Here is a 1008041-nt window from a genome sequence, read left to right as displayed (position 1 = left end):
CTATGTATTCTCAAAGTTACTCACTATATAATTCTATACAAAGTCTATAAAATAGCAAAAGCTTAGAAACAATCTAAACGCCCAACCATAGATTAGTTGAATAAATTGTGGTACACCTTTACAATAGTATGACACAAGGGCAGGGGGAGACAGAGGCAGGGAGAGAGGAAAGGGAGGAGGAGAAGGAAAGAAAAAGATCTCTATGAACTGAAGTGAAAAACTATCCAAGCTATGTTAACTTAAAAATGCAAGGTGTAAAATACTTATATATAACACGCTGCTTTTGCATGAGAAAAGAGAAAATAAAGTACATATATGGAGAGGACAAACTGGTGGCTGCCGGAGGGAAAAGGATTGGGGGGGTGGGCAAAGTGGATGGAGGGGAGTGGGAGGTGCAGGCTTCCAGTTATGGAATGAATGCATTATGGGAATGAAAGGCACAGCACAGGGAAGACAGTCAGTGGGACTGTAACAGTGTTGTACGGTCAGGGACAGTAGCTACATTTGTGAGCAGAGCCTAACACAAAGACTTGCTGAATCACTCTATTATACACGTAAAACTAGTGTAACATTGTGTGTCAACTCTACCGCAGTTTTTAAAAAGTGCATATAAACACGTGCTTATTTTTGGAAAAAGAAACACAGGAAAGACAATGCAGAAACTAATGAGAATGGTTAGCTGGGAATATGGTTCAACCAGAGTAAAAATTCTCTAAGTGGATCAAGTTTTGACTTTTCAAACCTTCTATTTTACTTACTCAAAAAAACCTGACCTCTACTTAGTAGATGTGTTGTCAACAGTGGTTATTGGACTGGTAATTCTGAAATGAGTAAATGTATTGAGATTACAGCATATATGAACAGAAAGAGTCCATCAGTACATAGTGATTTGAAAAGAATGATGAAAGAAAAAAATTGAGAGCAAAAGGGAAGACTCTTCTTTAAAGAAGAACAATATCTAATAAATGTAAAAGAAATGGCAAAATTAAGTACTCACCTTACTGGTGCGCCTGGGTGGCTCAGTTGGTTAAGCGTCTGACTCTTCATTTCAGCTCAGGTCATGATCTCAAGATCGAGCCCAGCGTCAGGCTCTGCACTGACAGTACACAGCCTGCTTGGGATTCTCTCTCTCTGCCCCTCCCCTGTTTGTATTCTCTCTCCCTCTCTCTCCTTGTCAAAATAAGTAAACATTAAAAAAAAAAAAAAAGAATCAACTTATTACAACTACCAATGTAATAATAAATGGCAGAAAACATGACCAATGAATGCTACCATTCCATGCAAGTTTGCAGGTAAACAGGATATTCATGTAAGTCTCAAAATATCACCTTACTCATTATAAAAAGGAAAAGGTATCTTTTCAATGGAGAAACCTGAAAACACCACTTTAACCAGTAATGGAAACACACCAATGTATCAATATAGCCATCCTGATGTGATACAATGGGAAATGTCACCCAGGTAGTCGGTCTTGCCAAAAATTTTAAATCTGAATCTAATAATGAGAAAATAGTCAAATCCAGATTGTGAGACAAAGTACTAATAACTGCCACAGTCTTCAAATATGCTAGTCATGAAAGACCAAAGAAGAAAAGCTGAGAAATTTTCTTAGTTTGAAGGAGGTCAAGAGACATGATCACAAAATGTAATGCTTGATCTTTAATTAGATCCTAAGAGTTTTAAAAAAATTATTAATGAGTTATCAGGAAATTTTATTACTTCATTTTTATTAAGAAAGCTTATTACCTAAAATTATTGCATCACATTAAATTTCTTGAGCAAAATATATGTATGTGTGTGTATATATAGTGATTATACAGGAGACTGTCTTAGTTCTTAGGAGTTACGTGCTAAAGTATCGAAAAGTAAAGTGTCATGGTGTGTGCAACTTAGCGTCAAATGGTTCAGAGTTTTTTAAAAGTATATTCTAAATGCAAAATGGTATCCTGGGTTGGATCCTATAATAGCAAAATGATATCAGTCGAAAAACTGCTGAAATCCAAATAAAGCCTATAATGTAGTTAATAGTAAAATACCAATGCTAATTATTCACCTCTGACAACAGAACCAAGGTTATTATATGAGATGTCTGTTAACATGAGAAGAAACTGATTGAAGCGTGTACAGGAACACTCTGTTTAATAGATGTAACTTTTCTGTAAATCTAAAAGTATCCCAAAATAAAAGCTTTATATAAAAATACATATTTAGGGGCGCCTGGGTGGCTCAGTTGGTTAAGCATCTGACTTCGGCTCAGGTCATGATCTCACAGTCTGTGAGTTCAAGCCCCATGTCAGGCTCTGTGCTGACAGCTCAGAGCCTGGAGCCTGCTTCGGATTCTGTGTCTCCCTCTCTGTGACCCTCCCCCATTCATGCTCTGTCTCTCTCTGTCTCAAAAATAAATAAACATTAAAAAAAAATTTTTTTTAAATAAAAAATAAATAAATAAAAATGCATATTTAGAGGAGCACCTGGGTGGCTCAGTCGGTTAAGCATCCAGCTGCTGATTTTCCCTCGGGTCGTGGTCTCATGTCTCATGAGTTCAAGCCCTGCACTGGGCTCAGTGCTGACAGAGTGGAGCCTGCTTGGGATTCTATTTCTATCTCTTTGCCCTTCCCCTGCTCATGCTCTGTCTCTCTCAAAATAAATAAATAAACTTTAAAAACTGCATATGTAGAGAGAGAGAAAGCAAAAGTGGCAAAATGTTAGCAACTGGTAAATCTAGGTAACAGGTATATGGCTGCTTGTTGGTCAATCTTTCCACTTTTCTGTACGTTTAAAATTTGTCAAAATAAAATGTTAAAATAAAATAAAGCTACAGAAGGTTAAAAGGATGGAGAAAGGTATTCCACTGGAACACTAACCAAAAGGGAACTGATGTTATTATGATAGTATCATAGCCTTTAGGCAAAAAACTTCTAAAAACAGAGGAACACTTCCTAAAAGTTTGGGGTGCTTGGGTGGCTCAGTTGGTTAAGCGTGTGACTCTTGGTTTTGGTGCAGGTCATGATTTCACAGTTGAGATCAAGCCCCAGACTGGGGTCTGTGCTGGCAGCTATCTCTTCACTCTCTGCCCCACTTGTACACGCGCTCTCTCGCGCTCTCTCTCCCTCTCTCTCAAAAAAAATAAACATTTTTTTAAAAAAGGAAAAAGGCCAATTTACCAGGAAGATAACAATTTAAATTGATACACACCTAATGACACAGCATCAAAATATATGAAACGAAAACTATGTGAACTGTAAGGAGGAAAATGTAAATCCATGATCTTGGTAGATTTTAGTACCCTTCTCAAAACCAAAGCAAGAAAACTGTAGTATACACATTTGAACAGTTCAGTCTGCAACTATGACCTGAAGGACATATACAGAACTCTATAACTGCAGAATAGACACTGTTTTCAGGTTCACATAGAACATGTATAGAAACGATTGTATACTGAACGGGATGCAAGCTTGTCTTTATGCGAGAAGGCACTAGGTAGGCTTCTGAAGTGCCAGCGTTGTGCTGTTCTTTGAGTGGTGATTATATAGGTTTTTGCTCTATTGGCAGACCGGTTTGCTATTGCTAATATTTTTGTGAATTTAACTTTTAGTGTTTTTAATATTTTGTGTGTATATGAAATATTTCTTATCGTTATTCAGTTTTTGTGTCTGGGCATATTTCACAACTTAAAAAGAATTAAAATCCTTTAGGAAGGTATCAATTTCCTATCAACGCCATTAGCCCAAAGCAACCTGTTTTTCCTTTGGCATTTCAACTAATTGCTGTTCCTTCAGTGGAGCACCAGGTGAAGCAATGGGCTTATGCTTAAAGGCTTCCTTGTACGAAACTTAGATATCTTTAAACACAAGAAGCATGTTCAGCCCAGCAAGATGCTCATTCTAAGAGAGACCAAGGAAATGAACTTGCAGGAACAGAGGATCCATGAATCCCAACTCACACTTAATCCAAGGCAACACAAGTTCACAGGCTCATTTTATAAAATAGGCATAATCATGCACAATATTAAAATTATTTTCCTTCCTCATTTGCTTTTTGATTTTTTGCCAAGCACATACAGTTTAATTTGCCTATAAGTTAAGTTAAACTTAACTTAGCTTTAAGTTAAGTAAGTTTGTATTTAGGCACCAGGAAAGATTACTTGAGGAATAATTTCTTGGGGAATAATCAAGGTTGTGCAGATTGAGAGCAGCAAAAGAATCTAAAGGAGGACAAACAACACGATGGTGGCCTCACAGAAACCAATACTAAGGACATGATTATAGCTGAGAGTAATCTTAAGCCAATATATCCTGGGGCTTTTTTTAAATTAATTATTAATAAGTAACACCTACTGAAGGCTTACCACTCGCCAGGTACTATGCTATATACAGGATTTTCTAAGATTGTTTCATCTAAATATCTCACAATAAGACTAGAAAGTAGACACATTATTACTTCCATTTTACAGATGAGGAAACTGAGGCTGAGTAACTGGACAAGATCCCCAAGAAGCAAATGGAAAAACTGGAAAACTAACCTGGTTTATCTAGCTTGACAGTATGTAAGCTTACCTGCCAGGCTATGCTGCCAGGCTTCAGCAGATAAATAATGACTTACACTTGATCTCTGAGGCATCTTTCAGTTCTAACACTCTATGACTTACTTCAATGACTCTATGACACAGCATTCATTTTGGCCCAGTGATGTCAAAATGTTGCAAAATAAAGAAGTTCAGTAAAATCTCTTGACATATCCTGAAGATTAGAATTCAGGTTTCTTAGGGTTATCAGAATTGGTCTCTGCACAAATTGAGCCCTTCAAGAAATGGAAATGTTTTTCTCCAATGTCATTCAATACCTAATATTTTTTCCTCATATGACAAGGAACGGCACAGACAATAATATCAAAAGACATTCCAGCGAGAGTAAAAGAATAAATCTGCAATACAGTGGGCATAATCTTTAAACACAATTGGACTCGAGACAAATTTGATAAATGAAGATTTCTGGGGGGAAAATCCTTAAAATGCCTAAATTTCAGGGCACCTGCGTGGCTCAGTCAGTTAAACGTCTGACTCTTGATATCAGCTCAGGTGTTGACCTCAGGGTTGTGAGGTCAAGCCCCACATTGGTTTCTGTGCTGGGCGTGGAGCCTACTTAAAAAAAAAAATATTAAAATACCTAAATTTAGTGTAGATGGTTACATAAACTGCTTCTAAACCATTGACATTAGCCTTGAAAAAAATATTATTGGTGGTTAATCGAATATATTAAAGTTAAAAAAAATCCTTATAAATACAAGACCTATTTATTCTTTATACAAAATACTTAGTGATCATAATTAACTCAAAATATTCTCATGTGTTTTTTTAAATCATCATGAGTTCTGTTTTTTTTAAAACAGTAAAACAAGCTAATTCACTTTTTTCTTTACTGCTAAGTCCATAATGGATATAATATGAAAAGTTGCTAGATAAAGTACCCTTCATGAAAGAAACATACTAACACTTTTGTGTTAATCTGAAAGACTAGAAGTTTCAGGGGGCACCTGGGTGGTTCAGCTAGTTAAGTGTCTGACTCTTGGTCTCAGCGCAGGTCATGAGCTCACAGTTGGTGAGTCACACCAGGCTTTGCACTGAAAGTGTGGAGCCTGCTTGGGATTCTCTCTCTCCCTCTCTCGGCCCCTCTCCCAGTTGCTCTCTGTCTCTGTCTCTGTCTCTCAAAATAAATAAATAAACTTAAAAAAGGAAGCTTCTAGGAAATAGCAGTAATTTGTTAAAAGACCAAAAAATAAAAAAATAAAAAATAAAAAATGATACAAACTACTTCTCTCAGAAGTCCCAAGGAGGAAAAAAATAATTTATTAGGTCTAGGAACCCAAGATGACTTGGTGTAATTATGAATACATGCAGAATTTGATCATTAGAAATGAAGTCTATCAAGGTTCAGTCTTAGGTTCTCATAGCCAATCTGTAGACACAGAATAGTCATATCTCCAGAAACCAGGATATATCTCCAATTTGCATGAGTTTAATGAACCAAATAAACAATTGTATCACCAATATCTGCCCCTAGCCCATTTTCAGTGAGATGAATTTTCTTGCTCATGAGGTCCACGTGGAAAACAGCATGCTCAGAAATGGGGGTCTTCCCAGTGTGCTCTTTTCCCAGGACAGGAACTCGCCGAGGCCCCAAGAGTGGATCATCAAATCTCATCAGCTTCACTTTAGAAAGGTCTACAGCAAAAAAAAAAAAAAAAGAAAAAGAAAAAGATCAATTTGAGCATTTAATTACAGTCACTGACTCAAACCCATGCCTAAACCTGACAATTCATGTTTTAAACACATTGGTTGTTTACCTAAAAGATATTTGCATGAGATTATTAAATAAGACTCCATCTCAGAAAGCCAAGCTAAATCTAACACATCTCCATCCTGTCAGCTTCTACTCAGATCAAAGATTCAGAGATACAGAGATTCTACATAACACATCTCGAATTACAAACCAAGAGGAAGGATGGAGTATATTTTTGAGCACTATCCTATATGGTTTCTCAAATCACTTTTTATATGCTTCAATTAACCATTTTTCAAAATATCAATCAGTCCAAAACTTATTTCTCTTTCTTGTCTTGCTCCTGGGATACATTAAAGCTGCAAGCGTTGTAGCTTTTTCGGAAAGATACTTTTAGAGGAAGAATTACCACTCTAAGAAATAGCATTACCAGTTTCTTGTTTTGCTCAAAGGATGAAAAGTGTTTGTATTACCAAGCTGATGAGAGACAAAGAGAGACGGGGAAGGACAGGGGAAAGGGCACAGCTCTCAGAAGTTTGAGCTTCTGGATGAGCTCCAGCCCTACCCTGCTTGCGATTTTCCCGATCTGATCTTATACAAGCTGATAAGATGGCTCCTGGCAAAGAACGCACTTGTCCCTCGAACAAATTTATGATCCAAAAATCCTGCCAACAACTGAGCCTGAAAAAAAATTTATTTCAGCAATTCTGAGATGTCCCAACATCAAATGCTTTTATTTTATATAGTGGGAAAACATCACAAATGACTACAAATGCTGATTGTGCGTTTATATCTCATTCTAAGTGTAGCATGGCTAGTTATACTTAACCCGATCAACAGAAATAGAAGATATTTTCTGATTTACTTCCTACCCCTCTCTAAAGCAGATTGCTAGGTGGTCTGAGAGCTACACTCTCTCATGTTGCCTTGAGAGTATGAAGCTTAGCATGAGAGGGATAAGAGATAAAAACAGACATTAATGCAGCTGGTGGCTATGCCAGGAGTACAAGTTATCCAGGCATTATGTTTTCTTTGGGAGACAAAGACTGAAAGGCGGCAAGTTTAGCATAGGGAGAGTGAAGCTTACAGAACAATTACCTCAGACTACCACGAAGGCAAACCCTGCCTGCAAGTCCTATTTGAGGGAGAGAGTATAATTTATCTTAACAGCCATTACAATTCAACATGCACATTGATACTAAATATTTTGCTACAGATGTGGTGAGAAGTTCTACCAGCAGGTTTTATGCATGAGGCATAAAATACATGAAATACTGTAGGTCTGCACCCCCACCTCTCGCTCTCACTTTTTCCCTCTCCCCTGCCCTTCACTATCCTCCTCCTCCTCCTCCCCTCCTCCTCCTCCTCCCTCCTCCTCTCTCCTCCTCCTCCTTCTCTCTCTCTCCCTTCCTCTCTGAAACAGACCTCCCTTATCATTCCAAGCAATTCTGAATCAAACTATTTCAAAGAAACCTTAATACTCAATCCGGCATCTAAGTGACAAAACATTATTTTCTTTGATGTTTCACCATGCAGCTCATTACTGCCAATAATTCTTGGAGCGGTTTTACTATCTTTTCTTATCCCAGACTTCTCTCGTCATTGCAAATGTAGAAATTTAAGTCTGCAACTACACAAGAATTAAGGCACTTAGAGAAAAGATGAGAGTGATTGAAAGTCCCTAGGGACTGATAATGTGAAATGGAGCTTTTCACCTCCATGGTATCAGTTCATATGGGGCATGGGCTGGGAGTGATTTAAAGTCATTATCCTCAAATAGTTGCTCAGTGGCCTTTGTGGACAGAAATGATGGTTTTACTCCAGTTCTTCCTGGACCTAGATTATAATCACCCTCAATGCAATTGGCACTAATTGGACAACTTACTGGCTATGCAGCAAACAGAGTGAGAAATACGTTATTGAATTTCACTCCCTTCCCATCTCATACACTCAATATACTCAGCTCCTTTGGGTATCAAAGCATCCTGAGGGCTCCTGGAAAAGTCTCAAGGTTAGAGCTCTTTTGCAGATACTTGAAGGAATATCCATTTCTAACTCCACCCTAACGTTTCTATCCATTTTCGAAAATTCACAGCAGCTACAAACATCAAACTTAAAGTACTTTATGATAATATTATTCACAGCCAGTATGACAAAGGATATAAGAATCATGCCGGAGGCCCAGCGAGAAGAAGCAAGATATAGAAAACACATTTCAGCACAATGCTGAAGAAACTAGTCAGCCCTGTATCTGAGCATATTTTAAAGGGAGGCAATTTTAACATTACAAAACACAATGTTCAATAGAGGAATACATCCTCTCACACAGTACAACTTCAGAGTAATCCTATCGCATGGGTCCCCACAGCTATTTTCTTTAAATGCCACCGTATTATTCTTCAAAGATAAGAGTTCTGCCTTTCCCCAAATCTTCTCGTGACTGAATATATGCAACACAAAACAGCCAAATGGAAGGCCACAGGAAGGCTCCCAAGACGTTAACGTTGCACAGTTTTCAAGTTCTGCATTTTGTGGCCCGTGAGTTCTACGGATGGCACTGCCTGGTTTACTGAGGGAATGTGATAAATGTCTGTAACAACATGAACGATCCCTGACATTTTGCTAAGGGAAATAAACCACCTCTTCACACCGTTGTAGGATCCCACTTCTACAAGGTACCTAGAATGGTGGAATGCAAAGAGGCAGGACAGCAGTGGTTACCAAGAAGTAGAGAGAGGTAGAATGGGGAGTTCCTGTTTAACAGGTACAGGGTGTCAGTGTGGATGATGGAAAAGTTCTGGAGATGAACAGTGTGACGGTTGCATAACAATGTAAGTAAACTTGATGCCACTGAACTGTACGTTCAAAAAGCACAAAAACAGCCAATTTTATGTTATGGATATTTCACCACAATTTTTTTAAATGTTTACAAATGAAAACTCCCTAGCCCTAACACACTGCCGCTATACAGGCAGACATTAGTGTTTCCCTCCTGCTGGCATGCCCTTTCCTCTCGCCCTCTTGGATGTAACCTCCAAGGTCCCATCCAAACAGTGTTTTCTCTGTAAATTCATCCCTGATCACCAGAGCTGGAAATAATCTGTTTTCTGTGCTATAAACTTTATCTACACCTCCCTTATGGTATGCAGCAGTTTGTCCTTAGGTTATGATCACGTATGTGAATAACTTCGCACCCTGCTCCTTCACTAGACACAGCCGCCTAATGAGCAGCACTCTGTGGGCTCCCCAAAGCCCCAGGTACACACACACGAGCCGCCACATGTATACTGCATACACTCTACTCATAGTCTCTCAAGAAATGTCCACAGGAGATGAATAAATGACCTCCAAAGAACAAAAAATACATGTAGGATGAATTCCAAAGAGCTATTTTAAGTCTTCTATGTTAATGTGATATGGCTGACCTGAATATCGTTCCATAAATTAGGTCATTGTTTTAGATTTCGGAATCTTTTCAGAAAATTTCTATACTGATAGAATGTAACCCAATCAACTCTTGATTGCCATCAAGAAGAGAGAGTGAGAATGCAAAATAGGGAATCTGGAGATTAATTTGTCTTTATAATTTAGAAGAAAAATAATGTAAAGACACACTAACTCCCTTCACACTGCTCCCCCTTAAATGTGGCTGAGTGATAGAAAAAGAAGCTGTAAATTATTATATTAAATCTAATCATAGAAGATCTAGACTTAATCTTGGTAAGAAATTAAGATTAATTATATATTTTAACTGGAAGCATATTGTTTAGAAGAAAGAATACAAGCTATGGAGTCAAACAGACCTGAGTTTGGATTCCAACTCGAGGATGTACTACCTTAATGAAACTGCAAGTTATTTAGCCTTTCGGAACTCTATCTCATCATCTGCAAAAAGGGAATAATAATACTCTCTACATTCTAGGGCAGTAAAAGGATTAAATGGCTAATACATGGAAGATGCTCAATAAGTTTCACTCTGTTTCTCTTCCTTCCCCAGGAACAGACCTAGTAAGCAGGTTAATTTGAAATATTACGTGTATGTACACCTTCCGTCTGAAAACCTTTAAGAGAAGGAAATTGCTTGCTACAATTCTAAAGCTAGGCAGAGTCTTGGAAAACTATCTAATCCAACTGTCCTCTTTTTACTAAAAAAGAGGTCAGTTTAGAGTTTAAGTGACATGGCCAAGTCACCAAGCTGCATAGCCACAACATCCCAAAGGGAATAGAGGCTTCCTGATTTTGAGCCCAATACTCTTTGCATAACATGCCACTGCTGTCCCTCAGCAGACCAGATGCTCCTTTCTCCCCTCTGCTTAGAACTCATCATGTCCAGGGGTGCCTGGGTGGCTCAGTCTGTCAAGTGCCCGACTTCGGCTCAGGTCATGATCTCGCAGTTCGTGGGCTCGAGCCCCGTGTCAGGCTCTGTGCTGACAGCTCAGAGCCTGGAGCCTGCTTCAGATTCTGTGTCTCCCTCTCTCTCTGCCCCTCCCCCACTCAAGCTCTCTCTCTCTCTCTCTCTCTCTCTTTCTCAAAAATAAATAAACATTAAAAAACCTTTAAAAAAAAAAAAAACTCATGTCTACAAACTACTGCCAAATGTGCATTTCAGGAAAACCATTTACCTTTGATTCCTCGGTCCATTTTCATTAAACGCCTGATTATGGAATCGCGGTTATCTCCTTGCCTAATTTCAATTTTGGTTGAGAAGTGGCCATTGGATGGCTGGGGGTTTACTAAGGAAACTGACACACCAGGCTAGGAAAATAAAGAGAAAATTATTGTTTAACAAAATCAAACTTGAATACTGCTGAGGGAGGGAAAATCTCTATAAAAGTTTTAATGCTCAATGAAAAATTTAATTCTGGTAGTCTAATATCAAGACCAAGCGATACTCAAATATGAAATAAAAGATGTACAAAAGCTCATGCTTACAACCAAATGCCTAGATGAAAATGACTGACTATATATATCAATACTGATGATAGAGAACAACAATAATTATATTTTCTCTTCTTTTAACTCTCATCATTTACTGAATTTCTACTGTGTACCAGGCACTGTACTAAGCATTTTATAGACATGATTCCTATAAGCTGAAAGGTAGTTCTTTAAAACCTCTTTTCACAGGTAAGAGCTGAGAACCAGAAACATTAACAAGGTTACAGAGCTAGTAAGAAGCAGAGCCCGGATTAAACCCCATCACATACCATACTATTTCCTACATTATATAAGCTATATAGCCAAAGACTTTGCTCATTATTTTAAGTGGAAAAAATCAACTGAGTCTTAGGAAAAACTTAAAGACATAGTAGCTTAAGGGAACGCTTGAAAGTAGCTTGACAGAAACATATTTGTAAAGGGAACTCTATTTCATGTACCTATCCAATGGGCCAAAGGACTACACTTCAAAAAAAAAATTTTTTTTAACGTTTATTTATTTTTGAGACAGCACGAACGGGGGAGGGTCAGAGAGAGGGAGACACAGAATCTGAAACAGGCTCCAGGCTCTGAGCTGTCAGCACAGAGCCCGACGCGGGGCTCGAACTCACGGACCGCGAGATCATGACCCGAGCCGAAGTCGGCCGCTTAACTGACTGAGCCACCCAGGCGCCCGGAAAGGACTACACTTTAAAAAGCAACAATAGGGGCGCCTGGGTGGCTCAGTCGGTTGAGCGGCCGACTTCGGCTCGGGTCATGATCTCGCGGTCCGTGAGTTCGAGCCCCGCGTCGGGCTCTGTGCTGACAGCTCAGAGCCTGGAGCCTGTTTCAGATTCTGTGTCTCCCTCTCTCTGACCCTCCCCTGTTCATGCTCTGTCTCTCCCTGTCTCAAAAATAAATAAAACGTTAAAAAAAAATTTTTTTTTAAACAAAAAGCAACAATAGGGGCACCTCAGTGGCTCAGTCACGTAAGCGTCCAACTTTGATTCAGGTCATGATTTCATGGTTCACAGGATCAAGCCCCATATCGGGCTCTGCACTGATGGTGTGGAGCCTGCTTGGGATGCTCTGTCTCCCTCTCTCTCTCTGCCCCTCCCCTACTCCCTCTCTCTCAAAATAAAACAAACTTAAAAAAGAAAAAAACCTTTAAAATAAATAAATGAATAAATAAATAACCACATTTTTAATGTAATGAGGCCTTCATTCTTTCAAATAGGTTTTTTGTCTTTGTTGCATTTTCAATTAAATGTGGTAAAAGTAACAGGATACTTATCAAGAAAAGTAGGGCATTTTACGAACTGCCACAGTTGCACTCCACCAGGCAATGGATTGAGAGCAAATAAACAGAATCTCCCAAAACTCTAAAACCTGCTTATCTTCACCAATACTGGCCAAAAACTAAGGGAAAAAAAGTTATTTCTAGCATAATGTAAGATGATTCATCAATCTGGTTTATGCCAGAAGCTAAAAAATCTTAAATAACCTTATCGAACCAAGACTCATCTAAAGTAAGAAAGCTCCTTTTCACTATTTAAAAAATCTTATATATCAATTTCCACTTTATTTTTTAATAAAAGTCAGGTGTTGACACAAAAATAAACTCAAAATGGGGGCGCCTGGGTGGCGCAGTCGGTTAAGCGTCCGACTTCAGCCAGGTCACGATCTCGCGGTCCGTGAGTTCGAGCCCCGCGTCAGGCTCTGGGCTGACGGCTCGGAGCCTGGAGCCTGTTTCCGATTCTGTGTCTCCCTCTCTCTCTGCCCCTCCCCCGTTCATGCTCTGTCTCTCTCTGTCCCAAAAATAAATAAAAAACGTTGAAAAAAAAATTTAAAAAAAATAAAAAAATTAAAAAAAAAATAAACTCAAAATGGATTAAAGACCTAAATGTGAGACTTGAAAGCATAAAAATCCTGGAAGAGAGCAGAGGCAGCACTTTCTCTGACATCGGTCATAACGATATTTTTCTAGGTATGTCTCCTGAGACAGGGGAAACAAAAGCAAAAGTAAACTCTTGGGACTATATCAAAATAAAAAGTTCCTGCACAGAGAAGGAAACAGCAAAACTAAAAGGCAACCTACTGCATGGGAGAAGATATTTGCAAATGACATATGCAATAAAGGGTTAGTATCTAAAATATGTAAAGTACTGACACAAGTCAACACCCAAAACACAAATAATCCAATTAAAAAATGGGCAGGAGAGCTTGGGTGGCTCAGTCCGTTAAGCTTCCGACTTCGGTTCAGGTCATGATCTCACAGTTCATGAGTTCGAGCCCTGCATCAGGCTCTATGCTGACAGCCTGCTTTCAGATTCTGTGTCTCCTTCTCTCTCTGCCCCTCCCTCACTCAGTCTCGGTCTCCGCCACCCCCCCTTGAAAATAAATAAACATAAAAAAAAAAAACTTTTTTTAATGGGCAGAAGACGTGAACAGACATTCTCCAAAGAAGATGTAGAGATAGCCAACAGACACATGGAAAGACACTCAACATCACTCATTATCAGGAAAATGCAAATCAAAACCACAATGAGAACACCTCACACCTGTCAGAATGGCTAAAAATTAACAACACAAGAAACAACAGGTGTTGGCAAGGACATGGAGAAAAAGGGACCCTCATGCACTGTTGGTGGGAATGCAAACTGTTGCAGTCACTATGGAAGACAACATGAAAGTTCCTCAAAAAGTTGAAAATAGAACTACCATATGATCCAGTAATTCCACTACTGGGTATTTACACAAAGAATAGGAAAACACTAATTTAAATGGATACATACACCCATATGTTTATCCAGTATTATTTACAATAGCCAAATTATGGAAACAGCCCAAATGTCCACCAATTGATAAATAGATAAAGAAGATGTGGGGTATCTGTGTGTGTGTATAAATAGAAATATATAAATATATATAGAATGGACTATTACTCAGCCATAAAAGAGAATGAAATCTTGCCATTTGCAACAACATGCACAGATCTAGGGATTATATTGCTAAGTGAAATAAGTCGGTCAGAGAAATACTATACTGATTGCACTCACATGTGGAATTTAAGAAACGAAACAAACGAACAAAGCAAAAAGAGATAAACACAAAAACAGCCTCTTAATTATAGAGAACAAACTGATGGCTACCAGAGGGGAGGTGGCTGGGGGGGATGGTTGAAATAGGTGATGGGGATTAAGAGTACATTTATCATGGCAAGTACTGAGTAATGTACAGAATTGTTGAATCACTGTATTGCACACCTGAAACTAATATAACACTGTATGTTAACTATACTGGAATTAAAATTAATAAAAAAAAAAAAGAAAAAAAGGTTAAAAAAATCAGGTTTTGAAAATCCTATTTTGAAAGGCACATGCACCCCAATGTTTACAGCAATGCTATCAACAAGAGCCAAAGTATGGAAAGAGCCCCAATATTCATCAACGGATGAATGGATAAAGAAGATGTGGTGTATGTTAGGATGTCCTTGGAACCATAGTAGAGGGGATGGCCATCTTGCCAGCGCAACCCAACGAAAAGTTGCCAGAACGAATTGGAGGTCAACCAATCACCAAGCAACAGCATGACCTGATGCGAAAAAGGCCCACCCGGACCTAAACCCGGAACCGCTGCAGCTTAAAAACCCCACCCCACCACACCTGGGTGGGACTTCCCTGACTCCAATCTCTCTCTCTCCCTGAGTCACGGAACCTCACCCAAGACCTTAGTTCCCAAATAAAGCCTTTGACTGCTAAAATTTTTTAGCCTCTGACTCCTATCTTTACCCTGCCTTACGCCTGACCCTAACAGTTATATATATACAATGGTTATTACTCAGCAATCAAAGAGAATGAAATCTTGCCATTTCCAACTACGTGGATGGAACTGGAGGGTATTAGCTAAGCGAAATTAGTCAGAGAAAGACAGCTATCATATGGCTTTACTCATATGAGTAATTTAAGATACAAAACAGATGAACATAAGGGAAGGGAAGCAAAAATAATATAAAAACAGGGAGGGGGACAAACACATAAGAGACTCTTAAATACAGAGAACAAACAGAGGGGTTGCTGGAGGGGTTGTGGGAGGGGGGATGGGCTAAATGGGTAAAGGGCAGTAAGGAATCTACTCCTGAAATCACTGTTGCACTATAAACTAACTTGCATGTAAATTTAAAAAATAATTAATTTAAAAAAAAAAAAAAAGAAAGTCACATTTTGATTTTTAAACCCACACATAACATCTGATGCCACCCATAAGAGCAGAGTGAAGGAAAGTGAGCGCAGCATCAACCAGGGAATTAGAAGAGCTCAAATCCAGCCTCATTTCTAACAACCTGTGGCTTAGACCAAAGCAATCACTTTGCATCTCTGCACCTCATTTCCTTCCATCTTTCAATGACGAGCTTGGATATAATATCTAAGGTCTCTTCTAGCTCTAAAATACAATGATTCAGTGAAATCATTTCAACTTACTTCTGTTCTAAAAACATTAAGTGGTTTCCCAGGACAGCAATCTTCCCTGATTTTATCTTCTGCTTCGGAGGCAAACTTGACTTCTATGTGTTCTAGCTAAATACAAGGAGGGAAAATGAAAGTCATTAGCATCACTTAATATGACTGCAATTAATCATCACCTCATTTCACCAAAGAGGAAAACTAGCTTCTCCACTTAACATGAAATGGTCTGTGTATTCCTCAGGAAGCCAGCCAAGCACAGGACAAGACTAAGAGACCGCTCTGAAACTCAGGTCAAATGCTCCCACAGGTAACATTGTTTCAAACGCAAAAGACTATGGGGCGCCTGGGTGGCTCAGTCAGGTAAGTGTCCAACTTCAGCTCAGGTCATGATCTCATGGCTTGTGAGTTTCAGCCTGGAGTCAGGCTCTGTGCTGACAGCTCAGAGCCTGGAGCCTGCTTGGGATTCTGTGTCTCCCTCTCTCTCTGCCCCTCCACTGCTCACACTCTCTCTCTAAAATAAATAAACATTAAAAAAAAGAAAGAAAAATAAAAGAAAAAGACTAAATCATTTTTATGTCCATCAAAAAAATTTTTTTCTTAAGAACATGGTCTTTAATTATTAGACCATTAGACTTTATTAATTTCAATTTTTTTTTTTCAACGTTTTTTATTTATTTCTGGGACAGAGAGAGACAGAGCATGAACGGGGGAGGGGCAGAGAGAGAGGGAGACACAGAATTGGAAACAGGCTCCAGGCTCCGAGCCATCAGCCCAGAGCCCGATGCGGGGCTCGAACTCACGGACCGCGAGATCGTGACCTGGCTGAAGTCAGACGCTCAACCGACTGCGCCACCCAGGCGCCCCAAGACTTTATTAATTTCAAATGAACATTAAATGACATCTATAATCTATAATCAATTATTTAACTCTTCTTAAATGTCTCATGGTATTATTGACATAGTCATGTTTACCATTTTCTATAGTGAAATCTAGCATCTACCTGCTATATCAGAGAAAATGAAAAACAGGATAAAAGACAGAGGTTTCTGGAAAACCTCAGAAATGTAGTATAATGTATATGCCTGAATATAAGATGACCTTCAATATAACCTGTCCCCATTGTCCCAACGAAAAAAATCCAAGAACTTTTTTGACCTCCAGGTATATGAACATTTAGAAATATGCACAAAATAAATGACTACCATTATTAATTAATTATTAACTCATTTGTAATTATATGACATAAAGTGCTTATTTAGAAATAACTTTATTACCATATTTCATGGAACAATTTCATTCAAAATCTACACTTGCATGTTTTAACTCAAATGTCTTCATTATCACTAGAAGCACTTTTTTGAGTCCTCTAACACAGTTTTCTAGGGCAAATTATCTTTCCTTCTGCCTAAGTTGTCTGAGAGAGAGCATTTTTAGAAACTATATATGAAGTGACTGGGGCAGAAAGGTGGAATGGGGAGAAACTCACAATTAGGTGAAAGCTATTGGTAGTGTTTTAGTTCCTGAGTTGAGGAGTAAATTCAGGAATATTCATTACATTATTAACTTTAAAACAATCCAAAACAGGACCAGGCATGGACCTTGATACTATCTCATGGACAAAGGATTCTAATTAAGCCAATTCTGTAAATTGGAGGTCTCAATGGGAGAGGGGAAAAAAAAGAAGCAATTCAGTGTGTCTCATAATATGAGAGACTTTGAAAGCATTTAAATACAAACATAAGGTCCCCCCTCATTTTTTTAAGGAGAATTGTGGGAGGAAAAACCAGGCACATACAATTAGTATTTTATGTATAAATTAATTGATAGGGGCACCTGGGAGGTTCCATCAGTTGAGCAAATGACTACTGACTTCAGCTGGAGTTGCGATCCTGGAGTCGTGGGGTCAAGCCCCACACTGGGCTCTGCACTGAATGTGTAGCCTGCTTGACATTTTCTCTCTCTTCCTCTGCCTCTCCCCCACTCTTGCGCTCTCTCTCTCTCTCTCTCTCTCAATAAGTAAGTAAATAAATAAATTAAAAATAAAGTAACTGATAAACGGAATAAGATCACAATCATTTTTTAATTCCTGCAACTTCTATACCCATCCATTCTCCTCCCTTCAAAAATATTTTTGACAGGTATATTTGGCAAAGGTACTAAACACAGAAGATGTTTATAAAAAGGTTTATTATAAAACAAAAGATGGGTGCCTGGGTGGCTCAGTTGGTTAAGCATCCGACTTTGGCTCAGGTCATGATCTCTCGGTCTGTGAGTTTGAGCCCTGCATCGGGCTCTGTGCTGACAGCTCAGCACCTGGAGCCTGTTTCAGATTCTGTGTCTCCCTCTCTCTCTGACCCTCCCCCACTTGTACTCTCTCTCTCTCTCTCTCTCTCTCAAAATTAAACATTAAATATATATATATATAAAACAAAAATGGACTATATTTACTACAGTGAACTAGTTGTTACAATCCCTGGCCCCTTGTACCTCCAGGGAGTTGGTCAGGTAGACTATATTCTCCATCAGCACTGCCTGTTCATCAAACTCTAATTGCAAATCCAGAACACGAGGTCCCATCTTCTCCAGATTTTCCTAATAGCCAAAACAGTTTTGAAAAACAAAAATCACATTAAGAATACATTGAAATGAATACATTTCCTCCAAAGCAATCATTCTTCTCTCAACTGATAAAATCTTCAAATTTGAACAGTTGAAGGAAAGGCCTTGGACTCATGGTTTCCCTTATCTATGTTTGTTCGTTAATGAAATTATTGGCTCAGAATAATTATCATTTGAGGTATGATAAGACTAAGGCAACACCGAAAAGCCTGGAGGGACAAGGTTTTCAGATTTATAAAAGAAATAGCATTTTATCATTGTTTATTTAGAATGACTTAATATGCAAGCCCAAAGAATTCACTTTGACAAGGAATCAAACAAATGTGTGGAAATATCCCTTCAGGTAACCGAAAAGAAAAAAAAAAATCTTTTTTTAATTTTCTAAGATAATACATCTTTAAAGCTAGTTCAGAGAATAGTGAATTAATAATAAACAAACAAAAAATTTCTACAAATTAAAAAAAAATTTAGGTTATATTGGTACTGAGATAATCTGATAGCACATGAAAAACAATTTATTCTTAATTTTCTTGAACATGAAACAAAATATCTGCCACTCAAAATATAACCTTCAAGAGCCAAGCTTATATCCACAAGTATAGCTAACTGCCTAGAACATGCTGCACTAAATGAAAGCGACCTGACAAGATTCCTAATAGTCACTGTTTTCACTTACTGTCCAACCTGTTTCTTGTCCTGTGAAAAAGTGCTAGAAGCCATTTTCTTATTCTCAGATTTACAAAACGATTTTCGAAAAAGTTTCAAACCATTAATTTGTCTGGCAAGTCCCCAATATTACTGAAAAAAAAAATATTACTACTGAAACAATCTAACACTGGTTTTCTAAAAAGCCACCTCTTGGATCTAGTATCATTTAACTACAGAACTTGTCAAATGAGTTCCACTGGATTCTTTAAAGTACATCATCAAACTTAATTGCCTTTGCAATCAATAATGAAATATTTTGTTGGATCCACGTATTGACAACGGATCTGGCATTTTGACCGGTGGCACTAGCTAAGTAGGGAACCAATGAATTAGGGACATATCAGCATATATATTATAACTTGATTGGTGTAGGTCAAACCAAAATTCTAAATTATTTCTGAAACTTCAAAGACCATAGGCTTAGAGAGTTGATTTTGGTCTAGGAGAATGAAAAGGCTTTCCTAAGAATATGATCTACTCCAATACAGGACAATCTAGAATTTTGGTCTCCATCACGCAGGCATCTGTAGCCTAGAAGATTAAAGAATTAATCTAAGCTATAAGAATAACCACCATGTTCCTAGCAGACTGAAATATACTAATTTACATTAAAAAAATGTACTAAGCCTACCTTTTGACAGAAAGTATTAAACTGTGTTGAGTATATTATTTCATGTATTCCTCACAGCATTCCTAAAATGTAGGTTTTATTAATTTCCTCATTTTACAGATGAAAAACCATGTGGCCCAGAGAATTTAAGTGATTTATCTAAGGTCTCAAAACTAAGAAGTGATGGACAAAAAGGATTTGGACCAAGATCTATCTGATCCCAGAGCCTGAGATCAGCAGCAACATACAGCCATCTGTTTCTCTTTAAGAAATGCAATAAATCAAGGGCGCCTGGGTGGCTCAGTCGGTTGGTTAAACGTCCAACTTCAGCTCAGATCATGATCTCGCGGTCTGTGAGTTAGAGCTGCCTGTTGGGCTCTATGCTGACAGCTCAGAGCCTGGAGCCTGCTTCTGATTCTGTGTCTCCCACTCTCTCTGCCCCTCCCCCACTCACACTCTGTCTCTCTCACTCTCAAAAATGAATAAATGTTTAAAAAAAAATTTTTTTAATGCAATAAATCAGTTATTTCTCTGAAGAAAGCTAAGAGTCTAATGCAATGATTTCTCAACAGGAGAGGTGGGGGGGGGGGGGAGCATATTATGTCCCCAAGAGTCATTTGGCAATGTCTTGAGACATTTTGGGGTCCAAACTTGAGCAGGTGAGGAGGATGTTCTATTGCCATCTAGTGGGTAGAAGCCAAAAATACTGCAAAACATCCTATAATGCTCAGGATAGCCTCCCACAACAGAGAACTATCAGCCCACAGTATCAACAGACCACTGTTGAGAAACTCTGGTCTAACCACTATAATCAATGTTTATCCTCTTAAGCAAAACCTATCCAAATGTACTACCTTGGTTCCAGCAAAAGGAGCTAACAAAAACACCCTAATGTAAGCCAGAAACAATATGGTTCCCCCCTAAACAGAAAAGAAGGTAGAACACGAAGAGAATCATTTAGTGTAACAATTCTAAACTAGTTTTTCTTCCACAATGCATATTTTCATATACTCAGCAATTGTACAGATAAACCCCCAAAATGATCGCTCATTTGTCACAACCACTGATTGAAAAGTGCTATTTTAGCAGATTTCCTGGGAAAGACTATACTCAAAGTTCCCCCTTCCTTCTACCATCTAACCATTACTCACATAGTCACTGCTACATGAGGTCCACAGCTTACCTTAATCATGGCAACAAATGGCATCACTTTCTTCATATATTTCTTCAATTCTGGCAAACTGCCCAGTTCGCTAGCAATGATTTTGTTATCAGGCAATTTTCTGCTGTTGCCCTAAAAAAATAGGTTGGAGAGGAACGTGGAGAAAAGTATTTTTTAAATAATGCGAAATAGTACATGTACCTGCAGGAAGTCGGCCATAGAATGGTGGCCTCTACTAGTCTGTTAGAATACAGTAGAAAATGGTGCAGCCCCAAGCATCATGGGGAAATGAAACATGAATGTATAATATGGAAGGGAGTCTTCTATTCCCTCTAAATTTAAAGGATATATGTTTTTTGGGAAGGCAAAGAAAATAGGTGCATCCTGTTGAATATTTAATTTTCCCTTACACTAAAAACACCTCCATGATTGTAACTTTAGATCTTATCTGGTGAGAAAACAAAATAGTCTTATAAAGATCTTGTTTGTCTTCAAACCTGTAAAAACATGTCATTAGTCATATCAAAATGAAAACTGCACAACCATTATACAAGATTTATATAATGTCTGCTTTTCAACACTCCTTATAAATTGTTACCACAAATGTGAAAAAAAAATAAAATCCTTGGCTATCAACCTATTAAAAAGACTATCATTTAGGAATGCCTGTTGATACTATTGGCTATCAACCTATTAAAAATAGTATTTCAGTTAAGCGTCCGACTCTTGATTTTGGTTCAGGTTGTGATCTCTCACACTGACAGCACAGAGCCTGCTTGGGATTCCCTCTCTTCCTCTTTCTCTGCCCTTCCCCTGCCTGCACGCTCCCATGCTTGATCTCTTTCTCTTTCTCTCTCTCTCTCTCTCTCTCTCTCTCTAACTAAACTTTAAAAATAGTATCATTTCGAACTACTGGGACCTTATGAAGATAAAAAGCTTCTGCACAGCAAAGGAAACAACCAACAAAATTAAAAGGCAACCAACGGAATGGGAAAAGATATTTGCAAATGACATATCAGACAAATATCGGACTCAGATATCACCTTATGCCAGTCAGAGTGGCCAAAATGAACAAATCAGGAGACTATAGATGCTGGAGAGGATGTGGAGAAACAGGAACCCTCTTGCACTGTTGGTGGGAATGCAAACTGGTGTAGCTGCTCTGGAAAACAGTGTGGAGGTTCCTCAAAAAATTAAAAATAGACCTACCTATGACCCAGTAATAGCACTGCTAGGAATTTACCCAAGGGACACAGGAGTACTGATGCATAGGGGCACTTGTACCCCAATGTTTATAGCAGCACTTTCAACAATAGCCAAATTATGGAAAGAGCCTAAATGTCCATCAACTGATGAATGGATAAAGAAATTGTGGTTTATATACACAACGGAGTACTACGTGGCAATGAGAAAGAATGAAATATGGCCCTTTGTAGCAACGTGGATGGAACTGGAGAGTGTGATGCTGAGTGAAATAAGCCATACAGAGAAAGACAGCTACCATATGTTTTCACTCTTATGTGGATCCTGAGAAACTTAACAGAAACCCATGGGGGAGGGGAAGGAAAGACAAAAAAAAAAGAGGTTAGAGTGGGAGAGAGCCAAAGCATAAGAGACTCTTAAAAACTGAGAACAAACTGAGGGTTGATGGGGGGTGGGAGGGAGGCGAGGGTGGGTGATGGGTATTGAGGAGGGCACCTTTTGGGATGAGCACTGGGTGTTGTATGGAAACCAATTTGACAATAAACTTCATACATTGAAAAAATAAATAAATAAATAAATAAAAATAAAAACAGTATCATTTCTATCTACTTACAAATAAATGCCTATATCATATATCACTAATAAGCAGAGTCCCAAATGTGCTGTCTGAATTTCATTTCATTTCTGCAAACACAAGTAGCCCCTTCTACAGAATGAGAAATGAAGGGAGTAGCCTTTTCAGAATTTTCGGTGACTTATTTTTTCCTTATTCTAAAAGCATGGCATCAAAACCAAGGTTTGGGAATGAATCTAAATGAAAAGTAGTGTATAGTAAAATTTCTGATAATCTATTTACTTTCAACTCTAACCTTTACTAAGGTACAGGGGGAAAAAAACTTTCTCCACTTGTCAATGTGCTGTTTTAAAATACGTACGGAAGAGAAAAGAGGATACGAAACACTCCTTTCCCTTATGTCATCAAAATGGTACCGTATACAACATAAGGACATCCTTCTTTATTATAAAAACTAACATTTAGCTCTTTTGGATGAAAACAAGCAAACATTTTTTAAAAAGCTGACCATTCCAAATAATGCCCAAAGATGATGAAACCATATGATATCTAGTCACTGATTACTACATAAAAATATTAACCTCTCAAAGAATAGCAGTTTTTTTTTTCAACGTTTTTTATTTATTTTTGGGACAGAGAGAGACAGAGCATGAACGGGGGAGGGGCAGAGAGAGAGGGAGACACAGAATCGGAAACAGGCTCCAGGCTCCGAGCCATCAGCCCAGAGCCTGACGCGGGGCTCGAACTCACGGACCGCGAGATAGTGACCTGGCTGAAGTCGGACGCTTAACCGACTGCGCCACCCAGGCGCCCCAAGAATAGCAGTTTTTAATAAAAGATGCATTTTTAAATATCTGCAACATTACATTCTGTATTTGGCTCTCCTCCTGCCTCCTTGAAAATGCTGGTATGAATATGTAACCCACTGGGTGCAATTTCATTTCTCTACCTACCAAAATGGCTTTTACTTTTTTAGTTAGTGTAAGTCAAAATCTGCAAGCAATTCTACAGACCACGTTCTATTTCCATTACACACAATCAAATGAAGAGGCAGCTCTCCATAAAAATAGGCTCACAAGGAGTACAAAAACACTTGCTCTTCTCATTCCATCAAATTTTACAAATTTTTAATTAAGTATGGAAATTTCTGAAATAAAAGCTCAATAAAATTCTCAAAAATTAAAGCTAAGAATTTTCCCTTCATGTTACTGCTTTATGCTTTGGCCATAATCACTATTTTGTCTCTTCTTTAAGTGTACCTTCACAGTCTGTGTCTATCAATAACTGTTCCTGAGCAAAACTTCAACAACATATACTTAGTTTCTATTTTTCCAATGTGAAAGAAAAAGACAGATGAACTTTTTTCTTTAGGGAAACTTAGAACTAAGTGTTAAGTGTTGAGTTTCCTTTAAATTCGACAACCATATTTAATAGCTATTTACCGGACGGAGCCAACCATATTTAATAGCTATTTACCGGACGGAGCCAAAAACAACGAGCTCTCCATTTCTACGAGTAATTAGCAAATTGACCACTCTGTTTTAAATTACTCAAGAGCCAAGCTTCAGATTTTTTTAAAAACATAACTCGGGACGCCTGGGTGGCTCAGTCGGTTGAGCATCCGACTTCGGCTCAGGTCATGATCTCACAGCTTGTGAGTTCAAGCCCCATGTTGGGCTCTATGCTGATGGCTCGGAGCCTGGAGCCTCTTCAGATTCTGTGTCTTTCTCTCTCTCTCTCTGACCCTCTCCCGCTCACACTCTGTCTCTCTCTCTCTCAAAAATAAACATTAAAAATTAAAAAAAAAAACAAAAAAACACATAACTAAGTTAAGGCTTCATGAATCCCAGGGTTCAAGCCACAATCAACTCAAAAGGCAAACTCAGTCCTTTGGCTTCATAATTTTAACCACATATGAGAAAGTCTCATTATCTTTTAATTACATATGACTAGATCCAATGTGTTTTTGTAAGAAAGCTTCAGAAATGATAAAAAAAAAAAAAAAAAAAAAAAGTAACTTTTCCCTCAGGATCCACTTAAGAGCCAGCAAGGCTAACAAAAAACTTTCCGTGCCTAAAGACAACTAGACAAAGTCGCCCGTCTTCCTTCTCCCGGACATTGTCAGCACCCTCCAAACAAAACAGCACAGGCAGTACCCAACAATGTAGGGGGAAAGTCTGCAGAGAGCATCACCTCAAAGTGATTACGGAGCACTGACAGGGTGATATGTTGCCAAGGAGGATAGCTCTTTGCCACGTAGATGGTGCAATGTGAAGGCTTCTGAGGCGGTTGCTTGTCAGTCTTCTACGGGGCAAAAGAAAGTGAAGACAACATTTCATCACTTTTGTATAAATCAAAGATGAGAGAACCCTCTCCTGGTACATACCACTACTGCCTCGGACGTTAACAAGCACACACGTACTACAAAACGGACTTGGCAGTAAAGATATCCTGACACATTTGAACAATAATTGTCTTAAGTTCCATTCATAGCAAATGTTACTGAACTAATAACTTTTAAAGAACAATCTTTAAAAAAAAAAAAAAAAAATGACTTCACCTTCCCCTTAGCAGGCATCATATAGTTCTTGAGTCGCAATCTAAGGTCATGTGCTACTTCCATGAGATACTGTGAGGAACGTATTAAGGCTTCATCCACAGGACCCGCCAGAGGCCATGAAGCATTCATAATTGAGTCAGGCTTTAAGAAAAAAACAAAAAAACAAAAAAAAAAACAGTTCAGTGGGATTAAACAACACAACTATTTTATGGTTCTTGATTACATTTCCATACCAAGGCTACCATCTGTAATCGCGTGCTCAAAGTTCAAATCTTACTACCCATAACACACTTCCACAGCCCCTGATCTAATGTTCCCTAGAATTCAAGCTGTGAAGTCTGACTCTACATTCTTAATTAGCCTCCATTTGTACAAGCGTATTAATACCCACACACAGATGCTCACTTTCAAAGAAAATTATGTAATGCTAATTTGCCTAAATTTAATCTTTATTACATAAATTATACAAACTCTCAGTTTTTATCCTATTAATACATCCAGTTTTGAAAGCATGGCTATTCAGGATATATATCATGAGCACATTTTTGCATTGTTCATGCATTAGAAAAATACAAAGGAGTTTGGCTCATAAAGTTGAAAAGGAATTATTAAACCATCCAATCGGTTTATCTGCAAGCCTAGGAGAAATAATTGAATTTACCTTCACAGTAAGTAAGGATGCTAATATAAAGCCCTAAATACGCAGCCCTACATATGCCAGAAATTTTATATAAAACAAAAATATTTATGCAAAGAGACACTTCCACCTTGTTAAAAGCTGCTCATAACAGTCATTTATATATATTTCTCAGGATTTTCACCTTTTAACAGTAGGAAAAAACAGAATTAGTTATCTATGTATTCAAATTAAATGTATTTTTAAAATATATTAAAATGTATTTTCCTAACAAGAATTAGGTGATAACAAGAATTTCCTAACAAGAATTAGGTGATAAGATGCGTAGTCCCATGTTTCTAAAATATACACACTGCGTGTATATAAATAAAGGCACATATATGATGTATTTGTCTAAACAGAAGGTAGCTTGGGTTTAATTTGCTATAATGATTATGAGATGATGAGTCCAACATTAGCCTTGAAATATTCTTTTTCAGTCTTCTCCTCTTAAGTAACATTATTCTGTATTTATTTAATAAGGGCCAAATCAAAATTGCCCAAATCTTAAATGTATACAGATACCTTTCCCAGGAGTGTCCAGATGTGCTCACAGAGATGTGGACAGAATGGAGCCAAGAGAAGGGTCTGAACTTCAATAAAGCGGAACACGAGGTCTCTGTGCATCCCTTCGATGGCTAATTCACGGTATTTATCTTTGGCAGCCTACAAAATTTGAAATTATTTATCATTTTCTCCCCATACTTCGTTAAAAAAAAACAATAAAAGAAAAAATGCAGTACCTCTATTTTAATGCATTTTTAAGCTTTTAGTCTTTCCAAATTCCATAATGAATTTTCATAAAAGTTTCACTTCATTTTTTTAAAGAAATCTCTACACCCAATGTGGGGTTCAAACCCACGACCCTGAGATCAAGAGTCACAAGCTCTACCAACTGAGCCAGCCAGGCACCCCAGTTTTACTACATTTCTAACACCTTGCAATTAAATGTGTACCAATCATTGTCAAAAAATATTATGGTTTTATATTAATGATTCTCAAAAAAAATTTTTTAAGACATTTTAAAAATACATTAACAGACATAAAGGCTGCACAATTTAAACTGCATATTAAGGGCTGACGATGTTCTGAATAGCCTATAAGAAAGATATTAAGTATCAAAAATGGCTATAAATACGACACACTGCTATGTTCAGCACTTATCCTTATTTAACCACATCTATGAAAAGCAAGTTACATAAATCCCAATGTGATATTTTACAAAATTGATTGAGGAAACCTACATTTTTACTTTAAGCACTTGAACTGCCAAACTTGAGGAAATACTGACACCTTGTGGAAAATATCAGAACACGCTTGTTTTCAAACCAATGGCAATTAGTTACAATTTTGCCTTTATGTTTTATCAATTTAAAATGTTCTCCTGCAAAATGTGGCTGGTTTTTAGACTTAACCTCTTAACTCACAGCTCTACTAGAAACAGAAATACTTATATTACATGAACACAACCGAAAGAATATCAAAGAGAAATATTTAAAATCACAATTACTTAGGAATTTAAAAACTGCTTGGGAACAATTTCAGTCTCTCTTCATTCATTCATTTTTGAGAGACAGAGAGAGAGAGAGAGACAGAGCGTGAACAGGGGAGGGACAGAGAGAGAGGGAGACACAGAATCCGAAAAAGGCTCCAGACTCTGAGCTGTCAGCACAAGAGTCCGACATGGGGTTCGAACTCATGAACTGTGAGATCATGACCTGAGCCAAAGTCAGATGCATTTGACTGAGCCACGCAGGCACCCCGTCAATCTCTACTTTAGTTATTATGTTATAGCAGGAGGGAAAAAGGGTGAAATACATCATATTCATACTAACACAGCTTACAGCTACTAAAAGAAAGGCCTACCTGAAATTCAAAAAACCCTGTTTTCAAAGCTTCTTTAAACATCATCTTTTCATAATTTTGATCTGTTTTTATAATTCCTGCATTCATCTCACTATTGAATAGGGGAAAAAAGATGACTGAGTTTAAATGACATATTTTAAATGCAAGCACACAAAAATATAAATAACTGCTGCATATACTAATAAGCAGTATAATGAGAACGCCTGAAACATTTAAGACCACTCAACCACAAAACCAGTTAACAACAGTTAGCGATGGCCTTGTTTAACAATTTCTTGATGGAAACTTTATCATGAACCCCAAAATACAATATGAAAACAGCTTAACAAAGGAGCTAGTCGGATTTACTTGCTGCATTTTAAACAACATTGGCTGTTAAAATTTTTCTCATGCTACCTATGGCCCTCCTTTTTTTTTTTTTTTTTGACTTTTGTGTAATTATTTTTTTTTTATTAACTTGTTTTATTTTTTTTTAATTTACACCCAAATTAGTTAGCATATAGTGCAACAGTGATTTCAGGAGTAGATTCCTTAGTGCACCTTACCCCTTTAGCCCATCCCCCCTCCCACAACCCCTCCCATAACCCTCAGTTTGTTCTCCATATTTATGAGTCTCTTCTGTTTTGTCCCCCTCCCTGTTTTTATATTATTTTTGTTTCCCTTCCCTTATGTTCATCTGTTTTGTCTCCTAAAGTCCTCATATGAGTGAAAAAAGACTTTTGTCTTTCTCTGACTAATTTCACTTAGCATAATACCCTCCAGTTCCATCCACGTAGTTGCAAATGGCAAGATTTCATTCTTTTTGATTGCCGAGTCATACTCCATTGTATAGATATACCACATCTTCTTTATCCATTCATCCATTGATGGACATTCGGACTCTTTCCATACTTTGGCTATTGTCGATAGTGCTGCTATAAACAGGGGGGTGCATGTGTCCCTTCAAAACAGCACACCTGTATCCCTTGGATAAATGCCTAGTAGTATAATTGCTGGGTTGTAGGGTAATTCTATTTCTTAGTTTTTTGAGGAACCTCCATACTGTTTTCCAGAGTGGATGCACCAGCTTGCATTCCCATACCTATGGCCCTTCTTAATTTAGCCTAATCTGGCCCCAACTTGTTTGATCTTCTACTCTCCCCCCATATATGGTGCTTCACATAAATACCACGCTCTCCATGGCTTTCTCCTCTCTGTAAAAATCCATATAGTTTTCAAGAAACCCAGAACTCACAAGCCATCTCCTCTGAATTCCCTCTATCTATATTATCGCACTTGTAATGTGTTGGATATGTGTTTTCTTCTCCTGCTAGACTACAGTGAAGGGTCGAGTCCTATTCAACTTTGTAACACCAGTTCTTAAGATGGCTCCTGATGCAAAGATGATGATAAATGCTTTTACAAAGAAAAAAAAAAAATGACATTCTCTTACCGTTTTAATCTACTTTTCATTTAACCATTCTGTCCTACTCTAATGCCAAGACAGCATGGTAAAATGGTAATGAGAATGAGCTCTGGAGAAAGAAGCAAATTCATATCCTCCATCTGAAACTATTAGTGTTGAGGCACTTAATAAAATACTTAATTTTTCTAAGCTTCGATTTCTTTAAAATAGAGCTAGTAATATCTTTATCACATAAGGTTGCTGTGAGGGTAAAATCAGATAATGGATGTGAAGAGCTTAGCAGAGTACCTAGAACAAGTAAGCTTTCAGTGAATAGTAGCTATTATTAGCATCTAATTTATTTTAGGAGAGGAAAAAAAAAGAAAACTTAAAAATGCACAAGGACTAAGCAACTCTGAAGTACAAAGTGGCCAGAGTCCACAAATTACCTGGCGAAAACTCTATCATTGAAGGTGCTGGCAGGCCCACTTCGGAGGCTGTCCCAGTTGGCAACCATTTCTTTTACCCACTCTACCCAGGTGTACAGACGGAGAATACCTGCATCTGCCATGGCTTCCACAAAGTTAGCATCTTCAACAGTATCACCAGCATCAGCCAGAGCCAAACGCATTCCTGCAGGAGGAGGAAAAAGAAAAAGAAGGAAGATCACTGATGATTTTAAAATGTGGTTGGTGAGGACCTGGGTGACTCAGCCACTTAAGCGTCTGACTCTTGACTTTGGCTCCAGTCGTGATCTTGCTGTTCCTGAGACTGAGCCTCAAGCGGGGCTTGGGATTCTCTCTCTCTGCCCCTCCCATGCTCACGCTCTGTGTGTGTCTCTCTCTCAAAGTAAATAAATAGACTTTTAAAAAATAATTTAAAAACAAAATATGGTTACTAAATATCAACAATGTATCCAATTCGGTATACTGCAAACCTACATATAAATTAAGAAATAGCAGATGCTTTAAAGGACTGCATGGGGACGCCTGGGTGGCTCAGTCGGTTAAGCTTCCAGGTGTTGATTTCAGCTCAGGTCATGATCTCATAGTTTGTGAGATCAAGCCCCACATCGGGCTCTTGGCTCACAGTGCAGAGCCTACTTGGGATTCTCTCTCCTCTCTCTGCCCCTTCCCTGATTGTGCCCTCTCTCTCTCTCTCTCTCTCTTTATAAAAAAACTTTATAAAATTAAAAAAATATAAAAAATTTAAAAAATAATAAAGGATTGCCATGGATCTAAAACAAAAATAAAAATCACCAAAAGTAGGATCCACAATGTTGTTCAAATATTTGAATCACATGTATTTATTTGCATACACTTAGCATCAATAGCTGTTTTTTCTCAGGCATGCTGAGTTAATGAGATGAAGTGGTCTTTAATGAAGCAGGGGAAAAAAATGATAAACTGGCAATAGGGATTCCTATCAGCATCTAAGCCTCATTTAGAGGGAGCAAAACACTATATTTTAATGCATGAGTACATACACTGGTGCCTTCCATGTACAAAAATATATTTAATTTCTTATTTCTAAAAGCGATTCTTCTAAGCTTTCTAACAAAATTTTGCTTTCCAACCAGAATCTTTATGCTAAAATATTGAAAAAAAAAAAAAACATTAATAACAGCCTAATTAAGTTACAGGATATCCTTGTACAATGGAATACTATAATGCTGCAAAAGAGTGAGGAAACTCAATATGTATCTATATGGAATGATCTCAAATATGAACAATTAAGAGAAAAAGTACAAGTTCAGAAGAGTAGGTATTGCTTTCTACCATCTATGCCTACAAGGGAGATGAGAACATGTCACATTGAGTTATGTAAGCATTAAATATACATTATAATACACAAGAAGCTCTAAACTTTTAACTTTTTATTTCAAATAATTTTACACTTAAAGAAAAGGTGCAAGAGAATAGACATAAACATTAGACATTTAACAGGCTCCCCTAACATTAATAACCTACCTAACCATAGTTTCAAACCCAGGAAGTTAACATTAGTATGATAGTATTAACGAAACTACAGATCTTATTCAAATTTCACCAGTTTTTCTTCTAATATTCTATTTCTGCTGCAGGATCCAATCTGGAAAAACACATTGCATTTAATCATTTTACCTCCTTGGTCTCCTCATATCTGTGACAGTTTCTTAGTCTTTGTCTTTCATGACCCTGACATTTTTGATGAGTACTCATCAGTTACTTAATAGAATTTCTCTCAACTTGGTTTGTCTGATGTTTTCTCATGATTAGACTGAGCTTATACACCTCTGGCAGAAGCGATGTTATGTGTCTTCTCAGTGCATCACTATCAGGGAGGTGCAAGATACTGATACGACTTTTTACTGGTGTTGCAAGCTTTCATCACTGACTGTCTGCTGACTTTTCTCCACTATAGACTTAATCGTTTTTCCTTTTGTGATTAAAAAATATCTTGGTGGGGTACCTGGGTCGCTCAGTTGGTTAAGCGTCCATCTAACTCATGATTTCAGCTCAGGTCATGATCTCACGTTTCTGAGACTGGGCCCTACATCAGGCTCCGTGCTCACAGCACAGAGCCTGCTTGGGATTTTCCCTCTCTCCCTCCCTTTCTCTGCTCCTCCCCTGCTTTCCCTGCCCCTCCCCCACTTGCGCTCTCCCTCAAAATGAATAAACATTTTTTTTTTAATAAAATAAAATCTTTGAATAAATAAATGTTTGGTAAAATTCGCCCCTGAAGACATCTGGTTCTGGACTTTTATTTTTTGGGAGTGTTTTGATTACTGATTCAATTTCTTTGCTGGTAATCAGTCTGTTCAAATATTCTATTTCTTCCTGTTTCAGCTTTTGGAGGTTATATGTTTCTAGAAATTTATCCATTTCTTCTAGGTTGCCTAATTTGTTGGCATATAGTTTTGCATAATATTCTAATTGTTTGTATTTCTGTGGTGTTTGTTATTTCTCCTCTCTCATTTATGATTTTATTTATTTGGGTCCTTTCTCTTTTTTTCTTGATGAGTCTACTTAGAAGTTTATCAATTTTATTGATTTTTTTCCAAGAACTAGCTCCTAGTTTCATTGATCTGTTTCACTGGGGTTTTTGTTTTTGTTTTAGTTTCTATATCATTTATTTCTACTCTGATCTTTATTACTTCCTAACCTCTGCTGGTTTTAGGTTTTGCTTCTTGCTCTTTGTTTAGCTCCTTTAGGTGTAATGTTAGATTGTTTGAGATTTTTTTTTGCTTCTTGAGGTAGAACTGGATTGTTATAAACTTCTCTCAGAACTGCTTTCACTGTGTCCCAAAGGTTTTGGACCATCCTATTTCCATTTTCATTTGTTTCCATGTACTTTTTTATTTCTCCTTTTATTTCCTGGTTGGTCTATTCAATGTTTTGGGGGTTTTTTGTTTTTTTGTTTTTTAGGTTTATTTATTTTGAGAAAGAGGTGTGGGGAGGGGCAGAGAGAGAATCTCAAGCAGGCTCCAAACTGTCAGTGCAGAGCCCAATGTGGTGCTCAAACCCAAGAACTGTGAGATCATGACCTGAGCCAAAATGGAGAGTGGGACACTTAACTGACTGAGCCACGCAGGCACCCCAGGGCCCATTCCAAGTTTAATAGCATGGTATTTAATCACCATGTATTTGTGGTCTTTCCAGATTTTTTCTTGTGGTTAACTTCTAATTTCATAATGTTGTGATCAGAAAAGATGCGTGTTACGACTTGGATCTTTTTAAATTTGTTAAGGCTTGTTTTGTGGCGTAATATGTGATCCATTCTAGAAAATGTTCCACGTGCACTTGAAAAGAATGTGTATTGTGCTGTTTTACAAAGGAATGTTCTAAATATATCTGTTAAATCCATCTGGTCCAGTGTGTCATTCAAAGCCATTGTTTCCTGGTTGATTTTCTGTTTAGATGACCTGTTCATTAATGTAAGTGAGGTGTTAAAGTCCGCTACTATTACTGTATTATTATCGATCAGTTCCTTTATGTTTGCCATTAACTGTTTTATGTATTTGGGTGCAGATATAATGGTTATATCTTCCTGTTGGACTGTCCCCTTTATTATTGCACAGTGTCCTTCTTTACCTTTTGTTATAGTCTTTGTTTTACAGTCTATTTTGTCCAATATAAGTACTGCTACTCTGGCTTTCTTCTGACATCCATTTGCAAGACATGTTTCTCTATCCCCTTACTTTCAATCTGCAGGTGCCTTTAAGTCTAAAATGAGTCTCTTGTAGGGGGTGCCTGGCTGGCTCAGTCAGTGGAGCGTGCAGCTCTTGATATCAGGTTTGTGATTTGGGGCCCCACCTTCAGTGTAGAGATTATTTAAAAATAGAATCTTAAAAAAAATGAGTTTCTTGTAGGCAGCATATAAATGGCTCTTGCTGTTTTTATTCATTATGTCATGTGGCATCTTTTGATTGGAGTGTGTAGTCCATTTACATTCAAAGTAATTATTGATAGATATGTATTTCTTGTCATTTTATTACTTGTTTTGTGTTGTTTCTGAAAATTTTCTGATCGTTTCTTATCTTACTCTCTTTCATGGTTTGTTGGTTTCCTTTAGTGATATATTTTGATTTCTTTCTCTTCATTCTTTGTATATTTATTAGTATTCTATTTGTGGTTACCATTAGATTTATACATAACATCTTATGCATATCATGGTCTGTATTGTATTAAGTTGATGGTCATTTAAGTTTAAACCCATTCTTTACTTCCATCCCTCCCCATGTTTTAGGTATATGATGTTTTACATCCTTTTATTTTGTGAATTCCTTGACTGTTTTTTTTACAGATATATTCATTTTTTATTGCTTTTGTGTTTGCTGCCCCCATACTGTCATTTTTGGTCTTTCCTTTCCACTCAGAGTCCTCTAATATTTCTTACAGGGCTGGTTTACTAGTCATGAACTCCTTTAGTTTTTGTCTGGAAAGCTCTTTATCTATTCTTCAATTCTGAGTGATAGCCTTGATGGACAGAGTATTCTTGGCTGCAGGTTTTTCCCATTTAGCACTTTGAATATATCATGTCACTCCTTTCTAGCTTGGAAAGTTTCTGCTAAAAAATCTGTTGATCAACTTATGGGGTTTCCTTTGTATGTAACCATCTTCTTTTGTCTTGCTGTTTTTTAATGTTTATTTATTTATTTTTGAGAGAGAGAGAGAGAGAGAGAGAGAACATGAGCAGGGGAAAGGCAGAGAAAGCAGAAAGAGAATCCCAAGCAGGCTCTGCATATCAGCACAGAGCCCAATGCAGGGCTCGAACCCACAAACCATGAGATCAGGACACGAATCAAAATCAAGAGTGGGACGCTTAACCAAATGACCCACCCAGGCACCCCTTGTCTTGATGCTTTTAATATTTTTTCCTTATCACTATATTTTGCCATTTTAACTACAATATGTCTTGGAATGGGTCTGCTTTTGTTAATTTTGTTGGAGGTTCTCTGTGTTTCCTAGATCTGGCTATCTGTTTCCTTCTCCAGATTAGGTAAGTTTTCAGCTATTATGTCTTCAAATATATTCTCTGCCTGCTTTTCTCTCTTCTTCTGGGACTCTATAATACGATTGTTACTATGTTTGATGGAGTCACTGAGTTCCTTAAGTCTACTCTCACTTTGCAGAATTCTTTTTTCTCTCTTTTGTTCAGTTTGATTACTTTCTATTACTCTGTCATCTAGTAATTAATTCATTCCTCTGCTTCTTCCAGCCTGCTGTTCATTTCGAGTGTGTTTCACACTTTGTTTACTGAGCCCATTATCTCTGCTGTTATTCCTTATCTCTGTGTTGATGGTCCCAATGATGTTCTCTACTCTTTTCTCAAATCCAGTGAGTATCCTTATGATCGGTGCTTTAAATTCTTAATCAGGCATGTTATTTATATCTGTTTCGCTTAGATCTCCAGCCATGGCCTTGTCTCATTCTTTCATTTGGGACAAATTATGTCTTCTCATTTTGTCCAAGTCTCTGTGCCTGTTTCTGTGCATTAGGAAAGTCAGCTAATGTCTCCTGTTCGTGAAGGTAAAGGCTTTATGAAGAAAAGCCTATAGTATCCTACTGTGTAATATCCCCATTTCCCCAGGACCTGCTGCTCCCAGGAATATCTCCAATATATGCTGCGTGTGCTCTGCTGTTTTTCCTGGCTGCTTTATCTTTCAGTCCAGTCATCTACAGATGCTCTCTTTGCCTGTTATGAGCAGTGTTTGGTCCCTGAATGTGGTGCACTTAAACTAGGTGTGCTCTGGTCTGCTTGTGAAATGAAACCTGGTGCTGCCAGCACTAAGGCCTCATAAAATTCTCAGTTCGAGAGACATGGTGTGGGCAGGGGTTTGAGCCAGTCTTCTGGGGAAGGGGACCTGCTGCACTGGGACTGAGGCAAGCATAACCAGGAGGTGTGGTTCCACCAAAATGCAGAGTGGTGGGGCTTGATGTAAGCAAGTTAGGTGGCAAGTATCAGCACTGCACTAGTTCCTACTGGCGGCCCTGTGTTTATGCTGAAGGATGAGGAAGGGAATGGCACCTGCCAATTCCTTTGTTCCTGGAGGGGTCCCTCTGTGAATGCTGCCACTCCGGAACATGCTATGAGATGAGCAACTAACTTCTCCACTGTGTGTCCCGGGTGCTCTTCAGATCACTGTTTCCCTGCCATATGTCTGCATGATGTTTGCTTGCCTTCTCTCCAAACACAGCCCCAGTGTCCTCCAGGCTATTCCAGAGCCAAGCACAGTGACCTTTAAAACTCCAAACTTTAATTAAGCCCCACTGGATACAAGTACTCAAAAATTGAGGCTCTCTCGCTTTCCAAGCCCTTTGCTATAGAGATTTGTTTTCCCCATGTGCTCCCCTGTGTGCTAGTTTGTGTCTTGTTCTTTTCCACGACTGCAGCTCCCTCTCCCCAACAGCGGTCATGATCTGTTTCTTTCCCAAACCATGTCTCCACACTTCCTACCTTCTTCAATATGGCCCCTTCTCTATCTTTAGTTGTAGAGTGTGTTCTGCCAGTCTTCATAGAGATTTGTGGGCTATTTAAGATGATCTGATAGTTATTTAGCTGTATTCATGGGACAAGGCAAGTGAGAATCCTCCTACTCTGCTGCCACCTTCTGTCTTCAGTACCTGTGTGCCCTTCAAATGTCCCCATCCTTATTGAAACATTCCCTTACTTTCTGGAACAATGTGTTCCATGCTCATCTTGTTATTTTCCCTACTCCAGCCTGCAAATCGGTCACTTCTCCTAGGCACCCCAGTTCCACTTATCAGAAAACTGTAGTTAGAAACCAAGATCTGAATGCCAGGTGTGCGTCTGCCACTGGGGTGTCACTGCTCATAAGCCCTCTTGGCACACACAGCTAGGGAAATGTGTGCACATGCACTAACCCACTGCACACACCAAAGTTAATTTTTGCATTAATCTATCTATATATAAAATTAAAACCATTAGATATTGCCAATTCCAATCCAACACCACAGGGTGCCTTCTAGCATTCCCCCTTTATTATTTCCATCTTCTTTGACAGTGAGCTCTCATCTACAATAGATATATTTGTTCAATCCCAGCACTCACTGCTAACCTATACCTCACGCAAGAAATAGTCTTACCAATTACAGTACTGATGTGCAGTTCTTTTTAGTTTACAGTGTCCAGTCAAAGCAATGTTTCTCCAAGTTAGTTAGGTTAGTTCTTTCCATTCCCATCGGTATGGCCTCAAACTGTGCTAGCCATAATGAGAAGAAACAAGTGCCATGATGACCAAAGTAATGAATGGTTCCTTCAGGTTACACAGTGCATGTCTTCCCTTGACAAAGTAATGATCAAATGGAACAGTACTGACGCCAAGGAGAAAAGACTGTTCTAAAAAATGAGTGCTCCCAGGTTTAAGTGACCCATATTTATATCAAGTACGAAGCAAATACTTTGGAAAAGCTTCACAGTCAACATCTCTACAAACCGATTCTTTCATCTTTCAAGCAGTAAGAAATTAGAAGCAAGCCGGGTAGCAATTACAGTGAGTTTCTTTTTTAAAAAAGACTCTAATAGTCTTATTAGTTCAAATCTGTTCCTAAAAAGATCATGTCAGCAATTCTTACATTTTAAATATTACATTGCTTGTACACAAAGAAAACACGAGTATTTTAAACTACTGTAAAAGCAAAAAAAAAAAAAAAAAAGGGGCAGTAAAACTGAAACAATTTTAACTTGTTTTCTATAATCTGAAGAGAATCAGACCCTATATAATAGCAATAATAAAAAAGCATACTCACCATCCGCTGAAAATTTGTCGATAGCTTGGGTCAAAGTGAGGAAGTTGCCTGTGGATTTTGACATCTGAAATAAAAGTCAATGACCAGGCATTATTAAGCATATAAGTAAAATAAACCAAATCAGCCAAATCAAAATACATGGGTTAGCCACAATCAGATAAACACAGACAAAAAATATTACAAAGAGGGAATGGAAAAGATACCTTGCACTAATTTTCCAGACATAGAAACTAAAGTCCGGTTACTAAGTGACTTCATTTCAGCTGGTTATAAAGAAGAGCTTTACAGCAATTAGACTCCTTCAGAAATGAAAGGACTAGTGTATGAGGTCAGAGTTAGGCTTTTGGGGAACTTCCTGTCAACGGCGTCACAATAATTGTTTGTTCAAGCTGTGCTCTACCTGAGGGCACCACATCAAAGGAGGCACTGTGCACAGCCTATCAATCTTTACTATTTAAGAATGTTATATCTTTATCATAACTTTCTGATACCAAACAGAGGTGATTATCCAGTTTTATGCTACATGGCAATAAAGTATCTAGTTCTAAGAAATTCAGTACAGTGTAGAGTACAACAATGTTGAGACCAAAGAGAATGTCATGATATACCACAATTTACATTCATATACATATATACACATATATACATACATATAAATATATGACATACATAGTGTCACTTTGACTTACAAAGTAAAAATGAATTTAAGAATCAAAAGTCCTTGTTGATCTAACAAACTCTATAAATAGCCCATGCTTTTTTTTTTTTTTTTTAGTAGGCTCCACATCCAATATGAGGATTGAATTCATAACCCTGAGATTAAGGGTCACATGCTTTACCAACTAAGCCAGCCAGGCGCATCCAATAGCCCATGTTTCTAATCAAAGAGCTGTTTTTCGGTCTAATATAGAGATTATTTTAAATGAACTTTTTTATTCCCTTTCAATATTAGAACACTGGTTAAATGATGTTTCATTTTGCAATTCAGACCATCTATTATTTGTTTAAATGTATGTCTATTCTCATTATGACAGATATTTATAGCAAAGAATACTGTTTTACCATTAATATTCCAAAAGGAGCAGCAAAATTCACTAACTGTAACAAATCCAACTTGCTACAATTGTCATTATTAAGAAATAACATAGTAACTTAATTTCAGGTTTGGTTGAGGAGGGGTACCCCTTTCTAATGTGCACAAAAGCATCACAAGAGCAAACAAGGGCTTGGTTATGAGGTTTGCATAACCTCCTGTTGAAGATATTGATTAATGAGACATAAAGTCTTACATAGCCTATTGAAAATCATATATACTAAGAGTTTTAACAATACTGGAAGCAGTACTAGTATAAACAGAAATATTACATTGCCTGGGAAGAAACATTACATGACTGTTAAGAATCCTAGCAATTCCAAAATTCTATTATTATAATTCAGTGGCTGGTCATAGTATAAAACAAATCCCACCAAATGATCTTCTCAACTTAATGAGAAAGATATTCTAGGGTCACAATGCTAGGATCTTTATGTTTCTTATCTATCTCTCTCTCCTCTAGTCACAATTTGTGTTACCTTCTGTCATTCTAACCACAAATGTTAAAATAAGTAAGTTTTGGGGCACCTGAGTGGCTCAGTCGGTTGAGTACCCAACTCTTGATTTTGTCTCAGATCATGATCCCAGTTGGGTCATGGGATGCAGCCCCGCATCAGGTACCATGCTGAGCGTGGAGCCTGCTTAAGCGTTTAAGATTCTCTCTCTCTCTCCCTCCCTCTGCCTCTCTTCCCTGCTCATGTTCTCTCTCCTTCTCTCTAACATATCATAATGTAACATAACAAAACATAACATAACAAATTTTCCCACTCCTTCCCCTCAGTTAATACTATTCACTCTACTCCCTAATTTATGCTGGAAGTCCTATATATTTTAAATGGAAGACTAACTCTCTGATTTTTATACTCTTTATTTCTTTAAGAAATACAACTTCCTGTATCTGAAAAGTTTTCTGCAGAATTTTAAACTTTCGAGAGGCCAAAAGCCTTACTTACTTTCTCAGAGTTGAGGAGGAGATGTCCATTTGCTCTCACAGCTGCAGGCCATTTGTCACTTTACAGGTAAATGTTCAAAGACAGAAAATACAACATAAACATTCTAGTGTAAGCTTAAAAAGTTGAGGTAAATGCTAAAAGATCTGTAAAAATTTGCAAAGACAAATGTACAAGGATATTTATTGAGTGCTGTTCATAACGAAAAAAATAAAAACAAGTAAAGTGTGCGTTAAGTGAAGGACTGGTTACATAAACTATGATGCAGGCATACACTGAAATACTATGTAGTAACTATTTTAAAAATACAGGGGTGCCTGGGTGGCTCAGTCGGTTAGACGTCCGACTTCAGCCCAGGTCACGATCTCGCGGTCTGTGAGTTCGAGCCCCGCGTCGGGCTCTGGGCTGATGGCTCAGAGCCTGGAGCCTGCTTCTGATTCTGTGTGTCCCTCTCTCTCTGCCCCTGCCCCGTTCATGCTCTGTCTCTCTCTGTCTCAAAAATGAATAAACGTGGGGCGCCTGGGTGGCGCAGTCGGTTAAGTGTCCGACTTCAGCCAGGTCACGATCTCGCGGTCCGTGAGTTCGAGCCCCGCGTCAGGCTCTGGGCTGATGGCTCGGAGCCTGGAGCCTGTTTCCGATTCTGTGTCTCCCTCTCTCTCTGCCCCTGCCCCGTTCATGCTTTGTCTCTCTCTGTCCCAAAAATAAATAAAAAACGTTGAAAAAAAAAAAAAAATTTAAAAAAAAAAAAAAATGAATTAACGTTAAAAAAAAAAAAAATACAGGCAGGGCTAGAAGTGTGGCTATAAAAAGATCTCAGAGGGACGCCTGGGTGGCTCAGTCGGTTAAGCGTCCGACTTCAGCCAGGTCACGATCTCGCGGTCCGTGAGTTCGAGCCCCGCGTCGGGCTCTGGGCTGATGGCTCAGAATCGGAGTCTGCTTCTGATTCTGTGTCTCCCTCTCTCTGCCTCTCCCCCGTTCATGCTCTGTCTCTCTCTCTATCTCAAAAATAAGTAAACGTTAAATAAATAAATAAATAAATAAATAAATAAATAAATAAGAAGATCTTAGAAATATACTACTAGCAGGGAAAAAAACTGTACCATGGCATCTTGGTATAAATTAAAAAATAAGTAAGGAGAGACATCTGATACTGGTTTACCTATAAATATTTTATCCAGAAGAAATCACAAGAAAGCAGCAGCCAGGATGGCCTATGGGAAGTAGAGTGATGAGGGGACAAGGGTAAAAGTTCACTTTTTACTTTTAGGAACCGCTGGGTTTTGTTTTTCAATGTTCATATTAGTTTTGACAGAATGGAGCAGGGGAGGGGCAGAGAGAGAGAGGGGGACAGCGGATCCAAAGCGGGCTCTGTGTTGACAGCAGAGAGCCCAATGTGGGTCTTAAATTCACGAACCCTGAGACATGACCTGAGCCAAAGTCAGACGCTTAACCAAATGAGCCACCCAGGCGCCTCGCTTGGATGTTTGAACTATGTACGTATCATTCACTCATTCTGGCACTGAGATGATATGGGGATAGTGGTTGAGAGCAAGAGTTCTGGAGCCAAAATGCTAGGGTTTGCATCCTCGTTCTGCCATTGCTGAGTAACTCTGGGTGAATTATTTGAGCTCTCTATACCTCGGTCTTGTTCCTTGCCTGGAAAACGAGGATATTGCAGACCTTCCTCAAAAAGTTGTACTGGGGGCGCCTGGGTGGCGCAGTCGGTTAAGCGTCCGACTTCAGCCAGGTCACGATCTCGCGGTCCGTGAGTTCGAGCCCCGCGTCAGGCTCTGGGCTGATGGCCCAGAGCCTGGAGCCTGTTTCCGATTCTGTGTCTCCCTCTCTCTCTGCCCCTCCCCCGTTCATGCTCTGTCTCTCTCTGTCCCAAAAATAAATAAAAAACATTGAAAAAAAAAATTAAAAAAAAAAAAAAAAAAAAAAGTTGTACTGAAGGGCGCCTGGGTGGCTCAGTCAGCTAAGCGTCCGACTTCGACTCAGGTCACGATCTCACAGTCCATGAGTTCGAGCCCCGCGTCAGGCTCTGGGCTGATGGCTCAGAGCCTGGAGCCTGCTTCGGATTCTCTGTCTCCCTCTCTCTCTCTGCCCCTCCCCCGTTCATGCTCTGTCTCTCTCTGTCTCAAAAATAAATAAACGTTAAAAAAATTAAAAAAAAAAAGTTGTAGTGAAAATTAAGTGAGTTACTAGAAGTGATTAGAAGAGTGCCTGGTGTTACCTATGTTATTACTTATAAGCACCTGATATTACTTACCTGTAATCTTTAAAACCTAATACATGTCAAAAACTTGATGCAAAGGGATTAAGACTCCGCTATATTACCAACAAATACTCCTGAGATACCTAATTTCTCCAAAACTACATTTTAAACAAAATAATTGGATAACAAGAGCCACATCAGATTTATTTTATTCTTCTACTTCCAATTTCCCTTTTATTCTTGAGAAAAGAAAATGCAATCTCATCCTAAATACATGAAATCACATGAGATAGTTTTGGTTATAGGAAATAAAATCTGAACAGAGGGAGGGGTTGTTTCTTCAGCCATTGAGACTGGAAGGAGAGGCAGAGAGACATGTCTGGGTCAAGAGAAAGATGATAGAAGGATTATTTTTGAGCACAGGATATTAAAAATGCCTCTTAGGGGCACCTGGGTGGCTAAGCCAGTTAAACATCCGACTTTTGATTTTGGCTCAAGTCAGGATCTCACCTTTTGTGAGATCGAGCCCTACACTGGGCTCTGCACTGACAGCACAGAGCCTGCTTGAGCTTCTCTCTCTCTCTCTCTCTCTCTCTCTCTCTCTCTCTCTCTCTCTCTCTCTCTCTCTCTCTCATTTTCTCTCTCTGCCCTCCCCTACTCACATACACATGCTTGTTTTCTCTCTCAAAACAAACAAGTAAACTTTTTAAAAAATGCCTCTTAGATTCAGACTCTAGTCAGAATACCGCTACCAAACAATACTATAACCTTAGGGATCTCAGCTCTAAAGGGATGTTTCCTTCCAATTCTAAAGTTCTAAGCTCTGTCTTAAATCACCTCTATTCCTCCACCTATGAGGTCAAATGAGTCACAAAACAGGTCAAGTGAAGTACTCAAAGGCTGTCCGGGTACCTGAAATGTGACGTGTTTCGTGAGCCTAAGGGATGCACTTTGTGAGCCTAAAGTAAGTAGGAGGATTTCCGAATGTACTAGATAGGAGAAGGTGTGCTTTATGCTTCAGTATGCATTTAATAGAAGAAAAAGAAAGTAACTGGCAAATCTATACCTTGCACGATAACTTCTTAAATACTTGAAGCCACAAGGCATAAGTTTAGTCTGCATCCTTTTTAGCACTCACCTTTGTTCTGGCCACATAGCCACATGATTATAAAGGTAATATGAAAGATGATTTGGAACAAGATCCTTGCCAGAGACTCGGAGATCCACAGGATACCAGAACTCAAATTCCTGCTTTAATTGATCTAACTTTTCCTTTGGGATCTGAGTCTTAGGAAATGGAGCCTCCTTGAAGAAAACATAATCCCAAACCTCCTTGGTCAACTGTTGTGGTCTGTAATTAAAATAAAAACAAACAAACAAACAAAAAAACCAGCATCAAAAAAATATATACTTTTCCATGAAAGAATCAGTATTTTCATCTAACCATGAAGTAGATATTTCTGTCTTAATGTAATTACCATAACAAATGACAATAGATTCCCCTAAGAATAAAGAACAGTAACAATAATAGAGGGACGATTTATTACTTTTTCTCAGTTCAACAGCAAAAAAGCAACATCATTAGCAAAATTCTGCTAAATGAATTCTTATGAAAACTAAATATTAAAAAAAAAAAAAAAAAAAAAAAAAAAAAGGAACTTTTGTGGCTCCTGGGTGGCTCAGTCAGTTGAGCATCCGATTCTTGGTTTCAGCTCAGGTCATGATCTCACAGTTCGTGAGATGGTGCCCCAGGTCAGGCTCCATGATGACAGCACAGAGTCTGCTTGGGATTCTCTGTCTCCCTCTCTACCTTTTTCCCGCTTGCAGTGTCTCTGTCTCTCTCAAAATAAATAAACTTAAAAAATAAAAAAATAACTCAGTTAAGCATGTGACTTCAGCTCAGGTCATAATCTCACGGTTCATGAGTTCAAGCCCCACATTAGGCCCTGTGCTGACAATGCAGAGCCTGCTTAGAATATTTTCTCTCTTCCTCTCTCTCTCTGCCCCTGTCCCATTCACATACTCTCTGCCTCAAAATTAAATAAATAAATAAATAAATAAATAAATATTTAAAAAAAAAAGGGATGCCTGGGTGACTCAGTCAGTTAAGCGTCCGACTTTGGCTCAGGTCATTATCTCATGGTTTGTGGGTTCGAGCCCTGCATTGGGCTCTGTGCTGACAGCTCAGACCCTGCAGCCTGCTTCAGATTCTGTGTCTCCCTCTCTGCCCCTCCCAGTCTCAAGCTCTGTCTCTCTCTCTCTCTCTCTCTCAAAAATAAACATTATAGGGGCGCCTGGGTGGCTCAGTCGGTTGAGCGTCTGACTTCAGCTCAGGTCACGATCTCACGGTTCGTGAGTTCAAGCCCCGCGTCGGGCTCTGGGCTGATGGCTCAGAGTCTGGAGCCTGCTTCTGATTCTGTGTCTCCCTCTCTCTCTGCCCCTCCCCCGTTCATGCTCTGTCTCTCTCTGTCTCAAAAATAAATAAACATTAAAAAAAAAAAAAAATTAAAAAAAAAAAATAAACATTATAAAAAGTTTTAAAAAATAAATAAAATAAAATAATTTTAAAAAAGGAACTTTCAATGTGTAAATCAAAAGATCACACCTCCTGCTAATAAACTACATTTCTTTGCCACATCCATTCACCAACCTGATGCCCAGCGGAGACTCTGCCTGTCCTCGCAAGTTACCCCCCTGCAGCAGGTGTGCCACTGTGTAAAATGCCATGTAAATAGTGGAATCAGACAGCGATTCAATCAGCCACTGCTCATCCCATGGCAGACGAGTACCTGCAAGATAAAAAGAAGAAAATTAATTCATGAGGAACTTAAAAGAGATACTTCATCTGGAGAATCCATATCTTCAAGGTCTATAGCATTTACAAAGCTACTTATTTAAGAAGGTCTTAAATTTGCTTAAATAATTAACAAAATGAACTAGTAAATATAAAGCAAAATGGGGGCACTGGGGTGGCTCAGTCAGTTGAGTGTCCGACTCTTGATCTCGGCTCCAGTCGTGATCTCACAGGTCGTGAGATAGAACCTCGCAACCGGCTCCACGCTGACCGTGCAGAGCCTGCTTGGGATTCTCTCCCTCCCTCCCTCTCTGCCTGCCTCCTCCCTGCTTGAAAATAAATAAATAAACATTTTTTAAAAAGGCAAAATGGTTGAAGCACTACAAAGTTTCTATTAAAAAAAAAATCCATAAAGCTATGTGGGTTTGAGAGGTCATACTCTACCAGCAGGTAGATAGACGGTAGGGCACCACACCCCAGTTTCCCTCACCCTCAAACCAAAACCTCTCAATTCAGAAAAATACTAGGAGAGACAGAGAAAAAGTAAAAGGGTTAATGTGCCAGGTAACTGGCCAAGTCATTCAAACAGAAGAATTTGAAACATGCTCACCTAAACCATAAGTTCTCGAGCAAGCATGCTCTTGTAGCCAACCTAGGGTAGCTTCAAAATTCCTCCTGGTCTCCTCACAGAATCTGGAGAGAGTAAAAGGTACAGTGTCTCTCTTCATCCTCACTGTCTTCCATGTTTCTGATCTCCTTTCCCTTCCCTCATCACTTGTTTCCCTTCTTACGTTTCCAGGTTCTTCAAGCACTGGGATGTCTGTTGTTTCCAGTTCTCTTCTCCATAATCCAAGTACCTGGTAGTGGACAGATTGATTTAAAAAAAACATAAAATTCAAAAGGATAAGTAAAATGACTGAAGGAAATGTCTTGCTGTATGAGAGACTAACCACTGGTCACACAAGGCCACGACACATTCATCTGAAGACCTGGACATAACTTGTTTTTCTGGTTCCATGTAAATAAAGGCATCTCCCTACATGAAAGCAAATAAAAATATATCAGATATTATGTCAAGTCAATCTCTATTCCTCAGGGACAATAAAAAAACTTTTAAAAAAAATGTTACACCACCAATTACAAAAACCCCACATCTTCAGTATGTCTTCCCAGTATAAGTTATCTGCCATTCTCTTTTTTTTTTTAATTTTTTTTTAATCTTTATTTATTTTTGAGAGAGAGACAGAGTGCAAGCAGGGGAGGAACAGAGGGAGAGGGAGACACAGAATCCAAAGCAGGCTCCAGGCTCCAAGCTGTCAGCACAGAGACTGACGCAGGGCTCGAACTCACAAGCCATGAGATCACGACCCGTGAGATCATGACCTGAGCTGAAGTCAGCCACTTAACCAACTGAGCCACCCAGGCGGCCCTGCCATTCTTTCTATACATCATTTGCTTTTTTTTTTTTTTCAACGTTTTTTATTTATTTTTGGGACAGAGAGAGACAGAGCATGAACGGGGGAGGGGCAGAGAGAGAGGGAGACACAGAATCGGAAACAGGCTCCAGGCTCCGAGCCATCAGCCCAGAGCCCGACGCGGGGCTCGAACTCACGGACCGCGAGATCGTGACCTGGCTGAAGTCGGACGCTTAACCGACTGCGCCACCCAGGCGCCCCTATATCATTTGCTTTTGAAAAGGTGTGTATCTCTGTCAAATGGATCATCTTTCCTAGGTATAGATTATTCCTTTTCATTGGAACATGAATGATGTTCAATACTTTCTAATTCTATGGTTTGAAGGTTAGATTGCCTATGGAAGCCCTTTACCCTTATTATTTTTGTTTTAAGTTTATTTACTTATTTTGAGAGAGAGAGAGAGAGAGAGAGAGAGCAAGGAGGGGGTGGGCAGAGAGAAAGGGAGAGAGAGAATACCAAGCAGGCTCCGAACTATAAGCATGGAGCCCGACTCGGGACTTGAACTCTTAAACCAAGAGATCATGGCCTGCGCTGAAATCAAGAGTCTAATAATGCTTAACTAACTGAGCCACCCAGGCATCCCTATCCTTGTTATAGTAAGAATATAAAGAGGGGGAGGGGCGCCTGGGTGGCGCAGTCGGTTAAGCGTCCGACTTCAGCCAGGTCACGATCTCGCGGTCTGTGAGTTCGAGCCCCGCGTCGGGCTCTGGGCTGATGGCTCGGAGCCTGGAGCCTGTTTCCGATTCTGTGTCTCCCTCTTTCTCTGCCCCTCCCCCGTTCATGCTCTGTCTCTCTCTGTCCCAAAAATAAATAAAAAAACGTTGAAAAAAAAAAAAATTTAAAAAAAAAAAAAAAGAATATAAAGAGGGGGAGATGTGAGCGTTGTCAGCGCAGACCCTGCTTGGGATTCTCTCTCTCTCCTCTCTCTGCCTCTCTCTCCACTCATGCTTGATCTCTCTCTCTAAAAACTAAAAAAAAAGAATATAAAGAAAATATGAAGTTAAACGCATAGAACCACTGCTTTTAAAAAACTAGATGCACAAAAACTAAACATGGAAAACATTGTTGCTAAAGATTTATAGTGTCATGAAAAATGTCCACTAGAAAACTAACCGTGAATGTAACTGTTTACCAAATATAAATACCTCTTAATGTATTATGGTCCCACACTTGTCAGGCTATTTTTTAAGATAAAATTCAACATAATTATTCATAAAATGATTCATTGTTCTTTGTTTTTAATGTAATTCTTCATACTGAACTTAAATAGCTAGGACTTTGGTATAAAGAAGGGAAATTAAAAACAGACATCGAACTCTGCTGAAAAGAGGACTAACTGAAGTTTCTAAAGAAGAGGTCAGAACCCCAGATACCCTAATCCCATACTATGCAGACAGGCAAATGCCCCTCCCTATGCCAGAACAATGAAGGTTTATGCTCTGGAGAGGATACAAGAGTCACTCAACCAAAGACAGAGTTAAGGATATGGGTATCACAGTGGGAAGAGACAGATGCAGTGGAGAGTCAGCACAATGGGTTTTGGTATTCCCCCTAGCAATTTTTTCAGCTCCCAGTTAGCTTAGACTTCTCAAGCTAGAAAGTGGAAGAAACTTCTAGGAGGAAGCTAATAAATCCAAGAAGCTCTAACTAATTGACATCAGGGCTAATATAAAGGCTTCCCCAAGACCCAAAAAGCCCTTCTAGATCTCCCCCAATGAAGCCCTACTCACATCCAAAAAGGTTTCAATCATCTTTCTGTACCTACTCTTAAATATCAACAATCTTCCTCAGAGAAATAAAAGATTAAGATTTCACATTCATGAAACAATAGCATCCTATAAAAAAGGCCCTGTGTTGATGGAAAAAAGACAGTCTCTTTAACAAATGGTGCTGGGAGAACTGGACAGCAACATGCAGAAGGTTGAAACTAGACCACTTTCTCACACCATTCACAAAAATAAACTCAAAATGGATAAAGGACCTGAATGTGAGACAGGAAACCATCAAAACCCAAGAGGAGAAAGCAGGAAAAGACCTCTCTGGCCTCAGCCGTAGCAATGTCTTACTTGACACATCCCCAATGGCAAGGGAATTAAAAGCAAAAATGAACTACTGGGACCTTATGAAGATCAAAAACTTCTGCACAGCAAAGGAAACAACCAACAAAACTAAAAGGCAACCAATGGAATGGGAAAAGATATTTGCAAATGACATATCGGACAAAGGGCTAGTATCCAAAATCTATAAAGAGCTCACCAAACTCCACACCCGAAAAACAAATAACCCAGTGAAGAAATGGGCAGAAAACATGAATAGACACTTCTCTCAAGAAGACATCCAGATGGCCAACAGGCACATGAAAAGATGCTCAACGTCGCTCCTCATCGGGGAAATACAAATCAAAACCACACTCAGATATCACCTCACGCCAGTCAGAGTGGCCAAAATGAACAAATCAGGAGACTATAGATGTTGGAGAGGATGTGGAGAAACGGGAACCCTCTTGCACTGTTGGTGGGAATGCAAATTGGTGCAGCCACTCTGGAAAACAGTGTGGAGGTTCCTCAAAAAATTAAAAATAGACCTACCCTATGACCCAGCAATAGCACTACTAGGTATTTACCCAAGGGATTCAGGAGTACTGATGCATAGGGGCACTTGTACCCCAATGTTTATAGCAGCACTCTCAACAATAGCCAAATTATGGAAAGAGCCTAAACGTCCATCAACCGATGAATGGATAAAGAAATTGTGGTTTATATATACAATGGAGTACTACATGGCAATGAGAAAGAATGAAATATGGCCCTTTGTAGCAACGTGGATGGAACTGGAAAGTGTTATGCTAAGTGAAATAAGCCATACAGAGAAAGACAGATACCATATGGTTTCACTCTTATGTGGATCCTGAGAAACTTAACAGAAACCCATGGGGGAGGGGAAGGGGAAAAAAAAAAAAGAGGTTAGAGTGGGAGAGAGCCAAAGCATAGGAGACTCTTAAAAACTAAGAACAAACTGAGGGTTGATGGGGGGTGGGAAGGAGGGGAGGGTGGGTGATGGGTATTGAGGAGGGCACCTTTTGGGATGAGCACTGGGTGTTGTATGGAAACCAATTTGACAATAAACTTCATATATTGAAGAAAAAAAAAAAAAAAAGTCCCTGCGTTGGTAACGATGAAGCTGGATAATAAGTATACAGGAATTCAACACACTACTCTCCACTTTTTTAATTTGAAATTTTCCATACCAAAAATAATTTTTTTACACATACACACAAATAGCAGATATAAAAAACTCACAATAAACAAACAAAATCTCAGGAAGAAGAAGTTGAGGGACTCTCCCAGAAAGAAAAAGACTTCCAGAGTCTAAGAGAACCCATAATTGAATAAGAATTCAGGAAGCAACAAATAAGGAAAGGAAGAGATGAAACAATCAAAGAAAAAGTCAAGAAATTTTCCCAAAATTAAAGCACCTAAGTCTTCAGGCTGAAGGAGCCCACTAAGCACTCAGAAAAATGAATGAAAATTGACCTACACTACAGTAAATCACGAAATTTCATAACATCAGGAAGAAAGACGAGATTCTATAAAAAGAGAAGGAGAGGGGGAAAAACAGGGCATTTATTAAAAAAATGAGTTATTACCAAAATGGTTTCAGACTTCACAACAGCATTCTGAACCAGAGCACCATGGGTAATGTCCATGAAATTCTAAGGCAAAACTACTTTCAATCTAGAATTCTGTCCCCAGGCAACCAAGTATGAAGATAGACAAGATATTTCACACATGGAAGGTTGCAAAAATTTACCTTCCAGGTACTCTTTTTCAGGAAAACTACTAGAGTAAGAGCTTAACCCAAATGAGAGAGGGAATAATTAAGCAGCGGCCATGGGATCAAGGAAACAAGAGATCCAACTCAAGAGAAGCAAAGAAAATTTTTAGTAATGGCAGAAGATCCCAGATGATATTTGTGCACTAGGACAGTAAGTAACCAGTCCAGACTAAAACAGGCCAGAAGGCGGGGGAAGAGCTTTCTCCAAGAAGGAACCAACAGCATACCGACATGTTAAAGTAGTGAAAGAAGAAATAAAGAGTTGGGACAGAGTTTGGGAATACAGCATTGTATTTAAAGTAAGGAATTTAAAAAAGGAATTAAAAAACAAGAAGGACAATTATTAACACCAGGGAAAAACAAAAGCTGGGGAAGAAAAGTTCTCATTGTACATCAGTGATGTCTCAAAAATGTATACAATGGGGGCACCTGGTGGCTCACTTGGCTTTGGTTCAGGTCGTGATCTCATGGTTTGTGAGCTTGAGCCCCATATCGGACTCTGTACTGACGGTGCAGAGTCTGCCTGGGATTCTCTCTCTCTGCCCCTCTCCCACTTGCGCTCGCTCTCTCTCTCTCTCTCTCTCTCTCTCTCTCAAAAATAAATTAAAAGACTTAAAAAAAAGAGATTAGCAAATTGAACATGGAAATCCCACATTAACATATGAAAGGAAATATTTTTTTTAATGTACACAATTACTGCTCTCATATAAGTTATAATGTACCTATACTAAAAAGATGGGAGGTAGAGAAGGGCACACAAATGTGGTGAGGTCAGAAAGACACAAGGTAGAAAAAAGAGTTAAATCTTGATTTTCCAAGGTAGAAAGTCAATGGCTAATGTCTAAAACTGAAAATCAAAATTTAAAAATTACTCTATGAGCATTTACATTAGAGATCTGAGAGATGGAGGTTAATATTAAAAGAAATAACCAAAACAGCTGAAAGTAATCCTGTCCAAGGAAGAGAAACTGAAGAGAATGTGGGAAGGATGGAGAGGAAACTGCTGTTTTTTTATTTTAGTAAGCTTTACAGACCACAGTCTCTGTATTAAAGCCATATATAACTATCAGAAATCAAAATTTAGTTTAGGGGCACTCGATCTCAGATCAGGTCTTGATCTCAAGGCTGTGACTTTAAACCCCGCTTTGGGCTCTGGGCTGCGCATGAAGCCTACGTTAAAAAAAAAAAAAAAAAAAAAAAAAAAAGGATGCTTGGGTAGCTCATTCCGTTAGGTGTCCGACTTCGGCTCACGTCATGATCTCACGGTTTGTGGGTCTGAGTCCCGCATCGGGCACTGTGCTGAACGCTTGCTCAGAGCCTGGAGCCTGCTTCAGACTCTGTGTCTCCTTCTCTCTCTGCCCCTCCTCAACTCACGTTCTGTCTCACTCTGTCTCTCAAAAATAAATAAATGTAAAAAAAGAAAGAAAGAAAGAAATTTTTAAAAAGGGTTTTCTCCTAAAACAGCCTTCAGAGGATGGCCTATCACATACAGTGTCAATCATCTTTTTCTGAATAGTCTTCTTTACATCTTGGACCTTCTGTCCTTTAAATCCATCCACCAACATTACCTAAAAGGATGAGAAGTGGGGGGACAAAACACAGACAAAACAATTAAAATTTGCCTCGCGTTCCCTCCAAATTTTTCCCTAACTAAATTTACTTCCATCCACAACTAAGATATTTTTAGTGTGAAATCTATCACATTTGTAATCTTAAGTTTTTATTTTGCCAGAGCTTGGGTGATTAATATATACAACACACTTGGTTTTTCTTTTGCCATGACTAGAATAGCTATCACGAACAAGATGAGGAAGGATCCCTCATTACCTTCCCACTTCTCAGATTTCCATGGGGAGAGAATTTCAATAGGCTCACTCAGTTCATTCCTGAAGGAAGGCTTTGGGAAAATGAATGGAGCTCACACAGCTCAACCCCAGTTAGACTTCTGTTTCCAATTCTGCCTGTTGCCAGCAAGCATTTTCCTTAGCTTGGCCATGTGATAAACCTGGCCCTTATAGGAAGGCTGGTTTTTCAACTCTGCCTTTAACGTAGTGAGGAAATTTAATCCTAGGGCTAGGTATTAGCTTGCCCATTGTTGTCACAGATCCACACAGTCCCCTTCCAGCTCATATTCTGACCTCCAGCTATGTGACTCCTGTTTCTCTCTGAAATAGTTTCTATCTTAAATGGAAAAGAAAGATGTTTTCTGACCTTCCAATCCTCTAACATGCTGAAGTGCTTTATATCAATTTAATTGACCACTATAAAATTATACTTATAGATCACGTTAGTAAAGTGGTTAAGAGCACAAACCCTGGAGCCAAGCTCCCCAGATAGACCAGTTCTGCCACTGGCTACCTATCTGCTGATCTTGGGTAAATTACTTACTGTCTTAGTGCCTCAATTTCCCCATCTGTAAAACAGGAATGATAGTGCCTACTTCACGAGGTTATTTTGAGATTTAAATAAGTTAACATTTAAGTGCTATCTGTATAAGTGGTAGCTTTTGTTACCACCCAAAATGTGTAAGTCACTTAAAAAAAAGACACATAACCAATTGTTGGTTATCCAGAATAATGAAAGTGAAGGTAAAAATAAAGAATTCCCATTTATAGCCTTAAAAATCTTCATTTTAACCTCAAGTCACTAGCAACTTGGCTTGATTTTTACTTTCTCTAGCCTAGTCCTCTTTCCATGGAAATGTGTAAGCCACATTAACACATGCACAATTAAGGAGAAAAGAGAGGTTCCAAACATGTCTGTTGCACTCCCCTGGCATTTAGTGGACATTAGCAACTAAATGAGAAAAACTGCTTATTTAAAATATGAACTCCTCAATTAAAACAGCAAAAGGGACCAGGTATTGTCCATGCAATAAACCTATGAAATTGACTCCATAATAACATGAACTAACTTTAAATAATCTTCTCAAGAAACTCATTTCTTAGACATTCCTAAAAGACACAAATATATAATTTCTATAAGTGCCATTGAACAAAAAATAAATAAATTTGGAAACAGAAGAACACAATCTCATATTATCTCTCAAATCAGTATGTAGGTGAAACTATATTGAATCTTTCTATTTTCTTCTAAATCATTGAAAAATATACAGAGCAAAACTAAAAAATTATAACTTACACCATCATAAAACCCTTTTAGATATAACTTCTCCTTAGCTTCTGCAAGTTTTTCTCGGTCATTCTGGCTTTGAACTTTCAACTCATCACAAATGGTTACAGCGGAAAGATTTCCAAAACCTGGGATTTCAATGATTGGCACCTGTAAAGAACAGCAATTTCAGGACCTTATTCACACTGAATGATCATAAAAATGCCCTATGGTGCATAATTCATTTGCCTCTACTATCCAATGAAGTCATTTCAGATTTTATACATCATTACAAGAGCACCACACATTAGGTAATCACTGTGACTAACATCCAGATGTGAATTTGTCTTCTTACTCTCCTCCACAGGAACTACCCAAATTCTCTGCACCAACCCCTAAATTGTCCCTCCCTCACTATATAACACACCTTCTCCAGCTCACAACCCTGTACTGGCATATAATTCTAAAACTAGCAAAACGATATAAAAAACTAAATCTAAGGATGGTCTTACTTCTGGCTTATAAAAAGTCTTCTAGATTCTTCATGAAAGTTATTTGCTAGTAACTAAATTTTTTTTTTCTTCACCAGGCACTAATATGAAAACATAAGCATTCATGGCTAACATGGCAAATTTTTGTCTTTAGAAGCTTGGAAATTGGCCCTACTAGCAAAATAAGCTACTATAAAACTGGTGATGCTAAAAACATTGTTTGTTTCAGAACTGCAGGTGCCAGGTGCTAAGAAAATACTTACTCTTGATCTTTCTCTCACTCTTAAGTGCCACAACAGATAGCAAATTAAAGTAAATAAACTCTAAGCAAACTCCCTCTTATTTTTATATCCACTAATTATTTAATTTTGTTACAAGGAAAATGCTAGCTCTTTTTTTCAATGACAAAGAGATGGGTATGAATACTCTGAGTCCTCAGTGTACTCACCGGCTCAAATGGCAAGACCATGTCATCTCTAATTCCATACTTTGCTCGTAAGGCCTACAAAAAAATTTTACAAATTAACACTAATGATCAACAGTTTATTGGCATAATCATTGAGAGAACAAACTCTAAAACTTTTTTAAAAATATTTGTTCTCCTAAATAAACAAATAGAATTTAAAATATAAACTATTTGTTCTCCCTTTCGTATGGAAATTTTTTAATTTTACCAAATATCTCAAGAAGAGATCTATGTCACTAAAAAACTCAACAGTTTAAATTACAGTGAATTGCTTAAATGATGAAATAGTAAGCCAAATGGGGCGCTTGGGTGGCTCAGTTAAGCGTCCAACTTCGGCTCAGGTCATGATCTCATGGTCTGTGAGCTCAAGCCTCGCGTAGGGCTCTGTGCTGCCTGACAGAACAGACTGACAATCTGTGCTTCAGATTCTGTGTGTCCCTCTCTCTCTGCCCTTCCCCCACTCATGCTCTGTCTCTCTCTCAGAAAAAAATAAAATAAAAACATTTTAAAAAATTAAAAAGAAATAGCAAGCCAAAAGCAAAAATTCACACACACACACACACACACACCACTGAAAATGAGGTTCATATTCTAGGTTGCAATGAAAATGTGAATATGAATATTACAACTTTTTCTAAAGTTTTATGGAATCCAGCAAAACATTAAAAAAGAAAAATCACATGATCCTATTAAGAGATGCAAGAAAAGCATTTGAAAAAAATCCAACACCCATTCCTGATAAAGAATCCTAGTAAACTGGAATAGATGCAGACCTTCTAAAACTTGATAGACTATCTACAAAAAACCCATAGCTAATATCACACTTAAGGATGAGAAATTCAAAGTATTCCCACTAAGATCAGGTATAAAGCAAGGATGTTCCTCTCATCACTTCCTTTCAATATCGTTCTGAATGCCCTTGCTAATGCAATAAGGGAAGAAAATAAAATAAAAGGTATACAGATTGGGAAGGAAGGCATAAAACTGTCTTTGTTCATAGATGGAATGATCATCTGCGTAGGAAAATCCAAAAGAATGAAGGGAAAAAAACTCCTGGAACTAATAGGCAATTGTAGCAAAGTTGCAGGATACAAGGTTAATATACCAAAGTTCATTGCATTCCAGGGGTACCTCAGATGACTGAGTCAATTAAAACCAACTCTCAATTTGAGCTCAGTTCATGGTCTCGAAGTCTGTGAGCCTGAGCCCCACATCAAGCTCTGCACTGACAGCACAGAGCCTGCTTAGGATTCTCTCTCGGTCCCTTGCTCTCTCTGCCCCTCCCCCACTTGCATTCTCTTTCTCTCTCTCTCTCCCCCTCTCTCTCTCCCCCTCGCTCAAAATAAGTAAATAAACTTAAAAAAAAAAAAGTTAATTGCACTCCAATATACTAAAAATGAACAAGTGGAATTCAAAACTAAAAACACAGTACCACTGATATTAGCGTCCCCTCCAAAATCAAATACTTAGGTACAAAAGTAGCAAAACATACATAAGATCTACGTGAGAAAAACTACAAACTCTATGAAGAGAATCAAAGAACTAAATAAATGGAGAGATACTTCATGTTCATGGACTGAAAGATTCAGTATTGCCAAGATGTCAATTCTTACCAATTCCAATTTAACCTACAGATTCAGCGCAATCTCAATGAAAATCCCAACAAGTTATTTTATGAATATCAACAAATTGATCACAAAGCTTTATACAGAAGCAAGAGATCCAGAATAGTGAACTCAGTACTAAAAAAAAAAAAATCGGAGGACAGACACTATCTGACTTCAAGACTTACTATAAAGTTACAGTAATCAAGACAGTGTAGTGCTGGAAAGAAGAGACAAATAGTTCAGTGCACCAAAATAGTGAGCGCATAAAGAGAGTCAACTGATCTCTGACAAAGGAGCAAAGGCAATACAATAACTCAAAGATAGTCTTTTCAACAAATGTTACTGGAATAACTAGATACCCAGGTGCAAAAAAAAAAAAAAAAAAAAAATGAATCTAGACATAGCGCTTACACTGTCATAAAAATTAACTCAAAATGGATCACAGACCTAGATGTAAAACATAAAATTATAAAATTCCTAGAAGCTAACGTAGGTGAAAACTTAAATGACCATGGGTATGGTGGTGCCCTTTTAGATACAACATCAAAGACCTAATCCGTGAAAGAAATAACAATCAAACTTCATTAAAGTTAAAAGCTGCTCTGCAAAAGACAGTACCAAGAATTAAGAGACATTGGGCACCGAGGTGGCTCAGTCAGTTAAGCATCCGACTCTTGATTTCAGCTCAGGTCATGATCTCATGGTTTGTGAGATCGAGCCCACATGGGGCTCTGCACTGACAGCATGGTCACAGGGGAGAGAGATGAACAAAAAGAGCACACAGGACTTTTAGGGCAGCAAAAATACTCTATATGATATAATAATGATGAATCTATGTCATTATACAGTTGTCCAACCCAAATATACACCACCAAGAGTGAACCCTAAGGTAAACTATGGACTTTGGGGAATTATAATGCATCAATGTAGGTTGATCCGTGGTAAGAAATGCACCACTCTGGTGGGGGATGTTGATAATGGCAGAGGCTGTGCATGTGTGGGAACAAGGGGAATCTCTCTACCTTCTTCTCCAATTTATTGTAAACCTAAACTCTAGAAGTCTTAAAAATTCTGTGAAATATTATGTTTCAAATATATACACATATAGAAACAAGGTAGAGATAACAGTTCCAAGATATGATAGCTTTTTCATTTCATAGTTGGTTCAATGGTACATAATGAGATGATAAAGAATTAATAACAACATGAAACTCAGATACTCACTTGCTTTTTCTTCAAATCTCTGAGGGCAGCAAAATCATCAGGGGAGTCAGAAGGAACACTTGTGACCACACCAGTGCCTTATACAAGAAAGTATGGAATTAATTAATACAACCAGAATGCAATCACCAAAGTATTTCTAGAAAGAAAGAAAGAAACTCTTTACCTTTATCCTCCTTAATGGTGAGCATTGGAAGAACATAGATCACCTTATAAGATGTTAAAGGTGCAAAAAGCGACACACCAAGCATCTCCTGTGCAACAAAAAGATCAGCATAAAAGGTGAAAAAACTTATTTTACTCACTCAAATTTGAAAGTGTTAATATTTTTAAGCCCTGACAAGCAAACATTCAAAAATACATGAAGTAAAACAAACTCATTCTTTTATACACACTAGACTAAAAATAGTTGTAAATAATTATAATTCCCAAACGTGATGTCATAAGGTGGTCAGGAAATTAATACACTAATACATTGCTGGTGGCATTGTACTCCTTGAGGGAAACGATATAAGAATCATAGCGAGACACAAAAACATTCACACAACTTAGATCCAGCCAGTCCTAGGAATTTACCTCAAAAGAAAAAAACATTTTTTCTTTGAGAAGTCTACCCAATGCTGTGTTAACTACAACAGCAAAACCTGGAAACAACTAAAATTTAAATGATAGAAAAAGCATTTAACAAAATATGAGATATAAACAAAATAAAATACTGTATATCCATTTAAAACCATGATTAGCAGGGCACCTGAGTGGCTAAGTTGGTTGAGCATCCGACTCTTGACTTCGGCTCAGGTCATGATCTCACAGTGAGTTCAAGCCCCACATAGGGCTCTGCGCTGAAAGCACAGAGCCTGCTTGGGATTCTGTCTCCCTCTCTCTCTGCCCCTCGCCAACTTGCTCTCTAGCTCTCTCTCCAAATAAAAATAAATAAATAAACTTAAAAAAAAACAAAAACAATGATTAGGAAGACAAATTGTATGAAAAACACACATCTAGTTTCTCTTAAAATCCAAAGATTCAACAATACTGAACCCATACTCTCAAAACTAAGCTAAAGACTGCACTTCTCAATTCCACACAGTTCCCACCGGCCCGCTTTATTCAAAGAGAAACTGCTTTTATGGAACTTACAGTCACGTGGGTGAAGGCTAAATATCGTAACAGTCTTAAGGGCTAAAAGCTGTTTTTTAATTTATACCACCCATTTTCCTCACTCCAAAATCTGTTCAAATTTACAGGGAAAGAAATTGCACTAGTAACAGGAAAAATCTCTGTTATTAACACTATTCCTAAAAACTTCTCAGACACAACTCCAACAGCTGATGAGAAGTGGCAGCACTGCTTGTAACAGAAAACGACAGTAATCTATTCAAATGTGCATTATAGAAAATGGTTAAATACGCTGTGGTACAGCCACACAATGGACTACTTATGTGGCTGCAAAACATAAGACACCCACAAGGAAGGAAGCTATGCACCCACAAGGCAAATACCAAGACATAGCTAAGGAAAAAAGAAAAAAGAAGAAAGCAAGATGCAGAAAAATGTGATAAAGTATACTGCCATTTGTGTTTTTTGTTTTTTGGGTTTTGGGTTTTTTTGTAGTAATCCCTACCCCCCAGTGCAGAATTCAAACTCAGGACCCTGACATTAAGAGTCACACACTCTTCTGACTAAACCAGCCAGACGCCCCAAAATATGTTGCCATCTGTATATTAAAAAGAGGAAGAGGGGCACCTGGGTAGCTCAGACAACTAAGCGTCTGACTTTGGCTCAGGTCATGATCTCATGGTTCGCGTTGTGCTCTATGCTGACAGCTCAGAGCCCGAAGCCTGCTTCGGATTCTGTGTGTCCCTCTCTCTCTACCCCTCCCCTGCTCACACTCTGTTTCACCTCAAAAATAAGTATTTTTTTAAAAATCTAAAATAAACATTAAAAAAATTTGAAAATGTGATTTATCAAGATTCCTAAGATTAGCATTTATGAAAGGGTTTAATAAAATATACACTGAAATTCTGGTAAGTAAATAAAGTGTAAGAATAAAAGCTATATAATCGTCCAGATTTAGTTACCATCAACCAAGATTCTTCAGAAAAACAAACAGCTGCAATTCTATACCAGAAACACAGGTAATCATATTCCACTGCAACCATTAAATCTCTCGGGGAGAATTGTCTATTTTTCAAGCAGATACTTACTGAACTGAAACGTTAAGAGTTAAAAATGCTATAGTGATATAGTCATACAAGGAATACTCCACAGCAATAAAAAAAGAACAAATCTACTACACACAACATGCATGAATTTCACAGACTTAATGTTGAGCAAAAGAAGCCAGACACAAAAGAGTACAGATTATATAATTCAATCACGTAAAGTTCAAGAACAGCAACTAATCTTTGGTGACTAAAGGCAGAGTGGTGGTTACCTTTGTGGAACAGGGGTGGGTACTGACTGCAAGATGGACGTGGGAGCACCTTCTGGACTACTGGAACTGGTCTGTATCTTGATTAGGGTGGAGTGTACACATGTAATAAAACTGCACCAAAATACTGAACTTACGATTTACACATTGCATGTATTCCTCAATTAAAATGATTTTTCCAATGCTCTTTTCTCAAGTGTCATGGATAAAATGTTCCTCTAAATTTAAGCACTAAAATTAAAAATCTGCTACCCAACTCACCTCTCCCATTAATTCCTTAACAACAGGCACCACTCCATTGTGTTTGGTAAAGCCCTGGTATGACATATTCCTGGCGGCTCTCTGGGTGCAGATGAATATATCACCATTCGCCGTCTCAAACCCAATGTACTTCATATCAGGGCGAACCCAACAGTTGGTCTGTCCAAACATGGTCTCAGGTCTGAGAGTAGCAGCTACCAAGAAGATATTTTTCCCTTTCAGGCCACTAAGAAGAAAAAAATATATGTTTACGCAAAAAAGTGTTGTGGATTCTATTGCATCTATCTGTTACTTCAAAAAGAAGTAATAACTCTGCAGCGAACCTACCTTAATTTGGATGGGTACGGCTCAAGCACTTTCAACTTGATTAAAGTATATTCCTGAGGTCCCACACCCTAAACAAATAAACAAAACCAAACCTTAAGAAGAAAAAAGACTTGAATTAAACCCACACATAGAAGTGAGAGATCGGATTCAAATTTCTTAGATGGATTCTTGCATTGTTAGAATAATTCTTTCTTACAAGGAGGAGTCAGCCAGTAGGGAGCTGACTATATTCCCATAAAGTCTAAGGTGTAAGAAGTGACTTGAAAGACCACCTTCCCACTCCACACCAAATCAGAACTGGTAAAGAAGGCCCAGACTCTACTAAGTAAGGACAGTTTGCTAAGAATTCACTTGAGAGTGAAGAATGAGGGGGGAAAAAGTGACTTAGAGTAATCACCCAAAACGGTGTTTACCAAAATGGGAGTCAGAATATGTAATCAAACAATCGCCCAGAGCAGCCATCATAGAAATATACTCGACCAGGAGCCAGAGCACAAGCATTCAAAACCTAGCTTGGGCTGTTACTAATATCTTGATCCAAGAGAGACAAAGTCTGAGACTTCATTCCTTCAACTGTAATATAACCGTACTGTGACTCACACAGGACTTATCCCAAAGAACACATAAGACAAATGAATAGTAAAATGCTTTGAAAAACTATGGCATACTACTGCAATTTAGGATACTGCTGGTGTTGACCATATTAAAAGTTAATACAGTCAGTAAACTGGGTCTTCTGAATTCAAAATTTTGATCAACTATCATTTCTGTTAGATAAGTTACACCATAATTGAAAGCAAACTTCGAAAAGTAGTCGCTAGACTACAAATGCATTCAAAGATGGTAACAAAGGAAGATGCACTCATAGGGAATCCTAAGTTCAGATTCTGGCATTGTTGTTGATTTACTGTGCCATAGGTTTAGGCAAATGATCCTGGCTTCACTCAAGTATTACAAAGAATAATGTTACTAAGGAATGTAGAATGAACTGATGTCATGCATGGCTAGAAGTACTTTAGAAATAAGCAAGCACATGATCAAAGCAAGTATAAATGGAATCTGTGTACATCAGTTAGCCACATATCTCATTACCTTGCCCCATCTCTCTTTTTAGAGCAGTGTATTCTCCAGGGAGCGCTCCTCAAACATTAGCCTACATGTGAGTCATATTGAAAGCTTATTAAAGACAGATTCCTGGGCTCCACCCTCAGAACTTCTTATTCAGCAATTTGGGGATGAGGCCCAAGAATGTGCTTTTCTCTCACAAGCAGATGAGATGCAGCTGGTCCTAGGACCACCTTTGGAGTAACAAGGTCTTAGACAAGACACAGAATCTTACAGTAACATTCTGTTTCCCTCTTCACAGCCACCAGAATACACCTCAGCACTGAAATAAAATTATTTTTAGGTTCCTGATCTATTCCGTAAACTCTATGGCCATAGTGAGAATTATTATAATAGCTACTCTATGTCACAAATAATTACCTCTCCAGTTTGCCTATCATGATCCATACAAGGCTGTCCATCTTTTGGAGAATAAATGGTATACCTAAAAAATAAATAGTAAGTGACAAATATTATTATAATATAAAAGTTTTATCCTAATGTATTTGCCTTTATTGCTAATATCTTACAATATTTCTTCTAACTAAAACTTTTAACTGAACAAATGTCTACATCAATTATTTATGCTTTTATGAGTAGTGGCCAGCCTATTTAATGAAAGCTTTCTGCCTTCATTAAAGGTAATATCCCTGAAAACTATGCACCGGTCTTGGCTTTGTGGTATGAAACAGATTCGAAGTGTCTCTTTTTGTGCTGGTAGGTATGAAACAGATTCTAAAATATAAATTCAGTTATGAAGCACACATAGTTTTTAATTAATCCATAGAATCAAGGAAGAATCTTAAACAATTTATAGAAACAGTAGATAAACTAACACATATATAAAATTCTTTTTCTGCTTGACTGAAAATACTGAAAAGAATTAGGGAGATCATAACAGCCAATACTCCTATTCTCCCTCTTTTTAGCAGCTCAGACACATTAAACACTGGTAAAACACTAAAATGCTGGTAAGACAAAAAGGAAAACAAAGGAAACAAGTTTTAAGAAGAGAAAGGATAATGAAAAAAAGAAGCTATCTATCAGGCACTGAATTACAATGCAGAGTGAAATTTTTGCTTTATTATACTGAAGGACAACAAACTCACCGCTTCCCAAATTTTATTTTACTTCTTTCTCTTAATGTTAAGTACTGCCACCTGACAAATGAATCATAGTAAGGATTAACATCAGTGGTGATGAAAGAGCGACGCCAGTCGACCTACAGAAAAGAAAATACATGATTTTTGAGAAATGTGTATAGTTTCTATGAATAAAAACTCCCACCAATTATTTACTCTTCCACTCTTTATTTTCCAACTTAAAATTATATCAAACATTAAAAGGAGAACAATATTCAGGTTCCACCTATTAAATATATATTATAATTATATTAACTTGTAAGTTTTTAAGCACACATACTCATATAACAAACATATAGAAATTATAAGTTAAGAAGGAACATTTAAATAACACCTTTGTGTATTCCTAAATATACAAGCTAACCTTTGCCTTCTTCATAGTCTTTGAACAGAATTCCCTTCTACTAATTGCTAACACATTAAAACATTTTCAATACAACAAATATTAAAGTACTTCGCTGCTTACATCAAGGCCCATAACAATAATGGAACTAATTCATTACTGGAATACAGGTGGAATAAATTATTCTAAATTATAAGATGGTCCAAACTCACAGAAATCACATAAATACAAATGTGTTCTTCATATTTTCTTAAACTACAGGGGTGATGGACATACCTTCAAGCCCATTCTCTTCAGATCTTCAATAGCGAGTGGTGGGAAATAATCAAGCCAATGTTCTGCTTCAGAAAATTTGACTATGTCTTCATCAGACAGACCAAGGGATTTCATAATGTTCCACTGATATTTAGAAGATCCAGCTTTAGCAGCAGCTTTACTCTGAAAATAACCAGTAAAAACAAACTCCATCAAGAACCAACCAACAAATGATTACCAAATTCTAGGACCACAATCATTTTAACTAAATAATCCCATTTAGCAGTAATTTTTCTATTCCAAAACATACTGTTGATATGTCAGATTACTAATGAATTGAGATGTGCTATTCTGTCTGTCAAACCGAACAGTCTGGTATTAAGACCTTGACACCAGAGGTAACTAAATCGTTGAAACCATAAAGAATTATCATCAAAGATAAGATGTCAGCACCAAGCTCGATTTCCTTCTTCCTAATGCCATATGTATCTTTTTTAGTTATGAATAAGCTACTGACAAGAGTTTTGTCCTCTTCTAATATTTACCAATATCAAAAAGGCAACCAAATGTCAAGCATTGGAGGTGGGTAAAGGAGTTGAACTATAAACCTGTAAAGACAGGGAAGGAATTTGGGAGGTGATAGAACTGCTCTGTATGATACTGTGGGGTTAGAAACACGACTCCAGGGGCGCCTGGGTGGCTCAGTCGGTTAAGAGTCCAGCTTCGGCTCAGGTCATGATCTCATGGTTTGAGCCCTGCATCATGCTCTGTGCTGACACCTCAGAGCCTGAAGCCTACTTTGGATTCTGTGTCTCCCTCTCTCTTTGCCCCTCCCCCACTCACACTCTGTCTCACTCTCTCAAAATTAGACAAACATTTTAAAAAAAAGTAAAAAGGGGTGCCTGGGTGGCTCAGTCAGTTAAGCGGCTGACTTCGGCTCAGGTCATGATCTTGCAGTCCGTGGGTTTGAGCCCCGCGTCGGGCTCTGTGCTGACAGCTCAGAGCCTGAAGCCTGTTTCGGATTCTGTGTCTCCCTCTCTCTGACCCTCCCGCGTTCATGCTCTGTCTCGAAAATAAATAAACGTTAAAAAAAAAAAAAAAGTAAAAAAAAAGAAACACAACTCCATGTGTTTGTCAAACCAACACCACTATCTACTAAAAAGATTGAATTTTATTGTATATACATTTGTTTAAAAAATCAACCAGGATGTGGGAGGAACCAAAGATGAAATGCAGATTGTGACAAATGTATTAACAGTATTATTAATATATGATACAACCACACTTTGAAGTGAGTGGAAAAAAAAGGAGTTTTAGAAGTAACTTTGTCGGGGAGTGGGGGGCACCTGGGTGGCTCAATCGGTTGAGCATCCGACGTTTGCTGAAGTCATGATCTCATGGTTCATGGGTTCAAGGCCCACATCAGGCTCACTGTTGTCAGCACAGAGCCTACTTCAGATTCTCTGTCCCCTGCTCTTTCTGCCCCTCCCCTGCTCACACTCTCTCTCTCTCAAAAATAACTAATAAAGGGGCAGCTGGGTGGCTTAGTCGGTTAAGCGTCTGACTTCAGCTCAGGTCATGATTTCATAGTTCGTGGGTTCAAGCCCCACATCAGGCTCTGTGCTGACAGCTCAGAGCCTGGAGCCTGCTTCAGATTCTGTGTCTCCTTCTCTCTCTTCCCCTACCCTGCTCACTCTCTGTATCTCTGTCTCAAAAGTAAATAAACATTAAAAAAAAAATTTGTTTTTAAAATAACTAATAAAAACAATTTAAAAAATAAATAAAAGCAACTTTGAGGGGTGCATGGCTGGCTCAGTCAATAGAACATGCGACTTGATCTCAGGGACTTTGACTTCGAGAGCCCCATGTTCAGCATGGAGCTTACTAAAAAAAAAAAAAAAAAAAAAGTAACTTTGGAAAAGAATGTGTTGACTAGATTCTAAGAACAAAAAGTATATACAAACACTGTACTTTAGTTGGTAAAACTGTCCCTCCCAGGAGTATGGGTTAAGCAGTTCTGAACTACCAGTAAACTAGGATTGAATAAATTATATACTATAAATAATGAGGGCCAGATTTCTCAATGTCAGAGAAAGAAGTCACAAATTGGCAAAGGGAGAATGCTAGAATGAGCCTTATGGTGCTAACAGGGAGCCAAAGTTATCAGTATGAACTTTTTTTTTTTTTTGAAGTAAACTCTAACCCTACTGTGGGGCTCAAACTCATGACCCCAAGATCAAGAGTCACATGCTCCATCAAATAAGTCAGCCAGGTGCCTCACAGTAAGAATTTTTTAAACATATATAGAGATAAAGAACTATTATAGACAGGTGCATATATGTGGGTTACCAGGGTTAATATATTTATTTCCTTGCTCTTTCTACTCAAAGGAGCTACAGTGAGTATACCTAGCATTCAGAACTTAGTTTTCTAAATACCATTTCTCAACTAAAGGAAACAGGCCTCCTTGGGGATGTGGTTGATTGCAGGGCTGGCACAGGGAAAATATAAGACAAGGCTGTAGTATCTTGGCACCAGAAAATAATAAAGGGCTTCAAAAAGAAAAGAAAAAAGATGGGAGCATGTCAGAGGGCCACAGGAGCCAGCATAAAAGACTCTCAATGACCAAAATCAGAACAAGTTGAGTAATTACAATAACAACCCCCAAACACCAGAGAGTACTGAAGTATAACCCAAAGAATAAAATAAATATGCATGAATCCACACCGATATAAAAAGGGAATGAATAAATAAGTAACAGGGGAAGAGAGGACAACTATTCTTTTCAGAAGAATTCTAGGTAATAAATGGAGAAAGAATGAGGGAAATGGAAAATCACTATTAGAACAACACAGTAATAGGGTGCCTAGGTGGCACAGTCAAATAAGCATCTGACTCTTGATTTCAGCTCAGATCATGATCTCACAGTTCATGAGTTCAAGCCCCAAATCAGGCTCTGCACTGACAGTGTGGAGTCTGTTTGGAATTCTCTCTCTCCCTCTCTCAAAAATAAACAAACATTAAAAAAAAAAAAAAAAAAAAGAACACAGTAATAACTATAGCAGGCAGGCAAGATACACAGATGAATGCTAAAATTAATGACAAAATATTTAAAAAGAAGATATTGAGGCGCCTGGGTGGCTGTCGGTTAAGCGTCCAACTTCGGTTCAGGCCACAATCTCAGAGTTCATGGGTTCGAACCCTGCATCAGGCTCTGTGCTGACAGCCCAGAGCCTGGAGCCTGCTTAGGATTCTGTGTCTTCCCCTCTCTCTGCCCATCTCCCACTCATGATCTGTCTCTCAAAAATAAATAAACATTATAAATAAATAAATAAATAAATAAATAAATAAACAAACAAACAAATAGTACTATTTCCATAGCCTCAAAGTATCTCTCAAAATATATACAAATCAAAAGGGAAAATGCAGGGGCGCCTGGGTGGCGCAGTCGGTTAAGCGTCCGACTTCAGCCAGGTCACGATCTCGCGGTCCGTGAGTTCGAGCCCCGCGTCAGGCTCTGGGCTGATGGCTCGGAGCCTGGAGCCTGTTTCCGATTCTGTGTCTCCCTCTCTCTCTGCCCCTCCCCCGTTCATGCTCTGTCTCTCTCTGTCCCAAAATAAATAAAAAATGTTGAAAAAAAAAAATTTTTTAAAAAAAAAGGGAAAATGGAGTCCTTACAGTAGAAAAACGTGACAGACACCACCTAAACCAAATGATCAAGGTTAATATCACCAGTAATGAGATACCAATATCATACGCTCACTGATACGATGCAATGAGGACATGTCACCTCTCAATCAACTCATGACTCATGAGAAAGCATTAAACAAACTCAAATTGAGGGACATTCTATAAATTATCTGACCAGCACTCTCCAGAAGTGTGAAAATCAAGGAAGACAAAGATGGAAGAGACTAAGGAGACATACTAAGGAGATGTGACAAGTAAATGCAATGTGGAATCTTGGATTAGACCTGCAAACAGAATAAGGGTGTTAATGAAAAAACTGTTCAAAGTCAAATGAGGTTTGTAGTTCAGTAAATAGGATTGTTCAAATGTTAATTTCTTAGCTTTCAGGGTTGTGCATGGTTATATAAGATGTAACCTTAGGGGAACCTAGGGGATCATGAGGGAACTCCGCTCTACCTTGCAATTCTTCTCTAAATCTAAAATTTATTGCCGATAAAAGCAAAAGGGGGGGAAAAGGGCCATCGAAAAGTCAGAAAAATAATTTCTGGCTTTGTTACTTTTTCAAAATTACTGAGTACTTTTTATGTGCTAAGTCCTGAAAATACAAAGATAAATTAGACAAGGCACCTGGGTGGCTCAGTCAGTTAAGCGTCTGACTCTTGATTTCGGCTTAGATTGTAATCTCATGGTTTGTGAGATCAAACCCCGCCTCAGGCTCTGTGCTCACTGCATAGAGCCTGCCTCTCTCTGCCCCTCCCCCATGCACAGTCTCTCAAAGTAAATAAACATTAAAAAAAAAAAGACAAATATAAATTAGACAAATATAAAATTTCAACCAAAATAAATATTATTAACCACCAAACCTTTTTTCCTTTGGCTTTATCCTTAATTATTACATCTTCTGTTTTAACATTGATTTCTTCCTCTTCCTCTTCTTCATCTGGAAAATCAGGGGGGCAACCATAAAGCTCTATTTCTCTTTTCAGTTTATCAGCACATGCCTATAACAAATACAACATTAGAGTGAAGTTCAAAATTTGAGGTAGAAACAATTTGAATTTTTTGGTATTTTTACAGCCAACTAAAATTGACTCTGAAATTTTCTGCAATACACCTATACACATGTGGATCACAACAGAAAACTCACATGATAAAATTCATGTACCTCAAAATTCACTAATTTATACATTAGTATTTTACTGCTTTTATTCAGCAAGCATTTATTCAACACTCAAAGTTCTTAATGTAGTATACTTTGTTAGACATTAAAAGTTCAAAAATACATAAGACATGAGGTGCCTGGGTGGCTCAGTCAGTTGAGCATCCAACTTCAACTCCGGTCCTGATCTGGTGGTTCACCAGTTCGAGACCTGTGTTGGGCTCTGTGCTAAAATCTCAGAGCCTGGAGTCGGCTTCTAATCTGTGTCTCCCTCTCTGCCCCTCCCCTGCTCACACTCTGTCTCTGTCTCTCTCTCAAAACTAAAATATACATGAAAAAAAAAATTTTTTAAGAGAAAAACAAGACATAGCGTTATCATTTTGAATAACAATATGAATCACAGCATTTATCAATTTAAAGATTACTATTTTATATCACCATCATCATCACAACCTTCTGAGGTAGATAGGACAGGTATTTAGTTAGAAAACACACACTTGAGAGATGAAGGGGTTTATCCAAAAGTTATAAATCTAGCAAACTACAGAGATAACACATGAACTTTGGCTTTCCACCCCAGCTCCTGTCAATTACACTATAATATCACTTATAACACATATCATACATATATATTATATATGTATATATACTATGTACGTGTATATAAACGTACATATATAGTATATGTATTATATATGTATATGTATACATATGTATATATGTATATGTAATATATATATATATACACACAAAAATGACACCAAGTTAAAGTTAAGAGAAAAATGCAAATATAGGATTATGACTTTTAAAAACAAAGGGGACTCTTCCATGCAGAAGAATTTCAGTTAACTAATAAGGAAAGAATGACACAACTAGAAAGTCACCATTTTATAAACACTTATTCAATAAGTGAAGCAGACAAGAAGCATCAAATGATGCTAAAACCACTGGGTTATTGGATAACCAGATATTCAGAGGCTCCCAAGGTATCATCTGCAGATTACTTTTCAATAACCCACCTTCAGAATGAAATCTGACAGTTACTAGCTCAACATCATTAAAATGGGACAAAGTGCCATTCTATGCCTTTTGATGTGATACAATGGGAAGTTTACGCCTCACCAATGTAGTATTCTTGTCAAAATATTTAACCCAGGGGCGCCTGGGTGGCGCAGTCGGTTAAGCGGCCGACTTCAGCCAGGTCACGATCTCGCGGTCCGTGAGTTTGAGCCCCGCGTCGGGCTCTGGGCTGATGGCTCGGAGCCTGGAGCCTGTTTCCGATTCTGTGTCTCCCTCTCTCTCTGCCCCTCCCCCGTTCATGCTCTGTCTCTCTCTGTCCCAAAAATAAAAAAAAAAAAAAAAAAACGTTGAAAAGAAAAAAAAAAACAAAAAAAATATTTAACCCAGATGTAATCATGAAGAAATAATCAGAAAATTCAGACTATGGACCGTTCTACAAAATAACTAGCATACACTCTTCAACGACATCAACGTCATGACAAACTACAAGAAACCGAAAAGAATTAATGACCAAATGCAACGTGTGACCGACAACACACAAAGTAAAAAAAAGGCCGGAAAGGACATTTTGGGACAACTGGAAACATCTGACTAGAGATTAGATGAAGATGCTAATATTACATCAATGTTAAATTTCTTGGAGGGGATAATGAAACTGTGATGATGTATAAAATGCCTTTGTTCTCAAAAGACACATGCTAAAGTAGTTAGAGGTAACACAGCATGATATGTGCAACTTACTGTCAGTGAGTTCACAGAAACAGAGAAAAGAAAGTATGCATGTATTACATGTGCATTAAGAGAACCAAAGGAATTATGGAAAATGTTAATATTCAGTGAATATTAACTGAGTGAAGGGTATATGGCTGTTCATTCTATCCTTTTACCTGTTCTGCAGGTTTGACATTTTTCAAAATAAAAGGTTGGAGAAGCAAAAGAAATGGGAAGTTAAATTTCCCAACCCTCTTACATTTAAGGAATCCTTTCGACAATAATTGTCTGGCCCCTTCTTTACTGAGAATTATTTCTAATATAAATTTATGACAAATGAAGACATTTGCAAACATGATCAAAATATGATACAACTAAAACAAACAGTATTATACATTTAAAAAACTGTTTATTACTCTATGTATGTCATGAATACTTGTTAATAGTTATTATCTAACTTGAAAACAGAAATATCAATATGTAAGGTCACCAATAAAGATACAAAAATTACTGAGAAATCACTTAGACCTGGGGCGCCTGGGTGCCTCAGTTGGTTGAGCACCCGACTTTGGCTCAGGTCATAATCTCGCGGTTCGTGGGTTCAAGCCCCGCATCAGATTCTGTGCTGACAGCTCAGAGCCTGGAGCCTGCTTTGGATTCTGTGTCTCCCTCACTCTCTGCCTGTCCCTTGCTCATGCTCTGTCTCTGTCTCTCAACAATAAATAAATGTTAAAAAAATTTTTTGGGGGGCGCCTGGGTGGCTTGGTCGGTTGAGCGTCCAACTTCGGCTCAGGTCATGATCTCACGGTCTGTGAGTTCGAGCCCCGCGTCGGGCTCTGTGCTGACAGCTCAGAGCCTGGAGCCTGTTTCAGATTCTGTGTCTCCCTCTCTCTCTGCCCCTCCCCTGTTCATGCTCTGTCTCTCTCTGTCTCAAAAATAAACATTAAAAAATAATAAATAAATAAATAAAAATAAAAAAAATAAAAAATAAAATTTTTTTTGTTAAAAGAAATCACTTAGACCTTAACGTGTACCCTTTATTTAAGTACTTCTTCAAATGCCTTTTAAAATTTAATTTTCATGGGACACAGGGGTGGCTCACTCAGTTAAGCTTCCAACTTCGGCTCAAAGTCATGATCTCATAGTTCATGCATTTGAGCCCTGCATTGAGCTCTGCACTGACAGCATGGAGACTGCTTGGGATTCTCTCCCTCTCTCTCCCTGCCCCTCTTCTCCACTCATTCTCTATCTCTCTCAAAATAAATAATAAATAAACTTTTAAAAAACTGTTTCTCAGGGCGCCTGGCTGGCTCCATTGGTTGAGCGTGCAACTTCGTCTCAGGTCACAATCGCACCGTTCATGGGTTCGAGCTCTGCATTGGGCTCTGTGCTGGAAGCTCAGAGCCTGGAGCCTGCTTCAAATACTGTGTCTCTGTCTCTCTCTCTGACCCTGCCCTGCTCACGCTCTCTCTCTCTCTCAAAAATAAATAAACATTAAAAAAATATTTTTTAACTGTTTCTAATTGAAAAAAAGTTTTCACTATAATGAATTAAGCTCATGCCAAGACATTGCATTATAATAAATATCTGAAAATACTATTTCAAGCTCTTAAATTGGACATTATATCTGCTTTAAGCTAAAAAGAGTAGGAACCAATCCCAAAAGCAATCTTACCTTGATAGGCATTCCAGTACAGTGTAAACCAAAGGGAAACAGACAAATTTTTCCTTTCAGTCTCTGGTATCCTACTGCAAACTACAAAAAGAAAACTAAATTTAAATTATAAGTTTAAATGCTAGATGAATACAGAATGTTGACTGTTCATGAAGATCATGGGCTCAGATTTCCTCTTCCTCTCTTGCTTTAGAAGGAAGTCATTCCCTGGAGCGTCTGGGTGGCTCAGTCAGTTAAGAGTCTGACTCTTGATTTCAGCTCAGGTCATGATATCAGGTTCATGAGAACGAGCCCTACATCAGGCTCTGCATTAACAATGTGGAGCCTGCTTGGGATTCTCTGTCTCCCTCTGTCTGCCCTTCCCTGCCCCACTCAAAAATAAATAAATAAATATTTAAAAAGAAAAAGAAAAAGAAAGAAAGAAAGAAAGAAAGAAAGAAAGAAAGAAAGAAAGAAAGAAAGAAAGAAAGAAAGAAAAAAGAAGGAAGTCATTCCAAAATTCTGGCCCATTGTTCTTTTTTTCTGTCTTTTCACCAAAAAGGAATTACTTATGACCGTGCATAAATAATTAGAACCCTGCACACATACACACAACATATACAAATTAAATATAAGAATATTTAATATAGGTAAAAATATAAAATTTAGGCTTAAAATTAAGGAATTCTAAGTTCTCTTAACAGGAAATAAATCCCATACATGCCATTTTCTTCAACATAGTATTTATCAAAGACCCTCAATCCCATTATGTTAACCACAGAGGAAACATTACCTCACATTTGGATAAAGAAAATGTGTGTCCCAAATGAAGGCGCCCATTCATATATGGATATGGGAAGGTTACAAAGTACTTGTCCTTGCTGCAAAACAATCATGAAAAAACAAAGTACAGAAAAGAAAATGTTAAGTTCCTTTTAAAATGAGGAGCTAGGGGGAAGGGAAAGCTTATTACAAACAACTTGTTTATATTTTATTATTTAAAAGACCTTTAAAAGTAAACATATGAATGTGGAAATTAAAAGCCCTCTGAAATTGAAACTTAATTGTGATTTAGAAAAAATAAAATGTTTATGGTTAGATATTAAAGAAATAAATATCCTTGCAGCAAATACTGGAGGTTTAACTTAAAAATGCTGAGTAAAGATAATTTACTGAGGATAATTTTAATACTCTTAGGAAACTGGATTAATTTAGTATTTTAGTGATTAAATGAGATTTGCCTTCATTTGATATATATAAAGCAATTCAAAGTCCATCAGCTATAATAAAACATCTTCAGTATTACATGACACATGGAAAATTAATTTAAGAAGTGTCTCTCTAAAGCTGTTTAATTTATTATATTATTTTTTCTTACAATCAAATGTATAACGTACCTATAAAAGTTACAAAGCACAATAAAATGAATGCCTGTAAGCATGCTATCCAAGTGATGAGCCCACTGAATCTATACTGTGTGCTCCTCAGCCCTCTCCCCGCAGAGAAAACCAGTATCTTGAAATCTACTTTTGTCATTCCCTTCATTTTGAATAGTTTATATCTCTGTCTGTGTCCTTAAACAATGTTATCACTTACTTTTGCTCACCTATGAGCTTCATTAAAAATTATACACCAGGGCACATGGCTGGCTCAGTTGGTAGAGCAAGGGACTCTAGGGTTGTGATTTCAAGCCCCATGTCGGGTGGAGATATTACTGAAAAAAACTCTTTTTTCATTCAATGTTACATTTCTAAGTTCCCTCACTTCATTTTCTTTCATGGAACAAAGTTTTCAGTTCACTCACGATAACTTTACCTGAAGTTGGCCAAAATTCTAGAAACAACAAAAGCTATAAAGTATAACATCAAAGACTTTATATTACAGCAACACTCTTAATTTCTTTAAAAAAAAAAAAAAAAAAAAAAGTCCAAATTCAGAGTTGCCTGAGTGGCTCAGTCAGTTAAGTGTTTGACTTCAGATCAGGTTGTGATCTTGCAGTTTGTGCCTTTGACCTCAGCATCGGGTTCTCTGCTGTCAACACAGATCCTGCTTTAGATCCTCTGTCCTCCTCTCTCTCTGTACCCCCCTGCACATGCACGCTTTCTCTCTCTTTCTCAAAAATAAACATAAAAAAATTCCACTAGCATGTTGCTTAGTAGCAAGGAAAGTACCTTTTGAAATCAGAATGTCCTAAAAAGTAGTCCAGGCCCTGTCAATTCCTAGCTATGCAACCTGGAACTGGTTACTTAGCCTCCCTGTACCTCAGTATCCTCATCTATAAAATGGGAATAGGGGCACCTGGGTGGCCCAGTCAGTTGAGCATCTGACTTTGGCTCAGGTCAAGATTTCACGGTTTGTGGGTTTGAGCCCCATGTTGGGCTCTGTGCTGACAGCTCAGAGCCTGGAGCCTGCTTCAGATTCTGTGTCTCCCTCTCTCTCTGCCCTTCCTCTGCTTGTGCTCTGACTCTGTCTCTCAAAAATAAATAAATGCTTAAAAAATATATTAATAAAGAAATAAAATAAGGATAAAAATACTGCTAACCTTAAAGTGTTATTAAAAAGATTAAATGATAATAGGCATACTAAAAATGGAATATTTCCTAAGCCTTTGCATAACAACCAATAAGTTTCCAAGATTAGCTACTATTTTAATTATTGTCAATGTATTCCGTCATTGTAACAAGAACATTTTTCTACATTTCAACATATCTGAAATTGAGATGCTCCTATAATTGATGCATACATTTATTACACTACTGTTTGGGGGCAGTTATTTTGTTTTTATTTTTCCCTAGTACCATATCATTACCTGTGGCTTGTCTTATAATTGATGCTTAAAACCAAGGCAATACAGTATTTATGAAATAAGATCTTAAAATACAGAAACCCTTGAAAAAAAATTTTTAAAGAGTTGGGTTGTTGTTGGTTTTTTTTTTTGTTTTGTTTTTTAGCATTTATTTATTTCTGAGAGAGAGAGAACACACCCAAGCTAGCAAGCAAGGGAAGGGCAAAGAGAGGGAGACAGAGGATCTGAACAGGGCTCCACCCTGACAGCAGAGAGACCGATGTGGGGCTCCAACTCATGAACCACAAGATCATGACCTGAGCCAAAGTCAGAAGCTTAACTGACTAAGCCACCAAGGTGCCCCTGAAACCCTTCAAAATTTAATACTTGGTGTCTTTGGACATAATTAGCACCATAATATGAATCTCTACTAGAATAATCTCATTTTATCAGTTAGGAAAGACAAAACTTCAAAACATTCTCTTTTGTCTAAATATGAAAAATATTAGTTAAAAAAAAAGCTATGTAGAAAAAGTCCTTTAAGAATTCTATAGGAGGAGCATCTAGCTCACTCAGAGAGCATGCAACTCTTGATCCCAGGGTCGTGAATTCAAGTCCCACACTAGGCACAGAGCTCACTTAAAAAAAAAAAAAAAAAAAAAAAAAGAATTCTATTGGAAAGAAAATCCTACTTTGAAATCGAGAAAATAAAAGTTACTTTCTTCAGCCCATTTCAGACATTATAAGTACAATCTGCCTTATCCTTTCCACAAAGCAGTTTCTGTAGCCAACAGTTTTGGGAACACAAGGTGTAGAACTTTATAAAGTACTACTCACCTAGTCTGGTTCTCCACATTAGATGCATTAACCTCAAACACTTTCTCAGTATCCCATTTCTGTTGGATTTCTTTCTCAATCTTCTTCAAAAAGTCCACTTTTGCTGTTCCTTTTCTTTCCTGTTGGACACAAAAGAGATACAACAATCCACTCTATACTTGGACAGTCTTGCTTTAAAAAAAGAAAAAAAAAATACGTTCACATAGAACAAGTTGTTTACTTATAGGCAATTTTTCCATGGTTGTCATGAACTTTAAACAAACAAGATTAAAAATTTGCGCTATCACAATCTGTCTACTTTAAACACCAAAGGGATAGTTAATGAATTACTAAAACATATAAAGGGCTTTGAAATACTTCTATTAAATGAGACACTAAAACAGATACTGTTCCTATTTAGTTAAGATGCACAAATACTTAGAAAAGTACAAGATGGCCAAGCTGCAATAATGCTCAATCAAAGGATGCTGAGACCCGATGGGAAGAGGCTGAGGAAGGGTTAGTAATCTACATGTTTTTTTTCAAGGCAACTGATGAAGAACTCCTCTCCAAAATGGTTAACAGACTATTAACATGAAATTTAAATGAAACAGAATGGCAAGCATGTCTCTAATATATCAGATGTACCAGCAACATTGCCATCCTTCCATAAGCTGCCTGTGGATGAAAGTGAAAGCAAAAAAACAAGCATGATCATTCTACCTCTGAAAAAGGAAGCGTTAGAGCTTCCTTCTCAGTTTGTGACTGTGTGAAAAACAGATGCTAAAAGCAGGTAAGTCAAAGCTGGCGTGGAATGAAACACAGAGCAGACAAGTATGAAAGCTGGATACTAATGGACCATACACAAATCTAATTCTGTTTTGAAATTTAGTATTAGTCTCTAAAATGTATTTTCTGGTATAGTTATCTGAACTGAAATTGGATTTTACCCCCTTCTTATGTGCAAACATTCCCAGATTGTGCAGCATTTTCAAATGAGAAAATACCTGGGCTCTATTCATACCTTTTTTTTTAAGATTTTTTTTTAAGTAATCTCTACACCCAACATGAGGCTCAAACTTACAACCCCAAGATCAAGAGTCACATGTTCTACCAAGTGAGCCAGCCAGGTGCCTCTGGGTTCTACTCATACTTTTACAACCTACTACACAAGACGACCTTGCCAAGTTACCTAAAGACTGCAACTCAGTCTCCTTTAAGAGTGCCTCTCTCTGTCCTTTCACCCAACAATTTAAAAAATGCTTTCCATTGGGGCGACTGGCTGGCTCAGTCCAGGGAGCACACAACTCTTGATCTTGGGTATGTGAGTTCAAGCCCACATTGGGCATATAATTCACTTAAAAATATGTATTTAGGGGTGCCTGGGTGGCTCTGCCAGCTGAGCGTCCAACTTCAGCTCAGGTCATGATCTCACAGCTCGTGAGTTCAAGCCTCATGTCGGGCTCTGTGCTGACAGTGTGGAGCCTGCTTGGGATTCTCTCCCCTTCCCTCTCTCCCTGTCCCCTCCCCACATGCTCTCTCTCTTCTCTTTCTCAGATAAACTTTAAGTAGATACACAATGTATATACACACATATGTATATACGTGAGATCAGGTCAAGATCTCAGTTTGTGAGTTCGAGACCCGCGCTGGGCTCTGTGCTGACAGCTCAGAGCCTCGAGCCTGCTTCAGATTCTGTGTCTCCCTCCCTTCCCCTGCTCACCCTCTGTCCCTCTCTCTCATGAATAATCAAACATTAAAAAAAAATTTTTTTAATTTTAAATTTAAAAAAAGTATGCTCTCTCTCTCCAAAATAAACAAACATTTAAAAAACATTGGGGCACCTGAGTGGCTCAGTCGAATGAGCATCTAACTTCAGCTCAGGTCATGATCTCCCAGTTCATGAATTCGAGCCCTGCATCAGGCTCATTGCTGTGGTGCAGACACTGCTTCAGATCCTCTGCCCACCTCTCTTTGCCCCTCTCCCACCGGCGTTCTCTCAAAAATAAACATTTTTTTAAATTTACAAATAAAAAAAATTTTTTTTAATTTTTAAAAAAGGGGCGCCTCGGTGGCTCAGTTGGTTAAGCATCCGACTTTGGCTCAGGTCATGATCTCACAGCTTGTGGGTCTGAGCTCCACACTGGGCTCTGTGCTGATAGCTCAGAGCCTGGAGTCTGCTTCGGATTCTCTGTCTCCCCCTCGCTTGCTCTGTCTCTCTCTCAAAAATAGACATTAAAAAAATTAATACATATATATACACACACACACACATATATCTTATACTACTTTTTAAAAAAGTGGACCACCTGGTGGCCTCGGTCAGTAGAGCATGTGACTCCTGACCTCTGTGTTGTGAGTTGAAGCCCCACATTGTATGTAGAGCTTACAAAAACTACTTTTGGGGCAGCTGCATGGTCAGTTGGTTGAGCACCTGACTCCTGATTTCAACTTAGGTGATGATCTCATGGTTCATGGGATCAAACCCCATATCAGGCTCTGTGCTGAGTGTGGAGCCTGCCTGGGATTCTCTCTCCCTCTCTCTCTCTGACCAACCCCAGCTGACACTCTCGCTCTCTCTCAATCAATGAATCTATCAATCAATAAGCTTTCTATTTGTATCACAAATATACTGGACTTTTAAATGGTTACACAAATTTGAACACCTGCAAAGAGGAATTATGTGCAATAAAAAAAACCCAAACTTAACATTATTTCTCCAATAACTATCTTAAATATACTTCGTGTATTAAGTAATAAAATAACCAACACTATTAAAATTAAGATTTAATACAAATCTACTAAAAGGTATCAGCTCTGTTGTACTATTTTCAGTTTTCTATATTTTAAACCAAAGAATGGTTTCCTATTTTTTAACATAGTTAAACGTAGTTTTAACGTAGTTAAAAAACAGGAGACAAAGACAAGCAACAGAAAGATGAAATATCAGCTTACAAGGAGGAGGTAAATGATGGATTAAAGGAAGAACCTTGCCAGAGAGGCAGAAAAGAAATGAGAAAGAATTCCCTACTTTGAAAAGTCCTGGGGACACCTGGCTGACTCAGGCAGTGGAGCACACAACTCTTGACCTTGGGGTTGTGAGTTCTAGCCCTGTGCTGGGTGTAAAGATTACTTAAAATCTTAAAGGGGCACCTGGGTGCCTCAGTCAGTTGAGCGTCCGACTTTGGCTCAGGTCATGATCTCATGGTTTGTGAGTTCAAGCCCTATGTCGGGCTCTGTGCTGACAGCTCAAAGCCTGGAGCCTGCTTCGGATTCTGTGTCTCCCTCTCTCTCTGCCCCTCCCCCGCTCATGCTCTGTCTCTCTCTGTCTCTCAAAAATGAATAAACATTAAAAAAAAATTTTTTTAATAAATAAATAAAATCTTAAAGGGGCACCTGGGTAGCTCAGTCAGTTAAGCATCAGACTTCAGCTCAAGTCATGATCTTGCAGTTCATGGGTTCAAGCCCTGCACCACACTGGGCTCTGTGCTGACAGCTCAGAGCCTGGAGCCTGTTTCAGTTTCTGTGTCTCCCTCTCTCGCTGCCCCTCTCCTGCTCAAACTGTGACTCTCTCTCTCTCTCAAAAATTAGCATTAAAAAAAAAGTTTGAATAAATAAATAAACTCTTTGAAAAAAAGAGACAGAAAAAAGAAAAAGAAAAATCATGGACATAACAAGTTCCTCCAGTAATTAAAGGAAAATAAAAGTGACAAGGAAATATTTTGTTTCTATAAATCCTTACAGGATTGCTGAGTGGAAATGATATCAAAACACAAATATAATCAAGTCAATTCCTTTTCAGAGGATCTCTATAGCGGTCAGGATAGAGTCTATACTGTTAAACCTGGCACTTAAGGCCCTTCTTGTCTCATTTCTGCCAAGTCCCTCCCTCCTTCCTTTTTTATATATTTTTTTTAGTGTTTATTTATTTTTCAGAGAGAGCGTGCACGCAAGCATGCACAAGCAAGGGAGGGGCAGAGAGAGAGGGAGACACAGAATCTGAAGCAGGCTCCAGTCTCTGAACGGTCAGCACAGAGCCGGACATGGGGCTCGAACTCACAAACTGCGAGATCATGACCTGAGCCGAACTCACAGGCTTAACTGACTGAGCCATCCAGGCACCACTCAGGTCACCCACTGTAAAGGACATGAAAGAAACAGTCTTCACAAATTACTAAGAACTATGTTTTTTTTTCACTGTTATTGAGCACATTAAATGCACAAAATCTCTTCTTTGAGGTTTCTGCTTCTCAGAAAAACTTGTCCATCAAAACATCCAAGGTCAATTGTAATGAAACCTGATATTGGCCCCACCACCAACTGTTGTTTGACCTTGAGAAGTGACTTGATCAATCTGAGCCTTAATTTCTTCACTGGTTATTTAACTAGACAATTGGTTATAATAATTAGTTAAAAGGTTATTTGACAAGTCAGAGGTTCAAAACTTTGGCATTTTTGACAGTTTAGGTTAAATAATTTTTTGTGTTTTGTCTTGTGCATTGTAAGAGGCTTAGAAGCATCCCTGGCTTCTGCCCACTAGATGCCAGGAGAATCCCCTAGTTGTGACAACCAAACAGTCTCCAGACCAAATGTTCTCAGGAGGACAAGACCATCCCCAGTAAAGAACCACTAAAAAAGATAACAAGCTCTTCCATATATTCATAATATTCTGCAGTTCTTGAAACTTTTATGAACATTAACTTTTTGCATCTTAACAATAACCCTAAGAAGGAGGCAGACCAGTGATTACCATTTCAAAGATGATAAATGATAAATCTGAAGTTCGGAGATCATTGTGTCAGCAAAAAGTCAAGGTGGACAAAAATGTTCATCTTCTGGCTTCTATTTCTGCTTCCTCCTAGTACTCTAGCCATGTCCTAGCTGCCACCACTTACTAGCTGTAGAACCTTAGACAAATTCCTTAAGCTTTCTAAGCTTCTATTTCTTTATCTTTAAATGAGAATAAAAATTATACTAACATTATAGTATTAGTATGAAAATTAAAAGAGTTAAGGGGCTCCTAGGTGTCTCGGTTAAGTGTTTGACTTTGGCTCAGGTCATGATCTCACAGTTTGTGACTTCGAGCCCCACATTGGGCTGTGTGCTGACAGCTCAGAGTCTGGAACCTGCTTCAGATTCTGTGTCTCCCTCTCTCTCTGCCCCTCCCCCACTTATGCTGTCTCTCTCTCAAAAATAAACAAACATTAAAAAGAAAGAGTTAATACAGACAAAGGACTTAACCTTGGGCTGGACCCATGGTAAATGCACGATAATGTTAACCAATATCACAAAGAGACATCTAGACATCATGTGATTTTATTAGGTATGAAAATGGCATTGGGATTATGTTTCAAGAGAAGTTATCATTACATTAAAAAATATTAAAATATGTATCGATGTAAAAACTTATACTAAACTATGTCAAATATGTATGTACAGTGCCTGGAATCTGCTTAAAATGAATCCTGAGGGGGGAGGGGCAGGGTCCCAGGAAGGGATATATGAAACAAAATAGCCCTGAACTGCCAATTATTGAAGTTGGGTGATGGGTACACGAAAGTACATAATACTATTATCTCTATTTTGCTGACTATTTAAATTTTCCAAATGAAAGTTTAAAAACAATATTTTTTTTAGATTGGCTATTATGTTCATTATATCACATCCCCAGATCCCCTCTAAAAGTCTGATATGTAACTAGAAGAGATTAAAACTGTCAAAAGCTTGGGGCGCTTGGGTGGCTTCATCATTTAAGTGTCCAACTCTTGGTTTCAGCTCAGGTCAGAATCTAATGGCTTGACCTTGAGCCGCTGGTTGGGATTCTGTCTCCGTCCCTCTCTACCTCTCTCTCCCACTCGAGATCTCTCTCTCTCTCTCTCATTCTCACTCTCTCCCTCTCTCTCAAAAATAAACAAATAAAAATTTTAAATACACAAAAATAAAAATAGAACTGTCAAAAGCTCTAAAAAATAAATACTATGCTGGGTGGCTCAGTTGGTTAAGCATCCAACTTCAGCTCAGGTAATGATCTCATGGTCTGTGAGTTTGAGCCCCACATCGGGCTCTGTGCTGACAGCTAAGAGCCTGGAGCCTGCTTCAGATCTGTGTCTCCCTCTCTCTCTGCCCCTCCCCAGCTTGCATTCTGTCTGTCTCTTTCTCTCTCTCTCAAAAATAAACATTAAACAATTTTTTTAAAATAAATACTACTCTGATATGAAGAAAATTTTAGTTTATTATTTATAAATTCAATTATAAAATAAAAACTAATATCCTATCCATGCTATCACATGTTCATTGTCTTACACACTTCATTATTGATAAGATTTCCTCTGGAAACAGAAAACTTTCTTTATGGAAGATGTTTTTGCAAAAGAAATTTCCTAATTTGGCAAAAGACATGAATAGACACTTCTCCAAAGAAGATATCCAGATGGCCAACCGACACATGAAAAAATGCTCCACATCACTCATCATCAGGGAAATACAAATAAAAACCACAATGAGATACAACCTCACACCTGTCAGAATGGCTATCATTAACAACTCAGGCAACAACAGATATTGGTGAGGATGCAGAGAAAGAGGATCTCTTTTGCACTGCTGGTGGGAATGCAAACTGGTGCAGCCACTCTGGAAAACAGTATGGAGGTTCCTCAAAAAACTAAAAATAGAACTACCCTACAACCCAGCAACTGCACTACTAGGTATTTATCCATGGGATACAGATGTGCTGTTTCAAAGGGACACATGCACCCCCATGTTTATAGCAGCACTATCGACAATAGCCAAAGTAAGGAAAGAGTCCAAATGTCCATCAATGGATGAATGGATAAAGATGTGGTATATCTATACAATGGAGTATTACTCGGCAATCAAAAAGAATGAAATCTTGCCATTTGCAACTACGTGGATGGAACTAGAAGCTATTATGCTAATTGAAATTAGTCAGAGAAAGACAAAAATCATATGACTTCACTCATATGAGGACTTTAAGAGACAAAACAGATGAACATAAGGGAAGGGAAACAAAAATAATATAAAAACAGGGAGGGGGACAAAACAGAAGAGACTCATAAATATGGAGAACAAACTGAGGGTTACAGGAGGGGTTGTGGGAGGGGGGATGGGCTAAATAGGTAAGGAGCACCAAGGAATCTACTCCTGAAATCATTGTTGCACTATATGCTAACTAATTTGGATGTAAATTTTAAAATATATAAAAAATAAAACAAGTTATTAAAAAAAAAAAGAAATATCCTAATTAGCTGCAATTGGGGGTAACACAATGATTAACAGAATGAACTCCAGTGTGAGACCAAATGAATTCTAATTCTTCCTCTGAGTAGACCTGATGCCTTATTTTCCCCATCAATAAAATGGGGATAAAGCACCCACTTTTATAGGGTTGTTCAGATGAAAACTTTTGTAAAACACTAATGCATGGCACAGAATAATCGGTACATTTAAAACACACAATAAAATCGGTACATTTTATTATTTTTATTGTTACTTGTTCTTTCTAAAGGGAGTTCTTACTGGATTCTTCCAATGAAACTAACTTTAATGTCAGCCCAGTACCATGACAGTGTAAAACATGAATATTTGCAGAAGCCAAGAAGTGAATAAAGTAAAATAATCAGATCTACCAGAAATATTGCCAGTTTCCTTATACAAAACATAAAAAGAATAAAAATGTACTAAAGTCTTCCAAACTGAAAAAACTCATTCCCATTAACACCAAAAAGAAGAAAAAAGAAAGAAAGACCTGCAAATTCCACATCAGCTAAGGATATCATCATGGGGGAGAGGGGTTGGTGGAGAGGCAATGAGCAACTTGGGACAGAAGAAAAAGCTCTGGACCAGGAGTCGGAAGGCATGTGTTTTCCTGGGAAGCAGGATGACATAGTGACTGAAAAATGAATCAATCCCTTTGATTTCTGGTCACTTTCATCCTGTCCTAGTTATAAGAAATCAGACCTGTTAGGTAAGCTCTCTAAGCATGGGGTTCTTCACCTGTAAACTGCAAATAAGAGTGCCTAACTCAAATAGATTAGTGTGAACACTCAATAAGACAATTCAAATAAAATGCTAAACAAAAAGCATGACACATAAGAAATGTTAGTTATTGATATTATTGATCCTAACTCTGCTAGAATTCCAACTCTAATAATTCCTCAACCCCATTGGGTCCTACTGATCATGACCTTTTTTCACTAATCTTTAGGCTCTTACCACCCCATGTCCTCATTTCTGTCCCTTAAATCCATCTGTATAATTCTTCGGTTTTCCCTTTACCATTCTTGCCTGGCAAAACTCCATCCATCCGTCCCATCCAACTGCTCTGTTCCTTCACCTAGGCAGCTGAAAGTGTCAAGAGATAAGCACTCAACCATGCTGACTGGCCTCCATTTAAATTCATGTCCACTAATATCAAGTGATGCCCAGCCACACTACTAATTTCTGAAATCCACTTGGTTACTCCTTCTCCTAGACTAGTGCTTCTCAACTTTAATGTGTATACTGTGCAATACAGTAGCCACTAGCCACACATGACTTGTTCATTTTAAAGTTATATTAAAATTCAGTCCTTCAATTGCACTGGCCACATTTCAAGGGCTCAGTTGCCACATGTGGCTAGTGGCTCCCAAATTAGTGCAAATATAAAAAGTTCTATTGAGGGCAATGTCCTAGACAATTGTTTTATGCTTTCTCCTCTCTCCTCAATCTTCCAACAATTCCTCTTCCATCCTCATTTCTAGCTGTTAATCTTGGTTCTTAATTGAATTAGAAACCAGAAGTGAACAGAAAATTTTCACAGCCTCCCTCATCACATCTACCTACCCACATGCCTGTGTACCTATATAGTCTGTCTTCTTTCCTGTTACTATTAACCCTTCCACTGATGCACTGGATCTCATCCCTTCTGTTCTATTCAGGAACAGCACTTCAGCAATCATCCCTTTTCCACATCAATGTTTCCTTTCTACAGGGTAATTCCCATGAGCATACAAGTATTGGTAATTTCTTCTACGTTTAAAAAAAGAAAAGAGGGGCGCCTGGGTGGCTCAGTCGGTTAAGCGGCCGACTTCGGCTCAGGTCATGATCTCGGGGTCCGTGAGTTCAAGCCCCGCGTCGGGCTCTGTGCTGATAGCTCAGAGCCTGGAGCCTGTTTCAGATTTTGTGTCTCCCTGTCTCTCTGCCCCTCCCCCGTTCATGCTCTGTCTCTCTCTGTCTCAAAAATAAATAAACGTTAAAAAAAAATTTTTTTAATAAAAAAAATTAAAAAAGAAAAGAAAGTCCTCTTTTGACTTTCATCTATTACCCCAATTCTCTGCTCTCCTTTATAAAATTCCTCAAGAGTTATCCATACTCATGATCTCCAGTCCGTCTCTTCCCATTCTTTCTTGAACCCAGCAGCCTTACATGACCTACATCCATCCACCCATCAATATCCATCACATACACTATCATCATTTCCAGTATCACTGTCCTTTGGATATACAACCCTCCTTGCTTTTCTCTCAGTGTGGCTTCTGCCTAGATATCGTCTCCTCCATATAGCTGCATGGCTTGCTCCCTTACCTCCTTTTTGCCACAATGCCACCTTCTTAGAAAAGCCTTTGTTGATCACAGGTTTGTTTTTTTTTTTTAAACAAACGTTTTTTTAATCTTTATTTTTGAGAGAGAGACAGAGACAGAGTGAGAGCAGGGGAGGAACAGAGAGAGAGGGAGACACAGAATCCGAAGCAGGCTCCAGGCTCCAAGCTGTCAGCACAGAGCCCAACGCGGGGCTGGAACCCACAAACCGTGAGATCATGACCTGAGCCGAAGTCGGATGCTTATCCGACTGAGCCACCCAGGCGCCCCTTGATCACAGTTTTAAAACTGCAACCCTACCCCACCTCACACTTAGGAGTCTCCCCTTCCTGCTCTATTTTTGTCAATAGGACTTACTGGCACCAGACATATATTACCAAATATTTTAGCATGTAACTCTCTCATACACACACACGTAAACACCATGAATGTAGAGATTTTTGTCTGTTTAAAAAAAATTTTTTTGTTAAAAGAAGGAACAAAGGGGGCGCCTGGGTGGCTCAGTGGGTTGAGCATCGACCTGGGCTCAGGTCATGATCTCACCACTCGTGAGTTCAAGCCCCACACTGGGCTCTGGGCTCTGTGGGCTCTATGCTGACAGCTCAGAGGCTGGAGCCTGCTTGGGATTCCGTGTCTCCCTCTCTCTCTTTACCCCTCCCTTGCTCATGCTCTGTCTCTGTCTCTCAAAAATATATAAACATAAAAAAAAAAAACAACTTTTTTTAAAGGAGGAACAAGGTTACCTACTTCCCTCTCTCCAAATGGGTTTTAGACACGTCGTGAAATTAACACACGTAACATTAAGTAGTGTGTAAAGTTAAAGATACCAGTTCCGGGCTCAACAGATAGCAAGAAAAGGCGCATCCTCACAACATCCACACCTTTAATGTGGGGGGCCAAGGCATTCCCTGTGTTTAGATAAGGATTTTTCCTTTCAGGACAACGGCTACCACATGGAGACCCCAGCTTCTGGCAAAAGCAAACAGATCAGCCGGGTTATAGGGCCGGGCAGAGCGGACTCTCTTCCCGGCAGAACTCACCGCCATGACACCGCCCAACCAATTCTGCAACCCACGACAGTGACCTCGGCGATCCTCTCAAAGCAGTGATCCCAACCTTTCCCTTCCTTCTGTGGGCAGCCAGGCCTCCCAATACACTGAAGCACACACTTTACACCTGATGAGGCAATCGCCCGCTCACAGCTAACTACTGCCTTGTGCATCCCGTAGCCCGCCGGGAATTGTAGTTTCCAGACCACTAGAGCCCAAGTCTAGCAGTCACTTATTGACTACAACTCCCATAGAGCAACAGGCTACCGGAAATTGAACTTCTAGGTCACGCGGTGGTGACACCGGTAGTGATGTCAGGGGCATGTTGAACTACAAAGTCCATGAGGCTGTTCGAAGTCGCAGATTGCCGCGAACGCGCCTACGGTCCGGTTCCCTGGCCTTCAACCTTTTCACCCCGTGGCGATGGGTTAGGTGTCTTGTCAGGATGCCAGGTTGCAAGGTTTATTAGTCTTCAGTGACTTAAGTGCTAATTATGGCTTGCCATTGTGCACAGATATTTAGTGCTGTCTGTGGCATTCAACAGCCCAGAATTCAGACGTTTTATTGCCATTTATTAACAATCTCTAATTTTTAAGCGTGAGGCCGGTAACCTACCGGGTTCCAGTGCCAAGCGCATTATTTCAACTGTACTACCATCTAAGGCTGCCACATCACATGTGGCTATTTAAGTTTAAAATAAAATTCAGTAAAATTTAAAATTCAGTTCTTCAGGGGCGCCTGGGTGGCTCAGGGTTAAGGTTCCCAGTTCAGGTCAGGTTCTGACTTCGGCTCAGGTCATGATCTGGCCATTTGTGGGTTCGAGTCAGGTTGGAGCCCCGAGCCCCCAGGAATGGGCTCTGTGCTGACAGCTCAGAGCCTGGACTCTCTGCCCCTCCCCCGCTCATGCTTGCTCCCTCTCTCTCAAAAATAAACAAACATTAAAAAAAAAAAAAAAAAAAGTTTAAAATTTAGTTCTTCAATTGCACTAGCCACTTTTTGAGTGCTTGGTAGTCTGTGTGGCCAGTGGTTACCATATCATCTGACAGTGGAGATTTGGAGCATTTCCATCATAGGAAGAAAGATGTACTGACAAGCAACCATGCAAGGCTTTTACTTTCTGGAGTCAGATTAGATACTCTTACATGCATTTATTTATTCAGTAAATATTCATAAAGCATCTGCAAAGCACTTTTTGTCAGAGGGGTGCCCAGCTAAATATAGTGTCTTCCTAAAAGACTAAGGGAAAGAAAAATTTTTTAAATAAGTTTAATAAATTAATGAATTTAAAATTATATGTGTGTGCATTTAAAATAAAGCACAACAACTACTTTTGAAATAAAAATTCAATGATGGCCTAACAATGCCTGGCACATGGTATGAACTCAATAAAATCTGTTGGATGGAAGAAAGTTAACCAGAAACCTTAGGCTAAGGAGAAACTACCACGGCTCTCCTACCTCAGGGCTTTCCCATACAAATAGTCTCCATCACTTTCCACACCCTCCTACTTTAGCTACTAACAATTTAGACATTTACTTTCTGACAACCCACGTCTGGGTGATATGTCCCCTCCTAAATGTTCCCTGAAGCACACTCTTCCTGTCTTCCCTTAGGAAAGTTCTCTCCTTGAATTTAATTGCCTATTTATTTATCACTAGACTGTAAGCTCTTTACAGCAGAGGCTGCCTAGCAGAATCTGGCACATAATAGATGACTTATAAATATTCATTGAATGAATAAAAGAATCCTTATCCTGAGTTCCTGGGTGGCTCAGTCCGTTAAGCGTCCATCTTCCACTCAGGTCATGATCGTGTGGTTCATGGGTTCCAGCCCCACCCCGTCAGGCTCTGTGCTGACAGCTCAGAGGCTAGAACCTGCTTCAGATTCTGTGTCTCCCTCTCTCGCTGCCCCTCCCCCACTCACACTCTGTCTCTGTCTCAAAAATAAATAAACGTCCAAAAAGAATTTTAATTAAAACGAAAAAAGAATCCTAATCCTCCACAGCTCCCATAACTATGGTTCTGGTCTCCTGTTCCAATTCCAATTCTGTCCTTATCAGTGCTATTTGTCATCTTTGATTCATCAGCTTCCAATTCACATTGGTAACTGAAATTATTCATACAATACATATTCATTGGTTACCTCCTGTGAACCTGACATAGAGCTAGGATATAGCAGGGAACAAGACAGAGAAGAAGAGAATAAACAAGTTGTTATGTGATTACAGCTTAAGAGAATTATGGAAAACCTACCCCCTAATTAAATGCCCCATCCCTTATCCCCTATTAGCCTGTTTCCTCTTTAAGTGACTAATCTATTTTTTAGAGGGTCATTTAGATTCCATTCATTTAACAAAAATTTATTTAGCTTTTACTATGTATAAGGCACTATTCTAGATGCTGGAGATAACAACACTTGGACAAGACAGGAGCAGTCACCTCTACCACAGAGCTTGCAATCCAGTGGAAGAGGAAAACATTGAAACAAGTGGAGATATGGGAGACCATGGAAGGGTTTTAAGTGAGGACATGGGACATGGTCCTATTTATGTATTGTAAGATCATTCTGAAGAAGGATTGGAAGAAAGCTAAGGCAAAAGCAGGAGGCTACTGCGATTGTCCAGGTAAGAGGTGAGGATGGTTTGGACTATGGCAGTGGCAGTCAAGGGAGAGAAAGAGAAGCAGATTCAAGAGATATTAGGAGAATGAAATTTGTTACACCGTAGTAATATCGCTTTTTAATTGAGAGTTGTCGATTCTTTGCTATGCCATATGGAATACCCTTTCCAGACAGATGAAATTGGAAAGGTAGCGTAGTGGATAAGAGCTCAGGCTCTGAATCAGACTGACCAAATTCATCACTTACTATCTGGGTGACCTCAGGCAATTCAATTAACCACTTTGTGGTTATAAAAGGGTCATAAAAGTAAGTACCTCATAGGATTGCTATGAGGATTAAAGAAATAATATGTATACATATAATAATACACGTATAAACCACATGTACATATATATTTATATGCCTGGCAAAGGGTAAGAACTTTAAGATGTCAGCTATTTTTATTATTATTTTAGGAAAATTGGTCTATAAGCATTAGTCTGATCTAGTCTGATCAAAATAGAAAAGCTTACCTATGCCCCATTTTAATTTCTTCCCTAACGTCACTGAGCTACTTATCACCATATAATTGTGTGCTATACCTTCTCCGACTGTCGGACCATACTGGTCATTCTTTAAAACTCCACAACAGAACTCATTTCCTGTGTTTTTTTTTTCCCACCTAAACTCACGCCATCAGTCACTCTACTAAACTCAACTGAATCACCATTTCTCAATTTAGATCCATAAAGCTATAATTAGCCTTGGCTTGTCTCTGAATCCCTTTGTATTTGTTTTTCATGCATATGTACCCTATCTTGAGATGGCAGAGTCAGAGGAAGGAATTAAGGGCACTTTTTTTTTTTTATTTTTTTTTATTTTTTAATATATGAAATTTACTGTCAAATTGGTTTCCATACAACACCCAGTGCTCATCCCAAAAGGAGGGCACTTTTTTTTTAAGTTTATTTATTTTTGAGAGAGAAAGAGAGAGTGAACAGGGAACAGGCAGAGAGAGAGGGAGAGAGAGAATCCCAAGCAGGTTCCATGTTGCCAGGCCATTTGTCTAAACATCAACATGTCCAAAATCAAGAGCCCAACCGACGGAGCCATCCAAGGCACCCCAGGGCACTTCTTTTGATACTTCTGTTTCACGGGCATGCAGCTCTCAAAGAACATGGTTGTCAGTTCTCTACCCTATTAAACATCTTTTGTACTTAAATTGGCTTTTTCCTACATAAATGTTCTTTTTTCTTTTTTTTAATGTTTATTGTTTTATTTTTTTTAATGTTTTATTTATTTTTGAGACAGGGAGAGACAGAGCATGAACAGGGGAGGGTCAGAGAGAGGGAGACACAGAATCCGAAACAGACTCCAGGCTCTGAGCTGTCAGCACAGAGCCCGACGCGGGGCTCAAACTCACGGACCGCAAGATCATGACCTGAGCCAAAGTCAGCCGCTTAACCAACTGAGCCACCCAGGCGCCCCAATGTTTATTTTTTTTTGAGAGAGAGACACAGCATGAGCAGGGGAGAGGCAGAGAGAGAGGGAGACATAGAATCTGAAGCAGGTTCTAGGCTCTGAGCTGTCAGCACAGAGCCTGACGCAGGACTTGAACCCACAAACCATGAGATCAGGTCCACCTGAGCCTTGTCGGACACTTAAGCAACTGAGCCACTCAGGCGCCCCTCCAACATTAATGTTGTATCTTTACTTTCATGCTTTCTGAATGGTGAACAGTTTTGTTTGTTTGCTTGTAATGATGCAAGCAATGAGTATAAAGAGAGAAAGGGAGACTCCTTCTAGGACTTATGGGCTTCGTTGATCCTGGGATTGCTCTGTGTGCAGCCTTTGACATTGAATGGGCAGGAAAGGAAGAGTGTGTGTGGTGGTTGTGCTTAAAGGCTTTGAAGTACAGTGCCTGGGTCTAAATTGAGACTGTCCCATGCTAGCTCTGTTCCTTCAACCTTGGGACTCTAGATCACCGTATGTAAAATGTGGACTGGGATCACCTACTTGTTGAGCTTGCTGTGAGAATAAAATGAGCTACACCAAGCAAGGTGATTAGCCCAATACCTGGTTCATACTAAGTGAATGTCAAGAAATATTAAGCTAAACGAAAGGAAGGAAGGGAAGAAGGAAGGAAGGAAGGAAGGAAGGGAATACTGGAAGCCAGTTTGATCAATGTCATGGTCTGAATGCTTGTTTCCCCCCTAAAATTCATAGGTTGAAATCCCAATGCCCAATCTGATGGTATTAAGAGGTGGGGCTTTTGGGGAGTGCTTAGGTCAGCAGGATGGAGCCCTTTTGAATGAGATTAGTGTTTTCGTAAAAGAGAACCCAAATGAAACAAAACAAACAAAAAAGAGAAACCCTTCCTCCTTATAAGTAAACAAAGAGAAATGTGGGACCCCGAAGAGGTCCCTCACCCAGCCATGCTGGCACCTCGATCTCCTACTTCTAGTCTCCAAAACTATGAGAAATAAACTTGTTGTTTATAGGCCACCCAATCTGTGGTATTTTGTTAGAGCAGCTCAAATGGACTAAGATAGTCATTTAATAAATGGAAATTCTAAATCAGACTGACATGAGCTAGGCTACTAGGAAGTAGCCATGTTAATTAGGGACACTTTGATGTTTAGACAAATGTAACCAAATCAGAGAAGTTGCACTTCTCGGACACTAACATTTTTAAGAAACTTTCTGTTTCTAAACAGAAGCTTTCTGTTAAAATTTCTGTTGCCTAGATTTCTTTTCTTTTTTTTTTTAATATGAAATTTATTGTCAAATTGGTTTCCAAACAACACCCAGTGCTCATACCAACAGGTGTCCTCCTCAATACCCATCACTCACCCCCCATCAACCCTCAGTTTGTTCTCAGTTTTTAAGAGCCTCTTATGTTTTGGCTCCTTCCCTCTCTAACCTTTTTTTTTTCCTTCCCCTCCCCCATAGTCTTCTGTTAAGTTTCTCAGGATCCACATAAGAGTGAAAACATATGGTATCTGTCTTTCTCTGTATGACTTATTTCACTTAGCATAACACTCTCCAGTTCCATCCACGTTGCTACAAAAGGCCATATTTCATTCTTTCTTATTGCCACATAGTATTCCATTGTGTATATAAACCACAATTTCTTTATCCATTCATCAGTTGATGGACATTTAGGCTCTTTCCATAATTTGGCTATTGTTGAAAGTGCTGCTATAAACATTGGGGTACAAGTGCCCCTATGCATCAGCACTCCTGTATCCCTTGGGTAAGTTCCTAGCAGTGCTATTGCTGGGTCATTGGGTAGATCTAGCAAAAGTAATTTTGAAGAAGCAGACCAAAACTTGAGCCTTTACTACAAAGCTGTAATCATCAAGACAGCATGGTATTGGCACAAAACAGACACATAGATCAATGCAATAGAATAGAAACTCCAGAATTAGACCAACAAAAGTATGGTCAACTAATCTTTGACAAAGCAGGAAAGAATATCCAATGGAAAAAAGACAGTGTCTTTAACAAATGGTGCTGGGAGAACTGGACAGCAACATGCAGAAGAATGAAACTAGACCACTTTCTTACACCATTCACAAAAATAAACTCAAAATGGATAAAGGACCTGAATGTGAGACAGGAAACCATCAAAATCCTAGAGGAGAAAGCAGGAAAAAACCTCTCTGACCTCAGCCGCAGCAATTTCTTATTTGACACATCCCCAAAGGCAAGGGAATTAAAAGCAAAAATGAACTATTGGGACCCCATGAAGATAAAAACCTTCTGCACTGCCAAGGAAACAATCAACAAAACTAAAAGGCAACCAACGGAATGGGAAAAGATATTTGCAAATGACTTATCGGACAAAGGGCTAGTATCCAAAATCTATAAAGAGCTCACCAAACTCCACACCCGAAAAACAAATAATCCAGTGAAGAAATGGGCAGAAAACATGAATAGACACTTCTCTCAAGAAGACATCCAGATGGCCAACAGGGACATGAAAAGATGCTCAACGTCACTTCTCATCAAGGAAATACAAATCAAAACCACACTCAGATACCATCTCACGCTAGTCAGAGTGGCTAAAATGAACAAATCAGGAGACTATAGATGCTGGTGAGGATATGGAGAAATGGGAACCCTCTTGCACTGTTGGTGGGAATGCAAACTGGTGCAGCCGCTGTGGAAAACAGTGTGGAGTTGCCTCAAAAAATTAGATTTCTTTTTAAGCAGTGATACTTGTGATTTTCAGGAATTAGTAACAGTTCACTCATGCTACACCACTCCAGAGTTAGGACCCACAAGCTTCAGCCTGCTATCTTGTCAACATTCCACAGAGTATTGCCAACCATGTCATAGGCTCATATGGGAAACGTGACACTTGAGTCATCAAAACACTGCTTGTAGTTCCAAAATAGCCTACTTATCCTTGTTATCACCACCATTACCATCACCATCGTGAAGCAGTCCTAGGGTTCCTTAAGGAACTGAAGGAAGGAAAGAAGGAAGGGAGGGAGGGAGGGAGGGAGGGAGGGAGGGAGGGAGGGAGGGAGGGAGGAGGAAAAGAAGAAAGAAAGGGAGGATAAAAAGCAAAGAAAGAGCTAAAGACAAGTAATTACATATTACTGAGATTCCAGTGTTAAGGACTATATTTTTAAAATTTATTTTGTGCATTTACGATGTTTAAGATCCCTATTTTTACACTATCAATGAAATTAGACTGCTGTAAACTATATAAATTAGTGGCACAATCATAGTCCTACTCTTCTTTTTCTGTTTTGATTTTTTTTAAGGTTTATTTTTGAGAGAGAGAGGGAAAGAGCATGAGTGGGGGAGGGGCAGAGAGAGGAAGACACAGAATCTGAAGCAGGTTCCAGACTCTCGGCTGTCAGCACAGAGCCGGACGTGGGGCTTGAACTCATGAACCGTGAGATCATGACCTGAGCTAAAGTTGGATGCCCAACCGACTAAGCCACCCAGGTTCTCACTTCCTTTTCTTTTCTTTTCTTTTTCTTCTTCTTCTTCTTCTTCTTCTTCTTCTTCTTCTTCTTCTTCTTCTTCTTCTTCTTCTTTTCTTCTTCTTCTTTTTTCTAAAACATTGGTCAGGCTCTCAACATCTTGGTAGCCAGAAGGCAGTATCTTTCCTTATATGCTCTTCCATATATTGTCTGAGAATGTGAGCTCTAGTGTTAGCCTGGCTTTGAATCATGAATCATGGACACACACACACACCCCCTTTCCTCTATTCCAAATTTGTTGTGTTCCAAATCACTTGGCTTGTCTGGGTCAGGAACTTGGTGATAATAGTACTCAGGTAGTAATATTGTTTTGATGTTGTAGTAGTCATTTATTAGTATTTACAGAGCATCTATTACCTGTCAGGTTTTGTTTTCAGTGCCAAGGAACAAAGAGGACAAAATCTTTGACTTCATGAAAAATTATATTCTAGTTAGGACAAGGTAGAAAAAACGAATAAATAAAAAAATGTCAGACCGTGAAAAATGCTATGAAGCAGATAAAACAGAATTATATGCTAGAAAATAACTAGAGGAGGGAAGTAAGGTGTTAATTTAGATGGGATGGTCAGGGGAGGCCTTCCTAAGGAGGGGCTATTTGAGCTGACAAGAAAAGGTCAACGATACAAATATGTATGGAAAAGATTTCTGGGCAAAAGGACCAGAAAAGCCCTGAGGTGAGAAGGAGCTTGAAACGGTTGAGAAACCTAGGGCGCCTGGGTGGTTCATTCAGTTAAGTGTCCAACTTCGGCTCGGTTATGATCTCACGGTTCCTGTGTTCAAGCCCCATGTTAGGCTCTGTGCTGACAGCTCAGAGCCTGGAGTCTGCTTCAGATTCTGTGTCTCCCTGTCTCTCTGTCCCCCCTCCCCCGCCCCACTTGCTCTCTGTTTCTGTCTCTGTCTCTCTCTCTCTCTCTCTCAAAAATAAACTTTAAAAAAAAAAAAAGAAAGAAATGGTTGAGAAGCCAAAGATGCTTTGTCCTCACTCCTCTCTTCTCAGTCAGCATGCCCCCCCCCATATTCTTCTGAATTGAATTCTGAGTTCTTCTTAATTCACTAAAAACATAGAAGCAATCAGTAAAGAGCATCCATGAGTTACATTTACTACATCTACCACCATACCTCTATCAACATGTGCTTTTTTCTCCATGTAGCACAATCAGAGCTCCTATTAAGACCTACACAGGGCGCCTGGGTTGCTCAGATGGTTGAGTGTCCAACTTGGGCTCAGGTCATTATCTCATGGTTCATGGGTTCGAGCCCTGCATTGAGTTCTGTGCTGACAGCTCAGAGCCTGGGACCTGCTTCAGATTCTGTGTCTCCTTGTCTCTGCCCCTACCCTGCTCAAGTTCTCTCTCTCTCTAAATAAACATTAAAAAAAAAGACCTATACAATGGGGGCGCAGTCAGGTTAACTGTCTAACTCTTGATTTTTTTTTTTTTTTTTTTTTTAAATTTTTTTTTTTTTTTAACGTTTATTTATTTTTGAGACAGAGAGAGATCGAGCGTGAATGGGGGAGGGGCAGAGAGAGAGAGGGAGACACAGAATGGGAAGCAGGCTCCAGGCTCCGAGCCATCAGCCCGGAGCCCGACGTGGGGCTCAAACTCACGGACCGTGAGATCGTGACCTGAGTTGAAGTCGGACGCTTAACCGACTGAGCCACCCAGGCACCCCTCTAACTCTTGATTTTGACACAGGTCATGACCTCACAGTTTCGTGAGTTCCAGCCCCACTTCTGGCTCTGCACTGACAGTGCAAACCCTGTTTTGGATTCTCTCTCTCTCTCCCTCTCTTTCTGTTCCTCCCCTGATTGTGCTCTCTCTCTCTTTCTCTCAAAATAAATAAATAAGCTGAATTAAAAAAAAAGACCTACACAATATTTGTACACTAAATCCCATTTTTTTCCTAAGAGATTTTTTTGTTACAGTTGTTCACCTCACCTCTCACATCCTCAGATTTTCTTTCTCCATTACATCATGCTCCTCTGAATTCATACATACCATCTCACCTAATGCAAAGCAGACAAACAAGAGAAAGAAAAACAGAACACCGTGCAAGCTGACTCTCTTTTCTCTATTCCACAATGCCTTCCAGTACCTTCATTGCTCTACTCCCCTTTAGATTAAAAGTCTCAAGAGAACGGTCTTCCTGTCTCTAATTCCTCTCCTGAACCTGCTCCAGTCAGGTGTTTATTCTCTCCCATCCATGGAACCGTGTAGGTCATCAATGATTTCCGCGCTGCCAAATTCAGTGGTCAATTCTGTATCCTCATCTTACTTGACCCAAGAACTATACATATGACACAGTTGAAAACTCCGTCTTTCCTGAGACAAATTTCTTCTCTGTTTTGCTGCCTCACGGCCATCCCTTCTCCGTTTATTTTACTGAATAACTCACTTTCCTTCTAAATAGGGGAATGCCCTAGTGGCCTTTCGAGATATAGTTACTTCTTAGATGATCTTATCCAGGCCCATGGTTTTATTTTTTATTTTTTTCTAGCAAAGCTCTTTTAAATTTTTTTTTTTTTTAATTTTAGGGAGAAAGAGTGACAGAGAGTGAGAGTGTGCACATGAGCTGGGAGAGAGGCAGAGAGAGAATCTTTTTTTTTTTAAGTTTATTTATTTTGAGAGAGAGAGATAGAGAGGGAGAGGGAGGAAGGGAGGGAGAGAAAGCACAAGCTGAGGAGAGACAGAGAGAGAGGGAGAGAGAGAGAATCCCAAGCAGGCTATGCACTGTCAGCACAGAGCCCAACATGGGGCTTGAATCCACGAACCGTGAGATCCTGACCTGAGCCAAAGTCAAGATTCGGTCACTTAACTGACTAAGCCACTCAGCCACCCTTAAAAGCAACTGTTTTTTAAATTGTGATACTTGTAGAGTGATATGCAGCTGTAGGAAATAATAGAGAGAACTTTTGCACACTTCCGAATTTTCCCCAGTGGTAATATTTGCAAAACCATAGTATAATATCACAATCAGAATATTGACATCAATACAAGTTATATGCTTATTCATTATACATGTCTACATGGGTATACACATATAAATTAGATTCTTTTTTTTTTTAATGTTTATTTATTTACTTTTGAGGGAGAGAGAGAGAGAGGGAAGGGAGGGAGGGAAGCTCTGACAGTGCAGAACCTGATGTGGGGCTCAAATTCATGAACCATGAAATCATGACCTGAGTCGAAATCAAGAGTCAGATGCTCAACTAACTGAGCCACCCAGGCGCCCCACATATAAACTTGATTCTATACAATGTTATCACCTCTGTGTCTACCCCCATAGTCAAGATACAGAACACTTCCAACACCACAGGGATCCCTCATGTTTAAGAACCACACCAACTTTCCCTCCACACCCTCATCTCTGTCCTCTGCTCCTAAAATTATGTTATTTTCAAAATGTTATGTAAATGGAACCATCCAATATATAACCTTTGAGGATTGGCTCTTTTTCTTCACTCAGCCTAATTCATCCAAATTGTTGCCCATATCTATAGTTCCTTCCTTTCTGTGGCTGAGTAGCATTCCATGATGGTACGTATGTATTGCAGTGTGTTTAACCATTCACATATTTAAGGCTATCTGATGCTGATTCCAGTTTTGGGCTACTATAAACAAAACTGCTATAAGTACTTGTATGCAGGTTTTTGTCCATGAACATGTTTTGATTTCTCTGGGATCAAGTCTCAGGAGTATAATTGTTGGGTCATATGGTAGCTGCATTCGTGTTTAGAGAAAATACCAAACTGTTTCTCAGAGTGGTTGTACCATTTTGCCATTTATATTAGCCATTCTTATAGCTATGCAGTGTGACAGAACTTTTTTAAAAAAACCCTTATAACATAGTTTTCCTAAGAAAACAAATCTACATTTCCATAATGAAGAGAGACAATTCCAATTGACTTGCTATTTTTCTGCTAACTCACCTTTGCCTTTGCATAACCAAGATTCAAATGATATTTATTTATTTATTTACTTACTTACTTACTTACTTTTAGGTAGGTTCTACAACCTGAACAACGTGGGGCTCAAACTCATGACCCCAAGATCAAGAGTTGCATGCTCCACCTACTGAGCCAGCCAGGTGGCCCCAAGTGACTTTTATTGAAGGGACTTTTCTCTGAGCCAGATGGACTGCAAATGGGGATCCAGACTCAGGAGGCGCTGATATTTTGATGGGTGTGTTGTTTAATCAGATGATCACCATAAATGTATAGAAATGAGAGAGTCTGTCTGTAACTATGAACTTCCTTGTTTGAAATTCTACCAAAGCTTTGTCTGATTGCATTTAAGGGAAACATCATGATTGTAAATTTCACAGAAATTTAAATCTGAAAAATTACTCTCAACCTCTGTTATCATACATCTGGGACAGCACTTAACCACAGGGTAGGGAATAAGACAAAAAAAAATTGTGGACAAATCTACTCTGATTATGGAAGGCCCATCTCCCTCTGTCAACACTTATGTGAAACTGCATAGTTAACAGTTCTTCCTGGTTGAGGCCCAGTTACCCTCAAGCGAAGAAAGCAAACTTGATTTGAATAAGGATGGTTTACACGTGTATTCTTCCTGTAGTCACTTTCTTTTCAATGTCTTATATCAATAATATTTCTTAGATAAATTGGCATCTCTTTCTCCTCCTGTGAAGATAAAACTGAGAGAAAAGTCAATCTTTGTTAAGTATCCATTTTAGCATCCACCTTAACTAAGGAAAAAACGTTTATTTAATATTAGTCTTACTCTCTATTATCCCAAGAACAGTGCCTAATGGTGGTAAAAGGCTCAATACATATTTGTTGAATGAATTTTGAATGAACCACATGGTGAATATTTCAGTGTTTGCTAGTGAGATATTTAAGTGAAGGTTATAGGTGTGGGCTTTGTTGTCAAATACACATGGTCAAGACGGGGTCTTTCCATTCATTAGTTTCATGATCTTTCTGGGATGCAATTTTCTCATCTGTGAATAGTGTTTACTATACAGGGATACTGTGAAGATGGGAAGCAGTAACACATGGAAATATTTAGCACAGAGCCAGCATAGAGTATGTATTCAACAACCATGGCTACAGATGATTATTTACAATACCTGACTGTTAGCCTACCAGAATGTGAGCTCCCAAAAGTCTGGATCCATATAAATGGATATAACTTTTCAAAGTTTTGTGATGAAAGCAATTCCTGTTACATTTCTATCACACTATCAGGTTCTTTCCTAGCCTTAGGCCTAATCATATCACTTTTACACTTAAAATTTTTTTTCTGTCATTTTTGGATAATACTTCATCTATGTACTAGGAAGAAAAGTGAAGGAAACCTGTGGATAAGCATAAAGAAGGGGAGGAGAGAGGGAAGAAGAGGCAACAGTTGGATATGAGAAAACTCTGGACTTGCTGTAAGAAGATCCAGATGCAAATTCTGCTCCATCTACAGATGCGTGATTCTCAATAAACCACTCAGTCTCTGGCCTTTTATCCTTGTTCGCAAAGTTAAGGAGAAGGTGTCAGTGAAGGGGGTTCATTAGATGATTTCTAAGTGCATTTTGCTTTTATTACTCTATGTAAGGGCCAGTAAGCCAAACCCTGTTGGCTCTTGGCTCTTCTGTATATCTGTAAGGTAACAATGGTTTTTCCACTTTTAACTGGTTTTTTAGAAAATCAAGAAAGTATGTTGTGACATTTGAAAATTATCTAAAATTGAGTACGTTTTATTCGGACATAGTCAGAATCATTTGTTTATGTATTACCTATGGCCAGTTTCATGCCAAGAGGGCAGAATTGAGTAGTTGCCAGAAACCATATGGCCCACAAAACAAGGGATATTTAGTATCTAGTCCTTTTAAGAAAAAGTTTGCTTTTTTCTGCTCTATGTGGATAAGTATACTTGCTTATTTTGGGCTGACCCATCTCTTTTATATGAGGTTTGTGCTCATCAGGTATTTTTCAAAATATTATTATATTGCACAATCCCACAAACCGTTCAGCTTTCTGAGAGACTGTTTTGCTAACCATTGGAATCCTGGTGCCTTACACAGTGCTAGCATAGGGCAGGTGCTCAGTATTTGTTGTTGAGTAAGCATTCTAAGACCAGTGCCAAGCTAGTAATTTCAAAACTTCAAAAGGAATTTTTTTATCCAATACAAACTAAGTTGCCTATTTTGGTAATTTCGGTTTAAAAAAAAATATTTTTAAAAACTTTTTTGCTGACCAAAATTCTCCCTGCAAAAAAAAAACAAAAAACAAAAAACAAAAAAACAAAACAAAACAAAACAAAACCCTACTGAATTTTAGATATCCAGTGAACAGAGAATTTAAAAAAAGATTAGAATCTTTTTTTTCCTAAATGAAGCATGTATTAAGAATACTGGTAAAACTGAAATGGCCTCAGCCTTTTACAACTGTGCGCCACGTTTTAAAAATGACGATTACTGGAGTCCAAGGAATGGTTGTCAGAAACATTCTGCGTAACTTAAGCATAGCGGCGAAAAATACAAGCATGTGTGCTAGCAAAATGATTGTGCAAGGAAAAAAAAAAGTAAAATTTTGCATTCTGTGCAATGTGTCGAACGTGAATGTATTGCACGTTGTGTTGCAGATTTACTACAGCTGAGTCATTTCGGGACACAAGTGTGTTTCCAGGAAAAAACGAGAGGAAGGAACCAGGCTGAGGGGCTTGCCGGATTCCCCCAGGCACTCCCAGTAGCAGACACCGGTATTGCGCGGCGGGCGACGGCGTGGTCAAAAAGGCGCCGCGGCCCCTTTAAGACTCACTGCACCTTCTCCAAGATACCATCTTGCACCAGGAGTTCACGTAAGCTCTCCACCTACCTTGCTATATCCCTCCTCCTTAACTGGGTACGGCCTGCCGGCGGGGCGAGCGAGCTTTTTCATTGGCTATGCGCGCACGGCCCTCTTATTTCTATTGGTTCTTGCGCCCGCCACTTGACGCTATCTCCTGCCCTCCTGAGCCGTCAAGCTAGGTTGAGTGAGGGCTCTTGGGTTAGTTCCTGTTAGGCCCCGGCCGGGGGAGTAGGTTGAAGTCTCCTAAGATGCCCGGTGGGCTGGGGCACCGGGAGCTGTGAAGAGAGGGTGAGGAAGCGGCGAGGGGAGACCCGCGGCAGGCCTGAACAAGACCGGCGGCCAAGCCCGCCTTCCCTGCACCATGCTTATAGAGGATGTGGATGCCCTCAAGTCCTGGCTGGCCAAGTTACTGGAGCCGATGTGAGTGAGCCAGGCTGGGCCAGGGCCGGCGAACGTGGGCGTTGGGGGCCCGCGGGGGCGTGGGGGGAGGGGAGGCGGCGTGGGGGAGGGCGGAGCGGAGGGGCCGCGGTCCGGAGGTCCCGGCGACGTCTTCTCTGTAGTACTATCACCATTGTGGGGGGGCGGTGGCGGGGGGGGGGGGGGCGACGAGAGGCAGGGGCGTAGAGGCGGTGTGGCTGTGGGACCGGAGGGTGGGGGTGGGGGGCGGCAAGGACAGCGAGGGCTTTTTAAATATAAATATGGGGGTGTTGGAAGGGGTAGCAGGAATAGTGAGGGAATTTAAAATTTTACTCTTTGAGAACAGCGGTAGATCGCGAGGCTATCGAGGGATTTTTGAATGTGAATATTAAGGGTGTAGCAGCCTGTCGAGGGCTTTATTAACAATATTAGTACGGGGCTAAAAGATCCAGAAGCAGAGTATCGAGGGCCTTTTAAAAACATGAAGACAGAAAGGAATAGTAGGGATACTGAGGGTTTTATAGCGATTATTGATGAGCTCTAAGGGTTCAAGAATTTTGAAGGATTTGAGAAACATGAGGTAGTTGAAAGGGATATATGAGCATTCAAGTGTTTTTGGGAATTACTGGAAAGCTGTTAAATAGGATAACAAGGATATGAAGGGATTTTAAAATATTATCTGGGAGTTGTTAGTACTAGGAGAACTAATAACTTTTAAATATCATTAAGGGTTAGAAAATACTGAGATTTTAAAGTTTGAGGGTTGAAAGGGCTACCCTGGTATTTAATATTATTGGAGGAGTAGTTGAAAGGGGGTATACCTGCAACATCTAGGGATTTTTAGGTACAGCCATAGGAGCAATAAAAGGGGTAGAAGAAAGACTACGAGTTTTGTAAATATTGTTGAAGGATTGTGAGGGCAACTGAGGATATTGGGGTGTAGGATTATTGTTGACGGGCTGAAGAATCAGAAGGGCTTGTTTTTGAAAAATATTTGGGTAGTATTAGTTATGGAATTACTGGGACACTTGAGAGAGAGAGCAGAGGTACCAGCTTTTTGTTTTGTTTTGTAACCATTTTAAGAGCTTAGGATTGTGGTGAGTTTATTTGAGATATTGGGATATAGGTAGTTTCTGAAACATCCCAGAGGGGGAAGAGAAGGAATGCTGAAGGGAGAGTTGGAGAGAGATGATATCGAACTCTCTTGGGAAAGAAGGCTTGGAAAGAGAAGGGAAGGGATCATTTCCTGCCCCCTCTTCATTTCTAGTGCTTATTCTCCTGTTAGAGGTGAGGACTTGCTGGTGAAAGAAAAGGGGTAGAGGAAGAGATGGGCAGGCTATAGGATTCATTAGATTAGACCATTTTAGTGGAAACATTGAGTTTTTCAGAAGTGTAAATAAGGGGTAGTTTGGGAGGCGTGGAGGTGTGGTAAAGCTGGGGCTGTTGGGAGACAGCTACTTCCCAGTTTATGTCCTGGTCCTCCTGAGAAATCTTGTTAAATAACTTTGTTGTTGTTTTGCTACTTTGATTTCTTGGATGTGAACACCTAAGAAGAGAGTCATCTTTAGTCCAATGTGTCAGTCTTGTGAAGGTAGGATGGTTGAAGGAGGCAGCATTAGAATTTTGATGTCTGACATGCTATTTACATTCTGAGGATGAGGAGTATGTGAGAGTACAGGTGTGAATGAAAGTACACTAAGGGCTTCTGGGTTTTATATTAGTGTTGGTCTACTTGAAAGTTTTGTAGAAGAGTATGGGTGTCTTGAGTCTGCTGTCTTTTTCTGCAGTAAAGTTTGGGAGCACAGAGATGGAGATGGATTGTGATGAAGGTAGAACATAAATGAAATAGATTTAGTGAAATTGACCATATATGGAAAAGGCTGAAAAAAAGGTCATGTTTAAAAAATTGTTTACCTTCATGTTGACATCAAAAAACAAACCTTGTGTGCGTGTGTGACAGTTTTGCATATAGGCTCTGATTTTGTTTGTAGGTAGAGATTCTATAAGAATTATATGTATATGTCTTTGGTAGAAGGTGACTAGTTTTAATGTTACTTTAATGTTAATTGCCTTTTTTTTTTTTTTTTTAGTCCTCCCTAAAATGTTTTATTCTGGGTAGTGGTTTTTGTTTTAAACAATTTTTTTTTAACGTTTATTCATTTTTTGAGAGACAGAGAGTGAGCGGGGGAGGGGCAGAGAGAGAGGGAGACACAGAATCTGAAGCAGGCTCTAGGCTGTGAACTGACAGCACAGAGCCGACGCTGGGCTCGAACTCACAGACTGTGAGATCATGACTTGGGCTGAAGTCGGTTGCTTAACCGACTGAGGCACCCAGGCGCCCCTGTTTTTGTTTTTGTTTTTTCTTTAATGTGAAAATTTAGTTTGGGTACAAACTTAAACCTAATCGTGTTTTTTCCCTTGGCTTTTTATACTAATAAGTTTATAAGTATTCTGTAATTTTTATGGGTAAAAATTATTTTTGAAAGTGATTATTTTAGTTTCCACATTTGTTTTTACTTGTTCAACTGAAAACACCCAAAATGCTTTTTTAATTATTAAAAAATTGTTACTTTTTTGGGGCTAAAAAGAGCCAAAATCACTACTCAGGCTTTCCTAGAAGTACAAATAAAAAAATACTAATTTTTAACTCATAGAAGTATGGTTTCAGATGGAAGCATTAATAAGAGACAGCAAATGCAAAAAGGAAAGAAATAAATGCAGATATATGTATTTTCATTAGTTGTCACGGGATTTTTTTTTTAGACATCCTAAAATATAATAAATGATATGCTAAAATGGGTTGTATTTGGTAATTTACTTTTTGCGTATTACAGATTGTAGAAAATTTTCATGGCAGATTGGCATGTTGTTATGACCTAGCATTTCAGAGCAGTTGTTAGGGTTTCAGATAATGGAGTTGAAGTGGATATGTTGGAATCATACTATGTCCATGCACATGATCTTCTATTGTGTTTTCTTAGCTTAGTTTATGGTTAAGTAAATTTATAAAAGATTTTAATTTTTAGGGGTTTTTAAGTATGTTGTGTTGCACGTAATGGGGTGTTTCTAAACCAAGGCATTTTACATTTAATTATTTCTTATAGACAAATTAGAAATATCATATACTAGAGCTTATCTGTTACCTTCCACTTCTTTTGTAGATTGGGGACCTATCTTTTACTTTAAAAAATTATTTTTTAACGTTTACTTATTATTCAGAGACAGAGACAGAGCATGAGCATGGGAGGGGCAGAGAGAGGGGGAGACACAGAATCTGAACCAGGCTCCAGGCTCTGAGCTGTTAGCCCACATCATGACGTGAGCCGAAGTTGGACGCTTAACCGACTGAGCCACCCAGGTGCCCCATGTCAATTACTTTTACTAGAGGAAAGACAAAAGGACAGTGCCTGGAAGAAATGACTCCTTAACTGGCTTGGAAAACCTAGTACCATTTTCATTGGCAGTGCAGTCAAGGGAGTGAAACCATCTCAGTCAAGAAATTTATATCTCTTTTCCTACTGCTACATGAACAGACTGAATTCACAAGTCTTGTTTGAGGTCTTTTTTTTTTTTCCTAAGTTTGTTTATTTATTTTGAGAGAGAGCACGATCTGGAGGTGGGGGTGGGGAGAGAGAGAATCTCAAGCAGGCTCCTTGCTGTCAGCACAGAGCTGTACGCGGGGCTCAATAGCAGAAACTCCTTAACTGAGCTGAAATCAAGAGTTGAACATTCAACTGATTGAGCCACCCAGGCGCCCCTTGTTTAAGGTCTTTATCTTTGCTCACTTTCAAAATATCCTAGATGTCAGTCAGAGAGACTGTGTAGGGATTATGTACAATTGGGAGATGTCATGGTATCTATTAGAAATAACGTCTCATTTTCAGTAGGTGGGCCCTTTAAGAGTAAAGTCTAACTAAAATCCAAGGGATAAATTAAAAACTGATGAAGTTACAAGTTTAGAAAAAGTTCAGGCAGTAGAGCTTTGCTTGGGATTCTCTCTCTCCCTCTCTCTGTCTCTGCCTTTCCCCTGTTTGTGCTAGTGCTCTCTCAAAAATAAATATGTAAAAAAAAAGTTCAGGCAAGCATTTTTCTTTTTAAGAAAATATTTATTTTTTGGAGTGCCTGGGTGTTTCAGTCAGTTAAGTGTTCCACTTGGGCTCAGGTCATGATCTTGTGTGTTCAAGTTCCGTGCTCAGAGCCTGGAGCCTGCTTCAGATTGTGTCTCCCTTTGTCTCTGTCTCTGTCCTGCTAGTACTCTGTCTCTATGTCTCTAAAGAATAAATAAACATTAAAAAAATTAAAAAATATATTTATTTATTTTGAGAGATAGGTAGAGAGCAAGTGGGGGAGGGGAAGAGAGAAAATCCCAAGCAATCTCCAAGTTGCCAGCGCAGAGCCCCCACTCAGGGCTTGAACTCATGAACTCAAATCAAGAGTCAGACACTCAATCCACCGAGCCATCTGGGTACCCCCAGGCAAGCATTTTTTAGTAACAAACATGCATTTCTACCTGAAAATGTCTTTATGTATTTATTTTTTATTTGAGAGAAAGAGTACAAGCCAGGGAGAGAGAGAATATTAATAAGCAGGCTCCATGCTCAGTAGGGAGCCAAATGTAGGGCTCCATCCCACAACCCTGGGATCAAGACCTGAGCGGAAACCAAGAGTTGGACACTCAACTGACTTAGCCACCCAGACACCTCCCCCAAAAGTCTTTAAGTGTTTTAAGTTATTTACATTATATATAATATATATATATATATAAACACAATTCAAAGCTGTTTAGCTTACTATAAAAATCTGTCTTGGTATGTGTTTTATTTTTTTCTTTATTTTTATTTTTTAAAGTTTACTTACTTATTGTGAGAGAGAATATCCCAAGCAGGCTCAGTGTGGAGCCTGATGTGGGGCTCGAACTCAGGAACCTGTGAGATCATCACCTGAGCCAAAACCAAGAGTCGGGGCTTAACCATCTGAGCCACCCAGGAGTCCCCTTGGTATATGTTTAAAACTTTTTTTCCCAATGTCTGTTTTGAGAAAGAGAGACAGTGAGAGCGGGGGAGGGGCAGAGAGAGAGGGAGAGACAGAATCTGAAGCAGCCTCCAGGCTTTGAGCTGGTAGCACAGAGCCTAACAATGGTGCTCCAACTCATGAACTGTGAGATCATGACCTGAGCCGAAGTTGGACGCTTAACTGACTGAGCCATCCAGGCGCCCTCCTTGGTATATGTTTTAAAATGAGTGATGGGGTTTGTAATACTTTTTTGTACAGTTGCATCTATCTATTGTAGTAAACACCATTATGTGAATCAGGGCATTTAGTTTCTAGTTCTGTATCTATGTCTGATTTACTGTGTGACTTTGGAGAAATTCTTTAAATTTTCTCTAAACAGTTAATAATATTAGCCATCTACCTATCTTTCAAATATGGTATGAATATTAATGTGTAGACTATAAAAAGTGCCTGTGTACCTTAGAATCATTAAATATAAATGTAATTTTGTGGTTTTTGAAATGTGAAAATATGTTAAACTCTTTTTGCAAAAATATTTTACTTAATATTGTTAAGCATTACTGCCACTTACTAGAGAGCAGCTAGAGTCTCACTGCGGGCCTGTAGGTAGGACCGGGAATTGGTGAAAGCCGTGACTTTGATGTGTAGTTTCTGTGACTTCAGCCCATAGCAACATCTTTTTTAGTGCACTAGGAGATTGAATATGTTGTCATCTTGGAGTATGATGGAAAAGGCAGCAGTAAGCTTCATAGACAGATCACTGTATTGGTTCAGTGTTCAAGGAGGGAGTATACTTTGAACTCTATAGAGTTTTACATGCCACCATAGATTTGCAATCCTTATCACATTAAGTTCTGATTAGTAATGTCTTCAGCTGCTCAAATAGGAGGAAAAATCATCACCTAGTAGCTATGACACCTGACCTCTTACATAAATAAACTACGAGGGAGAAATGAGTATTTTGAAGGTATGTTCTTAAAAGATTGAGAAGTTCTGATAATGTGCTTAGTGGCCTCAAGGAATTATTCTGCCTCTAAAGTGCTGTCATTGGACTCGTTTAAGGAGACTGACCCTTAACTATTTCACAGAAAAGGACTTATTTTGACTGGAAGTCTTCTTGGCAAGTTTCCGCCCCCCCCAATTTTTTTTTAATGTTTTTATTTATTTTTGAGAGAGAGAGAGAGCTTGAGCAGGGGAAGGGCAGAGAGAGAGAGAGGGTGATACAGATTCTGAAACAGGCTCTAGGCTCCAAGCTGTCATCACAGAACCTGACGCGAGGCTTGAACTCATGGACCATGAGACCATGACCTGAACAAAGCTGGACACTTAACCGACTGAGCCACCCAGGCACCCTACAAAAAATTTTTGAGTGTTTATTTGTTTTTGAGAGAGAGAGAACGAGGGCACGAGTAGGAGGAGGGACAGAGATAGAGGGAAAGACACAGACTCCGAAGCAGGCTCCAGGCTCTGAGCTGTCAGTACAGAGCCCGACATGGGGCTCGAACCTACAACCCACAAGATCATGACCTGAGCTGAAGCCAGACGCTTAACCAACTGAGCCACCCAGGCACCCCTTGGCAAATACACTAAGTGTAAGGACATACTTGTTCTTATGTCCTTTGGTTTGCCTCCTAAATATGTCTGACTTTTTTCTTGGCCCAATTGCTATAGGCTAGAAGCCAGAAGTTGCTTTTATAGCCCCCTGTTTCCTATCACTGTCTTGTCTCATCCTCTGATAGGGTTATTACTTACTTTCTTGTGAATCTGTTTTTTAACCATCTGTTATTTTGTACTGTAATTATTTGTTTTCATTTTCAGCCCTTGGCCACTAGACTGCAAGGCAAGGTCTGTCTTACTTAGATTAGACTAATTCCATTACCAAGCAAGATGCTTGGTACTTAGTAAACATTCAGTAAATGTTTAAATGAATCAGTGTCCTTATATGTATATGTACACATTGGTTGACAATTTTGAAAAGTACTATTTAAAAAAAATTTTTTAAATGTTGATTATTTTTTGAGAGAGAGAGAGAATGTGCGTGTGGAGGGGAGGGGCAAGGAGAGAGAGAGACAGAATCTGAAGCAGGCTTCAGGCTTCAATCTGTCAGCACAGAGCCCGATGCGGGACTGGAACTCAGGGACTGCAAGATCATGACCTCAGCCAAAGTCAGACGCTTGACTGACTGAGCCACCCAGGTGCCCCATATTTTTTTAATAGCCTAATTTTTAGGGTATACTTAGCTGGTGACTATTGATTTGTAAGCCATAGTCTGAATATCAAAACAGTGTTTGCAGCTGACAGGTATATATATATATATTTTTTTTTTCTCCAAGGTAAATCTAGGTATTTTATTCCATTCATGAAAGCCTCTAATTAATTAAGAGGAAGATGAAAGCTTTCATTCGAAAAGAAGTAGAAGTGCCATTATTTCTATCTTTTTAATATGTGTTAACAGGTTCTTACAACTTAATGTTATTCATATTAACTCTTTAAAAAAAAATTTTTTTTTAAATGTTTATTTTTGAGAGAGAGAGAGAGAGACAGAGACAGAGCAGGAGCAGGGGAAGGGCAGAGAGAGAGGGAGTGACACATGGATTTCGGAGCAGGCTGTAGGCTCTGAGCTGTCAGCACAGAGCCCGACGTGGGACTCAAACTCACAAACCATGAGATCATGACCTGAGCTGAAGTTGGACGCTTAACCACCTGAGCCACCCAGGCGCCCCACATTAACTCTTTTAATAAAGTCAGTTCAAGTTTTATTTCCTTTTCTTCTTCTTCTTATTTATTTTTTTTAATAAAAAGAGATAAGGGAGGGGGCAGAGAGAGAGAGAGAATCCCAAGCAAGCTCAGGCTCCTTGCCTAGCCTGGACTCGGAGGCAGGGCCTGAACTCATGACTGAGAGATTATGACCTGAGCTGAAATCAAGAGTTGGATGCTTAACTAACTGAGCCAGCCAGGTGCCTCAGATTTTATTTTATTTTATTTTTAAATATTCATTTATTTTGAGAGAGAGAGAAGAGTGTGTGTACAAGCTGGGGAGGGGCAGAGGCAGAGGGAGAGTGAGAGGGAATCCCAAGTAGGCTCCATGACCAGTGCAGAGCCCCACCTGGGCTCGACCTTAGGACCATAGTGTGAGATTATGACCTGAGCCAAAAACAAGAGTTGGGACACTCAACTGATGGAGCCACCCAGGCACCCCTAACATTATATTTTTAATCTCTACACCCAACATGAAGCTCGAACTTAACAACCCTGAGATCGAGAGTCGCACGCTTCACCAACTGAGCCAGCCAGGTTCCCTGTTTACTTGTTTTTCCAGTGTTGTTTTATCAACGGAATAATCTGAACACAGATCTCAGGATCAGACATTCTGGTGTTTTATTTAGGTTTTTTTTTTTCTTACAAAGTAAAAATAAAAGCATTATTATATTATAGAAAATATAGAAAGAAAAAATAATAAAATTGTGTGTATTAATTTCTAGTTTCTCTTGTGTGTTTGAACTTCATGTAGCTATAATAAGAATCAAATGTAAAATTAAAAAAAAACCTAATGTTTACTTATTGGAGGACCTGGGTGGCTCATTTGGTTAAGGGTGCAACTTCAGCTCAGGTCATGATCTCACAGTTCGTGGATTTGAGCCCCACATTGGGCTCTGTGCTGACAACTCAGAGCCTGGAGCCTGCTTCTGTCTCCTTCAGTCTCTGCCCTCCCCCGTTTGTGCTCTCTCTCTCAAAAGTAAATATAAACATCAATGTTTACTTATTTATTTTTGAGATAGAGAGCGAGCAGGGGGAGGGCAGTGAGAGAGAGGGAGACGGAATCCCAAGCAGGCTGTGTGACCTGAGCCAAAACCAAGAGTTGTGTGCTGAACCAACTGGGCCACCCAGGTGCCCCCAAATGTAAAATTTCTTATCTTGATTTCTCCATTTTACCTTACATCAGAAATGTTTTTCATATCTGTGTATTTTTATAACTATCACTTTGGATCCCTTATGTTTCATAAACATTTACAATAAGAATGGGTGGGTACCTGGGTGGCTCAGTCCATTGAACATCCAACTTTGGCTCAGGTCATGATCTCACCGTTCTTGATTTTGAGTCCTTCATCAGACTTTCTCCTGTCAGCAAGGAGGCCGCTTTGGATTCTCTGTACCCCTCTCTGCCCCTCCTGTGCTCTTGCAAGCGCACTCGCTCTCTTTCTCTGAAAAATAAACAATAATAAATGTATATTATTTATATAAACATAAATAATAAAAATAAAAATAAACAACAATAAGAATGGGTATCTTGACTTTTTGTTAAAAATAATGCTGTTTTTATATCATGTATATGTTTATATATATATGTATATATATATATATGTATATATATATATATATATTCAGCACTAATTAGGTATAGTGTTCTCTATGTTTGGCTTTATTTCCTGAGGCTAATTTCTCATAACTACAACTACTAGTCAGAGAATATGAATATTTTTAATGGCTGTTGATACACATTAAGATCAGGAGGTTCTTTCCCCTATGACTCAGTAACGTATTCATTGTCTCACTTCTGAAACAAATATCACACTAAGGTATAACTTAAACTTGGGCCCTTCTTATTCAGGAACATGTAGATTTTTCTGAAAGTGGAAGAGGTTTAAATAGTGTTGGTTTTTTCCTTAAAAAAAATTAGACTTCTCTAACTTTTAAGTAGTGTTTCTTGGCTAGGGCCTAAGGCAAGCAAAGACCTTTATTCTTTGGTCTTGGGATTGGACATATGTCTGAGATCTGTAAAGCTGATATGCCACCAAAGCAGATGGGTCATAAACCTGTAGTGGAGATTTCATTAAGGAGGAAAGGACAAATTTGAGGATTTTACAGATATTTTTAGGGCAGTATTTCTGTTAACTTCCCCTGATGAAAATTCATTATAGTTGATTTTTTAAAATAAAAGATAATTGAAACATGTTCTTAGAATATTATTATGCAAGATGTAAATTTTAAGGAGTCCTCATGTTTCTAATTTCCATTAAACTTAAGGAAATTTATTTTGTTCTTGATTTTAACTGGAAGGTAACTATTGGTCGAGACTTCAGATACATTAATTTGTCATGCAGATTTACAGTAGGAAAGCATATGCCATAAAATATGCTATAAAATAATTTTACTCCCTGGAATTCCAACTGAGTTTTACTTCCACAAGTATGCTTTCTGCCTGATCTTAGGTGGATTCCTTAATTTGTCTTTACATATTTACAAATTTATATATCTATAAAATGAATACTAATTCATTGTGCTATTAAGGCCTTTTAAAGACTATAGTAGAATAGTAATTCAGATGGGTATCATTATGTTTTCTAATCTTTCTTACAATAGAAGCCTCTTTCTGTCTAGAAATGTGTGTACTTAACACATCCATGGATCCAAGATTTTAAAATCTTTTTTATTCTCAAACATGCTTGTCCCTATAGTTAAGGAGAAACTAGTTTCCATAAGCTTTGGTTACAAATAAATAGCTAAAAGATTTAAAATACTGTGGAATAAGAGAATAAGAAGTTGTCTTGCATTTGTCTCATAAATTACCAAGAATCTTAGTCATGCCCCGATTTTTGGTACGCGCTTTTGGAAGTCTTGTTGGTGTCAAAGCTACTACAGTATTGTAATTGTTAACTTCTAAAGATTATATAGTAAGAAGTGATAAAAGAATATATAACAACAGTCATAAAGGTACAGAAAATTACAGCATAAAACTCTCCGGTGTATTTAAGTTTCACCATTCACTTGGTGTGACTTGATTATTTCAGATTGGTAATTTCCGTCATAGTACTTGATGGGTACATATTAGGAGCTGTTCAATTTAAATGGTCCCATTTGTTTGGTTGTAAACATGCTTTTGAATTGGGTACAGAATTCTAACTCTCAGTTCTTAACAATCAGTTGTTTACTCATGTTGCACAAATACTTAAAATTTGTGATCGCTGTCTTGGTGTCTAGTTTTTTTCCTGATCTTTTACCTTCTTGTAATTATTCATCTTGTGTTTTCACATCGTCCTCTCATCGTGTGTTTTATCAGAAGCAATCTAACTCCGCAGTTGTTTTTTCAGAGTCTGTATACTAAATACATGTATAAGATATGTGGGATTGGGGAACCTGGGTGGCTTAGTTGGTTAAGTGTCCACCTCTTGATTTTGGCTCATGTCATGATCTCAACCATTTGCGAGTTGGAGCCCTGAATGGGGCTCGGTGCTGACGGTGCAGAGCTTGCTTGGGGTTGATTCTCTCTCCCTCTCTTTCCACCCCTCCTCCCACCTCACTCTCTCTCAAAATAAGTAAACCTAAAAAGAAATACCGGTTCGTTTAACTCCTATTCAGTAATGTGAATGTTTTGCCTGCTTCTCACTAGAAATGGCATATCCTTACCAACTTTCTACCTGTTAGGTCATGAGACTCCTTTAAAGCTTCTTATAACAGGAGAAAAAACAACATTGCCTCTTTCTACCATTTGTACGTATTTTTAAAAATTCTTGTCTTTTCTATGTTTAGAATATCTTTCTTATCCACGATCTGAACTTTGTAAGTCAAGGTAGAGATGTGATATTTTTTTTAATCCTCTCCCCTCCATTTGAATGTTGTTTAGAACTGATTGATCAAATACCTTACCTTACTATTCTCAGGAGTGAAGTGTTTATGGATTAGCCAAGGTGAGCATGGTCTGTGTAACATTTTTGAAGGTGCAAATGCTATATATTCATTTTATTATTTATTTATTATTGCTGTTTTTTAGGTTGGGTAATTGACATACAATGTTATATTACTTCTAGGTATACAATATAGTGATTTGATTTATACATTATGAAGTGCTCACCACAATCAGTCGAGTTACAATCTGTCACCAAAGTTATTAAAATATTATTGACTATATTCCCTATGTCATACATTATATCCCCTATGTCTTATTTGTTTAAAACTGAAAGATTACAACTCTTAATCCCCTTCACCTATTTCACCCATCCCCTCCAACTGCCCTTCTCTCTGACAACCATTAGTTTGTTTCCTGTATCTGTGAGTCTGTTTCTGCTTTGTTTTATGTTTTAGATTCCACATGTAAGTGAAATCTTACTGTGTTTGTCTTCCTCTGACTTACTGCCCTCAACATACACTTTCTAGGCCCATCCATGTTGTTGGCAAATGGCAAGATTTCATTCTTCTTTTTTTTTTTTTTTTTTTATTTATTTTTGGGACAGAGAGAGACAGAGCATGAACGGGGGAGGGGCAGAGAGAGAGGGAGACACAGAATCGGAAACAGGAAACAGGCTCCAGGCTCCGAGCCATCAGCCCAGAGCCTGACGCGGGGCTCGAACTCACGGACCGCGAGATCGTGACCTGGCTGAAGTCGGACGCTTAACCGACTGCGCCACCCAGGCGCCCCTCATTCTTCTTTTTTTATGGCTGAGTGATAATACATTGTATGTATACGACGTCATCTTTATCTTCTTTATCCATTCTTCTGACAATGGACATTTAGGTTGCTTCTATATCTTCTTAGCTGTTGTAAATTATGCCATGATGAACATAGGGGTGCATATGACTTTCCAAATTAGTGTTTTCATTTTCTTTTTTTTAATTAATTTTTTTAATGTTTATTTTTGAGAGAAAGAGCATGAGCAGGGGAGGGGCAGAGAGAGCGGGAGACATAGAATATGAAGCAGGCTCCAGGCTCCCAGCTGTCAGCACAGAGCCCAACGTGGGGCTCGATCCCACAGACTGTTAGATCATGACCTGAACTGAAGTTGGGCGCTTAACCGACTGAGACACCCAGGTGCCCCCAGGCTTTTTTTTTTCTGATTTTGATCTGTATATCCATTTTAGAATTTAGCAATTGGGTTTATCCAGGTAAATTCTCTAAAATGTAATTTACATTTTTTACTTAAGAAAAATCCTGGCTTTCTTTTAAGTTGCATATTTTTATTAATACATAGCTCATCATCGTGGACACTTATATTCTTTCCCAGTGCACTTTGACCCTTATCCATAATTATTTTTTTATTAGCTCTGAGTTTCGTAAAATTGACATTGAAACTCGCTCTCTTAGATTTGGTGCATAAACGTGCGGGTGTTTAAAGAAATAGCCTTTCCCACAGCAGTATTGGCAGTGAAAAAAATTCTATTTTATTGAATTATGAACTTTAAAAATATAGAATAGAAGGAAGTGCTTGGCTTTTCTTTTTGTAAAATTTTTTTTATTTACTTAAAAAATATATTTTTCCCATATATGTATATATTTATAACACAAAAACTTTCATTTCCTATAGTGTAGATAAAATGTTAGGTCTGGAGAGTACTACCTGTTGGAAACTCAGGGAACATGTACTGCCCTGGCAGACGAGATGATTTTGTTATTTATTTTTGGGACAGAGAGAGACAGAGCATGAATGGGAGAGAGGGGCAGAGAGAGAGGGAGACACAGAATCGGAAACAGGCTCCAAGCCATCAGCCCAGAGCCTGACGCGGGGCTCAAACTCACGGACCGCGAGATCGTGACCTGGCTGAAGTCGGATGCTTAACCGACTGCGCCACCCAGGCGCCCCAGACGAGATGATTTTGAATGTCAAAGACAAGTTACTACTGATGGCGGGGGGGGGGGGGGGGGGGGGGGGGGGGGGGGTTGGGGGGTTGGGTTGGGAGGACAAAACAAAAAAGGGAAGTAGCTAAAGATCCTTTCTGCTGCCCTTCTACTACTTCTCTCATCCTTTCTGTTTTAGCTCCCACATCTTTTCTTTCTTGCTTAGAGCTGCTAGAGTGTTTGTCAGTAATATTTATGGTGTCACCCTTCTTGTGTTCTCATTTTTTAAAGAGATCTTTTGGGGTGCCTGGGTGGCTCAGTCGGTTTGGCATCTGACTTCCGCTGAGGTCATGATCTCGCGGTCAGTGGGTTCCAGCCCCATGTCGGGCTCTGTGCTGACAGCTGGGAGCCTGGAGCCTGTTTTGGATTCTGTCTCCCTCTCTCTCTGCACCTCCCCAGCTCTGTTCTCTCTGTATCTCAAAAATGAATAAATGTTAGAAAACATTAAAAAAAAAATAGATCTTCAAGAGACCAAGAAGATTATCAGTGGAATTGATTGCTATTTTTGGATGCTGGTGCCTGGGGTTATAGGGAATGAGGAAAGGTGTCCCATCACTTCCCCTGGTTCTTCCTCACGGTCACATGGAACAGATAGTTCTTGAAGATATGAACAGTGCTTCTACAGCACTGCAACTCGGGTTGGTTCCCATCCTTTCCTTGTTTCCATTGAGAGATGCAAATCAATGTAGATTTGGTCCAAAATTCTGGGTATAATTAGAACATTGAAAATAGACAATTTTATAAAAATAAGCATAAAAGGAAAATCTTGCTTGCACTGTGTATATGCTGTTTGTTATAAAAATTGTCTTTGCAGTCACTATTTATTTATTTGTTTATTTATGTAACTTATTCGCACTTTATTTGAAATAAAGTTGTTGACCTTTAGCTTTCCAAAATAGGGGTGACTTCATTAATGACATTGCTGTTTAAAAAAAAAAAGTTAAAACATTTTTGTTTTCTCTTTGTCTAACTAGATGTGATGCTGACCCTTCAGCCTTAGCCAACTATGTTGTAGCACTGGTCAAGAAGGACAAACCTGAGAAAGAATTGAAAGCCTTTTGTGCTGATCAACTTGACGTGTTTTTACAAAAAGGTAATTATTATGGCCTTTCAGCCACATATTTAAGAATTTAAATTTGAAACTTTCTGATAAAATCTTGGAGATAAAAGCTTGGAAGGAAAGACATCAGTCATTGCCCTTTAAACATTTGAATATACCGATTCCTGTTAATTATTTATCATGTATTTTGGAAGAACTGTTTTTACCCCCTTTCTTTCTCTGCTTCTTTCCTATATTGGAGCATTTGCTTTTTAGGTGAATGGATCCTCTTTGGCTTGTGACAGAATCTAGTTGATGGTTGGGGATAACAGTTTAAGGAAGATGAAACTATTTATGCTTACTGTTTATTAGGACTATGAAGCTATGTTTTTTTCCCTCTTGGCTGGAGCTTTTTGCTGTCCAGGAAGAGATGGGCATGATCCTCTTTACTTTGTGCCTCCAGCTTCCTATCTTACCAAAGTCCTTTCCATGACCTGCATAGCGTCCTGGAGTGCTCCCCTGCTTATTCTCTGACCTCATCTCCTACCACTCCCTCTCACTTGTTCCAGTCTAGCCACCTTGACCCCCTTGCCTTTTTTTTTCAGTATGGCAAACATGTTCCCACATCAGGGATTTTGAACTTGTTTTACCCTTGCTTGAAATGGTTTCTTCTCTATGGTTTCTGGTTTCTCCTCAAATGTTACCTCAAATGTTTCCCCTGAGTGTTCTATGTATAGTATATTCTACCTCACGCCCCTAATCACCCTTTCCTTTTCCCAGCCTTGCTTCATTTTGTTTATCCTGGTACTTGTCACTTTTTGTCATGTTATATGTTTATTTGCATGTTTATATGTGTGTGTGTCTTTTCCCCTCCCCCTACTTTTTGTCTTTCCCTTTGTTGAGAGTGGTGACTTGGAACCTATAATGCTTGGCATATAGAAGGCATTCAGTAAATGTTGTTGAATGGATGAAAGGAATGTGGATAATGCACACATTGGTTGATCTAGCTATTGCTGTGAGAAGATAACCTTCAACTGAAATGTCTACAGAGAAATAAAAGATAGTAAATATGGCTTCTCACTTGGAAAACAGGATTACATATTTTTTTTGGTGGATTTTAAGGCTTTTTTTTTTTAATACACAAAAAACATAATACTTCTAGAATTCCTCCCCAGTACAGGTGAGTATTTGTTTTCTTTTTTTGTAAAGGAGTATTTTCTAAATGTATTCATTTGTTTTACTTAGTTTACATGTGATGAAACTAGAAGAGTCGTGAAACACAGAGCCATGAGAATAGTAAAAAAATAAATGTAGTGAAGACATTGGGGTAAGAGGCAAATGTATATTTAAATATACATTTAAGAATTTGTTGTAAAAGCTTTAAAGATTTTTAGTAACTTTTTAAAAAAAACAGTACACAAGAAGAATCATAAAAACTTTTTTTTTAATATTTATTTTTGAGAGAGAGAGTGCGAGTGCATGTGCACAAATGGGGAAAGAGCAGAGAGAGGGAGACAGAATCGGAAACAGGCTTGAACCCACGAACTGTGAGATCATGACCTCAGCTGAAGTCAGACCCTTAACCACCTGAGCCACTCAGGTGCACCTAAAAACTTTTTTTTTTTAAGTTTATTTGTCTTGAAAGAGGGAGAGAGAGAGACAGAGAACATGCATGTGAGCTGGAGAGGGACAGGGAGAGAGAGAGAGAGAGAGAGAGAGAGAGAGAGAGAGAGAGAGAGAATCTTAAGCAAGCTCCATTCTATCAGTGCAGAGCTGAGGAGAGGCTCGAGGCCACAAACTGTCAGATAATGACCTGGGCTGAAATCAGGAGTTAGATGCCCAACCAACTGAGCCACCCAGGAGCCCTTATAAAACATTCTTTAAAAGAGAAGAAAATTAATAGCCATAAATTTGCCACCAGAGATAAAATCAGTTACCTTCGTATATGTCTTTGTAGACTAGCATGGTCTAGTAGAACTTTGTACACTGATGAGTATAGTCTATATCTTCCATTTCTAATTCAGTAGCTCCTAGCAGCTTTTGAGCGCTTGAAATGGGGCTAATGTGACTTAGGAACTGATTTTTATGTTTTTAATTTTTATTTATGTATGTATGTTTATTTACTTTTGAGACAGAGAGACAGAGTGTGAGCAGGTAAGGGGCAGAGGGAGGGAGACACAGAATCTAAAGCAGGCTCTAGGCTCTGAGCTGTCAGCACAGAGCCTGACGCAGGGCTCGAACCCACGAACTGGGAGAACATGATCTGAGCCCAAGTCAGCTGCTTAACGTACCGAGCTACCTCTGCGCCCTAGGAACTGATTTTTAGATTTAAATTAATTTAAACACCTACGTGTGTTTCGTGGCTTCTGTATTGGACTGCATGGCTCTGAACTTATATATATATATATATATTTGTATTACATGTCAAAGTAGTTTTAAATGAATATATGCCCTTGTAATCTTAAAAAAAAAACTTAATAGTTTATCTTGAATATTATGTTAGGTATTTAGCTATGCTTTTGTTTCTTTTTTATAAATATTAAAAAAAATTTTTTTTTTAAGTTTATTTTAGAGAGAGAGAGACAGTGCTAGTGGGAGAGGGGCAGAGAGAGTGAGACACAGAATCCAAAGCAGGCTGCAGGCTCGGAGCTGTCAGCATAGAGCCTGACATGGGGCTCGAACTCATGGACTGCGAGATCATGACCTGAGCTGAAGTTGGACGCCCAACCAACTGAGCCACCCAGGCACCCCTATAATTATGTTTTAGATGTTTGTTTTTTGAGACAGAGAGCGAGGCATGTGTGTATGCATGGGCGGGGTAGGGGCAGAGAGTGTGGTAGAGAGAGAATCACAAGCAGACCCTGTGCACTTGACACAGAGCCTGATGCGGGGTTCTATATCTCTGTCTCACAAACTGTGAGTTCATGACTTGAGCCGAATTCAAGAGTTGGCACTTAACTGACTGAGCCACCCAGGTGACCCTCTTTTTCTTTGTAAGTTTGTTTATTTAAGAAATCTCTGTACCCAATGTGGGGCTGGAACTCATGACCTTGAGATCAAGAGCTACATATTCTTCTGACACAGCCAGTCAGTCAGGCACCCCACAGTTCTTCATTGGGTTATAGGTCTTTTATTTTTTCAATTTTTTGAGAGAGAGAGAGAGAGAGAGAGAGAGAGAGAGAGAGAAGATGCAAATGGGGAAGGAGCAGGGGGGTGGAGAGAGAGAGAGAGACAGACAGACAGACAGACACACACACACTCAAGCAGACTCCAGGCTCATTGCAGAGCTTGACACGGGTCTTGATCCGAGGACCATGGGATCATGACCTGAACCAAAATCAAGAGTTGGACACTTAACTGACTGAGCCACCTATGCACCTTGTATTATAGGTCTTTTAAATTACAAAAGTGATACATGTTTTAAAAAATGTTTTAGAAGTACAGAAGCATATGAAGAGAGTCTTGATCATAAAGGGTTTTGAAGGGTCTGATCAATTTATTGTTTTAAAGTTAGGTGTAACAGTTAACAAGGCCTAACAGTTCTATAATCACAGAAAATGCTTACTACACAAATTAATACCATAAAGTTTTTTGGAAACATACTTTTCTGAAGAAAAACTCATTTTACATTTTAGAAATAGCTATTTATATAAAATGTATAATTACAGTGTAAGTAGATTCTGTGCTATATTTTTAATACACCCTGTAGTTTTTAATACATTCATCTGTTTCCCCCATTCAGTTAATCTGAAAAAGTTACAAAATACAGTAGCTTTTAAGTAAAACACAAAAAGATATTTTTATATCATTCTCGTACCAAACTTTATTTTTCCAAGTGATTTTAAAATGTTTATAGTGAAATTTTTGAATAGACAGTACATTTAATCCAACAATTAAAGGTATGTATCTTGAAAAATATCATGAAAAGTCTGTCTCACTTGTTTTTTTTTGTTCCCTTCCCACTTCCAGTTGACAACCTTGTCATTTTTTGTCTGTGTCCTTTCAGAGTTTTTTTATGCACATATAAACAGATACAAATATTTAGTTTGTGTCTTTGAGATGTGATGTTATCCATATTCATTCTCTTTAGAGCTCTGTGTATTCTGTTGTATGGTTGTGACATACTTTAACTAGTCTCTTATTCATGAAAATTGTTCTTTTTCCAGCATTTCACTATTTTGTACTCAGTGTTGCATATACATCATTTTGTACATAAGCAAGAACGTACAAAGGATTTAAAAACCCAGACATGGGAATCTCCCTCATAAAGTATAGACAGACTTAGTTTTGATTCCACTGCCAGTGTGGAAGGTGTTCTGTTTTCCTCAGCTTTGCTGAGGAGCGTGTTGTCAGTCTTCAGTTATTATTTGTGCAATATTTAAATACTGTTTCTTCTCCTTAGAAACTTCAGGTTTTGTGGATAAACTGTTTGAAAGTCTCTATACCAAGAACTACCTTCCACCTTTGGAACCAGTTAAGCCTGAGCCAAAACCACCAGTCCAAGAAAAAGAAGAAATTAAAGAAGAGGTAATGTAAAGTTTTCTTTTGCTTTTGGGGGCTTTTTAGATCTTATTCCTAGTATCATTCTTAGTTGGAAGTTGACCTCTTTAAAAATAATTATCTCTTGATTGACTTTTCTGTGTTTGGCATGTTACAGATTCTTTATCAGGGCTTCTTAGTTAACTTCTTAGTTTTTTGGACTGGAAATGTTATTTAGTGTTCCAAGAAATATTTTAGGAATATTGAGAAATTCAGAGAAATCTTAGTGATTTTAGAAAGACAAAACTTGGTTACATATAGAGGTTTGACTAAAAGTGAGATGAAAGCTCAAGAAAAATGATTAAGTGACACATTTTCATATTATAGACCAACCATTTTCTCTTTTTTAACCACAGAATATTTTTTGTGGTTAAGGTAGTTCCAAATAAATAGTTATAATGTTAATATATGAAAGAAAAAAACGTTTTTACAACGGTTGGAGTTTAAAAGCATGATTATATAAGGTAATGTTCTTGTTTGAACTAAGGGGAAACTTTTTACAGAGTTGATTTGTAATTCCTCCTTTCTTTTCCATTTTCTTCCTTTTTTTCTTTCTTTCTTTCTTTCTTTTTTTCTTTTTTCTTTTCTTTTCTTTTCTTTTCTTTTCTCTTTTCTTTTCTTTTCTTTTCTTTTCTTTTCTTTTCTTTTCTTTTCTTTTCTTTCAAAAACCCAGTGTGGGGCTTGAACTCACAACCCTGAGATTAAGAGTCATGTCTTCTATCGAATGAACCTGTCAGGTGCCCCCATTTGTGATTCTTTTTATGTACAGATAACACAGTATTATAAGATTATGGGTTCTAGAATCAGGCTGCATGAGTTAAAATGATAGCTCTAAAATAAATTACTTCATTTTCACATCAGGCGAATGATCATAGTAATACTTATCTCATTGAGGATTAAATGAGATTTTTATATATACACACATCTTAGCTACCTGGCACATGAACGTTGGTTATGATCCAGAAATATTTATCAACTTTTGTTTTTATTATAATTGTTTAAATTTTTTTTTTTTTCAACGTTTTTTATTTATTTTTGGGACAGAGAGAGACAGAGCATGAACGGGGGAGGGGCAGAGAGAGAGGGAGACACAGAATCGGAAACAGGCTCCAGGCTCCGAGCCATCAGCCCAGAGCCTGACGCGGGGCTCGAACTCACGGACCGCGAGATCGTGACCTGGCTGAAGTCGGACGCTTAACCGACTGCGCCACCCAGGCGCCCCTATAATTGTTTAATAAACTTTTTATTTGGGAATAATTTTAAGTTTACATAAAAATTATAAGAATAGTACCTAAAACATCTGTATACCATCTATCTTTATTCACCTATTGAAGATTTGTCCCATATGCTCTCTTTATATATCCACACCCAGAACTATCATGCTCTGAATCTAGGAGTAAGTTAGATACCTTATGATCTCATGGCAGTCTGTGTACTTCATAAGAATAACGATGTTCGTTATTCTCATTTTCAGTAAATTTAATTTTGACAAAATACTTTAATCCTGTTTGTATTTCAATTTTATGCATTGTCCCAACAATGTACCACCACCCCTCTTTTTTTTCAATGTCCTCCCCCGCCTTTTTTTTAACAGTTTTTTTCTCTTTCAGTACATGATTCAATCTAAGAAGCAAGTATTGCATTTAGTTTTCCTCTCCGCTCCATTTTTAAATGCTAGGCTGATTAAATCAATCCATCATTAAAAGAAAACAAGGGGCTCCTGGGTGGCTTAGTTGGTTGAACGTCCATCCAGCTCTTGACTGGCTCAGGTCATGATCTCACGGTTTGTGGGTTTGAGCCCCTCATCAGGCTCTGTGCTGACAGTGCAGAGCCTGGTTGGATTCTCTCTCTCTCCCCTTGCCTCTCCCCCTCCCCTGCTCGTGTGCACGTGCGCTCTCTCTCTTTCAAAATAAATAAACAAACTTAAAAAACAACAACAACAAAACGTGGCTATACTTACAATCAGTTGAAACCACTGTCCCATTTTCGTTTTTGGCTCATGCACTATAATTGTTTCATAAAATCTTTTTAAAATAGACACTCTCAGTATGTTACTTTAAGCAATGGAAATAGGAAGAAACTTTTCTGCTGTACTTGATTGTGTATAAATTCTGGTCTATGTGTACAGGTTAAATCTTTTAAAATAAGTTACAATTTTTGCACCATTTGTCCTTTTCTACAGTCTTTGAAGTTCAGTGGACTAGAAGTATCTGTTTGAAAGATAGCAGGTTTGAACATAAGTGAAAAATTGCATTGAGTTATTAAAGAACAGTTTAAAAAAAAACAAATTGTTGCAGTGTTTCATTTTGTATCATACTAAGTTCTAATTTCGAAAATTGTGAAAAATGGGTATCAGCTTCTGCATGTAACAACTTATTAGTTGTTATATAGCAGATAACTGTTGTATCTGTTATACAACAGATAACAGTTAACAGATAACTGTTAACTCCACAGATAACATCATGTGGTATTTCTCTTGTATTCTAAGATTTTATACACAACTTAATTGTCATCACTGACATAAATAACAGCTTATTGAGCTATTGTATAAGTAAAGTAGTTTATCCTAACTCTTCTACACGATGTGGAAAGGAAGGGGTTTGAGATAGCACATACTTCTGGTCTGTGCTAGGTTGATGCACTTTCTCTGAGCAGTGTAGAGAGTTGCAAATCCATCTAAGGACTGGCCATTTTAACTTTTTTCTTTAAAGGAAAAGGGCATTGTGTATGCCCTCTGACTTATTTATTTATTTCTTAAAAAAAATTTTTTTTAATGTTTTATTTATTTTTGAGACAGAGAGAGACAGAGCATGAGCAGGGGAGGGGCAGAGAGAGAGGGATACACAGAATCTGAAGCAGGCTCCAGGCTCTGAACTGTCATCACAGAGCCTGATGCAGGGGTCGAACTCACGAACCGTGAGATCATGACCTGAGCCGAAGTTGGATGCTTAACTGACTGAGCCACCTAGGCACCCCACCCTCTGACTTTTTAAAATAGCTTTATTGAAATACAACTCCTCTACCATACAATTCCCCTACTCACAGTGTACAAATGTGATGGTTTTTATCATATTCAGAATTGTGCAGCCATCACTAGTATGCTCCATTTTAAATCATTTTCATTATCCAAAAATGAAACCCTGTACTCATTAATCTATCACCCGCCAGCCCTTCTTTCCCAATCCCCACCCCTCTTTTAGGCAGCCACTAATCTACTTATTTCTCTATGGATTTGGCTGTTCTGAATATTTCATATAAATAGAATTATGTAATTTGTAGTCTTCTGTGACTAACATTCATTTAGCATGATGCTTTCAGGGTTCATGTAGGTTTTATCATGTATTCATTTTTTATGGCTGAATAATATTCCATTTTTGGAACGTACCACATTTTCTTTATCCACTTACAAGTTGATGGATATTTGGGTTGATAGACAAGTTGTTAATGCTTTTTTGTTGTTCTGAATAATGTTGCGCTGAACATTCATGTCCCAAGTTTTTGGGTGGCCTTATGTTTTTATTTCTCTTGGATCTTTCAACTCTTTAATAATAGTTTTTTCCATTAGGAATTAATACATGTTCATCAAGAAAATTATTGCAAAATACAGAAAAGGAAAAAGATCTTCCAAGCTGATGTCTTTTAAGTTTATTTTAATCTTTAAATCCCCCCCTTTTTACCTACCTGTATGTCTCTCTCATTCTTCTTTTCCTCCCCACTTTTTTCTCCCTAAATTTTATTTTGTTGAAGGAACTCAGTCTTTTGCTCTGTAGAGTTTTTGCCATCTGGATTTGCTGATTGCTTCCCAGGGGAGTAATATATATAGTCTGTATTTCCTGTAAATAGGTAAAGAGAATGATTTTTAAATATAGTCTTAACAAATGTGTGGTATTTTAGCCAGTGCCATATGGTTGCCATATTGTGGCTACCATTTTATGTTGCCTGAGTTTTACTAAATTGTTCTCATCTGTTCCATTCACTGACCTCCTATTTGTTAAGTGAGCTTCTCTATTAGATGGACCTTTGGTTTAGCTCTAAGGCAAATGACTTTATTTCACCTTTCTCTAGTAAAGGCTATATATTTGTTTTGAGATTAATCTTAAAAAATAAAATAAAATCACAAGTTACTTCTGGTCAGTCTTAACTGTTAGGCTTTAAAAAGAAGACAGTATTTCTTGGGGCCCCTCGTGGCTCAGTCATTTAAATGCCTGACATTGGCTCAGGTCATGATCTCACAGCTCATGGGTTTGAGCCCCACACTGGACTCTGTGCTGACAGCTCACATCCTAGACCCTCCTTCACATTCTTTGTCTCCCTCTCTCTCTGCCCCTCCCCTGCTCACTCACTCTCTCTCTCTCTGTCTCTGTCTCAAAAATAAACATTAAAAAATAAAAGAAGACAATATTTCCATTAATTCCAATATCATTTTCCTGTAAATCTCGTGAAATGTGTCGTTTATGGCACTTATTTACTTTACCATTTTTTCTTGAAACATTTTCTATGAAATAAATCTACAGCCCTCAAATTATGAGTATATTTTATAATTAGGAAAACAGGAACCATTTTGCATATGATACTTAGAAATGCAGAATTGCTGTTTCTGCGGTTTAATTGTGAGGGACTAATTGCTGTTTTCCTCCTGCACTTACATTCTCTACCTTAAACTAACATTTAAAAATTAGTGTATTACTGTTAAAATAATTTCAGCATCTTTTTTACTCCCCCTGTTGCCTAACTTTTTTAGATGTGATTTGCCTCCAATATTTCTTTCTTTCATCTTTTTTTAAAAAGTTTATTTATTTTGAGAGAGAGCTTGAGACAGCGAGCAGGGGAGGGGAAGAGGGAGAGAGGGAGAGAATCCCAACAAGTCTCCACGCTGATGCATGGCTTGAACCCACAAACCTTGAGACCATGACCTGAGCTGAAATCAAGAGTTGGACACTCAACTGTCTGAGCCGCCCAGGAGCCTCTTGACTTCAGTATTTCAGTGTATTTGTGCCCTCTCTTTCGTTAGAAAGATTATCAGGTGGATGTATTTCGTAATTAGTAGAAGGACTGATCTTTCTAATGAATGCTTTCATGTAGGTATTTCAGGAGCCGGCAGAGGAAGAACGAGATGGCAGAAAAAAGAAGTATCCTAGTCCCCAGAAGACTCGTTCAGAATCTAGTGAACGAAGGTTTGTGTTTGTATTTAATTAGGAAGACACTCATAATTCACTTTTCAGTTACCTTGTAGGGGCATTAACAGGATTTTTAACATATGTACTGATCCCTCTCTCTCTAAACTGATTAAAGAAAGTGAATGTTCCCTTCCTTCCATTCTGTTTTTTGTCTTTGTCATACTTTCTCTTCTTTTTATAAACAGTCATCATTATGTGCTTTCCCCAAGAGCACAGGGGTGGGAGTAGTCTCCTTAGAGGATATTAATGAAATGTTCCATTTGGTTAGGGGTGCTCACTATTAAAATCATCCATAGTATTTTATATTACAAATAGTTCAGTTTATATGTTGAATCATCAGCCTGCCATCCAGAAATTAGTCTTTTGTTTAGGAAAACTTTATTTCAGCCTTTTTTTCTTTCCTACTTGTAAATTTCTTTTTTTTCCCCTCCCCTTCCCCATACTTTGGATTCACCTCTTTCGTTTCTCCCCACCCAGTATACTTGAGGGAATGTTTTTTCTTTTTATATAATGGATCAGAGGAGTTGTGCTGTGGCTTTATGGCTTTCTAAAAAAGCAAGACGTTACGAGTTTTGATGAATCAGGGAGGGTATTTCATACTCCTGATTCATTTGCTTACTTGGTTTCTCTAGTGTATATATGGCTTTTATATCTGTGCATTATAGGACACGTGAGAAAAAAAGGGAAGATGGCAAGTGGAGAGACTATGACCGGTACTACGAGCGGAATGAATTGTACCGTGAGAAATATGACTGGAGAAGAGGCAGGAGTAAGAGCCGGAGTAAGAGCCGAGGCCTGAGTCGAAGCCGAAGCCGAAGTAGAGGGCGCAGCAAAGACCGGGATCCAAGTAGGAATGTTGGTGAGTAGATGAGGCTTCCCCCTAAAAACTCTATATTGCTTATTTTCCTTTATCATAACTGTATCAGAACTTCCCTTCAAGGCACATTACCTTTAACGTGTCTGAGCGATATAAAATCTAGAAATGTCTCAAAAAATCTAATACTGATTTTGTTACAGAGACAGGGCTGAGTTTGACTAAAAAGAAGCTGTTGATAGGTATATCATGGTACATGTCTAGGCTTAAAGTCATTTTGTATAATTGAAACTAATGTCATTTCATCAACAAGGCTATCATTGGAGGAAGAGGATTACCTGCTCCTTCCCCCACCCTCTGACTAAAAATAATTGATTTGCTTTAAGATTGCCTAGAGTTTCTAAAATTAAAAATAAAAAATGTAGGTAGATAACTAACTGGGATCCCAACCACTCATTACCAGGATGAAGTCAGTTCTTGGAAGTCACTTCTTAGGTAGCTTTCTTAGTAACTCTCAGTGGTGAAGCTGGTCTTTCTTCATTATGTACTGATGTTGATGTTATAAAAGATGATTTTACATAAGCTTTTGTTAAGATACATCACGTTGTTGATGCTCCTGCTTTTAGGATATATTAATAATGAGAACACTTTGAAATACGGATAGCTCAGTAAGTTTACTGCAATGTTCTCTTTTTCCCTGTTCTGTGAAAAAAGGAATCGTAGGTTGAGAACATAAATGTCTAATCTCGGTTGTTTCTTGTTTTTACTTTGTCTCTAAAGCAGAGCACAGGGAAAGATCAAAGTTCAAGAGTGAAAGGAACGACTTGGAGAGTTCCTATGTGCCTGTGTCTGCACCACCTCCGAGCTCTTCTGAGCAGTACTCCTCTGGGGCACAGTCTATTCCCAGCACTGTTACTGTGATTGCACCTGCGCACCACTCTGAAAACACAACGGAGAGTTGGTCTAATTACTATAACAATCATAGCTCTTCCAATTCTTTTGGTCGAAACCCACCACCAAAGAGGCGATGCAGAGATTATGATGGTAAAAATTGTCCTTTCGATTGTACCCCAAAGTGCTAGTAAAGCTAATGTGAATATTGCAGACCTTTTCATTTTAATCCAGATTTTTGTTAAAAGGGATGGATGAGGAGGAAAATCTCTTTTGGTATATGCTTATTTGCTTTTTTGATTTAATAGTTTGGTTCTGGTTAAGAGGGTGTTCACATGTCATCCATTCATTTGTTTGTTGTTGTTACTTCAGACAGTATACCACAAAATTTGGTAGGCATTAGGAATTGTAATTTATTTGTGTAGTGTTTGGTGGTGGGAATTTGTTAAGCATTATAACTTAGTTAAAATTTTAATATGCTGACTTTCCATTTGAATGTATGTATGTATTTAGGTGTGTATGTATTTTAATTTTTTATTATGGAAATATTTAAATATTAATGTTGACGGAACAATGTAATTAACCCTAGTGTATCCGTGATCTCGCATCAGCAGTTAGTAGCTCCTGGGCAATTTTGTTTTCATCTGTGCTTTTCTACTGCTTCTTCTGGACCTGTATTATTTGAAGCAAATCACAGGCATTATTAACATGTTTCCTGTAAATATAGAATATATATTTTTACATTTTGTTTTTTTTATTATTATTGTTTTTAATGTTTATCTGTTTTTGAGACAGAGACAGAGCACAAACGGGGGAGGGTCAGAGAGAGAGCGAGATACAGAATCCGAAGCAGGCTCCAGTCTCTGAGCTGTCAGCACAGAGCCCAGCACAGGGCTCGAACTCACGAACTGTGAGATCATGACCTGAGCCACAGTCGGAGGCTCAACCAACTGAGCCACCCAGGCGCCCCGACATTTTATTTATTTTTAAGTGGGAAATAGAATCAAATAATAATTCAGGCATTATCTCATTCTCACCCTGGTCTCCCAGCCACAGAGTTCTCTTAAGGCCAATTTAATGTTATTTATTTATTTATTTATTTACTTATATATTTATTTTTCAAGTTTGTTTATTTTGAGAGAGAAGGAGAGAGTAGGCAGGGGAGGACAGAGATAGAAGAAGAGAGAGAATCCCAAGCAGTTGGTGCAGAGCCCGATGAAGGGCTTGAATTCATGAACTGTGAGATCATGACCTGAGCTGAAATCCAGAGTCAGGTGTTTAACCGACCAAGCCACCCAGGCACCCCAGTGCTATTAATTTCTTATATATCTTTCCAAACATAGTCTGAATATGTGTACATAAATATGTACGTTCTCCCGTTTTCTATTTTACATAAATGCTAGTATACTATTCACACTCTTCTGCATGTATTTTTTTTCACAGAGTAGTATTTGCTGGCAGTTGTCCTATATTGGAGCTTCCTTAATGCTTTTTTGAGGTGTTTTAGTATTCTGTATGTAGAAAAACATGTTTAACTTAATTTGATGTTAATGTGCTTTTGGGGTGTTTCTAACGTTTTGTTATTATGAACAATGCTGCAGTGAATAACCTAGTAAATTGAATGTTTTTTTTCTTCCTTTTTTTTTTTTTCTTTTTACATTTATTTTAAAGTAATTTCTCCACCCAACATGGGGATTGTACTTACAACCCTGAGATCAAGAGTCACATGCTCCACCAACTGAGTCAGCCAGGCACCCCTTCCACTTTAATATTTTAAACTAAAGTTTCAAACTGTACATATAGCAAGAATGTAGAATTTAGAATAATACCATGAAAATAGATAGTTGAAATTAGATTGTCTAGTTAGGTCCTTTACCTGCTGTACCCTGCCTTTGCTATTTTGAATCTGAATTTTTTTTTATTTCCTTAAAGTAATCTCTACAACCAGTGTGAGACTCAAACTCATGACCCCAAGATCAAGAGTAGCATGCTCTATGGACTGAGCCAGCCAGGCACCCCGAGTCTGAATTTTTATTACAAAAACTTAATGGCGAATAGGTTAATCTGATAGTGGCTAGTAGCCTGTTTTGGACCCTGTTACTTGCTATCTCAACAAAGCGTAGTCTCAAAAAGTAGAGAGTACATCTGGCCCTACCTCAGTGATATGTGATGATTAACAGAGTAACACTAAGAAGGCTTTAAATTCCTTGGAGAAAAAATACTTTGTAAATCAGATAGGTAGGCTTTTCAGGGTCTTGTTTTATTTGTTTTCTGAACTCTAAATAGATTGTAATAAGATTGTTCTTCTGTTCTTACAGAAAGAGGATTTTGTGTACTTGGTGACCTTTGTCAGTTTGATCATGGAAATGATCCCCTGGTTGTTGATGAAGTCGCTCTGCCAAGCATGATTCCTTTCCCTCCACCTCCCCCTGGGCTTCCTCCTCCACCACCTCCTGGAATGTTAATGCCTCCGATGCCAGGACCAGGCCCAGGACCAGGCCCCGGCCCCGGCCCGGGTCCAGGTCCAGGTCCTGGACATAGCATGAGACTTCCTGTTCCCCAGGGACATGGCCAGCCTCCACCATCTGTTGTGCTTCCCATACCAAGTAAGTATATGTTCGTTGAATATTTCTTTCTTTAGCAAAGAATTGTATTTAGAAGAACCCATCTCTTAGCTAACTTGACACTAGATTTAAAGTTTTTGAAAGATAGATTGAGAATAGATACCTTCAAAAAATCTTAGGAGTCAAAATCTTGCTTAGTTGACAACATCTTGAGAAATCCCAGTGTTTTGAAGATGTCAGAAAAAAGAACATGCCACTTGGTTAATGAAATTTCCTAGTCTTAAAATCTGTTCTAGAATATTAAAATAATTTTTAAAGTCTTTTATGGAAATTTTCAAATATGGTAGAATAATAATATGTGTACCACATGCACGATCATCCAACTTCAGTGATTATCAGTATTCACCTGTTTTTGTCTTATTTCCTCCACCTTGCTCCCACTCCCCCGCCGCTGCCCCACCCTAGTGTGTGCGCTTTTTGGCTCATTTTTGCTGGAGTAAAATTCTAAAAGTCTTATCATTTCACTAGCATGTACTTTAGTATGAGTCTCTTTACTGATAAGGATTGTTTATTGTTTATTTTATTTTTTAGTGAACTGTATGCTCTTATCACATCCACCAAAATGGAGTACGAAATGTTTTTATTTATGTTAACGTTCATTTGAGAAAGAGAGAGCAAGCACAAGCGGGGAGGGGTAGAGAGAGGGAGACACAGAATACGAAGCACGCTCTGGGCTCTGAGCTGTCAGCGCAGAGGCCAATGTGGGGCTCGAACCTGAGAACTGTGAGATCATGAAATGAGCTGAAGTGGGATACTTAACTGACTGAGCCACCCAGGCACCCCAAGTACAAAATTTTTTTAAATGATCATTTAAAAATTCGTAACAGTTGATAGTTTAGCAAAAAGAGAAGCAAGACTAAAGTCCCTTTTTTTTTTTTTTTTTTTGTAATTAGAAAAAACTGGTGAATAGTTTACATGTGTGCAAAGATAGAACAAAATATCTATGTGGAGACATTAACAATTGTTAAGAGATGGCAAATTGTTATTTAAAAATTTTTTTTTTTAATGTTTATTCATTTTTTGAGAGACAGAGAGTGAGTGGGGGAGGGGCAGAGAGAGAGGGAGACACAATCCAAAGCAAGCTCCAGGCTCTGAACTGACAGCACAGAGCCCAGTGCGGGGCTTGAACCCACAAACCGTGAGATCATGACCTGAACCGAAGTCAGACACCCGACTGAGCCACCCAGGCGCCCCGCAAATTGTTATTTTAAAAAATGATTGCCATTCAATTTATTAAGCAGTACTTTTTCAGCTTTCTTTTTTTAAACTCTTTATTTTTGAAAATATTGTGGACTCACAAGGAAGTGACAAAAATAGTTTAGCATGAACCCATGTACCAATCACCTAGCTTTCCTGCAGTAGTATTCTTTATAGAACACATTTCATGGGGCACCTGGGTGGCTCCGTAAGTTGAGTGTCCAACTTCAACTCAGGTCACAATCTCACAGTTTGTGAGTTTGACCTGACATTGGGCTCACTGCTGTCAATGCAGAGCCTGCTTTGGATCCTTTGTCTCCCTCTCTCTCTCTGCCTCTCACCCACTTGCACTCTCTCTTTCAAAAATAAACATTAAAAAAAAAAAAGGAATTAAAAAAGAACACATTTCATTAATGTTGATAAAGATTTGGAGACATTTAATACACAGATTTAGTATTGTCAATTATATGGCATAATTGTGAAGCTCAAGTTGAGATTTTATTCCCCAGATATAAAGACATCTTCATACATAGAAATTCTCACAATAAAAGATGTGATATGTGGGAACATTTCTGTTTAATAGTGAAATCCAAGCATGTCATTTTCTCCATGTTGCTATGAAAAATTTCAAGCAAACTGAAAAGTTGAAAGAAGTATACACTGAATACCTATATACTCACCATCTAGGTTCCTGATGAATATTTTACTATATTTCTCTCGTCATGTATCTTTCTATCTTTTCCATTATTTTTATATGTTCCTTAGAGCATGCATGTGTACACTTGGGGAAGGGGCAGAAAGAAAAGGAGAGAGAATCCCAAGCATGGCTTGATCTCACAAACCATGGGATCATTACCTGAGCTGAAATCAAGAGTCGGGACGCCTGAGTGAGCCACCCAGGCGCCCCAGCCCATTATTATTTTTGATGCATTTCCTGTTGTGTTGCAGACAATCAGTATATTTAAACATGTTCATGATGTTGTAGAACTTGAGTTCTGTAGAACTTTATCATCATCCCAGAAACTTTGTTCAAGTTACTTCTCAGCCATTTTTCACTCCCATTCTCCAGAGCTAACTATTCTTTTTTTTTTGTACCCTGGAGTTGTTTTGTCTGTTTTAGAACTGAAATGTCATCTTAATTAATACTGCAACTCAGTGTGTTGAAGCATGTGTTTATCAAATTCCTTTATTCTGTTCTAAGCTAAAGTAGGTAGTTTAATAATGACTACCCAAATTAGTACTAGCATAGTATTTTTATTAGGAAACATTAGTGTTCTAACTTTTTCTTTCCTTTTCTTTCTCTCTCTTCTCTTCTCTTCTCTTCTCTTCTCTTCTCTTCTCTTCTCTTCTCTTCTCTTTTCTTTAATTCTTAGGACCACCCATAACACAGTCAAGCTTGATAAACAACCGTGACCAGCCTGGGACAAGTGCAGTGCCCAATCTTGCGCCAGTGGGAGCAAGACTACCTCCTCCTTTACCCCAGAACCTCCTTTATACAGTATCAGAACGTAAGTAAATACTGCTTGACTTAAAACTGCTAGGGTCTACAGCAATAGCACTGCTAGGAATTTATCCAAGGGATACAGGAGTACTGATGCATAGGGGCACTTGTACCCCAATGTTTATAGCAGCACTCTCAACAATAGCCAAATTATGGAAAGAGCCTAAATGTCCATCAACTGATGAATGGATAAAGAAATTGTGGTTTATATACACAATGGAGTACTACGTGGCAATGAGAAAAAATGAAATATGGCCTTTTGTAGCAACGTGGATGGAACTGGAGAGTGTGATGCTAAGTGAAATAAGCCATACAGAGAAAGACAGATACCATATGGTTTCACTCTTATGTGGATCCTGAGAAACGTAACAGAAACCCATGGGGGAGGGGAAGGAAAAAAAAAAAAAAAGAGGTTAGAGTGGGAGAGAGCCAAAGCATAAGAGACTGTTAAAAACTGAGAACAAACTGAGGGTTGATGGGGGGTGGGAGGGAGGGCAGGATGGGTGATGGGTATTGAGGAGGGCACCTTTTGGGATGAGCACTGGGTGTTGTATGGAAACCAATTTGACAGTAAATTTCATATATTAACAAATAAAAAATTAAAAAAAAAAACTGCTAGGGTCTAGAAAAGCTTAAGTTTCAGTGTTATCCTTTTAAAAAATACAATTTGTTTCTCTTCTTATGGACTGTGCCATATAAAAATTATATTTGTATTCACAAGGAAGTTTACTATGTGGTTATGCTCTTTAGTTGTGTATTAACTTGCGTGTTCATGGAGGAGAAGGGCAAGGCCTTCTGTACTGGAGAAGTTTCCTGTAGAGGAGGTAGCAACATTTATATCTCTTAAAGGACATTTCTTTTGAAGCTTTATTCTCGTCTAAAGGAAATTTATTTGAAGCTTCTGTTAAAAAATTGTACCTCTGATTGAATTTCCAAAGCACAAGGCTTATCTTCTAAGAATATACAAAAGGTCAGATAAAATATGCCTATTAATTATTTAACTTGTATGCTGGAGTGAAGATAGTGAACATCATTTAAACTGTAATATTTAATGGCTAGGATATTTATAACATTTATGTTTATAATATGTTGTTCTTCAGTCCTAATTCTTTCTTTTTTCTTAGGTGGCTTTGTTGTTTATAGTTGATTTAAAGTTTTTTAAAAAATGTCCCTAATAGCATAAAAGTGATGTAATTAGTTGTTAAAAATGTCAGGTTGTGAGTTTTTAATTTTTACAGAGCTATGTCACTTTATCGATAAATTCATCTTTTATGCAGTTCTGTTTGTCACGCATTTTTTCGTCTTTATCATACCATGGTGAGACAATTCAAAGTAATTAATAAACCCAGGTTTAAATCCTGGTTCCATTACTTTCTGTCATTGTGACCTTGGACAAGTTACTTAACTTCTTTGTATCTTAATTTTCTCTTCTGTAAAATGGGAATAATAATATTACTCACCTCATTAAGAGTGTTTGAGGAATAAAGGAATATATGTATGTAAAGTATCTAAAATAGTACCTGGCATCTAGTAAGCTAGATGTAGTGGTTAGTTTTTATACTGTAGTTATTATTGTCTGCTTAAATTTTAACTTTTCTGAAATCAAACATAATTATCTTCTAAGTCTCTACCTCCACTATCCCTGTCTTTATAAATTGAAATACAGCCATCTAGTCACCTAGAATTGAAACCTTGACATGATTGACTCATTGCTTTGCTTTTTTATATCTAGTTAGTAAAAAAATCCTTTCTCTTTTTCTTTGAAGTATCCGTTTCTCTCTATTCCTCCTGTGGCTTTTGCCCTCATCCACACTTGAATCACCTCACATTTGGATTATTGCTGTACTCCTTTTGACTCCCATTATGTTTCACTCCCCCTAAGTCACACTGCATAGTGCTGCTAGTTTTCCTAAGAAAGCCATTCACGACATGAGAACTCTGTAGTGGCCACAGTTTTCTCCTAAAGTATAGATGAACCCTTCCCTGTAGCTTCTCTTTTATATAATAAGTAATCTCACTGTGCTCTCACATACATCTTCTGGTTAGGCAATTAATATCTTGTCTTGTGTCCCTGTCTTGACTCAACTTTCTTTTCCTGTCTTCATTCCTAGTAATGTGCTCTCTCTCTTCTCTTCTTTCAAACCCCACATCTTCTAAGTACATGGGGAACATTATTGGTCTGTTGTAAACTCTGACAAGACCAAAAAGCATTTCTTACATAATGACGTATAATTGTCCATAGGCCTCCTGTTAGATTTCTTTTCATGTATATTAAGTTTATGTTCAGCTGAGCTTTTTCAGAACAACATCTTAGCCTCTCATAGTCTTCTAATTGGTGCATCTTTGTTCTACTGCTTCTTTTATTTTTCAATTAGACAAATTTTAAATGTAAAAATAAAGAAGATAGTATAATGTACTGCCATATACATCTGTTACCTGGCTTCAGCATTTATCAGTCCTGTATCATTTATTTCCCCCAATTGAGTTCTTAACGTTATTAGTTAATGCTTTTGGACTTACGAGTACAAAAAACAGATTATTTATCTGAGAGTGTATTGCAGATGGCACGTTTTCTTAGTGTTAAATTTAGTGTTGTGACTCACAATAAAAATTCTTTGTTTTTGATTTTTTTTCTAAGTCTGGCAATTACCATTTAATATTGTTAAATTTAACATAGTGACTGTAAAAATTCCACTTTGATTTTAATTTATAAAAATCTGACTGTTACCATTTATTTTAGTGACTTAGATGTTTGTTAATTGAGCAAGTATTTGGTGAATGCCTGCTATGTGCCAGGTATTGTGCTACATGCTTGAGAGCAAAGTTGAACAAGGTATCTAACCTCATTTTACTTGAACACCATTTTTTATTTTTAAGTTTTTGTGTGTTTTTTTTTTGTTTGTTTTTTTGAGAGACAGTGTGAAGGGGAGAGAAGGACAGAGAGAAGGAGATAATCTTTAGCAGGCTTCAGGGTCAGCACAGAGCCTGATGCAGGGCTTGATCTCGTAACCATGAGATTGTGACCAGAGCCAAAATCAAGAGTTGGATACTTAACCAACTAAGCCACCCAGGCACCCCCATTTTTCTATTAAAAAAAATTTTTTTTAATATTTATTTATTTTTGAGAGACAGAGTGAGCAGGGAAGGGGCAGAGAGAGAGAGGAAACACAGAATCTGAAGCAGGCTCCAGGTTCCAGGTTCCAGGTTCCGAGCTGTTAGCACAGAGCCCGATGTGGGGCTCGAACCCACGAACTGTGAGATCATGACCTGAGCTGAGGTTGGATGCTTAACCAATTGAGCCACCCAGATGCCCCATTTTTCTGTTTTTAAAAGCAAGAATATTTTGTTAATATATTAGTAACTGCTTTTCAGAAGCTGGTAACATTTTTAAGAAAATTTGGAGGAGCAGTATAGTTAGCAACTTCTTGTTTGCCCCCATTAAGAAACTATATGTGAAAAAATTTAATATTTCTGTTTAAAAACTACATTTTTATTTATAAAAAAAAGACAGTACCAGAATAAAGGACAATCCTTTTATATTTCATTTTATAAAATATTAATTTTTCCCTTCATTTTGTCTCAGACCAGTAAAAGGTGATAGCTTCCTTTTGGCGTTTGTGAATTACTGCTTTAGAGGATAGTCCCATATACGCGCCAGTGTCTTGAAGAGATTTGGTTGGCAGACAAATGTCTTGAAAGTTACAGAATTATTCTTATCAGACAATTTAAAACTCTTTGTGCTATGCAAACTACTCTCTTCCTTTTTTAAAAGTTAAAATTTGATTCTAAAATTCATAGGGAAATTTGAAAACATAGGAGAAAGTTTCTGATTACAATGTAAACAGTTAAACATTTTTTTGGTGTAGTTTGTTAGGCATAAATTTTTTATATCTTTGTATTTAGTTGTTTTAAAAATAGCTTTTTTTTTTTTAATTTTCTTTTAGATATAAGTTGAATCCTTCAAATTGTTCAGGTATATTTTTCTTAATAGTGTAATGAGTAATTTCCCAAAAAATTAGAACTTCACTTCAAACAAAGTAAAAAAATGTATTAGAGAACTTGAGCTCTCAAAGTTTAACAAGTTGGGAAGGTATAAATTATGGATATTTTGTTGTCGTTAAAATTCACAACACAGAAGATGTTTATAAGTGGAATACAGCATATCAAATGGTATTTACTTTTGAAAATTATGTCTGTAGAAACCCAGGATATACAGAGAAAAATGATATCTGGGGTTTTGGAAGGAAAAATAGAGGAGTTTCCCTAATGCTAGGTACTGGGAATATACAGATGAGTAAGAAATGATTCTTGTAACAAGTTAAAAATCTAATAGTGGAAAAGAAATGTGTTTTTTAAAATATAGCATATTTTGCCATTGTAACTAGATGAACAGAGTGGCTCAGAAATACAGGTGACAAAGAAACTAATTCTGTCAAAAATAAAACATCCAGCCTGTGGTTATTACTTGTTTTGGAATAGGACAATTGAATATTAAAAGAAAAGGAATTATCTTCACTGTATAACTGGGTAGGGTATATATGGCCTCTGGTAATGCTATTTAAAAGGTGTTGTCAAATAGATACAGTTTAGAAGAAATTCTGAAATGTTGTTTTGTTGCATTAAAAATGTCACAGATACTCTGAAAATGACTTAAGGAATATAGATGGAATTGCATGGAAAGAGAACAATATCATAACACACATTAAAATCACCTCTGTCCTCTGCGGTACTCAAGACATTTTATCCAAATTTGAAATAACCAATTCAGTGTATAATTTTTTGGTTTTCAGGACCAGTTTTAAGTATATTCCCCTTTCTCCTTTAAATTTGGTCTCTTTTTTATGTTTCTCTGAAGAAGATGTGGTAGATCTATTTTATCATCGCTAAGCTCAGTGTAACGAGTATGAGCAAGAGTAATAGTAGAATATAACATCCTGTATTCTACAGACTGATGTTTTGGGTTGAAGGTAGTTGTCAGTCTCCAAATGAATTTATGTAAATTATCTCTTAAAATACATTTCCTGTTACCGACTGTGTAAAATTATTTAAAGCCCTGTACACCTAAACTTGAGATTCTGCACTTAATTCTGTGGAATGCATAAATAATGTTTCTTTGTGCAGAATCTTGGGTTTTGAGGTCTAGAAAATTTATTCGTATCCGATAGAGTCATTGAATGTTGTCTGGGACATCTCTCCCCTTGTGTTTTACTTTGTTTTGTCTTGCATTCATTATCTTACTGTCCATTTCAGCATACAGATTTTCATCCAAAATACTTGTCATTGGGATACTTTTAATAAATAAACTTTCATCGCTTCTTTAAGTCACTCTTTATTGAGTTCCTACTATGTACCAGACATCATTTAGACCCTGGAACTTTAGATGGTGTGCCAGGGACCTTGGATTCTAATACTGAAGATACATGATCAATATGGCCAATAATTGGAAGGTGTAGCTTTTTTGTTTTCTAATTGAGCTTTTAGTTTAAAGCTTAAGATTTTTTTTCCCTTGGAAAACTTTTAAAGACAAAATCAGGAAATTACAAAGAGTAGCTAAAAATTCTATTTGAATAAAGACTATCTTCAGCTGACTAGAGTTAACATTAAGAAGGTGAAAATTTGGGGGGTGCCTGGGGAGTTCAGTTGGTTGTGTCTGATTCTTGATTTCGGCTCAGATCATGATCTCATGGTTCGTGGGTTCAAGCCCTGTTTTGGGCTCTGCACTGATAGCACAGAACCTACTTGGGATTCTTTTTCTTTCTCTCTGCTCCTCCCCTGTTCACTCTTTCTCTCTAAAAATAAATAACTAAACTTTATTTTTAAAAACTGAAAATTTTGCTGTCAGGCATATAAGATATATGAAAAACTTAGGAGCATGAACTTGGGAGTGTTTGCACTTTGAAATTCTCCATTCACTCTGTGCTGATCAGAACTAAAATTAATGAATATAAGTTGTGATCAGCTCACCTTCACAGTTATTGTAACATACTTCATTTAAGAAAACTTATGGAGGGTCGCCTGGGTGGCTTGGTCGGTTAAGCGTCCGACTTCGGCTCAGGTCGTGATCTCACGGCCCATGAGTTCGAGCCCCGCGTCGGGCTCTGTGCTGACAGCTCAGAGCCTGGAGCCTGTTTCAGATTCTGTGTCTCCCTCTGTCTCTGCCCTTCCCCTGTTCATGCTCTGTCTCTCTCTGTCTCAAAAATAAATAAACGTTGAAAAAAAAAATTTAAAAAAAAAAAAAAAGAAAACTTATGGAAAATTTCAAATATACAAAGAAGGAAAGCAAATACTGCAGGAATGTTCAGGTACTCATGGCCTTCAATGCTTCTCAACATATGGAGTTAATCTTGCTTCATGTATAGCTCATCCCTGACTTGATTATTTTAGAACAAGCCCCAAACATAACATTTCATCTGTAAAAACTTCATTGTATATCTTTGAAAGATAAGGATTGAACAATCACAGTACTTTATTACACTCCCAAAATATTTGTAAGTTTACTGTTGTCAAATATGCCATCAGTGTTCATATTTCTAAATTGTACCGTAGGTGTCCTTTTACAGCTGGTTCATTTGAAGCTGGATCCAAACAAGGTTACATATTATATTTAGAAGATGTATTTCTTAAGTCTTTACACCTATAACAGTTTCTTGTACCTCTGTTTTGTTTTTTCTTGACCTTTATTTGTTAAAGAAACTGATCATTTGTCCTGAAGAATGTTTTCACATTCTGGACTTGGCACATTACATCCCCTTGTGTCATTTAACACATTCTTCTATCTTCTGGGTTTTCTATAAATTGGGGGCTAAATTTTGAGGCATTGGATTCACATTTGTTTGTTTTTTGTTTTTGTCGTGAATATTTTATTGATGTACTTCCTACTACAGTATTTTATGATATACATAATATTTCCTTTCTGCATTGTAAATGCTGATCAATGTGTACAGGTGTTTTCATCCTGATTGATCCATTTTGAAAGTAGTTCATGGTTTCAGCAGCCATTTGTAATCACTGCTTAGACCTGTTGTTTCATTAAGGGTTGTTGAAGAACATCAGACTGCATTTGAATAAACAACCATCTTTCTAAAATTAAATGCATGTTCTTTGTCATTCATGTTGACAAGAAGACATTGTGCAGATTAGCCTTTAACTTTTCATTTCACTTTAAGACAGTTATTAGTTAAGTATACTTGGTACATTGAGTGCTGTGTCAAAAATTTAAACTAGTTGTATGGACTGAGAATGTACTTCCCCATTTTTCTCTTTAGCACACCCCTTCATTCTGCAGGAAATTCTGCCCAGTAGGTCGTTCTTACAACTATTTTCAGATCGTTGATGATATGTTAGGTTGTTTTTGCAATGTAGTGATCAAAAGATTCTTTTTTAATGCAAATTTTGAAAGAATTGGTGCTAAGCACACAGTTTTGTGGTCTGCTGTACAGTATGATTTGTCACCTCCTTAGCTTCATACGTAGGAAGAGAAGGGTAGTAAAATTTAGTACATCTGTTTCTTTTGTACATTTACTATAAAATCAAGTGGCTGTATTGTGGTTTGTTCTGTTAAAAGTGTATTAAAAATCTTTTGGAGGGGCACATGGGTGGCTCAGTCAGTTAAGCGCTTGACTTCGGCTCAGGTCACGATCTTGCGGTCTGTGAGTTTGAGCCCTGCGTCATGCTCTGTGCCGGCAGCTCAGAGCCTGGAGCCTGCTTCGGATTCTGTGTCTCCTCTCTTTGCCCCTCCCATGCTCATACTCTGTGTCTCTCTGTCTCTCAATAATAAACGTTAAAAAAAAAAGTTAAAAAAAAATCTTTGGAATTTTATAACTGTTAAGGAAATTTATCAGGTGTAAAAGAAATTCTAAATTCACTTATCTTGTGCCACATAGTGAACATCTGACTTTAAATATAAAGTGTTGAGTAAACATTATAAATAGGTCTCATGGGGTAGTCAGTAAAACAGATACTATTAAGCGTCCAATGAAAGAAAAAAGCCTACTCCTTGGTACTTCTTTTTAAATCTTTTTCTACCAAATTTGACTTCATTGTGTCAGAGATTCTTGTGTTAATATATGTAAGCTCTAAATGTGTTTTTTTTTCAAAAGTCATTCTTAGTATCTGAGGTAATTTCATACGTACAGTAGTTGGTCTGTTTATCTCGGGTTTTGTCCTTTTTTTCTTTGTACTTGTTATCTACCTGTTCAAGGGATAACAAGTTTTCACTGTCTTGTTTAGTGTTTTCCTTTTGAACGTTTCTCATTTTCTGTGAGGATATGCTTGTGGTGTTTTTTGTTTTTAATTTTTTTATTGTTTTTTCTGCTCCCAGATATGGGAATATGTTTTGTGTCAACCTTAAACTATGTGGTTTTGAGGAGAGAAGAGTTTTTGTTTTTAATGGATGTGATAGTCTTCAAAAAACTACATGTCTTGCTGGATACAAAACTGTACACAAGTAATAGCTCAGGGCACCTTTACCTGATAGTGTGATATGGTTGACTGTTCAGTTTTGGGTACAATTAGCATATAGTTGTTCCACTTAAGATTGTGAAAAATGGAGATTATGCAATCATACTGCCTAATTCTCACTCTTTCTTTATACCTCAGTGCATCCTAACTGGTTATGTGCCTGTTTCTTGAGTTAGGAAGAATATCAGTAATACCTTTCTCGACTGGCATTTTGGTGTACTCTCTCTGTTCTTGGCTAAAGTCTCAGGAAGTACATCATTCCCTGAGAAGCTTGTGACTCTCATTCCCAGCTGCCCTCCTATTCTTTCCTCTGTAGGACAGCCCATGTACTCTCGTGAACATGGTGCTGCTGCATCTGAGCGACTTCAGTTGGGGACACCGCCTCCTCTGTTGGCAGCTCGTTTGGTGCCACCTCGAAACCTCATGGGATCCTCCATTGGGTACCATACCTCAGTCTCCAGCCCCACCCCTCTGGTCCCAGGTAAGCTTTGCTACAGATGGCCGGCCATCCACCCTCTGATCTTTTTGTACCATAGCTTGCCAGCCTGCGTGGTGCCTGGCATCCTGATCTGCCATCACAAATTCCCACCGAACCTCTTAGGTAGTTTTCTCTTCTGTTCCTCTGCCTCTTTGATTTGTCCCTAGTGGTTGCTAGATTAGGCCTCCTGTGTGTCTGTCATCTCTGGTGTCCTCTATGTGGACTTTTAGTGCCTCAGTAACAAAGTCATGGTAGTTCCTTGAACTGATTTCTAATACAGTAAATAGGAAGAGAATATCTACTTGGATATTTTCTAATCAGTTACACATTACAAGAAAAACTAGGATAATTTTTTAAAAAGCAAACCAAAAACATCTGTTTTTCTTGCTGATCATGGATGAGCATATCTTTTTTTCCCTCTCTGATCCATGTATGACCTGGCTGTGTATAATGTAGTAATTTCTGGAAAACTCTTCCCTCCTACTTATGTGTACCTTTGGAAGACCTGTGGAGTGCTTTGTGGGTGTTTCATGAGGTTTTTAACATTTCTTGCTTTCCCTTTAGATCTGAGTCCATCATAACTGTCTAAAGGACTTTTGAGTTTCTAGGGGTTCTGTGTATTCTCAGGAATTATAGAACAAGGTCATTTGATTATGTAACTGCTTTAAAACCTACAGCTGTAGGAGATTTTCTTTCAAGACTACCAAGTGGTAACTGAAAACTTTTTTATCATAATTTGCTGATTTTATACTTTGAATCATATTGATTGGCCATTAGTAAGGATCTGAATGTCTCTTACTTTGTAGCTGAAACTTAATATGAACGCCATAGAGCATTTTTCCACCAAGGAAGAAAAAGAGACGCAAGGACTTCTAAATCACAGTTGTGAAAATCAGTGTCTTCACTTAATCTTAACCCTTGTTTCATTTTATGTAGGATGAAGAGGATATATACCACTTAGAGATGAACATATTCAGAATTTTTGTAATACTAACAAAATAGCCATTTAGCATTATAATTTTAAGAATTAAATATTTAGTTGTAGAGAAAACAAAGGGAATGTGATAAAAGTGGCATTGATGGGGTGGTTGGTAGTAACATAATGATTATATTTGTAAATGTAAAATTTTTTTAGCTGTTTGAAATAAAACATTTGAAATGTTTTATGTATGAAAGCAGCTATTATATCTCCATTTTAAAATGTAGGTAAGCAAATTAGTAGATTGATTTTTTTCTCTATTTTTTTCCCTACTTAAAAGAGTACCTAGGGTGGGGGGGATGGCTAAATGGGCAAGGGGCATTAAGGAAGACACTTGTTGGGATGAGCACTGGGTGTTCTACCCAGGGGATGAATCTACTTGTAAAGTCATTATTGCACTATATACTAACTTGGATGTAAATTAAAAAAAAAAAGAGTACCTAGAAATTGGTGAAACATGATAACAGAGGAAACTCAACCAGTCCTTTATATATAGTATTCATATATGTGCATATTTCTCTTAAAATATTTAAGAGATGTTTGGATTAAGTGATTAATATATAGGATAAAAATGGCTAGCTAAGGTAAATGAATTTGGAAATATCTCCGTAATCAAGAACAGATACGTGTATCTGTGTTTTGAGACAGGAGCGTTTTTATTTCTTTCACTTCTAACAGGTGTATTAATATATATTGTGATTCAGATTGTGTGTGTGTGTGTGTGTGTGTGTGTGTGTGTGTATTTGTATGTATGTATAGGTTGATATATTTGTCAAAGAAAAATTCATTTTTTGCAGTTGTTTATAGTAATGAAAAATTACTTAACTACTCTCTTATTTGTTATGTGTTTTGTTGTTTTGTTTTCCCCCAGATACATATGAACCAGATGGTTATAATCCAGAAGCTCCTAGTATTACCAGTTCTGGTAGATCTCAGTACAGACAATTCTTTTCCAGAACACAGACACAGCGCCCAAACCTGATTGGCCTAACATCTGGAGATATGGATGCAAATCCAAGAGGTGAGAATGCCTCAGCCTTTGTTTGTTGCTGTTACACAGGAGTTCAGTACAGCATTTCAGACCTCACTAGGGTCCAAAATTATTTACACACTGTCCTTTTGAAGAGTGCTCTATAATCATCTCAAATAAATGTTTTTGAATAACTTTGTCTCCACATTTTATTTTAAAACTATAATTAGAGGGGCACCTGGGTGGCTCAGTCGGTTAAGCGTCCAACCCTTGGTTAGGTCATGATCTCATGGTTTCATGAATTTGAGCCCTGAGTCAAGCTCTGCACTGGCAGTGTGGAGTCTGCTTAGGATTCTCTGTCTCCCCCTCTGTCTGCCTCTCCCCAACTTGGGCTGTCTCTCTTAAAAAAAAAAAAATAAAATAAAATTAATAAAGCTATAATTGTAATATATTTATTTTAAAATAAAAATAATACTTTTTTTTTAATTGCTTTTTTTGTATACCTTTAGCCTGTTTTAGCTGTTTACTGGGCACTGCACTAGATATTAGGTAAAGAAAGATGAAATGGGGGCGCCTGGGTGGCGCAGTCGGTTAAGCGTCCGACTTCAGCCAGGTCACGATTTCGCGGCCTGTGAGTTCGAGCCCCGCGTCAGGCTCCAGGCTGATGGCTTGGAGCCTGTTTCCGATTCTGTGTCTCCCTTTCTCTCTGCCCTACCCCGTTCATGCTCTGTCTCTCTCTGTCCCAAAAAAAAAAAAAAAGAAAAAAAAGATGAAATGACATGGTCCCTTGCCTTCAAAGAATTTGATCACTTCAGGGTCTACTTTGTATCATAAGAGCTGTGTTGCACACTAATAACTGAGAATCTAAAATATTGCAATAAGATGATTATTTGACCTTTTTAAATATTTATGATTACAACCATATGTCAGGATCTTTACAGAGCATAGTCATAAACCTTTAAAAATTAAATGCAAGCATTTACCTTTAATATGGGTTGATGTCCTCCTTTCTCCTCCCTTAAAAAAGTTGGTTTAGGGGCACCAGGTGGCTCAGTTGGTTGAGCATTCGACTTTGGCCCAGGTTGTGATCTCATGGTTTGTGGGTTTGAGCCCCACATTGGGGTTTGTGCTGACAGCTCAGAGCCTGGAGCCTGTGTCTCCCTCTTTCTCTGTCCCTTCCCCGTGTACTCTGGTCGCTCGTGCTCTCTCTCTCTCTCTCAAAAATAAATATAAAAACATCTGAAAACAAGTTGGGTTAAAAGGTTTGATGAGGTTCCAGTTTTTCTTACTATAGTTGGTTTTCTGATATTTAATTTTAATTTGAATGACTGTCCATGGGACATCCTGACAGTATTTATCTTTTTTTTAAACATTTTTTAAAAGGTTATTTATTTATTTTGAGGGAGTGTGTGCATGTGCACCAGTCAGGGAGGGGCAGAGAAAGAGATTCCCAAGCAGGCTCTGCATGGAGCTGGGCTCATAGCTTGATCCCACAAACAGCAAGGTCATGAGCTGATCAATAGTTGGATGCTTAACTGAGCCACCCGGGCACCCCCCCTGACAATGTTTTTCTGATTTAGTTATATGGTGACTATTTTCGTGTTCTTACCTTCTTTCCTGTCTTGATTTTATTAACTTTTATTTACTGCCATTAATATCATTGTTACTACTGCAAGCTAACAGTTTTGTGTCAAGATGAAACCAAATGCTTTTGTATATGTATTATTATCTCTTATTTTCCTTTCCTACAACTCCTTAAAAGAGGTACTATTTTAATTCTCTTTTTACAGATAAAGACACTGAGGATTAGAGAGGTTAAAGAAATTTGCCCAAAGTCACACAGCTTTTAGTGGCTGAACTAGAATTTGAACCCAGGTCATTCCAATTCTGAAGAGTATACTATTACCTTCTATGCTATAATGCATATATTATTACCAAATTACTTGAAATTAGTGGAAAGATCAGAGTCTTAAAAATTCAAGTTTTTCCTTTGTCGCTAGTCTGGTCTTTCTCTGCATTCATATACAGTAATTCGTGGATAATCTCACTCAGATAGAAATGAGGTCTTTGGGGGACCCTGGGTGGCACAGTTGGTTAAGTGTCTGACTTCAGCCCAGGTCATGATCTCAAAGTTCATGGGTTCGAGCCCCGTGTCGGGCTCTGTGCTAATGGCTTAGAGCCTTGAGCCTGCTATGATTCTCTGTCTCCCTCTCTCTTTCTGTCCCTTCTCCACTCACATTGTCTCTGTCTCTGAAATAAACATTTAAAAAAATTATTTTAAAAATTAAAAAAAAAAGAAATGTGGTTTTTGTACAGCAGACGTGGTTTGTCACCTTGGCAAAGTCATCCAGCCTCTAGCTCTGTATCTCTTTCTTTTTTTATAAACCACTTCAGTAAAGGAAAGCAGTAGGCAATGTTAGGAGGTAATCAAGCTATTTTAGGGAAGATCTAATGGCATCTCAGCTTCTAGAATGCATTATACCATCACAATTGCTATCTCCTCCATTTGCCTTCTGAAAATAAAGGCCCTAATAGAGCAGAGATCAAAGTTATTTTATTCACTGATTTACACGTATGTCTAATATGATTGTTGAGCTCTAGCAGCTGCTAAAGAAATACATGTTAAATCTGCATCATTATTTCCCCGATTGTCACACATATTACCCCCCACTCTCATCCCTACCCCAGCATCTAGCCCTACATGTCGTTTTTGGCTGCTGATTTTACTTTTGGTACAGTCACTTGAAGTTAAGGAGAATATTCACAGTGTATCAGGCATAGTTTTGTGTTGTTATTTATTTTTTTATTCACACCTCTTCCCACTCACAGATAAGCCATTTGTAATGTCAGTTTCTTTAAGTATTTTAGTTTTAATTGTTATGAATGAAATATAGCAATTTATAATACGGGCTTTGGGTTTTCCTCCCAACTTTTGAGTTTGAAAATTTTTAAACGCACAGGAAATCAAAAGAAATACAATAAACATCTGAATACCTTTACTTAGATTCACCTTTATTAAAGTTTTGTCACCTGTGGGCCTAAGTGCTTGCTTATGTATGCGCAATGCACATTCTTCTTTATCCCTTCTTTCCTTCTCCCTTCAGGTTTTTTTTCCCTGAGTTACTTGAAAGTATATTGCAGAGATTGTGCCCTGTAGATACTTTATTTTACTTCCAAGAATATGACGTCCTTCATAAGCACAATATCATTGCTACACATAAGAAAATCATAATTCCTTAATATCCTGTCCAGGTGAACTTTTTTTAAATCACATCAAACAGTACAAATAATTTCACTCTGTTTATGGTGCTAAGTTTGCTTGTCTGAGATGATAATTGGTAGAACTCTCCATTGTAAAGTCATCATTTGTGGGGTGTACTTTGGCACCAGATAAATATCTTGTTCTCTAACAACGTTTACTGATGAATATTGTTTTCCAACCATTGATGATCCTTGTCTGAATCAATTTTTACATTGGAGCTGCCTATGACTTTTTAAACTTCAATATTGTATTTTTAACAAAGGAGAAAAAGGAGGAGGCAGTTAGTAAATAAGCATTTCTGAAAAGGAAATGGTAGCTGGGTGCTATTCACTCTGCTTTTTAGCTTTTAGGCTATATATTGTAATCATTTGAAATTCCTCAGATACCATGCATTGTTAGTAATGTTAATTTTTGTTTCCAACAGCTGCTAACATTGTCATCCAGACTGAACCACCAGTTCCTGTTTCAATTAATAGCAACATAACCAGAGTAGTTCTTGAACCAGATAGCCGAAAAAGAGCTATAAGTGGTTTGGAAGGGCCGCTCACAAAGAAACCTTGGCTGGGAAAGTAAGACAATTTGCTACTTAGTAGTTCTAATTGGTGTATTTGTTGTTTTTGTTTGCGTTAGTAAATTTGTAAAATTCACAGTTGTCATTAATCAGTGATTTTAAAACTTTGTGTCTCAAAATTAGGGTTCCCCAAGGCATCATTAGAACATCTTAAAAATGGGAAGAGCGAGCAGAATATAATAGATATTAGTAACTTGTATTAGTAACTAATATAATAGGTATTAGTAACTTATATTCTGTACTTTTACAGAAGTTGAAAAACCCACCATTGAAAAAAATGATGTTCTTTTCTTGCTTTAAAGTTAGACTCCTTGGTAATTGTGGTGGATCTTTTTTAGCCTATTAGTTTTAATCTCATTTGGGCCTCTCTTTTTGTGATCTTTTGCTCTTCAGTCTTCTTTTTCTATACCCGTTCTGTTCCCATGTAACAAGGTCGATGTGAAAATTACTTAGTAATTTCTGAAGAATGTAAGAATGTCTTACAAATGACACTTTAATACATATAAACTTAAAGTTTTTGTGGACCTGTCTGATGGCTAGGCATAAGGTGGGGGAATTAATCAAGATCTATTAATATTCCTTTCAGGCAAGGGAATAACAGTCAGAGTAAACCAGGATTTTTGAGAAAGAATCAGTATACAAACACCAAATTAGAAGTCAAGAAGATCCCTCAGGAATTAAACAACATTACTAAACTCAATGAACACTTCAGCAAGTTTGGAACTATTGTGAACATCCAGGTAAATGTGACTAGGTTGCTGACAGATGAATGTGCTTTTATGCATCTTTGAACATAGCAGTTCACTTTGCTTAAATGAGCCAGTAATTAATCTTATAATCTCTGCTAAGTGTTTTAAGCTCCACTGTATAGCTCTATACCCAACTTTATGATGAAATTAAGCTGAATTTGTTTTTTGCTTTTTTTTTTTTTTTTTTTTAATTTGTTTCTTATCTGTAACCTCTTCCTGAAAGGACATTGAGGATGGTTAGTATATTTTTATTCATGGTGCTATCTCTGGACAAAAGACTTTTTAATCTGCTTTAGTATTCTAACTAGATAGGTAAGATTTTTGGTAATTTCTAAGGTAATTTTGTCTACTGAGTGACTTTTATATTGTAGTGAAAAAGTAATTGGTTAAGGATGGTTGTAATCTTGACAATTTAGGCAGCGTAACATGTTATCTAACATCATGTGATTTGTAGTTTCTGTATTTTGCTGTCTACTTGACACATATTCCAATTTATGCATTTGTGGTTGGGTGTTCCAGTGTAATTGAGAGTACTTGAAGTCCTTATTAATTTGCCATTTCACTCAGTTACCCCTGATGGTTAATGTTGGTCATGAAACCAAAATATGATTTATGTAACAATTTAAGAAAGTATTATGAGGGGGTGCCTGGGTGGCATAGTCGGTTAAGTGTCTGACTTAGGCTCAGGTCATAATCTCACGGTTCGTGGGTTTGAGCCCTGCGCTGGGCTCTGTGCTGACAGCTCAGAGCCTGGAGCCTACTTCAGATTCTGTCTCCCTCTCTCTGTCCTTCCCCCACTCACACTCTGTCTCTTTCTCTCAAAAATAAATATAACATTAAAAATTTTTTAAAAATTATATGAAAAAAGGCACCACCCTTAGGTCACTGCAATAAATCCCTGTTCCCTTCACCCTCCAATCTCTGTACTCATCCAAAACGTGGAGGTGTGCTATACTGGACCAGCACTGTTGAAAACACTGGCTAAAAATGAGCATGATGATCAGGGTCCTGGCCTTCATGCAGCTGACCTTCTCAGAGAGCAGAGAGAGAATAAACAAGTAAAACAGGTTAAGTGCTATAAAGATAGATATAGTAAGGTAATTAAGTGATAGAGGGGGAAGGGAACTCAAGAAAAAGCACTCTGAGAGGTGACATTTAAGCTGAGACCTGAAGAAAGTAGTATGAGGGGGTGCCTGGGTGATCTCACGGTTCCTGAGTTTGAACCCAGCATCAGGCTCCATACTGACTTTGCAGAGCCTGCTTGGGATTCTCTGTCTCTCCCTCTCCGCCCTTCTCCCACTTGTGCTCATTCGTTCTCTCTCTCTCTCTCTCTCTCTCTCTCTCTCTCTCTCAAAAAAATAAACTTTAAAAAAAAGTAGTATGAGGAAATTTTATATTTCAAAGAATTGAACCAAGGTACTCTTTTTGAAAGATTTTTAAGCACTGTGTTTTCCTGAGTATAGTCCATGTTTAATTTTATAGATAATTGGAAATCCATTAAACAAAAGTGAAAAAACAAATCACCTGAATCTCACCACATTGCAACAATAATTATTAATCTTTTGATGAACATACTGTATTTATATGGAAGAACACATATATGCACACACATAGACATGTTTTCTTTTTAAAAATACTTTACACACTTCAAGAATACAAAATCGTATCAGATGTCTCTGCCTTTTTTCTCTTACATGTTTTCTAGGTCATTATGGTTTATGGCATTTAGGAAAATTAGATGGCTTAATGTAATTTGGTATATTAGTCTTGTTGGATTGCCATAACAAATACGTATCAGAGACTAGGTGGCTTAAACAACATTTATTTTGGGGGAAGTCCGAAATCAAGGTGATGGCCATTTTGGTTCCTGGTGAGGATTCTCTTTATGATGGCCACTTTCTTGCTGTGTCCTCAAATTTTGGAAGGGGAGAAAGATCTCTTCCTTTTCCTATAAGACCTCCAGTACCATCTGATTAGGGCCCCACGCTTATGACCTCATTTAACTTTAATTACCTCCTAAAAGCCCTGTCTCCAAATGTAGTCACACAGTGAGTTAGAGTTTCAACATAAGAATTTGGGAGTGGGGGCATAAATCAGTCTGTAGCAATAGGCCATAATTTACTTACTGTTCCTTGTGGTTGAGGATTTCTGTTGTTTCTCTTATCTTCTATAAAAACAATGCTGTGGTGAGCCTCCTTGTTGCTAAACCTTTCGTTCTCTTTTTATGATGCGTTGCTGAATTAAAGGGAATTTTAAGACTTTTTATTTGTGCTCTGCCAAATTGTTTGCCAAAAGGGTTGTGCCAGTTGGTACTCCCACATGCACTGTGTTAAAGCCTGTCAACATTGTAATGTGGATCCATCAAAATGTTTTGAACCAGTTTCGTAAGTGAAAAATTATACTTGTTTTACTTTGCTTTTCTTTTTTTAAAATAAATTTTATTTATTTATTTGTTTATTTATTTAGAGTGTGAGCTGGGGAGGGGCAGAGGGGGTGGGGTGGGGGAAATCCCAAGCAGGCTTTGCAGTCAGCACAGAGCCGGACATTGGGCTCGTACTCCCAAACTATGAGATTATGACATGAGTCAAAATCAAGAGTCAGACACTTAACCCGCTGAGCCACCCAGGCGCCCCATTTGCTTTTTTAAATTACTAGGTAGATTCTGATTTATATAGATCATTTGCAGGTTTTTTTGGATATGCCTATTGATTGTCTTCGCCCATTTTTTATGAAGCCATTTATAATAGTGCTTTTCCAAGCCATTGCTTGTCATGTATATCAAAAATAGTTCTTCTATTCATCATTTAGTTTAGGGTATATTTGGACTGACAGATTTTAAATTTTTATGTGGTAGAATTTGCTACTGTTTGTCTTTATGGATCCTGTTTTTATAGGTATGCATAAAAAGATTTTCCAAACACTCAGATTGTACAGATATTCACCTTTTTTTCTTCTGTGTTTTTATTGTTTTTTTGTGGTTTTTTTTTGTTATGGTAAAATATTTTCTTTCTCTGGAGTTTATTTGGATGTAGGCTATCAGGGAGGGATCTAACAACTTTTCCCTAACTGGTTATGTAACATTACTAGGATTCTTTATTGAATAGTCTTTTTTGTATATAATTTGAAAAATATGCATATTATCTTTTAGCGTGATGGAGAACTGTACTTACAAAGCTTTCGGAATGGATTTCAGCAGGTTCTTTTCTATTCTGAAGTCTTTATCAATAATTTATCTGCATTTAACTGCTTATTAATTTGTTTGCTTTTTTTTGTTGCTTTTGTTTTTTTCTTACAGGTTGCTTTTAAGGGAGATCCAGAAGCAGCCCTCATCCAATATCTTACCAATGAGGAGGCCAGGAAAGCCATTTCCAGCACTGAAGCAGTTCTAAATAACCGATTCATTCGAGTTCTGTGGCATAGGGAAAATAATGAGCAGCCTGCATTGCAGTCTCCAACACAGCTACTCCTGCAGCAACAGCAAACACTTAGTCACCTGTCACAGCAGCACCACCATTTGCCACAGCACCTTCATCAGCAACAAGTGCTGGTGGCCCAGTCCCCTCCCTCAACGGTACATGGGGGTATCCAGAAGGTAATCTACTGGTTCATAGACAAGGAAAAGTCCTCTGGTCCCACCCTCTAGATCATTGTCAATTTGCGGTCGTTAGGTCTTCTACTTTAAAACTTCTCAGTTTGATCTGCAGACCAGCAGCATCTTATCTCCTGAGAACTTACTAGACATGCAGTTTTTTGGACCTCACCTCAACTTAGAATCACTAGGGTTGGGGCTTAAGCATCTGTGTTTTAACAAGCTCTTCACTTGATTCTTACAAACCGTAAAGTTTGACAAGTGCAATTCTGCTTCTACCAGAATTACTTGCCTGAATACAAATTCTTGGATCTTAGCACCCAGAAGTTACAGTCAGTCTGTAGAAATGGGGCCCATAAATCTACATGTTTAAAGGAATACTCTTAGTGATTCTTCTCAACACTAAAGTATAATAACTGTCCACTACCAGACAACTCTGAATCTAGAACTTCTTCTTTGTTTTGTGTTAGACTCAGTCATCCTTGTACCCACTCTTTTGTCTGACTTTTTTCCATGTAGAAAACTCTTTAAAAGCTTTAAAAATTGAAATGTAAGCTCCGAGAAAATAGGATTTTGCCTGTTTTATTCCTTCTGTCTCTTGTGTCTAAAACAAGGCTTGGCACATGTTGCTCAAACTATACTTGAATGAACAGATGAAGGAAGTAAAGAAGAAACCACTATGCATTAGTGCCATTCCAATATTGATGGTAATGCTGATCTTTTCCTAGGTGTTCTCTTGTTCGAATTAAATGCATTCAGGTTTGTTTTTTTTTTTAAAGTATTACCATATGTAATCTTAAGTCCAGTCATTATCCTTTTTATGTGCACCTCAGCCTCCATTTCTTTTGTCTAGGTCCCACTTCATGTTAGAGCCCAGAGGCAGGTGCTTCCCCTGGATGTAGGCTGAATGGTGTACAAGAGTGATATGGTCATGTTTGTGATCCATTAGACTGTGTTCTGTTAATGCAGCCCAAGATTGCACTGTGTTCTTGGGGTGTCCATATCACACTGTTATTGATATTAAGCTACTATCATTTAGAAGCCCCAGATCCTTCAAAGCATTACATATTAAAGGGAACATTTTAAAAATTAGTAGAACTTGTTTTCTGTATGAGTTTATATCCATATGCATGCATTTTGTTATGACATATTTCAGACATCCATAGAATAGATAATAGCAATCATTTGAATATCTACCACTTAAAAACTTAGAGATGATAGAAGCACTCTCCCTTCTCATTTCTTTATTTTCTTCTCCAGGGTAATCACTAGCCTGAATTTGTATCATTCCTGGCCATTTTTAAAACTTTTACCACTTATGTGTTTATTTTGTGTATGCAGATGATGAGTAAACCACAGACATCCGGCGCATATGTTCTTAACAAAGTTCCTGTTAAACATCGCCTTGGACATGCAAGTGGTAACCAGAGTGATGCATCACACGTGTTGAATCAGTCAGGTGGTGCTGGAGAGGATTGCCAGGTAGGTATTTCTGTGACCCTCTGATTCATTAATTACTCAATATGTCTACCTATTTATAATTTTTAATGTTTATTTTCGAGAAACAGAGAGAGACGAAGTGAGCAGGGGAGGGGCAGAGAGAGAGAGAGGGAGACCCTGAATCTGAAGTAGGCTCTAGGCTCTGAGCTGTCAGCGCAGAGCCCAACACAGGGCTCCAACTCACGAACAGTGAGATCATGACCTGAGCCAAAGCTGGATGCTTAACCAGCTGAGCCACCCAGGTGCCCCGATCCTCAAATATATTTAAAATTGTTTAGTGACACAGAGAAATTAACAACTTAACTTTCATCCAGATTTGTAATGTGTTGTTTCTTCACTTGAGGTAAACGTGACAGCTAACCTTAATGTGGAAGGTATACTTGCCTAATTTCCATGATACGGCCAGAAATTGGCTAAATTTTTTTTTCTATTCAAAGCTAAGTAGGAGTTTGAGAATTTTAGAAGAATATAGTGAAGAAGATTCTATCCTAATCAAAACTTTGAAATGTATCTTAAGTAGTTTCTTTTGCTTTTAGGAATATATCTGTACAGTGACTTTGCACAATGGTGATTATTTCAAAGAGGGCTTGGAAAATTCTGAAAACGATCAAGGCTGGTGGGGGGAGTGCTTAACCCTACTAGCCATAATAAGAATATTATGAAGTCTATGTAACTAAGTCAGTTAGTACTGGCACATGAAGAGATAGACCAGTGAAATAGAGTAAAAGACGAGAAATAGACTCATTTGCAAATAGGAATTTATTAGATGTCAAAGAGTATCTCAGGTCAGTGGGGAGAATATGGACTTTTTGATAAATGTATTTGGGTAACTGAATAGCCATGTAGAAAAGATAAAACTAGATCCATTTTTCAAATTACATAATAAACTAGGATAATTTCCAAAAAGATCTGAGAATTTAGATGCTGATGGAAATGCTAAATGTTACAACCCCCATGAAAGCAAATTTGGCAGTGTCTGGCAAAATTATGTATGCATTTATTCTAAATCAGTAACCCTCCTTTTCAGAATGTATTCCAAAAGTACATTTGTCAAACTACGAAAAAATATACGTACCAGGCTAGTAAGTGTAGACTATAATAGCAAAAGACTGGAAACAATCCAGATGTCCATCAGTAGGGAACTAGTTAACTTAAAATGCAGTACAGTAGCAAAAGTGCAACTTTACAACAGAATGAGGAATATCTTCATATGTACTATGAGGTGATCATGAGGCTGTATTAGGTAAAAAAAAAAAAAAAAGTACAATGGTACAAAACATATAGGCAGCCACTGTTAATGTAAGCAAGTAGGGCCATTGAACACCTAAGTATTTGATTAATAGCAGAAACAAAAAATCCTAAAATTAATTTAAAAAAATTTCTTTTGGTTCCTAAAATTTAAATCTTGGTGGTTACGACAAGGATGGAAAAAACTAGACAACTTTGACTATGTCTTATTTTGTAGATTTGTCTTGGAACCATGTAAATGCTGCGTTCAGTCATAAAATGAAAAAAGTAATGTCTAAGAATTGAAAAATGAAACAAATGAAGTAATATGTTTGCATAGAGAGTACCTTTTTCATTTTTTACAGTTTATTTATTTGAGAGAGACATTGTGAGCAGGGGAGAGGCAGAGAGGGAGAGAATGAATCCCACACTGATTGCGCAGACCCTGACTTGACCTCATGAACCACGAGATCATGACCTGAGCCAAAATGAAGAGTCAGATACTTAACCGACTGTGCCACCCAGGTGCCCCTAGAGAGTACTTTAAAATACAGCTATTTGAATATATATTCCTAATGAGATGAACCCTGAGTTCAAAAAAACAATTTTAAAAAGTATTTTTCAGCAATAATGTTATTCTGAAACAGTTTGTGAGCATTGTAGGATAAATCAAATGAAAAATTATATTGGTGTCACTGGCAAGTGCGATTTTCAATGTGGTTGAAAAGATGTGTATGGTAGATTAAGTGAAAACACTGTAGTCCTATGTTTGAATTGAAAGTATGGTAGATCCTTGAACAACATGGGTTTGAATTGTGCAGATCACCTAAACATGGATTTTTAAAATAAATACAGCACAGGACTGTAAATGTATTTTCTCTCAGGATTTGCTTAACATTTTCTTTTCTGTAGCGTCTTAGAAGAATACAGTATATAAAACATGTAACATAAAAAGTACGTGTTAATTGACTGTTTATGTTATCGGTAAGGCTTTTGGTTAGCAGTAGGCAATTAAGTTTTGGGGAAGTCAGAAGTTAAATATGTGGATTTTTGATTCTTGGGGTCCGTGCCCCTTAACCCCTGAGTTATTCAAGGATCAGCTGTATTGATACACATTCACATACTGTTTTATCATAAAAAATAATAAGCAGTAAAAAGCTCCAAAACATTTCTTAATTCTATTTACTGAAAAGGTTGAGAAATAATAATCAGTCCAAGGGTAATTACCCCCTGCCCCCTCCCAGGCACTCAGAGGAACCAAGGGTTTTTTGAAGAAATGGCTGTCTGCAGATCTGGGGCTGGCAGTATTCCAGATGACCCTAGAATTACTTTGTTCAACCAGAAAACAAAGTTGTCAACAATTTCTGGAATCCTGTCAAAAGATTGAGATGTCATAAAGGCTCTAGATCTACTAATTTGAAGGAAATTCAGAGGACACAGAAACATGTTATAGGGTATCATAGAATTTTGTGGTGAATACAAATTCACAGGATAAATGACCTGATTTCTTCAAAAAGCAGTTTGCAAGGAAAAGAGATGAGAAAGGAAATGGTATCAAAATAGACTTTAAAGAGATATAACCAGTTCCTGTAGAAGAACCTTCATAGAGCCCAATTCAAATGGCAGAAAATGTTTAGAAAATTATAATTCAATCTTGGGGCACCCTGGGTGGCTCAGTCGTTAAGTGTCTGACTTCAGCTCAGGTCATGATCTCACAGTTCGTGGGTTTGAGCCCCGCACCTGGCTCTGTGCTGACAGCTCGGAGCCTGGAGCCTGCTTCGAATTCTGTGTCCCCCTGTCTCTCTGCCCCTCCCCCACTCACCCTCTGTCTCTCTGTCTCAAAAATAAACACTAAAAAAAATAAAAAAAAAAAATTATAACACAATCATGAGATGTGATTGTCTAATGATAGTAAGGAGTTGTTATAAGTGTGATGATGGTATTGTGGTTATGTTTTAAAAAGAATGGAGTCCTTATTTTTTAGAGATACAACTGAATATTTACATGTAAAACATAGAAACAGTGTTTGATATGAATGTGGAGTTAGGGATTTAGGTAAAACAAAAGTATAGTAGTCTCCCCTTATCTGTGAGGATACTTTCTAAGACTCCCATTAGATGTGCGACACCATAGATAGTACCAAATCCCGTATATATTATGTTTTTTCTTGTACATACCCATAATATGGGTACATACCCATAATAAAGTTTAATTTATAAATTAGGCACAATGAGAGATGCACAATGATAATACTAAAATGGAACAGTTGTAACAATATACTTTAATAAAGGAGAAGTCACTGAAAATACTGTACCATATTCATCCTTCTTGTGATGATGTGAGATGATAAAATAAATGCCTCCAGATGAGGTGAAGTGAGGTGAATAATATAGGCATTGTGATGTATTGTTAGGCTTCTAATGACCTCCTGATGAGTCAGAAGGAGGGTCATCTGTTTCTGGACCACAGTTGACCTTGGGTAACAAACCGTGGAAAGCCAAACTGGATAAGGGGGAACTACTCTATTTTATGTCCTGATAATTGTTGGTGCTTAGTGATGGGTACATCACCTTTGTAGTATAACTCTGTTGTTTCAAAAATTCTATTATGAAAAGATAGCAAAACAAAGATAGTTACAGATTTGGAAGTCAGACAGCCCTATTTGACTTGACCTGCCTCTTACTAGCTGTATTAGATAACTTGGGAGCATTGGTTTCCTTTTCAATAAGTTGCTCTGGGGATTAAAAAAATTTCATGTTAGTAAAGCATGGAAGGGGAGTGTTAAGTACATACTAAGTGCTCAGTAAATTGTAGGTGTTGTCATTTGTGTTAGGAAAGACTTGAACCAGAGAGATTATACTGTGCCATGTAGCTCTGCTATGCCTTAAAAAAGGGAAGATTAACTGGAGAGTGGTCTGTTCAGAACGGGAAAGGAATCTAAATACCAAAACAACCACAGTAAAAATGGCCACCACTTTGCTTGCAAAGTCAGACCTGTGAACTAACTACTTGTTTTATGTTTGATTATAAACTCATATAGCATTTGATTTAAATAGATTCTGATGAGGAAGTACTTTAATCCTGTGTTAGGTGACTTGGATCAGGGTTTAAAGAAATAGGAATAATTCTATGACCAGATGTCTTAATTAGTCTTAACTAAGAAGGAGGGAAAACTAGAATGAGACTAAAGGTGTAATTGGTAAAGAGCTGCAGTCATTGCTGTTAGCCAGGTTAGAAAGAGACTTGTCATTTTAACTGTTTGAATAGTATTCCTGTTTTTTTCTGTGTTCAGTCATGATTCTGAATTGTGGATTTGTTTTTGTTTTTGTCTTGATTCATTGCGGTCACAAGAGTTGGTTTGTTGGAGGTTCTTAATCTGTGAAATTGTTGAACGAGAGGACAGTAAGGCTTCGCTATGAGTACAGGCCTGCTCCTAGATAAAAGTGGCTGTGGTTCCTTTTTCTCAATTAAGAAAATAGAAGAAGAAGGATGTGATTGCGTTCAGAAACATTATTGCTAAAATTTTGTTTTTGTATTTGAATTACAGTTGAATTTATGTATATATAAAAACCAGTTATATAAATGAAGTTTTTAAAGTAAACTTCAACTCCTGAACAAAAAGAAATACATGCAATCTTTCTAAAAAATTACCTTAAAGCGTTTCTAATATTTAATTATACTTGTGTTTCATAGATATTTTCAGCTCCAGGCCATCCAAAAATGATTTACAGCTCCTCAAACTTAAAGACGCCTTCAAAACTTTGTTCAGGGTCTAAATCTCATGATGTTCAAGAAGTTCTTAAAAAGAAACAGGTAACAGCCTTGATTCTAATTTCCTTAAAGAGGGAAGGACCCATTGAATTCTTAAGCAATTTTATTAACACATTTGAATAGTTCATGTTCTAGAACTACATTATGTTTATTTAGCTGCTTCTTGATGGAGTGTACATTTGAAAAAAAAAAAAAGGTGAACAGACAAAAAAGTATTTTGCAGTTGCCTTGCAGAGGCTACATCAAGAACAAGGAAGGATTTTTTTCCATGTAAAAATAAATAGCACTGAGTTGTCCTGTTTTTTTTCTCCAAGGTGAAGAACCAGTTTTATTTCATTATTTCTTCTTTTAATTCCTCTCTTGCTTTTGTAAGTTAGTGTTTTGTATAAAGTATAATGTTTATGTAATTGGTATTCATATGACTTCTGAGTTTCATTGTTATCTTAGATATAAACTCATATAGACGATTTTAAATCAAATAGATATTTATAGGTATTATTTCCATATAATTGGAGATTTGATTAGCAGAGGGGTGGGAGGCAATATTTTCCTGGCAAAAATCCATAGAATTTGCATCATTTCTGTCTTCTAGCCTGCATCTCACATTTATTAAACTTTAAGCTTGAAAAATCAGGGATGGCTTACTACATTGGCAAGTGGAAACAGCCCTTGTTTTTCCTCATATGTACATTCAGGTCACTCAAGAATAAATGTCATAGATACAGCTAATTAGGAGTTAGCCTTTTAAATATTTTTAAAAGTACACTTAGAAATTTTAACTCTTCCATAGAAAATGTAATTAAAGGTTTCATTTCTGGTTTCATCTGTTTTTTGATTAGGAGTGAAATTTGTCTTGTATAGCATAGGGATGATCCAGAAGAAAATGAGTTGTTCATGTATCAAATGTTTGCAAGTATATCATTGGCAAATATTTTTATCTCTTACTAATTTTTTAAATGTATTCATATAGGAAGCAATGAAGCTACAGCAAGATATGAGGAAAAAGAGGCAAGAAATGCTAGAAAAACAAATAGAATGCCAAAAGGTAAGACAAGAGCTCATTTGCCTGCTGGAATTGTTTTCTACAACGGATTTTATAGCTATTCCTCTTAGTAAAGTTGATAAGGGTTAGTTATAGTAAAAGTTACTAGGCATAGTTTTTACTTTTTTCTGTTTATTTTGTAGATGCTAATATCTAAGCTAGAAAAGAACAAAAACATGAAACCAGAAGAAAGAGCAAATATAATGAAGACTTTGAAAGAGCTTGGAGAAAAGATCTCGCAATTGAAAGATGAATTAAAAACATCTTCTGCAGTCTCCACACCATCTAAAGTTAAGACAAAAACAGAGGTATATATTTGCATTTTCCATTCAGCATAGGGTTGTTGAACATCTGTTATATGTTTGGTGCTTTGAAGTACAGTGGAACCCCTAGGTAACTAATAGTATAACAGGGAGACAGTAAAAATTTTAAATGTTCCTATAGATGCTGTGTCTTGTCTTTGAAAGAGGTGCTAATACCTTGTTTGAACAAAGATATGTTTATTATTATTATGTTTATTAACTGAATTTATGGTTTCCTTTCCTAAATATGAAATTGCTAGAGTGATGGCAAAAAAAGTGATATTTCCTATTTCAGCAGTTGTTTTTCTAATATATAATACAGTGAAACCATTCCTTTTAATATTCAAAAGGTATCATTGGCTTTAATACGGGTAAAAATGTGATGCTCTATTGAAAAGGATAATCCACTTAAAGTTCCAAATCCACTTAAGTCTCTTTTTTTAAAAATACTTTTTTTAATGTTTATTTTTGAGAGAGAGAGAGAGAAAGACAGAATGTGAGCGGGCAAGGGGTAGAGAGAGGGAGACTCAGAATCTCCAGGAGGCTCCAGTCTCTGAGATGTCAGCATGGAGCCCAGTGCGGGGCTCAAACCCATGAACTGCGAGATCACTACCCGAGCCAAAGTTGGACACTCAACCGACTGAGCCACCCAGGCGCCCTACGTCTCATTTTATTAATTGTCATTTGTTTCCTTACCTAGGAGAATAGTTACTTTACACAGTGATTACATTATACCACAGCTCTGTCATGGAATTAAAAAATTTTTTTTAAAAGATTTTATTTTTAAGTAATCTTGACATCCAACATGGGGCTCAAACTCACACCCCGAGATCAAGAGTCACATGCCCTTCTTGACTGAGTCAGCCAAGCACCCCTCTGTAGTGGAATTTTAATTTCTAGTCCTTTGAGAACTCAAAATAATAAATTTGTCAGATATATAGAGTGCAAATTTTTATATCCAATATTATAATACTTTTGAAGTTGTGGTTCTGTATTACTAGAGGGATATAAAGCATTTCTTCAAGATTGCATTGAAAAAGTTTAATAAAAAATATTTTTAGTGAAATTTCCCCCAATTATAGAAGGGACATAACGAACATTTTAAAAATTGAAGAGAGGGACGCCTGGGTCGCCCAGTTGGCTGGATGTCTGACTGTCGATTTTGGCTCAGGTCATGATCTCATGGCTCACTTAGTGAGATGGAGCCCTTTGTCGGGGTCTGCATTGGCAGCATGGGGCTTGCTTGGGATATTCTCTCCCCCCCCCCCCCCCCCCCCACTCACAAAATAAATAAATTAAAAAAATTTTAAGACAATATGGGAGTAAAAATTAGTCTCACAGTCACACCATCTAAAGACAGATAGTTTGTCCCTCACACACACAAAAAGAGTGCAATATTGTAGAGTTCAAATCTGAAAGCAGTTATGTAGATGTTATTTATGTTTTTATTATTAATTTTTCCTATGTATATATTTTGCTTCCATTGAGTTTGATTTATGGCTCTTTATTATTAGAAAATTATTCTCAGCTCCCTTTTTTCATTTGACTGTTTCCAGAGTCTGATTTTTAAGCCATCTTAAGCAGTAATACTGCTTCTTATTTTTACTGAGTTCAGTATATTCTCTGTATGTTTTCATACAGTGAACCTTCCTTTAAACACTCCAGTTTATTGCATCCTCTCATTCTCCTTTTGCCAAAAGAGATGTTATGTCATTCTTTAAGTATGATATTCTGAATAAGATCTTGGAAGTTATCTAACAAATACATTTTTACTCTTAATTTTCCAAAGGCTCAGAAAGAACTATTAGATACTGAACTGGACCTTCATAAGAGGCTATCCTCAGGAGAAGACACAACAGAGTTACGGAAAAAACTCAGTCAGTTACAGGTTGAGGTGAGATTTAAGAGGTTCTTAAGAGGTTCTTCCACGGTTCTTCCTAGAATGTATATTATATTCTGCCTTTTGTTGTTATTCAGGCTGCACGATTAGGCATTTTACCTGTGGGTCGAGGAAAGACTATGTCCTCTCAAGGTCGAGGAAGAGGCCGAGGCCGTGGAGGAAGAGGAAGGGGCTCGCTGAATCACATGGTGGTGGACCACCGCCCCAAAGCACTAACAGTAGGGGGATTCATTGAGGAGGAAAAAGATGAATTGCTTCAACATTTCTCAGTAAGTTTTTAAAGTTGGCAGATATCAACTCTAAAAGCACTGTATTCAGCATTTTTTTGCATTCTGTGTAAGTGTCAAATGTTTTATAGATTAGAAAATCAAGTTGTAAAAAATGGGTATTAGCAAACTCTTATTAATATATTTGAAGGTCAAGAAGCAGGTCATGCTTTATAATTCCATAATAGCCCACATAAATGCATTTGTAGTGACAAGTTGTTCCAGAGCAAATACTTGATTTTTGTTTTAGGGTTATTACATGGTTTAGCAGGTGTTCATAGTCAATAAGTGAAAATGATCTGGGACGAAGGCAGAATTCAAAGGAAGAATTTATTAGGATAAGAGACATGTATAGTTATGTTCTGTATACAAGGGCAACCACTTTTAGATAAACATGCAAGTAGAGATTTGCTACAGGTAACTGTCTTTAATTTGCTTCATAAACAGTATATCTTCTCTCCAGTCACTCATTCATCCAATTAAATATTGAGTGTTACTTGTGCTAGAGCGTTTTCATACATGATCTCATTTAATCTTAAATAACTGTATAAAGTGCATGTGAAATCCCATGTGTACAGACAGGGAAAACTCACGTTTAAAACTTAAAAGTGAGTCATACGTATAAAAAGATCGTTAAGTAAGTGTCAGAACCAAGATAAAAATACAGTTGACTGTTAATATCTGGGATCCCTATTCCTCAGACAACTTTTGTTTTAAATTTTTATTTTACTTATTTTATTTATTTGAATTTTTATTTTAATGTTTTTATTTTATTTTGGAGAGAGAGAAAGAGACAGAGTGCGAGTGGAGAAGGGGCAGAGAGAGAGAGACACAGAATTTGAAGCAGGCTCTAGGCTTAGAGCCCAACGCTGGGCTTGAACCCGTGAACCGTGAGATCATGGCCTGAGCTGAAGTCGGACACTAAACCGACTGAGCCACCCAGGCGCCCCGACTCAAACAACTTCTTTGAGAGAAAACACTTTCAGCCCTATTAAGTATTAAAGATGATGAAGGAAATATTTTTACTTGTTTTTTACTGTTTATTTATATTTGAGAGAGAGACTGTGTGTGAGCGAGGGAGGGGCAGAGAGAGGGAGACAGAATCTAAAGCAGGCTCTAGGCTCTGAGCTATCAGCATAGAGACCGACACGGGGCTCAAACTCATGAGCCACCAATATCATGACCTGAGCCAAAGTCGGATACTTAACCAACTGAGCCACCCAGGAGCCCCGATGGTGAAGGAAATCTTAAAGAGCAAGACTTCACTCTGAGTTTGACACCCCTTAGTCCTTTTTCTCCCTGACTTTAGAGAATGGTGGGTTGTTATATAGTGTCCAGATTTGAGAACTGTGCTGGCAGTACTCTGTTCACTTGAGGCAGTTTCATTCACCAGTTTGACCTACACACACACACACTTTTTGTAAAGTGGGAGACCAGCTTTATGTATTTACTTATTTTAAATATTTTTGAGAGAGAGGAAAACGCATCCACGTGAGTTGGGGAGGGATGGAGAGAAAGGGAGACAGGATCCAAAACAGGAACTTATACTAAATGTTTAGAATACTTGAGCTGCGCTTAGACATTTTCAAGTAGCATGCATCAGTTAACTGTAAGATTTTTGAACTGTAGTGTATGGTTTAGCCGTTGTACTCCATGATACAGGGTGGAACTTGATTTTTTTTTTTTTTTCTTCTTTCTGATTATGGAGGTAATACACACATCTCAGGATGTGTTTGGCTTGAAGTAAAAGATAACTTGGGAAATAGGAAGATTTATTTTCTTTCCTTTCATGAAATTCAGAGTTAGGGAGGTTTTAGGTTTAATTAATTCAGAAACTCAGCCACACAGGTTCTTTTCATAGGTCTCCTCTGCCTAGTATGTTGGCTTTGTTCTTAGGCATTTTTCTTCATGGTGTGATAGCAACCACAAACATCATGGCCTCTAAAAAGAACGTCCAAAGGCTTAAGGTAACAGTACCTTTCTCATGACATTTTAAAAAATCATGAGAGGTAACCTTCCCAGAAAGTGTACCTGTTTCAACCCTCACCCTCCTCCACCCTCACCCCACCCCTGACATATACCACTCTTACTTAGCAGATGTGCCCTCATGTGTCTTAGCCAGAATTGTCCCTTACCTGTTTGTAAACTAATCCTCGTTGAGGAAAACGGTTACCATGATTGAATTAAACCTGTCATGGTTCCATATGCCACTTGACCAGTGATGAAAATCAGGGTCCAGTAGAATGGAAGGAGATCAAGTAGTTGTTGGTTTAAACAACTAAGACAATGTCTTTTTTAAAGTTTTTATTTAAATTTCAGTTAGTTAACATACAGTGTAGTATTAGTTTCTGGTGTATAGTATAGGGATTCAGCACTTCCCGTGTATCACCGAGTGCTTGTCACACCAAGTGCGCTCCTTAATCATCATCACCGAGTTAAACCATTCCCCTCTGGTAACCATCCGTTCTCTGCAGTTAAGAGTCTGTCTCTCAGTTTGCCTCTCTCTCTCTCTCTCTCTCTCTCTCTTCCTTTGCTCTCTTGTTTTGTTTCTTAAATTCCACTTATGAGTGAAGTCATACGGCATTTGTCTTTTTGCTGCCTTCCTTTGCTCAGCACAGCTGAGCCGCCCAACTCTGGGTCTCTCCATGTTGTTGCAGATGGCAAGATTTCATTCTTTATTATAACTGAATAATCCATTAATATTCCATTGGAATATTCTTTATCCATTCATCAGCCGATGGACACTTGGGCTGTTTCCATAATTTGGCTATTGTAATACTGCTATAAATTTTGGAGTACATGTATCCCTTTGAATTAGTATTTTTGTATTCTTTGTGAAAATACCCAGTGGTGTGATTGCTGGATCGTAGGTTAGTTGTATTTTGGGGGGAGGGGTGGTAGTTTTATTTTTAACTTTTTGAGGAACCTCCATACTGTTTTCCACAGTGACTGCTCCAGTTTGCATTCCCACCAGCAGTGCAAGATGTTCCCCCTTTATCACATCCTTGCCAAGACTTGTTCTTTCTTCTTTTGTTGATTTTAGCCATTCTCACAGGTGTGAGGTAACACATCTCATTGTAGTTTTGATTTATATTTCCCTGCTGCTGAGTGATGTTGAGCATCGTTTCAGTGTGTCTGTTTGCCATCTGGATGTCTTTGGAAAAATGTCTGTTCGTGTTTTATGCCCATTGTAATTGGATTGTTTGGTTGGTGGGGTGAGTTTTATAAGTACTTTATATATTTTGGATACTAACCATTTATCAGATATGTCCTTTACAAATATCTTCCCTTTTCCGTAGGTGGCTTTTTGGTTTTGTTGATTGTTTCATTTGCTGTGCAGAAGCTTTTTGTTTTGATGTTGTCCCAATAGTTTATTTTTGTTTTTGTTTCCCTTACTTCAGGAGACCCATTTAGAAAAATGTTGGTATAAGCAATAACAGAGAAATTACTGCCTGTGTTTTCTTCAAGGACTTTTATGGTTTCTGGTCTCACATTTAGGTCTTTAGTCCATTTTGAGTGTATTTTTGTGTATGGTGAAAGAGAATGGTCCAGTTTCACTCTTTTGCAAGACAGTGTCTTCCATGATGTTCATTGAAGAAAACTTGGAAAGCACTCGGTTATAGAAAAAAGAAAACGGGCGCCTGGGTGGCTCAGTTAGTTAAATATCCAACTTCGGTCATGATCTCACGGTTCGTGGGTTTGAGTCCTGCGTCAGGCTCTGTGCTGACAGCTCAAAGCCTGGAGCCTGCTTCGGATTCTGTGTCTCTTTCTCTCAAAAACAAAATAAGCATAAAAAAAGAGAGAGAGAGGGGAAAGAAAACAACTTCAAAAACCTTAGGTGCGTTTGATAGGAATTTTTTAGTTTTTATTTTCTTAAAAGTTATATGTGTACATCATTTGAAGAGTCAGATGAACTTAACAGCCACAAGGTTGTTAATCATTTTATTACTCTATTTCTCCCCAATTTCTATTCTTAAAGGATGTCTACTTTTAAATCTTTTAGCTGATTTTTTGGGTATTTTTTTCATTCCTGAAACGTTTTTGCTACTATTTCCTGATTTTAAAATTGTAGGCATTATATATTTAATCCTTCTGCTTCTAAGCTCCCCATGTGTTTTTTTAGCTTTGTTGTATTCTCTCTGTTTTTTTCTAAATGGATTTATGCCTCTAAAAATAAATCATTTTAGTATCATTGCATACTATCGTGTTCATCTTCCATCTGTAGCCAGAGAGTATTTTAAATCTTAAGAAAGTAACAGGTTTAGAAGTCTAAGTTTCTGTACCCCTCCAAAATATTTGTGTAATTCATTCAACTTTTTGTGTTCTTATTGGCAAGAGCCTCTAATTGATCACTCCTTCATTCCTGGACCTTCAAGTAAGACAATGGAATACTTCTGCTGTAATTACTAAAGACTTATCATGTATGGTTAACTTTTCCCTGTAGCCTCTCTAGGTAGGGATTTTACCCTTTCCCATGTTTCAAGTGTGTGGAAATATATTTGAGAGTTTTATTGTATATGGAAGTGATTGATACCTTATCATTTGAAAGATAATTTTCCTTTGTGTTTACTAGAACAAAAGTTCCCCTTTCTCTGGATTTAGTATTCAGGGAAAGTTTTCTGAATAGCACTTCAGTATTGCCATTCTTCAGACCTTGTAAAAAATCTCTTAGTAATGGTAGATCTTTCATGAACTACTGATACTGCCTTTGATGGCTAGAGTATTTCCCATTTTGCTGTGAACAATGTTACAGACATCTTACTGGATTTTGCGTTTGTGAGTGGAACAGTTTGTTATATAGGACAGTCCTGTACATGTTAAGACCTTTAGCACTCCTGGCTCCTGCCTACTAAATGCCAGTAAGTGCTCTTCAGTCAGTGTGACACCCAGAATGCCCCCCAGAGTAATGTTGTCTCAGTTGCGAACCCTGTTTTACATTTGTTTGTAGGAGTGAGAGGACTAGATGAAAGGCATGCATATTTTTTTTTAAGTTTTTTAATGTTTATTTATTTTTGAGAGAGAGAGAGAGAGAGAGAGTGAGCAGGGGAGGGGCAGAGAGAGGGAGACACAGAATCCAAAGCAGGCTCCAGGCTCTGAGCTGTCAGCACAGAGCCCGATGTGGGGCTCGAACTCATAGGGTACAAGATCATGACCTGAGCCGAAGTCAGAGGCCCAACTGACTGAGCCACCCAGGCGCCCCAAAAGGCATGCATATTTAAAATTTTAGGACAGCTTGCCAAATAACCCTCCAGGAATGTTGTAATAAGTTTTACTTATAGTGACATTGGATAAGAGTACCTATTTCCCTATGTCCTCAGTAGCACTTCAGTTTTGTTTGATCATATTTGCTGCTCAGGTAATTGATAAGTGATCACTGACAGAATTGGCATCAGTTTCTGATCTTGGAAAATGGTCAAGTTAGATGAATTTCTAGTAACTTCTGCCTCTAAGGTTCCAAATACCTCTAAGTTACTGCATATAACTTTTCATTGATGGTATATAATTGATTTTCTTATATTCATATATAAGAATGTTACTTTATTTGAATTACCTTATATTTTGAGGGGCAGCACACATGTACAAAGTATAAAAGAAATAAAAGTGTAAGGGTGCCTGGATGGCTTAGTCGGTTGAGTATGCAACTCTTGATTTCAGCTCAGGTCATGATCTCATATTTCAAACCCTGCATTGGCCTCTGTGCGGACAGTGCAAAGCCTGCTTGGGATATCTCTCTCTCTCTCTCTCTCTCTCTCTCTCTCTCTCTTTCTGACCCTCCCCTATGTTTCTCTCTCTCTCTCTTTCTCTCTAAATAAATTAACTTAAAAAAATATAAAGAAACAAAAGTATATGCAGTGTACAGAAGGTTTCCTTCTATATCCAGTCACTGTTTCACTCTCTGTAGGCAATTACTGTTATCTGTTTCTCACATATCTTCTTGAAGATATTTTTCTGTATTTATGCATTATTTTATCTCTCTTTAACAAAAATGGTGGTGTGCTATACAGTACTCTTTGGCATATACACTTTGTATTTGGTATGTATTAAATTGTTATTGGAGATTATTCTATACTAGTGCATGTGTTGCTGTCTTCTTTTTAATAGCTGCATGGTATATCATTGCATAGATGTACCACACTGGATTTAAACAGTCCTCTAGTGGGCCTCCTGGGTGACTCAGCTGGTTAAGCATCTGACTTTTGATATCAGCTCAAGTCGTGATCTCACTGTCATGAGATAAGCCCGAGTTGGGCTTCGCACTGGGTGTGGAGCCTGCTTGGGATTCTTTTTCTCCGTCTCTCTCCAAATTAATAAGTAAACTTTAAAGAATCCTGTAGTGATGGACATCTAACTTTTCCCTAGTATTTCATTGTTTCAAGCTATATTATGGATATATGTGTTAGGTAAAATATATGTGCATATTGAAAAATTACGTATTTTAATAGATACGTCACATTTTAGAGGCCAGTCTTAAAGTTATTAAAGTATTCTTTAATAAAAAAAGAATACACACAAATGGTTAAAAATATGGTTAATAAAAAGTAAAAAATCTTCACTTTTCCTTCATCTCTGCCTACTCTTAAAAGGTAGTCACTATTCTTAGATATCTTTATAGAAAAAAATTCTGAATATAAGAATACATACACAGTCTCTCACTTGAAAAAATTTACCAGAGTATAAATATAGAGCTGTATTTCACACCTTGCTTTTTAAACATAAATATCTTAGCTGTTTGATATATTTTTTTAATTATAAGGATAATATTCAATTTAAAATACTTACTCTGAAACAAACTATACCAACTAGAAACGTATATAGTTCAGTGATTTATCAGAAGGTAAACTTCCATATACCTACTCCTCAGGTAAGGAAAAAGTATATTCCCAGCCTCCTCCTTGCCCCCTTCCAGTCACTGTTTTCTCTCCTCCTCAGAAAAGTGACCCTATACCCTCACTTTCTGATAATCACCTCCTTGCTTTTGTTCTATAGTTAATCCTCATTATTCATGGATTTTGGACTTGCACATTAACCTGCCTAGTAAAATTATTTGTAAGATCAAAAATCAGTACTCAAGGTACTCTTGTGGTCATTTGCAGACATTGGCAGTTACCTGATGCACACATTCCCAGCTAAGTTCAAATAAGGTGACACTCTGTCTTACTGTTTCAGATCTCAAACTGTAAACAAGTGTCCTTTTTGCAGTTGATTTAGTACCACGTTTTTCTCATTTTTGTGGTTTTCATTGTTAATTTTCCTATTTGAAATGCCCCCCCGCCAAGTATAGTTCTCAAGTGCTATGTCGAAAGTTCAGGGAGGCTGTGATATACCTTATGGTGAAGACACATATGTTAGGTAAGCTTTGTTCAGGCGTGAGTGCTTTTGGCCGTGAGTTCAGTGTCAGTGATTTCAACAATATATATTTTTAAAAATATTTTTTAACGTTTATTTATTATTTTGAGAGACAGAGACAGAATGTGAGCAGGGGAGGGGCAGAGCGAGAGGGAGACACAATCCAAAACAGACTCCAGGCTCTGAGCTGTTACCAGAGCCCTACATGGGGCTCGAACTCAAGGACTGCAAGATCATGACCTGAGCCGAAGCTGGACACTTAATTGACTGAGCCACCCAGGCACCCCAACAGTATATTTTATGTTTAAATTTTTTAATGTTTATTTATTTTTGAGACAGAGAGAGACACAGCATGAGCAGGGAAGGGGCAGAGAGAGAGGGAGACACAGAATGTGAAGCAGGCTCCAGGCTCTGAGCTGTCAGCACAGAGCCTGACGCGGGGTTCGAACTCATGAGCTGTGAGATCATGACCTGAGCCGAAGTCAGACACTTAACCGACTGAGCCACCCAGGCGCCCCAACAGTATATTTTAAATAAAGAGTCTTTAAAGCATAAAACAAGGTTATGTATTGATTAGTTGAAGAAAATGTTTTGACCAGAAGCTCATAGGAACCTGACCTTACTCTGTTTGCCCTAGGAGCAGTGGTTCAGTATTTGCTAATTCAGTACTTGCAGTGAACTTCATACAACTAGTGCAAATAATGAGAATCATCTGTAGTTTTATCACCTAAATGTGCATTCCTTAATATTACAGTATTAGTCTACCTATTTAAAAAATTTATATAAATGGAACCACACAGTCTATATTCTTATGTGTCTGTTTTTTTCCCTTAACGTTATGTTTGTAAGATTCATTCATGTTGTTACATGTAACAGTAATTCACCATTTTTATTGCTATATGATTTTCAGTTGTATAAATATACCACAGTTTATTTTTCTGTTCTCTTGTTGATAGGTATTTGGGTTATTTTCACATGATTTTTATGAACACCACTGATAGCATTCTCATAGATCTTTCAGTGTATGTGTATACACATATATGTTTGATATACATGGAATTGTTGAGCAGACTACATCAGTTTTACTAGTTTAGATACCAGTAGTGTGTGGGAATTCTTGACTTGGTATTATTAAAATACATCTTTATTCTAATCACTAATCTTATTATTGTTGTAGGTTAGACTGTGAGAATTACATATTGTTAGTTCCTGACTGCATACAAATTATATTTCTCATTTTCTTTCAGTATTTTATATGCACTACATTTAATGGCCTAAAATTCCCTTTGGAGGACAGAACTGCTATCCTCTTTGGAGGGCAACCCAGTAAATATAGACTAAAAAAATCTATATTTTTTTTTTTTTTTTTTTTTTTATTTATTTTTGGGACAGAGAGAGACATAGCATGAACGGGGGAGGGGCAGAGAGAGGGAGACACAGAATCGGAAACAGGCTCCAGGCTCTGAGCCATCAGCCCAGAGCCTGACGCGGGGCTCGAACTCACGGACCGCGAGATGGTGACCTGGCTGAAGTCGGACGCTTAACCGACTGTGCCACCCAGGCGCCCCTAAAAAAATCTATATTGCCTTCTGTGATTATAAAAGTAACAGATCTTTTTTTACAAATTCAAATAACAAATAAAGCCTAAGGATCTAATGTGTTACATGGTGACTATAGTTGATAGCACTGTATTGTATAATTGAAATTTGCCAAGAGAGTAGAACTTAAATATTTCTACCCCAAGAAAAGGGTAAATATGTGAGGCGATGAATGAGTTAATGAATTTGATATAGAGAATCTTTTCACAGTGCATATGTATATTAGATCATCATGTTTTACACTTATAAATGTCTTTTTTTTTTAATTTTTTTTTTTTTTCAACATTTTTTTATTTATTTTTGGGACAGAGAGAGACAGAGCATGAACGGGGGAGGGGCAGAGAGAGAGGGAGACACAGAATCGGAAACAGGCTCCAGGCTCCGAGCCATCAGCCCAGAGCCTGACGCGGGGCTCGAACTCACGGACCGCGAGATCGTGACCTGGCTGAAGTCGGACGCTTAACCGACTGCGCCACCCAGGCGCCCCTACACTTATAAATGTCTTAATGGTTTGTCAGTTACATCTCAGTAATGCTAGAAAGAAGAATTCAAGTAATACAGAGGTGAACAAAATACTGAAAAAGGCACTCTTTAATTGGGCTGTGTATGTTAAAAGAGTAAGGGCACAGGAGGTCTCCTACACACATTACCAGATTTTTCCCCCAGGTTTATTGAGATCTACTTGACATACAACATCCTATTAGTTTAAGATATACAACATAATGGTTGAATACATATACATATAGTGAAATGATTACTAATATAAATTTAGTTAACCCCCATCACCTCACATAGTTAGAATTCTTTTTTTCCTTGTGATGAGATCTGTTCTATTAGCAACTACCTGAGTTTTACAAGATGGGGCCATTTTGATACATAGTGTAAAAGGTCCCATAAGTTAAAATGTTTGGTATCACGTTATAAACATTCAGCCTCCACAAGGATAATAAGAATTTTTCCTTAGATCACATGCTGATTTCTGGTCATACTGGTTCTGGATAGGGTACAGTCTTAACATGCAGTCATCTGAGTGTTCTGTGGAAACATTTGGCAAATGCTTACTGACATTTATCAACATTTTTCCTAGAAAAACTAGAGTGAAGCCCCATATTTAAAAGAATGCCTTCTATTACATTTTTCAGGATTGAACCTAGAATTGGGGATGTTCTACAATCTGGCACCATTAATAGGAAAGACTGAACTTCACTTTAATGAAACTTTGGGTCTATATTCTTTTGTCTCTGTTGCTTTGTCTTTAAAATTTTTGTTTTCTCTTAATGAAATTTGTTGGGGAGGAAGAAATTGGATGGTAGTACCAAGAAATACATTTGAAACTGAACAGTTTTATGTTGAGTTAGGATAGGAGGTGTTTGATTAACATTTATTGAATATATAGAATGGGTGGGTACTTGTCGTTTGGCATTTCAGAAGATGAAGTGGGAAGAGCTTTATCACTGGGGCTGTGAGAGATGCTGTGAGATCATTAGGCATTAAAAAATCACTCTTGGGGCGCCTGGGTGGCGCAGTCGGTTGGGCGTCCGACTTCAGCCAGGTCACGATCTCGCGGTCCGTGAGTTCGAGCCCTGCGTCAGGCTCTGGGCTGATGGCTCGGAGCCTGGAGCCTGTTTCCGATTCTGTGTCTCCCTCTCTCTCTGCCCCTCCCCCGTTCATGCTCTGTCTCTCTCTGTCCCAAAAATAAATTAAAAACGTTGAAAAATAAATAAATAAGTAAATAATCACTCTTAAGTTTTCAGTCTAAGTATGTAGATTATCAAAGCTAAAGGTTAATAGTTGTTTTTTTTAATCTTTATTTATTTTGAGGGTGGGGGAGCGAGAGAGGGGGAGAGAGAATCGCAAGTAGACTCTGCCGAGTCAGCACAGAGTCCTAAACAGGGCTCGATCTCATGAACTATGAGATCATGACTGGAGCCAAAATCAAGAGTTGGATGCTTAACTGACTGAGCCATCCCAGGTGTCCCTGAAGGCCAGTAATTGTATTAAGATAGCATTTGTTGTTTTCATCATGACTTTTGTAAGTAGGGTGACTATATAATTAATTTATCATCTAAACCAAAACATATCCTAAAGTTAACATGACATAGATACAAGTCATGGACTATCTGGGCAAAACAGTACATATGGTTCTTTAATTAAAAGGGACTTCACTTTTTCTAGCTCTTAATAGAGATTGTGTTTAGATCCATTTTAACATCCCCCCCCCCCCCAAGTCATTACACTTTTAAATAGCATACAATTTGAATATAAACTTTTCTGTTTTTCTGAAATCTATTTTAGACTGCAAACCAAGGGTCAAAATTCAAAGACCGTCGGCTACAAATATCATGGCACAAGGCCAAGGTGCCTTCTGTATCCACTGAGACTGAGGAAGAAGATGTCAAGGAGGAGGTAAATTTAACGATTGAAAATAAGCACTGAATTAGATTGTTTCTCAAGTAGTATTTTTCTTGACATTAAAGTAAATAAAATAAATTTTAAAATAAATACGGTTCTTTCATGCACACAGTAATCAAAGACTAGAAGTTTATTAAAGAATGAGAACAGGTGCAGACACATAAAAAAAAAGTTCTTTGAGGGGTATTTTCTGGTAGAGGAGACACTTTTTTTCTTTGCATTTATTTTGGCTTTCTTTGGGCTCTAGAAATTTTTATTCTGGTAAGTGAGGACATGGATTACATGGACAAAATACATTTTAGCTGGTTGTTGTAGCTTTTCATTTATTCACGTTCCATAGGTAATAGATTTAAGTTTCTTATTTTCCTTCTGTGTACAGTTGGTTAAAATGAGAGTTACGGAAGTGGGACGTAAAAGGGAAGAAATAGGAAACCAAGGATTTAAACCAAGGAAACTCTTAAAATATATGAAAAATAATTTCACTCTTTAACTCCTATTTCTAATTTGTTTATTAAAAGGGACCTTTAGCCAACATTGCAAGTTATTCCTGATTCACCATAATTTTGGTTTTATAGATGTTAGCATTCATGATTGATCAACAGTTTTGTGATCATGTGGATAATTTTATAAAACAAAAGCAGAAACGTTTCCCATGTTAAAAAAAAAAAAGAAAAATCTTGATATTTTGGGAATGTTTGTAGAAATCTGTATGTAAGATTTTAGATTTTTGTATAAGGTTGGGAATGTTGGTGTCATGGGGAAGTTAGTATACTCTCCATCACAGATTATTTGATATTAAAAGAAAGGTTTAGGAGTTTGGTCATATATTTTCATTTTAAGTTAATGGCATAAAATAAAACTTATTTATTTTTATGAATAGATTAATTTTATCAGAAACATTTTATAGATATTTTTTCTTCTACTCCTCCTACTCAGCAGTCACATTTTATTTTCCTGATGATATTAGAATGGAAGTCTGTTAAAACGCAAAATTAGCGGGGGAGGAAAATATGTATACATTGAAAGACCGTTGTGGGTGTTTTTGCCCTGCCGGCTACTCTCTGAGTGTGTCACTTGTAAATCTGTCCTAGGTTTTGTATACTAGTCTTTGTGTCCTTTGACCTAAAAAGTACTTTACTTAGGGGCGCCTGGGTGGCTCAGTTGGTTAAGGGTCCAACTTCGGCTCAAGTCCTGATCTCATGGCTTGTGAGTTCGAGCCCCATGTCGGGCTCTGTGCTGACAGCTCAGAACCTGGAGCCTGCTTCAGATTCTGTGTCTCCCTCGCTCTCTGCCCCTCCTCACTCGTGCTCTGTCTCTGTGTCTTAAAAATAAATAAAACATTGAAAAAAAATTTTTTTAAGTATTTTACTTAACTTTCTTATACCACTAAGCAGATTTTACTCTCTCTCTCCTTAGGAAACAGAAACCTCAGATTTGTTTTTGCATGATGATGATGATGAGGATGAAGATGAATATGAGTCTCGTTCGTGGCGAAGATGAAATCTGATTCGAGCTGTATAATTTTTAGGAATATTGTTTAGAAAAGAACAACTTTTTAAAATTATTTAAAGAAGTCAATGAGCCAAAAATTTTTTTTATTTTTCTTTTCAACACAGTAGGTTTAAGGACAGCAAGTTTGCTATTTAAACACATCTCATAACTGTTCATGATATTAAAGCACCAAAGGCCTAGTGACTTTTACACAGTTGTGAAGATCCACAGGGATGATACGGATAATCTCTAGAGCCTTATTTTCCACACCACCTGTTTTGTTGCTATTGGTGTTGGATTATGATGTAAATGACAGGGTGTTCAGAAATTTTATTTTGGATTATAATCTGCTGATAAAATTTCATTAAATGTCAAAATCGCCTGGAATCTCTTAACTCTCAGCTATTATGGATGGGTCGTCAGACAGAAGGAGATATTTGTAATGAAAATACCCTTTTGCTTTCAAGAGTTGTCTTGGAAGAAAAGTAGATTTATTTTAATTTTTTTACTATGGAGGAGCCCAGTTTGTATTCATTCTAAATTTTGGGGGTGGGGGGTGTTGATGTGCAGTACAAGTACTATTTTAGCGTAAATCATAACAAACTCTGTATTCTTAAATGCTGTAAGGCAACGGTAGCTAGTTTCATGGTATTTTCATTCTGTCATCATTAATTCTCCTGGACTCGTGCTACTGATCCTTAGTTTGCTTTGAAATTAGTGAGAATGGGTTCAGTTGGTCCTTTTTAAAAATATTCCCACAGTGTAAAAGTCTTTAATCTGTTGCTCATTTCTTGTCCCCATTTTCTTTTTCTTGCCTTCTTATTAATAGGCCTGACTTACCCACTGTTGAGATAAGTGATTCTTTTGGGCCACCAAAAAGTCAGTCCCCAATAAAAAGTTTAAACCAGCACCTTGATAAATAAGTGATGTTTTGATGAGAATAATGGAAGGATTGGTGGGGGGTGGGGGGGTGGGGGGAGAGTCACCAGCTTTTCCTTTTTCTTTTTTGAAGCTTCAGTTTAGTTAGTAGTTACAAAAGAGGGTTACAAAGTGTCTGAAATTCTTTTCCTAAATTTAAACTATGATGGTGAGGTGACTGGGGATAGGGTGGGGGTGGGGTGGGGTAGGGTGATGGGTATGCTAGTAATAAATGGGAGTCATAACTTGACTTTGATCAGATGACTTTATATTTTCATAATTTTGTAGCTTGTTGCTATCCATGAACATATGCATCCTTCAATAGACAGTTTCCTTCACTGTGTGCATTTTTACTGTACACTGTATAGAGTAGAGTATCTGTTAAGTAAAATATATATGTAAATTTATGTCCTTGTGTTCTGAATGTTAGATGGAAAAGCAGAGGAGCAACACTACACTGTATTGACCCCTGGGAAAATAAAGTGATTAATGTACATAGGATGTCACTTTTTCAAGGATATGCACATCTATGTTTTTATATATGTGTGGTGTGAAAATTTGAAACTTCCTGTTGGCTTCAGAAGGTTCTTGGTGATCACTATATCAAGGATATTGTATCCTGAGGTAAAGGCTGTTTCTCAAAATAGAAACTATTCACTAAGAAACCTAAAACCATCAGGATTCTAGATTTACTTAGCTCTAAGAAGTTAAATCCCATGTTCTGATTACCTTTTCTCTTCTCCGTATTTTCCTGGAATGATGTATCAAACCAGGATCATTTTTAAGTTCATGTAATTTTCCCTTCACTATAATAAGGACCTCCTTTTTCTAGGTTATTATTATATTTTCTGATAACACTGAAGCTAAAAAATAAGCTTATAAAAGAAGGAAAACCTTACAATGGGGTACTTAGAATAAGCAATCTTGCTCCTTCCTCCTCCATCATCTCTAATGAAATTTTGATGTCTGTGGCTCAGTCGGTATATATTTTGAAAGATTCATTGTGGTGAATATTTTGAGTCCTGACAGTTTAAACGTGATAGAGGGAACAAAGGATTTATATATTTTTTGTACAAAGTTTTTTCTTAAACTGTATAATTTTGTAAATAATTTGTTTGGTTTTTTTGTGTACTAAAACTACCAGCGTATAGATTTCAATAAGAATTGTTGTATTTTTGTATTTGGAAACTGAAAATTACAGTAAATTAATGGAGCTGTAAGAAAATTTTCAGTAGACTGACAGTTCAGCAGAATGAGATTCCTTTTCATATGATTTTTAAACTTCAGAATTGACATCGTATTATACTCTCGGTGTAGAGAGAGTTGGAGATTGATTTGACTTTTTTTAGTTACTGGGGGAGAGGGGATGGAAGAGAAGGGCATTCAAGTAAAGAATAGGCAGACCCTTGTCCCAGGGAGATTGGAGGCCCTTCTACAAAAGGTAGTTTTCAGATACACCTTAAAATAGGACTGATACACTTTTTAAATGTCCTACGAATTCTAAAACATGTCTGACTCTCCAAAATGAATTCAAAATATGGGTAAAATATAATATTGGGAAATTTAGTTAAGGTCAGCATAAAATAGTTGAGTGTATTTTTTTTCCTTTAGGAGTTTTTACCTCCACTTTCAAATCCCCAAGCATTAGAATTGCCCTAAAAAGTAAGTTACTACCATGACTTGTTTTCTTGGCATCTTCACTTACAGAAACAACATACAGCATCTGAGGCGAATTTTGTCCTGTTTAATGTGGATGCCATCTAAGTAGCCGAAGAGCGGTAACAGCCACCAGTCTGGCTGGGTTAGCCTGGTTTACTAGTGGATTGCTGCCCAGGCTTAAAAAGGTGACCCTAGGGAAGGCAGAATTTCCCTCAATTTCTTCATGTTGTAACATTGGGAAAACACTGTCAGCAGCTAAGATGATAAATTGGGCAACATTCTTGCTATAGGTAGGTCCATGGTGATGGATCATTATTTGAAAAAGAAAAAAATCATGTGAAAAGGAATAGTGGTTCCTCTTGATGTATAGTATGCCTGTATTATAGTTTTTACAAAATTGTGAACTTGTGTAATAGTATAATAGGAGATATTGTTGAATTTCTAACTGTTTATACATTTAAATTCATATATGTAATGTTTGTTTTATCAATTACAATCTGAATTTCTAAGAAGCATGTTGACTTTTGCAATAAAGATGCAATATGGAATGGTTCACAATTGGGAAAAAAAAGAAAAAAGATAAAAGTATTACAAATTCAAAATAATTTGGAAAATTTATGAACCATTCCAAAAATTCTAACAATCACCAAAAGAGCTGTAATTCTGGCTTGTTCTGGAAAGAAAGAAAATGTGTGTGTATGCTTGCTTGTATGTGAGAATGAGTGGGCAGTGGATATGCATGTGTTTCATGTTGGGTTCATGTACATGAGAGAATGCACTCAATATGAATTTGGGTACTGAAGTCACTGGGTATTAAATATTCAGGAGAATATTTCATGAACAGGGTGGTCTTAAAAATGAATGAGAAGGGTATTGAAGTGTTAGTCGTGAATAACCTTGGAAAGCCCTATTCCTTTGTTCATGGATGGGTCTTGGTATTTCAGATAACAAAGCACAAACAATGTTATGAAAACAATTATTTTAATGTTAGCTTGAGATGATTGAGTATGCCTGCCAGTGATGAGGAAGGACATTTTCTTTAAGTGGAGTACAGAGAAGGGAAAGAACACCTTGAAGAGGTGACCTAAAGATCGGTCAGCTCTAACTGTGATGAATGCTTGTAAGGAATAACAGGAGAAGGAAGTGACATTACACACCACGTCCTAGATGGTGACGAGAAAGAGAGGTGTATCACTTGGGCTTATTTTCTCATTTTAAAAATCGCTTTTCTTCTAAATTCCCCTTCAAATGATTAGGCATTGTCTAAGAAGAGTCATTCTTTAGTTCTCAACTTGTACAGGAAAATACTAAAGAATGGGAACATTTTGTTTTCATTCTCTTCAAATATACTTTGTATTTTATGAATTAGGTAAAGTGAGGTCTGTGTGACCTTTTGTTTCATTTAACCTACATTATGTTTATATTAAACATTAGTTCTGGGACGTTTGGAATAGCCAGCATACTTCTAAACATAGTTCTGCTTAATGGTGGCAAATCAAATATTGTGCTCAAGTGGAACTCTCAACAGAAATTACTGGTTTCATGTGAAGTTTTTACTGATTTTGATGTAAATTTCCTAAAGCCAAGGATACATTTTTGAATCATGAGTCCAGTGTACTATCTAGTCTGGATCTAATAGTGTTACTGTAAACACAAGTTGTGAGTGTGTATGTCAGCGTGTGGGATCACTTTAGATGAGTCAGGATTGCCTTAGACACGTGAGCCAACCTTGGGCAGGGCACTTTTTTTCAATTGTGGTCTCAAAGATCTATTTGATGGGTATTGAGGAGGGCACCTTTTGGGATGAGCACTGGGTGTTGTATGGAAACCAATTTGACAGTAAATTTCATATATTAAAAAAAAAAAAAAAAAAAAAAAAAAAAAAGATCTATTTGAGGGACTAACAAAGAGTTAAAAAAAAAAAAAGACTACACTGCTATTGCTTGTATTTCAAATCACCCTTTATGCTTTATAAATTGATCTTATTGCCAAGTGATCTCATTTCTACCAGATCATCTACCATTTGGCCTCTTAACCTGGTTCTGCATTCGACCTTAGGTTAACTAAACCATCCCAGCATTCTGATACAGGCAACTTGATACAGTTGAAATTAAGGTCAGAATAGTGTTGGATGATTGTTTGCCAAGGTATTTGTAGTTTGAGTCTACTCTTTCCTTGGGCTTCTGCAAACTTGTTTTTGTTTGTTTGTTTGTTTTGGTAGTGGTGGTGATTAAGCATGAGAAAACATTGCTGTAACTTTTGTTATCTTTCCTTTTATGATAGAGGAGCAAGGGAAGAAGGCCCTAATCTAATAGCCTATTAGCTAATTTCCAATGAAAATCAGCCTGGGTTTCCCACATCACCTCAGGTTTCTAACCCCTTCATAAAGTTCTACTTTGGTATATAGATCTATTCTTAAGAGTTACTAGTACTTGATATTTCAGAATTGTTCTTTACTCAATCCTTTGTTGGGGAATGGAGTTGTGAAAAGCCTTTCAGGGACCCTAGCCATCTTCCTGTTGATTTTCTTAACATTGCTTTGGAAAACCTTCATAAAAGTGAATGGTGAACATTCCTTGCGATTTCATCTCTTAGTTTGCCCTCAGCTGTTATTGTGAAATATGGATAATGTCTCCTCTAATTTTAAATGTTTTTTTAAAGTTCATTTTTTAAAATTTATTTTGAGAGACTGTAAACAGGGGAAGTGGGGGAGAGAATCCCAAGCAGGCTCTGCCCTCTCAGCGTGTAACCCTATGCCGGACTCAATCTCATAAACCGTGAGATCATGACCTGAGCTGAAATCAAGAGCCAGACGCCTAACTGACTGAGCCACTTAGGTGCCCTTCCAATTTTAAATTAGATGCTAAGAGCTAATACAGACCTTGCTAAATTCATTTGGTTTCTTGAGGATTTGGCTTCAAGGATGAGGCTGTGCACATGTTCAGTTTTTACGTCTTTTGGATCAAACACTGCCCATCTATGTGTTCCCGTGCAAGCTATTGAGTTGTAGTTTCTGAACCACCCTGCAACAGAAAGATGATTTATTTACTGTAGGGTTGAAGTTTTAAACATGTAGAGCCTGTAGGGGGCTCCAGAAGGCAAAATTTAGTTGGCCTTAGAGCAGTGACTAAATCTTTCACAGCAACTCACAGTGAAAAACACATTTTGCATTGTGACCCAGAACGCGCGCGCACACACACACGCACACACGCACATATTAGAAAAAAGGTTACCAACAATATGTACCTTTACTACCCAGTATGACCTGATACTTTTTATTACAAATTCTTGTCAGGACCCAGTATTTGCTTTCAGAACTGCAGTTTGGAAAACAAGCCTTTTGAATTGCAGGGAGAATTGCATTTTTAAACCACTCTCTCCCTTGCTATCACATCATCACTACTATTTTGAGTATTAAATGGTATCAATTTTCTGTGTTTTGCTTGGAAAAGTAAGTAGCCTGGAATGTGAAGTTGACCATTAGCCTAAAAATAAAGGTGGAAGGAATGTATGCATCAACATCTTTATTGATGAGTGAATGCTCTTGAACATGAAGGTGTTTTATAATTTTCAATTTTTTAAAATAGACAACTGTGAGCAACTTTTTAAACATACCTGCAGTGTTTTATATTTTTGTTATTATTTCTCCTGGGAAGGGAGTGGAATACTGTTATATTGGTGCTACTTTTTACAAAATTCAAGTCACTTTGCAGACATTTATTTTTTAAAAAGTGGGGTGGGGTAGGCCCTGCCTGTGAAGTCCATACAACTGCAACTACTTAGTGTCTGTGAATCAATAAAAATTATTTGACTTTGAATTTTGTTTTGCATTTAGAGTTTGCCTTAGCTATTAAGCATTCAAAACAATCGAGTATGCTATCTCTGTGAGAACACTGTATGAAGTCTGACATTGCGCCACTGAATTTTACCCTTTCAAACACATTGCCCTCTAGGTTTGTAACAGATGTTGATAAACCCCTGTAAAAAAAGTTACTACCAAATCCTTGCCACTTTTCTTAATTCTGGGCAAGTGTGTCATTTGTATCTTTACATGCCTGAGCTTTTTCATTTCCTAAAATGTAAAGAGAAAGACTGGAAGCATGTGGATGAGACTTGCCATATTTTCAGAAAGCCCCAGAAGAAAACCCATTAAGTCTGCAAAGTAAAAGGGTACTAATCATGCAAGTATAAGCTATTGGTACATTTCAGTATTCTTATTCTCTCGTCTCTCTGTACATTCCTTGTGGGAGTCCTTAAGCAATAAAGTGTGGCTTCCTGTGATACCAATAGTCCCAAGTAAATATTTTCAGTTAAACTGGTTGATCATTTCAAACTGTTCACTTTTTAAACACAATATCCGGCAAATATTGAATGCAGGCTGTGTACCGGGTAACGGGAAGTTTGCCTGCATTCTGTGCTTGTGGCTGCCCTTTGAAGAGAGTGCTCTAACCTCCTCTCTTCACCTGTGAGAACTGAGTTTTGGAGTGGTCAAGTGGCTTCCTGGAGGTCACACAGCCTTTAGTGGTGGGATCAGGATTTGAACACGGGTCGGCCTCCAGAGCTGACATCCTTAACCTCTGTGCTCTGCTGCTTCTAATAAAATGGAATATTGCAAGTCTGTAGAATGTCACTGGCCTTTTTTATCAGTGTCTGTCAAACACTGCCATTCTGGCTCCATCTAGCTCATCTGCCTTGGATTGGAACCAAGCTCCCTTGGGGAGCAACACTGTGTTTTTAGGTAGCATATTGGAAACCATGGAGAACAGTGTTTATATATGCTAATTTGTGGGGAAACATTTTAAAGTAATTTTCTGTGACCTCCATGATGTACAGCCAGCCAATTTGATACATTTCACACTAATTTGGCTATTTCATAACCTATGTTTATTTTATTTTCAATTTTATCTTAAATATTTTCCCCATGGCAAACTGAATTATGATAATCTTGCAGTATTTCTACCTTGCCTCTTTGTGTTTTTCAATATTTCTGGTGCCTTCTTCCTTTTAACCTTGGCATTAAAAAAATCATGTTGTACATAAATAAGTTTACATGCTTTAATTTAATGATGTTTTCATATAGTATACTGAATTTTCTAGGCAAAAAGTGCTGAGAATAGCAGTGTTCGTTTACAGTTATGTTTATGCCATAGTTTTTTTTTAAAGAATATATTCTCAGTGAATAAAACTGATGTTCATGTCTTTGTTCTATTGTTCATAGAATTATTTGATTTTTTACATGTTTGGATTTCTTATTTTAGTAATGTCTTTCTAGATCCTTGGGGAATTTCTGATTTTAGCTCTTTTGGCAACTATGAAATGTTTATTGACTACTAATGGCATGGTGATTAATTGTCACCTGCAGGAAAACACAAATACGTGCACGCGCACACACACACGCACACACCCCAGATGTAAGCACCGTTGGGAGAAAAGGGAATTTTTTTTTCCCTTTGGTAGCCCATGAGAAAACTAGGCACGTTCTCATAGATATAACAGAAAAAGTTTTTCATTCTTGACAAATATTCCATGGTCACACAATGCATATGTGCTGTTTTCATCAGCATATTTTCCTTTGAAATATATAAAGATGGGCAAAAATTTTATACACAGAACCTAATTTCTTAGAACTATGATTTTTTTACTTATTGAAAATTTTCTGCCAATAACTTTAAAGCACTTCTTTCCCTGTGATTTATTTAAATCCTAATAAATTATGCATTTCTGCACTTTAGCCACTCATGTGAGAATTATTTGGAGTACTCTTAATAGAATGGTGCTGTGTGGTCTCCTGAGGCCCCAAATATGTCAGAGAAGTTTGATCCACTCTTAGTTTTATATTTTTGGTGACTATCATTGATAAATGAGATAAAGCTAAAGAGAAGGCTTTAAAGATTGAAGTATATGATTAAAATCTACTAGAAGCAAGGACTTGCTTATGCAAGGACTCTTTTTAATTAGATTCCTTAGTGCCCCTTACCCATTTAGCCCATCCCCCCTCCCACAACCCCTCCAGTAAACCCTCAGTTTGTTCTCCATATTTATGAGTCTCTTCTGTTTTGTTCCCCTCCCTGTTTTTATATTATTTTTGTTTCCCTTCCCTTATGTTCATCTGTTTTGTCTCTTAAAGTCCTCATATGAGTGAAGTCATATGATTTTTGTCTTTCTCTGACTAATTTCACTTAGCATAATACCCTCCAGGTCCATCCATGTAGTTGCAAATGGCTAGATTTCATTCTTTTTCATTGCCGAGTCATACTCCGTTGTATATATACATATATCACATCTTCTTTATCCATTCATTCGTCAATGGACATTTGGGCTCTTTCCATACTTTGGCTATTGTGGATAGTGCTGCTTTAAACATGGGTGTGAATGTGTCCCTTCGAAACAGCACACCTGTATCCCATGGATAAATGCCTAGTAGTGCAATTGCTGGGTTGTAGGGTAGTTCTATTTTTAGTTTTTTTGAGGAACCTCCATACTGTTTCCCAGAGTGGCTGCACCAGCTTGCATTCCCGTATGTAAGGACTCTTTATGGCAAGCTTCTGTGCTGAGCTCTTAATATTTTTCAAAGCTACCTGAGTTGTGGACACCTATCAATTTTTCAGAAATGGCCATATCTAGAAAAAAACCCTAACAGGTACATTATGACACATTCAGAAGACTCTGAACGTTGTCTGCAAACAAAGCACAGAGCATATTTTGCATCTCCTGTCTTGCAGCCCAGGAGGATTGTGTTTTCATTCATTTTGGTTTCAGTGATCGTCACTGGCAGGGGTTTTCTACTTCATAGACTTTGGGTGGCAGAACTGGTTACAGTAGATGGTTTCATTTGTTTTCTTCTTTCTTTGTGGACTTCATGAGTCAGACTCCCAAGAAAATTTGCACACTTAAAGTAGGAGAAGAGTGGGGTGCCTGGTGCTCCCAGGCTCAGCCACTTGAGCGTCCAATTCTTAATTTCAGCTTAGGTCATGATTCCAGGGTCATGGGATTGAGCCCTGAGTCAGGCTCCACACTGAGTGTGGAGTCTGCTTAAGACTCTCTCTCTCTCTCTCTCTCTCTCTCTCTCCCTACCCTGCTCACACCCTCTCTCTAAAATAAAAGGAGAGATGTACAAGTTCGATTCTCGTTGACATTTAGTTTTATTTATTTATTTATTTTGAGAGAGGGAGGGAGAGACAGAATCCCAAGCAGCCTCTGCACTGTCGGTGCAGAGCCCCACACGGGGCTTGGGCTCAGGAGCAGTGATATCATGACCTGAGCTGAAATCAACAGTTGGGCACTTTACAGACAGCCACCCTGGCACCCTGATTCTCTTCAACATGTCAATTGGGGCTCCTTGATCATTCTGGCCCAGAAACATGATGCAGTTTTGTGTGTGTGCCATAAATAAGGAATTCAGAAAACATGTTTGATCAGACAGGGTGAATATTCTGCACACAGAAGCCCTATAGTAACTGTTGAGTAAATGATTAGGAGAACTAGAAGAGATAATAACGATCTATCTGTGCTCTTTATTTGGTTCATTTTCATTTCGCTTCACCACAATTTTAATGGTGTTAAGAACTGATTATAAACTTGGAAAAGGAATTGTGAAGACTATTGTTACCTCCCAGCATATTTCCTGTGAATTATTTTTTTTTAATTTAAATACTGGTTTCTTTAAGCATGGTACCATTTTTTAAAAGATGTTTAAATTTTTAAAGATTTCATTTTTAAGGTATATCTACACCCAATATGGGGCTCAAACGTACAGCCCCAAGATCAGGAGTTGCACGCCCCATAAACTGAGCCAGCGATTTGCCCCTCATATAGTGCTTTTAATGTCAGTGTTCCCTGTGTGAAGAGACACGACAAGCAGAGCTCTGAGGACCCACAGGTCCTCTCCCACAACTGGAGCATTCCTTGCCATAGGGTGGGCAAGAGAGTCCCAGCCTTAGGTCAAAATAATACTGGCTGTCGTTTCAAGGCTCCTAACGTGACTTGCTATGCGGCATGTTTTCAAACATTCTCATTTAGTCCTTTCAATAACACGGGAAAATATACTATGATTTTTCTCTGTGTGTGCAAGGGAAAAGTGAGCCACAGACGGGCTGTGTCACCCAGAGTCTCAAAGCAAAGTTAAGATTTAAAGTCACGTTATAACTGACTTCACAGTAAGACTTTGAAACATCGCTTGATGCGGTATTCATGTCCCAATGCCTGCTACCTGTGCAGGCTAAGATTAATTAGTCTTAAATGCTCAACTCATTCCTATAGAATGGGCCTTTCACTATCAGCACCGATTTAGTGTTCACACGCTTGCAATAAGCATTAACTGGATAAAATTTCCGAAAGCCTCTGCGAAATGTAAGCCGCTATTATTAACACATCTTCCGAGGTTCATCACATTGTCTGAACAGAGTTATTTTCAACTACAACGGAATTTCCTACTTTGGACATTAAATCTTCTGGCATCACCTAAGTAAATGTGTCCTGCCACGTTGGAGACAAGGGAAAACTTCATACCCGAGTTGGCACTTGTGTATTTCTTTAATAGGCCACGCTCATCACCTCGATAGCGACTAGACTCGAGGTCAGGATGTTTCCTGATGTCTGAGCAGTTGTAAATGCACATTACATGTAGCTGTGAGGTGCGTCAGATACGGTAGGTTTCAGCTTTGTGCAAGTCACTTACTTCAGATTGAAGGGGCTCACTTTCCGGACGAGGACCCCCTAGCAGCCTCCCCTGCAGAAATTAGGTATTTTTTGTATGCTTACAGAATCTGTCACAGAAGAGCACACGTATCACCCCAAAGTCTCAAGTCCTTTGACCTGGGAATTGATTTAACAGGCGTACTCCAGTGAGGGTGCTCCCTGGCTGCTGTGGTATTTGCCGCGTGACTTTGCTCGGGCCCCAGTAAATCCTTTCGCGTGAATTTCTTAGTTGTGGAAAATGAGACTTTTCTTTGCTTTCCCATGTGTGTATACTGCACATACCCGCGTGTGACAAGGTGGTGAGTGAATTATGCTTCAGGGTGAGACCAAAGGAAAACAATTAAAATAGAAAATTGTTTACATTATGTTGCATATGGAATCCTTTGGGGACACAAGAATCAGCTTTTGAAGAGGTACCTCGTGGTAACTTCCCGGTTGTTCCCTTTGTGTTTCTTTTTTTTTTTTTTTTCAACGTTTTTTTTTTTTTTTTTTTTTTTTTATTTATTTTTGGGACAGAGAGAGACAGAGCATGAACGGGGGAGGGGCAGAGAGAGAGGGAGACACAGAATCGGAAACAGGCTCCAGGCTCCGAGCCATCAGCCCAGAGCCTGACGCGGGGCTCGAACTCACGGACCGCGAGATTGTGACCTGGCTGAAGTCGGACGCTTAACCGACTGCGCCACCCAGGCGCCCCGTGTTTCTTGATAAAAGGCAGAAAGATATTTAAAAGCAGCTGTCAGTTTCTTCATCTCTTCATAAAATGATCATTGCGATGGTACACACTGAAAGGAATCATGTTATTAAAACTATGGAACATTTCTGTTTTTAGTGGGTTCTCTTGTAACCATTTAAGCAAATGTATTGATTTATTGAACATTCTGGAAGATAAAAAATGTTTTAAACACTCAAGTTGAAAATACACAGACACGTTTTGTCTGGAAAGGATGGAATCTTCCCCTTGCTGGCGTCCCCTCCTCATGTCTAACTTAACCACACTATTAACCAGTGGGAGACTTTGTCTTCTTTGAGACTTTTATATCTCTATTTTATACTTCCTCAGGACATCATCTCTTTATTCATAAAATGGCAAGATTTTTTTTTTTTAAACCCGTTTCCTGTAGCAAAGGATTTTACTTTAGGAAGAAAGGAGGTCTTGACAACCGAATTCCCTCAGGGATCGCGAGGGGTAGTATGCTTGCCTTGGCCTTCATTCTTTTCTGCCTTATTCTTTCTTATTGTTGGGATTATTAACTTAATGTGACTACCCAGAAGCCAGAGGCGAAGCTGCACTTCAAATTTAAAACCAAAACAGAGGATAGACAGCAGGTGCAAAATTTTTGATAACGGCTTTATGTGGACTAGATCTGGAACATTATAGGTGGAGGGGGCTTTTCCACTAGTAATGAATATAACCTGTGGATTCCGTCCCAACGCTAGGCTGTAATCCAAAAGAATAAGCACCTGCAGGGAAAAAAATGAACCTGTCTTATAACCAACAAGGCGCTTTCTTCAGGCAGCAAACTTAAGGATTATGTAATTATTCAAACCTTTACAATGTTATAGTACGTTACACCGTGGGAATCACAGATTACAGGAGAGTTTTGAGCTTTCCTGTAGGAAAAGATCATTTGCTATTGTCACTCTCTGCATTGGTAGTAATGTGGAAAAGCGACCGGGGGAGTTTTTGAAGAACTCATTTACTGCATTGCATTGGAAACAAATGAGTGTCACCCCCCCTTTTGTCTCAGAAGTATATTAAATTATATAATAAACACAGAGGAAACATCCTTGCCCTTTCCCCCCATACAAGTTGGTTTTGTATAGCCTTATTAGCTCAGATCTTTCTAAGGATTATTTCCTCCTGAGCAGTAAGAGGCTGGTGACACTGGGAAGAAGAGAAATTCTGGAATGACCAATTATCTTCCTTTCCTTTCCTTTGGTTTAATTGTGATTACAATGCACTCTGCAGGTATTTTAGTACTGGGTACTATTCCAGGTGTTTCTTTTTAAAGGTAGTGGCACCTGTCCTAAAGTAAAAATATCTGAGCAGAAGTGTGTGTAGGGCAGCTATACAAAAGATTGGTCTGGAAATTGTAATTGTCGATACCTTCGTAGGCAAATTAAATTTGTTTGTTGAAATGTGGCACAAAACACGTGAGAATTGTCAGTCTGGTAATCAACCTATTCATCTCTTCACTCCTCCTTGCTCCCCACCCCGCGCCACACACACCTTTTTTCATTTTATGGTTTATAAGGTGTTTGTGATTCTACTTCAGATTAATTCCATTCTGCTCTGTGAGAGTTTATGTGTTTTTACAGGTCATGTAGCAAATAAGCATGTCCTTCGGGTTAGAAATATGTGGAGAGGAAATAGAAATGTGAGTGGTGGGGGTGCCTGGGTGGCTCAGTCGGTTAAATGTCTTGACTCCTTGATTTCGCCTCAGGTCATGATGTCATGATTCGTGAGTTCAAGCCCCGCGTTGGGCTTTGCACTGACAGTGTGGAGCCTGCTTGGGATTCTCCCTTTCTCTCTGCCCCTCCCTCACTTGCCATCTATAAAAAAAAAAAAAAAAAAAGATTAAATAAACATTAAAAACAGAGAAAGAGAAGAAGAAATGTGACCAGTGTGGAATATAATATTGCCATACACCTGAATGCCTCTTCTAATTCATTTGGTCTGTGTATAGGAAGCAGTGTCATTTACATGACCTGACAGGTTGTGTTGTTTAATAAAACACAGAAGTGACATGGAGAGCTTTGGCTGCACGTTGGGTCTGATTTTGTTAGAGCGGCTAATGACGCGCACACTTTGCCCAGCCCCTGCACACATCCCCCACATTTGGGGAAATGAGCTAATGTGCCACTTCCGGAGAGCTTGGTTTTAGGTAATAGGCTCTCCTCTCTTTGTGGCTTTTCTGTTTTAATTTCACAACCTAATGACTGGTCCAGGGATCCTTGATGCTAAGGGAATATGCACAGGGGATGGTGAGAAGCAGGGGGAGGATGGATACTAAAGGAATCTATTGTTTTTGTCTTGGTTCATGACTCTCTCATCTAGAGAGTCTCTTGTGGGTCCTTGGCCGAAGCCATCCCAGCTGAGTAGGGACAGAGCAGAAAATGTTCACAGGCAATACAAGAGGTTGCCTGTGGAAGGAGAGTGGACCCATGCCAGGGGCAGGTTCTTGTTGGAGAGGTGAGAGTCCTTCTGCCAGGCGAGAGCACACTGTTGGTCTGTTGTAGAGCAGTTTGGTGGGCAATGCATAATCCCCTGAGCAATGCAGTCCCAGGACTGTATTGTGCTAGCTACTGAAAATAGTTCTTCCCTCACCCCCCAGCTTTTCCTGATAAGTAAAGCATTATTTCAACCGCATGTACTAACGGCCCATCAGTGGCCCTCGCTCACTACAGACTCCTGCAGAGAGGAAACAGGAAGCTGGTTTCTGCACTCATGGCTTAACTTCCTCTTCTTTCTGTGCAGAAAGTGAGCACAGAAGGGAGGGATAGTGACCGCGTTAAGCTCAAATCCACCCTGATTTATGACAGTGGGTCTTTTATAAATGTTGATACGCTTTAAAAAAAATTCTTTTTTAATGTTGACAGAGAGACAGAGAGAGAAAGAGAGACAGAGTGAGAGCGGAGGAGGGGCAGAGAGAGAGGGAGACACAGAATCTGAAGCAGGCTCCAGGTTCTAAGCTATCAGCGCAGGGCTTGAACTCACAAACCACGAGATCATGACATGAGCTGAAGCGACTGCGCCAAATGTTGATACTCTTTACATCATAGCAAGGTATATAAGGCACGCAAATGCACTGTGACACTGGACATAGAGTATCCCTGCCTTTGAATCGTAACTCCAAAATCCGACAGCACACCAGAAGGTTCCTAGTGAACTTTAGAAAGTACATATTATTGGGGCGCTTGGGTGGCTCAGTCAGTTGGCCTCCAGCTCTTGATTTCAGCTCATATCATGGTCTCATGGTTTGTGAGATAGAGCCTCCTTTGGCATGGGGCCTGCTAGGGATTCTCCCTCTCTCTCTCTCTCTCTCTCTCTCTGCCCCTCTCCCACTCTCAAAATAAATAAATTTTAAAAATAGTTTAGAAAGTACAGGTTATTAGGCCCCAGCAGGGAAGATTCTAAGTCTGTAGTTCTAGAGAAAGGCTTTATAGTAGACAGACACACACACACACTCACCTCACACCGCCCCACATGCACACACCACACACACACACTCATGTGCACTCACACAACGTACACACACGCAGTCACACACCACACACTCAATATGAATAAATACATACATAAATCTACATATGTGTTTTTTAAAAATTTCCCGAGTGATTCTGTGTGCGGTGTGAGAAATGCTTCCTAGTCTCACTCCATACGTTGATGACCCATGATTCAACAGGCAGGACAGAGATGACCTTCCCAAAGAGGGGTCATTCCCTATGCCCCTTTGGATACAAGTTCTGAGGACTACCAGTGCCTTTGAAGGGAACTCCTTCCTCCTCAGTCTCCAGTGGAGGTGGTAAGAGGAGTGCTGGAGAAAGCATGGGCTTAGAACACCAGTCTCCTGTGGCTGCCATTTTTGTCCCTCAGTTGATACCAACTATCCTGCACATCTTTCTTGGAACATGGAGGGAACTGGGCTCTCCTCAAAGGATCCTGAGAAATCATCACGACAGAGAATGTGAGTTAGGAGGCGAGGTGGAACCTGTCACTATCATTCCATCTTGAAAGCGGTAGCTCTACAGAATGTCAGGTGTCTGTGAGATCCCCACCATTGTCATACTCATAAACTGAACTCAAGAAAGCTGTGTTGAAAATAATGATAATGATAATAATATTCAATAATATATAATAATAACTCACAAAAACTGAGTACATATATTTGGGTGTCCTAAGAACTCACTTTACAACAATTTTTTAAAAATGTTTATTTATTCTGAGAGAGAGAGAAAGAGAGCACATGAGCAGGGAGAGAGGGAGAGAGAATCCCAAGCAGGCTCCCTGCTGTCAGCACAGAGCTTGACACAGAGTTCGAACTCAAAATGTGAGATCATGACCTGAGTCTAAGCCAAGAGTCAAATGCTCAAACCAATGGAACCACCCAGGTGCCCCTCATTTTACAGCTTTTTGAGGTGGATGTTGCCAGTGAGGAAACTGAGGAAACTCAGTGAAGTACTGAGAGGTTAATTTGCCCAAATTATGAAGTTGGTAAGTGGGAAAGCCAGGGTTTACATCCAGATGGCCCAGCCCTCAGATATGGCCCTACTGTAACTGCTTCTCCATTCTGCAGGGGGGCTCTTCTGACACGACTTTTACAACCCAGGAAAGGAACCGACTGGGTATATTCTGACCTGGTCCGTGTGAAAGCAAAAATGAAGGTTTGAATCATTGAGATTTATGCGATGATTTCAAAATTCACAGCCTTACCACTCCTTAGCAGCCGTGGAAGAAGCTGCTTCTGGAATCCTTATGCAAAGGGTCAGCTTTCGAGGCTGTTTCAAAGAGTAGTGGTCTCATTCTTTTTGTCCTCTACCCATACCTTCAACTTCTATTATTCCTGCTTAATACAATACTTACACATTGGGCAATGTGACAACAACGTGTTCTGATGATTTCACTGTGCCTTGCTGTTTAAACAAATACTGTCTCGGGGGCACTGATGCATCACTATTATTGTTTACTGTCATCGCTATACATAGACATATTTTTCCTATTTGCACCTCTTTATACTCATTCTATTCTTCAAGGTTGTCTTTATGAAGATACATCTGTTTAGCTTTGGTGATTAGCAGAAACATTAGCAGACCTACTGTTTCAGAGCATAAATAATTAATGGATGTTCCTCATTAATTTCTTCTGAAACTGACTCTTGTTAGACGACTGTTAGATATATTTCTTGAATTAAGAGCACATACAAGGAGTAGGGACTCTCTATTTCGAAAATAGACCATTTACTTTTGAGGGAAAATATGGCATCTGAGTCTCTCAATGGCAACGAAAGGAAATCCTCTTTTAATGAGGTGTAACACATGTCTTTTGTTTGCTGAGAGCCTTCTATTACAAGGTGCCCGTTCTGTGATCTGTTTCTCTAGTTTTCACACAAAGCTGCCTTTTCTCCCCATTTAGTGCAAGTGGTAATTATTGTATTGACATATTTACAAAATATGACAGTCAACCTGCCTTTTAATCAAGCAAATGTAAAACAGAAGGATCCCTTCTATGTCTGCCCTTGCCTCCCTTACTCTTTTTCTTTGTACAACAGCCCATTTCACTACTTGCTGGGGATTTCTCTAAGTTCATGTACACACGGTGGAAGACTTGCCCCACATTAGCTTTAATTCCCTCCCTTGCTATCTATTAATACACAGCCTTTGAATAATCTGTTCAAATTAATAGGCAGAAAATAAAAATATAGCTCAGTAAAACACTTCCCTCAGAGCGTTAGCCTAATTAAAAGTTAGATTTCCTCCTATGAAAAAATCAAATGCACATCGGTGTTTGCCTGCTTCTGACCCCCAGAGTAGGCAAAGCTTATCACCCCAAGTATCAACAAAATAACTTCCTAGACTTCCTAAGGATCTCAAACAATTATTCAGCCTAGTTCTAAGCTGGCCTGCCCTTCACCCAACCAAAGGGAAATTGTGGTTGATTTAAAAACAAAACAACAGGGGTCCCTGGATCGCTCAGTTGGTTCAGTGTCAGTTTTTTTTTTTTTTTTTAACATTTACTCATTTTTTTGAGAGACAGAGCGTGAGAGGGGGAGGAGCAGAGAGAGAGGGAGACACAGAATTTGAAGCAGGCTTCAGGCTCGGAGCTGTCAGCACAGAGCCCAATGCAGGGCTTGAACTCACAAACCGTGAGATCATGACCTGAGCTGAAGTCAACGCTCAACCAACTGAGCCACCCAGGCGCCCCCAGTGTCAGACTCTTGATTTCGGCTCAGGTCATGATCTCAGGGTTCATGGGTTCAAGCCCCGCATGGGGCTGTAAACTGACGTGGAGCCTCTCTACCCCTCACCCCTCTCAAAATAAATAAATAAACTAAAAAAAAAAAAAACCAATAGAATTAGTAGAGTAACTTTGTAATACAGAAGTGCCTCAAAAGTAATCATAAAATATCATGCTGTGCCTATACGCTGTGCTAAAATTCTAAGTAATGGCAACCACTGCAGCAAAGGGAGGCCATATTTCTTAGCTGTTTTCTTAGCCATGTGGGCTCCTGAATATTTATTCCAAGGTAATAATTCCAGGCATTAATGAAATGTTGGTGTCAGCCTGAAGACCAGCATTATTCGTTGATTGCATTTGGCAATGCTGCTGATTAGACCCCATCCATTATAAGCAATATTGCCATAATAAAAATAGCTAACTTTTTAAAAAATGTTTTATTTATTTTTGAGACGGAGAGTGTGAGCAGGGGAGTGGGGGAGGGAGTGGAGGATAGAGGATCTGAAGCAGGCTCTGTGCTGACAGCAGACAGCCCTACGAGGGGCTCGAACTCACAAACCGCGAGATCATGACCTGAGCTGAAGTCAGAAGCTCAGCCAAGCCACCCAGGTGCCCCCAAAATAGCTAACTTTTGAAACATGCTAGGCATAGTGCTAAGTGCTAAATAATAGTTTTAAAGGATGTGTTTAAAAATGTCTCATTCACCTTTACTTTTTTTTATTTTTTAAAAAATCTTTATTTTTTAGAGAGAGAGGGAGACACAGAATCTGAGGCAGGCTCCAGGCTCCGAGCTGTCAGCACAGAGCCTGACACGGGACTCAAACTCACAAACTGCGAGATCATGACCTGAGCTGAAGTCGGACGCTTGACTGACTGAACCACCCAGGCGCCCTGCACCTTTACAATACTGCTTAAGGTGTGTATGATTATTTCCATTTTTCAGATGAGAAAGCACAGAGAGATTAAGTTACTTGCCCTGGGTCATACAGCGAAGACATGGCAGAACTGGGCTATGAATCCAGGTAAAATAAAATTGAAACTGCTAAGTGATTATTAAAGGGACAAAGGACATTATGAAACTTATCCACTATTCTCCCATTTTAATTTTTAAGAAGACAATTTTTATTTTCTTCTTTTCTTAGTAATCATGCATCACTTTTGCATTTTGTGACTTGGAAAAATTTCTTTTATATTTGAAATAAAGTATGTTGAATTATATTTGACGTGAAACATGATGGCTATTTACAGAAGTACGCTACGATGTCTATTTAGTGTTTACTTAATAAACATAAGATGACATTCTTTTTCTTGAACTTGCTGTCTAAATTCAGAAAAGAGCAGGCAACTTGTAAAACACGACAAAACAAAAAAACTCTGGAAAAAAGGATAAGGCCCTAGGTTGCTGTTAAATCTGTTTCCACTATAATTTAGAATCGGTGCATAAAGCAAAAACCAGGCAATGGTTCTTCCGTGTCTAAGCAACTGAACGGTGCCCCCCGCAGGCTGGGGCTGAGAGCCTGCGTGACAAGAGTGAGGTGAAGGTACACAGTAGGAAAAGTGCACGCCAGTGAACGAACCACTCAATCTCAATATTGGTTTCTTTAATAAATGGCGCCATAAAGTTGTATTGAAGTGAATGTACATTATTAGTATCGCTCACCATGTTTATGATCCACTCCACATCAAAGTGACATAAAAAGCAGAGTTAGTACCAATTAATATCCAATTGCTCATCAAACTTTAATTTGTATTTGCTTTCCCCCGATTGATACATCTTTTATAACTGAAAGGCTCCATTTCTTTATAACATGTGCTATCATTCAAGGCCACTTGTTTTCATCACTCTGCGAACCAGCATGAAGTTGTCTAGTAATTCACCTAGGTTTTGTCACAAGTGCCTGAAGTTATGGCAGTCTTTTCCTGGGAGCAGCTGTCCCCCTTGGAAGCTGTTGGAATTATTAAAACAGTAGAGCAGCTTCCTGGCTAGCATTGATGAATAAAGTGCTGATTCTTTCAGAGGCACGCAGTTGATTTCTTGTTTTTCACCTGTTGGTTTGGATTTTGGTGGCACAGCCACAGAATAGAATTCACCACTGCTGGGGGGCTGTTGGAGAAGGCTTGGGGGGAAGTTTGTGGTCGAGAGCTACCACCTGTCAGCACGGTCCTGCCACCCCTCATCTTCAAAAGTTATTCATCCACAGCCGGTGCCAATTTGGATTGAAAATATGGTAAAAACAAGCAAAAAACAACTCCTGATATCTTTCATGTTACTTTATTTTAGGTCTTCTCCAGAGAGTGAATGCAGACCCATATAAGAGGCTTCATTTTGCACGGCTGTTGCAACTCCAAGAGTTCTCCAGGGTAGCAGAGGGCATTCCCGGCACACGGGGTGGGGTGGGGGGTTTGATCTGCAAGACCCTGACCCCCCTGGTCCCCCCCAACAGAGCCCCAGAGAGCTTCTCGGCAGTCCAGCCACTGCCATGTTTTAAAGGTTCCTGTTGTACTTAAACAAATGAGAATATGAAATTGGCATGTTTAAAATCCTCCACATTAAATAATGTAAATGCTTTTCGTATTCAAGGAAGAGGAAGAAGGAAAGGGCAGAAAGGATAAAAAAATAGAGAAGAAAAATTACAGACTTCAAGCATGCCCTCGTTTGGAGAAAAATTTCAAAGTTCTGAATAAGGCCTTTCCCAAAAGAGCCCCTTGGCCAACCCGTGGGGTAAATCCAAGCCTTACTGTGGGAAGACAACCACTGGGCAAATGCCTGTGTGGAGTGTGGCAGTGGGTGTGGGGTAGTGTCTAGTCCTTTGAACCATTTTAGCCTGCAGGTGAAACCATCTGAATGTGTGAAGAAGGAGTTGAGTAGAGGTCCCAATCCTAATGCTGCTTTCGTCTTTCCATCCTACCATGGATATCTGGATGAACGTGTTCTGAGGAGGGGACAGGCAAACCGACAGCATCCAGACGGAGCCAAAGGCATCCCTCCCTCCCCAACTATGGAGAAATATGGTAGGGTGGCGAGACTATGGATCAACATGAATCTGGCAGTCAGAGAGGCCTGCTTGCAAACACTGGCTCTCACCTTCCTAGCCATCCGGCCTTGGCCATGACACCAAACTTCTGAGCGTCATCTCTCTCAGCTATAAATGCAGGATAATCATGACACCCCCACCCTGTAGTATTGTTACGAGGACTCGATGGGATCACCCTCTCAAAGCACGTGGCACAGTGCCGGGCACAGCATCGATGTTCAGGAAACACAACTAGCATCACTGTAAGACTATTAGATGCTGGGCTCAAGTCTACAGAACCAGGCACGCAGACGAATGGGGAGCTGCAGTCTGCAACCTAGCGGGACAGCCACACGTTGCCACAAGAAGCATTCTGTGTCAGGGGAGACCTGAAAGGCAGCGCTCACTTCATTTTTTAAATCATGAAATATTTCAGCCTTCCTGCAAAGTTTAGAAAAGAATATGACAAACACCAAGAGTACCCACCGCTCAGCTTAAGAGATAAAACATTCTGAACAATAAAATGCAATACAGCTATTAAAATGAATGAACTAGAGCGAGGTGGTTAAATCTCAGAAACATAATTCTGGTCCACAAGAGCGAGTGGCAATAGGATGAATACGATGGGATGCCATTTACCTCAAGTTTATCAACTTGCACAGAGATGCTGTGTACTCATTGTTTCGCGGTGCACACGTAGGTAGTGAAAGTGTCAAGATGTGCAGGGGGATGAGAAGTCTCTGGAAAGGTTTGAAAGATGGGAGCCTTTTAATTCTCAGGTGTCCTGGCTTTGTTCTCAGCAGGGCCTAGGCCAGGAGCTCTCCTCCCTGCTGTTTTACACAGATGTTAGCCCCTGTGGAGATAGAACTCTAGGCAAACAGTGTTAAATACACTGAAAGCAAAATTCTTCCTTTGAATGTACTCGGCTCCCATTAAAGTCCAGGGGCGCTCTCTCTGCAGGTCTCCTGCACATCATGGCATGACATATTCAACCTGAATTCTGAAGGTTGGATGTAACATAAAAGCAGGCAACCAACAGCATAAATGTATATGAAATGAAATCAATAAAAAGTGTATTTTTTCCTGCTATTGAAGATAGTCCTGGGAGGGTACATCACAGGAGCTAGGACAATGTGAGGGAGATGCTCACAGGAAGGATGAAGGGAGAAAGTTGGGGTGGGGGAAGGCTGGGGGGAGGGGGGAGGGGGGAGGCTATGTTAATATTCGCTGCGTGAACTGGAGTTTACTGAGAAGTGCCTTTTCCCTCACCACTTAAAAAAATCAATTATCAATGCTCATATGATGAAATAGTGATTTGTGTTTTATTCGTCTGACTGTATCCTAAAAGGTCATCCTGATAAAGAATTATTTCTGAGATCAGGTGGATATCACAAAACGTTGATACCAGATTATAAAAGTGTTATGGACAAAAAACTGGCATCAGGCTTGGAAAGAGAAAAGCTTTTCTTCGTCCATCCTTTTCTGCTATAACAACAGTGGTATTTGTATATCTCATAAAAGGAAAAGGCCAGGAATCGCAATGAGTTGTCTGCGTCGGCTGTCGTGTGTCTGTCATAAAAAAACACACAAGGTGGCTTGGAGAGCTTGTGTGAAGTGGGAGGTACACTGGAGAGCCAGGATTGAGCCCAGGGAGTCTGACTCCAAAACTTCCACTGGATCGCCATGCAGTATACCTACCCCTACTGATACAAATACGCAAAGAAATGTTCTTTATTTACTCACAGAGCCATCCTCAAACTACTGAAACTTTACCACAGGGCTCTGTTGCTGGCAGGGCTTTGGAAATTATCTAATGTGACGCTCTCTCTCAAAAAGCTTGTATTCCAGGTAATAATGTGGTCTGGTAGCTGGAACATCAGTCTGGGCACTGGGGACCTGTTTTCTAATCCCCCATCTTATTCTAAAATTGTCCTGCTCTAGCAGACACGCCTTTGCCAGCTCTTGCCCCTGACTTTTATAACTGTCCTGAACTCCCCCAGGGCTGGGCTCCCGCATTCTTTTTTTCTATGACATGACCTTGCCCTTCTGTGACCTCAGGAGATCAAACTCTCCTGAGTTTAGATGGACACCTGACCTAGGGGAAAGCAGTCATTGGTGGACAGAATCAGCCAGACTGTCCCCTGGGAATTTGGGCAAAGAAAGAGAGGGTTGAGAAATAATGCTGTCTCCTTCCTAGATCTGAGGGATGTTGTTTAGAAATGCCTGGAGTCGGGGTGCCTGGGTGGCTCAGTGGGTTAAGCATCTGACTTCGGCTCCGGTCATGATCTCGTGGTTCCTGAGGTCGAGCCCCACATTTGGTTCTGTGCTGACAGCTCAGAGCCTGGAGCCTGCTTCGGATTCTGTGTCTCCCTCTCTCTGCCCCTCCCCCTCTCACGCTCTGTCTCTGTATTTCTTTCTCAAAAATGAATACACATTAAAAAAAAAAAAAGAAAGAAATGCCTGGAGTCATCAGCTTCCTAATTACATCCTAAAGACCAGCCTTTTTGAGTCCCAGCCTAGAGCAGTCTGTGTTATGTTGTCCCAACATTGCTTCTTTTATTCTGCTCTCCCTTCTCAGAACTCTGTACACAGAGACTGTTAAAACTTCTGCCGCTACATCATCACCACTTTGGGTTATGTTTTCCAGAAGTTTAGTTTATTTTGCACTAGTTATACTTCAGAATATTTTTCTTCTTATGGCAGTGGTGGTGGGGATTCATTTAATCTCAAAAGTGTGCTATTTTCAGAGTCTCGTATTACTAAATATATATATTTTTATATATTTATATATATGAATATTATACATTCTATGATATATTTATGTCATATACATACACATATATGTATATATGTATGTGTGTGTGTGTGTGTGTGTGTGTCTAATTTCATTTCATTTCATTTCCAGGGAATAATAGAAATTTTCTGACCTCTTGTCACCAGACTCCAGGCACACATGTATAATTATCCAGCATCATCCTGTGACTTTGCGGAGGGCTCTTCCATGATAAAGGGTCTTTGTCTCTTTTTGAGTTCCTTGGTTGTGAGCAACAAAAAATAATCTAGCTCATGTAAAAAAGAAATTTACTGAAAATATAGAGTAACACACAGAATTGAAGAAAAGACTGAAGAGCTCAGGGAATGGCTGGAGCCAGGCAGTTCTGAGGCAGCAGAACTGAAAGGACCCAACTTTCAGGTGTTGCATGAGCTCCCACAACCCTTGTCAGCCCACTCAGCATTCAGTGTCCCTGATGAGAACACTTGCCTGGCCAACCCTGAGTCATATACCAAACCATCAGCCACAGGAGGGTAGGACTGTTGATTGCCAGTCCCACCAAGATGGTATCCATTCAAGAAGGGCTCGTTCCCCAAGGCAAAATTGGAGTGTATACTAGTAGAAGGGGGAAGGGATGATAGTCAGAGTAACATTATATACTTTCAACATTTCATCTGATCCCTCCCCAAGGGTGGGGTGATATGAGCAAGGAGTCTCTAAGAAGAGCTGCCATATATAGATAGGCTTGTTATCATCATAGTCATGGATAGACCCCACTTAGCTCTGTTACTTGGTACATCTGGACACGGGTGATGTGCCATGAGATCCCTCCAGACTTACATGAGACTGCACGGTGCTGGGTGTTAGGCTGGTGACTGTTAGTGTAATTTGAAGAGATAATAGGTTCTATGGAACTAAAATCTACATCATGTGCAGAGAAGGAGAATCTGATCTGTAACAACATTCAGAGACAGAATTTTCTAAATGGTGACACAAAAGTCAATAAGTATTCCTAATCGGGTCCCCAAATATGTTTACTTCAATTCAGAAAATGCTCTCTCCCCTTGATTTACTTACTTCTTTCCACTGAAAACAAATATTTCATATTACTCAGTTTTGGATCATGTCCATATATATGATATGAAAGCTTCCCGGTTTATTCTCTATTTAGATTCACAAAGATCATTGTCCTCTAAAATATTCATTACTTACTTTAAAGTAATTTTTAGAGCTCAAGTAATTTATGTTCATTGTAGAAAAATCAGAAAATAGAGACTGGCCAAAGGAAGAAAAATGAAAACCCACAGACAACCACTAGATACATTTTTGTGTGTATACCCCTAGACGTTTTTGTCTGTGATGATGTATTTACATATATTTATGCTCACAAAAAATTTATAAAGCTTTTATTTTATTATTATTTTTTAATATAATTTATTGTCAAATTGGCTAACATACAGTGTATACAGTGTGCTCTTGGTTTGGGGAGTAGCTTCCCATGATTCATTGCTTCCATACAACACCCAGTGCTCATCCAAACAAGTGCCCTCCTCAATGCCCATCACCCATTTTCCCCTCTCCCCAACCCCACGTCAAATCTCAGTTTTTTCTCTGTGTTTAAAGTCTCTTATGGTTTGCCTCCCTCCCTCTGTGTTTGTAACTATTTTTTCCCCTTCCCTTCCCCCATGGTCTTCTGTTAAGTTTCTCAAGATCCACATATGAGTGAAAACACATGATACCTGTCTTCCTCTCACTGACTTCTTTCACTCAAGGCTCACAATTTTCAAAACATGGAATCATGTTGATTACATTGCTTTCATGATCTTTTTCATTCAATAATAAGTTACTACCTTTTCATAATTATAAAAGTATTTCCTCTACATTGTTTTCATATTTCCAACAAGCTTCATATATTAGTATCATGTTATTTTACTGGTTCATTGCAGAGACAAGGACAAGACAATTTGCCACGTTTCTTACTTCTCATTGGTGCCTTCATTTTGATTTGCCCTCTTTATGAGACTATGAAACCTAGATTTTTCTTTTTTTTTATGTTTATTTATTTTTGAGAGAAAGAGAGAGAAACAGAGTGCAAGCGGGGTGTGGGGGTGGGCAGAGAGAGAGAATCCAAAGCAGGCTCCAGGCTCTGAGCTGCCAGCACAGGGCCCAACATGGGGTTCAAACTCACAGAGTGTGAAATCATGACCTGAGCTGAAGTTGGACGCTCAACCCACTGAGCCACCCAGGTGCCCTGAAACCTAGATTTTTCTGAAGTGCTACAACACAATCTGTTGACACCATGGTGGTTAAAAAAAAAAATTAATTGCCCTGGGCGACCAAGTTTCCTTATGGACATGCAGAGGTGTTAAAAGTCCTTAAGCGCTTGGATATAGTCTTCATGTGGAAGAAGCTGGCGAGCACTGCTGTCTATTTTACCACTAGGAAAAAGGAGACAGTTTTGAGGCCACGGGAGAAGTCAGTGGCAGAGCCCAAAAGAGAAGTTCTAATGGCCCAGCCCTGTAATCAAACCACAAAGCCACACTGCTTCCCTTTCCGCTGCTTCAGGGTTGGGCTTGGAAAGGAAAGGGCTGCCTCCCTGGGAGGGCTGAATGGTGATTTGCCATTCACAGGCCAGGTTGCTCTGTCAGGAGAGATGCAAACTCCCCAGCTCTCAGCTCTCAATTGCGGGTGAAAGCTTGTTATCGTGTGCAGGACCCATTGATCTGTTTCAACAACGACTCCTGAATAATAGGGCCCCTAAATGTTTGCTGCCAGAGAGATCTATACCGTGGATGAGATGATGGTACTTACTGGAAACTATTGCCTGATATATGAGTTTTGCTGTTTTGTCTCAATGAAGAATCCCTGCACACTTGGAGATCTCCCTCCTCACTACTCCTTCCTTCAGCTCTGGTGTAACCTGTGGGGCTAGAAAAAAGTGAAATAAGATAATTTACAAATGTCTTAACATTTAAAGGAAAGTCGCACTTGTGTGAGTAGAGAGGGGCAGAAGTTGTCCAGAGGATGAATTTTTCAGTTTATTAAGAAAAGCTTAGCGGTGCCTGGGTGGCTCAGTCGGTTGAGCATCCAACTTGAATCAGGTCATGATCCTGCGTCTGTGGGCTCGAGCCCCATGTTGGGCTCTGTGCTGATGGCTTGGAGCCTGGAGCCGGCTTCAGGTTCTGTGTCTCCCTCTCTCTCTGCCCCTCTCCTGCTCATGCTTTGTCTCCCTTTGTCTCTCAAAAACTAAAATAAAAACATTTAAAAAAATTTTTTAAGAAAAACTTAAAAAATGCGTGTGCTCATTTACCCAGCAATTGTGCTTTGCGTAATTCATCCAAAGTGAATAATAGTGGAAGAGACAAAGTCTAAATTACAAGGATCTTCTCTGTAACATCGTTTACAGTGGTGAAAAAATTGAAGCCATTTTAAAACTGAATAGGAGATTGGTTAGATGAATGATGATTTGGTTATATAATGGCTCTGTGCTGTCATTAAAAATAAGCTGTATTAATGCTTATAAATGACAAGGGAAGTTGTTTATGATATAATGTTAAGTTACAAACAACAGGCGATGAAACAATGAGTTTGATGCCCATTTTGTAAAAACACTACATGCATACATACCCTTACCCTCATACAAACGCACACAGAGTCCTGGTCCTGCCAGCCTCTCTTTGTCCATCGCGAGCTATTCTCCCCTTGAGTCTTTCAGTGACTCCCCCCTACCACACACATCGCCCAAGAAGTTCGCTTTCCCTGCAAGATCTTCCTTCTCCCTGGGAGCAACTCATCCTTCAGCAAACATTGGTTTCCACAAATAGGGGTCAGATCCCCAGTATAAGTTCTCAGGATCCCCAGAGATGAGAAAGACATTTTCTGCATAGCACTGTGGGAGTCATCAGTGCTGTTGACCAAATACAGAGTATCCAAAAGTCTGGAGACAAAATATAATTCCTTCATGAATTATCATATCAACAAACTATTCACTATGTATTCTCTTATGTTTTCAGACTTTGTGGATGCCTTGTACTGTGGTCCCCCTCTGTCTGGGCACATCATTGGTCATGCTTCCCTTGTCTCCATGGAGTTAAGTGTAGCCACCTGACTAGCTTTGGTTTATGAAAAGGACACAGAAACGACATGTATCAATTCCCTGTAGAAGCCTGCATGGAACAGTCCAATATGCTCTAATCTTTCCTCCCTGCATTGGTCTTGCAACTGTCCGGGGGTAGAGATTCAGTCCGTCGTCTTTGCCGAGTGAGGGCGACCGGGGCAGGGACCTCCTCCCGTCCCCACTGATGTAAGATGGAAAGTATTGTGAAAGAGGAGCTATTCTTTGTGATATGAGATGACTGAGACCTGGGGTGAATGTGGGAGAAATCAACAGTTGTATGAATGCCTCTGAGCGCTCTGGGGGAAAGAAAGAGTAGGAGGATAACATACTAAAATGTTGGAGATTTTATTGCCTTCTTTGTGCTTCTTTATACTATCTAATGTTTTTATACTAAGCACACAATAATATATATATATTTTTTTACAGAGATAAGTTGTGTTTTCCATTTACAACTTGGGGATTGTGGAAGCCCAGCAAAGTTCTCCGGCAGCCCTCACCAGTGCTGCAACCTTTGAAAATGCACACATTCTCTCTGAGGTAGCCCTAGGGAGTGATCACTATGGCTTAATAAAGAAGAAATGGAAGGGAGAAAATGTTAGGTACAGGAATAGTTTTTGAGGGGGAGGGCAAAGGTGAACTTTTAAGTACACATTGCTTAAGCATAGCCCATATTTGAGCCTACCAACTATGCATATTTTTTTTTCTTCCTGTTATAACAACGTTATGTCTCTGAAGTCACTCACTCAGACACGGTGGAAGTCCACGTTGTGACACTCCTGGTCTCTGTTACCGTAGTTACTTGACAATCTACGACTTTGTTTTCACACTGGTACAGAAGGATCCGAATAGTACCTGGCACCCGCCGTCGTGGGGACCAAAGTCGGCAGTGCCCATAAACGCTCAGTTCGATACCTGTCCAGAGTGCATGCTTGGTAGATGCTGGTTACTAGTAGTGCGATTGTTGGCTTTATCATCTGTGATTTGGGGGAGCACGACTAGTGACAGAAGATCCTCCACGTGTAAGGACTCACTTTTTTGTCTGCACCAATCGTAATGAATGCCCACACCTAACCCTGGGAGTTAGGTGCGAATAGAACTTTTTAACATGGAAACTGAAGCTCAGAGTGGTTAATTAATTTGCCCCAAGTCACACAGCTGGGAAGAGGCGAAGCTTGGATTCCAACTCCTATGTGTCCAATACTACAACAGACACTCTTCAGTTATTCTCTCCAGGGAGCTGGTGCAGTGCCTTGTCTTCACTCTGTGCGGTTCTGTATACCCACGGGCCCCTGTTTAGGACAGCATGTTCCCTGTTACCCACCTGCCACTCGGATCGTTGCAAACACACCCAGCCGCGAGACTGTTAGCCAGTGTGACGGAAGGTTCACCGTCTCCTGTGTGCCTCCAGTTTTCAGCACCAGCCACTACTGTGGGCTAAGCAGGAGTGGGGGCCTGGGGGACCAGCTCTGTAACTGCTGAGAGGGTTTCATCCAAACATTCTGTGTTCCAAACCTGAGAATTTAAAGCCTTTTTTGGAGGTTGTTATCATATTACAAGTCCTTTTCCGGAAGTTGGAGACATCAGTCCTCTCTCATGCCGCTCTGCTTCAAGGAACACACTGGAGGCCATCGTTGTACTGCGAGTACCCATAACTGCTACTTCGTGACACGCTCACACGTTCGCAAGTCAGAATGCCACAGGTGAAGTGGACAACACTTAGGTTTTCATCCGCAAGAGTGGGAGGGATCCCTGGGGAAGGGCGTGCACAAGCACTTCCCCTGGCCCCGTGGTCCCTTCAGCGGACTGAAACGCTGTTTTGCAAAGAGTTGCTTAGGCTTCCTGAAAAATCTCCTTTCTCCCACACTCCTGCCTTCCAGAAGCCTTGGGGTAACCACGGGGTAACCACGTCATTAGAACAACACAAACATCACACCGTAAGTATGGGGAAGACAGGAGAAAATGTAGGGCAAAGCTGTAACTTATTCACATGGTTGGAAGGGAAACACAGGCATCCTTGCTCCCATTGCAGTGATTTTGGAGAAAGCCTTAAATGCTCCAGGGAAAAATAAAGGTTTCTGCTTCATTTCAGAACCAGCTATGCAAGACATTCTATCTATTACGTATAAATGATTGAGAGAGAGAAGAGACCTATTATAATAGGTTTGAAATTCTTATACACCTTAAAAAAGTTTATGTGGTATTTTAAATGTTTGTATTTTCAGGGGCGCCTGGGTGGCTCAGTCAGTTAAACATCTGACTTTGGTTCAGGTCATGGTCTCACAGGTTGTGAGTTCGAGCCCTGCGTTGGGCTCTGTGCTGACAGCTCAGAGCCTGGAGCCTACTTTGGATTCTGTGTCTCCCTTTCTCTCTCTGCCCCTCCCCCACTCACACTCTGTCTCTCAAAAATAAATAAACTTGAAAAAAAATTTTAAAAAGCTTGCCTTTTCATAAGGAACTTCCCTTCAGTGCCCCACAACTCCCAAAATCAAGATGGCACACAGTTATCCTTCCTATGTGTGGATTTTAACACAGCCCACATGCACACTCCACTGTAAAAGGACTGTTGACATCACTCTTATACAAGGGTTGGAACTAAAATTCATACTCAAGCTCTTAATGACATTGGTTAATAGCCAAACATAACAGTCTGCAGTCTGAATACGACTTAACATTGCAAAGAATAAGCGGAAGAGATGTAATTTTCTCAGTTTAGAGATTTGTTACTTGTGCTAGGTCTCTGCGGGATGCTTCATTAGTAATAATACAGGGAAACTCTCTGTTATTTAAAGATCAGCCAGGGGAGACTTTCTAACCGTCCCACAAGTGTGTCTTTAAATGTTTAAATTTTATTTTAAAGAGAGCCAGAGAGCATGAGTGGGGGAGAGAGGCAAAGGGAGAGTGAGAGAAAAAGAAACTTAAGGAGGCTGCACACTTAGTGCAGAGCCTGACATGGGGCTGGATCCCATGACCCTGGAATCATGACCTGAGCCAAAATCAAGAGTCAGACACTCAACTGACTGAGCCACCCAGGCACCCAAATGTGTGTCTTTTTTTAAAGTTTATTTATTTATTTTGAGAGAGACAGAGAGAGAAAGAGAAAGAGGGAGAGAATGTACACAGGAGGGGCAGAAAGAAAGAGAATCCCAAGCAGGCTCCACACTGTCAGTGCAGAACCCGATGTGGGGCTAAAAATCATGAACTGTGAGATCATGACTTGAACTGAAACCAAGAGTCAGACACTTAACTTACTGAGCCACTCAGGCACCCACAAATGTGTGTCTTTAATGAGCTCTTTCAATACCTGATGATCATCTACCTAGTGGCAAGAACAAGTGACGACAAGTACCAGTCTTTAAAATTTTGTGTTAATTGTGTGATACATTTTAATCATTCTAAGAAATTCAGAAAATACAGACGAATTAGTAAATAATGAAATGTCCTCGTAATGGAATGCTATGTGATCATGAAAAGGCTAGAGCTTTATGTTTGGATGTGGCAAGATGAGTGTCATAACCACAGCCATCACCACAACAATGGCTAGAGCTACCATGAATGAGAGTGTAAATGTTTCAGGCATTCAACGCTTTGGACACATTAATTTATTTTTTCCTCTTAAAACAACCCTATGATTAGATACCAAATATTACACTCTGAATGCAGATAAATTGCTCTTTGTACATTTTCTGCCTAAGCGTGGGACTTTCTGGCCCATAAGCTTGAACTGAATTTGGGACTAAACAACCAAGCTCCATCTGGCTACACTGTCCATCCATAAGTTCCTGGAATCATTTCATGGGCAAAATGGACCCAATGTAAGATGTGAGGTTTCAGCAAGATATTGTGAAACCAGTGAGTATAAGGAGGCTGTTGACTGAACAAACGTTAGCCGATGTTCTATGGAGGAATAGTTCCTTTTGGTGGTCTAGACAGGCCCAAGTACTTGCACTATATATAGACTTTAGCTAGTTCTTAAGAAGCATGTGATGGGAACTTCTTAAAATTAATGTTATTTACCTGCTAGGATGTAAATGCTAAAAGGATGTGGTCTACATTATGGACAAGGGCTTTGTAAAATGTGATATTAGAAAATGGAAATTTTACGAGTTCTGGGAACAGAAACAGTTGATGGGAGTGAAATGGGAGAAAACTCTAATTTTTGCTGCTTTGCTAGAACTTAATCTAAAGTACTGAAAAAAAATGAATAGTAGAACTACAACATCCCTGGGTTAATTATGCTCACTTTGACTCTATCAGGCTGTCTGTTGCTGAAAAATAACCCTTGTACTTAAAACAATAGTCCTTTCCACCGCTGTTCACGGGGCTAGAATCCCAGAACTCCAAGCTGTTGAGGAACTCAGGATTCTAATCCAACTCCCAGCGTGGGGCATGAATTACTCTTTGTTGGTTGGTCAAATCATCTCAGTCAGAGACTTGTGGGATGGGTGGTAGTGGAGTGCAGTGGGTAAGACATCAACAGTTTTTGCTTTCATATTTATCAAGCTGTGTCTGGGAGACAAGGCAAGATTAGGGTCCCCCTACTACTCTGCCATCTTAACTCTTCCCAGATTTTGCTTTCAGATGGTCTTCGTGAGCTCTGTGACCTTGAAGTTGCTTAGCCTCTTAAGAGGTCATCCATCTCATCTCTAAAATAAGAATACCTCATGAGATTGTTGGAAGGATTAAATGAGGATACCTTAGCAAAGTCTTGGGTTGAATGCCTGACACAGCATCCTTAATGACTATCTTTTTCATCATGATTATCATCACCAACATCACATAGAGGAGCATGATGTGAGGCATCAGACTGCAGGTGCTGGGACAGTGATAAGTCCATAGGGCTACTTTTGGCCATAAGCCATCCTCCTTATCTTGAACTGGGAACCAGTGAGCTCCCACTATCCTGAGTTCTTGTGAAAACTCTTTTCCTCATTTTAATGGAATTCTTATGTTACCTTTCTCCTATCTTGAATGTTCTTTAACATAAAAAAAACCAACCTTACCCAAGTATGGAGCACATAGAAAAACAAAATCAAATTCATAAAGAAGGGAAACAAACTGGTTGATTCTACCCTATACCCACCCCACCCAGATTAAAGCCCAATTCTTTCAGTACAATATTAACCTATAATATAATTACACGGTGATGAGACCTTCTCATATTTTATCGCATTCACTTATTACTCGACAACTTGGGAGGAAAATAGAGCAAAGAATACATTATCATCCTTGCTCTATAGATAAGGGAACAGAGAGAAAGCAGCGAACTTGCCTGAGCTACACAGTTGTTGGTAGAAATAAAATCCGGGTGTCTGTGTATATGCTTCTAGCCCATTATCTTTCCACTGCTCCAGAGAAAGCAAATATGTGCAGCCACTCCCCCATTCATCAGTTGCAACATACATTGCTAATCAACCACAGTATTCTTTCCCACCACCTGAACTTAGACTCAGAGCCATTCTTACCACGGTGTTCCAGATAGCCATCACCAGTTAAGTATAAATGACACGAGAATATAACAAACATATTGGCCATTCCTGGACAGTGGCCTTCACCACTGATCTCATCAACTAATTCACTTGGCATATCAAAGCTGGAGGGAGGATTTTTTCCTTAGAAATCTGTTGCCAGGCCCTATTTTGAGCAGGTATGTGGTCAACATTGATTGCGTGCTCCTCCAGTCTAGATCCTTGGTCATTTTCATATCCCATAACCTGAAATGGAGCCTGACAGAGAGAGACATTGAACCACGTTTTGATGGATGGATGAATGGACTTAGCGATTGAATAGGTCCATAGAAACATGTCTAGGGTAGAAAAGAGCCTCCGCTACCGATGGTTTTATAGACTTTCACTTCGGATGATGACTTCACGCCTTTGTGTCTCCTAGCAGTGGGCCGTCAATCTAGAAAGCACTGTCCAGCTTCCAAACACTATCTATCTCCATTTATCAGAGGATATTATCAGACACTGTGCTGCTGAGGTAGCACATTAGGTAGAGCTTTTTGTTCTGCGTCGGTGAATAAGGATTTGGGGAAATGTGTTCTGCTAGGGTAGGGAAGGTACATGGTCTCTCTATTACTCTGGCCTGATGACAGCTGCTAGCACTCTGCTGAATGATCAATAACTGGCTGCCAGTCCCGTTACTCCTCACTGGCTATTTTAAGAACTGCCAGCAGAGACCCACCATGGACTCATGAAAAAATATTCTGAAACAAAGAAGCCCACTCTTCCTCCCTATACCAACTTTGACCTTGGTCACAGAGCCCAGAGATGCATGCAAGTCTAGGAGTCCTTTCAGAGGGTATCACAGAAAACCATCTGCGGTGGGACAGGTGACCAGCCATTCCCGTGCACTTAGCCATCGATCAGGATGCTGTTCCACTGGCGCCTGGACTTTGGCACCGTTGGTGAGAATTTGAGGTTCCAGATCCTTCTGCCTTCTCTGGATTGCTTTTCATTTTAGTTGCCTCTTTCCCAAATAAAGATCAACTGAATTTGCAAGAAGTCCAGCCAGTCACTAAAGAGTCTTAGCTTGTAAGAAAAGCTGCTTTTACAAGGACAGGTGTAAAAAGAAAAAAGGCAGTTCTTTCCTTTACTTACTTCTTGTTTTATGTACAGAATCTCTGGGAAGAAATTACAGGACTGAGGAAGGTTTTTGACCTAATAAAAACTTTTGTGGTCTTTGTTTATTTACTTTGCAATATGGGGTAGAATTGGTACTGCCTTATGCACTTCCATTTCCTGTACTGTCTTAGAGAATGGATGTTACAATCCTTTTTATGGCAATGATGACTAATAAAAAATAGTATAGATTTCAGTTGACTTTATTTTTTTAAGTTGATTTATTTATTTTGAGGGGGAAGGGGCAGAGAGAGAAGGAGAGAGACAGAGAATCCCAAGCAGTCTCTCCACAGTCAGCACCGAGCCTGACCTGGAGCTCGATCTCACGAACCAGACTGTGAGATCATGACCTAAGCCAAAATCAAGAATCGGACAAAAGTGACTGAGCCAACTAAGCACCCCTGACTTTATTTTTTCTAAGTGGAATAATTCAAAAATATGAAAAGAGAATAAAATAAACTGAGCTGAGATATACACCATTAAAAATGCATTTCAACCTCTCCAGCGACATATTTTACTCCAACCTTTACCCCTACTCCCAAGGGAGCCATTACACTGCTTCTGATGTCTCTCATTCCCAGGCCTGTCTTCTTGCTGTTTGTTTGTAGTGATAGGTAATATTTCGCATGCTTCAGAATATTATATAGGGTCACCTGGGTGGTTCAGTCAGTTGAGTGTCTGACTTTGGCTCAGGTCATGATCTTGTGGTTCATGAGTTCGAGCACTGGGGTTGCTGCTGTCAGCACAGGGCCTGCTTTGGATCCTCTGTCCCCACCCTGCCCCCTGCCTTCCCCTCCCCCTCCCCCCTTTCTCTCCCTCCCCAAACTAAATAAACTTTTAAGAAATATTATGCAAATGACATCAAACCAAATGTCTATTTCTGGGAATGTACTTACTGAATTCCTCAGTATGTATGTGACGTTTTTTTTTTTTTTTTCTATTAGTACATGTAGTTTAAGTTAACTTTTAACATCAAGCAATGGATTTTTCCGGGACTGGTTTGAGAGTCAAAAAGGAGAGGCTTCTCCAATCCGTGACCGAGGTTAGATATCCTTGTTATGGACTCTCATCACACCCTGCTCTTCTCTGTAATATTTAATCATAGTGCTTCTCGTAGTTTTGTTTAATGATGAAATGATAATACTACGTATTTATGTCATGTCTGTCTTCCCTGCCAGAAGGTAAGCTCCCTAAGGTCAGGGACTATGTATATCTTATTCACTGCTGTGCCCGTTACACTTAGCTTGGGGCCAGCCACTGAGCAGGCAGATAAATGGAGTTTGCTTGACTGCCTCCAGTATAAAACCCAGCTTCCTTAGAATTCTGTGTGATATTTTTAGTGATCTGGTTTCCACCTCAACTTCTGAGCCTCATTACTGCCCTTGTATGACCTACACCCTACTTTTTCTCCCCTAAAACCTTTGCAGTCCTGAATTCTCTTGGGCTGCTTGCTTTTGCACATGCTGTTCTGTCAGTCTAGAACATCTACCCACCTTTGTTTGCCTGTCAAACTCCTTTTCATCCCTTAAGACTCATCTGAAACGGCACCTCCTCTGGGAAGCTGTCAGCAACAATTTCAGGCAGAATGCAGGGCTTCTCCTCTGTGTTTCCACAGCACCATCAAATTTCTCTACTCCTTTATTCGTTAATTTATTGAAAAATATTTACTGGGGCACCTGGGGACTCAGTCAGTTAGGCGTCTGACTCTTGATTTCAGCTCGGGTCATGATCTCACGGTTCATGGGATCGAGCCCCACATCGGGCTCTGCACTGTCAGGATCCCTCTCTCTCTCCCTCTCTTTCTTTGCCTCTCTCTGTCTCAGAATAAATAAACAAAGCTTAAAAAAAGAAAAATATTTACTGTGTTCCTACTACAAACCAGGATTTCTCTGTGTTCTAGAAATACAGAATAGACAAGATAGGGTCTCTGTTGTTTACAACTAGGTCAACAGGATCTATGAAGGCACTAAATGGGGTGACAAGACAGTCACTGGCAGTCTTCTTTAGGGAGGGTAGGGAGGAAGGCCTGTCTGAGGAGCTGATGTTTGAGCTGAGGCCTAAAAAGAGGAAAGCAAGTCAGTCACACAAAAGGCTATGGCAGTATTTTCCAGAATAGGAACTGATTCCCCAGTGCCAGCAAATGACCATCAAAGTATTTCATGAATGAATGAATGAGCTAGATTATGTTGGCTCAGAATGAACCTCAGTTATCAAACTTGCAACAGCCTCACCTCACATGAAATATTCACGTCAACCCAAATCAGGCCCTCCTCAGGTGCTAATGGCTGTGGGAAGAAAAGAATTCCACCGAACCCGAGCTGGTGATACCCAAGTGCAGACAGAATGTCAGTCAGTCAGGGTTTGCCCTGTTTTAGAGTTTGCATGCTTGAGTAAAGTCAGCCCATGCAGACACATACCACCAGGGCCAGGAGCAGCCCTACTCATTGTCACTAACTTGTCATTAATATTTCTACGGCATTAAAGATAATTATTCCCTACGGGGAGGTCAGCATGCACCAGGCATGGTCTCACGTCGTCTTCATTTTGCTCCTATTATTATCTCTCAGAGGATGGAGACTCATCAAGACCTTGTAGCTGGTAGGGGCACCGGGGTGGCTCAGTTGGTTAAGCGTCTGACTTTGGCTCAGGTTGTGATCTCACAGTTTGTGAGTTCGAGCCCTGCTCCGCCTCAGGCTCTGTACTGGTGGTGTGGAGTCTGCTTGGGATTCTCTCTCTCTCTCTCTCTCTCTCTCTGCCCCTTCCCCACTTGTGGTCTCTCTCTCAAAATAAATAAACTTAAAAAAAAAAAAAAAGACCTTACAGCTAGTAAAGGTGAAGTCAGGGTTCATGCTGGAGTCTGTCTCACTTGGAAGCCTGGGCTTTTAACTCTGCAACCCAGGGCCAGTTTCACGGGTGTGGAACCGGTTCAGTGGCACAGGGATCCACGCTTAGAAGGGCCCCGTGCTTGGTTTAATGGTGTGTTGTTGCCACCTTGAAATTCTTAATACGTTTTTGAACAAGGGGATCCACATTTTCATTTTGCACTGGGCCCTGCAAACTATGTAATTTGTCTTGCTGACACCACACTATCTCTCATAACAATACATTAGATGTGATACGCACCCCAGTTTTAGGAAACCTCTTTGTCCCTGAAGCCCTAAACAGAGACTTCTATATGCACTGAAGCCCCAAACGGAGGCTTCTTCCCTCAAGATCTGTATGTTCAAATCTGAAAATACGTGAGTGTTTCTTTCTGGTTATAAAAGTAATACAGACAAATACTAGAAGTAGTAGTCAAGGGAACTACAGTTTTATCTGTAGTGGAATAACTTTTTATAAGAAGAAGGTTAATTATGTTGAGTATGTAAAGCTCTGTGTCCTCTATATAAACTTTTGTATCTTATATATAAATATTTTTATCCTTAGGATGATTTTTTTAGACTCACTCTCAGATGGATGCCTGGAGAGATATTCTAAGAATCTGTAGCACCCGGGGGAATTTTTGTTATACTTGTAGTCTACTTTTGTTCGATTATATGCGAGATAGGCATCTTTGGCTTTCCCCTAAAATGTTAAGTAATGTGTTGTGAAATATTCTTATTCTCCTGGTAAATATCCACTTCGTTTGATAAAGGGAACTTAGCTTGTATCTTGTACATTCCTTCCGAGGTCTAAATCAAACCCATCTCCTCTTAGCCCCCATCCCTTTGTCGAGGCTGAAAGTAGCCCCATGGGGGTTTACAACTTGATCTTTGGTGCTGGTGATCCTTGGGCCTCTCTTGCCATGAAAAGCCTCATATTGTGGAAGTTGCCATGTTGCGGGCTGGTCAGGTAACTTCTGTTACTTAGCAACCTTCTCCTGCTTTGTTAAGTTGGGCTGTTCAATCTTCTTAATGAATAAGAGCATCAAGCCAGGTAATTGATGCCTGGACGTTTAGCTCATGAATAATTGACTGTCTGGGTAATCCTAGATACATTTCCTCGATCAGATTGTACAATGGAACAGTCATGTCATAGCCAGTGTCGAGTTTTGTGTGTGCGTTTTTGGTTTTTTTTTTTTTTCGTCTTAATTGGTTTTATGATGTCAGAAATCTGCTTTATTGACCCAAAGGCTCAAATGAACAATGGAAGCAATGATCCTCCCAAAGCTGGGACATGCTTCCTCTTTCCTCCACAAGAGCTCAGCATTTCCCCTTCAGTCTGGGCTTAGAAAAGTTTTCAGCTCTGCTTGTGTATCTTTGCAGCTATCTTTTCCCACATACATCGGGAAGGCAATGTGGTCTGAAGGGGAGGAGGGAACTGAGAATTGGGTTTCCTGGGCAATGTCAATCAGTCACTCTGCAGCTCCAGGCCAACCTTAGCTCGTCTGACTTATGTATTCATTTATGCATTCCTTCAACACACGTTTGGAGCCCCTCCTGCATGCCAGGCACTGGGGATTCTGTGAAAAACAAGGTTGGCCTTGTCTGCTTTCATGGAGCTTATGTTCTAGTGAAAACACACTGGTGATAAGCACATAAACAAGGAAAAGGACAAGTAATTTTCAGATCGTGCTAAGTGCCAGGTTGAAAAACAAAAACAGAATAATGGGGCAGAGAGTGACCAAGGGGGGAGGAGGTATATGGAGATAATTTTGATTGGGTGGTCTGGGAAGGCCAGGGAAGTTGTCTTTGATGAGGTGACATGTGAACTGAATGACAGACGTGGAGGAGCTGGCCAGGTGAAGAAATGTGGGGATAAGATAGAGGCACATGAAGACAAAAGTTCTGAGATGGGAATGGGCTTAGCATGATGAGCAGATTGACGGGCAGCACAGTATGAGGGAAGGTGGATGCCCACATAGGCAGCTCACCTTGCATACCATCCAAGATGACAAAAAAACTGTGTAGCCTCCCCTTAGCCATGGGGGCCTGAAGGAAGGGGCCCAAATATAGGCCTCACCAATGGCACAGGTAGTGTCATTCTTTGTATAAAAATAAAAAAAACCAGATGTTGTCAAAACTCAGCTCAGGTTAATTGATTGATTCCACACAAATGTATTGAGCTCTAGGCAGTGTTTGTGACACTAGGAATATAGAAGTGACTAAAGCCAAGTCCCTGCCTTTGTCAAACTTACACTGTATTAGCAAAATAGGCAATAAACTAATAAAAAAAGTCAAATACAGCTATAAAGTGTATAAGATACTGAGTGATATGGAGACAAAGCAGAGAAGGGCATAAAAGTAGGAGGGATGAGATAGTTGAAATTGGAAATGGAGTCATCTGGGAAGGCTTCACTGAGAAGATGACATTTGAGCTGATGCTTGAAGGTGGTGTGAAAGTGCGCCGTGTGACTGTCTGCAGGAAGAGCCTTCCAGACAGAGGGAACAGCAAGACTACCACTTTTTTCCAGAAGACCTCCCTTCCACATGCCTGCCTCTGGCCTGGGCTGTGTTCCCTCTTAGGAGACTTCTATCAAAATGCTTATCACTCTCCTGCTTAAAACTTTCCACTGCCCTTGGAACAAAGCACGAGTTTCTTACCATGGCTTATAAGGTCCTATTTAATCCTTCACCCCTCCAAACTCATCTCTCTTTCTTCTCCCTTGTTCATTGGCCCCAGCAGAGCATCCTTCTTCCTGGTCTATAAACATGCAAACCCTTTCCCAGTTTGGAATGTGGGATGTCCTTGTCCTTTGCCTACAACCTCTTCTCAGAGATTGTCATATGACTGGTTCCTTCTCCTCATTCAGGTCTTAGCAACTTAGAGAAAGCTTCCCTGACTGTCCTAATCCTCTGACCAGCCACTCCTCACAATGATAGAATTTATCAAAGGCTTACCACTTATTCACAAAGGATGTGGTCATTTCCTACTGCCCCAAAACTGGCCCTTCATGTGTAATATGCTCTTTGGAGAAAAAGGAGGTTATAAATGTGAAGTGAAATGTAACAGAGTACCAGCGACCATACTGTGATGCTTACAGCCCTTGGGAATATGACATTCACTTCCACAACCTTCTATTTACCGCCAGACCGGATTTCCTTCGAATTCTGAAAGGTTCAGTTACAAATGCATGCAAAAATTTCTCCCCTGTTCAGGAAAGAGAATGCAAGAGCAAAAGAAATGGATGAACTGCCATTTTCACAGAAAGTAAAATGTCTGGGGACACAGGAGACAAGAGCTTCCAGCTTCTCTATATTTCTAACCCACTAGAACTTGGATGCTGAACCCAGTGATGGAGCCAGGCTTTCATTGTCTTTTTTGTTATCCTAAAAAAATTGTTTGAGAAAGATAATAAATTATGGATATTCATGGGAAGAAATGGAATGGGATAGCATATATTTATAGTGTTTTGTTTACAAAGTGATGAATTTTAGTAAAGAGAAGGCAACTGTCTATAAAACCTTTCTGGACTGACGTATTAAAATATGTCAATGGCTGGGGCGCCTGGGTGGATCAGTCGGTTAAGCGTCCGACTTTGGCTCAGATTATGATCTCACGGTTGGTGAGTTCGAGCCCCGCGTCGGGCTCTGTGCTGGCATTTCACAGCCTGCTTCAGATCCTCTGTCTCTCTCTCTCTCTCTCTGTCTGTCTCTGCCCCTCTCCTGTTCTCTTTCTCTCAAAAATAAATAAATAAACATTAAAAAGAAATATGTCAGTAACAAGGTCATCTCATGTCAAAAATAATGTTTTACCCCTGTTCACACAGATGACGTGGGTCTTGAAAGATGGTATCTCCACACCACAATCAACACCAATACACTCCCCTTTCAAAACCCATAAATGAAAGAATCTACTGGGTCAAAACATCTTGATGTCTCAAGATGGCAGCTCTCTTGTAGAGCCGTTTGGAATCACTGGCCAGCAAAAAACCACAGACACGCATTTATCATCCAGCTCAAACTTAATGGTAGAGTAAATAGGTGACTTGTGTACTTTTCTTTTAAACCCACTTTTGGTGGTACTTTATCACAGCACAGGGAACTACAGGATTTTAAAAAGGGAGATGGATAATTTCTCCTCACCGAGGAGTGCCTGCTCTCAGTCCTCCAAGGAAGAAAAAGGAGGGTGTTCAGGTAGGGAAGGTTCTGTCTGTCCCACATCCCGACAGAAATATGGCCCTGCAGGAAGGAACCCAATGAAAGAAAAGGGCCAAGGTGGTTGCCCTTTGTCCTTCAGCCTGTCCACCCTCAGCCCAGGAGGTAGACACACCCTCTCCTCAGCTCTGAACGAGTCATCACTGTTATTTCCAGTTTGGTGGATTTTTTCTTTTTCGAATTCAGGAGACCCATCAATTATGTAGGGCTCCGTGATGATCTCAGGCAGTGACACCTCTGTTGGTCTGAATGGCGTTTCTGAAGGGAAACCATCTGGCCTACCTTAGCTTGTTCATCCCTGGGCTTCTCTCCCAGCTTGTAAGGTGTGGCGGCCACAGAGAGTGCCAAAACCATCAATATTTCACAGCCTTAATTAAAGTAAGCCGAGAGCTGTCAGCCTCTTGCAACTGGCTTCCTTTTCCAAAACAAAACAACCGCCTGGCATCTTGAACAGGGGCCGCAGACAGAAAGGGGACTTTGGCTAGAGCTGGGTGAGGGAGGGAGGGAGCCCGGGATTTCACAGACCAAGACTTCCCGGAGTTATAAACCCGCCAGGACACTGGAGTAAATTCCCTGGTGCTGGCCTTGGGACCTGGGACCGGAAAAGGGAAAGAGGGTCACCTCTTGAGCTCCCTTTGACAACTCTTGTAGGGGACTGGAAGTGGGGCAGTAGGGAAGTGCAGTCTGCAGACTTCAGGGCTGCGTACCCTAGTCCAAAATGAATGAGCTCGGGACCCAGCAGAAGCTTCACAGACAGTGGGGGGTGAGGGTGGGGAGGGTCTGGAGCAGTCTCTCTGCGGCCCACTTCCCCGTGCCCGCCCCACGTGCCCAGGCCCGCGCCGCCATCCAGCCTGGCGGGCAGGGGAGCCCGGAGCCCTGCGATTTATACATCTATTAATTACCTCCAGCCTGGAAGAACTGCCTATAAATACAGTGGCACTTTAGATAAAACTTTCATGCAGCTATTTAGATCCTTTAAAATATAAATGATTTCCTCTAAATTTTTTATCATAAATCAGGGCATGGAGCTAGGCGACAAGACGCCGATTTCCCCCCTGATGGGAGCAGAGCCTTTGCTTGTTTTCCCTTTTTCTTTTTCTTTGCTACTTTTCTTCTCCTTCTCCTCCTCCTCCTCCTTCCCCTTCTTCTTCCTTTTAATTTACAGAGGTTGGTTAGCGGCTCTGCTTCTCTTTGCTGTGTGGGGTGGGGGGTGGGGGGGAGGGAACAAGTTGCGGGAAGTTTCACCCCCTTTCCTGGATGGAGGCTGCCTGGTGTCTGTGGGAAAGCTCAGCAGACCTGAGTTCAGATCCTATCCCTGCCACTTGCTCCTGGTGGTGCTACCAGGAACACAACTTCTCTGAGCCTCAGCAGTCCTGTAGGCAAAACATAGGTAACAATAGCACCTACATCATAGACAGGGTAGATGTTAGGATGAACTGACATGATGCACACAGCCAGGCGGATAGAGTAGGAGCTCAGGAAGACAATGAGCTGTACATTGGCAGACAAGTTACTTCACCTTTCTGAACCTCAGTTTCCTCATCTATAAAGAAAAGGTGGAAAGATAATTCACTTTGAGGGAGTTATTATAAGGAAAGAAAAAGACAACAGCCAGATTCTAAGCTTCTTGAGCCAGTGACCACATAAACCTTGTTTATCATTGCATCCCTAGACCTAGCAAGTGTCCAGCTCAGAAGAAGCGCTTGGCAAGCATGTAATGGCTACACAAAACAACAGTGTTTTCTGCTTTGAACTTGGTTTCCATTTATGGTGATGGATTTGACCTCTACCCTCTTTCCAAGATTCCTGCTTAGAACCTTGACTTATCCACATTGAAAGGGCCTGTGGATCTAGTCTTGAGTAACCAGAGGCCCAAAGCCCATGAGTAACTTGTCCGGGGTGACACAGCAAGTTAGCTATGTATCCATGTTTGAATCCAGACCTTTCCCCTTGCTGCTTCTTCACTATCAAGCTGACTGGGTAAGAGAAATGGCCTAATCCTTTGGCCACAGAAGAGCTAACAACCAACTGAGTGACATGGGGATTGACTTTATGACTTTGAACTCTAGGATGCCTATGAACTGGGGAAGAGAAAGTCAAAACCAGTCTTTGTGGGCCAGGAATAGGACCACGTGATGATTGAGTCCAGATTCTTGAGAACAAGCAGAGAGATGGCCATGCTACTGATGGCATAGATATTCTAAAGTCTTGAGCTCAAAGATGATGACACAGCAGTACCTATTTGGTGGCAGTGGTGGTGGGGGGTAGAGTATGAAAAAGTCACGCACTGACATAGGAAGTTGTTAGGAAGAGTCTCCTGGGGAATGGCGTGTCAAATCCAAACTACTGACTGATTTTCCTTGAAGCAGTAGACTAAACCCAGAAAATGTGGGGTCTCTCTCATCCATTCTGGACCACTGCAACCCCATTCCTATACGGCTGCAGGAAGTAGACCTCCAACCCTATCACCACCCTGCTTAAAAGCTCCAGTGCCCTCCCCCGCCACATGGTTCAAAACCCAATTCCCCTGCAACATCTGGTGCCTGCCTTTGACTCTGTCCTTTCCCACTTTTGCGATCTCCTTACTACACTCCAACTACCCTCGACGTCTGCTTGTTCCTGAAAACGCCATTCTTACTCCCACATCAGGTGTTCACACTTGCTGTTTCTCTTGTCTTCCGTTTTATGCTTCAAGCCTTCACTCAAAGGTGACTCTTTTGCTTTCTGTCCAGGCAGTCTCTATTCCTGTATTTTCTCTGGTTTATCTTCTCTGCAGCAGTTATCCGGACTCCAGGCTGTCTTGTTTGATGCTCACTTGCTGCTGAAGCATCAGCTCCATGGGGGGAGGGGCCCTGGGGAGGGTGGGGTCTGCCTTGTTTGTAGCTGAATTCCTATCTGCTAACATCATGAGGGTCACAGAGTAGATGCTCAATAAATGTATTCGGTGAAAGAATGCATGATGGACAAGGGCTCTAGGACATCCCTTGCTTGGTCCCCTCATTTTTCAGATGAGGAAACTGAGGCCATAAGGAGTCAGAGACCTGCCAGCCGTACTGCCGGAGTGTCAGAACTCAGTCGGCAGGGGACGCCAGGGCAGGGGAGGGCTGGCGCGTGGCGACGACCCCTCAGGGGTGCTGGGCCTGGGGCTCCTGAGTCCCTCTGGGCATCTCAGATCTTCAGAGCCCCGCGCAGACAATGTGAAGCGAGCAGCCACAGCAGCTGTGCAGGCGGCAGGTACATGTGAGAAGTTTGTGAGAGGAGCTGAGAGAAAGGGAGAGGAAGGCGGGTGGCTGTGAACACCTGGCCGGGCAGCCCCGCCAGCTGCCTGCCCGCGATGGCATCTCGAGTTCGGGCAGTCCTATCGGGCTATCTCCCATTCCACCCCTCCTCCCTGTCCTCCCCTTCTCTCCGAAGTGGAGCTTGGCCAGGGATGGAGGTGGGAACTGGTAGCCACTGGCTTCTGGAAGCGGCCTCTGCCGGAAGCAAGCCTGGAGCGGGGCCAGCCTCTGAGCCTCTGGAATAGAGGCCACCGTGCCTTCTGGGAGAGAAGTAAAGCCTGCTCTTCCTCCCAGTCTCAGCCTCTGGGCTTGGGGGATGGGGTGGGGTGGAGATTCTGGTGCCAGCCCAAGACCTTCATTAAAAGCAGGTTCAGAAGTTAGAAAAACCTGGGCTCTAATGCCCACCCTACCATGCTTCAATGTGTGGCTTGGGGAAAAAAAATCAGTCTCGCTGTGCCTTAGTTTTCTCATCTGGGAAATGGAGATAATAATATAATGTCAAAGTCTTGATGTGGAGATTCAGTTATAATTCTTTTCTAAAGCACATAACCCAGAGCCTGGCAGTCCATAACTGGTTTTTCTTGTAATCGTAGGGGAGATATTATTCATGCATTCATTCATTCAATGCACATTGCTATATTAAGCTCCTATGTGGTACCTGGCCTGTAGACATAGGCAGTGGAGACACAGGGACAATAAGACCCATCCTCAAAGAAGTCCCAGGGTCCTTCAAGGAGCTGAGGCAATGAAACATTGTGTTCTTACCAAGACATAATAGAGGAGGACACAAAAGACTCAAAGAAGAAAAATTTATCTCTTGAAGTCTTAGTGAAACTTAAACTTAAATAATTATTTTAGGGTCTGAAAAAAATAATGTCAAGTAACAAGTTTTCACATCAAGATTTTCAAGTTGAGAGTCCCAGGTCACCCGCTGGCAAATCATAAATGTCTATTAAGAAGCACCTCAGGGGCGCCTGGGTGGCTCAGTCAGCTAAGTGTCTGACTTGATTTTGTCATGATACTATGTTTTGTGGGTTCGAAACCGCGCCCTGCTCTCCCCCCTCCTCTGCATTCTCCTGTCCCCCTCCCTCGCCCCCCTCCCCCCCCCCCCCCCCCCACCGAGGGACTCTGCACTGACAGTACAGGGAACCTGCTTGGGATTTTCCTTCTCTCTTTCTTCCTCTACCCCTCCCCCCCCCAAAAAAAAGAGGCACTTCACTCCCATGGGTAGCATCTCTGCATGTTGTCATCTTAGGATGTTGTGTTTTAAGAGGCTGCAGATTCCTGCATGATTCCTGCTGATGCTAAAGTTGAAAACCACTGGCCCATAGGAAAATGCCCCTGCCCCTCTGCCCTAGCTTCCCTACAGGGCTAGTCCTTCCGGAGGGACAGAGTGCTTTGTGTTCTGATTTAGAGTTACATGTGGCAATTTTATGTCCCCACTAGAGTCTGAGCTCTCCAAGCAGTGTGCTCTAATGCCTACAGAACGTATCACAAGATCCAGCCATCAGTAGGTATCCTGAAATGACCGTGGAATGAAGAAAGTGTCCCCATTAGTGTCACTCACATAAATGCCCATGTGGTCCCTACTTGGACCCTCAGACAGATTTCGTGTGGCCTTTATGTGGGGTGTGTGCATGGAGAGGGGGGAGGGAAGTGCATGTGCTTTTCAATTGTAATTTAATGCCACAGGGGTGAGGATGGGGCATTTGGTCTCCACTTTACGTCAGTCCCAGTCTTCCCTGTTATATACCCAACTGATCTGCTTTACTGGACTTGCTCCTGACAGAACTGAAGCTTGAAAATCCTATAAAGTATACAGTGTTCATAGTTCTTCTCGTTCTTTTCTCTGTGGTCTTTACCTCATCTCCTCTCTCTCCAGGGCCTTCTCAGAAAGACTGCTCCCTAAGGATGGGTGTCACCTTACTGCTGGCTGCATAGACCTGTCAGTGGACCTTCACTGAAGGGAAGGATGAGAAAAATCCAAAGAACACAGGTTGCCTGATGTAAGAGTGGCTTTTGATTTGTGGTCGTAATGCCTGGGGATGCTAGGACAGAGGCTGGTGAACTGAAGGCCAGCACGGAGGCCTAAGGAGGTCAGTTACTCTTGCTCTGGCTCTGACCCTTGCCTGACCTCGACCGACCCTGGCAAGTGTCTCCCAGCCCCTGAGGGGACAAAGCAGAGAAGGATGGATGTGGATAGGCCTTTCCTTCTGTTTCTAGGGGTTCAGCTTCTTAGACAATTAGGGTATGATTAGGTGATTGTGGGTCTCAGGGCACCATGGGGTCAGGCAAGTTCCAAAATCTTCTCCCTAGAGGACTCAGCCTCCCTTCTTTTCCTTCCCTGCTTTCCATTTGCCTTCCTGCATTGGGCAGAAAATGAGAATGAGTGGTCCTAAACGTTGGTGAAGTGATGAAATAATGCTGCATTCAGCTTCTGGGAAGTTAAGGTCCTAGGAAAGAAGCTCTTGACTCATTTAAAATGTGTTTCATTTAAGTTAACCAGAATGGTACTGTTTGGCTGGAGCTGGAAGTTCCTACCATCTAGTCCAGCCCTCTTCTTGTGGGTAAACTGAGGCCTGGCCAGGGTCACACAAAGCCCAATATTAGAATGCTGTCTAAGAGCCAGCTGTCTTAAGGCCCACAGTTCTGGTGTGTATTCCGTATTTCAAGAATTCCACCAGACTTGCTCTGTGTCTTGTGCGTGAATCTACATCTTCTCCACTGCAGTGCAAGTTTATAGTCAATTTCCTGCAGTGGATTTTAGACTGGTGACTCTGTGAGGGCAGGGATGGAGTCTGATTCACATCTGTGGCCCAGCCCTCTGTGTGGAGTCTGGCACAAAGCAGGTGTTAAACGAAGGAAGGACAGCAGGGAACCAGATTGCACCTTTAGATCAGTCATTCTCCAGGGAGATTATTTAAGCCACCCCGGCTCCCAAATGCTTTAGCTTTAAGTGTTGAGGGAAGAAGAAGAGAGCAACAAACATTTATTTCACGATTTCACTGTGCCAAGCAGCATGCTGAAAGCTTATCTCAGTGCACTGCTCGCAACAGTTAGTGGAGGGGAAACTATTTCATATATGATGAAAGTTCAGTCCAACAATGTTTGAGGTGGCTCATGGCCTCTAAGTCAGCAAGAGGCAGAGATGCATGTTGAATCTGAGGGCAAGGCTGTGCCCAAACATTAGGTTGTGAGGTTTGCCTAGCACTAGATATGGTGCTCAATGCTTTCCTTTCTATTCTAGTTTGAAAACACCTTCACCAGAACCCAAGAAGGCAAACAGGAGTGCAGTTGCCGTTTTACAGACAAGGAAACCAAGGCTCAAGAGAGGTTTAGTGGGAGGGCAGCCCTTGGCCTCAGGCCCCTGGGCTCAGTCCTCCTCCCCGGTTACAAGTTACAGAACGGTTACAGGACGCACAGGACCCATGCAAGGGGGCTGGCTGTAATGCGGAGAAGAGGGATTGGCAGGATCCGAGGGTGCGGAGCCCAGATCTAGGCAGGATTTGCTCTTAGGCCAAAGGTGACCCCTCCACACCCAACCGCCGTGTTCACATTCTGAGAGACCCGGCCCGCATACGCGGGCGCGCAAGGCCCAGCCCTCCGGCTGGGGAGACTTCTGAAACTCGAAGGTCGCTCCCCGGCGGTGGCGGCGTCCGAGGTGAGGTGGGCTCAGCTGGGCGCGCAGGTCTCGGCTCCGAAGCCCGGAGGGCGGCGCTGCGGCGCGGTCCCAGGATTCCCTATCCATTATTCACGATGTTTACTAGCGCGGGCAAAGGAGAGGACACCAGGGGGAAGGAGAGGGGATCAGAGCGAGGCGGGGGCGGAGCAATACTAACCCTGGGGCACTTCGGGTCCCAAAACTTCGGGAGGAAAAGTGCGAAATGATGAAGAGCTGGGAAGTCAGATGTGGCGCTCGGCACACAGTAGGCCATCCGTAAATATTCGTGGAATGGATAACGGAACGAGTGAGCCAAGGGCTCTGTTCCCAACTAGCTCTGTTGTCTCGGGCGAGTCACTTAACCCCCTCGTTTTCCTCACCTGGAAAGCAGAATAACAGTATCTACTCCGCAGGGTGTGCGGATACCATGAACTAAGTCTCTAAATAGCCTACCACCTATTAGGAGCTCAAAAATGGTAGCTATTGTTCTGGCGAATGGGGCTTGTGAGGTTTGGCAGCCCAGTGGAAGTGCACTGACTGACTCCCAAGGCCGGTGGGCAGTTCTGAACTGTTACTATTCTAAACAGAACTCATTAAGCTTCCTTCCACTGACGGGTTGGGGAAAGGGAGAGGGGGCCAAGTTGTCTTTCTCTAGCGAAGACCAGAACTGCCAGCGTTGGGAGGAAGCCGCTGGTCTCCAAGACCCGGCAGACATTTATTTCCCCCATTTCCACCCCGCCGGGCGATTGGGGTCACCTGGGGCTCATTCTGGCAGCCCCTCACCCTCCCTGGAGCCCGTCTGGGCGCTTGGAGGCGCCTCTTCGCTGAGCCGCGGGGCCGGACTCTGGTGGACGGCTCGGGCGTGGGGCCAGGAGCGCCCTGGAAATGGGCAGTTTGGCGGCAGCGAGGCCGACAAGGAGTGTGTGTGTGTGTGTGTGTGTGTGTGTGTGTATAGAAGGGTCAGCTTCCTGGACCCACTCAGGCCGTGGCTGCCCTTCGATCTGGGCAGTGCGAGTTGGGACAGGACGGAGAGGTTTGAGACTTTGGGGGAAACTAGTCCACCAAGAAGAAACAATCCGGAAGGTCTGCCGGCCTGGAGCCAGGCGGGGCGGGGCAGGCCCGGAGAGGCCAGGCCCGACCGGGGTATAAATGCTGTGGCGGGGGCGGCTGTGGCGGGCGCACAGACGCGCGCCTAGAGCTGCTGCCTGGCCTCGCCTCCCGGGCCGCCCCTGCGAGTCCCGGGCGCGTGAGCACGCCTGCGCGCGCCCGGGCCCTTCCTGGCAGGCTGCTTGTAAGACGAGTGAAGAAGCAGGTGGGGGAGAGGGGAGGCAGCGAGCGAGAGGGCGAGGGGAGCGCGGGCGCTGAGCGGCGCTCACTTGGAGCGCGGCGAGCGAGCGAGACGAGCCTGATCCATGTCCCTCGCTGCCTCCCTGCCAGGCGCGCGAAGATGATGGCCATGAACGCCAAGCAGCCTTTCGGCATGCATCCGGTGCTTCAAGAACCCAAATTCTCCAGCCTGCACTCCGGTTCCGAGGCCATGCGCCGAGTCTGTCTCCCAGCCCCGCAGGTACGTACTGGAGCATAATTACCGCTCTAAGGCACATTTTTTGACAGGCACTAGCTTCATGTTTTTTTCATGTCGCCCAGAACAATCGCCGCTGTCTGAACCCCTCTCCTTGTCTCCCCCGCGCTCTCTCCCGGCGCGCTCTCTCTCTCATTCATGTCTCTCTGATCCACACGTCTGTTCCAGCAAAGCCTCTGTCTCCGTATTAATTTTTATGACCTGGGCTTTGAGGAGAGGCATCTCGGTTGCTTGAAAATGTGTTTTAATCCTGAGTTGACAGTATTCCCCACTGACCGTGCTGTGCGCCTTCTCGCTTGCAGCTGCAGGGTAATATATTTGGAAGCTTTGATGAGAGCCTGCTGGCACGCGCCGAAGCTCTGGCGGCGGTGGATATCGTCTCCCACAGCAAGAACCATCCGTTCAAGCCCGACGCCACCTATCATACCATGAGCAGCGTGCCCTGCACGTCCACTTCGTCCACCGTGCCCATATCCCACCCGGCCGCGCTCACCTCACACCCACACCACGCCGTGCACCAGGGCCTCGAGGGCGACCTGCTAGAGCACATCTCTCCCACGCTGAGCGTGAGCGGTTTGGGCGCCCCCGAGCACTCGGTGATGCCGGCGCAGATCCACCCGCATCACCTGGGCGCCATGGGCCACCTGCACCAGGCCATGGGCATGAGTCACCCACACGCCGTGGCGCCTCACACCGCCATGCCCGCGTGCCTCAGCGACGTGGAGTCGGACCCGCGAGAGCTCGAGGCCTTCGCCGAGCGCTTCAAGCAACGGCGCATCAAGCTGGGAGTGACCCAGGCGGACGTGGGTGCGGCTCTAGCCAACCTCAAGATCCCCGGCGTAGGCTCGCTCAGCCAGAGCACCATTTGCAGGTTCGAGTCTCTCACTCTCTCCCACAACAACATGATCGCGCTCAAGCCGGTGCTCCAGGCCTGGCTGGAGGAAGCCGAGGCCGCCTATCGAGAAAAAAACAGCAAGCCAGAGCTCTTCAACGGCAGTGAGCGGAAGCGCAAACGCACGTCCATCGCAGCGCCGGAGAAGCGCTCGCTCGAGGCCTACTTCGCTATCCAGCCGCGGCCCTCATCCGAGAAGATCGCGGCCATTGCTGAGAAACTGGACCTTAAAAAGAACGTGGTGAGGGTCTGGTTTTGCAACCAGAGACAGAAACAGAAACGAATGAAGTACTCGGCGGTCCACTGACTGCGGCGGGGCGCGGCGTCCGGGGCCGGGGCCAGGGCCGGGAGAACGGAGTGTATGCCACCCCCCAGAGTGTGTGTGTGGGGGGAACGGTTATGGGGAACTCCAAGACTTTTCCTGGCAGGTCAGGCTGTCTCCCCCGAAGCCACAGACTTTCCCCTTTATCCTACCTGGTTGCCTCCCGGACTTCTCTTTCTCTTCTTTCCTTTCCATTCCCACCTGAAAAGTTACGGCTCTAAGAAAAAAAATCCTGAAGGGCAGGCCCGGAGTGGCAGGCGCTGTCCGTGGTGCTGAAAAATCTCCCTCGCGCGCTGGACTGCGAAACCACAGGGCAGGAGCCCCAATGCAGGGGACAGTGAACTGGCCCCGACCACACTACTCCGGGGTGAAGGCGCCACTTTGCTAAGCGTGATTAGACAAAAGTGAAGGGATGGGAAGGCAGTGATAAACACTAATACAAAGTCTAACTGGGGCACAAACATGTACTGGAGATTTATTTAGAGTATATAAAATACTGTATGTTTCCAAAGGATAGCCTTATACTCCTTTCCTCTCCTAAATTCTATCCATCTCATCCTTTGGTTTGCTGTAAGTTCTCTAAGGTAGCACGGACTAGGTTCAGGGAAAGTGTGCGTGAAGTTGCGAGGTCCCAGCTGTTCTCTGCGGTAAGTCGGGCTCCCTAAAAGATGGGCTCAATTTTGGCGACTGAAAATGCCGGGATCTCAAAGCTGGTTGCAAGCAACAGCCGGCAACTGCTCTAGCGCATCCTCCAAGATCTGATGGTGTTTGAGGGGGTGATTACTGCCTGCTGGAGGGGTGGGATTGGTAGTGTTCCGGTCGGACTGAGGACTCTCTGCCCCCAGCTCGCTCCTGCAGCCAGATTTCCAGCGCAGCATAGAGGCGGCTTTTCGAAAGTAATTGTAACTTCTCTGAATCATATGCAAGTCCTTCCAACACATCTAACCTCATTGCGATTTTATTATTGTTGTTGTTAGCATTGTTATTGGCTATTATTTATTTAACTCTGCTTCTTTCCATCCCCCTTACATCCCCCCTTACCATGTCTCCTGGTGGAGGTTCACTTGTGATTTGGAGCGGAAAGAGGAGCCAGACTGCTGGCCTGGACCCTTCTCACCGCCATCCCTCTGGCCCCACCACATTTTATCTTTCGTTGCTTCATGTAATTCGCGTGTTGCTGTGTGACCTTGGTTTTGTTCTCCAAATAGATACAAATAAAATATTAAGTTTTCTTCTCTATTTACCCCTTGAATTAACTCCTAAAATAAATGCTTTATTTTTCAACCCGAATCACAGTGCTTTTCTTTCTCAGAGGCTAAGGAGTACTAGTCTTGGAAAGGATTTAAAAGTGAGGACCCATAAGGGCTGGGTTCTCGCTTCTGGCAGGCCAGTGTCTGGCCATCTCTCCCCTCTTCCACACAGCTGCACCTTGTCACTCAGATCTCCTCTAGGGAGAGCTGGCCATTCTTCTCTGGACCTCAGGGTTACAAGGCACTTCCCTCCACACTTCCCTGCATGTGAATCTATCAGCCTCTGTTCGGTCAACTAGACTCAGATCCACCGCAAACTTTGAAGCCTGACTGATGAGAGTAGGAGCGCCTAGTACTTGCACTCATTGGCTGAATGATCCTGAAGCCAGTTTCTTACCTTCTCTAAGGCTCGGATTGCTCTGCTCGCCTGCAGGATTAAGATGTTAATATTTACCTCACAAAGTTATTGTCAAGATTAAATAAGATTGTTTATTTGAGGCATTTGGTAGCGCTTGGTGCTCAAGATGAAACATTATTTTAAAAGATTCAAGTGGCCTGGCAGGAAGTGGGTGGGTAGAAGCAAAGAGGGAGGAAAGTGCTCTTTCCTGGGACAGAGTCCGTTGGGGCCCCTTCGGGGTCATTTCAGAAATTCATTTAAAATTGTCACCCAAGAGCTTACTCAATTCATGGTCTATCTCATCTTCTCTATGAGGAAGGAGGTGCTAAATGGTACATCTGCTGTCAAGATCCTAGCCTAGTGCCCTGCGCACAGTAGGTGCTCAAAAGATGGCCATTCCCTTTTCTTTCACCCCCTCTAAAAGGGGGAAGAAACCTTTTTATTTGTGAGCCACAGGAACACCTTCATGATTTAAAAATTAATGTTCCAAGTCAGGGAGTCGTCTGCACATTTCCCCTCTGTGTCTTCAAAGAGGTCTGGGTCATCGACTCCCGGCAGAAATTCGGAGCAGAGCAGGTCTCCCCTCCGCGCGGTGCACTCCCTCTGCGGCAAAAACAAACCTAGGGATCGCCCCCAGCCCCTGGACCTCAGTCCCTCGCCCCCACCAAGCGCAACAACCCCAGCGATGCCTCCACCTCCTTCTCCATCGGGTGTCCTTTAATAATAAATGCCCTTATGCCATTACATTATATTGTGGGTTTTGAAAATTTAAAATACGGCTGATGCAATATTAATTGCCTATAGTGGTATAAAACACAGGGCCGGAGCCCAGCCGGGCTGCAGAGGAGGCGGCCGTGAGCGTCCCGCGCCGAAGTGAAGCGCTCCAGACAGACGCGCCTTTGCGGGCTGCGAGATTTCCTGCAGGTAAGAGCCTTCAGCTTTTCTGGTCCGGGAAAGAACCCGATATCCGCCGCCTCCATCTCCTTTCTGAAAAGTTCCCTGCTGAGATTATATATATATATATATATATATATATATATATATTAACCTCAAAAGTTTGGAAGACTTTTTTTTTTTGGAGAGGGCGGAATGAGCAGCCCGAAAATAAGATCTGCGCTATTACTGGACTGGCTGGGTTGTGAGTCGCACGCTCACCTCTGCGCCTGGTCCGCTTCAGGCGCCGGGACTGTCCAAACGTACCGGTATTTCGACCAATTTGCACCTGCGGGCGGGAGCTGCGGCCCGGTCCACGACGCGCCCCACCCTCTCCCACCCACTGAGTGCGCCGGATCGGCGCCGCTGCCTCTCTCCTTGGGCTCTCTCAGGAAGCAACGGGAGCTGTGGTTTCTCCGGAATTGTGCAGTCGCCTCTGCCCCTCCTCTGGGGCGGAGGCACAGTGCTCTCAAGAGTGGAGGGTGGGTAGGTACCAGCCGGTTTGGGGTTCACATAGGCCTGGTTTGCATCCTGGTGTGCCATTTCCTAACCGTGTGACCTTGGGCAAGTCACATCACCCCTGGAAGCCTCTCTCCATGGCTGCAAAACCACAAACATAATTTTTAAAGAGTAACTGAAAAACACTCCGGAGCAGATTTTCCTTTGCAAAATACTGCCAATTTGCAACATTCACTGTGCCCGCCCAGCTGGGAGTTTCTTTACACCAGGCCAAGAGAAAAGAAGGCCAACGTTCAGGGCTGTTTGTATGGAAAGGTGCACTGGGTCTTTCAAGGTGGGATTTTGAGAGTCATCTGTGGACTAGGGAAAGGCTTCTAGGCACGTGGCTGTCTGGAATTAGGATGTGACCCCTGAATGAACCATGCATACAAAGGCCCACATGGGTGAAGCCTTGATGGGCAGATCATGCATGTGGGAATCCTGGGCTCCTGGGTCTGGGCTGTGTCATCTCTGGCCAGGAGCTTCCTTTCTCTGTGCCTAATATTTACCAGTTTTATTCACTGTTTTATACCCACTGCCCAGCTCAGGATCTGGCCCAGAGTGGCAGACGATAGGTATCTGTCAAATGAATGGATGAATGAATGAATGAATGAGGCTTTGGTTTTGTAAACTGAAAGGATCCTTTCCAGCCCAATCCTTTCTAGATTCTGGGGACTGTAGAGGAAAACAGAGACCATCAAGTAGAGACAAGGGAGTGAGGTCAGGGTCAAGGTGGTGATCTGCATCTCCAGAGTCCATTCAAAGGTGGCCAGTTTCCTTCCTACTTAAATTAGAAGAAGCCTTGCCTCACTCTGTGTTTATCATGGGTACAGAAGGGGTCCTCTGTGACATGGGCCCTCAGAACCTAGAGGGGGAATCAGGGAGGAGGATCAGGAGGTGACCTCTGCCCTGCTGAATGTGCCTGACACTTTCTTGGCCCTTCAGCCTGGTTTATTTTACTTTCCTGCTGAGATGGTAACAACTGTGGCGCTGGGGTGGACAGACTTGGGGTGGGATACCTACTCCATCTCTTAGACCCTTTAACTTCCTGAGCCCCAGTGCCCTCATACATAAAATAGGAAAAAAGGCTATCTTTCAGATTGCTGTGATGAGTATCACACAAGGCCAGGGCCCGACACATAATAGGCATTAACGGGATATTTAATCTTTTTCAAACATAACTTAGACAAGTGAGAGTTGGCGTTCCAGGGACAAAATAGGGGCTTGGCATCGGCCGGGATAAACATTTTCCCGCTCTGCGCCACAGAGGGAAACTGCTCTATACCACGCTCTTCCCTCCACTGCTCTATACCACGAGAGCAGTAACAGGGACTACCAGCTCCCGATGTGGTTGTTAGTGGTAAACCAGAAAGGGTAGAAGTAATGTCTTTGCAAACGGTGTGTCCCAGGCACAGAAGGCACGATGTAATTGGCTCTCCTGGAGTCCACCCTGAGAATCCGAGTTCCCACTGAGAAACTTGACCCCAATTTCGGCTGCTTGAACGCCCAACTTCGGCTGCTTGAACTCGAGCAGAATCCTTGAACTCCTTTGCAGAATCCTGGCATGCATCAACCTTTTGATTGTTGGGAAACTCAGCACAGCCCTCTCTCCCAAGGGGCGGGCTCCAGTAGGCAGAGGAGGCGGGGGTCGGGGGATGGTGGGGTCTCTGACTCGTTCTCCCGGGCCCAGCTCCCACCTCTGGGCTAGGCGTCAGAGTGCGTCAGCCTTAGGGCGCCCTCTTTTTTTACCGAAGGAGAGATTGAGGACCAGACTGGGGCGGAGGCTCCTTCTACCTTAGTTTGTTCTTTTCCCCAGACACCCTATCTTACTACCCTGTTTTATTTTTTTCTTAGTCCTTATCATTCCCTGTTAGCACCCTGTTTATTTATTTAACAGTAAATGAGCTTTGGGGCAAGTACCACCTCCATAACCCGCCACCTGGAACCCTGCGCAGAGCCTCCCAGAGAGTGCGCGCTTCACTAACGTTTGTTGGAAAAGTGAATAATAATATCTAACATGTATTAAGGGCTTCCTGTATGTCAGGTAGTGTTCCAAGCTCGTAATGAGCATTAACGTATTAATCCTTAAACAACACAAGTAGGTACCATTTTAAACCCCATTTTACAGATGAGAACTTGGAGGCACAGAGTGTTTATGTAACCTGCCCGGGACAAGTCGTTATATGGCAATTCGGTGGAGAGATCTGGCCAAACACCTGCTTCTTAGCTTCACTGGTCCCCTAGTGAGACCCAGCTGCGTCAGGGGGCAGGGAAGGAGCGGCCGCCTGGATTAGAAGTGGAGCAGGCGCGTCAGGTTTGGCGGAAGGTGCGGAGGGAGCAGAGGGGGCCGTAGCATAAGCCGACGAAGCCCGCCGTCCTCGCCGGGTTTTGGAGCCCTCCGCTCGCGCTCCATCTGCGGGTCTCTCCCTCGCGATTTTGCGCCGCCTCCCATGTCTCGGTCACTATCGGTGTCCGTGTGTTTGCCTGTCTCCCCCGCAACCCGCTCTTAGCTTCCCTTCAGCCTCGCGGGCGCCAAAGCCTGACCCCAAAGCGCGGGAGCGACTTGGCTGCGTCCTCTCGGCGCGCAGAAAGCCCCTTTCCCCTCTTTCGTCTCTTCCGCCGAGCTGCGGGAGCCTCCTACGGTAACCCCGTCCCGGCGGGCGGAAGGAGCCAGAGAGGACCCCGGCAGACGATTTAGCCTCGCCTCTTCGATCGCTGTTTTCCGAGCAGGTCAGGTTTCCCTCCACCCCCCGACGGCGCTTCCGCACTCGCTCAGCTCCCAGGACTCCCAGGCGGGGTCAGGGTTCGCCCCACTCCTCCCCTCGCCTCCGGAGGGGACTTCCTCTACGCGGCTTTCCGGCCTGGGGAGCCCCCCGGCTTGCGAGAGGGGCGTTGCAAAGAGACGGGAGGGCGGCCAGGCCCAGGCTCCTCCTGGGGAGTCCTCCCCACCCGTTGTTTTCTGTCTCCAGCGCGTGGAGGACTTGTCTCCGTGAGACGTCGGTTCTCTGCCTTTTCATTCAGCCCAGCACTGCCCAGCCTGGCACTGGAGGCAAACTGGCACCGAAACAGCACTGTCTCTCTCTGAGTTTGAGTTTTAGGATTTCACACACACACAAAATCCTAGTGTTCATCTTGGGATAATCAAATTTTGCTGGACTTCTTTATACATTTTTAGGATTGATACTGTTTTTATTGTGAATTATCTAGAGAGGGAGCATCACGGTAGTTTCAAGAGGTCTCTGGACGAATCCCACCTCCATTACCATATCTCTTTTTCCTCCACTCACAGGCCCTCTACCCATCCTGAGCGCGCGCGCGCGCGCGCGCACGCGCACACACACACACACACACACACACACACACACACACACACCAGCCCAGCTCCAAAACCTCACCATTCCTTCCTGTGACAGAGCCTCCCAGTGCCTGGGGCCTTGCTAGGCAGCTCACCTCTTGGCAGATATAGTTAATGTCCAGCCCTCATAAATCAAGACCATAAAAAGCTTACTTTCATATGCACTCAATTTCTACCAAACCTAAACTAATTGCATAAATTCCTTTAGGCCACTCAGGGCTGCTCTCTGGGTTGGGATCTGATCAATTAGTCATTAGGCACTCCATTAGCTGGGGTTTAAGCTGCCTCATATAAATGTCTCCTGTCAATTTGCTTGTAATTGAATGAATAAAAAAGGGTACAATTATTAGCACAGAGGATCAGAATAAGGAGACGTCAATTTTATTGAAATATTCTAAAAATGTCTTAATCTAACAACAACAACAACAACAACAACAACAACAACAACAATTGAAGGCATTTAGACACCAGCCACTCCAAGAGTCTCTGTCCATGTTAAGGAAAGGTCTGGTCTGAGACACAGTAACCTGAGTATATATCTATGCTCTGCAACCCCCCCGCCCCCCACTCCCCAGAAACTAGTCTTTTCCACCCTTAGGGCCTTAGTTTCTTTACCTGTACAATGAGTAGGTTGGGGTGATTCTTTTTAAAATTATTTTTATATTTTGTCAGAGTAATTCATGCATTTAGTTTAAAATTGAACACAGTATGACAATTTGACCAATCCCCAACCTCAGCCATGTTTAGAGATTTCTTTTGGAAGCCAATTACGTGACTAAATAGTATGATTTTGATACTATTTTTCTTTTTAAAATTCAGAGTTTATGTCTTCATGTTTTGATTAAAGAATACACAATTCAAATTCAAAAGAACTAGAAGATTTGCAGTGAAAAGTCTTTCTCCCATCCTTGACACAAGTTACCCAATTTCCTTTGTTGTCAAATAACATTATCAATTTCTTGTGTACACTCTAGAGACGTTTTATTAGCCGTCATATTTTGGCTTGTCGTTTTTGATCATGGTGCATTAATTTCTTGCTATGGTATCAGAGAACTAGAAATGATAATAATCTTGAATAATCTTTTCATACCAATAAACCTAGGAAATATACAAAATCAATATTTAAAAAATATGAACTGAGTGGGCAGTTGAAAATTCTGATTTTTTTTTTGACCAAAAATTAATTTGGAGATGCAGACTCCATCATGTATAAAAACTGTCTACTTGCAAACATAAAGAGTGTTTATAGATTGGTTTACATTCTACCACACCTCCTTCCAAAAAGAATTTAAAGCAGCCTATCTGCAATTACTATGGAATCAGTAGTAATTTTTGGCATTTCTATGGAATCAGAGCTCATTTTTGCATCAAGAAGAATTTTTCTTTGGTGGACACAGCAATGATGGAACTGGGAAAGACTTTGGTGACATCATTGAATAATCTGCCTAGGGTTGGGAATTGAACACCAGACGGAGAAATTGCAGCTGAGCCCCTGTATGTGAGGAAATTGCAAACCTCAAAGCATAAATTCTGTCTCTGACAGAAATTCAAGGTGATGATCCTGATTGATGGATGATATACAGGAGACATTGTTCTGGGGGCGGGATTGATTTGTACTGAGTCCTGCATACTCTCTCAATAAATTCCTCTTGTAGTGAAAACCATGGGTTGAAAGAGTTAACTAGGAGAATCAGAGTCACCTCTGTCAGCATACAGGCCACATGGTGCAGTGGGAAAGAACCTGAAATGTACACAGAAAGGTCTGAGTTCCAGGCCTTACTCTGTTCTTTGTGATCTTGGCAACTCTATTCACTTTTCAGTGCCTCAGTTTCTCCAACTCTAATGTAGAGAATTGAATTAGATAATAGTTCAATTCTGGAGAGGATTCATGGACTCCTTTAAGAAGCTGAGGAAGTCTATTTCCTTAAGTCAGAAAAAGGTACATCTGTACACTCAAAATTTTGGCTAACTTCTTGAATATCAACCATGTATCTGCTAGCACCCCATGAGTTTATGAGTTACAGGTTAAGACCCCCTTGAGGAGGTCATCTAAAGACTCCTCTTCATATGACCATCTGAGTGTATGCTCAAATACCCATAGGCACTGAAACCAGCTTAGCAAACTGGGAAGAACTTTACTGAAGGTAAAAATAAAGTGTCAATTAGAGTATGAGCCAATTGTCAATAAAGACTCCAAATGGCTTCGGCAAAATTATTTTTCAGATCAATAATCACTCTCCCAAGAGACAATGTAGTGGAGTGAAAAAAAAAAGCACCACATTAAGGGTCAAAATCTAGTGTTGTTGTTTTTTTAAATCAGTTTGCCAACACGTAGAATTGAGATATTGAGCTGGGGACTTCCCTGCTCTGACCCCCTCTTTTCTTACGGGTGAAATGAGAGAGTCTGGCCAGATAATTTCTGAAGCTTCCAGTTGTGACGTTATATGAGCTTCCATGTGTGTAGACATTGGCATGTCTTACATTAAAAATTTTTTTTAATGTTTATTTTTGAGAGAGAGAGAGAGAGAATGTGAGCGGGGGAGGGACAGAGAGAGAGAGAGACAGAGTCAGAAGCAGGCTTCAAGCTCTGAGCTGTCAGCACAGAGCCCGACATGAGGTTCGAACTCATGAACTGTGAGATCATGACCTGAGCCGAAGTCGGAGGCTTAACTGACTGAGCCACACAGGTGTCCCTTGCGTGGGCGTGTCTTACATTTAACATTTGTTTTGGCTTATTTTAATTTTCTAATCTGTTTTCAAAATGATAGTTGTACAATCAAAGTAGAATTGGAAGGAGAGGCTACCAAGTGTGATGTCTGCTGCGTTCCCAGCATTGAGGCTTCTAAAACCGTGTGGCAGAAATACAACCCCACCTCCTAATGAAAAAATAAAAACACCAACAGTTTGTAAGTTTAAAAATTAAAGGCAGATTGGGGGGGTTGTAGGAGGCAGAATGAAATGAAAACATTTTGTTAGACTAAAGAGTCCTGGCTCAGCCAAGCCAGTTCAACAGCAGGTCTGGGGAGCTCCAGCCCAGGAGATTGTAGAAGGACTAGGGGTTGTTATGGGCTGGGCAGGGTAGTACCTGTTCCCCAAGCCCATTCCAGCTCTGGCTGGAATCCACAGATAAGAGAATGCTGACTAGAGCTCCTGTTCTCAGCTCTCAGCTCTTCATTTTCCTTTTCCCACCCCCGTGACTTGGGTCAATGCTTGCTGCTGCGAGCTCGCTCAGCCTTTGAGGGTCTGTTTTACTGGTAACATGGTTCAGGTAAAATGATTAGAGCATTGGCCACCTTCCACTCTTCTGTCTCCAGCTTCATGAGGTGTCTCCTGTCCTATAGTTTGTTTTGCCCCAGTTTTATTGAGAGATAATTGACAAATAACATTGCATAACCTTAAGGTGTGCAACTAAGTGATTTCTTATATGTAGATACTGAAAATGATCACGGTAGTAAGATTAGTTAGCACCCATCACTTTACATAGTTGCCATTTTTTCCCTCATGGTGAGAACTTTTAAGGTCTACACTCTAATCTACTTTCAATATATAATATAGTTTTGTTAACTATAGTCATCAAGTTGGACATTACGTTCTCAACACTTATTTATTTATAACTGGAACTTTGAAACTTTTGACAACCTTCGCCTAATTCCTACATTCTATAGTTTTTAGTTCCTGAGTTTATCTCTGATGGTACTGTAATATTGGTCATGGCTTTGGATAGGATGGCCCTATGATTTCTAGTGCTATTAGGTCATTCAGGGGGAGGGTCTGTATTTCTTGACTGTCACAGTAGGGTTTTTCCATCACGAGAAGAGTTTTAACTATCTATTCAAATGCTTTGTATTATCTATGTTAGACACATGAAATCCTAGAATGTGAAGCAAAGAGAGTTCATAGAGATCCTCTGGCTGGAGAACATCATGCTGTATTTCTAGGGGCTCTTGAATCTATATTTTTCACAATCTCTCCGTGGGACTCTGCCTCTGCCTACTTACACAGATATAGGAAGATGTTTCATACACTTTTTTCTCCCTGCCAAAGTGCCCCACCCCTGGAGTTCGGGTATATAGCCTTAAACACAAAATTGCTTTCAATACATTTTTCGTTACAGACAGTATAAAATTTACCATCCATTTCACAACACATCTGTGACTGTTTTGCCCTCCCCACCATCGCAATGTTACTTTACTTAAGGAATAAGTTGGGGCAGCACCAGAACCTTTGGTACAACCACACCCTGCACAGTTACAGGTGGTTCATAAGAACAAGGAGCTTAGATTGCCAGTAAATTCTAGTGCAACCTCTTTTATTATAGGGCAAAAACGAGACCTAAAAGCAAAGCAGTAGGTATATAGTAAAATAACAGTAAAACAAGCGACAGCTTCGATGATCACTTTAGAACAGCAACATTTAACACACTTTGAAATTAAGTCTATGAATGAGCTATTCTTTATTATTATCCTCCCAACCATACCCCTCCCCCAAAGGTGAAGGGAGGAAAGCAGGAAATTTAAAGGTACAGAGTGTTCCTATCTTAAAAGTACTGCTCTAAGATGTTTTACAAACCTAGGTGAAGTACATATATCATAACCCATATTTTAAAAATGAGGTGTCTGAAAGGTAAAACAACTTGTCCAAAGTCATACAACTATAAATCATAGAACCTAGGCGTTCAATCCAGAGTTATCTGCCTCTAGGGCTGTACTCTTCCCACTATGCCATGCTTGCTCCTGTGGACTTACATTTTTAGAGATGATATCTGAGGGACTTTTATGTGAAAGAAGCTTGTTCTATGGGCCCCGAAGGGGTGTAATTAGATAAGAAATGAAAATGACGGTAAGAAAAATTTAGTTTCTTGTAAGAAGAGGGCTCTGGTAGTCAATATGGTCAAAGGAGTGGGCTGTGCTGTGAGTCCCTGCTCTGGAGCATTCAAGCAGAGATGTTAGTGAGTGATACTGGGGAGTGGTGTAGATGGTGGGTTTCAGCATCAGCTGTTCGGTTGAATGAGGTCATGTCCCCTTCCAAGCTGAGAGCTACTGTTGCTCTGGATGTTTGTTAAGTCTTAGATACCTCCGGTGAAAAATATAAAGGACTATCTCCTCTAAAAAATGTACAACTTCCTTAAAGAGGCTTGGAAAATAAATATTATCTTAATATTTTTATTCTTGAATTTGCCTTTTAGAATACTAAAATATATACTTGAAGCCAATAATAATAAAAACATTACACTTGGCTCCTTGACCAACTTACCATATTAGAAGAACTTAGGGTCTGGGCGCCTGGGTGACTCAGTTGCTTAAGCATTCGACTTTTGATTTCAGCTCAGGTCATGATCTCATGATCTCATGGTTTGTGAGTTCAAGCTCGGCTTGGGATTCTCTTTTTGTAATCTCTCTCTCTGCCCCTTCTTCATGTGTGCTCTCTCTCTCAAAATAAATAAATAAACTTAAAAAAAAGAAGAACTCAGGTTATTGAGGCTCACTAAAGTCTTTGAGGAAAATGGGAGCTGTCACAGAAAAATGTTTTTGTAGAGTAGGGACTAGATTGGGGGCCTTGAGTGCCTTTTTCCACTGCCATCGCTTTATCTTCTCTCTTATCTTTTCCTTCTTTTTTTTTAATTTGCTTTGAGACAGAGAGAGAGAAGGAGAGAGAGACAGAGAGAGAGAGAGAACAAGCTGGGGAGAGGCAGAGAGAGAGAAAAAGAGAGAGAATCCCAAGTAGGCTTCACACTGCCAGCATGGAGCCTGATGAGGGGCTTAAACTCATGAACCATGAGATCATGACCTGAGCTGAAGTCTAGAGTTGGATGCTTAACTGAGGCACCCAGGTGCCCTACGTATTTTCCTTCTTAAAAAAAAAAAAAAAAAAAGCTTCTTTTGTTCCTTCAGTTCTTTCCCTGTCTCCTTTTCTTTTCCCTATCACAGTGTCAAAGTGCTTGGGAGGACTAGTTACTGTTTTTAAGTTTCTCATTTGGACCCTTGAGTGTTCCAGAGGCAGCAGGCTATGAGGCTAAATATGCCCCAAGCCAGGGCTCAATTGCCAAAAGGCAGACTAAACATGTGAAGGGAAGGGGCGCCTGGGTGGCTCAGTCAGTTAAGCCTCTGACTTTGGCTCAGTTCATGATCTTGCGTTCTGTGAGTTTGAGCCCTATGTCAGGCTCTGTGCTGACAGTTTAGAGCCTGGAGCCTGCTTTTGATTCTGTGTCTCCTTCTCTCTCTGCCCCTCCACCTCTCATGTTCTGTCTCTGTCTCTCCCTCTCTCTCAAAAATAAGTAAACATTTAAAAATTTTAAAAGAACATGTGAAGGGAAGACATACCAAAATAAGAAAGAATGTTTTGGGAGACTTCAACTTTTGATATTTTAAAAAAGCATCCTTACGGTCAAGTTCAGAATTGTGTTAGACTTCCTGAGGTAGTGATTTTAACTTCATACAGGGAAAGGGTAACAAAGCATTAAGTGTTTAAAAGCTTCTCAAGATCTTCCTTTGACCCAACATAAAATAAATACAATTATAAGACTATGAATACCCTGAACTGTGACTTTTTTTTTCATTCCCTAGCACAGTTTGACCAAAAAACTGAAGAAATGTAGAGTGTCTTCTAATTTCTGTGTGTATGCCTGGCTTCATGAGAAATAGCTGAGGTCTAGAAATATAATGGATTCATTGAACAGATATGTGTTATGTTATTACTATGTGACAGGTCCTGCTTAAGGTGCTGGGGACTGAGCAGGGAACTTGGGACTCTCTCCCTGTGCTCATGGAGCTTACACGCAAATTGGAGACTAGCGATATCTCATTCATGGGACTCCGGACCAAACCGTTAAGTATTAACCAAGTTAACCCGACCTTTACCTGTCTGTAGTGTTTGGGAGCCGGTCCCAACCTTTCTGAGTATCTCCGTTCACATAGTATATAATATACGAATACTGTTCTCCTCCTTTCTCACCCCTGTCTGGAGAGAAAAGTCACAGAAATTGAAACGAAGAGATAAACAATAACCCCCAAAGCCTAGTGACTTAACATCAGTTGGCACCAAATTATGGAACTCAACCATGATTTTTTTTTTTTCAAAAAATGACAAGAGGAAGTAACAATCGGCTGGAGAGGATGGTGTGTGTTCCTGGCAATCACAGTTGGCCACTACACTGTTGGAGCCACTTCCTTTGTCTCCCTCTGGGCCACTGATTGCATGGATTCACATTTCATATAGCCTTCCTCTATGTCTGTGATGCACTGAGATGGACACATCTTCTCCAGAACAGACCAACTAACGATTTCTATGCAGCTGGACTCTTCAGAGTTTAAGCCCAGTTAAAATGATTACACAGGGTGGGGGGAGCATAAGAAGAGCTGTTTTTGTTTTTTTTTTCCTGAGAGAGGAGAGGTTTGATGGCAACAAGGCAACACTGATTACATTCTAGGATAGTCAGAAACTAGGTTGGTTAGAAATTAGGTAATGCTTGTGTTACTCCCAGGAATCAGAGCAAGATTCCTTTTCTTTCAAACTTCTTTTTAAAATGAAAGTTGTGGGGCGCCTGGGTGGCTCAGTCGGTTAAGCGGCCGACTTCGGCTCAGGTCATGATCTCGCGGTCCGTGAGTTCGAGCCCCGCGTCGGGCTCTGTGCTGACAGCTCAGAGCCTGGAGACTGTTTCAGATTCTGTGTCTCCCTCTCTCTCTGGCCCTCCCCCGTTCATGCTCTCTCTCTGTCTCAAAAATAAATAAAAAAAAAAATAAATAAATAAAATGAAAGTTGTATGTGGGGCACCTGTGTGGCTCAGTTGGTTGAGCATCAGACTCTTGACTTTGGCGCAGTGCTGTTGTCACGGTTCGTGGGATCCAGCCCTGCACTGGGCTCTTCGATGACAGTGTGGAGGCTGGTTGGGATTCTCCGTCTCCCTCTCTCTCTCTCTGCCCCTCCCTTGCTTGCTCACTGTGTCTCAAAATAAATAAGTAAACTTTAAAAAAAAGCTGTATGTGTCCATAATTTCAAAGTTCAGATAATTTAGCAAGGTGGCTAAATTGAAGGGGCGGCTTCCTTGAAGACTCTCTAATGCTAGTTTCTTGCTTTTCCTCTTTGGATTGGTTAATTCCCAGAGAAAAATGTCCGTTTCCTGTTTTAAGCGTGTATGTCTGGCTGTTCACATTCACGGTTCTGAGTGACAGAAAAGGAATGTGATTTTCAACATTTAGAATGTAAAACTGTATATAATTCCTCTGTTTTCAATGTAGTTTCCCACCCTTAACTGTGGTCGGTGTCCCCCAAAACCCCACGTACACTTTTCTAGTGAATAAACTGCCAGCGTTCTGCCAAGTTTGGGTCAGACAGTTGCCCACCTGCACCAAGTGGTTGAGGTAGGTCTGAGTCCTCATCTGAAGGTCTAACCACTTTGTAAACATGCTCTCGGCCAAGTCACCTGTTTGCAGCCGCCTCTTAACTCCAACCTCCAGAGATAGGAGGTACTGCCACTTTGCAAGTCTCAGGAATTTGCTATGCCTTTGGGGTTGCTTCTCAGCATTCCCCCCTGCTGACTTAGGATTCAGCTTTCGTGTGTCTACTATCATTTACCTCTTACTTGCTGTCCAGTTTCCAAAAAACATTTTTTGGTAACTGTCTTTTTTTTTTTAATTCTCTTTGTCCCTGTAGGCTTAGGCTTTAAATATCCTTTAATTATCATTTTACAATTAGGTTCTGGGAGAAAGGGAGCTGATGTATGTGTTCGGTCTCCTACTCTAACTGGAAGTCTCCAGAGCGGGGATTCTGAACGAAGGCCTGAGGAATTCCTGGAAGAGTCGTGGATGTACTTTGAAGGGCATCTTTGTATAACCCCCCTGAAACTTTATGCAAAATTAAGTGTCTTTCTATGTATATTCCCACCATTATTAAGTCTATAGGTTTTATCAAATTGTCAAAGTGATCTGTCCTCAAAATCTCAGTATTGTCTCTCCAGAGGCCAAGTTTATGTTACATTGTGAAGAAAGTGGCATAAGCTTAAAGATCCTCAAATTTGGGAAATAGCAGACCAGCCCAAACTTTCCAGCCCTGCTAATAGATGAAGGTTCAATCACTGGGACTGAACAGCCCTTGAAGACCAGTTCATTCCTATTCATTGTGCCACATCTTTCTTGTCTGGGGCCCAAGAACCATGCAGCAGGCCTGAGGAGAGAGCACTCACGTGTTTGAAATTACAGGTGGAAAGTAAGTGATGAAACCTTTGAGACGATCCTTGCAGACCAACAGATCCAAATGTCAGAAGGGCAAGTAGATGAGAAGAGTGAGCCACATGTCGGTGGCAGAGTGGTGCAGAATTGCGGGGAACCGGAGGGCCTGTCGCCGCCCTAAAAGGGGCAGAAGTTACCCAGCATCAACCTGTGACTGCTGTGTGGGGAAATGAAACCAAGGTAAGCAAATCTTGTGATTTTTTTTCAAGAGACCCTGGAAATCTAAATTTCTACCATATGATACCTACTTGCCTTTCCTTCCTTAAAATAAAAGTTAAAACAACAACAACCAAGTAGGCTAAACTACACACATATGCAGGCCAGATTGAACTCACAGACCACCAATTTGTGATACCTCATTTGCTCCAGTCTTCTTCTGCATTCTTGGAGCCCGTGGCCCAGAATGAGGATGCTTCCATGTCAGTGTTGCCCAAGAGAAGGGCCCAAGAGATTGGGTTTTGGATCTCACAGGGCGGCTGTGAGTCCTTCCTGTATAAAAGGGTGGAAATTGGTGGCATTGGAGTGCATATGAGAGAGAGAGAGAGAGAGAGAGAGAGAGAGAGAGAGAGAGAGAAAGGGAGGCAGAGTATATGAGGAAGGAAGGGAAGACTCTGGTGAAGAGATAAGATGAAGGGACAGTGTTGGCTTAGGCTCCAATAGCTATACTTCTCAGAGTTTGATTAAAAAGTTGTACAAAATTGGGGGGAAATGAGGGTTGGGTAGGCAACACTGCTGAGTACTTTTAAGATATTTTAGAAATGTCCAATGCTGTCCAATAAAACTTTTTATAATTATGAAAATGTTTTCTATATCTGCACTGTCCAATATGGTAGCCAGTAGCCACACGTGGCTGCTAAGCACTTGAAATGAGGCTAATGCAACCGAAGAAGTGAATTCTTCATTTAATTTAAATCTAAAAGGGCTCCTGGCTACTGAACGGGGCAGTGCCAGTTGGATCATTATATCCCACCATGCGTTATGTCTTCCTTCATGGGTTGCATGTGAATAATTAAGACAGAAAACCATGTCTTTGTAGCTACACCCACCCCCTACACACACACACACACACACACACACACACACACACATTCAGCCCATGATTTCATTGCTACTGTTACCTGACTGAGACAGAGTTTAAAAAGGGAGCGAATTTAAGAAAAATGTTTAGGAGTCATTTTTAGTAAACATATCTAATAAATAGCATTTACAAAGTATATATGGCAGTTATAAAGGTCATACAAATGACTGAAATTTGGCAATCAATGAGATTTATAGACATTTACTGAATTGTGGACTACACACCACTGGTCACTCACATCGTGTCACCGTCAGAAGTATCCCATGGACAAGTTAAATAAGTGCGGGCAATTTTCAAAGAGTTTTGTTGTTATTGTTATTGCTGCTGAGCTGCAGAACTTTTCAGAGTCTATTATAAGTTGGAATGAACGTGAATCTCCAAGACAGAAATCTAGAATGTAGCATTTCTCACACATAATTGACCAGGGAATGTCGGCTGTCCATTTTTTTTTTCTCACAGGCCTCCATGTTTTAAGGGATGCTAGTGTTCCTTAGAACATAGTTTGGAAATGATGTGGCATAGTTTTTCTCCATGGGTCAGAAAGTAAATAATTTAGGTTTTGTGGTCATACTGTCTCTGTTGCACCTATTTAACTCTGCCATTATAGGGCAGTGGCGGCCCTAGATAATACATAAACAAATGAGCATGGCTGTGTTCTTAGACCCCTTTGTTTATAAAAACAGGCAGCCAGGGGCACCTGGGTGGCTCAGTTGATTGAGCCTCTGACTTTGGCTCAGGTCATGATCTCATGGTTCATGAGTTCGAGCCCCACCTCAGGCTCGCTGCTGTCAGCCTGTCAGCCCACTTCAGATCCTCTGTTACCCTCTCTTTGCCCCTCCCCTGCTTGTGCTCTCACCAAAGTAAATAAATATTTAAGAAAAAAAAGCAACAACAGGCAGTGGGCTGGATAGAGGAAGCGGCATTGCAGGAGACACCTCCCAGTTTCTTGTTTTGCCAACCATTAACTTGAACTTGGCTTGGGCAGGTCCCATGACTTGGCCCTTCGGCCCCTGTCTGGAAAACGAGAATGATGGTACTAGCAACTTACATTTATTGAGCATCCACGATGTGCCAGCAAGGTACCCTACCGGGCTCTGGGCAAAGACAGGTGAGGTGCCTGCCCTCATGGAGACAGAAGAGTATGACTGACAGTAACTGCTATGGTTTGATGTATCAAGTTACTTGGGGTAACATGTGGGAATAAGACTTAACCTGAAGACATTTTTATTGATTGATTCCTTACCATGAACCAGTCACCTTCTCTTAAATGTAGGATCTCCTTTGAGATAAGCACTCTCATCCCCATTTTTTTAAATTTTAATTTAATTAAAATTTTTTTTTAAATTTACATCCAAATTAGTTAGCATATAGTGCAACAATGATTTCAGGAGTAGATCCCTTAGTGCCCCTTACCCCTTTAGCCCATCCCCCCTCCCACAACCCCTCCTGTAACCCTCAGTTTGTTTTCCATATTTATGAGTCTCTTCTGTTTTGTCCCCCTCCCTGTTTTTATATTATTTTTGTTTCCCTTCCCTTATGTTCATTTGTTTGTCTCTTAAAGTCCTCATATGAGTGAAGCCATACGATTTTTGTCTTCCTCTGACTAATTTCACTTAGCATAATACCCTCCAGGTCCATCCACATAGTTGCAAATGGCAAAATTTTCTTCTTTTTGATTGCCGAGTAATACTCCATTGTATATCTATACCACATCTTCTTTATCCATTCATCCATCGATGGACATATGGGCTCTTTCCATACTTTGGCTATTGTTGATAGTGCTGCTATAAACATGGGGGTGCATGTGTCCCTTCGAAACAGCACACCTGTATCCCTTGGATAAATGCCTAGTAGTGCAATTGCTGGGTCGGAGGGTAGTTCTATTTTTAGTTTTTTGAGGAACCTCCATACTGTTTTCCAGAGTGCCTGCACCAGTTTGCATTCCCACCAGCAATGCAAAAGAGATCCTCTTTGTCTGCATCCATGCCAACAACTGTTGTTGCCTGAGTTGTTAATCTTAGCCATTCTGACAGGTGTAAGGTGGTATCTCATGATGGTTTTGATTTGTATTTCCCTGATGATGAGTGAAGTTGAGCATTTTTTCACGTGTCGGTTAGCCATCTGTCATCCCCATTTTACAAGTGTGAAAACTGTAGCACAGAGAGGTTAAATATCTTCCCTAAAAGCACACAGCTAGGAAGGGGCCAAGTAGGGACTTCAGGACTTTGTGACATCAAATCTCCTGCTCCTTCCTTTATGCCCTACTCACCTCACAACATATGCTGAAGCTCAAATGAGAATATATGTGAAGTGCGCAGCCTGACATAGAATGGATGCTTTTTAAATGTCAGCCCTGCCCTTACTCCCACTCCTCCATGTTCAGTCCTTCAGGGTGACTTTCCTGGAGTCTTCAGGTTAAGCCAGTTGAGGCTGGGGGCCCCCCAAGCCTTCTTCCTGGAGAGTCCTGTGGGTTTCTACATGGAAATAAATCTATGTGAAATGGAAGATGTTCTGCAGCTGGGACTCTACCCCTTTCTTGTCTTCAACCCAGTGAATGGGCAAGGGGACTAGAGATCAGGTCAGGTCAGGAGGACTTTAATCCCTACCTAAGACTTCCAGGTGAGCTCAACAGAGTGTGTTGTTCCAAAGACCCAAAGCAACTGAGGGGCTAGGTCTCTCAGGGCAGGTTTCTGAACCCTGCACCGTCCTCCGGCTCTCTTTCCCAGTCTGGTGTGCTCCCTGATATCTCACTCTGCATCTCCCAGGACTGGTGCCTCAGAGATGAAAGCCAAGAAAATGCAACAAGCCATCGGCGGCACTCACTCAATTGATTTTTACACAAAATTTGCCTTCATGCACGGAGGATGGAAAAATGATCCCATAAATAATGGATAACAAAAACAAATGCAGGGAGGAAATCAATAGTCACACACTTGATACCGCAGGGAGATGGGAGAGGAAAATATGGAGGCTGTTCCAGCTAAATGGCCCCCCAGGGAACCCCTTCCTAGCACTTCCTGCTGGAGAGGGATGGGCATATCTTGCCCTAGCTGGCCCCAGGAGCCTTTAGCTGAATCCCCGCGGAGGGCACCAGGAGTGTTGTGTCTCATGGAGCCTCTGGCTTCAGTGGGTCCTCATGAGGTCTGGGCCTCTCTCAAAGTCCAGAGTCAGTCTCAGGACATTGGGACCATCTGCCCCTCAAGGATCACCCTGATTTCCAGCCCACAGATGAGCATACATGCCTAGTTCTTTTCCTGAGTTGTCCTTGGCCACAGGGGCTCCAGAAATCTTTTAGAGATGCCAAAAGGTGGCCATCCTTTGAGATGCCTCCCTTTTTCTATTCACAGCAAGTTGCCCCCAGATCTGGCCACTCACTGTGGTGCTACAAAGCCCCCAGAATGGCATGGGGGCAGGGCTTTGAATCCTGGTTCTACCATCTGCTCTATTTGTATGATTCTTGGCAGGTCACTTAACCTCTTGAGCTTCAGTTTCCTCATCTGTAAAATGGAGCCAGCAAAATCTCTAAAGCCAATAGGAGGGAATAAACTACTTGATGTGTATAATGCCTGGCATATAGTAAGTGCTTAGAATAAGGCAGGTTAAGTCACCCTCAAATGATACCTGAAATCTGTGCCTCATGCTCGCTTCCTCTGACTTCAGGGCTTCACAGCCTCATGACTGGACATGTGCAGTAGCTCCTAATTAGTCCTCCTGCCTCTGGCCTCTTAGCTCTTTGGTTGTTGCTATTCACAGTTGTCATCTTTCTCAAAGGCATGTTGGTTAATGTCACTCCTTTTTCTTGACGTTGTTGTTAGTTTTCCTGGTATTCAATTTATTTGACGAGGTGGTACGTTCGCATGGTTCAAAATTGAAGAGGTGAAAATTCCTCCTTCCACTTCTCCTCCCACCTACCCAGCACTAGTATCAATGTCTTGTATACCTTTCCAGAGAAGTTTTATTAATTATAAGCATATGTGTTTGCTTGTGTATATGTGTGCATAAATATGTATTTATGCATATGTATTTTCATGTGTTCTTTTTTCTCAAGTTGGTGGCAGATGATGTATGCATACAGTTCTATACTTTTTATTTATTTTTTAATTTTTTTTAATGTTTATTTATTTTTGAGACAGAGAGAGACAGAGCATGAACGGGGGAGGGCCAGAGAGAGAGGGAGACACAGAATCTGAAGCAGGCTCCAGGCTCTGAGCTGCCAGCACAGAGCCTGACGTGGGGCTTGAACTCACGGACTGTGAGATCATGACCCGAGCCGAAGTCGGACGCTTAACCGACTGAGCCACCCAGGCGCTCCATATACTTTTTAAATTATACTTAATATATCCTAGTGCTTATTCCCTGTGAGTATATAAGGAGTTTGCTTTTTTCAAACTGCTGCCGATTGTATTCTATTCTAGGGATATACCATAGTTTACTTAACCAATCCCTGTTGGTGGAATTGGGTTTTTCCCCCCCCCAGACTTTTTTTTTAATGTTTATTTATTTTTGAGAGAGAGAGAGACAGAGCGTTAGCGGGAGAGGGAGACACAGAATCTGAAGCAGGCTCCAGGCTCTGAGCTGTCAGCACAGAGTCCAATGCAGGGCTTGAACCCATGAACCCTGGGGAGCTATGGGATCATGACCTGAACTGAAGTTGGATGCTCAACCGACTGAGCCACCCAAGCGCTGCACCTTGCCCCCCAGACTTTTGCTTTTACAAGCAATGCTGTGATGAGCAACATCATACATATGTAATTTCACAAGACATCTCTACGATAAATTACTAGATGTGTAATTGCTGGGTCAGAGGGGATGCGCATTTTTCCTTTTGATAGATATTGGCAGTTTGCTCTCCAGAAAGGTTGTGCCTTGAATGCACCCAGCAGTAGTATGAGCCTCTTACCCCTGCTCTGTCCCACACCCCCGGGGCATCCTCAGCATCCCACACAAGCTCCTTTACGTATATTTTCAGCCACGGCTCCATGTGCTCAGATGCCGCATGGACGCTCTGCCCCCAACATTCAGAAGTATCAGTGTTTCCCATCATGTCATCTCGTCTCCCACCTGCCATGACTTTCGCATGCCACCTTTCTGCCTGGCAGAATGCCATTATCCTTCAAGTCCTTGCTTGATGCCACTTTTGTGCCGCTTCTCCATCCTCTCTAGGTGCACTCAGGCCCCTTCCTCTGTCCTCCCATGCCATGCACCATTTTTAGGGCCCTTACCACACATGTCATATTTGTTTGTGTACTTATACTCAGGTCTTACTCATCTGCGTCTCCTCAGTGAGAACTGTAAGCTCAGAGTTAATATTTACTGGGTGGACATGTAAGATACCACACCAAACTCTTTTGGGGGAAACAATGAGAAAAAACAGGAGGATTCCTGCTCTTGAGGAACTCTCAGAGTTTATTAGAATTCTCCGATTCTAGAAAAGTGGGCACTTGTTCATTTTAGTAAATTCTATAGCTGTCGCAGAATGCATATGGACCTTGCAGTGAATTGCAGACAGAGGTGAGGGAATGTGTGTGTGCCCCAGAGAGAAGAGAATACACACACAAGCCCATCCCCATCTTAAATGTTTTCCTCCCTCCCTCCCTTCCTTCCTTCCTCCCTTCCTTTCCCCTTCCTTCCTTCCTTCCTTCCTTCCTTCCTTCCTTCCTTCCCTCCCTCCCTCCCTCCCTTCTTCCTTCCTTCTTTCCTTCCTTCCTTCCTTCCTTCCTTCCTTCCTTCCTTCCTTCCTTCCTTCTTCCCTCTCTCCCTCCTTCCCTTCCTCTCTTCCTCCCTTCCCCTCTCCCTTCCTTTCCCCTTCCTTCCTTCCTTCTTTCCTTCCTCCTTCCTTCCTTCCTTCCTTCCTTCCTTCCTTCCTTCCTTCCTCCCTCCCTCTCTCCTTCCCTCCCTCCCTCCCTCCCTTCTTCCTTCCTTTCTTCCTTTCTTATTTCTTTCTTTCCTTCCTTCCTTCCTTCCTTCCTTCCTTCCTTCCTTCCTTCTTCCCTCTCTACCTCCTTCCCTTCCTCCTTTCCTCCCTTCCCCCCTCCCTTCCTTTCCCCTTCCTTCCTTCCTCCCTCCCTCTCTCCTTCCCTCCCTCCCTTCTTCCTTCCTTCCTTCCTTCCTTCCTTCCTTCCTTCCTTCCTTCTCCCTCCCTTCTGTCCTTTCTTTAGGAACAGGTTAGGAAAAAATGATTTTGCCAAAGTAAATGGTAAGCTTTGAAATGGGAGGTGCATGACAAAAACACACAGTCCTGCTTTCTGCTGCCAAGAGGACATATTCCACTCTAAGACACTGGCAGATAGATCTGAAGAAGCAGTGATAGTAAATACAGTTTATAGACCAAGCCATCACAATAAGGGGAAGTAAAAGTTGTAGGAAGGGGGAAAAGCTGACAGGAGAGTGAAGCAAATACTGAAAAGTTAAGGTTGAGCGTGCCAGGACCAAACACTTCACTAAAAGAGAATTTTGAGCTTCTCATTCTTTTGACTACCCGTTGTGAAACCCCAAATCTATCAGAGGAGCTTGATCCTTAATGTGGATTATTATTTTATAAATTATTAAGAAGAGCAATATCTCTCCATTTACTGAATGTCATAACAAAAGAGATAGGAGGAAAACCAAGACATCGTCTACCCAAAGAGCCTAGCATTTGGACAGTTTAAAGTCACTAAATAATTCAGCAGCTATTTGAAAGTATAGTGTTTTGTAATTTCGACAGAACCATCTTAGTCTGGCTCTCTGTAGCACAGAATTTTAAAAAGATGTTCGCCTTCGTGACGATCTATTTCTAGGAGAAGTGAGCGTCGGGTGGAAATGCTGGTCAGGAGAGAGAGGACTGTCTAATTAGAGAGCCTCGTGTTTACTCTGATTTTAAACTTTCATGAGACTGCAGAGGGTAAGGTCTGACCATCTTCTAGCACTCTCTTTGATTTCTTTCCCTGTGCCCACACACTGGCGCCCTAACCAGACACATCTGTGCCATGTATGTCCGTGGAAAGGGGAGCCATTGCATACGTGGCCACTGACACACTGACAGAAAGATGAACGGAGGAGCAAACAAATGTAGTCCTCCGAGCAATCACAGTGAGGTCGGTCACGCCTGGTCTGGCTCATTTGGAGCTGCTGGAAAGACCTGGAAGAGGCTGCGCCCTGAGAGAGCAGGGGTGGGATGAGCCAAGGCGCAAGAGGACTGATCCCAAAGGAAGGAATTAATTCCCAAGTGTGGGGGTGGCTGTATTCAGATCTGGCCTCCCTAGTACAGAGAGGGTTTCATGCAGTTTGCTGTGGTACCTAAAATTAAAGCATTCTGAGCATGACTAGAAGGCAGAATAGCGTTAGAAATAAGAGAGCACTTGGGCTGGTCTTTAGGCTCTGCCGCTCCCTGGCTACATGACCTCAGGCAGATGATATCGTCTCTGTGTGTCTCAGTTTCCTGCCCTTTGAGACCTCAGGCAGCTGACGTCATCTCGGTGTGCCTCAGTTTCCTGCCCTGTAAAACCTCAGGCAGGTGACGTCATCTCGGTGTGCCTCAGTTTCGAGCCCTTTAAAACCTCGGGCAGGTGACATTATCTCGTGTGTCTCAGTTTCCTGCCCTTTAACACCCAGATAATAATCATGCTTACCTCCCAGGGTGGTAATGTCATGTAGCAGCACAATGCCTGGCTCATGGTAAGTGCTCAATATGTGTCACTACTCTTATTGCTTTGCCCTTACTTCCTTTGACCCCCAAGAATTGGGGGTAGGCACGTAGCTAGTTACAGAGAACAGAGCTCTGTGTTTAATGTGGCTATTGAGTGAGGGCCTCTGCAAGTACTTATTGGCAAGACAGACTCCTGTGGATGAGTTATGTAAGTGGCATCCCAGAGGTCCCGGCATGGATGCAAACCAATTAAGTTAAGCACTTACCGCAATCACAAGTGCAACTCATAGGTTTAAAAGTGGGAAGAGAGTATATGTGAACTTGGCTTTGCAGTGCTTTGCTTTGTCAGATCTATTAGAAATATCGCCTGTGAATTCCCTCGCTCTTATTCTAAATTCTGGAGCATTTTTTGTCTAATGAAGTATATAATTCTGGATCTATTTTCTACTAGCTGTGCAATCTTGGGCATCTATTTATATTCTATTAAGAGAGTGTAATTTTCTTATCCATTCAGTTTCCTTATCCATTAAAAAAGTTTTAGTACAAACTAAAATCACCCTAGCAATTTTGAAGCACAGGGATTTGATACTGGGAGTTAAGTGCTTACAAAATTCTTGTGAGGGCTGAAGGCTTGGGCTGTAGTTGAACATGTAGGAATAGCTCCTGGAATATTCTGGGAGCTATGGTCTTTATCACAATCAGGACAGTGAGTAATTGGCAGCTCACCACTGGAACAAGTGCAGTCTGGACCACACCATCTTGGCTGCTATCCAGAGATCAGGAAAGTCTCCAATGTCCTGCAATGTCCAGTCTGAACACTGGACCACGAAAAGCACTACCACTACAACTGTCTCTGGAAACTGGAGATCAGACATTAGTATCTCTATACTTTTTCTGCCGTTTGAAAACAGCAAACATAGCAGGGAATTGCCTCTCACTTCGTTCCTGCCTTCCAAATCTTGCTTGAGTGAATCTACTTTGTGAAATCTCTCTCGCCTGTAGAACCATACCTGGAAGGGCGTCTGGAAATGCCCTGTTAGTTTTCTAGCCTCTTAAAAGCAGGATGGTACCTCAAAGAAGATGGGAATTGATGTTGAGTACTGATTGACCATATCCAACCCAGATACTAATAATGGTAACTATGTTATGGAGTTATTGTGGGGATGAAGTAAGATAATAAAGCGATTTGGAGACAATCTAAGAAAAAGTAGGCAATTAATAAATCAATTACATCTAACACTGCTACTATAGTGGGATTCGTTGCTACATCTGTTTTTTAAAAAATTTTTAAAGTTTAATTATTTTGAGAGAGAGTACGAGCATAAGTGAGAGTGGGGGGGAGGGGAAAAGAGTGAGTGAGAGAGAAGGGGGTGGAGGGAGAGGGAGAGAGAGAATTTCAAGCAGGCTTCGCGCTGTCAGCACACAGTCTGACATGGGGTTCAATGCAGGGCTCAATGTCACATGTGAGATCATGACCTGATCTGAAATCAAGAGTCAGACGCTTAACTGACTGAGCCACCAAGGCACCCTGGTTGCTTCCTCTTTTAAAAATACCCAAAGGGAATCTTCTTTGTTCAGATGTGAGGCTGAATTTCCTGAGAGAATGGGAGAATTGTCTAACTGGCTCAGTGGCCTCAGTGGCTCCCTTTCAACCAGAGGTCATAACACAAGTATCTCTAGAAGCCCTCCTTGCCCATCTGCCAGTGCTTGAGAAAAACTTTCCAGGCCATTCCCCCTGTTCTCTGTTCTGGACTCTGCAGTTCCCATCCTGTTCCTTCATGCCAAATTTCTGTTTCTCTGATTGCCCTCTCATAGTGAGACCTGAATAGAACGAATTGCTTGGCTTGGTCTCAATTTCATCTCTGGCCAGTACTCTTCCCACTTCATAACAATCCCAGGCTTGGAACCTTGTACTGAGGATGGGGCCCAAGACCCCACTTGTCTTCAAAGAAATTATAAATAATTAGGTAGAAGCTAGAATAAAGTACTGAGAATTCCAAGATAGAGCTCAAACCAAGCAGGTTGGTCTAAGGCAAATACATAGAGGGAAAATTTATCTTCAGTGTCTTCTGACCCCTGTTTTGTTGTTAAGTATTTTCTACTTACTTATTGAGCTTACCAGTTCCCCCTCTCACTTGGGATCATAGTAGACATTCTCTATAAACCTTACTTGTTCTACATCTCATTTTTTTTCAGGGTCTTATAAAATGGCTAGTTAGCTCAGGGATTCTCAAACCTGTCTGGACCTTAGCTCACCTCAACTGAATCAAAATCTCAGAGGGTATGGGTGAGATCTCAGCAGCAGCAATTTTTAAAGCTCTCCAGAAAGAATAATGTGCAGCCACAGTTAAGAACCACAGGGTTATCTAATTTGACAGCCTAACTTGAGTTGATATGTCAATGGGTGCAAATGTCTTAATATACCACCCCAACTAGGGGAGTCTTTTTTTTTTTTTCACTAGGGTCTTTTCAGGCAATGCTGTAATTCAAAAAAAAAATTTATAATTAATTGCATTTTTGGGCCCCATGGCAGGATAAAGTGATAGGTAAACTTTTGGGGTCAGGATAATATTTTAACATCACTCAGGTTATACCATTCAAGCAGGTGACTTTTCCACCTATACATAGAACTAGTTCTAACAGTTAATATTTAATTCTTAGTAAAAAAATAATTCTGTTCTATGAAATGAAATTATATTTTATTCTTTATTCTTCTGTGTAATCCTTGGCAAATTACTTAACCTCTCTGAATCCCCATTTCTTCATTTCATCAATGGGGATGATAGTAGTAACCACCTCAGAGAATTGTACTATGACAGTTGTATGTGACTAATGACATATGTGAAGTATCTGGTACATTAGGGGTGAAAAATAAATTGAATCTCCTACTAGTATTGAATTAGAGTTTATTCATTGGCATAGCGTTTAGAAGCTGTTTGAAAACTAGGTGATGTCAGCAGGTAAATAAATTGGACATGCTCAAGTCTGTGACCAGTGGAAGGAATTAAAATGTGTCCTCTCCAGGAAACCTTGGAGTGCTGCTTAGCATGGAATAACCTTAATGGAAATTTCCAATAAAGATGGTAAGTTTAGTGTTACTTGCTTGGTTTGTTTATCCAAACCGAACCCCTGCTTGTAAGCTACAGGGCCAATGAAATAGGTAACGTGTTCTGAGTTTTTGCTCTACCGCTTTTCGTGTGAACTGGATGGCCAAAGTTAGTTACATGAATAAGGCCAACATAGATGAAAGGAAAGAAGGGGTGATGGAAAATCCAAATGTTCTAAATACCATATGTTGACAATAGTATGAATGACAATCTTGAAAATTTGAAAACAATTCATGTGTTGCCGTACAAAAATGCCAAAGGAGACTATGGTGTATCTGCTCATCAGTTTAATGGGCCTTGATGAGCACTTCACATGTGCTAGGCACTGAGCTAGTGCTATGAAGAAGATAAAAAGATATAGACCTGGCCCTCCAGAGGTCAGGGGCCCCTGGGGACACTGACAAAAGAGAGATAATTATTAAGTAGTACTATTGAAAGTAAGGACTTTAGGAGTATTTGATAACATTGAAAGAATAAAGAGATACTGAGTTAAAAATGTATGATACAAAGTGGCAAATAGAGTATAATTCTCTTGATATTAAAATATGCCCAGAAAAAGACTGAAAAGAAATACACCATGTAAAAATGACAGCTACAATTAAAAAATTATTTATTTATGTAAGTAATCTCTACACCCAATGTGGGGCTCGAAACTCATGACCCTGAGATCAAGAGTCCCATGCTTTCCAGACTGAGCCAGCCAGGCACCACAACAGCTGTAATTTTATTAAGGTGGTGGTATTATGGCTAGATTTCCCCTTTCTATTCTCTAGTTTCCAAAGTTTCTCCATCTTAAAAATGTATTATTTTCTTAATGTAAAATGTAAACACAAAACATCTCAAAAGATATCCTGAAATATGACAGAAATGATCCATCTTCTATCTCTTTGCTACCTCCAGCTTCATATCTTTCTCAGGTTACGTTTCCTGAAAGCAACAACCAAGACACGAGCTTGGGTGCAGGTATTTTCTTTGGGAGGTGATCCTAGGAAGGCTGGATGGAAGAATGGGGAAGACGAGGCACAGTGAAGAAAAGCCAATACATACGGGGTGGCCTTGTGAGCTGTTTACCACTGGAGCAATTGGAGCATAGCCTCCCTGGGGGTCCTCTGAGGAACCCTGTGATCAGTGCCACAGCTGAACTGTGGCTCTGAAAGGTGGGAGGGAAGCTGGGCATTTATCCGTCGACTCCTATGCCCCAGTAAATGTGGGTTGCTCTTGGGAGCTCTAACTGTCCTCAACTTTCAGGCTGTACTGTGCCTGGGTGAAGTAGCCATCCTTGGCCTTGGGGAAAGTCTGGAGGCAGAATAGCAGAGAGACACCAGAGGGTTCACTAGACACTGACCATGAGCATTGAGCAATCCAGCTCTGCACCGATATCAGGAGCACAGAAGGCATGGGCAGGGCACACAAAACCCCTGCAATATCCAGACATGTCTCAACTTCCGGGTCTTCTCCCTCCTTCTGTTCAGGGTGTATCAACAACTCAGAAACCTGGAAGGCAGGTCTATCACAGTTGGGAACAGCATAGAATTGGGAGCTGAGAACAAATGGAATGAGTACAGAGTTCTTACAGCTCTCAAGAGGTTAAAATGACAAGCTAGATTTCGAGTTCTTACAAATCTCAAGAGGTTGAAATGACACACTAGATTTAAAGATGGAATATAAATAATGAGAAATGAAAATTAAAAATGTATACATAGCTTCAAACATGCAAAGGCAAAGGACTGGAAAACATGGCTTGACCAGAGAAAATTTGATGCAATAGAATACATGTGCGTTTGGGTTAAGCCTAAACATAAAATATGAACCAAGAGAAATTTCATTCCATCTTGCATGGCAATCTCTGCTTGAATAAGCAGGATAAAAGGCCCATGTACTCTCAGCTAGCCAGCAGGGATGCTGGGCTATGTTGTGGGCACTCTCTTGAAGTGAGGCATAGACCAAGTGGAACACGGGTATGGGAGAATCACCAGTGTTGGCCTCGGTGGTGGGGAGGCAGAAATTACATACTTTGGGCTGGAGGGACTGAGGAGGTTTCGCCAAGAAAGAGGCAGGAGGGGAGGAGGAACATGAGTGCTTCAAATATCTCAAAGGCTCTTGAGGTGAAGCAGTAGGAGGCGGTGCGGCATTGTGGTGGAGACCATGGTATATGGAGCCAGACACACATGCCTTCATTGGAATCCCATTTGCTGTTAACTCACTACATAGGCTTGGTCAGGTCATCTGCAGAATGAAAACACTAATGATACCGACATCACATGGTTGCATGTATATTAAATGAGATGTGTATGTAAATTGCTGAACATAGTACCTACCCACATAGAAGTGCTCACATAATGATGATAATTAGAACTTTACATAAAAGGGGAATTAGACTTGGTCTCTGTGGCCACAAATTACCGAACTAAGGCCACTAGTTCAGTACTGATTTGATCTTAATCTACATAAGGCCTCTGTCACCATCTGAATGGGCTGCCAAAATGTATAGGCTGCCTTTGGAATAGTGAGATTTCTGACATGGTGTAGACAATCAGCCATATGGTCTCTGACAAAACCCTTAGAGGAGACTGAAGAGCTTTTTAAGTCTTCTGCATCTGGGGTCTTCGCTGGGCCCTTGCCGGCCCCTGTGCCTGGCCTGGAGTCTACCAGTGGCAAGAGTTTCCATGGAAACCATGAGGGGCTCAGAATTCTGTGTCTGCACACTGTATCCCAAAGGAAAGAGCACCAAAGCAGTATCCCCGGTAATAGTGTACACTTTTTAAAACTGTCTGATTAAATATTAACCCCAGAGACAGAGCATTAACGGGTCTCTTATGTAAACTTTGTGCATCTCATAACCATCCGGGCAAGGGGCTTAGGTAGAGCACTCCAAGGAAATTAAATCTATTCGCCTGTCTCCTTGCTCCATGCCATCGCTGACAAATGGCACAGAGGGCTGCCCTGGGGCTGCTGCCCTCTCTGTATCGCCCTTCCTCGGGTGCTCGCCAGGGACGGTGGGGTGGGAGTGCCAGGAGCGGGGCCCAGGGCCAAACTTGACAGGATCGTTGACCCTTTCCTCCTTTCCTTCTTCTCCTGTTTCTTCCATGTCTGGAATCCCCAAGTACCGGCTTCTCAGGAGTGGGTACAGATGAGCGGCAGAAGCAGTAGTGGGGTGCTTAAAGAGAGGATAGAGGCAGGTGGGAGACAGGGACATGTAGTGAAGCAGCTGGGGTCAGGAGACATGAGTTTGTGCCTTTAGCTTTGTGATCTTGGGCAAATCCATTGATCTCTCCGGCTCTGGGGAAAATGGAAGGATTTGAACTACAGCTCACTCACATCTTAAGCAACCATTTTTGAGTGGCTCTTGTGTGCCCGGGATATAGTGAGGTTAGAGGCCTAGTTCCTGCATTTGAGGAGTTCACAGTATAGCTGAGAGGGTCTCTGCTTGGGGTCCATGTATCCCTTCAAGGGGTAAAAACCCTTGCCTTTGCCCCTTAAATCTGTGTGTGTGTGTGTGTGTGTGTGTGTGTGTGTGTGTGTGTGTGTGTTTAAGTGGCATAAGTCCTCTGCTTTCGTCAGGGATCCATGGCCCTCCAAACAATTAAGAATCCCTGGCCTTCTTGCCATCTCTTCCCAAATGACACCTCTGTCATTTGTGTGTCCCTTGTCGTAGTTGCTGTATCTGCATTTGACCTGTGCATAATTTTTCTCTAAAATAAAGCTGGATGTAAGAGTATATGTACTTTAACAACAATGCCCATGAAATTGTGAGTGTGGGCTTGAGGAGTGGAACCCTATCTCTGTCTCATCTCTATCTCTGTCTCTGTCTCTGTCTCTATCATCTCTCTCTTTCTATTTATCTACTTTAAAAACAAAACAAAACAGAACAACAACAACAACAAAAAAACTTCCAAAGCCATTAAATAAAAAGTTCTCCTTAGCATACCACTCCACATACTCTCTGTTTCCCCCAACCCTGTGCATCTCCCCTGAAGCATATCTGAGAAGACACTGGTGCGTTGGTTCCCCCAAAACCGATCTAGCTGTAGGTTCCTTAGGGTTTTTTCACCCACCTTCCATCACCGGCTCCCCAACCTCCTCTGTAGCCCGTCCAAAAGCAGACGCGAATGCCCCTCCTTTCCACATTGTCTGCCTTTGTGATCACATATTGTCTGAGGCTGCTGTCAAACCCCAGCACTATCCCCAGACCCTGCTGGCGGCAGGGGACCCCGAGTTTCCACCCTGAGCATCCCCTCACTGCAGCCGGGGCCCGCGCTGCTGGCCTTGTCGCTGCCTGGCTGACTTTGTCATGAGTGACAGGGGCTGGCGGAGGGCTGGCAGTGAGTGGAAGCGGTCCTGACACCCGAGCTGTGTGCGGTGCGCTAATTACACTGATGTGGGGTCTGGGCTGCGCGGTCCTTCGCTCAGAGGAAGGATGTATGCAGGCGTGGGGAGCGAGCGGCACTACAGAGGAAACGGGGGAACAGCAGCACCTAGGCGCATCCATAATTTATAAAATGCCAGCAGCAACAAAGGCAAAGAGGGACCAGAACCAGGAGAACAGAATAGCATAAAGCTTTTTAATGGTCTTTTTCTATTAATGTCAGATGGGCGACCGTTTTTCAAGTGGATGGAAGTGTTCCAAGGCCCCCACAGTTCAGTCACAAAAGCTAAATGCTGCCATTTACCCTTCCTCTCCCAGCTTTGTGGAGGAGCTTAGCCATCCTGTAAGCCAAGTGTAATAGTTGAGGTTCAAGTGGGCATCTGATCCTTCCAGAGAAGCTACCTGCTCTTTTGAAGCTTCCTACGGAGGAATCAAAACGGCTCCATTCTCTTGTCCTAACATTACCAGCAATTTAGTATTTGTACCATTTGCAGAGGGCCTGGCAGTGTGGATTTTAAGAGCACAGGCCTGGAGGTGCCACTCGGCAGCAGTGAGATCTGGGACACCTGCTTCCTCTCCTGTGCCTCAGTTTCCTCACTTAGAAAATGGAGCTGATAAAATCACCTGCCTCTTGAGACTCTCGGGATATTTGGGAATAACGCACATAAGCTCACCTAACGGAGCGTGTGGTTGTTGGTAAGTCAACACCTTCTGGGTTCTTCCAAACTCAGTCTTCTTTGTCTGCTGTTCACGTCCCCCAGAAGTAACCCTTATGCTCATGGTATGTGTAAGTTCCCCATGCACGTTACAAAACTTGCTTTTGCTCTGGACTGTGAGTATCCGTGAACGACTGTATGTTTCTGAGATTTGTCCATGTTGCAACAGGTAGTGCTGGTTCATTTACGAACTGTTGTATAGAATCCCACTGCTGATTTTTCCAATCTTCTATTGTTATTCAAAATAGGTAATAATTAGGCCACTCCAATTCTTTTTTTTTCAATATATGAAGTTTATTGTCAAACTGGTTTCCATTCAACACCCAGTGCTCATCCCAAAAGGTGCCCTCCTCAATACCCATCATCCACCCTCCCCTCCCTCCCACCCCCCATCAACCCTCAGTTTGTTCTCAGTTTTTAAGAGTCTCTTATGCTTTGGCTCTCTCCCACTCCAGCCTCTTTTTTTTTTTTTTCCTTCCCCTCCACCATGGGTTTCTGTTAAGTTTCTCAGGATCCACATAAGAGTGAAAACATATGGTATCTCTCTTTCTCTGTATGGCTTATTTCACTTAGCATCACACTTTCCAGTTCCATCCACGTTGCTACAAAGGGCCATATTTTGTTCTTTCTCATTGTCCTGTAGTACTGCATTGTGTATATAAACCACAATTTCTTTATCCATTCATCAGTTGATGGGTATTTAGGCTCTTTCCATAATTTGGCTATTGTTGACAGTACTGCTATAAACATTGGAGTATAAGTGCCCCTATGCATCAGTACTCCTGTATCCCTTGGGTAAATTCCTAGCAGTGCTATTGCTGGGTCATAGGGTAGGTCTATTTTTAATTTTCTGAGGAACCTCCACACTGTTTTCCAGAGTGGCTGCACCAATTTGCATTCCCGCCAACAGTGCAAGAGGGTTCCCGTTTCTCCACATCCTCTCCAACATCTATAGTCTCCTGATTTGTTCATTTTGGCCACTCTGACTGGCGTGAGGTGATATCTGAGTGTGGTTTTGATTTTTATTTCCCTGATAAGGAGCGACATTGAGCATCTTTTCATGTGCCTGTTGGCCATCCGGATGTCTTCTTGAGAGAAGTGTCTATTCATGTTTTCTGCCCATTTCTTCACTGGGTTATTTGTTTTTCGGGTGTGGAGTTTGGTGAGCTCTTTATAGATTTTGGATACTAGCCCTTTGTCCGATATGTCATTTGCAAATATCTTTTCCCATTCCATTGGTTGCCTTTTAGTTTTGTTGGTTGTTTCCTTTGCTGTGCAGAAGCTTTTTATCTTCATAAGGTCCCAGTAATTCATTTTTGCTTTTAATTCCCTTGCCTTTGGGGATGTGTCGAGTAAGAGATTGCTACGGCTGAGGTCAGAGAGGTCTTTTCCTGCTTTCTCCTCTAGGGTTTTGATGGTTTCCTGTCTCACATTCAGGTCCTTTATCCATTTTGAGTTTATTTTTGTGAATGGTGTGAGAAAGTGGTCTAGTTTCAATCTTCTGCATGTTGCTGTCCAGTTCTCCCAGAACCATTTGTTAAAGAGACTGTCTTTTTTCCATTGGATGTTCTTTCCTGCTTTGTCAAAGATGAGTTGGCCATACGTTTGTGGGTCTAGTTCTGGGGTTTCTATTCTATTCCATTGGTCTATGTGTCTGTTTTTGTGCCAAAACCATGCTGTCTTGATGATTACAGCTTTGTAGTAGAGGCTAAAGTCTGGGATTATGATGCCTCCTGCTTTGGTCTTCTTCTTCAAAATTACTTTGGCTATTCGGTAGGCCACTCCAATTCTGCTGCTTTACTGACCCCACTCTGTCTGAATCTCCCTCCACACTTCCTTTTTTTTTTTTTTTTTTAAAGATTTTTCTCTTAATTCCAGGGGCGCCTGGATGGTTCAGTCTGTTAAGCGTCTGACTTCAGCTCAGGTCATGATCTCATGTTTCATGAGTTTAAGCCCTGCATCAGACTCTGTGCTGACAGCTCAGAGCCTGGAACCTGCTTTGGATTCTGTGTCTCCCCCTCTCTCTGCCTCTTGCCTGCTTGTGCTCTCTCTCTGTCTCTCAAAAAATGAATAAATGTTAAAAAAATTAAAAAAAAAGGTTTTCTCTTAATTCCAGTTAGTTAGCATACAGTGTTGTATTAGTTTTAGGCACATAATATAGTGATTCACTGCTTCCATACATCACTGGATGCTCATCACAGTAAGTGCCCTCCTTAAGCCCCATCACCTCCTTCATGGATCCTCCCACCCCCTCCCCTCTGGTAACCATCAGTTTCTTTTCCCCTCCACTCTTTCTTTTGTGGATTTTCCAGTCAACTTTCTAGTAAGGACCCCACACCACATCCCCGGAAGTATCTTTGCTCCTGGATTAACATGTTTTAGGCATGAGAAGTAAAAAAATAAAATAAAAAGTCTTGACCAATACTTTCTTTCCACACACTTTCTGCAGGCAAGTTTTCTCTAAGAGTCTCCCCTTGAATCCAGGATCACCTCAGAATCAGGGTGTCTTTTAAACTATAAAAGAGGGGGCGCCTGGGTGGCTCTGTCAGTTAAGCATCTAACTTTTGATTTTGGCTGAGGTCATGATCTCATGTTTTGTGAGTTGGAGCCCTGCATCAGGCTCTGTGCTGACAGTATGGAGCCTACTTAGGATTCTCTCTCTTCCTCTGTCTCTGCCCCTCTCCACTCCTGTGTGCTGAAGCACTCATGCTCTCTCTCAAAAAAAGAAAAAAAAGAATCAGGGTGTCTCTTAAACCTAATGTATCTTCCTTATAAGCAACATAAATCATTGAATACCAAAACTAGAAAACCAATCTTACGTATTAAGCAGGGAAAAGGGAAATGCTCTCAGTTATATTGAATATTAGCTAACCACAAAAGAGCTGTACAAATGTTTTAAGATCAAAGGAAATTGAAGGGCTCAGTGGATGGAATTAGGCCTAAAGAACAAAAAAAAAACACAATAGTTAAAGTGCTAAAAAAGACAAAGCAAAGCAAGACAAAAATGAAAAAGCAGTCATCTAGGATGACAGAAAGGAAGAGAAACTGATGTCAAGCAGATATACATTAACCTGATGTCATTGATATTTAGTTTGGGTGCCAAGATGACTCATTCCAATATGTGTTAGTTTCCTGGGGCTCCTACAACAAAGTACCACACACTGGGTGTTTTGAACACCCGATTCTAGAGGCTGGAAGTCCTACATCAAGATGTCAGAAGGGTTGGGGTGCCTGGGTGTCCCAGTCGGTTAAGTAGACTTTGGCCTATGATCATGAATGTCTGACTTTGGTCATCATCTCATGGTTCGAGGGTTCGAGCCCTGCGTTGGGCTCAGAGCCCAGAACCTGCTTTGGATTCTGTGTCTCCCTCACTCTTTGCCCCTCCCCCACTCTCTCTGTCTCTCTCAAAAATAAACAAACATTAAAAAAATAAAACAAAAATACTTCCTAAAAAAGGATTCACCTATATGAGCAAGATCCCTTAAATTAACAGTTCTTTTAGTACTTTGAAGAATTGAGTACAAGAAAGGGCATCTATATGCATAGATAATATCAGAGCATTAAGGATGGTTATCTCTCAGAGGTAGCCCCGGAGGTGGGATTAGGGGTCATTCTTTGTGCATATGTTTTTCTTTATTTTTATTCTATATTTTCCAAAATTTCTATAACAAATTTTCTAATTTCAGAGTAGACAATTATTTATTTATTTATTTATTATTTTTAATGTTTATTATTTTTGAGAGAGAGAGACCGAGTGTGAGCAGGCAAGGGGCAGAGAGAGGGAGACACAGAATCTGAAGCAGGCTCCAGGCTCTGAGCTGTCAGCACAGAGCCCGACGCAAGGCTTGAACTCATGAACGGTGAGATCATGACCTGAGCTGAAGTTGGATGCTTAACCGACTGAGCCACCCAGGCGCCCCATTTTTTTTCTTTTAAAGAACTCTTTTTAAGTGGAGTTTAACATAGCTGGAGAGCACAGAAATTTAAAGAAGAGCTCAAAGTCATAATAACTGCTACAGTTTTCTGGGTTTTTACTTTATGTCAAGCACTGTGTGTTGTTGTGCATTGTTCACTAAGAGAAGGACAGTCTCTGGTTAACAATGATAACAAATGGAATTTGAAAACATGAAGTTAGAATTCATGCTCACTCAGCCTGGCTGCTTCAAAAGTCAGAACACTTAACTGCCACATTGTCATGCTTCTAAAGACTGAAGCTTAGGTTGAAATGAAGCCATTCTGAACTTATTTGCCAGTGGGGAAAAGGGGTAATAGTTAATCTAACAACAATAAAACAAGTCCCCCAAATCAGTTTTCATGTATCTTTCCAAAAACACATCTGTTTTGCAAACAAAAGTCTCCTGTTCAGGAAGGTCATATTTGCTTATGACCTTTTTGCTCAGCAGCTATTTCTCCATGAATGTGGTAAAAAGAGAAAGATCTTGACATTTCTTTTCACACATGATTAAGTGATACCTGGGATGCATAAAGGACAATTGTAGCCCTGGATAACAACGAAGTGTGTGAGGTTATTTACTGTAAAGGCATTAGGATTCTCAGCCTGCCGCATGTGCCCAGCACAAAGGAAAGTGGGTATTTGATAGCTCTCCAGTTCCTCTGTCTGGGGATTCAGCCAAATGGAATCATCTAGACTCAAAACATACTTTGGGGTCTGAATTTTCTATTTGAGCTGTTGCCACTAATCAAATGAGCCAGGTAAGGGAGGTGTAGAGCTCAGATGCTCCATCCATCAATGTCCTAGCCTGAATTTTGGGATTTGAAACTCTAAATCAGAGGAAGGGGGAAGATTGGCCAGAAAGATGGCAACAGTGTGCTGTGTTGTAGTGCATGAAGGTTTGTCTATGTGTTTAAGCCTATGAAGGAGATAGAGAAAGGAGAGGCAGATACAAATCATAGCCAAAGAAGGAAGGTTGCTGGTGGGGAAAGCTACACTGTAGGGATCTCTGGTTAAATGATTAATCAGGTCTCAACATTCAGGTCTCTTGCACACAGCTAGGTACTCTGGAGGTTGTGGTGAATGTCTAGCCTCTATTCCCTGTTCTGGCACTTCAGTTTTCTTTGGCTGGGAAGGGGGCATCCATTCTCCCTCTTGATGGTATGGTCAGTCAAGGCATCCCTCCTTCTCCTGGCCCAAAGCAGTCCACGCTGCACACTAAGAGTGCTGCCCATGAGAGATAGTTCTTATCTGTTCCTGCAACATAGACGTACCAAGCTGCTTTGGTTTCTGTTCTTCCTGGTTCTGTAGCTTTGTATGGTTGTGTGGGCTCCTCCGTAGCCTTCTGGCAAATTCTCTCCATTTTTTTAAGTTAACCAGTCAATTTCTTTCACCTAGCTGATGTGTTCCTACTATATAAACTTTCCATTTCATGATGCTTCAGGGGCTGAAGAGAACTTTGGAGGATTTGGAAAGAATTCTGAGGATAGTCATAAGAATGTTAGGCAGGTGATAGGTTTGTAAGAAATTTTTTTTTTTTAAATAGGCTCCACACCCAACCCAGGGCTTGACCTCATGACCTGGAGATCAGGAGTCCCATGCTCCACAGACTGAGCCTGCCAGGTGCCCCTTGTGGCGCCTTCTTAAAGAAACATAGTTGTGCCCCAAGAAAAGAAATTTGGGTTAGTTGTCTTTGACTGACTCTATGCTTTTAAATAAGATGGAGAGTTGAGGACATTATCTTGGAAACTTATGTGAAAATATTTCTCCTGAAATATTTTAACACCTAGGACCAATGTGTCTTTTAAAAGACAATTCATGTGAAGATTTGCACCCATTTCTCCATTTTTTTTTTACATGTAGACATAACAAACTTCTTCAAAGAACTGTCTAAATATGTTGTCTGTAATTCCTCATCTCCTATTCAATTCACTCTTCAAGTCACTGCAGTTTGGTTGTTCTCATGGCTGCCATAGTCAAATCCAATGGGCCTTTTTCAGATATTCTTTTATCCAGCCTCTTGACAGTATTTGACACTGTTGACCACTCCTTCCTTCTTGAATTACTCTCTTGCTTTGGCTTCCATGACTTCCTGTTCTCCTGATTTTTTTTCCTCCTGCTTGTCTGATTATTCTCAGCTTCTTTGAGAGTCCTCTTCCTCTGCCCATTCCTTAAATGTAGGTGTTCTTCTGAGACCTTCCTTTCTTCATATTCCATACAGATGATTGATTGTTTTATCTACTCCCATGGCTTCAATTACAGTCTATTTGCAGATAATTCTTAAATGTGCATCTCTCTCTCTTTCTCTTTCAGATCTCCCTGGCTGCCAGGTCTTTATATGTAACAGACCTCAAGAATATTCTTTTGGATATGTCACGGGCACTTCAAACCCAACATTTCCAAAACTGACTTATTGCCTTGTGTGTCCTATTTGGGCAAATGACATCACCAGACATCCAGTTTTCAGAGTCAGAAACTAGAGCATCTTCTTTGATTCTTCCTTTTCATTGACTTTCCAAAGCCAAGAAATCATCAAGATGTATCAATTCAACCAACTAAAACATCTCTTAAATCCATCCATTTCTCTCTAGCTCCACTGCCATGTCCCTAGTCCCGTCCATCATCATCTCTCACTCTATGACTGCAGTAGCCTTCTAGATAGTTATCCTATCCAGAAGCTCTTTACCAGGCAGCCAGAGCAAACCTTTCAAAGTACAAATTGGTGATCTCACTCCTCTGTCTAAAGCCCATCAATGCTTCCACTTCCCTTAGAATGAAGCCCAGATTCTTGGTATAAATGGCTAGCCCTTCCTAATAGTCTCTTGCCAGCCTCTCCAGCCTTATTTGATTTCTCCTGCCTCCCTATGCTGCTGGCACAGTGAACTTCCCACATCCTGTTCTTTCTCTCCACCAGCCTTTCACACATGTTCACACTGCCTGGAATGGTTTTTGTCTCTCCTACTTTCACTTAACTTCTACTCAGCTTTCACATCTCTTCTTCTTGGAAACCTTCCATGAGCTTCCACTCTTCTCCTGCCTGTTGACTGGGCTAGTGCCTCTAACTTGGTGCTCTGTGTTCATATAAGGTTCTGTTTCTCTCCAATCATGTCTCTAATTATCATGTATTGAAATTACCTGCTTTCAGCACATGGCTGTATAGTTGGGAGATAAAAGATCACAGCTTCCCACCATTTTACACTGAGTATGTAGTTCATAGTACTTCTAGTAGATAGTACTAGCATTTCTTCAACGAATTAATTAATAACACAAAAGAGAATAAGAAAAGTGAGCAAACAATTCTTTATTACTACCAAGAATGCAAGAAGAGAAAATATTTAAATGGGAGCAAGGGGAGTTTGATTGAGCTATTTGGGAAATACTTCGGTAAGCTGGGTTAGTAAACATTAGTCTTGCTTTTTCTGTGGGTATGGTTGTATCTCCTTGGGAGACACAGAATACAGGAGTCTTACCTGCTTAGGAAGCAGATAGAAGAAGGGACTAGATTATATCTCTAGACCTTAAAATTCATTTCAAAAAGCTTGCCAAATTTGGTATCTGGCTGACTCAACAAAGTGTTACAAGATTACCCCCACGTTATAAAACCATGTATTATTAAAAGATGAACAGCTCAAATTCTGAGAGGAATTATGATAATTATTCCTTTTCATATATCCTCCGTTGCTATTCTTTCACTTCATCATACTCAGTGAAAACCATAACTTTGGTTCCAACACTGACCTACTCTGAGCCTGTATCCTTGTAGCTGAATGTGCTGGAGAGAATTCCATAACCACACTTTAAAGTCTCGCTTTAAATGGGTGACTTTGAAACTCAAGTGGGCCACTACCAGACAACCACAGTGCTTACCTTGGTTCATTTATACTCTTACAACCTAGACAGTTATTTCACACATGTCCTCCCCAAGTCTCTCATTCCCCCTCTGCAATCCTCATTTCTAACTGGTAAGTCAGTTTTATCCTTCAATAAGAAAACTGAAGTAATCTGTAACCAAACCTAAACCTCCCAACACTTTCACCACCTAACGTGCCTTCCTTCTTGTTAGAATAGATGAATTTTCTATACTCTTATCTAACACCAGTACCTTTGCTTCTGCACTAAATCCTTTCTCCTCTTGCTTACTTCAAGACACAACTCCAGTGAGTCTGTCCTGTTTCCCCACATAATCAGTTTTTTGCCCTCTATAGATTATTTGCATCTTACAAAAATCTGCTCTTGACCCCATTCCCCTCGCCAGCTACTAATGTCCCATTTCTTTGTTTCCCTTTTCATCAAAACTTTTCTGGAGTTGTCTATACTTCCTGTCTTCAATTCCTCTTCTCTCAAGTTCTCTTGAACCCAGTTCAGTCAGGTTCCACTCTAATTGCTCTATCATGTTTATCGGTAACCTCCACTTGGCTAAATCCAATGGTTAATAAGCAGTTCCCAGCATCTTAAACCCATCAGCAGTATTTGACTAGTTGATTGCTCCCTTCTCTTTGATACTTTCCCACTTTGCTTTCAGTATGACGCATTCTGTTGTTCTTCTCCTGTACCGTTGGCTAATCCTTCACAATTCTCCTTGCAAGTTTCACCTTTTCTCTCCAAGCTCCTAATTGCAGTGCCTTGGACCTTTGCTCCATTGACACACACCCTGCTGGTCATCTCATCCTATCTTATCTCAGGGGGTGCCTGGGTGGCTCAGTCAGTTAAGCGTTCGACTTTGTTTCAGGTCATGATCTCGCGGTTTGTGAGTTCAAGCCCCACGTCAGGCTCTCTCCTGACAGCTCAGAACCTGGACCCTGCTTTGAGTTCTGTGACTCACTCTCTCTCTGCCCCTCCCCTGCTTTCACTCTGTCTCTGTCTCTGTCTGTCTCTCCCTCAAAAAGAAACATTAAAAAAAATCCCATCTCAGTTCTGTTGATGCACACATGTACATTTCCAGCCTTCATCTCTGTCTTGAACTAAAGACTTCTGTGTCTAACTGCTGATTTGACATCTTCACTCAGATGTCTGATAGACACCTGAAACTTAATATGTGCAGGGCTGAACTCCTTGTCTTGCTCACTAAATCTGTTCTAGCCCCTGCTTTCCCCATCTCAGTATATTGTAATTATGTTCTTCCAGGGGCTCAGGCCAAAAACAGTGTAATTCTTCAGTTTAACCCATCAGCAAATCCTGTTTGCTCTTCCTTCAAAGTGTATCTGCCCCCTTCTCACTGCCTCCACAGCTACCACCCCAATCCAGGCTGTCCTTATATCTTATAATAGTCTCCTGACAAATGGGGTTCCACCCTTGCCCCTTAGTCATCCATTCTCAACAAAACTGCTATGATAAGTCAGTTCATGTCACATTTATGCTCACAACTGTTCCCTTAGGGTAAATATCAGTCTTCACAGTGGTCCATGTTCTAGATTCCTGCTACCTCTCTGACCTCACCCTCACCTACTTCTATCCCCTGCTCACTGTTTGACAATCTGGCAAACCCACCAGTCCACTCTGACTTAGGGTCTTTGCTGTAAGTATTCCCTCTGCTTGGAATGCTTTCCCACAGATAATCTATTTGCCTATCTTCCTCACCTCCCTCAAATACTTACTCAAATTCCAACCACTCACCTTCTGATCATCCTGGACAATACTCCCACACCCAATTTTCTTGATTCTCTTTACCTTGCTCAACTTTGTCTTTTTTGTATTATTATCAATAAATTTTCTAATTTATTTATTTCTAATGTATGTATTATTTTTATAGTCTGTTTTCTGACTCCTTGTAGAATTTATATTCTAAAGGTCAAGGATCATTGTTTTGGGATGTAACTTTCCTAAACTACTAGAGCAGAGTTTCTCATCCTTAGCACTAAGACCTTTGGGCTGTATAACTGTGTGTGTTGTAGGATGGTTAGCAGAATCCATGGCCCCTACCCACTAGTTGCCAGGAGTAGCACCTTGTTGTGACAACCAAAAATGTCCCCAGCCTTTGTTAAATGTCCCCTGGGGTGGGGGGCAAAATCATCCCTAGCTGTGAAAAACAGTTTTAGAAGAGTGCCTGCCACTCTTAGTAATTATTTGTTGAAAGAAAGAAAAAAAAAGGATGAGTTGTTTTAGGTCCATCTTTCCCTCAAGGATTTTCCCAGCATTCATTTCACCATAGTCATCACCAGGAGTAGCTTTCACCCTAGAGCAAGAAAAGCTAAATCTTGGGTACTCAAAGGACGCAATGGCTGGCCCCATTATTGTTGTGCAAGATGGCATCTGGGGGAGAAAGATGTGAAGTTAAGGGTTGTAAAAATAAAATTGTACATCAGAACAAAGACACACTGAGGGGCACGACACCTAGACAGGCATTGATTATGAGAGCTGTGTGGATTTTCTTAATAGGATTTCTAGATCTTGGGAGACTTAGCATTTTCCACACTGCTTCCATTTCCTTTTTAGCAGCGGCCTTTGTGCCTCAATATGCCTATGAATCAGTTTTAAACTCCAGTTCTCTCCAAAATAGTAGTAATGAAGAAAATATTAATAATAAGAATAATGTTTGCTGTGCCAGGCCTAATGCACTGTCATCTAATTCATGACAACCTTGTGAGGCAGGTTCTGTTGTTAGCACCCGTTCTCCATATGAAGAAACTGAGGCTCAGAGAGGTTAAGTAATTTGTTAAGGTAGCACAGCTGGGATTGAGACCAAGCTGCAATGATAGAGTAAGTATATTAATTTAAGTATATTAGAAGTATATTATATATAATATTAGTTATAAATAATAAGAATAGTAGGTAATATAGTACAGTCACAGACCCATTCAAAAGTCACTCTCATTAGTTGACAGCTATGTATGCCATCTGAGGTCATTATACTTCTTTTCCATTTTTTCCACAATCAGAAAATATACAGCACACCAAATCATAATGACAATAATAATTTAAAAATTTTTGCTGGTTCATTGGTTTGAATTTTTTTTCCTTTTGCAAAGAATGAGGCTAGCAGTTCTGTTCAGTGAAGACTCAGTGGGCTTTAGCATGATTTGAGACTTAAGGAAAGAGTGCCCTTCCCAATGGATATTTTTGCTAATGGATGGGTCCCAGGAGCCAAGATTCCTTTGAATTTGTTTGTGTGTCTATGATATTGAAAGGCAAATCATCCACATGGTATGCAATTTAAAAAGGCGGGGGGGGGGGGGGGGGCGGGGCCAGATCTAGAGTGAAAAGTCAGTCTCCATTCCTCTCTTTTTTTTTTTTTTAAATTTTTTTTTTCAACGTTTTTTTTAATTTTTATTTTTGGGACAGAGAGAGACAGAGCATGAACGGGGGAGGGGCAGAGAGAGAGGGAGACACAGAATTGGAAACAGGCTCCAGGCTCTGAGCCATCAGCCCAGAGCCCGACGCGGGGCTCGAACTCCCGGACCGCGAGATCGTGACCTGGCTGAAGTCGGACGCTTAACCGACTGCGCCACCCAGGTGCCCCTCTCCATTCCTCTCTAATCTCCCAGTTCCTCTTTCCAGAGGCAACTCCAGTCCTTTCTGTTGTAGGAGTCCTAGCAGTTAGCTCTCTGCTTAAACAGGCATGTGGGTGGATTCAAGGCTCCATCTGTAGAGAGTTTTCCTGTTTACAGAGCACATCCACATGCACTTTTCTTCTGATCCTCCCAGCAAACAGCCCAATTGTGTGAAAGAAATCTGTTGACCAGCTCCATGCATGTCCCCTTCACAGCCTTCCTTTCGGGTCCTGAGACATTTAACGAGGTCTGGCATGTGTCCTACAAGCCACTGTTCCTTCTCCACCCTCTTGGAAAAATCATTAAATGTCTCACAGGTATTTAATCATAAAACCTAAATAAAGTGGAGAAGCGTGTGCCAAGTCTGGCTTTTTTAAAAAAGTAGTGATCCTTGAATTTCCCTTCATATGCACGTCTCTCCCCTCCTCTGTTGGGCTCAGATGCCAGCTGTGGGTTGCCATGGTCCGAAGAAGGACCTGTGGGTTTCCCCTGGCAGATGCTGCCACTGTTTTAGCCTGAGGGCCCTGCAGGCAGCCCCTGGCAACATTTTTAATTCAACATCAAACTTCAACTTGAAATTTGAAAAAGAGGGGGAAAATGACAAGATGTCAGTGTCTCGGAACCTAGCAAGTAGGGCTTGTAAATGTACCCAATCTGGGATTGCTTTAAGCTGGGGAAGTTTCTCGCTTTTTGTGGCTGCTGAAAGTGATTCTACTCCATCAAAGGGACCCTAAGGGATGCCAGAACAGCTCAAAGGAGATGCTGTGTCTCAAGAAGACACCTCCAGAGTTGGTCAGAGAGCCTTCTAAACAAAGGCAGGTGGAAAGCTGTCCAGTTCTGTTAGGTGAAAAGCTCAGTGACAAAAGGACAGTTTGTGAAACAGTGTGTATGAAAGGCACAGTCTTTGGAAAAAAGTATGTGTGTGAATGCATAGCAAAAAGTTTGTAAGGCTATAACCCCCAAAATTCGTAGTTGTAAGATTGTATCATATTTACAATTTTTTCTTTATATCTTTCTCTGTTGTCTGGATTTTTTTTTTTTTGCAAAGATCCTATATAGTTTATAAACACAAAAATGTTAAGTTGAGTAAAATTTTAAAATTAAGAAGGTAACAAAACTGGGTTCCTGTTATCTCACCACCCACAGGTTCCTAGAATTGAAAATAGCAAGCCCTTGGGGCACCCGAGTGGCACAGTCGGTTAAGCGTCTGACTTTGGCTCAGGTCATGATCTCACGGCTCGTGCATTCAAGCCCCATGTCGGGCTCTGTGCTGACAGCTCAGAGCCTGGAGCCTGCTTCAGATTCTGTGTCTCCCTCTCTCTCTCTGTCCCTTCCCCACTTACACTCTGTCTCCCTCAAAAATAAATTAAAACGTTAAAAAAAAAAAGGAAAAGAAACTAGCAGTTCCTCAAATGCCTACGCAGCTGGATTGATTGCTCACATTTCCAGCTGTATAGGGAGGTACTTCACTCAGCAGTGTGCTGGGCACATTGTGAGCAAGAGTTCAGTAAGAATTGCTTCCTCCGAACAGAGCTTCGCTGTTTACCACTCACTTCGTCCTCTCATGTGATCCCATAGCAATTCTGGGAGATACACAGAACAGCCACTTTTTCCCCTCAGTTGCATATAAAGAAACTGAGGCTTAGAGAAACAGGATGTAGGCAGTAGACTTGGACTGAAAGCTGATCTTCAGACTCGAAGTCCACAGTACTAAGTGCCACAGACTTGAAGATACGTGTACATTTGGGTACAATCTTGTGCATTCCTGACAATCCCCAGCTCCTCTGGGGTGGTGGTGAGTAAAAACTTTCCTTTAAAACCAAAAGTGTAAACTTGGGAATCATCTGGGACAAAGGCTTCTGAAGGTAATGCATTATCGACCTCTGTTAGATGCGCTGCTTGGTAAAGATGTTCAATGAATTGCGCTGTCCTACTGGGTCTCCAATGAAGATTTCGTAGGATTTTAAGGGACTGAATTTTGGCAAGGGTTGTCCCATGTTCTAGGTTCAACTGTGGCACTGAGCACATCTATGATACACTGTGATGCTCTTTTTTTGAGGAACAAAAGAATGAGTGAGTTTGGATCAGCTCTAGGGGAGCTTTAGGGAACCACCTTCTTCCCCTTGCCCATGCTGACAGGTCTGGTTGTCTGCCAAGCTCATCTCTGGACCTCTCTGCTCCTTACCTCCCACCAGACTGCTGTCCTGCCTGCTGGTCAGAGCTCTGGCTCAGGAATGAGTGGGATGGAGAGCAGAGCTGAGGCAAATGTGGGGAGAGTGTATATATATCTCACATATATACACACACATATACACACACATACACACACATATAAAAGCTATGCTAAGAGGGATGAGTAGCAAAATTGAACATGTAAAAAAAAACATCTCCTTGCTCCCCCATCTCCCAGAAAGGAACACAATTTCCCCTCAATTCTAGCTGCTCTGAGCGCTAACTATAAAAATAAAAAATGAGAAATGGAGCTGGTGGTTGTCATTTCAAATACAAATGGGTGTGTACATTCAGCCTTTGTGACTAGATAGCTCCCACCTCCCGTGCTCTGGGTTTATTGGCTTTGACTTATTGATAGAGCGTCCTGGGGCCTGAAGTCCTCCTTCCCACAGAGCAAAGACACCATCAGCAACCGCTCTCTCCTCTCCACCCATGAATAATAATGTGGAGGATGATGCCGGTGTTATTATTATCATTTGGTATTTAGCCAACGTCTTTCCCCGAAGTACTTAAAGCACTTTATAGGCATTGCCTTATTATTCCTCACAATACCTCCCTCGAGAGAGGGCGAGAACAGAGATTTGATTTCCATTTCACTGAGAGAAGCTGAGACTCAGAGCGACAAAGGGCTGCTCCAAGGTCACCTGGAGGAACTGGGCTGAGGTCAGGAGAAGAACCAAGGACTTGTAATGGCTGTTTAAGGGCGCCTCCCCACCCACCCCGAGGGAGAATGAGTCATTAGCTCATTCACTGAGTTGTAAGTGTAGTAAGACATTAAAAGGGAACTTTTGGCTGAGGCACATTCTAAAGTGAGGTGCTGGAACCAGATACAAACATTTTCGAAGTAGGTGCCTGAGAACCCCCTCCCTCACCTCAAGGGTGTGTATGAGCACTGTTAGTTGGAGATTAGAGGATTTTTGAAGAGGATTTCTTTACCCCAAGGGGAGGGGAGTGGGGCTACACTTCACGGGAGCACAAGGAAAAAGACTTCAAGGAGACCACTCAAAGAGCATAAAATGAGGGATGCCTGGGTGGCTCAGGCTGTTAAGTGTCAGACTCTTCATTCAACTCAGGCCATGATCTCACAGTTTGTGAGATCGAGCCCAGCATTGGGCTTTGTGCTGACAGCACATAGCTTGCTTGGGATCCTCTCTCTTTCTCTCTCTTCTTTCTCTCACTCTCTCTCCAGATAAATAAATAAACATTTTTTTTAGAAGTGCTTAAAACGAGTGCTTTACTGCTTCTGATGTGCAGTGGAGAGGTATGAACTGTGTCCAAGAAATCCAAGAGCCTGAGGTTGGCTGAAGTGGCATCTAGTGCTGAATGGAGGGCTGAAACTTGGGAAGTAATTGCTCTCTTAGAGTGTAGTGGAACAAAGAATGCATGAGTGTTTTCCATGATCAGATATGGGCCATGTATAAGAGAGCATCACTGTGGGACCTTCTTAGATTCTGCTCAAGAGGACTAGCAGAAGAGGAAATGGGAGTTCGGTACAGGGAGTGGAATCTAAGATACCCAGGGCTATGGATGGAGTCATAAGCATTCAAACAGAAGAGGAATGCATTCATTCATGTCAAGGAAACTGAAAGAGCAATCTATGTTGATGGAGTCTCCAAAGAACACATGAAAGCCCCCCAGGAGAGTCAGCCTTACCCTTCTGCCAAGTCTAACATTAACATCATCCAGTGAGAACTTTACTTTATATCCAGTGAGAACAGAAGTAAAGTTTCTTCCTCAGCCTGCCTGGCCCTGCAGGAGCTGGGGTGGGGGTGGAGAATTACAGGCACTTATAGAAGCCTATCCCATCTCACCCCCAACTCCAGGTCTAAGGGGGGAGAGGCAAACCCCCCCTTTGAGTCATTAATATGACTTAATTTAACTTTAAGTCATATTAGACATATTTATTAAAACATGGTGACTGACCATTTTGATTATCAAATTGGGGCAATGTTTTATAAAGGAAAGTGACCAAAGCTACCTAAGAGTACACAGAAGTCATGAGACCTGCCTAAAGTCTCATACAGTGAAGAAGCTCTTTTGGGCTTCCTCCATGGCCAGAGTTCCTCCTAGCCTGTCTGTTTTCTGCAAGTCTATATCACAGTCTGAAACCAGCCCAAAGTGAGCACCTTGAGCTCAGCACAATGTCTTGGTATGTAGCTGGTGTTCAAGAGGTAGCTACAGACTGCCTGATAACACTTACATACAAGTGTGGGCTATGGAGTCAGACATCTGCGCATTACTAGCTGCATGATCTCTGGTGAATTATGTACTCTCTCTGAGCCTCAGTTTCTTCCTCTGTGAAACAGATTGCTAATGCCTCTCTGAGAGGGCATCTGGGGGGATTGAACACGACTATTAACAATCTATATACCTTGAAAAATTATTTGCTGAGTGAATCACTAACTCAAGTGATGCCTTGTATTATTCCTTATTAACACACTTAAGCCTTTTGTTTCCCATCAGATCTGAGATTCTACAATAGTGGGGCTCAGCTCTCATCCTCAGTACAAGTGTTAGGCAGACAGTGCTGGGTGGATACCAGTGGCTGATTAAGATTGTCTTTGCCATGGAAGATTGCACCATCTGGAAGCCCTTCTGTGGAAATAGAGTGTACAGTCAGGGCAGTGTATTTCAGGGAAGTGAAGTAATACAGGTGCTCAATTAGGTTGTTGGGTGATAAATATATATATATTTAATAAATATATTGTTATAAATTATATAATAATAATAAATTATTAATAAATATATATTTATTTATTATAATATAAAATAAATTATAAAATTATATATATGTATATATATATGTATATATATATATATTATGAGCCAGTCGATATCCTAAGTGCTTTACATACAATCTCATTGAGTCCTCATACACCCCTATGAAGTAGACTTTATCATTGTATCCCCCCCATTTTTTTTGCTTTGTTTTGTTTTGTCTTTTTGTGTTTTGAGGAAATTGAGGATTAGAGAGGTTAAGCAACTTACTCAAGGTCACATAACTATTATAGGAATGATGGTATTGAGATGCATTAACCATTACTGGACCTAGGAGGTTTACTGTTATGGATTCCTATTTCTCATCTCTTTTATCCATAATTCCAGTGCCAACCTAGTGTGACATTAGTTGTTTACATGTCTTTTCTTATTATCTGTTATTTTGCAAGCATTCTGAGTACAGGCACCATGTCCTTCTCATCTCTATGTCTTTCCAGGCCCTTTCTCAGAGCATGTGCTCAGTAAATGCTTGTTCCATAGACTGTTGGGCACATCTACACCCACACTATGCATCACTTCTGTTCACTCTCCTCCTCTGTACTGCAAATCCAGTTCAAGCTACAAATATCTGCCCTGGAGAACTACAAACCAGCTTCCGATGGTCCCTGCCTCTATCCTTGGCCCCTTGAATTTCTATACTGCAACTGCAATGATCTTTTTACACCATTTATGATGGGAATAATAGTTTGAAAATATTAAACCAATGTATCATTTTTTCGCCCATTAAAACACTCTCAAACAACTAATCTGCACTTGCTGCCTCTGGTGGTAGTGAATGGTGATGCCATTCCTGGAGGAAGGGAAAAGTGAGGCAGGAAATCCACGCCAGAGGAATTAGGGGACAGAGATGGTGAAACACGTGTGCTTGGTTTCCTCTGTTAGGTAGATTGAGGGGGCATTTTCACCTGGCTAATTGATTCTGAGTTGGACTCGGAGAATGGGGAGTGTGTCTCTACTTTGCAGGGTACCATCCAGGCACGTGTGGAACTGCCACATCAGGGTAGAACTGATGTCATGGCACGCATAGAGCTAAATCACAAAAAATCTAGCATAGGCCCCTTACAGCACGAACAGTGTCCAGCAGTTCCCATGTGCTCTGTGGACGGATGTGGTAGAGATGTTTGGAAAGATCAGTGACCTGGGAAAAGGTGAAGATGCAAGGCTGACCTCCAAGTCCCGGGAAGAATGGGAGTCAAAGGCAGGATGCAGGTGTGCAGCACCAGTAAGATCAAGACTGGGGCCAGGGACCTGGGCTGGGGTGTTGGAGGTCAGAGAATACAACTGGGGGTAAACACAGGCATGCTCACCAGCTATAGCCTTCTGCAGCAGGGACGTAATAAGGGGAGAGCAAGCAGTCCTGCTGCAGGGCCTAAAAACGACTCCGAGACCCTCACAAGGACCCACGTTAGGGCCAATGCCCTCCCCTGGCCACAACCAGGATCCATGTGTAAGCTGCCCATACCCCAGAGGTCATCTTGGGGAGGAAAGGGGCCAGCATGTCCTGGCATTCTATGAGAGTGAGAGATGAACGTTGACAAGTCAAATTTCTGCTGGAGTTAGGAGACAGTTAAGATTAGATCCATGAGAGGAAGTAAACAGACTACATTTTCTTGGCACATTGAATGCAGCTGAGTAAGGTTTCCAACTACAAGTAAATCACTTCTAGGACCCTTCCCATGGCCCACAAGGCTTGAGATCATCTGGGCCAAGTCCTACTCCCCCAGCGTCTGTCTGATCTTGCGTCAACTCTTAGAGCTTGCAGACCTCCTTCCTGTAGACTCGTGTGGCTGCCTGCCCTCCCTGGAATCCCCTGGGCCCTGAGTTCTCACTACCAAGGTCTCTTCTAACTTCAAGGTTCAGCTTACAAGTCACCTACTCAGAGAAAATGACTAGACTACCTAACCAAAAATAGATCCCTCTCCACCTTGTCTGTTATTCTCTATTTACTTCCTTCAGAGAAATGATCTCAGTTTGGAATTATCTTGAGTGTTTATTCATTTGCCTGTCCACTGCCTGTCTCTTTACATAGACTCTAAGCTACCTGAGGACTGGTTTGCTAATAAATATCTGTTGGAGGGAGGGAGGGAAGGTCAGGGGGAGGGTGGAGGAAAAAGTGGGGAGGAGGATGGGAGGTGAGGAGAGGAGGAAGGAGGGAGGGAAGAGGGAGTCCAGTATCTCCAGCATGAATAGAACTGCTTAGTCACCCTCACATTCTCAGAAACTAGATCTTGAGCACCATGGCACCTGCTGTTAGCACCCAGCCTGGGTCCCGTTACCAGGCCTCCACAAGCTGTCCCCAGCTGCTGTACGTGTTGGCTGCTACTGTCCTTCACACTTGTATTTGTCTCGAAAGGGTCATTCTTGGCTGCAGAGAGCCTCTTGGTGGGACATGCCTGGGAGTCTACACCCCAGCTGAAGGGCAGGTGTGGCATTTGGCTGACTGATGGGGTGGGAGGGGAGCATAAGAGCCCAGCCCCTTTACCTGGGCAGGACAACCTCTGAGATGCAATTCATCCTGCAGAGCTCCAGGGGAGGTTAGGTCTGGGCTGGACTTTTCCTAAGCCCCATCTGTCTGACTCTTCCCCTTGCCCCGCCCTGTTTGTCTCTCCTCCTTGTCCCTCCATTACAGGTTTCTTCTGAAGGTGGTCCTCAGTAAGTCACTGGCACAAAAATTCCCATCGCAGCCTCTGTGTCTACACCACCTGACCCAATACAGGTCTCTTCTGCCGGACACTGTGCTGGGCAAGGGTGCTGGAGGAGGGGGTGTGGAGAAGGGAGCATGGGCTACCGCTGGGCAGGAACCACAGCAACGCCACCTTCCTCTCCCGCACCCTCCCCAGCCTGACTCAGCCACGCAGATGCCACAGCCAAACGTGCCACTCAGAACTCCATCAATTATTGAAGAAGCTCTGAAAGGAGGGAATGTAAACGAAGATGAAAGATTCCAATGGAAGACAGACAGGTCCCATGGCTTGGGAAGAACCTGAGCTATCATGTCTGGGAAAAAAGCATTTTAGTTTCCTGCCGTGGGAAAGCTCCAAATGCTTTGGAGGCTGAAGAAGCAGTTCTGACAGAGACAGGAGAGAGCGGGAGGGGCTGATGAGTCTTTTCATCTCCCCCTCTCTGCTGATCAAGAGGCTGGCGCTGTGAATCCGATGGCAAGGCCTGAGATTCTAGCGGCTCCCTCCTTAACTCCCCTCTTGTTTTTTTGGAGACCCAAGGGGTGGGAAGCCATCCGGACCCCTGGAAAGTGGCAGCCTTAGAAGGGGAGGGATCAGGCCAGAGGGAGTATAGCCCTGGTCCTCAGAAAGGATGGAAACACTTGTGTGCAGCGTCAGATGCCGGTGCCTTCTGAACCATCCTCAGAGTCTTGTCAGGCACTTGCAAGAGAAGAAGGAAGGAGAGCAAATTCAGGTCAACCCTGAAATCAAAGCGGGAACTCTCTTAAAGGGGTATTTAAATGAGGTGTTCTCCTCTGAAGCAACTCTCCCTCCCCATCTTTTGGAGGCCCAGATGTCAAGCAACAACTACAAATATTTATTAAGAACTTGGAGTGGTGCAGACACGGAACTAGCATGGAAATAAATCCCAGCCCCAGATCGAGAGATGCTCAGCTGTGGGTTCCAACTGGCCAGGGGATGCAGTCATGCCGGGGTGTGGCCCTGACACCACACCTGGGGGGTGGGAAGTCCAGAGTCACCAGTCAGCCTTAATCGAGAACCTGGGGAGATTGCCAGCCATTCTCAGGGAGCTTTGTCTGCCCCTCTCCCCACTGTATCTCTAGCATGTAGATGTGTAGACCGTGGCTGGGACCTGGAAGGGGCTCAGGTGTGTGTGGAATGAAAGATCCAGTGGGCAGGGTAAGTGTGCCGACTTGGGATGAGTGGCAAATTGGATCCTTTTCTCCCAAGTGAGGTTTCTTGGGAAAGGTACCTTAAACATGCTGAGCTTCAGTTTCCTCAACTCTAAAGTGAGAAGAACAATGCAGCCCTGCCCCTGGGTTTGTTACAAGATGTAAACAAGACACCGTGCACGCAGCACAGTGGGTCACAGTGAGCAGCGCAGAGTAAGCTGGAGCAGATGGCACTAACTGTCATTATTAAGACTTGTATTTCTCTTGTGACAAGTGAACAGTACAATTAGGAATTTAGAGGAGCAAACACTAAATTCCAAGGAGATCTGTGATTGCAAAACAGAGCAGTGAAGTCCCAGTGATCCTGACCAATCATTGGAAAAAGTGTCTGAAAGAAATAAGACCATTCTTAGTTGTCAAGAAAACTAGAGCAGCGATTTTGACATAAAGGAGGCGGTAATGTGTTACAAAATCCAATGTGTCTGTTCACATGTATTTCAGAAGACTCAAAATTAAATGATCATAAAAAGATCTTTGAGAACTACCATTAAGGGAAGAAAGCAAGTTGTCTAATTATGCGTTGTGTGAGTTATTCCTAATTCGAATCCAAATGTAATATAAATGCATTCATTTATAATAAAAACCTAATGATGATTTAAAAGCATCTTATTCAGCTTTGAGTTTAAAGTGAAATCCTTCTTCCCTTGCACAGATTTGATGTGATATGTCTCTGGGAGCCTATGAATATTCATAGCCGGTATATGGATTGTATAGCCACACCCATATAAAACACTTCTACCCAAGTTGAAGGATCCACGCTGTTTCCTCTGGAAAGAAAATCATTATAGTGTAGCTGAAAGTGGAAAAGCCAACCGTCCCTTATATAAAAGTTGCAGCATCCAGAGGGGCTGCCAGTCTAATAAATTGTTTGTTTAACTGGTTTGGGATGATGAGGCTGACAAGCCAACACGAAGTTTAAAAAGGAAATCTGCCAAGGTGGCCGATATGCCTGGGGCTCAAGCTGCCTCCGGTGCCTCCATCAGGCACAGTGAAATTCTCAAAAGCCGCACATGCTCTGCTCGAAGCAGACACCATTCGCTGCTGACCTGTGTCAGTCGGAAATCTCCCCTCGTTCCTTCTGACCACAGGCAGTCCTGATCTTGGGGCCCGAGGGGTTCTTCTCCACTTAGGGCTGCGTCTGGCTGCCCCCCTCTCAGAGGACCACCAGGCAGAGAGACGTCTCAAAGGAGAGTTTGGGGTCTTGAGCAAATACATGCACAGACACAGGTGGACTTCATTTTACTCACTCGCCGCGGTTCGCAAAATAACGTTGTGTGTTAAAAAGATTTTTCTCCATTGACTACCGTTTGCCATCTACTAGAATGTAGCCAATTCTGTTGTAAAGTAGTCAATGCTTTTGGAAAGCCCCTCTACAATTTTGGGGTGGAGCGTGGCATGCATGAGTCCTCAGCAAATACGGAGGAGTGGCCTAATAATGAAGTGTGGGGCCTCTGGAGTCAGATATTCTACATATGAGTTCAAGGTCGACCACTGCGTTGACTGGGGTGGTTTACCCTAGCTAAGTCTCTGAATAGAGGAATCTTCATTCTAAAATGGAGAGGATAATATCCGCCTTAAGAGAATGACACGACCATGGGCACAGTGACACAGGCAGTCGTCATTGAATGCTAGCACTCAATCGAGCTGAGGCTCCTGCAGGTGGGAGAGACACCCCACAAGACTGGGCTGAGTCAAGGCTGTGGCTAATCCAGGACAGAAGAAGTGCCAGGCAGATCTGATTGTTCTTTCCCTGCTCCACAGCCTTTGCATGAACCTCTATGAACGCTCTTATCCCACCCTCTCCTGGTGGTCTGCATGTCTGTCTGCCTATAAAAACTCAAGCTCTTCAAGCGTTTTGGTAGATGTTGTGTCCCTAGGGCCCAGCACAGTGCCTGGCACGCGCTAACTATGGAACAGAATTAATTAAAATTGCAATTATAAATGTCTCCAAATGTGGCTTTGGGCATCAAGAAAGGGGGAAAGAAAACCCTGTAAATTAGGGTTCTTTTATTTATAAGAACAGAAAGCCCAATCTAAATTGTCTTAAAAATAGGGAACAGGAAAGTCCGGGGGTGGGGTTGGCTCAAATGAAGCCTCGAGGAACTGATTTCTCTTCCTCCTTTGGCACTGCTTTCTCAGCTTGGCCCCATTTCAAACAGGCTCTTTGCCTCCAGCTAGCAAAATGGCTGCATAGCTCCAGACCTAAAGCTTTCCCAATTTCTAATCCAGCAGGAAAAAAAAAAATCAAGAGTTTTTGTCCTAGCAAAACACTTGTTCCAACTTTAATATGCTCATGTGTTCATTTTTGAGACTACCCTGATTCCATGAGTTGGTGGGCTCAGACCGGACCCCCCTGTGCACTCCTCCCTGAGTCGGAGTGGGGATCAACTCTCCTTTAACCATGAATTGCGACTGGAGTGTTCTCAAGGTTGATCCTTGTTTTAAAGTATACCTGGAGTTGGTTATTCAGATATGGCCACGTCAACACAGCAAGAGAGGATTGCCATTGAAAAGACAGTTTGTTACCCACAGTTCCCAAGAGGAAGGGGTGAGCCACACCAAGCAGGGCCACAGGGAACAAGCATGGGGGGGGGGGGGGCGGAGGCAAGAGTAAAGAAAAGAAAGCAGGGCCTGGCACCTGGGTGGCTCAGTGGGTTAAAAACCCGACTCTTGGTTTTGGTTCGGGTCATGATCTCACATGTTCGTGAGATTGAACCCCATGTCTGGCTCTGCGCTAACAATGCAGAGCCTGCTTGGGATTCTCTTTCTCCCTCTCTCTCTGCCCCTCCCCCACCCACTCTCTCTGTCTCTGTCTCTCTCAGAGTAAATAAATAAACTTAAAAAAAAAAAAGGCAGGGCAAAAGCCTTTGCGGTGGTTTTCTTGGGAAGGAGTGGGCAAGAAAGGGTAACCAGCTGACCAGGTTTAAGATTGGATAGTTCGAATAATTGAACTATTTTAGTGGGCTCTGGGCTAATGAGGTGGTCCCTAGCTATCTCATACCTGGCCTTAGGGTGACATACCTGGCCTTAGGGTGATTTGAGGCAGGAGGATAGCGTCCATTGCAGGAGTCTGAGAAAAGAGGCAGATGGGGGGGTACGGACTCAGGATTGATTGGTTTGCATATTAAAAGAGTGCTCACTAGCAAGTTGAATTAGCTACCCCTGGGAGGGGCTGTCCCTTGCTGGGTCTGCTAGGTCCCAAGATGTCTAAGCATCATAAAATATAGAAAACTAAAAAACATGATTAATATGTTACTAGGTGGCAAAAAAGCCACAGATACCTACTCCCAAGACCAAAGTGTAACATAGGGATGCTATCTCATTCACCTATCGGTTCATTCATTCATCACACTCAGCATTTCCTGAGCATCCCCAATGTGCCACACCGTGAACTAGGTGTGAACTAGGTGCAAGGGACTAGAAGCAACTGGAGTGCCGTCTTGATTAGAGCCATTGATCAAGTGATCAGAATTCCTAGGAATGCTTAGTTCAGTCCTACCCGGTTCTATCCCACATGATAGGGGATCCAGTAATTCATTTTTAAAGGCTTTAATCCACCTACTAATTTTAGGCTTACCACTTACTAATTTTATTGTGATGAGTTTAGCCTGGAAGTATATTCTGGGCCACTGGAGAAAAGATTAGATACCCATAAATAAAAATACTCTCACAAGTGAGGCCAGTCCTCCATGATGTGTATAGCATTTTAGACATGATAAAATGCTTTATTCTCATTTATTCCTTGCAATATCCCTGGTAGAGAGTCTGATCGTCTCATTTTACAGCAGGGGAAGCTGAGGTTTCTAAGAAGAGGTGATTTGTCTGAGGATTCATAGTCAGAAAACAGCCAGGCCAGGGCTCAAAACCAAGCTCGGTTCTCTTTCTACTTGATGGGTCCTTTCCAAACTGTGGCACCCCTACGAGTGGTATACAAAGCATTAAAACACATGACCTCGCATAGTGAGAAGTTTATTTCCATGCCAACTGTCCCTCAATTTCTATAATTCTGCCCAGGGCAGAGTCTCATATCCGTGCTAATATATCTTTAACACCTTTCACTTGCTATTAAATCTCTCTCTATCTCTTTCTCTTTTGAAACCAAGAAAGTACAGGACTCGGTCCCGGAATCTTTGGCAAGTAAATTAGATCTAGAATCTAATAACACATTTCACTGAAACCAAGAAAGTACAGGACTCGGTCCCGGAATCTTTGGCAAGTAAATTAGATCTAGAATCTAATAACACATTTCACTGTATTTATGACTAATGATATTATTTTTAACATTTGCCAAGTTTCTTTATCAAAAACAAAGTATTTTGGGAGCACCTGGGTGGCTCAGTCGGTTGAACGTGTGACTTCGGCTTGGGTCATGATCTTGCGGTCTGTGGGGGTGAGCCCCACATCGGGCTCTGTGCTGACAGCCTAGAGCCTGGAGACTGCTTTAGATATTGTGTGTGTGTCTCTCTCTCTCTGCCCCTCCCCCGCTCACACTCTGTCTCTCGCTCTCTCTCTCTCAAAAATAAATAAATATTAAAAAATATTTTTGAGGTTTAAGAAAGTATTGCTTTAAAGCAAATGCTAAATAAATAACAATATAGGTGGTTTATGGAGATGTGCTAGCTATAAAAAATGATACCCAGATTACTGCAGTCTGGAAACGCTACAGAGACCAAGCAAGTAGGAATAGACTTCCAGAAGGGATAGAGGGTTTCTCTCACTTCTCTCTTGTCCAGGGAGGAAGGGGACTGGGCCAGATACCACTCTTGTGGACGGCATAGTCACAAGCCTGTAAGACAGTGGTTCTCAAGCCAGGGTCCACAGATTGATCCTGATCCAAAGGGTTGTCTCCAAATCCTTTGTGACAAGAAAAATAAGGGCAATGTGTATGTCAGCACAAGAATGCCAATTGTTCTTTCCTAGGTAAGAATGCACTTTGTTCTGGAATTACCTTCTCCCCCTTTCCTCCCCCTCCCCTCCCCTCCCCTCCTCCTCCCCCCTCCTCCCACTCCCCCTCCCCCCCACCCTGCTTCTCCTCCTCCTTCTTCTCTGGTGTGTTAAATGCACATTCTTTAGTGATTACTTGATGATAGTAAATGACCAGTGTTTACTGTTAGTTAATATCTTCATTTGGCCAAAACAAAAAGCTGGCAATCTTATTTTGACACCTCCCTCCTCTACTTTTTTCTACATATCACTGAACCTCTGTTGCAGGAGACTTCAATTGCTGGAGGCAGCTTGCCTTCTATTGTTAGAGGAAAAAGATACTGATAGAGCCGGCACAATAACTGTGGTAATGCCAAACAGCAAGCCATAACTCCTTATGAACCCAAGGGCTCTATTTATCATTGAAGAGATCCTTCTTTCCCTCCAGTGTCACCAAATAAAGATGGGAGATTAGCGAAATAAGATAGCTGTTAAATTAAAGAGGAAAAAAGTTCAAGTTTCAAGGAGGCTGTTAGAAAAACAAACAAATGTACAAACCAACCACCCCCAAACTCCTGGACCAATTTGTAGCTCTTGGTGACCTCACAGACCAACCCCGCTTGGGACAGATGAGCAGACAGCCTACTCAAAGCAACAGCCCCATGCCCTCTCAGACTCTGATCAGGGAAATGTAAACTGGTGTATCGGACTAGCTCTTTGACCCAGCAATTCCTTTTCCACTCATTTGCCTGAGAAAACACCATCACTCGGCACAAATAATTAATTATAAGGATGCTTGGCAAAATCATCACTTACAGTAGTGGAAAGCCAGAAACAAGTTAAATGTCCAACCCCAACAAATTGGTTGGGTAAATAATGGCACATTCATGAACTAGAATCTTGTATAAATATATAAAAATATGCTGTAGAGAAGCACTCAATGTTGGGCAAAGACGTTAAGAATCTATTGTTAAGTGAGAAAAGCAAAACCGTGAAACTTGCTTAGAACATCGGATACAGTAGGATTTAAGTTTTGTTTAAAAGATGGGCACAATATGTCTGGATGGCGAAATTAAGGGTGAGCTTTCTTCTTCTAATGTAAAGGTATTTTGTGAAAACGACTACAGTGAAGATGTACTACTTTTACTTTAAGAAGAAACAGTGATTTCTTTAAGTGGAGCCCCATTTAACCTGTTTAAAATGGGTCAGCTGCCATCAGCATCAGCTTAAAGGTGTGTGATTGTGGGCTTGCTTTTTGCGGTGCTGACGTGCTTCCCTGAGAACCAAAGGGAGACGCTAAACCTCTCTGCAAACTCTTTGTAGATTCCCATCTGTGACTTGATAAATATTTGATGCAGTGGCCAGTCAACATCCCTACATTAGTGAAACTTCTGCCCAGGAGCAACTGTACAGCTCTCAGCAATGAGATCGGAGTAAGTTAAAAAGAGCGTATTCATTAGCCACTTCAAAGGATTTGGTTTTTTTAGCTGGCAATTTTGCAGACTGGATTATTGGCTTGGCTGTCTACTGTGTGATGACCAAAAAACATACTACTAGAGGGAGAAGCTTGCTTCTTCACTGAACAATATTTTCTTTCCTTTGTGTTCACAGCCCATGAGGCAAAGACAGCACAAATCACACCCCCCTTCCCCTTTGTTAAACAGCTGTGAATATCTAAAACGAGTTTAGGATCTGCCCCGTAACTTTGATGCCAAAAACCTGGAGTCTGGCCTGCCTTTCTGATGTAGTTTTGTGTAATGGGATGGACTCCTTTTTCTCTCTTCACCCCCATGGTTCCAGATGATAATTAAAACATTAGCACTTCTGGGGCGCCTGGGTGGCCAGTTGGTTAGGCGATGGATGGACTCTTGATTTTGGCTCAAGTCATGATCTTGTGGTTCATGGGTTCAAGCCCTGCATTAGGCTCCATGATGACAGGGTGGAGCCTGCTTGGGATTCTCTGCTCCTCCCCTCCTCACGGGTGTGTGTGTGTGTGTGTGTGCGCGCACGCGTGCGCGCGTGCACGCGCGCGCACACACACACGTGCACCTGTCTCAAAATGAGTAAACTTAAAAAAAAAGTTAGCTTCTCTGTTCCTAAATATCCCGGTTGACAAGTAGAATGGGTAAACAAAATGTAGCAGGGCAGAGAAGCAACCTGAGGCTAGCTGAAATTAGTGCCAACTCCAGAAGGAGTTTTCACTTTCAGAAGGACCTGGGCTAACTCCTACTCATTCTTCAAACCTCAGTTGAGATGTCACCTTTTCCTAGAAGCCTACCAGGATCCATGTATACTGTCCCAGGCTTGATGACCCTCCTTTGAGCTTCCAGAGTTTCCATTCTTCTCCTGTATGAGGCTGTAGGCTGTACTACAGTTACCTGCTTGCTTATACCTCTCCTAGGAAACTGAGTTTCAAGAAGACTGTTCTGTTCATCACTGCCTAGTATAGTATCTGGCACTTTAAGAAGAGCTGAATAAATATTTACTGAATCAAGTACCTTTTCCTTGAACTTGCAGCTGCAGAGGACTTAGATAATTTCAGGATCCTAGGATATCAAATTCGAAAGTTTCCTTCCTTCATTGCCTGCCCCACCCCTGCCAACTCCCAGAGCTTTGCAAGCAAACAGGTGCCCAGTCTGCTTACACATTTGTAATGACAGAGTGTTCACTTCCCTTCAAAACAGTCAGAGGTAGACTATGAAGCTGACTAAAATAAAAGACAAATGGGACAGGTCCTGGACTAAATTGGGAAGAAGTTAATCTAGCTTCTCCCTTTCCTGCAGGGCCCTGAGCTCCCCTAAGGGTCAAGTAAACCCCACCAACGTAGCCGCAGATAGCAGTTTAAGGCTCTGCTTTTCAAACCAGAGGAGCAGGCAGAATGCCAGAGTCCTTGAACTCTAAGGTGAACATAGAATCTCTTCTGAAGCATTGTTTTTACTTGAAGCCGGGAAATACATGAAGACAGGAAGATGAAAAACTGCACACACACACACACACACACACACCACAGTATAGGGGAAAATATATGTATGATTTTAAAGAGACAGCACCAGACTTTAAAGAAATTGATAAGAATCTTTTGGGTGGAGCCCTCAGATGCCTGGGGGTTAGGAATGTACTCTTGGTCTGGTAGGTTACTTTGGTGGAAAAAATATGAGAAATACTACTGGCTTCATATATTATCATCTTAAGGCTCCCTGGGAAGGGGGGTATTTCCAGTTTCACTGGTTTCTTTCGGAGACTAGAGAGTCTTTGTTTTGTTTTTTAAGTTTATTTATTTTTGAGAGAGAGAGTGAGTGAAGGAGGGAGGGGGAGAGAGAGAGTCCCAAGCACAAAGCCCAATGCAGGGCTCCATCTTGCAAGCTGTGAGGTCATGGCCTGAGCCGAAATCAAGATTCGACTCCATTTACTTACTTACATACATACGTACTTATTTATTTATTTAGAGTGTGCATGTGAACACGAGTGGGAGGGCAGAGAGAGGGACAGAGAGAATCCCAAGCAGGCCCTGTGCTTTTTAGCATGGAGCCCCACTCAGGGCTCGTTCCCACAAACCCTGAGATCATGACCTGAGAGGAAAGCAAGAACCAACGCTTAACTGACCGAGCCACCTAGGTGCAGACTGGAAAGTCTTGAAAATGAAAAGCAGTCAGTGCATAATAGTGGCATTTTAGGCAGCATGATCTGGGGGAGAGAGAGATCTTTCCCAGAGGTAGGCCCCGCACTTAGAAAGCTCATTCCCTGGTGTTCCGTCAGCCCTTAGCACTAGTCTCCATCAGGATGGGCACCGTGAATGTAAACTTAATTCGGCTTTGACAGTGTTTGGGCAAGCGTCTTTGCCTCTCCAAGCCTCAGTTTCCCTAGCTGTGAAGTGAAATTCGGATATTTACCTCACGGAGGTGTTGTGAGCTCTTGTACAAACAGTAACAAGCTCAGTGCCTAGCTCATAATAAGCACTTAGTAAATAGTAGTTATTAGTGGTATTAATTATAAAATTAATACATGCTCAATCAGAGCCACCCCTGAATTTGTGGACCAGGTGCAAAAATATAAATGGGGAACCAGATGTCTAAAACTTTAAAAAATATGAACATGCTAACAAACTGCTAAGTACAATAGAATATGTTCTGTCCTTCTAACATTCTTTTTAGTTTTATTCACTTATTCTGAGAGAGAGAGCACTTGAGAGGGGCAGAGAGAGAGAGAGAGGGAGAGAGAATCGAAAGCAGGCTCCACACTGTCAGCACAGAGCCCCATGTGGGGCTTGAACTCACAAACTTCGAGATCATGACCTGAGCAGAAATCAAGTTGGCCACGTAACCAACTGAGCCACCCACACACTCCTGTCCTTCTACCTTCATAACAAAATTAATTGGGTGTGGTTCTCTTTTGTCCTTTTTACAAGTTTTTTAATTTTTAAAGAATCTATTTTTTTTTAATCTGCATTTTTTAAAAAGTTTATTTATTTGAGAGAGAAAGCACAAGAAGAGCAGAGAGAGAGAGAGAATCCCAAGCAGGCTCCAGACACTCAGTGCAGAGCCTGACACGGGGCTTGATCTCATAAAGTGTGAGAGCCCATCACCTGAGCCCAAATCAAGAGTCAGATGCTTAACCAACTAAGCCACACAGCCGCCCCCTCGTTTTTAAATTAATTTAATATTGAGAAAAGTTGGTAAGCCAATAGTTGTCAATAAAGTTATGTAGTAACATTTATGTTCAGATATCAGCAGTGGATTTTACTAAAGTTCAGATAGTGTGGTGGGTTCTCATGACAAGTTATTACCATTGAAAATGTTATAAAATATTCTCATTTCATCATATAAATCACTATCACTTTTGCTGTAATTTTCAACTTCTCTAAGAGCAATATCTAGAACTATAAAATACTTCTTTTTTAAATGTTTATATATTTATTTTTGAGAGAAAGAGAGAGCACAGGAGAGGGCAGACAGGGCGGGGGAAAAGACAGAATCCCAAGCAGGCTCCACGCTGTTAGCATGGAGCCCAGCATGGGGCTTGATCCCATGAACCATGAGATAATGACCTGAGTTGAAATCAAAAGTCCAACACTTAACTGACTGAACCACCCCAGCACCCCTATAAATTATTTCTTTAGTTCTTTTTCTCAAAAATTTGAAAGCTGGAATATAAAGAGCACCAAAAAAATGGCAATATGTTAGGTGACTTATTCAAATCTCTCTCGAATTGACATTACACGTTGATTTCTAATAACCCCAAAATAATCTCAGTAGCAATTAGTTTGGAGATTATTTGTCTCTGAATATTCTCTTTTATAGTGCTGCGAATGTTTTTGTTTACATTTCTGATTTTCTAATATTTTTAGGAATGCCACATTTATCACAAGTGTCACATACACTTTATTTCAATTTAGTTAAACCATTTTCTCTAAATGAAACACAAATGAATCTTAGAAGGGCAAAATAGCCCAAGTCTTGTCAGTGCAAGCTTTTGGAGTTCCTGCAAGCTTTGCCTAACATTATTAATACTAGGAACAGTTCACACCAGGTAACTGTGGATACTACAAAATCAAAGATAATTTCCTGTTGAAGATCACAATTTTTTTTTTTAACATAAGAAGCATCTTTTCTTTCTTGCACAATTCTAGCCCATCTTGTTAGCATGTGTAAGTTAAATCTTGCGTTAATGGTGTTTAATCAGGATTGTCTTTGTGTGTCCAAAAGTAGTTGTCATGGCAGAGATGACATGGTTTTCCTCATGATGCCTCCTATTTGGGCAGATCCAGAGACTATCTTTGCAGTTATTGAATTGTTCAAAGATGCACTCCCTTATTGGCACAGATGAGAACATGTTTCTTTTTTTTATATTTTTTCAAAGTTTATTGATTTTTGAGAGAGAGAGACAGAGAGAGAGAGTGTGGGGAGGGGCAGAAAGAGAGGGGGACAGAAGATCTGGAGTAGGCTCTGCTCTGACAGTAGAGAGCCCAACGCGGGGCTCAAACTTCCGGAACTCTGAGATGATGACCTCACCTGAAGTCAGACACTTAACCAACGGAGCTACCCAGGTGCCTCAAGAACATGTCTTAATAAGAAATTCAACTGGTGCTTTGTCCGTGGCTCACAAAAATGCTTGTTCTTTACCAACTGCTATTCTCAGTAGCTAGCCCTCGTTATTCTTTTAAACCAGTGACTAAAACTCAAAGTTATTTTTGCAATTCTATTTTTTTACAATGGCATCACCAATAAAATACTCATTAATTTTGATTTCTTCTATTTTAATCTTCTGATACTTTGACAGTAGGTATAATGAATGTTGTTGAGTATGATCTGTCCTAATATAATCTAGTTAAAGATAAGTTATTAATTTTTAGAATTTTATGCATAATTTCTTTCATCAGTTAATACTATTTTGCATTCTCTTCCTTTTATGTGATTTTAAAAGGTTAGCTTTTATCTATCTTACAGACTTGGCTATTCTGGCGTCAAATTTTAAAGTCATTTTTTTCTACTAAACTAGAACATTTCTAGTGTTCTAGTGTTCAAAATAGTCTGTGACTATTTTGTCGCTGTTGTCACACAAGGTTGGCTAAATATGGAACATCTATTACTATTCTCTTAATAATATCACAGCAGTATTTTATATCTGTGTTTAGTAGTTTCTTTGTAGATTACTATTGTTCACTTACTGTTACGTTAGACTTTTTTTTTTTTAACAGTTCTTGTGTTTGCATAACAGGTTTTTTGTTTGGTTTTGTTTATTTTTGGTTGCAAGTAACACTGTGTGTTCTTTTAATTGAGAAACTAAGTATTTCCACTCACAAACATTTTCCTTAGCTAGACTTGTGAAGATTGGCTGGGAAATGTGTGGTAATTGTAACATAATATTTTGTCTTTCAACTTAAAATACAACAAAATTTCTATAGTTTCTCCATTTGAAAAAAACATTTTATTATAATATGAAATAAAACATTTTCTCCCATCTTTATCCAATGGAGAATTCATAACCAATAATTTGAAGTAACTTATGTTGTTCTGGATGCATTCTCATGATTTTAAAAGGTCATGACAGACATTTTCTAGGGTGACTTTCAAATAAACAGTACAAATTCAAAGTTTTTAGTTTTCTGATCCAATTTGCCTTTTTCTTTTCTTTTTTTTTTTTTTTTTTGGTAATTTCTTTATTGTCTGATGGGCAGGCCAGAATCACATTTATTTTTTTCTAAGTTGTGAATTTTATATTATCTTTTTCATTATCAACTTTGATCAGGAAAAAAACACTGCATTACTCAAGTACATAAAGCCACAAGTGTTTGATCTGATCTGTTCAGGTTGTAGATTTGCTAGGAATACTTTCCTTGCCCATTTTTTTCTTTTGCTCAGCCACTAAGTCTTCATAAAGTAAATAACTTGTAATGTTTGTAAATTGCATGTAGGTCATGCTTAGCCCAAGTCTGCTCACTTTCATTGCCTGCAATTTAAAACAATTGAAGCCAACCGCTTTTTTTCTGTTTTCTTTTCAGCCCTTCCTTTTCTGAGCTCCACGTTCATTATGTGTGGTTCTCTCCCAATGCCAGCATGTTCTCACTCTCCATGATCTATAGGATTAAAAGATTAAATGCAATCATATTCAAAAGATTCCAACTTTGCCTGTATTTCATCAAAATGTAATTAAAGCAAATGTTAAAATATTGAAAAGCTAAAATTATTTTTCCTATAATGTCTCAAAAAGTTATTAAGGAGCAAAAATGAAATAATATTTAATGAACAGTAAAATTTAAACAAAAACTATTCAAATAGAGCTTAGTTACTTGTTTTAAAATTTAATTATATCTTAGAAGATATTTTTATAAATATAAAATGATTGGCAATTCCTGTGTTCTGTGACCATCAGCTGTTAATGCAAAAAATTGGGATTATGCTTCATGCTTAAGCATGCTGTGTCTAGACTATGTATAAAAAAAAGAATTAGGGATGTTTGGTTTATTATTGCATACTGTTCTTTGGCTGCTGTATGTGACTATTGCAAATTCTGCAGTGATTTGTGAGTACTTATAGGTCTGCAAACTGGAACTTCAAGAAAGCAAGAAAATAGATGCTAAACACTCGTGGGGAATTGGCACTTTATTATGCAAGAATCTATAACATCAATGATATGTGAGAGGAAGGATTTGACAAGTTAATTAATTTGTCTTTTCTCTTACCGGAGTGCTTCCACAGCTCAGATTTTCCTGACAGTCCTAAGCGATGTCCTTCCATGATGTTTGCAGAACAACCCACGATTCCTCATGACGTTTGGATAAAGTCACCTACTGTGTTTAGAACAGAGGGCAAGAGATGCAGAGAAACGTTTCCTGTGGCCTGAATGGTGTAAGTCACCAGTGTGGACTCTAGGACTGTGGCTGCTCCGTGTCAGCAGAGGGTACCGGATCCCTTAATAAATTTACCTTTGCATTGTGCGCTTGTGATTTTCAGACTCTTGAGTTCTGAGGTGGGAGCCTCTCTTGACCAAGGGCTGTCCTGAGTTCAATAAAATATTCAACACAACTTATATGTACAACCCATATATAAAAAATGGACATAGCTTTTCCCTCAACCAGTACCTGAATAAATTACCATGTAAACAGTTTGGGGTTTAATTTTCTAGGCATCTTTTATACTAACCTACACACACATACATATCTTTTACATAAAATTTATATATATATATATGTGTGTGTGTATATACACATACATACATACACAAATGAGCTTTGGTAAGCTTCTTTTCCTACTTAATATATTATGCACTGCTTTCCATGTTGTTACATAATATTCACCATTAACTTTATCTTATTAATAACTATACGATACATACTAATTTTTTTTAGTCAAGTCCTTCTTAAATGATTTCTCCCATCACCCCCCCCAAATTTTTGTCATTATAAAAATCATACAGCGAATACCCTTGTGTGGGTGACTTGGTTTTCATTACTTAAAAAAAATACACTTTTTACTTTGGAATAATTTTAGAGTTACAGAAGTATGGAAAAGATAGTACAGAGAATTAGTGTATACCTTTCAGCCAGCTTCCCTGAGGGTTAACATCTTACATAACTGATCTATTTGTCAAAACTAAGAAATTAACATTAATACAATATTAGTGACTACATTACAGATTTCACTAGGATTTTACCAAATTTTCCACTAACATTCCTCCCTTTTTGATTATTGTGTTAAGAAAACATACTTTGAGATCTACCCTCTTAGCTTTTTGAGTGTATAGTGTTGTTAACTATAAACACGATGTCATACAGCAGATCTAGAACTTTCTCATCTTGCGTGACTGAGACTTTATACCTGTTGAACAGCAACTCCCCCGTTTCCCCCTCCCTCCAAGCCCCTGGCACTCACCATTCTAAGTTTTCACTACTTTTAAGCTCATGATTGCATTTGGTCAGTCACAGCGAATTTATAAATATTAGAAATGGGCTATATATAGTCGCTGCTCCTGTTATTCGTCTTCCTAAGGCTTTCCTGCAGACTTTTCTGGACAACTAAGTTCCAGATGAATATTTTACACTAATGTGCCTTGTGTAGGGTCCAAGGCAGTCTGCTATTATTAATGTGTTAACCTTTACTGTCCAGTAATGGCAGAGAAATTAGAAATCTATATTAATTAGGAATGGCAAATGGAAACTCAAATATATATAATGTATATTTAAATATTTTATTTTCATATATGAATTATAAGGAGATATTTATATCTCCATCTTAATTATATGCATGCTGCTATTTCCACACTTTGTTTGGAGCTAGAGAGTGGCAGACCCAGGACTAAATTCCAGGTGTGGCTGACACCAGTGACAGCAGTCTTGCCACACTGCCATGCCTTCTAGGAGGGATTAGAATTTGGATGTGGTGCTTAGAGAGTTTTTAATTTTTCTCAAAATAAGAAATACTTTTTGCACACACCAAATCAGTCACAGTGGCTGCATTTAGGGAGCAGAGAGGGGTTGCTAAGAAGACAAATGGGAATTTTGCCTGTCTGTGTTGATTGACTTATTTAAATAATGAGCATGGGTTCGTGTAGTACTTGTCAAATTGTAAAAATTATTGAAAGATAATCTTATACATAGCGGTTAGGAATATCAAACAATACAGCCACTTTTGAAAACAGTTTGGGAGTTGTTTATTAAGTTAAACATATGCTTAGCATGTGACCTAGCAACTGCATTCTTATCCACCCAATAAAAAGGAAAGCATATGTCCGCAAAAAAGTCTGTATACAAATGTTTATAACAGCTTTATTCATAATCACTAAAGGCTGGAAACAATCCATATGTCCATCTACAGGTGAGCAGATGAACAGCTGTGCTCCATCCTTACAAGGGGATACAACTCTGTAATAAAAAGCAACAAACTATCGATAGGTGAAACGACATGGCTGGATCAAGTGAAAGAAGTCTGACATAAGAGGGTACACACGACTGTATTTATATGACATGCACTAAAAGGGAAAAATATAGGGACAGAAATCAGATCAGTGGTTGCTGGAGGTGAGAGGAGGGAAATGATTATATAGTACCACAAAGGATCTTTTTAGAGTGATGCAAATATTCTTACTTGATTGCGTTGGTGGTCACACAGGGGTACATGCATTCATCAAAACTCACTTTACACCCAAAAAGGTTAATCATAGATTAAATCATAAAATTGAAATTATAGATTAAGTTATAAATTAGAGTTTATATTATAATTATATATAATATAGTATATAATATGTAATTATAACTAATAAATACAATTAAGTATAATTATAATTACATATTATATGCTACATAGTATATAACTCTATAGCATATATTAATAATTTTAAATTATATATGATAATTTATAATTATGTTATCTATAATGTACTGAATTATATACTACAATTTGATGTTATTATAATGTAAACTATAATTTATAGTTTGTATTTCTACTTGTAGTTTGTATAATTATATATACTTTATATATAATTATAGTTATATTTTAAGGTAACACAATTTATATTGTTAATTATATAAATTATAGATCAATAAGTATAACTTAAAATTAATAAACAGAAAGGAAAAGAGAAGTTCAAACAATTAAGGCTGAAAATGAGATTGTGAACACCTCCTCACAGAGGTTAGTCCAGCAGAGTGTAGACCATCTGGCAAAGATGTAATGGAAGGAACTGGGTGGTAGGTGATGATTTGATGATTTCTGAGGTTCCCGTTCCTTTTTCTAGGTGCCCATCATTGTTCACACATGTCTGCGCTTCAGGGGGCAGCTATTAGCCTGTACCTGACTCTTGGGTGAAGGAGAACAGGCACCTCCACCTAGAGGAGGTGCAGAGCTATGCAGCACTCCTTGGCTGGCGGATGGTGCCTTAGTGAACTTCATGGATGTCTCAGGATAGGCAGAACAAAGAAGAGGTGCCTTGTAATAGTCTCAGGTAGGAAGAAGGTAGAGGGAATCTATCTGGCCAGCTCCAACCTTTTTTCTGTTTCCCACTGGTATGGTTGCTCCAAGGAAGTTAACTCTCTTATGCCTCAAGTATCTTCATGCATTCCTTTTAGCAGCCATTTGGGAAGCCAGATTAAATGCGCTATGTTGTATTTTATAAGTCCAGATGTGGCAAGAGAAGCAAGAGACACAGGGCATGTAGCTCTTCAGTATGGTTGCACAGAGGTAATGGGGGGAGGGCCCTTGGCTTCTCCCAGTAATGGATGATTAGCCCTAGGTGGCAGATACGTATGCGCCTAAATGGACGGGTAATTACAATGGCAGTCAGGCCAGAACAAGCAGCAGGGGCCTGAAAGTTAATGGTACCAAGAGAATATGAAAAGGCATAAGATTACAATTCAGGGCTCAAAATTATTTGTTGAATAAATGAATGAACGAATAAATCAATGGGTGTGGTGGGAAGATGGTAACAGGGGCAGCGAGGTTTTTAAATCTTCTGAAATCCTCCTGCCCCCATAAAAAAAGACAGATAAACTCTAACGGGAAAATCCAAGGCCCAAGGTCAACACCTGCAAAAATCTAGATGAACATGGGATCTTCACGAACCCCCAAACACGAGCAAGTGGAGGAACACCACCAACTACTAAATGTGCACTGCTCTGCATATCCATGTCAGGGCAGGAGGGAGCAGGGAGGTATCTGACCGACGTGAGAACACAATTCTAGAATTGACAACACGACTCAGTGAAATGCAGAGTAAAGCAATTTGAGACCAACTGGAACCAGAAGGACTCTTGCACACTCCAACAAAGCTGTGGCTCTGTGGGGTTCGAGATAGAGTCTAAAGGAGCTGGTATAGTCTGGGGCGTGAGAGCTTTCAAAATTACAAGCTCCTTTTCAGGCAAAAAGGGTGGAGTTCTGAGAGTAGTATTCAATTCAAAAGAAAGGAAAAAGAGTAGAGGAAAGGAAAAAGAAAGCCTAAATAAAAGAGCAGAGGAATCACATCTCAGAGAGCACAAGGCAATTTAAAAAGATTTCTTAGAGCACCTGGGTGGCTCACTCAGTTAAGTGTCCAACTTTGGCTCAGGTCATGATCTCATGGTTCGTGGGTTCAAGCCCCACATCGGGTTCTATGCTGAACACTTGCTCAGAGCCTGGAGCCTGCTTCAGATTCTGTGTCTCCTCTGTCTCTGCCCCTCCTCCACTCGCGCTCTGTCTCACTCTGTCTCTCAAAAATAAATAAATGTAAGAAAGTAAAAAAAAAAAAATCAACACACACATACATAGGTTGAATAATCTATTAGAAGATGCACGAAGAAGAAAATAAAAAGCAATGGAAATTTAAAAAGGTAACATTTAAGAAAACTTTCCTGAAATAAAAAGATTTGACACTAGTACCTAGAAAATCAATCCTGAATGAAGATTGTCAAGATATATTCTAAGAGATGTCTGAAGTTTACAAAAAAAAAAAAATGATTTGGGCATTCAGTCGAAATACCAAATGACTTAAGTGACTATCTTTGGCTTTATCCCAGAATACATAAAGTAGCATACTGAAAAGATTGAAAGAAAGAAATCCTAAGGCAAAGGTTTTACATCTAGCCAATATGTCAAAAGTTATGAACAAGATAGAACCAGAGACTGTTGCTTCCATGTGCCCTTCCTGAGGAATTTCCTAAGGAAAGGTGTTTTAGACCACCAAAAGGGAAGGGCATTGACAAGAGGACTAATGATGAGCATAACTATGTAATCACCCATAAAACTATGATGGTTATGAGAAGAGTACATACCCAGCAGATATTATACAATAATTAAAGGGCCAGAAGGGTAACGGAGATATAAAACAGAATACACTTATTGATTATTTTATAGTTACTGGTGAGGGTAAAAGGATATGTATTCACATGGGAAACTGGTGCATTGGGATAAGAGAAAAGAAATTATTAACTAATTTAACTATTGTTAGGAAACCAATAGAAAATAACAAATAAGAGGGGGGGACTAAGGTTATTTTAGCTTTAATATAAAACTAACCCTTAAAATGAAGTGAGTACAAATATATTTGATAGGGCAAATAAAATAGACCATATAGTTAAAAATTAGTGTTATGAAAGACGTGTGTATACATAACAGAGAGCAATATGAGTGAAAAGAATACAGTGCAAAGGAGTGTATACCATATACTACCATTTGAATTAAAAGAAAGGCAAAATAAGGACATACATATGTATACACATACACGTATATATTTGTTTATTTTTTTGCAAATAAGAGAGGATAAGCCAGAAACTAATAAAATTCATGCATATGGGGATTGAAGAAAACTTCTCTGGGTTACCTTTTCGTATGATTTTAACTTTTGAACTACAGAACATTTTACATATTCATAAAGTTATTTGACCGCTACCTTTAGCAGCACATATACTAAAACTGGAACGATACAGAGAAGATTAGCAGGGCCCTTAAACAAACATGATCCGCAGATTCATGAGGTATTCCATATTTTAATGATGGATGCTAACTAAACTTACTGTTGTACTTATGTTGCAATACATACATATATCAAATCACTATGTGATTCACCTGAAACTTACACAATGCTATATATCAGTTATGTCTCAATAAAATTTTTAAAAATAAAAATAATAAAATCTTCAAAAATAAAGATAATAAAAAACCCACTACCACAAAGAAAGAAATTAAAAGAAATCAACATGGACAGGAAAATCCTAATTTGAAGATAAACAAATGAACTTATGTCAAGGTTAAAGGTCTTTAGACACACCGTTACTTTTAGGGGGCTAGACTCTAAGGATAAAATAAAAGCTTCAAACAATCTTGTACTTCATTAGTAAGTTTGTTGGTAGTGGTATCGACATAATAATTCTGATACTATTGGGTGTATTATAATGAGCAGTAAATGAATAGCTATACTAATGTTGGTGAAAATTAGAGTTTTCAATGTGAGAGAAAGGAGATAAAATAGGGATGTGGGGAAAGGAGGAAGAACCCTGTGATGTTCTATTAGAATGGGGGGATTGAGATAAATTAATGATCTAAAATAAAATACACTTCCTGGCTCTGTCTACTGAAAGGGCCTAGAAGCAGTGACATCCCACTTACAATGAGCACTCTTATCACTCAGTTCTTGGTTTCTAGCAAACTTTTCTCACTGAAAGGACCCAGGTCTGATTCCAGGTCTGGGTCAAGGAAAGAAGAAGATGAGCTTGGGACTTTCACTGATGGAAGAGCAAGGAAGTGCTCAAAAACAGATAGGGACGTGTCAGAAGGACCCAGAAACCAATTTGAAGGGGCTCCCATTTGGGAGGGGACAAATTTGGGACAAAATGAAAATTAAAAAGAAAATCAGCAGTAATGAATATTCTGAGTTCATCATGATATTCAAGAGAATTGCAGAAGTGTGTGTGACGGAAGAGAAAGCTCTTCTTGAACAGTGGAATGACAGCTAAAAAACATGGAAAAATGATAAAGCTTTTTGAATTGTGATTTTTGCAATCACTAATATCATAGTTGATTCAGGCAAGCCTTATTAATGATTGTTAAAAGAGTCGCTGAAAATGTTGGGGACACCAGATACTCTCATATTTTCAAAGTACCATCCCGCAGATTACTCATTCATCACTAAGGGGCAAAGATGCCTTTACGGTGAGGAGTGCTAGCAGACAGATGGCACCTCAATCGACGAATTCAGCTTAGTGTAACCAATAAAAGGACAGAAAGGCATTTGTGTTGTGATGCGCTGAGATGGTCCCAGCCTCACCTCTGTGGAGTCTTGCTAAAAATCTTAACTGGATATAATTCTGAAGAATTATGGAAGAAACAACCAGACAACCCAAATTGTGGACATTGTATAAAAGAACTGGCCTGAAAGTCAATGGCAGGAAAGACCAATAAAAGAAAAAACAAAAAACAAAAAACGGGAAGGGCAGGAGAATTTTTTTAGAATAAAGGAGAGACTTTTGAGAGAGAGATTACTTTATTATTATTTTTTTTAATGTTTATTTTTGATAGAGAGAGACAGAGTATGAGCAGGAGAGGAGCAGAGAGAGAGGGAGACACAGAATCGGAAGCAGGCTCCAGGCTCCGAGTTGTCAGCACAGAGTCTGATGTGGGGCTCGAACTCACAAGCTGTGAGATCATGACCTGATCTGGACACTTAACACACTGAGCCACCCAGGCACCCCAAGAAAGAGAGAGAGAGAGAGATGACTTTAAAATAGCATGTGCTGGGGCGCCTGAGTGGCTCGGTCGGTTGAGCGTCTGACTTCGGCTCAGGTCATGATCTCACGGTCCGTAAGTTCGAGCCCCGCGTCGGGCTCTGTGCTGACCGCTCAGAGCCTGGAGCCTGTTTCAGATTCTGTGTCTCCCTCTCTCTCTGCCCCTCCCCTGGTCATGCTCTGTCTCTCTCTGTCTCAAAAATAAATAAACGTTAAAAAAAAGTAAAAAAAATAAATAAATAAAATAGCATGTGATTCTTTTTTTTTTAATTTAATTTATTTTTTTAAAATTTACATCCAAATTAGTTAGCATATAGTGCAACAATGATTTCAGGAATAGATTTCTTAGTGCCCCTAACCCATTTAGCCCATCCCCCCTCCCACACCTCCTTCAGTAACCCTCTGTACTCCATATTTATGAGTCTCTTATGTTTTGTCCCCCTCCATGTTTTTATATTATTTTTGTTTCCCTTCCCTTATGTTCATCTAAACCAGCATGTGATTCTTGACAAATCCTGGATAAGAATGAAAAGAAAAACAAAGGCAAACCCAAAAAAAGCTCCAAAGGACATTACTGGTTATGTAGGAGAATGTCCTTGTGTCTTACGAGGTATATGGTGAAATACTATGGGGTGAAGCTTCATAGTCTCTAACCACCTTTCAAATGATTCAGTTAAAAAATAACCTCATAGAGGGGATTACGTTCAGTGAATGTACGGAGCTAAATGTTAACAACTGATGAATATGGGTGAAGCATATTTGAGTGTTCATTGTATTATTTTCTCAACTTTTCTGTCGGTTTTTAAATTTTCATCATAAAAGGCTAGGGTGAGGGACAAACATACGGTCCGGAGGTAGGGGCATGACTGCAAGGCAATAAATCTGCAGGATAGCCAGCTAGTGACCTAGGACCTGAGTGACCTGGCCTGAAAAGATGAGCTGTCCTGTATCTGTTGGGATCCTTTTGGCTTCAAGTAACAGGATACCTGAGTCAAAGTAGCTAAAACTGTAAGGACATCTAATTATCTCATGTAACAAGAAGTCTAAAGGTAAATGGCTCCAAGGGTTGGTTGGTTCGTCGGCTCAAGGATGTTACAGCCCTCTGTCAGTTTCTCTGCAGTTTTCTTGGCTTTAATTCATGGTTGCAAAATGGCTGCCATGGCTTCAAGTATCACATCCTCACATGACATGTCCAAACACAGCAGGAAGGACATGGGCTAACTCTTCCATTGGCTTTGCCTTCTTACATCAAGGATAAAATTCTTTCCCATAAGCCTCCCCTTCCTAAAGATTCCTCTTATATCTTTTGCTTTACAAATTAATTTAGTTTGCCACTTGGGGTTGTTCACCTGAACAAAACTGATGGGGAGTGATGGCTGTTGGAGGGCCAGCCAGCCATGTTTGCCACATGAGCCAATCAGACTCACTTGGTCAGGAATCTGAGCCAAGAAACCTGGCCTGGGTTTGCTGTTAGCACTCAAACTGGTGATGAATGGACAACCAGAAGCTACGTCAAGGCCATGGCACAGCAGGCTGTGTACAAGGTAAGGTTAAGACAAGAGAAAACTCTCTAGAGAGGGTCAGGAAGCCATTTGGGAGAGAAAGGAGAAAACAGCACCTGTGCTGAGGAGAGTGGAGCTGCCTTGAGGGCTAAATACTGCTCTTCAACTGCCTAGGTCCCTTGTTTCCTGGTTATGATTTCTGTTCCAGGTCACGGAGAATATAGCAGTTAGGACTAATTTGCCAGTAACAGAACAAACAAACAAGAAACTGTCCCAGCATGAAAGAGCAATTACTTATAAATGTACAGGAATTTCTTAAACTACCCAAGGTAGGGAGTTTGGCCTGTCGGGAAAATGCTAGAACTAGGTGACTTGTCTCTGACTCTTCCTCTGTGTTTCTGTGGAGTCGATTTCATTCTTATCTCTGCAGTAGAATGTTTCTGCTTGCTGGCCCTATGTTATCAAACATTCACCCACACCTTCTAAATTTGCCCTAAAGTTTTGGCCCCACAAAGAACCCAGGCGGTAGTCAGTACCTAGGTCCTAGTTTCAAATTCCCAGAGGAGAGAAGCTGAGAGGCCTAAGTTGGGTCAGATGACCAATATACCAAGTCTCTAAGCTTCAGGTCACAGCACTTGAAAGCATGGGACAGGGAGGAGGAACAGTGCTAGGAGAAAGGGGTCATTGACCCAGGCTGGAAAGATATCCCCAAAGTTATCCGTCATGATCTTCAGGATAGTGGTTTGCAAGGTTTCGGTGAAGATTGGCCCCCCAGGAGGACATTTAGCAATGTCAGGAAACATTTTTGGTTATCACAATTTAGGGGGTCGGTGCTACCTGCATCTAATGGGCAGAGGCTAGGGATGTGGTTAAACACCCTAGGATGCTCCCACAACAAAAAATTATCTAGTCCCAAATGTCAATATTGCTGAGATTGAGAACCCCTGCCTCCCTTTTGATTCTAGTGACTGTTCTTTCAATCAAATGGAGTATCTGTACCCACAGAGAACAGAATAGGACTCGGTCAGTATTTGTTGGACAGACAGTGAATGAAAACACCGTTCTAAGGGTGTGTGGATGCCATTTCTGCTGCTGATTACCTGGGTTCAGTGGGCATTCTTAGTGAAGGAGCCCACAAAGCCCACAAAGACTGTGAGTTTCTTGCCCTGGGTGGGGGGATTGTTAAACAAAAAGAGGAGACATACAAGCAGAAGAACAGAACCATAAACACACACACACACACAGCCCTTGCAAGTGCTCAAAACACAAGCAGCAGCTGCCTAGCTGCTACCTGCTCCTCCCCACACACCATAAGGGAGAGCTGTAAATCCTAAAGTCCCAAACAGCTGCCAGTCAGGATCAGCGTGTCTTTTTTTTTTGCACACTAACTTGTCAGGCAGGAAGGGACAGGCTCCAGGCCACTGGGTTTCTTTTTGGCTTAGGCAATACAACATCTGCTTTCATTTCCTGAGAAGTGTTGTCAGCCTGAAATTTAAAAAAAAAAAAAAAAAAATTCTATAAATGGTACAGAGCAGAGAAGGCTTCAGGAACAAGGAGAAGAAAGATTTTGTAAACCTGGACATTTTCCTGAAATTCCTGATAAACCCGCGTCTGCTATTTGGCAAAGTTTTCTGGAGGTTTCCCAGCATAAACATCAGAGAGTAGAAAACTCAGGGGTCTCTGCTGCCCTCTAGTGGCAATAATGAAGACTAGCAGGGAGTTCAGAGAAGGAGAGAGGCTTTTCAGTACATTGCTTCATTACTTCATCTAATTTCTCAGTAGGTATTTACTGAGCTTATCCTCTGTGCAGACACCGGGCTAGGCATTAAATCCAGTAGTGAGGAATACACCCTGTTCTCATGCGATGTACATTCTAGCAAAGCGGATAGACTGTGTATGTGGCAACACATAAGAAATATTTTAAGGTTGTTCAAAGTACTCTGAAAATAATTACCAGGGAAACAGGGGAGAAGGAACACTTTAAGATAGGATAGGCTGGGAAGGTGACGTGTGAGCTGAGATTGGAAGGGAGACAAAGCTGGCAGTGCTGAGAACAGGACCAAAGGCTTTCCAGGCAGATCAAGGAGGGGGTGTCAACTCTGGAGGCAGGAAAGAGCTTGGCGGGTCCTGAATCCAGGGCGGAGCAGGGGACAGAGTGGAGGAAAGACCAGGTCATGAAGGGACCCTGCGGTCTGCAAAGGAACTTGGATTTTATTCAGAGTAAATCTTACTCTGTAGAGGAAGCTATTGAAGTTTGCTATTTTTGTTTTTAAAAGATTATTCTTTATGATGCAACATATTTGCTACAGGGTATCAATACAAATGTTTCCAGAAGTACAAGAAAGTTCACAAAGGTGCATACGTTAAACAAGTAAGTAAGCATCTAATAGGTAAATATACTTTGTCTTGCGTGTGTGGTTAATGGAAGGGGACGGGACTGGGATGCTGAGCCAGATGGGGCCGTGCGGGAGTCACACTGGGCCAGAGCGACCGTGCGGAGATGGACAGAAACGGAGGCCGGGAGGTGCCTGTGGGAGCTGCACCTTCAGGACCTGGGGACTGGCCACAGATGGAAGATGGTGATAGATAGAGAGAGCTGCCAAGGGCAAGAAAATCAGGTCTGACACGCGGCTGAAGAGAAGTGGCATTTGCAGGCTCCGACCCTGGCTCCTTGCCGGCCAGCAGGCGAGGGCTGTACACGTGTGTGCTTTGCTCTCTTTCCTTCGCCTCAATCTGGGTGATTGTACCCGACAGTTCCCGGGGAGGCATCCCTCATAAAAATGGCTGTAAAGCCTTTTGCTAATATGAAGCCTCCCATAAATGTCAGGGGATGAGAATTATAGCCCCGCAGCCTCATAAAAGAGAGAGCGTGTCGTGGCTTGAGGAAGCCACAGCGACTGTGAGGGCACCAAGCTGTCTTTCCAAGCTGTATTTTAGTTTCGGGGGAGATATGACCGGAGGAAGCGGAGTACTAGTGAGGCCACAGTGGCTCCCAGCCCTTCTTGAAAGGCCCAGTTATCAAACCTGTCAGCAAAGCTTCTCTGCACCCGGCCAGGGCTTCTTCAAGGTGAAGCAGAACATGTTCTTAACTGCTTCTTACTTGGAACCAATTAGTCTGAACAGAGAGTTAATGTTACTACCAGCTCTTTGTAACTATTCTTACTAACTCAGCCGGGAGTAGTAGGGGTATTAGGGAATCTGGCCTCAGGCAGCCTCTGATTCTGGGGAATAAACAACATACTGTTTCCCGCCTCTTCCAGTCCTTGACCCACCTGTCAGCTAATTAGTGCATGTTACCCAGGTGTTTTCCTGCCCTGAGCCGCTGCCCTGCTCACCATCTGCCTGACAATCCTTTGATGTACCCCATATGTCTAACAGCCACGACCCTAGTGCCCTTTATTTCTCCTCTTTTATTTCTCTCTCTTTGCTCTGTGTTCAACATACGGCTCAACATCGCTGGGATCAGATGATAAGCGTGGCAATTGTGCTGAGGGCCTGGAAACTGGGCTGAGGGGCCTAGAAACAGGATCTGAAGGCCCCTCTCAGAAGAAGCTACTCAGAGCTGACTGCCAGCTGGATGAGTAACTTCGGGGAGCACATACACGCTGAAAAAGTCACATAAAAACAATGGTAGCTGACGTCTACACTGAGGCCTGACTGCGTGCCAGGCACCTGCCCTGATGGCCTTAACTCAGGTGAGCCTTATAATAACCTTAGGCGGTGAGTACAACTGCTATTTTCATTTTCCTATGAGGAAGCTGGGGTCTGAGGAGGTGGTGACTTCTGCAGGGTGAGCGCTGGTAAGTAGTAGGACCCTTTTTCTTTTTTTTTTTTTTTAATTTTTTAATGTTTATTTATTTCTGAGGCAGAGAGAGACAGAGCATGAGTGGGGGAGGGTCAGAGAGAGAGGGAGACACAGAATCAGAAGCAGGCTCCAGGCTCTGAGCCATCAGCCCAGAGCCCAACGTGGGGCTCGAGCTCACGGACCGCGAGATCATGACCTGAGCCGAAGTCGGACGCTCAACCGACTGAGCCACCCAGGCGCCCCAATAGGACCCTTTTTCAATGCAAGTCTGATCTTGAAGTCTGTGCACTGCTCTGTCTCTGGCCCATCAGTTAGGATAACATGAGATTCCTAATGGCATGAGGGATATTCTGCTCTGCTGTTTTTTTGTTGAAGCCATGCTGCCTTTGTTTTTTTTTCCCCTAACTTTCCCTCTACACATCTGTGTGTGTGCACACCGTCTCCCACCCTCCCACCCACACACGTCTTCACCTATATGCCCATCCCAACCCTTGGGCCCTAGTGGCATTTTGACATTGAATCAAAATTACACTGACATTATTATATGTTCACTGAGAAAGCTTTTTCAGGAGCAAACACTAATAGCCCCCATACCTTCCAACAAACTCCAATACTAATAAAGCCCCCAAAACATCAACCAATTTGTGGGTCAACTTTCTATATTATGAAATATTTTTTTTACCATTTTTGCTATTGATTTTTCATTTACTAAGTTAATAATAAATAATAATAAATTAACAATACTGTCTTTCAGACATAATTGAGTGTTCACTTAAATTTCAGAGTGAAGATTTGAATCAGCCAGCAGTTTTATCTACATCAAATTTTATCAATTTTTGTATTGTTTTCATGAGGGTCCTTCAGTGACTGTTATTTCTACCAGACCCAACTTTTCCTAGACAAATTTTGCAAATTAGCACTTGAAGATTTGACTGTTGGGTCAGTTTTTAGTCAGCAACCATATTTTGCCACACACAACCATAGCCGTTCTTAGGTTTAATTTGTGTTGGTTATTTTTGCCAGAAATATGCATTATGAACTGGACACTAGACTAATAGTTTATATTTATTTCTTGGTTACCTGTGAGAAAGTTGGGAGCATTTTATGCAACAGAGAGAGCTAGATAAAACAGAGAGAAGGATCCAGGCATGGAGAGATAAATAAAGCAAGCGGAGATCAAGTAAAAAGAATAAAATTTAGGGGTGCCTGGGTGGCTCAGTTGATTAAGCACCCGACTTTTGATTTCGGCTCAGGTCATGATCTCACAGTTTGTGAGTTCGAGCCCCACGTCCGCACTGTTAGTGCAGAGCCTGCTTGGGCTCTGTCTCTGTCTCTCTCTCAAAAATAAATAAACATTAAAAAAGAATAAAAATTATATTTATAGTAATGGTAATAGGTATCGTTTATTGAGCACTTACTATGAGCCCTGTTCTAAACTCTTTAAATGGGCTTATATTCATTTCACCGTTACAATAACTCTTTGTAGAGATATAATTGTTATTTCCAGTTTATGATGGGGAAGCTTTGGCACAAAGACTGGAAGGGAATTATCCCAAAATACACAGCCGGCAGGAGGCAGATCCAGGATTCAAACCCAGGCAGCCTGCAGCAGAGAAGCCACAGCGGTCCTGGTGCCTTGATTGCTTACTTCTCAATATTGCAGCATCAAAATGTCCTCTAGAACAAAATGGTACCATGAGTCAAAATGTCCTTCTTTCACCCCATGCTTTTTGGCCACCCAAAATGCCTCCCCACATTATCTGCTCCCAGTGTAGTCACATGCTTCTTACATAGGAGCCGGCCTGACCTCAACGACGAGGAGCCCCCCTGCCCACAGGGCTGGGTCTCTTGCCCCTCTCCCTCTGCTGGGCTCCCCAGGATCTGAGCTAATCCTTGCTGGAGGTCTTATCATCTGTGTTGCCAATTTTGCTTCTTAGTCTTCCTCCTTAGACCACCAGCTCCTTAAGGACAGGAGTTGGTTTGTTTCCATGTCCCTAGTGTAGGGCTAGTACAGATTAGAAAGGCTGTGAAATTTCTCCAATGAGTGAGTGTGTCATTTCACTAATAGTGAATTCCACTAATAGTGATTTGCTTTGTTGTTTACTTTTTAGGGCAAATACTTTGGCCTAACAGGTTCTTCTGCATAAAGGGAGATGTGACCTTTCATGACAGTCCTGGAAACTTGCTAATTAAAAGCTCGTGGAGTCTTGATGTTCTGGCGCAAGTGACTGGGCTGTGGGTAAATTATTTCTACTGTTTTCTATTTTGTTCCAAAACCCTACAGTATCTGGTGATAACAGATTTCATTAGCAAGGGAATTTGAATATAGCAGAGTGAATCAAAGTCTAAAACCAGAACAAGTCTGTTTAGAATATACATCTGTACTATACTGCATATATAGGTGTGTGTGTGTGTGTGTGTGTGTGTGTGTGTGTGTGTGTGTTAGTACTTAATACTTGATCTGTAAAGTTGGAGAAGTTATCCCTGTGTATTACCTAGGCTGTCCAAGTCAGAAATCTTAATGTTGCCTAAAACTCCCCACCTGTCCCACACTCAAATCCAACCCATCACTGAGTTTGTTGATTCTTTTATTTTTTTTAAGGTTTTATTTATTTATTATGAGAGAGAGCGCACCAGTGGGCGAGGGGCCGGGAGAGAGGGTTGGGAGAATCCCAAGCAGGCTCCAGGCTGTCAGCACAGAGTTCGACACAGGGCTCCATCTCAGAAACCGTAAGATCACGACGTCTGCTGAAACCAAGTGTTGGACGCTTAACTGACTGAGCCACCCTGGCGCCCTGATTCTTTTATTTTTTATTTTTATTTTTTTAATGTTTATTTATTTTTCAGAGAGAAAAAGAGACACAGAGTGTGAGTGGGGAAGGGACAGAGAGAGAGGAGGACACAAAATCTGAAGCAGGCTCCGGGCTCTGAGCTGTCAGCACACAGAGCCCCACGTGGGGGCTGACCATGTGAACTGCGAGATCATGACAGGAGCGGAAGTTGGTTGCCCAATTGCCTGGCCCTGGATTCTATCTTTTAAATAGTTTCTGAACCTGCTCCCTCTTCTCCATCTCACTGTCATTTTTTCAGCTCAAAGCCCCATCGTGGTCAAAAACAAAAGCTTTCTAGGTCTCCCTGACTTCAAGTTTGCTCTGTTTCAACTCCTTATCTGCACTGTAAACCAAGCGATCATTTTAAGAAGCAGATCTGATCCTGTCACTCCCCAGCTTGAAATTCTCAAATAATTTATCACCTGCAGAATAAAATAGAACCTCACCCACCTTTTCAGTCCTGCTGCCTGCCACTCCCCTATATGTTAGTCCTTCCGTCACGTAGTTCCTAAAATTACTTCCAAAACACTGTCCTTAATACATTCTTTCCTAGTCCTTTCTGCTGCCTCAGTTTCCACCTCCACAGTGCAGTCTCCCTCCAAATATAGTTGCCCCTTCTGTATTTCTGCCTGAGTTCCAAGCCGTATGGCATAAACGTTGGAAGCAAATGTAGTAGTGTGGCATTGCCTGAATAGGGCACTTAATGTAGGAGTTCAGGCCACTCAGTTAACCTTTGTAATGTCATCTGCAAAGCGCAGATGATAAGTCACAGCTGCGTTTCACTGTCATGAGGAGTTATGTGCGAAGTTCCATGTAAAATGCTTGCATGTAGTAATCACTCAGTAAATATTAGTCATTTGTCTTGGCTAAGATTTGGCTTATTTACCCCTTTTCTAGACTGTACTCCGTGGACAATGAATCTTGCATCGTTAGCAGCTATGATAGTTCCTCACACAAAATGAATGTTCATTACATGTTTGCTAAAGGGACAAATGAATGGATTTGCCAAATGGACAAGTTAATTATCTTCTGAATCCAAAATTAGAACCCTTGGTCTGATACATTTTGTGTAATGAAGAAGAGTTCAAGTAACTTCTAAAATGGTGAGTTATTACTCGAGCAATAAACAGTGATTGCCTCAATCTGTCCTGACACTTGTGTGAAGCTTAATGAGACACTGCAGATGTTGAGTTTTATAAATTTTGAGAGACAGAGCTTTCTGTCAGATTTAACCAAGGAAGTAAAGTCGTAGAGACTTGGGTTCTAGTCCTGTGTCTGCCACTAACTGGATATATGACCATGAGAAAGTTAATAATCTCTCAGGGTCTCTATTTCCTCATCCATAGACAAAGAATGTTGGACCAGATGAGATTCCTTTCAGCTCTCCAGTAAACTCCTTTTGTAACTTCTCAGGTAGCAATGTAGGGAATTTGTATCTGACAGTCTATAAAACAAGTGTAATATAACATATGATATAATAACAAGTGACAGATAGTCTTAAAACAAGTCTTAAATATTAACTTTCAAAAGGATTCCTGAGATGATGTTGTTTTAATTTTGAGGAACAAAATCTTAATAGTATGATTTTGGGGCTGGAATGAGCCATAAAAGACAGGATTGTTGTTAATAAAAGAAAGAGAAGGGCTCTTTTTGACCAATTCAGTAAAAGAAATAGTGTTTACACAGTGGATTTGCTGTACTGTTTGGATCAATAACCAAGATGTTGTAAATGTGTCATTGAGTATTCTGGGGACAAACCCAAAGGTTCTAGCAAAATGCATACACAGTGGACTTAGATCCAGTCATCTGTGTTAATAAAACCAAAGCTTGAAGATGACTAGGTGACTATTCCAGGACAAATCCAAATTAGGGTAATCTTAGGGAATGTGATTACCATTTAATAAGTGGAGGCCTAAGTAATCACATGGTATCCAATTGAGGAAAAATTGTGGAAGCGAAACATAGATAGTTGTCTTAGTGCAGGTGTCCTCTACTCTGTGATCCATAGATCCCAGGTGGTCAATGGAACTATCTTAAGGGTCTACAAATTCATGAGCTTGTCAACCACTTATTGTCTGTTGACTGAATCAATCAATTATGTTAATGATAAAAATGACTTCCTTTCTGTTTGTTCCCTACAGAGCAGAATGGAAAAGAACACATTTCTTTTTAAAATGTCCTTCTAGGGGTGCCTGGGTGGCTCAGTCGGTTACGTGTCCGACTTTGGCTCAGGTCATGATCTCATGGTTCATGGGTTCGAGCCCCGTGTCAGGCCCTGTGCTGGCAGGTCAGAGCCTGGAGCCTGCTTCGGATTCTGTGTCTCCCTCTCTCTCTCTGCCCCTCCCCTGCTCACACTGTGTCTCTCTTTCTCTCTCAAAAATAAATAAACATTAAAAAAATAAATAAATAAAATGCCCTTCTAGTTAGGGAAGTAGGCTTTGGTACACATGAGAGGAAGAGCAGAGAGATCCCCAATGCAAGAGCATACAGAGGTGGTCTAAATGGAAGGTATATCTCTATTTGGAATAGTGAATTATCAGTCCGTCATGACCCACTGTTATTAAAAATTCAAATCAAATAACTTACTGCCCTTGTTCTGCTTCCAATCTCATTGAGCTGTTTTCTGATAATTTCGCTGGCTCTGTAAGTTGGCCCACAGGGAGGACAGGGACATCTGGCTCACCTGACTATTGTAATTCTCTGTAAATAAACTGGCATTCTGGTTTATGGAGATGGGTCTTTAAGTGCTCACTTTAAAGTGAGTGTTTTGACTTTGGTTCTGGTCTTATTGTGCCGACAAAATCTGTTGGGGAGACTGCAAAGCTAGGAGTGCAGTCCTTAACCACAAGTATTTCCCAAGATCAAGGGCATCTTGCGAGGACTCGGCACTTAGGTAGCCGAGACTTTTCTAGGGACATCCTTTGTCCTTTGCGTTACTCGCCCTCATCATTGGATAAGTGTCTCATCTCATCTTCTCAGCTTGTAGATGGATAAATTAAGGTAAACCTCATAATATGGCTGTGGTTTGTACCCTCTGTCCTTGGTTAGCACCACTGAAAGCTAGTTGTCTGGAAGTTTATGACACATTTTGAAATCTTTTCATTTTGAAATAATTTTGGATTTACAGAAGAGACACAAAGTTACCACAGAGATACCCTAATGTTAACCTATTATGCAACCATAGTACATTTATCAAAACCAAAAGGCACAATTCTAACTGGACTACCAGCTTTATTCAAATCTCCTCAGTTGTTTTCCCACAAGTGTCCTTTTTCTGTTCCAGGAGGCAATCCAAGATACCACGTTGCATTTAGTTGTTACATTTCCTCTGCTGCCTTGAAGCTGTGATAGTTTCTCAGTCCTTCCCCTCCTGTCATGACTTACACACTTTTGGAGAATATCGGTCAGGTATTTTGTAGGATGCCCTTAATTGCTATTTGTTTAATGTTTCCTCAGGTTTAGACTGATGTTATGGATTTTGGGGAGGAATGCCACGGAGGTGAAGAGACCTCCTCATCACATCGTATCAGGGGTGCACACCTTCACTGAAGATACTAACCCTGAGCACTTGGTTGAGATCGTTTGTGCCACATTTCTTCACTCTAAGTGTAAACTCTGTTAGGTAGAGTCCCTAAGTTCAGCCTACACTCAAGGAGAAGAACATCAACCTCCACCTTTTGGAGGGAGGAGTCTCAAAGAATTCATTGGCATATCTTAAAACCACTGCAGTATTTTATAAATTTTGGGTGGAGATATTTTGAGCCTATGCAGTATCTTGTTTGTCTTTACAGTTTCATCCACTAATTTTGGCATGCATCAGAAGAACTTGCCTGCAGCATGATTACTTTGGTATCCTAACGGTGATTTTCTTTTTTCCTCGTTGCTTCTACATTTATTAGAAACAATATTTTTAATGGATGTCAAAACTCCAGTGCGTTTTGTGACCTGGCATCTTTTCATCTGCCTCTTCAGTTTGGTTTCTGTGGCTAAATCCTTCTCTTGAGAATATCTTTTCTTCTAGAAGAGAGATTCACAGGTTTTTCCTTTTGTAGTGATCAGACTTTCTCTAAGTTTTGGCATTTAAACAATATTATACATACCATCGTTATCAGCTTTCCAATGAAAAAGTCAAACAGGAGATTTCTGTTACCTTAATCTGTTTAATAGGATGCTCTTACTCTTTCTAATTTTATTTTTATTATTTTAGTACAGTTGACATATAATGTTACATTAGTTTCAGGTGCATAACAAAGTGATTTGACAAGTTTATACATTATGCAAAGCTCACTATGATAAGTATAGTTACCATTATGACTACAGAGGAGACCTTACTCTTTACATATCTAATTTAGCTTGTGTTGGAATAGTTGGTATCATCAGTTTGCTCTTGTTCTCCTATCTTTTGTCAGACTATAGACTAAAAATGTAAGCAGGTACACTTTGCTGTGTGCCAGTTTAAACACTCTTTTATGTAGTTCCCTACATTTCAATGTTTCAGGCCTTAGAATATTTTCTTTGTTAGTGGAAAATTTCAACTATTAAAAAGTAGAGAGGATAGCATCATAAACTATCACTTCCCTATGACCCAGCTTCAACAGTTATCAAGGTACAGTCAGCCCTGTTTCATCTATGACCCTCTCTCCTGCCTTGTACTTCCCTACGCTTGTTTATTTTTTTATTTTTATTTTTTTATTTTTTTTTTAAGTTACATCCAAGTTAGTTAGCATACAGTGCAACAATGATTTCAGGAGTAGATTCCTTAGTGCCACTTACCCATTTAGCTCATCCCCCCTCCCACAACCCCTCCAGTAACCCTCAGTTTGTTCTCCATATTTATGAGTCTGTTCTGTTTTCTCCCCCTCCCTGTTTTTATATTATTTTTGTTTCCCTTCCCTTACATTCATCTGTTTTGTCTCTAAAAGTCCTCATATGAGAAGTCATATGATTTTTGTCTTTCTCTAATTTCACTTAGCATAATACCCTCCAGTTCCATCCATGTAGTTGCAAATGGCAAGATTTCATTCTTTTTGATTGCCGAGTAATACTCCAGTGTGTGTGTGTGTGTGTGTGTGTGTGTATATATATATATATATATATATATATATATATACCACATCTTCTTTATCCATTCCTCCATTGATGGATCGATGGACATTTGGGCTCTTTCCATTCTTTGGCTATTGTTGATAGTGCTGCTATAAACATGGGGGTGCATGTGTCCCTTCAAAACAGCACATCTGTATCCCTTGGATAAATGCCTAGTAGTGCAATTGCAGATTCATAGGGTGAGTTCTATTTTTAGTTTTTTGAGGAAACTCCATACTGTTTTCCAGAGTGGCTGCACCAGCTTGCATTCCCATATGCTTGTTTATTTTGAAGTTAATCCCAGTCATTACGTTATTTAATCTGAAAGTCTTCAGTTGGTATTATAACTTTTTTTGTGAGTCAATTAGAAATGATCATCAATTAATCAGTTTGCTCATTGACTGATTTATTGACTGGCACTGAGCTACATTCAAGAGAAATGAACTGAAAAAACATGAATTCATTCCCTAGTGTCTTGGAATCTAGATTCAATTGGACATTGAAGTTACTCTCTGAGCCAGCTTAGTTACTTCCTTTCTTAGTTACTTAACTTCCCTTTGTCTCAGTTTCTTGATATGTAAAAGGGGATAGTAATGATACCTTACTTAGATGATTGTTGGGGCACCTGGGTGGCTCAGTCATTTGTGTCTCCAACTCTTGATTGCAGCTCAGGTCATGATCTCAGTGTTCATGGGATTGAGCCCCTACTGTCAGTGCAGAGCCTGCTTGGGATTCTCTCCTTCCCTCTCCCTCTGCTGCTCCCCGCTCACACACACACACTCTCTCTCTCTGTCTCTCTCTCTCTTTCACTCTTTCAACGTAAATAAATAAATAAACTTAAAAAAAAGAAGATTGTTGTGAAGAACAAATGGATAATCTATGGAAATTTGAGCATCAAAAATTATTATTGATTTTAGTTAATTGAAAGGGAATGAATCTATTGACAACCCATGAGTCTATGTTAAACTTAAAGAAAGGAATTAGAAAAACACCCAATTTGTCTCTAGTTGAGTCGGCTCTCAAAACACCTTTTTATTTTGAAAGTTCACAAATAAAGGGAAAGAATCACACATTTATCTACCTTTTAAAATACACACTGAATTTTTGGGTAAGTAAATAGCTCCTCTTGTTCAGGGAAATCTCCAATTTGCAGAATTGTTAGGTAGTAAAAATAGAAGGTAACATATAATTAGAAACTCGTTATTTTGCCACCCCGAGGAAATATTGATTCAGGGAAAGATAAAACCATTAAACCGTTTAAATTAATGGTTGATAGGTAGGATTACCGTTCATCCAATTTTGCCCAAAATAGTCCTGGTTTCTGACTAGAGTCCAGATGTAACTATTAACAGTGCAGATAGTACACTGGTTACGGTGGAAGGATAGAGCTGTCACTGCTGTAACCCAGTGTCACTCTCAGCATCATTAAGGGTGGGATAATCAGATATGCCTGTGTTTCTGGGTGTGTTATAACTGAAATAAACAGCACTAGTTATGAAGTTCTTTTCATAAAAATGTTCAACTTATATCTAACCAAGTCTTCGGATCTAAGTTCCAGCTTCCAGAAATACAAGGGTTAGAGGAAACAATCAGAGAGATCCAGAGGGTGGAACTGGCCTGGTATCTTCAGCAAGTCAGTGTCCTGATAAAAGGAACTCTTGTAGGTTAAAAGTGACCTAAGCAACATAGCAACCAGATGCATTGCATGGTTCTGAATTGGATCTTGCTTTGGCCAAACCAGCTAAAAATGACATCTTAGAGACAGCTGGGGAAATGTGAATATAGACTTGGCATTACCCTTAATTTTGTTAGGTGTGAAAATGTTATATTTGATACATAGAAAACTATGTATTTTTTTAAGAGATACATACTGATGTATTTAGTGATATAATGTTACGATGTTTATAATTTAAAGTACTTCAGCGTTAAAAACAAAAAAAGTTGACAGGAAAAGAAATAAGACAATATGTGTAAAACATATCATATACACACTGCTCATTATTACGATATGTAGTAACAAGTGATTGGAATGTTACAGAGACATGAGGGATGTTACAGGAAAAGAATCTAAGAGGGGAAATAGCAGGAAGTCAGGTTTTCTCTCTGAACACTGCTTTCTGGAGAAGTAAGGTGGAAGTTGAGAGCTAAAAGATGACCCCTGGCTATGGCATTCAACTCTTGGGTAATCTCCTCCCCTTGAGCGTGAGCTGGACTTACCAGTTTGCTTCTAGTGAACAGAATATGGGCAGCAGTGATGGAATTTCACTGCCAACATTAAGTTACAAAAAATCTGTCGCTTCTGTCTTGGGCATTCTGTCTCTTTCTCTTTTAGACTGCTTATGGTAGGAGAGGCAAATTGCCATGTTGTCGTCAGCCCCATGGAGACATCCATGGGGGTGTCCTCAGTTTTTAAGAACCTGCAAGGAAGTGACACATGCCAACAACCAGATGAGAGCACTTAGAAGCAGATATTTGAACTTCAGGTGAATCTTCCCCCGTGGCTGACAACCTGATTGCCTCCTCACAAGAGACCTCCACTAGAGGCTGAGCTTGGATTCCTGACCCATGGAAACTGAAATAAGAAATTTTGTTGCTCTAAGCTGTTAAATTTGGGGGCAACTTGTTGCCCAGATATAGACAACTAGACACAGATAAGAAAGAAAGCAGGGGTAAGCTACTATTCTTATTTGCTGCTCTGACCCACATGTTGATTTAGTATGATGTTTACTCTTCATAGAGTAATATTGTTCTAGTTTCTTGGCTGATAGCTCAATGTCTTCGTGTAGACATGTGCAAAACCTGAAAATTATCTTGATTTTAACCGTTTAGGTAAAGCATCAGCTAGCAAAATGCCCCAAAGCAACTCAGTTAACAAATATTACTTATTGAGGCCTGTTCGTTGCTGCCTAGGCCATGGTAAATGGTCACTTATGAAACCTCATGGCAGCTCTTTTATTTTCCAAATAAAGAAGCTGAAGCTATGGAAAGTCAAGTAATTTGCCCAGGATTATGCTGCCAGTAATTCATAGAGCCAGGACTAGAATCCTGATCTCATTTCATCAATTAGCTATCCATATTGCCTCTTAGGAAGCCAGCAGGTGTATCTCCATTACTGAGTTCTCTTCCAATGTTTCAAAGACCATTATTTCCCCCAGCGAGGAATAATATAGCTGCACAGCCCAGTAGACAACACTGGCCTCTCAGGTGAATGAATACTCTGCTAGATGTTGGGGATTCAGTGAAGAAAATAGAGTCCTTTCAAAGTATTTCAGTCTAGAGGAAAGAGGCAGACATGGTCTGTTAACTATGCTATCTTTCTGGTTTGGGTGGGATTTAGCAGTCCCCAGTTGGCTTTGGTGTGAGATACATCTGTGCTTGAAACCCTAGCTTCACTTTTTACTGGCTGTGTGGATGTCACTTTGCACAAGCTATGAAATCTCCGTTAGCCTTCGTTTCTCCACATATAAACTGGTGACAATATGTCTGCCTGTAGGGCTGCTGAGGGGATTAATCATAGTGTATGCAAAGTACCTACCATAGGTTTAAGATAGGTGTTCAGAAATGCCGGATTCTGCATTGGAACCACGTTTCAAGAGTCACTTCTGCAGGATGACTTCATAGCCAAAACTTAAAGCCCTGATGATATTAATTAGTCTTAAACAAACACTGTCTCTTTACCTCACTTTGACAGACTAAGTTTCAGGCTTTGTAATTCAATTGTTGCCAAATTGGCAACGGTAGTATTTGTTGTTCTGTTCTGTGCAGCTATGCACATTTTCAGTAACCTGAGTTATCATTCTTTGGCCACAGGGAACTGCATTTGGTCTCTTGCAAGATGCACTGAGCCCCTCTAACTATATTTTCACATTGATTCAATAAAATGTCTCACTGTAGATGCAGCTCAGATGAGATATTTGCTGTATATTTTGTGTAACTGTTGAGTGCAAAATATGCAAATTTCAAGCTCATGTTTATGTGAATAAGCTATGGCAATGAAACAATGAAATACTTAAACATAAAATCATATACATATGGTACATATATATAGGTATGCCTGCTCTACATATCTAAAAAGAAGATGATAAAATAAGATATAAATATCTTAATGTCTCTCTCTCTATAGATAGATATAAGTAATAAAACTATCAAATGATAAAACTTTCATTACAACTGCGAAGTGTTTCTTCCATTCATTCAAACTGACAGTTTGTTTTCATCTTTTATACATGCCACTGATTTGCTTTCTATAAGGTATCTATTTTGGGATGCTTTATTTCCCCTCAGCACTGGGGAATAGTTTGTCATGAGCCATCTATATCAGTATTATTCTCAGAATAGTTTGGCATGATTTGGGGATGTATGCTGCTACTGAAAAAGGGATCTAACTCCCACTCTTAGGCTCCAGTTTGTTTGGATGTCATATAGTCAGTGAAATTTTAAGCATTCTTTTCTTTAAAAAAAACCTTTCTTTTAATGTTTATTTATTTCTGAGAGAGAGAGAGAGAGAGAGAGAGAGAGAGAGAGAGAGAAGAGAGAGAACAAGTGGGGGAGGGGCAAAGATAGGAGGAGACAGAATCAGCAGGCTCCAGGCTCCAAGCTGTCAGCACAGGGCCCAATGCGGGCCTCAAACTCACAAACGCAGAGATCGTGACCTGAGCTGAAGTTAGACGCTCAACCGACTGAGCCACCCAGGCACTCTGCATTCTTTTCCTTCACCAGTTGAAGCTGTGTTTAGCTCTTACTACATTAAAAAACATTTTTTTAATGTTTATTTTTGAGAGAGAGACACAGAGAGAGAGAGAGAGAGAAAGAGAGGAGAGAGAGAGCCCTTATTACGCTCTGCCATTTGTGAGTTTGTGAAGTTACCTAAGTTCTCTGTGTCTCAGTTTCATGTATAAACTGTAGCTATTCACAGTACCCACCTCTCAGTGTTTATGAGACTTAAAAGAGCTAGTACATGGAGAGTACTCAGGACAGTGCCTCGTACATGTGGTTAGGTCTGACTAAAAATTATGTATTATTATTTTAATATTTTGAATTCCTTCATGATAGATAGGGCTCATCATCTTTATGCCTTTAATACCCTAGAGCCTACAGCTTTATTTTAAAATTTTCCATTTATTTATTTATTTATTTATTTACATTTTCCCTTTAATAAAAAGACCAATAAACAGACTTCCTTCTGGGTACCAGGGTGTGCTGAATTCAGAGAGGCATGAAGGGCAGATGCTTTCTACTGTAAATTGCACAGAGGTTTGCCATCTCCCACTTGTCTTAATACGGCAACTTATAACACTCATCAGATGACGATACACTTTAGGAGACACTTTGGTAGTTAGTAATCTTTTATTAATAACGTGGCTATCAACGGGTGGTCACTGAACACACGATTCTGAAAAGCTGGGAAATAGCTGATTTCCACAGCAACTCTGTGATTGGCTTAGGTCCAATTCAGGTCGATTTTTGATTGGCTCTCGCAATGGAAAGGGTCTCTGCCTGAGCCACTATTACCCATAAGCGGCCAATATGGCTCCACAATTGGCTTTCCTGGAAGCCGGCAGACACGTGGCTACCGCAGGCCCGGCAGTACGTGGGAGGACCTAATTTTGCTTACCTCGAGAGGGCGCCGGCGGCTTCTCGTTGCTCTAGTCTCATTTCCCATATAGCCTCCGAGTAACCAATCACCTAGCTGTCTGGATACCGCTTTCAAAGTCGGCGGGCCATTTCGCCAATCGCAAGGCAGATACCGCCCTCAGCCTGAAGATTGATGGAAAGCTTCACCAATCATTTCATTGATCTCTGCGATCTCCCCCGCCCTCGCACGGGATTGACGATCCGACCGGCCAATCGAGGACGCTCAGTCGGCGGGTGGATGAACGCGGCCCTCTGTAATGGCGGAGCGTGGCGGGGACGGGGGGGACGGTGAGCGATTCAACCCGGGGGAGCTCAGGTAAGGGGCGCTGTCCTCCCTTACATTTCAGCACAGTGGGGCCCCAGGGGCTAGGCCTGCCGCGGGGAGATCCGCGGTCGGGGGGTGGGCGGAGGAGCCGCAGCGGCTCGGGGCCAGGACCGCATGGGGTTGGCGAAGGGGGAAGGGGAAGGTGGCTTGAATGAGAGAGCCGAGCCGGGGCTGGGCCGCGGCCTCCTGTGCCCTCTCCGGGCGCGCCCTGCGGTTTTCCCTGGGCCCCAGCGCCCCTCGCGGCCTGCGGCCTGCGGGCCGGGTCCGGCGTTCCCGCCTTGGGGCCCCGCCTCAGCCTCGTGCCGCCTCCGCCTCGGCCCACCTCAACCTTCCTGCCGGCTCAGCTCCGCCGAGGGCCGGGCTTTCCCCCATCGACCCCTTCCACTCCGCACTTAACTCCTCGGGATCCGTCGCCACTTCTGGCTCAGCCTTCCCCAGGCCGTCCGCGGCCCTCGGGGGTCCCCACGTCTGTCCTGTTCCTTCTTCGCCTCATCGCTTCTTTTTCTGAACTTCCTGTGTGCTTTCTTTCTCTCTCATCCGTTTATGCCTCATGCCGCATTTGTGAATAACAGCAATAGCGACAGCCGTTTGATACGTGTTTCTGTGTGCCTTTGGGGTAGTTGGCTATTGTCATTTTTGCAGGCCACAGACCAGAGCCCTCTTCAGTTAAGTTACTGGCCCATCGTACAGGTGAGGAAACTGAACCCTGTAGAGGTCGAGGAAGTAGGACAAGGTCGCATTGATGGAATTGTGGCTCCAGGAAGTGGCTTGAACCCAGGCAGTCAGGCTCCAGAGCCAGCAATCTGGATCGCTGTTCCATTCTCCTGCTTACGCCATTGCCCTAAAGAGTGCAGTGACCTTTCTTCCTTTGGTATCTTAGTGCCTATGGGGTTTGTAATTAAGATCTGGTACAGTAAAAGTGTCTTGATAAAGTAAAATTCTTTAGTGGTTTTTGAGGAAAAGAGATACTGAGCTTTATGTATGTTTGGTACTTTTTTTTTTTGTGGATAAGGGAAAATGACATTTCAGATGTTCAGCTCTCATTCTGAATTGTGCCATTGTCAGCATTTGAAAATGAAAAAGAGCAGTGTAGGTTATGAGGACTCTCTAGTATTGTCTGGAGCTCAAGATGAAATTGTAGAAAGAAATGGGTATTGTTACTCAAGTGTTCAGGAAAAAATTGTCTTCTCAATTCTGAATTGTCACACAGAGAAATCCTTACTTGACAGGAGTAAAATCTTGTTTTCTTTCAGGGGCGAATTTCATACCCTTTAAACCCCATATGTACGTTAGTAATGAGTGATCAAAGTGTATTGTCAGGGTGGTTCAGTATCAGTGATGGAAAGTTTATTACTGATTGTGATCTCAAGGGAATAGTTACTTACCTCCTTATTGGGAACATTACTTTGCATTTTAGTACTTTACAGAGTAGCCTTTTAGACTTTGTTACTAGTAATCTAGACATTGTTGTAAAAGTGATTTGAATAGGGTTTTAAATTAGGTGTTCTCTTGCAAATATTTTAGATCTTAGCCTCCTGGGTTGGAAATTGCTTCCAGAGCATATTGTAAAAACTTTTACTTATATAAAATAACTGATTATAGCATTTCTCATGGTGTAAGAGAAATTACCTGTTTATGTGGCTTCTTTGATGGTACAAATTGAGGCTTATTTTTGTATTTGTATTCTTAATGTGTATCATGTTGTGTCTGCCATAGTGCCTGGCAAGGGAGGTGTTGGATGGATATATGGTAAATAAAAGAATATAGGAGATTACAGATGGTTTACTTATGGACCTACATTTAGTGTGTGCTTTGTGACAGTCACTGACCTAGGTACCTGCTGGCAGGGGAGCCTTGAACCAGACCGAAAACTTTTGTCCTCAAGGAGCTTCCATGCTAATTAAGATTGATCTAAATTCTAAACTGAACTAACCTCATATCAAATGAGATCAACCTCCCAAGTGTGAAGAGACTTATTCAAGGTCACTGAGTAATTGGTAGGGTCTAGGTCTCCTCACAGTCTTACCACATAATTTGACTCCCATATATCATGATGTAGCATCTCTCTATTTTTGTCCTTCCTATTAAAGTATTTGCAGCATTGTCTTCACCACTGGGGAGATTGTATATCCTAGGGAGATACATTTGTTCTTGTAAAAAAAAAAAAGAGTCTTCTATTCTTGTAAGGAGCCTTCTGTTTTCCAAAAAGGTTAGAAGTGGTAGGGATGCATATAACCTACAGTAGACAAAATTTATTTAGAGGTCCAAATGCCACCCGTCCCTTAATGGTTGAAGACCATTAAGAACGCTTTTGTAGAGTCGTATTTGTATAGATCTTTTATCCAAGGCCTTTGTTTACCTGTTAATACTTTGTCTGATGACAAGATACTTGGGAGTCTCAATTTCCTCAACTGTAAAATGGGAATAAGAATACACTGGTGCTACCACTAGCCAGCTGCCTTAAACAAGGTATTTTTCTGTGCCATAGTTTCCTTTGTAAAAATGGTGCCAAACTTGCCTAACTGGTAAGTTTATGAGGATTGTGAGGACTACAAGAATTAGTACAAACACCGTCCATGTAACCGTGCTTGGTATATAGGAAGTACCCAGTTTACATGACCATTGCAAGAGTAATGCTTGAACAGTTACTGTCCTGGGCCCTGGGATGCAGCAGTATGCCAAAGAGGATCTTATATACTAGCGGGTGGACAGAACACAGAAGTAAACAAGTGAAAGATTTCTTCGTAACATGTATCATAATTGAAAATGCAAATTGGGTTACGAGCCAGAGAGGGACTGGGTTTGGGGTTAGAAAAGAGTTTGAGGTAACATCTGAAGTGAGGCCGAATGAGAAGGAGCCAGTTATGTAGACATCTGGGGTAAAGCATGCCAGGCCGAGGGAACAAGTGCACAGGCTTCAAGGTAATGAACTTTTATTTAAAGTATTTGATCAAAAAATAGGTCGGTAGAGGTCAAGTTATAGAGATTCTAATAATAGTAATTATAGTAATGTAGTTAACACTACAGTATAGCTAGCTTTCTCACATTAATACCATTTAACACTACTGTTACACTAATGTTATGGCCACAGTAATAATAGCTCCTGCTTACAGGGGGCTTAAGTGTTAGGTGCTCTTCCAAGTACTTTATTAGTTCATTTACTCCAACTTGAAGTTTCTGGTGAGGTTGTTGGGATGCAACTGCATGTACAGAGAGCTCAACACGTGTGCTATACATATCTGACATCAGAAGGTGGCACCTTTAGGCTGTTGATGGAGGAAATTCTGTGAATTTTGTCATCATTTTTAGTGGCAGACTTGAAAGTTAAGCTGTCTAGTCAAATTGACATTGCTTTTTGAAGTTGAGCACTGTTCTAGGTAATGATAATTTACTGGGTAGCATATGCTATCCTAAATGCTTCACAGGGATTATCTCATTGAACAGTGAGATAGGAGATAGGTCTTATTTCTCTGCCCCTGCTAATTTACATTAGTATACTAATACTGAGTATACTCAGGCTCAGAAATTATGTAACTAGCCTAACAACAAAAGGCAGAGTCCTGATTTGACTTTTTTTGTGATTCAAAAGCCTCACCACTTAACTTCAGCCTGTAACTAGGAAGTGAAAATCTAAAGAAAGAATTACTGTAATTTTTCTGTAAAGGGAGAGGCAGATTCAAAGGAAATCAGAAGATTAAGGTACATTATTAACTTGAGACTGAAACACAGTATCTTTCCTTGGTGGTTCACTTTTTTTCTGCCCAGAGGTTAAGACTTTCCTGTCTGTCTTTAGGGAGTGTGTATAATATGAAGACTGATTATTTTGATCCCATCCTTACTTCTTTGTGCCATCACCATTATTACCTCGTACTTTGCAATCCCGAGTGCAGGATAATTTGCAAATTTGGTTAAATACTCTTGGAATAGTAGCTCTTGGATGTGTTTACAATCCTAGTGTTCTCATGGAAGTCATACTAGTTCTTAGGATTTTTTTGTGACAGAATTGAACTACAGTGTGGAAAATTTAGAGAAAGTTCAAAGGATAATCTTAAGCAGAGGGTTGAAGGATGTAGGAAAGTTGGAAGAGCCTGGTGAGAAGAGAGTATGAAAATGATTATTTTCAGATATACATAAGGAATGTAACTATTAATCTCATGGGCACAAAAATGTAAATTTCATATATAAAGAGTTATAGTAGCTTTTGAGAAGAATAAGGAAATTATATTAAAAATAATTTTTATAATGTGTATACCCTACTTGTAAGGTAATTTAGGTACAATAGTGCCTAAATATTGGCTTATTCAACGAATATTGAGACCTACTATGTGCTGGGAATATACAGGAGAGCAAGACAGAATTCCTGCTCTAGAGAGGCTTACATAAACAGCATGGTGTAGTGTTTAAGAACTGTTTGCCTGTGTTCAAATCCTGGTTTTACTGCTGAACCAGCTGTGAGGTCTTGGGCAAGTGATACTTCTCTGTGCCTTAGTGTCCTCATCTTTAAAATGAAGTTGATAATGCAGTTGACCCTTGAACAATGTGGAGGTTAGGGATGCTGTCCCACCCCCCACGATTTGAGAATTGAAATACAGCTTTTGAGTCCCCCAAGACTTAACTATTAATAGCTTACTCTTGTCTGAGACCCCTTACCCATAACATAAGCAATTGATTAACACGTATGTTGTATGTTAAATGTATTATATACTGTATTCTTACAATAAAATAAGCTAGAGAAAAAATGTTAAATCACAAGGAAGAGAACGTAATTTAGTACTGTACTGAATTTATTGAAAAAAATTCGCCTGTAAGTGGGCCCGTGCAGCTCAAACCTGTTTTATTCAAGGGTCACCTGTAGCATCCATCTCACGGCGTTAAGATGGTTAAATGAGGGGCACCTGGGTGGCTCAGTCGGTTAAGCGTCCGACTTTGGCTCAGGCCATGATCTCGCGGTCCATGAGTTCGAGCCCTGCGTCGGGCTCTGTGCTGACAGCTCAGAACCTGGAGCCTGTTTCAGATTCTGTGTCTCCCTCTCTCTGACCCTCCCCCGTTCATGCTCTGTCTCTCTCTGTCTCAAAAATCAATAAACGTTAAAAAAAAATTAAAAAAAAAAGATGGTTAAATGACTTAAAAAGAGCTTAGAGCACTGCCTGATACATGGTAGCATAAAATATTTTTAAAAATTTTGTTTTTTAAAAAAAGCACTTGTGAGAGGAGATAGGTAATACCATTTATGTGATACTTCCTATCTGTTTAAATGCCATGGGAAAAACAAACCAGGGTGATGACCTAGAGGTTGAAGGATGGGATGGGGTTCAGTGTAGCGAAGGGCTTATCCTTTAAAGAATATTCGTGATCTCTTAAGCTGCTACCCCCCACCCCCTGTAAAAACTTTGTACTTGGAAATAATTTCCAAAAGTTGCAAAAATGAAGTTAATACACTTAGTATTTTACCTCTCTGCCTTATTATTTGCACGTATGCATGTTCTCTTTTACTCTGAACCATTTGAGGGTAAGATATAGTTAAGTGTCTGTTTTCTAAGAATGGACATACTCTCCTCTGTAATAATAAGTTATCAACTTCATAAATTTACACAGATAACAGTACTCTCCATATCCCAGCGTTGCCCATTACTTCACTATATCCTATTAGCATGTCTTCTCTCTAGTACCGAATCCAGTCTAGAGTTAGTATTGTGTTGTCATCTCTTTAGCGTCCTTTAAAATCTATGACATTTCCACAGCCTTCCTTTGTCTTTTATGTATAACATTGACATTTGTGAAGAATACAGCCCTCATTCTCCCTTTTTAATGGAACATTCCTCATTTTGCATTTGTCTAATATTTCCTCATTATTAGATTGAGGTTATACATTCTTGCTCGGAATAGGTGATTGTGTATCCCTCTCAGTCACTTGGTGTCCATTTACCTATCTATCTATTTATTTATGAGAGAGAGAGAGTGAGAGAGCGAGAGCGTGCTCGCATGAGCCGGGAGGGCAGAGGGAGAGGAAGAGAGAATCTGCAGGCTCCACACCCTGCGAGGAGGTGGACGTGGGGCTCCATCTCACTACCTTGAGATCATGACCTGAGCCGAAATCCAGAGTCCAGAGCTCAACTGACTGAGCCAGCCAGGTGCACCCCCATTTATTCTTTTTAGGTGATAATAATTTTGATCACTTGGTCAGGGTGTTGCCCAGTTTCCCTAATATGTAGTTGATGTTTCTTCATCCTGCCCTGCAACTGAAAATAGCATGTGGGGAGACATTTTAAGACCATCAGATATCATCCTTATCCAGATTTCCTCCTGGATTTGGTGACCACTGATCATTCTTACTGATGCACTTTTTACTACGATGGTTGTGAAATGATGACTTTCCAGCTCCACTTGATCTTAAGGGCCTCTTAAATTTGATTTTAATTAGAGATGAATAACTATATTTTATATGTTTGAGAAGGAAAAATTTATACATTGCTTTCCCACACAGGATGGCTCAACAGCAGGCCTTGAGGTTCCGAGGCCCGGCTCCCCCACCAAATGCAGTGATGCGAGGCCCACCACCTCTCATGCGACCTCCTCCCCCTTTTGGTATGATGCGAGGCCCTCCACCACCACCTCGGCCCCCCTTTGGACGTCCTCCTTTTGATCCCAACATGCCGCCAATGCCTCCTCCAGGAGGGATTCCTCCACCAATGGGCCCTCCACACCTCCAGGTAAAGAATGTAGAAGTTGTCATTTGTTTGTCAGTGTCAGTATTGATATTGTGTATGAGTTTTGCTTAAAAACTTGTTCTTAGTCTCATTTATAGGAAAATGGGAGCTAAAGAGAACATCCATATGTAAATGTGTTGCTCCAAAAGCAGTAGTAACAACATAATTAGTATAGAAATTCTGAACGGGAATTTATTAGATGGTGAAAAACCATAGAAAAACATACATATAAAACTAGGAATCAGTAGGGTAGTTCTTACCTGCCTTATATCTTGAGAATTGTCTCTAGTAATCCGTCTTTATGGGAAACGAAGTTTGAAATCTTAATACATAGAGTGGGGGGTAATACGTTTTCAATGATAAATGTTGCCAGTAAGTATTTAAATATTATGAAGTATTTGTATTTCTGAGCAGTTCTCCCAGGAAAATGATGCCTAGGATAGAATTTAGATTTTGTCTCCCTGGGGCAAAAGTAGGGTTATCTTACAATTTTAGAAATAGAATTATTGTGGGATTTCCTTAAATAAAAACTTTTCTGGTATTTTAACCTGAAGCATAATATTCTACTCTAGTTTATGTAGACTCATTTATTTGTCTGAAATGATGTCATGAAGGTATCAAGTCTCAAATGTCTACTTTTGAGAATGTATTCTTTTTGTTTGAGTATATATCTTTGTTTTCTTACTTTATCCAGCCTGCACACCCCTGAAACCAAATAAATACAGTGCTGTCATCTGCCCTCCATTTGCTTGGATAATCAAGAATGAACTTACTAAAAATAGAAAAGGGTAATGATGTAGCATTTAAGCGATGTTAACTCAGTGTAGATAGGGTTATATTTATGGAAGAGACACAAAATTTTAATATTTTGCTTAATAATTGTATTGCCTTCCAAGTAATGGATAGTTCCTACCCCCACCCTTAAACAAAATGTTAAATGCTTTTATATTTCCTATGATTAGAAGAAATCACTTTTTGACCTACTGACTGTGGTATAACTTGTTATAGGTGGATTTTTTCTTATTTGTGCTTTCAAGAGTTAAATCTACTTGTAGAATATTGTAAAATGTAATGGACTGATGTAACCCTCTAATGGAAATAAATCAGATTTGTAATGTGATACTTTGTAATGTTGTGATGCTTTTCTTGTTCTCTGTGGATAATTGTGTGGTTTTACTTTAAATCCAAATGATTTCCAGCTAACGGTGCATGAGACCTATTTGGGGTGGTTATTTCAGAGAACATGGGTCTGTATGCTGATGCTGGAAAGACATGAAACTGAATCCAGAAAAACCTGGAGTATGGAAAAGAAGACATTTTTAGGAAAAGGAAATGCATTTTCACATTATTATAGTGTCCATTGCATGACACAGAATAAGATGCTTTGAATAATTGAATTTTAATGTTACTCATAAATTATAGAGGAAATCTTTTTAATTCCTTTTCAGAATCTGTTTTTAAATGTCAGGCCACTTTTCTGCTAAGATATAGCAGTTTCAGTTAAATTGTTTGGTTGAGGGTCTTGTGTCAGCAGTCATTGAAGAATGACAGTGAAGGAATTATCAGAGATAGGATTGGATCAGTAATGGCTCCAGGATTTTTTTTAATTATAATGTTATGTCATTTAAATTCTTATTTTCCACTAAAAGTAAAATGGGTAACTATTTGATTGTGTCTTTTAAAGTTACTGATGTTTATGTGTTTGAGCTACATTATTAGTATTGCTTCAAAAAATAGAAAATGACGAATATTTTCCTAGCTTACAGTTGCTTCTTACGGGAAAAGAGAATAAAAGGGTTAGGTAGAGCCGATTTTTCTTTTCTTAGAAAATTATTTATAAAATAATGTTTCTGTTATGGTTGGTTCCTGCGATAGGTGACCTATGGAGGCATTGGTGTGCCTAGTGTTAAACAAGATCTATGACTCATTTTTTTCCTTTTGAAAAGTAGCCAGTGCCCACTGTATGAAATATGCAGTTAAAGTGTAAAGAATAAAGCAAGATTCACCCATAATGCTATTCACCCTGTTAGTATTTTCATATATTTCCTTCTAGTCTGTTTAGTAGTCATTTTTGTTAAAGAGTAACTTTACTTCTATAACCTTGATGAATATATTTGCATGGACTAGTTTTTACTACTAGAGGGAAACTAGTTTCTCTTATAGTACTTGATGTTTGGGTAGAATTTACTAATTTGAAGGTACAAAAGAGAAGTACAAATGACCATTATTATTGTTGTTAATTAACAGAGACCACCTTTTATGCCTCCACCCATGGGAACCATGCCTCCTCCTCCGGGTATGATGTTTCCACCAGGAATGCCTCCTGTGACTGCTCCTGGTACTCCAGCACTGCCTCCTACTGAGGAGATATGGGTTGAAAATAAAACTCCAGATGGGAAGGTAAATTATAAAGTATATTTAGGTTGTGCTCTTGGTGACAAGAGTAAAAGTTAAGAGTTCTGGCAGGTGGAGATCAACGACAGTATCCTTGCCAATTAAAATGAGTCTCAGATAAGCACTGGATAGGGTAGAACTCAAGAAAGGCTCACTGGATTAGACTTCTGCACAGACATAAGGTTGTCTGGAGTGCTTGTATATGTTCATCTGTGATTCTGAGTCCCCAAAGTAACTCTGAGGTTTAGTGTTTGCCAGGAGGACTTCTGGAACTCAGCACTTAAGAGTACTCACAGCTAAGACTAATTACAGTGAAAGGATCCAAAGCAAAACCAGCAAAGGAAAAAAGGTACATGGGGCAAAGACTGGAGGAGACCAAGCACAAGCTTCTAAGAATCCTGTCAATGGAATTACATAGGACATGTTTAATTCCTCCAGCATGGAATGGTTACAACACGTGTGAAGTGTTGTCTACCAAGGAAGCTCACCTGAGCCAAGGTGGTTGTGGGTTTTCAGGGAATGATGGGAACCCTCTTAAAATTCAGGTTTCCAAATGCCAGTCACACGCCAGCTTTGCAAGCAGGGCTTTCTGAAAAGAGCATTCTAAGGCCTGCTTTTAACTTTCTGCATAAAATAGAACCTCGATTTTCCTTTTTGTGTTAAAAATGTAGTGTGCTCATTATAGAAAATTAGGGGAAGGGGGAGAAGGGGAAAATTACTTAATAGTTTCATACCTATCATTACCTATGGTTTCAACAGCCAGTTTCTCTTCTCTAAGCTTTTTTCCCTCTTTTCTAAGTTTTTTTTTTTTTTTTTTTTTTTTTTTTAATACTTCTTAAGAGAAGGTATAGTTGCGTTAGTGTTTTTTAATGATAGTTGACAGATTCTGGGATACCAATGATTTTGCTTCCTCTGCAGGTTTATTATTATAATGCTCGGACACGTGAATCTGCATGGACCAAACCAGATGGAGTTAAGGTTATTCAGCAGTCAGAACTGACACCTATGCTTGCAGCCCAGGCTCAGGTTCAGGCCCAAGCCCAGGCGCAGGCCCAGGCGCAGGCCCAGGCTCAAGCGCAGGCTCAGGCGCAGGCACAAGCACAAGCTCAAGCGCAGGCGCAGGCCCAGGCCCAGGCCCAGGCTCAGGCCCAGGCCCAGGCCCAGGCCCAGGCGCAGGCACAGGCACAGGCTCAGGCGCAGGCGCAGGCACAGGTGCAGGCGCAAGTACAAGCACAAGCAGTAGGAGCTTCCACCCCTACAACCAGTAGCCCAGCACCTGCAGTGTCCACTTCAACATCATCATCCACCCCATCCTCTACCACTTCTACCACAACAACTGCCTCTTCGGTTTCGCAGACAGTATCAAGTGAGTACCAGCCAGCATGTATTTTCATTTAGGGGTTAGAGAAATGGACAGGTAGGGACTGCATTGCAAAATGATCCTAGTGTTTCAGGTATTATCCTTCACGTTACTTAAAATACGTTTTTGACATTAAGCCTTTTGGGTTAAAAAAGAACAGAAATTTCCATTAGTAGAAGAAATTATTTGTCCTGTTGGAATTCACAAAGCTAAACTAGGAAGTGCAGAGTAGCTATCCATCTTGACCAAGTAATAACGCTGGGTGCTGTGGGGTTTGTAACATAAGTAGAAGTCTTGGTTCCTGTCTCACAGGGCTTCCAGTTTTTCTAATTGAGGCAAGAATAATGCATGTGAAACAATTAGAGAGTAGTGTACACAGCTATATGGTGAAAATAGAAGGTGCAGGAATTCAAGAAAAGGGAGAGACAAGTAAGTGGGTGGACTGTGGGTATTGAGGTTGATCGTGACGGATGTGTAGTAGGATTTGAGTGGATTTGAAAGTAAAGACCGGTCTTTCAGGTAAGGGGAACATCATAAACAAAGGTCAGGAGATGAGGATAAATGCAGTTTATTGGATTGTTAAGAAGCTCTTCTGAGGTGGGGAGGGGGAGTTATATTGGTTAACAGATTGAGTAAGAGTGAGACCAGGTTACAGAGAGTTTTAAGAACCAGGCAAATGGGTGAGGCGAGCAGGTTCCAGGGTCTAGCATAAGTGTTCTGGAAGATTTTTCTGGTGTTCTTTTTTTTCGGTGAGGGGTAATATTGAAATAAGGGGAAGTTAGTAGGAACTTTTCAGTAATCTCATTTAGAGGTAGGTAGGTTTTAGAATGGGATACGGGCAGATGAATGAGGAGTGGAGATAGAAGCACTCAGAAGGGTAAGAGAATTTTTAGGTATAATGTCACCGAGGCCTCAAGGTTAGACTTCTTCTAAAAGGATGAGAGGGATTAATAGATTTTAGGAATGGGGAGAGAAGATTTTATTAATTTGTTTGAAACAATTGTCATTAATATGTATACTATTAGCTTTGGGAGATTTCTGTTTATATATATGTTTTATATATCTTTATGTATCTTTTTAATTTATAGGCTGAGATTGAAGTCCAAAATATTTAAATAATGATTTTATTGATATGATTATTTGTTATGATACTGGTATGAAGATGCATAGTTATCCCTATAGGTGATTAGAAGTTGGATTATCTTGCTACCTTGATAATAGATGAGAATAAGAAAAGTGCCCTAGCTTCAGGGACTTGGGAATTATTAGTGTATTTTATCCTGAAAGAAATTTGTAAATGAGAGAGATTCAATCATAGTAGATTCAAATTTTATTGCATTTGATTGATACAAAAAGTAACTGAGGAAGTAAGGTATACCTAATATGGAGACAATTAAAAATTTTTTTTTTTTGATCTTTATTCTTGAGAGAGAGACAGGATGTGAGCAGGGGAGGAGCATAGAGAGAGGGAGACACAGAATCTGAAGCAGGCTCCAGGCTCTGAGGTGTCAGCACAGAGCCTGACACGGGGTTCGAACTCACAAACCGCGAGATCATGACCTGAGCCGAAGTTGGATGCTCAACCGACTGAGCCACCCAGGCGCCCCTGGAGACAGTTTTTTAATGGCTGCGCTTGATATTTTGTTAACAGCTTGGGGGAAAATTCACTTAGTAGGGAGATGTAAATAATGCTTTATAAGTCTTTTCTTTCTTAGCTAAGGTGAATTCTGATAGAGAAGCGTAACAGTGACCATAGCCAGCTGGCTGAGGGGCTTTGCCATTTTAGAGGCTAGTGCGTCTAAAAACCTGTGTGGTAAGACAGGAAACTGCCAGTTTTTATGGGGTACCTGTTGTGGTAATGGCAGAAAGGGATTAATAAAAGCATTGCAGTTCTATGTGGAGACTCTGTGTTGCTTATGCTTTGTTCCCTTTCTTCTTAGGAAGGAGAAATAGTAGTACTTTGTTTTAAGGAAGGTTGGAGGTGAAATAATTTAACTGTCCTATATTCCATTTCTGTGTTGGAATGGTCTGTCCATATAGGCCCATACCTGTCTTGCTGTTATGAGCTGTTCTATTCAGAACTCCTTTTTGTCCTTTTTTGCACTGCCTTTCAGTGATTGGGAGGCCTTTATTTTAAGAACAGAATAGCAAAAGGGTGTTCTTTTTACTGCCTTTAAACATTAATTTTGATGTTCTTTCTGAGTATTCCTGACGTCTGTTTTTATTTCACTTGGTTCAGTATCCTGAAGTGTTGTCCTACTACAATCTTAGTATTTCTCCATCTGTTGCACTCGCTTGTCTTTTTTCATTAAGATCTGAGGCTGGATAAGTAGTATATTTTGAGGCCTAGCATTTTACTAGTTATTTTAGCAAAAGGAGTTGGTAGGAGTTTTTCTGAGCATTAAGTCCTAGCTACCATTCTCCTAGTTTCCCATTGAATTCTTTCATTGCCTTTATCTCTGTCCTTTCATGACTCATGGCCACTAATCAAATTTAGAAAATCCTGTGTCAGCAGGAGGAATGGGTTGAGTGAATAAATTTTTGCCATCTCCATTGGTGTTCTTTTCCGCTTGAAATTTGGTGCTTTTGTAACTCCTGTTCTTTCCTGACTACAGTATTTTTTTTATCTTACCTCTGGTAAGATTACCTCTAGTAATTATATCTAAATATTATTACCATAACATAAAAAAATATGTAACTGTATGAACTGCAGTATAGACCTGTGGGTAAATGAAAATAAAAATTAAGAAATTTATATTTTAGCCCCAGTTGAGCATAAACTCATTTTATCCGGTGCAAGTTTGTGAAAAATGCTGATGAAATCCTACTTCTCAGGGAAGTTGGGAAGAATAACTAGATATATTTTCAGCCATTACAGTAGATTACAAATGCTAAGTGGTATATTTATGGGACTGGGCAAATGTTGCATGTAATTTGTATTTTTCACACTGTTATAAAATTATATTAATATGATACTGTACCCTAAGGCTAGGTCTATGCTAGACCAACAATTCATTCCTGGGCCCCTGAAGATACTTGTTTGGCCCTGCTGTCTATTTAGCCAAGGTGAGTCCCTCATTAACAAGTATGAAATTGCTCACATCTTCCCAGCCTAAGTGAGTTTTTCATTATTAGGAGCTGAAAAAAGATACAAATTTTGTCAGTTGGAGTATTGGGTGGCTTGTATTAAACAGTGCGCTTTCCCTTAGGATAAAATTGGCATACAGATTGGGAATGCACTGTTTTATTTTATTTGATTTGATAAATTCATTCTTAGTCCAGTACAGGTAGTTTGAAATTTTTCTCTACATCAAAAACAAAACAAAACAAAAACCCATGAAATATTTGTTACCAATGAATTACCAAAAATGAGTTTTGTGTTAGAACTAAATGGGTTATAAAATTACAAAACTGTTTTATAACATTTGAGTACTGTAACTTTTGAAGTATAAAATACAAATTTTATTTTTTGGTCACAGTTTGATTTTAAATGTGATAACTAAAGATGAAATGTTTTATTTTTGATACTTAAAAATAACATATTGGAAATAAATTATCCCAAATTTCACATTCTCCTGGTCTCTCACACTGGAAACCTGAGTTATTATTATTTTTTTTTTACCTTCTTATTTTGAAATAACTGTAGAGAAACCCAACTTGTTTTTTACTCCATTTGTTCATAGTCATTAGTCACTGCATATCTTTTTCTCTCTGTTCTTCCTTGTTTGGACAATTCCACATAGGTTGAAATTGATTTTCCCACCTCTGTTCTTCCTTTCCTTCCTGTTCATCTGCCAGGTTAATTCATCAAATGAACACTGATTAATTCTCTTCCATACAGAAACCTTCATTTTGCCTCCCCTGCACCCCTTTTACATTCATGAAGTCGCACAAATAACACATGAATGCATTCTTATAAAAAAATTAAACTCTAATGAAGGATATGTAGCAAAATGTGAAAGGCATGCACAGATGTAATGAGTACATACATGTTGGTGTGCATTCTTCTAGGTCGTTTCTCTACATTTACATAATTTCTTCCTTTCCCTACCCAGTAAAGTGCAGACTCCTTAGCCTTCTGTCAAAGCCTTCTCCTTTATGCCTCTGGTCTGCTTTCCAGCCATAACTCACTGGTTCTTTTGGTATGCCTATTGTTTTACTAGTTGACTGCTTGCCTTGTATTTTCTAAACAATTCCCTTTTGCTACCTCCTCTTGGCTTTTTACTCACTTTTCCCACCACTTACTTATTTTCTTCTTCCACTCTGTCATTGTCCTTGTTGAAATCCTAATCTTTCAAGGCCTATCATCACACTATATAATTTTTTCTGTACCCTCTCACAGTTAGAAATGGTCTTTGCGTCTTGATTTATACTCCTATACATTTATCGCATTTCACTTTATATTTTAATTTTTATATTTCATTTAACTATCTTCAAGCTTCTAGAAGACAGAGACCTTTTTACAAATTTCTTGCAGTGCATGGAATGGGCTCTTAAATACTTAACTGAATGAGTGAATGATGAATGAATATAGTGAAATGGTTTATGAAGGAATGATACATATTTTTGTTTTATCTTTTATCAGCACCCACAACACAAGATCAGACCCCAAGTTCTGCTGTTTCAGTTGCCACGCCTACAGTTAGTGTTTCAACTCCTGCTCCTACAGCCACACCTGTGCAAACTGTTCCCCAGCCGCACCCCCAGACGTTACCTCCTGCTGTTCCTCACTCAGTACCTCAGCCAGCAGCAGCAATACCTGCTTTTCCACCAGTCATGGTACCTCCGTTTCGTGTTCCCCTTCCTGGCATGCCAATTCCGCTTCCAGGTAAATCAATGGATGAGAATAGTCCTTCTAGCTATGTTTTCATATTGTCAGTTAGTTTGTTCTCATGTGTCTGTTGCATTTGAAATTTGCCTTGAATCTCACCTGTTTGAAATGTTTTTAAAAGATTCATGGCTAACAGCAATATTTTCTCTTCAGTTTTGGTAAATGTCCTTTTTTTGTTGTTGTTTACATGTCTTAAAATTAGAGCCACATTTGAAGCTACACTCATTTTTGGATAATGGCCTCAATGAATTAAAAATGATCATCTTTTCCTGTAACTATGTTCAAATGCAATTTTTTTTTAAAGGATTGAGTCTGTAAAGTTGAGAAATTACAAGTTCTTAATAGCTGATACTAAGTGATTTTCTATACTGTGCCCTGTTCTAAGCACTTTACATGTGATAACTCAGTTTAATTTTTGCAATTATCCTAGGAGGTAGGTACATAGACAGGCTAAATTACTTGCCCTTGACGCATAGCTAATGAGTGATGGTGTTGGGATTTGAGCTGGGTGCTCCAGACCCAAATACCATGCTCTTAAATAACTGTTTTACTGGGAGGAAAGTGTTAGTCACCTAACTATAAGAAATTGATCTAAAGCAAAGCCAGAACTTAACCCTTGTAACAGTTGTGAAGGGAAGTATAACCTGCACTGTGTAAACATTTAAGCAATTCTAGTAAGATTGTGGAGTAGAATTTTCCCTGTAGGGATTAAACAGTGACAGTGTTGGGCATCCTAATTTGAATGCATTTGTTGTTGACAAACACGTTTATCCCTTAATCCACGTCTGTTCTCTTAGTATTACAACTGGAAGCTTTTGACGTAGAGACCTCGTGTTCACAGTTTTTGCTGTGAAGTTTGTGGCAAAGATGAATAGAATGTAGGCCTCTTGTCTCCCGTTTTCACATTCCTCCCACTATTATTGCCACTGTATTGTACTAGTTTTTATGTAAGAAGAGGGTTGTACTACATCCGTTTCTTAGATTTGCACATATTTTAATTATAACCACTTTTCTAATTGTCTTTTTCCTTGTGCCTGCTTGGAAAAGAGGCAGTCACTTAGATTTTATACCTTAGCAAGAAAGAAAAACCAAAATTCTAAGAATTAGTGGTGTTTTTTTTTCCCTATAGGAAAACCTTTTGCACATTGTTAATGTAGTGTCGGATAATGCCCAATATGCGATGTTTTAAGAAACTCATATCACTTGAAAGAAAGTAAGAGGGAAACCAAAAAGTTTCCTCATACTAAGGATTACCCTTTTTCTAAATTAAATTTAAGACAAGCTTTTGGGTACCCTTTGGATATACTTTTTGTAGAAAACTAAGTGATACATGGAGAATAGCTTGACATTGGTCATAGCCTCTCCCAGTCTTGGTCAGGGGTAGTATTCAGACCAGATACTGGATTCTGAATGATCTCAAGGAGCATGGGGTTGTTAATTCTGTAGAGAGGAGATTGAGAGTTAGCATAATAATGTTGCTGAAGTAATTGAGAGGCTTACTAAAAGGACTTTGTTTTGCTTTGAAGTTTCTCAACAGGACCAGTGGGTGAAAGGTACAGAGTAGCAAAAATTCATTTCTATAGAATGTTGAATTTTGTTACAATAAAATCCCTTCACTTATATCTCTGTTTTGATGTCATGATCTTCTCTGACCCTTACCCCCACTTTAAAGTTTAGAACAGATGGTGGTGACCATTTGAGCAGATGAGGTGGTACCTATGAAGTTTGGCAGTAACAGGCATTTAGTTAATGGCAGCCACTAATGTCATTTTGTAGGTCATTTGGAAGAGACCTTGAGTTAGATAATCTGTAAAATTTTGTCCAGGTTGCCAAAGATTCTTTAAAGAGAGTTAATGTCTTCTAGAAAGTAATCATAATATTTGTTTATATAGTAAGTCATCTTTGATGCTAATGTTCATTTTCTCATTCTCCCTTTTTTTTTTTTTTTAAGATTTTATTTTTATTTTTAAGTAATCTCTACACCCAATGTGAGGTTTGAACTCACACCCCAGGATCAAGAGTTGTATGCTGTACTGACAGAGCCAGCCAGGTGCCTCTCCTATTCCCTTTTAATTCGGTTCTCCAAGGTGCTTTAGTGAAAAAGAAAGAAAGGGAATACTTGTTTTTTTTCCTTCCCAAATCTTTCATATATGATGGGATTGATCTCTTTTTCTATCATTTTTTTTTTCTTTTTATCAATTTGGCAGTAAGGTGACAGGAAAGATTTAGATATAATTTATCTTGGAGTTTTAAGTTCTATCTGTAATAGCAGTGTATGGCTCTACTGAGAATGATTAAGGAAGGGATCGTCAAACAAGATAAAGGAAAGGAGTGGAAGAATTGTAGGTGAAGTACAGGAATAAGAGTTGGAATTGGGGATAGTAAATTGGATTAGAATTCTAGCACGTCTTCTAAGACTATAAAATCTTAATTTGGAATTTAAGAAACTTACTGTCAGTGACATCAGAACTATTCAAAATGCTAAATGGAATATTCTAATTTCCTAGTAGAACACAGTTTGAGGGTAAAGTTACAGGAAAATTGAACAGATGTTCCCTTGAAATAGAAGGTTAAACATTTAGATATGTGGTAATTTTGTGACTCTTTTGTATGTAATCACCCTCAAAGAAAACATGAAGTTTATCTTATGTTTTTAGCATGAGAAGAAATATAATATGACCTTTCAGTATGGTTTATGTGTTGTTAGTCAAATACAGGAGTTTTGTGTTGGCCCAATTTATGTTTAACAATGGCGGTTAGGCCTAAATATTAATAGATTTGGTTTTCTTCTGTTTAAGTTGAATAGTTAAAATTACTTTTTGGGGGATGGTTTTGGAGAACATTTTTTGAGAATAAAGTTCATATAGTCTAAGAATTAAATTTCCAGTGCTTGCATAATAGTTTCAGTGGTCCTGCAGATGGCAGTATTTATACTAATTTAAACTTAATATGTGCTGTAACTTCCTTAACCAAATGAATTTTTCCATTGCTTTCTTACAACATCAGGGAAAACAAAATTATCATATAACTTAACTCAGCATGCTTTTATGATCCAGTGCTTTTGTTTTCATTTCAGAGTTAATAGAAAGTTTAGCTTTAATATTCTTTATTTAAAATAGTAATTAAGAAATTAAAGACATTTTTCAAAAATTGGCAGTATTTTTGTGTGTGTGTGCGTGAACTTAGGTACATTATTTACAAACCCAGGGGTTTAATTTCAATTTTCACCTCTAAGTTAAGAGAAATTTCTTTTCCTGTACTTTAGTGGGGCAAATAGTATATTCTTTTGAATTTTTATTGGTACCAAACTAGGTTTAGTTTTTTCAGCCAAAACAAATAGAAATTATAATTCAATCCCTGAACTCCCTTTCCTCCTGCCTTTGGCCTTTTCTTTTAAAAATTTTTTTAAATTCACACTTCATTTTGGATTTCTTCAATTAATCAGTCTTAGTTTTCCAGCTTTCCCTTTCATTCCCTTTTTATCACCATTGTAATGCATCATGATGAGTCTTCATTCTTCTAAGAACTGTACGTAATTTCCATTCTTTAATACAAGTGCTACTCCTTTAGTTGGCTTAAATAATACAGGTTTCTGAAGCAATCAGCCCAAGTAGTCATTAATGATACTAAAGGGGCTCTCTTTATGTTTACAGTTAGCCTGCTTCAACATTGTTTCAAGCCTGTGCCGTTCCCCAGAGCAGGCAGTAAACATGGATATTTTGTCATTAGCTGAATGCTACCCTTCTCTTCATCTATGCCCATTTATTTAAAATGTTATTTGCAGTGGAATATTTGAATCCATCTCATACCTTACTGTCTTCCTTTCTCTCGCACCCCTCTTTGTCCTTTCTTACTCTTGTTCTACTTTTGCATGGTTACGCTCCGTGCCTCAGCTTCTGCATGTAGTTCCCACTTAGCAGCACAGAGAAAGTGTCTTGTCAGTGTCATGCTGCATCTGCCTTTCACTGGTATCTAAGCAGCAGCAGCATGGGTTTGATGTCCTGTGGGGGAATGTCCCACGTGAGAACTTGTTACGTCTGTATAATGAAGGGGCTTCCTTCATTGAATTTAAACTCTTGAGACTCCTTCAAATATTGTTAGAGCTGGTTTGATAAAAAGGTAATTGATGCTATAATTTAGAATTAGTTATCCTTAGATTTGGCACTACTTCCCACAAAATGTCAAACAAAGAAATTTTACTCCATTCTTGGTCTTTTTCATTGGAAATAGCATCCTAAATTGTAGTGGTCACTTATTGCCCTGAATCCCAGTGGTAGCCGACATACCATGGCAGCTTTCCAACGTATGCTTGCTTATCCATTTTACAGGTGTAGCAATGATGCAAATAGTCAGCTGCCCGTATGTAAAGACAGTCGCTACCACCAAGACCGGTAATTTTTAAAACCATCTTAGTTTGTTTTGTCTGTAAGTTGGCATGGTAGTGAATGTTGTTGTTTATCCTTTTTATTTATTTCCTTTTGCCCAAGTGAGTGGATTTTTTTATATTTTTCTTTTTAATGAGCAGTATAAATGCAGTTGTCATATTTGGCCAACACTTAATTTTCCCGATTGCCTGTAGTATTAGCTTCTTTGGTTCACAAAAGCAAATAAGGTCAGATCACTTTATATCTTAATTTTTGTAATAAGTGTAAACAACTTCATTCTCATACTCATAACATTTAATTTTGTTATTTTGATCTGTGTTTTTAAGTTAAATATAAAAAAATCATTTCCATGTGTAAAGTGATGTGATTATGCTTGCATGCTAGTGAGTATATGTGTGTGAATATTTGTGTGTGTAGTATAAATTTACATTGTAAAGTTATTGAAGATAGCTGCCTGAAACTTAAATCCTAGAAGAGGCTTTGAGGGTTTTTGTTCAATTTGGATTCATATATCCTTAATTATTTGTGTAATATCAGCTTGTTTAGCTGTATTGTAAAAGAATATTAACCTTGGCTTATCTTTTAAAAAAATAGAAGAAATGACCTTTTTTAAGGAAAAGACTAAACTGACAAAACACTTAAAAAGGACATTGGACTAAATCACTTATCTGTTGAAGTAGATTTGATAATGAACTCAGTCTTTTACTTTAAAACTGAGAATTTTATTCGTACCCTTTTAGGTACCTTAGAACTAGAAATAATTTTGCTTCAGGAAATATGCTTGTTACCTTGATTTCATTACAATTTGAGAAATCCTTTATAAAAATACATTTCTAGTCACATGTAGAGAATGTGTCATGATTTTTATAGGTTATGGTTAAGACTTCATCTTAAATGTGACCCGAATTTTTGACTGTTCTTAAGTTACTTCTTGAGTTGATTTTCTGAATCTAATTGAATTTAGACTTTAGAACTGAACAGGGAAATAGCATTAAGTGATTCACGTTTTATATGATTTGTTTTTGTTCCAGCTTGCTCATTCATTTATTAATATTTAATAGAAAGATTTAGCTCGTATCTTAGAGTTTTATTTTGCATTGCAGTTTGATGCTTGGACCTAACTGCTGCTGCTTCTTCTTTTAGGTGTATTGCCAGGAATGGCCCCTCCTATCGTACCTATGATCCATCCCCAGGTTGCTATTGCGGCTTCACCTGCTACCTTAGCTGGAGCAACAGCAGTTTCTGAGTGGACTGAATATAAAACAGCCGATGGAAAGACATACTATTATAATAATAGAACATTAGAATCAACCTGGGAAAAACCCCAAGAACTAAAGGAAAAAGGTATAGTTTTCATGACTTGTTGAGACGTAGTAAAAACTGGGATGCTATTAATAGAGTGCTATTTGAAATTCTGAGTTACTTCCTTTTTAGCACATTTGCAGGATTTGCTAATTCTGTAGTTGTTGGATTCTTTATTTTTACCGAATTCATAAGCATGTATTTATTTAAAAAGCCAGTTCCACTTCCATGTTTGTGATTTTTTCATCCATCTTAAATTACACATACATACACACACATAGATTTTTTTTTTTTCTGTTGTCAGGAATTACATAATTATTCCGTTGTGTAATTACTGACATTGGTAGTATATTGAAATATGAATATTGTATGTGTCCTGAAGAAAACTGGAGGCCCTTGAAGTCTTGGATGAAGAAGACTCAAAATTTTCTTACCACCAGTTCCTGTTTCTAAGTATCTTAGTATCTCATCCCTTTCAACAGAGTGACTCATTGCTACAAATGATACGTGAATGGCTTGAAAGACTTCATGTCTCTCTGAAATGAGTGGTTCTTTTCGAGTGACAGTTTTCTCATGGTATAGTGAGGAGTTTGAAGTTTACCAGTGCTTTAGATTGAAATTGATGATGATATAGAGAAGAACATTTCATCTTTGTGGTTAATAACTTCTAGTTCTGAATATCCTTTTTTTTTAAATTTTTTTTTAACATTTTATATTTATTTTTGAAAGAGAGAGAGAGAGAGACAAGAACACAAGTGGGGGAGGGGCAGAGAGAGGGAGACACAGAATCCGAAGCAGGCTCCAGGCTCTGAGCTGTCAGCACAGAGCCCGATGTGGGGCTCGAACCCACAAACCGTGAGATCATGACCTGAGCCGAAGTCAGTTGCTTAACCGACTGAGCCACACAGGCGCCCCTAGTTCTGAATATCTTACCTGCTTAGTCTCTGAAAGTTCTTGGAAAGTTACACCAAAAACCAACAAGTGACATTGTCTTAACTTTGTAATAGAAAAATTAGAGGAGAAGATTAAAGAGCCAATTAAAGAACCTTCTGAAGAACCTCTGCCAATGGAGACGGAGGAGGAAGACCCTAAGGAAGAGCCAATAAAGGAGATAAAGGAGGTAAAGGGCCACGACCCATTAACCTGGGAGCCAGAATTAATTGTTGGGTACAATTTACTTGTAATTTGAAAACGTATCTGATAACAGTTTCACTTAATTGTTATAATCTTCTTTCTGAAATTTTAGGGTTCTTTGAAGTTTGTCATGTAGTTTTTCCTTTGAAAATTGTGTTAAATTACTTCTTATAATAAACCACGGCCCCTAGAAAGAAAGGGCCTTGGACCAGAGCATGGACCCAATCTCTAGCCTCCTGATTATTTATAGACTGGTACATGGTAAAATTATAAGTACAGTTTTATATTTGGGGAATGTTATATTTTATCTGTCTTCTGGCATGGAATGATCTCTATACAGTACTGAAAGAGCTCTGCTTTTTCAAAGCTTCCTATATTCGGTCAGGGACCAGAGGTAGTCATGTTTATTAGTAAGGAAGTTAGCAGAAGAAAGACATAACCTTAAATGAAGAGGTCTTCTCTAATTTTCTATACTATGTTCTCCATTTCTGCTCCTAAGCAGATGGAAGATAGAACCATCTGCTGTTGCTGGCATCTGCTGTTGTAGAATGCGCTCTGTCTAGGGAGCAAGGAGTTAGAATTTTCTTAGAAATTCTTACTCAGAGTCTGTACTCCATGTGCTACTAACCAATCTTATGTTGGTTGCACTTTGAGGTGTTTGCAGTGTTACTTGTATTGTGTAGTAATTCAGTATAGTTTTGTGATACTAAATAAATGGGAGTAACATCATTTCCTATAGGAGCCCAAAGAAGAGGAGATGACTGAAGAAGAAAAGGCTGCCCAGAAGGCAAAGCCAGTAGCTACTACCCCTATTCCTGGTACTCCGTGGTATGTACTTGGCTTACTTTAGTAAGTTACTTTATTTAATTATTTTTTCTTTCTTTCTTTTTTTTTTATTATTTAAAAAAAAAGTGTTTTTTTAACGTTTATTATTGAGAGAGAGAGAGAGAGAGAGAGCATGAGCAGGGGAGCGGCAGAGAGAGGGGGAGACACAGAATCCAAAGCAGGCTCCAGGCTCCGAGCTGTCAGCACAGAGTCTGATGCGGGGCTCAGACTCACAAACTGTGAGATCATGACCTGAGCAGAAGTCGGTCGCTTAACCAACCAAGTCACCCAGGCACCCCATTTAATTCTTTTTTTCTTAATTACCATATTTGATTGTTACATACTTTATCATCTAGAAAGAAAAGATGCTTTAAAAAAACAAATATGTCAAGTAGATGTTTTTATCTAATGAATATTTTGGTGTTCAAACCTAAAACTCATTTGCTACATTGTCTTCCTCCTTTCATGGTACTGTTCGTTAATGTTTATCATACATAGTTACAGACTTGAGCCACTGTGAGATTCTGAATCTACTTTTTATTGTTTAAAATACTTGTAAATTGATTTTGTGTGTATATCCACATACATGATTACATTTATAGAACTGTATAAAGTTGACTTTTTATTGAAGAGTTGAATGGTAGACTTTTTCTTTCCTTTTGTTTGGTTTGCCCTTCTTCTACCTGCATCAATGCTCTCTCTCCTGTTCCTGCTCCAGCCTATGTAATCCATATACAGTCCACATGTTGTATTGAATTGTTTCTTAAGTCTAGTAATCTATAGGTTCCCCTCCATTGTATTTTCATTGCTTTTTCTTTGTCATTTTTGTCATTTAAAAGATAAATATATTTGTTATATGGAGACTCACAGTCTGGATTTTATTGTTGCATCCTGATGGTACTCTTTGAGTCTTCTGTTCCTGATTTTCCTGCAAACTATCAAGTAGATACAGAAGAAACGATGAGATTCAGATTTGATCTTTTTGGCAAGAATAGTTCATAAGGGGATGTTTGGCAGTGTCTGGGGATGTTTTTTGGTTGTCATGACTTGGGAGGTGTTAATAGTGTATAGGATCTAGTCGTTAGAGGGCAGGGATGTGATACTCCTAAACGTCCTACCATGTGCAGGACAGCTCCCTACAAGAGTTAATTATTTGGCCCCAAATGTCAATAGTGCTGAAGTTTTCAGAATAATGGGTTGGTTTGAGTATTGTAAATTCATACATTTAACTATATATATTTTTAAAGGTTATTTTGAGAGAGAGAGCGTGTGCTTGGGAGGGGCAGAGAGAGGGAGAGAGAGAGAATCACAAACAGGCTCTGCATTGTCAGTGCAGAGCCCGATGTGGAGCTTGATCTCATGAGCTGTGAGGTCATGACCCAAGCTGAAACCAAGAGTCAGATACTTAACCGACTGAGCCACCCAGGCGCCCCTTAATATATTTTATATGCTTCTATCCATTACAGTTAATATCCTTATTGAAGTTCTGTTGTTTCATCTTTGGCTGGGTGAAACCTCTTAAGGTTGACTCCAGGGTTTTTTGTTATAACCCTGTTTTTGATACCTTCCTTACTTTGTGTTTGGCAAAGATGTTCCTGGCTTTCCTCATGTATTTCCTGTCTCAGACCTAGATTTGGCCATTTTGCTGTGGAGCCTGGTTTCCTTTTGTGGGAAGTGGCATTTATAGGATCTAGGGATAGGTGTTATTACTGAATAAGTCATTATTAAGTCTCTTTGGGAGACACAGACTGAACATGCACACATTTAAAGATACATCATTGGGGCGCCTGGGTGGCGCAGTCGGTTAAGCGTCCGACTTCAGCCAGGTCACGATCTCGCGGTCCGTGAGTTCGAGCCCCGCGTCAGGCTCTGGGCTGATGGCTCGGAGCCTGGAGCCTGTTTCCGATTCTGTGTCTCCCTCTCTCTCTGCCCCTCCCCCGTTCATGCTCTGTCTCTCTCTGTCCCAAAAATAAATAAAAAAAATGTTGAAAAAAAAATAAAGATACATCATTAGTTCATATCATTACTTGCAGTTCAGGTTTAGTACAAGATTTTTACTGAATCTCATCATCTGTTTTAATTCAGTATCCCCTTTTCTGCTGAAGATCCTGTTTCTGAGTAATAGTGACATATTTACTTCTTTTCTTTTTGTTATTTTGTTTGTTTTGAATATTTATGTATTTTGAAAGAGAAAGAGAGGGAGCTTGTGGGCCTCAGTGAGCGGGGAAGGGGCAGGGAAAGGAGGAGAGAAAGAATCCCAAGCAGGCTCCGTGCTGTCCAGCCAGAGCCCAGAATGGGACTTGATCTCAGGATCCCTAAGATCATGACCTGAGCTGAAATCAAGAGTCAGATGCTTAACTGACTCAGCCACCCAGGTGCCCCTCATTTGCTTTGCTCACACAACAGGTCACACAATAACAGTACCAACACTGTCATTAACAGTGCGATACTGAAGATCGTTCAGGCTTTTTTTTCTCCCCGTTATTTTTATGTTCAGGATATGTCCCTCCAGGGATGTGTAGTCAAATTACTGTGTTTTAAAGGCATTTGGAATAATTGTTTTCTGTATATTTCACTTTACCAATGTGATACACACCCTCATTTTTAAAAATAATTATGCAAAATATCTACCATGGATCCATAATCAAAGTTATGGAAAGAGTCTATTCAACGAATATTTTCCTAGGTTGTGGTTTCTGAGTTTGAGTATTGTACATGAAAAGCTGGTAACCAACTTCAAACCGCACCAGGCTGAAGCTTTGTGGGCCTCATCAGTTTTCAAGTTTGGGTTTCTCTCCAGATGAGTGAAATTGTCTTTTGGAGTTTGTTTCATTATTGCTTCTTTTTACCTGTTTTTTTTTTCCTTTTCTGGAACATGTTATCTGCATGTCAGGTCTCTTGTATTTATTATCCTCTAAACCTCTTTTTCTCTGTTTTATATCTATAGTTTTTGTGTCCTGCTTTGAGTTATTTTCTCGTCAGTCTCATATGTTTGAAAAGAATATGTGAATCTGTAAAAACATACAATATGAGCGAATTACAGGAAGTAAAAAATTACAGAATTCCACCTTCACCCAGCCTTCTCATTAATAAAAATTTGATTTCATACAACTTCTGGACCCTTTGCTATGTTGTTTGTATACATGTGTATAGAGTTTATGTGTGGTGTGCGTGCATATTATAGTGTCTTAAAAACAATATATTTTCCGTATTTTTTTTACTAAATATGTCCCAGAAATTTTGCTGTTTTGGTACAAATATATTTGTGATAGCATGATTTTCCATAAATGTATAATTTTTTTTATAAATGTGTGATTAGTTTGTCTTCCCTCCCCCACCCCTCCAGCATTACAAAAATTGACATTCAGGATATCCTTACACATATCTCTTTGTGAACACTTGCAAGTATTTCTGTTGGGATTGATTTCTAGAAGTGAAGTTGCTGAATCAAGTGATACTCCTCTTTAATAGTTTGGTAGATACTGCTAAGTTGACCTCAGAAAGGTTTTTTGGGGGGACAGGCTGGACTGTGCCAGTTAATATTCCCTGCAATAGCCTACCAGTGTTCTCTCCCTCACACCAGTGTAGGGATAGTCTATTTAAATCTTTGGTAACCTTTTAAGAAAAGGAGTCCTATTGGATGTTTCCAGAATACATGGTGTAATTGAGTTTATTTCATGTTCATTGGCTGTCGATAGCTTCTTCACAGTTTTCCTCATCTTTTTTGTGGATTTGTCTTTTTCTTAATGATAGGAGAGAGCTTATTATGCATTCTCTTAACGCCTTTGACTTTTACATACATTACAGCTTCTCCCTATTTGTTCATTTTTGTTTTACTGTCTTCTCATACATAAATTTTATATTGTGATGAAATCAAATTTATTGATCTTCTGTTTACAGCTTCTAGGTCTTTCTTAAGAAGTCCACTTCCCCATATGCAGCTATGTGTTCCTAGTGCTTTTATAGTCCATCTGAATACATGAAGGATACCTGCTTGTCCAGATGATTTTCCAAGTTTTGTCAGTGAAAGAATGTATTGTCAGTAGAACTTTAATTCCTTAATTAATTATTTTCTATTTCTTATAAAATGGGTAAGTGGTAACTTTAAGCAAAACAAATTACTCATGCGGTGCCTGGCTGGCTCAGTTGGTCTGTGATCTTAGGTTGTAAGTTCAAGCCCCAAGCTGGGTCTAGAGACACTTAAAAATTTAAAAATCTTAAAAAAAGAAAAAACAAACTACTCAGCTGAGCAGAGTATGCCACTTCATTTGGATAATCAGATTTATCTATCTCTTGGTATCTTCAGATGTTGCTCTTTGAAGAACTGTTTTTTAGAGTTAAGCTAAATGTAAAACATGAAGTTTCATATTTCCCTTACTTGTGTTGGGATTTTTTTTCCCTAGTATTTCACAGCATTAGTTTGATTATTTCTTTTAAAGTAAGAGGTCAAATTTAGTATTTTGTATTCCTTAGGATCAGTAAATTTTAGTTTCTGGTTCTAAGAGAATTTTTAATGTTTCAACAAAAGTTTTTAAAGGTCATGGACTAACTAATTTTTTCCATTGCTTACTAAGATTGCATCATACAGATTTAACTTGCAGTTATTTTTACAGTGTCCCACAAGGTGCAGAGTGAGGGCTGCCTGTATTTGCCATGCTTTATGTGTGTTGTAGTCCATGTTGCGTTTTAACTTAGGAAAATTTATCTTTTAATTTTTACTCTCTTCTGCATATACTGAGAGCGGCACAGGTCTACTAATGAATTAGCTCACTGTTGTGTTTCTGTAAGTTTTTTGTTGTTGCTGTTTCCAGAGCTTTTTTTACGGTGGGATTTTATTATGAAAAAGTTGAAACAGAGAGAAACATTGAATGTTTCTAGAACAGCGAGCACCAAACATTGACCACCTAACTTTTACAGCTAACATTTTATCGTATCTGCTTCATCCCTCAATGCATCTCCAACCATTCTTATTTTTTTCATGGGTTAAAAGTTGCAGATAGTAGTATACTTCACCCTTAAACATTTTATCTTTCATATTATTAACACAGGGCAGTTTTTTGACACAATTCTTTGTCCATTATTTCCCCTGTTAATTCTGAAACGTCACTGCACATTTACCGCTAGTACTGTTGGAGCTATATTGGAGCTATATTGGCACACTTTGGTATTTTGAAGCCAACATCAATTAGTAAAATAGAATCTCTGTCTTAAAGTAGTTACTACTGTTTATATCAGTTAAATAGTGTTTTAGAAACTGGCATAGAAAATTTAGGATAGGTTTTTTCCCAGTAAAGTTAAACATCTAACAAGATGGCTTAAGTATCTCAGGATTATTCTTTAAAAAAAATTATTTTTTAAAGATTTTATTTTTAAATAATCTCTGCACCCATCACAGGACCTGAACTCATAACCCTGAGAATCAGGAGTCACAAACTCTCCCTACAGAGCCAGCCAGGTGCCCCTTTCAGGGTTAGTCTAATGGAACATAATAACACTTATCTTCCCCTATGCTTTTAAAATTAATTGTAAAGAGAGATCAGAAGTAGAAGCATTTTGTATTCCCTAGGATCAGTGAGCCTTGCTTTTTTTGTTGGATTCCATGACAAAACATATCTAGTCCATTTCCACAAAAGATTTTGGTTTGGTAGTACATTACACATTTTGTCAGTTTTTTAAAAAAGATTTTAAGTAATCTCTTTACACAACGTGGGGCTCAAACTTAAACCCCAATATCAAAAGTTACATTTCTCATTTTTATGTGTTTTAAGTACAATTGTCGAAGTACAATGAGCTGAAATAGTTCAAGTTCATTCCCACAATCAAAATAAACATTTCTAGTAATCCTGAAAGTTTCCTTGTATCCCTTTGTAGTCCATCCCCTCCCTCTAATCGCATCCTTAAGTGTCCCTCTGCTTTCTGTTATTTTAGATTACTTTGTATTTTATAGAATATCGTGTCGAGAATCCTGTAGCATATACTTTTTTTGTCTAGCTATTTCTTAAAAATATAACTATATTGAGATAAATTACATCCCTCATTTAAAGTGCACAACTCATTGATTTTAAATATATTCACAGAATTGTGCATCCATCACCATATTCAATTTTAGAACATTTCCATTATTCCCCCCCCCCCACCAAAAAAAATCCCCATGCTCATTAATAGTCAGCTGGAGATGAAGTCTCTTATTTTTTATTCATCTGGGAATATCTTTTCTTGCCCTTGTTCCCAAAGGATGTTTATGCTGTATAGGGAATTCTGGGTTGGCAGTGTTTTCTCCCTCCACCCCAGCACTTTAAGGATGTTGTTTTACTGTATTCTTGCCTCTAGGATATCTGGTAAGAAATCCATGGTCATTGGACTTGTTCCCGTTTGTAGTGTGCCATAGTTTTTCTTAGCTACTAGCAACTAGCAAGGATTTTTCTTTATTTTTGGTTTTTACCAGGTTGATTATGTTGGTTGTAAGTATGGTTTTCATGAAGTTTATCCTGCTTGGGGTTCGCTGAGCTTCTTTAGTATTTGTATCTTTTACCAAATTTGGACTTTTTTTGGGGGGGGGGGGCATTGTGTCTTCAAAATTTTTTTCTGCTCCAATATCCTTTCCTCCTGGGATCCCAGTGACGTTTACATAAGGCATTTTGACATAGTCACTTTAGTTCCTGAATCTCTGTTGATTCTTTTTACTGCCTTTGTTCTTCTGGTGGGATAATTACTGATTTATCTTCTAGTTCACTAATCATTTCCTCTCATCTCTATGCTAGAGAAATTGAATTTCAATTGTGTGTTTTTCTTTTTTTCGTTTTAGTTTTATTTTAATTCCAGTATAGTTAGCCTGCAGTGTTATATTAGTTTCAGGTGTACAAGGTAGTGGCTTCAGCACTCGTATACCACACCAGTGCTCATCACAGGTGCACTCCTTTATCTCTATCTCCTGTTTCACCCTTCTCCCCACTCACCGTGTCCCTGGTAACCAGCAGTTTGTTCTCTGTGGTATAAGACTAAATTTCTTGGCTTGTCTTTTTCATTTGCTTCATTTCTGTATTTTCTATCTCTATAATTTTTGTTTTTTTTTGTTTTTTTACAGTTTCTATTTCAGTAATGAGAACCATGTTTTCATTCAGGTTTTTTCTTCATCTCATGAACTCCAGTTATAATTGCTTGTTGAAAGTCTGATTATTTCAGCAGTAGAGGTTTTGTCTGATAATTTCAACATCTGGATTAACTTGGCTTGGCAGCTGTTGATGAACTTTTAATTATCTGACCATAGAGACCTGGTTTCTACTGGAAGTTTTGCTGTCTTTGCCACTCTGACCATGCTACTGTGTGACTCGGGGCTCTCGGGGCAGAGATTTCTGGGAGGAAAAGTGGGAAATTTACACCCTTGCAGTTGCTGCTGTAAACATTGACTCTCTTCCAAACTTAAATATTTATTTTTTAAAAACTGTACAGAGCCCTTATGTTCTTATTTTTTCTATTTTGTCTGAATTTGTTATTATAATTAACAGGAACAGTGAACTGTAGTGGGCTATGGTATCATAGTGCAGTCAATACTTTCTTATTTTTTGTATTAGATATAATGAGATTAAAGATTTCATAGCAGGTTGCATTTGAGTATGTAAAATTCTGATTTGGTAAGAAATATATAGAAGAACTATGTAATAGATACTGTGCTGTGGTCTGTTCTTTAGCTTTAGAACTGCTTGATAGCATTCTTGTTTGTTGCCATTGAACTCATCTTTTGTGGTAGGTAAAAATGCAGCACTCTCAGATTGAGTGAGTCAGACCAAGTTACTAATTATATGAATTACTTTGCTTTTCCTGGTTTTATCCACTAATGTGTTGAGCTGCTGTTCTTAACCTTTGCCAGTCAGCTCTCTCCTTTAAAAGTCATGTTTGGCTAACTCCTGCTGTCTGGAGGTGTCCCCACCACCACCACCACCACCACCACCACCACCTCTCCTTTAGCAGGATGACAGTAAGAGACCTATGTGTCAAATATGTTCCATAATCTGAGAAACTGATATTTGATTCAATTTGTAGGTGTGTTGTTTGGACTGGTGATGAGCGGGTCTTCTTTTATAATCCTACCACCCGTCTCTCTATGTGGGACCGACCTGATGATCTGATTGGAAGGGCGGATGTTGACAAAATTATTCAGGAGCCACCTCATAAAAAAGGAATGGAAGAAGTAAAGAAACTGAGTAAGTTTTCATTTAGGAATTTGTCCTCTAATTTTAACATTCTTTTAATATTTTTATAGAAAATATGAGGCCATTTAGGAAAGCTTGCTGTTTTCAAGGAATATAACAAATTTGAGAAATGGGCTATAGTCCATGAGAAATGGGAAATAGTCCACGATGCTAGTTTGAGTTCAATAACAGAGTTATTAAAAAAAAAATAGAGAATTTGGACAGTTTTTTTGGTAAGATATTCATATGTGTGTTTTTTTAATTGCCTCATCAAGATTTTTAGTCCAAGATAATGTTGGCTTTGCTAAGGTTTGCTATTTGCTTATTAATAATACTAAAACATTTCTCAGTGTTCTTTTAGCACCTTTTGTAAATAGTAATATTTTTTGAAATAAAATTGTACAGAGTATTTTTAAAATACTGGTTATTAAACTTTTGTAAAGTACAAAATTTGGTAAACTGTGAAAGCTTAGTCTTTTGTTTATTTGTTTACTTATTTGGAGAGAGAGCAAGCGAACAGGGTCAGGGTAGAAGTAGAGGGAGAGAAAATCTTAAGCAGGTCGATGTGGTGCTCCATATTGGCCAAGAGATCAGGACTGAGCTGAGATCAAGAGTCAGACGCTTAACTGACTTAAACCACCCAGGCACCCCAAAGCTTAGTCTTTTAAAGTAATTGAAACTTAGGGAAGGCAAGCCTTATTTCTGACAATATAAAGACAAACCTTTTTAAGAGATTATCTTTTAAGGTACCTCATGTTCAGGCAGCATTTCAATGTACATAATGAATACCAATATTTATACATAATTTTGATTGCATATTTTTTATTGGTAATTTGCCTTCATTTTGATATGATTGTTTTTATAGAGCCCCCTTCATCAAATGTAGAAGCATAAATGAATCACTAATACTTCCAATGAAATAAATTCTCATCCATGTCATTTATAATAATTGATAAGTCTTCATGGATTGTGTATATTTGGTGCTACATTTTTTGCTTAGGAGTCACTTTCAAATCAGTGAAACTTTCCCTGTCTGTTGCTAAAGACACTAGGCATTAGTTTTTCCCATGTGTCATGAATAAACATTTCAAAGTGAATTAGAAATTTAATATAAAGGGAAGATTAATATAAGAAGTATAGAATTGTGTTTTGTTTAATGTTTTATAAAGGAGAGAATATTATGGGATGGATATGTTATGGAAACGGTGACTTTTTAAAAGAAAAGATTGTGTAATATGTGCATGTAACTTCATAATAATAACTGATACGTTTTTGCCAGGGCACCCGACCCCGACAATGCTGTCCATCCAAAAATGGCAATTCTCTATGAGTGCAAGTGAGTGAACTATAAATTGTACCTACTTTTTTATACTATTAAAGCAAATGTTCTGGTAGTGGGTAGCAGAAGGATGAGTACTTAAGTATTTCAATTGTTGCTTGCTTATTTTTATATTCTGACAAGGTTTAATTAAATTTGATCTTACAGTTAAAGAAGAACAGGAATTAATGGAAGAACTTAATGAAGATGAACCTGTTAAAGCCAAAAAACGGAAGTAAGTAATACTTATAGTTTATGTAATTCAGGCAGATTATAGCTATTAATTAAGTCACAGTCAGTTTGTGGATGTGACAACTAATATGTATGTTGTTAGGAGACCGAAGTCATGATTGCTCTCTAAGGCCTGATATTAGAAAGCTTTGCTTTAGAGTGTAGAAATGGTGTCCTTACTGTTGCTAGATTTGCAGAATATTTGGTTATTTAAGTGTATATTATGAAGCCAAGTGACATTTTAGGAATTAGTTGATAAATTATTTTCAGATATTCATTAAGCTGGAATTTTATAAAAAATGAACTTCCTCCTTTAGTGTAGACCCTAACAGACACCATTTCAGAAAGTTCATAGTTACAGATACACAGACTTCCCTCTTTTTTTTACATACTTGTCACCTAGCTCTTCCTTGAGTCTGTGGTTATTAATACCTGGTGTAGAGGGAACGTGTGAGCTTAGAACAAGCTTTGAGAGAAAGAGACTGCCATAAGTGGGAGCATTAGATTGGCCAGTGCTCTGTAGTTGAGTGAAATAGGAATGTTACTAATTAAGGGGGATCATAGGTGGGGGGTAGATGGTATTTGGCTGTGGCGGGAGGAGGGGAGGAATGGGACCATTATTTAGCAGCAAAACGGAAAGTTTGAAGACATTATTAGGAACTGGATGATCCATAGTCCTTATCTGAAAAGGACAGATTGAATGCAGCCAAATTATGGCAAGGAAATCAGTGAGACAAACCCTCGGAAGGGTGGTTCTTTTTAAAAAATCATTAGTGACAATATTAAAGACATTAAGATGTTAAAGAGAGTCACTCATAATCAACCAAAGTAACACAGCTATTTTCATTTTTGCAGTTGACTTTTTAGTTCTTGACCAAATATGTAAATACTTTTATTAGTTGTAATCAACTGACTTTGTGTGCTTTAAAAAAAAAAAAATTAGAATAAGGCATTTGTTTTCTTAATTATTATAAATGACTGTATTCATTCTGTTTATGTAACCATAATTTTGGATGTTCCTACAATGTTAAACTTTTAGGTTGTTTTTAATTGTTTGTTCTTATAGACAACTCTGTAAGGTTTTTAACTGCTTTTATCAGGAGAATGTCAAAGAAGTCCTTTATGTGGATTGCCCGAGCTTCTCTATTTAGGTACAAAGTTAAAAGCCTATTTTTCCTGGCTTAGTTTTTCTTTCTTTCTTTTATTGAGATAGATAGTGATAGTTTGTATTGTGACATTTTCATTTAGTATAATTCTGTAAAGGTTATTTGTTTTCATTAGTTATATTTCTTGGATGTCTTTTAATTGTTTATTTAAATAGTTCTTAAATAAATTATTATAAGAGGGTATATTGTTTGGCAAATTACTTTTACCTGTTTGTTTTGTGCATATCTTAGGTCACAGCCTATCTCGCTAAGTTCCTGCAGGTCACGGACTATGTCTTCTATTTCTTTTGATTCATTCCCTAAATTGCTAATTACCTCTCACTTAACCATATTTGCGGGTTAGCCATTTAAATCTCTTGGGCTACCTTCACTTCCCTATATAGCATGCTTTTGAGATTTGTGATGTTTTGTTTTTCCCAATTCCCTTAAGTTTGTGTAGGGAGTATGAACCAATTTTATTTTGATACTTAGCAGATCATATTTAAGGAGGAAGATCTGCTCAGACACACCCAAATATTATTGAATTCTTTCTCTTTTGGATTATTCATATGAATGGGCCTTCTTCATAGTGCAGATGTTTGAGAGGTGACTCAATTTCATGTTTACAATCTCACTTGAGTACCATACAGCAACAGGGTTGTCCTTAGCCCTGAGGTGCATTTTTGGAGGAAAAAGAAGTAGTTTAGTCATTGATGAACAGTTCTAATTCCATCTAACTACTCCTGGGCCTATGTTGCTCTCTGGGACCTGTCCTTCAACTTAAATCTCAACTTACCACCCAGAAAGTGAGTAAAAAAGATGTCAGGTAGGTAAGGTATATATCTCACATAACCACTTGGCCAAGTTTGCAGATATTTGCATTTTATTTTCAAAATAAATATTTGAGATTACTAAGACTTATACCAGTTTTTATTAGATAAAAATATTTTACGGATCTATAATGTAAAACATTCTGGAAAATACTATTTTTCCTATATCATTTCAAGAACTAAAAATTATGTTTTGTGCTGTTTGTTTCTAACACATAGAGTTTTATTGCAATGTTAGGTTTTTTTTGTTTGTTTTTGAAAGTAAGGTAGTTCATTTTGTGTATCAGACAGAGAGACAGCACAATATAGCCATTGTAACATCATTAGAAGCTCATATAACTTTATTATAATGAAAGTTGCCTATCCCTTAGAGTTCATTTGAAACCCTCAATATAATTTTTTTTTGCCAAAAATATGCTGCTCAGTAGTGAGTCTTGAATATTCCATTGATTTAAAGATTTTAGTAAGATTCCTTGTTAATATTTTGTCAGTTGATGCCTTATATTTTATTTTTTATAGGAGAGACGATAATAAAGACATTGATTCAGAGAAAGAAGCTGCCATGGAAGCTGAAATTAAAGCTGCCCGAGAAAGGGCCATTGTCCCTCTGGAGGCCCGAATGAAGCAGTTCAAGGACATGCTGCTAGAGAGAGGGGTCAGAAAACAATCTTTGGGGGAGATATTTCTGTTTTGTATAAGTAATATAAATATGTCTTGCTAAAAGGTCAAATCTAAGGTTAGTGCTCATGTTTGGGGGGGGAGGTAAGGGAAGCCTATCAAATTACTGTACTCTCTCAAGCAGCCTTTTTCTTGGCTCATCGTATCATGTTTGACTAAATGCCTTTTTACTGTCCTTTTAAATACAAATAACATTTAATGTTATTTGTTGGGTCAAATGTTGACCCAACATTTGTTGGGTCATTAAATTTTGGTGAGTAATATAAGATGAGTATTAACAGAGTATTAACATTACAGAGTGGCGGACGACATGGGATAGGTAAGGTATATGTAATTTTTCTTTTAATACTTTCAGAATGGCTTTTGGTTAAAGGAGAACTGGTACTTTATGATATTATTAATAGAGCTTAATTGAGAGGGGTTTTGACGTTTTGGTTATGTTCACAGATTCATTTGAATAAGTTTAACTGTTCAGTTTAAAATTGCAACATTGTTCACAAGATTGGAGCAAGCATGGGAAATCAAAATGCAAATCTTCAAGGCTTTTTCTGTTGTACTGATTTTTAAAATGTCACACAGTAGTGGTTATTTTAATGAGTAATTAGGTGTGTGTTATTTGTATATAATACAGAAATGTTCAGAGCCAATTAGTGTGGAAATTTGCTGTCGCTAGCCTCCCACTGCTTGTCATTTATTAGTGATGGAAACTTCAGTATGGTTTTTATTATGCCTCCTTTTTAAGCAGATGTCCTGTAGATTTCAAGGAAAATTATATGACCTTTATGTTTTTAGAGCCAACTTAATTATGAGGCAATACATTTTTATTTTAAAGGTGTCTGCTTTTTCAACGTGGGAGAAGGAGTTGCACAAGATAGTTTTTGATCCTCGGTACTTACTTCTCAATCCTAAAGAGAGAAAACAGGTAAAAGGAAAATAACATTATTTAAAAAATGTATATCCCTTAACAGCATAATTTAAAAACGTAAGGAATAAAATGCCATCCTTTCCCCCCCACACACACACAGTACTCAAAACGCATAGTCTCATATCTTAGAACACATTTACCCTCTCTGTGGGCATTTCTGCCTCAGAAATACTTGCATATTTTTGCCTTTATTATGGACGTGGGTATTGCTTCATGAGTATCCTGTCCTTGTGCCTCATAATATGCTGATGTTGTATCAGGGAGTTTTCAAAATTCATTTTAAATGCGTTTATTAATTTACTTTTTACTGGGCAAATGTTGCAGATTTATAGTAGAAAAATAGCAATATACAGACGAGTAGAAAGGCAGAAGAAACACCTACAATCCTACCCGACTGATTGGACCATGACTGGACCCTGGTCTTGTAGCCTTCCTCTGTGTGCCAGTATATATGCATGAGTGTGTGTGGTAGGTAGACAACACTCAGAGACCCGTTTACGTTTTAAGCACACAAGTCTACATCTAAGCACCATCTGTTAGAATGTCTTTTCATCATAAGCTTAAAGAATTGATGGACACTTCAGGGTCTCTGCTCATTTAGTGTCACAGTGATCGCTTCGTCCTCTAAATCCTTGCACACTTCCAACTTACATAGTTTCTGAATTACCTGGACCACCCTGGCACTGAGCTCTGTAGAATGGTGAGTATGTTGAACTACTTGCTAGAGGGCTATTGAGCTACGACAAGATTTCATTTGGTAGTCTATTCTTGATTTATAATTTAATAGTTGGCGTAATTCTCGGCACTGTTTGTGCCATTATGCTTGTAGGTCTCATCACAAACTTTTTATAAAGAGAGGAAATTTACATTGTGCCAGACACGTATTTTAGTCTGTGTAATAGAAAAGCATGATTTTCCAAAGGTACTTGCATTTGCATTTCAAACACAGTAGGGGTGTGTGTGTGTGTGTGTGTGTGTGTGTGTGTGTGTGTGTTTTAAACTGTGTGTAATGGTCTCTATCAAAAACTATAAATCATCCTTGATTCCTTACTTCTCCCCTCTGTGCATTTCAAGTCTGTTAGCAAAATCTACCTCCAAAAGCTTGTAAATACAACTTACTCACCATTTACCCCACTAACACTGTAGTTCAGGGCACCGTTACCATTTCTCAGCATCTGTGTAGCCCCTGACTGACCTCTTTGCTTCCTTCTGTTCTTGCTTTTTGGAGTCAAGTTCTTTTTCCACATAGCAGCCAGACTAATTTTACATTTAAGAGGCAAATTAAGGCACTGTTACTGTTCCCTTGCTCAAAAAATGTACATTGCTTACCATTTCATTTAGGATAAAACTGGAATTCTTTATCATGGCTTGTAGGATTATACTTACACTCTTATCTGCATAGTTCTTGAAGGTCTTGTCTTAGATTCACTCATTCTGGCCACAGTTCCTTTGTTGTGCTTTGCACAAGCTGGGTACATTCTGATACTTGGCTCTTCCTCTGTCTGGAGTGTTCTTCCCCTAGGTGTTTGCATATGCCCCATGATTTTATTCAGGTGCTTGTCCAAGTGCCTTCTGAGCCATGTGTCTCTTTGCTTTCTTTCCTGTATAGCACTCACAGCTCTAATTATCTAAAATTATCTACTGTCTTCTCCGGCTGCAGAATATAAATTCTGAGGGCTGGAACTTTGTTCATTGCTATATGTGTAACGCCTGCAGCAGTGCTTAACCTAAATATCCCTGAAGGATTACTTTAAAACCTTAGTGATGTGACTCTTCATGCTGCTGAGTGTTATAGTTTCTGAGTTAAATTACAAGTGCGTATTGAGAGCTAAAATTCTTTCCCAATTTTACAGGCATTTTGTAAGCTGATGGTGTTATCTCTTATTAAGAGTAATACTTAAAAAGACGAAAAATATCATTTTTCCATTTAAATAAAGACTACTTAAAGGTTCTCATCCTTTTTGAGTAAAATTCTTGAAACTGGAGTGTAAGAAATGAAAGGAGAAGCAAACATTTGGAATTAATATGTGTACTTTTTTAGTACTTAGTTTTATTTGCATGAGAGTGTAAAATCAGGGAGAAACCAGTTAAGTTACATATTTAAGTTAAATTTAAGTTACATATTAAGTATCTAGGTCGTGTATTTGCACTTTGTAACTCCATTTCTGAAATTTGTATTTTGATTTAAAACAACTAACAATTTTATTGAAAATGTCTGTGTGCAAGTGCATCTCTTTTACTTTTCTAGCTATCTGTAGATTTACGTATATCTGTACATTTATGTATATTTTACATCATTCTAGAAGTATTTTATATAATTGTAACCATAAGTTTTAACTTAAGGTTTTCTTTATTTAATCTTGTTTTTGATAAAAGATCACTTGAGTCAGAAATAGTTTTGTTTTGTTTTTTGTTTTGACAGTTTTTTTTTAATGTTTATTTTTGAGAGAGATAGAGTGGGGTGGGGCAGAGAGAGAGGGAGACAGAGAATCTGAAGTGGGCTCTATGCTGACAGCAGGGAGTCCACTTCGGGGCTTGAATTCACGAACTGTGAGATCATAACCTGAGTTGAAGTTGGATGCCTGACCAACGAAGCTGCTGAGGTGCCCCTGTTTTGACAAAGTTTTAAACTGAATAACGTTTTTAAACAGAAGCAGACCATTTCCATGCAGGATATTAGACTCTGAGGTAGAGACTAGTTATGCTAACACTTAAAATTGGGGGCACCTGGGTGGCTCCATCGGTTAAACATCCGACTTTTGATCTCAGGGTTGTGAGTTCAATCCCTGTGTTGGGCTCAGTGGTGGGCATGAAGCCTCCTTAAAAAAAAAAAAAAAGGTAGCTTATTTCAAAAATAAGCATTTTAATGTAGTATGTGTTATTGAGAGCTTTTTAAGTTCGATGTATTACAAATAGTAATACGTTACCAATATAGTTACTCATTGTCAACTGGCCATCTTGGCCACTCTTTACTGGATCAGTATCAAAGTATAAATTGAATTAAATTGAAATGAGAATGAAATGAAATAATAGAGGTGTCTTGAAAAACTCTGTTCCTCTATACATTGACTACTTGGACGTCAAATGTGTAGGTATTTTTCTATATCAGTCAGTTCTCTGATACCAGCTGGTGTCCTACCATTAAATTGAATTCTGACACTACACGGAATTAGAATCATATCCCATAGATTAAAGGCTTAGACCCACGAGACCTCCCCTCTCTTCAAATGCTTATCACAAGTAGTACCTTCTACACACTTCAGTTTAGCTACAACTCAGGGATTCCCCTGTTCCCCTCCTCAGCTTTAATAATTTGCTATAATGGCTCACAGAACTCTGGGAAGCACTTATGTTTATTGGTTTATAATATAATAAAGGATATGATAAGGGGTACAGTTGAACGGCAGATGATGAGACACGTGGGATGAGGTCTGGAAGTGTCCTGAGTCCCTGAACTTCTGTCCCTGTGAAGTTGGAGTGTGCCATTCTCCTGGTACATGGATATGTTCACCAAGCTCGCAGTTCTCTGAATGCTTTTGGCTATGATTTTTTTTTTTTTTTCAACGTTTTTTATTTATTTTTGGGACAGAGAGAGACAGAGCATGAACGGGGGAGGGGCAGAGAGAGAGGGAGACACAGAATCAGAAACAGGCTCCAGGCTCTGAGCCATCAGCCCAGAGCCTGACGCGGGGCTCGAACTCACGGACCGCGAGATCGTGACCTGGCTGAAGTCGGACGCTTAACTGACTGCGCCACCCAGGCGCCCCATTTTGGCTATGATTTTTATGGGGACAGCTTACATAGGCATGGTTGATTAAATCATTTACCATTGGTGATTGGACTCAGTCACCAGCCATTGAAAGTTCCAGTGTTCTAATCACATGGTTGATTCCACTGGCAACTATCTGCCATCCTGTGGTTATCTAGAGAGACTTTCCAGAAATCACCTCCTGACACTAACTTTGATGTAGTTGAAAGGGGCTTGGTATGAATAACATAAACTTGCTCTTTTCTCCTTTATCTAATTCAGCGACAGGACAAAAGCCAGGTACAACAGTAGAGGCTCCTGTCTCTCCTATCACTTAGGAAATTAAAAGGGTTTTAGGAGCTCTTGCCAGGAGCCAGGACAGAGACCATATATGTATATATATATATATTTTTTTTTTTTCTTCTTCTTTTCTTTTTAATTTAAATTCCACTTCACATATATTGTAATATTAGTTCCAGGTATACCTGGTGCTCATCACAAGTGCACTCCTTAATCCCTGTCACCTATTTAATCCACCTCCCCACCCACCTACCCTCTGGTAACCATCCATTTGTTCTTTGTACTTAAGAGTCTGTTTCTTGGTTTGCTTCTCTCTTTTCACTTTGCCATTGTGTTTTCCCTTTGCCATTTGTTGTGTTTCTTAAATTCCACACGAGTGAAATCATACGATTTTTGTCTTTTTCTGATTTATTTTGCTTAGCATAACACTCTAGCTCCATCCATGTTGGAAATGGCAAATATATATATTTTCTTAAAACACAGTATCACACCCATACTTTTCACAAACTTCTATGTTGAAGAAAAATATACATACATTAAAATCTAAACGTCATAAATTTCACAATGTGAGCATACTGTGTAATTATGTAGATTAAGAAATGGAAATGGTTATGCAGGATGGCTAAGTCCTGAAGGTCTGTACAGCATAGTGCCTATAGCTAGCAGTACTATATCGTATACTGAAATTTTTGCTAGGATGATAGATCTTATGTTAAGGGTTTTTAATATCACTTAAAAATAAGAATAAATCAAAAGGGCTGGAGGAACCTTTTGGAGGTGGATATGTTTACGTCATAGACTGTGGTGGTTTCCTAGATGTATATTTATCTCCAAACTCACAAGTTGTATACATTAAATATGAACAACTTTTTGTATATCAATTATACCTCAATAAAGTTGTTTAAAACCGAAAAGAAGGGGCTCCTGGGTGGCTCAGTTGGTTGAGCATCCGACTTTGGCTCAGGTCATGATCTCGCAGTACATGGTTTCAAGCCCTGCATCAGGCTCTGTGCTGACAGCTCAGAGCCTGGAGCCTGCTTTGGATTCTGTGTCTCCTTCTCTCTCTGCCCCTCTCCTGCTCGCCCTCTGTCCCCCTCTGTCTCTGTCAAACATACATAAACATCAAAAAAATTTGTTTGAAAAAATAATAAAAACGAAAAGAAATGGAATATAGCACCCTAGAAGCTACATTGGCTTAGACAATGTAGCTCTTTAATATGGATGTTTTGATTACATCTATAGAAGTCTACTAGAAATTTTTTATAAAAACTTAACAACTTTGGTTGTGTTTATTGTAACATTCACAAGTTGATGTTTTAAGAAAATAACCGCTTAAAATAGGGGACCTAAAAAGCTCAAGTGTATTGGGAAGCATGACACAAATAATTAGGAGAAGCTTGGAAGCATACCAGAACTCCTAATTTTCTTTGAGAAGGTGATCTCAGCTAGCGATTCCTAACCTTGGTGTGGGATATCCCAGAGGAAGGGTTGTGAAGTTTTCTCCAGCCTCTGAAAAGAAAGTTAATATAAATTCATTGGGCTTATTTGTAGTTCACTACTTTTACAAATAAGAAAGTATATACCAAAAAGGGAGAGAGGGCTTGAGAAGAACCCTCTTTCCCACATGGGTCAGCCTGCACATGCTTTCAGGATTTATTGCAGTGCTGTATTGGGATGGTGCTGAAAATGGCCAATGTGCCTGACAGGAGATGGTGAGATAGTTGTAGGTATCTCTATACAGCTATTAAAGATTGGTAGACAGACATGGCCTGACCTGGAATAAAGTTTTCAGTTTTGTAAAGAACATTTTTTGTTTGACTTTTTCTAAAGATGTACATGCACACCTTTAAAGAGACAAATATTTCTGTAAAATATGCTAGGAAAAGTAATAGAGTGCTGCCCAGTTTTATCTTTCTAAAGACATTTCTTCCAGAGCGTGTGACTTGCTTCATTTTGGACTGGTTACCCTCTACACCTGACATACAGCTGTTATTTTTGAGGGTGACCAGTCTTTACCATCATCCTGAGATTTCCCTCATCTCTCTTGTTTTTGGGGGTAGAGACTTCACCTGTTTCCTTCATCATAAGTCTTTTTCTTTCTTGGTTTACTCCCTTTTGACCCATTCCATCCCTGTAATAGCATCTTGAGAGAACATGTATGGGAGATAAACTTTGGAGCCTTGCGTGTTTGCAAACATTCATTGTACCCTTAATTTGAAATTGGTTGTTTAAGATATGTGAAATTGGAAATCTTTCTCTTTCAGGATTTTGAAGACGTAGCTCTTTTTCTAGTTTTCAGTGTTGTGTTTGAAGCCATCAGTTTATGGGCCTTTGTTTATGGGCCTGTTTATTTTTCCTTTGTGGATGTGTAGGATCTCCTCTTAGTGTATAGCGTTCTGAAATCTCACCGTGATTGTGTACCTTGGTGGAAGGGGCCCATTATGCTGGGTGCTTGGTTGTCCTTTTAGTATGTAAACTCCTGTCTTTCAGTTCTGGGAGATTTTCTTACATTGTTTTTTTTGCATTTGTTTCCAACCTGTTTATTTTTTCATTCTGGGACAGAGAATTTGCCCTTTTGGTCTCGTCCTTAAATTTTCTTTTCACCTGTTTTTTTAATTTTTCTTTTTTTAATGTTTATTTTTGAGAGAGAGAGAGAGAGAGACAGCATAGCATGCGAGAGGGGAAGGGCCAGAGAGAGAGGGAGACATAGAATCTGAAGCTGGCTCCAGGCTCTGAGCTATCAGCCCAGATCCTGATGCGGGGCTCAAACTCACGGATTGCAAGATCATGACCTGAGCTGAAGTCAGACACTTAACCTACTGAGCCACCCCGGCGCCCTCTTTTCACCTATTTTCTACCTCTGCCCTTTCTTTTGGATGACTTGCTCAACTTTATTGTGAAATCCTTTAATTTGAGTTTTCATTTTTTCTGTCCTTTAATTTTTAGGATTTCTTTTTGTTCTTTAAGTTTTTCTTGTTTTATGATTACAGTATATTTTGTTAGTTTTATTAGAAAATAAAACTTACTTTAGTATGTTAAATTAGGTATGCCCCCCCCCCCCCCTTTACCTTGAGAGATACTGCTTTACCTTTTAGAGCAAGAATTAGCAAGATTTTAAAATAAAGTGTCAGACAGTAAATATTTTAGCTTTGGGGGCCATTTGGTCTCTGTCCTAGTAGTGTAGTTCTGCTACTGTAACGAAGGAGCACCCACAGGTAGATAGATGTGAAGGAATGAGCCTGAGTATTCCAATAAAGTTTTACTTGTGGACACTAAAATTTGGATTTCATTTAATTGTCACATGTCATGAAATGTTACAAAATTCTCTATTCCCTAACTATTTAAAAAATGTTAAAACTCTTTTTGGGCTGTACAAAAATAGGCAGCAGGCCAAGTTTGGCCAGCAGATTGTGAATTGCCCACCCTGGTTCTAGAGAATAATCACTTGCCTTTTACTGAGGCTCAGGAGTGGCAGAGCCCCCAGATACATGCTGTTGGCAAGGGAGATTTTCTGATGGACTCCTTCTTAAACAGCCTTATTGTAGCTGTACTCTGCCCTCACTTCCATGGATATCTGGTGCTGTCACTTCTGGAACTGTTTGAGGATTCTCTAATAAAAAAAGAATTGGTTTCTTTCTTTTCTTGACCACTGAATTTGGGTCAGCTCTCTCATTTTTGCCAGTCCTTTACTGCTTATCCTTGTGCTTTTCATCTTCAAGACTTGCTCTTTCTTTTTCCCATTTGCCTGGTCTTGTTGGTTTGTGACTTAAAAAGGGAAATCCTCTCGTCATTGTATTGGCATTGGAAGAAAGGAAATAGATGTGCATGTTCAGTTTATTATCTTGTCTGTACATGATTAGGTGGGGGAAAATATGGGATAGATGTAAAGCATTACATTTTGGTAGAGATAATTATGTCTTAAAAAGAAGCACAGAAATAAATGTAAACTATCTGTTCCATACTCTTAACGTTTTTTTTCTAGAAGAGATTTGGAAGGATTGTAATTTATATATTTTATATCCCCTGAAATTTTTTAATATGCGTGTATTCAGTTTGTAATCAGGGACAATGAAAATTAAAGGGGCTTTTAACTTTGTTCTGGAAGTCTCAGAAGAGGGCTTGTGTGCTTCTGTAACACTGTCAACTGAAGTTTTAAAGTGAGACTTGCTACAGATAATCTGCATACAATTGAGGTATCTAATTCATTTTTTTTTCTATTATAGTTTGGACAAAGACATTGACTCAGTATTTTCTTACAGATTCCATAGTTTGGTAATTAAATTATTCCTGTGGAAGACTAACTTGCCCAATTGGTTTATTTTTGTGATAGGTATTTGATCAATATGTAAAGACGAGGGCAGAGGAAGAACGCAGGGAAAAGAAAAACAAAATAATGCAAGCCAAGGAAGATTTCAAAAAAATGATGGAAGAAGCAAAATTTAATCCAAGGTATATGGTTCATTACTGTAACATTTCAAAATATGTATGTGCTTTCTTCTAAGATCAGCTAAGAGAATATGTATCTTTTGGATAATTGGACATGAAAAGTTTATTTCATTATTGGTTATGCATTTCTAATCTTTATTCTTCATATATTTCCTTTAGAGGAACCTCTTGTGCTCTGTGAGAGGCAGTGTCTAGATATGTTTTTGTCTGATATTTTCAGTTGATTGTTAATGCCTATTGAGTATGTGTAATGGGGTGAAGAAGAGGAGACATTTAAAACTTACATGACTAGCATCATAAAAACAATAATATTTAGCATCATTTAGCGGATATCTTATGTGCACTTAAAAAGTTGTATGTACAAACTTATACATACATACATGCACTTGAAGCACATATATGTATACACACGTTATCTCATTATCTCACTCAGTCTTCTAAAACAGCCAGTATAGATTTATATGCTTGTCTCATACCTTACCCAAGTGAATGTAGGATTTCAACTGGATTCCAGTGTTAATACAGAATAGTCTAGGCAAGAGAAAATTACTTTTTATTTATGGTTTAGTTTTGGCAATAGTGTTTGTTACTTGGTTGCTATGAATACCTCATAACGTGGATAATTTTTAAAACTGTAGGGTAGAATTATGGAGTGTCTTGTTTAAATGGCACTTTTTATAAAAGTTCATCTTGTTGAAACGGTTACTTTTGTCATTGGAAGTAGAGGAGAGAATGTTGTTTGAGAAAGTATATTTAATATTATAATTTTATATTTGAAACATGAAGAGAAACTTAGGGCATTAATACACATCTCAGATAATAAAATTAATAGAGTATTTGGAGCTCTGAAGAACGTAACATTTGTCAGGGGAGAGTAGAGTTTCAGACTCTCCGAGGGGTCTTGGTCCTTTCTTTTTGGTTAATCAAAACATTGAGTTCATGGGTCAGTACTTGTGACTCAGTTATAAAAGACATTTGGGGAGGCAGTTGAGATTTGAGCATGGATGGATTGGTATTACATGGTATTAGAGAATTCACAATTTTCTTGGGTACGGTGGTTATAGAAGAAAAAGGATTTGCTCTGAGGAGATGCATGCTAAAATAGTTACAAATGAAGTCTCATGATGTCTGCAGCTTATTTTCAAATGATTCAGCAAAATACACTTATTTATTAAAACCCTTATGGATCTGACAGTAACTGAGACTCTGAAGAGATTTCCATTTTGTGGATTTGACAAATTAAGTTACTGCTCTATCCCAGTACCCAGGCGGGCGCTCTTTTGGGGCTGACAGAATTGGTGGAGCAAGCTGTACCTTGCAGGTTACTTCAGAAAATAAAGCCATGAGACACATAACTGGAAGTCTTAGCACTTGGGACATTGTGCTGTATTGCTATATTGATGCATTTAATGTGACCCTAGAGATTAGGACCAAATTTAGTAAGTAGCAGAAAATGAGGAGGAAAAACTTAAAATTGAGAAAATATGTCTGCTAACTTAAATTCTCTTTGAAATGGGAAGAGACTATATATTATAACTAGATTTTGTAGATAAAAAACATTGGAGTTTATTCTGAAGGAAAAAATGACTGGGGAGAATTTAGTGCCTATTTCTATGTCTTTTTTCTTTTTGGATTGAAAGAAATTTCAAGGCATATCTCCTTGGGTCAGTTCCTGGTCACTTCCCAGTCTCCTACCACTATTATCCACCCTCACCTCTCCCTGAGAGAAAAGGGTGACTGTCTGTTTACCAAGCAGCACTTTCTGGAGTTGAGAGATGAGTCCTGTAAAAATCTCTATCACCATCTAATGCTAAAATTTCATTTTAGTCTTTTCTAGTGAAAAATAATTATTTTACCTATTTTATTACAAATGATATAAATATGTGTAAAATAATTCTCACTTTTAGAAATTGATTTTATATTTTATTTGTAGTTTTTTAATGTTTTTATTAAAGAAATTATTTTTTAGTGTTTATTTTTGAGAGAGAGAGAGTGAGAGACAGTGCGAGCAGGGAGGGGCAGAAAGAGAGGGAGACACAGAATCCAAAGCAGGCTGTAGTCTCTGAGCTGTCAGCACAGAGCCAACGTGGGGCTCCAACCCACAAACCGTGAGATCACAACCTGAGCCGAAGCCAAGATGCTTAACTGACTGAGCCACCCAGGCACCCCTTTAATGTATATTTTTGAGAGAAAGAGATTGAGAATGAGCACAAGCAGGCCAGGGGCAGAGAAAGAGGAGACACAGAATCCGAAGCAGGCTCCAGGCTCTGAGCTGTCAGTGCAGATCCCAACGTGGGGCTCCAACCCATGAACTGCTAGATCATGACCTGAGCCGAAGTTGGATGCTTAAGTGACTGAGGCACCCAGGTGCCCCGATTTTACATTTAAAAACAGGTTTATTCTTTAATCATAGTAGTAATTCTCTCTTAAAATTATAATGCAAGGTGCTTAGTTTATCGTGAAAACAAAACAGATTTAGTGGACTTAACGTGTATGTCATCCTGTTCCTGGGATACACGTTTTTATTTTATTTAAACTTTTATTAAGTTTACCTATCCATTATTCAAACCAGGTTTGCAATGTATCCTGTTGTTAAAAAGTGTTGAATTAATGAAATTAGGTATTGTGAGTAACGATAGTTATATGTAAAAGATTATTAGAATCCTGGTTTTGTTAGCAAAGCTTCAAAATAGCAAATGTTAGCTATGAATGGTACTCGTAATCTTCAGTTGATGTTTTAAATACTAAATTCTGAAGTTAACCAGTTTATTTACAATTAAAGTTGTAATATAATCTTTGCTTTAACACCTAAGAAGATGTGTTCTATATTTGTATTGAAATAAACAGTTTTTAAAGGGAGAGAGTAAGATTTAGCTTTGCCTTCTAAAAAAACTTGCTAAATATGGGAGTATTTATTATAAGACAAATTATTATGTAAGGTGAAAGCTTCAAATATTGAAATATATCCAAATGTATGAATTATAAATGCCTTTTATTTGTGGAGAAAGTTTTTTTTTATACTGAGCCTCATTATCCCTCGTAGGCCTCATTTTTTTATGTAGCCTTCTTGGCAGCTTGCTTTCCTTTTTGGATCTATGCATTGATGTTTTCATCAAATTTGGAAAATTTTTGATCAGCGTTTTTTCTGTTCTGATTGATTCTTTTCTCTTTTAGAATTCTAATTATCTGACAAATCCCTGAGACTATTCCCCTCCTACCCCAATTTTTTTTGTGTGTATTCTTTTGATGAGATAACTGTTACTGATCTAATTTGGAGTCAGTAGCTCTTTATTCTAGGTCTACTCTTTTGTTAAGCCCACCCAATGAATTTTTCCTTTCAGTTAGTTTTAGGTTCTTTTTTCCTATTTTCTGTGTCTTTGCTAAAACTCCCTTTTATTCATTCATTAAGGCCATGTTTTTAGTTCTTTGAATCTATTTTTCTTAAAATCTTTCAATATAATTACAATATTTTTAAAGGATTTGTCTCTTCCAGAACAGCGTCTGAGCATTTTCAGTTCAGTTTCTGTGGATTGAAAAATTTTTTTGCTTTGGGTTATACATTCTTTGTATGTTTAGTGTTGTCTGATTGAATATTGAAAATAGTGGATTATAGACACTCTGAAAGTCTGTTCCCTTACTCTGAAGAGTGGGTTTTTGTTTTCGCAGGCAGTTTAGTTACAGGCTGATCACCTGAATATAGCTTTGATTTAAGGCTTTGTTAGTGTGGGTCTCAGAAGTTGGAAGTTTCTCAACAGTCCAGCTTTGTCTCCATTGTGCAGCTTTTGTGGACTTTAGTGTCCTAATGCTGTTCTTTTTCTGCACTACTCAGTTTCTAACATTTGTTTTTTGCTCTTAACCAGGTAGCACTTTGGCAGGGGATGTGGTTTTTCCCTGCTATTGTATCCTTCAGCCTTGGCCATCTATTCATGGGGAATCACCTTGTGGTATATTTACTGGGTACTATCTTTCTAGAGCTTCTTCCCTTGCCATTTTAACACCCAGACTCTGATCTTTACTACTTGTAGCTATTGGGACTGCTGTACTCTGCTTGGACTGTAGCTCTGTGTACCTTGGGAAATTGTCCTGCGGCATAGGGCAGTGGGCCTTTCCTCAGTCTTACTACTACCCTACCTATTATGCACTGTTTTGGAATCATTTGCCTCATACATTTGTCTTCTTTCACAGTTGTTTCTGGAAGGAGATCTAATTCGGTAGTTAACTCCACCATGGCTAGAAGCAAGACTCAGCCTCTTCTTAGTGTGGAAATAGATGAGCTCTTAAGTCTCTTGAAGCATATACATTTTTTGTTCTCTGATGTGTTATCCCCCAGTGTCATGCTTGACAGCGTACAAATCACCAACCACATTTTCACCCTTTAGCCCTCTTGTACTCCTTTCTGTAGCTCATTGTTTACTCCTTAGGCAAATGTTGGGACTCAGTGAGTCTTTGGCACATATTCTGGCTGGAAAAATGGTATCTTCTTCTATACCTTTCTATAAGCAGAAATAGCTCTACCAAAGTTAGCACACTTGCCATTTTGTTACAGAGCTACTTTTAGTGAATTTGCAGCCAAGCATGCTAAAGATTCAAGATTCAAAGCAATTGAAAAGATGAAAGATCGAGAAGCCTTGTTTAATGAATTTGTGGCAGCTGCAAGGAAGAAAGAGAAAGAAGATTCGAAGACCAGAGGTGAGAAGGTAAGATGAGTTGATTGACAGGAGCGTGAATGGGAAGAGACTAAGCTGGGGCCATGTTTCTGATCTCATTCATGGGCATAGATCACAGGACCCCCAGACTGGTTAGCTTTTGTAAGTTCACTTTTACAGTTGTTTACGTGTGTGTATTCAGTCACTTTACTTCCATAATGCTTATTTTAATAAGTTTACTAAAGTACATAGATTTGCTTTAAATTTTATTAATACTGAGTTTGCCCAGTACACCCGGAACTGACTGTTAGATCTTTCTACTCACTGGTGCCTGCTAAAATTCAAGATTCCTAATAAGCGGTAACCTTTAAATTTTAAAAAGCTTTTTTATCTTTTTTGCCTTCTAACAGATAGCATTTTAGTGACTTTCTAATCTTTTAGTAAACATATCTTACATATAAATTATTGCTTATCAGAAATAAAGGTCAGCTATGAAAGATTAATGAATTCCAAATGTCACTTGGTAGTGGTGTCAGGAGCGGAGAGGAGCCCACCACTGGGGAGGCAGGCGGGTGGAGACCGCACCGGAGGTGCGCGGGCCATCAGAACACGCAGCCGCTCTCCTTAGTCCCCCTGTGTGCTTTGTGGATGGAGATGAAGAACCTCTGAAGCCTAATCATTTTTGACATTTAAAATGGGCTCTCATTCCAGAAAGTTAAAACATCACAATTTCTATTAAGGAATGTCATGAGGGAAGTAATACCATTCTTAATGGGCTCAAGCCTCCTGCACTGTAAATAGCAACAGTATTGGGTGAAATAACTTTTGTCAGAAATACCTGAAATTTCCTGATTATCTGGTTTCTTGGGCTTCAGTGGAGATTCTTCCAGAATTATTATTTCACCATTAACTTTTTTTTTTTCTGCAAATGATTATGCTTCTCAGGAAATGTGCAGAATTGAGTTCTGTGTAAACATTGTGTATGCTGAATTAGAATCATGTTAATGTATTGTTTGCTACTTTTGACTTTTGGTAATACCTTATTTGATTAAAGAATACCAAGTAAAATAAATAGTTGATACTGTGTGATTGCTTTTATACAAATTGAATGTTTTTCTCTTTGCATTTATAACCAATGTTCTTTTTCTAAACACTCTTTTTGTAACTATTTTGTGTATTCTGTTTTATAACAAGTGGATAGACTTTACAGTTTTGTGCTGTGCGGCCTGTCAATCAGTTCAGTCTGACAGCTGTCAATCACTGATACGCAAAGTATAATGGGATTCCCTAGTGAGGAAAGAATTGGTATCTCTGTGTGGTGACTTTAGCCTCCCGCAGTTCCGGTACTTTACATTTTTTTAGTCTTTTTTCCTTATGAAGTGATGAGAGTTGTGCCCAAAATGTGTTAAAGTAAATTAAATAGATATTGCATCTAAATAAACCTACTATATTCAGCTTTACTTTCTTTTGATTGTAAAATAATTCTCTAAGTTATAGGTTTGGCTTTGTACCTTTACTAAATTTTTAAAAAAGAGGCAGGAAATAAGTGAAACTTTCTCAGCCAATTTAAAGAATGCAAAATTACTTACTAACTAGGCCCTGGGAACAAATCTTTAAGAGTTGAAATACAGTGTATTTTATATTCACGGTCTGAGAAGTAGCTGGTTAATGAAGTTTTATTAGTTTCTTCATGACTTTTAATGATTATTCCTATGAAGTATATTGTCTATACTGTTTTTTTTTTAAACCCCATTTTAGCTGTATGTAATTGAATAGTAAGATTAGTGCTCGTAGCATGGTGCTAGTTTATTGGAGTTTGCTTTCTTTATTCTTATGATTCTCTAATTGTTGTTTGTAGTATTGAGGTAATGCAGTTAAAAGCCAGATAATAAAAGTTTTTTGCTAAGTCAAAAACCTGTAAAGGACACTGACTTTTGGTGAAGTAGCCCCCACCTTTGGTAGACATTTTCAAGCTAAAGAGAAAAATCATTTGCAGGTAGCTTTCACTGGTAATTTTCCATTTTATAAAAAATGCCCCTAAAATTCTGCTTACTTTTGCTAGACTGTTTTGTCTGCCAAAGTAGCTACCTTCAAGGTTTTTTAAATTTTATGATACTGTATAACCCATTTTTATAAAACTGTGGTTCAAATAAGATACCTTTTGGAACAACACATTTGAAGTTGCACACAATAGAGTTAATCCTCTCATGAAGTGCATTTTTCTCTCTTTCCTCACTTAAATTTTCTTCTGAACAAGTTAAGTATTTTACAGTACATTAGGCTTAGGAGACTGTTTTCCCCTGTTAAAGTGAACAGCCTAGATGGTAAGGTACTTTGATTTGGGGAGAGAAGAAAATTGGGAATGTGGAGTCTTGGATTGCTGCTAATGGGTAACTTAAATTTTTTGACATTTATGCAGTTGTTGATAGTTCTCATACAAATGGCAGCTTTGGTAAGCCATGTATAGCCTGTAATGGTAATATCCACAGTGAGAGGAAGTTAAAATTTAATTTTATTTAAAATTCACTGTTTATACATCACACATTTTTAAAACTGTAAGATAGTCATTTGTAGGCTTTGTGTCTAATATTTGAAAATTGTCTTAAGTCCATATAAATTGACTTGGAAATTGGCTTGGAAAGATTCCTGTTTAAAATAGCTTGCATGTTTTATTTAACATAAATTTTGTAAATTTTGCTTTCTAGTTTTCACAGGCATCTAGGAATTTGGTGTTCATCATGTCAGATACAAAGTAGACAAGATGAACAGAAAAATTGTTACATCACTATATCAAGTAGTTGCTTTTTCATTGTGTGAAAATACTGGATTTATGAGTATTTCTTATTACTACAAAGTCAAGAGCCAAGTTCAGTAGTAAAAGAAATCCACAGCTGATTAGCTCTTGGTTTTTAAAAAATTCTCTAATAGGAAAGAAACTCTTTTCTTATAATCTTACTAGTGTTTTCCAGAAATGACATTATCCTCTCTTAATTCTCTGTTAGGGGAAATGAGAGTTTGGAATAGGCAGAAAGAATGTGATTCCATTTCTAATTTCTGATTCCTTTGGTCACGTGGGAAGCCAGCATGTTTAATTCCTACAGGGAAGAGAGGTTCTTGACATGGTCTGACTTCTGTATTGAATTGACTGCCTGCCTCTGGTGTCTCCCCTCATAGGCGTACAAGATAACTTGAATGATACCGAATTTTAAAACAGGTCCTCAAAGTTATATAAAAATAAACGCTTTCTTTATTTCTTTATCCCCTATTTAAAAAAATAAGAATTACAGTTTGGGAGAAGGATTCTAAGTATTGTACATGTTGCTACCAAAGGATTAATATCTTTTAATAACCTTGGTGTAATTTTACTGAGTTGGTACTTGATTGGCTCAGAATGTTAATTTATTAACAGTTTTGAGTTATAAAGGTATACATGTTTAATGCTAAAAAATACCAAAAATCTGAATATAGTTTTTAAAGTAATGATTAATTATGATCATAGAAATCCTATAATTTATATGTAAGGGTACAGGCATTGATTTTTTTTTAATTAAAATACAAAAATTTACCCTGCTTTTTACTTGTTTTTAGACATTTGGCAGTACCGTTCCAAGTTTCTAATGAATGAGACTTGTTATTTGTGCTCATCTATTTCTAAATTCCCCTATTGTAACAAACAAAAATTATATTCATCTACTTTTTAAAATAAGTCATTATTATTAACTTGATGTTAAAATGTAGTTTACTGTCAGTTCATAAACCTGATTGTTATCTAAAAATAAATATAAATTCTTATTTCTTATAAAAACGTGGCATTGCTGAAATGAAAAAGTTAACAACCTAAAAAAATTTTTTTTCTGTATTTGAATAATTTGGAGAAAATGATTTATCTTGAGTTTGGTAGATTTTAAATGAGAGTTTATGTCTGTTGATTTTTATATTTATCATGAAAGAGCAATTCTGATACTCTTTTTGACTAAAATTTATTCCACTATAAATAAATGAATTTGAAAAGTTATTATTCTCATCTTTAAGGTAAGTGAACAATTTTTTCTGGTTGTAAACATTTGCATATGAGGAATTTCTCATGGTGGATTCCCCCCACCCCCCATTCCCTGATAATGTTTTGAAATACAGATTAAATCGGATTTCTTTGAACTGTTATCTAATCATCACTTGGACAGTCAGTCCCGATGGAGCAAAGTAAAAGACAAAGTAGAAAGTGATCCACGTTACAAGGCAGTGGATAGTTCTTCAATGAGAGAAGACCTTTTCAAACAGTACATTGAAAAAATAGCCAAGGTAACTATTGTGTTTATTTATACTATAAATATGGAATAAGAAAATTCTTAATTGCATCATAAAGGTATTAGCTGCTGTTTGGGATTTGGAATTTTTCCTGTCAGTATAATTAATATAAGGATCTCTAGCACATGTAGTTGATTTGGAAACGAGGTACAGTGTTAATGTATATTCTTGGTAAAACCCAGGTTTGAAATTCTGTATTTGGCAAGCCACTTACTCTGGGAACATAGCTTGATAATGTAATTTTACCTTATAGAATTTGGACTCAGAAAAAGAAAAGGAGCTTGAAAGGCAAGCCCGCATTGAGGCAAGCCTTCGAGAACGAGAAAGAGAGGTTCAAAAGGCACGTTCAGAACAAACAAAAGAAATAGATCGAGAGAGAGAGCAACACAAACGAGAAGAAGCTATCCAGAATTTCAAGGCTCTTTTATCTGACATGGTATATATTCCTCTCACTCCCCTCTCCTCCCCCCCCCCCCCCCAGCCCTGTCCCTTAAGTACTGGATATTAGAGATCTCTTAGGTTGTCTTGTTAGTGCAAATTTTAATATTCTTTAAATGGAATCTGAGAGATCTAATTTGGTAAGTTGTTTCATAAAGTGTTTTAAAATAGTATTAGCACCCACTAGAATAAGAAAACCATTGTTATTTAACATTTTCAGAAGTTTCTTTGTACATATAAAAATGTATAATCTTTTAGTCTCAAAGATAACTTTTTATTCTTGATGGAAGTCATCTTAAATTATTACACACTTACATGCCATAATAATAAACAAAATGTGCTGAATAGAATTAAACCTTTTGCTTGTGATTTAGGGTCACCACTGTGGTGATGAATGATTGTACATGTAAATGGTATGAGGTCTAGACTGGAGGTGTACTGACCCCAGGAGATAGATACTCTGGAATTTTCTTGCCAGCGCTTCTGCACATCACCCAGGGTTGCTGAGGTGTGTAGGGTTTTGTCTGTATAGCCAGTGCACCGAGGCCACTCTCCTGTGGCCATGGTCCACATGTTTTGTCCCCTCTCTGTGTCACCATCTCTCCTACTATTTCTTTTCTCTCTTTCATAAGGACTCTTGTTGTTACTACTACTACTGTCAGTTCTTTGGATTTCTTCCCTTGCTTCTACTGGTATGTTTTGAGTTTCCTCTTTCTGTTCTCTGGCTAGTTACAGTCATTCACTGATTTCTTTCCCTGCGTTTACTTTTCCCCACATTCATTCTCTTTATCGCAGTCACAGAAATCATCCTAAAAACCAAATCTGATTTTGTCACTCTCCCTGTTGCTTTCACAGAGAGAAGCTTCTCTACTCTTAGTGGTTGCAAACATCTAAAATTTAGTTGTCTTAGCATAATATATGACTTCATTCCTTAACTCCCCCACCACCTTCATGTTATGTTACCCTCTTTGGTTTTCTCTCTTGCCCCTTTAAGCTCTAGCCTTTCTGCACTTAGTTCTAATGAACCATATTTACACTTAATGAATTCTGGCATTAGTCATGCTAATCCCTCCACCTAGAATACTTCAAGTGTGCTTGAAAACTCATTTTTCAAGAGCACACCCAGATAACTCTTCTTTGAGGCTGATCTTGACCCATCTAAGGCAGATTTGTTTTCCTGTTCCCTTTGCCTGCCCTGTGGTCAGCATACACCTCACAGCACTTATTATGTGCTTTTCCCATTACTTGCTTACTTGCCTCTCTTCTCTTAAAAAAGTTGAGTCCTTTGAAGGAAGGGGTAGTGTCTGTCTTTGTTTTTCCAGTACCAAGCTCCGTGTTCAGCTGACTCATTTTTAGGTGCTTGATAAATGTTGATTAAATAAATGTTTTTATATTTTTCTTCTTTCTTACCTTTCTGTCTTTTTAGCCTCCCATATTTCTTAGCATTGGCAGTGGTTTAACTAGCAGTAACTTGTATTGCCATTACCAGCAGTGAAGCATAATCTTGTGCTGGTTGTTGAACCAGCCTGATCTGTCACGTCTTCTCTTACTGACCATGTTAATTCTTGCTTATGCTTTGAAATGTCACTTCCAGTATGTAGTTGATAAGTACAAATTTGAGCTCAAGATCTGTTGGTGGGTTTTTTTTCCTGTCACCTCTTTAGTCCTGTAGCAAGATATTTCCGGTTTTATTTCTATCCATTTCTCCTACTCAAGGTTGGTAAGATGTTAAATAGAGTGCCTAAGTACGATTAAAGTAATTCTCTTCATCTTTCTACACCTCTGAATCCATACTTGATAGCTTGCTTGGGTGAGCTCTGAGAGGTGGGATTTCTGGTTTAAAGAAGCAGATTTTTAGTGACTATTTAAGGTGGAGTCACCAGAAGCTTCCGTTATTAATTGTATCATTCCTAAACTAGATAAATAAGCCTTTTATTGTTGAAATGTGAAAAAAAGAGATCTTTGGTGATAGAATTTTCTGGTACGATTTTAGGTGCGTTCTTCAGATGTGTCATGGTCTGATACTCGGAGGACTCTCCGAAAAGATCACCGTTGGGAATCTGGATCCTTGTTGGAAAGAGAGGAGAAAGAGAAGCTTTTTAATGAACACATTGAAGCACTTACCAAAAAGAAGAGGGAGCACTTTAGGCAACTTCTGGATGAAACTTCTGCAGTAAGTCTCTTATTTTCCTTGTTTTAATCTAGATGGGGTCTTTAAGAATAATTCCAAAAACATCGTAGTGTCGTGGTCTTTAGATCTCTTACTGGAATGCATGGGTTTTATACACTTTCTTTTCTGTTTTTTTTTCTTTTCTTTTCTTTTTTAAGTAAAGTGTAAATGGCATTCTTAACTATTTAGAAATTACTTCCTGCCGCAGTTTTCACATTCCTGGTGATTGATATTGGGCTTTGTTGTGTGATCATTGATCCCTCCTAATGATAGAATGATAGACTGAGTGGATTGCATCTTTTGCTCCATTTTCAGTTTGGTCCCATGGTCCCTTTCTTCCCTCCGTCGTTCATGTTTTCTTCTGATACCTGACCTCCTTTTGGTGGTGTTTCTTCAGAAGTTACAGTGTTGCCTCTGGGGATCCAGGGTTTGCAGGTGATTGTCTTAGGCCACCTTGAAATAGGACCATGAATATAACTCTTGTGGCCAACAACAAAAAGAAATTGTGTTAAAGCTGCTTCCTGTCTCTAGCTAGTCCAATTACATTTGGGCATTATTACAGGAGATTGTAGGTCAGTGTGCAATACTGTGTACCGTATGTCCTGCCGCCCTTTGATCTTTGCGATGAAAGTGAGTTGTATTTGTGTTTTTTATTCCTTGCCTTTCAAAGATTACCTTAACATCCACATGGAAAGAAGTAAAAAAAATCATTAAGGAAGATCCTCGGTGCATTAAGTTCTCCTCCAGTGACAGGGTAAGAGGATTTTGTCTGAGATTTACTGTCAGTTGATAAATATTAAATGTGGGCTTAATCAGCACCACCAGTATGTATTTTGATTAAACTGACATGGATGGTTTTAAGTGAATAACTTAAGAGTATGAGAAGTAAATCTGAATTTTAAGGTCATATTTTTTATCTTGCACTATACATTAATAAGACAGCAAAGTAGAAACTGTAAAAATGTCATCCTTGGGGTTAAGCCTGTGTTCTGGGATGTTAGAGCTTTACTGAAGCTGTAGTTTTTGTTTCTGGTATAGTCAGGTCCCACTACATAGACATTTTCAACCTGGCCATGGATACCAGGCTGTCAGAGCACCAGAGCCGTGTTAGCAGAATGCCATAATGTGATCTTTTGTTGTTACATGCCCCGGAGACTGGAGTAGAGGAACTGCAGATGGGGGAAGTTTATAGAAGCTGAGCCCTGTTCTGGGACACTCTCACTCCTGTGTGGAAAATGAACTCCCCTGGGTTCTGAAATAGTGAATGATGCCAAGGATAGGGTAGCTGACCGCAGTCTTATTTTATCCCTTGGCCTTTCATTTGTTCCTTCTCCCCATCATTCTCCTTTCCCAGTTGGTTTCTCTAGGTCTAGGGTGCACAACCCCATAGAGCTATTATTCTTCCCCCTGTTTCCTTAAGATGGATTGTAGATGTGTGGACCACAAAGTACACATGGCTGGGAAAGAGTGGTGGACCGATAGCTGACAGGTCTAGTCTTAGTTTCTAACTTTTCTGATTGTTTAAATTGACAATAATGCTTTTTAATATTATTATTATTGTTAATATTAATATTAGCCCAAAGAGTTTATACCCATTATGCCTGTTCCTTACTAGAAAAGCTAAATGCTCAGGATCAGTTAGTACTAAGTTATGAATGTTATTTGGGGTTCTCCATAAGTTATACCACATTATTGTCTTGGTGTTAGAAGATAGAAGTACAGTTTACAGGAAATACCCCCTTAATTTCTTTATTTTCAAGAGTGTCTACCACTTGAGGTTGTTAGGAACACAAAAGGAGATATCCTGATAAAACCCTCAGCACAGTGTAGCACATTGCAAGCCCTCGGGCTTTAGCTACTGCTAATATATTGAGTGGTTCCTTGTTCTTGGCTTCTTTTTGCCTTAAAAATGTACATTGCGTATTTTGCAGTTTAATGAATGCTGCGTGAACAAAAATGTACTTTCTAGCCTTTTTCTTTGGAATTATTTATGATGTGACTTACAAATTACCGGTTTAATAAATAATTGATAGTAATTTTGGAATTTGTGACTTTTTTTTTTTAAATCTTACTGTCCTTTTGCAGAAAAAACAAAGAGAGTTTGAAGAATACATCAGAGACAAGTACATCACAGCCAAAGCTGACTTCAGGACGCTTTTGAAAGAGACCAAATTTATAACATATAGGTGTGTGCAATGAAATGTTTCATATCCGCAGTCATTGTCTTTACTAGTCTTTACTCTAATGGCCAGAGCATTCTATGCATTCACACACATGTTGACATTATTAATTTTTAGGAATAAGAAGAAGCCAATTTTATTAAAGGCCAAATACAGCCCATGTCTACCTTACTTTTTTTTTTTTTTTTTTTTTTTAAAGAAAGGGCCCAGATGTCAATTCTTATTTTGTGTTACCCACCCATCCAGTTTTTTAAACACACTTTTGTTTTTACTTCACTGCTTTTTTAGGAATACCCCCCCGCTTGATAAGAGTTGTATTTGTGAAGAGATTTCTTAAACAATCCTTCACTATCCATTGTCTCTGCCTCCTGTGAAGACTATTCAGTGTTGTGGAACATTTCTTAAGCTTGAAATCATCTTAAGCTCAGCAAAAACTTTTTTTTTTCCAGATGATAGCAATTTGCTGGATACTTTTAAATAAAAATTTTAAACGATAAAAATCAAAGTTTCTAGACAAGATTTCTCTGTAACGTGCCCAGTAGTTCCACATTCCCAACCGTTTTACCATCAGGAAAACAAGTTTACAATGCTCAATGCTTAGCATTCAGTGCACAGGAAAGCAGTTTTGTTTCATGCTCCAGCTTTTCTTCCTTTAAGAGAAAAATTGGAAACATCTTAATGAAGGGTATGTGCACGGGAGGATAGATAGTGCTGAGGGTGTGGTTTTTAGGTATTTTGTCATTGGATTTTTTGGTCAGGATCCTTAATGTTTTGCATCAGCTTGGGCTTTTAAATTAGATGTGAAGTAAGACTTCTTTCTACATTTTTATAGTTAATTTAGTGAAAGATGTGAAAGTGAAAGCTTGTGAAAGATGCTGGGATTGGCAGCCCCGCAGACTGAAGTCCTCTGTTCATCCACAGAACAGGTACAGCACGGGCAAGATTTACCCACCCACCCTCAGCCCTGATCTGGAGGGACCACCAGTAGGGGTGGGAGGGTAATTCAGCTTCTGAGGCCCTTTCACTCCTTGGAGTCTTTGCTGAGGCGATTTACAAAGGTGACCACTGCAGTGAAATTTTTCTTAAAAAAAAAAAAAAAAAAAAAATGGAAACACAATTAGGAACTAGATGGACATTTCCAGCTCATTTCTGAAAGACCTGTGAACAGCAGTCAGTAATTCTTGGACTTGTTTTCTTATTTCAGATCCAAAAAGCTAATCCAGGAATCTGATCAGCACCTGAAAGATGTAGAAAAAATTTTGCAGAACGACAAACGGTATCTAGTACTAGACTGTGTGCCAGAAGAGAGGCGTAAACTGATTGTGGCCTATGTGGATGACCTGGATCGCCGGGGTCCACCCCCACCTCCCACAGCGTCAGAGCCCACGAGACGATCAACAAAATAATTCTCAGTACTCTTCCACAGGGGTATCTTAATTCAAAAACGCTTGCATGAGCCAATTTCCAGGTTTTTACATGTATGTGCATTAGTCAGACTATTGCAGAACCATCTGACGAACAGAAGGAGAAGCATTCGTGAACAGTTTCTGAACAGAGAACACTTTGGAAATAATTTATGCTTTTCTTTGTGTGGCATGACTGACATACATACTCAAATATAGGCTGTCTCTAGTAAATCTAAAATCTTGAAGCTAAAAATCATCCTTTTATGAGGTGTGGAAGTCAGTGACTTTTGGTGATGTTCTTTCTAGCAGTGTTAAACATGCAAGATGTAAGAGCATTTGTGGTTTGAACTTGCAAGATGCAAATACCACAGACTCCAAGAAAACCTAAGTTAGGGTTTGTTTTGTTTTGATTTTGTTTTTTAAAGCGGGTAAAAGAGAAAACACTGAAAATTGAATTCTTATCTTCCAGAGGCTAAGATTATTATAATGGACATACTTTTACCTTTGTCTCTAAAGAACACTTTAGTTTTGTTTGTTCACTTACGTGCTTTGATTACCCCCTCTGAATTCTAGGCCAAGTCTTGTTTAGCCTAAGAGAAGATTTATTTAGTAATTTCTTCTCAGGTATGGAACCACGGTCATAACTAACATGTTGGCCAGAATAGGACTGATGGTTAAACACGTTTTATTTACCATTAAGTGATCTTTATCAAATATTCTGGATTAGACAACAAATTATCTTTCTTGGGTGTTCCCTGTAAACTATACTCCAGTTTGAATGTTAAACTTTTGTTTCTAAAGTTTAATTTTAAGATGTTTGAATGTTCAGTTTATGTATTTGAACTACAATAAACCAACCCTTTTTATATATGTGGATTGTATATGATTATTGTTGTGCAACCTATAACAAAGACATCTTTTAAACCTGTTCATTAAAGCAGTAGCAACTGTAATTTGGCACAGAGAAAGTTGACTTCCAATCCTATATATCACATAGTTTTTAAAGGCTTGAATATAATAAATTATTTGCAGTATAAAAGGGAAGGAATTTGTAAAGAACCATTTTGGTGCTCAGTCTCTTAGCAATATCCTACTGCCTCATAGCAAGAAGATGCTGGTTTTTTATTCGTGTGTTTTCTTGGTTTTGTCTCTATGTTAACACAATTGATGGTGAAGCCTTCTTGGCACCCTTTCAGTGTGCCCTGCACATCTTACCGTGGAATGTACCTTTGACCTCCACTCGCTCTTTCTAGCTGTACCTCCCCACTTTATTTTTTTTTTATTTTTATTTTTTTTAATTTTTTTTTAACATTTATTTTTGAGACAGAGAGTGACAAAGCATGAATGGGGGAGGGTCAGAGAGAGGGAGACACAGAATCCGAAACAGGCTCCAGGCTCTGAGCTGTCCGCACAGAGCCCGACGCAGGGCTTGAACTCACGGACCGCAAGATCATGACCTGAGCCGAAGTCGGACGCTTAACCGACTGAGCCACCCAGGCGCCCCTGTACCTCCCCACTTTAAAGATTCCTGTCTCATTCCTTCATAGATTTCTCATTTCAAAGTACCACATCCATGTTTAAGAAAAATAGGTTAATTGGATAACGTATCTTCCCTTTTCTCTCCCATCTCCTGTGATTGCAGCAAAACCTAAAATGAGGAAATACCAGTAGATTGTATGTTCTGTGCACACAGACACAAATCACATGCATACAGACTCATTCACACTTAACATTACTTAGTACTTAGCTTAAATATATTAAGTGTTACAGAAATCATGTATGTGAGAAACTATAATTAACTAAGGTCCTAACCTGTACAATTTGATAATGAACGAGATAGTTTTTCCCATTTTTCCCCCTTTTTTTGAAGGTCATTTGTATAAACCCATTGAGTGATTTTTAAGTTCTGTGAGGCATGAAGCTGAAGTGTTTGCCAAAAGGAGCACAGCTGTTGTAGGAATATAACTGGCCAGCAAAAGTGAAAGCTCTTAGAATGCTTTATTTTGTTCTGAATTCCACGTAGTGTTGTTTGCCCACTCACTGTTTTGTTTCTCACAGTTGAAAAGTGTGAAAAAAAAAAAAACGGTTTGGTGATACCTATCCTAATTTCCTACTTCTGTTGTAAAGTATTTGGGATTGACTGTTCATTTAAGGTGCAAATCAAGCTTTACTATGCAGATTTCTTTAAAAGACCAAGTCAGGACTCTGTATATTAGGTTTTTAATGAAAAGGTCATCATAATTACACTGTGTTTCAGTATCCGCATACTGACTTGGCGCTTACTGTCAAACTCCTTAAAGATAAGTGATACAGTTTACCCTGAGACCTATGTCAATACTAAGGTCTGACCTCCCCATAAAGCCCCATTGTGCCAAGTGATGATTTTGAAAGGCGCATTCAAGACAAAGACAGCTCTAAGTCTCCAAAACTATCTGAAGTAAAGCAATTGTTTTTATTTGTTTACAAGTTAAAATGTCAAAACAGTGGAAGCTCACATCCAGCCAGCATTTACTATATTATATAGTGAACAATCTAATTCAAATAGTTCACCACAGTTTTCAAGGTAATCCCTTTGTATAACTGTCTCACAAAACAGTATTTGGGTATTTGGGTTAAATTGTACTTTGTGATCTTGTGAGCCTTAAAATAAAAATTTGTAATGAACCAGATAAAATGAAATCAGCCCTATCTTCTGTGTTAAAAGCAAACCATGACCATTTGTAAAGAAAAAAACATTCCCTAAAACCCATAGACTGGACATTTTTTAAAAAACACAAATTCCATCCACAGCATATTTTTGTATTTTAAGTTCCCCATGGCTTGGCAAAATGGCAGTTTCTTTTTCTGAGGGAACCACACAATGAAAATACCCCAGAGTTCCATTATAAAGTAATCAAGAATCATGGATAAATATCCTTATGTTTAATAGGGAAAGAAATGTATCATAATGATTGTTTTATTGGGTATGATTTACCTTGCTGTAAAATGAAGTTGTTGCCTTTTACTTGAATTATATTGGTAAAGTGTTTGGGAACACAAAATTTAGTAGTATTGCTTTTCTTTCTCCATCGCCTTTGTGCTGTTTGTTTTCTATTCTTGGCCAAATTCTGTCCTATATCCATAGAATTTTTTCTTTTCCTATTATTTTTTTTTTCCTTGTTACTCTTGATCATCTTTGTAACAAAGACCCTGAGGTATTTTAAAACTTGGGCAGGGTGCAATGAGTTCAGTGTTCAGGGGACATTTAGTACCATTTAACAAAAGGAAGATCACCATCTCTGTTCCTTCTTTATACTTGAGGATTGCCTTCAGTAATTAATACTTTTGTCATGAACTACAGTTTATATTTATCTTGACAGAAAGGAGGTATCGGGAGGAACAGATTGATAGCAGCTTGTAGAAGAGTACTTTGCTCCTGCATCTTGGAAGCGTAGGTAATTGGGAAGAGAAAGGGCAGTTTTTAAAGTTCTTTCTCCATATCAGAATTTAGAGTGTCATGCTAATTAAGCTGCAAAAATCCTCTGACTTAGCAAATGAAGACTCACGGAGACCTCTTTACAAAGACTAACGAAGCAGGTTTTAGTGTAAGGCGAAGCTTAGCCAAAATAAGCCACGGTTTGAAATCAGCCCACAATGAAGTGGTGATCCTTATTCTGGCAACCTTCAGGCATGGAAAATCTACGTGGATTTTCATAAAGTAAATTTTGAGCTTAAGTGAAATAAAGTTTGCTAAGTGAAGTTAAGGCTAGCAGGTTCAGGAAGAAAGTAAAAGTAAAGGAGTCCAGCCTTTGACAAAGATAAGCTCTACTCCAGCCAGTACAGGGTAGTCCTAAGGAGTACCCAGTAAGAGAGCAGTTGTGAACAAGGGACAGAGAGTGTCTGGGATTTCTATTCACGTGTGACGGAAGCATCTTCACACAACACTGAAGTTAATTCTTTGGATAGCCAGGATATAATTCTGAAACATCACCATGACTCCTAACACAGTGTTCTACTTACCAAATGGCACATTTTGAAAATGCATACTGTGAAGCATTTTTGTAATTCCTAGCGTTAGTAATTGGACCATGGGTTATGTCGTAAAGTCTGCAGTATCGACAAGCAGCAGTGCAAGTAAATACATTAATCACAATTTGTTTTGCTTGGAAAATCTATTTATCACAGTCTCCCGTCTCTTGATCGTCATGTTCCCAGGGGGTAGGGTCATTGTCTTGTACACAAGGGACTGTGTCCCTCTCATGCCAAAACTGCTCTACATCAGGGAGGATGGGGATCTGTGCCTTCTCCGTTCTGTCTACACTGGAGGAGGGAGAGCCAGGCTTTTCTTTCTCTGGTATGGGTGCTGGGGACTCTGGAGATGGAACATTGTCGGGAGGGACATTTGAGTTACCAGCTGGTGTTTTCTGAGACTCTGAGGCAGTTGGTGGTTTTTTGGTTATCATCCATTTCCACAAGCCTTTCAGGCCTTCCTTGAACTCTTCTGACATCACTAGGAAAATGAGAGGATTTGCCGAAGAGATGGAAAACATAAGGACTTGAGACAGGGCTATGAAACCTTGTGGTGGGGCTGGGCCTCCAGCCTTCAGATGCCAGATCCACAGCCACGCTATCCAGTCGGGGAGCCACAGCACAGCAGAGGTGACAGCGATACTCAGCAACATCACTGTGAGCTGTCTGGAGCGCATCTGGTTTCTCAGATTTTGAGTCTTAGTGCCTCGTTTCTTACATTGACCATAAGCTCTCCAGAAATAAAAACTGGCAGAGAGTAATGGAAGACAAAACGTCAGGAGAGGGTAGAGCTTACCAAACATTGCCATGAACCTTTCGGCCACGGGGGGGACGTCCATGAGGCACATTTCTACACCTGCGTGAAGCCTGGTGGTGCTAAAGAACCATTCTGGCAGGGGGAGCAGGCTAGCTACAGCCCAGATGGCCACCAGCACTGACCAGATGGTGCAGTTGTGGATACTTACTTGCTTGGCTGGGTCACTCGCATACATGAAGCATGCTTTGGCCACGGCAACGATCGTCAGGCTCTTGGCTGCCATGCACGTGTGGATGAACCAGTCAGAGGACTTGCAGACAAACCAGCCTAGGTCCCAAACCCCTTTGAAGTATGCTGTCGCTCGGACGGGTGCAGAAAACAGCAGGAGAGAGAGATCAGCCAGGCTTAGATTCAGAATCAGGGAGTGGATCATGGATGGCTTCCCTTTCCAAGCGCTATGAAGGAGGACGCCAATCACACAAAGGTTCCCCATGAAGCCCACCAGGCAGATGGCCACCAAGAGAGCTGGGACGATGGTCCTCCAGTCCTTGGAGTCAGAGGGCAGGTACCCTCCGGCAAAGTGGAGGTGAGCAGACGACACGTTCATGGTGCTGGAGTTGGAGTCTGTGGAGGCAGCTGCCAGCATCCTCTCTTCCATGCGTCTCGTCCTTACAGAAGTCAGCTTCTTTCTGTCTTCCTGCCCGGCTCTTTTGCCTAGGAAATAAATAGGCTGTCATCCGTGTCAGATGACACCTCTGGACCCTCCCCTTGTTTCCTGAGAGCAGAGTGTGGAAGAACGTGGACCCGACTCTGCCTTATGTGACGCGTCTCCGCTGCACTGAATGGTGAGCAGCAGGGCCGCTCGGGTGCCTCTCATTAGCAAGCCTCGTGTCAGATCGGCAGCCCTGTGGGGTCAAAGCCCCAGAGACTCATAAATGATAAATGAGGACAACATACATGTAAGTGGGCTCTGTTCCTGGGGTGGGGGTTGGGGAGGGGCGTCGCGCACCAGTCAGGCAATCGTTTTCAGCCAGCTGTTTCTAAAATCTTGACTGCCGTCTGTAACTCAGTAAAGCCCGCATCTGAGCAAGTCAGTCTTTTGCATAGAAACCTGGACCAGAATCACCCACTTACTTGATGCAGCAGGTCTGGAGCAGGGCCCAAGAATGTGCATTTCTAACAAGTCCCCAGGGGATGTGGATGTCAGGGGTTGATCTGAAGCAAGGACCGATGCCGCTTTTCCCCCTGCGGAGATGGGCTGCTGCCTTCACCCATCCTACCCCACCAGCAGCCGGCTGAGAGCAAACACGCAGAGCTGAGGAAGGAAAACAAAAACTGCAAAGAAGTCCTACGGAAAAATCAAATTACAAATGACTCTAAATTTAGTCGCACGATTGCAAGTTTCTTTAGAAGTGATGATAGTTAGACTCTGAGCTAGAACACATTGAATACCATTTCAGCAACTGATGACGATGATGAAGGCAACCAAATGATGAATTAGGCTGCTCTGCAGACAGAACTCCCAGAGGAGTTACCTAGACGGGAGGAATAAAAGAAAAATAAACAATTTCTATGGGGAAGGCGCCTTAGGCATTTTAAAGGAAGTTACGTGTTAAAGTAGAAAAAAAGATTCACAGAAAAAAAACGATTCTAGAACCAGTCTTGACATTCTATGGTGGCCAGTGGAAAGGTGCTCTGGAGGAATCTGAGGAGCTAGGGTCATTCGGGCAAAGGGGTTTGTGGAATCGCCACGAAGACACGCCCTACTCTAAGCCTGGCGGAACCAGGAATGCTTTGTGTCCAACACAAAAAGTGCTGGGCTGGCAGTCTGACCTTTGGGTCCTGGTACTAGCTCTGTTTTCTATCAATTTGTTTCTGGAAACTAAGGGAATGGCATTGAAAAATTCCTCAAAGCCTGAGCCATCTCGGCTCTAAACTGCCAGAATAAGCAGCCCCTGAATATTGGGAAAGCTGTCTGTGCTGGTTTTCCTTGTCTGTCTGCCTTCCCCTTCTTTCTGGAAAGTCGTGGTGCTTAAGCAAACAGTAGTGGGGGGCAGTGCCTTGTCCCAGCAGTGCGCCGTAACCCCCAGTTAGCGCTTTGGACGGTGAAACAATAGACGCCTCAACAGCAGCAGCACTTGTGGGGGGTGAAGAGGCCCCCTCCATCTCATGGGGAGGAACAAGGGGGGTGGTGCACAGAAACTCACTGAGCACTGCTGGAAGCAAATGGACACTGTGTGAATTATACACTAGCTGGAGTATGTGGAGGACAGCGGTTTGGGACCACAAACAAATACTCCTTTGTATCATGGCTTCAAGCTTATGATGGTCCAGGCTCTTGAAGACCGCTAAGACAAACAGCTACCTACATGAGTTCAAGAAGGCTTTAACATCTCCAAAGTCTGATCTTTAAAAGATGCCTAAGGAAACTAAGCCCCGTTATGTGGCTCTTCCCCAGCCTGTTAAAATGGACTTGGAGACGAATTTGGTGGTCCAGCTAGAGACCAAATGTATGGCCTGAAGAACTGCAAGCCTGAGTTTTTCACATTTTCTGGAGGTAATTTATTTTAACTTTTTATTTTGAAATAATTGCAAACTTACAGAAAAAACAATGCAAGACCTTGTACAATTCATATGCACTTCATCCAGATTCACCAATTATAAACATTTTGGGACATCTGTTCTCTCTATGCATATATATGTATATACACACCTACACATGTGCCTATATGTGTATATATACACATACATATTATTTTCTGAACCATTTGAAAGCTAGAAATGGGTTTTTGAGTATCCTTCCTAGATTTATGGATTAACCATAAAAATCAAAATGAGGGGCGCCTGGGTGACTCAGTCGGTTAAGCATCCGACTCGACTTCGGCTCAGGTCATGATCTCAAAGTTGTGGAGATGTGAGATGGAGACCCACATCAGGCTCTGTGCTGATGGCGTGGAGCCTGCTTGGGATTCTCTCTCCCTGTCTCTCTCTTTCTCTCTGCCCCTCTCCACCTCAAAATAAATAAACTTTAAATAAATAAATTAAAGAGACTATATGCTTGCAGCAAAAAGGAATTTTCTCCATTGGCAAGCTGAATTACCTAGTCCAAGTTTTTGCTTTTCTTTTGATACATCAGCATTTGTGCATCTAGGTATTGACAAGTGTTATATGTAGCTTGTATCCACTTTTTATTCATGTTAACATCATTTCCACTTAAAGGCTAGATATAACTTAGCAAATCTAAAGGAAGAAAACCCACCATATGCATTTCTTCTTGTTTGTAAGTAGGTCTTTGTTGATAACATATTCACTGAAATATAGGACTAAGTTGTATGCATAGCGGACATTTGTCAGGTTTCCCTATTTTTATTTATTTTGGAAAGTTGTCTCATCTAGTCCCTTTCCTGTTTGATAGAAGGGATCGTGGGGAGAAATTATGAGAGGGAGGTGGATTGAGCAAGTACAATACAGAAATAAAATGGGTAGTTATTTGGGATGAAAAGGGGAAGCAGCCTCCCCATCCCAAAATGCTGGAAACAAACCAAATGCCCACACTGGTGAATGACTAAGTAAATTACATTCATGCAGCGGAATACTACTCAGCCACATGAAGGAATGACTCATGCTACAGCATACATAGGTGAACCTCAGAAATACTCTGCTAAGTGAAAAGAGGCCAGACACAGAGACCGCATGCTGTAAATTTCCTTTTAGATGAAATGTCCAGAAAAGACAAAAATACGGAGACAGAAAGTAGATTAGTGGTTTCCTGGGGCTGGGGCTGGGGTGGGAAAAGCGGTGAGTGCAGATAAGCACAAAGGATCTTTTTGAGGTCATGGAAGTGTGTTAAAATTGGATTGTGGGGATGGTTACACAACTCTAAATGTATGGAAACTCTTGTGTACTCAACATGGGTGGATTTTATGGTATGCAAATTATACCTCAATAAAGCTTTTTTCTTCTTTTCTTTTTAAGAGTCATTTGGGAGGGACAAATAAAAGGTAAAGAGCAGATCTGTCCCCGCTCTTAGAATGCTCAGTTGGCTCCAGGAGAAGGGATATTCTATTCTGAGATTGTGATTTACAGACACAAATTATGCAGCCAGAGAGAGATTGTGGTTTAGAAGGACCCAAAGGAAAGTGCTGGCCGGGGAAGGAGGACATCTGAGGTCAGCAGAGAGAAAGGGAGAGTTTCAGAATTTGTTGTCTCTGGTGCTGGTTCCCCAGCTTGGAAATGGACTCCCAACACAGCCTTCTGCCTCCACTCCATACTCACGCTAAGCCCCCAGCAGCAATGCCACCGCCACTCCCGCCCCCAAATGCCTAGATGGGTCCCAGGCTGCTCTTCCATGGGGACACCCCCATGGTGGTGACGTTAAGAGGAAGCCCCCTGGAAATTGAGCTGTAGTAATAAAACAGATAATGTAAGCCATAGACTTTTTTTTTTTTTTTAATTTTAAGTTGCAAACGACCTCAGCCGGTTTAAACTTCAAAGGAACCCAGACAGCTTCAAGCCTCCATTGAGCTGACAGCCCAGAGCCTGGAGCCTGCTTCAGATTCTGTGTCTCTCTGTCTCTCTGCCCCTCCCCTGCTCACACTCTATCTCTCAAAAATGAATAAATGCTAAAAAAAAGAAAAAGAGAGAGAGAGAGAGAACCCAGACAAAGCAAAGTGGTGGGCAAGATTTTAAGTGGCTTAAAAAAAAAAAATAAAGAAAAGAAAGAAATCCAGGGTAGTTAACCTACAGTGTTATATTAGTTTTAGGTGTGCGTAAGTGGCTTTTGATAAAAACAGAGCTAAGTAGGATCTCTTAGCAGGGCTGGGCAAAGTTTACCCTATAGCTCAGGTCCAGGGCATAGTGATAATAACATCACTGATTGGAGGAGTCCTAACTGCCAACCCTAGTGCTAAGCGTCCTGTGCACTGAACCTCTGGACAGCTTCTGGGGACGGTGCTACTGCTAAGACCCTCCTCTTACAGATGCTGACGCTGAGGCATGGAGACCTGAAAGGCCTTTCCCATGGGTCTGCAGATCACACAGCCAATAGATGGCAGAGTTGGGATTGCGAGCCGGGTGGGTCTGGCCCCAGAGTTGGGGTTCCAGAACTGGTGTTCATAAGGACTGTGCTATCCTGCACCCCTAAAGAAGCTGTGGGGTAGTGTTCTTTAAGATCACAATTGTGAAACTCGTATAGTTCAGTCCAACAACAGGTATTGAGCCCTTTGGCTCTGGGGATACAAAGCTTGTGTACTTTTCTTTCAGTGAATATTCACTGAGCCACTTCACCTCTGTGCCAAACACCAGACATCTGTGCTCAACCTTGGGGCTGCAGGTGGTGCAAGAGCTCCTTTTCTTAAGCAGCTGCAATCTAGTTGGAGAGATGAATGGACAGGAAACTTCAGTGACAGTGCCGCAAGGAGGGTGGCCATCGTGGGCACCTGAAGCAAACTAAGAGCCGGTGGGGGAGTGTCTGACCATCAGAGGCCTCCTGCAGATGGGAAGTCTCAGCCCTGCCCCGACCTGCTCATCTCTGCCACAGCCTTTTTTGAGTTCATCAGTGCTGTGAATTCAGTCTCCCCGTATGAAACACACCGGAAAACAGCTATCTCTTATCAGAGGAGTTAGCAGGGTTTGCTTTGGGTGTCTGAGAGTTAATCTCTCCTTCTGCCTGTAGGTTTGCAGGCTCTGAACATTGCCCAGGAAGTTCTGGGAGGAGCAGAGTGGATCAGGCTGGGCTTTGCCGACCAGCAGTTGGTGAGCTCGTTGAGTATGCCCAGCTCTGGCTGTGCGGGCATTCTCTAGGTTAGCCCTCAGGGACCCCGACTCCTTACTCTCCCCTCTCTCCCACTCCACTGTTGAGGAAGAGCCACAACACATGGTTGGTGTTTCTTTCTTTGCTGATGGCTTTGGTTCATTGAGGCTCCCTTTTCCCAGGGCCACGGGTCGTGCTATCTTTTGGACTACTGTTACCTTGTTTCTGTGGAGTAGCTCTGGCTGTGGGGTCTTCCTGACTGGCACATCCCATTACTTCGGGTCTAGCGTCTTGGAGTGTTGTTCCAGGCTGCAGGTGCATGCTGAGTGACATTCTGTCTATGAGTGGTGAATGGGTCTGGCCGGGTCTGGGTGGCCACGCCTACAAGACAGCACCCCCTCCTGTTTCTGCTATTGGTTAGGTACCTCTGAAGTCACTGTAGGGATGGCTAGCCTGTAGATTTCAAATTCCGCAGACTGGGAGCCGGGAGATCTGAACCCTGCCCCTAAAAAGTGAAACTGTTATATCTGAATGCAGCCTTTTGCGCTGTGTGGGTCAAAACTTTTCCAGGTAGGGAGACTGATGCTCTAACTGTGGACATGACTTGTTGAGGCCGCTGGATCCTGGGTAGCAGGGCACAGGCTGGGATCCACGAATCTCAGCTGTGGGGTTGATGCTTCTTGTTTTTCACATTGTCTTGCCCTTTTTCCTGCCAAGGATTTTTTTTGTTTGTTTGTTTGTTTTTTTTTTGTTAATGGTTCATGTTTTGATTTTATGGAGGATAACATTTGGACATAGATGTGAAGGACAGTAAGAGTATAAGGAGGTTGGTACATCTTGGCTGCTTAGGCAGAACTTGAAACTTTCTTTTGAAAAAAATCACTCCAAGTCCCATTGAAACACAGCTGTGGTTGATATTATGGTGTATTTAATTTGACCTTTTTTTCCCTTCCTGACAGTTTGTTTGCTTCTTATATTGTTACAATGTGAATGATAATTGTAGCTATGGTTTTTGTTATAATGTAACCAGAGGCCCTGGTCAAAGACATCCTGGAGAGCACTATGTCAGGGATTGATTTCATCGCAGTGAAGATGACACAGGTCTCTCTCTCTCTCTCTTTTTTATAAGGGCACATTGTTTTATACAGACACAAAAGGAATAACCTTTCAGCAAGTAAAAGACTAAAATATTTATTTGGGCCCAGAATGGTTAAAATCCTGCTTTGGACACAGTCAGCCCATCCCTGGCTACAGCTACTTTGTTCTTGTAGGGTATCATTTGTTGTGGGTCCTTAAGGAATGACAGGTCTCATCATTCAGAGGAAAATCTAGTTTAAAAAAAAATCAAAATTCCATTGCCATGTCCATTTCTTTTACCTTCTTTTTAAAAAAGAACTCTGTTGAGCTATGATTCACATACCATACGGCCTACTCCAACTGTACAGTTCAGTGGTTTCTTGTATTTTACTCTTTGCACCTTCTTGCCGGTCCTGATGGGATGGTTTCTTCGGCACGGACTAGAGAGCTGTGTCCACAGAATCCAGCAGGTGGCGCCTGGCATCGTCTGTCACCTGTGCACCAGCCGAACGGGGGAAGAAATGTGCAGTATTCAGAGATGCGGCGCTGAGCTCCTTTCCCTGTGGTGTGTTAAGAAAGGAAGAGTACATTGCCACCCCTGAGTCTGGGATTCTTTTTTCTTTTTAAAATGGGAGAGGAAGCTCTTGTGGTCTATAAGTTTTGTCCTTGCATTTTTATCCTTGGGAGGGATAAAAAGTTAAAAAAAATTTTTAAATTAAATGTCCTTAATGACTGAATATCATAACTCCACATCTTTGAAAGAAAAGATGTTTGGACAGAGAGGGAAAGAGGCAAGAACTTGATTCCAAATATTTCAACCTGGGTACACAATGTTGGTTCAGGTAGCTTTGCTGCTGAGCGCATTAACATATGCTTGTTCAGACCCTCGTTCTAAATCCCTGATGAAAGTTCAGGACATTCTTGTAAAACTTTTCTACTTTCTGTATTATTTTATCCCGCCCCGCCCCCCCCCACCCCCCATACTTGGAATGGACAAAAGTTGAAATAAGTAAGTTGGAGTTACTTTCATGAAGTAGGTTTATCATTTTTACTGTCATAAAAATTTTTAAATTAGATAAAGGAGTTTTTTTTTTAATGTTTATTTTTGAGACAGAGAGAGACAGAGCATGAATGGGGGAGGGTCAGAGAGAGAGGGAGACACAGAATCGAAGCAGGCTCCAGGCTCTGAGTTGTCAGCACAGAGCCTGACGTGGGGCTCGAACCCACAGACCGAGAGATCATGACCTGAGCTGAAGTCGGACGCTTAACCGACTGAGCCACCCAGGCATCCCGATAAAGGAGTTGATAGTGTCATCATTTGGTAGAAGAAACTTAAAAGCCCCAGAGATTTTGACCTGATAATAGTTAGAAAACTGTTAGTTGCTGAACTGAGCTAGACCCCGGATTCCTGATTCTGGATCCAGCTCTTCCCACCAGATAAGACTTGCAATGGAACATCAGTCGCTTGAGAGATGTTTTCAGGTATTCTGTATTAGTTTCCTATTCCTGCTGTAATAAGTTACCATGAACTTAGTGCCTTAAAACATTACAAACCATCTTACAGTCCTGGAGATGAAAAGTCCTAAAGTCAAGTGTCAGCAGGGCCGCATTCCTTCTAGGAGCTCTAGGGGAGACTCCATTTCCTCCTCTTGGCCAGGTTCTAGAAGGTGCCTGCACTTCTTGGCTCATGGGCTGTCCTCCATCTGCAAAGCCAGCAGAACAGCATCTGCTCCCAGGTGCCCCCTCTGACTTCTGCTTTGTTATCACATCTCCTTCTCTGACTCTGAGCCTACTGTCTCCCTCATATGAAGGACCCCTGTGATTACATTGGGCCCACCGGATAATCCAGGGTCATCTCATCTCAAAATCCTTTCCTCAATCACATCTGACAAGTCTTTTTTTTCCATGTGAGGTAAATATACTCAGGTTCTTAGGGCACAGGCCTCTTTATTGGGGGGGGGGGGGCGGGGCGGTATTATTCTCTCTTCCATGTATTCTTAAAGAAGTTTGATGGTAGTGAATTTGGGAAATGCAGGACTAAACAAAGTTATATAGGGCTTCTCTGCACTTCAAAAAGCAACTATTAGAGCTATATTTGTTAAAGCTTTTGTATTTGTGAAGCACCTTGCTAAATTTTACATGTAGTATCTCATTTTATTATCATGACAATAGTAAGGAGTTCAAATGAATTCAAAGAAGTTCATTTATCAAAGGAAGAAACTGAAGTTCAATGGTAAGTAACTCTGTCAAGGTCCCACTGCTAATAAGTGGCAGAGCTAGAATTCAAACTCAGATCTGACGCTAGAGCTTAAGTCTTGAGGTTTCAGGATGTTAATACTCTGATACATTGTAAGGCAGGGGGTGTGGAGGCAGAATTTTCCAGATTAATTTAGACAGGATTATAGCATCTTACCAGGCTAGTGTCCTTCAGAACACTTTATGAAATGGTAGACTCGGTCGCCTTGATATCAATGTTATGCAACAGTACTCTCTGTGATGAAGGGAATATTCTATATTTATACTTTCCAATATGGTAGCCACTAGCTCCATATAGTGATTGAGCACTTGAAATGCTGTGAAGATAGCTGAGGGACTGAATTTTAAAATTTATTTGATTTGAAGTATTTAAATAGACATCGTCACATATGGCTATTGGCTTCTACACTGGACAGCACAACTCTGCTTTTTCATATCTATTGTTCAAGTTGACCCAAGTCCAGATTCATGTAATTACTTTATTTATTCTTTATTCTTTTTATTTTTTAATTTTTTAATATTTATTTTTGAGGGAGAAAGAGAGAGAGAGAGAGAGAGAGAGAGAGAGAGAGAGAGAGAATGAGCGGGGGAGAGGCAGAGAGAGAGAGAGGGAGACAGAATCCGAAGCAGGCTCCAGGCTCTGAGCTGTCAGCACAGAGCCTGACGTTGAACCACAAGATCATGACCTGAGCTGAAGTCAGAGGCTTATCCAACTGAGCCACCCAGGCATCCCTCCATGTAATTACTTTACTTTTGAGCATAATACTGTATTTGGTTTAAAATTCTATTTGAGGAATTGTTGACATTTTTCGAAAATGCCACTGGGAAGGACGTGCTTTTGGGTGTGAGATGACAGTAAAACAGGATTTCAGGTGTCATGAGAAAAGCCAGGGGAGATTTGTAGCCATTGAGTCCCAGTCTTTGATGGAACTATCTTGGTTGTTGTTAGCTGACCGCCTCTGTAAAGATGGATGTTCTAGTGGAACTACTCTCAGTTGTTCAACAGGAATCTATGAAGCCATTGTAATAATTGTGGATATATGAAGGGAGGAGGACTAATGTCTTGTAAAGTCTTTGAGGCCCTCTGTTTGAGGAGACAATATGTACTTTGGTGAAAGATCATCCATAGTGTCACATAAGATGATACCACTGGGAATGTAAAGCATGTACCAAGCTAATACTGTGGTCAGTAGGGCTGATTCTTAATTTAGCTGTGGAAAACCTTTTATCAGGAGCCCAATATCTGCAACAGGTAAGATGAAAGCAGCTCTTTTTGAAGCAGGAGGGGAGTGAATCATAGTTCTATTATCTGAGCACCCCTCACTTACTCTTGAGGCCTGTGAGGTACGTCTCTGAAACTCCAGAGTATATCATTCACTCAGAGAATCTAGAAAAGGGGTTAAAAGTTGAAAGGCAGGAGAGTTTCTGGGTTTCTTAAGGAAGGCTGCACAGGAAGGATGAGATGTGACACATCCCAGATAACTTGATATGTATATTTTCAAAGATATATCATAGGTAATATGTCACTTTGACAAAATGCTACCAGATGACTTTGTAAATTGGCTTTTTGATATTATGTCATAATTAACCTTGAACAGTTGATCTACATCTTTGAAATGGCTGCTGAGTGTTCTGTTCTATGTTTGTATGGGACAGCGCATGTCTGGGAGGAAAGGACTTATGTAGGGTCTCGTGACACTGATCAAAGTCAGTCCATTCCCGTCAACCTTGGGTATATTTCTTACTCAGAGCCAGCATTAGCAGTTATTTAGAAAGAGCCATCCTTGCCCATAAATGTCAAATGACACTGGAGACCATTGAACTGGCTTAAATCTTGCTAAGGTCATTTGCATTTCCTGTGTTATGTGGGTACTGGGATTACCTGGACAATTGAATATTGAATCCTTGAATTCTTCACATCCTCCACTACCAGGCCTTTGCCCACTCAATCCTGAGCATTGCATTTTAGGAAGCAACTAATTCAAAGTCATGTGGTCAGTAAGTGGTAGGCCTGGGATTTGATTCCAGGTTGTCTGTCTTTGGCTCCAAAGCCTTAATATGTCCCCAAAGTTAATTTTCTTTCTAATAACTGGAACCCAAGGTAATGAATTATCAAAGGAAGGTATGGGATCAGCTCCTGGGGAATGGTAGAAATGTGTGTAATAGACACTGTCTATGTGCTTGATATGAATTAGCTATTTGTCCTGTGATGACGACCAGAGTCTAAACATTTTCTTTTGGAGTTTCCCCTTCAGCAACAGCCCTGCTTATTTGCTGAAGACCTTCGACATATTTCTTTATGCATATTTACAAATAAGTTATATATATGTATACAGTTGCGAATGGGATTTTACTAGATTCCATCACGAGTGAATCTTTCTTACTATGTAATATGTGTAACATAGTGGTGTAAGGGGCTTTTATACCTGAAGTGTGTATGGAGGTGATCTATGGAAAATGAGACAGAGCTCTGTTCAAAGTGTAGTTAATAAATATTATAAAATACCCAGTAACTTGTCTCTAGAATTAATATTTGACATATTTCCTGGAATCAGACAAGTTTTTTTTTTTTTCTTCACTTAAGCGCTACACACAACATGGGGCTTGAACTCACGACCCTGAGATCAAGAGTTACCTGCTTTCCCAGGTGAGCCAGCCAGGCGCCCTGGAATCAGGCAAGTTCTTCATCTTGTTTTTTTTTTTTTTTTTTAATCTTACACAGACAAACACAGTGGACTGTCATAAAGCCTGCACTAAGGCCAGATAGTTCTTATTGCCTTTTGGCACCCTTCATAATGTCTATTGCCATTTCATCTGTGCTGTGTTTGAGACCTATACTTCTGGTCACCACCTGCAATTTGATTTTCCCAGTTCCCGTCCATTTTTAATAATAAGTTTGCAAAATCACACAATTCCATAGGTCATCCAGACCAAGACTGTGATGCTGAGCCTGCACTACCGAAGAGCAGACGGTGCCCCCTTGTGACAGCTCGAAATACTGGTTCAGCTGATGGAGAAAAGAGTGAAAGTGGTGTCCTAAAGGTAGTTTGAGTGCCTGTGAACGACTGACAAAAAACAGGGGTTGAAGGAAGGTTAGGGACTCTTGTTGAATGGGGCAAAGATGAAAAATACTTTTAATTGGGCTGAAGACATCTCAGTAAAGACAGAGGGAAATGAATGCAGAGAAAAAAAAAAAGGTTAAAGATGCTAATGAGAGGGCAGTGGCACAGTCTTCTAAGCTGTACGTCGGGGACCAGCAGCTTTGGCCTTCTTGGGGGCTTGTTAGAAATGCAGACTCCCAGGTACCCTAGACTCCATGAGTCAGAATCTGCATTTACCACGAACCCTAGAGGGTTTATCTATACCACGAAGGGTGAGAAAGACTGGCATGAGCAGCAGTGTTTGGCCCTTGGACTTGAGACTGAGATGGAGCCGGGTTGGAATCCTGGCTCTGCCGCTTGGTAGCTGTGTGCGCGTGAGCAAGTAACAGGTGTCTAACTGCAAATGAGGGAGACTAGCATACATTCCTCCTCAGACGATTGTAAGGCAGCCATCTCTGCCAACACTGAATGAGGGCTTATCACAGTTCAGGCCCTGTTCGAAGCTCCTCTTATTGAGATATTGAAGGCTACATGCCTGACAAGTGGTAAAAGCTCACCCGTGGAAAAAATGATGGGTTGTGATGACTGTAATCATCATACAGCACAGTCCTTGAGCCACTGGACAGAATGGAAATGCCTCCATGGGAGACGTGAAGACTGTAGGGTTGGCAAGTAGGGGCAGTGTGCTGAGGTCTGCAGGGAGCTTTGAGAGTTGAATTCTGAACCTGACCCCTCTTTTCATTAGTGATGCAAAAAAGATTATTTAAGATGAAACCAGCTTGCAGAGAGCTTGCTTAATCTAATAAACAACAGGAAATTTGTTTAACACAGTGGTTCTGAAAGTTATTGATCTGAGGATCCCTTTACACTCTTTTTTTTTTTTAACATTTATTTATTTTTGAGAGACAGAGAGACAGAGCGTGAGTGGGGGAGGAGCAGAGAGAGAGGGAGACACCGAATCTAAAGCAGGCTCCAGGCTCTGAGCTGTCAGCACAGAGCCTGATGTGGAGATTGAACTCACCGACTATAAGATCATGACCTGAGCTGAAGTCAGACACTCAACCGACTGAGCTACCCAGGTATCCCGATCCCTTCACACTCTTAAAAATTATTGAGGCCCCCTCAGAGTTTTTGTTGGTGTGGATTATACCTGTCTTATATTGACCTTACTAGAAACTAAAGCTGAGAAAAAATTTTAAATGTTAATTCATTTCAAGGTAATGGCCCATTAACATATTAACATAAGTAACAGTTTTTATAAGAAATAACTACATTAAAAATTTTTTTTTTGGAGAGAGCACATGTGTGCACACGAGCACGCATGCTCTCAGGGGAGGAGTAGAGGGAGAGAGAGAGATTGTTTAGTTTTTTTTTTTAATTTTTTAATGTTTATTTATTTTTGGGAGACAGAGACAGAGAGAGACAGAACACAAGCAGGGAAGGGGCAGAGAGAGAGGAGACACAGAATCGGAAGCAGGCTCCAGGCTCTGAGCTCTTAGCGCAGAACCTGATGCAGGGCTCATACTCACGAGCCATGAAATCATGACCTGAGCTGAAGTCAGATGCTTAACCAACTGAGCCACCCAGGCGCCCCGAGAGAGATTCTTAAGCAGGCCCCACACTCAGCACAGAGTCTGGTGAGGGGCTCAAGCCCACGACCCTGGAATCATGACCTGAACCAAAATCAAGAGTCGGGCGCTTAACCGCCTCAGCCACCCAGGCGCCTAAGAAATAACCACACTTCCTAAGACAAAATTCTAGTGAGCACTGTGGGATGTTCTATGTTTTTGAAAATCTCTTTCAATACCTGGTTCAATAGAAGAGAGCTGGATTCTCCTATCTGCTTCTCATTCAGTCTGTTGAAGTATCATTCAGCATGTAGACTCTAGAAAACTCCACTGCGCACTCATGAATGTGTGAGAGTAAGAAAGGCAAATACAATTTTAGTCTTAATAGAAAATAGTTTCGATCTCATGGGCCTCTGGAGAGGGTCTCCGGGACTCCCAGGAAGCTGGTAGTTTAAAAGACTAACGTACATTCATTGTAAGCAAATAGATGTAGTTGAAGGCAAACAATTTTTTAAGATTAATTAATTGCTTAATGGGACAGAGCTCTGCTGGGATCCCAGGTTGTACTTGAAAGGCTTGAAACAATTCTGTAAGAATTACAATTCTCAGCGTTGCTAATTTGGATTGGTTGTACACACCTGTGGGGTTTATCGTATTTCCACCAGAGTCTTGGATTAGGTACACTTGGCAATTACCTTTCGATTTCCAGTTCAGAGGCAAAATACTTGGCATTTTACATTCTTGGGCAGTTCTGCTGCTAGTTAGGAATGTGGTGATTAACTTGCAGGGTGGGATCAAAGCAGGGCTTGGCTTTCCTGTCATATTTTATCTTCTAGAGTGAGGAGAATGGTGGTAAAAATAGAGCAGAAATCTCTAATTAAATAAATGTCTTTCAAAATAGAACGGTCAGGGGCACCTGGCTGGCTCAGTCGGTGGAGCGTGAGACTCTGGCTCTTGGGATCATGAGTTCAAGCACCACAATGCACAGAGAAATTCAAAAACATAATAAATAAATACAAATTTAAAAAAAAGCAAAGTAGAGCTGTCAAAGTGTGTTAGGTTGCAGTGGGCTATAAAATGTTTGCATGCAGACTGGGCAGGCCTGGTGACTTCCCCTGCTTGGACGGTGGTTGCATTGGCATCAGCTCAGTGACAAAGAGCCTCTTGCGTTTTGAGCCCTTTTCCGTGATGGCTACTTTGAGTATCATGTTGTGACCAGAAGTTGAGCATCACAGTGACTAAATGTAGTGTTGCTCTCAAAACTTCAGGACCAAACTGATAGGCTTTAATCGTATGCAGGAAGGTGGGGGATAGTTATTTTGTTCTGATTATTTGGGGGGAGGGAAATCAAGGCTTTGTTATGCAAATGAAATAATTCTGCATTTTCTTCACAAATCTTTTTTTTAAATTTTTTTTTTTTAACGTTTATTTACTTTTGAGACAGAGAGAGAGACAGAGCATGAACGGGGGAGGGTCAGAGAGAGAGAGGGAGACGCAGAATCTGAAACAGGCTCCAGGCTCTGAGCCATCAGCCCAGAGCCGGATGCGGGGCTCGAACTCACGGACCGCGAGATTGTGACCTGAGCCGAAGTCGGACGCTTAACCGACTGAGCCACCCAGGTGCCCCATACAAATCTTAACTGTAATAAGAGAATGGTTTAAATGGATTTGCTGTTTGTCATTCCTGTTCACTTTATTAAAAAGTTTGTTTATTTTGAGAGAGAAAGAAAAAGCAGGAGTGGGGGAGGGACACAGAGAGAGGGAAAGAGAGAATCCTAAGCAGGCGCTGGGCTGTCACGATAGTGTGGTGGAGGGGCTTGATCCCATGAAGCGCTTGTTCACTTCCTAAATAGTTGTCTGTTAAAGTCAAATTCAGTTTGTGTTTCTTGAACGCATATCTTTGGATGGTAGAAGAAGTTCAGGAATATGGTGGAGGAGAATTTTGTTTTTGAGAGGCTGACCTGATAATTGCAGATGGTAATCAGCCGACTGGATTTATGTGGTAGTTTTGTGCAGTTGCATTGATTTGCCAGCAGAGGGCGAGGGAATAAAGTACCTTGCTGCTGACTGCTCAAATGGGGGTGTGAATTCAAATACCTAGGTTGTGTGTGGGTAGTGGAGATCTTCCCCACCTGGAGCGGTTTTCTGGGTCTGAAAGGACCAGCTTGCATTCGTTGCTAGCTGATAGTTGCCTCATTTGAAGAAAGCTCTGTTGTTGTCAGATCTTGAGATTTTTTTCAAGAGAAGAAAGTATTGCAATTTTCTCTGTGAAATTCGCTGATTGGAAAATAGTTCTTAATTTCTTCTAAAGCATCATTCAGATAAAAAAGACACATAAGTAGACTGAATTTGCCCTGTGGTCTGCCAAGAATCCTAGGATTATAAATGGCCCACACTTATTTGTCTCTTCCTAGAAAAGGAAATTACCATCATATGTCTTTATAAGGGAGGAGTGTGGAATATAGGGGGGAAAAAAAGGTAGAATTGCTTTAATATTTCAGGGGAAAGTCATGCAGTCGTTAATCCTGCTTGGGTTAAAATTTCAAGGTGATCATAAATTTTTGTTTTGGAATCCTGAGATAGGAGTTGGGCTGCCTATAAGTAAAAAAATTCTCCTTCAACAAATTCTTTTTTTGAGTCTCAATCAGTATTTATCATAAGTAGTAAGTATTTATAATAAGCCTAATCTTGTGGGAATGACCACTCACTCAGGTTTGTGAGGTTGTTTTTCAAATATTCTATCTTGTTTCCCTGTGACTTCTTGACTTAGGACTGGGGGAAATGTCGTGACCCTCTGGCTGATGACCCGGCCGGCGCCTGCCCTCAAGTACTGATGTACAGCCTCCCAAGAGGTCTGTGTGCATTTACTTCGGCCTGTTCCAAACTATTATTTGTTCTTTTTCTCCACACAGCAACCAGAATCCTCTTTGGAAAACTCGAATTTGATCAAGTTTTTCCTTCTTCCTTGTTCCTTCTTACTCTTGAAACACTCGAGTGGCTTCTTCCTGCCCATTAGGTTCAAGTTAAACTCTCCAGAGTCCTGCCCATGCCTGCTTCTCCAGATTGATCTTAACCATGGCCTCTGCTTTGCCCTCCAGCCACTTGGCCATGTATTTGCCACATTTTCTTGACCTCACAGCTTTGGAACAAAACTATTTTAAACCCCCCAAGACAGCTTTAGTTAAAGTTGAAACCACAGGCAATGAGCTCTGTGGCACATGATGAGAAATATTGAGTAAAAAGGATATTGACACAAGTATTTTTGAATTCAGGTTATTCTTTATCCTTTAGAGACATAAGAGGAAGGACAGAATAATAACATTGGGAAATATAAAATTTGACTGAAATCTCTACCTATCATCTTTTCAGCATAAAGGTGAATTTCCAAGTGTTCACTCAAAATGGGCAAAGAACTTATAATACTGAGTTGGTCGGCTTAAATAGTTATCTTCTGAGGATTGTAGATTTGTAACTTGGAAAGTGTTTGAGGGAAACTACTTGTAGGGAAAACTGCGTTTGCTAACAAGTTTATAGAAGAATATGGATCACTAAATTTGTGACATTAACCAAAGACCGTTAGTTTACTAATCTTCCTATAATTAACGCAAACAATACAGTTAAAAATAAAATCAAATAAACGTTGTTATGAATCTTGTATCCACTCTTTTGTTCCCAGTGGTCTAGACAAGCAAGGTCTGATTGTACTTTCTGTGATGATGGAAATGTTCTACATTTGTATTGCCCAGTATAAATGGGCTAGTGCAATTAAGGAGTTGGATACTTAGTTTTAATTTATAATTAAAGTTTTAATTTTAATTGTTAAATAGTTTAAATTTAGTTACACTAATTTTAATTAAAATAGCCACATGTATTTATTGGCTACTGCTATGATATCAATGTTTGTGTCCCCCCAAACTCATGGTGAAATCCTAACTCCCAAGGTGAGGGTATTAGGAGGCACAGCCTTGGGGAGGTGATTGGGTCCTGAGAGTGAAACCCTCCTGAATGTGATTATTGCCATGACCATGAGAAGCCATGAGAAGTTTATGGTCAGGAAGAGCGCCCTCATCTGACCATGCGGGTGCCCTGATAATGGATTACCAGCCTCCAGAACTGTGAGAAATAAATTTCTGTTTACAAGCCACCCAGTCTGTGGCATTTTGTTACAGCAGCCTGAGCAGACTAAAATAGCTCCCAGATGAAGATTACTTGGTTGTTAAGAATGTGTCAAGAAGACTTTGCTTCTTCAGGATTTATTTTTGCCAGTAAAAATACATGAGTGATTCTAACAGGTTAATTTGAAAGCACCGTGTGCTCTCTTTATTCTATCATAGGGCCTGTGAACATGCAAGGTCCCACTGCATGGAATATTCTTGCCCCCCTGTCCCCCGAGCTAACTGCTCCTCATCCTTCAGATCTTTCAAGCATTGCTTCTTCTGGGAAGCTTTCCCTAGTATTTCTTAGGAGACCCTATCTCCTAGTAACAACATCAGACCTTCTACTTCACTAGAGTAAACGTGGGTTGGGAGAAGCCAAGGAAAGATGGATCACACCAGAGACGGAGCAATTGCTTTGCAAAGCGAGGCATGTAGGGAATCCAGATCCTGTGTGGCAGACTGGCCTCAAACAGGAGGCGGGCCGTCCTCTGCTCTTGTAAGAGGACAGAAGGAACAGATGGGTGCAGACACATGGAGGTTTTCCATTTGAGGTGGCAGGTGTGGGAGTTCCTGTCTAGCACTATTGTCCTGATATAGACTGTCAAGCAACAGGGGGACCGAAGGTGGAAGATGGGAGAATTAGGACGAGTGAAGATGTGGTCATTCTGGAACAGCAGAATTGGGTCTGGTCTAATGCCTGTTGGAGATAGGGGGTGCTGATTTGTTAGGATACTGGTCTGTGCAAGCGAGGCTTTACAGGTGTGTGCATAGAGGGAGTTGATGGTTGGGCTGTTCAGGGTTGGGGTTTTGTCAAATCTGGAACAAAAGAGGTCAGACATGTTGAAATCAGGAAAAACTGCTCTTCATTTCTGCCCCATTGTTGAGACATCTGGACTTCTTGCTGATTTTGCTAATACGTAAACCAAAGTTGGTGAATGTGAGTTGAATGTGGATGTGAAATCTTAGTGACATAACCCGTTAGCTTCTCTTATCTTTGTTGGTTGGCGAGATACCATAAGACCAGCAGAATATGTAAGTCAAGCTTTCTTCCTCGGCCCTTGGCTGACTCGGGATGGCATTGGAAGGCATTGCTCTGACTATACAGGAGAAGTCTGACATGACATCATCTTTGTTACATCCATACGCCTCCCTCCTGACTTAGAAATAGTGGTGGTGAAAGACAAAACCCTTCTGACAGGGAAAGCAAATGAATCTAACTCTCACCTTCTGGGATCTAATGATTCAGTGACTACAAAGCCCTGCAAATATCTCAGCTGGGATTCATTTTTATCTGGAAGGAACCAGGCTTGCTGCCTGCTGGGTGGTTTCTGGCGGTCAGTCCGCAGGTGCAGTGTGTCCGAAGGGGGTCCTCAGCTGACAGTGTGGGTAAGCGTCCCCTGGGGAGGTGGTTGCTGAAATGGCCAGGCCCTTCTGTGGCTTCCATACAGCAACTCAGTGAGAAGCGGCTCCAGAGCACCTGAGGCCCTGAGCCCTGCCAGCTGCTGCTTCCTCAGACTCTGCCTCATTCTCTCGTTTTCATTTAACATGCATGGTACCCTTTTATTTTAACCTCCATTCTTAGATGTACAGAGACATGAATGGATTCTAAGAACTGAAATAGGAGAAAGAGCTGTATTTTCCTTGGACTTCTTTCTGGAATTGCAGGCATGCCCTCCTTTCAGATGATAACTGAAATGAGTCGAGTGTATCTTTGCAGACTGTTGGATTTGGCTTCTGTATTGCTTAGGATTTAGATTTGGCTGCCTGTGATAGGGAAACTCAAATAAAAATAGCTTAAGTAAGATAGAAGTTTCTTTGTCACAGAAGGAAAGTCTGGGTGCAGGCAGTCCGGGGCTGGCACCATGTCATCAGGGATCCAGGCACCAGTCTGCCATCCCCGGTTCATTTTCTCCATCCTCAGGGTCCCCTCCTGGTCCAATATTGGGGCAAAAGCATTCATTATGTCCACATCTGGGGCCAGACGTGGAAGGAATGTAGGAAGGTCTCACTTGGACTTACTTCTGATTGTCTCTCACTGACCAGAATTGAGTCATTAGGGCATAATTGCAAGGGATGCTGGGAATTGTAGTTTTTCAGCCACATTCATTGCTACAATAAATAAAATCATGGTTCTGTTAGGAAAAAACAGGGGAAAAGGCAACTGGCAATTTCTTTCATGCAAGTGTGTGTATAAAAGTACAAACCATTATTTTTATTTATTATACCACATATACAACTTTTCATCTTGTTTTTCTCTAGTACAATATGTTTTAGGGATTGTAGTGTTTCACTATACATAAGTCGACTTTCACAGTTGGGTAGTACTGTGCAGAGCCCCCTCAGCTCCGCCTACCCGGAAGAGAGCCTTCACCAGAACCAGACCATGCTGGCACCTGACCTTCCAGAGCACTAAACACCTTCATGAGGATTGTACCTTCATGACCCAACCATTGATGACCTCCCAAAGGCCCCATCACCTAACACCATCAGAATGGGTGGTAGGATTCCAACTTGTGGCTTTGGGGAGGACTTAAACATCCATACCATAGCAGGTATCCTCCAAAAGAGAGATTGGGAAGTGAAATGGTGAGTTGAAAATTATGCACATTCAGAACATATCAGGTAAGGCCAAATTTGCCTCTGAGCTGGCGATCCTATTGTATACCTCCCCCATCTGTGTATGCGGGTTCTGGCTCACCTAATTTTGCCTGCATTTCATGTTAGATTACTGTAAAGTTTTGGGCCCCTTGTACTGGCTTCAAAGAAATGCCTGCTGAGACTAAAGAGTTTGCCAGTAGATCTATAAATTAGTTGTTATCTAAAACTCCAAACCTCCTGTTGATTAAGTAATTTTACCACAAGCTTTGCTTCTAGTTTTGAAGGCCACTGTCTCTTTTTTTTTTAATATTAGAGACAGAGTGAGGGAGAGGGGCAGAGGGAGAGGGAGAGAATCTTTTAAAAATATTTTTAAGTTTATTTATTTACTTTGAGAGAGGTGGGAGAGCACAATTGGGGAAGGGACAGAGAGAGAGGAAGAGAGAGAATCCCAAGCATGTTCCACACTGCCAGTGCAGAGCTTGACATGGGGCTTGACTCCATGAACCCATGAGATCATGACCTGAGCCAAAATCAAGAGTCGGACACTCAACTGAGTAAGCCACCCCGGTGTCCAGAGAGAGAGAGAGGGAGAATCTTAAGCAGGCTTCATGCTCAGTGTGGAGCCTGGTGTAGGGCTCAGTCTCATGACCCTGGGATCATGACCTGAGCTGAAATCAAGAGTAGGATGCTCAACCGACTGAACCACCCGGGGCACCCCTCAACTGTCTCTTACATAGCCACCAGTATATGAACACCTGGATCACTGGTGGAACAAATTTGTGTTAATCAGGGAAGAACTCCATGTACTGAGAACCTGTTAGTACCAACTGACACTTACTGAGCATTTTCTATATGCTTGCATGCTTATGTCCAATTGACCTTCTCATGTGTTACAATTGACCTTCTCAGGGGTAGGGACCTTCCTCCCCACTTCCAAAGATGGAGAAACCAACACAAGAAGGAGGTGGCCAGGGTTTCCCAGGTAGAAATTGTGGTGTTGGGATTCAAGCCAGGCAGGCTACCATTTCTAAGCCAATCTGAAACACTGCATATGCCTGTGATTATTTAATATTTTAAGCACAACCATTTTGAGTCTTCCCATCTGCACAGAACTCTGATAACAAGCGTGTGGATGTTGTGAGTAGGAAGAGGGACAAAGGAGTGAACAGGGGTGGTGGTTAAGAGTTGTGCAGACAGCCCGGTCATTCCGTTCAAGGTCAGTTCCTAGTGAGGAAGAGAGTGTAGTACTCACCATAACACCTTCTGTCAATATTGACCTTGGTTTTTGTTTTTTAATTTTTAAATGTTTTATTTATTTGAGAGAGAGAGAGAGAGAGAGAGAGGCAGAGTACGAGTGGGGGAGAGGCAGAGAGAGAGGAAGACAGAATCTACGAAGCAGGCTCCAGGCACTGAGCTGTCAGCACAGAGCCCGATGCGGGGCTTGAACCCTTGAACCACGAGATCATGACCTGAGCTGAAGTTGTTGGATGCTTCACTGACTGAGCCACCCAGGCGCCCCTTCAATATTGACCTTATATCGTGTAACAAAGTGTGCTGGGGAATTCCTGGGGCAGTGAGGATCCTTTTGCAAAAGGGGACCAGGAGGTAGATCATGGCAGTATATGAACTCCAGTTGAAGCCACTGTGTGCAAGAGCCTCCTACTTCTCTCATTCCTGCTGCCTTTGTCTCACATCACCTGGAATGGCCTTTTAAAAATGAAACTCAAAGAGTGTCACTATACTCTACACTGATCTTCTAACTGGAATATGCCAGATGTTCTCATTTTAAGATCCTCACATTTGTTCTTTACCTGGAGGTCTTTCCATGGCTGGCTTTGGGGTCCTCTCAGGGAGGTGTCTCCTCACATCTTTTATTCTAGTTATAGCCTTGTAGCCACTTCTCAAGTCCCCTGAGGTTACTCACCTGGAAATCCTTGCGCATCACCAGTGTGTCTGCCCTTTTGAGGACAATTGTGTGTGAACCCCACCCAGCAGAGCCCTTGTCACGTTGGCATCCCTGCCTGCAACAGAGTCTGACACACTAAATGAGGGTTGTGTGAATGATGAATGCAGAGGCTCTGGCAAATCAAGGTTTAGCTGACTGAAACGTTGGCCTCTTGGAATCTGCGTTTTCCTCTGGAGTGCAGAGGGAAATGACTACGTAATAAGCAGTTTATGTGGCAAATAAATATGCTGTTTGACCTGTATGACCTCAGGCGAAGCTCACCACAGTCCCGTGAGGATACTGATGTTTGCATTGCGCATATGGGGAAACTGAGGTAATTGGCATCGTCAGGACTACCCACGTCCCTCCCGAGCTCATGATTTCTCACTTCTTTGTCAATACCCGGTTGGGTTCCTTAACGAGTCATGGGCAAGTAGTAGCTTCAATAACAAATAAGGGATGAGATAGGGTGAGGGTGTCAGGACCAAAGCCCTTTGGGAAACACGTGGCACAACTTTATCCTACTTTTAGCAAAAAGCAATTACTCCCTTCTCCCTGGTGTTTGGATCACAGTCAATCAGCTATTTTTACCTTTTAAAGTAGATGGAGGCAAAGCGGTCCTCTGTTTTCTTGGTACCTTTAGAGCGCGTGGCACAGTATCTGCCCTGCTCAGTTCCCAGTTTGCCCTATTTTGCCACTAAATAAATTTCGTTAGACTGGCCTGGCTTGGCAGGAGATTACACGTTATGTCGGTGTGTTTAAAAAGTGGGTAATTCATTAGTTAAATGAATACGGCAATTATTAATTTCAATTTATCCTGTTTATTGGGAACAGCTGTTCATTAACATTTATTTAACTGCTAATTTTAGAGCCAAACTAATTACCTCAAACACAGCGCTGTGGTGTTCTGTACGGAGGAGCACGCCTAACCGCTCTGCGCGCCAGAATAGAAAGATTGTGAGCTCTCCAGGGTGCTGTTCTGCAGGTGACCAGGCGGGGTCTCTCCAGTTGGAGTTCAGACCGTATGCCACATGCTTACTTGTCCTCAGGACGGAAATGCTACCGGATACTAAGGCCACAGTGGCAGATTATCCCCAATGGCCAGGCAGGCAATAAAAATTAATGAAATGGGAAGGTCGAGAACTCACGCAGCCTCATTGTCTATATTTGTTACTGTACTTTTGGTTCACAGAGAGTTACAAGAAATCTTTCTGAACAGTGAAAACGGCAAGCCTGGTGATAAATGGACATTGACCCTCAGCCTGAAATTCCAGGAGAGAGTAAGGACTGGTGGGGATTATAGTAAACTGGAGAGTGTACCACCGGAGGTTGAATGGCCATTTGGCAGCTGCTTCACAGAAGTGCCAGTTGGGAATGTGGGCCCCAAATGGTCAGCTCTTTTAATTTTTCAAAAGCAATTGAATATATGCATTTTAATGTGAAATCTCCCAAATTCTAGATGTTAGCTCAAATGTTAAAGAGATACCTAGTATAGAACAAAAGATTGTCTCTGTGGCTTGAGCTATCCATTTGTAGCTTCTGGATAAAGGGTTTCCCAAGATCTGTTTTCTCTGCAGGTAATACTCAGGTGGCTGGTAACTTGTCTTCTGAGATGAAATCTAATTTATTTGGTTGTCAATCACTTCTTGAATCCACAATATTTTCTCACTAAAAATATTTTGTCGTAAGGAACATCGTCAACCTGTCTGTGCTTTATTATCCTCGTTTGTGAGACAAAAGAGTTGGGTTTTATTTATTTTTTTGAGGACTAAATCGAACTTACAAAATCTGCAATTTTAAGATGACTTAAAACGATGTAGGAAATATGCAACTTATAGGAGTCACTAAAATAGAAAAATAATTTTCATGTAGGAGCCATTTTGCTCTGGATTATTTTTTTTGGCCTCTTTTTTTTTTTTTTTTTGCCTATAATTCTTTTTTGCCTATAAATGAGAGGACCTGAGCTTCAGTGTGTATGAGGATTATTCGAGGTTCTTGTAAAAATGCAGATGCCCAGGGGTGCCTGGGTGGCTCAGTTGGTTAAATGTGTGGCTTTTGATTTTGGCTCACATCATGATCTCACGATGTGTGAGATTGGGTTCTGCTGACAGTGCAGAGCCTGCTTGGGATTCTCTCCCCCCCCCGCCCCTCCCCCACTCACATGTGCTCTCTCTCTCAAAATAAATAAATAAACTTAAAAAAAAATACAGATGCCTAGCTCCCCGGGATTCTGCCCATGTATTTTTAGCGCCTGGTTGTAGGCACCCCCAGTGGTTCTGATGCAGAGGGTCCCTGGAACAAGCTTCCAGAATTTGTGCTGGATCCTGTGCTTTGGCACTTACTGTCTATCACCTTTCAGTGTCCCTGTACTCCACGTGGATAAGAAGACTAAAAATCACATACTCCTGACTCTTTGGCTTTTAGGATTCTTGACACAATTTAGGTCCTGGCATGGAGGTGACCTTGAGATTTTGAAGGTAGTAGAGAGGTAAAAACCATTCTTTTTGTTTGTTCTGAGATTTTGTGCTGCCAATATATGTGAATATTGGTAGAAGTCAGACTCCATGTTTACTATTTGTTCTTTACTTTTGTAGTCTGGGGAAGCTCTGGCTTCAACAGTGGTGGTAGCCATGGAAACAGCTAGAGCTTGATAGCTCACTGACAATCATTGTTCTTGCTCTCCAGATCGTGGCTGTGATAGTTGATAAACTTTAAGTCGGAACTTGTTTGAGTCAGTGTAGGTGAGGTTCTGCTGGGTAACAAACAATCTCAAAATCTTAAGTGGTTTATCACAACAAAAGTTTATTTCTTGTTTATGCTACATGCCCACTATGGATGGGCAAGGAGCTGTGCTTTGCGTCTCCTCACTCTAAGCTTGAGACACACGAAGTAGCCATCCACTCAGTTTTTGCTGGGTACCATGGAAGAGGGATGGAGAACTGGAGGCACATTATCCTGAGAGTCAAATGCTCTGACCTGGAAACAATGCATGCCCGTTACTCTCAGAAATCAGTGATCAGAACTAGTCATAAGTTTCACCTACTTACCAAGGGGTTAGGAAGTGGTCCCAGAAGTGGAGAGCTGAACTCCCTGATGAGCAGGACTTAAGACTCCCACAGAAGCCTAGAGGCAGCCTTTTAAATTACATTCAGCTAACTCTTGGAGTGATTTTTGCAAGCATCTAATCCCTGAATTAAATCCCAATCTTCCCAAGATACCTAGAGTAGTTTTTGTTTTCTGCACTAAACTCTGACCAGTAAATAAATACCATCGTACACTTATTTCCTCTCTCTTCCATATACTCATGTACACACGTATACTATCTTGAATTTGTATTAGTTTATAGACTATATTAAATTATCTTCTTTGAAAATACTTAATCCCGTGATGTTCTCACCTGTGGAGGTCTCATCTTAACGGTCTTATTAGTTAAATGCTATTCCTTATATTCGTGTAACTATGGGGTACATACCATCCATCAAAACTCTGGATTTCCAGAGACCCTTCCCTCTGTCCATGAACCTTTAGCAACCTCTCAACTCAAGCTCCCATGACCTCACTCTACAGAAGAGTGCTCCACTGGCTGGCCAGCCAGCACAGTCAGATAGTGAGGGTGGCGCCTGGAGTGAGGCTGTGGGGTTTCAATCCCAGTTCTACCATTTCCAGTAGTGTGACCCATGGAAATTTCTTAATCTGTCCATGTGTCTTTTTTTTCTCGTATATAAATTGGAGATATGTTTTTTAATATTATTTTTAATTTTTTAAAATTTACATCCAAATTAGTTAGCATATAGTGCAACAATGATTTCAGGTGTAGATTCCTTAGTGCCCTTTACCCATTTAGCCCATCCCCCCTCCCACAACCCCTCCAGTAACCCTCAGTTTGTTCTCCATATTTATGAGTCTCTTCTGTTTTGTCCCCCTCCCTATTTGTATATTATTTTTGTTTCCTTTCCCTTATGTTCATATTTTGTCTCTTAAAGTTCTCATTTGAGTGAAGTCATACAATATTTGTCTTTCTTTGACTGACTAATTTCACTTAGCATAATACCCTCCAGTTCCATCCACGTAGTTGCAAATGGCAAGATTTCATTCTTTTTGATTGCCGAGTAATACTCCATTGTATATATATATACCACATCTTCTTTTTTATTTATTTATTTATTTATTTATTTATTTTTTAATATATGAAATTTACTGTCAAATTGGTTTCCATACAACACCCAGTGCTCATCCCAAAAGGTGCCCTCCTCAATACCCATCACCCACCCTGCCCTCCCTCCCACCCCCCATCAACCCTCAGTTTGTTCTCAGTTTTTAACAGTCTCTTATGCTTTGGCTCTCTCCCACTCTAACCTCTTTTTTTTTTTTTTTTCCCTTCCCCTCCCCCATGGGTTTCTGTTACGTTTCTCAGGATCCACATAAGAGTGAAACCATATGGTATCTGTCTTTCTCTGTATGGCTTATTTCACTTAGCATCACACTCTCCAGTTCCATCCACGTTGCTACAAAAGGCCATATTTCATTCTTTCTCATTGCCACGTAGTATTCCATTGTGTATATAAACCACAATTTCTTTATCCATTCATCAGTTGATGGACATTTAGGCTCTTTCCATAATTTGGCGATTGTTGAGAGTGCTGCTATAAACATTGGGGTACAAGTGCCCCTATGCATCAGTACTCCTGTATCCCTTGGATAAATTCCTAGCAGTGCTATTGCTGGGTCATAGGGTAGGTCTATTTTTAATTTTCTGAGGAACCTCCACACTGCTTTCCAGAGCGGCTGCACCAATTTGCATTCCCACCAACAGTGCAAGAGGGTTCCCGTCTCTCCACATCCTCTCCAGCATCTATAGTCTCCTGATTTCTTCATTTTGGCCACTCTGACTGGCGTGAGGTGGTATCTGAGTGTGGTTTTGATTTGTATTTCCCTGATGAGGAGCGACGTTGAACATCTTTTCATGTGCCTGTTGGCCATCCGGATGTCTTCTTTAGAGAAGTGTCTATTCATGTTTTCTGCCCATTTCTTCACTGGGTTATTTGTTTTTCGGGTGTGGAGTTTGATGAGCTCTTTATAGATTTTGGATACTAGCCCTTTGTCCGATGTGTCATTTGCAAATATCTTTTCCCATTCCGTTGGTTGCCTTTTAGTTTTGTTGGTTGTTTCCTTTGCTGTGCAGAAGCTTTTTATCTTCATAAGGTCCCAGTAATTCACTTTTGCTTTTAATTCCCTTGCCTTTGGGGATGTGCCGAGTAAGAGATTGCTACGGCTGAGGTCAGAGAGGTCTTTTCCTGCTTTCTCCTCTAAGGTTTTGATGGTTTCCTGTCTCACATTCAGGTCCTTTATCCATTTTGAGTTTATTTTTGTGAATGGTGTGAGAAAGTGGTCTAGTTTCAACCTTCTGCATGTTGCTGTCCAGTTCTCCCAGCACCATTTGTTAAAGAGACTGTCTTTTTTCCATTGGATGTTCTTTCCTGCTTTGTCAAAAATGAGTTGGCCATACGTTTGTGGGTCTAGTTCTGGGGTTTCTATTCGATTCCATTGGTCTATGTGTCTGTTTTTATGCCAATACCATGCTGTCTTGATGATGACAGCTTTGTAGTAGAGGCTAAAGTCTGGGATTGTGATGCCTCCTGCTTTGGTCTTCTTCTTCAAAATTACTTTGGCTATTCGGGGCCTTTTGTGGTTCCATATGAATTTTAGGATTGCTTGTTCTAGTTTCGAGAAGAATGCTGGTGCAATTTTGATTGGGATTGCATTGAATGTGTAGATAGCTTTGGGTAGTATTGACATTTTGACAATATTTATTCTTCCAATCCATGAGCAGGGAATGTCTTTCCATTTCTTTATATCTTCTTCAATTACCTGCATAAGCTTTCTATAGTTTTCAGCATACAGATCTTTTACATCTTTGGTTAGATTTATTCCTAGGTATTTTATGCTTCTTGGTGCAATTGTGAATGGGATCAGTTTCTTTGTTTGTCTTTCTGTTGCTTCATTGTTAGTGTATAAGAATGCAACGGATTTCTGTACATTGATTTTGTATCCGGCAACTTTGCTGAATTCATGTATCAGTTCTAGCAGACTTTTGGTGGAGTCTATCGGATTTTCCATGTATAATATCATGTCATCTGCAAAAAGCGAAAGCTTGACTTCATCTTTGCCAATTTTGATGCCTTTGATTTCCTTTTGTTGTCTGATTGCTGATGCTAGAACTTCCAGCACTATATTAAACAGCAGCGGTGAGAGTGGGCATCCCTGTCGTGTTCCTGATCTCAGGGAAAAAGCTCTCAGTTTTTCCCCATTGAGGATGATGTTAGCTGTGGGCTTTTCATAAATGGCTTTTATGATCTTTAAGTATGTTCCTTCTATCCCGACTTTCTCAAGGGTTTTTATTAAGAAAGGGTGTTGGATTTTGTCAAAGGCCTTTTCTGCATCGATTGACAGGATCATATGGTTCTTTTCTTTTTTTTTGTTAATGTGATGTATCACGTTGATCGATTTGCGAATGTTGAACCAGCCCTGCATCCCAGGAATGAATCCCACTTGATCATGGTGAATAATTCTTTTTATATGCTGTTGAATTCGATTTGCTAGTATCTTATTGAGAATTTTTGCATCCATATTCATCAGGGATATTGGCCTGTAGTTCTCTTTTTTTACTGGGTCTCTGTCTGGTTTAGGAATCAAAGTAATACTGGCTTCATAGAATGAGTCTGGAAGTTTTCCTTCCCTCTCTATTTCTTGGAATAGCTTGAGAAGGATAGGTATTATCTCTGCTTTAAACGTCTGGTAGAACTCCCCTGGGAAGCCATCTGGTCCTGGACTCTTATTTGTTGGGAGATTTTTGATAACCGATTCAATTTCTTCGCTGGTTATGGGTCTGTTCAAGCTTTCTATTTCCTCCTGATTGAGTTTTGGAAGAGTGTGGGTGTTTAGGAATTTGTCCATTTCTTCCAGGTTGTCCAATTTGTTGGCATATAATTTTTCATAGTATTCCCTGATAATTGTTTGTATCTCTGAGGGATTGGTTGTAATAATTCCATTTTCATTCATGATTTTATCTATTTGGGTCATCTCCCTTTTCTTTTTGAGAAGCCTGGCTAGAGGTTTGTCAATTTTGTTTATTTTTTCAAAAAACCAACTCTTGGTTTCGTTGATCTGCTCTACAGTTTTTTTAGATTCTATATTGTTTATTTCTGCTCTGATCTTTATGATTTCTCTTCTTCTGCTGGGTTTAGGCTGCCTTTGCTGTTCTGCCTCTATTTCCTTTAGGTGTGCTGTTAGATTTTGTATTTGGGATTTTTCTTGTTTCTTGAGATAGGCCTGGATTGCAATGTATTTTCCTCTCAGGACTGCCTTCGCTGCGTCCCAAAGCGTTTGGATTGTTGTATTTTCATTTTCGTTTGTTTCCATATATTGTTTAATTTCTTCTCTAATTGCCTGGTTGACCCACTCATTCGTTAGTAGGGTGTTCTTTAACCTCCATGCTTTTGGAGGTTTTCCAGACTTTTTCCTGTGGTTGATTTCAAGCTTCATAGCATTGTGGTCTGAAAGTATGCATGGTATAATTTCAATTCTTGTAAACTTATGAAGGGCTGTTTTGTGACCCAGTATATGATCTATCTTGGAGAATGTTCCATGTGCACTCGAGAAGAAAGTATATTCTGTTGCTTTGGGATGCAGAGTTCTAAATATATCTGTCAAGTCCATCTGATCCAATGTATCATTCAGGGCCCTTGTTTCTTTATTGACTGTGTGTCTAGATGATCTATCCATTTCTGTAAGTGGTGTGTTAAAGTCCCCTGCAATGACCACATTCTTATCAATAAGGTTGCTTATGTTTATGAGTAACTGTTTTATATATCTGGGGGCTCCGGTATTTGGCGCATAGACATTTATAATTGTTAGCTCTTCCTGATGGATAGACCCTGTAATTATTATATAATGCCCTTCTTCATCTCTTGTTACAGCCTTTAATTTAAAGTCTAGTTTGTCTGAAATAAGTATGGCTACTCCAGCTTTCTTTTGGCTTCCAGTAGCATGATAAATAGTTCTCCATCCCCTCACTCTCAATCTAAAGGTGTCCTCAGACCTAAAATGAGTCTCTTGTAGACAGCAAATAGATGGGTCTTGTTTTTTTATCCATTCTGATACCCTATGTCTTTTGGTTGGCGCATTTAATCCATTTACATTCAGTGTTATTATAGAAAGATACGGGTTTAGAGTCATTGTGATGTCTGTATGTTTTATGCTTGTAGTGATGTCTCTGGTACTTTGTCTCACAGGATCCCCCTTAGGATCTCTTGTAGGGCTGGTTTCGTGGTGACAAATTCCTTCAGTTTTTGTTTGTTTGGGAAGACCTTTATCTCTCCTTCTATTCTAAATGACAGACTTGCTGGATAAAGGATTCTCGGCTGCATATTTTTTCTGTTTAGCACACTGAAGATATCGTGCCAAGCCTTTCTGGCCTGCCAAGTTTCAAAGGAGAGATCAGTCACGAGTCTTATAGGTCTCCCTTTATATGTGAGGGCATGTTTATCCCTTGCTGCTTTCAGAATTTTCTCTTTATCCTTGTATTTTGCCAGTTTCACTATGATATGTCGTGCAGAAGATCGATTCAAGTTACGTCTGAAGGGAGTTCTCTGTGCCTCTTGGATTTCAATGCCTTTTTCCTTCCCCAGTTCAGGGAAGTTCTCAGCTATAATTTCTTCAAGTACCCCTTCAGCACCTTTCCCTCTCTCTTCCTCCTCTGGAATACCAATTATGCGTATATTATTTCTTTTTAGTGTATCACTTAGTTCTCTAATTTTCCCCTCATACTCCTGGATTTTTTTATCTCTCTTTCTTTCAGCTTCCTCTTTCTCCATAACTTTATCTTCTAGTTCACCTATTCTCTCCTCTGCCTCTTCAATCCGAGCCGTCGTGGTTTCCATTTTGTTTTGCATTTCATTTAAAGCGTTTTTCAGCTCCTCGTGACTGTTCCTTAGTCCCTTGATCTCTGTGGCAAGAGATTCTCTGCTGTCCTGTATACTGTTTTCAAGCCCAGCGATTAATTTTATGACTATTATTCTAAATTCACTTTCTGTTATATTATTTAAATCCTTTTTGATCAGTTCATTAGCTGTTGTTATTTCCTGGAGATTCTTCTGAGGGGAATTCTTCCGTTTGGTCATTTTGGACAGTCCCTGGAGTGGTGATGACCCGCAGGGCACTTCCCCCGTGCTGTGGTGTATAACTGGAGTTGGTGGGCGGGGCCGCTGTCCGACCTGATGTCTGCCCCCAGCCCACCGCTGGGGCCACAGTCAGACTGGTGTGTGCCTTCTCTTCCCCTCTCCTAGGGGCGGGATTCACTGTGGGGTGGTGTGGCCCGTCTGGTCTACTTGCACACTGCCAGGCTTGTGGTGCTGGGGAGCTGGCGTATTAGCTGGGGTGGGTAGGCAAGGTGCACGGGGGCGGGAGGGTCAGGCTTTGCTCGCTTCTCCTTAGGTGATCCACTTCAGGAGGGGCCCCTCTTCCGTGGGCCTCTCGTCTGGGCTTGGCTCCGGAGACTCCGTTCTGCTAATCCTCTGGCGGTTTTCTGGGTTCTTTAGGCAGGTGTAGGTGGAATCTAAGTGATCAGCAGGACGCGCGGTGAGCCCAGCGTCCTCCTAAGCCGCCATCTTCCGGAACTCCCAACCTCAATCTTGGTTCTACGAAGTCATTCTACAGGTGGTCTCCCAATGCTGGGGAAGGGAAGGTCCCAAGGTGAAGCAGCACTAAACCACCTCACTGCACCTTTCTTATGATGATGTGAGAAAATAAGTTGCCTCCATGATGAAAATCTACCACATCTTCTTTATCCATTCATCCATCGATGGACATTTGGGCTCTTTCCATACTTTGGCTATTGTCGATAGTGCTGCTATAAACATGGGGGTGCATGTGTCCCTTTGAAACAGCACACCTGTATCCCGTGGATAAATGCCTAGTAGTGTAATTGCTGGGTTGTAGGGTAGTTCTATTTTTAGTTTTTTGAGGAACCTCCACACTGTTTTCCAGAGTGGCTGCACTAGCTTGCATTCCCACCAACAATGAAAAAGAGATCCTCTTTCTCTGCATCCTTGCCAACATCTGTTGTTGCCTGAGTTGTTGTTAATGTTAGCCATTCTGACAGGTGTGAGGTAGTATCTCATTGTGGTTTTGATTTGTATTTCTCTGATGATGAGTGATGTGGAGCATTTTTTCATGTGTCGGTTGGCCATCTGGATGTCTTCTTTGGAGAAGTGTCTATTCATGTCTTTTGCCCATTTCTTCACTGGATTACTTGTTTTTTGGGTATTGAGTTTGATAAGTTCTTTATAGATTTTGGATACTAACCCTTTATCTGATATGTCATTTGCAAATATCTTCTCCCATTATGTTGGTTGCCTTTTAGTTTTGCTCATTGTTTCCTTTGCTGTGCAGAAGCTTTTTATTTTGATGAGGTCCCAGTAGTTCATTTTTGCTTTTTTTCCCCTTGCTTCCAGAGACGTGTTGAGTAAGAAGTTGCTGCGGGCAAGATCAAAGAGGTTTTTGCCTGCTTTCTTCTATAGGATTTTGATGGCTTCCTGTCCTACATTGAGGTCTTCATTCCATTTTGAGTTCATTTTTGTATATGGTGTAAGAAGGTGGTCCAGGTTCATTCTTCTGCATGTTGCTGTCCAGTTTTCCCAGCACCACTTGCTGAAGAGACTGTCTTTATTCCATTGGATATTCTTTCCTGCTTTGTCAAAGATTAGTTGGCCATATGTTTGTGGGTCCATTTCTGGGTTCTCTATTCTGTTCCATTGATCTGAGTGTTCTTGTGCCATGGAGATATTTTTTTGTATAAGAGAGTCATTCTGAGCATAAATCTTTTAGAATGGTGGCTGATACATGATTAGTAAATTTTACTCAATTACATGTTGTCCAATGTTTAGACAATGTGAGACATAAATGATCCGATGGATAGCCTTTAACTTACATAGGTATATTCTTGCAGTTATCTTTGCATTTCAAGGACAAAATCTTGGCTAGTTGCTAGTATATCTATCACTACCTTTTTTACACTAACAGTTACATGAATGAAGGAAGTTTGAAAAACCCTGATCTGGTCCACTAGCATATTTCTACAGTCACTCAGTTTGCAACCTTGTCTCCACAACTCTGGTGCCTCTGCAGTGGAGAGCTTATTCATCCCCATCCAAAGTAGCCTGGGTTTGTGTTTTTTCTCCAGCAAAGAGGCCTCAAGACAGTGAATGTTAATCTGGAAGCACCTTTCTGAAGCTGATTCCCAGATGAATATGTCTTGCTGAATTTCACTAGTTTTCTCCTAGACACACCCTAACTGACAAATTAAGTTGATCTTTACTGTTTCCCTCAAATCTCAGCTCTCTTTCCTCTCTCCCTTGCTTCTGTTAGTCATGCCACCATTTTCTGGGTAAGTTTTATATTTCAACTTCTCAGGATTGGTTGCCTGGAAAGAAAAATTTTTAGCAATAGGAATAGAATGGGGATCAATCAGTCATAATTGTCTTCCTTGGGTACAGATTAGGCAGAAGTTGGCCAACTTGATCAATTTTTCAGCCAGAATCAAACTGGACATTCAATCTCTTATCTATGAATTTATTTCCTCCATTAAATCTTCCTGGGCTATATTTCTTCACTTTCTCACCAATCAATTTCTACTCCCCGTAAAGACCCGATGAAAACCTTATGTTTCTTCTTTTTAAAAAGCCTTCTTTTTTTTTTTTTAGACCAGTTTTAGGTTTACAACAAAATTGAGAGGAAGGTACAGATATTTGCTAAGTACACACTGCACCCATGCTTGTATAGCTTCCTGCATTAACAACCCCCACCAGAATGTGCATTGTTTCACCACAGATGAACCTCTGTTAATTATAATCACTTGAAGTGCATAGTTTACCTTAGAGGTTATTCTTGGTGTTGAACATTTTATGGGTTTGGATAAATGTGTAATGCCATGTACTCATCATTATATTACTCAGAACATTTTCAGGGCCCTAAAGATGCCTTTGTGTTCTACCTGTTCACCTGCCCTGCCTCTCCCCCAACGAGTGAGCTTTTTATTGTTTCCATAGTTTTGTCTTTTCCCCCAGAATGTTAGATAGTTGGAATTATCTATAGTAAGATTTTTTTTTTAAGTAGCCTTTTGAACTTGGCTTCTTTCACTTAGTAACATGCTTTTCAGGTTTTTCCATGTCTTTTCACGGCTTGATAGCTCATTTCTTTTTAGCGCCAAATAATATTTCATTGTCTTGATATATCAGTGCATTTTTCCACTCACCTACAAGGATACCTTGCTTGTTTCCAAGTGTTTGCAATTATGAATAAAACTGCTATAAATATCTGGGTGCAGATTTTGTGTATATTTAAGTTTGCAATACCTTTGGGTAAATACCAAGGTATGTGATTGCTGGATCATATGGTAAGAATAATTTTAGTTTTTAAAGAAACTGCCTGTTTTGCAACTTTGGGAACTGTCTTCCAAAGTAACTTGTACCTTTTTGCATTCTCTCCAGCAATGCATGAGAGTTAGATTTTTAATGACTAGGTTTTTAACATAGTTAAATTTTTATTTATAGATTTGTCTTCAAAATGAGATTGGATATTATGGAGGGCAAGGCTGAGCCACACCTTATTGTAGTATGTATAATCTTCATTGTCTTACTCATAGTGGCTTAAACAATAGCACTGGATTTGAGAATTTTTGTCTTTCATTTGGTTGGCATGCTAAGGATGGGTCTAGGGACGTATATACTTTTCAGGTAACGAGGATGTTCAGAGACCTTTGAAATTCCTTGGAAGGAATTATGAGGCAAGTTGGATGATTGACAAAACATTTTCCTCTCTACCTGCCCCATCCACTCTTGACCCGGGTACCAACTCGTAATCTTTACTTCTCAGCTTGTTTGCTGCACTTGGTTAGAGAAGCCTTATTTGTCTTACCCTTCTGTTAGAACTAATAGCTTTTACCACTTGGCATTTTTCTATAATCACTGTCTTTTTCTTACAAAAGTCAGGAGACTTCCAGCACTCCCTGACTGCCTTTGCTCTTCAGTGCATCCCCAGAACTCAGTACTGCTTTCACCAAATGGGAGGCATTGAATAGCTACTGTTCAGATGAAGGAATGACTACCCAGTACATTAACTTTTAACTAAAATTTGATTAACGATAATGCTACATTATTAGCATTATCACTATCCTAACTTGAATTATATTTTAAACATGTTGGGATGGGTGAAAGATCTGGCATGGTGGGAAATGGAGTAATAGTTACATATTTTAGATGATAGTGACCTTAAACCCAATACTAATTTTCCACTAATTTCACTAAATCTTACCCAACACTGAGTATGTGGGATTTTTTTTTAAGATTTTATTTTATTAAAGTAATCTCCATACTCACTGTGAGGCTTGAACTCACAATGCCACTCCACTGACTGAGCCAGCCAAGCACTGCTGTGTTTTTTTTTTTTTTTCAAATGCCGTGTCCCTTCTGAGCCCTCTAAGTCCTCAGGTACATCTTTAATACACCATCATGTACCCTGTCTATGTAGAAGAACCAAGCAGTACGAAGTTTCCTTAGCATTCCCAGAAGCAACTCAAATCATACATTTCAGAAAATAATTCCCTTTCTTGTAATAACAGAATGACTTATAGACCATTTGCAAGGTATTACTTCAGTTGTAATTTTAGTTCAAAGCCACTGACAAATAGGACTTGAGCCCCTGGTGAGAATTCTCCCCTTAAAAAATAAAAATCCCCATTGTGCACTGCAGAGAGATGCAAAGAATTAATTGCCATGTCAACCTTGCATTTTCTGCCTAGTTCCACAGGGCTCATAATTAGACTTCAACTGTATTTTGGATGCAAACAATGTGCAAGCATACCCATGTTCTTTTTAAATTACAAAATTTGAGCCCACATGTTAACCTTAGGAGGACCTCAGGTTTATCTTGCCTACATGTGGGACGTGAGGCAGGTCATTAAAATGGAAGAAACTTGACGAGCAGAGCTGAGGACCCTGCCCGTGGTGTGCTGGGATCTGCAAAATGGAATGGGGGCCCTGGCATAACAACACCAGTTTTCCTGTGGAGGTGGAGATGATAACCCAGTGTCCAGGTGGATGGTGATCCCAACAAGGATCATTTGGACTCCTGCGTGGCTCCTTTAGTTAAGTGTTCAACTCCTGATCTCGGCTCAGGTCATGATCTCACAGTTCATGATATCAAGCCCGACGTTGGGCTCTGTGCTGACAGTGCAGAGCCTGCTTGGGATTCTCTCTCACTCTCTCTCTCTCTCTGCCTCCCCTGCTTGCGCTTGTGTGCACATTCTCTCTCTCTTTCTCAAAATAAATAAATAAACTTAAAAAAAAAAGAATAGTTCATGAGTGGCCTTGATATTCTTAGGTATTATTTCTCAGAAGCATTGTCCTGTATGTTTTATGTCTATAGTTCTGCCTTCTCCCCATGATCCCTCATCATGAATTCATCAAAAATGAGTCTATTTTTATCACCTGCCTGTATCACCCCTGGTGGCCAGAGTGGTAGTAGCTAAAAATAATGCTAATTACAGCAATAATAATAGCTGCCATTTATTGGCCATCTGTTATATTCTAGGAGATTGCTAAGAGCTTTCTGTGTGTTAGGTTGTTTATTCTTAAACCATCCTATTGTCATAGACATGTCTCATCTGGGGGAGAGCTACCTTGGCGGGTATCTTCACGGGACTCTCCTTGGTGTGGGGCAGTGCCTCCCTCCAGGGTTGCCACACTTTCAATCTCTCTGCCTCCAGCAAGCAAGTTAGGTAAGCAGACCCTCAGGCTGGATTATCTGGATGTTAGCATGAGCTAAGAGACAAGAGGGCAGCGATGGGGCTGATGAAATCTGTTTGAGCTGCTGGCAGTAGCATTTTGGACAGACTTCCTGCCCTGTCTGTGGAGCACTGGGGGCTCCTGCTGATCTTCCATGTGTGCCCATCTGTACTTGTGTAGATTCTCATACAGTCTCCTTGACTGCAACCACATTTCTGGTCATATCTGTGAATTGAGAACTTTTATGCTTGCTTTATAGAACAGGAAGCTGAAACTTACACAAATCATTAACCAAGGTCCTGTACAAACAAGTATGGTGAAGGGTTGGGTGTCAGAGTAGCTGCTTCCATTGACACCCATTGTGTAGGTTAAAGGGACTCATACCTCTGCTTGCCTGGTCAACTAGAGATGGTCACAGCAGCTGGGAAAGACAACAGAATGGCCTAGTTTTCACAAAAGACATGTGACTAGGTGTTTCCTTCATTTAACAAGATAAGCTGCCTTGATTTTCTTTACTTGGGTTGATCAATTAGACGTCCCCCTCATTCTTTCCCCCTTCATTTTCCCCTTTAAATGCTCCAAAGGATTGTAAACCCATGAGAGATTTCAGATCAAACACAAATTTTTTGTTTCTTGAAATCTAAAGTTCCAATTAAAAGGAAAAAAAAGCTACAACTGCATAAAACTTCATCACTTGAGCCCCAAGACAGGAAGGAGCCATAAAACAGTGACACGCTAGAAACAAATTACTTGCATTTATCAGTAAATGGGGCTGTGTATGCTAATGGGCTTCAGCTTGGGAACGTGAGGTCTGGCTGCATCCGGCTGGTTAAAAGCACAATTCATTACCAGGAGCCCGTGAAGGGTACACTCACAGCGTTTAGTGCCTGCTTCTGGGTCCCACAAGAGCAGCTGAGCATGTGCATGTTCCTTTGGAATGAATTCTCCTGGACTGTGGTTGTGAAGAGACTTCTGCTCTACAGGGCCACCCTGACCTAGCCCAGGCATGGAAACTGAAGATGAGCTCTTTTGAGGTTCCTAGTATGTGTCAATTGATGTGCCAGGAGCTTAATGTTTTGTTTTGGTCAATGAATCCTCAAGGCAACTTTTTCTTTTAAGTTTTGTTTTAATACTTCATTTATTTTTGAAAGAAGGAGAGAGAGAGAGAGCACAAGCAGGGGAGGGGCAGAGAGAGAGGGAGACAACAGAATTCGAAGCAGGCTCCAGCTGTCAGCACAGAGCCCGGTGTGGGGCTTGAAGCACAGAAAGTGAGATCATGACCTGAATCAAAGTAGGACACTTAACTGACTGAGTCACCCAAGTGCCCCAAGGCAGATACAGGCAGATAATAACACCATTTTATTATCTTTTTTAATTTTTGTTTTTATTTTATTTTATTTTTGAGAGAGAGAGAGAGAGAGAGAGAGAGAGAGAGAAAGCACATGGGGGCAGAGACACAGGGAGACAGAAGATCCTAAATCAGCTCTGTGCTGACATCAGAGAGCCCGATGTAGGGCTTACACTCTTGAATCGTTGAGATCATGACCTGAGTTGAAGTCAGACACTTAACCAACTGAGTCATCCAGGTGCCCCAATAACCCCATTTTATAAGTGAGGAAATGGGGATTCAGAAAGGTCACTTGCAGGCGGTCACACAGGAAGGGATCAGTACAACTTGAACCCGATTTTTTTTTTTTCAACTTTTTTTTTTTTTTTTTTAATTTATTTTTGGGACAGAGAGAGACAGAGCATGAACGGGGGAGGGGCAGAGAGAGAGGGAGACACAGAATCGGAAACAGGCTCCAGGCTCCGAGCCATCAGCCCAGAGCCTGACGCGGGGCTCGAACTCACGGACCGCGAGATCGTGACCTGGCTGAAGTCGGCCGCTTAACCAACTGCGCCACCCAGGCGCCCCTGAACCCGATTTTTAAGTTGACCTTGGCAGGCCACCTTACCTCACAGGACCTGTGTCTGACGAAGAAGAGCTCTAATTGGCAAAGGATTGTGAGTGTGGGCTTTCAAATCAGGCAGACCTGGTTGCAGTCTCCTCTAACTAACCGTGTAACATCTGATAAAGACTTCCCAGCATCTGTGTCTTTGTTACATGGGGTTTTAATACATTGTCGTAAGACATGTTAAGATTGAACCAATGTGGGGCACGTGTTGACAGTCAGTGGGCATTGATATTGCTGCTGTTATTTTTAACTTATCTTGCCTTTGAGGGTTCTATATTCTTTGTCTTTATTTACCTCTGTATATCTAAAGAACTGCAGGGATTCCTTTTCTTAGCTCTAAATTGTTCAAACTGTCATTCCAACTCATGGGCATTTACAGAGCCTTCCGGTATTAATGTTGTGGACCTCGATGCTGTCAGGAATCAAATGGAAATGGAATTATTGGCTAAGACTACTACTTCTTTTTTTTTTCTTATTGCATGTGACAGGAAATCAAGTTCAAACAAACATGAACAAAACTGTCTTGGAACTGAAGAGTGGATTTGGCTTCAGACTTTGCACGATCCGGGTTCAGATCATATTGCAGGCACCTGGCATGTCTGTTTCTATGCCTGTTGTTTCTTTCACTCTGTGTTAACTCAATTTGTACATGAAAGCAGTGATGCTGATTCTACCTCTCAGGTTGATGTCCTTGGGAAAAGGGAGGGAACTCTTTAAAGTCCTAGGATTCACTCTGGACCATCTGAGTCAAGTGCCTCCAACCCTACTGTTGAGCCTGAGGGGACTGGCATTACTGATTGGTCTCATAGAGGTGAGCCCCACCCAAAGGACTGTGCTGGGAGTGAGGAAAGTCTCCCCGCCCCCTGACTCTGAAAGGAAACAGTCTGGGCCTTCCAAAGGAAGTAGATGGAGGCCGAGCAGCCAAATAACAAATGTTGATAACAAGTACATAGTCTCTGTCCTTCTGATACTTAGAGTCTGGTGTAGGGATCAGCATACTCTGGAAAGGTCCAGGTAGTAAATGTTTTTTAGGCCATGTGGTCACTACTCCACTCTGCTGTTAGAGCATAAAACAGTCCTAGGCAATTGGTAAATGAATGAGCATGGCTGCTTTCCAATAAAACTTTATTTGCGGACATGGATTTGAATTGCATATTTTTCATGTGTCATGGAATATTCTTTTGCTTTTCTTGAACTGATGAAAAATGTAAAAACCATTTCCCAGCTCACGGATCATATAAGAACAGGCAGCAGGCTACATTTGGTTAACCCCTGATCTACAGGTTAAAAACAAAAATTTTCCAGGTCCTCCCATTTCCCCCCATTGCCAGATTTATTTATCTCTTGTATCACCTGTAGCAGGGGGACGTAAGGCAGTCCAGGTGAGGAGCATTTGCTCCAGTAGTGGGTGGCAGTACTCACTTCCAAGTATCATTGAGCAGTTTTGTATTTAATGGGCTTTTGTGGCCAGTCCAGAATATTATTTTGGACACAGTTATTAATTTTCTCTGCTTTGTAAGTCCTGGAGGGCTCTTTAATCAATCACCAAGTATTTTCTTGCTTTCGGATCAGTCTTCTAAATCACCACGGGCGTCAGAAAGAAGGCAAGAATGCTTTGATCTACTCCTTCTCCAACTCTTAACTATAGTCAAAGTAAAGTTCTTGGTACTCTGCAAGAAAAAAAAATTTACGTTGGCAACTTTGAGCTCTTTCTCTTCCACATGTGTGAGATTGTTGGAGGCAAATGAAAAGTGCTGAGATTTCCCGAAGATCAGCACTTAAGACTATGCACTAGAGGTGCTTTGCAATGTTTTTCTTTCTCTAGTCAAGTCTGGAGAAGAACCTTGAAAACAACCTTTGTAAAAAAATTCAAGTATAGTTAATGTATAGTATAATAGTGTTTCAGGTGTACAATATAGTGATTCAACAATTCTATGCATTTCTCAGTGCTCATCAAGGTAAGTGTGCTCTTAATCCCTTCACATATATCACCCATCCCCCCACCCACTTCCCCTCTGGTGACCATCTGTTTGTTCTCCACACTTAAGAGTCTGTTTTTTTGGTTTGTTCCTTTCTTCCCCCTTTGTTTGCTGGTTTTGTTTATAAATTACACATGAGTGAAATCGTACGGTATTTGTCTTTTTCTTACTGACTTATTTCACTTAGCATAATACTCTCCAGCTCCATCCATGTCATTGCAAATGGCAAGATTTCATTCTTTTTTATGGCTGAATAATATTCCAGTGTCAGTATATGTGTGTGTGTGTGTGTGTGTGTGTGTGTGTGTGTAACCATATCTTCTTTATCCCAGTCATCAATCAGTGGACACTTGGGCTGTTTCCTTAATTTGGCTATTGTAGAGGGTATTGTGCTACTATAAACATCAGGGTACGTGTATCCCTTTGAATTTGTGTTTTTGTATTCTTTGGGTAAATATCCAGAAGTGCAATTGCTGGATAATAGAGTAGTTCTACTTGTAACTTTTTGAGGAATTTCCATACTGTTTTCCGCAGTGGCTGCCCCAGTTTGCATTCCGACCAACAGTGCAAGAGGATCCCCCTTTCTCCACATCCTTGCCAACACCTTTTGTTTCTTGTGTTGTTGATTTTAGCCATTCTGACAGGTGTTAGGTGATATCTCATTGTGGTTTTGATTTGCATTTCCCTGATGATGAGTGGTGTTGAGTGACTTTTCATGTGTCTGTTTGCCATCTGGATGTCTTCTTTGGAACAATGTCTGTTCATGTCTTCTGCCCTTTTTTAAGTTGGATTATCCATTTTTTGAGGTGTTGAGTTTTATAAGTTCTTTATATATGTTGGGTACTAAGCCTTTATTGGATATGTCATTTGCAAATATCTTGTCCCCTTCCTTAGGTTTCCTTTGGGGTTTGTTGACTGTTTCCTTCACTCTGCAGAAGCTTTTTATTCTGATGTAGTCTCGATGGATTTTTTTTTTTTTTTTTTTTTGCGCTTTCATTTCTCTTACTTTAGGAGACCTATCTAGACAGAAGTTGCTTTGGCCATTGTCAAAGAAGTTACTGCCTGTGTTCTCTAGGATTTTTATCTTTCAGGTTTCACATTTCAGTCTTTCATCCATTTTGAATTTCTTTTTGTGTATTGTGCGAGAAAGTGGTTCAGTTTAAATCTTCTGCATGTTGCTGTCCAGTTTTCCCAACACCATTTGTGGAAGAGACTGTCTTTTTTCTATTGGATATTATTTCCTGTTTTGCTGAAGATTAATTGACCATATAGTTGTGGGTTCACTTCTGGGTTTTCTATTCTGTTCTGTTGATCTATGTGTCTATTTTTGTGCCAGTACCATACTGTTATGTTAACTACAGCTTTGTAATGTAACTTGAAGTCCAGAATTATGATGTCTCCTGCCTTTTTTTTTCCCCTCAAGGTTACTTTGTTTTTTGGGGATCTTTTGTGGTTCCATACGAATTTTGGGATTGTTTGCTCTAGCTCTGTGAAAAATGCTGTTGGTATTTTGATAGGGATTGCAGGGAATTAAATTTTTAATTTTTTGAGGAAACTGTTTTCCACAGGGGCTGCATCAGTTTACATTCCCACCAATAGTCCATTAGGGTTCCTTTTTCTCCACATCCTTGCCAACACTTGTTATTTCTTGTGTTTTTGATTTTAGCCATTGTGATAGGTGTGAGGTGATAACTCACTGTTTTTTGATTTGCATTTCCCTGATAATGAGTGATGTTGAGCATCTTTTCATGTGTCTGTTGGCCATCTGTATATCTTCTTTGGAGAAATATCTATTCATGTACTCTGCCTGTTTTTTAATAGGATTATTTTTGTGTTGAGGTATATAAAGACTTTATATATTTTGGGTATTAACCCCTAATCAGGTCTATCATCTGCATATATTTTCTCTCACTCACTACGTTGCCTTTTCATTTTTTGATGGTTTGTTACAGCTGGTTTCTTATGCAAAAGTTTTTTATTTTAGTACAGCCACAATAGTTTGATTTTGCTTTTATTTCTCTTGCCAGAGGAAACATATCCAAAAAACATTTCTACAGTTGATGCCAAAGAAATTTCTGTCTTTGTTTTCTTCTAGGAATTTGATGGTTTTGGGTCTCACATTTAGGACTTTAATCTATTTTGAGTTTATTTTTGTGTATGGTGTAATAAAGTGGTCCAGTTTCCTTCTTTGTCATGTACCTGTTCAGTTTTCTGGCACCATTTGTTGAAGAAACTGTCTTTCTCCCACTGCATATTCTTGCCTCTTTTGTTGAGGTTAATTGACCATATAATTGTGGGTGTATTGGTGTATTTTTGGACTCTATATTCTGTTCTCTTTACCTCTGTGTCTATTTTTCTGCCAGTACATAGTGTTTTGATTACTATGGCTTTGTAGTATATCTTGAAATCTGAGATTGTGATAACTCCAGCTTTGTTGTTCTTTCTCAAGATTGCTTTGGCTGTCAGGGTCTTTTGTGGTTCCACACAAATTTTAAGATTATTTGCTCTTGTTCTATGAAAAATGCTTTTGGCATTTTAATAGACATTGTATTGAATCTATAGATTGCTTTGGGGAGTTTAACGATATTTTTTCCCGTAATTCATGACCATGGAATTTCTTTCCATTTGTTTGTGTCATCTTCAATTTCCTTCATCAGTGTTGTATAGTTTTTTGAGTACTGGTCTTTTACCACCTTGGTTAAGTTTATCCCTGGGTATTTTATTATTTTTGGTGTGATTACAATTGGGATTGTTTTCTTAATTTCTCTTTCTGCTGCTTCATTATTAGTGTATAGAAATGGAATGAATTTCTGTACATTGATTTTGTATCCTATGACTTTTTAAAATTCATTTATCAGTTCTAGTAGTTTTCGATAGAGTATTTAGGGTTTTTAAATATAGTGTTATGTCATCTGCAAATAGGAAGTTTTCCTTTTTCCTTACCAATTTGGATGATTTTTATTTCTTGTCTGATTGCTGTGGCTAGGACTTCTAGTACTAGGCTAAATAAAAGTGGTGCAAGAGGATATTCTTGTCTTGTTCCTGATCTTAGGGGATAAGCTCTCAGTGTTTCACCTTTCAATATGATGTTAGTTGTGGGTTTTCCTATATGGCTTTTATTGTGTTTAGATATGTTCCCTCTAAACCTACTTTGAGGGCTTTTTAAAAATTAATTTGTTTAATTTATTTTTTTAAGTAATCTCTGCATCCAATGTGGGTGGGGCTTGAACTCACGATGCTCTAACGACTGACCAAGTCAGATGACCCTGATTTGTGAATTTTGAATCATTCTTGCATCCTTGGAATAAACCTCATTTTATCATGGTTTGTAATTTTTTAAAATGTATTCTTGAATTCAGTTTGTTACAGTCTTTGATTTAAAGTCTATTTTGTCTTACATAAGTATGGCTACCCTATCTTTAGTTTAGCCTCACTTTGCATGATAAATGTTCTTCCATCCCTTCAATTTCAATCTTCATTTGTCTACGTCTGAAGTGAATCTCTTGTAGGCAGCATATGGATGAGTCTGTTTTTTTTTTTTTTAAACCTATGTAGTCACCCTATGTTGCTTTATTGGAGCATTTAGTTCAGTTATGTTTAATGTAATTATTGATAGTTATGTACTTAATGCCATTTGTTACTTATTTTATAGTTGCTTTTGTAGTTCTGTTATTTTTTTCTCTTGCTCTCTTGCCTTGTGGTTTGATGGCTTTCTTTAGTGATAGGCTTTTTTTCTTTATTTTTTCCCATATATGTTACAGATTTTTGATTCGTGGTTACCATTAAGTTTATATATAACATCCTTTGCATATAGCCGTCTATATTAAGTTGATGATTGCTCAAGTTTGAACCCATTGTAAAAGCATTAAATTTTCACTCCCTCCCCCAACCCCAGGTTTTATGTACATGATGTCATACTTTGCATCTTTTGTTTTCCTTTCTTTTTTTTAAAGTAAGCTCTATACCCAACGTGGGCCCTAAAGTCAGGATCCTGAGATCAAGAGAGTTGCATGCTCTAGTGAGTGAGCCAGCCAGGCACCCCATACTTTACATCCTTCCATTTTGTGAATTCTTTGACTGATTTTTGTAGGCATAATTGATTTTATGCCTTTTGTCCTTTAATTTCTGTACTGGTTTTATAAGTGGTTAATCTACTACTTTTATTATATTAGTATTTACCTGTGAAATTTTCCCTTTCCTTATTTTCTTATTCCTAATTCTTTTTTTTTTTTCTCTACTCAAAGAATTCCCTTTAATGTTTCATGTAAGGATGGTTTGGTGGTAATGAACTCCTTCAGCTCCTATTTGAGGAACTCTATCTCTCCTTCTATTCTGAATGATTGCCTTGCTGACTAGAGTATTTTTGATTGCAGGTTTTTTTCGTTTTGACACTTTGAATATATCATGACGCTTCTTCTGGCCTGCAAAGTTTCTGTTGAAAACTAGCAGGTAGCCTTATAGGAGTTCTCTTGTATTTAACTATTCTTTCTCTTGCTGCTTTAAAAATTCCCTCTTTTTTACAACTTCTTGCCATTTTAGTTATCACGTGTCTTCATGTGGTCCTCCTTGGGTTGATTTTTTGGGGGGCTCTCTGTGACTCCTGGATCTGGATGTCTGTTTCCTTCTCCAGATTAGGGACATTTTCAGCTATTATTTCTTCAAATCATTTTTGTGCCCCCTTTTCTCTCTCTTCTTTTAGGATCCCTATAATGTGAATTTTATTCCACTTGATGATGTCACTGAATTCCCTCAACCTATTCTCATTTTTTATTATTCTTTTTTCTTTTTGCTGTTCAGCTTTGTTGCTTTTCATTACTCTGTCTTCCAAACACTAATATGACTTTCTCCTTCCTTTAATCTACTATTGATTCCCTCTGGTTAGAGTTCTTAATCTTGGATTCTTTTTTATATTTTTTATCTTTTGGTTGAAGATCTCACTGACACCACTCTTTTTTCAAGACTGTATGTATCCTTATGACTATTATTTGTATTCTCTATCAGAGAATGTTACTTATCTTCTTTTTGTTTAGCTCCTTTGCTGTGATTTTGTCCTGTTCCTTTCGTTTGAGACATAATCCTCTGTCTCCTCATTTTGTCTAACTCTGTTTTTGTTTCTATGTGTCAGAAATGTCAACTATGTCTCCTGATCTTGAAAGTAGTGGCCTTATTAAGAAGAGGTCTGGTAGTGCTCTGTAAAACAATGCCCCCTGTTGACCAAAACCAGCTACTTCAGTGGTGTCTCCTATGTGTGTTTCATGCACTCTATTGTTGTGGCTGAGCCACATTTGCCTTTGGTCTGGTCATCTGCAATGGCTCTTTGCCTCTTGAGGGTTGGAGTTTGATCCCTATGCTGTCAAGGTGGCAGTCTGGGTCTCCTTGGGCTTATAGTTGGGTCAGACCAGGTGCTTGCCCTTAACCCATTTGTGGGGGCTGTGGTCACACCCACTGTATGACTCTCCCCTGCATTATCCCCTGAAAGGCTTTTGTTGGTGGGTGGGGCCTGCAGTCAGACCAGATGTCTGCCTCCACCCTGCTGCTGGGGTTGCAGTAGGAACTGGTGTGTATGGTTACCTTCCTTTCTCCCCAGGGTAGGAGTCACTTTGGGGCACTGGTTGCTGTAATGGTTGCTTGTAGAATGAGTTATGTCAGGCATTGATTTGGAGTGGTTGGAGGGTGTTGATTGCAGGAGAATATGGGGGTGTGATATGGCATTAGCAAGCTAGGTAGAGTGTTTCAGTTGGCTCTTGTAGGTATCTCCTTATCTAGGTTGTGGGGGTGGGGAGAATGGCACCTGACAACTCTTTTGTTCTTGGAGAAGGCTCCTAAAGATCCTTGACCTTCTAGCACATGTTCCAAGATTAATAAATAAATATTTTTCCTGAATTCTCCAGGTGCTTTTAATACTGCTGTTTCTATGCTCTATCTCAGTGGAGTTGTTTGTTATGCTGTCTTTTTCAGGGTAGAAACTCCATTTCCTATCTCCCTATAGCTCTTCCAGAGCCAAGCTGGCTGATTTTTAAAGTACCTGGAATTAAGTAAGCTCCATTGGTTGTATTAACTCAAGAAGTTAAGACCCACTGGTTTTCAAAGCCAAATACTATGGGGGCTTGTCTTCCCAGTGCAGATTCCCTGTGTCTGGGGTGCCTGGTATGAGGTCTGTTCCTCTTCCTTCTCCTTGCTTGTGGTGTCCTTCCCATTTGTGGTTAGTCTTGCTGGGAGTTTGGTTTCCAATAGAATCTCCACCTCTCGTACCATTTTTAATCTGGCCTTCTCTCCACAGTTAACTGTGGAGACTCTGTTCTGCCAGTCTTGCAGTTTTCTGAGTTAGTTGCCCTGATGTGGCTTTTATCTAGATATATCCATGGGAGGAGGTAAGCTTGGACACCTGCGGCACGTTGGACAGCTGGGAGCCTGGCGCCTGCTTTGGATTCTGTCTCCTTCTCTCTTTGCCCCTTCCCACTCACACTCTGTCTCTCTCTCTCCCTCAAAAATAAATAAACTCGCTTAGTATCCTCCTACTTGGCCATCTTCCCAGGCTCCTCTATCTCATGCAAATATCTTTATTACAGAGACTATGTCCTTCCTACCTTATTTTATTATTATTTTTAAGTAAGCCCAATGTGGGGCTTAAACTCATGATCCATGAGATCAAGCATTCTCTACCAACTGGGCCAGCCAGGTGCCCCTTATTACCATTTTAATAAAATTGTAGTAAATGTAAGGGATTATGCAGAAAAGAAAAAAAAAAACCCACAACAATAACAACAAAAATCCCTCCAAACATGTGGATCTCCATTTTGGGGTTAGATTGGTACATTTCATGAAATTCAAAGGTCTGAAAAATTCAAAGATCTAAAAGTTCCATACTTTTAGACATATATTTTTATACGAAAAGTTTGAGCAGGAAACTGTAGCTTATATGTATTTATTTATAAACTGTATGTCTTGTACTGATTCCATATAGGTCAAATATTAGTAAGGCACAAATGCCTGTTTTTTTTTTTAACTAAAATACTATGTATTTCCATACTTCAATGGACCATTTTGGATTTTAGAGGGCATTGGTTCGGTTTAGAAGATAAGAGCTTCGGGGCACCTGGGTGACTCAATTGGTTAAGTGACCGACTTCAGCTCAGGTCAGGATCTCACAGTCTGTGAGTTTGAGCCCCGTGTCAGGCTCTGTGCTGACAGCTCTGAACCTGGAGCCTGCTTTGGATTCTATGTCTCCCTCTCTATCTGCCCCTCCCCCGCTCGTGTTCTGTCTCTCTTTCAAAAATAAATAAACATTAAGGGGTGCCTGGGTGGCTCAGTTAGTTGGGCAACTGACTTCAGCTCAGGTCACAATCTCGTGGTTCACGAGTTTGAGCCCCGCACCGGGCTTTGTGCTGACATCTGGGAGCCTGGGTCCTGTTTTGGATTCTGTGTCTCCCTCTCTCTCTGCCCCTTCCCGCTCGCACTCTGTCTTTCTCTCCCTCAAAAATAAATAAACATTAAAAAAAATTAAAAAACATAAACATTACAAATATTAAAAAAAAAGAAGATAAGAGCTTTAACAAAGAACCTCTGAATTTTGAAGAGTCTGAAAAACATCTCTCTAGCCTACCTTGGCATCTGTAAATGGCCTTCAGATCATTCATGACCCTCCTTTGCAAAGTAGTGTATGTATAGTTATTTTTCTAGACTTTGGGTCATCACTTGAATCAGATTCTCAAAGATAAGGATCTCCAGACAAACTTACTAATGGAGTCCAGCTGTTCCAAAAGACAGAAAAGAAGGAAATTTGCCAGAGTCAAGTAAATTCATAAATGAGGTGATAATTGCATTTACTGAATTCCTATTTCATTGCTTTTAAGATTGCTCAGATCTCTCTTTTTCAGTCTCACTTTTGGGGGATTAGGTATTCATAAACTATGTAACTATATAACACATTCTCTCAATTGTAAAGTGAGATTTCTTTGGATTTTTCAATGCTAGCAATACTTTATTGAGGAATAATTTTCATAGAGTAAAATGCACAAAATTTAAATGTACTACTTGATGAATTTTGACAAATGAGTATATCTCAGTAATCATCACCCAGATTTAGATGCAGAATTTTTCCATCACTTCAGAATCTTCACTTATTTGCCTTTGCAGGCACCCCCTCCTTTCCACTAGAGGCAATTGCTACTATGATACCTATCACTGGAAATAATTTTGGCCTAGATTTGAATTGCATATAAATAGAAACATATGCTTTACATTTCTTTTTTTGGTGACTGATTTCTTTAACTCAATATAACGTTTTTGATCCTCAAATAGTTGCCTGTAGAAGCCCTTTTTTATTGTTGAGAAGTGTTCTATTGTACAGATATTCCATAGTTCTTTTATTCTCTAGCTAGTGGATATCTGAATCATTTTGTCTTTGGTTATTATGCATAATGATGCTATGGACATTCACGTACATGTGTTTTTGTGAACATATACTCATTTCTCTTAGGAATATACTCTGGAGTGAAATTTGTGAGTCAGTGGGTAGGTGTTATTTAACTTGATTGGAAGCTGCCAAACTGTTTTTACAGTGATTGTACCGTTTTACTTTCCCACTGGAAATATGTGAGAGTTCCAATTACTCTGTATCCTTGACCACACTTGATTCTATGTTCAAAAAAATTCTTTTTTATTCTGGTGGGTATGTTGTCTTCTTCTCTTTACCTCCCTTTTAACACTTCTGAATTTGAGATGCTTTTTAGAATTAATATCAAAAGAAAGACACTTACCTGGCAGATGAATGAGTCATGACAGATCAGAATTGTCTCTGACTCCTCAAATTCAAACCTAGAGTGTACAGAAGGAATCTGTTCAATTGTAAGCTTGCTTGAGAGATTTGTTTGGTAGCACTATTTTAGGTAAATCTAAATTAAATGTGGCTATCTCTTTATTGGTGAAAATGTCTTAAAAAGATCACATTATCCTGTAACATTGAAACAAAAGGTGTTTTATATACAGATTGCCGCCCATTGCAACTAACGGCAGAAATTTCTAAATGCTTTGGAGTCCTTTATTAGAGTTTTCTCAGCTCAAAGAAGCAGGTATAATACTTCATGTGCCTGAACTTCCTCTGACTGGGTTTTAGTTAGACTTCTAGTGGCATGTATTTCAGTTAAGAAAACCATAAATAGGAGTTTAACTGAATAGGAAATGAAGATAAACTTTACTGTTCTTTGATTTGCCTTGAAAGTATTTTTTAAGCTACACATGTACATGGTGTAAAATTCAAGTTTTGAAAGTAAACAGTAAAATATGTCCTTTATTTCTCTTCCTCGGGAGAGGCCACTGTTAGCAGTTTCTTGTGTGAACTTCAGGAGATATTCTATACAAAAATAGGGAAATATGTCTATCTTCCCTTGCTCCTAGCTGGTCCCCCTCCTTTTCTTCTTTTTTAAAGCAGACAAATGGAAACACAGGAGGCATGCTGTTCCGTATTATGCTTTTCCTACTTCACAATATACTTTGATTTACTTTGAAATTTTACTCCTATTCCTGAAGTAGTAACAAAGGGGTCAAGAATATAAATGTGGGTTAGCGCAAGCTAAGTGTTGCTAAAAGATTGCCCAAGGCCAAAAGTGTTAACAGAAGAATCTTTATGAACAAGGCTAAGTCTCAAGCATTGCTTGAAGGGAATCAAGAAGGAAGAGCTATCTTGTTAATGAGTAAAAGTGTGCAGTTATTACTAAATTAGAAATCATGCAGGTTTCATTTAATTTCTTTTTTAATTCCCTAAAATGTTACTTTGTTGGTGGGTTATCTCCTTGATTCTGAGGAAGATGGAATTCTAGGTATCTTTTCTTGGTTCTGGATCTGAATACTGTCTGTCTCTCATGTCTAGGCCTTTTGGAAACTGGTCGAAGCTGTGGACTTTTATCCCAGAAAATTCCATGTAGGTACAGATAAATTTGACTTTAACTTGATAGGGCTCATAGAATCCCAAAGCTAATTGGTCCAAATCTCTTGAAGCAGTCAGTTCTGATATAGCTGGGGAATAAAGGAAGATTGTGTTCATCGATTGTCCATCCCTCGGGTTTGTTAGCACTGAGCCTATCATTTTTATTATGTTAGGAACTGTAGTAAATAAAAAAGCTGATGGAAACTTTTTGGGGGCAGAAGTTAAAATGTATAAACTTACAGATGATTTCCTTCCATCATTTCCTTTAAAATAATGGGTTTATGTTAGACTTTATATGCAAAAATATGGTTGTCAAGGGCATGAGCTTTATGTCAGAATGACAGAGGACAAGGGAGTAAGATCCAAACTGTGTTCTGCCACTTAGTATATGACAATTGATGCTTGTTAGCCCTTTAAATCTATAAAGTAAGGTTAACAGTGTACCTTTTGGCTTGGTGTGAGTGTTCCATGAGATAATGCATGAAGCACAGTGTCTGGTGTGAATAAGAGATCACGTATTTTCTGTCAATTCTGCCCCAATGACTGAGATTCTTAATATTTCAGAATTGTATCAGATGAATCTCTATCTTATTCATGATTATTTTGAAAGATAAGTGACCTAATCACCTTGAGACTAGCTGAGGAGTTCAAGATCATGATTGCCAAATGGTACAATTATAGTTAGAAACGTGCTTGGAGTTCCACTGGCCACTGGGGGGAAATGGGTTTCATAGGGTTACTAGAAATGTTAAAGTTTATGGAACAGAATAATTACTGTAATAGTAACCTCAGCATCTTGTATTTATATATGTTGGTCTTCTCAAGCCTAAGAAGCTTTTTATTATTACTGTTAAACCAGTTAATGGGATCCCATTCATAAAAGCAAGCTGATTAACTGCCTAACATTATAAAATACGCTTGTCCTTGGGTTGGTCTTATGATTCCTGAGAATTAAAAGAAAGCTTACAAGTATTCATATTCACTCAAGATTTGTTGAAAATAACCATGTTTCCCAAATTTGACACATTCTCCCTATCTTTCTTACTCCAAAGATAAAAGTCATCCTACAGTCATTTATTGTTTTTTAACCTAAACAGTGAATAGTTTAGCAGGGCTTCTGAACCTAAGTAGGATTTTGCCAAGCCTCTGCGTGTGTGTGTGTGTGCATGCATGCCTGTGCGAATGCATTTTGTGTATGTTTCTGCATTTGTATTCTTTTCCAGTCATCTTGTGGCTCAGAAGAGAAAAGACACTAAGAATAAGGGCATGAGAAGTCCATTCATCACTGGGGTCTGCCTCTCCGCCTGACTAGTGGCTCCCCAGGGAGTCTTAACAAGGTGCTGCTGAGTCCAAGTTCTTCTCCCCTCCCCCAAACAATCCTGGGAACACAATAATTTGAGGCTGTTCTGTCACCTTCACCCCCAGGCTTTGCAGGATCTCCCCTCCCCCATTCATCTCTGGGCCCATCAGGGATGTGGGCAAAGGAAGCATTAAAATGGATAGATTGATAGCCCTAAGATCACATCGATCTTCAAATGTGTTGAATATTATGTCAATTATTCATCACTCAGAGATATCATTGCAGGGAAAAATCATATTAAGAGGAGCCAGGAAAACTAAAGGTTATAAATTCCTACCCGGCATAGTTTCTGGAAGCTCTGGAATTCAGTGCCAGCTCCTCTGTGGGGGGTCTTGTTGGCCTGCAGGAGAGTTAGTCTTCCTTTTAGAGAGGTTTCTTTTCCAGCTTTACTTCCCACCAGCAAAGAAGCAACTTCCCATAACTGGAGAAGGGCTGGATAACTCTATAAATATAATCCTCCTAAGCTTCTTTTGAATTCTGACTCCACCAAGACTCTGATATGTTAGAAAAATGAGATTTTTCTCTCTGTTGACTCCTCAGTAAACCATTTGCTCTACTCTTAGATGATATCAATAATGGGTGTCTGAGAAGGTGGCAAATGACACAGGTAAATAGGAATCCACCTAACATAGAGAGCAGGGGACAGAGAGAATGTGAGGGTTCAAAGACTCTGCCACTAGGCTATGATATGATTCAACATTTCCAGACTCATTTTGTGAGTTTAGGGATCACACCAACTTCAGATTAAATTAGATAACCTAACTCCCATAATTACAAATCCCCCAACCTCATGAAGCTGCCATTCCTTGATGCCATGTTTTGTGAAAGGTCCACTAAGTCATTCTACAGAGTCTCTGAAGATTCCTGGGGTGATGCATTTATGCCTGTGTAGGGGTCTATGCTGTGCATAGCTTCTCCTGGAAGCACTGCTCCCCATTGCCAACCTCGTTCCCACCACTAGATACAAATCCCTCATTTCACTTTCTCAGAGAAATACCAACACAGCGACCATCCTTCCAGTCTATTTCCACTCAGTAGATACTCCTTGAGTTCCTAGAACGTGCTATGGAGAAGCAGTTGTGAGCAAGATGAGTGGCTTTGCTCACTGGAGCCTACATCCCAGGAGGAATGATGTGCCAAACGTGAGTCACCAGAAAGTGCACAGGGAATTCAGGTAGTAACAGGTGCTGAGAAGGTGATGGGGAGCGCAGTGGGATATGAGCTCAAGGAAGGCCCTTTTGAGGAGATGGGAGTAAAGCTACAACCTGATGGATAGGAGGGAGCCGGTTTAGTGGGCACCTCAGGGAACATTGTTCAGGCAGAGGGGGCTGCAGGTTTGAGCCTGACATGGGCAAAACAGGTGGACATTTTAGAAACAGAAAGGAAGACTGTGTGACGGGAAAGTGCGATCTGAGATGATGAGAGCGGTAGGCAGGTCTCGAACTTGGAGGCCATATTAAGGAATTTGAATTGCATTTAGTACATCTGGAGGATTTTAAGGAGAGCATGGCATATTTTTATTTGTGGTTGTGGTGGGGAGGTCACTCCAGTAGCTATGTGTGGAATAGATTGTGAGGCAGGGATGTGTTACGGAAGAGTAGCTATCGGCTCTGTGGTAGGTGAGGCAGGAGATGATTGTGGCTTGGATAAGGGTAGTATCAGTGGGGAGGTGCCAGTAAATAAATGGGCTCAGGAGCTACTCTGGTGACTCTGGAATTTGGTACCAGTTCCTGTGAATATCGAGAGACTCTACCGATGGACTGAATGTGAGCAAGGGTCCAGTGAGGGAGAGAGAGGATGACTCTGAAGTGTTTTGTAGGGTTTAGGTTTCGGCTATTCCCGAGCCTATAAAAAAAAAAAACACAGAAATTTTGGCTCACAAAATGGATCAGTCTTTCCCTGCCTGGGGGAGTTTTTCACTGGTTACGTGTATGTATAGACCCTGGCCTCCTGTCCCCCTCTTCCTTCTCCCTGGTTTTCTCCTTCTCTCTCTGTGTGTGCTCTGTTCTGAGGGCTGAAATATTTTTGAGCAGAAGGTGACATTATTTAGAGCTTTTTATAGATAGTCTACTGAGTGCCCAAACCTGTACTAATCCCTATAGAAATGTGGAAAGGCTTCTGAAGGCCATTATTATGCTTATATCCATTATGCTAATGCCCCTTGGAAGAACAACTCCTCCTCTTTGCCACCAGGACTTTCTCTGAGGGACTTGTGTTTCCTTGGACACAGTGCTGGTTTTGCATAACACATGCTGATTAGGAGCTCTAGGCTCAGTTTCTTGGCTCTGCCACCACTTGGTTTTGTGAGCTGGAGCAAGCTGCTTCACATCTTGAAAGTTTACTTTCATATCTGTAAAACAGGAAACCCCCTTCCTAGGGCACTGAGGAAGATTTTAGAAGACACTATATAGGACCTGGCAGATTCATGCTCAGTAAAAAGGAAATTAGCTGGTTACTGCTGCTGTTATTCCTACTATTTTTATTGACTTGAATAAAGAAGTCCTGGACCCATTATAATGAAACACCAAATGCTGGATTCTAATATTTTGCCATGTTCAGCTGGCCATAGAATCAGAGATGACAAGGACTTGAGACAACATTTTCCTCAGTCCCTTGATGTAACTAGAAAGACACATTTGAAAGATCCTTTGATTTCTTGAGGCTGCATACTTCTCAGAGGGTGTTTTGAGTCATACGAGCCATGCAAGGATGTGCTCAGAGACTTCGTGGCCCAATAGGCAAGACATATTGCATATGACATTTGCTTCTTGTAGATTCATAAACTGCATAATAAAGGCTCTGAGTCCTGTAATCAAGAAATCTGCCAGTCCTTGTTTATTACAGCACTTCCCACTTTAGGCTTTGACTACGAAAATCTTTCTTCCATAAGCCAGTTCATCCTGTAGACTGTGTTCCTTCTTGGTGCACCCTTGGAGACATTAGTTCAGTGAAAGGAAGCCACATTTCAAACAGGTTTGGTTTGCTGAGACATTTCACAGAAGCAGAAATGTCAGCAACCTCTTCTGCCCAGAGCCTGGTGCCGAGAGGCAATTAGTGTTTGAGGATCGCTCCTCCCCTTCCTCAGCAGCACCTGGGTCCCCTCAGACTTCAAGCCTCTACTTACCTGGGACATGGTCATTCTCATCAAGCTCTGAACAGCAGGGATTTTAGGAAAAAGAACCCCTTGGGACTCGAGAAATTTTGCAAATGAGGAGGCACCATCTGCCCATGAAGTTTGTGAAAATACCAGAAACCTCATTTAAAATGAAGCTGGGGAGCCCTGGAGGGAGCTCTGAAGCACATACCACTCTTTGCAGCCTGCACAACTAGCAGGAGGAGAGAAGGTCACTCTTACATTGACAAGGAAGGATATTTTTCACATGTGAACTTCGTCTCCTGCTCTTAGGAAAAAGAAGGAAGATCCCTCCCTGCCCGGTAACTACACACTAACCACCGCTTGCAGCCAAATGAGAAACCACCACAACCTCCAAGTCTTGTTCTTCTCCCGTAAACTTTGGCTTAAACTCTCTAGTTTCCTCCTGAAACCTCAAAAAAATCTGACCTTCATTTGTCTCTTCGGACTTGGCTATTGTTCATCATAGCGTGCATGCCCCAAACTGCAATTCCTTTGCTGCCAAGTAAACTCATTTTGCTAATAAAATAACTGGCTGTTTTATTTATGTTATTTTATTTTTTTAATGCTTATTTTGTTATTTTTGAGAGAGACAGTGCGAGTGGGGGAGGGGCAGAGAGAGAGGGAGAGAGAGGGAGACACAGAAACTGAAGGCAGGCTCCATTCTTAGCTGTCAGCACAGAGCCTGATGTGGGGCTTGACTTCACAAACTGTGAGATCGTGACCTGAGCCGAAGTCAGATGCTTAACTGACTGAGCCACCCAGGTGCTCTTCGGCTATTTTATTTTTAACGTAGACAGGGTTGATTGGTGAACTTCAGATCTAAATGAATTGCACTTCATCCTGCACCCTTCCTGTATTCTCCCACCCTGGTCCTGGAGAAATTTGTCAGCATGTGGTTGGGAGGTGGGGGCTGGGGGGAAGTTTGGATGGAGCTGAAAAATAAGACCAAAATAAGACCAAAAACTGTGGAAATAGGATAAAAAATGGACTTTCCTTTTTTTTTAGTTGATTTATTTTGAGAGAGAGAGAGAGAGAGCAAGTTGGGGAGGGGCAGAGAGAGAGAGGGAGAGAGAGGATCCCAAGCAGGCTCCACACTGCCAGTGCAGAGCCTGATGTGGGACTCAATCTCAGGAAGTGTGAGATGATGACCTGAGCTGAAATCAAGAGTCAGACGCCTAACTGAACTGAGCCACCAGGTGCTCTGGAATTTCCTTTTTAAAAAACAAAACTCAAAGAATAGTTTGAGAGAGAAACAAAAAAAAAAAACTGTCTTGATAATAATGATCTGGCAGATTGGGTGTCACTTTCTTGTTTTCTTAGAGAACTTCCCTTGGAGTTTTTGTTTCATAGCATGGCAGCAGGAAAGAGGCTAATACCCCAGGAAAGGATCCTTGTTCATTCTCATTAGTTTACCAACAAGAGAGGTCTTGCGATGCAGGAAATTCTTTCTTTTTCTCTTCTCACTGCATGGATATATTGTGAGTCAGTAATGTAGAACAGGCAAGAGAGGGTTATCCCAGTGACCCTTGAAGCCCTTGAAGCTAATGTCCCATTAAGGAAGGTAGAGGGACCTGATACCTCCAGAAGCATCATTTACTTTTGCTTCATAAGGTCTTAGAGTGAGTGCCAAATATTTGAGCTTGAGGGCACAAGAATTTAAATCACGGGTGATTAATCCAAAGGCTTTTCAGCTTTTCAGCTTTCTAGAAAGCACACTTAAAAATTCATGAGCTTATGTTGTAGTATTTTCCATATGACATTGTAATTTTGTGTTAGGATTTTACAAGCAGTAATCAAGTTGGCTTCATTGGTTGGTACCTTGTGGTTGGTCAAGGCATTGGGACAGCGTGTAAGGTAGCCTACAAGGCTCTGGAAGCTTAGAGAAGGAGAGACAACCAGGTTCTGGAGTAGACTGGGACTGCTTCATTGAGAAGAATATGCTTGAACTAAAGAATTATTTCTGATTACCTTAAACAATTTTGAAAAATAAATATATATACACGGTAAAAATTTAAATACTATGAATAGGTAATCGTAAAAAAATAATGTCTTCTCTAGGACCCCAGTACCTCAGTTTTCTTTCCTAGAGGTAGCTAGTTTCAGAGGTATTATAAGCATATAAATGCATATATATGTAGGATTTCTTCTCTTTTTTAAAATTTTTTTTAGTGTTTATTTTTGAAAGAGAGAGACAGGGTGAGTGGGGGAGGGGCAGAGAGAGAGGGAGACAGAATCTGAAGCAGGCTCCAGGCTCTAAGCTGTCAACACAGAGCCTGATGTGGGGTTTGAACCCATGAACGGTGAGATCATTAGACACTTAACCAACTGAGTCACCCAGGCATCCCTCTTCTTCTCTTTTTAAAACCCCCCAAACATTACTATACTGCAGATATTGTGGTACAGCCCCTCCCTAAGGAACGCAGTAAAAACCTCAAGATAAGGGAAGACAACCTGGCTTTGTGTGTGTGAATGATGTTCCTCATGACTCTGTAACATAGAGTGCCCATTAAGACTGTATATTACCATATATGGAAGACAAAGGAGCAAAAATTGTATAGAAGGCAACCCCCTCCCACCTCCCCGCTGCGCTTGGGGCTCAGCCTTTGGTCTTAGCCTGCTAAACCTATGCTAACATGAATAAAGCTGCTTCCTGGAAAGAAAAGCCTTGGCGTACTGACTCTCTGTGTGTGATGCACTGCTACATTTCGTGGGTGCTCACCTGGGAGGTGGAGATGGTGTTTCACTTCCCTTGTCGCTGGGGTATGAACCTCGGGGCACCGGGAGAGGTGACCTCACCTGGCGCCAGGAGATCTCTTCATCTGTAGGAGATTAGCCCCTTTCCGTGCACCGGGAGGGCCCTGGCATGCCCAAAGGAACACGGTGAGGCCTGGGGACCAGCTCAGGGAGCATTGCCCATCAGGCCGGTAAGAACCCTGGTTCGTTTTGGTAGACCTGCTCCTAAGAGGCAGAAGGGGAGCCTGATTACCTCGAGAGTTGCCCTAGTAGTTTCATAAGGAAAGAAACCCAACTCTAAGGTGCTGGGTGCTCAGCAGTAGGTTAGAGTCGCTGTGTGACTGTGAATGAGACACAAATTGGACCTGCCCAATGGACCAAAGCAAGTGTAGAGTCCTGATCCACAGTTCCATGGTGACCTCATACGGCTTAGGGTGGCTTCAGACTTCTTTGTGAGTCTGATTCAGGTCAGGGCTTGATAGTGAACCTGCCAATGCTAAGAGGTGTCTGAAATATCTCTGAGAGGAGAGTGGCCAGAAATGGCCAAAGTGAGTGTTCGTCCTCTCCAAATTAGTCCCTTCCTTCCCCCTTTTCCCTCTCTTGTGTGTGAAAGTTGTCTGTTAGGGGAAGGAAATGGGTGGAAAGTAGAGTAAACCAACCACACTAGAGTGTATGTTGAGGAATTTCAAAAGGGGATATACAGGAGATTATGGTGTGAAATTAACTCCCAGAAAGCTCTGGACATTCTGTGAAATTGATTGGCCATTGTTCAGGGTGGGCTGGCCCTCCCAGGGCTCACTTGATAAGGAACTAGTTGGCTGAGTGTTCAGGGTCATTGTGGGGGATCCAGGCCACCCTGACCAATTTCCTTACATTAACTGTTGGCAAGACCTGGTCCTATCCTGGCTGCCTTGGCTAAAAGTCTGTATTGAAGAGAACTGTAAAGTTATGATGGCTCATGTCACGGCTTCTTCCAGGTGCTGGCCCCAAACTGAAAAACCCATACTGTGGGGAGAGGCCGAGGGGACCCCACCACGATATTTGTGACACTATGCCCTTCACTGCATAGTGAAGGTATGCCTGCCACCTGCACTTCCAGCCACTCTGGCTGCCAAAACCCTACCGGATCCTGCCCCTAGTCCCAAGGCCTCACCACTTCCGGCCTCTCTGGATGTGACCGGCTTACCCAGACTACTGGTTCTAACCCCATATGCCCCTCCCAGAAAGTGATTAGAAGATCAGATCAGCAGAGACAGTCCCTCCCTGCAGCAACACCGGGGAGCCCTACAGATGCCACTGAGGGAAATTAGGGGACCCCTCTATTATGATTATTAAGGCCAGATCTGAGGAGGCCAGTGTGTTTTGTGTACCAACCCTTTACCACTATAGACCTCCTAAATTGGAAGCACCATACTCCCTCCTATATGGAGAAGCCCCAGGCTGTGATTGAACTAATGCAGTCCCTAATTCAAACCTATAAACCTACCCAGATGGACTGCTGCCAACTCCTTATGACCATCTTCAACACAGAGGAGCATCACCAAATTACCCAGGTGGCCCTAAAATGGCTAGGGGGAATGCCCCGGCTGGGATGCTAGACACCCAGGCTTATGCTCAGGCTAACTTCCCTGGGGAGGACCCCAGTGGGACCCAAATGACTGAAGTGTAGATGGAGGGCTTGGAAGTACTGAATGGTATGAAGAAGCCATTCTAAATGACATGAAGGAGTGGGGTGGTGGGGGGGAGGAAGGCCATAAATATGAGTAAAACATCAGAAGTGCTCCAGGGACCTGAGGAGAGCCAGAGCCAGGTCTATGACAGACTATGTGAGGCATTTCGTCTCTATACCCCTTTTGATCCAGAGGTGCCCATTAACCAGTGGATGGTCAATGTGGCTTTTGTAGGTCAGGCCCAAAGGGACATCAGGCACAAGCTGCAAAAACTAGAGGGTTTCACTGGCATGAATGCCAGTCACTGGATGTAGCAACTCAGGTGTTTGTCAACCGTGACCAGGTGGATGGAGGGAAGAATGCCGGAAGATGCAGAAAAAGTCAGACTTGTAAGCTGCTGCCTTGGTGGAGCAGTTGGAATGCTTCTGGAAAGGTACCTCACAGGGATGGGGCTGGGGCCAAAAAGGGGAATGGTGGGGAGGATCATCTTGCCCAGGACCAAAGTTAGGGTGGAACCAGTGTGCTCAGTGTCGTCAGGAGGGCCACTGGAAAAATGAGTGCCCCCTGCAGCTGGGTAATTCTCAGCAAGGCCCCAAGCAGAAAGAAAGAGGCCGTGTGGTCCAGGGCCAGTACCAACGAGCATCACAGCCTCATGGGGCCCCAAAGGTGATTTTGTGGGGCTAACCGCCATGGAGGACTCTGAGGAGGACTAGGACAGACCAGGCTCTGTTTTGTTAGGCCCCCAAGAGCCTATGGTCTGAATGAATGTGGGGGGCCGACCCATCGAGTTCATGGTAGATACTGGGGCAGAACACTCAGTGGTGACCCAACCCGTGGCCCCCTCTCACAGAGACAAGCCACCATTGTGGGGGCCACGGGCAATCGGTCATGCTGTCCCTTCCTGCTGCCTCGGCGATGCAATTTAGGTGGCCATGAAGTCATCCGTGAATTCCTGTACCTCCCTGACTGCCCAGCACTCACCTTCCCTTTGTGGATAGGATGCTTCATTGGTATTGATTGCTTCTAATCTGGACCCCTTCTGGAGACCTAGATTCCTCATCATGTGACCCATGTATTTGCATAACCAGGTCAGGTCAGGGAGTCACTTGGACCTTACTATACCATATCCACTTCTCTTGCCAGGGTAAGGTCCTGGGGACCTGCAGACACAATAAGACCACCTATTTTATCTGCCAACGGGAAAGTCATTACACTTGCTTTGACCCACAGTACTCTCCCGGTGAAGATTGGTTAGAAGTCCGATCCTACCAAGAGAGTGGGGCTTTGGTCAGCTGGGCACAAATTACCAAGCCCAAATAACTGGTGTCAATGCTGTTTGACGTATGTGCGGTTATAGGTATTGGCCCAGATGCATCTGCCATATGAAAAAAAGCGGGCACTTGTCACAGGGCCCAAGGACTCTTGATATACCATGCTGAGGCTTAGACTGGGAGCAGGAATACTGACTCAATGGCAAATACATGTGTGAGGAAAATGGTTTATGTGCCTATACACCTGAGTTTTTATGCCCCAGCTGGAGCTGTTTCATGGGCTACTTGTGAAAAAGAAGGCACAACAGCGCTCCTTCAGAAGGGGGCTGCTACACAGGTTGTCAATCAAAGTCCTGTAACCCTGTTAATTTTTCCATCATTAACCCAGGAGATTCTAAATGGCAATGGGGCATCTGAATTGGCATCCAGATCCAAGGGTGAGGCAGAGACCCAGGGACTGTGCAGTATTTCAAGAGAGTCACTACTGCCCATGCAACCACGTCCCATCAAGTCTTCCACTCCTTCTATGAAGAAATAGAAGTAGCCTCTTCCCGTTTCAGTCACAGCAAGGAACTTGTTTCTAGCCCTAGCAGAGACCATAGCCCAGACTCTGAAGATCTCTTTTTGCTATGTATGCGGGGGAACCGACATGGGGGGGTCAATGGAAAGGCCATGGGAGGCTAGAGAATTAGATCCCCGTGAACTTTATAATGGAATGGAATACCTCAGTCCTACTACCAGGGTTTGGCTCCTCAAAACCTCAGTTATTGGGAAAGACTGCCTTACCTGGTGGGGAAGAAAGTTCACCCTATCTGTTGGAAGTTTACCGTGCCGAGGCCAAAGATTTTATAACTCAACTGTCCAGGAAACCCAATGGTGGGGGTCCCCAGATCACCGTGAGCCAGATCCTCATCCCTTGTCTAACTTCTCTCATCTCCAAGAGGCCTGGGACATTGTTGACACAGCCATCGAATGGCGGGCCTGAGGTGGACTATATGTAGAAGGACAGCCTATACAGTACTTCCCTCAGGCTGGTCAGAGTCATGTAAACTATTTGTCCATCTTTCTTCCTGCTCTCACCTGTCAGAGGGGAACATTTGGGAGTCCAAGTGTATGGGGACAGGGAGACTCAAAGGAAATAAAGTGCACTACAAATTGACAGTTGGAAAGATGATGAATGGCCTCCCAAGTGTATAATCCAATGTTATGGCCCTGCCAACTGGACAGAGGATGGATCCTGGGGCTACCACACTCCCATTTCCATGCTAAACCGCATAATCAGACTACAAGCAGTTGTAGAAATTATAACCAAAGAAACCGCCAGAACTCTTAACTTACTCGCAAAGCAGTAGACCACAATGTGCAATGCCATCTATCAAAATCATTTGGCCTTAGATTACCTGCTTGCTTCTGAGGGAGGATTCTGTGGAAAGTTCAACCTGAGCAGCTGCTGCCTACAGATAGATGATGAAAGAAAGGTCATAGAGGAGATCACAGATGGAATGAGAAAGTTTGCTTATGTCCCAGTCCAGACCTGGAAAGGTTGGGACCTTGGGGCGTTATTTGGAGGATGTTTTTCACCTCTCAGGGGATTCAAAACCCTCATAGGTATTGTCCTCTTGATTTTGGGAGCTTACTTAATCCTCCCTTGCCTAGCTCCCCTGGTTATAAGGTCTGTCTCCAGCCTCACTGAGGGAATGGTTGAAAGGAAAACACCCATGCATGTGATGATGTTATGGAAATATAAACCTCTAAGCCAAGATAAGATGATGCTCTTTGACCCAGGATGATGCTTTTTGGGTCTGAGCATCAAAGGGAATGTGGTAGAGCCCCTCCCTAAGGAATGTGGTGAAAACCTCAAGACAAGGAAGACAACCCGACTATGTGCATGTGCAGGACATTCCTCATGACTCTGTAACATAGACCACCCATTCAGACTATGTTACCATGTATGGGAGACAAAGGAGCAAACATTGCACAAAAGTCAATTCCCTGCTATGCTCGGGGCTCAGACTTTTAGGTCTTAGCCTGCTGAGAAAGCTGCTTCCTGGAAAGAAAAGCCTCGGCGTCCCAACTCTTGGTGTGTGACACACCACTACACTATAATTCTTCATTTTGTCCCCACTTAATGTTTAAAAAAATTATTTTTGAGAGAGAGAGAGAGAGAGAGAGAGACAGAGAGAGAGACGGAGTGCAAGCAGGGAAGGGGCAGAGAGAGAGGGAGACACAGAATCCAAAGCAGGCTCTAGGCTCTGAGCTGTCAGCACAGAGCCTGACGCGGGGCTTGAACCCATGGTTACCTGTCCACACCAGGTAGAGTTGCTCCACTCTATTTAAAATTCACAGCATATGCATTGTATACAAGTATCAGAAATTATCTTCCAGTTCCTTCTTGATCAACATTTACATTATTTCCAGTCCTTAGCTGCTAAAAACAGTAAAACTATAAATATCCTCAAACATATGTCTTCATGTATCCATGTGAGTATATTTGTATCATATATGTTAATAAAAGTAAAATTTATGGGTCAAAGAGAATGTAGGTTTTAGGTTTTGATGAAGTCAAAATATGCTAGAGTTATATTTCCTTCCCTAGGACTACATGGTCCTTGTATGCACTGGGCTTTGTAGCATGGATAAAATAATAATGAGGGATGTAAATGTAATTTTCAGAAGAGAATAATTTGGGTAAAGACTTAAATTTAGAAATGTAGGGGCACCTGGGTGGCTCAGTCGGTTGAGCGTCCGACTTCAGCTCAGGTCACGATCTCACGGTCCGTGAGTTCGAGCCCCGCGTCGGGCTCTGGGCTGATGGCTCGGAGCCTGGAGCCTGCTTCCGATTCTGTGTCTCCCTCTCTCTCTGCCCCTCCCCCGTTCATGCTCTGTCTCTCTCTGTCTCAAAAATAAATAAATGTTAAAAAAAATTAAAAAAAAAAAAGAAATGTATGGGGGGGGGACTATATGGAGACTATAAGGAGCACGGGGGACTATAAGGAGGCCAGCCATATCAAGAACTGTGGTATTTTGGATTCTTTTTTTTTTCTTTCCTTCTTTTTTTGAAGAGCACATTGAGTGGGTGAGGGATGGAGGGAGACAGAAAGATAGAGAGATTTTTAACCAAGTTCCCATTGTGGAGTCCAGTGTGGGGCTCCATTTCACGATCGTGAGATCATGACGTGAGCCAAAATCAAGAGTTGGACACTTAACTGACTGAGCCACCTCTAGGTTCTTAAGGTATACTATCTCACTTAATCCTCCAGTAGCTCCAGGATTCAGTTTCCATTACATTTCCATTTGACACATGAGGGTAGTCTCAGAGAGGTTAAGTAATTTGCCTCAGGTCACACAACCTGTAAAGTGGCAGAAGCTGGGACTATTCAACTCCAAAGCTCAAAGCTCATAGACAGTAGGCGATATTGCTTTCTGTGTGTGTGCATGTGCACTTGCTCATGTGTGTATGTGTATTGGGGTATTTAAGAGCATATCAAACTGTTTCTAGTAAAACATCTACCAAATCCTGAGACCTTATATAATGTAAAGGACCTTAGAGATCATCTCATTTAATATTCCACCCTATTTAGGACCCTCTCTGCTGCATCCCTGCCTGGTGCTCCAGTCTTTTGGTATCTGATGGTTCTAGAGATTCACAGTTGACTTTGGCCTGTGGTTGATACCATGACCAATGAGAAAATCCTTTCATGTATTGGTAGGAAGAAGGAGATGGACTGTAATTGAGTGTGAAAAGGAGATTTTCACAGGCTTTGTTTTCAGCAGTTTACTCAGCTAGGTCCAGTAGTGAATCCCTGGGATGAGCAGATCCTTGGGTCACTGTGGGGAAATAGGTTCTACTTACATAAGTTAGAAAAAAGCTTATGGCAGAAAGCCACTACCAGGGGACCAAAGCACCTGAAGTGAGCTAGAGAGATGTAATGGAATCTCGAGTAAAATTACCCTCCATCTGATGCCAATATACTTGGTCACAAACTCCACTTGCCCCCCAGACCCTTGGCTTCTTATTCACACATGTTAATGATTGCTATCTGATTGTTTTCTCCACGTTCACATGTGTAGGATCTTATTTTCTTCATGTTCACCAGGTGGGTAGTATCTTGAGAACTCAATAAATATGGAGACAGACCACTCATTCGGGGCTCTTGTTGCCTAGCTGAGTTAGTCTCCCGTCCCTTCAGTTCTGCGTCCGCTGTCTCTCGCTGGACAAAGAACTCCAGACTCATGGTCTGCGACAGATCACCGTCATTTTTCCCAAGGTACCAAGGTTTCACTTTACTTAACCTGACCAGAGACGCTAGATTTCCTAATCAGGAAAACCTGGAATTTGTTTCCCGTAAGGACTAGAACACCTTACTTTAACAATTTTCTTTGAAATGTGGGACCATGGCATGGCCTATGCGTCCCAGGGAAAGGGAATCTCTGGAGAAGGGAGAAAGATGAGGTGCCAGTGAACTCTGCAGCCCCAGGGAACCTGAGGTCAACCTGGAGCAAGGATGGTATGGAGGTGGGTCTCCTCTAGATTAGGACCCTTGAGGGAAGAACTGACCCTTGGGAGTTATAAAGAGGTTCTTGCTTGGGCAGTGGCCACGGTGGGACTTAGCCTCTTTTGCCCTCATTTTCTGATATCACCTCCTCTTTATGGAAATGCTGATCAGACTGGGTGAATGAACCCCACGCAAAGGATGTGGTAACTGTTGAGGGGAGCTTCAGAGCCCTGCCAGTAAATTGTGAGATATGGCTTGGAACATTGTGTGGCTGGCAAAGCCTTTTGACCACAGGGGAACTTGGCTTCTGTTCCAGGCTAAGAGAAGACAAGTATGCTGAGGATTTCGGGGTGACTTTGGAAAACATTTGATTTCTTCCAAGTAGCTGTTGCTAATAGTTTCACAAAATGGATAGCTCGACAGTCTAGCAGAATGGTCGAGGTTGAAGGCTCAGATTCAGATTTGAATCCTGCCTCTTCGTGTTTTTTGTTTGTTTCTTTCTTACCCTTGGTAAAAATGCTGAATCCTTAAGCCTTCAATTTTATTCTTTTTGTTCATGTGGGGATAATACTACCTATACCCTAGGGTTGTGGTGACCCTTAGTCTGATGGGCTCTGATGCATAACTGATGTTTATTAAGCACTTAATATTATTGTCAGTTCTATCTGCTCAACTTTAATTCTTAGATGAATATCACATGGTATGTTTGCTGGAAGCTCTAAACTATTTGAAAATACTAATTGTTTTAGTGTACTTATCAGCAGGATATAGGTAAAGTCAGTAAAAATCATGTTAGATTGTGGCGAATTCTACAATAGTGAGGTTGGAATGAATGTTGTGTTTTTTCTTAGTTGCACCAGAGCCACCGATCCATAAATAAATTTTAAACCTCCTGGTACACAGTGCTCTTGCATTCATCTTTGTTCATGGCTTGGACATGAAACCAAATGCCTGGAGCTGGTGATGGAGGCCTAAATTCAGAATGTGCTTACCTGTAAGGCTCAGAAACATGGATGGCTTCAGTTGTGTGAAACTGTTAGTAGGAAACACGAACACTAACCTATCAAGAGAAGGAGAGGGTGGAAGAGGTAGGTTTGCCCTAGAGAGAAGGAGGGTGTGGTTCAAATAGAGGGTTGTGATGGATTGGTTAGTACCTATAAACAAACATCTGAGTCCCAGGCTGCTCTGTCTGTTGGGAAGCCAGTGTAGACATTCAGTAACTCACTCAGTGCTGCTCAGCTGGTTGAAGGTCTGTGCCATTTGTACTTTTGACATGATTTTATGAGACATTTTAAAGCCATTCCCTGCCATTGCTTGAGGAAATAATAAGATCCAACCTCCTTTTTGTTTCATTTTGTGAGGTGCTTTCTGAAAAAATAGCTTTTATGTGACCAAAGCACTTGGCTACTGTTTGTTTCTCCTAACCTATGCAGACCAGCCTCACTGAGCAGGGGTTCTTGGCATTTGGTTTTCAGAAGGGACTGTATACTTGAAAGGATTTCCTGGTTCTTTTTGCCAAGGAGCAAGGATGGCTGAGCCTAACTGTTCTGGGTAACCAAAAAAAATACTCATGTGTTTGAAGCTCACTTTTTTGTTCTCTTACTTTCCATGAGTGCCTAAGAGTATGGTTTACAAGGTAAGATGTTTTTAGGTTCATGTCTTGCCAACTGTTACCTTAGGCAACAGAGGGAACATCTCTGAACTTTTCTTTCCCATCTGTAAAATGGGGATAACAATAGGATCCCCTAAGGATATTATGAGGGTACTTAGAATATTTTGCAGTCCTGACACAGAGTTAGCATTTAGTAAATGATGTTTATTATATTAATCTGTCTTTCTTCTCTGACTCTTCTTTTTCCTTGCCTTAGCTTGTAGTTTGGAGTGGCTGATCTGTTTCCCTTGTTGTGTATAATAGCTTTCCTCGCCTTTTTTGCTCTCTGAAACGTGTTGGTGTGTTGAGGTGTTGGGTGACTCTCCCCTCCCACTGTGGTGGAAGCTCCATCTAGTGTGGACTTGCATGTGTGAGCCTGGGTGCATCTGCTCAGACTGGTGCATTCAGTGGGTGCACGCTGCAGGCTCTCCGTACATAACTCTTACCCATTTAAGTCCTTTCCCTCTTCTTTCTTCTCTACGATTCCCACATAAAGAACCATTTTATTTTAGAGTTGAGGGTCTTGCCAAGGGTGAGAACAAAAAAGTGACACTTGATTGGGATCACTTTGATGGCATCTAGGGTTAGGAGAACTTCAGAGAAAAGAAGGATTAAGCCCAGTAGGGCTTTTTTCCTCCTTAGAAACTGATGGGAATATATTCACTAGGACTGGTTCCAAGACCCATAAAATCACGTGAGCGTGTTTCAGTAAAAAAAGGCACTCTCAGTATAAGGATTCAGGAATGTTTTTTGGAATCTAGGGTATGGGTATCAACAGGCCTCAGGAGTGGACTGGAACCAGGGACCTTTTCACAAACATCTGCCTCTGTCTTGTACCTTTGGAGATCTGCTTCTGCCTCTCTGAAATCTTGTTTCTCAAGCTGTATGTGCTGAAACACAGAAAATAAAAAGTTACATCAAAATGAAAAAAGAAAGCCCTAATGTGTGTGATTGCATTCCATAGTCATAAAATCACTCTGTCACAATGCTCTAAGTGTTGCTAAGTATTTACTTACTCTCAATTTCTGTACCTGATTCCTGCCAGACTGCTAAAAAATAGCTTGTGGGCCGGCATGGCTGTGGTTCACATAGCAACTATTAGGGTGCCTCCTCTCGCAGGCAGGTCTGCACCCCTCTGCAAGAAGCCAGACCAAAGTGAACTGTCACCCTGGAGTTGACAAGTGTGGGTCAGGCTTTCCTTAAAGGTCTTGCATGGTATTCTGGGCTGTGTGGCTGTGGCCACTAGGTGGGGGCACAGAGTGAAAATATGGCAGCCAGGGAAGTGTCCTTGTGGGTGGGAACGCAGTGAAGGGGTGAGCTGGGCAAACACCTGAGAATGTGTCCTAAAGGGAGGTTTCCAGCACCACTGATTTCTTTTTCTCCTGAAAACACGTCACTCTGAAAGGTGAGTCTGAATGTGTGAGTACAGAGGACAAAAGTCGTAATCTCCTTTGTCTATTCTTCTCACCAGGGTCTTTGTAGGAGGGAACTGTTGCCATCGTGTTTACACTTCATGCCAGCCTAATCCTATTTCCATACCCCAGTATTTTGTCAGCATGTAACTTCCTGGCACTGACTCAGGATTTCTGTGTGTGTGTGTGTGTGTGTGTGTGTGTGTGTGTGTGTGTAGATTAACTTCCTGTTTTGTGAAATGTCCATTTGACATTTGGTCAGGCAGAGGTTCAAAACTTTCCAGTATGGATGATAACTTTAACAACCTTTTGGCCTAGAGTAAGGGGAGTGAGTTACTAGAGTAAGAGCAGATGCCTAGAGTTAATCGTAAATGAATTTGTCAGTGTCCTTCCTTAATTTACCTAAGAAAAGGGTGTAAGAATATGAATTTATGTGGGCATAGGTCTTGGTTATAATTGAGGCTGTTCTTTTCCATCTTTGTCCTCTTTGTGAGACTTCTCTGCACAAAGGAAGACTTTGGTTTAAGAGACTTAGGCCAATTTAAACCTGTCTGTGTGTCTATATATCGATCCTCTCATCTCATTGATATTCACAGCAACCTTGGATAGCAGCAAAATAATCACTTAGAAAACTGTAATGGAATGGGTAACTTAGGCTCTTAAGCATACTGTGTATAACTTGACAAATAATTCTTCCCAATTATTTCTTATTTTATGAGAAAATGCTCAATGTTAAATTTGTTATGTAAAATGCTTACTTTTAAAAATATATCTTGTTTTGCTGAACATGTCTGTTCTCTGCAACACTTTTTTTTAATGTTTTATTTTTATTTTTGAGAGAGAGCACAAGCAGGGGAGGGATAGAGAGAGAGAGGGAGACAAAGAATCTGAAGTAGGCTCCAGACTCCAAGCCGTCAGCGCAGAGCCCAATGTGGGGCTTGAACCTACAAACCATGAGATCATGACCTGAGCTGAAGTTGTATGCTTAACTGACTGAGCCACCCAGGCACCCCTGTGCAGCACTTTCTAAGTGGCATGACACTATTATACAATTTGAAAGCTGAACCCATAGCAAAATGAAAGTACCTTCAATTTAAATCAGTTGTCTGACATGTAACATTAAATTAAAAGTTGTCAAAAGGAAGAATTTTTAAGTTTTATTTTCATTTCAATATAGTTAACATACAGTGTTATGTTTTGGGTGTATAATATAGTGATTCAACAGTTCTGTACATCACCTGGTGCTTAACACAGCAAGTGCATTCCTTAATCCTAATGCCTTATTCCACCCATTCCTGACCCACCACCCCTCTGGAAAACATCAGTTTGTTCTCGGTAATTAAGAGTCTCTTTCTTGGCCTCTCTCTCTCTCTTAATGTTTTTTCCTTGCTTGTTTGTTCCACAAAGGAATGCAATCATATGGTATTTGTCTTTCTCTAACAGACATATTTCACTTGGTGTTATACTCTCTAGCTCCATTCGTGTCCTTGCAAATGGCAAGATACCATTCTTTTTTTATGGCTGAATAATACTCCTCTCCAACACTTGTTTCTTGTATTTTTGATTTTAGCCATTCTGGTAGTTGTGATGTGATAGCTCATTGTGGTTTTGATTTGAATTTCCTTGATAAGTGATATTGAGAGTCTTTTCATGTGTCTGTTGGCCATCTGATGTTTTTGGAGAAATGTCTGTTCATGTTTTCTGCCCATTTTTAAATTAGATTATTTGTTTTTTGGGTGTTGTATAAGGTATTTATGTATTCTGGATACTAACCTCTTATTGGGTATATCATTTGCAATTATCTTGTCCCATTCCATAGGTTGCCTTTTAGTTTTGCTGATTGTTTGTTTTGCTGTGCAGGTTTTCATTTTGATGTAATTCCAATAGTATACTTTTGCTTTTATTTCCCTTGCCTCAGGAGACCTATCTAGAAAAATGTTACTGAAACTAGTGCCAAAGAAATTAATGCCTGTGTTTTCTTTTAGGAATTCCATGGGTTCAAGTCTCATATTGAGGTCTTTAATCAATTTTGAGTTGATTTTTGTGTATGGTGTAAGAAAGTGGTTCAGCTTCATTCTTTTGTATGTAGCTGTTCCCAGGTTTTCTGGCATCATTTGTTGAAGAGATCATCTTTTTCCCATTGGATATTCTTGCCTCTTTTGTTGTAGACTCATTGACCATAATAGCATGGGTTTATTTCTGGGATTACTGTTGTATTCTGTTGATACATGTGTCTTTTTGTGCCTGTACCAAACTGTTTTAATCACTAAAACTTTGTAGTATATTTTGAAATACAGGATTGTGATACCTGTAGCTTTGTTCTTTCTCAAGATGGCTTTGGATTTCTGGGGTCTTGGTGATTCCATACAAACTTTAGGATAATTTGTTCTAATTTGGCAAAAAATGCTATTGGTCTTTTGATGGGGGTTGCATTGAATATGTAGATTGTTGTGGGTAATGTGTATATTTTTAACAATATTCTTCCAATTCATGAGTATGGAATATCTTTCCATTTGTGTTGTCTTCAATTCCTTTCATTGATGTTTTATAGTTTTCAGAATGCAAGTTTTTTTTTTTTTTTTACCTCCATACGTTTATTCCTAAGTATTTTATTTTATTTTTTTGGTGCAATTGTAAATGGAGATGTTTTCTCTTTCTGTTACTTCTTTACTAGTCTATAGAAAGGTGACTGATGTCCACGCATTAATTTTATATCCTGCAACTTTACTGTAACCATTTATTCACATAATCTTTTGGTGGAGTCTTGAGGGTTTGCTGTGTATAGTATCATATCCTCTACCAATAGTGACAGTTTTACTTCTTCATTACCAATTTGGATGCCTTTAACTTTGTCTTATATGATTGCTCTGGCTAGGAATAGTAGTATTGTGTTGATCAAAAGTGGCAGGAGCGGACATCCTTGTTTTATTCCTGATCTCAGATAAAAACCCCTCAGTTTTTCTCCATGGAGAATTACGTTAACTGTGAGTTTGTTATAAATGGACTATGTTATGTTGAGGTATTGATGTTTTCTCATAAAAGGATGTTGAATTTTGTGAAATGGTTTTTCTGCATCTATTGAGATGATCATATGCTTTTTATCCTTTGTTTTGTTAATGTTGATTGATTTGCAAATGTTGAACCATTCTTGCATCCCTGGAATAAATCCCACTTGACAGTGGTGAAAGATCCTTTTAATGCATTGATAAATGTGGTTTGCTAATATTTTGTTGAGGATATTTGCATCTACGTCCATTAGGGATATTGGCCTATAGTTTTCTTTTTTCATGGTGTCTTTGGTTTTGGTATCAGGGTAATGCTGGCCTGGTAGAATGTATTTGGAAGCTTCCCTCCCCTTCACCTCCCGTTCTCCTCTTCTCTCCCCCCTCCCGCACCCTTTCCCCCCTCCCAAGTAGTTAATAAGAGAATAAGTATCAACTCTTCTTTATTTAAATATAATTTATTGTCAAATTGGCTTCCATACAACACTCAGTGTTCATCCTAACAAGTGCCCTCCTCAATGCCCATCACCCACTTTCCCCTCTTACCCACCTCCTATCAACCCTCAGTTTGTTCTCTGCATTTAAGAGTCTCTTATGGTTTGCCTCTCTCCCTCTCTGTTTGTAACTACTTTTTGTCCTTTCCCTCCCCCTGGTCTTCTGTTAAGTTTCTCAAGATCCACATATGAGAATACGTATTAACTCTTCTTTAAATGTTTGGTAGACTTCACTTGTGAATCCATCTGGTCCCGGACATTTGTTTGTTGAGTTTTGAAATTAACAAGTCAATTTTTTACTAATAATCGGTCTGTTCAGATTTTCTATCTCTTCCTGAATCATATTTGGAAGATTTTATGTTTCTGGAATTTATCTATTTTTGCAAGTTTGTCCAATTTTTTGGTATATGGCTTTTCATAGTAGTCTGTTGCAATCTTTCATGTTTCTATGGTGTTGGTTGCTACATCTCCCCCTTTGTTTATCATTTTCTTTATTGGGGTGTCTTTCTTTTTTTTTTTTTTTTTTAATTCTTTAATGTTTACAGAGAGACCTAGCACGAGCAAGGGAGGGGCAGAGAGAGAGAGGGAGACACAGAATCTGAAACAGGCTCCAGGCTCTGAGCTCTCAGCACAGAGCCTGATGCAGGGCTTGAACCCATGAACTATGAGATCATGACCTGAGCCATAGTCAGACACTTAATCTACTGAGCCACCCAGACACCCCCTGGGGTGTCTCTTTCTTCTTGATAAGTCGGGGAAAAGGCTTATTGAATTTGTTTATGTTTTTTTTTTAATATATGAAATTTACTGTCAAATTGGTTTCCATACAACACCCAGTGCTCATCCCAAAAGGTGCCCTCCTCAATACCCATCACCCACCCTGCCCTCCCTCCCACCCCCCATCAACCCTCAGTTTGTTCTCAGTTTTTAACAGTCTCTTATGCTTTGGCTCTCTCCCACTCTAACCTCTTTTTTTTTTTTCCCTTCCCCTCCCCCATGGGTTTCTGTTACGTTTCTCAGGATCCACATAAGAGTGAAACCATATGGTATCTGTCTTTCTCTGTATGGCTTATTTCACTTAGCATCACACTCTCCAGTTCCATCCACGTTACTACAAAAGGCCATATTTCATTTTTTCTCATTGCCACGTAGTATTCCATTGTGTATATAAACCACAATTTCTTTATCCATTCATCAGTTGATGGACATTTAGGCTCTTTCCATAATTTGGCTATTGTTGAGAGTGCTGCTATAAACATTGGGGTACAAGTGCCCCTATGCATCAGTACTCCTGTATCCCTTGGATAAATTCCTAGCAGTGCTATTTCTGGGTCATAGGGTAGGTCTATTTTTAATTTTCTGAGGAACCTCCACACTGCTTTCCAGAGTGGCTGCACCAATTTGCATTCCCACCAACAGTGCAAGAGGGTTCCCGTCTCTCCACATCCTCTCCAGCATCTATAGTCTCCTGATTTCTTCATTTTGGCCACTCTGACTGGCGTGAGGTGGTATCTGAGTGTGGTTTTGATTTGTATTTCCCTGATGAGGAGCGACGTTGAACATCTTTTCATGTGCCTGTTGGCCATCCGGATGTCTTCTTTAGAGAAGTGTCTATTCATGTTTTCTGCCCATTTCTTCACTGGGTTATTTGTTTTTCGGGTGTGGAGTTTGATGAGCTCTTTATAGATTTTGGATACTAGCCCTTTGTCCGATGTGTCATTTGCAAATATCTTTTCCCATTCCGTTGGTTGCCTTTTAGTTTTGTTGGTTGTTTCCTTTGCTGTGCAGAAGCTTTTTATCTTCATAAGGTCCCAGTAATTCACTTTTGCTTTTAATTCCCTTGCCTTTGGGGATGTGCCGAGTAAGAGATTGCTACGGCTGAGGTCAGAGAGGTCTTTTCCTGCTTTCTCCTCTAAGGTTTTGATGGTTTCCTGTCTCACATTCAGGTCCTTTATCCATTTTGAGTTTATTTTTGTGAATGGTGTGAGAAAGTGGTCTAGTTTCAACCTTCTGCATGTTGCTGTCCAGTTCTCCCAGCACCATTTGTTAAAGAGACTGTCTTTTTTCCATTGGATGTTCTTTCCTGCTTTGTCAAAAATGAGTTGGCCATACGTTTGTGGGTCTAGTTCTGGGGTTTCTATTCGATTCCATTGGTCTATGTGTCTGTTTTTATGCCAATACCATGCTGTCTTGATGATTACAGCTTTGTAGTAGAGGCTAAAGTCTGGGATTGTGATGCCTCCTGCTTTGGTCTTCTTCTTCAAAATTACTTTGGCTATTCGGGGCCTTTTGTGGTTCCATATGAATTTTAGGATGGCTTGTTCTAGTTTCAAGAAGAATGCTGGTGTAATTTTGATTGGGATTGTATTGAATGTGTAGATAGCTTTGGGTAGTATTGACATTTTGACAATATTTATTCTTCCAATCCATGAGCAGGGAATGTCTTTCCATTTCTTTATATCTTCTTCAATTACCTGCATAAGCTTTCTATAGTTTTCAGCATACAGATCTTTTACATCTTTGGTTAGATTTATTCCTAGGTATTTTATGCTTCTTGGTGCAATTGTGAATGGGATCAGTTTCTTTATTTGTCTTTCTGTGGCTTCATTGTTAGTGTATAAGAATGCAACTGATTTCTGTACATTGATTTTGTATCCTGCAACTTTGCTGAATTCATGTATCAGTTCTAGCAGACTTTTGGTGGAGTCTATCGGATTTTCCATGTATAATATCATGTCATCTGCAAAAAGCGAAAGCTTGACTTCATCTTTGCCAATTTGGATGCCTTTGATTTCCTTTTGTTGTCTGATTGCTGATGCTAGAACTTCCAGCACTATATTAAACAACAGCGGTGAGAGTGGGCATCCCTGTCGTGTTCCTGATCTCAGGGAAAAAGCTCTCAGTTTTTCCCCATTGAGGATGATGTTAGCTGTGGGCTTTTCATAAATGGCTTTTATGATCTTTAAGTATGTTCCTTCTATCCCGACTTTCTCAAGGGTTTTTATTAAGAAAGGGTGCTGGATTTTGTCAAAGGCCTTTTCTGCATCGATTGACAGGATCATATGGTTCTTCTCTTTTTTTTTTGTTAATGTGATGTATCACGTTGATCGATTTGCGAATGTTGAACCAGCCCTGCATCCCAGGAATGAATCCCACTTGATCATGGTGAATAATCCTTTTTATATGCTGTTGAATTCGATTTGCTAGTATCTTATTGAGAATTTTTGCATCCATATTCATCAGGGATATTGGCCTGTAGTTCTCTTTTTTTACTGGGTCTCTGTCTGGTTTAGGAATCAAAGTAATACTGGCTTCATAGAATGAGTCTGGAAGTTTTCCTTCCCTTTCTATTTCTTGGAATAGCTTGAGAAGGATAGGTATTATCTCTGCTTTAAACGTCTGGTAGAACTCCCCTGGGAAGCCATCTGGTCCTGGACTCTTATTTCTTGGGAGATTTTTGATAACCGATTCAATTTCTTCGCTGGTTATGGGTCTGTTCAAGCTTTCTATTTCCTCCTGATTGAGTTTTGGAAGAGTGTGGGTGTTTAGGAATTTGTCCATTTCTTCAAGGTTGTCCAATTTGTTGGCATATAATTTTTCATAGTATTCCCTGATAATTGTTTGTATCTCTGAGGGATTGGTTGTAATCATTCCATTTTCATTCATGATTTTATCTATTTGGGTCATCTCCCTTTTCTTTTTGAGAAGCCTGGCTAGAGGTTTGTCAATTTTGTTTATTTTTTCAAAAAACCAACTCTTGGTTTCGTTGATCTGCTCTACAGTTTTTTTAGATTCTATATTGTTTATTTCTGCTCTGATCTTTATGATTTCTCTTCTTCTGCTGGGTTTAGGCTGCCTTTGCTGTTCTGCTTCTATTTCCTTTAGGTGTGCTGTTAGATTTCGTATTTGGGATTTTTCTTGTTTCTTGAGATAGGCCTGGATTGCAATGTATTTTCCTCTCAGGACTGCCTTCGCTGCGTCCCAAAGCGTTTGGATTGTTGTATTTTCATTTTCGTTTGTTTCCATATATTTTTTAATTTCTTCTCTAATTGCCTGGTTGACCCACTCATTCGTTAGTAGGGTGTTCTTTAACCTCCATGCTTTTGGCGGTTTTCCAGACTTTTTCCTGTGGTTGATTTCAAGCTTCATAGCATTGTGGTCTGAAAGTATGCATGGTATAATTTCAATTCTTGTAAACTTATGAAGGGCTGTTTTGTGACCCAGTATATGATCTATCTTAGAGAATGTTCCATGTGCACTCGAGAAGAAAGTATATTCTGTTGCTTTGGGATGCAGAGTTCTAAATATATCTGTCAAGTCCATCTGATCCAATGTATCATTCAGGGCCCTTGTTTCTTTATTGACTGTGTGTCTAGATGATCTATCCATTTCTGTGAGTGGGGTGTTAAAGTCCCCTGCAATGACCACATTCTTATCAATAAGGTTGCTTATGTTTATGAGTAACTGTTTTATATATCTGGGGGCTCCGGTATTTGGCGCATAGACATTTATAATTGTTAGCTCTTCCTGATGGATAGACCCTGTAATTATTATATAATGCCCTTCTTCATCTCTTGTTACAGCCTTTAATTTAAAGTCTAGTTTGTCTGATATAAGTATGGCTACTCCAGCTTTCTTTTGGCTTCCAGTAGCATGATAAATAGTTCTCCATCCCCTCGCTCTCAATCTAAAGGTGTCCTCAGATCTCAAATGAGTCTCTTGTAGACAGCAAATAGATGGGTCTTGTTTTTTTATCCATTCTGATACCCTATGTCTTTTGGTTGGCGCATTTAATCCATTTACATTCAGTGTTATTATAGAAAGATACGGGTTTAGAGTCATTGTGATGTCTGTATGTTTTATGCTTGTAGCGATGTCTCTGGTACTTTGTCTCACAGGATCCCCCTTAGGATCTCTTGTAGGGCTGGTTTCATGGTGACAAATTCCTTCAGTTTTTGTTTGTTTGGGAAGACCTTTATCTCTCCTTCTATTCTAAATGACAGACTTGCTGGATAAAGGATTCTCGGCTGCATATTTTTTCTGTTTAGCACACTGAAGATATCGTGCCAAGCCTTTCTGGCCTGCCAAGTTTCAAAGGAGAGATCAGTCACGAGTCTTATAGGTCTCCCTTTATATGTGAGGGCACGTTTATCCCTTGCTGCTTTCAGAATTTTCTCTTTATTCTTGTATTTTGCCAGTTTCACTATGATATGTCGTGCAGAAGATTGATTCAAGTTACGTCTGAAGGGAGTTCTCTGTGCCTCTTGGATTTCAATGCCTTTTTCCTTCCCCAGTTCAGGGAAGTTCTCAGCTATAATTTCTTCAAGTACCCCTTCAGCACCTTTCCCTCTCTCTTCCTCCTCTGGGATACCAATTATGCGTATATTATTTCTTTTTAGTGTATCACTTAGTTCTCTAATTTTCCCCTCATACTCCTGGATTTTTTTTATCTCTCTTTCTTTCAGCTTCCTCTTTCTCCATAACTTTATCTTCTAGTTCACCTATTCTCTCCTCTGCCTCTTCAATCCGAGCCGTCGTGGTTTCCATTTTGTTTTGCATTTCGTTTAAAGCGTTTTTCAGCTCCTCGTGACTGTTCCTTAGTCCCTTGATCTCTGTAGCAAGAGATTCTCTGCTGTCCTGTATACTGTTTTCAAGCCCAGCGATTAATTTTATGACTATTATTCTAAATTCACTTTCTGTTACATTATTTAAATCCTTTTTGATCAGTTCATTAGCTGTTGTTATTTCCTGGAGATTCTTCTGAGGGGAATTCTTCCGTTTGGTCATTTTGGATAGTCCCTGGAGCGGTGAGGACCTGCAGGGCACTTCCCCCGTGCTGTGGTGTATAACTGGAGTTGGTGGGCGGGGCCGCAGTCCGACCTGATGTCTGCCCCCAGCCCACCGCTGGGGCCACAGTCAGACTGGTGTGTGCCTTCTCTTCCCCTCTCCTAGGGGCGGGATTCACTGTGGGGTGGTGTGGCCCGTCTGGTCTACTTGCACACTGCCAGGCTTGTGGTGCTGGGGAGCTGGCGTATTAGCTGGGGTGGGTAGGCAAGGTGCACGGGGGCGGGAGGGGCAGGCTTAGCTCGCTTCTCCTTAGGTGATCCACTTCAGGAGGGGCCCTGTGGCAGCGGGAGGGAGTCAGATCCACTGCCGGAGGTTTGGCTCCGCAGAAGCACAGAGTTGGGTGTTTGCGCGGAGCGAGCAAGTTCCCTGGCAGGAACTGGTTCTCTTTGGGATTTTGGCTGGGGGATGGGCGGGGGAGATGGCGCTTTGTTTATGTTTTTAAAGAACTAGTTCTTGCTTTTATTCATCTCTTATGTTTTTTGTCTTTATGTCATTTATTTCTACTCTGATCTTCCTTATTTCCTTCCTTCTACTAACCTTGAACTTTGTTTGTTCTTCTATTACTAGCTCCTTTAGATGTAAGGTTACATTGTTTGAACTTTTTCTTGTTTCTTGTATTGTTTTCTTGTTTCTTGTATTGTTATAAATTTCTGTTTTAGAACTGCTTTCACTGTGTTGAAATATTTTGAATTGTTGTGTTTTTATATTTATTTGTCTCCATGTGGTTTTTTGTTTGCTCTTTTATTTACTTATTGACCTATTGGTTGTTAGTAGCATGTTGTTTAGACTCCACTTGTTTGTGATTTTTCCGGTTATAGTACTGTGATTGATTTCTAATTTTACACTGTTATGGTTGGAAAAGGGGCATAATGTCATTTCAATCTTCTTAAATTTGGGATTTGTTCTATGGCCTGATGTGTGACCTATCCTGTAGAATCTTCTATGTACACTTCAAAAGAATGTGTGTTGTGTTGGTTTTCAATGAAATGTTCTGTATATATCTTTTAAGTCCATATGGTGTAATGTGTCACTTAGTGACACTGTTTCCTTATTGATTTTCTGTCTGAATGACCTAACCATTGATGAAGTAGGATATTAAAGGCCCCTACTATTACTGTATTAGTGTCCGTTTCTCCCTTTATGTCTGTCAAAATTTTTTTATGTATTTAGGTGTTCCCCTGTTGTATGTATAGATATTTACAATTGTTAGGTTCTGTGTTGGATTTTCTTTATCATTATGTAATCATTATATATCATTATGCATCATTATGTAATGCACTTCAATTTGCATAGAAAATATTTTTCCATCCTTTCCATCCTTTTTTATTTTTTTAAAAAAAAATTTTTTTTTTCAACGTTTTTTATTTATTTTTGGGACAGAGAGAGACAGAGCATGAACGGGGGAGGGGCAGAGAGAGAGGGAGACACAGAATCGGAAACAGGCTCCAGGCTCCGAGCCATCAGCCCAGAGCCTGACGTGGGGCTCAAACTCACAGACCGCGAGATCATGACCTGGCTGAAGTCGGACGCTTAACCGACTGCGCCACGCAGGCGCCCCCTTTTTTTTTTTTTTTAATTTTTTTTAATTTTTATTTATTTTTATTTTTTTATTTTTTTTTCTTTCCATCCTTTTTTAAATGTTTATTTAATTTAAGAGACAGAGACAGAGGTGAATGGGGGAGGGGCAGAGAGTATTTTATAGGAGTATTTAGACCATTTATTAACAGGCATTTACTGGTCACCATTTTGTTAATTGTTTTCTGAATGTTTGTAGTTCTCTGTTCCTTTCTTGTTTCCTTTTGACTTTCTTTTGTGTTGGGCTTAGTTTTCTTTCTTTATTTTCATTCTTTCTTTGTTGTGATGTTTTTGAGTGTATATATATGTATAGTTCTTTATATTAATATAATTTATTAGTTCTTTATATATATTAATATAATTTATTGTCAAATTGGCTTCCGTACAACAGTCAGTGCTCATCTCAACAAGTGCCCTCCTCAATGCCCATCACCCACTTTCCTCTCTTCCCTCCCCATCAAGCCTCAGTTTGTTCTCTGTACTTCAGAGTCTCTTATGGTTTGCCTCCCTCCCTCTCTGTAACTTTATTTTCCCCTTCCCTTCCCCCATGGTCTTCTGTTAGGTTTCTCAAGATCTACACATGAGTGAAAACATATGGTATCTGTCTTTCTTTGACTGACTTATTTCACTTACCATAATACCCTCCAGTTCCATCCACATTGCTGCAAATGGCAGGATTTCATTCTTTCTCATTCATCTCTTTCTTATGTGTTACATATAAACCACATCTTCTTTATCCATTCATCAGTTGATGGACATTTAGGCTCTTTCCATAATTTGGCTATTGTTGAAAACAGGGCTATAAACACTTCTGTATCCCCTGGGTAAATTCCTAGCAGTGTTATTGCTGGGTCATAGGGTAGTTCTATTTTTAATTTCTTGAGGAATCTCCACACTGTTTTCCAGAGAGGGTGCACCAGTTTGCATTCCCACCAACAGTGCAAGACAGTTCCTGTTTCTCCACATCCTTTCCAGCATCTATAGTCTACTGATTTGTTCATTTTAGCCACTGACCGGTGTGAGGTGGTATCTCAGTGTGGCTGTGACTTGTATTTCCCTGATGATGAGTGATGTTGAGCATCATTTCATGTGTCTGTTGGCCATCTGGACATCTTTGGAAAAGTGTCTATTCATGTCTTCTGCCCATTTCTTCACTGGATTATTTTTTGGGTGTGGAGTTTGAGTTCTTTATAGATTTTGGATATTAGCCCTTTATCTGATGTGTCATTTGCAGATATCTTTTCCCATTCCATCAGTTGCCTTTTAGTTTTGTTGATTGTTTCCTTTGCAGTGCAGAAGCTTTTTATCTTGATGAGGTCCCAATAGTTCATTTTTGCTTATAATTCCCTTGCCTTTGGACATGTGTCAAGTAAGAAATTGCTTCAGCTGAGGTCAGAAAGGTTTTTTTACTGCTTTCTCCTCTAGGGTTTTAATGACTTCCTGTCTCACATTCAGGTCTTTGATCCATTTTGGGTTTATTTTTGTGAATGGTGTAAAAAAGTGGTCTAGTTTCAATCTTCATGTTGCTGTCCAGTTCTTCCAGCACCATTTGTTAAGGGACTGTCTTTTTTCCATTGGATATTTTTTCCTGCTTGGTCAAAGATTAGTTGGCCATACATTTATGGGTCCAGTTCTGGGTTCTGTATTCTATTCCATTCGTCCATGTGTCTGTTTCTGTGCCAATACCATACTGTCTTGATGATTACAGCTTTGTAGTAGAGGCTAAAGTCTGGGATTGTGATGCCTCCCGCTTTGGTTTTCTTCTTCAACATTATTTTGGCTACTCAGCGTCTTTTGTGGTTCCATACAAATTTTAGGATCATTTGTTCTAACTTTGAAAGAATGCCAGTGCAGTGTTGATTGGGATTTCATTGAATGTGTAGATTGATTTGGGTAGTATTGACATTTTAACAACATTTATTCTTCCAATCCATGAGCATGGGATATTTTTCCATTTCTTTGTGTCTTCTTCAGTTCCCTTCATAAGCTTTCTATAATTTTCAGCATACAGATCTTTTATGTCTTTGGTTAGATTTATTCCTGGGTATTTTATGGTTCTTGGTGCAGTTGTAAATGGGGTCAGTTTCTTTATTTCTCTGTTGCTTCATTATTGGTTTATAAAAATGCAACATATTTCTGTACATTGATTTGGTACCCTGTGACTTTGCTGAATTCACTTATCAGTTCTAGCAGACTTTTGGTGGAGTCTGTTGGGCTTTCCAGGTAGAGTATCATGTTGTCTGGGAAAAGTGAAAGTTTGACTTCTTCTTTGCTAATTGTAATGCCTTTTATTTCATTTTGTTGTCTGATTGCTGATGCTAGGACTTCCAACACTATGTTCAACAACAGCAGTGAGAGTGGACATCCCTGTCGTGTTCCTGATTTCAGGGGAAAAGCTTTCAGTTTTCCCCATTGAGGATGATATTGGCTGTGGGCTTTTCATAAATGGCTTTTATGATGTTTAAGTATGTTCCTTCTATCCCGACTTTCTCGAGGGCTTTTATTAAGAAAGTACGCTGTATTTTATCAAATGCTTTTTCTGCATCTATTGACAGGATCATATGGTTCTTATCCTTTCTTTTATTAATGTGATGTATCACATTGATTGCTTTGTGAATATTGAACCAGCCCTGCAGCCCAGGAATGAGTCCCACTTGATCATGATGAATAATTCTTTTTATAAGCTGTTGAATTCGATTTGCTAGTGTCTTGTTGAGAATTTTTGCATCCATATTCATCAGGGATGTTGGCCTGTAGTTCTCTTTTTTTTTGTTGGGTCTCTGGTTTGGGAATCAAAGTAATGCTGGCTTCATAGAATGAGTCCAGAAGTTTTCCTTCCATTTCTTTTTTTCGAACAGCTTGAGAAGGATAGGTATTAACTCTGCTTTAAATGTCTGATAGAATTCCCCAGGGAAGCCATCTGGTCTAGAACTTTTATTTGTTGGGAGATTTTTGATAACTGATGCAATTTCTTCACTAGTTATGGGTCTGTTCAGATTTTCTATTTCTTCTTGTTTGAGTTTTGGTAGTGTGTGGGTGTTGAGTAATTCGTCCCATTTCTTCCAGGTTGTCCAGTTTGTTGGCGTATAATTTTTATAGTATTCCCTGATAATTACTTGTATTTCTGAGGGATTGGTTGTAATAAATGCATTTTCATTTGTGCTTTTATCTATTTGGGTCTTCTCTCTCTGAGGGATTGGTTGTAATAAATGCATTTTCATTCGTGCTTTTATCTCTTTGGGTCTTCTCTCTTTTCTTTTTGAGAAGTGTAGCTAGAAGTGTATGAATTTTGTTTATGTTTTCAAAAAATCAACTCTTAGTTTCATTGATCTGTTAGACAGGTTTTTTTTTTTTTTTTTTTTCGATTCTATATTATTTCTGCCCTGATCTTTACTATTTCTCTTCTTCTGCTGGGTTTGGGGTTTCTTTGTTGTTCTGCTTTTGTTCCTTTAGGTGTGCTGTTAGATTTTGTATTTGGGATTTTTTTTTGTTTCTTGAAATAGGCCTGGATTGCAATGTGTTTTCCTCTTAGGACTGCCTTTGCTGCATCCCAAAGGGTTTGGATTGCTGTGTTTTCATTTTCATCTGTTACCATATATTTTTAAATTTCTTATTTAATTGCCTGGTTGACCCATTCATTATTTAGTAGGATGCTCTTTAACCTCCATGCATTTGGAGGTTTTCCAAACTTTTTCCTGTGGTTGATTTCAAGTTTCATAGCACTGTGATCTGAAAGTGTGCATGGTATGATCTCATTTATTTTAGATTTATCGAGGGCTGTTTTGTGACCCAGTATGTTACCTATCTTGGAGAATGTTCCATGTGCACTTGAGAAGAAAGTGTATTCTCCTTCAAGATGTAGAGTTCTAAATATATCTGTCATGTCCATCTGGTCCAGTGTATCATTCAGGGGCACTGTTCTTTATTGATTTTTTTTTTTTCTTTCTAGATGATCTGTCCATTGTTGTAAGTCCCCTGCAGTTACCACATTCTTACCAACAAGATTGCTTATGTTTGTGATTGTTTTGTATATTTGGGTGCCTCTGAATTCAATGCATAGATACTTAAAATTGTTAGCTCTTCCTGATGGATAGACCCTGTAATTATTATCTAACGCCCTTCTTCATCTCTTGTTACAAACTTTAGTTTAAAATCTAGTTTTTCTGATATAAATATGGCTACTCCAGGTTTCTTTTGACTTCCAGTAGCCTGATAGATAGTTCTCCATCCCCTCACTTTCAATCTGAAGGTGTACTCAGGTCTAAAATGGGTCTCTTGTAGACAGAAAGATAATGATCAACTCCTTCAGTTTTTGTTTGGGAAAACAAATCACTGTGCTGTGGCTGCCTCCATTTTATTTTGCACTAAATTTGTAGCATTTTTAAATTTATCATTACTGTTTTTTAGTTCCTTGATAACTGCAGCAATAGATTCTGTGCTGTCTTCTATGCATTTTTCAAGTCCAGTGATTAATCCTATGACTATTATTCTAAAATCTTGTTCATTTATATTGTTTATATCTGTTTTGATCAATTCTTCAGCTATTGTTTCTTCTTGGAAATTCTTGAGGGGAATTCATCAGTTTCATAATTTTTGCTAGTTTTCTGTCTCTTACGTGTTTTAATTTTTTTTTTTTTCAACATTTTTTATTTATTTTTGGGACAGAGAGAGACAGAGCATGAACGGGGGAGGGGCAGAGAGAGAGGGAGACACAGAATCGGAAACAGGCTCCAGGCTCCGAGCCATCAGCCCAGAGCCTGACGCGGGGCTCGAACTCACGCACCGCGAGATCGTGACCTGGCTGAAGTCGGACGCTTAACCGACTGCGCCACCCAGGCGCCCCCTCTTACATGTTTTAAAAGCTAGTTAAGTGCTCTGCACCAGTGAGCACTGCTATATTAAAGGGAGGTCATACACTGTCCAGGGCCTGGCCCTTCAGGAGGTATTTTTTGGAGAGTGTTACTTGCTGTCTGTTGTTATGACTTTGGTTATTTTATTTCTCTACTTACAGTGATGTTTTGGACCCTCCACCTGGTGTGCTTTGATTTGTTCCTTGAAGTAGTCCTGAAAAGGAAAAGAAACAGGAAACAAACACACCAACACACACACAAACAAACAAAAAAAAAAAAAAAAAAGAAAAGAAAAAGAAAAAAACAAGCCAAAAACCAGAAATATCAGGTTACAAGTAAAGAACAGGGTGGAGGCAGTGCTGATGGAAGAGCACATACAAAGAGAAATGACAGGGGAGGGGGAAAAAGAAAAAATAAACATTGACCAGGCAGAGAGACTAAAAGGCTTAATCTAGAGAGAGAGAGAGAGAGAGAGAGAGAGAGAGAGAGAGAGAGAGAGAAAGGAAAATAAAGAAGGAGGTGGGGGGAAAAAGGAAAGATAAAGTTGCCCACACAGAGAAACTATAGGACTTAATTATCCCAGAGAGAGAGAAGGGAGAATAAAGGAGGTGTGGAACATGTATGAAGAGAATAGATTAAATATGTCTACTTAAACAAACCAACGACCAGAGTAATCGGACTAGAGGACGGAAGAGATGCGAAGGAGAAAAGGAAGGAAGGAAAAATAGATCTAAATAACAAGAATTGTCTGAGAATTGAACCAGGCAATGAAGCAGCGCTGGTCTGGAGGAGGCGTCCATCCTGGTTCCGCAGTGTCTGTCCTGCTCTAGTTACCTGGCACAGAGGGGCATTGTTTGGTGTGGGTGGATCGCATCTCCACTATGGGCCCCACAGACAAATCCCTGAGGCCCCAACTTAGTGGTGATGGGGAGAAAAATGACGACATCCCAGTCTCTTCTCCAAGGACACGGTGTCCCAAATCACTCCATTGGAGCTGTCCCCACTGTGCCACGGGCACAGACTGGGTGGAGTGTGTCACTATGCTGACTCCTGGGCACCGGCGCTCGGCTGGGATTCAAACTCCTGCTCTGTGTGCCCTGGTACTGGGGAAGCGTAGCTCCATGCCACCCAATATGTGGACCCCGGACAAGCTTTGTCCCATTCGGCAGCACTCCAGGGAGGGGATTGCTTTCTCCTACTGTGGACTGTGTCCCTGACCTAGCCACTGAGCCCGGTGCTGGCTCCCCTCCTCTCCAGGTGTGCGAACAGGGCAGCCGGCCCCAGTCCAAAGAAAGCCTTGCAGTTAGAGATTGGATTTTCACTGTCCAGGTTTGAGGTCTTTCTCTTGACCCAATATAGTCCTATGCTTCCCCAGCCACTCTTTCTCTTCCCTCTGTCTCTCTGCAGAAAGGGATACCTCCCATCCATTGCATTCTCTCTTTCAGTTGGCTGTCAAGCACCTATGGCTCATCAGGTTGTCCCAGTGTATCCCTGGGACAGGGACTCAGTCTCTTTTCCTCCCAGATTCTTGGGTTTCAAAGTCCTTTGGCTTCAACCCTTCTTTGTTTGAGAGCTCTTTTTAAAAAAATTTTGTGTGTATCTATTAAAGGCTTGGGGTTTGTAGTTGCCATGGGGTTCATAAAAAACAATCCTTATGTTCCTCTTGTTTGGAGCTCTATGTGCTTTCTGAACCTAGATGTCTGTTTCATTTCTCAGGTTGGGAAGTTTTCAGTTGTTATTTTTTCAAATAGGTTTTATCACCCTTTCTCTGTAATCTCTGTGCCCAGTGTGGGGCTCAAACTCCTGACAATGAGATTAAGTCACATGCTGTACTAACTGAGCCAGCCAGTTGCCTATATTCTCATTTTTAAAATTATTTTTTCTTTTCGTTATTCTTCTTGAGTGCTTTCCCTGACTGGAGCAGAGGAGGACCACTGGCCAGTGAGGGCCTAGGGTGCTCCATGTAGAGAGTACCCTGGTGGGGCAGCTGGAGCCAAAGTAGTGCAGGCCTGGAGTGTTCAGGTTCTTTGCAATCATTGAAGAGTGATGAGACTCTTGGAGTTGTAGTGAGCACTGACCAGGGGTGTCCCTATGTGCACTGCCCTGGGGCCACCTTGATGGGAAGGCTTGAGATGGTGTGGGTAAGGGGCTAGGCTTACTGAAGTATCAGGCTGGCAAGGGTGCCCAAACCCTGCTATTATCTGTACTATCAAGGTGGAGGGGGAACATAAACTGTACTGCTTGCTAGCCCCATGGACCCAGAGAGAATTCCAGCAGCTTCCTCACTATTTGGCAGGGTTTTCTGGTTAGTTCCTTTATATTCTAGCTGCTTTTTTTACTCTGTGGCCTTTTTCCCCCTCTTTTCCCTAGAGCATCCAGGGCTAGTGTGGGCTAGCGGCCTGGAGCTCGCTTAGGTGGGAGACTGGCCATGGCACCTAGAATATGCTCTGGCTGGCACTATGGAGGTGAACAGGGAACATAAACCATTATCTTCACCAGCCTCTCAGACCCACAGAAAGTTCCAGCAGCTACTTGGCTATTTTGGGGAAAAAAACCTGTATCTTTTTTTTGTGCACCAGGTCAGACAAATCTCATGGTCCCTCAGTACTGTCCCTCCTCACTGCAATTGGCTGCATCAGGAGGGGAGGGGTTCCCCTTCATTACTGTCCCTTTGTCTCTCTTGCCCTTCTGAGCTACCCAGGCACCCCTGTGGTCTCTCAATTTTTTTTTTTTTTTTTTTTTTTGCTATGTAGAAGCTGTTCAGCCAGCCCGCAGTTCTTCTTCAGGAGGAATTTCTCCATAAATAGCTGTAGATTTAGTATATTCATAGAGGCAGTAAGTTCAGGGTTTTCCCATGTCACCATCTTGATCCAGAAACTCCACTTTTTAAACTGCATAAAGTTACTGTGATATGGTAATTCCATGGATGAGATGTGAAGTATTAGAGATGGATAGCTATGAATGTAGAGTTTGAATCCTGTCTCCATGTCTCCCAATTCCAAATGGAGACCTAAGCACTGAGGTTACTGGGGGAACCTCAGTGGAGAAACATAATGAATTCAGTCTGAGATGACCTAGAGAAGGCTTCATTTGTAGCATTTGAAGTAGAACTTGAAGGATTTTCTATTGATGCTGTTGGTTGCCTTTTTATTTTTTATTTTTTTTTTAAATTTTTTTTTTAACGTTTATTTATTTTTGAGACAGAGAGAGACAGAGCATGAACGGGGGAGGGTCAGAGAGAGGGAGACACAGAATCTGAAACAGGCTCCAGGCTCTGAGCCGTCAGCACAGAGCCCGACGCGGGGCTCGAACTCACGGACCGCGAGATCGTGACCTGAGCCGAAGTCGGCCGCTCAACCGACTGAGCCACCCAGGCGCCCCTGTTGGTTGCCTTTTTAAAAGCCATTTCTTGCTTGTTTTTTGCTGAAAGCATCCTGTTTGTTTGTTTGTTTGTTTGTTTGTTTGTTTGTTTGTTTTTGAAGAATCTATCCTTTGTCAGTGTGACTCACAGATTTATTCTGATTTACTTAATTTGTAGGATGGCAAACAGCCAAATCCAGTATAACGGTTGTTTTGTAAATAAAGTTTATTAGGATGAATCACTCATGGGTTTATGCTTTGTCTATGGCTACTTTGCACTACAGAGGCAGAGCAGAATGGTTGTAATAGAGCCCACATAGCCCACAAACCCTAAAATATTGGTTATCTGGCCCTTTACAGAAAAAAAAAATTTGTTGACATCTGATGTAATTCATTAGGGTATTTCCATTCCTCTTCCCAGTGCCTGATCTGGGAATGAGAATGAGACACAATTTTGGCCAGGGAGAATGGTCTAGGGAAGCTGCTGACTTACCTTAGTGACAAAAAGAGGCCCTCAAGAAGGCTCCCCACTTCTTTTGCTACATGTGTTTTTTGACTGGATGTGCTGTTTCATGCTAAGTTAACTTACTGAGCTTAAAGAGAATTAGCCTAAGAAGAAGAGGGTGTACCAAAGATGTCAAACTAATACATTGCCACTTTTGTCCTTGATGGTCCCTTGAAACTGCTAAAGTAACAATTCTTGGAACCATCTTATCTACAGATTCTTTTGATATGTGGTGTAATAAATTTTCAGTATTGCTTAACTCAGTTGAGTCAGGGTTTTCTTATTTGCAGCCAGGAGCAATAGGAAAATAACTGCAGACAGGGTGTAAAGGACAAATTTGAGTGATGCAAAGCTGAGGTTACTGAAAATAGATTTCTTCCTACTTGACTGAGAACCACTGGTCTAGAGGAGGAACTCTGCTATTAACCGAAGTGTGGTCCCTAAAACAACAGAACCAGCATTATTTGGAAGCTAGTTAAGAGATCCAGATTCTGAGGTCCCAACCTGGACCTACTGAAACAGAACCTCTGCTGAGGTGGGCCCAGCAATCTGGATTTTAAGGAGCTCTCCAAGTTCTGATGCATGTTCAACTTGGAAGACCATTGCTCTAGACAGTTCGTAGGTACTTATAAAATTACTAGGGAGTTTTTTTCTTTTTCCTTTTTTTAAACTTTATTTATTTTGAGAGAGAGAGAGAAAACAAGCATAAATTGGGGAGGAACCAAGAGCGAGAGCAGGAGAGAGAATCCCAAGCAGGCTCCGTGCTATCAGTGTAGAGCCAGGGTAGGGGCTTGATCCCAAGAACTGTGATATCATAACCTGAGCTGCAGTCAAGAGTCAGATGCTGAACTGACTGAGCCATCCAGGTTCCCTAGGAATTTTTTTTCTTAACAAAAAAAAATGGTATAATTTATTTGAGAAAAAGGGATGGATCAGAATCATTTTTCAGGGAGGTAGTAATGGTATTCATACCACGTGAGTTAAGATTTGGTGAAGTATGGAATATTGCTAGCAATAAGCTAATTAAATTTTAAATAAGAAAAGAAAGTGTCCAGGTTCTTGGCTCATTTGCATTCTAATTCAAAAGGCCCTCTTTCTATGGATATAAAGAAAATCAAATTAATTATGCCATTGTTGTTTTCCACTGTAGATTAAGGACATTACATTCATCAGTGACACTGTACATTTTGAAGTCTATTAATTATCACTTCCTAGGTTAGAGGAGAAACCTGTTCTTTTGCAGCCTTTGCTGACCTCATTCATGCAAACAGCATTTATTGAACCTTCTAAGAGAAAAGGTACTTGGTAAAGAAAAACGGAATGTAGAATATTTTCAAGTTTTTCTATAGGCAGTTTAAGTACATGGATTTAAAATGTAATGAAAAGGCATAAATGAAAACTCAGAAATGGAAATGGAGACCACACATCTAAAAATTTACAGCTCTCTGGCAAATTTCTTTATCACAACCATATACTAAGAGAACACTTAAAAGTTTGTCAGTACAACTCGAGATCACCCCTAAAATTCATGACCTGAAGCAGGGATCAAAGGGTTTCATTTCACATGCTGACTTTGATTGATGGATAGAGGCTGCTTATGTCCTGTTTGGGGAAGAAAACATGTCTGTCTTAATCATCCCAGGCTGCAGTAACAAAATAGCAGATTGGCTGACTTGAACAACAGGAATTTATTTCTCATAGTTCTGGAGACTGGAAGTCCAAGATCAATGTGCCAACAAGGTCAGTGTGTGGGGGCTCTGTCGTTGGTTTGCAGATGGCCACTTGTCACTGTGTCCTCACATAACCTTTTCTTCGTGTGTGCAGGTAAATGGAAGATTTGATGTCTCTTCTTAAAAAAAGCATTAATCTCATCATGAGGGTCCCACACTCGTGACTTAAGCTAACCTCAGTCATCTTCCAAAGGCTCCATTTTCCAAATAGCATCAGAATGAGGGCGTTAGGGCTTCAACATAGGAATTTTGGGGCAGTGGATATAATTCAGTTCATAAACATGTCTGAGGCTCCTGTCTGGCTTAGTGAGAAAGTTGTGTTTAATTGATAATATCTGTAATGGTTGCAGAAATGACTGAGGTTACATCATGGGTGTTAGGTAATTATTACCCTTACCCTAATTTCACTTTTAGTCAAATGGAGTAACTTCATTTATAAGGCAGAAATCCAGCTCAAGCTGTTTGAAGCAAAACAGAATTTATTACCACCTATAGTGAAGTAGCCTGGGTAAGGGCTTTGGGCCCATTTTGATCTTGTGCTGAAATGATACAAGGCTTGGTTTCTCCCTCGGCACCATTGACCGTAATCAAGACGATAATGGTAGTAGCAACTAACACATACAGCACCTCAGTGTGCCAGGCTCTGTTTTAAGCACTTTAAATTTACAACTTCATGTAATGTTCATAATGAGTATATGAGGTAGGTGATACTGGTATGTCCATTTACAGATGAAGAAAGCAAGGCATGGATATATTAACTTGTTCAGGACACTGCAAGTAATAGAATCAAGATGTGAATCTGTGTGTTGTGGCTACAGCCCATGGTCTGAATCAGGGTCTGGCAAACCATGGCCTATGGGCCAAATCCTACCTCTATCCATTGTTGTAAATAAAGTTTTATGGAACACAGATGCACTCATTTATTACGAGTAGGGGTTTTTGCACTAAAATGAGAGTTGAGTAGTTACAAGAGACCGTACAGCCTGTAAAGCCTAAATTATTTAATACAGAAAGAGTTGGTCAACTTGAGCTCTAAATCACTCTGATCCATTGGATTCTACCATTTTCAGGCTTCAAATGTTGGCAAGATGGCTGCAACCGCTCCTTTTATCCTTTTTTGGTTTATATTCATCAAGGAAGAGGCTATCCAATTCCTTGATGGCTCAAACAAAGCCTTAGAATTGAGCCTTGCTGATCCTGTTTGGCCTACTTTAGGTTCTCTGTGAACTGTGGCAGGTCCAGTTGGAAATTGTTCTGAGGTCAGCCTTTTTCAAGGTCCATGGTCCGGTGTTGAGAGAGTGATCTACCATAAGAAACATCTAAATATCTTAAAAGAAGGAAGGTAGAATTCTGGGCTGGACACCAACTAGAGGCTGTTCTTTTGAGGAACTGTTAAGGAAAAGGTCATGGAAGATGGGAAAAAGAGGAAAAATTCTGAAAGAGAAGGAGAGAATTTGAGTGTACACCCATCTCCTAGATTGAGAACTAGCTTTTTTTTCATTATAGGTGCTGTGCCCTCTGTAACTTGCCTTTATTGTTACTTGCCTTGTACAGGGCTCTTGATTTGCAGTCATGTTTTTTTTTTTTTTTCTCCAAGATTAAAACTAATGAGATGTAATACACAGAAAGTTGAATAGGTCAAATGTAGAACATCATGTAGAGTTATTATAAAGAGAAATAAATTGGTTTTGAGCTGGCTTCCCAGAAACCCTCTGAATGCCTACTCCTACTCCCACCCCCTTCTTTCTTGTAAACGTAACTATTAACATTACTTTTACAGTTATCACTTCCTTGTTTTTCTTCATAGTTTCACCACCTAAGTAAGCATTTCAAACATTCTAGTTTAGTTTTGCCTGTGTGTATATTTTCTGTAATTGTAATCATGAAACAGTCATTTATTCTTTTGTCTGTTTCTTAGTACTTAGTCTCCTATTTGTAAAATTCATCCATGGTTTCCTAAGTTGTAGTTGACAAATTTTTGTTAATAGTAGTCCATTTTTGTGAGATGAATGTATTCTTTTGTTCTGTGGGTGGTCATCCGTGTTTTCTCATTTTAGCATTTACAGATAGTGTTGTTGTGAACTTGTCACTTAGTGCATGCATTTGTTGCATATAGGCTTAAAAGTGGAATAAGCTGCTGGGTCATAGGGTGTGAATATCTCTAGACAGTGCCACACTGTTTTTCGAAGTAATAGGTTTACAGTCTCACCAGGAGTATAGGAGGGTTCCAGTTGTGCCATATCTTTGCAAACACTTGTTAGTGTCAGTCCTGATTTCATTCATTTTTTTTGGCTATATGGTACTATTTACATTTCTCTGATGACTAAATAGAGCACATTTTATATGTTCATTGATTTTCTGGACGTCTTCTTTGCTGAAAAGAGTCTATTGCCCACTTTTCTACTGGGTTTCTGATTTTTATTTGTTTTGTTTATTTTTGTTAAATTTTATTTTTTTCTGGTGTTCTCCCTTATTTGATTTTATTTAATTTTTAAATAAAATTTGTTGTCAGATTGGCCTCCATAAACACCCAGTGCTCATCCCAACAAGTGCCCTGTCAGTACCCATCATCCACTTTGCCCTCTGTTAATTAGTTTCATGTGTACAACAGTGATTGAACATTTCTATACATGACTCAATGATGTCACAGTAAGGATAGTGGTCATTTGTCACCATACAATGTTATTACAATATTACTAGTATATCGATATTATATATTATAGTATTATGTTATTGGTTTGTTATATTATTCTGTATTTTTCGTCTTCATGACTTACTTTATAACTAGAAGTTTGTACCTCTTAATCCCCTTTATCTATCGACCCCACCCACCTCCCCTCTGGCAACCACTAGTTTGTGTACTGTATTTGAGTCCATTTGATTTTTTTGTTTGTTTATCCATTTGTTTTGTAGATTTCACATATAAGTGAAGTCATATGGTATCTGTCCTTGCTGTCTTCTTTCACTTAGCATGATACTCTATACGTCCATCCACGATGTCACAGATACCAGTATTTTCGATTTTATCCATTCCAATAGGGTGTATAGGTGTTTTATATGGTTGCTCCTCACATTCTAATTTCTATTATCTAATGACCTATGCATATTAGCTGTCAGTATATATTTTTGGTGAGGTGTTTGTTGAGATATTTTTTCCGTTTTTAAAAACCAGTTTTTATATTGAAGTATAGCTGACACACACTATTGTATTCAGGTGTATGGTTTATAGTAGAGTGATTTGACATCTTTTATGTTATGCTGTGCTCACCACAAGTGTAGCTCCCATCTGTCTCTGTACAATGCTATTACACTATGATTAATTAGATTCCCTTTGCTGGACCTTTCATCCTGTGACTTCGTTATCGCACAACTGGAAGCCTGTACGACCAGCTCCCTTCACCTATTTTGACAATCCCTCTTTCTGCCTCTGCTCTGTCAACTTTCACTTTGTTTTCTGTATTTACAACTCTGTCTCTGCTTTTCTGCTTTTTATTGTTGGGTCATTTGTTTTGTTTTTTAGATCACACATAGAAGTGAAATATAGTGTTTGTTTCTCTGACTTATTTTACTTAGCACAATACCTTCTAGGTCCATCCATGTTACTGCAAATGGCAAGATATCATTCTTTTTATGGCCGAGTAATATTCCATTTGTGTGTGTGTGTGTGTGTGTGTGTGTGTGTGTGTGTGTGTGTGATATTATACATAACCATACATTTGTATACACACCATATCATCTTTATCCATTCATGTGTTGATAAACACTTGGGTTGCTTCCATACCTTGACCATTGTAAATAATGCTGCATTGAAAATGAAAGAATATATATCTTTTTGAATTTATGTTTTTATTTCTTTGGATAAATACCCAGTAGTTACATTACTGGGTCATATGATAATTATCTTTTTAATTTTTTTGAGGAACTTCAACACTATTTTCCACAGTGGCTGCACCAATTTATATTCCCAACAACCATGTGTGATGTTTCCTCTTTCTCTACATCCTCTCCAACTCTTACTATTCATTGTTCTTTTGATTCTAGCCATTCTGACAAATATAAGGTGACACCTCACTGTGGTTTTGGTTTGAATTTCCGTGATGATTAGTGATGTTGAGTATCTTTTCATGTGTCTATTGGCTATCTGTACATCTTATTTGGAAAGATTGTCTATTTAGGTTCTCGGCCAATTTTAAATGGAATTATTTGGGATATTATGAATTATTTTTGGTATCATATAGGTTCTTTGTGTTTTGCATGTTAATCCTTTATTGGATATATCATTTGCAAATGTCATCTCCCATTCATTATGTTAGCTTTTTGTTGAGTGTTTCCTTCATTGTGCAAAAGCCTTTTATTTTGGTGTAGTCTCAATAGTTTATTTTTGCTTTTGTTTCTCTTGTCTGAGGAGATATATCAGGTCTCATATTTAGGTCCTTAATCCATTTTGAGGTTTGTGTGTGTGTGCACATGTGTGTGGGGAGGGGGGGCAGTTAGGAAAGTGGCACAGTTTCTTTCTTTGCTTGTAGCTGTCCAGTTTTCACAGCACTATTTATTGAAGAGACTGTTTTTTCCCCCTTGTATGTTTTTGCCTCCTTTGTCATAGATTAATTGACAATATATGCATGGGTTTGTTTCTGGACTCTCTTCTATTGACCTATATGTCTATTTTTTTTTTTTTAAAAAAGCTTTTTAAAAAGTTTATTTTGAGAGAGAGGGAGAGAGAGAATTAGAGAAAGAATCTCACACATGCTCTGTACCATCAGTGCAGATGGTGGCTCAAACTCACATGGGGTTGAAACTCAAGAACAGTGAGATCATGACCTGAGTTGCAATCAAGAGTCTGATGCTTAACTGACTGAGCCACCCAGGCACCCCTATATGTCTATTTTTGAGCCAGTACCATTTCGTTTTGATCATTGCAGCTTTGTAGTATATCTTGAAATCTGGGGTGCTGATATCTGTTTTGCTCTTTCTAAAGATGGCTTTGACTTTTGGCGTCTTTTGTTGTTTGATACACATTTTGGTATGAGTTCTAGTTCTATGAAAACCACTATTGGTATTTTAATCAGGATTGAGTTGAATCTGTAGATTGCTTTGGGTAGTATGGATATTTTAACAATATCCATCCAATTCATGACCATGGTATATCTTTCCATTTGCTTGTGTTGTTTTTAATTTCTTTCACCTTTATTCCCAGGTATTTTATTCATTTTGGTGCAATTATAAAGGGAATTTATATTATTCCTGTTACTTCTTGATGAGGGTATAAAAATGCAACATATTTTTATATGTTTTGTATCCTGCAACTTGACTAATTCATTCGTTACTTCTAACAGTTTTTTGTTAAGAGGTCTTAAGGGTTTCCTGTGTCAAGTGTCATGTCATCTGCGAATAGTGACTTTTTAATTTTTTGCTACCAATTTAGATGTCTTTTTATTTCTTTTATTTGTCTGATTGTTATGAGTAGGACTTGCATAAAAGTTGAATAAAAGTGACGAGAGTAGACACCTTTTGGTTCCTGATCTTAGAGGAACAGCTCTCAATTTTTCAACATTGAGAATGATGTTAGCTGTGGGTTTGTCATAGATGGCCTTTATTATGTTGAATTATGTTTCCTCTAAACCCGGTTTGAGAGTTTTTATTATGAAATGTTGGATTTTGTGAAATCTTTTTTCTGCACCCATTGAGATGATCATACAATTCTTTCCTTTGTTTTGTTAATGTGATCTATCATGTTGGTTGAATACTGAACCATCCTTGCATCTCTGGAATACATACCACTCATTCATTGTGAATGATCCTTTTAATGTATTGTTTAATGTAGTTTGCTAATATTTTGTTGAGGGATTTTTGCATCTATGTTCATCTATCTTGATCATGCTTTCATGGGTCTTTTGTTTTCTCAGTTTCTATGCCTTTTATTTCCACTCTTAAATATTGCCTTCCTTCCACTAACGTTAGGCTTTGTTTTTTTTTTTAGTTCCTTTGGGTATAAGCTTATATTGTTGATTTGAACTTTTTCTTATTTCTTTCTTTTAAGTTTATTTATTTAGAGAGAGATAAGACACTTGTGCCCTGGGGAAAGGGCACAGAGAGAAGGAGAGAGAGAGAATCCAAAATAGGCTCTGCACTTTCAGCACAATGCCTGATGTGGGGCTTGAACTCAAGAACCATCATATCATGATCTGAGTCAAAGTAGATGACGAACCAACTGAGCCACCCAGACATGCTGAGCTTTTCCTTATTTCTTGAGGTAGGCCTGGATTGCTATAAATTTGTCTTTGAACTGCTTTTCCTCCATCGCAGAGATTATGGACTGTTGTGCTTTGATTTTCATTCTTCATGAATTTTTTTTCACTTCCTCTTCAATTTTTCCATTGACCAATTGGTTGTTGAGTAGCATGTTGTTTAGCTTTGTTTGTTGTGTGTGTGTGTGTGTGTGTGTGTGAGTGTGTGTGTGTGTGTGTTTGAGGTCTTTTTTTCCAGGGGAGCCTATGATTGATTTGTAAATTTATACCATTGTGGTTGGAAAAGATGCATGATAGAATTTCATTCTTCTTAAATTTATTGACACTTATTTTGTAAATTGACATGTGATCTGTCCTATAGAATGTTCTATGTATGCTTGAAAAGAATGGGTATTCTGGGTTTTTTTTTTTTTTTTTTTTTATGAAATGTTCTGTTTGGCTCTATTAAGTCCATCTAGTCTAAAGTATTGTTCAGTGATGCTGTTTGCTTCTTGATTTTCTGCCTGAATGATCTATCTGTTGAAGTAAATGGAGGCATTAATTTCTGCAACTATTAGTGTATTACAGTCAGTTTCTCTCTGGGATGAGATAGTTTCTGCACTATTGGGATGGTCGGAGCGGAAGTGGGCATGGGCTGGGGTGATTCCAGGACTCTCCACATAAAGAGTGCCCCATCTGGACAGCTGAAGCTGAAGTGGGTGCATGGTAGGGGTTCCCAGGGCTCTCCATATAGAGGTGCCTTGGAAGGATAGCTAAAGCTAAAGTGGGTATAAGCCAGGAGGTCCTGGGGGTCTCCACACAGAAAATACCCTGGCAGGCTGGCTGAACCCCAGGCAGATAGGGGCCAGCATGTTTTGGGGTATTCCGGGCAGGGAGTGCTTTGTTGGGGTGAATGGAGCTGAAGCAGGCATGAGCCAAGAGGTCCAGGAGTGATCTGAGTCCAGGGTACCCTAGCAATTAGTCCAGAGCCAACATGGTATGGGTCTAGAGTGTTCTGGAGGTGCTTTGCACCTGTGTCACCTTAATGAGATGGCTGGAGCTATAGTGAGTGTTGACCAGGGGTGTGCTGGTGTGTGCTGCACTGAGGCCACCTTAGTGGGAGGGCTTGGGCTGGTGTGGGTGAGGGGCCCCAGAGCTGGCCAGTGATAGTGCCTCGAATCTGTTCCCATGTGCACTATTAAGGTGCACAGGGAACTTAGATTGGGTGCTTAAACTTGTGAGAGCTCCAGCAGCTCCTCCACCGTTTGGCAGACTCTAAGGCTTTTTCCTTTATATTCCAGATGCCCTCTTAAACTGAGGCTTTTATTCTATGCCCCAGGTCAGATGAATCTGCTCACACCCCTTAGTACTATCCTTCCCCATTGGAGTTTGCTGGGTGGGAGGTGAGGCCGCCTCCCTTGTTACCTTGGCTGAGACATACCCTTTTGTCATTCTGTGGTCTTTTGTTGTGCAGAAGCTGTTCAGTCAGTTCTCAGTTCCTCTTCAGGGAGAATTGCTCTATAAGTGGCTGCAGACTTGGTGTGTCCCTGGAGGAGGTGGATTCAGGGTCTTCCTATGTTGCCATTTTGGTTCAGAACCCTGTTGTTTTTTTTAATAGATTGACAGGAACTGTATTTTCTTTTTTTTTTATTTTAATATTTTATTTTTGAGAGAGAAAGAGAGAGAGAGAGATGGAGTGTGAGCAGAGGAGGGGCAGAGAGAGAGAGGGAGACACAGAATCTGAAACAGGCTCCAGGCTTTGAGCTGTTAGCACAGGCTGGATGCAGGGCTTGAACCCATGAACCATGAACCATATGAGATCATGACCTGAGCCAAGTTAGACGCTTACCTGACTGAGCCACCCAGGAGCCTCGAAACTGTATTTTACAGTGGGCAAATATCTACTCCGTTATCTCCAAAATATGCTTTGCCTACGGTTCTTGTGACTCTAATGCTTCCTTCTTTACTACTTGGGGTGTGCGCCCTCACCCCTGAGTGTGCTCCCCAGGATCCTCTCCACTGCTGGAAGAGTTTTGATCTGCACTCTCCCTGTGCCATTCCCTCCATAAAGGCCGGGACACACTGATGACTAACGCTCTGTCATATCCAGTAATATCTAGGTCATAGTACTTTCCCCCTCTCCCCCTCTCCCCCTCTCCCCCTCTCCCCCTCTCCCCCTCTCCCCCTCTCCCTAGCTGCCCTACTGGCTCCTCAAACTCATTATGTCCTGAAGTAGACCTCTTACCTTTCTCTTTTCCTCCCCCTGAACCCTAATCTCATTCCTTCACTATCTACCTCTTTTCATACTATTGCTTATCATCTTAGCTATTAACTGTTGGCTCTTGTGCCAGTCTGAGTTAAACTGATAACACCACTTCAGTTTTTCCTACACCCCCAGTTCAGGCCCTCATTCTCTTTCCTGGACCACTTCAACAGCTTCCTAAGTAAGGTCCCTGCTTTCAATCTTGTCTACTTCACATGTGTCATTTGTACAGTTGCCAGAATGATCTTTGAAAATGCAATTCCATCTGTGTCAATTCTCTTCTTAAGAATCTTTCAGGGGCGCCTGGGTGGCGCAGTCGGTTAAGCGTCCGACTTCAGCCAGGTCACGATCTCGCGGTCCGTGAGTTCGAGCCCCGCGTCAGGCTCTGGGCTGATGGCTCGGAGCCTGGAGCCTGTTTCCGATTCTGTGTCTCCCTCTCTCTCTGCCCCTCCCCCATTCATGCTCTGTCTCTCTCTGTCCCAAAAATAAATAAAAAACGTTGAAAAAAAAAATTAAAAAAAAAAAAGAATCTTTCAGCAGTACTCCATTAACTGCTGAGTGACACCTAAATCCTCTAAATGGCCCTCTGCAGTCTTGGCCCTGCTCTTTCCCCAGCACTTGGCCAATCCTAGCCAAAAGCCTTTCAACAAAATCAAACTACTAGTGGAGCTCGGAGGTGGGTGGGGCTTCTCAACATGGACCTTTGCTCGTGTTTGTGCTCATCTGGCTACCCCCATCTGGCTTCCCTTACGATTGAACTTCATTTCATCCATTCCAGAAGATGAGATGCTCTAACTCTTTACACCTATAATAAACTACACCTATCTCTGCCATTGTATTAACCATGTTCTATTGCAATTACCTGTTGGAATTACATTTTTTATTAGACTCTTCTCCTTGGGGTTTTGGTATCTTGTTTATCTGTGTAGCTTAATTACTGAGACATAATCAAATACAAATAATGGTTTGGTCAAATACCTATAGGAAGGCAAATAATATAGCATTTCATTTTGTAGGTAGATAATTAATGTAGTGAATAAATGTAATGGCCTATCTGTGTGAATCTGTGCCAGTGTGGACGCTAGTGAGACTTGGCGTGGGACACTTCTCCCAGCACCTGCAGAACTGTGGTACCACGGACAGAAATGTTGAAAGCTCTTTGAGTATGAATTAAAACTTGTTATTCACACCTTCCACCTACACTTGAGTTTTAGGTACACGAGGGGGAAAAAACCACAACGAAATAAGGCTGATCTTGGAGATTCAGAAGACCTTGTTTTAGTCTTGATCTTGGAGTAACTTTCTGTGCAAATGTGGGCAGATAAAAACACTTCTCTGATCATGCAAGAGCCTGAGAAAATTGAAATGTCACCACAAACCATAATAGTCAATTGTTACTCATCACTAGGATAGTTGTTCCATCCAAAATGTTGTTGTGACTAAGCAACATAACAAGCAGGTGAGAAAGGACGTCATTACACTTTAACTTGGAGCCATATAATTTTATTATCCACCAAGGCAGCAGAGTTTTAATGTGTAAATGAATCCCCAGTTCGGATATAAAATACAGTAAAAAAAAAATTTACAACCTTTGTTTCCAGGTTGTGTTCTTAGGCAGCTGGGAAGCACCCACCATTCTGACAGGCAGAATCATGAATTCAGAGATGATTCCCTGAGAGAGAAGGATCTGTTAGTGGGGTATTGAGGCTATGCGTGTGTGTGCATGTGTGCATGCATGTGTGTGTGATAGGTTAAGAAGAATCCATCATTTGTTTAATGTGGGAGAAGAGGGAAAAATGTAATTGCCATTCTTGCAAGATTCAACCGTATGGCCCTCTGGGGCCATCATTGGAGACTGATGGGAGTTAGTTAACCGTGCTTGTGCTGGTCAAAGTGAAGAGCTGTTTTAAGCCACATTTTATTCGTGAAATGGCACATTCTTTTTGTACTTTGGAAGACATCAGCTTTTGAACTGAGCTTTCTTTTCCATGATGAACACTTAGAATTTCTATGACATTTGTCAGATCTTCAATGAATATACCCATCTTTGAGCGTCAGCTGATTCCTTCATCAACAAGCATGTCAGATATAACTAACTAACCTTTCTGCCTTTCCAAAAAGGAATGAAAAGTAAGCAATATCCCTCATCTTGTCAGGAAATGAAGGGCTGAAAAATGGAGGCTGCCATTGAATAAATGTCCCACGGAATGAAGAAAACAACCCTGGTGTCCTAGCCCTGGTGTTCTTCCTGTTAAGAGTTCCATCATAGGCTAGGGAACCATGCTGCAGGGTACTGAGCAGTACTGCTTTGTGGCTGCCTTGTAACACGACCCACCCCACTTTCTCTCCTGCAGAGAAATAGGTGCTGTTTAACATGCATTTGTTTGCTGCTGTCTTTGATAAATTCAGGCTGACTGTTCATAAGGTACAAGCACTTGCAGTTGGAAACCACTAACCTAGATGAAATATGACTTTCAATTATGCCACAGTCAAAGAAGCTGAAATAAGAAAGTCAAAGTTGGGGGGGGGGAGTCAAGTATCTTTTTTTTTTTTTTTATTAGAGTGACTTGGACATGGAGAATAAATTCCAACATTCACACCTCACACATTCCCCACCAATCCGACTATTCACCCACCTCTAATTTGTTGTTGTGCCTCTCCACTGCCCACAGAGTCTCCCCTTCTAGATTGTGGACACCAAGGCAAATGAAAATGCCAATCTTGTAGCATCCTTGTCTTGCTGTATTAGGCGTGGGTTTAGCTCTGAGTGATTTCTTTGGGGAACTGCTTGCCTTTCCAAAGAACATCCACGGGAAGGTTTGCCTCACCTCTTGTTTCAAAGTGGAAGGGTTGAAAATAATAGCTCTTGTCACTTCCCTTTGCCTTGTTATGGGGAATATTTAGTGCTAGAGCTGGGATGTGGGGGTAATATCTTGGATGTGATAATGTTGCTCCTTGCATCAGTGAACATGGTATTGATTGTAAGCTGTCAACGTTTCCGCATGCTCTGCAGGGTCCCAGAAGGCTGGCTACTGCTGGGAGGTAATGCATCAGGCAGGGACACATGTGTTCTATTAACTAAGGTTGCAATCTAACCTTGGTGGCTTGCTCTTAAAGCATCTTGGCTCACTAGTTCTGAATTTTTTTTTTTTTTTTTTTTTTTTTTTTTACTTCTTGACTCCTCTGAGCAGTCCTGTGATGCCATATACCAAGGTCCCCTTGACTCAAACTCCCAGTGGCAAACTGCTCATCTTGTAAGCTTCCTGGGGACAGAGGCTGTGTCTGTCTTCTTCACTCATTTATTTCTTCATTCATTCAACAAATATTTATTGAGCACCTACTAGGAGCCAGAGACTTCTCTATGCTCTGGGGATACAAAAGTGGACTAAATAATGCCTTGGGAACTTAGGGTGGTCAAGAAAGAAACACTTGAGCTGAATTTATTAAAATATTCCCTGTGCCTGAACATGAATATTTGCTAAGCTATGGAAACCATAATTCCTCAATTGAGTCATTTACAGCATACCTATTGGAGAATCTCTGATGTGTAAACTCATTAATGATCATTATTACCTCGTATATCCTGCATGGCTGTTCTCCACCTTATGTCTCCTTATTTCTCTTGGTCCACCCTCCCGTTTTTCCTAGTCCAGCATACCAGAATATTCTAAGTCCCATGCCATGTATTTTTTTTTTTTAACCTTTGCATATACTATCTTGACACCTGGAACACTCTTTCCCTTTCTCTTCCCCTGGATAATTCATTCCCTATTTATCTTTCAAGGTTTGCTTTAGGGGTCCCCTCCTTTCAGTAGCTTCTAGACTAGGTGAACTGGTGTTACTTGGCATTCTTCTGGGACCCTGAGATACCCATGAGACCTATTTTATAGTCCTAAAAGAACAATAGCAAGAAACATGCATGGAGTACTTATTGTTGGTCAGGAACCATTCTAAAATGTTTTAAATCATTCAGTCTTCATAGAAATTTTATGAGATAGGTGCCATTTTGTCCTTATTTTATCAATAAGGAAATTGAGACCTAGAGGGGTTAAGTAATTGACCAAGGGTCATTCAGCTTATTAAGTGGTGGGAACTCTTTGAATCCAGGCAGGCGCCCTGGGCTCTTAACCATGACATTGTACTGTTAATACTGCCTGTGAATTTGCCTGTATCCCACATGACACTGTAAGCCCTTTGAGGACAGGGAGTATTAATATTGCTTCCCCAGACCACCTTGCAGATGGTCTGAGCAGATAGTATGTGATCAATCATTCAGTGTTCATTGAATGAATAAATGAATGCATGAACATGACTCAAACTGAGCACCTGTTTAGAATGCTAAAACAGTGCCTTTCCTTTTACCAATGAAGCAGCCTCCTCCCATCACTTCTATGCCAGCCTTTCTGGGTTCTCTTTGACCCACGTAAGAATTTACTACTCTGGCTGGGGTGGGGGGGCAGTGTATCACTAGCCAATCAGTGCAAGAACTCCAGTACTTGTGGTTGGTCCCACTTCCCTGTGGTCTCTAGGTTTCTGTGCAAGGCTGAGTTTGGGAGAAGTGCTGTCTCCTCTCTGATTCAAACCAAATGCAGCAACCTAAATGACAGGGGTCGCAACAAAGAGTTACGAGTTGGGAGGAAAGGAGCTGTCCATCAAAAAGACCAAGGTTGCTTTTCAGGGAATTAGGGATAGGGAGTGGATTGGGAATGTGGCAGTTATTATGCCCGTTTCTTTCCTGGCAGTGATCATTGTTGTGACAACGTCTAAGGCAGGAATCAGCAGAGATGGCAGATCACCTTGTTTGGCCACCAGCAGTTTAACCAATGGGGCGTGGAAGGTCTAAATTGGAGGAGGATAGTTAAACAGTAATAATAAGGTCAGGGTTAGGGGTTAGAGATCTCTGTGAGCCACTTGACTTTGCGCTCTGTTTTAGTGACAGACCAAATTTGTATTCCTTGTCAGCTGTCAGGCAATATTTGTTTGCAGAGAGATGGTCTGTTTGAATCCTCACTAGTGGAAAAAGAAAAAGACAAAGTAGCTATGCATTACTCACTACAGTGATGGAAGTACAGGATCCGGGACAGGACAGATCTCGATGAAACTTCTGTCTGCGTAACACTAACTGTGTCACTGAACCTTTTGTAGTAGGCTTCTCTACTGTAAAAAGGGAGTAACATGTTGATCCATCAGGTGATTGTAATGATTTTAAAAAGTGCCTATACTGTGCTTGTGATATAATAAGTGCCCATTAATAGTAGCTTCCTTTTATTCTTGCCATCTATTTTGCACTTAAACACAGTCTTTGGATATGGGGGCTTAATAAATACTTGTTACTGGAGCGCCTGGGTGGCTCAGTTGGTCTAGCACCTGACTCTTGATTTTGGCTCCTGTCATGATCCCAGGGTTGTGGGATCGAGCCCCGCATTGGGCTCTATGCTGAGTGTGGAGACCATTTGGGATTCTCATTCTCTCTCCCCCTCTTCCCCTCTCCCCCTCTCCCCCTCTTCCCCTCTCAATAAGAAAACATTCTTGTTAATGAATGAAAGAAAGAAGGGCTAGGCTAGTTCTGGCAAATGGAAAATGTGTTTCTGACAGAATGAAAGAAACCTCAACTTCATGCTCCCATGCCATATCCATTCTCACATACGTTGTTCTCCCTACTGGAAATGCCATATCATGTTTTGAGTGTTGACTGAACCACTTTAATACTCTATTTAGAGGTCATGTAGTCTGAAAGGTTGTTTTCGTATCCATCCTCACTAACTATTTCCTTATTAATTATTAATTAATTACATGCTGCTCCTATATGGCTGTCATCTCCTGGAGGGTGGGGACGAGTGGCTTTATCTCTGTGACTCCAGCCCCTTGTTGGGAACTGGCTGCATGATACATGCCAGGCACTCACTTTATGATTAATATTGATGAACTTATGGGTCAATATGGGACTTGTTTGCTAATCAGTAACTTCCAACTGTATATATAATGTGAGATGAGATAGAGGATAAGAATGCTGACCAAAATGTCTGGTTCTGTCACTTGTAAACTGTGTAAACTTAGTGAAGTTACACAATCTGCCTCCATTTCCTTATCTGTAAAATGGAAACCATAATAGTACCAGCATTTAGAGTTTCAGGCATAAATGAATTAAGAGATGGGAAATTTTTGAACACAACCTGGCCCGTAATAAGAAGGACTCATTAAATGTTAGCTACTATCATGTATTAAACAGTATTTCAAGAATTCTGTCTTTAGAGTCAGATATCTTGAGTTGGAGTCCTGGTTCTGTCTCTTACTGGCTATATGCCTGTGGCTACGTTGACAACTTGAGTCTATTTCCTCATTTCCAAAACGAACATAATACTGGCATTAATCTCAGGGGCTTAAAGAAGGAAGATAATGAGAAATTACAAGTATGTCTTCATAGTGAGAATTGTTGCTGTTACGATTTTTATGGTGCTTTAAACTTACCAAGCAATTATAAGTAAATAAATTTCTTGTGCTTCTCACAGTAATTCTGTGAGCGAGGACAGATTGTTTTGTGACTATTTCACAGGTGACGACGTGACTGATGCACATGTTAAGTGACTTCTAGAAGTTTCTTAATTACTTTTCAGTGGAGCCAGGGGCGGGATCCACATTTCCTATTTCCCAGTTCCACATTCTTTCTATGACAGGCAAGTCATTCCAAGGGAAAGCAGTTCCTGAGGCTTGACTTAGAAATAGGGGAGGAAGGGATGGGTTAAGCTCTGACAGATACCTAGTGACTCAGGGGGAAGTGTGAATGTTTCCTAGGGGTGAAGTGGTGATTGCAGTATCTTTGGGGGTACTGTTTAAAACACACTGCCTTGGGGTGCCTGAGTGGCTCAGTCAGTTTAAGTGTACGACTCTTGATTCCAACTCAGATCACAATCTCACAATTTGTGAGTTTGAGCCCTGTGTTGGGCTCTGTGCTGAGAGTGTGGAGCCTGCTTGGGATTCTCTCTCTCTCTCTCTCTCTCTCTGCCCCTCCCCAACTTGTGTGCTTGCTCTCTCTCAAAATAAATAAAAAACATTAAAAAAAAAACCCCACACCTGCCTCATCTACACGTCCGTAATGGAGTCAGATTAGGAAGAGGGCTCACTCAGGATGTGGACTATAGTGTCACCCCCAAAGCTTTGCTATTAGGCTTACTAGGGCTCTCTTGAGCCCTGCAGACAGCAGAGTGAATAGACAAGCATGAATCCGTAGGGGTGGGAGAATAGGTAGGAGGGGAGCCTTAGCCAGTTGGTTTGAAGGAAGGGAAATTGTGGTCTCCCCCTTGTCAGTGATTGACCATTTTAGGGTCAACTTTCAGGATAATGGGTCCTGAAGTGTTGAAAAGAAATACATTGGAGATGGATGACTTACTTCATTGGGTATGGAGCTAAAAGAATTTTAGCTTCATCCTGGTTCCAACTGACTGCCTTTCATATGCTGGTTGTGTTAATAGGTGTTGCTATGGTTAATTATGAGATCGCTGAGAAGTTTAAAGATGATTTACTGACAGGCCCTCCCCCCCCCCCCCCACCAACACAGCTGTCCAATAGAGTGAAGACAGGAGCCAGACTTTAAGGATTTAAGAAGCAAATGGGTTCTTACTGCCCACTCACCTGTGTGCACCCCACTACTTGATGTTCATTTACATGTTTCTTCTTTGTTACTTCAAAATCCTCTTCTACCTCCAGATAAGACAGCATGGATCTCTGCCCAAGTGCAGCTTTTTAAATGTCAGGAACTCTGTTTTATTTGGATCATTTCAATAAAGCCTTGGGAAGCTCTAACTCCCTCTCCTCCTCAGTCAGCTGCCATCCTTCAGTGCAAAGTGATTGCTCATACCAAGCAGCAGACTTTGCACTATTAGGCAGCGCAGGGCTCTTAGAACCCAACACACTGTTGACAGTGTGGCAAGTCAGCTTTCAGGTAGCTTTTAGTGTCAGCTGGAACAGGGATTGATTGGGTGGATGTTGAAGATCCCCAGCATGGGAGCAGAAGGAAACTGGGATTGTAAAATACCTAGTTCAGTACCTGGCACAGAGCAGGTCATTGCTGATACATGGTGGTGGCGATTGCTGCCTGAGGTCTAGTCTCTAGCGCCTTCCTCTCCTGTTCCAGTCCAGGAATCTTGTATGTTTTTTTCCTGATGCATTCTTTATTCAAGTGGCTGCTCTGTGCTCTTAACTCTGAGATCTCTGGCAAATCCCTCCCACTCTCTGGATCTATGTGCCAAGGGTGTAGTACTAAGCATGGGGGATTTTATGAAGATCCACAGATAGCATGCAGGGGGCCTGTGAATCCCTCAAAACCATGACCAAAGCTGTCATGGGTTGTGGGAAGCACTGGTGACTGTAGTTAGTGAAGAAGCATTGTCCATCGGGACTCTCTGATGCCTCCGAATATTCTCTGATAGCAGTTACTCTGTGTCCTAAAGTTGGAACATGTTCTTCATGGTTCACAAGATGATTGTAGGTGGTACTTGGGTACATTTGTTATATTACTTGGTATGTGATTATTTTAATGTCTAAAAAACACTAAAATGGATATTTCATCATTATTTCTTTGGAGGAGGCTAAGTGTTACTTTTAAAAAAGGTGACTTAAATGAGCAATAGCACAGAGGTTGGTTGATGCCTAAGTTTGAGCAACAGTGATCTCTCACAAGCCCCACCTGGTACAAAGAGAGGAGATGAGTCTCAGAGGAGCAGAGAGAAGGCCATAAGGAAGCTGATAGTAAACTTTGGAGAATAACTCATTGTTCCTTCTATCTATCCTGATAAGACAATTCTCTATCAGCTGGAGAAGTTTCTGATCCTCTCTAAAGTCTCCTCCAAGAACACTGTCCCAGCCAGGCCAGGCAGGAATCCTGCCCAGAGAGTTTCCACCTGGGCCACTTTATGGACAATGCCTGAAGAGGCTTTCATTGAGGGAAGAGGAGAAACACTGAGGAAAAAAGTCACATCTTTTATCCACATGATCCTTCAATTTTGAGAAGTACTTCTCATATTTTAATGTTTCTGAAATTGGGATGCATCTTACAAAGTGGTGTTCTCTTAAGTTCTAGATAGCTATTACCTTGCCAAAAAGCTGTTATTAAATGGATAGTAGCTTAGAATGGAAATAGGGTTCCTATTTTTTTTCCTGCCTCCCCAAGCAACGTAAACTTGGAGTTGGGACTTGTAATAAATACGTGAATCAAAAGAGACTTTCTCTTTAAAATAAAAATGCTCATTTCAAGCCATTTGTTAACTCACAAAATGGAAGATTCGTGAATAAGAAGGGGAATGAGTCAGCAAGACAGGTATGGAGATACTAAGCTCAGACCCAGCTTTCTGGGAACCTCCCACCTCCTCCTTCAAATTTATAAATCCTATGAATTCATTTAGTTTTCCCAGAGTTGTGCCCTGCAGAACCTTCTGGAACTTAAAAGAAGTCTGAATGGTAAACGTGGAGGGGGAAGGGTGAACCAGACTGCATAGGTTCAAGCAGACTTCACTGTACTGTGGAAGATTTTTGACTCTCCCATATTCCATTTTTGTAGGAAGAGAGCCCTTTGGTGCATTTTTCTAAATGGTGAGCTTGAGGTGGATTAGAAACACTTGATTAGACTTCACAAACGAGCATTTTTTACAGGCCATTTTTGTTATAGCTGCAGTGGAGATGGATGGATTGTGACTCTTGGTCACCAAACCCAGGAAGAGGGAGGGGGTTGGGTAGCAGACACACCCAAAAGGAACAGACCAGCCTTTCTCCAGGAGCCAGGGGTGGTGCTGCCGCATCATTTAGAATGCCAGATAATAAACAACCAGACCTTGGCCTTTAGAAGTCAATGGAATAAATAAACTGGAAAAGGTTGAAGAGAAAAAGCCAACCAACATGTAAGTAGAGGATTATATGGAGCCATTTAAAATTACAAAAAGCAGGCATAACAAGGCAGCAGATGGAATCTGGCCCCACATGGCCTTGCCAAGCTAACTCTGAGAAGCACTGTGTGGAAAGTGTTCTCTTTATGTCCCCTGAAGCATTCATGGGGTTTCCTAGCCAAATTCTCAGGCTGTTTCTATGGCACTTACAAAGAAAAAGAGTATAGCAGTGGTGATGTGTCCCCTCCCTTCTCATTCTGGGTCCTCTTCGTGGCCTCGTGAAATAAATCTCCGGTTCAAATGAGACTGTTAATAAAAAGTGCTGTGGGGGCAGGGGATGCTGACTGCTTGTGATTTTTCACACACAAAAAAGGAGAATGTCTCTAAGAGTAAACGGTGTTTATTTTTTTGTTGATTTTTTTTCAATCAAATGGAATTGCTTAATTAAAAAAAACATCTCTTTTCTCTTTAAATACTACAGACAACCTCATTTTATCTCAGCAGACACCTAGGAACAAAACACTGGACCCACCAGAGAAAACCGGGCAATAAAAGCATCAGAAATTCAAGTCAACTATGGAGAATTAGTGTTAGCTGGCAGCTCTCAATTCTAAACACAAGTGTCTCAGAACCTATTGGGTTTGACAAAAGTCTCTTAGAACTGGGGATCTGGGAAAGTTGGACTCTTTTTAATTCTATTCCAATTGTTTTCTGCATAGGGAAATTAATGTCAATGCATCAAATGAAGACCAAAAGAAACATTTAAAAACATGTTTGACTAGTATTCAGTATGTGAGATTATTAAGTAATAACTTGTCCTCCTAGTTAACCTTGTCCTGGAATATATATAGGTTATTTGTAGCCGCCACTGCTATAATATTTTCTGAAGGATGCCAAGCTGTATGCAAGATCTTTTTGCTAAAGTCCAGACTGTCAACGCTGATCTCGTCTTTTCTTCGCTTGCCCCCCACGCACACTTTTCGTGGTTTTAGAATAGCCCGGGGTTTGCTGTTTTCCCTCGAGGCCTCAAGGGTGACATCACGCTTGGTGTTTCTGTCGAACATCCTGAAGAAGTTGTTGTAGGAGCCTGTCATGATGACGCTGCAATGTAGAGAGGAAATAGGGAGTGACTGAGTGCTCTGGAGAAAGGCAGTAACCTGTCCCCATTGTGTCTTTCTGGAGCTAATGGTGTTACATCATGGGCAGCTTATGACACCCTAAGTTTTATGAAAAACCAAAAACCCAAACAGGCTCAACAGTGTGACTGTGGTTTAAGTCCTGAATCACTAAAAGCAACAAGCTCTTTGATTGGCAAATGGAGGGCTGTGATAATCCTCCTTGGTAATTCTGTTGGATAGATCCCTTATCTGGGTCTGTAAATGAGTCCGGTGGTTTTAATCATACCAGCCCTACCTCCCTCAGCATTGTGAGGCTGGAGGGAGGTCGTGACAGGAGGAACACTTCGGAAACTTTGTAGTAGTGGGGCCTCCATGTTGCCCAAGCTCCAAGGCTGTCCCCAGTCAGTCGGCATGGTGGGAGAAACCCTGAGCGTATAGCGCACTGACCCATGTGCGTCCTCCCTCTGCTGAGAGCCAGCTCTCGATTTAGCCTTGCCAGAAAAGTTACCTAAAAAGTGGATGTCATCATGGTTTCCCTCAGGAAGAGAGTAAACAAATTCAAATTTTAAAAGAACTTGGGAGGGGAAAGAAGCCTTGCCAGTAGATTCACAGATGGCTTCCATGTTTTTATAAGACCTCTCCATCCTCAGGCGTATTGACGATTTACTGAGAGCAGTGACTGCCAAAGCCTTCCAGATGCAAGGGACGGAGTCTTTACTGGTGACAGGCTGAGAGGGGGATAATGTTGCCTCAGTAACATCCCACAGGGGCTGCCCCTGGACAGGCTGGCTTGGCCTCATTTCTGGGTGAAGCCCTGATGGTCTGGTTAGACTGGGAGAGGATACACCTCATTGGTGTTCACATGGCATGAGTGCATAGACAGGGGAGGGGGAAGCTGAGAGCATGGGGCCACAGCCAGGGGAGATAGGTTTTTACGAACTGGATCAGCTGTGTCAGGCAAATCGATCAATGGCTAGATTCGGTTACTCTGGCCCAGGGAATGGATGTTGTGAAATGTGTTGGTCTCTGTAGTAGAATAAGCTGTTGTTACCTTATCAGGAAGGGTGCAGAATGCTTGACCGCCGCAGTCTCATCTTGCCTTACGTTATCCCCGGGGGGGGGGGGGACTTACACATGAGCACAGGTGACGAGCACAGTGTCACGCTGCGAGGAAGTGACACACTCAGGCCTCCAGCCCACATGTGCCTAACTAACCCCAGGGCCTAGCACTCAGCCACTTGGCCTCATGGCTTCCCATGAACTGCCATTTGCTGGCCCCACCATCACTTGACCTGCTTTCAAACAGAGTCCTTCCTATTTATTTTTGTGTTTTTAAAACTCCAAACCTTATCTGAACCAAGAATTTTCTTGGTTATGGAAAGAAACTGTGACGTTATGAAAAAACAATGCTGACTTAAGATTCAAACTGAAAACTTCTTACTTTTGTCTCTACTACATACTAGCTCCTGAGCTGGAGAAGGTTACTTGACCTGGCTGAGCCTCAGTTTCTGCAACTATAAAATGGGCATGATGAAAACAACTTTGTCAGATTGTGGTCGGGATTCTAGAACATGATGTGTGAGGGGGTGACGCATAAGTACTTACTGAGTCTAGGTTAAGAGAGGTTATTGGAACAGTAACAAATAGGACACATCTATTAATCAACAATGAAAAAGTGAATTCTATATGAATCAATGTATTGATACAAATATACAAATAATGTAAAACACTTCCCCCTGGGGAGCTTTTGTTCCTACATCACAGCTGCTCCGTTGTCTCTTCCCTCTGCCTAATACCAAATGGGTGCTGTGACTTGGGTCCTCTGACATGTGGTGACTCTTGCCAGGCCTGCTACGTGGAAGGCACATTTTGGTTCACTGACAAAGCAGGCCGAATAATGGTCAGAAAAGCTTGTTTTTACAAAAAGCTCGAATCTGAGTGCCTTGCCATGACCGAATGGAGTGCTTCCAAAACACTAGTGTGGGCGCTGCATTCCTCAACAAACTAAATCAGCTCCTAGTAGCCTGTACTTCATGTTGGAAGTCGGGGAATCATCTGTATTTGTCAAACTAAAAATGAACCATTAGAAGGTAATATGAAGTATGGTTGAAATAAAAGGCCTTAAAACAATAATAAATCATTTTGAGGGGATATGATAAATGAGGCCAACTAGAATTCAGCTAACCAATGACCAGAGCCTTTGGCCGGGTATACCAGAAGTGGTCAGGGATAATTTTCGACCTAGAAACTAAGCTTGGCAATAATCTGAGCTACTTAGGTTGGAACTTGGGAGATGGATTGTTAGTGTTACTCATTTCAGCCATGTTGATGCAGCTCTGGTATGTAAAACAGGATTTTCTCGTTGATGTTACACACTTACCTGTGCCAGTCCTGTAAGAGGATTCGAGGGTCTCAACACATGGTGCCCTTCATTTCAGGTCTGAGCTCAAGGGAAATCTGGTGACCCATACAGTGGACTCCTACCAGGGCTAGGGGCCTGATTTTCACCCCCCTTTGGCTGTGATCTCCTTAGGATCAGTTGCCCAGGGCCTCGGCAAGTACACGACCCACCTTTTGGAAGGTTCCCTAGCCACACAGCCTTTCTTACCTGTCTGACCCATTCCACACACACTCAAATTTATCAAAAATGCAGTCATTTTCATAGAGGGAGCACAACTTGCTGCGGAGGTAGTCATGCACCTGTTGGGGAAGTAAATCAAGAGGGTCAGTTATTATTTTTAAAAATGATTATTTCTGTGAAGACCTCTTCTTCTGATGTGAGCTGTTAATTCGTCCAGTGGCCCAGGTCTGAATCCAGGCTGGGCTCTCTTTAGACAGGGGATATTAGGATGGATTGATGAGCTGCTTATGTGGTGAGTGTGGATTAAAAAACTTTGCTGAATTAGCTGGTGGCCTATAGAAGGGCCCAGAAGGTGGTACAGTCCCCTTTTCTAAACTGATTTGCTAGTAGGCATTAGAGGACACCATTCATTGTGTCTTTAACTCAACACATGTCTATTGCCTTCCTACTATGAGCTTGGGCTAGGCAGTGAACACAATAGCCTTTGTGTGTTTTCTTCCAGTGTGGAGGCAGATGAACATTCGCATGGGCCTTTAATTCTGAGAAAGGTGAGGAGACCTCACAGAAAGGATCACTGAGCTGTGTTGCGATAATGTAAGCCAGCAAATGCAGGGAGGTTCGTTATAACCTGCTGACAGATGATGGTTTGGATTTGGTGAGAGCAGTGGTGGGAAATGGTGAACTTTCCAGGCATGTTTGCAGGGAGACCTGATAGGACTCGCGGATGATGCACCTGTGAAGTACGAGAGAAGAGGAATCAAGATGGCTCCTCGACCTTTCTCTTGAGCAAGTGGAAGGATGGAGTTGCCCTTTGTGTTTTTGGGTATGATCATTTGGAGATGTCCATGCAGGTGGAGCTGCCGAGGAAAGTCTGACATAAAGGCTGCATCCCTGAAGTATGTAGCATTTCTCCCATTGGCATTTTAAGAAGCAAGGTTATTAGCTGAGAGTGAGGAAGGGCAGGAGAGGCTTAGGAATCAATGCTGCAATGCTGGAAGGCACTGGGGCCCCATGAAATTGTTGGATGTGAATTTTATATGAGACTGTTCAGCACGGTTGGGTCATTCATCCCATGTTTGATGAGATGTTTTGGGTATTGAAAAGCTCTCTGAGTCATTTGGACAGTGAAAGTATAACTCTGCAAATGGCCGCTTGCAGTCTTGGGCCTTGTCAGGGTACCTACTTCACTGCTTTGGTGACAAGAGAATCCATGTGTGGCATTTGATAACTCTGCTGTAGCTGAACTCATTGTCCTTCCTTCTCCTGCCATGTTTTGGGCATCCTGGACGTGGTACAAGTCTGATGTAGAAGGCCATTTCTGTTTGTAGGGCTGAAGACCTCTAGTGATTGTTGAGTCTTTTGAGCAAAGAAGCAGAAGAGAGTCTGAGGGCAAAAATAGGATTGATTCTTGATCCTGACCAGGGTTTGGCAAACCTCTTCTATAAAGGGCCAGAGAGTAAGTATTTATGCTTTGTGGGCCATATGACCTTGCTGGCAAACTCTCAGCTCAGCCCTTGTAATGTGAAAGTAGCCATACGTAATACATAAACAAATGAGTGGTGGGGTTGTATTCTAACAGAACTTTATTTACAAAAACAGGTGGGGGACAGGATTAGCCTCTGGGTCATAGTTTTGTTACTGAGGTCTTTGATGCCTTTTCTGGACTTGTCATTGACTTGTTTCTAGGTTCTTTGTCACAGAGGAAATAGAAGCCTGGGGCAATGGAAGCTAAATTTGTTGTTCCAGTGTAGGCACACCTCGGAGATACTGTCGGTTCCAGACCACTGCAATAAGGTGAATATCATAACAAAGTGAGTTAAATAAACTTTTTGCTTTCTTCGGGCATGTGAAGGTTATGATTACACTCTAGTCTATTAAGTGTGCAATAAATCTCCTTATCTAAAAAAACAATATATATACCTTAATAAATACTTAATGGCTAAAAAAGGCTAAACATGAGATTTCCAGAGAGTTGTCCTCTTTTAGTAGAAGGTCTTGCCTCAGTGTTCATGGCTGCGGCAATTTCTTAAAATAAGACAATAAAGTTTGCCATATTGATGGACTATTTCTTTCACAAATGATTTCTCTGTAGCATGTGATGTTGTTTGATAGCATTTTACTCACAGCAGAGCTTCTGTCAGAATGGGAGTCAATTCTTTCAAATTCTGCTGTTGTTTTATCAATGAAGTTTATGGGATAATCTGAATCCTTTGTTGACATTTCCACAGTCTTGCCAGCATCTTCACTGGGAGTAGATCCCATCTCAAGAAATCATGTTCTTTGAACTCCACATCCTTTGAAGTTTTATCATGAGATTATGGTGACTCAGTTCCATCTTCAGTCTCCACTTGATATTTCCATCACATCTGCAGTGATTTTTCTCCACTGAGGTCTGGAACCCCTCAAAGTCCTCCCTAAGGTCTGGAATAACTTTTTCTAAACTCCTGTGAATACTGATGTGTTGGCTTCTTCCCATGAGTGACATATGCTCTGAATGGCATATACTATGTTAGATTCTTTCCAGAAGGCTTTGCATTTACTGTGCCTGCATCCATCAGAGGAATCACTTATCTAGGACAGCTATAGCCTCATAAAATGTATTTTTTCAATAATAAGACTTGAAAGTCAAAATTGGAGTCAACCCTTTCAAACCCTCCTGCTGCTTTATCAGCTGTGTGTGAGAGTCTAAATTTGTGTTACTATATATGAGAACAACATTAATCTCACTGTCCATCTACATCAGAACTTTTGGGAGATAGGGTACACTGTCAATGAGCAATAATACTTTTAAAGGAATCTTTTTTTCTGAACAGTAGGTCTCAAGTGGGCTAAAAACACTCAGTAAACCACGTTGTAAACAGAGAGTGTGCTGTCACCCAGGCTTTGTTGTCCCATTTGTAGAGCACAGGTGAGTATATATAGCATATTTCTTAAGGGCCCTAGGATTTTCAGAATGGTAAATGAGCTCTGGATTCAACTTAGTCACCCTCTGCATTTGCTCCTAACCAGAAAGTCAGCCTGTCCTTTGACGCTTTGATGCCAGGTATTGACTTCTCCTCTCTAGCTATAAAACTCCTTGATGGCATCTTTTTCCAAAGAAGGTTGTTTCTTCTACATTGAAAATATGATGCTTGGTGTAGGCACCTTCATGAATTATCATGCCTGGATCTTCTGGATAATTTGCTGTCGCTTCTATATCAGCACTGGCTGCTTCAGATGTACTTTCGTGTTCTGCAGCTGGCTTCCTTAAACCTCCTGAACCAACCTGTCCTAGCTTTAATCAATCTTTTCTTCTGCACCTTCCTCATCTCTCTCACCCTTGACAACATTCAAGAGAGTTAGAGCCTTGCTCTGGATTATACTTTGGCTTAAGGGGATGTTGGGCCTGGTTTCATTTTTCTCTCCGGACCACTCATGTGTTTGCTGGAGTAGCACTTTTAATTCCCTTCAAGTACTTTTCCTTCAACATTCACACCCTGGCAAACTGTTCTGTGTAAGAGGCCTACCTTTCAGCCTACCTTGCTTTTTGCACAGCTTCCTTGCTGTGCTTAATCATTTCTACTTTATGACTGAAAGTGAGAGATGTGGGACTCTTCCTTTTGTATGAACACTTTGAAGCCATTGGAGGGTTATTGCCTGGCCTAATTTCAACATTGTTGTGTCCAGGGAATATGGAGGCCAGAAGAGAAGCAGAGAGATGGGGAAAGGCTGGCAGGCAAACACACACACACATCATATAATCCTTAAGCTCACCATCTTACATGGGCACAGTTTGTGGCACCCCAAAACAATTATGATAGTAATGCCAAAGATCATTCAACACAAATCATCATAACATATGATAAAGCTTGGAGATGGTAAACATGACACAGAGATGTGAAACGAGCAAATGTGTTGGAAAAAAGGCACTGGTAGACTTGGTCAATGTGGGGCTAAAACAAACCTTCAAATTTTTTTAAAGGCAGTATCTGGGAAGTGCGATAAAATGAGACATGCCTATACTCTAGTTTTCCTACTTTTTTGGAGAAAAATTTGAGCCAAATAGCTCCTTATTTTCAGCCTTATCTCCATGCTACTCATTCCTCTGATGTGGTATGGAGCACTTTGCAGAGAAGGCACGGATGCAGAGTGTTCTGAGAACGGAGAAACTGGTTTTGAAAACACATGGTTAAGCAGTTTCTATGATACAGAACTTCTCAGAATCCTACAATGGTTGGGAACTGTAAAGCTCTAAGAAGGGGATAGATGATTATTTTCACTGTAAATAGTGTTAGAAAAGTATTTCACTGTAATTACTGAAAAAATTTTTTGGTTCAGCCTATACTCTTCTTTATGAACATATCAAAACATGGGTGGTTTGGAAGTGTGGATCCATTAGGAGGAACCACATTGCCCCAAACTATAAATAGTTCTTGAAAGACAAAAGTCAGGAGGGATCCAAAGGAAAATCTGGTCTGAACTAATACTTTCTCCTCCTCAACAGCTAAATTTTGGGCTGTTCCTACTGCTTTGGCTTCAAGTCCTCTACAGAAAAAGAACATTGAATATGAAGGTATGTTAACTTTATGTTGTGTTGCTAAAACAGGAGAGAAAACCTGAGGCAAACAAGATGGACCAACCTCCATCAGAGAAGAGAAGGTTAAGAACATTCATTAGAAACATCTAATGTACAGAGCAAGAGACAACTTAAGATTCACCCAATTTGATGTTTTCTTCATGTTCTAAATATTTGTCATCCATGTTCCTATTGTGTATGGCTTTCTTGACACTAAACTGAACCTCTCAACATAGAGGTTCTTAAATCATGAACTCATGGAAGCCTGGTGTTGTACAGTTACTGGACTGCTCATGAGGCCCAGCAAGAGTCAACTCTATTGGTTGGTTCTTAGATTTCAGGGGTTGACAAACTTCCCTTGTGAAGAGTCAGCAGGTATTTTAGGGTTTGTGGGCTATAATGTCTCTGTCACAACCACTCAACTCTGCCACTGTACTGTGAAAGCAACAAGGACAATATATGCATGATCAGATGTGGCTGTGTTTCAGTAAAACTTCTTGTACTGAAATAAATGGAGGCTAGATTTGGCCCACCAGCCACAGTTTGCCAACCCCTGTTCTGTAGGAAAACTTGAAAATAGCTAATTATAGATAAGTCTACAATTTGTTATTCCTGGAAAGATGCTTGAGACCAGTTGATGCATGTATGAAAATACACAGCAGGAACATTACTTATTTCACTCCCCAGGGAAGGTATTAGTAACTGATGATGGAATTATTTCCCTATGGGCCAGCCCTCACAGTCTTTTTCAACAGTGTTCTAGGAATTCAGAGTTTATTTACCATCTTTGATACATTAAAATTTTTATATAGCATATGAATTTAAATTGCTTTGAAATATGCTATGTAAAGTTGAAATAAACTTTTCTAACACTGCATTTCAATACATGTGCTAGGATACCTATTTCATAGCCTTTGACAAAGAACACTTCCACATCTACCAGTAGCTGAACTTGGTTTGAGAAGCAGGCTCTTAAAATGCTTATTATTCGATGTCACAGCTCACTGTGTTCTAAAACTAGCTTTGTTCTTAAAGCCTTTCTCTAAAATGAAAGTGCTAATTGCTCCTGCCACCGAAGAGCCTAAATCCAGTTTTCTCTAATCCAGGCTTGCCAGCAGGCTACACCCCTGTCAACACCACCCACACTCAGGTTCTACTCGACACTGCCCTCTGTTTGGTATGGAGTTCGGAACACTAGATGTTCGTCTGTGTAGTTGGAAGATGATGTTCCAGTTGGCTCTAGCCCTGGGCTGAAGGTAAGTGCTGTGAAGTGGGGCCCTGAAGTCTGGAAGGATCTAGGGGACAGTAAGACTCCAAATATACAGGGCAGGTTATTTCAACCACAAACTATCTCAATTACATATGTTGTCTTCATTTCTGGCCCCCAAACCTTCTCATAGGACCTTGTGTTACTCACAGTTGGTCAAAGTCCTGGGGGGTCCTCAATCTTCTCTCTGTATTTCTTCTGAAAGGTTGGCTTCTTCTGTGGCCACAGTAGTAGCAGGACTTTGGCTCATATGTATCAAGGTGGAGTAGGTGGACTCCCTGCTGCTCCAGACCATGATTCCTTAGCTTTTCTGAAGAGCTCCCTGCTTTCCCTGAAGACTCCCTGCTGTCTACCTTGTTAGAGTCAGCAACAGTTCTGAGTCCCTCTGCCACATCCCTTGAGGCAATTGTAACACCCAGAGCCCCTGCCATCATTCTTCTGCTCTTTCAGTTACTTGGCCTCATCATTTTAAATGGTTTTTTTCCTTTACCTCCTTGGTCTTTATGAGACTTGCCATGACTGTTAAGTGTACCTGTTTAACAAGTACTACTCCATTGCTACCTCCTACCTTTTTAGTTCACTCCCTTTACTATCTTGATTCCATTAAGTCTTTAAATCCATTTTCCTGTCTACTTTTCTTCACCTAGTATTTCCCTCCTTACTACCTGAGGTTTAGTGGTCCATCCATCATTATAATCACACCCTTAGTATGTACCTTCAACAAATTTGACTTTATCTCTCCTTCCATCCTTGAGCAACTCTACAACACTTCTGTATTCAACTCAGTCTTAGATTTACAAACCTCCTGACTTTGATGGATGGATTATCCATCTTCTCATCTAAGACCAATTCTGCAGTGGACCTGTTCCATCTTGCTTCCCTCAAGCACTTAGCTGCTTGAATTATTCTTTCTCTACTGGCTTATTCCCATCAGCATAAAGTATGCTGTGATACACTTTCCTTATACCTATATCCCATTCCAGATACCACTCCATTTCTCTGTTGCCCTTCAAAGTAAAATTTCTTGCAAGAGTTATCTGTACTCATTGCACTCACATCTTCCATTTATAGTCTCTATTGAAATCCACGCAAATCAGACCTTCATTACTACCACTCACCTCCACTTATATCCATTGGCCTATTTTCTATCCATTCCTATTTGATTTAGCAACAGCATTTAGTAGTTGGTGTTTGCTTCTCCTTGAAATAGTCTCTTTGGCTCCCAGAACATTCCTCCTAGTTTGCCTTTTCTTAACCTGTAAATATCAGGTTCCCAGGGCACGGTCCTGACCTTTTCTTTCCTTTAAGCTAAGATATACCCAAACTCCAACTGAGCTGCCTACTTGCAGTTTCTGGATGTTTATTTGGCCCAAAATGTCCCAAACAAAATTCTCGATTTCCTCATCTGCATAAAATGGCACTGCCATTTTCCTAATTGGGCAGGATAAAAAAACCTCGTTTCCTCTTACATCACATATCCAATTTCTTGTCAACTGCTATTGATTTTACAAGATTTTGGCCACTTCCATTCGTCACAAGCTCATCTGAGCTACTCTCAGCCTTTGCCAGAATGTTGCAATAACTTCTTTACTGTTGTATTTGCTACTATGTCCCCCTATAGGCTCTCCTCCCTAGCATAGCCAGAATGTGCTGGTCAATGATGAAAATGTTCCGGAATGGGATAGTGGTGAGGGTTCCACAACTTTGTGAATACATTCACATAGACTTCGAAAGGATGGATATTATGGTATGTGAATTAAGTCTCAAGAAAAATAGGTAAGTTAAATCCCTGTCTAGAATTTTTGTACTTCTTTTAATCTAACCCAAAATATCTTTAAAAAGACCAGTTTATTCCTGCCTCTTGATCTTTGCTTCCATTGTGCTCTTACCTGAAATGAACTTCCTCAAATCCTTTCTACCTCAAAACCTGGTCTTCCTCTTCTAAGAAAAAGCCATTCTAAACACTGCACACTGCCTTCTCCTTTGTTCCCTTGGTCCATAAATCTACCAACCATTTAGCCAATGCTTAAGCCAAAAACCTGTGCACACTCTTCTTGATTGCTCTTCTCTTCATATTGAATCAGCAAGCGAAACTCACAGACTCTCCTCCTGCCTCTCCCTCTATCCACTTGCTGCCAATTCCAGAGCCCCAACTGTCATCATTTCCTCCAAAACCTTTTAATGGTTTTCCATTGTACTCAGCCTGAAGACAAAATAACCTAATGTTCTTTACCAGGGCCTAGATTTCTAGACTTCTTGATATCTTGAATACAGAACATGGGCAGAAGAACTTTCTGAACACACCAGCTATGAACATACTATCCTTCTAACGATATGACTTTTCTGGCTAGCTCCTGTCATTCAAGACTCAGCCTTAGGGTTTCTTTTTGCCAGACTGACCCTCCTTGTGTGTGCTCCCATGCACACAGTACCATCTCTTGCATCAACACCTACTCAGTTCCCTGTTCATCATCTGGCTTCCCCATCACACAGTCAGCTCAAAGAGAGCAGGATCATGTCTGTCTTGTTCACCTCTGTATCTGCAGTATCCATCCCACATCTAAATGGTCAGTAGATATGGGTTAAATTGAATCCAAGCTCCTCCTTCTGTACCCTTGTCTAAATCCTATAGCAATTGCAGGCTGGACCATTTTATGGAATTTATGATGATGTACTGTCTTTTACTCTTGTGTACTGTAAGCCTTTGTAGGCAGAAGCTGACTTGGAGGTCCACAAAGGAAGTGCCTTATGGAACTATGGGTGGGTGGTGGTCCGTACCTGGTAAGTTTCAATGGGGCGGTTTTCCATGTTGAGATCCCAGACTTTAACGGTCAGATAGTCTCTGGTCATGATATACCTCCCACTGTGGCTGAACTTCACATCCGAAATCGAAGAGATAATTTCAGAGAAAAACGACCTGTTGCTTGGATCTTCGGGCTCTTCAAAAACTGCACAGAAGAAGCAAAACAAGACAAAATGAGCACATCCTTTTCAACTAACTCTACCATGTATGGACCAGCTAGAAAGACAACAGTCTAACTTGGAGTAGAATCTTCAGAATGTGAGTAAGGTACTAATAGAGAACCGTCATCTCCCTGGAAGCAGAAAGTGATTACTGGTTTCTGTATTTTCCTTCTCACGGAAGGACTCACATGGGCCTGTACATTGATGGATCTAGCTCTGAGCATTTCCAAGCTCCAGGTCTATGGATCTACCTCTGTTACACAATTCCCCTGGTCTTTGTGGGTCACCTCTCATATCAAAACTTGGCGTCATCTGAGATGCCTAAAAATGTGTTTATGGGTTTTTTTTTTTAGATATAAAATTACATAGTGTACAATTTCCTCATTTGAAGTTTATAGTTCATTGTTTTTGTCCGTATAATCACATACTTGTATAAGCATTGCAACAATCTAAATTTCAAACTTTTCATCAACTAACCCTCAAAAATTCCATACCCATTTGCAGTTACTTCTGCTTCCCTCCTCCTGCAGCCCTAGGAAATGACTCATCTGTTTTATGGTTGTATGAAATTACCTAATCTGGAAATTTCCCATAAATGGAATTATACAATGTAGGGTTTTCCTGTGACTACTTTCTCCTTTAGTAAACTGTTTGCAAGGTTCATCCATGCTCTAGTGGATATCAGCACTTCATTCCTTTTGATGGGTGAATAATAACTCAGTGTATGGATATTCCAGATTTGGTTTATCCATTTATCAGTTGATAAACACTTGGGTGTCTACTTTTTGGCTATTACACATAATGCTGCTATGAACATTCATGCATAAGCTTTTGTGTGGACATTTATTTTCCTATCTCTTCGGTCATGGTTTTTAATAGTGTTGCTTTGCTGAGCCTCAGTCTTGTCTTTTGTGTATATTGTCCCTTTGCTCTGCTATCCAGGCACTTCTTACTCAGTAGCTTCAGCTGATTTCCACTTACACGAATAAAGGCACAGCCCCTCAGTTGGACAACAGAGCCCATCAAAAATTGTTGTAACATGTCGATCTTGATTTTGAACTTCTCTGGTTCAAATGGAATATATAGAACATAGCTTAGGTATATTTTGAGTGTTCCCATTTCTAGGCCTGATTGTTCTGTCTTCACAGACTGAAATCCCTCTGGGCTCTTACGCCTCATCCTTCGCATACCATCTTTGCCTTAAATGATTTTTTTCACGGAAGCCCCCCACATTTGGTCTGGCCCACTTACTTAACAAGACCTCTGCTGCTCTCACATTGCTATTTAACACTTTGCATGTTTGTCTTACTGCAATTGCAGTGCGAGCTTCTTTTTGGTTTTTCTTTGTACTTAAAGACTTGGGCACAAATGTTCAATAAACATGTGTTGCTTGATTAGAACCAAAGTTAGATAAATGAATGAATTCTTTGCCATCTGTGTGCTCAGCATGTATGATGCACAGTTACAGACATTTGCCCATACTTATTTTTAACCTAAAATAATGGCAACTGAGTATGGTTTCACTTAAGTGTTTGTATCACAATCTTAGGCTGAACCAAACACCAGCCTGCAGGTTACTTCGCTAACATATCCTCCAGAGACTTCTCCTTCCTGCTCTACACAGAGTCAGTATCCAATTGTATGTAGAAAACCCACGACTACAATGAGTTCTCTTTCAAACCTTGTTGGAACAGCCAAACCAAAATCGTAATTTTCACCTAACCATGTAAGAGAACAACAAAAAAACCCTCATCAATCAGAACTGAACTTGAGAATTAAGCCAGTGAAACGGAAAAACCTCTCGGATTTTGATCAAGCATTAATGAAGGCCCCTGGCCTTGAAAACTAGATTTTCACATTAGTTTCCCTTCAAGGGAATCTCATTAGGACTGGGCACTTAGAAACGTCAGGCAAGCTCCATGCCAACATCTCAATAGACAAGCAGGAGCCCCGAGGCTTGGTCATCTCCACCTGATGCACCTGCAGTCAATGGGAAGGGATAAGCGGACCTACTCTGGAGTCCATCAATTTCTGCCTCTGTCACTTACCAGCTGTTCACATTTTATTTACTACGCCGAGATTCAGTTTTCCCAGCTGCAGAAGGGGGATGCATATTGCTCGGAACATATGATTGACACATTGTAGGTTCTCAATAAATGTCAGGAGCTATTTTTATCCTCATTAGCATGCCCTGCTTCTCCATCAGCCAATCATATTTTATTTGAGACTGAGACTCTGGGACTGAGGACTACAGAACTTGTGGGCTATTTAAATGGCATAAAGAATGTTTACAAGGTTATACCTAGCAATCTGTTCTCCACACATGTGGCCTACTGGGATGCCACTGTAGCAACCTTGTAAGGCCCGAAAATGACAGCCCCAGAAGATGGAGGTGAGATGAAAGACGACAATTCTTTCATCAGCCCACTACCCATTCTTATGTACGACACAGAGGGCAGGCTATAGGTAATGTAATGGCCAGCATAGCACTTGGCACCTTATACCATGTGTATGCATATCCAAATCTCAATTTTTTTTAATCTTTTTATTCATTTTTGAGATGGAGAGAGACAGAGCATGAGCAGGGGAGGGGCAGAGAGAGAGAGGAAGACACAGAATCCGAAGCAGGCTCCAGGCCCTGAGCTGTCAGCACAGAACATGACGGGGGGGCTTGAACTCACAGACTGTGAGATCATGACCTGAGCTGAAGTCCGATGCTTAACTGACTGAGCCACCCAGGTGCCCGCATATCCAAGTCTTAATACCAAGTTGATGACTTACTTTCATTCATTCAGCAGCAACACTGAATAGTACTGATAATTACTGCTGACAGGGAGCTTACTACGTTCCAGGCCCTGTGCTTTATATGCTTTATCTCATTTAATCCTCACACTAGTTCTCTGACATAGAAACAATAATTGTTTCTTTTACAGATGTGAACAACTAAGGCAGAGAGAGTTTGTATCACCAGGGGACAATACAGCTAGACTGAGGTACAGCTGCACTTTGCACTCAGATCTCGCTGACTTTCAAGTCCTTGTTCTTAACCATGAATCAATTCTGCCTAGTGTCATGTACAAGGCCTTATTTTAGTAGCTGTAAGAAGGTAATCAGGGTAGAATCTACATAGAATCACCGAATCACCAAGCAGAAAGGCTCTTTTCCCACTAATGATGACGCTAAATATTTTAAATTGTGTATTAACTAGAGGACAGTGAGTGGAGGGGCTCTTAATGATGCTTGGTCCTATTCTATCCTTTTTATAAAGCCAAAGTCCTCAAAAGAAAAAACTCATTCCCAATATTTATGAAACACAGTTTCTACACAACGGGCTCATGGGTTCAAGCCTTACACCATCATCCGCAAGCATAGGTTGGGGACCTCAGGACTTTGTATGACCCTGTGTAGATGTCTACACCACAAGAAGCCCAGACCTTCAGGCCAGCTCTAGCCCTTGCATTATTATTTTTTTAAAGTTTATTTTGAGAGATCAGCACAGGTGGGGGAGGAGCAGAGAGAGGGACAGAGAGGATCTCTGTGCTGACAGCAGTGAGCCTGAAGCAGGGCTCAAACTCAAGAACTGCAAAATCATGACCTGAGGTGAAGTCAGATGCTTAATCAACTGAGCCACCCAGGCACTCCTCACCCATGAATTCTAATGTCTGTAGCCTGTCAGCAGTGAGGCAACCCCTCCTCCCACTGCCCCATTCCTGCAGTTTATATGCATTGGCCTTTAATATATTTTGTGTCTCCTAATACGTAAGGTCTATGAGGGGAGGGAGTTTTGTCTGTTTTGTCCTGCCATATTCCTTGAAACCTAGGACATAATCAGTAAATACGTTAGATGAATGGATATTGACAACTCATTTTAAGTCTTACAGGAAAATTATACTTATTAATTCAACAGGTCCTGAAAGGAACCTATCAAAGCAATGCTTTATTCACCTCAAATTTGTTTCAATTCCTTGAAAAGTATGAAAAAATAAATTGCATAGGAAGTCATCTGTAATTCAAGGTTTTCACTAATTCACCCTGAACAATTACTTGTCAGCTACTTAAGTGTCTTTGATATGCAATGACACATGTGCAGAGTACTGAGTACATTACCTAGAACATACAAATAAAAACCATGTGTTGTTGGATGAACACAGGCCAGGCCCTGTACTACATACCAAGGACACAAGGAACAAGATAGATCCAGTCCTACTCTCATGGAACTCACAGGCCAGAGGAAGAAACACATATTAAACAATCACACAAATTTAGTTATAGACATGAATAAGTGAGATTTTACTGCATTATCAGAGGGAAAGAAAGGAGCTAGTGGAATACAAACGGAACATCACTGTGTGGTCCATGTAATTTACTAAACACATGATGCAAAAGGATCCAGTGCTTGAGTATTTCTCTTGGTAACCTCTGGCTTGGCATTAAACGTCCTGCTGACCTGGGGGCGCCTAGGTGCTCAGTCAGTTGAGCATCCAATTCTTTTTTTATTTTTTATTTTTTTTAATATAATTTATTGTCAAATTGGCTTACATACAACCCCAGCGCTCATCCCAACAAGTGCCCTCCTCAATGAGCATCCAATTCTTGATTTCAGCTCAGGTCATCATTTCAGGATCATGGGATCCAGCCCCGCTTCAGGCTCCAAGCTGAGAGTGGAACCTGCTTGCGATTCTATCCCCCCTCCCCCTAATCCTACTAGTGCTTTCTCTGTCTAAAAAAAAAAAAAAAAAATTCTGCTGACCTACATGGTTTCCAACTAGCTTCTAAAACACAAAGACATCAGGAGCAGGAAAGAAGAGACCTGTGATGGAGAGAAGAACTTTGCTCCCTTGGTGAGGAAACACTTTTGATGACAATCCTAATAGTCCAGACTGAGGCACTGGGCAAGTGTCAGATTTGCCAACAGGGAGCTAGTGTGTCAGAGACCCCAATGACAACTGCCAACAGTAATGACATCTATCATTTCTTGGTCCTCATGCTTTGCACACCTTATCCCATTTACTGCTCAAACTTTTCAGGGAGATATTCTCCCTATCCTTATTGATGAGATAGACCAGGATAGGCTGAGTAGCTTGCTCAGGATCACACAGCTAGAGAGCAGTAGATACAGGCTTTACTATTACACTGTCTCCACAATCAGGCCTTCCCTCATTCTGTCAATATCATTTCTCTCTAATGTTCTCTCTGATGGGCTCTCTAATGTTCCATATGCCCATGTGAGCTCCCACTTCTGTGCCTCGGCTCCTCCTTATTTCCTCAGGTACCCATCAAACCATCATGGGATGCTGGAAAGGACATCAGCCTGGGAGGGGAGGATACTGTTGGAATCCAGGCTGGACACAAATTAGCCGCTCCTAATACCTACTCTCTGTTACACTGGGTGCTTTGCATATATTAACCTACTTAGTATTCACAGGTGGTATTTCCCTTTTGGACAATCAGTCTGGTCAGTCAACTCAGGCATGGATCCTACTGTTGGTAGGAGGCAAGACAAGGATTTTCACTTGGTCTGTTCCCAGGCTATGCTTTTAACCTCTGATCTGCCTCTGATTTCAATGGCTGGACCACTCTCAGCTCTGTGGAACTATTTTCTTGTCTGTAATGTGAGTCAGGATTGTCTACCATGTGCCTCCCACCTCTCAGATGGTAAGATCTATGAATTCCAGTGATCTTGTCTTTTAATTTTCCTCTCCCAATTCCCAGTATTCTAGACTAGCCTTCTCAAGGTGACTTCAGCAGGGCACTCAGGAATATGTCAGGGATTCTAGATTCTAAGGTCAAAAGAGCCTGGGAAGCTCCTATTCAGTTTTGGGGGTTGACATTATAATTAGCCTATTAAAGGTGCTGAGAAGTCCTGCAGGCAGAGAAAAATGTATGATTCTTTAGGAATCCAGGTTTCTCAACTTTTTCACTATTGAATTTTGGACAGATAATTCTCTGTTGTTGGGGCACTGAGGGATGTTTAGCAACGTCCCTGGCCTCTGCCCACTAAGTCTCCAAGCCCTGGGTGGGACAACCAAAAAGTCTTCAGATGCTGTCAACTATGGCCTGGGCTGGCATGACTGCTCCTGGTTGAGAATCACTGCTTTGTCCTGCCTTTAGATCTTACTGGATCACACCGTCTCCCTCCCCACTGTTTTTTTTTTTTTTTTTTTCTTGAACAAATCCCTTGCAGTCCAGAGTTTTTCTAGTACAGAGTTCCTCTGGGGAACTGCAATGCTCTAGGCAAAAGCAACTGACACTTCTTTTGAGTTCTATAGGCTGCATGAGGTGTCCGGTGCAGAAAGAATTTTGTATTATAACATGTGCAGATATGAATATGTCTGCATGGGACGAAGAGTATTATTCTTCATGGTGCATAGCTCAGTGCTGTTCACCTGACAGAACTCAGATGACAGGGTAACCTAAGCCAGTATCAGAATCCTGGGGAAGAGGTGACATAACAAAACAGGGAAAGAATTAAGAAAACTGCTGAGTTCGGAGGAACCTAAAGCTAAGACCACCTATGTTACAACAGGGACAAAACCAAGCGGGAAGCATGTCACATGCCCGTGGTGGGCTCTGGGGACAAGAGAAGAGAGGCTGGAGGGAAACCAATTTGAAAAGGTGGTTCCTGCATGTGGCTCCATGCACTGGCCCTCACAGTAGACACTGCACAGGAGCTTACGGCCATGGTGTGGGGGCTGAGGCCACAGGTGGTTCCAGGCTTGGCAGGCCTAGAATAAAGTCCAGCTCTGTGACTTATAAGTCGTGAAGCCTTGGACAAGTGACCTGCCTTCTTCCAAGCTTCATACTCCTTAGCTGTCACATGGAGATGAGAGGAGTGGCTAGCTACCTTATAGGGTGGCTGTGGGACAGATGAGATGGATCTTTCCTGGAGCATTTAGTGTCATGCCTGGGCCCAGAATCACACGGAAGACGGCAGGGAACAAGCAGGTGGTGCTTAGGGCGGACGTGGTATTAAAGGAGTGTTTTTCCACTAGGGTCAGATTATAAGTGCTACCAGTTGTGAAATCGATTTCTAAGTCTTCTAACTGTACTGGAACCCAGGCACACAATAGCTTGTCTCTGGGTTATCACTTGGAACACACCTTCCTCGGTACAGGTGGCTGGGATTTGGTGCTAGACTTCACTGCGACCTGGGTGTGGATGATTCAGACAGAGGAGAGGGAGAATAAAGGAAACAAGGCAGGCAGACATGAAGGTCTGTTCATGACGAGAAGGGCACAGACTCAAAATCACGCACAGGGTTTTAAATTGCTCACTTCTGCTGACATTTCTTCTGTGGAGAAGTGCAGCTGGCATGCTTCTGTGTTTGGAGACATGGCTGACAATTTCCCCATAATGGGGACACAACTACAGAGTGAGGCAGATGGCAATTTTCCTTCAGAGATATGCAGGCAACAGTTTTGCCCCCGGAGAGAAAAGGCTTGGAAATTGAGATGCAAGGCAGTAATTTTTACTATACAGAAGACACATCCAATAATTTTTCCCAAAGAGAGAAACGGCCAATAATTTTCCCATGGAGGGTTGGAACTCCCATGGCCTGATAATGCTGGCCTTCATCCAGCTGAGGCCAGTGAGAGAAGTGTAAGATTTAACTAGTGGCTACTATACTATCTCGGGCCTAATGACCCAGTCCCCAGACATGGGCTGCATAATGGGAAATGGGATCATATTAAGACTCGGAGGAGTCTGAATTGGCAAAAAGTGATGCCCAGTTAGTTACCCTTAGCAATTTGCTGTTCTTAAAAAAATATTTCTGTGTGTATCACGTTTTCTCTAAATGTTTTTTTTTATTAAATCTTTTTAATATTTACTTGTTTCTGAGAGAGAGGGAGAGAGACAAGTGAGCAGGGGAGGGGGACAGAGAGAGGGAGACAGAATCCGAAGCAGGTTTCAGGCTCTGAGCTGTCAGCACAGAGCCCAATGCGGGGCTCAAACTTACGGACTGTGAGATCATGACCTGGGCCACATTCAGAAGCTTAACTTCCTGAGCCACCCAGACACCCCTAGCAATTTGCTTTTTATATAGGCCTTCATTCTACAAATAATTGTTCAACAGTGAACACTGTAGCAACACAAGGCACAGCATCATGGAGACTGAGCGATAAATCTAGAAGGAATTACATTGGTTCCTGACTTTTGCGTAACTTTTCAAAATACTTAAGCATGTATGATATTTCACAAAAAGATCTCCTAATAAATAATCATACAGAGTTAAGCAATAACTTGTCAAAATTGTTTTATCAACAACAAAATTGTTGTTTTGTCAAAAAAGTTGTTTTTTTTGTAGGGAGGAGAAATGAGACAGTCTGGTGGGATCTGATCTGGCTGGTGTGATCAGGGAAGGCTCAATAACAGCCTGAAGCTTGAGGGATCAGTAGGTACTAGGTATCTCAGAGGTCAACAAACCTCCCCTGTAAAGGGCTAGATAGCAGCTATTTCAGGCTTTCAGGGCCATTTGGTCACTGTGACAGCCACTATGGTGTGAAAGCACACACCGTATGTAAACAGATGACCGTGTATTCCCATAAAGCTCTCTTCATGGATACTGAAATTTCAATTTCATCTAATTTAAAAAAAAAATTATTTTGAGAGAGAGAGAGAGAGCACACGTGCACACACACACAAATGGGGGAGGGGCAGAGAGAGAGGGAGAGAGAATCCTAAGCAGGCTCTGGGCTGTTAGCACAGAGCCCGACATGAGGCTCGATCCCATGACTGTGGGATCATGACCTGAGCCATTAACAGGAGTCGGACACTTTAACCAGCAGAGCCACTCAGGCGCCCCTCATCGAATTTTCACAGGTCATAAAACAGTATGGTTCTTTTTCACTTGACCATTTAAAGATGCAAAATCCTCACTCTTCGCTAGAGTTGAACAAAATGGGGTGGGCCAGATTTGGCCTGGAGACCATAGCCTGCTGACCCTTGTAAGACACTGAGCGGATGGGTGGTGCTCCTAGGCTAGATAGGGGGATCAGCAGGAACAAGTGCATTTCAGGGGGATAGTGGGCTATGAGGACTCCTACTGGCAGAGAGACATCATGTGGAAAGCCTGCAGGATCAGATCATGGCTTAGTAAATGCAAATTGCTTTCTTCAGGTCTGTCTGCCAGGCTGGTAATGGAGAAGCAGATAGGCTTTGGAGTCAGACATATTTGGGCTAGAACCCATATAGGCCACACTGTCTTTTCTGATTTTCTGTAACTTTCTGAGACTCAGATTCCTTAAGATGCAGCTGCTGGGGCGCCTGGGTGGCTCAGTCGGTTAAATGTCAGGTTCTTGATTTTACCTCAGGTTGTGATCTCACGGTTCATGGGTTTGAGCCTTGCATCAAGCTCTGTGCTGTCAGCTGGGGGCCTACTTCAGATCCTCCGTCCACCTCCCCATCCCTTCCTCCTCACTCTCGCTCTCTCTCTTAAAAATAAGCATTAAAAAATAAAATGCAGATATTATTTTAAGAATCAAAAAGGAGAGAAGCTGGCAGGGCATCTACAGTAGTGCCTGGCACACGGCCAGAAGTCAACAAATACTAGCATCACACACTATTCAACCAATGTGCACTGAGTGCCAATAGGTATAAGGCACTTTGACAGGTGCACGGGTTAGGGGGCAAGAGAGATGAGGACCCTGTGCTCTTTGGTTCTTTCTTCAACAAGGAGGGGCTCCCTCCCTTATCATGCCTGAGAGCTTTTTATTAAAGAAAAAAAAGGTGCTTGTTGCTCTGTGGTAGGAAGAAAAGGCTCCCTGAGCCAAAGATGTCCACACCCTAATTCCTGGAAGCTGTGACTATCTTACAGGGCCAAAGGGAATTCAGGTGGATCATTACCTGACGTTAAGCTAGGGGAGAATATGCTAGATTATCTGGTTGCACCCTGTGTAACGACCAAGGGTCCTTATAAGGGAAAGAAAAGGCAGGAAAGTCCGTGTCAGAGGGATGCAATAGAACAAAGTCTCTGCCACCAACTCTGGCTCAGAAACTGGAGGAAAGGGGCCGGGAGCCACGGGATGGGGGCTGCCTCTAGAATCGGGAAGAGGCAAGAGAACAGATTCCCACCCCCCCTGCCCCGCCCCCAGCCTCCAGAACACAACACAGCCCTGCAGACACCTTGATGTTAGCTCAGTGAGACACATTTTGGACTTGTGACCTTCAGAACTATAAGTCTATATTGCTGGAGGTCACTACATTTACTACGTTTGTGGTAATTTGTTACGGGGGCAATAGGAAATTGACACTCCACTTTCCTCAAATTATCAACAGTGGAAGGGGACAGACTGTGCGTGCTCTCTTGCCCAACCCATCTCTGGGAAGCTGGTGTGATGTCCCTGGGCCTGGTGGCAGCTCTTTCTCTCTCCCTGTGGGTCCCTGAGATGCCCACTCCTTTTCAGCAGCTGCTCCTCCAGAGCTGGCCTAGCAAGCAAGCCAGCACGGGTGGTGATGGGTTTGCTGCTTTCAAGGAGCTGGTGAGCCGCCACGGCTCAGCCACCGTCTCCTCCCTGCGTTTCTGCCACTGCCCTGCTGCTGCTGTACCCACAGGCTGACACAGTCCAGGGAAACCAGAACACAGCAGCTGCCAAGATAGCAAGCCAGGTGGCCCAGACTCCATGAGGATTTAGCAGAACATGAGACTACATGTGGTCCCACTGAGTGCTGGATAGTTCTTCCCAAAGCAATGCCCCCTCACTGCAAGACACCTACAGTGACTCCCCACTGCCACTAGCCAGTAGTCCCGCCTCTTCTGCCTGGCATTCAGGGCCCCTCGTATCAAGCCTGAGATCGGCACTGTAATGTTACTGACCCTTTCTCTTCTGTTCAAATACTCCACAGTGGCCTCACTGGCCTACTCATCATTTGCACTGAAGTCAGAGAGCGCCTCCCTCCAGTGGCCAGGCACACAGTGATACAGATGAAGCATGTATGGGCTTACAACAAGAAGTGGCAGGGACTGTGGCAAACTATAGTGTCCATGACCTATAAAGAGGGCCGCTTCCACTCAGCTCCAGTCAATGGCTGCCATGTGGGAATGTGGGTCCAGCAGAGTCAGACCATCTCATTTGTAAAGTCCAGATTTTTCTGAAGAATCCAGATGTTTCAATGTTAGCAACGAATTAAAAAATTGGAGTGTGTGGTCAAACAAAATTCACATTTCAGCCACATGGGTTGTGGCTTGTGGTCTGTGGTTTACATGCTGTAATAACGATGACCAATGTTTATGGAACATTCAGCAGGTGCTAGCATTTGATGCAAGCTCACCCCTCTCTGACTTAGCGTGGACTGCTTCTGCAGAATAGAATAGATGGGAGGCTTATTAATAACACAAAGTGCTCATAGTTCCTTTTTTTTTTTTTTAAGGAGAGAGTGAGAGTGTGCGAGCGGGGGAGAGCGGTGGAGGGAAAGAGAAAGAGAATCTTAGAATCTTAAGCAGGCTTCACACTCAACCAGGAGTCTGATGCGGGGCTTGATCCCATGACCTGGGGATCATGACCTGAATCAAAATCAAGAGTCATATGCTCAACCCACTAACACCCAGATGTCCCCACGTGCTCACAGTTCTAGAGGCTGCAAATTTGAGAATAAGGTGCCACCCAGATCAGGCTCTGGTGAGGGCCCCCTTTTGGGTTGCAGCTAACCACGGTCTTGTTGTATCCATATGACAGAGAGGGTGACAGAGCTCTCTGGGGGCGGGCTCATTTATCAGGGCATGAAACCCTATGTGTGGGCTCTATCCTTGGGATGTAATTACCTGCTAAGGGCGCCACTTTCACATTGGGGGTTAGGATTTCAACATATGAATTCTGAAGGAATACATCCAGTCCAGAATACCACCTCTCGCTGCCCCTCCCGTGCTTCCTTTTCCACCTTCAGGGCTCACTGTCTCTTCCAAGAAACCTTCTTTGACCACTTCAGCCCACTATGTACTTTCCTTCCTCTTACTGGGTATTTTGGCCACCCTTTCTATTTTCCTGTTATTTAAAAAACATACATATTTGTTCAGGATTCACAAGGAGCTAAGCAGTCCTAGTGTGGGAGCAGGGGAGGAGGGGCAGGTCCCACAGAAGGGGAGCAGTACTGATGGCAGATGTGGTACCCGCCAGGCACTGTCCAGGGTGAGAATGGTCTGCATCTCCCAGCTGAGAAATCGGGGGCCAGAGAGACTGGGACCACGTGCTCCCTGAGTAAGGACAGCATCTTAGAGCCTCATTAGCTCTGGGGTTAGGCATTTATCATAAGGGGCCTCAGCTGGAATCTGTGATCTAAAGAGAGGGGAGATGAGAACCTGTGTTTGGCTGAGGGCGTACCTGCCAATCTAAAGGCTGAATTTGGGATAACATCCACAGACAAGTTTATTAATTGGGCCTGTTTGTCCTTCCTTTGTGAGGATTAATCACTTATTAGCCAAGTGGGGCTGGTGCCTTTCTGAGAACTGTCATTCTGGAAAGATGTCGATCGGAGATTTCTGAGCACATTCTCTCCAGCCCGCAGCAGTAAAAGGAGGCGGCTCCCATCCAGACAAGATGACAACTTGGCAGTGGATGTCTCGACAGGAGCCTAATGAAGAAATCTGCTAATAGCGAGGCCTGGCTTTTCAAGTGCTTATATTTGTTTTTTCCCCTCCAGTATAACCTCTCCGGGTTATACTGGGTGAATGGCAAAGGCACCGGCGGGTCCTTATGCCTCCCACTGTGGAAGTACAGGTCCTCTAGCCACTGGGCTCCCGGAACAAAATGGCTGTTTCCGCAGGCCCCTGGGCCCACTCCATACATGACAGGTTAGAGACTTCTTATCTCCCTGATTCTCTCTCCCTCTCTCTTTCTCTTTCAAAATTTGTTCCCAGCAGGAGTCTTGGTGCAGCTGCTCTGAGAGAAGCTTGTGCTCCCCGGGGAGCCTCCGCCCAAGTGGAAGGGACTGTGAATGTGTGGTGTGTGGTCGTTATTAGGGGTGACTGCTGGGCAGCTGGTTGTCATGGCACCACAGACGCCAGGGCTGCATTCCCAAGATGTCACCATTTTCCAGGCTGGATACATAATCACTGCAATAAGAGGCATCAACACGGAGAGGGAGAGAGGGGCGGCTCCCTGCTGACAGTAATCTCCTTGCAGAGCAAGGAGAGGGGTTCACGGCTGAGCAGGGCAGTCCAGCCGGACATGGGCCAAGCAACACATGGAGAGAAACCTGGAAGCAGGCTGGTTATTGCTTCATGGTGTTCTCACAGCTCCAGTGCCACGCCTGTGTTCCCAGCACCGCTTTCTACACAAAAACAATGTTCCCAACCCGCTGACAGTTGGACCCGTGTCTTGAATGTTCCTGGAGCATGCATATATGGTGTACTAACAGCTGCTGTGTTGGAGTACATCTGCCAGGCCCTGTGCTAAACTCTACATAAGTAGATAGTCCATTCCATTCTCATGACATTTCTGTTTTCCAGAAGAAGAAATGAGGCTCTGACCATTGTCTGCCGCCACACAGAGGCACAGCTAGACTATAAACCCAGCCTCACCTCTCTGGGCCACTATTGGTCCAGACTACTACTGTTCTCTGGTCCCATGATGAGAAAGGGCAACCCTTCAATCTGCAGACGATGGACAGCAGAGCACAGGGTCCGTTAAAATGACTCAGAACGGTCTAACCAATCACTGTGTGCTCTCACCAATCACAGAGCATTAACCAGAGTGGAGCTGTCTCTTTATAGACCTAACGCAGAACGCTAGGGGTAATGTGGAGAAGAGTCACCAGATTTGCTGAGCACATCTTTACCTGCCAGCCACCCTGCTCTCCTATTCCTCGCACATACTATCACCACATGGGCTCCCCCTCCCCTCCAAGGAGCCTCCAGGACCTCGAAGCCTCTGTGCTCTGATGCAAAGAGAGAACACGTTTTGCTATCACTGTAGAAAATAAAGGCTGTGACCCTCAGCAAGCACTTTTGCTTAATGACTTGGACATGGGGAATGAGGGACACTCTGTATCCTGTTCTCATTTTGAATTTGGCCAAAACCTAAGTGATGTCTTCACGGTTACTCACGCTCTTCCCTGCAGGGCACTCTAGGCGCCCGCTCAGTAGGTGCGCAGGAAGCATGGTAGCCTGGTAAGGTTCATTTCCTAAAAGCCAGACCTTGCCAGTGGAATGCCCGAGCCCTTCCCTGCTGTTCCAGGACCCGGCTTACCGAGCCACCACCCCCTCTGGCCTGGTGAGGCAACGGTGGGAAGTATTTCTAGGCATCCTTTCTCAACAACTTCAGCCACAGGCTGCAGACCTGGTTTGAATCTAGGTTTTACCTATGACTAGACCTTTGACTTTGCATAAATTATTTGCTGTTTTTGAGTCTCTATTTTCTCAACTATAAGTCTCAGCTCATGGATTGTTGGGATAAGAACAAAATACTAATAAATACTGAGTGCTTTCTGTGGGCCAGGCTTTATCTCACTACACCCTCATCACAGTCATATAATGCAGGCTCCAGTATTGTCCCCATTTGTGGAGGGAGACACCGAGGCTTACAGAGGTAAAGTGCCAGAAGTTAGGTGCACATTATCCACACCAGGTTTGACTGACCCTAGAGCCAACGCTGTTGATCACTGTAGTTGACATCCTCTCTCTATCCTCATTAAAATTTTTTTTAGCGTTTATTTATTTTTGAGATAGAGAGAGACAGAGCATGAATGGGGGAGGGTCAGAGAGAGGGAGACACAGAATCCGAAACAGGCTCCAGGCCCTGAGCTGTCAGCACAGAGCCCGACGCGGGGCTCGAACTCACGGACCGCGAGATCATGACCTGAGCTGAAGTTGGCCGCCCAACCGACTGAGCCACCCAGGCGCCCCTCTCTATCCTCATTAAAGCCCGGTTTCCAAACCACAAGAGTCTCACCAATACCTATAACTAGTCTTTATGGTTTACCTTCAGGAACTTCAACAGAGCTGGGAACCCAATGTCAGAAAGCTTTTGGGTGGCCACTCTGGTCTACTGCTTCCTCTTCTACTCCCTGTCCCCTCTTCTCCGTCCCACTGACACCTTGCCCCCCCATCTCCTTCTGGACGGCTGATGCAGAAGCAATCACTTCTTTCCCTGAACTTTGAGAACAGAGCTCTTAAGGTCTGATCAGGACACAAAAGTCAGAACATCACAAGACATTACTATCACCCTTAAAGCTGCTTATTATATATACCTTGGTATTAAATAATACATGATTTTGTACTACAGTCTGTTATTCAGACCACAAATGTTGCAGGAAAACTTCTAGGAGGAAAGCATAAAACCGAGAGAATTCTGAGTTTTAGCTCTTGATTTTCTAACACCCTGATGCCTTCATTTATGTACTTGGCTTCAGAAGCACAGCACTAGTGTCCTGTGACACACACTACATTCTAGCCGTCTTTTACAAACAGGTCTCCTATTATTCATCCATCCATCCATCCATCCATCCATTCATTCATTCATTCACTCATTCATTCATTCACTCATTCATTCATTCACTGAACATGATTTACTATGCAGGATATGTCAGGTGCTGTTCAAGGAATGCTTCTGCTACTTAATGACTTCCTTAGGTGCAAGCAATCATGTGCTGTATTAACACACATTTGTATTTCAGTGGCTCTACAACGACATGAATAAGAAGAATCTCAGTAAGCAGGGACTGAAAACTGCTATGATTTAGAACTTTGGGGGAACACCCAGGATACAATGAGGATGGCATCTGGCGTTGCAGTTCATTTTGACAATGTAACATGATATTCAGCATAAATACTACGTAGTCAGTGTTTTCTCCCTTGGACACTGGAAATCTAAATTTCACATTAAATTTTAAATGAACTCTATGTTAGAAACATTCCATAGTTTCACATCCTCTTGTCTGAGATAAGTACACGGAGCCAGAAACCGCAACTTACACGTCTGTCTTTCTCACTGTGCTTGGCACAATACCTTACTTACATTTATTGACTGGTTCCTTGCTTTGTGTGAGTCTCACCATCTTTTTTTCTTAAGCTGGGTGATCCCATTTTCTGATATGTAAACTCTTCAATGACAATTTCATTACATTATGGGGATTTTGAAATGATACCAAAATTTCAGGATGAATTAGTCGGCCCCAGGATTAAGGATGCCCATCCATAAGAAAAATCCTATTTAAATTCTTATGTTCAGGTTAAAGATGTAAGAAAAGATATAAGCAAGTATCATTACAAGCTTTGTGGGGGTGAGGTTTCCCCTGACCTCTGGATGCCTCTGGGCTGTGCTTGAGGACCATGGGAGGCCAGCAGGTGCTTTGAGTAATTCTGCAGATAAAGGGACTCGCGCTGATGGGGCTGGATGCTGCGTGAGTGGACAGCAGATCTCACAACTCAGTTATTGATGCCACCTACTGAGCTGTCAAAATAGAATTATGTGAACTGCACAGGGGGCTCGAATTAGCCGATATACTTAAACGTGGGTCAATTACACACGCGAGAGATTCCCCATTCCCTTCTCTATCCTTCAGTGCTGGGCAAGTACTACTGAAGGTGGCTGTATTCATTATAGGAAGAAATAAACCCATGATAAAGCCATGATCTTTGATGGTGTATTAGCCTTAACTTTTCTGGGTTCTCATTTCCTCAAGCTGCAAAAAGGAAGAAAGAGTCTGAACTCACAGGGTTGTGTGAGGATCAATAAGGTAACAAATAGAAAGGGCTCTGTAAATGGTGAAGTGCTAAACAGCAGAAGGTAGCAATATAATCATTTATGCTTTTTTTTTTTTCTTACAGGAATCTGTGAGTCCACGGAATATGTGAGTTTCTTCCCGAAACTGTCTTTCAACTAGTCTATGTCAGCTCATTCACTGCTCTCCACCGGGCATCTGCTTAGACCAAAAAGCTGGGCATCATCAGCATTCTTCCCTTTACCTCACCTTCCAGACCTAGATTTCAAACAAGTCCTGTTAACTCTACACTCAAAGCACAGCCCGCATCAGGCCAGTCTTCATGTAAGCCACTACTATCTCTTGCCTGGACCGTTTGCTGCCTTTCTAATTCTTCTCCCATCATCTACTCTTCCTCCTCATGTTTCATTTGCATAGAGTGATATATTTACAAGTCCACGCATGACACTCCTTTGCACAAGCCCTCTTAGATTTCTCCCTCCTACATACATAAAAGCCAAATGCCTTACCTTTGCCCTACAGGGCTACCAAGTTGCCTGACTCCTGAGCCCTGTGCATGGAATACACTGGGAGTGAGGCCTGGGGTTGTGTGGGGGTGACTCCTGAGTCCAAGTGATCCCCCAAGGACCTCTAGTGACTTCTCACTATAGTCCTCAGTGACCTGGGCTACCAGCCAGCTCCTTCTAGTTCCCCGCATGCTGCTCCCTTACACCAAAGACAGACAAGCCAAAAGCAGCCAGAGCCACCTAGGACATCATGACCAGCCTTTCCTGTTCTGTGTCTCTGGGGCTGCAGCCCTGTGCCTGAGCCAGTTTTGGCTTCACTGCCTTCTTATCCAAGACCCCTAGGTGGGGAGAGGGCAGGGTCTGGGAAGGTGTCAACTACTAATGAATAACACTCTCCTCCAAAATTAATAAGCCTTCCAGTTCTTAGGAAAATCCACTCAACTGGGGTCTCCAGGATGACTAATTGACAGAACTGGTTAAATTAATCAAAAATGGAAATGAGGATGAGGGAAGGGGGAAGGGATTCTATTTTTACTCTGTGGCTTGCTTGGGTCTTGCTTGCTCTGTTGCTAATAGCTGCTAAGCTTGAATGGGGTAGATGCTGGATTGGGTAGGGGGAGGGCTGGTTTTAGTGAATTCTACTCCTTGCAGCAAGTCTCTGGCTTTTCGCCAGAAGGGGGTGGTGTCTGTGTGTTTGTAATCCTGTCATCAGGCAAAAGCATTTTAATAAAGGGCCTGGTATTTTTCAACTTAACCCTCCCTAGAATAAATACTGTTAATTATGTCCCCAATCAACACTGATCCCTTTTGGAAGCTGTGTCAAACCTCAGAGAATTTAAGATTCACTGCAGATACAATCTTAGCTGATGTCTTTAGGCACGTTCCATCAGAGACCAGGAGAATGAACCTTAGCTTTATTAAGGGATCTAGTGGTCTAGAGAAGCAGGACTTGGCAATTAAGTTTGTCGATGAGGGTGAATAATGAGACAGTGGATTTCATGTTCTCTACAAGGGCAGGGTTAGTTCTGCAATTGGAAACCATTAGGTTGGGGGATCCAGCTGATGGGGATTATATAAAACCCCCATGCAATAATTCTTCTGGATATTAGCAAAAGATCATGCTTCTTCTCCAGCTGCCAAACAGCCAGGAGAAGGAGAAGAATCAATTCTTCTCTTGGAAGCAGACAGACCTGGGTTCAAATGTTGCCTCCTTCATTATGATTTGGGGCAAGTGTCTGCACCTCTCTGTGCTTCATCTGTAAATTAGAATTACTAGTACCAACCCTCAAGTGTTGTTGTGAGGCTTAAACAAGATACCGAAGGGTTCAAAAAGAATAGCCACCCCCTCCACTATACACACTTTTGGAGGAAAATGGAATTTCTAATTTGGATTTTCAGGTTGGCCATAAAACTGTACCCCATTTGCAATGGAAATCAGGCTATTTTCTCAATGACCACACTATTCACTAAAACACCTCAGACTTTATGGCCTAAAGTACTTGTAGCTTTCCCCTAAAATGTGAAAGAATCAGATATCTTCATACCAGCCCCATGATAACTGATGTAAGTGCACTGCAGGGTTGATGGTGACAGTCCCTAGATAGACAGCCTGCCTTGGTTTCACGTGAAGGAGGGAATGTTGGTGGCCAAATCTCAAGCTGCAGATTTGTCTGTGCAGAAGGGCCTTGTTCATGGAATAGAACAACCATGGGCAGTGGACTCATTAGTGGAGCCAGTGCAAGGGTACTGGGGCTGCAGAGCTGCCCATCACTGCTGCAGACAGGGGCCCCAGCTCCTTACCCTGGCCTTCTCTCTCTCCTCTTCGCTTATACACCACTGCTCCCCACCCCTTGTTCTCCCCTTCCCCGTTTCCCTCTTACCTCCCTGGCAGCCCATACTCAGACTCTTGTAAAAGACCACCTCCTCTTCCCCCCACCCCACCAGGAAGTGTTGGTGTGCCTCCGTCCTCTACTGTCCACTCCTCCTCATTTGCACCCTCTCCCCTAAGCAACTTCACCCCATCTTATGGCTTCAAATATCCTAACAGCTCATGGCTCCTAAATTCTACATTCAGCCCAGACCTCTCTTCTGACTTCCAAACTCAGGTGTCCATTTGTTGCAGACTTCTCCAAGTGGGCAGATCAGAGACCTCTCAGTCTGGCACATCCAAAAGAGAACACTTGGGTTTTTCCATATCGTCCTGTTCCTTCCTCAATCTCCTCGTCTCAGTGTACATCACCACTATGCCCTCAGGTGCTCAAGACCAAAACCTATGAGTTATCTTACCTCTTTCTATACCTTTGTACTGCCGGCCTCTCAGCAGGTCTGATGAGCCCAGCCTACTCAGGAGATTCTGAATCTGGCCACTTACCACCTTGTCACTGCCCCCATCCCGGTCAGAGTCACTATCATTTCTTCTCTAGACCGAGGCAAGAGCCTGCTAATTGGTCTTTCTGCTTCCAGGCTTGCCACCTCCTTTTCTTTTGAGAACTCTTTTCTTTCTCTTTTATTTGAGAGAGAGAGAGAGAGAGAGAGAGCGAGCGCACTGGGGAGAGGGGCAGAGGGGGAGAGAGAGAGAATCCCAAAGAGGCACCACATTCAGAATGGAGCCCAACACAGGGCTCAATCCCACTACCTAGGGATCATGACTTGAGCTGAAGTCAAGACCTGGACCCTCAAGTGACTGAGCCACCCAGGCACCCTGAGAAGTCTTTTAAGGCCATAAACAGAGTACTAGTCACTTTTCTGCTTAGAACCATCTACTAGCTTCCACCTCACTTTAAATGGAATCCAGCTGCTTTACCTGGTCTACAAGACTACCTTATCTGTCCAATTACCTTTTCTGCCTCCTCCTCTATTCCACTGCTCAGCCTACCAGCCTCCATCCACTGGCCTCTCTTCTATTCTTTGAACACACAATGTTGTTCCTGTGTGAGGACCTTCATACGTTCTCTCTGTCTGCTTTTGACAATTCAAGTCTCAGTTCAAAGGCTTTGCCTTACCACCCGATGTAAACACCTCCACCCAGGTATTCTTTTTTTTTTTTTTCAATTTTTTTAATGTTTTTATTTATTGTTGAGACAGAGAGAGGCAGAGCATGAGCAGGGGAGGGGCAGAGAGAGGGGAGACACAGAATCCGAAGCAGGCTCCAGACTCTAATCTGTCACCACAAAGCCCGACGCGGGGCTCAAACTCACAGAGTGTGAGATCATGACCTGAGCTGAAGTCGGATGCTCAACCGACTGAGCCACCCAGGTGCCCCTCCATCCAGGTATTCTTTAACCCTGTTTAATCTGATGGCTTTTATCACTGTGTGAAATTAACTTGTTCACTTGTACAATGGCATGAATTTTCTCTCCCCACTCTTTGCTAATGTAAGCTCTGTGAAGGCAGGAATGAGTAGGTGTTGAATAACTCTTAGTGGAGTAAGTGATTTCCAGTATCCTGGTTAAAGAGCACAAATATGGATCAAACCTCAGCTCTGTCTGAACGTTTGGTGTTCTCTGTCCCAAAAAGAACATTTGGTGGCCATAAGAGTATCATTTTCCCTCTTCCTCATCTGCAACATGTGACTAATGATGGTATGTGCCTCACAAGGCTGTCAGGAGGATTGAATGAGCGCATAGCCTGGCTTACTTTCTGGATGTCATAAAATGTCACAGAAATTAGCTGTGATAATGGCTGCTGACATTACCACATCTACAACTGTTGCTGCTGCTGCTGCTGCTCCCGTTCCCACTCGTAAAAGACACATGTGGGAGGGAAGCAGGCTGGCACCATCATCCCAACCGTATCTGACATGGAGCTTGTATGGGCCGGGTGCTGTTCTAAGGCATCATGGTGTTCTCTCATCTCATCTGCACAAGTACCCTGTAAAGTATGCACTACCACTGGTTCTATTTTATAGATGAGGAAATTGAGGCACAGAGAGGTTAAGTAACCTGTTCCAGGTCCCCCAGTTACCATGGACACAGACTAAGGGTGGATGCCATATTGACTTCTCTCCCCTACATTGGCCCTGTCTCTGAACTCACTTGCTACTGTCAGTTTAGTCTGGATGAAGGGAAGAAACAAAGTAGAAATGTTCTGGGCTGTGCTCATGGGGAATGCTATGGACTGAATGTTTGGGTCCCCCCTACCAAATTCACATGTTGAATTCTCATCCCCAGTGTGATGGTATTTTTAAGTGGGGCCTCTGGGAGGTGAATAGGACTTGAGAGTGGAGCCCTCATGAATGGGATTAGTACCTTTATAAAAGAGAGTCCACAGAGAGCTCCCTCACGCCTCCCACCATGTGAAGACACAGCAAAATGACACCTATGAACCAGGAGGTAGGTCCCCACCAGACACTAAATCTGCCTGGGCCTTGATCTTGGACTTCTCAGCCTCCAGAACTGAGAGAAATAAGTGTTGGTTGTTTAAGCCACCCAGTCTACGGATTCTATCATAGCAGCTTCAGTGGATAAAGAAAAAGAACAACAAGGACTCGGCACCTGCCTCGCCCATCCCAGTACCGAAGATAGGTGCCATCAAAGGGAGTGTGGAGCGAATCTATGTCTCCACCACCCTGGAGCCAAGGCACGCAGTGGGGCTCTCCTGTTATCCACGGAGGTCAAATTACAGAAGTAGAAATACAACCTGGGGGAGAGGGAAGGAAATCTGAAAAATAGGAAAGGTGCCTGTATTTTACATCCGACCCCATCCCTTGTCCACAGGCCTGCCAGTCCCTGTCTACACCTACTCTGCTCACAGTGCTGCACTCATGGTGCGTCTGTAGCTGTGGTCTGCCTTAACGTTTAATGGGATCCCCTCCTACGTGCTCCACCTCTAACTGCATCCACAGGTTGTGGGAAAGTCAGCCTCTGTGGCCCTTCAGGGGACCCCTTTCTCCACTTCTGTCTGAGGATCTCACCTGCTGCTTTTCTTGCCGGCAGCCAGTGAGCCCGGGATCCACACCTGAAATGTAGGTTCCAGGGCTTGTGCACTTGATTATTTTTCACATCTTCAGTTGTGCACCGAATTGTGCCCCTCGCTGCCCTAATCCCCAGGATCTCAGAATGTAACTGTATTTGGAGGTAGGGTCTTTATAGGGGTAATTAAATTAAAATGAGGTCACTAGGGTGGACCCTCATCCAATATGCTTAGTGTTTTTAACAGAGGGGGAGTTTGGGACACAGACACGTGTGGAGGGAAGAAGATGTGAGGAAACAGGGAGAAGACAGTCATCAGTAAGCCAGGGAGAAAGGCCTAGAATAGATCCTTTCTGCCCAGCACTCAGAAGAAGCAAACTCTGTGAATGCCCTGATCATCAGTAAGCCAGGGAGAAAGGCCTAGAATAGATCCTTTCTGCCCAGCACTCAGAAGAAGCGAACTCTGTGAATGCCCTGATCATCAGTAAGCCAGGGAGAAAGGCCTAGAATAGATCCTTTCTGCCCAGCACTCAGAAGAAGCGAACTCTGTGAATGCTGTGCTCTAGGAAACCTGGTGCCCGAACTGTAAGACCATTAGGTTTTGTTGTTGAAGCCACCCAGTGGGTGGTTTGCTACAGGGACTCTAGTAAGTGAGTGAAAACACCCTCTCACCCTCTTTTCCCATCTGCCTGCCTTTCCACTACACATGTCCAGTGAAGCTCTACTTGTAAGCCAGGCACTATGCTAAGTATTGGTAATTCCGTGGTTGGTAAGATAAAAGTCCCTGCCCTTAGAGAGATTACATTCTAGGTGGAGGCGGGGTGGGGTGGGGGGATGCAGAGAAAGAAAAGCAAACATCTATAGATGAATGCTATGAAAAAATAAAGAAATAAAATAGGGTGCAAATGGGGGTAAACAGGGAAGTTCTCTCTGAGGCGGTGATGGTTTCCCAGAGACCTAAAAAATGAGAACAGTGCAGACAAGGGGGAACATGGTGGGAGAGCATTCCAGGCAGAGGAATAGCCTGTCCAAAAGCCCTGAGGCGGGAAATGTCTGGGTCTATGTGACCTAAAGGCAGGTCCACGTAGCCAGACTCTGGGCAGCTGAGGTTGGAAAGGTGAGCAGGGACCAGATTTCATGCAGTGCACTAGAAAGGAGTTTGGATGTAATTTCTCTTTCATCTCTGAGTTGTCATTCATCATACCTGGCCAGTTTCTTCACCCAACTGCCAACAGTCATGCCTTGAAAAGGGAAAGCGTGGTTCAGCCCAGCCTATCAGCTGCTGCCATCAGCACCCTATTGTTTTAGGCATTAAAATCTCAAACTGCAAACACAACCCTTGTCACTACCGCCAGAAGGGATAGGAAAAAAAACAGAGACGAGGGAGAGAATCCTCCCTCCCAACCCCTGCTGACTATGCAGAGTGAGGGACATATGGAAATTAATATATGCAGCTCTGATAACACGAATCTCCTCGGCATTTTGATTAAACGCGGATGGTTATTAAATACTCTCCTTCTCAGAGCTCATCTCCGAAAGCCAATGTTGCTTTTCATTTTGAACTCTGATGAACTGTCTCAATTCTGTTCACACACCTTGGCTGCACCGTCATCCACTGAAGGCTGGCGTTTGAGGAGGATGGAGAAAATCAATATGAAATGTCAGGCGAGAGGTCAGATTGAAGTCGTTCTCCCAGCCGGCAGGAGCCCAGGCGGCCGCTTACAGCAGCCGAACAAAGGGAGATGTGCTCTGAAGAAGGTCGGCACTTTGGACGAGTCAGGAAAATGAATTTTGTTCGCTTCTTAATTAGATTAGGAAGCTGGCGGCTGGCAATTCAGGGCACCACAAGCATCAGGCGGGGGCATGGGGAGGCAGGGCTGCGGCAGAGGCCTTCGGGCCACTTGCTAGCTCCTGGGCCTCCCCAGAGACTGTCCCCGGGCTCTGCATCTTGAGGGCTATGTGACCCAGGCTGTGGGCAGCAGCCCCTGGCTGTGCAGCTTTCCAGGCCTCCTGCTTCTGTGGGCCCCGTGACCCTTCCCTGTTGTCTCACAGGGAACTTCTCAGCTGTCAGGTCACAGCTCGGAGGGCCCTGCCTGGGGTGTAGGCTCCTTGTTCCATTCTGTCATAGCACCGCGTGCTTTTCATACTGCTTATTACAGGTGCAATGTCATATCTGTTTGCGATTCTCTGGTGAGTGGGTCTTTCTCCCTTCATGCCAAGGTTAATTTTATGTATCAACTTGACTGGGCCATGGGGTGCCCAGGTATTTGGTCCACTGTTATTGTAGGTGTTTCTGTGAAAGTGTTTTTGGGTGACATGAACATTTAAATTGACAGACTGAGTGAAGCAGATTGCCCTCCCTAATGTGGGTGAGTCCCATCCAATCAGTTGAAGGTCTGAATAGAAAGAAGGGCCAGCCCTCCCCAAGTAAGAGGGAATTCTTCTACCTGACTCCGCTGAGCTGGCTTTGTACTCCAACTGAAAATACTGGCTCTTCCTGGGTCATGAACCTGCTGGCCTTTGGACTAAAACTACACCATCAGCGCTCCTGGGTCTTAGGTCTTTGGACTTAGACTGGAAACATATCACTGGCTTTTGTGGGTCCCCTGCAGTACCAGTGTGGATCTTGTGACTTATCATCCTCCAAAATCACATGGGCCAAATTTTAAAATAAATCTCTCATACACACCCATGTATATGTATAGATGAGACTATCTATCTATCTATCTACCTCCCTACCTACTACCTTTCTACCTATCTCCTATTGGTTCTGTCTATCACTAACAAAGACAGTTAGCTCTAAGGGGGGAGGAAACCAGGTATGGTTTCACTTACCATTGTGTCCCCAGTCTGGTAAAGTACCTGACATATAGTATGTGCTCAACAAAACCTAATTAAATAAATGAATAATGGGGCTTCCTATATCTGGAAAAGGGGTTGGAGTCTTAGCACTGTATACCTCCAGGCCTGGAACCAGGGGGTTCGGGAGGAATAAGTGTGGTAAGTGCTGCTGCCATTTACTGCCTCCTGTGTGCCCAGCAGATGTCAGGTTCTGACACACAAGATGATATTTACTTCTTGTAAGCAACCAGCTTGACGAGGCTGTCCTGATTATTTCTACTTTTCAAATGAGGAACTGGGGATTCAGAGGAATTAGACAGCTTGCCCGAGGTCACACAGTGACTGAATGTCAGAGTGGAGTTCTGATTCCAAAGCTTCTGCTCTAAACTTTTCTAGTTCTGGGAGTTTCTAAGGCCTTATCCTTTTTCCACCCTGAGTTCAGGGGTCCTCAAGCCTCACCGTGAGATTATTCCTCAGTGTCTGGGTCTGACTCCAAAGCCCAAGCTCGTGTCTGCCACTGTGGGCGGTGAGCACCCTGGGGGTCCTCGAGCCATCTCTGGCACTCACTTTGCATCTGTGGCCCTACCAGCTGGTGTCTGCCCCCCTTAGACAGCTCACATCACCCCACACAGAGCATACTCCCAGCAGAATCCCAACCTTTCACTCTGCCCTGGTATAGCTTTTACCAGTCCATGTCCCATATGCCATTTATGTCAACCCTAGCGCATTAATTCACTTACTAAATAAGCATTTACTGAGCACCTACTTATGTGCCACACCTGGCAACATATGAGCAAAGCCGATTCAGTTCTTACCCTCAGAGGATTTGTGGTCCAGAGGGGAAGGACAATCAACAACTAATATCCATGTGTGATGAATGTCAACCTCTGATAATGCTCATAAAATGTTCCTTTTCCTCTTCTCTTCCTTTTGATTCTGATAGCCACCATCCTTCTGTAGGTTATGAATTTCCTTTGTGTTGAGGCTAAAGCAAAATCTTCTGATTTTTTTTAAAAAAAATTTTTAAATTTTTGAGAGAGAGAGAGAGAAAGAGGGAGGGAGGGAGGGAGACAGGGTGTGAGTGTGTGTGTGTGTGTGGGGGGACAGAGAGAGACGGACATACAAAATCGGAAGCAGACTCCAGACTCTGAGCTGTCAGCAGAGAGCCTGATGTGGGGCTTGAACTCACAAACTGTGAGATCATGACTGAGCCAAAGTCAGACGCTCAGCCCGCTGAGCCACCCAGGTGCCCCCAAAATCTTCTAATTCTCTTACCTTTCTTCCCACCACCACTGTGTTAATCTTCCATAAAACATAAATTCTATAACTCTATTCTCCCGCCAGATGATCTCCAATCACTCTCCATAACTAGGGCTGTTTCTCAAACTGGGGCATGCGTATGTGTCTGGGTGGGGGAGAATGGGGGATGAACCAGGCAGTACAAAAAGCCACGGGATGAACACTGCATCTTTTGGGAACATCAATTTTGCTGGAAATTTGGGAGTGGGGTAGAAATGTAATTATTTAATTCAACTGAAAATAGGCATTTTATGGGAGTAAAATGCAAAATTCATGTGAAATTTTAGGACAGAAAAGACTTCAAAGAAAATCTGCTGTGGTCTCCCCCAGGATCTCTGGCCTCGGCCAGGTGTGTGCTGTTTTTTCTATGCTGGTGGGCAGGGTCACCCAGGGCCCAAGAGAGAGGTTTCATTGCCTCTGGGTGCCCCTTCTTCCACGGCAGCCAGGCTCATGACCTGCCCCCAGAGTGCTGTGTGTCCTCAGTGGAAAAGTTTATGAAACACTGGGAGCCAGACTCTGAGTACGGAGTAGGTGTTCAATGACTGAATTGACGAATGAATGAATACATGGAACCATAAACTTTTGACTTTAATCTTCAAGGACCAACCTGATGGGAACCATCACCCCTATTTCGCCTCTTTCCTTGATATTTGTTCACCCAACTGACACCTCTAAAAAGGTTGCACATAACTTCCTAACTTCAGGCTTTTGCCCAATCTGTACGCACTGCCCAAAACACCCTTCTCCTTCTCTTTCCCACCACACCAAATCCTACTTTTGTTCAACATGACTCCTCAGCCTCGGCCTTCCCCTGTGATGTCTATCCCAAATGTCCCACCCTCCTCTGAACATCCTAACCCCTGACTATCTCCAGTGCTCATGTGGGTGTTAACACACTGCCTTGCACACTATTCCTGAAATGTTTCCTGGATACATCTTAAGTCATGAGCCAAATTTTCAATGTAGTGAATGTAGGAGAGGTCTTCCCTTTCCAGTGGACCCCTCAGAGTTCTCAATAGTAAAAGACTCATCACAGATACATGAAAATCATGCTGAAGGACTGATAAGGAATTATAGTCTAGATATGTAGTTCTCCCATCCAAGTAGTAACCAGGCCCAACCCTGCTTAGCTTCCGAGATCAGGTGAGATTGGGGACATTCAGGCTGGTATGGGCGGAGACTAGCCTAAATATGTTCTCAACCAAGGGCAATTTTCTTCCTCCTGGATATTTCACATCATCTGGAGATAGTTTTGGTTGTCACAGCTTGCCTTGGCCACTCACATCTAGTGGGGGAAGGGCCAGGGATGCAGCTAAACATCCTATAATACAAAGGACAGCCTCCCTTCCTCTAAGAACTGTGTGCCCCAAATTCAATAGTGTTGCTGTTAAGAAATCCTTGTCTACATTATAGTATCTTCCTAACCTATTTCCTTGCCTGTTTTTTCTCCCAGTCATAACCCAGCCTCCATCCTTCTGCCTTCTGTCTAAGCAACTTCTGTAACAAGTAATTCTGATCATATTCTCCTGGTTACGTAAATGGCTGTTCACTGACTTTGAGAAAACATTCAAGTTCTTCATCATGGCCATATGCCCAGGCTCCTATTCCTCTTCAGCTTCAAATCACTTCTGTCTCCCAGTCATTCCCTATGTACCATCCATATCATTCATCCTGCAGTTCCACCAACATTACGAACTTTCGTGGCTCGGCACCTTTGCACGTGCTGGTCCTTCTGCACTGAACACTCCTCCTCTTGTTGGCTTACAGAAATAAGTACTGCTCAAAGATCAGTGCCAGCACACACACACACACGAGCAAATATTTATTCACTGTCTATCATGCGCCAGGCCCTGGTTTAGTGTGGGGAAACAGCTATGAGCAAAACAAAATAGACCCATAGAGCTAATAGCCTAGACAGGTCCTCTCCAAAAGAACATCCTGCCATGATGGAAATGTCTTAAACAGGTACTAATAATAGGATAGCTATGAGCCACATGTGGCTACTGAGCACTTGAAAGGTAGATACTCTGAAATGAAATCTACTTTAAGTGTAAAATACACACGAAAAAAAGTAAAACGTCGCATTAACAGTTTTTTTAAGTAGGCTCTATGCCCTACAGGGGGCTCGAACTCATGACCTTGAGATTGAGTTGCATGTTTATCCACTGAGCCAGCCAGCTGCCCCTCACACTAACAATTCTGAATAGTTACCTCACCTCAGTCCCATGACAAACTCATGAGGTAGAAGTTATTGTTTTACCCATTTGCGTCTGGCTTTGACCTGGGTCCGTGTGGCTCCAGAACCCACACAGTTTATACAGCACTGCACTCTACAAACCAGCTTCCCCGTGTGATACTTCTTACACCAAATAAGTGAGCAAAGATTATCAAAACGACCCACACATTCACCCCTCTCCTGGCAGAGCCATCACATCACTCATGTCACACAGGGATTGAAAGTGGAAGGTGGGACTATGGGAGAGAAAGGTCTTAATTTCTGGGTCTCCACAGCAAACTGCAGAGGCTAAATAACACCAAGCAGAAGGTAGTGGGGAAACAAACAGAGCTCTAGTCCCCCATGAACATCTTGGCAGCTGCACATTATTTAGTCCAACACTAGACATGGATTATCACTGCCTTTAGGCACTTCTACTCTGGGGAGCAGTTCCTTTTCCAGAAAGCTCCAGGCCCATCTCTTTTACCACAGCACTTGCTGTCAGGGCCAGCAGGCTTCACCTGCTCACATGGGTCTTAGAGCCTTTGGCTTCGAAGCACTCAGTCCCTACTAGTTTGGAGCTGTTTTTCTCTCCAACAGCGGCCTGAAAACCAGCATGACCCAAGGGCCTGTGAGTCTGGCTGCCCTTTATGTAACCCATCCCCTTTCTCTGAAGCTATCCTCTGGTGCCCACTATGGCCATTGGGACTTTGAGAGTTCTGGCTCCCAGAGCTACAACCTCTCTAAAAGCACTAACCCCTTCCTGCAGCAGGTGGTATTCTTTTTTATTTTTTTTAATTATTATTTTTTAAGTGTTTATTTATTTTTGAGAGAGAGAGAGACAGAGAGACAGAGCACGAGTTGGGGATGGGCAGAGAGAGAGGGAGACATAGAATTGGAAGCAGGCTCCAGGCTCTGAGATAGGAGCACAGAGCCCAACGTGGGGCTGTAACTCACGAACCACGAGATCATGACCTGAGCCAAAGTCGGACGCTCAACCGACTGAGCCACCCAGGCACGCCAATTCTTTTTTTTTAATTGATATATAACCAAAACACATTATATTAGTTTCAAGTACATGACATAATGATTTGATATATGTATATGTTGCAAAATAATCACCAATAAGCCGGGTTAACATTCATCACCACGCACAGTTACAAATTCTTTTTCTGGTGATGATAACTTTTAAGATCTACTCTCTTAGCCACTTTTAAATATGCACTACAGTATTATTAACTTAGTTACCACCCCCAGGTGCCATTCAGGACAGCTTCTCGCGCAGTCCAGCAGGCCATGTTAACTCTACCACGAGATCTGTCCAGAACGCACCAGCGTCTCTCCACCTCCAACCGGCGCCCCTGTCCCGGCCATGCCCATTCCCTGCCAGTGTACTGCAATGATCCCCTACCTGATCTCCCTTCAGGGAGCTCCTCAGATTCATTTTCCCCACAGCAGCAACAATGATCTTAAAACATACTTCAGATCATGTCACAACGTGATGTGACACAGCTCATGTCTCACTCACCTCTGGATTCCACATTCGCCTTTAGCGAATGTTTGTGGCATTGGATATGAGGTTCCATCTGTACCGAAATACCTCACATGGAGCTGAGTCCTGAGTCAGGCCAACACCTGAACTTGGCTGCCAGGGTGTGGAAGGCGGGGAAGGGGATCCAAATCCCCTGGGCTCTCCCCTCCTCCTCCTGCATGTCAGGGCCCAGTGACCCACCCCCAGCTATTCCGTGCTGCTTGCTACTCACATTTGGTGTGCCTGTCACACAAGGCCGACGCCCTCATATCACACAGCCGGATTGTCCCTTTGCTGCTGCTGTACACGAAGGTGTTGCAGTGATGGGGGTGGAACTCGGCTGCTGTGATCACCTCTGTGAGCTCCTCCATGTTGGCCGGCTTAATGTCGACGATATCTGGCACGGAGGAGTCAAGGCAGGGACCAGAAGGGGGCAGACCCGCGGGGGTGATTCGTAGCAGCACTGCCTGCATTTCGTGTAACAGGCGAGCGTTTACCACACACAGTAGATCCTCACAGGTACTGTGCGAGCAAATGTGAGGGTATTACTGGGCTTGGCAGATGAGGCCCAGAGATGCCCAGGAATCAGAGGCACCATTAGAACTCAGGTCTCCCTGGCCCCTTACATGCATTTCTTCCTCCATAGCATATAGAACATGTTCCATCGACCCATCAAAGTTATCTGCGCATGCAACCATGCTAAAATGTGCTGAGCTGCGTTTTATGAAAGACTTTCATTTCTCATTTGACAACAGTGGTGAGGAAACTAGTCCCATTCCAACTAAATAGTTCAGTTTACTTGAATCTTTCCCCAGACTCCTGGGCTGATAAAAGGTATCTATGATAGACTGTGAATGCTCTTCTACAAAATCCCTGAGATCTTCCTTTTTTTTTTTTTTTGAGAGAGAAAATGCAAGTGAGGAAGGGGCAGAGAGAGAGAGAGAGAGAGAGAGAGAGAGAGAGAGAGAGAGAGAAGGAGGGAGGGAGGGAGGGAGGAAGTGGGGCTTGTCTTTTACCTGAAGCGGGGCTCGAGCTCATCTGATGTTGGACTTGAACTCAGGAACTGTGGGATCATGACCTGAGCCAAAGTCAGATGCTTACTGAGCCATCCAGGTGCCCCCTGAGATCTGCTTTAACAACACATGGGTGACAATACTAAGAGCTGCTACCATTTAGTGAACACTGACTATAGGTCAACTGCTGTGCAAAGCATACCATGTACTTTATCTCATTTAATCCTTATAACAGCTCTATAACCAGTCCTTTTCTTATCCTCATTTATCAGAGGTGGAGATGGAAGCTGGCTCCAAGTCACATGGCTAGAGTGGAAGCAACAGGATTTTATCTCAGGTACAAGATTTTGCTAACTGCAAAATTTGTCTTATTAGAGATATACAGGACCTCATGTTTCTATAAGCTGTGATTTGCTGTAGAGCTTGTGTGGGAGTTTAAGCACCAGAAAAAAAAAAGCCATCCAGTTGTATGGTGGGACAGTTTTAGCCTCCTAGGGAATATACCTTTATCATCTGTTTTCTTCTTCCTCAATGTTTTCCATTCTGATCAAGAATTATTATAGCTCCATTTTTAAAGACCACATCCTTGTATATTGAAATGAAACATCTGGCCTTTTAATTAAGGAGGTGACTCAGTGGACACAGGACCTTCAGGAGGAGGTCTGGCATGGGTGAGGGGCTAGGTTTGTGTCGATTCCTTGATACCCTTACCCAGAGCTTGGGGGACCCACGTACAGATGGGAGGCACCTGGCTGGGGCTGACGTGCTGTCTGAGGACCCCACAGGCCTCGTGATGCAGATGCTGTTACATAGGAAAGCTGACCAAAACGTTGCCCACTTTTCCTAGACTTCACCACTTCTGAGCCACCTTTGTGATTTGGCCCCATGTGTATATCACCAGGTGGTACATGCTTAACACGCTTTCTTCAGATCAGCTTCTATCGACTCACTTTGTTTCCTTAGCCTCGTCTAAGCTGTAATCCAATATTCATAAAATCATAGATTTAACAAGCTAGTTACATTTTGAATAATGTACATGTAATAAATACATAATTAAAATAAACATGTTTATACCTGTGCCGGGAGCTTATATATCCCATTTTGGGAAACAATGCATCGATTCAACAAGAACTAACTTGATACAGACTATGCTATTAGTCTGGGATGGATGAAAGTTTCTTATGCTTTTCATAGTCCCCTCCTTAAAGTTTACATGAGGTACAAGTGAATGCACCTGTATTTGTAGTCATACCAGCACCAACACAGCCATCTATTATCAAACATCACCTGTGCTCCAGCAGGCACTCTGGTGCAATAATGGCTCTGTATCTGGTCGTGCCTCTTTCCCCTTCAACGATCTCTGCGAAGTCCTGTTGTTTCTTTCTCAAATGAGTCTGCGACTGAACTGACACTACATTGTACTATAATTTCCCCCGCCAAACCCAGATGTAAATACTACTTGGGTCTCCAAAGCATGTGGGTCCCCTGGATTCACAAAACATTACCTTTCAACTCAACTGCTACCAGAGTTATAAATATTATTGCAGGTAGCACCACACGCTGGGGAACAGAAGGCTGAGCCCCCTGGAAGGCCCCAAGCTGCATTTATGTTTTCTCCAGCCCCCCTGACCCTTGCCCTGGGCTTTGTGGCCACGACACGGGATGGGGTGAGCGGAGGTTAGTGTTCAGCTGCTGTCAGATTTCATCACCCTCCAGAAAGAGCCTCCAAAGCCTACCATACCAGTGAGCATGTTTCTCTTTTCCTAAAATAGGGAAAGAAAATCTGGTGTCAGCTTTCTCAACCTCTACCAGGATAGCTCTAAAAACAAGCTTCACTGGAAGGGATCTTTGCTGTGTGGGAGGGGGAGGTGCCACATCTACTGTTATTTTTTTCTCACCTAAAAATAAAGCCCCAAAGTCAGAATGTGTGAAAACGAAGTGCTTAAAGATATCTTTGAAAGCAGGAAGGAACATCCCCCACCACCAAGAACACCAACACGGATGTGCGCACTGAGTCTGCTTAGGGCTGCTTCCTCTGGGTCCATCTTCTCTCCTTCCCTCATTCACTTGCTCCCTCCCTTCTGCCCAAGCCTCCCCATCATCCCTCATCCCCAAGCATCTCTCTTTTGACTAGAATGTCTGACTCTGTGGGTGTTTAAGGATGACTCTAATCCTCTTTTTAACAACCGCGATGACAGGGACAAGGACGATAATAATAACCAGCAGTTAATGTTCACCAAGTGCCGTGTATTGTCTCATTTGACCTTCATCTCAGCCTAACGAGGTCAGTACTATTCAGTAACTGAGGTAAATTAATCAAGGTCATAGGACTAGCAGAGAGAAGAGCTGGGATTTGAACCCACCCTGTCTGACTTCAGAGCCTGGGTTCTTGACCATATGCTATTTTCCTCCCCCGAGAAAAGGCCTTTACAGAGCCAGCCTTTCTCAGTGCGGTAATTCTGGCTGTCTTGAAACTTCCCCTGGCTAATCTGAGAGGGCAGACTGTGTTCTTTTAATTCACTGATCACTTTGGTGGCCACACTTTTCAGAATCAGAATTTGGACATAGCATCTGACTCAGGACTTCTGTGTCCTATGATTTGATAATTATTTTCCTCTTTTCTGAACCATAAACTGGGACAGAAACATATGGGATTTCTTGAGTTGTTAACTGATGGAGGATTTGCTGAGTTCTAAAAACATTTGGGAGGAGACTAGTTACCAAATTCAATGGCTTTATGGGAATGATGGGAACAGGATAGTTCAGATCTGTATCATCTCAGGCCTTTCTTCTCACTCTTTTCTAAAGGGAGATGCACACCTTCAGCATATGTGGTTTTGCCCTTCATGTTGGAAGGGAAAGTGAAAAAAGATAAGCACTGTATTATCTTGGAAAAGAATGATGCATTTTGACAGTCAATTTTCCCTTCTCTATCCTTCAGAGCTCTCTATCCAAATTATTTCCCTGTTGTCCCAAAGAACTAAGTGGTGAAAGCAAAACATAGCACTGGATTCGCAGCTAATATACAAGGCAGACAGCCAACAGATTGCTATTAAATTAACCCTGGGGCTTGACAGATCTGTTCTTCCTGACCCCAACTGCTTATGGCATTCCTTATTAATGCTGAGCCCAGACAAATTACCTCTGCTAACAAAAGGGGTTAATCTGCTTCTCTGCTGGGACTCTGGAGGCAGCTCTGAGGACAGGAGGGGGCATAGCTAGTTTGGCAGCTGAGCTCAGTGCTTGGAAGGCAGGAGGGAAGGTGAGGGCATCACTGTGCCAGGCAGGGCCTAAGGCGTCATTTAAAATAATAATTGAAGACACTGGGAGGTCACCCCTTAAGGGATTGGCTTCAAACAAATACGAAGCCAGAGTCATAAATTACATCAGCAGTGGGGTGAGGGAATGGAGAGGGTAATGGCAGGATGCTAAGGGGTAGCATGGAGGCCATTCAAAAGTCTTTCCTTAATCCCCAATTTGGAAAAAGCTTTCTACCAAAAAAAAAAAAATGTCTACGGCAACATGATAAAAGAAATATATTGACTATAACATACATATACAGAGAAAGGGAAATGATTATATAAATTTTGATCAATCTCATTAAATTGTTTTTGCAATGAAATTCCAAGTCTGTTAAAAACCATGAAACATTGTATCTATACTATGATCATACTATCGTTTGAAACTTAAAATGTGAAAATAATGAGCTAAAGGCAAGATATTAAATGTTAGTAATAGTTCGATCTGAGCAGGTCTATGAATTTTCAATTATCAGTTATCATTTCCACATTTTCTTCTAATCAAGTAGTATGTTAGGATAGAAAAAGATATATCTCACATATAGAGAGGTATCTATAAAGATATATCTTATTATACATATATATAAATATATATACACTCTGACCAGAGTCATGTAAAAAAATCAGAGAGAGACAGAGAAAATATAGAATGGGAGGAGATGTGATTAAGATCTTACAGGGGATTAAATGGAAAGTCAGCAGGTAAGTTACCCTTTAGAAACTCTAGTTTACAAAGGGTAACTTACCTTTACCATCTATCTATCCATCCATCCATCCATCCATCCATCCATCGATGTAATCCACAAATGTTCACAAAGAACCTGCTAATACTTTTCTCACCACAGGGGGGACAACCATGGCTGAAGCAGACCCCAATCCCCCTGATTCGTGGAGCCTATATTCCAGCAGGTCACATGGTCACTAAGCAAGGCAGATAAATATAATATAAATCAGATAGTAACAAATGCAAAGCAGAAAAAGGAGGGAAGAGAGAGAGAAATGATACGTGTGTGTGTGTGTGGGGGGGGACAAGGTATGTGTATGTCTTACATTGAAAAGGAGAAAGCTTCCTGGATAAATTAATTTTTCCCCTTTTATTATTTACTTGCTTTTCTGAGCCCTTATAGTTAAGTTAGCTAGCATTATGTTACAAGTGTGATGTAAAGCCCCTGTATTTACACCAAAATTAGGTGGTGAGATTATAGGTGATTTTATAATCTCCACAATACATATTTTTAAATAATAAACATTAAAAAAGTAGTTTGCTTGTGTTAGAACCATCTAATTTTTCTCATCTGTGAGAAAATTAAGAGAGCAGAAGCCTCATCACCATGGGTCAAGTTTAAGATAATACTGTGATAAATATTGTGATTATAACAAAACTGCGTCCGGAGGTTGGGAGTCAATAGTGATTCCAAGTCTGTTTTGCTCAGAGAATGTGGGAAAGTCATTTTCTCTCTCTAGGCTTCAATTTTTTTTTTTTTTTGGCCTTTGAATGGGCATCATTCTATTTACTCTGAAAGCCTCTGAGAATTTCGATTATGAAATAATTTCATGGAGAAAGATATTAAATGGCTTTATAGTCGACTGAATAATCCCATCCCTCACAGAAAGCACCTATTTTTCCACAGATAGCTTTATATGCATTAGTTTTGTGGGCTTTTGAAGGGGATGTCCTCATATGCTTCTGTCTTTATCCATGCTGATTTTGCTGATACCGACAAGATTTTTGTTTGTTTGTTTGTTTTGTTTCCTTTCTAAGCCCTGCCTAAGCCAATCAAGCACTGGAAAGCCAAAAAAGAGGCCTTTCTGCAGGCCAGGTTGGTGAGTGAAATCTATGTTTGCCTGGGAAAGATACCTATCTTCAAGAGCAGTTGAGGCTTTTCATGTTTCTGCACTTAGAGTCTGCCAATACTGAAGGCGGAGAACAGCCTTATTTTGGCCCTGAGAACTAATCATAATAAAGTAGGATTTCCTTTTAGGGGACGTGAATTGCTTTGAGTTTTTTTTTTTCTTTCTAAAGTCTGAATGTAATCTCTGGATATTAAGTATTGATTACAAAGCATCCAGATCTTGTTAGCTGAAGGGACATGTTACTTGATGATAAGATACTGACAACCTCTGAAGAGGACTCTAAGGGATATTCCTCTTTTAAGAGCTTAAAAAAAGCCAACGTGAAAATATTTATGGAGGGTTTGCCAATTGCTAGGCTTAACAGGAAAGGCTGACAAAAAATATATCGTGGTGCCATCTTACTTACTGCTTATAAGTATGTACTGAGCTACAAAAGATACGGGGCTGAGATGGCCTCCATGATTTGGGGAAGGGGGCACTTGAAAATTCCATAACCACAGACCCTTCCCTGTTCATGTGACACAGAGCTTGAATTCCACCATTAGGAAACACCCAATACCCCTTCAAAGGTCAATTCAGATGTTACTTTCTTTATGAAGCAGTCTAGCCTTTCCTTCATCATTCTTCCTGTTCCATGCCTCCATAGAACCTTGCATACACCTAACACGTAACCCATATTACTAGATTTGAGTAATTTGAGATGGTGTGATAGAGTACATTATATTGGAGTATGAAATGAGACTGAAATGTTAATCCCAAATTCTGTGACTAGTTACCTAATCTTGAAAGTTTAAATTTGTTAACTCATTTACAAAAAGAGGAAGAAAATTACAGTAGATGATGTGTATCACATACCTGGTATTTAATACAGGCTCTGAAAATTGTTAGTCTGATCTTCCCTAGTATGGTCACATGACTGTCTCCCTCTGTCCACCTAATCACTTCGCTGGTTTTGAGGAATGTTAACTCGGTTAGGCTGAACTACAATCCTTAGAGTTCCCTTTCTAGGATGCTGCTGGTTACCATGGGCTAACACGGGCTCAGGAGGGTTGGAGGACAAAAGGGAAGAAGCAGTTGCTCTGCAGTACACACACACCTTCTCCCACTTATTCCATCAAACACTAATCTATGTGCTACTGTAATCTAGGTGCTGTAAGAAGTTCTGCAGATGTGATTAAAGGCCCCAATGAGTCGACTTTCAGTTAATCGAAGGAAGATGATCCTGGGTGAGCCTGAATTAATCAGTTTGGAAGACATTTAAAGGAAAGCTTTGGCTTTCCTAAAGGAAGAGACTCCAAAAGGCTGCTGGGTCCACAGTTGTTCTCCCTCCTCACTGTCCATGTGTGGACAAGCTTCAACTCATGCTCACGTTCTTCCAGCTTCCTTGTGATTTTTCATTCTTGCCTAACTGCCTTATAGACCCTGGACTTGCTTGGCCAGTCACACAATTGCAAGGCTAACTCACTGTAATAAGTCAGTCTCTCTCCCTCTCCCTTCTATCCTCCCCCCCTCTCTGTAGACAGACAGACACACACACACACACACACACCTCTCCCAACAGTTTTGCTTCTCTGATTGAACTCTGCATGATACATCTACCCTTTCAAATTACAAAAATCATAATATCAGGGATGGAGTTTTATGCATCTTGGCATTTCTCATGCACATGGTAGATGCTCAATAAATTTATTAAATTTCAATAAATTACTTTCATTTGTTGTGACTTAGCAGCCTTCTCAAGGCCTAGTTTTTTAAAATGCAGAAAATCCACAGTAGGTCAGTAATAGGTCAAGATGCCAGGCCTAGATACTGTAAATCACCTCAGCTTGTGGTTTTCTTAGGAGAGAATGGGATTCAAGCAACAAGGTTAGAAGAACAAGGGGCTGGGGAAATGTTTCAAATATAATAGCTACTATTTATTAGGCCTTCTTTCTGTGCCAGGCACTTGGCTAAGAAATTTACATGATTATTTCCTTTAATACCCACAACAACCTTATAAGATAGATGGTATTTATTATCTCCATTAACTGATGAGACAATGAAGGGGCAGAGAGGTGTTAAGCAGCTTATTAAGGTCACAAAGATTTTATGAGACAAAATTGGATTCCAATCCAGTGAATCTGACTCTGGAGTCTAACTACTAAGCTAACTACTACTAACTACTAAGCACTCCTGATTATGAAGCTATACCTACTGCTCTGAGGAAGCTCAAAAAGCCCAAGAAGTATGCAGTTTCATTCTTGCCCTCTTCCCTGACAACATGAGATCCAAAGGGCTTTCCCTGTGCATAGATAAATACCTTGTCTCAAGAAGTCTTAGGTCTGGCAGGCACAGAGGGTCAAGCAAAACACTAGGCCTTGGAAAACTTGGAAAACCTACCAAGGCTGCATTTATTAATGGGGAGGAGGAGGCTGCCCTGGGACACACGGACCAATGTTCTGGATGTGTCAATGGAATACTCTCCTTTTACACTAAATGCCAGCCTCAGATTGATATGTACATTTGTGGATGAAAGCCACAGCAGCAACAAGGGAGACAAACTTGTATTAGGCCCCACAGCTTCCTTCAAAGCCTGCCTGGCAGAATCTCACCAGATTAAAAGGAGGGCCGCTGTCCATGGTACTATGAAGAGACAGAAGCCAAGAATTGAGGTTATATGGTCCCCTCATCAGGGAATAAGTTCCAAAGGGCCTCAGCTCAGTTGACAAATGAAGCTGTTGTACAGGGGAGCCAAGACCAAGGCCAATGATGAAGTACCTCTAGAGTTCAGATGTCCTCTCTCAGAGAAATCCTCTGTTTCATGACCAGAGACCAGACTTGAATAAGATGTGGCTAACCTTTCTAGCCTTGTTTGCATCATGCTCCACCACATTCTCTGGCCTTCAGTCACAATGGACTTTTTAGAGTTTCTCCAACATTGCCACACTCCCTCCTGTCACACGCCCTCTGTACATGCTAGACCAATCTCTCCACACCTTTTTTCCTCTTTCAGATCTTAACTCAGTAATCAGTTCCTCTGCAAAGTCTCCTTTTATTCCCTGAAATCTGTATCAGAGTTCAAAAAAGAAGCATACACAGGACTGTATTTCCTTTCCTCAAAGGACTTACTTCTGTTTGTAATGATATGCTCATTAGTGTGATTATTTGATGAATGTCATTCTGAAAGCAGAAAATTTCTTTTCACTTTTGTATCCCCATGGCTTAGTGCAGTGCCTGGAACAGAATAGGTACTCAGTATACAGTTGTCAAGAGCTGTACCTTTACTTTTACTTGATAGGAGCCTATTTAATAGCTCTTATATTGGACAGGGTAAGAGCCAAGGTCAACCCATTCTTAGTCCTGGGAAGAGAGTTCAAAGGATCCTAAGTATACCACAGAAAACAGTTTGAAAAGTTATGGCTGCTTCTTGCCCTAGAATATCACTAATCTAGAAATGAGTTATTATTGTCCTGAAATAGTTAACCCATTAAGGCCAAAGTTTGACCACTTATACACCTGTTACATAAGGTAACCACCTGTAACCACCTGTTACATAAGACAAAGACAGACTAGCTATGGAAGGAAGGGAGAGGACTCAAGACCAGGTGTCAAGGGGCTAGGAATGCCTTAATCTGATTTGGTATTAAACGCAAAACCCTGGACCTCAGAGATCCTTCAAATATGTGGTAACTAGGGTATAAAGAGCAACATCTTGAGAAGAGCATCCAACTGCAGAACCAAAGGAGACATCAAGAACTAAGAAGAGGACCCAGAAATAAATTTAGCAGACTAGCATCCACCATACAAACATTCAATTTTTCTAGTTTCCTAATCTTTTTAATGATAATCATGCTTGTTTAAGCCTGTTTATAATTTATTAAGCAGGGTACTGGCCTAAGCATATGTGTTTATGTGTGTATATGTATACACACACAAGCATATGTGTATCTCTCTTTCTACACACACACACACACACACACACACACACACATACACAGAAACACACGAATATATTTTATATACAGTTGACCCTTGAACAATGTGGGGACTAGGGTCATTGACTCCCATGTAATAAAAAACCCACATGTAACTTTTGACTCCCTTAAAACCTAATGATTAATACCTTACTGTTGACCTTACCAATAACATAAGTTGATTAATACATATTTTGTATGCCATATATATTATACACTGTATTCTTACAATAAAGTAAACTACAGAAAAGAAAACATTATTGAGAAAATCATAAGAGAAAATACATTTATAGTACTGTATTGCATTTATAAAAAAAAAAAATCTGCATGTAAGTGGACCTGTGCAGTCCAAACCCATGATCCAGTTTTATATATGTGGATAATTTTATCCATATATATGTGTATATGTATATATGGATTATATATATATATATATATATATATATATATATATATACACATATATATAACACCTTAAAAAATTCTCACAATCCTCTTTTATAAAGCTTCTCTCTCAAGATCATGAAACAGAGGCTTGGATAAGTTAAGAACCACATTAAAGCTTACACAGCCAGTAAGCAGTAGAGCTGAGTGTGAACTTTAGGCTTTAGGACTTTCAGAAGTTCAAGGACTTTTGAGACTCCAAAGCCTGTGTTCTCAACCATAATGCCAATGACCAATGTCACACAAAATGCCAGGCACTGGAAGTTGTGACTTTATTTTTTAAACAAGACTGCAAGACCACTTGTCTTACTATCTACTTTTCTTCACATATAACTTACTTTTATTTGTTTTCAGTATCTATGAAGTCATCAGACTGATATGATAGCTGTATTTTCTAGTATTCATGACTGTAAATACCTAACCATAAAAATGAAAAAAGTCCACGTAGTGTTCCTACCACCCCAGTGGTACTCATACCACGCTTTGGGAACCCCACATTATTCTATCCTGAGCCATGTTTGACAGCCTTCTTAGTGGATAAATGGCATTATAGAAATGGTAGTAAGCAATGTATGATTCAAAAAGACCTGTCTGGTGGTTGGTGTTTTTTCTGAGGGTGTTTTGAAAGATGGCCGCTTCCTACCCCAGAGGTGGCTTCACTTCAGTGACGAGAGGCAAAAGGGGCCCAGTTTGTACAGTCAGCTTAGTGCTTAAGGCGGTTTGGCTGAAAAGAACTATATAGATATCAGTGATCATCATCCTCATGATGACAATAATTATTTTACATATGGCTGTTTTAAGGGTGAATGGCACAGTCTCATTTGTATGCCAGCATCTGGCAGGCTGTCACACATCTGCAGAATATAACCTAAATTGTGCTATTAATATTTCCCCTTTGCATTCTCCCCCAGGCATCTGTCTCCCAAATTGCCTAAAGAAACCCCCCTCCCTCTTGAAGGCCTAGGGGCAAATCCAGAAAACATGTCATCTAGACTGGGGACAGCCGGCACTCAGAGTGACAGCAGCTAAGTCTGAGCAGATTTCTGGCTCTTGGAAAAGATGTAAAAGGAGAAAGGGAACCACCACCCACATTCATTCTATTAGCAGCCACACTTCTATGCACAATCTGTAGGCAGGTTGTCGGAGGCTCAGACAGTATGTAGAATCTACTCTGTGAACGACAAGAGATGCCAGTCATGGTCGTGAGGGTCAGGTCTTAGTGCCTCCATCACTGCCACTACTTGCTTAAAGCTGCCTTCCTTAAAAAACCTTGGCAAGCCAAGAAACAGACTCTTAACTACAGAGAACAAACTGAAGGTTACCAGAGGGGAGGGCGGTGGGCGAGGGGTAAAATGGGTGATGGGGATTAAGGAGTGTACTTGTTGTGAGGAGCACCAGGTGATGTATGGAAGTGATGAATCACTCTATTATACACCTGAAACTCATGTTACACTGTATGTTAACTAACTGGCATTTAAATAAAAACTTAAAAAAAAAAAAGCCTTGGGCAAGTATCTAGCACTCCTCTGTGGTGGAGACTAGACTAGCTAACTGTGTACCAAACCAGGTTAATCTTTTTTTTTTTTTTTTACATGCATAGCTATATTACGTTTCCCAGCCTGCTTTGCAGTTAGAGGTAGCCATGTGACTGACTTCTAACCAATGGAATTCATGCTATTTGAGGGCCTGGCTCAAAAGAGTCTCCCATGTGTGGTTCTCTACGATCTCCTTTTGCTGTCCTGATTGCAAGTAAGCCTGGTGACACTGGGGAGCTGCAGGGTGGAAGGACCTAATTCTCTGATTCACTGATTGCAGAAGGATGCTTGCTGGTGGTGATCATCATAATGACTCCATTATAACAGAAGTCATCTTTTATGTGTTTGAGCCACTATGAGGTCTATTTATATCACAACATTCAGAGCTTTACTTTAACCAACATACTCTTAAAGTGAGATTTCCTGGTTACATTTCACCATCGACTATCTACTGGATAGTTGCACTTCAGTGACTTATCGCACTTCAAACTTGACCTATCCAACCAAAATGGTATTTTCTGTGTCTGAGAATGTTCTAGGTACTGGCTACAGGAATGGATCATACAAAGTCCCTTCTCTCATAGAATTTATACTCAAATATGGGAAACCCCAATACACAAGTAAAAAAGCAATTTCAAATAGTGATAAGTGCTGTGAAGATAACAAGGAGAGAGGGCTACTGGGGACTACTGGCAAGTTACTGGAAAAGGACCTCTGAGGAGATGACATTAGATGGAAGTCTGAATGATGGCTTGTAGTTAGCCAAGTAAACTCCAGGGACAGAGTATTCCAGAAAGAGGGAACAGCAAATACAAAGAAGAGATATAAGAACAAGGTTACCCAGGAACAGAAAAGAGGTTAGTTGGCTGAATCAGAGTGATTTTGGGGAGAGTGACATGATAGGATATCAAAGAGGGAGCCAGGGCCCATTTCACTTAGAATCTTACAGTTCAAGGTAAAGAACTTGGATTTTATTCCAAATTCATTGGGAAGCTACTAGACTGTTTTAAGCAGGGGGAGAATGATATCTAAATTAAATACTGAAAGGTCCACTCTGTTATGAGAACATGAAGTATGCAGGAGATCAAGAAAAAATGGAGACTGAACAGGAGATTGCTGCAGTCACACAGAGGAAGGAATAATGGCCTACAGCACCATAGGGTAGGAGAAGCAGAATGGAAAGAAATGAGTTGATGAAAGATATATTTCAGAGGAAGCATTGGCAGCCCTCATAGACAGATTGGGCTGGGGGCATGGAGGCTGGTGAGGGAGAGAAAATAATCCATACTGACTCCTAGGTCAGCTGCTCAGCTTCCTGGGTTGAGAAACCATGAACGGAATGGAAATTCAAGTGAACAGTCAGGTTTGTGGTGGCACAGACCACAGGGCAGGTAGTGAATAAATGACCGATCCATATTATTAAAGAGCGGGTCATCATAACGGAGTAAGAATGTTGGCTCAGACATTCATTCAACATCTTGATATCTGTGGATTTTAGCTAACAGAGGAGATAGTAATACTTACATTAGGGTTTCTTTGATGTAAGAAAGAAACCTTACATTAGGGTTTCGGTGTATGCAGACTAGAAGGAAGTGTGTTGGGGACTTGAGGACTGCTAGTAAAGTTTGGTGTCTCTTGATCCGGATGCTGGTTACACAGGTGTGTGTTGGGTGAAAATTCATCAAGCTGTAATATTATGATATGTGTACTTCTCAAAATGAGATTCTATGTGGGGCATTTGGGTGGCTCAGTTAGTTGAGCGTCTAACTCTTGATTTCGGCTCAGGTCATGACCTCACAGTTCATGGATTCTAGCCCTGCGTTGAGCTCTTCACTGACAGTGTTGATCCTGCTTGGGACACTCTCTCTCCCTCCCCCTGCTCCTTCCCTGCTTGCGCATGTTTTCTCTCTCAAAACAAATAAATAATACTTTAAACAATGAGATTCTATGCATAAAGTTCCTATTGCAGTGCTTGGAATGCAATAAGTGGCAGCCAGTATTATTTCCACTATTATGATATGATGAAAACCATCTCATGTGTACCTGTGGTCCATGCTGTCCATACAGGCCATTTATAGATCCTTTAACAAGAGAAAGGAATCTTAACTGAATTCTAGGGTCTTATAGTTGATACAGTCACAACTGATTTTAATTCACGACACACAAATGCCTCTGCATAAAGGAAGTGATTCAGACTTCCTATCCAGAGCTAGTCCTGGACCACTATTTTAGTAATTCAATACTTCTCTAACTTTGTTACGATGAAAGATGGGCACCAATGTAATTTAAAAGAGCATAGTTCTTTCTCCACAAGTGCTAGGAGTCTGTAGTTATGACTGCTCCTCTCTCTTCTATTTCCCCCCAAGCCTGCTCATACCTGAATACATATGATTCAAGCCAACTGGTTATTGACCCCAAGGAAAGGATACTAAAACTTTGATTGGTTATTTCAAAGTTCCAAAGGTTAATCCTCAGGTCATCAGCTGACATGTAGGTTTCATAGTCGCTGTTGACTGATATGGAGTTGATGTGATACGTGTGTGCATTGGCGAATACTCTTCGCGGGGTGGCCTCCACCATCAGGTCCATGGGTCTCAGAACAGGCACCTGGGATGCAAGAGAAACAAATCACTTCAGAACCAAAGTTCTTCACTAGGGAAAACGTCCGCATGTTTATGTCCTTCATCATCACAACACAAAATCATAATCACATTTAAAAAGCTTGAAGTTAGAGAAGCAGACTGATAAATCACATATTCCTGTTTCCTCAGTTCCTTTTAGTTTTTTTTTTATTTTATTTTTCCCTCTGCTACTTTTAGTTTTACTTTTTTCTCAAAAGATGTCATCATCACTTAGCCTTCATGGGCAATTTCATACTTTATAGATTCTAAGCATTTTCCCTAGACATTCTAGGTGGCCTCATCTTAGAGAAAGTACGCTTAGAAGCTACTGATCAGGCATTAGATTCCAGAGCTGTTGTTCCAAGCTGCTTGTTTGTTTTAAACATGAAATGTATTTTGAAAAGGAAGTTGTGGGAAAATTTTAGAAATATGTAGTTCAACTTTGACCTACATATATATACTTCATGGCTTTGGAGGTCTAGACCCCATCCTGGCTTTTCCCCCCAATCTTTAAGGGCATTTTGTGAAAATATATAATCACCCAAGATTCTAACAGTTAATTCTAAAATTCAGCCATGATCATACATGGCACTCATTGACAACTTGTTTTACCTGGGAAAATCTTGGTTTATATTTACTACCCGGTGTACCAACCAGGTACTATCCTCATTTGGACAATAAACTCTATGGTCAGCTTACTGATATCTAAAGGGTCCTCAGTGATTATTTGTTGAAAGAGTGAATAAGAATATGTAAGAAAATGTTTTCTTCTCCACAGGTCAAAGAATCAGGCAGTTAAATCATTTCCCACACATGAAGGTCTTCCAGGCAAATATGAACAAGAAGACCCAGACTCTTCTGATTCTCTTTTTTTAATGTTTATTTATTTTTGAGAGAGAGAGTGAACAAGCAAGCATGAGCAGGGGAAGGGCAGAGAAAGAAGGAGACACAGAATCTGAAACAGGCTCCAGGCTCCGAGCTGTCAGCACAGAGCATGTCGCGGAGCCCAAACCCACAAACGATGAGATCATGACGTGAGTCCAAGTTGGAGGCCTAACCGACTGAGCCACCCAGGTGCACCCCCTGACTCTCTCTGTGAATTCAAGGGCACTTCTGACAACTCCTGGGTGAACTAGTTCCTGAGAAGGTGAGGGAGAACAGCAATGCCCGGCCGGGGACAGACTAAAAACAAAACAAAACAAACACACAACACAGATGTTGTCCTTTAAGAGAAAGAAGAAAAAAAAAAGGACCAAAATTTCCTTTATGAGGAAGTCACCTCTTGCAGCTGAGCTAACTTGTTGACTAATTTGCTACCAGGTAGTTGATTAAGGCTTCAACTTCTGAATTTGTTTCAACCCAAGGGGTGAGGGGAAGAGGGCAGAAACAAAGGTTACATTTTGTGAAGTGTACTCACTTCAATGGTAGAAGCTTTGACAAAACATAGTTCTCCCAGTTCAGTCTTGAAGGGAGTTCAGATCACTTCTGAAGGAGATTTTAAATTAAATAATTTAAATAAATAAACAATTCAGAGAACTCAGAGTCCTATACAGCTCTGGTGCTAGACACCCTGGAAGACAGAGTTGGCTTGAGATGTGGATGTAGGATGTGGTGGGGATCCTGTGAACACCAGAACAGGGAGGGGAAGGCAAGCCTTCATGTGCCCTCTATGCCAATTATGGATGATGGTTTTAGAGCATAAGCTCAGGAATGGAGAGAACTCGAAGACCTTGGTTCTCATCACAGACTGACCACATAGTGAAAGGCTGTGTGACCATGGGTTATTAACTTGGCCCTCCTGAGCTCTGGGCCATACTATTTGAAAAACCAGTAACACCCACTGTGCCCTAGTTATTAGGAAAGGTCATTGGGATCTGTGGAGATAACATGCCCTCTGGTTCACCTGCCTTTTTGTTCTTTGAGCAACATCTACTGGGCTCCATACAATGTCCTAGAGAATCCAACCAGTGAACCAAACCAGACATTTCCTGCCTTCATAGAGCAGGGCTAGATGGAGGAGGGAGATAGGAAGTCATGTCACAACAAAATGTCATAAGTGCCCCCACATAGATGATATCATGCCAAAGGGAATTTAACATGGTCAGGGAGGCCTGGAGAGCTGTTGCTGAAGAAGTATTGGATGGATGACTGTGAAGGATGAGAACAGGTTTACTAGGCCAGGAGGGGAGGAAAGAATGTTCCAGTCAGGGACAAGAGCATGTGCAAAGGTCCTAGGGTGGGGGTAAAGCAAAATGAAGGGTCAATAGATCAATGTGGTTAAGACAGAGAGAGTGATGGGAACCATGGTAAGAGATGAAGTGATAGGGTAGGTCACAGGCAAGCCCCCACCCCCCAAATTTTTGCCATTATCCTTAGAGAAATGGGCAGAACTAAAAAGATTTCCAATGATTGTGGTATGATAAAGTTTGATTAGATGATTCTTGATGTACAGGGGAGAACAAGTTAGAGGGCAAATGAGGTAAATTTTGGAAAGGAAGGTGATATACCATCCAACACCAGTTAAGGGTGCATCTGAATTAAGACTTTGTAATGGATAAAAAAAAGTGACTCTGTTCTTGGGAACTCTACCTGAAAGTATTTATTGGGCGTTTACTCCTCTGTGTCAATCATTCTGCGGATGTTATTTATGGTAATTCTTTCAACAGCTCTGTGAAATAGGTTGTGGTGTGAGTATTAATACGAAGAGAAAGCTCAGGCTCAGAGAGGCTAAGTCAGTGGCCCAGGGTTGCCCAGCTATGAGCCATGAGGCATTGTCAGAATTTAATACCAGAGCCTACCTGACTGCAAACCTAGTGCTCCTTCCAATGTATCACACCACATGCAAATATCATACGTGGCAGGAAGTAATAAATGCTCTGTAAGTGACACGAATAAGCTGCCAGGGGAATTTATGGAATCAACACTATTACTGATAATAATAACGGTAGCAGTAGTCAGAGTTTTGTAGTTGAGCTGCCTCTACAAACCTCAGTTAGGTGATGTAGGTGTACCTGGTATTTGAATAGGAGTGACTATTCCGTGTACTTCCAAAAACACATGCCATGCTTTTGTAGTCTGTCATAAAGGAACGCCCCACCTGGAGCTTTTGAGTGCTACCTGAGCTTCCTCTGCCTCCCCACCAGTCCCCTCCCAGAGGTAGCAGAGCTCAAAGCGGGCTCCCCAGGGCCCCAGAAGAAATGGAATCTGCAAGGACTTCCTGTGGCTCCTCCTAAACTCTTCCCTGAGCCTCCTTCATTACTGTGCATTGTTGGCGGAGGCTTCCCGTGGCTGTGGTGACAGGGAGGGAGCATGATGGCCAGGATCAAGAGGCATTACAAAGTGGGAACTGCCAGCCCAGAGCGTCAGCTTAACGTGATGGGGCTGCCTGCTAATTCAGGCTGACATATTCCATGATGTACCACTTAATAGGGAAGGCTCCGCGTAGGTATCTGGGGAGGGAGCCTCTAATGCCTTACCTAGATAAGGCAGAGGGAGGAATGTCATTCATGGTATGCCAGCACCATTCTCATGTCCAGGTCAAGACCTGCCCACTGCCTAGTGATGCCCCTCACAGGAAGGAAGAGTGGGGGTCTGGTTCAAACTGGACGGGATGACTGATTGGGAAGCCTTGTTGGGACTGTGTTTTCCAACTGCACTGGCTACATACTCCCTTCAAGGCCAGGCAGGGAGAAGAATAGGACACTGTTCTCTGAGCTGGGCCCACAGGCCCTCATTAGGGCTTTCTCTGTAAGACACTGATGGAGGGCTTCTGTGCTATTGGCCAAGCACTGTGTCAGAGCTCACCAGCCCCAACGCCAGGGCTCTGCTTCATTCAGCCTTCTGACTTCTTTGGGCAGAGCACTGGGGAAGACTATTCTGCTTGTCCATTTTACAGGGGAGGATCAAGGAGGTGAAGTATCCTGTCCAATGGCACACATACAGTACAGTGAGGAGCTGAACCGAGGCTATTTGGTTCCTGAGTGAGCACAATGGTGCAGACGAAACTATTAGTGTGAAATGTGATCTTGCCATTTTTGCAGGTCCAAAATCATCAAATCTCAGTTATTGCCTCTGGTTCAGCCTAATATTTTGGAAGGATTCTGTGCTATAGAGATGTGACACTGAATCATGGAACAATAAATCTTGGAAGGGCCATCGTGTGTGTGTGTGTGTCTGTGCGTGTGCGTGTGCGTATGTGCGTGTGTGTGTGTGTGTGTGTTTGTGTGATGGGGATGGGGAATTTAATGGGAAGCTGTGGTTGTCAAGGCTTTACCCTCTTCATTGCTCTTGGTAGTACGTTTGGATTCTCATTTATATCATGCTTAAATAAATATTTCTGTGGATAAGGAAAGTTTGAAAATGACTGGCCCAGGCAGTACCTAAAATCAGCAGATGTACATTGTCCATGGTCACCCAGCTTTCTACCTCTCATCCCAGAGCTTCCTCTGCCCCTTCCCCATACCATATTCCTGAACTGTTCTCCACAGGACCAGAGGCCCCTTTTTGCCAAATGACAGGACCAGAATTGGACAAAACGCAGGACCAAGCCAGGACCTTTAGTTTGTAGTTCAAAGCCTCTTTTCTGAGCAATGTTGGCTGTGGTTGACAAGGCTAGAATCAACTGTGAGACAAGGCCAGTGCTGCATTGTGCCTGCAATGAGAAGTGAGTCCTTGGCCCTCAAAGGTGGTTCTGCAGTGCACTGCTGGGTTTTGGTCATGTCCCTCCCTCAGGTGCCTCATATTCCTTCTGGACCTTGATTCAGTTACAGCTCATTGTGCTGAGCCTGATTCCAAAGGATGAACACACTAGCCCAGTGGGCAAGACCACCAGCATCATGTTAGAAAATCAGATGATAACATCTCAGGTCCCAAGAGAGGGGTCTCAGAGTCTAACCTGCCATAAAGCTTATAGAAATAGATCTCATCTGTAATGTTAGTGGGATGTAAGGAGCCTAGAGAACCACACCACTGCCTCTCTCTCAGCAGTGAGGTCTCTGTTCAGTTATCTCCCCTGAGGGAGGCCCTCCATGCCCAGCCCACCTCAAACAGGACACCCTCCACTCACTATCCTCTTCCCCAGCTAACAGCTTAGGATGTTTTAAACACTTCAGCAATTACAAGACTACACTGTTAGCTAGCTTGACAATAAATTAATTAAAAAGAAAAAAGAAAAATATAAACACTCCAGCAATTCATCAGAGAATTCTCATCAATATCCTGTGATTTATGTTGGTAGATATTATGATCCCTTTTGCACAGATGAGGGGACTGAGGGCAGAAAGGTTAAGTAATTTGTGTAAAGTCACACAGTTGGTACACACACATGGCACTCTTGACTCTGGAGTCTAAGCCCTTGGTGGCTCTCTATTGTAGGCCCTGGAAGAGCCCACTGGGGTGTGTGGGAAAGAGACAAGTGAAGAGACATTTCAGTGCAGGGCATCTGTGCTGTGACGGAGGTCGGTGGGCACTGCCCAGGCCGTGTTGGCCAAATGGGTTATGTGTCTACCTGGGGAGGTCAACAGAGACCTCAAAAGGAGAGGGCTATGAAAGCAGGCAGGGTACAAAGGGTTTGTAGGACTCGATCAGGCAGAGTGGGGGGTGCTCTAGTCAGAGGGACCAGCACACGCAAAAGCTCAGGAGGAAGAGAGCAAAGAACATGTGTACAACTGTATGATTCCATGCGTTTCTGGGGGAGGATGTCCGTGATTTATTCACTCAACAAATACTGAAGTCCCTACTCTGTACCAGACATGAAGAAAACCTGAACTGGGTAAGGGGGTAGACAGTGGATGGGCTTCTACTTGAGGTGGGGTGATTCTGGAAGATGTCTCTCAGGGAATGACTTTTGAGGGGAGATCTGAATGCAGTGAGGGAGGGAGCCTTATGGTTCTCTGGAGAAGAGCATTCCTGGAGGAAGGAAGAACAAGTACAAAGGTTGGAGCACCTGAGAGTGGCTTGTACTTACAGTATAGGAGGAACAGCAAGGAATCTTTGTGCTGCAGTGGTTTGTAAGCGAACAGCAGCAGATGTTGGCTCATTAGTGAGCACTGGATGACAGATGTGCTGTGAGGACAGGGAGGATTCAGGGAGCAGGGATAGCTGTCCAATACAGACTCCCCTTCTGGTTCAGCAACCCCTTGCTTGCTCTGTCTGTCACCACTCCTTCTGTCTCTCCCCACCCTTCCCTTCAGTCTTCCTGCCCTGGCTATTTTCTAATTATCTTTCCTGCCTTTCCTCTTGGAAAATACAAGATCATCTTTCAGTTCCCAGAAGCCATTTACTAACAAAATGAATGTTGCTGTCACTTGGCTTATTTGGTGACCATGCAGGCGATTCTTCACAATCTTCCAGAGCACCTAAGCAGGTGCCATTGGTCACAAAGCACCCCCTCAGAGATACACAAGGAAAGCTGTGCAGAATCCTGAAGCCCCTGAAGCCCCCACTTGAAACGACATCTGTGAAAATGCACAGCGGGAAGAAGCTAGAGGTGAGGACTCAAGTGTCTTCATACACTGACTCTTCACAGAGAAAAAACAACAGCTGTGTTTACCATGGCAACCTCCAGTGCCCCAGCAAGTTGACAGATTCAAGGCAAGGCTGAGAGAGAAGAGATGACCTGATAGGAGCTAAAGAACAGAAAGAAGATGGAGTCATGGAGAAGAAAGAGGGAGAGAAGATCATATGTAGAAGGATGTGAATGGATTTCAGCTGTTCAGTAACCTTGGGTCAAATATGTTTGAGTTTGGTAGACCAACATTTGAATACCCTTGGTTGTTAAGTACAATTAACATGATTGACATTATGGAGCCTTTTGAAAAAATTTCTGTCCATTTAAATCCATGCTTGGATTTATCCATATCTCCTTGTCAATGTGTGACAGATGCTTCCACCTCTGTCCCAATAGTTGAGATTACTTAATATTGGGACTGATAGGCTATATTAACATCATGGGTTAGGAGGTCTCCATATCATCAGTTAAGAAGTACATGTAGGAATGTTATGACCATATATTGGACCCAGATAAAACCTTCAATAAACACATATTGAGGGGCACCTGGGGGGCTCAGTTGGTTAAGCATCTGACTTTGGCTCAGGTCATGATCTCACGGTTTGGGAGTTTGAGCCTTGCATTGGGCTCTGTGCTGACAGCTTGAGCCTGCAGCCTGCTTCAGATTCTGTATCTCTCTGCCCCTCCCCTGCTCTCTCTCTCTCTATCTCAAATAAAAAATAAAACATTAAAAAAAGGACATGTATTGAGCATTTATTACATGCTAAGCACTTACCACACAGAGGAAGCTCCTTAGGAAGCTTAGTGGAGACAGATTAACACACAACTTCCTACCCTTTCTTTTTGTTCCTAACAAGCCCTTTTGGGAAGCTGAAACCATGTCTGTTTAACATAGAAAAGAAACAGATGAGAGCTGTCTACCTCCTCCTTGGTGCAAGGAAACCGTGACCTTGGTGCTCTAGGTATAAGGCTGAATGGAGGATCTAGGGTGGTTATACTATCCCATCTAGAAGCAATACACAATTAAGAAAATGCAGAATCTAGGAAGTTACAAATTCCAGCATCACTTGAAGATTGCCACCATGCCCTTCTCTGGGCTTTCTTAATGAAAAATCCTTCGTGACTCTCCAATGACAACCATTTTAAGTCAAGGATAAAGCCAATAGCTACAGACAACCAAGACTTCATTGTCAAGGAAGAGAGTAGGTCATCTTCAAAAAGGGAGAGCCATTGGGTCCTCCTGTAAGTATCCTTATTCCAAAGCAACACAGCTTTGTGGCAGAGCGGCCATCTTCAAAAAACAGGAGTTATGTAATGGCTTCCCAAGAACTATATGGAACAGTTTAAAAGGCAACCATTCCCCTATCACTAGCCTCCACTTATTTTCCTTTCTGAAACAAAATCATCCCAGGAGATTCCCACAGCCTAAATTCTCCTTCTCCTCTTTGTGAAAGAAAAACACAAAAGACATTCATTAACCCATCTTCAATCTTATGATGGTGCACTATCCAAGGTATAAACACTTCTGGGAGGGGTAATTGGGTGATGCCTTTAATCAATGCCTCACAAATGCCACCACCCCCAGCTCGATACAATATGAATTTCTAATAAAGTTTTACTATGTATGTTTAATCATTATTTGTCAGAATTATATATTTATGTTGTTCAGGTCAACTGTGTTCTAGTAATAATGTTAGCAATGATTATATCCACGAGAATTTTAAACCCTTACAGTCACACACAGATGGGGTGGGGCTAGGAATCTATTTTTGTTCAGAAATGATCAAAGAAAGTTTTTAACATTTATTTGGGGGGAGTTAAATGAATATATATGTTTCAAGAAGAAAAAGAATATAAAGTTCTGACTTTTTAAGAAGTTCACATACTTTTTTTATTAAAAAATTTTTTTTAAATGTTTTATTTTATTTTTGAGACAGAGAGAGACATAGCATAAGCAGGGGAGAGTTAGAGAGAGAGGGAGACACAGAATCCAAAGCAGGCTCCAGGCTCTGAGCTGTCAGCACAGAGCCCTACGTGGGCTCGAACTCACAGACAGTGAGATCATGACCTGAGCGGAAGTCGGAAGCTCAACCGACTGAGCCACCCAGGGGCCTCAATTCACATACTCTTTTAATGGATATTGGTGGGTATTCAGTTAAGATGGTATTTAAATTCCAGGGGATGCATTAAAAAGGTGATGTAAAAGTTTTATTTTAAACTGCCTATGTTCAAAATACTCCTGAAATCATCTTTTGGAATTATTTACCGTTACGATGGAAAATGCTTTCTCATCTATTTAGAAATGCTCAGAAAAGAACATGAGTTTTCAAACTTCTGGGGGGTACACAAACACAAAATCTGAAGTTGCATGGTGTAAGAAAATTTTTAAAACCAAACTGGATTTGAATCTTGGGCGGGCCATTTTCTAGCCATCTGGCCTCCGGCTTGTTACTTTACCTTTTGCCCTGTCAGTGCTCCCTTCCATGATGTTAGAGAGAGCAACTCTCTCAGTAGCTTTTTTTGTTGTTGTTGAGAAAACTTAGCACAGTGCCTGATATATGCGATCTAATAAGAAAAAAAAATTACAGAGAACCTACTTTGGCCAGAATTGTGCTAAGCACTTTAGGCATAGCATTTATTGAATCTTCACAATGATCTTAAGAGGTTGGTACTGATACTGTTCCCATTTCCCAGATGTGGATGCTGAAGCAAAGGAGATCATAATGCTTGCTCAAGGATGCACAGTTATTAAGCTGTGAAGCTGCCCTTGAACTTGGCAGTCTCGCTTCTGCCTTTATGGTTGCTATTCTTAGAATTTTTACCATTAACTTCCATTTGTGGAAAATGGTTCATTCTGAGAGATTGCCTGGGGAAGATTTTCAGACTTTTTCTATTGGCTATGGGGTTTAGGCATCCCTTCTATCCACTCAGGGAATTCAGCCATGATTACAGAACTCAGCATTGCTCAGGAAAATTGGGTAGTGGAATGACTGTTCACTGGGTAGCAATTAACTTCATCGGAAAAAAACAAAAAAACAAAAAAACAGCTTAAGGCTTTTCTGGTTAGGAGTTTTCCAAATAGCTTCTGTCCACATTGTCATGAAAACCTTGGAACAATATGGTCGTTCATCCAATTATCAAACCAACCTGGGGGGCAGAGTCTGGCATTATGTGTGCCCATTATTAAAGGGTAATTCAGTGTAACAAACCAAATCGAGTATGTACAAAGACTGTCAAATAAAATAAACCACTAACAAATTAAATTACTTCCCATTTTCAGTGGGAAGAATGCCAGTCATTTTTCATTTTAAAAAATATGCATCTTAATTCCATTTTTAAAAAAAAAACATGAAAAGAAGCATTTAAAGGTCTCTTGTGCTGTCTGCACTGAGGTTTATTTTCCACAGGCACATCTTTCCTGGTCCTGAGGCATGTTCTTTCAGAGAATTAATGAAGCATTAAGCCTCACCCTGGTCAAAAAACTTGTTTCCTCCATGGACCAATGGTGGATGGAGTTCAAAAAGCAAGAGCGATGGGTTGGCTCTGGCTAACAGTGACATATCAGAGTTGTTGTTTCCAGAATGAAACTGCCACTCAATAGCAATCCGCCAAAAACTCCAGGGAATCCTATCCAAATAATATAATTTTTAGATTTCCTGATCACACCCTTCAACAGCCTCAATATGTCCCTGATTTCTTTTACTGGCTTTGTCATGTAGATTGAAATAAGCCTTAGAGGAAAAACCCCTTTGGACCAAGTCAGGCTTTGTGCTTCAGGTTCTTAAATATTTGAGAATTATATTCTTTCATTTGACAAACATTTATTAAGTGCCAATCACTGCTCTAGGTTGTACGTGTACAGAGTGAACAAAACAGATTATTTGTGGCACTTAAAGTCTAATAGAGAAAAAAGGCATTAAGGTCTCAAGGTAGATATATTGTTCCAACTGCCACTAATGCTATAAAGAGATGTATATTGTTTCAAGAGAGGAAAAAAATACTGCTTCAGTAAAAAAAAAAAAAATAGGGCCTCTAATGTAGATTGGGGAATTAGGTGAACTGTTTTTAAGGACGTGAAAACTCACCTCCCAAAAGCAGGGGCATAGCATCCTCTAAATCAGTGGTTCTTAACTGGGGAGAATTTTGCCTTTTAACAAGTCTGGAGATATTTTTGGTTGTCACGACTGGGTGTATGCTACCAGCATCTAGTGGGCAGAGGCCAAGAATGATGCTAACTGCCCTACAAGGTACAGACTAGTCCCCAGCAAGAAATAATGATCTGGCCCAAAATATCAACAGTTCTGAGGATGAGAAACCAAGCTCCTAAGGAAATCCTTCAGACACAATGTCTAAATTTAGGATAGAGAAAATTAACCCAGTGTTAATGTGCACAATAGGCAGCAAAGAATTCCTGTTCATAGAGAGGTTTAGAATTAAAGAGTATATGTATGTATGTATACACACACACACTCATAGATATACATACACACATATATATTTTATATATAAATACTTTTATACACATGCAAGACTTATCTTCTACCACCAGCTATAAGAACAACACACAATCCATAAAAACTGCCTGATGAATTATTATATATTTTTTAAATCCAATGCATCAAAGATGGTTTTTATGGCAGATGAACAATTTCATGCTCTTGGTGTCTTTGACTTCTTTTGGCCTCTCTATGGAAAAGACACGAAAAATATCTTTCCCTCAGAAGATAAACTCACTATCTAATTACTAGTCCATGCAGCAGCCTGTAATTCTGCCAGTTTTATCTTACTTTTTTTCCTCCCAGACACTTCCATTTTCTGCCAACATTGCTATTTCTCAAAGCATGTTTCCCTGTTCACTGCCTTTCCTGTTATTTCCCTTGATGTTTCACATTGTGTAATTCCACAGGAAGAAAGGAGACATCTTAAAATATCCCAGTAGGGGAAAATTTCAATTAACACCTATAGGTGGGGAAGAGAATGGGATGGGGAGAGGCAGTGGTTTAATTTCTTGGTTAGTTTGGGAAGGATTAATCCCAAAATTGTTTTTGTTTTGTTTTTCAACTGCTATTGATAAAAGTATTTCTAAAATGTGTCCACACAGTTTCTCCTATCCATGATTAGCATAAATATGGAAACTTCAATGACCAAGGATCAACATACCTGTCATTTATTAATGCAGAATATACAGAACCCAGAAGATAAATATAAATTTGATATTTGCTTCAAGAATCTTGGAGTTCAAAATTACATCTGAGAATTCATGACACTAAAAAGATGTAGAAGTGTACAAAGAACTTTGAAACATGGCCTTTCATAGATATGGACAAAGCTATACAAATTAGCTAACTGGTGTCAGTTCTGCCTCCCGCCAACAGATGGCGGTAGTGATTACTAATGACACTATAATTTAGTAACAAATTGGCTTCTGAATCACCTTTCAGAATTGCATCCTGTAGTTCTCATTCCTGGCTGCACATCAGAATCAAATGAGGTCTCTTATTAAAAACTGATGTCTGGGTCTGACCACTGAGCTGTTAAATCAGAACGCCTGTGAAGTGGAACTCAAGTACTGGGTTTTAAAAGTCCCCTAGATGACCAATAGGTAGAGCCAAGGCTGACAGCCAATGAATCTGAGGGGGGTAGATGGAAGAGTTTCCATACAACAAACTTGTAATAGTGGATGTATTTCAGGGTATGAGATTATATGAGTTTAAAATCAGTTTTATAGTTTTGGGTAGACTGAGGTTTTTGTGTTAACTTAAAACCACTCTGATTTTTAAAATACACAAATAAAAAGGAAATCATTTATGGAAGATACAAATGACAGGAAAAAGGTTACTATTCAAAATCTACAAAGAGTTACTAAAAATTCATAAAAAGACAACTCAATAAACCTATTGGCAAAGGATAGAAACAGAAAACAGAGAAAAGGAAAACCAAACGATCAAGAAATATGTAGAAATATGCCCAACCTTATTAGTAGTCAAGGAGATGCAAGTTAAATTTGTGAATCTTCAATCTTATAGAAGATTAATCTTATTAATCTTTAATTTTTACTTATAAAAATTTTACTATATGCCTGTCAGTGTTCTAAGTCTTTATAACTATTAATTCATTTAATACTCATAACAATTTTATGAGGTAGGTATTCATGTCATATCTCGTTACAAATGAGGATAACAGAGGCATGAAGCAGCTATGTGTCATAGCTTAAAGTTGCACAGGTTGTGTGTGCTATAGTTGAGACGCTGAGAGCATCCTCAACCTTAATGACTACACTATGCTCCCTTGTCAGCAGTACCTCTATGTGAATAGGCAAAAATGATAATGACTACTAACACCTTATCCTGGAAATGATATGAAGCCATGGACTTGCTGGTGGGATTACGAATGGCAAAAAGATTTTCAGAAGGTGATTCGGAAGAGGCTATTAAAACAAAATAACATACACACCTTTTGATGTAGCAAATCCCACTTTAATGGAAACTATTCTACAAATACAAAACATTAGTTTGTGATAGTACCTGTTGGAGAACATTTACTGCAGCATTGTTAGTTATAATTGCACTCTAGCAAAATGTGGAAATAACCCAAATGTCTACCAATGGGGGGATGATTTAATAAGTTATAGTACACCCGTACTTTAAAATGTCTGTAGCTATTTCAAAGAAGATGAATTGACCTGAAAGGGCGTTAATACTACTGAGCAGAGTAATGTACATAATATGGTCTCAATTTTGTAAAAACAAAATCATATCCATCTATTAATGCTAGTATGTGTTTGTGTGGGCAAAGAGAAAGGTATGGAAAGACACACACCAAACTAGTAACACGAATTACATTGAGATGTGGGTCCACAATTTTGTATTATTTGACTTGTTGCTGTAACCATGCACTGTAAAAGAAAAAGTAGCAAAATCCTTAGGTCTAATGTCCTGGCAGGATTCTTAGGATTCTTCTGTCTGCACCAGATTCTTCCTGGGAAAACTAAAGCGGCTCTAATGAGCACGATTTCCTCATTCCTATAAGCCCAGATCTGCTTTCTTGAACTGTCTGCCTGTTAGTTCCCCAGGTGACCAGAGAGCCAGTCCACTCCCTTCACTATGCAAAAGCACTTAAGATATTTGCGGACAGCTCTCAACCCACCCCATTCCTCATTAGGCAAATTATACCAAGACGCGGCCTCCAATCTTCATATCCCACCAAGGGTCAGTGCTGCTTCACATCTACTGATGCTTTTCTTTACTGAACACATCTACCAGTTTGAAACATAGAGGGACCTGCATTCTCCTATGCAAGACATGTGTTTTTACTTATGTAGCTTAAAACTGATTTACCTCTATCATAGTCTATATTGTGAGTTCAATTAAAATTCCCAGGTCTTTTTTTTTTTCCTCAAATAAACAAATGTCAAAATATCTTCTATACTATTGACTGTTTTTAACCTGAATATGATTTCCTAAGTTCTCTTCCAGATTTATCCTTTCCTTTTAAAAGTGAAATACAGGAATGGGAAATTGTGTGTGTGTGTGTGTGTGTGTGTGTGTGTGTGTGTGTGTGTGTGAAGTTAATGAATTATGGATTCTGGCTATTTGGATTTTTCCATATAATGAAGATGGGTGATTGAGTTAGGAAAGTGGAGAAGACAAGATAGTGTCCTGTAGTCTGGCTGCACGGTGGAAGATACCTTAAGTCTTCCATTTCCCCAATGTCAGGGCTGAATTTGAAATATAATATTTCTGGCAAGTAAAACTATTACATTAAGTGGGTGAGGGAATAGGTTATCTCTAGAGGAGAAGTTTTGCTAGTTCCAAGGAGAGAGAGCATGACTAGGCAAAGAACAGAGGTGAAGGGAGGGAACGAGAAAGAGAAGAGGGTATCTGAGAAAAGCAGCAGCACACAGGACTTCAAAGAGAAAAAGCATGGCAAGCCTCCAAAACGGGAAGGGGGAAAGAGAAGAAAGTGGGAGCAGCAGTCAGGGGCAGGTAATCTTCTAGTCTGGACAGTTTAGATGTCAAGAAACAGAAACCTCCTCAAACTTACTTTAAAAATAACTCCTAAAAGACAAAAAACGAAAGGATTATTGTAGGACAGAAAAATGTGGGAGATTATCAGGACTGAAAATGGAGTGTGTGAAATAGAACAGGGACATGGCAAGCTGTGAGGGACCTGGGGACTATCGTTGTCTTTTGGTCTCTGTGTCTTTCCAGGGCCACCTGGTCTTTTGCTTCTCCCTGGATGTCTGGGCCTTTCTCCTCTCCTTACCACCAAAAGTTAATTCCATCTGTTGAGGAGTGTGACCGTGGATTCCAGTGAGTTCTTCTAGTTCTATTTCAATTACACTTTCAAACCAAGTGCTCAGCACTATTAGAAAGGAGAAAAGGGAACAAACAGTGGGGAGGACAAAGTAGGAAGAATGTAAGAGTCAAACCCCTCCAATGAAGGCTCTTCTCTTCCCGTGAACATATCACGTTCATAATCACCTCCATGCCCCACTTCTAATTACTCCCTTCTTTCCTTAAGTCTTCCCAGATCCTGACCATGCCAGTTAATAGAACTCCCCTACCCCCACCTTACTCATGCCATGTATGTACTCAGTCCACTGGAAAATCTGATATTTTAAGAGTCCCATAGAAAGGAATGAATTTTCTAGCTTCCTCCTTTATCCTAGCACTATTTCCTAGCCTTCTTGGAATCAATTCCTGACTAAAGCTCCTAGTATTATAATTTAGACTTCTAACAGTCTCTGTTTCAAGAAGACTGAAACACAACTGGTCACTATTACTGCCTTTCAATCGTTTTCAGGCAATGAACACTTTTCTCTAATTCTCTAATTTCCCCCCATTCCCTAATAATCTTACAAGTTGTGACATTTCCATAGCAATCACACACTTTCTAAGACTATACTGTTAAAGTGTATTAGAATAAAAGTTTATCCTGAATAAAACTTGATAATTACTTCTTCTGGAACAATATGCTATTCTGGATGACTTATGCCTGGTCTGGTTCTAACACATTTAAATTATTATTCACTAAGACCCTGACATGTTTTTCCACATATTCACTTCCTCTTTTCATATTCTCCATATAAATGGTTGAATTTTCTCTCCACAGGCACCAGCACTACGTTTTGTCATTTATTGATTTTTTATTTTTTATTTTTTATTTTTATTTAAACTCAAGTTAGTTAACATATACTGTAGCACTGGTTTCAGGAGTAGAATTTAGTGATTCATCACTTACATATAACACCCAGTGCTCATTATAGCAAGTGCCTCCTTAGTGCCCATCACCCATTTAGCCCATACCCTACCTCCTTCCTTCCATCAACCCTCAGTTTGTTCTCTATTGTTAATAATCTCTTATGGTTTGCCTCTCTCTCCCTATTTTATTTTTCCTTCCCTACTCCATGTTCATCTGTTTCGTTTCTTGAATTCCACATATGAGTGAAATCATAGGATATCTGTCTTTCTCTGACTGACTTATTTCACTTAGCATTATGCTTTGTCCTTTTAGAACTCTGAATCCCATCTGTTTCCCTCAAGTTTCCCTCTGTATCCCATCTATTTCCTTACTCATTCCTGATCTCTTCTTTGACCCCTAGTTTTGCAAAATGTGAGCCTATACAATGGTAGGGAGCAGGAAGAAGGGTGAAAAGATGAAGTGTATAGACTTGGAGGCTGACTCATAGGACTATAAACTCTATTACTTTTCTTTTCTTCCTGAAGGGAGGAATATGAATTATTTTCTCAAATAACCAAAGCAGGGGACCTGCTTAAAAACCATAAATCTCTCAGGCTAACAGTTAAAAGGAAGGGAAAACTAATCATACAGAGGGGAAAAAAGGCAAGTATGCAGTTCATTTAAAATCACTGTAGTTGAACACCAAGTCACTCTACCTGACTTCTACTTATTTCACATTCTATTGAGAACTCATTTTGCATCTAACCTAGGAATAATAATTATAGACTGAATTGCATCACGTATGCATTAATATGTGGGTTCAACTATATGTGCTTAGCATAAAACAGAAAAATGAAAGAAGGAAACAAATTTAAATAATGTTGACTGTGGCAAGTGCATTCCACTCAATGGTTAGAAGCCCCCACATAAATATGAGATGGGGGGAGTCAATCTGCAATTTCCTCAGACAGATTGTGTGGCTCTCATCTCCTAGCATCTTGATATGTTGAATGAGCTATTAAGGTTTAACGAAGTCTATTTTCAGAAATGGCCATTCAGATTTTTTGTATAGCTTTGTATTTCACATTATTCTTTATATGTTATATATATTATTTTCTACAGAGTTTACAAAAACTATGTATACTATCTCTCATGGGTGATTTAAGGGGTTTTTCAGGGATGTTTTTGAACAAACTTGACTCTTGCATTAGGGGGATGACTTTGGAAACTTGCCTCTACAAAAGTGCCATTTTATTGACCCTTTTACAAATAACCTACTATTTTCCATGTACCATTACCTCCTTTAAGTCTCACAAAAATCCCACAGGGTTGATATGGTTTTATGACTATTTTACAGATATTTAAAGAACTGAGGTTCAGTGAAGTTAAATGATGTAATAAGTCATGAGGTCATTCAGTCAACATCAGCAAAGATAGGGTCCAAACACAGTCTGAATTCATGGACCATACTTTTTCACTATGTCAAGGAATCTAAAGTGTTGATACTTTTCAAGTTCTTCATTGGCTTATACTAGGGGTATTCTATATTCTTTTGTCAAGGATGACACAGAGTATGATATTCTAATACTTCAAAAAGTTAGTGTAACTATTTCTAAGCAGTATTTGCTGAGCACCTACTAAATGCAAGGTGCTATTGGTATACTGTAGGTAGGGAACAGTCATTTTCCTAAAGCAGCTCACAAATTGAGAAGATAAAGCAAAGAGTCAAATAATATAAGAAAATTTTCAAATAATTTGTAGGCAGGAGCCAATAATAGGCCTCATAAGTCATGGTAAGAACTTGAGAATTCATTCTAAGTGATAAGGGAAGCCACCAGAGGCTGTTAAAAGGGGAGTGAAAGATCTTATTTGCATTTTTAAAAGCTCCTTCTAAGTGCTTTGTGGTTAGGACTTTGGGGGGTGGGAAGGTGGGAGGTGAGCGAACATACAAAGAACAACTGGGAGGCTTTTTAACATGGTAGTGAAGGATATAAGTTTAGAAACAAACTAGCAGAACACATAAAGGCAAAAGAGAGGAGAAAATAAAGCAATTACATATATAAGTTGCTTTGTAGCAACAACGTAAAACAGAAAATGTAGAAATCAGAGTTATCAACATGGTTTAGAGGCTTGAGGAAATCACAGAAAACAAAATGAAAAAGTACTAAGATATAAAAATCAATGAAGAACAGATTATATACACACAAAACAGAGGATCCAATGTATGTATAATTGTTGCTTATGAAACAAACAAAAGAAGCAATTTTGAAAAAAAAAATTTATAAAAGTTGCATGAAATAAAGACTTCAATCCAAGATTGAAAAGATGGAAAAGATTGAAAAGACTGAAAAGATAGTAATTCAAGAAAAACTGGCAGTTTAGTATGAAAGCGTACCGTAAAGAAGTTACGTTACTTTAAGCATAAAGAATATTTATAGGTTATGCAGATCTTTAAATTGACTCAAATATGAGAAGTAAAAATAAAGACTGACTTCAGACTTCCCTCCCCAGTAAACTCAATGCCAGAAACTAGTGTCCCCAAGTTATGACAATTTTATATTCTTTCAGGCTATAATTTAGAATAGACGCAACTTTCTTAAGCAGGCAAAAATCAGGGAACACAATATTTATGAGCTTGTACTAGAATGTAAGCTCTACCGAGGCAGGGTCTACTTCTATACTGTTTTTCATTTTATTCTCAGCAACCAGGAAATACAGCGTTACACATTTGTAGGTACTCAGCAAATGTTGATTGAATGAAAAAAATTTTTTTACATAAAGAAAATTGGAGATCTTCTCATTCAGAGATTCCTAAACTGGTTGTTTTTTGTTTTGTTTTGTTTTGTTTTTTTATCGGAACCACCTAACAGATCTTAAAGAGAATTAGAAAATAGAGATTGCTCACATCTACACTTTGAGACTTAAACTCAGCTAGTCTGGGGTAAAGCTTAAGTATCTTGATTTTGAAAAAGCTTCCCCTTCAATTTTTTCTTTTTTCTTTTCTTTTCTCTTCTTTTCTTCCCTTTTCTTCCCTTTTCTCTTCTTTCTTCCTTCCTTTCTTTCCGTTTCTTTCTTTCTTTCTTCTTTCTTTCTTTCTTTCTTTCTTTCTTTCTTTCTTTCTTTCTTTCTTTCTTTCTTTCTTTCTTTCTTTCTTTCTTTCTTTTCCTTCTTTCTTCCTCTTTCTTTATCTTACCTGCTTTGCCCAAATTCTTACTTAACATCTTCTTTAAATGGATCCACTTTTTAGTTAATTGTATTTTGTTAGGGAACTTCACATCACACCAATGCATGAGAAAAATTTTCTGTGAATTGCTAAAGAACCCCAAAAGAATGTTATAAAAATAAACACAATGAAAAAAACTGTTTTTAACCTACCATAACTAAGGAGGAAGAAATAGACAATCTGAACAGACCAATTACCCCAATGAAACGGAGGCAGTAATCAAAAAACTTCCCCAAAATAAAAGTCTAGGACCAGATGGCTTCACAGACAAATTCCACCAAACATTTAAAGAAGAGTTAGTACCTGTTCTCTTCAAACTATTCTAATATAGAACAGGAAGGAAAACTTCCAAATTCATTCTATGAGGCCAGCATTACCCTGATACCAAAACCAGATAAAGACACCACAAAAAATGAAACTACAGACCAATATATCCGATGAATATAGATATAAAAATCCTTAACAAAATATTAGCAAACCAAATCCAACAATACATTAAAAAAAAAAACATACATCACCATCAAGTGAGATTTATTCCAGGTATGCAATGGTGGTTCAATATTTGCAAAGCAATCAACATGATACATCACATCACAAAGAGAAAGGATAAAAACCACATGATCATTTCAATAGATGCAGAAAAAGCATTTGACAAGGCATAACATCTGTTCATAATAAATGCCTCTGCAAGGTAGGTCAAGAGGGAACATATCTTTACAAAATAAAGCCCTTATATGAAAAACTCACACCCCCACATCATCCTGAAAAACTGAGAGCCTTAACCCTAAGATCAGGAATAAGACAAGGATATCCACTCTTAACTGTTTTTATTCAACATAGTACTGGAAGTCCCAGCCACACCAATCAGATAAGAAAAAGAAATATAAGGCACCCAAATTGGTTAAGGAAGAAGTCAAACTCTTGCTATTGGCAGATGACATGATACTATATACAGAAAAACCTAAACAGTCCACCAAAAAACTACTAGAACTGATATATAAATTCAGTAAAGGTGCAGGATACAAAATCAATGTACAGAAATCTGTTGCATTCCTATACACTAATAATGAAGAAACAGAAAGTGAAATTAAGAAAATAATCCCATTTACCATTTCATCTAAAACAATAAAATATCTAGGAATAAACCTAACCAAAGAGGTGAAAGGCCTGTACTCCAAACACTATAAAACACTGATGAAAGAAGTTCAAGATGATACAAAGAAATGGAAAGACATTCCATGATCATGGGTTGGAAGAACAAATATTGTTAAAACATCTATATTATCCAAAGCAATCTACACAGTTAATGTAATCCCTATCAAAATGACAACAGCATTATTCACAGAGCTAGAACAAACAACCCTAAAATTTGTATAGACCTCAAATAGCCAAAGCAATCTCGAAAAAGAAAAACAAAACTGGAGGTATCATAATTCTAGACTTCAAGTTATATTACAAAGTGGTAGTAATTAAAACAGTATGGTACTGGCATTAAAATAGACACATTCATCAATGGAATAGAATAGAAAACCCAGAAAGAAAACCACAATTATATGGTCAATTAATCTTTGACAAAGGAGGAATGAATACGCAATGGGAAAAAGATAGTCTCTTCAACAAATGGTGTTGGGAAAACTGGACAGCAACATGCAGAAGAATGAAACAACTTTTTTTCACCATTTACAAAAATAAATGCAAAATGGATTGAAGACCAAAATGTGAGACCTGAAACCATAAAAATCCTGTGAGAGCACAGATCGTAATTTCTTTGACATCAGTCACAGCAACATTTTCTTGAGGCAAGAGAAATAAAAGTGAAAATCAACTACTGGGATTACATCAATAAAAAAGTTTCTGCACAGTGAAGGAAACAGCCAATAAAACTAAAAAACAACCTTTTGAATGGGAGAAGATATTGGCAAATGACATATCCCATGAAGGATTAGTACCCAAAATATATAAAAAACTGATACAAAATTCAATACCCAAAAGACAATCCAATTAAAAATGGGTGGAAGACATGAATAGACATTTATCCACAGAAAACATACAGATGGCTAACAGACACAAAAAAGATGCCCAGCATCACTCATCATCAGGAAAATGCAAATCAAAACTACATTTAGTTATCATCTCACACCCGCTAGAAGTGTCAAAATAAAGAACAAAAGAAACAGCAAGTATTGGCGAGGATGTAGAGAAAAAGGAACCTTCTTACACTATTGGTGGGAATATAAACTGGTGCAGCCACTCTGGAAAACAGTATGGGGGTTCCTCAAAAACTTAAAAATAAAACTACCCTATGATCTAGTAATCACACTTCTGAGTTTTTACCCCAAAAAATTTAAAAAACCCCACTAACTCAAAGGGTACATGAACCCCTATGTTTATTTACAATAGCCAAACTATGGGAGCAGACCCAGTGTCCACTGATACATGAATGGATAAAGAAGATGTGGAATATTATTGAGCCATAAAAAAGAATGAAATCTTGCCATTTGCAACCACAGGGATGGAGCTAGAGAGTGTAATGCAAAGCAAAGTAAGTCAGAGAAAGACAAATACCATATGATTTCAATCCTATGTGGAATTTAAGAAACAAATAAGCAAAGGAAGAGAAAAAAGAGAGACAAACCAAGAAACAGACCCTTAACTACAGAGAACAAACTGATGATTACCAGAGGGGAGGTGGGTGAGGGGGATGGTTGAGAAAGGTGATGGGGATTAAAGAGCACACTTAACAAAATAAAAAAAAAAAGTTCTTACATTCTAGCCATATAGGGTCACCTGGAAAGACTTAGCTAGCTCTAAATCTTCAATAATCAAGATTTAGAGGGGTTGAAAAATATGTACATCAAAGCAAGACTTTGGGCTTGATGTAATCAGGGATGATTTAAAAAAAAATCAGGAGGGGCACCTTGGTGGCTCAGTCAATTGAGGGACTCACTCTTGATTTCCTCTCAGTTCATTATTCCAGGGTCATGGAATTGAGCCCTACATCAAGTTCCCTGCTGAGCATGGAGCCTGCTTAAGATTCTCTCTATCTCTCTTTCCCTCTGCTTCTCTCCCTCATTCATGCTTTCTCTCTCTAAAAAGAAAAAGAGAGAGAGAAAGAAATAAGAAAGGAAAAACTTCTGCTATGTGATTCAATATTACGTAAAGCTATGTCTTGTACCAACAGAAAAACATAGCCTAGACTTTGGGAAACACAGTGATATTTCACAGTGACCAGCATGGTACTGGGGATATGTGATGTGGCTAATATATATTGATGTCAAATATTTATAGGCAATGTACTTTGTGTCAGGCACAATACTGGATCTTTGGAACAGGACAACAAATAAGACAGTCTCTGTCTTTAGGTTGCTCAATATGCTATTTTATGTGCCTTTTCACACTTGGGAAGTGATAAATGCTTGTTTGACAAGCTCTTTGTATACGCAAAGAGAGAGCGGGTACCTTGGCTGGCCATTACTGTATCCTTCCTTCACACATCTGTAGCTACAGATTCCAAAACCAGGAAGGTGTGAGAGACTGTCTCTTATACTTGCTTTCTATAATCATGATAGTACCTAATGCTTCTAGGGGGCTGACTATACGCCACTCCATCAAGCACATGACATGATTTATCTCCTTTAATCCACACAACCACCAAATGCAACAAAGGCAATATGGGAGGGGTAACCTTACTTCGCAGATGAGGAAATGGAGGCACAGCTCTGACACCAGGCCCTATCCACCCTAGCGAGCACAAAACTACCCACCTATGACCCTACTATGGTTTTATGGCTATCGTGTCACCTGCCACTGCCATTTAAATCCTGTTTCCTTATCATGGCATGATCAGAAAAGGAGCTTGTGACGCCAATGGTTGTCTCATTAACTTCTGGCTATTAAAGGGAAAAATGCAGAGAATCAAGGCAGGTGCAGATGAGGACAGTTGGACTGAGAATTAAGTTAAATGATAAGCAAAACAAAGGCAGAGAATAAAGAGAAGATGTCACAGGAGGTTAAGAGAAAACTAATGAGCTCTTTTTTAAACAGAAAAAGAGAATGGAAGAGGTGAAGAAGGAAGCCAGGCTGCTGGGCTTGGCAGGGGGTCATTTATTGATCGACAAGTAAGAATGTGCCAAGAACAAAGACACAGATGAGGAAAATCACTTGCTGCAGTTTTCACAATGGGAGATGTCCAAGGAGGCAAAAAATGTAAATTTCACAGGGGAAGAAGATTATGAAGTAAGATTCTTCAAGTCCTCCAAAGGAAAGCCCTCCCCCCCCCTCCCTTTTTTTAAAGCATCAGTTTTGTTGGCGAACAAGCATCAAACCATCAAACCACATAGTTGGCCTTGATACTGACAGACACCTGAAGCTGTTTGGAGTATAGGAAACTGGGACGAAGTCTCATAATGACAGGGTCAAAGGAGACCTAGATTTGTTCAGGGAGCAGACTTTCTGTGGACTCTCCCAGAGAAAGGAGGGGGATCTAAAATTGGAGGCAAAGGAATAGCTTCTCAACAAGGAGAGCACTGGAGTGGGGGATGCCTCAAAAGACACAGAAAGGCAGGGCGCCTTGGTGGCTCAGTTGGTTAAGCTTCCTAAGTTCAAGCCCCGGCATCAGCATCAGGCTCTCTGCTGTCAGTGTGGAGCCTGCTTCAGATCCTATGTTCCCCTCTCTCTCTGCTCTTACCCCAATTGTGCTCTCTCTCTCTCTCAAAAAAACAAAAACAAAAACAAACAAAAACAAAACACCTTACAAAAAAAAGACACAGGAAGGCTAAGCAGAATTTGTCCAAATGTTACAGATGAAAGTTATGTGATCTATCTTGACAGGGGAAACTACTTGCAGAAATGGAGGTGCATGAGGACTATTAGGGAAAGTGGAACCACAGTGAAGTTCAGCATGTAAACAAATAAAGGTGGCAGACAGACCTCTCTTCCTTTACAAGGAGAACCTGCTGCTGTCTGTCCAGGTTGGAGTGTTCACTTAAGGCTCTCTTGTTAATTTCCAAGTCTTTGAAGGGGTCTGACTCAAGACTCTCCCCAACTATTTATTTTTCCTTCATGAGAACTGTCTGGTTTAAATTGACATTCTTTTCTAGATATATTTATAGGTATATATGTTTTTTTTTGTCTTTAATTATAGAAAAGGAGATAACCCAGCTCTTGAGTTATGATACCAAATATAGGGAAGCATTTTCATTTTTCAAGGTTGCAGATTTAGGCAAGCTAAGTTTACAGACTGTTTGGAATTTCAATCTCTCAACATATAAGGCACTTGCAAATGCTTCTGCTCATATATATTTTTTCCCCTCCCTAGAAGGGACCAATGCCAATAAAGCTCATCTCTTCCTGAGTTATAGCTTTTTCCCTTCTGATAATCAGTAAGAATTATGCAAAGGCATAGCGTTGTTAGCAAACAGAAAGAGAGAGCAATCTAATTCCACCTGATCATTTGGCCTGGCACATTGTTTTTCCAGAACATATCTTACCACAGATGCTGGCAGTGTGGTTTCTATAGAAAAGCAGTCCAATTAAGGGGAAAATTTCTGCTAGGTCAATTTTAATGTCTAATGTTGAATTTGAATTTGTGAATATGAAATAGATTAATAATGAGCTTGTGCTGGAAGAAAAAAATAGAATTCTCTTCTCGGTGGTGAAGACAAAGGAGAAAATAGCAAAAGAACTTTTTTTGGCTGTTTTTTAAGGAAACGTGACATGCACGGAAGGTTTTTCTTCATTGCTAATAGAAAATAAAGAGGGAAGGTCTAACATCTGACAGTGGATCCTTTGACCTAGGGAGATAATTCTGCACTTTTGGTGGCTGATGGTTGCAGGGTGAGGCAGAGAATCTAAAAGAAGATTTGCCACCAGAGTCTTGAGCCAACTTTTAGCAACCTTGTGGGGAACTATTATTGTGCTATTATTCCAGAGGCCACTCACAGGAGATGGCTGCAGCTTCTTGTCTACAAAGAAGTGCTTACTGCTAAGCACATCACTTTTCTCAGCCCCGTGACAACTTAAAAGTTCACTGGTCTTTCAGAAAAGGGTGTTACAGCACGGGAACACACCTCGACTTTATCCACAGAGACTCAAATTGATGAGTTATTCTCCATTATCTCCTTATCTTCATTTACAGGTTTTTATTTTTTTTCCTTCTCAGAGTCTGTCATGTATGTATATATTTATGAATCTTTAATGGGTATATCCTTTAGGCCAGTGATAGGAACATTCACTGATGAGCCTTAAGTATTCAGGTTGATGTGGTTAGGCAGATGAACTCTAGTCATTTGATCAAGTTAGAAGTCCCTCCCTTCCTACCTGTCCTCAGAACTGTATGCTTACAGGGACATCTGGGTGGCTCAGTTGGTTGAGCATCTGACTTTGGCTCAGGTCAAGATATTGCGGTACGTGGCTTTGAGCCCCGTGTTGGGCTCTGTGCTGACAGCTCAGAGCCTGCAGCCTGCTTAGGATTCTGTGTCTCCCTCTCTTTCTGCCTCTCCCCCGCTCATGCTCTGTCTCTCTCTCTCAAAAATAAATAAATATTAAAAAAAAAAACTGTATGCTTCCATCCAAAAGCAACAACTGGGGTCTACCCATTATCTCTCTGTTGTGAGGATTCCTCATTTTCAAACTGGAGCCAGCTACCTATTATCAAATGGTTAATGCTAAAAGCCAGATCCTATGCCAGTATTGTTTTCTGATAAGAAGTACTATGATGTAGGTATGTTATCGATGATAAAATCAATACTTTCAGAGCTTAATAAAAGGCCCAAAGCCTTACAATAACAGAGCTGGGATTTGAATCCAGAGCTATTACTCTAAAGACTGCTATACTAGACTTTTATACCGCTATACGAGACTCTCTCCCAGAACAGTTCCAACCGTGGGCCTCCCTCCCTTACCAGAGGGTAAGTAGAAATAAGTCAGCCTCACATTTCTTCTGGCAATAAGAACATTTTGCTCACACATTCTGAACAAACAAGCAATTATTCTGTTTTATTTTAAAGTATCCATGTGACTTGTTCCTTCAGCTCCCACATCCCTCTGTGTACTGTCTTGACTCATATTTTGGGTTTGTCCACAGAAAATAAATTGCATTTCGAAGTCCTGGGGAATTTAAACTGGCAGCCAACACATTTTGGGCTGTGTTGTGATTCTGAAGATATGCTTCTTTTTAAAATACATGAAGATGGAAAAAAAGAACAGTCCCACTGGCAAGAGGAATATGTGAGCTGGACAAACACACAGTGGCCCTTCTAATGCAGGTGACTTAGGGACCAAAGTCCCTTGCAAAAGCTCTGGGGACTGGGTCTATCCTGGAATGAATGAGTTTCCACCCCAGTTTTGTATACCCAGAAGAAGCAGAAGGCAGCATTTCTGTAGATGTGCTGTACAAGTTAGTAGTTTGGGTTTACTCAGGGCTTCTCCAAATGGAGTGTTCCCGGCCCTCACATTTTGCTAGCTACTTGGTAATTCAGGGAACATAAAAGGAAATGAATATTTGGGTAATGTCCAATCAATTTAAGCTTTTACATTTTTATTGAGGATCTTCAGACTTGCTGTCTTTCATTCAATCATTTTTTTCAGTTTTATGTTGTTTTCTGTCCCTAGATATACTTTGATATCCTGGACTATGGGGGCAGCAGGGTAGCCATAGTTGATCCTTGACTATCTTGGAGATTTTTGGCCAGTGAATGGGAGAAGGAAAATGATGACAATAACCATGATTACTATGGCGATTAGAGAAATAGAGGGAAATCGAGGGCCACACATGGGAAATCAAGGGAAACTGAGGAACACACAAAGAACAAGCACAATACCAAACATGCTCTCCTTTGGAGTCTGGGAAAGCTGTGGAGGCTGATCTTGTTAGATGAGTGATAAGAGCCCTCGGTAAATGCCAGAGAAGCAAATTGCCCCTTCCTGGAGCCAGTGGGCATTTGTCTCTGTCATTCCTCTGGGCACGGGGCTCCATTCTCTCTGCATGGATAGCAGAGCAAATCCTGCTTTGGAGGCAGACGAGAGCTTTTTAAAATGGTTCTGCACTGCTAACCAACCTCGGTCACTTTTTTCTCTCTGGCCCAACTCTTGCATGGAAAATTGAGGTAATGATTTATATGTCGTAAGCAGTTTTGACAGGTGCACTCTGTCTTGGCTTCCTCCAGCCTCAGGACTAATCGGAAGCTTATCTTTTCCTTTGTGTAATAGGGAGCTGTCAGGTTCTATGACCCTCCAAACAATTCAATCACTCACAAGAGGATTCACCTTGGAGGGAGGATGCCTTCATATTGGAGAAGGTCCGTGGAGGCCATGCCCTGACATGTATCAAAACAGTGGCAGTCAAAGGGCTGGAGGGCAACATGGCCACACTGACAAGATGCCATTTGCTTCTTCAACTTAAATGCTTCCTATCTTCCAGGAACTTCCTGGTTTGTGCCGACAGCTTTTCTACCATGATGTACACCCTGTCTTGGGTGCAGAACCTTTAATTATGTGAGCAAAGAAGGGCTGTTTCCAAAAATGACCACTGCAGAGAAGAAAGGGCTTGCACCACTCTTGGGAGGAAAGAGCAACTTCCTTCGTAAGGTCTATGATGCCCAATGGTCTGGGCATGACCTGCCTGCCTTGTCACCTGCACCTCACTGGTACCACCTATCTCCCTGTGCTCAGACTTTTCAGGCACTATGGCCTTCATTCCATCTCCTGGTCACCTGTGCAACTTCCCACCTCATGGCCTTATTCTCTGCTCTCTCCAAATGGATCAAATTCTCTGGTCTGTTCTCCTGTGTACCATCTACCTCTCTTCTGCAGGCCCCACCTGGTGTCAGTTTCACATTAGGGGGCATTTGATTCACACCCTTTCCAACCAAAAGAGACAGTAAGATCCTTGAGGGCAGGAACTGGGCATTCATGTTCACTGCTTCAAGTCCAGGGCCCAACGCAGTGCCTGGCTTCCAGCAGGGACTCAAGAAGTACTTGAAGAATTACGGAGAAAATGAATAAAAGACCTGGGTGGGGCATCTGTTCTTAGTTGATTTGACCATTACCTAGGGCAAAGGCATATTTAATCAGGACTGATGTGACAGTCAACTGTGAGTTCATGTGCAGAGATGACTTTACTGTGGGAAAGAACAGTGGTAACCAAATATGGCTTTGTCACTTCTGACTCAATATCTAACCTTATTAGTCCTACACTCGTTGATAATCTTATGTTCCTCTGCCACTCCCCCCACCCTTTCCCTGCCCACCTCACCCAGAATGCTTTTCTCAGATGCTCTTTGAATTTGGAGAGCAAATGATTTTATTTTTTTTTTAAGTGAAGCTTTCAGATGTTTCTAAACATCTGCTTTTTGGTACCAAAATGGGATAATTTAAATTTGCACCCCTTGTGTCTAGATGTTTTGACATTAAACAGACAATGCCCTTATTTAATTCAAAGTTGCAGAACCCTAAACCCCTGAAATAATGAGAGGAAGTGGAATCACAGAGCAGATAAAAAATGCTGAGAAGAGCTCAGGCAGAGTTGAAATATACCACAGGACTGACTGTAATACCAAGCATAGACACAGGAAGTGGGCGCCATTATGCTTTGACATAAAAGTGCATAACCACCTAGTTTCTCACTGATCATCATCCCCACGAGGGCACACATGTCTATCTATGACTACAGATGTGGACCCTTCTTTCCATAAATGCAGATTTGACAGATGTTAAGCTACACAGAAGGAAACGTGTGAACAGTGATGGTTTCTAGATTGGCTAATGTGGCATTTCTGCCTCAGGAGGTCTTCATGACAATGGGATAAAACCTCCATCGTCAGACAGTTGAAAATCATTGCTTTTGGGAAGCCAGATACTATGGTGGTTAAGAGTGGGGGAGTCTAGTGTCAGAGGACCAGGGTGCACTCTGGTTCTGCCACTTGCTAGTGAGCAAATGTGCACAAATTGCTTTCTCTACATGGAGCAGTTTCCTCATCTGAAATGGCCACAACAGTTTTAAGCTCATGGGGTTAAGGTGAAAATTCAATGGGGAAGCATGCAAAGTGCCTGGTGCTGTATCAGGCACTAGTAAGTGCTCAGTTAATGTTAATGAACTTGAAAGTCAAGAGAGAGCCTCTATTAAGAATCGTTCCTCATCACATTCTATGGCTGGAAGGCAGTAAGAACTTAATGAAAATGCTGCCAGGTGAACTTCTCCTTGGCTTGACCCAATTCTTTCAGAGGGCATTTCCCAAAGTGGGGTCCAGAGATGTGCTATTTGAAATAACAGATCCACAAGCTGTTTGTTGTTACGTCTGTGATAACATAAGAAGCTAAAGACAGAATCGAATCAATGCATAGCTTCATTCACTGACAAGGTGTGGCTATAGAAAACTAAAGTGTCCGCTGAACTAGGAAGTGGCTTGGTGATGTGATGATTCATATTCTGGTGCCTTATCTATAGACTGCCACTGGGCCAAAGACCACATTTTGAGGAGAATGTCATAAAGAAAGGGATCCCATGAACTGAGCAAAGGGCTTTTCATGGTCAATGAAGCTGGGTGGAAAATACCTCATGTATCTTAGAGTTTGACAGCATGTATCCGTATATTAAAGGTCTCGAGAAATCCTGAAATACGTCTGTTTAAATGTGTTTAAGTGAGAGTTTCCCCATATACTCTTGAGCAAGAAACATTTGTGAGAATGAATGTGTATAGGTTTTTATCACTACCTTTAACATTTTTTTGGTAAAGAACATGAGCCCAACTCATCATCTGATGACAACAAATTAAGTAAGTAAACACAAATTAACACCTTTCAGGTAGAAAATTCCTTTCTTGTGGCTCAATTATTTTATGGAAACCAAAGAATTAAATACATATTTTTTTTTCTGCTTATAACCATCTCTTTTAACATGCAAGTACCCTTAGGTTTTCCTCCAACCAGTTTCTTATGTACCCAACCCCCGAAGTATCTTTCTGTACATTAACCTCTAGGGAAATATTTAAAATCTTTTTCTCAGGTAAGGACAGCAATGCAAAATGCTTACCTTTATGTACCAGGTAAAGCCTGGCTTACAACATACTAGGATCAAAGGGACTATATCTTCAATTGAACTTGATTCCAAACCCATTTGTGTTAATTATTTTCTACAAAAATCTTATGCATCATGAGCAGATGCCCTAGAATTTTTGTGAATTCAAATTAGTTCTTCGCATAAGCTGGTAGCAAAAGGGATCTAGGCATATATTTCTGATCTCTGGTTAAGTAAGTCTAACCAAAAAACAACTACAAATCAGTTCTAGGCTTTGCTGACATTCTAAGGTTTCTTGAGCAATGCCCTGCTTGGCATTGTGCCACAAGCACTGCACGCCCACACACGCCCACATGTTGCTTTAGGGATTGGCACTCACACCTCTCCCTCTAGCAACAGTGAGCCAGGACCTGGTCCAGGGACAATGTCTTTCCCATCACACTGAAAATTCAGAGAACTCCACCTGAGTAATTCAGAAAACGGAGCTACTTTTCTCTTGGAATCATCCAGTTGTGCTAGGATTTTCATTTACTGTAAAAACATACAGAGGGCCCTTTAAAGGAAAAGACCAGGAAAATAATACTGATAACTTCTCTTTTGAGAAAAACCCACCTGGATCAGTGTGAATTAGGTTTGACACAGTGGAGACATCCTTGCTTGCAGAGCTTAAAAAAGTCCAGCAGCCTGCCTCGCCTGGCTAGCCTTACCACATCTCTGAAATTCAGATGAGCTAATGACCAGAGTCAGGAAGAGAATGACTCAGAGTCTAGAATACTGTCCTGCCTCATGACCAGGCAATCTCAAGATAAACTCTATCAGAGGCCATTGAACACTGCGATTTTCTTCACTAATGTGGTTCTTTTCTTTTTCTCATGCTAGTGGACTTCTCAGCTTCCTATTGCCATTAAGTATACATATGGGGAGTGGCATTTACTAACTAGTTCCTACCACATTCCAGAAGCCATGGTAGCCTTCCAAAGGGGGTGGGAGTGAGAGACAAAGAGAACTGGATCTTAAATCAGGTATAGGAGTCTGCTTATATTTGCATTTATGTTGGATCTGATTATGACACTGTAAATGCAGCAGAACAAAGGTAGCTTTCAGATGAAAGAAGATATTTATTGTCAGTGAATACACTCTGAATCTGAGGCAGCTTTGGAGAGTCAGTATAAACACACGTTCAGAATAAAGCACAATGGATTACTGGTCTCAGCTGTAACATTGCTTTGAACATTTACAATTATATTCATGAGACTTTCCTGAAACTCTTGGTGTCCAGGTGACAGACAAGAAGGGAGGGGAGAGGAGAAAGGTAATAATGCTGACCATGTACTGTTCACAAGGCATCAAGCTACACACTGTCAGCCTGTTACTCTATTTTATTAGCATGACCTTTATAGGAAGAATGTATAGTGACTTCCATTTTACAGATGATGGCTGACAGGTGGTCAGAGCCCTAGCCCTTTCCTGCAGACACTGCAGTATAGTGTTAAAATCACAGACTCTGGAGTCAGTGTGAATCTGGTTAAAAATGCGACTCTGCCTCTTAGCAGCTATAGCCGGTGGGCCAGTCACTTCAGCTCTCTGAATTAAATCTCCTTATCTGTAAAATGGGAATAACAGCACCACCCACCCCACAGGGCTGCTGTCAGGCTGTAATGAGATGGTGTTTATAACGTGCCCAGTGGAAAGTCTGGCACACAGTATGTGTTTAATTAATGTCTCAATAGTGTTAAGTTTTAGAGTACCCTGGCCATCAGATAGGCTGCCCCCTGATTCCACAAGGAGTAGGATAGGAAAATAACTTGAGTTTTACAATTATTTTTTTTTAGTTTATTTTGAGAGAGAGACAGAGAGAGCGAGTAGGGGAGGGGCAGAGAGACAGGGAGAGAGAGAATCCCAAGCAGGCTCTGCACTGTCAATGTGGCGCCCACCACAGGGCTTGAATTCACAAATAGCAAGATCATGACCTGAGGTGAAATCAAGAGTTGGACGCTCAACTGACTGAGTCACCCAGGTGCCCCAAGAACTTGAGTTTTAAAGGGCAGAACCACTCACACACAACCTCACTGACGTGCAGAAGCTTACTCCAAATCACAAATCACTTTATGGAAACTTAGTGTAGTGCCAACCTTATTTTGATAGTAAAGATTGCCCTCAGATTATCCTGTATAGAACCTTCAGGTGAGGAAGAGAGAAGAAGACAAAGAAGACAAAGAAAATGAAACCAGAGAACCTTGACCTTGGAGCGGACCTTTGAGGTCATCACGCCAATGGCCCTCGAACCCAGGTGGTCTTTGGGACTGCCCGGGATACAGCTGAGAGGGGAGAAGATCCCCTGGCTTTGCTCCTGCATGTTCAGAGTCAGTGAGCTGGGGATAACTGAAGACGTTCCCAGAGTCTGATGATCATCCCTGTTTGGTAAACCGTGACCTAGTTCCATGTATCCTTCCTGCTCCACCTTCTCCCAAAACAAAATGTGCCCAAGGCACCAGCAGCTTCTACAGATTCCTTGACAGGTTGTTCTCTAGAGTTACTGCTTACTCAGAGTTTGCTTTACAATGAAGAGTCAGATGAGTATACCAGATATTCTACTTTAATGCAAGCGGAAGGATAGTAAAAACATGAATTCAAGTCCAAACACTAACACCTACCAGCTGTGTGACCTCAGGCACATTGCTTAACCTCTCTGACTTCAGGTCCCACATCTCTAAGATGAGGTTTGTTTCAGTAGCTACATGATAGGTGTAACTCGAAGATTAAGTCAGCCAATACAGGTAAAGTGTCCCTGGAACACAGCAAATGCTCAATCAATGTTTGCTGCCCTTATTCCCATTCCAATGGAATTCCAGTGCCCTAACACTGCACACAACTAACACTGTCTCACCAAACATTAGCCAAAGAACAGGAGAGGGACATCCACAACCCTCACCCCCAAGAGGCGAAACGTGTCAAAACACAGAGGCTTGTCAGGAGGGTAGTGCCTGAGGCTCCTGTGGAGTGCTTTCTGATCCCATAACTGAAACCCCATGACACACACAGATACAATCAGATAATGATGGCAATCAATAATGATAACAGAAATTATTATTTATTTTCATAAACACAGACTATGTGCGTCCCGCTGAGTTACACACATCACATGCCAGCATTCGCTTTCAGGGCAGTCAATCAATGGGAAATCTCAATATCCACCCGCGGAGGCAGGAGGGGGAGGGATGGAGGCAAGGCTGAGAAATGACCCCCACCAGAGTGACACATTCACACAGTTAATCTGATCCAGGGGGCCATCCGGGGGCCATTGCAGGCCTGTGAATATGGAACAGGCTTGATTGATTTTCACTGCAGTAGCTAAACTCTTCATTGTTATTTGCAACAAATATAAGGAAAGGGGAGATGAAACTGTAAAAGGATTGGATATTAAGTCCCCAGAGCAGCAATAAATCACAAAATGAAGTCTCGAAAAATTAAAAATGGGCACGGGGAGGCTGTATCTGTGTCCCAAGAGGCCTTGGCTATCAAAGCATAAAACCAAAATTAAAACCTGGGCAGTGATGGCCGATCGCGACTCATCCTGTAACTTGCCCTAAAAGTGGCCTGGGCTCACCCATCCTCCTGGAGTGAGCATCACCATGTGGGCATCACAGAAGCAGCAAGAAAACCTGGGGTTGTGTCTGCACAAAGCACAAAGTGTCTGCTTCTCGAGCCTCACTTTCCTCCTTTGATAATGGGGAGAATTACATCCATACCACTAGAAAGAGGAATGTATCTATTCATGTCCTTCTTGCCATCCAGGATCCTGGGGAGCATCAAATGAGATCCCCAGCTTGAAAGAACATCTATCCTTCAAGATGCATACTGGAAACTCCATCCCAATCCTGCACCTCTTCCCTTCTGTTCTTTCCCCAACATGGCACATTTCTGTGCTCTTCTTAGGACATTTATCCTACCCAGTGTTTCTCAAAGGGTGGCCCAGGCATCTCATGCATCAGAACCACCTGGGGGTTTTCCAGGAGGGGTCTCATCAAAGACATCAGTTGGTACCATTCAGACTTCCTAAACCAGAATCCCTAGTGATAAAGCTAAGGACCGTGTGCTACAGAGCATACCAGGTGCCCTTGAAGCACTCTGCAGTTTAATAACTACTGCTTCAATTAATTTCATGTTGCACCCACTTGCATTGGTCCCCTCCTTTCTCTCGAGGGAAGGGAGTGTGTTTCGCTCATCTTTGTGAGATCTACTTGGTAGTACATACTTAGCACGGTGCTTGACACACAGTGGGCACTCAGTAAATAGGATACAAATACATTACAAGTTCTACATGTCAGATGTTATTACCCTTATTGTTGTCGGGATAATGGACCACAAAACAAATAGTCCTGTGTAATGGTAACTGGTAAGACCTCTGGGGTCAGATAGACCTGCACTCCATTCTTGGCTTTGCCACTAATTATCTGTGGGGCCTTAAGCCAGTACTTACCTCCTTGAGCCTCTGTTTACACATCTGTAAAATGGGCATGATGCCTAAGGCATAGGATTGTGATGAAGAAAGAATTGTAAAACATATATTACACAGCTCAGCCCGGAGCCTGTCACTAGGGGAGGCTGAACAAATGTAGTGGCTATCAGTACACTTAAACCACTGGTCTATTTAATCAGTTCTTTAGAAAACAGATCAGGTAGTGAAACTAGTTGTTTCACAGAAAGAATCATTTCTGGGAAAACAGCTATTCTGTGTAGTCAGCCTTACTAACCCCATGACCTGTTAGCCACAATCCCTGAGAAGACCCTTTCAGAATTCAGAGCTAGCAAACGCTCTTGCTGACTGGCCATGGTTTTAGACTGTGGGTAGGGGGATATGCAAATAGCCACTGATGAGATTTGCAAACATCAGGATCATTCTATGTGGAAAAACATTAGCCTAGGAAGCCACAGGTGTGTGTCCTGAGGCTGAGAGGAAGACAGAAGTAGTCACCAGCAAAAGGTACGTGCATAAAACAGGATGTCATTTAATCTTTCTGTCTTTAATCTTTCTAAAAAACAGTGCATCCATTGTATGCCCACCCTGTGGCAGAAAAGCCTTTGTGACCCTCACCCATGTTCCTTCCTCCCTACCAAAGTCAAGCTCATACATTAAGAAAGCTTTGCACCTTTGGGGCGTCTGGGTGGCTCAGTCGGTTAAGCGTCCGACTTCAGCTCAGGTCACGATCTCGCGGTCCGTGAGTTCGAGCCCCACGTTGGGCTCTGGGCTGATGGCTCAGAGCCTGGAGCCTGCTTCTGATTCTATGTCTCCCTCTCTCTCTGCCCCTCCCCCGTTCATGCTCTGTCTCTCTCTGTCTCAAAAATAAATAAACATTAAAAAAAAAAAAAGAAAGCTTTGCCCAAGAATTCTGAGAAACACAAATAATGCAAGTGCCCTGCCCTACAATCATGAATTAGTATTTTCTTAGAAGACAGAGGCTATAAGAAATCATCATGAAAACTTGGGAGTCAGATAGACTAGGTTTCAATCCCAGTCCTGGCATTTTCTAGCCATGAGATCTTGGGAGAAATCCTTGTCTACTCTAAGACTCTGTTTCCACTTCTGTGTAATGCATTCAATTAACAAATACATGGCCGACCATGTGCCACACACTCTTCTAGGTGTTGGAGCTGTGGGAGAAAACACAATGTGGTTCCTTTCTCTTGGAGCCTACATTTGAGTGGAGGTGGAGAGGCAGCAGAAAATGGACAAACGGTTTCTCAGGTAAGGATACAAGCTAACAAAAGAGGGGGAGGGTAAAGCCACCGAGAGTGAATGGGAAGATGTGAGTGTGCAATGTTCCCTCTGGTATTCTAGGGGAGCTTCTCTGAGGGAGGAAGGCTCTGGATGGTCAAGAGAGAATAACAGAATGTCCCTGGCAGAGTTACTGTTAGAACTACTTGGTACAGAGATGTGAAACGCAGCACCTGGCATATAGTAAGCATGTAATAAACATGGCTATTATTATTATTATTATTATTATTATTAACATTAACTGTAAGGAATATTTAGATAAAATCCATTAAAAACAGGAATTCATTACATCCCCTTTATTTTTGGGAGAGGTTACGGCAAGTCACAGCTTGGTAGATCACACCTTCTGAAATCTCTATTTATAACCAGTTAAAAAGCAAATTCCAATCTGGCCTAGGTTTCCAGGACACTGGCAGCCAACCATAATGAGGTGAATAATAACTCCAGGCTCATCCTGCAGGGAGAAATATGCTAAGTGTGATTTCTCACCACTCAGCTCCCATCCCAGGCTGATGAAGTTACTTGAACTATGAGTTTCTGTTGCCTAGAAAGGGGCTCTGAGGGTTTCTTACCTCTGGGTATTGGGAGACAAGGAAAGAAGGGCAGGAAGAATCATGCTAAGTAGAGCTGCAGAAGACCTCAGGGTCATTGCTTCTGCATGCTGAGGTCAGAGATCTGGAAACTCACTGTGTATGAACGTGTGGGTAAGAAAGAAAGAGGATGGGGTGGAAAGGGAGAGAGAGACAGACAGACACTATCCTAGAATAATAATGGCACTAATTAAGAAAAAAACATTTCAAATCCTCAAATGTCTGTGTCCAAGTGTAAGATTTTTAGTCCCAGCTCTGGAATAACCAGTTGGCAGACAATGGACAAGTCACTTCTCTGAGTCTGCACTAGGTTTAAGGGCTCAGGTCCAAGAGCAAAGTAGGTCAAGATTTGATTCTTAGCCCTGCATGATCTTGGGCATATTACTTAACCTCTCTGAGCTTCATCTGTACAAATGAGTATTTAATGGCGAACCATACGTCATGTGGTAGCTAGTGCAGAAAGAGTGTGCAGTATGATGCATGGGATATAATAAATGCTCAATAAATACTAGATGCCAGCATTTTCACCGGCCAAATACTTATCCTTTCTCACTGGCTGTTCTGAAGATGAATCAAGGGATTAGGTAAAAAAAAAAAAAAACAAACAACACTTTGTGATATAAATGGAATTTTATAGTTATGAGGTGTTATTATTAAATTATCATTATGATTATTGCTTTCAATGTTATGATACTGAGCAGGAGATATGGTTTTCACAGAAGTGCTTCTCATAGTCTCTTTGGGTAATGAGTGACTGGATTGAAAAAGCTATCTTCCATGAAAAAAGGGAAAAAAAATAGCCACATTCTTGCTTTGAAAAGCTGAGCCTCCTAGCACTGAAACAGATCAGGTTCATTACTCAGTGAGGATTAATTAGCTGTCGGGTATTATTAAACATTCTCACTCTCAAGATCCACATAGAACTGGAAACTATGAAAGTGAGCGAGAGGTAATCATTAGACAGGGAAGGGGGGAAAAGCTACAAATGCTGGCAATGCAAATTTTGAGAGAGGAGCATGTTAGTAAAATACAGGCTGATTAATATCACGTCAGCTCATTTTCTGTTTGGAGTCATTGTTCTGAATCCCAGGTCTTCAGAGTTGCTTGGGTTTTTTTTTTCTTCTACAACTGGGATCAAAAAGGAAAGGAGGCTGGCCTTTTCAGTGTTTTCATCCAAGAATGCTGCAGGGTGGATGATTACACCGAAACACAGTATATTTGAAAGCCTAGGAAAGTAGATGGGGTGAAATCGAATATGGGTAATTACAATATTATAGCAAATGTGTCTCTCAGGTTGGTACAATAACTATTGAAATGATTGAAAAGTAGCAGAGGCTCATAAAAAATGATAGCTCAGGGGAACCTTAAAAGATGATAGAATCCAGTGACCACAGACCTACTGTCTTAACTACAGGGGCTTGTGTTAAAGATGTCCATTCCTCAAGATCACTCAATTTGCTAAAGGGAATCACTGGGGCTGGGGCCCAGGGATCTGAATTTGTAACTAGGACCATGGATACAAAAGCACAGACTATGCAGTCCTCTGTGTGGCAGCTTAGAAACTAGCATGGAGAGAAGAAATGTGATTCACTGGCCCAGGGTCACACAGCTGGTTAAGAAGAAAGCAAGAATCAGAACTGGGGTTTTCAAACTTCCAGCCACACCTCAAGGCTTCCTTCCATGTCTGGTATGTACAAAATCTACTTTGTAACATCACTGTCTTACCTTAGGGAGAATCTCTGCTCTAAAGGAAACATGCACATAGGCCTTCTCTTCATCATGGGGACAACATCTCTGAGTAGCTAACCACAGATGTATGAAGTCCCATAGGATGCCACAGCCAACAGGAATTCATTGTGGGAACTACAGATGGCATCTGAGAAAGTCCATTCACAGAGAAAACAAGGACAAGGTGACATGTGGGCAGAAGTTCATGTCGTGAACCCCCCAGTGGCACCTAAGCCATCTGTGTTCCTTACAGGATTGCAAAGTTCCAAGGGGCTACAGATGGTCTTACTCCCTTTGGATAGGCAGCAGACTGTCTGCCACTTACTAGACATCAGTGAAGAGTTTGTGGAATGAATACCACAGTATAAAAAGTATATGAAAAGGACAAGAATATACATTTTTTCCTGTCAGTAGGGAGTAGTAACAGCCATGATAATGATAATGATGAAGATAATATTAAATGGTCAGCAGGGAACTAACATTATCGACTGTTATGTGTGAATGAGACACTGCACCGGCTAACATTTCATCACGCACAATAGAGCATGGGATCCTTGCAAAACTCCTGGGAGGCAGTGAATCCTTGTAATGCACATGGGACTTTGGAAGCATAAAGAGTTTAGTTCATATGACCAACGTCCCTGGCTGGAAAGCAATAGAGCCAAACTTCTAATCCACGGCAGACTGACTCAATGTCCATACTCTTCACTACTCAACCCTCAGGTCTGCAAAACCTCTGAGCATTTAGACCATCAGCTCACTCTGATACAGAGGACTTGCATGGCCATTCTTCAGGCTGAGGAAGCAGGTTGATGAGACGAAGCTGAGAAGCCAATGCTTGTTTGCTCAGAAGAAGCTCAAAGAAAAAGTAGGTAACCACAAATACTGGGTAAACACATGATAGCCTAGCACTGTGGCCAGCACTGAGCCTGTGCTCAAAAAGTACCCACTGAATAAAGAGAGGAACAAATGAATTAATGAATTAATGAACAAATAAACAAGCAAGGTAACCAGGCACATGCTGATCCTTCAGTTCCCATATCTGCTTCTCAACCTATGGTGACAACCTCTTTTCCCTACATGTACTGCACTGTCTCTCTGATCTCAGTTTTTGGTCTTTAGTAGGGCAGCTGGTACCTGAAAACACATATTTGAAAGGTTTGAAAGTCCCTTGGGGCTAGGGCTGGTCTCAAGATGTGGATCTGGGAATGCTGTACCATTCACAGTATGCACATCTAAAACCAAACTCACCACCAAGCCCTGAACCACTTTACCTTGTATTTAGAGAGCCTTCCCCTAAAAGTTTGCTCTGAGAAATACATTTCTTAAAAATTTTTATTAAAAAAAATTTTTTTAATGTTTATTTATTTTTGAGACAGAGAGAGAGACAGCATGAGCAGGGGAGGGTCAGAGAGAGAGGGAGACACAGAATCTGAAGCAGGCTCCAGGCTCTGAGCTGTCAGCCCAGAGCCTGACGCAGGGCTTGAACTCATGAACAGTGAGATCATGACCTAAGCCGAAATCAGACGCTCAACCAACTAAGCCACCAAGGCACCCCTATTTATTTTTGAAAGAAGAGCAAGCGAGAGAGAGAGAGAGAGAGAGAGAGCGAGTGCAAAAGCAGGGGATGGGCAGAGAGAGAGGAAGAGAGAGAATCCCAAGCTAATAGCACAGAGCCTGACAGGAGGCTGTATCCCACAAATTGAGAAATCATGACCTGAGCTGAAATCAAGATCTGGACGGTTAATCAACTGAGCCACCCAGGTGCCTTGAGACATCCATTTAAAAAAAAAAAATTGTTTTTAGGTTTATTTATTTATTTTGAAAGAGAGAAAGAGAGAGCAAGCACGAGCAGAGGAAGGGAGACAGAGAAGAGAGAGAAAAATCCCAAGCAGGCTCCACACTGTCAGCACAGAGCCTGACATGGGGCTCAATACCACAAACTGTGCAATCATAATAACCTGGGCCAAAATGAAGAGTCAGATGTTTAACTGCCTGGGCCACCCAGGTGTCCCCAGAAATCCATTTTTAATACCACTTTCCTATGAGACCTTTCCTGATCTCTAGAACCAAATATAATTTCTTCACCCTTTGATCGAACTGTAACTCTCAGATACTTACTGCATTTAACTTACTCTATTTACTGTCATAAGCATTTTTATAGGAGACCTCCAAATCCTTTCCTTACCAGACTGTGACTTTCTGGAAGGCAGAAAGGGAGCTACTCAGACTGATAGCAGAGATCATATACTGACTACCAGCCTCCTGAAGGAGGGCACATTTTTAGTGAAGTATGAGGTGCACCGTTTAAAGTTTAGTAAGTATGAAGGTTCACTGTTTCACAGACAGAGAAACTAAAAACAAATTGCATGACTCAAGTTCAAAAGGGTTAGGTGACTACATGAGATTCTACGGAGTGGCAGAATTCAAACCCAGGCCTATGAGATCCAGAAGTTCACGTTCTGAACCATGAAACCCCAGCTTGCCACGTGGGTCATCCCATCCCCTATGCCTTGAGTACAGAAACATTTTAGAGAACATGAGCACACAGAGGCTAAGCATATAGTAATGCATGGCAGTGGCCACGTGGGCGAGTCCTAGGGGGTTAAAAGAAATGCATGAATCTGTAGTCATCAGAGCCTGGCCCCTGTCTTGCCCACCCCCCCCCCCCCCCCCCGCCATCTGCCACCAGACACTCAGACAGGTCGAGCTCCCACTTCACCTCCTTTACTCACACGTTATAGTTGCAACCAACCTCTAGCAGCAACCCACATGCAGCTGAACCCGGGAACACTTCCCCTGAGCCTGGTGGCCAAGAGAAGTGAAAGGCGGTGGCCAAAGCTGCCGCTGGGCTCACCCGCAAGGTTGTGATGGTGGCAGGATCCCGGAGCCGGCCCTCCTCATCTTTCAGGTTGTAACCTTCTGGCCTCTTATCACGCTCGCTGACTTTCCACAGCTTCACAGTTTTATCTGTGGAGGGCAACCAGAGCAAATCAAAATTACAGTGAAATGAGCTTGAAAAGGAGTCTTCTATGTGGATGGTGGTGGGCGGGGGTTGGGGAGCAGGGAGAGGTGGAGGTAAGGATGGAAGGAAATGCTACAGAAGCTGGTTCACATCAAGGGTTCCGACAATAAATCTCACGTCATCGGAAGGCAGAGCTCATGTTTCAAATCAAAAGTATACACTGTGCTGAGACCAATGGTTTTCCTGACGATGGCCTATGAAATTTAGAGCTTACACGTTATTTTGGTTCATTCAGTAAAAATATTTATTGAACACTGAATCAGAGCAGCTACATATACAGAATTAGCTATGTAACTATGTTATCAGCATTTGCTATGGAAAATGTATTTAATATTCACAATAACGCTGAGAGGTAGATATTCCCATTTCAGTCCTATCCCACCAAGCACTTCCTTACCATGACCTGAAAGGCCCTCCGTGAGCCACACCTGGAGTTCCTCATCCTTTCTGGTCTTACCCTGTGAGCCCCAGTCACCCTGCGCTCCAGCCATATGGCTTCTTTATAGCTCCCTGTTCACATTATCCCCACTCCAGCCTTAGGCTTCCCACGAGCTGTGCCTTTAGCCAGGAAGCCTTCTACCTCCTCATCACGTGACTTGTCCCTTCACTTGGTTCTATTTGTGTCCCACGCTCAGAGGGGCCTTTCTGAATCAACCTGCATCAAAATGTCCCCACCATTCTCATGCTGCTCCCCCTGCTTTATGTTTCCTCCTAGAACGTTTCACTATCTGACAACATATTTGTTATGCCTCCCTCACTAGAACATAAAGTCCCTGGAGGCAGGGATTCTGTCTTGTTCATCACTACACATCCAGCACCTGTAACAGTGCCTGGGACACAGAAGATGTTCAACAAATATTAGTTGGGTGAAAGAATGAACCCCATATCTACACAGTGCATCTTGCTAGCAATACTCAGAGATAGAAAATGGTAGGATCATTCATCAAAATGCTCCTCTCCCATTGCAGTCTCCAGGCTTGGAGTCCCAGCTGGAAATGACCTTTTGCAACTGTGTTCTGTTCCAGCACTTTACACTACTTGCTGATCCCAGTGATTCTCCACTGCAATAAAACAGGGCAAGATCTCCAATGTCTACAGGGGTGAGGCAGGCCAGGGGAATGAGTGAGAGGGACTGAGGGCGTGGAAGGCAGGAGATGGTGACCTCCATCTGCAGCCTTTTGATTTGTTTCCTAAGAAGATGTGTTTGGGCCAAACAGAACGTATGTGTGGGTCACGTGCCCTTTGCAGGCTTTCCTGAACAGGTCCTGCATTCATTATTTGTGCTTGCTCTAGCTTTTCTTGTGCAGGGCAGGGACTCAAAAGCCTTCTCTGTATCTTCCTGTGCCTGCCCAGGGTTGGCTTTGGAACCAGACAAGCTTGGGCCTCACCGCAACTCCAGCCAGCCGCGTGGCCAAGGACCAGGATTCCTGTGTAGTAGGTGCCCAGTATCTCTTCAGTGAGAAACAAATGGGCGCAATAGTTTTTTCAGGAAAAAGAGTACAGAATGCCTAATTAAATCTGAACTTCAGATGAAGAGCAAACGACTTTTTAGGATAAGTATGTCTCAAATATTTCAACCTTACAAATAAAGACACTTAACTTCTCTATGCCTCAGTTTCTTAAATTGTGATTTGGAGAAACAGTGTCTTCCTCATGGGGCTCTTAGAAGGACTGAATGAAACCCAGTGTTTAACGTAGGGTTGGGGTGTCTAATAATGGTTGACAAATAGCAGCTGTTACTCGAATTCGCAAAGTGGCCAACTGTTCTTTGATGACAACCTGTTGCTCTGACAGCATTAGCTTCATCCCGTGATGATGTCAGCACACCCTGTTTCTTCCATAATACTGTTGGAAGAAGAGCCACACCTCACCCAGCCTGTCCCAGGGTTCCCTTTCTCCTTTGCCCCCCTCATCTTACCTCCCCATGTCTCCCCACCAAATGCCTCGTCCTCAGAGGTTTGACATGCATCCCATCCTGAGGTAGGCTTTCAGCAACAATTTGGCTACTTTAACAGGTAAGTGCCCCTGTCTCTTGTTCTCTGGGGAGGACTCAGGCTGGTCACGTCTACTGGCACACGTGGCATGGCGGCCAAGTGTAAGATTGGTGTGCTCTGAACTGTGTGCCCCCCTCTGGCTTGTACTGGGACGGAAGGCACGGAAGCCTTTCCTAGATACTGAGTTGAATTCAGATCGTCCTATCTGTATGCCAACGTTCCTCTGGGCCTCCCTTCTCTGGATATCCTGCTATAATACTGCACTGCATGTTAGGGTCAGAAACTGAAACAGAGGCTGTATTTATACAGTCACTTGGTTAGTGACTGGTCAGCTGTGACTCAGAACAACACAGACCAGTGACTTTTAACACCAAATACTTTCTACTGCTTGGCTTCGGAATATATCCCGTCCCGTTTGCAAGGCAATTCTTCTATTTTTCTTATTACGAATGACACATTGCTACACGGAGAAATCATAGGTAAAACACAAAAAGCAAGAATCAACTATACCTCCTCCAGTCAGGGACAATATCTGTTTTGCAAAGATATTTGCAGTATTTTCTTCTATGCATTTTTGGGGGATGGGTACGAACCTATTGTAAGACTGCATGTACTGGTTTTGTATTCTCTCATTTTATCCTTCTTTCATTTTACATGTGGTAAATATAATTGTAAAAAATGAAAATAAGCTGGAAAGTAAAAAAATAAAATAAAATCTCCCTCAATTCCACTAGACAAAGATAACTATTAGGGAAATTTTGTGCACATCCTTTTATTACATTTGATGTGTAATTATACAACCTTTTCATATATGTAACATGCTATGCATAGTTTATAATATGCCTTTTCCTAACCATATCTACCCATATTAACATATATTCCTATAAAAATATAATTTATAATAGTCAGAATTTGTTAACATTTAAAGTTCTACTATTGGGAGATTTATCAGTAAATTAGAAAAATGATACAAGGAAATGCCATGCAGTCGTTGAAAATGCAGTGGTATTTTAGAAGAACATTTAACAACTAGGAAGATATTTCTGTGGTTAAGTGTTATATTATTAAGGAAAAAAATCTTGTTTCAGAACAGCTTATAGAATAATCACATTTTCATTAAGAAGCAAAAAGATTTATCCATTTATCCACATCTCTGCTTTTTATCATTAAAATACATTAATAGCAGTTCTCTCTTGGTGTAAACACTTTAGTATCTTCATTTTGCTTCTCAGTATTTTCTAAAAAAATTTTCTTTTTTTACAATGAGCACATACTTCTTTCATAGCATGCAAAAACAAATCAATTATACCTTTCCCTCTCATCATAAGTATTAAAACAGAAGTAGAAAGCTAGATAAAGCAAGGTGTTTTCACCAGGCAAATATTTTCAAAGTCTAGATTGAAAATTGAGCGTTGGTTTTACTTTTCATTAAAAATGGTAAAGTTGACAAAATATGCTTGTAGAATGTAAAACTGTACCCAACTATAATGAGATAAGTACAATTTTTTTAAAAAGATAATTGATGCTGAATTCAATCCAATTCCCTATGGCTGGGTTGCCTGGAGTCATTCTCGACTTTATTATCACACAATTTTTCTTGACTCAGTATCTTGAAGCTTTGTGGATAAAAAAGTCGAAGGAACATGTGGCTGTTACTGTGAGTAATGACTTTTCTTTTTTCTGGCTGGCTCTCTGAGTAGTTTATCATTACTTGTGGCAGCTTTTAAACACAATCTTATCATCTATCTTCATTTTCTCTTTTGTACAGTAATTCCAATTGTCTTTCATTAATTTTTGCATGTTAACCTATTTGGCTTGAGGGGAATTCTCAACCTCAATATTAGTATAAAAAAGAAAATTGTGAAAGAACATGGGAATTTTTCTTCTAAGAATCATTTTGAGATGCTGTTGGCATATGAAATAGCATCCCAAATGGGAAGATAATATCCTTGTTAATCAAAAAACTATTTAAAAACTCAATTAACAGAACATTATGCTATATAATTAATCTTCATTGCATATCAACGATTTCCTTCCCATCCCCCCCACAAAGCAGTTAATAAGTCTTTGAATTTTATAGTAATAATCAATAGGGTCAGTTTCATAATATCAAGTAAGCTAGCCATATAAGATAATCAGACACTTTTCCTCTGCCTGAAATAATTAAGTCAAAATCATCAGAAGTCTCTTTTATTCTCAAGTGTTGGGTATGCAGAGCCTTTGAGTAAAATTTCAACAGCAAAACAAAACAAGGAGGAGAAGGAGGAGGAGGAGGAGGAGGAGAAAGAAGAAGAGGAAGAGGAAAAAGTATTCATGTGGTCTGACTTTCAAGAAATCAGGGTTGAAAAAAGTAAACCCAACAATACATACAGTTCTGAGAAAAAATTAAATGACTTAGAATCTGAGATAAGCTATCCTTGAATAAGCCTACACTGGCTGTTTCAGAAGTGCCATGTTTTAAATTTCTACACTGGGTTTATAACCAAAGGATTTTTGGTTCACAGGTGTTAAAAGGATACAAGGAACAAATTTACAAGACACTCAAAATGCACAATCCAAAATTAATCATGATAAAGCTTTCTGTGTGTTTCCTGTCAGCCTTTAAAAATGTTAATATATGTTTGATCATATTACATACCTATGAGCATTACCCTGTAAGTGTTGGGGATAGACAAAAAGCAAACCCCTTGCTTCCTGATTTACATTTACACGTATAGTCCTTGTAGACAGACTCACACATGAGATGAAATGAATCACTTCCCAGCTTATTTGCTTGGTAGGGGGTTTTCAATTTTTATACACTAATCCTCTTAATTTTTATGCTATTCAATTAGTTCCCTTTACCATATGATTTTATTCTGAATTGTTCTGAGCGTGGATGGATTCTTTCAGAAGGGTATTATGAGCCTTTAGGGCAGGTTATTTCACTGTATAAAGGTTTACCAAATTCACATGAAATTTGTCTCTCTATTCAACCCCCATATCCTTTCTCTCTGACCTACTGATATCAACTCCCCCTAAAATAATAAATGATATAAGAAGAGAATGGGGGAAGAAAGAGAAAGAAACCACTTCTTGGTCTATACTTTGGAAGGGTCCACCCCTCTTCTTCTTGACCAAGAATTTGATGGTGTAAGAAGACACAAACATCTCCTTTATAAACCCCACATATATTCAGGGATTAATAATTTCTAATCAGTATGCCAAACGCATAGGGATGGCATGTTGAGTTTTCTGAAATGTGTTCCCAGAAAAACACTTAGTGAATCTTAAGAAAGGAAGTCAGATTCTAAACACACCTAAAAGTAATCTGTACTAACCAAAAACTGGAGATCATGGGTCTCACCTAATTCGGTTATAAATTTGTTATTTTTAAAAAGAATACCTGCTATGTACTGAGGGTTTACTCTATGCCAGGCACTCTGGTAGGCACCTTGCAAATATTGTTTCTAAGTTGTTCAAATAGCTTACAAGGTAAAAAGAAAAACTGAGCCCAGGAAAGATTGAAATATGTGGTTTGCTGACAGCATCTCTCCAAATACCAAACAAGCAAAGTCACCTCCACGTACCATTAGTAGACAGAAGGAAGTAGGCTGCGTTCTGCTGAGGGAGCCATCTTATTTTATTGATTTTTTCTTCTATTTCTAAACTCTTCAGGTAATCGAACTCGGGTTCATGGCTCTGGAATGTGCTGTAAACATTGTATTCACCCCTACGATGAACCTGATTTTTACTCTGTAGGAAGGGAAAAAGAACAGACACACACACACAACACACACAAAAGATGAAATCACATAAGCCAACTGCAAATTTGCCAATTGCTTCTTTTTCTGGGCAGAGACATGGGGAGGGATGGGCCAGTCACGTCACTGTAGAATGAGGGCAGACCCACGGCAACAAGTTTACCTTAGCTGAGTGACCTCCACAGCATTTGATCATGTACCCCTATTGGTGAATATTGGCACCTCCTATATACATACATTTATAAATTATATACATGAACTTCAGTACTAATATATGGTATACATAACATATACATAAAAATTGATGTTACAATAGGACACAATTCAAAAATACATATAAATAGATATTCTAATATTTTCTTTCTACATCTCAATGGATGTCTTGGACACGCTCAGGACTGATCTATCCCACACTGATGTCCACAGTGACATACATCAGTCCCTCACAAAGACTATAAAACCATGGCATCTGCACGTGTTGCTGGCCATTTAAAATCTCACCAGAACCTCAAAGAGTCTCTGAGAAGTAGGGAGGGTGGGGAAATTGACAGGAGAAGTTCAGAGGTAGTAAAATGACCTCTCCGGGTCACACAGCTTATACACAGCAGATCTGGGCATCAGATCTCCCCCACCCCTTTTTTCCCCCCTCGTGTAACTGACAAAACAGACTTGAGTGCAGAGATGCCACATGAGCCCCTAGGAAATTTATCAGGCTCTATTTCCAGCTTTCACCCCTCCCGATTATGCACAGTGCAAACAGGAGGAACTAGGTAAAGAATGCGGTAACGAAAATTAGAGAAGAGAATCTGCAGAAGGGGTTGGGGCAGAAGAAGTGTGGAGAGGAGGAAAAAGAGGGTATTAAAGAAAGAGAAGAAGGGGAAAAAGAAAAGACAGGTTTTACTTCAGGGGTTTTAGGACCTTATTACCAGGAGCTTCCAGATTCAGGCTTTGGAAAACCACGCTCGCAAATTCAAATTCAGGCCTTATTGAACATGTGTTGTAAGAGTCTGACTCTGAGGATTAAGACTCCATTAAAAAAATTATATTTCTGGATGGATATTGACCATTCAAACCAAAATCTCCACTTACTCCATCTGATGGGTGATGGTGCTAAAGCCGTGTTCGATGTATTTGCGGGGCACTGAGGTTCTTACGAGCAAATTTGCCAGGAGCGTGACTTGTGAGAAGTCATGCACAGAGGTCGGGGCCGGGGTGGGGGGGGTGCAGTGGGCCTGTTGTCACCTGGCTTTGTTTCTCAGGCTTAGCGTTCATCCCAACCCAAAGCCTCGCCACAAAGCCACTGAACGGTATGTTTCTCTCCTCGACATTTATTTTTTTATTGAACAAAACCACTCTCCTTTGGAAAATGTGTCCCCCTTCATTCTACCAATGAATCATGCTTCCTAAATGTTTCAGTCCATTAAAATAGGTGAAACCTATAAATAGCTAACGGAAATCGTGGTGCGGAATATTCTTGGCAACACTCTGCCTTGGGTAATTTATGCTAAATGGCTGCTCCGATTCTTCTTTATCATCACTATGAACCTAATTGGATTTTTTTTTTTTAAACTGAAGGTCTTAAAAATCAGTTTTAAAAGGACTTTAAATGCTGATATCCTGCTTACTACAGAGACAGCCAGTCCACCTTAACAGTAAATTTATAAGAGTGTTGATTTGCTACCATCCAAATCAGACTGTCAAGTGTGTGTATCATGTGCCAGACCAATTAGCACTAGGCAGTTCTGGAAAAGCAGGAAAAATTCCAGGTCACGAAGAGCTATTAGTTTCCACTTGCCAACCACATTTTCGTTGTTTCCAGGGCCAATGGAATAGGCTGGGTGCCTGATTTAATGCTGAACACTTGAATTTATACAGAACCCCGAGGGATTATGATGCCCTTATAGAAATTAATTGCAAATAATGTGCAATTACCAAATATATCACCTCTAAATGAGGCTTTCCTTTTTTTTGGGGGGGGGGAGGTGTAACATAAATGGCTTTGAGGCACAGAGCAGGCTTTAAATTGCTAGGGAAGTCTCTTGTGGAACCTTCCTCCCGCACTGGGCCTCCCCCCTACTCTGTGCTGGTGATTCTCTGAGGCGGGAACAGATGGGAGAGGTCCTAGAACAGGCACCGGCCTGCTGGAAGCTCCAGGACCATGCCAGGGAGACCCAGGAAATCAGATTGGGACATAATTTCATTCTGGCAAAACAGAAGCGGACACCAAAAAACTCAATTATATGAAAAAGAGAAACAATTCCTACTGGAGTTCAAGTCTCAGGAGGAAATGGGATTTTTGAGATTCAATGCACTCTAAGTTCGAGCTCCTGCTCAGAATGCATGCAACACTGAGCTCCAGGGACCTCTGCATCACCTATAGAAAAACATATGCCACGTGCATTGCTCAGATGTCATTTTGTGGGATTTCACTCCCTTTGGTAGGGTAAGCTATCACTGTCTTCTCTACTGACCCATGGTGTCCTTTTTACATCTACTGGCAAAGAGCTGGATTTTTTTTCCCCTCCTACATATTGGGCAGGAGCACCTGAAATTAGGAGAATTAATTTCAATGGCTGGGGGATAAATTCCACTCAAAAAGGAGTTCTCTGTTCAACAAGCACCCATGGAATTTTGCAGGTCAGATGGGAAGTGAGGTCGTTTTGAATGTGCAACACCCAGGTTTGGAAACATTAGGCCATGCCCAGGAAAGGCTCTATTATCAGGTGCTTTTATGAGCCTGAATGTGGAACTGTTGATGTTAATGACTTTTTGGCAGTTTTTAGTTTGCTAGCAAAGCACCAAGGTTAAGGGCGACACATGAGGATTAAGGAACAGTAGGAGGCCTCCTTTAAAAAGAGAAGAAAATGGGCATTTTGCATTCACTGCCACTTACCTCCTGCTCTCGTTGAAATATTACAACCCGACCCCCCTTGTCCCCTGTCGCTAGTAATTCTCCCGTGTGGTTGAATTCTACCGTAGAGATAATGTCAGCTGAAAAGGAGAAGACAAAGGCAATTAAAGTAACTGCACACTTACTTTGAAACGATAGATAATAGATACACTTTTCTGTGCATTTAAGGGCTCAGGGCTTTGTCTCTGCAGTGGAATTTACAAGGATTTTACGTTCTGTATTTTAAGTGCCACTAGAAGTGGCATTTGAGAAAGTAAATTTTCTAGGAGACCACTGCAGTGTGGTCTCTTGGAACGTCTGGAGAGAACAAAAGGGAAAAGCACAAACAGACCTTTTTGTTTGGGGCAAGAGAAAATGCATTTCCTTAATAATGGCTCCTGGAAATGACATTTTTTTTTTTGGACAATTTCTACCAACCATAGACTGTTAACCCACCCAGGGCCCTTTTGCATTCCCCTCTCTTCTACAAGGAAGAACCTCCCCAAACAGGTTTCAGTTGTGGCTGAAGACTGTGATGAAGCCGGCCTTGGGGCACTTCACTGAAGCTCAGACATGGAAAATGAAGGGAGGGAGCCTGAAGACATCACTGGGCCACCAGCAGTCAGGAATTCAGAAAGGACCCCACGTATTCTCCCTTGACCCATGCTCCCTCCTTCCTGGTGAACCCAACACACTCTTCTGGAAGAGCACAGCCTTATTCAACCCCAACAGCAAGGTGCTGAGAAAGAGGGTCAGGAGGTCAGAGGACAGAGGGCAATTTGTACTCTGTATTTCAAAACGAAGAAAACACACAAACGCCGAGAACTCAGATCACAGATAATTGCTGAAGGAATGCCAGCCTGCCGGGTCTTTCTTCAATCCTGGTTACCCCCGAGAAACGTGGACAGGTAAATTACCTATGATTGGATTTATTAGGGCTATTTTTAGAAAAATGTCAGAGGTTAATTCCTCTGCAATTATTCCCCTGCAGGGCTCCAACAATTGCTACCGAGAGTGCAAATGAGTTAAAAAAAAAAAAAAAGAGGCAGGGGAATTATGACGATGGCCTTTGACAGAGGAACATTCTGAAGATTATGTCCATGTGAGGAAAGCAAAGGAGAAACAGTGAGGTGGAAAACTAAGGCAATTACCCCTGAATAATTCAAGTCTCAAATCTCAATTTAATATCATCATTTCAGGATTTTCTTTGTATGCCTGATTTATTCAGGTAAGTAGTGTAAAATTCTCCACTTTGCATGTAACTGTCCCTTTCCATATATGAACATGCATCTAATGGCCATTCTTGGTGCGGAAGTAAAAAGGATAAGCCCAAGTCACCGTCACTTTAAAGCAGGGGACCTTTAAAAGAACAAATCATGACTTCCTGTTTTGGGCTCATAGATGACTAACTCCAGGGTAGCAAATTCAAAGCCCTACAGAGCCAAGAGGTATCATGAAGTGAACTACAGTAGGTGAAGTAGAAAGCTTGGGTTCCCTCTTAAGGGTAAGTGGCTATGCAGCTTAAGCCAATAGTAGACATGAACAGCAACATGTGTTGCTAGATATTTTGATGTTTTTATAAGAAGCTATAAATCCAGATTTTATGCACAAATCTCTTAAATTACATATATTGTCAGCTATTTTTTTCAAAGCCATGACATTAAAAAAATCATCTTGTCTGTGGGCTATGTTTTTTGAGTCACCAGTTTATGACCTTTGATCTAGACAGTCTTCAGAAAAGGCCACCCCACTCCTTATTGATGATGTCAACTAGAAATCTGGTCCATTCACTCAGGAAGACTCCTCCAAGTGAATACTACCCTTAAGGAAACACAAAATAATCTGTGTGGTTACTCAGATCCTGATGTAACTTTAGCAGTCCAGGTCTGTAGCCAGTGCCCATTGAGAAGAAAGCCCAGTGAGGCTGGGAAGCCAGCACCTTAAGTGAATTATTGGACCACTTTCCTTTGTCAGAGTTTATGAATCTTAGCAAAGCACTATCACATAAAGAGGAGACAAGAAGGCTGCTTGGTGTTGGCAGTTGGCACAGAATGCCTGGGGAGAATCAATCGAGCACTAGGATGCACTTCTAACACTAGTTACTGCTTCTGGCTTTTCAGTGAGTGGTCAGCAACGTGGTCATTCACGAAGTTTCCTGACTTGGGCAGAATCTAAAGTAGACGTGGCTGTTTCTTCTCACTTGAGACTTACATCAAGTACCTTAGTATGAGGCAAAGCTCTTAAAGTGTTTTAGACGTAAACACCTCTCAGAAGGAAAGAGTGGTGGGGAGGCCAAGCCTATAGGTTACCAGAGTCACACTTGTGCCTTTTGGGGCCAAAAAGTGGCTTAACTGCAGTCTACACTCTTCCTCTCAGCACCAATGTTGACAGAGACTCCAGAGTTCTAGATGGTACCCTGAGAACTTGTAAGTTCTCATCTTGTAAGTTGGCCCTTCCCTTTTAGTGAAGTTGGGTATCAGAAGGAAGAGTTAAGTGCCTTTTCTAACGTCAGCCTCTGGCTCACATTCCAAGAAAACGTTACTCCACAGGAAACAAAATTCACCCTCCCAGGGATGACGTACACATTTATCTTCTTACCCAGACTCCCTGAGAAAAAGGGAGTGAAAAATTCATTCTCCCTTTAGGAGGTACACAGGTCAAAACAAGGTAGACTCAAGCTCACATCTGAGCCACATGATCCAAGCCAGTGTTACTAGAACTCTGTATTATGTGGGATCCAGGCACAGCCCCAACTAATAAACATGTCCCATTTGTTTTCCAAATGTTATAATTATTTGTGCTGTGCCTCCCTTGAGAACCTCACAAGACAAAGGGTGATTGACATGGCAGGATTCTGAAATTCTTCAATCCTCTTGCCAAATCCTTAGCTTTATATTTTAATCCTGCCAGGTAGTTGGTCTGTATATTAGATTGTTTATATCTAGCTATTGTCTACCTCCCTTCAGAGCATAGGCTACTGCAGCTCAGGTTAATACCTGTTTTGAACTTTCATGTTTCCTGGCTCATTCTTATCGCTAAGCCAGTAGGTGTAACCAGAATACTTTACCGCCCCATCCATCTTTGCATATCTTCATCTATGACTGTTTAATATTTGATGCAAACCTCATGAATCACCCCACATTCCAATTTCAAGATACTGAAACTTCTGATACAAATACTCTTGTTTGCAACAGGCTTGTGGTAGAGGAGAAATTTCTTGATAAATTAGAAAACCCACGCTGCTGAAGACAAAATAACTCTTCCTGAGCATGACAATAAACTAGCAAACTTGGGACAAAAACTTCATCTGAATTCATGGTCAAAAGAAATCAATTCATCAATTCAACATGGCTTTCATCTTTTAAACAGTATGTGTATACAACAACTCATTTTATCAAATGCCGAGCTGAATCACACCATTCTAATAAAGCTATAAACTTGACCATTTCCCCTCTATCCTATAGAGATGTGGATAAAGTGCATGTTTTTTGACTAAAAACAAAAAAAACAGAGGCCAAAAACAGTTATGGAGGTCAAATGTAGTTAACATGATTTTTTTAAAGGAAACCCTGGGAGGTATGACGTTTGCCCTGTTCCACATTTATTTGTGCTGATTTAATTTCCACAAGATGGTGGCCTCGTAACCCCATTTCTAGTGCAAGAGGCACTGCTAAGACGGAGTTTTTCTTTTTTAAAATCAATCTCTGCTTCTTACAAAGGTTCCAGACAAGTAAATTCATACATACAGTCTCCATTTACCTGAATAATAGAAATTGACTTGGCCATTTTATGCCTGTGATTAGGCTGAAGAAATAGAGGGAACCCCTAGTGCCTACCCTAGTCTCTCACAGTACCATGCTGGGCTGGCGTCTACACAATGCCTGGGCTGGGCACAGTGATTAGGCGATGCCCAATTCACAGAGCAGGGTGACTGTAGATAAAATGATGGCTCAGTTTAGACCTGGAGAGGACCTAAACCCAAATCCTCTAGTGGGACAAGGTCTACCGACCAGGTCACTAGCACTGGCCTCTCTGCATCAATCATAGGGATTCAAATGAGAGAGTAATTTAATTTAGCCTTCAGAGCCCATTAAATGTTTTATCTTTCATCTAAGCAACATTTGGGAGATAATACTATAAAGTCATTTACTCTACTTATATCAGCTGGCTAGTTCTGCCCACTCAAGAGTTGGCTATCTTCCTGATGATAAGCTCGGCTCTAGGCAGAGTTGTCTGCTTCTTCAGTGAGGATGAGGACACCTTCAGCTAGGTGGAAAACAGATGTTGCAGTGGAGGACAGCGGTGAAATATAGTTGGTTGTGGGAAAGTTTGTGCTGAGAGGATCTGGGAGGTCACTTCCAGGCTGAAGTGCTGTGATTAATTGCCAATGGGTCCTGCATTGCATGGTGGGGGACCAGGGGACAGCACACGTACCCTTTGTCATCACTACATAGGGGCTTGTAGCTAGATTGGCAGTGACTGTGTGGCTCATTAAATAAATAGGGGAGTCTCAGGCTCCCAGTGGGAATTAAAATTACTCCTTCTGTCTATGTAAAACTGTGGCCTCCTTCGTGAGTTTTGGTTCATAGCCCAAAGTCAGCCTCCATTATCTCAGATAAGGTTTTCTCTAGTAAAATTTGATAAATGAAATAGTGTGTTGGAGTATACTTTCTATCAAAATGGGGGGATAAAATGAAGTCTGGTTATGGCCAAACAAAATATGCTCAAATACTGCTACTGGGATTGTGTCAAAATGGCCTGCTTCTTGAAAAAGTTTAGTATATTGTAAAATTAAAAAAAAAAAACAAAACCCAACCAGGCAATAACACAGTACATGTACGATGACTGTAATCTTTAAAAAGTATTTTCATTTTAAAATATATCTTTTTTAACTGGTAAAGCAATATACACTTGTTAAAACTTCCATTAATACCAAGATGATACTTAAAATATAAAATGAAATTTCCCTTACAATCTGACTCCCTGGAAAACAATTGTTAACTCTTATAAATACACACACACTAACAGTCACAGGCCAAAGTCTGTCAGGGAGAGTCCAAAATGATGTTTTAGTGTAGGATATGAGTGATTTAATTTATTTTCTTATAGTTTTTTTTTAATTTTTCAGGATCCTTTTTTTTCATGACCATAAATACTCGAACAATTTTTGACAGGTACACAATTTTAAATGGCTTTCAAACTAAATACAAGATTTTAGCGTTTATCTCAGAGATTCTGTAGACTTTTAAAAATATTTCTTTTTAAATTCACATATATTAAAATTCACTTTTTGTGCCTTACAGTTTTATGGGTTTGGATCAAGGCATATAGATGTGTATCCACTACCAACAGCATGATATAGAATAGTGTCAGCCCGCCCCACAAGTTCCTTCATACTGCCCCTGTGAACAATTTTTGTAAAAAAGAATAAAATTATGGGAATAAAGTAAGCTGACAGGTATTTAAGACCTTCCAAATGTTAAAAATGCTATGCAAATATAGAGGCTTAATAACTACTGGTCTCAATAGGTATGGCTCAATTGGGAGGCAACGATCAGTTCTCACTAGTGAGAGTCAAAGATTTTATTTTTTTAATCTTACAGTTTAGATAACATCACTATTTACTGTTTTTGGAGTGGAGGGAAACTAAATTCATCAATATGCCTTTGTTAGCCTGTATCACAAACTAGCTTTAGGCATGAGGTTTTCTGCCCTTGGACTCAAAGTTTCCTTTGCAATGAAGTAGGACTATGTTTGGGTTTTTAGTTTGGTAGTAGCCTTCGCTTCTTAACTTGGTACTACTTATATTCTTGTAGCTCAGTTCTAGAGACAGAAGTAGTAAATATAAAGTTCTGAGTAGTGATAACAAGTGACTCTAATTTTGCTCACCAGTTTTGTTTATTGGCAAGAGCTGCCTAATGAGAAGGATTCTAAGGTCATAGCTGGGCTTGGTGGGAGAGTGTTGAGATTAACTGGCTATGTCTGGCATGGGTATGGGAAGAGCCATTACACATGCCACAAGCTTGCTATCCTGATCTTCTGTGCATGATAGACAGTTCCTGACTGACCCCGAATTGATTCCTTTGTCGCCGACCAGTGTCTGGTATATAGATACTGAATCCTTCTCCTTTCATTTGGATATAATTAGTTCTGTGCACATTGGTTTTTTTTTTTTTTTTTTTTTTTTTTCAACGTTTATTCATTTTTGGGACAGAGAGAGACAGAGCATGAACGGGGGAGGGACAGAGAGAGAGGGAGACACAGAATCGGAAACAGGCTCCAGGCTCTGAGCCATCAGCCCAGAGCCTGACGCGGGGCTCGAACTCACGGACCATGAGATCGTGACCTGGCTGAAGTCGGATGCTTAACCGACTGCGCCACCCAGGCGCCCCTGTGCACATTGGTTTTAACTTCGATCTAGTGCTGGTATTTCTCCTATATGAAAGAAAGCAGGTAGAAGGGTCCAAGAGTCCCAATTCCCAAGATCTTATCACGACTGCTGCTTCCCATGTAAATAGAGACAGAGTGCTGGAAAGTGGGCGTTGTTTAGATGTCAGCCTGCCCATGAAGACCAAGCTCATTAAAGGCAGGTAATACGTTGTGGTTAATACTCTTAGTTACTCTTGGTTAGCTACTCCTACCCAGTGCCTTTCTTCCTTGCCTGCCTCCCGGTGTAGAGGATGTAAAATCCAGAATCTTCCTTCCCAGCCCCCTGGGTTTAGGGGTGGCCATGTGACCGAATATGGCCTGTGAGGCAAGCAGGAAAGTCTGTTGGGGGACAAGGAGGCAGAGATTCTGGGGAAAAGTTTTCCTCCCTGAATCAAAGAAGGGAAACAAGTGAGGAGTAGCCTTCTGGCTATGCTGACATACTCCTTGTATACTACTTCCTTTGTATATGATTTTATGTGGTTATGATATGTGAAGGTGTGGCTGCCATCATGTGACCATGAGGTGACAAGCCAAGAGGCTGAATATGAGACATGGAAGAAAGGGACAATGTCTTTGGTGACATCACTTAACTACAAAAACCTGCCTCAGGAAGAGCCTGTGTCTGAACTTGTTAAACAATAGATACCCAAGTGGTTTAAGCCACTGTTAGAAAGATTTTCTATTATTTATAACTCAACACTTACTAATAGATATGTCTTCCATCTTTGTTTTCCTCACAGCACTATGCACAGGGCCAGATTATTAACACAAATTGAATTGGAAATAAGTGAAAGTGGTTCTTTGTCTTGCAACCTCTATGCACAAACTCTCACATACACATTTTTATTTCACTTTATCACATGACCAATTTTCCTTCATAATTGCTTAGTTCTCAGTAGTGAGGTGGTTTGCTTTTCCCCCCTTCCCCTGTGTGGAAATGGAACATTACTCTTTAACCATTCAAAAGTGAAAGCAGGTTATTGGGATAGAAGCATCCTCCCACCCTCAAATTATCATGGTATCCATCATAAAATTATGACTTCAGAGGGACCGAGCCATGCTCTCCTTAGAAGTCAAGTTCTCCTCTGAAGTCTAGGGAGCCCACCATGCTTACTGAGCTGTGAAAATCCAGATGGTGGGAAGCAGGTGAATAATGAATGCCACGCTGTTTCCATTAAAATGCACACAGCTTCCCCACACTGACCAAATCCCCAGCACTACCCAGGTCTGAGATAACCCAGGACAGGTGGGTTGATGGAGACTTCCTTTCACTCAAAACAAGTTTCTACTACACAGAAGGGGAGAAGAAAGAATGTTCCTATAGTTGGGACAAAACTCGCCCAAAGGACAAAGTGGTTTTAAAAATTCTAAGTCCTCCAAATATAGAAACATCCAGTGGGAAATTGGTAGCAGTCCAGACTTGCCTACAAGCCTGCATGGTTTATAGTGGGATCTGCTGTCAAGGTATCTACCATCTGTCACCCACTCTTGCAGAAAGCAGAGGAGTAATTAGCTGCTCAGGCAATGCAAACTCTGTCAATCATTCAGGGCTATTATCTACACAACATAGGTCATCTAGCATGGACCCGAGAGTCAGAGGGACTCTGGGTCCAAAATGGGAAAGTTCATCCTATCTGGGGGTCTATATAGGAGCTTTTGGGCAGGAATTGTGTTACCCAAACACACATAATGTGGAGTTTGTCTGGCATGTCTTCGGTCAAAAATTTTTCTGTGCCAGAGGCTCTGATGTCAGAAAGATAGGGCACCTGCCTTGTGGGAGCTGAACTTGCCAGGTTTGTGTGTTGGTTTTAATATCATTTATTTAGGGGAGCCTGGTATGACTTCTCCCCAAACCCAAGCAGCCTCCATTTACTATGCAGCTTCACTGCCCCCCATTCTTCCCCTTCCTAACAGTCCTCACCACCTACCATTAGCAATTACAATGGTAATGGAAACATTTTAAATGCCTTTCTTAGTCTCTGAATTGAAAACCCAATAAGGAACTTCTTCATCACTGAACTTTCAGTGCCAAGCTTAGTGTCTTAATATGCAATAGATGCATCTTAATTATTTTCTTGAATCGATCACCAAAGGAGAGCTCAAGAGAAGCAACACCAAAGTGGACCATCACATAGAGAATAACCCAGAACAAAGTGTAAACAAACAAAACATATATGCTGGATGAATGTTAGAAACATATTTTAAGGGGTGTGAGACAAGTGCATGCTCTTATTTTGGAATGAGTATTTTACGGCTTTAGAACCACATAGATTGATCAGTAAAGTACAGATTTTATCCTAAAAGCCTCTGTCATATTGGCAGGGATTGGAATGTCCTATGAATCACAGGAAGAGAGAAGAGCAAATGGGTTGGTGAAGAGAAGGTACCGGGAGAGGGCATGGAGGTAGCAATCACACAACCCAAAGTGGATTTGGAGCAAATAGATCTGAAATGCCAGGAATCTATTTACTGACCACTTACTAAGTGCACATCACTGGACTGGGTTCCAGGTATATGCTACAAACACAACACACCTATCTTTACCTTCAAGAAGCATTCAATCTAGAGGACTGGGAAGCAGTGGTAAATGGGTGAACATAGTAAAACAAAGTTGGAGAAGAGGGTGTTGAAACACCCTATAGTGGAAATGTTTGGGTCAGAGAGTCAGAACCCTAGTTTTGGCCTAGAAGTCAAAAGGAAGTCACTACAGAAACTTAAGGTAACTCACATGTCATCCCTATGCCTGCATTCAAGAAATCTCCTATCATTTCTCTAAAGGACAAATTGAACAATAAATACAATATATCTGTGTGCTAAATTCTACATGGTCCTAAAGAATGAAAGAAGAATAGAGTAGGACAAGATTTGGATTTTCCCCCCTAAACCATGAAATTTCTATGTCAAACACAATAAAGATACTGCTAACAATTTACAAGGTATTACAAAATGATGGTTTTTCAATGGTTTTAGCAAAGAAAATGGAAAATATTAGAAGCAAATGTGCCATTTACAACTCTATGAATCAGTATTTCTCTTTGTTTTCCTCTCTCTCTCCTCTTCCCCTCCCTCCCTCCATTCCTTCCTTTCTCTCTGGCTAGGAGTTGTGGTGTTTTTAAGATTATAAAAATATATTACTCTTGGGCGCCTGGCTGGCTCAGTCAGTGAACATGTCACTCTTGATCTCAGGGTTGTAAGCTGGAGCCCCACGATGGGTGTAGAGATTACTTAAAAACAAAATCTTTAAAACAATATTACTCTCTTTTGGATAATGTCCCTATTTTATTTTTTTTATTTTATTTTTATTTTATTTATTTATTTATTTATTTATTTATTTATTTTTTAATATATGAAATTTACTGTCAAATTGGTTTCCATACAACACCCAGTGCTCATCCCAATTTTAAAACACTGAATATATCACATACAGTAGGTAAACAGTAAAAGATAGCATAAAGAAGTGAGTGCTGATTTCCCTCACCAGCATGACCCAAATTTTAATAAATATTCATCAGGCAAAGGCACTATGGTACATCCTTACTGCTTTTTTATAACCATTGAAAATTGGATATTTAAAAAAATCCATTATATTTGATTTCATGTTCACTTGGCAGTTAGATATCAACTATAAAATGTAGAAAAAGCAGGAAATACTAAATGTTGATAGACTTATTCATGGTTCATTTATTCACTCAAAAAATATTCAAGGACCACATATATTATGTGTCAAACACTACATTATGTATTAAGTGTACATCAATTAATAAAACAGACTAAATATCTGTCTTTAGGGAACTTCTTTTCTACTTGTGGAGAAAAAATAATAGTCAATGAGCATAATAAATCACATCATATGTAATGTACTCTGGGAAACAAACATAGCTGAGAAAGGGAGATTAAGAGTTCATGGAGCACCTGGGTGGCTTAGTGGTTAAATATCTGATTCTTGATTTTGACTCAGGGCATGATCTCACCACCATGGATCGAGCCCCGCGTTGGGCTCCACACTGAGGTGTGGAGCCTGCTTAAGATTCTTTCTCTCTCACTCTGTTCCTGTGTGCTCTTTGTCTCTTTCTCTCTCTCAAAACAAAACAACCCCCCCCCCAAATAAAAAAAACCCCAAAACAAAAACAAAACAAAACACCAAAAAATGAATTCTGGAGGTAGGTGGGAGGCTTAGATTTTAAATAAGGTGATTGTGATAGGCCTTACTGAGCAGATTTGAAAGCGGTGAGGGAGGTCACTCTATGGGTATCTGAAGGAAGAGTGCTCCAGACAGGGAATAGACAGTGAGAAGACCCTAAGAGAGAAGCAGTCCTGTGTCAGCAGATTGAGGTAGCTGGAGCAGTGCAAACCAGGAAAAAATGAGGTGTTCATTATTTACAGACCATAGCAGGCATTTTGGCTTTTACTAAAAGTGAAATGGGCACAACTACGTAAATATTTAATACCACTAAACTGTATACCTAAAGATGGTTAACTGGTAAATTTTGTGTTAGTTTCATTTTACCACAGTTTTTTAAAAAGTGAGGAGGGGTGTCTGGGTGGCTCAGTTGGTTAAGGGTCCAACTTTGACTCAGGTCATAATCTAAGGTTTGTGAGTTGGAGCCCTGCATTGAGCTCTCTCCTGTCAGCACAGCTTCGGATCCTCTGTCTTCCTCTCTCTCTGCCCCTTCCCCACTTATGCTCTCTCTCTCAAAAATAAATAAATATTTTTTAAAAAGTGAGGAAAAAATGAAACGGAAAGCTGCTGGAGGGTACTAGACAGAGGAATGAGATAGTCTGATGTGTTCCAAGTACCAATCTGGCTGTAGAGCTGAGAACAGACTGTGGAGGGCTAAAGCAGGATCATCAGGAAGACTATCGAGATAATCCAGGTGAGAGAGGAGGGTGGCTCAGACCAGGGCCTTGGCAGTCAAGGTGGAGAGCAGTAGTCAGATTCTAGATACATACGGAGTCAACATGACAGGATTTGCAGATGACAGGTTACGGGGTATCAAACATACCTGTATGTACCATACAGGTGTATGTATGGTACATACATACATACATGTATGTATCAAACATACATGACTGGTTATGGGGTATCAAAGAGAGAATTCGAGGATGATTCCAAGGTTTCTGCCCTCAGCACCCTCTGCACCTGGCAGGATGAAGCTGCCATCACTGAGATGGGAAGTTTGTGGGCGATTCAGGCATTTTTGGGGCAGGCCAGACACTCATTTAGTTTCAGGCATGGGAAGTAGGAGGGATTTACAAGTAAAGGTACTGAGTAGATAATTGGAAAGAAGGGTTTAGAGTTCAGGAGGGAGTGTGAATTGGGGATGTAAACTTGGGAGTTATTATCACTTCAGATGATATTTAAAGCTACAGGATTAGATGAGACCTCAGGGAAAGAGTGTATTAAAGGAGAGGAAGACCATGGGCTGAACTTTGGGACACTCCAACATCTAAAAGGTTGGGAGAAGAAGAGGAATCAGGAAAAGAAGAAGGAGCAGAAGAAGGAGAGGCTGGTAAGATAGCAGGAAAATCAAGAAAGCTGAGGGTCCCGAATGCCAGAGAAGAGCAGAAGAGAGAGCCATCAGTCATGCCAAACACTGCTGATAGGCAAGGTCAAAGCCTTCAGGTGGCCTTTGGATTTGAACAATGGAGGTCACTTTTCACCTTAGCAACTGTGGTTTCTGTGGATCAGTGGGGGTGGGTTTGGTGGAACCATGGATTGGACTTCAGAGCGAATGGGAGAAAGTCACTGTGGACACTTCTCTTCAAGGAGTTTTGCTGAGAAGTGTAGCAAAGACATGAGGCAGAAGATGGTATGGGAAGTCAGGCGAACAGAGCATTTTTGTATCAGAGAAACAACAGCATTTGTATTTGCTGATGGAAAGATCAAGCAATGCTTATGGAAAGATGAGCAATGAATAAGGAAAAACGTGGAACAGAATGAACGGATAAGTGAATGCATGAATAAACAACCCAGTAACTGGTCCACCAGTGACAGGTGAAATAAAATCTGTTCAGGTTCAATTCCCACCCACAGCCAAAAGATGGTAGGAAGAAAAATGCTACACAAAATCTATCTTCATATAAGGTTTAACAGGAGTCTCAAAACATTTAGTATGGCCAAGCATTTCTCCCATAAATCAACATGTCAGATGTCCATGCAATCACCATAAATAAATGAAAAACAATCCTCTTGGTTTTCTTTTTGTTTCTTCTTCCCTTCCTGCTCTTCCTCCTGTCTTTTTCCCCTTTTTTCTTCTTTCCTTCCATTTCTCTCTTTTTCTTCTTTCCATCCCTCTCTCCTTCTTCTTCTGAAGCCAGCTGTAGAAAGGACTCATTCCATCTACTACTATGCATCTCTGGGTCCATTACCTCCTGTCTGCCTACCTGATGGAAGGCTGCTCACCTGTATACAGTTTAAAATGTTAAGTCTACTGCAAGATCAGTCCCACATGGGTAACCTGACCTCCTCATGGCCTTTCTTGGGTAACTTTCAGCATGATTCTTAATAGTGCATAGAAAGAAACAAATCTGTCAGAGGAGAGAGAAAAAACCCACATTCTCATCTTGCCCTGTGGAAGATTTATAGACACTTTGCAAATAGCCAGACCCAGGTGATGGTGCCAGGAACTTTCCAAGTGATTTGTAGATCTCCCTGCCAGGAAGTTGGTCTTTAATGGAAAACTCTTCTAGCTGAACATTCCTTTATTACAGCATGACTACAGGGAGAGGATCGCAACTGTCATGCAAAAGACTGGCTGAAATTAACTAGCTATGAGCCTGGCCTCAAGATATTTCAGCCTCAGGAAAACACCCGTATCACAATTTTTCTGTGGAACTATTGAACTAGGCCTACTGCATGCCAGGCATAGTACTAGACTCTTGACCTAAACTCTCCTCCTCAATCTGCATTATCAGGCTCCTTTATTTAACACCTACTTTGCCAGGATCTGTACCTTGTGTTTTATATTGTTTAATGGTCACTCAAACTCCATGATATCAGTCTCTTCCTCCATTTTTCAGATGGGGAGATGGTGGCTCAGAGAACTGTCCATGTTTGGAAGGCTAACAAGGGGATCTGGGATTGGAACCCAGTTCTAGTTCCAGAGCCTATGTTCATGACCTGCCTCTTGTGTTCCACTTCTTTTCCTTTGACCTTTTAATTCTTGTCCCCACTCCCTTTTGTCTGTTGTTTATTTTTTCCTAATCCTTTCTTCATCTTTCCCTCATAGTTACTTTTTAACATGGCAGAGTGGATCTTCTGGGCTCAGCCTTAACTTTTCCATCATTTTTTGTACTCCTTGTCACCGACCTGGCACGTTAGCAAAGTTTAACTCTTAGACTGTCAGCAAATACAGTCTGTGCTGACCAACTGTGAAGCAATTTCATTTTTCTAAGACATTCTTTCCATTACGTGTGCATACTGACATGTATGCCCCTTGAGGCCAAGATCTTACTCACTATTTTAGTCTAGGGACCCAGCCTAGGGACACATACTTAGGAGGTTTGCACAAAATACTTATTCCCTGGCTGAGTGAATCAATGAACACAGGAGTCCTTTAAGGCCAACTCAAGGGCCACTTTCTCCATGACGTCTTTCATGAGCTCCCCTAATTGGAACGCAATCCTTTCTTCCTCACAATGCCGCAACTCTCTGGACTGTTCATATGCTACTTATGTAGCTCTTCCCACTTATGTAGCTATATAACTGAAAATGTACTTGCTCTGTTTTCCTTACTGAAACTATTTCATTAAGGGCAGAGTTCCTATTTTACTCATCTTTGGCTCTACCAATAAACTGCACATAAAACTTCAAGATGCTTAAGTTAGTATTTTCGTATTTGGAATGACTCGTGTTGGATTATTGCACAAATGTTAATAGGTTGCTTGATATACTCTGTGTGTGTGTGTGTGTGTGTGTGTGTGTGTGTGTGTGTGTGTGTGCGCATGCGCATGTGCGTGTGTGTGGGGGGGAGAGATATATCTTTAACTAGATGATGAATTCCCTGAAAACAGACTCATATTTCTTTCTTTAATAGACAGCATCTTTATCAATATCTAAGATCTCAGAGCATAGGTGATATAAATAGTCCACACTTGGAGATTTCATATTCTTATGGGGACAACTGATTGTTGGCCTGTGTAATGCATATCATTGTTCTCCTCTAAAATGAGAGTCACACATGCTCCATTTCTGCCTCCAGTTTATTATTATTTTTCAAATGGGTGAGTACCATAGGGTCCTGACCTGGGACATCTCTGAAATAAAACCAGTGCTTGAGAAATCAAGTGCCAAGTCCTTTTTCAGAAGCAGTTCCTCCAAGCACAGCAGAAAGGAGAGGAGTGGAAATAGGAACCTATTACCATGTCTTTGAAATACTCTACTTTTGGGGACATTTCAAATACTGATTCTAACAACCTAAGTTACTGCCTTTGGACAGTATGGAAAAGCTTAGGGCTTGAAACAGCCAGTAACTATTAACTGCAGTAGAAAAATTTCTTTCTATCCAACACACATCAGAGCAGGTTCTTAGCCTTGATTGTGATGCATTGATTATTTCCTGCAAAGTCCAGGGGAAGAAATTAACTGTCAATATTTTATCAGGTCATAGAAGAAATACAATGATAAAACACTCAAGATATAGACTTAACACTGGTCACAATCTCAGATACACTGCTTGCTTCTTCAACTGAAATTAAATCAACAGTAAAATGCACCAGAAGCCATTTTAAGGAAACCTTTGGAGAGTATCACCTTTTGGTAATTTATCACTAAGGAAATACTGGGAACTGGCCTTTTTGTACCACTCAAATCTCACGTTAAATCACCTCCCTGACACCCTATCTCACTATGCTCTAGTCCCACCACTTTGCTTTCATGACCTCGTAAATGCCATGCTTCTTTCCACTCTGCAGTGTGCAAACATGCAGCTCCCTCTACTTAAACTATTCACCCTTCTCCCTTCTCCTTGGCTAACATCTATGAATTGTTTTTAATTTTTTAATTAAAAAATGTTTTAGAGAGAGAGAAAGCATGAGTGGGGGGAGAGGAGCAGAGGGAGAGGGAGGGGAGAGAGAGAGAGAGAGAGAGAGAGAGAGAGAGAGAGAGAGAGAGAGAGAGAGAGAGAGAGAGAGAATCTTAAGCAGGCTCCACACTCAGTACAGAACCTGATGAGGAGCTCGATCCCACAACTCGGGGATCATGACCTGAGGCTAAATCAAGAGTCAGATGCTCAACTGGACTGAGCCACCCAGGTGCCCCTAACACCTATTAATTTTTTAAATTTCAGCTTAACCAGCACATCCCAAGACAGACCTTTTCTGACAGCTTATGTTCTAGTTGCCCTACACTGCTCTGTACTACCCTATTCTTTCCCTTTAAAGCATTTATCAGAATTCCTCATTATATATTTGTTTGAGTGTTTATTGATAATGTCTGTCTCTGCTATAAGACTATAAAGCTAACCAAATCAGGGATCAAAACTGATTTTTTCACCTTGCGATTCCTGGTCTGCACCCCCATATATGACACACAATAGATGTTCTTTAAAAGTATGGCTTTCTAGAATATTTGTTAATAGTTATTACCTGATCGCTCATTATATATTCTCTAATACTGTTCTTGCACACACATGCACACACCATACACACATTTGGTTTTCAGTCAAACTGGGTGTAGCAGATCTGTACAATCATGAACATTTAAAAACCGATGAAATCTCCCTCATTCTCCTAAGATCTACATTTGCCTTATTCTCCAAAGCTAACCATATGTATGAAAGCTCATGCATTGTAAAATGTATACACACCCTTCTGATTCTTCAATTCTTACCCTTGTCTAAACCAGTCTCCACCCTGTTCAATTTTCAGGAAGAAAAAGAACAGAACACTAGAGACTGGGTGGGAAGATCTTTATATGCCAAGAAGTCTGACCCAGTGAACTATTTCAGTCAAACACACAGTTTGAATTGGATTGCCCGATTGCTGAGAAGGGCTTTCTGGATTAGACAGTTCATTAGTGGCTCAGCCAGTTTCTAGGACCTGTCGGTCTTTGCTCTGTGTGCCTGGAGTTAGCAAAGTGACAGAGTGAAGGCTGCTTGAGTGACAGGTGCCAGTGAGTCACATGGAATAATGGGTGAAACAGCAGCTACCCAGAGGCACCAACCACACCCTTAGGCTCAGGATCCCAAAAGTGTACACAGCTAAAAATGAGGCTTGGTGTCAATGGAAAACTATTTGCTGAGCACCTTCTATGTGTCTAATCTGGGGCGTTGTTCTGAGAAGTAATTCTAGGAGGTAGTCAACAGCAGTCTTCCAGCCCCTGTTTCAATTCCAGCTCCACTAGTCGGCAGAGATAGCTAATGTTGGGTATAATTCTTAATGTCTTTCTCCACACTGCTTACCTAATCTGTAACATGGGAGTGGTATTATATGGAGGATGAAATGAGTAAATTTATGCAGGGCACTTAGAATGGTGTTTGACACACATAAACACTAAATAAGAATTAGAATAATACCTTACCCAAAAGTAATATAATGAATGATAAACAGTATCACTTCTCCATTCACAGCTTTGCCATGTATAACAGATGTGCCTTAGGACAAATTACCTGGATTCTCTGAATCTTAGTTTCATTATTTGTAAAATAAAATGATACTGGTACCATTTTGGAAGAGCATTAGGAGGATTAGATGAGATAAGGAAGAGAACACCAACCGCAGTGGATGGTCACATCTGACCAGCAGAGTGGTTTTATTTAATGCTGCAATGTTAGTCCACAAAAAGATTTCCAATTTTTTGAATCATATGTTTACCTTTAGAAATTATGAAATTGCATATAAACAATCCAGATTTTCAGTTTCTTTAGAAGTCAATAGATGGGTGCCACTGGATTGGCATTCCCACATGGCCACTCCTGGCTTGAGCTGGGACTTGTGGCTGCGCCCTTTAGAAAGGAACAAGGTCTTAAATTTACCTCTTCTCCCACCACTTCCTACTGGTCCCCAACCTTGAGGCCAAATGTCAGCTCCCATTTATCCTCCAAAGGCTTCTCTCTACTGCTCTGCTTTCATTTTTGATGTTACTTGGCCTCTGTAGGTATCTGAGTTAGCAGGGGCTGGTCTTAAGGGCTTGCAGGCATCCTCTGGACACTGTTACCTCTATAAGCCTGCATAAAAGGAAGCAACCCCTTTCTCCACATAGCTCGAGGCCATTTGTCTCCACTGGCAAAGAAGAGTGTAGAATGAGTCAATTCCAGGGCTAAAGGCTGGCTTCTCCACTGAGCTGAGCACCTCCTTGAAGAATAGCCTCCGATCCAAGAATCGGCCCCATAAATTCATAATTTACTCACCCCGAGTCTTCTTCAGTTCCATTTAGACTGAGGGTAAAAGATATGGGACAAAAGTTAGGGGTGCTATACAATAATGCTGTAGAACCAAGTTTTCTAAAATATGTCCTATGGATTATCAGTCCCTCAAGATTCTGATCCTTGAGTGAAAAAAAGTCAAAATACTTTTGGGAAACTGCTTACATTTATCTTGTGTCATGGGGACTCATCTGGGAAAGTCAGTAACTCTGAAATCCTGTGAGAAAGAAATTCATCCTCAATTCATTCAACAGCTATTTACTAAGCACCTACTATGTACTGGGCATTCTTCTAGGTATTGGGGATTTGGCGCTGAAACACAGTAACTCTGAATTCAGGTAACTTATTCTAGTGTAGAATAAAGAACGATGCTTCACTCCATTTTATGTCTTGCAAAACTTACTTCCAGAGGCCCTTCATGATGAAAGAATGGTGGAGATTTTTCTCCTGTTAATGCTTAACAAAGTAAGACCACTCTAGAACCCTTCTTACTAAGAGAAACACACAATTTATTTCTTGAAAGGTCAATGGACCCATGAGGGCGGACTTACTTGGGAAGAACTATAGGCTCACCTGGGGTCTCAGATTTGGCAAAGGTTTTTTGAGAATATCACACAAAGGGTTAACTTGACTTTCACCTCAAAAGTAGAGTGTTTTTCTCTGCATCTAATATGAGCCAGTTGGAAATGTATTTGTTTTTCAGTGTTTAATCTTCTGCATCACCCACTGTTGATTAGATTTAATTAATTTATGTTTCTAATGAATTTAGAAACTCACAGTGCTGTAGCAGGAAAATTTCAGACAGCATCTGGCCACCAAATGGATTGATTACCTTGTCTGCAAAAGTCTTTCAAACATCTGGGGCCTGATTTTGTGAAACATCCAGAAGCTCTTTCAGAGGTAAGAAACGCCCATTGAGGGGAGAGAGGGGGTATTAGAAATAGGTAGGGTTTGCTTTGATCTGTAAATCTGGATTCTGGCACTCCCCCAATATGAAATCACATTTTGCTGCTCATTGGCACAGTTTCAGTGGCACCAAATAGACCGATTTGAATCTATTTTGTTTGACATAATCAGAATCTACCAGGCCTGAGTCCAGGCTGATACCCAGTGAACTCTTTTGGCACTTCCTTCCATGTGGAGGCTCCTGCTGATCATTAAGATGAAACATTTATAGAAAGCATTTAGAGAGAAGCACTTTGCTCTCATTCATTCAACAAACATTATCGGGGGCCCACTGTGTCTGGCATGGAGCCACTGAACCTCTTGGTTAGCTGCTCTTGGCAACTACCCTAGAAAGTAGGCAAACACTCTTCTCCCATTTTCATAGTTATGAACAAGTACTATACAAATAATAATTACTAACATTAATATCAACACCAATAGGGGATATATAGACAGACAGACAGACACACACACACACACCCCAGACTCTATAGGAAGCACTTTACATGCATTCGCTCATTTAAGCCTCACAATAAAACCATGAGGAAGATGTTATTATCACTCCCATTTTACAGATAAGAGTACTAAGGCAAGGAGAGCCTTTGTGACTTGTCCAGATAACCCAGAAACCCTTGGCAGAGCCTTCCAATATAGGCAGTATGCCTGTGCTGTTAACCGATTTGCATTAGTATGTCTGGATAACATTTATGGAAGACTTACTATGTGTTAGACATTATCCTAGGGGATCTGGTGCATTTATATTTTAATTACTCACACCTAATACAGTGGGTATCACTATTTCCCAGCAGGGAAGCTGAACATTAACTTTTCAAGGTCACAAGGAGAGTTGGTCATAGACTAGGCTTTAACTCAGGTCTGTAGGCCTGCGAAGGCCACATTTTGCCTACTGAATCACCTGCTAACAGACATATGGTAAAGAGGTGGTGTGACCTCTGTAGCTTGCTCAAAAGTAGACAGGAAACCTGCTGGAAAAGTCGGAGGAGAAGGGTGGCCTGGCAAATCAGCAGAGCTGAGACTCCAGAAGAAAGGAGATAAAGAATGTACAAAATGTAAGAAACTTGCTCCATCTTAAAGAGGTAGGTGAGAGATGGAAGTCTGATTGCCTGACTGGTTTTTCTGGCTCAGCTTTCAAGAGAAATGATGGACAACTAGGTGGGCTACTTATGATAAAAACAACAGTGCACAGGCCTGCCACACTAAGCATCTGAAATTTTCTGAACAATAGATGCAGACTGTTGCTCAATCAGGTTGTCAGGATTCCATGCTGGTGCTGATAAACCCTGGTTTTTCATGATACGATATCATTTACTAAGTCTGGTTACTTCTCTGATTTGAAAACCCCATTGTCTGTGACCATTCTTTTCTTGCCCAAGCCTCTTCCTTGACACAGTCACCTACCTTCTTTATTCCTTCCTATATGCTCCTTCTCTACCTGGAACCCCTTCCATCTCAATCTCCTCCTTGGCCTGGCTAATTGCTATTTGTCCTCAAGCCTCAGGTTGGGAGCCTCTTCCTCCAAGAAGCCTTCTTTGACTTTATTATTCTGGGTTTGGTGCCATTTTAAGTGCGACCTGTGCTTCCTTCTAGTTCAGCACACATTACAGTGGAAAGTAACTGCTCCTTTGTTTGTGGGTCTCCTCAGTGAGACAGCATGCAATGACTACTATTGTAGCCCCAATGCAAGGGTATGGTACACAATAGGGATCCAATACATATTGAAAGTGATGGATGGAGGGACGGATTGTCAACTTTGTAACACCCTCTTGGCTGGTCTCCCTGTTTGAAATCTCTCACCTCCACACTCAATGCTACATCCCAGAAGTCATTAAACTTTTCTGTAAACCTCATTCATGTCGTTTTCTTTTTTATTACTTCCCTTGAATACTCACATGGAAGTCAGATAGTGGTATCTCGGGGGTGGGAAGCAGTTCAGTCAGAGGGGGCATAGAGTCCTAGAAGTGTCCTATACCTTGATCTTGGTAATGGTGACAAGAATGTATATGTATGTAAAAATCAATGAACTAAACATGAGTAAACAATGCTCTACTTTAAGTAATTAATACTTGAATACAAATAAACATATTCCTTGAAGGCTCACTGTGTTGACAGGATAATATCTGGACCTTCTCGCTGCAGAGTTTGAGGTTCTTCACTCATGGCCCACTTGTTAAGTTCCTTGTTCAAATTTACTTCACTAAAACACATGCTCTGATCTGCTCACAAGTCTCCAAACTCTTGTCATTTCACTCCCATCTCTATGCTTAAAATCATGCTGTCTTATCCTAATTGATCATTTCTCTTCCTTCTTCTTTGACCTTTTGACAGCTTTCCCCATTCTGGAAGGACCAGGATGAATCTTCCTTCGTGAACCTCATTAGCCTCTCTTTTCTCTGAACCCCTGACTACTGTGTCTGGTTACTCATACAGGGAAACACTTCCTAAAGACTGTAGGCTCTTTGAAGGCAGAGACTTTATCTCATTTCCAATTTTTTTTTTATTTTTTAAACGTTTTTATTTATTTTTGAGACAGAGAGAGACAGAGCATAAATGGGGGAGGGTCACAGAGAGAGGGAGACACAGAATCTGAAACAGGCTCCAGGCTCTGAGCTGTCAGCACAGAGCCCGGCGCGGGGCTCGAACTCACGGACCGCGAGATCATGACCTGAGCCGAAGTCGGACACTCAACCGACCGAGCCACACAGGCGCCCCCTCATTTCCAATTTTTATATTTAGTATAGTACCTGGTACAATGGTGGATTCTAAATATGTACTTGTTATGAATATCATGAGGGCCTATGTATGTGCTCAGACCCATGGCAGTTATGAGCTTGCATAGAGATTAAAAAGACAAGTTGTCTGTATCATCTAGGATGAAACCTTAGTGTGGCTGTTAAAACCATGGACATAGGATTCATACATGGTTTCAAATCCAGGTTTCACAACTCAGTGGCTCTGTGATCGACCGTACTCAGCTGCCATCATCAAACTCTGCTTCCTCATCTGTATCATGGGGACCTTCTCATTAGTGTTGTTGTGAGAATTACATAAGAACATGATTATTTTATTAGTGAACACTGAATTAGTCATTTTGCTAAAAAGAACAATCTTATCCAAATAAAAGTCCATGCTCTTAATAGTATCAGGCAAAGGATTCAGCCCAGTGGCTAATTCACAGGAACATTTAACACACAGCAGATATTATTATCAGAGATATTCAATGGAGGAGTATAGTTTCAGGGAGGAAAACCTATGAATTGGTAAAAATGGAGAAGGCAAAAAAAAGTGGGTGCATTGTGAGATGTATACACGTGTACATAAACACAGAATGAATTTAATCCAAAAAACAAATTCCTTTGGGAAATTCCATCACATCCCATTACCACGGTCCCAAAGGCAAGAGCTAGCCTCTGATCTTTACATATTTAATATCTTTGAAAAAATTCTGAAACCATAACCATCTTGACACGGTACACAAAGGCAAGTATGTGTGGGAGGTGTATGCAAAATCATGGTCCTTTACTTCCAGCTCCCAGAATTCTTTAATCATCCTAATTCCTCATGCTTCTCTGCCAACTTTTGACCTTAGGATAGCTCTTTGATTGCTCAATAGGATTTGACAGCAAGGAAGGGGGAACACTGAGGAACACGTTCTCCGTGCACCCTTACACACTCACTGAAAGGACACCAGTTTAACAATTTTAATTCATATATACTTCTACTCATGTAATCAATAATTCATGGCAATTCCTCTGCAGCATTTTAGTGACAACAGAAAGGGCAGGATATTTCTTCTCTTCCCTTTGCCTTCCTTTCTTCACTTAGTCGTGCCTGGAGCCTGGAGAGTACAGAATCTCAAGAAAACAGTTTCCATGGTGATTCTTCCTTTGAGTATCCGACTGTATTTTGCTCTTTCTGGAGTGAATTAATGCTTTTTATTGCTTTCATGCTAAATATATTGAAGATTAGATTTGAGTTCCTCTGCAGTGATACAGTTTTATCAGGAAAATAGAAAGTAAAAACACAGCATGAAGAAACTATATCTTTCTGTCACTACACTATCAGAAAGGAAAAAAAAAAACATTTCAGAGGAAAAAATAACCAGCCACAGGGAAATGGATGCAGGTGTCTGGAAGCTTGGATATGCATGCATGTGTGCATCTCAATGTTAGAAAGCCTGTCTTGAGAGGAAATTGTCTTAATTCCTCCATATGTTGAAGGTGGTACAAGTTGACCACGAAACACTGAGTTAAAAGGAATAACTTGATTTTTAATGTACTACCCTCTTCGCAGCACAGAAAATACAAGAGTGTGTAGGAACAAGGACATCTTCAAACTTATAATACCTTCCCTACTCTATACTTATTAAGGAGAGTCTTGCTTTCTACCAAAGCTAAATAACTGGCCTTCCTTACTTTTCAAAATTGCTAGATGACTTTCCCAACACTTCCCATGGCACTCTGAATTTCCTGACATAGAACTTATCCCACTAACATTTACCATCCACTCGTACAGCTTCCCCACAAGACCCTAAAAGGTCAGGACCTGTGCCTTCCCCATTCACTCCCTTATGACCAGCACAGCACATGAAGGAAAGGAAAATGAGGAAAATGACACTGTGAATGGGTAACTTTGGCAGTGAGGTCTCCTTTGTAAAATATCAAAGGGCTGTTATGTCAGAGGAAGAAGGAATCGTGTGTAAATAAAAAATAAATCTGAGCAATAGCTCCTGGTTTTCATGGGCTCTCCTTCCTTCTCTTGGGGGCATTCAGGAGTTAAAGGGAAGAATTGGTGTTGGGGGGGTGTGCTGTGGGCAAAGACCGGTACCATCCAACAAGGCTTCCTTCTCTGCCATTATACACCTACCCTATGTGGCCTGGAGTCAAATCATCACTAGACACCAAATAGCTGGAGGAAAACTGGGTGGTTAGCCAATTTGAGGCAGGTAATAAACACCTATATCAAACCAGGTACCGTCCTAGCTGCACCTGGCAACAGAAGTGAGCACAAGACTTTTTGCCCCCAGAAAATTTAGAGTGCAAGAGAGAGACATTTCGGGAGATCATGTGGAAGCGGATGGAGTTGAGTACCAACAGACACCCTTGGTTATTGATAACGATGCCAACAATTAATATTTACTCCTAAGTATGCTAGGTGTTTTTTAAGCATCATATATGCATGAACTCACTCAGAACACATTCTCATAACACATCTATAAGTTGATACTATTATTTCAATTAGCAAAGAAAAAACTGAGGCTTAGGAAGGCTACATAACTTGCCTAACATCCTAAAGCCACTCAGTAGTAGAGCCAAGATTCAAACCCAGATAGTTGGATCCTTGAGTCAGTATCTTAACAACTACAAGCCTCTGAATCTAAGGCTCATGGGATCTCACTTAAGAAAGCTAGGAGCCGCTTCCCACAGTTTCCTTTGCTGTGTAAATTACCCAAAGCTTACTCCATTTGTGAGGCGGCTCTACAAAGGGGTCCTTCTGGAACTCATTTTCTAGAATATCTAAATTCAAAATTTACTAATAGTATACTGCATTTCACTCCATAGAACACAGTGGCAAGAACAAGGTCTCAGGGTATTAACTCCGAGACACTTCCCTTCATTTCAAAGAATGTGGATCCCCTCCACTATGTGAAACGTATGCATTAAATTAAAAAAGAACAGGAAGGAAGTGTATTAAGGCTCAAAGGGCAAGATTGTGAGGCTTTAAATTTTGCTTTTTGCTTCATTGAGATAATTTTCTCAGTTTTCTATAATGGGCATATATAATTTTAACTGTGACAAAATAACTCACTTAAGAAATGCAATGACTTTCAACAAAAGGAAAGCAAAGATGGAAGAGAGAGACATTGATTTAGTGACTGTTATCTTTTAGAGCTCAGAATTAGGAAGGAAAAACAAAGTTGAACCTCCAGCATTATCTGTCCTGCCCTGCATGACTCCCATGCATGGAATACTTTGAAATGAGACCCTTCTTCCATATTTAGTTACAAGGATTATTACTTATCGGGCAGTGAAAACGGAAGTGTGTTTGTTTTCACCAAGGGAGAGAATGGGGCTCAGAGATCATGTTCTTTGCGCACTCCTTACCTCAGAGTTAACCAGTCTCTGTGGGTCTGTTGGATTCCAGAGCCTGTCAGTTCACACTTCCCTCCTGCCCTTCCCAACCGGACAAAGTCATGCTCCCACACGTGTGTAAGGTTAACTTTTATCATTAGAAAAAACAGCCTGAAGAGTCGCGGGGAATCTGATCAGGAAATGTAGACAGAGATATGCTCTGCATTTTCAGAAGAAACTGATGAGGTCTTTGAGGCGCTTAGTGGAAAGCAGGAGGGGGAAAGCTCTAGGGCACCTACAAGGTGTGAGTTTGGAGAGAAAAACACAGATTAGATGTGTCTTCCTGCCGGAGCTACATGTGGCATGCCAGCTGGCTCCTTTTCCAATTGCCTCTTTATTAGCGACTCCAACAATCATATTTTGCTAATCTTCTCATAAATAAAATATCATACATATCACAAAGGCATCCCTGATGGCAGACTGTGCTCCAAGTTAGCTAGAATGGATGAAGTGAAAACAGGGCAGCTTCAGGTATATATAATTATTGCAATTACTGGCATCGTAAATGTCTGCAAAATCGGCGGTGTGGCTGGGTGCTTGATGTTCTGTGCATCCCCAGGAATACAGGCTGCTGCTGTGACTTTTCAGGGTCTTACGGTATCTGTTTAGGGGCTCTCTTTTTATAGTCCTTGGCAGAAAAATAAAATTATTTTGCCAGAGATTTTATACCATACTACATCTGTTGTTCAATAATTAGCATCTTATATAGCAGAGAGAAGGTCAACTTGCATTTCTATATATTCTCCTCTCCCTCTTCATTTTCCCTGGCCTCCCAGAGAGGATAACCAAGTAATTAAGAGCTTGGGCTTTGAAGTCAGAAGGATCTGGGGTCAAAGCACAGTTCTGCCACATATTAACTGTAAGATCTTGGGAGTGTCAGTCACTCTCATTCCCAATTTCCTCCTCGGTAAACAGTGAAGAAAATCTTTCCTGTTTTATAGCTTAGTTGCGAGGATTCAGTGAGATAATGTGAATAAAGGAGCTGGCATCTGATGAGTCCTTAATAAAGGTCAGAAAGACGGGAAAAAATAGGACATGAGGGACAAAAATGTGGGGGCAGAGTGGGTATGTTCATTGAGATTTTTTGTCTTTCTTTCCTCCATGAGAAGTTTATCATCTCACATTGGGTTCAAACTAATTTCTTTTATCTATATTGTTGGCTATAGCTTTCCTTCCCTACCCCAAAGTTAGAACCATAAATATCTCCCACTGATGCGATGATTAAGATAAGGTCCAAGGACTCTTTCCTCATTTACTGTTTAAAAACAATCTTTTGTGGAGATTTTTGATGAATTGTAGGGATATTTATGACTCAGGCCTCCTGGCAAAGTCCCCTGATGCTGACTCATTCGTTACCCGGGGAGGGAAGGAGGCAGCTGAAATCATCATTCATTTATTCTGCTTCTCAGTTATGGTGAAAGGTCAGAGGTAAGCCACTCAGTGCAGGGCTCAGTAGAAGAATCAGATTTTCAATAACGTCTTCTTGACCTCAAGAGAAAAAAGAATTTCTTTTTTTAAATGTTTATTTTTGAGAGAGAGAGGGAGAGAGAGACAGAGAGACAGAGCACAAGGGGGGGAGGGGCACTGAGAGAGGGAGACACAATCTGAAGCAGGCTCTAGGCTCTGAACTGTCAGCACAGAGCCCGACACGGGTCTCGAACTCACACGCTGTGAGATCATGACTCACATGACTGAGCCACCTGGACACCCCAGCAAAAAAGAATTTCTAACAAACATATACTCATGAAAAGGTTTGCAAAGTCCTCCTTAACACAAATGCCACAGCACTGCTAAGTGACAATATTCTGAGCGGTGCCTCTGGCTTCCAGCTCCAAACTCACAGAAACTCCTGCTCCTCTGCACAGTAAGTGAAAACCAAGTGACAGGTGACAGAGAGGGAGGAGGGACAGAAATAGAAAGGAGGCAGGATGTGGAAGTGCCACAGCGACTCTGGCCTTGAAATGAGGAATAAAGAGCAACCGTGCAGAGATAGAAAGGGAAATATAAAAGGTTTCCTAAAACAAGAATAGTACAATTTATGATTATTACCCTGAACAATAACAGCATTCATAACACCATCACTATCACACTATAATCACCCAGAAAGAAAATGTCTATAAAATTTACTAAATATAAGAAGTTCAGAAATATGCAAACCAGTAAAAGAGGAAGTACTGACAACTAACACTTCTGTGAGTACTTCGTGTCAGGGACGGGGTGACAAAGTCTAAATGCATTCTTTCCTTTAATCCTCAATCAGTACTAGGAGACTGGTTGTACGTCAACACACATTTATAGCTGGGGAACGTGATGGAGGTTTAGAAAGGTAAATAACTTGCTTGAGACCACACAGTGACCTATGAAGATGGTTTCTAAAGTCCGTTTTCTGCTACCACATCCTTCAGCAAAGGATGTGTTGAAAATACCATCCAGTACCTATAAATTACTGATCTATACATACTGTAAAAGTCATTTTGGAGTATTCCACATTAGTCTTGGCTCTAGGTATAGGATATGGGAGAAAATTTCAGCCTCGTTTGGACTTCCAGGCCATTGTGAGCCCTTGGTATAGCTTCCTTTATAAAGGTGTATCAGTGGGGCTGCTGTTTCATAATCTATAAACTACAGACAGGTAGCAAGTGGCACATTCAGTGTAAGTTACATGGCAACAAAGGATAAAATGTATTGCCTTTTCAAAGTCTACGGCTGGTTGGTACAAAAAAATTATAATGGCATTACAGGATTGTTGATGTTTGCTTGAGGTCAATGTCAACAGAAATATTTTTGCAAGATATGAAATTGGACGGGTGGACATCTGTCTAGTTTCAATGAAACAGATGCTCCCAAGAGAGCTACCCTTGCCCCATGTTGTAAATAAAGGACTAACTTCTCTAGAGCCCATCTATCAACATTTGGTTTTCAGCAAGAAACATATGGTCTAATAGAAGCATATATACTAAGGCTTAAGACCAGAGAGGTAAGATGGTAGGATGTACTGAGTTCTCAAATGAAGGCTGTTCTTTCTAAGCCTGGGCTAGAGCTTTAGACCAAACCTTCCTCAGCAAGCCTGAGGCTGGCATCCAGTCTGAAAAGCACATGAGAAGATCTGCGGCGGCGAAAGCAAAGTGCACGCATGCGCACGCACACACACGTACCATTGACATCGGGGCTGAATTCTGCTTGCCAGGGCCCTACCTCAAAGTCTTTGCAACATACTGGTTGGACAGTCCAGACCTTCTGTGTTGAATTTAGTTTCAATCATGACAACAACATCACTAGTAATAATAGTAGTAGGAGGAGTAGTAACAATGGCTAACGTACGTAAGCATTTCCAAACACTGTTTTCAGTGCTTTATACATATTACCTCACAGGGTTGTTGTGAAGGTAAATGAGTGAGGTACTATTATTATCCCCTTTTAACAGATGGAGAAATGTATTAAGTGCTCTGAGTGTGATATTTCATTCATGCCTCCAAATTACCTACGTCGGTAATTCACGATTCCCATTTACAGATGAAGAAAGGGAGGCAAGAATGTTTACATGCTCAGAGGCCTACGGCCAGTAAATGAAAGAGCTGGAACTCACCCCCAGGTTTGTCTGATTTCAAAGCTCATATTTTTCCCTGATATCCTGATGGTATCAGTATTTCCTCTCTGATCTTGTGGCCATATCCTACCCCCACCCCCCTCCAGCCTCCAATCCTTTCTCTCACTCTGCCTGTTCTAGTGAGACTGAGATGCAATATGTCTACTTCCTGCTGCCACGTGCGATAAAACCAATGCCTCACTCAAAGGGCTGGTGTGACAACCGAAATCCTACAATGTATGGAAAGGGTTTGCCTGGTACTTCCCAAATAAAGACCTGATTCTGATTACCGGAATCACATCACAGCTCTCACCATCCTCCCCTCTCCCTGCTAGGGACATTTCCTTCACAGGTCCAGAAGGGAGTTGAGGATGTATTTCCAAGGAGAGGAAGTAAGAGGACCAAGGGTTAACATGTGGGAGGTGGACTGTACCAGATGAGAGGCAAGGGAGAGGGGGAACAGCTTTGGATCTCATTGCTGGGAACCCTCATCTTTTTTTATTATTTGTATAAATCACTTGACTGTGAAGGCACCACAGACCAAAGCCTCTGAGTATGCCTATGATAATAAATTGGGTAGCACAATAAATAGTAAGGGAAACCAGGCTGCCAAATGAAGAAGGATTTAGATCATTTAAATCCTAGGCTATGGGTTGTCAAATCCAGTTTAATACTGGTAAGTGTGGGATAATAACTCAAAGCAAACACTCCTCCCATCCCAAACCCCCTAGTCGCAGCCCTTCCAACTACTTCTCTCACCCTTGCAAACAGAATGAGCACCCCAAGGGGATTTTCAGAATGAAAAGGGATGGTATATACTGACCAGAAATGAGCCCAAGTTATTACATAATAATCCCAGATGCCTCAGCTTGGGCTTAGAGCAAATACGAACAGCTAATAGAAAGCTGCAAGGTTCGATTAGCTGCAAAAGAGATTCTAAATCAGAGCAGGTTTTATACTGTTAAATTGGATGGGGAAAAAGAGTCTTGTGGTTGGATATAGTGGAGAGATGGAAAGGATTAGGGAAACATAGAGCCATGAGCATTGCTGGGTGGCTAAGGCATGGCCTCAGGGTGGAGTCAACTTGGAGGGTACTACGTCAAAGCACGAGACAATTTAGTCATCTGAATGGCCCATTCTCAGCAGCCCTGGCCATCCTTAGACCCACATTTGGAGACATGGCCTCGAGGGCGAAAGAAGTAGGATCGTATTTAGTGACACTGGAATCTCAGCAATTGTAAAAGTCATTACTTGATTTGATGTTGACGAATTATTTTATTAGTTCAACAAATACTTATTGAACACCAAATATGTGCCAGGCATTGATTGTTCCAGAGCTTAAGGTCTATCACTATGCAAAACATGTGATGGTGACAATGCCAGCAATTGAGCATTGACACCACACCATGTTCTTTACATTCAATTAGATCCTTTAGTCATCCCGACAATCCAAGGATTCATTTACTTTTATGACATGAATTCATATGTAGAAGCCCTACCCCGCAATGTGATGGCATTTGGAGGTGGGGACTTTGAGAGGTGATGAAGTTTAGATATGGTCATGAGGGTAGGGCCCTAATGATGGGATTAGTAGACTTATAAGAAGAGACACAAGATAACTGGCACATAATAGAAAGCCCAGAAATAAACCCATACTTAATATGGTCAATTAATCTACAGGCAAGAATATACAAAGAAGAAAAGATAGTCTCTTCAATAAATGGTATTGGGAGAACTGGACAGCCACATGCAAAAGACTGAAACTGGATCGCTTTTTTAACACAATATACAAAACTAAATGCAAAATAAATTAAAGACCTAAATGTGAGACCTGAAACCATAAAGCTCTCAGAAGAAAACATAGGCACTATTCTCTTTGACACTGGCCTTAGCAACTTTTTTCTAGATATGTTTCCTGTAGCAAGGGAAAGAAAACCAAAAATAAACTATTGGCACAGAGAAAGAAACCATCAATAAAATGAAAAGATAATCTAGTGAATGGGAGAAGATATTTGCAAATGACATATCTGATAAAAAGTTAATATACAAAATATATGAAGAATTTATACAACTCAACACAAAAAATCCTCATATAACCCAATTTTAAAAATGGGCAGAGGACATGAATATACGTTTTTCCAAAGAAGACATACAGATGGCCAACAGACACATGAAAAGATGCTCAACATCACTAATCATCAGGGAAATGTAAATCAAAAGCACAATGAGATATCACGTTATACCTGTCAGAATGGCTGGTATCAAAAACACAAGAAGTAACAAGTCTTGGTGAGAATGTGGAGAGAAAGGTAGCCTCCTGCACTTTTGGTGGGAATGTAAATTGGTTCAGCCACTATGAGAAACAGTTTGGATGTTCCTCAAAAAATTAAAAATAGAAATATTGTATGAGCCAGTGATTCTACTACTGAGTATTTACCCAAAGAAACCAAAAAACACTACTTTGAAAAGATATATATACACACCTATGTTTATAGCAGCAATATTATGAAGCAACCTAAGCATCTGTTGATAGATGGATAAAGAAGATGTGGTGTGCATACACACACACACACACACACACACACAGAAATATTATTCAGTCATAAAAAAGGAATGGAATCTTGCCATTTGCAACAAGAACAGACTCAGAAGGTATTTTACTAAGTGAAATAAGTCACACAGAGAAAGACAAATACTGTATCATTTCACTTATAAAATAAACCAATGAACAAAAACCAAAAAAAGCAGAAACAGACCTGTAAATATAGAGAACAAACTGGTAGTTGCCAGCAAAGAGTAGGGAGATGGAAGAATGGGCAGAAAGGGTGAAGGGGAGTAGCAGGCGCAGGCTTCCAGTTATGGAATGAATATGTCACATGAAAGGTACAGCATAGGGAATATAGTCAATGGTACTATAGTGGTGTTGAATGGTGACAGATGGTAGCTAAACTTGCAGTGAGCATAGGATAATATTGAGAATTGTCACATTACTGTGTTATATACCTGAAACTAATGTAACATTGTATATCAACCATGCTTCAGTAAAAAAAAAGGTAAAAAAGTAAAATGACTTAAAAAACGAGGGACATCAAACAGCTTGCTTTCTTTCTTCTGTGTGAGGACACAGTGAGAAGTAGTCACCTGCAAGCCAAGAAGAGAGTCCTTGCTGGGAAAGTGAATCAGCCAGCACATTGATCTTGGACTTCTCGGCCTCTAGACTGTGAGAAATAAATTCCTGTTGTTTAAGCCACCCAGACTATGGTATTTTGTTATGGCAGCCGGAGCCGACTTATACAGTCACTATTATCATCACCATTTTATAAATGAGGACACTGAGGCTCAGAGAGATGAAGTAACCTGCCCAAGATCATGCAGGAAGAATAATCCTGACACCCATACCTCATCTGTTCAGAGGTCAGCTGCTTTTACACTGCTTCCAAAGGACGGAGTCAGTCCTAGCAATCACTATGAGGAGTGACAACATCTCTGCTGGCTTTCCCCACCCCAGCATCACCCCCTTTCCTAGGTGTACAGGTAGCTACATTTCACAAGTGCTATATGAACTAACATGAATTAGAATGTCCTGGCTCTGGTGTGATCTGGGAACTACTACTGACATCATCATGAGGCTATGAAATCAGGATTTTAGCTTTGTGTTCTCATCCCTGCTCCGTCCCAACCCCATAGGACACATCTCTGGGTCACTTTTGGCATCTCTAATTGGCTCTTTTTTAAAATCAGTAACTTTTATTCTTAAGCCCAGTACTGGCCACCCAATAGAAGTCATGTGAGCCACATACATAATTTTAAATTTTCTAGTAGCAACATTAAAAAAAAACAGGTAGAATAATCTATTTAACCAAATTCAATGAAAATATTATGATTTTAAACTGTAATGAGCAAAAAAATTATTAGTGGGTCTTTCTTCTGTCTTTTTTTCATACAAAACATCTCAGTTTGGACTAGCCACATTTCAAGTGCTCAATGGGAGGGAGTGAGCTCTAGCTGCATTCTGAATTTTCATGATCTTATCCTAACTATATTGTGTTATACTGTCCTATTAGATTATAAGAGCTGTGCTTTCTAGTGGTGTTTGAGTATCTAGCACATGCCAAGAATGTACTGAGCATTTTCATACACATCACATGTAACCCTTCCAGTAGCTCTCCTAGAAAGTATTGTTGGCCCTACACTACCCGTGAAGAAACTGAGCAAAATAAGTGGAGACTCCAAGATTATAGGAACTATTTAATGTTATCTCTTCAACTTAGCACAGTGCCTTGTCTAGAACATGGTTCAACAATATCCATGGAATGAATTAGCAACTCTGCAGAAGACTGGGATTTGAACCGACTCTGACTGATGTCAAAGATTTGTAGGCTTTCATTGATGTCACCTTAATTCCTATGGGTCTGTCACAGACCCTTAATGCAGTGTGAAGTGATTCCCCAATGCTGGTTAAATATACAAGTCTTTCATCTCAGTCAACTAATTTATAGATGTGAAACTCTTCATCCAGGTATTATATTTACTGGTGTCTCCTTCCCCTTTGATGGTATCTAGTTTAACAAATAGTCTTTAGATACTTACTCAGATCAGCAGATTATGCTCAACCCCAGATGCACAAAGATCATCAACACATGATCCCACCCCCATCCTCCTAGTCTGGTTTGGAAGTCATGTTATACGAGTGTTTAATACAGTGAAGTGTTACTAAGAACCTGAGATCCTGACTGAGCTGGAAGTGACTATAAATACCATCTTATAATTTGCACTACATAATTTGGAGTAAATTATATACTATCCAGATTCCACAAAAGGAACTCTGCTGTTCCCAACATGAGGTTCTTGAAGGAAGAAACTCATACATTTTTACTCCCCAAAGTATTTTACAGAGTGCTAAGTAAATGACAGGTGGCCATCTCTTAATTAACTGGCCCAGCTCTGTTTCTGCTTCTGTGTGTACCAAGTAACCAAGAGTCAGATTCCTCATGGACAAAGAGTGGCTTGGTCAGACACGGTTAAAGTTCTAATTATAGACAGCACTTCTCAGAGAATAAAGAGGTAGGAAGGCTCTCCATTCTGACCTGAGAGAGCCTTGTAAGTAATTCTGTTGAGAGTTTTTTTTTATTAAATTGATTAATTAGTAAAGTAATTCATTCAAAAATTTATTAACTATTATGCATTAGCCAGTATGACTAGAACTAAGAGCATGCTAGTTCCTGCCCTTGAGACTTGCACTGTCTGGTGAGGAATATGGACTTGTAAGGAGGTAACTGTAGTATAGTATGATAGAAACTAAAATAAGTACAGAGTATTATGGTAACATGTAGGAGAAGCATCTAATTTGAACTTGGGGTTATCAGGGGAAGCCCTCTGGAGAAAGTATCCTAAATCTAGTGGGAAAGGATAAATCAAAGTCAGCCTGAACAAAGGCAAAAGTATACCAGGCATAGAGGACAGCTCCTAAGACCCCTGACAACACATTTGAGGACCAACAGAGACTTTAGTGTGATAGAAGCATGAAGTGCTGGGCAAGGCAAAAGAAAGAGGTGTATTCAAACGATACTACAGAAGAAAGCTTGAGATTAGTGACAAAGATCTTCATGGGCAACAGGAAGAGGAGACATCAAGGGTTTAAGGAGAGAAGTGAGAATTATGCTTTGAGAATATTATAGCCCTTGCTGTGTTTCATTATGGTACTTCTTACTTTCTGTAGTCACTGTTTGTCTATATACTTCTACCATTACACTACGAGCCTTAAAACAAGGCTCCTGTCTTATTTCTCTTTGTATCTCGAGTGACCAATGCAGTATCTACTAGATAATTGATGCTTGTTTAATGAAAGATATCTGTAGGAATCCTTGGTAGATTTGAGGGGACTCAGTCTGCTGAGGATGTATTATCACAGGGATCCTCAACTTAGATTCCTTGGATCTCTTGAAATTACATGCAAAAATGTGGATGTAAATATGTACACGTTTTCAGGAGTGAGGGATCATCACTTTCTTGAGATTCTCAAAGGTGTCTAAGACCTCACAATGATTATGAAGCACTGAATAAATACAGAATGTTGGGAAATGTGGTTTTTGAGCCTGGCTCTAGCTAGCGAAGACCTCTCAAAGGCCAAATGCTCAAGGACAGTTCACAGCAAAAGCAGCAAAATGAAGAGCAGATACGGATTTCCAAGTGGAGGGGATGGAGAAAGGGTCAAGGACCAGTTCTATGGTGGGAAGATGATATGTGCAACAAAAGGGATAAGAAACTTGGAGATGGAACAGCAGTTTCCCTCATGTCTTCTGGGTTAGCAATCAATAGCTACCACAGTCCTTAAAGAAAACAGTTCTAGGTAAAGCCATATGGAACTGTCAAGTCACTACTGCAACAGGCCATTGTAGACAAAGGACCCTGAGAGGCCCAGAACCTAAGGAAGACAAGGTACCGGTTGTCATCACTGGAAGAAAAAAGATTTTGTGGAAGCCAACTCCCTCCCTTTGTCTTTTGTAAATTCGGGTCTGCAAACTTAAAATAGTTTTATTTGTTTGTTAAGTAGTTAATTAATTATATTTTAGAGAGAGAGAGAGCGCAAGTGAGTCGGGGACAGGGAAGGAGGGAGAGAGGGAGGGAGGGAGAAAGAATCTCAAGCAGGCTCCAGGCTCAGCGCGGAGCCAAATATGCTGGGCTCAATCCCACCATCCTGGGTTCATGACCTGAGCTGAAATCCAAGAGTTAAACACTCAACTGAGTGAGCCACCCAGATGCCCCTTGAAATAGTATTTTTAAAAGACAAATTACACACACACACACACACGGGAAAAATTTCTTGCTAGATATCCATTAAAATTTTATGATAATTCTGTCTTGATGTCAGAAAATTATTGTTTTTTTTACATCACATAACTTAAAAAAAATAAGCATGTTTTGCTTTTATAGGCATCACCTGGGGAAAATAATTCCATTTTGAAGATAGAATTATAGGATAAAGAATGCAAAAAAAAAAAAAAGACAACTATTATGATGATGGTCACAGGAAAGCATTGTACACATTCATGTTTCATAGGCCATGAAGATCATAATCACCAAAGAAACACATTAAAAATGCAGATTCCTGGGCCCAGCCCCAGTTCTATTGAATCAGACCCTTTAGGAAACAGGAACTGTGAATCTCCTACTTAAAAACTCCCCAGGTAACTCCTGTGCTGACCACAGGGACTTTGAAAATACCAGGTCAATAAAAGTGAGGCACGCTCAGTAAAGAAGTTTCAGAACCAGCAAGCAACCTTTCTTCTCCATATATGCACATGCCACAGGCACTAAGAAAGCATGGGGCAGAGGTGAGTTTATTACATCCTCTTAACTTTTTATTTAGTGATTTAGCTAAAGTGATTTTTTTCTACCTTCCAAAACATTCTCATATATATTTTTTAAAAATGTGCTTATAATCTGAAGTTGGACGTAATAGTGGCAGGGGAAGGAAGCCAGTGTAAATTATGGGCTGACAATGTTGTATATCCATGCAAATCCCACCTTTCTGAGAAGAGAGGATGAAACCACTAATGGTGTCCTTGTAGACAGCATACTTCCTTATAGATACCTGAGAATTTTTCACCCTTTTATCCATCTAGATGCCAGGGTGGAATCAACAGCTGGGGGTATTAACACTCCAAGGGGCTGCCTCTCTCAGGTGGTGATGGATAATCCCCAGGGCTCTGAGGATCATGTAAGATCAGGAAGGGTGGATTTTTTTATAGCTGCAAGTCCTGCCTGTGCTAGAAAATTCCAATACTAAGACAACAATTTTAGGTCACCCAAATTTTAATTTATTCTATCATGTTATATTTGATACACCATTGCATGTCATCCCACGTTCTTTTGGAAGAGAATGGAGTAAAAATATTCTAGTTCAACAATCCTGTTTTGACAGATCAATATCAGCCTAGTTTCCAAATATAAACAAGTGGACTGAGTGCTCTTTCTATGCTTGTAGGTAAGACGCTGTATTTTTTGTGGAGGGAGACTTGTCTGGGTTTGCATTACACTGGTGATTCTTCATGGAGGTAATGGGATTTCCTTAATCGAGCCCATTAGACTATCTTCTTGTAATTATCTCAGGGGCCAATCTGTCTATGTAATGGGCTCTGGAGGAATCAAACCTTCAGGTTCTTACAAAGGAAAATGTTGTGTACATGTCAGAAGAAAACCGTTTTGAAGAATTACTGGCTAACCATCTCAACAACAGCCGGGGGGGACTTTGCTGTGATACTGCAGGAAATTGCTGGATTTGGGACTTTATTGCTCCAAAGGGTATTTCTTTTTTCATGGGCGTTTTAATAAATCTAAAATGTGCATGACGCCAGTGGCACAGGGGACTCCACACCATCTGGTGAGGTTGGGCAGGCTGCTGCCTGCTCACTGTGGGAGGATACCAGAATCTTAAGGGTTGGAGAGACTGCCAAAATTCTGGATGGCTCTGGGTGTAACTAATGATTAGCTCTGCAGCCTTGCTGGATTGGACTGGCCAGTTGTCTTGGTTCCTTTCATCAGGACCACCAATGTCCCGACACAGTGGACACGTATCCCAACTTTTCAGCCAGTGCTACTACAAGATATTCACACTATGTGATGACAACCAACTTCCTCATTCTCTGTTTTGCAAATTTTAATGTGGAGTACAGAGAGAGTAGATCCATAGTGAAGAGGAAATCATGAAAAGCCAAGAACCAAATAATGAAAATATAACAGTATTAGTAATTGTGATGGGTTAAATTGGCCTCCCCAAAATTCATATGTTCAAGTCTTGACTTCTATACTGTGATTTGATTTGAAAATAGGGTCACTGCAGATATAATTAGTTAAAATGAGATCATTAAGGTGGGCCCTAATCCAATGTTACTGGTATCCTTCTAAAAAGGCAAAATTGGGACACAGAGACACTTGCACAGGAAGAAGGCCACATGAACACATAGGCAGCGATTGGGATGATGTATCTTGCATCTACAAGCCAAGGAACTCCAAAGAATGACAGGAGCTGGCAAATAGGCATGGGACATTTTCTCTGTTCCTCAGTTCCATAAGATCACTGCCCTCAGAAGTGACCAACCCTACCAACATCTTGCTCTCAGACTTCCAGACTCCAGAACCATAAGATACTAATTTTCTGTTGTCTAAGCCATGCAGTTCATGGTACTTTGTTATAGCACAGTCACAAACAAACCAGGTTCCATTCTGAGCATTCTGTTTATATTATCTTTGAATCCTCTTCCTAAAAAAATTAAAAAAAAATTTTAATATTTTTTTTGAGAGACAAAGAGGGAAAATGCATGAGCAGGGGAGGGGCAGAGAGGGAGACACAGAACTTGAAGCAGGCTTCAGGCTCTGAGCTGTCAGCACAGAGCATGATGTGGGGCTTGAACCCACGAACCATGAGATCATGACGTGGGCTGAAAGCAGACACTTAACTGACTGAGCTACCAGGTGCCCCTAAGATTTTTTTTTAAATATTTATTTTTGAAAGAGAGAGAGAGAGAGAGAGAGAGAACATGAGCGGGGGTGGGGGGGAGGGTAGGGAGACAAAAAATCCTAAGCAGGTCCAGGCTGTGAGCGCTGAGCACAGAGTCCAATGTGGGGCTTGAATCCATGAACCATGCATGAGATTACCACCTGAGCCGAAGTCAGATGCTTAACCAACTGAGCCACCCAGGTGCCCCTCTTTGAATCCTCTTTAACATCAGTCCTGTGGTCTGAAGATTGGCGTGACTTATTAATTGGTAGGAAATGAGTGGCTGGGCAATGGAGGAAGAATTCTTTTCCTTTCCTTTTTACCACCAACAGTACATTCTAGTGGGGTTTTCAAAGTACACAGGGCTGCAAGGGCCTTGGGGGATAGGGTGAGGTAGGATTCGTATCCTGCACATGTGACTTTGCTCATAGAATTCTCATGAGGCTACTAGAAGATGCCATGTTTAGGACTCTCCTTAGCACACATGCTGTTTTCAAGAGAAGGAAAAGGGGAAGCAGCTCTTGTGTGACTAGAGAAGAGGAAGGGTGGTATGAATTTTAGCCCAGGGACTCCGAGGGCATTCTTTACTTCTGGACTAAATGCCGGTTTCCCCAGAGCCTATTCTGATTCAAACCTCTCTGAGCACTAAGGCTCTCCAGTGCTTTAGTGTTTTTGAATTTCCCTTTCTGACACTGCTTAAAATCTATTTCAGTTCTCCTCCCTGTCCCAGTCAAGTTGATTTTCTCATGCTTTATTCCAACAAGCCCTTTGCAGTACAAGGAAGAAAACAGACGCCACATTATGAAACCCAAAGGACAAGGGGCTGAACGCCACGTCATAAGCTAACATGTGCCCTAAATACGGTCGCCAAGTCAACCAGCCAACATGGCTGCCAATCACCTGCGTCCATATTGAGTGATCTGCAGCCGGATTACGAAGATTAAAACCAGTCCTGATGACGTGCAAAAGTGGGCCCGACTGATCCTATCGATTCTTCCCCACTGAGAGGGAATCACAGGTTAGCAGGCAGAAATCAATTCCACTGCATTAAGCTAAGCCAAGTGGAGATTTATTCGTACCATGCTTGGGAACGTCTTTAGGAAAATGTGGAATATTTTTTTAAATCTGTGTACAGATACATACACTCGTTTATAAATAAATACTTAAGTATTTACATAGATACCTGCGCCTTCTTCCTTTTTTGTAATATTTAAAAATCTGAAGCACAATGGTACAGAACACAAGGCTCTCCCACCTCCAATTGTGTATTTTTTTTAAATGAAAGAAGCTATGTGTGTTGAGATGTCGTCGACTTGGCTAGTTTAGCAGTACCCCAGATTTCAGGACGGAATGGGAGAGCAGACACGCATCCACTGCAGCCAAAGAGGCAAAGGGAGCCATTTGCTCTTGAGGAAATCATCATTTTTGGCTCTTTAAATTAAAGAAACCTGGCCCTAGGCTTCAATGCACCATAGGGAACACAGAATTCATTCTCTTCCCTCCTCCAGTGAGAACACACAGGCTGGGGCTGAAGAGAGCTTTCAGAATGAACAATGGGTGGAAAACACTGCCCTTCCAGCAGTGAGAAATGTGAAATTCCACTCCTACCCTCACACATGTCACCAGGGAGCCATCCTGTGTGCTCCATCAGTACTGGGACACCAGCCAGGCAATCATTTGTACTCAGGGGCTCAGCCTTAACCTAAAAAATCATCAGAAGAGCCAAAGAGGGGTTCCTCCCCATCCCTCATCACTAAGAAATAAGGAACACCACATTTTACCACCAGAAACTGTTTGTGGTTCTGACTGAGAATGGTTTCAAGCTCATTCTTCCTTTAGGCATGCTATCGACTTCTGAGCCTGCCTTGCCTAAGACACTCATCCTCTGCCTTCATGACCATTCCTGGCCCTCAGGCCCTTTAAATGCATTGCTGGGCCTCTGGTGGGTGGCCTGTAAACCAACAAGGGTAGCATCAGCAAACACACAAGATGAGGCAGTTAAGAAACTAGGGGTCAAGTTTATATTCAGCGTAGGCTATAAACTACCCATTCCCAATTCAGTGGAAAAATCAGTCATTGACCAAAACCTTTCAGTTGCTCAGAGCTGGGCACTGGGGCAAGAGGAGGCACCTGTGTCTTTGGGGAACAGTGTCTGCTGCACTGCTTCATCGTCCTGTCCCTCAGAATGGCACCTTGCATATGAGAGCACGTGTGGGTAGGCGGGCAGGGGAGGCTGGGTCAGAGTCTGCAGGCCTGGGTTCTCACCTTTGCTCTTCCACTTGGTAACTGTATACCCTGGAAGAAGTAACAGGACCTCACCAAAACCACAGCTGTCTCAACTCTAAAATGAGACACAGGACTTCAGCTATGGTTTTGAGCAAATTTGTGTGCATAAAAATGGGATAATAAAGATCAGATTCACAGTGGACGGGAGACCTAATAAGAAAGTAACTACAGAAGCATTTTTTTAAGTTGTTAAGTGACATATAAATGTTAACTTTTGCCATGTGGAGAGGAGGAAATTCCTCAAAGACTTATCTGTAATATGAGCAATTTGGTACAATTATTGGTGGTCTGTAATCAATAAGTCACTAAATTTCTCCGATCGCTGGTTTCCCCACCTCGATGGCTAGCCTTCCACAGGAGGAGAAAATGAAGTAAAGGAAGTGTAAATGTGTTTTTAAATCATAAACTGTCCTAGAAATGCAAGCGGTTATTATGTAGAGAACTCGTTTTGACTTTTGGCATTATGATGCACACACTGTTAGTTCTTGGCTCAATGACAGATTTTAATTGGCCTGGCTATGAAAATCTTATAGAGCTATTATGTGCTACACCTGTGATAGCCGTGCAGCGTGTTAATCAAGACAATTAGGCTGGGGACCCAGAGAATGGCTTTCCACCACTGTGCATAATCCTCCTCACTTTGAGAGGGAAATTAACAGCTGCTTTATGGTCTCTCATATTATCTCACTTTCTTGGAGAGAGATCCCAATCTGATCCACCTTGACGAAGCAACATCTATCACTGATGCTTGGAATGATACAACATCTGTGAAGAAATATTAGACTTTGGAAAGGCTTTTGGGCTGGGAGTAAAAATAAAAAAAAAAAATCACGTGTGGCACTCGCTGGGTAAAACAGCCCCTGGATGACAGCCAGAATCAGAGGGAAAAAAGTTGATCTCTTTTAAGTGCTGTATTTGAGAGAAAAAAGGAACAGGATGAGCAGATCAATTTAGCTCTCAAAAAATTTATTCTCTAGTCTGCAAAAGGAGGAGAAGGAGGAGGCTCCTGGGGCAGTACTATTCTATATGCTCCCAAGTTTCTCATTAACATCAACTACAAAACCTTCTGGAATTTTCTTCATTCCCCCAACTCTTGGTAAGTCCATCTCTTCTGAGAAGTCTGAAAAATACATCTTGTTGACTGGATTTCATTTCAGCCCAGAGACTGAGCTGATAATCAGTGATTTAAAAAGTGGCAAATATAAGTATTTGCTATGTGATGGTCATAAGGTTCTGAATTTACATGGGTTTAACTCATTAGCTCCTGGCGGGGGTAAAGTGCTATGCAGATTAACTCTCATTTTGTAGATATGGAAACTGAGGCTTGGGAAGGCTGAACTAACAAGTTCACATCACAGAGTCCGGACTCAAATTCAGGTCTTCTGACTTCAAGACTTTTCCATAACACCATGCTGCTTGTCACCTGTGGAATGGATTCTAACATCCATTATGCAAGGACTGGGAAGCAGGTCTAATTTCTACGACCCCAGTAGCTAGGGCTGCACTTGTCACCTTCTAAGTGCTTATAGTAGAATTTAACTTTGAGAGAAGAAGAGCTTCCTAAATTGCTTATTATTTCTAGAATGAGCCTTGCACAATGGACAGCGCATTCTAAAAAGAGAGCACCTAAAAGGTCCAGGATCCATTTCTAATCATCTCCTCTGCCTTGGCTGAGTCAGAGGACATGACTCTTGTTCCCTAAAGACTCTTGTCCTGGGGACACAAGTATGTCCAGTAGCAGCTGGCTCATTCCAATTGAGAAGATCCAGGAGGCTAGCTTTTGGTCTGGGTCTTCTCTATTCTGCATTGGAAGAGGCTGAAATGAATCATCATACCTGCAGTTTGCAATCTATGCACCAAAGTGCCCTGTGGTATCAAAGCAAACTCACAGGGGTATTGGAAGAGGCTTTAAATTTTGAGGGCAAAACATCAATATTTAACATCTGTCAGATACTGTAAGAACTAAACTAGCTAACCTATTTCAACATTTGTGTTTGTTTTTCCCCCTTTAATTACATCATATTTTTGCTAAGTTTTTTTTTTTATAGTTAATGTGATTAAAACCAAGTACTGCATCAAAATCAAGGTGGAACAGACACAGAGGGTGGCAGTGTCCAATCTGATTCCAAGGGGTGAGAAGCTGTGTAGAGTCCGACAGAGCCATATATTTTGTTATAAGTAATTATAGTTAAGAATGAAATAGAACATGGTTTCTTTCAATTTATCTGTATTCTTTTTTTCAAACAGTTACTAAATTGTGAAGGTACACATACTTATAAGTAGATTGGACCTAACTAGTTAACAGAAATGTTAGGTTTTTCTTCTGCCCTAGGAACACCATGAAAACAATTACTGCAACCCTAAGCATGCATGAACTGAGATAGTGTGGCAATCTCTGCTCTCCCCCAATCCTGGTTTACTGGGAGGTGTACTGGGGATGACCCTGCCTCTGATTCCCCACTTGTAAGATGGCAGCCAACAAAACATTTCCCAGGCACTGGGCTCTTAGCTGCAGGCTAGATAACAGGTTAGTTCTTAAGCACTGTAAATGTATGACCTCATTTAATTCATCTCCAAAATGGTGTGAGTGTGAAATTATTATTATTTTTTAACTTTGTTCTCTCTCTTTTTTTAACATCATGATAGAAAGGTAATATAGTATAGGCAGTTTTAAGAAGTATGGCTTTTAGTTTTGTTGACTGTTTCCTTTGTAGTGCAGAAACTTTTTATCTTGATGAGGTCCCAATAGTTCATTTTTGCTTTTAATTCCCTTGCCTTTGGATGAGAACTGGGTGTTGTACGTAAGTGATGAACCATGGGAATCTACCCCCAAAACCAACAGCACACTTTACACACTGTATGTTAACCAATTTGAAAATAAATTATATTTAAAAAAAAAAAGTAGGGTTTGAAATTGGAGTCAGATTTTTTACCACCCTCTCTTTTACCAACAAGGGGCCTCCTCAATGCCCATCACCCATTTTGCCCCACCCACATTCCCCCATCAACTCTCAGTTTGTTCTCTGTATTTAAGAGTCTCTTATGGTTTGCCTCCCTCTCTCTCTGTTTGTAACTACTTTTTCCCCCTTCCCTTCCCCATGATCCTCCGTTAAGTTTCTCAAGTTGCACATATGAGTGAAAACATAGGATATCTTTCTCTGACTGACTTAATTCACTCAGTATGATACCCTCCAGTTCCATCCATGTTGCTACAAATGGCAGGATTCCATTCTTTCTCATTGCCAAGCAGTCTTCCATTGTATATATAAACCACATCTTCTTTATCCATTCATCAGGTGATGGACATTTGGGCTCTTTCCATAATTTGACTAGCATGAAACTTTTATGGTCTCCATTTTTCAGATGAGGAAAAGAAGCTCAGGGAGGCTAACAAACTGCCCAGGGTCACTTAGCTAGTAAGTGGCAGAGCAGACACTTATGTCTAAAGCTGTTTGATCTCCAACGCCTGTGTTTTACTTTAATTAAGCTTTTAATTTTGAGAATACTGTAGATTCACATGAAGTTTTATAATTAATAATATAAAGAGTTTCTATGTACTTTTCGCTCAATTCTTCCCAATGGTAACATCTTCAAAAGCTACAGTATCACAACCAGATACTGACATTGATATGGTCAAGATACAGACCACATTGCCATTCCTTCAAGGATTACTCATGTTGCCTCTTTAGAGCCACATACTCATCTTCCTCCAGGTACTACCCTCTCCTTCACCCCAGGCAATCCCTAATCTTGTCTTCACCTACATAACAATTTTGAAAGGACGGAATTAGAGAAATGGAGAACAGATTAATGGCTGCCAGGGGTGAAGGAGAGGTCCATTATACTACCTAAACTTTTATTGCTGAGTCATGGGTATGGAGGTGGGGCATCTTGTTTAAACCCTTCACCCACTGAAGGACATGTGAGTTGTTTCCAAGTTTGGCCAACTACAACACAACAATAGACACTGTGTCAAGGCGTGTGTGCAGGTTTTTGTGTGAGCATTAAGTGTTCATTTTTGAAAGATACATGTCAAGGACTGCAGTTCCTGGGTCCCATCTCAGTTGCATGTTTAGGTTTTTAAAGAAATTGTCAAATTGTTTTCCAGAATGGGTGTACCATTTTACATTGTCACCAACATTACATGTGATCAAGTTTCTCCACATCCTCACCAGGATTTGGTATTGTCACTATTTTTTATTTTAGCCACTATGACAGGTATGTAGTCACATCTTAATGTGGTTTTAATTTGCCTTTTCCTAAAGGCTAATGATTGAACACCTTCTGATGTTATTTGCCATCTGTATGTTCTCTTTTGTGAATGTCTCTTCACATTTCTTTTTATCCGTTTTTTTTGGGGGGGGGTATGATTGTATCAAAGTTAAAGCTTTATTGTGCTCACTTCGGCAGCACATATAAAGTTAAAGCTTTATTTATTTATTTTTAATTTAAATTCAAGTTAATTAACATGTAGTGTATTAATGATTTCAGGATTGGAATTTAGTGATTCATCACTTACGTGTAACATCCAGCGCTCATCCCAACAAGTGCCCTCCTTAATGCTTGCTGGACATTTAGCCCATCTCCCCCCCAGTACCCTGCCAGCAACCCTCAGTTTGCTCTCTGTATTTAAGAGTCTGTCATGGTTTGTCTCCCTCTCTGTTTTTATCTTATTTTTGCTACCCTTCCCCTATATTCATCTGTTTTGTTTCTTAAATTCCACATATGAGTGAAGTGATATGATATTTGTCTTTTTCTCACCAACTTACTTCGCTTAGCATAATACACCCTGGTTCCATCCACGTTGTTGCAAATGGCAAAATTTCATTCTTTTTGATCACCAAGTAATATTCCATTGTATGTATAAACCACATCTTCTGTATCTATTCATCAGCTGATTGACATTTGCTTTTTGCCCATCTTCTAACTGGATCATTTTTATAATGAGTTTTAAAGGTTCTTTACATATTTCAGAGACCGGCTTTGCCTGATAGGTGGTTTGTAAGTATTTTCTCCTAGTCTGTAGCTTAACCGTTCATCCTCTTAACAGGGTCTTTTGCAAAGCAAACAGCTTTAATTGTGGTGAGGTTCAATATTGAACTTTCCTTCTATGATCATGTTTTGGAGTCAAGTGTAAGATTTTTTTGCCTAGTCTAATCCTGACGATTTTGTGTTGTTTTTTCCTAAAAAATTTATAGCTTTAAAATTTACAGTTAGGTCTTTGATCCACTAAGTTTTTGTGTAAACGTGAGACTCAGATGTCAGCTCGAGTTTTCTCTACAGATTTCTAGTTGTTCCAGCAGCACTGGATGGAAAGGCCATCATCTCTCCTCCATTAAACTGCTTTTGCACCTTTGTCCCAAGTCGGTGGGTCCTATTTGTGTACATCTGTTTTTTGTGGATTCTTCATTCTGTTCCAGAGATCTAGGAGTCTATCCCTGTTAATACCATGTATTGCTAGTCTTGACTACGGTCACTATATAGTAAGTCTTGAAATTAAATAGATTTATTTCTCCCCTTTATTATTCTTTGAAAAAATTATTTTACTTGTGCTAGTTCCTTTGACTTCCTATAGAAGTTTAAGAAGAATCCTGCCTGTATCTACAAAAAATCTTGGTAGGATTTTGATAGGCTTTCTATCAAGCCTACATGACAATGTGGGGAGAATTAACATCTTTACTGCATTAAGAAATCAACATCTATGCTTGTAAACACCAAGTAACAACACTTCTTTATTTTGGGACTAGAGTCACAAGTTCCATTGCCCAAAAGAGGCCCTATGTACCAGGTTTAACAACATGTATCATTTTTTTGGTTGCAAATTGGATACAGAATTCTATTTCTCTCCTATACAAAAACAATAAGTCAATCAGATGTTAAAATGACAAGAAATGCTCAATCTCAGCATTAAAAATGACTAGGGGGAAGTGGGGACTGTGGCTTGCTGGAGAAAGCATGACCCCTATGAACAGGGTACTGTTACTCAATTCCACTAGTTGTTGAGATCATGGGAACAACATTACTCTATCTTCTAAATTTTCAAAAGAAGTGAGAAATCCATTTTTTTTAAATCTAAAATGTCAGCAGCCACTGTGAATTAACATAGAACAAAAAAGGTGAAACACACACCTTGCTGGGCTGAATCCAGAAGACCAGCAGCCTCTCTGTGGTTTCTGAGTTCGAGGGGATAACAAGAGAAGGTCCTCAGCCTCAAGGAGCTTACACTCCATCAAGAGCAAGAGACAGACACCACAAAGGAGTACGTCATGCACTGGTATCAGCGGGAGCTGTAGGAGCACATGAGAAGACCTTTAACTCTGCTCTGGGAGGTCAGGGACCGCTCCCTGGGGAAGCGAATTTACACAACAACTCAAAGTAGCTGATTCCATATGTGCTATTTAATCCATAGCACCTCAAGCAAACATTGGTAGGATCAGAGAGCAGCGCAAAGCTCTATTTCTGGGCATCACAGAAAGCAATAAAGAGGTCATAGAGTTCAGTGTTTCTCCAAATGCCATGTCACTTGTTAGAAGGGATTACAAAGCAAAAGCTTTCTAGAGGTGAACAGCCTCCTGATGGTCTTAGAATAATTCTGAGCTTCTTAAAATCACTTACAGGGTCTTGTGTGGTCTGACTCTGCCTGCCTCTTTAGCCTCCTCTTATCTTCCCTCACTCCTGACTTCCTTCTGTTTTTCCAAGATATCAAGACTCAAGGTCTTTGCATTTTGTCACTCAGCCATCCATCTACCCATCCATTAATCCAGCCAGCCACCCATCCAAGAAAAACTGGTTGAGGGCCACTATTCCAGGTATTTGAAATACAAAGTAAACAAAGCTGATTCATTTCTTACTCTCATGGGGCTTACATTATAATAGCAAAGACAGAAACACACACATAACGTGCCCACTCTGCTATATGAGGAGTTCTACGAAGCGAAGTTAGAAAGTGCTGAGGCACAGCAAGAATGGTGATGGCCATTTTCGATAGGGGTCGGGGAGGCTTCTGGTTAATATTTAAACAGAGCTTGAATTAAGTGATGGAGCAAACCACAAAAGCATGGGGTGGGTGGGGGAGAGTTTTCCAGCAAGAGGGAACCACAAGTGCAACGTGCCTGAGGTGGGAACATGTTTGGCCTATTTGTGGAGTAGCTAGAGAGACAGCATCCCTGAATCAGGAGAGTGGTAGTAAAACAGGGTTGGGGAGGAAGCTAGATGACGTGAGACTGTGTAGGCTTCAGTCAGTACTGAGATTTTACACCCAATGTAAGGAGAATCCAGCAGAGGATGTGAACAGGGCAGTGATATGATGTGACTTACAGAGTGGACAATGGTGGAGACGTGAAAGCAGAGAAATGCGTTAGGAGGTTATTCCAGTGGTCCAGGTGAGAAACGCTGATGTGCTGGCAGCAGTGAGGGCAGGGAGATGCCGGCCAACTTGGGACACTCTGGAGATAGGGGTGACAGGACTGTAAGAGTCAGCGATGACTGCAAGGGTTCAGCCCTGAGCAACTCATACATTTACTTGCATCAAGACCATTCTGTGCCTACAACTTCTCAAGGCTGGCTCCTTACCATGATTCAGGTCTCAGAGTGAGATGGCCTCTTTGGAATTCTTCCCTGACTACCCACCCCCATCCTTTCAGTTGCTCTCAGTTTAATTTTAATTCTGAGGACGTACGAATATCTGAAATTATCTTATTCATTTTATTTGACTGATTTTTCATCGGGATCCCCCAATGGAATGCAAGGAATAAGGATCATGTCTATTTTGTTTTCTGCTTCATCCTCAGTCCTTAATTCAGTACCTCAATCGTAGAATATGGTCAATAAATATTTGTTGAATGAGGCTTGGAAGGTGTGGCACAGGTTAAACAAGCCTCCAGGTTTCTTCAGCGTGGTTCTTTTTTGAGCCTTTAATAAAGCAATTAGTTAACGGACTAAATAATATTGATTATCCAGCCCAGGCTCTGTGCCAGGCTCTGGGGCAACAGAAGTTTGCAGGAAACGCACAGACCACAGCCCCGTGGAGCTTACAGCACACTGGTGGAGGCATAATAAATAATCTTACAAACATGGATGTCCACTGTGCCAAGAATTCAGGAGGGAAAATATACAGTGTGTGATCTGGGGATCCGACATTGTCAGGGAGCTCAGCTTTTGTGAAATGAGATCTACTGGAAATGCCATTACAGGCCTTGGGGATCTCTAAGCAGGGTATATGCTGTGACTATACCATTTTCACAGAGGTTCTTGTGAGGGGAAAAAAAACACACATTTTGGCAAAAGGTGAACTAGCCCAGCCTTCTCATGCACTAGGGTTCAGCAGGGTTAGGCACTCAGTTGGAGAAGAGCAGCTGGCGTATGAAAGAACTAGGGTTTTGCATTTATCGTGATATTTGTAAAATGGCAATGCTATCTATTTAAATAAGACTGTAGAGAGAAAGAAAGGCATTGATGTCTATGAAGAGCTGAGCACGGTCTCTGGTATCTAAAACACACTCAGTATCTGGTAATGATTACAACTGGATTTCAAATTCTTACGGGTAATCACGTTAACACTCTTCCTACACACACATACCAAACGGCACAGTTCCTTACACATAGTAGCGGCTCATTTAGTATAGATTGAATGAATGAAGGATGGCTGTCTCAATGATACACTATTTTGGATCTGTCCTACCCTTCTCACTCATGATGGGCAGGTAAACAAAGAGAAATTAATCAGACCAAATCCTTTTATGTGGTTCACCTGTCTCCAGGTTGGTAGCTGCTGTTAATTATTGATATTATTAATTATTGATCAGGGTTGGTAGCTGCTATTAATGATTCTTGCCAGCCAAGGACACTTGGAAGCTTGAATGGAAGGAAGTCAGTCTGGTTATTGGGTTTAAAGTGAGGATCATTTATACGGTGGGAGGGCTCAGAGGATTCTGTGATTTTATGCACCACTAACTTGCAATAAAAAGACACAGCCAAAGCCCAGAAATAGTTGCTACTAAAATGGCATTTAACTTTGCATTGAAATCCACATGCTGGTTTGCGCATGTGATTTCTCAGCTGCTACCGTAATGGAGGAAGTCATTTTGAATGAACAATAATCAACCTGGTTCTCCAGGGGCAACTTGTACCTGAGAACCTCTGAGTCCTTTGTAAACAACCGTTAAGCTTCCCTGTCTCCAGAGGGATGAGCTCCTCAATTTTTTGTTTAAATCAAGCAGAGTTCAAGGAGGGAGGCTGCCATCAGGAGCAAAGTAGGATAATTCTCAGGCTTCTCCCAAACCCAGACTCGAAAAAGGCCAAAATAACCTCCAAGTCCCCTAAGATATTTGACCTAATAAGGTTCTACCACAAGTCCCTCCAACTATCAAGTGGGAGATGAATGAACGGTTGGAAATAAGAACAGTTATTCTGGAGGGCCATGTGATAGCAACTGTTACAATAAATAGACCCTGCAACTGAGTGACTGCACTTCAGTGCATTTTTACTAGAGAAATGCTGGTATGTGTACCAAAGAGGCATTAAGAAAGCACCCTCATTGTTGTGTTATCTACAGGAAGGAAAATACGAGATCTCAAGGCATCTATAACAAGGAGAATGATTAAATAGATAGTGGAAAAGTATGCAACTGTTAAAAGAATAAGCCAGGACATATATTAAGTCAGCACATATAATCTGTCTATAGTAAGACATCGTTATGTGAAAAAAGAAGGAAATTTCAGAATTATATGTTCAGTATGCCACATGAGGTAGTTTTAAAATGTGTCCAGAAATTCTTTGATACTCATATAGCAACTGGAGTTTGACCAGCCTCTCCTTGACTGTGGGTCAGACTGAATGATTCACTCGTAAATAGAATATGGCAGGAATGACAATGTGTCACTTCCAAGACTAGGTCATAAAAAGGCATTGTGGTTTCGTGATCTCTTCCACTCTCTCACTTGCTCTAGACGAAGCTAGCTGTCATGCTTTAAGAACACTCAAGGAGGGGCGCCTGGGTGGCGCAGTCGGTTAAGCGTCCGACTTCAGCCAGGTCACGATCTCGCACTCCGTGAGTTCGAGCCCCGCGTCAGGCTCTGGGCTGATGGCTCGGAGCCTGGAGCCTGTTTCCGATTCTGTGTCTCCCTCTCTCTCTGCCCCTCCCCCGTTCATGCTCTGTCTCTCTCTGTCCCAAAAATAAAAAAAAAAAAAAAAAAAAAAAAAAAACGTTGAAAGAACACTCAAGGAGCCCCATAGAGAGGTTCATGTGGCAGCGTCCTGCTAACAGCCAGTGAGGGGCTGTGTCCTCCATCCAGCAGATGGGGGAGCCACCAGCAAAGCAATCCTGCAGTCCCAGTCCAGCCTTGGGATGACTGCTGTCCCAACTTACATCCATAAGCCAGAGCCTATCAGCTCAGTCACTCCTGGATTTCCTGCTTATTTCAAAGCATTAAATTTTATGGCTGCAGTTGACAACTAGTATACCATTTACAGAAGCATAAAATTTTAAAATGTAATGCATATACATAGAGAGACAAATGTGTAGAGAAAGGTCTGGAAAGAGATATGCTGCAGGGATTTAGTGGTCACCTCTGAGGACTGGGGTCAGGAGAGTGGAGGTGAAATTAGCTTCACCTGTTCTGTCTCTGTTTTTGTTGTACACGCTCTATAAATACTAGTGGCCAAAGTTTTTAAAATAATAAAAGGGAGGACATATAATTTAAAATCCCAGAACTTTGAAAGTGCCTGGGTGGCTTAGTCAGTGGAACGTCCAACTCTTGATTTCCTCTCAGGTAATGATCTCACGCTCGTGGGATTGAGCACTGTGTCCGGCTCTGTGCTGAGCGTGAAGTCTGCTTAGGATTCTTTCCCTCCCTCTGTCTTTGCACCTATCCCCACCAAATAAATAAATAAATAAACATTAAAAAAAAAAACAACCACGTTGCCTTAAAAAAATAAATAATAAATATATAAAATTCCACTACTTTGGAATGTCATGGCAAGTCCGGTAGGTCTGAGCTTACCTTTGATCACCTCCAAGAAATAAGTTGCTTAGCAAACTTATTTAATAATAAGCAAGGTGGTTAGTGGGGCTTTTCAACCTCCCTAAGAGAGCCAACTCCTGTCAGTTATTATTAAAGATCATTTCTGGGGCGCCTGGGTGGCGCAGTCGGTTAAGCGTCCGACTTCAGCCAGGTCACGATCTCGTGGTCCGTGAGTTCGAGCCCCGCATCAGGCTCTGGGCTAATGGCTCGGAGCCTGGAGCCTGTTTCCGATTCTGTGTCTCCCTCTCTCTCTGCCCCTCCCCCGTTCATGCTCTGTCTCTCTCTGTCCCAAAAATAAATAAAAAAAAATCATTTCTGCTTAAGTCATATATATTAAATGATTATTTTTATCTGTATTTCTTATCTATAGGTAAAGTAGTTCAAAGAGACCTTTATTTGGACAACATCAATTCATAATATTCTTACTCTCAAAGAGTAGTCAAAATGTCTTGAAAGTGAAAAAGTTACCTCCACTAAAAATGACATGTTATATATTAACACAGGCTGGTCTTACCAAGCAGTTTAAAATCAAAGGGGTTTTGGGGCACCTGGGTGGCTCAGTCGGTTGAGCTTGCGACTTCAGCTCAGGTCATGATCTCACGGCCAGTGAGTTCAAGCCCGCATCAGGCTCTGTGCTGACAGCTCAGAGCCTGGAGCCTGTTTCGGATTCTTTGTCTCCCTCTCTCTCTGGCCCTCCCCCACTTGCACTCGGTCTGTCTCTCTCTCTCTCAAAAATAAAATAAAAAATAAATAAATAATAAAAAAAATAAAATCAAAGGGGTTTTATCGTAGGACCAAGGTTACCCAAGACGTATTTTTAAAGTAACTCTGTCTTGGAATTGTTTTAGGCTTGGGCTAATTTGTTTTCCAACTTTGAGCCTGGGGATCTGCACGATTTAATATAAGTTTTGTAGCAAGGACCCTGATCCCCATCTGTGGCTAGACTGGCTGCAGGCACCACAGCCTCATGCATTTTCAGTGGAATTGGGTCGGGAGCTTAGTGCAAAATGCCTTCTGGGTGACTGACCAGAAATTCAATCACAGCACATTCATTTCAAAAATCCCTTTCATGTATCATTTAAAAGCAGCCTGCATATTTGAATTTGCATATCTCTGGATTTTGGAAATGCGGGAGAAGAATGGATTCCTGTTTGGTTTTCAGGATGATAGGAGGGAATACACTGGAGGCATTTCCTTTCCTTGACTACTGGGTAGATTTAGTACTACTGAAACATTCTGAAACAGCAGTTCATAACATAAGCCATTGTCCCATGGAGCTCGAGAATAAGAATAACTAACATTTATAGAGCGTTTTACACTCTACAAAGTGCGTTAGCATTCACTGCCTCATTTAATAGGCAGAGAGGCTCTTAATTATGCTTTCTGATGAGGGGACAATGATTCTTTCAATTCTAGCATCTGCAGAGATTGCTCTGGTTTTCCCTTCGTATGGACCCACTAAAGAAATAATGATGCTAGCTCTCGCTTCCCCAGGCTGGGAAAGAGTACGCTATAGCAGGTGTGAGATCCATTAATTTCACTAAGCTGCAGCTTGCTCCAAGTTTCTTTCCATTATCTCAAATGTATATATGTGATTCTGTTCTAGGAAGACAGGAGCTCAGGAGCCAGATGCCTGCATTTGAATCTTGGCTCTGTCATTTTCTAGCTACCTCGTCTTGAGCAGATTTTTAAAATCTCTTTAATATTTAACATTATTTAACGTCTCAGTTTTCTCATCTGAAAAATGGGGCAGATAGTAATTGTGTAGTCCTCATAGGGTTTTCATGAAAATTCAAGGGCTGAGTTCATGCAGAGCGCTTAGCAAAGTGGGTGCTACAGAGTCAACGATTTGTAACTGTCTGTGCTGTTTCTTGTTGTACAGAATGAGCTGCGTCCTAGGTTGGATGGGGGACAAGACACGTCCATCAATATTCAGGGTACTACTGAGCAGCAGATGGGCACAGTGTCAAGCTCGGAGGCTATACCAGATGTGTCCTTCTCCTCACGAGGCTTACATTCCAGTGGAGGAGGTAGATAAGACCAAAATTTAATAAAGGTTAATGAATGAAGTGGTCAGAGGATAAAAATTGCGGAGTTGAGCTAGAGAGTGGGGGCTGGGCGCTGAGTGCCAGCAGAGTATTCTTCTGATTTGAGGATGTGAAAAGCCAGTCTTTCAAAACACATGGGGAAGAACTGTCCTGGTGGCAGGAACTGATGAGTGAGGGTCACACAGGAGCAAAGAGCACAGTGAGTGGACTACTGGACATAGAGGGAGAGAGGTGAGCAAGGCGCCCAGGCGATGGTGAAGGGCCACGGTCTTGTCCTGTGTGTATACAGAAGCCACACAAGAGTGGGAGGCAGATAAGGAACATGGCTCCATATCCGTTGTGTAAATATATGACATTCTGTACAAATTTATTGTACATAATTACCCATTACACACATATACACATAGATTGAAAAATAGCACTGGCTGTCGTGTGTGGTGAGGACTGTGGGATGGAAGGACTAGAGGAGGAACATAGTAACAGAAGTGACACGTGCCAGCCAAGAAGCACAAAGTGCCAGTGGGGTCCTCAGGAAAAATGTGGACAACCGGCGAAGGGAGCACCATTTGAGATGACTATGAAGTGGGCACTCCTTTTAGACATGCAAGGGTGTCTGGAAAACACAGATGGCTTCACTAATTGTTGTATATCTTGCAAAGAGGCCATACGGATCTATGCTGGAGTGTCCCAAATTTCATGTATGGATCTCTGAAAACTGCAGGTAGATGTGATATGAAAAAGGCAATGTCAGAGCATCTCTTGCATCCCAAACTACACTGGTACTCGGACTTGCCAGTGGAATCAAACCACAAGGAGTTTTCTAGAACAACCATTACTTGATCTGTATCCAAGTGGAACCCTTTTCCCTGACCTCATCTTGGCTTCTGAAGGCCAAGGATACCTAGAGAACCTTCCATTTTCTACAAGGCATCAAGGTAAAAGGAAACCCTTCCATGTGCTGAAGCTGCGTAAGCACAGGCAGACTGAGGCCCAAACGAAAAGGACAGAGGAAAGACGTCGAACTCCCAGTGAGAGCTGAATAGACCAGTCCAAACAAAGAGCTTACATCGTGACACCACTGCTCAGCTTGTTTTGCCCACATCATAGTTCTGTTTATGCAATATTTCTGCCTGGTAGGCCACTCCCACCTCTCAATATTAACACCAGTGATGTCAGCATTCTCTAGAATTGCTCATACAAGCACTCTCTTTGGACTAGAGGTTTACAATGGTCAGATGACTGAAATTCCAAACAACTGCCCAAAAGGTTCAACCTGCAGCAGCAAAAGAACATCCAAACTAGCTTCCCAGGACATGGGTTCAAGTGACGGGTCTGTCATGGGCCAGCTGTATGATTCAGGGTGGGAACCCTCATCCCTTGAATTTCAGTTTCCCCTTGGTCAAAATCTATCAACACCCACCTCAAAGATTTGTCATGGGGATTACCTATGACGTATGTCCAAGTATCTTCTCAAATTAATAAAATGTAAGTATGGTGCTGTCATCATCATCAAATAATGTCAAATGCTTGCACGGAATTTTTAAATATCTATATATTTTCACTTGCTGTATTTCATTAGCCAATTGACTAAATTTTTTTAATTTTTATTTACTTTTGAGACAGAGAGAGAGAGAGAGAGAGAGGAACAGAGCATGAGCAGGGGAGGGGCAGAGAGAGGGGGAGACACAGAATCCTAAGCAGGCTCCAGGCTGTCAGCACAGATCCCCATGCAGGGCTTGAACCCACAAACTGTGAGATCATGACCTGAGCCAAAGTCAGACACTCAATGGACTGAGCCACCCAGGTGCCCCGCCAATTGACTAATTAATGAGTTGCACAAAGTCTGCACTAAGTTGGCTCCATCAGAGGTAAACAAACAAACAAACAAACAAACAAAAAACCCTCTTGTCTGATTTTGGCTCACCCCAAATCCCCAGCATCCAGACAAGTAACACTAGCTAATAGTAGGTGCTCAATACACCTGTGGTGAACGAAAGATCCAAGAATGAAGAAAAACCACTCCAGGGAAGAGAATATCACTCCCACTTCACATGTTTGGATTCTGAGCGACAGGAAGGTTCAGTTGTGCCACCAACTAAAATTTCACAGTGAAATGTGAGACAGCACTGTGCCTAATACTGCCTCTACTGTCTCTTAAGCCTGTCCACATCAGATCTCTGCTTTCTCCTACACAGAGTGCGTTTTCAAATGGAATTCAAGCCCAGCACTTTTCCAGTGTGGTGTTTTAGTTCCTTCCTTCAGCCATCTGCTCTCTTATCTGTCAAAACTTATTGATTTTATTTGAAAACTTTTAATTAGAATCTTCCAGGCAGTGGCAGAGTTAAGTTTAGAAGTTTTCCACTGGTCTCATCCACAGCAGCTGCAGTAAGGCAATAAGGCTTATGATTTAAATTCATTTTTCTCTCCATGCTGATGTCACCTTCTTTTTCCCTGGCTCTTGCATTGTTCCAGGAAGTTACATGAGGTTGAAGAGCCACCAGACTATTACTGCTTCTTAGAAATGACCTTTCAGGGGCATCTGAGTGGCTCAGTTGGTTGAGAGTCCGACTTCAGCTCAGGTCATGATCTCACAGCTCGTGAGTTCGAGCCCCGCATTGGGCTCTGTGCTGACAGCTCAGAGCCTGGAGCCTGCTTCAGATTATGTCTCTCCCTCTCTCTCTGTCCCTAACCCACCCACTCACATTCTGTCTCTGTCTCTCTCAAAAATAAATAAACATTAAAAAAATTTTTTTAAAGAAATGACCTTTCAGGGAATGTTCCTTATGTGACAAGATGCTGGTAAAGCTAGGACAATAAAGAACATACTTCCCCTTCTACCTCATTTTTTAACCCAAAGGTTATCGAAGGCTTTACATTCATTAAGCCAACCTCATAATACTCCAGGAAAAAAGAATTCTCCAGTGCAGAAAACCAAAACTGAATTTAAAGTTACCTAAGCAGCATATTTAGAATCAGCCCATCGGCAACAAAACTACGTCTGTTGTATCACGGAACTGTCCTCACCTTCACCCCTCCTCTGCTGTAGGCTTAGGAAGCACCTACTCATCCTACAAGACCCACTCAGGTATCATCTTCTCTAGGAAGCCTCCCTTACTTCTACCTTCCATGTCCTGTTAGGTGTTCCTCCCCCCTCCATTGTAGCTCAATCTTTTTAGTATGTATCTTCCTACAACCATTATTAAAATTTCTGCAGTTTGTATTCTTGCTTATCTCTCTTCCTACACTCCAGTATTACTAAGGCTATGCACCCATTTTTCCTCAACAAGGACACATACAAATTCATTATTTTTGTGTTCTCCAAATGTATCCCATAGTCTGGCATGTAACAGATGTTTAATACGTGTGGTTTTAACTGAAGAGGATTCCTGCTCTGTTTTGATCATAGATTTATTTACATGTTTGTTTATGTTTAAAGATTTTATTTTTAAGGGGTATCTGGTGGTTCAGTTCGTTAAGGGTCTGACTCTTGACTTCAGCACAGGTCACGATCTCACTGTTTGTGGGTTTGAGCCCTGCGTCGGGCTTTGCACTGACAGTGTGGAGCCTGCTCGAGATTCTCAATCTCTCCCTCTCTCTGCTCCTCCCCTGCTTGTGTGCCTGCTTGTGTGCACGTTTTCTTTCTCAAAACAAATAAACTTAAAAAAATATTTTATTTTTTAAGTAATCTCTATACCCAAAGTGGGTCTTGAACTTAAACACCAAGATCGAGTTACATGTTCTACCAGCCAGGTACCACTAGATTTTAGTTTTTAGAGCTTTTTAGGTTCAGAGAAAAATTGAGAAAGTACAGAGAAGTCCCATTAACCCCCTGCTCCCACACATGCATATCCTTCCCCATTATCAACAATCTCCAGCAGAGTGGTGCCTTTGTTACAATTGATGAACCTTCACTGACACATCATTATGACCCAAACTCCATAGTTTACATTAGGTCTCACTCTTGGTGTCATATATTCTATGAGCCTGGACAAATGTAAAATGACACGTATCCACCATTGTATCATACAGACGAGTTTCACAGCCCTAAAAACCCTCTCCTTTACAGGATTCCATTATCAGCCATCAAAGCACACTTTATACAGCATGGCTAGAAAACTCTTAGCTTACAATTTAGTACCAAATTGATTTAAAAAGAAAAAAACAAAAAACCTTGTAGAACAAGACTTTCTCAACCTGACCTTTTCTAATTTCCCTATAAACGAAACAGACTGGCACACTGAAGAACTTGTGGTTAATAGCGGTCTGCATCACACTGAGCCAAAGAGCTTCTCCTGTCTGCCTTACAACTGTTTTAGGGTCCTACAAGATTTAATGCTCCACACAGTGCCTGGACTGGAGGTTCTCACCCTATTTTGTACAGCAACACATATTACTGAAGGGTCCACATGGGATACTCTGACTGGCAACCCATTGTGACTTTCTTTTCTCTTGACTTGAGAGAGAGGGCATAGGGACAGAACTGAGAAGGAATGATGGCATTACAACTTAGATCTACTTTAACTTATATAAGAAAGCAAAGCATTGGGGTGCCTGGGTGGCTCAGTTGGTTAAGCGCCTGACTTTGGCTCAGGTCATGATCTCCCAGTTCATGAGTTCAAGCTCCATATTGGGCTCTCTGCTGTCAGCTGGGAACCTGCTTCAGATCCTCTGTCTCCCTCTCTGTGCCTCTCATCTGCTCGTGCACTGTCTCTCAGAAATAAACACTTACTTTATTTTTTTAATGTTTATTTATTTTTGAGAAAGAGAGCTCAAATAAATAAAGCTCAAAATAGAGCTCAGGTGGGAGAAGGGTAGAGAGAGAGACACACAGAATCTGAAGCAGGCTCCAGGCTCTGAGCTGTCAGCACACAGCTCGATGTGGGGCTCGAACTCACAAAGTGTGAGATCACGATCTGAGCCGAAGTCAGACACTCAACCGAATGAGCCACCCAGGCACACCGAAAAACAAATAAACGTGAAAAAAAAGAAAGCAAAGCATCTGTCAATTCCAATGCTTTAGCTGCTGTTAGTAATTATTGTGTTAAGTGTCACAATTACCGTGAAGTAGCAAGAATGTGTTACGTCACCACATTATGCCTGGCTGGCCTGCTACCAGATTCCAAAGACAGTGAGAGCAACTGGTGTTCTTAAATAACTTTTGGGTAAAAGGAAGTCAAATTTTTTTTTGCAGTTGACAAACTGTTTCTACACTATGAAAAAATGAAATGAGATAATTGCATACAAAGAATTTGGCACAGCATGTAACAGAGAGCAAACACCCAATGAATTCAGTTATCCTGTAATAACAACATTAATAATTACTATTTATTGAGAGCTTATTATGTGCTAGGAACTATGCCAAGTGCTTCCTATATTCCTTTTTAATTCCTGACAACCCTATAAGGTATTGTTTTAATCCCTGTATTGTACTCACAATAAATGAAATTTTGTAATTTTCACTGGGCTGCAACCCAATGCAGCCTAGCAGGTGAGAAACAGGGTCTAACTGCCTTCGGAGCTGAATAAACTATGCTTCCACTCTTTAAGGAAACAAGAGGCATTGATTAAGTGTCCTTGCCCCATAGTGTGTTCAGCAGGTGCCAAAGGGAAGGAATGAATTCTCGGTCCTCTAGCAAATTATAGTCTAGTTGGAAAGGGCAGACAAGATACCCAAGTGGAAGCTGATAAGTGGTAAGACAGCACATGGTGAACTGTCAATTAAGTATTTCATCTAAATGTGCTCTGGGCTTAAGGAAGGGAGAGACTAACAGGCTGGAGAGGTCGGGAAAGACCTCAGAACTTGAGCTGGACTTGAAACTGTCTGGTCTGCGTACTCTGCTGTGATACTCTGTTTCCTAAATTTCTCCCCCGTGCTCTTAATGGACATACAGAAAGAATGTTATCTGCCGTGGACACTGATGGAAATATTCAGAGGGTACTAACTGGGAGGGTGGACTGTGCAGTCAGATCATCTGGGTTCAAAGTCTGGCCATGCCCAATCTCTCTTTGAACCTGTTTTCTCATCTGTAAAAAGGGAAATAGTATTACAGTAATGAGAAAATGTACATCAAGCTCCTAGCATAAAGCTTGGTGTGTAGTGAATGTTCAAAGCATGATACTTAATGTTAGTAGTAGCTCCTTGGCTTGGTGAGGGAGAAAGAGCGTGGCAATCACTGATCTCAGATATAGGTCAGACTGCAAACTACTCAGCTCTCTGCAAAGAACTAGTGCTGTACAGGGAGGGGACAGAGGAGCTGACAAGCACTGTAATTTCAATGTATCTTGGGACCTAAACTTTCCAACCTGAAGACATCTTTGATGGTTCTTCTTAAACAGCTCTGAATCCAAGGCCACTTAAACCTAATGGAATGGTATGATTTCATACAACATGCTCTTGGAATTAGCATTCCTTGAATGGATAAAATATTAAAGAAAAAAAGTTGATGATGTTGGCTAAAACAGAAGGAAACTATACTTCACGCTATTGAATAATCTTTCATATGAGATATTAAGAAGACATAGTGAGACTCAACAATGTGGGATGAATGGTTTGACTATTCCTGAGTTCACTCAAACATTTCCCAGATGCTTCACTTTCTCCAGCTACTACATGTGGGTAATACTAGAACTATCAGCTCTATATAAAGAGTTGTAAGGATTAAATAAAGTAATGAATACAAAGTATTTAGCACAGAACTCGCCATTCCAGGTGTTAGGCTAAAATTTTGGGGTACGAAGATGAATAAAATACCTAAGAGCTCTCCTAACAGTTTTTAGGAGTTTTCTCTTCGTCTGCAAATCCTTCTGGGACAGAGTCAATAAATACAGTAGATTGTATTCATATCTACCTATTAAACAGTTAAGCAGAGAGTTTGAAGCACAGTATGTACTTAACAGTTGTGACAGATCTGGTGTGTCCCAGGTTGTCAGGCAATAAGTAACATGTGTGGAATACACCAACATCTGACTGTGGTCACTTAGAGTTCTCTAGTTGAGCCTCTGTCATTTGGCTAATGTTTCCCCACACATCAGTGCAGTGACCTTTGACCCTCCTGGCCCCAGGTGCAGCTCTGTGAGCCTGTTTTGTTAGATTTCTGCCCAGAGCACTTGGCCATAACAAAGCGGAGAGGGGAGAAATCAATACAACCTGAACTGAACACTCACTTAAAACATCAGGCTTCAAGTCTGGATTCACGTCCTTGTCACTAACATCCAAAGTGTTTCTGCTCCATGATCTGCTCTGAGACTACTAAGCAAACACAGACGAGGAAAAAGAAATGGCTCCAGGGCAGAGTCAGGGAAATACACTATACTACAAAAGGCAACACACACAGGGATAGATTCCCAATGTGGTGGAGTAGGAAGAACACAGCCTGTTGATTTTTCAAAAAATTTTTAATGTTCATTTATTTTTGAGACAGACAGAGTGCAAGTGGGGGAGGGGCAGAGAGAAAGGGAGGCATGGAATCTGAAGCAGGCTCCAGCCTCTGAGCTGTCAGCGCAGAGCCTGATGTGGGGCTCGAACTTACAAACCGTGAGATCATGACCTGAGCCGAAGTCGGAAACTTCACGGACTGAGCCACCCAGGTGCCCTGAACACAGCCTGTTTAAGTGTGAGCTGGGGACCCACAGGAATGTTTCTCAACCTCTCTGAGCCTCAGGTTTCTTATTTGGAATGAGTGATCACTGTTTTGTCAATTCAGAGAGCATTAATGCATGTAAGGCACCCAACATACCGCCTGGCTCCTGGTTGATGTCAATAAATGGTAGCTTATGAGAACAGCTTTTCTGCTGCTCATAAGGAAGTAATTAAGGCCAAATGCAGTGAAAATCATTCACTAACTACACAGATCAATGTTATACCAAATCAGGCTTTCACAGTTCTATGTAAAGAATACCTACTAAACCCTGATCATGCGCTACACATTCTGCTAAGGGCTGGGGACCCAAAGGTGACTAAGACAAGGGACCTTCCCTACAAGAACATAAATCATCTTAATATAATTGCGAAGAGAGACGTCACAGGAAAGAGAATGCACAGAGAGAGGCAACCAGATAAATATGGAGAAGGAGGAAGTTGATGTGAGTAGAAGGGATAAGCACAAAGTCAGCCTTGCAAGGAAAGGAAGAGAGAATATTCCAGGTTAACAGAAGAGAAAGACAGATGGAAATAATAAGGGGTGTGTGGGGTACAGGAACCTGAGGCTGCTGCCAGGTGACAAAAGCCTTGTGGGCCCATTTTTGAGGGAATGTACCTGGGAAAGATGTCAACAGTCACAAGTTTTTAAGTAGGGACGGATTTGCGTTAGACACATCACTTTGGCTTTAGGGCAGAATGGGAAAAGCTACTATAACATGAGTATTTAGGGTGTGATTTCTTCATTCGTTTCCAACCCAGGCAAACATCTAAGTCTATAGCTTCTTCTGGGTGGTCCACCAAATTGGTAATTACACAAGCAAGGATGATTTCTGGGCACCTCCTCAGTCCCTAACAGCTAAACTGTTTCAAACAGGTCTCTCTTGGTGTTCACTCTCTCTGTTCCCCTAGAGCCTCAATTCCTTCATCACACATTTGTCCCCTTCTGCTGTGTCTGCAGGACTGAGTTCATTAGCGTCCATTATGCATCTCCGCTCAGTCGTAAGTAAGCTCAAAGTGGAGGTCACAGGTTCCAGCCTTGCTGGTGTCTGCTAAGGTGAAGATAACTAAAGTCCTTCTAATCTCAGGAGGTGACCGGCCACGCCAGCCAGGAGATGTCTGTCTGTGTGCATCTTCTCCATTCTTCTAAGGAAATGGACAAATAAACCACCCAACTGAACAAACGCATATATATGTGCATACTCTATCTAACCCAGCCTAGTAGATGTTCATAGTTATTAATAAAATATTAAGCTACTTTATTTAGTCACGTATTTTACTGCAACACACTTCAGAAATTCATTCTTTTCAGATAAGAGGTATTGGGGGAAATGATTAAAATCTTGCTAGAAAACACACACATGTAAACAGTCTTCAGAAGGAGTAAGTAGATTTCATCCAAAGTGTGTCATATACCATACACTATTTTATAAGAAATCTACATCCTTTATTAAGTTCTAAACAGATGATGATGGCTTTTTATATGTTGTAGAAGATTTATTATTAATTTTAAAAAGTCAGGCACAGTTGTAAATAATAATCATCACTTACCCTCAACGTCCACATTTGTAAATTAAAAGACATAGCTTTCATGTGATAATCTGAAAGCTTTCATATTCCTTAGCTAGAAGGAGCACAAGAAACCCATGACTGGGCACTGTGTGTGTGTTCCTACCTAGTACTAGGATAGCTTTTGGAATTACTACCATTTTGGTAGGAAAAGCTTCATAAAGAGGCTTCATAAGCATAAGAGAAATAAGGGAAATTTATTCTCTTTTCTTTATTCCTCTGGGCCTTAAGGTGAGGTCTACATCAAACAGCAGTACTGAGAGCATGGAGAGAACAACGAAGTTTCACAGTAGGAGAAGTCATCAGAATCCCTTAATGTTGGCCTCTGACTTCTTATTGATAACATGGGCACCACTCATGTCAGAAGGTAGTTATGTTGTTACATTGTGCCCAGCTTGACAGAATCAAGGCTTTAAATTCTTTCTTCACATCTAGTATGCTGGCTGATATGCTTTCATCCAGATTCTTCCTGCACTGCATACATTATTTTTAGAACTTGGTTTCCTCATCAGATTTATAGAGAAGATAGTCAATTCAGATTTTGTACCACAGGAAGTGCTTGGGATATACTTGATAAAAGAAACTCATTATTCCTCCCTAAAAGCCATCAGCAAGACTTTTATTAAGTCACGGTGACATACAGAATGGTTTCAGTTGGAATACCATTTCTCATGTCCTCACTTACAAATCCAATAGTCACCTTGGGAAAGTGTTTAGACCAGCTCTTCTGGATGGATCTTTTTAGATTTCCCCTTTGCCATAATTTAGTGATTAAAATCATTAATTTGAGATTGTGGTACCCAAACATGTTCTCTTTAAAGAAAATGAGTATTATTAAGTCACTAGTAATGAAATGAGGAAACATAAGGGAACCAGTGAGGTTTCCTGAAAGGCCATCATCACACTTCTGTAACATGTGCCCCACTTAAATGCATCAGGACCTCTTTGATAGCTATCAGCTCATGAAAAGTTGCTCTATCACACAGTAGCCTCTGATGTATTTTGCTCATGATAAAGAAACCATCAAATCTCATCCCAAAATAGAAAATTCATTATAATCTTTTTAGGTTTAAATAACATGCCTGGGAAAAAAATAGGAGAAAATTTCTCTAAGTTAATGTGTGCTTAGAGGGACAACAGTTTTTCAGAACTATCACTCCTGGCAAAATTTCACCCCAAGTAGGAAGAGCTGTGAGTAAATCCTTCAACAAGCAGCAGACAGGGAGGAAGAAGGCTGTCTGGGGCTTTCTGCAGCTGAGAAGAACCAAGTTAACACCTGACCATGAGTGGAAAACATGTAATTCCTTCCAATAACAGAAGAACTACTGATATGGCTCATGCGTTAAGTTCTTTACCTGAATGATTTCATTAATCCTCTTAAGTACTTCTTAAGGTGAATTTTATGATTTCCAGTCTTGAATGAGAAAACTGAGGCTCAGAGAGGTAAATCCTCAAAGTCACAGACACAGGAAGTTGTGGGGCACCTGCCACCCAGGGGAGAGCCTCCACACCCCTCCTCGGCCGCCCCCCCAGGCCCCAGGGCACCCACAAGGAGCTTAGCAGAAGCATAACTGCACAGAACGCCTTAGGTGGCCTTCCTGAGTTTCTCTTTGCAGATGCTGGGACTCCATGTTTAGGTTGAGGAACCAACCACCAAACAGGCATATTTGAGAGAGGAGGGAATTGTCTTATATCCTCAAAATTGGAAGCCTCATGCACACTGCTCATCTCACCTGTTCTAGGAATCTTCAAGCATCTAACGTAAAAGCACATGTCACTTAATTCCTATTTCGCCCGGGGCAAGCAGTCCAAGCCAGAGAAGCTCCAAACATCATGCTCTGTGGGCACCATTTCCAGCTTTAGCTGGGAAATGGGACTGCACTGCTCTGCAGCTCATTTTTTTTAAAGCTTATTTATTTTGAGAGAGAGAGAGAGCGCACAAGAGCGCGAGCTGGGGAGGGCCAGAGAAGAGAGGGAGAGAGAATCCCAATCTGAAGTGGGACTTGAACTCAACAACCATGAGATCATGACCTGAGCTGAAACCAAGAGTCAGACGCATAATGGACTGAGCCACCCAGGGGCCCCTGCAGCTCATTCTTATGTGGGACAGAGTGAGCTTGAACTGGGGAGCAGAGGGCCAGAACCTTTGAGATGGTGAATGCTTCAACTAGTCCTCCTAGTGAAGAACTTTATTACTAGGCGCTCTAGGGAAAATACCTTATTAGGGATTCACAGTGAACATTTCCATTTTAAAAATGTTTTAAAAAAGCTCTGAAAAGCTCTGCAGTTAAAAACTGGTTGTAATTTCGTGGTAGCCAATGATTCCCTAGCATTTTTGGGGGTGAAACAGACCTTTAGTCTATCACTTGGTCTCCATCTTTGTTGTCACTCCCTAGGGTTGTGCCAACCTCATCTGTCACCCAAGTTCATGGTCATGGCCTCCAAACCTGGTCTCTTCAACATCACTCCTGCTACCCTTCCATCCTTTCTCCTTTCTGCAGAGTGATCTCCTTACAATGCTAACTGCATCTCATTCCTTCTTGGTCCTGCTATCCTTGCTGACTTTCCACTGAGTTCAGGTCAAATGCAAACCCCTGGCCATGGCCTGTAACGTCCCACAGCACTGACACTCAGCCCAGCCCTGCAACTTTGACTTTTACCATTCCCGCCCTCTGTAACTTACTGCCTCACTGGTGTCCTCCCAGCTACTAACTGAGTCATACCTTTCCTGTTTCTGGACATATGCTCTTGTTTCAGTCTGAAATATGCAAATTTATGGCTTCTTGTCCTTCGGGGGTAGTTCAGCCATCCTCTCTTCGGGCAAAGCTTTTGTAACCATCAAAGAAGCAACCCTCTCCCTCACCCCTCTCAATATGTTATTGCCATTCTCAGTGGATTGCAAAGTGTAGTCCCCAGACCAACAGTGGCATCAACAACAGCTGGGAACTTGTCAGAAGTGCAAGTTCTAGGACCCTGCCCCAGAGCAGCAGAATCAGAAACTCTGGGGGCTGGGAGAAGACAGGGAGAGCAGCCATTTGTGTGTTAACAAGCCTTTGAGGGGATTCCAAAGGACACTAAAGTTTGCACCATTCTGTGACAGCATCCTGTTTGTTTCCTGCATGTTTATCACAAACTGTAATTATTCTTTATTTGCCTTGTTTTGTCCAAGTCTCTTGCTAGACTCGAGCACAGTAAGGCTAGGACTTTGGCCAGCAATTCTTGTTAGTCCACGACCATAGCTGATGTTAATTAATATATCCTGAATGAATGAATGCATGGCATCCACCTTGGGAAATGCTGCTTTAAAAAGGATCTGTATTAGCTTACGACTAAGCTTCAAGTGTCATGAGCCATATGCCACCCATCTTACTCTTCATTCATTCATTCATACATTCATTCAGTATTTATTGACATCTGTTATAGGCCAGGTACTGTTTCAGACAATAGAAATACAAACAAGGGCAAGTCCTTATTCTGAAAAAAAAAAAGAGGCAAGGGGGATTTTTAAAAACCAGGTAAACACACAATTATTTCAATCAGTTAAGTGTTATAATTAAGTCTAGCAAAACCCATCAAAAGCATGAGATATATGCATGTATGCCTTTGACCTACTTATTCTGATTCTAAAAATTAATTCTAAGAAAATAATCATGAATATTCACATAGATTTGCCAAATGAATAGTTATCACAGCATTATTTACAGTAGCCAAAATAAAGATCAGAAACAACCTATATACAAAAGCAAAGAGAGTAATTCAAAAATTATCCTAGACACAAGACAGATTATTCTGTTTTAGAATAGTTCTTTTTTTAAAGGAGATTTTTTTTAATGTCTACTTATTTTTATTTTTGAGAGACAGAGAGAGAGGGAGAGAGGGAGTGAGCATGAATAGGCGAGGGGCAGAGAGAAAGGGAGATAGCAAATCCGAAGTAAATTCTGTGCTACCAGCGTGGAGCCTGATTTGGGACTCCAATCCATGAACTGCAAAGTCATGACCTTAGCTGAAACCAAGAGTCGGACACTTAACTGGCTGAGCCATTCAGGCACCCCTAGAAGAATTTTTTTTAATGTTTATTTTTTAAAGAGAGACACAGTGTGAGTCGGAGTGGGAGGGTTGCAGAGAGAGAGGGAGACACAGAATCTGAAGCAAGCTCCAGGCTCTGAGCTGCCAGCACAGAGCCTGATGCATGGCTCAAACCCATGAACCACGAGATCATGATCTGAGCTCAAGTTGGACACTTAACCAACAGACGCACCCAGGTGCCCCTGAATTCTTAATGATATATGAAATTTTTAACAATATTAAATTAAAAGCCATATAAAATAGTTTTTATAGTATATAATGCTATGTGTGTGTATGTGTGTGTGTGTGTGTGTGTGTGTGTGTGTGTGTGTGTGTGTTTATTTTGTATAGAAACATACATAAGTCAACACAGAAATATACTTAAATCTACTGGAAAGGTGCATACCAAGATAGTTTCAGAACTTACTAGGTGGTGGGATAACAGGTGGTAATTTAATTTTTCTCCTTTTATGTTTCTCTGTATTTCCCAATTCCCTACAAGGCTGCACTACAGTTAGAGAAGAATGTCAAGGGCGTTGGGTCAGAGAAGAAGGAGCACATACACTTGCTATGTGGTATGGAGGGTACCAACACAGTGGACGTGTCATTTGAGCTGGGACGTGAGAATGTATGGGAGTTGGTATCAGGAAGAGGTGTCAGCACCAGCAGGAGTCAGGAAAGTGCAGTGTATCTGGGGGACAAGAAGTAGCCCTGTGAGGATAAAGCAGTCGTAGAGGAGATTTGCAGCTCTCCACCAAATTTAGCCTTGAGAGAGCAATCTGTTTGTTTACTTTCACAGAAGAAACCAAGCCCCATATGGACAGTGGCATTCTTTATTAATCAAAATGAGAGTTTACTTATGCATGATGGGCCATCCATGCTCCACAGGGCTCCATTCTCAGCATTTTGAAAAGCCACAGACTGCGCTCTTCTTGTGTAAAGGATAATACAAATAAATAGAAACCATACCAAGGTTTCACTCTGGCTGGATTATTATGTGATAACATCAGATGGAAGAGGAAGGAGGAGGACATTCAAAGATAACCTTGCATCTTAGACTTAAAGCTCCCACTGCCAGAATTCTAGAGGCCAGTCTAATCTCATGGTCTGGTCATCATCAATGGTCAGGATTACTGAATGAGCAGTGAAATACCTCTGTGATGCTCATTCATCGCTCAGCACCAATACATAAATTTCAAAGGCCATGATAAGTGGCTTGACAACCTGGAGACAGGTGATAAGGTCTCAGCTTCTGATCACTAAACACAATAAATCCCTTGCAAACCCAGTGCTACTAATTTTTTCTAAGACCTGTCTTGTGCTGTCAATCATTTTCATATCAATTACATGAGAACCTGCTGACCTGAAGCATGCTCAGATTTGGCTAAAATTCAGTTAAATATAAATTTTGGGAAAGATCCATGTGGTTTAAAAACAGAGGATTGCCCTGGAAATGATTTATATCTGAGGTTACAAACTCAAATGTCAAGAAGAGAGGAATGGCAGATGATGAGTTGTCTACCAAAATCAGTTTTTCCATTCTTTGTTTGTTTGTTTGTTTGTTTGCTTGGAGAGAGACAGCATGAGCAAGCGGGGGAGGGGCCGAGAGAGAAGGAGAGACAGAATCTTAAGCAGGGTCCATGCCCCAGCATGGAGCTCCATCTCATGACTGTCAGATCATTACCTAAGTCTAAATCAGGAGTCAGACAGTTAACTGAGCCACCCAGATGTCCCAACAGGAATCAAGTTTTAGCGTGCACATGATTAGGCAGAAACATACTTCAGTTTCCCTTGCTGTGGCAGACATGGTAGAAACCCACGAAACCATTTTGCCGTTTTTCTTGGATACACAGCCTGTCAATATATCCCAATCTCCCATGCAGTTAAGAGAGGCCATGTGACCACGTTCTGGCCACTGGAATGGAGGCAGAGGAGGTATAATCCATATTCAGACCCATAAGAACTCCTAAGCTAAATTCTGTTCCCTCTGTTCCCACTTGCCAGAAAAAGGAGAAATCCAAAGACTTACCTACATGAACTCAGAATGTGTATAACCTCTAAGCCAGAAATCCTACTTCAAGGAATCTACCCTACGAAAGCCCTTGAGTCATTTATACACAAATAATACACTAACAGTCATTTATATGGACATTCACTGTAGAATTGCTTATGATAGTAGCCAACTGGAAACAATTACTCCATAGGAAACTATTCCATAGGAAAGGAGTTATGTTAGCATCCATACTACAAAATACAATACAATCATTAAAAAAGATAAGATGGCTCTCTGTGTATTGACCTGGAAGGATGACAGAGACCTATTGCTGAATACAAAAAGCAAGTTGCAGGGTAACTCAGCCCCTAATCCAACCAACATTTACTAATAGTTTATTTGTCAGGCTCTCTTCCAGACACTGGGGGTAAACTAATTGACAACATTCACAAAAACCCTTGCCCTATGAAGCTAAATGCATATCGAATATATACTTACAAATTTTAAAACTATCAATTAGTAATATAAAGATATTTATTTTTAAATATAGAGAGAAGATCCATAATGATGACCTCTCAAGAGCAGAGTGGAGGTAAAAGGGGGGATATTAACTTCTTGGTCTATATTCTTCTGTGTTGGGGCACCTGGGTGGCTCAGTTGGTTAAGTGTCCAACTTTGGCTCAGGTCATGATCTCATGGTTCGTGGGTTTGAGCCCTGCATCAGGCTCTGGGTTGACAGTTCAGAGCCTAGAAGCCTGCTTTGGATTCTTTCTCTCCCTCTCTCTCTGCCCCTCCCCTGCCTGCACTCACTCTCTCTCTCTCTCTCTCTCTCTCTCTCTCTCTCTCTCCTCTCAAAAATAAATAAATATTAGAAAAATTTATATTCTTCTGTGTTACTTGAACTCTTTTTAATGGGAACGTGTTTATGCATTTGAATTCATTTGAGAGGAATGCATTCCAATAAAGGAACCAAAGACCTGCTCTGCAGAACCCCTCAGGGGCCACTGTTAGGGAAGAAGGGGAAGGCAGTTCTCCTCCCTCCTCCACCAGTACTGTCATCTATTTTATTTATTTAGACACACAGTGAGATTTCTTTTGGTTAATAGCTTCTGTGGCAACAAAAATTTAAGAACAACCCATCTCACTCCATCAGAAAATCATTTTTATACACAAAAGAATAAGGGATAAGGGTGAAAGCCTCATTTGGGCCTGAAACTAGACTGATCCCAGACCATTTGAAGGTTTGGATTGTTCAGTCCTTTGACTGCTAAGGCCCTCTGCCTCTAAAGGACAAGATTTCAGCTTTTCAGATGTCAGATACCACTCAATGAACACCACAAATGAGTTCTGAGGTGGAAAATGCATTTTCAAATAGAAGAGTTTTTGTTTTGTTTTATTTCAAAATTGTGTCAGCACCTAAAAGACCCCTGAAATAGTGAAGATAAAGTTAATCCAGTAATGCATTTACCATAGCGAACCTCCAGAACAGAAACACATTACTTCCCTCTGATGGAATTTTAAATCAGCATAAGGATTAAACAGTATTATCCAGCTGATGGAGAGCAACTTGGAAAACACGATGGATTATGGGGAATGACCATTCTGTGCACCACCGTTAGAATTCTAGGAACTCCTTTTGGACCTACCATGATTAATAAGTCTGATACAATTCTAGGAAGGTGGCGTCTTTTCTCTTTTAACTTGTCATTTCATGTTTTCAAAAGGTCTGCACAAAGCAGAGCTAAGCTCCATGCTCTTCTTTCAGACTGCAGTTTACAGGATTCAGACTGTATTACAGCCGTGGGAATGGTCTCACTTCTCTAACTCCTCTTTAGTTTGGTTGACTGGGGCAAGCAGGGCACATTCTTCCTTGTATCAGCACACGCACTCTGGCTTCCCTATAAAAACGTCTGAAAGAATACACAGTGAGTGGACTGAATGACAGAACCCACAGATAAGTGAAGTTCGTCCCTTCTTTTACCTTCCTTACTGCTTGCTTCTGTGTTGGGTGGTATCTTCTAAGTTCTGTTCTGTATATATAAAACAAAGCAACTAAACTATTTTAGGGAAGACTGTCTTCCACTGATCCAGCTTTGTCCAAAGTATCTTATTCACAGGAGCCAATCTTCATTGCTGTGAGATTTTTTTAAAATGTGAAATATCCAGATACTCTGTCTTTCTAGGACACAGGGACAGCCTAGCTCCACTGACCATCTCTTCCTTTAAATACATCATCCTTCCATGTTCCCCCTTTTCTGGCCCCAAGGCACCCCTGGAGCAGTATGTGGTAATGGCTCATGTCAGCCACAAGAGGAAGAAAATATCTTAGTACTAATTGGCATACAGGAGAGAAAATGGACATCTTGTAGGTTTGGTACTTCCTGTGGACTCAAGCACTGGATTAATCCTAAGCAAGATGAAATCTCATTTTTTAATCCTCTGGGGTCTCTGCTCCAACTTGGTGAGTGACAACTACTTTGTGTTTCAGTTTTTCTGAAACCTGATAGAAGAGTTAAGAGACAGGATATTGGTAAACTATTTCATCCACAGCACCTGGCAGGTAGATAGCATTTGTTAAATAGTAGCCATTACTGCTACCAGCAGTACCTTTTTATCCTAAAAGGAATTTAAAACAGTACAGTCTGAGATCCAGGACCAGATAGCAAAAAGCTTCTCAGATTCAGATTATCATAAAATCAAGGAAAAACTTCCTAATGAAGGCAGATACAAAAAGTGAATGAACTAACATTAGTATCAACTCCAGAGGAATAAGAAGGACTTAAGAGAATACTATGAACAAATGTACACAACAAACTGGATTGCCTGGAGAGCTGGACAAATTCTGAGGAACACATGAATTACAAAATTGACTCAAGAAGAAACAGAAAATCTGAATAGATCTGTAACAAATAAGGAGATTGAATTAGGAACTATAAAACCTCTGAAAAAAGAGCCAGACAAAATCACTGGTGAGTTCTACCGAACATTTTTAAAAATTAATTAATTAATTAATTAATTAATTTTGAGAGAGAGAAAGAGAGAGTGTGTGGAAACTGGGGAGGGGCAGAGAGAAGGAGAGACACAACTCCAAGCAGGCTCTGGGCCATCAGCGCAGAGCCTGATGGGGGGGGGCTCAGACTCACAAACTGTGATATCATGACCTGAGCCAAGATCAAGAGTTGGATGCCTAATGGACTGCACTACCCAGGCACTCCTTCCAACATTTAAACAGGAGTCAATATATTAGCCCTTCTCAAACTTTTTCAAAAAAGTTGAAGAGGAGGGAACACTTCTTTACTCTTTATATAAGGGCAGCATTACTGTGATAACAAAGCCAAAGACACCACATGGGGCACCTGGGTGGCTCAGTCAGCTAAGTATGTGACTCTTGATTTTGGATCAGATTATATTACAGTTTGTGAGATTGAGTCCTGTGTTAGGTCAGGCTCTGTGCTGACAGTGAGGAGCCTGCTTGAGATTCTCTTTCCTTCTGTCTATGGCCCTCCCCTGTTCTCTCTCAAAATAAGTAAACACTAAAAAAATTACAAACCAATATTCCTTATAAATATTTACATAAAAATGCCCAAAAATATATTAGAAAATCAAATTCAGGAACATATTCAAAGATTATTAATCTCAACGAAGTAGATTGATTGTAGGATTTCAATCGTGATTCAATAACTAAAAACCTATCAACTAAAAACTTATCAATAGAATACACCACATTAATACAGGGATGAAAAAACCAGATGATCAATCATCTCAATGAATACAGAAAAAGCATTTAACACAATCTAACACCTTCAATTGAGAAAATTTTTCAATAAATTTTTCAATAAACAGAAAATAAAACACCTCCTCAAAAGGATAAAGATCATATATGAAAAATTTGTAACTATATTATACTCAATGGTAAAAGACTGAAAGCTTTTTCCCTAAGATCAGGAACAAGACAAATAAGTCTGTTCCACTACTATTTGACACAGCAGTCAAAGTTCTAGTCAGAGCAATTAGACAAGAACAAGAAATAAAAGCCATCCAAATTGGAAAGAAAGAAGTAAAACTACCTCTACCCTTATATGACATGATCTTATATCTAAAAAAAACCCTAAGGGCACCTGGGTGGCTCAGTCGTTTGGGTGTCCGACTTCGGCTCAGGTCAAGATCTGTTTGTGGATTCAAGCCCCACGTCGGGCTCTGTGCTGACAGCTCGGAGCCTGGAGCCTGCTTCCTATTCTGTGTCTCCCTCTCTCTCTGCCCCTCCCCTCTCCGTGCTCTGTCTCTCTCTGCCTTTCAAAAATGAATAAATGTTAAAAAAAAATAAAAAAAAAAACCCTAAAGAATTCCAGAAAAATACATGGTATAGCTAATAAATGTATTCAGCGAAGTTACAGAATACAAAACCAACTCACAAAAATAGATGTATTCCTATATGCTAGCAATGAGCAATCCAAAAAGAAAATTAAGAAAATAATTCCATTTACAATAGCATTAAAAAGCTAAGAGTAAAAATATTGAGAAATAAAATTAACCAAAAGGTTCAAGACTTGTACACTGAAAACAACAAAAATGGCTGAAAGAGATTAAAAGCCAAAAAAAAAAAAAAAGGGGAAATATTCAGTGTTCATGGTTAGGAAGACAATATTATTATGATGATAGCACTACATGGTGGTATTTGTGTCTGGAGTGATACACAAAGTCAATGCAATATCTATCAAAATCCCAATGGCATTTTTTGGGTATAAATTTAGAAAACTTATTCTAAAATTCATATGGACTGTTCATATGTTATGCAAAACTACCAGCTAGCACCACACTCAATGGTGAAAAACTCAAGTCTTTTCTTTTAAGATCAGGAACAAGACAAAGGTGCTTGCTCACCAGTTCTATTCAAAACAGTACTAGAAGTCCAAGCCAGAGTGATCAGGCAAGAAAAGGAAAGGCAAGTCATCCAAATCAGAAAGGAAGAAGCAAAGCTACCTCTATCCAGAGACCACATAATCTTTTATCTAAAACAAAAACAAAAACAAAAACAAAAACAAAAAAAAACCTAAAGAATTCACACAAGAAGCTGTTACAGAATAAATGAATTCAGCAAACTGACAAGATACCAAAATCAACACACAGAGTCAATGCTGTCTTCATCAAAATCCCAGTGGCATTTACAAAAATAGAAAAAAACAATCCTAAAATTCATACAAAACCACAAAAGGTCCAGAACAGCCAAGGAAATCTTAAGAAAAAAGAACAAAGCTGGAGGCATAACACTTACTGATTCAAAAGATATTACAAAGCTATCATAATTAAATAGTGTGATACTGGCATAAAAACAGACACAGAGATCAATGGAACAGAAGAGAGAGCCCACAGCTAACTTCATTCATATATGATCAACAGGTCTTTGATAAAGGTTCCAAGACTCCATAACATAAAGAAAAGATACACACAAAAGGACAACTGTTAGATGATTCCACTTTTATGAAATAACTAGGTCAATCCATAGAGACAGAAAATATATCAGAAGTTATGAGAAATTAGGTGGAGGGAGAAATAGCAAATTATCACTTAGTGTGTATAGGGACAGTGGGTTTGGGATGCTGAAAATTTCTGGAAATGGTTGAAATAGCTGCACAACAATGTGAAGCTAATTAATGTCACGGAATTGTACACTTAAAAATGGCTAAAATGGCTAATTTTGTGTATTCCATATTATATATATTTTACCACAAAAAAGGAAATAAAGAATCTACAGGGGCTCCTGGATGGCTTAGTCAGCTGAGCATCTGACTCTTGATTGCGGCTCAGGTCATGATCCCACAGTTCATGAGTTTGAGTCCTGCATTGGGCTCTGTGCTGACAACTCAGAGCTTGGAGCCTGCTTTGAATTCTGTGTCTTCCTCTCTCTTTGCTCCTCTCCCACTCGTGCTCTTTCTCTCTCAAAAATAAACAAACATTAAAAAAAAGAATCTACAAGCATCATTGCTGAAATTAGTAATAGTACTATGCTGTTACAGTCACAGTTTTTCTATGCATAATCTAGAAAACAAAAAGTGATTTTTACATGTTCGAATTTATGTATATTTTTGACTAATAGGTAAAATTTAATTGATTAAATTGACTTCTTCAGTTCTTCCTAATCAATAATAAAGGTACATAAATGTTTAAAAAATTGAATACACTCCTCCAATGCTATGAGGGATGAAACTTGCCAGCAGTGAGGACATTCAAGAAAAATTGGATGATCACTCAGCAAGAAAACATTGGAAGGAATTTATAAAAATGGCAGGGTGTTGGACCAAGTAAGGGTTCAAAATACCTTCCATTTGCAAGAGTCTAAGCTTCTATGAGAGTTGTACCCAACCAAAAACATTGCCAAGGTTAAATTATGTCTTTCTTCCTCAGGCAGTGGCAAACCTACAGGCTCCAGCATTCCTGATGACAATTTACTACCCTGGTCTGGTGACGTCTCCACCGAAAATATTTTGCTATCAATCCCCTGCCTGAAATGACCCTAGAGTTGATCAGGGTTTATAAACCAGATTACCTTAAAATAGTTCTTAATTACAGAATGAATCAGATTCCTCTAAGAAATTGTAATAAAGCAAAGAAAGCTCTCCTAACCCTAAACATCTACACTAAAGGGTTTCCAAGGAGAATATCCAGGGGTGTGGCATGATCAGGAAGGCTATGATGAAGATGGGAATGTGATTTCCAGACAGGTTGCTGACCTCAAACATGCAGTGTACCAGGAGGCAAGGCTATTGTCAGTATTGTCACTTCTTCATTTCTTCCTCCTACAGACTGTGTCTTATTCATTCCTGGTCTTTCTAAAGGCATACAGCATCATCCCTTTCAGGCATTCAACCAAGATCTCCCGAGTTACTTGTTCACTCCTCTCAGACTTTACCAGGAGTTTCCTGTAACAAAGAAGACTTCCCAGAGATGGGTGAGTGGCTCAAACTTGTAAAAGCAGGGGCAAATGACTGAGGCATCCAAATACAAAGTGGGGCCAGGGGAGGCATGTTTAAGCACCGATTTGGAAAACTCAGCATCTAATCAAATACATCTGTGCCTTATATTCTCTACCTGCTGTCTTGCCTCAAATGAAGATGCTTAAATCCCCATTAGTGGAGCAAGGCCTCCCATCTATGGAAAAACAGAGGTAGACTCCAATCTGCTTTGTGGGTCCTCAGCATGGCTGCCAGCTGATCAGAAAACATTTAATGTGAGGGATCCAGTGTGAGGCAGGATGAACACAGCTGGCTGACACAGCAAGCAGTTATGAACAACAACAAAAATGCCATTTGATTCGTGGGCTGAGCCGATCCATCTGGGAAATCTCTCAAAGAAAGTAGCTGGGAATGACATTTCAGCTCTGATTTTCCAAGTCCGCACCTCAAGTCAGAGACTCAAAAATAGCATTCCACCTACATGGTGTCAACACAGTGACACTTGAGCCTCTCTTCCTTTGGTCTTTTGAAGGTGATTGTAGCTCTTTTGGAGTTACCACTGGAAACTGACAGGGCGGGGTGCTGGCAAGGGGACCGTGCCCACCCATCATTTCCAGAAAATGGATTATTGTGCTCACTGTTGACTCTTGGGTTTCCTATCATGAGCTCTGAACCCTGGGCCTGATATACAGTGAGGTGTGTGAGGCATGCTATTGGCATTTGCAGAAACCTTGACATCCCACGCTGCAGTTCATGATTGGTGTCAGACAAAGGAGCATACGAAATGATTGCCAGTCCAAAGATAAGCCCGGTTATTACCGAGCCGTACCTTCCCCAGGTCTAAAGACTCACAGTGGTGGCACTGAAGCATGCCGGGGAGAAGATAAAATTTAATTAATAATTTCCTTAGAGGCCAACAGTCTATTACAACTATGTTCCTTGCTGTTTCCTGCAATGACCTTAGAGCTCATAAACATTACAGATGCACCCTTGGTCATAGTCTCATCCCCACGTTCAGTTTATGGCTCAAGTGGCATTGCATAATCAGCTAGACCGATACAAAGATTTTCAGATGCTACTGCTGGAAACGTCGCAGGCTCTGCATAAGGCAGGTGTGGGCCTCCCTCCCTCCGTGCAGTCCAGTGCCTGGAACAGATAGGGTAATTTCCTGGATTAATAACGCGCATTATGGACAAAGCTGGGGATGAAGGTGAAGTCTGCTACCAGTATGTTTTGGGTTTTGTTAGAATTGGAGAGCCTGGACACTCAAATTAGGCAACTTTTGTTTTTGCTTTTTAAAAAACAGGTAGTTTTTATGTATTCCATAGAGTGGCTCAATGTAATTGCTCTTTAGAAACACGTAATTGCAAAAAGTGAGGTTATGGGAGATTTTCTCTCCTGCAGTAAAACACTTATTCCTTTACTACAGAACCACAATTTATTTTGGTCCTATTACGTCAACATTTCATAGAGCTGTGGAGGAAACAAAGTTTTCATTATCTTTGAGATCAGCACCTAGAGCACAAAACCTGGAAAATAGTACATGTTTAATAAATACCTGGTCAATGAATGGGTCACTGAATTGATTGGGGGATATTTCATATTTTGAATTACTGAAAATATGGACAATATTTATGTAATCAGAAAAATAACGACAAGATCAACCAAAAATGATCATCTCTACCTTCCTAAAATGAAGAGCCAATGTTTGCTGACTGCCGATGCCCAAACCCTAAGGAACCAGGGGTGGAAAGGAGGCTGCAGCAAAAGCAGTGGTGCAGACTCTACAGGCTGACTGTCCACTAGCAAAAGTAAGTGCTTCAATTTGCCAAGATAAAACCCCAACTCTAAGTACGATGTATTCTACCCTTATCTTTGGCATCTTCCTCTCCCGGTCCTATGCTGCTACTAGATGACTCCTCATTTCCTTCAAACACCCCAAGCTTTGCTCTAGTGCCTGGCCAGAAAAGAATCTAAAAGGCCTGATGAATGCTTGAAAGAAAGAGAATTAGTCACTATGCCTTTAGTGTTAGCATTCTCTACAGTTAGGCATTCTTTCCCGATTGCTGGGCCATTAAAACTCTTTCTCTCTCAGAAGCTCTCTCAAATACATCTAGAGAACGCAGTGGTATAACACTGGTGTTCGCCCTACTCATTCATTTATTTACTCCATCATGTACATCTCATCTCACTGTCCATGGTTAAGGCATCACTTATGTTGGGTGAGTGGCATGGAAGGATAGGAGTAACAAGGGCTTTGTGAGGACAGAGTCCTCAGTGCCCAAGCAGGACACCTTCCTTCCACTTCTCATCCATGTCCCAGCTGATGGCGACAGTCAGTGTAGTTCACACTACTCACAGAACTTATGACTTGCTCTGGACTCGGCAAACCTCCTCATACAGCATTACTTCACTCCCACACCCAACGCCACCATGATGTATATAGTACTCTCCCATGTTACAAATGAGGAAACTAAAACAGACACACAAACTAAACCTGTCCTCAAATCACACAGCTAGTAAAGGCAGTGGCAGTATGTTGATCCAGGCCTAAGCCTGAAACTCTGCTCTTATTCATCACATTATTTGGCCTTTCTCTCTCTCTGCTTCCCATAAGGAACAGATGTGAAAGTGTGTCTACTGAGTTACATGCATAAGAAGAGAGCCTGGGAATTACAGTTGCCTATGTGATGCCAGCTTTCCAAATGTGTGCAGTCACTTGACCACCTGGATATTTAGTCTGCGTGAACGCCAACATCTGGATATTTGGAAAAGTGATGTTCAGGCAAGCATTTAAAATTTATCTGAATGTCTGGCTCTATATAATACCCAGGCAAGACATTTTTCCTGAAAGAAGGACATAGAGATGTGAATTAAAACACGAGACAAAAGTTTCAGACGAAAAGTCTATTGTTTAATTATTAACAAGGGAAAAATGAGTTTACCTTTCAATCTACCATAATGTTTCACACAATCAATGCTGCCTTAATATGAGGCTTCATGAAAACAATTCATTTGAGCCAGATCAAATCTAACTGAGGTTCAACTAAAGGATGAAGTAAAATGCTGTGAATGAAGTGAATTTTGGATCATTGTCGATTCTTCACCATCCAATGTCATAATAGAAGCAGAACTCTCTTATAGCTACTGATGGTCTTAATACTATTACTTCAAATCAAAATAAAGATACTATTCTATAAACCCTGAATATCTCAGTTTCAACATTAACCCAGGAAGCTCAGGATCCAGAAGTTTCCATTAAAGTAGCTCTTAGCCCTGTGGCATAGCCATGATCTCTCATCAACTTATAGTCATGTTACAAAGTCCACAGGGGTGGCTTGTAGCAATTAATATTTTAGCCTGACCTGCCAATTACTCCTCCAATTCTTTCATGCATTACACAAATCACACTGTACCAAAAGACTTGAGAGCCTCCAAACCAAACACCTCAATAGGTGTTTTCCTTCTTGTCTATTGTTTTTTTATAGAGTTGATTCATTGTTTTCCAACCTATGCTTGAACAACCCTTGGTTATTTCCCCACATCAAATGCCTGACCTAACTGAGGACAGTCAGGGTGTGTGTGTGTGTGTGTGTGTGTGCATGCACGCCCACGTGCGGATGCCTGGTGGCAGGAGGGAAGATGGGAAAGAAAAAGAGGAAGAAAGAGATAAAGAGACAACAGAAAAGGGGGAGGGTGGATAGAAATGTGAATATAACAGTGTCATAGGAAAATATATCCAAATAGAAAAAATTCCTTAAAACTGCTGTCACATGGGCATGCTTCGGTTGCTCAGTTAGGTGTTCGACTTCAGCTCAGGTCATGATCTCATGGCTCGTGAGTTTGAACCCCACACCGGGCTCTGTGCTGACCGCTCAGAGCATGGGGCCTGCTTAGGATTGTGTGGCTCCCTCTCTCTCTGCCCCTCTCCCCCTCACGCTCGGTCTCTCCCTCTCTCTCTGAAAAATAAATATTAAAAAAAAATAAAAATAAACTCCTGTCACATGTTCTGATCCTAATTCAGCTTTTAGGAAATTTCTCCCTGATAGGCAAAACTATGTAGGTACAGTGAGGTTAAGATATGGAAAGACTGGAAACAACCAAGTACCTAAGGATAGAAGCCAGGTTGAGTAAATTAAAGGATGTTTATAGAGTAGCGTATTATACAGCTACAGAGAGCCATGTGCTAGAAGAATATTTAATGGCTATTTGTGATCTCTTTCTATTACAGATGCACACATGGTCACAGTCTCATCCCCAGGTTTAATTTATGACTCCGGCTGCAGTGTGTTATCAGTTGGACTGAAACATCACAGGCTCTGTGAAAGCAGGGGTGATGATTTTCTGTGAACAGGAAACGAAGTCTCTCGGGACCAAGGACTTTAACCACTAAACATCAATTCCCTCTCAGGGCTTGGGGAAAATTTGGCATGATCTCGTTGGGGGATAGAGGGACCAAGACACTGTGTTTCTGCCTTAGTGAGCCACTTTAGTAACTCATCACATCAAAAGAATATCAGGGAGAAATAACACAGGGGTTTGTGAGTGCATCTTTCTGTATGGGTCTGCTTGTGTGCCATTGGCAAATAATTCCTGGACCTATAGAATGTGGCCCATAGTGGAAGAAGATGTTCTGCAATGTTCAAAGACTGATGGGAATACCTCAAAGCCTTGTACGTCGAGAACAACAGGCTTTGTCCCTTCTTTCTTTAAACAAAAATAAGAGAATGCAATGTTTCAGTCTAATCTCCCCAAATTGCATCCAACTTCCACTTTCATTTGTATTAAGAAAATATGTGCAAAGGTTTTCTCAGTCAAGATCGATTGATCGATCAATCTACCTATCATCTATCAGTCACTCCACATGCCATCTCAGTAACTAAAACTAAAATGTAAGTACAGTCTCAGTCTCCTAATAAAATGAATTTTGATGGATCCATATAAGATATGTAGTCATTACTTTTGTGTCAAGGATGTTTCCCTATCACCCTGAAAAACTGCCATGAATGAAAATTCTTCAGACCTATATATTGTTTATTTTTTTTAAATGTTTATTTTTGAGACAGAGAGAGACAGAGCATGAACAGGGGAGGGGCAGAGAGAGAGGGAGACAGAGTCTGAAGCAGGCTTCAGGCTCCGAGCTGTCAGCACAGAGCCTGATGCAGAGCTCAAACTCACGGACTGTGAGATCATGACCTGAGCCGAAGTCGGATGCTTAACTGACTGAGCCACCCAGGCACCCTGCTTTAGACCTATCTTAATTAAGAAACATATTAGCACTAGGAGCTCTGGCAGAAAATTGATTCAAGACAACACTCCTTGGAACACATTCTCCACTACAGTCTCATTTATCCTATTTGCATCTTTAGTAAATATCCTAACTCCTGGTAATGGCAAATCAGAAATAACATCAATTCAGAATTGGAATTCCAAATATATATAATTTAACTATATGTTGGTCTTTAATTTACTATTAAGTGCTAGATCTGATTGATAAATATATTAACACAATTTATTTTCTCCTAGATCTTTGCTCTTAATAAGAATGACTGCCAAATAGATATTAAAACAGTTCATTTTTCTATAAAATTAGGTATCTACATCCCACAAAAGAAGGTTCTACCTCCTTAACTACACAATGCCAATTTCCCCATGAGTTTGGTCTTAGACATACTGACAAGTCAGAATCATGAAATTTTAGGATTGGATATACCTAAGTTAGAAGCAAATTCAGAAATGAATAAAAGGGGATGGAGAATCAACTTGTAAAAGTCATGATTGGTTACGATGCCAAAGAGAGGCAAACAGAAAACAAAGCTCGCCCACCACTGAGTAGAGTACTTTTGAGAAGAGCCCCCTCACCAGGATCGTGTTTGAGCTTTACAATAACTCTAGAACAGCCCCCAGCCCCATTCACCGACTCTTCACTTTTCTGTGGCACACGCTTCAGTAAACATTAAATGCATGATTGTGGTTCACACAGGTTGTCAAGTTAAGTGCTCCCTGAGATAGTCAGCCCGGTACCAATTATGAAGTTGGCACCTTCCTGTTTATCCCACATCCTGATAATAAACTCCTAGCCATTTCCGGAAACTCCTGGCTGCCACAGCACTCCATCCACCTGGGGAGCTACTGATAATCACCACCAAAGTGCTGTTCTTGGGGGGCCGGGTTACTTACAGGCAATTGAAGATATTTATATTGCCCTCTGCTTTCTCGGAGCTCTCAGTTTATAACCCTTTACTGTGCATGTGTGCTTTTTCTCTAATCACCTGTTTTACTCCTTTACCCATCTTAATTATTCTTAGTATCATCTGGACAGGTATGATTCGGTTTCATTTTCCCCTGTCTCTTCCCACAACACCCCAGAATGGCAGAGGAAAAAGGAAAGACACATTTGAGTATGATATGACCTAGCAAGTTCCTTTTTACCACAGATCAGTCTTTGGAGAAAAAGAAAAGACTCTGGAAGGCAATAAAACTATAGGACTACTAAAATTTTCTTTTTTGAAGATTTTAGTTTTTAAAAAAGTAATCTCTATACTCAGTGTAGTGCTTGAACCCACAGTCCCAAGATCAACAGTAGCATGCTCTACCGACTGACCCAGCCAGGTGTCCATTTTGAAAAAATATTTTTAGGGGCACCTGGGTGGCTCACTCAATTAAGCGTCCAACTCTTAACTTTGGCTCAGGTCTCATGGTTCATGGGATCTGCTCTGACAGCGCAGAGCCTTCTTGGAATTCTCTCTCTCTCTCTCTCTCTCTCTCTCTCTCTCTCTCTCTCCCTCTCCCTCTCCCTCTCTCTCTGTTCTTCCTCTGCTCGCTCTCTCTCTCTCTCTCTCTCAAAATAAATTATAAAAACTTTAAACTTTGTGGTGCTTAAGTGTTAGCAACTCATTAAAAAATATTTAAACACTGAGCCAACTCTTTATTGGACAAATATAAGCCACCTAGAGGCAGAGGTCAGCTCCTATGACAGCAGTTTTCAACCCTTGCCTTTTTCTTTAAGCTCAAACCCTGACAGGTGTGATCATGCTGCTGTAGTAACAAAAAACATCTCTGACCCAATTGCTCAATCTCTTTCTCTCTCTAGTCACTGTAGCAGGAAGTAGAGGAGCAAACTCTTTTTCCAGTCTCTGCTCCAGGAGGCAATGCTATAACTGAGCACATTTGGAAGAAGCCTGCTCTTCCAGCTGGTGATGGGAATCTGTCCCTCTCTCCCCTCCAGGCTCTGTGGCACCATCTTGAGAGTTGCCTCTGGCTTCCTTGTGTAGTTCAGCTACATGCTGGCTTCCACTGCGTGTGTGTGTGTGTGTGTGTGTGTGTGTGTGTGTGTGTGTAGTGTCAAGAAAAAAATTGTGAAGCTCTGAAAAATACAGTTCAGCTTCAACTTCCTCTGTTCACATTTTAGTGGTGGTGGTAATTTCCACCCCCAGCAAACCTAATTTTTTCTTTAGCACACCCTACCTAAAAAAAAAAAAAAGTAAGAGTAATTTTCCTCCAAACTAGGGAGGTTGAGATTGGGCAGAGATATCTACAATCTTAGCATTAGGTAATTTGGAAAAGCACTTTAAAATCTGTGCTGAAGTGTATTCTTTAAATATGATCCTTTGGTTTACAATTAGATCTCTTGCAGCAGCAGAGGTGAACCTCTCTACTTTGAGGTTTAGACTCACCCAAACCTCTGTATTCATTCATCCTCCTGAGTTTCTACCAGAGACCTTAGCATCAGGAAATCAATCTTGCTCACTGTTGTATCCCCAGCACCTGGCACAAACATTAATAAGTATTTGTTGAATAAATGAATAAAATGAAAGAAGGGCTCAGATCAGTTGGGACCAAGATAACATCTATGCTGTGATTTATTCATTCAAATATGTTGGAATGAACTCAGTTCCCTACGGAGCGTGCTTGAGGAACAAAAGGTAGCTGCTGTTGAGATCACTAGGAGACTTTTGTTTTCCTGTTTTGGATGGAATCTGGGGCAACAGCTGATTTTCTTAGGACAAAGGAGGGGGAAAAGAGGATTTCTGAGCGGATGTGTGGGTGAACAGGAGGGAGAATATACCTGAAACTTGAGGGGCAAATGGCAAGCCACGGGAGAGAGAAAAGAGATGGGGTGTGTGACATACCTTTCCCCCCGAGTCTCTCTGTAAAACCGTCAGTGAAATGCCCACTATCATCAATGATTTGGGACTCAAGGAACACAGTCTGTAGTAACAGCATAGGTGACATACATGTTCAACATGGAAAACAAATATGAATAAAATGAATTTCCTTCCTTGGAGGAATAAATAGTCTTGGATAAAATGGCCAGAGAGACAAAACATTCCAAGACACGAGAAACTGTTCAGATACTTTAAAAACACCAGTGATTTAAACAATGGCATCTATTGCATATTTCCTCTGTACCAGGTCTGTGTTGGGCCCTACTCATATGTTAGCAAAGGGGACAAAGACCTCTGCCCTCAAGGATGAGGAGGCAGTAAAAATGAATGGGATAGTATCAGTAATTGGGGCTCTGAAGGGAATAAAGAGGGGGTGACATACAATGATGATGGATGGGATTCAACATGAACTAGGTGGTCAGGGTTGCCCTCTCTCAACAGTCACAACTGAGCTGAGACTGAAGGACAGGAAGAAGCCAGCTACATGAAGATGTGTGGATAAAGCTTTCCAAAAAGAGGTAAGAGGTGCATCCAAGAGACCCATGGTAAGCACAAGGCAAGTGACGGGGTGGAGGCTGTACAAGATGGTCAGAGAGGCAGGCACAGGCCAGATCAGGAAGTCAGAGAAGATTACTAGGTCTGTGAGGATAACTGGTGGACTGGCAAAGACTCACTGCTGATGACTGGAATGCAAAGGTAAAATGTAATCACAACACAAGGGCCTTGGCATGCACCATCTCTGGGGGGATGTTCTCAAACACTGGCTCTCCAGGGGGCAGGAAATAATTTAGTCTAGTTAATTGCCCTTCGGGACTGCTCTGTGTATGCATGTAAAACTATGGATTATCCAGCCCCAGATGCAAATGAAAAGGGCACAGTAGGTCACTGGTTTTCCAGAAGACTCTTCTCACTTGAGGTAGAAGTGAGAATGCCAATTAGCCTCATTTCTGTGGAAGGGAACTGGGAGAGGAGAAACGCCCAGAGAATTGTGCTTCCGATTGGCTTGCAAATCATAACAACCACCCCAAAATTAAGAGAAGAGGGGGAAAAAAGCTCCTTTGCTCTTGGGACCTTAAATGATTAGAAAGAGTTGTTATTTGGCTGATTTTCACACTTCATTAGCATATGCATAATTTAACAAGGGAACATGCTGGGGGCTGGCACGGGTGAGGGCAGCTCTCCATACCCACGGACTAGAAACTGGGGCAGCGGCATTGGGAGTGCTTAATTATGCCAGCAAGGCAACAGAGATGTGCACAAAATGGAGTGAGCACACGATGGAGTCTTGGAACAAGCACGGAGAGACACCCTGATGTCTATTTTCACCCACGAGCACACCTGCACTGAGAGCTGTAGGCAGTCCTGAATGTTCTTCTCAAGGACAAAGTAATTGGGGTTCTATCTTCATGCTCCCCACTTCTCTGGCCATCAATCCCCTCTTGTCAGATAGCCACATTTTCTTCCCCCAAAATCTGGGATGCCAAGAAGAGTAGAGTATTTTATTATGGTTGTCCATATCATATTCCATGTGGCAGTGAAAAAAAGAAGGATGTGGAGTGGTGTCTTAGGGGCTGAATAAAATGGACTCTAGGAGAAGGATCAGATCTTAAAATTTTACTCCTGAGTTCCCTGATTAGATCTACAAGCAGAGAAGCAAGGACAAAATTTACCATCAATATCGTAATTTAATTAACATTTAGGCTTTTTTTTTCCTCTACTCAAAGTATCCCTTAAATCTCAAGATGAAAATAAAGAAAAGTCAACCTTTAACGAGAGGACTCAACTATGCCTGGTCACCTGCCCTGCTGGACTTGCTTCTCTGCTTGTGACCCTTGGAAGGACACATATATAACTCAACAGTTGATGAGTGGAATTGGAATGGTGTTTGTAAAAACAAAAAAAAGGCAGGGAATTTTACAATTCTCATACTGTATCTCACAATGTCACCACATTCAATGCCATAGAACTTTAAAATTGTGACCCTATCATATTGATCTACCTTGGTCCATGGGTCTATTCTGAGATGATTTACAGATCTTTTCCTGCTTCTGACACCTTCTCAGCATCAATTTCCCTTTTTTCTATGAAGACAATCTTAATTTTTCTTTTTCTCAGTCCAATGTGGTCTGTGCATGTGTGTGTCTTTAAGACCAGAGCTAACTGGCATACTCCATTCCCCACTCCGCAGTGCCTGGGCCAAGCCCAAAAAATTTTCCAACTTGGACCAAGGAGAGTTAGGTTCAGGCTTCTGCTGCTACACTGAGAAGATTTCAATATATTACTTTCACTCACTTCACACCAACTCCTCACAGCTCTCCAAACATGTCAAACATTTTCATACCTCTGTGCTTTTGCATATGCTATTCCACTTCTTGAATGAATGAAAAAAATCCATCCATACTTCCATATGTTATTTTGGCTTGAATTCTCAAACCTTATGCTATCATATTTAATTTAATAAGCATGTACTCATTACTGTTATACCAGACCATTAGCTGTCTCCCCATCAACCATTCTTCCATTCTTCTGTAAACAAGTCCCCTGGATTTCCCCCTTCTCATCCTCAAGTCATGCGGGTACTGCCCATCCTTCCCTCAACATCAGAGTTAGGGTCTACCTGGCTTACAGCCGCCAGGCGGTCCATCTTAGTAAAGGGAATAGATTTAGGGCTGGGCATGGAATCCAAACCAAATGAGAGGTTAGGAGATATTTCCTAAGGGTTTAAGGAGATGTAAACCCCTGCATTACAGCAGTCAACTTTCCACCACAAACAAAGAGCCTGCAAACAGCAGCTGGGTCTACAACGAAAGTGGAGCTGAGAGACCATCTATCCAGGGTGACACAGCTGAACTCTGGGTCAAGACTTACCTGAAGTTAGCACTCTTTTGAACTTTTAATTTGCGTGTGCCAAGTCTGTGATTAAGTAGAATTTTAATGGGATTTTACAGCCTTGTAACCAAAATATTCCTGACCAACAGCATGACAAAAATGTTTACTAGTTTAAGAGCCAAGGCAGAAATCTTTGGGAAATAATAAACCATGTTCTAAGCTAAGTCCAAATTGTTCATGCATTCATCCCTTCAACAAGTATTTGAACACTTACTCTATGTCACATTGAACACTTACTATATGCTCTAACACATATTGTGTTAGAGCATTATGGGTATAGCAATGAATGGAATGAACAAATATCCTTTTGAAGCATAGATTCTACTGAAAGGAGATACTGACTGAATAAACAAAAACAATGCTAAATAAGTATATAGTATACTAGATTACTATAAGAATACAATGGGTTAAAGCATGTCAAAAGGGCCGAAGGCAGAAAAGGATTCCAGTTTTAAATAGGTATTTAGTAAAGGCTCCATTGAAAGTTAACACTCAAAGGTCAAAGGTTTAAAGGAAACTGGTTATGCAGGTATCTAGGAGAAGGGCAGTCCATGCAAAAGACACAGCCAGTACTAAGGCCCTGAGGTCTGGTGAGTACAAGCAGAAGCAAGTGGGCTGCTGAGGACAGAGAAGGCAGCAGGAATGAGGTCAGAGAGGAAAGTGACTGGCCACTGATGTACAGCCTGCCAGGCCATCGTAAGGACCCTTTTATGCTGAGTGAGATGGAGAGTCTGTGGAAAATGATGAACAGAGGAGTGACAGATTTTTACCTAAATTCCTACAGGAATTAGTCTGGCTACTGTATGGAGAACAGATATGGGTGTCAAAGTCAAGGGCAGAAGCAGGAGACAGTTGCAACAAAGCATGATAGTGGCTTGGATCAGTATGGTAGCTGTGGAAGTGATGAAGAGGCATGGGATTTTGAACAGAATTTAAAAATAGAGCCAATAGGATTTCCTGATGTACTGTGTGTGGAATGTGAGTCAAGAATGACTCCAAGGTTTTTGGCCTGAGGAAGAAGGTGAAAACTGCCAACACCTGAGCAAGGGACCACTGCAGGTAGAATAGGTTTGTTCAGGAAATGATCAGTTCAATCTGAAAACATGAAGTCTGAGATGTTTTATTAAACATCCAAGTAGAGATTCTGAAGAAGGTGGGTATATAAATCTGGAGTTCAGGAGAGGACTGGACTAAAGATATGAATTTGAGAGCTGTCAGCATTTAGGTAGTATTTTAAGCCAGAAAACTGGACAAAATAACAAAAGGAGTAATTGTAGATGACAAGAACAGAGGATCCAAGGACCAATTAATTTAATCAACTCATTTAATCCCCAAGATAACCATATGAAGTCAGTTATTATGGCCATTGTAACTTTACCTTTGAGGAAATCAAAGTCTCAAGATGTTAAGACCACACAGCAATCTGACCAAGAACAAACATGCTCCTGTGTATATCAACACTTTAGTCATGCTAAACCAGAGAAACCAGAGAAGTCCAGCTCCAGTGTCTGTGCTCTTAAATATTACTCAATATTGCTACCTGTCCCCTAGTGGAAGTGTTTAATTAGGTGGTAGATAGTTAGAATTAGCAATAAACAGAGCGTGTAGGACCTAAGAGTGGCCAACTAAGCCCCAAGAATGGAGTTTTCTGCCTCCAGAGCTAGAATGGGCTACAAATACAATGCTGAGATAAAGGCAAGAGTCGAACTCAGGCACTGGAAGACCAGTTTGCTCAGTGGTCTTCATACATAGTCAGATTCACTGGGGGGATCCTGTTAAAAGATGCAGGTTACTAGGTAACCACTGTGCACATGATTCAGTAGATACTGAATGGAGCTTGGGAATTTTGTATTGACAAGTGTCTCAAGAATTCTGAACACCATTTTTTTTAATGTTTATTCACTTTTGAGAGACAGAGACAGAGTGTGAGTGGGGGAGGGGCAGAGAGAAACAGAGACACAGAATCCAAAGCAAGCTCCAGGCTCTGAGCTGTCAGCACAGAGCCTGATGTGGGGCTCGAACTCACAAACCACGAGATCATGATCTGAGCCAAAGTCAAATACTTAACAGACTGAGCCACCCAGGTGCCCTTGAACACCTTTTTGAGAAACACTATGATAGGAAATCTACTTTGGCTCATCTCTGGTCGTAACTGTCCACAAAAGATCAATAAAATTGGACTTTAATTCATCTTAGTCTCACAGATGGGACTGGGACAGAAGAAAAATAGCTTAGCTTGGAAAAACAGTTTGATGTTCTTCACAAAAATCTTTAGTCTTCCTTTATTAACCAATAATAAATTTTATACTTGAACTAAAATTGATTATTCTTTACTTATTCTTATTAAGTGAAATAGTGCCTGAACTTTGCACAGCAAATGGTGGGTTGTTACTAAACACTCATTAAAAAGATAAGATGTGTCAGAAATTTATGCCTCTCATTTGTCAGTGGAGACCCGAGACACAGGCTTAGTTCAACATCTTCACCCAATGACAGTTGCAATTAAAGTGGAATAGCATTTACCTTAAGGCAATGAGGATCTATTCTTTATAAAACACTGCCAAAGCAGAGCTATAAATTAAGTGGATTGGTGTGAATGCCCATTTCCTTTTCACCTCTTGTCAAACAGACAAGTACAGAGCTTCTCAAAAATGCACATCACTCCAATAATTTACCAGTTGGGTAAGTCCAAAAACCCATGAGAAACATAGCTAATATTTGCTCCCAATTTGGTTAGAATCTACAGGTAATTGCACAAATGATTTCTTCCAATACCAAACACCATTGCTAAATGCCTGCATATCCTATAGTTTTCTGTTTCTACTCAAGGTTTTGAAAAGAGTCCTTACAAAGTGTCTCTATTTTGGTGATGTGACTAATCACCATATTAATACACTGTAGTTTTATTTTAATTTCAGAATTTTTTTTAAGAACCACTGACTCATCCAATTTATTGGTTTGATTGGGAGGCTACCAAATAGAACTAGACTAATTTATAAAGCAGCAGAACCTAGAAAACAAACAGTGATTTCTGTTTCCCAACCCCCTTCACATTTTTGTGCAAGTGAAAATATGGGGGCAAGCAGAAATAAGTCCTCCTTCTCATTCAACCAACTGTCCATCAATAATTCATTCTTTTAACCATGTTATATTAAACATTTACACAATACAGGGTAGTGGCTAAGATCATGAACTCTTAGCTGCATGGCCATGAATATATTATCAGTTTCTTCATGTATAACTGGGGCTAGTGCAAGCATCCAATCTATGAGGACTGTTAAGAGAACAGGGTGGGATAACACACATAAAATTACTAGCATAGTGTCTAGCACACAATGCATACTCTGCTATCATTAGTGACTATCGTTTTTATCTATGCACATGCTCATTGGGGTTATATAAACATGCAATCGGGCTATCCCTACATTTTCCACTTTGCATTCACTATGACACTCAGCTGCCTGACAGGCATCTCTGCTTCACCCCTTCCACTGCAGCCATTCATCCAGTGGCAGAACCACTGACTCAAATGATGGTACACGGATGGATAATAACACCCACATGAAAACGGTAATGCAGTGATCTAACATCTGGAGAGAATTTCAGAAAGCCAGTAGCATCATCATCTTACTGAAGTAAGGAATGAAAAAAAAAATACACAGGACACGTTCATGATGCTTCCACCTGTGCTGGTGAAGTGGGTACAAGCCAATGATCTGCTCCCATGCTTCCAAGTCTCTATATAACTGTCCTGTAGCCAAGCCATTGAAAATAACAGAGTCATAAAGAATGGAGTAAGCAGAACTTGAAGTTACCCACCTGGTCTCACTGTGTACAATGCAATTTATATTAATGGATAAGTGTAGGTTATTAGGAGATCAAATGCTACTTTCCTGACATCTGACTGCATTGGTAGCTGCAAATGACGGAGTACTTTTTTTTTCTTTCCATTTACCTTCATGGAGTGCTCCTTATGTGTAATACACTGTGCCAAATGCCCTGGGTAAAACAGAAGCAATGAACACAAGATCCCTGAAATCAAGGTAATGATAACCTGTAGAACGTACTTTTTCTCCAACAAATGCCTAGCAAAGGCCCTGGCCATAAATGATGCTTCATAAAGATTTGCTGGACCAGTGAACAAATGTATCATCTGGGTGGTCCCATCTACAAGTCCTACAAGGGTAGAAAATGAAACTAATCAAGTCATTTTTAGGAAACCTCTGTTGGTAAAAGGTGCTGTGAAAAGCCATTCTTTGTCTTTCAGCTTCTAAGTCTGGCCAGGAAGCCCAAGCTTTCACTTAGGCCATTGATTCTACTCACTTGCACTTACTGCATCAGACAAGGTCTACTCTGGTCTTCTGTAGTAGAGACAGTGACTTGATGCAGAACTGTTGGCAATGGGGTCAGTTTGCCTTCACCAGCCTGCGTCCTCATCCCAGAGGAACCCTACCTTTCAGGTGGAAGTTGGAAATCAGGTCTTGTGAAAACTCAGAATTCTTTGTTAGCTCTCAACACCCCTGCTGTGTTCTCATAGCACAGACATGATGCACCATGACCCATACATTAATGAATACTGTTCCACTGCAATCAACAGAATAAAGGGCTTTCATGTACGTCCTACTGGCTATTATTTGTAGTGTGAATACAATCATGCTTCAAAGGTTTCCAAGACACTCAAGAACTTGACCAAGCACCATCTGTAGATTCTGGTCATTGCATAAAGCAAGTAATTGCTTTTAAAAAATCCATGCCACTACTGCTAATTTTTTCATTTCCACAAGCTAGCCCGCTAACAACCCCTGGGTATTTACACAGCCTATGTAATTATGCAGTGGTTTTGAGTATACTGAGTATACTGAGCCTTCTACAGTGGGTCTGTGTATACTGAACCCACTCTCTTAAGTTTTAAAACTAGTTCTCTTGCTTTGTTTCTTCTCTCTACTTTTAGCAGGAGGACAATGAATGACACCAGTCTTTTTGGCCTTTGGAGGGATTCATGTTTTGAGAGTTATAAAGCTGAAAGATGCTGCCTTCTTGCTGAGCATGATATCACAGGATGTATTTGTAGCTGCATGCTTAAAGAGACCTATCTGCTGGGCATCTCCCACTACCAGCTGTTACTGTCATCAAACGGTATTTATTGAACATGCAGTCACTGTCTTGTGAGCTCCAAATTAATGGGTGACTCCTGAGAACCTAATTTTAAAACATTATCCCCCTCTTTGTTATCTGTATTTGTTTGTTTCAGAGCCTGATACTTTAATTGGCACTGAGGACTCCAATGCATGACTGCAATTTTCCTTTTGAGAGCTCAGAACGCTGCTGCCTAAGGATGCCTGGAGTTAGCGCCTGGGGCTGGGAGGGTGGCAGGGAACTGCACAGCCACAAGCACCGGGGCAGGCCCTGAACCCAGAAGAGAACCAGCTTTCCTCTCGGGTGCAGGCCAGGAAACGGACAAACAAGCCATCAGACTGTCAGCGTCTCCCTTTCTGAGTGCTCCACCCTCCACATGGACTTGTCTGATTTCTAGCCTCTTTGGGAACTTTCCATTTTGATCCCTTGGTTTCTGTAGGGGTTTGGGGAGGCTGGTTTCGATCCTCTGATGGGCTTTTACCCTCCAATCTTTTTGATCCTCCCAGAAGGCAAACTGGCCCATTCCTTGCCTCTTTTATCCTACCCATGTTCACTGCTGCCTCATTTTGTTTCAGCTTTTCATCTTCCACTGTGACTTCACCTCCCCTTTCCCCAGCACACCAATGGAGAGATTTGTCAAGTCTCTTATAACCCGGGCTTCCTCTACCTTCCCTCACGAGGCCTTCCCATTGGTCATTTGTTTCTCTTACCCACAAATTCTATGGTCCTTGGTTTGGGTCTTCCTTCTAATGCATTCTGTGCTGATACCTATGCTGATAGGTATGATGAGCTCCTTACAGACAGATGTCCACAAGGATAGATCTTCACAGAGAATACACACTTAACAGAGCCCTGAGCCTAGAGCAGGTGCTTAGCACATAGTCCTGAACAAATGACTATTTTAAAGTATTTAAGTACTTAAAAAAGCAAGTTCTAGGATGTTAAATCAACACCTAACATAATCTAACCATGTGTGGGCACTAAGTACAAAAACAAAAAATAACAACAGTTAATAATGAATATTTACCTAGTAATGAAAAATGGGCCAGGCACATGGCTAGGCACTTTGCTTGGGTTTTCCGTGAACCTCTCCATTTTATGAAGCAGGTGTTAATATTATGGATGAAGACAGCAGCTTTGAGAGTTCAGTTTCTCTAAGGTACACAGCTAATGGCTGGCAGATCTGGGATTTGGGTCCATGTCTGTCGGGTCCCAGAGTTTGTTCTCTTAGCAACTTTACCACACTGCCTTCTTTTTCCTTGTGGGTTTCATTTAGAAACATCTATTCAGGCTCAACCAGGCTGACTTTGAGACTTTATAAAACCTTCTATGTAAGGATAGGTGATGGACACACTGAATACTCAGAGGTGACTTTTCAATTTCTGTAAGGATTGCTTGTTGATTCCCATTCCACGGCAGACAGAACAAAGCCATAGTTAAAGAATGCTTACCTGTTCTCTAGTTTTTAGGTGGAATAATGTTTCCTCACTAAACAAGAGGGAGCCAATCTAGGTTATTGGGACAAACCTTGTTACCTGGCTATCCATATTTCTCCTGGTCTTTGTCTTAAGAGGTTAACTGTACCAGGCCAATTTAAATATAACACAGGAGGGGCGCCTGGGTGGCTCAGTCGGTTAAGCGTCTGACTTCAGCTCAGGTCACGATCTCGCGGTCCATGAGTTCGAGCCCCGCGTCTGGCTCTGGGCTGATGGCTCAGAGCCTGGAGCCTGCTTCCAATTCTATGTCTCCCTCTCACTCTGCCCCTCCCCCGTTCATGCTCTGTCTCTCTCTGTCCCAAAAATAAATAAACGTTAAAAAAAATTTAAAAAAAATATAACACAGGAAACATCTTAACTAAGAGGCCAGGGGGCAAATCAGAAAATGAGAAATTTGGGGTAGTGCTAGTAGGGAGTTCTGTTCGCTTTGTTAAATGCCAGTGTTACAAGAATCCAAAGTCAGTAAAACAAGTGTGAAACTGATTGGGATTTCTCATTCTGCAGCTGCTTGAGGCTATGCATACTGCATACCTGAAATACATGGTTTTGCAAGGCTGGGTGACAGTCTCCTATGCTGTAGAATGGCACAGTGCCAACCGAGTCTGGGACAACCAAGACTTTTCAATCTTGGGTTACAAGTGCTGTAAACCCAGAAGAACAGAGGGGAATAAAAGAGATTCAGCAAGAATGGGAATAATGCATGAATCACAGACAGAGGAGATTACATCAAAAGCTTTAAAAAATTCTGCCAAACCCATATAGCTTCCTGATAATGACTGTGACTGTAATTTCTGCATATTTTAACAGATGTTCTGTTTATAGAACTCAACTGGATTTAGGGGTTATGAATAAAGCCAGGAGGCCCTAGAGATGTTTCTTTGTATGATTAACTGACCACAGGCCATTTGTTTTACAACAAAGATGCTCAATGATCCATAGTCCATGATTTATACCAGCCTGTGTATACTAATGGCTGATGTCTCCATGGTACTTCTCATTAGCATCTGAAGGGGGATTGGAGGAAAACAGATTATGGGAATAGCTCCCCATTGCTCTACATGATAGTTCATTAGTGGGTGTGGAATCGATTCGAAAGAAAACTAAGATAATCATAAGCTGAAATGCGAATTATAAATTATAACAATTAAGAAATCCAAATCAATGATAAAAGAAAGAATATGGCATTTCATAACGCTAGCTGTTTGCACCTTTGTAAATTGGGAAAAAGAGGATGTTTTGTATCTTCCAAAATGTACCTTTTTGTCCAAAAAGACAAATCACATTAAAATTCCAGTAATAATAAACATCATAATACTGCTGACTTGTATTGATCACTTAACTAAGCATCAGGCATCTGCTGGGTGATTTACATAAATTATCCCCCTTCACTCTCACATTATATATTAAGAGGATCCCTGTGGACTGGAACCAGAAAAACATCCTTAGCCACTGCCTACTTTTTCCCTTTCTCATGACCCCTCTACTTTGCTCTGTGTGTTCTCCGATGCTTTCTCTATCAAATGCCCTTCTTTGCTGACTCCTATTCACTGCTGCCTGATTACTTCACAGCCTGACTTGACCTCTTGCTTTCATTTCATCTTAAGCTCTCAAAGCCAAATACTTTGGTGGTATTTTTTAGTCTAAATTCCCCCAAAGAAGGAATCTGATAGTTTCAGCTAACTTGTTTTTGTTTTGGGTTTATTTATTTATCTTGAGACAGAGGGAGACCATGGGGGAGAGGCAGAGAGAGAAGGAGACGCAGAATCCGAAGCAGGCTCCAGGCTCTGAGCTATCAGCACAGAGCCCAAGGTGGGGCTTTAACTCACTAGCCATGAGATCATGACCTGAACTGAAGTTGGATGCTTAACCTTCTGAGCCACTGGAAGGTGCCAGATCCTTCCATTTTAAATGTCTGGGTCAGCACGCAACATCTGGCAGAGCTACCCCCAAATTTGTTGGATAATTAAATTCTACCCAAGAACTCAACAGGGGGTGGCAAATGAACACCTGAGGGCACTGCCTGGCCCTGCAAGTTTCATCTGACTGAAAATTATCACTATTTGTGGGTATTTGTGAGCACAAAAGAATTAGTAAATGCTCCTGGAATATCATCTCCTTCCATCTGTTGCCAAAGTTCACAGTAAGTACTGAATCCAAGGGAGGATAATGAATTATGTGAAAATGAACTTATGCCTTGAATTTCAATATCCCCAGGTGATGCGAATAGGCACATTTGAACTTGCTCTGAGAAATCCTAAGCTTTGGGATCTGAGCATATGGTCCAAGTTATTTAGCCAGATGAGACATGGGATTTCCTGTAAGTAGGATTCTGTCAGCATGTCGGTAAACAGACGTCCCTGAGTTCGGACACTCCAAGTCATGGTGGGGGTGGGACAAGAATGTATCAAGGTCTTTTGGCAAATGACACACTCACCAAAAAAAAAAAAAAGAGAGAGAGAGAGACAGACAGACAGACAGACAGACACTAAACCTTCATGTTATGCCCCAAGGCTCAGAAGCCAGCACCAGTTATACAAGTGTTTTGAACCCCAAAGACTTCTGGGGAATTGGAAGGAGTCCAAGCTGGCTATTAGAATCAAGCCTCAGATAAATTTTACTCTTGTTTTCACTATCAACCTTAAGATGCCCAAGGAGTTAAAGCCAAAGTCAAGAGGGATGTTCATGCCACAGAAGGTAGGACACACAGAGACAGCAGGACTGAGCTTAGCTTATGGGTTGTTCCTTCTATATGATCTAAACACTATATGATCCTTCTATATTTCTCCCTCAGAAACACATTTACTCCATAGAATACATGCCTAGCACTGTCTATCCTTCTAAATGCTTTACAGCTATTATTACTTAGCCTGAGTTAGAGTACTTTAAAACATTTATGGGGAAACTAAATTCTCAGGTAATTTGTGGTGCAAAATTTTCCTGCATTGTGTATTTGTCTGTGCCGTATAAAACCCACCCATTAGAATGACACCAGCCCGAGCAAATGCCTTGTGTGGGAGAATATCGCTGGGTGTTATCAGCCACATTTGTTAACTTTAGTACGATTGAGACACTTTTAAAGATAAAGGTCATTAATATTTCAACACATCATTACATTTAAATTCAGAAGTGAGAACTGTTATAAGTGAGAATCCAACAATCCAACCAGTTGTAATTAGGCATTTAATAAAACTTCTCTACATGAAGAGAAATACTGGTTGTTGGGAGAAAAAGAAACACAATAGAACGAATGTTTGAAAAATGTTATATTCTAGCTAAATCATGTGGCTTAATTTGAGCCATTAACAAATCTAGCAAATTATGTTTCTCAAAAGCCAGTGATGTATGTAGCTCCTAAAAATATAAGGAAATAATGATAAGGAATGTGAATAACAGTATCAAGCACCCCATGTTTAAGCCTACCATTCATAAACTGTGTGTGTGATCTTAGGCAAGTTATCTTGACTCAGTTTTCCCATCTGCAAAGTGGAGGAAAAAGTAGGACCTACCTCACACAGTTGTTACAAGGATGAAATAAAGGGATAATCACAGCTAACCCTTGTAGAGTACCATGTGCTAGGCATTATTCTAGGCATCTGAAGATACATTTTTTTAACTGAATCCTCCCAGTGAAATAGCCATTTTTTAAACTCTTTTTAAAGATGAGGTGAGTGCCTGGGTGGCTCAGTTGGTAAGCATCTGACTTCAGCTCAGGTAATGATCTCATGGTTCATGGGTTTGAGCCCCACATCGGGCTCTGTGCTGACAGCTCAGAGCCTGGAGCCTGCTTCAGATCCTGTGTCTCACTCTCTCATTCTCTCTCTCTCTCTCTCTCTCTCTCTCTCTCTCTGCCCCTCCCCCACTCTAACAGTCTCTAAATAAATAAATAAGCTTTAAAAAGTTAAAAAAATAAATATGAGGAAACTGAGGCTTAGTGATGATTATGAACTTGCTCCAGGTATCATGACAAGCACCTGGTATATGGCAACTAGAACCCAGGCCCATCTGTATACGACGTTCATCATTGTGCTGCCTGCCTTCTCCCCTACACCTCTACTCTTGACCCATTGCCTTTTCAACTATCTTCTCAGTTCCACTGTAAACACTTTGACTTGCCAGTAAATATTTGCCAAGTGAATAAATGAGTCTTCGAATGTTGTTTCTGTTAGGAAGCAATGACAAGTCCCTCGGTCTGAGCTGTAAGTATGGCTGAGATTGTGGACCTTGTGAAGTTATTTATGAACTAGACACTAATCTCTTGAAGCAGGAACAAAAAGGGGCCAAATGAATAATTGTCAAATGTGTGCTAATGGCCTTGATAACAAACCAAAGCAACATGCCTGAAAAAAAGCCTAACATTCAGTGGTTTAAGATCTGCAGTGGGCATGAGAGAAGAAATGAACCTGAGTAAAGATAAGGCAAACTAGTGGGAGCTTTGTGTCTGGCAGGAGAGCAAAGCATTCTAACACTTTAATTCAATGAGGGTGCGAATTCTGAAGCTTCAAGAGTTGCTTCAGCCCTCAGAATAAAGTGTGTTGGATCCCAAGATGGTAGCATAAACAAGAGCAATTCTCCTCATGCAAGCTGTGGGGGGTCAGATTTTATGTGCTGGGAAGAGATTAACTTTATTGCATCGAGAAGGATTTAATTGCAGGCAGTGATTAGCCAAATGATTAGGTCAATAGAATGCAGGTCAAACTGTGCTCGGAAATATCCATGGTTCTTATTACATGGAAGGTTGAAGATGGGAAACCATTTGGGGACCCCGAGTTATCTGAACAAAGTCCTCTGCAGACCTTCCCAGAGGCCACAGATACACTCTTCTCTTTACCCAGCAGTGATGGCATGCTGACTCAAGGAACATTTGCCCCCCACCCCTGGAACTGGAGAAACCCAATAAAACAGCTGGGATCCTTAAATGGTGTTTTTAAAAGTGGGGAAAAAAATCTTGCCTGGTCTAGCTTTCCTTCCTCTAATTACAGCAAAAATCATTGGTTTTGAAAATGCAAAGCAGAAAGATCTTCCCCATTTACCTAAGAAGATATTTGGGCAAAAGTTGGAGTTTTTGCACTAGCCAACGCCCTCCTACTCAGTCAGTTCTGCATTGGTATTAACCTTTGGAACGAACTCACTGATAGTAATGGAACATGTTAAGTCAAATATGCCTGCAGTATAAAATATACCTTAGTAGAAAAATGGATTGGTTCACAAGTGGTATTTTATTTAAAGGATACCTTACTGGCTCACAAAGCATACCAACAAATGGAGATAACACGTACGGATGTGTCTCCAGGGAAAAGCTGTGTTTGCCATCTCCTCCAAGCTGGGACCCCAAAACTCATGGCTCCATCTGTGACCCAGACCTGACAGTCAGAGGCCACAAATTCATTTAATTATCAGCAACTCAATGAGTCTGAATTCCTAGTTCTTGACATTTATCTCTCAGAATCCCAATCATACGATGGCAAAGACCTAGAAAACTGCCTGACCCTAACCGTTGGCACTGAAGCAGATAACGAGATAACATGAAGGGGGTGGGGTGGCAGGGAGAAGCATGTCAACAAAAAGCCAAATCTTTCATAATTCTCTCGCAGGCTCGCAGGTGTCCTTTCACTCATCCAGACAAAACGTTAGTGAAAGGAGATGAATGATAATATGAACTGAGTGAACCACTGAACTTTTGGGAAAGTAAGGAGGTAAACATAGGTGTATGCCTGTGTTACACATGTGCACACACATATCCCTTTACCTGGAGTCACCTAGAGTCAGCAACAGGGACTGTAACTGCCCTAAGTTTCAATCCCTTCTCACCAAGTTGTTCTAAGCAACTGCGTGGTTCATGACTAGTAAGGAAACTTTTCCTCTTCTCTGACAGTTTGATACTTCACTTCCATCCTTCCCACTTGGAGTTGTTGCTCATTTTAGGCTCTCAGGGAATAAAACCTCTAACTCCCAGAAATGGCTTATGCAAACACCTTAAGCACACTGCTATTCCTCAGCTTGTAATAAATGCGCTAGAATCCTGTGTCTGTGACAGAGAAAAGACAAAGAAGAGACACGTGATTCTTCTCACTTTTTTTTTTCTTTGCTGAGTGGGACCTTAAATGCAGACTGACCCCTAAGTCCCAACCTGGAGCTTCCTCAAGATGGAGAAGAGAGACAGAGGTGCACGGGTGTAATGGGAGGAACTGTGAGATTAGAATCAGCACGTCTGATCAGAATCACTAGCAGTTGCTAATGGGAATAGTGTGGGCAGGAGGAGTGATCTTGGGTGGCAAATGGAGAAGGAAGTACAAGATAGAGGACGTTTTACAAACTGTTGGGTGTCACGTAATACAAGAGACTACAGCTGCCCAAGGAAGTGCAAAAGTGCCTATGACACTGGAGTAGACAACAGGAGGGGTTAGTGCCAGCCTTGGTTCTACTTCTAATGGCCCCACGACAGGAAGCCTCCTCCTCTGGGTCTCCAAGACCTCCTCAGAAATAGAGGGTACTGGTCTTGTGCCCCAGACTCTAGATGCTCAACATCCTTGAGCATCAATATTCTAGGTGTGGACTCTGGCCAGCAGCCTCTGAAACATCTGGTGGCCTGGAAAAGTGCAGAACCTTGGCTCCCACCCAGATCCATCAGATCAGAACCTGCATTTCACAAGACACCCCGGTGATCTGTTTACACACTAAAGCTTGAGAATCACTGGTCTTCAAAATCCCTTCCAGCTTTGTCATTCTCTAATTCTTATTACAAATGGTCCCAAGCCTTGCAGTTTCCCAGAACACCCATCTCCTGAGATTCTGCAAAACTTGCTATATTCAGGTCTGGGGAGGCCTGGTGGTGTTTGTTGTTTATAAATTTACTTTTGCTTCATCAAATGAGTCTGGTCAGCTCTCTGTGTTGATCCTCTACCCCTCTGATCACAAAGCTCAACAACACTGCTATCCAGATATGTGTCTAGGTATGCAAGATGATCACAGTTCACATTAAAAGATACTATACCAAATTTGCTGAGACATAAATGATGTCAAATATACCATATTAAGTGTGTTCATATAGCATTCCATTTAAGACATAGGGCAGCCCTGGGAAGTAGGTTCTATTCTTATCTTCATTCTACAGATGAAAAACGTGAATCTTGGAGATGTTAAGTAACTTACCCAAGATCAGATAGGTGGAACTTGGCAGTAATGATATTTAAACCCAGATCTCACACCAGAGTGTGCATGTATAACAACCATGGGACACACCCTCCCCAGCCGCTTGGTTAAAATTCCCAAGGCACCTTCTCCTAGGTATTCCCATTTAACTGCTGTGTTTTGCACACCTTCATGCTTGCTACTCTTCCTCCAATCACACGGTATTTTAGAGATGAGCTATCTAATGTGGAAACCAAGAGCCACATATGGCTATTCAAATGTAAACTAAAAATTCAGATTTTCATTGCACTAGCAACATTTTAAGCACTTAGTAGTCCCATGTGGTTAGTGGCTACCATGTTGGATAGCCGAGATACGGAATATTTCAATCATCATAGCCAGCTTTATTGGACAGCGTAGTTTTAGAAAATCAAATGGCTGAAAATTATTACCCCATCATTGGCCTTGTCCCTTATTTTACTACTTCTCAGTGCTGAACACTCTCAAATGCACATTCTGAAAAGTCATCACAGTACCCTGCCACTAAGAAGTAAGAGGATCTCTGGGGAAGAACTGAGAGATCTTGTATATCCAACAAGATGAGAGCCCTAAAACTTGACCCTGATTTCAAAGACCACGTTCACAGAGAAGAAGTGAGGCTTTGGTGTGCATTGCCAGCCTTGCAGCCTTGGCCTTTATGATTCATTGTGACAACTACTCATTTCTGTCAGGGGAAAAAAAGTCCAATCAGGCAGAGTTTTATTTCCTCCCTGAAATAAAATAGAACTGACTGGCCATGGTATCTCCAGGGACACCCACTAGGGGGTCTTAAATTACCCAGGAACACTTCTAGTCAATCCCACTTCCATGTTGGAGCTTGCAATCAACATTTATCTCTATCGGACAGACCATCTGCAGGTTTCTAATACCACTTTTATTATTACCTTGTAAATGTAAAATCCTTGAGGCAGAAATGCCAGCTGCTAACACAAGAGTGTGTATGAGCACCCACTTCTCCGGTGATGAATGTCCCTCAGTCCCTGAGTCTCAGAGAAAAATATACCAAGGATTTTCCCAGAAACTGTGTCTTATATGGATTCAGTGTCAAGGGGTTTGGGGTGAGTTCTCTCTGGTGATTCCACTGACACAGAATGACCTTCCCTCTCTCTGTTAACCTTCTAGAGGTCTATCACTCTTTTTATTGTGGCAATTGAGGCAAACGATGGGTGACAGAAACTCTTACCAAATGCTCATACCCAGACACACCATAACAGTTCCTCTGATAGGGATCAATTAGTTACTGAGCACCCTGCTTTCATTTCTCTACTAATTTAGCAGATGTTTACCATGTCCTATTTTGTGCCACACATGGATTTGATCCATCAGGGCCCCTAATAGAATAGTTCAGAGTCTTGCAGAACTCCCAACCTAGTGAGGGAGCTAGACAATTCATCTAGTAAGCACCCAAACAAATTTGTAATGATGAATTTTAATACTGGATGGGAATGAAAGAAATAAAATGCTGTAGTAGAAGTTAGCAAGGGAGACTTTATTTAGACATAGTGGTCAGAGAAGACCCTCTCTGAGAAGGTGGCCATCCAACTAAAACCTGAAAGATGATGCAGGTAGCCAATGTGGGCAGAGCTTGTGACCAAGGACAGGGAGATGAGGCCAGGAGGTGGCCAGGGCCAGCCTAATAAACAAGGAGTTTAGATTTTCTGCTAAGAACAAGGACAAGTGACTAGAAGGTTTCAAGCAGCAGGATGACATGTCCTTTTGGTTTTTCAAAGATCATCCTAGCTGAAGTATGAAGAATGAATTGGGGGTCAGGGGTGGGACAGAAACAGGAAGGACAGAGACTGGTTAGGGGCTGTGTTCTAGTCCAGTAAGAAGAAGGCGGTTTAGACTTAAACCATACTATAGTGTGGGGACAGAAGAAATGGAGGAGTTTGCAACATACTTTGGGGGAGTACAGAAAGGACTTGCCAGTCAACCTGTTGTGTGGTGTGGGGTGAGGAGAAGCCTAGAATCAAAGATGACTCCCAAGTTTAGGTGGGAGCAGCTCGTGCAGAGTGGTGCCTTTTGCCAGCACTGGTTGAATGATTTGTATTTACCATTTGCAAGCCTGATGATTAACCTTGCCAAGGTTTGTGATAAATCAGCCTTCACAAATGCAGACACTAAAAAAAATCAAGGAACTTGCCCAAAGTCACACAGCCTATGAATGATGAAACCAGTATTTGAAGCTTTGGCTGGTCTGCAAACCTTGCATGCGCCCTTTCAACTTCACTGCCTCTCCCCACCATTTCTCAGTTGCTGGTCTCTGTGTTGCGTACCTCTTGTGTTGGTCCATAGTAAGGGTTGTCCTTGGCTCATTTCTCTGCTCAGAACATTCCTTCTTTATGGAAAACTGTCCCCTACCTTCACCTCCACCTAGCTAACTCTTATTCTTCTGAAACTTAGACATAGCTTCCATTCTTCAGTGGAAGACTTTGCTCCTTCAATGGACATGAACTCTATAGCAATCACTTGCCTAATTGTTTGCTTTCCCCACTAGTCTGTAAGCTCTATGAATGCAGGACACTACAAGTCCATCACAGCCCTGCTAAGGCCTGGCACAATTCCAGAAACTACTCAGTGATAATTTAGTAACATTTACTAAATGAACTCCTAGTCATTGGTGAATTTCAGAAGAGGATTCATCCAGTTTAACCCAAGAGATCAGGAACCTGGATGAGTATTCCCATCAGCATGCTGAGGGGAAGTGGGACTTAGGAGATCTGGGGTAAGTTTAGGCTTTGATGACTAGTTAGTTCTTTGATGTATGGAATGTCTCATTACCTCTCTGGACTTCAGTTTCCTTGTAGCTCAAAGCAAAGAAAATCAAAACCCGGCTCTCTGACCTGATGGGGTAAACAAAGAATCCAAACACATGTGAAAGGGCATGAAAGGTATAAAAACTATATGCATATACAGATGGTGCCTCATTTGTTAGTGCATCAACATAACATAATTCCCCTTTAGTATGTCCCAGAGGTCATGATTCTGGAGTCCAGCAGACCTAAGGAGACTTGGTTCTACTCTTCAGCCATTTATGTTTGCATTAGTCATCACCTCTGAACTGAATAAGGCTAACAGCACTAATTTCATGGGACTCTTATGAGCAGTCAATAAACTCTAATATATGGCTGTGTGTATGGCTATACATGTGTGTATATGTGTGTAAAAAACAGTATATAGATGAAGCAATGCCTGGTATACAGGAAGCACCTAATGAAATCTTAGCCTTTTTCTTTTTCCTTTGTTAAAAAACCCTCCCTTTAAACACACACCTATACAGATAGAGCCCACACACCAACTCAGATTCTACATCAAGAATTTGGGGGTTAAATTATTTATGAATTTTGGAAATGTCACTAAGGATGAATATTATGTCCTACTCAACCTCAGGAGTAGCTTCTTCAAGCCCAGTTCCCTCTAACTTTGTACCAAGCAGTATGTCATTCCAAAAATGAGATGCTTTTTGAGAGATGGCAAGTGGCAGCCATGCTAAGAAGCTCCATCAGTGTACAGCTCTGTTCAGGGGGGACAAATCCAAATGAGTGTTAGCAGCTGCCCAGATCCTTAGTGAATTGAAACAAATCATATGGGAAGACAATTTTTTTTAAACTTCTTAGCATCAGCAAAGTACTTCCTGTTAAAACTCCACCTCCTAATTCAAAATCAAAACCTCCCATTCTCCATGCTCTGCTCTGCTGCCACCGGGTTATGAGAAAATCTATGGCCTAAATGTATTTGGCTTCCCCAAAGTGACTAATCAAAAGGCAAGGGGACTTGTTTCAGGAGCAGGAAGGGCAAATGGTGGGGCAAAGGGCACCGTGACAGATGGCAAGAAGAACAGAATCCAGGCGTAAGTGAGGAGAGAAATGGAGAGAATATTAGGGAAGAGTCCCAACAAGACTAGAGAGTTTAGATGGCCTAGGAGTGGACACATCATCCAATCAGAAGGCAGCAGATTGTGGTGGTTAAAGCCCTGGGCTCCAGCACCTACTAAGCATGGACTTTCTGAACCTCAGTCCCTTCATCTCCAAAATGGAGAGTATTAGGGGGATGAATGAACAAAAAGCACTTAGCACAGTGTCTAGTATTAACTATGCACTCAAGAGATGCTTTAACATAGATTATGGGCAACAGAATGGAGGTAAAACACCCTGCTCCTAAAATCAATACCAAAGCAAAGGGAGACAGCTAAAAAGAACCTGACATTCTTCTGGCCCTTTCCCCCCTTTTTGGATGATGTCAGCTTTCTAATTTACCAACTTTTTCAAATGTCGCTTGCTTCCTTTGTAATTTCTTCTCTACATGGAATCCAAAGATGATCCATTTATACTACTTCTCCTGCAGAGCCAGAATCTCCTCCAGAGTACCCCCAACAGACATGCCAACTGGCTCTGCCTGCACTAGTCTGCTGGGGGTACAGGGGGAAGGGCAGTGCCTCCAGGAAGTTCCCTTTCCCTTGAGAACTTGGTTATGAAAGCTCTTCTTAGCAAGTCAAAGCATATCTCACTATAAGTAGCAACCACTAGTCCTAAGTGGACCTTCTGGAGTTGAGACCCTGTATTCATCTTCTAATCCAGTCATCCAACACCTCCCCCCTCCGGCATGCTCTCACTGCAGGCTTCTTGGTGGGCCGAGATGCTGTCAGGCTCACTGTGGTCTCTAGCATCTCTCACAACACTGAACACACAAAGGCGCTCGATAAACATCTGAATGAAAGACAGGTCTTCACACCATCAAAAGGTTTTAAAGATCAACTGCTAGGGGTGATAAACTCCAGTGCCTTCAGGAGCCCAGGCTGGTAAAATAAATGTGGAGGGGTGTGGATTGTGGCTGAGGAGTGAATATGTTACCTAAAGGTATTTGAATTCAAATTGTTTTCACAAGAGTCTATTAGCAGAACAACCTCCTTTACAGTTGGTTGTTGCTTGGGCCCCTGGAGTTTGTGACTCACTCCATTTTACATCCCTCCCACCCCATCACAGCAATTAGAAATGTGAATGTGGTCAATTACTTCCTTTACAAATGCTAACTTCCAGCATCCCCAAGGATGGGCAGGCAAGACCTTCAAAACTTAATTATTTGAAAATTCATTACCTTCCCCTGAAAGCTACTTCCTTGTATATTTTACCCAATTGTCTCTTTGAGGCTGGCAACACAAAATGAATTCCTTTTCTGTTTGATTTTTCTGCAAATATTTGAAGATATTTACCACCCCCTCCAAGACCACTAAATCTTCTCCAGATTAAAGTTCTTTCAGCTGCTCCTTCTGTCAAAATTACAAAACTCCCACCATTCTGGCCATTGCACTCTCTGTATTCCTCTTCCACACAAGTATGTGCATGTGATTAATAATTGTGGGAAATTTCGGTAAAGATCCAAATACACACCAATAAGAAATTGGTAATTTTTGAAATATTTCTTAACATGGATGATTTATGCACCTATTAAAAATCATGCTGAAGAGCATAGAACTATGTTCCTATTAGAACAAGTCATATTACAGAACATTGCATGCATCATGATCCTATTTTTATTTAAACTATTTTAATTAAAACCAATCTGTGTAAGATGGCAAATTGTAAAGAAAGCTAATATTGTACAAAAATTACTTCCATAATCAGGAATAAAAACACAAGTTATTTTTTTAAATGTGGTTTTCAGAAATTAAAAACTTCAGATTGCAGATAATTTAACAATGAAGAGTCCGAGACAGTGCCTCCCTTTTTATTTTTTATTTTTTAATTTTAGGGAGAGCACGTGCATGCAAAAGTGGGGGAGAGGGGCAGAGGAAGAGAGAGAGAATTTTAAGCAGACGCTCAGCGTGGAGCCCAAGGTGGGGCTCAATCTCATGAACCCATCAGATACTGACCTCACCGTCAAAATCAAGCGAAAATCAAGAGCCGGATTAACTGACTGGGCTATTCAGGCCCTCTGAGAGGGCCCCTCCCTTGATCTAGGTCAAGTTTTAAAAACCAGAGGCCTCAGTGGGGCCAGAGTTTCTAAAATCGGTGTGTTTAGTCCTTACCCCACCTCCTCCAGTTCGGAATATAGTCAGATGGGAGGTAGGGGTGGGAGTGGGGTAGTGGTGAGCACATTTGGAAAAAAAGATTCTCAGGTGATTTTGAGGCATACCACTGGTTAAAAATCAAACCAGACACTAGATTGCTGTTCATGCAGCCAAACATTATTTCCCTTTTCTTGGCAGCCACATCATTCTTTTGACTCACTCTTAATGTTAACTAAGACCCTGGGGGCTTGTTTTGATGAGCTGCTCTTAAGGGCTACTCCCCTCCCTGTGTGTGTGCAGGTGGCTCTGTGAGACTTCGGGGGAAGATATTGGCATTGATCCCCATACAATTCATGTTATTATTAGGTTTGGCCCATCAATCTAAACTGTCAAGATCTTTCTGTTCTGGCTCCTCCTCCCAGCTGTGAGTAATCCTAAAACTCAATCAGAATGACATTTAAGGTAGTTACTGTACAAATGTCCTTTTTCTCAAGGTAAACATTCCCAATGTCATCAACCAGACAGCCAAAGACATTTTTTTTATTTCACCATCTGACCTGGACATCTTCTTGACACAGGTGCTCTCAGGGTAGCCTTGTCAATGACAAGGACAGAGGGCTATCATTCCCCTTTTATTTTTATTTTATTTATTTATTTTTAATTTTTTTAATGTTTATTTATTTTTGAGAGAGACAGAGACAGAGAGAGACAGAGCATGAGCGGGGGAGGGGCAGAGAGAAAGGGAGACATGGAATCCGAAGCAGGCTCCAGGTTCTGAGCGGTCAGCACAGAGCTGGACTTGGGGCTCAAACTCACAAACCGTGAGATCACGACCTGAGCCGAAGTCGGACACTTAACCGATTGAGCCACCCAGGCGCCCCTATCTTTCCCCTTTTAAACTGGCCAACAAAATAGAATTTGGAAAGGTCATTTGTTGCTGCTTAAAAGTCTCTAACTAGGGTTAAAAACTAGGGTTTTTCAGCACTAAACATGTAAAGCATGTTTTAAATAGATTAAAAGACATAAAATAAAAACCTGCCCTCCTCCCCAAACTTGCTTCCCTGAGGTGCTCATTGTCAACAACCTGGCATATACAGAAGGCTCTTTGTGTAATGCTCTGCTAACCTTGGTTTTCTCTCTTCCACCAATAGATGTTTCTGCCTGGCACTTCATAATAATAATTGTATTTGGTTACCAGTTGTAAAAGCATCAATTCATCATTTCTACTATCCAAAACACCATCTATCTAAAGTGGCCCTGTTCATACCCATGAAAGGAAGAGCAAGTTACAATTTTGCTGGTTCTTCAGCAACTTGATTGGACCAGATGGTTCCTGCGAGGCCTGCATGATGAACGGAAGGGAAGAGTCATTCCCAAATGCTAGGCTTCGTGAAGATCAGCTAGCAGGCTTTAACCAAATAACAGCTGCCCAAGACATGTTCCCCAGTGATTCTCACACAGGGCAGCTGGAGCGGGCTTCAGGACTCCATGAATACTCTAGGCTGTACAAATGGCCAGCAAGCTCTGGGCCCCAGTGCATTCTGACATAAGGCCAATGTGCCCAAGGCCTTGAGCTTGGTGCTCTGGTGCCCCCTGTCCTGCCTCCTCTCTACTGCTTTGCCAATTCTTCAGCTGTCAGTCACATTACTTCCTAGCTGAAAAACTCCCAGATGAAATCTAGCAGTGCTCAGTAGGAGGCTCTGTTGTTTTTCATACCTGACCCTCATCAATATGCTAAGAACCTCCCTTCACACGGGTTAAAATTCAACCAGAGTTTTTTATTCCATTCATCCTATACTTTCTCTGTGCCTATACTCCTATTGTTCTCTTTCCCTGCGGATGCCTCCTTTCTTACCTGTACTCCTTATATCTGCCTATTTATCCCTGCATTCTCTGAGGTTCACATCAAAAGCCGCCTTGTCCACAAAACCCTTAGTGATCACTGCCCACTTCTTGCCTCCTCTTAAGAAAATGGAAGTGATCCTCTAGTCACCCATAACCTCTACTTCATTTCTTATATTTATGGCACTCATTTATTTCAATCTTGAATTGTGATTTATTGAATATATCTTACATCTCATACTAGATTATACATCAGTTGATGAATATATTTGAACGAATGACTACATGAATCCACAAATAAACATACAAAAGCAAAGAGGGGGAAAGAATGTGGAATAAGAATCATTAGGATGCCACTTGTACCCTCTTCCTCCAAGAAAATATTAAAAACATATAATCCACCAGCAGGTGTAAGCACAGGCACAGCTTGGTTGGTGGATTCCTGTCAGCATATTTGACTATGAAGGAACTTAGTTCATCTCCTTTGCCAGTAACTCAGACTTATTACTACTTAAAAACTTTCCCCATGGCCCCAGAGCCAGCAGACTACTACCTGGAGGAAAGGTGAGATGCTGCAAGACCATGGGGCTCCCGGACTAAGAGACAGGCATTGTGTACATGACCCTTTGGGTGGCTCTGCTATTATCCAATCTGACCAGTGTATACACTGCTGAACACCACACAGAAGCTATTCCTTGGTCTTGGGTAGGTCCTGCCTGACTGGCCCCCCACTTCTTTCATGGCCTCATGGGATGCCATCCTCTCACCTATTCATGCTCCTCAGACCCACAAACTTTTCTCCCAACTCATGAGTGTTTTTCCACCTCATGGCCTTACTTTATGCTACTCCCTCTACCTGGCATGACTGTTCCACTCGCAAGCCTTAGCCTAAAGGTTGCTTCCTCAGGAAAGTCTTCCCGGATCTCACAAAACTAAGTCAGATTATCCCAGCACAGTTTGTAATGACTCTGTTAGAAAGGAGCCTTCAGACTTGGAGTAGATATTCCTTCTATGACTACTTGATCAAGAGTTTTCTTTCTCACTAGATTTCAAACTCCATGAGGGCAGGAAAAGAAGCTTTCTTATTTAGCTACTATATATTCCTAGCACCTGGCAAGGTCATGTAATGGCACATGTGATATCTAAATAATATATAGTGAATAAATGAGCTGAAATCCAAGGCCATCCAACTGTGCTAAAAAAAATAGGTATAGAAAAATCTTGGAGACTTCTACAAAGCCTCCAACTCAGTCTCGGCTACCTTTACTTGGTTGATGGATATTTTCTACTAATCCTCAGTTCACAGATTTATAAACCACCATGCTTTTACTGAAAATATGTTACAGAATAATCACCAGTATCAGCCTCATTGTTTCAAAGGAACACACGTATTTTGAGTGCCTACTATGTGCAGGTACTATCCCCCATGCATCTTGGGGTAATGTGATTTTTTCAGTAACCCAATCAAGTTTTTTCATTATTTTTACTTTACAGATGAGAAATCTGAGAGCCAGATAAACTAAGTTACTTGGCCAAGATCATAGAACAAGTAGGGGCAGGAATCTAACAATGTTCAACAGGTAGTCAATGGAAAGGATGCTGACCTGGAAATCACGAGATGGGAATTTTACTCCATCTTCTGCCACTAATCCTTGGGTGACCTTGAGCCAAGCATGTTATCTCTGAGTTTTGACTTTGCTGTATATAGGAATAATATCTGAAGATGAAGGGAGACCAGACCTCACAAGTATCTGAATAGGAAGCAAGTACAGCATGCTATAAAGAGCAATTATCCCACCGCATTCCCCCTACCCTCACGAACCAACAGATGGCCTTCTCCTCATTGGAAAATCAAACACTCCTACCAAGGTCAGTTGTGCCTACAAATCATTGTAGGCTTTCTTTTCCTGCACAAAATCTCCAGCTGGAAATCAGCTCTAATTCTTCCTCTTGCTCAGTCCTTGCTCTGAATAACATATTTCGAAAATGAACTATTTTGGGCCAAGAAATCTGTAAGTTGGAGCTGATTCATCACTTTCACCATCAGGCTCTTGCTCTCTTGCTTCTTCTGTTTTGTCAGATGAAGGCATTTTATCTTCACAAACAATTTCTCAGTGGGCTACATGGAGAGGTCTCCTCTTGTCATGATATAATTCTTTGCAAAAGATTAAAAACATGAGGATAGACAGAGTCTAAAGAAAGAAATCTGAAGTAAATAAAATATTGGGGTGGGATGGGGGTAGGTGGATAGAAACATAATCATAGCAGAACCAGAATGGATCACACCATGGCACTTGCCCCTGAATGTGCTGGTTCCAAGTGTCAATTCATGATTGTCTCAATTAACACAAGAATAAGGAGATAAAGAATATTCCAGAAAATGCACTATTTAAAAACCAGCTCTAACTGGCATCTAACTCTTTCCTATAAGTTTACCTTTCTCACTATGCTTTTCTTGGATAAATATGTACTAAAATGAATTTGCTTTGAGGGAATATGGAAATGTCCTTAAAAATATGCTAAGTAGAATGGAAGAGCCAGTTTAAGAATAAAAATGACTGCCATGGATGCTCATTTGTGGATAATTGAGAAGCGGCATGTTTTCTTAGGGGCACATAATATTCCTGCAAAAAACCTCCTATGTTCACTTTTTTAGATGCTGTGTAAGAGAGCATTGTGATCACAAAAATATACCACTGCACTATTAGATGGGAAAGGCCATACTGTGTGGTAACCTTTCCTCCCTATTACTTTGCCTCTAGGTTCTACCTTCTCTGAGTTCTGGATCATTCCATAGCCACCACTAACTCTAGCATCTCCCTGTGGATGTCAGTCTGCTCAGACTCACTGAGTCCAAATTTACCTCCACCTCCTCCATTCTCCAAATCCGCCTCTGCTCCCACTTTTCCTTTATTTAAGTTCCTAGAACTCTGTACACCACTGCCAAGCTAGAGACTCGGGATTCACTTTGCATACCTCTCCCAGCTGCACCTTGATGTAGATAGAAGTACTACTGATCCTATTTCTAAAATAACATTCCATAAGTCTCCTCTCACTCACTCCATACCTTCTATGCTTCCTTCATTCTGGCCCCAGACCATCTCTTACCTGGATTAGTGAACTAGCCCCTTACCAGGTCTCTGTTCTCTGTCATTCCAGCTACTAGACAGGGTCATATTCCCAGTCACATCCTGCCTTCTCACCATGTCACATACCACACAATCTCTCCACACACCATAAAAATCCAGAGACAAGAAAACATATACAAATACACACATACCCTCCCTCCCTCTCTCTCGCTTCCTCTCTCCCCGCTTCTCTCCAACACCCCCCCCCAAATCCACAAACAATACCTATGTACACAGTAATAAAGGGGCACAAATTCTCCCATAATACTAGGGTGCCTACCCCTCTCTTGCATTTCCAGATCTCTGCTTGGGATACTCTTTCCTCCTAAGAGGTCCTTCCTTGACCATCACACCACCTATTAATGTCCCTTGAAACTCTTATCCTTCCAGATCAAATTCAAAGCACCCCTCCTCTATGAAGCCAGCTAAACTTGTTCCCCCTGTCCCCCCAACTCCTTCTCCATGCTGTCAGATCGTTCTGTACATACATATCCCAATGTACAAAGTCTGTTAGTCTGCCCTCCCTAGGGGGTCATTGAAATCCTAAAAGGCAGAAGAATATAACATTTCAGCATGAGCTTCAGAGGCAAACAGATCTGGGCTGAAATCCCAGCCATCTCTTACCAGCTTGGGAAAGTAAATTCTGAGCCCTCATCCTCTCATTTCAAAAATAGAAATAATCCATGATTATACTTATCATGAGCATTGAGTAGTGTGCAGAATTGTCAAATCACTGTATTGTTCACTGAAAACTAATAAAACATGGTATGCCAACTATGCTTCAATAACAAAATAAAAATAGAGATAATCCCAGCACTAATGTGAAGAGGTTGGAATCAGAAATCAATGAAAAAGCGCACAGTATCCAGCACCTACTTAAAGCTTAATAAAATGGCAACCATTATTATTAAAATTTTTTAGATCTTTTCTGTCCTATATTCAACGAATGTTTAGGTGCATGAATAGATTTAGCTTTCGGCTCCTTCAACTTCATAAAAAGTATATTCAAGTGCACTGTCACACCAGAGCTTCCCAACGTTTAGGCAAGGCAAACCAAAGAGGTATTAATATTCCTATTTCACTCATGGGTAAATACAGAATGAGAACATAAGTAACTGCCCAGGACACAGAGCAGGGCAGTGGCCCTGGTGAGACTAGAACTCTACCTTCCAATGTTATATTACAGGTATAACATCATCTCACATTTTAGACAGTGAGTTCATCTAAAAATGGCATGTCTATCCAGACATTTGCACTATGCTGGGTAATTTTTTAATCCTTATAAGAAAATTAATTTCTAAAATAACAAATCTGTAAGATCCAGAACAAGAACTGCCTTCCCAAATTAGAGCAGAGCTTTGCAAATGAAAATGCAAATTTGAAAAATGGATCTTTTGGAAAGCATAAATCAAATTATGTCATTCCCTTGCTTCTAAGCCTCCAATAACTTCACACTGCCCTCAGAATAAAATCATTCTCCCTGTCATGGCCTCTAGGCATCTACATGGTCTGGATCATGTCTACCTCTCCTGTTACTCTTTCTTTATTCATTATGTTCAGGTCGCATTGGCCTTCTGTTCCTCATACTCTCTAAGCTCATTACTGCCTTAGGAACTTTGCATTTGCTGTTTCCTTTCAGAGAGTCCTCATTCTCTAGATTTTTCCCATCTTGGTTCCATTTTGTTATTTAAGTCTTAGTGTCAAGACCTTCTTTGTCTACTTTATCTAATGTTGGTCTCCACTGTCCTCAGTCTCTAATACAATCATTAACTCGCTCTAATCTCTTTCTACCATTTATCACCATATAAAATTCTTATTTACTTTTTGGATCCTACCTCCCTGAGAATACAATGCCCAATGCAACAAGAAGAGACCATATTTATCTTGCTCACTACTTTTATCTTTAACACCTAGAATAGTGCCTGGTACATAGTAGGTATTCAGTAAACATTTGCAAAATGGATAAATAGATAAGCTTCTTTCATCACCAGTAAAATACCAGGAAAGATCTTTCTATGCATTTGCAATCTAGACTGATTACAAATTCTTGAAACTAAAAGCAACACAATCCCCAAAATGAGAACCATAGGAATATGTGAGCCAACACTAATCATCATCCTTACATCTTTCAGAACAAAGGACTCTTGTTTTTATTTATGTCCAAGGAGAACTAAGTCTTTTGGCAAAGGAAACTGGAGACACTCCCTCCATTTGAACCAAGAGGTCACACATGCTTCTTCTTCAACTTGGAGCCCAATTCCCTGGTCTGGTTTCAATCTGGAGATTTTATCTGACAGCTAGCAGGTTACTGCTTATAGTGGACTTGCTCTGTTGTTAGAGTTAACTTATAGGACATGCCACATGAAGAGCAAAATGTGGATCAAGAGGGAAAGGAGGATCTTTCAAGTATTTTAATATCCAGGATTAAATTGAGGATGATGTGGAAACTTCATTTCTAATGTTATACTGCCTAATCCACTTGAAAGTTAAAAATCCTGAAAAGTGATTTAATTAGCCATGACAAATACGCATTCTTCTCAAGGAGAAGGATGAGATGATTCTTCTCCCTATTCTCCTAAATTTTCCTCCTAATAACACGAAAAAAAAAAACCAACCAGTATCCACAGCTCCCCTGTAACCTACCACTGTGACCATAAAACCAGCAGAACAGAAGTCTCTATTGCCTCATTTCAGGTTAATTTTAGAAAGCAAAGTTGGAAAAGACTCAATAAAATTTATGCTGAAATGATCCTTGGTTACAAGTAGGCAAGGACTATTAGAAAGGTTAGGGCTGGATCTCTGGCTATATTGGTGTACATGTGAAGTGAATCCAGGCACAAATTTCCAACAAATTCCATTTTCCTCTTCCTCATTTTTAAACAGCTGAGCCACATATTTTTCTTTATCAGATGCCACAGAATCTGCAGAAAGCAATATTTGGATTGGATATTTTAATTATGTCAAACGTAGTATGAGTATAATTTGCTATGAAGATCAAAAAGCTTATTGAACGTGAGGTTGTTACAAAAGCTTAGAACATAGTCTCATCCTCTCATCCCAGTTTTAAAAATCAAATAGAGTTTAATGACATAAAAAAAAACATCAAAGGGAATGTGCCCAAATTTGTGCCCAGAAATCACAATGCCTCAGATTATGCTCCTCATGGATGTTCCTTAAGGCCAGTCAGGGCATATACTGCTTGTTTAGCACTGTGTTGTACTTTCTCTTATTTATGAATCAGCTCTTGGACTTCGTAGGTCCCTTCTTCAAAAACTATAGGACTATGGGGCGCCTGGGTAGCTCAGTCGTTTGAGCGTCTGACTTCAGCTCAGGTCATGATCTCGTAGTTCGTGAGTTCGAGCCCCACGTCGGGCTCTGTGCTGACAGCTCAGAGCCTGAAGCCTGCTTTGGATTCTGTGTCTCCCTCTCTCTGCCCCTCCCCCGCTTGCAATCTGTGTCGCTCTCATTCTCTTTCTTGTAAATAAATATTAAATTTTTTTTTAAAAAAGCTACAGGATTAACATGTATGGGTTTCCCTATCATCACAGAGGGGAGTTAATCATACACTGAAGAAAAAGCACTGAGTAAAAGGAAAGGAGGAATGTACATTAAGAAAAAGAAGACTCATGAAACTCAACTGTGGTAATTATTGAAATGGGCTTTCACAGAGATGGCAGGGAAGCTGTATGAAGGCACTTCACAGTAATTAATTGAGCCTCTCCTCATTCTAAATTGAGAAAAATAAAAAAATCAATAATTCCAAATGTGTCATACTTATTGACACTAATGAAACTTCCTGAATAAGCATTTAATGCAACTCCACTGCTATTTTAAATTTACGTTCCTCACTGAGTGAACATTACAAGGTCAGGTCAGCTCCCCTGGGCTTCGCAGAGCTGATGCTATCAGACAGCACTTTGCTCAAGCTGTATATGGAACAACCCTTTAGAGAGTTGCTGAGCTGTCCCCGGTGCTGAAAAAAGCTGCTCTTTCTCCTTTGGTTCAGCAGGAGACATATACGCAGAAATGACATGGTATCTCATAGTGCACTTACCAACATGTCCATGTTTATTTGGAAGAAAACAACCAGATTCTCCCAATACTCTGATTTCCTAGAAAGCTTTAGTTTCATTAGGCTATCTTGGTCAAGTCTCTCATTTTACTCTTATTTCTTTCAAATAATCATATTGAGGTATATTAATTTGTACTTGCCTGAACTTTTCTTTGTAATGTAAGTATTCTAGCTCCAAATAAAGTATAAGCACAAAAGTTGTGGAAATATTTATGGACTTGTTGGAATACATGGTTTCAAATTTTGCTCCACTACTTATTAGCTGGGTAGTTTGGCTAAGTTAAGTTACTCTCTGGTCAGTTCCCTTGTGTGTGAAAACAGGTGAGTATCACCCACTCACTAACTTTTGGGGAGGGTCAAAGGCAACAGGGTATTTCAAAGTACTCTTCAAATTATAACATACTAGAAAAATTATAAGCATTTATCATATCAAAAAGTTTTAACTTTTTTTCTGTATCACAGATACTCTTGACACAGTGCTCACAATTAAAGTTTTGGTGTCTCCTTCAATTCAGAACAGGTCTATGAAAATTAAAATTCCATCTCATGCTTGGGGAATCTTAGGAGATAAGAAATGTACAAAGAGAATGACGTGTTAGAAGGCAGAGAAAGTTGGAAACTGTGAAATTCAGACCCCACTTAATCACTGAAAATTTGACATCCAAATTTGCAGGCATCTCCTGGCTCAACATCATCTCTTTTCTAGTACTTAGTATTCACTGAAACAATGCCACCAGTTAGCATGCTGTGTAAGCATAGATTATCTAATTTAATCTGAATATTCACATTTTGTGGATAATAACACTTATTTGGAATTAAATAACCTGCCCAAGTCAAGAAAAAGTGACAGAGTCAACATTTAAAACCAGGTTATTCTGCATCCAAAGCTTATTCTCTTAGTCATCATGTCCACAGACCCCTAAATCTGATGGGTCCTTTAGATGTAGATTAATTTAGAAGTTGGCCAGAATTTCTAGAGTCTCATCCTGGATCAGAACTTTTAAGAGTATGTTATCTAACATATTAGAAGCCATAATGAAGGAGTGCCTGGATGGCTCAGTTGGTTGAGGGTCTGACTCTTGATGTGGATTCAGGTCATGATCTCAGGGTGGTGGGATCGAGCCCTGCATGGGGATCTGTGCTAAGCATGGAGCCTGCTTAAGATTCTTCCTCTCTCTCCATGCCCCTCTCCCCTGCTCATGCACCCTCTCTCTCTAAAGCAAAGATTAAAAATTAAAAAAGAAACCAAAATGAAAACAATTTTTTTGGAGCAAGGAGATAAATGGAAATTTACTGTAACCTTTGCCTTGTCAATTCTAACTTGATGTAAATACCCTAGATTATATGATGCAACAAATCAGAAGGGGAATAAACTGGAATCACAAGAGCATTGACTTACAAATGACCAATTCAGCATCATCAAACCAATTAGAAGTTATTGCTCTGCATTATAAAGGAATTCAAATAAGATGTACATTGTTGGGTTTTTTTTTGTTTTGTTTTTTTCTACTAGAACTCAAAACTTATCAACTTTAATGATTGTACTATTTTAAAATTGCATTCATTGTGCAATTCCTTCTCCTTCTATTTAAATCCTTTCCTTTCTTAAACATCTAGTTGGTACTCTCCTTCCTCCATGAATATTTACATATGGTTCCAACTCACAGTAATTTCACCTTTCTCTGTATTTATATCACTTCTGCCTATATCAAACATTCCTCAGTAAATCACCTGCTGTCCTGGGGTGGCTCTCCACTTTCTCACACATCTATTTAATATATATTAATTAACAAGATAAAATTAATACATTTATACTTTATTTCTCCAATATCAGTGGAGACTGATTCATAGTAGGTGCTTACTATTTGAACGGAATTTGGTACTTACTATATACTTCAATGAAATTGCTTGCTGAATTTCTGATTTTACCTAAACTCTTGTGGTTCCCATTAGGTCCAGAAAGTTGGGCCTATTTTTTCTGTCATACTCGGCAATGCATCCTTTGTGCCAAACATATCACAGGAGCTTATGTATATAATTGGGATAAATTAAGTAAGGAATAAATGAGTTAGCTAAATTGACAGAGATTATCATCTCAAATTGAATGCCCACACCCACAACCCTACTCCAAAAGTTATTTGTAGCAAATTTCAAATCTAGTTCAAGTGGATAAATTATGTTCCTGAATGAATTTATCTTATTTGACAGGAGAGTCACTTTCAAAGAACCATAGGAGGTAAATGCTTGGAAATTCTGTTCCCTGGTATATAAAGAAAAGGGTATTATGAGTCATAAAAATTTACAAGGGAATAAAGGAGAAAGGGCACCTAGAATACTTCAATTATTTTCTAAATATTTTTTATCAAGAAAATATTGGGGCACTGCACTTTCGCACAGAGCTGAAAAGGAATTTGTATGAACCCTTTTCAAAGGCATGCAAGATGTCTTAACTCCATATATTTACACATTTATTCAATAATATTTACTGCAGTAGATGCTAGGGTTAGACAAGTGAACAAAAACATTATGTTTTTGACCTCATAGAACCTACATTCTAACACATAATGAGAAAATAAATCTCTTTCTGTTTCATTTATACAATAAGTATAGATAAAAAATCAATGCTATACACAGCATTGGGTTTTTACTTTCTTGGCCTTGCTGCATCTCTGATGTTACTGAGTGTAGAACAGATGACACAATCAGTTAATCTGATTTAATAAATCCTTTAATTCTCTTGGTAAATACTAGAAAAGCAAGGGGATCATGGAGAAAGAGGGTCCAGAAATAGACTTTAATCCCTTTTTCCATCATCTTCCTATACTCTTAAGTAGAAATACTGAGACAGTTCCTTAAGAGAGAGCAATCTCTTCCTTGCTTAGCGGAAAAAGAATCAGGAGTTTCCATTGGATATATTTGGAGTGTGTATACCTAATAGTCAAGGATGCTTCCTTTCATGGTGGCTATCCTGGCTCCTTCAACGTTCAGAGTTCAAGGGGTTAAGGAGCAACCCTTTCCTGGCATCAACATGCAGATCTCCATGGATTCAATAATCCATGATGCACAGTCTCTGGTTCAAAGTTTTTTTTTCCCCCTTTTCTTTGTTGTGAAGGGATTTTCAAATAGACCCTCAAGTTAAGCATTACTTTTTTCTAAACTAAGACATTCTCTTGCAATTTCACATGTAGTGTTTGGATTAATACTACAGATTCATACAACATCCTATGGGAGAAACTTAAGTATCAAAAACCCAATCAATAAGTGACATCCACAAACTAAAATCAGGGGCTGATGCATTGCTTTAAAAATGTTCCTTATTTATAGAGAGCTTAATTGCATTAAGTGCCAAAGAATGTACTGCTTTCTTTGTAATGAGTTTTTATGGTCTTAGTCTTTGGAAGCTCAGATTCCATCTGTGACAGCAGACTGTGGTGGAGTTCGGCTATTAATAGCTGCTGGTACACACTTACTCACAGCTAAGAGGCCCAGGGCTGTAGAGACAGCCAGATGGAGATAATACCACAGGGTGACTGTATGGACAAAAAGATGATCCGTTTTTTTTTTCCAACACAAAACAGACAACACTAAAAAGACGACAATCCTGTTTTATTGCAAGCCAAACCCTCTGAGGAATTTTTTTTCTCCTTTCTAATTCTCAGGACTGGTTCTAAATCACATGTGATTTATCACTGTTTCTGTTGTTCAAATAACTCCTTACATAGGTTACAAAGACAAAAACATCCAGATGGGTTAACAGCCCAGATTTACTAAAATGAAATCCTGATACAGAAATCCTGTTTCCTGATACAGAAAATCAGGAACAAAACAATTTGGCAGCTACTCAAGGAAAAAAAATAAACTTTGATACTGGACAGTCTTCTGAATCAGAAATATTTTCCCTTACACAGAAAAAGGGCCAAAAAATGGCATAAAACATCAGATATTTCTTGATACAAAGCATAGATTCCCCCCACCCCAAACTGCTTACTGTGATCTAATATTATTATGGTCTTAATTCATCTTTATTTTAAAGACAATAAGAAAATATACTGTAACACAAGAGTGACACAGCTACCATACTTAACATTATGTCATGATTCTTGGGGGCTGAAGTTTTATAGATACCAATCCTTCTTCTTTTTTTTTTTTTTTAATTTGTAGTAATCTGTAGGGTGAATAAGGGGAAAAACTATTTCCCCTAAATTATATTTTGGCTAAATTATATTTTGGTGGGGTTGCACAATATGTGGGTTTTATGTTTTCTAAGTAAGGATAGATTAATAGGAATGCTCACACACAATGGAAAACGATATCATTAAAAATTGGGCAAGGGATCACCACATCATCCTGTTCAGTCTACAACATGGGTAGAATCGCATTGTTCTCATGAAGACAAGCACAGCTAAAATCAAGAGGCACAGCCTCAGCTAAGAACTTGGCTCTGTTCTCACACTTTGAGGAAATTCCAGGCAAACAGGGATAATTAATTAAGCACCCTATTTCATAGAGATAAGAAAGAGATACCTGATTTCAAGGAGATATCATACAGATACCATATTTCATAGGGATACCATGAAAAAGTCCTGAAAATGAGACAAGCAAAGCCAAACTACAGAAGAGACAAAGGTGGCCGGTTCAAACAGATGGTTAAGGGATCTGGGAGTCTCTAACTATACCAAGAATCCAGGGTTTATCCCATGAAACCTCATTTATTCATACACTATTCTTAATCTACAGAGAAGCTCTTTTCTTTTTAAAATAAATAAACAGTCATAAAATAATCTATTTTTAACACAAATTGGTTAACAGTTTAAGTTCTAAAGCCACACTGTTTATAATCTTTGTCTGCATCTTACTAATTGCTTAAAACTGACCAAGTTCCTTAACCTCAATAAGCCACTATTTTCTCATTGATCAAAAAGGTACAGCAGGATAGTGAGGATCCTGCTCACAGGATCACAATATCCATGCAAAACATGGATATTCCATGCAAAACATATTGGTCAGTGGCTGGTACATAGTTAAAACTCAAAAGATGCCTTTTTTTCTTCTTCCTCCTTTTTCTTTATGATTTTTTTTACACTTCATTTGTATTCCTACTACATGCATAGTGCTTCTGAAAGTTAGAAAGATCTGGGTTTGAATCCTTACTGGGAGGGGCTGTGATCAATACCTTTTAATTTACTCATCTGTTAAATGAAGCTAATCCTACCTACCTTGGAGGAATGTGAGAAGTAAATGAGACAATTCATGTCATATGCTTGACATGCTCTTGGACATAGGCTAGCTCCTGTATGGAAATTTGCTCTCCTGATTTCACCATCATAATCCTTTCAGTAGGTTGATGGGACACTTAAACACAAGAGTGAATATAAAGCAGAACTACAGTGCCTGAACCTTAAACATCAGTTCATTCTTCTTCCAGCTTGGTTAGCGAGGCTGTATGTATCACATATTATAATTGCAGTATCTGCTGTATATCAGCTTCAATATTTATTGTTTCCAAGACAATTGCTACTACACTGTCATTTCACAGAGCCACTGAGGTATATGCCTCTCATGCCCCCAGCAAACGAGACAGAGGAGATACTGTCCATCTTCACTGTCATATCTGCGTTAATATCAGAGAGCCAGCTACTTAAAACATCCCACATCCTTCCAGCACACAGGTCACAGGCTGGTTTTGCTTCTCCCTTCAGTTCCAGCCTTATCATTTCTTCACTTTTAGCATCACCATTTCTAAAATTTCCACATTAGCTCATCACTTTCAAATACTTGGAGCACTAATGCATCAAGCCCATCATCAAACAGAACACCTTATGTATGTGTGCAGTGTGCAGGGCTTTGAGTGAGTGCACTCTACAAAGAGATTTTTCACCTACGTTCCTAAACAGCAGGGAGACTTAGAGGCGCTACTTTCCCTCTCCTGGAATGTTTACTAACTACCTAATAATTTCACTGTGAACTTTAAGCCTTCACTAGTCACAGCAAGAGTACATGCAAGGATCTAAGCAAGCCAAGTTCTGAGGCTGCCTTGAAACAAAATCTGTCTGTACTGTTACACCAAATTCACCAGCCTGTTTGAACACTGGCAGGAGAAACATGGCATTTTCCACCTTGACTTTGCCTTCAATGTGACAAGGCAGTGTCTAACTTCAGGGCATTCAATGGTTATGAAATCTTGACACTTCACCTACTGTGGGAATGACATGTTTAAACAGTCTCCATCCTCCCAAGCATTTTCATATTAAGCTCTGGTGAATGGTAAGTAATGAGATGGACCACGAAGTGCGCTGTCAGGCAGGTAATGCCTGCTTCTCTCTCTCTCTCTCTCTCTCTCTCTCTCTCTCTCTCGCTTCCTACCCACCCCCCAGTAGCACAGCTGACAACTTCAAACATTTATTAATATCGATCCCCTTGTCTCCTAACAATCAATAGTAAGCGTCCAAAGATTCAAATAATATTCAATGTGCAGAACTGTATTTATTTTCACATAATACTGCAGGGAAATTAAAGATGACTCATTATATGAATCTGTTTATCTCTTTAAGATTAAGAAATGACTACTACTTCTACACACATCCCAGAGTCTTAGCTAATGTGGCTCTAAAATAACCCTGGGGAAATGCTCTTACTACTTCTCTGGTTACATTAACCTACTGTCTAATGATTTCCTTGGTAAAATATGGTTTTATGATAGCTAGACTTTTTAAAAAGATACCTGCTATAGATGGTAAATTGCTTGTCTTGTAATAATAAAGTAGCTAACATTTATTGAGGGCTCTCAATGAATGCACTAGGTAAGATCTTAGGTGTTTTACATACAAAATCCACTTCATTTTCATACAGCTCTATGGAGGTAAGTTCCATTGTTTTCGTTTATGTTTTATACAAATGAAGACATTGACATTTTGATAGGGTGTGACTTGACTAAGGTTGTAACAAATAAGTGGCAGAAATAGAATTTAGAATTATTCTATCTGAATCAAGAGCCAGAGGTCTTAACCACTGCTTTACATATCTTTGTTGGTAGACTGAATTTTTGTTCTGGTATAGCTATAACCATTTTTGTTTTGGCTTACCTATAAATATTTTACTTGTGTCAACTCACCTAACATTCTTGTTATTCAGGCTTCATCAGCAAGGCACAGACCTCCAATTGGAGCCTCAATACTGTTAACAATTTCCATATGAGAAGTCATAAATCTTTATGAATTTCAGAAAGGTCAAGTGCTTTGGTTTGTGGTCCAAAACTGGGCTTCAGAAATCAAAATAAAAGATAATCTGAACAATTTCCTAAGGATTTACTTGCCCATCTGTAGTTATACTCTAGTAGAAAAGAATTTGATGCCTAATAATCATTCTGTCATCTAATATATATATATTTTTAATTTATTGGGAGACAAAATAACATTAAAATATTCTTTTAAGAACATATCGAGAAAGTAAAAATTGTGAAATGTGGCCAAATCAATAATTTCAGAGACCGTTCTGAGTTTCTAGTCTACTACTTCCTGAGGGAGCATGGAGCCCACTTCTGCAGGTGAGTGAGCCTGGGCCCCACCCTCACGAGGCAAAGTTAGTTCTAAGGAAGATGTTCATCTTTGGTCTGTCACCTGTCCACAATGAACCTGGAGAGGAATGACCAATGCTTCACATCCCTCCTTCCCCTCAAGTTTCTCATGCTTAGAGAAATACATTGTACAAAACCTTAGAACTCAGTGTATTCCAGCCCTTGTAGTCTATAGTTGAACAAAGAGAGGCCCAGAAAGGTGGTTAGCTGGCAGAGATGGGCCAGACTCAGGTCCCAGTGCTGTGCATCTTCTATTACCCCATGCTCCCTCTTAAATGTAGGCCATGTGATACAGATAAGCAGTAAAGGATTCATCATTTGTGAATAAGGCCGACCAAATGTCCTCTCTGCTTAATGTTGTTCACCAAACACTGCCTTATTTAAGGAAAAGAGATGCTGCTAATTCTGCATCAAAGATAGCCTGTATATTATGCTAGTTATAGCCTAATGATCTGGGTTGGAGTCCCAGCTCCACCAGTCATAAGCTGCGTGACCTTAGGTAAGTTACAAAACCTTCCTGAGCACAGAGAAGAAGGTAATGACCACATCACCCCCTCACTGAGTTGCTTGTCATGTGTACATGCATTAATTCATATTTAATACTCAACTATATGTCTCACATGTAATAAACACTATATTATTTTTATTATCATTGTTTTTTTGCCAAGTCGTGACAGGAAATCCACTGTTAGGTCTACAAGTAATTATGCTATTACTCTCTCCTCATTCAGTTGTCAACAAACCCAGGGCAGTCAAGACAACACTTGCTAAATCTCAAATGGGTAAAAAAAATTCTAATTCACTCCCCACCCACTTAATGTATGAGCTTCTGTGGCACCACTAACAATCAATAGTTTGGCTGTGCCCCCTCACAAACTTCTCAAGGCTCTTCACTGGAAAATGTCTCCAACTAACGAGCTAAGAAGGGTCCATTCATAATGATGTGGTACTGATGTACTGCCAAGTATCCTATATAAGGATATTTTGGATGGGGCGCCTGGGTGGCTCAGTCGGTTGAGCGTCCAACTTTGGCTCAGGTCACGATCTCACAGTTTTTGAGTTGGAACCCTGTGTCAGGCTCTGTGCTGACAACTCAGAGCTTGCTTCAGATTCTGTGTCTCCCCCTCTCTCTCTCTCTCTCCCTCCATTGTTCATTCTCTCTCTCTCTCTCTCTCTCAAAAATAAACATTTAAAAAAGATAATAGTATTGGTATCTATGGAAAAAGTTTTATTTCTTGTCTGTTTTCCTTTGTTTAAGGGTACTGAGTCAGAAAGAGAGACGATGCTGTTCCAAATTTGAGCAAAGTGTACTCCACTCCTATTTTGTAAAGTTGAGCTCACCCTGTTTAACTCCTTGGATAATGCTGTTTGCATGTTTTCCTGATATCAATCCTTTAGAGGCTGCTGCTCTCCCTACCTCTGGACCTTTCAAGGAGACAATGCCTTGGAGGTTCTGTGGCTTTGCCTAATGAGTGACAGCCATATTTCTGTCATTTGCAAAACATAAGCATTTGTGGTACTCTGAGAACTGTTCCTTGTAGAGACAAGTCATTGCCAAAGGTCACAGAGATAGCTGCAGACACAGATGTAGTATTAGGACATATTGATTAGTCTTCTGGTTAGAGCTTTATTATGTAATTGGCACAATACTATCTTGGTGAGGTATGGTGACGTTTTGACAGTTGGGAGCCAGTGAACTTGCCTTATGCATCAAAGACAATGGAACACTACATTCCTCTGAAGTTCACAGGCTCCAGAAAATAGCTCCTGTCTATCTATCTATCCATCCAATAGATATGTATTGAAGACTTGGTGTTAGATGCTGTGACAAGAGCAGCATCATTAATAATGGTAAATAGTATCCTAGAGCATTAGAATCCATATGACAAATGGAGTATGTAAGAATCATATGGGGCCTAACAGAATAAATTGATATGGCCATAACAGGGCACAGTGAAGTACTAGGACAACACTGTCCAGTAGAAATAAAATGTGAGCCACATATGTAATTTTAAATTTTCTAGCAGCCATATTAAAAGGGAGGGGAAAAATCCAGATGAAATTAATATTACCTTTTATTAAATTTTTATTTTATTTAAGTATCTTATATTTATTTTTTATTATTTTTAATTTTTTTTGAGAGCAGTTGGGGTGGGGAGCAGGGAGGGGCAGAGACAGAGGGACAGAGGTAATGCTAAGCAGGTTCTGTACTTTCAGCATGGATCAGGACATGGGCTCTTACAAACCTTGAGATTTTGATCTGAGCTGAAATCAAGAGTTGGATGCTTACCTGACTGACCACCCAGATGCTCCAAAGTTATCTTCTATTTTATTTAACACAATATATCCACAATATCATTTTACATGTAATCAATATGAAAACATTAACAATAATATTAAAACATTACCAATGAGATCTTTTTACCTTTCTGGTACTAATCTTTGAAGTCTGGTATGTATCTTACACTTATAGGACATCCCAAGTGAAATAGTCAAAAACACAGTAGCCACACATACGGTGACCTTACTGGATAGCATACTACTAAGAAATTTAAAAGAGGTTTTTAAACTGCTTTTATAATAGAGGAAAATGGAATCAGAGAATTTGACTTGTGACAGATTTGGGTATCTGAGGTGATTTCCCAAGTATGTTTGCGCCCTAGTCCCATATCCCACCCTGCAGTGAAAGAATGTCTTTCTCAGTATTTTATGAGCCCCTAGTAAAAAGATTCTGTATCTCTAACAGTGAGCTTAGCATACACCTATTCTGGTGTCCATGTCTTTACCAGTTGAATAAATAGATGCAAGAAAAATAAAAATAGCCACCTACCACTTGCCAGACTCCATGTTGCTATTTTGTGTACAATCTCTAACATTTATAATGAAGTTGCAAGAAGCCACTAATTTCTCCATTTTATGAGAGGGAGCTAAAGCACAGAGTTAAATGATTGCCCAAGATCACAGTCTAGAAAGAAGGGAAGTAGAGGGGTATGTGCAGCCAGACCTAACAGACAGGGAGGTGGCTAGACTAGACTCTGGGGTGAGCCATAGTATAGAGTTTAGGTGGGCATGGGAACAGGGCTCAGGATATGTCAAGTGTCTGCCCTCTGCTCCATCGTGAGACACGTGCATACGCGCGCGCATGTGCGCGCGCGCACACACACACACACACACACACACACACACACAGTTAGTTACATACTAACATATTCATGGCTAAGTAGCTTGTTCAACAAATGCTAAACAATGTATCTTCTCTTGGCCCTTTATTCTGCCTCTCCAGGTAAAAGTTTCCTTAAAATAAGAAACAAAACCAAACTACTAGTTTCCAAAGGCAAAGGGCATTTTGGGAAATGGGAACCAGACAAACTCTTTTCAGAAGAGGCTTTAAAGGTTTTGCCCAGTCTTCCCCATGCTACCCTCTTCATTGTTTCTGAAAAATTGGTATCCATCCTCCCTGTGAAAAACATCATCTCTCATAACCATCCCTTCCACTCTTGACAGGATAAATGCTAAAAAAAACAAAACAAAACAAAAACTGTTCCACATACTGATCCCAAGCTTCCCTACCTATAACTTCTCATTAGTTAAGAGCCCTACATGAGCCTCTTACCCAGGCAGGCATCACATACCTTGTCTCTGTGATGAGAAAAGCAAATATGACTTAGGCAGGACTCAAAACAAAGCATAGGTTCAAACTGAGTCCTACAATGTAGATGCGATTTCTAAAAAATTAAAAATCTTGTATTTGTGTCAGCCAGGAGGATAAATGTAAGAACTAGAGCTTGTCCTTGTAAAACTTAGTATTTTTCTCATTGTTACTATAGCTTAGAAAAAGACTTACTAAATCTGCTGACCATGCTAAATAGTCACCATCTTGGAGAGCCAGGATTCCATTTAAAACAAGTCTACAAACTGGAATTATAAAATAAGAGAGAGTTGTAATTTGCTCGTTTCTTGGCTGTGTTTGGACAGCCGCTAGTCTCCACCCCAGGGTGGGGAGGAGCAGAATACAATGCAAATACAGTGTCACTGTTTCTGCAATTTTATTCACCCTTCTTTCCAAATGTTTGTTTTTGCTTCCTTGGGGTATCATGAAGAGTTGCCAGAAAGTCAAGTTTATCTTTAGCATCATCTCTGGGCAAATAACACAGACAAAGGAAAATAATGTTTGGGGCCAAATGTTGAAAACATGAGTCTTGTGTAGCCTTAGCTGAAAGAGCAAAGAGCTAAAATGAAAAACTAGTAATGTTGGTTCTGTTTTTCTCTACAACAATTTCTATTTAGAGGAGTGGAAAGAGGATGGGCTTCAAGTACCAAAAGCTTTCAGTTCCAACTCAGACTTGATCAGGTGCTGCCTCATTGAGTACCCTTAGATGAACTGAATTCATTATTTACTTGAATGACTCCTCTGTGCCAAGTACTTTGTCCTCACAGACCTTAAATTAAGTTAGTTACCTCTGTGATTTGTTTTAAATCAAAAAGAAGAACACATATTACTAGTTTAGGGCTCTAATAAATAATATGAGATAGCACACATAAAATTACAAAGCCCAGTCCCTAAGCATATAGGAGTCATTGCTTAACAAGTCTTACTTTCTTTTGTCTTCAAAATAATCAAGTAAATTTGTCTTTTGAGTTAACTTGTGATTTAAAAGCACAGCTCTAGTACATAACCAAAAATAAACCCAATAGACAGGTCCATAAATCTAGACACTCCCCAAATACCCCATGTCTTTTTGGGAGGTTCATCAACTAGGATAACCAGACTTCAAATATCAGTCACAGATACTAACTACTTGCAATAGTCCTATTTTGACTTTAACTTGGCTTAATGCAAAAGAATAGTAAAATGCTTTTCTTTTCAGTTACCAGCAAGCATGGTCTATATAGCTCAAAAATCACAGCAATACACAATGCTGAAATGTTAGAACAGCTCTTTCCAAATTATCTACTGATTGCATGTAACATGTGAGACATTGTGATGAGATTATAGTAATAAAAGTACAAATAGGTCCCTATCCTGAGATATAATGAGAGATATAATGTCTGCCCTCAGGGAAGCTAGAAGCCTTGACTAGGAGAAGAAACAAGACAAACATGCTTTAAATTCAAGTGACCAATATGCTATTTTATAAGCATTAAATTATAAATCTCTAATATAGGGATTCAGAAGACATGGACAGAGTGAGGCTTTGTGGGGAGGGGAAAGTGGGATTTGAGCTGAGACTTTTGAAGATTAAGGATAATTATTCAAGGACTTATACTCTCTCTTTGAAGACAGAATGCACCAAAACTTAAAGCAGAATCTACCTACCATAAGGCTTTCTTTTCCTGATTCCATGTTGCCCTCTCTCAACTCCACAATTAGTCACTTCTACAAACTCTATCCAGGTTCTGTCTCATACACAAGGCAACATTAACTATTCCTAAGCAAAAGATAATTGGCCAGGTTTTTTGCAGATTGTAATTTCTAATTCTGAGACTCCCCCATTTCTATCTCCCACACTTCCCCATAAGCAGGAGATGATCACAACCCAGACAGCTGTCCTGCCTCTCCTGCTAGCCAGAAAGGGAATCAGATAAATCTAGTAATGAAGAGGTCTGATGTTAGAAAGCTTTTAAAATTCTAAATCCTATTTGAACTGGACAAGCTGCACAGGTGAGCACTGTGAGACAGGACTTCAGCCATATTCCCTAGCCATGTCACTCTGAAGCTAGAACAACCATACTACACTCTTGGCACAGAGTACAACAGTCTTTTCTTAACGTACTTCACGTTAACACCTCAATTATATTCCCCACATTTGTTCACCTCAACTTTCTTCAATCTTGTGAAAAGCTTGATCAGCCATCGAGGGATGAACTTCAGGTGAACCTATGATTTCTGTGAAATTACATGTCTCAATGTATGTTTATGACTTTCTTGGCAATTTTTCCCTATGGAGAAGGTCCTTAGCTTTCATAACATTCTCTAAGGGTTTCATGAATCCTCGCTACCCACACTCCCACCAAGAAGTTTAACAACCTCTATTTTATATCTACCATGGTCAAATTTCTATTTGTATCGTTTCCAAATGGCTATACTCCAACCATAAACTCAGAGAAAGAAAAAAATGACACACTTAGAAAAGAATACTTCAGGGGCGCCTGGGTGGCGCAGTCGGTTAAGCATCCGACTTCAGCCAGGTCACGATCTCGCGGTCCGTGAGTTCGAGCCCCGCGTCAGGCTCTGGGCTGATGGCTCGGAGCCTGGAGCCTGTTTCCGATTCTGTGTCTCCCTCTCTCTCTGCCCCTCCCCCGTTCATGCTCTGTCTCTCTCTGTCCCAAAAATAAATAAAAAATGTTGAAAAAAAAATTTTTAAAAGAAAAAAAAAAAAAAGAATACTTCAGTGTTTCTTCTGTACTAATAACAACCAAGTGCTAATTGTTAGGTTTGGCTCATAGACTTTCAATCGGTAAATTAGATTAAAATAATTTTTAAAGGCACATTTCCCCCCCATCCTAATGCTCAAAAATTATCCAGGTATCATACTCTGTAAATAATGACCAACTTGGGTCTTAATACAAACATTTTTTATTAGCTGTCTAATGATACTTAGTAGTCTAGTGTGCACTACATTAGGGGAAGTACATTAACTCATTACTTTGGAGCTTGCAATCAAATTGCTTTATCAGTAAGAAAGGTTATAAAACTATCCTACCCTTTCTTCCCCCAGCAGTGATACACTGTAGGAAATTAGGTTTTAAATAGTCCCAAGGGAAATATATTCCCAATGAGCTCAAATCCTATTTTATACATTCCTAAAAGGGCTTATAACAGCCTGTAAGATCACAAAAGTCACTGGTGTTCTCTCATGACAGAGAAAATACAACTTAGAAAATATAACCTCAAGGGGTTAAGCATCCAGCTTTGGCTCAGGTCAGGTCATGATCTCATGGTTCATAAGTTCAAGGCCCGCATCAGGCTCTGCCACTGACACCGCAAGGGCAGGGACTCTCTCTCTCTCTCTCTGCCCCTTCCTCACTCATGCTCTCTCTCTCTTTCTCAAAATAAAAAAATAAACTTGAAAAGAAAAAGAAAAAATAAGAAGATATAATCTCACCATCCATTTCGGGACAACTAACCATGTGACCCCCTACTTCTTTTGAGAAGTAGCCTCAGCTCATTCTTCTATAATTGGGAGGTAGCTCTGCTTGCTTCATCTATTTTACAGCTATCATGACCATGACCATGAGGTAATGATTTCAAAAATATACTGAAATTTTCCAGAATTCCAGACAAATAAGAGGTCATCTTCTTTCCTGGCCTTCTTGGATATTTGTTCCTTCTCCACACATGCAAACTGTTGGAAGGACCCACCAAGATGTCATTACGGATCTGCAGGCATTTGTTTCAGGAAAAGCCAGCCACTTATCTGGAAATCCATCAACTACAGGGAGGACAGAAGACCTATATCCCTTGCCTCACTCTGTGCAACTTAATCTTTGGGGAAAAAATTTGCGATGCCAGTCATAAAATACCCTAGATGCTGGGAAATGTGATTCCCTTACAAAGAAGAGCTCAACAAAGCCACCTGGGTTTAGCACCTATTAATCTTCTCATCGTTTTGCCTCTATAGATTATATAGGCTCCACAGAATTTTCACATACCTTATTCCATCTTTTTGTCATTAAGAACATTGTGAGGTAAAGTTTGTTCTATAACAAACTTTATTCCTTCTTTCACTTGACTGAATGTTTATCTTTCCTTCCTTCACCAATCTTCAACCATACTCATTTTCTTTTGATTCTTTCAACATGCCACGAGCCTCAGGCCTTTTGCACATGCCATTTCCTCCACTGGATCTACTCTTGCCCCAGTATTGTATGTGGCTTAATCCTTTATCTCCCAGTTTATGTCAACTCAACTGAGATTATAGAAAGCCATCCCAACATCTTTCCCAGTATCTGTGTCATTTGTTTTCATCACAGATAATTTACCATCACTTAATTTACTGCATTTTATTTCATTTTGTAGGTCTCTTCCACAAACCTGTAAGCTCCATGAAGGATAGGCACCATGAGGACGGGAGTGGAGGGGTCAGCTCACAATTAAAACACCAGTGGGTAAATCGTAGCCAGGGCTGATAGAATAGGTATCCAACTAACATATACGGGCAGTTAGTGAAAACATGAGTGAAAGAAACAGGCTTTTGAGTATGTAGACTAAAGTTTGTTGGCATGTGCATGCATGAAAGCAGAAATGTTGACTAACTTGTTTAAAAAATATTTCTCCAGCAAGTGTAAAGCCAAAAACATTTTCTAAGAGTTTGGAAGCCTTAGACCTGAGCTGTCCAATACAATAGCCACTAGGCATATATGACTTTTGCACACTTGAAATGAGGCTAGTATGAATTGGGTGTATCCTAAGTGCAAAATACCCACCAAGTTTTGCAGACAATGTAAGAAAAATATAAATATCTAATGTATAATTTTTATCTCCATCACATGTTGAAATAACTTTTCAATAAATTGGATTAAATGTATTATTAAAATTAATTTCAGGGCGCCTGGGTGGCGCAGTCGGTTAAGCGTCCGACTTCAGCCAGGTCACGATCTTGCGGTCCGTGAGTTCGAGCCCCGCGAGCCCGCGTCAGGCTCTGGGCTGATGGCTCGGAGCCTGGAGCCTGTTTCCGATTCTGTGCCTCCCTCTCTCTCTGCCCCTCCCCCGTTCATGCTCTGTCTCTCTCTGTCCAAAAATAAATAAAAAACGTTGAAAAAAAAAAAGAAAATGTTTAAAATTAATTTCACATTTTTTTTACTGTAACTACTAGAAAATTAAGTTACACATATGGTTTGTACTATATTTCTATAGGATGATGCTAGTCTAGAGCACTCCAGAATTAATCTGATTGTTACGTGCTTATGGTTTTTTAAATTTTTTTTAACTCTCTATGATGGTATATACTTGGGGTGGAAAATATGTTTAAGTTTCAAAGTCACTGCCTTACATTCATATTATCATCCTACAGTATTTTTAATCTTAGGCAGATATTAAGAAACTGTACAGGTATTACATACTATAATACATCTGACTCCTAGGCAGAAAGATATCTCCACAAAATTGTATGATCAGTATTTGTCCTATTGTTAGCCTTCACATCCTTTAATCCTACTTCCAGAGTCACTACCATAAACTTGGCCACCATGATCTCTCACCTGTACAACTGAATTCACTTCCTAACTGGTGTTCCATCTCCAATGCATTTTTTGTAAATAACAACCAGAGTGATTGTACAAGTCTTATATTGACCCCAGGACAAAGTCCAAATCCTTATTTCAGCCTTCAATTCTAGACATAATGCTGGTCTTGCTTACTTCTCCTCTTCCTCCTCCTTAGGCTCCACATTCCAGCTATTCTGAACTCTTTGAAATTATGGAAAGGTGTCATGCTTCCTTTGGCTTGGGAAACTTTGTTCCTTCTGCTATATCCCACACCCATCACCTTCCTTTTATCTGGTCAGCTCTTATTCTGTTCTCAGTTTAGAGTCAGGGAAAGCCACTGTGTAGGATTCATGGAAAGAGCGTCTCCTGGCCTCCAGGAAACTTTCCCTTGCTGCCACTGCCCCCCTCACCACCACCACCACCAACAGAGGGCTTACAACATCATGTGCTAAGCACTCTCTCTGATCATCCTATTGAGTCTCCACCATAAACCTGAGAGAAGATGGAAGCTTACGTTAATGTAGCACAGTGTGCCAGGACTTGTTCCAAGCTCTTCATGTACATGATCACAGACCCCAGGACAACACTCTGAGTTACAGTATCCTGTTTACTGATGAGGAACTAATGCCCAGATAGGTTTAGTAAATCACCCATCTTGTAGCTGGAGGCTTGAGCTCCTGCAGTTGATCTCACAGCCTATATGGACTCATGGCAGGTTCTATCACTATTTTAGAGAAGATGAAACAGAAGATCCGAAGAGTTGAGTAATTTGTCCCAAATGGTCAAGCCAGGATTTGAAAGACCAGTTAGAATCCCCTTTATGTTTCTCCCAATGACCCTATATACCCCCCGCCCACTGTGTCTTACAATCGCTTACTCGCTTACTAGACTATAAGCTTCACAGTCTTTAATTTTTTTTTTTATTAAATTTTTTTTTTCAACGTTTTTTATTTATTTTTGGGACAGAGAGAGACAGAGCATGAACGGGGGAGGGGCAGAGAGAGAGGGAGACACAGAATCAGAAACAGGCTCCAGGCTCCGAGCCATCAGCCCAGAGCCTGACGCGGGGCTCGAACTCACAGACGCGAGATCGTGACCTGGCTGAAGTCGGCCGCTTAACCGACTGCGCCACCCAGGCGCCCCTTCACAGTCTTTAATTTTTAAAAACAGTTTTAGACTAACAGAAAAAGTCAACAGCACAGAGAATTCCCATGTACGTCCTGCAGACTTTCTGCTATTATAAACATGTTATAATTAATGAACCACAAGTGTTATTAACTAAACCTCATAGTTTAATTCATATTCCCTCAGTTTTTACCTAATGTCCTTTTTCTGTTTTAAAATCCCATCTAGAACACTACATTACACTTAGCTGTCAGGTTTCCTTTGGCCCTGCTTGTTTGTGGCAGTTTCTCAGACTTCCCTTGCCTTTGGTGTCTTTGACAGTGTTGAAGAACACGGTCAGGTATATCGTAGCAGGTCTCTCTACTGTAATTTGTCCGATGTTTCTCTCATAAATAAAGATCCCAGAGGTACAGCACCATTTTCATTACATTACATCACAGCGATCTACTATCAACATGACTTAATGAGTACTCATATGGACCTTCACCATCTAGCTGAAATAGTGTCGGTCAGGTTTCTTTTCTGTAAGTTTATTCTTCCAGACCTCTCTTCCAATCTGTACTCTTTTGATAGCAGTCTCTACATGCCCACTCTTGGGGAAGAGTAGACAGATACACCCATTTGCTATGTTCCTTGAGGCTGGGTCATGTATATAATTTATTTGGAGCTCTGCATGGGAGATTTTCCTCTCTGCTTGATTAATTTATTCAATTATTTACTAACATCAGTACGTATTCATGGATATTTATTTTGTACTTTGGTTTATAATCCAATACTTCTTTTCTTTTTTCTTTCTTTTTTTTTTGCTAAAATTATTCCACTAGAGACATTGGAAACTTTTTCACTTGGGCTCCTGTGTCCCTTTGACATATTCCCATCAGTGTATTTTTTTTTCAAGCACTTCCTTACATTTTGGCACTAAAAAAGGCTCTAGCCTCATCTTGTAGATTTCTTTCCTTAGTCCCAGAATCACACATATCTGGAAGGATTCCTGGTTCCTTTCATTGGACAATGGTTTTAGAAATCAAGATGTGGGTGCTAGTTGTAACTGTTGCTACTGGGGTGTCATTTTTTAGGCTTTCTCAAATGACAAAGAAATAAGTATATGTACATAAGCTCATGCATACACACATTTATAAATGTTTCTTTATATAATCAGGTATTTCTCTATAAAGTTCAAGATGAGTTCTGATGTCTCCAACTCCAATTCGTCACCACATGGACCATCTAACCTCCTATTCTTGATCCAGCAATCAGAAATGATTGTAAGCTTTTTAAAGACAGCAGTAGTGCCTTAATTCATTGTGATATCCCAAGTGTAATGCTTGGCACATAGAGTGCACACATGGACTTGCGATCCCAATAATTTCAATTCTGGAAGGGAATACAGATAAATTTGCAAACGCTACCCAATAGAGATTTCAAAGACTAAAATCACAACGATTTATTAGGGCAACAGTGTAAGAGGGTGCATAACAAAGGTCTGATTTAAGTGTGTTTATTCAACTCTGTGAAGGGAAAATGACAGCAATGCATCTAAGCTACGCAAAAAGGATTCAGGCTTCCTTGAAAGGGATTCAAGTGGCATAAAATGGTTTGTTTCCCCACAGCAATTTACATTTATTAAAATAGCTAATAGGCATAATCATTGTCAAAACAGAGCTTCCACCCTGTATAATGTCTTAATATATTCTCGAAGTTCCTGACAAACATGCACAAAGCCACGGCAGATTAGACTCTAAGTGGAGGATCACTCTAATAGCACAGCAGAAAAACCAATCTCACACTTCTGGGAAGGAAAATAAGACCTGAGAACAGCCTTTGAAGGTGAAGGGTAAAGTACAAAGGCGAAGGTGCTACAGTAGTGCATCAGCTAGAAGGGGAATGGGCTCTAATGTGACACTCTGCATTAATGATGCTAATTTATGTCTGGGTAAGTGTGTGTGCATGACACAGAGGAAAAGTGAAGAGGTCTCTATTATACCACGGAGAAGCTCATCTCAAATCTCTTGGAAGGGTACGTGCTTTACCCGGGAACTGCCTCACATGGGCATATATTATGTAGATTCTGTGTCAGTTTCATATGAACAAATCACTCGTCTCCTTAAATCTATTCTGGAGCATTTCCAATCTGTTCTTTATACTGCAGCCACAATGATCTTTTTGAAACACAAATGTGGTTGTTGCTCCTCATAGTCCTACATTTAAACATTTTACTGCTTTTCTTTATTCATAGGATAAAAAATAATAATAATAAAGTCCTCTTACTCCTTCAAGGCTCTCTGCAAGATACGTCTTTTATTTTTTTTTTTTTATTATTTTTTTTTTCAACATTTTTATTTATTTTTGGGACAGAGAGAGACAGAGCATGAACGGGGGAGGGGCAGAGAGAGAGGGAGACACAGAATCGGAAACAGGCTCCAGGCTCCGAGCCATCAGCCCAGAGCCCGACGCGGGGCTCGAACTCACGGACCGTGAGATCGTGACCTGGCTGAAGTCGGACGCTTAACCGACTGCGCCACCCAGGCGCCCCAAGATACGTCTTTTAATGCCAGTCCTGTGGGAACTCAAGCCACATGGGGCATCATTCACTTGCCTGGACACACACTCTCTCTGTGCTACTGCTATAGGGCCCTTGTCCATGTAGTTCTCTGTACCAGCGTCATCCCTCCACAGCCAACTGCTACTGTGGCATTAGGATTTAATTCTATCACCCCTTCACCAGGGAAGCTTTCCCTGTCTGGGTCCAAAAGCCTTTTACACACTCTCCCAGTACCACAAACTCTTCCTTTACAGTGCCTGTCACAGCTACAACTGTCTAATCATCTTTATTATTCTTGATTAATGTATTTCCCCAGAGGGGCTCTTACTCCATATCCCTGGCACCTAACCCCATGCCTGGCACATACTAAGGGCCCAATAAAGTATGCACTGAATCAACAAATGAAAAGTGACCAGTGCATTCACCCATGCTACTGCTAAGGCTTTCCTGAACATTAAGGCTCCTCTTTAGACTCTGAAGAATATGTCATTTCACAGCAGAAATTTGGTGGGTCACCCGTGTGATGAGTATAGGAAATACACTCTGCTAGGCTTTAGTAGCTTCTACAAAAACAGGAGGTCCTTTTTATCATATGAGTTATTAATGCAATGAAATGAATGTTTATTAATACATTACATGCATTGTATGGAAGTGGACATTAACGGGATGTGAAAAAACAACCCTGCCCAGAAAAGGTCAGCTATGGTGCTTATTATATACTAATACTAATACTTAAGATTATTCTTATCAAGTAATTTTGATTTATTTCACAATATTCCAAATGCTACCATTGGTTTTCAGACTCTAATCATTGTGTCTGTTTTTCACTCAACAAATATTTACTGAGCATATTTATTACATGCCAGTCACTGTGTTAGACCCCACTGAGCAAGAGACCCAAGGTGCTTGCCCCAAATGGAAGCAGACAGCCAACACAGATTGATAGTCATTTCAGATTAGTGTGATGCTGATAAGGAAGAAGTCATGTTATATGTGAGTGACATAATTTCCACTGTTTCAGCATGATCTTAAGCAATCCAAATGTCTCATTGGGGTAACCTACATCATTACTGCTCTGTGATATCAAGTAGATCACAGAGTTTTCACCTGACGAGTGATTAGAGGATTCTACGTTTTAATGTCACGGTCTCCCATAAGGATTTAAATGTATTCACTCCCTCTATTTAAATAAATGACTAGGGAAAACACAAGGTGTATCTTTTCTGAGGAGTTGCTATACTCCCCCAAAATCTCTACTGCCAGTTTTGATGTATCCCAAAAGATCAGAGTGTCTTATCCTCTAAGATGTATATCTCAACAGAGCATCTATTTCATGGCAAGAGATTTTTCATTTGGTTTTAGTGAAAAGTAATTCAAGAAGTAGTTAGTGGCACAGAAATCTTAAAGACATGGATGGAGAGATAGTAAAGTTGACACAGCCTGAATCAAGACTCTCTTCATAAGGATTATAAGCCTTGAGACCTAGGACAGTGTTGGCAGCATAACTGGTCCTCAATAACTATGGGTTAAATATTGCTGGATGAAGGATGGCACTTTGACAAAATTAGTTAGTTGAAGCATGGGACCATAGTGGAGAGGAAAGATAAAAGCTAATATTGAAGTGGTTGGCTTATCAAGAGGAAAAGCCACAGAGAAAGGATCCCAAGAACAGTATCCCTTTCGTTTCCTTTTGACCAAGGCCTTGGACTCCTAAGTGGTTGGTCAGGAAGCTGGGAGAATCTCAGAACAGACAAATGGCAGCTCTGAGGAGCCACCGCTCAGGACTAATGCTGTAGCCTATTGTCTTCAATGGAGAAGAACAATCAGCAGATTGATAAATTCTTCTGTTTACACTCCTGAACAAATAAACTAATTGCATCTTTGTTTTTAACCTAACAAATCATAGCTTCATTACAGGTCATTAGTGACCATTAATACACAGAACTGTTTGCATTTCACTGGTATATCTGAATTACAGTCTTGCCTCGCACACCAGCTCAATCAAGCTTCCAAAGGGAAACCCCGTTATCAGGCCTCAAGTGGGACTAAAAACAAACTAACAATTAGCCTCTGCAATTGAACTGTGATGCAAAAGAATTCATTATTTTGGTTCACTGTTGAACTAGCCATTGCTTTTGTAGTGCAGACAGGCTCTTTGGGCCCAAAGAGTAAGCAACCACCTCTCTGAACATTTTCAATTATTCTCAATGACAGCTAATGTTGTACTGGCCAGCAACACAACCCTGTTTGTGTGGTACCAGTACAGGCAGTTCTAAATTCATAGCACAGTGGCTGATTAGAGTGCAGGTAAGAGCAAGGAACACATTGGGGATTGTCAGAAATATCAAGGGACAGGAACAAAATCTATATGGCAAAAAAAGGGGAGGCAGGGTAGAGAATACACACACACACACACACACACACACATATATATACATATATATATATTCTTTTTATCATATGAGTTATTAATGCAATGAAATGAAGGTTTATTAATACATTACTTGCATTGTATGGAAGTGGACATATATATATGCATATAGTACATCCACTCACACATCAACTAGGTGGTCCAGAATTTTAAAAAGTCCACTTGAGGCTTTGGATTATCCATACGAAAAGCCAAGACACTTGAACTGGATCATTGCCAAGCCTCCACTTCATCTTGTGTTAAGCAGTCACAGAAGGGCATGAAGTGATTAACAGAGACGAATGATCTCAGAAACATCTGAGGACTTTCTAACATACCAATTGCTATTTGGGAGCAAATCTATGGTCCATGTTATCTACTGTTTTGTTGCTTCAAAAAATGTCCCCCAGGGAAGACCATGTTTGGCTATGAATGTGCAAAGGCCATAGAATGAGAGGAGTTGCTAACAAGGCAAGCAATGGCAGCCATACGCTGCCGAAACCATTTTTATTTTTTATTCTAGGCTCACTACCGAGCACATGATTCATGCTTCAGCTCAACATGTACAAGGACACTCTAGCATCTTATGCAGTTTAAAAAGCTCTTTCAAATGAGTTATCCAAACCACAATGAGATACCACCTCACACCATTCAGAATGGCTGAAATTAACAACTCAGGCAACCACAGATGTTGCCAAGGATGCGGAGAAGGAGGAATCCTTTTACACTTGCTGGTGGAAATGCAAACTGGTGCAGCCACTCCGGAAAACAGTATGCAGGTTCCTCAAAAAATTAAAAATAGAACTACCCTATGACCCAGCAATCGCACTACTAGGTATTTATCCAAGAGATACAGGTATGCTGTTTCAGAGGGGCACATGCACCCCATTGTTTATAGCAGCACTATCAACAATAGCCAAAGTATGGAAAGAGTCCAAATGTCCATCAACAGATAAATGGATAAAGAAGATGTGGTATATATATACAATGCAGTATTAATCGGTGATCAAAAAGAATGAAATCATGACATTTGCAACAACATGGATGTAGCTAGAGTATATTACGCTAAGCGAAATTAGAGAAAGACAAATATCATATGTCAAGATGGACTTTTCCCTGAAGTCACCCAACTGCTAAGTAACTCAGGTAGGATGAACCCGTTATCTTCTGGTCACACCACTGTCCCTACATGGGGACACTTTTCATTCTTCCTCATATCATCTGACTCCCTCTCCTCAGCCTCCAGGCCTCAGAAGACCATATCTTTCTTCATGAGCTCTCCACTGAGTCCTCTTACATCATCTCACAGTCCCTTGTATGTCCCCATCACAGGACGTCTCATACTGCATTGTATTTACTTGTTGTCCTGTGTCCCTACTGGTCTGTAAGTTCCTGAAGGGAAGAGTCCAGGTGTGTGTACTACCCCTCTGTATCCCAATGCAGAGTTCAGCCCTGGGCACCTAAGTGCTCAATAAATACTTAATCAATGAAAGGTTATATGGCAGCCTCCTTTCAAACCACTCTGCTGCTATATACAACAGTATTGTTTCCCAGTGGAGTACCGTTTGTGAAGTCAGATAGTCGTAGATGGCTTTATGCCCTTACACTGCTGTTAAATAACCTTAGCCTCATGATGAAAGCTCAAGGAAACCTTAACTAAATTTTAATGGATTCCATTTCTGAAGAAAGTAGCTGAACTTGTGAAAAAAAAAAAAACAACCTTGAAGTGATGCTTACATTATGTTAACACAAGCACATTCATTCATTTTATACCTCACACTCAATCACAGAGCTATGAACAAGGCTTAGCCACAATCCCTCAGCATTTGGAAAGGGCACTGCCTTTGTACTTCGAAAGGATTTTTCAGAAACAGTCGGACTTGATGAGGTGCGGTGAAAAGCAGTCTCTCTCCCAACAAGCTCTTTAAATTTTTTTTTAATGTTTATTTATTTTTGAAGGAAAGAGAGACAGAGTATGAGGTGTTGGGGGTGGGAGCAGAGAGACAGGGAAACACAGAATCTGAAGCAGGCTCCAGGCTCTGAGCTGTCAGCACAGAGACCGACACGGGGCTCGAACCCACAAACCGCAAGATCATGACCTGGGCCGAAGCCGGACACCAAACCGACTGAGCCACCCAGGCACCCCCCAACAAGCTCTTTAAATTCTGACTATGAACTGTCTCCTTCCCACTTGCTGCTCTTGTGCTTTTGGAAATTTTAAGCTGATACGACACAGGTCAGAAAAACATGACCAAACCACAAATATTTCAATCCCTCCCCTCCCTTCCCTCTTGGAGGAGGCAAGGAGGGCATCAAGGTTGACAGCTCCAGGGAAACCCATTTGAAGTCCGTCTAGTCTTATTTCATTAAAGCAGCAACTGAGGCCAAATCCAATGAAACTCAGACCGCAGGTCAAAACCATATCAGAACATACTGAAAAGGTTACCTGGTTGCTATGTATGTAACCAGGAATGTAAGAAAGGCACATTGAAATTACAACAGATATAAACTGTTTATTAAAATAGGTCAGACAGAAAAGTGGAGAATCTTTCTCTAGCAAGCAAAGAGTTCAACCCCACCTCCGATCACAAACACCCCAAGGTATTATATGAAAACAAAGCCTCTTCTCTTATATAAAAAAGCACATTAAGAACCTGTCCAGAGTCTATATAGGGTAACACGAAAGCCGCATGATTCCCTTGGGACACCAAAGCCTGACCCTTATCTATAAGCCGACGGAGAATATACATAAACGTATATACATATATAAATACACACACACATCTGCTCCTTATTTTTTTTTCTCCCTTTAAGTCTTTTTTTTTACGTTTATTTATTGTTGAGAGACAGAGAGTGCAAGCAGCGGAGGGACAGAGGGAGAGGGAGACACAGAATCCAAAGCAGGCTCCAGGCTCTGAGCTGTCAGCACAGAGCCCTATGTGGAGCTCAAACCCACAAATCGCAAGGTCATGGTCTGAGCCAAAGTCGAACACTCAACCAAGTGAGCCACACAGGCGCCCCTCCCTTTAAGTCTTTGACCACATTTTTCATTTCATTTTCCTAGAGTAAATGTTTATCTGGAAACTCTTCTTTCCCCATACCATTTCTTAAAGGTCTTACTCTTCAATCTGACTCACAGTTGTTATCTATCTCTGTTACAAACTCCACCTCAAGAGAGAATTCTGATTATTCTTTTTTTTCAGTAACAGTTAGAGTTCTTATGTAAGATGTTATTGCCCAGGGCCCTGAAACACAGTCAAATGAGGAGGCTGTAAAGCTCAACAGTCTCACCACATAGTTTCAAGAAATGAATAAAACAAAGCTAGCAGAAAAGCTTTCCTGCTACTTCATCCCCATCATGTGGGATGACTCTTACTTATACTAATAGGACCTTCAAGCATTTAATACAGGTAAGAAGTTACTGTTTTTCCAAAATTGTCATGTCTAGATTTCCCTTCTAATTCAAAATTATCATTTAGGGGGCGCGTGGGTGGCTCAGGCAGTTAAGCATCTGACTTCAGCTCAGGTCATGATCTTCTGGTGGGTTCAAGCCCTGTGTCGGGCTCTGTGCTGATAGCTCAGAGCCTGGAGCCTGCTTCGGATTCTGGGTCTCCCTTTCTTTCTCTGTCCCTCCCCTGCTAATTCTCTGCCTCTCTCTCAAAAATAAATAAACATTAAAATTTTTTTTAAAAAATTATCATTTAGTAAGGCCATTCATTCTTCATTATACACAAACTAAGAAGCTCTTGTCTCTTTCTTCAACTACTGAGCCAACCATTTTTCTCTGTTAGAGCAGTTAATGTATCTGTCTGGTTCTCTAGCTTGCTCTACATACACTGTTAGCATCTTATACAGCAGGGTCCATTCATACAGAGCCACACCTCTTTTCTGGTAATTTTATAACCAGTCTTTACTTGTTATTGCTCTGTACGAACAACACATTTCACCAAAACATGTTCTTAGTTCTTAAAACAGTAAGTCCAACAGTGCTTACTATCTATACTTTCTTTTTAATATGTGAAGGAACGGATTTGAGCCCCCAGAACCACTTTTAAGCAAATGGAACTGTTCGACACTTCCATGTTGCTATTTTATTAAGAACAGTAGGTATAAATAGTAATACTAATACCTTTATTTCCATAGGTGCTTTCATCTGGATAGTTCATGCTTCATTATTGTGCCACTATTCTCTGTCTTGGGTTCTCCCTTGGCTCCTGTGACAAACAGGGGGTTCAGATCCAGACTCCAGGAGGTAGTGATGCTTCAATTTTTGGTTATATACAGGTGCATTACACACTCCCCAAGCCCCCACTATAGCCTCTTTGAGGTTACTCCTCGTACGTCAAAATTAAGGCTAATATGGAAACATAGCCACACTATAAAAACTCTCTATGCTTCAGCCTTCTCACCTGGAAGTGGGCTGTCATTGGGTTTTGCAGACCCGGGGTTCTCAAAGAGTTGCTTTCTTTCGACCAGCAGCAGTGGCTCTAGCTGGGCCACCACTAGAAAGCAAATTTTTTGGCTCTTTCCCAGTATTATTTATTTAGAAACTCTGGGAGGAGCCTAGCAATATGCAATTAACAGACACTTCAGGTGATTCTAATAAACATTCAAGTTGAAAACAGAAGGCAGAAAGCATATAAGGAGTTTTGAGGAGACTGGGGCGGTGTTAGGGGAGTAGCCTTCATGTACTTCAAGAGGGATCATGTACACTAGGATACAAAGCTTCACAGTGTAGGGCTACAAGCAATGGGTTAAAAAAAAAAAGACTGCTCTGGTACACATAACTTTTAAGCAACTGGACATATTCACCAACAGGAACAGGTTGGTGTCACTGGTTAGAAGAGCCTCCCTTCTCTCCAAGAGAATCTATGAATAAGACAATACAAGAAGAAGTTCTAAAATAAAGCTACAAGATTTTTAAAAAAAACAACAAAATTAAGCCTTAAAAAGAAGCTTCAGAATACTACTAATATAGAAAGAGAGATTTATAATTAACTTATTATCATTAATTTTTTAATATCTCAATGCTATTACTTTTAAAAACCATCCTATTGATGGTACATAGAGTAGATAATGGGTTTTCATTTCCCAGTGTTTTATTTCATGTTCAGAAAAGAGCAGCAGTTTGGCTTAGACTCTCACAGGGTTCCATATATTATTATATGAGATTATATTTATTATTTAAAAGAGATAAATCACCACCACCCAGATCTGGTACTGGATCAAAAATTAAGGTTAGAGTGTTATTTCCTCCACTGTTTTGTAATGAAAACAACCACCTTGTGACAGTAATGATTCTGTTTTAGGATATAGATGAATGAACTAATATTAATGTAAATATAACCTAACATTATTTAGCAGTTACTGCACACTATGCACCTGGAATTATCCTGAGTACATCACATACACTGTCATATTTAATACTCACACCAACCTTGGGAAATTAAGCATTTTTATCTGTATTTTATAGAGGAGGCAACTGTGCTTAGGAAGGATAAACCACGTGCCCAAGCTCACAGCTGGCAAGTGATGGAGCCAGAATACAAACCTAGTGGTTTCCAGAGTCAGTGTTCTCCACTGGTTAAGTATAATTTTTAGTATAAGCCTAAACTCTAGGGATTTGGAAAGAGAAAGAATGTATGGTACAGTGCAAATAATACTTATGACCAGTTAGGGCTTCTAGAAATACTCAAGAGAGCCAAACAACCACTTACTCAATGTTTAATCTATGCCAGGTACTGAACTAACCGCTGTACCATTTCACCAATCCTTATAACAACCATAGAAGGTAGTTACTAGTACTGTCCCAATTTTCCATATGGGCAATTATGGTTCAAGGACTTAAGTAATAAGCCCATCTTAATAAAGAATTCATTGCTCACATATTTAAATGGAAATGAAGCAAAAGAAGTACACATAAGCATGTAAAAAATCACTCTGTAAATGGAGCTTCACTACCCTTATGTTTCCAGGGATAAGAATGGTGTTAGTGATAATTCATCCATTCTTTCTTATCTATTTTCTCACTTGCTCTAAATGGCAGATATTCAAGAGTTATATATTTGGGTGTAGTATGCAGTATTGAAACAAAATTAAGCCTACTGCCTTCTCCACATCTTTAGACACACAAACTCCAGCTCTCTGGGGCTTCCAAGGAAGAGAGTGGCCTCAACACCCTTCCATTTGGAATAGTAACAATGAATGACCTTAGAAATGAGACATACCCAGGGTGCCTGAGTGGCTCAGTTTGTTAAGGGTCCAACTCTTGATTTCAGCTCAGATCATGATCTCACAGTTCATGGGTTCTCCCCCCGCATTGGGCTCTGCACTGATAGTGTGGAGCCTGCATGGGATTTTCTGTCTCCTTCTCTCTCTGCCTTTCCCCCACTCATTCTCTCAAAATAAAAAAAAAAAGCTTTTTAAAAAAAGGAAATGAGACAAACCCCACACCCAATGACATACCAAGTTGCTCCCCCAAAGAACCTTTTGTGCTAAGGATGTAGGTGGCCAACATCTTGCACAGAGAATCAGCAACAATGAACACTTTTTCCCAAGAATGCAAAATTTCATCCAGTTGGGAGTTCAGTGGAAGTTGATTTAGTGTTGTAACATCATGGGAAAAGCTCTGTTTCAGGGATCAGAGTCTCTGCACTTCCATTTTGTCTCCACCACACACCAGGTATGTGATCATGGGCAAGATAATTCCACTAAATTTCAGTTTTTGTACTGAGGAAATGAGAAATAAACTCATTCTCCAATTTTTCTGTGCAGAGTGAACAAGAGCTGTGAAAATCCTTTTGTAGAAATACAAAGCCCCTTCACAGGTGTAAGATGGCATTACTATTTTATGCAACTCTTTCCTTGGCTAAAATTTGGCCACTAACCTATCAACCTGGCTAACCCAAGTTAGCTTACAGACTAAATTAAAAGACAAGAGGAAGAAGGACTGTTTAAACATGATAGTCATCAGCTGTACCAAGGACATCTGTGGAACTGTTTGCTCAGTTGTTGTGATGGTTAAGAGGGATTCGTTTCCATTGGCCTTACTTCCCTATAAGCTTGGCAAATCTCCACATCAGTGAAGGTCAGCATGAAATAGCCTGAGAAACCTTCCCGTGCAAGCAAAAAGGATCACCACCAAACCATTATGTCACTACATACAGGACAGAGACACTCTCAGCAGCTCAAAGGGTGGCTCAATGTATCTTGCCAAAGATGCCTTTGGGTTCCTATTCCAATTTCAAGGTGCTGACTTAATCTCTTTTGCATGTCTACATGAGAGAGTAGAATTGGGCCTCTATGTATATTAGTTGAAACAGCAGTGAAAGGGGATAGTGTGAAGGACATTTTTAAGCAAGGAGAAAAAAAGGAGATTCCATCTGGAGTTACACGTGGAGACATGAATCAAAGATAGTATGCAACACTATAGACTATTTTTATACTCTTAGTGGGAGGATTCAACCTAGAGATGCAAGAGCAAAGAGGTGAAAAGGAAACAATTCCTTTGGTGCTTTTATGTTTATCGTGGACCCTGGTTTCCCCTCAAGGTATCAGAAAGATTAAAATGGCTTTGTGATGTGACACCATCATGCTCCGTTTCCTTTTACAGTTCTTTTCTTAAAATATTTTGTAGGTCAACACAAATGGGTAAAGCCAAAGCAAAGATTAGGAAAGTATATTTTCCTTGGATCCATACTTGGGAAGGCATGTTCCTCCTTTCAAGTCACTAGTTGTGGGGCTGTGAAGCTGATTGATTGCCTAAACTCCGGCTCTAGAGCAATTTACTTTCAGGACACCAAAAACAGAGGTTATGGAGGTTGCTTAGACCATATCAATGGTTGGGAAGGAAACCGAGGCTTCTCAGACATAAAACATACCATACTTTCCAAAGCAAGCATCATTTCATGGGTGGATGTTGGGATTTTCAGGCTTACATTTCTCTGACAAAACATACCTATAATCCATCACTAGCAGCCACACTGCAATATACTACACTTGACCAACTGCCGCCATATGCAGACCTCTCCAGTAGGGTCTGGTCATCAGAAATCCACTGATTAAGCATTTAAAGACTGCCTTTGGAAAAACATGCCAGGAATTCCTTCAGGATAATTAAAACCAATTTCTGTGTCAATAAACACAGATTGCAAGATCTTTCATGTGCAGAGGGGCTGGCTCTGACCTGCAGGCTCTAGGACATTTTTTCTAAGATGGCTTTTCCATAATTGCAGCAGATTTTCACAGACTCATCCAGAGCCTTTCCTAGCCCCCTTATGAAACGATTGGCTGAGGTCAGAGAGATCATCTTACCTTTACTATTTCAACCTAGACACAGGACCACAAGACCACAATGGCTCTGAACCTAAGGACCAATTCCATTGCCAAAGCCCTTTCACACAAACCTATAGGTAAGAGAACTTGAATGGAATTCTTATTACAGAATTTGACTGTTACTAGTCTTCACTTATCACTACTCTTCCAGGGTTCACAGTGATTTTCAACTGAAGAATTATTAATTTGACTTCAAAGTAAAAGGAAGAACTCAGGTGGGTATTTATTACACTGATACCCACAGTCTTGTTCTTTGCACCCAATAGATACTCTATGAATTGTTTTTCACCATAATGACAGCTTTATTGTTTCTATTGTGTAAACAATGTTTATACATATTGAAACTGTCATACATTAGAAAATATAAATATTAAGAATTAAGATTTCATCAGCCTGAGATAATCTACTAGCCATTCTTTCCGTGGAATTCTTTATGTACACACACAGAAGTTTATGGAAAAGAAATCATATTATACATGCTCCTCTTATCATGGATGTGGCTACCTTCAATTTTGTAATAGTCCTATTTATGTATTTATGTATTTATTTTTTCTCTCCTCCCCTTATAACCCAATGTTAATAAACTTTTATATATTTTTTCATAGTTATATCATCATATACCAACTTGGATAGCATGAATGAGGTTTCATTTGCTCAATCAATACCTGAAGGGTTAAAGAGTAAAATAAAAAAACAAACACATAAACAAACAAATGAGTGAAAGAATAGGCTATGCTCTTAATTAGCTGGTATAATTTCCAAGTGGCTGCAATATAGCACATCTTTAAATTCCAGTTGGGGGTAGGAGAATCTAGCTTGAACATGTCTGGATAGAGCTGTAAGTTTAAGCTCCTGAGTAAAGAATATGTACCTGGCTGCTGTCCTAACTACAGAGACATTACCAATCTATTCTCCTACTCAAATCAAGTTCAAAACCACTTACTAAGCGCCTGTGTGCAAAGCACTGCACTGTTCTCTATAGAATAAACTAAGAAAGTAAAGGTGTGAGGAATGTCTTCCAGGAGTTTCTTTCTAGCTGGAGAGAAAATGTGCAGGCCCCCTTCTTTCTGGCGGGCTACCTGAACTTGGATTTTGGTGTCCACATTCATGAAATGGGGATAATACCTACATATCACAGAACTGTTGTTATGATTAAAAAACTCAAGGAATTGAGAAAGAAATTCATAGGAAAATGAAGATTCAAAGCAGGCCATGTAGGTTCCAGTAAAAGGGAAATGGTGCATACAGAAGCAGGGAGCAGGGATGGCCTGGGGGCACTGAGGATGCAGCACAAGCCCGTATGGTTGGTTTGGACATCAGTTAGGAGGCAAGCTGGGAGATGAGGGGACAGGCAGGAAACAGTAAGGTTTACAGCACAGGAGAAAATGGTCAATGGCCCAATCTTCTTAAAGGGCCAAGCACAAGTAGGAAAATAGTGTTTTGCCTTTTCAGCACGTACCAATGTCTAGATCAAGGCCATCCAAATGAGTGATTCAAAAGCAACCTGCTTGTCAAATAACTGGAAAAAGAAAAAACCTAGCCCACATAATGGGCTTAAATCCAAGTTTCTAAGACTTATAGGAAAAATTCTGATCAGAAAATTTCCATCTCAAATTGTGCTGAGGAAGCTTAGGGACTGAGTAAGCATGCTGGCAGCAGAAGCACAGTATGATAATCAGACTGCTTTTGGGTTTTTTTTTCACCACAGTGCACAGAGTTCTTTAGGTCCTGGGGAGACCTCAGCAAGTCTTTGATCTCTGACCCTGAAAGGGGTCACAGAACCTATAGGGAAATACACCTCATTCACACATGGCACTGCACCAAAAATCTCCCCCCTACATCCTATCAAGTGACCAGAGAGCTCTGATTTTCAAAGCATAGTATGTTAGTTTCATCCAGCTAATCCTACAGAACTAGGATGGGATTAGATATTGGTCACTGTAAGAGATGTCAGCCGGAAGCACTGAACTGTCCCAGTCTTTTCTGTTGGCTCAGGGTTTCAGGGCAGCTCTTCTCCATTTCTCTCCCACCCCCGTCCTATTTCTTTTTTTTTTTTTAATTACTGCCAGTGATGAATTCCTGGAAGCATCCTCACATGGATCTGTGTTGCCCTAATCAATACTCACTCTCTTACCCCATCCCACCTGCCCTAGCTTCCCAGGCAGAAGAGAAAGGAGAGGAGAGGTAAACTTTAATATTACAATCCCAAATTATTATTGAAACTTCATGTTTCTAGAAGATGCTTGAATACTTAGTCCTCTGAGGAAGCAACTGGATACCCTATTGACTATCACAAATCTTTATCCATTTAACTGACCATCCATCCACCCACCCAGCCATATATCCTTTAAACTTTGTAAAAATTTTAAATTAAAAAAAAACGTTCCAAAGAACTTAATATTCTCAGTTCGCTACCTCAAGATACTTCACAGGGAGAAAAATGCCCAAATTCCAAACAAAATGGATTGAGACCTCAAATCAACTCCTACCTATAATCTCCAGTGACTGCTGAAATGCAGACAGCCCATATATTTTGACAAGGGACTAAAATCACTCACTAAAAATCAAATCCCACTGGTAGTTTCTAAGATTTATACTTTTCAATTCCATCAAATCATGCACCGAACTTTTGGAGGAAAACTAGAGATGTCTGCAAGTCTTAAGCCAATGATAAAGTTTAGTTTCTTCATATTTATCTGAGTTCAAGTTGCACTCAACCACACACGGTATTAACAGGGTAAAAAGGTAGCACAGCTTTCAGAAATGACAAATTTGAACCCCAGGAGAGGCCAGCTCATTAAACAACCATGCTAGTTGTCATAGTAGGTCACTCTTTCTTTGAAGTCACCTACTTATCAGTTTGAGGAAAATTAACATTTCTGGGTCACCAGGTTCCATATACTTATCTACAACTGATGCCCTGGAACCATGAATGTCATTTTAGTTAATATAGGTGGGCAACTAAATCCCAGGGAACGAGCTACTCACCCATGTATTTAATGGTAGTGGCTGAGAATTGAGATTGCCTCCCTTCTCAGAATGGGTAAAAGTACTTGGGCTTTGGGGAAGGACAAGGGCAAAGGAGAAAATTAAAGTTCAATGGTTCTATCTTTATCAATTTTTTTCTAATCTTCACCTGCACAAATTCCCTCTGGAAAACTGTGACAATGTGAGGCAGAGGCAAAATATAGACCAAAACATGGTGCGAGGGGCCACAGCAACTGCAAAGGTCTTCCCTGGTCAAGTTTTGTAGAAAGCATTTTATTAATACTATCTAGAAACCTAATTGTTCCTATCAAGAAACTTATTTATGTGTACCATTTAACCCAGCAATCTGGACTCTAGAAACTTGTCCTAAGAAAATAACTAGGGATGATTTCGATTCATGCAATTATTTATCACACAATTATTACAGCAAAATATTGGAAATAATCTACACTTCAAGCATTAGGTGAATGGCAGAATTCTGTTTCAACTATACGATGTTATGCAAGAATGCTCACAGTATTATTTGGAACCAAAACAAAACAACAGATAGGATACCATTTTACATATAATTCCAGTATTAATCCAACCCTTTCTCTTTTCTCTGACACACACACACACACACACACACACACACACACACACACACACAGCCTGGAAGAGAATACAATGAAAATATTTGTAATGATTATGTTTGGGGCTAGAGGTAAATTCGGTTTTCTTTATTATACTTTTCTTTATAGTTCATGTTTTCATCAGTGAGCATATATTTTGTTCCCACAGCCTTTTTACTTTTTCTACATAGTATTTAATAAGATTTATATTCATATTCTTATATTTGTGTTTATTTCATGGATATCTCCCCAACAGAATGTAAGTTCTATGAGGGTAGGGTCTTTGTTTTTTTATTGTTTTCCTATTTTTAGCATGGTACCAAGTATATAATATTTTTATTTTTTAATGTTTATTTTTGAAAGAGGGACAGAGCATGAGTGGGGGAAGGGCAGATAGAGGGAGACACAGAATCTGAAGTAGGCTCCAGGCTCTGAGCTGTCAGGACAGAGCCAGAAGTGGGGATTGAACTCAAGAACCGCGAGGTCATGACCTGAGCTTAAGTCAGATGCTTAACTGATCAGCCACCCAGGTGCACCAATAATAAATATTTTTTTTAAATGACTACGGCATGAACTCTGTGGGACACCACTAAAAGAGGTGTGGTTATGTGCAGGGTTCCTAATGGGCTATTATTAAACAGTCTGTTATGTGTCTAGCTTCTAGCTCATGTCCTCAAACAACATGCCATTTTCCTCAGTACTTTTGCCTAATGTCATGCAACACCTCCTTCTCCATGAGGACAGCCTTTGCCATTCCTCATCACCTGTCAGAATCCCACCAAGTCCCCACTTTGACCATAAGCCATTCCTATTCAGGAAAGCTTCTGTCTAGCACTTACTGCCACCAATGACTTGGAAGACCAACGTTTTTTTAATTTCTCATGGGTTCCAAATTTTGTCTTTAGAATGGGTGGTCAGCAAACTACCAGGCATGGGCTACCACCTGAATTTGTAAATCAAGTTTTGCTACAATAAAGCCATGTCCATAAGCAGCAATGGCAGAGCTGAGTAGCTGGGACATAGACTGTATGGTTGGCAAAACCTAAAATGTTTGTTAACTGGCTCTTTATAGGAAAGTTTATCAACTTCTGTTCTAGAATATCTATATACTTGTGCAAAGTGGAGATGATACCAAATTACTATCCTATTAGATGTTTATTCTAACCTAAAGCATATGTCTGAGAGTTTTGTAAAAAAAAGGTTATTGTAATATCTCTGTATTTGTTCTTAAGAACGTACATTTTTGTGTCAGACACACCACCATTTTAAATCCTGAGTTTGCCAACTGACCCTGGGGAGATCACACAAATATTCTAAGCCCCAGTTTCACTGTCAGTGGAATAGGAGCCTATCCCTGTATTTCCTTAGTAATCATCTAAGAAGTGATATTTGCCAGGCTCTGCACTGGGAAATGGGGATTGGGAAATGGTGAAAAGGACCTAAAGTCTCACTCAATTAAGCTTTAATTGTACATACTTCTGAGGTTTTCTCTGAGGATTAAATGATCCAGACACACACACATATGCACGTATCTGTATCATATATATATATATATATATATATATATATATATACACACACACACACACACATCAATATAGTGCACAATATATACATACATGCATAATATGTAGTACATCATGTAGAACATACATAGCATACTTAACTCAATTCTTGGTATACCGGAAGCACTCAGTCCATGGTGGCTCTTCCTCCTCACCATAATTAAAACAGAGGCCCTTTTAACAGACTGGATGAAAAAGGCCTTCAGCTGACTCTCTAAAACGGGCCTCTATACTCTATACTCACATGCACTACACACACAGCTAACTTAGCAGGCTAATCTCTGGGACACAGGCACACTCCTGCTTCCTCTGGCTGAGATACATGTTTACTCCAAGCCAGTTCTGTTTGTTCCCATATCTCTTGATGTCAGTTACAGTTGTTATTTAATCAAATATCATGGAAGGTGATGGAAGGAACGGTGTGGAAAGGAAGAAAAGGATTGTTTCATATGAAAACTAAGTCGGATGCTTTCAAAAAGTGACAGAATTGTCAAATTAAATATGGTAGAGAGAAGAGATGGGGGGCAATCATAAAAATCTAGAAGGATCTGTGCTAAGATTGCTTCTCAGGTGTATACCGTCATTCAGCCTCAAGGAAACCAAACTCAGACAGGGTCTTTGCAATTTTGGGTGTGGTTTAAGAAAAATATAAGTCTCAGTCAGCAGACTCATATTCAAAGATGAAGTCTTGATTCTTCAATAGACTCTTTATCAAAATTAGGCAATGCAATTTAAAATAGCATTAAAAAATTTTTTTTTCTGCCTTAGTTCTTCCAATTGATCATCAACCATTGGTCCCAAGTACATGGAGTAAGAGAGGGATTCTTTTGTATTTAATTCTCGCATATAAATAATAGCATGCTAGCAAGGGGCATGTTGCTTCAACCACTGCCATATTTTGTAAGTAAAAGAAATCATCAGAGACAGAGTGACCCGTCCAAGGCCACAGAATCAGTACTGCTGGAGGTGATTCCAGAACCACGTGCGGTCTGATTCTACCCCCTCAGCCACCTGGTGTAACTGAGAGGCAAACGCAGCACAGACGCCGAAGCTTTGAGAAGGACAGAGTATCCCCTGCCAAATAGATGGAACGAAGCTTGACAACAAGAACTTTTATTTCACCATATTCACCAGCACAACCAGCCATAGCAGCTGGTGATAAATACAGAAAGTCAACTTTGTCTGACATGATGACTTTCCTTTCCTATGACAGTCAAAGAGATTGGAGCCTTCCTGATTTCTGAAAGAACAGGTTCACATGGGATTCCTAACCCCCTCCGTGGGGTGTACAACAGCAGGGGAGCCATTTTATTGTGCCTGTCAGATCACGTCACCGAGAGCCCAGCCTCACCAATTGGCACTCGCTCTTCTCTGTCAGTGCAGCAAGATGAGCAGTGCCCTGCTCACCAGATGGTTATTTGTTCCACCAGCCACCTTTGCTGCATCCCTGATTCACTCCAGCCCAGGACAGTCTCCGGCATTCACGCTGCAAGGCAGCTCCTGCCAACAACGTTGCCAAATGGCTCCTCTCAAAGTCATGGGCTGCCCAGACAGACTGGCTCTTCCATCTGCAGCAGCTTTTGGCAAAGACATGCTTCCCTTTCTGGCTCCACCTCTTGGCTGCACCAGAGACTTCTTGCCAGAAGGATGATCTGACCCATCAGTTCCTACAGCCAAGCCTGGAGTTTCAGGGCCATTTAAAGCCTAAGCCTGTGTCCCCCACACTGTTGAGCACAATGTCTCAACAGACTCAAGAGATCTAAATGACACCGTGGGTCAATACAAAGTGCATCACAGAAACTTAGAGCCACAAAAATCTATGGGGAGCATGCCACCCCTCCCCCATTTTCAGCCTCACTTCAGGAGATTAGGAAATGGAAGCCTACAGAGTATAAGTAACTAATTATGACAGCAGGACAGGGAATAACACCCAGGTCTTCTGATGTGCATTCTACATCACTGAATACGATGCTTCTAATGTTCCCTCTGTTTATTTTCAAAATCTTGATAATAATTGGACCCTGTGTATTCGTACTGATTCAAAACAGTATTTTTTTAGAAGAATGAATGATCTTTTCCCTGTGTCAACATCATGACTTCTGTTTTAACCAGATGTGTCCAGGGGTGCCTGGGTGGCTCACTTGGTTGAGTGTCTGACTCTTGATTTTGGCTCAGGTCAAGATCTCGTAGTCGTGATATCAACCCCTGCCTTGGGCTCCACACTGAGCATGGAGCTGTTTGGGATTCTCTCTCTCCCCCTCTCTCCTTGGCTCACACTCTCTCAAAAGAAATCAATAACCATTAAAAAATTATAAACAGGTGTATCCATACACCACAATGATGGACCCAGAAGTGACTTCTGTTCTGCCACTTACTAGAGGGTGACCTTGGACAAGTAATAATCTCATTCTGCTTCAACTTTTTACTTAAAGGGGTGTAAGGACAGTATCAACCTATAGACTTGTGAGTACTAAACAAGAAAAACACTATAAAACTTCAAGTTTGTTCCTGGCACATAGTAAGCCATCCACAACTGCCACCAATCAACCTTATTCTTTATTAACACTCAAATTCAAAATCGTTATAGAATATACAGTGCTGTGCACATGTTAGTAGATAGGACAGCTATTCCCATTTTCTACATTAGAAAATTCAAGCTCACAAGGTTACATGGCTTATCCAAGGTTTACTAGAGAAGAAGTGAAGGGCCAGAGATTCCTTCTTTGCTTATTCTTTGCTGAGGAATAGGAACCAACATTTTGGCTTTCAAGATGGTAAAGTCATTATATGCTAACTAATTTGGATATACATTTAAAAAAATAAAATTTTAAAAAAAGATGGTAAAGTCAGGAAGATTCAAAGAGAACCTTTGAACACAAACAGTATATAGACAGATCGAGAGTCACCACAGCATAGTATGTAATATAAAGAGTAAAAATAACTTTCCATCCTTCCACAAGGGAACTACTAAATCAACTATGATACAGTCATACCACAGGGCACTATGTAGCCATTAAAAAGAACAAGTCCAGTGTAGCTGTCCTGACATGGAAAGATCTTTCAGATACATCTCTGAGTGGGAGAATAAACAAAGTGTAAACAGAACAAGCAGTATGCATTCAGTTATGCAAACAAACAACCCCTCTCCCAGTGTACATGTGCATATGTATATTTAAATGTATGAAAATACATACAAAGGGGGCCATTCTTGACTATTCACAGTGCTAACTCTGGGCAGGGAAGTGGAACGAGTGTGGGGATAGAGGGTGATTCATGCTGTGCTTTGTCTACTGCCTTTTTAAAAAAATATATCTGTTTTAAGTTTAAACTTTTTTAATGTTTATTTATTTTTGAGAGTGAGAGCGAGAGCAAGAGAGAGAGAGAGAGAGCGAGCACATGAGCAGGGGAGGGGTGGAGAGAGAGAGGGAGACACAGAATCCAAAGCAGGCTCCAGGCTCTGAGCTGTCGGCACAAAGCCTGACACTGGGCTTGAACTCACAGACCGCCAGATTGTGACCTGAGCCGAAACCAAGAGTCAGACACTTAACCAACTGAGACACCCCGGAACCCCTTAAAGATTTAAAAAAAATTTTTTTAGGTAATCTCTACACTCAACATGGGGCTCAAACCTACAGCTCCCCAAGATCAAGAGTCACATGTTCTACTCACTAAGCCAGCCAGGTGTCCCTGCTTTGTCTACTTCTGTAATGCTGGAATCCTTTCAAATAAGAAGGCACGTATGTATTATTTGCCTGATTAATATAAAGACACAGAAGAGAATGTCAATGACAAGAACACCAGTGTTGTGAACCAACCGACCTCCTAACGTGGGTGTCTCTGGCCCCAGCTTGACTTCCGCAAACTTAAAGGAGCAATGTTACTCTCCTCAAATTTCTTATATAGCTCTCCTCTTCAGTACAACGCCTCCTGTTAATATTTTGTACTTAAGGATCCAAGTTTTGTCTTTCAGACCCCCTACGAGGGCTCAGCATCTTGCTGCCGATATAGTCTCCACGAGAACTGTTTAAAGCTTGTCCACCCTCCACATCTTTATGTGTCTGCTGAGGGTCCCAGAGATGAGCCCCTACATTAAGTGGAGGAGGTGGCCTGCCATTCTGTGATGACTTCAGGCCCATTACTGAATGGATTCACAGCAGTGCAATCAGAAATGCATATGCAGGAGGCGGCTGCCAGTCCCCCAGCATCAAGCTTAGCACAGGTAAGGTATTCTTTGGCACATGCCTTCTAGAAGACTCTCCTTTCTGGGCTTAAAATCCTGCCCTCTGAGGTTCCTCCGGACCCTTAGATACCATGCATTGTTCTGCCCCTTGCCCACAGAAGCCCCTTCATTTCTCTACATTTGCTGTAAGCAATCAGGTCTCTTTCTTCTGAAGCAAAGAACTGAGAGTCTGACTCCCCCTCTGCACACCTATCCCTTTCTGTTACCATGACCCCTTCTCCAACATGAATACGGATTAGTTTTCTGTGGATTTCACACATGGAGATCCTACCATCACCATTCCCCACTCTTTCCACAGTGAACTTGCAACAGAAGAATTCAAGGGCTCCTGGATTATTCCAGACAAAATTCCTAGAGATCTCATAAAAACAATTTGCTTCCGATGCAATAGTTATGTCAGATTTGGTCTTTTCTATTTTTTTTTTAATTTTTTGAATGTTTTACTTTTATTTTTGAGTGAGAGAAAGAGAAAGAGACAGAGAGAAACAGAGTGCAAGTGGGAGAAGGAGACATAGAATCCAAAGCAAGCTCCAGGCTCTGAGCTGTCAGTACAGAGTCTGATGCAGGGCTCAAACCCATGAACCACAAGATCATGACCTGAGCTGAGTAGGATGCTCAACCAACTGAGCCATCCAAGCACTCCAGATCTGGTCTGTTCTGATTTCCAGCCCAATTCTAGAGTTCTACTGGAAAGGCAAAAGAAGGCAAATTGGTGGTAAAGATAACAAGTTTGGTGAAAGCAATCTGACTAATGGAGGATGAGGCAAATAGCATAGGTGAGCCTGTCTGGCCAAAAACAAGGCCTCAGACACCTCCACATTTATACGCAAAGGACAACTGCCATCAACAGCTGCCTCTATCCATTCCTTTTGCTGCCTTAGCCAACTATAGGAATTGCCACCAGTTCTGGAGAATGGGTGTCCAGAAGGCCCAGTGGAGCTATCCCAGCACAACCTGGGAACTGCATTATTAACATCCTACACTAGGAGTGAGGGACATGGAGAAGGGTATTAAAACCCAGCTAATTCTCACAATTTGCGCAGTTCCATAAATATTTTCCTTCTTTCCTTACAGAGTAGAATACAACTAGAAGAGATGATCAGCTAAGGACTCTGACACAAGGTAGAGGAGTTCAACTTCCTCCCTGTGGGATAATGGAGAAGACCCAGACATGTGCACTGCCCTTCTAGAAAAAGATGAGACAAGTCAATCTAGCAGCACTGAACATGTACCATGGGGATATATGCCAAAGAGAGAGTATAACCTTCATTTCCCTTCCTAAAATCCTGACCACAGGCAGTAGGGGTGGGCCAAGAGTACATGCCTCAAGTCCAGGAAATCATGGCGGCCAATCTGGTTCTACCACTTACAAGTATGTGACCTTACTTACACAAGTTTCTGGGGTTCTCCAAAGCTCAAAATCCCTTATTCTGAAAAATGAGGCTAATGCAACCCTTCTCTTATGGCTGTTCAAAGAGATTAAATGAGTCAACACATGAGAAAACACCTAGGAAAATGCCTGGAATGGACAGCACGTGAGAAACCTCAGTTCTCTCCCCTCAGCTAAGTGCTGAAATTAGACTCTTAGTTTCTTCGTAAATGCAAATGCCAGAGTCTAGGAATGTCAGTCTACAGCTGTGCTCTTTTCATTGAGCCTTACCAATATTTTGACAGGACTGGCCTAATATTATTCACCCCAGGTGCATTGGCATGTTTCTGACCAGCCCTCATAAAGGGCTTGAGATTGCCCCTGGGGACCTGGATGCTAATAATGAATACTTGCTAGTGATTTTCAATGCACTCTGGTTATTATATTTGGTAGCAGAACATTTCCCATCCCCAGAAAGGTCATTTACAATAGTATAAGGCAGCTTCTTTCCACGTTCCATTTCAGATTTTTCCGAGAATGGCAGAGAACTCAAACATTCATCCATATGCATTGGAAATACTGTTCTGATCTGGCATTTGCATACAAATATCAAAGCAACTTAAGGAACTACAAGGCAGCTTTCCATCATGGGACACCACCTCCTTTTAATTTTTAGTGCCTTCATATCAAAAGCCATTTTCATGTACCTTCCTTGTTTTATTCACCTTCGCTTCCCTCTTGATCATGTGTGAAATGGCGGTGGGGTGGAGGAAGCAGGGACTATTAGTTTCTCACCTTTAGCCTGAGGTTCCTCCAAAGCTATGACATACCAGAGATCACACAGGTCTCATTCAAGTTTGGAGACCCTCTAAACTAAACTCACCCTAGACTGGACTCTTCTCATGCCACCACATTGTTGAGAAATGACCATAGAGTGTTATTTGAATAATTTCAGTGTGTGGTTAATGGTGTTTACACCAAGGCATTCCCTTGTGAGGCCCTTTTTGTTACAATTTATACCAAGACAAGATAATCATCCTTGTTGGCTCAAATTCTGCCCTGGTGTGCTCTTCTCCTAGGCATCACATCTATTCACATGGTTTTAAATACTTTCAATATGCTGTAGACATCCCAATTATACATGGTCCCCATCTTTCTTCTGAGCTTTAGACCCAGATATCCAATGGCTTGAGAATATCACTCTGAGGCTAAATGTCTCACACCAATTACCAAAGTCTTTTTTCCAGTGTCAGTAAAAAGGCCCATTATGTGTCCATTGTCATGGCAAAGTCCTAAAGTTGTCCTTGACACTCATCCCCATTTATTTCTCTATCTCCACCGAATCACACCAAGTAAGTCGTATCCATTCTTCTTCTACAGTGTATCAAAGTCATCTAATTCTCTCCATCTCTACTGCTGCCACTATCCTAGAGTACAGCTGTGGCGTCCCAATTATTTCTTTCACTCCTATTCATTTCCTACCCAGCCCTCTGACCCCACCCTGCATAGCAGCTAGAGGGAGCTTTGAAAAAAACAAACCTGATCATATTTCCCCCTTGATCAAAATCCTTTAATGGCTTTCGATCCATCTTTGGATAAAGTCCAAACTCCTTATGGTCAAGGCTCAATGTGATCTGGTCTCTGAATACCTCTCCAGTCTCTCTTTTGTAACATTTTATTATGAAAATTTTCAAACTGACATCAAACTCGGAAAAAAAATTTACAGTGGCTATCCATTGACAGACCACCTCAATTTTACCATTAACATTTCATACTTGCTATATCATATATCTATCCATTCATCCATCCCTCTATCCTAGCATGGATCTTTCCTGGTTTTGGTGCATTCAAAGTAAACTGCAGGCTTTGGTCTCGTTTTCATTGCTGCTTCCTCTTGTTCCCTATATTCTAGCCACAGGCAGCCTTCTAGTCTTTCAATCCGTCAGACTATTTCATATCTCTGGGCTTGGTACCTATTATCTCTTCTAACTCCAGTCTTTAGCTCTTGTTAATGCCTGACTTATTCTTTAGTTCTCAACTTAAAACTTCCTCTGAGGAGCCTCCCCTAGTCCCCCAAACTAAATTAGATCCACCTTCTTGCGTTATATATGATCTCAAAGCATGTTATGCTTTTTCTGTCACTTATCACAATTGGTAACTATGTATTTATTTGCAAAAATATTTAATGTCTGCCTCCTGCACCAGACTAATATCATGTCTGTATTGGACCATGCTGGATCACCTGTGCAGACAGTCAGCTATGTTTGTGGAAGAAATTACAGGCAGAATTAATGAATAATTATATAATAATACATAATAATAAAAAATACATGAAATAAGTAAATTTGTTCTTCTTTTACAATGTGTCAACAATATAGGTTTTGAAAGGCCTCTTAGAGAAGATGGAACTTACTAGCTGCCAGAATACAACCAGCAAGTACATTAAAACAAATTACTCAACGGCAAGATCCATGGGGGACACTTGAATTGAGAAGAGACTGGTGGGTTTTTGTGACTTCTCTACCATTTCCACTAGCCATTACCCTCAGGATCATCCCAAATCAACACACAATCCAAGGAAAAAGTGTGTTTGCTATGCAAATATAGCTATAACATATTGAGAACATTACGGAGGTCTAGCTTTGCTTGAGGTAATGGTATTTAGTGCTTTCCCTTTATTAAATTTTTTTCCTATGGCATAGGTTCTATTGTTATTCCCATTTTATAGCTAAGGAAACTGAGAACAGAATAATTTTAAAACGTGTTCTCTGACTTCCTCTTCTCACCAGATTGCCATTTCTGTAAACTCACCTATAAAAAAATATTTATTCTATCTGTGTCCCCGTGTCAGAGTACGAAAATTAATGTAGATAACTCTCAAAATGCCCTAATGAAGAAAGGGTTTTAGTCAGTTCTAACAAGTCTGAAAAGAAAGAAAGAAATCCACATATAGATCAGAGAGATTTGAGAGATGAAGCCTTGGTTAAGAAACCCAGAGTTCCATATCTGAAACAAAACAAAACAAAACAAAACAAAACAAAACAGTAAAAACACTGTGTTGACTTTATTTTTGTAGTCATTCCAACCCCACTTTTCCTCACATATAATCCCATATACACACATTCAAACGATCCTTGCCAAGAATTTTACACCAGATGGGAACACAATTTACATACAACGATAAAACCATTGTGGTCTTCTCATAACAGGAGCTAATGGGTGAAGGAAAGAAAATGAGGCAGTGCAGAATTTCCTCATGGAGGCGCATGTGCCTAAAAAAGGTCTTGAGTTTGAAGACAAGCTTTCTGCTCATCTGTGTGACCCTCACAAATGAATACCATCTGTGGGCCTCAGTTGCCCAGTTTCCTTATTTGAAAATGTTAATAGCATCTACTTAGCAGGACTTGGAGATATTGAAATGCTCTATTTAAAAAGCTCAGCAAGTGCACTGAAAATAGAAGATGCTCAAAGATGTTAACTTTAAAAAGGGAAAAAAGACAGAGGAAGATTGGTGAGGGTGGTAACTTTGATGCCCAGAATAAAAGAGTCATAGGAAATATCTTTAATAAATACACATCATGCAATCTTTTTTCTTCCCCATGGGAGGGAGGGGAGGGAGGGGAGGGAGGGGAGGGAGGGAGGGAGGGAGGGAGAGAGACAGAGAGGGAGGAGGGAGAGAGAGAAAATAAGAGGGGAGAGCTTGGGTAAAAGTGTCCTTTAGCATTTGCATTGCTCTTAGCTGGCGGAACTTGCCCGCAGCTACCACTTACAATGCAAATTGAGCTTAGAGTCCTTCACACTAACTACACAGCAAAAACCTTTCAGCTTTAAATAGAATACTGCAGTGTGGAATGATCTGAGCAAAGCAAAGAAAAATTCAGGGATAAATGTGAAGGAGATTTTGGAGGAAAAGAAAAAGAAACAAAAACCCACCAAACCCTGACATATCTGGCTAGGTAGGAAAATGCCAAAATATTAAAGAATACAAAAGAAAAGCGAAGTCCATAGAAGGACCCAGAAACTAAGGTCAGATTATGGAGGCAGTGGATTTAAGTTAATAAAGGAGGAAGGAACTTTGGGGGCAATCCCTCAACTAACAGGATTTGAACAAAGACTATTTTGATCTGGTGATCTTTCTTGGTGTACTTGGCACTTCCAAGGTATTCATCAGAAGACAAGGATGGACTACCCCCCTCTGGCCAGCACCACTGCATGAATGGTCCCTAAAATGAATAGATGAAGACCACATCTATTGGGAAAAGAGAACTTCCCTCTGTACCCAACTTCTGCCATTTACATTTTCCAAGTTCCATTTTTTTTTTCTTACCAGACTCTCACTAAGATCAAAAAACCTGAAGGTCTACCGTGAAATAAAGGTTTTGTTTAGTTTTCATTGTTACGTGTGTGTGATAGAATTTCCTGAGAGATTGATGTAGAAACATTTGAGAGAGCTCTTTGCTATAAACTCATGCCTCAGTTTTGACTATATGAACCCAGATATTTTAACCAGAATCAGAGTTCCCAAAAACACCATAAAATAAGAACAGAGATTAGGTAATACCTAGGGCCCTGAAAGCACTAAGATGATACTCCTATCATGGCCCTATACACATGGCCCCAATTTGCCCATCTTCCCAGCTCACTAAGTTTCCTGTGTCGGCACTTAGAGGCATAATACAACACAGAAGAAAATACGAAGACAGCCCTTTTTCTTTGTTGTCACAAACAGAAAGAAACATCCCCCCAAAAAACCAACAGACCCAAGGCCAACTTCTGTCTTGGATAACATGCTCAGACACACAGCTAGTCATAATCTACCTGGTAAATGAGTCAGTGACAAAGCACTTAAGACTGAGAAAGAACATCTTACAGCCACCTTGTCAGCCTGCAAATAACAAGAATCAGCGAGTATGGTGGTTGTATGGGGGAGGGACAGGCTGAACATCTTAAAAGCCATCTCTAAGCTCCTGAACGCCAGAGCACATACAAGTCTGCTTAATCTGTCTAGCACCATGGACATATTAGGCTGGATGCTTTCCAATAATGATGATGAATGGAGAATATATTTCAACAGCACTGGGCATTCTTTTTAATCTAAAATTTACAGAGATGTTTATAGAAGATGCCACCTTTGCCCCCAAATTGTGTGCCTCTTTATTTCTTTCAGAGTTTGAACTCCTTTCCTACCCCATCCCCATCACATTTTTCCTGGGAGTATTGATCTGATTAAGTATTATAGAAAATTTAGTATCCAAGGATAACAAGAATCATCTTAAATTAACATACCTTGCTACATTTTCCTAAAGCCCTTTCACACACGTTTTCTCACGTGGATATTACAACGTGATAATGCAACACTTCCTATGCGCGGTTAAGGAAAGGGCCTACAGGTAGAAAATGAAAGCGAAGATGTAAAAGTTTGGGCATTTGGGGGGGAAAAATGCCTCTACTCTCTATTCACACACAAAAGGCAGAATGAGATTCCACCTGCTGACTTTCCGTGCCTGCCTGCTAATGTCAGAACACGCTGAGAAAGAGAGAGACGACAATTTCACCTCTTGGCAAAGCTCAGCTTACTGAACCCTCTTGCTTTCTGCTGGCTGTTGATTCAGCAGAAACTACTGCTGCAGAATTCATAATGGTGATTTTAAAGGCCCCACTGATCGCATTGCTCGCCCCACGTGTCGGACTCGTTCGCTCGCTGCTGGAAAGCGGTCTCCCCAGCTACCTTTTTAGTTCTTGCTAATGCACCTCCAAGGGGAGAGGGGCTCGCCCCTTTGCAAAAGGCCCTTTGGGCTTCTGATTGTCTGAGCAGGTAACCCGGCCGGAGAGAGAGACGGGCAGGAAATGAAACCATGCCCTCCCTGCAGCCACCGAGAGACACAACATCATTCCGCTCAGGGAGGGGAAGACCTACGATCCTTCCGGGCCCCTTCCTCATCTCCCCCGCAAGACTCCGGCAAACATCTCGGGGGAGGGGTTATCTGCCTTCAGGGGGTCATTTTTCCAGTCCGGAGCCCCACCCTGAAAAGCCTAATCCCCGAGGGCCATTTTAACTCCCGTGGGCGCCGGGTCCACCTGCTGCTGAACGCCGGGCTCGTCTCGCGGAGCCCGGATGGATGTGGGGCGCACCGGCCGCTGCCCCCGCGGGCCGAGCCCCCGCCCCAGCCCCGGGCCCGGAGGAGTCTCCGCCGCTCGGCGCCCAGCTGCCCGCCGAGCCCAGCGATCCGCAACTTGCGCCCCGGCCCCAGCGGCGGAATGCGGCGGGGCTGGCGTTACCTTCGGTCGCATAGCTGTGGTCGCGCAGGAAACTGTTGTTGATTTTGCGGGTATCAATGTCCTCCTCCATTGACAGCAGGCTTACTTGCGTGGGAACCAGAAGCCGGCAGACAAGTATCCATGATCCCTCCCCGCAGCCAGTCTCACAGGAGAGGGGGGCAGGGGAGCCGGTGGGACTGCACCATGGTCCGAGCCTGAGGAGGAGACGGGGAGGCGGAGAGAAAAAAAATAAAAACCCGGCAATGGAGCTGTCACCTCCTCCACTCGGGATCTCCGAGGCTGCGGCGGCTCCTCCCGCGGTGCGCTCACTCCAGCTCCAATTCCCAGCGAGGATGCTGCGCCCGGCTCCGCTGCCGCCGGGTGCCAAGATGCGCCGTGCCCCGAGGGGTCCGGGCCCGCCCGCCGCCCGGGAGGCGCTCACAAGCGGGGCTGGGGAGATGCCCAACAGGTTCCCCACGTTGGCAGCCGCTCCAAAATGCAAAAAAGGTCCCTCCTCCCCCTGGGAGAGCGGGCGGCCGCGACAAAATGGTGCCTTTCTGGACCCGAGCTGCAGTGGCGAGACGGCAGGGGCCGGATTCGGGCTGGCCCGGCCCGGAGCGGGGTGCCGGTCCCACGGGAGGGCGGCTCCGGCCGGCGGGGGTGAGGAAGGCGGCGGGGAGCTGGGCAGGGCGCTGCGGCCGGCGCCAGCGCACTCGCCCTCACACCCACACGCGCGCACTCGCAGCCGCTGCCGCTGCTGCAGGAGGAGGCTGGAGGCGGCTGGTGCATTAAAGGCGAGGCTCCTCCCAACCGCGTCAGCAGCCCCAGGACTCTTCCCCAGCCGCGCTGGTGGCCGAGGCAGAGGCTGCGGCTGCTCTCTGCTGCAGTGGGGCGCACGCAGCCGCGAACCGGCACCTGGGCAGCAAAGCAGCGAGCTGGCGGGTTCACGTGAAAACCAGAGACGCGCTCCGGCAACCGCCCTCCTCCGGCGCCACGCAGCCAAGGGCGGCGTTTTTCTCTAGCCCCCGGAGTCCCCCGCTCGCTGCCGTGCTCCGGACACCTGCGCTTCAGCACCGCAGAGAGAAGTAGGTCCCTCTTGGGTAGGCAGGGAGATTGCATCCAGATCCCTTTCTGCTCACCCCTGTGCGAGGTCTGCGGTGCCTCAATCAAGTTAAAGGGCGAGGCCTGGGTTTGGAAGCCTCGGCGAGGAGAGAATGGGAAGAAGGGCTGCCATGGCTTAATTGAAGCCTCCTGTGCTAGGAATAGAAAGCGGGGCAGGGGCCAGAACTTTGCTGCCACCACGTCCGACTTCCCCATTCCAAACAGAGTCAACACCCGCTTCTAACTGTGGGCGTCTGTGTCCACACAGGCAGAGGGAAGCAGAGGGCTGACTTACGAAGCTAGCCAACACAGTCACTCTGGAAAAGTCCACCTTGCCTAGCCCTTTGCACTTTGTTTTGGACAAACGCTGCAGGCCGGCTGTAGGTCTTGCTTGTGAACAAGGCACAACCCTGCAGGAACCGTTCACAGTTGCTCCCAACACGGAAGGTGCCTTGGGGCCTGTGCCCACAGAGAGCCACTGCTACCCTGAGGGGACTTCGAGGATCCAATTAATACAAAAAAAGAGGCCTGCCTCCCTGATTCACCTAGGAGGAAAATGCAAAATTCCCCACCTTCCCCCCACCACCCTTTCCCCCACGTTTTAGAAAATTACAAAACCTGTACTTGAAAGAAAATTTGATCACTACTGTTATGAAACCAGTAAACATCACTTACGAACATCACAGCTTCGTAAAGCCAAACTGGAAAAGAAATTTGCCCATTTTCCACTTGTAGAAGGTATTTGTTTCAGTGGGTGTCGCTGCAGGAAGAGACATCAGCAAACGTCTTGCTCAGTTAAACTCCACAAGTTGAGCTAGATGAGCCCAGAGGGACCTGTGAGTTAATTATATACATACAATGCTTCGGCTCACACAATTTAGGAAGTATTTGCAGTTCAAAAAAATGGGAAAACAAGTTTTTAACCGAGGTTGGGAATCGCCATTAGATTTCCACGGAGAGTGGATGCTTCCGGCAGATGGAAAATGGCACCGTCCCCATCTCCAGAAAGCCAGATGAAGAAGAGAGTAGAAATATTCTTTGATGTAATTTTTAAGGGAAGTTCAGCTTACGATGGATTTCATTTTATGCTCGTCTGGTGGCTGAGCCTCACAGAATTGTTTGACTACTTGTTCAAATTTCACAAATGAGATTCCAGTAACCAATTTAACCCACCACTTCAGCCTCAGCTCATGGTTGGTTCCTCCACATGATGAACTGGACCCATCACCAGGTCTCCGGTGGTCGGCTCACCTGCAGTTACACAGTTCAGCTTCTCTTGCCGATCAGCGTTATGGGGAAGGGGCAGGCAGAGGTGGGAAAACGCTAAGTTCCTCTCAAAGTGGTAAGAAGACAGTGTGCCTTCTGCTGAAATGACTTAAAGGTGTGACAGGAGACCTTGGGACAGTATTTGCAAGTTCTCCCCTTATCTTCCTGGAATGTGGGCTACCTTGGAACAGAGCTGCATGATGAACTGGGTAGGCCCACTGGCCAAGTTTGTGCTTGAGTAATTTTCCACTCTAACCAATGGGAGAAATATCCCCTGCATAGATTAAGCTTCCTTTTCATGTTTCCAGCAAAATACCTCCTCTATTTATTCAACGATCCCGGAAAAACAGAGAGATCTCCATGGATTAAGTTGACTCCAACTTTTCAACTTTGTGGACCACTCTTTTCTGCCATGATCAATGGAGACTAGACCCTGGCTCAAAACCAAAAGGACTGTTGGCTTTGTGCTTGAACACAATGATGTGTGGTAAAGGAGGTAAGGGTAAAGGTAAGGTAAAGAAGGCCCGTACAATCCTGTGGTGGTAAGAGGACAGTATAGACCATTTCTCAGAAGACCTGCTGAACTTTCTAGTCCTCCAATATGTCAAATTCTTTCCACAAGCTTTTGAAAGTTGCACATGCCATTCCCTAAGCTCCTTCCTCATGTTCTTGGCATTCTCCAGCATGTCAGCTGAACTGTCCCTACTTCTCTGAGGCATTACATGACCAGACCACAGTCTCTTCCTCAGGTATTTTCGGTCTCTACATCTTTTTATATTTTTTGGTGGAGGGTGGGGGGGGGGGTGAGTCTTCCTCATGGATCACCACATTCTGTAATAGTTGTTTCCTCATTATTATCAACCGTTCCTAATATGTCTCCTGTATTAAATGTCTGGTGCTTAGTAGGTGCTCAATTATATTTGCTGAATGGATGTAAAAAAATATTTCTTCAGTGAATTAATTATGGAATTTCTCCAGTTCAGCAAATATTGTAATATTTAGGTTTTATAGCTCAATCCTTATTAAAATTCTTGCAAAACCAAACCAAAACAAACAACACCCAACAACAAAACCTGTTGTGAGGCAGTAATCTTCTACTCTAGTAAGTCCTACTCCAATGGAAGTAATTGTCCTACCCATTCTTATATGTATACAGACCAAAAATATTTACTGAGCAATATATGGGGATCAAGTTAAAACAAAACAGTCCCTTTCTTCACAGAACTGAAATTCTTTCATCTGATCTTAAAACATGAGCTTTCTTAGAGATGCAACAAATGAGTTATCAATCAACAGACTATAGCATAATGTTAAGTGCTGAGGCTCTGATATCAAGCAAAGCTGATGATTCTCTGGCACTTATTATTGTGTCCTTGAGTAAGTTACAAGTTTCCCCTAAGGTATTTTTTAAACCTCTAAATTAGGGAGAAAAAGAATATCTACCTCATGGAGTTACTGTGAGGATTTAATGAGATCGTGGACTGAATGATCTTGGAAAGAACATACTGTTGTTGTTGGATATTTACAATCATCCCACCATCAGTAAGGAACAAATAGAAAAGCACCCACTGTCTCAGCCACTAGAATGGAGACTGTATCAGCAATATCCACGCATAAAATATATAGTCAGTCAGGTGTCATGGAACTTAGTGTCTAATTTACAGTTTATGTAAAGGGAGCCATAAGCTACAAAAGGGGCAGAAGACACTTTGAAAGGCTGACTGAATTCACAAAAAAGGCCCGTTACAAATACACAGCCTTCTTAGATTACACAATTCGGCATCAGGGCATGTAGACACGTTCTTTTTTTTTCTCACCCTTGTCATGGCCCCCCTCCTCCAACACTGTCATATACCCTCACCCCGGTTAGGTTAGTGCTGCCTTACACTGAAACCTTTCAGGTCATCCTGTCCAATTAACACAATAAATATCTACAATTTTATTAAAACCTCTGACCTAAGCCAGTCTGGAGATTCTTAATAGAGGCTTTAGGTGTCAGGCAGTCCTGGTTTATCCCAGCTCAGGCATTTATAAATTTTGTGACCTTTGGCAAGTAATTTAACATCTCTGTGCCTCTGTATTTGCAAAGTAGAAGAAAATAATAGAAACTCCTTCACAGGGTTGTTGAGTTGCTGTACAGACAGCCTAACTGCTTAGGGCTGAGATGCCACTTCTCCCTCCTAGTGGCTCCTCGGGGTCTCCATCAGCACAGAATTGGAGAGACGCACTAAAGGGCATCATTTAAGTGAACAAAAGTGACTTAGAGACCTGAGTTTCACTACCTATCAATCTGTCTTAATGAGCAACTAGAAACTGGGTATAGGAAATTTTACCATCTTGCAAAAAGCCCTCTATAAGCCACAAAGTCCTTTGGAATTAGGATTACCCTATATACGTGCAGACCTAATCACGTTTCTCTGTTGTGGAATTGTACAAAATCACTCTCTAGGATCAATAAGCACCGAGTGTTCAACTCTCTGTCTCAGGTGGTTTATATGTTGATTGTCCAGTGGGTAACCTCCTGAGCTTCTAGTGAGGTTTATAATTCCTTTTTTGTGCATGCTACCATAGGTAAGAACACCACACAAGGGAACCTTTGATATGGCATTTAACCTAGGAAAAGAAAGCAAAACATTTTACTCTAAAAATGTATTAAATCTAGATTCTGGATACTTAATGGATTTCACAGAGTAAAATGTTCCTTCAGTTATCCAAGTGGAGTAATTTATGCAAATAAACAGTGGTATGCTGGAACCGCTACGTACTGGCTATTGAGAGCCGAATGGGCCGATTACACACATCTATTTCCAGCTCTGCTGTGAGGGACATCATGTTGGTAGCTTAAAATCTGAAATCTGCCTTGGTGGGATATTTATATTGTGGAAATTAAAAAAAAAACATATATAAATCAGGGCTTTGGGTTTTTTGTTGTTTGCTTTGAGAGCTGATTGTTAACCATTTACCAGCACACTAACAGCAACGCAGTACTCACTGATGTATCTTCCTGCCCATCCCTGCCATCTACACAAAGTTCCTTCCAATTCTCAATGCTAAATCTCCCAATCTGTGTCAAATTCCAGAGCATCCCACCACGCAGCCAAACTTGAGCCATAATACTAAATGTCTTAAAATCCTACCTTTACCGTGAAGATTTCCCATATCCATCAGAGGAAACTGAAGCCTTTGAGTGATCCTCCCCAGGCTGGATATGCAATTGGAAGAGGCTGCCCCTATAAGGGACCTGACCACATAAGCAACGTCAGGTGCACGCCCATTCTCAATGAATCATCCTTTTCTACTGTTCAAGCTCCACTGCCTCCTTACTTTGGGCCTGGATTTGCCTAAATGCAAAACAGAAACATCCATTCTGCCTGGTTTCATTGATAACTCTTCAACATGTCTCATTAGGATATTAACACAATGGGAGAAGAGGAACAAAAATCCAAGAGCCCAGATCTGAGAGGATGGGACCTAATATCCTCTTGTACCTTTTCTCATTCAATAGTTTCGGAGTTAAATTTAGACTGTCTTACTCAAGATAGTTTTAATTTGCATAATATTTGTTAGGTACAGGTGAGGATTTACAAAACCAGTTTGGCAATACTCAAGGGGTAGTTCCTGATTACCTTTCTCAAAAGAAAACTTCACATAACTCAGACAAGAATATATATTGGGAAATATCTTTGAAATTTCTTTAATATGCCCCAGCAATAACACTTTACAGAATTTATCCTAAGAAAATAATCATAGATGTGGGCAAAAATTTAGCCATCAGGTCATTTCTCAGAGCATTGTTTCTGGTCATGAAAACGGGAAACCACCTAAATGTCCAACAATAGAATTGACTAGGCAAATTATGGTGGGTACACATAATGGAAAAATATTGAGACATTGATAAAATATTAATAGCTAGCACTTCACTTATTGAGCATATATTATGTACTAGGTGCTGTGCAAGGGGTTTTACTAGCATCATCTCATTTAATTCTAACAGCAGCCCTTGTAAGTACTGTTATTATCTCCACTTCACTGAGACTGATAGAGATAAATAAGATACTCAAAATCAAACCTGGCACTGTGTGTGTGTGTGTGTGTGTGTGTGTGTGTGTGTGTGTGTGTGTGTGTTTTGGGGTGGGTTAAGGTCACTCTTTTTTGAAAAAAAAATTTTTTAATGTTTTATTTATTTTTGAGACAGCATGAGCAGGAAAGGGGCAGAGAGAGAGACACACACGGAATCCGAAGCAGGCTCCAGGCTCCGAACTGTCAGCACAGAGCCCAACGCGGGGCTTGAACCCACGAACTATGAGATCATGACCTGAGCTGAAGTCAAACACGTAACCAACTGAGCCACCCAGGCACCCCAATGTCACTCTTTTTTGAAAGCGATTTTGATTTGTCTCTCTTATGAATGAATATCCTCTAAGTTGAAAATCACTTACTATTGTGTTGGTGAAGTTGTGGCAAAATTGGAACCTTTGCACACTGCTTGTGGGATTGTATAATGGTGCAGCAATGAATGGTTTGACAGGTCTTTAAATTGTTAAACACAGCATATGACCCAGCAATGTCACTTCTAGGTATATACCCAACAGAATAGAAAACACTTGTTCACACCAAAACCTATAGATGAATATTCACGATGCAACATTATTCAGGATAGCCCCAAAGTGGAAATAGTCCAAATGTCCATCAGCTAATAAATGGATAAAGTGAAACATATCCAGGGGATGAATTATCATTCAGCTATAAAAAGTAATGAAGTACCAATACATGCTACAACATGGATCAGTGGTGAAAACATACTAAGTGACAAAAGACCTTATATGATTCCATTTATGTGAAATATTCAGGATGGGCAAATCCATAGAGATAGAAAGTAGATTAGGTGCCAGGGACTGGGTGGGGGAATGGGAGTAAATGCTTATGGATTAGGGGTTTCTCTCCGGGGTGATGAAAAAGTTCTAAATTAAATAAGGGCAACGGTTGCATAACTCTGAATATACTAAAGCCACTGACTTGCATACTTTAAAAAAAGTGAATTTGTATGGTATAGTATCTCAATAAAGCTGTTATTAAAGATTTAAAAATCTCTGCTATCATAAGCCACTGTTGCTTCTTGGGAGTATGATATATCCTTTGGGCTAATACTGGCGCAGGAAAAATTTAAAGGTATGTAATGACAAGGATAGACGTCTATGTTACGTTGTTGAGAAAGTCAAAAAACAATGTATACTGACCAATTTCCTCTTTCCTGGTGAAAAAAAAGTGTGGAAAAATATGTGTTTGCCAAAATCAATATATAAATGTACGGTGTGGTGGTTATGTGTGGTTATCTTTGTTGTTAATATTTTTGTCAAAGAAAATTTAGGACATGTATTATTTTTGTAATAAGAAAGTTTTTAAAGTATTTTTTAATGTTAAGAAACACTTTTTCAGGTGAAACCTTGTATTGAAAAGGTCAAAAATCATTTTCTCTACATGAGAAAATTGGGACATGGATATAAATGTATATGCTACCAAATGCACAAAACTACTCTCTCCAATAGAAATGTAATGCAGGCTACATTTGTAAGTAGTTACTACATTAGCAAGTGAAAATAAGCAGGTGAAATAATTTTAATAATATTTTTTAATGTTTTAAAAAGTGTTGGAAAAAGATATTTTCTTTAATATATCAAAAATGTTATGACTTCCACATATAATTAATATGAATTTATTAATGATCTAATTTTACTCTGTTTTTCATTCCAAGTCTTTGAAATCTAGTGTGTATTTTACATACACAGTGCCTCTCAGAAGGAGCCACATTTCTAGGGCTCAATAACACCACATGCCTAGTGGCTACAGCAGAAGTATAAAGTTTTCCAAAACGTTCTGTTCACAAAATGAGTTTTATTGTATTCCTTCAAAAAGAAATTTTCATCTACAAAAGACTTGAATAAGATTGTCATGCTAACATCAAACCAAGCAACATTAATACAAGGACTCTCACAACTATATTTAAAGTAATAAAACTGAATATGATAAAAATACATAGACACATGCACATATACATATACATATACTAAATACAGTAGTACAGTTGAACTCAATCTGCATTTTCCCTTAAAACTAGTAAGCTGAATTAATAGAGGAAAAAGAGAACCAGATTCTGAAAGTGCTGAAATGACACCATATAACCATATAAAATAGATAGCAAGAAATGTGTAATTCAGCCACTGTAATAGGGGCTCTTACAGGCCTATGGCTTCAATTCCAGCCAAATCGCAGATTTCACTGCCAAAAAAAAAAAAAAAAAAAAAAGGATTCCCATAGCTGGGTACCTGGACTCTGTCATGACCACTAAAGGTGGAGAAATTTAAAGATATAGTGATAGGAATCTGGCTGAGAGCAATTCATTCTTTTACGTTGGATTAGAGAATGGAATTCTGGGGTCACGTGATCAGTGGATTAATTTCTGAAGATTTTACTCAATTAGATATGCCATTACCTCTAACACACACGTAAACAGTTTTGTGTGTGCAGCTGAGAGCTTCTTCCTTCCTAACATGCTCTCCTCACTAATTTCCGGCACCGCTCTCCACCCTCCTGCTACCCACTGTCTGATGTCTACACGTACACATACCCTAGACTTCCAAGTTCTTGGATTCCTCTAGCCACAATCCGGTCCCAGGGGACCTCATCCAGTCTCATGGGGTCATCCAAGACCCCACACTTGGATTTTGAAAACCAATCTCCTATGACCTCTAGACTCGTATCACTCACAGCTGATCTGGTATTTCACTGACCATACTCCCAGTCCATGGGCTCCCCCTTCCTATTACTTGGTTCCTCTCTCATTCCCCACATCCTTCCCTCAGCAAAGCTTCAAAACACATCCAGAACCCAGCCACTTCTCACCACATCCACTGCTGCTTCTGAGGGCCAACCACCATCTCTTATCACCATGATTGTTTCAAGACTGGAAGGAGCCAGCTGAGTGAGCCTGTGATTCCTCCTTCACCCCCTACAGAATGGTTTCTATGCAGCAGGCAGAATGGTCCTTTTAAATGCAAATCACTTCATGTCACTTTTCTACTCAAAGCCCTTTATTGGCTTCCTACACATTCAGAGTAAAACTTTCTTAAAATGCTGTTAAGATTTGGCCCCAGCTATAGCTCTGTCCTTGTTCTTCCCACACACCCTCCCCCTCCTCCCGCCCCTGCTTCTTACCTGAAGCACTACCAACTCTCGCTTCAAGTCCCTTCCCTACGCCTTCCAGCCTCCCAGGTAGACTCAGTGGCGTCCTTATTGTCTGCCCAACACACCAGGAAGAGCACTCCTGTCCCAGGACCTCCACACCTGCTGTTGCCTCTGTCCTGAGTGCCTTCCCTCAGACAGCAGCAGAGCAAAGAGCTTCACCTCATTCCAGTGTCTGCTCCAGTATCAATTTTTCTGAGCTACCTTCTTGGACCATATAAAATAAAATAGCACTCCTTCTTCCCAGCACTCTGTATCCCCATAGTGCTGCCTGACTGTACATATGTATTTGGCTTTGGTTATCACGTCAATAGAGCCCAATTTCCAGGGCGACAGGAATGTTTTTGCTCCGTTTCTGTATCTGGCACCTAGGACAGTGCCTGGCACAGATTGGTTACTCGAATGTACTTTTTGAAAGAATGAAAGAGTCAACGTGTGTTTGTTTAGTAATGAAGATCTATCAGGAGGGAATCTTAATGAACAACAAATCTAGCATGCTTATGTAGTAAAAAAAATTTGGCCTTGCCCAAAGAGAGGCCTGGCTTTTGCCCTAGGCTTCTGGGAAGTAATGTATGTCAGACCTGATAGCTATATCTTTGTTTTTAGGGAGGGGGCTGCCACATTCAACAGTTTAGTGGGGTGGGGTGGGGGGACACTGTCCACACCAGAAAGACATTGTGATTTAGAGTTGAGGATTTGGGTCATGAGCTATCAATTGACCTGGTAATGGAGTTCAACCATATGAGCAATCAATCAATCAATTAATCATATATAATAGAACTCCAATAAAAATTCTGAACACCAAGCTTAGTTAAGCTTCCCTGGTTAGCAATACTCTACACATGTTGTCATACATCACTGGAGGGGGGTTAATGTGTCCTGAGGACAAACTCCAAGTTTAGAACCCTCCCTGACTCTACCCTGGGCATCTCTTCCTTTGGTTACTTTTAATCTGTATCCTTTCCCTGTAACAAACTGCGACCAGAAATATAATAGCTTTCTGCGAGTTCTGTGAGTCCTAGCAAATTATTAAAACTAAAGGTAGTTTTGGAACCCCCCCACCCCCACTCCCAGTTTGCAGTAGATGCTGGAAGTGAGGACAGTCTTGGGAACTCTGCCCTTAAACTTTTTAATCTGACTAGCTCTAGGTAATGCTAAACACATACCCAGCAAGTCTCACATTAAAAGGTGGCTTACAGATCTACAGATCTTACAGATGGCAGGTCTAGCCTACCATTTCGCTGAAGAGAAAACTAATGCTTCATGAAAAGAACTGACTTGCCTGAATCACCCAGTGACAGACTGAGAGCATGGGCCCTGGTGTCCTGGCTCCCATGCTCACCATTCCACAATGACTTTCCTCAACCTTTGTTTTGGGGGACATGCCACTTTTTTCTGAGAGGCTAAAGTTATGGGAAATTAAGTTGGTGTCACTCCCCAGAACTTTGAGGTCAATAGCAAGGGGAGAAATTACTATTACTCTCCTTCAAAAGTTATGGGGGCCAGCCCTGAACAAAAGAGAATACCAGAGCTCTATACTCTTCTTCAAAAATCTCATCATCTCCAGTTTTCTGCCCGAGGTGGGCCAGGCAAGGATGCAGGTGGGGTTGCATCAATCCTCCTGACCCTCAGCTGCAGAAGTCTGGGAAGGAAGCCTTTACGTTCAAGTAGAATCAGCACAAATCACCCTTTCCCTACACTACCATATTCTGTCATTTTCTCCTTCTTGAGAAGAAAACTTCTATGTATAGGGCATTTTTGGAAACTACAGGACATATCACATGATACACTTAGCTCATCCTGTGGGAAAACCTTCTGAAAAGTTCAAAGTGTTATGTGGACAAGGTTAATACTCTAGGTGTTACCATACTAGTAAGATAAGACATAGAAGCCAAATTCAAGAGCCAGATGGACCTTGAATTTATAAGCAAGTCTGTATATGTTTTAAAGCTCGATAAATATTTATGGAATAAATATAGAGTGAAAATGATTATATTCAACATGCCTCAAATAGAGACCTCTGCAATTTCCATCTGGCATGTGACAGGGCTGTAAGGGTGAACAAAGTATGATAATCAAAGCTTATGAATTTGTATCTGAAAAGTAGAATAGGCCCTGAGTAATGACTTGAACATTGTAGGGTCACAGATCCTTTTTGAGAATTTGATGAAGATTTGTACTCTCTCCCCAGAAAAGAAAACAAAAACAAAACATAGTTTAGAGGACTTTGTGCTTCCAAATGCTGACTCATTTTATCTTCTTTCATGCACAGGAAAAGGAAGGGGAAAAAAAACCTAGGACCAAAAAAATGTCCAAAATTAAATGCAAGTTTAGAATTATAGTGCCATCACCTCCCATGCATATTTTTATATGGAGAGTAATAATAGCTCTCACATATATAGCCCTTAATAGTAATGCCAGATGTGAGACTCCTTTCTAAAATGGGTCAGCTCAGTGTAAGAGGCAAATAGTCAAAGACATGACTTTTGAGAAACACACTGCTTCAGTTCAAATCTTGGCTATGATATTTCCTAGCAGTATAATCTTGAGCAACTTATTTAATCACTCTGTGCTTCAAATCTCATTTGCAAAATACTGATAATAATAGTATCTACTTCATAAGGTTGTTGTAAACATTAAACGGGTTAATATATATACAATATTTAAAATAATCCAGAGCACATAATACACACCCAATCAGTGTTAGCTGCTGGTATGAGAAACTGCATACTGTCCTGAGTATATGCTCTGTTGTTGTCTGCGTAGCCAGATTTATTCACTTCTCCGGTTCTCATCCTTGAATTGTTTTGGCACTTCTGCTTCATTTCCTCCCACCCCATACCTTTCTTAGGCAAACTCAAAGCCATGGTTTCATTACCAGGGAGTATCAAACTCTCCATGTCAGTGGGTGCATCATGGAGGCATATGGTCATTCAACATCAAACATTTACAACCTGCCCACTGTGTGCTTAGCACCAGCCTTCTTTATCTATCTATTTTTGAGAGAGAGAGAGAGAGAGAGAGAGAGAGCGAGCAAGAGAGAGAGAGAGGGAGAGAGAACATGATCAGGGGAGGGGCAGAGAGAGAGGAAGAGAGAGAGAATCCCAAGCAGGCTCCCGGCTCAGAGCTGAGCCTGATGCAGGGCTCCATGTGGGCCTCAATGCCACAACCCTGGGATCATGACCTGAGCTGAAATCAAGAGTTGGTTGCTGGATGCCTAATCAACTGAGCCACCCAGGGGCCCCTAGCACCAGCCTTCTTAAGTGTTGGTAAGGAATTCACAACTTGATTGGAGAGATAAATGCAGAAATTGATGTACAAATAAAAAACTAGTCAAATGTTGACCTGTAAGACTTGTAACTTGTTACAACACTTGTGTTTACAGTGTAAGAATTTAGAGACATCCAGCTGAGTGAGAACAGCCCCCAAAGGTAAAATAGACAGTTCAAACGCTTGATGGAGATCTGAAGCAGGACTAGCTACATAATATGTGGGACCCAATCCAGAATAAAAACATGGGGTACTTTGTTCAAAAAGTATTAGGAATTTCAAGAGTACAGCAGAGCACTAATTCAAGCATGGGACCTTGTGCAATTATACATGTCACATGCCCTTGGAGCTGGCCCTGCCCTGAAGGATGGTGGTGACTCCCAGAAAGATTCTCGCCTGCAACAGATTGGCACTTCCTGTGTGCCATGTGTGTTTCTGCTTCTGTGTTTTTTCTTGTATTTCTCCTCCTAACCAAAAAGTTTTTGCTTATTTTTCAACTGATGCAAGTCTTATATATCCTTCAACCTGTAGCTCAAGTCTTTGCTGAAAAGGAACATGACAGGATGCAAATGGCCCTGGGGTTGGAATGAGAAGGACTGAGGCCGGATCTGCCTTTCACCAGCTCGTGAACTGTGGCCAAGTCTCTTCTATGACACTCACTTGGGGAAACTGATTTTAAAAGTCTCTCAGAGGATGATGGGAAGACCAAAAGACATCCCAAATACAAAAGAGTTTTGGAATAAGAATTTCTCATGTTGAGAAAGAGCTTCATAATTTTTTTTGATAAAGGCTTCCCTAGCTTCTACAAACAACCAGGTGGGGCTTGTTCTAAGTGAACACACACACACACGCACGCACACACACACACACACACACTTGTGCGAACTCATGCATGTCCCGTCCACTGCTGCCTCCTATTTGACATGTATAAATTTTCAATCTTATTCTCTCATTTAACTTCTTAAGGTCATTAGGCCTTCAGACTTTACCCCTTCCAATCCATCCTCTTCACTAAGTGAGCATGATCTTTGTAACTCACAGATCAGGTTCTCTCATTGTTTTAAATACTTGTATGGCTCCCCTTTGCCTAGAACAGAGTTTCCAAAACCCGATGGTGCCAACTGTCCATGTCTTTTGAGGTGTTAATCGGTGTTCTGGGAAAAGAGGTATGGAATTTGAGAAAAAATAAAACCATGATGTATCCCTCTATTATAGGTTTACAATGTACATTGAAAATCTCTGAGAAGTCCTGTATTAAAAAAGTTAATTTAACTTTGTTTAAACCAGAATTTTCTACATTAATTGAACCATACTGACCTTCTATAAGAGACTTACATTCTGTAGAAAAACTTTGGCCAGTGCTGGCCTGTAAGGTGACATGCCAACTCTTCAGCTTGGTTTATCAGGCTTCCATAATCCCTAAATTTGTAGCTCATTTATTGCCATCCCCTTTACAAGTCCTATGATCCAGCAACAGGGGACCACTTCCAGTTTCTTGAAGGACTTTGAGCCCTGTGCCTGCTGTGCTTTCTGCCAAAAATGTTGTCCACCACTCATCCCTCCATTTATGCTCTGGTGATCTGTTACCCAATGGGGCCTAGCTCAATTGCCCTGTAACGTCTTCTCTGACATTCTTGGTAACCACATTGTCTCCTAATTTCAGTGTTTAGCTGCTTCTCTGGAACTCTGAACATAAAAATAACTGCTGATGTTTATTGAACATCTAGGCTAGGGATTTAGTTCTTAGTATAGTGCAGGCAACTCTGTAAGATGATCAAAATGATGCTTTACAGATAAAGAAATACAATGATTAAGAAAGTCACTCATTTTTCTGTGTTTTCTATCTTTTGAGTGGTACCACTGTCTACCTAGTTGCCCAAACCAGAATCCCAAAAGACATTTTTAACAAATTTCCTTTCCCCCTACATCTAATCAGATGACAATTCCTATAAATTCCAGCTCCCTGGCAGCCATAAAATCTGTCCCCATCTCTCCATTCATATTACCACTAGTTTATCTTGGGCCATTATAATCTCTCAGCAATTCCTGCAGTAGCTTCCTAGTAAATTTTCTATGCTCCATATTGATATAATTACAATCACCCTAAAGTACAGATCTGATTATGCCAACTGCTTACAGTCTTTCAGTGGCTTCCCATCACTCTTATGGGGGAAAACCCAAGACTCTTAATACAGCTTAAAAGACCCTGTAAGGGAGCGCCTGGGTGGCTCAGTCAGTTGAGTACCTGACTCTTTGTTTTCAGCTCTGGTCATGATCTCAAGGTCATGGGATCAAGACTTGCACTGGCTCTGTGCTGAGTATGGAGTCTGCTTATGATTCTTCCTCTGACCCCTCCCCTGCTCTCTTTCTCGCTCTCAAATAAAAAAAGACCCTTTCAGGACTGGTTACTGCCTACTTCTTTACCTTTATTTCATCCAGTCAGGATCTCATAGTCTCCAATGGGAGCTCCAATGAGCCTCTCAAGGTTTCCCTGCCCTTGCCAATCATTCCTTTGCCTCTGGACCTTTGTACACAGTTTTTCTTCTTGAAATCACCTTGTTTTTCATCCACATCCTGTATTCCACAAGCTTCCTAAATACAGACAGAGGTTCATGCTCTTCCTCTGTGACTGTATAGCACCTGGGAATCATTGCCTTTTTTTCCTGTGAGATCTTGGTTCTGGGACTATGGATTTACTGTTGTACCTATACCTAATGTAGGGCCTGCGACAGAATAATGACATCGATTAATCATTTGTTGAATTCCTGAATGAATCAACGAATAAATAAATGGATGAATGAGAGCAAAACTAAAAGGGCAGCTTGGAGTATTAAAAGAGAAGGAATTTAGAGGTTTATTGCACTATCTGCTTGCCTTTGTCTTCTATGTCAAAATTCATTGTCCTGTCCATTCCCCACAAGCACTTTTTCACTCCAGCTGCAGGGCCTTTGTATGTGCCTAGAATGTTCTTTTCTTTTCCACACACAGTTAATGCTTCCTTATCGTTCACATTTAAGATTAGCCCTCCTTTCAGCAGGGAAGAGTTCTTGCCAATGCAGACCAAGTCAGGCACTCTACTGTGTTGTCCTCATGGCATTGTATATCTTTCCTTTACCCTCCTCACTGCATTGTATTTCTATATCTATGTCTATGACTGCTCATTCAGTAACTGCTTCCTTCAGGAGACAGTAAACTCTGTGAGAGAATCATGTCTTCTTTTTATTCACTATTAAATTTCCAATACTTAATACAGTGCCTGACACACAAAATAAAAGTTTGTTACATGGGTTCATGAATTAAAAAAAAAACACAGTGTCTCGTCAGCAGTTTTTTGGTTCATTTCAGTACTGCGTATAGAATAGGGCTTGAAAGGAAATCATTGTTTATTAAATGAAAGACTAGAACTGATTTTCTTTACCTAGCTTACAAGTAGTTGTTAACTAGTATGCTTGAAGTGAATAAATTCATTCTTACAAATTTAGAACATTTGCATATGTCCACACCACCTTGTAATATGTTTGTATGTTTGTAGCTTCCCTTGAAACAAGTGTGAATGTTGTCAAAAGAATCTGATCTCTGCTGGATCCTGGACTGTACCTTGTTAGGCAAATAAGAACTGCAAGCTGATCTCCACCACAGGAAAGGACAACAAATCTAACTCACAGATTCCGCAACATGCACATAATTGGGAGACGTCAAAACTTGTCATGTCATAGATTACCCAGTGCTTCTCCAGTAAGTAATTATTAAAATGGCAAAACAAATAATCCTGAGGAGTCATTACTGTTTGCCAATTCATTGAGTATAAATAGTACTGACTAGGTGGTGACCTGGCTCAGTTTTCTAATACATTCAGGACTAAGCAAAATGAAATGAACCTAAACAAAGGCAGGGGCCTGAGAGACACAATCAAAGAAAGCTACATCTATGGCTTGTGGAGTTTCCCAACCTTGGATATGTTTACAAAGGGCCTTCTCCTCATATTTTAAAGAAGATGGTAAGCAATTACTTTCTAAAGGTTGTTTATCTCATGATCACCTCAGCTGCCATTTGATGAGTGCTTACTAACTGTCAGGCATTGTGCTTATGTCTTTGTGTACACATTACCTCTCTCTCTCGTGTCCACCCCACAAGGGAAGTTTCAGTAGTACCATTTACTACTGAGGCAACTGAGACTCGGAGATGTTAAGTTAGAGCAAGTAGAATGGATCAGATCTGGGATTTGAACCCAGTTTTACTTGACTCTTAACCAATGGCTCCATAAGGGGTCCATTTACATTTTCCCAAGGAAATCTCTGTTTAAGCTCTTTTATCCAGTAAGTACACACTTAATAATTTTTCAAAAAACCAAAAATCTATATGTAATCCTTATTTCTTGTTTTCTTGAAGAAAACATCTAAACCATTATCAGAATGAGTTTTCTCTCAAAAATGTTGTTCAGTTCGAAGTGCCCTGTGATGGTGGTAGCTTAGGAAACTATAAAGAAATCATTGGACTTCTAATTGTTGAAAAACATTTTAAAGTCCTTTCCTGTGTTTTTTGATGATTTTCTTTTCTATTACTCAAAATGGTATATACCTAGCCATTGAGTACTGAAATATTCCAAGATTTAAAGGCAAAAGGGGGATTTAGTAACGAAAAAAAAAAAAAACAGAGAAATTCTGTGTGATTGGGGAAAAGTGGAGGTTCAAACTCCCAAAGAAAGCTTTTCTACTTTAAAACAAAGTTGCAGAATGTAGAAGTAGGCCAAATGAGGGAGGTTGGCTTTGTCTTTTTTTAGGTTTATTTATTTATTCTGAGAGAGAGAGAGAGAGAGAGAGAGAGAGACTGAGAGTACAAGCAGGGGAGAGGCAGAAAGAGAGGGAGAAAGAGAATCCCAAGCAGGCTCTCCACTCTCAGAACAAAGCCTGGCACGGGGCTCGAACTCACAAACCGTGAGATCATGGCCTGAGGTGAAACCAAGAGTCAAATGCTTAACAGACTGAGCCACCCAGGTGCCCTGGCTTTGTCTTTTAAGAAGATAATGGTTTTCGTTGATTTAGGAAAAGCGGGAAAAGAAAGAAAGGATAACAGTGAACTGACAATGTATTTATCATCTCTTTTTCCAAAGATGTCTTTTAAATGACAGTAAAGGAACAAAGCGTATGTGACCTCACAACAATGAAGAGACTATATTGTATAGAGACTATTAGGAGGACTATGGATTTCATGTTCCTGGGAGAAGAAAAGTAGATAGAAGGATAATGACACTGAAGGGGAGATGTGACCAGACCAAACAGAGCACTCCTCTACCTTGCAGAAACCTGAAGAGATTCAGAACTTAGGAACACCAAAAATGACATGAAGATCAGGACCAAAAAAGGGAAGGAATGTTAAAGTAGAATCCATAGAAAAATCAATTCATCTGCCCTCCATCCCCACCACTTAACTCTTCTCCCTACTTCACCCTGGGAGGATAAAACAGAAGATTCTTCCCTTTGAAAAGAATTTAAATAATTTGGGATAGTCGAAGATGGTGAGTTTGGGAGTTGGTTGTCCAAAGTGAAAGGGTCTTTATTCTGGCATTTAGAGATTCCCCAATGCAAGTTCATTCCCCTGCCTGCTCACTCTACTATGAAAGCAGCCAGTGATAAATCCTATTCGTGTTCATTCAGCTGTTCTATTGATTCATTCTCACATATGGCTAGGCAATATAAGACCATCTAGATAATTGAGTAAAATGTACAATGTAAAAAAAAATCAAGAAACGCATGACAATAGATACTGGTGGACACAGATATACTATTAGGAACATAAACGCTAATTAGCACTTGCAGAAACACTAAAAAAGAGACATGAAGATCATGAACAAATGAACAAATCAAGAAGAAGATGCTATAAAAAAGGAACACATAGAGTATAAGAAAAAACCCATGGAATGAAACAAAAAATATGGCTAATTTGTTTTTAAATCATTGGAAGGTTAGAAGTCAAAGAATAGAATAGAAAGCCCAGAAATAAACCCATGCATATATGGTCAACTAATTTATGACTAAGGTGCCAAGAATACACAAGGGGAAAATAGTCTTTTCAATAAATGGTGTTGGGAAAACTGAATAGCAACATGCAAAAGAATGAAACTGAATCCTTTTCTTACACCACACCCAAAATCAACTCATAATGGATTAAAGACTTACACATAAGACCTGAAATTATAAAACTCTCAGGAGTAAACATAAGGGAAAGGTCTTTAACACTGATGCTGACAATGATTTTTTGGATACAACACAAAAGCACAAAAATAACCAAGTGGGATTATGTCAAACTAAGAAGTTTCTACACAGCAAAATAATTTTTTAATTAAAAAAATTTTTTTAATGTTTATTTTTGAGAGAGACAGAGACAGAATGCGAGTGGGTTAGGGACAGAGAGAGAGGGAGACACAGAATCCGAAGCAGGCTCCAGGCTCTGAGCTGTCAGCACAGAGCCCAACACGGGGCTCAAACTCACGAGCTATAAGATCATGATCTGAGCCGAAGTCGGACGCTCAACTGACTGAGCCACCCAGGCGCCCCATAATTTTTTAATTTTTTTTAATGTTTATTTATTTTTGAGAGCGAGACAAAGTGTGAGCAAGGGAGGGGTAGAGATAGACACGGAATCTGAAGCAGGCTACAAACTCTGAGCTGTCAGGATAGATCATGACCTGAGTGGAGTCAGAAGCTTGACTGACTGAGCCACCCAGGTGCCCCTCTACATAGCAAAATAAACAATAAAAATGAAAAAGCAACCTATCGAATGAAAGAATATTTTCAAGCAATATATCTGATAAGGGGTTTATATCTAAAGTGTGTAAGGAACTCCTATAACTCAATAGCAACATAACAAATAGCTCAATTAAAACTGAGTAAAGAACCTGAATAAACAGTTTTCAAAAGAATACATACAAATGGCCAACAGGTACATAAAAAGGTGCTCAACATCACTAACCAACAAGGAGATGCAAATCAAAACCAAAATGAGTTAACATCTCACACCTGTTAGGATAGCTATTATTTAAAAAGTCAACCAACAGCAAGTGTTAATGAGGATGTGGAGAAAAGGGAACCCCTGTGCACTGTGGGGGGAAATGTGAAACTGATAGAAAACAGTATGAAGGTTCCTCAAAAAAATTAAAAATAGACCTGCCATATTATCTAGCAATTCCACTTCTGGGTATAATACAAAAAAATAAATAATCACTATCTCTAAGGTATAATGTGTGTTCCCATGTTCACTGCAGCATTATTCACAGTAGCCAAGATACGGAAACAACCTAGTGTCTGTTGATGAATAAATGAATAAAGAAAATAATGTATTTATACATAATATTATGTGTATGTATATATATATACATATATATATATATATATATATATATATATATATGTATATATATATACACACTAATAAAGAAGAGAGGTTACCCAACACTGGGTGGGGGGGAGCAGGTGGGAGAACAGGAGAGATACTGATCAAAGGGTAAAACCTTTCAGTTATAAGATGAATATGTTCAGGCCGGTCTGGGTGGCTCTGTTGGTTGAGCATGTGACTCTTGATTTTGGCTCAGGTCATGATCCCAGGGTCTTGGGATCAAGCCCTGTGTTGGGTCCTGCACTGAGCATGGAGACTGCTTGAGATTCTTTCTGTCTCCCTCTGCCCCTCCCCCCACTTGAGTGCACTCTCTCTAAAATAAAAACATATTAGAAAATTAAAAAAAAGATGAATATGTTCTGGAGCAAGCAGTAGGTGTCTATACTACTAGGTGATTGTAGTTAACAATTGTGTACCGTATACATGAAATTTGCCAACAGTGGAGATCCTAAGTGCTCTTACCACACACACACAAAGTATATGAGATAATGGATATGTTAATTAGTTTTATAATTAATTTAATTGGGGTAATCATTTCACAATGTATACTTATATAAAGACATTGCTTTGTGCACCTTAAATACATACAAGTTTTATTTGTCAATAAATAAAGCTGGGGGTGGGGTGGGAAGTAGAACAAAAAGATAAAGGAAGTATTAGATAATAAAATTAGGAAATTATTCTAGAAAGCCAAACAGTCAGAAGTATCAGAAGTATCAGAAAGCTCCTTTTCTGATTAGGAAGTCAAAAGGAAAGAAATTATTTTAAAAAATACTTAAAGAGAATGTCCCCCAGTTGAATAACAGGAGTCTTCAAGATTAAGGACCCACTGGGTATCTATATTGATTATTTTTTTAAGACCTACAAATGCATGATTTTCTTGAATTTTCAGAACACCAATGATAAACAGAGGATTCTAAAAGTTTCCTACAAGAAAACAGAGGCCAAATATATTGCCATAACATCTACTTACTTACTTACTTACTTACTTATTTAGAGTAATCTCTACACCCAATGTGAGGCTTGAACTCAGGTGCCCATCAAGATTCTTTTAAGTATTATTTTCACAATTCCCAGAAGGTATCTGCTAATAGGTCAACCCAATGAAAAAGAGGCCAAGTCAGAAAACATACCAGAGTCAATTGGCTACTCTTTTTCTAGAATATAGATAGCACCAGACCTTTGAGTAAAGGCGAAGTTGTTTACAGGGTGAAGAAGCTGCAGTGTGGAAGCAGGAAGAGCCATCCTTTACTGGGACTTTAGGGCAGGGTAGGCTATGGTCTCTTCTAAGGGAGCGTTATGTCCTTGTTGCCACCTTCGCAACTTTCAAAGGTTATTCTAGCAGACAACATGGGTAAATAAAACTGAAGAGATCACACAGATTGAGGTACACACAATTTTGAAGTCAAATATGATGAAGAATCTCCCAATAAAGATTGGTGGCTTAATGGTGTTAAAATATCAAACAAATTCAAACCAAAGCACAGACCTCCCCTACATTTTAAGGCTCACTCTCTATTTCACTCTATCTCCTGAATCCCATTTATTCACTCATGAAACAAATACGCATTCTATCTGAGGACCTTCCCTAGGCACTATGCCAGTGATGATGAATGAAATAGAAAGTCTCGTCATGAAATGCTGTCTGTGAAGATAATGAAGAGAATTTGATGAGAGAAAAGAATGCAAAGGGGAGGGAGACTCACTTGGATGGAATGATCAGGGAAGGGCTCTCAAGCAGGTAACATTTCAGCAGATTCAACAGTCCAGCTATACGAAGGGGTGGTGTGATGGGTGGTGCAGTGCAAAACAGGGAACAGTAGTGTGAATACCCTAAGGTGGGAAACAGCTTGGGGTGGGGAGGGGGGCGCTCAAGGATCTGTCATATTGGATCAAAGTAATGGAAAGGGAGGATGGCCCAAGATGAAAATGGAAGGGTAATGAGAACCATTAACACATTGGGCCTGTAGGCTATTGTAGGAAATTAGAGTAAAATCCAAGGTGTGATGAAAACCCTCTGAGGAGCTTAAAGCACAGCAGGGGGTGCCTGGGTAGCTCAGTAGGTTAAGCATCTGACTCTTGATTTGGGCCCAGGTCATGATCTCAAGAGCCTCTCGTATGGCTCTGTGCTGAGCGTGGAGCCTGCTTGGGAATCTCTCTGTCTCTCTCTCTCTGCCACTTTCTTGCTTATATATGCTACTGTGTGTGTTCTCTCTCTCTCAAAAATAAACAAATATTTTTTTAAAATGCACAGGAGGGACATGAACTCATCGTGTATGGTCTTGTGTTTTATCTATTTAAGGATTTCATCATGTGTATTTTCCACAGGCATCTCAACACCAAAACCAACAGACGTCATCTTCCTTGCCCCAAGGGCTTCTTCACCTCTTTCCATGCCTCCCTTCACCCTCCAGTCCTTTCAAATATTTACTGAGAATAAACTCTTTGTCAAAATACTACCTGGGTCCCTAAAGTAGCCAAATGGCAAAAAATCACTAACTTAACATTTTCAGTTTCCTCACCCCGACATCCAATCAGCAACTACGTCCTATTAACAAACCACATCCTATTGCAAAATGTCTAATTCTTCCTACTTCTGGAATTTTTCGCTGATTATTTAATATTAGTAATGGTAGCCATAGCACTATTGCTACAACTACTACCAGTACTTTTTTTTTTTTAAGTAGGTCCACACCCAACGTGGGTCTTAAACTCAAGACCCTGAGATTGAGAGTTGCAGGCTCTGTCGAGTGAGCCAGCCAGCCACCCCTGCTATAAGTGCTTCTAACAGTTCTTACTATGGAGCAGGCTTTGTTCTATGCATTTTATATAAATTAACACATTTATTTTTCACTAAATCCTAAGAGGTCTAGATCCACTGCCTCTTTACAGTGTTCTTACTGGTTGGCATTACTCCCTTCAAGCCATCCTACTCATTTATTGACAGACTAATTCTGCCCCTCCCTGCAAAGCTCTGACCGAGCTGAAGGGCATCTATGGTCTCTCAATTCCTTCAGAATGACATCTCGATTCCTTAACTTGGCTAGCACCCCCTCATGGTTTGGTTCTAATCTATACTTCCCAATTCAAAACCCACTTCCTGTCTACACATAATAGATTTTTGCTACACTGGAATCAAATATATTTGTAATTATCCTAATGCAGCAATTCTCAGATTATAGTCTGAGCACCTCTAGGGCTCCCTGAAACCCTTTTAGAGGGTCTACAAATCAACACTAGTTTATAATACTTAGAAGTTGTTTGCCATTTTACTCTCATTTCCTCATGAGTGTACAGTGGAGTTTTCCAGAGGCTACACAATGTGTGATATCACAATAGACCAAATACAGAAGCATATAGGAGAACACAGCTGTCTTCTAGTAAGCCAGACATCAGAGAGATTTACAAAAAATATAAAGTAATGTTAGTCTTCTTACTAATGTTTTGTTTTGAAAAATATAGTAACTTTTGGTAAAAGTACATTTTGGGTATTAACATGCAATGGATTTATTATTGTTATTTTAAAATGAATTAATAAATATTTCTAAAATCTGTTTTAATTTCTGATAAACTAAATATAAGAAGATAGTGACTCACATAATTAAAACTCTTTGGGGTCCTCGATCATTTTTAAGGTTGTAAAGGGGTCCTCGAATAGCTTGAGCACCATAGTTTGAATGGTTAGGAATACATGCTTTAAAATCAGATTGGCCTGGAGGTACTAAAAACTTATTGACCTCAGGAAAGTTAAGGTTACATAAAAATCCTGAGTTTCTTCAATAGCAAAATGAGAATCATAATCATCAACATTATAGGCTAATAGAACCAAAATAACTGAGCCAGAATTGGCACATGTAAATCTACAGCAAACGGGAGATTCTGACATTATCATGATCAACATAACAATCGTTTTTATTGTCATTTTCCGAATGTGCTCTAGCCTTCCAGCTTCTGAGTTATTAGTGCATCTTATCTCTGTAGGGACTGTCCTCTTAGTGAATTTTTTTTTACCTACTGAGAGCCAACAGAGGTAGGATAACATTTTGTAGAGTTAGGAGGTAACTCTTTCTCACTCCTCCTCGGACCTATCATTCAGGCAGTAGAGATAGCTCCCTCTGTACACTCAACTCAGAACCAAAGAAGGCAGAACCCCAAAAACCAAAGTGTTACATTCTTTGTTTATTTGTTTCCAACTACGCTTTTATAACTTAGAGCAGGGATATTAATCTTAGAGTCTGGAGCCTGGGAGGGGAATAAAAAGGACTTTTGAAGATCAAAAGCTTGGCTTTTAATACTAAGCACCAATGCCTGGCAGATTGAAAGCTTGGCATTTATTCTATGAGGAAGAAAAAAAAAAGGGAAGAATGCAAGTGGATTGCATAAGAGCATTATTATGAAAGGAAACCAAAGTCTGACCAAGTGGCAGGAAGCATGAAGATCAGATGGGCAAGTCTACAGATTGGATGTCCCCTGAATTTCTGATAAGGCTCATTAAACTCAGTCCTGAGATGGGGAGATGAGTGATAGAAATTACAGACAGATATGGGAAATCTCACAGACAGCACGGGTTGGTGGGGGGGGGGGACCGGTACCTCAAGATCTAAAGTATAGTCCAGAGGTTATAAACTTCTTAGAGATGGAGAATCCTCCTGTCTAACCAATGCAGGGCCTGAGTGACAGTTGTGACAATTGTTCATGTAGACTGCTGAGTACATCTTCTTGGAATTCCATAATCCCAGCATCAGGAGAAAGAGAATGCTAGAAATTCCTATGACCCCTACAGTTCGAGAGAAAAGCAGCAACAGTCAAGAACATGCTGGTAGACCCAAAGTTGCCAGGAGCCAAATGAATGTGTGGACATTGGACTGGAGGTCACTGCAGGACCACATTCAACAATAGCAGATAATAACATCAACAGCAGGAAACAGAAAAAAGTCACACCCAAGCCAGGACTAAGAGAAAGTATAAACATATTTGATAAAGAACTTATATCCAGCCTATTTTAAACAACTCCTACAACCCCGTGATAAAGACAGCCTGGTAAAAATGGGAGCAAAACAGGTGAAGATACTTAACCGAAGTAAATGTACAAATGGCAAACAAGGACATGAAAATATGTTCAATATTATTAGTCATTAGGGAAATGCAAATTAAAGCCATAATGAAAAGTGCTGCATACCTACTAAAATTGCTAAGACTAACTGTATCAAGTGTTGGTGAGGATATGTAGAAACCGGCAATCTCACACGGTCATGGTGGGAGTGCAAAATTGCACTCTGGAAAATATTTGGTAGTTTCCTATAAACACACACCATTCAGTCCATTCATAGACATTTATTCAGGGGAAATAAAAACATATGTCCACACAAATATTTGTATTTGAATGTTCATAACAGCTTTTATTCATAATAGCCAAAAATTGGAACAATCCAAATGTCTACCAACTGGTGAACATCGTAGTGCTTCCACACAATGTAATACCTTACTATTCAAGAACTAAAAGGAACTAACCACTGATCAATGTAATCCAGATACATCTCAAAATCTTGTGGTAAGTGAAAGAATCCAGAAACAAAAGGCTACATGCTGCATGATTCCATTAATATGATATTCTACAAAGACAAAACCATAGTGACAAATGACAGATCATCAGTTCCTAGTGCCAGACTGTGGGAAGAGGGAGTTGATTCAAAAAAGCAGAACTTTTTGAGGTAATGGAAATATCTTCTGTGCCATCCAATATGGTAGTCCCTAGCCACAGAGGACTATTGAGCACTTGACATATGGTTCTTAGGACTGAAGGATTGGACTTTTCATTATATAAAACTTGTATATAAATACAATTAAAAATTACAATGGAGGGGTACCTGGGTAGCTCAGTAGATTAAGCATCCAACTTCGGCTCAGGTCATGATTTCACGGTTCATGAGTTTGAGCCCCATGTTGGGCTCTGTGCTGACAGTTCAGAGCCTGGAGCCTGCTTCAGATTTTGTGTCTCCCTCTCTCTCTGACCCTCCCCTGCTCACACTCTGTCTCTCTCTCTCTCAAAAATAAATAAACATTAAAAAAAAATTACAATGGAAAACTTTTAAGTATGTTTGGAGCAAATTAGGCCATTTCATCTGTTTCTTCAACTGTGAATTATGTAAAATCTAAATACAAATCACATGTTTTTGATGAAAATTTTGTGTCTGAATTGTGATATCCTGTAAGGGTAAAATACACAATAAATTTCAAAGAATTAATGTGAAAAAAGATGTAAAACACCTTGTTGATATGTTTTTATATTGATTACATGTCAAAATAATTATATTTGGATATATTAAGTTAAATAAAACATATTATTAAAAAATTAATTCACCCATTTCTTCTATTTTTTTTTAATGTGGCCACTGGAAAATTTTAAATTAAATTGTGTGGGTTATATTATATTTCCAATGGATAGCAGTATTTTATATAACAATGGTGGTAATGGTTGTAAGACTGTATGCCCTTGTTGAAACTTATTGAACTATACATTTAACTAGCAAATGTTTTAATATGTCAATTATACCCTATTCAACAGATTAAAATAAAAAGACAATATACATCAAACCACACCATCAGGAAGACTGGTCAAGATGAATTACCTCTGGAGAGGGTAGAAATGAATTACTCTTGCGGGGTGGGGGTATAAAATGAGTTTACCCCTGGAGTAGAGGATACAATGAGTAACACTGGGGAAGGACTTGATGTCTTTATGCCTTATGGGGATAAGATAAGTACCATCTGGGGTGAGGACAAGATGAGTTACAGCTGGAAGGCAGCACCACAGGGATAGAGGTCCATATGGAATACCAGAAAAAGTAAAATGTGCCTTAGCTGATGCCCATGAGGACAGAACAGGGATGCCATTCTGATAGGGAAAGGGGAAGGTACACGATGGTTGCGTGTGTGTGAAACTGAATGTTTAGATCTTTAATTATACATTTAAATATGAAAGTCATTGGATTACTATGAATTGGTGAGTACATCTTCTGATGTCAGCAAAAGTAGAAGTTAAAACCAATAAAGCTTCATTTTTGCACCAGTGAGTTGGTGGGCTATTGTGACTATATATTTTAAGCCATGAATATGCCCTGAAGTCAAATACTTTTTATACATTCCCACATTTTGTCTTTTAAAATCAAATGATAGGATCCCTAAAGCCATGGTACCCAAAGTGACATAAGGTAACTTGGGCACCACAGCAAACTCACAGGGGTGCTGTGGCAGATTTTAAATATTTGAAGGAAACACACCTGCCAGATGCCATGCAAACTGTTAGCGTGAAGTAGATCACAGTTTCAACATTAGATTGTGTTACAGGTCATATTTTGGCAAAGCTTAGTTTTCAGTGATTGCTATTTTGAACTAATTATGGTTCAAAAATTAATATGGAGGAGCAAATCTGGTTCCAAGTTTCAAGAAATTATTAACTGCTCAACGGGTACCTCTTATTACTGAAAAATTAAATTTTTTTTCTCAATATATATTTTTCCAAAATTCTACTAAATTATTTGGATGACAATTTGTATTAAGTTATTTGGAACTACTTAATAAAGAAACTATTAGATACCTCTTTTGTCTAGGAAGCAATGCCTGAGACAATAAGGGGTCTGGGAAGTGAGCAAGTTTAGAGATGTCTGCTCTTCAAGGTTCACATTACTGTCTCCACATTGTAGTTGAAGAAGCTGATAACCTGAGTATGGAAGAATTTGCCCAAGGGCAAATACTAGTAGATACCAGATTTAGGATTTAATTCCCTGCTCCCCTCAACATAAAAGTCATGCTTGTGACCTCCTAGGTCTGCTTTATGATCCTTCAGTACAGGTCCTGGAGACAGTCACCCAAGGAAAGGCAGATGGTCCATGGAGAAGTAATAGTGGGACAGGAGTTCCCTTGGGGGTGACAGAGGGCAGAGGGAGGTCACAGAAAGAATCAGGGTCAGTGACCCCAGCTGTTTCTAACCACCAACTATTCCCGCAATTGAAATTTACACTGAGAGATTAAGTGACTTACTTGGGGTCCCAAGAGGACCTCATCCATCCTCCTAGAGTATGATATCCCACTCCCATTAAAACCTGAGGAAGAGGGAATAACTTAGTATTAAGTCAAGCAGCTCTTGAATTCAGTTCATTAGCTTCTTGGATGTTCCTGGATTTTTATTCTAACTTCAATATACTTCCAGGAATGACAATGTGAACCTTTTCTTATCCTGATGGTCCGGGAGCATTTTCCTCACAATTACACATGTATTACTATCCTCTTAAGAGGTCAGTAAAACCTTTTATTTAAAAACCTGATTTATTTGCATCCATAATCATCCTGTTAGTTAGACAATCTGCATAATACCCTCACATGAAATATTTTTAACTAGCCTTTCCAAAATATGGAAGGACTCCTCCTTAATAACAGAAGGCAATAACTATCTTAAAAAGGAACCCATTTGCAGATTAAATTTGCCAAAAGGTCAGCTTGCAGCTGCCACTGTGTGGCAAACCCCACGTGTCCTCTGTGTCACATACTGTGACATATCTCGAGAAGAGTCAGGGTCTTTTCCAGTCTGCTGATTCTCTGTTTCAATTAGAATAGATTTAAGAGTCCCCAAGCTCTGGTTTCTAGGTGGCCTTGCACAATATTATTAATAATTCAATCATACCTGTGCTGATAACAGATTGCATTTATACCACCCCACAAAAAAGCCCAAACAGATTAAGGACTTCCCTATGGCTAATTTCTTTAGCAGTTTCATATCTGATTGACATCCATTTATCTAATTGCAGCTAGAAGATTTAATTTTCATTTTGTTGGCTTAGAATTAACGAGAAAACCTGTTTACTTTTTAAATATTTGACTCATTCTTTTTCATCTCCTGAATAATATTGAGATAGTCCATTCCATGCGGTGAATACTATATTTTATCAGTTTTCATTCTCTGAATTCATTTCAGCTGAGTCTAGCTGGTTACACTTTGAAGCCTAATGTGAAATTTAATCTTTCACTGCAAAGAATTTCATTTTTATGGGAGGCCAACAATGAGACAGGCAGCAGCGTGTTCATTTGGAAATCCAGAAAATTTTAGAAAAAGAAAACATTTTAAAGAGCTCTTCATCCCTTAGTTTGAAACCTGCTTTGATTATTCATGAACTTCTAAGTAACGTGGGATGGTTTACTTAACCCAGATTTGAGACAAGCGAGGTGCCTAGCACGCAAAACGTATGGTGTTCACTCTCAGGGCTGTGGCACCACCTGTGAATGAGTACCTCCTTCCTTAACTTCTGTGCCATAGGCTCGCAGCTTTCTTCCTTCCACTCCTGGCTCTGATCTCAGAGCATCCCTTGCTTTATATCTGACAAAATGTGCTGATACTAGCAACCTTCCTCATGGTGGTGTAGTGGGGATGAAATGAAATAATTCACACCAAGCCCTTAACAAGTTGTCTGGCACATAGTAAGTGTCTAGAAATGTTCAATGATGTTACTATGAATAGTATGTTATTGTGAAGGACTGAATTGTCCCCTGCCCCCATTCATATGTTGAAGCCCAAGTTCCCAATGCAATGGTATTTGGAGGTGAGACTTTGGAGAGCTGATCAGGATTAGATGAGGTCATGAGAATGGGGTCCTCATGATGCTTTCAGTATCATAAGATGAGAACTTACGCGGAGAAAGAGGGGCCCTTTTGCACTGCTGGTGGGAATGCAAACTGGTGTAGCCACTCAGGAAAACAGGATGGAGATTCCTCAAAAAATTAAAAATAGAACTACCCTATGACCCAACAGTTACAATTGTTGATTCAAAGGGGCATATGTACCCCAGTGTTTATAGCAGCACAACAGCCAAAGAATAGAAAGAGTCCAAATGTCCATTGGCTGATGAATGGATAAAGAAGATATATATATACACACACACAATGGAATATTACTCAGCAATCAAAAAGAATGAAATCTTGCCATTTGCAACTACGTGGATGGAACTAGAGGGTATTATGCTAAGTGAAATTAGTCAGACAAAGACAAATATCATATGCGTTCACTCCTATGTGGAATTTAAGAAACAAAACAGATGAACATAAGGGAAGGGGAGCAAAAATAAGATAAAAATGGACAGGGAGACAAACCGTGAGAGACTCTTAAATACAGAGAACAAACTGAGGGTTCTGGTGGGGTGGTGGGTAGAGGCATGGGCTAAATGGGTGATGGGCATTAAGGAGAGCACTTGTTGGGATGAGCGCTGGGTGTCATATGTAAGTGATGAATCAGTAAATTCTATTCCTGAAATCATTATTACACTATATGTTAACTAACTTGGACTTAAATAAATAAATAAAAAAGAACAATGAGGATGGAGATCTATGGAAACCTGAAAATCTAAAGTATGACAATTTCATAGTCTACAATGAGTTTATTATACAGAAGTAGACAATTCAATAATAGCCCCATAATCCAGACTCTGATAGAATTTAAAAATTATTAGCCAAATGAATGTTTCAACAAACATATCTCTATTGATTTTTAGCTTCTGTCTGTAAATGTCTTGTACTCTTTGATACAAGAGTCAAGATACAAGACTGTACAATGTCTCGTACTCTTTGATACAAGAGACATGTCCACAAGGTTCAGATTCATGAAATATAATAAATATTTTCATTATATTTCATATTCATGAGATAAAAATAAGTCATGGGAAAAAAAAAAGACGAGGAGAGCTTGCTCTATTTTCTACCATTTGAGGACATAGCAAGAAGGTAGCTGTATGCAAGCCAGGAAGAGGGCTCTCACCAAAACATGATCATTACAGCACCCTTACCTTGAGGACTTTTAGTCCCCAGAACTGTGAGAAATAAATTTCTATTGTTTAAGCCACCCAGTCTATGGTATTTTATTATGGCAGCTGAAACAGTCTAAAACAGTTATGTCGTATTATGCGATTTGATTGTGCTATACCTAGCCTTTCAGTGGTTTCTTAGGCTCTTTTTAGAATAAAGTAGAAAATCATTAACATGTCCCTAAAACCCAGAATGGACAGGCCTCTGCATATCTATCCAGGCATATCTCCTAATACTCTTTCTGCAAATCCCTGTACACCAATCACACTGGTCTTTTGGGTTCGTGAATGCACCATGTCATATCTCCCTCTGTCTGCTACAGGTCCTTTGTTTAGGCTGTTCCTAGTCTAAAATGCTTTAGTATCCTTTTCCACACAGTTAACCCCTTCATACTTAATATTACACTCCATCATTTCCTTAGGACTTCATGCAGATCTGTCAGACATTTTCTTGGTTTAAAAAATAAATCACAGTTGGTCCTTATGCATCTATTTATGTTTATCTGATTACCATCTCTCCCACTAGATGTTAAATTCCAAGAGGGAAGGAATTCTTTCTGCTTTGATTGGCAATTTGCCCTCAGCACAGTAACTTGGAATCAATGGGTGTACCATAAATGTTTAGTGATTGGTATAAAAGTAATATTGTCCCTGCTCCATCTTTGATAAGGTTATCCTCAGCCTTTTGTATTAATAGTTCTAAAAGGTTCTGGGACCAATTCTGATGTAGGGGACTGGTTTCTCCATACAAACCAATGCTTGGACACCAGCTGGTTATGTTAAATTCAACTCAATTCTGACAATATCTACCATATACATTTGAGGTTCCCTCCTTACATTTGATTAATTTGCTATAGCAGCTCAAAGAACTCCAAGAAACATTTTCCTTAGTAGATTACCAGTTTACTATGAAGGGATATAATTTAGGAATAGCCAGATGAAAGAAGGTATGGGAAAAGGGTGCAGAGCCCCCATGAACTCTCTGAGGGTAACGCTTTCTGCAAATCTCCATGTATTCACTAACCAGGAAGCTCCCCAACCCTGTCTTTTGGATTTTTTATGGAAGCTTAATTACATAGGCATCATTGATTAAATAATTGACTGCTGGCAACTGAAATAAATCTTCAGTCCCTCTCTCCCTCCCTGGAGGTTGAGCTGGGACTAAAAGTTCCAACCACTGGTCACATGCTTGGCTTCGATGGCAACCAGCCCCCATCCTCTAGTGATTTCTAAAAGTCACCTCATTATATAACAAAAGACACTTATGGCTCTCAGTGTTTAGGAAATCCCCAGGGTTTTGGGAACTCAGTGCCAAAAGTAGGGATAAAGACCAAATATACCTATTTCTTACGGTAAGTTACAAAATCACAAGTTCTTATTGCTTATTTTCCAAGTAGTGAGCCCAAATGATTCCTCTTTCTATATGGCCACACTTAGTTCCTATTTTCTTCCATAAACAGTCATCTTCTTTGCATGTTCATTAGCTCACCACTGTTTGTTGAGCATCTAGAACAGGTAGCACACTAAATTCGGCTGGGTATACACAGTGAATACAGGCACACTCTCTGCACTTAGGCTGTTATCAGCATAGTGTGGTGGGAGGCAAATCATTGCACAAAGCTCCAATTTAAGTATACATAACTTCAGTTCCCTAGGAGAGGGATAAGATAGCCTAAGGAGAATGGTCTTCTCATTTGAGGAACCAGTGGTCACTTCCTACATGAGGTGACTCTGAGCTCTAACACCTGAAGAATGAGTAGGAGCTATAAAATGAAGAGTAGAGGGGAGAAAACCAGTATTCTCAGTGACTGAGAGCAAGAAGAGAGGAAGGATGCTGAGGCATTCTGCATTTTTGCAAAAAGGGGACCTAGTCCATAATCTTTTCTGTTCTTTCAATATTCACTTGTTCATTCATTTATTCACTTATTCATTCTCATTCATAACAAACAGTAAGTCACTGATATGTGCTAGGTATTACCTTGGCATGGAAATATCATAGGAAAAAAGATGAGTCCCATGCTCTTTGAGGGACTGCATACTGTTATGTTAAAATCCTATCTGTGCCTAAGGAACTTTCAATTAACATGCAGGAAATGTTGTTGAAAATATCATGTGTTCAGTCCAGTAGGCAAATCCCTACCTAATGCTTCATTTCAGCCATTCTTGAAGTGTAGTTGTTGTGTAGAGACTGTCTATTCATGAGGGTAGCCTGTTTTGGAGGTAAGCTTGAGTTTATATTTCGCTAGAAGAGTCATTTGCTATGAGCTGAGAAGCACAAATACAGACAAGTACTTAACACAAAAACCAGGCTAAACAAATACTTGTTCTTGTTATCATCACTTAGGCTGATGGGAGAATGCAGAGAGAAAGAAGTAGAGTTTTGGAAAAGGTGTTCTTCACATGTAACTGGCCTGGAGGAATAGGCCCTGTGTTCAAGAAAGGCAGGGAGGATCCCTGAGGCTTACTATTATCTCCCATTACTACTGTGACTGGTTATTTTAGACCAAACTTTCAAACCAGTCCTACCCAAGGCAGAAATACTCAAGGACATTCTCTGCTTGGTAAGAATAGAGAGAAATAGAGGCCAATATGGATTTCCAGGAAGACAAAAATTCTCTTTGCATACTAGGCCTCCTTTTTTATTTCCTGATTTTCAATGATTTTTCTAAATTTGTCACATTGAAACAACTCCCTCAGCCCCCCAATCTCCCAATTACCATTATCCATAAGGACCCTATAAGACATGGTTCTTGACTTATATGGTTATCTCTATTTTTTTTTTCAACATTTTTAATTTATTTTTGGGACAGAGAGAGACAGAGCATGAACGGGGGAGGGGCAGAGAGAGAGGGAGACACAGAATCAGAAACAGGCTCCAGGCTCCGAGCCATCAGCCCAGAGCCTGACGCGGGGCTCGAACTCACAGACCGCGAGATCGTGACCTGGCTGAAGTCGGACGCTTAACCGACTGCGCCACCCAGGCACCCCAGGTTATCTCTATTTTTAAGAGATGAAACTGAATTGAGACATGGAGAATTTGAGGAATTTGACCATAATCTCAAATAAATACAATAAATATATTTTGGTTACCACTCAGTAATTTAAGGACTAAAAGCTAAACCCTCAATTCCTTAATGAATTTAAACTATAAGCAGATATCCTTAAAAGCAATGGGACTATTTAATCCCAATTTACCTCCTGTGTTCTACTGAAATGGAGTTAGTTAATGCCCTGCACTTGCCACTTATGTGGTCTTTGGTAGGATTTTCAGCTGGGGCTAACCCAATTCCAAATCTATGGGTTACAAAGAATCAGCAGAGAAAATGACATATGGTGGAGAGCAGGTGGCTTTGAGAGACAATATTAGCTATGTATATATGAAATCACAACAAGTATAAATATTTAATTTCTAATGTTTGAAAGAGAAAAGAGGGTTTCTTTGAAAGTGGACTTTAATGCATATGTAAATTAATTATAATTCATGACATTCCTCACACAAATCATTATTCCAGAAAATGATGCAATCATTTCAAATCAATATTGACATTTTGGATGTTACAATACTTTTAAAGATTTGTTGAAGTATAGTTTCTCTTTCCCCTAAAGAGGGCCTTCTATCATGAGCAAAAAAGCTAGATGAAATGCAAAAAAAAGTCACACGGTTTTCATATGTCAAGCTTGTGTAACTTGAGTTCATAGACCATCCATGGGGGCCATTGGGAAGCAATGGTTAGGTTGGTAGCTGTTTACACAACTATACCACTGGACTGCATCCTGGTGCCTTGTTACAACTTATACAAAGGTCACACCCAAAAGCTAATGGTCTGTGTGTTTTCATGGGCACATTTCTTATCTCTGGTGACTTCCATTTTCAGGGTGTGTTCACAACTATCTCCAAATTTGATCTCATGGCACAAACTGCTTAACAAAGTCCTCCAAATGTGGTAACTAATTAGATATCCACAGGAAGTAATGAAGCTGTTGCTGTTGCAAAAATATATTGTTGACCAGGTTGGCCCTAAGTGAAGTATGAAACATCAGTGGATGAGGACACTGGGAAAGAATAAAAGTCATACGCTGATGAATAAATATCATAGGAAGGGGTTTTACAACAAAGTCATCTTCTTTGACTACATGATGATGCAGGAAGCAGATTTGGTAGTGAAATGGGAGATCCAAAAAGCCCTATGAGGACTTGGCCCATCTTGTGTGGTACAATTTGGGGTAAAGGGTCTTCAAGTCACCCTTTAGCTCAAAAGTATCTCCCTGGCTAGCCCACCACTCTCTGCATCAGAATTGACATTTGCTTCCACAAAAGCCATTCTCATTCAGATGTCCCAGTCAAAATGCATGCATTCTGGAGCTAAAAGCCAAGGTATTATTTTTCTCTTTCCATTTTACTTTTCCTCCAAATCTATTTTATCAGCAAATCCAGCAAATGTACTTTCTACATAGCTCTCAAATATGCCCTTGTCTATCTTCACCGCTACCCCTTTATGTCTAAGGCACCATCACCATCCCCTTCTCATTGGGCCTCCTGCTTCCACTTTTGTCCCTTGAAATCTATACTGCACAAGTAGCTGGAGAATAACATTTTTAACAGTTATGAATTAGATCATGCTATTCTTCTGCTTAAAATCCTCCAATATCTTCCCTTGGGCTCGGAATAAATTCCAAATTGCTTATCCTGGCATTCAACTGAAAACATTCTTCCCACAGCCCTTTGCAAATCTAGCTCTCTCTCATTCATGTACCTTTTCCCTCTCCCATCCCATCAATCAAAAGAATTTATCCTCCCTACGCACCTCCCTCTCCCCCTCCCCACCCACAGCACATACTGCCTCCACTGTTAGGACTTCTTCATAAGATTCCTCTCTGTGAAATGTCAGCACCCTAGACATTAAGGCTATATCATCAAGCTGCTGTACCTTTTACCTGAGTTTAGCTGTTGCATCCAGGTGCTGACTTAGAGAAGGAATCTGCTCTAACAATGGATTAACTGCCCTTTGTTTCCTGACAAGGTATGATTTTGTTTGGTTCATATATTATTATATATTCTGAGCCACTGTACCAAAAGTTAACTTCTATTAACTCCATCCCCTCTACCCCAATTCTTGTGCTTGCTTCCTCTTTGCTGATGTTTAAAAATCATTAACAGAAACAAAGGAAACCTCCATCTCCACACTTCCACTGCCTCTTTCTTTCCTCATCCCTTTTTTTGAAAGCCAACCATCTTAAGAAAACTTAGACCTTATTACCCTAAAAGCTTCTTGTCTTTCCAGGGATGATAGAGGAGTCGTTTATAGAAACTGGTCTTGTAAAACACATGACTTTCACTTTGGGGCCAGCTACGACTTCCACTGAAAGCTCCCTGAAGACAGTGCATTAGTATAACATCTCTAAAGGAAATCAATAATTTTATTCACTTTGAAGTGGTTTATACAGCATCTGTCCCATAGTTAGTATTCAAATATTTGTTATAAACACCACGTAATCCACAACAAAAAGAGGCAAAGTGTTAATATTTTAAAATGGTATTTTAGTTATTTAAATTCTTTCTAACCCAGAAGAATAAAAAAGAAAATTCTAACCAGATGTTACTTTTTTTTTCACCACTCAGAGAACATTCTATCTCTCTGAGGATATAGTATGATCTCATCATATACATAGTTAATCAAATGATTATAAGCATGCATACTCAGTAGAGAGTGACAGAGAAAAAAAGTTATTCCTCTGCATCCTTCTATGTCCTGGGTGCTGTTGTAACCCCATAACCAAACATAATATGGGGCATATGACTGGCATCTAAGATATGTGGATTAAATGAATCAATGCACACAGCTAATAAGTGATAGAGCCAGGATTCTAAGCCAGATTTGTCTAATGACAAGCCTATGTCCCAGAGCTAAACTATATTGGTTTTCTTCATTTTTCAGAGTAACTGTGTTGTTTATTCTGGTGCTATTCTTTGAGGCGTATGCTCTCCTGGCTGTCATTACCTGTGTTGGTGTTTTTCTCACCAAGTGCCTGTAGGTGCCTCAGGTGGGGTCATTCCTTGTACGACATTTCTCAGAGCCAAGAAAACAAGTATCACCGCTCACTAGTGTCCATCAATTATTCTGTGTGCAATTAAGAAATACAATTTATAGATAAGAATCCTTATTTATAGACAGGCTCAAAGTTATTCCCAAGGACATGCTGTTAATGGCAGAGTTACTTTCAGAACCTAAGTGATTTGGTCTCTTCACATTCTCTTATGAACAAAAAGGGCTACAAATAAATGATCTGTCTCCTGGATGCTGGTCCATATTCTAACACCACAGTGACTGCCAACTTTGACCATTTAGTCCTTCAGCCCAATCTTACTGTATACCCTAGATGTAGCCACACCAGAGGACAAGGAACGTGAACAGTCTAATGAACGGAGGAATGTTAAGTTCTTCTTTCCTCAGCTTTTACTGAGCCCTGACATTATATTTGCTACCCGAGGACGTAAAGTATTTATTTAATAGTAAAGAGCCAGGCAATCTGACATCTCCCTCAGCCAAAACAAAAGTTAATCATCTCAAGCACGTATGGACCCGTGTCGCTTTGCAACCTACCTGTGCTTTTCATAGGGGCTCTCAAACTGTGAGCTTCCCCACCCCACTGCCTTTTCTCAAAAACATATAATCTGGCCCACCTGCATTTTTGTATTTAGGTCCCGGCAAAGAAACCATTATGAAATTGACAGAGCTGCCAGAAAGTAGGATGACTTCACTGCATGTGAATTCACTGAGGAGGTGGTAGGCAGAGGCGTGGAGAAAGAGGAAGAAGAATATACATGAAGTGAAATTTGCCTTTGGGCTTCCCACCTCTTTCTCCATGGTGTTGAGAATGGTTCTACAAACCTTTCAGAATTAACGTGTTTGCTCCATAACAAACTAACCTAAGTCTCTTCCCATAGAGCACAGCAAGACTTTGGCCTTTTAACTCAAGTTGGTAATGCCAAAAGTAATGAAGAACTCACAGATGATAACAACAGCACATACCATTTACTGAGTGGCGATGAGGTACTAACACTATGCTAAGCCTTTGTACACATTATTTTATTCAATCCTTACAACTCTTTCCCATGTCACTCCCACAGAGACGCTTCAAGGACTCCCCATTGCCTTTAGGATAAAGTCCAAATGACAGAGTTTATGAGACCCTCTAAGACGCCATCAACCTTTGCATGTCTCAACCTCACCTTGCGCACTCTGCACCTCCCTTGAATGTTTTGGTTTTATCTGTACTCGAATGCTTTCGGTTCTTCTTATGTTTTGTGCTCTCTCTTGCCTACAGGCTTTTAAATACATTCCCTTGAGAACACATTTCTTCTACTCTTCACCTGGTTAATTGGAACTTTCCCTCAAAATTTTAAGATTTTTTTGTGGGAGACTTGTCTCCAGTTCCATCTAGGTCGGGTTCTCTGTTGTTGCTTCCATGATTCATTCTATTTCCTCTTTTGTAACTCAATACCTGTAGCGACTAGTTAGATATGTACCTTTCTAGTAGATTTAACCTTTGTGAAGGCTGGCAGGCTACATGCCTTCTTATTAAAGTTGTTTCCCTAAGCATTGAACTAATTGCCTGTCATATGAGTAGACCCTGAATAAATGAATGGAAATCAATTATATACAAAATATATATTTGAGTATTTCCATTTCAAAGATGAGGAAACAGATTAAGAGGGGCTAAATAACTTGCCCAAAGATATACACTGAGCCAATGGTGAAGCTAAGCTTTGAACCCAAGACTGATGCCCAAACCCAAGTTCACAATCACTCCACAGCACTGCCTTCTCAAAATATCCTCCAACCCTAACAGGAAAAATAAAGAGAATTACTATGGAGTATTTATCTTACAGAAAAATTGAGTACAGAAAGCTGCTGGGATTCTTGAAGGTGGTCTTCTGCTCATCTGATTTCAAAGCTACCTGAGAGATGCTGGGTGATTGTGAGTCTTTCTGCACCTTGGGCACAATGGAGTGCTTTCCCCAAATATGGCTTCTGTCTCTCCACTATAGGTGGTAGAGGATAACAGGCAACCCATAGCTACAACTTTTAGTTCTTCCCACAGATCTACACAAAAAAAGGGAAAGTGAGTTTCTCACATTCTGGGAGAGGTTGCCCAGGCAACAAAGACAGACTCAGAGTGACAGACCACCCAGTTGAGGCATGATGCAGTAATCTGCACATTCTCCCATACTGATGCCCACTTCCACGAGGCAGTAACCAATTACTGTCATACATCTTTTCAATGAGGCATCACTGAGAGATTCACCTGTCCCAACCGGACGCAGCTTGTAAAGAGGTCCCCATGGACAGCTAACCAGTATCTCCAGGACCTGCTACATACTCAGGTGAAAAGCCTTGTGTTTAATTTATAGATTATGCCAGAATAGCAGCTCTAAAGCTGAAAACATTTCAGTAGTCCCAATTTTGTGGCTTGTAATAAGACAAAAATGGCTATTGAATTAAATATTAATATTCAAAATTAAGTTAGTCCACTTTGTATATAATGGGTATGTATATAACCCCTGACACAGCTCTGCCACTTGACAGCTGTGTGATTTTTATACGTTAATCAAGAATTTGTTCATCTATAAAATGGGTTTATAGATATAATTACCAATGGCATGTGTGTGTGTGTGTGTGTCTGTGTGAAGAGCCAGTGAGAAAATACATGTAAAGCACTTAACATATGGTGCATAATCAGCACTTAATAAATGAAAGTTATAGTAATTATTAGAATATATTTGAGTCCCTGAAAAGGTTGTTAGACAGAGAGAAGCAGACTATTCCTTTGAGTCTATCCGCTAGTTTAAGTTTAGTGCAGAAGCAAGTCGGCATCATGTCTACCCCCGTAATAACCAGGGATGTGGGCTATAAACCCCTTGTGGCACAGGCTGTCTTCACTGTGTACTAGAAAGCCTTTGCCAAGCTTAATACAGTGTGAGGCACACAGTGTGTGCTCAAGAAATGCTTGTTGAAGCTGTCAACAATGAGATGTTCAGGCAGTTCAAAGCACCGTAGGCAGTGGATCTTTAAAGGAAACTGTACCCTCCTAGGAGTCATTAAATGAGTTCTTCAGGGAGGGCAGTAACAACATGCCACCTGATTGCTTTGTTCAGAAGTACTTTCCGACTGAGTTACCCCAGAAGAGATGCTGTTTTTTGCTACATAACTACAGGACTTCCAGTCCCTACTAGGAAATGGCTTTTCAGGATGGCTTGCATTACATTTGTGTATGGAGGGGAGAGAAACACAGAGCAGGATGAAACTTCTACCAATCTGCTCGCAGCCTCTGGCATACCATTGTGTCCTATTATGCTCTGGTGTGTGTGTGTGTGTGTGTGTGTGTGTGTGTGTGTGTGTGTGTTGGAATGAATATAACAGCAGTGCCCACATACTTCTGAAAATCAGGTCCAAATCTCATTCAGTTCTATTAGAAAATTATTCTTACAGCATGACATAGATTCTCTGAAAGTATTTTATCCTTTAAACACCAAAACCTCTTCAGTGAAAATTAAAACGGAAAATGTGTAAAGGAGCAGTTCTCTAAATGAAACCGTTTCTGGCTAAGCAGACCACATTAGCCAGTGGTTCTGGTCTTTGTTCTTGAGTAAAAAATTCAAGAGAGGGGTAAACCAGAATGAATAACCTCCAAATGCTAATTTTGCAAATCCTAGTTTTTGCTATTTTGGAAAACAAACCACATGATATAGCAATTAATAAAAGGTATCGTGTCTTATTAACGTTCATACAGTAATTACGAAAATCACAAATCCATCTGCTAAGTAGTCAGCAAACAAGACAAACGACTGAGCTCCGTTAAACAGATTACCAACAGCCTATGGGAGTATAATCTAATAGCCCCATTCTGAGCCATGAATAAGGCAGCTACTCCCTTTTACCCCGTGGACAGGTCACAACAATACCATCTCACATGCAAGGCAAGACAGAGCAATGGAGACATCCGGCAAGTCGCCCTCTCTGGAGAGAATGTACTCGTAAGCAAGTGTCAATGTTACTCATGTAGCTTGCTCTTACAGCCTTTGTACTGACACTTAAGAGTTGGTTTCTGGGGTGCCTGGGTGGCTCAGTCGGTTGGGCGTCCGACTTCGGCTCAGGTCATGATCTCACAGCTCAGGGGGTTGAGACTTGCATCGGGATCTGTGCCAAAAACTCAGAGCCTGAAGCCTGCTTCAGATTCTGTGTGTCCCTCTCTCTCTGCCCCTCCCCTGCTCATGCTCTGTCTCTGTCTCAAAAATAAATAAAAACATCAAAAAAAAAATAAAAAAAAAAGAGTTGGTTTCTTAAAAAGACCCAAAAGATGTCTCCTAAAGTTAAATACAAGCCCAGGAGTTTCTGCATGTAAAATGCCCATCAGGGAGGCTCTTCGGCTCCCCGCACAGAAAAGTTTCATCTTCCTGCAAACTTCTGTCATTTCATCTCTATTTCTCTTCCAACATTCAGTATCTGGACATGTTTCATGGCTCCTCTCCTTGACAGGCATCTGAAGAAAAGAAGCCATGTCTTACTACCCTATGACAACAATAACTACCACTACGACTAGTTGTGATTGAGATAACTACCATTTCTTGGGACTATAAATGTTCCAGTCACTGGGGGCAAGTGTTTCATTTTCTTAAATTTATTTTTTGTCACGTGATATTCGCAACAGACCCCTGGGGTAGGCGCATCCTCCCTTTAGATGTTAGGCAGTTGAGGCCCACAAAAACATGGGAAAGACATGGGATTCATGTCTAGGTCAGAGAGACTCCGAGGCCTGTGTTCTGAAACACCATGCTACACTTTACATAGCCCATGTAGCATCTAGGTCAAGTACACAGCAGGTGTTGATAAATGTCAGTGGAATCAGTGAATACCTTAACATCAATTCACTCCTTCATCCCCTTGGTAGTTGAGGTTCAATCCTTATGGATTCTGCTTTCTTGTGCATTTTTCTCAGGTGTGCATGGGGCTCAGGGTTATTATTTCTACTGGCTATCCAAAAATGTCAAGAAGAGCTTCCCTTACCTTTTTTACATCAGAAAATAAACACCTTTCTGGGACTCTACCTCCTACTTCAGTGACTGCCAGGATGATCATTCACAACTGGGCACAATCGATTGCTTTTCATTTGTATTGGTGCCACTCACATGTTGGACTACAAGCTAGATGGTAGGAGGTGGCCCAGTGTTCCCGGCACCTCCTCCCTACTCTCTTCAACATTGTGACTCTACGGTCACATGGAGGGGAGTTCAGGGCCTGCTGGTCACTGACTTCACAATAATCAATGTTTACCATTGGTGGGAATAGTGGCCTTTTGATGCCTTCACCCTCTGAGCACACAGTGTTCTCTATCTGGTAACTGCTTGTAACTTGCAGCCCACTCAGCTCTAGAGAACCCTGATTGCTTTAAGCCAAGCAGCACATCCCATTGGCCTTTTCACTGTAATTAACTCATGTCAGAAGATGTGGTTCAGGTGAATGATAAAGGAGGAAATATCTGCTGGGGGCTTCTGGGGAGAATGCTTTCTAGCTCAGCGAACTTTAAGGAAAGCGATTCTCTCTCTCTCCTTGCTGGACATTTACACAGAATAAGAAAGATCAAGGTGTGAGAAGTCATTCTGGAACTCTGAAGAAACCCAACCTTAGGGTTAAACAAAATACCAAGAAGACCAAGGAGAAAAAGGAAGATAAAATGTTTTTGATGATACAACGGAGCCACTTAAGCCTTGTGTCAAAGCTTGGACTATTTCTTTATTTTTCAGCTACTCGAGAGTCTAAGTTCCCTTTTTGAATTAAGCCAGTTTTGACCTAGATTGTCTCTGACTTGAAACCAAAAGATTCTTAATATTCATGGGTGACAACTTGGTTCCATGTTCATCATCACATTCACTTATTATTTTTTCAGAACAGCAAGTATGACAAGGATCTGAAGGACCAAAGGGGACCATTGCTTATCATAAAGTGTAAGCAGGCAAAATTTACCTGTCAGAGCCTGAGTAGAGCTGGCTGGCCTGATTAAGGGCCATGATCTCACAGAGTGCTCTTCCCTGTGTCCTACATTAGTGAACTGCATCCCAGTCAATTATGTGTGCGGTAGTCATAAAGACTAATTATGAAGACACGATGAGATCATTGCACAGCTGAACCACGAGGTAACAGCTACCCTAACAAGTCTATCAGCTAGCACCAGCATGATCCCACACAGACCCTTCATGGCTTTCCTATTTACTACACATTGTCAGGTGAGTTAATGAATATCAGCTACTTAGAATGATGTTCTTCTTTGAGACTGACTTGCTGCCTTTGTTGAAAATGCCAACTGCCCTTGAAAACCACAGAGTCAGCACAAATCAGGGAACTATAGGTTTTAATGCAAAAACAAAAAAAAATCTGTAGCAAAGTGTAGTCAGAGCTGCTCACGTGGATACAAGAGCTTGGATCCCATCTCGTGGACTTTTAATTGCGAAGGGTTGAGTTCTTCCCAAATGCTGGAGACTCAGGATTCAAGTATGGGAAAGGAAAAGACAACAGAGAGAGAATAGAAGGTATTATGTTCCCAGAGGAGACTTATTGAAAGAGCGGGAACCTGGGATACGGTAGCTTCTTACCTGTCATGAGGGACAGTTTCATGAGTAAGTAACTTCTGCAGTCACAGAGCCCTGGGCTAGAAGGACCCCTTGTTTCTTTTTTTCCAAAGTCTGCTGCCACCATCATGAAACTCCTAATAGCTTTTGAATAAGGACCCTGCATTTCAGGGTCCACAACTTAGGCCGCCCTGTTTGTTCTAGATCCCTCTTCACCAAAATCACATGACAGCAAAAAGAGAAGTTTTACCAAAGACCTGCCTTAGATTTCCTAGTTGTCTCTTGTCCTTTTTGACTATCTGTTCCTCTTTGACCACCTTCTTTGCATGGAACAAATATTTTAGTGTGACATTGCAATTCTTCTGTGGATTTACTGTATATATTTTTTGTGAATTATTTTCTTTGTGGCCACCCTAGGGATTTCAACATGCATTTTAACTTAACACAGACTTTCTCAGATGAATATTAATTTGAAAATTTAGGAACTTTGCTCTAATATAATACCATTGTCTCTTGCCTTTGTGCTATTACTGTCATGTATAATCAGTCTACAGATTATAAATGTAACACTACAGTGTTAATATTATTTCATACATTCTTATGTCTTTTAAGGAAGTTGGGGAAAGATGAAAAAAAGCTTATTAATGTAATCTTTTATACTAACCTACATATTTATTATTTGCAGTGTTCTGCATTTCTTCCTGTGGATTTGTGTGGCTTTTTGGTGTCTTTTCCAAAGGACTTCTTTCCTTGAGTATATTTCATAAGACAGATCTGGTAGCAACAGATTTGCCCAATATTTGTTTATCTGGGGAGGCCTTTATTTTGCCTTCATTTTTGAGGAATAGTATTGGTAGATACCGAATTCTTGTTTGACAGTTACTTTTCTTTCTGCATTCTGAATATGTCCTTCTCCTGCCTGCTGGCCTCCATGGTTTTAGATGAGAAGCCAGCTGGTCATTGGATCGATGTTTGCCTATAGATGATGAGTTGTTTTTTCTTGCTGCTTTTTCCAAGATTTTCTCTCTGGTTTATGCTTTTCACAGTTTGACTACAATGTGTCAAGGTGTGGATCTATTTATATTTATCCCACTTCGGTTTCTTTGAACTTTCTGGATATATAGATTAATGCCTTTTAAAAATCAAATTTAGGAAGTTTGGGGCTATTATTTTTTCAGATTATGTTTCTGTCCTTTCTTTTCTCTCCGTGTGGGACTCCCATTACATGGACGTTGCTATGCTCAATCTTATCCCACTAGTTTTCAGAGGCTCTGTTCGTTTTTGTCTTTATCCTTAAGATTAGATAATTTCTACCAATTTATAGTTCATGGATTCTTTCTTCTGCATGCTCAAACCTGCTGATGAGCCCCTTTAGTGAAATTTTCTTTCTTTTTTACAGCTATTATTCTTCTCAGGTATAGAATTTCTACTTGGTACTTTTAATAATCTTATATCCTGATTAAGAATCTCTATTTGTTGATCTATTGTTAGTTTCCTTTAATTCTTTAAATAAGTGTCCTTTAGTTCTTTGAACATATTTGTAGTAGTTGCCTTCCTTTGTCTGCTAATAGCTGATAACAGAAGATTTCTATTCAGTGCTTCCATTCAGAAGAGATGATTTCTATTCATTGCTTCTTTTACCTGAGTGTGGGTCACACTTTGTTTCTTGGCAAGTCTCTTAATTTTTTTTTCTTAAAAAATGGGACATTCTAGTTAATATATTACAGCTACTTTGATGCTGGTATTTTTTTTTCCCTTGGAGGTTGTTGTTGCTACTGCTTTGTTTAATAACTTGCCTGGGCTATATTTGTGTCCCGAGTCACTGGTGTTTCTGATAAATTGTTGTGATTTTAAATATATATCCTTCATTTTTAAACCTGGCTTGCTAGGTGTTACTCCTGAGTCTGGGCAGCTTGGTGGTCAACTAATGATTGCACATCAACTGTGCTCTAACACCTTGAACCAGTAAAGCTCCCATTCATTGCTGTTGGATATGTTTGTGGGTAGGGGAACACATTTAAAATCCAGGCTGTCTTTAAGCCTCCTGGGTTTTAATTTCTTCTGGGCCCTTTTGAGTCTCTTATGCTCACACACTCAGACTCAGGATTAACCAGAAGCATGTGAAGGGCTTGGGCTCTCTTCAGTCTCCACTATATACATAAACAGTCTCAGCCAGGGATATGCTGTCTTTGACCACAAATGTGATTCTTCCCAACCGTCCACCTAAAGGATGATCATTTCTACTGACAGCTTTGTTGAGTGTTTGTGTTGCCCACCTGTCTAAACTGGGTGAGTCTCCTCAACACTGGCAGAGAGGCTGCTGTTTTCCATGTTCCACTCTGCCTGGGGTTTTGACTTTCCCAATTCAGGCTCTGAGTCCATAAATTATGTAGACCATCCTGCTTAGGACAGAACTTCTTTTACTCTCTTCTTTTTTTCATGGATCACCTTTCACACACTTAAGTCCAACATATGCTAATGGATCAAGAGCAGTAGAACTATTCTTATATAAGTAAGATAATTTCAGCAACAAGTTCTACACTGATATTGCTATAAACCAAGCCAGTTGACTTGCAATAAGTTGAAAGTGTTCAGTGAACTCTCCAAATGTCAGGTGCTGCTTATTCTTAGTCACGTGGCCTTTCCTCACAGCAAAGAATGGTAAAAATCTGATGCTGCCCTGCCTGCTGTCACTCAGTACTCCACAACTGTAACAGATAACACTAATTACTAATTTCTTCCCCACCCAGACACGGTCCCAGAATCTTCCTCAGACAGAGTTCAAGGCAGCCATTATGTGGGAGACAAGACCTCTTAGACAGACCTTCTTCAAGTTCCCAAAGCTGAAGTTCATTTTTCTTCCTATTGTCTGCTCTGCTTCTACTCACCAGTCAAGGCTTTGGGTTTGGTTTCCTGAGAAACATGTCCTTTTTTATTTGGGTTTCAGGCTCAGTTTTGTTTCAGTTTTTCTACTGGATCTCCGTAGTACTGCCATGCTGATTCCTCCATTCTCATGATTTAAAAAAAAAAATTTTAAACATTTATTTATTATTGAGAGACAGAGAGAGACAGAGCATGAGCAGGGAAGGGGCAGAGAGAAGAGGAGACACAGAATCTGAAGCAGGCTCCAGGATCGGAGCTGTCAGCACAGAGCCCGAGGCGGGGCTTGAACTCACAAACTGCGAGATCATGACCTGGGTCGAAGTCAGACGCTGAACTGCCTGAGCCACCCAGGCGCCCCTCCATTCTCATGATTTAAAACCCTGTCCATTTACTGGCCTCTCTCAAATCTATATTTAGACTAGATCTCTCACCCAGACTCCAACTCCCTCTATATCATCTCCACTGGGAAGTCTTAAGGACATCTCCAAGTGACCATGCCAAAAACTGAACCCCTAATTTCCCACTTGGAACCTCTTCCACCCCTATAGGCTTTCTCCATCTTGACTGATGTTAAATTCATTCTCTCACATGCTCAGACCAAAAAACTTAGGGTCATCCTCAATTCTTCTCATTCTCTCTCATACTGTGAGGAAATCCCGTTGGCTACCTTGAAAATAAATCAGAACCCTATGCCTTCTTACCACCGTCACTGCCTCCATTCTGGTGTAAGCCACAACATCTCTCATGGTATTATTACAACTGATTTCACTACTTCTAACTTTGTTTCTTTATATTCTATACTCAGAGCGTTCCTTGATCCCTGCTATTCTATGCTTAACATAATGGCCAGAAGGATCCTCTTTAAAAGTAAGGCTAACTGTGCCACTCCTCTGCTCAAAACGTTGCAGTTACCTCCCATCTCACTTAGGATAAAAGCCAAAGGCTCTTTTCTTTTGTTGTTGTTGGTTTTTTTTAAAATGAATATAATATTGTCAAATTGGCTTCCATACAACACCCAGTGCTCATCCCAACAAGTGCCCTCCTCAATGTCCATCACCCATTTTCCCCTCCCCCCCACCCCCTCCATCCACCCTCAGTTTGTTCTCTGTATTTAAGAGTCTCTTGTGTTTGCCTCCCTCCCTCTCTGTTTGTAACTACTTTTTCTCCCTTCCCTTCCCCATGGTCCTCCATTAAGTTTCTCAAGTTACACATATGAGTGAAAACATAGGATATCTGTCCTTCTCTGACTGACTTATTTCACTCAGCATAATACTTTCACCTTTTCAATGACTCACCTTACGTGGTCTGTCCTGCAACCCCCTTAATTTACCAATCTCATCTTTTTCTATATGGCCTCTTATTCCTTTCCAGGCATGCTGGTCTGATGCTTCTTGAAAACATGAAGCCAGGTTTCTAGATACCTTCCATTAGCAGATTCCTCTTCCTGAAATACTCTTTCCTCAGATATCCATGTGGCTAATTCTCTTTCTTCAAGGTGTTGCTTAAATGCCACCTTTTCAACAAAGCCCACCTTGACCACCCTATTTCAAGTGGTACACCTATCCTTTCCATCTGCCTCTCCCTCACTGCAATTCCTTCTGGCTCTTCTTTAACCCCCACCCCCATCTCATCATTTTCAATATTCTCCTTTCTCCCCCAGAGAATATCACCTTCCATGGTATGATAGAATTTACTTATTTATTGTCCTTATTATTTATCTTCCCCCTCTCTAGAATGTTGTAACTCAAAAAGGGCATGGATTTTTATCTTTTCCACTGGCATCTCATAGTTCCTAGAAAAGTGAGTGGTGCATAATAGGCATTCAAAAAACAGTTGTTGAATGAATATTTGAATCAGTGGCGGATCTATGGTTCTGATATCTAAGTAGGTGTTTTTGAAGACACAGACTGAATGTGAGAACAATTTCCAAAGAAACTTCAGGGGTAGCAGAGTTCAAAGAAATGTCAAGAAAATCTTCATGAAAAAGAAGAGTCAGTGGTTAAAAGAAAAATTGAATGGGATATTATATCCTTATCTTGACAAGTCCTGGGGTACATTAGCATATTAAAGGTTCTGAGAAGTCCTTAAGGCAAGAAATTGACTCAACTTTATTTTTCTCTGGCTTTTTTCAGAATTACTATTTTTTTAATCTTTGATTTCCTGTAGATTGAAAAGTATATGCTTAGGTGAAGGGGTCTGGGGTGGGGGTGGGGAGACACTTATCGTGCTTGTTATTCTCCAGGCTTCTTAGATCTGTGGTTTGGAGTCTAACATTAATTTGGGAAATTTCTCAATCATTATTGTTTCAAATATTTCTTCTGTTCCATTCTCTTTCTTCTTTTTTCCAGTATTCCCATTATGTGTATGTTACATCTTTTGTAGTCATCTGGGATATTCTGTTCAATTTTTTTTTCCTTTTCAGTCTTGTTTTCTTTGCTTCCCAGTTTCCAAGGATTCTACTGCTATATCCTTTAGTTCAGAGATCTTTCCTCAGCCATGTCCAGTCTACTAATGAGCCCATCAAAGGCATTCTTTGTTTATGTCATGGTGTTTTTTTTTTTCCGTCTAGCATTTCTTTTTTCTTTTTCTAGCATTTCTTTTTGGTTCTCTCTTAGGATTTCCATCTCTCTGCTTCTGCCATCCATCTGTTCATGCATGCAGTCTACCTTATCCATGGGAGCGCCGACTATATTAATGATCATTGTTTTAAATTCCCAGTCTGATAATCTGTTAATTGCAACATTCTTCCCATATCTGGTTCTGATACTTATTCAGTCTCTTTAAATTGTGGGGTTTTTTGTTTGTTTGCTTGTTTGTTTAAATTTAGTATGTCTTATAATTTTTTCTTGGTAGCTGGGCATGATGAACTGGGTAAAAGGAACTGCTAAAAACAGGCCTTTAGTAATGAGATGAAAATACGTTAGGGGAAGGGATGTGTTCAGCAGTCTTATGATTAGGTATTCATCTATTAGTGAGCCTATGCCTCTGGCCCGTGAACTTCACAAGTGCTTCTCAGTTTTTTTCTTGTCTCCTAGGTGGGACAGGATAGCTAGAGTGGGCTAGAGTTGACTATTTCCCACCTTTCACGTGGAAGGGTAGAGCTGACTAGAAGTGGGTATTTCCCTGTCCCCAGGTCAGTTAAGTTCTGATAAAACTCCAGTGCATTGCAGTTTGGTTAACTTCTTAACCAGGCAGGTCTTGCTGAGAAGAATGCTCTGGCATATTTCAAAATGGTTCTATTCCCCTCTCTTGCTGGAAAAACAAGGGGATTTTTGTCTGATATTTACTGTGAGAACCTAGTTGACCTCTTGGAGGCAACTTTCATAAATTGTACCCTCTCCCCTCCATGACTGGGTACCCTTGGACTTTTTAACTCTCAGAGATGTCCACACTGAGCCTCCAGGCACTTGTCAATTATAGTTCAGGTTCTCCTACCCTGACACTTGTTCCTCAAACTGCTTCCCCTTGTGAGTCTCTGCTCCAGTAAGCCAACACTCCCTACATTCACCTCTGTCTCCAGTCCTGGGGGGGCAGCCATTTCTCCTGCACCCTCCCTTCTTCTACAAATCCAAGAAGAGTTGTGTACTTTTCAGTACATTCAGCTTTTCATCTATTGTTGGGATGGAATGGCAGTGTCTAAGCTCCTTATATGTGGAACTGGAAACTGGTTTATATACAATGTATAAGAAAAAATGAGTCGCAATTGTGAGCATGAGCTCTGGAAATGTACCACTTGGGTTTATATCTTGACTCTTAACAGTTATTTCGTGTCTCTAAGCCTTAGCTCTTTTATCTGTAAAATCAAGATGGGAGCTATATCATAGTTTGAGGTGAGGATTCAATAAAATAATATATGTAAATAGTGTCTAGTACATAAGAAGCACCCCCACAATTTTTTAATTAAATAATTATTTGAATGCCTATGATCGTCCACATGTTATTCTAGATGTCAGAGATGCAGAAGTAGAAATTGGACCCCCTTCACAGAGCTGATGTTCTATATAAGCAGGAGACCAACTAGAAACTTGTGAACTAATAAGCGAACATTTTCTGATAGTAACAGTGGTATGAAGGAAACAAATCAGTCTTAGGTGATAGAGGGGAAAGGAGGTGGGCTTCTGATTGATTAGTCCAGAAACACTTTTCAGAGGAGGGGGCACTTGTAATGAGAGCAGACCAGTGAGGAACCAGCCAAGCAAAGATCTTTCTGAAAAAAAAGAGCATCACAGCAGGGGAACATCAAAAGCACAGGTGTGACAGTAGAAGCAAGCTTGGCTTGACCAGGATTAGAAGAAAAGTCCATGTGGCTGGTCGTGAGGAACATAGGAGAGAAATAGCATCTCTACTGCTTTAAATAACACCAACCCCTGTGGGCCTTTATTTAGAGGATGAGCTCTCAATTTATAATTTCATTTTTGAAGAGAGAGAGGAACGTGGTTTTAGAGGGATTCTAGCAATGATCCAGGGGTCTGGGGAAGAAGCAAGTTGCAATTATTTGAGTCCTGGGATTCAGGGGGAAGTGACCAGCCTGTTTTGAATAGGTTTTCTGGGTTGGGGCAGTGATCTCTGCTCTCCAGTACCCTACCCCCAACACACACACAAAGGGCAGTGAGGTTAAGGTGGATGTGACTGACCAACTCGGAGGATAAAGAGACATGAGTTAAAAACTCAAAGAAAAGATCCATACTTGGCTCTTAATGGTATTGTGCTTCCCCCCGCCCCCAAATGCTCTCATTCTTGCTGAAGCCTACCTTCATTTCTCTCAGTTGACATGTTAGTCTAAAAATTCTCTTTTCTGTACTCTTTCTCCACCTCCCTCCTTTTGGAGGGCAGAGACAAATCTCTTGGGTATAACTAAACATCCAGAAAAATGCTCGGCCAATACTGCATGCTATTACTTTAACTTGTAAAAACTCAATTATTTACCCTACCATAATTAAGTCCTTTTCCAGACATAAAACTCCCCACATGCTGAGTGAATATAAATTTTCATTGGTGTTCATTTGACCTTGCAAACTAGCCTGAAAATTGTGTCCCCTTTTGCCAAAAAAAATTTTTTAGTGTTCTTCTCAATAACTATAGTTGAAAGGGGAAAGTGATATCTCTGTAACTCAAACCAGATCCTTTTGCAATAATACCTTGGCAAGTGACAATGTGATGAAATTGTTTTATGCGTGCATGCTTTTGTTCACTATCTTAATGTTGCTGAACGCAGAACCAACCTGTTTATTATTCTTCTGCTGCACAATAGGAAAGGGAGGTAAGAGGATGGTTGACCTCCCTGCAACTTCAAACAGTTTCTTAACAAGAATGCCTGCTCCTCACGACATCCTTGGAAATGTCCAGAAACAGTACCCACTCTCAATAATCTGTTTTCTAAATGGGAAGCATTTTCTTGATGAATCTAAGCCCAGTCAAGGGTATGCTATGGTACCAATTCAAACATTTAGGGATTGTTTGCCTATAGGGATTTACTTAGATGCCATCTTCCTTTTTTATCAAATTCTTGGCTTCTGAGACATTTCATGGTTCTTAGCAACTCTGGCAGAAGGTAAGCAAGAGTTACAGGGGAGGACACTCGGGCCATGTTTACCTCCTCACTAGCAGGCATGGGAAAGGCCTAGGTGGGTGGTACAAAGGACTGAAATTGTGAGGCTCAAGAATTCTCTATAGGTTTTCATTAGTCCCACCTTGGCTTGCTCTTTCACGAATAATCGAGAGTTGACTCTAAATGCGAAACTTGTGTTAATTATCTTAATGACTAATAAAGAAGTTATGTCCTCAAATCTTCAATGGAGACTAGAAGACAACTGTGTGAAGGCACAGTGGGCTCTGCTTGTACGTGAGTGTGCCTATCTCTGTGTGAGTTTTGTCTCTGTAGTGTAGGTGGGAAAGGATTAATCCAAATTCTCTCCCCCAACCTCCAGCCACTCTCCAGGTCTGGTCATTAGCAACAATGTGGTTTATTTCCCAACGGCCCTCCCTAGGCATCGGGAGAGTTCCAAACTCTTTGGTCCTTCCTTAGTATGTTCAGTTTGGACTCAATTGTCTAGACCCCAGGGAATCAAGATTCTCCAATTCAAATCCTTTTGTGTTCTAGAGGTTATCAGGTTATCAGCCAGCCCCTCAGTTTTCTGTCTTGCTGTTAAGGGATCAATCAAATTACCTAAGATATCCAATCTTTGGACAACAGATGCTGTGAAGAGACTGAAGGGTCTAGTGGTCCAGGTGGCTAAGCCCTTTCTCCCTGCTGAGAGCTTCTTTATGCACATCACATTTGTGATTAGGATAAGCAAGGTCACAGAGCAGTGAGAAAATGGAAGCTAACCGCCTAGTGCATGTCAAGAAATACTGAATGTGGAAGCGTCTCAAGAGAACCTTGAGAAGGAGGGCTGGTAGAGAAAGCTATATCCATCAGAGATATTACAGCTATGGAGGTAAGAGGGAGGCCTTGAGAATCTGGAAGGACAGCTCAGAAAACAATGTTTCTTTACCTGTAACAGCATTAAGCACGCGAAAATCTAAAATGTCCATGTGGGAATTAGAGTGTATGTTGTTTTAATTAAAGCAAATTGTATTCTACCTTGGAATTGTAACTAATTCTGTGTGTACTTTGAAAAATTCTGATTTAAAAAAAAATCCTTTCAATCAGCAGCTGAGATTTCAAGTAAAAGAGATTGGAAAATAATCCCATGTGTTTCCAATTGGATGAATTGTTTGCTTGTAAAGTTATTTCCTAAGACTTTTTTTTCAATTAACATATTAGATCCTTGAGGAGTACGTTGGATAAATGCCCAAGTTGCTCTTTGGTTAAGTAGAATAGCACAAAGTCTGTGTTCTGGGAACCCAATTCTCTGATTAGTGAGCAGGTCAAACCTCACCTTAATTATTTCTTCTAAAAATCAGAAGGCTTTTTATGATTATTCAAGAGGGTTGCTTTTTTTTTTCATTCTCTGCCACATAAGCATTTTGGTTATGGTGCCTACTTTTTGAGGAAAAACAAGGGAAAAAAACCTGCTATCAACCACACTTGTGATGCTATTGATTACCATTTTGTTTTGTTCTGAAATTTCCACTTCAGGCAGATTTCCAAGCATTCAGATAGAAGCAAAATGAAACACATGTACTCTATGAGCATACAGCTTATTGCAAGAAACAGAACCTATGAGAAACCAGAGGAGGTAATCTTTAACAAGCGAGGGAAAATAAAGTGTGTGTGTGTGTGTGTGTGTGTGTGTGTGTGCATGTATGTGTGTGTGTAGGTAAGTGAATGGGGGAGGCTCTGGCCTCAAAAAATGTATGTACAACTTTTCTAGTTTTAGCTGTAGCTCAAATTTTAAAGCCAAATATTTAAAACTTTGATCCTATTTCATCAAAGTTGAAATAGAAAGAAATCAGAGGAAACAACAAATGTTTAAGTGAAAGGTGGTGTTATTGTGAACCAGACTGCTAATTGGTAATGTCCATAATGAGGCAGGGCTAGCCTGGATACAGAATTATGAGGAGGGAAGGCCTTGCCTTTGGTGTGGAAAAATAGATGGGACTTTGTCACTCTCCTGCTGCAGTGTGTTCCTACTCTACCAGTGACTGTTGATTCATTCGTGAATTTATTCATCCATTCCACCACTCTGTACTAAACGTCTACCAGTTACCAGGCACTGAAGATACAACAGGAAAAACCAGAGCAACTGACAGCCAGTCCCTTGTGCTACTTACAGTCCAATGAAGGACGGAATTATACCAGACACAGCTATGCCGAATGAGCCATGCCAACATGAGGGATGGCCAAGTAGCTCTGAGAGCACTTGGTGGGGCTGTCCAACAGCATCTGGGGACGGTGTTGAGCTGTCAGGAAGTAAATCTTCTGAGGAAGTGGCATTTTAGCTGAGGCCCAAAAGATAAGCCAGAGAGCAAAGGGGGATGGCAAAGAGGAAGAAAAATACTGTGATAGTTGGTATATTGGAGGAACTAAAAAGAAGTTTGGTGTGTCTTAGGTGTGAAGTTTGGTAGAAAACATGGCTGGGAAGTGAGCAAATCTTAGAACCATGCTGATTTGAGACATGACTTCTGAGGTCTGCACAGGCTTAGAGTCAGATGTTGCTGAGTTTGATTCGCAGTTCTGATCTTTCCCAACTGCCTGGGCAAGTCACTTCACTTGAAAGCCTTGTTTTCCTTACCTAGAAATGGAATGGAAATATACCTACTTCATAAGACTGGTTGAAAAATTGATAGCCGGACATGACTCTATGTGGCAGATCAGAGTATTCAATTAATGGGAGCTACGGCTGTTCCTTCTGCAATGGTCAAATAAAATGGCATTTCCACATGGAACAATATCTCAGAGAACATAAATTCTATCACCATCATTTTAGGCATCAGCAAGGCTAGATGTGTTGACATTGTGGGGTGGCATAACTTCCTGAAGTGTCTCAGTCACATATTCCATATGGGCGGTTGGTCATATCTCTAGTTCCAAGACAGCAAAGATTTCCCAATATAAGCAGTGGAGTCACTTGATAAAATATCATTTTAGCCAGTCTTTCCATCTGCTGGTACACTGTCCTGATCATTCATGTTGCTTAATAAGATCTTTAAATTACTATCACATCCCCCTCTGAGGGGACACAGGAAGTAAATGAAATAAATAGCCATACACAAGGGTTACCAATACAGGAGATAACCATGTTTTTGTTAGCAGCCTTAAGAATCCTGGTAAGCAAGGACCAAAAAAAAAAAAAAAAAAAAAAAAAAAAAAACCACACCTCAACCCCTAGACAATTATTATGACTGTGGTTTTTTTTTATTTGTTAAAAAAAAAAACAACAATGGTTTAGGGGCTCCTGGGTGGCTCAGTCAGTTAAGCGTCTGACTCTTGGTTTCAGCTCAGGTCATGATTTCACAGTTTGTGAGTTCTAGCCCAATATTGGGCTCTATGCTGACAGCTCAGAACCTGCCTGGGGTTCTCTCTCTCTACCCTTCCCCCCAAAAAAAGTAAATAAACAAACTAAAAATAACAAAGAGAACGGTGTATTGAGATCTTGCAGTCCTTTTGATTACTTTTCATATCACTAGCCACAAACTAACAAAACCTTTCTCTGTACTCAGACCATGCAGAAAGCAGAAGAGCTTTCCCAAGCCAAAAAGAGAAGTCTGTTGCCTAATTTCTTTTCACCCCTAAGGCTGGGGGCTTAGTTTTTATGTATGAGCTCTTTAACACATCTGTACTGAGAATCTGCTCCATACCAGGTAACTAGGATCATAGACATAGAGGACACACTTTATACTCTCTGGGAGGGCATTGGTCTGCTGGGGAGACAGAGAACCAGTAAGTTAGCATTTTTTTTCCCCAATGTTTTCCAATGGCAGCACCTGTGCTAAGTGCTTTATATGTTTTATTAGAGTGGATTCTCTAAAACAACCCTTTGAACAAGGCAGTGGTCACTTCAATTTGCAGATAAGAAAACTGAGATTTAAAAGTTACTCACCCAAGGACAGATAGGTAACACGTGGCCGAGCTGGGAGGAGATGGGGCAGTCTTACCCCCTGGATCCAGTTGGGAATGCTCCAGATACCTTCTGGCATTACCACAATGTGTGGTTTTGAGTGTACTACGTACTGTGGAAGCAATACTGACAGAAGGCAGGAGAGAGGAAAGGAGACACAGAGCCAGAGCCATTTCCCAAAGGAGGTAGTCTCTGAACTGGGATTTGAGGGCTGAGCAGTATGTGGCTGGGTAAAAAGCTGGAGGCAAGGAGACACCCTTGGAGTTAAGTGAGCAGCATTTATACTTTCCAGAAGAGAAAGGCTTCAAGGAAATGTGGGAAGCTCAGAGGAGCGCTTGGTTATCTGTGTCAACAAAGGAAACATGTGCGACAGATGATCTAAGATTAATGTCTATTTGGCTTCTGTATAGATAATGTTTTTATTTATTTATATCCTGCCTCGTTCCGCAAAGGTTTCGAGGTAAAATTCATTACAATATTTTATGCAGTGACCTTCCTAATTAAGTTTTCTCTTCACTGTCATGTTCGTCTTTGTATTCCCCGAGCCATATGCACAGCAACGTGAATAAAAGTTGAATTGAATTTACATACTTTGAGCACACTGTAAGTAGTTAGCAAGGGCAACTGGTCCCAGAAGCTTGGTGGGTGGCGAGGAAAGCAGGGCCAAAACTTAAAATTGCTTAGACTGAATACAGTATTTCACTCAATCGAAGATGCCAGTGATCAGAGGGCACACTGCTTCTCCATGTGCTACTAGGAAAGAAGAAAACACGGCCAATTAAACCGAAATGTAATGTTGAGTCACTATCTACTGCAAGATGCAATCTGTTTTCAGATATGTTAAAATATGAAAAACTGTGTGTCTTTAAAGAGATGATCTATGGAGATGAGACTATCCCCTCACCAAATAGTCAGAAATTCTAAAAATCAATAGTACTCTGAGCATGAGAGAAAATGAAGACTCTTATGCCATTTTAGATGCCAACTTGTCTAACCATCCAAACCCTAAAGATTCTGTAACTGCTTTTTTTTTTTAAATTTTTTTAACATTTATTTTTTTTTTTTGAGACAGAGAGAGACAGAGCATGAATGGGGGAGGGTGAGAGAGAGAGGGAGACACAGAATCCGAAACAGGCTCCAGGCTCTGAGCTGTCAGCACAGAGCCTGATGCGGGCTTGAACTCACTGGCCGTGAGATCATGACCTGAGCTGAAGTCGCAAGCTCAACCGACTGAGCCACCCAGGTGCCCCAAAACCCCTTTGATTTTAAACTGCTTGGTAAGACCAGCCTGTGTTAATATATAACATGTCATTTTTAGTGGAGGTAACTTTTTCACTTTCAAGACATTTTGACTACTCTTTGAGAGTAAGAATATTATGAATTGATGTTGTCCAAATAAAGGTCTCTTTGAACTACTTTACCTATAGATAAGAAATACAGATAAAAATAATCATTTAATATATATGACTTAAGCAGAAATGATTTTTTTTTTTTTTTTGGGACAGAGAGAGACAGAGCATGAACGGGGGAGGGGCAGAGAGAGAGGGAGACACAGAATCGGAAACAGGCTCCAGGCTCCGAGCCATTAGCCCAGAGCCTGATGCAGGGCTCGAACTCACGGACTGCGAGATCATGACCTGAGCTGAAGTCGGACACTTAACCGACTGAGCCACCCAGGTGCCCCTGGAACTGCTTTAATTTAGCAATTGTACCTCTAGGAATTGAACCTAAGGAAATAAACATAAAAGTTTTTAAGGGTGTCATCACAGAACTACATATAGTCATGAAGAAGAAATACCCTAAAATCATAACTAAACATATATAATGTTATATATACCATTGTATAATATAGTATATAATGTATAATATATTGTGATATATAATTATTGTAATATGATATATATAACATTACAGTTATATAATAGATTAAAATGATGACAGAGAGATATTTATTTAAATGGAAAAACATGTTATAATAAATTAAGTTTTACAACTCAGGTGATAAAATATGTGCTATAAGAGAAAATTACTGCTGTGAAAGAAAAATACAGTTCCATCTCGTATTTACATATGAATAAAGTCTGGACCGGCATATATCAAAATGTTAACAGGGGTTGTCTGGATAAAGGGATGTTAGTTGATCTTTTTCTTTCCTCTGTGTTTTAATTTTTAAAAAATTGGAAACCCAGACACTAGTTAGACATAGACTTTTACATAGATAATATGAATGTGGATAACAGAAAACCAGCTTGACTTAGAAACTTCATTTTCTGTGGAGTAGGCTCCTGAATCTTTCCTGTTTCCTACATGAGCCTGGCTGGGCTGGTTCCAAATGAGACCCTGTTTAAAAGATATGGAAGAGGCTGTTTGATTCCCAATTGGAAATGCAACTTTACCACCTGGAGTTTCCCCCAAAAGCTGATACCTAAAATGAGAAAATAAATACTGCAGACCACAAGTATGCAAGGGTCTGGGGAACTCCAAAGGTCTGATGTCATCCTACTCTGAGCAAAGTATGAGATCCTGAGTTCAGGCAAGACAAGTTCCAGGTTCCACAACTGGGAGGGAGGGTGATGATCAGAAGTCAAGGTTAGACTTCAATTTTTATCCTGGCTAACATGGAAAACCACCAGATTGGTCTCTAAGTACCACACCTGCTACAAATCCACGGGTTCTTTTTTTTTTTTTTGCAAGTCATTTATAATTCTTCACGGCTGAAGTCATTTCCTGAGAGGTAAAGCCTTGGTGGCTTAGATTCCCCTTTAGGGATAAAGTATAGTAATTGACTGTGTCTACATAGTAAACTGGTCTGCCCAAAGTTCACAGGAGACATTGGTTTTGAATAGCCAGTCGTACAGCTCCTGCTTGAACAGATAAGACCGTAGACTGAATGCATTCTGCATGTATTTTTTATCCCCAATCTCATGAGTTACCTTTTGATATGTTTTTAGTATAGCTTTATATTAATTTATAGCTTGCTTTAAAACATAAGCTGTCCTTTATACTTTTCAAGGATTATATATCTAACTTTTCCTTAATATATAGTTCAGGTAATATAATAATTTTAATTGTGCAATCAATTTTTATTTACTTGTTTATAGACTTGGGCTTGTCATTTCATTTGTCAGCTTTGCCATTTTGATCCATTTGTTATCTATTATCTATCTTTCTTGTATTTACTTATTTATTTATTTTTTAATTTTTTTAATGTTTATTTATTTTTGAGAGAGAGAGAGAGTGAGTGGGGGAGGAGCAGAGAGAGGGAGACACAGAATCTGCAACAGGCTCCAGGCTCTGAGCTGTTAGCAGAGAGCACGATGCCGGGCTCAAACTAATGAGCAGTGAGATTGTGACCTGAGCCAAAGTGGGACGCTTAACTGACTGAACCACCCAGGGGCCCCTATCTTTCTTTTGTATAATATTGGACAGTTGTAAAACCTAAAAGAATAAGACAAAGATTTCAAGTGACATGGAAGCCTAGGTCAAAGCAGGGAGGGATATAGTATTTGGGGAATGTTTGGGTATTCCAGCATTCATCTTCTCTTTGTCTTTCTTTTTTTAAATTTTTCTTTATTTTTGAGAGAGGGAGGGAGTGGGGAGGGTCAGAGATAGTGGGAGACACAGAATCTGAAGCAGGCTCCAGGCTCTGAGCAGTCAGCACAGAGCCTGATGTGGGGCTCAAACTCACCAACCACGAGATCATGACCTGAGCTGAAGTTGGATGCTTAACTGACTGAGCCACCCAGGTGCCCCTGTTTGGCTTTCTTATACTACGTTCTTCTTCTGAATAACAGCACCTTGACTTCTTTTCTACCTTAACGTAATCTTTCTCCCCTTGATTATCTTTTTAAATTTAGTTTATTTATTTATTTTGAGGATGGGGAGGGGTGGAGAGAGAGGGAAAGAGAATCCCAAGCAGGCTCCACACCGTCAGTGCAAAGCCTGATATGGGGCTCGAAGTCACGAACCTCGAGATCATGAGCTGAGCTGAAGTCAAGAGTTGGACACTTAGCCAACTGAGTCATGCAGGTGCCCCTCTACCCTCCATTAATAGGGTTGCCAGTGCTACCGCCTTGCTCTCCTAGCAGCAGATCTATGCCTGGAAAGCAGAGTGCCCCATCCTCCTAGTAAGCATAAGTGGGGACTCAGGGATGGGCACCTAGTCCAAAACCAACAATCAGATAACTTCTCTGAAATAATTTATGTATGGACACTGAAAAAGAGGAACTTTGTCTCTTCTTTTTCATCTTGGATTATGAGCCATAGGAACACATGTCTGGAGCTAAACCTTACTTGCTTTGACCACATAGGAGAAACCCATTAGCAGAAGGGAAAATAAGGCCACCACTCAAGGAGAACCAGAGCTAAAAAGGAGTACAGTGATGAACAGACCCATTTAATGATGAGTCCTTAGAGACAGGATGCTCTCCCCCACCCCACCCCTGAATTTCCAAAAAAAATCCCTTTCCTTGTTTTTAGCATAAGCTTTGTGGAGTTGGGTTTTTGTCATTTGAAAGCGCCCAAATTCTTGACTAATCCTTGGTCTTTTGGTTATCTCCCAAATCACCCTAGGCACATACACATGCTGTTTATGCACACAGAAGTGTCTGTGCTCAAATGAATTCTCTATCATAAGAGCATCCAAACAGGCATAATTTGACTGAACTGCAGTTAGTCTAAAAAGAACACAGGTGACTTAAGCCCTGTTGCTATATTTTCCATAAGTTGTAGTTTTACTAGAGAAGTGTGCCTTGTCTTTGGTTCCTCTCCCCTTGTGTTCAGACTCTAGTCCTGAACTGGCACATTCACCCACTCCTGATGCAATTAGATCCTCTAGTTCACTCTGCCAAAGACGCAGCACGGTCAGAAGGCATAGGTTTCCTCGAATCATGTCTTCTTGGTTCTCAAGATTATAAAAGACCACTTAGAAAGAAAATGATCATGAGGCTAAAGAAGATACATTAAGATTTTAACAGAAATCCAGGCTGACTTTGGAAGGCAGCTGGAAAACAGGACCCTCCTCCTCCCACCTTCTCTTCTCCCAAACAAATGCCATATGTCTGTTCACAATGCATTCTGGCTCACCGCTATGTAGTTGACCTTCAGTACTGACAAGATGCCAAAAACACTTGGGACCTAGTTTTCCTCTCAGCTTATTGGTACAGTCATATCTAATATGGTTGAGGAAAAAATGCAAATTGTGATAAACAGGACTGTAATTCTTCAAAGTGGTGCTTCAATGAGATATATCCCAAGATGTTTCACAATATTTATGATGGCTCACAGAAGACGGAGCTTCTGGGGCCTGGGAAAATAATGCTTCTGTTACCTGGGGGTGCATTCAGACCACTTCAGCATTTGTGCCGTCTGTATAACATCAAAGAAGTAGGACATATTTACTGCCTTTTTCTAAGTACCATGAATTAACTCCCAGGTCAGTATATTGGATGCAGAATTGTTAACACGGGTTGATTATTCCACGTGTGGCAACGTAGATGATATGTCCTCTTAAAATGACTTTTGTGTTGGTTTTCTAGGGCTCCTGGAGCAAAGTACCACGAACTGGGTGAATTGAAACAACAGGAATCGATCATCTCATAGTTCTGGAGGCTACATGCTTACAGTCAAGGTGTTGGAAGGGCCATGCTCCCTCTGAAACCTATAAGGAAGGATTTTTTCCTTGCTTCTTCTAACTTCTGGTGTTTGCCAGTAAGCCTTGCCATTCCTCAGCTTGTAGACACAGCACTCCAATCTCTGCCTCCATTGTCACATGGTTCTCCTCTTCCTTCTAAGGACACCAGTGACACCGGATGAGGCCCCACTCTAACTCCGTATGAAATCATTTTAAAGTTATTACATCCTATTTCCAAATAAGGTCAGATTTTGAGGTACTGCTGGTTAGGATTTCAACATATGTTTTAGGGAGACATAATTCAACCCATAAAAGGTCTATTGTTGCCCCTGATTTACATACGGATGCATGCTTCTTACAAAAATAGTAAAATTACTAAGACACATATTAAGAAGAAATTAAAAATCTATGTTTCTACCACCAAAAATAACCATGTTAAAAATGTGATGAACATCTTTTCAAATATTTCTCATACCAACCAAATGGTTTCTCTCTTATCAGAAGTAAGTCAAGTTCTGATCACTTACTTGATCAGTCAATGATACTGTGATACCTCTTCTTTCCTTTTTCCTTCCTTCCTCCCTTTTTCTTTTCTTTCTTTTTTTCAGATTCTATTTTTAATCAGCCTCTACATCCAATGTGCGACCTGAACTCACAACGGCGAGAACAAGAGTCGTACTCTCCTCCGACTGAGCCAGTCAGGTGTCCCCTCCCCTCTTTTTTTGATTCTACTTAAACAACTATCTTTTTAGGAAAAAATGCCTATGGATAAGGTATCTCAATAGAAAGAAAATATACATTTTTATTCATATTACCAAGTTATCCATGCAGTAAAGGGTTATTTACTTCCACCAATAATGCATGAGAGTTCTAGTTTCTTCTCCTAATAATTATTAATGAGATATATAGATGTAAAACTTTAAGTTTATGATTATTTAAAAATATATTCCCCTTTATGAAATTCTAAACCATGGTTCTCCTTTATTCTTAGGTAATAAACATAAAACAATTTTTATCTAGTGCTTTCATAATTTGATTTTTTAGTTTTTAAAACTTTGACTCATCCAGAATTGTGTGTGTGTGTGTGTGTGTGTGCATGCATGTAAGGTGTGAATCTGCAATCTAGAGATTTTGATAGAATGGAGTTTCATTTCTTTGTCTTGATTTTTAATTCACTCTAAAAAGTTATATGGTTTTGGAATGTAAAATCAGTGTGTTTCCTGTTCCCTTTCCAAGGGATCAGATTTACTTAATAAAAGTCCCTATACTAATTCACAGAAAAATGCATTTGTAAAATGGAACCAGGGATGTAATGTTGAGCGCACAGTCAATAAGCAGTACTTTCAGCCTCAATACCATAGTTAATTGAATTTTCCAGCATTCTTGCTACAACTACCCTCCTTCTCTCCCACTCAAAATAGCCTATGAGATTGTGAGAATAAATGAAATTACAGGGTTAATCTTTAATCCATTCTAATATGTTTTCTTTAAATTGCAATATTGGCAAACGTGAGTCTTAAATTTTCACTAGTTCAGATTACTTACAAATCATCTCCCCAAGCCTTTTTAAGAGACATGAGGTTAAGTCCCCTGGTTCAGAGAGGCAATCAAAGTTTTTGATGGCAAGAAAGCTAAAGCACAGAGGGAAGTATGTGTCTCCCCAGAGAAAACTGGTATGGGCCCATATGAGAAGTCTCGAATCAAGCTTATCAAAACAATATTTTCAGATAAAATAAAGACAACATCCCTGAGTATCTCTTTTTCTGGACCCTCACATGGATTCACTATTAAAGAACATTTATTCTCCAAATATACCATCTTCACACTGGCCTTTTCTTGTTAACTTTCCATTAGGTTGTTGGGTGATTCTGTCTATTCTCTCCGTCTTATCAACTTGTATTCAAGAAGAGGCAGCCTCAATATCTTGTCTCAGGTGGATGGCACTTCATGTCAGTGGCTTGCTATTTAGCTGCAGAGATCAGCCTCCTCATCCTTATCTCTTTAAATGAGTAAATGAATACAAATTAAAGTTTTAATCTTCAGACTGTAACATCAATGGTATTTTCACTACAAGTAGTTTCATAATGGTCTCATTACTGTTCCTAAGCGCAACACATTGAGACGTTTAAATTGTTGGTTGCTACTACATATATTCTTTGAGAACAGGTATCCAGGTAACCATGGCAATGGTGTCTCCAGGCAGGATGGGAGTAGGGTGGGAAACTATTTCATTAATTGAAGAGAAGGGACTGAAAAGGTATTTTCAAGCTGTGGATCAGAGAGAAAGAGAGAGAGAGATGGGGAGAGAAAAGTGGGTTTCACAATCCTATTTTCTTTTCATTATTAAATTATGCAACCCAGACAAACTCCTAATGATTTGAAAGGTTTAAAGAAATAATAAGCTTAAATAAAGCAGTATTCTTAGCCTTTCCACATTATTACAGTGATTGACCTGTACTAGATCTTATTCGGTTGGGTTCTTACATAGTTTGATTGAAACTCACTGTATCTCCTGAGAAAGCAGAATTGTGTCCTGTGACTTAAGGGTAAAAAAATGGAAGAATATTCACATAAGCAAGAAGTCTGTGTAGGCGGTCTAAGAGCTCTATTTATTTCAAGCTGATGACACCTAAAAAAGCTGATATTATCAGTAAAATTTTATTTTCAACCTTTCTTCCCTGCTTTCCCTCCAACCTTGGTAGTCAACATTTAAAAACTATATATCTATATATCTAATAAAAAATATACCATATAAAAACTATGTACATATATAAAGGGTATTTATTATATTTAAAGAGTATTACATACATTTATATAATAAAAGGTAAAGAAATACTGTGAAAAAAAGAGGGATCTGGAGGGATATGGAGAAAAAAACCACATACGTCTGATATGGTTTCTCAGAGGAGCCCAATGTTTTGCTTTCATTTAAAAGGTACTACAAATTGGTGATCAGATCAACTTCTGTTATTTAACCAAATGTGTCCCTTGTGTAACTTGCTGCTTCGACTATCTGACAGACACATTCTAACGGACAACTTAGGATTTGCAGATACCTAATTACCCAGATAGACATCCTGACTTCTAATATATGTTGGCCACAGTTTGTAGAATTTCTTTTTAAATTAGGCCAACATATGGCACCTTAGTGACCCATGTTGAATCTCTCCAACTCCTGATGAATGCCTCTTTGGTGCTTTCTGTGTGCTGCATCATGTAATTATTCAGGAGGAAAAATAGCCAGAAGACATTAGATGCAACTATTACCAACAGGGAAATGAGGACTTGGTTATATTCTCAGGATCCATTCCTCAAAAGCTAAACCCACTTTTCATCCATCACTGGGAAAGGCAATGTAGGAAATTTTATTTACAGAACTGTAGAAAGCAACCTAACTGAGTGGGTAATTATCAACCAAATGAATTTCATTTTAAAACAAACATTTCTCCTCTGCCAAACAGATTTCTATCATGGAAAGCAGGGAATTCCCCCAGAATTAGGCCACAATTCATGGTTTGAATTATAAGAGCTGCTTGGGTCTGTCCAAGTCCAATGTATGGATTACCTTGGTCCCCACTGCAACCCAGAAGCTTTCAGTTACCAGGTGAGCTGTGTTCCTGTAGTGGCTGTTACTGCTGTTTAAGTGCTATGTTTCCAGGGTGCACCCACTAGGAGAGCAAAGGGGAAACGAAAATAGCTATTTGTTTTCCTCAAAACTTACAACAGAGTAGGGACTGTCATCATGGATAATATGGTATTATATTATGGACACATGAGTCTGATTTTTGAAAGCAGAAAATCATCATGCACGGCAACCTAATTTGAGAAAAAATATTGCTGACAATATGGAAGAAGAACCATTGTTTCCAAGAATGAGCTGAGGGCTAGAAAGGGAGTTAACACATACCTGTGTCAGGTCTTTTGGATAACAAAGTGTTACTATGGATCCCTGCCTCATGGCCAGCATGTCATAGCTGCTGGCCACTCCTACCACACGATGACAAATATTGGGATTATGCAGTGGCCCCAGTGACCAGAAGGCTGAGTGGAATTTCTTACATTTGGGTTGTTAATCCTAATGCATTAGTTTTTGAGCTAACAGGTTTTACTCATGTGGATTCTATGAAGCGACTCACCTAATATTCCATTTCCCAAACTGTAGCTACTTAAATAATGCCTTACACAAAAGGGAATATAATTAGCCAGTAGCTAGTATAGTCCAACTGCCCCAGTGCAAACATAAGCATTCCACTTTCAGGCAGTACCAGAAGCAGACAGACAAGGTCCTTTTTTTGTTTGTTTGTTTGTTTGTTTGTTTCCTCAAACGTGGCTCTGATTTTTTTTTCCACTTGAGTCTAATGGAACGCCAGCAAGAACTTGCATGCTAAGTGATGCTTGAATTCATGGTTATCTGTTCCATTCTGAGTTCTGGGGTGTAAGTTAGAGTATCTCACTGAAGTTGTCCCTTCAAACGACAGTGTTAATCAATGGTGCTACTTTTCTGAGTCCCCAAGTCTGCTGCTTAGTCTCAGCTTTTCAGAAGACTGTGACTCGATTTGCATAAGTTACAACTGTAAGTGGTGAGTATTTTTATTATCTGAAATCACACTAGAACTGCCGGGCCAAGAGATTGCAATCTCTTGTCACTGAACATGGATGTATAGGAGAAGTGTATGTAGAATATATAAAACCTTTTCTATTCTGATTTGCATTGCAAATAGAGAAGCTAACCAGAGGTCTCGAGGAAATAACATAAATAAAACATGGCTTCACTACTGTAAATGCTCAATTCATGCCAAAGGAGGCCAAGGCTATTACAGAAGGATTGTTTCCATCTAAACAATTCCTGTCTCGGGAACTTCCCTTCGAAAGTGGCTGCCAATAGGATGGAGATTGGGTAGGTGGGGAGGGGGTGGTCTAATTAGGCAGATTTGGCAAACACTCAGCAGAGAGAGCCTGAGAGGCTTTCTCTGGAAGTCCAAAGCATGGTTTTTGATCCTGTATCTTGTTCCATGGTGAACATCCTCACAACTGAAGGGGAAACAGAAGCCTGCTTTTCAACTCAGTTTGGGCCCCAAAGAAGAAAACAGAGGTCTCTGCATGGCCAGTGACCAAACAAAGCTCACTGCCTGAGGTTGAGAAAGAAACTCCAAGATGAGATGCAAAAAAGCCTTGATTAGGTTACAGAGAACATTCAGGGACTCTCAAAAACTGAACTTCTACTCTAGTGGGCATTTGTTATGTTTCTACTCAGCACTGAGTTCCTCTTCTTGTGACTATGATACCCCAATTCTCCTTTGGGGTATATGTCTTCTGTGCCCATATGCTTCATGACTACTGCATGACTTCCAAAGGAGAAGTATGTGACTAAGGCTAAATAAATTGTGCATTCCACCCTCTGGTGATTGAGTTAAGGAGGGCAGAGACCAGCATATGACTCAAATCTGATCAATCAGGGTCAGTGAAATTTATGTCTTCAGGTTTTCTTGAACTGTTGGAGAAGTGGACTCTCTTAGCTGGTGAGTTTGGTACTTTGAGCAGGAGATGATTATGTTTTGGAGCCACAGCCAGGAATGGAACTAAGAGGCAGAAGCCAGGTTGAGAGACCATAAGAAAATTACCAGATGCGTAAGCACATGGTTTGAAGTCTTATACCCTTGTGCTCAAGGCCAGCCCTATCCTGTGACCCCGTTTAATGAGGCAAGACAGTCTCTTGTTGCTTAAGTCAGTTTGAATCACACTTTCTGTAAGAGTTCTAATGGCTATGCACACCTTTGCTGTTTTATCTGCCAATAGTGCCCTTCCACATCTCACCATTTACCACTGCCTTCTCTGGATCCACCATAAATATTCTCAGCCTGTCCACATACACCATGCATCCTCATGCATCCATCCCTTTGGCCACATTCCACTAATGATCTTTCATGGTTCGACCCAAGTCACCTCTATGAAGTCTTCCTCACTATGTTTCCCCTACTTGCCTCAAGGCAAAAATGAAAGCTTCTTGAGTTTTTATTGAGTTTTATTTTTATAAACATTTTCCCTTCCTCCATAGAACTTTAATATATTATGATACTATGTTCTGACATTGTCCATCTCTCCCATGAGGCTGTGAGTTCCTTAGGATCAGGGACCATGCTTTATACATCATTCAAAGTAAGAAGCACCATTAGGCTCAGAAACTGTTTGGATTCAGATGGTGTTCAGACACTGGTTCCATTATCTCCTATGGTGTGTGACTTAAGTGTATTACCTACCCTCTCTGTGCCTCACCTCATCTGTAAAATTAAGGACAAAAGTAACTCCTATATCCCAGTTGCTGTGAAGATGAAATGCATTAATCTATCATGGCAATTTTTCAATAAATGTTAGCTATTATTATTCTGTTTCTAGTGTCTAATAGTACCTGGCATAAAATAGGTACTCAGAAACATAAATCCAACTGTGAGAAGAAGGCTTACACTATGTAGAAAAGAAAAGGTAAAAAGTCATTGAATCCTTATAACTTTATTTTCTTAAATCCATATGTCCCTGTAAGAAATCATGAGACATTAAAGAAAATTAAAGAAAAGGTTTTGAGATCTGCTCATATTGTTCATTTGGTGCAAAAACATCTGTTGAGAGAATTATGCTAGGCTCTGGGAATCCAAATTGATTAACATATCATTCTTGCCTTTAAGGAGCTCATGGCTTAGCAGATGAATTTGAAAGGTACATACGTCATTATAATTAAGTGAATGTGTAATAAGAGAAGTATGTACACATACCATGGGGGACAGAGAGTGATGTGTCCCACAATGGCTGCACATAAGAATTGTCTAAGGAGTTTACTAAAGACACAGTATCTCAGGCCTTATCCCTGAAACTTCTGAAATACCAAGTTGGGGGTTATGGATCTCCATTTGTAATAGATCTCCATGGGTGAATCCTGGAATAGAAGACAGGATGGTCATCTTTGCCTGGCTAGGTCTGGAAGGCTGCATGGTAGAGGTGAAGCATGTACTGGATTCTCACAGATTAGGGTTTGTTAATGTTTGACAGGAGCAGGACAACTGTGCTCGGAGAACAGCTTACCTGGTGCCGCTGTCAAAGAGAGAACTCAGGGCCTGACAGTTGTTCCACTGATTCTCAAGTATGTGATAATTTTTTTTTTACTTTGAATATAGTGATCTGAACCTGGCTATAGAGTACATAAGTCACCTAGAAAGCCTTTGAAAAAGAGATATTTGGGGACCATCCCCAGTTCAGATTGAATTGGTCTGCAGTGATGCCAAGAATTGGTACTTTTTGAAAGCTCCCAGGTGGTAGTAAATGTGCAGTCAAAGAATTGTCGTTTAGGCAGTCCACAGTGTCCCTAGGAGGGCTCTAAGTACTGGGTACAGCATCAGAGATGTGTGTACTCCTGTACAGATCAGGAATGTACCTCACAGATGCCAAGAGAGACCAGCCTTCTTGCTTGAAGATATGTCAAGAGGGTGCCCAAAGTTATGACATATTTCATATGTTTACAACTAACCAATTAATGCTTTTAGTGCAACACAGCTTACTACACAGGTGTGCCATGTACCTGGTAAGTAACAGGTACATAACAAATATTTTATTCTCAGTGCCCAAATGTTTAGGTGGTATTGGATGCAACATTAAGAGTGTGACTACTGTCATTTGTCATTCCTGGCACTCTAGTTCTATGATAGCATACAATTTCATGTAGCAATAAGGTCGACCATGTAAATTTGATATTCTTCATGATTGTGAGGCCCAGGCAAATGGCCCTCTTTCTGGAGTTTCCACTTAGCAGCTTGGCAGTCCTTCAAATTTACTTTTGGAGATAAACTCCAGATTTAAATAACACACTTTTTAAAAGTTTATTTATTTATTTTGAGAGAGAGAGAGTGAGTGGGGAGGGACAGAAAGAGAGGGAGGAGAATGAGACTATTTAGCAGGCTCTCAGCTGCCAGCGCAAAGACTGACACAGGGCTCAATCTCATGAACCATGAGATCATGACCTGAGCTGAAATCAAGAGTCAGACGCTTAACCAACAGCCACCTGGGCACCCCTAAATAACACATTATTTCTGAGTGCAGGATGCTGGAACCTCTATTTTCTTAAAATAGAGGTGGTGACTTAATACAGCTGGTCTACCCCAGTGTTTTAGAGTCACTGAAATTTATCATCTTTAGCACTTCCTAATTCTGAAGTTCTACAGATAAAATTCTGCCTACCTGAACAATCTGAAAATATTATGATCTTCATTATCTTCCCAAAGGAGGAAGGGATTAACTCTATCTTGATGTACTGCCCTTTTGATTTGACTTTTTAGCCTTCTTTTGGGTGGATACATTTTCTGTAATAATCATTTGTCATTATGAATCAGGTAAACAATACCATAAAGTGCTTGCAGTGACTTTTTTTCTGCATCCATTCACTCATTCATTTGACTGGTAATATTATCCTCCACCATTGTCTATGATCTTAGCGAAACTGTCAGTCAGGATGCCCTGCCTGTGATCCAAGCTAAGATAATCAGGTTTTCTCTCTTAAGACTTTGGACCTTGAGCTGAGAAATGCAAGGACAAGAAAAAACTCAGGTTGGGGCCGATTCATTCTGCTTCCAGATGACAGAGATATCTAGACATCCCGAGTTGCCCTGATTCCTGCCCTTGCTGAGCCAGACCTCCCATTTGCTGAGCTACCCAGGTTCAGCCAACAATGTCCTGTTTTGCTAAAGTTAGCCAGAGTTGGTTTCTCTTGCTTGCAAATGAAGAGCTCTGTAGGGTACAATGTTATAAGTAGTCTGTGTTGTCTGGACTGGTAGTAAATTATGGCCAGGGCAGGAGGGAGTGTGAGGGAATGAGATTATGTGACTAACCTTGGCTGTTATGTGTGTGAGTCACATTATTTAGAAAATGGCCGACCTGAATTGTTATACACTTGAGACACAATGATAGCAAATGAATAGGAACCAGCAGATAATAAGTGAAAGGGATGGGGGGGACTATAATCACAGTAAGTTTGGGGGATACAGACACAAAGATTTAAAAATAGCCATACCTGAATTTAACAGGTAAAATGTATAAAAAAAGCCCCACATCATTTAAAAGCCCTTGCTTCACAAGCCAAAAGCCAAATGACTGATGCCAAATCATATGCCTTACCACTGAGCAAAACACATCAGTGTGTTGTAACTTAGAAAACATAATGAGAAATGCTCATGAATCCACATCTGAATAAAAGTACTAATTATGACTAAATCCACAGGATTGGCTTCTGATAAAGTGTTTACTTCCTTCATTAACCTGACCTATGGCTGTTACATTAAAAATACACACACATACACTTACACACTTATATTTGCAATTTATAATAAGTCTAAAAGACAATACACTAAGTCATTTGCAAAAATGTTACCAAGGCTTCCAAGTATATAGTTTTATCATCCAGAGAACAATGGAAACAGCCAGCTGTCAGCATGGAGTTCAACTGGGTTGCCACATCTGATCATGGAACAAGGATTTTACTTTGAACTGAGGGGAACTTCCCATTATTTAGATGGAGAGAGGCAAAAATGAATTCAAAAGTATTATCTGAACTGGTCAAATACTTGTCATATAAATACTGAAATGAAATTCAGTGATACAAAACTGAATTTGATGAAGTGACAGAAGGAAATGAATCCCACTAGTGAAGAAGTGAATATGGTATAATGACCACCATTTATGGAGCACTTAGCCTGTGAGCTCCATTGCAGTGAGCTCCAATAATTTTACAATAATCTTATGAATTAGTTACTATTCCCATTGAACTCTTAAAAAGAAACTTAAAAGACAATAGTTACCACATGCAACAATAGCATCCAATGACAAATTTCTATGTAAGAATTCACACATCTAAAAACAAATGTGGGTATTTTAAGAAGACTTTCAAAGCCAGAAGGCAGGTAGATGTGTTACAAGAGAATTGAAGAAGCTTTGTTAAATAGCATCAACCAGTAATAATGGACTAGTCATTATATATATTATATATAATATATTATTATACACACATATATAATATGTATATATACATACACATACATAATAGACTCCATTATTTCTAAATTAGAGTATGAATGCTCTACTGGTTGCTATCTGAGGTTGATCAGAATATGTGTGTATGTGTAATTTTCTTTTCCCTATAAATACCATGCTATATAAGCATGTCTTGAAGATGAAAAGATAACATAATTTAGTTTTACCAAGAGGGACTTTTTTTGCAACTTAGGGAGCATGGTGTCAATTTCTCTCCATCCTCGGAACTACTTACTCCTTCTAGAAGGCAATTTTCTTTTTTAATTCTCTAGGACCCCTGAGTATATTAGGACCCTCTAGTAAAGATACTGCCCTGCTAATGTGGAATGATCACTGTTGAAATGATGCCTGGGCCAGTTTTTAAGATAGTAGATCATTTGTACCTCTGGAAAATTAAAGAGAATTCATAGCTGCAGGAAAATACATGCACCAAATGCATACCCATGTACACAGGTTGAGGATATGGTGGTGATGGAATTACTGAGTATTTCCTTTATGCACTCAGCTCTTCCCAAGGAGGCCTATTTTCTGATCAGTAAAATAAACCAAGTACATTTCCGTTGTGCAGTGGTTCCCAAACTTCACTATTAGAGTAAGAATAGGTAGCATTTCTTCAATTGCTTACTATATACCAAGACCATGATAAATACCTTATCTCCCAATAGCCCTACCAAATAGTTATTTCCCTCCTTCACTGATGAGGCAACATACCCAGTCAGGTAGGACTGTTTGGCTGTTAATGCATCTAGAGAGGGGCAAACCACAACTGAAACCTAGGCAGTCTTCACCAAGAGCTCATACTCTTACTCATTAAGCTAAAATATAATATACTAGGGTTGAAGTGTAGGAATGGAAATAATTACAACCTCCAAGGTGATTCTAATGCATCCACCTCAACGTGGATCCAAAAATCCACTGTTAAGTCTTTAATGTGAACATAAATCACCCAGAGATCTTATTAAATAGCAGGAACCTATTCAGTAGCTCTGCATTTGAGCCCAACTGTCTGCATGTCTAACAAGCACCAGGTGACACCAATGTTACTGGTACTGAGGTCACATTTTGAGCAGCAAGTCACTAGAGCAAATCATTCAGTTATACAATGCTTTAAATTGTCCCCTAATACTAAGTTCTTTGTTTCCAGATACATATAAGCACCTTACCTATAAGCATCTTGCAGAGTATCTCCAACCCATAGTAGTGTTAGATCTATGGAAATAAAGTCATGCAATGAATGCTTGTTGAATAATTCTTGAGAGAAATATTCTCTTTTAAAACAATGTGAGATGAATTGGATCAAAGGAGTCTGCTCTCAGAATGCAGGTACTCTGATTTATTCTACATGGACGAGGTTATGGGTTCCGTCCCTGTATCTCATCACTTGACAGGTTCTAATTGACAAGAGTCAAACTTCTCAGGAGTCCTGGGAAAATGGGCTCTAAAGAGGCATGCACAAAGTCATTAGATCTCAGTATAAAGGCAAATGGCATGTGTTTTTCAGGATTTACAATAAGACTTTAATTAACTTGAATTAAACCAATTCTCTGGCATTAAAATTCCATATGTTCGTTGTTCAAAACTACTCCTATTTATTATTACAAGGTCCATGCACAATTTTGTGTCCTGTACAATCAAATCCCATGAATGGAAAACCTCTGCCTGAATTCTTGACTTGCACTCTTCATTCTCCTATCTGATCCACAACTATGTGGAGCTGTCATCACAGAAAACTAATTGCCCTGGTCACTCCCCAAAGAGCTTGCTCATGATTTTATCAACCTGCATTCGACCAAACATTAGTCTTTTGATCTTGGAAAGAAAAATATGTCCAACTCAGTCAGCCAGCTTTTAAAATAACCCAGGATATTGTCATCATGTTTTTTTTAAAAAAAATTTAATAACCACTTCAAATTCAGAGTGCCCTTCATTCCTCTCATTAACTCCCCCAATGCCAAACACACACCAGTTCATAGACTTGAGAGTTAACCTCTTCCAAAAAAAAAAAAAAAAATACAGCCATGTATGTATACACCCTATAATTTCTAATACATTTTGGGATTCAACTATTCTTACTGGGAAGACATGAATAGCCAAGGCATTCTTCAAATGGAACTCAATGCCCAAAATCTCACTGACTGCAGTTAAATACGTGTCTTGCTCTCCAGAGAACTAAGCTTCAAAATGCAGAGGAATTAAGCTGCTCCAGGTAAGTCTTGTTTAGAAATGCAGCTTTTGAGATTCTGTACCCAGCAATCCTGATTCAGGAAATGAGGAGTCAGGCTCGGGAATCTCCATTTCCATAAACCTCTGAGGCGGTCTTGCTCTAGAGGCTCAGCGTTTAGAATCGGAGCCAGTCAAGCAAACAAATAATTGCAACCTAGCATGATGAATTCAAAGCCAGGAGTGTGCACCATGTATGGTGCTATCAGGGAAGAAGGGCAGAATTTTTCCTCAGTCCAGAGGACGGAAGGCTGTTAGGGATGGTTTCCTCAAAGGGTATGTTTAACTCGAGTATTGAGAGAGAAGTTCATCAGGTTCTGGTTGATGGGATATAAGCACATAAACACATCTTCTGAGGCATGATTATTGAAGATAAAGTTAGGGAGCAATGGGAGAAGGGAGAGGCAGTTGGGACACAACATTAGGTAAGTTATATGCTATTAAACCTTGGGAGCATCAAACACCTTACCGTCATAACAATTTTGTATATTTATTGCAATAATTTCTCTCATATGGAAACAAAATTTCTTCAAGAAAGGATACCTGTTTCTAATTTGTGCCAAGACCAGTGGGCTGGTGGTGGGATTAGAGAAGAGGAAATTCAAGACCAAATTCTTTCTTCCCTAGTTGTCATCTCATAGACACACTTACCACTTGAGAAAAACAGGGAATCCTGGAGGGAAGGCTACAATTACATCCCACTGTGTTGACTGAATGTCAAAGGCTATGCACTTGCTCAAAATATAAAGGGATCTTTGGGTTGGGAAAAAGAATCAAACAACTGGAGAAGTAGGAAAAGTTGACCTGGGAAACAATCATCACACATCATAGTTACTGTTTTTCTTTTTCCAAATGTTGGTGCCAAGACATTAATCAAATAACCAATAACCATAACTCTTCAGATAGGGTACCAAGCAGTTGTAGTCACAGATCTACTAAGGGCTTCACCATTTCAAACTCCAGACACACCATCTATAAAGAGCACACTTTTCACTTCCCATGAGAACCCTCAGGATGCACTGTCTCTAGCCCTTCTCTGTGTCTTTACCAGCCCTCCACTCAGTTGACCTGAGTCTTCATATTCATTCCAAATACTTCAATCCTAGAGAGATGTTTTGAATTCATTTTTGAAGGGAATTGATCTGTCTACATGAACACTCTCTTCAGGTATGACATATTTTCCTTCTAAGGAGAGATAAGGAAACTACAGGGACAGTGTTGGCCATCTTCTATAACCAACCTTATTATTTATCATAACTATTAAAAGTAACATTTAATTACCACTTTCCATGTGCTCATCAATCTTTAAATCATGATTTTCACTTAATCCTCACAAGAATTCCCTGATATATCCATTATTCAAGAGAACACCATTTTATTTTTTAAAGTTTATTTATTGATTTATTTGGAGAGGGGAGGGGAGAGGGAGAGCAGAGGAGGGGCAGAGGTGAGAGGGAGGAAGAGAATCCCAAGCAGGCTCCATGCTGTCAGTGCAGAGCTTGACAAGGGCCTCCATCCCATGACTGTGAGATCATGACTCGAGCCGAAATCAAGAGTCAGATGTTCAACCGACTAAGCCACCCAGGCACCCCAAGAGAACACCATATAGAGAAGAGAACACCGTGGTTCAGAGAGGTTGAGTAACGTATCCTGAATCACATGTTAATAAATAACAGAGCTAGGATACAAACTCGGCATTGTCTACCTCCAAAGGCCATAGTCTCAATCAGTATGTTATACTGTCTCTATCCCTTCTGCTTCAGATAGCAAGTTTTATCATCATAGTACTTAACCTTTTGTGAGCTAAGTTCTTTCTATGTCCTAGCTCATCTAAACCTCACAGCAACCTTGTGCAGTGGGTTCTATCACCCACAGTTCAGAGATGAGAAAACTAAGGCACAGAGAAATTAAACTATATGCCCAAGATTGTCCAGTTAGTAAGCAGTTGGTTGTGGGATCCAAATCATTCAAAATAGTTGTTGAGATGTTGTTTAAAACTGCCTCCAATTCTGTATTATGTTCTTACATAGCAGTCTCAATACAACTAAATCCAACATTTTCAAGGTGTTTTAACAACATCTAGGAAAATACACTGACTAATCCAGGTTTATGTTTCAATTCAAAGGGAGAGTGCAGTAGAAACCTAGAAATTCTAAGATCTTTGTCTTCAGAGGTAGCCATTGAAAACTAAATAGAATTTTGTAATAAACGCTCAGAACCTGTCTGCCAAGCATGTTTTGTTGGCATTAACTTCTTCGTCCAATTGTTCGGTGATTAACATATATTTACTGAGTGCCTAATGTTTCTGGGACTGGGGAATTAAAGTGGGTTGAGACCTGATCCAGACTTCAAGAAGCCTATGGTTTCATGGAGGAGACTCAGAAGGAAGGCAGTGAGTATAGTACAGAGTGTCAAGTACTACAATGGATTAGGAACTTCACAAACATAGGGTCTCTGCCTTAATTTGCTTTATCTCCACCCTCTACCTAGCCCACTGCCTAGCAGAGAGCAAGAACATGAAATACTTATTAATGCATGTGTGAAAGAATAGATGTAGCAAGGTGATGCTGAGGCTACAGGTATGGGATAGGGGCTAAGTCAGCCAGGGGTGGGGCAGAGACAACAAAGGAAAGGCTTCTGGATCCTTGAAGGTGGTGTTTGAGCTGGGTATTGAAAGGTGAAGAATTAGCAGGAGTGAGCCAGGCAAGGGAAGGGGTTGGAGACACAGGGATTCGAGGAACTAAAAAATGGACAAGAGCATTGAGAGTAAGTGGTGATGCTGATGGCAAGTTCTGTAAAAGGCTTTCTAGTTTGGTCTGAGGGACACACAGAAATGTGAACCAGTTGACATAATGAGGAAGAACAAGGAAGACTAGAACAGAGAAGGGAGGCAACAATGAGAGACAGACCTCAAGAGGTCAAAAGGAGGAGCCAGATCATGTTCCCCAGGCTAAGGATTTCCAACCTGACTCTGAAAACCATGGCGCAGTCATTGATAGGTTTTAAGTAGGGAAATGTCATGACCAATTTTAGTTGATTATAAAATGTGAAGTTCTCTTTCCTTACCCTCCAAAGGGATGGTGTTGTTATGTAATAATACAGACATTTGTGTCTGGACTTCATGAGTAGTAGTCATCCAACCACCAGCTCAGTTCTTAATCTGCCTCTGAGGTTATCCTTAGTTTCCCTTGGTCCTACTTAAAGTAGCCATGATAGTCCCAAGCCCTTTTTCTGCTACAAAGGGCATTCCACCCATCAGATACTAACTCATTCCATACCTATAAAAGCTACTGGGAGAAAAGACAGGCACATGCTCTTTTATTTTTTTTTTAATTTTTTAAAAATTTATTGGAGAGAAAGAGAGTGCTGAGGAGAGGGGCAGAGGGGGGTGGAGAGGGAGAGAGAGAGAGAGAGAGAGAGAGAAGATATCTCAAGCAGGCTCCAAGCTCATTGCGAAGCCCGATGCAGGGCTTGAACCCACAACCCTGGGATCACAACCTGAGTCAAAACCAAGAGTCTGATGCTCCACTTGACTGAGCCACCCTGGTGTCCCCAAGGCACAAGCTGTCTTAAACGAAAATCACCCAGAATCTGAGCAGACAGAAGAGAGAGGCATAGCAATTAGAATGGAAAGCCACCAGACCTAAATGGAAATGGACCAAGTGGCACAGACAAATCTAAACAAATCAGACTCAGAGCTCAGGTCAGCATCTTTCAAGCATGGCATCAGTCCTAAATCCCAGGTGACAGGCTTTCACATGTTTGTGGAGGATATGTAGTAACTTTCTCAAGCTAGTAAAATGACAGGTTTTATCTCCAACACGTTGAAACTGCAAGCCCTTTCTCATCATGCGTAGTACCACACCCCGCATATTTTCTCCCATACTTTATCCCATTTTCTACCTTATTTGCTGTTTTCTGATTATAAAAGCAATTTGTCCTTAGTGTAAGAATTCCAACAATACAGAAAAATAACTAAGTGAAAATCATTCTTCAAGCCCTCACCCACCCAACCAAAGTAAACCAGGCATAAAATTTGGGAGCAACTCTTGCCCTAGCTTTTGTCCTCATATGTACATAATGCCATTGTTCTTGTTGTCTTTTAAAGGAATACTAGTTGTATGATTTGCCTTTTTTTTACCTTCCTGTGAATATGTATTTATATCATGATTTCTAAAGCCTGCAGAATATTGCATTATCTGGATACACCCTAACTGTATCAATCTTCTCTTCAGACATACTTGGATTATTCACAATAACTAAAAAAAGCTTATGGAGAGAGAAGGCTATATGGTAAGCAACTGTATAGCTCAATCTTCTTATGTTTCTATGCTTATTTACTTAAAATAAAATTCAAGAGGGAAACCTGGGTGGCTCAGTCAGTGAAGTGTTCACTTTGGCCCAGGTCATGATCTCACGGTTTGTGGGTTTGAGCCCTGCATGGGGCTCTGTGCTGACAGCTCAGAGCCTGGAGCCGGCTTCAGCCTGCTTCTCCCTCTCTCTTTGTCGCTCCCCACCTCCTGTGGTCTCCACGCTCTCTCTCTCTCTCAAAAATAAACATTAAAATTTTTTTAATGAAATGCAAGAAATGGAATTGCAGAGCCAACTGGTGAGCACATTTAAAACATGGGCTATGCACTGCTGAATTTCACTCTAGAAATGTGGTATCTACATACAGTTTCACCAAAAAAAAAAAAAAAAGTGTGGTTTGCTCCATCTTTAACAATATGCATTTGGTGAAAATTAACATCACATTGTTATTTTAATTCTTTCATTACTTGTAAGCTTGAGTCCATTTTCATATGATTATTAGGCATTTATTCTTTTTATAAATTGCAGTTTCACGCCCTTTATTCATATTTCTGTCTGGTGATGCTTTTTATATATTAAGAGTACTAAGAGTATTTAAATATAAAGAGTATTTTTATATAATAAACTATATATTAAGAGTTTGTTGAAACCCATTTTATAGACAGAAAATTACAATTTGGTCCAGTCACCTACAGAGAGCTTCCGACCTAAACTCTGCCTCATATCAGTACTAGACGTTTAAGCCTTAATAATCCACAGCCAAAAAGACCTTAGTACCCCACGGAAGAGCTCTTTTCAAAAGAAATGAGTCACAAACCAAAGGGATTTTCTATGGTGGCCCAGTTAGTATAATAATCTGTGGTCTGTGACCCACTTTTGCTTTGGGAATTTCTGGTCCTTGCCCATATGTGTCCCTAGAGAACGAACAAATTATGGACTCACCATCTAAGGTGATTTAGAGAGAAGTTTGGCAAAAGCTTATTCAGCTAGTCTGGGATTTGTCTGTTGCAACTTCCAGCTGTAAGCTTCGAAGAGAAAGGAAAGGGTCAATAACCCCACCGGCTATTTCCCATTTCAGGTTTGTGTTTACTTGGTCTCCACACTGGCACGGTGGACACTCTTCCTTACTCGCATGTGTTCCGAACCCTAGAAGCACTCAAAATGTGAGGAGCGTTATGACGGTCTTCCTTTGGGTCAGTCCAGGGTTTTGCTCAGGCCAACCCCTCCCTATTCCCTTGTTTTCACGTGGCTTCCAATGTTTCCCTTTGTCTTTTTTCAGGAAAAGGAAGAAGGATCTAGCACAGCTTAGGTGTACGTGTGCGTGTGCGTGTGCATGTGCGTGTGTGTGCGTGCGCATGCGCACGCACACACACGCAAGAAGAAGATTTAAGGATAAAAAAACTTAAAGCAAAAGTCTTAGAAGCCAATACCAATGAAAGACCCAATCAGAGATACCATTTCAGAATGACAAGTATAACCTTACTTGATTCTGATCACCCTCATTCCACAGATGGTAAGGAACTTGCTGGAAGCCACAAAACTAAATAGTGGTGGACGTGGCATTGGAACTCAGGTGGCCATGACTCCAAACCCATTTCTGTGGGACCATAATGTCTCGTGAACCACCACACTGCTTCCTCTTGTTTTATACGTGAGTGAACCAAAGTCCAGTGGGCGAAGGACCTGGCCTAAGGCACTCAGCCTTTGTTGGCAGAGCTGAGTGGAGAGCACAGGCTCCTGACTGGAAGGCCACAGCTAGTCTCCTTCACGGTGCTGACTCATCTTTGAGACGATGATGCAATTTAATGAGAAAATATTATTCAGTGTGTCCAAACTGGATCAGGGCAATTATTCAAGAACACATTTTATAAAGTGAACTACACCCCATGCTCTTTGCTTTACTCCCTATTTAGGGCTATTTCGCTGGGGCCTCTATAACACCCCTCTGTGGTAGTTGTAACCTGATGTCAGTTACCTGCACATCAAAATCAACATAAATAATCGTTGTCTAAGAATTACCATCCTCACTGAGGATTTGCGGGGTGACACCTTGGGCTGGGATCACTTGGGGAGTTTCCTGTAAAAACACCTCCCAAAAATTCTCTTTACAGAATTCCTTCTCTAAGCACTAGGGGGAGTGGACCATTTGAGGGGCTGTGGTCCCCTCCCCTCCTGTTCTGTGTGCTCTCTGACTCACCTCTCACTGGCCAGATTAGTTCTCTACCCATACTTGGATTTTCTTCTGCCAGATTAGTTCTCTACCCATACTTGGATTTTCTTATCCTTTTACTATGCAGACCACTCAAATGAGCATATTTTGTTACTCAAGCATCTTCTTGGAATCCCACTTTGCTCCCTGAGTAGTTTGAGTAATTATGTTGGACAAATATGGCACCCTCCATGTTTTTCTCCATCTTTTCCCATAGGTACTATTATTATCCCAATTTTCACAGAATGTAACTATCCCCATTTTAAGGAGTCTGGAGGTCAGAGTCACTGCTAACACCTTGCACACTTTGAATTTAAACCCATGTTTTATCAGACTCCCCCGATTCTGACTTTAATGATACTCACTCCCTAAAAAGAACAATTACATTATCTTGACCTTTTCACATCTCATTCAGAAGATTTCACAAAGATGGCTCTCTACTCTGTATAACCTCCCTTTCTTCAGGCTACATTTCCTGAGGGCACTTGCTGTTGCCCAGGTAGGCGACCCTCCAAATGCCGCCTTTAAGCTAGATGGACGCTGTGACTCCAAGAGGTTTTGTTTTGTCCAGAGCTCAGTGAAGCAGTTCCTGAATGTGTTGCCCAAAACATTTATTCTATGAGGTACTCTTAAATGTGGGGTTCCATGACCAAATGCTTTGGGAAACAGAGGTAACAAACTGAGTCATTGTTTTCCCAGTTGTGGTCTTGTGAAGATTTTAGTGTGAGCCGTTACTAGACATGGTAGTAAAAATAGTTGAGGTCAAATAATTTTGGCAAACTGGAGATACCCTGGTTCCCTCTTGGAGATTCATAGTAAATATGAGTACATTAAAGGTTCTGACAAGTCCTGTTAAGATGTGTTGAATTTTGTTCGACTTGATGCTGCTCAGAGTTATTTGGTTTCAGGGCCTTCCTTGAATTTATAGCAGCAGCCCACAAGGGCCCACTCTGGACAGTCTTCTGGTTTGAATTCCGGCTTCCTGTACTCTGAAAGGAGTTGGTGGGAGGTCCTCTTCTAGGAACCTAGGCCTGATCCTGCTGTCAGCTGACTGGGTGATGGGGAGCAAGTCACCCCTCTCCAGGCCACAGTGTCCCCATCTGTGAAATGAAGGAGTTGCACCAGATCGTCTAACTTCTCTTCCAGTTCAAGTCTACCATCACCTGAACATATGGATTTGGGTGGGGTCCCACCCCAAAATATCATGATAAACTGCATTCATAGCTCCTTCATCTCCCTCAGTCACCCAGAGACAAAACAGTAATAATCTTTTTCAAGCTGCAGAAATCTTAAACATATAAATATTAATTTGCCCCCATCTGCTAGTAAAATTCTCTGGAATTGCATTATCATTTACTGTTTCAGAACTTTGAAGCTGTCTTTGATCAGCCAGTTTCCAGGACAATGGGAAAGCCCCTGGAACCTTCAGGGTGCTTCTAGCGAACCATCGTGAGACCTCAGGCAGGAACTGTACCTCTCTGACTTTTATATGCTTCATCCATAAAAGGAAAATAATGACAGTTTGCCCTTGATTCTTTCAAGACATCTTGTGAGCACTGTCAGTCATAGTAAAAACAAAAACAAAAAAAACCAAAAAACAAAAAACAAAACAAAAACCCTCTGTCCTCTGGCTATTACACCTGCCACTGCCTAAGTCCTCAGAAGTGTTTCTGGTCTCACTTTCTTTCCTTCGGTTCCCGACCATTCCTAGAGCTAGGTAGGTGCCACAACAGAAGTACTCCCTTTGTTAGTACTAATATGGGTGAGACTATGATACCTTAATCTGGGAGACAGTTTGCTCTGTTTCAGGGCACATATCTTAGTAAAAGTCCTTCTTAAAGCACAGAGGATCACAGCGATTGATGGTAATAGCTGGACTTTGACATCAGACAAATCTAGAATTGAACTCAGCACTGTTATATACCAGTTGGGCATTCCTAGGCAAGCTGCTACCCTCTGATCCTCAGATTCTTCATCTACAAAGTGGGAGCAATATGAGTCACTGGCAAGCTAGTCCAAGGATGCAATGTAATAATTTTTGTAAAGCTCTCTGTATATCACCAGGACACGTGTGTGCTCAGTCATATCTGTTAAAAACATTATCTGTTAGGTTCAGACACACAATGAAAGGTGATCCAGAAAGAAAACTGTCGCTGTGCAAAGGTAAGGAATCCTGCTCAGCCATCAGAAAGGGTAACTGTAATTAGGGTTCCTGGCAAATGTTCATTAGGAGGCCTGCGATATTCAAGCTGGCCAGAGGCCCTCTTTAATTAACGCTGCATTGTTCATTATTGAACACTGCCACCTGGTGGATGGACAGGCCACATGCAGGCAGGGAAATCATGGATGTTACATGAGGTTACCCCACCACACAAGGATGCTCTCTCTGTCCCCCTGGTCCACACTGGCTTCAGGATTTTCATTTGGAGCTAGGCCCATGGAGAGATCTGCATATTCCTGTTTATGGAGACTTACCTTCACCTTCCTGCGGTTGTTAAAGTGACACAAAGACCTGAAAACGATGTTGTTTTCAATGACCGACCACATGATCTGAGAGACATAGAGAAGCCTCCTCTGACAACATGATCTGAAGTGGAGCCCACTTCCATCGCTCTAACCCAGTCACCTCGTTCTCTGCATAAAGCATATCATTATCTAAAAACATATGCAGGCACCTTTTCTGTTTCTCACTCTTTTCTCTCCCTGACTGGAATGGAAGCAAACTCCCTAAGTGCAAGGGCTCAGAAGCTGTATTCCTCTACGTATTCATCACAACAAACACAGGCCTGGCACATAGTAGGTGCTCAAAAATGGCGTTGCCTATAGAATAAAAAAATAGCAATAATAAAGCTAACAATCGCAGCATTAATGCTCATGGATCCTTCATTTGCCAGAGCTAAGATTTGTAGAGAGATCATCCAGGCATAGGGCTAAGCTCTATAGAGAGATGATCTCATTTAGCCTTTACAATCACCTTGCTGGTGGGGTGTCACCATCCGTAGAACATCATAAATTTCTAGAGCCTAGGGTGCCTGGGTGGCTCGGTTGAGTGTCCGGCTTTGGCTAAGGTCGCGATCTCACCATTTGTGAGTTCAAGCCCCACATCAGGCTCTGGGCTGACACCTCGGAGGCTGGAGCCTGCTTTGGATTCTGTGTCTCCCTCTCTCTCTGCCCCTCCCCTGCTTACACTTTGTCTTTCTCTCCCTAAAAATAAATAAAAATTAAAAAATTAAAAAAATTAAAAAAAATAAATTTCTGGCACCTAGAAGTGATATTCCCAGGCCAATATTTATAGCAGCTCTTTGTTCAGAATTATAATGCCATATTTTATTTAAGCCTCTATCTTTTGTAGTCCATATCAGGGTTTCACCCATTTTACAGATTGAAAGCTGACTCAGAGAAATGAAATGGTTTCCCCAAAGCTACTCAGCTTCTACTTAAAACCCAGTTTTTGTCTAATTCTAGAAGTCCTGCTCTTTTCAACATAATGCCTTCTATGTGATACATGGATAAAAAGGACTTTCTTAATTCTGTCTTGGAAAACTAGACCTGAGTTTTGGCTAAGCATTTGAAACAAACCTTGCCCCCAAGCTGCATCGCAAGCTGGACTTTTCTGCAGCCAGGTCTTTATTGGTCCACAGATGTCTCTTGCATCTTTGCTTCAAAGAAAATAACTAGCTAGGATTTAATGAGATTTTATTATATGCCAGGCAAGGTTCAGCGATCTTATTTAATCCTTACAACAGCCCTGTAAAAGAGGAGATAGATAATTATTCTTGTTTTACAAATGAGGAAACTGAGGCACAGAGAGGTTAAGTATTTTTCTCCATGGTTACCCAGGTTGTAAGCCAAAGCCATGATGTAAACCCAGGCAGTCTGCTCCAGGACGCAGTCCTCAGCACCAGCGGACCCTCTAGGAGTCTCATCCTGGTGCAGTCCCTCTGCCCTAGAAAACCTCAGGGCATCTCGCTTGGTACTGCACTTCCTGCAGTGTCTCAGCCCAGAAAATGTGCAGAAGTTGGAACAAGACAGGAACACCAGGGCACCCTGTGGCTCCCCTCCCCTTCCTGCTCTCAGACCTGGCCCATGGTTACTCTTCAATTAGTTTCCATCTGTAGGAGCAGCTATTCCCTAGAGGTACACAGGCCAAAAAGAGAGACCGACTCAGCCAAAATCCAAAAATATCTTCACTGCAGTAAGCAAACTAGTGATGGAAAGAAGGAAAATTTCCCCTTCAAGTCTTGGACGTTCCTCAAACACAGCCCACTCAGCTTACATAAGTGGCATTCACCACTGAGGAATGCAACCAAGGCCCCAGGAATCTAGGCCAACCTTGCCCATCATGTGTTAATGAAGAGTTATTTAGGGGCCACCCGCAGGCAGTTTGGGAAACTCGACCCTGTGATTATTGAATTGTCTTGTCCTGGCTCACCAGACCTAAGCAAAGAGGTTCCAGGTAACCCCCCAAAGACGGTACCAACGTGAATACATTGGTTTTCCTTCAGACAGCTTGCACCCTTCTTTGAACCCTTCTTCCTAAGCAACGGGCAGTGATAGGGTTCAGGGAAATTCTAGGCCTCCTTATACTCATTCCTTCATGTCTTCATATATTTACACATTTTCAATAAGCATCTCTTAACCACCATCTTTGTTTCAGGTCAGAGCCACGTACTGGGAACATCAACGTCACTTAGACACAGTGGTGAGCCTAGACAATCAGTAAAAATCAAGCCCTGGTTTATGGCACTTGACACTTTTGTGTGTAAATATGCCCACCATGGCCAATGTCAAGCTACCCGTATTTGGTCACTGAGCATGGAGTTGGGAAGAAATGCACAGTGTAGAGGTATGTCATCTCCAGAGCACAGAGTAAAATGCAGTAATTAGGAAGGAATGAGTTTTAGTATTCACTATTCTCATTTTAAACATAATGTACTCCATTGTAAGCTTACAAAATTTAACTTTGGATAATGGCCATGTTTACCAACCGGTTTGCAACAATCTTGCACATTTACCAATTGGCTTTTGGAAGCTGGTACTTGTCTGCTCCAGCTACCACTGCTCAGACACAGTCTCATAAAGTAAGAAGCTGACAGGTGAGTTGGGGAAAAACAAAGAAAGAGTCTGAGCTGCTTTGTGAGAAGTACAAGGTGCTCTGGGAGCATCTGGGAGGCAGGTCCAGCCAAGAGTTGGGTCTGGGGGACGCTTTCTGAGGCACAGACATCTGACACTGGAAGGAATGTAAATGTTAGCTATGTGAAGGGTGGAAAGTGGATTTCAGGTGCGGGAAGAAGCCTGGGCAAGGTCTTAAGGGAAGCCAGACAAGAGACTTTTTAGAAAATGCAATATTTCATTGTGTATCCATGGTAAGACAGTGACATGAAATAAGATGGGGGAAAGTGGGAAGGCAGACCCAGAATATGGAAACCCTGTTCAGGATTACTCTAAGGTTGGTGGGCACTCACTGGTAACTTGTATACACGAAGATACCCTGATTAAAGTCTTGTTAGGAAGATCATTCTGCCTGCAGTATGGGAAAGAGGTGGGGTGTGGGCAAGACCGAAGGATGGTGCCACAGTCTAGGACAGAGATAAAGGATGCCTGCGTGGTGGTAATGGTGATGGGAACGGAGAAGAACACATGGAATCAAGAGTGATTTAGGAGACTGTATGTGCAAGCAAAGTGACTGTGTGCGTGCCTGTGTGTGTGTGTGTATGTGTGTGTGTTGCAAGGTTGGCAGGTGTGTTGAACAAAACTAAGTCAAGAATGATCCTGAGGTCTCTGACAAAAGCAACCCCAGAGATGACTGGAAGAAGGAGCCAGTGAAGGAAGAATAGGTAGTTGGCTTGAAGGATGATGAGTTCCATTTTAGACACGTTAACTTTATGGGATATCCAAGTGGGCAGTGGGATATCCCATATAGGATATGGGATATCCAAGTGGGATATCCAGGGGGCAGTAGACTGTACAGTCCTGAAGCTCAGGACAGAGATCTGGACTGGGAAATAAATTTGAGAGCCATCAGCAAAAAGATGATAAGCAAAGCTGTGTGTGTGGATGAGACTGTCCAGGAGTGAGTCAGAATAACTTAGAGTTCATAGGCCTGGCAGTGTCTGTCCATTGTACACATACGAGCTCCTTTTGTCATTACAACCACCTTACTACGTAGCTATTACTGTTACCCCCTTTTGTGGATGAGGCCACTGCACAGTAACAGGCAGATCCCAGATGTCAAGCTGGCCCATCCAGCACCATCACACATTCTCTGAACTGTAATACCAGGCTGCTACTGTATCAAAATATACAGACAAAGAAGAGAAGACTGGAAAAACAGAACCTCATGAAATGAATATTTAAGTTGCGGGAGAAGGAAGTTAAAAAGCAAACTATAAAGCATGGGATACAGGTGGGGGAACTTGAGGCTTATCTTTTTTTTTTTTTGAGAGAGAGAGAGAGAGAGGTGCAAATGCTCTTTTTTGAGAGAGAGCAGCAGGGGAGGGAGCAGAGGGAGAGAATCTTAAGCAGGCTCCAGGACCAGCAGAGAGTCCCACATGGGGCTCAATCCCATAACCCTGGGATGATGACCTGAGCTGAAATCCAGAGTGGGATGCTCAACCTCAACTGACGGAGCCACCCAGGTGCCCCTAGGCTTATTATTCTTAAGGTCACCCTTTAAAATACTCCCTCACCACAAACAAGGTAATTGAGTTGCCCCTTTAAAGCTTACAGTCACATTGCATTTGCTAACACTCTTTTCTTTTAAAAAAAATTTTTTTTAATGTTTATTTATTTTTGAGAGAGATAGAGAGAGACCAAGTGCAAGTGATGGAGGGGCAGAGAGAGAGGGAGACACAGAATCCTAAGCAGGCTCCAGACTCCAAGCTCGCAACACGGAGCCTGATGTGGAACTTGAACTCACGAACCGTGAGATCATGACCTGAGCTGACGCCGGATGCTCAACCGACTGAGCCAACCAGGTACCCCGCTAACACTCTTTTCTGATCAGAAAAACAATGCTATATCTTTTTAGGAGACTTAGAAAATACAGAAGATACATGGAAGAAAATAAAAATCACCACCATGAGATCATCTAGAAATAATTGCTAAAACTATTTGGCACATATTCCTGTAGACTTTTTTACGACACATTAAAAATATCCCAAATGGCTGTTTCTTTAAAACATGTTTTTAAAGTTTTATTTTGAAAGCACATTTTATAGTTTCTAGAGTGCACATTTAAAAGTTATGCATTTATTGCTTTTAAAGATGCACATCTTAAATGCAGGATTTATCTTATAGTCTGTGGTACTTTACAGGTAAATGGCAGCTTTTTGTTCTTAGTGATACATGAGAGAATGCTACATTTTGTAATCTGTGACATCTTAGCTTTGATGAAATATGGTAGGTAATATAGTCACAACTTTCAAAATTCAAAATATAGTAAAAAGTGTACAGAAAAAGATCTATTTCACTCCTGCCTATTCCAGTGTTCCTACCTAGAGACAGATGAAAATTTCTAGTTGTCTGTCTGCCCTCCCAGATGTATTTTAATGCACATACAAGAAAAGATTATATATTCCCTCCTCTCTAAGTACATGGTAACATACTATCCACTCCACAGTAAGGTATCTTGAACTTTTCTTTTTTAACTAAATAATAGATGTTGAAAGGTTTTTTTTCCCCCCAATTGCAAATTTTCAATTGAAAGGATATATCACAATTTATTAAGAAGTTCCCTACTGAAATGCAAACTGGTGCAGCCACTGTGGAAAACAGTATGGAGGGTCCTCAAAAAATTAAAAATAGGGGCACCTGGCTGACTCGGTTGGCAGAGCCTGTAAGTCTCAATCTTGGGATTTTGATGTTGAGCCCTAAGTTATGTAGAGTGTGTGTGTGTGTGTGTGTGTGTGTGTGTGTGTGTGTATAAATATATATGTAATAGAATTACCCTATGATCCAGGAATCACACTCCTCTGAGTTTTGGTACCTACCCAAAAATATGAAAACACTAATTGTAAGGGATCTATGTACCCCTAGGTTTATTGCAGCATTATTTACAATACGCAAACTATGAAATCAGCCCAAGTGTCTATCAATAGTTGAATGAATAAAGAAGATGTGGCATGTGTGTATATGTGTGGGTGTGTGTGCATACACACACACACATATGTATATACACACACACATAACAGAACATTGTTTATTCATAAAAAAGAATGAAATCTTGCCATTTGTAGCAACATGGATGGAGATAGACAGTATAATGCTAAGGGAAATAAACCAGTCAGAGAAAGACCAATAAATAATATATGATTTCACCCATATATGGAATTTAAAAAATAAAACAAATGAACAAAGGGAAGAAAAAAAGAGACAAACCAAGAAAAGGGCTCTTCACTATAGAGAACAAATTGATGGTTACCAGAGGGGAGGTGGGTGGGGGGGATGGGTAGAAGAGATAAAGGGGAGTAAGAGTACATGTATCATGATGAGCATTGAGCAATGTATAAAATTGTTGAATCACTATATTATACGTCAGAAATGAGTATAACACTGTATATTAACTATACTGGAATTAAAAAAGAAAAACAAGTCCCCTACTGGTAAACAAAGTTATTTCCAATTTTTTGCTAAAGCAATACCATGATGAATAATCTTGTATATTTTGTACATGCACCAGTATACTTACCAGGTAAATCCCTAGGAAAAAAACCTGCTGAGTCAAAGGGTAGCTTCAGTTATTTTGACAGATACTGCCAAATTTTCCTTCATAAATGTTGTCCCAATTTACACTTCTAAGAATACATGAAATACTGTTAACTACACCATCTCCAAACAGTATGTTATGAAACATTTTATCTTTGCCAAATTGACTGGTGAAACAAATCTTTAATAAACCTTTTATTCTGTAATAATTTCAGATTTTATAGAAAAGTTGCAAAGATAGCAAAGATTGTTCCCGGATACCCCTCACCCAGTTTCTGCTCAGGGTAACATCTGACATTAACACAATACCTTTGTGAAAATGAAGAAACCAACATTGGTATAATGGGAGCCCAGATTTTATGTGGATTTCCACAATTTTTCTACTAACATCCCTTTTCTGTTCCAGGACACGATCCGGGAGAGCATATTGCATTTCATAGCTGTGTCTCATTATTAGGGGCTCTGACAGTTTCTATGTCTTCCCGTGTTCCATGTGACCTTGACAATTTTGAGAAACTAGTTAGTATTTTGTAGTGTATCTCTCACGTTGGGTTAGTCATGTTTGTTTTCTCTCATGATTAGACCAGGGATGCTGACCTTGTTTATTTGGTTAAGTACCTTCTGTGAGGTGACTCCATGCTAACATGACTCTTTTTCCCTTTTCCATACTCCATTCTTTGGATATGAGTCACTAAGTCAAGTCCAAATCCAAGAGGGAAATCTTAGTGAAAGTGCAATTAGCATTTATCTTATGAATGGCAGCGAATGTCTTCGTTTAAGAACCATCTGTATTTTTGGAATATTCCTTTATCATCTGGCCATTTTTCTCATGAATTGTCATTCCTTTTATTATCAGTTTCTATGAAAAATAAGCTGTTTTTCTGTAATGAAAATTAAACATTTTCACCATTTTTCTATATTTTTGTTGTTTTTGCAATGTAGATTAAAATATTTAATGTAATAAAACTGATCAGTTTTTTTTCTCCCTTCATGATACATGGATTTTCTTCCACACTTTGAAATAAATGGCCTGTTTCATGGCTTTTGTAATGTTCCATGGTTTCCTTTTTTGGAAATAAGTCTTTGGTCAACCTGGAGTTTATTTTGGAGTAAAAGCGAATAGGATCTGATTTGATTTCTTGTCCATATGGCCATCCCATTGCCCAACAGCAATTTACTGAAGAGTCCATTATCCACTATTTCATTTGAAATACAGTAGATAATTTTTCAGGAAGAAAAATCATAGACGCCTCAGCTCTGTACATTTGAAATTCCCATGTTCTTTCCATAGAGACAGAGAAAAAAGAAAAACCAAATATACAAATAAACAAAGAAAAGGATTCTGTTGCTGGGATTTCCCCACATATGAGTCAATGTAGAAAGGAAGGCTATTTGACTCTATGGGCTTATGGCTTCATACTGCAATGGTTCAAGACGGTATACGGGCACACTGACAAAGGGGATAAGTGGTATAATCTACTTATATTTTAAAAACAACTTTGACAAGGTTGTACACAAGAACTGAATGAGAAATACAAGTGCCCATGTCCTTGCAGAGGACGTTCTGTCAGGGATAGTCACTGCTTTAAGGAGTACAATGGGTCTGGCTGTCTGGCCAGCTTTGCAGAGACGACAGAACAAGGGATCCTTGTTCCCTAGAAACCCATTCTGGGCCCATCCTTAGTTAAATCTGCATAAATTATCTGGAGGAAGAAGAGAAAAATGATGATTTTAAGTTTTTGAGTCACAGTGATTTTTTTTTTCAGAGAGATTTTTTTTTTTCTTGCTTGAAGCACCAAGCAAATGACATTAAAAATAGTAAATACCTTGTAAATCTTTTTGGAATTTGGTCAGGAGAGTATTACATGAGCTTAAAGGTGTATAAAAGCAATAGAACATTTAAAAAGGAGAAAAAGGTCAAAGTAGACAGAAAATAAAGGGTTCTCCTCTGTATTAGGTTTAGTTCATGCTACTAATAACACACACTAACACAGTACTTAAGTACGTATTTCATACTGTTCTATGTGCTTTACCATATGCTGACTTTCCTAAACCTCAGGACCAGCTATGGGGCAGTGTCCATTATTCTCTCACTTTCACACATTAGAAAATGGAGTGGGCACCTGGGTGGCTCAGTCAGTTGGGTATCCAACTTTGGCTCAGGTCATGATCTTGTGGTTCGTGAGTTTGAGCCCCGCATCAGGCTCTGTGCTGACAGCTCGGAGCCTGGAGCCTGCTTCAGAGTCTATGTGTCCCTGTCTCTGTGCCCCTCCCCAGCTCACGCTCTGTCTGTCTGTCTGTTTCTCTCTCTCTCTCTCAAAAATAAATAAATATTTTAAAAAAGAAAAGAAAAGAAAATGGAGGCCCAGAGAGAATGAGTAGCTAGTTAAATGTCACAAAGCTTATAAGTGGCAGAGGTGGATTTGGCTCAGGCAGTCCAGACTTTCGGTGTGTGGTCTGAATCACTGGACTTGCTGCCTTCCTTGCAGGGCTCCACGTGGACGGGCAGTCGTCACATTGATTCATTTCTTTGCTGGAAGAGCTGTGAGTCCATCACAGTCATCTCTGTATTTTCAGGTTTGGCATAAGGCCAGGCATGAAGTAGATGCTTAATACATTTTGACTACCTGAAATATTATTATAACGGATGTATGATCAAAGTGTTACACAGTGATCCTCAGATTGTTTAAGATAGGGAATTCTGGTTTGTTCATTTTCAAGTTTTACAAGGATCCCATTGTAGATGGCCTCTAAAAGGACCCCCAAATCCCCTCATCCTGGTATTCATGTCCTTCTATATTCTCTTCCCCTTAAATGCGAGATGGACTTAGGAATGTGCTTTCAACAAATACAGTACAGTATGATGAGATGACACTCCAGAGCTTTGTCAGAAAAGACTATGGCTTCTATCCTGGGCACTCTGTCTGCCTCTCTGTGGGGTCTCTCCCTGCCCTTTAGCTCTCCTCTGGGGGAGGCCAGCTACCACACAGCGTAGCAGCCCTGCAAAGACGCCTGTGTGGGGTTCTCTTGGAAGCAGCTTTGAGGCCTGCCGACAACTTCGTGAATAAACTTGGAAATGGATCCTCTAGTCCCAGGGGAGCTTCGAAGCAAAACAACTCTGGCTGGTAGTTTGACTATAACCTCATGAGACACACAGAGCCAGAGGTACCAGGGTACCCCTCTGCTGCCTCATCAGCAGCAACCCACCTTCCCATCCCTGTGAAACAAAATGCATAGGGATTAAGAAAGAAATGAACTGGACAGAATTGACATTTTAAAATGTTCTCATATTTCTCTCCATATATGCTCCTCCAGTGGTATGTTGCATCTCAGATAATAACCTTCTCTTTCTCTTTCTCTTTGCTCAGGCCAAAAAAAGCTTTGGAGCCATCCTTGAGTCCCCTCATTCTTTCACATCCCATATCTAACCCATCAGCAAAGTCTATTAGGTCCACCCTTTAAAACCAGTCAGAATGTAACCACTTCTTAGCCCTCCACTGGTGTTGCCTGGGGCCTGGCTCCCATGATTTTATCCTTGGGTTCTGGCAATAGCCTCCTACCTAATCTTCCTTCATTGACCCTTAACTCTCTAGAGTCTACACTCATCACAAGAGACAGAGGGATCCTATTAAAGCATTAGTCCATGAACATCACTCTCCAACTCAAAAACCATCCAATGGCTTCCATTTAACTTAGAAGAAAAGCTAATGTCCTTAGGAATGGTTTCACGTCCTACTTCTCTCCTTTCTGGTCACCTCACTCCAGTAACACTGGGCTGCTTGCTGTTCCTCCAATAGGCCACATATGTTCCTACCTCATGGCCTTTGAACTGTCTGCTTCTTCTGCCTGAAACACTTTTCTTCCAGGTAACTGCACCTTCTCGGAATGGTTTGCTCCTATGTGCCACCAAGGTCCTCCCTGATTCCTCTAGCTACAATTGCACCCCTTCTCAATACTCCCCATCCACCTTGTCCTGCTTTCTTTTTCTCCATAGCATTTGCCACTTATAGAATTCTATGTAATGTTATTTATTATGTTTATTTTTTTGTTTCTTCTCGCCAGAATATAAGCTCCAAGACAGCAGGAATTTCACCGATTTTGTTTATGGCTGTATCTTTACTGCCTAGAGTGGTACATGCCATGTGGTAAGTGCTCAATCAATAAATATTCAATGAATCAGTATATTAACCCTGCATCTTCTCACTTTGAAATGTGTATAATATAATCATACATATTCAACAGTATATGTAGTGTTTATGTTGTTTTGTGTTCTACAGTAGAGTTTTGTGGTTTTCTCGTCCTTCAGCATCCACAAAATAGAATTTTATCCTTTTATTAAAAAAACTGAAGTAGACCTGTATCTATTGTTAAGGAGAGATGTCTACAATATATTTTTTGCAAAAAAAAGAAATTCAGAACATTATGTTGTATGATTGCATTATGATAAAAATTAAAAAGTACGCATGTATCTGTGCTTCCTCACTCCTCCCCACCAACTCCCTTACTGGAGTTAAAGATACCTTGAAGACAGGATGAGAGGAAGATACCTTGATAATGGAGAGAATGAGCCAGAAATCCTTTAATTATAAAGCAGCAGAGATGGCATGTGAAGAGAAAGTCAAATTTGGCAGGATAAGTAGCCTAATGCTCTGAGGGGTACTCTAACCTTTGCCTCCTTTACACCTTTCCTCCCCTCCCTGATATAGTCCCACCCACAAGGAAACCCAGATGATCGACAACCTTAAAGATTAAGGTTAGGAACAGGGGTGGGGGACAAAAACAACAGTGGGAGATAGATTGAAGGGAGAGAACGGAGGCTCCCATGTCTGAGCTAAGAGTGAGCTGAACTCAACTCCCTGTGGACTTCAGTGGGCTGGGAGTCGACTTGTATATGAAACAAAAATTTTATCTGTTGTTTTGCTACTGATTCTCATTGTACAGTACGCTGCTCTCTATGAAACTGATTATTAGGGTGTTTTATCACATGTGAGTTGAAGCTAATTCACAGTCAGTTTTTGCGAAGGTTTATACATGCTTGAAAGGAACCGCCTTCTCTAATTTGTAAGCACAGGATTTTGTACACATACATGTTTATTACACGACACTAGCTAACCGTATTAATCAAATATTCTATATCCTTACTAGTCTAAGCATTTTTGTTAGACCCTGTAACTTCTGGGAGTGTTGTATTTCTACATTTATTTTCATACGGGTACTCTAAGAAACAGTGATTCCTGAAATGATTAAAAAGACATCCATATCTAGAAAGAACCCTGTGCAATTTCAGAACACTTAAATTACTTTATTTCTTACTCATTTTTCTTGCTTATTGCATGGCTTCTTCTCTAGAACTTGAACCTCCATAAGGAGCATTTTGCCTGTTTTGTTCTCTGTGGTATGCCTTTGCCTCCAGCACTGTGCCTGACAGAGTACACATCTATAAATACTGTTCAAGTAATTAATTCAGTCATCCCCTTCCTTCAATATGGGTTCAATTTCCTTCTTACTGCGGTTCATATTTCAATTTTTCTTTTCAGGTGGGTCTTGAGTGGTAAATTCTCAGAGCCCTTAAGATCAGAAGTTTCTATTTTTTTTAAGTTTTTATTTAAATACCAGTTAGTTAACATACAGTGTAATATTAGTTTCAGGTGTAAAATATAGTGATTCAACACTTCCATACATCACCCGGTGCTCATCAGGAGAAGTGCCCTCCTTAATTCCCACCACCTATTTCACCCATCCCCTCCCCCACCACTTCCCTTCTGGTAACCCTCAGTTTATTCTCTATAGTCAAGAGTCTGTTTCCTGGTTTGTCTTTCTCTTTTTATTCCTTTGCTTGTTTGGTCTGTTTCCTAAATTCCACATATGAGTGAAATCATATGATATTTATCTTTCTCTGACTGACTTATTTCGCTTAGCATAGTACTCTGTAGCTCCATCCAGGTTGTTGCAAATGGCAAGATTTTATTCTTTTTTTTATGGCTGAATAATATGCCATCATATGTATATATACCCCATCTTCTTTATCCATTCATCAGCCGAAGGACACTTGGGCTGTTTCCATAGTTTGGCTATTGTAAATAACACTGCTATAAACACCTGGGTACATGTGTCTCTTTCAATTAGTATTTTTGTATTCTTTGGGTAAATACTGAGTAGTACAATTGCTGGATGGTAGGATAGTTCTATTTTTAATTTTTGAGGAACCGCCATACTATTTTCCACAGTGCCTGCACCACTTTACTTTCTTACCAACAGTGTAAGAGGGTTACCCTTTCTCCACATCCTCACCAACAACTGTTGTTTCTTATATTGTTGCTTTTAGCCATTCTGACAGATATGAGGTGATATCTCATTGTACTTTTGAATTGTGTTTCCCTAATGATGAGTGATGGTTGAGCATCTTTTCATGTGTCTGCTGGCCATGTGGATATATTCTTTGGAAACATGTCTATTCATGTCCACAAGCTTCTATTCTGTCCTTATTCTTGAATGAGAGTTTAGCTGTATAAAGTGCTCTATGTTGATAATTATTTAATTTTTCTTCAGTGGTTTGAATCAATTATCCTGGTAATTGTTTTCTGACCCTCAGTATTGTTATTGGGAATTCAGCTGTCTGTCATTCTTTGGAAGACATTCTCTTTTTGTCTGGGAATTTTTTAATTTAATTAAACTCCTTTATTTTGAGACAATTATAAATTCATAAGCAGTTGTAAGCAATGACAGAGAGCCCTTGTGCCTTTTATCCAGTTTATTGTAAAATTATTGTATAATATCACAACCAGGAGGATACTGACATTGATATGATAAAGATACAGAACATTCTTATCACCCCCAAGGATCTCTCATGTTATTATTTTTTTTTACTTTTTCATGTTATGCTTTTATAGCCATCCCAACACTCCCCTCCCTGTTTAACCCCATCCTAACCCATGACAACCACGAATCTGCTCTTTAATTCTATAATTTTATTTCAAGAATACTATAGAAATAGAATGGAGAGGTTAAATATATAAACTGAGGCAACGAATATCCAAACTGACAATGACAACAGAACTCTGACCTACGAGCTCTGCAGCATCCAACCTGGAAAGTCAAACCATAATCTCTGCATCAAGCGGCCCGGAATGGTCAGGATTGTGTCCTTGACTCACACTTTCCCTATATTTTGCCCATACTTCCAACCTAGGACCCACTAGAGAAAACTAGATATGCTCTCCAAACCAGCCACATATGATACCTTGCTTCTAATTAGCTCTTATTTTATTATTTTCTTCTGCTGCTTGCTTTGGGCTTATTTTGTTCTTCTTTTTCTAGGTTCTTGAGGTAGGATCTTGGATTATTGATTTGAGAATTTTCTTTTTTTCTAATGCATGAATTCAGTACTACAAATTTTCTTCTCAGTTTTAGCCACATCCCATAAATTTTGATATATTGTATTTTATTTTCATTCAGTTCAATATATATTTTACATTTTCCTTGAGACTTCCTCTTTGACCCTGGATTATTTTTTTTTTTAACTTTTTTTTCAACGTTTTTTATTTATTTTTGGGACAGAGAGAGACGGAGCATGAACGGGGGAGGGGCAGAGAGAGAGGGAGACACAGAATCGGAAACAGGCTCCAGGCTCCGAGCCATCAGCCCAGAGCCAGAGCCTGACGCGGGGCTCGAACTCACGGACCGCGAGATCGCGACCTGGCTGAAGTTGGACGCTTAACCGACTGCGCCACCCAGGCGCCCTACCTTGGATTATTTAGAAGTTTGTTGTTTAGTTTCCAAGTGTTTGGAAAGTTTCCTATTATCTTTCTGCTAATGATTTCTAGTTTGATTCCACTGTGGTCAGATAACACCCTCCATATGATGTTAATTCTTTTAAATTTGATGGGGTTTGATTTATGGTGTAGGATATGGTCTATTTCCCATGAGCACTTAAAAAGAATGTGTGCTCTACTGTTGTTGGCTATCATGTTCCACAAACATCAATTAGACCCTACTGGCTGAGGGTGTTGCTGTGTTCTTCCATATCCTTGTTATTTCTGTCTAGTTGTTCTATCAAATTGAGAAAAAAGTGGTGTTGAAGGCTCTAACTGTAACTGTCTATTTCTCCTTTTAATTATATCATTTTTGCTTAATATATTTGGTTAGTACGCATTTAGGATTGCTATGTCCTTTGATGAAATGATTCTTTTATCATTATATAATGCCCCTCTCGGTCTCTTGTAATTTTCTTCACTCCTAAGTTCACTTTATCTGATGTTAATTATAGCTAGTCCTTCTTCCTTCTGATTGTTTGCATGATATATATTTTCCATCCTTTTACTTTCAACATGCCTATATTGTTATATTTGAATTGAGTTGTTTCTTCTTTTTTTAAATAATAGACACTTATTCTTTGTTCCTACAAAATTTGGACTTGAAAAACATAACCGGAAACATAATTTATTATTAAAAGTGATTTATGGTAAAAATTCATTAACTACAGTTGGGAGTTGATGACTCCATATATTTCAAGAGATTTAAGTTTAAATATACTTTCAAAAGCTGTATTTTTATCTTACTACTTCTTGTACTACCAACCCCAATTTTTTCATGTAAAATGCCAACTTAAAAAGATAACTATTTGCTGGGACAGACATCTCTTTGTAATTGAGGTTCTCAAATGGAACTATTATGTTCACATTGATACACACCTCCATGATGAAAAATATACCTTTCAAACAACTCAATTACACATCTGAATTGGTAGGAACCAGATAATGGTGGTTATAAGTAATTTTCATTAATATTTACAGAAAAAGATATATGGAAAAAAAATACAATTGGAGGGGGGAGGGTTAAAATCTTCCTCAATATTCTTAAATGGTTATCACCTTTTTGTGTTGGTCAGTGTGTCTGTAGGTATTCAAGGAGTATTTTTATGTAAGGAAACCCATAATACATATTTTATTTACTAGATAAAACACTTAAATAGTACATAAATTAACTTCCCATTAACAATGGGGAAGGTGTTAAAGCTGAACATATTGTTTTACTATAATTTAGAGCCTTTGTGCTAAGGCAATTTGGGGAGTGTGTTTTCTTCTTTCACGTTTCTAGTAACAATAGTTTTTATAAATCTAGTCAAGTACTATGGATTTATTTAGAATGTAAAATTCAGTGATGATTAATTTCTCATTATCAGTTCCTATAAGTTTTCATGGCATACAAATTGTCAAAAGAGCACGTATCCTGTTTGGGATCTGCTCAGTTTTCTGAATTAGAAGGTGGGTGTGTGTCGTTTTTTAAAAATATATGAAGTCTTAAGTCATTATTTATTTGAGTACCTTTTCAACCCTGCCTTCTTTCTTTTCTATTTCTGGGACTCCCAAGACACGATTGTTAAATCTTTTGTTATATTTCCACAAGTTCCTGTGGCTCTGTTCATTTTTTTTATTTTCAGGCCAATTTCTTTCTGTTGTTCAAATTGTGTGATTTCTTTCGTTCATCTTCTAGTTAGCTGATAGTTTCCTCTTTTTCTGCCATTTTGCTTTTTAGCCCACTCTTTGGGTTTTTTGTTTTTGTTTTTAATTTTGTGTATTATATTCCTCAGTTCTAAAATTTCCATTTTGTTCTTTTTTAAGATCTTTTTCTTCTTTCCTGAAACTTTCTATATTTCTGTTTGTTTCAGGTGTGTTTATAATTACTGTTGAAGCATTTTTAAGATCACTTCTTTTAAAATCTTTGTCAGATAATTCTAACATTTTTGTCATCTCAGTATGGGTATTTGTTGTCCTTTCATTCAATTTGAGATCTTGTTCTTTGTACAATGAGTGATTTTCAGTTGAAATCCAGACGTTTGGGTAGTTTACTATGAGCCTCTGCATTTTAATTAAACCTTCTGTTTTAGCTTGTTTCCTTTAGGACACTGCTCCAGAAAAGAAATGGGGAGAGGTGCAGGATTATAACTGTCTTTGGGGATTAGAGTCCATGTTTCTCATTTGGCCTCCATTAATATCTGAGAGGGATGACTCTTCATTACTACTGGGAAGGTGTGGCAGTGTGAAGAGGAGGTTCTGACTCCTTGGTAGGCCTCCACTGATACCTCCATGAATCAAAGGGACAGTTCCATGCTACTGTTTCCCTTCAACGACACCTGATGTATGTTGGGGGAGGGGAAGGTGGCTTTTGATTCTGCTGGTGGTGGTGGTGAAGTTCTGACTCTCCGCTAGGTATCCCATGACACCCCTAGTAGGGAAGAGGAGGGGTGCCTCATCACTACCGCCAAGTGGGGATAGAATCCTAGACACTTCATGTGGTCTCCACTGTGCTTGCAGTGCAGGGAGCCTCAGTAGCACCTGGCTGAATGAATGTCATGGGTTTCTACTTGGCCTGCTGTGATCTCACCTGAGTGGGGATGTTGAGATACTTCATTATCTCAGGGCAGAAGTCTAGGCTCCCCACTTGGTCTCTGGTGGCATGTGTATTACGACCGACAAGACGTTACTCTGAGGTAAATCCAAGACAAGGTGTGGCAGCCATGTCTTCAGTGAACTCTAATTCTCTGTTCTTGTGATGGAGAATCTACTAAGGATACCACAGAGTATGAGACTGAGAATGTGAATGCAACTCTGTAAGTTGCCACTGTGTGATCTTAAGCAGAAGTTTGGTCTCTAAGCCTCAACTTTCTCATTGACAAAATGGGGTTAATAATGACAACTGCATAGGACTGCTTGGAGGCTTTACATTGGTGGTAAGTGTGAAACTCCCAGCTCATAGCAGGGGTTCTATAAATGACAGTTGCTATCATCATCATTAATGCCATTATCGTCACTGTCACATTAACCAGAAATATCCAACATAGTTTTACATGAATGTGAGTCACATATAAACCAAATTCTGATTCCCTATGTGAGAACACTGGAATGGTTTGTAGCCATTCTCTGTGGGTCCAGAGCTGCTATTTAAGCCAGAAGGCAGGAACAGGCCCCAGAGCTATTGTGTGACCTACAGAAAACTACCTCTCATTAAAGCACTGTGTTTTCCCTCTAGGTATGAACCCACTTCAGGAATAACTGAGCAGATTTGGGGTTCTTGAGGTCAAGAGAGGCCGTCAGAAAATCTCTTCCAGTCACTTGGCTCTTACTTGGCTGCATTCCAGCTAGGTCACATGGGCATATGACAGGGAAGTGGTCCATTTCAACAACTCAATACAACTCAAGCGAACTTTTCATGAACCATCCATCACTAGAGCCAAGCAACAATCTGGTAAGGTAGGGAAGACATTTTATAGGATGGAGGGGAAAAGGGTGAAGGCTCGAAGAGGTAATAACTTGCCTAATTGAGCAAATAAGCAGCTAAGTCAGGAGGGGACTCAGGCATTCAATAGGTATTTGGTGAGTACTATCTTAGTTTGGGTTCCTCTAGAAGTCAATCCTAAGCCAAGGATCTGACTCTGAGTGGTTTATTTGGGAGGTTATTTCAGAAAACATTAATAAGGGAGTAGGAAAGTGAGAAGGAGAGAGAAGGTACCCAATAATGCATTTTTAAGCAATTCAGTGTTGGGGACCACTGGGACTAAATCCTGCTGTAGGATATATATATATCAGAGTTATTCCACCTGAGGGACAAGAGAGCTACAACCCATCAACCCCAACAGTCCTTGGCTGGTGCTTGTGGATTTTATTACTTAGCGGGAAAGATCAACATGGTAAATAGGTAATTATAATGCAGAATGATCATGGCTGTGAGTACAGAAGTACATTATGCTTGGGAACATATAGGAGGGTCCCTCAGCCCAAGATTGGGAGGGCCAGAGGAGACTTTTCTGTAGGCAGTGGTATCTCCAGTTTAAGTCACCACTCTCTTGCTTCTGAAGTTTCCACAATTCCTGTCCCCTTTGTACAGAATACTCTGTCCCCCATCTTCAGCTGCCTGTCTCCTACACAGTCTTAATATCTCCACTACATGTCACTTCTTCAGAGAGGCTTTTCTGAGTCTCCACAATGGGCTTTATTTCCCATCAATATGCTTTCCCAGTAATCAGGATTTATATTAACATTAAACAGGAGGAGTACATGCCTTTTTCACTATTGTATCCTCAGTCCTTGGCCCAGTTTCTAACACACAGTAATAGTGTAATAATTATCTGTAGAATGAAGGAATAGACGATCTGTCCATAGAAACAGTCACAGTTTCTGCTGAGGCTGGGGGCCCAAGGAAATAGGTACTTTAACTGGGGGTGTAACCAGTGACAAGTTCCACCTTCTGAGAACTAATTCACGAAGGCTGAATGTGTAGGTTGAAGTCAGAGACAATGTGGGCACTTCCCAGTTCAATGAAGCACACAGTGATACTCTGCCAAAAGGTGGGAAGGAAATAAGGATTGCCTTTGGTACCCATCTACCTGCCTTCCCAAAAGTTCAACTCCGCATTTCCTGAGTAGCTACTACATGCCAGAGATTATCTTCTGGGGACTCAGGAAAATGCAATACAGTGTCTATTCTAGTGAGCAAGACCCATGAGCTTCAGAAGACAGGACAGAGAAAACACACCCAAGATGATAGAACAAAGACCAGAATGAGGGAGACCTTAGGGATTATGAGTAAAACACACAATGGGCAGAGGCACAGAAGGGCAAGGTTTCCCCTTCTGGACTTTCTACTGGTGGCGGGAATGAATCATCATTGTTGGATGGATCTAACTGTCCAATGTTCATAAAATCAGCAGTATATATTGTGCAGTATGTCATGTTTTAATTTATTCTGAGGTAAGGTTCAAGTCTCAACTCTCTTATCACAATAAATGAAAATGACAACAATGTGGTCGGTGTTCATGCAGGAGTCATCAGAATCCTGGAAGGATAAACAACCATGCTTACTTTTGGTTATATTTTGGTACCAAGGAGAGTAGGATACATGTATGGGCATGCTCATATGCAGGCCTTCATTATGGACAGAGTTAAGCTACGCCTATGACAGATTCATAAATAAAAATGCCATCAGGTCATCAAAGAGAGGGAGATCTCAGATCTTACTGGTAGATTGGGAAACATTTCACAGAGGAGAGCTTGACCTTGACCTTAAATGATTGGGAGAATTCTAAGTGTAGGAGGGAACAGAGGGTAGCTTAAGTAAAACAGTCCATGGAAGTGGTTCAGGGACTTCTAAGTCATGTGGCATATAGCTGGAACGTGGTTTGTATGGAAGGGAATGTAAGGCCATAAAAGAGAAAAGGCAAGTTGAGTTGAGGGAAGGGACCAAGTTGAGTGCCATACTGAGAAGATGGGACTGTTGCCTGTTGGCGCTAGGCAGTGACAGAAAATCTCTGTCAGAGAACCCTGGTGTCTGTATGGAAGACTGATTTCAGGCACAGCAGACAGAATCTGAAGGCTATAGTGACAGAGGGGCCTGGCCTTCAGCAGCAGGAGAGGTAATGGAAAGGAGGAGACTGATGGAAAGACATGGTGACTCCATGGGGACATAGAAAAACAAGTTGAAGGCAACCCTGAGGTTTCCAGTTTGGGGCCACGTTGAGACTGCCATTACAGAAAGGGCACTCAGGAAGGGGGTTACTCATGTTCCATCTGGTCTCAGTAGCTCCTTCCCTCAGTGTATGCCCCACAAGCCCTCAAGCCCCTAGACCATCCTGGATTCTCCACCCCACCCCACCCCCACCCGTTTCCCCCTCCAGGCCTGTCCAGGCCTGGCTTCAGGACTTTGGGAAAAATAACCTCTTTGAACTTGCATTTCCACTTTGAAAATCAGAAGCCTGAAACAGGATGGCATCCACATCTAAAGTTCCACTTTCTTCTGATTTACTTCTTCTGTCAGGGCCGATAACACTCAGTTATGTTTTCAGGGCATCCTTATCTTCCCACCAGGTGCTGGTATTTAAACAAGGCACAGTGCCTCTCAAAGGAATGTAGCAGTAATGGTGGATTGCAACCAGAAGCCACAGAGGCAGATCTGGAAAGGAAGGGGTACTCTTCTGATCCTGAAATCCTTTCCTGTAGCTACCCCTGGACTCTGACTCCCACTAAGGACACTAGTGCTTTCCATGAGCAACCACAGATGACTCAGCACAGATGAGGACATCAAACTTGTCCACCATCCGCTCAAGGTGGGACTGAGGGGCCCTGAGCAAAACACACAATGGTTCTCTGGGTGGGCCCTCAGGCATAAGACTGGGCCAACAGCAGACCCTGGCCCCCACAGGTGTGGCTTTTCCCCAGTGCCTTATCCACTCTGACAACTCCATTTCTAGCACCCTTCTGAATGAAAATGGGGTTTTCAGTGTGCAGCCTGGACTGTTAGCATGACCATTACCTAGAAACTCATTAGAAATGTAAATTCTAGGGCTCCATCCAAGGTACCCCAGGGTGGGCCCAATAACCCCCACTTTGACAAGCCCTGTAGGAGACTCTGGGGCATGCTAACATTTGCGAGCCAATGAATTAGAAGATGTAGAAAAACACTGCATTACTCCTCCTAAATAATACATGAATATATTCATTATTTTGAGCTGGGCAGACCCAGTAACATAATGTAGTACAAATTTTAGAATGGATGGAATTTATTATTTTTTTGTGTGGGTATGAATAAAGTAGCTACTTTAGTGAAACCTAGCAACATCTCTATGGACAAAGGAAGAAATTACCCAAGACGCTGAGGTCTTAAAACTTCAGGTAATTAAGGCAAATAAGTGCTGAGTTTTTATTTGTATCATCTAAATGTGTGGGTTTTTATACCCACTCTTTTTCTTTTTTAAAGCTATGTAACCTTTGATATAAATGAAATCTAAACTGAAACCCCAAATGTAAAACAGATAATTGGGTTGTACTCTAAGGAAATGGGGAGGAAGTCAGATCACTGCCTCACGCTCCCTCCCTCTACCTCCCCCCCTCTTCCCTCCTCACCTCCCCCATCCTCCTCCAGTGGCCCACAGGGCTCCAGGCAAGGCCCATTACTGCAGAAAATAGCTTTAATTCCCTCTTTCCATTGCATACTCGATGCAAAGGCTTCAGGGAAATTCTATCATATTCCTGGGACAGGCATTTTAATTAATACAAAAAGGAAATTTGTTTTTGTTGTGACTGTGCTTTTCCCTGAAGACCAAGGAAAGGGAGAAGGGAGGGGACTTCACCAGGGAGTGGCCCTTTCAAGGGCAAGGTGAGCACAATGAAAAGGCAGGTGCTTCATTCATCTTTGCAGCCCAGAGACGGAGCCACCTGCCCAGGAATGCGCTCACAGTAAATACCGTTAATTGAGCCCGACAATCTGAGAAGCCTATTAAATTGCCAGCCCAGGAAGTGGGAGTGACTCAATGTCTATGTCTGTCACTGTGTTTTGCTGGAGCAGATGCGGCTGAATATGCTTGCTTCGTTTCTCCAAGGCCTTTTCCTGAAAAGAAAAGCCCACCTGTATTTGCATGTATACGTGCATACAGCCTTCTAGAATAACGGAAACCTGACTGTACCAGCTGTTCATTTCTTTCAGACTTGATGTGAGTCAAGTTTCCTTTGGAAAACAGTGTTACAGACATGTTGATCCAGAAGGGGTTTTAGGCACCTTCTAGGACAGTGGTTTTGAATGATTCTTCTTTTAAGAACTAATCTCTTTCTTCAAAATAAATGTTATCCAGAAATAGATTAAAAGGCAGTTCATTCCACCTGCCCCTTCAGCCTTCCCTCCTTCTCCCTGTCTGACTCAATGACCCTAAGGAATGCAGCAAAGCCTAGTTTGAAAAACAGCTCAAGAAGTAGAAGTCCTTTTCTTTTTTTAAAAAAATTTAATGTTTATTTATTTTTGAGAGAGAGAGAAGAGAGAGAGAGAGAGAGAGAGAGAGAGAGAGAGAGAGAGAGAGCGCAGGAGTGGGGGAGGGGCATTGAGAGGGGGAGACACAGAATCTGAAGCAGGCTCTAGGCTCTGCGCTGTCAGTACAGAGCCCTACATGGGGCTCAAACTCACGAACCGTGAGATCATGACCTGAGTTGAAGTCAGATGTTTAACCGACTGAGCCACCCAAGTGTCCTGGTAGAAGGCCTTTTCAAAGATAACAGTGCTAGAAAGAGAGCCTGGATTAAAGATGAATCTCTTGTTCTGAGGGCTTGTCCTGAGAGCAATCCATCTGTAAACACCCATAGTCATTCCTTTTGCTGCCATAATTTCTGGGCACTCATTCATTCCTTTTTTTTTTTTTTTTGAGCAACTGTTTATTAAACACCTGCTGTGTTCCAAGCACTAGCTAGCTGCTGTAGATTCAATGGTAAGCAAAGGATGTGGCCCCTGTCTTGACAGATTCTATTGCAGGATAAATATACTCACTAAATGGCCACACAAATGTAAAACTGCAACTGTTATTTATGTTATGAAGGTGAAGCAGAAGGTGCCATAGGAATTTATGACTGCTTGTCCCAGGGGAATTTCAACTCTCTTCTCAATTTATTTGTTCTTTTGGGAAACACATGATTTTAAAATTTTATAACAAGAGGATTTTATCTCCTCAGAAAGGTCAGGTTTCCCCAAGATGTAAAATTATAACAGAAATCTAAGTGTTCATTGGCTACGAAGGGATGGAAGAACATTCCTGGCAGAGGCAACAGCATGTGCTGAAGCCATGTAGCAAGGGTGTAACAAACTAGAAGGCAAGAGTGACTGAAGCAGAGAGTCAGGGGAGAGGTAGGCTGGCTGAGACCATCCAGGACTATAGGAGGCATGTTAAGATGTCTGTCTTATCTTAAGAGGAATAGAAAGTCATGGAGGGGACGATTAAAGTAGGGGAGGGGGCAATTTATATATTATTAGTCATTTTGTTTCATAATGATTTTCATGCATCTAGAATGGCACATCAATTGAGGAAGTGTCCAAGGGCAGATACAAAGTACAGTTTGGAGGCCAAAGTTGATCAATGATCAGTTGATCCTGAATATGGCAGTCGGCATGGAGACATGGATAAATTTAAGAGCTATGTGGGCATTAATGTGGACAGGATTTAGAAGTGGAGGAGATAATGAAGACGAGGACAAGAAAAGTGGAAAGGATCATGCTTAGTTTATACTTTGTGGACTGTGACAAGTGATTATTGCCATGAGACCAGCTTTGGCTTCTGCCATATTGGCCAACCTAGTTCTCCATCCTGGATGCACATTATAATCACCTAATTTTTTTCTTAATGTTTACTTATTTTTGAAGGAGAGAAAGGCAGAGCATGAGTGCGGGAAGGGCAGAGAGACAGAGGGAGACACAGAATCCAAAGCAGGCTCCAGGGTCTGAGCTGTCAGCACAGAGCCCAACATGGGGCTTGAACCCACAAACCGTGAGATCATGAAATGAGCCAAAATTGGATGCTCAACCGAATGAGCCACCCAGGCGTCCCTCACCTAAAAGTTGTTGTTGTTGTTGTTTGTTTGTTTATTTATTTATTTAAATATATGAAGTTTATTGTCAAATTGGTTTCCATACAACACCCAGTGCTAATCCCAAAAGGTGCCCTCCTCAATACCCATCACCCACCCTCCCCTCCCCCCACCCCCCACCAACCCTCAGTTTGTTCTTAGTTTTTAAGAGTCTCTTATGCTTTGGCTCTCTTCCACTCTAACCTCTTTTTTTTTTCCTTCCCCTCCCCCATGGGTTTCTGTTAAGTTTCTCAGGATCCACATAAGAGTGAAACCATACAGAGAAAGACAGATACCATATGGTTTCACTCTTATGTTGTTTTTTAAATAGTGGCATTCAAATCCTATTTCCAGAGATCCTAGTTTACTTGGCTAGGGTGAGGTCTGGGCAGTGGTGCTTTTTCCAATCTCCTGGGGGTGATTCCAGAATGCCACCATGGTTGGGGCACTTGGGTGGCTCAGTCGGTTAAGTGGCCAACTTCAGCTCAGGTCACAATCTCAAGGCTCATGAGTTCAAGCCAGACATCAGGCTCTGTGCTGACAGCTCGGAGCCTAGAACCTGCTTCAGATTCTGTGTCTCCCTCTCTCTCTGCCCCTCCGCTGCTTGTTCGCTCTCTCTCTCTCTCTCTCTCTCAAAAAAAAAATAAAAATAAAATAAATAAAATAAATAAATAGAATGCCACCATGGTTGAAAACTCACCACCATTGAAAAACACTGCTCCAAACAATCCCCTAGGGGATCTTATGTGGTTTCTTCTCTATATGATTATACCTCACCATAAAGAGAGAATACCATGATCTTCAGAGGCAAATTGATTTGCCTCTGAGAAAGAAACAGATTTGCAGGAAATCATGACAAATGGAGCATAGAGCAGATTAGGAAGTAGCCAAACACATCCGATCAAGGGAGGGGGGAGCAGTGCAGTAGATAAGAATATCCAATAGAAAAAAGACAGTCTCTTTAACAAATGGTGCTGGGAGAACTGGACAGCAACATGCAAAAGGATGAAACTAGACCACTTTCTTACACCATTCACAAAAATAAACTCAAAATGAGTAAAGGACCTGAATGTGAGACATGAAACCATCAAAACACTAGAGAAGAAAGCAGGGAAAAACCTCTCTGAACTTAGCCGCAGCAATTTCTTACTTGACACATCCCCAAAGGCAAGGAAATTAAAAACAAAAATGAACTATTGCAACCTCATGAAGATAAAAAGCTTCTGCACAGCAAAGGAAACAATCAACAAAACTAAAAGGCAATCAATGGAATGGGAAAAGATATTTGCAAATGACATATCGGACAAAGGGCTAGTATCCAAAATCTATAAAGAGCTCACCAAACTCCACACCCGAAAAACAAATAATCCAGTGAAGAAATGGGCAGAAAACATGAATAGATACTTCTCTAAAGAAGACATCCTGATGGCCAACAGGCACATGAAAAGATGCTCAATGTCGCTCCTCATCAGGGAAATACAAATCAAAACCACACTCAGATACCACCTCATGCCAATCAGAGTGGCTAAAATGAACAAATCAGGAAACTATAGATGCTGGCGAGGATGTGGAGAAACGGGAACCCTCTTGCACTGTTGGTGGGAATGCAAACTGGTGCAGCCGCTCTGGAAAACAGTGTGGAGGTTCCTCAAAAAATTAAAAATAGACCTATCCTATGACCCAGCAGTAGCACTGCTAGGAATTTACCCAAGGGATACAGGAGTGCTGATGCATAGGGGCACTTGTACCCCAATGTTTATAGCAGCACTCTCAACAATAGCCAAATTATGGAAAGAGCCTAAATGTCCATCAACTGAAGAATGGATAAAGAAATTGTGGTTTATATACACAAAGGAGTACTACATGGCAATGAGAAAGAATGAAATATGGCCCTTTGTAGCAACGTGGATGGAACTGGAGAGTGTGATGCTAAGTGAAATAAGTCATGCAGAGAAGGACAGATTCCATATGTTTTCACTCCTATGTGGATCCTGAGAAACTTAGCGGAAGATCATGGGGAAGGAAAAAAAATAGTTAGAGAAGGAGGGAGCCAAAACATAAGAGACTCCTTAAAACTGAGAACAAACTGAGGGTTTATGGGGGTGGGAGGGAGGGTTGGGTGGGTGATGGGCATTGAGGAGGGTACCTGTTGGGATGAGCATTGGGTGTTGTATGGAAACCAATTTGACAATAAATTTCATATTAAAAAAAATAAAAACAAACAAAAAAAAAGAAACTCAAACTCAAAGAAAAGTCATAAACTCTGCCACTAATAGGCAACCTTTTCATCTTTCAGAGAAAGTATTGGACTAGACCAGAGGTTCCCAAACTCCAACTCACTTCAGTATCACATGGGGGCATGGTTCAAACACAGATTGCAGAGTCCCACCCTCTGAGCATTAGATGGAGTAGGTCTGGGGTGGGGCCTGAAAATCTGAATTACTGAGTACCTCCTAGGTGATGCTGAGCTGCTCCAGACACCAAGGCTGGGATGAAGGTGCTGTCAGCAAAGAGAGGGAACCTAAGACAGATCCAGTCTTTAACAAAGAGATCCTGTCTTTATTTAAATTTTGATATTTTATTCATCATAAATGTTAATTTTGATTTTTAAAAACCACATTAAACTATTATTTATTTGAATATTGAGGTTTTTGGTGCCTCTTTACATTTGGCACCCAAAAAGTGGGCCTCATTCACTTGATTCTGATCCCAGCTATCCAAAGACCCCAGGAAGAGGATTTGGATGAATTCTAAGGGCACTTCAAGCTCCAACATTTCATTAAACAAGAAGGAGGGTGGTGGTAAGTTGAAGGACTCTAAAGCCAAGCTGTCAGTGTTCGGGGGGTGGAAATGGGCTCTTCCACTGACAAGCTGCATAGCTTTGGGGAAGTTGCTAAACCTCTCTGGGCCTCTGTTTTTCCTTATCTACAATGCCAAGACAGTAATACAGATCACACAACTTTGTAGTAACTGGCTGAGATAACGTATATAAAGTACACCAGTACACCTTGTGGGTTGACTGCTTGTGAGCAGTCACCATCCTTAGCAAATGCCTCTTGCTTTTGAAGCTCCTTTCTCATTAGGATTACCCTGACTTCTTTGAGACTTGAAAGGAAACTTTTTTTTCAAAGCTTTGTATTACTTATCCAGTCATACAGCTTATTGTTTCTCATGATTTTCCAATTTGTTCCTTGTGAACTGGCTTCTCCTTGATCCCAAAGAGACCATCTATAAAGTTACCATAATGCAATGCAGCATCGTGTACAAAAGTCTTTTTTTTTATTTTTTATTTTTTTAATTTTTTAATATATGAAATTTACTGTCAAATTGGTAAAAGTCTTTAGAAAAACCAAGACAAACTTGTGGACCGACACTCACTATTTCTTGAACATGTATGAAATAATTACCCAGTGCCTCCAACAGAGTTCAGGAGTCCTCTCATTTATTTTGTGGAATACACATATTTGTATAAAGGGGAGAATGACAGTCACTGGCTCCTGACAGGTAAGTCATGGTTTCTGCAAATGTAATAACCATTTGTCAAGTTTTGTAGTAAACGAGTGTTCCCAGTTTGCAGATTTTTTTGGCGTGGCTCTAGTTTCTTTAGAGAACCAGGTGAAATGAATGGGGAGGTTTAAAGGGGAGGAAAATCAGGCCCCTCATTCAGACATCTTCAGGCTGGAGTCTGTACCATCTCTCCAGCGTCAGGCCTGCCAATGCTCACTATCCGTCCTCAAAAATACGACTTAGGGCTGTTTGTGAACTTACTGTGTAAAGTCACCCCCTTCCTGCACTGCTCAGGCTGTTTATCCACCTGGAATGGACCATCTCTGTTTCTCCGTATCAAAATAATGTTCATCTGTTGAGGTCTAACTTAAGTGTCACCTCTTTTTTTTTTTTTTTTTTTTTTTTTTTTTTTTAATTTATTTTTGGGACAGAGAGAGACAGAGCATGAACGGGGGAGGGGCAGAGAGAGAGGGAGACACAGAATTGGAAACAGGCTCCAGGCTCCGAGCCATCGGCCCAGAGCCTGACGCGGGGCTCGAACTCACGGACCGCGAGATCGTGACCTGGCTGAAGTCGGACGCTTAACCGACTGCGCCACCCAGGCGCCCCAAGTGTCACCTCTTAAAAGGACTTAAAAGGACTTAAAAAAGGACTTTTCCGCAATCTCCCATGTTCCACGTCACTGTGGTTGTTCCAGTCAGCTTCTGTCAGAGCACTTGGAAGTCTGGGTTTTCCATTCTGGCAAACCATCCTTGATAAGTCGTTTATCCTTCATAGGAGACACTCAAGTCTAATTTCTGTTGGGTTGGTTGTCAAAGTAACTTCGGTTGACAAACTTTAATCCACAACCAAAAGAAAAGAACCCTAGCTTGTATTCAGAGAATTGAGCTTGATTTTTTTGTTGTTGCATTCTCATCAGAGCATGGTCAACAAACGGATGCATCCTTAGATCAGGCTGTTTGGGCCTCTCTACTGATCATACTTTAATATGTAATCTACTTGAACTAAGAAGTATTATAATGACCCCTATAAAACCCACTGCCATATTACTGTCAGAAAGTTCTTTAAGAAATCCTGTACTGTGCCTTTACTAACCACTGGGGAAACTGTTTCCATAATTGAGGACAAAAAAAAAAAACGTACTTCTTCTAAGCAACTGCTGGTCTTTCATCTTGTTGATAGCAGTAAATCCTGTCCTGTTTTTTCTTTTGCCCTGGCTGTAGAAAGTTCTGAGTAAACAATTGTAGGAGTGTTGATGACAGTGACTCTATCTTTGGCCCTCCATCTTGTCCATGCCTGTGTAATGACCTCCCTCGGGGCTACATGTTCCAGGCCTTGCAGAGTAATGTAAGCCCTGAATGGATTGAGAAAAGGTTTGTCCTCATCTTCCCTAAAGGAAGGGCACAGAGAGCCCACTTTGGGTAACTAGTTCAAATGACTGCTGCACAGAAGGCCCCACCTCAGGTTACTATCCTGTGACTTCACCACCATGCTTGTCATTCCCTAAAAGCTGGGGATGGAGGTCCTGATACGGGTGGAGAATAGGGATGGAAAATAGTCTCGTGGAGAATGTCCCTGATCTCATCTGCCTGCCTGCCCACTTGCTCCTATCACTAAGTTACTCCAAATACAACTCCATAATTGGCAAGGAGGGGCTTGATGGATGTTTCAGTATTAAGTGTCTTTCCAGTCTGGAGGACACATTACTGATGCACCTCCACTTTCTGAAACTCAAACTCAAATGCGTTTTTTACATTGATCCTATTCGTGGCTTCACATTATTTTCCTAACTTTATTTATTTTTTAGTCTTACTTCCATTTATTTAGTATTTTCCTTTTTTGTTTCTTCATTCCTGTAAGACACTTCAAAATTTTTTATTAAAAAGTTAGGGGGTGGCTTCTTAAATGACTAATGTTTTCTTAAAGGCAGATAATATGTCTTATTTGTTTTGTATTTCCAAAGCGAAACCTATAATGCGACAAATCTGTATGTGTTTTTAAAAGGAAAAACAATGGGATGAAGGAGAAATTAAAGTTGTTGGTGGAAGTATCTACAACCTATTCATACATCTAGACAAATAGTAGAAAAACCCAAGAAACATTAGGACAATGGAAACCACACCAAATATTTTAGAATATCTGAAAATGTAGAGATATTGTTTTATAGGTTTCTGACTGACTTTTAATATTGGACAGATAATTTAGTTTATATTCAGATATTTGGCATATGTAGACACACCAACTTAACAACTGCTCCAAGTGCAAGGTTAGTGTTAAAACAATTATACTTTATTTTTTTTGAATCTTTTTTTTATATACTTTTTTGGCTCAAGATATTGGTACTGGGGATAATTCAATACCTTTTCTAGTACTCAGTATAGCCATTCTAATACAGAAATGTTTTGAGTATAAAATGACACGAGAAAGCACTTTGTAAAGTTAGAAGTCTTCATCAAAATCAATATGATATGTATTTATTCAAAAGCATACACCTTTCAGGGGCATTCATTTATCTGTCAGAAGGAAATTCCAATTTTGTGGTCTAACATAAAAGGGCTATAAATGCAGTGTATATAAAGCATATATATTCTGACACAAACCAGCAATACACAAAACCAAGTAACAGTCACTGCTGAGTACATGTTATATGTGGAGTCAACCCAGACTCCTCTCTTTCTCACATACTCCACATCCAGCTGGTCAACTAACCTGACTGCCACTGACCAGCTCCAGAGCTGAACTGAGCCACCATCCTCCATAATAATCATGATAGTTCCCAACTAAAGTCTCGCTGTTGCCTTGTCCCTGTTCACATATGCCCCACACAGAACCCAAGATGCCCTTGAGAAATCTATCAGACCGTGGTGCTCCTCTGTGCAAAACCCTCCAGTGGCTTCCCATCTGACTCAGAGAAAAAGTGGAAGTTTCTGCAATGCTCCTCCTCTATAACCTCACAGGACACTTTTCCAGTACTGCCTCTTCCTCACCCTATCCAAGCCACTTGTCCTTTTTATTGTATTTTACATATGACAGGCATGCTTATGGCCTTTCATGTTGTTCTCGGTGTCTTGAATGCTCTTACCCAACATTTCCATATGGCTCATTTTCTTACCTACTTTATGTTGTTGTTCATGTCACCACCTACTATTAGGTGTGTTAGGTTAGGGTTAGGTTACCTATGATTTAAATTATGAATGCTTTACCTTTATATTTACCTACTATTTAAATTATGAATGCTTTCCCTTCCTTACACAGGAGCTTTCTATATTTTCCCTTGCTTAGTTTTTGTCCATAATAATTATCACCTTCTAACTTTCAACCAATCTCTGTCTCTCTCCCTCCATACATGTATAACTATAAAATAACCAGTTCATATGTATGAATCACATGGATAAGAATTATTTATATGTATATATATTTGTATGATTATTTGTGTGTGTATACATATATATACGTATATACACACACACATATATATATATAGTATATAAAGTATATATATATAGTATATAAAGTATATATATATATATATAAAGTATATATATATATATATATATATATATATATATATACTTTATTTCCTCCAATAAACGAACTCTATGAAAACAGAAATTGTTGACACACTGATATTGCCTCAGTACATAAAACAGTGTCTGATACTTGTTGAATGAATGAATAAACCTTCCCAGACCCTCCTTCCTCCAATCAATTTTACAAACTTCGGTGGCATTAATTTCTTAGGTCATTGCCCTGTTCTAAATTCTCATTGACTTGCTATGTCTCTAGAAGGAAGCTCACGTTGCTCAATAAGAAGAATGACTTCCTACCCACATTTCAATTTATATTCTCACTACCCTTTTTTATGCTTCATCCAGACTGATCTCCCTTGCTTACTACCATTGTGTGTGCTACACATTTTACCACCTCTGTAACTATGTTTAAACTATTTACTCTACATGGAATGTCCTTCCCTCGTCTCTTGGAAGATCCAAATTTTAATTGTATTTTAATGCCTAGATCAAATGCCATCTCCTCTACAGAGTTTCTCTGGTCCCTCCATCAGGAAGCCATCTGTCTCCCTTTTTTCTGAGTCGTACTCTTGGCTAACTCTCTCAAAACACATCACTATATTGTAGAGAGCCTTGCATAGAGTTATGAATTTTGAATCTCAGAGTGTAACCTTGAGCATGCTCTTTAGCACTCTCAATCTTAGTTCTCTCATCATAAAACAAGGACAACAGTAGCTTACTTACATTATAATTATGAGTGAAACAAGATAATGGATGCGAATGTGATTTTCTCATTATCACCACCAACATCATCATTTCTTCCTTGCAATATAGTTACACAATTTTTCCTGCCGAAATGTAAGCTTCCTGAAAAATGTAATAAATGTCTAATTCACCTCTTCACATACCCAGGTACTCAGTAAATATTTGTTGAGTAAATTTGAGAATCAAGACCGTGACTTTGTTCTCTGAGTTAAAGTAAAGATTCTTGCTAAAAAAATAGCAATTTTTACACTCATATTCTATCAAGTAAATCCATTCCTATCTGACTTTTAGTTCTCAGATATTGTTTGCATCGAATTTGTAGCTCACTAGTATTAGGTTTTCTTATTGTATTTCTCAGTGTACATAAAGAATTCATTAGTTAAGAAAATACCAACCTAAATCTTTCTGAAAGAAGCCCAAGGAAATGTAAGGTCAGGAAAGAAAGTTCAAGAGAAAAAATAAAGTTCAACAAGGTGTGGTCCCTGCTACAGATGAGACAGTCACATACACAGATACCCTGTGGAGTCAACACTCAGTAAGTGACAGAAAAGAAGGGGGCCCAGAGTGTTATGAGAACTCAGGGGGAGCATCTTGAGTTCCTTTGTGTTGTTTGAAGTACTTCTTAGAGGAGATGATGCCTGAGCTACACTATACGGATGAGTAAAAATTAGTCAAAAGAAGATAAGTGAAATGCCAGCCAGAAAACAAGACAAAAGCAAAGTTAAGAAGACCTGAAATAATATGATCTATGCTGGATCCTACAGGCATTTTAGCATGATTACAGCTTCCATTCCCGGGCAAGGCATAGAAAAACACAAAGGTAGAGCAATAATTGTAGGCTAAGTCATAGAATACCCTGAGCAGTTCACCCTGAACTTTATTGTGTAGGTGAAGGGGAAACTGGAAGGAGGTTAGACAGGATAGGGACATGGTAGATTTCTCTGGCTGTAGGTAGAGGCCAGACATGAGGAACATAAGAACAAAAGCAGAAATAAAACAAACTAAAAACAAAACAGGGAAGTAGTGCAATAGAAATCAGCTGGATTTGGTGATTGGTATGTAAAGTGGTTGGGGAGTAAGGAGGAACTTGGGTTTCTGTTTAGCTGAATGAGCAGAAGGTGATGCCAATCACCAAGACAGGGCATTGATGAGAAGGAGCAGAATAGTGTCTGGGCATGTGGAAAGAAGATGATGATTCAGTCTTAGCTACTCTGGAACATCAGTACTCAGAGTCTTAACCTTAGGGAAGAGATATGAGCTGGAGATAATGTTTTAGTGTCATCAGAACATAGAGTGGTTAAACCACTGGAACACATACACTTACTCAAGGAGAGAGTTCAAGTAGTTCTGTTCACCAGAATTGTGGTGAACATACCACGGAAAGCAGAGGAGGTGGAGCCCACAGAGGAAGCTTGGTAGGAATGAGGAGAGAAAGAGAAGGATAGAATCAAATGAAAATAAATTTGTAGACACTAAGGGAGTAGAGAACATCAGGAAGGAGGGAATAATCAGTAGTGTCAAATACAGCTTCAGTGTAAAATAAGTGTTTCTTAGATTTGGCAAAGGCATTTCACATTAGGCTTGGAGCAAGAATAAGAGCAAGAAAGGGTTAAGCTTGATGCGTGGAAAAGATGATGTAATGTTAACAGATGACAGCGAGAGAGGAGAAGCATGTAACATTTCTGTTGCTTATCTATTCCATCAAGGACAATGATCTTCGAACTCGGAAGGTAGAGCCAATGGCTTTAATGGAGAGTTAAAGCCCAAGCTAAATTAGAATATAGGGAAGACAGGATTGTGTTGTTTTACAGATAAGTAATTCTTCCAGGTCTAGATGAGTGATATTCTAGGATGCACACGCACAAGTGCGCGCGCGCGCGCACACACACACACACACACACACACACGCTCTGCAAGACAGTTTTAGAACTTCTGTCAGAAAACTTTAAGTATCACAGATAAAAACGTCAAGGATGCTAAAAGACTGAGAGTCAACTAAAAATAGAAGCTCATAAAAATTGTGTTCAAATATATAAAGTAGTATCATATATAATAAGAAAGAGTAGATTTATTTTGCGACTTCAAAGGCAAGACTCAAATCAGAGTCTAGAAGGTATAGAAGTATAGATTTCAGCTAATTATATAGAAGGACTTTTCATCGTTCAGGCACGACACGGGCCAGTTTGAAAGGCAGCATTTTCCTGGCTTAGAAGTGATTGAGCGGAGGTTGATGGCCATCTGTCAGGATGCAGAGTTGGACTCAATGTGGTAAGGCCAACACCTGGGGCTCACACCCTTACCCACCTTTAAGACATCATTTAGTGGAAACACCACTTTTTCCCATTGAGCTAGAAAATAAAATAAATTGTATTTGTCATCCCTGTATGATATTACCTCTTAGTTTCCTTCTAAATAGAAAATCCCATGTATATAGTACAGTGAATGTTTCTAGATTGAATGTTGAAGTGATGGTTAAAAAGAAACGGCTCAGTTGACTAAACTATTTGGGACCTATAGCATGAATGTTGCTTTGTATTAGACTTCTCTTTTCCCAAGGGAACCAAGGTTGTGGGGTGAATTAGGCAATGTTCTGGGCTGGCTTCAGACTACCAGATTTATACGCAGATATTTAATGATGTTCTCCTGGTGCCAGACACAATGCTAGGTACAGCTATTGCAAAGAAAATGTGTCAAGACGGGCACTGGGCACACTTCAAACAGAAGGTGATGATCTTATAAAAGACTTTTTGTCATCTCCCTGTTGGCCAGTTAAAATGAATTAGAATGATCAAAGGCATTAGCATTGAGTTCTTGCTTTGTGTAGTTCAGCCTACAAATCAAATACTGCTCTCTGTTTAGTACTGACAGACCATAATTCAGAGAGAAAGGTTCAGAGAGGTCAGTATTTATGATTACCCGAAGTGTTTCATTTGCAAGAATTATAAATGGAAAATCTGGCACATAGTTAGAAACGGAGATCTTCTGATACATAAATTTGCCCCATTGATTTTTATGTATTTCTTAAACTGTGCACTGCTGCTTTCAATATTGTTTTGGAACAGATTGACCATAAATATTTAAATAACTGCTGTTCAACAATCAAAGCTACTCACAACAGTAGCTGTTTGAAGATACAAATGTGATCTGCGGAGGTCAAGAAAAGCAAGTTAAATACAAAAGATTCAAAGTAAATCTTGGTATGTGGTACTGCTCCAGCAACCAAAACAAGGCAAAGTTCATAAGGTGATGCTTCTAATATATTAGGTATTCAATAAATATTTTTGGAATGAGATGTGTGTATAATGGTATCTATCACTAATGTGGGGATGGGAGAGAAGAGAGATTTTAGCTTTCACAATGACAAAAATGACAGAGCCACAGAATCATGGTGAAGTCGGATCTAATGCTGGCTACATAGTTTTACTTTGCTTTTTAGTTTATCCTTCAGTTTGAAAAGAGATATGCCAAAAACACAGAGGGCTTTAAATCCAGTGTCTGCCACCAAAATACAGCAAAGCAGCTCGTGTCTTAACAACTAGTCTAAGAAATATCTTCCTTAAGTGACTGGAATACCTAGTCTTTCCATTGTACATGTAAGAGATGCTAGACTCTTAAACTTGGTTTTATAAATGTCTTAGAGGGGCGCCTGGGTGGCTTAGTCAGTTAAGCGGCCGACTTCGGCTCAGGTCATGATCTCACAGTCCGTGAGTTCGAGCCCCGCGTCGGGCTCTGTGCTGACAGCTCAGAGCCTGGAGCCTGCTTTGGATTCTGTGTCTCCCTCTCTCTGTCCCTCCCCTGCTCATGCTCTGTCTCTCTCTGTCTCAAAAATAAATAAAAACATTAAAAAAATTATAAATGTCGTAGAGCAGCCTTCTTCACCCTTCTAGGTCAGGGCCAGTGATCATATATGGCAGCTATGGGAGTGCTCTTCTCATATCTTCCTGCAGGGAAAACATGCTGTCAGCAGTGTAATTGGAAGAATCCTCTAACTGCCATACCTTTAGGACCCACCGGAGCAACAATACTGAGGCCATGCTCCCCCTGGGCTGCTCCCAGCCAGTGACTGAGTGTAGCATGGGTACTAGATCTGTCCATTCCAGCCCTAACAGAGGACTCCTCTAAGATGCAATCTTTGCTCGGGAGCTTTCCTTTAATCTGGCCAAGGTTTTTTCAGAGCTGCATAGCTGTCTTATGTTCTTTCCACTCAGTCTCCCCTCTCTCCTTATACAGGGGTCAGACTTCCATCACTACCTGCAACTCTCCCCACTCCTTTTTCTCTCCCTTATTTCCTCCATAAGCATGTCTAATAAGTCTCTCAACATTAAAAAACAATTTTAATGTTTTATTTATTTTTGAGAGAGAGAGATAGAACATGAGTAGGGGAGGGGCAGAGAGAGAGAGGGAGACAAAGAATTTGAAGCAGGCTCCAGGCTCTGAGCTGTCAGCACAGAGCCCGATGCAGGGCTCGAACTCATCAACTGGGAGATTACGACCTGAGCCGAAGTCAGAGGCTTAACTGACTGAGCCACCCAGGCACCCCAATATCTTAACATTTTATTTTATTTATTAAAAATAAATGTTTATTATTTATTTTTTGAGACAGAGAAAGAGTACAAGCAGGGGAGGGGCAGAGAGAGTGGGAACACAGAATACGAAGCAGGCTCTAGGCTCTGAGCTGTCAGCACAGAGCACAACATGGGGCCCAAACCTACGAACTGTGAGATCATGACCTTACTGTCAGGACATATAACCAACTGAGCTACCCAGGCATCCCTGTATTTTAAATTCAGTCTTGGCATTTGCTTTCTTGAGGGCACAAATGGACATATCCAATTACATACTCTCGAAGTACCTTGTATCTTTTCTTCAAAGCTCACAGATTTTCCAATTATATACTTATTTGTGACCTTATTTGATAAGTGATTCTCCTCCCATCAGACTTTTGATTTCTACTGGGATTAATAAACCTTTCTATTTCATTACTAGAATCTGTGAAACAACCTAGAAGATTACAAGTTATTTATAAATATTTACTGAGTGAATAAATGAATAAAAAATAGTGATGGTCCTACATCTTGAAAAAGTTGGGGGCTGTATTAAAAAGGATGGAACAAAGTAGTCACAATCAACTTGGGCAAAAGAATGAAACCAGGTAAGGTAGAAAGATAGAAGGAAAACTGAAAATAAGTCAACGTTACTTGTACATTTACTTAATTATACCTTCTGCTTATGGGGTTTTGAAAGGGATTGTGAGAGAAGGTGTAGTCAATGCTACAGAGATCTCAGAGCTCTGATTCTCAGAACCTGGTATTAATACATTTGTTTTAATTCTTAATTCCTAATGCATACAGTACTGATGGGATAGTCATACTAGACTGATACCTTGTCAGCATTAGTCATATCCTTGAAGTTCAGACATTTATGTGCATTACTGAAAAAGGAAGAAACCTTCCAAACCAAACTAAGCAAATTCCCATGAAAACTGATAGCTCAGGGAAGTGTTTTAGGAGAGGCTACCCAACCAAAAGTTTCCAGGGTATCGTGTTATTCCATGTAGCACAGTGTCATTAGCTCTTACAGTCACTGCAAAACTTGTGAGTTCCCTGATGCCATACAGAGTTGGTAGTGTACGTGAACAGATATGGAGGTAAAAAAGTAATTTCTGACTTCTGTTTCTGGCCATGATGGGGCAAGTGATATAAGACTAGCTCTTCTACTATAAACACTAAAAAACTAGACAGAATGTGAGGGGAAAAAAACTATTTTCAGACACAAAACAATGACTAACACAGAATTGTAATCCCTTAGAGAAAGAAAACAAACACGCAAAGCCTTTCAGTCTGGAGGCACTTGATGGATTCCAGGGTAAGAAAGGGGCAGCCAAGCAAATCATGACCTTCTTGCTATGCTGAGGAGACAGAGTATTTCTGGGAGTCTAAGCCAGCTGTAATTTGGAGTCAGAGTGGTAAGGAGCAGAAAGCAGAGGAGAAGTTTAATAAGTGTAAAAAGGAAGTCTTCTTGAGTCTCAGACTATATACTAAGAGAAACATGCACAGTGTGAAACTCCACAAGCCCGGAAAAGAATGACCAGTAAGCCTAAAATATTGGGAAGGTGTAAACTGACTACCTATGAGAACTACCTCCCAAATGGGATATGATTATCTGGAGCATGCAGTACAGACCCCAGAAAGGCCAAGCCCCAGCCTCAGGGCTAAACCAACCACAGAGTAATAGTTCATCCCGGTTCACCCAAGCAAAGCTTCAACACAGGCTTTAAAGGGACGGGATTATTAACAAATAAATTAACTGCCTACCAGAATAAAATAGAATATTCAGTCAAAAGAAATAATGCTAAACATTATAGACATGATGGTATTATTAGTCAAGGAGGTAAAAAGATCTATTAAAAAACATTCAAGAACTTAAAGGAAACAAGAACATAATGAGAAGAGAAAAAAATCTATGAAAAAGTACCTAATAGAACTTCTAGAGCTAAAAAATACAGTGTCTAAAATGAAAACCTTAGTAGGATGAACTTTAAACACAACAGAAGCAAAAATCACTGGCAATGAAGACAGGATATAAAACTACCTAAACTGAAACACAGTAGAACTGCTAAAAAATAAAAACTAAACAGAACTTTAGTGATCTGTAGGAATACATCAAGCCATGGAACATTAAGTGAAGTGCTCGAAGGAGAGTAAGAGGTGGGCACAAAAGGTATTGATAGAAAAGACAGCTAAAATTTTCCAAATTTCATTACAAAGTATAAACCCATAGAACTAAGAAACTCAATAAAGCCCACTTAGGATAAATTTAAAAAAAAATCTTTGTAAGGTACATAATAATAAAATTACTTAATAACAGTTACAAAGATAAAATCTTTAAAACAATCAGGAAAAAAGGTCCATTATATAGAGGGGAACACACTTAAGAATTACTACTGACTTCTCATCATAAATAGTATAAACCATTGAGATAATGGAAGAGCATCTATAAGTGTTGAAATAAGTTTTTTTTTAACTCTATCAACCAAGAGTTCTATAACCAATGAAAATATCTTTCGATCTTTCAAATATGAAGGCAGCATAAAGATCTTTCGAGAGAAGAAAGAAAAAGGTATGTGAATTCATTGCCATGAAAATGATTGTAGATGTGAATTAGGATCTACATAAAAGAATGAGGAAAACTGGCAATGGTAAACACACCAGTAACCATAAAAGATTTGTTTACTAGTGTTTAATTTTTTTAAAAAAATTTTGACTTACTAAACCATTTGACTCATTAAACCAAAAAGCCTACCAGTGAATTGTGTCACATTATGGGTGCACCTATGACATATATGTACACCTATCTGTACAAACAGCCTATATAGAAATAGTAACACAAAGATTAGACAGGGAAAAGAATATTGCTACTTATATTACACATAAACGATATAATCTTTAGACTATGCTGTTAGGTATATATTTTAAATCCTAGAGAAATCACATAAAAATAAAACGAAGAGGTATAGCTAATAAGTCAATAGAGGAGATAATATGCTAAAGGTAGTCAATAAAAATAAAGGCAAAAAAAAAAAGAGGAAGTAAGGACAAAGAACAGATGGACAAATAGGACTGTCAATTTAAAAATGGAGTAAGAACACCAGTTAAAAGGCAGAGATTTACAGATTGGATAAAAATGCAAGCTCCAACTAAATACTGCCTTTAAAAAATGCACTTTATTTTGGTTTTTTGGCACTGAAATAAAAGTAGTTTTATTTATTTTAATTTTTTAATGTTTATTCTTGAGGGAGAGAGAGAGTGAGAGAGAGAGACAGAGAGACAGACAGAGCTTGAGTGGGGGAGGGGCAGAGAGAGAAAGGGAGACACAGAATCTGAAGACTCCAGGCTCTGAGCTGTCAGCACAGAGCCCAAAGTGGGACTCGAACTCACAAACCGCGAGATCATGACCTGAGCTGAAGTCGGACGTTTAACTGATTGAGCCAACCCAGTTGCCCAAAAGTAGCTTTATTTTTATTTTTTTATTTTTTAATATAGTTTATTGTCAAGTTAGCTAACATACAGTGTATACAGTGTGCTCTTGGGTTTGGGGGTAGATTCCCATGATTCATCGCTTACATACAACACCCAGTGCTCATCCCAAAAAGTGCCCTCCTCAATGCCCATCATCCATTTTCCCCTCTCCCCTGCTTGCCCCATCAACCCTTAGTTTGTTTTCTGTATTTTCTGTATTTAAAAGTCATTTATGGGTTTGCCTCACTCTCTGTTTGAAACTATTTTTTCCCCTTCCCTTCCCCATGGTCTTCTGTTAAGTCTCCCAAATTCCACATATGAGTGAAAACATATGATATCTATCTTTCTCTGACTGACTTTTTCACTTATACCCTCCAGTTCTATCCACATTGTTGCAAATGGCAGGATTTCATTCTTTCTCATCGCCAAGTAGTATTCCATTGTATATATAAACCACACCTTCTTTATCCATTCATCAGTTGATGGACATTTGGGCTCTTTCCATACTTTGGCTATTGTTGAAAGTGCTGCTATAAACATTGGGGTACAAGTGCCCCTATGCATCAGCATTCCTGTATCCCTTGGGTGAATTCCTAGTAGTGCTATTGCTGGGTCGTAGTGTAGTTCTATTTAAAAAATGCACTTTAAATATAAAAACATAGGTCAAAAGTAAAAGGATAGAAAAAGTCATGTCATGTAAACAACCCTAAGAGACTTATCCTAATATCAGAAAAAAAACAGAGTGAAGGACAAACTATATTTCCAGGGCCAAAGGGGGCATTTTGTACTGACACATCAGAAAGATATAATAATATTAAATATGTATGGGTCCTGTAACAGAACTTAAAATTAAGCAAAACTAACTAGAACCAAAAGGAAAAATAGACATATTTACATTTATAATAGAAAACTTCAATATTCCACTCTCAAAAACTGGTAGAGGTAGACTGACAATCAATAATAATCAGAAGACAGGGCGCCTAGGTGGCTCAGTCGGTTAAGTGACCTATTTCGGCTCAGGTCATGATCTTGCAGTCTGTGGGTTTAAGCCCTGCATCAGGCTCTGTACTGGCAGCTCAAAGCCTGGAGCCTGCTTCATATTCTGTCTCTGTCTCTGTCTGTCTCTGTCTCTCTCTCTCTCTCTGCCCCTCCCCCACTCATGCTCTCTCAAAAATAAATATTTTTTAAAAATTAAAACAAATAATGCGGAAGATGTAAACAATATTATCACCCAATTTTCAATTAAATGACACTGAAAAAACACAACACACAAAACATACATATTTTTTTTTAAGTGTACATGGAATACTCACCAAAAGAAATTATATACTGGGCTGCAAAGTAAGTCTCAATGAATTTAAAAGGACTAAAATCATACAGAAAATGCTCTCTGGCCACACTATAGTATATTAGAAATTAATAACAAATATAAATCCAGAATACCCTCAATTTTTAGAAATTAAACAACACTCTTTTAAATAACCCATGGCTCAAAGAAAACACAAGAGAAAAATGATAATGTTTTAAACTGAATAACAATGGGAAAAACATACAAAATTCATGGCTTGCAGATAAAAAAGCACTTGAAAATGTATAGCTTTATAAGCTTATGTTAGAAAATAATAAAGACTTGGGGCGCCTGGGTGGCTCAGTCGATCGAGCATCCGACTTCGGCTCAGGTCATGATCTCACGGTTCATGGGTTCGAGCCGCACATCAGGCTCTGTGCTGACAGCATAGAGCCTGGAGCCTGCTTTGGATTCTGTGTCCCCCTCTCTCTCTGCTCCTCCCCCACTCATGCTCTGTCTCTCTCTCTCTCTCCTTCAAAAATAAATTAAAAAAAAAAGAAAATAATAAAGACTTAAAATTAGTGATGTAAGCTTATACTTGAAGAATCTAGAAAAAAGAAAAGTAAAGTTAAACCAAAGTGAGGAGAAAGAAGGAAATAATAAAATTAGGAGCAGGAATCAAAAACAGAACAAAGAATAGGCCCTTTAAAAAGAAAAATAAAATTAATAAATCTTTGGATGGAATAATGAAGGATAAAAGGAGACAGACAAAAACAAAATTAACAATATGAGGAATGAAGGAAGTGACCTCATTACAGATCTTACAGATTTTACAAGGGAAATAAGTAAATATTATTAACAACCTTATGCCAATGAATTTTCCAACCTAGACAATAGATAATCTCTGAAAAACACAAATGAACAAAACAGATACAAGAAGGTATAGAAAATCAGAAGATCCCTCTCTCTATTAAAGAAATTAAATTTATAACAAATAAAACCCTTCCCATAGTCTCAGGCCAATGGCTGAAATGGCAACTTTGATCAAGTATTTAAGGAAGAAATACTATTCTTGTATAAGCTCTCAGAAAATAGAGGAGGAGGAAACAATTTTTTTGAACATGTTGTATGAGGCCAACATTCCCCTGACACTGAAATCGCACACAGACATTACAGGAAGATAAAACTGAACACCAACATCCTGCTGATCATAAGTATGACAATCCATAACAAAATATCAGTAAATAGAAGCAAGCAATACATAAAAAGTGCGATCAATCATGACCAAAGGCAAGGTTGGTTTAAAAGTCAATCCATCGAATCCATCATATTAAAGAAATATAAGAAATAAATTATATGATCATCTCAATAGATCCATTTGATCAATTCAACATCTAGTCATGATAAAAGCATTCAGAATTAAAGAAAATTTCTCAATGAAATAAAGGTCATATACAAAAACCTACAATTAACATATTAGTGGTGAAATAATGAATTCTTTTCTAAGATTAGGAACAAGGATATCTACTCTCAACACTTATATTCAACATTGTATTAGACATCAGTAAAGGAAGAAAATAAATAAGAAATAAAGATTTCAAAGGAAAAAAATAAGACTGTGAGGTAGAATACCGTAAGGAACTCAGCAAAAAGTACTACAACTAGTAAGTAAATTTAGCTAGTTCTTGCAGTTCAAGACCAAAATACAAAATTCCATTTTATTTCTAGATGCTAGAAAAAATATTAGAATATGAAAGTTTAAAATGCCATTTACAATTGAAGTAAAAATTTTTGTGAGAAAAATTTAAGAAATCTAAATGAATGGAGAAATATGATATTCATGGGTCAGAAGACTCAATAGTGTTAGATGTCAATTCTTTCCAAATTGATGTATAAACTCACTACAATCCCAATCAAAAGCCCAGCGGCCTTCATTGTGGAAATTAACAAGTTGATTCTTTCATTCTTTCATGTAGAAATGCAAAAGACCTAGAGGAGTGAAACAATTTTGAAAAGAAAGAACAAAGTTGAAGAACTAACACTACCTGCTTTAGAGCCATTAAAAAGGGCACTGATAAATTTTACCTGATCAAAATTAAGAACTTCTGCTCCCTAAAAGTTACTGTTAAGGGGATACAAAGATGAGCTACAGGCTGTGAGAAGATATTTGCAAATATGTAAGTGATCAATCACTAAATTGTACTCCTGAAACCAATATCACACTATATATTAATTAAATCATAAGTAAAAAAATTGATACAAAACAAAAAACTAAAATACTTATAGCACTTGTAAACATAGCATAGTAGAGAGAAGTGGAATTAACTATGTTGTACACCTGAAACTAATGTAACTTTGTGGGTCAGCTATACTCAAATAAAAAAAATTAATAAAAAATATCACATACCTGGCAAGAGAGTTATATAACTAGAAAATATATAAAAAACTCTCAAAACTCACTTATAAGCAAACAATCCAATAAAACGTGGGCAAAATATTTGGATACTTCACCCAAGAAGATACACAGATGACAAAGTAGAGCATGAAAATATGCCTAAATTCATTAGTCCCTAAGGAAATGCAAATTGAAACCACAATGAAATACCACTATACACCTACTAGAATGGCTAACATTACAAAGATTGACTCTATGAAGTGTGGAAGACAATGCGGGGGAACTGGAATTCTGATACATTGCTGGTGGGATGTAAGATGGTCCTACCACTTTACGGAACAATTTGGCAGTTTCTTAAAATATCCCCCTATCATTTTACCCAGGAATCCCACTCCTAGGTATTTACCCTAGAGAAAAGAAAGCATATCTCCATAGAAAGAATTGTCCATAAAGGTTCACTACTGCTTTATTTATAATTATCCCCCACTTGTTATAATCCAAAAGTCCATCAACAGGTATCAAAGTATAGTAAATCCAGACAAAGGCACACTTCTCAATGAAAAGACTGAACTACTGATACCCACAGCAACACTGAGGATTTTAAAAATTTATACTTTAATTTAAATTTTTGAGCGAAAAACCCAGAAAAGAAATGTACAGTATGATTCTATATACATAAAATTATAGAATATGCAAACCAATTGTGTCAGAAAGCAGGTCAGGGAAAGGGAGAGGGTACAGAGGAACACAAGGAACCTTCTTGGGAGTGATAAATATTTTCATTCTCTTAATTAGTGATAGTTTCATGGGTGCCTAAGTATGTCAAAGCTTACCTAATTGTACACCTTCATAGGTACAATTTACTGTATGTCAATTATGCCCCAATAAAGTTGTTAAAATAGGTAAACTATTTGAATAAATATTTCTCAAAAAAAGATTTAAATGGCCAATAAGCACACAGATAAATGCCTAACATCCTCAGAAACTTGGGAAATAAAAATAAAACCAGGATAAGCTACTACTGTACATGTGCTAGAGTGTCTAAAATGAAAAAGAGTAGCAAATGCAACTGTTGGCACTATTTGAAGAAACAGAAACTCTTACACATTGCTCATTAGAGTATAAAATGATGCAACCACTTTTGCTATTTCTTATAATATTAAACATAACTTAGCACATGACCTAGTAGTTCTGCTCCTAGTATTTACCCAGGGGAAATCAAAGCTTGCATTTGCATAAAGCTTTGTAAAGGAGTAGCTTTATCAGTAATAGTCAGAAACTGGAAAAAAACACAAATATCTATCATCAAGTCAATGAAGAAACACATTTTGGTACATCCACATGATGAAGTCCTGTACAGCAAGCAATAAAATGAAGGAACCACGGACACATGCAACAATATAGATGAATCACAAGAAGATTTTGCTGAGTGAAAGAAATCAGACACACACAAAAACATTCATAGAAATCCATTTATATGAAGTTCTCCAAGGATAAACTAACCCATAGTGATAGAAATTAAGTCCGTGTGTTCATAGAAGATTGTGAACGTACTAACTCCCAATGAATTATTCACTTCAAAATGGTTGATTTTGTGTTATGTCAATTTTGCCTTGATTTTAAAAAAATCAGTGTGTATGACTGGGATAGGAAGTGTGGAAAGTCACTATAAATGGGCACAAAGTAATCGTTTGGAATGAGGGAAATGTTCTGTATCTTGATTGTGGTGGTGATTAAGGGGAGTATACATTGGTTAAATCTTCGTGAGTTAAACTCTTAAGTGGATGGATTTTATTGCATGTAAATTATGTCCCAAAAAAATTGATTTAAAATGCATTTTCTCAGCTTTCAGGGCAGCTATGGGTGATTACGTTGTCTCTCTGGGACAGTGAGAGGTAAGCAGAAGTCAGTGGGTGAGGCTTCCAGAGTATCTTTTTAACAAGAGACAGATCAGTTGGAATGGTAGCTTTTGTGTTTCCTCCTCTTCATGAAGAGGAGATATTTGAAGTCTACTTAATCTACGGTTTCCTATGCTCTCTGAAGGCTGGTTGGGTTTAGCCAGTATGGATTCCCACTGGGACAGAAGAGGAAGCAAAGTTAGTGAGGTCAGAGGATTTATACTCCTATGTTTTTTTCTACAAGGTCTTCAATTACCTCTTAACAGAAGAAAATCTTGGCTTCCTCTTAAAGTAGAGGACTGAATAGAACTTCTTTTCTGGTGTTAGTAACCTCATCTCCTTGATTCCAAGGGCCCAAGGCTAATAACATTTCAGCCTCTGGTTACTGGACTGTTCTGTGTTTACTGAGAAGGAATACATATACATAAAGTACACACCATGATGGGTTTTTTTTTCCCACTCACATAACCACTTCCTAGATCAAGAAATAGAGGGGCACGTGGGTGGCTCAGTCAGTTAAGTATCTGACTCTTGGTTTAGGCTCAGGTCATGATTTCACAGTTTCATGAGTTCAAGCCCCTCATTGGGTGCTGTGCTGTCAGTGCAGAGCCTGCTTGGGATTCTCTCTCTCCCCCTCTCTACCTCTCCCCCACTTGTGCTGTCTCTGTCTCTATCAAAAAAATAATTATTTATTTAAAAATTTTTTAATTTAAGAAATAGAACTAGCACTCCAGAAGCCACGATGGACCACTACCGTAGTCATTATTCTTTCCTCCCAAAGGTAACTACCTTGACATCTGATCTGATTTTGAAATTTATATAAATAGAGAAATACAGTGTATTGTCTTTGTTATAATTATTTCTTTATACAAATATACCAAATTCAGTTGGTTGTTGATAGACATTGAGTTGTTTCCAGCCTAGGGTTATTATGGACAGTATAGCTATGAACATTCTTATATGTCTTTTGGTGAACATGTATATGCATTTCATGTATAAATGTATGCATTTATATACTTAATATGAAATAGCTTGATCATAGTCTATGTGTATCTTCAGCTTTAGAGGATTTGCTAAACAGTTTTTCTAAGTGGTTGTAATAATTTACACTCTGACCAGCAATATATAAAATTTCCAGTTCCACTATGTTCATAACAACTCAAGGTATTTTTAGTCCTTTTAATTTTAGCCATTCTGGTCAGTATGTAGTGGTATTCTATTTTGGTTTTAATGTGCATTTCTCTGATGGCTATAGAATTGAGTACATTCTCATGCTTATTGGACATTTAAATATTTCATGTGCTTTTGGTCATTGGCAAATTATCTTTTTTGTAGTGCTTGTTCAAGTCCCTTGCCCCCCCCCCCCCTTTTTTTTATTGAGTTGTTAGGGTTTTCTTATTTGTTTGTATGAGTTATTCATAATTTGGTTTGAGTCCATTGTTAACTACCTGCTTTGCTAACCTAGTTTTTTCCCTATCCTGCGGTGTGCCTTGTCAGTGTCTTAATGTTTCTTTGATGAAAGAAATATTAACGTTAATTTAGTTCAATTTTTCCATATTTTCTTTCATGGTTATAACTTTTTTGTGTTCTGTTTAAAAACTTTTTACCTACCCAAAGTCATGAATATTATCTTCCAAGAAATTTAGTGTTTTATTTTAAACATTTAGAATAATATTTCACCTATAATTGTTTTAGGTATATGGGCTAGGGGATACAATTCTTTTTTTTTTTTCTCTGCAAAGAAGATAGCAAATTTCTTCATTATAATTTATTACAAAGACCACTTTTTCTCCACTGCTCTGCAATCACTTTTTGAGAAACTGTAAGTCCATATACATATGGGTTTGTTTCTGGACTCTAAAATATTCCATTGATCTATTTGTTTATCCTTGTGCCAAATACCCAATGTCTTAATTACCATAGTATATAAGAAATCTCAGTAAGTGGTAAATTCCTCCAATATACCTCCATATGCATTGACTATTTGTCATCTTTTGCATTTGCAGATGAGTTTAACTTTCCAATTTCTGCAAAAACAATTCTCTAGAATTTTGATTAGAGTTGCATTTCTCTATAGATTAACTTGGGAAAGAAGAGACAATTTTACCATGCTGCATCTTTGAAGTCTGTGGACATATATCTCTCTATTTAAGTCTTCTTCTCTTATAACTGGTAAAGTTTTAAAAGTTAGTTTTTGGGTTAATGCTTTGACATTCTTTCCTTAGATTTATTCCTAAATATTGGATGTTTTTATTGCTATTAAAAATGGTACAAGCTAAAAAAAATGTCATCCTAAATGTTTGTTCCTATTATGTGGAAATTCAACTTAATTTTTACATGTTAACTAGGTATCTAAAAACCTTGCAAAATAACTATTCTAATAGTTTGTCTGTATATACATATCTTCTTTTTTTTTTTATTTTTATTTTTTTAAATTTTTTTTTTCAACGCTTTTTATTTATTTTTTGGGACAGAGAGAGACAGAGCATGAACGGGGGAGGGGCAGAGAGAGAGGGAGACACAGAATCGGAAACAGGCTCCAGGCTCCGAGCCATCAGCCCAGGGCCTGACGCGGGGCTCGAACTCACAGGCCGTGAGATCGTGACCTGGCTGAAGTCGGACGCTTAACCGACTGCGCCACCCAGGCGCCCCTGTATATACATATCTTCTAATTACACAATCATGTCATCTGCTAATAAGGACATTTAATGTCTAATTTCCAATCTGCATTTTTTATATTTCTTTCTCTTGTTTGACTTTACTGGCTAGAAACCCTAGTAACACATTGAATGGAAGTTGTGATGGGGGCAGCTTTGTATTATTCCAAACTCCAAGAAAATGTCTGCCATTTCACCATTAAATATACTATTTGGGAGAAGGTTTTGCTGCTGTCCTTAATCAGGTTAAACTTCCTTTCTACAGGTAGCTGCTGAGAGGTTTCAGCACACATATTTGTAGTACAGATTTATAAAATCCAGTCTAGGGGCCATTGTTTTTAGGGGTTTCCAATCCACTTACACTTAATGATACTGATTGACCATATGAGAATTTGCATTCTACTTGTTTCTCTGGTTTTGTCTCTTATTCTCCTTTTTTTTGTCTTCTTTTGAATCAAACATGAATTTTTTAACTCTAAAATTTCTCCTCTATTCACTTGTTACATATACATTATTCTACCCTTTAAAAATAATGGTTACATGAGTGATTACAATGTACATCTGTAAATTAGAGGAGCATAACTTTCATGAGCAGTTTCATTATTTCCTCTAAAAGCTAAGACCTTCAATATTTTTTAATTCCCTTACTCTCTCCCCCTCCCTCTCCTGCTGTTTAATTTTTCTTGCATTTTAAACTAAATGATGTCATAATTTAAAAAAAATTCATGAATATTCAACACTTTTCATTGTTGTTCACTTGTTGTATTGGGGCGCCTGGGTGGCTCCGTCGGTTAAGCGTCCAACTCTTGATTTTGTCCCAGGTCATGATCTCACAATGTATGAGTTCAATTCCCACACTGGGCTTTGCGTTGACAGCACAGATCCTACTTGGGATTCTAGCTCTCCCTTTGTCTCTGCCCCTCTCCTGATCTCTCTTGCTCTCTCTCTTTCTCTCTCTCAAAGATAAAGAAATAAACTTTTAAAAATGTATTTATTTTGCCTCTATATTTGAAGGAGAGTTTAGGATATTCTAGAGTGGCAGTTGTTTTGTTTCAGCATTTTAAAACTGTCACCCCATGATTTGCTGGGGTCCCCTAATTTCTGCTGAAAACTCAGCTGTGCGATTTTGGCTCTTTAGTGGTAGTGAATGTTTGTGTTGGTTTTTAAGATTTTCTTTGTCTTCAGTTTTTAGTAGTACTACTGTGGTATACCTAATTATAAGTTTCTCTTTATTCACCTTGCTTAGAGTTAATGGCACTTCTGGAAACTGTATCCCCCAATGACTTTCATCAATGTATAAAATTTCAGCCAGTGTCTTCTCAAAGTTAGGTTTGGCTCGTTACCTCTCTCCCTTCTACTTTTTGGATTCCAGTTACAATTGTTAGACCTATATACTATGTCTCACGTGTCTTTTAGGCTATCTTCTTATTTTTATACCTTTTTACTTCATTGTTTTTGTCTGGATTTTTTTTATCGACATGTCATTCTGTCAAGAATTTTCACTATTGCTTTAATATAGCAGCTCTTAACTGTATTGATTGAGTTCTTAATTTGCATTATTATATGCTTTTATTGTCTTAGCCTAAGATTTCCATCTGTTGCTGTTACATGGCCTCAGAACTTACCTTCCTTTTCCCCTTCCCCATCTACTTACTCACTCCACCAAACCATCCTTCTTATTTATTATTCTTGTAACATCTGTGCCTTTTCTCCCAAGAAGTATGAGCTTAGGTAGATTCTACAGAGCTCTACTGTCCCTAGATGCTTTGGCTTGTTTGTGTTCCCTTAGAAAAGAGCTTCTTATGTTGCCTGGTTGGAGTAATTAGATCTGATTGGCACATCAGATACCTCCCTGCCTGGCTTGTGGGGAACGTCACTGATTCAAAAGCCTGCTGGCTTAAAAGTGAGAAGATCACAATTGATGTCAGAGAGCCCACAATGCAGGACTTTGTCCTTGCTCCAACAGCAAAGCAATTACTCATGTAGACGACTTGGGTGGATGAATTCTGGTCAAGAGAGTACTAGTCTACATCACAATGCTGGACCCTGCCCAAATTCCCATTACACACATTCCAAAAGGACTCATCACCTGGTATTTCCTGAGGATGAAGGGCTAGAGGTAAGAAGATGGTGGAGAGGGCTTGGATTATCTATGTAGTAATGCCACAGGGCACTGTTTTTGCCTTTAAGTCCAGCTGCTCCAATTCCCTTTGCTGGTTGTTCACTTGCACGGCCTATAAATATTGGAAAACTCCAAGAGCTTGGTCCTTGGCCTCCTCCTGTTTTCAATCTCTACTTTTTTTCTTAATGATCAACTAAGCCTATGGTTTTAAATCCCACCTCTTGCTTTAACGCTGGCCTCTTCCCAATCCCAGGTGCAGATATTTAATGGTCTATTTGCTGTCACTTCATGGATGTATAACACATAACTCAAAGTTAATCTGCTTCAGTCAGAATTGTGATATTCCCATATTGATGTCCCCCTGAACAACTATTCTAACATAGCAACCCAACAGTTACTGACACATCCTTCCGTCCTTATTTTATCAATAAGTGTATGATATTTACTTAGTGTTTATATTCAGTTTCCTCACATTAGAACACAAGTTCCATTAGAACAGTGGTTTGCCTATATTATATTACTTCCTACTCAGAACTTCGTACAGAACATGGTAACAGAAACTGAGTGACTATGTGTGCTGTGAATGTGAGAAGATATCCATAGCTAGACTGTGTCTCACTTTGTTGAGATGAGGTCTGGCCAGCATGGAGTTGGGAGGACTGTGCGTGGTTTGAGATATAAAGTTTCATCCTCATTCTTTGTTATATGTAAGCCTATGTCTCAAGACAACCATTCAGTATAGGGATGCCACTCATAACCCTCTTATTGGCACCACATACACTTAAAAAATCCATTAGCAATCTTGTCAACTTTATCTCCAAAATAATTTATCCTAAATCCAACCTTACTCTCCATTACCTCTGCTGCCTCTTCCTCCAACCTCATTCCTCTCTTTCCAGTCCCCCGTGATAGCATCCCTGCATTCTCCAAGAGTAGCCAAAGTGAGATTTGGTGGGGAAAAAAGCAATATTATGTCCCTGACCTGCTTTAAACCACCCAAGGTCTCATACTACACACAAATAAAACCAACTTTCTTACAACTTTTGAGGACTTGAAGGGTCTGATCCCTGACTTCCTTTATGACTGTGGGTCCCACCACTGTCTCTCTGGCTCACTAAGCTCTGGCCACACTGCCCTGCTTTCTTCTATGTTAACAGAGTAAGCTCATTGCTTCTTAAATAAGTCCCTTTTACTTGTTATTCCCCTGTCTGGAGGAGTCTTCCTTGATGTTTGATGCTAATGACCTCATATCCTCTAAGTCTTAGGCTTTCCTAGCCACACTATCTATGGCCAATCAATATTTTATTATTGCATTCTTATATCACATTGCCTTATATTGTTTTCCTCACAGTTATTATAACTAGATGAAGTTATTTTTTTCTTTTGATTGTATTTTTCACTATCATTTTCCCAGTATATAATACAATACATGACACATTGTAAGTCCCCATTACTTATTTATGGGATATATAAGAGAATGAGTAAATTGAAGACAGATAATCCCTCATACTACGTTGTTCAGTCATTTCTTTGGGAAGAGTCCTTATTTTTTCTTTTTTTACTTAAAAGGAAATGGAGGGAGTAAAGTTTAAAATCTGTAATTTTTCCCCTTGCCTATACTCTCTCTCTCTTCTTATAGAATTATCAGCAACTTCTTGTCATAAAAATGACATAACATATTTTGATCTCTTACTGGTGCCAGAAAATGTGCTGGATTATCCCATTTATTTATTACACTGACCCTCTGCATTAGATCCTATCATAATCCATACTTAATAAATCTGAAGTTTGGATGCCTCCATTATTTTCTCAGAGTCACAAAACTAACCAACATTCCATCTTGCTTTCTCAAGTGAACTTCAAGAACCAAGAAACCAGGTAGGATAAGGAATTTTGCATCACTGTTAGGTTTTTCCTCCAACACTCTTTCTGCTTATCAGTGATGGTAGGGGAGGAGGAGGAGAGAGGGAGAAAAAGAGGGAGGGAGGGAGAGAGGGAGAGAGAGACAGAAGGAAGACATGTGTGCAAGCGAGCAATGCACATCATGATGACCGGATAAAACTTTGGTAGCAAGCTCTGAACTCAGCTAATTTAACATCATCCCCAGAAGGAAGGACAAACCAAAGTCAGATCACTGTTGGTGAATCTCTTCCTCTTGTGTTAGAACAGCTCTCTAATTAGTGGATTTTCAAGGCTTTGAGTTCAGGAACAACAGAAAGGCTGACTTCGCTTGACCAATTAATCTTGAGGCTTAACTTGACCAATTCATTCTGTTATCCCAAAAACAAAATTACAGGAGAAACAGAAACTCATTTACATACCACCAAGAAGTGTACAGTTTGAAACGGGAGAGACTAGGAAATGAGAAACTAGTCAAGAAACTAGTCAAGAAAAATCATAGGAAGAGAGACAAGTCTCCACACACCAAGAGACTGTCTCTATGCAACCTCAAATATCTTGGTGAAACTAAAGGAAAAAGAAAGTTTAGATGCCTAGATAATTGGCTAAAATTTTGATTTTTTTCTGGTTATTTGGCATTATGAAGTTATAATCACATTGAAGCACTTTGTAAAGCATTTTAATAATTGTTGGTTCTGTTCAACAAATTTTCTTAGAATTTTACTTTCTTATATTAATATCTTGAAGTATAAAAGTTGGTTGTTTTTACATATTTGGAAGGTCAACTTCAACCTTAAAATTCATTAAATACAATCCTATCATTGGGAAAGCTATCTTCTGGATCATAACAATTCAGCAATGACTTACTCTTTGTCTAGATCAGTCAGGGGTAGATGCATTGGAGGGTAAACATTAAAAAGAATATTAGCAAATATTATTTGGCACTTCAAAGATGCAAGGAAACACTTTCTATGAATTAGCTCATTTAATTCCACACCAACTCTATGGGGGAGGTACTATGATGAGCCCAGTTTTACAGAGGGGTAAACTATGCATCAGAGGGGTTAAGTGACTTTGCTCAAGTTAGCACGAGAAAGACTCAGGTGATCCCAAGCAGTCTAACCCAAGAATCCAAACATGCCAACAAGCAACTTCTCAGGGAACCTACAGTTTGTCTGGAAAAAAACATACATGTGTGCATGAAACCGTTAAATCACAACAAAAGGGCATGTGGGATCAATAGTGTGAATGAATGTACACCACAGGTTCACTTAGGTAACACCGCACTGTTAAAAGCAGACCAAACTCAAGACAGAGGGACTCCTGACCTCATGATCCAAGGGAAAGTGAGCTCTATGTGAGATAACTGTAGGTAAAAAATAAGTAGGATGGGAACCTATCCTTGAACCTGGAGATTACATATCTAGCTTCCGATTCTCTGCTACATAACTCTGAAATTTCCTTGTGTAACAGATGCCTTTGTCGTTTTCCCTAAAAGAATAGTTTTGCTCACAACAATCTAGTTTGTCTTACAAACAAGCAGCTGACAAATTGAGGGTGTGATAGTGCATGCTGCAAAGAGGGATCAAGATTGGCAAATTCTTATTCCTATCTACCCTATGATTCTGGTGCCACTTGGAATTTTATTTCCAGTTCCTCAGGATGGGTTTTTGGTGCCAAATGAGATGGTGTGTGTGCACATGCATGCACATGTGTGTGGAGGGTGAGAGAGGACTGTTGTGTGCCATGGGGAAATGCACACATGTGATATCTGTGGAAGAGTTCTACAAACCACCAGTACCCCAAGAACGGTGTGAGGAGGAATGAGTCAGGCCGGGAATAGCATTTCCTGACTGCCCACTCACAGGCTCATTGCCAGAAGGTTTTATTTTATTCTCTAGGTTCTAATCTTCAGATTTATATGAAAAGATGATACTGCTGAAGCTGGCAAGGAGATGTTTTTTATAAAAATTTGAATGATTAATTACTAGATTCCCATCCCCTGAGGTCAGGGACCATTTCTGTTTTACCACCACTGCAGACCACCAGCTAATACGCTACCTGGCATCAAGTGAGGACCTAAAAATATTTGTTAAATGAATAAATGAATAATAAATGAATGTAATATTTCTTATTTACTGGATCAGCTCCTCCCAGTGACTTGCTCTCCTGGGTCACTGAGAAGCTGGCAACCCAGGTTGCATTAAAAACATGGGATATTTTTATAACTCTTTGACCCATTAGCAACATACTCCCCGGTATTTTTTTAGGGCTGTGGAGATACATAATTCAGTCAACAAGTATTTATTGAGCTATAGTATTTGAACACTGTTAGAGGGAACTGAGGGCAGCATTGACCAAGACAAAGAAGTCCTTCTCATAGAACTTTTGTTCTTGTAGGTTAAGCAACATGACAAATAAAATGACTAGAGGTGATGAGTGCTATGAAAAAAGGAGGGAAAAAAGAAAAAGAATGATAAAGGAGCACTATTTATATAGTTTAGTCCCTACCATCTCCCCTGAGGAGAGCACTGTCCTGGGCCTAGACTCAATCTGGTGAAGATTTTATGAGGCCTTCCTCTTTGAAGTTACACTGAAAACTTCAAGGATTTCAGTGGTACCCAAAACATGAAGATTTGGGAAATTATTTTGCATTTGGTTGTTGAGAAATCAATTCATGTGTGCCAGAGGGGATAAAAGGATGGAAAGGATGATCAAGAAAAGAAAGTTCTTTTCTTTGCCAGGGGCAAAACAATGGAGGGATTAGAATAGCCAACATGCTTGGAACACTTACTATGGCCTGGTTAGCACTGAAATTTATCACCAAAAGATTCCCATGACGTAGGCACTATTCTTATCCCCCTTCTGGCAAGTGAAGCACAGAAAGACTAAGTAAGGTGGCAGAAGTCACTCAGCTAATATATGGGAAATCTAGTATTCCATAAAGGCAATCTGACTGCAGGCAGGACTCAATCATCAGATTATCCCCTTACGGATGTAAGTAAGCTGTCTCTAGGATCTAATTTTTTAGCTACGAATATACACTGCTTCTTTGAAAAGTATAATGAATTATAGGGCTTAAATATCTGAAAGAATTTTTTTAAACTAAGCTATAAAAACTACCCTCAAAACATACAATAGTTCACCAAGACCTTCCCATTCGTTGAGTATACCAAATTTATTCCAGTCTCCAGGACTTTGCGCTTGTAGGGCCTTCTGCCTAGAATGCTCTTTCCTGGGCTCTTCACATGGCTGGCTCTTTCTCATTAGTCACGACTCAGCTTCAGAAAGGGCTCCCTGTCCACCTTACACCTGGGAATCTGCCATTCCCCAGTCACTCTCTATGCTATTTATCCTATTTTTATTTTCTTCCCTCCCCTGATGACTATTTAAAAGGTCCTAGGTTGTTGTTTTTTTTTTATGTTTTATTTATTTTTGAGAGAGCATAAGTGGGATAGGGGCAGAGAGAAGGGGACAGAGGATCTGGAGCAGGCTCTGTGCTGACAGCAGAGAGCCCGATGTGGGGATTAAACTCACCAACTGTGAGATCATGACCTGAACCAAAGTTGGACGCTCAACTGACTGAGCCACCCAGGTGCCCCAAGGTCCTAGTTTTTGATGTCCACTTGTGGTTGTCTAGTTCCCCTCTTAGAAGGCAAGCACCCTGAGGTCAGGGTCAGTGGCTGCTTTGTGTCCTGAAATTTCTCTAGAGCCTGATCTCTGCCTGGAACCTCACAGAGGCTTTAAAACCATTTGAATGAATTCTTGCTGTCCCGAGGGTCTGCAGACTCAGCTCCCAGAGGCCTTTACTTCTGCAGAGAACCCTGCTACTGGCAGCATCTGCCCACCATTCTGTGCAGAATCAGAGCACCAGATGGGAAAGAAGAGATCAGCACAGGAGGCCTGGTGAATACTTGCCAACAAGCACCCAGAATGAGCTGTGAACGCTGGCTGGGAGGGCTGCCAAGGAGACCAGGGATGAAGCCTAAGTACCGGAAGACCAATCTGGAAGGTGTTTCTGCAGTTAGGTATATGCAAGGTCTTTATTTAAATTTTATCTGAATCTCCTTGTTAAGATCTAGTCTTACTTTGGTTGCCACCCTACTGTTGATCTACTGCTTATAATGATTTATTACCTGTCTGTCCACAGCAGGATATAAGGCCCATGGCAGCAAGGATCTAGCTGTACTTTATACAAGTGGATACTGTCCAGAATTATTCCATGTAGTAGGCACCCAAGAAAGATTTAATACATGGACCAAGAAATGAGCCAACACTGTTGTGTCTGCAGACAAAGGTAGTGGAGAGAACAGAATGGAGCAAATGTTTACTGAGTCCCTGCTAAGCCCCAGGCACTGTTCCAGCTGCCTGGAACATACCTCTTATTTGTTTACCCAGTTCAGTTGCAAGCTTTGAGAGCCTAACTTTTAAGAAGATAAAATATACAGAGCAGAAGATACCTTTTTTCCTACCACATTATAAAATCAGGTCTTGCTGGGGAAGTGGTTCTTTAAATGAAGGTTGGGTATCCTCGGAAGCCTCAAACTTCAATCAATTTACTGAGGTCTGTGCTACGACCTGACAGTGCTGTGTCCAATAAATAACTTTGTATGATGCCCGGAGCATATCTGAGGATCAATAGAGAATTATAACTAAAGCCTCCATCACTGCTTCACCTACAGGATCATTCCATTTATCATCTCAGGTTGAATTTATCTGAATCAGAGCCAAAAATACAATTTCCAAACAGAAGAACATAAATGAGTGCAAATTAAGTGAATTTGGACGAGGTTGTCCCCAGCATGTACAGCAAACTCGGCCCGGGTTGCTTAGATGGGAAAGAAAAAAATGCAAGTTGGCACAGTGGCATGTTTTAGATGTAGCAGGAATCATAAAAGAGTCCATTCTGGCAACATATGACCACCCGGAATCCCCAGCCCTCAGCTCTAGATAGTCAAGGTCAGTCTATTGCTTAGTGCTGTTTAGAAGGCACAACATGGGGAAACACATATTATATACGTTGGTCCCAAATTACCTTCGGTTGGCTACCCAATGTGGTGAAGATGGTACTTATGAGAACATTCTTGAAGGCTTAATACCCGATCATCGTCTTTCCCGCCGATTCTGTAAGTAAGGCCAATTTCAAAGAAAAATGAGCTTCCTTTAAAAAGTGTAAAATAATAGCACCATTACACATACCTCGCTCAGCCATTTAAAAGTACCTCAATGAAGCTGGTTTTCTCCTGCGGGCTTATCAGTACACATGGTCACAGTATAAGAGGGCATAGACTCTTTACAGTTTATCCTTGAGGGGTTTTTCCCTCCTTTTACATAGTCTGTAGTCAGGTCAGCACATTATTCTAAGATATTCACAGGACTGTTAGGAACAGTGAAACCACTTTCAAAAGGGTACAGAGGCCAAAACACCACAGTGAAGCCACAGGCTGGGTTTCAGTGCCAGCTCTTAAATACTAATTAGCTGTGTGCTTTTGGGCGGTTCACTTAATCTCTCTGCAAGATAGTGGGTGGGGCTCTGACCAGAGCCTTGCAACTCTTCCAGCTCTGGCTCTCTGGTTTGATGCCAACTGCCGGGACCGATGGGGTGCCCTCCCCCACTCACAGATTGCAGCAGCCATTCAGTAAAAGGCTCTGTGCACAGGCAAGGGAGGATATTAATGCTGTCCTTTTGCTTCTGAGGTTACTCTAAGACCCCTCCTCAAGCCAGTCTGCAGCCAGTCAACCTCCAACGGAGAGATCAGGGTGATTAGGAACCGTTGCACTGAGCCATGACGCTTGCCTCCACCAGCATCACACCCTAAATGCTAAGTCTGGAGTTCTCACATCTTGGGCCAGACATGGAGGGAGGAAGGCAACCATGCAAAATTCAGGGGTGTTGCTTATGTATATTTCTTACTTTCTCTTACCCTAGGACAGTGTTTCTCGACGAACTGCACTGGGGTTCCATCCTCAACAGGCACTGGAGGGCTTCTTGAAAGTGGAGGTCCTGGGGTTCACTCAGGATGTACTGATTCAAAATTTTAGGAGGAGCATTGAGCCCCCTGAATCTGCATCTTAAACCAAGCACTGCAGATGATCTTTATGCGTATGCTAGCGCTTGGGAACTAGTGTCCTTCTAAAGAGGTAAAACTCTTGTGGGTCACTGAGCCTACCTGCTGCCTCTACTAACCACTATTATGCACCATTTATTCAACAACGATGTGCCACCAACTATTTCATGGCAGGCATGATGCTGAGCAAAAGCTCAAAGCACCTGGTCTCCTGGAGGTTAAGGTCTAGTGATGGGAAACTGATGATGAACACAGGCAAATAGATAATGGGTGAGGCAGTGAGGCAATCTGTGAAGTAAAATAAAAGGGGAGTGCTAGGGCGGTGTAGATCAGGTAGGCAGGTAGTCCTATTTGAAGAGCGGTATTTGGTGGGGTTCTATCGTGTAATGGTTAGCACTCTGGACTCTGAAGAGTGGTATCTGTGCAAGACTTACACAAGTGAGGGTAAGAACAACATGGTTGGGAGAAGAACATTCTAGACAGAGGGAACAAGTATGAGGTCCTGGAGAGGGAATGTGCTTGGGATGTTTGAGAAACAGCAAGGAGGCCAGTGTAGCTGGTGTGGGCTGAATGAAGAGGGCGGTTACAGGAGATCATCAGAGTGCAGATTTCCTAGGCCTTGGAGGCCACAAAAAGACTGTAGATTTTACTGCATAAAACGGGAAGAGGGACATGACATGATCTGAAAGATCACTATCTTGTAGCTTGTTTAGTTTATTTCTAGGCTGCCAAATAATCTCAAGTCTGGATTGGGGGGAATGAAGCAATGGTTCATTGTCATTTATATTATAGTTTTATTTTCATTCCAGTCTATTGTCCTATGCTTATGCTGTGACTTCTGGCTGACTTCCTGAGGGCATCATAAAGTAGGTGCTTCAACTGAGAATTGGGGCAAAGAGTAAGGAGGCTTTGCTAGGGGAGGCTGGCCCAGAAGGTCTTCGTTCATTTACTCACATATTTATTTCTTCTATCAGCCTTTAATGAGAAGGCAATATGTGTAAGGCACTCTGTAGCTGCTTGACGTGCATTATTTTAGGTATTCCCACAGCAGCCCTGAGGTACGGTTCACAATAGACATCTCATGGATGAAGAAGTGGAGGCTTGGTCAGAAGCAGGTGGCCATGGGCAGTGTTGGAACTTGGACTCAAAGGCAAGACACTAACAGCAAAGCTTGTGTTTTCCCCTCCATCGTGGGTGGAAGAACAAAGCTCTGGGGCCAGCCTACCTGGGTTCAGGTCCTACCTCTGCTGCTTGCTGACCATGTGACTTTGGGCAGGTGACTTATGTTTCTGGGCCTCAGTGTCTGTCTCTGTAAAATGGGGATAATGAAAGTTTCCTCTTCATCAGAATGTTGTTAGAACTAAATGAGCTACTACCTTAAAACACTTAGAACAGGATGTGGCACCTAAAGTCTCCTTTTGACCACGACTCTAGATAAAGTCATAGGAGGCTACTTGAAGGAACTTGGAATCTGAAGCCTGCACAGGGTGTGAAAATCATTGTCCTAATGCAGAAAAGTCATGAGGAAAAGGCCTCAGATTTATGATTTGAGAAGAAATAGATTTCAATTATTCTAAGAAACAGACTCCAGCTCAACTAACAGATCTAGAGATAGCCGGAAGTGTCCTGAAGTAGAAGGGCCAGCTTTGGCAGGGAGTGAGTTCTCCAATGCTCTCTTGTCAGGAATACTGGGCTTCAGAGACCCTGGAAAGGGCTGAGCTACTGGTTTCAGGGACCTGCTCCCAAACTGAAATTTTGATTCTATCTAATGGGATGGATATGGGTGGCCTGAGGGCCAGGTCTGACTTTGTTTTCCTTATTCAGTGTCTTTTTTTCTTTTTTCTTTTTTCTTTTTTTAACTAGACTGTGTTGGCTTAGCTCAAACACACAGTTTCATGATAGCCAATATCATGCTTTTTTTGGTTAATATGCTACTGCTGGGCTCCTGAAGGATTTTACACTTGGGGCTTCTACCCACATGCTTAGATATTCTAACATCTTGGTTGAAAAAAATGAATTAATAATTAAGGTAGAACATGGCTTTCTAGCCTTTGCTCATGAGACTGACTTTTGGTCAACTCTCCCCTGAGAGGGTCACCTTTCTGTTTATATATGAGCGCACACAGCTGAGAATATGTACCATTCTATCTAGAGGCTTTGATGGAGCAGCTATTTTGTGCTGAATAAACATGATATGAAAACATCTTTAATGGCTTTGTCCTAACACAGCCTTTCTTTTCCTTCTAAATATCATGCTTTCCAAGTGTTGTATCTGGAAAAGCACACTACTCTATTTTTCAATGCCTTGAAGGTTTACTGCCTCTTCAAAACAGAGCATTGTGTGTTCCTGCCATTGCTCATGGAGAAGAAGAATTTTTTGTCTGGATGTCAAGAAAATGAACAGGTTTCTGCACTCTATTCAGACTTGAGGACTTTGGGGCATACAGAGTGCCATCTACACGTCTAGCAAAATGCAATGATAGAGACTGCCTTCAGCAGCCCGCTCCTTAAAACGTATCCACCCATCTCATAGCCCTTCTAGTCTGACAGCAGTCAGGAGAATATTCTCATGTTGCAAGTTTGGGCTGAAATTTCCCCCAAAATTTGTACCCTTCAGTAATTTCCAGTTGCTCTTTGGATTAAGTCTATAACTGACATCACAGAGGCGTGCAGGACCTACCACTTGACAGCTTCATTCTCCACTGTTCCCTTGCTGGGTCTCTCTCCGGTCTCATCAGCCATCCTTCAGAACCTCACATTCTCCATAACCCTCTAGTAACAGGGCCTCACAAACATGCTCTCCTTTGCCTGGAAGATTCCCTCTCATTCTGCCTGGGCAAGTCTTACTTATCCTTCAGATCTCAGCTCAAGGGACACTTCTCCAGGGATGATGTCCTCCTCTTCCCGGGCATTACGCAACACTATTAGACCTTGTCTTCATATGCCCTCACCACTAGAGCATTTGTCACTGTTTACAGTAACTTGATTAATTAGTCTCGCATCTAGGCAGGAACCAAATGTACGTTCACCACCGGTGAACCCATTGTCTAGCCAGTATCTGACACGGAACAGAGATGTTCTTTAGGCATTTGTTTGTAATTTTTGAATAAACAATTTCTCTTGCAAAGAGGTTCACTGACTCCTCAGTTTGCTCCTAAAATTTCCAGGTAAGTGACATTCCCATGTATCAACAATAGGATCCAGAGCAGCCTTTCATGCATATCTTTGAAATCGCCCATTTATTTGCCTCCTGTTTGCTTTTCCTGCTAACTGTGCTTTTGCAGATACTTGGGAAGATAAAGGCTTTGGCCATCTCGGCCCATCTTTTCTCCCAGCTCCATCTGCCAGGAAAGAAACAGTGACTCAGAAAACTAATGGGCCAGTCTAACGATGGTGATGATTTCACTGCTTGGTGATTTTTCTATTAGATTTATAAAATTGAGTCAAAATGAAGGAATTGCCTTGGGGTGCAAGTACCAAAAGCAAACAATGAATTCAGAAACACAAATCAGAATGGCACTAACCACTGTATGTTAAAAGCAAGCAGCAAAAGTGATAAAGGTTGAAAGAATTAAAAAATGTGAGACTGAACTTTTTTTTTTTTTGATGGGAACATGATGGTCTAAGAGAAACCCAGGATGTGCCATCAGACTAGCACAGTGTTACCACTAGAATGACCTGGACAAAAATACTGTCACAATAAGTACAGGGGCCATCTATTAAGTGACTCTTAGGTATATTTCACTCAACGTCTTTTATCCTTACAATAAACCCAAAAAGGAAACATGATTACTTACATTTTACTATTGACAAAACACTCAGAGGATAAATATCTTTAATCATATTTGGAACTCTGGTGTAACCGATTTCAAAGCCAAAGTCTTTTCCAACTAGACAGTTCACCTTACAAGTCCTCTCCCAGGTCTTCACCTATAAAATGTGACTACTGCCATGCACCATCCTTGTGATAATTATCTCCATGTGACAATAATGCATGGAGAGTGCCTCGCTCCCAGTTGGCTTTTATCAAACATTATTTTCTATCTTCAACATTTTTTTGTATGATTATTTTGTTTTTGAAGGAGAGAGAGAGAGATCATGAGAGGGGGAGGGTCAAAGAGGGAGACACAGAATCCACAGCAGGCTCCAGACTCTGAGCTGTCAGCACAGAGCCCAACACGGGGCTTGAACTCACCAGCCAGAGGATCATGGCCTGAGCCGAAGTTGGATGCTTAACCAACTGAGCCACCCGGGCGCCCCTACCCTCCACATTTCTTATCAGCTGCTAAATTCTTTATGGATTTTATTAGGAACTCCTAAAACTCAGTTACCACTCCCTGCTTCTGGTTTAATGTGGGAACCTCAAGAGGGGGACATACTTCACAAAGCTCTATCACTTAATCTCACACCAACACTGCCAGGTTTTATTATATTCCCACTTGACTCCGAGGCACAGCAGGATTAGACAATTCATCAAGGGACATCAATGTCACAAAAGGACCAGAATGTAGGCGTCTCTGGACCACTGGCCTAGGATTCTTTCCATCGCCACATGTCATCGAAGTACTCAGGACAAGGGTGTTGTCTGAGACCTCCACTAATATGGATCATATTTATAATAACAACAGCTCTTATTGAGTTCTTTTTTTTTAATTTTTTTTAATGTTTTATTTATTTTTGAGACAGAGAAATACAGAGCATGAACGGGGGCGGGGGGGAGCGCAGAGAGAGAGGGAGACAGGGAGACACAGAATCGGAAGCAGGCTCCAGGCTCCAGGCCCCGACGCAGGGCTCGAACTCATGGACCGCGAGATCGTGACCTGAGCTGAAGTCGGCCGCCCAACCGACTGAGCCACCCAGGCGCCCTGACTTATTGAGTTCTTATTATGCACTGTGTACCACACTATATACTTTGCATGAATTATCATGTTTACTCACCAAAGCAACTGTTCAATGATACGTGCATAATTTTTATTCCCCTTTATGTAGATGACAAAAGTAAAGGGCAAGAAACTGAATGACTGTCTCTATATTAGGTAGATGTTCTAGCTGGTACCTGAAAATAAAATCTTGAAGCAAATTCATAGCTACCATGAAGCAGACAAATGCTCAGTAGAGGTCCGTTGAAAGCATAAGCAAATAACACTGACCTTGAATCTTTCTAGGACAGCCACCTATCTGCCAGACATCAGACATCTTGACCAAAAGCAACCTCTTCTCAACTGCAGATCTTACTCTATCATTTCAAAGGGATCTACAATGAATCAATCTCTTTCTCCCAGAGCTCTTCCCTTTGACTATATTCCTTAACCCTGAGCATCGTTTATCACAGACTCAGGTTCTCACCTCTGACTATTCAAGATTCACCTGGGGAGCTCTGAAAACTAGGATTCCCAGGGCTGCCTTCCAGGAAGTCTGATTCAATAGGTAGACATGGTGGAGACATCCCTGTTCATTTGCCACAGCTGATCCTCAGGCACAGTCAGGGTTAAAATCTACTGTTAGAGTTGTGCGTGTATGCCTTTCTCTCCCCTGTCATACTGCGATTTCTTCAAATAAGGATGAGTCCTTTACATCTTTTAAGTTCCCATGTGCTGAGAACAATGCTTAAAATATGGTATTTATGCTTCGTATTACAAAATGCAGTATATTATGAGGCAGATAAGACCTTGGGCTCTAGAGTCAAACTGTCTGGGTACAAATTCTGATCTACCACATAATGGCCATGTGGCTTCAGGTAAGTTACTATAACATTCTGTGCCTTGCTACCTCATCTGTAAAGTGAGGACAGTTAACAGTACTTACGTCATGATCTTCTGAGATTTATGTGAGGTAGTGACTATCCAGTATTTAGCACAGGGTCTGGCAGATAACAAGGCTACTGCCAATGCTAGCTGTGTTGGTAGGCAAAAACAATTCAATCGGTATGAACTATTAATGCCTTTATGTGACTGTGTAAAGTCTCACTCACAGACTATTGATAGGCATTATGCTAGATGTTTTATAAAATTACAATTTTTTTCTCCTTCATAACAGTACTCTGATATGTTATTATTGGAGAAAGAAATATACCAGTCAAGTAATTGAATGTCACCCAGCAAGTAATTACGAGTGTGAGATTAGAACTCAGGTTTAGCTGGTTTCAGAGGCCATTCTTCCTACTTTATTACTAAGAGTTCACATAAGCATCCATTCACACACCCATTCATTCAATCAACAAGTATCTGTTACATGTCTGCAAGGTGCTGGAAGCTGTCCTATGTGCTGGAGATACAGAAGTGAGCCTCTGCTCTCATGCAGCTTACAGTCTACAGAGCACAAAGGAGAGCAAGAAATAAGCAAATGGGTGCATAACACGGCCAGTAAAGCTAAGTGCTGTGGATAAAAATAAAGCAGGGCAAAGGTAACTGGGGAGTGGGGGTGTGGGTGTAGATGTGAGTGTGAGAGAGAGAAAGAGACAGAGAGGTGGGGGAGAGGAAGAGAGAAAGAGAGACACGGAGGGAGAGAGGGAGAGGGAGAGGGAAGAGGGAGGGAGAGGGAGAGGGAAGAGGGAGGGAGAGGGAGAGGGAAGAGGGAGGGAGAAAGAGAGAGAGACAGATTTTAGACAGGAAGGCCAGGAAAGGCCTGTCTGGTGAAGAAGCATTTGAGAAATGGATGTGACGAGACATGAATGGATTCTGGATATTTTTAGGAGGTTGGGCCCAGAGGATTCACTGTAGAATGAGAAGAGGGATATGAAACAATGATAGAAATGAAGGATGACTCCAAGGTTTGTGGCTAAAGTAACCAGGAGACTGGAGTCCTTGTTCATTGAGCTGGAGAAGAAGCTGGACACGTGGGTTTTTCTCAAGGGGAACGAAGAGCTGGGCTTTGAGACCTGTGGAGCATCCCAGAGGAAGTGCTGGGTAAGTAGTTGGATGTGCAGGTCTGCATTTGGGGTGAGAGGTTGGAGCGGGGATGCAGGTTGGAGGGATGAGGTCTAACACCCTGGGCTAGCTGAGGCCACCTAGGAACAAGCACACATAAGGAGAGGCCTGCGCCCTTGGCTCATGTGTTTACGATTTAGGAGGATGAGAAGGACTAGCCATGGCGGGAGAAGGAAACAGACAGAAAGTGTGGACCTTGAGGCCAAAGAAGCAGTGACCGTGTGTGCCAATGCAGCTTGAGAGGTGGGGCAGAGGACCCTGGTCAGTGAGGGGGCCACAGGACTTTCACAAGAGCAACTTGGCCACTGTGTATGGATGACTCTTTCAAAGCAATTTTCTGCGAAGAGGAGTAGGACATGGCAGTAGCTGGAGGCGGACACAGGATCACAAGAGGAGTATTTAAAGTCAGGTGACTGACAGCATGCTGGCGATCGCACACCAATGATCCCGTTTAGAGGAAAGACTTAAAGACTTGGTGATGACACACAGAGAGGGGCCAAGGGCATCAGTGAAGGGCTTGGGTTGGGGTCAGGGATGGGATCCAGCTCCCAAGGAGAGGGCTGGCCTTGGATGAAAGTAGGGACATGTATTATATATAAAAAACGTAAAAAACAAAACAAAAAACCCCACCTTTTTTTAGTCTAAAGCGATATCAGATTTTGTCTCACTTAAGCCTTACAATATCCTGGTCAGGTGGCATAATATTATTTCCATGTTACAGAGAATCATGATGCACATTTGGGAAAGGCTTTAAATGTAGGTGAGAAGATGAACAGTCAGAGAAAGGTGTGGGTGGGAAGTGCCTTTGATGTAGGCCTGAAGAGTGGGTTGGTTCTACATATGTGGAAGGGGCTAAGAAGAGATTTCCAAAAATAAGAAAAATAAGAATTCCATAAATGCGTAAAAAGGCACGGAACAGAGGAATGGATCCTTTCTTAGCATGTACTCTGCAACCAGACCGCACGGGTTCTCATCCTCACCCTTGCACTTAACAGCTGTGTGACCTTAGACAGGTTACCTGACTGCTCTGTGTCTTAGTCTCCTTATTTCTAAAATGAGGATAATAACAGTACTTACCTCATAGGATTGTGGTGAGGAAGACATATACCTGTTCCTACATCCACGTGCATGTACGTGTCAGAATTCTACCCAGCAAGTAATGAGCACTGTATGTTTTTTGTTATTATTTTATGATTATTTACAACATGATCAACAGGAAAACGTGTACTTCCCCCCCTCTGTATGTGCATGTAGACTTCCAGCAAGCCTGTTTTTGGGTGTCACTGGAAGGTATTCTGCTTCCTGTTTCCTCCTTATGAAGGAGAACTATGGCTGCATAGACAAATTTGTCACTCTCCCATTCAGTTTTTTATTTAAGAAGAGCTTCTTGATCACCTACTCAGAGTCAAGCTCCATGCTAACCAGGATGCAAAGACTAAAGCCAAACAGGACAGAATCCCTGTCCCCAAGCTGCTCCCAGCCACCAGGAGACAGGCACGTAAATAGACTGTTTCAACATAATCTGCAGGCTGTGTTCAGAAGGAAATGTGTAATGCATGAGTGAAGAGCACTGAGTTCTGATTCAGACAGCTTGGACTTGAGTCTTAGCTCTGACTTTACTAACTGTGGCTCTGGACACAGCAGGCATGTGTCCATTTCCTCACCTATAGCATAGAGATAAGAGCATTTGGTACGAGAATGTGAGAGCAGTAAATGAGATCATACAGGCATAGCCCTGAGCACATAGCCACTGATTCTTGCAGTGCTACTCTCCTTCTCCTCATCTCTTCTGTCCACAACTCTTGTGCTTCTTGTGACTCATAATAACAAGTCCATCTTTGGAGTTGTCAAGGAAGTCGTCCTGGGAAGCCCTGACTTGAGCTACCTTTTAAGAGATGAGCAAGGACTTGCAGCATGAAAACGTGACAGAGACAACTCAGGGAAAGGAAGTGGCACGAGGCAAGGCACATGACCCTTGTCCATTCAGGAAAAGGAAGTGCCTTTACTCATGTGTTCACCGGCCCAGAAAAGGCCCTCCAAGTTGGGTCCCACATTAGGTCCATTGGAAAATATCAGGCAAGGTTCCTCATATTTCACTGGCTTTCTTATTCCTGTGGGTCTTCCCTTCCCCTCTGTCCTGTCCAGAATGGTTTCATTCTGCTTGTGATTGAGATTCTGTTCCTCTAATCCTAGAATCATTTTGCTGGATGAATCCTTCCTCACCGTGGGGGGAGGGAGTTATGTGCCCTTTTAATGAGGTCCACAGAGAAGGGAAGACAATTCAGTTGTCCTCTCCAAACCCTGTTCGTGCATCAGCATTATTTAGTTGACCTTTTTCCCATTCTTATCCTCTGATTTCAAGTTAAAGTAGAGCATGATCATAAAACCAATGCCCACAAGAATGTCCACAAAAAGCTCCCCAACCAGCAGTGGTTAAAACAGCTTGCATTCCTGTAGCCATTAATGCTTTGGAGAATGTGTTTCACCTGTGTTTTAAAAACATGATTCTATAATAGCCTTGGTATTTGGCATATTCAATAAAAATTTGTTGAGTGCCCACCAAGTACTCGGTATTGTTCTAGTGCTGGGGGTACAGCTGAGAGCAAAACTACATGTGGGTCCTGCTCCCATGACACCCTCAGTCTATCCGGGAGACAGATATTCCCAAAGCAGTTATGCAGGCCATTCAGGATGACAAACTATGACAGGTGTTTTGAAACACCCCGGTTCTCTAGGAGCTAGGACTAGGAGGACCTCAGGGCAGGGATGGCTTCTCCACTTGAGCTGAGAGTCCAAGGCCAGGATTAATAAGGAAAGGGACTGAGGGGAGAAAGAGACGTCTGTAGCCAGAGCAAGATTCCTGAAGAACCAAGAAAGGCCTGTGTGGCTGGAGACGAGGCAAGATGGAATGTACTTTAGGTCAGGCAGGGAAGTCAGGCAGGGGTCAGAACAGGCAGGGCCCCTGCGCCATAGGAAACCACTGAGAGGTTTTTAAGGCAAGCATGTTGTTGAGGGAGGTTGAGGGAGGGACTATGATTGTATTTTTTAAAAAGTATTTTGCCTGTAACAGGAAGAACAACATCTTGACCTGATGGATGAAGGAACAGGCTTGAGGGTTGAAAGTGAGAGAAGGAAAGAAAAAGGACTATTATTTGTGGACCACATATGTGTGAATGTGTTACTACATCATGTTAAGATGGTGTCTGGGACACAGTAGGTGCAATACAGATGAAGGCCAATAACAATAATAATAATAACTATTATTATCGCTACTACTATGATTATCACCCTGTGCACGGCATTCTGAATGTATTTCTTTGCAGCCATCCTATAACGTATGATCATCCATGTTTTACAAATGAGGAAACTGAGGCTCAGAGAGGTTAAATGACTACCCAACATCACCCAGTTGGCAAGGGGCAGAGCTAAAATTCAAAGCCCATGATCTTTCTGTGTTGAGAAAACAATGTCAAGACAAACTGGAAGGAACACCTGTCTTTTAAGTAGGGTGGCTCCACCCTCCAAGAAACCCAGCGATTATTGAAGCTTTTAAAGTTGTTCTCGAATTACTCTTAAGGGAATTGTTTGGGTATTTGTATTTATTTGATTTTCACAAGGATATACACCAATTATTCATTCTCTGTCTCTTCAATTAAATAAAATATGAAGTTTGCAGCCATAACTTTTCTAGAAGAAACTACAGAGTGACATAATTGCTAACAGTATAAAAACACAGACTCGTTCTCACATATTTTTCTCCTTGGACAAACTCTAAGTGTAACTAGTTCCGAACGACACTGTTTTGTGTTTGAGGAAACTGTTCACTACCTAAGGGAGACACTGTAATAAAAAAAGAAAACTTGACTGTCTGAGAATGTACACGGGACTTCAAAACGGACAGCAGCTACCATGTACCAAGCCTCCCAAAGGCCTTGAATGATCACATTTAATTCTCAGTATACTGGGAATAAGTCCTTTTATTTCCACTTAATAGGTAAAATTGAGCACAGAGCAATTAAGCGACTTGGCCCTGCTTGCTTGGTATTTAACTCATGCCTTCCCCACCCAGCTCCAGGACCTCACTCACCACCTTAATGTCTGCCACAAGCTATCCTCCCTACCCATTGTCTATTAGCTTTACAACAGATTGAAAGACAAGTCTCCTTACTCCCCACCCCCTAAATCTGGTGGTAGTTAGTAAGTTAGAGATTGTTTTGATAGGAATAAAATGTGATTTCCATTTGATGGAATAAAACAGTTAGACTTAGTTAAAAAACAGTTCAAGAAAGTTCTTGGTGGTGGTGGTTTGTCTGTGTGAGGTAGGATCTTAGTTTGACTAAGACACAGAACAGCAACTGAAGAGACCAAGTGTTTGGGTTCTCTGAGTCTAAGCTAGGAGGAGAGGACGGGGGACCAATCAGAAACAGAACAGTCATCTAGGCAGCTTCCTGTGTGAGTTTGGGTCTTTCATACATGGAAAATGTCCCTGAAGATTTCTATCTATGCCACCCACCTCAGAGACTTACTAAGATCCTCTATGTGACGGGCAAAATTTCTCAATGGGTCATCTCCTTTAGCCACCAATAACGTTTTTAAGGGAACTATCTAATTGAAAAGAACATCCATAAGATATCAAGGTCTGTGAAAAATACCATCCTTGGACTCAATTCAAGGGTGATCTCGAACTCCTACTTGCTTTTCCTGGGGGTATTGACTGAAAATCACTTTGCAGTATAATAAATACTTTTCTTGTTTTATATACACCACCCCCAATCCCAGGTTCCTACTCCGAGGATGAGAAACAAAGGTGGGTTTTCCGAACAGGCTGGTCATCAGCTCCTTTCTGTAGAGTGTGGCTGGACTGAGCTGTGGTGGGAGCCCCTCCCCACCCCCAGCCCTCTTCAGTCAGTACTGCTTGTAGGACAACCCTCAGCCTGAAAAGCAGCCAGCCAGCTGCTTTGCTTGAAACTGCTCTTTTTCGAGGATGTAGCAGATCAAAAGAAACAGACAAATCACACATAGAATATGCACAGCCAGCTACTGGCTCCAGAAATGTTGATACCTGCAGTGCTTTGATGAAGGTGAATTGCCAGCACGTTGACAAGGCACACACACGTGCACACAGAAAGTGCATACAAACACGGACGCATAGCACTCGAGGTCAGAAGGTAGCAGAGGAGGTCCCCAAAGGACCGGGAACTGGGACTGTTTGTACAAGGCTCAGCTCACCCTCGCCAGAAGGCATCAACTTAGGACCCCCCACAAACCACATTTCCAGAAGCGCTGAAAGTCAGCTGTGTCTTCCGGCTCTGCAACCCAAGTCCAGACTCCGGGCAAACCAATCCAACAACCGACACTCCACAGTCATGTGTAAGCTAATTCTATTTTGCTAATTGCTTTCTTGGGCATGCACCAAGTTATTAAACAGACAATGACAAAACAGAGAGCTTGGATAAATGTATGTGGCAGCACTTACTGAAAATCTTCTTCCTTAACAGGAGTTCTCATTACTTGTTTGCTTGTGAAGGAGAATAAGGGAAACTGGCAAAATATTTCTGATTTTTTTTTGACTCAGCTCTATCAGCTTTGAGATCACCTTTGCAACGTTATCCTGCTCTTCAGAAAATACTTCCCTTTCCTTAGAGAAGACAGACTGATTTTAGAAGCAGATCTAAGTCTGTTAGACACAAGCTTTTGCCAGGAACGGCAGTCAGCTAGTAGCTACCGAAAGCAGGATCCGGCAGAGCCTGTGGGAAGTCATACACCAGCCCACTTTTTCCCACCCACCCAGACAGTCTCCCTCTCTGGTCTGTACCTTCCGTGTGGCAGCTGGAAGAGAGGATGGTATTCGGAGGTCTGAAGATGTAAGGCAGGTAACGAGAGAAGCATTTCATCTTCCAAAAAAAATAAAAAATAAAAATCTAAATAAAAAAACAGTCTCCTGAATCCATAAGGATTCTCTCGGCCTTTCAAGCTGGCTACATCCCCAATATGTTTATGTAGGTTCTCTCCTGGATGTGCAGAGCTGGGAAGCCCGAGGAATAACTGGAGATGGGTCCCATTTTGCCATCAGCACCAGGAAGCACTGCCTTACATTTCTGCGTGCAGCTCAAACTCAGAAGCCCCCAAGCAAGCCGGGATATAGCCTCTTCATTGGCTGCAGCTTCTCCGAGCAGGATTTGCTGAGTAAGTCAGTCCTGCCTGTAAACACACGCTGAAATGCCCTGCCTGAAACCTCTACCTTTTCCCGTGTGGTCAGTTTCTCCTCTAGCAATAGAAATCCAGCAGGATAGGGGAGCACTGAGGATAAGTGACCATCTCTTATTTAGCTGGAAGATCAGATGAAACAAAGACTGCACAGTGTTCTGCCCTGGAGAGAGATGGCTGTTAAAAGAGCCACCCGTAATGCCATGGGTCTCAGGAATATTAAAGTACAGTGCAATGAAATGGGTCTCTGTCCTTGCTTCATCTAGATTTAGTTCTATGTTTTCTTAGTACGAAAGCCCAAACAATAGGACCATTTATCATTTAGGTGAAGCCAAAAGCTGGGGTGAGTAGTCGGTGACAGAGGGCTAACACAGACAGATTCTGTGCTCCATTACAGCCCCTTCTTTCCTGCCAGCCCTCACACCGAGGTAGGAACCTGGTTTCGAGTTATTTGCCGTACAAATTTAAAGCCACAACACAAGAACAGAGGCTGAGCCCAAGGAAACAGACTCTTTCCCAACTGGTATACCCTGCTGGCTGGAAAAATTAAGTTGATCTAAGAATTATACAACTTTACCAAAACACTCACTCAGATTTCACATGAGAAAGAGAGAGGATGGCGGTATCGAAAGACAGGGATAACCACCAAATAAAGTAATTTGGATTGGGGATGTGGTCTGGTTTTGACCCATGAAATAATAATGACTTTGGAAACCTTATCACTGGAAGGCAAGCACAAGATGTCAGTTTGGGATTTACAAGTTCTGTGAAAGACACTATTGTATACGACACAGAAAAGGTGAATGTCCTTTGTGCTGCATTTAGAGGCATGAGGAAATGATTTTAATGGTCTATAAGAGAAAACCAATATTCCTCTGAGTGGGATTTTTAAAAATAAGATTTAACATAAAGTTTAAAAATAAAACTTAGTATAAAATGTAAAAATATACAATGCCTTGTTCCACTAAAAAGAATGCACTAAAAAGAATAAAACACCTAGGGATAAATTTAACCAAGGAGATGACAGACCTGTACTCTGGAAATTAGAAGGTGTTGATAAAAGAAACTGAAGACAACACAAACAAATGAAAAGACCTGGCGTGCTCACAGATCGTAAGAATTAATACTGTTAAAACGTCCATACTTACAAAAAAGCCATCTACATATTCAACACAATCCTTATCAAAATACCAATAGCATTTGTCACAGAACTAGAACAAATAATCCTAAATTTTGTAGGGAGCCACAAATGACCTCAAATAGCCAAAGCAATCTTGAGAAAGAACAAAACTGGAGGTATCACAATTCCAGATTTCAAGATATACAACAAAGCCATGATCATCAAAACAGTATGGTAGCAGCACAAACACAGACCTAGAGATCAATGGAACAGATAGAGAGTCCAGAAATAAACCCATACAGATGGCCCAGAGACATGAAAGATGCTCAGCACCACCAATCATCAGAGAAATGCAAATCAAAATGACAGCGAGATACCACCTCACCCCTGTCCCAATAGCTGGTATCAAAAGGACAAGAAACAACAAGCATCTGAGAGATGTGGAGAAAAAGGAACCCTCGTGTACTGTTGATGGGAATGTAAACAGGTGTGATCATTGTGGGAAACAGTAGGGAGGTTCCTCAAAAGTTAAAAATACAAATACCACATGATTCAGTTATTTCATAACTTGGCATTTACTTAAAAAAAACAAAAACAGTAATTCAAAATAATATACGTACCCCTCTGTTTTTTATTTTATTTTATTTTATTTTATTTTATTTTATTTTATTTTATTTTATTTTTTATTATGAAATTTATTGTCAAATTGGTTTCCATACAACACCCAGTGCTTATCCCAACAGGTGCCTTCCTCAATACCCATCACCCACCCACCACTCCCTCCCAACCCCCCATAAACCCTCAGTTTGTTCTCAGTTTTAAAAGTCTCTTATGTTTTGACTCCCTCCCTCTCTAACCATTTTTTTTCTTCCCTGCCCCCATGGTCTTCTGTTAAGTTTCTCAGGATCCACATAGGAGTGAAAACATATGGAATCTGTCCTTCTCTGTATGACTTATTTCACTTAGCATAACACTCTCCAGTTCCATTCATGTTGCTACAAAAGTATAGCTACAAAAGGGTTGCTATATTTCATACTTTCTCATTGCTACGTAGACTCCTATGTTTATTGAAGCACTATTTGCAATTACCAACACAGGGAAGCAACCCAAGTGCCCATCAAAAGATGGATGGATAAAGAAGATGTAGGAGATATATATGTGTATATACAATGGGATATTACTCGGCCACAGAAAAGAATGAGATCTTGCCGTTTGTGACAACATGGATGGACGTACAGGGTATTATGCTCAGTGAAATAAGCCAGACAAAAACAAATACCATAGGATTTTACTTCTATGTTGAATCTGAAAAAAAACAAGTGAACAAAAAAACAAACAAAATAACAGTCTTAAATACAGAGAACAAATTGGTGGTTGCCAGAAAGGAAGTAAGTGGGGAGATGCCGGAAATAGATATGGAGGATTAAGAGGCACAAACTTCTAGTTATAAAATAAGTAAGTCACAGAGATAAAAAGTACAGCAGAGGGCATATAGTCAATAATATTGTAATAACATTACGTGATAACAGATGGTGACTACACTTAAGGTGAGCTCAAAATAACGTGTAAAATTGTTGAATCAATACGTTGTACACCTGAAACTCATACAATGTTGCGTGCCAATTTACTTCAATTAAAAAAAAAAGTGTGCTCTGAAATCTGGTAGAATAATTTTAATTTAACCCTATATTGCTTCTCTTCTTTAAAAATATACTTAACATTGGAGAAATGTATTGATCTGCCCAGGAAAGCAAAGACTCTGAGCCATAAAGTAATTATAGTCTCAGTCTAGGCCATGGTATGTAAATACACTCTTCCACCAAAACGTTTTCTGACTTTTGAACCATTGTGACATGATGACAACTAGTGGCAGAGACCGGACATTTAGCCCAACAATAGCCCTATAACCCATCACTTCCTTAGACCAGATACCTGGCAAGCGTGGGCCATCCCAAGTAAGGTGCTATTTAAGCAATGCCCGAATGGTCTCCACTGATTGTATGGATCATCTGAATCTCAGAACCCAAGAGCATATCCGGAAATGTCTTCCTGACACAAATACTGCACATCTGACCTCTGATCATTAGAGTAGAAGGAGTGTGGGCTTTGGGATCAGTCAGACCCAAATTTGAATCCATGTGCATTTACCGGTTGGGTAGATTTAAACAAACTCTAACACCTGTGGGCCTTAGTTTTCTGCATCTACAAAACAGTAACAAGTTTAACTCGTGTATTCTCAGATGAAGTGAGACAGTAAGCATATGAAGCACCTAGCACACCATAACCCCTTGACAAATTGTTAGTACTGATATTACTCATACTGTCACTGTGCACCTTCTCTGAGTTTCTCTGGCCAGACACCAACCTGAGAGCAGGGACAGAACAAGCGTGGTGAGGAGGGTCGTGCCACAATTAGATGGCCAAAGCTTAAGCATGACTTTGATACTGACTTACTGTATGATGTAGGACAACTGACGTCACATCTCTAAGCCTCCTTACATAGCTAGTAAGGATAATAACAGAATGCCACACAATATTATGAGGGCAAAATAGGATGGTTGATATGAAGGGGTTAACACAGTGCCTAGCAAAATGTAAGTGCTTTGTTAGTTTAACTGCTATGTCTTTAACAGTAATATCATCCCTGAATCAGTATCTTATTGCATTTACTTACCTATTTTGTCTACACGATGCAATTGTAAACTTCCTAAGGGAAATATCAATGTCTAATTCATCTTTGTACTCCGAGTGCCTGGCATGAAATAGGTACTCAATAACTATTAGTTGGAAAAGTAGACGGACGGACGGACGGATGGACAGATGGATGGATAAATCCATATATATGGGAAAAAACTTTTGAAAGATGTTTGATACTTTTTTTTGGAGGTCCTTCATAGCACAAATGAATTTGAGCCCATTATAAGGTGGAATATGCCATAATAAAGATATTATGGAATTCATGAAAAGATATGCTTCGACTTGGCATAATTTGGCCATAGATAAACAGTAGGCATTTAGTATATACCTTCTGAATCAATAGGAGGCACTTAGCAAATACTTCCTGGGTGAAAACATATTCACTGATTATACTACCCATAATTATCTCCAAAGAACTAAGCAAAAAACCAACCAAACAAACAAACAAAACACCTGTCTCCTTCATTAGATACAAAAAGATCAGTGAGGCTGGCACCTAAGTTCCAAAGTGGCACTCCAAACCAGCCAGTACCCCTTGACCTCAATTGAAAGCATCTTTTCCAATCCCAATTAAAAATTACTGATTTCGTGCCAGCCTAGGGCACCCCACCCACCTATAGGTAGAATGGGCAAGGCGCAGAAAGAAAGAATACAAAATATCCTCGATCAGATGATTATTTACACGGTGATCTGCACTGCACCATGTGAAGTGTTTTGGTGTACTTTTGTATCTTTTTTCTCTTTGATTCTCTGAAGAATCCCATTTTACAGAAGGGAAAACAAGCTGAGAGGATATAATAATGTGTCCAAAGACAAACAGCCCCCAAGGAGATCTAGTGTTTTTGTACCAACATCACTTGGTGACCTTGCAGATTTCAGAGCCATCAAGCCTATTGATTCAGACTCTCTGAGGACAGATTAGGAATGTGCATATTCAACATGCCAAGTGACTCTTACTTTCAAGTGTGAGAACCTCTGGTGTGAGGTATTTCATTTCATGTTCTAGCTTGACAGGTCAGGGTTACAGAAAGTTTTCCAGATACTCTTCTCCCAGATCATCTGCCTCACTGCTTTGGTCCAACATCTTGTTGGCACCCAGATGTTTTATTAGGCATTAGTGAGTGATGTGGTGATTTAGTGACTCCTGCTCTAAAGGAGTGCATTTTCCAGAAAAAAAAAAAGAAAAAGGACTAATAAACTATTATAATGCAGCTAATAGGGGTTATGATGGGAAGAAGGGGTTGGAAAAGATTCTTTGGGATTAAAGAGCCCCAAAAGTCAACGTTAGACATCCAGGATTTGGCATTAGGCATTATTTACAAAAAGCTCCAGTTAGAAGGCAGTTATCTTACTGGGAGGCACAGCAAATGAACGGTTAGTAGTCATGAACCCCATAAGTGGAATTAACCTCTGATATAACAAATGTCTTCATAGATAAGAGCAGGGCTACCAAGAGAGGAAGGGTCTTTCTAAGGAGAGGGGAGGCTCAAAGGCTTTGGCAGAGGTGTTTGGAGGGAGGGCCCAAGAGCACAGAGAAACCAGGAGCCCAGGAGGAGAGAAAGATAAAGGTGACCCATTTTAGGTGCCATGTGAGAAGGGTGCTGGCGTCTTGCAGAACAGAGCCTAGAGATGAGAAATTCCCCCAGATGATTTCCGAACACCAGGTTCTAACATCAAATGGCAGGGGGGAAAAAGGCAATTAATTGGGAGATTCTCGAGTGCTACACTATGGACCAGGCTGCTCCAAGCTTTCCTTTGGACGGGCCTCCTGGGAGACCAGTAGCAATTGCTTTTGTCCTGCAAAGTCCCAGCTGGAGCCTTTGCCTTGGGACCTCCCAACAGCCCGCGGTGCCCTGCCTGTTGCCTACCCTCACTGAAGCCCAGCCCTTCAGGGAAAGTCACCCTGATCATTTCTTTTAACATGTCCTTACACCCTCCTTTGGGGAAAGTTTCATCATTACAGTTTTTCCTTTTTGCTAAGAAGGAAAGTAAATCCCAAGAAAACAAAAATTAGCTTACTTAAGATCAGTCCGGATGAGCCTGCCCAGGTTTTCACTTTCAAGTCAGAGCAAATCAAATTCCTATCCATTCTTCAAGTCTTAAATAAAATGTCACATCTTCAGGGAGAGGTTTCTAAATGCCTCAGACTGGGTCAAATCCTCCTGCTACTGACTCTCAAATAGCATCCTCTCCTTTCAAAGCACTCATTCATTACTGAACATATTTATTGAGCATCTACTTAAGTCAGGCAGTGTACTAGGTACTAAAGAAGCAAGAGTGAGCAAGATAGATAAGATACCCTCCTGTTTATTCAGGGATAATTATCACTCCTCATGTACAGGGTTGTGGTGAAGATTCAATGGCATAATTTGTCACAATGTTCAAAATTCTGTGTGGTATGAAGTACTGTTCAATTAGTTTGATAATTGCTGTTAAGTATCTAATTCCTTTGCCAGACTCCAAGTAGCAGAAGGGTAGAATTCTGACTTTTCTCTGAATCTTGAGTATGAGGTTCACTGCCTGGTGCATAACAGGAATTCAGTAGGTTTGTGCTGAATTGAATTGAGTTGAACTAAACGCGCAGAATTCTGACATACTTTTCACCGCCCTCCCCCCCCCCCCCCGACACACACACACTCTGCAGCTGGTGGTGAGTGAAATTCACAACTTGGTACATTCTGATCAGGAAGGAAAAGGAACCTCTTTATGGTTAGTTCCTTCGTCTGTTCATAAAATATAATATTTTTAGCAGTTATTAAACACTAAGCATGCTTCTAGGTGTTGGAAATACATCCGTAAATAATACACTGAGGTTAAGCTCACTGAGTTTATACTCTAGAAGGAGGAGATAGACAATAAACAGGTAAACATTATATCAACAAAGTTATTTCAGAATGTGAGGAGAGTAATGATCTGGCAATTTATCCAAAGAAAACAAAAACACTAACTCAAAAAGACATCTGCACCTCTGTATTCATTGCAGCATTATTTATAGAAGCCAGGATATGGAAACAATTTAAGTGTCTGTTGATGGATGAATGGATAAACAAAATGTGGTGTGTATATATACCATGTAATATTATTCAGCCATAAAAAAGAAGGAAATCTTGACATTTGCAACAATATGGATGGATCTTAAGGATATAATGCTAAGGGAGATAAGACAAAGAAAAATACCATGTGATCTTACTTATATGTGGAAACTAAAACAAAACAAAACAAAACAAAGCAAACAACCCCTTCCCCAGCTCAGATACAGACAAAGACTGGCGGTTGCCGGAGTGAGGTGGGTGAGGGGTGGGCAACATGGGTAGAGGGGGTCAAAATGTACAAACTTGGGGCACCTGGGTGGTTCAGTCAGTTACGCATCTGACTTTGGCTCAGGTCATGCTCTCACAACTGTGAGTTCAAGCCCTGTATCGGGATCTGTGCTGACAGCTCAGAGCCTAGAGCCTGCTTTGCATTCTGTGTCTTCCTCTCTCTCTGCCCCTCCCTTGCTCATGCTCTATCTTTCCCTCTCCTTCAAAAATAAATAAGCATTAAAATTTTTTTAAAAAAAATGTACAAACTTGCAGCTATAAAATAAGTCATGGGGATACAATGTTCAGTAGAGTGACTACAGTTAAAAATACTGTATTTCATATTTGAAAGTTGCTAAGAGAGTAGATCTTAAACATTCTCATCAAAAGAAAAAATATTGTAACTATGTATGGTAATGAGTATTAACTAGATTTATTGTGGTGATCATTTCACAACATATACAAATACTGAATCATCATACTGTGCACCTGAAACTAATCTAATGCTATATGTTAATTATACCTCAATTTTTTAAAAAGTAGAATGAAGAAAATAAAATGGGGGTTGTGGCAGAGAGAGACTGCTTGGCTTAGACGGTCAGGGAGGGCCTCTCTGGGGAGGTAACATTTCAGCTGAGGCCTGAAAGACAACTTGCTGGCCAAGAAACGGTTTTGGTTCTCTAACCCAACCTGGCTGCAACCTGTACATTTTCTTTCAGAGCAGTTTTGTCTTCTACCTTAATTAGTTAATGATTTAATTCTTTTAAAATAACAGTTTATTTAATGTTTCTTCCACAGCTTTCCTCTGAGTTCAGCGGGGACACAGCTTGTGCTGTGTTGCTCACTGTTACAACCCCCGGACCTCCTGAGAGGCCAGCTGAGACTTGATTCACACAGTTGATGGGGAGTCTGGGCTGACTGCTCAGCCAGCAAGTGACTAAAGCCAAGTGGGAGGTGGGCAGCTATGGGTGAGAGTAAAGAGGATTTTGAAGTCGGAGGACAGGCTCGATTTAAAGCAGATGCAAAGGGAAAAATAGAACCTCGCTGGTTACAACAGAAGATTTTGGCTCTCAATGAAAAGACTATAAAGCGAAAAGCATAATAAAGCCAAGCACATTTGCCACCAAATTTTATATACTGATAGTACCTCACACAAAGTAGACAGTTTCACCTCATTTATAAAGAGATGTCAGAGGAGTAGGCAACATTTTTTCATTCTATCTCATATGAATATGACTTGATTTTCTTTTTTTTTCTTTTTCATTTTAGAGTTGGCGGGGGGGAGGAGCATAGAGTGAGGGAGAGAGAGAATCTTAAGCAAGCTCCACACAGCAGAGAGCCTGACACGGGACTCACTCCCACGGCCCTGGGATCATGACCTGAGCCAAAACCAAGAGTCAGACGCTTAACTGACTGAGCCACCCAGGCACGCTGGACTTGATTTTCATAATGATAACAGTAATAACAGTGGCCATCAAATCTGAGTTCTTAGTAGGCCCAGTCACTTTGCTAACCACTATGCCCAGGAGATCTCACTTAACTCTCCTGAAAAACGTATAATAAAGTAAATGTTATTATTTTATTTGTTTATACATGAGGAAATTTGCACAGAGATGTCAAATAACTTGCCAAGCGTGAGCAAGTGGAGGAGCTAAGATTCCAGTGCGGACTCCCCACTCCTACCCCCACTCTGTGTGGACACTATACTGTTTCCTGGGCTACGTGACCTTGACATTGTCTTCCCTGGTGTCTGATGTAGGACAGATCACCTAGAATGACACTCAACTTCTGTATTTACTTGTGTGGAATTTGTGGGCATTTGATCAGGGCTGGTCAAGGTTACTTGTGCCCCATTTGAAAGAAAGGGTTTGCTAATGACTAGCACAATCATGAGGGGAAACTATAACCAAATCCACACACCTACCCATCAGTGCCTCCAGAGATTCAATATGCATTGAAAGGTTACTTTTTCTAAGACACAGTGCCAAGGACCATGGGAGTGGAGGAGCAGGGAAGGCACAGAGTGTAAAGGTAGTGTGGGCAGGAAAGAAATCAGTGAAAGGGATGACTATATTACAAACTACAGAAGGGCTATAAGAGAGTAACAGATAAAGTGCAGAACAGGAAAATCTCACACCTAATTGGGACATTGGGTTGGATTCCATGAAGACTTCCTGGAGGTGGTAATATCTGAGATATGCTCTGAAGCACAAGGAGAATCTGAATCTATGGAGATGTGAGTGAGAAGAACATTCTGGTAGGAATTAAAAATTAGAACAATGGTTTGATGGTAGGGAACGGCGAGAATTATTTGGGGAATAGTGAGTACTTGTTTATTAGTCTACATAATACCTTTAAAGATGGTTTTTAATGCTATTTTATGAACATGAAAATAATAATATTACATCTCCTTCAATTTAACTACATAGCTATTCACAACTCAAATTCACTCTATATACTCCGAATTAATGGAATTATAACACATTTTAAACATATAAAGCAGATTCCGACTTTAGCGTTTGGCTTTATGCCCTAATTAGCTCTCATCTGGAAATGGCAGGCTTCAACCTCCCTTATCCAAGCTGCATAAAGAACTGCCAATTATTCAGTCTATAGAATGCCTCAGAGAAGAAACCATTCCAACGCCAAACCAGAATGTGTTTCCAATTCCTCAGAAGGAACTGCCTTGTCTGCTCCCCTCCTGCACATCTCTGGGCTTTAATTAAACTGAACAATACGAAAGGGAATCGATATGCCAGGATATTAACAATGTACTTTTTAAGGATTTCTGCAGCTATGATGTCTGTTTTGGTCTTCATCCCCAGCATCAGGCAGCATGATTCCTTCTGGGCAGATGAGAACATCAGAGGGTTTTAAGACAACCCAGCACAACGAATCTAGGTGGCAAGATCTTAGTTTTCTGACCCTTAGGACACCCTTTAGAAATAGAAGAGAAGGGGTTGAGCGGTCAGGTTTAATACCTTCTGCAGAAAACATTTTTAACACAAGTTTTCCCTTGATTCTGAGAAGCCATAATAGTAAACCTTTCAGGAGGCAACAGGGGAGAACATGGTTTACCTTTTGCTCTTGGGGTAAGGATAAAGACTTGCTGCTTCAGCAGAGACGCTCTCCGGGAGTGCCACAAGGCACACAAAACCTACGCAATAGGTCTCTTTAGCCTGCAGAGTATTTTAGTTTTTAATTCAAACTTTATGCCCTGTAAGAGGCTATGCACTCACCAGGCTCCTGCATCTGGAGAGAATTACACACTTCTGTTCCTCTCTGGTTCAGTCTGAGTTTGGCTTTACAGCTGGGTTTCTCAACATCAGCGTTATTGACATTTCGGTCTGGATAATTTGCTGAGGGTGGAGTAGGGGTGGGGGAGGGTTGGGGAGCTGCCCTGTGCATCGAAGGTGTTTAGCAGCATCCTTGGGCTCTATCCACGACATGCCACTAGCACCTCCCGACCTCAGTTGTGACAATCAAAACCATCTCCAGGTGTTGCTGAACATCCCCTGCAGGGGGAAAACTGTCCCCCACATACTGACACAGAGAGAGTCACTGCTTTACAGCAGTACAGCCTCAGAGACCAGGGCTAGGCCAGTGGCCACATTAATCGTACATAAGGACGCAGAGTGTGGGCACAAAATAAGGTGACAAGGTGCTGTCTCTAATTCCTCACGTCTTCGTTTCCTGACCTCACTATCCCACACGTCTGCGGTGTAAGTGCTATGAAACAATATTTGTAAAAATGCTTTTGAAAATTTGCTGATATGATGCTGTCGCCATTTGGTTTACCTGGGTCTTGGGGCAACCACCGATACTGGCATGGGGGAAAATGACAGCTCCATTTTGAAATAAATAATTTAGATTTAAAGGCATTCCATCAACCAAGTTTACTGATGGGGAGTTGAACGTAGTGGTAAGATACGTCGGTCTTGCCACCAAAATGAACATTCTTAGAGTCTCCTGTCTTCATGGCCTCTGCTGATGGGAAAGCTGGTGGCCATTCATTCATGCATGCATCTGTTCCACAAATATGTGTTAAGTCCCACTATGTGTCAGGCCCCGTGCCGGGCACCAGTGATGAGTATTCAACTTGTAGCTGTAATAGTCATGTTAGATATGGCCCTTTCTTCATGGAGATTGTAAGCTAGTAGAGAAAAACAAACGAGGAGTAAGGAAATTATAATGCATTTGGCAAGTGCTATGAAGGATAACATTGTGGACCTCCTAAAAGGGCCGCCAAGCTTAGAGACAGGGGTTAGGGGAGCCCGACTGGGGTAAGGGGCACCAGAGCTGTGGTCTGAAGGATGAAGAGGGGTTTACAGGGAGAGAGGGTGAGCATTGTTTCTGGAAAAGGAGAGAGCATGTGTGCAGTGCTGGAGGCGAGTGATGGCTTGAAAGGAAATACAAAGCACAGAATACGTGCCAGCAATCAGGGAAACAGGCTAAGAGTGTCCCGAGAACAATGAAGCCCTTTGAATGTCTCAGGGAGGCAAGCCACATGTGTGCACACTACGAATACTACTGTGGGTACAGTGTGACGAACAGGAAGGAGGTGATCAAGACAAGAAGGAAAACGACAGAAAACCTAAGAGAGAAGAGAAGACGGCATCCAGAGGAGGACAGCGGCAATGTGGTTAGAGAGGTCAAGGAATTCGAGAGGTCATTTGAGACATTCAGGAGGAAAAATGACATAGGACTCTGGGTAGATGAACACGTGTGTTGAGGAAAGTTAGGAAGGCAGGGTCGAGGATGACTCTAAGGTAGTTAGGTGGGCTTTTAGAGAAAGCAACTGGAGTTAACTACAGCCATTGCCATGAGTAACAAAAAATGAAAGAACGTTTATGGGCTCCTACTGAATACAGGTCCTTGAGCTAACTATAACAAGCATATCTCATGTAAGTCTTGCAACCTCCCTATAATATAGATTCTATCATCCTAGGACATCAAGGCTCAGAATAACCTGTTCAAGGGCACATGTCTGTTAATGACAGAGCCAAGATTCATAGCCAACTTCCTGTCTCCAGGGCCCACTCTGAACCACCACATACAACCATTATTAATTTATTTGAGCGTTTACCTTCTATGTTTAAATCATATGTCTTCCAGTTACTAACAACCCCTTTGAAGAAATCACTGAATCATTTAAGCTCTTTGAATTTCAAGTTATGTAGCCAAAATTTGTGTATTAGAACGTCTCCTTTACAAAGTTGATATAATGATTAAATTAAGTCCTAATACTAATAATGAGAATAAGCATTTACTGAATTCCAACTATATCCATGCTGTATTGCAAAAAACTTTACACACACACACACACACACACACACACACACACAGGTTCACATACATATATTAGCTAATCTAATGCTCACAAAAGCCCTTGAAGTATCTTCAATGATAATGTTACAAATGAGGATACCAAGGCACAGGGAGATCAAATGCCATACTCAGAGTTACATAGCTGGGATGCAAACCTGGAAATGCTAGCATTTCCAGGGCCTACATTCTTCACCACTGGGTCATGTTGCCTCTCTTAAGAAGTGAGGTCTTAGGAAGTACCTGGCATACCATGAGCCTAATGCCTGGAATATCGCACATGCTCAGTGCTCACTGAAATTTTTATTCAAGATTACATTTAGCAAATTTTTGGTAAGTGCCAGGCACTGTGTTAGGCAAACAAGATCGATATGGCCCTTGTTCTAATGCCTTTCTTTGGAATTCTGGAAAGCCATTTCCACTTATGATTCCCCCCCCGCCCACCACTTGTCAAGCCACCTGCCCATGAGAACTCAGGACATGTCAGTCATTTATGGGAAAGGTTTCAGATGGGGCCAGATGAAGTCTGGAGTCAAATACTGAGCATTGGGGAAACAGCTGCTGAGGACTGACCAGAAGGTCCCACAGAGGCCCCTGGAGGGGCCGCTGCCTCCCTTTCTGCCATCTCTGTGCACCCCTCTGTAGGCAAGGAGCAAGGAGCACAGCAGGGGAAAGAAACAAATGGCTAAGAAAGTGGAGTCTGAAAAATCTGTCTAACAGCCATTTGGTGGCCAGAGGTCAGGGAGCACAGGTTCATGGTATTTTTTTTACCTGCAAGAACTATCTGAGAGCTACTCTAACCCTATAATGTCACACAGGAACCTAGCCGTGGGGACACGAAGTAGTTAGGTGGCAGAGGACAGTTGTGGCTTTGATTGTGTCGCTCTTCCTTTCCACAGCCCATTTCCATTATCTGTAAAGTGGACAAATGGGAAATGATCTCCCAGCTTCCTTCAAACTCCACTACGTTATGAATATATACGTTTAAATCACATAGTTACCTACTCGCTCATTTGGAGCATGTGGACAAATACTTTTATTAGGAGTGACAAGCAGTGAGACACCTGGGTGGCTCAGTCAGTTAAGCATCTGACTTCGGCTCAGGTCATGGTCTCTCAGTTTGCAAGTTCAAGCCCCGCATCAGGCTCTGTGCTGACAGATCAGAGCCTGGAGCCTGCTTTGGATTCTCTTTCCCTCCGTGTCTCTCTCTCTCTCTCTCTCTCTCTCTCTCTCTGCCCCTCCCCTGCTCACACTCTGTCTCTTCCTCTCTCTCAAAGGTAAATAAATTTTTTTAAAAATTTTTAAAAAGGAGTAATGAGCATTACTTAATTGCTCATGTTTGTGAATGATGTAGGGGCAATTAACTACCTATGATTCTTTTTCAACTGCTTTGCCATTATGTTGACAGAACCTGAGCCTAGAATCTTCTATAGATGTTTATTGTTCTTTCCAGAGAGGAGGCTTGTTTTTGTTTGCAGCCAGGAAAGTAATCCTTTCAGTAAACACGTGGGTCTGCCAGCCGTTTGAAACACAACTTGAAACAAGTTTATCAAATTTATCAGACATTAAACATTAAAAATAAATAATTTTCTGGTGGGTGGGATGACAGAATTTTACATTTTTCTCGTGATCTCTGCTTTCGTATGCGTAATAGCTAACATTTACTTAGCATTTACTCTCTGTCCGGATCTGTTCTTTACATGGATTATTTGATTTAATTCTCACAACAACCTGTGAAGGAGAAGCTATTGTCTTCCCCATTTTACAGGGGAGGAAAGTAAAGTTAAACAACTAAAGTTATGCAACCTATTCAAAGCAACACAGGAAGTGGTGACCCTGGGACTCAAACCCGGTCTATTCAGAGTATATACTGTTTGGATTTTTTTTTTTTTTTTAGTATAGTTGACTCATAATGTTCTATTAGTGTACAACATAGGGATTCAACAAATCTATCCATCATAGGCTATATTCATACTTCTAACTATGGTAAGTTCTTTTCTTCCTGATGCCCTTCAGTTTCTATTAGGGACACGAAGAGTGTCATTTTCTGTGAAAAGAAATGCAAGCACTTAAAAAATAATACCTGGGGTTTTTTGTTGTTGTTGCTGTTGGTTTTGGGGAGGGGATTGGATAAAGTTTACGAATTATTTTTTTAGTTTTAGTTTCAGGAATGTGTTTACATTGCTATTAAGTAACCCTGTTTTAAGAGACAGCTTATCTATAAGCTATAAATTATGTATCAAAACACACTTGCTCTCAGGTACAACTGATGAGAAGCTACACTTTACATGAATCACAGAGTAAAAGAGGCAAGAATGTAAATTCTGAAGCATGTGTGAATGGTGAGTTGTGGAAAATGACTACAAGTTTTCCTCAGAAAATAGGCACTTAATAATATCAATGTTTGGAAAAGTCACTACTGCTTGAATATCATTTGTACAGACCTGCTGGCATTGAAATTGCCTGGGATGTTTGGTGAATGGTGTAGAGGAAGAAGAACACACTGAGACAGGCCTTGTGCCATCATTTGGGGAAAGGTTGTTTTATACTGTAATCAGAAGAATCATTCCTAGAACAATAGGTAGTAATGATTCTTAAAAAACAGCTGACAGAATGATGGAAATGCCATGCATAGTAAACAGTAAGATTTTTTTTTTTTAAAAGACCCCACACTGCCCAAGCTACAGAGTGAAAGGGCACTTTCAGTTCTATGAGCTCCCAAAGGTAAGTGATCTCAACAGTGCCTTGCAAATCGATTTCTAGGCACTAAAACTGAAATTTTATAAGTTCCTATTATGGTTCTGAGCAAAGACATTAGCACACAGTGAGCTCCAAACCACAGGCAGTTTTCTGCTCTGAGAGGTGAGGTATAAAGACCTCTAGGTAGGAAGAAATAACAAAACCAACAATGAAAAGGTCTGAGTTTAAAGGTGAGGCATAATTTTCATGATACGACCCTATGGAAGGTGGTGTTACTGAAGTTCTCCCTTGAGGTGAAATGGCTCTAGGCTTGTGTTGAATGTCAAATTACCAGGTCTTCATTTTACTATTGCTACTTAAAACATCAGGGTCCCCCGTGCATAAGATCTTCTAATGGACTCCCACAGTACCCAGAGGAAAATTCAAATTGCTTACCAAGGAGTGCAAGAACTCACCTGAACCCGCCTCTGCTCCCACTGCAACCGCATCCTTCACCCACTCACTGCCCCAGTCATCCTGGGCTACCTTTTGGTCATGCCAATATTGCTTGTGCCTCAGGGCCTTTGCACTTACTGTTCTTTACTTACTGCACTGTCTCTAAACAATATTCCAATAAGTCTTTTGAACCTGGCTTCAGCATGTCATTTGGGTCTTCACTCAAATTCTGCCTCTTCAGAAAAGCCTTCACAGAACAACTGTTTAATGGAGCATCCCCACCTCCGCATTCAATATCCTTTATAGCCCATGTCACCCTCTGAAATTATCTTACATCTTCGTAAGTTTGCTTTTTTAAAATTTTTTTTTTACATTTATTCATTTTTGAGAGACAGAGAGAGACAGAGCACAAGCAAGGGAGGGGCAGAGAGAGAAGGAGACACAGAATTTGAAGCAGGCTCCAGGCTCCAACCTGTCAGCACAGAGCCTGACACGGGGCTTGAACTCACCAGCTGTGAGATCATGACCTGAGCCGAAGTCAGATGCGTAATCGACTGAGCCACCCAGGCACCCCTAAGAAGTTTGCTTTTTTTAATTGTCCATCTCACCCGCTAGAGTGAGAGCTTCCTAACACTGCAGACATGGGCTATTTTGAGTGATGCTTTGTTTCCAACACCTAGTGCCCAATATGTATTTACTGAATAAATAGGTGAGTGAAATTCAATTTTCTTACCCCTAACCATAGTATTACAAAGGTAGCTATACTCTTCAAAAAAACAAAACAAAACAAAACAAACAAAAGCTCTACCTAATTAATTAAAAATAAGCATGCTAAAGAAAAGGCATAACACTTATTTGAAACCTTGAGCACAAGACCAGGAATCAGACCACAGTGTCCATGTGCTTAATTATTTATTCAGAGCTTTTAAATTCCATTAACAAATAATGTAGACACTAGGCAGAATGAGGCTGAGCCTGCTTAATTAGTAACATAAAAAGAAAACAAATGGCTAGTAACCTCACACATCCCAGACCTCGGCTTCCAGGCAATGTAGGGAAGCTTGTCATTTGGGTTTGCCTGAGCTCAATGTTCCACCAAGAACAAGCCAGTGAACCTCCACTCTTTGCCCAGGGGCAGCAAGAGAATTGGTCAGGCTGATGCTGCCCAGTGTTCCCATAGCAGCCACTGTGTTTGAACTGCCTGGAACTGGACCACATTCCCGGCTGTGGAGCCCAGATTCCACAGCAGTATCCCGCTCAGATGACAATCCTGAACCACACTCAGATGCAAGCCTAATTTGTGAAGCCACTTAGGCTGATCCCATTCTGCGTGTCCATGTTGGTTTAGAAGCGGGCATGTGACTCATACTGAGGTCAAGGTGACATCTAGAGAAATTTTCTAGGGACAGTTTGGGGGCAGTTTCTTTGCTGGCTTTTTTTTTTTTTTAAACCCAATAACCCTTCCTTAGATGCTGTCATGTCTGAACGTGACCACCAGAATGACATCAATTGTTTGGGGACAAAACTGACATTCCAAGGATAGCAAGGCAGGAAAATGGAGAAAATGTGAGTCCCCCCATGCTGTACTTCAGTCAGGAAACTAATCAGCTCAGGGGGCACCCTAGCTCAGGACTCATGTGAAGAAGTGGATTACTGCAATAACTGCTAAACAGGGCTCTTTGCTTCTGACCTTGGCCCCTAACCATTTAATACTGACCTGCTGCTAGAAAGAGTATGGTGGCTCTGCCTCATTTAGGTAGAAGGGCAGGGCTTTACAGTGGTAAGGCCCCCACTTGTGTCCACCTGCCGTTATCTCTGCTTCCATCTCCTTTGCTCACTCTGGTCCTTGAACTCACCACAGAGTTCTCTTGCCTCAGGACATTTGCACCTGTTCCCTCTGAAACTCTCCACCCCAGATATCCACTTGACTTGCTCTCTTGCCTTCTTCATATCATCAGTCAAATGTTATTTTGTGCACTAAGTCTTGACCCTCCTATTTAAAAGGGAATACCCACACCCTGGCAGCCTTATTGTTTTATTTTCCCCTATTGTATTTACAACACTGTACTTTATATTCTGTGTCTTTATCTACTGTCTACCTCCTCTTCTACTCAATCTCCAGTGCCTGGAATGCCTGGCACACAGTAGGCAAACATCTATTTGTGGGTGTCGGAGGAACAGAGGAAGGGAAAATAATTCTTCTATTCCAGATATTTTGAGACGAATTTTCTGGTGCAGCTGGAAGCATCCTGAGTGATGGATTTCCATGGTAGTGCCTTGTAACCAGTGCCCTGCATTTTCAAGACAGTCAACCATGTTTTAAATTCAGAGTCAGTGCTTCCAGAGCAGAGTTCTTCCTACGCACAGCCATCAATCCATACTGTGTAGTAGAAGATGAGAAGTAGAAAAATTGCCTGTATATGACTCAAAAGTTCGCTTTCTGGTTTCTGTGAGACCTTGAGCAATTTAAAATTTATCTCTGTTTTCCTTAACCTCCTCATCTCTATGAGAAATAACCTATCTACTATCTGTAATATCTACACTATCCCTTTTATCTCTGTAATGTGGGGTTATAAGACCTACTCTAGTTATGCCCTCTGAGGGTTATAAGAAATAAATGACCCATACATGTTCAAAGCAGAGAAGTCCTATGTATATTTGTAGTGGATTGTTTTGAATGAGCTCCTTTATTCTCCTGAAAGTGTTCATTATTGTTGTGTTAATGGTAGTACTGATTTTTTTTCATTTGTTGACATTTATTACTTACTGAAGGTTATATTCATTCAATAAATTTTCTCTGAGCCTCTTCTTAGTGCCAAGCTCCTTCCCAGGAGCTCCCGAACCCAAACTGAGGTCAGACAGGGGCGTAAACAGGAAAAATGGTTAAACATTCTGAGTCTCAATTACCTCCACTTGAGGGCAAGTTGCCTGGTATCTTATGGTTGTGGCAAAGTTGAAATGAGATTATACAGTGAAAGTTATTATTATAAAATTGGGCTTAGTGAAGTCTGATTAAATAGAATTCTCTTTATTATTACTCGACCATGACCAGGCTTGGTATATAGCATTTTCACAGATCTAATGAACAAAGCCTCAACATCATCTCAAGATAGCCCAGAAAAGATGAGTAATTTATCCACAGGAAGAGATGAGCCCTATGTAAACTTGGGTCTGTATCCCTTAAAAAACCTAATTCCTATTCCTTCTTTAGGTCTCTCAGATTGGCTTCCAGTTACTCTAGTGAGCCATCCTGCTCTTTCCTCTATATCACTGTGGGTTGGGTTGTGTGGCTTAACTCTTTTGCTAGCACTTTCCACACTCACATTGTATTGTAATTGACAACCACTTGTTGATATCCCTCAGGAGAATGTAAACTGCTTAAGGTGGGGGGTGGGGGAGGAGGTGGGGATGGGAGCAACAGTGCCTTCCTCAGCCCAGGGCATGGCACATAGTAGGTGCTCCATAAATATTTGCTTTGTAAACACATTTCAAGTGATTGGCATTTGGGCATGGGTAAAACGATCAGTTGCAAAGCCTTCTCTCTTTCTTGGCCTGTAACATGTTTAATTGCCTAATGCTTATAAAGAGAACAGGATGTTTTACTTGGGTCCTACGCAGAGAACTTGCTTCTCCTCCCCCACAGAGCCTTGCAAGCTTCCTGGGAGTCCGCTCCTCACCAGGCTGCCTCCAGAGTTCCAAGCCTGCAGCCCTCTGCATCAAGACATCCTCCATCACAGCTGAGAAAAATGCTTTCATCTTGTGGTAACTTGTTCATAATCAGACCAATTTTGCTTCTAGCAGATTGGAGCCCCGCACAAAGTAAAGTTGCTTAGGAAATCCCTTTGTTGACTATGGACAGACGCAGAGAGGAGATCTGAGCTTCCTTTTGACACCTAAGAGGAGAGGTTTTCACTCCCCTCAGTGCCTGGGGCAGAACTGGGCTGCACAGTAACCTTGTATTTATTGGCATTCTGGTTTCCTTTAAAAGCACTCAAAATACACTCATGCCTCTGTCTCCCTTCTGATGTAAAAAAAGAAGGAACAGAATTTCTCAGGGTGTCTCTTGGATCAACCCATGTTAGAATGATATGGAATGCCTGTGAAATTTGCCACCTCTTTGTCTCCATCCCACGTGCTCTGCATCAGAATCTGTAGGTGCAGGACCTAGGAATATGCATTTTAACACTCTCCCAGGTGCTTTACATGCACAATAAGGTTTGAAAATCATTCAGTGACCTAAGGTCACCAATTAGGTAGCTGAACCCAGCTTCAGATTTGTGCCTGATGAATAATCTTATGTTGGTGTCTTGGCCTTGTTGATCAAGAAAACTTCTATCCAAACCAAGAGTTCTTCCTCCTGAAACTAGAGTTCTTACCACAGTTACCACTACACCCAGTATTTGGAAGCAGACAAAGCAAGCAAGGCTCCATTCTATATCTCTTAGGCTAAGATCTGTGGGGTAACAGTACAATCTCCCTGTGGCATTTATGTTGCACAGACAGCTCAGAAAGGGTATTTGTCTGTCAGTGACTTCTTTCAATAAAATGAGAGGGTCATAGTCTTTACACCGCTTTGAGACAACCCAATCAGATTGACTGATTGTTTGATGACAGCAAAAATTCATAATCTCCAGAGGGAAGCTGAAACACGATTCCCCAAGTCCCTGCATTTCTCACACATCAGTGCAAAGATCAGACATTTTTCTTGCAAATGTGCTAGGTAGAGGACTCCCCTTTATGAGGAAGCCATTCACAATCATCAGCTTTTAGTCTAGGATGTATGGAATGCACCTCACATCGGCAGCCAAATTGGTATTTTTCTCTCGTTAGAAAACTGAATCAATGAAATGCCTCATCCATTCCTCTACATGAGTCATCTTTTCAGAGGAAGGGGAAGGAAAGAAGGTCATGGCTGTGGCACATATCACAATAACTATCATAGTTATTTCCTCTCAATAAGATAAAATGACCTACATTGACAGATACTGAAAAACTGTGGAATGAGGAACAAATAAAATATGCTAGAATTGGAGCATCAGAAAGAAGATGGCCACATGCAACAGCTGGGGGGAGAAAACAGAAATCCCATCTGATAATTCTCATCTCTTCCCATGTATGGAATCACACACCAAATCCGAAGCAACTGTCTCATATCCAGGATGGGCAATTTCCAGGTAAATCGCTCCTATGATGACCCAGTGTAGAACATCATGGGATGAAATCATATGAAATGTGCATGCTGCACAAGCCAAATTCAAGAATTACACACAGTGAACCTTTCGATGTGTAAGTGTCTTCTAAGGACTAAACTAGGTGAACAGTGATTAGCAGTCATCCTAACCACAGCAAACTAGTAGAAGGTTTAAGCCACTAACAAGTTGTTTGTTGAGTGCATGTCAAAACGGGTTCATGACATGGGATGTCACCCAGCTCAGTGGTTTCAAATACCTCCTACGCACTGACACCTGCCTAATTCCAATTTCTGCCTCCATCTCGCATTCTCGCTCTGAAGAGCCACACTCATATATACAACCTCCTTCTTGGCATCTATACCTGAGCGTCTTATAAACACTTCACATTTAATATGTGTAAAACAAGAGGCACCTGGGTGGTTCAGTTGGTTAAGCATCTGCCTCTTGCTTTCGGCTCAGGTCATGATCTCTCGTGTGTGAGATCGAGCCCCACTGCGGGCTTTGAGTTGACAGCACAGAGCCTGCTTGGGCTTCTCTCTCTCCTCTCTCTCTCTCTCTCTCTCTTTCTGCCCTTCCCCTGCTCATGCCCCTTCCCTCTGTCTCTCAAAATAAAATAAACTTTAAAAAAGTATGTGCAAAATGAAGCTCATAATTTTTCTCCCTGATGGAGTTCGGACACGCCACTGCAAGATACGCTGCTTTCATATATTGACTATTTTGAGCTAAAGGCACTTAGAGAATAGCAAATGTAGAGAGCAGCTTCCACAGAATTCCCCTAATTTGCCTAAAGACAGAGCCTCTAAAAGGAACTCAACTGTCACAGATTTTTCTCCCCAGGAGTTTTGTGAACTAGGGAAGATTGACTCATCACAAGAAAGATGAGGAGACAGCACCCCCAGATGAACTTGGTCACAGACTATCACACCTCCCATTGGTTGTTCTAAGAGTCCATTCATCCTTCCTAAAAGTCATGTTGTATCTAAGAGGCCTCCCTCCCTCCTTCCTTTCCCCTATGAAGATGATATATAAACTCTCAAATCTCTCAACTCTTTTTTGATTATTCACTTTTTTTGCCTGTGATGCCTCTGTGGATGTTAATATTAAAAATTAATAAATTTGTATACCCTTTCTCCTGCTAATCCGCCCATTGTCAGTTTATTCTACAGACTCAGTTATTGAACTTCAGAGGGTGTGGAGAAAATATCTGTCCTTCTCCACACCTCAGACATGTTTCCTTTACAGGGTCCCCAGGCTCAGCATCTGGTGCCCACAAAGCACCCAATCACTCAAGGCCCAAACCTGGGAGGCATCTTACTCCCAGGGAGGATTCCTTATGCTATCCCTCCCCTAAAATCCAGTCCATGACCTCCAAAATATGCTTGGAATCTCTTCTCATCATCTGTACCTTCTCTTCTGGAATGAAGCCACATTATCTCTTATCAGAATTCCAATAAGAATTTATTAAAATGGTATAAATATAATAATCTTTAAATTCCTGCAAGGGCAAGGAACCTCAATCTTCTCAAAATAAAATCCAGACTCTGTGAGGTGACCTAAAAGGTCCTGCCTAATCTGGCTGTGTCCTACCTCTCTTCTACGTAGCACAAGATGACACCTTTCTCTCACCCAGCTACTGCCACACTGAGCTCTCTGTTGTGTTTCAAAAACATCACCTTTTAGACGGCACTGGGTGCATGTAAGTCCTTGTTTTATTACTTCCTACAATGAGCAAGGCATGGTTCTTTGAACACTGGCATATTCCCTTCCTTCAGGCCTTGGCTCATGTGCCCCCTTCTCAGAGATGCCTCTCCTGGTACCCCACACTGAAATGACTTCCTCCAAGAACTCTCTCATGTCACCCTGTTTACATCTTTCTTAGTGTTCATCAAAACCTCAGACGATCTCGGAGCACCTGGGTATCTCAGTCGGTTGAGCATCCAACTCTTGCTTTCAGCTTGGGTCATGATCTCATGGTTCATAGGTTCAAGCCCTGCATCAGAGTCTGTGCTGACAGCATGGAGCCTGCTTGGGATTCTGTATCTCCCTCTCCCTCTCTGCCCCTCCCTTGCTCACTTTCTCTCTCTCTCTCTCTCTCTCTCTCTCTCTCAAAAATAAATAAATAAACATTAAAAAAAACCCTCAGATTATCTTCTAGTTTTACCCTTTTACTATTGGCCAAGTCTCTCATTATAAAATCTTTTTTTTTAACTTGTATATCATATGTCTTATTTGCCTGGCACATAAAAACAGTATGGTAAATACCTACTGAATATTTAAATGAATGAATTTGAGTGAGATTCCCATTTTACCAGTAAGTCAGTTTCATCGCCATTGTCAAAATGAGCTGACAAGACATGACTTAGGTCTGTGTGGCACAGCAATAACTTTTTAGGCCCCAGCAATATCAATTAGGCCTCACATGGCACAGGACGTAGAGTATCATTCACTGTCTTTCAAGCACCTCACAACTGGGGCCCCAATTACCCTTCCAGTTTAGTCTTTCACCTTGATTCTGCAGGTACTCTATGTGCCAGCAAAATGGAGTCCTTCCTCTGAGGATACAAACTTCAGGACCTTGCACATGCCGTTCTCACCATTTCAACTTCCTTTCTCTTCATGTCTCATAATTTCTGCTTCCTGAAATCCTCTGAGCACTTGAGTAGTAAAGGAAGTGTCAATTATATAAATGTATCAAATCAAAAGTTTATACACCTTAAACTTACAAATACCACAGGTCAATTATATCTCAGTTTTAAAAAGAAGAAAAAGAAGTATCGATTAAATTTATACTGTAAATCCACTTTTCGAAAAAAGGATAAAAACAAATAAGGAAGATGGCCGCGTAAGAGGACACTGGGCTCACCTTGTCCTGCTGATCACTTAGATTCCACCCACACCTGCCTAAATAACCCAGAAAAATGCCAGAAGACTAGCAGAACGGACTTTCTGGAGCCAAGCATAGACAAGAGGCCCACGGAAGAGGGTAGGAAGGGCAGAGAGGTTGTGTGCACTAAACAGACTGGCAGGAGGGAGCCAGGGAGGTGGAGGGGTAGCCTGCTGGGCAAGGCAGAGCCCCCAAAGTCTGGCTTGAAAAGCAGAGGGGCCAGACTGCCTGAGTTCTGACAGCCAGCGGACTTAACATCTGGAATGTTAAAAGTCAACAGCTCTGCTCTTGGAGAGCGGGGAAGGCGAGAGGACACAGGGAGGGAGAGCTGTTGAGCCCCAGAAGACAGCTCAACTGGCCGGCCAGGGGAACATAGGCGCCGGGAAGTGCCGTCTACCTCTCCCATACCCCAGGCAAAATTCCAAAGGGAATCAGTTCCCATCACCGAATATGTTTGCAACCGCACAAACACCCAGTGCTGTGCTTCTGTGGATCCATCCCTCTGATGGTCTGCCTCCCTCCCAGTGCTGCAGGGCCCCTCCCACAGGGGACCACCCACTGCAAAGCAAGATAAGCCTTCCCCTCCCACCCCTGTGCACCTTGTGGATCCAGATCCACCCTGCCTAATGTGCCATATCCCATCAAAGCAACACCACAAGCCTGGCAGTGTGCAAGTAGCCCAGACAGGGGCCACATCACTCCACAGTGAGTCCTGCCCTGGGAGAGGGGAAGATAAGGTACACACCAGTCTGACTGTGGCCCCAGTGGTGGGCTGGGGGCAGACATCAGGTGTGACTGCGGCCCTGCCCACCAACACAAGTTACTAGGGGAAGCACAGGGGAAGTGCCCTGCAGTTTGGAGCTACCGTAAGGACTACCCAAAATGACAAAATGGAAGAATTCTCCTCAAAAGAAACTCCAGGAAGTAGCGACAGCTAATGAATTGATCGAAAATGATTTAAGTAATATAACAGAACAAGAATTTAGAATAATAGTCATAAAATTGATTGCTGGGCTTGAAAAAAGCATACAGCACATCAGAGAATCTATTGCTACAGAGATAAAGGGACTAAGCAATAGTCATGAGGAATTTAAAAATGCTATAAATAAGGTGCAAAATAAAATGGAGGTGGCCATAGCATGGGTTGAAGAGGCAGAGGAGAAAATACATGAATTAGAAGATAAAATTATGGAAAAAGAAGAAGGTGAGAAAAAGAGAGATAAAAAAAAATCCAGGAGTATGAGGGGAGAATTAGAGAACTAAGTGATGCAATCAAATGGAACAATATCCGTATCATAGGAATTTCAGAAAAAGAAGAGAGAGAGAAAGGGGCTGAAGGTGTACTTGAACAAATCATAGCTGAGAACTTCCCTGATCTGGGGAAGGAAACAGGCATTGAAATCCAAGAGGCACAGAGAACTCCCTTCAGAAGTAACTTGAATCGATCTTCTGCGCGACATATCGTAGTTAAACTGGCAAAATACAAGGATAAAGAGAAAATTCTGAAAGCAGCGAGGGATAAACAGGCTCTAACTTACAAAGGTAGACCTATAGGAGTAGTGGCAGACCTATCTATTGAAACTTGGCAGGCCAGAAAGGAATGACAGGAAATCTTCAATGTGATGAACAGAAAAAATATACAGCCAAGAATCCTTTACCCAGCAAGTCTGTCATTCAGAATAGAAGGAGAGATAAAGGTCTTCCCAAACAAACAAAAACTGAAGGAATTCATCATCACTAAACCAGCCGTACAAGAGACCCTAAGGGGGATTCTGTGAGTGAAATGTTGCAAGGACCACAAAGTACCAGAGACATCACTACAAGCATGAAACCTACAGACATCACCATGACTCTAAACCCATATCTTTCAATAATAACACTGAATGTAAATGGACTAAATGCTCCAAACAAAAGACATAGGGTATCAGAATGGATAAAAAAAACAAGACCCATCTATTTTCTGTCTACAAAAGACTCATTTTAGACCTGAGGACACATTCAGATTGAAAGTGAGGGGATGGAGAACTATCTATCATGCTACTGGAAGTCAAAAGAAAGCTGGAGTAGCCATGCTTATATCAGACAAACTAGACTTTAAATTAAAGGCTGTAACAGGAGATGAAGAAGGGCATTATGTAATAATTACAGGGTCTAGCCATCAGGAAGAGCTGACAATTACAAATGTCTATGTGCCAAATACGGGAGCCCCCAAATATATAAAACAATCACAAACATAAGCAAACTTATTGATAAGAATGTGGTAATTGCAGGGGACTTTAATACCCCACTTACAACAATGGACAGATCATCTAGACACAGGATCGATAAAGAAACAAGGGCTGTGAATGATACATTTGATCAGATGGACTTGACGGATATATTTAGAACTCTGCTTCCCAAGCAACAGAACATAATTTCTTCTCAAGTGCACATGGAACCTTCTCCAAGATAGATCACATGCTGGGTCACAAAACAGCCCTTAATAAGTATAAAAGAGTTGAGATCATACCATGCACACTTTCAGACCACAATGCTATGAAGCTTGAAATCAACCACAGGAAATAGTCTGGAAAACCTCCAAAAGGATGGAGGTTAGAGAACACCCTACTAAAGAATGAGTGGGTCAACCAGGCAATTAGAGAAGAAATTAAAAAATATATGGAAACAAATGAAAATGAGAATACAACAATCCAAATGCTTTGGGATGCAGTGAAAGCAGGCCTGAGAGGAAAATACATTAATCCAGGTCTATCTGAAGAAACAAGAAAAGTCCCAAATACAAAATGTAACAGCACACCTACAGGAAACAGAAGCAGCACAGCAAAGACACCCCAAACCAGCAGAAGAAGAGAAATAATAAATATCAGAGCAGAAATAAACAATATAGAATCTAAAAATCTGTAGAGCAGATCAATGAAACCAAGAGTTGGTTTTTGAAAAATAAACAAAATTGATAAACCTCTAGCCAGTCTTCTCAAAATGAAAAGGGAGATGACCCAAATAGATAAAATCATGAATAAAATGGAATTATTACAACCAATCCCTCAGAAATACAAGCAATTATCAGGGAATATTGTGAAAAATTATATGCCAACAAACTGGACAACCTGGAAGAAATGGACAAATTCCTAAGCACCCACACACTTCCAAAACTCAAACAGGAAGAAATAGAAAATTTGAACAGGTCCATAACCAGCAAAGAAATTGAATTGGTTATCAAATAAGAGTCCAGGACCAGATGGCTTCCCTGGGGAATTCTACCAGACATGTAAAGCAGAGATAATACCTATCCTTCTCAAACTGCTCCAAAAAATAGAAAGTGAAGGAAAACTTCCAGACTCATTCTATGAAGCCAACATTATGTTAATTCCCAAACCAGACAGAGACCCAGCAAAAAAAGAGAACCATAAAGAGTGCCAATATCCCTGATGAATATGGATGCAAAAATTCTCAACAAGATATTAGCAAATCAAATTCAACAGCATAAAAAAAAGAATTATTCACCATGATCAAGTGGGATTCATTCCTGGGATGCAGGGCTGGTTCAATATTCGCAAATCAATCAGTGTGATACATCACATTAATAAATGAAAAGATAAGAACCATATGATCCTGTCAATCGATGCAGAAAAAGTATTTGGCAAAATTCAGCATCCTTTCTTAATAAAAACCCTCGAGAAAGTCAGGATAGAAGGAACATACTTAAACATCATAAAAGCCATTTATGAAAAGCCCACAGCTAATATCATGCTCAATGGGGAAAAACTGAGAACTTTCCCCCTGAGATCAGGAACACGACAAGGATGTCCACTCTCACTGCTGTTGTTTAACATAGTGTTGGAAGTTCTAGCATCAGCAATAAGAAAACAAAAGGAAATCAAAGACATCAAAATTGTCAAAGATGAAGTCAAGCTTTCATTTTTTGCAGATGACATGATATTATACATGGAAAACCCGACAGACTCCACCAAAAGTCTGCTAGAACTGATACATGAATTCAGCAAAGTTGCAGGATACAAAATCAATGTACAGAAATCAGTTGCATTCTTATACACTAATAATGAAGCAACAGAAAGACAAAGAAACTGATCCCATTCACAATTGCACCAAGAAGCATAAAATACCTAGGAATAAACCTAACCAAAGATGTAAAAGATCCGTATGCTGAAAACTATAGAAAGCTTATGAAGGAAATTGAAGAAGATATAAAGAAATGGAAAGACATTCCCTGCTCATGGATTGGAAGAATAAATATTGTCAAAATGTCAATACTACCCAAAGCTATCTACACATTCAATGCAATCCCAATCAAAATTGCACCAGCATTCTTCTCGAAACTAGAACAAGCAATCCTAAAATTCATATGGAACCACAAAAGGCCCTGAATAGCCAAAGTAATTTTGAAGAAGAAGACCAAAGCAGGAGGCATCACAATCCCAGACTTTAGCCTCAACTACAAAGCTGTCATCATCAAGACAGCATGGTATTGGCTCAAAAACAGACACATAGACCAATGGAATAGAATAGAGACTCCAGAACTGCACCCACAAAAGTATGGCCAACTCATCTTTGACAAAGCAGGAAAGAACATCCAATGGAAAAAAGACAGTCTCTTTAACAAATGGTGCTGGGAGAACTGGACAGCAACATGCAGAAGAATGCAACTAGACCACTGTCTTACACCGTTCACAAAAATAAACTCAAAATGGATGAAGGACCTGAATGCGAGACAGGAAACCATCAAAACCCTAGAGGAGAAAGCAGGCAAAAACCTCTCTGACCTCAGCTGCAACAAATTCTTACTTGACACATCTCCAAAGACAAGGGAATTAAAAGCAAAAATGAACTATTGGAAACTCATCAAGATAAAAACTTCTGCACTGCAATGGAAACAATCAACAGAACTAAAAGGCAACCGACAGAATGGGAAAAGATAATTGCAAATGACATATCGGACAAAAGGCTAGTATCCAAAATCTATAAAGAACTCACCAAACTCCACACCTGAAAACCAAATAATCCAGTGAAGAAATGGGCAGAAGACATGAACAGATACTTCTCTAAAGAAGACATCCAGATGGCCAACAGGCACATGAAAAGATGCCAACGTCACTCCTCATCAGGGAAATACAAATCAAAACCACATTAAGATACCACCTCACACCAGTCAGAGTGGCCAAAATGAACAAATCAGGAGACTATAGATGCTGGAGAGGATGTGGAGAAACGGGAACCCTCCTGCACTGTTGGTGGGAATGCAAAGTGGTGCAGCCGCTCTGGAAAACAGTGTGGAGGTTCCTCAAAAAATTAAAAATAGACCTACCCTATGACCCAGCAATAGCACTGCTAGGAATTTACCCAAGGGATACAGGAGTGCTGATGCATAGGGGCACTTGTACTCCAATGTTTATAGCAGCACTTTCAACAATAGCTATATTATGGAAAGAGCCTAAATGTCCATCCACTGACGAATGGATAAAGAAGATGTGGTTTATATATACAATGGAATACTACTTGGCTATACTACTTGAATACTACTTGAGAAAGAATGAAATATGGCCTTTTGTAGCAACGTGGATGGAACTGGAGAGTGTGATGCTAAGTGAAATAAGTCATACAGAGAAAGACAGATACCGTATGTTTTCACTCTTCTGTGGATCCTGAGAAACTTAACAGAAGACCATGGGGGAGGGAAAGGGGAAAAAAAAGTTAGAGAGGGATGGAGGCAAACCATAGGAGACTCTTAAAAACTGAGAATAAACTGAGGGTTGATGGGGGGTGGGAGGGAGGGGAAAGTGGGTGATGGGTATTGAGGAGGGCATCTGTTGGGATGAGCACTGGGTATTGTATGGAAACCAATTTGGCAATAAATTTCATATTAAATAAATAAATAAATAAATCTACTTTTCAATTGCTTTAAATTGGAAAGTTGGGGAAATGGGCACTGTTGTATATTGTTAGTAGATATGTAAGTCATTAGTTTCATTAAAGGGACAGTGATACTTTACATTTTTTAAAGATGTTTATTTATCTATTTATTTTGAGAGAGAGAGAGAGAGAGAGAGGAGAGACAGAGAATCCCAAGCAGGCTCTATGCTGACAGTGCAGAGCCCAATGCGGGACTCGATCTCATAGTTCATGAGATCTCATGAACTATGAGATCATGACCTGAAACCAAAATCAAGAGTCAGACACTTAATCCACTGAGCCACCCAGATGCCCTGTGATACTTTACATTTGAAAAAAATCTTAGAATATACCTACATAGATCTTAACCAAAGAATTCTATTTTAAGAATGTATCCCAATGATATAATCACAGTAACTAATCATAATTATCAAACATTTTCTATGTGTTGTGCTGTTTAATATATCTAATTATATTCTAACAGCAGTTCTTCAGGTAGATTTTATATACTAGGAAATGGAATAATGAAAAATTTGAGGCAACTTGCTCTTTGCCAACAAGAAATGAGGCCAGGGGTGCCTGGGTGGCCCAGTCAGTTGAGTGTCCGACTTCAGCTCAGTTCAGGATCTCACAGTTTGTGAGTTTGAGCCTCACATCGGGCTCTGTGCTGATGGCTCAGAGCCTGGAACCTGCTTCAGATTCTGTGTCTCCCTCTCTCTCTCTGCCGCTCCTCTGCTGTGCTCTGTCTCTCTCTCAAAAATAAAATAAACATTAAAAAAAATTAACAAAAAAAAAGAAATGAGGTCAAATTTTGAAACAGGTATTTTATTATAAAACATACTCTCTTAATCAGTCTACCACATAGCTTTTCCTGCATAAATGCAGAGTAGCTATTAGGCCTGTTCATAGTTGTGTTGTTGTAAACCTTGAAAATTGAGGTAAATAAATTAGGGCATATCTACTGTTCATAATATGAAAGATGATCATTATATATTGTTAAGTGAAAATATCTATTAATAAAATAGTATTTCCATTATGAGCATTTTGGTTTAAAAAATGTTGATTTTGTTCATTATAAACTCACCAGTCCATTTTACGGTTTCTGGCACATAGTACTTGTTTGTTGACTGAATTAATTCATGAATATACACAGTCAAGAGGTTAGAAAAACATACCACAAACTTTAGCAGTATCGATCTGTGGATTGTGACATTATGAATGAAGTTTATTTTCTGATTTTTTTAAGTTCTATTTAAAATTCTCTAGACTGAGAACATACATTTTAGTAATCAGAAATGTAACAGAATAACGGTTGTATTTTTTAAAAATTGTTTAGGTTCTGTCTTAAATGACTTCTTCCCATTAAGTCTTTATAACCCAGAATCAGGAGATTGCTACCTCTTTTGTACTCAAAACACTTTAGACTTGAGTCACAGCACTTTGCCTCTAGCCCCCTTTTCCTTGGATTCTTTCTACTGATGTAATGCCTTATTCTTATGTACCAGTTCCTGTCTCCCTTTAAATGGTATGTTCCTTGAGAACTTATTTTTTTTATCTTTATAACCCTTTCACTTTATAGGGCAGTGCTTTGGATCCAATAAGCACTTACTCTATGTTTCTTATTGGACACACAGTATTACTTATCTACTGTCCTATTGAAAATTTTGGAATGTGAAAAATCCTAGCCTATTAGCTGATACTCAAGATACACATTTAATTACATTAGCAATAACAATGCCATGCTGAGCCATAATGGAACATAAAGTAAAGGAAAAATAAATCCATAACACTGATCCTGTCTTTATGCAATATTCTGATATTTTGTTCACCATGAATTCTTTGTATTAATTTTAGCTTTCAAAAAATATTGCATTAAAATATTTATCTTTATTTTTGCCAATTCACCTAGCCTCAGCCCTGCTTTTATAATACCATATTAGCAGATAATGCAATCCGAGCATCTTAGAACAATCTAGACACTTTTTGTATTATATATATATATTTATATTTACATTATATACATAAAATTATATGAACAGTATCTATATCATATATATGATATATACATAGATACATAACTCTATTCACTTAGCACTCACTGTCATCCTAATGGATATCTGTATTATTATCTCCATTTGACATACAAAGAAACTTAAGCACAGAGACATTAAGCGACTTTGTCAAGGTCACCAGCTACAAAGTGGAAGAAATGGAATGGAAACACCATTAGCAGAAATAAGCAAAGTAGCAAAGTAGAAGGGAAAGTTGAAAGGTGAATCATTTTTTTTTTAATTTTTTTTTTTTACGTTTATTTATTTTTGAGACAGAGAGAGACAGAGCATGAACGGGGGAGGGGCAGAGAGAGAGGGAGACACAGAATCGGAAGCAGGCTCCAGGCTCTGAGCCATCAGCCCAGAGCCCGACGCGGGGCTCGAACTCACGGACCGCGAGATCATGACCTGAGCTGAAGTCAGACGCTCAACTGACTGAGCCACCCAGGTGCCCCGAAAGGTGAATCATTTTTAATGACTTTGGTCAGTATAGAAAACCAACCTGGGTAGAGCAGGCTAGTTGTGAAAAAAAGGGCCTGATTTTTAAGAACTTTGATTTTTATCAAATGAGAGCCACTCATTAGTTTACTCAACAAATACTCAACTGTCATTGAGGCACCATTAGTGTAAGTTAAATGACATCAAAGATATGCTGGCCAGGGAACCTAGATGCCAGTGGCAGTATGTTAGTGTCCAATCTGACTCTCCTCTTAAACAACATGTATTGCTTTATTCACTACTGTGAAGTGGTGTTTCCAGACAAAAGATGGTAGTGAGTGTCATTCTGAGTCTGTGACTCAGCGAACAGTTAATTTAAGGGAGCTGCTTATTTATTATGGGCAGCATCCATGGTAGTGCATCTGCAGTTCACCTGCATCCCCGATGATCGTCTCAGTGCATGCATGAAAGATACAGATTCCTGGGCCTCATTCCAAACTACTAAGTAAGAATCTCTGACTTCAAAGCAATGTTTAAAGAGCTCCAGCTTTGCAGTTCTCCAGGCTGGGTCCAAACCTAATTCACCCATTCATTCGGTCTCGTGCCTTTAGCAAACAACCTAGTCTTTGGTGTGTTTGTTTAGCTTCAGTATCCTCATTATAGGTAAAGTGGGAATAAAAATACCTACCTCTCATTAGGTTTTCATGGGGATTGAATTAAACTGAAGATCTAACTATAATGATACTTACAATAGTTTACAAATATTGAGTACTTTGAAAGTGTCAGGCACTGTGGTAGATGCTGTGCTGACATTATTTTATTAACTTCTCTTAAGCACTTAGCAGAGCACTGGCCACCTAGTGAGTAATGGGTTGGTAAGAGCTATAGCTTGAGTACCATCCAGATCATTGTAATTGGGGGGCGGGGGGAGGTGGGGGGGGAGCCAGTCACAAACACAATATTTAAGCCCAGAGTCTGAGCATAATGGATAACTGGAAGAAGTCAGCCAGACTGGTGGTCCCCAAAGCCCAGCCCACTGCATTAGAATCATCTGCGTGAGCTCATTAAAACACACTGTATCTTCCTGGTCCTCAAACCTCTACCTCAGTAACTCTAGGTGGACCTGGAAGTCTCTTTTGTTTAAAAGGCACAAATGATTTTGAATTATGGCCAAGATTTAAATCAAATTATTAACTTGAGCTTCAGTTTTCTTAAGATTCATGAGGTTAGGGAGTAAGTCATTTCTCCCCCTCCCCCCTTCCCTTTTTCATCTCCAGTGCCTAGGACAATGCTGTCACATAGAAGATGCTCAAAAATATTTGGGGTTAGATGAGCATAAAATGGGACTAAATAAAGCCTGCTTTGTCTGCTTCCCACAGGCTTTATGAGAAGTGTTTGTAAAGCCCCAGTTTATAGTGCTTCTAAAAGATGGAAGATGCCATACAATAGTGTAATTTTATAGATTTAGCTATTAACTTATTTTACTGTGTCTTCTCTCACCCTTTAAACATAAGTCATTTGGTTTGCAGGTATCCACCATTATACTGGGTTTCTAAAAATAAATTATAGCAAAATTGCAGATAAAATACTTCCTCCAAATTCCTCAAAATAATTTTTACTCAAATTATTTTTTACTCAGAATTAAAATGCTGTAGAATGACCTAAAATTCCACATGCATCTATGCCTGTTAGGTTCCATATTAAAGTTCAACCCTGTCAACTATTCACTTCCTCATTCGTTGATATTAGCTTTAGACCTGTCTTATAGCACACCTGGTTATCTGTACATATTGCCAATGCAATGCAATCTGTTTCAGGCACCCTTACTGCATTCCTCTACAACAGCTAAAACTTGACTTAAAACACCAAGCAGTCCCATCCTGGTTCCTTCTAATTGCCTATCACTCAGTTCTTTTCTTTTTTTTTTTTTTTAAATTTTTTAAGTTTATTTATTTATTTTGAGAGAGACAGAGATAGCATGACTGGGAGAGGGGCAGCGAGAGAGGGACAGAGAGAATTCCAAACCAGCTCCACACTGCCAGCAGAGAGCCCAATGCAAGGATCCAACCGATGAAACCATGAGATCATGACCTGAGCCAAAACCAAGGGTTGGACGCTTAACCGACTGAGCCACCCAGGCGCCCCATCGTTCAGCTATTTTCAAATGCAGACATCTTTTGCGAGAGTCATGGAGGTCTCCAACCTCAGGCTTAAGACGGAAGAAGGTGAAGAAGATAAAAAACAAGTAGGGAAATGAAGGCGTTATCCCAAATAAAGTGTCTGGAATAGAAAAATCTACTGAGTCAGAAAAGGAAGTTATGTACTAATACTGGGACTCAACTGAACCACAGTTTATATGACTAGACTTGAATTCCTCACTCTCCCTGCATGCTTCATGCATAAAGAGTCAAGGGCTCTTCAACAGAGAAGGGAAGGAAGAGATTAGCATCTGACCATCCAGCCACGTTTGCAGTCACACTTCTCCAGACCTGACCGACCATCCCGAAACACCACTTGCCCAGGTCTACCCTCTCTCTGTGCAAACCTATTTCACTGTAAGTTCATTTCAGTGCTGCCTCATTGGTGGGAATAAAATAAGCTTCAAAAGAATAAAAGGATAGAAAGGAATCATTAAATCTATTTCGAGCTCAGAATGCTATTCTGGGACGTGTGGGGCCTTCCATTCGTGGACACAAAGGTGAATGTTTTCAAATCTGGAACCAGCACAAACCCCAAGGAAGCAAAGGCAAAGAGGAGAGGAAGCTTCTCCTACCTTCCGTGGCTCCGATCTCGATTGTGCCTTTCACTTGGCTGAAGCACCATAGTGTGTCCTGGGCGAGCGCCCCAATTCCTGAAAACAACACAAGGAGACACTTCAGGTTAGGTAAGAGCTCCCTGTTGTCCTCAAGAGGCCAACCAGAAAGGAAACGCGTCGTGTAAGCCATGCATTTCTAAAAGTAGACTTGCACACCAGGTATCATGGCGTCGGAGAGGAGACCCTAAGGAGTGCTGGGAGGATGGCCGGTCTGTAAGGAGCACGTCCTGCGGTGGTGAATCAGGGCTCTGTCTCCTCCATCTGACCACGCCGGGACTGCTCGGAGCTGGAGCAATTGGAGTTCGTCCCTTCTGGCCCCTGGCAGCGTCCTGGAGCCGGCCTGCAGTCACACCCTGTGTGACTGCCCCTTTTCATGGGAATACTAATGCTTTCGATTGTTTTCCTTTGGTGGCGGTGGGGAGGAGAAAGAGGCAGTTCGCTAGAGGGGAGAGAGGAAAAGAAAGGCAACTTTTTTTTTTTTTTTTTTTTACTGGTTTCACAGCTTGCCTGGCTGAACGGCCTTAAGTAAGGGGTCAGATACTCAGAATGTCCATCTCTCTTGTTCACTTCTTGACGGCTTGCCAAAGTTCGAGCTGACTGGAGAGGAGAGGAAAGCGAAAACAGGTTGGGGATGGGGGCGGGGGTGGCTAACAGCACTGTGGAGGCAGTCCTGACAAATGCGGCCTCTTTCCTTCCATGGGGATTTCTGCCTCAAATCTGAACCCAGCCATTGGTGAGGTTAAATTTTCTGGCTTCTGGTTTCTACAAATATATGAATCCAATGCTAATACATATGCTGATACACCTACTAATATATTCATTAATATACATATCAAGTTGAAAAGTCCTTTTCATAACACTTCTGAATCCTGCCAGTTTGCCTCTCAACAGCCTGGCTGTTCCTTCAATTCTGTGAGGTTTTAAAATAAAAAGGAATATTGCATCGTCAAATTTTAGGAGAGGCTACCAGTTTGAGAATGGTTATATTCATAGGAAAAAACATCAAGCATCAAAACCAAACTGACCTTTTAAAACACACACACAAAACACAGGAGCTATCCTCACTGTCAACGACAGACTTTTCACTGAACTCTGTGGAAACCTTCACTCACTCAGCTACGTGAGAAGAGATCCAAACCCTATACACTTTTCTCACGTTGGTCACCTCACATTTGCAGGAAGCCATGTGGCATCATCCCTTAGGAGCATATACACTTTGTAGTCAGGCAGGGTGTATAGTTTGGCTCTGACCTGGGACAAGTTCCCAAGCCTGAGGAGATGTTTTTCTTTAATGGCAGTAACAGTAATAGTACCCATCTCTCCGTTTTTATAGATACTAAAAGGGCTTAGTAGAGTCAAGCAACTTAGTAAAGGATGTTATTATCATTGGCAAAGATTCTAAAATGTTCGATAGTGAAAACGAAGAGGCACATTAGCTGAGAAATTTTCAGTCAGTTGCTATAAGGCAGGCACCGTGCTAAGCACTGTACAGAGATTATTCTGTTCTCATACAAATAGTGAGGAGGGCCCAATTTTAACCCCATTTTACAGGTAAAGAGAGACCCAGGAAGTGTGACCAACTCATCTGAGGCCGTGCCAAGGATGCGGAAGAACTGGGATTTCCACCCAGGCTGTCTGAATCCCAATCTCCCAGGGTGCTGAGGTCAGCCTGCCCATTTAACAGGGCTTCAACTGTAGTTGCATTCAGAGGGCTGAGTGGGAATACAATTTCCCACATCAGTTATTACAAAACCGATATCTCCTCTCAGAGTACACAAGGCTAAAGTTGCCCAATAAAATTGGCATCTGGGGAGGAAAAAGGAAGGCATTTGGCAGCATTTGTTAGTGCATAGAAAGACCACATCCCCTGCCCTACCGCTGATCCTTTCTTGTACTTGTTGCTCTAGCCTTGGATTTCAGCATGAGACTTTCTCTGATAATTTCTTACTCTTCCTGTGAGCTCTCACTGGCCCTCTTTTCAACTGCCAATCCTGCTATTGAAACTGTGTCTATGTCTGTTCATAGGGAGCTATCAGCTACAGATAAGGTTCTTCCTGATTTTTGTCCTCCTGGCACAGTTTTTTTTTTTTTTTAATGTTTAGTATTTATTTCTGAGAGAGAGAGAGAGAGAGTGTGCAAGCAGGGGAGGGGCAGAAAGAGAGATCACACACAGAATCCAAAGCAGGCTCCAGGCTCTGAGCTGTCAACACAGAGCCCGATGTAGAGCTTGAACTTACGAACCATGAGATCATGACCTAAGCCAAAGTCGGACACTTAACCGACTGAGCCACCCAGGTACCCCATGGCACAGTTCTTTATATCATTAGTTATGATTCTGGGTGTAGAAACTTTACTGACCACAAAACATTGAAAGTAAGCAGACACACATACACACATAAACACACAACATGCACAAACGCATACATGCACACATACCCCTAGGCAGATTGAGATGAGTCTATGAAAAGGTATTAATATTGCTTCAGAGAATTTGAGCTTTACAAGGAACCTTGCCTACATGTGAAATCAACTTCTTTCAGATTTGAAAAATCAAGCTACAGAAAATTACCAACTTTCTGTGAGTCACAGAGGAATCATGTGACCAATTCACTACCCGTGACAGTTGTGACCATCACCCCTAGATAGGTTGCCTGGGGCTGTGAGCTCGGTTGATCAGAGCTCAATTAATTAGTATGAGAAATCAAGGCAGCCTAAGCTTTTGTCAGTTTTCTTGTCCAGGGCAGTCTTGGATTGGACCCAGTTTCTGTTCCACCAAGATCAGTGCTAAATGATGCCATCAATGGTGTAAAGAGAGTTTGGGCTATGCCATCTCTGTCCTAAAAGTGCCAAACAGCAGGTGGAAACTCAAACGCCAAACTCAAATGTTCTTGTGACAATCCGGCCAGGAGTGGGACACCCAGAGGAACAGACACTTGATCTGCGTCCATGATCGGCTGTGGAAGCGGGGGATGGTGGACCCTGGAGGACACAGGCCTATGGGGGCAGTAGCTACTAGATCCAGCTGAAAGATGCCAAGGAGGAGTCTAGCCTAGTGCTATCGAATTGGCTGTGTGTTTTCCACGATAAGCCAGAAATCAGGATTATTATGTGAAAACTCCCAATTTTTAAATGGTGCCAATCAATTCAAATAAGAGCACTGTGTGGCTCATACACCATAGGGCAAACACATCACATCTGCAGGCTAAATATGGTCTTTGTGCCACTGGTTTGCAAACCTCTGGCTTGACTATTTGGGCTGAAAGACACCTTGGAGAATACACAGTCCATCTTTACCATGTGGCCGATCAGGAAGCAAAGTTTCAAGGTGAGAAAGAACTCACAACACAGTGTCTGCAGACTTAGGACTCAAAGGTGACAATTCTAATTCTTATACCAGATTTCCTTTTACCTCCAAGCTACCTCTCATGGTAATGGTTTGGTGAGATGTCTGTCTAGATTTAATGAATGCTCTTTAGGGAAGGGTATCTGATTGCTAAAGTGGATGGCAGAGAGAATTAAGCGGAGACAGTGAGGAAGGAAAATTTGTTTCTCTTAAATTACAGACCTTGACAGCTTCCCTAAACCCCAGTGCCAAATGACATTCCAGTTGCTATGGTAACAGTGTCAATAAGCAACATTCTCTACCAGGAGGCTGAAGCAGATACAGTGGCTATACATCTTGGAAGATGCTCATTCCTGTCTCCCTACAACTATGGCTCAGGAAGGTCCTGAGTCTCATCTACTGAAAGGCCAGGAGGTCAGCCCACTGAAGGCATACACTTGTCTTCTTCCTAGCATCATGTGTAATAGCTGATCTCTGAATCTGATTAGACCTTGGAGATCATTTGGTCCAAGTGCCTCATTTGAAAGCAGAGGACACTGAGGCACAGAGCAGGCACGGCCATGCAGTGAGATCACCGCACCTCGGGAGCCTGATCCCAGAGCTTCTATGCCCAGCACAGGCTCTTCTCCTTGTACTGCCCCAGCAGGGCCCTTTAGAGTCGAGGCTGGCCTTTGTGCCACCTCATCTGTGCCAGCTCGGCTGTGTGAATACAATGAACAGAGGGTGTGACACGCAGCAAATAAAGCTCCTTATTGATTGGGAGGCCACTGGAAAGAGTTGTTTTCATGGACTTGGCATCAGCAATGTGCTCCTCTCTGCAGAGAGAGGGAGAGAGAGAGGTGATCCTTGCCCAGAGAAATTTCCTCTGAGAAGAATGTGTTTTGAAATTGGCTATGCTATAGGGCTATAGATGTATATTCAACTACTTAGAAGGAGCCTATAATTATGCCATCCTCTCTGAGTGTGTTGTTATGATAGCAGGAGAACTTAAGGCAGGCACTCATGATGAATGGGTATCTTGATAAAATACCAGCCCAAACTTGGTGTGAAAATCTTTCTACTGAAGATGCCAGATTTCAAAAAGAGACACAGCTGCACCAGAGACAGTTACAAACAAGTGGATTCCATACTTGAAGTAATAAAAGAGAGACTTTCACTTTCTCACTCCCTCCCTTAACACCTTGTATATTGCTCGAATTTAACAATTCCTACTGTGTTTAATAAATACCGGTTACTTCTATGTCCCCAGCTTGACAGTGAGCTCATGAAAAATAGGAGCAAGCAGGAAAAATAAATAGGTCAGACTTTTAAATCAAACTTTTGCTTTCCTTTGCACCAAAGTGAATCAACCGTTAGAGATATTATAGTAAAATCATCATTGACTTGATTCTGCTCTATTTAATTCACTGGCTGAATTCAAAAGACAGTGAAGCAAACTGTTAACTGCCTAAACTCACTGTTTCAACAGTCCATCTGATAGAAGAAAGATAAAGTAACCTGAAGAAAGTGGCTACTTTGATTAATAGGAAAGTAGCAACAATAGAGACCTATGGAGGTGATTTGATACCTGAGTGAGGAAATCTTGGGCTGTCAGTGACACAGTGCAACTACTCATTCTTTATTGCTTTCTTGATCCTGCAGTGTCAGAATTCATTTGCTGAATAAAGAAAAGGAGTTTTACACTCTCAAAGAAGTAATAATGCTGCAATATGCCTCACTGGAAGCCTCACTCTAACAAAACAAAGGAAATACAGGTGTCAAACATCATCAAGAAGACTAATGTAAATATTTGTATGTTAGATACTGAGAAAATAAGAATACTGTTGTTAATTCTCACCCGGGGCATCCTATCTTGTCAACCTATTTGTGTCTTTATAGCTAAAGTGTGTTTCCTGTGGCCAGCATCTACTTCTGCGTTGTTTTTTTTTTAATCCAATTTGAGAATCTCTGCCTTTCTATTGGAGTCTTTATAACATTAACAGTTACTGTGCTTACTGACATAGGCTAAAATCTATTATCTTGTTTTCTATTTTTTTTTCTGAGTTTTGTTTTCTTCTTCTTTTTTTAATGTTCTATTTTATTTTTGAGAGAGATAAAGAGAAACAGAGTGTGAGCAGGGGAGGGGCAGAGAAAGAGGGAGACACAGTATCCAAAGCAGGCTCTAGGCTCCATTCTGTCAGCACAGAGCATGACACAGGGCTCAAACTCACTAACTGTGAGATGGTGACCTGAGCTGAAGTCGGACACTTAACCAACTGAGCCACACGGGCACCTCATGTTTTCTTTCTCCACTTTTACTGCCTTCTTTTGGTTTGCTGGATATTTTCATGATGTTATTTAATCTAATTAGTATTGAGCTACACTTCTTAGTTTTCTTATTTTAATGTTTGCTACAGACTTCATAGTATACTTAAATTATCAGCTTGCCTTTTAGTGATTTTATACTACTTCATACATGGTACAAAACCTTAAATAGTATATTTCCATTTCTCCTCTCCCATTTCCATGATATAATCTTCCACCATTTAGTTTTATGTGTTACAATCCTCACACTTTTTAAATTATTTTGTTCAAATAGCCAATTATCTTTTAAAGTGATTTCAAAAATAATAAAAAAGCTTTCGCTTTTACCATATGGTTACCACTTCTGGTGCCCTAAATATCTTTCGATAAATCTGTATTTCCACCTATATCATTTTCCTTCTGACTGAAAAATTCTTTTAATACTTCTTACAATGCATGTCTTCTGGATATAATTCTTTGAGCTTTTGTATGTCTGAAAAATTTTTTACAGCCTATTTTCACTGGGTATAGAATTGTAAGTTGACAAAGTTTTGTCCTTCAGTACTTTAAAGATGAAGCTTCATTGTTTTCAAGATATCTGCTGTTAATTTTATTTTTTTCTTCTGTATACATCTCTTTTCTTCTGGCTGCTTTAAATTTTTCCTTTATATCTGGTTGTGAGCAGTCTTTTATTTCTTCCATGTTTCAACTTGATTTTTGAATGCATGTAACAGAGTTATAATGACTGTTAAAGTCCTTGCCTGCTAATTCTAACATCTGTGTCAGTTCTGGATTTCAACTAATCCTTCTCCTCATTATAGATTATATTCTCTTTTTCCTTTGCCTTCCTGGTAATTTTTTATTGGATGACAGACACTGTGAATTTTACCTTGTCATGTGTAATATATTTTTGTTTTCCTATAAATATTTTTTTTATCTTTCTCCTGGGAAGTAATTAAGTTGGAAACAGTGTGATCTTTTTAGGTCTTGATTTTAAGATTTATTAGGCAGCACCAGAGCTCACTTTAGTCTAAAGCCAATTATTCTCACTACTGAGGCCACACCTTTATGAGTACTTCATAGCATGTCATTTTGACAGGTTTGATTTTGAATTATGAGGTTTCATTTTGGCAGATGGGAACAGGCGCTATTCCTAGCCCTGTATAGGCATTGGGTACTGTTCAATTTAACCCTCTTGGATGGCTCCTATAGTTTCTTCATATGTATACATTGATCAGTACTCTGCTGAGTACTTGATGTGGAGCCTCTCAACATTCCTGGAGTTCTCTTTCTGTGCATATCTCTTCTTTTCAGTTCCTTGCCCTGCAAACTATAGCTTCCTTGGTCTGACTCTCTGTTCCACCTCTTCAATTCAGAGAATATTCTGGGATCTGCCTGAGTTCCTCTCCTTTGTGCCATAGCCTGGGAATTCCCTCAAGGCAGTAAGCTGGGGGCAATTGTGGGATGGATATATATATATATATATATATATATATATATATATATATATACATGTGTGTGTGTGTGTATGTGTGTGTGTTTTGTTTTGTTTTTCCTGAGAGACCACTGTCCTTCATTGTCTGATATCCAAAATGTCTCGAAAGTCACTGCTTCACCTATCTTATTCTAGGGTTTATTTGTCACAGTCCCTATTATTCCATTTGGTCAGAAGCAGAAGTCCAATAAACTAAAGTAACATTCTTTAAAGTGCTTCTCTAGGTTCAAGGATCTACTTCAGTAGATCCTCACTGAGCACCAAACTGATATTTGGACCAGGTTTATCTGTTCTCTCCACTTTTTTTTCTTTTAACCATTGGATATTTTGTTCCATACAGTCACTCATTAGTGAGGAAAAACAAAAGGAACTGCACCAGGCTATGTTTATATTTCATAACTCTTTGCCCTTTCATCAGGTGCTTTCAGAATTATTTTGCCAGCTATGGTGTCCATCCAATCAAAACACTCATTGGCCTTAGAAGGTTCCTGCCTTCCACTGTGGCAGCCTATCATTCCTGTGACTTCAGTTGTGTCTATACTGCATATCACTCTCTCATGTTTTCTGAAAAAGGCATAAAACCCCACTGCCAATGAAACCAACTCTTCTAAGCCAAAAGTCACTATTTTATTATTTATAATGAACGGCACTCTAAGAGATTCTTTCAAAAATTCTTACAGAATTCCATAGAAATTTAAGTCATCATACATGACTATTTCTAGAGACAGGAGTATTTTGATTCTCATCCTATCACACTAGGCAGGTGAGAAGAATCTTTACTTATATGAAACTAACTTTAAAATTATGTGCACAATCAAAACCATTTATGATATAGCTCTGGCTTCCAATAGGATTATTGTTTCTATACCAAAACTCACTTCCAGTAGTAGACTCTATCTCCTCAGATAGTTTATCATTCTCTCTTCCATTTTTTTTTATCTTTACTTTGTACTTATGGCAAAGTGGTGTGCCAGGGACACCTAGTTGCTTATGTCATATCCATCTATTCCTTCTAGGTATTGACAGATTCCCCTGTTTCAACAACAAAAGCAAACAAAAACACCTATAACCTCAGACTCCCTTGCAACTAGACTTGTCCATATGACTCTTATCTGCTTCTCCTAGGAGTACGTGGAAACAGGTATGAATCCATAATACACCTGCTGCTTTTCTCCCATTTACCACTGCTCCACCCTTTCCTTTCTGAAGTCATGTGTGATGACTGGAGCTATTGCAGCCTTCTGGCATTCAAAAGACAAGATCACAGAGACCTTGACCCTGGTCTTCAAGCCACTGAACCGGCATAGCAGTTGTCAGTCTCTGACTTTTCCCAGCAGAAACAAACAAACCAAACCAAACAAAACACAACTTGATTTGTGAGAGATACTCTTTCTTCAATTACAGCTGAATCAAATCCTCCATATACAAATGGGAAAGAGGATGTTACCGCTGCATAATTACACAATTTCTATTTCTGCCACAATAAAAAGCAGTCATTTTTAGATTTTAAGAGGTAAATCAGTTCAGAACAATCCATTTTACTCATCTTCTAGCTCACCACTTTCAACCATTAGCCAAAATGTCAAGCATGAAAGCACGGATAGCACTGTGTTACAATTCTTTATTTACACCTCTGTTTATAGACTCTGAATTCTTCAAGGGCAATACCTGTGCTTTATTTATGCTTTCACCTTTAGAACTTAAAACACCTCTTGGCACCTATTAAAAGATTAGGAAGTGATTGTTTAATTGGATTAGAATAGAGGCAGAAGCAGCCCTTTACTCCCATAGAGGAAGTTGTTCCCACAGGATCTAAACCAGTGCTCAGACACATGATATGATAACCAAGCAGAAGGGAGCCGGAATATAGGGCCAGTACTTTGTCATTGAACCAGTGTCACACCCCCTAGAACACAGGGAACCTCATGTGGCCCTACAAGGATGAAAGTGTCTTCTAGCATCCTGAAGAAAAATATCTTGCAAAAAAGAAGACTTGATAGATGCTTTAGCAAATACTCCTCCATTCCCAGCATTTTCTGTCTATAATTACATTTCCCAAAAGAGGGCAACATATTAAAAAAGAGGTGTCATATTTACTGCACTGCTTCCCTTAAACTGGATGGTGAATTATAAAGCACAAGTGGCAAAGAGCCAAACAATCCTTGCTCATTTAATCTTGTTTTCTCCTGTGCCAGTTATTGACCAATCAATTGCCTTGGATCTGGCAGGAGTGGTTTTCTCTGAGGGTCTGAGACCAACAGCAACCAGGAGCAGCTCAAACTGGATTTCTTCTCAGCCCTGTACATAAAAGTTAGACAAATTTTCAAGGCAGGAGACTCCCGAGCCTTGACCCATTGACAAATGAAACCGCCTGGGTATGACATCATACTTCTGCTTCAAGGCTTGCAAGACCATCTTTGGGCTAGTATTGCTGTGATGGAAAGAGCAAATAGAGTATTGCCCAAAGGGAGTAGGCAGTTTTGACATTGAAAATTATTTTGTAATTTTATATACTGGACACCATTCTCTTCAAATCCACATGGCTGCAATGCTAAGAAAGATCACTCATCGAGTAGAGCCTTGAGTATTTTGAATAGATTAGGAAAAGCAGAATTGAAAAGCCCAGTTTCCCTACAAGTTGGGGGAGGGGGTGGATGGATTTACAATGAAGATTTTTAAATGAAGGTTGAATTTGCAACCATTCATCTCAAAAGGCATGCCTAGACCACCTGATAAATAATACATTTGTATTATGCTTATGAAACATGCAGATGGAGTCCAATTTGCAAATAAATGCCTTGAGGAATTTTTCAAAACTTCACAGGTAACCAAATCCTAGGATTCTCTATATCCTTATTTGTGACATTTTTATTTTATTTTGTGACAGTTGCCATAAATTCAATTAATCTCTATGGCAAATGAAATTTTGTTGTTTTTTTTTTTTCTTGCTGAAGGAACAAAATGATCAAAAAGTTGGGAAGATGGGAGGCAACAAGCACATTTGCTAACAGGGAAATCAAACAGCGTCACATCAAAATGGGAAGAAAGGACATCTGGGCAGCCTTACCTAGTAACCTTGTCCACCACCACCCCTCCCCCCCCCCCCGCCCCGCTTTCAGGACATTCTTTCCTTGCTATGGAAAAAAGCAGATGCAATTAGAACCTGCTAAGCTAATAGCTAAAATAATGCTCTGACAGCAAACAGAAACAGAAAGCGAAAACTTGGAATTTGCGGGCATGGAAAATACTGCAAGGGAAGGACAGTTGAATGTGTTCCAGGATCCTAGGGCAGCCCCTGGCAGCTGCCCAGAGCACAGCAGGTAAGCATGCCCAATATCGGCTTCTTGTACCAAAATGACAATTCTGCCTGATGTATATACCCATTGAGGCATACACATGTAGCAGGAACATGCATACAGAAATGGAAAAACATGACCACTGAATTCCCTTTACACATGACACATGTTCTCTAGTCTGCAGTGACTACTGTGGGGCTCTGCTTTGTGACTGGCCCAACAGAAGCACAGCTCACATAGTCCCTACTATAGCCCCATGGGTTAAGTGATTACACGTCAAGAAATTAAAGCACGGAGGGGTGAAAGGCTTGCCAAGGTCAAATGGCCAAGTGTGGCAAAGCTACAATCAGAAATCAGGTCTGATGAGCCTGAACTCAGGCTTCCCACCTCACGTCTTCTCCAGTAGATGCCTATGTTGTGTGAAAAGCAGATGGTATTCCTACAACCCAAATTCTGTCCAACATGTGTGACAGAGCATGCTGGTTAAAAGGCATCTCAGTGTTCCTTTGGTAAATAAAGCGTTCATTAGTAATGGCAAAATAGTAAATTCTGATTTTTCTTAAAACTAGACACATGCCAAGGACAAAGATGGCAGAGGGGCATAAGAAAGGAAACACCTGCAATTCTCTTTTTGATGACCTAAATTTTTCCCCTCTCATGCTTGTTCTTCCAGGTCACACTGCTCCTGTGCAAGGAAAGACCTTTTCTCTCACTGGAGCCCAGGCTGCTGGAAAGTTTCTCCTGAAACAACAGGACACAGGGATAGTCCCACAACAACATAGCTCACCTGCTGAAACAACCCCACTGAACTAGATTCTGGAGCATAGACAGGGAGAGGAGCTGCTAAGGGAGATGTCACTGTGCAGGGAACACTCTACTTTCTGTCTCCTACATGCTGGTGCCAAAGAAGATGTGTGAGTCATAAATCAGAGGAAGGACGATTACAATGGCAGGAAAGATGAAGTGAGCAGAATGTCATTGGAATTGGGCCATTTCTCCAAGCTATAGGGCTGACGTGATGCTATTTGTTGCATCATTTATTCACCTAATAAAGTGTTCAACAAATATTTATTGAGAGCCACCTATGTTCAAGGCTGTAGCTTTTCTCATGAAACTGATATTCTAGGAGATGGAAAGTTATGCAAATAAATAAATAAATAAATAGATGGATAGTTAGGTTGGGATAAGTTCTGCAAAACAGAAAGACACTGCTTAAGGAGGACAAAATCTACTAGTTTGTATAGTTCATATACAAACTAGTTATATAAGGTCAGGTGAGTCCCCTCAAACAAAGTGACATTTGAGCAAAGACCAAGAGAAGTGAGATGGACAGCTAGGAAAGGTCATTCCAGGGAGAGGGAACAGCCTATGCAAAATCCTTAAGATTGGTAAGTGCCTGGTATGTTGGGGAAACATTAAGGAAACACTGTATGACCACAGAGGGAGCAGCAGGCAGCAAGGACAGAGAGGCCATGCTGGCGGGCAGATCACATGGGGCTGAAATACTTAGGACATTGAAAGGACTTTTACCATGTAACTCTGAATAAATGAAACTCACTGGAGAGTTTTAAGCTAAAAAGTCACTTTGGCTGTATACAAAACAAGAGTGAAAACAGAAACACAGCCAGTTAGGAGGCTAGAGCAATAATCCACAGAGAAATAGACCAGAATGGGAACAGTGAAGGTTGTGAGGAGTGTTGCATGTTGAGTATGTAAGAAAGATAGTGACAAAGAGGGACACTAAGATATCTTTGGCCCAAGTGACTGGAAAAATGGAGTTATCACTAATTGAGAATGGGAGGAGGAGAATGGGAGGTGTTTTGTATAGGTTAGGCTTTCATGCCTACCAGGTATTAAAATAGGCATTAGACACCATCACCTGCCACTGCTGTGACTCCTAGCTCCATGATAAAGCTATATGATTTAATAGGATGCATGAATTTTATTGACAGCCATCTTTCCTGTTATACTGTGGTCTGTTGAGAGCAGTGATAGGTTTTTTTGTTGTTGTTTTTTTATCTCCACTGTGTTCCTAGCACCAAGCACAGTGCCAGACTAGTAGCCTGCACTTGGTAACTAACGAATAGGTGAATGGATGAAAGTGTGAGGCAGTGAGTCCTCCCAACACCTCCACAGGGTAGGTTCTGGGCCAATGGAAACTTCTAGTCAGAGAACCAAAGAACTGCACCAGTGGAAGGACCCATGCAGATACGATCGTAGTGGTACTTTCTCTTTCCCATTGGTTCAAATCGTACCTTCACTTCATTTTAAGGTTATAAGATGCTGATTTTTTTTTACTATTACAGAATTTAGGAGAATACAAAAAGATCTATTTCCAAAATAAAATACCACAGAATTCTTTCCTTGATTTTAAATGGCACCATGGCTGCCTAACTCAAGTTTTCTAACACATCAACTTGAAAATTCCTTGTGGGGTTCCTCCATAGTCTCACCCAACCCACCAGAACATTCCAGCCATACATTTTTGTGCCTCTGACATTACACCCTGGAACACTCATCCACATGCTAGCTTTCCCTTCAGTCAGGGCAGGCTGTGGCCTGTATTTTAGTTCCAGAAGGGTCCTGCAACAACACATTCTCCAAGAAAAGCTGATCTTCATGTGTAGAATGCCACCATTAAGAGGCATTTCTTTGTACTGACTTTCACTTTTCAAAAACACTTTAATAAGATGGGTTAAGAAATGAAGCCATTAGGAGTGCCTGGGTGGCTCTGTCTGTTAAGCATCCAACTCTTGATTTCTGCTGAGGTCACGATCTCATGGTTTGAGAGATTGAGCCCCACATTGGGCTGCATTCTGACAGCATGGAGCCTGCTTGGGATTCTCTCTCTCCCTCTGCCCCTCCCCAATCCTCATGCATGCATTCTCTCTCTCTCTCTCTCTCTCTCTCTCAAAATAAATAAACTTAAAAAAAATAAACAAAGCCATTATTTCCTAGTCACATGTTATCAAACTAGAATGATCTGTATGTGAATCAATGGACCTAGAAGGAGATGGTTCACTAAGGGCATCTAAGACTGAACTTGGTGGGGGGCAGGTGGTGTCCTGGGGTAGCAGAAGAGCAATGAAGACAGACTCACCAGTTCCCTGGGGTGGCAGTTAGGGGGACATAAGGTCCAGGTATTCAGAGGTCAACAGTTTCAGTGCCAGTATTTTTAAAACCCTCCATCCCATTACACAAGGGCAAGGGTAATAGAGTTAAAATCTTATCCGTGCTAGATATATTGGGTGACCTTTATCTGAGAAAAACTGTTCTATAGTCAGATAACTTGGGGGCATCCTTCTTACCACGTCCCTGCCTTGGATATTTACAATGGGCATCATTAGTGGTTTAGAAGCTGAAAGAAGTCTTACGTTTTAGAAATCTGTTTAACCTTGTTTCATATAACGTTTTTACAAACCTATATTTATTTATTTGGAACACAGTTTATAAGAGACAGAGTAAATTCATGAATTTGCCTTATCTGGAAGTTAACAGTATGAAAGAAAGGAGACTGCCCAACATTGCACAGCACAGTCTTTCACCAGGTTCGAGAGAACCAAGTTCAAATCCTCCACTATATTTACTGGCTTTGTGGTACAGTGAGTTGCTTAACCTCTCTGTGCCTCTGTAAACTGAGGATCTAATTCATTTTTACTTCTAAAGCATGTAAAATTACACAGAATGAATAGTAATGAGGCTTCTATGACCTGGGCTCACCTTCGCCCTCTTCAAGAGTCTGCTTTCACCTCTGGTGAGCACTCTGGTTTAACAGTGGCCAGGAGCAGCGACTAACAGGAAGAGCTCTGGAGGAAGGCAGGTTTAGTTCAAATCCTAGCTCTGCTATTTACAGCTGTGTGGTCTTGGGCAAGTTACCTGACCTCGCTAGGCCTCAGTTTCTTTATCTATGAAACCCAGCTATTGGGAAGATAAAAATAATAAAGCCCATAACAGTGTCCAGCCAAGGACAGTACAGAGTAAATGGCACAGCAAAAAGCTGTTACGAGTGCTCTGGTTTTTATTTCCTGTCCCCATGCTCTTTATCTCGTGGGTTGGCTGGGCTACGACCTGCCTCCTTAATCCCTAAGCATTCGTGATCCTGGTACTGACACTCCCTACAATGGGGTCTCCCAAATCACTCCCCAACCCCCATTCCTAAACTGTAGCTTCCTCCCTGGGGCAAGCAGGGCTTGTAATTTACTGCCAGATCCCTGGCCCAGCTGCAGGGAAGGAGGACAGACAATGATCTCTCTTCCCACAGCCTCCCACGCATTACTTTTCCCTGCATGTCTGACGTTTGACTTCTAACTCCCCTCCGGCTGTGATTACTCAGGCAAAGTGAAGTGGACAGATGGAACAATTATTTGGAAAGCTCAGCCGTTGGAAAACAAAACAAAAAGAACAAGAAAACCCTACACCAAACCATGCAATTGAGGGGAAAGAGTTTATTGGTTTAAATTATTCTTATTGCCTGCTGGCATCGATTGCATTTTCCAGGTGATTGCTCAGCGCTCCCATTAGTGTGTCCACATAGAGAAATGATATCTTCTTAGATATTGGCACCGTGCGCAGCCCTCTCCGGAAGCAAGAGCTGTGTGTGGGCAAGGCCTGTCTATACAGCAAATTTTTGTCAGGTGACTCCAGTCAACTCATTAGCTTTCACAATAAGCACAAGGCATGTTGCCAGAGAGGGGAGAAAAGGGTCTTTGTGTGTAATAAGAAATACCACGTAAAAATAAAGTAAACTTTAAAAATCTTAAATTTGAAAACTTTCTGAGAAAACCATAATTCACGTTTTGTAAGTATGGGCGCAACGGCTCATGGGCTCAATTTCTGGCTCTGCTATACCTTTGAGGTGCCACCTAGTATAGATTACTTAGTCACAAGGCCTCTGTTTCCTTGTCTCCCCATGGGAGAGAACAGTACTTACTCATAGAGTTATTAGAGGAAAGAGTGATGTATATACATCACTCTTAGCCTCGTGTCTCCACACAGCAAATTCCCAATAAACAGTGGCTGTGATTAATGAATGATGAACACAGAGACTTATGTTTTGAGTTACAAAAGCTAAAGACACAAAGCCTAGCCCTCCAGATGACGGCAGCTCAAGCTTCATACTCTATGGGTTCTGAGCTCTTACTTGTCTGGTTCAATTCATAGACTCCTCCAGCTTTAACCTTTGGTGCACATTTCTGTTCACTTGAGAGGTACCTGTATACCTGTATATACCTGGTCATACCTACATACAGGAGACTTTCATGTAGTGTTTGGAGTCAGTTATTCCCAAATACAATGGGAATGTGGTTCAATCATAGCCCAACAAGGAGTGTAGATTGGCTGGGGAAGCTACAGGCCCTAATTAGACTTTTGAGGTGGAAAGAGCCCTCTTGGCAAGAGAGCAGGGTGCCTGCTTTGGCCCTCCCTGGACACCATCCCGCCTCAACTCAGGGAAATGTGCTACATAATATAAGGTCATATACATAGTGCTTCAGATTTTCTACTATTCTAGAATAGAAATCAAAGGCAAGCTTGGATAGCTTTAAGCCTAAATTTTTCTCATCTGTGTAAAAGGGCCAGCCAAAGAGGTCCAAGAACTTCCCTGAAAAATGATAAACAACTTTACTACATACTGAGTGCTTAATAGACCAGGCACCATTCTGGATGTTTTACAGGAATTGTCTTATTTAATTTTCTTATTTAATTCCTTCAACCATCTTCCTAGAGCAGAATCATTATTAAGTTTTATGTTTCCAGAGAAACAGAACCAATATGAGAAGAGAGAGAGGGGGAAGGAGAAAGAGAAAGAGAGAGACTGAGATTTATTATAGGAATTGGCTCACATGGTGATGAAGCTGAGAGGTCCCATCATCTGCCGTTTACAAGATGGAGGCCCCAAAAGCTGGTGGGGTAACTCAATCCAAAGGACTGACAACTGAAGGGCCGATATCAGTCTCAGTCTGAGTAAGAAGGTCCAAAAAGCAGGAGTGTCAGGGTCCGAGGCAGGAGAAGAGGGATGTCTCAGCTCCCCAAGCAGAGATTGAATTCGCTCTTTCTTCACCTGTTCACTCTATTCAGGCCCTCAGTGGACTGGATGACGCCTACCTGCAGTGGGGGGGTGCTCTTTACTCGGCCTAGGGATGCAAATGCTACTCTCTTTCAAAGCCACCTTCACAGACGTGAGCAGAAATAATGCTTACCAGTGATCCGGGCATCCCCTTAGCCCAGCCAAGTTGACATCGAAGAGTAACCATCACGGAAACCTTTTGTAGATGAGGAAACAGGCCCAAGGAACTCACCGGTAACTGGTAGTCTTCTGATTCCAGAACCACAAGCCTTAATTGACCACTCTATGACCTATTGCAAGAGTTTGTTTCAATCTGGGAAAGAGCAGAAGCACCTGTTTTCCTAGAAAACACACTGATCTTGATGGGAGCCGTATAACCAATCCATGGCAGCCCATAAGGAAACCCAAACTTGAATCCCAGATCTGTCTAAAATAACAATAATGGAGACAATTGATACTAATTCAACGGAGATAAAAATAACCGCTGTAATTTAGTGAACAACTACTTTATGTCAGCAACCAGTCTCAGCCCTCGAAAATTAACATAACAAACCCTCACAGAAACCGCAGCTCCAGTATCGGATCAGCCTGTCTTTTGTGTCTAACTCGGCATTTACCAGCTGTGAGATTTTCAACAAGGCATATAGTTTTTCTCTCTCTCTCCCAATATTCCTCACTATAAAAATAAAAGTTGCTGTGAGAATTAAATGAGATAATGCAGTCAATGCTTCCACAGTACCTAGAAGGCGTGGGCCCCAACCAACGTTAACATTACTAGTATCCCTCTCCTACAAGATGAAACAAAAGTCTCCTGGAAACGTGGATGACACAACTCAGGCCACACAACTGGCAGAGTCTTCCCTCTGAGTCCGTTCCACCCTAAAGTCAGATGGTGCTTTCCACCTGACCAGTAACTCACACATGGCCACACGTCAAAAGAAAGTAGACAACGTGTTTAAAATCCAGGGCCTCTACCCCTATCCTAGGCCTGGGCTGTTGCAGGGCGAGGTCAGGAACCACCACCTCTCCAGCTCACACACTGCCTCCTTCTCCAGGTCTCCTCTCTTCGGACCATCTAGGGATTATACCTATTATCAGTGACTGCAGAGAACCCACCTATTTTAGCTTAGGGGGCCATGACAAAACACCATAGACTGAGTGGCTTAAGCAACAGAAAATTATTCTTCATAGTTCTGGAGGCTACAAGCCCAGGATCAAAATGCCAGCACCAATGGGTGGTGGTGAGAGCCGTCTTCCAGGCTTGCAGATGGCTGCCTTTTCCCTGCTACTTCACAAGGTGGGGGGAGGGCAGAGCACACCCTCTGGGATTCCTTCTTACTGGGGCACTAATCCAGTCATGAGGGCTTCACTCTCATGGCCTCATCCCAATCTAATTACTTCCCAAAGGCCACATTTCTAAATATATCACACTGGGGGGTTAGGGCTTTAATACTTAATTTTGGGGAGACATCATTCAGTCCATAGCACCTTCGTAATTAAGATGTTTTTTTCTGTCCCAATTCATCGGCAATAGTCTTATTGGTTGAGCACTTGTTTGCTGGGCACTGTACCCAAAGGACTATTTATTTATGCATTCATTATATATATGATGTATACTTGGTCTGCTTTCAGAAAAAAGGAAAAGGTGCCTTCTGGAAGTTCAAAACCATCACAGGAAACATTGGCATGGACACACTAATTTGCAGGCTATGGAAAAGAGGATAATCTTCCTGGTTGTTGTTTCCACTACCCCATGGAATGATTCACACAACAGTGGGCATCTGCCCCTATAGTCATGTTTTCATTCCCTCAGTTACTGTGGGAATGAAACTTCTCTGCCCTTCTGGGTTTTTGTGGCTGGGTTCAGTGCCTGACTCATCAGTTGGCTCTGGCCTTCAGGTACCTTAGCAGAAGCAAAAGGCAGCATCTTTGTCCTAAGTGATGACCTGAAAAACTCACATCTCCACGTTCCTGAAGTAAAAATAATGCCGATGATGGTAGCAACTTATCTCTACCAATTGCTGACTGTGTGGCCAGCATGATTTCATTTAATCCTCCTCACAGCCCTAAGAGATAGGTACTATTCTACCCCATTCCGCAGAAGTGGAAATTGAGGCTGAGCAAGTCTAGGTATGTTGCTCAAGGTCACATGCAGCCAATATATTGGGGATCCACAGAGCCAAGCACATTCGGGTCTCGACAACATTGTTTTCATCTCCTGAAATGTTCTCTCCTACTGAGTTCCCCTACACACCTTGGCTTAGAAATAGGGCGTCTCACTGGCCAACTTTTCCACATCATGGACATGGTATGAATACACAGGGAGCAGGGAGGGCATGGCGGCCAACAGGAAAGACCCCACCATCACCAGTCTAGAGAGTCAAGAGTGTAAAACAGATTCCCAGACCCAAACCTCATTACTGACAGTATTAAAACTAATTGCAAGAGACAGCCACTGAGATGGTTGAGCAATTACAAATCCAATTTAATACATTCTCTCTGATCTTACTTGTCATGTACTAGAACTAGAATCAGAACCTAAAAATCATAGTGAAGTTGGAAATGCTCATTAAGCAGGGGATCTCAAATAAAGTAAAAAAGATGAAATTCAATTATATTTTCTCAGCCTCACTGGGTAAGAGATGTCTGCAAAATATCATTTCCCTGTTCAATGTGTATTTCTCAAGGAAAACACATAAACTGCACTCCAGAAAGCATTCAAATTTAAAAATGGTGATGAACCATTTGCCTGGCACTTGTGCCCAAACTTCCTGTGCATAAACAATTCTCATGAAGTATTAAATGTATATATTAAGAAGGAAGTAAGACTGAGAACCCATTTTCCTTTTTTTTTAAATATAATTTATTGTCAAACTGGCTTACATACAACATCCGGCACTCATCCCAACAGGTGCCCTCCTCAATGCTCGTCAGCCACTTTCCCCTCTCCCCCACCCCCACATCCACCCTCAAGTTGTTCTCTGTATTTAAGAGTCTCTTGTGGTTTGCCTCCCTCCCTCTCTGTTTGTAACTAATTTTTCCCCTTCCCTTCCCCCATGGTCCTCTGTTAAGTTTCTCAAGATCCATATATGAGTGAAAACATATGATATCTGTCCTTTTCTGACTGACTTATTTCACTTAACATAATACCATCCAGTTCTATCCACATTGCTGCAAATGGCAGGATTTCATTCTTTGTCATTGCCAAGTAGTATTCCATTGTATATACAAACCACATCTCCTTTATCCATTCGTCAGTGGATGGATATTTAGGCTCTTTCCATAATTTGGCTATTGTTGAAAGTGCTGCTAGAAACATTGGGGTACAAATGCCCCTATGCATAAGCACTCCTGTATCCCTTGGGTAAATTCCTAGCAGTGCTATTGCTGGGTCATAGGGTAGCTCTGTTTTTAATTTTTTGAGGAATCTCCACACTGTTTTCCAGAGCGGCTGCACCACTTTGCATTCCCACCAACAGTGCAAGAGGGTTCCCGTCTGTGAACCCATTTTCCAAGGAGACTGGCCTGCTTGCCACCAGCATGCCCTCCTCTTCAGGGCCTGCTCCTGGTGTCACCAGGGCCCACATGTGCATTCAGAAGCCATCTCAGGTGATTTCCAGTTGAGTTCTGGAATCTTCCATGCATCTTTATAGTTTTTTATACACATATTGGATATTTACTCTTTACAATCAGAAATGGGGCAGGGCAGGGTAGTAGGGTGTGAGATTAGGTAGGCACAGATTTAAACTTGGGGTCTGTGATCTTGACCACCACATTTCATCTGTCTGTCTTGGGCCTCAGATCCAGAATGAACGTGTGGATGACAGCAACCTCCTAGGGCTATTGTGAGGCTTATGTAAGCCACATAAGACAAAGAGCTAAGCAAGTAATGGGAACCCACCAACCAATATGATCTCTACTACCAACACCACATCCCTGCTACTGGTATTATCACCACTGTTACAATTCCTTCTCCTTCTCCAACTATCATGGCTACTATCACCACTATCCAATCACAACAGCTATTATATTTTAATAAATGAAAAAAATATCTTTTCTACCCTCTCTTTCCCTTGTGTTCTTTTGCTCTTTATGTTTAAAATGAAGAATAAAGTTTTTTTTTCCTGCCAAGTGAGGAGCTTGAGAACTGGAACTTTAATTTATTTGAGCAGAGATGTGTCAGTGTTGCTCTAAATAAAAGGTCCCAGTATGTTCTGCTGAGGTATTTCAGAAAAAAAAAAAATGAAGTATGGGGCACCTGACGGGCTCCATTGGTAGAGTGTAGGACACTTAATCTTGGGGTCTTATGTTCAAGCCCCACATTGGGCATGGAGTTTACTTAAAAAAATGAAACCTGGGTAAATAAATTCATATTTCAGTTCATTTCCCACCTCCTTCCCAAAGCCTTTGGCACACAATGATGTTTCCCTTCTCTGAAACAATTATCATCATATTCGCTAATTCTTTCATGCTTGTGAGAGTTATCTTCCCAATTAATAGACTTCCTGCAGTCTGACTTTAGTACCATAAGTATAGCAGGCATTCCAAAAATACTAATCTTTGAAAATGGTACTCAAAAAAACCAAGATTCCAAATCCTATAAAGATATTTAATAGCTCAGGGGCGCCTGGGTGGCTCAGTCAGGTAAGCATCTGACTTTGGCTCAGGTCATGATCTCACAGTTCATGAGTTCGAGCCCCACTTCGGGCTCTGTGCTGATGGCTCAGAGCCTGGAGCCTGCTTCAGATTCTGTGTCTCCCCCTGTCTCTGCTCTTCCCCACTCACATTCTCTCTCTCTCTCTCTCTGTCAAAAATAAACATTTTTAAAAAAGACATTTAATTGCTCATGTAACCCAGAGTCCTGGATTAGGACAGGGACAGTTGGATCCAGGAGCTCAAAAGATACTCTTAGGGTCCAGTCTCTGTATCTCTAGGATCTACTTCCCTCTCTGATGTTTCCAGGTGGACAGGTCACTGGTGCTCACATCCTCACAGCAACAAATCCAGACGAAAATAGATGGCCCTTCTCCAGCCACACCTACCCTGTATGTCGCAGGGTAGGTAGCTTTGCAGTGAATAAGCTTCAGTCATGTGCCCACGCTGGACCTCCAAGTGGGTGCTCAGCCCCATCCAACCACCTGAACCAAGTAAGAGGAGAAAATGTTTCCCTGAAGAAATTTTGGAATAAGGGAGATGGGCTGTAGGTGGGAAAAAGCCTTTATAAAGATCTGTCTTATCTTGTGTAACTACATTAGCTCTAAAAACAGTAAAAACAAACAAACAAACAAACAAAAAACATAGCAGATACTCAAAGTCAATTTTGAGATTGATAGATTTTTGTGCATCAGTCCTCTGATATAAATCCTAATTTGTCTTTCCTTATGTTTCTGCTTTGTGGCCAGATCCTAAAAAGGTAGAAATGGTTCGCTCACAATCAACATCATTACAAAGTTCAGATTAATTCAGGGGTGGTGAGTCCTCAAATGACTAGTGTCACCTTCTCTCCTTAGTATACTGTACATTTTCCCCCTGCACTCTGGGGAGTAATCCCTCTATCCCCTGTACTTCTACTTTATTTAGCTTACATATTTGCTATGGCACTTGCCATATGGTTCTTTGCTGTTATGTATATTAGGCAAGATTGCTTAAATGATAAAATTCCCAATTCTAAAATGCTTCAGAAAAAAAATTACCAGTTCACAAAACTGCACAGTTTGGGGATAGTTGTCCTTCAGAAATGGCTTGATTCAAAGTTCATATGATGTCAACCTATGATGTCAGGATAGGGTTTTTCTCTGTTTGTTGACCTCATTCTTAATATTTACTATATCTTCAGTCCCATTACTCAAAGGCAGCTGCCACAGCTCCAGCCATTGTCTCCTGTTTACCTCTAATGGTAAGAGGAAGAAGCTCTTTCTCATCATTCTCATGGTAATTTCATTGCTTTGCGCCAGCATTATTTGGGGCTTCTGCTTCTTACTGGATCAGTCACTGCCCAAAGCAATGGGGCTCCCTATCACCTGAGGTCTAAGTCACAGGCTCCATCCCAGGGCTAGGTGTGGAGTAAAAGTTCAGTCTAAAAATGAGGAAAGGATCATTCTCAGATGAATATCCAATCTGGTAACAGGAAGAAAATTGTCTGCAAAGGCCACAGAAACAACAAATGTGAAGTCCGATTCTCCCTTTGGATAATGCATTGATTCATTCTCTTGATGGCAATGCCTGGTGTTGTGAGTGACACAGGCCGACAGGGTGCTTACTAACTGTTTATTAGAGGGAAGGAGGAAGAAAAGGCTGGGTGAACCCTTGATTAGATATTCCTGACATTTCATAATGCTTCAATCAGGACGATCTTCCTTGGGAAAGCATATTTGAAATGGGATTTGGAATCAGGGAATCCAAAGTTACTCATCAGTTTGATTAGCATTAGCCTGTGCCAACTAAAAGTTTTCCACAAGCATTAGCTGTTTGCTCCCCTTACTTGAAATACTTCTTGGCGAAAGTACCAGGGAAAAATATAATTCATGTCTTAATGAGGCCGAACTCTTAACTTTTGGCCCCTGGAATTACAAAGTGGGCCCTGGAGTCATGTGATAGAAGAACTATTGCCCATTTTGGAAAGAATTTTGAATCGCCACTGACAGAACCAGCAAACTGATTTAGTACCATCTGCCTTGATGAGGTAATTTACCTTCCCTTCTGAGCTTTGCTATATTTGGGGGCCCAGTGAAAATTCAATGGCAATAATAGTTATTTCCGCACAGGAGTTAGTGGCCTGATGAGAAGACAAACCAAGCCAGTATCAGTGTTGCTTCTTCCATGCAGATGTCACTGGTACAATATAGAGGCTCCTTCTTTTTTCACTTTCCCTCAAAGACCAGACTATCTGAGCACAAACACAGGAATTGGAAATTACACATTCAGAATCGTTGATTTTCTTACGCCCCTGTCGAAGCCACTTAACCCTCCTTCACTCTTCAGCACCCTGCTCATCTCGCCCATTGACTACAAAGCAGAGACGGGCTTAGGGTCCTCTGATGAGGACCATCAATACCTGCAAATTCCTCCGAAGTCTGAGTTCTCAAGAGCTCAATTTCTTTTCTTTTTTCTGAAGAGAAAATAGCCTGTGTTCAGTATACTTTATATTTAAATGATCTCGAACGAAATCTATCTGCCTCATGAGGCTAGAAGGTAGGAGAAGGCATATTGTTGAAGATTCAACACGGGGGTGTGTTGGAGTCTAACGTCACCAGTAGGTAAGATATTCTATTTGTATCATAAAAAACAAACTATAGAAGGTCAGCTATGGGAACATCAAACTTTTATGAAGTTTTATTTTAAGGTAACTATCAAATCATTATCAGTCATTAAAAGCTTGGGCACAGCACCCTAAGTAAAGAGTTTGACCTGTTTCTGTGGTAACAAAAGAGAAGCAGGTGGGAAGTGAGAGAAGGAAATAACACAGAAAGACTCAAAAGGACCTTGTTGACTGTTTGTTTTTTCTTTAGGTTTCATGACTCCATTACACTCAGGACCTCAGGATGTGCAAAAACATTATCTGCCACTACCATTTTTGGAAAGATTCTAATTTCTTGATGTTAAAAGCAGAAGCTTGGCCCAAACCGCTGTAATTAATTTCCAACAGGTCTAGAGTTTATTTCTGGCTTGATGCAGAGAATTTAGGAGAAGAGTAATGGGTACCATGAGATGCCTACTGAAACGAAAGAAGTAGTAACAGATTTTGTATAAAAATAAAATAAGCAAGGCCCCTGGGGGATTAAGCATCTGGCTCTTGATTTCAGTTCAAGTCATGATCTCATGGTTCGTGAGATTGAGCCCTGCGTCCGGCTCTGCACTGACAGTACAGAACCTGCTTGTGATTCTCTCTCTCCCTCTCTCTCTGCCCCTCTCCTACTTGTAAGCACATGCATGTTTGGTCTCTCTCTCTCTCTCATGATAAATAAATAAACAATTAAAAAATAAAGCATTTTTCAAAGAATCAGATTCTGAAAACTGCTATCAACTGATGGATCTATAGAAAAACAGAGACTAAAATCTGAATACAATCTACAGGAATAATTTCAACATTTATTTTTTTTCAATATATGAAATTTATTGTCAAAATGGTTTCCATAAATTTCAACATTTAAAACAGATAACATTATCCTCAATTTAGGTAAGAGTAATAAATTGTTCATTAAACAAATTTTGGAAAACTCTAAACATTTAAGGGAAGATTAAAATTATAGTCTCATTATTCCGAAATAGTTACTTTAAGTATTTCAGTATTTTTCCTTCTATTCTCACCTGTATTTCTTTTTTGCTTTTTTAAAAAAGAAACTTTCTAAGTCTAAAAGTAATTCACACTTATTAGGAAAAACTTGGAAATTAGAAAAGTATAAAAAGGTTTTTAAGTTACTTGTACATCTATCAGCAAGCCATCACCACCGTTAATATTTTAGATATATTTGTTTCTAGTATTTTAGCATCAATGTTTACGTAATTTTCACATCCAGTGCTGCCCGGGGTTTTGCATTTAAAAATTACAATCATACAGGGGCAGCTGGGTGGCTCAGTCAGTTAAGCATCTGACTTTGGCCCAGGTCATGATCTCACTTTTCGTGAGTCCGAGCCCAGCGTCAGGCTCTGTGCTGACAGCTGGGAGCCTGGAGCCTGCTTCGGATTCTGTGTCTCCTCCTCTCTCTGCCCCTCTCCCCCCACACACACACACGCTCTGTTCTCTCTGTCTCTCAAAAATGAATAAACATTAAAAAAATTTTTTTAATTGCAATCATACAACCCAGCAACTTCGTCCTGGGGCAGTTGTCCTACAAAAATGACAACTTGCATTCATACAGAAACCTGTGCACAAATGTTCACAGTAGCTTTCCCAGTAACAGCCAAAAGTGGAACACAACCTAAATGTTCCTCAAAGGCTGAGTGGTTAATCAAACTGGGATGCATCCATGTCACAGAATACTACTCAGCAATAAAAAGGAAGAACTAATTCTGTGCAAACACGTGAGTGAATCTCAAGTTAATTACACAGAGAGAGCAAAGCCTATCTTAAAGGTTATACATCATATATACTTATAGAACATTCTTCAAATGATAAAATGTCAGAGAGGGAAGACATATCAGTGGTTGCCAGGAGAGGAAGGGCAAGGGGGTACCTGTGGCTGCAGTAGGGTAGCAGGGAGAGATGCTTGTGTCAGAACTATTCTAAGCCCTGACTGTGGCAGTGCTAACACAAATGTACACATGCTCTAAAATTGCGTAGAACTGAACACACACACACACACACACACACACACACACACATGCACGCACCTCCAAAACTGGTAAAATCCAAATGAGATCAGTGGATTATATCAACATCAACTTCTTGGTCATGATACTATACCATAGTTGAGCACAATATTGCCCCTGGGAAAAATGAGTGAAAGGTACAGAGCATCTTTCTTATACTATTTCTTACAACTGCCTGTGAACTTACAATTATCTTAAAGAGTTAAGACAAAACAAAGCAAAAACCAAAACAAAACACAGCGTAAGCATCTCACCATGTAAACATAATTTTAGATAGGAAAATTCTCTGTAGAGGTAATTTTAAGGCCGATATAATATCTTAGTATAGGATCATCATTTACCTGTTTCCCTAATACTAGATATTGAACACAGAGTTGTGTGCAACATTAACATATCACAACAGTGCAAAGGTCTCTGTGCATAAGACACTATCCCATGTCAGAGTATTTCTTCACAAAAATATTTAATAAAGTGAATGTCATAGGATATTAAAAATTATAATGCAAAAATAAGGTCCTACATTCAAATATATTTGGGAACGAGCTTTTTCATTCTGGGAATTCTCACAGTCTTTTATGGACAAATGTATGCTGTGAGTCAACCAGAGGTAATGATGTAATCAATGTTTCTAAAGCATATTTTCTCTGAAAAACCCCATGACAGATTAAAGATGACCTCTAATTCTTTGGCTCTACCAGTCTGCTCCCTGAGTCTTGGTGGGCTCTGTGACTGCTTTGATCAGTGGAATAAAGCATAAATGACACCGCACCAGTTTGTGGGCAAAAGCGAAGAAACCGAGAGATTCCACTTCCTATCTTTTGAAAGGTTCCCTTTGGGGGAACTGAGAAGCCACATATAAATAGCCTGTAATTGCTCTGATAGCCCAAACCGGCCATGCAGAGAGGTGCTGTGAAAAGAGGGAGATCATCAGCCACCCCCAGCTGTTCTAGCAATCCCAGCTCAGACATTAGACATGTGGGTAACACCATCTTGAAAATTTTAGCTGCAACAGAAGCAACTGGAGTAAAACCAAGTAATCAAGCCAACAGCCAGAACTGGGACTCCAGATATATGGTACCAATGAAGCTTTCCCACATATCTCAAGCCATTTGAGAAACCTGGCTGAACTCATTATGGAACCGAGATGAAGTATTCCCACTGTGTGCTGCCCAAATTCCCAAACCATAAAATCGTTGGCACAATAAAATGGTTGTTTATGCCATGAAATACAGGGCTGTTTGTTACACAGCAGTAGATAATCATTACACCTCTCCTTTTTTTGTCCATAGTGCTGCATGCTATTTAAGATCATTTGGCCTTAGAATTAAAGTACCAAAATACTCTGTAATTTACTAACGGTGTTACCTCGGAAAATCAACTTCTTCAAAACAGTTCTCTCATTGGTACATATATGTTACTCAGTTGGGAAGCTAAATGAGATTATGCCTCAGCGCTTAGTATCATTCTTGGTATGTAGTTAAGTCCTCAGAAGTAATTTCATCTACCCTACCAATGGTCAACCAGGGCTATGTCATACAAGAGAAGAGTTATTACATTAAAAAGCACATCTGTTTTTACTCTTATAAGGATGGTTAGATTGCTTTCCAGAAAGTAAGCACAGGTTTACATTCTTATCACTATAAGTATGAAGGTGAGAAAAACATTTTACTCTGGAGCAGGGCTTTACCAAATTTTTCTGTACTGGGCCAGACAGTCAATATTTTAGGCTTCTGTGGGCCATATGACTTCTGTCACAACTATTCAACGTTGCTGTTTAAGCATGAAAGCAGCTACAGACAATTTGTAAACAAATGGGCAGGACTGTTTGCGATAAAGCTTTCTTCACAAAAGTTGAGGTGGGCTGGGTTTGGTCTGCAGGATTCACCCTGCCAGTTGGACACAGATGGGTTTTACCCTGGGGATATACTCATAAGCCTGTTGAGTAAATGAGGAACTTAGTCCAGGAAGAACTACCCTCAAGGCCCTTGTGGGTTCTACTCTTTCAAAACAAAAGGGCTACTTTTCTAGAGCACCCAGAGGAGTATAACTTCAATTTTGCACATTACTTCCCACAAGATTAGCTACATCAGCTGCTTCTACACACTTTAATTGGTAATGATCTATGCGCAAGGCATACATACTCTAGTACTTGGTTGAGCTTGCAATTAGGAAAGTCAGCTTTTTTTCTTGAAGCAAAAATGATTTGGGTTCTTTTTTAAGCACAAAATAGATATTCAGAGTTAACTAAGGCAATAAGCATAATCACTAAATATAGACACTGGGCTTTGACAGAAAAAAGGCCTTGGTTAGCAAAGAAAAGGCCTGAGTTCTACTTCCAGTGTTGGCTGCTAACTAGCTGTGTGATTCTGGGGAAGTCATACCCCTGGGCCTCAGTGTTATAAATTTTTGAAATGGGACTAAAAAATTGTTTCCTTGACTGCCTAGTATCATTTGGAAAAGTATAAAATGCCACATGAAGTTTATAAATCTCATATTTCATCATAGTTTACTGTTTATGTGTCATATCCCCAATTAGAATATGAGCTCCTTGGGGATAGGGGTGATGTCTTAAGCATTTTTAAATCCCCATTTTCTTGGTGTAGTGCTTACATACTCAGTAACTATTTGCATAATGAATAACTAAATGGCCAGGCAGCTATGAGAGTTTGTGGACATCACCATGGTTAAGAGAAGAAATTAAAATGAGATTAATTATCATGAAGCAAATCAATACATTTTGACAAAATATTTGAAAAAGAGTAGAGTATTATTTATGCCAGGAATTTCATGGGGCCATCTTCTCGTATATTCCTGAGATGTGAAAAGACTTTGTGTCTCAGGTGACTCACTCTGTATCGAATCACCAGTCAACTTTCGTTCAGAGAGTATGTATTAGGTAAAGATGACGGCCCCATTTTTAAACTAAAAATGACTGCTTTGTCCCAAAGCCATGTACACAAATGGCATTTGCAGCCTTTGCAAAGAGAAGAAGATATCACTGTTGTGCTCTTTTCTGTTATGATTAAAAGTAATATTGTTCCTTTAAGAAGCCTAAAGTGAAATTGAGACAGATGGATGGATTCAACAAGTACCTGTAAAGCTTTTTGATCAGTACAACTGATGCTTTAAGGCAATATTATCTCAAGGAGCAATAGCATTTAGGGGAAATATTTAGCTCTTTGTAGAGTGATACATTTCTTCTCCTTCACTGGTTAAGTTGCCCATCCTTGAATGAAACTCTTAGAGCCCTAGAGAGCTTTGGGCCTCTCCCCTTGGCAAACACACAGGACAGAAGTTCCTGCTGCCATGGTATTTTATATCCATTTTGATGAACTGATCAACAGCTTGCAAATGAGTGTTTCCTCCCAAAAGATCTCTACAAAGGAAAAATTTCCAAGAGCATGACGGTTAAATAATGGATATACTTAAAGGACTGGACACTAATTTATGTTAAATAAACACTTTCTTGGCAATATTGCAGATTTTCACATCTTCAAGTGAGGACCCTGCATTAGCCCTTTTGTACAAGGGCCAGGTATGGCTGCACTGACCTTACTGCGGGAGGAGGAGAAGGTCAGAATCTTAACCTGACGACTGGAAGAGATGGCTGTTAATCAGAGTGACTGTTTCTCCCCTGAAAGTGTGGGAGAGGAACCATATTCCTTTTCATTACCTTCCTAGTGTGACACCAGCTATCCAGAGGAAAGAGGACTTGTGTAGAACCTTGTTTTCCTGACCCACATAATTTTGCATAATTCTGACTCTAGGTATCCAACTCGTTCTAAGTGTCCTCTGTCATAGGACATACTTGATGGTGCTGCTGTGGTGTATTTATACTTCAATGTCTCCAGAACAGAGAATTAAGAAAACTTGGTCTCTCTCATACCTCATTTATCTGAATTTACATGATTCTGATAACGGGATGCATTTTCTTTTTTTCTTTTTCTTTCTTTCTTTCTTATTATTTATTATTATTTTTTTTTCTTTTTTTTTTTAAATTTTTTTTCAACGTTTTTTATTTATTTTTGGGACAGAGAGAGACAGAGCATGAACGGGGGAGGGGCAGAGAGAGAGGGAGACACAGAATCGGAAACAGGCTCCAGGCTCCGAGCCATCAGCCCAGAGCCTGACGCGGGGCTTGAACTCACGGACCGCGAGATCGTGACCTGGCTGAAGTCGGACGCTTAACCGACTGCGCCACCCAGGCGCCCCAATTTATTATTATTTTTTACCCAGACACATTTTAATTCCATAAAGAGCATAAAATCTGAACTGTAGAAAAAGTTTATATGTTATTATCCTTGGATGGGAGAAGAGCAAACAAAGGAAGTGAAATGACTGAAAAGATCTATAATTATTCTATTACAAACTATAATTCCTTTATTTAAGTAAAAATTTACTGAGTGACTCTAAGGAAGAAAACATAAGACTCATTTATTGTGAGTTCATACTAGATCCTTGAGAATGTCACACATAGGTACTTTTTAACACTCCTTGCTTGGCTACAAGGAAATGCCCTCTGATTTTATCTTGGGAAACTTCGGCACAGAATGGTTAAGTCAGCATAACAGTGGCAGACTCAGGTACTTCCATTACCATACTGAGAAATCACAAGCTTTGCTTCTCAAAAGTATAACAGTTTTCAAACACACAGGAAAGTTGAAGTCATTGAAGTAAATTGAAGTAAGCACCTGATATCCACCCAGAAAACATCAATCTTATGCTATATGTGCTTTAACTTTTCCATCCTTCTATCTATTCATCAAACCATTTCGTTTTTGGTGCATTTTACAGTAAATTGCCAACATGAGAACACTTCTTCCTAAAGACTCAGTATGTATAGCTTTAACTACACTTCAGTATTTGTTCACATTTTTTTCTTTTGATGTAAAATCTGTACATCATAAAGTGCAAAAATCTTAACTATATACTTGCTGAGTTTTGACAAAATCATACACCCTTATAACCTAAACTTCTGTCAAGATACAAAACACTGCCTTCACCCCAGAATATTTCCTTATTTCAGCCATTAGCTATTCTCACGTCTCATTACCAGAGGTAACCACTATTTGGATTTTTTTTCCACCTCAGAGTACTATTGTCTGGCCCAGAATTTCATTTATTATTTTTTGTTTTTATCTATTTATTTTTGAGGGGGGTGATACAGAGAGAGAGAAACCCAAGCAGGCTCTACTCTGTCAGCACAGAGCCCATTGAAAGGCTTGATCCCACAAACCGGAGATCATGACCTGAGCCAAAATTAAGACTCGGATGCTTAAGAAGATGTGGTAAAACTATACAATGGAATCTTACTCAGCAATCAAAAAGAATGAAATCTTGCCATTTGTAACAACATGGATGGAACTAGAGTGTATCATGCTAGGTGAATTTAGTCAGTCAGAGAAAGACAAATATCATGACTTCACTCATATGAGGAATTTAAGACACAAAACAGATGGACATAAGGGAAGGGAAGCAAAAATAATATAAAAACAGGGAGGGGGACAAAACATAAGAGACCCTTAAATACAGAGAACAAACTGAGGGTTGCTAGAGGGGCTTGGATGGGTTAAATGGGCAAGGGGCATTAAGGAGGACACTTACTGGGATGAACACTGGGTGTTATATGTAGGGGATGAATCAATGATTCTACTCCTGAAATCATTATTGCTGTATATGCTAACTAACTTGGATGTAAATTTAAAAAAATAAATTTAAAAAAATAAAATAAATACAAATTAAAAAAAAGTCGGATGCTTAACCAACTGAGCCACCCAGACACCCCCAGAATTTCATTCAAATGTCATCACATAGTATGCACTCTTTTATATAAGCCTTATTTCACTCATGATATTGTTTCTGAGAATCAACCGTGCTGTTGTGTGTCCCCGTGGTTTCTTTTAACTGCGATGTAGTGTTCTTCTCATGAGCATATCAACCTTTGTTTATTCATTCTCTGATTGCCCTCAGGACTGCTTCCAGTTTTAGGCAATTAAGAACAAAGCTGTCAAGGGGCACCTGGGTGGCTCAGTTGGTTAAGTGTCAGACTCTTGGTTCTGACTCAGGTCATGATCCCAGGGTCATGGGATTGAGCCCCGCATCAGACTTTGTGCTGAGTATGGAGCCCGCTTAGGATATTCTCTCTTCTCTCTCTCTCTCTCACCCTCCCTGCCTCTGGCCCTCTCCCTTGCTCACTCACACTCTCTCTCTCCCTCTAAAACAAAATTCCAAGACTTCTAGTACTAGTCTTTGGTACGCTTCTGTTTTCCTTTCCTAGAGTGTATGGTTAGTTACAGAAGAGGCAGTGCAAATGTTTCCAAAGTCATTGTACCATTTACATTCTTACCAACAACAAATGAGAGGTGCATTTTCTCCAAAACTGCATCAACATTTGGTGTCAGTCATTTTAATCTCAGCCACTGCAGGAGGCCTGCAGTCACTTCATTGTGATTATATTTGTATTTTTCTGATGATAAATGATATTAAGCACTTTCTCATGGGTTTATTGGCCATTCATATATCTTTCTTTGTGAAGTGTCTGTTCAAGTCTTTTACCAATTTTAGGGAGGGTGTTTATCTTTTCATTATTGAGCTCCAAGAATTATTTATGGAGCCTAGATACCAGTCTTTCGCCAGATAGACATTTTGTGAGTATTTCCTTCCAGTTTGTGGCTTGCCTATTCATTTTTTAAATGCTGTCTTTTGACAGGCAGAAGTTTTTAATATTGAAGAACTCCAATTTATCTTCTATTTCTTTCATGGTTATTCCTTTCTGTTATTTTTCTAAGAAATAGTTTACTACCCTTAAGTCAAGAAGATATTCTACTATGTTTTACTCAAAAGTTTTATGCAAATTATACAAGGAATGAGCTTCATTATTTTTCTTATGGGTAAGCAGTTATTCTCACTTGCTTTGTTGAAAAGACTTTTCTTTCTCTGCTTGTTTCCTTTAATGTCTTTACTGGGAAAAAATACATATATGGGTCTTTTTCTGCATCTTTGTTCTGTTCTATTGATCTATGTGCCAGCACTCCTATTAGCATCACAATGTCTTGATTACTGTGTATTTGTGATAAATCATGAACTCCAATAGTGTAAGTTTTCCAACATTGTTCTATTTCAAGATTGATTTGCATTATTTAGGTTCTTTGCTTTTTCATATAAATATAAGAATCAGTTTGTCAATTTTTTAAAAGACATCTGCCGTAATTATGATTTGGGTATACTTATCTGTAGATCCATTTGGTGAGAATTAACATCTTAAAAATATGGAGTCTTGGGGCACCTGGAGGGCTCATTCAGTTAAGTGTCCGACTTCAGCTCAGATCATGATCTCGCAGTTTGTGAGTTCGAGCCCCGAGTCAGGCTTTGTGCTGACAGCTCAGAGCCTGAACTCTGCTTCAGATTCTGTGTCTCCCACTCTCTCTGTTCCTCCCCTGCTCGCAACTCTGTCTCTCTCTCTCTCAAAAATAAGGATTAAAAAAAATTTTTTTAAATATGGAGTCTTTCTATCCATGAATATTTAAGCCTTCCTTAATTTCTTCAACAGCATTCTATTGTTTATAGTATAGAGGTCACTTGTTAAATTTATTCCTAAGTGTTATATCTATACCTATGTCTATAACTATCAATAGCTATGTCTGTGTCTACATCTATATCTATATATTTGATGTTACTATAAACAAAAATTGCCTTTTTTTTAAAGTAAGCTCTAAGCCCAATATAGGGCTCGAATTCATGACCCTGAGATCAAGAGTCACATGCTCCACTGACAGAGCCAGCCAGATGCCCCAACAGAATTGCTTTTTAAAATTATTTCTAATATTTTCCACTAGTATATAAACATACAATTGCTTATACACTTATTGTTTCTTGTGGTTGTTTTTAATTTTCCTTAGAAATTTCAATATAAAAAGTTACTTCAATTCTAAAGACAGTATTAATTTTTCCTTCCCAATTATTATATCTTTTATATCTTTTCCTTAAAATATTTTAACAGCCAGGACCTGTGGCAAAATGTTAAACAGATGTGGTAGTATTTAGAAATGGGCATCTTTCCATCCTTCTTGATCAAACATTGATCGAGATTTAATACTGATTCAATATTTCAGCAAAGAATAAGGTTAGCTGTAGATTTTTTATAAATGCCCTTTTCAAGAATGAGGAATTTTCCTACTATTGTTAATTCTTTAGTTTTTATTGTGAATGGATTTTTAATCTGGTCAAAAGGCTTTTCTTCACATATTTGAAAGCATCACATGTCTAGAAGTGGGAGGACACCATTCCTCCCAAATTCTATCGATCAAGGTAAGTCACAAAGCAGGAAAGCCTAGATTCAAAGGTAAGGGGAACAGGCTCTCCCTCTTGATGGATGGGTTAACAGACACAGACATGGATGGAAGGAAGTGATGGCAGCCATTTTTTGAGACTGTCTAACATAGTATTCTATGGTACAACTAGGATTCTAACCTGAGTCAGTCAGATCCCTAGAGACAGAGTCCTTCTTTGAAGCACAACTGAGGGAAAACTGGAGCTCTTTACATGGATTAACATGATTAATAACTCTCCTCAGCTTGCTGTCATCAGAAGGCCTTGGTCTCCTGCCGTCACTACCACCAAGCTTTGGTCTGCACATCCCAGACAATAAGGAAGACTTTGGGGGTAAATTTGAGCTTTTGAATCAAGCTGTTCAATTCAATTGCAATCCTACAGATTAAGCCCTCGTTCCAATATTGTCTCCACTAGAGATACAAAAACTAAAACATGCTGATCTTATTTATTATTGACTTGGCTACTTGTATTAGACTCTCATCTCTCTAGAATCTATGCTTCTTCAGGGCAAAAAAAATTTTTTTTAATAACAGTTTTTTAATAACATTTCATGATTGTTATTTCTAAACATAGAATAATGTTGGGCTCATTGTAGGTGCTCATTAAACCTTTGTGAAACAATTGATTCAATTAAAAAAAAGTCTCATTTCCTTGCTTAAAAACTCTCTTTATTGCTTTTCATATGATCTGTGAAACTTCCCATGATCTCATTATTACTTACTTCTACAGCTTCACCTGGCTCAAATTCTCCTTTAACTATTAAACTTACTCTTCCTTAGCCATCTACTATGCACCAAGAGTGTTCAATACTTTAGGTGATGTAATCTTTGGAAGGATATTTAAGGTAGATGGTATTATTCTCATTTTGCAGAAGAAGAGCTTAAAATTTAAGGAAGCAAAGTCACTTGTCCAACTAAGTGACAGAATCATGATTCAAATCCACGTCCATTATCACCATGCCACAGCACCTCCCCTCCAAACATATTCAGCTATGCACATTGCCCTAGCAGTCCATGCTTCCTCAGACTTTAGCACAAAACCATCCCCTTTTTCCCAAAACACTTTATCTAACTTTATCTGACTTACTTCTACTCCTCGTCTGAGAGTCAGTTCAAATACCAGGTCCTCCAGAAGACATGCCTGTGTTTCCCCTTTGATAGCCTGGGTCATGGCCCCTCTCGTGTCCTCCCAACATACTCGGTGTATTCCCTGTGATTGCATTTTCCATACTGTGCTGAAATTATCACTGTCTTAAATGCTTCTTCCCCTGTTGCTTCCTTGAGAGTGGAAACCCGATTTATTTACCCCTCCTCCAGCAACTTTCCAGAGCTGTGCTGTTTAATGTGGTAGCCACTAGCCATATGTATCTATGGATCATTTGAAATGTAGCCACTTAAGAAACAGGAACCCTCTTGCACTCTTGGTGGGAATGCAAACTGGTGCAGCCGCTCTGGAAAACAGTGTGGAGGTTCCTCAAAAAATTAAAAATAGTTCTACCCTATGACCCAGCAATAGCACTGCTAGGAATTTACCCAAGGGATACAGGAGGGCTGATGCATAGGGGCACTTGTACCCCAATGTTTCTAGCAGCACTTTCAACAATAGCCAAATTATGGAAAGAGCCTAAATGTCCATCAACTGATGAATGGATAAAGAAATTGTGGTTTATATACACAATGGAGTACTATGTGACAATGAGAAAGAATGAAATATGGCCCTTTGTAGCAACGTGGATGGAACTGGAGAGTGTTATGCTAAGTGAAATAAGCCATACAGAGAAAGACAGATACCATATGGTTTCACTCTTCTGTGGATCCTGAGAAACTTAACAGAAGATCAGGGGAGAGGGGGAGGGGGAAAAAAAGTTACAGAGAGGGAAGGAGGCAAACCATAAGAGACTCTCAAATACAGAGAACAAACTGAGGATTGATGGGGGTTGGGGGAGAGGGGAAAGTGGGTGATGGGCATTGAGGAGGGCACCTGTTGGGATGAGTACTGGGTGCTGTATGGAAACTAATTTGACAATAAATTACATATAAAAAAAATAAAATGTGACCACTTAAAATTGAGATGGGCTGTAAAATATATATTGGATTTTAAAAACTTAGATGGATAATAAAAATATGAAATATGCTGCTGATAGTTTTTATATGGGATGAATATCAGAATGGTACTATTTTGGGTCTGTTAGTACAAATAAGATATACTGTTAAAATTATTTGTGTCTGCGTCTTACTTTTTTAGTGTAGCTACTAAATGTATATTTCTTTTTTAAAAAATTCTGTTTGGGGCGCCTGGGTGGCTCAGTCGGTTAAGCGTCCGACTTCGGCTCAGGTCATGATCTCGCTGTCCGTGAGTTCAAGCCCCGCGTCGGGCTCTGTGCTGACCGCTCAGAGCCCGGAGCCTGTTTCGGATTCTGTGTCTCCCTCTCTCTCTGACCCTCCCCTGTTCATGCTCTGTCTCTCTCTGTCTCAAAAATAAATAAACGTTAAAAAAAATTTTTTTTTTAAATTCTGTTTAATGTTTATTTATCTTTGAGAGAGAAACAGAGTGCAAGCTGGTGATGGGTAGAGAGAAAGGGAGACACAGAATCTGAAGTGGGCTCCAGGCTCTGAGCTGTCAGCACAGAGCCCAAGTGGGGCTTGAACTCATGAATGGCAAGGTCATGACCTGAGCCGAAGTCAGAAGCTTAACCGACTGAGCCACCCAGGCGCCCCTAAATGTATATTTCTTTCGGGCAGTAGTGTTCTAGCATTCTATCGGATAGAGAGTTCTGAGTAAGCCTTTGCTAATAATGAAATGATTTGAAGGTATGTACAAAATTATCTTTATAGCATTTACTTATTTACTTACTTATTTATTCAGTTTTCTCTATTAACTTTGGAAAGGCCCCTTCTGGGGAAGATGGAGATTTTAGGATATGAGTTTCTGTGTGTACTTTTACTGTAGTTTGGAATATTGATGGGCAGCAGCTGGTTGGATCAATGGGTAGATACCTTACTAGCTGTGTTGTTGTAGACAAGGTACTAACTAACCTGTCTGTGTCTCATTTTCTCCAGTATACAGAGAGGATGATAATAAAATCCACCTGTAGGAATATAAGAAAGGAGGCAATGAGTTAACTTCCCGAGTCATATCACAGATCATTCTCTACCTGGCATGGAACGAAGGCTCAGCACACGTTAGCCTTATTACTCACGCCGTAGTTGTGTGACTCCTGGTGGTGAGACACAGAGGGAACACCTCACTCAGTGCTCTGCCACATTTTGTGGAAGCCCAGAGGAGAGAATTGCTGTCTCTGTGTCCTTGACAGGAAGAGGCTCCTCAGTGTTAAGCTGTGGCGACGTGGCAAGGTCTTAGGAGGCCAGGCCATCCTGCGGCTGAGTAACAATCTGGTGACTCTTCCTGTCAGCTCTGGGGCCTTCACACAGAGACAGTTTCCCTTCCTCAGGGCACTGGGAGCTGAGCATCTGGAGAACAGCAAATTTAATTAACTTTAAGCAAGGGGAGCACAGCGGAAGAAATAATGGTCATAAGTTCCAAACTTCCTAATTAAAATGCAGAAGTCACTGTGGGTCACACATACACAGCAACCTTATTCATGGACTAGGCCTTCTATTTGAGTTTCCACGGTGTGTCTATGCAAAACTGATCCTCGACCCAAAAAAGAAGACAAAGGGAAGAGAGCTAGATTGGGTTCTGTTGGCATTTAGGGCATCTTCAAACCCACGAGGGAGCTCCTTCCTTCTTTCATCTCATGTAATGTGGGCTGGGCTTCAAATTAAATTCCTTTCTATTCAGATCTATAAGAAGCTTTTCAAAGATCAAATGTCTGTGGACGTGGTTGTTCCAGGGGACTGATGGGATTTTAATGATTTTTCTGGCACTCATTGCTAGCTGAGACTCTTGCAGTCAAAGAGTAGTGGAGTTGGGTATTTTTAGCCTTTCTGCCTTCCTAGAGATGCTTGGGCTCTGAATGTAACTCTGGTACAGAAAAGATCCAGCCAACACAGGCAGAAGAGCTGTGACATGCCTAGAAGAATGTGGGTTTCAAAGTCAGGCAGACGTGGTTTGGAATGCCAGCCCTACCCCTTACCAGCTGTGTAAACACGGAAACCGCTTCTCTCTGAGCCTCAGTTTTTTTTACCTGCGAAACGGATATGTGAATGACCTCATGGAGCCCACGTGAGGGCTAAGTGAGATCACATCTGTAACACTTCCAGCACATGCTTGGCACACAGTAGGAACTCAAATGTGATAGCTACTGTTTTTTATTTGCTGCTCACAATAACAACAATAAAGACAGCATGCTTCTATACAGTCCAGACCCTATAAAGAATCACAGAAAGCCTGGAATGTTTAAAGCTCTGCCAAACTAAGTGCGAAGGCCTCATTAGGAGTACTGAGGTGAGTTCTTTTATTTATTCCATTATTCAGCTAAAAAAAATTAAAACCCTGCATTTATACATTTATCAAGCCTCTTTTGAACGCAGAAAACTGTACCAGCCTCTAGACAAAGGGAAGAGAGATATTACCAGGACTTTCCTTATGGAACTTAAAACCCTCTTGCTCAGCGAATGATGTGTTCCTAATATTTTTTTATATATTCTGAACTATCAAAACTTTTATAGTTGAGACATAAATTCTCAAGCTATTTGTTTAATTTTGAAATGCACAAAATGATGTGTAAAAAAAAAAAGAATCCCAGCCCTCACTCTTTAAAAATGTCATGTTATATAACTAATAAGGAAAACAGATGAGAGGATTCTCACATGCCATTTACTTCTATTCACAGTGGAAACAAATTCAGTCTGAGTGAGCCTAAACACAAATACACAAGTGCTTCAGCCAAGAGGAATTTTAACTGCTGAAAAAGGGGAGAAACGTGATGTATTTTAGGAGTTTACAGCTACCTAAACAATGACATTTGCTGGGCTTTGATGGATTTTACTTTCCTCCTTTCTTAGGTTATATCTACATATGCACAGAGGGAGTTAGGACAAGTATGACCCAATAATTTGATCTGCTGTTCCCAATTTTTTTCATAATTACGACGATAATAATGACACCCATAGCGGTTAAAGCATGAGTATTCCTATTATCCAAGCACTGTCTGTACATTTTCTTTTTGAATTTCCACAACAACCTTAGTGGTTAAATAACTGTCAAAAATACATGCCTAGGAAGTGATGGAGGTAGGGTATGATGGGATTTTATCCTGTTGCATAAGGTGCATGTGCTTATTAGCTTCTTAAAAATGTCTATGTGAGTATCAAAAAGAGAGGCAAATAAAAAACAGAACTATTTTTTCAGATTCCTCAATATGTAAAGGCTTAGGGCACCTGGGTGGCTCAGTCAGTTGAAAGTTGGGCTCCTGTTTTCAGCTCAGGTCATGATCCCTTGGTCATGGGACCAAGCCCCACGTCAGGCTCCATGCTGGATGTGGAGCCTGCTTAATATTCTCTCTCTCTCTCTCTGTCTCTCTTTCTCCCTCTGCCCCTCTACCATGCTCATGTCTCTCTCTCTCTCTCAAAAAAATACTCTAAGACAGAACTAGGGGCGCCTGGGTGGCTCAGTCGGTTAAGCGTCCGACTTCGGCTCAGGTCATGATCTCACAGCGTGTGAGTTCGAGCCCCGCATTGGGCTCTGTGCTGACAGCTCAGAGCCTGGAGCCTGCTTCACAGTCTGTGTCTCCCTCTCTCTCTGCCCCTTCCCTGCTCATGCTCTGTCTCTCTCTGTCTCAAAAATAAATAAACATTAAAAAAAAATTTTTAAGACAGAACTAGTGACTATATTATTATTACTATTATCATTGTTATTAAATGTATATGCCCAATATTGGGGATGATACCAGATACATAGAATTCAATATTTGGTATCAGATAGATTGAAAATGTGCATGTGATATAGATGGCATTGGGTGAGTAGTAACGCTAGCAGCCAAGGTTTATTTAGCATCTACCCTTTGCAAACATAACCCTAACAATTCTAAAATGTCTTTACATTATCTTATTGATGCATTAAATAACCCTCAAAAGGATATCACTATGCCCATTTTATGGATAAAGAAACTGAAGCTCAGAGAAGTGAAGTACTTTGCTTATGGTCCACCATGATATGTGGGCAAATTGTAATTTGAAGCCACTTCCACTTACCTACAAAACACACACTGCTAACCTACAGTCTCAGAGCAAAGTTGTCCTGAGCTGTGCCCTGGCAACCTCTGCAGATTCTTAGGAAGATAGAGAAAATTATATATCCATATGCGGTGGCCCTCTAGAAACTGGAAAGAATAAAGAAGCTTGGGATATTATCATTATGCCTTTTATAATAGTCTCATATTTAGATTCTATTTCACTAAGATAGCTTAGGCTTCCCATGACATAGGTTCAGCATTAATGAAGTTTCACATAGCAGATACTCATTCAATTAGGAAAACTGAACTCCAGAAAGAGCAAAATAGGAACTCAGGGAATAAGATGATTCAGTGCCTGAACAGCATGAAGGGGCATTGCCTTCATTGCTATGTCACACCGTTTCCTTTTGTTGCTTGCCCCTGAAGAGAAATTTGTGTAGTAGTTGCCACAGTTAGTAATCAAGAACATAGGGTCTGAAGTTGGGCAGATCTGAGTTCCAGTCGCAGGCCTGACACTTACCAAGCATATAATCTCAGAGAAGAGTTTAATTTCTCTGGGTCTCCATTTCCTTATCTGTAAAATGGGGCTAGTGGTATTTACTCCAAAAGGTTTTGCCAGGATGAAAAGAGCCAAGGCAGATAAACCCGTGGACCGCCCCTGGACCATGAAGAGTACTCAACAGTGGCAGCCATTACTGAGAGAAGGGTCTTTCACGTAGAAACAGCGTCCACTGAGATATCTCAACACAAACAAATGCCTGGTAAATAAGCACTTGAAAGTGAAATATTAAAACTGAAGGGGTAAAATGCCCAAAATGAGTTTATTTTTTTCTGTTAGTTCTCTGCTTTGCTAAAGGCCTTTGAAGACTCCTAAGGAGGAGGGACAGGAAGGAGTTGGTATCTGTATCGGGAAACGCATTTCCTTTCGTGGCGGAAGCACGTCCATGCCCAGAACCCCACCTTGTAAGAAGAACCAGCTCAGGCAGGCTCACAAAGCCCCTGAATGGTAAGTAATTTCCCAAAGCATAGCAACAAGCGATGGAAAGGATAGCAACTGAAAATCGCAAAGAAGGAGGCCCAAGAGGCTGTCAAGTCGGCCCTAGTGCTGAGCACGTTTTCAGTAGCTTTATCTGCCATGCCCCTAGCATCTTCCCTTGTTAATAAGCTGTGTGGCAAAAATAGTGCTGTCAGCAAAATGTAAGGGAAGTAAGCACAATGTAAAATAATGATTCCATTCTTCTCCTAAAGGCGCATGGTCCTTTACAGTCATTGCATACCGTGTTCTTTGGAGGCTGGGAGCTGACAGGTAAATTCCAAGGGAAGAAAGGGAGAATAATTTACTCAGCAGCCACCCAGCTGTGGGCCCAGCTCAGCTGCAAAATGAAAACATGACATGCCCAAGTCCCTCCACCTCTGAGCTGCCGGCCTCAGTTTCTTTGCATTTGAGATGAAGGGGTTCTAAAGAGAAGCTGAGTGCCATGAAGATGGGGACTGTTATACCCTTAATCCCTAGAGGAGTGCCTGATATATAGTAGATATCGATAAATCAGATATGGTTGTTATAATAGCCAAATTATGGAAAGAGCCCAAATGTCCATTGACTGATGAATGGATAAAGATGTGGTGTATATATACAAGGGAATATTACTTGGTAATCATAAAGGTTGAAATCTTACCATTTGCAACAATGTGGTTGGAACTAGGGTATTATGCTAAGTGAAATAAGTCAGTCAGAGAAAGACAAATATCATATGATTTCACTCATGTTCAATTTAGGAAACAGAACAGATGAACATGGGGGAAGGGAAGGAAAAATAAGATAAAAAGAGAGAGGGAGGCAAACCAAAAGACTCTTAAATACAGAGAACAAACAGGGTTGCTGGAACGGTATTGGGTGGGGGGATGGGCTAAATGGGTGACGGGCATTAAGGAGGGCACTTGTTGGGATGAGCACTGGGTGTTATAGGTAAGTGATGAATCACTGAATTATATTCCTGAAATAATTATTACACTATATGTTAACTAACTTGGATTTAAATAAAAATTTTTTTAAAAAGACATGGTTGTTGTTAAACTAGAAGAGTTGATAAGATCCTTTGCTTTGCTAAAGAGACTACATTCTATGAGCCTATCCAAGAAGCGATGATTCCAAGACCAGCCACATTATTCTTTAAAAGAAATGATGTTCCCTCCCCACATCCAGGCTGATAATACATGCTTTCACCACACAGGCAAAGATACCTGGCCCAGAGCTCAATGAATCCCTCCCAGAACTCTAGGGTTGTGAGGGACTGAGCCCTTCCTTCTCTGAATAACCAGCATAGCATCCTCCCTGAATCAGGCAGGGTGTTTAGAGGGAGCCTATTGGGGGGAAGGCAGTACCACTGTCCTGCCCCTTCAGTTTGGAAAACACTTTTCATCCGTTGTCCTGTTTGGTACTTACAGGAGCCCTGCAGAAAGGGAAGTGGGTGGCTTGGACAAGGTAGGATGGTGAAACCAAATCTCAGAAAGGGTATCCAGTTCATCAAAGTTCATTTACTGGTAAATGAACAGCCGGGAACCGAACCTGGGACTTTTAACTACAAAATCTGAGCCATTAAAACCATTCCGGAGTAAGAGACTATGCAATCCCCATCTGTTCCCAAATTCTGCCTGAAGATCCTATGTCCTCCACAGAGTAGTATTAGTAATAACCAGTATTAACTGCTACTCATTACCGTCTTACTACAGTTAACCTTTGAACAATGTGGGGGTTAGGGATGGTGACCCTCTGTACAGTCAAACTTTTGACTACCCTCAAAACTTGACTACTGATAGCCTACCTGACTCGTATTTTGTAGCATTTACGTATTACATACCGTATTCTTAGAATAAAGTGGGCTAGAGAAAAGAAAATGTTATTAAGAAAATCATCTGGGGGCACCTGGGTGGCTCAGTTGGTTGAGCATTGACTTCAGCTCAGGTCATGATCTCGTGGTTCATGAGTTCGAGCCCCAGATCAGGCTCGCTGCTGTTAGCCTGTCAGTGCAGTGCCTGCTTCACATCCTCTGTCCCCCTTTCTCTGCCCCTCACCAACTTGTGCTTTCCCAAATATTAAAAAAGAAACCATCTGTTATAAAAAAAAAAATCACCTATAAGTGGACTCACACAGTTCAAACCTGTGTTGTTCAAGGGTCAGCTATATAACCCAGGTACTGTTCTCAGCACATAATACATTAACACATTTAATTTATCACAATGATACTCTAAGGCAGGTACTATTTTTACTGCCAGTTTAGAGGTGAGTGAGGCACACAGATTTGAAAGTAACTCACTCAGGTTTATACAGCTACTGAGGGAGCCTGTAGGTGGTCAAGGTATCATGAAGTCCTTCCCTCAGCCCAGGCCCAAGAGGTAGAAAATTGGGGGGAAGGTCATGGTTTACAAAGGGCTCCTTTGCCTTTGGCTCACCAGAATGAGGCAGAGGAGTCCAAAGCCATTTGTCTGTGGTTGGATATGGAAATCTTCCAGCACCCATCATCTTGAGTTTGGGGCTGCCAACACCACAGGCTTATTTTCCCTGGCCCCGTTGGGACCACATATCGTGTTCCACTTTTCTATTTTCAGCAGCTGTACCCTTTCATTTTGTCAAAAGGTTTCTTACTGGTGAAGGCAAGGCTGAGAAGCTAGCTGCCCAGGTAGTTCTCAGGAGTCCTACTCTCACCAATGTCTCTGTGGGAAGATTAGACCCCCCACCAAGGATGGGCAGGAGGAGATAGGGTCTTTAGAGGACACAGGGTCTACATTTCAAGTCCTACTATGCACCAAACACTGTAGTAGCTCATCCACTCCATCAAAATGCATTTACTGAGCCCCTATTATGTGCTGGGTGCCAACGTGGTTGTTCAACATTCATTAATTTTAAAAATACCATTGATCACCTATAAATATCAAGGCCAATCAAATTTTTTAAAATGTGCCTCTGGGTGGCTCAGTTGGTTGAGTATCTGATTCTTGATTTCAGCTCAGGTCATGATCTCAGGGTTGTGGGATTGAGCTCCCCATGGGGCTCTGTGCTGAGTGTGGAGCCTGCTTAGGATTCTCTCTTCTCTCCCTCTGTCCCTCTTCATCTCTCGCTCTCTCTCTTGCTGAATGAATGAATGAATGAATGTCAGGACTTATCCTAGGCATTGTGAGCATGAATTGTAATGACTGTGATAAAAATAATATTGATTGAGAACTTAAATAATTGTTCTAAGGACATTACATTTAGTACCTCAATCCTTACAACTCTAACAAGATCGACACTCTCACCGTTCCTGTGTTATAGATCATGAAAGTGATGCCCAGAGAGTTTCAGGAAATCAGCCAGAATCTCACAAATGGCAATGGGTAGACCCTGGATACAAAGATAACTAAAACTCAGCCCCAGCCTGAGGGAAGGCTCAGGTATCATAAGTTATTTACCCCTTAGTAATAATCCTGTGTGGGATAAGTATTCTTCTTCTTTTTAAAATTTTTTTAAGTTTATTTATTTTTGAGAGAGACAGAGACAATGCAAGTGGGGGAGGGTCAGAGAAAGAGGAAGACAGAGAATTCCAAGCAGGCTCGGTACTGCCAGTGCAGAGCCCTACATGAGGCTTGAATTCATGAAACAGTGAGATCATGACCTGAGCCAAAACCAAGAGTTGACACTCAAACGCCTGAGCTGCCCAGGCATGCCAGGGGTATTATTACGTCCATAGTGGATCACCTATGTTTAATTTCACTTATAAGGGCTCAGTGAGCAAACCACATGTGAAACACATTTTTTAATAGAGCATGAACTCTATGGCACAGCAGTTTTTCATCAGATATTCAATGAAGCAAGGACCTTTTCCAATGCCTAGGTGTTACATAAAAGCATACCCAATCCACTCAAAGGGATTCCATTTCACTTTAAACTTCCAGCCAAAGAGACCGGCTCAGGTCTCAGCGGTAGCAAAAGGCAGACGCAGTCCTTGCTCTTTCTAGCAAGCCCCACTCGCAAAGAGATCTATGGGAAAGCTGCTTATCTTTTAAGGTATCCCTAATGCTAACTACAAGTCTGCCGATTATGACTCTTTGGGGAAGACAATTACTGATTCTCAGAAGCCTCAATATGTGTTTCAGAGTTGCCTGGCCAAATCTGAAAAATTGCCAAAGCCAAACCCTTGTTTTGGTTACCCATACAAATACCGACAGAGGAAGTAAGTGTCTGCTGAAGGATGGACATTTAGCACCTGTCTGATGTGTAGGTTTGGAAGCCTGAGGCAGAATACTCCCAAGAATAATGGAGAAACCTCGATCTGTACAGTAATGCCGTTGCAAAGAAGGAAATGAAACATTCCATGAGTAGGTTTCAGAATGGCAAGTTACTGAGCAAGTTTGCAAAACTTCAGAGATGTTTTCATCTGTTGAGAGAGATATCAATATTGGAAATACTCATAACCCACTCTTTAGGTGCCTTAACCAAAGACATAATTTTTGAATGGATACACTTATCCCCTGAGATATATGTGGCTGGAACTCAGAAAGCAGACATGCATGTGAAGTTGTGATATTGGACAAATCATTTTAGCATTGTGGCTCTCAGTTACCCATTTTTTTAATTTTTATTTTTTTAAATGTTTATTTAATTTTGAGATACAGAAGAGAGAGAGAGGGAGAGAGAGAGAGAGAAAGCAGGTGGGGGAGGGGCAGAGAGCGAGGGAGAGACAGAGAATCCCAAGCAGGCTCCACACTGCCAGTGCAAAGCCCGATTCAGGGCTTGAACCCACAAACTCTGAGATCATGACTTGAGCTGAAGTCAGACACTCAATCAACTGAGCCACTCAGGTGCCCACCACCTCCCTCCCCTCCCCGCAACCAATTCTTTAAAAAGGGGAAACATGTAAGAACCAATCTTTGTATAATCTTTTCAGGGGCCATGACCCGGTCTGAGACTAATAGCCTTTCTGAATCCTCTCCCCAGAAATATGTAAATTTTTTGATACGCAAGTTCAAGGATCCCCCAAAACCCAGTAATGGGTCCCCAAAAGCCTATGGATCCCAAGTTTAAAGACTTTGGTCTAAACTTTCTCTATAGTCAATTTCATGGGGGAAAGTCTTATTTTTAACAATTATCAAGTTTGAGATTTCTTGTATACATAGGCAGCACACATTCTCGCTTTTCCACTGGCAGGTGACTTAGCAGCTTATGACAGAGTCTAAAGGAAGTCTGTAGGATTAATAGATGTGTGTCCAGGGCTAACAAAGAGTCTTGATCCTTCAGAATCTCCCTTAAATATTTAACTTTGTGAAGGGATAAGTGAGAAGAGGTGCTCTACCAGGTTCAGAGAAGGTGTAGGATTACTAACCTAATAACTTTCAGGGGTAAAGTACTCCTTGATGCTAATTGATTGTTGCCAGCAGAATGTAATTGATTTTTATCTCCCAACCTTCCTTAAGAATTTAATTTTGGTCATCTGTACTACAGAAGCAGTTATGTTTTTTGTCATTCGGTCAACTAGCATTGCTTGAGTAATTACTATGTGCAAGTAATTGGGAAATACGAAGATTCATTCAACCACTTTTTCGTTAAACATATTAAAAAGGAGCTCTTGTTTTCTTCATTGATAATTCCAAAATTATTTAGGTCTTTGTGAGTATTAGTTTGCCGCTTGCTCTTCTGGTTCTTCTCACACTGCCCTATTTCCCTGTGTATTTCATGCATGTACATGTGTGTGTCTGACTGTGAATTCGTGTTCCTTGCTACTTCATCTGTGGGAATTTGAGGAAAGCATGACTTGAGGCTGCATTCTGTCAGACAGATAGTACATTTCTTCCTGTAATCACATGGGGATATTAAACATTTGGGACTTCTTTAATCCAATTCTCCTTTTGAGGCATTTTTTTACCCTATGAACAATGTGAATTTTGCTACAGACTCACATAAGAACAAATCTGGAGTTATGAAATCGAAGAGAAATGTTTGTGTGTTCCATTTATCCCCCCTCATTCAGTGCTGTTCCATCCTGAGCCATGGGCTTAGTTCTTATTCTTAGTTTGAAGCTATAGCCCTTTGGGGACCCCAGGAGTGGAGATCTCATATCACATTTCCAAACGTAGATGGGTTGTAGGTTTTATCACCTATCTCACAGACAATCTTGAAAATGGAAGCACGATGTCACCATTTTTCTGGAGATGCCTTCAGGGATTACTCTGTTTACCTTCATTTTCCTCTCTACAGCTTTCTGGTGTCATATGGTCTGTAGTTCACTTACAATTACTTCAGCTTAGGAAGTGATATGTGGCACATTTTCATGGGTGCATATGTTTTCATTGACACCTCCAGAACGGTTGCATCTCATCTTACAACCATAATCCAGAATCGACTCCTCCAAGCATGTGAGTCATTCTTATAATCGACGCAAGAACACGTCTACTTGAATTTATGATCTTGAACCAGGAGCATCAGCATCACCTGGCACGTTTGCTAGAGATGCAACTTCTTGAGCCCCATGCCTGGCCTACTCAGTCAGAATTTCTCAGGTGGGAGCCCAGGAATCTGTGTTTTAACAAGCCCTCCAGAGAAAAGGGAGAGTCATGACAGGTGGAGAACAAGTTTGAGTAAAGATCAAGGCTGGAAGAGGTAATGGGACATGGGAAGAGTGAGTCATTTCGTTTGTCAAGGCCAAATCATTTGTGAGTTTACAATCCAATTACATTCTTTTTCAGTCTCTTCATGCTCTATCAGAAAAAGTTGAGTAATGGAGACAGAACAGTCTTGGGGCAAAGCAATGAGTTCTTTCCTAAGACCCATGGAAACAACACAGAACCCTGCCATTGTGGCCTGCAGAAGGAATGAGGAGGATCCACAGAGGCACGTGCTAATATTAGCCCAAGCTTGGAATCTTAGTGCTGCATTTTACAGCCCTATGTTGGCAAGCAGGTTGTGGAAATGTATTTTCACAATTCGAATCAGGAGGCTGTGGGAGAAGCTTGCCAAGTGCATAGATGCAGGGGGGTGTTAATTATTCTCATGGACACAGCACCTCAGAACTTCTTGTGAATTATTAAAATGCTGTGTTAATTTATTGTATTTGAATGTCAACTGACTTGATTTCATAGATCTTCACTTCAGGACTAAATAATAAAATTTCTACGTATCCCCTGCCTCACAGAGCTGCTGTTATTGTTACCTTTATTGAATTAGATGGTATGGAAATTGGAATGGCAATATGTCTGCACAGATACAGACACTGAGGATTTTTAGAAATAGATGAAAGAACAAAGAGGTGTTAAAGTTTGGGTCAATGACTATTTCTTGAGGAAATAATGTCATCAATTTTTCCAAGAAACGCTATCCTGATGCACTGATTATACAATGCCAAAGAAAAGCACTCAGACAGTTAAAAGGGGACTTTCCTGAAGAAAGATAGAGACCTGGGATGCCATGATATGTTCAGAGCTGCCAAGAAATGACTTGCTGATTAATTCCTCATAGGTACCTGCATGTAATTAACCTCATTTGCTCCTCTGAAAAATGTGGATGGTGAACATCTCGTTTGTGAAGATTAAAGAAATATGGGCTTAGTATGTCCCACAAAATTTCTGGCACATGGTAGTTGCTCAATAAATGGACGTTTCTGTTCCTCTTAATGAGTCAGGTGTGACCAACCAGGAGCATTGGTTGTTCTACGTAAGCAATGAATCACTAAATTCTACTCCTGAAATCATTATTACGCTATATGTTAACTAACTTGGATTTAAATAAAATTTAAAAATTAAAAAAAAGAACTAGAATAGAAAATATCACAGTGCCTAGCAGGTAGTAAGAATATTGTTTTATGATTTTTTTTTCAGTTTTATATAACCCCTTAGTTGTAGGTTTACATTGTTGCTGTGGAATACGGCCCAAACACTGAAATGGCACTCTTCTGGAAGTAAGGGTTCGATGGTAAAAGAAAGGCTGCCTGTTCACACAGAGGTTTCATCCTGGTGGGGAAGGCAGAGAGAAAACAACAAGCAAGCAAAGAATATGTCCAAAAGGGATAAAAATTGTGAAGAACCACTACAGGCTTGGGTGTAGAGTGATGGGGCTCAGGGTCCCTGTTTTAGATAACGAGAAGGAAGGACTCTCTGAGAAGGTAAAATCTGAACAGATTCTGAAAAAAGTGAGAGAGTAAGCTGTTTAGATTTGGAGGGAAAGTTGAGGCAGGCAAAGAGCAGCGAGTGCAAAGGTCCTGAGGCAGAGGTAATCTGGGATTACCTCTGTTTCTATTCTGAAAGCAGCACAGGAAGGAGGCCACAGTGGCTACATTGGAGGGTGTGAGGGGAACCTAGGAGAAGAAGGAGTCAAAAAGGTCACCAAGGGCCAGTCATATAGACTTCATGTTCCACAGAAAGAACTTTGGCTTTCTCAGGCAAGGTGAGGAGACTGTGCAAGGCTGCCAAGCATGACTGAGGATAATAGCCACTAGTGAGTCCTGTCTGTTATCAGCATTCCTCATTTGATTCTCATGGTCTCCCCGTGGTTGCATCAGTCTGTCTACATCCAGGCTGTCAATCCTTCAAAGGCAATTTAGTATAAGAGTGTGGCTATGGAGACAGAGAAGCAGATGTTGATTTATCTCCACTATATGCCTAGCACAGCCCCAGACCCATGGTAAGCTTGACAAATGCCAGATTTCTTGTTCTCTAAATCTATTGAAAAGATAACCATAGAATGCCTGCAGTAAGTGAACAGTTCTTGACTCAGGACCACACACTGAGTACGACAGCATTGGCTAACATTTCCTGAGCGCCTGCTCTGTGTCAAGGCCATTGAACATATTATGCATGCTGGGAACAGACTTCCTGTGTCCTGACTCCTCTCTCCTCAGGCCCGCCTGGAGCCCTGTCCTGCCTCAGTCCCACTGCTTCCCTTCCTGTTACATACAACACACACACACACACACACACACACACACACACACACACAACTGCAAAAGCATTAGTAATTAATGGGGTTTTTACAGAAGGTTTCCTACAGAACCTTATTCCATACAGCAAAATTTAAATTAAGGCCATTATGAAGCATTTCAGTTCTCTTTGTTCTGCTTGCCTGCCCTGTTGCTGGGTCTCTCCTCTTATGTTCTTGTCCCCGTAGCCTCTAAAATGCCCGTCTGGGGGCGCCTGGGTGGCTTAGTCAGTTAGGCGTCCAACTCTTGGTTTAGGCTCAAGTCACCATCTCATGGTTCATGGGTTTGAGTCCCTCATCAGACTGCTTGGCATTCTCTCTCTCTCTCTCTCTCTCTCTCTCTCTCTGTCCCTCCCCGGCTCACATTCTCTAAATAAATAAATAAATAAATAAACAAACAAACAAACAAACATTTTTAAAAAATACAATAAAATGTCTATCTTGTTTGACCCAGAAATCAAGGTCTTCCCCTTAGATTTCATACTCCATTTGAACAACAACAACCCAGCAGTGCTTTTCCCTGTAAATCACAACTGCTCACAGCCCACACTTACAGTGACCCTGCAGGGTTGGCCTTATTATCCACCAGAAAGCAGAGAATGTTGGAGGCATATTGCGGCTGCCGCTAAGTGGCACGACTAATGTCTAAACTCACCTCGTGCCCTCTTGTCGGCCTCTGCTGCAGGCATCAGGCGTTCCTCTCTCGATGCATCTCTGCCACAGGGTGGGCCAGGAGATGGCTCCTGTCACTGAGGAATGTTCAGAGAAGTGGTCCACTCAGCAGTACTCACTCTGGAAACCGTGGTTTTCTGTTCTGGGACCCAGTGATTCGCCACACCTGTGCAAGTCATTTCTCTTCTGAATTTTCCATCTGTGACAACTGGACTTTGCCTCTGCATTTGAGATTAACTAGTAAATGATAAAAAGTAGGCTTACAGAACAACAAAATCAAAGTATGTGTTTTCAGACCCTCAGGGGGGTGTGATTCAAGCCCCGATCTTGATACTACAAAGCAGGTTTCCTCTTTCTTCCCTTCTCTCCTGACTTCACAACTCCGCTCTCCTTACTCCGTCCACTTGCCCTTGAGGCTTCGGGGATACTTATGTGACAATGATCAAGGCACAAGAAGCATGCTGTCCAAGCATGAAGTCATAAGTGTATTGCACCACTCTTATTATTGATGACCAGTCCAAGGTAGCATATCCACACCCATGAAATTGATGAGCTGGTCCAAAGTGAAACCACCGTGGAATAGCCAGCCGTGGAGATCGAAGTCGGAATCTTCCATTCGGCCAGTGACTGCAAAATTTGGAAGTGCAAGTGGCCTGTGGGGGCGCGGGGAGGGAGCCAGGCCATCTGACTTCAATGGATATCTTCGAAACAGAAGGAGAAACCAGAGGGGAAAAGAACTTACCTTTGTGGAGTATTTATTGCATCTTGAACTACTCTTTCAAGCACCTCGCTTATCATTAAACATTAATTTCCCTAGAAACTGGCCGTTTTCACTTGGTGTAGCTGTATCAATTACGGGCAGTTTTGGCTAGGCAGCTCCGACTTCCCAGCACGGCTCTGTGAGCTCTGTGGCCTTTCCTCAACAGAGAGCTTTGCTCATTTACAAGCCGTTATTTTTCTGGGAAACACAAGATAAATCCTGCCCCAGTGTGAGAACCTGGGTCAGACCTATAAACAGGATTTTAGTCATAAACAAACTATAATTGTCAAGAGGAAACTACATTATTGATGAAGCCCCCCATTTCTAACTCCAAAAAGGGCATCTTACTGTCTCCAGAAGCATGCTTTTTGTTTTTTAGCTAGCTGAGCTGTAACTACAAGTACGGAGAATAGCAACAATGATACTTCCTTCTCTGTAGCATCAACACCCAAAAGGGCCACATAGGCCTTAGAAGTCTGGTTTCATTCATAGCAGCCAACTCTCTCTCCCAGGAAGGGACCAGTGTCACACCTGACAGGTACAGGTACACAGAAGTGACTTCATTAAAGTCACAGAGTGAACCAGGGGCTGTGCGGGGAATAGGTGTCTGGTCTCAGAACCCAAGCGGTTTTCTTTATTTGCTCCTTGCCTAGCAAACTCCATTATCATCACCAATTCATGTCTTACAATAAACAGAACACCGAAGGCTTTTTAATCCTGTGTGTCACCTGAGGCTCTGAAAGATTATGAACCTGCCATAGATAACCGGGGACAGGTAGAATGAGGATCTTCCGTGAGAGATTGTCTTTGCCTCAGTTAAAGCCGCTGTTGATTCTCAATTACCCCTGTAAATACAGGGGAACAGATAATAAAAACGCAAGATAATCAGAAAGTCATTAATAGTGTACGAAGATTTGTCTCCAAGGATATTTGTTGCAGCATTTTCACCAGGAAAACCTTATCTCTCTTCTCTCAAGGGATTATAGAACTTAATAGAAAGGCAGCTAGTCTTAAAAAAACAACAAAAAAAAAACAGTAAAAGAAAAGAAAGAAAAAGACTAAAGCTGTTATATATTCCATACTGCAAAAGAACACCACCGATATAAGATAAAAGCTGACAAAAGACGACACTTTTACAAGTTGTATCTTTGTGGAAGGATGGGCCTGTGTGACAGTCTGGCTGGGGGGCAAGGCCTGGCTGAATTCTAAGCCATGTCGATGGGCCCAGGGGTGGTGGGACCAATGCTCATCCTCAGGTATCTGAGAAGCCTTGTCAGAGGTACCCCTAGCCCTGGGGAGTAGATAAGGACACACACCAACCTCACACAAACCTGGTAAGACTAATACCTAATCACTGACAATATATGAGACTCTTTTATTCCCTGGGTGGAAAACACCAGACCGGACAGATCAGAAATCCTACTGAGAGAAGCAGAGAGCCAATCAAAGACATGTGCACCTGAGACTCAGACTTTGTCATTTCTATCTGGGTAACATTGGGGGACACTGGGCAGGTCACCTCCCTGAGCCTTGGCTTCTCCCCATGAGGATGAGGTTATGATTTAACATAACCATTAGCATGTAATATGCCTTTCATACACATTCATGAATATTCTTATTGTTGGGGTTGATATTGTTACCACATCTCAATGCAGAAGGTGTTTTTCCCATCCCTGAAGTGTGGGCTACACTTACGGACTTTCGTCCAAAGAGTACAGTATGGGAAGAAGGGAAGAATGGCCTTATAGTAAAGAAATTTGACAAACACAGTCTCACCCCTGTGGTCAAGGTCAATGTCAATAGTGGTAAGTCAGTCTGGTAATAGGTACCCTCTATATAATGTGATGAAGTGACTCTTTACCTCTGTGGTGTTCCTCCAAAAATTCCATTAACTCCAGCCCCACCGTGAGTAAAACATCAGAAAAATTGCGGTAAAAGGGACATTCTATGAAATGTAAGACCAGTTTTCCCCAAAACTGTCCAGGTCATCGAACACAAGGAAAGTCTGAGAAAGAGTCACAACCCAGAGGAGTCTAAGGAAACACAACAACTACGTGTCATGTAGTGTCCTGAATGGGATGCTGGGACAGGAAAAAGGCATTAGGGAAAAAACTAATAAAATCCAAATCAAGTATGGTGTCTAGTTAACATTGACATTAGTCTTGGTTCATTGGTTATGATTAAGCTGCCAAGCTAAAGTAAAAGGCTAACAGTGGGGGAAACTGAGTACAAATTATACTATGCTTGCAATATTTCTGTAAACATATTTTTAAAAAAAAGGTTGTTTAATGAAAAAACAGAATCAGACCCATAAATACAGAGAAAATAAATACTAAGCCTGGGTGGCTCAGTCAGTTGAACATCTGACTTCGGCTCAGGTCATGATTTCACGGTTCATGAGTTCGAACCCCGTGTCAGGCTCTGTGGTGACAGCTCAGAGCCTGGAGCCTGCTTCGGATTCTGCCTTTCCCTCTCTCTCTGCCCCTTCCCCCTCGCACTCTGTCTGTCTGTCTCTGTCTCAAAGATAAATAAACATTATACCTTCCAGTTCCGTCCATATTGCTGCAAATTCAGTCAGAGAAGGACAGATATCATATATTTTCAGTCATATGTGGATCTTGAGAAACTGAACATTGAGTGTCAACTATATTCAAAAAAATTTCTAAAGATTATTTAAAAATTTTTTTTAAATATTTATTTATTTTAGAGACAGGCAGCGGGGCAGAAAGAGAGAGAGGGAGATACAGATTCCAAAACAGGCTCCAGGCTCTGAGCTGTCAGCACAGAGCCCGACATGGGGCTCGAACTCATGAACTGTGAAATCATGACCTGAGCCGAAGTCAGATGTTCAACCGACTGAGCCACCCAGGCATCCCTAAAGGTTATTCAAATGAAGAGGCTACTATGCCACTTGGTACAAGCAGTGTTTCAAGTAGCTCTTTACTCATGAAGGGGCACAAAGTAGACTTTACAGCCTCTGAGATCCAACACCAAACTAGTGTGGGACTACCTTCCCACTTGAAAAGCCCCCAGATCCACGTTTTAAATTTACTTACTTATTTAGAGACAAAATTTTAGAGCCTCCAAGGAAGCTCTGCACTGTCAGCATGAAGCCTGACACAGGGCTCGAACTCCTGAACTATGAGATCATGACCTGAGCTAAAATCAAGAGTTGGACACTTAACCGACTGAACCACCCAGGCTCCCCAGGCTCATTTTTTTAATGTATCTATTTTATTTCTTTCTTAATATTTTTTTGCAAATTTATTTTTGAGAGAGACAGACAGACAGAGCATGAGCGGGGGAGGGGCAGAGAGAGAGGGAGACACAGGATCCGAAGCAGGCTCCAGGCTCAGAGCCATCAGCACAGAGCCTGATGTGGGGCTTGAACTTACAAACCCTGAGATCATGACCGAGCCTCAGTGGAACGCTTAACCAACTGAACTACCCGGGAGCCCCTCACATCTTCTCTTTTTAAATGTTTGGCGGGGAACAGCAAGCAGGTAATCCATGCAACCAACAGGGGATTTTACACAGGATATACTAAAGCTCAATTATCTTCCTAAGACCACAACTTTAAAAATTGACCTCATATTTACTGAGCACATATCAAATGCCAGACAACAGTTTAATTATTTGCAAAGCAATTTCATCTAATCCTCTCCAAGAGGCTACAAACAAGTTCCTACTAATATCCCCATTTTGCAGATGAGCAAATTGAGCACAGGTTATTCAAGTGACTTGTGCAAGGTCACACACGAATAACAGATTGAACCATTATAAAAATAGACTAAAACTCAAAACCAGTATGTTGTGCATCCACAATCCAAGAAGAATGCAATGTAGCAAATGTCGCTGCCTTTGGCACAGAAAGTTGAACATAAAATACAATGAGAAGAGAATGAGAGGTCTCCAATCAGTTGTCCCCTCACCTCCAATGTATGATTCTTTTTTTTTTTAATTTTTTTCTAATGTTTACTTATTTTAGTTATTTTTGAGAGCAAGAGAGACAGAGCATGAGTGGGGGAGGATCAGAGAGAGAGAGGGAGACACAGAATCTGAAGCAGGCTCCAGGCTCTGAGCTGTCAGCACAGAGCCCGAAGCGGGGCTTGAACTCATGGACCGCGAGATCATGACCTGAGCCGAAGTCCGACGCTTAACCGACTGAGCCACCCAGGCGCCCCTAACCTATGATTCTTAATTTACAGCCTTTCTGAAAAATCAGGATGTGGCTGCTTCCAAAGGTAAAGATGCATTCTCACTAATCGATACTTTTTTTTAGCAATTAATTTACAATGTATTTCTGACCCCTACCTCACCTCTGAACCTCAGTCACCCACTGCCCTATTTCTTTCACTTTGGGCCCCAACTCCATTTAGGGCTCAGAAAGGACCAGCCATGGGCTGCCTAACGCCTACCGCCCACAACACCTTCTTTCTCAAAATAGCTGAAAGCTTAATGGATACACTCTCACACCTTGTCAAACTATGCCTAGTTTCCAAACAGCCTCCTGGCAGTGTTAGGAAGCCCTCCAGGTTGGGTAATTCTCACTCAAGCTGTCTCACTCCACAGGTGAAATGTTTACCCAAGGCTTACTTCAAAACAAAACTACAGCAGTCACCATAATTAGGTTTGCTGAACAGCTTGTAAGGAACTGGACTAAATCGGTGCTCTACAAACCCTATGATATTCATGCTAACACTGATCATCAGGTAAGGGCTTGTTATCTCCATTTTGGAGTTGAAAAACAGGCTGAGAGAGTGAGCAACTTGCACATAGTCACACAGGTAGTAAGTGCAGAGGTCAATATTTGAGCATGAATCCAGCGGACCCAGAGCTTGAGGGCCTCCCACTTGTGATTTTTCCTCACGGCCCGTGACCTCTCAGCCGTCCTCTCTTCCCAGCCTCATGCATGGTCTCTCTACTGGCCCCTTGAGATTGTTCCTTCTCGTGCACAGTCTCACCAACCCAGGGGGTCAGCTTCCTCATCTGATAAAAATCCCCATGTGAGGTAAAGAAAGCCCCAGGGGGAGCTGCCTGCTGGTGCCACTGCCCCTCCAGCTCCCCAACACCTGTGCTGGAGCCCCAGGAGAAAATCCCCCACCTCCTGTCCTTTCAGAGCTGGGCAACCTGTTGTAAGTCATCGAAGCCCTGTGAACTTTAGTTCTTTTTTCTCCAAATGATGCTGGCTTTCCTGTCTACCTGACACCTATGAAATATACACTGATCATTTTGGCAGAAGTTTGCCATTTGTAATTGCATTTTTAAATAAGTTTTATGGTCCAGGCACCTGGGTGGCTCAGTCTTTAAGCATCCAACTCTTGATCTTGGCTCAGGTCTTGATGTCGGGGTCTTGAGTCCAAGCTCACATCGGGCTCTGCACAGGGCGTGGAGCCTACTTTTAAAAAATTAGATAAGTTTTATGGTCAACAAGTATCAACTGTGTGGACTCCACATAACAAGCACTAGGCTAAGCACACCATGTCATGATTTAACATCCACAGCAATCTTCAGGTGCCGAGCATTACTGATGAGATCACTGTGGCTCCAAGAGGGTAAAGGACTTAAAAAATAGAACCGGAAATGAGCAGATATTTCTCTATATAAAATACACTGATGTGTTTTTTTAATTGTGAAGAATGAGACCAAGAAATCTAAACTTGAATGCATGGATGGGTTTCAGAAGTTATATAAAATCAGTCTCCCTTAGGGTTACCTGGATGGCTCAGTCAGTTAGGCATCCAACTTTTGGTTTCAGCTCAGGTCATGATCTCATGGTTCATGGGTTTGAGCCCTGTGTCAGGCTCTGTGCACACAGCACAGAGCCTACTTGGGATTCTCTCTCCGTCTCTCTCTCTCTCTGCCCCTCTCTCCACTCACTTGTGCTCTCTCTGTCAAAAATAAATACATAAACATTAAAAAAATTAGTCTCCCTCAGATTCATCAATTCCTGTAAGAACCAATCATTATGCTGGGCATGTACCTAAAGATAGCACATTCTTCTTCTGAGTTTCATAAATACTTTCAACCTCAGATTATGGCATGTGATCCCCTCTCTATGACCTGGTTTACACTGTCAGCCCCTCCAGCACAAAGTACATAACTTGTTTCTCATTCTCTCCTTAGCACCTGATACAGTGCCTGAATTGAATCAAATGGAATCTTCTTGGGCAAGGATAAAGATAATGTGGTCATTAAAATTTTACCCATTCTTTTCTTTTAAGTTTTTTAATTCCAGTATAGTGAAATAGGTGAAAGGGATTAGGAGTACACTTATCATGATGAACAATGAGTAACGTGTAGAATGGTTGAATCACTATTTTGTAACCTTCAAATTGCACCCATTCTATGTAGCAGACAAGAGAAAATCTCCAAAGTAGAACATTCATGTGATTGATCTCTGGAGAGGATGATATTAACATTACTGACATTATGGCTAATATCTGTATTGATGCAATAAAAATGAAATTATGTTCTTGGAAGTCATGAAATATTGGTTACAGTAATTAACAAGGATGAAGGTACTCATTTTAACACTAACATTTGTTATTAGCCCAAGAATCATGCAGAGTATT

General features: G+C 40.6%; 6 protein-coding genes, 5 long non-coding RNA genes and 2 other non-coding genes across 38 annotated transcripts; 9 read left to right on the top strand and 4 right to left on the bottom strand.

The window, feature by feature from the left end:
* Positions 1-5822: 5822 nt before the first annotated feature.
* Positions 5823-85048, bottom strand: LARS1 (leucyl-tRNA synthetase 1). Its single transcript, XM_058732754.1, has 32 exons — positions 84869-85048; positions 74253-74371; positions 71424-71511; positions 70652-70732; positions 66950-67087; positions 62418-62579; positions 61766-61878; positions 61038-61101; positions 59553-59620; positions 59226-59451; positions 56700-56787; positions 56537-56613; positions 53688-53741; positions 52779-52919; positions 51128-51205; positions 45278-45363; positions 45119-45184; positions 44938-45020; positions 44184-44322; positions 42672-42884; positions 39322-39379; positions 37276-37339; positions 29473-29656; positions 27640-27730; positions 26299-26439; positions 25098-25238; positions 24731-24841; positions 20782-20892; positions 18149-18253; positions 15677-15772; positions 10901-11033; positions 5823-6220 (listed from the first exon to the last, which is right to left on the bottom strand). The coding sequence occupies exons 1-32, from the start codon at positions 84872-84874 to the stop codon at positions 6015-6017; spliced, it is 3531 nt and encodes a 1176-aa protein (XP_058588737.1). The 5' UTR covers positions 84875-85048; the 3' UTR covers positions 5823-6014.
* TRNAK-CUU (transfer RNA lysine (anticodon CUU)) lies at positions 26611-26683 on the bottom strand. Its single transcript has one exon. It is a non-coding gene; the product is annotated as a tRNA-Lys (tRNA).
* On the top strand, positions 32661-61656 carry LOC131513639 (uncharacterized). The gene is made up of 4 exons (XR_009262681.1): positions 32661-32939; positions 39249-39387; positions 61298-61373; positions 61586-61656. It is a non-coding gene; the product is annotated as an uncharacterized LOC131513639 (long non-coding RNA).
* Positions 85049-99455: 14407 nt separating the features above from the next.
* Positions 99456-176246, top strand: RBM27 (RNA binding motif protein 27). Of its 4 annotated transcripts, none has more exons than XM_058732718.1 (21): positions 99456-99703; positions 114296-114414; positions 118763-118887; positions 123982-124073; positions 124742-124935; positions 125674-125934; positions 128100-128387; positions 130976-131110; positions 139880-140044; positions 141892-142041; positions 145677-145821; positions 146410-146563; positions 149868-150164; positions 151503-151643; positions 156582-156701; positions 157630-157704; positions 157845-158009; positions 159793-159897; positions 159981-160172; positions 171410-171520; positions 172943-176246. In XM_058732718.1, the coding sequence occupies exons 1-21, from the start codon at positions 99645-99647 to the stop codon at positions 173024-173026; spliced, it is 3177 nt and encodes a 1058-aa protein (XP_058588701.1). In that variant the 5' UTR covers positions 99456-99644; the 3' UTR covers positions 173027-176246. The 4 variants fall into 4 exon arrangements, with proteins under 4 accessions (XP_058588701.1, XP_058588694.1, XP_058588714.1 ...); XM_058732711.1 differs by having other exon boundaries at positions 125671-125934; XM_058732731.1 differs by lacking the exon at positions 139880-140044.
* A 46865-nt stretch (positions 176247-223111) lies between these two features.
* Positions 223112-225871, top strand: POU4F3 (POU class 4 homeobox 3). Its single transcript, XM_058732743.1, has 2 exons — positions 223112-223352; positions 223670-225871. The coding sequence occupies exons 1-2, from the start codon at positions 223233-223235 to the stop codon at positions 224564-224566; spliced, it is 1017 nt and encodes a 338-aa protein (XP_058588726.1). The 5' UTR covers positions 223112-223232; the 3' UTR covers positions 224567-225871.
* A 57868-nt stretch (positions 225872-283739) lies between these two features.
* LOC131513160 (uncharacterized) lies at positions 283740-290851 on the top strand. Its single transcript, XR_009262459.1, has 2 exons — positions 283740-283850; positions 290602-290851. It is a non-coding gene; the product is annotated as an uncharacterized LOC131513160 (long non-coding RNA).
* A 5416-nt stretch (positions 290852-296267) lies between these two features.
* On the top strand, positions 296268-296371 carry LOC131489529 (U6 spliceosomal RNA). Its single transcript, XR_009250635.1, has one exon. It is a non-coding gene; the product is annotated as a U6 spliceosomal RNA (small nuclear RNA).
* A 20783-nt stretch (positions 296372-317154) lies between these two features.
* On the top strand, positions 317155-378047 carry TCERG1 (transcription elongation regulator 1). Of its 9 annotated transcripts, XR_009262665.1 has the most exons (24): positions 317155-317275; positions 323769-323994; positions 326239-326391; positions 327304-327751; positions 332331-332573; positions 336905-336967; positions 338105-338305; positions 339271-339383; positions 340137-340225; positions 348263-348423; positions 349691-349747; positions 349898-349964; positions 351061-351111; positions 352455-352590; positions 353446-353535; positions 361917-362035; positions 366579-366729; positions 370813-370977; positions 371237-371419; positions 373415-373594; positions 374262-374345; positions 375677-375777; positions 376604-376697; positions 376976-377108. XR_009262665.1 is itself a non-coding variant. In XM_058732658.1 (23 exons), the coding sequence occupies exons 1-23, from the start codon at positions 317217-317219 to the stop codon at positions 377175-377177; spliced, it is 3258 nt and encodes a 1085-aa protein (XP_058588641.1). In that variant the 5' UTR covers positions 317155-317216; the 3' UTR covers positions 377178-378047. The 9 variants fall into 9 exon arrangements, 8 of the variants coding, with proteins under 8 accessions (XP_058588641.1, XP_058588620.1, XP_058588664.1 ...); XM_058732658.1 differs by lacking the exon at positions 376604-376697 and having other exon boundaries at positions 332415-332573; positions 376976-378047; XM_058732637.1 differs by lacking the exon at positions 376604-376697 and having other exon boundaries at positions 376976-378047.
* A 3231-nt stretch (positions 378048-381278) lies between these two features.
* GPR151 (G protein-coupled receptor 151) lies at positions 381279-382602 on the bottom strand. The gene has a single exon (XM_058732697.1). The coding sequence runs from the start codon at positions 382598-382600 to the stop codon at positions 381329-381331; it is 1272 nt and encodes a 423-aa protein (XP_058588680.1). The 5' UTR covers positions 382601-382602; the 3' UTR covers positions 381279-381328.
* A 108334-nt stretch (positions 382603-490936) lies between these two features.
* Positions 490937-1000738, bottom strand: PPP2R2B (protein phosphatase 2 regulatory subunit Bbeta). Of its 13 annotated transcripts, XM_058732615.1 has the most exons (12): positions 804211-804307; positions 798187-798306; positions 761094-761287; positions 739837-739921; positions 597389-597486; positions 594322-594487; positions 588591-588703; positions 547520-547697; positions 533225-533389; positions 502852-503021; positions 494279-494370; positions 490937-491653 (listed from the first exon to the last, which is right to left on the bottom strand). In XM_058732615.1, the coding sequence occupies exons 4-12, from the start codon at positions 739871-739873 to the stop codon at positions 491374-491376; spliced, it is 1299 nt and encodes a 432-aa protein (XP_058588598.1). In that variant the 5' UTR covers positions 739874-739921; positions 761094-761287; positions 798187-798306; positions 804211-804307; the 3' UTR covers positions 490937-491373. The 13 variants fall into 13 exon arrangements, with proteins under 13 accessions (XP_058588598.1, XP_058588579.1, XP_058588593.1 ...); XM_058732596.1 differs by lacking the exons at positions 739837-739921; positions 798187-798306; positions 804211-804307 and adding exons at positions 949796-949873; positions 949994-950183; XM_058732610.1 differs by lacking the exon at positions 739837-739921.
* On the top strand, positions 761986-768761 carry LOC131513529 (uncharacterized). The gene is made up of 2 exons (XR_009262626.1): positions 761986-764188; positions 767631-768761. It is a non-coding gene; the product is annotated as an uncharacterized LOC131513529 (long non-coding RNA).
* LOC131513504 (uncharacterized) lies at positions 804360-832118 on the top strand. Of its 2 annotated transcripts, XR_009262612.1 has the most exons (5): positions 804385-804470; positions 814777-814876; positions 826292-826434; positions 829872-829962; positions 832090-832118. It is a non-coding gene; the product is annotated as an uncharacterized LOC131513504 (long non-coding RNA). The 2 variants fall into 2 exon arrangements; XR_009262611.1 differs by lacking the exon at positions 814777-814876 and having other exon boundaries at positions 804360-804470.
* Positions 953494-961321, top strand: LOC131513516 (uncharacterized). 2 transcript variants are annotated; one of them, XR_009262619.1, is made up of 5 exons: positions 953494-953594; positions 954822-954961; positions 959154-959268; positions 960078-960278; positions 960928-961321. It is a non-coding gene; the product is annotated as an uncharacterized LOC131513516 (long non-coding RNA). The 2 variants fall into 2 exon arrangements; XR_009262615.1 differs by having other exon boundaries at positions 953494-954961.
* Positions 1000739-1008041: the final 7303 nt, after the last annotated feature.

This window comes from Neofelis nebulosa, chromosome 1 (assembly GCF_028018385.1).
Source record: "Neofelis nebulosa isolate mNeoNeb1 chromosome 1, mNeoNeb1.pri, whole genome shotgun sequence".
In the NCBI taxonomy this organism is placed as follows: domain Eukaryota; kingdom Metazoa; phylum Chordata; class Mammalia; order Carnivora; family Felidae; genus Neofelis; species Neofelis nebulosa.
The sequence above is the reverse complement of the archived record's forward strand: the minus strand, read 5'-3'. Positions and strand labels throughout refer to the sequence as shown.

Excerpts from the sequence above, each read along its gene's own strand:
- LARS1 (XM_058732754.1), bottom strand. Across the intron at positions 70,733-71,423 it reads TTTCTTTATCCAAATGTGAG|TTTGCAGTAGGATACCAGAG; the intron begins GTAATGTTTCCT and ends TTCTTTTTGTAG. Across the intron at positions 39,380-42,671 it reads GCTATGTGGCCAGAACAAAG|TGACAAATGGCCTGCAGCTG; the intron begins GTGAGTGCTAAA and ends TTACCTGTAAAG.
- RBM27 (XM_058732711.1), top strand. The coding sequence starts at position 99,645 with ATGCTTATAGAGGATGTGGATGCCCTCAAGTCCTGGCTGGCCAAGTTA. Across the intron at positions 118,888-123,981 it reads AAGAAGAAATTAAAGAAGAG|GTATTTCAGGAGCCGGCAGA; the intron begins GTAATGTAAAGT and ends GCTTTCATGTAG. Across the intron at positions 146,564-149,867 it reads GAACTATTGTGAACATCCAG|GTTGCTTTTAAGGGAGATCC; the intron begins GTAAATGTGACT and ends TTTTTCTTACAG.
- POU4F3 (XM_058732743.1), top strand. The coding sequence starts at position 223,233 with ATGATGGCCATGAACGCCAAGCAGCCTTTCGGCATGCATCCGGTGCTT. Across the intron at positions 223,353-223,669 it reads TCTGTCTCCCAGCCCCGCAG|CTGCAGGGTAATATATTTGG; the intron begins GTACGTACTGGA and ends TCTCGCTTGCAG.
- TCERG1 (XM_058732637.1), top strand. The coding sequence starts at position 317,217 with ATGGCGGAGCGTGGCGGGGACGGGGGGGACGGTGAGCGATTCAACCCG. Across the intron at positions 353,536-361,916 it reads ATCCTAAAGAGAGAAAACAG|GTATTTGATCAATATGTAAA; the intron begins GTAAAAGGAAAA and ends TTTTTGTGATAG. Across the intron at positions 371,420-373,414 it reads AGGCTCTTTTATCTGACATG|GTGCGTTCTTCAGATGTGTC; the intron begins GTATATATTCCT and ends GTACGATTTTAG.
- GPR151 (XM_058732697.1), bottom strand. The coding sequence starts at position 382,600 with ATGGAAGAGAGGATGCTGGCAGCTGCCTCCACAGACTCCAACTCCAGC.
- PPP2R2B (XM_058732594.1), bottom strand. The coding sequence starts at position 914,656 with ATGCTTCTCTCGTTACCTGCCTTACATCTTCAGACCTCCGAATACCAT. Across the intron at positions 533,390-547,519 it reads AATAACCAATCAAAGTTTTA|ATATCGTCGACATTAAGCCG; the intron begins GTATCCTTTCCT and ends CCTCCGTGCCAG. Across the intron at positions 491,654-494,278 it reads GTGTGGAATGGGTCAGACAG|CGTCATCATGACAGGCTCCT; the intron begins GTAAGAAAGGCT and ends TCTACATTGCAG.